Source organism: Rhinatrema bivittatum, chromosome 3 (assembly GCF_901001135.1).
Source record: "Rhinatrema bivittatum chromosome 3, aRhiBiv1.1, whole genome shotgun sequence".
NCBI classification, from domain to species: domain Eukaryota; kingdom Metazoa; phylum Chordata; class Amphibia; order Gymnophiona; family Rhinatrematidae; genus Rhinatrema; species Rhinatrema bivittatum.
In genome coordinates, this window is record NC_042617.1 from 139,120,966 (window position 1) to 140,274,398 (window position 1,153,433).

Genomic DNA, 1,153,433 nt, shown 5'->3' on the forward strand with positions numbered 1-1,153,433 from the left:
GTGTAAACGTCGTGCAGACTGCCCTGACCCAGCCGTAGCACCTAGAAACGAAATAATTTTCGCCTCACCCCCCTCCGGGGATCTTGTCCTTCCTTCTCTTCATTTGTTTCGTTTGTAAGGCAGCTTTTTAAAAAGCCCCCTTGTACGTCGATTTCTGAGTGCAGTTTCGGGAGCACTAATCTGTAGTCGTTTCACATAGTTACCTATTAACAAGGGCCTGGAAGAAATCAATCTACACCCAAAGACAAACATCCTAGAAACAAGTGTAGCTAGCAGAAAGGAAGACACAACCAACGAAAGGCTTCGGTCTCTCTCTGGATAGGTAGGCAGCCTTTGCAATATTGCGGGTGTAATATGGATATATTATATATATATATATATATATACACACACCCACGATTACTCTAAAGGGAAAGGAATGGTTTGCAGCTGTTAACAGGTAATTTTGTAACCACGAATACTGGTTTTTATCATGTCTGCTAAAGGATTTTCCGTGCATCGTGCTTCAAACGATGTGACAGGTTAGATATCGAAGCAGAATATTTCTTTTTGACGTGTACAAGAATTGATAAGGTAGGGAAACGGCAAACTCTTACAAAAAAAACCCCCCGCAAAAACAAACAAACAAACAACCTGTACCTGGAATAGGTACAGCGCTAAAAATGAATAGAGGAAATTAACCTCTTGTTGAAAATTTAGCTCTAGCCGACTAGCGGGAGAAAACCCTTACACGCCATCTCTTAATTTATATTTTATTTCTTCTCCGTCTAGCAAATAAAAAAAAAAAATACGGCAACCAGCCAAACGGAAATATATGAAGAGAAATGACTTTTTCCCGCAACAAAGTGTTGTGCCAGTTAATAACGTTATAGAAAACGGAGGCTGCCTTTCAAAAACAAAACGGAAATCAGAGGAAATAGTGCTAAATGGGTTTTATGCTTCTTTGATTTTTCGGGGGGGGGGGAGGGGGAGGTCAACCTTTCCCCACCTTTTATTTATTTTTTTTTTCTTTTCTTTTTCTGTTTAGAAACTATTTAGGGCCAGCACATAACCTGCTCGGGCGCTAAAAACCCCCTTTAAGCCCTGGAAATAACCGACTTTCATTACCTATTGACTGTTGGGCTTAGTGGAGAGACCATGGTGTGGACTTTTCGGGCCGTTTTCAAGAGTCTGGGCATTGTGAAGCTAATCCAATATTTACAAAGCATAAGAACAATTCTCGGTCGTACTTTATTAAGGGCCAATCGCCGAGTGATTACTTCACTGGAAGGGAAAACAAAACGCCGTTTCGAGTTACGGGAGATGCAGGTTGGGTCACCGTTCGTCTCTTAACCCAAGTCTCAGACACACACACAGAGCCTGATGCGGAAGATATAAAGCCTTGCAGTCAGTCTTTAAGTGGTGCTGCGGATTAGATATTGTATTGTGCAATATTCCAGGAAATATGCACTTGTGGCTTCACGAGAGCAGAGGCACAATGCCAGTCTCATCATGTCCGTATATCATTTCTTTATCCCTCCCCTCCTCCCGAATCTGCAGCTAAACGGTGATCTCATTCTCTAAACTGCGCGCAATATAGCCCTGGCTATCTTTCAGAGGAAGCAATCTCCTTTATTGCTTCCTCCCCCCCACTTCTTTGAAGCCGTCGATTTCGGAGATCGTTATTAATAAAGCAGCAAGACATAATCGGTGTGATCTGGGGTGTTTAAAAAAAAAAAAAAATCTCTCTCGCCTACGTTCAGCATAAGCTTTAATGGCGCTATTTGACCACAAGGAGTCACCAGAGTTCTTCAGCTCACCCTTTTTTGTAAATGTTTTTCCTCCATGCTGAACTGTCCTCAAGATAAATGGTTTCATTTTCCACTGAACATAATCTTCAGTTTCGAGTTTAAAAAAAAAAAAATAAAATCACCTTTTTATCCACGGTGCCAACAACACAGCACAGGAAGTTTAAAAGGGCCCATACTGATTATCTACAGCCACCTTCTCCTTAAATTGCGCTAATCGCAGCGTGGCTGGCCATAAATCCTTCTGTTCAAGGCAGCGAGTTTTCCTAGCCAAGGAGAGCATCCGTTTTATTGCCCTTATTCCATGTGCGGTATTGCCTTCTGAGGCTCTGATTGTTTATGAGGAAATCTGACAAATCATGAGAATGGAGAGTTTTAATCAAATAATGTGTTACAGAGTGAGCAGTGCGCGCCTGGTCTTGTATGGTGGTTTTTTTGTTTTGTTTTTTAAATCAGCCTGATAACGAGAGAGATTTGGTCTGTCGTGCTCGCTTTACAATTTAACTTTAAAGACTTGGAACTGACCTTGACCTGATGAAGGGAAGAGAACGAAACTCCCGAAAGCTGGTCAATAAATAATATATATCTAGTTAGTGCAATAAAAAAAAAAAAAGATCTCATTTTATTTTTGTTGCTGTTTATTGACTTTTACCTCCGAACTTTAGCTTGGGGGAGGGGTCCCCCGGATGTCTTGTTTATAATCATGTTTGCAATCTTCAGTTTGGAATGAGAGTAGGCGCATAACGTTTAGAAATATCGGCTGGTAGAAACACGCCCACTTTTGAAGCGCATACGAGTTTATACAAGTTTTATGCCAACCAAGTAATTTAGAAACATCTATAGTGAGAATATCGAAAAGGCAGTCAAACAGTATGAGGAAAGCACTTCGACCATGTCCAGACTTTCGGTAGAAACATATTAAAACTATAAGACTGATCCTGCTTTTTCAGTGTCGTTAGAACCCAAATAGGAATATTTTCCCCTGATATTAGGCTTACTTCTTCATTACATAAAACTGAAGCTTGAATAAGTCGCTCTTCCCCAGAGTCGAGGCCTTTCTTTCATTTTCATGCACATGTGCTTTCTCTTCAAAGACCTTGATCTCTTTTTGTGAATTATTCGGGTGATCTCAATATTGTTTTCCTTCCTCTGAGGAAACTTAGGACCCTATTCATCAAAGTCTTTTTCTCATAGACACAGAATCGGAAGAAAGTGGCTCTGCATCTTCGCTTGAAAGTGATGCTGCAAATCACCGACTTGAGACAAAACGATAACAGCCACTGTTTAAATTCGGATCGTTTGAGAGACAAGGTATATCGTTTGATATGTAACCTGTATTTGGTAAACGTGATGGGTGCTTTCTATCACTCAGGCAGCCTTATGAAAAAAAAAAGAAAATTAAGTCGTTATGGGAAAATGTCTGCTACATCTAAACGAAAAGCAGAAGCTCACATATCTGATTTATTCACATGGTGCACTAAATCGTTTAAACAAAAGGTATCCCGTTCAGAATGTAATCGCATACACAGCGTACACCGCAAGCTCTATGGAAATTAGGCCGTCTGCAAACCAAGTAACATAACTCCCTTCTCTCATCCAAAAGAATAATATAATATGAAAATAGGGACCTTTCCTTGACTGGCGATTGCTCCGTTTAAAGAGCCCGAACTCGACTTCTTGCGACAGCGACGTAGTGTGCTGATGCGAATGGCCTCCGGGGGTCGCACTTGGCTAAGAAAACAGTTTGGGAAGACGACAAAAACCGTGCAAAACCTTGTGTGCATGGTTCTGAATCAGGTCGCCCGACCTGATTAAGCACAGGAGAGTATACAAAACATGAGAAATAGCTCCGCTGTTCAAGCCAGGCAAAAGCACACGTTTCAAGCTAACTCTTCGGGGGGGGGGGGGGTTTGCTGGTCCGGATGCGGGTCTCCCATCAGTAGGTGGTGATGTGAAACAAAGGAAGACCTTTTTGCCCTGATGGTTGGTAGGTGAACAGGATATTAAAACCGTAGTCTGCTTTAGAGCTGAAATCCCCCAATTAGTTTTCCAACACCAACAGTCACTGTGGACTATAAACGGGTTAGAGTAAAGTTACCCGAAGGTGTGTCTGGTGTTTCAAGTCAGGGAGGGAAGCTCAAGCATTACAACTTTATGAAATTGGAAAGTATCTCGTTAATCAGCATTAGTGGTTATTTGTTTTACCAATAAAATTTGATTGTTGTAATCAGTATCGTAAAAATATGTATTTTCTTAAATTTCTAACTTCCAAAGAGAGAGAGAGAGAGAGAAAGGCATCCATTTAGAGGCTATTTCAGTACAGATATTTTGCAATCATTATTCTAAGATTCCATCCACAACATTCAGGGGATATTTTTATTTATTTGGTTTGCTGTTAAAAGGATACATCATTATTGCCATTCTTTAGCATCCTGCTACTCCAGTCCAGAGGCATGTATTAATACCTTCTACTAGCCGATGGAGAGAAAGGACTCAACATTTTTCTGTGACGATATCATCGGTTACTTAAGGCAATTGCCAGTATTCTCTGTCTCCAGCAGATGGTAGGACAGTACTGGTCTGGAATAGCAGGATATTGGATTCTCAGGGTCATTTTTGGTCTACGTTTGAGCTGGTATCAATGTCACACCCATCATTCTCAGGGCTAAATCTCCAGCTTCTAGGATGCCAGGTTCCCATCTGTTTCTCTAGTTAAGTAGTCTAGGCTTCTGCTCCCAGGGTTTATATTTTCCCTGGTTGAGCATTCTCTTGGCAGATTCCCTGGTGCCTTTGGGACCTGGTTGAGCTCTGAGGTCGCACAAGGGTGCAGGAGAAATCCTCTGGATAGCTTTTTTTCTCTCTCTCTCTGTCTTCTTTCCCCCTTCTCTCCCCTCCTCTGACTTTCCCCTCCTTCTTCTTCTAGGTGCTACTTCTGGCCCTACTTTGAGCTTCCTTGCTTGCCTGGACCAACTGTGAGAAAAGCTTTTTTTTGTGTGTTTTGTTTTGTTTTTAAGAGAGCAGTAGGTTTGCCTTCTGGGCTCCAGCAGCATTTGGTTCTGTGCTGCAGGAGTGGTGAGAAGTAGGGCTGCTGGTCATTTTTCTAGCAGGTTAGGAGGCTGTAATGCCTATTTCTGGCAGGAAACAACCATGCCTCTTGGAGTCATAAGAGGAGATGGGTTAGAAACGCTCATGTCGTGCCATTAGTGTTTGTAGGAGGGAGGGAAGAGTGCCCTGGTTGAGAAATCTTCCACCACCCCTGAAGAGGAGAGAGGCTGCTGCATTTCTGCCATTCAGAGATCAGGTAGAGGAGGGTTCTCATCAGTGCACCCTGGTCGCATGCTTTCATACAGAGTGACTCCTGCATATCTACAGAAACTGACCAGGATCCTTCTGGATTTGGATCAGGAGTTTTCTTACCAGATTTCTCCCTTGAGTTCACTAAATGATCCAAGAGAGAAGAGGTGAATTTGGATAGCTCCTTGGCTTGCAAGGAAAAAGGGAAGTTGTTTATTTATATTCCGCATTTTAACACTTCAAAGTGGATTACATTCAGGTACTGTAGATATTTCCTTATCCCCAGAGGGCTTACAGTCTAAACAGTGAATTTTAAAAGCCCTCACGAGTGCCAAATCTGGGAGAGAGATGCAGAAGCTGAGCCAGTGCACACAGTGCAGGTTTTAAGGCTCCAACATACATGCGTATCTTCTTGTATGTGCACAAATAAGTTGATAAAAGGGGAGGGGCATGGTCTGGGTGGGGCAAGGGCGGGAAAAGGGCATTCGGGGACTTTAACATGAAATCTGCCTGTAAGTACACAGGGGATCCCTGTGCTGGGATCCCCTGCCGCATAATTTTACTACTGCTATGGATGGCATGTAAGAACTAAAATAACAAAATGGGCTAGTAAGTGGGGTTTTAAGGGCTGGTGCTAACAGGGTAAAAGGGAGGCTATTTAACTAGGGAAATTAGGAAATCCTATTCAGTACCTGGGCAAATTGGGTAAATTGGTAATTGGGTTGACACTCATCCCTTATAAAATTTCCCCGCTTATGCGGTAGAGGTGGTGTTTGTGCACCTGTGCTTGCGTCCATATAAAATTGTGTGCACATGTACGCGCATTCAGCCTATTTTATACTATGCGTGTATATATTATAAAATGGCTGTGCCCTTTGGTGCAAGCTGGCATATGTGCGTACATGTGTACCTGTGATGCTGTTTAAAAGTTATCATACCTGAGGCACTAGAGCAGGGGTGGGCAATTCTGGTCCTCGAGGGCTGCAAACCAGTCGGGTTTTCAGGATATCCTTAATGAATATGCATGAGAGAGACCTGCATACACACTGCCTCAGTTGTATGCAAATCTATTTCATGCATATTCATTAGGGGTATCCTGAAAACCCGACTGGTTTGCAGCCCTCGAGGACCGGACTTGCCCACCCCTGCACTAGAGAGTAAAGTGACTTGCCCAAGATCACAAGGATGGGCAGTGGAATATGAGCCCTGGTTTCCCTTGTTTGTAGCAGCCTGCTCTAACCACCAAGCTACTCCTCCACTCCTTCTTGCATTACCTTCAGATGGAGAGGATTTCGCCATGACCACATTGTTCAGAAAGGAGGAACTCGCTTCCCTCAGGACTCCCTTGGTGTCCTCCTTCTGCATGTCAGATACTAAGTTGGATCCCAAGGGGGACCCTTTTCTTGAAGGGGTCAGGGTTCAATCTAAGGCTTTCCTTCTTCAAGAGCTTAAGTGCATGGTGTTGGGGGAGTGAGTAATTCCTGAAGGGTGTTATAAAGGGAGCAAAGGACTGAATAAGTTGTATCCTCTACCTAGGGAAGAGAGGAGGGGGTTTGTTTTTTGAATTCCAAGAATGGATACCTTGGGCTCTGCTGTGACCTGTAAGACAATTTCTGTACAGGGCAGCAGTGCCTTGTAAGGTATGCATGTCAGAAAGCTGGAGTTACTTATGAATCAGTTCTTTTCTTCAGTTTTGGGAATCCAAGCCTCCCTTTGAGGAAGTAATGTGGCTTGAGCTATGGCGCACTGGTTACAGCAATTTCCAGACAGGCCAGAATTATCGCAGTTGGAATTTGGGGCTTCATTTGTAGCAGACGCCTAGTATGATCTCGTTAGGATTGCCTCTCAGTCGATGGTTTCAATCATTGCATTTTGAAGTGTGCTGTGTACTGTGCAAACAGCCTCCAAAGTGAAGCTGCTGCTGCTTGGAGAAGACCTGGAAAAGCTGATGAAAGATCTGGGGAGTCCAAGCCCCTTAGATTTTTGAGGAGAAATCCTGAGCTATTAGAGGCCAGGGCCATTTTAGAAAAAGACCAGGAGGTATCATCCATGGAAACAGTTTTTGGCCCAACTAACGGGCTGATACAGTACAGTGCGCTCCGTCGGAGCACACTGTTAGCCGGCATTTGGACGGGCGTTTTCGACACGCTAGCTTTACCCCTTATTCAGTAAGAGGTAATAGTGTGTCCAAAACGCGTGTCAAACCCCCCTGAACCTAATAGCGCCCGCAACATGCAAATGCATGTTGATGGCCCTATTAGGTATTCCCAAAGGTAGACGCTAATTTCAATGGGCACCAGGAAAGTGCACAGAAAAGCAGTAAAAACTGCTTTTCTGTGCACCCTCCGACTTAATTTCATGGCGATTATTAAGTCGGAGGTCCCAAAGGTTTAAAAAAAGTAAAAAAAAAAAAAAAAATTTGAATTCGGCCCGCGGCTCGTGGGTTGAAAACCGGACGCTCAATTTTGCCGGTGTCCGGTTTCCGAACCCGTGGCTGACAGCGGGCTTGAGAACCGACACTGGCAAAATTGAGCGTTGGCTGTCAATCCTGCTGACAGCCGCTGCTCCTGTCCGAGAAGAGGTGCTAGGGACGCGCTAGTGTCCCTAGCACCTCTTTTTACCGCCGGGTCTAATTTAAATAAATTTATTTACTGAATCGCGTGTACAGGAGAGTGGCCTGTGCATGCACCGGGAGAGCGGGCGCTCGCCCACTCTCCCGCGTTTTTTACTGTATTGGCCCGTAAATAGGTTTCAAGGGCATAATCAGCCCTTTTCAGGGGTGAGAAGCAACCCAATGAGATTCATCAGGCCCCTCCTGAGTTGATCCCACTGGGCAGCCACCTGCTCCAGTTCGCTCAAGAGTCATCCCCCATCAGCTCAGATATTTGGGTTTCTGAGATTCATCAGAAAGGATATCTCTCTGATGTATGTGTGGTGTCTTCCTGTACGTCAGAGTCAAAGAGGGTAGCAGTAAAAGCTACTTTGGATAAGCTTCAGTGGCTGGAAGCAGACATCCTAATTCTATCCGAGATCCAAAGTCTGGGATGGTCTGTCATTTATTTCATGGCACCAAAGAAGGATGGGTCTCTCTGGCCAATACTGGACCTCCAAGGGGTCAACAGGGTTCCTCATTTTCACTTTGCTCTGTTATGTTAAACAAGGAAAGTTTCTTGCTTCTCAGGATCTCTCGGAGGTATATTTTCAAATTCTTGTTAGGGAAGAGCACTAGAAGTTCTTTTGTTTCTACCTGCTGAACAAGCATTTTCAGTTCAGTGTCTTGCTGTTCAGGTTTGCCACAGTTTAGAGGATTTTTTCCAAGGTGATCGTAGTTGTGGCAGTCTTCTTGTGCAGAGAAGGTGTCTTGGTTCATTCTTACCTAGAGGACTGGCTCATTAGTGTGGAGGTGTAGTTTAATGCTTAGAGCTGCAGGATGAGAACGAGGAGAACGAGGAGAGCCAGGATTCAAATCCCACTGCTGTTCTAGTGACCTTGGGCAAGTAAATTCATCCTCTATTGCCTCACTAAGCTGCAATAAGGAAATATTGTACAATAAACCGATGTCATGCAATATTTTCCCCAAAAATCCACTCCTATCGTAATGAGCTGCTCTACATGCATAAAACTTTCAAATGCATGCAAAATAGTTCATTACTAAAACATTTCATGCAAATCCAGTAATGCAGCTTGCAAAAAAATAATGCAAGATACTTAAGAACAAAAGAACATAAGAAATTGCCATGCTGGGTCAGACCAAGGGTCCATCAAGCCCAGCATCCTGTTTCCAACAGAGGCCAAAACCAGGCCACAAGAACCTGGCAATTACCCAAACACTAAGAAGATCCCATGCTACTGATGCAATTAATAGCAGTGGCTATTCCCTAAGTAAACTTGATTAATAGCCATTAATGGACTTCTCCTCCAAGAATTTATCCAAACCTTTTTTGAACCCAGCTACACTAACTGCACTAACCACATCCTCTGGCAACAAATTCCAGAGCTTTATTGTGCGTTGAGTAAAAAAGAACTTTCTCCGATTAGTCTTAAATGTGCTACTTGCTAACTTCATGGAATGCCCCCTAGTCCTTCTATTATTCAAAAGTGTAAATAACCGAGTCACATCTACTCATTCAAGACCTCTCATGATCTTAAATACCTCTACCATATCCTCCCTCAGCAGTCTCTTCTCCAAGCTGAACAGCCCTAACCTCTTCAGTCTTGCCTCATAGGGGAGCTGTTCCATTCCCCTTATCATTTTGGTTGCCCTTCTCTGTACCCTCTCCATCGCAATTATATCTTTTTTGAAATGCGGCGACCAGAATTGTACACAGTATTCAAGGTGCGGTCTCACCATGGAGCAAATAATATAAGATACAACTCAGGAGTTGGAGATACATTTTTAGCAGGAGCATGGGCTGTTAAATTTCATTCAGGAGTATCAGTGCGTGTATTAAGACCACAATAGCCCAAAATATCTCCTCTAACTGCATAAAATACCCCCCCCAAGGGTATTATATTTGAAGGGCAGGGGTATGGGTAGGGGGCAGAGCATTGCCACATGGCTTTCAAAACCATTGTTTAAATTTATTTATTTATTTAGTTTTACATTTGGGTCTCCTCCCCAGGTGCCAAAAGGAGGGGTGCAGGTCTACACTGACCCCAGGGGTAGACCTGCACCCCTCCTTTTGGCACCTGGGGAGGAGACCCAAATTACTCAAAGACAGACTGCTGTCCTCTATTGCCTCACTACCCCAGGGGTATTTTAAATAATGGGGAGTGTTTTTGGCTGCTGGTGCCCCCGTAAGGCTATGGTGGCCCTGCATGAAGGGGGCAGCCCTTGTACATTTTTCCCTTTCCCCCCATCTTTTCTTGCAGAGGTTTTACGTGAGAAAAAATATCGCAGGGAGATGCCGCAATATTTCTTTGGGAGAGGGAAAAAATACCAGGGGAATGTCCACACCTGCAGCATTTGTCCTCTCCTCTTTAGGTTGTAAACCATCTGGGGACCAGGAAATTCCAATGATACCTGAATGTAACTTGCCTTGATCTACCAGTGCAAAGATGTGAGCTAAATCTAAAATCATCTTTTAAGGAGGGTCAAATGGTCTTGGCCAGGTTCTGTAAAGTCTGTGATGATGAGTAGTGAATTACTCAAAGACCAGTCTGTGCCCTTCCCAGTACCTAGAGTACCTGGGAGCTCAGTTCAATAGCAAGGGGTCTGAGTCTTCATGACTCAGAATAGCATAGCCAACTTGTTGTTCCAGGTGCAGGTTCACAGATCTCCAAGAGTGTGGGACTATTTTCAGATCTTGAGCTTAATGGCAGCTTCATTGGAACTGGTGACATAAGGCAACATCCACCTGCATCCCCTCCCGTCATCAAGGTGGTCTCCACAGTCTCAGGATTACGATATCCATCTGTTGCTTCCACCTGTCATCAGCGAGAGCTTGAGGTGGTAGGCCTCTCCTAGGAATTTGTTGATGGGAATGAATCTGAAGCCTCCCAGTTGGATTCTGGTCATGATAGATATGAGCATCTGGGGCGTGGGGGGGGGGGGGGGGGCGAGGAGGGTATTGTTGAGATTAAATGGCCAAGGATCTGTGGCCCAAGGAGGAGGCTTCATTATCCAACAACATGATGAAGAGCAGGGCCATCAGGTTAGTTGTTTTGCAGTTTCTGCCTTAGGTGAAGGGAGTAGTCACTCAGGTGCTCTCAGACAATACCTCGGTAGTGTTGTATGTCGACAATCAGGGTGGTAGATGGAATGCAAAGGTAGCTCAGGAGGTGAGCCTTCTGTTTTTTGTGGGAGGAACAGAATCTTATTTTATTCTTTATAATTATTTTTCAAAAATTTACTTTCAAGATAACTTGAAAACACATTACAGCAATTGCTAAGAAAAAAGAAAAGAAGGACTTTTTTCCCAAAATATGCAACATTGCAATACACGCTGTATATCTTTGACCACATTAGGGGAGAGATTACAAAGCAAGAAACTTTAGCCAAGTACCATACAAATAAGGCTCAAACTAACATCAGATTTATTTTGCAAAACAACCATTCCAGTTGAGTAGGATCATAAAAAATATATATTTAGACCCTTGAAACCTGATAACGTACATGCAAGGAAACCTTAACTGAAAGATTAAGACACCTAGGGTCAAAACCCTCTGTTTTGTTTGTTTGTTTTGTTTTGTGTTGCTTGCTTATTTTGTTTTGTTTGCTTGCTTGTTTTTTTGACAAAAGTTTCCTCTGAACTTGGGTCTCCCTAACTACATTAGAAAAGATGGAAATCTTTTGGCCAAGAAAAGAAAATTCTCATACACGAAAAGAAAGCACAAAGGCCACTGAATATCTTTTTCCCAAGCATATACAATCATTAGGGTAGCTCTTTCTTGAATAGATGCACAAGAATGCTCTAGGAAATCTTAATAATTTTTCTCATCTAATACACTCACTGGAATGGATTTATCTTTAACAGGAAAAAGATAAAATATCTTAAAAACATCAGGTATCACCTCTTGGAGACCGTAAGAAAATCCAAATAGATCAGTATTTCCATAGATGGAGACAGACCCAAGGATTTCCACCCCAGCAGAAAAGGGTTACACAGAGAGCAAAAATGGATATTTCATTTTACAAATTGTTGAACCGAAAAGTTTGAATGTTCGGTGTATCAGGAGCAGGATTCAGCTTGCCAAGGACACTACAAGGTACACATTCACAGTCCACAAAAAATAAGACCAGTCTACATTAGCAGATTGTTTTCCAAACCAAGAAAAGGTTTATTGGAGAATGCAAAATTCAGCAGATGCAAAACTGAAAACAGTTCAGATCTCAAATTAAAAAAATAGAAAGCAGCTCCTTTAAACTTCTCAACCATCACATAATCAGGCTCCTTCCTTTGGCTGCTTACGATCACTTGAACACTGGCATTTCTAATCTTTTCCCCAAGCCTTTTACTTTTCAGCCCCAAAGTATAGAATCCTTCTTCTACTTCACCGATTTACTCACAGTTAGCTTGCTGTCCCAAGACACATCTTCCCCCAGTTTCTGGTGATCTGAAGTTCTTGAGTTAGTCCTTTGTCACTTGTAGAAGAGAAGCGTTTTCTTCCACGGATCCTATGGAAACCTGAAGCAGAGCAGCATAGTCTGGATGTTGCCTCTCCCTATTTCTCCCTTCAAGATATTTTTATACTTCCAGATCTCTCTAGTCTCCTCCTCAGTGCCTCGTGGAAGATTCATATATATACCACCAACGGCCCATCCCATTTGGGGGAACGACGTCTCCTATCACTCATCATAGCACAGCGCCATTTAGAGAAGGCTGGAAGGAAGGCTATTCAGAAGGCTTTTCAACATTATTCCGAGATCAAACACAGCCTCTAGAGCCCATAGTGCAGTAAATAGGCCATTAAGGAGCATTTATAATGAGATAGTTGGGGACATATATGCATGAGGCTCATTGTGCCTTTTGTGACATGCAAAATCACTCAGTGACTTTGGTCCCCTTTAGAAAAAGGTAGAAGATGTGAATAGAGCATATGTCGACCATGGCATCAATGCCCTACAAGAGCAAGAAGTTAAAAATGCATGCCCACACTTCAACTATTTATTAATTTAAAAGCATTTGCTATTCTGCCTTTTCCTAATGGTAGGCCTAAGTCAGATTACATAAAGTAACAAGGTATTGAGTACATGTTAGATAAACATGATATACAGATAGGAGGTAGATTGCATGCACATAGATAGGAAGCAGGGTAAATTTGGTTTAAATTACATATATATAGTTATAATAAGTTAACACCAATAGTGTGAGAAATATAAATATCTAGTTAGATGGACGAAGCTCAGAAGTGGGCAAACCTTAGGGAATTTACAGTTAGGCTGAGGTGCCAAGTCACTGAGGTGGAGCATGGTTTTTCTCTTTTCATGTTTGATATTTATTTGAAGTTGAGCTTTTAGGTTTGTCTGATTTGTTTCTTCTGTCACACAGGGGTAGATTTTATAACATGCGCGAGCACATGGACGTGCCGATTTTATAACATTCATGCGCTGGCGCACACATTTAAAAAAAAAATCCATGGGCCACGCACACGGGTGGGGTGGGGGGGGCGAATTTTGTAAGAGTACGTGCAGCGACGCAATCGTGCCTCCCAGAGTTCCTTCCCAGTCTGCTCCAATATAGAAGCGGACTGGGAGGGAACTTTCCTACCTAACTTTCCTTTGCTTTCCCCTCTCCACCCCCAACCCCTAATTCCTAACTAGCTACCCCTAATTTATTATTTTTTTACTTACTGCTCCTTGGAAGCAAAAGCAACGCATGCGCGCAGGCCGGCTGCCGGCGCACGCTTCCCCAGGACAGTGTACAATGGCGTTGTCCCGGCCCGCCCCTTCGAAGAGGCCCAGCCCTTGTGCGCGTACCGGGGTTTACACACGTGGCCAGGCCTCTTTGAAAATTTGCGCGGCGGAGCGCAAGGCCCGGCCATGCGGGTAAACCCAGGAATTTACACGCGCAGACCTTTTAAAATCCAGCCAATTGTGTCTCTCTCATTCAATACCAGTCCTCTGGGGACAGGGGTAATACAATGGTATTTGTCTGCAAAGATACAAGCAGTCTGGTCAGCTTCCATCATGGTTATATTTGCTCTCTAAGCACATCCCAGATATTACTGTGTCTTGTTTTTCCTTTTAAAGTTTATTTAATTAATGCTAGGTCTGTACATAATAAGACTGCTATATTTTGACCTGTTAAGAGACATCTTTTGTGTGTGACAGAAACCCAGCTTCTTGTTTCTAACTCTGTGATTTTGAATTATGTCCAACCTCTCATATGATTGTGTCTAAACTTTGTGCATGTAAATGTGGCAGTGCATTCCTGATTGCAGTTTTAAAAAACACACTCTACCACACAAATTGATATTGTGATTGATCATAAATATGAGATGCTGCTATAACTACACTGACTTAAATATAACTACGTCTTAAATATGCCCCCCCCCTTCCAATTGTTATGAGCAAGTTATTTACCTATTAATCAGGTTTTAATTAAATATCAAGTTGACTTGAATGTCATCTTACTAGGGGATTTTAATCTACACATTGATGTAATACCTTGACCTGTTTTTTGTGATGATTTTCTTACATCTATTTGCATTGGGCCAGGAGCAAATTATTCATGAGCCTACTGTCTCTGGAGGGTACACTCTTGATGTTGGGGTGTTTTGTTTTTAATTTTATTTTTAGCAATACTTGGGTTGGCCAGGATACTATAAATTTGTTTGTTTGCAGGTATCCTAGTTAAACCATTTTTTGATCAAGATAAGTCTTTCTACGTCTGCATGTAAATCACCTCTTTCTTTAAATGGCATCCCCTCGACGTAGCTGTGGGCATACTGATGTTGAATATCTTCTCTCACAGTGAATATCAAAGTTGGATTCCTCCTTGTGCCCTGATGGCAGGATTCTTGAAGAGATGCATTAGATGAAGTTGCTCTGGCTAAATCTTTTATCCCACATAGCTCCCATGTGGTGCTATGATTTACTTCTGAGGCAAAAGCTGCAAAGAACCAGTTGCAATGAGCTGAGTATTTATGGTGCAAGTCCCATTCTTCTGCTGATGTGTTTTACACTGCTTGTTTAGAAAAATATAAACTATTGATTGTAAGAGTTAAGAAAGCATACTACTCTTCCCAAATTCATACAACAGTCAAGGATACTAGTTAACTATTTTGTATTGTTAAGCATATACCAGCTCCCATTTATGTTGGATGTGCTGATGATTCTCTGCTGAATTGCAAAAAGTTCACTAATTTTTTCATAATAAAGTTGCCGATATTTGTGCCTGGTTTCCCAGTGAATCTTGTTTAGTTGTTCCTTCAGTGGAGTGTAAGCCCCCCTTGGTGGGATGCCCGGAAAGAAAGAAGTCACACAGTTTCCAGGTCCCTTCATCTATATCCCAAACCTCTTTCCTTCTCCAACAAGATGCACAAAAGCCACTAGGAATACCAGGGTTCATCTGGATGGAGGGAGGATTTACCTCCTGGGCCCCTGGTGCTTCATGGATTCTGTCTTGCTGGTCACAATCACACCAATCTCTTTCACTGGTTAGTCGGTTGTACTCACAGCCAAATGATCTGCTAAAAGACACACCTGGTACTGAAACACAGAGTCCCAAAAGATGGTGTTCAAATAAACATTTGCTCAAAGTTTGAAAAGTAAGAACCAACTCAATATGACAGAAAATAAAAATGACATTAAAAAAACCTTCTTGCTTTCTTGAGTCTGATTTTTTTTTTTTTTAAATATATGGTACATCCCCAAGTTGTTGTTCTCCCAACCGAACCAATGTCCATCTCAAAATATCCACCCTTCCCCCCCCCCCCCCCCCCCGAAGAGAAGGGTAATCCTCTGTAGATGCCAGCATAAGTCAAGGGCTGAGATAAAACAATCCTTTGCTTCAAGAAACTCTCAAAAACAGGCAACTGCAACAGCTTCTCACAAAAATCACTGCCGATCTCACTCTTAGCTGCAAGCTGGGAGCCAAAGTGAAAAAAAAAGATCAAGACCCCAGCACTTTGAGATACCCTAGGTTTGCCCTTCTCTCAGAAAAAGTGGTCCAAAAATATCCAAATCTCAACTATTTCCCAAGACATCCAAACAATCTTCCCAAAAGTTGCTCTCTCCAATCCTCCACTCTCCTTAGGCACAATCCACCAGGGAAGCAGAAAGAACCTTCTGATCATCTTCTTGTGAAGGAAGCAAGACCTTATGCACATGCTCGAGGGGATTTATATCCCTGAGCCACAGCCCACAAAAAGGTAAGAAAGATCCCAACAATGCAAAACCCCCTAAGATGCTGGAAAACAGGGCAATTTAAAGTAGCAGGTGCTACAAGAGGACCCAGCCAATGGATAAGGAGTCTCTGCCCGCAAGACCTTTCCTATAAAGGTTCTATAAGAGTAGAATGGTTACTTCACTACTATGGTGGGGAATATATCATTAACAGAGGGTTCGTTATCTACTTCACTGAAAAGGGCTTCACTATGTCTTTTTTTTTTAAATTCATAATTGGCTCTTTCTGATCCCAGTAATTACTGTCCAATTTTCTCTTTTCCGTTCTTAGACAAGGCAGTAGAATTGGTGGTTCTGAAACATCTTAAAGAGTATTTAGATGAGCAGGAAGTTCTTGATAACAGAAATTCTCCTATTATCCTGTCTTGATATTTTGCAATAGGGATTTGACTTAGGAACGAATATTATTCTTGTGTTGATCAACATATCATCAGCCCTTGACACTTTAAACCATGGTAGTCATGTACAGATTGAAAAAATTCATTTTGATTTGTTCATTCATTTCATAGGTCACTGTCATTAATTTGGTTAATTTCAAGTGGAAAAAAAAGTTTGTTTTATTTGTTCATTTCTTTACCATTATAGTCAAAAGAAGAAGCAATACAGCCTATTTTGAGCTCCCAAATTGGTGTTTCTAATTATTTCTTTTTTATATATATATTTAATCTTTATTCAATTTTTTATAATTCATGACATATGACTGTCATTTACACAATACGAATGTCTAAGTAGTAAATTCTACAATCAAATTTAAGAAATGTGGACAATTCAAAAAAATCCCAAAACATTTACACATTCACTTAGACATCCTAAGTACTATGAAATAGGAGGAATCAACTTATTAATTTGAGCATATATCAAGGCAATAATTATTACATACATAAACTGGAACATTAGACCCCATTTTTCAGAACTATGCGAATACCTTTATTCAGAAACCATTTCCCCCAACAAATTCTTAGCCTCCAAAAATTGTTTTAGTTCAGAAGGTTCATAATAGATGTAATTTATATTATTTAATTTTACCATACACTTACTTACTAGGGTAGCGGATTGTCATCTGGGCACTCACTTATCTGCCAATTGTTTTAAGGCTAGAAATTCCTTTCTCCTACTCTGAGTAGTTCTAGTTACATCTGGAAAAATCCAGATTTGCTGATTATAATATTTAACAGACCTGTTCCTCAAAAACAATTTAAGCACCATAACCCTATCTGAGGGAAAGATGAACTTAACAAGAACAGTACCTCTCTTTTGAACTATTTCTTCGTTTGATGTTTCTAACAATTCTGTAACATTTAATAGTCCTTGTTGTTGATCTTGCTAATCCTCTTGTTCTTTCCCTCTTCTTTCAGGTAGGAAGTAGATTTTTGCTAGTTGCAGTAAAGTTTCTTTTGGTATTTTTAATACCATACCCAGAGATATTGTTTAAATTGCTCCTGGACTGAAATTCCCACAACCTGTGGGAAATTGATCACCCTCAGGTTTAAGTATCTCAGTTCATTTTCACTTTTCTCCATTTTTTTTCTGCTGTATGAACTCCCCTTGAATTAAACCTGTTTGCATTTTCTCTATTTGTAAAATCTTCTGACCTATATTTTGCATTTGTGTCTTCTGTGACTCATTCTGTTGTTCAATATTTAACATTATTTTATTCACGTCTGTGACTACATTCGTAAGAGTGGTAATAGATTTTTCTAAAGTCATTATTGCAGTCCAGACGTTATCCAATGTTATTTTTAGAGGTTTTTCAAATTTTTGAGGGATACTGGATTCTGAAGTGCTCCGACACTAATTACTCCATTGTGTGTGTCGGAGCCTTTACCTTCATCTTGAATACAAGTCTCCACACTTCCTCCTTCTTGTATTGCTTTATCCCCTGAATTAGATGATTTTAATTCAAGAAGTTTTAATAAAGATGATCCACCAAGGGGAGATGAAGGCGTATTCGGTGCTGCCGGACTTAAGGATAGAAGTGAGGCAGGTGATACCTCTTTGTGCTCAACCATAGGCATCACAGCACCTCCTACAATGGGAGTTACTTCTGGGGCCGAGTTAAAAAACTTTTCAATTTTTGGTTGAGAGGGGGTTACTGGAGAGGATGTGGTTGTCACCTCCCTCAGTTTCCCCTTCCTTTTTGTATGTGGCATCTCTCGATACCAATGAAAGAGTCAAGGAAATAGAAAGTATTCAACTCTGTCCAGTAACTCTGAAATTGATTCCTACCTGTGGAGGATTTGGAGAATCAAATAAAAGAAGAAATTCAACACTTACTATGAGGAGAAATCAAACCAGTCACTTCACAAGTTACCAAACTTTCAGGCAAAGCCGCACGCCCCTTTGGCACGCGCGGCTTGGGCAGCGTCCAAGCATCGACTGCGCGCCGCAGGGGGGTCAGATTTTATAGCCCTTCTCACTGGCTCCGCCCTGAAGTCATCATACCCAGAAGTCCTCGAATCGTCTGTCGGGCAAGACGTTCCTTACCCCGGTCCAGGTAGCAAATTTCAGGTAGTTCTTTTTCTCCTCCTCCTCCTCTAATTATTTCTAATGAAACTGGTGAGTAGACATCATCAAAAGGGTGAAGGTATGACAACGCATCAAACCCATGTCAACGTGACACCAAATGTGGCATAAAGAGCCACATAAAGGATTTGCAATGGGGCAAAATGGTACCAGCAGTCTCAGGACATCATCAGAGGAGCAAAGCAGCAGCAAGAGTGGCCAGAATATACCTTGAAACTGCCTGAACAGGTTTTTTTTAAAGTGGACTGTTCCTTCATGAAAGAAGTTTAAGACATAGCTGTCAAGAAAAATTCTATTTCAAAGTGGCACAAATTGTGCAAACAATGCCTTTAACTTTGTCATTTAAACCCACTTTATAACTATTTGAATAGAGAACTGGATGTTGAAATTGCACCAGGAAGCTTTAGGGCCTTTTCAACCTCCTTTACCTTAATCTCAAATAGTCCAGTCTATGAAATAGGCAGTCTAAACTGCTTCATCATGCATATATTGAGGATGTTAAGCATAGCACTAGCACATAAAATTGACTTCATCCCCAGTGTGTACAAAATGTAAAACCACAAATGGCACGCTATTGCATTGGGTATTGGCTTGCTCAAAGATTGCCTCATTTTAGGATGAAGTGTTATCATATCAGTGGTTGATGCATGCACAGGGATTAGAATTCCTCAAAAAGGTGAAGCTATAATTTTAGGAGGCATATCTGGGCTACCAAAACATCTCCAGGCCTTCAGAAACATTCTGCAATTGGCACTAGTACTCGCACAAAAGTACATTCTTGCTACTTAGGTAGGAGAAGAGGTACCTATTATACATTTATAGAACTCAAAAATGTTCATGGTCATGCAAATGGAATGGTTGAATATAAAAGTAGCTCCTTGTAAAATTGCCAAGCAATATGTGCAGGCTTGGAAGATTTTTTTTTTTTAACAATTACATCCAGAAGTATGAAATAAAGGTGAATGAAGCAAGAGAATGAAGCAGAGAATGAAGCAAGGTTGGGACTGGCAACAGAAGGTAGAATCCAAGAGACAGACCAGGGTCAGGGCAGGTGGCAGGCAAGCCGAAGTCAGGTCCAAAGCCAAGGTCAGGTCCAAGAAGTCAATCTGAAGAAGCCGGGCAAGCAGGAAAGGAAACAGAGGCAGGGTACACAAGAGGACAAGAAATAGAGGGAGGAGCTGACACAGAGCGCCAAGGGACTGGAAGCAGGAACAGGGGCAGGAAGCAAGAAGCACAGGACAGAAACAAGAAAAAGCAACATGCACTGAGAAGCAGGCTACTCAGGAGACCTGTTGCCAAGGCACTGGCTGGTTGCAGGAGACTTCCTTATATACCCCTAAACTAGAGGATGTGACATTATCAGCCAGCTCCACAGGAAGTCCTGGCTAGGGGTCCTATAGAGGCAGTCCAAATTTACAGGAAGTTCTGTCTTAGGTCCTTGGAACAGCATACTACATAAGAACATAAGAAATTGCCATGCTGGGTCAGACCAAGGGTCCATCAAGCCCAGCATCCTGTTTCCAACAGTTGCCAAAACCAGGCAACAAGAACCTGGCAATTACCCAAACACTAAGAAGATCCCATGCTACTGATACAATTAATAGCAGTGGCTATTCCCTAAGTAAACTTGATTAATAGCCGTTAATGGACTTCTCATCCAAGAATTTATCCAAACCTTTTTTGAACCCAGCTACACTAACTGCACTAACCACATCCCCTGGCAACACATTCCAGAGCTTTATTGTGCGTTGAGTGAAAAATAATTTTCTCCGATTAGTCTTAAATGTGCTACTTGCTAACTTCATGGAATGCCCCCTAGTCCTCCCAGCTCTTAACCTAAACCTTTCTGTTAATTATTCGTGCTTCATGTCATATGGGATCTGCAAAATTTGAATTGAATGTGGGGAATGTTTGAAGTTTTGTACAAGGGAGTTATAGGGAAGGAGGGAATTGTTTCAGCTTAGTGGGAATGAATGAGAGTATTAGTGGCATGAAAGATTTTAAAGGTTGAAAGATGAAGATGAAAGGAGTATGAATGGGATGAATGGAATTTAACACCCAAAAGGGGTGGAGGAAAAATGTAGTTAGCATACCTTGCTAATGTAAGACTTGGGGCATTGTCCTTCTATGATATCTGTCTCTTACATTCTGTCTGCTTTGCTCTTACACACACATATATATATATATATATATATATATATATATATATATATATATATATATATATATATATATAAATTTGTGTATTGAAATAATAAAGTTGACTTAAGGATACCATTTGTATTTGTTTCTATTCTGCTGATTAATAAAAAGTATTTTGCAAAAAATAAAAAAAAAGTTTACATTTTTGCCACATAATCTACTCCTAAACTGACACAGGAAACTATGTGCTATGCCTTCGAGCTACTCACTGTTGGCTGATCTTAGCAAGAGGGTAGAGGGCACAACAGCACCATCAGTGCCTAGGGGCAGCAAAATCCTAAATCTGTAACTGCATGTAGATGCTTTTACACATGCTCTTTTATACACATAGATGCTCTCATACATGCTTTCTGTCACACACCCATGCTCATACACACTTGCTCTTTCACACAAACACACACACACTTGCTTTTTCACATGCACACATACACCATATGCATTCTCATACATAGACATGTTCTCATCTACGCCTGTACATGCTCTCACACACACACTGGTGCTCTAACACATGCTATCACATACACAGATACTGTCTCCCACACACACATAGATGCTCTTGCACATGCTTTTTCACACATACACCCATGCTCATATGCACCTATATATATGCTCTCTCATGCATACCCATACTCCCTCTACCTCACATATGTGCTGTCAGGCTCAGTCTCCCCTTTCTGTTTTGACTGTTGGTGGACAAGCTCAGCAGGCAGCTGGGTCTCTTCTCTTCTTTGGCTGCCAGCAGAACTTCTATTTTTTCTTTGGCCACCGGCAGCTTGGGCTCTGCTGGTTGCCTGGGGGGGGGGGGGGGGGGGGGGGGGCTATGCTATTCTTCAGGCTCCATCAGTAGCCTGCAGGCCCTGTGTTATTCTTTGGCCTCAGGCGGGGCCTTTCCTATTCTTTGGCCACCAGTGAGTTGGGCTCTGCCAGCAGTCTACAGGCCTTTGTTTGGCTGCTGGCAGGTTGAGCTCCACCAGCAGCTTGGCAGACCTGTGCTATTTTTCTGCCACTGGTGGTCACTGGGTCTTTCATCTTCCATGGGTGGGTTGGACCTCTACTCTCTTTTAGCCCCAGCAGGCACGCCAATCTTTTGTGCTGCCACAGGACTTCTCTTCTGGCTCATGGGGGTGGGAGCCCCGCAGGCACATCATCTCTTTGCACCATTGTGGTGCTCTTATTCTGGCCCACAGGGTAGCAGAACCCCACAGGCATATCTTTAACTATGTGCATGGCAGCTAGGCGAGGCAGCTGTCTGAGGAGACTTTTGGGGAGGGGTACTTTTTGCCGTCCCAAAATTTTGCCACTTGAAGCAGCAGTTTCACCCTGCTTAATGATAGAACTGCTCTTGGTCTTATCCCTCTCTCCAGGGGAAACGTCCTCCAACTGTGATTCTCTTGTGGGCTGTCTTAAGGTGGACCAGGCTAAATGCTTGGTGCTGGACTTTAAAAAAAAATAAAATATATATATATATATATCTTTGTTGAACTTTCAATATTAAACATCAAGAACAATTTGTCAAGAAAAAAAACAACAGAAATAAATTATCAAGAAAATATATTAAACATATAGGGGCGGATTTTAAAAGGCGCGCGAATAGCCTACTTTTGTTTGCGCTCCAGGCGCAAACAAAAGTACGCTGGATTTTAGTAGATACGCGCGGAGCCGCGCGTATCTGCTAAAAACCTGGATCGGCGCGCGCAAGGCTATGGATTTTGTATAGCCGGCGCGCGCCGAGCCGCGCAGCCTACCCCCGTTCCCTCCAAGGAACGGGGGTAGGCCTCGGAGGGAACTTTCCTTTGCCCTCCCCTCACCTTCCCCTCCCTTCCCCTACCTAACCCACCCACCCGGCCCTGTCTAAAACCCCTCCTTACCTTTGTCGGGGGATTTACGCCTCCCTCCGGGAGGCGTAAATCCCCGCGCGCGAGCCGGCCTCCTGCGCCTCCTGCGCGCCTCCTGCGGCCTCCTGCGCGCCGGGCCGCAACCTGGGGGCGGGTACGGAGGGCGCGGCCACGCCCCCGGACCGCCCCGGGCCGTAGCCACGCCCCGTACCCGCCCCCAAAACGCTGCCGACACGCCCCCGAAACGCCGCGACGACCGGGCCCGCCCCCCCCGACACGCCCCCGACACGCCCCCCTCGGAGAACCCCGGGACTTACGCGAGTCCCGGGGCTCTGCGCGCGCCGGGAGGCCTATGTAAAATAGGCTTCCCGGCGCGCAGGGCCTGCTCGCGTAAATCCGCCCGGTTTTGGGCGGATTTACGCGAGCAGGGCTCTGAAAATCCGCCCCATAGTCTCAAGAAAACCAGAAAACAATACATTACACCTCTGCTGGGAGAGGAAGAATGAGACTAACATACATTCAGTTTAGCTCATCCAGTCCCTGAGATTCCCTGGACAATTGAACAGAAATTGAGGGAACAGCTCTCGATTGAAGAAATATTTCAAGCTGTTTAGGATCATAAAACATAAATCTGTCATTCCTCGACTTGAAAAACATTTACAAAGAAATCTTAACATAAAATTTGAACTGAAAGCAATCAATTTCTCTCTAAAAGTTTCCATTTCTGTTGTGTTACTCTCGAAATGTCGGGAAAAACAGCAACTCTATGGCCCAAAAAAATCGTATGCTGTATGCAGAAACTCTACCTCTTCCATTTGTGTACAGACATTCCAAAGTATATTTTTTTGTTGTTTGAATTAACAACCTGCTCATCAGTTGACAGGGGTTATTTGGCCCACTTTGGTATTAATTGCGACCTCTCTACTGGGATGCCTTATTTTTCTTGTTCTCTTATGCATCAAAGATACATCATTCTGAACCATGCACTTCTGAGCGACTGTCAGCTTTCCACCATCATCTAGTTTAAGAGCTGTGCTATTTCCTTCTTAAAGGTTAGTGCCAGCAGCCTGGAACCACTCTGGTTAAGATAGAGCCCAAACTTTTGGAAAAGCCTCCCCCACCCCCCTTTCCACAAACTGAAACCCAGTTCCTAACAAACCTAAAATTCTTTTCCTTGCACCCAGGGCCAGTTTTGGCATTTCTGCTACCCTGTGTGAAAAATTGCTGCTCTCCCCCCCCCCCCCCCCCACTCTTTTTTTTAACACAAAATTTTTATTGTTTTCCCCAATAACCAACGCACAATGCATCGATGAAGTGAATTATCCTCAAAAGCTCATGCTTTAATAAATTGATTAGTCTATAAGATGCCATCTGATTCCTGTCATTTCAGCACACAATAAAAACTGTCAGTCTTATGCTCTGTCCCAGACCCCCTTCCGCTGCCAAAAAAAAGCCCTGCTCCTGTTACGGCTGTTACGGCTGCGACCTCTCATGCTCACCTCTTTTTTCTCCGCTCCATCCAGTCTAGGAAGAATGGCAGTGTCTGCCAGTTCACGCCGACCTCTCCGGCGTTCCCGGGACAGCGTGGGCGCTGCTGGCCGCCATCTTGGACCTGGAGTTACCTAGGCGCGCACGCAGGGGCCTTATTTGAATACATCATGGCGGGAACCTCGGGGGCGTCCCCACCCGATGACGTCAACCCATTAAGCGTATTTAATGGAGCCATACCTTGCCTTCCTCGAGTTAGCAAGGAGTTCTGCCTTGCTGTACTCTGCTCATTCAAGGACTTCCTGTTCCTGTTACAGCTTTGGCAATTGGACGCTCTGAGTACCCGCTCCTTGGGAGCTCCCCTGCGTTCGCGGCTATCCGCTCCTCGGAGGGCCTTCCTGCCTATCTACTACTGATCTGCTTCTCTGATCTACTTGCTCCAGGAACCACCTACTGTGAGTACCCCTACAAGACATCTTCATTTCTGGACAACACTGAGGAGCCTATGCGGTGTACCCTGATCCTCGGGCCACTACTGCCCTTCTTCAGAGAAAGTCTTTCTTCATTCCTACTCTGCAGTATTCCTGCTCATCATCTGCAATGGACTGCGTTCGAGTTTGGCATCGCTACCAACATCTACTCTACAGACTTCCTCGGCATATCCCACTCCGCGGGCCACTACCGGATCTGTATCCTGAGGTGCCTACTCTCGCCAGAGGGAATCTCCGGCATACCCTGCTCCACAGGCCACTACCGGATCCTCTCCACTGTGTCTCTTGCTGGGTAACTCCCATTGCCCAGGACTGTGCTTCCTTATTGCTAATACTGTGGACATTACCTTCCTTCCTATTTTAATAAAGTCTCTGCTTCTAGCTGTGTGCCACACCACTGAGACTGTGCCTGCTGACGGTGAGGCTCACAGGGTTTCTCCCTGTGGGCGAAGACATCGCTCATCTCAGCCCAGGGGTTCATATCCTTCCCTAAACATAACAGATTGCTAACTCCATGGACCTGGCTCAGCTGTCAGCCCTTCAGGCCATTCCTGGCCTGGCCCAGTGACTGAATGAACAGCAAAGAACTTTGGATACACTGGCTAATGCCTTCAACCAGCTCAGCTCAGGACGGAACACTACATCTTCGCCTGACAAGGCTATCGCCTCTCCACCTATGGGATCTGTAAGACTTTCAGTGCCTTTGCCTGCGCCCACACATTTTACAGGGGATCCCTTATTATGCAGAGGTTTCCTGAACCAGTGCTGTATGCACTTCTCCTTACAGCCCACCTACTTCCCAGGTGTAGTGTCCAAAACTATGTACATCCTGTCTCTCTTAGACAGAAAAGCCCTGGCCTGGGCTTCACCTCTCTGGGAGTGTAATGATCCTATCCTCAGCGATTTGATGGGGTTCTTCACCCTATTTCGTTCAGTGTTTGATGACCCTGTCCATCAGACCATCGCTGGATCTGCACTCCTACACCTTCAGCAAGGTACCAAACCTTTGACTGATTATGTTATTGAGTTTAAAACTTTATCATCTTAGTTGCTTTCGGACCTGGGTTGTCTACGGACTATTTTTTCTACAAGTTCTTAATTACCGCATTAAGGATGAACCAACCGCCCGTGAGCTCCCTGATACCTTGGACTCCCTCATTTATCTTGCAGGGTGAATTGATTGTTGCCTGCATGAGCATTCGCAAGAAATAAAGGGTCCCAAGAAGATGACCTCAGGAGTTCCATATCCTCGTCCTGTACCAACTGCACAGACCACTTCCACGCCCAGTATCGAGGAGGAAGAACCCATGCAACTAGACTATAGTCATCTGACAGCCAAGGAGAGGCGTTATCATAAAAGATTTAGCCTCTGTATATACTGAGGACAGCCTGGCCATGCAGTACCCTCCTGCCCTATCTGTCCGGGAAACTCGCAGACCTAGGATTCGCCAGAGGACTCTTCCTAGGTCTCACATCTCGATCTCCTCCACTGACTCTTCCAGTATCCATCATTTCAAGTACCCTCGAATTCCATACTGTTGCTTTAGTGGACTCTGGTGCTGGGGGAAACTTCATACTTAAGCAACTTGTAGAGCACCTACGAATTCCCACCGTCTGGACGCCTACACCACTGCTACTATCTTCCATACACGGCGAGCTACTTCCTGGAAAGGTCACATATTCTACTCAACCCATTTGTCACCGCACGGGGTCACTCCACTCGGAGACCAGCTTGTTCCTGGTCTTGGATAAAGCTATTCACCTGATTGTACTTGGTATACCATGGTTACAGACGCATTCACCCCAGTTTGACTGGAACAGTTTGGAACTGTCCCAATGGGGAAAAGACTGTCATGGGAGATGCCTTCAAGAAGTCACCCCCATGCCGTGCCTAACCACAATCACTTCACTTCCGGGCCTACCTCAGCAATATTCATCCTCCCAGGACATCTTTTCAATGAAAGCAGCAGATACTCTGCCGCCTCACCGGTCCTTCAACTGCGCTATTAATTTAATACCCAATTCAGAACCTCCCAGAGGAAGGGTATACCCACTTTATCTCTCTGAAACTCAGGTGATGTCGGCCTACATTCAAGAGAACTTGGCTAAAGGCGTCATTAGACCTTCTAAATCTCCAGCTGGGGCAGGTTTCTTTTTCATGGGTAAGATGGATGGATCCCTTTGCCCATGTATAGACTACCGCGGACTAAATGAGATCACCATGAAGGACCACTATCCACTGCCACTGACCTGAACTTTTTGATCGGCTCCAAGGGGCCAAAATATTCACAAAGCTGGACCTCAGAGGGGCATACAATTTGGTCCACATATGCCAGGGAGATGAGTGGAAAACTGCTTTTAATACCCACGATGGCCATTTTGAATATTTAGTCATGCCCTTCGGCCTTTGCAACGCCCCAGCTGTATTTCAAAACATGATGAATGACATTTTCAGGGACATGTTGTACAGTTGTGAGGTCGTATATCTCGACGACATACTGGTCTTCTCCCAAAACCTGCAGAACCATCAAGTAGATGTTGCCAATGTTCTTCAAAGGCTCCGAGATAATCACCTATATGCCAAATTAGAGAAGTGCTCCTTCCATCAAGAATCCGATCCTTTTCTTGGCTATGTGGTATCTAGCCGAGGGTTCCAAATGGACCCGCAAAAGACCAAAAGTATCCGGGACTGGCCCCAACCTATTGGTCTCAAGGCTTTGTGGAGATTTCTCGGTTTTAGAAACTATTACAGGTCCTTTATACATCATTACTCCACCTTGACCGTGTCTCTCACAGCCATGATGCAGAAGGGAGCCAATCCCTCTCACTGGTCTGCTGAAGCCGTTGACACCTTCAAGAAACATAAAGAAGCGCAAGCCATGGCTACAGCTACCACAAGCTAAGACATCCGCGAGCTAAGACTCCAGCTACCGATAAAACTTACCTGCGCCTCCCCAGAGGCTGTATTTTATTGTTATTGATTTTATCCTTCTGAATCCTAGGCTCCCGGCACCCAGACATCCCGCGGTGCTCCGCCCCCTCTCTGCCGATGACACTGACGTAAGAGCGTCGCCGGCACTCAGAGAGGTAGAAAAGCACACGCGGAGGGCTGGGGCAGACTCCAAAGACTCCAGCTACCGGTAAAACTTACCTGCGCCTCCCCGGAGGCTGTATTTTATTGTTATTGATTTTGTCCTTCTGAATCCTAGGCTCCCGGCACCCGGGCATCCCGCGGTGCTCTGCCCCCTCTCTGCCAACGACACTGATGTAAGAGTGTTGCCGGCACTCAGAGAGGTAGAAAAGAACATGCGGAGAGCTGGGGAAGACTCCAAAGACTCCAGCTACCGGTAAAACTTACCTGTGCCTCCCCGGAGGCTGTATTTTATTGTTATTGATTTTATCCTTCTGAATCCTAGGCTCCCGGCACCCGGACATCCCGCGGTGCTCTGACCCTCTCTGCCGACGACACTGACGCAAGAGCGTCACCGGCACTCAGAGAGGTAGAAAAGCACACGCAGAGGGCCGTAGGCGCTGCACGCCTGTGTCGCGCGCCTAAGGAGCGCAACCAAGGGCCATGCCCGTTGGTTTTGCCCTTAGTTTTTCCCCTTAACCTGATAAAGGCCTATTTTAATTTCTAATTACTAACATGGAACCCAAATATATTCCTACTATCATCTCCCTCACCAGAAAAGGACGAGCTACATGTAAACTGAAGCATCCAAATTCTGAAAGACATTTAATTCCAATTTCTGTAATTCCTAAGAATAAAATGCTTGGCCTCTCTCTAATATTGCTACTTTTAATTAATGCACAATCATTAGTCAAGAAAATGCCAGTCCTGTCAGATCTTCTTTTAGAACACAACCCAGATATATGTGGAATCACGGAGACATGGTTTAAAAAAGCTGATTATGTTCTATTGAATCAGTTGCCAAAAAATAAATATGATATTGTTTTTATTCCTAGGCTGAATAAGAGGCGGTGTATAATGATACTATCAAAGAAAGATTTACATCTAGAAATACAACAAATTAATTCACCACCCAAATTTGAAATTGCCTTGATAAAATCTCAATTTTTGCAAATATGTTTAATCTATGCACCTCAAAGCTTAATAGAACTTAATGTCTCGCCATTAATTGAATTTCTTGTCAGTAACCTAACGTTGTATACTTCTACCATCATATTTGGCGACTTCAACTTACATGTTGATAAAGACCCTTTATCCCATAACTGTGAGGTTTTCTTAAATTCTATGTCAGCATTAGGCTTTCAACAAATAATGAATCAAGCAACTCACTATGCAGAGCACACATTAAATTTGATATTTCTCAATTCATATATTTATAGTCCTCTCAGTCCAACTATTAAAGCAATCCCTTGGTCCGATCATAAACTAATAACTGGTGAGATTAATGTCCAATACCCAACTCGATTAACCTCAACCACAAAGACTAAAATTGAATATAGGAGACCCTGTCAGTTAGATACCCTAACAACATTTTACCAAAGCACGGAATGATTTAGATCTAACAAATAGTAGTAATGCAATCAATCCTGGGTCTCACTAACAAAAAAAGTAGCTGATAATTGCTATCTACTCACCAAAAAAGAAATTTCTATTAGTAAAAAACAGCATTCCCCATGGTACACAGCTGAGTTGAGAACTCTAAAAAGAACCCTGAGAAAGGCGGAGAGACAATGGAGAGCTTCTCCTAATTCCGACTCATTAATAAACTATAGAACTATCCTACATCAATACAATGACTCCACCAACAAAGCAAAAAAAGAATTTTATTCTAACAAAATAAATAATTTTCAATATAACCCAAGAGCTCTGTTTACCTATGTAAAAGATCTGGCCAGTCCCATTGAAATTCCCACATCAGATGATTCTATTAATAGTAATGAAATTGCCCAATACTTCAAAGATAAGACTTTAAATATTCTAAAAAAACTTCTCTCGGGATTCAAATCAAATTGTACTGCCAAGCAATCCTAAAGATTATATAACTTCATTTGAAACAATTTAATCTGTCGAAGTAGAAGGTATAATCAAAAATATGAATCCAGCTACTCACACTATTGACCACATTTCAATAAAACTATTAAAAACAATTACCAATATAGTTTCCAGACCTATTGCGGATATAATTAATTTATCTATTACTGAAGCCACTGTTCCAGATATATTGAAGACAGCTATAGTTAAACCAATCATTAAAAAACCCCACAATCTAATCCCCATGATTTGTCAAATTTAAGACCTATATCTAATTTACCAAGTATTTCTAAGATTTTGGAGAAGGTAGTTAACAAACAACTAACAGAATACCTTGAAACACATAGTACTCTATTCCCTGTGCAACATGGATTCAGAAAATATTTTAATACTGAGACTCTGTTAGCATCTTTACAAGATATTATCCTTCGAGGAACCGATAACAGCCACACTTATTTTCTGATTATGCTAGATATATCATCAGTTTTTGATACAGTTAATCATAAAATTCTCTTAGATAGATTAAATGAAATAGGCATAAGGGACTTCGCGTTGAAATGATTCGAATCATATTTAAAGAATAGATCTTTTAAAGTGAAATTTCAGGATAAAGAATCTCTATCAACAACTGATCTTCAACATGGAGTACCCCAGGGATCTTCTCTGTCTGCAACACTTTTTAACGTTTATATGCTTCCTCTAAGTAGAATCTTATCTGGTCTTAATCTTACGCAGTTTATATATGCAGATGATGTTCAAATTTTAATTCCAATCGAAAAATCAATTGACCTAATACTTAAGCTTTGGGACATATATCAATCTGCCATTGAGAAAGTATTAACCCAAATGAATCTTTCTCTGAATACAAAAAAGACCGAAATTTTATATATATGTCCTAAATTGACCCAAGCAAAGGAACTTGAAATTCAGGAAGCTGCTAAAAATTATCCAATTTCCCTGGAGGTCCGAGATCTAGGGATTTTTCTAGATTGTGAATTCTCACTGAAAGCATACGTGAAAAAAAAATCATTAAGGATGGGTATTTTAAACTGAATGTTCTAAAAAGATTAAAGCCACTTCTATTTCCAAAAGATTTCAGAACAGTTTTGCAAGCTCTTGTTTTGTCAAAATTGGATTACTGTTGGCCCGATATTTTTGGGCCTACCAGCGAATGTTACCAGACCATTAAAATTGTTGCAGAACTCAGCGGCCAGACTTTTAACAGGAACTAGAAATCAGATCATATTACGCCAATATTGAAAGACCTACACTGGTTGCCTATTAAATATAGGGCTCAATATAAAGTTCTATCTTTAATTCATAAAACTCTCTATAACGAAAAGATTGAATGGTTAACCTGAGCATTACATTTTCATATCCCACCAAGAATTACAAGATCAGCAGGTACAGAGATGTTGCCCATACTATCCCCTAAAATTGCTCATTTGAATAATGTAAGAGAAAGGGCTATTTCTATTGCCAGGCCCCAACTGTGGAACTCTACCACAGGAATTAAGGATGGAATCAGACATTAAAATATTTAAAAAGGGTATTAAAACATGGCTATTCGAACAAGCCTTCCAAGAGTGTTAATGATTATGTTTCCCCTTTATTTCATATACTTAGTTACGTATATTATCTCTGCTTTTACTGTTCTGTATCTTTAACTGTTTAAATTTTTAGTACTTATTTCTATTTTATTTGTTTATATTAGTTTATTATGAAACTTTGTATTTAATTCTTTTCATTTTAATTTTGGAAATGCAAATATTTTTAAATGAATATTTGTTAACTAATGTAAACCAATGTGATATGTTCTCATGAAACATCAGTATATAAGAATTAATAAATAAATAAATAAAATAAATTCCAATCCCCGACAACCATTTGTTGTTGAGGTAGATGCTTCAGATGTTGGAGTTGGTGCTGTCCTTAGTCAACAAGGTGACACCCACACATTACATCCCTGCTCCTTCTTTTCTCAGCAGTTCTCCCCTGCCGAATGGAATTATGGGATAGGAGACAAGGAGCTACTCACCATCAAATTAGCATCGAAGAATGGCGCCCATGGCTCGAAGGTGCACAACACCAGATAATGGTCTACACAGACCATAATAATCTTGAATACCTCCATCATGCACAACACTTGATGGAGGTATTGGTCCTTGTTTTTTAATCGATTTGATTTCTTACTGAAGTAGTGACCTGCGGACAAGAATACCAGGGCAGATGCACTCTCCCATTCCTTCATCCCAGCTTACTCCTACCCACATTATCCCCTTCCCCCATTCTCGCTGCAATTAGAATAGACAGTTTTTGAGAAAAAGAGAAAAAAGACTAGAGCAAGGAGAAATACATTGTTTATCACTCAGAGGTGAACCCTGTCCTCTTTTTATTTTGTAAAATGTTTGAAACTAAAAAAAGAGACCTAGCCAAGATTATAGTTTTCGAGCAGTTGTATAATTCTAAAAATGAGTAGAAGCCAGGATTTTTTTTCTTTTGTAATAAGCAGGCCAGCAAAGAGGCTGTTTTATCTGCAAGTCATAAATTAGCTGCTGTTTTCTTTAGGCATTTCAGAAGTTTATTTAACACACCCAAATCACCATCTACTTCCAACCCCTCCTTCTTCCACTGAGCTCCATTGCATTTTATATATCAAACAGAAGCCAGAACTGATATTAGCATACTGTGTACAACCACACAGAGGAAAGGTATTGTTTTTAAAAGTAGTGCTGCTTTTTTAAAAGTAAAAGAAATGTTTTATTAGCTATGAAAAAAGAAAAAAAGAGAATATGCACTCGGACCTACATTGGCAGCTATTATGAAATGTGTAAGGAGTCTTGGGAAAAAAGTGCATCCTGGGTATTTACCTTGGAAACCACCACATGGCACCCACTGCTTTTCACCATCCAGAGGGCAGAAGCAATATTACACCCCCACCCATTTCTCTGCTTTAGGCAGACCACATGACCATCCAGAAGCCAGAAGCAGTTCTGCACCCCACAACCACACCCCACAACCACACACTCAACCCCTCCTCCCTCCTTCATCTATTTATTTATTTGTTTGTTTATTTTGGGGTTTTAAACATGGACATAAACAAACTTGTGAAAGTAAAGGAGGGGTATGTGATGTCACATGAACTCCAAAATATGCCTAGACATGCCTTTTATGAGGTGTAGAAAGCATTAGGAAAGAAATGCAGTTTTTGTTAGAAGAATAAAAATTCTTAACAGGATATTTTTAGGGAAAAAACCTATGTTCTAACCAAAATAAGATGTGTTTTGTTTGTCCACTATTTAAAAACATTAGCATTTATGCCTTATCTCATAAAGAATAATATAAATACATGTATATTAAAAAATGTAATGTGTTTCAAATAAAAAAAAAGTGTGTTCTGTGATGAATTTGGCATTTAACCCATTAGGTCAGTGGCAATGCTATAGTGTCCAGTGTACATGAGTCACAGCTAAAAGATGGGCTCATCATCACGTTCTTCTTCTGATAAAGAGGTGAGTTTTAAACTTTTTAAAAAAATTGCATTTTGGCAATTGCCAGCAGCAGCCTCTATTTTAATACTGACCAGAGATTGTTTGTTTTTTGTAAAAATCAGTATCAGAATGTAGGGGAAATAGAGACAAAGGGTGATGATCACACCTCTTATGAAAATACCTCAGAAAGAAAGGCAGTCCAAAAATTAATCCAACAATGATAGGCACTCTTAGTTATATTATTATGCTGTATTACAAAAATAAACAGTCCATGGCTAGTGGCTTTTCATTCCATTATATTTTTTTATTCTATTACAGTGAAAGAAAAGAAATGTGTTCAGATTCTAAGAGAACATGCCTATTCCAGGAAGAAGAGATTAAAAAGACAAATAGAAAGCATAAATGAGTGAGAAACATGTGGTATAAAGATCATACATATGCTCATAAACATTTATGCAAGAAGGTGGAAATGCTCAGACTAAGAGTAAGTGGCTTTCATTTTAGGACATTAGTTGGAGCTTTTTTTTTCAGCCAAAATATTAGTATGTTTTATTTTTAAGGCATCACCATTTGTTTTTATGTTAAGAGGCCTTTTCCTGCTTTATACCTTAGCTAAAGAGCAGGGGGCAGCCCAGAACTCTGAGCCAGTACAACACATGGCTCAAAAACAGGGTACAGCTGAAAAATCTAAGATGGTACAAAGGAAAAAAAATGGATGTCCTAATAAGAGACCACCTGCAAGCTATAAGTAAAAAAAACAAACTTGTGTTGTGCAAAATATAGCAACCTAAGGTCTTAAAACTTGTACATTGTAACTTGAATAAACGATGACAAAATAATGTTGGAGGTCTTTTCGGCCAAAAAAAAATGTTAGCATATCTACTTTTTAATATATCTTTTTCTGTCTTCAACATACAGCACAAAAACCAAGCACATCCAAAAATCCTTATACGAAGCCAAAAGATAAAAGCAAGCACCGCAAAAGAAAACATAATGAGTCTACAGACATACGTACACACCAAAAGACAGTGCATTAAAGCGGTTTGAAACTTTTTTTTATGTGCATTCCTATACATATGCTTTCATTATTGCAATACACTTAAGGGGGATTTTAAAACAAGCGCGCAGGCGTCCTTGTGTGAGCAGTTCCTAGAGCGCACGTGGATGCGGTGATTTTATAATATGCCCGTGTCGCCATGAGCATGTTATAAAATACGGTTCCCGTGCACACATGTGTGCCAGATTTTAATATCTGCACGTGCATGTGCGGGCAGGTTGGGACTCGCACGTGCGGGGGGGGGGGGGGATTTAAAAACCAAAGCGCGGCAACGTGAGTAGGCCTTCCCCAGTTCCCTCCCAGTCCACTCCAATTAAGGAGTGGACTGGGAGGGAACTTTCCTATCCCCCTAACTACCCTTCCTACCTTTTCCCCTCTCCTCCCTGACCCCTAACCCCTACCTAGCTAGTCTTTTTTGTTTTAATACTTACTGCTCCTTTGGAGCAGATGTAACTTCTGTGCACCAGCCGACTGCCTGTGCGCACTTCCCCGGACAGGGCCTAATGGCCGCTTTCCCGGTCAGCCCCTGCCCCTCCTCCCCAGCCCTCCCCTTTTCACTGGCCCTGCACCTCTGCGCATTCCTGGAGTTATGCGCGTGGCCGAGGTGTTTCTAAAATGCCCTCAGCGCGCGCACTGCCCATTCACGCGCATCATCCCCTGGATTTTAAGCATGCAGGCCATTGAAAATTCGGTCTTTAATGTTTGTTTGCTTTTATTAATATAATAGTCTTAATCTTCGAGATTTTTTCTGTTTACCTTATAGCCGATGAAGAAAGTGTGCCCAAAGTGACTGAGCATCAGCAGGCCCCATATAGAAAGCCTAAGGATAAAAGCAAGCATCATGAAAGAACTCCCAGATGCCATGCTCCTAAGCAAAGGCAGAGAAAAGGAATTGAGTCGACAGATACTGGCTCATCGGACAAAGACTGTTTTGAGACTCTAATTGATTCAGATTTAGAGTTGATGTCAGACATTTCTGATATTCCCTCTGTAGACCCCAAGCTGGTAAGATATGTTGAGTTTGTAAAAAGATGGCACAGCCAACAGTATGCATCAACGGCATGAACTATTCAGATAATTTCATTTTAATAATATGTAAAATATCACCTCATTCAGGGAAATGTAGGAGACCATATGTCTGGGGATACAGCAAGCTTTAGATGAGATAAACTGTAGAGCAGTTCCCAGTGCTTACCTACAAATATGCTTTGATCCGGGCAGCAATCACCACTCCCTGTATTCTAGAACAGTGGTCCCCAACCCTGTCCTGGGGGGCCCACCAGCCAGTCGGGTTTTCAGGATATCCACAATGAATATGCATGAGAGAAAATGTGCATGCACTGCATCCATAACATGCAAATTTTCTCTCATGCATGTTCATTATGGATATCCTGAAAACCCGACTAGCTGGTGGGCCTCCAGGACAGGGTTGGGGACCACTGTTCTAGAAGGCAGCATCTATGAACTGAATGGAGATACTTTCTTAGAATGAGTCAGCAAGTTTCTTCAGAGCTGCAGAGAGATACACATGAACGCCACCATGTGTGTAATCATGATGGTAATAAAAATCAAGGTGGAGGAGCACATAGAGTTTTAAGAACTATTCTTCACAGCAGCAGCATCAATAAAAAAAGACAACACTTGGACGATTTCAATAACAGGGGTAACAACTTGTGTTTTGCAGGGAACCTCATGGCCCTCTTGTCTACAGAAAAGCTCACAGATAAAGAACTGTTAGAGAGGACGTCAGAGTATGTCATTAGTTAAAGATCCACTTCAGATACATTTATTGATATCCTTATCAACTCTCTCAAATTTTCTGCATCGAATGCTTTCTGAAGTATATTTTGCAGACTTTGATCACTTCATTATTTCATCATATACTGAGTGGAGAATCATATGATCTCCCTGCTGAAGAGCGCAGGACAGTGCCTGATGGGCAGAATGCCAATGACATATTTTCTCTCACTAGGAGACCAAGCAATTCCTTGATTTTTTTTTTCCCCCAAGTGAGTTGTACTCAAGCTATTAAGATCATAATTGATCTTGACTCTTCAATCAGTTTGAAGTTATCCTAAATGATCACTCATCAGACCAACAGCTTCTAGCAATGCTCCACATTCCTACATTCATCTCCTCAAGAGGACAATGGCAAGGATGTCTTAGCAGTACTTTTTACTTAGTTTGAATGTATAAATGAAAATCTTTTATTGAACATTTCTCCTAATTTAAAAGTATATGTTGGATTTATTTTGGTGAATTTCATTTTCAGAAATAAAGAAAAGACATGGAAACTGTGTCATTTTACTCTCTGAGACATTCTCCATAATGAGTTCAAGGCCTAGATTTAAAAAGCATGCAAGGAATATAAAATTAAAAGCAGCAATGCAGTTTAACGTGATTGTAGCCTGGTTTCTCTAGGCTGGTTCAAGGTCCCACCAGGTTGGCATAAAGTTTTAGCCCTTTGGTGGTGAAACCTTTCACTACAACTTTTCTCCTCAGAAAAGTTCCTGTTCTTTCTAAATAGGTGTTATTATTCCCAAGGACTTTATTTTAAAGTAGAAAATGAAGCAAGTCGTTCCAGCAGTTAGAAGTCTATATACAGTCATTTAAAGCCAGATGTATGGTTCTTTTTCTCCTTTGGTCCTGCCACTCTGCTTTAGAGTATACACGGTCACCTCTCTTCAAGTTTAAGTTAGATAGCAGGCATTAGTTAAACAAAAAAGTTGCCCTCCCTCTCCAAAACTGCTCCAGTGCTAGCCAGTCAGTCAACTGGGCATCCTCCTAACACAACTGGATCATCCTTTCCATCCCATAGCAGCATTAAAAGAGTTTCACCACTGATATACTTCCCCGCTGTGAGTTTACTTACAGGATCTGTGTTAGGATGATGTGGAAGTTCCATCCACAAGCAAGGCATAGGATGCCCTCCAGACATGTTTTTTTCCCCCCTGACTATTTGGGAAAAACTCTAAGCTTTAAATCATTTGCTCTTCTAAAGGAGTCCTTCTAACATCCACAGAAGGTGTCACCTTTTAGATCTTCTCACTTTTCTTTAGTCTAGGCATTGGTGGAACTGGGGAGGAGGGAGGGGAATAAGATGGCTGCTACGAGGGGATGTCAGCAGGGCTTCTTTTACTTATAGGCATAGCAGGGGATCCATTGTATGGGCACACAAGTCTTTGCCCCAAAGACTCTATTGACTAGTACCCTGAATCTCAGGCAGCAGAGAACAGCCCTCTGCTTCCTGGTCCAGAATCTGCCCTCCTCTCCCAGGCAGGTCCGGTGCTTCTATAAGGCAAACTAGTCAGTCACCTAGAGAGCCAAACTTTTTTTGGGGGGGGGGCAGCAAAATCCGACCAGCACAACACACAGGGCCGGATTTTGGGGTGGGTGAGCTGGGCCATCGCCTGGGGCACTGTGAGCTGGGGGCTGTGCTGGGTGCTGCCCGCATCACCCATCCTATGGCAGTGTGATCGCTGTGGCTGGAGAGGCCTGATGGCCATAGCAGACGCCGCCCCACTGCAGCCAAAGAGACCCGTGGGGAGGCACTTTTCACCCAGGGCACCATGTGCCCAAAATCCAGCCCTGATGACAGCCAGAGGGGGAAAGCCAATATTGCCAAAGAAGGACGTGCTATGCTGGAGCTAATGTCAATAGGTAAGTTGGGAGGAGGGGGTTGCCTAACCAAAGTTTTGCCTAGGGTGCCAAATACTCTTGCACCAGCCCTGCTTCCAGGCAGCATATAAGCAGGGCCGGTGGAAGCACTAGGCAAACTAGGCCTGGGCCTAGGGCGCCGAGCATTAGGGGGCGCGAGCAGTGGTATACCAAGGGGAGGTCAGGGGGACCCAATGCTCCCAGGCGCAGGGTCATAGGGGGACTCTGATGGCCAACATGGAGGCCCATGCTGCCGCCGGTGGACCTCATCTCACCGGCGGGTGAGCAGGGAACTACTGCTGTGCTGTGTGCCAGATGCACACAGCAGGAAGATTGGCAGGGCCATAGTGGAGCTTATCTCACCACAGCCCGAAGAAAAAGGTCACGTTCAAACCTGCAGGCACTCCTTTTCCTTCCTGCCTGCGTGGCCCCGGAAGAAAAACATTGCCGGAGCCACGTGGGCAGGAAGGAGGAGGAACATCAGCCATGTTCAGAAGAAGAGCGGTGTTAATGGGCTGCTACATATCCCACGTCGCAGCGGCTCGAGAAGAGGAGGAGGCCTGGTAGCAGGGCCACTGCAGATCCCATGTCGCGGGCGGCCAGAGAAGATCAGGGCCGCCGCAGAGCCCATCTTGCAGCAACCCACACAGAGGAGGCCCAGAGGTGAGAGAGAACCTGAGGGCCTGTAGAGTGTGTATATGTGTGTGTGTGTGTGTGTGTGTATGTGTATGAGATGAGTTGAGAGATTGTGTGTGTGTGTGTGTGTGTGTGTGTGTGAGAGTGAGTTGATAGACTGTGTGTGGGAGTGAGGGCCTGAATGTTTGGAGAGACAGCATGTGAGAGCCTCTGTGAGAGGGACAGCATATGAAAGTGAGAGCCTGTGCTTGAGCAAGACAGCATGTGGGAGTGAGAGAGCCTGTGTGTGTGTGTGTGTGAGAGAGTGAGACATCATGTGCACGAGAGAGACAGTGTGTATGTATGTATGAGAGAGAGCATGTGAGAGTGAGAGCTGTGGATGCATGAGACTGCATGTGAGTGTGAGAGCCTGTATGTGCATATGTGTGAGAGAGACTGCATGTGAGTGTGAGAGCCTGTGAGTGTGTGTATATGTGTGAGATGGTGTGTTTGAGGGAAGAAGACAGATGGAGAGAAAAGAAATAGAAAAAAAAGACCCTGTAAAAGGAAATGGCAAAAAAACAAGAAAGGGAAGGTGGAAAAAAAAGCTTGTGACCAACCGATTAGAAAACTAAGATCAGAAAGATCAATCACTTTTAAGTGATTGGCATATGTTATCTTTGGGAATGTGCAAGAGTAGCACTTTCTCTATGCCAATCTCGCAATGTATGAGATCGGCATGGAGGAAGTGGAAGCCTGCAAATATTTAATACCGTGGGGCCTGCACAGAGGAGGCAGCAGAACGAGCTTCAGTGCCAGTAGCAGCAATCAGCACCTCCCCAAATATCCACATGGCAGCAGTGACAGCAGTAGCAGAGGAATGAGAGAGGCTGTGAGGTTGCTGGCAAAAGAAAGAGAGGGGGGTCTGCCTTCAGTGTGTGCAAGTGTATGAATAGGAGTCTGCCTGGGAGTGTATATGTGTGAACGTATGGGTGCCTGCCTGAGGCTGTATCTGTGTATGAGAATGAATGGGTGTCTTCCTGGGGTCTGTCTGTGTGAGAATAGGTGCCTGCTTATGTGTGGTGTATGTGTGTGTGAGAATGAATTGGTGCCTGCCTGGGGGTCACTCTGTGTGTGTGTGTGTGTGTGTGTGTGTGTGTGTGTGTGTGTGTGTGTGAATGACTGGGAGCTTGCCTGGGTTTGTGTGTTTGTGAGGGAGCCAGGGAGAGTGAGAGCATGTGTGTGTATGAGAGAATCCAGGGGAGTGAGAGCTTGTGTGTGGGTGGTGTGAGGGGGAGAGAGGGTTTTCGAGCCTGAAAGTGTGTCAATGTCTGTGAGAGAGAGGGAGGTTATGGTGGGTATGAGCATGTATGTGTGTGTATGTGTCAGTATATGTGTGAGAAAGAATGAACATGTGAGTATGTGTGAGAGAGAGGATAAAGTTTGTGCGCTCCCCTAACCTAATCCTCGACAATTTCAAAGTGACTGGAAATCAAGAGTTCCCAGGTATGGTCAGCAGGGGCTTTTTAAAATCCTTATTAGTTTTAATTACTGGGTGTTATTTGTTATGTATGCTGTTTTGAAATATATTATTGGTGCTTGGGAAATTTTTAAAAAATGCATTTGATTTTAATTAATAGAAATTATTCTATTTATCAGTAGTTTTAAAATATTCTTTTATTAGAATGGTTTTACTATTATAATTGATGCCTTATGTTTCTTGATTTTATTTGTTTTATGAGAAATGGTGGTTCTGATTTTCCATTGTTACACACAGAGTCTGGCTTCTTGTGGTTTCCATTTCAGTTTTTGTTTAATTTGTGCTCCTTTATTTTGTATTCTGTATTTGGTGAGGGTCTGTCTCTGCTCTGTGCGTGTGACCATGATGAGAGATTCTGCCAGCGTATCTGTGTAGGGATCTATAGCAATCGGGGATGTTTTGTTTCCTCGGTAGGTGGTGCATTGGTTTTCTGGGATCCAGTGTAATATTTACAGTGCTGCTTTTTCACAGGTAGGGTTATTGTTGTTTGAGTCCGTGGTGATATTACTGTTATGTTACAATAGGCTTGCTGTATAGATTTTGAGTGTCTTTTTTGCGGGGTTTTGTGTTAGTTCACAATGAGTCTGGCAGTGGAAGGTGTTTGTGTTGCTATTACTCAGGCCGATACAGAAAAACCCGCGAGAGAGCCGGCAAACACCCGGTCTCCCGACGCATACCCAGGCCATTCTCCTGGGCGTGCAATTCAGTAAAAATAAATATGTAAATGAGGGCCCGCAGTAAAAGGAGGCTGTCAGCGGGTTTGACAGCCAACGCTCAATTTTTCCGGCGTCGGTTCTCGAGCCCGCTGACAGCTACAGGTTCTGAAAAAGGACACCGGCATAATTGAGCGTCCATCTTCCAACCCGCGGGCCGCGGGCAGATTTAAAAAAATTTTTTTTTTTATTGTTTTTTACTTTTGGGGTCTCCGACTTAATATCGCTATGATATTAAGTCAGAGGGTGTACAGAAAAGCAGTTTTTTCTGCTTTTCTGTACACTTCCCCAGTGCCGGCCGAAATTAACACCTGCCTTTGGGCAGGCATTAATTTCTGAAAGTAAAATGTGCGGCTTCGCTGCACATTTTACTTTCTGGATCACGCAGGAATGACTAATAGGCCCATCAACATACATTTGCATGTTGCGGGTGCTATTAGTTTCGGGGGGGGTTGGCCGCACGTTTTCAACACGCTATTACCCCTTACTGTATAAGGGGTAAAAAATAGCACGTCAAAAACGCGCGGCCAAACACAGGCTAACAGTGCGCTCTGCCGGAGCGCACTTTATTGTATCGGCCCGACTGTGAGGTGATACCAGAATATGAAAATATTTTCTTGTTTGATGAGCTATAAGGGAAAAACCCAAGCTCCATTGTTGGGTGAATTTCAATGGATGCACAGTATGTTACAGAAATGGAGATGCAGGATTTATATTGACATTCTTTTCCTTCCTGTATACTTTCCAGACTTCACTCTCATAGCCATATAGAATTATTTGAATAAAGCTATCAAGTAATTTTAATAGTAGTTTTACTAGAGGTGTGAACCTGGCCAGCTTTTTAAATTTACGCAGAAGACCCTTTGGTCTTTCTTATTAAGACTCTTTTATAGCCAATTTTAAAGCAGGGGGCCATGCGATGGAGGTGGGTGTGATGAGGAAATGTCATTTTGCCTCCCCCCCAAATTCTTCTGTCTAGAGACGCCTCTGATTTTCTTTAGCCTTAAGCAATAGTACAAGAAGGATTGGGGGGTGCTGGAGAGGCACACATATGCATTATGTGTTATTGAAGCAGAGAGCAATGTTGGAGTTGCATCACAAGTGTAGTATCAGGCTTTTTGGTTAAGGGTGGTAACCACCGCATCAAGCAAGTTACCCCCATGCTCTTGTTGGCTAAAGGTTATTCACCGCATTTATTTTTGCCTGAGGGAGAGGTAATTTGCCTTTAGTAATCCATGAGTGGGAATTGAAGCCTGGCTTCCCTAGTTCAGGGTCCATTGCTCTGACCACTAGGCTACTACTCCACTGCTGGAGAAAGATTAAATGAAGGGAGAGAGAGAGAAAGTGGGAGAGAAAGAGGTGCTACTGCTGGGCAGGGGTAAAAGGGGAAGCCAGAGAAGGGACTGCAGCTGGGCAGGAGTTTGGGGGCTAAAGAGAGAGGTGGCTGCTGCTGCTAGGTATGGGGTTATGGAGGAAAGAAGACTTCTGTTGCTGGGCAGGTAGTTGGGAGAGAGAGGTATTTTGGGCAGGGGCTACAGGACTACTCCTGGGCAGAGGATGATTTAGAAAGAGGGCTAATTGCTAGGCAAGGGATGGGTGATAGACGACGGGTGCTGAAGGCAAGGAGTAGGTGGGAGAGAGGAGGGACGCTGCTGGACAAGGGGTGGAGGGGTAGAAAGAGAAGGATGAAGGACAAGTAGAGGGTGGGGAGGAAAAGAGGAATACAGAGCAAGGAGTGATGGAAGTGGAGAAAAAAGTGGGATGCAGAGAGATGGACTCAGTGAAGAAGAGAAAGAGGTGGATGCAGGGGAAGGAGTTGAAGGCAAGATAGTGATACCTGACAAGAGTAGGAAAATAGAAATAGGGAGATGCTGGGTAGGAGGGGAGAGAGAGGGAGGGAGAGGGAGGGAGAGGGAGGGAGAGGGAGAGGGAGAGAGAGGGAGAGAGAGGGAGTGCTTTGCTGGAGTCGCCACCACCAGAGGGACAGCTGTGCCTTTGCCATCAAAAGGAGAGAGGGCTGTTCCGGAGCAACAACGGGTAAGTCGGGGGGGGGGGGGTCCTTATTCTGAATATATATCCTGGATACAGAAAAAAATGGTCCCGGTACTGAGGCTCAGAAAGATCTAGCAACTTTTCCACAGAGGCCTCTGCATATTCTCTGTATCTCAGATATCCTGGGAAAGATCTCTTTATTTCTGTAGTCTGAGAAAGATGTAGCAATTTTTATACTGGTGAAGATTTTAAAGGCTTGCACAATCCATGCACATGATTGCAGTGGGTTGAAATTCTATGACTTTTCATCATTTATGATGACTTTTGATTCCTAAAAATTTTAACCCCACCCCCTTCAGTTTTTACTCCACATTTTGTGCACCCTAGAACAGCCGGCAGCATGTTTTCATGCCGGTGAATTTTCTCAATTTCTGCTCATCATGATCCATCTTGTGATGAAGTATGACCAATAAAGGTCAGCATTTTTGATGAATCTGCATTCTGACACTTGTGTCTAACAGAGCATCAGTTCATTCACCATTAAATTTGTTTTCTTTCACTGACAGAGCTTTAAATAAGACGGCATAAAAATGTGCCAGTGGCCTTTCTAGAGTGTTAACGAGTTGGCTGCTTTAGTGTTGAGCAAAATAAGCATGTGCATAGCCCACCAAGGGAAGGGGGCATCATAAAGTGTTGAAAATTTGCATATTTTCCGTTGTTCCCTGGTTATAAGTAAATAATTTGCTTATTATGCTTTCTACTATTTAGTCTTAAATAAATAAAATGTTTTAAAAAGTTTATATTTAATAGAGTTGAGGGATCTGGCCTGGAAGAAAACTGAATTTTTAATCTCTTATTTAACCTTCAGCACTTATTGAGTCTTATTGTAATGGAAGGGCCAAGGGGGCACATTGTTGGGCTGTGCTTAGGGCATCAGTTTGCCCTTAATCTGGCCCTGGGCAGGAGCTGGAAGTGATGCAGTTTGGTGCAAGGAGCATGCGGCAAATATATCCTCTGCTCTACCCGAAGGGGGGGGGCCTACCTTCCTAACCCCTTCCCTTTCCCACGGCCCCAAAATGATATTCACCTGTGGTCTGGCTGCTTGCTCCGCACTGCCACTTCCAGTGCTGCTTCTCTTAGAGCAGGTATCAGGGAGGATGGGAAGGGTCAGGGGAAGGGAGGATGCCACACCGTGGGTGGGAGGGAAGAGAGGGGGCAAACTGATATTTCAATTAATAAAACACCGGGACAAGGGTCCTCTATGCCAATTAAAGGTTTTGAGGGGTGGGAAGAGCACAGTCCAGCAGGGCCTTTATAAGATATTTAGGGAGGGGATTGGCCTACTGGCCCCTTTATTTGTTTGCTTTTGATTCTTTATGACAACGCTACTTAGATTGATATTTTTAAAGATATCCGGTTAAAGTAGCACATTATTCAGCCATACAAGGCCAGATAAATTAAAAACCTACCCACCTATTTTCAAATATAGTTGGTTAGGTTTTGTGTTATCTGGCTACATGTAGCTGGATAACTTTAACTTAGTATATTCAGAGGATGTTTATCCCACTGAATATATGGGACAAGTTATCTGGCTAACTTTAGGGGAATAACTTGTCTGTGAATAATAATTAATACTAGACTGCTAATAATAATTAATACTAGACTGCTAATAATAATTAATACTAGACTAAATTAATTAAGGAGATTACTGATTCCCAACTAAATAAATCAAGGGCTAGATTTTTATTATAATTAAACACACAGGTATGCACCAGACAATTTCATTCAATGCATCATACCACTTTATGGCTTTTCCTATTAAAAACAAGGACTGCAAACAATACAATGCACTTCAAGGTCTGGGAGTTTAAAAATCACCATCCTGAACAAGGAGCTGTACCTGATGGGAGGTGAGAAACTGATGTGAACCAACCAGGACTGAGTCCTCAAGGTGATCGCTCCAATGATCACAAGGCAGTAAAATAGTTTGATAGAGCCAGAGGATGCAAGGGTGCTGATAATGGGAAGATGATAATACATCTGGGTCATTGGGGAAACTTAACCTAGAATATCATGTCCAGTTCCAGAGACCATTCCTCTGAAAGGATATAGATAGGCTGGAGGCAGTCAAGAGACAGGAAAGGCTAGCAAAATATGTGGGGTCTCCAAGCAATCTCAACTGTTTAGTTTCCTCCCTCCCTACCACTCTACCTACTCACCCCTGAGTTTACTTTTCTTATATAGGCATCCCTGGAATCCTAGATAATTAGCTTCAATTACTTCATCTCTCATTACATAGTAGTTCCTAACAGCTCAGATAATACTAACTGAAACTGTTATATTGCTTGTAAAAATTGGTTTTCATAGTCTACCTATTAATCTTTACTGCCTAACACTAATGCTTTTATTTTGGGGGACACTGAAATCCAGATCAGGTAAGAATAATGCACAAGAAGCAAGTATTTCTTACTAGAAAGGAAATTCTAGAATAAGGGGGTCATGGTATGTGGCTGAATGTGGGTAGACTCAGGAGTAACATAAGGAAATATTCTTCATGGAATATGGTGGTGAACACATGGATCAACCTCCCAGTAAAGGTGATGGAAGCAAAGATATTATTAGAATTCTAAGAAACATAAGATAGTGTAAGGATGACCATCTCAGGGTACAGGAAAATATGCTTTGTAACACTTTTATTCAGGCATATCTTCAGACTACAGTCTTTTCACACACCAATTCTTTAGAAGCAGTCCCAGTTTCAGTTCTTTATGCCTTGCAAGACTCTCCTGCAAAGTCCATATACAGGGCCATCCTTGGGGTGGGGGTGGTGCAAATAGAGGGAACCCCATGATGATGTGATTGCCCCAACCCCTGCACTGCTCCCTCAGAAGTGCCAATGTCATTTGTTGCCCTGATAGCTAGAGTGGAGAGCATGTGCTAAAATGAGGCAGGTCAAGAGTTTAGGGATCCGCTTGGTAAAGACATTCTTCCTCTTCCCCCCACCCCCAACAAGTCTTGACTTGAGAGAACGCCCTGCTCCCTGGTGTGTGTGTGTGTGTGTGTGTGTGTGTGTGTGTGTGTGTGTGTGTGCAGAGTGGGTTAATTGTTCTGCCATAGATTTTATGAGAAACAGTCTGGTAAGAGGAGTTTCTCAGGGGTGTAGTGAGAATAGGAGTGACTGGAGGGTTAAAGAGATTAAAGCTATAAGAGGGGGGCTCCATAGGTCCTGAGGGACCCTGAGGGAGGTAGCTAAGAGCTGCACTCTGTCTTGATGCTGTATGGTAGAGCAATAAAGGAATGTTTCTCTATTGTTTTAAGTAATGGGCTAACCTGAGAAGATCCAAAGCTTAGACATCAAAGGGACAATTGAACAATAAAAGCACTTAAAATGATGAAATGGTATTTCTCTAATGTTTAAGGGTCATCCCTTGCAAATTTGTATAGTGGATCAATATATCATCATGCAGATAGTGAAATGGACCTCGGTGGTGAGAGTGGGATTTGATGGTTGACTCCATTTTCATCTTTCATTGACTGGAAGGGAAGGCTTCACTTCAATGCCCCTTCATGAACTCTGAGATCCTGCTTCAATCCAGTGCTGGCTGGAAAACATGTGACAGATACCAAGTTCAAAAATTCAATATTATTAACTTTATTCTCTGGAGTAACCAGCCAGCAAACTAAATACACGGATGTGATGCATAATTACATTTGTGCACTCAATAAATCAGAAATTCATGGGTTTCCAACAGTCATCATTACACCAGATATACCACATTTTTTAGGAACATAATGATGCATTCCTCCTCAGCTCTACCTTCCTTGCACTTGAATCAACCTGGATGACAGTATATATCTCGACAGTTTTCTTATTTAGTATCATACCTCCCAAGCCTGTTAGGGATAGGTGTTCCCTATTAGCATAGCCCTATCAACATTCACATCCAATGGGGACCAAATGCAAATCACAAATACATAGGTTACTCACACTTCTATGGTTATTGTCCTCCTCTACAATTTCCAATTCTCCTTCCTCCTGGTACAGTTTCCCCAGACCACTGCACACCAAGGGCTATGCTGGGGCATTCCTCGCCTATGGATTCACCCTACTCCTAAGCTCTTGGCCAAACCATTTCATCACTCTAGCAAGCTCCTTGGGAGGAAGAGGAAACTATTTTAGCCAAAATATCTTCATTCGAAAATTGGAAGAAGGATCCAACAGAAGAAAATAGGATAAAGCATAAACATTGGCAAGTTAAATGTAAGACATTGATAAGACAGGCTAAGAGAGAATTTGAAAAGAAGTTGGCTGTAGAGGCAAAAACTCACAGTAAAAACTTTTTTAAATATATCCGAAGCAGAAAGCCTGTGAGGGAGTCAGTTGGACCGTTAGATGATCGAGGGGTTAAAGGGGCACTTAGAGAAGATAAGGCCATCGCGGAAAGATTAAATGATTTCTTTGCTTCTGTGTTTACTGAAGAGGATGTTGGGGAGGTACCCATAATGGAGAAGGTTTTCATGGGTAATGATTCAGATGGACTGAATCAAATCATGGTGAACCTAGAAGATGTGGTAGGCCTGATTGACAAACTGAAGAGTAGTAAATCACCTGGACCGGATGGTATACACCCCAGAGTTCTGAAGGAACTAAAAAATGAAATTTCAGACCTATTAGTAAAAATTTGTAACCTATCATTAAAATCATCCATTGTACCTGAAGACTGGAGGATAGCAAATGTAACCCCAATATTTAAAAAGGGCTCCAGGGGTGATCCGGGAAACTACAGACCGGTTAGCCTGACTTCAGTGCCAGGAAAAATAGTGGAAAGTGTTCTAAACATCAAAATCACAGAACATATAGAAAGACATGGTTGAATGGAACAAAGTCAGCATGGCTTTACCCAGGGCAAGTCTTGCCTCACAAATCTGCTTCACCTTTTTGAAGGAGTTAATAAACATGTGGATAAAGGTGAACCGGTAGATATAGTATACTTGGATTTTCAGAAGGCGTTTGACAAAGTTCCTCATGATAGGCTTCTAGGAAAAGTAAAAAGTCATGGGATAGGTGGTGATTCCTTTCGTGGATTGCAAACTGGCTAAAAGACAGGAAACAGAGAGTAGGATTAAATGGACAATTTTCTCAGTGGAAGGGAGTGGGCAGTGGAGTGCCTCAGGGATCTGTATTAGGACCCTTACTTTTCAATATATTTATAAATGATCTGGAAAGAAATTCGACGAATGAGATAATCAAATTTGTAGATGACACAAAACTGTTAGTTAAATCACAAGCAGATTGTGATAAATTGCAGGAAGACCTTGTGAGACTGGAAAATTGGGCATCCAAATGGCAGATGAAATTTAATGTGGATAAGTGCAAGGTGATGCATATAGGGAAAAATAACCCATGCTATAATTACACAATGTTGGGTTCCATATTAGGTGCTACAACCCAAGAAAGAGATCTAGGTGTCATAGTGGATAACACATTGAAATCGTCGGTTCAGTGTGCTGCGGCAGTCAAAAAAGCAAACAGAATGTTGGGAATTATTAGAAAGGGCATGGTGAATAAAACGGAAAATGTCATAATGCCTCTGTATCGCTCCATGGTGAGACTGCACCTTGAATACTGTGTACAATTCTGGTCGCCGCATCTCAAAAAAGATATAATTGCGATGGAGAAGGTACAGAGAAGGGCTACCAAAATGATAAGGGGAATGGAACAGCTCCCCTATGAGGAAAGACTAAAGAGGTTAGGACTTTTCAGCTTGGAGAAGAGACGACTGAGGGGGGATATGATAGAGATGTTTAAAATCATGAGAGGTCTAGAATGGGTAGATGTGAATCGGTTATTTACTCTTTCGGATAGTAGAAAGACTAGGGGGCACTCCATGAAGTTAGCATGGGGCACATTTAAAACTAATTGGAGAAAGTTCTTTTTTACTCAATGCACAATTAAACTCTGGAATTTGTTGCCTGAGGATGTGGTTAGTGCAGTTAGTATAGCTGTGTTTAAAAAAGGATTGGATGAGTTCTTGGAGGAGAAGTCCATTACCTGCTATTAAGTTCACTTAGAGAATAGTCACTGCCATTAGCAATGGTAACATGGAATAGACTTAGTTTTTGGGTACTGCCAGGTTCTTATGGCCTAGATTGGCCACTGTTGGAAACAGGATGCTGGGCTTGATGGACCCTTGGTCTAACCCAGTATGGCATTTTCTTATGTTCTTATGTTCTTATGTTTTCCTTCTTCATGGCCTTGGGCCTCTTCCCTTGAGGAGAGAAATCCCCTGCAGGGTCCCACTCCCAAACTGGGAGGGTCCCTGGGTCCACCAGCCTGCTGGCTGGCTACCCCAGGAGATCACAATCCTGAAAGTCTCATTACCCAACCCACTTCTGGAATGGGCAGGGCAGAAAGGACACATCCCCACCAAAAACTCCAATCTTTTATAGATACTGCTAAACCTGGATCATTCAAATGCAACAGCCCAAGTCCTTAAGATAATATACACACTCTGTTGCCAACATTGCCTTACATTAATACAATGCTTACACATAATAAACACCATCCAGTGGTCTTTGAGTAGTATTACATCGACAGAACTATACAATTTTTTTTTCTTTTAAACAAGGAAACCATAAACATCCCCCAGGTCTCCCCCACCAAAAACCTCTTGTATCGCCACCTGACTCCAACGGAGTGCACCGTATTATTGGGGTTCTCCCTACACTATCATCTGCAAGTAACTTTGGGGATAAGAGAAGAATTCTGATATTCCATATAGATTTATAGAAACAGAAGACTTTTGGGGTATGCCAAGGAATCAAGTGTATTTGAACTTTACTTATGCAGCATAAGGAACTGTTACTGCATTGCTATTGCTTGTGGAATTTACAAACTGTTTATTCTATTTTTGGTTTTGTACTACTTTTTGTATTTTTGAATCAGTAAATTTCTTTTTGTTTGGAACAAAACTCTGGGAGTGAGAATTCTATTTTTGGAGCACAATCCTTTTTAGGGTCCTACAGGATAGGCCTGTCCCCATCACAGAACCCATGTTCCCAACACTGCACTGAGTGGGTCAGTGGTCAACAGTGTTTGAAAGGTGACTCCCTTGAAAGGGGAGGGGGTTTACATATATAACAATAATTAGTTACTTAATTGTATACCAGTTGTTAAGGGTTCCAGAAACTTTGTACTCACAACCCACTGAGCTTCCCCTTCAGAAGTTCCTGGTTTTTTAGAAAGTAAGTAAGCAAAGCTTCTCTCTGGCAAGCTAGAGGCTGACTTTTTTAGTCTTTTAATTGCAGGCTCGTTTCACTTTGCTAAGGCTGAAGCTTTAGAACTACCCTCCTCCAATAATTCCATAAGGGACCCATCCTGATATACAGGCTGTCTACTACCACTTCCTTAGGACTGTCCTCTTAAAAATATTCTTAATACCCTGTGCTGGCCTGCAGGGTTTGTTCATCCTATAAGGAGTCAAGGACAAAAAGAACTCTTAGTTCCAGGGAAGTGAAGGTCAAAAAGGGTCTGCAGCTATAAAATAACTTGCAGTCTTTGTCTGCTTTCCTATTCCATATTATATTTTCCCTATATGTTCCTTGGTGTAGTGGTTTCTGTCTTCTGTGTGCATTCTTGGAGTGCTGATATTGTCTCCATGGCTGCAGACTCTTTGAGCTGCCATGCTGAACAAGGTGACTGTAGAGAGAGTAGAAAGCTGATTCTTTTATATCTTTTTGTTCATGGCAAGGGAAAGACAGATGTATGTTTAACTGAAAGATGATTTCTGAGATAAATGTGGGGTGAAAGAAAGAGAAGTATTTTGAAGGGAGATTTGTGACAATATACAAGGAAAGACTAGGGCAGCGGTATGCACTTCCAGCCCTTGAGGGCAGCAAATGGGTCAGATTTTCAGGATTACCCTTATGAATATGAATGATTTGCCTACAGCTGAGATATCTATCTCATGCATATTCATTAGGGATATTCCAAAAATCTGACCTATCTGTGGCCCTCAAGGAAAAGGATGTCCCAAAGTTTCCTGACCAAAGTTATTTTTTACGCCTTTCCTTTCTGTTCAAATATTTAAAAAGTTGAAATTCTCCACTTTGGTGCCTTGCGTCAAGTATGTGGGGGCTCCAATAAATATGTTTCCTGTAAAGAACTACTGCCAAGTGTGTTCAGGCAGAATACTGAAAACAAAATTCCACTATTTAAAGTATGGGCAACCATTTTTGACATCATGCCCTCAGTGTGAAGTGACAACAGTTTATGCAGTCTCTGTCTCTTGCACAGATATACATGATGTCATTAGGGTCATTCAAACAAAAATGTACAATGAGGGCAGGAAAAAAAAGTGAAATAAGCCAGATATATTCCTGGGCTTTGAAACCAGGTCACCTTCAGTCACATGAAAGGTCTCAGCCTTATGTTTCAACATGGAATGCATTTTCTCCCTCCTCCACATCTCCAAATGTGTCAGTTTTGAATCCTTAAAGGTGAATTTTCAAAGGGGTACCTGGGTTAAAATAGCATAAGTAAGAAGTAGCATGTACGCACGTATATACTATTTTACAAACTTTGCAAGTACACATGTATTTTTGGTTGTACGCATACATTTTACTGGGGAAAAAAGGGGCTATCTAGTTCTGGGGCAGGGTTCATAAGTGTGCGTGGTTGTTGCTAGTAGTTTGTAAAGGATATGGGCCAGATTTTCAAAGGGGTATGCGCATAAGATACGCGTGTACCCCCCCAAAAACCTGGCCCAAACTCCCTGCGCGCGCCAAGCCTATGTTGAATAGGTTCAGCGGCACGCGCAAGCCCCAGGACGCGCGTAAGTCCCGGGACTTTCCTGGGGGGGGGCGTGTCGTGGGTGTGTCGGGGGCGTGTCGTGACTATCGTGTCATCAGGGGCATTCCGGGGGGCGTGTCGGGGGCATGTTGCGGCCGGCGCGTCATTGGGGGCGTTCCAGGGGCGTGGCCGCGGCCTCCGGACCAGCCCCCGGACCGGACCATGGCGCACCGGCGGCCGGCCCGGCACGAGCAAGTTACGCCTGCCTCGAGCAGGCATAACTTGTGCAACAAAGGTAGGGGGGGTTTAGATAGGGCTGGGGGGGTGGGTTAGGTAGGGGAAGAGAGGGAAAAGTGTGCAGGGTGGAAGAATAGTTCCCTCCGAGGCCACTCTGATTTCGGAGCGGCCTCGGAGGGAACGGAGGCAGGCTGCACGGCTCGGCGCGCGCAGGCTGTCGATTTTGCTCAGCCTTGCGCGCGCCGACCCTGGATTTTAATGGATACCAGCGGCTTCGCGCGTATCTATTAAAATCCCGCGTACTCTTGTTTGCGCCTGGTGTGCGAACAAAAGTACACACGGGCGCAAATTTATAAAATCTACCCCTATGTGCGTATACATTATCAAACTTATTTGTACACTTTTACAAATGCTAACCAGACTTCTCTGTTGTCCAACGTTTTTAGGTGGGAGGTGTGCGTGAACTGGTAGGGGGTTCAGGGTGAAGTGCTAGGGGGTCCAAGTGAACTGGAGAAGGACTGGGTGAACTGGTGGAAGTATTGGTGAGCTGGTGACTCCAGCCACGTGCACAAGAATTTTCAAACCAGCATATATGCATAATTTATATAATATCTGCCTCCGCAGTTAATTCTGAGTGTTTATTCATGTGGTGTCATAATTATTTTGCATGTAAAATATACGAGCATATGTTTATAACACGGGTAAAGTATGAATTTTCTTCCATTAGAAATATTTGTGTGTACTGAAACATACTGCATACTTTCTGGGTAGAAATACTCAGCATTTTTATAAAATATTAACATTAATCTCCATGTATCCACTTATTTGTGCAAATGCAATACTGTGGCTAGGTTTAAAAGTTGAGCTCACAATCTGAAGAAACTTAAATGTTAGTGAGTCATTAGATAAATAATCCAAGCTTTAAAAAAAAGTTCTCCATACACTAAACACATGTATGCAAAACAGCGTATCAACTATCATCCTTCTCCTGGAATGCAGACCAAAAATGAGCAGTAAACATGTAATTAGCATCATTAATTCTTCTTGTTTGTGACCCTCAGAAGATGAGATTTCTAGAGCACAAGGATTTCTTTGAAGAGGCATGGAGACTTGGTAATTGCATAATCAAGTCTAACTGAATTCAGAATTGCTAAGTACTGGGAGGCATATTGTAATCAAGTGTTGAAACTTACTTTAGTTGCCAAGAGGTGTGTCTGATTATTGTTAGCACTGCAGGTATACATCAAGAATTCATAATTTTTTTCTGTCTCTCACAGGCTAACAGCAGTATACTGACAGAGCATAAGATAGATATATTTCCTGGGGGGAGAAGAGTTGAGGAAGAAGTAATTCTATTGTAAGGCATGAAATAAAAATGAATGGATCCAGCTGTGTTCCTCATACTCTATACCATCTCTGCATCTCAGATATGCATATTGCATGAGCAAGACTGGATTCAGGCTACAAGGTAGGGCAGAACATCTTCATACTGAATGTCCCTTTCAAGAAATGTACGTGTCATATGCGAACCAAACTTTGCAAAAACAAAAAGCAAACCCAAGTTAACGCCAATTCTATTATTAACAAAGGAACTGTTACTTTTTGCACACCCATATTTTAAATCACTCATTATTCTACATTATTTTCAAAAGATCTTGCAAGATTTCACCTTAGATCGGGAGTACCCAAACTATTTAAGTGAAGGACTGCATGTGACATTTCAAATTGCCAAGAAGGCTGGGTGTGCTTGGGAGGGGATTCTCCCAGGGAGAATAACTATAAAACAATTGCAAATGAGCCCATATTAACATTGCATATGGGCTTGCATGCACAATATAAAATTTGCGTAACTTTAACATTAAAGTTGCACATGTATGTTTGCGTACATTTGTCCGTAGTTGTGCATTTGCACACAAAACATACACATGTATGCTTCCACGCTGCACAACTTCCAGTTCTTCCAGAGCAGGTTCATACAGCCATGCCACCACCTGCCAGGCTGCCAAAGTTCACATGCAAGGACGTCGCCTGCCTGGTGTCTCTAGTAGTGGAGTACAAGAGGGAGCTGTTCCTCATGCATGGGGTGCGGCAGAACCTGTACCAGAAAAAGGAGGCCTGGCACCTCCTTCACTATTTATTCAACTGTGGTACTTCTAATCTATGTGGGGGTAAGTGGAATGTGGGTAATGCGGGTAGGGGTAGGTTAGAATGTGCTGCTGAGACCCGCCCCTCGAGCGACGCAATTCTACGCGACGGTGAAAGGGATTTAATTACTGGGTCTCACCTCAGGTGCCGCGCACCTAAGGAGCACAACCAAGGAGCCTGCCCCTTGGCGCGCCCCTTAGCGCTGACCCTGAACGCCTTCACCATCTCATCTTACCCCCTCCTCAGCCTCCCCCTTGCCCTCTCTACACACACACCGCTATATAAGGATCTAATCCCCTCCTTGCTCTATCGATCCTCCCACCCTACCTGCCCTCACCGCCTTACCTTCTCCTGCCTTATCTGCCATTGTCTTTCCATCTATCCCCCCTCCTCCTACAGCGAAGGCTCCTTCCACACTTCCTAATACACCATAGACACACACCCCCCTCAGCTGCTCAACATGCTGACACACCCCACTCCCATCCTCAAATACCACTCTCACAACCTCAGGAAGCCTTTATTAAACATTCCCACCCCACGCCTCAGATCCCTGCTACCTATCATGCTGTCCCCCCTCACTCAGCTTCTAGGTCTCACTGCCTTTACCCTCTTACTCTGTAACTCACAATCTATCACCAAAAAGACTCCCATTCTCAATGATATTCTGCTAGACTCCAACCCTGACATCTGCGCTTTAACAGAAACCTGGCTCAGGGACACGGACTCAATCCTCCTGAACCAACTGCCCTCACACAGTTACGATATCTTTTCACTACCTCGACCAAAAAGAAGAGGAGGAGGTCTCCTACTAGCAGCTAAGAAAGAGTTCAGATTCTCAGCCCATCCTGCTAATACAGTACTCAAGCTCAAAATTGGCCTATTCAAGTCAACACACCTACAAATCTGCTTAGTCTACACCCCCCCCAGGCCTCCTTGAAAACAACCCCTCCCCACTCATTGAACTCATAACAGAAAACTTAGAATTGGATAGTCCTGCTATTATTCTCAGGGACTTCAACCTCCACGTTGATTCCATCCCTCTTACTCCCACATGCAACACCTTCCTAGCTTCTCTTAAAGCCATGGGTTTCAATCAAATTATAACCGACCCCACTCACAAAGCTGGCCATACCCTTGACTTAATATTCATAAACTCACATGCCCTCTCCACCGATGCCCCCTCCTGCACCCCTGTCCCCTGGTCCAACCACGCACTTGTAGCAACCACCCTATCTATAATAAATAAACCCCCCTCCTCATCACACTAACAAAAACAACATACAATTCAGAAAACCATGCAACAGAGACGAACTAATCACCTCCCTCTCCAACGCCCTGGAAAAACTTGATTTCACTGACACTGAAGCGTGATCTCCCTCTCCAACGCCCTGGATCTCCCTCTCCAACGCCCTGGAAAAACTTGATTTCACTGACACTGAAGGTGATCTCATTCCAGGATGAGATCACCATTAACATTCCAGGAATGAGATCACCATTAACATTGCTGACATCCTCTGTCCACATTGCTGACATCCTTTGCCCACAAACCATGAAAGAACTAAACACCTCCATCAACACAAAAAAACCATGGTACACACCAGAACTAAAAAAACAAACATGCCTTGAGATGCCAGGAAAAGAAATGGCGCAAAGACCCCTCCCCATTCCAACTGGCAAATTACAAATCCTCCTTACACAAATACCGCACAACCATCCTTAAAACAAAAAAAGACTTCTACGCCATTAGAATCCATGACTTACAATACAATGCTAAAGCCCTTTTCGCATACGTCGCTGAGCTCACCAAAATTGCCACCCACCTATGCCCGATGAAGACACCCAAACATAATGTGATAACCTCCCACTCTTCTTCTGTGACAAAATCTCCAAACTCATTCAACGCTTTCCTTCCACCTCCCAGCCCAGTACACCCCTCACAATAACCCCTCACACCACACTAAACGCCTTTGAACCTACCTCCTCCTGAGACACAGAAGCTATACTAAAGAAAATGAAACCAGCACTGCACCCATCTGATACCATCCCCACCAAATCTCTCTTGGTCCATCCCCAGTATAATAGCCAAACCCATCACTGATATCATTAACTGCTCCCTCACCCTCGGAAACGTGCCGTCACCCTTAAAACAAGCCACTGTCAAACCTTTACTCAAAAAAAAACTAATCTTGACCCTACCGATCCCTCTAACTTCTGACCCTTCTCAAACCTACCCTTCTTGGCAAAAGTACTTGAAAAAGTAGTAAACCTCCAGCTTTCAGACCACCTTGAAAAACATAATATCCTTTTCCCATCATAATTCGGCTTCCGTAGATTCTTCTGTACCGAGACCCTCCTAATTTCCCTCACTGACACCATTCTAAAAGGTTTTGACAAAGGCCAATCATACTTTCTTGTCCTACTTGACATATCCTCCGCCTTTGACACTGTAAAGCACAACATCCTATTAAACCGTCTCAAAGAAATTGGCATATCTGGAACCCCCCTCCACTGGTTTGAATCGCATCTAGACAACAGACTCTACAAGGTTAGAATAGACGACAGGGAATCTAAACCAATCCACCTATCCAGGGGCATTCCTGAAGACTCCGCCCTCTCCTCTACCCTCTTATATCTACTTGCTGTCACTCTGCTAACTTCTCTCTGATTTAGGCTTCACTCACTTTATTTACACGGACGACTTCCAAATCCTTATCCCCATCATGGACTCCTTAACCAATACCCTTAAAACCTGGGAAAACGCCCTATCATCAATCAACAGCCTGCTCACCAGCCTGAACCTTGCCCTCAATACCTCCAAAACGGAACTTATTATCATCTCGCCACCCCATAACCCCATAAGCGTCCTGCCCCAAGCAATTGCATTCTCGCAGCATGTACGAGACCTTGGTGTCACCATAGAAAACCACCTCAACCTAAAAAGATTCATCGGCTCGACTATGAAAGAATGCTATTTTAAACTAAACACCCTAAAGAAACTTAGACCATTCCTCCACCTCAACGATTTCCGCACTGTACTGTAAGCCACAATATTTTCCAAAATAGATTACTGCAACACCCTACTCCTCGGTCTCCCCAAAGCCTCTATTAAACCCCTACAAATGCTGCAAAACTCCGCTGCTAGAATACTCACGAATACCCGCAAAAAAGATCATATCACCCCCATCCTCAAAGATGTTCACTGGCTCCCTATCTCCTACCGTATCATCTACAAAACTCTCACTATCAAACATAAAACCCTACACAACCAGAACATGTGCTGGCTAAATGACTCCATGCAATTCCACACCCCCAACAGACCAACCAGATCCTCCTATAAAGGCACTCTATGCATTCCTTCACCTAAGCTTTCCCACCTTACCGCCACAAAAATCCGTGCACTATCCATTGCAGGTCCATCATCCTGGAATTCCATGCCACCCGATCTCTGGCAGGAACAGTGCACTCAGAAATTCAAGAAAAAACTCAAAACCTGACTCTTCAAACAAGCTTATCCTTAACCAATCATACTGCATGCTCAATATCTTGTTTGATGCCTAATCCATTGTTTTCTAACATCACAGTTGTTTCTCCTCTCTCATTGTTCTCAGATTGTTCTCATATTGTTATTATACTTTCTCTTGAAATTCCTTAATTCTTTATTTGTTAACAATGCTCCAGTTTCATCTAACTCTCTTTTCCTGTTAATACAGTTCCATGTAAACCGACATGATGTACCTAAATAAATAAAGGGGCCTCTAGGGGTGTGGGAGTGGAAGAGAGGGTGTGCACAGGAGATTACTAGGGATTTTCTAGGGTTTGGAGGTGGGATAGATTAGGATGTGCATGGGAGAGGTGACTAAGGGGATCCCCAATGTGGTAAACAGGTAGGGCAAGTGTGACTAGGCTTGTTTGGATACAGTAACATTAAAAGCATGATCTTTACACATGTTGCCAATGTTATATAACGCAAGAGTGAAATAGTTGGCAAGGATGACAAGGAAAGACCATCCATTTTGAACAAGCTTATTGTTAGACTGTTGGCCAGTTTATATACCTCCTCTTATTTGCTTTTGTACAGTTAAATGTTAAGTTATTTTAATGTTTTTATTGTGTATGTTGTTTGCAGGCTGCCTAGGACTATTGCATAGGCAGCATATAAATAAAGTGACCATAACCAAGGGATGACTTTAACCAATAGGCACAAGTATAGTAAAGGTGCAATTATGAGCAAGACGTCATAGATTTAATGGTGGCCCCAAATGCAGAGGAAACCTATGGCCTCCTAATAGGAGGGAGAGATTTTGCCTTGTTGCATGATTCCTGTTACTCCACAAAGCTATTCGCTCAATGAAAAGGGATAGTCCCATAGCCTACACTGCTCCCTCATAGAAACATAGAAATGATGGCAGAAAAGGACTGATAGGCCATCCAATATGCCCAGCTGACTGGATGGACCATCATAAAAAGGGGTACGATGGGAGCTCATGGAGTGTCCATGTTATGGGGTACTTTTGGGCCTAGTGGCAGCACATCACTTCTAGTTGCAGTAAGGAAGTTCAAAGATCCATGCTACTCATTCCAGATATCCCTAGTACACGTTTATACCTACCAGTATAGAGATCACCTTAAAAGCTACACTGCACACTCAACTTTGTAATCCTATTTCCTTTTATAGATTGAGGACTTGAAAAAGGAGGCCCAGGAGCTGTGCCTGAAGTGATGAAGTTGCTGAACCAAATAAGAGCCAGATGGGATAAGGCTGGAGATAAGCTCCTGATTTGGCCATCAGGGTGATTTTCACAAGGTCTGTCTGTCTATGTCCTGTTTCCATTACCAGCCACACTATAGGTCAACTGCTCAGCAGGACCCTGTCACTGCCTTGAGCTTAAATAAACCCTCAGGCAAACATACTTACACTTTGGAAATTAGCTGGTCACAGGCAGCACTGTCATGATGCATTTCTTGGAAGACACTCTCAGACCTAGTTGGAAGCCCTTCAAGGTGTTTGCACCCAATCCTAAATTTATCCCACTGAAAGTATATTCCCCCTATCCTATACAATTATGTACTGCCTCATGGCCCTAGATGCCTGCTATGTAGACCACAACCCAATGCTTTAAATCCTGACACTTAGTCTAACTCTGAACCCATATCACAAGTGAGGCACCATCTAGTAAAATGTTGCTGAAAGCAAGATTCTGTATGTTAAGGCATCATTCTATGGCCTTGCTACCACCTATATGACGTGGGTTTCCCATAGCTAGGAGCACATGCTTTTACCTTCACCTCTCCTAGCAAAGGAATGCCCTCTACCTGCCTATATGATCATTGACATCACACCCCTGTGCCTTTTATTTTAAATAGGTAGTCAAAAAGTCAGGCAACAAACAGAACTTTGTGTGTTTGTTTTTCCCATCCCTCCCACCCACACCTAGCTCATCCTTTAATTTATAGGCAGGTGTCACTTTCACACTTAAAATAAAAATAAAATAAAGTAATAAAAAAAATTTACCTTTTAACTTAAACTCAGAAATTCCACATACCTTATCCAAAGTTTGATCATTCCCTTGTAGGTTACTACCAGATATATATTAAATACACTAATACACTTAAAGGACACTAATTGTACGCAATCCTACATCCATAGCAACCTAAAACTTAACTAGGAACTGATCCAATTTAAGATGAAGGCAGCAGTCCAGCAGCAAGAGGGGGGACTCCCTGTCTTTTGCATCGAGTGTCACATCTATGATTTTTTACCCACCAGTGAGAAGTTGTATGTGTGCATGCAAGGCAAAGAGTCCCTGTCTCTCAGAGAACGAGTCCGATCTCTAGAGGCTAGAGTGGCAGACCTGGAGGAACTGAGTCAGACAGAGAGGTATATAGCTGAGACCTTCATGGACATAGTAGCCAAGTCCCAACTCCAGTCTGTCATCCCTGGTGCTGCCTTGGAGAAGGAATGTCTCATGCTCAGAGAGCATCAACCTGGTGCAGCAGGAAATGATCCTTTAGCAAGGACCTGCTCTCCAGGTGGTGCATTGTCAAGGATGTGCCAGGGCTTCTGCCAAGGAGGGAAGGGTCAGGTCAGCCGTCATAGTTGGTGATTCGATTATTAGGAATGTAGATAGCTGGTGTCTGGTGGGCATGAGGAGCACCTGGTAACATGCCTACCTGGTGCGAAGGTGGCAGAACTCACGTGTCACCTAGATAGGATTTTAGATAGTCTGGGGGAAAGCTGGCTGTTGTGGTACATGTGAGCACCGACGACATAGGAAAATGTGGGAGGGAGGTTCTGGAAGCCAAATTTAGACACTTAGGTAGAAAGCTGAAATCCAGAACCTCCAGGATACCATTCTCTGAAATGCTCCCTGATCCATGCGCAGGTCCCCAGAGGCAGGCAGAGCTCCAGGGTCTCAATGTGTGGATTAGACAATGGTTCAAGGAAGAGGGATTCAGTTTTGTAAGGAACTGGGGAACCTTTTGGGGAAGGGGGAATCTTTTCTGAAGGGATGGGCTCCACCTTAACCAGGGTGGAACCAGGCTGCTGGCGCTAACCTATAAAAAGGAGATAGAGCAGCTTTTAAACTAGAACAAAGAGGAAAGCTGACAGTCGCTCAGCAGCACATGGTTTGAAGGGAGGTATCGTCAAAGGATATTAATGATGCATTAGAGTTAGGGCATCCCAACAGAGAGATTCCACTAATAACAAAAGTAGTCTAAATGCCTATAATTAAAAACTCACCTGAGTTAAAAGAGTCCAATTTATCCCTGAGAACTGAAAAGCAGAATGTTACTACAAACAAAAAACACACTTTGAAATGTTTGTATGTTAATGCCAGAAGTCTAAGATGTAAGATGGGAGAATTAGAGTGTATAGCAGTGAATGATGACATAGACTTAATTGGCATATCAGAGACATGGTAGAAAGAGGATAACCAATGGGATAATGCTATACTGGGGTACAAATTATATCTCAATGACAGAGAGGAGCATCTTGGTGGTGGGCTTGGAACAGTCGGAGGTTACACAATGTTAGGTTCTGTCTTAGGAGTTAACACCCAGGAAAGAGATCTAGGCTCATACAATACTGACCAGACTCCTAAGTCTATAGCACCTGGCCTCCCTAGTTCCCTGGACCTTTTTGTTTCTATAAATAGTTTGCAACATAGCTTGCCCCACCCCTGTCCCATTTTATTTTCATATATTGTACATAGTTTTATAAAATGATTATGTTATTTACATGTTTTATAAAAGTTTTATAACTGCCTCAAAAAACTTTGGAGGTATGTCTCCATTATTTACTACCTCTGTATCGCTCCATGGTGAGACCGCACCTTGAATACTGTGTACAATTCTGGTCACTTAATCCTAAAAAAGTTATAGTTGCGATGGAGAAGGTACAGAGAAGGGCAACCAAAATGATAAAAGGAATGGAACAACTCCCCTATGAGGAAAGGCTGAAGAGGTTAGGGCTGTTCAGCTTGGAGAAGAGATGACTGAGGGGGGATATGATAGAGGTCTTCAAGATCATGAGAGGTCTTGAACAAGTAGATGTGAATCGGTTATTTACACTTTCAGATAATAGAAGGACTAGGGGGCACTCCATGAAGTTAGCAAGTAGCACATTTAAGACTAATGGGAGAAAATTCTTTTTCACTCAATGCACAATTAAGCTCTGGCATTTGTTGCCAGAGGATGTGGTTAGTACAGTTAGTGTAGCTGGGTTTAGAAAAGGTTTGGGTAAGTTATTGGAGGAGAAGTCCATTAATGGCTATTAATCAAGTTGACTTAGGTGTAGATTTTACAAATTTGCACACATGCGCACTTTTGTTCGCGCACCAGGCACAAGCAAGAGTACGTGCGATTTTAATAGATACGCGTGTAGCCGTGCGTATCTGTTAAAATCCGGGATCGGTGCACGCAAGGCTGTGCAAAATCGACAGCCTGCGTGCGCCGAGCCGAGGAGCCTGCCTCCGTTCCCTCTGAGGAGCAGCCTCGGAGGGGACTTTCCTTCCACCCCCCGCACCTTTCCCTCCCTTCCCCTATCTAACCCATCCCCCTAGCCCTACCTAACCCCCCCCCCCACCACCACCACCACCTTTGTTGCACAAGTTAAACTTGCGCGCGGCGGGCCGGCCGCTGGCATGCGATTCTCTGGCCCGGGAACCATTTCGGAGGCCTCGGCCACGCCCCCGAAATGCCCCTGGGCCGGAACCAAGCCCGCAGTCCCGCCCCCAAATGACGCGCCGCCGCGACACGCCCCCCAGGAAAGCCCCGGGACTTAACGTGTCCCGGGGCTTGCGCGCACCGCCGAGCCTACTCAACATTGGCTCGGCGCACGCAGGGGGAACTTTGGGCAGGTTTTCGGGGGTACTCGCGTATCTTACGTGCGTACCCCTCTGAAAATCTGGCCCTTAGGGAATGGTCTCTGCTATTACTGGCATCAGTAGCATGGGATCTGCTTAGTGTTTGGGTACTTGCCAGGTTCTTGTGGCCTGGTTTGGCCTCTGTTGGAAACAAGATGCTGGGCTTGATGGACCCATGGGCTGACCCAGCATGGCGAGTTCTCATGTTTTTATGTTCTTCCCTACTATGGTTTATTTTCTACTACAGCAAGTATATCCTATAGCTATGACTTTCTGAACCACACATAGTCCTGTGTGTCATTTGCCATGCTGTTTTGTCCAATAATTGTTAAAGTCCATAAGAACATAAGAACATGCCATACTGGGTCAGATCAAGGGTCCATCAAGCCCAGCATCCTGTTTCCAACAGTGGCCAATCCAGGCCATAAGAACTTGGCAAGTACCCAAAAACTAAGTCTATCCCATGTTACCGTTGCTAGTAATAGCAGTGGCAATTTCCTCAGTCAACTTAATTAATAACAGGTATGGACTTCTCCTCCAAGAACTTATCCAATCCTTTTTTAAACATAGCTACACTACCTGCACTAACCACATCCTTTGGCAACAAATTCCAGAGTTTAATTGTGCATTGAGAGAAAAAGAATTTTCTCCAATTAGTTTTAAATGTGCCACATGCTAATTTCATGGAGTGCCCCCTAGTCTTTATATTACCCGAAAGAGTAAATAACTGATTCACATTAACCGGTTCTAGACCTCTCATGATTTAAACATCTCTATCAAATCCCCCCTCAGCCGTCTCTTCTCCAAGCTGAAATGTCCTAACCGCTTTAGTCTTTCTTCATAGGGGAGCTGTTCCATTTCCTTTATCATTTTGGTCACCCTTCTCTGTATCTTCTCCATTGCAACTATATCTTTTTGAGATGCGGCGACCAGAACTGTACACAGTATTCAAGGTGCGGTCTCACCATGGAGCGATACAGAGGCATTATGACATTTTCCATTTTATTCACCATTCCCTTTCTAATAATTCCCAACATTCTGTTTGCTTTTTTGACTGCCACAGCATACTGAACCAATGATTTCAATGTGTTTCTTGGGTGGTAGCTCCTAATATGGAACCTGAAAAATAGCATGGGTTATTTTACCCTATATGCATCACCTTGCACTTATCCACATTAAATTTCATCTGCCATTTGGATGCCCAATTTTCCAGTCTCACAAGGTCTTCTTGCAATTTATCACAATCTGCTTGTGATTTAACTACTCTGAACAATTTTGTATCATCTGCAAATTTGATTACCTCACTTGTCGTATTTCTTTCCAGATCATTTATAAATATATTGAAAAGTAAGGGTCCCAAAACAGATCCCTGAGGCACTCCACTGCCCACACCCTTTCACTGAGAAAACTGTCCATTTAATCCTACTGTTTCCTGTCTTTTAGCCAGTTTGTAATCCACGAAAGGACATCGCCACCTATCCAATGACTTTTTACTTTTTCAAGAAACCTCTCATGAGGAACTTTGTCAAACGCCTTCTGAAAATCCAGATATACTACATCTACCGGTTCACCTTTATCTACATGTTTATTAACTCCTTCAAAAAAGTGAAGCAGATTTGTGAGGCAAGACTTGCCTTGGGTAAAGCCATGCTGACTTTGTTCCATTAAACTATGTTTTTCTATATGTTCTGTGATTTTGATATTTAGAACATTTTCCACTATTTTTCTTGGCACTGAAGTCAGGCTAACTGGTCTGTAGTTTCCCGGATTTCCCCTGGAGCCCTTTTTAAATATTGGGATTACATTAGCCACTAGGGATGTGAATCGTTTTTTGATGATTTAAAATATCGTCCGATATATTTTAAATCGTCAAAAATCGTTAGGGCCACGATACAATACCAATTCCCCCGATTTATCGTTAAAAAATCATAAATCGGGGGAAGGGGGAGGGCAGGAACTTACTTACTTGCCCTAAACCAATGGCAGGAAAACCGGCACACTAAAACCCCCTAAAACCCACCCCGACCCTTTAAATTAAATCCCCCACCCTCCCGAACCCCCCCCCCCCCAAATGCCTTAAATTACCTGGGGGTCCAGCGGCGGTCTGGAACGGGCTCCTGCAATTGAATTGTGTTGTCTTCAGCCGGCGCCATTTTGCAAAATGGCGGCGGCCATAGACCAACACGATTCGAACCCCCGGTGAACGACCTCCTGCAGTCGATCTCCTGCCGGCGCCATTTTCCGTACGGAAAACGATTCGCGGCAGGAGATCGCTCCCGGACCCCCGCTGGACCCCCATGGACTTTTGGCCAGCTTGGGGGGGCCTCCTGACCCCCACAAGACTTGCCAAAAGTCCAGCGGGGGTCCGGAACGACCTCCTGCAGTTGAATCGTGTTGGTCTATGGCCGCCGCCATTTTGCGGCCGCCATTTTGCAAAATGGCGCCGGCTGAAGACAACACAATTCAATTGCAGGAGCCCGTTCCGGACCGCCGCTGGACCCCCAGATAATTTAAGGCATTTGGGGGGGTTCGGGAGGGTGGGGGATTTAATTTAAAGGGTCGGGGTGGGTTTTAGGGGGTTTTAGTGTGCCGGTTTTCCTGCCATTGGTTTAGGGCAAGTAAGTACTTCCCTCCCAAAGTTGATGAAGTATTAAGGCATTTGGGGTGGGGGATTTAATTTAAAGGGTCGGGGGTGGGTTTTAGGGGGTTTTAGTGTGCCGGCTCACAATTTTAACGATTTTCACGATATTTTAAACACCCAAACGGCAACAATACGATTCCCTCCCCCTCCCAGCCGAAATTGATCGTTAAGACGATCGAGGACACGATTCACATCTCTATTAGCCACCCTCCAGTCTTCAGGTACAATGGATGATTTTAATGATAGGTTACAAATGTTTACTAATAGGTCTGAAATTTCATTTTTTAGTTTCTTCAGAATCCTGGGGTGTATACCATCCAATCCAGGTGATTTACTACTCTTCAGTTTGTCAATCAGACCTACCACATCTTCTAGGTTCACCGTGATTTGGTTCAGTCCATCCGAATCATTACCCATGAAAACTTTCTCTGATACGGGTATCTCTCCAACATCCTCTTCAGTAAACACTGAAGCAAAAAAATCATTTAATCTTTCCACGAAGACCTTATCTTCTCTAATTGCCCCTTTAACCCCTCGATCATCTAACGGTCCAACTGACTCCCTCACAGGCTTTCTGCTTCAGATATATTTAAAAAAGTATTTACTGTGAGTTTTTGCCTCTACGCCAACTTCTTTTCAAATTCTTTCTTAGCCTGTCTTATCAATGTCTTACATTTAACTTGCCAACGCTTATGCATTATCCTATTTCCTTCTGTTGGATCCTTCTTCCAATTTTTGAATGAAGATCTTTTGGCTAAAATAGCTTCTTTCTCCTCCCCTTTTAACCATGCTGGTGAACGTTTTGCCTTCTTTCCACCTTTCTTAATGTGCGAATACATGTGGACTGTGCTTCTAGGATGGTACTTTTTAACAATGACCACGCCTCTTGCACACTTTTTACCTTTGTAGCTGCTCCTTTCAATTTTTTTTAACTGTTTTTCTCATTTTATCAAAGTTTCCCTTTTGAAAGTTTAGCACGAGAGCCATGGATTTGCTTACTGTCCCCCTTCCAGTCATTAATTCAAATTTGATCATATTATGATCACTATTGCCAAGCGGCCCCACCACCATTACCTCTCTCACCAAATCCTGTGATCCACTGAGATCTAAAATTGATCCCTCTCTTGTCGGTTCCTGAAACAATTGCTCTATAAAGCTGTCACTTATCTACCCTTACATCAGCATATGTAGTTGTCTCCAAAGGGCACCAGACGTGAATGTAGCTAAGCCACATGCAGGAGTTTGGTGTATACCTTTTCTAGTATGTTAGGCATACCTGTAAATGAAATCATAGCATAGGAAAATAAGCACATATGAAGTGTTGAAACACCCAACTGTGTTCTGGCAAACAGTGAGTGTCAAACAACCATGGACCTTGACAAGTACATATAATACACCTCTTCTCTGTTGTAAAGTATAGTAATTCAGAAAGGGTCACCTCATATGTGCCATTCCTTTCCTAATAATTCCTAACATTTTGTTTGCTTTTTTGACTGCTACAGCACACTGAGCCAACGATTTCTATGTATTATCCACTATGATGCCTAGATCTCTTTCCTGGATGGTAACTCCTAAGATGGAACCTAGCATCGTGAAACTATAGCAAGGGTTATTTTTCCCTATATGCATCACCTTGCACTTGTCCGCATTAAATTTCATCTGCCATTTGTAAGCCCAATCTTCCAGTCTCACAAGGTCCTCCTGCAATTTATCACAATCCGCTTGAGATTTAACTACTCTGCATAATTTTGTGTCATCCGCAAATTAGATCACCTCACTTGTTGTACCCCTTTCCAGATCATTTATAAATATATTAAAAAGCACCATTCCAAGTACAGATCCCTGAGGCACTCCACTGTTTACCTTTTTCCACTGTGAAAACTGACCATTTAATCCTACTCTCTGTTTCCTGTCTTTTAACCAACTTTAATCCACAAAAGGACATCGCCTCCTATCCCATGACTTTTTAGTTTTCTTAGAAGCCTCTCCTGCGGGGCTTTGTCAAATGCCTTCTGGAAATCCAAATATACCACATCTACCAGTTTACCTTTGTCCACATATTTATCCACCCCTTCAAAAAAAATGTAGGAGATTTGTGAGCAAGACTTACTTTGGGTAAATCCATGTTGGCTGTGTCCCATCAAACCATGTCTATCTAAATGTTTTGTTATTTAATTCTTTATAACAGTTTCTATGATTTTTCCCAGCACTGAAGTCATTCTCACTGGGCTATAGTTTCCTGGATCACTCCAAATCCCTTTTTTAAAAATAGGGGTTACATTAGTCATCTTCCAATCTTCAGGTACATTGGATGATTTTAATGATAGTTTACAAATTTGTACTAATTGTTCTGAAATTTCATTTTTTATTTTTTTCAGAATCCTGGGGTATATACCATCCAGTCCAAATGATTTACTACTCTTCAGTTTGTCAATCATGTCTACCACATCTTCCAGGTTGAACGTGATTTGGTTCAGTTAATCAGAATCATTGCCCATGAAATCATTCTATGGAACGGGTATATCGCCAACATCCTCTTCAGTAAACACTGAAGCAAAGAAATCATTTAATCTTTCCTCGATGGCTTTATCTTCTCTAAGTGCCCCTTTAACCCCTTGATCATCCAACAGTCCAACTGACTCCCTTGCAGGTTTTCTGCTTCAGATATATTTTAAAAAGTTTTTATTGTGAATTTTTGCCTGTATAGCCAACCTATTCTCGAATTTTCTCTTAGCTTGTCTTATCAATGTCTTACATATTGAGGCAGATTTTAAAAAAGTACGCCGGATTTTAAAAGATACGCGCGTAGCCGCACGTATCTTTTAAAATCTGGGGTCAGCGCGACAAGGCTGTTCAAAATTGTTAGCCTGTGCGCGCTGAGCCGCACAGCCTGCCTCTGTTCCCTCCGAGGCCGTTCCGAAATCGGAGCGGCCGCGGAGGGAACTTTCTTTCCGGCACCCCCACCTTCCCTTTCCTTCCCCTAACTAACCCGCCCCCTGGCCCTAACTAATTCCCCCCCCCCCCCCACCTTTATTTCAAAAGTTACGCCTGCCTGAGGCAGGCGTAACTTGCACGCGCCGAGCCGGCTGCCGGCGCGCCATGTTCCAGTCTGGGGGCTGGTCCGGAGGCCGCAGCCACGCCCCGGAACACCCCTGGTCCAGAACCACGCCCTTAGTTGACTGAAACAGGTTTCTCCTTAGTACAGGTCACTCCTCTTTGACCTGGGAATTTGGAGCCTTCAAAATTTGGCATTCTAGGCAATTGCTTATGTTGCCTCTGCCTGAATCTGGGCCTTCCTTGACCAAATCTAGAGCTCCTCTGCAGTGGTGTCCTATCACTGCGGACACTGCCCTTGGAGGGCGCAGGACCTGGAAGCAGTATCATATCTTCCCTGGCAGGGGAGATATGATACAGATTTTAATGATGCAACAAACTTCAAACATTTTCCTTTGGAAAGAAATCAGTAGAAATAGGGGTTATGAAATGAAACTCCAGGAGGGATGACTCAGAACCATCGTCAGGAAATATTTTTTCACAGAGAGAGGGCAGATGCCTGGAATTCCCTTCCGGAGGAGGTGGTGAAGATAAAAACAAAGAATTCAAAGGGGCTTAGGATAAACACTGTGGATCCCTGAAGGCTAGAGGATGGAAATGAAAAAATGGGTGCATGGGGGTAACTTGCTAGTGTGGTGGTTGCTACCTTAGCAGAAAGCATGGGTATTACTACCCTTAACCGATAAGCCTTGATGCTTTTGATGCAACTGCAACATTGCTCTCTGCTTTGATGGCAGGGGGAAAAGGGGAATAGGATTCAGACAGCAACCAATCAGGGCCCTGACTTTTATGGTCTGGAGAGGATAAGCATGGGGGCAACCTGCATGGAGCAGCAATTGCTACCCTTAACAGAAGGCATGGGATTATTACCCTTAACCAATAAGCCTTGATCTTTTGATGAAATTGCAACATCATTCTCTGCTATGACGGTGGTGGTGGGGGGGGATTGGAAGAGGAATTGGATTCATATGACAGCCAATATATGGCCTGAGATACTGAGACACAGAAATAAGGGGAAAGGCTTATACAGTCAAATACATAAGCAAAGCATGTCAAGTAGCACTGTCTGAATTTTCAAGAAGGCATATCACCGAGTAAAAATATTGCTAGCAATAATGTTTTTATGGATTGTCATAATGCTTGGGGGATAACTACATGGACTGACGGTTGCTACCCTTAAGAGAAACATGAGGGCAACTTGCACAGCATGGCAGATACTACAGTAAGAAGTTTGGTGGGCAGACTGGATGGACCATTTGGTCCTTATCTGCCTTCATTACTATATTATTATGTTACTATGTATATAAGTAACACAGCATGATAGCTGCTGGAAGGTTCTGCAGGGCTTCAAGTGATGGCAGCACCTCTCTTTGGTCATGGTGGTGGTGTTACTGCAGTCTACATACATGGTAATGGTGGCAGCATTACAAGAGATGATAGCATGATGGACAGTGATGCAGGAATAGGTGAAGCTGGCAATTACACAGGTGGAACTTTGGCCTGGAGAGGTGTCATCCAAGCACTTGTTGCTGGAAAGGGTGGTGGTGGCAGCATCTAGGGACCCATGAAAAATATGGAGCCAGTAAGGGCTACAGCTGGCAGGGGGCTTCCTTTGCAGCATCTCCCTCCACTCTGCATTCTTGCATCTAATGCCTCATGAATGCCTCACATCTTCTCATGCACAACATCCCTGAGGCCATGAATTACCTCCGTCACAGCATCCTGGAGGCCATATATCTCCATGTGGAGTCCTGCTGTTCAGGATTTGCCTCTCTTCAGGACTGACCTGCATTTCCTCTTCTGGAGGCTGGATGACCACCTCCTCTGCTGAGTGGTCTTCCTACTACTCAGCTGCAAGCTACCCATGATTAGGTGACTGTGAAAGAGGATCGGCCTCCTCCTTGGCCTGTCACTGCTCTGCTGCTGCATCTTCTTTTGTCTCCATGTCCTCCTCAGAGGTAGCAGACAGCACCTGTGGGTGCTGCCTTGCTTTTCCGTGGACACTTGGTCCTGGTTCATTTGATTCCTTGCCAGGCCAACATTGAAAATTGTACTTACTTTAAATATACATGCAATGTGGGTATTTCTCATCACATTCAGTTGACTTTCTTTTCTGCCTAAGAGAACTGCTCCATGAATCCACATATATCACCCCCTGCTATACCATTAACTGTGTAGAAAGCATTGCTGTGGTATAGATATATACCCTGGAAACACTTGTCAAGCACCAGCATGCTATGCCAGAGAAAGAAGGCACAGTGAATAGTGTGGCTCTTGAAATGTGTTGCCTACTGGTGCTAGGTGTAGAGAACTGGAGAATAAGATAGCAGCCTACTTTATTCTACTGGGGCTTGGGGGCCCAGGATGGAAGTGGTACCTATTTCAAAGATTTGTCCAGTACCATAGGTGTACAGAGTGTGTTATTGGAGAATTTGACAAAGAAGTTGGAAACATTCTTACTACTTACAAGTGCATTAGGGCTAATACAATACTCAGCTTTTCACCCTGTCCAGAAACTCCATGCGGTCAGGAGGTTTAGGGTGCTAGTTGGCCCTCCTAGTGTACCCAAGTGTCCAGAACCTTCACTGAATGAGGACCACATATATCAATTTATAGTGTAATACATTTAAGAAATCATTCTATACACACTTTATATGACTTTCCTACATACAATGCTTACCTTGCTGGTGTTGTGGTTGGGAAGTGTCCAATTGGCTAACCCCTCTCGCAGCTGCATCCAAAATGGAGCTCAGCACCAACTGTTCTGCTGCGGTGAAGCTTCCCTGACTGTGACACCCCTCAGCTATCATCCTGGCCTGCTTCCTCTTTACCAACATTTGGAGGTCTTTCGCACTGTGGTTGTTGCAATAGACCCCATTGAGCTGGTGACAGATCTTCTCCCACAGCTGCTCCTTCCAGTAGGATCCCATTTTCCTGGACTGGGATCTCACGGTCAAGAAGATAGGAAGTTAGACTTCCAGACAAGTTCTCCACTCCTTTGGAACATAGTGCAATTAGGAAGACATATAATGTGAACCGACCCCTTTATACATGTATATATGGGTAACTTACACATATTTATGCATGTATAGAGGGGCAGTTTATGCATGTAAATATTACATGTGTATATAATAAAAATTGAAACTGTATGCATATTCATTGTTACTCATGTATACATCTGTAACATTCATTCGTAAGTTCTCTATTGATGTGGTATGTATGTATTATTTCTACTAATTAGAATAGAGATGGTTTATACTAAGGAATCTCAATCCAGTCCTTGGGACACATTTAAGTTATCGAGCTTTTTTTATGGGATAGGAGGTAATGTCCTTTTGTGGATTGCAAACCGGTTAAAAGTGGTTGACTGAAACAGGTTTCTCCTTACGCGCGTAACCCTTTGAAAATCTGCCCCTTAACTTGTCAATGCTTATGCTTTATCCTATTTTCTTCTGAAGGATCCTTCTTCCAATTTTTGAATGAAGATATTTTTGCTAGAATAGCCTCTTTCACCTTACCTTTTAACCAAGCTAGTAAACGTTTTGCCTTCCTTCCACCTTTCTTAATGCATGGAATACATCTGGTCTGTGCTTCTAGGATGGTCTTTTTTAACAATGTCCACGCCTGTTGCACACCTTTTACCTTTGTAGCTGCACCTTTCAATGTTTTTCTAACTATTTTTCTCATTTTCTCAAAGTTTCCCTTTTGAAAGTTTAGCGCTAGAGCCGTAGATTTACATACTGTCCCCCTTCCAGTCATTATTTCAAATTTGATCATATTATGATCATTATTGCCAAGCAGCCCCCACCACCATTACCTCTGTCACCAAATCCTGTGCTCCACTGAGAATTAGTTCTAAAATTGCTCCCTCTCTCACCAGTTTCTGATCCAATTGCTCCATAAAACTCTTTTATTCCATCCAGGAACTTTATCTTTCTAGGAGGCCCTGATATTTCATTTACCCAGTCAATACTAGGATAATTGAAATCTCCCATTCTTACTGCACTACCAGTTTGGTTAGCTTCCCTAATTTCTCTTAGTATTTCACTGTCTGTCTCACCATTTTGGCCAGGTGGCCGGTAGTATACTCCTTTCACTATTCTTTTCCCCAACACACAAGGGGTTTCTACCCATAAAGATTCAATTGTACATTTAGTCTCATGCAGGATCTTTATCCTGTTGTTTATTGGAGACTTGGAATCTTAAAAACGCCCGACTCAGGCCGAGTTTCGCCCTCTGTCAAGGGGCTGCATCAGGAGCTATGACACATAAAAACACATACAAAATAATAAATAAAATAAATAAAAAATAAAAAACACATGACTTATGACATATAAAATGGTAACATGAAAAGTGGAAACATGAAATATACAAAAACATACCTCTTTTGTATCAGATAGCATTCATGTAAGAGCAGATGGAGTGTAAGGAATGCATCAATGGTCTGGAAGATGTAAAAATAATTTTTTGCAATAAATAAAATAAAAGACAGGTCTAAGTAAAAAAATATATTCAAAGCATTGATTCATAAAAAGCAAGATCTTAATGCATTTACCTCCTTTTAGATATTGCTTAAAGCATGTACCCATTAGGATGTATTCATCATTGAACAAAATTCGCTCAATTAAATTGATCTTTTGAAACACTGTCAATTTAATTGAGCGAATTTTGTTCAAATAGTTCAGTTTTGTCATATAGGTCTAGCTGTGCTAGTGTGTTCACTGTTTTCATTAATGACTTTGTTGCGTCTATTCTAGCAGTGTGCTTCTTCCGACCACTGCATACACTTTTGAGTAGATTCCATATTTAAGCCTTTTTTGTTATCAAAACATTTAGCCCCATTACTTTTTTCATATTTTATTTTTATTTTTATTTCAATTCTTATACTTTATTTTACTTAGTTTAGTTTGTTACAGATAATCTTTGGTATACATGTTTTAATTGAAGATTTCTTTCTAACACATTTTTTCTAACGTGTTTGAATAGCAGCCCGTGTGAAATCAAGTGAAAATGATGAATACATCCTAATGGGTACATGCTTTAAGCAATATCTAAAAGGAGGTAAATCCATTAAGATCTTGCTTTTTATGAATCAATGCTTTGAATATATTTTTTTACTTAGACCTGTCTTTTATTTTATTTATTGCAAAAATTTTTTTTTACATCTTCCAGACCATTGATGCATTCTTTACACTCCATCTGCTCTTACATGAATGCTATCTGATACAAAAGAGGTATGTTTTTGTATATTTCATGTTTCCACTTTTCATGTTACCATTTTATATGTCATAAGTCATGTGTTTTTTATTTATTATTTATTTTATTTATTATTTTGTATGTGTTTTTATGTGTCATAGCCCCTGATGCAGCCCCTTGACAGAGGGCGAAACTCGGCCTGAGTCGGGCGTTTTTAAGATTCCAAGTCTCCAATAAAGGATTAAAATTTGACATCTTGGCTTCTAATCTTCATTCTGTTGCCTCCACGGCTTTTTTAGATAGCCTTCCTTGTTGCTTTCTCAACCCATCTTTATCCTGTTGGACTTTATGCCATCCCGGACATAAAGCGCCATCCCACCAGTCATTTCTATAGCAGGTGTTGTGAGCCCTTGGGCCACGGCACGACTCAGGGAGAAGCCCCAAGACACACCATGGGAGGTGAGCTGGTGCGAGCATGGGTAGCGAGGAACAAGACATGGTGGAAGCGGAGCCAAGGAAGCTGAAGGTCTGCCCTCTACCGGACCTGCATGCCTCAGGATGACCAACAACACAATGTTGATCAGTGAACAGTCCTCCGACCGTTCCAAGCCCTTTCAGACCTGCCACTGGTTACGGCAATAGGCGGCAGGCTGGACAGAGGACGAGGGCAGATGAAGGCTCTGGAACATAGAGACTCTAGACGAAGACTTCAGGAGCAAGGTACTTGGGTGCACAGACGAAGACTCAGGAACGAGGTGCTTTGGGTACACAGATGAAGACTCATGCAGGGACTTGGACAAAGGTTCAGAAGCTAGGTACTGCAGGCAAAGGATATTCAGAAGCAAGGTCAAGAGCTGGGTTGAGACTGCGAAGCAGCGCACCCTACACAGCCACTATCAGTAAGCTGGTTGCGGACCACACCGAACACGAGGCAGGCTCCAGACGAGATGTGGAGTAGAAGAACTGGAACATGGCGAAGTTACTGTAGAAGCCTGTACCCAGGCGCGCCCTACACAGCCTCTCCTAGGCTGTGACCTCCTAGGTCACGGACCATGCTGAAAGGCAAAGGTTCAGTCAGAGTCTTGGGTATGGACGGATGCAATACAAGGGACTCTGAAGACTAGGACGGAAGCAAGCAAGAACTGAAGCACAAGTCTTCCGGAGGCTTGTACTGCGCAGTTGTAGATGGCCAAGTACCATGAGCACCTCACATAGCCACTACCCATGGGCTGGTCATGGACCACAACATGGCACGCCAGAAGCAGAAGGTGGACATCAAGGATCCAAAGGCAGGGGCGAAAGCGAAGACATCAGGGTGGAACATCAGGACTGGATCACGACACCAACACGAGACATGGAGCTCCAACGAAGAACATGAAGATGAGGCCGTCAAAGCAGAAGCAGACCACGGCAGACCTGGACCAGTCAAAAGACACAGACGACTGTGGAACCTGATCCAAAGGCAAACAGGAACTGAAGTGAGATCCTTTTATAATGCTGTAAGCAGGCAACCCCCTGGGAGGAGTGTAGATGGACCACACCGGGCTGGCCCTATAACTAAAGCAAAGAGCTGCGGGCTGCCCCTAGGAAGAAGGGCAGGGCCCAAACCAGGAAGTCCAAACTGAGACTGGAGCAGGCCTCAGGCAGGCCCCAAGGGCGTCGAAGGCCTCCAGGCCATGGAGCAAAACTGGGATAGACTGTCCTGGCAAGACCCCGGCTTCGGTGCGGCCTCCAGAGGAAAGGTGAGAGGCCTCCTGTGGCACAGCTACAGGAGGAATCGTAACAAGAGGGACTTCATCCAGTATGTGATTTCCAGGATCTTCTTACCCCCTCTCCCCCCACTTATTCTCCAATTCTGCCTATGGGATCACCCAAATCCTAAATCTGTCCATGGAGCAAGCAAAGACAGCAGAGCTTCTCCTATCTTGAAAAAGAGGGCAGCCAAGGAAGCTCTAACTTTATGTTATATATTGGTCATCACATTACATCGCTGGACCAACCCTATAGAATCCAATGCCCCCCATACCTGCGCCAAGAACATTGTACCCAAACCTTTAAAAAAACCTTAAACATGGCTTTTCTCACAAGCCTTTACTTTAACCTCACCACTCCTACGTCACAGGTAACCCCCCCCCCCCCCCATTCCACTTAGTTGTTTTTCCCTGCACCCCTCAAACTAAAGTTGCCTCACTTCAATTAAGTGCCCCACTGCCTCCCCCCCCCATACCTGCTAAACCGCTACCCCCGAAGCCTTTATTCTATATCCTCCTTCCAATTTCTCCTTAAACACTCTACACTTATTATCTCATTCATGCAATTGCCCTACATAGTGTATATATTGTATACATTGTAAACAATTGTTAACATCCTATCCTGTTCCATCCCTCTCTGGTACCTAACTCTGCTACTCTAGCCCTTTACCCCCTGTTCTAGCTTACTTTCATTACATGTAATTTCTAATTTCCTAAAGTTAATGGTTACCCCTGTTCAATGTAAACCGATGTGATGTTCCCATGAATGTCGGTATAGAAAAGTGGTGTCTTTGTATCAGAGTGTTCCTCTGTAGCCTGCCTTTGACTCATACGATGCATCTTCTGCAATTCCTTCTGACTCAGCCACCTCCTCCTCTTCATCCAGATTCCCTTCCAGTCCCTTTGGAGAAGGCATGCATCTGGTTTTGGCAAGTTTATATAGCATACAACAGGTTAGGAAGAACTCACAGATTTTAGGTGGGTTATAGCAAAGGCATCCCCCTGATCTGTCTGGACTGTAGAAGCTTATTTTGAGAAATTCTTTCAATGTCTGCCCTGATCTGCCTGTGGGCCCTGTTGTAGCGAGCCTCTGCAGCAGTCTGTGGGTTAGCCATCAGGATCATGAGCCAATATTTGAGTGGATATCTTCTATCACCTGTAGGGAAGAAGGCAGAGAAGAGCAGAATTAGATAGGGCTGGGCAGCAGGAAGTTCATAAGACAAGGTTAGAGCAATCTTTCTGACCCAAGCTGTCAATCTACTTAGATATAAAGGAGACAATAAGAAGAGGTTAGTTGGTGTCGGGTGGTAGTGATAGGTGCATTCCTACCTAGAAGCCAACCCCTGGAGATGTGGCCTTCCTAGAAGTGGACATAAATTCCTGACTGAGCGAGTATATGAGCCTCATGAATACATCCCGGAAACCTGGGCATGACGTCCAGGATGATGCCTTTGGCATCACAGACTACCTGCATATTGAGGGAATGGAAGCCTTGTGGCTGTGATAGGTGGCCTCGTCTGCCCCTGGAGCCCTTATAGAGATATGAATGCAGATCGATAGCCCCATGACAAAGAGAAAACATGCTATTTGAGAGAAATCAGTCATTATTTGATGTTTTTGTTGTCTTCTCCAATGGAAAGATATAAAGTGTTAATTTTTCCTGAGCAACACAGCCAGGACCTGATCTATACACATAGAGGTGGCAGACTGGCTGATTTCAGATGCGACCCCCTAGAGGTGTCTGGAAGGTGCTACTGGCAAAAACTCCTAGGGCTGTGGTGTCTTTGAAGTGTACTGGCAAGGTGTGGCCTCTTCGGGTGGTAGGTTGTAACTCCTGCTTTAACTGTTGGCAGGGGTACATTATGTTTTCTTATTGAACCTGAACTTGAAAACTGTGTCCTAGTCTTGATTACTCTCTGTAAAAGGCACCTCCTCCTCCTCCTTCTCATCTGTTCTCTTTCCCTCCTCAGCCATTGTGACCTGACTATCCATAGTGTATTAGAGTCATATTGAAAAGGGACTCTCCACCACGGACTCACACCCTACCTTTATAGCCCTATATGTCTCAGTTCCCTCCAATCTGTACCAGTAACCCCTGGTATAAGCCTGTATGCCCCAGTTATCACTCCTTAGGTCCCAGTCTGTCCCAAATAAACTTCCTCCCACCACCTAGTCTGCTCCTGGTCCACTCATTCAAGGGCAGTTCAATAATGAGGCAGGGTGAGGCAGCCGCTTCAGGTGACAAAATTTTGGGAGCAGCAACACATGTCTCCCCACCTCCAAAAAAACCCCTGCAGTAGCAACCACCTCACTTTTTAATTCTCACCCCACTGCTGAAGACTCCACAGCGCCACAGGATGATGTTTTGACGAGGTTCCCACTCCCCGTCAGCACCAGGAAAGCCCCGTGGCAGCATGGAACAATGACTTGCTGGTGGGATTCCCACTCCCCACCAGCAATAGGGAAGACCCCTGCAGTGATGTGAGATGACAGCTTGGGAGGGTTACCACTCCCACCAGCACTTGGAAGGTCTCGCAGCAGAATGGAACAATGACATGATGGCAGGATTCCCACTCCCCACCAGCAATAGAAATACCACCACGGTAGATGAAGAGGCCTTATGGGATCGCCAGCATTTCACCTGCAGCTGGTGGCTGAAGAAGAGGCCCTGAAGGGCCCCAGGCATTTCCCTTGTAGCTGCTGGCCGAAGAAGAGTGAAAGGTCCAGAGTGTGTGTGCGTGTATATGTATGTGTGTGAAGGAATACCTTTATGTGTTTGTGTGAGATACTATGTGAGAGTGCCTCTGTGTGTGAGAGAGAGTGACTGCCTGTGTGTATGAGAAAGAGAGACCTCCTGTATGTATAAGAGACAGCCTGTGTGTGTGTGGGTATATGTGCATGTTAGTGTGAGTGACTGAGTGAGAGAGATTAAAGTTTGTGTGCCCTCCTCCAATCTAAGACAATTTCAGTATGACTGGAAATCTAAAGTTCCCAGATATGGAGAGCGGGGGATTTTTTTTTTATCCTTATTAGTTTTAATTATTGGATGTGATGTGTATGCTGTTTTGAAACATTTTATTGGTGTTTGGTAATTTCTTAAACACTTTTGTATGTGGTTTTTAATTACTAGATAATGTTTTATTCATCAGCTGATTTGACATTCTTTTTATTGATATGGTTGATGGTTTATATGTCTTGATTGCATTTGATGTTTGCACTGCATAAAGTCTGGATTTTTGCGAATTCCAGTTCAGTTTTTGCCTTCATGTTTCTATTTACACTGTATGATCTGTTTATTCTGTATTTGGTCAGGGTCTGTGGGTTCTGCATGTGTGACTGAGGTCAGGTATTCTGCTGTAGTTTCTTGTTCTGTTTTACCAATAGGAGGTGTATTGGTGATTAGGGCCTAGTGTAATGTTTGCAGTGTTGCTTTTTCATAGGTAAGGTTGTTGCTGTTTGAGTGCTGGTAGTTTTATGGTATGGACGGTTTACTATATTGTAATTGTAGTTCAGTTTATGCATTGCTTTCTGTCAGCCAGATCCACAACCCAGTGCATTTTATGATGGGCCTAATACCATAAGGGATCCAAGTGTCTTTTTTTTGCAGTGCACGGAAATATAATAGATATTCTGTTAGTGATATTTTTACCTCAGAAGACTGTACTTTGAATGTCCCTTTTCCATATATACTCTCTTTTTTAAGGTTGGGGAACTGGTTAATAAGAAATTTTAAAATAAAAAAAAATGCATCATTTTTAATATTGTGGGGAAAAATAGGGAAAGGGGGATGGAAGGCTGTAAGGTTAGCCTAGGGCATCTAAAACCCTTGCAAAGCCCCAAGAGTGCCAATCACAGTCTCCCACCATTCCCCAGTTTCCCACATCCCCAGAGGGTCACATGCTGGGGAAGAGTGGGAGGCAGATGGGAGGCTTCTCAGGAGTTTTGCAGGGTTAATAGCTTCATGGAAATCTTCTCACTGGCACTTTATCTGCCACTCCTCTGGGCAACCCTGACCCCTTCCTCCCACCCTTCCTCAATATTACAAATCTCTAAAAGGAACGAACTCCAAGGGGGAACTCCCCCCTCCCCCCCCCAGCCCTCTTGGTAAGTTCACCTTCACCGAACCTTGAGGGAGGAATTGGGTCAAGGGGCTTCACGTCATCCTTTGCCTCAGCTAGCAGATTGCCTTGAGCCGCCCCAGCACTCACCTGGAAAAGCCAACCTGCCAAACGCCAAGTCCAAAATCAAAATGAAAGTTTGCACTTGTATGTGTAAATAAGCAGCAGTGCATGAACACGCTTAAGTTAGCTGATGTTCACGCATACGTCGCTTTTGTAATACCACAATTCACGCGAACGTGATAGCCAAACCCCCACACACCCCTTTTTTGTGCATGTATGCTTACTCACACATGCATGTACAGGATTATGTGGCCCCTTTTTAAAATACATATTGTGCGCGCGTGGGCCACATACGCGTGTATATGGCCATTTTTGGCACAAGTAAGCCTTTGAAAATTAACCTTTTGGTTACTTGAAATGCTGGGGAATGGAGGGGGCAGAGGCAAGGTTCTCACTCAATCATGGGAGTCAGTAAAAATATTTCTAAGAAGTTGGCAACTCTGCCAACCACCTGGGAACCCTACTCCCTGCCTCCCCCTTCAGCATCTGCACCTTCCCCCTGGGGGAATGGAGGGTGGTTGAATAGCAGGGCAGTGTGTTTGTCACACTCTCTCTCCCACTCATGCGCCCCATACACTCTTGCTCTCTCTCTAATTCCCTCCCCTTTTCACCCCTTTCCCTTTTCCCCTCACTCCTCTCGCCCTCTCTACCTTTCTCTCATTCACTCACCCCCTCTCCTTGTTTTCTCTCTTATATTCCTTTCCTCTCCTCTCACCCCTCCCTTTTTCTCTTCTCACTCACACTCCATTCCTGTCCCTGCACACTTCATTCTCCTCCATTTTCCTTCTATCACCCCCATCCCTCTCACTCGTATCCCCTCACCTCAAGGAGGATTTTCTTTTCTGCAGGCAGAAGTCGGGGACCCCGCCAGCATTGAAGCCTTCACTATTGTCATGCATGGGCAAAACAAACATTAAACCTTGCTCCGTGAGCTTATTCCATTGTGGCCAGGGATAGTTTTGTGAGCCGGAGAAAATTGCTCACGGGCTGTATTTTGGGAACCTCTGATTTACATTTTGCATGAAAGCTACAAGATTTTGCCACTTTTCACTGTACCATGGGAAAAATATATCACATTTAATCGTATGGTGAAAGTTTTCAAAAAAGAAAAAAACATTAAATAGTAGTAAATTCTAGCAAACTTATTTGTGATAGGAAAAATTCACTTTTCGCACATCCTTACTGCCATTGACCAGATTTTGTCATTGATTTTTCACTGCACTGATTATTCATTTTGCCATTAGAGTTATGTTGCCAAAACAAAAGATGAATTAGTTCCAGTTACTACAAATACTCTCTTGAGGCATGTTAAGCCAATATTATGGGCTCAGGAATTCAAAAATATTGAAAATACGAGAGTCTTTTGAGATGAGAGAGAGACTTATCAGTTTACCTTAGAAAACAGACAAGAAGAGCCAGATGGTGGCTTAATGGCAAGCCATGGAGAGAACATGGATTTGAATCCCAACTCAACACTTCTGATCTCCAGGCTGGCTGCAGAGGCAGAATTCACAGCCTTTGAGAGGAAGGAAGTCCCAGTAATTGCACAACAGCAAAGCCTAGTGGTTGCATTTAAGGCCCAGAATTTCTAGACTCTAGTCTAGAAGGTGCATTACCCCATTATAAAGCTCTGTTGCTGAAATGACTGGGCTAAGGGAGTTGCAAGGAGATTTAAAACAGAGGAACAATCCCCAAGCATTGCAAAGAAAGGCTTTATGGCACCAGATCTCAGCCCTATGTCTGATATAGAAGAGAGTAAAACAGCAGAAGAAAACTGCTGGGGGACCCCCCTGTCCCCGACCCCAACACCACCACCACCAAAAAATAATGAAACCCAAACAATCAAATATCTTTCCCTTTTTTTCTGTATTTCCTTCAACTCTTGTGCTTTGCATCTCTTCTGCATCCATCAGAATCCCCCTACTGGGTCTTGCACTCTTTCATAAACCCAAGTCATGTAGCCAAAGCAATACATTTTCATGGTGGAGGTCTTACAAGTGACTTATAAAGAGACAAAATATTCTCCTTTTCTCCTGTTAATACTTCCTCTGTTTATGGAGCCAATCATACTGTTAGCTTTCCTAACTACACTGCTGGGCTACCTTGAGGTCATCTGAGATGATTATTCCTAGATTTCTTAAGTGATGTGCATGGGAAAAAATTGTTTTGATTGGTATTTTTTTGTTTCAGTTGGTATTTTTATTTGTTTTTCATTTTGTTTGATGTTTATTTTGTTTCTTTTCATTTACTGAATTGAAAACAAAATTGTTTAAAAAACAGAAAAAAAAACCCCAAACCATGGGGCTAGGATCCCCTTCCCCACTAGCTGCAAAACCCATTCAGTGCCATCACAATAAAAAGATTAACCCCACCCCTCTTACCCCATCTGTGGTGTTGAATATTTTGAAATGAGGCTAGAGCAATCCCCAGTATATCAGAGAGTTAGCAGAAATGCAAGTAAGACAAGCAGAATCTGTATAGCACATGGAATACTTTTAATGGTGTGCACAAAAAGGATGGAGACAGAACAACCTCCTGCTTCTTGTAAGAGTGCAAAGGAAATAGCCTCCTTTCAATGCTAGTACACAGCTGAGAACAGTTGTCGGAATAACAGACTGGATTCAAAATACAGATCTAATATCCCTACTCAACAACTGCTTTTCAGATAAGCTCCAGCTTAGTGTTCCATTTCTGTATATGGCACAAAGAAAAATGTATGTGAGCGATCATGTAAAACCTGTGAGCAATGCTCTAAAATGTATGAGCAATCGCTCACACGCTCAATGGGAATGCACTGGAGTGGTGGAAGGGTGGTGGAGAAGTGGAGGCAAGCTACAGGCACAGGAAGGGAGAGAGTGAGCCAGGAGAAAGTACCTGTGCAGTGTTGGGGAGGCTTCTGTCTGAGGTGACTGGACTGAGCTGTGAGAGGAGCAGTTATCTATGGAACCAGCAAGTCTCAGAGTGGGATTGGAAAAGGAGGAGGCTGCTGCAAAATGATGAAGGGCTGGCAGCAAGCCAGAACTTTAAACTATGATGCGGTAATGCTGGGGTGGGGGCAGGCACTGTATGAGCACATAAGCAGCAGCACAACAGTAGTGTGTTAGAGAAAATGTGTGCCTGTGTCACACAGAGAGCGACACATACCTATACATACACTTTGGGGCGGATTTTAAGAGCCCTGCTCACCTAAATCCGCCCAGTGCGCCTATGTTCAATAGGCACGCCGGCGCGCACAGACCCCGGGACTCGCGTAAGTCCCGGGGTTTGGCAAGGGGGGCGTGTCGGGGGCGTGTCGGGGGCAGGCCCGAGCCGCGCGGCGTTTAGGGGGCGTGTCGGCAGCGTTTTGGGGGCGGGCCCGGGGGCGTGGTTACGGCCCGGGGCGGTCCGGGGCGTGGCCGCGCCCTCCGGACCCGCCCCCAGGTCGCGTCCCGGCGCGCTGGCGGCCCGCTGGCGCGCGGGGATTTACGCCTCCCTCCAGGAGGCGTAAATCCCCCGACAAAGGTAAGGAGGGGGTTTAGACAGGGCCGGGCAGGTGGGTTAGGTAGAGGAAGGGAGGGGAAGGTGAGGGGAGGGCGTTAGAGGATTGCCTCGGAGGGAACGGGGGTAGGCTGCGCGGCTCGGCGCGCGCCGGCTATACAGAATCAATAGCCTTGCGCGCGCCGATCCAGGATTTTAGCGGATACGCGCGGCTACGCGCGTATCTACTAAAATCCCGCGTACTTTTGCTTGCGCCTGATGCGCCAGCAAAAGTACGCCTATTCGCGCGGTCTGAAAATCTACCCCTTTGTGTCAGAGGGAGAGTGCGTGTGTGGGTGTCTCTCTCTGACACATATACACACACACACACTCATTCTCAGTGTATGGGTTTATCTGTCTGTCTGCGAGAAAGTGTCTGAGAAAGTGTGTCAGTGTATATAAAGTATCTGCAATCTATAAATCTGTTTATGTGACTGAGCATGTGTGTGCGTCTGATACTGGCTGCCAGTGTAGTTATCTCATTACTTTCACTAGTTCAAGAGCTGCTTGGTTGGCCAGACCATGACATTCTCTCTCACATGTTCTCTCTCTCTCTCTCTCTCTCTCACACACACACACACACAAACACGCTTTCTCTCACACAGGATCCCACTCTTCCATACTCTTTCACATACACACAGGCTCCCACAGCCACACATAAGCTCTCACTCTTTCATGATCTCTTTCACACACAGGCTCCCACAAACACACACACAGGCTCTCATTTTCACATGCTCTTACACATATGCTACCATTCCCACAAACACAACACACAGACTCTCACTCTCACATGCTATTTCTTGTTACGCCCATCGGTCACAGATGGCTGCGACCCCTAATGCTCACCTTTTTCTTTGCTGCCTTGACATCATTGGGGAAAGTGGCGGCCTCCGCCAGCTACTGCCAACCTTCCTGGTGTTCCCGGGACAGCATGGGCACTGCCGACCGCCATCTTGCCTTTGGGATCACTTAGGCATGCGCGTGCACAGGCCAGTCTTAAGCACATCATGGTGGGAACTTTGGGGTGCCCCCTCCAGATGACATCTTCACTCTGCTATACTTAAGCTGGCTGGCCCTGCCTATTGACGAGTTAGCAAGGAGTTACCTCGTTGCTGAATCTGCTTTACTCTTACGAACTTCCTGTTCCAGTTTCTGCACTTCGGCGAGAGATGCTCTGGGTACCCGCTCCTCGGGGGCTCATCTTCATCTCTGGCTATCCGCTCTTTGGAGGGCCTTCTGCCTTGGACTGCTGTCTGTTCCCGATCCCCGGGACCTCTCCTGGAACTACCACTCTGTGAGTACCTTGACTCCACGGACCACTACTATACCAGCCTTATTGTGGGATCCTCTCCAGTGTATCCCATGCCTCGGGCCACTACGGTGTCATCTCCAAGTGAGGAATCACTCCAGTGTACCCTGCGCTGCAGGCCATTACCACATCACCACTACAGGACCCTCACCAGTGTTCCCGTACCGCAGGCCACTACCATACCATCTCTGAGTGAGGAATCCCTCGGTGTACCCTGCACTGCAGGCCACTACCACATCACCACTATAGAGAGACTTCTGCGGACCACTACCGGATCTCCAGTCTGAGGTATTCCCTCTAGGTATACCCCTCTGCTCAGACCTTGTTACTTTTCCTGCACCCCCTGCTCCACGGGCTGTGCTTTTCTACCTCTCTAATAAAGACTCTGTTCCACAGCTGTGTCTGACGTCCGCTGAGACTGCACCTCCCGACGGTGAGGCTCACAGGGCTCCTCCCTGTGGGTGGTACCATCTCTCACCTCAGCCCAGGGCCCACACACCTACAAATCATAACACTTTCATTTGCAGGCTCCCACTCTTACACAAACACACAGGCTCCCATTCTCTCATGCAGGCTCCTACTCCCACACACTCTCTCTCACACAAACACACCCCCAGGTAGGCTCCCATTCACATCCTCCACCCAAGGCAGGCTTCCATTCACACCACCCAGCTCCTCAGGCAGGTTCCCATTCACACACACACACACACACACACACACACACACCCCAGGCAGGCTCCAATTCACCCCCCCCCCCCCCCAAGGCAGGCTTTCATTCACATACACACACACAGGCAAAAGGGGGCAACTGTTTGCTGCTGCTTCTCCTAATGTGCCTGCCCGCAGCATTCAAAACTCGCAGGGCTAGCACATCCTCTATGCTGACCTCATGATAATTGAGATAAGCATAAAGCACTTACTGGCAGCACATGTTTTGAATGCTGCAGGGCCAGTATACATGGAGGAGCAGGAGAATGGATGGCTTCCGGTGAGGGTTTTTTTTTTTTCTTTGACTGCCAGCTTCCCGGTCCTACTCCTCTTCTCAGCCACCAGTGGAATGGATCCACTGGTAGCCTCATGGGCCTCCTCCTATTTTCTGCCGTCAGTGGGATGGGTCCACAAGTGGCCTCCCGGGCCAGCTCCACTTCTTGGCTGCCAGGCCTCCTCCTATTCTCAGCCGCTTGTGCGATGGGTCCACCAGCGGCCTCATGAGCCTGCTGCACTTCTCAGCCATTAGGCTGCCTCCTCTTCTCAGCCACCGGTGGGATGGGTCCAGTGGTGGCCTTGCGGGCCTGCTCTACTTCTCAGCCACTGAGCCTCCTCTTCTCAGCTGCCAGTGAGATAGGGTCCACTGGTGGTCTCGTGCGCCTGCTTCATTTCTCAGCCGCTGATGGACCTGTATCAGGGCTTCTTCTTGGGCCACCAGGCAATGCTGATTGGATAGGTCTGAGCCCAAAGTGGGTGGGCCACGGCTTATTCAGGCCTACCTGTGGCTACACCACTGCTTAACTAGATAAGTCTTATCCAACTCAGTTACACCTGTTCTATGGCAGATCTAACTTATCTGGTTAACTTAACCGAATAAGTTATAATATCATCACTTATCTAGCTAAGTTACCAGCTAAATAGTGCCACCTGGTCATGCCCATTTCCCACTTCTGACTTATCTGGCTATCTACTTAGCTGGATAAGCCAATTATCCAGCTAAGTGGTGACTGCTGAGCATAGCTGAGCCACCACTCAACTGGATAAGTCACTACTTATCTGGCTAAGAAGTTTTGAATACACTTTGCAGTAGGGATGTGCAGAGGGACGCCATACATTGCATTCGTGATTCGGATTCGTCGGGGAGCAGTTCCGTTGCATTTGGCCGTATGGCGCCCCGATGCGTTAATACGGCAATTTCTATTCATGTGCCAGCTAAAATTCAAATTAACTATAACCCCCCACCCTCCTGACCCCCCCAAGACGTACCAAAACTCCCTGGTGGTCCAGCGGGGAGTCCGGGAACCATCCCCTGCACTCACACCCTCGGTGCCGGTTTCATCATGGCGCCGATAGCCTTTGCACAGGGGCTACCGGTGCCATTGGTCAGCACCTGTCACATGGCCATCGGCGCCATCTTGTGCTCCTACCATGTGACAGGAGCTGACCAATGGCACCGGTAGCCCCTGTGACATAGTATGAGCAAAGGCTATCGGCGCCATCTTGAGTAGTGGCATCGGACGGCCGGAGTGCAGGAGGTCGCTCCGAGACCCCCAGGGACTTTTGGCCAGCTTGGGGGGGGCCTCCTGACCCCCACAAGACTTGCCAAAAGTCCAGCGGGGGTCCGGGAGCGACCTCCTGCACGCCGGCCGTCCGATGCCAGTACTCAAAATGGCGCCGATCGCCTTTGCCCTCACTATGTCACAGGGGCTGACCGTCGGTACCTGTGACATAGTGAGGGCAAAGGCGATCGGCGCCATTTTGAGTACTGGCATCGGACAGCCGGCATGCAGGAGGTTGCTCCCGGACCCCCGCTGGACTTTTGGCAAGTCTTGTGGGGGTCAGGAGGCCCCCCCAAGCTGGCCAAAAGTCCCTGGGGGTCCAATGGGGGTCCCGGAGCAACCTCCTGCACTCCGGCCGTCCGATGCCACTACTCAAAATGGCACCGATAGCCTTTGCCCATTCCTGCATACCACAGGAGGCTGTGGTATGCAGATCTGTGGAGGCTTCTGGTAGAATATCCTCTCCGATTACCAGTCCACAGGGATCTGCTATGGCAGGGGCCTATTCTTCTTGAAGATCAAATTTGATTTTTATCTTATGGTGTGGCCCTTGAGAGGTCTTGGTTGCTGAAGCATGGGTAGTCCACTACTGTGATTTCCACCTTGCTTCAAGCATGATATTTATTCACTTCCTTAGCCTATGTTCACATTTGGCAAATGTTTGAGGCTTGGTGTGAGGAATGAGGGGTTCATCCTCATTTGGTTTAAATCCCACTCAGTTTGGATTTTGCAGGATTTGGCCCTTAATTCCTTGAAGGTACAGGTGAAGGCTCTTGCCTGTTTCTGAGGTCACGAGAATGGTGAACCTTTGTTTTCCTATCCGGTTGTGGCCTGGTTCTTGAAAGGGGTGAAGCATCTTTGTCCTCCCTTGTGGTTGCCGGTGCCCTTGTGAAGTCTTAATCTGATTCTGGATTTCTGGAGGGTCCCACCTTTTGACCATTGTGTAGCCTCTCCTTGTGGTTACTTACTAGAGGATGGTATTCTGCGCAAAGAGTTTACGAATTACAGGCTCTGTCTTGCCACGAACCTTCCTGTGAGTATCTCCAGGAGCAGTCCAGCTCTGAACTGTTCTGTCTTTTTTGTCGATGGTGGTCTCAGATTTTCACTTGAATCAATCAATTCTCTGCCAGCTCTGGATAGGGAGAGAGATATGGATGAATATCATGGCATATCATGAGGTATTGGAGATTTCTAAACCTCTCAGGAAGACGGACCAGCTGTTTATAATTCATGGTGGGAGTAAACAGGGTGAGCCGGCATCACGAGCTATAATAGTTCACTGGATTAAGGAGGTTATCACAGCCGTATATGTAGATGCTGAGCAGCCGTTGCCTAATCAGGTTTGGACTCATTTCACTAGGGTTCAGGCAGTGTCATGGGCAGAGATTAGATGATTATCTCTCATCAAGATTTGCTGAGCTGCGACATGGTCTTTCTTACACAACTTCCAGGCATTATCGCCTGGATGTGCCAGCCCAGGAGGATGCAGCCTTCAAGGTTGTGGTATTGATCGGACCTGGTGTGGATTAACCTGTCTGAATGCTAAGAAAAGAGAAATTACTTTTTACCTGATAATTTCCTTTTCTTCAATGAAGACAGGTTAATCCACCTTCCCGCCCTTGGCTTGATGGTGCTATTGTCCTCCTGAGAGGCTGCATTTCCGGGGGTTACAGGTAAGTGTCAGATCCAGTCCCTAGATTAGTAATATTACACTCCTTGTCTGACCTCAGAGGGGCTGATGCAATACGGTGCGCTCAGCCGAGCGTACTGTTAACCTGCAGTCGGACGCAGGTAGAATAGGCGCTAATCAATCTGCATGTGAATGAGGCTATTAGGCATTCACTCCCGATGCAAAAAAAAAAAAAAAATGTGCGCCTCGGATGCACGTTTAACTGTCATCTATTAACGCCTGCGTTAATAGCTATGCGCATCAAAAAAAAGTACAGAAAAGCAGAAAAACTGCTTTTCTGTACTGCCTCCTACTTAATATCATTGTGATATTAAGTAGGATGAAAAATAAAAGAAACAAAAGTAAAAAAAAAAATTGACAACGCTGAGTTTATTGGCATCGGTTTTCCTTACCGGCGAACGATAGTCACGAAAACCGACACCGCGTTTATTGGCGTTAATTTTCGTGGCTGTCCGCCGGTAAGGAAAACCGACGCTGATAAACTCGGTGTCAGTTTTCGTGACCAGCATACAGCAGTCACGAAAACTGATTGGGTTTGCATTAGCAAGAATGTGCTAGGGTCGCGCAAGTGACCCTAGCGCCTCCTTGCTAATGCGACCCCCTAATTTAAATATTGCATGGCGCCCACTTTCTATGCAAATTTATTGCATCGGCCCCAATGTTTTTCTGTTAACTGACTGTTTGAATGGTTGTCTTTGATAGTTATGATCATGTATTGTTTAGTTGTCCATAGTTGGCTTTTGCAGAGAATACTGGCAGGCTGATGTTAGTTCAGGGGTATATATCTACACCATGACGTCAACTTTGCTCCATCTCCTTCTACTGGTAGAGGTGCATAACCCACTGGTACGAATTAACCTGTCTTCATTAAAGAAAAGGAAATTATCAGATAAGTAGTACTTTCTCCTTGAGAACATGCATTGCATCAGTAAGAAGAAGATTAGCAGCAGAGAGATGGGACTTTCAAAATGTACAGCACAAATGATGAAAATACCTGCGGATAAGGAAAAACACATCATCAGTAGTGGCCCAATTTCTTGCCGCAGATTTTTCAAGATTCTGTAGCAAGAGTTAGCAAATTCTGTGATAGATTTTTCAAACGTCTGCAGCAATTATGTGGCAAATTTGCATAATTTTACATATATTTACATATTGAAAATGAAATAATGTCCTTACTTTATAGAAATAAAGTGGTTTTCTGACATTTGTGTGTCCATATATTTGTTCATTTTTAGAGGAAAAGGGATCTTAGTGATTGGTGCCGAGAAGGAAGAAGGGGAAAGGATCTGGGGATGGGAAGAGAAGGGATTTCAGCAGAAAAGGTAGAGACATGAGGGATGGAGGAGGATAGAGGCACAGAGGGAGGAGAAGGAAAAGGGAGGAATAAAGGGGGATCTGGGATCTGAGAGGAAAGGATAATCCATTCACACCACTCCCTCATCCCAAAATCAGTCTTCCCTATCACTCACACTCCCTTCAATCCCCTTACTCACATTCCACATACACTCTGATCCTCTCACTCACTGTTTCTCCACACACACCTCTCAGATGTTATCCACACTGCACAGTCCTCTGATCACCTCACTCACACCCAGAGTTTCTTGATACCCTCTCTCTCCCCTTTCTCCCAGGGCCCTCACTCACACTCCATAACTCATCCCATCACTTCGCTCACTCTGTCCGGCATACCTCCAATCCTTTCACTCATTCCCTCCCTCCTGCACCTCTCTCTCTCACTGTAGGGGATGGGAATCTTAAAAGGATATGGAAGAGAGATCTCAGGGGCAGGGGCAGAGGGATAGGAGCTGGAGGGGGAACCAAGAGCAGGTGGATGAGAGGAGGAAAGGAAAAGGGGCTTATGGAGGGGGCAGGATCCTGGATCAGGAGAGAGAAGAAGGACAAATCCACTCTCTCATCCTTCCTCCAGAAGATTAATTTTCTTACTCTTTCTCATATACTTCTCACTCACTCTCACACATAAAATCCATGCACCCTCTAATACCCTCCCTTATGCCACCAAATCCCCATCATCCCCTCCCTCCCACAACCCCTCATTAACTCTCACATATACAGTCTACACCATCTCTAATCCCCTTAATCCACATGCACACATTTCCCTCCCAGCCACAACACCTCCCTTTTACCCCCCCTCCCCCCCCACCTCTCCTCTGATTCCCTCACTAGCACCCACACCGAGTAAAATCCTCTCTTCCTCCTGAGTCAATCACAGCTTCCTCAAGGCAGCCTACAGCAGCAAGAACGTAGTGTCTCAGATTGCCTACTCTACCTATACAACCCAGGGCTGGAGGATCAAGTTTTGAACTGTGAGGGCTGCCGCAGTGCTGTGCATTCAGAGCACGATACTTCAATCCCATGCTGCACAGAAAGAAGCAGCAGAAGAAGATACCATGTTCTGGCTGCTGTATCTCCTTTGAAGGCACTGAGATCTCCACAGATGGATGAGAAGGGAGAGGGAATAGGTAGGAAAACTACTTGTAGAGTTAGCTCCCTGGTCTCCTGCGGCAAATCCTCAGAGGAGGAGGCTTTCCACAGGAAGGGCTTGATTTTGCGGTCTTTCCCACAGCCGTGGAATCACAGAAGAATAGAGGCCCTGATCACCAAAAACCTACCAATAGCTTTCACTAATTACCAGCTGCTCCTCCTTCTTGACATTATCCCTACTGCCCCTTACCTGCTGACAATATTGTCCATGTATCTGCAAGATGCTCTCTCATATGACACCACTACCATTTAGTGAACAGCTTCTGTGTAGCTGGTATGTGTTGTGGAGCTTGGGCCCAGGGCTTTGGAACTAGTTACCCAACAAAAGACACAGAGAAAGCAGCAGAGGTGAGGGCTTGGCCAGCACAGGGCTTATATTGGTAGGTTAAGGCCGCAACTCAAAGATCCAAAGAAAGGCCACAACATTGCAACCCCCTAGGACCCAATCTGCTCACAGCTCCAAGACAATGCTCATGACAAGACAAGCTAAATAGGTTGACAACTCGTATGCTGTAAAATCAGAAGGCTGTGATATCTTTTCTTTGTCCTGCTCTGATAAAAAAAAAGCAATAAAGAGAGTAGCCCTGTTCTCAATTATATCCAGAGAATCCTCCAAAAAGGTAGAAATACCTAAACTTGGAGAATTTTCCTGATCCTGATTTTGAACATTCCTCTCTTTTTTCTTACTAAAATAATATATTTTAGATAGATTAGGAAACTCTTCATCTTTATACAATAATATCTCTCTAAGAAACTTCTTAAACATTTCTAAAGGAGAGAGCAAGCGAGTTATTGGGAAATTTACTATTCTCAAATTTTTTTGATTTCATTATATTTTCCATTCGTTCTAATTCTCTGTGTATATTTAAACTATCCCGCATAAATATATTTTCTGATGATTGAACTAATTGCATCTTATTCTTCAAATCGGATAATTCTTTTTCACAGTACATTTCAGAAAAGGTGTCATCATATATGTTAGGGTACTACAATCAAAGGGGCTGATACATTAAGACACGCATTAAACAGGCAGACGTATTGAGCGCTCATTTTCCTAATCCCCTCACTGCCCCATCCCCTGAGTTCCCAATGCAGTATTAAAATGAGGTGCTGTGTCAAAAAGGGCACGCTAGGGAAAAATTGTGCTTCCCTAGTACTCAAATGCATTGGGTGCCTGTCCATTTTATCCCGCTTCAGGTCGATTTCGCCCTTTGCTATTTTTGTGTGTGTGTGCATATTTTGCATATAAAGTGTGCATGTAAAAGTGTGCGTTCAGAATTTTTTTTTTTTACATTAAGCCATTACATTATACTTTCATTTTTAAATATCAAGCAGTAGGAGATTTAAGGGTCGCAACTATACAGAAGTTGGAGGAACCACCGAGGACAATAATTTTTAATTTCTTATGAGGCCTTGATTAGCATATTGACTTAGCGCCAGCTCTGGGCTTGGAGTTAAATCTGCCACATTAAAACGTGTGCATTGGGTGTCCAGCGATTTTCTGCATGGGGGGGTATTAATAGGGAATAGCCTCATCTATATTGAATTTATACGTGATGAGCGCTATCGGCTAGGCATTTGTTTGGGCACATGTTTTGGACACGGAAAATCTCCTTATTGCATCAGGTGCTAGCCTAGTGCGTCCAAAACATGTGTCCAACCGTGCGCAAACCTGTGAGCTAGGCTGGGTGCACTTTCTTTCATCGGCCCCAAAGTGTTAAAGGTCTGCATTTATAGTTGCCTCTCATACACAAGAATATAGTAGGCACACAGTGACATAGGGAAAGCAATGAAGTGGATTTTGAAGTTCAAACCACACTCTTTATGTAGGCATGATAATTCAATCCACAGAGGCACATTGTGTCACACCCAAAGATAGGCCTAAACAGTAAAAACATAATCAAGGTAAAAACATTATTTTATGATAGTCAAATCTTTTCTTGCTGTAACCAACATTATACATGAACCATGTAATGTTTGATATGTCAAATACACACATCTTTATGGCCTAGATGTTCCTCTGACTACCGCAAGCCACCCATTCATTCACTTCCAGCCACTAACCAAGCACTGCAATTTACAAATGTTTCATATCTACAGCGCTAGCACCCCTCCACCAGATTGTTCTAGTCATTAATGATAACTCCCCTACTGAGTAAAGATCAAAGCTGCCAGTAGACATCAGGAATCATAAAAGATGTGCCCAGATGAGCACAAACCCCTTTGACCAGCCAACAGGTGGCACACACATGCAATGTAAAAGGGCACAGCTGATGCTCTATAGCCACAACAGATTCACACTGGCCTCTCTATCTGAAGTTTCCCATATAGTTAACATGCAGTTCTAAGTAAGAAGGATTTTGATAACTAATGGCACCATAATGGTCAAACATGCTAGTATGAGAGCACCAGCCTACATACAGGCCGATACAGTTTGGACGCGCGTTTTCAATGCGCTAGCTTTACCCCCTATGCAGTAAGGGGTAATAGCACGTCGAAAACGTGTGCCCAACCCCCCCGAAACTAATAGTGCCCGCAACATGCAAATCCATGTTGATGGCCCTATTAGTTATTCCCGCACGATTCAGTAAGTAAAATGTGCAGCCAAGCAGCACATTTTACTTTCAGAAATTAGCACCTACCCAAAAGTAGGCGTTAATTTCTGCCGGCATTGGGAAAGTGTACAGAAAAGTGTACAGTAAAAACTGCTTTTCTGTACACCCTCCGACTTAATATCATGGTGATATTAAGTCGGAGGTCCCAAAAGTAAAAAAAAAATTTTTTTTTAATTTTAAATCAGTCAGCGGCTCGTGGGTTGAAAACCTTTCGCTCAATTTTGCCGGCCTCCGGTTTCCGAACCTGTGGCTGTCAGCGGGTTTGGGAACCAACGCCAGCAAAGTTGAGCATCGGTTGTCAAACTTGCTGACAGCCGCTGCTCCTGTCAAAAAGACACTAGCACGACCCTAGCGCCTCTTTTTACTGCAGGCCCTCGTCTGAATACTGAATCAGGCGCACAGGAGAGTGGCCTGTGTGCTCGCCCGCTCCCCCCCCCCCCCCCCCCGACTTTTTCTGTATCGGCCTGATAGGTTGCTGTCATCTGCTACTTGTAAGTAATCTCCAACAGCAAGCACTATGAAGTGTCTTACCAACAAACAGGCCAATACAGTACAGTGCGCTCCAGCGAAGCGCACTGTTTACCCGCGTTTGGACGCGCGTTTTCAATGCGCTAGCTTTACCCCTTATTCAGTAAGGGGTAATAGCGCGTCGAAAACGTGCGTCCAACCCCCCCGAAACTGATAGCGCCCGCAACATGCAAATGCATGTTGAGGGCCCTATTAGTTATTCCCGTGCGATTCAGTAAGTAAAATGTGCAGTCAAGCCGCACATTTTACTTTCAGAAATTAGCGCCTACCCAAAGGTAGGCATTAATTTCTGCCAACACCAGGAAAGTGTACAGAAAAGCAGTGAAAACTGCTTTTCTGTACACCCTCCGACTTAATATCATGGCGATAAAATTTAAATAAAATAAAATTTAAAATCAGCCCGCGGGTTGCGGGTTGAAAAACGGATGCTCAATTTTGCCGGCGTCCGGTTTCTGAAACCGTGGCTGTCAGCGGTTTGAGAACCGACATCGGCAAAATTGAGCATCGACCTTCAAACTCGCTGACAGCCGCCGCTCCTGTCAAAAAAGAGGCGCTAGGTACGCGCTAGTGTCCCTAGCGCCTCTTTTTACCGCGGGCCCTCATTTGAATACTGAATCGCGCGCACAGGAGAGTGGGCGCTTGCCCGATCTCCCACGACTTTTTCTGTATCTGCCTGATAGAAAGGTCAAAATGGATTAAAGCAGTGACAGACAGCCCAGACTTCAGGGCTCTGTCCATTCACAACCTACACTGAACCTAGCTTAAACATTAAAATACAAAGCTGCACTTGTAGTCATCAGTTTCATATGTGTAGGTGCTAGACAAATGTACCCCTGTCTACAAGGACCAGATATCAGCTGCATAGTTTGGAGAGAGAAGCAAGCAGGGACAGGATATCACCTTACTTTATGGCTCTTATTGCATTTGTAGTTCAACAGAACCTATTTGACCTACAGTGTGGCTGGGGAGAATATTACACAGACATGCTGTAAAACCTCTGCATTGCTTTTCAGCTGCATATAGCCTAACAATGAGTTACCAGTTCTGTTTTGATGTCCATGCTATGCTATGCCCCTAACATCTGATGCCTTCCTTGCCTAACCTTTAGATTTATGTGCTAGTTCATGCTAATCAGGTGTAATCTGTGGGCACATCTGATCTGGGAATTTGCATTCAGCACTTCAAAACAGAAGCCTTTCACCTTCATCTTGGCTATTAGGAATGTACACTCGGGTTTTTTTTGTGTTGTTTTAATAACGGGGCTCAGTGCACGCTAACTACATGTTAATGTGGATGTTAGCATGCATTAAGTCCCGTTAGTGTGCACTAACTCTGAAATTAGGAAAACTAGTTTGTGTGCACTAACTTGAGTTAGTGCATGCTAACATCCAGTGTCAATTGGGGAGCAGTTTGTTAGCTAGAGGTATGGTTCTGTATTCCCATTGGCTGTCATCTTAGTTACTTGTTTGTATTACCAAGGTTGCAAGGTGGTGTTTGTGGGGGGATGGCCAGAGCCTGGCAACAGATGTAAACAACAAGTGATGTAATAATAGCATCAAGTTCTAGTCAGCAAAAGCATGTAATGCAAATGCATATTTACAATTTGCCAATCCCTTTGTATTATAGGAAAGGGGCCTTGGCAATTTAGGATATGTATACTTTTAATTCCCCTGGTGTCTGTCTGTGTATGTTTGGGTGAGGGGATAGTAATTGGTGAGAGGGAAAGTGAGTGGGGTGAATGATTTGGGTGACAGGTGGAAAAGAGACTGTTTGGGGTTTTGACTGGTGAGAGAGAGGCAGCCTGGTGTTTGTGGGTGGGGGGGGTGACTAGTGAGAGGGGAGTGACTGGTGTGACTGTCGGGCCGATACAGTAAAGTCCGCGGGAGAGTGCGCGAAATTCTGTATTTAAATGAGGCCCAGCGGTAAAAACAGGCAAAAGGAGGTGCTAGGGACACTTCTTTTGGACCGGAGCAGCAGCTGTCAGCGGGTTTGACAGCCGACGCTCAATTTTGCCAGCGTCGGTTCTCGAGCCCGCTGACAGCCACGGGCTCAGAAACTGGACACCGGCAAAATTGAGCGTCCGGTTTTCGACCCAACAGCCGCGAGCCAACTTCAAATTTATTTATTTATTTATTTATTACTTTTTTTACCCTTCAGGACCTCCGACTTAATATTGCCATGATATTAAGTCGGAGGGTGCACAGAAAAGCAGTTTTTACTGCTTTTCCGTGCACTGTCCTGGTGCCCGAAGAAATTAGCGCCTACCTTTGGGTAGGCGCTAATTTCTGAAAGCAAAATGTGCGGCTTGGCTGCACATTTTGTTTTCTGAATCGCGCGGGAATACCTAATAGGGCCATCAACATGCATTTGCATGTTTCGGGCGCTATTAGGTTCAGGGGATTGGACGCGTGTTTTCGGCCCCTTACTGAATAAGGGGTAATGCTAGCGCGTCGAAAACGCATGTCCAATGGTGGGTTAACAGTGCGCTCCGTCGGAGCGCACTGTACTGTATCGGCCCGAAAGTGGGGTGACAGGTGGGAGAGAGATTGGTTGGTGAGTGGTGAGAGAAAGGCATCCTGGTGTGTGGGAGTGACTGGTGATGGGGGAGTGACTGGGGTGACTATATTGCTCTATGCTTCAACAGCAAGAGGAAATGTGGAAAAGAGGATTTGCATTCAGGCAACAACCAACAAGGTAGCACAGTCTGGGTAAACAAATAAGCATGGGAGTAGCTCGCTTGTTGCGGCAGTTACTACCCCAAACCAATTAAGCCTGATACTTCACTTTCAATGCATATCCAGCACTGATCTCTGCTTCAACAGCAGGGGGGAAGGAAAATAAGAGGATTTACTTATAGACAACAACCAACAAGGACTGAATTGCTCAGTCTGGGTAAACAAATAAGTGTGGGAGTAGCTTGCTTGTTGCAGCGATTACTACCCCAAACCAATTAAGCCTGTTACTTCACTTGGAAAGCATATCCAGCACAGCTCACTGCTTCAATGGCAGGGGGGGGGATGAAGAAATAGGATTTACATCCAGACAACATCTAACAAGGCATTGATCTGAGCAGTATGAGTATACAAACATCGGGGTAACTTGCTCGATATGACGGTTACTACCCTCAAACATTAAGCCTTATACTTCACTTAGATGCAGCTCCAACACTGCTCTCTGCATCAATGGCAGGGATGGAAGGAAATTAGAATCAAAAAGTTACCAGTAAGGGCCCTGAACTCAGCGGTCAGAGTAACAGATAAGTATGAGAAAATAAGTATGAAAGCTTGCTGGGCAGACTGGATGGGCCTATTGGTCTTCTTCTGCCATTATTTCTATGTTTCTATGAGACTGCATGGAATGGTGGCCGGTGAGAGAGAGGTAGCTGTTTTGTGTGGGGTGAGACTGCTGAGAGGGGAAGTGACTGGGGTGAGTGTATGGAGTGACATGTGGGAGAGAGAGGCGGCCTGGTGTGTGTGAGTGGGGGGGATGACTAGGTTAACCATATGGGGTGACAAGACACACCACACACACACCAGGTTCAATATCTCTGTCTAGTCACCTCCCCAACTAGTCTCTCTCCCACCTGGCATCTCATACATTCATCCAAGTCACTTCCCCTCTCACCAGCCACTTCCCCCACCCAAACACACAGACTTACACCAAGGGAATTCAAAGTATGCATATCCCAAAATGCCATGTCCCCTTTCCTAAAATACAAAGGGATTGGCAAATTGAAAATATGCATTTACATTACATGCTTTTGCTGACTAGAACTTGATGCTATTATTACATCACTTGTTGTTTACACTTGTTACCAGGCACTGGACATCCCCCCCACGAACACCACCTTGCAACCTTGGCAACACAAAAAGTAACTAAGGAGACAGCCAATGGGAATGCAGAACCATACCTCTAGCTAACTAACTGTTAGGAATCTGCTCCTGTGGAAGGAGGAGTTAGCAATCTGTTAGCAATCTGCTCCTGTGGAAGGAGGAGTTAGCAATCTGATAGAAATCTGCTCCTGTGGAAGGAGGAGTTAGCAATCTGTTATGATATAGACTGCTGAGTTGGCAATCTGTACCAGCGGAGTACTAGAGAGGGTGCTCAGCTGGACAGAAATGTAAATAGGTGAATCCTTGGACCGATGGCAGATGACAGCGCCCCCAGGAGGGGATCCTGAGAGGAACCACCGGCTAGGCTTGAGTATGGAGACAGACCCAGATAGTTCTTTTATTAGACAGGTAATAGAACCACCAGAGGTGGCAGTAGTGAGCTGATATGCCCGGCAGGGCTGAAGTCCCTCAGATACTGGAACTGCGATCCCAGGGTTGCTGAGCTGTAAAGAGACTGTAGATAGTGAATAGACAGGGTATGCTGATATACATAGACAGTACTTAGATGATAACTCACATAAGGTCTTGAGAAAGCTCTGTAGCTGGAAAGGGTTAGGCCCTTGAGGAGCGAGTACCTGGTTCCAGGGAAAGCTCTGAGAGCGGTGGAAACTCACAAAAGTCTGTATCTGTAATAGCTTCTAGATAGTAGAGAATCTTCAGAGTGTTTAGGAACATGAGCCCTCGAGGAGCAAGTACTGGTTCCTATATGCCATCTGAAAATAGTAACTCACAAATGTCTGTACCTGCAATAGCTTCTAGGCAGTGGAAAATCTTCAGAGTGTTCAGGAACATGGGCCCTCAAGGAGTGAGTACCAGTTCCTATCTGTAATCTGAAATAGTAACTCACAATGTCCGTATCTGCGATCGCTTCTAGGCAATAGAGAATCTTCAGAGGGTTTAGGAACATGGGCCCTCAAGGAGCGAGTACCGGTTCCTATCTGTAATCTGAAATAGAGAAAAAAGAACGAGGCCCCCGAAGAGCGAGTACCCCTGGTAAGTCTGAGGAGGCAGAGTTGCGTAGAGAGAAGCGGGTCCAGTTGAATCCCCGCAATCAATCCTTTGGTTGCAGAGTAGCTTGGACAGCCAAAGCGAGTCCTTGCTAACTCAATCTGCTAGCAAAAGTAAAGACCTTTTATGTTGGAAGCGGATGATGTCAATACAGGGGGATGCCCCTGAGGTTCGCACCCTTGCTGGTACATATTTCGGAGAATGCGCGCGCCCTACGTCATCAGGAACATGGCGGATCCGCAGCATCGAGCCGGCCCGGGGACGCCGGGGAGAAGCGGCATGGAGACGCCGCGGCAGCAAGCCGTCCATCAGACCCGGAGGGAGTCGCCACACAAGTAGAGAGGGTGGAGCGAGGGCGAAAGCAGGCACAAACGCAACACAAACTGCTCCTCAATTGATACTTTTTAACTTACTGGTAACATTTTTAGTTAGTGCTCACTAACTTGAGTTAGTGCACACTAACATCCAGTTAGTGTGCCCTAAGTCCTATTAGTATGCACTAATTCCAAAATTAGGAAAACTAGGTAGTATGCACTAACGGGACTTAATGCGCACTAACACCTAGTTAGTGCACACCAAGTCCTGTTAGTGCACACTAAGTCCGTAAATAGGTAAACTATAGCTAGTGCACACTAACAGGACTTAGTGCGGGCTAACTACATGTTAGTGCGCACTAAGTCCCATTGGTGCACACTAATACGAAATACTAATTTTCACAAAATTTCGTCATTTTCTTTCGGTTCATTTCGTGATGCTCCCAAAACATGACAAAATAGACAATTTTCTTGCCATCTGATGTCACTCAAGCACCACCACCGAAAAAAGCAAGATTATATCCCAAGTATATCATACATACAAACCCAGATTCTCAAATTCATTAATCTACTTGATTACAGGTGTTGGAGATCCATAGGAAGGAACACTAGGGAGCGCTCCCGATCCCCAGGAGAAGTGTGCCCTTGGACCCTGGCAAACCAGGAGAGGAGCTCCAAGGAAGTGCCGAGGCAGATGGCAAAGTCCTGTCAGGGCTAGGGCCGGAAATCCAGGCCCCCGCTGACCTGCGCAGCCTTGGTGAGGCCAACCACACAAGGTTGGACTCTGAGTAATCCTCTGACCACTCCAAGCCCTTTCGGACCTGCCGCTGGGAACGGCAAAGGTGGCAGGCCAGACAGGAGACAAGGGCAGATGAAGACTCTGGGATTGAAGACTCAGACGTGGAACTTGGAACGAAGACTCAGGTGTGGAATTTGGAACGTAGACGAAGAGACATGGAGACTTGGAACGTAGATGTGGAGACATGGAGACAAGCAAAGTGCCTCAGGTGCCCTACCCAGCCCATGGGCTGGTCATGGACCACACTGAAGACTCAGATGAGGAAAACGGACACAGAGGGGGGCGAGCAAGACCCTCAGGTGCCCTACACAGCCCGAAGGCTGGTCGCAGACCACACTGTCCCCTACGCACCCTACACAGCTGGACGGCTAGTCGCAGACCACAAGGGGAGCGGGACATGCTCAGGATGTCTCACAGCACAGGAGCGAAGTAACCCCTCGGATCCTCCGGAGTCGGAACAGGATATAGACGAGGATAAAACTTGGAACTTGGAAACAGGAACTCGAATATAAAAGCAAGGAACCTCCGGAGGCATGGGTTGTTCACAACCTGGAGCATCAGGACTAGAAAACAGCAGGGCTGGGACAAGAAGACAAGGACGATGAGGAACGGAATGCCTTGCAGAAGCAAGGAAGGACATCATTGAAGACTCCTGGACTGGAAGCTGGAACGGAGGATCCAGGAGCAGTCCAACTCAGGAACTGACTCCTTGAGAAGGCAAAGCTTAAATGTCGCAGAGCCTTTTGTAGGGCAGGACAGGAAACTCCCAGGTGATGTCATCAAAGTGGAGCCAGAGGGACCACTCCCAGCTGGCCTTTTAAAGCCAGAAGAGAGGCACGGCCTCACGCCTAAGGAACAGGAAGAGAAGGGAGCAGGCCCTGGACAACAGCCCTGCTGACGCTGAGAGCAGGAGGAGGTGAACGAGCCACAGGCAGGCCCCGACGTGGGAGGCGGCTTCCTGCCGCACGACGGAGGCAGGGGCGGAGCGATGGTGGCGTCCTGCCACAGAGGAGCAGGCCTCCCAGCCTGCAGGGAGACGATGGTGCCAGCGGCCCGGGCCACAAATGGAAGCTGAAGTCCGCGGCTCCCTGCCGCGGTGAAGAGGAGGGCAGACGGTGGCTCCCTGCCGTGAAAGACATTGGCAGCGGCTCCAGATGCCCAGGAAGGTCCGGGGATGAAAGCGGCCTCCGACCACGGAGGTAAGAGGCTTCCCCTGGTTCCGGCCGCAGGAGGGGTCGCAACAGCACCCCCCCTCTCAAAGTGGTCCCCTTCCATCCTATGGGAGGTCAGAAAGAGGCAGGACATCTTAGGGCTGGAACATCTGGAGAGAATTCAAAGCTGAAAACAAAAACAAAGATGGTCAACATTCAGACAAGACATCTATATACTGAAGGAGCAGATGGACTTGAACAAGGTACAGGACAGCAAGAGTGCATCTCAGGTTCTAGAGATCAAGGTGGCAGAGATCAAGACAAGGAGTCTAGGATGAACAGAAGGTAATGAGGAGTATCTTAGAGTGAGGACCAGTTCTTGGTTCATGGTGGTAGCACGGAAAAAACTGATCAGACTTCAAGCTGGATTCTATAAATGTGAAGATGGAACTCCAGGAGAGTAAATAGACAAACTTGCAAGTTCCCGCTGCTTTTGGGTAGGCAGTGGTATTGGAAGGACATGGATGGATGTCCAAGGAACATTGTTTAGCTGATGGAGAGTTGATCCTGAAGGCAACTTTCACCTTAAGAAGATGGTTGTTTCAAGGCTGAAAAGGGCAGTATGAGGAAGCTCAGGATTGCTGCTTCCAGGCTTGCAAGACCAGACGAGAGAAGTCTCTATAGTTTGGTGAAGAGAGAGTTGCTAAAGGTTCCCACAAAGTGGCGAAGTTGTTCGTAGAGGAACTTGAAGGTCACTAGGTATCGCTGTGGCATTAGAGCAAGGAACTGATCTGTAGAAGGGGATACCCAGATGACTATGAAGATGAAGTTCCCTTAGGAGTAAGTCATGAGCTGCTTAAGGAAGATGGAGCTTCAAGTGGCCAGGCTCGAAGACAGTAGAGGGTTTGAATGGGTACACAGTGAACCCCCACAGATGGAAGGTCAAATGCAGGTGATGGTAACCATCCCTGCAGAAGTAAGTCACTGGTGGAAGACATGGGAGTTGGCGAATACTCAGTGACCTCATAGAGCCAGACGGAAGGCTTTCTGGATTGATGGACTGAAGATAACCACTCAGAGTCTCATGGATTCGAGGATGATAAAGTTGAATCGCCATGGTTCTCTCAGAAGACAGGGTCCCATCAGGGAAATGAACAGCACTGCAGTGCAGACATACTGGACCATTGGAAGGTGGTAGTGCAGTCCTTAGTTTAGCAGTGAGGCTGTACAGCAGAGCAGATGGCAGAGGATCAGGATCTTCCAATCCTGATTCCAATCCTGATTCCAATTCTGATTCCAATCCTGAAGCTCTCTGCTTCAACGGCAGGGGAGAAGAAAAACTGATACTTCACGCATATCCAGCACAGCTCTCTGCTTCAACGGCAGGGGAGAAGAAAAACTGACACTTCACGCATATCCAGCACAGCTTTCTGCTTCAGCGGCAGGGGAGAAGAAAAACTGATACTTCACGCATATCCAGCACAGCTCTCTGCTTCAACGGCAGGGGAGAAGAAAAACTGATACTTCATGCATATCCAGCACAGCTCTCTGCTTCAACGGCAGGGGAGAAGAAAAACAACCAATAAGGGCTGAATAACATAGTCTGGGTAAAACAAATAAGCATGGGTGTAGCTTGCTTATTGCGGCGGTTACTACCCCTAACTAATCAAGCTTGATATTTCACTTGGATGCAGCTCCATCACTGCTCTCTACATCAATGGTGGGGGTGGAAGGGAAATAGAACCAAAGAGCTAAGAGAAACAGATAAGTATGAGAAAAAAAATGTGTGAAGCTTGCTGGGCAGACTGGATGGGCCGTTTGGTCTTCTTCTGCCGTCATTTCTATATTTCTATGTTTCTATGATTCTGGGTGCTTGGAACGCTGCGTGGCGAGTTCTGGATGCAGGATAGCTCGTGATGGTGATCCTGGGTAGAATCCACTTGCACGAAGCAAGGGTTGGATATAGCTGTGGATTCAGGGTGATTTGCTGAATAGAGATCATAAGGTGAAACACAGGAAAGTAATGTCTGCGAAGAACTGACATGTAACCTATAGCTGGGGTCTCTACTTGCGGAAGCAGAGAGATGTGTTAACTGAAGATGGCCCTAGGATAATGCAAGCAGGGACTGGGTTGGAAGAGATGAGCTGTAGACAGGTCTTGGGTGCAGGCACCTCCTGCAGGTCGTACGAACCCAAAACCCGGAGTGTTGATGCGGAGTACACTTTAAGTGAAGCGTACTCCCTGATGCTTGAGGACTCTTGACATCAAGAATACTAGATGCTGGATGTGGAACCTGGGCACAGACGCCTCCTGCAGGTCATACGGAACCCAGGGAGCTGGACCACATCGTAGTGGGAAGAACAGAGATGATTCCTGGAATGGTAGCAGGCGCCCCCTGCAGGTTGAGAGAGTTCCAGGACTGGACTTGGAGAGGGTCTGGACGCAGGCGCCTCCTGCAGGTCGTGGAATCCAGACCGCTGCGGAAAGATAACTAAGGAATGAGAAGAAAAACATTTTTTTTTATTAGTAGTAGAATATTGAATGTCCAGGAAATTGGGAACAGACAGGCTGGAACCAAACACACACAAAAAAAAAATTGTTCTCAGAAAAACTGGCGCCTCCAGCAGGTCGAAGGGATACTCAGAAGGATAAGGACACAAAAGTTCAGGAACGAAAGTTCTTGGATTGAAGATTCTGGAACAAGCATGAGCCCAAAATTGGAACAAGTTCACCAGACACATGGCATTCGCAATCTGTTGGGGATTCGTAGGAAGGAACACTAGGGAGCGCTCCTGATCCCCGGGAGAAGTGTGCCCTTGGACCCCGGCGAACCAGGAGAGGAGCTCCAAGGAAGCGCTGAGGCAGGTGACAAAGTACCTTCTGAGCTAGGACCGGAAACCCAGGCCCCTGCCGACCTGCACAGCCTTGGTGAGGCCAACCACGCAAGGTTGGTCTCTGAGTGGTCCTCCGACCATTCCAAGCCCTTTTGGACCTGCCGCTGGGAATGGCAAAGGCGGCAGGCCGGACAGGAGACAAGGGCAGACAGAGACTCTGGGATTGAAGACTCAGACGTAGAACTTGGAACGTAGACGAAGAGACTTGGAGACTTGGAACGTAGGCAAGGAGACATGGAGACTTGGAACGTAGACAAGGAGACGTGGAGACAAGCAAAGTCCCTCAGGCACCCTACACAGCCCGCAGGCTGGTTGCGGACCACACTGTCCCCTACATGCCCTACACAGCTGGATGGCTGGTCGCAGACCACAAGGGGAGCGGGACATGCTCAGGGCATCTCACAGCACAGGAGTGAAGTAACCCCTCGGATCCTCTGGAGTCAGAACAGGATATAGACGAGAATAAAACTTGGAACTTGGAAACAGGAACTTGGATATAAAAGCAAGGGACCTCTGGAGGTACGGGTTGTTCAGGACCTGGAGCATCAGGACTAGAAAACATCAAGAATGGGACAAGAAGACAAGGACGATGAGGAATGGAATGCCTTGCAGAAGCGAGGAAGGACATCATTGAAGACTCGTGGACCAGAAGCTGGAACGGGGGATCCAGGAGCAGTTCAACTCAGGAACTGACTCCTTGAGAAGGCAAAGCTTAAATGACCGCAGAGCCCTTTTGTAGGGCAGGACCAGAAACTCCCAGGTGATGTCATCCAGGTGGGGCCAGAGGGACCACTCCCAGCTGGCCCTTTAAAGCCGGAAGAGAGGCGTGGCCTCACGCATAAGGAACAGGAAGAGAAGGCAGCAGGGCCCTGGACAGTGGCCCTGCTGACACTAATAGCAGGAGGAGGAGAACGGATTTGTTCCTGAACGCCGCATGCTTTGCCTACTCACTTTCTTAGTTTCTCTACAATAAATTTGCATGCACTGCCTCTACTGTATGCATTGTGAATACCCTGAAAACCAGACCTTTTTATGGCTCATGAGGACCAGAGTTGGATACCCATGTCTCCATTCTCTATAGTAGTGCTATAGTATAGATAGGTAGTGCAGCAGAGAAAACCCCTGAAGTTTTCCCAGGTAGTGCAACCTGGGAAAACTGCAGGCCCAAAATGTACACAATGTAAGTGCCTAGGTGATGGGCACCAAACTGAGAAGGACTGAAGGTGAGAAGCATATTGCCCTGCATATTCATGGAGTGGAATGTTTCCCTGTTCAAATAGTTCCTTTCATACTGAGATGGTGAGCTGAATGCAATCAATAGCTCCCAGAACAGAGGGAAAGACAGGCTATGTCATAAATCCCTCATAGTTTATTCTTTCTTTATCTTGAGAGAGTAAATTAAATATAGTCCTTCATTCTGCACAGAAGAGCATGGAGAAATAAGTCAGTGCAGTACGATATGGCTGACCATGTTAATTCCTGTTATGCCTCCTATTGACTTTTATGTGTGCAGGCAAAGTATGGCTTTTGTGTGTCATACTCTTCAGATTTTCTTTTAATATAAATCCATGACGTTTTATTTGTTGATCCTTTACCTACTGCAGACTTGTTCTTCTGAGAGGTCAAAATAATAATTTCTGGCTCTATAGACCCTTTTTACCTGGTACCTCCTTCTCCTCTGTGTCTGCCCTCGTCTTCTTTGCTGCCAGCAAGGCACAAAAAACCCCCCCAAAAAATTGTATTCTTCTTCTTTCATGGATAACAACCAGTCAAATGCTATCAGGATAAAGTTATCTTTCAATTTAGAAAGGTTTGCTCCTTCATCCCACTGAATAGCAGGTCTAAGTATAGCTGGATAGACATCAGCAGTTGAACAACCAAGCATTGCTGGAAATTTGACTTACCCTGCTAAGTACTAGCCATGCTCCTGACATGCCCCCAAATGTTTTGTTTTTTTTATTTGGCTAAATGCGGCCATACAGTACCAACATTCAGATAACCCGCTGCTGCTGAAAATTTAGTGTAGCCAGATATATCTAATTTATCTGGCTAAATACCTTTTTTAGCTGGATGAATGCCGCCTAACATTCTGAATATTGACCTTTGAACTGCTATATAATCACTTACATCTAGATAACGATCAGACAAGAAATCACAGAAATAAATAATGGGGGGGGGGAAAAAAAAACAGATGAACAGCATCTGTAATCCAGCCATAAAGATATAACTATTCAGGATTCTCTGTAAATACTGAACTAATATCATTTAGTGAATGCAGATCAGGAGGATGTAAAATATTAAGAGTTCAGAATGCTGACCAGGTGCCCACAAAATATATTCAGCATTCTTATAGGAAATGTAACATTTGACTGGGTATCTAAGGGGAAAAGAGGCCCCCAATTTAGAAACATCAGAACATACAGTTAGAAGGTTCTTCCTTTTCTCTTGAGTCATAGGGGAAACATCTGGATAAATAGTAAGCCTAGATCCCATATAAATTTTACAAAGATTTTTAAAGAATAAACTCATAACTAACTCTTTATCTAGCTCCAGTGGAAAAGTAGCTAACTAATTCCCTTTACAAGAAATACCGTAGTCTCAGACGAGCTCTCCAGTTCATGAGTAAGTGAAACCATTTGTTCTTGGGGGAGGAGCATTGTCCATCAAGATATATAAAAAGAAGATTATCTCTAGATATCTGCAGCCATTTACCATCAGGTAAGTTTTTAAAGAGTTCCAAAACCAAAAAATCGTATTTATTTGTCAAAAATCAGCCATCAAATATTTTATTTATGAATAAAATTCTGGATAAATTCCAATCTTCTGGCAGTAATCAAATTTTCTTTAGCAACTGCTACGATTTGTAAGTTAGCCTGCTCATAGTCCATCCTGTCCTCCTGTACCTCAGCCTTGCTGCTCTGGCCTTTAGACTCTAGAATCCAGTTTTGGCTTGGCTTAGGTCAAATATTGCTTGCCACATTTACAGGGACCACGCAAACCCAAGGTTCCATTGTTCCTTCTGCTGCAGCATTGTAATGCCCACCAGAAGAGGTGCCACATCCTCCCCTGCACTGAACAGATTCCGAGCCCTCCCCCAGGAATTATCCACGAACATTGGAAGGCCGTAACAGAACAGGTTCCCTCTGACTCTGTCAGGCCAATGCAGACTTTTTTAGTGTTCAGATTAAATATTCTTTTAACTCCCGATGCAGTAAGCTACTAATGTTACGCAAATGCATCATAAGTTAAAAATCAGCAAAAAAGCGAGCATAAACTGTAAAATGTACATTCGGCATCGGCCGAACACACCTTTTAACTCAGGAAAGTGGAGGGCGGCATCCCAATATTCCTACTTCTTTCCCTTCTTCTCCGGGTGCCTGACCTTTCATGAGCCCACAGCTCTTGCTGTCCTGCATGGCTCCTTAATCTTCAGATCTTTAGGATTTTATTCAGGTAAACAGAGGTAGCTGCTACCACTTACCTGGATAAGTACTGAACTATCCAGCTGTCTAGCACAGTTCGCCACTAGTTAGCTGGATAAATACTAAATAGCGATGACCTGAGCCAGAAACCCAGATAAGTACCGACTTAAGTATGTACCTGCTATCTGGCTTGCCGCTGCCAGATCAGCACTTACATAAGAACAAAAGAAACTCCCATGCTGGGTCAGACCAAGGGTCCATCAAGCCCAGCATCCTGTTTCCAACAGAGGCCAAACCAGGCCACAAGAACCTGGCAAGTACCCAAACACTAAGAAGATCCCATGCTACTGATGCAATTAATAGCAGTGGCTATTCCCCAAGTAAACTTGATTAATAGCAGTTAATGGACTTCTCCTCCAAGAACTTATCCAAACCTTTTTTGAACCCAGCTACACTATCCACTATAAGCTATCCACTATAAGCTACACTTATCCAGGTAAGTGGAAGCAGCTGCCACTGTTAACCTGGATAAAACCCTAAAGATCTGAAGATTAAGGAGCTGCGCATGTCAGCAAGAACCTGGAGCTCTTTAAAGGTCAGGATCCCAGAGAAGAAGGGAAAGTAGCAGGAAGTGAGTCCATTGTCCCATTCAATCTGGCAGTACATCTTTTACTGTAAAATACAGGTGGGAATTCTTCCATTCCTACAATCTGTTTGGCTGAAAGTTTCTCGTGTTTTCTTTCTGTATCATTTGAAGTTCTGTATATTTGAATTGGGCTTGGAAACATTTGACTCTTATATACTGGCCCTTTTAAGTGAAAAACATCTTCCTAATGAAAACCAGGCTCCTAAATATATGGCCACAATCTTTACTGGCTGGGATACTTCCCCCCCCCCCCCCCCCCCCCCTAGTATTCTAGATTTTGTTTTCACTTTTTCTTCAAATGGTCTTAAGTGTCAGTGTCATAGCACTATTTATTTATTTATTTATTTTTAATTTTTATATACCGGAATTCCTGTATGCAATACAAATCAATCCGGTTTACAAGTAACGAAAAGGTTGCCCTGGTCTGGGAGGTTAGACTGGGGTTTTTTACATAGAACATTGAACAATAACAATCAACCATTGAACATTATTACAAGGAACAGTGAAAGTAACAATAGTATTTAACAAACAAATATTATTATTATAACATTATTCGTGTTTTGAGCTGAGTGTGTGTGTTCACATTTTACAAGGAACTTTAGTAGCGTATATAGTCTGCAAGTAATCGGTTAAATAATATAATATGAAAAGGATGACTGTTAAATAGCTATTGCGAATAACCAAGTCCGTGTATGAAATTAAGTGTCAATGTGTTAGTGACACCTTGCAATGGTTGGATCTGAAAGACAGGAGGAGGTGCCTAGTTACACTCTGGGAATTGGAACGCTTGCCTGAAGAGCCAGGTTTTTAACCTTTTTTTGAACTCTGGTAGATTGGGTTCGAGTCTTATGTCTGGTGGGAGCGCATTCCATTGATGTGGTCCCGCAGTGGATAGTGCTCTTTTTCTTAGCGTTGATTTGGCGGGAGCTGCGACTAATGTGCCTTTGTAGGCGCTTCTGATGGGTCTGGCCGATGAGTGTAGGCAAAGTTGAGTTTGTAGAGATATAGGTGTGACGTTATGAATTGCTTTATGGATAATGGTTAAGGTTTTATATATGATTCTCTGTTTGATGGGTAGCCAGTGGAGGTTGCTCAAGATGGGGGTAATATGGTCTCTTCTATTAGTGTTAGTTAGGATTCTGGCTGCGGCGTTTTGTACCATCTGTAGGGGTTTGATGCTGTTGGAGGGGAGGCCCAGTAAGATTGAGTTGCAGTAATCAAGTTTCGAAAAAATAATGGATTGAAGAACGAGGCGAAAGTCATTGAAGTGAAGGAGTGGCTTTAGTTTCTTTAGGACCTGTAGTTTAAAGAAGCAATCCCTGGTGGTTGTGTTTTAGAAATTTAACTCCATTTCTGACCCTGGAGTAAAGTTTCCAGCACTAAGAAAATGACAGCAAACATACACACTGCTTAATACCCTCATTTACATGGAATTTCCATGTGTTGGCATGAAATATTTCTCCCATTTTAGAAAGCTCATTTTGGGCCAGATTCTTTTTCTCCCATTTTGTGTTTATGGGAAAACCTCTTAGGTGAATCAGGTACTTTGGGAGTTATTGGGAGTAAAGTTTACGATCACAAAATGAACTTTGAATTGCAGGCAATGCTGTGCATTGGCTGGATTGCACCTTTCTGCATCGGCCTGGGTGTAAGGAATTGGCAACTCCAGTTGTCACGGTAACTCCTGCTAGGGTGCCAGATGAAGGCATCTCATCGGCCTTATTCCTACTTGAGCAATAGCAACCTAGTTGGGCGATCTCATAGGGATGCAATAAAAGTGCGTGGGAAAATGCATGCACATGCACAGCCGCTGGGCACCCGACGCAGTAGGTAAAATAGTGGCCACACTAAAAAGGATGTGCTAGGGACAAATTATGCATGGCTGTGCACGGGTTAGGAAAACAGACGCTCAATACGAGTGTCCGTTTTATCCCACCACAGATAACTTACACGCACAATATATACTCACACCTGCAGCATGTATATTGTGTGCCCACAATTTTTTTCTTTTGTTATTGAGCCCTTCATTTTTTTGTAAATTTCAATCCCTGAATCTTAATATCACAATACTAAGTAGGAGGAACCATGAACAGCAAGATGTTTTGGTTTTTCTTGAACCCTTGGCTCACAGTATGACAACGCCAGCTCCTAGGATGGTGTTAAGTTTGCCGCGTTAACAAGCATGCTTAGGCGCCGGGGGATTTTCTGCATTGGGGTAATAGCTAATAGCCTCTTCTACATGGCATTTATATGTGATGAGTGCTATTAGCTATGCACGTTTGGATGTGTATTTTGGATGCGCTAAGCCCATTATTGCATCAGGAGTTATTCTAGCGCAGCCAAAACACGTATCCAACTGCACATTAAGATGCGCTCTAGACTGAGCACACTATATTGCATCGGCCTGCAAGTGAAGAAAACTGTGCATCTGACCTGTTATGCTGGTGTCTCCGAATGGGAAAATGTTCGTGCCAATTAGGTTTTGGCACACTGCCTTGCTTCCACCAAAGAAAGGGACCTCTGTGGATAAGACCCGCATCTACATGCCTGTGGCCACCTTGCCCCGCAGTCATGTGCTGGACTTCTTACAACCAGGTTGGCATAAGATATTCTTATAGTAGAGAAGAAAATATAGCTCTATTAATATGGAAATACAACATTTAAAAAGTGCTTGCCTTCATGTTACTCAAAGAAATCTTCTCCAAAGATAATTGTGTGCTACATAGAATCTAAATTATCAAGAGCCAATGTTCTAGATAAGAAGGAACACTTAATAAATAAAGTCTGTCAAGCATAGGCATAGTTATTCCACCACCAAAAAGTCTTATTTTCCAAATATTTTGTCCATAGACAATAAGTAGGGGAGGGGGGGGAATTTGAAAAATTATTCTTATTTGTGAAAAATTTGAGACTTCCTTCTGAGTATGCAGCAATTTCTTTTTGCCATATTACTCTAAAACTATTAAGCAAGACAAAATATTATCGTCCAAATATTGGACAGTAACAACTTATATGGTGCGCATAGAATAGAAAATATTGTTTTTTTAATCATTCCTGTTTCATTTAATTCATTCACCGTTCAATTAAATCTTATATTTTAATGAATTTCCCCCATTCTAAAACATGTATACAGTGCGTAGCTTTTAGGCTTATTAGCCATGGACAAGCAGTAACCTTTTCCTAAACTATAAAATCACAGACCAGGAATAGGAAACATTATAGCAGGAGATTATCAGTGCAGGGGAAATGAAAACAGGCAAGTCATCATTATCCTTTAATGTTAGACGTTCCTTCACCTCTGGTGCTACTGCATAGGTAAATCTCTTCACCAAAACAATTATGTTGATCCCTGCCTTTTTCATATTAAACATCCAGTTTGCATAACAAGTCAAAAATCAAATCATAGGAACTGTTTCTGGCAATTTACAAGTATACGGGCCGATTCAGTAAAGTCCGCGGGAGAGCCCGTCCCTAGCACCTCCTTTTGGCCCGGAGCGGCAGCTGTCAGCAGGTTTGACAGCCGACGCTCAATTTTGCCAGCGTCAGTTCTCGAGCCCGCTGACAGCCACGAGCTCGGAAACCGGACGCCGGCAAAATTTAGCATCCGGTTTTCGAACCGACAGCCGCCGGCCGACTTCAAATTTTTTTTTTTTTTACTTTTTTTACCCTTTGGGACCTCCAAATTAATATCGCCATGATATTAAGTTGGAGGGTGCACAGAAAAGCAGTTTTTACTGCTTTTCTGTGCACTTTCCCAGTGCCCGAAGAAATTAGCGCCTACCTTTGGGTAGGTGCTAATTTCTGAAAGTAAAATGGGCGTCTTGGCTGCACATTTTACTTTCTGAATTGCGCAGGAATACCTAATAGGGCCATCAACATACATTTGCATGTTGATGGCGCTATTAGGTTCGGCGGGTTGGACGCGTGTTTTCCGCCCCTTACTGAATAAGGGGTAAGGGAAAACGCGCGTCCAATGGCAGGTTAACAGTGCGCTCTGTCGGAGTGCACTGTACTGTATCGGCCCGATAGGTTGGAGGTGGGGTGGGAGTGGGGGCAAGGGGAACCACCAGTCCTGAATTCACAAGATAGGATCTAAAGATAGGATCATTTCTTTTCAGCAGCAACATTAAGAATCTAAATGCTGTTAGCAGATTTCAGTTGCAGTTCTGTTTTTTTGCTGTAAGAATGTCTACTAATTGAGGAATAGGGTAAAGGTGGGGGACAAGATGGCCGCAAGTTGATAAAAGCTGCATAACTGAGCGTTTCTTTTTCTTCAGTTCTCTCATTTTGTGTTCATTCATGCTGCTGAAGAGGAAGGGGAAAGTAAGGGTCTTTCCCATCGACCCCCCCCCCCCCTTTACCTCTAGGTCAGCAGAGTATCTCCAGTTTTGCATCTGTCGTGGACCACTGGAGTACTCTCCGCGGTGAGCTCCCCGCTGTAGCACTCAACAAGGGAACGTCAGTGCTTCCAGGGGAGCGCTTCCAGTACGCCAACTGATCTTTCTTGGTCTGAGCCAGTGCGGATGGAACCAGATGAAGTTGTCGCATCTATTATTCCAACTCAGATGGCTTCTGAAGATTCTTCAGAAGCCATCTGAAGGTCCTGTTTCTTCTTTGTCCAAACTTGACCATATTGGTTTGGCCAGATTTTTTCTTCATCTGGTGCTAGTCCTCCAGTGGTTCCATTGCTGCAGGACTCTCTTCAGTTGCCACTTAAGCCAGTGGTTATAACTTTGGATTCACTTTGGGAACTGCTGGAGAATTTTGCCAAGACTTTGTCCTCCTCCATTTCTAAGGTGGATTTGATCATTTCCAAATTGGATCCTTGTGCAGCATGAAAGTTCCATTCAAAGCCATACTTGGCAACTTGCGGCTGTTCAACAAGATATTGAGAAGATCCATGTGGTCCAATCTACTTCCATTCGGCATATTGGAGTTTTATCCTGCAGGCTTGAACTGATGGAAAATTCTTCTCATCAGTTGAATCTCAGAATTTTGAACTTTCCTAAGATATTGGGCGAACTCCCGATGATTACTTAAAAAAGATATTTCCACCAAGTTCTGGGTATTCCACTTGAAGAATCTCCATCTATTAATAAGTTAACCTTTTTTCCTTCACTAGCTTCTGCGAATCCTTCAACACAGAATCAATTTCCTCCTTTAAATTTTACAGAATTTCTTGAATCATCTGATCAGGAAATAGTAGATAGGGCCATACTGCTTGTATCTTTTGTATCTGAAGCAGATCTTTCTAGAGTTATGTCCTTATAGTTTAAGAATTTAAATTATTTTCTTGGGGAAAACTTACACATTTTTCCTGATATTTCTAGATCTACCCAGCTAAGGAGGAAAGGTTTTTATGCTCTCAGGAAAGATACCCTTGATCTAGGAGCTTCTTTTGTATTTCATTACCCATGTAAATGTTTTGTTAAGTTTTGGTCAGATACTTTGGGGGGGGTTTGCTCCTGAACAGCTACAATCTTTCCTTAATGCTAGGAAAATGATTACTTCTTCTCCAGTTCCACTCAGTCCTTAGTTATTAGAGTCTTTATCTCATTGATGGTGGGAGTCTCTACTTGCTATGTGTGCTACTTTCTTATATTTTCTTTAATTACGTCCTAGATTTACATCCCCGTTTTCTTATGTTTCTTATTAGTAGGGGAAGATAATATTGATATCGTATCTTTTGTTTTCCTTACTATTTTACTTGATTTAAAGGTAATTGTATTGCCGTTATATATGTTTCTTTTCATATGTAACAGTTTATTACCCCATATTGTTTGTACAAATATTTTTGAAGCTTTGTATATTTAAAACTGCATAAATAAAAAGTTTAAAAAAAAAAAAAGAATTTCCACTAATTTACTTTCAGCTCTTGAACTGCTACAAGTTTTATGAAGCAAACGTCTGGCATCCTATGACAAACTTAAAGTGGAGGAACGTTGATCCCTGCTTATTTCATATTAAGCCTCCAATCTGTATCACAAATCAAAAATCTAATCATAGGAACTGTTTCTGGAAATTTACAAATATAGATTGGGGGTGGGGTGGGGGTCTCTTTTCTTATAAGAGCGACATTTTTCTAATTCAGGTGTTGTGATCCACGCTGTATCAGAGACGTACGTCTCTCTCTCTCTCTCCCTCTCTCTCTCTCTCTCTCTCTCTCTCTCTCTCTCTCTCTCTCTCTCTCTCTCAAACGATGATCAAGTGGTCGAAAACAAACTCCTAAAAGCCCCTCTTTCTCTTTCTAATTTACATTTCATTCCTAAAACAGTAGTTTTTCACACTTTTCCCTAGTTCTTCTAATTTAACAACTCCCACCATAATGAAAAAGACTTAGATAAGGTTCTTCTGTGCTATCACTTCTTGGAGCCTGTTGCAAGCATTTTACTCATATATGTAAAGCATGACAATAGACCATGCAGCAACCTGAACTCAAGGAATGTTAATTTTTTAGGGAAAAAAAAAACTTTCATGAGCTTAATAAATGACGCACACTTGTATTAGAAAAGTGTATGAAATGAGAAATAAATCAAATTAGGACAAAGACTACGGAGCGTCTTAAAGAAAAAAATCTAAGATGATATTTTGAGGAATTAACTAATCTTGATGCATTAAGATGAACATTAGGATTATTTTTAATATATTAAATCATGCTCAGACAGTTTTGTATCCTCGGTGGGGTCCATTGGCAGGGAGCTAACTCCCCTATTACATAGCATCTCAATCTCAACTCAAAACAAAAACAACGTAGGAATCTTTCTCAGCTCATGACTAAGGTTTATTAAAAAAAAAAAAAAAAAATCCGAGAAGGAACTCAAAAACTCAAACGGCTTCAAGCCAACAGTGGGAAACTATTGGAGTCAATCATAAAGTTAGTTTGCTTGCGGTTAACATTATCTGGAACTGAAGATACTGCCTTCATTTTATGTATTATCATTAGCTCATATTCCGCTTTCTGTAAAGTATCCTTTTTCTTTAAAACATAATTCAGTTTCTTCCTCATTCAGCTATGCGGAAGTAGAATGTAAAATCATTTCCCAAGAAAAATGTTTGCATTCACTTGTCAGTGTTTCCTCACCAATAAAGGGGCCGGGGAACTAGGAAGCAATCGGCAAATGTAATAATTGGACAATACAAAATAAATACCGATACCGAAACAGAAAGGCACCAAGAGGGAGAACCGTTCCCCTGAAAGATCGTCACCAAAGGCAAAAATGTGCATCATTCACACACACAGAGATTTGTACCTAAAAAGAGTTGTATACACCGGGGTCTGTAGGCACACATGAATCATGCACCTCCAACCTGCATCCGTTTTACACCTTCAAACGCAGCACCATACAAACAGGGACACAAGACTTGCGTCTGAAGATTTTAGTAAATACATCATAGACTACAGTAGTATGCCACGGTCGAAAAATCCTGCCTGGGATTACTCATGTTCAGAGTTTCTTATGTAAAAGGAGATATTTGTCCAAAAAGATGAATTCAGTAATCCTAGGATGAAGGCGCTCAACAGTACAAGGGAGTCTAGTTTTAAACGCACACATTAGGTTATTCTTAGTCAATAAACGTATGAAATGTATAAGTATATTATGAAGACTGGAAAAATAATTACGTAGATTCCGTTTTTCAAGATTTCGTACATTGACAGCGAAAGGGAGGAAAGCTTTGGAAAATCTGCCCATTCAGTGAATACGGTTAAACTGTAATGATTTGGATTAAAGGTCTGGGAGCAGAGTCGTGATTATAAAAGTATAGCATTTAAACTGCCTATATAAAAATATTTCCCTCAGAAATATGAATCTATGCAGCCTGCAGAATTCTGCGGGCTGCATAGATTCTGGAACCTAAGCAAAGATAAAACTATTACATAAATCTCAGGCCTTGCCAAAATTACTCTCAGAAACGAGATGGGGGGGAAGAGGGGAGGGAGAACAGAATCTGAGTTCTAATATGGGGACTGTTTGTAAACAAAGTTCATGCTCATTTTAGACATTCACGCCGTGTACGTAACACTTAGAGATCTGTTTCTATACTGCGAGCATCTTTACGTCGGTTACCTTTCACCTCTTTGGGTATTTCTGAAATCGTTTTAGTAAACACCCTGAAATATACTGATCGTCTTCTCTGTTACACGGCACAGTAATTTCAGTCATTACGAAAATCATATTTAATTTTATTTTGCTGTTCAGCTTGGGAAGAGCACTTCCTAAAAGCCACCCCGAAGCTCTCCCAAAAGGAGTGACAGCTCACCGCTTCATCAGATATAAGCAGGTAACTCCGGAGACTTTTATGATAAATATCACCAGGGACTGTACGAGTTTGATTTTAATGGAAACCCATTTCCCTGCGGCTTTTAACACTATGAGCTACAGAAAATGTGGCTCTTGAAGTTGCTGCGATGGTCCTTCTTTTTACGAAAGATTGTGTGCCCATTCTGTGTTTATAGACCGCTTGGCCACTAACTGAAAAGTATAGAAAGAATGTTATATTCCGATTGCAACTTTGTCCCGAAATAAAAGAATATAAAACGGTGACTTTAGCTTTGATGCGTAAATTCACAAAAACACGTACGTCATGCGCTAAAGGTTGGGTTAGAATACCGCATCATGGGGTATAGAAAATGCAGATAGCTTACCTGCGACTTCCAGGCCCAGATAAGTACAGCATTTGCTATAGAAGACAACTGAAATTATCTTTGGGGGATCTTAAAATTAGAATATGCCAGGGCCTATATACTAAATCTTTTCTCGCATGTTGTGTCTATGGGAAATTACTTTAGTACATAGGGATACATTTGGGAGCGAGGAGGATTTATCTTCACTTGCAGCCTTCGAGTTCTAAACAGTGATGAGAGAAAAAAATGGGATGGTTTCCGACAACCGATTACTGGCCTGCCCTCCGTATGCCAGGGTGCAAGGAAAGCCCTCACCCACTTACCAGATAAAGCACTCAAGTGCTGAAACTGATCTGGCAGGTAAAGAGGCGTTGTGAATGAACTGAAAGGAACACATTTCATGAAAATATGTACAAGTGGTACACAATAGAAAAGAAGCAGTACAGAAAAAAAAAAAAACCACACCAAGAATTTAAACAACTCACGTTTATAACCACTGGCAACTTTAGGGGCTCATCCTCACAAGCCTATTAATGTTCTGTGTTCTCAGGAATAAAACGGGACTCTGCTTCCTACCTACAGGTTCATTTAACTCACGCCGGTGATTTCGAGTGAAATGCCACAGAGTGTTTTTCTTGATGTCACTGGAAGGTGTTGGAATTTTAATGGCTCCAGGAAAAATGTGATCCTCCTCTCCGCCCGCGATCCTTCGTAATGGAGGTATGGTAACCTGACGACCCAGTCCTCCGCTGTCCTTGCTTTCAGGTAAATAGCGGACGCATTAGCCAGACGTTCTCCAGATTTGAACAAGTGGCTATGGAATTTGGAGGTTGATAATATTACATCTGAAAAAACGAGCCGCAATTTGTACAGTGAATGTCTCTTGCCATGACGGCCCTGTCTATCTGTCCCCCGTCTGTGTTTGGCCTTTTCTCTACCTAGTATCCATTGAAAAGTACTTCATATTTATTCACGGGAAAAAACAACAACAACAACAACACTTTGGCACTCTTGTATCTTTATTTATAGTGAAGCAGGCAATGAATGCGCACAGACCGATTCTTAATCAGGTGTTTAGTATGAAAAGCTGACTGCCTTGATATTTTTTATTACTTTAAATACAATTTTAATTAAAGAATTTTAAGGAAATCCTGGTGCTTCTCCCTCTCAAAAATACTTAACTATTCTTCTGTCCAAATTTGTGACGTTTTTCATGCAGTTTTACGTTTCAACACGTGCTTTATTTGTTGCTTTAAGCCTATGCCTTGAAGTGATTTCTGTAATATATCTCTATACTGATTACAAAGTAGCGACATTATTAATTAAAAAAAAAATCCTTTTAAAATCAGTTCGTGCAAATAAACTGAAAATAAAGATACAAGGGGAAAAAAAGTAGTGTTATACTTACAACTTAGTGTTTCTGAGGGTTTTTTTCTCGCTCTTCTGCGGATTTTTGATACTTTGAGTTAATTTGGAAGTGTCCTTCTCCTGCCACAAAATGATGCTTAAGACGCATAAATTAGGTGGCTCTACAATAGGCAAGATCGGTCATTGTATTTCTTTTTCATGGTTTCTGGTGCTTTGGCTAAGACCGAAGAGCTCTTTCATTTTAAATGGAATGTAGTATTCAGGTTGAAAACCACGGAGAAATGCATCTAACCCTCCTGATATAGCTCAACAACTATATTAATAAAAACAAAAACAAAACAAAACAAAACCAAAACTCTAATCTAGCAGTATCCAAGGCTGTCTTATGGTTGACATTTTGAACATTGACTGTACACAACAAACCAACGATAAACGATGTCTTTAGTGTGGGGTTGGGGAAGGGGGCTGGGGGCATCAGGACCATCTAAATATGAAACTAACTGCATTTTTACTCAATTACCTTAGAAAGATGTCAATGACTATTGTTTGCTCGTTTCACGTTGCTCCTCCCCCCCCACCCCCCCCACCCCCATCCCCTCCCCTTTAATGTCTGTTGTAAAGCTGGCGCCGGGGCTAAAATAAACCCGAGATAAGAGCGCTTAGGGCTCGCCTACTTCTCCAAGGCGATCAATCGGATCTCGGGCGTCCGCCCAAGCACTCTCTTACGTAGCCATCCACCAGGAGAAAGAACTGACACAACGACACACGGTTGAGCAGTTCGTCGGTTTTTTTTTTTTTACCCCTGCCTGGTCGCCGAACCATGTCGTTGAGCCCAAAGCACACGACGCCCTTTTCAGTGAGCGACATCCTGAGCCCCATCGAAGAGACCTACAAGAAGTTCGCCGGCATGGAGGGCGCCGGCAACCTGGGCGCCTACCGCCAGAACCAGCTCGCGCAGGCGGGGATGCAGCAGCACGCCATGGGCCACGGCGCCACGGTGGCCACCGCCTACCACATGCCCCACGGCGTCTCCCAGTTCTCGCACGGCGCCATGGGAGGCTACTGCAACGGGAGCATCGGCAACGTGGGCGACATCCCGTCCTACCAGGACAGCATGAGGAACGGGGCCGCCGCCGCCACCGGCTGGTACGGAGCCAACCCCGACCCCCGATACTCCACAAGTAAGCCAAAAGCACCAAGGGGGGGCGAACACTTCTCCTACGGAGCTAGGGAAACATTTCAGAGTGTGGGTGTTTGGAGGCGAAGGCAGATAGAAAGCACCTCTTCCTTCGTTCAACCGAGTTAAACTCTTAATTATGAAAGTACAAAGTTAAAAAGGTTGTTAGTCTTCTTCGGAGTGATAATAATAATAATAATAATAATAATAATAATTTGTTTGCTGGATCGGAATAATTTAGTCGGTAGCCAAGCAGGATACTATTTACATACAATATTTTAAAATGCTGCCTCGGTGAACTCATTTGTTAAATTATGCAGACATGTGTAGTCTTCCTGTTTTAGAAAGAAATCAAAGGATCGGTGCACCAGATTTGTTATATACAGAACTATACTAGAATCATACTTAATGCAAAGCAGCCAATTAATGTCCTCATTACAGTGTTTTAGCAAACTGGAAACAATCCCTACATGCTGTTAAAGACGGCTTACAGCAGCAGTCAAGCGATTTGTGTTTATAGAGTATTTATTTAACATCCTTGACATACATAGCGCTCTTTTCTTTCCAGATGTGTTAACCGTGCGCTACGTTCTGTTTAGTTTCTAGATTCATGGGACCCGCCACGGGCATGAACATGGCTGGCATGGGCACGCTGACAGGCATCGCCGAGGCTGCCAAGTCCATGGCCCCCCTCCACGCAGCCCCGCGGAGGAAAAGAAGAGTCCTCTTCTCTCAAGCCCAGGTTTACGAGCTGGAGAGGCGATTCAAACAGCAAAAGTATCTTTCTGCCCCGGAGCGGGAGCACCTGGCCAGCATGATCCACCTTACCCCGACGCAAGTCAAGATCTGGTTTCAAAACCACCGGTACAAAATGAAAAGACAGGCGAAGGACAAAGTCACCCAGCAGCTCCAGCAAGAGAACAACCTGTGCCAGCAGCAGTCGCCGCGGAGGGTGGCCGTGCCAGTCCTGGTGAAAGATGGCAAGCCCTGCCAGAACAGCTCCAGCCTGGCGGCGCCCACTCAACAACAAGTGGCACAGCAACAAACTGGCGCCGGCGGGGTTCATCCCTCCAGCACGGCTGTCCATCAGCATCAGGGCCAACAGGTGAATTCCTTAACCCAGGCTCCGGACCTAGAAGAGATGTCACCCAGTCCTCCGTCGCTTCACAGTCAAGTCGCCAGCATGGCTCAGATGGACACACCTAGTGTAGATTACAACGGAGGTATGGTCAACCCGAACCTGCTCTATGGCAGGACGTGGTAAAAACAAACAAACAAACAAACAAACAAAACAAAAACAAATATTGGCTCTGCCTGGCTTTGGATTCATACACAAGGCAACCGCCCAAATGCACTTATCGGTTGATCCTTACGCTGTCTGCTCGCCTCTCCAGCGGAATGCTTAGTAAAGAGAATTATTTGTAAGCTTTCCTGCTTTCCTGGAGACTGAAGTGCAACAAACTGTAGTAAACGGTTGAAAAAGCTGAAGATAAATTGTGTTGTCTTTCTTGACTTCCTTAGACAATTCTAGTTTAAGCTATTACGAAGGCCTACCAGACCTGCCCATTTTAAACCCTGTTGCTTAGGAAACTATAAAGCAACAGAACTAAATCTCTGCGATATATATATATATATATAAAGGCGCTCTTTGAATTAATTTCTTTGTGCCTTTAGATAACGCACGACGGCAAAAATTAACCGAAAGAAAAATTACTGCATTGACAGAGCAGTAATGAGCATGATACTGAACTAACAAAACATCAGAATTTTAGGTTCCTTTAAAAAGTAGCCTACCGTTTTGTACATAGATACCTTTAAAACCAATTGAACACGAACAATAAATCTTTTGAAGATCATCTTATCTCGGAAGAATTAATTTTATAAGGAGGGGGCCCTTAAGTGCAGTTTCATTTTTGTCTGATTGAAAGAAAATTGAATTGTACCTCAAGGTCGATGAGGAATAGAGCACCATTATCCATGAGATATTTTCATTGGGGTAATAAAAGAAACGTGACAATAGCATCATGAAGAAGTATACTGATGGATATTTTTCCCAGCAACTATTTTGAAATCTGATGCTTAGGCTTAAGTGTTTTTTTTTTCTTAATGTTATTTCGAAAGTACTCATCGTTTATTGTAGAGGAAAACGTTAAAACATACATGCTCCCCCCAAACAAAAGGAAATTAACAGTAGTCTAAATAAAACAACTAGTCGTCGAAGTGTTTGTAAATCTAGGAAGTCAGGAAAACTCGACAGCTTTATTTTATTCCAAATATTTTGGCCATAGTAGCAGAAAGGTTTGGGTGGGGGGGGGGGGGGGGGGGGGGGATAGAAAGCCGGTTACTAACCGCGCTGTCATTTTTGAAAGATGCCATGTAATTTGGGAAAGGACGTCCTCCCTCATTAAGAAGATCCAACTCTATAACAGTAGGCTGAGACTTTACAGACTGCAGGCATAAACTGCACTCCAGAATTGTTTTTATCCTATACCAAAAACTCACGTTAATTTGGGTGCACGGGGATGAATCGAAATAAAGCTTTGCAATAACTACATTTCCAAATCATGTTTTAACGAAATAAACCAAGAGATATTTTAAATATCCAGAATAAATAGCCCTTGGTTAAACAAGTTTTCATTTATCTTTTAAGATTCTAATCTGCTATTTTTTCCCCAGAAATGTTTTTTCCCCGGATAGGTTACTTTCTATATGTCACATATTATTTCTGTTATATAATGTAGATATATTTTGTTTTATACATTATCTATGACTGTGAATCTGACGTTTCAAGTTGCTTTAAACAAACCACCTTTGCTTTAAACAGAGGCAGAGAAAAACAAAGGAAACATTCTCTAAAAATAAAAAAAATGCATAATAAAAAGCAATTTTTTAATGCACTGGAAAAAAATCAAATGCATGCTAAAACAACAGAATGGCTACAAACCTTTTAACATTTGAGACTCTTCAGTCCTTTATTTTAAAACATTTAAATTTTAATACAATGTATTCCTATACTTAGAAAACAGAGGCTTATGTTGCTACATAGCTATAAAGCTGATCAACCTCTCTCCAATTCTTTAAATTGTGCTGTTACAAACATAAGCAACTCTCTAGGAAAAATCTTAGTGAGGAGTAAATAGGTCAAGATAAAACAACAAAACGAGCTAAAATACCATACAAGCAATACAAAGTAATAGAACTAGTTTTAATTTAAAAAAATGTGAACGTGTCTATATATATTTTCGCCCTACTGTCCCTAATACATCTTCAAATTTTTGAGAAAAACAAGGGAACTTTTTCTCCACATAAAATTTATTTTCAGTAGGATCAAAGTTATTTTCAATCCTAGGCATGTAGGTAGGAAGTTGTTTTTGCGAATATTTAACGGTAATAGTACTTCTGAAAAATACAATGTATCATAAGTTTTTCTGCGTAACAGCAGGTTTTGCCCTTGGATAAAGATGAACTTACTTTAAGAATGAAGGTATGTTTAAAATAGTATAGCCATATTTCAAAGATGAATGCAAAAAAGAAAATATCCCGTTTTGACTCTTGTTTTCAGAAATCAGTCTGACTACTTCTGCTATTATCATCCATCTTTAATCATCTTATTAAATGTGAATATTCATTTTATTTCGTAGCGTATAAAATATGTACAAAAAACATTAAAATGGATAGCACTTTTGTTTTCAATAGCCTTCCTAATCCAACAGGAACGATATTAAGATAACGTTTTAATATATGCCTACATTTAATGTTAAAAACGCTCCAGGAAGTGTATAATGTGATTTTAACATATTTACAACACAAGGATTTAACTATTGGCTATTTGTGCTTGTGCAGAGCAAGAAACGGTTTGTAATTAGTGCTGTCTAGATCTTTAATAAGCATACAAACATACAGACTAGGTGAAACTCATTAACTGAAGAGGACTATAAGTGTCTTCAGATGGAACAAGCGGCAGAGTCTATGGGGCCATATGAAACAAAGCCACCTCAAAAGTTCAGCAGCAACAACTCAAGGCTCCTAACTAATACCCTCCCCCCTCACCCTCCCCCCCAAAAAAGGCCGAAGACTTTCAAATGTTTTCCAGAGCTCGAAAAAGGTTCCCTGGGATATACTTAACTGTGATGTGGAACCCCTTATAGTAAAGCCAGTGTTAGAGAAGAACCTGAAATGGCAGGTACCCTTTAGTAATTTGGACAAAAATGAAAGCGATGCTTTGTTTCTTTTTCAGTGATTGGGGTAAAACCTTACGGCGCCGGAATGTTTTGCAGTACCTGGCTGTTTGCTTTGCTCCCTCTGTCTAGCAGAATAAACGGGGACTTGAAAAGTTCAAGGACACGATACGTTTTCAAACACTATAAGCATCGACTATATATATATATATATATATATATATATATAGCTGAGGTAACAACATTCAGGTTTATTAAACGGAGACTAGATTATGTGGATGTTAAGGAAATCCAAATCAACTCGCTTAAGCATTTGAAGGGTTTTTTTTTCTTTAATTTTTCATTTGCACCCGATACGATTAGACACGTGTATACTGTAATCCATGAATTAAAGCGAGGGTGTGTGCATGCCTTCTACTGCATGAGTAGGTGATGTCTGCTGTTTTGTTCTTTGTAAATGCAAATTGCCTGATGCCAATTCACCACAATATAATTTTTTCATAAAAAACAGAATTTTATCTATCCATTCATACAGGGTGACGAGAATATAGGAAATTAGTTACGGGACTAATACGCGTCTCTTCTAACAAAGATGTATAATCCTCAGATTTTTAAAGAATGCTTAAGTATTTTGTATGGGAGGCAAACAGGACCCAAACGCCTGCTTTGGTCCAGGTCACTGTGTTCTAGAGAGAAGCAGGCATACTTACGTTTAACGCTACTGTTATATTGGCTTTTCTTTTTCCCTATGGGGTAGCCCTATAATGGCTTTAAAGCTTCCAGAGTGAAGGAACCTTTCTCAGAACTGATCAGTTTAGCGACCTTCAGCTCTTATAACATAGTTCTTATAATTACATTAGATCTACCTATTAGATAAAAACACACGCTATGGAATAATTTTTTTTTTCCCTAATAGTAACTACATTTTCAGGGTAGCTAAAAGAAAAAAAAATATGCTGGATTCATGTAAGATTACTAGCAGCTTTCCCAATGGACAGATTTCAATTGATATTGTGCATGATTACTAAATATTTGCACTACCCTGTGCTAATTCGCACTTCACAGTGTTCCATTTACCTGATTAAGGTTTTTTTTGAATGGGCTAAAATTCTACTACTTTCGTGGTAAAAACACAACAGTATCTGCAGATTTTTAAACCAACCCCGTTTTTTCCAGCAGGGTTTTTAAAAACTACTTCAGCTTACTGGAAGTCTAAACTGTGGAGAGAAAATCATGGAGATACATTTAAAGTACCAATACTAGAAAAACAAGCAAAAAAAAAAAAAATCTAACAGCTGGAAATGAAAAACGTTTTGTTCCATTCTTGGAAGACACAGGAGTATTTATAATTTGTCAAATATTCTCCTGTCCAGTCAACCCCAATATATTATTGTAAGCCGCTGGAATATTGATCTCCAGCAGAAACCGAACCCTATGCAGGCACAGCATTGACACACGGAATTTAGGAATATGCAACAGCAGCTCATCCAGAAGAGAGCCAGAAAAGAAAATACCAGGACTGCGACCATAATAAAAGGGGCCCACTATTTCCAGAAAGCGTCAAAAGTAAAAGTCATAAAACATATATTAAGAAAAAAAAAAAACCAAACCAGAAAGACGACCTTTTGAGAAGCAACACTGTCTAGAAACAGGTAAATGAATATTTCAAAGAATCGAGTTAGTACTACCTTCAAGATTCCCTGATAAGAAAAGATATAAGAAATCAGAGTTCAGCTGTTATCTTTAACAATAAAATCTTTTTTTTTTTTTAATGAAATTCAATCAAGGGCTCCAACGTGTTTGAAAAAATACTTTTCGTGCTTGTCTCTTATCAACACAAAAATATAATTCCTTAGCTGAAGTAATCCTAAAAAAAAAAAATATTTCAAAAAACATTTAGAATAATTTTCTCGAATATTGAAACAGTTCTGGCCGCTTTGCAGGTTATGGCAGATCTGAGCAAGAAAAGCAACAAGTATGCCGATTGTTAAAAAAAAAAAAAAAAAGCAGCACTTTTCACACTTCGAGCAAATGAAATAAAGTCCCTTCAAATGGTTATCATTTACATGAGGAACTATATGCCAACTGATGTTGGGTTTTTGCACCCAGTACAACAGTGAAATCTTCCAAACCCATCCAGGCTGTGCTCCTTCCAGAAGATTTTGTAGCTTTATAGATCTGCACACTCTCTCTTTCTCTATATCTATAGTGCACAATCCATATTCTCAGTTTTCTACATGGCTATGGTGTGCGTAGTATATCTGTGGGAGCTCGCTCTATTTCTATACCCTCTCTCTCCTTATATACCGCTTATAGACAGACTTTCTTTTTTTTTTTTTAAGACGCAAACTCTTTGTCCGAACGGACACTTATTCCTCTAAACTAACTCCTATTAGGGAAACTTGGTTCTAGCCTGGATTTTGGAAAGCCAATCCTTTTCCTCTCGGATTTGCTACCCTACCTCATCAATACAAATTGCATAATTACAACTGAAAGTTATACAGAGTTGGAGGCTGAAAATCGACCCCCTCAAAGCATCCCTGAGGGAGTTGAGAGGTGGAGGCAGAATACTTTTAATCTAAGTCTCTGGTTCCTTACTGCCTATTCTCCCTTTAAATAATGGAAGGGCAGTGGAGATTATTATCTGTTTCTGTCACTAATCCAGTAAATTGTTTCTCCTTTTCCGGTTAATTTTAAAACAAATAAAAAAAAAAAAAGGCGGCAATACCTAGGTAAAAAAATGCGCGGGAAGAAATCTCCTCACGGGGACAGAGGAAGCTGAAGCACGAGCTGAACGCCTAAAAAAAGCTGTCTTTAGGTTTATAAAGGATTCGGACTGCATACATGAAACGTTTGAGACATAAAAGGAAGGGAAATGCACTGTGTACTCAATACTTCAAGGCGTCTACTGTTTAAAAAAACGGACAGAGCCACAACTTTACTAATTCTGATACTGACCAAAAAAAAAAAAAAAAAAAAAAGAGGGAGTTTCCACAGCAAACTTGCCTCGGCACTTTCTGGCCAACTCAGACTACAAAAGACAGCGAGAAAGCCCTCTAGTGAGGTAAACAAGAGCAGACGAAAATTCAGTTTATTCAATTCCCAGTCGGTTATTACACCTGACGTTTAAGCAGAGACCACAATAATGTAGTTAACAGACACAAGACTGGCTTCCAGACGATATGGAACATCTCCATTGAATCTTCATTTGGAAAGAATGCAGATGTTTTTCTGATGAAGAAAGCAACAGTTAATAAGCCAAACCCTAGTTCATAGAACTGGTAGAGAAGGCCAAAAAGTTATTAGTAGGCAGCAACTCATCTAACCCCACCCCACCACAAATGGCAACCCAAATGCTTAATTTTCTGGTTCTGTGTGTACATATTTTTTTGGAAGAGGACTTAAAGTCTACTAATGTGTTTAAAAAATTTGAAGAAATACACTGAAAAAAAGGTATTAATTTTCTATGCTAATTATTGACAAAATAGGACTTTGGTCAAATAAACTACTGCTAATTATGTTCTTCCTTAAAGCAATAAAACACCCCTGCTTTTAGGACTTGATACATTTTGACTCCATCTTTATCTTAGCAAGGGCTTGATCCTACTTTTCTAAAGGCCTTTCCCTGTTGGTAGAGCTAGGGTCCTTCTTCCCTAATGTAGCAAGTTTCACTGCATAGCAAGGATTTCAAAATGCTTTCCATTTTGTAAGCAAAAACTTTCTTTTAGAATAATGTGGCACTGCCATTTTGCATAACTTGCCTCCAAATACATTTGTTTTGTTTTCCTTCACATTAATCTTTGCCTTTTCCTAATCCTGTACATTCCTATGCAGCTTTCTTTGGCCCTGCATCATCAAATAAACTGAAGGGTTATAGCCTCCAGACCATGATTTGCAACTAACAACTCTACTTACAGGGTCGAGGTGGTCAGAACAATTAGTTTTAGGGATGAGCATTGCTGTTAGGTATTTTAGACAGTCCTGTAAACCAGGTACAACCCCCCCCCCCCAAAGAGCCATAAAGCTTAACCTTACATAGAACATTATATACAAAATAATCTTTAAATGAGAGCACTAAAAAAAGACAAATATATTGCATGTGTTTAGCTAAACTCATATTAGCATAAATAATGTTGTTTTGGTCACATAAAATATTCACCACCACCTATAAAATCATTCTCCCCCATTTTTCCTAATTAAAATCTAGTTTTCAGCATACAACCACCAAGGTTAGAAAATCAGTGAAATTACATTAGGAAAATGAGAAGAGAGAGAAACATAATTATGCATTATGCAGTCCAAAACTAAATAAGCTTGGGAAAAAATGTTTTTTTTTTTTTTTTTTTAATACTATGACCTAAACAAAAAGTTTTTTTTAATTTTTTTGCAAATCTCCTATACTTGTTCTATAAAAAGCCAAAAACGAAAATAAAACTACATTGCGCACTTTTTTAAGCTACATCAGTAAAATATTTTAACCTGAACGGATATAACCTATTTCTGGAGCTGGCTTCCTCTTGAAAAATATTTGTACGTTCCAATTCCCAATGGTGGGAAAGGTAGATAGATAACAAATGACAAACATTTTACAAGTTGTAACACCTTTATAAAACACATCCAGCAAAACAAAAATAAAAAAGTATATGAAAGGTACATTTAAAAAGCTATCACAAAGGCTTTGCAGAACCTGCCATAAACATCATGTTGCCTATCATTGTGTCCCGGACAGAGGATAGTTAATCCAAATTTCAGTGCATTACTGACAAGGTGACGTGTACTCAGGGTTATATAAAGAACAGATAAAATTTCTTTTTGTCATTTGCAGTAATGTCCATTTGGTATTAATTACAACTAAAATAGGGCAACAAACCCATGTTTCTTTTAGCAAAGTAAAATTACACAAATGTATTCTAAAGTACATTTTCAAAGCACACAAAATTTTGAAGGCAAATTATGCAATCAGATCTCATCAATAACATACAGTTAAATCAAGGTTTTAAAACTGCTGCTCAATGTTTTATAAAGATGATTAATTTTCACATGTATCTTAAAAACACGGGTTTTATGACAACAGTGTCAGAAAAGAGCTTCAGGAAGGCTTAATTCCAGTTGTATCTTCCAGAAGGAGGTGGCAAAGGGTAATTCCTGCCAGAATTATATCCCTGGAAATACACAAAAGAAAAAAGCTTATTTACTGGATTAACAACACAGCAAACAAATTAAACAACATGGCTCCGGCTCCATACACAATTTAAACAATGCATCAGTTACATAAAAAGATACCACAGAAAGGCTAAATGTATTTTAATGGTGTTTACCGATGTCCTAATGCTTCCCACGCAGAAAGCACGATTTTGTAAAAGTCATTTATTTCTTTTTGAAATGCATGTAATGACTTGTGCATTATCCTTATAGAGCTTACCATCACAACAACTGACATCCTTAGTTTTATACACACATACACATGCATACATTACTTACATATATATTTTCTATAGCTTTCAGGTATTCTCTTACAAGAAGATAAAATCTACATTGTTTAATATATTTGAAAATATTACAAGCTATTAAAATATTAAGGCAAATATGTGTGTGTGTATATACACACATACACACACTGCTCCCTCCCCAATATGTTTTCATTAACATTTTATTAGCAAGGAACACTTTCAAATATAGTAGATTTTGAGGAATGTATTTTCCTGTAAGAGAAAATCAGAAAACAAATATATAATTAATACAGCCACCTTCTGTAAACAATGCATATTTCTCTCTATGCTGCATATACCAGGATACATCAAAACACCAAAGTATAATATAGGTAAACTGTAGGTAAACATTTTTATAAAAGTCTAAAAATGCAAAATATAGTAAAATTGTTCTAGTATAACATTTTCTTTCCATGAGAACAATCCTAAAACGTGAGCTCAAATTGATTAAAGGCTCAGTTTTGAACAGATTACTTATGTAATCTATAGGTGACAAAACCAACCTAGTACTGCATTGATCCAATGACTATAATTCCATGCTCTGGTGTGATCAAAATGCAATATATAACAGAATAAAAATAATTGACTTTGGAGCATGCAAACTACTTTGGTTAAGATTTTTTTTCCCCAATTGACCACAAATGCTAGTAGATTACAGTGCTGAATCCTATCATCTTCATTACCTGTCTTGCTCTTTCCCCACGATCTTCACGTCTCTGGTAGTAATTACTTGGCCCGCCTGATCCCATGTGTTGATTTTGTTGGAATGCAGAACCCTGTGACTGCAGCATACGGTTCCAAGATAAGAGAGGCTCATTTCCATAATTTCTGTGTGAAGAATTTGTGAAATAGTAATTTATCCTTCTGCATTGCAGCTTCAAACAGACAATTCAAATCAACTCTTGATACAGTATTTTACGCAATGCAAGACAAACAAAACAAATCCTACTTTAAAACAAATGTTCTAATTGGTTTAGTTCCGATTCTCCTTTAGAACTCTGGCATTCAGCTTAGTACCAATCAATACAGGTATTCTTCTTCTAAACCTGGTGCCAAGACAGCTTCTGTTGACTGAACATATTGTTTTACTTAACCAGGTTTATATAGTTCTTTCACTTTACATGCAGGAGTTTCTCCAAGTGCCTGCAATGACTTATAATACAGATTTTAGAACAACAACAAAAACACTAAGTTAAATCTAAATCATCATCCAAAGAGTAAACATGCGCAACACAAGAGAATGAGGCTTTATTTTCTAAAAGTCCAGATTCTTTCCAGTAGCCCATTCTTTCCAGTTAATTGCAGGTTGCAAATGAATTCTTACTGCTGCATATTCTGAATCTAGGGTAGAGGCCTCGGCTGTTTTTTTTCCCATCCATTATTCTGCTCAATATGTCAGAAGGTCTGATCGGGAAGAAACCTTTTCAAGTTCTATTGATGCAGTTTTCAATTGACCATGGTGACCTAGCAACATAAGCGCTAATTGGCATGGACTGACTGACATTTGCTGTACAGTTTTATATGGGAACACAGATTCAATATCAGTTCTAAACTTGTATGACATCCCAGATTACTAATAAGAAAAATTTTAATCACTCTTAAATATATATTCTGCAATTATAAACATGCAGCACAGTACAATACAGCATATCACTGTTTGATCAAAATTATTTATAAAATATGCCATGCAGATATATCCTCTAAAGCAAAGCAGTGGCACAGTAGATCCTGCAGACTGTCTTCAAAGGAATATGTCACAAAAATGCATCGGTCACTGTGATATATCAAACAGAAAATCTAACAAATTAAACCAATGGCTTATGGAAAGCAAGATTATAGAAATAACCAATACAACATTCCTGTTTTGCAACTGGATAATAGAACACATACAAAACATCCTGCATGTGAAATGACAATTTAAATAATTTTGCACATGGAGCAAAATGTGATATATTGAAACATTTTGTTAACATATGTACAGTATAATTAACAGGTTTTACTAGATTCTAACAAAAACCAGATAAATTTTGAATTGCTTTCCCCTATTCTTTTTTTTTTTTTTTTAATTTGGCAATGAACTCACTTTGATAGATGCTCTCACTATCCCCAATAGATAACCCAAGTTTTGAAAATGGTTCTACATACATTCTGCATTCTCTTACCTGCCCTCATTCTTACCTAATATATAATTACAGAAACGCACCTGCAAGTCATGATTCAGCCAGGCGGGGAGAGGATGAGGTAGCTAGATAAACTTATGCAGTTAACTTACAACCAGATATTCAGCAATGTGGGTGCATCACTGAATATACCTGGCTATTGAGAAGTTAGCTGGATACGTTTACTGGCTAACTTTAGGACTGATTTTATGCATTCCTAAAGTTATCCAGCTTACTTAGTTGAATAATAGTGAATATTGGCATAAAACGGTAACATAGCAGGATAACTCATCTCTGCCCAGAGAACTCCTCCAAATTGGTGGCTAATGTTCATCTAACTAATTACTTAGCTGGATAACCCAGTGGTATTCAGCAGGCAGGCAATTTTTAAATCCTGCCATTTGTCTGGCTTAGTCCCAAACTTAGCTGGACACTGGAGCTGAATACTGACCTGATAATGTTTTCTAGAGATGCTACATTCATGACCAAGAATCATTTTTCGCTGGAAATGACAGTACTCAGGTCCAGATTTGAATCTATAGCTGGCTCATTTAAAGGTGAATTTTAAAAGCTGGGCACGCATCTATCACTAGCATGTCAACCTGATTCTATAAGGCGGGAAACATGTGCCGGTGTGTGAATGTCTTGCATCAGTCAAAAAAGGGGCATGGTGTGGGCGTTCCGCGCTGGGGCCAAGAGATGTGTGTGCAAGAACCTAAGTGCCAGAGTGCGTGCCCAGGTCCAGTGCTGCATAGTTTTTACTTCTGCAATGGAGGTATAAATTAAAATAATAATAAAAAAAAGGTTCGGGCATCTGTGAGGAGTTTGAGGGGTCTGGGAAAACTGGTGGATGATCTGATGAAACTGGTTCTCGGCTGGATGTGCGTCAGTTCTAAAATATAGGCAGTTGCATGTCTGTAAGCCAATTTACGCTGCTGGGCGCGCACAAGCTTAAAATTAGGCACACAGATACACAACATAGGCTATTTTATAACATGCGTTCGTATTGGTGCTCATGTTTTAAATTTGCTGCATCTCTGGGCACACATATATATGTGCCTGCACGGCCATTTGAAAGTTCTCTCTCTAAGTAATAAACCAAAAAACAACATATAAATTCAAAATCCCCTCACCATTCCTAGTCCTGGTTTTTTTTTTTTAAATCTTTGTATCTTACTGATTACTATTTCTGTTTTACATAAATTGCATTCTCTACCCTCTTGTCCTGCTTCCACTAGAACAAATTTTTGCCAAATATTCACAATGCCATTTCTTCTCCAGTTCCATAGGAGGCTTGAAATGCATGTCTACAAACCAGTTCTATCTGGAATCTGATCTCAACATTGTTTCCGCCTACATATCATTTATATAGAACTGAAATCACTTTGTAATTGTAAGAGAGCCTCACTTAACTACATAGCAAAACAGCTTTAAAACACAAAGGAAAAATATTTCCACTTTAAAAGTACCCTTCTACTGTTGCCATTCCAAGAATATCATGTGTTCTAATGAACATTGGGTTTGTCTGTAGGACGGCATTCTAGAGTCCCCTTATTTTTACCTCCCTCAAGTTCTCGTCACAAGGTAAGCAGCAAAGTTCACAGATTCATAAATATCTGGTAGGGGCCATGGTATAAATGCTTGTTATAGTACCCAGAAGTGGACAAAGACCACCAACTCATTTCACATAGGCCACCTGTTTGACTCTAGTCACCTAAGCTGGATCTGAACGTACCTTCTACTGAAGAGGCACTACCCTTCCTGCCTCCCTTCCCTTTTCACATTGCTCTGGCATTCTATAATGGAAAGAGTGACTCAACTTTTCTGCCACTTGAGTTCATTCTCGTTTAGCTTCACAGCAGTGTTCAGACTAATTAAATAGAAGAATTCCATGGAATATCCAAGCAAGATGAAAAATGAAGAGCAGTACAGGATAACGGAAATACAGGATTAAAGAATTGTAAAGGGAAAGAAAAATATTAAAAGATAAGACACCCTTGCTTTAATAGATCAAAATCATTTCCACTTTTTTTTGTTTATAAAACTATCTTCACATACAAAATGTAGCTCATGCAACAAAATTTTGTCATTTCAAAAATAAAGGAACTGTCCACTACAAAGTAAATATTTATGAGCAATAAATAAAATACCATTTTTTAAATACAGCTACCACATTATATATAATAAAGCATACATTAATTTTAAGCACTCAATGTGCCCATTAATACCTCTCAACTTCAAGGAATGAAAAGATTGGAATCTATGAATGCTACAATGTTGAGCTCAAGCAAAGTTAAGACTAATACTACATTAGAGAAAATCAGATGTCTTGACCTTGCCTATTTCAACCAATTTTGTGTTCTGAAAATCCATGGCAGACTTTGTTTTAAGCACAAAGCAAGGTATTTCTAGTACTGCTGAAAATCAATCTATAATGGTGATTGTTGAATTCACTCTAGCAAATGATTTCCTCTGACAAAATTTTCTAAAAGGTATATTTCAAATGCAGTTTAAAGTCAAAAGGTTTGTAATAAGCTAAATGGTGTTCCATAAAATTTGATTGCAGTTCAGAACATAACTCTACCTACATACCCATACCAGTTGTGCTCATAAGTTTAAAACCCATGTGTAGCATTTTAAGATAACATGAGTGATCAGACAAAATAAGTCTGTTATTTTTAATGTGTTTCAAATTAAACTGTTTTATGCAACACAAAATAGTACAATCATTAAACAAACCATAGCAATAAAGGAAATAATAAAATGACAAGGTTTATAAACCCTTGAATGTTTGGGCTGATAATATATACTCAAGTTGACACACACAGGTTGAGATGGCAGTGAAGGGTAGGTATCCAAACCTATGCCTTGCTTGATTGTAATCAGTGTCTATGCATAAATAGTCAATGAGTTTCTTAGTTCTTGATAAACCCTTGTGCATTTCATCCAGGGCTGCATTGACTTTAGTGATTACTGAAGCATGGGGAAAGCAAAAGAACTGTCAAAAAATCTGTGAGCAAAAGTAGTTCAACTTTATAAATCAGGAAAAGGATCTAAAAAGATATCCAAATATTTGAACATGCCAATCAATACTGTTCAAACTTTGATCAAGAAGTGGAAAATTATGGGCTTGGTTAATACCAAGCCAGACCAAGAAAGATAACAGACAACTGCCAGGAAAATTTGTTGGGATGCAAAGAAAAACCCATAAGCAACTTCTACTGAAATACAGGCTTCTTTGAAACAAAGTAGTGTGGGTATTTCAGTATGCAAAATAAGGAAATACTTGAACAAAAATGGGCTGCATGGTAGAGTTGCCAGAAAAAGGCCATTGCTGCACCAATGTCACAAAACAGCCCACTTATAATATATCACTTAGAGAAACCTCAAAACTTCTGGAACAAAGTAAATTGGAGTGATGAGACCAAAATTGAATTTTATAGTCATAACCATAAACACTATAGTTGGAGAGGAGTCAACAAGGCCTATGAAGAGAAGAAAACCATCCCTACCGTGACGCATGGAGGTGGATTTCTGCTGTTTTGGGGGTGTGGAAGCTACAGTGGCACAGGGAATTTAGTCAAAACTGATGGCAGGAGGAATGCAGCATCTTATCAGAAAATATTGGAGGAGAATTTGCATTCATTAGCCAGGAAGCTGCACATGGCGCGCATTTGAACTTTCCAACATGATGATCCAAAACATAAGGCCAAGATGACCCCCTTCATTGGCTGCAGCAGAAAGTGAAGGTTCTGGAGTGGCCATCACAGTCTCCTGACCTCAACATCATTGAGCCACTTTTGGGAAAACTCAAACATGCAGTTCATGCTAGATAACCAAATAATTTACATGATCTGGAGGTTTTTTGCCAAGAGGAATGGGAAGCTTTACTACATGAGACAATAAAGAGCCTCATTCACAACTATCACAGAAGACTGCAAGCCGTCATGGAGGCAAAAGGGGGCAATACACGATATTAAAAACTAAGGATATGTAAACTTTTGAACAGGACCATTTTATTATTTCCTTTATTGTTATGGTTATTGATTGTGCTATTCTGTGATGCATAAAATAGTTTAATTTGAAACACATTAAAAATAACAGATGTGTTTTGTCTAATCACTCGTGTTTTCTTATGAGCAAAACTGTATATTATATTCAAACAGGCATAATAACAAGCAGTGGCTCATACTGAAAACATAATTAATGTAATCTGTGGTACTATAAGGAATCAATTCTTTGGCACTTCATAAGTTTACTTTGATCATTCTAAACCTTTATTCTAAAAGAACCACTTATGGTATTTGAGGAATATAGAGAAAAACTAAATTAGGTCTAACCAATTCAGGATTTTTTACATTTGCAATCTGAACTATGCAGCTCACTTTATAGACAAGATCTCTAATCCTATGCTGTGTTGAGCAAAATGTAGTAGAGATGTCCAGTAATACATTTTAAGAATAAACAGGTCTATCCAGTACCGAGCGGTAGGAAGAGCTGCGTTAGTGCCCGGCGCACCCGCAGTTGCCGCACGCACAGTGCAGCTCACCTACCGCTCGATCCTGAACTATAATTTCATGCAAATGTAAACCGCGTCTAAGAAGGGTCCGTGAAGCGTTAGGCCCGCGCAACCCATTTTACTGGATAGAGTGCCTATACAGTATCCTGGGTGCGCAGGCCTAACGCTTCACGCCACACTGGTATCTGTCATTTCAAATGTCATTTGAAATGACAGATACCAGGAAGTCGGGACTGCCAGCCCCCCTCCCCTCCTCCCGAAGCAGGGCGAGAAAAGCAGCCTTGCTCCGGGAGAAGGGACTGGCAGTACGAAGCGGCTTACTTTTTGCAGCCCCCTCCGGACATCGGACGACCTCTCCTGCCTCCAGCTGCTCGCGAAGATGGACGCCTGCAAAAAGTAAGTTGCTTCGCCGCTTCACACTGTCAGTGTCTCTTCTTCCCTCCTCCTGGAGCAAGGCTGCTTTTCGCGCCCCTGTGCGACGCCTGCACAGGGGCCGCTTTCCCCCGTGCAGGCGTCCATCTTCGCCGGGAGGCAGGGGAGCTACGATCCGTTCCTGCTGATGGCCGGAGGGCTGCAAAAAAAGTAAGTCGCGCAGCAGGAGGCAGGAGAAGTCCGATGTCCGGAGGGGGCTGCAAAAAGTAAGTTGCTTCGCCGCTTCACACTGTCAGTGTCTCTTCTTCCCTCCTCCTGAAGCAGGGCGCGAAAAGCAGCCTTGCTCCGGGAGGAGGGAAGAAGGGGCTGGCAGTACGAAGCGGTGAAGCAACTTACTTTTTGCAGCCCCCTCCGGACATCGGACGGGGCTGCAACGTTTTTTTTCGCTTTTTTTTTTTTTTTGCTTCGGGAGGAGGGGAGAGGACTGGGGCTGCCCCGGAGACCGGCACCCATGATCGCGGCCGGGGCAGGTGAGGGGGGCTGGGGGAAAGCTTGCCGCCTACCCTTACCCCTGCCTCTACCGCAGGGTAAGGGTAGGCGGTAAGTTAGCAGGTTAAACGCGCGACAAAACGGCAGGGAAAAATAGCGATAGTCAGGGCGCGGGTTACGGGATGCTAGGGAATAGCTAATTCGCTCGTTTGCATGCAATATACATGCCGCGTGCGGAAGGGGTTGCCCGGGGATTTTAGGACGAGGTAGGAGTAGGTTAAAGGGGATTCGGGATCGCAGGAAGGGCTAACGCGGCCGGAAAGTGAGTAGAATGCGGGTTAGGAGCGGGGTAAATGCGGCCGCACTTTACTGGATAGACCTGAAAGTAAAGAAAAAATTATTCACAAACAAGAGACCATATAGTTCATATCCACAGCTGGAGAAAACAGATATGTTTTTAGTAAGCAGGGAACCCCGACATGGCTGTGTTTTGCACCAAAGCTGCATCAGGGGGACCAGTGGGCATTCATATCGTCTGCAAAAAAAAGTTTTATTATATTCTGAGAATTTCTTCTGTTGCTTCTAACTAAATAAAATTGGGGACTCGTGTATTGAACAGTAATTTATTTTTTTGAGCCACACATTTTTTTTGTCTTCGATATTTAATTATGTGTGTATGCTGTTTACTTTGCATATTTGCTATGTTTTTAGTAAGAACACATTTCATGCTCCAATATCATCTTTTACATAAGTTACTTCTTTTATAACAATACTACTTATATTTTGGACACTATTTTGAAGTTCTTATCCTAGATACAAAAGTTTTAATCAGTAACACTTAATGGAATTCCTTTGTCCACTCTTAGTATTTTCAGTCCTACTACATGAAAAAAAAAAAAAAAAAAGCCTTCATGGAAGGCCCTTCCCACTAAATGCTGCCATATTCCTTCCCATTTGTTGTGCAATATGTCATTGGAGTTCTTCTCTCCTTCTTGGCATCCTACACAATGAGAAAAGCCCACCGATTTTTGTGGTATTCACCAACAAAAGATGCAGGTGAGGACAAATCAGACAGTTATGTTTAATCCAGCTCTCTACAGACTTTGCCTAACCTTACCTTTTATATACACAAAAGGGAAAATAGAATGCTTTTAATGCTCTTTTTTCTATAAGAAAACAAAAAGGTAAGTATAACCATATCACAGAAAATATCCAAGGATAACGCAGTCTACCTGGTTGTCCCTTGCCTATTCTAGCTAATGAATGGTATTCTGTTAGGAGTTTGCTCTTCATCCAAATCACTTCTGATGTCTTCGTTTTTCGGTTCCAAGTAGATCAGAATATAAAATCTTCCATACCTAAACCATTACCCAGGATTCCCCCCTTTTTTTTTTTTTTTTTTTTTTAATTCAACCTAGTTTTCTCCTGCTCCTTTGCAAATAATCTGAACCAGGGTTGGAATCTGGAACCATAAACCTTCATTTGCAAGTACCTGTGGACTTTTCCCCAGTTTCATACTCTCCCCCATCCTCCCACCCCAACATACCTGGTCATTGTAATGATGATCCTGAGCAAGGGGCCATGCACCAGAACTCCTTCTGGGACCCTGCAATCATGGGTCCTGAATCTGGTCATCAGGTGTCACCCTTAGTAATGACCATGACTCCCCTCCACTCTGGGAGCTGCTGAATACTGCCTCTGCAGCATTCCAGCCCCAGCTGTCCCCTGAGCTGGAAAACCTGATTCGGGGACTGAAATGGGGACTTGCCAAATGCCCATGTACTGAACTTGTCACCTGAGCCACTGGGTTGGCTCAGATTTCTCATTTTACCCAACTTTTCCCCACTCCTTTTCTTATCAATGCCCTCTGCATCTCTCCCAAGCAATTGTACATTCTATCACAGTTTTGGTTTCCATCACTTTTGCTAATAGTCTATTTCAGAAAGTACGAAAAGAAGTATTTCTACATATTGCCTCAGAGTCTCCCTATCTACAAATTCATCTCATAACTTGCCTTTGAATTTATTTTTTTTCCTACTGAAAATATCTACCAAATGTTTGAATAGTTATATCATACTGCCCCCCTCCTTTGCCTTCTTTTCTGCACTGAGTACATTTTGAGTTCCTTAAGCAGACCCCGTACCATTTTGGTAGCCCATCTTTGAATTTGCAAGACTACTGCCGGAAAACCCCCAAAGTTGAAATTAATTTATTTATTAAATTAATTTAAATTACTTTTTGGAGTCAACAAAATGTGTCAGGAAATTAGTGGACCCATGTTCTTAATAGTGTGAACAAAAATTAAAATAGAAATAATGGTAGCTCTAGGGCACCAGATAAGAACCAAAAACAATGAAAAAAAGTCTCTGCAGCAATGACATTTTAAACCTCTAACCTAGCAAATGAAGTAAAGTGGATGTGAATAGCTGTTGTGAGGTGGGGAGGTGAGGAAAACTTGCTCTCAAAATATGGTCATGAAGAGAGAACTATATATTCCTTATTTTTCCTGATTCCTTTCAGAATGGAATGATACTTAAAGCTCCACGGTCAGACCTGGTTAATTCAAGCCTACCAGAGAGATGATTAAAAAACATTCAAACCAGTCAGTGTTACGTACATTTTAAGATTAACTACCACTATGGTGCAACAAATACCCAGTCTTTTGGGCAAACTAAAGAAACGAGAGGTCTGTATGTTCACAGAAAAGTGAATTAAAATGTTTTTAGATTTGTATTCCTTAAATTGTTCTTCGGATATCCTAAAACAGTTATCCAAAACTTTTTATTCTCAGGTATTCTGCAGTTCATCCATCTGAACGATACACATTTTATCAATGAAATAACACGTAAAACATCCCTTATTATCAAACCATGTCACATTCTTTCTGTTCCATGCTACTTATTGGACTGCAGATTCTGTAATCCTCTTCTGAGTCCCTTCTGTATTTAATTCAGTTCAGTCTTAAGTAGTTAAAGAAACTGTTTTCAGTGGCAACTAATAACTACTGACCTACACTGACACTGCCCTACAATAGGCTTGTGAGCCCTGAAAAAGTTGTACCAAAGAAGTTGATTAGGACTTCAAGAGGTTTGTAGCAAGAATCAATGGCTGGTCTGTACTAATGCTGTCACTGCAGCACAGAAATGATAAAAGTGGAACACCATTAGTTATGCCTCATTAAGTTCCACAACCCTCCTAAAAAGAAATTTGTTTAGCCTGTCCAAAATCTAATGCCGATTTAAGCTCTCTGTGTTGAATTTCATAGCATTAAAGCTTCATTACAATAACGGCCAATGAAACAGGAAAGAAGTTTGCAAAGCAATAAAAAAAAAAAAGAAAGCTAATTTTGAAGTTTCAGAGTTTTAACACAGCAATCCGCAGTACAGATGTAAAGCCTTAAATAAATACATATACAACACCACTTTAATAAAATGTAGTTAATATTTAAAATAAACTGAGTTGCCAACAATACAAGCAAAATTCCAGTATTTTGTATAGTCAAGTACAAAACCAGATTTCCAAAATAGCAATCCATCATATAACTTAGAGATGAGTAAATAAAAGCTAAGGAAATAGGAAAAAATATTTTATGAAGTTGTACCTGTCATATCTCTGCTGCTGGGATGGAGCAGGTCTGTGTGCAAGACCCTGAAACAAATTCTGTGGTCGAAGATCTGTAAAAGAAAATGAAAACATCTTAAATCTTGAATATCAGCAAAGTCAATTCTGGAGGTGGGAAGAGGGTATGGTATTATCATTTCTATTAACAGAATGAAATAGTCAATAAATTAAAAAAAGTATCTGAGTGTATAGTAGTGCATGGTTCTTGTGCAGAAAATACAATAATCATGTTTAAAACGGTACATGAAAAATCAAAACAATATTAATGGAGTACACTATTATTTAAATGATAGGACATTTAACCAACGGGGCTCTAAAACAAGCAAAAGTGGTTATATTACAACATGACACAAAGTTCTCTCAAAACCTATGAAAAGCCACATTTCTCATAAAGCTGAGCAATTAAATGTTTCCCTTGGGTCTTTCAGAATCATAAAGTGTCCAAGTAGAACCCATATCATACCACAGCAATATAAAATAAGAAACAATACTGCTTCATTTTTTGAAAAGAGAAGTCCTCTGCAACGATGCTTTTAGGTAACTGCTTCAGGCTAATTTATTGAACTGATAATAAACCCTGCACAAGCAATGAATAACCTGAGCATCACCAGAAGGAAATGAAATGAACTTCAAGCTGTACATACTTCCAAATCAAATGAGAGCATGGCTAAGTGAAGCAATACACTTGCTCAATTTATCTGATCTGAAAGCCAAACAAGTGTAGTCATCTCAAAAGGATCAGACGCCAGAAAAGCACTGGGCTGATAAAATCTCACTTGACTACCAGAATCTCACATGAGAACTCCAGCTACTCAGTAAACATATAGGGGGGGGGGCTATTTTGAATAGCCCATGTTGTTTGCAAAGTACATGGATATTTTTAGCTTTGAACATTGTTGCCCATTTTCAAAGGAGAATCACTCATGTAGTTTCCCTTTGAAAATTAGCTGTTGCAAAGCACGCAACTAAAATTATCTGCATACTCTGCTCTGGCTATTTGTGCGGGAAGCTGAGCGGAGGTAAAATAGCATATTTACTTTTGAAAGTGTAATGTGTACACACTATTTTAATCCCCCAACCTAAACAGATACATGGAAACATTTTATAATTCAGCTAAAAGCACACATGCTATGGAAGCCCATGTATACTTTAACCCAGGCTAAGGAAGGCAATTTTTAGAGGCGCTAATTTACCTGGATTAATGGCTTTGAAAATTGTTCTATCCACGTAAAAAGTACATATTCAATTGGGAAACTGCTGAAATGCTTACCATAAGAACACTTAGAAATCTAGCAATAAAGGCTGTTAGGGGAGGACCACTCACTTTCCTAGTGTCTTTTCTTAGTCAAATTCACAATTGGGAACAAAAATCCAGGCGCAGGTACACTATTTTAAACTGGCATGCAATTAGATGGCTGCTGCTGTTTTCAATAAACCGACCAATAAACAGCATGAAACAAACCTCTAATCAATAGAATCTAGTCAGCTCACAGTAATTAAACTGTGTATCAATCAAATCTTTTGTTTCTATCACATCTTTGAAGAATATCAATCTGGCAACTCTTTTAAAGCATATCTGATAAAATTTTAACCATTAGTTTAGTTTTCATGTCCTTATGTTAAAGTAACAATCAAAACACAATTTACAAATATGAACAAATACAATTATACTAAAATGAGTAACACTGAAAGACCAGTTATCAAAAGAAAGCAAAGTTACTTACCTGCAACAGGTGTTTTCTGAGGACAACAGAATAAAGTCCATACATGGGGGTGACATCAACTCTAAGCTTTTAGAATACTCAAACTGAGCATGTGCAGGTTGACTCATATTACTTGTCATCACATAGAGCCCCCTCATTCTTACATATTAACATTAATAGAAAATGTCTTCTACTGGAGGTAGGTGGGAATGTGTGAACTATTATTCTGCTGCTCTCAGAGAGCACCTGTTACAGGTAAATCAACTTTGATTTCTTTGAGGACATTCAGCATAACAGTTCCCTAAAAATAATAGGAAAAAAATACTACCACCAACAGAAAAACAAAATTTCTATTCTGTTGTTGTTGGGAGAAGCTCAATACATGCATTTTATTTTATTTTTGTGGGCAAACCTGAAATAATAAAAATGAGCCCTAGGAGGGATGGAATTGGGTGATTATCCTCAGACCCTGGAGGGCAGACTGTCCAAACCTACTCTCACATCAGGAGTCAAATAATGGGATGAAAATAGATGGACTGAGCTCCACATTGCAGCCTTTCAAATTTCCTCCATGGAGGCTAGTCTTGGATGATCTACTGAGGCTGCCATGACTAACATTATGCATCTTGACATGCCATTCTAGAATTAGGCCTACCCGGAAATAAAAGAAGGATATACAATCTGCTATCCAATTAACAGTTTTTATTTATTACAATCCCAGGCTGATTTGGGTCATGCAAACAAAAAAGGTGAGTGAACTTTCTATTAGCATTAGTTTACTTCACTTAAAAGGCTATGGTTAAGGTGAACACGCCTTGCACAATTTGCAATCCAAATTGTGCAGGGCTTGCTTACCTTTATGGACATCTGGCAAGGGGAAAAAAATTGGAAGAATAACCAATTAAGATGGAAATCTCACACCACCCTGGGCAGGAACTCAGGTGCATATGCAGAACCACTCTATTATGATGAAATTTAATATAAGTTGGATAAATTGCTAAGGCCTGGTGCTTACTATCAGGTCGTGCAATACTGTGCACTGTGCCCAGTATACAGCTCAACACGCGACTGGACGTGTTTTGGATGCATGTCCATAACCCCTGATGCAAAATGGAGATTAGCGCATCCAAAATGCTCATTGCTAATAGCTCTCATCACATCTAAATTCATTTTGATGAGCCTATTGGCTATGACCCCAAATGCAAAAAAAAAAAAAAAAAAGTGCGCTTAACGCACATATTTTTACTCTAAAAAATTAATGCCGGAGCAGGCATTAATTCTTGAGGACTCCAAAAGTTTACAGAAAAGCAGAAAATACTGTTTTTCTGTAGTTCCTCCGACTTAATATCATGGCGATATTAAATAAGAGGAACCGAAAAAGGAGAACCGTAAAAAAATAAAGAGTATGCCAGAGGTCAGGTTAGGAAAACGGACTCTCAATTAACAAGCGCCCATTTTCCTAACCCTCTGACAGCCACCTCTTATGGGCACCTGATGCTGAGGCGGCGTTAGGGTCGCAAAACTTTCCCTAGCACCTTCTTTTTATCATGGCAGCCATGTAAATATTAAATTGAGCGCCTGAGAGAAGTGGATCGGCACGCATTAAGAGAGCAGGTGCTCAATCATGAGCACCTGTTTAACACGTGACAATATTGCATCGGCCTGCTAGTGGGCCACTGCCACCAAAAATATGGCATTCAAGGTCAGGTACTTCAGCACAAAAGAGCTCAAAAGGAACATTAATCCACTGGGTCAAAAACACAATGAGATTCCATGACATTTTTAATTTATTTTGTTACAATCTGTAAACCATTTAGACCAATATGCTTGTATAAACGGTATATAAAAACTTTTAAATTATAAATAAATTACATAATTTATTTATTTATTTAAAGTTTTTTCTATACCGACTTTCCAATAACAGAATTATTGATCAATTCGGTTTACATTTTGAACAATAACAGTGACAAGCAAATGTCTTACAGAGAACAGGAAGAATAACTTGGAAATGAATATATGGGGTTAAACAAAGAAATACAATATACATAGCCTAATATAGGCAGAGGCAGATAACTTCTGTGTGGGGTTGATTATAGCTTTTAAGACTGTCAGGAGGTTGGGAATTGCATTTTGTACTTTTGGGCTGCCAAGGAGTTAAAGTTGAAGAATTCTTTGGGGAATTCTTTGACATAATGGGAGGCTTAATTGGAAACTTCACTTGAAATTCCATGAATTTACAACTAAAGGGTGCAAAGAGATGGGGTTTATCTTTTACATAGTGGCAATAAGACACCCTAACAGAATTTATTTTAAGAACTGATTCTGAAAGATGCAGAAGGTAGTCTAGCAGTTTTTGCATGGGGCAGGAAAAGGATCTAGGGCCTTTCCCTCACACTAGATGGCAAAACCTTTCCATCTGATATCATACAATCTTTTGTTAGAATCATTTTTCAGAAGACAGATGTATCTAAGATATTCCTTCTGAGAATCAAAGGGAACTAATTATTTTTCTCTCCACTTTCAGGTTGTAATGGCCAAGAACTAAATGTTTGGATGAAGAGGCATTTCTTAGTTTAAGTTAGCAAGGTTAGGGTATCCCCAACCAAACTGACTCCCTAATGAATAACTCCCAAAGGAGAGGAACCCAATCTGTTTCGGCCAAAATTAAGCTATAAGGATCATAGTGTCCTAGTCTCTTTTGCATTTTAATACAATTTTTGCAATCAGAGAAATTTGAGGATACATGTGGAGAAGATCATTTCCCCAATAAAGGGAAAATTTATTTGATGATCGTCTGCTCTCTGACCCTCCCCTGGAACTGAGGTTGGGAATCTTCCTGTTCAGAGAGGCTGCAATTAGATCTCTCTCATTATGTAATAGTTATATACTGCCTTTCTTAAAACATAGTCCAGCCCAAAGTGGTTCACAAAAGTGGAAATACAATAAACAGCAAGAGATCAAAAGACCACCATATGAAAAACAATATACATCATAAAATAATACATAAAAAAATACAACATTAACAGTTGGGGCACAGTTCAGACTAACTCACTTTCACTAAGGCAAGACCAAACTGTTGCCCCAACTATTCAAACTACTAATAAAAAATGACCCTTTTACTAAGCACTAACCCATTTTTTATCCCCAAATAATTAACCCTCCGCTCCTCCTGAAGAAGCTCCTAAAGAGATGACTCCTTTTGGAATGCTTCAAGTGTGACCTATACTCTGCAGTAGCCAACAACCTTTACATCAAGCAGGATAACATCAGTTAGAAGGGACAAAATCCACAGCAGCTCAGCATCCAGTCAGCACCGGAGAGACCACAAAACAGGGCAGGGGAGACTTGGCAGCAGGTCTTCCTCCAGGCTACACATTGTGGACATCCCTTCTGGCTTCTTCTGCTTAAACTGTAAATTGTAACATTGATGCCTAGAAATGTTATTGTGTACAGTGGTCCTCTAGGGATGAAGCACAAGCTGAGTCTTTGTGTGTTAATTATGCTGACAAATTTCAACCGTATTGTGTATAAATGTCCTTTTTGTGATGTGGCTCTTCAGACCCAGGGGTTGGACTTTAAATGGTTAACTATCATTGGAACGTCTTGTTTTCAGAATTGTTCTTCTCTGTATTTCCAAAGGGCAAAAATGCAATATACTGTACATGATTAAAGGGGATATAATTCCTGCATCATCCAGCCAACTAGATTCAGTTGCCAACTCAGCAGTGCTAATGTTGTAAGGACAAGGCAGTCACCCTATAAAGAAGTGTGCAACTGAACCCATCTGAGGATGGGCCTGAGCAACACAAGATGGAAGTTGAGTCACTTATTTATTTTATTTATTTAAGGTTTTTTTATACCGGCATTCATGAAAAATTCACATCATGTCGGTTTACATAAAAACAGGGGTGCGATGAATACAACAACGAACATAAATAAACGTGCTGAAGAGATGCAGTTACAATTAACAAGGGCTGTTGAACTGGGGTGAAGGAATTAAAGAGAGAAAGAGGAGGTTAATTATATGCAAATATACAATATGTACAGTGTATAATATATACAGCTACTGTGTCAAATGTTTGCTGGTGAGGCATATTAGATGGGGTTCGGGAAGGGGTTCGGGAAGTCCTCTGCGGTTAGTACCTCCCTGGAGGTACCAGCTGCAGAGGACAATGAGGAAGGGAAATCCCCTCCCCCCTCTGCGGGCTGCGAGGCAGCCGAGAATGTAGACAAAATAGCCGCCATTCCTGCGTTTAGCGCAGCTACTCTGCTGAAGTGAGCCTACCAGGCTCATGGCACTTGGCATGACTCATGGCACTTGATGGCTCCTGCAGTTTTAATGTAAATGCCAGTAAGAACTGTACATATCACGTAATCTGTCTTTGCCTTACAATTTAGCTGGTACCGTCTGACACAAACTTGCTGAGCCTGTGGCCTTGAATCTAGTTATGAGGCCCAGTCTTGTTCACCAGATATATTCCAAACCATGTTATCATCCATGTGAGAATCTGCATATATATATATATATATATATATATATATATATATATATATATATATACACACCAGCTAAGAAGTTGTCAAGCCCAGAGGAGTGCAGGCAATAAAAGGACATTTAAAAAATGAAAGCTACTAAAAATTGTCTGTGTGCTTGCACTTCCTTAGCATGGTTGGCAGAAAAGGTGGAAGGTAGCAATAGAGTATGGTAAGTCATAGTTCAAGGCTCCCTAGAAAAGAAAAACATGCCTTCAGATAATTTTGGTTTTGTGCTCTTGCCCTGTTTTCTCATTTCCATGCCAGAAACGACTACCTGAATGATTTCAGATCAAAGTAAGGTTTGAAGGAAAGCCTTCTTTGAGGCTGAACTCTTAAGAGTTGCTTCTTTGCCAGTGACAATCATGCGGCACCCCACAACACGCCAATGCCATTGTCTCAGCAATGTATCTGCATGCCATAGACTCTGCTAGATAGAAAACTTTAAATTTGGGTGTTAGCTTCTGCATGTAGAACTACATACGTATCATGGTGCCAGCTGAACCACAGTATATTTTAAATTTATTTTCACAATTTATACAGATTTCACACTAAATGCTTTTTTTTTTTTTTTTTTTTTAGAAGGAAAACAACATAGTGGAACTAGAAAAGGTACAGAGAAAGGCAACAAAAATAATAAAAGGGATGGAACGGCTCCCTTATGAAGAAAAACTAAACAAATTAGGGCTTTTCAACTTGGAAAAGAAAGGAGAGGATATGATGGAAGTTTATAAAATCATGAGTGGGGGTGTAATGAGCAAATAGGGATTGTTATTTACTCTTTCAAAACACACAAAAAAAAGAGGGGGGAGGGGGGGAAGACACGCCATAAAATTAAGAACCAGCAGATTTAAAACAAATTGTGGAAAATATTTTTTCACTCACCACAAATTCAAGCTGTGGGATGTGTTGCCCTAGGACATAGTCAAGGTGACTAGCATAGTGGAGTTTAAAAGAGAATTGGACAAATTCTTGGAGAAGTCCATAAACCACTATTAGCCAGGCAGACATAGGAAGGCAACTGCTTATTCACAAGAGTGAGCAACAAGAAAAAGATCTGTTTTTTTGGAATCTGCCAAGTACTTGTCACCTGAATTGTCCACTGTCAGAGATGGACCTTGGTCTGACCCAGCAAACCACCCGCCACCCTGCGGAGTTGGGTTTCCTTATGTTTATTATATATATATTTTTTTTTTAATTCTATGTTACGAGACTGAAGAGGGACTGCCGTGTGGATAGCGGCATACTGGGCATGCTCAATGTGCCAGTCAAAGTTTCTAGAAACTTTGATATTAGTTTTCTATGCCAGCCTATGCCATTAGTTTTCTATGCCAGCCTATGCCATGCTCCATCTAATGTCACCCAAGTGTGAGGACTAACATCCTGCTGTCCTCACAGAGGGATTGGAGCTTAATCAAGAAGATATTTCTTGATTCCAAAGACAACAGGGGGACTTTGTCCGGATATGGGAGTAGAACCCCCACTCCCGCTGACTCAGCGGAACGGGCTCGACGATTCTGGTCATTATGAGGGCGGCTAGCTCCGCCAACAGTATTTCCTGATGCGAGGACTGACCCCCACGAGGGGCACGGGGGAGAGTCTGGAGGGACACCCAAAAGATTCAGCCGGTACCCCCAATGCACGATGACAAAACCCACTGGTCCGATATAACGCTGGGCCAGCGGGCCCAAAAGAACCATAGTCTGCCCCCAACCGGAAGGTCCTGCGTCAAGGGTATGGGTGGTAGGCTTATGCTTCCTCGCAGCCAGTCAAAACCCAGTAGTGGGGCCTGACTGGGGTGGCGGCTGAGGTTTGGGGGTCCACTGCTGCCTAGCACAGCCCCTAGATCCCGTCCGTTGGGCTCAAATGCAAGAAGCGGGAGGATAGTAGTACTTCCTCTGGCAGTAAAAGGACCTCCTTAGGCCCTGACACGAGGACTTCCTGGCCGAGGATGGTGGATCTGACATACTGGCCGAGATGATGATCCTTCAAATGAGCCACAGCATTCCTCACTTTATCACCGAAGATGTTGTCGCCAGTACAGGGTAGATCCTTGAGCATCTCCTGCACTTCTGGGCGGACATCCAAGGCCCTAAGCCAGGCCAACCTGTGTGCACCAATTCCCAAGGCCACTATCCTCACCACTGTCTCAAAAACATCATAGGTGGAACACACCTCTTGACTGCCGCATTCCAGACCTTGCTGGACGACCGTGCAAAGGCATCCTGCTGCTGTTGAGGCAAGCGCTTGGACAGTTCCTGGACTTGCTTCCAGAGATTCTGAGAATAGTGTCATTTACAGCTAATAGGAGGCGATCCGGGCAATCAACATCGCACCCTGAAACACCTTCCTCCCCAATGCATCCAGTGCCCTATGCTCCCAACCTGGAGGGGTGGAGGCATGGGTGCGAGACTGCTTAAGCCCTCTTAAGAGCAGACTCCACCACGACACCAACTGGTGCAGGAGCTGATGCTTCTCAAACCCTGTAGCCTGCCTGACCAGATAGAGCATATCAGCCTTCCTGTTGACTGGAGGCACGGAGATGGTGGGAGCCAAAATTCAAAGGAGCAACTCCTTGAAAATCTTGTGGATGGGAATTGCCACCTCCTCTTTCAGACCAATCACAAACTGGAGAACTTCCAGCATCTAGTGTCTGGTATCCTCCTCTGTTAAAAGCTGGAATGGAATGGCCTCAGACATGACCCGCACAACCCCAACAAAAGTCAAGTCCTCAGGCAGAGACCGGTGCCATTCCTCTGGAAGAGACTGAATCGAGGGACGGTTCTCAGAGGAAGACTCAGAGGTATCATCTCTCCACAGGTTGTAAGAGGCGTCATCATCACTAGGGGCACCTGTGGGGGAGGCCTTCCCAAGCCCAATGGCTTGGGCACTTAGGGCATCGACAGCACCGAGGGCACCTGGAGCCCCAAAGGACCCGGAGTTGGACCAGGGAATGCTAACCACGGGCCTCGACAGCCCCTCCCCTCCTCAGAGGATACCATCGGGAGGAAGAGGCACCGGTAGTTGCTGGGGTGTCAACCAGCACCCTACACTCAAGCTCCTTTTCAAAAGCCACGGAGGACAGGACAGCCTGAGGAGGAGGCATAACCAGATTTCCCTTGGAGCCCCGAGGGGAACCAGGAACCAGTACCCAGCACCGAAATCGGAGGGGGAATGCTTTGGACCCCTGGCTTCTATGGAGGGCGATACCTCCTTGCTGCGGGGTTGCTTCAGGGGCATCACAGCAGACGCTGGTGCCTGGCACCGTGCGAGGGCAGAGACTGATGACGATGCTTCCTGGTCTTCTCATTGTGCTTGGCCCGGTCTTTCCCCGGCCCCAAGGAAGGAGGAGATGAACCTGAAGTCCTCGATGAGAGGAGACTGACGACAGCTGATCCCTGGCACCCCTCTCCACCGGAGGCCCTGGCGGAGGGTTGGACACTGAGGGATCGGTGTCCATTGGCTCTCCAAGTCCTTTCTGCATCAACGTTCCTGACACTGGTGTTGAACGTTCAGACTTTTTGGATCTGAACAGCTTCATCTTATGTAGGTGGGCACGCTGGCCCTGGTTGGTGATCTGGTCCCAAAAACACAGCCCTGGACATTGTGCAATGCCCCCAGGCAAAGGATACACACCTCATGCGGATCTGTGAGGGATATAGTCCTAGGGCATGGGGGGGCACCGACGAAAACCAGATGACGCCATGACGAAAAGGAGGCTAGCGCACGGTTGATAACCAACGGACAATGGAAGATGGCACTGCTGGGAATCGACCGCACAGAAGGTAAAATCAAAACTTACCACACCACCAACTAAGAAAAACATTGGAGGAATCAAGAGGGATCCAGCAAGAAAATACTTTCTGAACAAAGAGCATGAGCTCTACAACTGCAAGATGACTGCTCCGTGGAAAAGAAGAGATTGAAGAGGGACCCCCACATGGACACGTGGATAGTGGCATGCTCAGTTTACCAGTCGAATTCTAGAAACTTTGACATAAGTTTTCCGTGCTGGGCTCCATCTGGTGATGTCACCCATATGTAAGCATTACCATCTTGCTTGTCCTAGAAGACTGGATGAGGGTGGGTTAGTATAAGTTTGGGGATTTATGGAGAATATTTTACTTTTGGATCCTATGTATCCTATCCAACTTTCAAACCTATCCATTGTAAAGTAGTTGCATGTGTAAGTGGATATGCAGAGATTAATGCTAGTATTTTGCCTTTTTAGCAATGTGGTCTAGAGAAACATGTTGGAAAGATTACTGATTGACTAAGGTGGAATTCACACACAATCTTAAGCTGGAACATGGAATGTGTGATAACATCTGGTACAAGATTGATTTAGCACAGCTGATGGAAAAAAAAAAAGTTAAGGTGTTAATGCAGAAATCACAAACCGATGTCTACATTGAATAACTATTTTCTATTTGGCCATCAATTCTATCACCCGAAATGTGGCCTTGCATGGGGGTCACCACTGGCGCAAAGTTTGGCCAATCTGTACATGGGATTTCTTGAAGAAAGGGTGGTACACACATCTCATTGGTGGCCCAAGATTGTGGCCTGGTATAGATTCATAGTTGCCATATTTCTAATCTGCAGGGATCAGTGGATGAATCTGAGGCAATCAGTGGTTGAATAATCAAGAACCGAATTTACAATTTACAGTTTCAAAGTGACACAAAACAGATTATATACTTAGATATGGTGGTACAATTTGAATGTGGATCTGTATGTTATATTTGGCACTGACTTTCTGAAGTTCCTCATCTCTGCTGTATTCAAGAATGCTAGTTTGAATTTAAGGAAACAGAGGACTCTGACTACATGCTGGAATGTAGCCAGCCAACACCCCAGACCCATTAGCTGATTGGTCTAATACATTCTCAAATGAAATGCACTGCACTTATCTAGAATCAACACTCTGCATATGCTCTGATTGGTCAGTATGAAAGATATAAAAGGTTATGCACATTACTGGAACTTTGGGGTGACTTGGAGATTATGCAGTTGTATGGACCTGTGTCCCCCCCCCCCCCCCCGGAACAAACTGTTTCCTTGTGCTTTGTTCCGGTCCCTGTCCCCATCCCCTTTGTCTCTGTCTGACTCTAATTAAAGTTTTATATTACATATTGCTGCAGAGATTTATTTAGAATCAACAGATCTTTGAAAACTTCGGTACACAGGAAGCCCACTGATCACAATTTTTTGCAATATGACAGTCGTCATCCTTATTCACTTAAGGCAGGGTTACCTATGAGCCATTATTTCCGGATCAGAAGAATATGTAGAGACAAGGAGGAATACATACGACAAGCTTTAATTTTAACATGGAGATTTCAAGCAAAAGGATGTCCAATGTCAGTACTCAAAAAGGCATACAAATGACCATAGATTCTCAATCAGAAAACAATCACAATATAGATCTCATATGGAAACACAAAAATATGTATGTGTGTTCATATACAGAGGTAAAGTAATGGACGTTGTGGCATTGATAAAAGCACTGGCATGTGTTGAAGTTACATCCAGTTTTTCAAGAAACAGAGATAAAGTTGTATATGCAATATTGCCAAATATTCATTATGAGACAGACCAATCAAAGTGCACACAAATACACAGCATGTCAAAATGTGATTTTTGCATTAACACCTTAAAAGGCAAAGAATGGATACATCCATTCACACACTTTATAGTTTGAAGGATAACATTGACCAATTGCACGTCAGATTATGTAGTGTATGCGCTGATCCGTCGTTGCCCAAAAGTATATATTGGATGGACCTCCAGACCTATCAAAGTATAGCTTATCAAACACAGGAGCTGTTTTCACTGATTGTCTAGCACTGTGTGCATTTGGACCAATCCTTTCAAGATCTGAAGTGGATAGTTTTGGAGCAAGTACTGCCACAAATGAGAGATGATAGAGATGCTAAATTAAACTAGAGAACCTCACTGAATTTATACACTTAATACGGTTACACCGCATGGACTTAATGAAGAAATTCAATAGCCATCATTCTAAATACAATTCGTGTTAATTTATTCTGGAGATGTTTAATAATATTTAAATGAAATTGCATGTTTGAAGGACCACTGAATGATTATTGGTTCATATGATTCAGATAATGATCTGATTGGTCCGTTTTAGATGTTTCCCACCTTGATAGATATTACCATTTCTGCAAGAGTGCCGACGTGGCAGGCTACATTGAGTTACGGAGCAGTGCGAGAATAAGATGTGCAAATACCCCCCAAGGAAGAAGAAGATACTTCGAAATGTGGCCGTGTAGGGTACTACTGGATATTGCTAGAAGCACCACATTGTCATCCTACTGCAGATAAGCTTTGCGAAAGATAAATTTGTTTGCTTAAAACATGAAACACAAGGGGCAATAATGATGATATAATGGCTTACCAACATAAAAATATCCTGACAAGTAGTTTAACTATGAATGTTCCCCTTTCATACTATATATATTTATGAATTCATTATTCAGAGTGGGTGAAATTAAATTGTTGATAGGTGATAGAGTGGATAAGTTCTTGGAGAAGAAGTACATTAACGGCTATTAATCAAGTTTACTTAGGGAATAGCCACTGCTATTAATTGTATCAGTAGCATGGGATCTTCTTAGTGTTTGGATAATTGCCATGTTCTTGTGGCCTGATTTGGTCTCTGTTGGAAACAGGATGCTGGGCTTGATGGACCCTTGGTCTGACCTAGCAAGGCAATTTATTTTGTTCTTATAAGTGATATTATAAGACTTATTTATAATGCTTATTTATTTATAATTCTGTTTTTTTGGCATTTCAAAGCAGATTACATTCAGGTCCTGTAGATATCTCCCTGTCCCCAGAGGGCTCACAATCTAAGGACCAGATTCATCAAGGTATTTTCCCATAGACACAAAATGTTTGTACCTGAGGCAACAGAGAGTAAAGTGACTTACTCAAGGTCACAGGGAGCAGCAGTGGGATTTGAACCCTGGTTTCCCTAGTTTGTAGTCTACTGCTCTAACCAATAGGCTACTCCTCCATATGTAGCTTGACAGAAAACTAAATACATATCCTGTAGGCTTGAAGCAATGTACAATGCAGTTAAATATGCAATATAAAAGCTTTGATACAATAGAACACATAAAAAGAGCCACCAAGGCCTGAAGTTCATTTACAGCAGACTGGCATGTCTGTACTTGAGTTCACAGAAATCTAGAAGCTGAAAAGAGATTTTTTATCAGCTGGGTGAGAACCATGCTGTCATATGACACTGTAAATGGCTTAACTGGAGATTTCCATTTAAGCAAGCCCCACCTGATATGGACAACTAGAGGCTTTCCAAAGATGTTTTCTTCTACATGATGGTGATATGTGCTAACTGTATTGAGGCTAATGTTAACAGTTGATTTTGAGGACAGATTCTGAAATATCTAGAATATATTCAAGTGTTTTTGGGTGAGGCAGATCTATCTTTCACATTAAAATTGCTAGCTTCCTCATTTTTAAAATTTTAAGAACTCCTGCTGGACTCCTTTCTAAAAGACAGATGATTTTCAGACACTTTATTAGAAGAAGTGAGATTCCATATTATGTCCCCTTCGACATCCAAGCTGTAACAGCTAGAAACCAAATGATGGAGTGCAGCAAAAGTCCCTGGTTCTCCGTGATCCAATTGTGGGAAGTTTCTACAGGTTTCCTCAGAGAAAAATCCGGACAGTGGAAACCAAATATGTTTTGGTTAAAAGTGTGTGATTTCAAATATCACGGTGTGAGAATCATATATCCCTGGTATTCTCTGGGTTTTACCAAATTTATCAAAGATTTGGTCATTGGAGGTATGGAAAGTTATGTGTACAGAAGATCTATATTTATTTATTTAACACTTTTTTATACTGACCTTCATAGTGATAACCATATCGGATCGGTTTACATATAACAACGATAACTGAAGCAATAATAAAGTGATTAACAATAGAGGAGAAAAAGGTAAAGTTACATTCAACAAGGTGTAGAAACTTGGAAGCTAAAAATAGCTGGAAAAAAAAATAAAGGCAGGAAGTATTGTAACATAATAGTATAGGATGTGGGTTAAAGCTTAAGGTGCTTTAACCTGGAAGTCCATCTTTCGAGAGGATAGCAATCCTATGAAGGTTTCATTAGGAAGGTTTCATTAGGAAGGTTTCATTAGGAAAGACTTCATTAGGAAATCCTAATGAAGGAAGAAGAAGTCTGCAGCTGGTCTGATCTCCTTTTTGTTCTGCCAGTTGCAAACAAGTCCATCTTGTGCGCTCCATTTGAAGATTCTATTTTTTACATATTGAGACAGGAAACACTCGTGAGGGTTCAGGTATTGACTGAATCAGTCTGTTAAGATGTCTTTTCCTGCCAGGTATGTGGATCATATGTCATCCTATGAGAGATGGCCCATTTCCAACCCTTGACAGTTTCCAGATAAGAGGATGGAACCTATTCGTCCCAGATTATTCAAGTGAAGCATGATCACCAGGTTTGATTACTTGGACTAAAATTTTGTTGGGCACCTGATCCTTTACAGCAGAACTGCCCATAGCTCCAGAAGACTGATGTGCAACCTGTTTTTCTTAAAGAAGAAAGCATGGGCACTGTTGAAAGCATATGTAGTTAAGACAATTTGATGAGAAGGGTTTAGAAAGAGTAAATCCAAGGTCAAATTGGAAAGAGAAAGTCATCAAGACAGGACACCTCTGAGCTCCTCCTGGGAACAGATGCTCGCCGGGAGTGGTTTCACAGGGACTTTAATGTCCATTGGGCCAGTCTTATATGGAGACATTCCATGAGAGTTAAATAAACTATGGAAGCCATAATGCCCATTATTCTCAACATGGAAAAGCTGATGTCTAATGACTCTGAAATACTCCTTTTCCATGGATGCTATATCATTTGTTTTGTTGGTGAGGGGATACACTATGGCTTGAGTTGAGTCTAGCAGAGCACCTATAAATTCCAACTGAGGTGCTGGGATCAGAGTGGATTTGAGGTAGTTGATGAAGAGTCAATTGTGCAAGTAGGTGAATACATGAAACCCCAGCTTGTGTAGAAATGTTACAATATCTGCAAGACACTTTATAAATACCCAAGTGTTGAAGCTAGGCTAAAAGGTATAATTTGATGCAGAAAATGCTGTTTCCTACTACAAATCTGAGATACCTGCTGTGATTTGGATGAATCTCTATGTGGAGGTATGCCTCCTTTAGATCTAGACAACACAGTAAGTCTCCTTGGTTTAGAAGAGAAATTAGGGAGGCCACACATTTTGAGCTTTTCTCTTTTCAGGAATTTAAGACCCTTAGTTCTAAGAAGGGATGTAATCAACCTGTCTTTTTTAAGGCTAAGGAAGTACCTGGAGTAATATCCACACTCACTCTCAAGTAGTGGGACAGGTTTGCTCTGGCCTGCAAGAGGAAGACTTCTTGAGCAAGTCCTGTTGAGTGAACATTATAGATCTCATGAACAGGTGATTTGGAGGGCGTTCTAATATATTTAATCTGTAGCCTTCCTTAATCTAGAAGACCCAAGACTAAGTTTACAATGGGCCAATGGCTTACAAAAAAGCTTGCCTACGTCTCCCTTAAACTTGTGGTGAGGTAATTGATAAAGATAACGATAGCAGGACTAATATACCTCCATCTTTCAAAATTAGCATTCACCTATGAAAAATATTTGTGTTTCATTTAGATGACCTCATACTGGGCATCATCGGGAATGCTAATAAGCAGAATTCATTTCCTCTGCTGATATTTTAATCATTGGTCATAAAATGCAATTTTTTATGCTTGGTGCAACATACTTTCAAAATGTGTAATTATCAAAAATCAAAATTCTCTAAATTCATCAAGAATAATTATCATTCCATTTCTGGTCGCTTATATTAAGCTACTTAACTGTCGGAGAAACACTTACAGACCCAGCGCGTTCAGAGGCTTATTCCAAAACGGCCCGACACGGTCCGTGTTTCGGCTGAAACCTTCATCATGGGGGCCCTATATATATATGTTAATGTTTCAGCAGCAAACTTATCGGCATTACTGGATGGCCGATGAGTTTGCCGCTGAAACATTAACAGCATGGGGACCAAAACATCATGGGACTACCATATATGGGCAGTGAAAAGTTTTTGCCATTTTCTAGATATCTCCAGAGAAATTTTTCCATATGGCACCAAGTGAGATCGCATGGCCCATGTGTGTGACACTATGAATCACTGATCTTCAGAGAAATAAATATTCAAATATCACTAGGAAATCAAGGCAGATCTCTACCTATTTATAGCAATTTTTTTTCATTTCAAAATCTTAACATTTAAATGTAGAGTTTGGTAAAAATTATGATTTTTTTCAAATTCTTGCACAAACATACCAAATGTCTCCAAAATTAGCAAATGTAGAACAGAACACACTTCTAATGAACAGTTGAAATTATTTTTCAAAGTTCAGAATGTGGATGAAGTACTCATTGAACTTTAATATATTGAACTAGCAACTGTACCTGTTCTATGACCTGGCGGCGAGCCTTTTTATTGGCACATATGCTCTTGTATGGAAGTGTTAGCTGAAAAGGAAAACTAAATTGTTTTCACCCAGGGCAAGGGACGTGGAGGCACATTTTCTAAAGCCAGGGCTGGCAAAGTTTATTTACCAAGCTGTCTCTCGCACTCCTCCACACCCCCCTCTCCTTTCTCACACACACATTCTCTCTCACCGGCATCCCCATCCCCTCATATAGGCTCCCTCTCTCTGAAACACACACTCAAGCATCCCCCCACCCACCCTCTCTTACCTCCCATGCTCTCTCACACCCTCCCCACCCCCCTCTTACCAACCATGCTCTCTGTCACTCCCCTTCTCTCACACACACACACCCCCATGCTCTCTCTCACCCTCCCCGACACACATTCTCTCTCACCGGCATGCTGCGGGACCTGCGTTGTTTGCGGCGAAGATGAAGGCCCGGGTGTGCCGATCGTGGCACACAGGGGCCTTCCCTTTTCGCCAAGAATGGAGCGTGTGCCGCGGGACGCGCTCCGTTCGCGGCATGCCAGGGTCTCCCTCTGCTATTTTCTGCCTGTCCCGCAATGGCCGCTGTCCTTCCGGTTTTGAATAGTCTTCCAGCAAGGGAGGAAATTGGCGAGGTGAGGGAGGAAATCTGCAGGAAGGAGGAATTCTGCGCAAAATCTGCATTCCACAGTAGCGCTGAATTCCCCCAGGAGTACCTCTTGTAGCTGGTGTGACATGGCTGTTGTACGGCGTGTTTGAGCCTCCAAGACTGCCAGGGAGCCGCCTGCGCCATCTATCGGCGGGCTGGGGAACATGCGCGAGCACTGACGGACACACTACCAAGCCCGATATATTATGGATTAGGAAAATGAATGGAGAAATTACTTACCTGATAATTTCGTTTTCCTTAGTGTAGACAGGTGGACTCAGGACCAATGGGTACTGTGCTCTTCTGCTAGCAGATGGGAGACAGAGTCAGATTTCAAAGCTGACGTCACTCTAGATATACCCTTGCAGTAACCTCAGCTCTTCAGTATTCTCTTCGAAAAGCCGTTGTGGATATATCTTTGCTTAACTAACTTGATTAAACTTGAACTGGTTCAACTAATTTCCAAACTGGAGACCGGCAGGGCACTCAACCAATTAACGCCGACACCGGACAAACTGTGGGTGTCTTGAACTAGGGGTAGGCTGCAGCTTATCCATATTTGCTTAGTCTTGAGGTTTGTTATCCGAGGTTCTCCTTTTCCGGGGCAGCCGTGGGCAGGATGCTGAGTCCACCTGTCTACACTAAGGGAAATGAAATTATCAGGTAAATAATTTCTCCATTTCCTAGCATATAGCCAGATGGACTCAGGACCAATGGGATGTACAAAAGCAACTCCCAGACAGGGCGGGAGACTGGCCATGGCCCACTTAATACTGCCCTTGCAAAGGCTGCGTCTTCCCGGGCCTGAAAATCCAGGTGGTAGAACCTGGAGAAGGTGTGTATGGAAGACCATGCCGCCGCCCGACAGAACTCGGCGGGTAACAGCATCTTGGTTTCTACCCAAGAGACTGCCTGGGCCCTTGTAGAATGAGCCTTAACCTGTAGAGGTAAGGGCTTTCCTGCCTCTATGTAGGCTGCCTGGATTATTTCTTTGATCCAGCGGGCTATGGTTGCCTGCGAGGTCGCTTCTCCTTGTTTCTTCCCGCTGTGAAGAACGAACAAGCGATCCGTTTTGCGCACCGGTTCAGATATTTCCAGGTATTGCACCAGGAGTCTGCCGACATTCAGGTGGCGAAGAAGGCGTGAGTCTTCAGAGTTCTTACGTTCATCCGGAGCTGGTAGCGAGATGGTTTGGTTCAAGTGAAACTCGGAAACAACTTTTGGAAGGAAGAAGGGGACAGTGCGCAGTTGTATGGTTCCAGGTGTGAATGCCATCTTCAATGATAAGAGGCGTAGTGAAAGACCATATGTTGGTCTGAAGGAAGCCCCAGCTAGGAAGTCTAATACTAGATTGAGATTCTATAGAGGCACCAGCCATTTTAGGGGTGGTCAGAGTTGTTTAACCCCTTTCAGGAAATGGGACAAGTCCGGATGGGTTGATAGCCGGATACAGTCCACCTCTGCTCTGAAGCAGGCCAGTGTGGCTACTTGGACCTTGAGGGAGTTGAGTAATAACCCCTTCTTCATACTGTCCTGTAGGAACTCCAGAATCATGGGAATCTTGGCAGTCCGTGGGAGAATCCCACGGTTCTCACACCAGGCTTTGAATACTCTCCAGATCCATATGTATGACAGGGATGTGGAGAACTTGCACACTCAGAGCAGGGTGTCAATCACAGCCTTTGAGTAACCGCGCTTCTTCAGATGAGTTCTCTCAAGGGCCAGACCGTAAGAGAGAATCCAGATGGATCTTCGTGGAGAATTGGGCCCTGCCGGAGAAGGTCCCCGTGTGGAGGTAGTCACAGAGGGTTCCCCGCAAGAAGTCTCTGCATGTCTGCGTACCATGGTCGTCTTGGCCAATCTGGGGCCACTAGTAGAAGTCCCCTGTGATGTTCTATCTTGCGGATGACCCTGCCCAGTAGGGGCCATGGGGAGAAGGCATACAGTAAGTCTTCTTCTGGCCAAGTCTGGACGAGAGCGTTGATTCCTTGGGATTGTGGCTCTTGTCTGCGGCTGAAGAACCTGGGGACTTGGGCACTGAGACGGGTGGCCAGTAGGACCATGGCTGGGAGGCCCCAGTGATTTACTATCAGTTGGAAGGCTGTGGTCGACAGCATCCATTCCCCCAGGTCCAGGCTCTCTCTGCTGAGGAAGCCTGCTGAGACGTTGTCTTTTCCTGCGATGTGGGAGGCAAAGATCCCTTGTAGGTTTATCTCTGCCCATGCCATGAGAGGGTCTATCTCCAGAGACACCTGCTGGCTCTTGGTTCCTCCCTGGCGGTTGATGTAAGCAACAGTTGTCGCGTTGTCGACATTTCTCAAATTGCTTTGCCTTGGAGTCTGTGGCTGAAATGCAGGCATGCTAGTCTGACTGCTCGAGCTTTCAGGCGGTTTATGTTCCATTCTGCCTCTTCCTTGTTCCATTGTCCCTGGACCGTCAGTTCTTGACAGTGGGCTCCCCACCCTCGCAGGCTCGCATCTGTGGTGAGCAAGATCCAGTTTGGTGGGGATAGGCTTACTCCTCTGCTTAGGTGGTCTTCCTGTAGCCACCACTGGAGCTGAGAACGTACCTCTGCTGGTAGTTGGAGGCGAACTGAGTAGTCCTGGGACAGTGGGTTCCATCATGACAGTAAGGAGCGCTGGAGTGGTCGCATATGGGCCCTTGCCCAAGGGATGACTTCCAGGGTTGATGCCATGAGGCAGAGGACTTGAAGATAGTCCCATACCTTGGGGCATGCATTTGTCATCAATCGTCGTAATTGTTCCATCAATTTCTTTCTCCTTGGGGGAGGGAGGAAGACTTTGTACTGTTTGGTGTCAAAATGGGCCCCAGGTACTCTAGCGATTGAGAGGGCTGCAGACTGCTCTTGCCTGTGTTCAAGACCCAACCGAGTTTCTGTAGTAGGCTCTTGACTCTGCGGGTCACCTGCCGGCTCTCTTCCGAAGACTTTGCCCTGATTAGCCAATCATCCAGGTACGGGTGTACCAAGATCCGTTCCTTCCTCAGTGTTGCCGCCACGACCACCATGATTTTGATGAAGGTTCTGGGGGCGGTTGCTAGGTCAAAGGGTAGTGCTCTGAACTGGTAATGGTGACCCAGTATCGTAAAGCGCAGGAAGTGCAGGTGATCCTGATGGACTGGGATGTGAAGGTAGGCTTCGGAAAGGTCCAGGGACGTTAGAAACTCTCCCGGTTGTACTGCCATTATTATGGAGCGAAGAGTTTCCATGCAGAAGTGCAGATGACTGTTGATGTTCTTGAGATCCAAGAAGGGCCAGAAAGATCCTTCCTTCTTGGGAATGATAAAATAGATGGAATAGCGCCCCGTATTTTGTTGAGGCGTGGGAACTGGAGTTATTGCCTTCAGACTGAGTAGTCTCGTTAGAGTGGTTTCTACTGCCAGTCTCTTGGAATGGGAGTGGCAGGGTGACAAATTTGTCTCGAGGGATGCTGTGGAACTCCAGAGAGTAACCTTCTTGAATGATGTTTAGAACCCATTTGTCTGACGTTATCTCGACCCATCTTTGGTAGAAGAGGGCAAGTCGACCCCCTATATCTTCTTCCTATGGATGGGTCAGCCCATTCTCATCATGGAGCACGGCTGGAGCCTGCCCCCAGGCCTGATCCCCTCTTGGTCTGTCTGCTCCAAAAGGACTGGGACTTTTTGGAGGGATGAGGTGCCTGGAACTGCAAGTTCCTGTAGGGTCTAAAGCGCTGCGATCCTCTGCACGTGGTTCTTCTGGGGGAGAGAAGCTTTAACTCCTTTTCCAGTAGCCAAGGCACTGGGGATTCGCCCCATTTGCTGGCTAACTTCTCCAATTCACTTCCGAACAAGAGATCCTTTAAAAGGCATTCTTGTGAGATTTGCTTTAGATGTCGCGTCCACAGACGAATTCCGTAGCCATAGTTGTCTTCTTGCTGCCACTACCGAGGCAACGCCCCTGGCTGAGGTGCGCCCCAGGTCTGAGCTTGCGTCCGTGAGGAAGGCTGCTGCAGGTTCCATCGTCTCACGGGTATACATTCCGGAGTTATTTGCCTCTCTCGAGAGGAGCAAGCAGGAACGTGCCACCAGTGCACAGCAGAAAGCAATCTGCAGTGTCATTGCTATTGCGAAGTCCTGCTTAAGGATGGATTCCAATCGTCTATCCTGAGTGTCCTTCAATGCAGCCCCCTCCCTCAACGGGAATCGTTGTTCGCTTTGAGACGGCACAGACCATAGCGTCCACTTTCGGGAAACGCTGGTTCTAGAGGGTATAGGGCTTCCAAGGCCTGACCTCCTTTGAAGCTGGCCTCCGGGGCATCCCATTCCAGGACAATCAGTTCCTGGATGGCTTCCATCAATGGAAAGTAGCATGAGGCCTTACGAAGGGACACCAAGATGGGGTTCTTCTTTGGTTCCGCCATAGAGTCTGTGCCAGGAATACCCAGAATCTTCAGAGTCTGGGAAACAAGGGCTGGTAATTCGTCTTTGTGGAAGAAGCGAAGCATGGTTCAGTATGGTTCCATTCCTGGAGGGATTTCTCCTTCTTCCAGAGTCACTCATCATCTGAAGTGTCTGGGTCCCTGTTAGGGAAGTTCTTGGTTAGGCGAGGCATGTCTCGAGGCATCCGAGCCGGGCGGATCTTGTGCTTCTGGCAGGGGTTGAGCCTGGGGCGCAGCTGGGGCTGATTGTGCCTGAACAAAAGCTTGCAGCCCTTGGAAAAATTCCAACCAGGAGAAGGTCCGTGGGTCCATGTTAGCCCCAGGGGGAGTCCGAGTAGGGGCCCCAGAGGTGCCCTCCTGTGGGGAAGCCAACTCGGAGATGCATAGATCTGGGGAGCTATCGTCAGTAGCTCCGGAGCCATATCCCGACAGTAAAGGGCCAGGCTTTGGTTCCCCCTGGGCTTCTTCGCAGTGTTGACACAGGCAGGACTCCAATTCAGGCTGCGCGGCTCTTATGTGGCAGGCTGTGCAAAGAGTGCCTTCTGGCTTTCTTGGGTGCTAGTGCCATTGTCTCTGTGTGTTTGCGTGCGTGCAGTTGTAAACGCGGCTGTACGTGTAGATATGCGCCCGGGCACACTCAGTTGTGTGTGCGGGGTGCGCTCAGTCGTGCACGCAGCTGTGCACACGTCTGTATTGGATGCACGCTAGTTAGGCACATTGGCCGTCCAGCCTGCCCCATGCGTACCTCCGGTCGAGAAGGGAAGATGGCACCCTCTGAGGGTCTCCACGTGTGTGGACCCTTGCACCCGATCGGGGCCTAGCCCAACCAAGGCTGCTCAACCTGATCGGTGCTCCCTTCTAACCTCGCTGGGGACGGATTCGGAACAGCAATCTGAGCTCTGGAGACCAGAGAGCTGAATTTAAAGATTTTCTCTTACCTGGTCTCGGCGCTTACCGATCATGTGTCGGAAAGTCTCCAGCTACGGGGGGCGAGGGAATTACCTTCACCACCATGCTCGTTTCTGCACCCGCTGCCTTTCAGCCACACTGGGGGGCTAAGTCCACGCCGGGAACCAGCTACCGGACCAAGGCACACCTCTGAGGGATATCTGAGATCAATCTTAGGAATTCTAGACTGGGGGAGGGACCCTTACGTATCACTGCAGGAGAGCGAGACTGGGTTTTCCTTAAGGAAAATTTTGTTTCTTCTTCTGTAATTGTTTACACTATTCTAGTGTGTGGAATAGTGTCCGTATCTGCTAGGAGACTGAGAGATACTGAAGAGCTGAGGTTACTGCAGGGATATATCTAGAGCAGAGCTTTCCAAAGTGTGTGTCGCGACACTTTACTGTGTCGCCTGAGGTGTGCCGGTGTGTCGCGCAAGCCCGGTGCACATGACACACCGGCAAGTGCAGGGACCGGGAACCCATGGCTCCGAGCCAGATATGGCTCTTTTGAGGGCTGCATCTGGCTCGCAGACAAGTATCGCCACACTTTCCCGCTGACCCAGCTGCTCCCCGGTCCTCCTCCGCCCGGGCGGAACGCGGCAGGACAGCTGGAGTCAGCGGCACCGGCGTGCTCTCTTCTTCCCGCCCCCCCCCCCCCCCGGAAGAGGAAGTGGAGAGTATTGGGTGAGTGCGCGGCAAGAAGAGGCCACGCTAGTGCGCTCGGCATCGGCCCGAAGAAAAGAAGACTGCAGCGGCTCATTCACTCTCTCTCTCCCCCACCCCCAACCCCGGGAACTCGCGGCAGCAGCAGCAGCCTCCTCCCAACGCTAACCTCCTTCATTTTCAGCCCTCGCGGAGGCGGAGTCCCATCGGCCGCGGTTGAACATTTTCCTTCGAGCCGCGCTGCAGTCTTCTTTTCTTCTGGCCGATGCCGAGCGCACTAGCATGGCCTCTTCTTGCCGCGCACTCACCCGATACTCTCCACTTCCTCTTCCAGGCCGCGGGGCCCTGTGTGTGTGTATGAGAGAGTGAGAGATTGCATGTATGTGAATGATTGAGAGCCTGTACATGTGAAAGAGAGTATGTCTGTGATTGAGAGCCTGCCTGTGAGAGAGAGAGAGAGCATGTATGTAAGTTTACCATTGGGAACCTGTATGTGTAAGTTTGTGATTGAAAACCTGTTTGTGTGAAAGAGTATGTGTGTATGATTGAGATCCTTTGTGTGTGAGAGAAATCATGTGTATGTATGATTAAGAGCCTGTGTGTATAAGTAAGAGAGAGATCATGTGTGTCTGTGTGTGATTGAGAGCTGGTTTAGGTGATGGAGCATGTGAGTATGTGATTGAGAGCCTGTGTTTAAATGAGAGAGAGAGACCATGTGTGTCTGTGTGTGATTGAGAGCTGATTTAGGTGAGGGAGCATGTGAGTATGTGATTGAGAGCCTGTGTGTAAATGAGAGAAAGAGAGGACATGTTTGTAAGCATGTGAATGAGAGTCTGTGTGTGAGAGAAAAAGACAGCATGTATTGTGTGATTGAAAGCCTGTGTGTGTGTAAGCGTGAAAAGATAGACAGCATGTGTGTAAATGTGTAATTAAGAGCCTATATAAGTGAGAGAGAAAAAACATGTGTATATGTGAGTACTGAGAGCATGTGTGTATAGGTGTGTCATTGAGAGCCAGTGTGAGAGAGAGCGCTGGTATGTGACTGAGAGAGGAGAAAGTTCCAAGCAAACCACCCCTCCTCCTGCTAATTCAGAACAATCTCAGGACACCTGGATATCAAACGTTCCCAGGTATGCAGAGCAAAAAAATGTTTGTATCCTTATTATTTTTCATTACTGGGTCTTTGTGTCTGCTATTTTGAAATATTTTGTTGGTATCTGGAAATGTTTTATATGAGTTTTTAATTATTGGATATTCCACTCATCAGCTGTTTCGAAATATGTTCTTTTTGTTAGTACAGTTTTACTGCTGATGATTTTATATTTCTTGATTTGTTTTATAAGGATGGGTGATGTTTCTTTTTTCCTTTGTTACACTGCATACAACCTCTGGTTTGCTAGTAGACTGAATTACTGTGTCCCGAAATTATGTTTGTCTAAAAAGTGTGTCACCAACATGAAAAGTTTGGAAAGCTCTGATCTAGAGTGACGTCAGCTTTGAAATCTGACTCCATCTCCCATCTGCTAGCAGAAGAGCACAATACTCATTGGTCCTGAGTCCATCTGGCTACACACTAGGAAACTAACATTTCTGTAGAGTAAAAACTGCTAAATTAATTTTCCCTATCAAACAATGAGCAGGCCAGTACATCCAGTTTAAAGAACAATTCTAAATGTGGTAAGCTTGCAACAGTGTACAAGTGGCCAGGGATCGAAACCTCCCTGGAGCCAAGACATTTGGGTGGCTAAAATTGGCACACTATGCCAAAATTCAGAAATCCAAAAAGCAAACCTAATAGGAAAAAATAGACAAAAATATGCAAAACAAAAAAAAAAGGACACGAGCAAAATAAGGAAAAAGGTTATCAAATGAGCAAAACAGCAAAAAAGTGAAGTGACAAAAAAAAGTAAGGAAAAAATGTCCCTGGCTTTCTACCTTTCCTAAATATACTTCCACCGCTGTGGGCAGCATCCAGAATTTATCAACTAACCTTCAATGAAGTACTGTAAATACTTAAACAACTATTTTAAATCATATTCCACTAAGAGTAGTCTAGAGGATGGTACAGCTATATAAGAAGTATGGACAAGCAGAAGCCTGCCTGTCTTATTTATTCTAAAATAGGTTTCAAAACAAATGTATCACCATTTATTTATACAGCTAACATACAAGTTCAATTTAAGAAAATGACCAATCCAGTAAACTATACTTCAGAATGCATACAGGGGAAAAATGCTAGTTTAAATATCTTTGATGTATAAAAACAGATACAAGGCAAAGCTACAAGTCCATAATCTGAATTCTCCAACAGCTTTTCAAGCAATAATTTATCTAATCAGTGTAACAATCAAAGTCAAGATTTCATGTTTACTGATTGCACTAATGAAAATCACATTCCAAATGCAACTAATTGACAAGTTTACAGATTGAAATAGAAGAAAGTCATAAATCATATCCTCTAAATTGCATAAACTAAATATACCATTCACAGAGAGTATTACCAGACTGCACTTGACTCCTACAAGTTATCAGCATATAGACAATTATTCATCAGCTGAAAATTGGTACATCAAAGTCAAATCAGGGAGCACTAGCATGAAACTCCCACCGCAGGCACTTGAAAAAGAGGTGACAGTCTGATTGACTGCATTGCCCTTCTCAAAGAATTTTACATTGTCACATCTATCAACATAGTCTGTCTGAATGCATATAAATTGTCTAAATCTACCTGTGTGCACATACAGTCCCTTATAAGAGTCTTCATGCCCTTATGCATCTTTCACATACTGTCTAAAAAAATACAAATCAAAATGCATTAAAGTCTGAGTTTGTGTCACTGATCTACACAACATACTCTACACTTTCATTGTGAAAGAACAATTATATAAATATTCCAAAAGTAATTAAGAATAAAAACCAAAAAGACTATTGCATATCTTCACTCCCCTTGACTCATCAGCTAGTGGAAAGTCCTTTTAAAGCAATAACAGTCATGAGTCATTTAGGAAAAGTTGTCTACCAAGACTGCATAGAATGGTAAAAGGTTTTCCCATTCTTCTTGGCAGAACAGCTCAAGTTCTTTCAAGCTGAAGATCATCTGTGGACCACAGTCTTTAAGTCTTGCCACAGATTTTCTACTGAATTCGGATTTAGGCTTTGACTAGGTCAAATGACTAACTTTCTTCTTGCTGAGCCACTTGATTGTGGCTTTTGCTTTGTGCTTAGGATCACTGTCCTGCTGAAAAGTGAATCTCCTCCCCAGTTCCATGTCTATGGCAGACTAGTATTATGACAGCCCTTCCGCAGAATGGTCCCGTGGTCGGTTTCTCTTACCCCATTCCCAGCAACAAAATGCAGTCAGCTCCCCACCATGCTGTGGCTTCCTAGGTATGCGCACCTCTCTCCTGCTTTTGATGGTGTTGTGGCAGGAACCTTGCTGTGGTGCCAGGAGATGGCATCACCACTGATGGGGTATTAAAACCCCATCTGGGGCCCCACAAATAACACATGATCCCAGCACCACATGTGACATTGGAACAGGATTGGACTATCACCTCTGTGCGTCCAAGTGCTCCCATGCCATTCTGGGTTAGTAGTCGGCGTGCTGATGTCACCAGAGCTAGTTGATGACATCACAGAGCCCTTACATGCAGTGGCCTAGGGAGATCTCCACCACTTGCCAGGCACTGCAAACTCTCTCTCATGCCATACCAATAGTGGAATTCCTTCCAGATTTATTACAACATATCAGCGGTGGATTTTTGCTGCGGACCAGAAGGACCAGGACCATGGAGTTAGCAAGAAGCTCATTTAAAACAAATCAAAGAAAATTCTTTTTCACTCAGCGCATAGTTAAGCTCTGGAATTCATTGCCAGAGGATGTGGTTATAGTAGTTAGTATAACTGGGTTTAAAAAAAGGTTTGGATAAGTTCCTAGAGGAAAAATCCATAAACTGCTATTAATTAATAAGCAACAGTAGCTCGTGATGTATTTAATATTTGGGTACTTGCCAAGTACTTGTGACTTGGATTGGCCATTGTTGGAAAGATACTGTGCTTGATGAACCCTTGGTCTGACCCAGTATGGCATATCTTATGTTCGTATGAGGCTACATTTTGACACTTTTAGCGGTGCGGGAGCGTGCAAGTGCGCCTTTGTTGGTTCTGGGATATCTCGGCGGCATCCGAGTAGGCAGTCCATGTGGAGGTGACTCAGAGGTGCAGCGGATGAGCCCATGTGGTGGCAGGTAGTGATTTAGCAGTAAGCAGTGGGCAGTGATTGAGCAACTTAGTGGCAGAATCCCGATAGTGATCAGGTTGGCCCATTGATTAGAGGTGTGAATTCTGCCAGGGATTGAGAGGCTCAGCCAAACAAGCCCAAGCGGTGTGTGGGACCAATTGAGATTGGACAGAGGCAGAGTTGAGGAGCAGGCAAGTGAGCAGCACTGGAGCAGCTGAATGCAGCAAATACAAGGTGACTATCAAACACTGAATAAAGTTTATTAAAAAAAAAAAGGGGGGGGGAGAGAAGAGGTGCGAATCCGTTTAATGGTTGAGGGAATTGGCTAACCATGGCATCTGTATTCCTGTATTCAGTGTAAGGCCTCTGAAGTCAAATCTGAGCGATCAATGAGAGACAGTGCACTGGATATCCAGTGTAGAGGTGGGAAAAAACCCTGAGGGAGGCCAGTCTAGTTCCCTTTGTTAGGCTCTCTCTTCAAGGGTCAATTTTATATTGACAAATGCATGTCTATGGGCTGCTCAGTCTCTTGCTCTTACTTCGAGCTTTTCAGTTTCTTCTTGCAATGGGTGGTGGAGCACAGAACAAAAGCCAAGAACGTAATTCATTACCTAGAAGACTTTGTTTGTGGGGCCCGCAGGTGTGAGGGCACTTGTGAACAATTATTGAATGAATTCCGGGCAATAGCTAAGGAATTAAGGATACCTGTCTCTTGAGAAGACTGAGGGCCCTGCAAGAGAGTCACAGGTTTTCTTGGGATTGAACTTGATTCAGGAGAGATGGTGTCCAGGTTGCCAGATAACAAGTTGGCCAAGTTGCAGGACCTCATTCGACGGGCACATCAAGTCAAAAATTTAACATTAGCCGATATGCAATCGATAGGAAGTCTTAACTTTGCCTGCAGGGTTATTCCTATGGGGAGGGTGTATTTGAGGAGACTTGCAGCGGTGATGGCCAGCTGCAGGAGACCTCATCACTTTATTAGGGTGGTAAAGTACTTGAAAGCCGATTCAGCAGTCTGGAACAATTTCCTAGACAATTTCAATGTTATTTCCATATGGCAGGAACCCCCTGTATCAAGTTGCAACCTGGGCATTCAGACAGAAGCCTCTGGGGGCTGGGGATTTGGAGTGTACTGACAGGGTTCATGAAGTGCAGCAACTTGGCCCAAGGAATGGAAAGACAGGAATTTTACCAAAAATATTACATTCTTAGAACTATTCCCTATCCTGGTTGTTTTGGAGGTGTGGGGTGGCAGGTTCAAGAATAAGAGGGTAATTTTTTGCTGCAATAACTAAGCAGTTGTGGAGGTTATCAACAAGCAATCCCCAAAATGTCTGAGGGTCATAGAGCTGTGCAGGGAGATTGTATTATTGTGTTTAAGGCTCAATATGACAGTGAGGGCTCAGCATGTGCCAGAAATGAGTAATGGTATAGCAGATGCTCTGTCATGGGCTAAACAGAATCTATTTCAAAAGCAGGTTCTGAACATTGACAGAGAGTGGGACCCCTGTGCCGGAGCACTTATGGAGGATTGGGACGCCACCACTTGGGACCCGTTAAAGGAATTGGTGGCTCCTACTACATGATCTGCTAATTGCAGAGGATTTGAGAGGATACAAATTTTTCTGGTCAGCTTGGGATGGGGATTAGTGGCCCAGTCTCGACCAGTTTTATCATCAAGTACATAGCCAGAACAAAGGAAAAGGGAGTATCCAGAGAGGCTGTGAATAATTCCTTAGCGGGTTTTGCATTTTTTACCAAAGCGCAAGGCTGGGGTGAACAGACAAAATGTTTCATGGTTAAAAAGATATATACGGGGTGGATTAGGAAGGCAGGTTCGTTTGTGGCACATTTTGCAATCTACTTGTAATTCTCTATTCGACGGGTGAATTGGTGACTGCTTCCAAAACTGATTTGGGTTACAAAGGCTTACTTAGGGAGAATGTGCAGGTTAGGGATAAGGGAGTATCAACTGCTATCCATAAGTCCAAGACCGACCAAGAAGGGTAAAGGGGCCATTTTGCACCTGAGACAAGTTGAATCTTAAGCCACTTGTCCCGTGATGAATGCGAGGGCCTATTTACAATGTAGACTCGAGGGTGGAAGACATTTTCTGCTTTTATCCTGAATGTCAACTTTGTATCTTGGTTCTCCTTTCCATTTTCTTTCTTCTATGCTTGTCTCCTCCTTTTCTGCCTCACCTGGTATCTCAGATATCTTTCTTCTCTAACTACATCTCTCCCTTCACTATCAACAATTTACCTTTCCCCCCATTTTCAACTCATCTCTCTATTTCCCAAGCTTCCACCATCATTGACTCTTCTAAGTCCTCCATCTCATTTGCTAGTTTCCTCTCACCCTCCCTCCACGACTCGTTTCCCTGCCCACACCCATCATCCCCCTTTCTCTAGCACCACTCCCTGCCCCCAACACATTGCCTTTCTCTAGCATTCACCAGCCCAACACATAAAACCACTAGTATTCTCATATGGGTCCTTCCACCTCTTAAACGTCCATTCTTTGTCTGTCTCTGTATCTCCTCAGCTCCCAACTCCCCTCTTAGCTCTTCCCATCACTCCATTTCCCCAATCTTACTTTCTTTCCCATGTCAACTGGGGAGAAATAAAGCAACCGCCTACAAGCACGGGAGAAACGGGACTCAAATGACAGCAGGCATTATGGAAGAATATGAGAATGCTGCACTTCCTGTCCCTGTACTAGGGGCTATTCTTGGAGGGTATGTGCAGGTGTATGTGAACAGAGGTAACTGCCCTGGGACCTGCACCACCATGGTTGTCCCATCCCCAATGCTGTAATTTCAGCATTCCAGGACCCCACTGTGGTTAAGTCACTTTGGGTCCCACACCCTCCCCTAAGGTCAGTCCTACCCATGGCTGCCTCCTCTTCCTTTTACCCCGTGCAGGCTTAATTTTAAATTAGGAAGCCCATTCCATAGGAAGACAGGAGGCAGTGGAAGAGACAGCAGCTGACAGGGACAGGATGTACAGCACTTTCCTACAGCACCTGCTGCCTCTGCTTTATTTTCATGATTGGCTGCCATAAGACTGGGAGATGCCATAGGTGATCTGAGAGTGTGCAGATTGGGGCTGGCAATGTATCATTAAGAGAAACAAGGTTCACTCTTCCTGCGGCAGTTAGACTCCTACAGTTCCTGCAAGTTAGACTCCCTTCACCCATGAGGCAATAATGGTTTGGCTGCATACCCCCGACATGCTTCTAGGTATCCCTGCTTGAGAACAACTGGACTAAGGTAAGAAGCCGCCAGAATGCATAACATCTAAATTCTGCTTTTATAATGAAACACTTCAGGTTTTGCCTCCCAAATGTAACTGCAATAGAGAAATTGCTGTTCCTTTCACTATAACTGACTTGATTTACTATGCTAATGGAATATGGATTTAACCATCTACAGAGACACTTTTTTTTAATTCAGTGACTTGAAAATTGTGAAATTATTCTTTATCAAAATCTAAAATAAAAATTAAGCAAAAATACAAAGAATTATGGGGTTCCATCTTCTCAATGAAAAAGGATGTCATTAGGAATATTATAAAGCAGCATTTTCAAACTATCAATTTGCCTATTTCTTTACTCAATTGCTTTTTCTTTGGGTCTTCTTTCTAAGTAGCCTTTTTTTTTTTTTTAACCTATACTGAATTTAATTTCTTATGCTTTTGCACTTTGTGAGACAAATGCTGTGTTTCAAATGAAAAACAAAAATAAAAATCATTCCCCTAAGTTCAGGGGACACACTTTAAAGGGTGCTGCTTTCAATACATCTTTCCCACAACAAAGAACGAAACAGTCACATCTAATAAGGGCACCACAACCAGTTTGTCCCCTTATCATTATATGGAAATTATCCTTAGTGAACTTGGATTGATATTTACGATTCTCTTCTAAAACATGTTTTATAGATGAAAGAGCAAAAAGTACCCCATGTTGCTGGGGTTGTCTAGTCCATAACAGCTATAAATTTTAAAATCAAACAAATGAAAATGATAAATATTGTTTTATTTTGTTAAGTAATTAACAGAAAGTATACAGACACTTAGGGACCGATATTTAACCATGGAGCAGCTAACTTAATCAGGATATTCAGCGGTACAGCAGCGCCACTGAATATACCCAGCTATCTTATAGTTAGCTGAATAAGGCTGACAACAAGCCTTTTATATATATATATATAGATAGATAGATAGATAGATAAACACTATTCGATATACTTCAAGGACATAGTTTCACGAGGGAAAACATTCATCAATCCCATAATGAGCAATTTTATTTACTCAAGATGTGCATCAATTCTGGAAGACAAACAATCAACTCTCCCAAATATTACTTGATGAAGCAGCAAAAAAGGTCCATAGTTAATGGGCAAGTTTATGCTGTTGAGTATTGATTCACCTTAAGACAACAGATAACTCCAAAAAACAAACTGCAGAGTTCATGTCTGACAATGTGGCCTGAAGCAAGTGTGTTCACATTATTATTATCAGATGCTGTTTTACTTTTTTATGGCAATATTCCATTTTACTTTTCAGCCTAGTAAAGAATGCTATTTTTTACTTAAAAATAAAACCCCCAAACCTAAAAACAAACATTTAGATCATATGTCTTTACAACAAATACTAGATATAAAACTCAACTGTGTATACCACTATAACAGAAACAAGAAAAAACGACAAATATTTTTATGCCATCCCATTTTACTTATTTTTTAATAATTGATAGATAAGCCTTTTTTAAGCATCCCTACCCAACCATTGTTTTCTTACACTGACTCCCCATTTACCTCAATTACACTTAAACAGGACAGCAGAAACACATCATATGGCTTACCTAGGCTGCCCATCCACACTAACTGCTCAGCTCTACTATCCCTACCACTCCCTTCAGAGATCCCCAATGCTTATCCCATGTTTTCTTGAGTTTAGATATTGTCTTTATCTTTGCCACCTCCACTGGAAGTCTGGTCCATGTGTCTGTCACCGTTTCTATAATGAAATATTATCTTAGATTATATCTGAGTTTACCCCCTTTCACTCTCTTCCTATGATCCCTCATTTCACAGTCACCTTTCCATTGAAAAAGACATACCCACCTCCTTTTCATCATTGCCTTAGAGATATTTAAACATCTTTATCATATCTCCCCTATCCTGCTTTTCCTCTAGGGTACACATATTTAGATCTTTACACCTTTCTCTATACATTTTATAATGAAGATCATGAACTATTTTAGTATTCACCCTCTGGACTGACTCCATCCTGTTTATATCTTTGAAGGTACGGTCTCTATTAAGACATAGGATTTTAGGTAATTTAAAGTGCCTTCTAACCCCTACCCTTTTAAAAAATTTAAGGCAGTTGAGGCAGAGTTATCTGGCTGGACTGATCAACAATAAGGAGGAATCCTAATCCAGGGCTTCCCAAACTTTAAGCCAATGTGACCCCATTTTAGCACTGGAAAATTCACATTACCCCCAGAGGACGACCAATACAAATTAGCAGGGGTACAGCCCACCTCCAATAATCAGTCCTTCTCATCCTTCCCACACTTCAGCTGATCCCGTGTCTTGATTCCCTCCAGAAGCCTCCTCTCTCAATGACTTTCTCCCCTGCCCAGCTCCATTTGTATCCCCCCAGCTAATTCTCTCTCACTCCTAAGCCCTTCTTATAAGCCCCAACTGATCCTGTAATCCCCATTCACCACTCAGCCTCACCTCCTCCCTTCCAACATTTCTCTCACATTCCTCCCAGCGGATCTCATCTCACCTCCTCTTATATTCATCAGCTGATATTCTATCATTCCTCCCTCTCTCATTATTCCATGGCTAATCCCTATCCACCATATCCAACTTTCAAACTCCTCCTGTATCTCCAATCCTTCCCTTAAAAAAATCTCTCCTAAATATCTACATAGCCAGGCCCTGGGCCACAGATGGATGACAACTGGTGGGAACAGAGGACTGGCTGATGACACAGGCAACATTTTTCTCTTGGGCAGGTTCAGTGGTGGATTTTTTTTTTTACTTATTTTTAAAATGTATTTATTAAAATTTTATATGCCATCTGTAAATCACATTAACCAAGCAGGGATACAATAAAACATAAAAAGAATAAATTGTGCAATTAAATTAATAGGGGGAAAAAAAAAATTACAGTAAAACATAATACCATTCTAATTAAAACAATCATTCAATAAAAAAACAACAAAACTAGTACAAATAAAATGGCAAGTTACATTGTTATTAGGCGGTGGTTAATGCCTGTGTGAAAAGCAAAGTTTTAATTGCTTTCTTGAACTTTGCAAAATTAACTTCAACATGAAGATCAACATGTTCCACAGCAATGGAACACATTGATCTTCATTTACTCAGCTAAAAGAAGAATCTCTAGTTGCGTCAAGACGAATCACAGATGGCAAGGATAGAGCTAATAAACCTTTCTGGGAAGAATGAAGACAGCATATAGTTACATAAGGAGATAGCAATTTGGCGAGGTATGATAGAGAACCTCTCTGTAGTGCACAGAAAGCGAAACATAAAATTTTGTATTTAATACGATAAATGATTGGCAGCCAGTGTAAGTCTGACAAAATAGGAGTAATGTGATCATATCTCTTGAGTCTATAGATCAATGTAGACGAGGTGTTTTGAAGCAATTGCAATCTTTTAACCTAATTTGGCAGATGAGAAGAGAGGAGCCATGGCAATTTCCACCGACCCATGCACACTCAGTCCTCCCCTCCCAAGCCTGTAAGTGATCTAGTGAATACCTCCCAAGCCTGTAAGTGATCCTAGTGAATACCGCCGCCCAATCAATATGGCCGGATGTCCAATACTTCCTTAGTACTACTTAAGTTAATAGTACCTGTACATTTTCCCACTGTACATAGTCTCCCTCTATTCTATTTTATCTTTGTTTTATATTTCATCTAGATATGCTTTTTCCCCTCCCGCTCCCCAGCCCCCCTTTCCCACTCCCCCCTATCCTCCCTCCCTCCCTACGACCTTCCTCCCCCCTTTTGTTATTGCTCCATTTTGGTTCATTTTGTATTTCTGATTCTTGTTTCTGCTATCAATGTTATATTGTTATTTTGTTATCTTGTTATATTATATTGTTATATTGTTTTATATTGTTTTATTGTATTTCCCGCCTGAGTTCTTTGTAAACCGGCATGATGTGTTTCACGAATGTCGGTAAATAAAAGTTAATAAATAAATAAAATAAATAAATAAATCTACAAGCAGCAGTAGTATTACTAATGAAAATCAGCACGGGGCCTTTGGTTAGTGCAAGCTCACTGGACCTGCAGCGGCCCTGATTCCTCCTTGTGCAAAGTTTATTACCACCATAGAAACTCATGCAAATGCAGTGCCACTGCAGGGCCTGTGAGTGCCTGCTGGCTCACAGGCTCCACACTGATATCCACTTCTAATGCTGCTGCAACTAGCACCTGAAGAGTGCTGCCATTTGAGGCACTCGTGACCCCAGCTGAAGGTTTTGCGACCGTTAGGGAATCGCTGTACTAGATACTACTCTATCCTAAACATAAAGGACAAGTACTCTTCCCCCCCCCCCCACTCCCCAAAAGAGTAGAAAAAGGTCATGGGGATGTTAGTAGACTCCCTGCCTACCCCCCAGGGCTGCCATTTGAGGAGGCCCTGCAATAAAAAGAAAAATGCCGTCATGTGGCAATTCCCCACCCCCTGCCCCAAACCCTCCTCTGTGATGTAAATTGCCCCCTCATTCCAAGACACCCCCACTTCAAATATCTGCCCCTCTCCTCCTCCCCCTTTGTAATAAATTCCCTTGAAAGGGACTCCCCAAAATAGAACTGTCAGCCTACTGACCCTTTCCCTGGCCCCCTGACTTCCAAACCCCCCTAACCCCCCACCTTAAGAGCACTCACTGGTGGCAATGGAGAGCCCGGGGCACCAAAATGGGCAAGTTCAGGACCAGACCTAGGCCACGGGGAGGGGAGTGGTAATTGCATGTAAATTGCACAGGTAAAATGTCCATGTGTATATTTAGATGCAAAAATATGTGAGTATAACAGCTGCATGCTACTTATACGAATAAAAATATGATTTATCGGGCTAAATCTTGAAATTGGCACTTATCCAGCAAGTTCCAACTTATCCAGATAAGTCTTCAAACACTACTTATTTGGCTAAGTCAGATAGCTGGCTAAGTAGCGTTTTTAGATTTATCTGGCTAAGCAAGATAGCCAAATAAGCAGCGTTTGAAGACCTATCTGGCTGAATGACTTAGTCAAGTAGTACTTTTAAAATTTATCTGGCCAAATAGTGGTTTTGCCATGACTTATCTGGATAAATTTTAAAAGTGCTACATAGCTAGATAAGTCTTCAATCACTATTATTATGGCTATCTTACTTATCCGGGTAAGTCTTAAAAAGTGCTACTTAGCCGGCTAAGTAGCATTTTTTAAGACCTATCTAGTTAAGCAATGCCACTTAGCTAGATACGTGAAAATTATCCAGCTATGTTGAAAATACATTCTGTGTATCTTTTAGATATGCGAGCAAATTATTGGGTCGATATGCACTTATTTTATATTGTACATGCAAATTTGCGTGCATGACATAAAATACATGAGCATGCGTGCCCCTATACATGTGTACAGGGGCATGCGCGCATGTTTTAAAATTATCCTCCCTGAGTATTAGGTAGCAAAGGGGATTCTTGAAGGAGAAATCTATGAACTCCTAGTATCCTGGCTCTATCACCAACAAGGGTTTCAGTTAACTCACAGCCATCTCCTAGGGGTCATTTAGGAGAAGAAAAGACTTGGAAAATCCTATTTTACTGGCCTTGTTTGTATAAACAAGCCCAGAACCAAACCTGCAATGGCTCGAGCATGTTCCCACTCTGGTTCCCATGCCTTCAAGAGAATTGCCAGGAACCTGATGGAACTCTTGGAGAGAACCACTTAAGAGGAACATGTATAGCCTAGTCATCCTGGATTAGGCCGCCCTGTATCTGGAGGCCATACCTCTTCGAAAAATAAAGATCTCAATGACAACTGCCCTAATGGAGGTTTTTCCACAAGTTGGACTACCCAAGGAAATGTTAACTGACCAGGGAGCCCAGTTTTTATTCAGATTAATGCAGCATGTTTATGCCTTGCTGGGGGTGAAAACCTTCTGGACCTCAATCTACCACCTGTAAATCAAAGGACTCATAGAACCCTTTAATAAAACCCTAAAACAGATGCTAAGGAAGTTCATCACAGAATATGGCAAGAACTAGTACTTATTGTTGCCTTATACAGGGTGGCTCATGGAAAAGTAGCCCGCCTCCAAGACCAGTGCATTGGAGGCAGACTACTTTTCCATGGGCCACCCTGTATATTGTTTATGGTCCAAAAGTTCCCCAAAGTTCTATCAGCTTCTCCCCCTTTGAACTACTACATTGGAAAAGACCTTGATGAATCTTAGATGTTGCTCTGGAAACCTGGAAAGAGAATGCTAATTCAGGACAGAACCTGGTTAAGTATGTGATCCAGTTACAGGAACAGCTGGAGAAGCTACCTGCTAGTGTTTAGAGAAGGTCCAGGCTACCCAAGCCCATGGTAGTCTGCTGTTCGATGAGTATTCCAGCAAGAAGACTATGTCTTAATGCTGCTATTGTCTTCTGAAAGCAAGTTGTTAACTCACTGGTAAGATCTGTATGAGATCATGTAAGGTCCGTATGAGGTTGGTCCAGTCGACTACAAGGTAGCCCAGGCAGACAGACAGAAGACCAGATATTCCACATAAACCTCCTAAACAAGTAGATTGCACCTACCTGCAGCCAAGTTCAGAGAGAGACTTTGGTCCAGAAATTATGAGTGCCTAAGAAGTGCTGAGTTCCTTTTAGTGACCAGCTCTCCTCCCCACAGAAGAGGAATTTGGATCAGTTGATGAATCAGAATAAATATGTCTTTTGTAGTGTGCTGGACAAACAAACTTAGCCTCAATAATGTTACTACACTCCCAGGAGTTGTCATCCAATAGTGGCCTTACCACATCCCAGAAACCAAGCATCAAACTGTGGAGACAAAAGTGAAGGAGATGCTCCAGCTTGGAGCTATTGGAGAGATCCAGTCGCTACTGGATTCTTCATCATGATGGTAATCTCCACTTTTGTACTGACTTCCGGAAAGTCAATAAAATCTCAAAGCTGAAGGCATATCTGGTGCCCTAAGTGGATGAACATATTGAAGACTGGGGAACACCCAGTTTCTATCTACACAGGACCTGACAAAAGGGTATTGGCAGGTATCTCTTACTTCTGAAGCTAAGGAGAAAACAGCCTTCTCTATCCCGGAAGGCTATTTCAATTCATTGTCCTACTATTTGTGATGCATATAGCATCTGCCACTTTCCAATAACAGGAAATGCCCTCTAACAGAGTTCACTATAAAGAATGCAGATTTTTGTAAAACTGAGCTATTTTGCTGAGGGGGAAACAAAGGTACAATGGGGTAAAAAGATATTTCTTTAATTTTAATAAGGGAGGGGGCCATTTTAAAAAATGAGCTGATCATTCAGGATAGCCAGCTATATTGTGGCTGAAAAACTCATCCAGGTTAATCTAGATGGCTATCTGAAATCAGTGCTGGAGCAGGAAGGTGGTAAGCATATGTCCTTCTGCTCCAAAATGGAGGGTTGTGGGGTGTTGAATTCATACCGTGAGGATCAGTGTGTTAGGGAACTGTTGCATTCAATGACAGAGGCCTCGGGCAAGGAGGGAGGGCCAACTGTGGATCCAGGTAGTTCATTCAAGGATCAGGGCTTTAAGATGGGAAGAGAGGGACCAAATCAGATGATAATCTCACAATAAAAACAAATTCATTTCTATAGTTTTCCATGAACACCACTTGTTCTCAGCATTAACCTTCTCCAAAAAGAAAAACCTGAAGCCAATTTACACTTACTAAGGAGTTGTCATTAATATAACTACTTATTTGTGTATCTAGTTTTATTCAACCTTTTGTATTGTAGATCATAATATATTTTTAGATTTCTATGGTTCAGAATCTGTAGGAAGATCTGAATAAAGTAAATTCTGGTGTAACTTGGTGAGGGACAGTAGAACAAATACATACTTGGTAAGAGAGATGGAATCTGTGCTTGTGATCTTCCAGGTGGTCTGTATGAATTCCCTGGATTATAAGCTCCAGGTGGTGGGGCATTGCTGTACATGCCACTTCCTGAATGCCCTCTGTCCTTTGGCACCACGTGTCTGTGGAAAGATGGTGAAGGCACTCGTTAATTACTAAACCATTTTACTAATACAACTCATCTGCTGAAGCATCATAGGTATAGATGCTAATAGGCTATTCCAGTTGGAATGCAGTAGTTAATATTTATTATTATTTATTTTTTTTATATACTGACATTCGATCTGAGATATCACATCAGTTTACATTCAGGTACTGTAGGTATTTCCCTATCCCCAGAGGGCTTACAATCTAAGTTTTGTACCTGAGGCAATGGAGGGTAAAGTGACTTGCCCGAGGTCACAAGGAGCGACAGCGGGACTCGAACCCTGGTCTCCAGGTTCGTAGCCCACTGCTCTAACCACTAGTTACCAGTAAGTCATGGTTATAGATAAGAATTGGTCATTGTAATTCCACAGAAAATGTCACCATTAAGTTATGAGAAAAAGTCAAACATGCTTCCTCACTCTACTTTGGCTCAGGAGGTACCAAGCCTTGTGGTATTTTCCTTTATTCATCCATAACATTTCTAAGCAAGAAAACTTAGCAGGTTAGGAAATGTTTCAAAAACTTTCAACGCTATTGGTGACATTACAACACAGACTCAGAGAAAAGATCTGGAGGACTCAGATGCCACTAAGACATTTTATAAACATTTTGTAATAGTTTGTGTCATTTTATACAGCTGACTTATTGGAGTTTAGAACTAGCACTAACTTTTTGTACGTATGGATACTGAATTCTTTTAAAGTTGCAAACTACTTTCAGTTTGCAATGGGTTACCCCGAGTCGTCATTAAAATATTTAAATGAAGGTAGAGCAATCAATAGCAATGAAATGAATGCAAAGGTTGCACAAAAACAGCAGCTTAATGATTTCATCGAAGAGAACCAAATTTTAGACCAATTTCAATTTGGATTTAGGAATGCTCTCATGCTTTGACACCATTAGACGGGGCTTCGACAGTGGGAGGAGGTTTTTTTGGTTCTCTTGAATGTATGTGCCCACCTACGATATAATTCATAATCAGATCCTGTTGTATCATCTGCAGGCGTGTAGTATCTATGTGACAATGTTGAGATGGTTCAGCTCTTTCTTATTAGAAAGTACTCAGAGGATTACAACTAATGATGATCACTTCTCTTGGCAACAGTTAAAGACTTGTGTCCCCCAGGGCTTGGCCTTATTGGCAACCCTTAACATCTACAGTTTTCTAGCACCTTTGTGCAAGCTGCTTGCTGGGCTCTGTGAGGGATACCATCTTTATGCAAATGATATTCAATTTTCTGCTCCAGTCCTAAACACCTGTGCTGAAACAACTAAATTGATATCGATCTGTTTATTCGCTGTTCAAAGGTGGTTAACTCATAACAAAGGTCACTTCACCCTCCACTGCCTCAGGTACAACTTAGACTGTGAGCTTTCTGGGAACAGGGAAGTACCTACAGTACACCCAAATAAGAGAATATATATTAATAAATAAAAGACAAGAGGAGATTATTGTCCTTCCTTCCTTCTGTTTTGCAAATGAAGTAATTTGTATTCTGCTTACTGTAAAGAGCTTAGGTGTTTTGTTGGACTTCAAGCTAGGAATGATGGATCAGATTTAAGGCAATACTCAGGGCTGGCTATTACAAGTCACTCTTTTACGACCTTATGAAACCTTTACTGGACTGGATGAACTTTTGGGTAGTAGTACAAGCAATAGTGCTAGCAACATTAGCCTACTGTAATACTTTATTAGTAGGCTTGACTCTGTCATCATTGTGGGTAATCCATGTGCTCCAGAATTCAGCTGCTTGTTTGATAGCAGATATTAGCAGAAGATCACACATCATACTCCAGTCTTAAAAGATCTTTACTGGTTACCAGTGGAATTCAGGATTCAATTCAAAATCACTTTGCTGACCCACCAATTACTGAGTTTATACCGTTAACCTTGTATTTACGCAACGTTACATGACTACAACCTTTTCACATAAATCATGTTCATCCCAGCAAGGACTATTAGATATTCTATTGGTGTGAGTAATTTGGTTCTCTGAGTCCCATGAACAAATATTTTCTGTTGCAGAGCCTTATGTCTGGAATTCTCTGCCTGAGGATTTGAAGACAATGTCATCTACTAAATCTTTTAAGAAAATTTTAAAAACATTTTTATTTCAGTTGGCATTCCCTGAGTAAGAGCTTGCTGGACTCGAGTAGTTTTGCAGTGATGGTTTTGATTTTTGCTTGGATTTTATATTATTTTAAATTGTGTATGTTGCATTGTGAACTGCCTCGAGCTATGTGAGCCCTGAGACCACAGAACACGGTCTTATACCTGGACTACAGGCATTAGCACAGGAGGCCCCATTTCAGCATCCCCGATGGATTACGCAATCTTAAGATGACCACCATTCCTACAGACAGCACAACAGTGGGAACTCCCTTAGAGGTTGGCCCCACTGCAGAGGGATCCCTCTGAGCTACAGGGTCCCGACATTTGGCTTCTTCCCTCTTCTCCCAGCAATGCAGGGACACAATACCACTCCTGGTGTGGAAAACCCTGCATGCACCATAGTAGCCACCATGCTTGATAAGCCCCCACTGTTTGTCCCCTCCCACCTCACCATGAGAGGTACTCACAGTGTGCCTGCCTCCCCTGCAACTCTGTAGCGACCATCACTGCACTGCAACCTCCAAGTGGCTGCTTGACAGTCTCTTTCCCAAAGCCTTGGTCTCTTAGCTTTTTATTTTCCAAAACCTGAATAAGTCTGCTCAGGAGGAGAGGGAAGCAGCCCAAATGATAAGAGAGGAAGAAGGAAGGAAAGTAGGGAGGGGAGATAGAGGAAGGATGTGGGTTGCAGAAGAGAGGGCAGAAGAAATCCCCCAATTAGCCAACTCCTGGTCAGGTGCACCTCAATGCTTCCTGGAAGCATGAAGACTGCTTAGCTCAATCATGGACAATCAAGCCTGTAATCCCAGGAGAGCCATTCTAATTTCTTTTCATGTGACCTAGGCCTGGCTTCAGATCACAGCATGGGATGCTTGCCTACCATCTGGTGAAGACAGAGTCCTGGAAAGCTAAGGTCAGCATGGACTCTATACAGGGGGATATCAGCAAACCTGTTGTTCTCAGTCTCCATCTACTGGTAGGGAAGCATAAACGCATGTGTTTGGACTGGTCTGACTGGCTGAAGAGGAAACATTTTTTTAAATCCTCTTTCTGTAGGCGTTTTTGCTTTTACTGTAGTTCATTGGTTTCAGAAGACTCAACCTGTAGCAAAAGGTCAGAAAAATGACACATTATGCCAAGTATGCTTGGACCTGTATCACAATGGGGTCAAGTGTCCATTTGAAGAGCAGGACTTCTGAAGGGAAATTAACTACACAATTAAAAAAAAATTAGAGAACCAGAGAATAGTTAAGTGAAGTATACGCTTCACAACCTAGAGTAAAAGGAGTTCAGGATATTTTTCCTTGAGGAAAATATGAACCTTGAATTGCAATTCTAATACCACAAGCCTTCGTATGCAAAACAAAACACGCTATGGTCTCATCACTTCACTGTGTGTGACTTAAACATACTGAAGCATAAACACTCAGCATAAAATGAAAAAAAAATTAAGAGAGCAGAATCCTATTACACTATTTTCTGTCGTTGACTGTGTTAATAGGTATCTTGCATACAACAGTCATTTGCTTAGTGTCTATTTATATTCTTTACTATATTTTTTTTATGGTTTGTGGTGGTCGGATTGCTGACACTACCACAAACACCTCAATAGAGATTTTTTTTTAAGGAATAGATCACACATGCATTCAAGAAAAAGCCTACTGAGATGTATGTGGTGCCGCTATTTCAACCAGAAGCCTATGGTAAACATAAGAAAACATTAATTAAAGTTGTATCCAAGATAGCTGTTTCATAAGCTGTAAGAACACAGATAAAAGCTCTACCACAGGCTAATTACCAAAAAGTGGCATTATAGATACATAAACTTCTGCATACAATTAGTGTACAAAAATAAGAAGGAGCATACAAAACCAAAGTAGAGAAATAATAAAAATAAACACTTACCTGGCAAGGCTAAATGGTTCATGATGCAACTTTAAATATTTCCTTAAAGAAGCAACACCTTAAAAGGACTGTGCATTTCCTTGCAGAAAAATAACTACCAAGAAAATGGATCTTTAAAGAAAATTACAAGATATTTGTAAACACATTTCCCAGTTCTGACAACATAGCTCTTTCAGTAGCATTTAACGAATGGGGTTTCATGACTGTAAAAACTCTGTGTGCTACTTACCCCAAAGTTCTGAATGCTGAAGGATCTAAGTGAACCTGCCTTCTCTTTGGATTGAAGCCAACCTGTGGCCTCCAGGATCTGTTATCATTTGATTTTTCCCAGTCACCTGGCTTCAGTGTTGGTGCAGGTTTTCTGAATAATATGGTTAAAAAAAAAAATCAAATCATTATCCTTAGAAAGTAAAGCTGCTTACCTGTACGGGTGTTCTCTGAAGACAGCAGTTTATGAATCACACATGAGTCATGTGACTGCACCTGGCATCGAACAGATGGGTTCTTCCAGAGGCATAAAAACTTTCACTGCTCATGCATGGTAGTTCCTATGCTGCTGCTACAGCTCATATAATAGCTTGGACTATTTGGAGGGAGGGAAGGGGGAAGGAGGGAGTTCTAAAGGGGAGAAGGGAGGATCTGAGTGAGTTATAACTTGCTGTCTTCAGACAGCAAATGTCACAAGTAAGAAACTCTGCCTTTCCTGAAGACAAGCAACTCACAGTGTCACACTAATGGGATTCCTTTGTGGTCGTCTTCAGCAAAAAATAAAAACCACCACCACCAATGGGTGAGAAATATTTAGATGAGACAAACCCTTTTAAATTATTATTCTTTCAAAACATGGATGATAACCTGAAATTATAAAATGGGTTCTACTTTTCAAAGAATGTGTGAAAAACAAACAGTCCAAACCCATCTTACAGGAGGCTGTGTCCAGAAAGAAATATCATCTTGCTGTTCCTCAGAGAACACTTGCTAAAGGTAAGCAAATTTACTTTCTCCAAGGATAAACAGGATGATGAGTCATGTATGGCGGAATCCCTAAGGGTTATCTTCAACAAAAATGCAGAAAAACACAATCAATTAGACCCACAATGGGCAGGGAAAGCAAAATCCTTTTCTATTTTTACTTTATTTATATTTTATTAGAAAGAAGGTAGCAAAATAATAAAGGAGTACTAAGGAAGGATGGAGTTCTCTAGCGTCATTAGAACTGACCCTACAGAACAGACTAATCAAACCTATTATTATATTAGGAGTCCATATTCAAACAGTAATGGGACGTAAATATGTGAATTAACTCTACATCATGGACTTACAAATCTACTCCATGGAGACCGATCTTAGATGTATTATGACATTGCCATGGCTCTATCATTATAAGCAATGACATGCCCTTTTAGAATCAGACAAGCCTAGGTATAACATATACTGATATAATTTGCTATCCAATCAGAAATGGTTTCTGGTTACTGCAATCCCAGACATGTCAGAAGGTCCACACAACTTCTTTTGAACCTATGGACTGTGGTCCATTCCAGTACAAGATGATAGCTCTCTTGCAATCCAGACTATGCATGAACTATTCACCATTATGAACTTGTAGCCTATAAAAAATATTGACTAGACAATTGACTAGTTAATTTAGAATTCCAACATTGCCTGCCCTAGACAGGAACTTGGTATGACGGCTTTGGCCTGCAAGAAGGAAGAGATTTCCAACCTGAGCAGATTCTGTCGTAGAGTGAGCTTCAGTGTACCTTTGATTGGGTAAACATAGAAATGATGGCAGAAAAGGACCAAATGATCCACCCAGTCTGCCCAGCAAGCTTAAGCTTATGCCAATATCTGCTGCACTGTGCAGGCTACACCCTCATGCTTATCAGTTTCCCAGACTGTAAAAGTCAGGGCCTTCGCATGCTATTTGAATCCAATTTCCCTTAACCTTTGCCGTGGAAGCAGAGAGCAATGCTGGAGCTGCATAAAAAGTATCAGGCTTAGTGATTAAGGGTAGCAAGTTATCCCCATGTTTATTTGTTCCCCAAACTGTAAAAGTCAGGGCCCTCATTGGTTGCTGTCTGAATCCTATTCCCCTTTCCCCACTGCCATTGAAGCAGAGAGCAATGATGGAGTTGCATTGATAGTATCAAAGTGATATAGAAGGATTCCTAATAGGTGATATTTGTAAGATTCCTTTACAATAAAGACCACTCTGCTATCCAATATTAAAACAGGCCAATAGTTTACAAAAAAAAAAAAGTCTTCTCTCTATAGGGAGGACTTCCAGAACAGAGATTGGTTTTGATTTGTTGGCTTAGAGCACTTCTGGTCTTGATAGCAAAGCCTTGAACCCTGCTGTCTGGGGTGAGTAGAGCCTGGGAAACATTTTTTTTTTTTTTTTTTTAGAAATCTGCCCACTAGATAAATCATCTCCAAGATATGTAGGGTAGACAGAGTCTGAAATGGATTGAAGAACAGAATGGTGATCTTTTAGAGTTCCTCCATTAGCACAGCTGCACATCCTCAAAGGGCTTGAGGCCTGCAACCATGAGATTCTCTGGGCATCAACATCTATGGCAGAGCTTCTTGATGCTGTTTTAAAAACTTCATAGGTCATGCGAACCAGATGCTTCTCGCACTCCTCACTGGTCCACATTAGGTGATGGAATTCCTCTTGTTTTCTATAAGAATAAAGTGTGAATCCCAGGAGCTTTTCCAGGATGGTGTGCAAGTACTGCACCATGTAGATTTGATAGGATGCAATGAGGGATTAATATTATTTATTTGAGTTTTTTCTATACCAGCATTCGCGATGGGAATCGCATCATGCCGGTTTACAATTAACAAGGTGTGACAACAAGAAAATAATAATAAGAACATTAACAAGTGCTAAAAGAAAAAGAAAAAATTGCAGTTACAATAAAACAGTTACAATAAAATTATGACACTCTGGAGTATTAAAAAACTTTCAGAAAAACCTTGAAAACATTTTCTTTTGTCAGGCCTATAATCAAGAGTTGCCTGGTCACATACAATTCTAATTTAAAAGATCAGTGATGGTAGTTAGCTATATGCCCAGTTTGCAATTTCTGTCATCTACTGAATGATTTGATGTCATTTTTCTGACATCTACTATTATGGTTCTGGCTGATTTATTAAACCCCAAAGGAGTGCAAAGAATTTATAGGTCCGAATTTTTAATTTCATTCAAGGAAGATATTTATTTTCAATACGGCAACTCCATTGCTCACAAGTCTCACAAGTCAGACTGAACAGCGCTAATTTTTTCACCTCATTGGATTTTTAGCACTTTCTAATATATATTTGTCTTTTGAAATCCCTGCTGAGCTGACCTGGGTTTTTACTTGATGCATCTGTTGCCACATGGTCATCCAGTCAAATTTTTTGCTTCTCTTCAGGCTATTTTAGAAGAACATTTCTTTGTTTGATTTTATGTCATCTGTTTTCCTCACCATGTCCAAGTAGCAGACTGCCACTTCAGAATCTTTCCTTAGTGCAAATAGAGGATGTTGATCATTGACTTTCAGGAGGTTTGTTATAAGTGACTGGAGCAAGGCCACAATTACTAAAGCTGTGACATCTGTGAAAGGATGTCACATGAGTGGTTTGAGCCTAAAATGTCAGGTTTTCTTGGAAAACAAAAGTCCAGCTGATTGAATCTAGCATAGAAGGTTCACAGATTTGAACCAAATGCTGGTGGCCAGGCCACACCAAAGGGACCACAAGTGCTTTGGCTCCTTGTTCAGAGGATAGGCCCAGAAGTGGAGAAACATTTCACTCTCCTAACTCAAGCTTACACAAGGGCTCTGAACACTGGAGCACAATCTGCATTAAGCAGAAGCTTCAAAGTATCAATGAATCTTTTTAACACCAGTTTTGAGAACAAAGTGTAGAAGATTCTGCACTGTCCAAAGCGATCGCTTTTCAAAGTGAACTCTGCTTCACAGGTTTAGACAACACTGCACCACTATCTAAAAGTCCGGTATGGCACCTTTAACATTGAGTTCCATGCTGAATCAGAGAGGTCAGAGAAGTACTATTCCAAAGAGGGATACTCTCCTGATTTCCCATCAGAGACCTCTCTACCACTGGATGGGAATAGGTCCATACTTGAAGACTTTTCCCTGACTTTATCCAGAGCATAGCTAAGTCCTTCCCCTTTGAGTTGCAGGTTGAGAGTGAGGACATGGCACTTCATTGGTTTCAGTGCCTGTCCATTCTCTCTTCCAGAATTTATGGAAGTAATATGGGAAACCAAAATTATTGTCCTTCCAGTTGGTAAGAGGGTAAACATGAGGTATTGCATTCAGGCAGCTGAAGGATTCGGTAAACTTCAGTTACCACACCAGAGCATAATGGTTGAATTTTCTTTGAAAAGGGCTATAACATCAAGGACCCATCATCTGGTACACCTGGACATGATTCTTCAGTCTCTAGACCTTTGTAGGAGAATTTGAATTTATTAAAATGTATTAGCCACACATCACAAAAATTCAAAGCGGATTACAAGATTAAAGCATATATAAAGTTAAAATATACACAAAGAAGAAATATGACAATAAATCAGCCAGAGATATCCAAAATCCACAAAAGACAGAGCAGAGATAGCACTTCAAATATGACAATATCAAACCCCAAAGGAGTGCAAAGAATTTATAGGTCCAAATTTTTAATTTCATTCAAGGAAGATATTTATTTTCAATACGGCAACTCCATTGCTCACAAGTCAGACTGAACAAGTTCTCTTTCAGGTTCAAAAGAGAAGAGAGCATTCTCTAAACAGTATCAAGTATATATCCTGTTGTCTCAGCAAACAAAATGGAATAGAACGGATACGTGAACTTTGGGCCACTGGCAGCATGAGAACTATATCGCATGAGTAGTGGAAGGCTTTTAGCCCTTCCTATCAAGCTCTGGAAGAATCCATTTGTTTGGTGCCAAGCAAGGTCATGAGTTCCGTATACGTGACTATTTGAATTTTCTATTAAAAACAAGATTAAGATAAAATAGCTTGGGAGGATCACTTACTTTGCTCCTGATAAAAATACAGCCTTGAAAACAAAATCTTCTTGATATTGCGGATCTCTGAATTTGATACTAAAAGAGAACAGCAACATAGATATGTTCTATAAAAATGGTGGGCATTCAAACTTGAGAGATAAAATAAATGCTAACATAATATCCTCACACATATTAATGTCTTATTCATAAACAAACTCCCAGGATTAAGTACCTCTCAGCAATTGCACCATCATCTACCTCCTCAAACTTCATCCTTCTCTATTCTTGCTTATGGAAATACTGAAGCTGTCCAAAGAATTCCAGTATGTTCATAGCAAGATATGGGAAAGAAAGCTTACAGAAAAGGAAGTAGAAAGGAAGTTTAGAACAAAGGGTAAATTTAGGAATAACATAAGGAAATATGACTTCTATATTCTGCTGTCACTAGATATAGTCCCACTTACAAAATGTGCTGAAATGTACCCTGCACTTTACTTTCTTCCACAAACATTCGTTTATAAGTGAATAGATGTTATTGTGAACGTGGTAAGATGAAATGCAGTTGATATTAAACAATGAATGTCAAACAATATAAATAAGATTATCAATTATGATGTCTCTGTAGGTTGTGCGAGATTGAGCAAGGCATTGTTTGATGAGTGCATATTTCAGTTGACTGTGGACAGTACAGAAACTACAATCAAAGAATATATCATTCCAGTAGAAAAATATATATGCATTACTAAGAAATAGCTGCATGCTCTTCTGGTGGACAGCATCCTGGCTGAAATCACAATGTTTTCAACTTCCTTAGATAGTGACAATGATGAGACTATGGTGTTCAACATCCATCCTGTCAAATTTAGGGAGGGGATATTTAAATGACATTGATGAGTTAGTAGAGCCGGATCGAATTCCAGGAGAATAGGTGGGTGGATTGACAACCTGATTAGGTAAGAGAACCATACTTGCTTGGGACAAGCTGGAGCAATGAGGATAATTTGCGCATGGTTTTGAGTACCTTCTGACCCGTTCTTGCTACCAGTGGAAGCGAACGAAAGTCATACCACAGATCTACATCCCCACTTAAGCAAAACAGCATCCAGAATGGATCAGAACTTGCAAGAATAGAGCAACATTTTTCAACTTTCTAGTTGTCTTCCGACATGAGCAAGTTGATTGATGGGCAACCCCAGACGTTGAACAGCATGTCTGCCACATTTTGGTCCAGGGACCATTTGTGAGGATGTAAAACTCTGCTGAGGCGATCCACCAGTATTATTGGAGATCCCAGGAAGGAAAATTGCTTGGGGAAAGGATCTGCGACTTAGAGCCCACTCCCAAATTTTCAGAGATTCTTGGCAGGGGTTCCAATACCCTGTGTCCCCTTATTTGTTCATGTAATAAATTACTAATTGATTGCTTGTTAAGTTCAGAACTCTCTTTCCTTTCGGGGCGACAAGAGATAACTCAATGCATGTCGGATGACTCATAGTTCCAAGAGGATGATTTGAAACAGATATTCCATCATTGACCAGATATCTTGATTTTGGAAAGAACCTGCATGTGTGTCCCACCTCCTTGTGGACGCATCCATTGCTAGTGTTACCTGATGAGGCAGAATTTAAAGAAGAGAATCTATCTTCAGGATCTTTGGATTTAGCCACTGAAGGAGAGGCATTTTCATTTCCACTGTACCCTTCACAGAGTGACAAGCGCTGAAGAAGTTGATTCCAGTGAGCATGGAGGTCTTCTGGAGAATTTTCATGTTGAGGCAGGTCATGAGGACCATATATAGAGTAGGATGGATGTTTGGCTTCCGTTGATAAGGGCTGAATGACTGCATGTTGCTCCTTAATCTGGGCAACTGTTTATCCCTGAAAAGACTGGTGGTTGGGTGACAGTCTTTTCAGGGATAAGGTTAGGGAAACAGTTGCCCAGATTAAAGAGCAACTTAACAATAACGTTCTCATGCAAGTTGCTGGTTCTGAACCAGGCCATTCAGTGTGCTCTGGCTGCCGCAGAACATCTTGCTGTGTTGTTGAACAATTCATATAATGACCAGCGGAAGTGCCATTAATGATCTTCTCCATCCAGGAGTGCCCACCAATAGCCTGTTTCCTGCTGTGAGACTCTACCAGAGACTTCAGTTGAGGGGGGACACCCGCGTGTGCTCAATAGTAAAACCTTACTGAACTAGACAGATGGGTTCATTTGGTGTTGTCGGATGATGTCACCTATGTGTCATGGCTGGTAAAACTGTGTGCTCTATTGAGCACATCTTATTACATCGACCTTAGAGCAAGATAGCAGCCCTTTGCTACAGATTCCCAAAATAGAGCCTCAATAATATTACTATGACGACAAATTGCCTGCATGGTTATAAGAAGAACCCTATGTATGATTGTGCTTTATCGCTTTGCACATCAAGGGCTGGAATTATGCAACAAAGTTTATCTTCAGCCAGGTGCAGTTCTATTAATAGGCAGGGTGATGCAGGTGCCTCAGGCAGCAAAATTTTTGGGGTGGCAATAAGTGCCTACTAAAATACCCCTGCAGCATTTTCCAGCCAGACAGTAAGAAAAAAGACCCATGCAGCAGTGCAGTTTGATGATGCGCTAATAGGCTTTCCACACCCCACCAGGAAGAAGAAAACCAGTGTAGAAGCACAGTTTGATGATATGCTGGTGGGGTTCCTACATTTCACTGGTGGAAAGATGACCGGCACGACGGCACATTCTAATCATGTCCTAGCAGGGGTTCCCTCACCCCGCCAGAAGGAAGATGACTTGCATGGCAGAGTTCCCACCCTCAGAGGAAGGAGGACAACCTGCGCAATTGTACCTTTTATTAAGTGCAGGCGATGTTCACCTTCCCTGCAGGCATGAGAACAATTTTGAGCCACTGCATGGAAAGCTACTAGCAGGAGGAAGAAGAATGGGTGAGCGGGAAGGGGGTAAGTGAAAGAGGAACGAAGGAAGGAAAGAAAGAAGAAGAGTTGTAAGTGGGAGGAGAGGGGGAGGAAAGGGGAGGAGATGAAAGATCAAGGAAGGAAAGGGGAAGGGGAGAGGGGGTGAGTGTGGGAGGGAGGAAAGGGGAAGTGAGTGGGAGAGGGGAGGGGGTGAGTGTGGGAAAGAGTGAATGAGGGGAGGGAAGAAAAGAGAAAAGGAAAGAGGGTGTTAGTGAAGTGGAAGCGGGGAGAGAAAGTTAGGGGAAGAGGAAGGAAGAAGAGAAGAAGCAAGATTGTATGATGAAGGTATGTAAGTGGTAGAGGGTGCACTACAAACAGACCTTCATCATTATCCTACTTCCCCAGGGGACAGATGCTGGAGAAGAGTGGGATCTACCACTATCCATCCACAAAATGTGGGGGTAACCCATATACCAAATCAACCAAACAACCCACACAAATATAGTCTTATTATCTTTAAGAAATATTTTTAAATATTTTTGAAATTTTTAATCACACCTCAGTGTCCCATAATTTAAAATTTTTTTAAATATTTAACAAGTGTAGGTGATGCTTCATATAATTTCCAGAACACCAAACCTTGGTGTCTAGCTCAATTTTTATGGTATAATCATGAGCACCACCTTCCACCACTTCAATCTTTTCAAATAATTTTTTAGAAAAAACGTTTGTTTGTATTTTAAAATTAGTTTCACCTAACCTATTTTCATATTCTATCTTATTGTTGACCCAGTCAATTTTTATAATTTGTTGAAAATGGTTAGGAAAAACATGTATGAAACACTGTGTATGCAACAAGGAATTCAGGTCGCCAATCGTTTGAAAAACAGAACGTTACTTAGCTTGCATTTGTATTGCACTCAAAGTCCTTGAAACGGATCTTTTCAGTGGCACTTGCCCCAACAAGGCCCAGTTTCGACAAATCTTCTTCAGGAGAAGCCACTCAAATTGTGTCCAAAGTAATTTAATAGTGTAACCTTTTCAAGTCCATGACGAGCTCGCCTAGACGCTGCTCACTCCATTTCCATCTTCAAAAAGATGGCGAACCTGCTCTTCCTTGTCGGCGTCCCTGATTTAAAGGGACAACCATCACGTGATTGTGCACATGGCTAGATGTCAAAAGAACTCCTCCTTCCTGGAACCCGCTCATAGGAGGGATGACCAATCAATCAAATCGTTCAATCCTGTAGGTGCCTCAGTTTTTAATTTAAAAATCCAGTACTGTTCTCTTCGATTCAGAATTGTGCTCAAATCGTCCCATGTAGATTTCATAGTAACCTGTTCGATTATAGTCCATTTTAAATCATCAAAACTGTAACCATGCTCAGCACAATGATTAACCAATGGCGCAGACAAAACTCCATTGTTAATGCGCGATCTATGCTCCATCAACCGGGTTTTAATAACCCTTCTTGTACGTCCCACGTATACCTTTGAACACCTAACACTTGTTAAATATTTAAAAAAAATTTAAATTATGGGACACTGAGGTGTGATTAAAAATCTCAAAAATATTTAAAAATATTTCTTAATTAAAGATAATAAGACTATATTTGTGTGGGTTGTTTGGTTGATTTGGAGAAGAGTGGGAGGCAGGTGGTAGGGTTCCTGAGAGTATGGCAGGGTTTCCAGCTTCCTAGAAATATTATTGCCAAACTCTATTTGCTACTCCTCTGAGAACCCTGATCCATTCTTCCCCCTTCCTAGCGTTTCAAAAAACCAAAAGGGTTACAACTCCTAGGGTCTCCTCAGCAAATTTCCAAGGGTACACTCCCTCCCCGCCCCCCACATCTCATTCCAGCCCTCTCAGTGATTTGATCTGCACTGTATGTTGAAGGGGGAGGGATAGCGCCATCTCATCCCTCACCTCAGGCAGCAGATTACCTTGAGCCACCCCTGTCTGCAGCATCTGCTTATGTGAGATGTTTAAAGCAATCTACAGTGCACTTCAATCAGACTACAGACCATAGTGGGCAACAGTCTGGAAACAATAGTCAAGGATTTTGAAAATGAGTTTCAGGGCTAAAATTGTAAAATCGTACATTAGGGGGCACAGAAATGCACTTATTTAGTAGGACAAAAACTGGAAACCATTTTTTTTAAATTTTATTTAGCACTTTTTCAGTCCAAAAGGACTGCCCAAACTGGCATGCAAGATACACACAGCATGCAAAGGATATAAAAGTATAAAAAAACATAAAAACAGGTAACAGTATCAAAAGATTTTTAGAAAATCTAGATGACCTGGTAAGCCAGTCAAAATAATAAAGAATAAGGAAAGCTAATGGTATCCTTGGTTGCATAAGTACATCAGCAGAAAAAGAAGGTAATAATGACTTTGTATAAGTCATTAGTGAGACCCCTATCTTGAGTACTGTGTTCAGTTCTGGAGGACAAGTAAAAACATCAAGAGTTTAAAAGTGGTTCAGACAAGGATTACGAAAATGATTCACGGATTGCTACAGAGACCCTACAAAAAAAGGTTTGAAACACTCAAAATGTACTTGCTGAAAGAAAGAAGAGAAAGAAAGGATTGGACAGAAACAAAGTTGAAAGGGTTCAGAGAATCACAGGAAGGAAAATGTTTCCATAAAAAAAAAAAAAATTTCAAGGATAAGGGGTTATGATATAAGGCTGGAGGGAGGAAGGTTGAGAGGAAACATGAAAAAATACTACTTTACCAAGAAAGGAAAGATGTTTGGAATAACCTACCAATAGAAGTGGTAGAAACGGCTATTGTGAAAAATTCAAGCCCTCTTTGGGCAGATATATAGGACAGGGTTGTGAGACTGCAGTATTGCCAACCATCCACTCTTCTCTTTCACAAAAGCAGAAGCAGAAGGAGGGGGAGGATCAAAAGGTTTCAAAGGGCTGATAACCCAACAGAAATCAACTGGGTACTGGCAGTGGCTGGGTATTGTACATCAAGGAAAGATAAAACACTATCTAATAACACCATAGGCCATCGAATAGCCACACTAATATTAGTAGGCAACAACTCCCCAAAAATTTGGTATAGAAAGCTTGGTGGTGACCAGATACAGTCCAGTAATGCCACGGGGACTTAGATAACCAGATATTCAGGCAACAGTCTAGATACAAAGTTTGGTAGTAAGGCATGGGATGGGGATGATGGTGGATTATGCACAGGTACGTCTATGTTCATTTACCCAGAATGCTAGAGAACTAAAGAGGAATACAGCAAAATACAAGAATACAGGAATAACTGGGCAAAATGGATAGTACAAATGGCCTTTTTCTCTGCTGTCATCTACTATGTTACTATCAACCAGCAAGCATTTCACAATATAAGCTTACCTGACAACAGAATTTTGAGTCAGATCTCTCAGCACTGGAACAGGCGAATACACAGTCCTAATGGGAACAGTTATATTCAAGCTTAAGTAGAATGGTACATTAGGAAGACATTAGATGGATTATTGTCACTTGATGTACTTAGCTAAAGAAACAGATTCATATCCTTCCAAATGCATAAAAGTAAATTACATCATGGCAAAACATATATAAGAATACAAACTGTAATTTAGTGTGAATAAGAGATAAAACTTGCCAAATGATTTCCTTAGGTTAACTTAAGCAAATGGTTAGGCCTCTATATTATCCTTTTTTCAGACACTGGGATCTTATGGAACTTTTTCTATATTATGGAAAAGTTACAAAGCAAACATAAGATTGTGCCTTAAAGGGGAAGTACTAAAAAAAAATGTTGTCAAGCTATAAATAACTTATTGTTGGCTTATCTGGAATCTGCCTTTAAGAACATAAGAAATGCCATACTGAGTCAAATTAAAGGTCTATCATAGTCTCTCTGACAGTGACCAATTCAGGTCACAAGTACCCAGCATAATCCCAAACAGTAACAGCTCCTGGTATACCCGTGTGGTCTCCAATCCCAATAACTAACCAGGACCAATCCTGCTTAGCTTCCATAATGAGAAAGAGTAGATGCTTTTATTGTTTTTTTATTTATCAAAATCTGGCCAGCAAAACAGTGTTTAGTTTTCCTATTTTTGCTATGAATTGCCATGTTACAATATTTTCAATTTTTATATTGTACCCCACCCTTTTCAACAACACAGTTATCAAAACAGCACAAAATATAGAAAACAATGACAAAGCAATAATTGAGGCAATTAAGAGCAAGAATAGGCAAGTATGAAGTGAGTTTTTAGCTTGGATCAGAAGACCAAGGATAGAGTTTCTTAGATGTTGGAAGACCTTTCTAGAAAAAAAGGTATTAGAAAAAAGCAAGCACAAAAATATAAGGTGGATAGCTTAGTGCAAGAATACTGAGGAGGGTAGGTAATAGATCACGAAGAGAGCAAGCAACAGGTTAATGGTGAATAAGAGCTCAAAGCAGTGTTGCTTACCTGTAATAGGTATTCTCAGAGGACAGCAGGATGTCAATCCTTGCATATGGGTGATGATATCAGATGGAGCTTGGCACAGAAGTTTGACTTCAAAGTTTCTAGAAACTGAGCATGCCCTACTGGGCATGTGTAGTATGATAAACATCCATGTAAGGCCCCTTCAGTCCATAATTTAGCTTAGAATTAACTCCAAAGGGAGATGGGTGACTTTTGGGAGGACTGATATCCTGCTGTTCATGGAGAACATTGCTACAGATATGCAACCTTGTTTCCTCCAAGGACAAGTAGGATGGCAGTCCTTACACATGGGAATCCCTAGCTGCAGACTGCCCCAAATGAAAAAGGCGAAAACCTCAAAACCGTGGCAACAGGCAGAAAATTGTTTTTGGTGGCAAGAGGCTATTTTTGCATTTTTTATTTTAAATATAGGGGTTGCTTGGAACCAAACTAAGAGGCCCTAGGAGGTATAGAGTTAGGTTCTACACTTCAAACAGCCTCCTCAGGATAGACTAGCCAAACCTTCTACCATGTCAGGACTCCCTGTCCAAATAATAGAGTGATATGAACATGTGGAGAGAACTCCCCATCATAGCCTTGCAGATCCCCCATGGAGGATGATCTTAGTTGGCTAATGGGGGAGGGGGGGGGTGTGTGTGTAATACTATTCAACCTGTTCTAGCCCCAGCTTCTATTCTGGAAGAAGCTAATAATAGGAGAAACGAAGGAGCTAATTTTATTTATTCAAGGAAATGCCATATTTGGGGCTCCAATTATTAATCATATGATACCACTGTAGATTTGACCACCTCTAATAATGTCCCAAGGTGGCTTAATTCGGCTCAAATCAGTAAGCTTTGGGCAGCATCTACTATGGCACCAAAGACTAGGTAGAGGGTAGAGATATCTTTACGACTGGTTGAAAATAGTCAAAAAGTGATTGCCACAGGTAGAATGGCTGAAGTAATAAGCGGTGGACTGTAGATCTGATGATAAAGGTTTAAGTCTTTTTACTATTAAGCCTTGTAGAGTATGGCACATGAGATTGCAAATCTTAGAGAGCACGATAATGCCTGCTGGGACTTCTCCTACCTTTTTAGTAGGTGGTGGATGAAGTAGATTGAATCTTGCTGGGTTGAGCATTTAGCCCATCAATCTTGAAGGCCTTAGCTTTAAGTGTCTGAATTTGCATTCAGGTGATGTTGGATAGATTCCTGCAAGCCCTATCAGAACCTAGGAGTTTTTTTCTTTTGCTTAGAGCTTTGAAGGCACTTGGTCTAGGTTACCTTAAGTTTCTATGGTTTGAGAATTGTTGATGCAATTATTAGGGGATGAGAGGAATAGAATTGGTCTAGTTTGTTTTATTCTGTCAAGTGATGTTGAATTTGGGGTATTTGGCGAGTATGTTAGGGATACTGAATATGATAGTTGTATGTAAAAGAAGGCTGAGAAGGTGATTATTGTGACAATGGATGTTATATTTTGCTTAGTCAGTTCCTACAGGTTATTGGGCAGCATCCTTCTAGTAAAAGTATAGTTAATAACAAAAGAACTGTTAGGGTTGGTGTTTTTTTGTTTTTAATCAGGAGAAGATTAGCGAGTTGAATTTTATTGGGTTCATGGTTTTTATCATCATGAAAAGGGTAGAAGTAAGGAACAGGTAGATTAGTAAGTTTACTATGGCTAGGGGTGTGGCATAGATCAGAATCATGTTTATTAATCCTAGGTAGGCGAGGTAGGTTATGATTTTTCAGGCTTGTGTTTGGTTTAACTTGTCTCATCTGCCAATTAGGGTTGAAGCAATAGCTATGGAAACTAGGAGGGTTGTTTAGGGAGTTATTGATTAGGTAGATAAAGGCTATTGGGGCAATATTTTGTCATGTTGATAGGATACTGAAGGACCTCTAGAAGTCAGAAGTGCAGAGGGGCCAGTCTTAGTTTTAATGCTAGTGCGATAGTTAATGTGTTTGATGCTGTGTTGGATATTTCTTTGATTTCCCATTCCACTATCATTCAAGCATTTGTTAGGCTAGAGAATAAGATTAATTCTGAGGAGGTGGCTTGAGTTAGAAAGTATTTTGTAGCTGATTCTGTGGTATAGGGGTACATTTGTTGCATTATTAGTGGAATAACTGATAATGTATTAATTCCTAGTCTTATTATGCTAGTAGCCACTGTGAGCTTGAGAGTGGTGTTGATGTGCCAATAGGTTGGAAATTATGATTAATAAGGTGCATGGACTCATTAGTAAAGGAAGGGTTTTAACCAACGTGTTTGGGGTATGGGCCCGAAAGCTTGCTTAGCTGACTTTACTAGGAAGTGGTGTAGTGGAAGCACAAAGAGTTTTGGTCTCTAATTCACAGATTTGACTCCTATTTTTCTAAAGGATATGAGGGGATTTGAATTCCTATCCTGCACTCTAACAAAGTGGTTATTTTTCAGGCATATGTCCTATATGTTTGTGGGGGAGACATGATATTGAAATTGGGATGGAAATGTATCAAAATGTTATGGCTAGTATTAGGGGAAGGACATTTGTTTTCAGACAAGGTGTATTAGCTGGCCATACCGGAATCACAGGTATGATGCTCGTAGTCATAGGAAAAGTATGGACAGCACTGAAGAGTCATGCATCTGGGTTGTGGTAATCCAAAAGAGCTGTATGAGATGGGGCAAAGGCTGATGTGCATGGACCAAGAGTGGGATCTTGGGGTGATAGTTTCTGGTGATCTGAAGATGGTGATGCAATGTGACAAGGCGATAGCTAAAGCCAGAAGAATGCTAGGCTGCATAAAGAGAGGAATAAACAGTAAGAAAATAGAGGTGGTAATGCCCTTGTACAGGTCCTTGGTGAGGCTTCAAAACTGTTCAGTTCTGGATCCCTTATCTCAAAATGGATAGAGACAGGATGGAGGCGGTCCAGAGAAGGGCTACCAAAATTGTGTGGGATCAGTTATCAGAAAACCTATGAAGAGAGACTGAAGGATATGACTATATATACCCTGGAAGAGAGGAGATTCAGGGGTGATAAGATACAGACCTTCAGATACCTAAAATGTTTTAATGATGGGCAAACGGCAAACCTTTTCCGCTGGAAAGAAATCAGAACTAGGGAGTCACAAAATGAAACTCCAAGGACGATGCCTCAGAACCAACGTCAGAAAATATTTCTTCACGGAGAGGGTAGTGGATGCCTAGAATGCCCTTCCGGAGGAGGTGGTGAAAACCAAAACAGTGAAAGAATTCAAAAGGGCATGGAATAAATACCTTGGATCACTAAAGGCTAAAGGATGGAAATGAAGAAAAGAGTGCATGGAGTAGCTTGATGGTGTGGCGGTTATTATCCTTAACCAATACGCCTTGATACTGTTGATGCAACTCTATCACTGCTCTCTGCTTCAACGGCTGGGGGAAAAGAGGAACTGGATTTGCTTGGGAACCAAGGGCCCTGACTTTTGCAGTCTGGGGAAACAAGTACAGGGGTAACTTGCTGATGCGGTGGTTACTACCCTTAACCAATAAGACGGATACTTTGATGCAAATCAAACATTGTTCTCTGCTTCAACAGCAATTAACAAGGTCTAATGTAGGAAACTGATAAATATGGGGGTAACAGGGAATTGGATTCAAATAGCAATCAACGAAGGCCCTGAATGTTTATGGTCTGGGAAACAGATGAGCATGGGGTAACTATACGATACAGCAGATACTAACATAAGCTTACTAAGTAGACTGGTTGGAATATTTGGTCCTTTTCTGCTGTCATTTCTATGTTTCTCTTATTAAGTTTGTAGTGGCTATATCTGGGTGAGTTATGTATTGTGTTGGGCCCAGGAGTAAGATGGTTGATAAGGTGTGTATTATTGGGATTTTGAATATTCTGCTAAAAAATATAATGCAAACGAACCTCCTGCATATTCTACATTAAACCCCGAAACTATATCTAATTTCTCCTTGGTCAGGTCAAATAGTGCTTGGTTTGTTTCTGTTAGGGTTGAGATATATCATATTGTTTCTATTGGTCAACCTGGAATGATCAATCATGTTTTCTTGTACAGTACTGAAGTTGTACAGGATGAAGCTTCCTGATAATAGGATTATGTATGGTTAAATGAGGTTAATTGTATCTTCATACAAGATTATTTGAGAAACTGCTAGTAGGGTCCTGATTAGGGCACATTTTGAGTCTGAAGATCAGTTTGAGTCTAGAACTGAGTATACTGATTGGCTGGATAGTGATAAGTAAGACTCCTATTTTTATGTCTAAGGGGTAGAGATAGCACTATGGGCTCCAGTGCTCATACCTAAGACTAATAGTAGGGCTAGGACTGTGGTGGTAAGAAGTATGTATTGTAAGGATAATGAGGGCTGTATTGGGTGCTTTAATAAAGCATTTTAGTCCATCAGAAATTGGTTGAAATAATCTGGTAGGATCTATGCTTGGACTTTTTCATAGTGGTATGTACCCTAAGATTTTTCGTTCAACTAATGTTAGAAAGGCTACTGCTAGTAGGATGGGAATGAATAATAATAATGAGTGTAGAACATTTGTAGTTTTGGAGGATTTGCCAGGATCTGCCACTAAAATAAACCCTTTATTTAGGACTGAATGACAATCCTTTCTTTTAGTTGTTTCATGCTTGCAAGGGAAGGTTTACATTTATGCATTTACTTTATTTTTTTCGGTCCTTTCGTACTGGAAAAAATTGTACACAGATAGAAACTGACCTGGATTGCTCCGGTCTGAACTCAGATCACGTAGGATTTCAATTGATGAAGAAATGCTTCTTTAAAGGTGGTTGCACTGTTTGGCTATCCAGCTCCAACACTGAGGTCATAAATCCTTTTGGCTGTATGGACTGTTTGAAAGGATTGCGCTGTTATCCCTAGGGTAAGTTGGATCAATTGTGTCAGAACCTTCAATACTTTGGGTTGTTTCTGCAAGTTCTTAGTATTTGCTTATATCATCTTGGATGGTGTTTCTTTTCCATGGTTGCTCTAACCAAAAACAGATCATGTTTACTTGACTTGTGGTAGGTTAAATGTGATGTAGTTAATAGAGGGGTAGATTTTCAAAGGGATACGCGCGTACTCCCTGAAAACCTACCCCAAACCCCCCCTGCGCGCGCCGAGCCTATTTTGCATAGGCTCGGCGGCGCGCACAATCCCCGGGACGCACGTAAGTCCCGGGGCTTGCATGGAGAGGCGTGCCGGGGGCGTGGTGGTCGTGGCGCGACGTTTCGGGGGCGGCGCCGCGGGCGTGGTTTCGGCCCGGGGGTGTTCCGGGGCCGTGGCCGCGCCCTCCGGAACAGCTCCCGGGTCGGGTGATGGCGCGCCAGCAGCCTGCTGGCGCACGCAGATTTACGTCTGCCTCTGGCAGGCGTAAATCTGGCGATAAAGGTAGGGGGGTTTAGATAGGGCCGGGGGGGTGGGTTAGGTAGGGGAAGGGAGGGGAGGGGAAGGTGAGGGGAGGGCGAAAAAGTTCCCTCCGAGGCTGCTCCGATTTCGGAGGGAACGGAGGCAGGCTGCGCGCGCCGATCCCGGCGTATCTATTGAAATCCCGCGTACTCTTGTTTGCGCTAAATTATAAAATCTACCCCAGCATGTTTTAAGCTCCAAAGGGTCTTCGCATCTTGTGGTTTTATTCTCAAATTTGTACAGGAAGATCAATTTTACTGATTGGAGAATGGAGACAGCTAAGCCCTCATTTTGCCATTCGTACTAGTCTTTATTTAAAAGACAAGTGATTATGCTACCTTTGCACGGTCAGAATACTACAGGCGTTGAATTAATATCACCGATCAGGCAGTAACTCAAACATAGGAAGGATAACTTTCAAAACTGCTCGCATGCACCCATTTACTTGTTTATATGTGTGCACACAAAGTAGCTACTGTATTTTATAGCCTGCGTAGATATGAGATGCACAGGTTATAAAACACGAGTACTTATGCATGCATATATGCTTGCACATATAAAAACCATGAGCCATGCAAGTTTGACTTATCCAGAAAAGTAGCGACACTTAACCGGATAAATTTGAAAAGTGATTCTCAGTAGCACTTTTTGGACTTATCCTGGTATGCAAGATAACTGGATAAGTATAAAAAATTTGTTACTTATCCAGATAAGCTCAAATTTGTCTTAAGTAGCAGAAAAGGTGCTACTTAGCCAGATAAGATGGAATTTAGCCGGATAAGTGTGTGCAAATGATATACCTGTGTATTTAACATGCACAAGTCAGGGGATTTTCTAACATTCACGTGACGATGAAATAACCAGCCTTACCAATTACTCTATCAGTTCACACAGTCCATATGAAGCTCGTGAAGACCCCTCCTGGCTCTTCAGCCTAAAGTCCCCCCCATTTCACCCAGACCTCTCCACTAAGTCATTTTTTTCACTTTTAAGATTTTTACGATCACTTACATCAGATACCGAGCAGGAATAAATATACACAAGTACAAGACTTGCAGCGTCACTTTGGCAGATTGTAAAATAGCACCTTATGCACGTAAATGTTGGCACCCTCCTAGAATGCCCCTGGCCCATCCCTTTTTTACATGCACAAATTTACTCATGGTCCCCAATTTATGCACATATGGTGTGCATAAATTGGGGACCATGAGTCTATGCTCACGTATATACCAAATATACACGTGCTATTTTTTTTTTTACACATGCATCTCTTGAAAAAATTCACTATTAACTGTTTGCTAGAGGCGATGATTTTGGCAAAAAGACAGGGCTTAACAGTGATGTTTTGCTAAGTTCCTTCTTTATCTTTTATGCATGCACTCCTGTGTACGGTTAACAGTAGGTTTGTTAGGGTTTTTCTTGTCTGGTTTATGTTAATGCCATTTAAGATTGCAGGCTGGTAGTTGTTAATGTGAATTTGGTTTGGCTTATACTTCCACGTGGAGACAATCTTATTTTCTTGTTACTGATTCTAGCTTTAGCTTAATTATATGGTTATAAATGGGCTCATTAGGTTTTAATGAGCCCATTTAAACAAATTCTAGGTTTAATTGTCTTTGAGCTATAATGCTTTCTTAATTGGTGGCTGCTTTTAGACCTACTAAAATTTTACCTTTAGGGAATATGAGTGTTAACCAATGTTGTAGGTTGTATCCTTTTTCATAAGAACTCAAATTTTAATTGTTGTGGGTAACTATTTTAATAAGTTTTAAGGTAGGGCTGATACTCGTTTGATAGAGCAACCAGCATTCATTAGACTCATTAGGCTTGTCATCTCTATTTAAAAGTCCTTCCACATTTTGGCTAGTTTTTTTTTAGTTCAAAATGATCTGTTCTGCATAGATATTTTCTCAGTGTAAACGAATGGTTATAGTTATATTGCATTTTGGTTGTTCCAAGAGCACCTTCCGGTGCGCTTACCATGTTACGACTTGCCTCTTCTTAATTGGGATTGTATGTCTTATTTAGTTATGCACTCAGTTTTAATGAAAGTGACAGGCAGTATATGTGTGTGTACCCTAGCACCGACTTAAAAAGAACAAGATTGTTTCTTTTTTTTCTATCAAATCCGCCTTCAAAGTTATTTTCATTAGGCTTATTTGTATATTCATAAGAAAATGTAGCCTGTTTTTTCCACGCTAGGTGCTACAAAAAAAGAGTAGAGAGGTTTATCAGAGGTTGTTAATTATATAATAGACTCCTCTGAGTGGGTTTGAGGCACAAAGTCTTTGGGTTTGAAGCTGTCACTTGTAGTTTTCTGGTGAAGCTTTTGCTAGCTTTATATGGACTAAAGGGGTGGGACATAGTGTCTTCTTGGCTGGAAAAAATGCCTCTTCTGCTCTGTCACTGGATACCAGGTCTTCAGTGCCAGCAAAGAGCTGCTGAAGAATTGCACAGTGCTCTCTGATTTGCATGACTACTTCCTTCACTCAGGCTTCAAAGAGACTCTTCCCTTACATGGCACATCAAGAAATGTTTCCTGTACTTCTGGTCAGAGATTTGAGATCTGCAGCCAGGTGAGTCCATGGGATCCACTTCCTATGACAGAGACTCTCGATGCAGTCTTATAAACATTAAAGGTCAAATAGACCATGTATTTTCCACACTCTATCCCCTTTGTCCACCAGTGACTGGAGGGCATCTTGTTGCTTTTCAGGAAGCTATTCGGTCATCCCCTGCATTTGCTTCATCAAATCCCGCATATACTGGCCTATAAAGAGCTGGTAGAAAACTATGTGGGCATTAATCACAGTCCCCTGAAAACCTTCTCTCTCAAGGGTGTCAAGGGTTCTAGATTCCTTCCCCGGGATACTAAGGTATGAGCTCTAGACTTCTTGGCCTTCTTGAAAGCTGATTTGACTACAAGAGTCGAATTGGCAACTGTCTCTTTTCAAATCTGGGAGCCTTTTGGACAAGATAGATCACGTTCATCTTTTCATTAATGGCAGCCACAGAAAGGATGTTTTCCCACATCCTTGTCTGCACTTTAAGAATGACTTTGTGGACTGGAATTGCCACAATTTCCCTAAGAAGCTCCACGAACTGGAAGATGTCCAGCATTTTATTTCTTGTTTCATCCTCGGCCTGTAAAGTAAGTGGAATTGACTCAACCATTTTCCTCATAATGCCTGTGTCCACAGGAAGGTACTTTCTTCTCTCTGGTGGAGGTGAGGGGTCAGAAGAGAGCATCTGCAGAGTCATAGCTGTATCCCCCCTCCAAAAGTATTCAGAGTCCAACTCTCCTGGTCTACCAGCCAAAGTCTCAAGAATTGCTACACTTGGGTGGGGGGGGGGGGGGGGGGGCGCAGATCCAAGATGGCTGCCAGATAGGTTTGCACGGTGTTGGCTCAGTCGGTCTAGAGTTTCTTTTCTTGAATTTCCTGCTAAATACTTACCTGAAAGGGGAGGAAGCGAAAACAGAGGACACCTTACCCCACGGTCACTTCGGCGATGCCCATAACTGGACGGATGGATGCCCACGTACAGCGCAGCGACACAGGAACGGGACCTCAGCCGCTGGAAAGAGGGGGAGGGGAATCTGAGCTCCCCTCTCTCCCTGGTTCAATATCTCCGTTTAGTCCCGAGGGGGGAACTCCACCGGCGAACCCTGCTGCCATAAGAGGCGCCCTGGAAACGAGGGAAGTACTCTTCGTCTGAAGAGTGGAGGAGTTATTCCCTGCAGGGTTTGACGGGGCAGCAGCAGCAACAAGGAGCCCGAGAGCGTCTAGGCAAGCCGGTGTGGAGGAAGGAATATCGATGGGAGAGACCACGGGGGCTGTTGGTGGAATCCCCACAATTGAAATACCAGCTGTGGTAAGACCTCGGGTTTTCTCACTAGACTGCATGGGAAGCAATTATTGAGATGATACTGTCTATCCTACAACAGTTATCCCCAGTTAAGGAGAAATTTAAATAACTAGATGAGAAAATCAATGTGGTTGCAAATACTGATGAGGAACTGGAACAGCAAATTTCTTCTTTCAGGCTTCAGATAAATGGAATTCAACAAACTCAGTCAGTAATGAAAGAGATAGAAGTACTATATCTTTGAAAATGGAAAATTTAGAAAATTTGGTGAAAAGCAGGAACCTGAGACTCAAATTTTCCTCAAGTGCCTTTAAGATCTCCAAGAGAGGTTTTTAAGAAATATCTCATTGAAATACTTCAGGTGATGGAAACTGCGATACCACCTATTTCGAAATTGTTCTGCTTGCCTAAGTTTAGAAGAGCTGCTGTTGATTCAAGATGATTGAATAAACTCTTTAAGACCAGTATGGGAGCGGTCATTAAACCTTTCAGCTGTTTTGGAAACCTCAGACTCAGAACTAGCGGTCCCTGCGACGTGACTTTGGCACTGGAGCTGGTCAGGGAGTGGCTATTGAAGCTGTGTTTGAGACATAGAAATGATGTTTTCATAGGTTGCAAAGTAAGAGCATTCCCAGATGTCTCGTGTGAAACCCAGAGGAGGAGAAAAGCATTCCTCTTACCGAGACCACAAGTCTTATTAATTGGGGGGAGTTTTTTCCTGAAATTCCCATGCAAGTGCATGGTTAAATATTTAGATAATACTTATATTTTCTTCGATCCACCTCAATTAACACAGTTCTTAGTGGGGAAATCTCCTGTAGCTCCCGCGGAGTCCAGTTTAGATATTTCTAGTCCCTTATAGAATGTATAGAGTCGCTGTTATACTTCTGTGCATTTTCTTTGATAATGAAAAGAATTTCTTTTTAGGTTGAGATTGATCCTCTCCCCAAATTGAGAACTTTAGATAGAGAGATTGAAATAATATGATTGTATGTTTCTTTTCTTGCCTCATTGAGTATGTATTATTCAACTCTCTAAACTTTTCTGTTCAAGATTGTTCTTGAGTTTAATGTAAAATGGCATAAATTAAAAAAAAAAAAAAAAAGAAGAATTGCTACACTTGGCTGTTTTGGCCTGGATCTTGATAAGCTTCGATGGCCCAGGGAAGCTTCCTCCACTGAGCAACCAGAGATCAACAGAGGGGTGGCAGCCATAGACTCTGATCCCCCTCTGGCATTGGCAAGACACCAATTGGATACAGCACCAATGCAAGTGTACCCTGCCACTGATCACAGTAAATAATCTAGCAGAGGCTTGTGGATCACTGATGCCTGCCTCGGTATCCTCTCTGCTATGACAAAGTTTATTTATTTAAAATATTTATCTTCTGCTGATCTATGATTCTCCAACACCTGCTGGATCATTTTATCCAACTCCTCCTCGAAGACAGCCGTTAGCAACACTGACTGGGAGGCAGGAGGGGTGACTATGTTCTCCTCAGAGCTAAGATGTGGATTGATGGTGGACACCTGGACCGGTAGAAGCTGTTTTGAGTCCCTGAACTGCTTAGAGAATGAGCTCTCCTAATCATGGAACTATTTTGGGTGGGTTCTCAGCATGCACCGGACTGTCCCCACTCCCAGCATCAGGCAACAATGGAAATGGATGCTGATGCTTCCTCGGCTTCCCTAAAGGCTCGGCAAAGGATCTCTTCGATACCAAGAAGTGGAACCAGATGTCTCCATCAAACAGGGAGTGTCAGATAAAGGTCTGTCTGCGGGTTTCCTATTGGCCAGTGGCACTGAAGAAACAGACAGCCTCCCCAATGCCAAATAGGCTCCCCTCCATCAATGCAGCGCTAAGGTCCTTCGATGTCGATTCCTCTGATATCGATGTATTGGTCTTCAGGTGCCCAAAATGCTGTTCCATGAGTTCCCTTTGGGACTGGTGTCCTTTCAGGGTCATGGTCGCACATTTTTGACACTCCTAGACATCATGCAATGCCCCAAGCCACAGGATATATTTATCATGGAGTTCCATGATAGACATAGTCCTTGTATATGGAGGGCATTGCTAGAATCTGCTAGACATGAAAAGCCAAAATAAAAGGGAAACAAAATCAAATTCTAGGCCAATGATGACATGAAGGCCAGTGGGCACCAATGGTGCACTAACATTCTCTTTAATAGTTTTCCTGTATACTTGTTTTAATGTATTCTGCCTTGAGGCGACTGTTTTAATGTATTTCCGCCCTGGAGGTGACTGTTCAGTTCCTTGTAAACCGGTGCGATATGTATTCTTTACAGGAACATCGGCATATAAAAAAATTAAAAATAAATAAATAAATAAAAATACCACGGAACAGAGTACATAAACAGAAATTTGGAAAAAAAAAACCGATCAAAATATTTTACTTAGGCTAACTGGAAGGGACAAAACCACAGGACCCCACATTGAATGATCCTGCAAATCTGGCAAAAACAAAAGGGTCCAGAAAACAGGAGCATAAGGCACGAGAACTGTGACTCGTGAGCTCTGAGGAAAAAAAAAAATTAAGGGACTCTGTGTGCATGCGAGACATTATGGCATGAATGAGTATGCTTAGTGAGGCACAGTCAAAGTTCTAGAAACTTTGACAAAAGGCTCCATTGCCATGTGTGAGGTCTGACATCCTGCTTGTCCTCTGAGAATAGCAGTACCTACAGCATAAAGCTGTAACATGGAACAGCAACATCTACTATGAAAAGGTGCACAGCACATAAAACTATGCAGAAAGTACCTTTCCTTTGAGAAAACACTAGAATATTAGAGAAAAAAGTCAGCAAAACATAGAGGTCAATCTTCAGTAGGCCAGGGAGCAGAACCTTTTCCTGGATATTCAGTAGAACATACTTACAGGACGATTCAGTAAAGTCCGCAGGAGAGCGGGCGAATGCCCACTCGCCTGTGCGCGCGTTACAGTATTCAAATGAGGCCCAGCGGTAGAAACGGGCAAAAAGAGCAGCGGCTGTCAGCGGGTTTGACAGCCGATGCTCAATTTTGCTGGCGTCGGTTCTCGAGCCTGCTGACAGCCACAGGCTCAGAAACCAGACGCCGGCAAAATTGAGCATCCAGTTTTCGACCCGACAGCTGCCGGCAGACTTCAAATTTTTCTTTTTCTTTTTTTTTAAACTTTTTATACTCTTTGGGACCTCCGACTTAATATCGCCCTGATATTAAAGTCGGAGGATGCACAGAAAAGCAGTTTTTACTGCTTTTCTGAGCACTTTCCCGGTGCCGGAAGAAATTAGCGCCTACCTTTGGGTAAGCGCTAATTTCTGAAAGTAAAATGTGCGGCTTGGCTGCACATTTTACTTTCTGAATCGCGCGCGAATACTTAATAGGGCCATCAACATGCACTTGCATGTTGAAGGCGCTATTAGGTTCGGCAGGTTGGACGCGTGTTTTCCGCCCCTTACTGAATAAGGGGTAAGGGAAAACACGCGTCCAATGGCAGGTTAACAGTGCGCTCCGTTGGAGTTAAGCCGGTGTGCCTCCTGCATCCCCTTCAGTATATCGAATATCAAAGCAGAATAGGACTAGCAATGAATCAAGCAAGAACAGAACTGTAAACATGAAAACTGTAGCTTTCTTTCTTAGTATGCTGCAATAATACAAATGAAACTTGCATGCGCGGACCGTATAGATCACCCTATTACCCACTGCCAGTCTTTGAGTGGGCGTTTGGACTGATCCGTGGTACTACAGGAACGGAAATTATCAGGTAAGAACTAATTTTCTTTTCCCTGTATGTACCCAGATCAGTCCAAACCAGTACCAGAGCTTCCCTAAACCGGGTTGGACCTCATAAGGCCGCGCGCAATACGCCACTGCCAAAGTCTCCGGGTGCCTGAACGTCCAAGCGGTAGTTGCGAGCAAAAGTATGTAGTGTCTTCCAAGTAGCAGCTTTGTAAATCTCTTGAGGCAATACCAACTGGCATTCGGCCCATGAAGCTGCTTGCAAACGAAACGAATGGCCTTCAGGCCCTCAGGAACCAGCCTCTCTTTACAAATATATGCAGATAATATGGCTTCTCTTAGCCATCGAGCAATCGTTGTTTTAGACACCTTGTGCCCCTTTTTGGGACCGCTCCATAAGACAACCAAATGATCTGAAAGTCTGAAAGAATTAGTGACCTCCAAGTAACTCAGCAAGGCATGCCGAACATCAAGCAGACGAAGATCTCGTGCATGCTGTACATCATTTGACAAATCGGGAAAGGCTGGAAGCTCAACCGATTGACTTAAATGGAAAGATAAGACCACCTTGGGTAAAAAGGACGGTACCATACGCAGAGAACCTCCAGAGTCCAAAATCCTCAAAAAAGAGAGCCTGTAACTCAGAAACTCTGCGAGCTGAACAGATAGCCACCAAAAACACTGTTTACAAGGCAAGGTCTTTCAACCTTATCGTTTTAAGGGGTTCAAACGGTGGATAACACAATACGCGAAGAACCAGATTAAGACTCCAAGAAGGACAAACCGGACAGACCGGGGCCTTCAGATGCCGTACTCCTCTGAGGAAATGCAGCACATGTGGATGCGACGCCACCGAGCTACCAACCAAGGAACCGAGGGCCGCTACCTGTACCCGAAGGGAATTGAAGGACAAACCCTTGGCCAAACCATCTTACAAAAAAAATTTTGCATCTGAGCAATCGTAGTGTGCCTGGGCAGAATCTCTCTCTCCCGGCACCACGTCGCAAAAGCTCTCCATACCTTGATGTAAGATAGGGAAGTAGATGTTTTTCTGGCTTGTAGCAAGGAAGTGATAACCTCCTCTGAATATCCTTTCTTTCTCAATCTCCTCCTTTCAAAAGCCAAGCCACTAGATAGAAGGGAGGTGCCTGGTGGACATATATAGGCCCTTGATGGAGTAGACGCGGAAGATGCCCGAGCCGCAGCGGTCCTTCCACGGCCAGATTGATGAGATCCGCAAACCACGGATGTTGGGGCCACTCGGGAGCCACTAGGATTACTCTTCCTGGGTGACCCTCTATCCTGCGAAGCACCTTGCCCACCAGAGGCCAAGGAGGGAACACGTACAGGAGAAATGAGGTTGGCCAGGGAAGTACTAGTGCATCGACCCCCTCTGTGCCGTGATCTCTTCTGCGACTGAAGAAGCAAGGAGCCTTGGCATTGTCCGTCGCCATCAGGTCCATGTGGGGAGTCCCCCACCTGAGAGAGATGAGATCCATTGCCTCGTCCGAGAGCTCCCACTCTCCTGGATCTATGCGCCTCAGGCTGAAGAAGTCCGCTTGTATGTTGTCCTTCCCGGCAATGTGTGAGGCTGCTAACATCGCAAGATTCTGCTCCGCCCAAGTCATGTGCAGCTCCACCTCATTGGCTACTGCTTGACTTCTGGTGCCTCCCTGACAGTTGATATAGGCCACCGTCGTCGCATTGTCTGAGACAATCCGAACCGCCTGGTGGCAGAAGAGTGGGAGAAATTGTTGCAAAGCCAAGCGAACCACTCTGGTCTCTAGGCGATTAATCGACCATCCGGGCTCCTCCGGGGACCAACTGCCCTGCACAGAATGATATTGGCAGACAGCTCCCCAGCCGGAGAGGCTGGTGTCCGTAGTCACCACTGTCCATCTCGGAATCTCCAGATCCATTCCTCGAGACAGGTCATGCGGGCAAAGCACTGGACTTGGCGTGATTGGTGAGTGGTAGAGGGAACTGAAAATTCTCCAACTGGGGATCCCACCAGGAAAGTAATGCTTGTTGTAACAGTCTCATATGAGCAAAAGCCCAAGGAACCACCAGAGTGGATGCCATTGAACCGAGCATCTGAAGGTAGTCCCACGCCTTGGGTAAGGGAAGAGCCAACAAGCGCTGAACTTGGTCCATCAGTTTGTTTCTCCAGTCCGGCGGAAGAAAAACTTCCAACTGCGTGTCGAACCTGGCTCCCAGAAATTCCAATGACTGAGAGGGAACTAGGTTGCTCTTGGCCTGATTGATGACCCAATCGAGGGATTCCAAAAGAGTGGTCACCTTGTGGATTGCCTCCACATAGCCATCCCTGGACTTCGCCCTGATAAGCCAATCGTCCAGGTATGGGTGAATAAGCAGGCCTTGCCTCCAGAGAAATGCCGCCACCACCACCATGACCTTGGTGAACGTCCGGGGCGCGGTTGCGAGCCCAAAGGGTAGTGCGCAGAATTGGTAATGCATTCCCAGAATCATAAGTTGGCGAAACTTTTGATGATCTTAGCATATGGGAATGTGCAAGTATGCCTCCATCAGATCCAGAGAGGCCAGGAATTCCTGCTTGCATACCGCCACGATGACAAATTGCAGGGACTCCATACGAAAGTGTGGCACCTTGAAAGACTTGTTTACCTTCTTGAGGTCCAAAATCGGCCAGAAGGGCCCCTCTTTCTTTGGAACTACAAAGTAAATGGAGTACCTCCCTTTCCTACAGTGCCCTGGGGAGACCGGCTTCACCGCTCCCAGAGCCAGTAGGCGCTCGAGTATCTGACGAACAATCTGCCATTTGACTTGTGGGCCACAAGGAGATATTAGGTAGAAGTCTCTTAGAGGCCGAGCACATTCCAAAGCATAGCCTCGTTCAATTATGCTTAGCACCCACTGATTGGAAGTAATATTGGCCCACGCCTCAAAAAATCAGGACAGGCGACCCCCTACCCGAGGGATCAAGGGATGGGCCGACCCCATCTCATTGTGCATTCTTGGAGGTGGGAGAGGAGGAGGCACCACCCTCTCGGAAGGCTTTACGCCCCCGAAAGGATGAAGACCAGACTTGGTTCCTGGGTACTGCTTGCTGTGGACTGGCTGCTTGCTGCCTGTTCTGCTGAAATCTTCGCTGTCCCCGAAAGCAAGAGCAGGATGAAGGAAAACCTCTGGAGGGTTTCGTTCTGTCCTCTGGCAATTTGTGAACCTTGTTCTCCCCCAGGGACTTGATCAACTGTTCCAAATCCTCCCCAAACAAAAAGCCCCCTTTAAACGGCATAGTACCAAGCTGGACCTTGGAGGAAACATCAGCTGACCAGTTCCGGAGCCACAAAAGCTTTCTTGCCGATACCACCAATGACAGAGCACGAGAAGAAGTGCGGATCAGGTTATATAGTGCATCCATCCCATATGCCACTGGAGCTTCCAAATGCTGCGCCTGTTCAGACTCCGCTGGAGGGAGATCATCCCGAGACGTGAGCAATTGCTGTACCCAGCGCAGGCTCGCATGCAGCATATAACTGCTACACACCGCCGCCCGGATACCCAGGGCCAACATCTCAAAAATGCGTTTGAACAGCACTTCCAGCTAGCGGTCCTGCAGGTACATGAGAGCTGTCGAGTCTGCTACTGGGATCGTGGTTCTTTTGACAACCGCCGAAACCGAAGCATCCACCTTAGGAGACCACAATAGATCCAAAAAAATCATCCACTAAGGGATAAAGCTTATCCATGGCTCATCCAACCCGCAGGCCAGCATCCGGAGCATCCCACTCCCTGGTCATCAGCTGCTGCTGCAGCATGGCATGGACCGGAAAATCCCGGGTCTGCGTTCAAAATTCTGCTAGGACTGGGTCCACAGAGTCCTGTGGCGGAGCAAGCGGGGGGAGCTCCACCCCGATCTCAGAAAGAACTACAGGAATGAGAGGCTCTAAATCCTCTCTCTGAAACAGGCGGACCACCTTAGGGTCATCGCCATCCAGGGGATCCTCATCCAATTCCCCCCCCCCCCCCCAGCAGGGGGACGACGACGACGGAGAGGCTCCTGCATCAGACCACCAGGGCGGCAGAGCCATCTGAAGCTGTCTGTGCGCTTGGCTACCTTGGGAGCCGGTCCCTGCACAGGTCTCTCAGGCCAAGCAGCAGCTTGTGGAGACCTGGAAGCCAAAAATACTTTGTGCATAAGGAGGACAAAATATAAAGAAAAAGAATCAAGATCAACATCCTGTCCCCCTTGGAATAAATCCTGGTCCTGATCAAACAAATCAGGACTGGCAGGGACCGGTGACAGGGCTGAAGGAAACATCCCCTCCCCCATAGCATCAGCCTGAGCTGCTGCACATGTGGTCCCACACACTGGTCTCCCAGACCCTGGAGGCGGCAGCAGCAGAACAATGGGGACTAGTGTGGGCTCCTAGTTTCCTGCAGTGGATATCTGGGGCCAGGCTAGGGTCCTAATCTCTAACAAAAATGAGAGTTTCTCCTGGGAATGTGGAAGCGCTCCTGTCTCCAACTATGGCATAGACTCTCTTCCTGTTTGGCCACTTTGGTTTGATGAAATGATCATTTTATTTTTCACTCGTGGCTTTATGATATTGTTTAGCATATGTGAGGAGTTCAAAAACAGAGAAGCACATAATTAAAAAATGTGCAAAATTATGCAACTTCCCTTCTAAGGCCTGAAGCAGTAGACATATTTACCAAGTAGAGGGCATTTCTTTTAGAGATATCACTATAACATTTCTTACTCGTCTGGAAGAACTGCTCCTTCATCCGTTTTAAGTTTTCCTTGTATTCCATGGCACAGTTCAGGAGGCAAATTCATTTGCTGTTTAAAAAAAAACCACAAAACAACACACATCAGTTTGTCAAGGAAAACAATCACATCTGAATACACATTAACACTATCATAATCACAAATGCTTTTTACCTCTGAGGTGTTAGATTTGTACAGTTCATGAATGAAGTCATGAAGTGAGTGAGTCTTCCCAACAAATATATGATCACCTCCAAGGCTATTTCTTCTAACTGTGGCAAGAGAGAGAAGATCAGAAAGTGAATTTAGCAGCTGTAATATAATCTTTCAAGTGATTACTAATCCATACCTGCTCAATATGCTTAGTCATGTTTTCATCAATATTTTCATACCATGCTATAATTTTCTTCAACAGCATAACTTCAGTATACAGTCAAATTATTCACAATACTGTTTTAGCCTTTAATCAAGTACTTTTTTTTTTTTTTTAAACAGGGATGAATGGTACCTGTAGGTTTTTCATGGCATTTTGATGCAAATATTTTTGCTAGTTAATCATGTAAGAAGCAATTACAGAACTAATCCATTTCATACAGAAACAAGATTTCAATTGCAAAGTTCTGTTTGAGGCCTGCTTTATTTTATTAAGTGCAAGTGAAGGCTGAAACTTTTGTTTTTTATTTGGTTATATTTTAAATCAAGGATCATTCAATTTAGCCATTAAATTGTCTATGAAGCAAAGGTTGCTGTTTTGTTGTAAGGCAATCAATAGCAGCTATCCATTATTTCTTGTTAATAGGAGGCTTAGTAGTGCATGAAAGATGAATACGCTTATGCTGAAAACCCTAATGATCTCACAGTCATCATGGCAAAATATCATAATTCTTACTTTCATCAGGAGTGAGGTCAGGGTAAACCTCTTCCAGAGCAGCTCTCAGACGACGCTCATCAACAAACGGCAGTAGAGCAACACCTAGGAAAAAAAAACCGCATTCAATTAGAGTAGCAGAACACATTGTTCCAAATCAAGATTTCTTATGAAAATCCATCCAGACCAAATATTCCTCTAGAAAGCATAAAATGGAAGTTTTTTTTGAGAGGAAAATGGACACATAGATAAATGGCTGAATTCACACAGTCATCAACTATCTAGGCTTTTACCTAAGGTATTGTATCATTCACACCTTTTAAAAACTTTCATAATACAAAGATCCTTCAAAAAGCATCCATACATATACACAACTTATTCAACATTGTAAATCTCATCCTTATGACAAAGGATTTGTACAGGAGAGAAATTAGAATATGCAAGCACAGGAATCTTAAACACTACACTATAGAATTTAAATTGCAAGGAAACAGGCTTTGAGAGGGACAACAAACAACCATCAGGAAAAATACAACTGGCAGCACAAGGAGAGTTCTGGACTGGTCTGGTTGGACTAAAAGAAAAGAAATCAGGTAAGATTAAATTTTTCCTTCCTCATCATCCAGTCAGAGCAGTCCAGATGAACGGGATGTACCCAAGCTATTCTTGATTAGGGCAGGATACTGTCAAATCTGCTTTCAGCATCTCCAATACAAAAAGAGGCATCCTCCCTAGCATTCATGTCTAAATGGTAATGCCTCAAAAAAAAAAATGCAAGGACGACCAAGTTGTTGCCCTACAAATCTCTTGTGAAGAAACCAAGCAAAGTTCTTCCCATGAAGCTACCTGAGCCCTTGTGGAATCCACTCAAACTTACCTGGGTGAAGGTTTACCTTACCAGAAGTCAAATGACCAAAGGAACCACCTGATTCAACTGGAAGGCTGACACCACCTTAGGGGGAAAAGCACTGTATGAATCTTCTGCATGAAAGATTCTCTACAGAAAAGCACCTGCAACTCAGAAATCCTCGTGGCCGAACAAATTGTCACTTGAAAACTACTTTTAAGGTAAACAACATGATAGAAATGGACCTAATGGGCTCAAATTGAGAACCTGCCAGGAAGGATAAGACGAAATTCAGATCCTAGGTTAGGATGAGATCCTACACAGGGGAGCCTAATGTGCTTCACCTCCCCCCCCCCCCCCAAACAGAGAAACATCCAGACGGGCTGATAAGAATCCTCCTGACACTCGACCACTATGGCAAGCAACTGAGAGCCCAAACCCTTCTCCAGATCCTCCTGCAAGAAGGCTAAGGTTGAAGATAGAGAAACCAAAGAAGGAAAGAATGTGACGAGCAGAACACCACTTCTCAAAGGCTCTCCAAACTTTCACAAAGGCAATGGAGGTAGAGATTTTCCTTGCCTTCAGTAAAATATTTACCACCTATCATGAATATTCTTGATTAGGACCAGGATGTAAGACAAAAAAGTGATCCAGGTCCTCATGGAGGCAGGGCACTGTATCAAGGGACCTCTCTGCTGAGGAAAACAAAGGGGAATCTCATCCAGCAGCCTGATGAGATCCACATACCAGGGACGCATTGACCAATCTGGCACCACCACAATCACTAGACTCAGGTGCTTTGACACCTTCTACACCACCCTTCTTATTATGACAAGAGAGGAAACACATACAGGGTTATTTCTATGAACCAACATTGAATCAAGGCATCCACTCCTGCTGAATCTTTTTCCCTCTTGAAACCTTCATATTCTTGCTGGTCACATAAGATCCAGCAGGGGCTCGCCCCCCCTGTTCATTATCAGATTGAACACAATTTGAGAGAAAGGAGATCATTCCCCTGGTTTGACCACATTGTGGCTGAGAAAATCTGCCTGAATATTCTCCTTTTCTGCTATATGCACTGCTGAAATCATTCACAGATTTCTCTTCACTCAGTTGAGGAGCAAAGTCATCCCTTTCATCACCTGGTGGGCTCTTGATATCCCCCTGATGATGTACATATGCCACCGCCGTGGCATTGTCAAACATTTTCCTTACCGCCTATCCCCTGACCAGAAACACAAACTTCAGAAGAGTCAGACGAATCACCCTGGTTTCCAAATGATTTATGAACCAGTGTGGCTCTTTCACTGTACACAGAACCACATGACCTTGACAATGCACTCTCCAGCCTTACAGGCTGGCGGCTCAAATTCCACTCCTTTCTTCAAACTGACAGAACTCAGACACCGCCTGAGACCGCTCCTGACTAGCAGAAACCGGAAGCTTTTGGAAGTAATCCTGTGACTAAGGATCCTATCTGGATAATAAAGCTCTCTGAAGGGCCCGCTTGTGCGCTCTCACCCAGGGGACAAGATCCAGCATTGCTGCTATGGACCCAAAAGAGCTGAAAATAATTCCACACCATCAGAATTCAAGATGATACCACCACCTGCACCTGCAAATTCTGAACATGAGTCTCGATTAGATATACACACCTCACTTTGTATTGAACAGAGTTCGCAGATATTCCAGAGTTTGAGAGAATTCCAACTTGCTTTTGGTGAAGTTCACCAGCTAACCCTTGCAACTCCACCAACCTGCTGGTGGCCAGAGTACTTTCCTGTTTTGATTTCACTCTGATAAGCCAACTGCCTAGATGCGGGTGCACTAACATTGCCTCCTTTCACAGAAACGCTGCCACTACAACCATGATCTTGGAAAAAGTTCTTAGAGCCATAATCAGTCCAAACAGCAAGGCTTGAAACTAAAAATGTCCCCTGAAGATCACAAACTGAAGAAACATCTGATTACACTCCCAAACTGGAATGTGCAGATAAGTCTTTGTAAGATCCAAGGAGATTAAAAACTCCCCTTGCTTCACCGCCAGGATTATCAACCTCAACATCTCCATCCTAAATTGTAAGACCCGGAGCAATCTGCTGACATACTTCAGATCCAAAATTGGCCAGAAAGAGTCCTCCTTCTTGGGAACCACGAAGTAAATGGAATAATGCCCCTATTCCCACTAAGACCAAGAAACAGAAACCATCATTCCCAAGGTGATCAGTCAATCGAGCAGGCTCCTACACACTCATGCTTTCTGGCGCAATGACAAGGGGAAACCATAGAAGTGCCAAAAATAGGCCAGGAGAAATTTCAAGGTATACCTATTTCAAATTATCTCCAGGACCCACTAATTCGATGTAATCTGGACAAAACTTTGATAAAAACGAGACAAGAATCCACCTATCTCCGGAACCTGAGGTTGGGTCCCCAAGGCCTCACTGGGAAACTCAAGGGGATCCTATGGACTCTGAAGAACCAACCTTTCCCCCTCTCTTTTCCATATGAAAGGAATAAAATTGTCCAAAGGATCAAGACTATTGATGACTATGAGAAAATCCCTGTTTAAGCTTCCTAGCGCCTTGGAAATAATTCCAGGCTGGAACAGAACAAGCACCATACTTAGGCTGGTCATCAGGACATCACAGGACCTTAGAATCGTCCAAAACTTTGGCCATCTTCTCTACATCCTTGCCAAAAAGCAACCCCCCTTAAAAGGGAGCTTGGCAATTTGGACTTAGAGGTCATTTCCACTGACTAATTCTGCAACAGACACCTCATTGCCACTATGGAGGCCATATTCGTTGGGGCAGTACACACCAATTCAAAGAAGGCATCGATGAGATATGCAGCACCAGACTCCAAATAGGAGGTATCTTCAAGAACCTTCCCGCAGACCCACAACTACTCTTCTTGATCATGCCGAGAGAAATGGAGCTCCAACCTAGTTATAATGCAGCTACAAGCCACTATCTGCAGCGCCATACTAAACGCCTCAAAGGCTTGTTTTAACACTGACTCAATTTTCCTATCCTGAGCATCTTTCAAGGCAGCACCCCCTTCAACTGGGATAGTAGTCTGCTTTGTAACGGAGCAAACCAGAGCGTCCACTCTAGGAAATATAAGCTTCACTTTTTCAGTTAGTCCCAAGAGGTATTGTTTAGACAAAGAGGGGCTGATGCAATAAAGTGCGCCCCGCTTAGCACACAGGTTTACGCACAATTTGGACATGCTAGACTAGCACCCGATGCAATAATAAGATTATCATGTCCAAAACACGCGCCCAAACAAATGTATAGTCGATAGCGCTCATCATGTGTAAATTCCATGTAGACAAAGCTATTAGCTATTACCCCTGATGAAAAAAAATTGCTGGGCCCCAAATGCATACTTTTTAACGCAGCAAATTTAGCTCCAGTCCCAGTGATGGCGTAAAGTTAATCCGCGAGTCAAAGACTCATGAAAAATTAAAAAATATGGTCCTCTGTTGTTCCTCCTAGTTAGTATCATTGAGACACTTACATTTACTACTTGTGGTGTTTAAAAATAAAGGTATATGGGCTTGATTAAAAATAAAAATTCTGGATGCACAATGTACATGCACAACAGCAAGGGGCGCTTAGCTACGGACGTCCAGCAACCTCAGCAAAATCGGTCAGAAGCGGGATAAAAACGGACGCTTGTATTGAGCACCCATTGCAATTGTGGGTGCCTGATGCATTTGAGCACTAGGGACACACAATTCTTCCCTAGCGTGTCCTTTTTTTAAGCAGCCCCTCATTTACATACTGCATTGAGCACCCAGGGGATGTGGCTATGCATGCGTTAGGGAAACGGACACTCACTATGAGTGCCTATTTTAATGCACGTCTTATTGCATCAGTCCAAGAGTGTCTTCCCTTCAAATTTGCCTTTGGGGACACTCATTTCAGATCAATAAAATTCTGCACTGCTTTATGCAGAGGAAAAGACTTCAGGGGCCTCCGTATTCTAACAATAATAGGATTTTCTGAGGAAACAAAGGACTCCTTTGTTTTCTCCTCAACAATATTCAGGGTATTTAATGCCAGAGATATGAGAGAAGAAAGCTCTTCTTTATGAAAAAGACTAACCATGAACAAACCATAAATCCCCTTCTGGAGGGAATTTGCCTTCACTTTCCCTCTGGACCCTGAGCTCTTCCAGGAAATTCTGAGTCAACATCCTCTTCATCCATATCCAAGTCCCAATCCACTCTCTTCCTATCTTCTGAAGTTGGAGAGGGAACAGGAAGACCTGGAGCAGAACAAGGGACCAAACTCTGCCCCATGCAAATGGCATGGTGAAGACAATGGACAAATTCCTTGGGCATCGATGCCCAAGCAGAGGAGCAATCCAGTGGGGAAGGAAAAGAAACTGCCCTTTTCTGAGCTGAGGAATCTACATTTAAAACATTTCCCTCCTGGATCAGCAGGGCTAAGAAATGGAGAACTCAACTTGCTCTGAGCACCTAAAATAGCTGCCGCAAGGGTCCTGCTGGCTCAATCTCCCTCAATGCTCCCAAAACACCAGAAATGCCAGGTTCTAGTTCCCCCCTTTCCCCCAAGCATGGCCTGATTGTTCCTCTGCTCAATTACCTGCAGATCCCAAAGCTGTTGCAGAGTGTGGTCATTTTTCTCACACTCTCCCACAGCAGCCATGTCTCCTCGCTAAGTAAATCACCACCGTAGCCTGTGAGAAACATGGGAGAGGCCTAACTCATTTCTAGACACTGCTCTCCTCGAGTTGCTCAGCTGCCGGTGCCTCCATGCTCTTGCTAGCACTGCTGCTCCTCTCTCACTGTGCAGGCCTGTCTTATTTTTTATTTTTAAAATTATCAGCCGTGACCAGAAAAGAATTCCTTTAATTCTCCTTTCCCTTATTTTCTTTTTTAAATCCCGAGGAGATTCAAGAAGAGGGGAGGAGGAGAAAGGTAAGAGGGGGTGTAGAGCACACCAGCCCCACTAGTCCAGACCTAACAAGGTAATGGAAGCCGCCTGGCCTGGCTCTGCTCTACCAAGAAAGGGAGAATACTTTTACCTTGGAAACGTCTGTCTGATCAAAAGATCTTTTGGCCTGGGGCTCTTCTCAGCTGGGGGAGGGAGCACAAGACTTGAACTGCCCACAAACCTCTCTGTTCACCAGCCTAACCAGGCTTACAGACACTACATGGGATGCTCACCTGCCATCTGCTGGAGATCAAGAATACTGGCAGGCTGATGCAGATGGATGCATATAAGGGGAGACATCAGCGAGCCTGTTGTCCTCTGTCTCCACCTGCTGGTGGATGGGCACAACACATTCATCTGAACTGGACTGAGTGGATGAGGAGGATTTATGTGCACAAAATATGCTTTCTACACAGAAAACACTTTTTGTGCACAAATGGAAAAATTACTTACCTGATAATTTTGTTTTCCTTAGTGTAGACAGATGGACTCAGGACCAATGGATTATATGCTCCCCTGCTAGCAGATGGAGACGAAGTCAGGTTTCAATGCTGACGTCACCCTAGATCCACCCCTGCAGTGACCTCAGTCCTTCAGTATTCTCTTCAAAAGCCATTGTGGGCAGCGTGTTCCTGTTCGGAGGCAGCCCCGGGTGAGCCAATTTCCTTTGTTTGGACCTCTCTGCTCCCTGTCCGTCCGGAGGGAGGAGTCCTGGGAGGACGCCGATAAGACCGGCGCCAGAGAGACTTAACTTTCGCAGCGTGTTCCTGTTCGGAGGCAGCCCCGGGTGAGCCAATTTCCTTTGTTTGGACCTCTCTGCTCCCTGTCCGTCCGGAGGGAGGAGCCCTGGGAGGACGCCGATAAGACCGGCGCCAGAGAGACTTAACTTTCGCAGCGTGTTCCTGTTCGGAGGCAGCCCCGGGTGAGCCAATTTCCTTTGTTTGGACCTCTCTGCTCCCTGTCCGTCCGGAGGGAGGAGCCCTGGGAGGACGCCGATAAGATCGGCGCTCTACGGCGCGCCACCGCCGCCGGTGCGCCACCAAGCCGCGCGCCCCTTAGGGCGCGCGACTCTGTTCGACTCCGTTCGGACTCGAGAGGAGGAGAGCCTAAATAAGTTAAAAGTTTGCTGCCGCAGAGGCTAAAAGACTACACTGTTGTCATATACGAACTGCGTTTGGACTATAAGCGTGAAAATGCCACCGAAACGAAAAGGCAAGGTAAGGGTTTACCCCTCCTTACAAATGCCGCAGTTAACACAACAGGAAATAGTTCGATTTATGGTAAACCCTGCACTATCTCCAGTAGCTAAGGAATCCGCTGACTGCCACAAAGGGAGGTGGCTCAGAGTCTATGGAGAAAGCTTCACTGAGCCCCAATCTAGGATTACCACCTGAGTGGAGAGCCCCTGAGGTATCACTGGATCAATCCCACTCCACCATTGCCAGGCCTCAAACCCCAGTTGGAGTGGAAGGCGCTGAGGGAGGAACAGCTCAAGGAGAAGAAAATCAAGCTGTAGGTGGAATGAGATTGCCAGAGACTTTAGAGCATCCCACGGTGGTAACACTTGAAATATTGTGGGACATGATGGCTGCTATGACCTTGAATTTAAAGGGGTTAGAGAAGAAAATGGATGAAAATATAGGGGAAAACAAACAGGAAGTGAAAGTGATACAAAATAAATTAAAGGATACAGAAGAAAGGGTAAAAAATTTAGAGGAAATGGGGAGGAAAAATATTGAATTTCAAGTAGCTGTCGTTAAAGACAGGGATTTCCTATCCAGGAGAATTGAAATTTTTGAGAATAATGTGAAACGATTAAATCTGAGAAGCTAAACTTTCCACGGTTAGCAGGTGAAGTACCACTGGAAACTTTACGAAGATTCCTTAGAGATGTTATGTCTTTTTCGGATGACTATATGCCTGAGATTAGTTTCTGTTATTTTATCCCCAATAGAAACCCCAACATCAATACGGAAGAGGCTCCCTTTCAAGGGAACCTAACAAATTTTTTGGAGAGTACTAATAACCAGATCATTGATAGGGGTACATTGTTAGTATCATTTATGAATCTTCTCCAATTGAATAAGGTAATGAAAGTATATTTTACTAAGTATCCTATCACTTTTAATGATGGTGTTGTAAAAATCTTTCCAGACTTGTCCACACTCACACAAATAAAAAGGAAAAACTTCCTGACCTTACGTCAGGAAGTATTAGATCTGGGATATACATATATATTACGTTATCCATGTAAGTGTGTGATTAAGAAACGACAAGACACTTATATTTTCTTTTCACCTGAACAGCTTAAAAGTTTTATCGAACAGAGGAAAATTGCAACAATGTCCCCAATAACAAGTGAATGAATAATTAATATGCAGGAATTACAGTGTAGGATGTTTTCTTGAAGATTAATGTAAAAATCTCCCTTTTGAGATAATTAAGCCTTTGCTATTTCTTTCTTTGTCTGTATTTACAGTAGATGATGAATCCAAATTACAGTAGATTATGATAGAAAGTTGTCACATATTCCAGTAATGATGGCTTGTTAAAAATGTAAAGGAGTACCTATTTACCTATGTAATATGTTAAAAAATCAATAAATATATAAATTATACAAAAGCCATTGTGGACATACTATTGAAAAACTTGATTACAACTTGATTAAAAACGGATAACCTTAACTGTACTCAACCAAACAAATGCTGATTCCCAGCAAGACTATATATACCCTGATCTAGGAATTGGGCGACAGCTTACCTGTAACCTTTTGGAATAGATATTCATTTTACTTGTGATTCCTTAGCACCGTTCTTGGGCAGCCGTGGGCGGGATGCCGAGTCCATCTGTCTACATTAAGGAAAACGAAATTATCAGGTAAGTAATTTCTCCATTTCATAGCATCTAGCCAGATGGACCCAGGACCAATGGGATATACAAAGGCTACTCCCAATCAGAGCGGGAGGCTACCCACTGGCCGATTAGCACCTGTCATCAGGCTGCGTCCTCTCAGGCTTGAATGTCCAGGCGATAGAACCTGGAGAAGGTGTAAGAAAGACCACGTCGCCACTTGGCAGATGTCGATGGGAAACAGCAGTCTAGCTTCTGCCCAGGAGACTGCCTGAGCCCTAGTGGAATGACCTTTAACCTGAAAGCGTCCTGGCTTTCCTGCCTCTACATAGGCTCCCGTGACCACCTCCTTGAGCCAGTGAGCTATGATAAACTGGTTCACCCTGTCTCCATCCACAGTGAAGAACAAACAAGCGGTCCGTCTTGCGGACCGGTTCTGAAATTTTCAGATACCACACCAAAAGGCTACTGACATTTAAATGGCGGAGGAGGCGGTCGACTTTGAAAGGACTGAGACCTCTGAAATGTCAAGTTTCTGTAGAGCCAAAAGCGTTGGGAGCCCCTGGATCGACCGTCTCATGGGCAAGGGGTGCTATAATGGTTTTCTCTCATCTTCCAGAAGCCGGGGCACTGGAGATTCACCCCATTAACTGGCCAGCTTTTCCAATTCACTTCCAAAGAAGAGGGATCCCTTAAAGGGCATCTTTGTGCCTTAGAGATTGCATCTGCTGACCAATTTTGCAACCATAGCTGTCTTCTGGCCACTATCACTGAGGCCACTCCTCTGCTGAGGTACAGACTAGGTCAGAGCCCGTGTCAGCTAAAAAGGCAGAGGCGGACTCCAGAGCTTCTCTGGAATATGTCCCTAGACATCCACCTCTCTAGAGAGGAGCAGGCATGAGTGAGCTACCAGGGCATAACAGGAAGTTTTCTGTAAAGTCATTGCTGTCATGTCAAAGGCTTGCTTAAGGATGAATTCCATCCGCCTATCATGCAAATCCTTTAAGGCTGCTCCTCCCTCCACTGGTATAGTTGTTCGCTTTGAAAACAGTTTAGACCAGCGCATCCACTTTAGGGAAATGCAGGCATTCTCTCGCTGCCGGATCCAGTGAGTATAGAACGTCTAATGCTCGTCCACCTTTAAAACTCGCTTCCAGGGCGTCCCAGTCCAGAGCAATTAACTCCTTGATGGCTTCCAGCACCGGAAAATAGCAAGAGGCTTTCTGTAGAGATGCCAGAATGGGATTCTTCTTTGGTTCCATCAGAGTCTGCCCCAAGAACTCTCACTGTCTTCAGGGTCTGGGAAAGCAGGGCCAGTAATTCATCTCTATGGAAAAAATGTAACCTAGTCAGATAAGGCTCCAAACCGGGCGGTATTTCCCCATCTTCCAAGGAATCTGGATCCCCTTCTTCGTCCGTGCTGTCTGGGTCCCTGCCAGGGATACCCTTGGTGAGACTAGGCATGTCTCGAGGCCTGCTAATATAGGGCTGGGAGAGGGAGGCCCTACTGGCTGGGGTTCTGTGCGGACAGGAGCAATTGAAGCAGACTGTGCCTGTATGAAGGCTTGAAAGCCTTGAAATAATTCCACCCAAGAGAAGGCCACCATGTCCATGCCAAGAGGTACTAGGGTAGGCGCCGCTGAATTTCCCTCTCCCATGGAAAACCCAGCCCTGGGATTACTCAGATCTGGGGTAATTCCGGATAAGGTTGTGGCTGACCCATCCTCAGAGTTGGAGGATAAGTAAAGTCTGGGAAGGCCAACTCTCCCTGGGCCTCCTCATAGTGCTGACATAAGAATAAAGGTCAGACTGTGTAGCCCTAATATGACAAGCAGCACAGAGAGAATGGTGCTTATGTTTCTTTGCTGCCGGAGCCATTAGAGACAGTAGCTGTGTGTTCAGCCAGCTCGCGCTTAAAAAAGTGTGCACAGATTTCAGGTGCCTACACGGGCCATGGTGAGGCGCACTCACAGTCTGTGCACCCAGCTTTATCTAAACTCTGTGTCTAGAAAATTGTGTACGTATGTATGCGTGCAATGTTATGTGCACAGCACGTGCACAGAGCTGGCACGCACCCCATGTACCGACACTTTATGGTGGATAATGGAAGATGCACAAAAATGCATGCAAGATGGCACCGCCGCGGCCTACCACGCAGTGTGAGCCTAAAGCAGGGCCTAGCCCACCGGTGGCCACTCAACCTGCTCGGAGCCCACTTCACTTAACCCCAACAAATCAGGAACGATGTTGGTACAGCTCGCCGAGCAGGGAGACTGGAGGAAGTCTTACCGAAACCCCTCCAACGTCTCTGAATTGGAAGGAATCTTTTTTTTAAACTTACCTGGGCTCAATGCTTACCGGCTGAGTACAGAGATAGTCTCCAGCTGTGGGGGGGGGGGACGGCACTGGCAGTCACCGCCGCACTTGGCTTCCTGCACCTGCTTCAGCAGCAAAGTCCACGCCATGAACTAGCTACCGGACCAAGAAACACCTCTGAGGGATCTCGGAAATCACCTCAGGAATTCTCAAATGGGGGAGGGAACTTTAGGTATCACCGCAGGAGAGCGGGGGCTTGATCTTTCTCCATTTTAAAAGTAGAATTTCTTCTTCTAAAAGGGTACAGCAATCCCCATAGGGAAAGCACATCCACATCTGCTAGGAGACAGAGATACTGAAGGGCTGAGGTCACTACAGGGGTGTATCTAGAGTGACATCAGCTTTGAAACCTGACTCCGTCTCCAACTGCTAACAGAGGAGCATTCATATTTTGTGTGTTGAAAACATGATTTGTGCACAATAAAACTAGGCATGTGCATTTGTTGCTCCATTTGTTTCTTTCATTTTGGCAGTACGCAAGCATCTCACGAGGGGATAGTAGGCACACAAAACAAATATTGTAGGCAAATGTAGTTGGTAATAGATGTACTTGCATGCCATCCATTTTGCGCACCTATACCTTTGTGATATACATGCATACCACCGAAACCAATGAAACAAAAGCATCAAATGCAGATCCCTATAATAAAAACCATGCTTTCTGTACATAAATCATTTTATGCATGGAAACATTGTGTGTATAAAGCATGTTTTCTGCGCACTGTTAACCGGCATTTGGATGCACGTTTTCGACGTGCTGGCTTTACCCCTTATTCAGTAAGAGGTAATAGCACATCGAAAATGCGCATCCAATCTCCCCGAGACAAATAGCGCCCGCAACATGCAAATGCATGTTGATAGCCCTATTAGTCATTCCCGCGCGATACAGTAAGTAAAATGTGCAGTCAAGCTGCACATTTTACTTTAAGAAATTAGCGCCTACCCAAAGGTAGGTGTTAATTTCTGCACGGCGCCGGGGAAGTGCACAGAAAAGCAGTAAAAACTGCTTTTCTGTGCACCCTCCGACTTAATATCATGGCGATATTAAGTCAGAGGTCCCAAAAGTTAAAAAAAAGTTAAAAATTAAAAAAAAAAAAATTTTAAATCAGCCCGCGGCTCACGGGTTGAAAACCAGACGCTCAATTTTGCCAGCATCCGGTTTCCAAACCCATGGCTGTCAGCGGGGTCGAGAACAAACGCTGGCAAAATTGAGTGTCAGCTGCCAAACCCGCTGACAGCCGATGCTCCTGTCCAAAAAGAGGCGCTAGGGATGCGCTAGTGTCCCTAGAGCCTCTTTTTACCGTGGGCCCTAATTTAAATATTTTGTCTTACTGTATCGCACGCACAGGACACTGGCCTGTGCGCTCGCCCGCTCTCCCATGAACTTTACTGTATCGGCTTGTTTGTTTTTCAGTCTGTTTAGCTTCTATTTATTAAGTCCTCTACATTTTGGAGAATACCTTCATCTCTTCTTTATTTGGATTCTATTTCCTCAGATCTAATTATGATTTAATTATGCACAAAGCACTAAAATTTCAATTTATTACAGAAATTTGGTTACCTACGGCAGTACTACTTCTCAACTATGCCCATCTGGGTATCAGATGCTTTAGCAATCATGAACTGGTTGTTTGAAAAAAAAACAAAAAAGGATGTAGCAGTAGTTTTTAAATCAGAGTGGGCTATATTACAGGTGTTTTCAGGTTACCTACCAAGTTGTGACTGTTTATTGTTACAGACTTATCTACACCAAGTTATGGGGCTACTAGTGATTTATCACCCCCCCCCTTCCCCCCATGTATCATTTGCTTGAACTAGATGGCCTACTTAAATATAGTGCCAATGTGTCACTTAAGTCCTCCTTCTGGGGATTTTAATCTGCATATGGATAATACAACCTGCCAGGTGGATCTGAGATTTGTTTTTCTCTGGCAGTAAGTGATTTGCATCAATTAGGGAGTGTGCCCACACATTTGGGTGGTCACCCTTTTCATCTTGTGATTGGCTTGAGGCACATGAGGGCTTATTATAGTTTAAGACTGTTGGATTCATGAACTGTGTCATTATCTGATCATACGATCTTGCCTTTTTCTTTTTTAGTTGAAATTAATGGAATTATTAGGAGTGATCGGGATAGTATAGGGATGAAAAGCAGAGGCAGGACAGATCTGGAAATTATTAGTGAAAAGCCAGCAAAACGGGTTGTAGATGGATATTTCTGTGGGATCCCTTGTGGATTGTTGGTATTGAAATAGCCCCCTGGAAAATTGTTCCTAAGTGAGCATCCAAGTGCTGCTCCCTGGTTTTCAGACATACCTTGATTTCTGAAAAGGTTGGCAAGACAATTAGAAAAGAGATTAGTAAAGGCACAGGACTCTCAAAGTAGAAAAAACTGGTGAGCTATGGCACACAGATATGTGGAGAATACAAAGGCCATAAAGAAGTTCTTTGTGAATTCAACAGAGGCAGCAAAACGTAACTCAAAAGAGCTGTTTGTTATTGTAAGCACGTTACTTGGGACATGTATCAATGGTACCTGATTCAGAAACTGAATAAACTGCAAGCTTGCTTAGATTCAAAGGGGTCTTCTAAGACTTTGCCTTCACCTTCCCTTACTATGATGGTGAAACTTGGGGTTTATAATACAGTCTTTTATACCCTTTGGAACACTGTTGTCGTCATATTTGAAAAAATATCTTACTAACATAAAAACTTCACACCATTTGTTGGATCCCTGCTCTTTTAGGCTAGCAAAACTTTTACCAGATTGTATCTTGGAATTAGTGCCGACGATGATGACTGGCTTGCTAGCTGAAGGAGTTAACTCCCCACCTGCACCCAGGTATGTGATGCTCTATAATTACAACTTTATCAAAGAAATCTACTCTGGATATCTCTGCTTGTGCCAATTATATGCAACTAGCTACACTCCTTTTTTGACAAAATTGATTCAAAGAGAAGGAAGATGGTTTTGATCCATTCCAGGCTGTTTTTCTGGTAAGTCAAAGAACAGATGGTGCTGGTTGCAGTTCATGATGATATCTGACCTCTTGGCAGAAAGGACCAGGTATTTTTCATTTTTCTAGACCTCTCTAATGCATTTGATCTTGGCTAGGTGTAAATTGCTGGGGATAGAAGGGTCAGCCTTTCAATGGATTGCATTGTTACTCTCTGGTAGATGAAGGGTGTTCTATCATCACTGAAGAGCCTCAGTTGCAGTGCTCCACATAGCTCATGATTATCTTTTTACTTTTTTACAGTTTCAGGTAGCCATTGGAAAGTTTCATCTGGTCTTTGGAACTATCAGCCTACTTTTCCGTGGATGATATTCAGACTGTAGTGCCAATAGGTAAGGATAAGCTGGCACAAATCAATTGAATGGTGGGTTTGAAAAAATATCAAACTGGCTCTTGAGGAGTAGGTTATTCCTGAATGCATACAAGACATAAATCTTCCCAACGGCGGGCAAAGCAAAGGAGCCTGCCACAGACAGGGGGATCTGTTGCCATGGGAACCCTCGTGACCCCTCGCCGCCAGTCAAAAGCCAGCGGATGGGACCTGCTGGGGGGCTGGTTGGGCCCTCGGGACTCTCTGCTGCCAACCGCTGCCTCTAGGGCTGGACCGAGGCGACCAAGTACGGGCAGCTGGAGGGAAGTACTTTCGTGGCCAGTAGAAGGGCTTGCGAGAGCCCGGCCTGGAGGACTTCCTGGCGGCGGTTGGGCCTTCAGAGGGGTTGGCAGAGAGTTGCTGGAGAGTATCATGCTGATCCTTCAGCTGCGTCATGACCTCCTTCTCCTTGTCCCCAAATAGGTTTTCTCCTGTACAAGTGAGGTCCGCAAGCCTGTCCTGAACCTCCGGTTGGAGAATGGAGGATCAGAGCCAAGCTAGTCACCTGGCGCCAATGCCCCTGGCGGCTAGGTGGGCTGTGATTTCAAAGACATCATAGTTAGACCTGACTTCATGTCTACCTGCCTCAAGACCCAGCGTGGCAATGGCCATGAGGGACTCCACAAACTCTTGGACCTGCTTCCATAAGTTGCGGTCATATTGTGTCATGTATAGTTAGTAGACCGCGATGCGGGCCACCAGTATAGCCCCCTGGAACATCTTTCTCCCAATGCCATCGAGCTCCCTGTGATCGCGTCCCGGAGGGGCAGAAGCATGTGTCCAGGGGCATCTGGCTTTTTTGAGTGCGGACTTCACCACCGCAGACTGGTGGGGTAAGTGCCGCCGTTCAAAGTCGACAGCCTGTTGAACTAGATAAGTCGCATCTGCCTTCCAGTTCACCTGGGCAACCGACACCGGGTGCTCTCACATGTGTAGGAGGAGTTCCCTGAAGATGTCGTGGACCGGTACCATCACGATGTGCTTTGGGACATCAATGAACTGGAGAACCTCCAGCATCTTATGATGGGTATTCGCCTCTGACAGGAGCTGGAAGCAGATGGCTTCAGCCATGGCCCTTACGAAGCTGATGAACGACAGGTCCTCAGGCAGGTTTCCTAAGAGATAGTTAAGAACCTAAGAACTGCCATAATGAGTCAGACCAAGGATTCATCAAGCCCAGTATCCTCTTTCCAACAGTGGCCAATCCAGTTCATAAGAACCTGGATGGATCTCAAATAGAAAACAGATTCCACAATGCTTACACCCAATGGCTTTTCCCAAGTCTACCAGGTTGGTTTATGGACACTTCCTCCAGGAACTTATCCAAACCTTTTTTTTAAACCTAGCTATACTATCTTTACCACTTCCTTTGGTGATAAATTGTAAGGCGAGTGAAAAATATTTTCTGAAATTTGTTTTAAACATGCTACTTAGTAACTTCATAGAGTTTCTCCTAGTCTTTTTAGTTTTTGAAAAAAGTAAACCACTGTTTCATATTAAACCATTCCACTCCACTCATGATTTTATAGACCTCTATCATATATATATCTCCCCTCAGCCCTAATCTCTTTAGTCTTTCCTCATAGGGGAGCACAGTTCCCTCTCTTTTTATCATTTTGTTCACCCTGCTCTGCACCTGTTCTAGTTTCGCTATCCTGAGGAATAGCAAACCAAATCTTCAGTCAAAAAAGAGCTATGAGTATCAGAGCTCCCTGGTCCTGAGTTTTATCAGTTCTTGCATTACTAGTAGTATTGGAGTACATATATAGAGTAGACCTGTTCCCCTAAACATTAAAAAAGGTGCCTGCAAATAGCCTGCCTTCTGGTTTCCTCCTGGAGCATAAATCTGGTTATTCCTTTTTCAGGACGGTCTCAAACAAATCCAGCTCAAATGTGTCACACTAGAGGAAGATTTTGTTTGCCATATCTGAAGCAGATTGTGATAAATTGCAGGAAGACCTTCTGAGACTGGAAAATTGGGCATCCAAATGGCTGATGAAATTTAATGTGGATAAGTGCAATGTGATGCATATAGGGAAAAAAAACCTCATGTAATGGTTACACAATGTTAGGTTGCATATTAAGAGCTACCACCCAAGAAAGAGATCTAGGCGTCATAGTGGATAATACTTTAAAATCGTCGGCTCAGTGTGCTGCAGCAGTCAAAAAAGCAAACAGAATGTTAGGAATTATTAGGAAGGGAATGGTGAATAAAATAGAAAATGTCATAATGCCTCTGTATCGCTCCATGGTGAGACCGTACCTTTAATACTGTGCAAATTCTGGTCGCCACATCTCAAAAAAGATATAGTTGCGATGGAGAAGGTACAGAGTAGGGCGACCAAAACAATAAAGGGAATGGAACAGCTCCCCTATGAGGAAAGACTAAAGAGGTTAGGACTTTTCAGCTTGGAGAAGAGACGGCTGAGGGGGGATATGATAGAGGTGTTTAAAATCATGAGAGACCTAGAACGAGTTAATGTGAATCAGTTATTTACTCTTTCAGATAATAGAAAGACTAGGGGGCACTCGAAGTTGGCATGTGGCGCATTTAAAACTAATCGGAGAAAGTTCTTTTTCACTCAATGCACAATTAAACTCTGGAATTTGTTGCCAGAGGATGTAGTTAGTGTAGCTGTGTTTAAAAAAGGATTGGATAAGTTCTTGGAGGAGAAGTCTGCTATTAAGTTGACTTAGAAAATAGTCACTGCTATTACTAGCAACAGTAGCATGGAATAGACTTAGTTTTTGGGTACTTGCCAGGTTCTTATGGCCTGGATTGGCCACTGTTGGAAACAGGATGCTGGGCTTGATGGACCCTTGGTCTGACCCAGTATGGCATTAGACAGACAAGATCCTGAAAATTGTGTGGCTTAATTCCACTGAGACCTAAACTTCTGTTTGGCTTGACTCATATAGTAGAGTGCCACAAGAGCTACATGCACTGTGGAGATTATTATATCCATAATTCTCAACATGGATCAAGCTGATGTCTGCCGACTCTATTAGCTCTTGCACTGCAATGTCATGAGTTCTGCTTCTGAAGAAAAAGGCCATGGCCCAAGTTGCATCTAAGAGAGTCCCAATAAAGTCTAAATGAAGTGATGGACTCAGATGAAACTTGTGTTAATGCATAAAAGACCCTAGTAACTAACATCCAGATAATGTCTCACATTGAATTGTTTGCCCCTAAATGCACTTGAACAGCATCAGGAATTAAATACTTTTAGCACGTGAATAAAGAAAATGTGCACTCAATTTCAACACATTTTTTTTACTCGTATCTTATTGCATTGGGCTCTATGTTTGAGCAAGTCACGTCACACTTCATCCCTTCAGGGACAAAGTTACACGCAGCATCAATAGAATTTGAACCCTGGCTTCACAGGTTCTCAGCCTACTGCTCTAACCTCCAAGCTATCCTTTACTTTACCTAGCCTTATCACTGTAGTGATACCCCTCTGCTTCGTGCTTTGCACCAGGCTCTTTTCAGGACCCTGAAATGATGGGCCCTAATCCAGCAATTAGGTGTTATCAGCGTGCAATGACTAATTCTCTCCCCACCAGAGACTGAATATTCCCTTGGTAGCATTCCTAGCCCAATCAACAAGGGCAAATGTATTCTTGAACTTGGAATATAATCCAGAGCACTGCCACTGAGATATTGGACTTCAGTTGCTGCTCCAGACCCAGAGCAGTGATTATCCAACTAACTGTATTTATACTTTTCACTATTTTATAAGATCAGTATTTGGCGGGAAAAAGGCTGGCAAGAAAGTTAAGCTACAAGACATACTGCATTTACTAGGATAGTATTTCGGTCATGAAACCCCCCCCCCCCCCCCATACCAATCAAATTAATGCTTTCATGTCATTTCACAACTGTTTTCATCCCTCTCATCCATTTGCTTCTGCATCACTGTGTAATCACAGAGCTATATCTATGTACATAAACCTTTACATTTTCTACAATGGCTACTCAAACTGTGATTCATTTTCTTGAATCCCAGTAAAAGGATTCTACTAGAGCAAAACTTCATTAAAACAATCATCTGATAGCTCATCAAAATGGACATACTGAGAAGGTTAAGTATAATATAAAGATGCACCTCATCTATTTCTACCAGCAAGTAATACTCATAAACAAGTGCTGGTGTATAGATATTGCTTGCTTTGTGACTCAGAATAACCAAGAAATGCAAGAATATCTGTCTTACAGCACCGCCAGGAGTGACTTGCTTCAGGTTATTTCATGTACTAACAAATAAACCTACACATAGACAGACATTTAGTATTCAAACATATATGATTTAGAAAATGAGGTTTATAAGCTCCACTGGCAGGAGTCAGTTACAGTAACTAGCTGTCTGTGTGATAAGATTAGAAATTATATACACACATTTTTACATGAAATTTTCAATGGCTTTATGTCACAAATATATGCAGGTATTGAAAAAAATGTAAATCCCAGCTTTCCCATACCGAAAAAAAATTATGCATGTGAAATAGTTTTCAGAATATTATGGAACAGTTTTAAGAATATTTTGTATGCTAAATGCATACAAAAAGAGCCCGAAACGGAAAAGTAAATTAAGAGACAAAGGAATTTCCAGCACCTCCACTATATTATTATTTGTATACAATACTTTACGGACATGTAATGGATTGTCTTTGCTTCTTGAAGCTTACAATCTGTAACAAAGACAGACATAAAACACAAACATATGGGAGCAGGAGGGGGGGAGTGTCAGAATTAAAAGAACAAAGTTAGCTGTAAGGTGTGGAGACTTCTTGATAGTCTGAGGAAGCAGTCTATGGGTGATTTAAGAAAGCAGAATAGCTTACCTGTAACAGGTGTTCTCCTAGGACAGCAGGATGTTAGTCCTCACACAATTATGACATCATCAGATAGAGCCTGGTATGTCAAAGTTTCTAGAATTTGATTGGCACACTGAGAATGCCACTATCCACGCGTGGTCCCTCTCCAGTCTCATAACATAGAATTATGAAAACATAAAATAAACATAAGAGAAACCCAACTCCGCAGGATGGCGGGTGGGTTTCATGAGGACTAACTGTCCTAGGAAAACATTTATTAAAGGTAAGCAACTCTGCTTTCTCCTAGGACAAGCAGGATGGTAGTCCTCACACATAGGTGAATCCCTAGTTACAGGCCTGTCCCTGAAGCAAAACGACCAACAGCCACCTAACCATGTGCCAACGGGTGCTGTTGGGAACAGAGGGAGACAGCCTGAATCCAAACAATGAAGCTGCTATCGTGTCGGCCATCCCTGTCCAAACAGTAGTGGGTAGCGAAAATGTGGAAAGAACTCCACGTCACAGCCTTGCAGATCTCAGCCATAGGGACTGTTCTCAAGTGGGTCACCAACGCTGCCATGGCTCTGACAGAATGAGTCTTGACATTGTCCTCAAGCTGCAGTCCCACTTGCACACAGCAGAAGGAAATGCAAACTGCCAGCCAGTTAGGGTCTGCGTGGCAACCGCAACTCCTAATCTTTTCTTGTCAAAAGAGGTGAAGAGCTGCGTAGACTGCCTGTGGCCTGCTGTTCGCTCCAGGCAGAAGGCCAAGGCTCTCTTGCAATCCAAGCTGTGCAGAGCCCGTTCATTCTGGTGCGAATGAGGCGTGGGAAAAAAGGTGGGTAGGACGATTGACTAGTTAAGATGGAAATCCATCACTACCTTAGGCAGGAATTTAAGGTGCATATATGCAGAACCACCCTATTGTGAAAGAACTTCGTGTATGGTGGATACATCACCAAAGGTTGAAGCTCACTGACACTGTGCACAGAAATGACCGTGACCAAAAACATGACCTTCCAAGTCAGGTACTTTAGATCACAGGAGCATAGTGGCTCGAACAGATCTTTCATGAGCCAAACCAACAGGTGTGTCCTAGGACACAACAGGAGGCCGTAGGGAAGGCTTCAACTGAAGCAGACCCCATATATGGGCTGCACAGAGATGGGCGAACCATCCACACCCTGGTGGTAGGCACAGATGGCACTCCGGTATACTCTGACGGAGATGGTTTTCAAGCCAACATCCGAAAGGTGCAGTAGATAGTCAAGCAGTTTCAGTGTGGAGCAGGAGAACAGGTTTAAGCTATGATGCTCACACCACCTGGAAAACCTCCATTTCAGGCCATACGATTTCTTGGAAGCCACATTGTCCGACAGGTCAAGGGGCTGCAGAATTAGCCTCTCAACATCCAGGCCGTCAGAGACAACGCCCTGAGGTTGGGATGGTGCAGCCTGCCCTGATCCTGTGAGATGAGGTTGGGGGAAGTCCCCAGATTAATCGGCTCTCAGAAAGAGAGATCCTGCAGGAGCAGGGACCAGATCTGCCTCGACCAATGAGGGGCTATGATGATCATGGTCCCCCTGTCCTGCAGGAGCTTCAGGAGATTCTTCATCACCAGAGGACGCAGAGGATACGCATACAGAAAGCCCTTGCCCCAATGCCTGGTTTGCTGTCCGCCCTGTGCAAGGAGCAAAATTGTTTCACTTTGCTGTTGCAAGGGAAGGCGAAGAGATCCACACCTGGGGTTCCCCAAAGGTGGAAGATCCAATCTGCTACTTCCTGATTCAGGGACCACTCACCCAGTCCGCCACCACATTCTCTGTCCTGGCAAGATACATGGCTCATAGCAGTATGCCCTGGGACTGAGCCTATCACCAAATCTTAACTCCCTCCTGGCACAGGAGGAACAACCTGCTTGTTGATGTACCACATTGCCACCTGGTTGTCGGTCTGGATCAGGACCACTTTTTTTGGTTAGGTGATCCCTGAACGCACAAAGTGCATAATGGATCGCTCAAAGCTCCAAGAAGTTGATCTGGCACTGGGCTTCCTGAGCAGACCATAAACCCTGCATGCGGAGCCCCTTCCACATGGGTGCCCCAACCCAGGGTGGATGCATCCATGGTAAGCATAACTTGGGCAGAGGAAGACTGAAATGGAAACCCTGTTCCAAATTGGGCAGGCTTTCACACCACAACAAGGATGTCAGGAGAGCCAAGTAACAAGGATGCGTACATAGAGGTCCTGGGTGGCCTGCTGCCATTGGGACCGCAATGTCCACAGAGCTCTGTGCATATGTAAGCGAGCCAAGGGAGTAACATGGATGGACGCAGCCATATGACCCAGGAGTCAGAGCATGAGGCGGGGCAAGACCTGCCGGTTCCAGTGAACTACTCCCGCAAGTGCGAGGAAGATAGGCTCTGGCCTGAGCTGTGTCCAGCCGGGCACTGATGAAGCTCAAATGGAGCGACTGAGTAAGATGGGACTTCAGGTAGTTGATGACAAATCCTAGAGACTCCAACAGCCAGACCGAAGCACTCCCTCCTGAGTGGCACTCTTGACCAGCCAATCATCCAAGTAGGGGAACACCTGCACCCCTAGATGGCGGTGGTGTGCACCCACTACTGCCAGACACCTGGTGCCCACGAGGAACCGCAGATCTTCCTGTGACCAGGGAAGATCTTGATGAGGGTGTATGCGTCTTTCAGATTGAGGAAGCAAAACCAATTTCCTCTTTGAAGGAGGGGAATCACGGTGCCCAGAGAGACCATCTTGGACTTTTCTCTTCTTTGAAACTTGTTCAAGGCTCTCAGGTCCAAAATAGGATGGAATCCCCTCGTTCTCTCTGTCAAGAGTATTTCCATGAAGCAAGGACCGACCCCAAGAGGGGCACAGGGAGAGTCCGAGGGGGCACCCAGAAAGTTCAACCAATACTCTTGACGAATGATGGAGAGCACCCACTGGTCCGAGGTGACAATGGGCCAGCGGTCCACGAAGAACCTGTGACCGGAGGGCCTGGCATTGCGCATACAGCCAATTGGCTTATGCTCCCCCGCAGCCAGTCAAAACCCTGTAGCGGGCGGGGCTTAGCTGGGGCACTGGCTGAGATCTGGGGGGGTCCTCTGCTGTCTGGGGCAGCCCCTAGAGCCCACGTGCTGAAAATGGGCACGAGGGGCAGGAGAGTAATACTTCCTCTGAAGATCAGAGGCTCAGAGCCAGGCCATCCTGCGGGCACCAATGCCCGCTGCTGCCATCCTAGCTGTCATTTCAAACACGTCATAGGTGGCGTGCACCACGTGTTTGCTGCATTCAAGGCCCTAGAACATAACAACATAAGAAATTGCCATGCTGGGTCAAACCAAGGGTCCATCAAGCTCAGCATCCTGTTTCCAACAGAGGCCAAACCAGGCCACAAGAACCTGGCAATTATCCAAACACTAAGAAGATCCCATGCTACTGATGCCAGTAATAGCGGAGGCCATTCTCTAAGTCAGATGAAATTTAATGTGGAAAAGTGCAAGGTGATGCATATAGGGAAAAATAACCCATGCTATAATTACACGATGTTGGGTTCCATATTAGGTGCTACAACCCAAGAAAGAGATCTAGGTGTCATAGTGGATAACACATTGAAATCGTCGGTTCAGTGTGCTGCGGCAGTCAAAAAAGCAAACAGAATGTTGGGAATTATTAGAAAAGGAATGATGAATAAAACGGAAAATGTCATAATGCCTCTGTATCGCTCCATGGTGAGACCGCACCTTGAATACTGTGTACAATTCTGGTCGCCGCATCTCAAAAAAGATATAATTGCGATGGAGAAGGTACAGAGAAGGGCTACCAAAATGATAAGGGGAATGGAACAACTCCCCTATGAGGAAAGACTAAAGAGATTAGGACTTTTCAGCTTGGAGAAGAGACGACTGAGGGGGGATATGATAGAGGTGTTTAAAATCATGAGAGGTCTAGAACGGGTAGATGTGAATCGGTTATTTACTCTTTCAGATAGTAGAAGGACTAGGGGACACTCCATGAAGTTAGCATGGGGCACATTTAAAACTAATCGGAGAAAGTTCTTTTTTACTCAACGCACAATTAAACTCTGGAATTTGTTGCCAGAGAATGTGGTTCGTGCAGGTAGTATAGCTGTGTTTAAAAAAGGATTGGATAAGTTCTTGGAGGAGAAGTCCATTACCTGCTATTAGGTTCACTTAGAGAATAGCCACTGCCATTAGCAATGGTTACATGGAATAGACTTAGTTTTTGGGTACTTGCCAGGTTCTTATGGCCTGGATTGGCCACTGTTGGAAACAGGATGCTGGGCTTGATGGACCCTTGGTCTGACCCAGTATGGCATTTTCTTATGTTCTTATGTTCTTAGAAGTTAATGGACTTCTCTAAGAACTTATCCAAACCTTTTTTAAACCTAGCTACACTAACTGCACTAGCCACATCCTCTGGCAACAAATTCCAGAGCTTAACTGTATGTTGAGTGAAAAAGAATTTTCTCCAATTAGTCTTAAATGTGCTACTTGCTATCTTCATGGAGTGCCCCCTGGTCCTTCTATTACCCGAAAGTGTAAATAACCAGCACCCTGCTGGAAGACTGCTAACAAAGCATCCTGCTGCTGTTGGGGCATGCATTTGGAGAATTCCTGGACCTGTTTCAAGAGGTTCCTCAAGTACTGTGCCATGTACAGCTGATAGGAAACAATACAGGCAATCAGCATGGTATCCTGAAACACCTTCTTGCCCAGCGCATTCAGCGCCCTTTGCTCCTGACCCAGAAGGGCAGAGGCATGGGTGCTGGAACGAATGGCCTTTTTGAGGGCAGACTCCACTACGACTGACTGGTGAGGGAGTTGACGCCACTCAAACCCCAAGGCATGCTGTACTAAGTAAACAGCATCAGCCTTTCAATTCACCAGAGGCATGGAGATGGGATGCTCCTAAATCCTAAGGAGTAACTCCTTGAAAATCTCATGGATAGGAACTGCCACCACCTCCTTTGAGGCATCGACAAACTGGAGAACCTCCAGCATCTTATGCTTGGCATCCTCTTCCGTCAGAAACTGAAACGGAATGGTTTCTGCCATGGCCCGGACAAATCCCGCAAAGGTCAGGTCCTTGGGCGGAAACTGTCGATGCTCCTCCAGAGGGGATGGGTCCAAGGGAAGTTCCCCCCAAGTATTCAGATGAAGACTCTGAGATAACATCTCCCCAAGGGTCATATGGGGGTGACATCCTTACTAAGATCACCTGGAGACACCAGTGGAGGGCCACGGCACAAAGGGCCTTGACGGTGCTGCGGGCTGCGATGGGCCTTCCTCCTCGGAGAAACCCACAATGGGGATCGCATGGGATGGAGGAGGTAACTGTGGCTGTTGGAGTATTGAAGGATCCCCAGAAAGGACATCGAGGTGCTCCAGCAGAGGTGCCTACATAGAGCATGTAGACAATGGTGGGGTCAGCGGCTCAATGCCCTGCAGGGCTTGGATCACTGCCAGTTGTACCCTGCATTCTAACTCCTGCTGGAAATCCGCCAAAGACAGGATGGACAAAAGAGGGGAGGTGTCACCTGATCTCCCTCAGAGCCCCAAGGGAGAATGGTGCCTGGCACCGCTATTGGTGGGGAATGCCTGGGACTCCCTGGTTCGATGGAGGGTGGTGCCTCCTCTCTGCGGAGGCATCATAGCAGGCGCCGGTGCCAACCCGAGCCCGGTATCATGCATAGATGGAGACCGGTAGTGATCTTTTCTGGACTTCCCACTGTGCTCGGCCCAGTCTTTCCTCGGCACAGAGGAGGAAAGTGACAATCCGGATGTCCTGGAATGTGAAGACACCGACAACAGCCAATCATCGGCGCCTCTTTCTATCGAAGGTTCAATGTCCATCAGTTCCCCTTGACCTCTTGGCATCGATGCCCCCGACACCAGAGTCGAGGTTTCAGACTTCTTCGAACTGAAGAACTTTTCCATTTTATCCAAATGGGTGTGCTGGCCTTTTGGGGGGGGGGGGGGTCATCTGATCACAAAAATGACACCCCCAAACGTCGTGTGATGCCCCCAGGCAAAGGATACATATGTCATGTGGATCCGTGAGGGATTTGGTCCGAGGGCACTGGGGGTACCGACGAAAACCCAACGCCATAGCCACAAAACCCAGCGAGTGGTCAATGACCAGCTGGTACCAAAGGGAACGCCACTGAGAATCAACTGGACAGAAGGGGAATAACTTACTGTGCTGCCCAACTAGCTAAATCGGAGGAATGGAGAGGGACCCGGTGCAGGAAAATCGACCAGTGAAAAAGCTTTCCAAACCAAAAAAAGAGCACGAGCTCCAAAATCGCAAGAAGTTAGCTACGCGAAAAAGAAGAGACTGAAGAGGGACCCTGCGTGGACATGTGCATAGTAGCATGCTGGTTAGCTCAGTGTGCCAGTCAAAGTTCTAGAAACTTGACATAAGATTTCCATATCTGGCTCCAACTGACGATGTCACCCATTTGTGAGGACTACCATCCTGCTTGTCCTAGGAGAAAGCCATGTATAGGAGTAATTAAGTTAGTATTTTAAAAGTGGCCTCAAAGATGTCTCAAACCTACTCAAAAAGTGAAAAGCTAATAAAATACAAAATAAAAATGAAGTTATTTCCTTAGGCAGTTTGTTTTCCACGATAGCTGCTGAAGTTTCTGCAATGAAGATCTAGTCATTTTGACTAGCAATTGCTTAGAAAATAGCATTATTCTATTACTGGATACAGAGATACAAGAGATGGATATGAATTTAAACAGAATTAGACATTTTCCTGCATCACCATCATGTTATCCGGTTGACCAATCAGGAAGCTACATTTCTCCAAACAATTTAATAATTCAATATAATATTTTTTAGAATACATCTGTCTACACATTATTCAGTTTTAGTTCAGCATGGCAGTAAACCAAGCAAATTACTCAGACAACTGAAAATGCTCTCTCTTTTTCTTTACATTAAGAAAGTTACTAATAATAATTAACCATATTATGAAAATGATTTAATCAGTTTGAAGAGAAAAACACATGTTGTCAAACAGACATTGAGCTAATTGATAGCTTCTTATGTAAGCAATTTGAAATCAAAAGCTAGATGAGCCTCTGTCTCCTGCAGTGCCATTAAAAAGGTACTAATGAAGCACTGATTAAACAGAAATAGAGTCGTTAATTAAATGCAAAGGAGACAAGAGACAATTGTACTAGAAGGTTGAAAAAAAAAAGATTAATTTATTACATCTCAGTACTAGGTTAGAATGGCTGTTACCATTGTTCACTGATAATACTGAATCCAACTTCCGTCACTTAATCAAAATCTGTTTTAATTTTTGCTTAAAAATATTCATGTTTTCTATTTTAATTTAGTAAATCATATAAGCATGATTTATACTAATCAAAAAAGCAGCAATGTCAAAGGTAACACGGTATTTAAAATTAAACAATGTCAAGCTTACCTTGCCATGCAAATTTCTTCCCATTCAAATCAAGAGCAAAATCATCAGGATAGAAGTCAATTATACTTGATTCCTGCATTGAAGCAAGTTTAAAATCTTAATAAACTTTCAATACAAAACTGTATACATATCCATTGTACAAGATCGATCAAATATATTTTTAGGATGATATGGTTCCAAAATATCAACTATTTAACTAAATTGCATATATAGATAGATATAGTAAAAAGTACATAAGGCAAATTGTAGTGACTGAAGGGTTCCTCTATACACTGTACACAAATAGAAACATGGAACTCTTTATGTACCAAATTATACACAAATAATATATTATAAAAAATGTATTCTACATAGTTTTATGCAAACAATATGATAAAACACCAGATACAACAGGAATACTAAAAAAGGTAGCTTGTGCAAAATTGCATATAATTACATTTACATTGTATTAGAAAGAAGACCAAGTATATTGTCCAAATGTGAACAATTCACAATTACAACACTTAACTTCCATAAAGAGGAATAAAATGACAAAAATTCTTACACCCATTTTTTCATTGATTAATTCTTTTGCCAGAGATTCTTTTCAGATGATCAATTTGTTACATGACAAATCTTCCATGAGCTTACTTGTTACAATGGATATACAATTTCATTCTAAATATTCCACAGCATAAGGCAAGAGAACTTGCAGAACAGGTTTTAAGTCAGCTTGGACCCCATGAAAAAATACCCACAGAATTTCTTTGTGAATTTGCTGAATAGCTTTAAAAAAGAATTTTCTGTTTGGAAATGATTATTTTCAATAAATCAAAAGAACAGCAATGGGGGCCACAATGCCCCTGATATAGCCTGCCTATGAGATACTTTTTTTGAGAAGCAATGTTTATATTCCACAAATTTCTTTTCAAAGGTGCTCTTATGGCAGCACTTAAGTTCTGGTAGACACCATGTGATTTAATGGATATGGGCCAATTATACTGAGAAACACAGACGCAGTCCATTGGCAGAAATTGTTTTTCAAATCAATGGCGTCTATTTCGTGTGTTTAGCCTTGCAGAACCAGTGGAGCTTAACACTGAGTCAACGTTGAGAATAAATGAAGTTGATTTCACCTGAAGCAGGAAGTGTTAACCTTTCTGAGACATGAGTTGTTAGGACATTGATACAGTTTAAGATAAGTGTTTGTTAACTCAGATATTTTAATTGCAATGTATATAACAAAATGGACTGATGATTATAATAGGGGATATGTGAAAGATGAGAGAAAGATTCTTTGAAGCAAATGAAAAGACAAAAATAAACCAAAAGTATGACAGGTCCAATACACACATATTGTATATACACAAACATTCTTAAAGAGCAAGTAACATATTTAAGTCAGAAAAGTTTGGATTTTTTGGCACTATATAGGTGACATCTTTAAGGAAAGCGCAGTTGCTTACCTGTAACAGGTGTTCTCCTAGGACAGCAGGATGTTAGTCCTCACATGTGGGTGACATCACCCGATGGAGCCTGGCACGGAAAACTTTTGTCAAAGTTTCTAGAAGCTTTGACCAGCACACTGAGCATGCCCAGCATGCACCTCGCGTCCACACGAGGTCCCCTTTCAGTCTCGTAACATAGATAACACATATGAGCGAAAAAATAAAAACAACAAACTGGAAGGAGAACCCAACTTCGTGGGGAGGCGGGCAGGATTCCTGAGGACTAACATCCTGCTGTCCTAGGAGAACACCTGTTACAGGTAAGCAACTGTGAGAACAATGGGCCTTTTTCAAGGCTGACACCATTACCACCGACTGGTGGGGGAGTTGTCTCCTATCGAACCAGACGGCCTGTTGTACCAGGCAGGTGGCATCGGCCTTTCTGTTGATGGGGGGAGACCGAGATTAGGTGTTCCCACATGCGGTGGAGGAGTTCTTTGAAAATCTCGTGGATTGGTAACGCCACGATTTCCTTAGGAGCATCAAACTGGAGAACCTCCAGCATCTTATGACATGCATTCTCCTCTGTAAGGAGTTGAAACAACATGGTTTCAGCCATGGCTGGGACAAACCCTGCAAAAGGTAAGTCCTCTGGTGATGACCAGTGCCGCTCCTCCGGAGGGGAGGGCTCCGAGAGGGGGTCGTCTGAATAGTCCGAGGACGAGTCTGTGGACTAAAGACCCCAGGGGTCTTAAGGCCCTTCCTTCTTACTGGGACCGGGCAAGGTCCATGAGGGGCACCAGCCCTGGGCTCCGAACACTTCGGAGGCCTGAAATGCACCAGCGGCATTGGTGGTTCCCCCGGGAATTACCAATGGTCAAGGGAACACGGTACCGGTCGTATCTTCCTCCTTGGAGGACCCGAGAATCGGGATCGCTCCAGTGGAGGGCATTGGTGGCTGCTGGGGTATCGAGGGCCCCTCGGGACACTGGCTGCGTCGGTAGAGTGCCCAGGACGTCCAGACTCTCCAGCAGTGGTGCTAACATTGATGGCGGAGGCTCGGGCACTAGCATGGGGGCCGCTGGCACTGGCAGCTCAATGTTTTATAATGCTTTGAGCACCGCCGATTGCACCCTGCAGTCCAACTCCTCCTGAAGTCCTGGATGACCAGAACTGATGGAGAGGGACGAGGTGTCACTGGCTCTTCCTCGGGTTTCTGAGGTGGCACGGTGTCCTGCACCGGTGTCGGTGGGGAAACACCATGGGTTACCAGAGGATGGGGCCTCAGATGGCTAGTGCCGCTTTGTTGGCGGCTCGGCAGCTGCCAATGTCGTTCCAGAACCTGAATCGTCTGCCAACTGTGACCGGTGTCTATGCTTGCGGGGTCGTTTCCGGTGCTCAGCCCGGTCTTCCCCCGGCACAGACGAAGCAGATGACCTCTAGGTCTGGGAGAGTTGGGAAACCATTAAGGATCGATCCCCTTCTCCCCGATCCTTGGAGGTACTAGCTATGGGTACCGTGAGGGGAAGCGAGATACTATACCTAGCGATCTCTGGGTGTTGAAGGGGATGACACAGGCGTGGAGAACTTCGGGGTCCCGAAAACTTTCTCCATTTTGTCGAGGCACACCCGATGCCCCTTTGGGTGTCATCTGGTCGCACAGATGGCACCTCATCGTGCGAGGCTCCCAGGCAGAGGATGCAAACCTTGTGCGGATCCGTGATGGACATACTTCGCAGGTACTGGGGGCACCAGCGAAAAGCAGCTGACACCATGAAAAAACCCGGCACGCACTCAATGTCCGACAGACACTGTGGGGTGGAGAGTCGGGGATCGACTGCAATTAGAAAAAAATGGCCGAAAAAGGGCCTGCCATATCGAGGAGGCACCGACGAGGATCTGGAAACCAACTTGAGAAAATTAAGGAAAAAAAAAAAAACCAAAAAAGTTGGAGCTCCACAGACCGCGAGGCAACTGCACTGCAGAAAAGAAGAGACTGAAGGGAGACCTCGCATGGACGTGCGGATAGTAGCAGGCTGGGCATGCTCAGTCTGCTGGTCAAAGCTTCTAGAAACTTTGACAAAAGTTTTCCGTGCCAGGCTCCATCAGATGATGTCACCCACATATGAGGACTACCATTCTGTTTGTCCTTGGAGAAATATAACTATTCAATGCCAGAGGAATTTCCACCCAAATCAAGCTATCCAAGATCTTGCAACTTCTTAAGAATCAAAGTGCCCAGGTGGCATTCCTGCAGGAAATCAACTTGGTTGCCAAAGAACATAAGCTAGAGAAATCCTGGGTGGCTCAAGTACAAGCAGCATCCTTTTCTTCTAAATGCATCCTCATACACAAAAATCTTCCTTTTCAGACTCTTAGAACACGTTGTGACCCAGAAGGCGGCTATGTTATCTTTGAAGGTAAACTAATCACATTGGGCATTGTAAACAGACCAAATGTGGGACAATTTGATTTTTATCTGAAATTAAATGAGATCTTGGCAGAACATGATACTAAGTCTATGCGTGGGAGGAGATTGGAATCAATGTTTGGATCTCAGTTTAGATAGGTCGGGACAACTGGTTGACATAGGGAGGGGTCTCAAGCATCTGATTCAAATGCTCAGCTTAAAAGATATGTGGAGAGAAAAAAAACCTTAATATGCAAAAACTATAAATATTTATCTCCCAATCATACAGCCGAATATTGTTTTTTTTAATGTAACCAGGCAATGACAGCAGCTGTGAAAGAATCAGACATACTGACATGAATTATCTCAGACCACCAAGTTAACTCATTGGTAATAGATTCCCATGGAGGACAAAGGTCAAATAGGCGCTGGAGATCGAATGGTTCTCTGCTAGGGCGAAAACAATGTAAGGAAAAAATAGCAGGGGTAATGGCAGATTTTGGTGTCCATAATCTTTCCGCGGATTATAACCCAACATTAAAATGGGAGGTTTTAAAGGCTGTGATCCATAGACATATATCTTATGCTAGCATTCAGAACAGGTAGATAAGAGCTAAAAAGGCAGAATTAGAAGCATAAATTAATATTTAAAGAAAAGCATAAATCATACTGTCAGCTAGAACTTTAAAAAAGCTGAATCTGGTGCAGGATGAATTGAAAGAGATACAAATTGAGGGTACTGAAAAACTAATGCTTTTTACGAAGCAAAAATATTATGAGCACGGTGGAAAGGCAGGATCATTATTGGCGAAGGCTATAGAATCCAAGGGAAAAGATTCCATTATTTTGGGAATTAGATTGGAAACTGTGAAATTAAACAGTTTTCATCTGAAATAAATGTTTGTTTTACCTCTCATTTTGCTAATTTCTATAAGGCTCAATCTGAGCTGATGGAATCAGACATTAAATCTTTCTTGAACTCCTTGGGTCTGCCTAGGATAGTAGCCAAAGACTACCTCTTTGTTGTTGATATTACCCAAGATGAGGGAGTCAGAGCCATAAAGGCTCTAGCGGGAGGGAAAAATCACAGGCCCTGATGGGTTTCCATTAGAATTTTCAAAGCCTTTCTGGATATATTGCTATCTTATTTGTGTGAGCTGTTTATTTAAATACTCCTGGGACCAGATTAAATTTCTTAATGACAGCATTAATTGTGCTTATAAATAAAGGGGTTGATTTTAAAAGGTACGCACACATGGACGTGCCGATTTTATAACATGTGCGTGTATGTTATAAAATACATTTCCCAGATTTTCATGTCCGCAGACGTATGTGCAGGTGGGTGGGAGTTATAGAATAATACTTGTGGCAATGCATGTAGGGCTTACCCAGTTCCCTCCCCAGTTCGCTCCAATAAAGGTGCGGACTAGGAGAGGACTTCCTTACCCCTAACCCTATCCTTCCTCCCTCTTCCCTTCTTCGCCCCAACCCCTAAACTAACCCTACCTGTCTCCATTTTTTTTTTTTTTTTTTTTTTTTTAATTTTTGTACTTTCTGTTCCTCCGGAGCAGAAGTAATCTCTGTCTAATGGTGCTGTCCCAGCTTGCCTCCCACCCTGCTCCGGCCCACCCCTTTCAGCAGGCCTGGTACTTGTGCAAGTGACCGGGCCCGTTCTAAAATGCGTGCAAGGCCCAGCCACACACATAACCCCCAATTTTTTACGCAGGCGGGCCTTTTAAAATTTTGACAAAAGCTTCTAAAGATCCACTAGAATGCTCTTCTTATAGGCCTACGTATATCACTAATAAATGGTCAGCCAAAGCAGGGTCGGTAACAGTGGTCAATCCGGGCATAGTGAGGTCAGGCAAAGGTCAAATTCCAGGCGGCGATCAAGAGTAGGTCAGGTCAGGCAGAGGTCAAATTCCGGGCAGAAGACAGATATGGTCAGCGGACAGACGAGTTGTGGAGGAACTAACCCAAGAAGGAAGGGAGAAGTTGTTAAGGCGAGCCGTGAGTATCAGGAGCCGCCTTATGTAGTTTTCCCAAAGGTGACCATCTGGAGGAGCCGGCAGTCCTGGCATGCCGCGGCCCCTTTAAGAAAGGGGGAGGAGCGCACGCAGCTAAGGAAATGCCTCGGGGGGAAATCGGCGGCGCCTCCGCTGCGAAGCAAAGGACTGTAGCAGAAGAGCAGGCCGAAAGCATGTCAACAGTCGTTGGAGCACCTCCCCCGCTCTGCTCCGGAGCGTGGCTAGCTCCGGAACGGCACGGGATGGAAGGTAAGAGGGACCGGCCGTCGCAACAGTAACCTTGATCAGATAGAATGGAAATGTATTTGGAAAAGAATGAGACATTTCAATATGTAGTAAGGGGCAGGACACAATGTATAAATTATTGCATAGAATGTATCGAACGCCTGCTTTTTTTGCACGATTTCTGTAATCCAAGTAAAAATTGCTGGCATGGCTGTTGGCAACTTGGGATGTACATACATACATACATACATACATGGTGGAATTGTGGGGAAGTGAAGATATTTTGGACAGGGTTGACTGATCAGATATCTCAGATCTGTGGTCAACAATTAGCAGAAGATGGGCAACTATGTTTTCTGGGGTAATAGCCCAATAGATGGGAAATGAAAGGACACAGGAAACTAGGACGACATTTGCTACATGCTGCCAGATTGATGATCGCCCTGATGTGGAAAGAAATTCCTAATATAGAAAGTTGGGAGGCAAACGTGACAGATATTGCAACCATGGAGAAATTAACCTATATGCTTTCAGATCAAGCAGACAAATATAAGAATGGGCTCCATATAGTGGGGAAGGAGAGAATAGAATGCCTGACAGATGTCAAGAATGAAAATCATAATATGCATTGAGTGGAGGGTGGATTTTATTATAGCTACAAAGTTCAGATTTTGCTTTGTGTAACATTATTGTATATATATGTACAATGTAAGCATAATATGCAAGTTATGTATAATTGTTTAGGTGTCAAAAAATAAAACAAAAAATAAAATAAAGACAGAAGGAATGCATCTGTATCATGGGATAGCTCAGACTCTCTATCTTGGTAAAACTCCCATGTCAACCTCCCAAATTCCACGTCAAATTCGCCCGATAACAGATGCTTCCAAATCTGAGCTGGGCTTCACACCCCTGGCCTATCCGGAGAGAGATCACATCAATTTATTGGAACTACTGGCTATAATGAATCCTCTAACAACTTTCAGAGATTTGATGGCCAACAAAATAGTCCTAATTTAGACAACCAGGTACCTAAGAACATACCATATTGGGTCAGACCACGGGTCCATCAAGCCCAACATCCTGTTTCCAAAAGTGGCCAATCCAGGCTACAAGTACCTGGCAAGTACCCAAAAACTAAGTCTATCCCATGCTACTGATGCTAGTAATAGCAGTGGCTATTTTCTAAGTCAACTTAATTAATAGAAGGTAATAGACTCCTCCTCCAGAACTTATACAAACCTTTTTTAAACCCAGCTACACTAACCACATACCCTGGCAACAAATTCCAGAATTTAATTGTGTGTTGAGTGAAAATGAACTCTCTCTGATTAGTTTTAAATGTGCTACATGCTAACTTCATGGAGTGCCCCCTATCCTATTATCCGAAACAGGAAATAACCAATTCACATTTACCCATCTAGAACTCTCATGATTTTAAACACCTCTGAGGATATGGAAAATTTGCCTATTGTAACAGTATCTTTTGATGATATCTATGAGCTACTTTTGGCTTTCTCTCATAATTTAAAGATTGCTTTATGTCCTTTTTAAGCAGCTATATTCCATTCTGGTTAAGGTAGAGCCCATCCCCTTTAAAATCCACCAGTTCCTCATGGAACTACTGCCCTCCTCCCTGTATCATCAGCACCTTCACATATTGAAACTCTGGAGCTCATTCTGCCTGTAGGGTCCTAAACATGGAACTGCAGACACTTCTGAAAATACTAGCCAACTGGTTCTAGATTTCAGTATCTTATCTACCTGGCCTCCTGAACCTTCCTCCTGTCATTCCATTTAACACTTATAACCCACTTTGCTTAAAAAAAAAAAAGTTTAGATTTGATTTGCTCTTAGTATTGAAATTGTATTATGTATAATTGATTGAATTGTTCAAATATTATTGTAAGCTGCAGTTTATTTGCTATTGTAAGACTGTAAGCTGCTTTGGGACATTAATAAAGCTTTCCTAAAAACCCCAACCCTATGTTATTGGGTTCATCCCCAGCACAATCTAAAATTCTATCTAGGTGATGCATTACCTTCACACCAGGCAGACAAGTAACCAAGCAATTCTCATGGTCACCAGTCACCCAGCTACTTGCATGTCTAATGATCAAATCTCCAATACCATAGCAGCCCTATCCCTACCTTGTTTGGCACACACCCTTAAAGTATTATATGGAAAGTAGATCTCACTTCTTTTTAGTTGAAGGTGATGCTCTCCTTTCTTGGTGACCTTGTTTTTCCAAAGCAGCGCAAGGCCTGCCAGGGTGGAAGTGGGACCACTTTACTATATATGTAAAGGTCACTTCTAATACGTCTGTCTGCCTCAGCTCCTCAAGGTCTGCCACTCTAGCCTCCAGAGATTGTACTCATTCTTCAAGAGCCAGAAGCTCTATGCACTGGGTGAACACCCATCACCCATCCCCAACAAGTAAAAAAAATCATACATGTGGTACTCCGTGCTCAAAATTTCATTTTTGTTCATTTTTTCATTTTGGGTTTTTTTTTCCTCAGGTTTATTTCATGTTTATTTCTATTCAGTTCCAACTCAAAAGATTAAAAAACAACAAAACAAACCAAAACAGACACTACCCAGGACCCAACTCCTCCTTCTGCGAAGCTCCTATATAGTGAAAGGGGAAAGAGGTATACCCATTTGCCTCCTAACCCATCAGCATCTCCTAAAAATGGCACCCGCCGGCCCAGCAACTGGAACCATAGTGATGTCAAAATGGCACCAATCTCAGGGCTTGCCGGCACCATTTTGTTTTATGGCTGTACAAACATAAGGCTGTAAAATAAAATTGCTGGCCCCAAAACCAGCACCATTTTGATGTCATTATGGTTCCAGTTTCAGGGCCAACCAGTGCCATTTTTAAAGGGTTGCCAGTGGGAGTAGTAGGCAAGTGGGTATCCCTCCTGCCCCTTTCATGACACAAGACAACCATGGAGGGGTAAGTGGGGCCAAGGAGGTCCCCAGCCTCTGTGGCTTTTTTTTTTTTTTTTTTGAGGTGGTGGAGGTTAGAGGGACCCTGGCAGGCCCCAAATGGGCTCAGTTCAAACCAGTCCAGCCAGGGATAGGTCCAGGCAATTAGCAGAGACCTAGGGAAATCCACAACCTGTAACAGAGGAGGAGTTGGTTTTTTTAAACAAACTACATTCAAAAGAAAACAAAAGCCAACATAATTTGTTTTTTTTTCTTTCATTCTATTTTTAAAACAAAATGAAATAGGAAATGTCACATCTATTTCATTTCAAAGAATACACATCCCTACTGAAGAGCCCTCATCCCGGTGCTGGACTGCTGGCTGCATCTTTTCTTCTTATGTAGTTATTAGAGGAAATGAGAACGCTTAATAAACTTTAAGTTCCTTAAAATGCTAAACTCTTTAACCTTACAGAGGAATTTTCAAAAGCCATTTATCCAAGTTAAGTGCGCTTAACACAGGTAAACCCTATTGACAATTCAATGGCATATACTGTAGCAAATTTCAAAAGCTCATTTGCATAGGTAAAGTACATTTACACATGTTAAACTCAGTGTTAAGCATATATATATATATTCGTGCTTTCGGGAAATGGTTAATATCCTGGCTGCTGAGTTTTGTAATATCTGTAAGGGCCGAATCGTTGATTGAGGCAGATCGAGAAGAAGGGAGTTGTAGTAATCAGTGCCTGTAAATAATAAAGCTTGTAAAACAGTTCTAAAGTCGTTTGGATTTAATAATGGTTTTAGTCATCTTAACATTAATAATTTACTATAGCCCTCTTTAGTTTTGATTGCAACATGTTTTTTGAAGTTAAGTTCTGGGCCTATCCATACACCGAGATCACGCACTTTGGTTCCAAGATTAATTAAGCAGTTTTCATATGGAAATTTAAGATTTTGCTCAGGCGAAGATGTTTTCCTTTCAAGCAGGACAATTTCGGTTTTATCAATATTTATATTAAATTTCATTTGCGTTAATAGCTGTTTAATGACATTAAGGTACATGGCTATGATTTTAAATGTTTTTTCCAAATGTGTATGTGACTGGGATGATGATCTGAATGTCGTCAGCATAGATGTAGTAATTTAAACCTAGTCCGGAGAGAAGGTGACAAAGAGGGATCATGTATATGTTAAAGAGTGTTGCTGATAGGAATGAACCTTTTGGGTCTCCAGTTTCAAGCCTAATAGTATCAGATGAAGAATTGTTGATGTTGACCTGGTAAGATCTGTTATTCAAATAGGAGGTGAACCATTATAATGTTTTACAGCTTAACCCAATTTCTACAAGCCTCCGAATGAGACTTCCATGGTTAACTGTGCCGAACGCCACAGAGAGTTCCAGAAGGACAAGAAGGTATTTGTGACCATTATCGAATTCTCTCATAACAGTGTCTTGTAATGAGAGGAGTAAGGTTTCTGTGCCGAAGTACCTTCTGAAACCAAACTGCGTGGGATATAATATGTTGTTTCGTTCGAGGTGCTCAGTGAGTTGCTTTAGAAATGCTTTTTTGATTAATTTTGCAATGAATGGTAGATTGGAGATCGGTCAATAATTATTCAGAACCGTAGTGTCCAGATTCTTCTATTTGATTATGGGTTTGATTATTGCTTGTTTTATTGAGTCAGGTAGAATGTCTTCAAGTAATGACTTATTGATGATAAAGGTTATTGTGGGTGCAATTACCTGGGCAATTTATTTTAATGTCAGGATTGGTATAGAATCCAAGGGATGATGGGTGGGATTTAGGTTTTGAATTAAACCTACCACTTCATTTATGGCAATGTCTTCAAAAATTCACCAGGTCAGGCCTTCTTTTATATTCATTGAGATTTCTTGTACAGGTGTCCGCATATCAATTTTATTTTTAATGAAGAAAAGTGCTAATTCTTGACTGAGATTGTTATTTATTTCTGTATTTAACGTTGCGGGTTCTAAAGTCAATTTGTTTACTATATTAAAAAGTGTTTTCGGATTATGTGAGAATTTTTGAATCTTGTTACTATAAAACTCCTTTTTGGTTTTATTTATCACATTCTTGGAAAATGCAAGGTGAGTACGATAATTAGTTAGAGTTTGAGTACATTTGTAATCTTTGGGATTATTGAATGTGCCATCCTTGAGAAGTGGAAGGTTATCTCAAACTCGATCTAGAGCCTTTTCATTTGACACACCAACGCATTGGAACAGTTTGTCAGTTCAGTTGAAGGGTGCGCAGGATATGAAGGAATTTAGGAGGGAGATAACATGCTTTTTTCTGGAGGCATTATGATATGAGATGTGATAAAGGTTTGATTTTATGTATTTTATGGATAACAACTTATCTTTATGTATGTATTTATGTGATCCACCCTAGGCAAATTTTATATTTGGAAGTTGCGGAATATAAGTATTTTAAATAAAGCAAAGTTGTTTAATTGAAATAGCTGTTCTCCAAGGAATGCAGGATGTCAGTTCTCACACATGGATGACATCATCAGATAAAGCCCAGCATGGAAAACGTCAAAGTTTCTAGAACTTTGACTAAGCCTCATTGAGCACGCTCACGAATGCAATATACCACTCATCCATGCGGGATCCCCTCATTTTATATCAAAGAATTAAGAATAATAAAATGTAATGAAAAATCTTAGTATTATTCAACTACGTCCTGGGCTCAGATGTACCTTTTCATTTCCTAGAGTATTATTGGCACCATGTGTTTGTGCTTGGAGATGGGTGCGATACATCTATCAGGAGAGGTCTCTCTCTTAAATCCCTTTCTTGGTAATACTGGCTTTCTTCCTGGGATTGAGAATAAAGGTGTCTATCTATCATGGGTTAATCGTAGATTAATGTTTTCTTTTCATTTATTTGATCCTGTTTCTCATGTTTTATTGGATTATGATACTTTGGCTCGTACATATCAACTCCCTGCAAAACAATTTTTCGCTTACTTACAGGTTCGTCATTACTTGCAATCTTTCTCATGGAGCTCTGAGGTGTTAGCTGCTGAATCAAACTTTGCTACAAATATATTTGATACAGCGTGTATGACTAATTCAATCACAGGTTGGAAAAAACCAGGAAAACAATTTATTAAAGTTGCCTGTTTGGACTCTTTGGCAACTCGCTGGTCTAATATGATAGGAATACAACTCACACCATCATATTTTAAATCTTGCTTTAAGACACTGTATGTGTCTTTACCTGACTTGGGATTACGGGAAGTTCAATTTAAAATACTTCACTGTTTTTATTATGATGATGTACGCAGACATAAAATGAAGTTGGCATCTACTTCTTTGTGTAGTAAATGTGGAACAACGGATGGGATGTTATACCATCGATTGTTTACCTGTCCAAAATTAACAACCTTTGGGGACTCTGTGTTTCAGATGATTACTAAATGTACAGATGTACCTTTACCTGTTACCGGGCATATATTGTTGGCTAGCTCCCACTTGGTAGACTTACCTGGTAATAATTCAAAACTAAAATTTGAACGTCTTGCTATTATGCTCGCATGTAGGACCATACTGGCGGACTGGACTGACCCAATGGCTATGCCTACTTTAGCAGCATGGACAAATAGAATGGTATTACTACTACAAATGGAATATATGGACTTTCTCAGTGGCACACGTAAACCTGATAAATTGTACTGTGCTTGTTGGCAAGCCTATTATGCGTTACTTCCAAAAAATTTACAAGCTGAGTTGATTGATACTGGTTATAAAAATATCTGGTCTTAATGGAGAAATTACTTACCTGATAATTTCGTTTTCCTTAGTGTAGACAGATGGACTCAGGACCAATGGGTATAGTGTACTCCTGCTAGCAGTTGGAGACGGATCAGATTTCAATCTGACGTCAGCCCCTAGTACATATACCCCTGTAGGAAGTGCAGCTCCTCAGTATTCTTCCTTGAAAAGCATTGTGGATATATGTGTGACTGACTGATTGATTAACTTCATCATATGGTTAACTTAATTAAACTTGTTAATAACATTTAAAACTTAACTTGATTAACTTGAACTGGTTGATTGACCATAGCTGGCGACCGCCAGTGTACTCAACCGGCAGGCGTTGACACCCGGCAGGGTGGATGCTCTATGTAAGTTAAAACATGGCTTACCCGTACTTCATTGAAAACCATGCATAATGGCAGCCAAGGGTGGGATGCTGAGTCCATCTGTCTACACTAAGGAAAACGAAATTATCAGGTAAGTAATTTCTCCATTTCCTAGCGTGTAGCAGATGGACTCAGGACCAATGGGATGTATAAAAGCTACTCCCGAACCGGGTGGGAGGCTGCCCATGGCCCACTTAGGATTACCCTTGCAAATGTCATGTCCTCCTGAGTCTGTACATCCAGATGGTAGAATCTGGAGAAGGCATTGATGGAGGATCATGTTGTCGCCCTGCAGATCTTGGCAGGTGACAGCATTCTAGATTCTGTCCAGGACGCCATCTGGACTCTGGTAGAATGGACCTTGACCTGTAGAGGTGGTGGCTTTCCCGCTTCTACGTAGGTCGCCTTGATGACTTCCTTGATCCAGCAGGCAATGGTTGCCCGCGAGGACGTTTCCCCTTGTCTTTCAGCTGTGGAGGATGAAAAGGTGGTCCCGTCTTTCGTACTGGTTCTGACCTTTCCAGGTATCTGGATAGGGGTCTGCCGATGGCGGGGTAGCGCAGACTACGGGCTTCTTCTGAATTCTTCAAGCCGTCCATCGTTGGAAGTGAGATGGTTTGGTTAAGGTGGAAGTGTGAGACCACTTTGGGGAGGAATAGGGGAACGTGCATAGATGGATGGACCCCGGGGTGAGTCTGAAGAATGGCTCACTGCAGGACAGGGTTTGTAGTTCCGAGGTGCGGCGGGCCGAGCACATGGCCAGCAAGAACACCGTCCTTAAGGTAGTAGACGGAGGAACAGGCCTCGAAGGGGTCTGAAGGCGGGTTCCGCTATGAACTCCAAGACAAGGTTGAGGTTCCACAGAGGTACTGGCCACTTCAGGGGTGGCCGAATGTGTTTGACTCCTTTCAGGAAGGGTGATATCTCTGGGTGCGAGGCTATGCTTTCGCCCTCACCCCTGGAGCCGTAGCATGACAATGCTGCCACCTGTACCTTGATGGAGGTGAGGGACAGGCCCTTCTGTGGTCCATTCTGTAGGAGTTCCAGAATCACGAGAACTTGAGGGGCGTGGCTTGATGTTGTGGTCTTTGCACCAGGCCTCAAAAACTCTCCAGATCGTTATGTACTTTAGAGATGTGGAGAACTTGCCTGCTCGGAGGATAGTATCTATTACTGCCCCCGAGAATCCGTTCTCTCTCAGGCGGGCCCTCTCAATGGTCAGAACGTAAGAGAGAATTGAGCTGGATCCTCGTGAAGAATCGGGCCTTGTTGGAGCAGGCCTCTGTGTGGGGGCAGGGGTAATGAATTCCCTGCCTGTAGTCTTCTCATGTCTGTGTACCAGCGTCTTTGCCAATCCGGGGCCACCAGAAGAACTAGTCCCTTGTGTTGCTGTATCTTGTGAATGATTGCACCCATCAATGGCCCCGGTGGGAAGGCGTATAGCAGGGTCCCCGGTGGCCAGGTCTGTACCAGGGTCCTGATCCCTTGGGACTGCAGATCCTGCCTGCGGCTGAAATATCTGGTATTTGAGCGTTGGACCTGCTTGTTAGAAGGTCTATGGCTGGGGACTCCCACCGATTCACTATCATCTTTAAGGCTGTGGACGACAGCTTCCATTCTCCTGGGTTTAGACTTTCTTTGCTGAGGGAGTCTGCCGTGATGTTTTCTTTCCCAGCGATGTGGACGGCGGGGATCTCCTGGAGATTTGCTTCCACTCAGGCCATCAGATGGTCTATTTCTAGGAACCCTTATTGGCTTCTGGTTCCGCCCTGTCGGTTGATGTAGGCCACCGTCGTGGCGTTGTCAGACATCACTCTGACCGCTTTGTCTCGGAATGTGTGGGCGAACCGCAGGCAGGCTAATCTAACTGCCCGCGCTTCTAGGCGGTTGATGTTCCATCCCGCTTCTTCTGCGTTCTACTGCCCTTGGGCGGTTCACTCTTCGCAGTGTGCTCCCCACCCGTGTAGACTGGCATCTGTGGTGAGCAGGGTCCAGTTTGGGGAGGATAGTCTTGATCCCCAGCTCGTGTGGCAGATCTGCAGCCACCACCGTAGCTGGGTCCGGAATCTGCCCGGAAGTGGTAGACGTACGGTGTAGTTCTGGGATCGTGGACTCCCCTTCCAGGGGTTCGAATTCTTCTTCAGAGGGGCCTGTGTCCCCGCAGGTGGGACTTCTGGACCATGTGAACTTGTGCCTAGGCCTCAAGGGTCCTGGGGCATGAGGGTCCTCTGGTGTCGCATGTGCCTGCTACGCCCCGGGTTCCGGCTGCATTTTAACCAAGGCGTGAATTCCCTTGAGCAACTCCACCCAAGAGCTCGATTCTGGGTCTAGGTTGAGGGATGCCGGTTCTCTGGAGCCCCTGACTGTGGGGTGGAGTCCCTGGGGCCTGCTAGGTCTGGGGTGCCCCCTGAGGAGCTAGCACTGGGCCCTAGGTGGGACTAGCCCTGACTTGGGTCTCTCAGGGCCTCCTCACCATGTGCTCATAGGGCGTTGGCTTCCTCGCTCTGAGCGGCTCTGAGTTGGCAAGCTGGGCAGAGGCCTTGAGCTTTTATTCCTGTTTCTGGAGGTGCCATGTCTATGGACGTGTAAGCTCTTGTGCGCTCCAGTGCGCCAGAGATGTGCGCGCAGATGTGCGCCTGGCTGTAGATATGCTCCTTGTTCTGTGCACGCGACTTATGCACGTAAGGTTATATGTGCGCCTAAGCATAGGCGCACATGTAAATTTTGTGTGCTTGGCTCGGACGGAGGGCAGTGCGGCGAACAGGGCCAAGATGGCGACGGCGAGCATGCAGGCAATATGGCGACCTCCTCGGAGGGTCTCCACGTGGGCAAACCCTGGAAACAGCCGGGGCCTAGCCCTGCTAGGGCGGATCAACCCGATGGCACTGGTTCTGAGCGACGACCTGTGCTCCTCCTCGATCCTCGGAGACCGGTTCAAGTAGAAGATTTACACCTTACCTTGTCTTCGGCACTTCCCGGTTTTGCCCCGGGCAGTCTCCGGCTGCGGGGGGGAGAGGGCAACTACCTTCACCGCCGCGCTCGAGGTGTGCACCCGCTGCCTCTCAGCCGCGCCCAAGATCAGGGGCTAAGTCCTCGCTGCAATTCGGCCGCCGGACCGAGGCTGCCTCTACGCCGCGCCTGAGGATTCAGGGGCTAGGTCCCTGCCGCGAATCGGCCACTGGACCGAGGCTCTCATCTCCGAGGGACCACGGAAATCACCTCAGGAATCTCAACTGGGGGATGGACCCGAGGGTATCACCGCAGGATAGCGGGGCTCTTCTTCCGTAAATTCTTTTCTTCTTGATTCTTGTTCTAACGCTCTGAGAGCGTGCAGATAGTCCCTAACTGCTTTGGAGACGGAAAATACTGAGGAGCTGCACTTCCTGCAGGGGTATATGTACTAGGGGCTGACGTCAGATTGAAATCTGATCCGTCTCCAACTGCTAACAGGAGTACATTATACCCATTGGTCCTGAGTCCATCTGCTACACGCTAGGAAAATGGAGGTTCCTGTAATGGGTGGGAGGAAATGTATGAATGTTGTGTGACTGGGGTATGACTGTTTATAACAGAGATTTATGTTAAGGCAATTGAACACGTAAGCTGAATGACTTTTAGAAGTTTCATTGTATTGGCTCTGTTAGATACTATGGTTTATGTATTGTGTTTTTGATTTCTGTATTTGTAAGCTGTGTTTTTTGCATTAATTTATAATTATAATAAAAATTATTTTGAAAAAACTCACGTTGGAAACCCAAATCTATGGGATGGCAGGTGGGTTTCGTGAGGGCTGACATTCTGTTGTCATTTGAGAGCACTGGTTACAGGTAAGCAACTCTGCTTTCTCCAAGGACAAGCAGGATGGCAGTCCTTACACGTGGGTGAATCCCTAGCTACAGGCTAGGAGACCAAAAAAATACAAAAGTGCCAACAGGTACAACAATAATCCTTTTTGTTGGTAAAAGGGAGGCAGCCTGAACAAAAACAATGGGCCTTAGGTGGGAACAAAGTTGGGTTCCACACCTCAAACAAGTTCCAAAGGACAGACTGGCCAAACCTGCTGTCGTGTCAACCATCCCTATCCAAACAATAATGCAATATGAATGTGTGGAGGAAACTCCATGTCACAGCTCTGCAGATCTCCTCCATGGGAACTGCTTGAACATGGCTTGAACAGAGTGAGCTTTGACATGACCCCCAAGATGCAGTCCTGCCTGGGCATAACAGAAGGAGATGCAGTCTGCTAGCCAGTCAGAAAGTGTCTGCTTGGCAATGGCGATACATAACTTAGTTCTATCAAAAGAAACAAAAAGTTAGATGGACTGTCTATGGGCTTTTGTCCACTCCAGCTAGAAGACTAAGGCTCTTTTTGTAGTCCAAACTATGCAGGGCTTGTTTGCCTTGGTGCGAATGGGGCCTGGGAAAGAATGTTAGGCTGAAACGTATGAAAAAAACTTAGTGTCACGTGGATAAGTTCCTAAGGCCTGGAGTTTGCTAACTGTGCATGCTGAAATGACTGCCACCAAAAATATGACCTTCCAAGCCAGGTACTTCAGATCACATGAGCGCAGCGGCACAAAGGGAGCTTTTATCAGCTGAGCTAACGTCACGTTGAGGTTCCAAGACACAGCGGGTGGCCTTAGGGAAGGCTTCCACTGAAGTTAGCCCCGCATGAAACATACAACTATAGGCTGTTCAGAAATGAGTGTCCCATCTACACCCATGGTGATATGTGCCAATCGCACTTAGTTGAACTCTAAAGGATTTGGTCTTCAAACCAGCTTCCAATAGGTATAGCAGTTTTTGTAGGGAGCAGAAGAAAGGATGTAGGGCCTTCTGCTCACACAACATGGAAAATCTCCTCCACCTCAATCTGTGGAAGGCTTTCTAGAAGCAACCAGGAACCGAGACATACTTTCTGAGAGACTGAATGGTTGAATCAGATAAATGTGAATCGGTTATTTACTCTTTCGGATAATAGAAGGACTAGGGGGCACTCCATGAAGTTAGCATGTAGCACATTTAAAACTAATGGGAGAAAGTTCTTTTTCATTCAACACACAATTAAACTCTGGAATTTGTTGCCAGGGGATGTGGTTAGTGCAGTTAGTGTAACTGGGTTTAAAGAAGGTTTGGATAAGTTCTTGGAAGAGAAGTCAATTACCTGATATTAATCAAGTTGACTTAGAAAACAGCCACTTCTATTGCAGGCATCAGTAGCATGGGATATACTTAGTTTTTGGGTACTTGCCATGTACTTGTAGCCTGGATTAGTCACTGTTGGAAACAGGATGCTGGGCTTGTTGGACCCTTGGTCTGACCCAGTAAGAAATTGCCATATGTTCTTAACATCCAGGCTGTGAGATCTGGGGAAGTCCTCAGCCTGATCGGTTTCCAAATGGAGATCTCCCTGAGGAGTGGAAACCAGACCTGCCTTGGCCAATAAGGGGCTATGAGGATCATAGTCCCTTTGTCCTGACGAAGCTTCAAGAGAGTCTTCTCTACCAGTGGAGCTGGAGGATTTGCATACAGGAGACCCTCGGCCCATGGCAGGGAAAGGCCTCTGAGGCTGGTTAGCTGAATGTCCTGTATAGGGAGTAAAACTGATGAACTTTCCTGCAAAGAGAACCATATCTGGGCTTCCCCAGAGGTGGAAGATTCAATTTGCAACCCCTTGGTCCAGAGACCATTCGCAGGGTTTGAAGGCGTGACTCAGTCTGTCCGCTTTTTCATTCTCAGTTCTGGCCAGGTACATGGCCCTGAGCACTATCCCATGGGAGAGGGCTTACAACCAAATCTAGACCGCTTCCTGACACAGGAGGTAAGATCCCATACCTGCCTGCTTGACATACCACACTGCCACTTGGCGGTCAGTCTGTATCAGAACAATTTTGTTGGACAGCCAATGTCTGAAAACCCACAGCACGTACCTGATTGCTCAGAGCTCCCTGAAATTGATTTCATAGACACATTTCTGGGTGGACCATAGACCCTGGGTGTTGAGTCCATCTACATGAGCTCCCCAGCCCAGGGTAGATGCATCCATGGTTAGGACAATTTGGGTAGGAGTACTTTAGAATAACCCCCCCCCCCCTTTCCAGATTCACAATTTCCACCAACAGCACAAAATATCCCAGAGAGATGGCATGACTCTTGGAGGTCTTGAGTGGCTTGTCACCACCGCGACCTCAAGGTTCATTGGGCCTTTCACATGTGCAAACATGCCAAGGGAGTGACACGTACTGTAGTGGCCATATGGCCCAACAACCTCAACATGTGCCACGTTGATGCCTGCTGGCTCTATTGAATCCCCACCACGATGGTTATCAGGTTGATGGCCCATTGCCGAAGTAGGAAGGCCTTGGCCTGAGCCATATCTAGCAGGGCTCCAATGAAGTTCAATTGAGGTGATGGACTGAGAATGGACTTGGGGTAGATGACAACGAACCCTAGTGCCTACAGCACCCAAGAAGGTCGAGCACATGGACTAATCGTCCCCCGCCTGAGAGGTACTCTTGACCAGCCAATTGTCCAGATATGGAAAAATGTTAACTCCCAATCTGTGAAGGTGCGCCACTACCATGCCTAGGTATTTTGTAAAGACACATGGGGGTGATGCGAGCCCAAATGGCAGAACACAATTCTGGAAGTGCTGCTTTCCCACCACAAATCTTAGATACTTCCAGTGACCTTGGTAGATCTCGATGTACGTGTAAACTCTTTTAGATCCAGGGAGCATAGCCAGTCACCTTTTTGCAAGAAGGGGGATCAGGGTGTCCAAGGAAAACATTTTAAACTTTTCTCTTTTGACGAATTTGTTCAAGGCCCTTAGGTCCAGAATGGGACAGAGTCCCCCTGTTTTCTTTGGTATCAGGAAGTACTGGGAGTAAAATCCCTGCTCTCTTTGCCCTGGTGGAATGGGTTCAATTGCTCTGGCCATTAAGAGAGAAAAAAGCTCTGCTACTAGCATTTCATTATGCACTACCAGGCCCTAGAATGGACTCGGGGGATACCCAATAGATTCAATTTGTATTCCTTACAAATGATGGAAAGAACTCACTGGTCCGAGGTTACACCAGGCCACTGGTTGACAAAGAACCAAAGCCTTCCCCCGACCAGCAGGTCCATTGCTCTGGATACAGGCGACTTGGCTATGTTCCCAGCAATCCAATCAAAATCCTATTCTTGGAGTTGACTGAGGCTCCAGCTGGGGCTTTGAGACTCTCTGTTGCCTGGGACAGCCACAAGGGTCCTGTTGTTGCTGGCGGGATCGAGGTGGCAGAGAAAGGACTTCCTGGGCCCAAACCTTGAAGGCCTCCTGGCTAAGGAGGATGGGTCCTGAGTGCCTGCTGGATCTGGGCCACTGCGTCTTTCGCTTTATCTCCGAAGAGATTCTCTCCTGTAAAAGGCACATCAGCAAGTCCCTCCTGCACCTACGGTCTGAGATCCAAGGCCCACAGCCATGCAAGCTTGTGAGTGCCGATTCCAGCTACAGAGACCCTTGATGCCATTTCGAAAACATCGTAGATCAAATGGACCCATGTTTTCCGCACTCCAGACCCTTATGCACCAGCAACTAGAAGGTGTCCTGCTGCTGCTCAGGCAGTTGCTCGGCAACCTCCTGCACCAGCTTTAGGATGGCACGCATGTACTGGCTCATGTATTGCTGGTAGGCCACTATGTGGGCAATAAGTATAGCGCCCTGAAACATCATCTTCTCAAGAGCATCCATCACACTCTGATCCTTTGCGGGGGGGGGGCACTGAAGAATGGGTACGAGAGTGCTTAGCCTTCTTGAGAGCAGATTTGATGATCACCAATTGATGGAATAACTCCACAAAGATCTTGTACACTGGGACTGACACGATCTCCTTGGGAAGTTCCATGTACTGGATGATATTTAGCATTTTCTGCCTGGTATCCTCTTCAGACATCAACTGAAATGGGATGCCTTCCACCATCACCCAAATAAAGCCTGCGAAAGAGAAGTCCTCCACAGCGGACTTACTTCGATCACCTGGAGGAGATGATTCTGATAGGAGACCATCCAAAACATTGTCAAAAGCCATGGAGGAGTGTCCCCCCCCCCCCCCCCAGGGGTCATAGGTGCTCTCATTTCCGCTGTCATCGACTGGTAACTGTGTCCTAGGCTCTCAGCTCCCAGCCAGCAGTGTAGGCACCGCTTCTACTGGCCATTTTGTCCCTGGCCCCGGTGTCACCTCCAGTATCGGTGGGGGGGGGGGCTTCCTCCTGCAAGGAACTAGAGACAACTGGATCAGCTGGTGGTGGTACTGGTGCCCTGCAGGGCATCGATGCTGCCCCGGGAATAGACACAGGGGACTGGGTCAGTAACACGCCGATAAGCACATGCAGGAATTCAAGCAGTGGCTCGAAGAATGATGGTGCCGACAGTGCTCTGACGCTGAGGCCTCAAATCATCCTCTCCATGGACAGCTGCATGCGCTTCTCCAATTCCTCCTCGAAAATCGGCAATGCCAGGATCAGCTGGGAATCAGGAGGTATAATCAGATCCTTTTCAGAACCGACAGGAGGCTCGGTGGCTTGCATTGGGACCGGTGGAGACTGGAGCATAACCCTGGCATTGATGGAGGACTGGCTCTCCTCATCACAGGGTCGCTTCGGAGGCATAACAGAAGCTGGTGCATCCCCGTGTCAGGCATTGTGCATCAATGAGGACAAATGCTGATGCTTCTTCAGTTTTCCTTAATGCTTGTATCCATCCTGACCAGTGCCGAGGTTGAGGACAATAAACCCAACATCCTCGACCTACCTGGAGGAACCAGACAATGGTCTGTCTCTGGTGTCCCGCTTTGCAAACAACCTCAACAGATCCTGAGGCCCAGCTGAGGTCGATGGCTTGGTGTCCATTGGTGCAGCTCTGAGGTCATTCAATGCCAATGTATCGATCTTCTCCAGCCCGAAGAGGCACTCCAACTTACTGAGCCAGATCTTTCTTCCCTTCGGGGTCATCTTGGCACATTTGCTGCAACTCCGGAGTTGTGCGATGCCCCAAGGCAGAGGACACATCTTTCATGGAGTTCTGTGATAGACATTGACCTCGTACACCCGGGGCATCGCATGAAACTAGACGTGGACATGTCATCGTGAAACAAAAGGGATGCGATATCAAAATCGATGGCAGCGATTGTCGATGGTTGTCAGGTACCAAATGCACTGCCAACCCAGGGGATTGACAACGAAAATACACTTACCCAAAAATATCAAGAAAAATATCTAGGACGCTAACAGGAAACCAGTGGGGACCCTGCGACACCTGCGCGAGGAAAGCAAAAAGGAATCGCTGAGAAAAACCACACACTAAAACTGTGCCAAATTTTTGAAAAATTTTGAGGCTCATTCGACCGCAAGACGCGAGGACCAGCAGAAAAGAAGAGACACAGGAAACCCCTCGTGGTCGCATGGTATATTGCATCTGTGAGTAAACTCAATGAGGCTCAGTCAATGTTCTAGAAACTTTGACATGTTTTCCATCCATCCAATGATGTCACCTATGTGCGAGGACTGCCATCCTGATTGTCCTCAGAGAAATAAACAAATATATATGCTTTTGAAAATAAGGCCCTTGGAATTTAAGATAGGAATTTAATAATAGAAGTTTAATGTAACTTCTCTCTCAACAGTCCAATACTGTTTTGGTTTAATAATCTAGTGCTTAGCCTCCTTCCCTTGTAGCTTAACTCTCATGGCAGCCAAATTTTCAGTGTCACTCCCTCAGTGATTCTCTCTGCTTGAATAGAAGTTTCTTGCACAAATATTTCAATTTACACCACTAGCTAGCTCAGCTCCAACTACAGTTTATTCTTTAATGGGATTAAGTAATTATTTTGAAGTGTCTGACCTAGAGTGAGGTATACTGTCTAACTCGTCAGCCACACAATAAATACCCTTGAGATACATTGCCAGTTTCAACCCTAGCAATACCGACAAGCCGAAGTAATCTCTAACTCTGAATTCAAGTTAGCAATGCTTAACTTTTATTTTAACCATAGCTTTTAAATTAAGAGAACCCAAGTTTTTCTTTTCAAAAATATAGACTGGCAAAATAATTAAATATAGTCAAAGGGAAAACAACTTAAGAAGGTTCACCTCTCCTCATTGTAGCCGAATTCTCAGTAGTTCACTCTGCTCAAGGTTCTCTCCGCACAATTAAACTGCCTTTAACTAAATATTCAAAATTCCTTCAGTACTATTATCATAATCTGAAGGGGGCTTGAAGTTGACATGGGTAATAACCATAAAATGGAATAGTAAACAGCCCATCCTGTTTTTCACTAGCCCAGGTTGAACACATCACTTAAATGACAGCAAGTCCCCTTAAATTATCATACAAATCAAAGTAAAAATATGTTACCGTTATACCAACAGTTCAACAAGGAAAAAAAAAATCAACAAGTTCTTACTGGATCACTCATAAGCCTTCGCCATGTTTCAGGTAAAAAATTACCACTTGCAGCTGGAAATACCCCCATGAGTTGCTCAAGTGGTTTGAACTGCCAGAAAGAAACAAAAAAAAGGAAGAGAGTTATACAATTTCGTAAAACATTATAAAGGGCTGTAACTAGTAAACAAACACACCTTACCGGCTTTGTATTCTTCTCAAAGTCTGAAGGAATACTGGCAATATTGTCAAAGTCAGAAGCAAATGGTGCATAATGGAAAGGGAAAAACCATTTCCAAGATGCGCAGCCCTGTTATTACAAAACAAGAGAACATGAATCAGTGACAAACACTAACCATACTTTAAAAGCTAACAATGGTATTTAACTACAATCAAGAAAACTGAAGCATGGTTTTCCAAAACCTGAAGACACAATAACCATTTTGAAGAACATGTTGCAGCAGTTTTACAATCATTGCTCCTTCTGCCAAGTAATGACTTTCATAACAATGTACGGTACTTATTTATAATAGACATACAAAATATTTTACATATATAAATAAGGTACAAAACAATTTCATTTTATACTTAAATCCAACCTTTTGAGACCTATAAGACTGCCCAAAGTGGAAGAGAGGCACAAAAGGTTGTAAGGGCTTACAAACAGAGGACAACCATGCAGAACAGATGCAACAATTCCTCATGTTTATTCTTGGATAAATGTTGAGTTACCAACTTTAAAAAATAAAAAAAAAAAGGAAAATACACCTTTAAGCTGTACCTTATTGCAAAGTTTTAAAAAATGTATTCCTCTTCAACATAAAATGGTGGCCATTCAGCTGACCAATTTGGTGGCCATGGAAGTAGAAACCTGATTTTCCAGCTTACAATCATCCATTGTTAACTTTAGAATATTCTAAATTTGTAATTCCTTGGAACATGGCAATACAACACAGCAAATGCAAAATCATTCTACTTGAGTAAATAACTTCAGATTAACTTGAGAACACTGATAGTGTTTAGAGTAAGAATGGTATATCTTTGAAAACACATGTGATGTGAATTAAAAGTACTAAACCTGATTTCAAAATTCTACATAACCCAAATGACCATAACAGTGCTTCTACCCCTTCTTTCCATTAATGCATGAATTCCCAAAAAACACTATTCTACACCAGACAATAAAATGAAGTTGAGGGTCACTATAGAAAACAAATATTGCAACACCTTAGTTATACTACTACTATAAATTTGTAAAATAATCAAGGATCAGACTGAGTAATATGACTTCAAATATAATTTCCAGCAGCCTATGTAACAGAGGCTGATTATAAAGCAAATTTATAATAGATACCTAGGTGACAAGATCACTATACAAAATGTGTTAATTGGCATCAGGGAAGGAATATCTTTTATGCAGCACAGATATCAATACATTTTTAATTTATTTTAATGCAGCAATCTGAGGATTTTGGATGGCTTTAGCTCAAGTGGGGCTGAAAACACAGACTACTGGAAAGTGTCATACAAGAGTGGGATTAAGCCTGCTGGAAGCTATGGAATATATTCCTTCGCCATGCATTGGACAAACCATCCCTGTAATCTTCAGAAAGGGAAAGTATGACTCTCTTTCAACTTATTAAAGCCATTCCGGTCTTGTTACTGACCACTGCTTGGTCTCCTTAAGCAAATATTCATTTTAGCCCTCTCAGAGGGTTCACCCATTTGATGTCATATTATTAAATGCTTAGTCAATTTCAAAGAAGAACCCTGTCCTCTTTGACCTCTTGAAGACAAATAGCCAGATTTTTGCTCTATTACTGAGTCCTGGCTAATGAACATAGATACCATGGTAATTAACAATTTGCCCTCTCGACCAGTGGTTCTCAACCAGTGTGTCGCCAAGAACACGCAGGTGTGTCGCCACACTTCCCAGTACCCCGCTGACCCAGCTGCTCCCCGGTCCTCCTCCACCCGGGCTTAAAATGCTGTCAGCCCGGGCGGAACGCGGCAAGACAGCTGGATTCAGCGGCAACGGCATGGTCTCTTCTTCCCGCTCCCCGCGGCCCGGAAGAGGAAGTGGTGAGCATCGGGTGCGTGCGCAGGAAGAAGAGACCATGCTAGTGTGGTCAGAATCGGACCGAAGAACAGAAGAGAGGCGCGGTCTGAAGAATGTGCAGCGCGGCTCGGAGGAAAATGAAGAAGAGCGTCAACCCCTGCGGCTGATGGGACTCCTCCTCCACGAGGGCTGAAAATGAAGGAGGTTAGGGTTGGGAGGAGGCTGCTGCTGCCACTAGCTCTGGGGGGGAGAGAGAGTGAGAGTGAATGAGCAAGCATGTGTGTTTGAGATCCTATGTGTGTATGTGTAATTATCTTCAAGCACCTACTTAATTTTAAATTCACTGAGTGTTTTCGCATTGCCCCATATGAGTTTCTGCTATTATCCTTACAGCTAGTGAATTTATGTCTTTTCTACTGTCCTCAAGACTAATGTCGCACAATCCATATCCCGTTATTGCATTTCTTTTATTAAGAGAGATGAGTGTAGTTCAACGATTGTTCTTTGTGACTTCAATTTGCATATGGACCTTTGTTCCCTGCCTTCTACTGATGAAAACCTTTGGGAGGGATTGTCTGCACTAGGACAGGACTTCCTGGTTAGTAAAGCCACCCATTAGAAAGGGTTATATGGGCGATCTGATTTTTATTAACCTTTTGCTTCTAAGGTGCAAACAGAGAAAATTCCATCATCAAATTGCATGTTAATCTATCAGCTATCCATTGTCGATTCTAGTTGTACTCAGCAGAAGGTGCAGTTAGAGTTTATGGTCCAGTCGGACTGACCCCAACCTCTTTTGAGATCAGGCTCTCTCTAAACTGATGGACTTTAACCCACCCAATATCATAAATGGTGGATTCTTTTCAAGAGATTTTGGCTAGCACCTTTGATGAACTGGTGCCAATGAAACTTGTGAAACCCAGGCATGCCCATTTTGTTTCATGGTTCACTCTGGAATTTAAACCAACATTACGTATATTATAGCACCTTTGGTACAGGTCAGGATCAGAGGAGTCCCTGGATAAGTACCACACATGCTTTGTGAGATACAAAACCTTTACTGATAAAGCTAAGAAATCTTTTTTCTCTTTAAAGATCTCTGCCCCTGGCAACAATCCTCATGACAGTACCATCAATTAATAACTCCTCCTCTGTCTACAGATCCTAAACATTGCAATGACTTTGTTGCGTTCGTGCCTGCTTTCGCCCTCGCTCCACCCTCTCTACCTGTGTGGCGACTCCCTCCGTGCCTGATGGACGGCTTGATGCCGTGGCGTCTCCATCAGCTTCTCCCCGGCGTCCCCGGGCCGGCTCGACGCTGCGGATCCGCCATGTTCCTGATGATGTAGGGCATGTGCTAGCATGCGCGCACTCCGAAGTATGTACCAGCAAGGGCGCGAACCTCAGGGGCGTCCATCTGTATTGACGTCATCTGCTTCCAACATAAAAGGTCTTTTCTTTTGCTAACTCCTCGAGTTAGCAAGGACTCCTATTGGACTAGCTCCGGCTGTCCAAAGACTACCTTGCACCACAGGAGTGTTTGCGGGATTCCCCCGGACCCGCTTCACTCTTGCAGCATTGCCTCTCCAGACCTACCAAGGGTACCCGCTCCTCGGGGCCTCATTCTCTTTCTCTATTTCAGATTACAGAAAGGAACCGGTACTCGCTCCTCAAGGGCCTATGTTCCTGAACACTCTGAATATTCTCCTTGCCCAGAAGCCATCGCAGGTACAGACATTGTGAGTTACTATTTCAGATGGTATATAGGAACCGGCACTTGCTCCTCGAGGGCCTATGTTCCTGAACACTCTGAAGATTCTCTATTGACTAGAAGCTATTCCAGATACAGATTAGTGTGAGTGACCACTGCTCTCTCAGAGCTTCCCTGGAACCAGGTACTCGCTCCTCGAGGGCCTAACCCTTTCCAACTTCTGAGCCATATCAAGACCTTGTGTGAGATATCATCTAGTACTGGCTATATATATCTGCATATCCTGTCTATTCACTATCTAGACTCTTTGCAGCTCAGCAACCTGGGAATTGTAGTTCCAGTATCTGAGGGACTTCAGCCTTGCCGGGCATACCAGCTCACTACGGCCACCTCTGGTGGTTATTCTGCTTATCTAATAAAGAACTATCTGTGTCTGTCTCCATACTCCAGCCTAGCCAGTGGTCCCTCTCGGGACTCCCTCCTGAGGGTGCTGTCATCTGCCATCGGCCCAAGGATTCACCTATTCACTTTCTGTCCAGCTGAGCACCATCTCCAGTACTCCGCTGGTACAGATTGCCAACTCTGCAGTCTACATTAACATTGTCATTCCTTAGCAGACCCATAGGAGGCAGTTCACTACAGATTGCTATTCCTCCCTTAGGGGAGGGAATTCCATCAGACTGCTATTCGCATCTGCTCGCTCATCCCGTCCGCATCGCAGACCCTGTAACAGATTGCTAACCACTAGCAGTATTACAACAGATTGCTGGCTCCTCCCCTTGTGGGAGTATCCAGCAGCAGGATCCTATCCGATTGCTCTCTCTAGCAGCCGATCCCACAACAGATTGCTAATTCCTCCCTTTACAGGAGCATCCAGCAGCAGTTCGCTAACAGATTGCTAACTCGAGCAGCAGATCCCTAACAGACTTTGCTCAGTTCAAGGATAAGGCTGCCAAAATCTGCAGCAAGTTTTGTTCCTCCAGCGCCATTCCATCTTCACCCCTTCCCTATGGGACTCCTTTGATCCAGTATTAAAGGATAATGTTGAACAGATTGTATTCAAATTAAAACCCTCTGATTGTCCATTAAATCTATATTCCCCAGTTCTAGATTTTAATGAAAGGATCTGGATACCAAAATTGAAAAGGTCAATCTATCCTTGTATGATGATGTTTTACCAGAAACTAAAAAAATACTTTAATTTGGCCATTTCTAAACAAGTTTTCTTTAGACCCTTCTGTGCTTAGTAGCTATCTGCCTATATCCACTGCCATTTTTAGCCAAAATCGTTGATAGCATAGTTTTGGAACAACATAACACCTTTTTGGAACAACATGACATCCTGGATCAGTTTTCACAAATTTTTTTTTTAGCACAGAACTGCTATTGTTTAGCTTCAATACTATCTGATGAGGTTTTGATCATGGTACCACCTATGTGATGATTCTGCTTAACATATCTGCAGCCTTTGACACATTGAATCATTTTGACTTATTACATTGCTTAGCAGATATTGGGATCACTGGCATAATATTTCATTGGTTTACACTGTATATTTCAGGGGGTGCACAACAGTTTAGCTTCATATAGATGGTACTGTGTCGTAACATGTACCTTCCGCTATGTCGTTCAACATCTACATGATTCATTTTTGTGAGCTATCAAGCTTAGAAGTATACTATAAATTAGGATGACATTCAGTTTGTCTCCAAGCTTTCTACATGGTATGCAACCAATAATCTGTTAATCTGATTTTCTACAAATCAGATCATGTTTAAATCGTAACAGTCTTGCCCTCAATTTAGAAATGACTAAGTTAATCATTTTCAGCAGATTTCCTACTGACGACGCTCTATCTTACTTCAGATTTGAGGACTACAAAATTCCAGGGTCATCTTCCATCTATAATTTAGGAAATACCCTGGATTCCAATTTATTTTAATTAAAAAGATTTATAGTTCACTCATGTCCAAACGTTCCAGGCGGATTACACTAAAACATACAAACAAGTAACTCATATCAACATAGAACACAGAGACTAAATGATAAGCAATTAACACAAAATACCAAACAAATAACTGAACAATACTAATATCTTATTCCTGAACTGTGCCAAATCATGATTATTATTAATCTATGAAGTTACAGGTGACAGCATTAGTTATGGCTTCTTTTTTCAAACTATCGATGTTAACGTAGATTAAAACTCCTACTTCCAGCTCAGGACTTTCACTCCATCCTGCAAGCTCTGGTTTTCTCTGGTATTAATTACAGTAATTCTCTTTTAATTGGCCTTCCTGTCTTGTAGACTGTGCAGAATTCTGCCACTAGGGTTTTAATAGGCACATCACCACTGTTCTCAAATCCTTGCACTGGCTGCCCATCGAATGGTGCATCAAATATAAGATTGTTACCCTGGTGCATAAGCTGCTGTATAATTTTGTTCCCTGGATTCTCACCATTTTGCGGTTTTATGTTTCAGTCCATTCACTGTGTTCAGCCAACTCCTGTTAGAGATTCCATCTTTTCACACAATGCACATGGATGAAACATGGGATCGGGAATTCTTTCTAGGTGGCCCCACACTGTAGAATTCATTTCCAGAAAATACTAGAACTATGGAATGTGCTGTTACATTTATGAAAACTAAAAACCTTCCTTTTTCTGCAGCTCCTCTAGCAGAGAGTTCCCAAGCCTTTTGACAGGAGCTATATCCAATTTATCATCCTTTTTTTCTTTTATATTTAGCATCGCTTGCTTAGGCTTTGCTTCAGCAATTTGTGTTTTTGTTTCGTCTTTGTTTATATTTTAATTATGCATGTACATGTGGTCACCCACCTTGAACTGTTAGAAACTAGCAGAATTTAATTAATTTTTTTAATTTTCAATGGGATCATTGGTTTGACCCAGCATGGCACCTCCTAGGTTCATATTTTCTCTTTGGATGAAAATTTCTTGTAGTTATGTGCCTCATCAGTTGCGCTGTCATGGTGCTTCTCTGCTCGCTCTCTCTTTAACTCCACCTGCAATCTTCGCTTTAAAACCATGCATGCAAACTGACTCAGGTTACATACAGTTACTAGTCCTTGGACAAATTGCACAAGACACAAGATATTAACTTACTTATGTCTATTGTGTCACCAATATTCACAAATTCAATGACTGTATGGCAGCAGGAGGCCCAACTGCAGTCATCAAGAGCCCAAACAGGCCTGGGTTTTAGGATATCCACAATGAATATGCATAAGATACATCTGCATACAATGGAGAGTGTGCATGCAAATGAATCTCAAGCACATTTATTGTGGATATCCTGAAAACCCAACCTGTCTGTATCTCCTGAGGACCGAAGTTTGCCACCCCTACTATATGGTTATAGCCAGGGCCCCCGGTCTCCTGCAATTGCTCAGCTGCTTTAAGGGCCGCAAAATTTGGCCACTGTGTGGAATTGACCAATCTTGGCCATACTATCATGGGAGACCAGGGACCCTCTCGGAAGAGAAGCATTGGTGGTGAACAGCACATGACTCCTCTATGAAGCCCACTCCCTTCCTGGAAAAGGAGCATTGGTGGCAGTGCGATGGTGCAGTGTTTCCCCTCTGCTCCTACCAACCTTTGCCCCCCCTTCACCCCAGAACCATTCACTCACTGCTCCTCTACTGTGAAACAGGTGGACGATGGGGGAAGCCTTGAAGCTATTCTGGTATGTCTTCCCTCCTCCCCCTGTTGGGGCCTGAATGGATTGTTTTAACCACATGGTTCAAAATGAGATGCTTGGATCCCAGCAAGGGAGAGAGAGGGAGGACTTGCTTGAGGAGCTTTAAGGCCCTGGTCCTCCTCCACTCAATTTACAATAGGAGCGGGTGAGTGAGGAGAATGTTTTGGGGAGGGCAGAATGGAATGAAGGTGAGTGAACTGGGCCTCACTGGAGGGGTAGAGGGAGGGCGTGAACAAACATAGGATCATCTGGATGGGAGAAGAGAGGGAGTGAATGAACTGGGGATCATCAGAGAGGAGGGGAAGGAGTGAATGAACTGGGTGAGAAGGGAGGGAGTCAGTAAGTGAATGAACTAGATCACCATGGAATGGTAGGTGGAAGGGAATGAATTAACAAAGGATTGTGGAGTAGGGGAGAGAGTGAACCATGGGAGTGGGGGGAAAGAAGCAGAATGAGTGAAGGGTGGGTTGAGGGGAAAGGAAGGGAACCAAGGTTTGTGAAAGAGTAGGAGGGGGGAGGAAGTAAATGAGGGAGAGTAAGGGGATAGTGGATAAGGGATGAGAAAGAGGGAAAGAAGATATCAGTGGCTTTGTACGGGTGGATAAGGGAAAGAGGGGATGGAAGTCTGATTTGGGGGCAGGGCTGTGGTTTCCTTCCTTCACCCCATTCCAATCTTCCATCCTTCTCTTCTACCCCATCACCAATACTGCCTTTCTTCCCTCCCACACCACTACTGATCTCTCTTCTCTTCCCCTCTCACTCCCTCCTCTCCTTTCTTTAATCTCCCTGAATCCCCCATCCTCTTCTCCCTCTGTGCCTCTGTCTTCTTCCATCCCTTACTAAGATTCTTTCATTTCCCACTTCTGCAATCTCCTTTCTTCCCATTCCTTCATTCTAAGCCCCAATCACTAAGATTCCTTTTCCTCAAACAAAGAACCAAATACATTAAATGGATATAAAAATGTCAGAAAATTACTTTTTTAAAAAACAATTCACATTTTAAATGCAAATATATGCAAATTAGCCACAATTGCTACCAAATTTGAAAAATCTTCCACAGAATTTACCACCTCTTGCCACAGAATCTTGAAAAATCTGTCATATAAAACCGAAGGCTCTAGTTACAGCCAAAACCCAGAACAAAAAAGAAAATCTAATGATTTTGCATTTTTTTCCATTGTGAATTTAATTTCTTTAAAAAATTATTTTCCTAATAACATTGCTATAATTACAAGTCAAATCACTAATTTGGCTTTTTACAATTGAAGCATACCTTGCTCGACAAGTATGAATAAATAAGATGGGATACAGATAATTCCACAGCACAGCATTTCTGCTACTTGCTGGATAAACTTCATCTATTCCCACGCCACAAAGAATTCAATGTGCTTAGCTCTCAGAGCACGAAACTGGTTATTAACTATCAGTTCTACAATCCCCAATATGCTTAAGTAATCTCTAGCCAATCTGACATCTCAATTATTGAAAGATTTAAATCAGATACAGATTACTTTAATTACTATGCACTTCATGTTACACAGTGACACTGTCAGAAGGAGATTGACAAATGCAGTTCCTTTCAAAGTATTAACATTTTGTAGCATCTGTCGTTTGATCACTCAACCATTTAGTTGCTGCATTTAATTTCACAAGCAACCATATAATCCTATATTTCTAACATAGGAAAAATACACTTTGAAAAAAGTAACATGCTCTCAATAATAAAAAGTAAAATACTTATTAAATTTTAGGTGTTCTTATAACCCAAGAAACTAGTGAATACTCAAATCCCTAAATTTGACAGACAAAATAAAAAAAACCACAAAAAAAACTGCATTAAGCAATTTAATAGTTTCTGCTGACTGCAAAACTAGTATTAACTACAAATGTGTCTGGTTAAAAGCATCAATATTGCAACAAGGCAAATGAGAAATCTGGTAGAAAATTGTAAAAGCACAAGTTGCATAATTTTTAGTGAAATTTGCCCAATAATGTTGTGGGAAGACTGTGACATATCACCAATGCCACAGCCAGTGTATAGAGCACAAATAAAATATAAAAATAAAAATACACTTTTTTGGTTGTTAAACTTTCCTCATCCACCCAATTCTTTCTTTTGAAAGGGGACCCACTAATAGGAAGACAGATATTTACTTTTTAGTTTGTTTTGCATACCTGGTAATAGTATCGGAGAACCCAGCAAAGTCCTTCAACATAAGACTGTACAACTTTGCGGCGAAATTTCTCATCAGTTGCATCCACATCAAATTTGTTCTTGTAATAACGTTGTTTCCAACCTTCTTCCCATAACCTATAGAAGATGCAGCAAGCAAATTATTTTCAGTATTGCTTATTTTATAGGTAGTGGGATGAATACAATATGTAGAAAAATTTGGTCTTACCTGTTAATTCTCTTTCTATGAATCCTACCAGACCAGTCCAGAAACATGGGTTTTGTCCCCTTAACTAGCAGACTGAGATAGAGAACTAAAGCTCTGCACCACCCTATATAGGGTACTGTGCAGCATTAGCTCACTAGTATTGATGTTAACTTTACCTTCTCACCTATGAGCAAGGGGTATCATACAGGTAACTGACTGCAATTTGATCTCTGATCTCTGTGGACTCCATCAGGGAAGAAACATAGCCCCCTCAAGATATAGGCTAAGCTTATCTCCTAAATCCAGCAGACTATGGCTGTCATAGGCACAACCTCTCCTTTCTTCTGGCTAGCAAACAGAGCAACTAATTGATCTGATCTTCTGAAAGGATTTCTGACCTGTAAGCCCTACACACATCCAGTATATGGAAGTCCTCAATGGTCTCCACAGGCTCATATAGTGAGTATCTGATTCATGTGAAACGAAGATATCACCATGGGTAAGAATGACTATACTGCATGAATCGAAAGTGTTTCATCAGAACAAAGTAGGAATAGTTCCCTACAGGGCAGATCCTGCAACTCTGATATTTCCCTCGCAGAACAGTCAGCCAGTAAGAATGCATATGCACCAAAACCTAGATCAATACATTCCTAGAAGGGTTAAAAAGAGAAGAAGATAAGGCCATAAGCTCAAGATTAAGATCTCATGGGGTAACATTAGCTCTCATCTGAAAGCAAAGGTGATCCATTCCTCTTAGAAGTGTGAACATCAGGATGTGACAAAAGGGAGACTCCCTAGCATAGTCCTCTAAAGCACGCTATAGCTGCTACCTGAACTTTGAGAGAATTTAATGCCAAACCCTTCTGAAGGCCATTCTTTGAGAAGGCCCAGATCTACACGACTGTAGCTTGGAAGGGAGATACTGATATCTTCTTACACCACATTTCAAATAGTCTCCGCATCCTGAAATAAGCTAGGCAGGGGGGGGGCTTCTTAAGCACCTGTACAAGAAAGCAGATATGACCTCTTCTGAGAAATACTTTTTCTTCTGTTGAATTTATTCAATAGCCATGCCGTGAGACAAACTGAAAGCAGAATGTCCCGGAAGATCAGGTCATGTAATAACAGACACTTTTCCTGAGGAACATCAGAGACTATACAATCCTGAGCCTCATGAAGGTGGCATACTAAGGGCAACCGGGTCAGTCTAGAGCCACTAAAGCTATCATTCCTTGAACTAAGATCCTCTGAAGCACCTTTCCAATGAATGTCCATGGAGGAAGACATACAGCAGTCTGCAAGAAGGCCATAGTTGAGACAGGATGTCAGTGTCTAAGGAACCCTGATCCTTTCTCACACAGAAAAAAAAAAAAAAACAAAAAACTTTAGGAGCTATATTCAGCTGCTAAGTGGCTCAGCTAGTTAGCCGGATAATCATATCATATCCGGCTAACTAGCAGGGTATATGCAGTGGCACAGATTATGTATAACTGGCTAACTTTAGGATAGACCTATGGCCTGACCAGAAATAGCCACATAAGTTAACTGGCTAATTCCACTCCACACCGGAATGCCTTTTGCCCACCCCCGAAACGCCTCCAACTTATCTTAGTCAGATAAACACTCAATATATTGGGTATGCCATTTAGATGGATAACAATTTCATTATCTGTCTAAATGGCATTTGAATATGGACCTCCTTGGAACTCTGGTATCTCTTTATGCCCTTTTTGCATTAGCTCAGGGAGACGACTGAACATGTTATTCTCCCGAGTCCAGCATGTCCAATCAGACAATCTGCCTGAACATCCTCGATTCTGGCAATGTGGGCACAGAGGGTCCAAAAGAAGCCTTTTGCCCACCTGAGAAATAAGAATATTTCTTGAGACCCCAAATCTCTCTTAGATAGTAGAAGGACCAGGGGGCACTCCATGAAGTTAGCAAGTAGCTCATTTAAAACAAATCGAAGAAAATTCTTTTTCACTCAGCACCTAGTTAAGCTCTGGAATTCATTGCCAGAGGATGTGGTTACAGCAGTTAGTGTAACTGGGTTTAAAAAAGGTTTGGATAAGTTCCTAGAGGATAAATCAATAAACTGCTATTATGGTAATTAATAAGCAATAGTGGCTTATGTTCTATCAAATATTTGGGTACTTGCCAGGTACTTGTGACTTGGTTTGGCCTCTGTTGGAAACAGGATACTGGGCTGATGGACCCTTGGTCTGACCCAGTTTGGCATTTAGCAAAATTGCTTACCTTGTAATAGGTGTTATCCCAGGACAGCAGGATGTAGTCCTCACATATGGGTGACGTCACTCACGGAGCCCTATCGCGGGAAAAACTTCTGTCAAAGTTTCCAGAAACTTTTGACTGGCAGCCTGAGGCTACTGAGCATGCCCGGCATGCCATGATATTCTCTGCCACAGGGGTCTCACTTCAGTCTCGTATGTAGCAATAAGCGTTAGCAAAAAATAAAATAATAAAAGGTATGAGGCCCAACTCCGCAGGGTGGCTGGTGGGTTTCATGAGGACTACATCCTGCTGTCCTGGGATAACACCTATTACAAGGTAAGCAATTTTGCTTTCTCCCAGGACAAGCGGGATGCTAGTCCTCACATATGGGTGATTAGCAAGCTAGAGGCTGAGTCATTTTGTAGTGAAGCAACACTGAAGTACTGTTGGTGAAAATCAGTCAGCCGAAAATCACAGCAGGTTGGATGTAGAAGGAGTTGGGATTAAACTGGAAACAAAGTTCTTTAAGACAGATTTCCATAGGCTGAATCTTGTCGTCCTTCTTTGTCCAAACAGTAATGAGCTGCAAAGAGAGCTCCATGGTGCAGCTTTACACATGTCAAGAATTGGCACTGAACGATAGTGTGCTACTGAGGTTGACATTGCTCTTACTGAATGTGCCTTTACTCGCCCTTGGAGAGGAAGGCCTGCTTTTTCATAGCAAAACTGTATGCAATCTGCTAGCCAATTGGATAGAGTATGTTTACCCACTGCCTTACCCGGTTTGTTTGGATCATAAGATACAAAGAGTTGAGTGGATTTCCTATGTGTTGCAGTGCGGTTTACAGTCCAAGGTATGTAAGGCTGATTCCCCTTGATGGGAGTGAGGTCTTGGAAAGAATGTGGGTAAAACTATGGATTGGTTCAAGTGGAACTCTGTGACTACTTTGGGAAGGAATTTTGGATGTGTACGGAGGACCACTCTGTCATGTAGGAACTTTGTGTAGGGTGCGTACGTGACCAGTGCTTGTAATTCACTAACCCTTCTAGCTGAAGTAATGGCTATGAGGAAGATAGTCTTCCATGTGAGAAATTTAATATCACAGGAGTCTATGGTTCGAAAGGAGAACGCATGAGTCTTGTTAATACCAGATGCAAGTCACATTCTGTGAGTGGAGGTCGAATCGGTGGTTTGAGTTGAGTTAAACCCCTCATAAATCTGCTGACAAGAGGTTGTGTGGAAATTGGTGCATCTCCCATTTTGTTATGGTAAGCTGAGATTGCACTTAAATGGACTCTTACAGATGAAGTCTGAAGACCAGAGTCTGAAAGATGGTATAAGTAGTCTAATAGCGAAGTAGTAGTGCAAGTGAAGGGATCTATGTTGTTTTGCTTGCACCACAAGGTGAATCTCTTCCACTTGGAAGCGTAATTCTTTCGTGTGGAAGGTTTACGTGAAGCTATAAGCACTTGAGAGATATGGCTTGAAAGATTGAGTGGTTGTAAGATCAAGCTTTCAACATCCATGCTGTCAGGGATAGGGATTGAAGGTTGGGATGGCGCAGCCGATCTTGATCCTGAGTTATGAGAGTGGGAGCTATTCCCAGGCGAATGGGATCCCTGATCGAGAGATCTAGAAGTGTGGGGAACCATACTTGTCGAGGCCAATATGGGGCTATGAGTATCATGGACCCTTTGTCCAGTTGCAGTTTCACTAAAGTTTTGGTTATAAGCGGTACTGGAAGATACGCATATAGTAGGCCCGAGTTCCAAGTGTGAGCGAATGCGTCCTTGGTTGGTTGGTTCTTCTGTGTGTGTAGAGAACAGTATTTGTCCACCTTGTGATTCAGGTGTGACGCAAAGAGGTCTATTGTTGGTTGTCCCCAACGTTGAAAGATCCTGGTCGCTACTGAGGGATCCAGGGACCATTCGTGTGGTTGGAATTGGCGACTGAGTCGATCCACCACAACATTTTGTATGTCTGCCAGATAAGTGGCCCGGAGAAACATTGAATGGTTTAGGGCCCAGCTCCAAATTTGAGCAGCTTCTTGACAAAGGAGAAACCAGCCCGTACCTCCCTGTTTGTTGATGTACCACATGGCTACTGTGTTGTCTGTCTGGATAAGAACAGTCTTGTGCGAAAGGCAGTCCTTGAACGCATGCAGCGCATAACGTATAGCTCGAAGCTCTAGGAAATTGATTTGAAACGTTGCTTTGAGTTTTGTCCAAGTACCTTGGGTTTGGAGATTGTTTACATGAGCTCCCCAACCCAAGGTGGATGCATCTGTAGTTAAAGTTATTTGTGGGACTGGTTGTTGGAAGGGTAGACCCTTGCGCAAATTGTCCTTGTTTGTCCACCAAAGTAGAGATGAGCGTAGTTGGTGGGTTATTTGAATTGGAGAATGCAGTGGTTGAATGGCTTGGATCCATTGTGATTTTAGAGTCCATCGAGTTGCTCTCATGGCTAGCCTTGCCATAGGAGTGACATGAACTGTGGAGGCCATGTGGCCTAGTAAGGTTAGAAACAGATGAGCTGTTACTTGTGTCTTTGAGTGAATTGAGTTTGCTAGCAAGGATATTGTTTCTGCTTGATCCTCGGGTAGAAAGGCTTTTGCAAGGTTGGTGTCCAGTTCTGCTCCTATGAATTGGAGTAGATGAGACTGTGTGAGATGGGACTTTTGATAATTGATGAGAAATCCCATGGAGTGAAGTAGAGCAATTGTCTGGTTGAGAAAAGTTATTGCTCCTTGTTGAGATTGACTTCTGATGAGCCAGTCATCTAGTAATGGGAAGACATGGACACCTTGCTTGTGCAAGTGTGCTGCTATTACTGCCAGGCATTTTGTGAATACTCTGGGAGCAGAGGCGAGTCCGAATGGCAGTACTCTGTATTGAAAATGTTGGTGGCCTACTATGAAGCACAGGTACTTGCGATGAGGCGGGAATATTGGAATGTGAGTAAGCGTCTTGTAGATCCAGAGAACAAAGCCAATCTTGTTTTTGGAGAAGTGGAAGCATGGTGCCTAGAGAGACCATCCTGAACTTTTCTTTCTTTAGAAATTTGTCGAGATTTCTGAGGTCTAGGATGGGACGTAAGCCTCCTGTTTTCTTTGGAATGAGGAAATATCGGGAGTAGAATCCTCTGCCCTTCTGAGACCGGGGCACTTGTTATTTATTTATTTATTTTTAATTTTTCTATACCGAAATTCCTGTATGATACACAAATCAATCCGGTTTACAAGTAACGGTAACTCGCCCGGGGCTTGATGGGCCGGGGCTTTTTACATTAAACAGATAAACATGGCTTAATTACGGCTTAAATACTGCTATATTTATATACTATATATATACTTATATATACATATATATGTATACATATACATATATGTATACTATATATACAATATATATATATATAAATACTGTTATATTTATATATATTGTTCTATAGCTCTGGCTGTCAGAAGGGTGGATAATTCTTTTTGAAGCTGAGGAATATGATCCTTGCTGAGAGGAATCTGGGGTGCTTGAAATTCTGTAGGAATTGATAGGAAATTGAGTTTGTAACCTCGAGATATTATGGACAGAACCCATTGATCCGTTGTTACTGTTATCCAATTGTTGTAAAATTTGGATAATCTTCTTCCTACAGGGAGTTCTGGTCGAGGATTTCTTGAAAGGCTTAGTTCCCTGGAAATATCTTAAAAAACCTGCTGCAGGACCCGTTTGAGGGGCAGGCTGAGGCCTGGGTGCTCTTTGTTGGCGAGGCTGTGTCCTGTGCTGGGTCCTTGATTGGTGAGGCCTAGTTGCAGGAGGATAATATCGTTTTGAACGGTAATAAGATCTCAGAGTGTCCCTCCTTTGGGTTCTGCGTGCAGCGTGTGTAGTAGTATCCTGAGGTATAGAGGATAGCTGCCTTAAGGTCTCGTTATGTTCCTTAAGTTGGGAGACCGCCTCTTGAACCTTTGTCCCAAATAAGTTATCCCCTGTGCAGGGAAGGTCCACTAGTTTATCTTGGACCTCTGCCCTGAGATCTGATGCCTTAAGCCAGGCCCATCTCCTGGCACTTATACCGGAAGCTGCTACCCTTGACGCTGTCTCAAAAGAGTCATAGGCAGCTCTTACTTCATGCTTTCCAGCCTCAAAAGCTTTATGAACTAGGTTTTGTGCTGGTTCTCTGTATTCCTGGGGTAGAGATGGGATGAACTCCTCCATCTGCTTCCATAGGTTTCTTTGGTATTGGGTGACATACAACTGATAAGCGGCGACCTGATTAACGGCGCAATTACACCAGGCGTCGCGTGCCGGGCGTGACAAAGGGGTTTTCCCCTTTGTGCTTCCCTTCATGCTAACCTTTGTGCTCCTTCTAATATAATTATATTTATGTTTATGTTAATAATTTAACTTTTATTAATGTTATTTAGCTTTTTGCTTTGTTTAAAATTATTTCATTATTGACGTTTAAATGTATTAGACTAAGGAATTTTACTTCCTGCTCATTCTGTTTCATTGTAAACCAGTTTGATATGCATTTTATGCAGGAAAATCGGTATAAAAAAACTTAAAATAAATAAATAAATAAATAAATAAATAAATATTCTAGAGTTTAGCATTGCACCCTGGAATACCTTACGACCTAAAGCGTCTAGAAACCTATCATCTTTCCCAGGAGGATTAGAAGAATGCACCCTTGTTCTTTTGGTCCTCTTCTGCGCTGATTCCACAACTACTGAGGAATGTGGTAGTTGGGATTTTTGGAAAACTGGTGCAGGTTGGACCAAATATGTTGAATCCATTCTTTTATTAATGGGAGGAATAGAACAAGGATGTTCCCACATTCTTTGTTGAAGTTGGAGAAGAATGTCATGAACAGGTATTGCCATAATTTGCTTGGGAGGATCAACAAATTGCAATACCTCAAGGGTTTGGTGACGTAGATCCTGCTCAGACTAACTTGAAGGGGATAGAGTCAGGCATGTCTTGAACAAAGGCAGCAAAAGTGAGGTCCTCTGGTGGGGATTGTTTCCTTGGGTGTGGAGGAGTAGGGTCAGACATGAAAGATTCTGAAGAGTCAGATTGTGTATCACTCCACGTATCATAACCTGGAGTGTGTGGACGTGGCTTGGCAATTGTAGGTGGAGGAGGTACACCAGAGGGTCCTGGAATAGGCTCTTGAAAGGAAGATTCCTCTTCTATGGGATTCGAGGGCAAGGAATCCAATAGGTCATGATATTTTTTCTGAAGAACCAAAAATAATGCTGCTTCAAATGATGCAGTATCTCCAGAAGGGAGTGGCATCGCAAGTTTTGGTGTTGGAATCGTTGATATCGATTCCCTTTCCATAGATGGAGGTAAGGCAGTGGTGGCAGCGATTCGTGTCGATGTTGGAACCAAAGCTGTGAAAAACATCGATGACATTCCCGATGAAAGTGGAGGCATTGATGTGGGCATCGAGGAAAAAAGGGATGCGCGGTGAGCAGGTGTGTCATTTGGCATCGGGAAGGGTCCTGGAGTCAGGAAAGTTCCCGGGATCCGGACGGTGCTCTGCATCGAAACTGTGCTTGGTGTCAGGGCCATGAGCGGCATCAGAACTGTGCCCAGGATCGGGAAAGGTCCCAGGATAGGTGTCATCGTCTGTGGAACTGCCATCGGCACCGGTCGTGCCGGCATCGGTGACGTCGATGTGGAGGTAGACGTCACCGGCATCGGCGATGTCACCGGTATCTGTGCTGGCACCGGCAAGTGTTCCTTGATGGCTTGTAGAACTGCTTCCTTTATATAGGATGTGAAGTCCAGTGGCATCGAGATGGGAGGTGGCACTGTTGGAGGCGGCAACGATGCTAACAGTGGCGCAAGTGTTGGCATAGTAGGCTTTTCAGGCATCGATGTGACAGTAAACTTAGCCTGCTTTTCTGTTGGTTCCCCGCGGACAGATCCCGATAGTGACGCCGATGCATGCCTATGACGGTGCTTATGCCAAGGCCTTACCTCCGCCGCCGAGCGAATAGACGATGTTGATGGAGTAGGGGAGGATCTATCTCCGGAACAGTCAGGTCGGCGCTTTTTTAGTAAAACTTTTTTCGAAGCTCCTACCGGTGAGGACTTTGAGGAAGTGGCCAGAGAGGGGATCAACTGCAGACTGAAGAGCTGTTGAATTTTCTCCTGACGCAGTTTTCGCCCTTTGGGTGTCATTTCTTGACATTTCTGACAAGAGGAAATGTCATGTTGTTCACGGAGACATCGAACACACTCTAAGTGCGGATCTGTAACCGACATCGTTCGGTTACAAGTCGGGCATTTTTTGAATCCCGACGCCATTCTGTTACCGACGGCCGTTGATGACTGAAAAAATTAGTAGCGTTTTTTTGAAAAGTAACGCTAAAATACTTCACCAGCCGGTGAGTAGAGAAAAGTGAGATCCCGTGAGGGAGAAATGAGAAGAAATAACTATGTTTTTAGGAAGAACTGAGGTAAACTCAGAGGGCTCCGGTGTCCGTGCCGCTATCCAGCGGCGCGGAAAAACGAAGACTGAAGTGAGACCCCTGTGGCAGAGAATATCATGGCATGCCGGGCATGCTCAGTAGCCTCAGGCTGCCAGTCAAAAGTTTCTGGAAACTTTGACAGACGTTTTTCCCGCGATAGGGCTCCGTGAGTGACGTCACCCATATGTAAGGACTAGCATCCTGCTTGTCCTGGGATAACTTATGTTCTAAGACTTTTCCTCTGAATACCAAGATGCCTTTCCTTGCGAAGCACTGCAGTTATGATAACCATTAGGTTAGTCCAAAAGGAAGTGCTCAAAACTGGAAGAGTCCTCCTTGTATTGTGAGCATTAAGAAACCAATGGTCTGCCTTGATATGTATGTGGAGCTATATCTCTAGGAGATTAGGGATGGGAGGAATTCGTCCTGCCTTCCTGTCACCATTACTGATCATAGAGACTTCTTTGCAGAAACAGGATACACATAGAGCTCCGTAAATCTGTTTGAGATCTGAATGAGCCAAAAGATGCCCTCCTTTTTTGACACAAGGTGAGCAGTCCTCTGGTAACTTTTAGTACTTGATTCCTCCCATCCCCACCTCTTAGGCTGAGAAATAAGCTATTCTAGGTGGTTGAGTTATGCCTTAGAACCCCCATCCAGCAACCAGTCTCAGATCCATAATAGCTACAACACAGGAACTGCCATGGTGCTGTCATGAAGAGTATATCCACCTCTCAGCAGATGGCCTCCATAAACTCACAACGCTGACTTCCAAACATTTTTTCAGGACATGCAGTATTCAGTACAAATATGCACTGGACATAGAACACTGCAAACTGTAGGGCCAGTGTGGAACTTCAAAGGCCAGTTTGTGCTTCAGTCTTCCTTCCTATGGCTCCCTGAGTGCTGTGTCACTTTCCATTGTAATTGTTTCCTGAGTCTCCAGTGAAAACCAGCTTGTCCACTTGCTCCTTTTTTGTGGTTAGTAGCTATAACTTGCTATTGGCCCTGACTACCTTTGGGTCTACCTCTGGGGCTTTCCACTCGTCTGAGATTACTGCTCTGGCTGCCCAGAGAAGCAGAAAGGCTTGGCAGGTCTCCGTGACCCTTCAGTTTATGGTGGGCTCGGAAGTCAATACAAAGGAAGCTGGGAAGACAATGGCAGAACTGCAACCTCCCCTCACCCCTGTATTTCAGCTTCACCACTCTTGGCATCAAGCAACACCCCCTTCTTCCAGTTCCTCTTTTCCTGGGTCCTCCCAGGATCCCCAGACCCCCTTCACAGCAGGAGCTCAGAGGCCAAATTTACAGAAACAGAACCCTCATATTTCCTCCCACCTGGGACCTTTTAGATTGTCCTGAGTGCCAGAAATCTCACTGTGGGGGAAGGGAACCTCTGCCTGAGGAGCAGGCTTGCTGGAAGAGGCAGCCAAATTGAGGAGAAAAGTGGCGAGGAACCACATCGCCCAAAATGTGCCCCTCTTCCATCCAGTGGAATTAATCCAAAACCGCATGTATTAGAGAAGGTGGACCAGGGAACAGTTCCTTCTTGAGACATTTTATTTATTTATTTATTTTAATGCTGTTTATTAGAGAATACACATCAAAAAACAAAAATACAGGTAATTTCAACAAACCTTTACAATATAATTCCATCCATTTGTATTCTCCCATTTTATTATACCTCTTATACCTAATATGCCTCATTCAACCTTCAACATTCACACCTCCCCACTAACATCAACCATACCACCTGAGTCACCCAAACTATATTCTAGGAGTCATCTTTCAGGAAAAGGATCTAAGCCTCATTTTTGATAATTCATTGAAATCTTTTGCTCAGTATACAGCAGCAGCTAAGAAAGCAAAAAGAATGCTAGGAATTATTAGGAAAGGAATGGAGAATAAAACAGAGAATATCACAATGCCTCTGTATCGCTCCATGGTGCGACTTCATCTTTAGGATTGCGTGCAGTTCCAGTCACATCGCAAAAAAGATACAGTAGAATTAGAAATGATACAGAAAAGGGCAACCAAAATGATAAAGGGGATGGAATGATTCTCCTATGAGGAAAGGCTAAAGAGGTAAAGACTAGCTTGGAGAAGAGATGGCTGAGGGGAGATATGATAGAGGCTATAAAATGAGTGGAGTGGAATGAGTAAACATTAATCGGTTTACTCTTTTAAAAAGTACAAAAATTAGGGGACATACAATGAAGTTACTAGGTGATATAATTAAAACTAAAAAGAGAAAATATTTTTTACTCAATGCATAATTAAGCTCTGGAATTCATTGCCAGAGGATGTGGTGAAAACTATTAAAGAAAAAAAAAGTTTGGACAAGTTTCTGGAGGAAAAGTCCATAAACCATTAAGGTAGAGGTGCAGAAATCCACTATCCTTGGGATAAGCAGCAGGGAATCTATCCCTTGGGATCCTACCAGGTATTTGTGATCTCGATTGGCCACTGTTGGAAACTGTTGATTGGGCTTGATGGACCCTTGGTATGACCTAGCATGGCAAGTCTTATGTTCTTACGTTTTAAGGAATGATCCCACAAAGACTTGTATTCTGTATTTTTACTTCACAGCTCCAATTAACATGTATTAACTCAAAGGATGCCATCTGCATCATCAAGTTTCTCCAACAGTTGACAGATGGATTCTCTTCAGAAATCCCAAACTTTAAGATCATTTGTTTTCACAAGTAAAATCACAATATTTACAAATATTTGTTTTACTTTGTTAATCTAGCCTCACAGAGAGTCCATGCATCTCCCAATAAGAGTAATGTAGAAGTACAAGAAATACATATCATGAGACATTTTCTGTCATAGCTGCCATCCCTGCTGTGCCTAACCTACTGCAACCCCAGCCGCTCTCAGAATGGCCTGCTTCACTATTTAAGGTCAACACTGAGGAGAATTCACCGAGTTTACCTTCCCTGGAGGAGACACTCCCCATCCTTGCAGGTAACATGGACTTTATTAGTGTACCATCTGATGCAGGAATGGCCTGTGTGGTGACAATCATTACTGGGTTGCCCCAGAAATGAGCAGCTGGATGTCTGGAGAGACAGATCCATGTAGACAACAGTGAGGACAGAGAAACTAGGATTCTTCCACTTATACAAACCACCTTCCCCTCAGGTCACACCCTCAGGTGCTGGTGAGGCATGGGTAACAGGGGTAACCCCCTAATACAGAACGTGGAGCCAGAAGCCAGGAACAAAACAAGAGACCTGAGCACACCAGGAAACCAGAATCATGAAAGGGTTCAAGCAAGAACACTGAAAGCAAGGTCAGGAAGCGACAAAGGTTTCTAAGAGCAGATAACTGGAGGAAAGCTAAGGTAAGAATATAAGAATTTGTCATAGTGGGTCAGACCAAAGGTCTATTAAGCCCAGTATCCTGTTTCTGACACTGGTCAATCCAGGTCACAAGTGCCTGGGAGGATCCCAAAACAACAGATAGATCACATGCTACTAACGCCCAGGATTAGGTAGTGGCTTTCCCCAATCTACCTAGTTAATAACAGTTTATGGACTTCTCCAGGAATTAGTCCAAACCTTTTTAAAACCAGCTACACTGTCTTTACCGCATCCTTCAGCAATCAATTCCAGAACTTAATTGTGCTTTGAGTAAAAAAGAATTTTCTCTGATTTGTTTTAGATGTGCTACTTACTAACTTCATGGAGTATCTTTGTATTTTTACCTGTTCTATTCCACTCATGATTTTATAAACCTCTATCATATTCCCCTCAGCCATCTCTTCTCCAACCTGATCAGCCCCTGTCATGAATCGCGCTGCCCGCGGGTTTCCCCGCAAGCAGGCCACTCACCCCACGCTGCTGTCTTCGCCGACGCGGCAGGACGCCGCTGGCCTGCCCACACGGCCCGGAGGCTGCCCGTGCTTCCAGCCTTCACCGCGGCTGGAGCCGCGGACTTTCCCACCCTCTTCGGGGCTGGGAGTGCCCCCGACGTCATCTGCCTCTTCGCGGCGCTAGGCCGCAAGCCCCAGTGCCATCCGGCGGCTGGAGCCGCCCCCGGGGCTCCCCGCAGCAGCTGGAGCCGCTGCCGACGTCAGGGCCTGCTCCTCAGGCCCTGCCCTACGCGACTACGTCGATGCAGGCCGCTGTCCGTGGTCCTGCACAGTTCCTGCACTCTCCCTAGGCGCGCGGCCGCGTCTTCTTTCTTCATTTAAAGGGCCAGACACAGGAAGTGTCTTGGCCCAACCTTGCTGTTTCCTGTACCAGCCCTATAAAGGACTGCTCCGTCTGTTGTTCCTGGCCTTGCATCGTCGTGGAGTCTTCGCTCTGGAGGCTCCGGCCTGCCAGAGCCCATGTAAGGTCTTCTAGTCTTGTGGAGCTCCTCATCATGATGTCTTCTTGTCCTACCATGTCATGTCTTCGTGCCTGAGGTCCTCGTCCAGGTGTCTTGTTCTTCTACATCCTGGTGTTCTTGCCTTCCGTGATGTTCCTTCCTTCGTCTCGCCTTCAATGCTCTCGAGCCTTCTGGTCCAGTAGGCCGGGGGTCCCTCAGATGCAGTACTCCTGGGTGGACTAGCCTGCTGGTGGACGGTTGTCCTGTGCTCCTGAGCTGTCAAGTCCTGGTTGTATGTTCCTGTGCTGTCCCGCTCCCGTTGTGGTCCGTGACCAGTCTGCAAGGGCTGTGTAGGGCGCGTACTGGGACAGGGTGGTCCGCGACTCAGTCCCGCGGGTGGCCTGAGTAGGACGCCCTGAGAGACATTGCCAATGTCCATGCCTTGTGTTGCCTATGTGGATGATCTTGTCAAGGATGCAGTCGCATCAGCCATTTGTCTTCGTGTCATGGATGCCGTCGCATCAACCCAAGTCTTCGTGCCATGTGATGCCGTCGCATCAAACCAAGTCTTCGTGCCATGTGATGCCGTCGCATCAATCTTCATGTCTACGTCTCAAGGTCCGTCTGCCCTCAACCTCAGGCCAGGCCTGCTGCTCCATGCTGCTCGCAGCAAGTCCGAAAGGGCCCGGAATGGTCAGAGGACCATTCACCTTCCATCATCCTTGGATGTTGGCCATGGGAGCTTGCCGGCCTGGCCGAGGGCACGATTGTTCAGCCACGCGGAGCCACCGTCAACCCTTGGCTCGGTTCCGAAGGTCGGGGTCGGGCTGAGGCCCATGGGCACACTAAACCACCCGAACACAACAGCCCCTAACCTCTTTAGCCTTCTCTCATAGGGGAGCTGTTCCATCCACTTTATCATTTTGGTTGCCCTTTCTGTATCTTTTCAAGTTCAACTATATATTTCTGAGATGCAGCGACCAGAACTGCACATAGTACGCTGGAAACAGTGAGGGGGGAGGGAAGGGTCATAAGATTGGTCTTTGGAACTGGAGGTGGTATATAATTTTTTTTTAAATAAATAACAAGAGACCTAGGGATGGGGATAGAAAGGTTTTCAATGAACTGGGAGAAAAGCAGTAAAGGAGTACAAGAAAACCAGAGGGGGGAAGGTGTGTGTGAAATAAAGCCAGACATGGTGACTGAGAAGGGAGATGAAACAGCGAGAAATGGTGTCAGAGTTGGGATGAAGCAGAAATGGCAAGGAAGGTGTGTGTAAAATGTTAGTGTGGCAGAAGAATGGGGGACAGAGCTGCAGGTAGTGACAAAGAACCAGAGGTGATGAAGGTGACAGAGAACCAAACGTGGTGAAGGAAGAGGAAGAGAAACACACACAATAGGGAGAGGTGGGATTGTGAGCATCAGAAGGGGTGATGTTGGAGTGTATTAGAATCACAGAAGGTACTGGGGGAGAGAGAAAGATAAAAGGTGGCGACAGAACAAGAGAGGGAGGGGGCTTTGGACAGCACGAGGGAAAGGGAGGGGTCTTGGAGATACTGGTGCTGGGCAGAGAGTAGGGATGAAGCATGTGTGAGAGGGCAGAGGGGAGACAGAGGAGGTAGAGGGCAAAATGAAAGAGAGCTTCAGCAGGATACTGGTGCTGAGTGAGGTGAAGGTGTAAAGTAGCAGAAGAGATGGGGTGGAATGTGCTCTGTTGTGGCCACTGAGCATCCATTTTTTGTGATTTATGGGGGGGATTTGCTGTCACTGACAAGAAAGATGGAGGGGAAAAGGTGAGAAGCTTGATAGAGAGACTGTTGGGGACAGAGTGGAAGGACAGAGAGAGTGGTCAAAACAGGGTGAGGGAACACAGCAAGAAAGATACTGGTGGGAGGACTGAGAAAGATTAGTAGAGGCAGGATGGGACTGAGATAATGTGTGTGATGGGGTATCTGGGGTCAGGGTGGGAGGACAGAGAGGGAGATAATTGTGGGAACAGGTTGGAGGAATACAAGGAACTGGAAGGGAAGGGGGAAGGATTGAGAGAGAGAAAGAGAAACTTGGGACAGAGTGGATGATTGAGAGAGACTGGTAAGGGTCAGGGTGGGAGATTTAAGAGAGGGAAAAACTGGTAGGAGGACAGAGAGATTGGGGGATTAAGAGAGAGAATGGTGGGAGGCAGGGTAGGGGACTTGAGAGAAAAAGACTGGTGGGAGGATTGAAAAACACTGGGAACAGGGCGGGTTGAGAGAGGCTGGTGGGGACAGGGTGCAGAATTCAGAAGCTAATGCGAATAAAGAGGAGGGACAATGTGTAATGGGGCAGGATGGGATTGAGAGCGAGTTTGAAGGATGGGAGGACTGAGATGGGTTAGAACAGGGTGAAGGAACTGATAGAGAGAAGAAGACCTCAGTGGGGACTGGATGGGGTTATTGATAGAGAAATACTGGTGGAGATGAGGGGGGGTAAGTTTGTAACCACCTCTCACCCTCCCTCCACAATCTTCCCTCGCCCTCCACCCCCTGCTCTTCAAGTGCTGAAACCACTCCACCCTCAATCTCTTGAAAATGTGAGGCTCTTTGCTACTGTGCAATTTAGTTACTTGGTTCTTGGTTAACAAAAGGTTGACCTCCCCTGCTATATAGGGTTATGGCAGGGCTCTTGTTTTCTATCTTTGTCTGCTGATAAGAGACAAAACTCATAGATCTGAAATAGGGAAGTTAAATACAAGAAACTTGTGCATTAATAAAAGAGCTGTGATATAAAAATATTATGCTGATATATTGTTCTCATACTAAAATATGACAGATTCACATTTTGCTATCCATTGAGTCCAAAGAAGTAACACAATTTCAAAGATGAATGATATAAATGGAAAAGTAACAGTAAAACTACAAAAATGGTTGCATCCATTTGTTAATTAAGCTTTGTAGTTAGTTGAAATTCAAAATTAAGTCTTTCAAAAGTACTGAAGGGCTGTCAAGTGACTGTTTCTGCAAGGATTGTGTGTCAATCTTAGACTTCTAAACTCATGACCCAGTGCACTGTGGCCTTTGTAGTCCTCCTCCTTCCACTTGACATGAGCTCTCCCAGCAGGGGTGGAAAATTGCATTGTGGACATTTTATCCAGCGATAAGTGCAATTTTGTATAGCCCCCATTTATCAACAGGGGAGTGCAATAATCATCGAGACTCTTATATGAGCATTTCATAAGAAGTGACCTATGATTATAAAACCCCAGCGCTCCTACAGGCTTACCCATATAAGCTATCGGCAGCAAAGGTACTGTATGACGGTCACTCTTCATATACAATAAGAGCCTAGGTATATAGCGGAATATTTATTGGTTTTTGTTTTGATACATAGTTTTCCTGCTACTTTTTGGGATAATATTATTTTACACTTAAAATCAAGAGCACATGTGCACGCAGCCAGGCTATTTTATAACATGCTCACAAGTTATAAAATGGTCGTGTATTTGGGCCCCAGCCGACACACACGTGCCAATGTGTGCCTGCACGCTGCTTTGAAAGTTACCATCCTTGGCAGCAGTCAAAAATGTATAGGTACCTGGGATATATTTTCTCCTCTTTTTCACTCCCTGTTAGCTATTTTGAATCACCTGAAGAAAAGAAGGTACATTACTTCTTTCATTTCAGGATCCACTGAAACCTCAAACAGCAAGCCTAGGAGAAGATAGGAGAATGTTGAGGGTCTTGCTAAACAAGGGACCGCAGACAAAGAAAGCTTGGGGGTCTTGCTGGAATGAGGGGGAGAGAACTGGGGCAGGGATGCTTTCTCTGACTGCCCCCTCCTCCAGAAGTGAAGCCTGGGTGGGTGGGAGGGGGCAGACAAAGAGAAAGCTGGGGGTCTCTAAAGGAGGGATGGGGAAGACAGAAAAACTAGGGGGGGTTCTTGCTCAGGTGAGGGGAGAAAACAGGGAAAAGCAGTGAGAGAACACAGGGTGAGGAAGGGGTGAGGGCAGAGAATGAGCGAAAGATTTTCTAGATTGATGGGGGGGAGAGAAGAAGAGGGAGGATAGCAAGCAAACTAGTGGTTTGATCTGAGGGGAAGGCGACATCATGAGAAGGGATCTAGCCATAAGAGAGAGATAGCTAGGGAGCGCTGTTGAGCCTGTAGGAGAGCGAGAGTAATCTGGAAGGCCCAGGCCTTATAAAGGAGAGACTTGATCAAGCATTTGAAGGGTTCTAGCCATAAGGAAGAGAGCTACGTTGTTTTTCTGAGCCTGGAGGAAAGCAAGACCAATTATGGAAGGCCCAAGTCTAATGATGGGAAACTTCACCAAAAAAAAAAATCAAAAAAAAATCTGCATATTAGAGCAGTAACATTTCTGTATTGCATTATAAATTAATTACTACTCAAAGACAGTGAATATATTTTGTTACCTGAACAAAAAGTCTGCAGAATTTTAAAATAAGTGCAGATTTTGTTATTTTTTGCACAGAATTTCCTCAGGAGAAATGTAAATGAAAAAAAGAGCTTTGATCTAGAGAATGTTACCCATTACAGACCTATTTCAAATTTAACTTTTAGGTCCAAAATACTGGAGAGAATGGTGCTCCAGCAATTCCAAAATTTTTCTTAGAGGAAGTCCATGTATTTCATGTTGACCACAGCATATAACCTGTTCTTCATGCTGAGGTCAACGACTTCTAGATTAAGACTGATGTGGGAAAAGATGACTTATTAGTATTATTACATATGAGCGCAGCATCTGATATGGTAAATCCCTCCTTTTAACAAAGCTCCATGATCTAGGTCTGGGTGGTACAATTTTAAATTAGCTCCAATTTTATTCATCTGAACAGACTTTAAGATCACCTGGAATTAAAATGTTTCCAAAACTCATGTACTATCATGTAGAGTACCTCAGAGTTCCAAGTTGGCACCTACACTTTTTAATGTTTTTCTTGCTCCACTAGCAACACTCATCCACATCCTATGGTATTAGTTGTTTTATGATTTTTGATATAGCAAAATTGCTTACCTTGTAATAGGTGTTATCCCAGGACAAGCAGGATGCTTGTCCTCACATATGGGTGACGTCACTGACGGAGCCCTATTGCGGGAAAACTTTCCGTCAAAGTTTCTAGAAACTTTTGACTGGCACTCTGAGCCCACTGAGCATGCCCTGCATGCCATGATATTCTCTGCCACAGGGGTCTCTCTTCAGTCTCGTATGTAGCAATAAGCTTTAGCAAAAATAAAATAATAAAAGGTATCAGACCCAACTCCGCGGGTGGGTTTCGTGAGGACTACATCCTGCTGTCCTGGGATAACACCTATTACAAGGTAAGCAATTTTGCTTTATCCCAGGACAAGCAGGATGCTAGTCCTCACATATGGGTTAATAGCAAGCTAGAGGCAGAGTCATTTTGTAGTGAAGCAACAGTGAAGTATTGTTGGTGAAAATGAGGCAGCCGTAGATCACAGCAGGTTGGATGTAGAAGGAGTTGGGATTAAACTGGAAACAAGTTCTTTAAAACAGATTGTCCATATGCTGAATCTTGTCATCCTTGTATGTCCAAACAGTAATGAGCTGCAAAGGTGTGAAGAGAACTCCATGTTGCTGCTTTACATATGTCAGGAATCGGCACTGAACGATAGTGTGCTACCGAGGTTGACATCGCTCTTACTGAATGCGCCTTTACTCGTCCTTGGAGAGGAAGGCCTGCTTTCTCATAGCAAAACTGTATGCAATCTGCTAACCAATTGGATAGAGTATGTTTACCCACTGCTTTACCCGGTTTGTTTGGATCATAAGATACAAAAAGTTTAGTGGATTTTCTGTGAACTGCTGTGCGGTCTAAGTAAAATGCTAGCGCATGCTTACAGTCCAAGGTATGTAAGGCCCTTTCACCTTGGTGAGAGTGAGGTCTTGGGAAGAATATGGGTAAAACTATAGATTGGTTCAAGTGGAATTCCGAAACAACCTTGGTAAGGAATTTTGGATGTGTACGGAGAACCACTCTGTCATGTAGGAATTTTGTATAGGGTGAGTACGTGACAAGTGCTTGAAACTCACTAATTCTTCTAGCTGATGTAATGCTATGAGGAAGATAGTTTTCAATGTGAGAAATTTTACATCACAAGAATTCATGGGCTCGAAAGGAGAACGCATGAGCCTTGTTAAGACAGATTCAGGTCCCATTCTGTGACTGATGGCCGAATTGGTGGCTTGAGTTGAGTTAAACCTCTCATAAACCTGCTGACGAGAGGTTGTGTGGATATTGGTGCATCTCCAATCTTGTTATGGTAAGCTGAGATAGCACTTAAATGGACTCTGACAGATGATGTCTGAAGACCAGAATCTGAAAGATGCCCTAAGTAATCTAGTAGAGAAGTTGTGGGGCAGGAGAAAGGATCAATACTCTTTTGCCTGCACCACAACATGAATCTTTTCCACTTTGAAGAATAGTTCTTTCGTGTGGAAGGTTTACGTGAAGCTATAAGCACTTGAGATATATTGGTTGAAAGATTGAGTGGTTGTAAGATCAAGCTTTCAACATCCATGCTGTCAGGGATAGGGATTGAAGGTTGGGATTGAACCTGAGTTATGAGATTGGGAGCTACACCCAGGCACATTGGATCCCTGACTGAGAGGTCTAGAAGTGTGGGAAACCATACTTGTCGAGGCCAATACGGGGCTATGAGTATCTTGGACCCTTTGTCCTGTTGTAGCTTCACTAGAGTTTTGGTTATGAGTGGTATTGGAGGATACACATATAGAAGGCCTGAGTTCCAAGGGCGAGCAAAGGCATCCTTGGCTGGTTGGTTCTTCTGTTTGTGTAGAGAACACAATTTGTCCATTTTGTGATTCAGATGTGATGCAAAGAGGTCTATTGTTGGTTGTCCCCAACATTGAAAGATCCTGGTCGCTATTGAGGGATCCAGGGACTATGCGTGTGGTTGGAATTGACGACTGAGTCGATCCGCCAGTACATTGTGAATGCCTGCCAGATAAGTGGCCCGAAGAAACATTGAGCATGTAAGGGCCCAAGCCCAAATCTGTGCAGCTTCTTGACAATGGAGATACGAGCTCGTACCTACCTGCTTGTTGATGTACCACATGGCTACTGTGTTGTCCGTTTGGATCAGAACAGTTTTGTGTGAAAGTCAGTCCTTGAACACATGAAACGCATAACGTATAGCTCGAAGCTCCAGGAAATTGATTTGAAATGTTGCTTCGAGTTTTGTCCAAGTCCCCTGGGTTTGGAGATTGTTTATGTGAGCTCCCCAACCCAAGATGGATGCATCTGTAGTTAAAGTGATCTGTGTGGTTGGTTGCTGGAAGGGTAGGATCTTGCGCAAATTGTCCTTGTTCACCCACCATTGTAGAGATGAACGTAGTTGGTGGGTTACTTGAATTGAAGAGGACAGTGGTTGAATGGCTTGGATCCATTGTGATCGTAATGTCCGTTGGGATACTCTCATGGCGAGCCTTGCCATAGGAGTGACATGAACTGTGGAGGCCATGTGGCCTAGTAAGGTTAGAAACTGATGAGCTGTTGCTTGTTTCTTTGAACGTAGCAAGTTTGCCAAAAGAGAAAGTGTGGTCGCTCGATCCTCTGGTAGAAAAGCTCTGGAGAGTATGGTGTTCAATTCTGCTCCTATGAATTGAAGCAGGTGAGATGGAGTGAGATGGGACTTTTGATAATTGATGAGAAAGCCCATGGAGTGAAGTAGAGTAATTGTTTGATAGAAGTCAGAGCTCCTTGTTGAGATTGACTTCTGATGAGCCAGTCGTCTACATAGGGAAAGACATGGACACTTTCTTTGTGTAAGTGTGCTGCTATTACTGCCAGACATTTGGTGAATACTCTGGGGGCAGAGGCAAGTCCGAATGGTAGTACTCTGTACTGGAAATGTTGATGACCCACCATGAAGCGCAGATACTTGCGATGAGGGAATATTGGTATGTGAGCGAAAGCGTCTTGAAGATCCAGAGAACAAAGCCAATCTCCTGTTTGAAGAAGTGGAAGCATGGTGCCTAGAGAAACCATCCTGAACTTTTCTTTCTTTAGAAATTTGTTGAGATTTCTGAGGTCTAGGATGGGACATAGGCCTCTGGTTTTCTTTGGAATGAGGAAATAATGGGAATAGAATCCTCTGCCCTGTTGAGTCCAGGGCACTGGCTCTACAGCCCTGGCTTTCAAAAGGGTGGATAATTCTACTTGCAAATGGATTATGTTATTTTCGCTGAGAGAAATAGGTCTCGAAGGAGAATCTGTTGGTATTGAGAGGAAATTGAGTTTGTAGCCTCGAGATACTATTGCAAGTACCCATTGGTCTGTTATTGGAATCCAACTGTTGTAAAACCAGGATACTCTACCTCCTACTGGAAGTTCTGGCTGAGGATTGGAGAGGTAGCTGTGTTCTCTGGAGGTAGTTTCAAAAGCCAGCAGCAGGTCCTGTCTGTGGTGTAGGTTGAGGCCTAGTCACCCTAGGTTGTCTGGGTTGAGACCTTTGTTGTGTTCTAGAAGGCCTGGTCCTAGATGTAGGAGGGTAGTACCGCCTTTGTCTATAAAAAGGTCTTCTAGTTTCTTTCCGTTGAGGCCTACGCCCAGAGTGCGTAGGGGGGGATCTTATGGAATGGAGGAAAGCTGTCTCAGGGTTTCAGTATGTTCTTTTAATTGAGTAACCGCATCCTGGACTTTGGATCCAAAAAGGTTATCTTCCAAGCATGGCAGATCTACTAATTTGTCTTGGACCTCAGGCCTGAGGTCAGAAGCTTTAAGCCATGCCCATCTTCTGGCACTGATTCCCGAGGCAGCCACCCTGGAGGCTGACTCAAACCAGTCATAGGCTGCACGTACCTCATGTTTACCCGCTTCCAGTCCTTTCTGGATGATGGCTTGGGCTGCCTCTTGCTATTGAGATGGAAGAGATGGAATAAACTCTTGCATTTGTTTCCACAAATCTCTGATATTGGGTCATGTAAAGTTGGTATGAAGAGATTCTCAAATTCAACTTGGCCCCTTGGTAGACCTTTCGGCCCAGGGAATCAAAAAACCTGTGGTCTTTACCTGGGGGATTTGAAGAATGTGGTCTAATTCATTTGGATTTTTTCTGTGCAGACTTCACTACCGATTGGTGAGGGAGCTGTGATTTTTGATAGCCAGGAGCAGACTGCACTAGATATGTACTGTCCATTCGTTTATTGACAGCTGGCACTGAGCAGGGATGTTCTCAAATATGATGTTGCAGTTCTAGGAGAACATCATGCACTGGTATAGCTACCACTTGCTTTGGAGGGTCTACAAATTGAAATACCTCCAAGGTTTGCTGTCTGGTATCCTGCTCTGTGACTAATTTGAATGGAATGGTGTCAGCCATTTCCTGGACAAAAGTTGTGAAGGAAAAATCTTCTGGAGGAGATTTCTTCCGTGGATCTGGTGGAGATGGATCCGACAAAGTCTTCAGATGAAGTATCTGATTGTGTGTCATTCCAAGTATCATATTCTTGAATTTGTGGAGAAGTTGTTGAAGTTTTAGGAGGTGGAGGAATTCCTGAAGGCCCTGGTAATGCATCTTCCATAAGTGAGTCCTCCATATGCTCTTCCTGTGGATTAGAGGGAAGAGAATCTATGAGGATCCTGATATTTTTTCATTAGGATCTGATATAATGCTGACTCTGTGTGTCCTGGATCCCCAGGAGGGAGTGGCACCGATGGTGGCGGCTTCGGGACCAAAGATGGAGCTGTTGTCTTTGGTGGTTGCTTCGAAGGCACCGTAGTTATTATGGATTTAGTCCCTGGCATCGGTGCCATTGTGAACATAGGCATCGGTGCCGGCATAGAGTCATTGGTATCGGCACAGGTTTGAGACCCGGCATCGGTGCTGTCGCCGGAATAGGTGCTTGTTCCTTCAAGGCCTGTATCACCGCTTGTCTGATAAAAATCGACAATTCTTGCGATACAGCTGGGGTAGATGGAGTAGCTGTATGCGGTGGCGGTGTGGGTGTTGACAATACCTCCACCGATGTCTGTACAGGATAGATCGATGATGTAGGCCTTGACGGTGGTAGCGGAGATTCCTGGTCCTTTTGCCGTTTTGCGGTCAGTTCTCCTGGGGAGGGAGTTAACGCTGACGTCGGTGTGTGTCGATGTCTGTGCCTATGTTTGGGCCTATGTTAGACTACCGATCTTATCGATGTCGAAGTCGATGGCGATACTTGATCTCCGGATCCCTCTAGATGTTTTTTCAGCAAAACTTTTTTGGAAACTCCTGCTGGGAACAATTTCGAAGGAGAAGGAAGAAGCTGGAGGCGCCATTTAGCCAAAGGCCCTTTGCCCTTACTATGTCACAGGGGCTACCGCTGCCATTGGTCGGCCCCAGTGACATAGTAAGGGCAAAGGGCCGTCAGCACCATTTCGATTACTGGCAGCCGATGGCCCAAGCCCAGGAGATCGCTCCCAGACCCCTCCTGGACCCCCCGCTGGACCACCAGGGACTTTTGGCAGGTCTTGGGGGGGGTCAGAGTAAATTAATTTGGCAGGTCTTGGAGAGGGGTCAGGAGGGTGGGGGGTTGTTAATTAATTTAAAGGTTTGGGGTTTGTTTTTTTTGGGGGGGGGGTCCCAGAGAAAGAAATGTTTTCTGATCTGGGGAGTGGACCGAAATGGCCCTCCCCAGACCCGAAAACAAAATGGGGAGGAAAAAAAAAAAAGTTATGCACTCCCCTAATTTGCTCCATAAGACGCACAGACGCCCGGGGACAGAGCCGCTTTAGCACAAATTTTTTTTAATTTTCCCCCTCTGAATCCTAGGTGTGTCTTATGGTCAGGTGTGTCTTATGGAGCGAAAAATACGGTAAGTACCCTTTCTAGCACTGGAAGCATAAACAGAGTACAGGTTACACTTCCAGCACAGCTTTGACGTTGCCAGGAGCAGGTTAAGTTCGGACCCCACTCCCAATAGGGCTTTTACAGGTTCAAGGGGATGGGGGGAGGGTCCAGGAGATGGGGGTGTGGCCAGGTTATCAAGATGGTGGAATTCTTACAAATCTCGGGGGGGGGGGGGGGAGGTCCACAGCAGGAAAGGTAAATTTGATACAGAGGAGTTGAGGTGGGGTGGGGATTGCAAAGATGTATGGCCTCTTTGTAATTTGATGATGGAGGTGGGAGGAAATCAGGCCACAGGGTCCTGTACTTCCTTTTTTTTTTTTTTTTTTTTTATACTGTCCTGACACCACTTACCTGGATATCTTTTGAAGATATTCAGATGAGCAGCAAGTTATCTGGACACACAAGGCCAGATAACTTTAGACATGCTCTGTGAATTTTGACACAATTACTCGTTATGCCTTATGTAATTTTGAGTTTTCTATCTCCCTCGTTTCTTCCTATTCCCCCCTCCCTCTCCATCCCAATTCTCGACCCCTCCCCCCTCCCCCCCTTACCTAGCCCTCTATCATTGTTCATTGTAATTTCCGCCTTTAGGTTACTTGTAAACTGACATGATGTGTCCTACGAATGCCGGTATATAAAAGCTCATAAATAAACAGACCTCCTTGGCTAAATTATAGCCACTAAATTTAGCCACTTATCCAGCTAAACTATAGTCAGCTGTTAAGTAGTCATCCAGCTTTAATTTAGCCGGATAAGTGGCTGAATATGCCACATTTGCCATTTAGATGGATAACTTGTGAATTATCCATCTAAATGTTTTTTTTAATATTGACCTCTGAGTGGCTACTAATTGGGCCATCTTAGTAAATGAATCCACCACCATCAGAATTGTTGTCTTCTTTTGTGAAAGTGGTAGATTGGTAATAAAGTCCATTGATACCATTCCCATGTTCTTGAGGGTACTGGTTATGGCAAGAGTAGTCCATGAGGAAAGTGGTGTGGCACCTTAGGCTGGGCGTATACATCATATACTCTAAGAACATGCCATACTGGGTCAGACCAAGGGTCCATCAAGCCCAGCACCCTCTTTCCAACAGTGGCCAATCCAGGCCATAAGAACCTGGCAAGTACCCAAAAATTAAGTCTGTTCCATGTTACTGTTGCTAGTAATAGCAGTGGCTATTTTCTAAGTCAACTTAAATAATAGTAGGTAATGGACTTCTCTCTCCAAGAACTTATCCAATCCTTTTTTAAACACAGCTACACTAACTGCTCTAACCACATCCTCTGGCAACAAATTCCAGAGTTTAATTGTGCGTTGAGTAAAAAAGAACTTTCTCTGATTGGTTTTAAATGTGCAACATGCTGACTTCATGGAGTGCCCCCTAGTCTTTCTATTATCCGAAAGAGTAAATAACCGATTCACATCTACCCGTTCTAGACCTCTCATGATTTTAAACACCTCTATCATATCCCCCCTCAACCATCTCTTCTCCAAGCTGAAAAGTCCTAACCTCTTTAGTCTTTCCTCACAAGGGAGCTATTCCATTCCGTTTATCATTTTGGTCACCCTTCTCTGTACCTTCTCCATCGCAACTATATATTTTTTGAGATGCGGCGACCAGAACTGAACACAGTATTCAAGGTGCGGTCCCACCATGGAGCAATACAGAAGCATTATGACATTTTCCATTTTATTCACCATTCCCTTTCTAATAATTCCCAACATTCTATTTGCTTTTTTGACTGCCGCAGCACACAACCAACGATGTCACTGTGTTATCCACTATGACGCCTAGATCTCTTTCTTGGGTGGTAGCTCCTAATATGGAACCTAACATTGTGTAACTATAGCATGGATTATTTTTCCCTATGTGCATCACCTTGCACTTATCCATATGGGTCAGACCAAGGGTCCATCAAGCTCAGTATCCTGTTTCCAACAGTGGCCAATCCAGGCCATAAGAACCTGGGCAAGTACCCAAAAACTAAGTCTATTCCTTGTTACTGTTGCTAGTAATAGCTGTGGCTATTTTCTAAGTCAACTTAATTAATAGCAGGTAATGGACTTCGCCAAGAACTTATCCAACCCTTTTTTAAACACAGCTATACTAACTGCACTATTTTCCAGTCTCACAAGTTCTTCCTGCAATTTATCACAATCTGCTTCTGATTTAACTACTCTGAACAATTTTGTATCATCTGCAAATTTGATTACCTCACTTGTTGTATTTCTTTCCAGATCATTTATAAATATATTGAAAAGTATGGGTCCCAATACAGATCCCTGAGGCACCCCACTGCCCACTCCCTTCCACTGAGAAAATTGTCCATTTAATCCTACTCTGTTTCCTGTCTTTTAGTCAGTTTGCAATCCACGAAAGGACATTGCCATCTATCCCATGACTTTTTACTTTTCCTAGAAGCCTCTCATGAGGAACTTTGTCAAACGCCTTCTGAAAATCCAAGTACACTACATCTACCAGTTCACCCTTATCTACATGTTTATTAACTCCTTCAAAAAAGTGAAGCAGATTTGTGAGGCAAGACTTGCCATGGGTAAAGCCATGCTGACTTTGTTCCATTAAACCATGTCTTTCTATATTTTCTGTGATTTTGATATTTAGAACACTTTCCACTATTTTTCCTGGCACTGAAGTCAAGCTAACTGGTCTGTAGTTTCCGGGATCGCTCCCAGAGCCCTTTTTAAATATTGGGGTTACATTAGCCACCCTCCAGTCTTCAGGTACAATGGATGATTTTAATGATAGGTTACAAATTTTTACTAATAGGTCTGAAATTTCATTTTTTAGTTCCTTCAGAACCCTGGGGTGTATACTATCCGGTATAGGTGATTTACTACTCTTCAGTTTGTTAATCAGGCTTCCACCACATCTTCTAGGTTCACCGTGATTTGGTTCACTCCATCTCAATCATTACCTATGAAAACCTTCTCTGTTACGGGTACCTGCCCAACATCCTCTTCAGTAAACACCGAAGCAAAGAAATCATTTAATCTTTCCGCTATTGCCTTATCTTTTCTCTAAGTGTCCTTTTAACCCCTCGATCATCTAACAGTCCAACTGACTCCCTCACATGCTTTCTGCTTCAGATATATTTTTTTAAAGTTTTTACTGTGAGTTTTTGCCTCTACAGCCAACTTCTTTTCAAATTCTCTCTTAGCTTGTCTTATCAATGTCTTACATTTAACTTGCCAATGCTTATGCATTATCCTATTTTCTTCTGTTGTATCCTTCTTCCAATTTTTGAATGAAGATCTTTTGCCTAAAATAGCTTTTCACCGCACCATTTAACCATGCCAGTAATCATTTTGTCTTCATTCCACCTTTCTTAATGTCTCAGCTCTATCCTAACCACAACAGTTCATGGACAACTAGTTCTGTAGTTTTGAGGTAACCAGGATGACCTGCCAATGGCAGCTTCGAAGAACTTCCAAATGTGACATACTTTCTGGTATATAAAACTGATCCTTTCTATAAAGGAAGGCTTCTCGCTGACTCCAAATAGAACCCTTTTCTCCTTTTTCCAATCCCTGCAGCTGGGGGCTTGTGCAAACTCATCATGCTGCACGTTCCTCTATATTACCTCCATCATATCAGATTGTCGAGTTCTGAAGGCGAAGCTCTCCAGTCAAAAGATTGTGGTGGGAGCTTTTGGTTCCAAAGATTCTTCCCCTTCCCTCCGGGGCAAAGCATCTACCTTACTGTTCATGGAAATGGTCGGTAAGTTAATATGAAATCAAACTGGGAAAAGAAGAGAAACCATCAAGCTTGCCTGGAATTCATGTTGCACTTGGTCATTAGGAATTCTAAATTCCTGTGGTCCATGAAAACCTGGATTTGGAGACAGTTCCCTTCGAGAAGGTGACACCATTCCTCAAAGACAGTTTTTATAGGCAGAAGTTCCTTGTCAGACATGATAATTCTTTTTAGCAGCTGTGAGCTTACAAGAATAGAAGGCACATGGATGAAGGTGGTTTTTAAGTCCCCACCTTTAAGATAGTATAGCCCCGATAGCACCCGTGATATATCAGTTTCCACTATAAATAGTTTTGTGGGTCTGGAATGGAGCCGTCAAAGGCCTTCTTCAGTTGATCAAATCCTGGGTGCTGTTGTGGGTCCACTTGAATGAAGTCTCCTTCTTAAGAACCTCCATTGGAGGAGTTAATTTGGAAAAGCCCACGATAAAAAATACTGTTAAAAGTTTGCGAACCCCAGAAGGCATTGGATTTCCTAAGACAGTAACTTTTAAACAGATGTGCAGGTGCACGCGTGCATGTTAGTCAGCCCGCACCCAGAGATGCGACCATTTTATTACAGATGTGCGTATATGCACACGTTATAGATTGACAGTGTGCACAATTTTAAGTGGACGTGCCCCGTCTGTGTGTGTAAATGCCACGTCTACCATGTATGTGGGGGGATTTTTGTTTAATTTATTTATAGAATTTTCAAATTTAACACAAGAATATTTCTTGTTTTGTATTACATAGAAAACTGATACGTGGGGGGGATTTTATCTTTATCTGGATTTATAAATCGCCTAAAACAGTACTCCAGGTAATGTACAAATAGAACAGACAAACAATGTAAATAAACCACAAGAACAGATAAATTCAAATCATGAAGTTCACAGTAGTACCAAAGCAATCAGGAGCATGAATAAAGATAGCAATTATTCAAAGTCCCAAAAAGGCTAGTAATATGCTTGTTTAAATAACCACGTGCACTGACACCATTGCTAGTTTTCCAGTTCATTTCTTGTTCACCCTGGTAAGGGAAGGGACCTCCAAACTCCCCTAACTTAATAGCTTCTCTTCTCCAGTTAGCCTCGACCTTTAAAATCCCACTGATCTACCTAGAGTTTTTTGTTTTGTAAGTTACACATCATTCATAGCAGAAGTAAAGTTATGTGGCGTGCCAGTGCATTTTAGTATTTATGTCGAAATTTCTATTTTAAATTCAGGAATGCCCATGCCCCCCCCCTTTTTTTTTTTTTTTTTATTTCCATAGCTGTAAATACACACGTATATGAGTGGCTTTTAAAATCCACCTGGCATGAGCTGACCCAACTCATGCACATACATATTTCCCAGTTTTGGCATGCGCCAGGCTTTTAAAATTCACCTTTTAACATTTTTCTGGACAGATTATTGGACTACTGTGCTGACCTTACTGTGGTCCATTTGTATGCCTTCGGGAGAAATTATGTGTCCCAGGAATTCCACTGATCACTTACCAAATTCACATTTCTCAAGCTAGGCATGCAATTTGTTTCCTGAGATGATCCAGGACTAATAAACCAGCTGGTCATACTCTATCAATGTCATCCAGGTAGATAACTAGGCTCTGATCTAGCCTGTTAAATATTTCATTCGCCAGGTTTTGGAATGTAGCATAAGCATTTCTTAAACCAAAATTGCATCACCAGGTATTCAAAGAAGTCATAGTGTGTTTGAAATTCCACTTGTCATTCATCTCCCTCTCTAATCTGGACAAGGTTATAGGCTCTCCTCAAATTAAGTTTAGTGAATATTTGTACTGCCTGAAGTCACTCCAATAGTTCATTAATAAGAAGTAGGGGGTAGCGATTGTTAATCGTTATGGCGTTCAAGGCTAGATAGTCAATACAAGGCTGGAGAAAACTGTCCTTCTTGGGCATGAAGATGGGCGCCCCTGCTGGTGAAATTGAATGTCAAATAAAACCTTTTTGCAAATTTTCCTTTAAATATTCCCAGAGGGCCTTCAGTCCGAACTCTGATGAAATAAATCTATGGGGCAGTAATATGGTCTGTGTGTGTGTATGTGTGTGGGGGGGGGGGGGGGGGTGGTGGGGGTGGTGTCAGCTCCCTTTTTGTCAAAAAGATTTTGGTATGCTGCATACTTTTTCGGCAACTGTCTAATCCCATCCTTGAGTGCCAGACCACACAGATAGCCTGGATTCTCTTCTTCGGATCACACTTCCTGGCAACATGCAGACGAGAATATCACCTGCCGGATTTTCAGCTTGATTTGCGGCTCATGCAGCTTCAGCCATAGAAGACTGAGAATGACTGGGGAATGTGGCGCTCTGGTGAGACCAAAAACAAGAGCTTCCTGGTGTTATGTATTGTCATTAAAATATTGTTACAGGCCTTGACCATGAGGGTGAGCCATTGAATATATCTACCATAATGCTTAAACCCTTTAGTCAAATGGGGACCTGAATTTGCTGAGTAAATGTGACAGACAAAAACCAAACAGATGCTTCAGAATCAATCATGGCTAGAGCAGGAATTCTGTTATTTTCCCAGGACAGTTAGACTGGAATAGTGCTATTAAAGTGAGAGGGATAACTACCTCCCCAACCCATTCCCTATGCTGGGCAGGAAGTCCATCTTTCCCTGATGGGGACGACTTTGATTCTTAGGTCTTCTGTGGCAGGAGTTTCAAAAATGCTCTGAAAAGCCACAATAGAGGTACAGATCTTTTCAACAGTGCCTCTTTTTCTTCCTCATTGAGGTGGCATTTTATGTCATCAGTCAGCATGGGCTCTTCAGAGATTAACTGTCTGTTCATAACGGCAACCTGTCCTTTCAGGGTTTGTAACTCTTTCCCTCTCTTGGCTCCATTCTCAATTCTTATGCACAAGGTTAGCAGGGCTTCCAGGTTGGGAGTTCAGGCCAGGCCAGGCCACTGCCCTGGCGAAGCCCCAGGATCTTATTTTCTGCCAATTGAATATGATCTGGATCACTGAAGACCTGGGGGAGAGGACATTCATGAACGAGTCAACTTGGTTCAGGACTGGATCATCTCGCGCCAGAAATGGTGTTACCCATGACCAGGTTTCTTTATAAACAGGCTGATCATAAAACCCATCTTCAGTGATTCTGAGGGATGGAAATGTGGGTGTAAAACAGAACCATAACTTGCACTGATGCAAGAACCCTTGCAATTCACTCTTATTCCCATCACACATCTCTGGAAGTGGTAACAGATTCCAGAGGTGGTATGTCATAAGTGGCAATAGGCCACTAGTGGGATTCCACCTTTATCTGAAAGGCGTGAAACTGGGCCTGCAACCATTCATTGCTTCCATAAGGTCCTTTATGCAAGCATGAAGCTGCTCCAAGCTATCATGGCCCGTTCCGCTGAAGAAAGAGGAAAGGTGCAATGCCTGAGCAAAGGAATGCCTTGAGAGGCCGGGTGGTCTGGCGTTGCTGTCATCCACTTAAGGCAGCCACTATTGTTGGTAGGTTGAGCTCTTGGGTGCAGGTAGCTGCCAGGATTTCCATGTGAAAGCAGGAACCAAAATGGATTGAAGACCAAGACCAAAGGAGGAAGCAGAAACAGCCAAAAGACAAACCAGAACAGGAACCAGGAAAATGGCCAAGCAACAGGATAATACAGAAAGGACTCAGTATTGACCACTGCAAAAGGTGTGGCAGGCTAAAGCTCCTTAAATACAGCTGTCTATCTGAGCCCCAACTAATGCAGGTTCAATAAGGAACCTCCTAAGGCAGGTCTCCCTAACTTTGTTTCACTTGATATTTAATAGAGGATTCCATTGACTTGAACACCTGGGACTGCAGGTTCCATCCCCACTGCTCCTGATATGGTGATGAGGAAGGAAATAGTTGGAGATGTGAAAGAACATGAAGATGAAAGAAAAATATCAAAGAGAAAAATGGAGCTGCAGAAAAAGATGAGAAATTGAAGAAAGAAAAGGAAAACAGCCAAGAGAGAAGAACAGTAAAATAAGGTGAAATAAAGGGCAAAGATTTAAAAAAAATGTTGAATTTAGTTGCTGGATTATGGGTTTATTTAAAGTATTAAATTATTAAATACCGTGTATAATATTTTTAATTATTACATAGTAATTGTGAAACATTTTTTAAATAAATATGAAAGGGAGAATTTATTGAATTCTGTCGGCAAATACAAACTTGGGCTGTCTGTGATGCTGTGGCTGATAAAGTCAGTTCCTTGGCCTCAATAGTAAGGGAAAGAGCAGTTTGAAAGAGGTGTGATGAGGGAACCGAGGTAATGAAAGAGCAATAGCGGTGGAAGAGGACAGAGAAGATGAGAGATAGAAGGGAAATAGAAAAGTACTCATAGCCTGGGAAAGTGGAGTAATGGCAGGTAGAAGAGATTAGGAGAAGATGGAGGGGTCAGAGACAAAGGAGGGGGAGATGAGTTGCGGGGAGACAGAAATGGAGAAGTCAAAGGAAGGAGGATAGGAGAAACAGAAGAAGGGAAAACAGGGGTTGAGGAGAAGGAAAAGATATGCTTTTCTGCCCCTGAAGCAGAGTTTGAGAATGAATCAAACAAAAGATTTTGGAGAAGGGGGACAGACCCTTGGAGGCTAGTCCTGGGAACCCGCTCAAAATGCTGGAGGACACCTAAGCTACATGATTCAGGAAATTAGATATTACTACTGTAACTGTATGGGTTAAACAGCTTAAAAATGATATTGCAAAATAGTAGCATTCTGATCACATAATCAAAGTTAAACACTGAATGTCTAGCCAATCTTGAGCTTGGTCTCAGAGGGAGTAGAGGCTCAGAGAATGAAAGCCAGCATGCATACTAATCTAGATACTTAGATTTAACAGCTATAGTTTACTCATCTCACTGGAATTTACTGAATATTCTAACCCTCCACATTAATTACTGGTGGATAAAAAGATCACAGCAAAGCATCAGAAGGCACTGCTGCTCTAAGCTAAATGGCATTAATTAGGCTGCATCTATTTCAGCAATTTGCTAACAAAGTGCTACAAAAAATGGCTTCACCTGATGTTATCTTCTGGCTCTGGTTCACTGTCGCTGTCTTCTGCTTTCCGTTTAATTCCTCCTGCTGGAGATGGGGTGCCCTCAGAATTGAAACTGGTATTAGGAGATGATGAAGGAGTCTGGGGAGGCAATTATGCTATATCAACAGAGGGAATACCATTTTCATGACTGTAAAAAAGCTGTTTTAAGACCACAGTTTATGTTGCACAAAAATGTTTCAATATGAATAGGTAGGGTAAATATATCCAAGTACTTTCTACTTACTAGTTTTACTCAGCAACAGCTGATGTTACCATCTTCCCATTTAACTTTTTTTTTTTTTTTTTTTAAATTATTATTATTCTTGGACAGAAAGATGCATGGAAGTCTAAAGTTGCCAACCTGAAATTTTAATAAAGACATCAACATAGCTGTCTATCAGTATGCATAAAAGATTTTAAAAAGTGGTAATAAATGTTGGGACAGTGAAATGCTAAATTAGGTATTCCATCCATGATCTTCCATAGTCTATTTAAATAGAGCATGTAAGAAAATCCCCTTGTGACCAATATTCACATCAGAACCCTGGCTGTATAAGAATGGTGCACAAATAGGGTAGAATGCTATTAATTCTGAGCTCTGTATCTAACAAAAAAAGTGTTATTTTCCATTACAGAGGAAATGTACTCTAATTGATTCCACAGAATGACTGAGAACCATTTCAGTTTTCACCAGCACTCAGAAAAATGTATATTTCTGAAATCTAAAGGCAGACACTGGGCAACACAGACCACATCACAACACTGAAAACAAACTCACAGGGCTGTTAAGGTAGTAGTGAACTAGAAAATTTCAAATGTAAAGAAGCAAAGGGACAAGAGGAAAAGTGGCAGTTTATCTTTTAGTTTTAATTACTTTCAATATACTAAGTTCTTCTCTTACAGTTCATGCTACCTTTTGAGCTATTTTGCTCTTTCAATCACAGTTTGATAACAGAGGTTGGTAGTCTATACTGTCCACAGCCAGGGGCTGGAGGCAGCAGGGTCCCATTGGTGCCCTACAGGCCCACCCAGAATAAGCAACAGTGGTCTGTAATTGCTGGATTGATAGTAGAACCTGCATTTCTAGTCCCATAGAAAGAAGGTCGCTATGTGTCTCACATTCTGCTTTGGAACTTCAGCAAATGGCCAGTGCTTGGCCAATTCCTGAAGACTGCCAGTAAGTAGTGAAGTACAGGTGTCTGGTTTCCAATAGGTGACAATAGAAAAGACATTGACAGGCACCATGCATTTCAGGGAATCATAAGGCTTCTATTAGAGTACTTCTGTCATATCAAGGAAGAGAGCAGTGGGCTTGTTGAGATTAACAGTGAGGCAGCTTAGGTGCCAGCCTGGAAATACTAAGCGTCAGTGGCGCCTAGGCAACCATATTTTCAGATTCTCAATTATGCCAAATGAAATGCGTGTTCTCCATTCTAACTACAGAATACAGAGGCTTATCTTATATATCATCACCCACGGTTTGTCATTTTAGAAAACGTTTGGGTGGAGATATCTGGCAGTGGCATGAGCATAGTTGACAAAGTGGTGCATACTATGTGGATCATCTTTTTTAGGGAAAACTCATGGAATGAAATACTGAGTGCAGCTGCAATGATTATGCTTTGAGACAGCAATGAGGATAGCATGGTGTTGGGACCTGATCTACATCAGAAGCAGAATCGATGGTGAGGACTCTCACTTTAAGTCTCACTTTAGCTGGAAGAAGGAGAGAAGGGAGTGAAGAGCATGAGAGAAATCATTACAGGATGGAGGAGGAAGAAAGTGGGGGGACAGGCAAGGGGGGACGACCATAGTTAGCCACAGATGTTAAGTGGCTAACTCTGAATATCAAAGTTAGCTGCTTAACTTGTGCAGCTAACTCCACTTCTCCACGGAATGCCCCCTACTTATTTGACTAAATTCTAGCTGGGTAACTAGCTGCCTGGCTAGAAATTAGCTGGATAAGGGCTAAATAGTAGCTGGATAAGACATTTAGTCTGATAACTATTATTTTATCCATCTAAATTGCTTTTGAATATGGACCTCTATTTTAATAGGTTATTACATGGTATTTATAATTGCTGCTTATTCACTGTTTTTGTATTTTGATCAACAATTTATTTTGAATCTTATTATTCAGGACCTAGTTGAATGGGCCTTGACTTGCAGAGGTGGAGGCATGCCTGCCTCTACGTAGGCCGCCTTGATAACTTCTTTGATCCAGCGGGCTATGGTTGCCCATGAGGCCGCTTCCCCTTGTTTCTTCCCGCTGTGAAGGACGAAGAGGTGGTCCGTCTTTCATATGGATTCCGAGCTTTCCAGATATCGGAGTAGGAGTCTGCCGATGTTAAGATGGCGAAGGCGGCGAGATTGTTCAGAGTCCTTATGCTCGTCTGGCGACGGCAGAGAGATGGTTTGGGTTTAGATGGAAGTGAGAAACCACTTTTGGGAGGAAGGAGGGTACCATACGTAGCTGTATGGATCCCGGTGTGAACCTGAGGAAGGGTTCTCGACAGGACAGTGCTTGAAGCTCGGATATGCGACAGGCCAAGCAGACTGCCACTAGGAATGCAGTCTTCAGTGTTAGTAGTTGAAGGGACAGACTGCGGGTGGGTCTGAAGGAGGCTCCTGCTAGGAAGTCTAGGACTGGATTGAGATTCCACAAAGGTACCGGCCACTTCAGGGGTGATCGGATCTGCTTGACCCCTTTCAGGAAGCGGGAGACGTCTGGACGAGAGGTTAGGCTGCCGCCGCCCACCTTGGATCTGTAAAAGGCCAACGCGGCCACCTGCACCTTGATGGAGTTGAGAGACAACCCCTTCTGTAATCCGTTCTGCAGGAATTCCAGAATCGTGGAAATTTTGACTGTCCGCGGGAGGATGTTGCGGTCTTCATACCAGGCTTCGAATATTCTCCATATTCGTATGTAGGTTAAAGATGTGGAAAACTTGGGTGCTCGGAGTAGAGTGTCAATCACCGCCCCCGAGTATCTGCTCTTCTTCAGGCATGTCCTCTCAATGGCCAGACCGTAAGAGAGAATAGAGTTGGGTCTTCGTGGAGGATCGGGCCCTTGTTGGAGCAGATCCCTTTGAGGAGGTAGAGGAAGAGGGCTCCCTGTCAGTAGTCTTCGCATGTCTATATACCACGGCCTTCTTGGCAAGTCTGGGGCCACTAGAAGTACTGGGCCCCTGTGGTGTTCTATCTTGTGGATGATTCCGCCCAGTAGCGGCCACGGTGGGAAGGCGTATAGCAGGATTTCCTGTAGCCAGGTCTGGACAAAAGCATAGATCCCTTGGGATTGTGGTTCCTGTCTGCAACTGAAGAAGTTGGGAACTTGGGCATTGGACCGGGTTGCCAGAAAGTCCATGGCTGGTGTTCCCCAGCAGTTTACTATCAACTGGAAGGCTGTGTTCGACAGCCTCCATTCGCCTGGGTCTAGACTTTCACTGCTGAGGTAATCTGCAGTGACGCTGTCTTTTCCTGCGATGTGGGCGGCTGAGATCTCTTGTAGGTTTGATTCCGCCCACGCCATTAGGGGGTCTATTTCCAGGGACACCTGTTGGCTCCTGGTTCCTCCCTGGCGGTTGATGTAGGCCACTCTTGTGGCATTGTCCGACATGACTGACCAATTCGCCCCGGAGTCTGTGACTAAATTGAAGGCAGGCTAGTCTGACTGCCTGGGCTTCCAGTCGATTGATGTTCCATCCCAACTCTTCCTGGTCTCATTGCCCCTGGGCGGTCAGTTCCTGGCAGTGGGCTCCCCACCCTCATAGACTCGCATCCGTGGTGAGCAGGATCCATGTTGGCGGGGATAGTCTTACTCCCTTGCTCAGATGGTCTTCTTGTAGCGGCCATTGTAGCTGGGTTCGAACTTCCTCCGGGGCTGGAGGCGAACGGAGTAATTCTGGGGCATCGGATTCCATCGTGACAGTAGGGAATGCTGTAGGGATCGCATGTGAGCTCTTGCCCATGGGACCACTTCCAGTGTGGATGTCATGAGACCGAGGACTTGGAGGTAGTCCCACACCTTGGGGCAAAGACTGCTTAACAGGTTTCGCAATTGGTTCATCAGTTTTGTTCTCCTTGTAGGAGTCAAAATTACCTAGTCTCGTCTGGTGTCAAACCGGACTCTCAGGTATTCCAGAGATTGGGAGGGCTGCAGACAGCTCTTGTTTGTGTTGACCACCCACCCAAGGTTCTCCAGTAGAGTTTTGCATCTGGTGGTCGCCTGATGACTATCCTCTGGGGATTTTGCCCTGATCAGCCAATCGTCCAGATATGGGTGTACGAGGATTCCTTCTTTCCTCAGTGTCGCCGCCACTACAACCATGGTTTTGGTGAACGTTCAGGGTGCTGTGGCTAACCCAAAGGGTAGTGCCCGGAACTGGTAGTGGTGGTCCAGGATCGCGAAGCGTAGAAAACTCTGATGCTCGTGGTGGACCGGGATGTGCAGATAGGCTTCTGATAGATCCAAGGATGTGAGGAATTCTCCCGGCTGTATCGCCCTTATGACAGAGCATAGGGTTTCCATGCAGAAGTGAAGGACCTTCAGGTGATGGTTGACGGACTTGAGGTCCAGGATGGGTCGGAACGTACCCTCTTTTCTTGGGAACGATAAAATAGATGGAATAGTGCCCAGTATTTTGTTGTTGCATGGGCATCGGTGTTATGGCCTTTAAGGCGAGCAATTTGGTCAGTGTGGTTTCCACTGCCATCCTCTTGGAGAGGTCGTGGCAGAGAGATTTCACAAATTTGTCCGGAGGAATGTTGTGGAAGTCCAAATAATATCCCTCTCGAATGATGGTTAGAACCCACTTGTCCGAAGTTCTCTCGACCAATCTTTGGTAGAATAGGGCAAGTCTGCCCCCTATGGCTTCTTCCTGTGGATGGGCCTGCTGATTTTCATTGCGGGGTGCAGCTGGAGCCTGGACCAGAGCCTGCTCCCCTTTTGTTGTGCTTGTTCCGAAAGGACTGGCTCCTGCCTGCGGGGCGAGATGTTTGATATGTACTTTTGTATGGTTTGAAGCACTGTGATCCCCTGCCGTTCGGTGCGAGGGGCGCTGGCTTCTCTTGTTCTTGTCCTCCAGTAGCTGCGGTAGTGGGGATTCGCCCCATTTGTCGGCTAACTTCTCCAGTTTGCTTCCGAACAGGAGGGCTCCCTTAAAAGGCATTCTCATGAGTCTCGCTTTGGACGTCGCGTCGGCCGACCAGCTTCAGAGCCAGAGTTGTCTTTCTGGCTGCCACGACAGACGAAATGCCTCTGGCTGCGGTCCGTACTAGGTCAGAGGTCCCATCTGTGAGGAATGATACTGCTGGTTCTAGTGCTTTGACGGGCGTGGTGGCGCTCCTGGTCTTAGATAAGCAGGCTCGTGTCACCACAGCAGGCAGCGATCTGTAGTGACATAGCTGAAACGTTGAATGACTATTTGAGGATGGATTCCAGATGTCTGTCCTGGGCATCCTTGAGTGCCGCTCCTCCCTCGACTGGAATGGTAGTGCGCTTAGCGACCACGCATACCATGGCATCCACTTTGGGGAATGCCAGGAGATCTTTGGCGGCGGGGTCCAGGGGTACATGGCCGCCAGGGTCCGCCCCCCTTTGAATGTGGCCTCCAGGGACCCCATTTCCATGTCAATCAGTTGTTGGACGGCTTGCAGCAAAGGAAAATGGCGGGAGGCCTGATGGAATCCCTCGAGGAGGGGGTTCGTCTTCGGTTCCCCTGTGGCACTTGTGCCTGGGATAGCGACTCTTTCAAGTTGTGCGCCATGAGGTCTGAAAGCTCGTCTTTGGCGAAGAACCGCCTCATAGTTCGGTAAGGTTCTGTTCCTGGACGGATTTCTCCTTCCTCCAGGGAGTCTTGATCCTCGTCAGAGGTGTCCGTGTCCCCTATGTTGGGGCTTTGAGGCAGGAGCGGCACTTCTCTGGGTTTAGAGGGCCCAGGGGTGTTAGGGTCCTCTAGGGGAGGCTGTGGTTGTGTCATCGGGGGTGCCGAATGCATGTGGACAAAGGTATTTGGCCTTTGAAGAATTCTACCCAGGAGAAAGATGCTGGGTCTAAATTGAGCGTGCTGCGTCCCCGGAGAGCCCCGTTTGAGGGAGGATCCCGCTGGGGGAAGCCAGATCCAGTGTACTGTCGGTGGAACCGGATCTCAGTGCCAGCTGGAGAGGACTTTGGCCTGGTTCACCCAGAGCCTCCTTGCACTGTAGACACAGGGCTGTGGCCTCTTCGTGTTGCGCAGCTCTAATGTGGCATGCTGGGCAGAGGCCTTGAGCGTCTTGTCCGGGGGTGCCATGGTTTGTGTGCACAGAAAAAACTCTGGTTTGTGCATTCAAGCGTACGCCGGGAGGCTGAGTTATGCGCTCCGGGTGCGCCGAAGTTGTGCATGTAGGTCGGATGCGTGCGCCGCTGTGCGCACGGGGTTTACTTATGCGCCCGGTATAGTTGAGCGTGTGGCTGTGTGCACGGCACTTATGTGTGCGCCGGTGTGCGCACAGCTCGCCTCTGTGCGCATAGATCGAATTGGCGGACAGGGCGGCGATCAAATGGAAATGGCGACCTCGTGAGCAATATGGTGACCACCTCGGAGGGTCTCCACATGGGAGGACCTTCGTATCAAACCGGGGTCTAGCCCGGATAGGGCTGATCAACCCAGTAGCACTGATGCCGGCTGGCGATCTGTGCGGCTATTCAAGCCTCAGAGACTTTTAAGAAGTTTTCTACCTTACCTTGTCTTGGCGTTTCCCGGTCTCGTTCCAGGCCGTCTCCAGCTGCGGGGGAGGGGGGGGGGGAAGTACCTTCACCGCCGAGCTCGAATTTGCACCCGCTGCCTCTCAGCCGCACCCGATGCCGGGGGCTAAGTCTACGACAGGAGCCGGCTGCTGGACAGAGGCCTACCTCTGAGGGATCGTGGAAATCACCTCAGGAATCTCGACTGGGGGAGGGACCCGAAGGTATCACCGCAGGACAGCGGGACTCATCTGTAGAGATAAGTTTTCTTCTCTGTTTTGGATTTCTTTGGTTAGAATACTCTAACGCTGTGCAAGCGTGTATAGAGTCCCAAACTGCTATGGAGACGGAAAATACTGAAGATCATGGCGTCCTGCAGGGATGTATGTACTAGGGCTGATGTCAGATTGAAATCTGATCCATCTCCAACTGCTATCAAGAGCACACTATACCCATTGGTCCTGAGTCCATCTGCTACACGCTAGGAAATTAAAAACGCAGAGCAACTTTTAAAAAACGGTTAAGACTGTTAAGTGCTTCTCATTTTTCTGAACTTCACATTGCTCAAAATAAACATCCAAAGGCTGAAAATTCCTTTCATATGAAGTCCTGGTAACTGCACAACCTGCTGAAGGACATGGACCTAGACTTACACCAGCCTGAGCAGGAGTATTCTATTCAGGACTCAGGAATCCTGGAGGCAAAAAGATATGTCTATATTGGATGAATGGTTATTTATAGGCAGAGTGAAGTATGGTCAATGGAGTGCCTATGGCAGCTCCTCCTCATACATATGCCAAATATCTGTTTTTAGGCAATAGCATATTGGTGGTGATGGGGGGGGGGGGGGGGGCGCACAGGTTGGTTGGTTGAACTTTCTCCAATTATCTGCTTGTATAAGAGATGCGAGTTGGGATTTCTGTTTCCCTGCAGATGCCAAAATGATTTGGGGTGAACTGCACCCTTTAATCTAAATACAGAATTGTGTTATCAGAGTTCACATAAAATGATGCACACATTTACTTTTGGTGAGTATATCTTAGATAAATATGTTATAAAATGCATTCGCCATCACACAAAAACAGCTTATGAAAATTGTGCGAATATGCGTTCAGCATTAATAAGATAATAAAGTTCTCTTACTCCAGTCATGTTTTTGTGGAAATTTCAAACACTACTTACCCTGGTCATTAATGATTTATTTTGCATCCTCATTTCATAGGCCGCCTGCCTTGGGTTACTGATTGCCTGGGGATCAGATCTATTTCTCATATCCAAGGCATGAGGAGCAAATTGTCCCTGAGGAATGAAAGCAGGCTGGTCTCTCTAAAAATAAACAAATAAATAAAAAATAAACAAACAAACAAAACTTTCAGTGGGAAAAGACAAGCCCCATAGGAAGGAGAACATAGACTGGAAAATGCAGATACTTTACAATATGTTTTTGCCCTTTAAAAACACTCTTCTATACAAATCTAGTTAGAGCTGCTAACATAGCTATACTGTGAAATATGGCACAATAGTCAAATCGGCCACCACCTCACACTATGTTACATTGATCGAAGACATTAATATCCTCCTGCTCAAACTTGTACTCGAAGCTCCCAATGGCAAGGACCTTATAATTAATCAATTGATTTTACACTGTTCTGTACACAGATGCCAGTGCTTTATAAATACTACTTGGATCAGTCACATTGTAACTAAAATCTTGAAAATGATTAGCATATATATGATATTCACAGGGCAGAGAGTTTTCATAATTTCCATACACTGAAAACGATCATATTTTTATGCAAAGCAATAGAAATGAATACATAATTTCAACTAAACCATTTAATTTCAAACAAAAGCAGAATTTTAAAGACAGTGTTTGGGTAATTCCCAGATTCTTGTGGCCTGGTTTGGCCTCTGTTGGAAACAGGATGCTGGCTTGATGGACCCTTGGTCTGACCCAGCATGGCAAGTTCTTATGTTCACTGAATATTTTAAGACTATCAGCTTCAGACATTCAAGATTTTAATACGAACTTAACCACAACTGTACGGTTAACAAGTCCTTATATATACCACCACCCCAACCCTACCACCCTCAAAACATCCTTAGGTTTAACTAAGCTCAAAATAAAAAGCTGGAATGGCTCAAATTGCTATGCAAAGGGAACCTTAAAATAATCCTTGACTGAATATGCTTGTTTAATCCTCTCAAGAGTACAGTATTTTGTACTGAAATAGATTGCTAATATATGACTAGGTCTACCAATTAATTTGGATTTTTTTTCTATTTGTTTCCAGGGCCTTCGTGCCTATTCTTGAAATTGTATGTTAATAATTGAGCTAATCATTTATATTTCAGTCATGGGCATCTCTTTAGTTAAGAGAATCATAATCATTTCTCTCACTTATGCCATCGTAGCACAGATTGTTAGTAAGACTTAAGGTATCCTATTAAGAAACAGCACACATTGAAACCATGCAAGCTTTTTCAGAACTCATTATAGGTAAATTTTATCCAAATTAAATGACAACAAACTAGCATTTATAAGAAAATGGTATCATCTAAAACAAAGCAAGCTGCAAGACAATTTGCTACATTACTAAACTGAATGCTAATTTATTACCATTTACCTAATTTATTTACCATTTAATATACAATGCTAATTTATCATTTTAAAAAGACATTTTTAGATTACTTCACATCTGCAGTTCTTTCGAGTCCTTGGAGTCAGACATATTAGCAAGAGTCACAATGCATCTCACAGGCACTGGATATAATTGATTCGTAATGGCTATGAGGTCTTAAAGGGCACAGTGCATGAACCAGTAAGATTCCATTTCATGTGAGGTAATTTGTGATATTGTTCAAACATGCCTTCAAGCAGGGCCCTTGGTCTCCCCCAATTCCACAGCCATAGGAAGGGACACAAAAACTGCCCCTTCCTATGGAATTTGGTGGTCCCTGCAGAATCCCCACAGGAGGCCAGGAAGTTGGATCCAACCAAATCAGGTCAGTTTTGGTGTATTGAAGAAGGGTCACTGTCTTCAGCTGCTGGCACATCCAAATGGCAAAGATGATAAGTAAAGCAATAGCACATTGGGTTGTATCCTCTTCCTCAGCTGCCTGGGTTGACTGCTGCTTTCAACTGCAGAATAGTGTACCTGGGTGATAGAGGAGAACATGGCCTGACCTGCTCTGGGTAGGAGGACATAGCCTGACCTGCTGCAGCTCTACTCCTCCACATGATCAGCACCAGCAGGGTGAGGATGAGAGTTTTGCTAAAGTGGCTGAAGACATAAGGAAAATAGATGATGGAAGGTGTGATGGGGAGGGGGTCATATAAAATAGGGGATAGGTTGAAGGGGGGATAAAAGAGAAAAAGGTGATAAGGGTGTGATGGCAGAGTTGTGAAAGGAGAAATTACTACTTGCCTGATAATTTCCTTTCCTCTAAGGAAGGAAGGCCAATCCACACCAGTGGGTTATGCACTCCTACCAGCAGATGGAGACGGAGTAGAGCTGACTCGCTAATGTCACCTGCATATAGCCCAGCCCTGACATCAGCCTGCCAGTATCTCTGGAAGTGGCAAACTGTGGACAAACTGATTATACTTCAACATGACTATTAACAGTTAACCACTCATGCTTCAAATCAACTGGGAAACACTGAGCTCAGAAAAAAAAGTTAACACTTATTTACTTATTTAGACATTTTATATACCTTTGGTCCATGTGAAGATCATAAAGGTTTACAAAGTGACATTCATAATTATAACTCAACCAAACAAACAAACATTGGTTACAGAGGAGGTATTAAGTCAGGCATTGATAGAGAAAAATGTACTAGTTATAGTACATATTAAAATTGAACTAGTGCATGAGGCAACGAGTAAGGATAATTACAAATGAAAAGGCAGTTTTCATGTTAGTGAGTTATTTTGAAAATCTTCCATTCTCTCGTTTGATTGATTTATTCTTCATGATTCTATTATTTTTTCCTTATTTTTGTGGTTCTGTATATTCTGATGTTTTTAAGTTAAATTATACGGTATGGTGTTTTTGAATAGCAATGTTTTTAGTTCATGTTTAAATCTCTTTCTTTCTGGTAAAATATGCAACGCCTTGGGCAGGGAATTCCAAAGCTTTGGACTTGCTATTGAAAACACTCAATCTCTTATTTGTGCCAGATGTGTGCACCGTATTGCGGGAATAGACAATAGTCCTTTATTTTGAGATCTTGGTGTTCGTTGAGGATTGTAAAGTTGTAGTGTTACTCCCAATAAGCCAATGTTACTGGAGTGAATGAGGTTGAATATTATTGTTAATATTTTATAGTAGATTCTGGATTGTACTGGTAACCAATGTAGTGTTATCAGTAAGGGTGTAATGTGATCCTATTTCCTTGATCCTAATAATAGTCTTACTGCAGCATTTTGTAGTAGTGGTTTTAAATGACTTGCTGGAAGACCTAGTAGTAAGGAGTTACAGTAGTCAAGGTTTGAGAAGATTAGAGTTTGTAATACAGTACAGAAGTCTGCAAAGGTTAATAATGGTTTTTGCCAATGTAGTATACATAACTTTGTGCAAGCTGCCTTAATTAATTTACTGTGCATTTTCATTGTGAGGTTCTCATCTAGCTGCACACCTAAATCTTGTACTTGATTTGAGGGATTAATTTGAAAATTACCCAGGTCAAGGGCAGGTGGTTCAACTGTTGATGAGTTTCTACTTAGCCAAATGATTTCAGTCTTTTTAGGGTTTAGGGTTTAATGTCAGTTTAAGTTGCCATAGTTCATGTTGTATTGCTTTCATATAGGTAGAGTATTGAAGCTGTGTTTTCAAATGATCTGGAGAGTGGGATTTAAAACTACGTCATCAGCATACAAGAAGAAAGTTATTCCTAGATTTGTCAGTAATTTGCACAGTGGGAGCATGTAAATATGTTATGGCCTTGCTGCTACTAAAACAGGAAGTGGCCATCCTTTATATGCCCCTTTTATTTTTCTACACATTCTAATAAAGTGCGTTACAGATGGAAGAAGGAAATAAGTCGCTGCTAGGGAAGAATACGAGTGTGCTAGAAATACATTACACAAATGTATTTCTAGGTAGTGCCATAGGGTTACACAGCACTGCAGAGCAGCAGTTACAGTGGGGGAACAGAGACAGTTAAGAAAGCATTGGTAAGTAAGGAGTACTGCAAATTTAACTCTTACTGTTTGGCTCATCTGCCAGTCATAACTTTGTTGCCTTGTTGCTCTTTCAGGAGTAGCACAGGATGCTCGAGGGGCACTGAAATACCTGTCTTCTCTCTTCTCCCGTAAACTCTTTAATGACGCTTTCCCACCCATGGTCTTTAAGCACTAGATTTATAGTCTCATTCAAGATAAGGCTACGATGAATCAATAGCTGGTCCGTGTCCACGCATACACACACAAATAGAGCGCAGGCGGTAGCAGCACATGCATCCCTCACACGCCCTTCTGACTGTGATTTTTGCCACAAAACGAGCTAAAAGACAGGGGAGAGATACACCTTGGGTTTCTGCGGACACCTTCAGTGTGGTTTTCATGGAGGATTACAGGGACCGAGTGCTGGCAGGCAGCGCAGGAAGGAAGTACTCGCTGGCAGTACAGATGTTTCTGGAATCCATGCTGACTTCCTGCCCTGACCTCAGCAAGGAGAAGAAGTTACAAGAGTACTCATTCCGGGACAGGCAGATCACGCAAGGATAATCCCCTCTTGCTGTGTTGGAGCGTTAGGAAAGATTTTCTTCCTGGGGAGTATAATGGAAAATCTACATGCCATTTTGTCTTCCTCCAGACCAACATGGAAATAAAAAAAAATCCTGAGCTTTCTATTCTATTACCACTTTGCAGTAGCCAAGTGTTTTAAAAACAATTTTCTTTTCATAATAGTTTTATTGGGTTGTCATAGTTCTGTAAAGGAACAAACTATTCTGAATTCAGAGATGTGAGTGCCCTCTGTCCTGATGGTGAGCAGGTGTATGGTGGGAATCTAAGTAAATCTGGATTTCTTGTTCTGGCTCTCTGGCAGGGAGGGTGGATGCTCAGACTGACACCACTCCCAGCAATGATTTTGCTGACCTGTATTTTTCATGGTACCTTTCAGGGAACTATTGAATGCCAGAGTCCTGACCGTGAGGGACGCAGGGAGCTGGTGGCTGGCCGTGCCTGGAGCGGGACGCTTCATAAAACATTTTCTGCATGGTGCGTGTACACTGTGGTGCCAATGGCATTGGACATATTAAGAGTTTAAACTGTGATCAGTTGCCTCTAAGGAAGCTGGGAGCTGCTCTTTCTCATCGTGTAATCTTGAAGTGTAGACTGCTATAAAGTGGAATAGATGAGAAGTCCATTAACTGCTATTAATCAAGATAGCTTAGGGAATAGCCACTGCAATTACTGGCATCAGTAGCATGGGATCTTCTTAGTGTTTGGGTACTTGCCAGTTACTTGTAGCCTGGATTGGCCACTGTTGGAAACAGGATGCTTGGCTTGATGAACCCTTGGTCTGACCCAGTATGGCAATTTCTTATGTTCTTATTGTTGCTGAGATGGCTGAGCCTTGAGGGACCCCCTGTATCACATTGGAAAGTGTCAGATATATGGTTGCCTGGTTTGATTTGGAATGTTCTGTTCGATAAAAATGAAGGGAATTATCTGAGAACTATGCTGTCGATCCCTATGTTTCTCATTTGTTGGCATAACATGTTATGGTCCACTGTGTCAAAGGCAGCTGTTAGCTCAGTTAGCACAAGGCAATAAGATTCACCTGCGTCAAGCCCTCGTAAAACAGAGTTCGTTAATGAGAGGAGTAATGTCTCCATTGAGTGATGTTTCCTAAATCCAAATTGATTTGGGTAGAAAATATTTTGATCTTCCAGGTAATTTACAAGTTGGGATAACACTGCTTTCTCAAGAACTTTTGCTAGAAAAGGCAAGTTGGATATTAGGCGACAGTTGTCCCAATCGTTAGTTCTACTAGTCTTATTTTTTTAGGATCGGTTTATCACCGCTTGTTTTAATCCACATGGTATAATTCCTTCTGATAATGAATGATTAGTTAAGGTTGTGACTGTTGGCGTGATAACATGGTGTACTTGTTTCAAGAAACTGGCTGGTACTGAGTCACGTGGGTGAGTAGCAGGTTTAATTTTAGCAATGATTTGACTGATTTCCAGTTTCAATACTCCATCGAATGAGGATCATTTAACTATGTCATTTGAGTCTTCAAGTGTTTTTGTTGGAGAACTGATCATGAATTTTTTTCCAACATTGATTTTGTCTACGAGTGTGGTGGCATATTCAATGCAAGAGGCCTTTGTGAATTTGTAGTTTCTCGATTCTTTAATTAAATGTTTAACAGTCTCAAACAGCAATTTGGAATTAAATATAACCCCATGAATTTGTTTAGCATAGTAATCTTTTTTTGCTTTATTGGTTATTGTACAGTATTTTGTAAGGAAGGATTTATATTTTTCTAGGGATTCCTCAGATGGGCATTTCCTCTATTGTTTCTCTTAAATTTCTAATTTTCAGTTTAGTGTTTCTTATTTCATCATTGTACCACGGATTCTTTTGTTTGGAGTTATTCCTTTCTTTGTTAATAGTTTTTGTCTGGACAGGACTGAAGTTTTCAGCTATGTCACTGACTTACTTATCCCAGGAATCAAATGCCAATGTTGGATTGGTTTGATTTAGTTCACGGATCTTCTTTTCTATTGCTTCAGCAAATACTTTCATCTCTATCTTTATCCTAAAGGTAAAAGTAAGCTTATTGTCAATCCTATTATGGGTTTGGTTGATGAAGGCTATATTCGCTTTTATTCACCGGTGAACAGACCAGGGCAATATCGGGTGTGAGGCACTGATTAGGCATGGATTGCAAACTGGCTAAAAGACAGGAAACAGAGTAGGATTAAATGGACAATTTTCTCAGTGGAAGGGAGTGGACAGTGGAGTGCCTCAGGGATCTGATTTGGGACCCTTACTTTTCAATATATTTATAAATGATCTGGAAAGAAATACGATGAGTGAGATAATCAAATTTGCAGATGACACAAAATTGTTCAGAGTAGTTAAATCACAAGCAGATTGTGATAAATTGCAGGAAGACCTTGTGAGACTGGAAAATTGGACATCCAAATGGATGTCCAATTTTCCAGTCTCACAAATGGATAAGTGCAAGGTGATGCATATAGGGAAAAATAACCCATGCTATAATTACACAATGTTGAGTTCCATATTAGGTGCTACAACCCAAGAAAGATCTAGGTGTCATAGTGGATAACACATTGAAATCGTCAGTTCAGTGTGCTGCGGCAGTCAAAAAAGCAAACAATGTTGGGAATTATTAGAAAGGGAATGGTGAATAAAACGGAAAATGTCATAATGCCTCTGTATCGCTCCATGGTGAGACCGCACCTTGAATACTGTGTACAATTCTGGTCGCCGCATCTCAAAAAAGATATAATTGCGATGGAGAAGGTACAGGTAAGGGCTACCAAAATGATAAGGGGAATGGAACAACTCCCCTATGAGGAAAGACTAAAGAGGTTAGGACTTTTCAGCTTGGAGAAGAGACAACTGAGGGGGGATATGATAGAGGTGTTTAAAATCATGAGAGGTCTAGAACGGGTAGATGTGAATCGGTTATTTACTCTTTCGGATAGTAGAAAGACTAGGGAGCACTCCATGAAGTTAGCATGGGGCACATTTAAAACTAATAAGAGAAAGTTCTTTTTTACTCAACGCACAATTAAACTCTGGAATTTGTTGCCAGAGGATGTGGTTAATGCAGTTAGTATAGCTGTGTTTAAAAAAGGATTGGATAAGTTCTTGGAGGAGAAGTCCATTACCTGCTATTAAGTTCACTTAGAGAATAGCCACTGCCATTAACAATGGTTACATGGAATAGACTTAGTTTTTGGGTACTTGCCAGGTTCTTATGGCCTGGAATGGCCACTGTTGGAAACAGGATGCTGGGCTTGATGGACCCTTGGTCTGACCCAGTATGGCATTTTCTTATGTTCTTATGTTCTTAACAGAATCATCTGACTTATCAGGATCCATATCACCCCTCATTTCCCTGTAATGGCTGACAAGTGGGAGGCTTGAGCACATGATCCCTTCTAAGTAGGTTGCTTCGCCTCTGCTGGGCACCCCTGCAGGAAGGCCTGCAAGCACCAAGGAGAAGAAAGATGGATCCATAACAGGGCCCATAGGCCCAAATCTGGCACTCTCTAACCCCTCTCTTGTGAATACCTCTGCCATTAGGAACAAGGAGGGAGGGGAACTGTCTGCTGTGTCACCTCCTGCCCCACTCCCCTCCAGAGTCACCATAGACTGAGAGGATGTCCCAATGTTGGCAAAATGTGCAGCAGCTAAATCGCCTTAAACATCTAAACAGAGCTGACACCAGATGTAGAGAAAGCAATGTCTGGATTGCACATATGGCAAGCTTCAGAGATAGCACGGCACACAGACTTTTTCATCCCTGGTGTCAGTTTTCCTTAATTCTGCTTTAGGCGGCCTCCTGCGCACATCCCAACAGCATCCAAGTATACCTGCGCAATTATGTGATCAAATTTAGGCCGTAGCCTTACGTGCACAAGTACCGCGCACATGCACACCCACATCAGACACCACCATGCAGTGAAAATGCACGCACACAACCAAGTGCGTGGGAAAAAATGCTGCCGAGGCCTACTATGCGGCTGACTGAACCGAGCCTGAGTAGTGGGACCTAGCCAAAAATTGCTCAACCCACTGAGCCACCTCCACGCTTCACCAACTCCATAGAGAAATGAGAGGGAAAAGGGGGTAAGAGATGCAGAGGAAAACACTGAGGGAAGGAGGCCCAGTAAGGAACAAAAGAGGGGGCCTAAAACTTTCATACTTTTTTTTTTTTTAACCTGAGCTCAGCCCTCCCTGACTGAGAACACAAATTCTCTCTTAGCCTGTTCTTTCAATGTCTTACATTTAACTTGCCAATGCTTTATCCTATTTTCTTCTGTTGGATCCTTCTTCCAATTTTTGAATGAAGATCTTTTGGCTAAAATAGCCTCTTTCACCTCTCCTTTTAACCATGCCGGTAATAGTTTTCCCTTCCCTTTCACCTTTCTACAGCTGAGCTGGGAGCCCCTGAGGAGCTGGGCGGGAGATTGAACCCCACTCCCTCCTCTCAAAATAAAACTGCTGCCTTTTTTTATTTATTTATTTATTTTTTTTTTAAATAAAGACCAAAACATTTGACAAGTAAAAAATATATTCTGTGAAAGGTTGGGAAAACAAAAACAGTTTTGTTCACATAAATAATTCACAGCATTCACAGAGGCAGGGTATGATATCCTCCCTGAAGCTCCACCGAGGCATGGGCATCTCGGGGCACAGCAGCAGATACAAACTTGGGGAGAGGGACTGGTACCACCAGTATCACCCACACTAGGTCACCGGGAAGGGAACCTAGGCTGACAGAAATCAAGGAGCAAAGCCCCCCCTAGGAACCCCAAGAGCGCGGGAGACAGAACTGTCTGCCCTGACACAGTCAGTCAGAGAAAAAAAAATCTTTTTTTTTATTTTTAAAATTAAGAAGTAAATTAAAGAGTACTTGCGTGAGCTTGCCCCAGAGAAAGGAAAGGAAAGAAACACAGAGGGCAAGCTAAACAGGGAACCAAAGGGTGAGCTGTTCCACCTGCTGGAGACAGACAAATTCTAAGGGTTCCAGGGTGGGTTCCGTCCTTATATGGGCTGCCCTTAGATCTTTGGTCTGTCTCCACCTGCCGGAACGGGGGCTTAACCCATGGTCTGGACTGATCCGGGTACATACAGGGAACTTTTGGCTAAAATAGCCTCTTTCACCTCTTCTTTTAACCATGCCGGTAATAGTTTTCCCTTCCCTTTCACCTTTCTTAATGTGTGGAATACATCTGGACTGTGCTTCTAGGATTTTTTTTTTTTTTTTAAACAATGATCATGCCTCTTGCACACTTTTTACCTTTGTAGCTGATACTTAAAGGAGTATAGCTAATACTATTGCTGAAAACAGTTATGCCTTGCGTAAAGAAAAATATAACTGAAAACAGAAGCCTTGAATGGTGTTCTTTAATCACCAAATAAATTATCTAATAAAAGTCTTGCTGATAGTGCCATATCATAAGAAACTCCTTTTTTTTTTTATAGCTATTATGTGAATTATTTCCTAAATTTTGCATTACGTGATGAAAATAAGACAGAAGTTTGAGAGAAAAGTGTTAACCTTCCCATTTCCAACAGAAACAGAATCTTGGAACCAGCCAGTGATAAAATGAAGAACACTTAAGAGAAAGCAAAATTGCTTACCTTGTAATAGGTGTTATCCCTGGACAGCAGGATGTAGTCCTCACATATGGGTGACGTCACTGACTGAGCCCTATCGCGGGAAAACTTTGTGTCAAAGTTTCTAGAAAACTTTGACTGGCACTGTGAGGCCACTGAGCATGCCCAGCATGCCATGATATTCTCTGCCACAGGGGTCTCTCTTCTGTCTTGTATGTAGCAATAAGCTTTAGCAAAAATAAAATAAAAGGTATGAGACCCAACTCCGCGGGGTGGCGGGTGGGTTTCGTAAGGACTACATCCTGCTGTCCTGGGATAACACCTATTACAAGGTAAGCAATTTTGCTTTATCCCAGGACAAGCAGGATGCTAGTCCTCACATATGGGCGATTAGCAAGCTACAGGCTAAGTCATTCTTGCATTGGAGCAACAGCAAACAACTTGTGCAACGGGCACAACAACTGCTGTGCTGTTGGAAAAAATGAGGCAGCCAGAAATCACAGCAGGTTGGATGCGGAAGGAGTTGGGATTATGCTGGAACCAAGTTCTTTAAGACAGATTTCCATAGGCTGAATCTTGTCGTCCTTCTTTGTCCAAACAGTAATGAGCTGCAAAGAGAGCTCCACGTTGCAGCTTTACATATGTCAAGAATTGGCACTGAACGATAGTGTGCTACTGAGGTTGACATTGCTCTTACTGAATGTGCCTTTACTCGCCCTTGGAGAGGAAGGCCTGCTTTTTCATAACAAAACTGTATGCAATCTGCTAGCCAGTTGGATAGAGTATGTTTACCCACTGCTTTACCAGGTTTGTTTGGATCATAAGATACAAAGACCTGAGTGGATTTTCTATGGACTGCAGTGCGGTCTAAGTAAAAAGCCAGCGCACGCTTACAGTCCAAGGTATGTAAAGCTTGTTCCCCCTGGTGTGAATGAGGCCTTGTAAAGAATGTGGGTAAAACTATGGATTGATTGAAGTGGAATGCCGTAACTACCTTGGGAAGGAATTTTGGATGTGTACGGAGAACCACTCTGTCATGTAAGAATTTTGTATAGGGTGAGTATGTGACTGCTTGTAACTCACTAACCCTTCTAGCCGATGGAATGGCTATGAGGAAGATAGTCTTCAATGTGAGAAATTTAAGATCACAGGAATTCATGGGTTCAAAGGGAGAACGCATGAGTTTTGTTAAGACCAGATTCAGGTCCCATTCTGTGACTGGTGGCCGAATTGGAGGTTTAAGGCGAGTTAAACCTCTCATAAACCTAGTGACGAGAGGTTGTGTAGATATAGGTGCATCTCCTAGCTTGTTATGGTAAGCTGAGATTGCACTTAAATGTACCCTTACAGATGAAGTCTGGAGACCAGAGTCTGAAAGATTACATAAATAGTCCAGTAGAGAAGTTGTGGGGCAGGAGAAAGGGTCAATACTGTTTTGTCTGCACCACAAAGTGAACCTTTTCCATTTTGAAGAATAATTCTTTCGTGTTGAGGGTTTACGTGAAGCTAGAAGCACTTGAGATATATTGGTTGAAAGACTGAGTGGTTGTAAAATCAAGCTTTCAACATCCACTCTGTCAGGGACAAGGATGGAAGGTTGGGATGGCACAACAGACCCTGATCCTGCGTCATGAGGTTGGGAGCTATACCCAGGTGAATTGGATCCTTGATTGAGAGGTCTAGAAGTGTGGGAAACCATACTTGTCGAGGCCAATACGGGGCTATGATTATCATGGACCCCTTGTCCTGTTGCAGCTTCACTAGAGTTTTGGTTATTAGCGGTAGAGGAGGATACGCGTATAGAAGGCCTGAGTTCCAAGGGCGGGCAAAGGCGTCCTTCGCTGGCTGGTTTTTCTGTTTGTGTAGAAAACAGAATTTGTCCACTTTGTGATTCAGGTGTGACGCAAAGAGGTCTATTGTTGGTTGACCCCAGCGTTGGAAGCTCCTGGTCGCTACTGAGGGATCCAGGGACCATTCGTGTGGTTGGAATTGACGACTGAGTCGATCCGCTAGTACATTGTGAATGCCTGCCAGATAAGTGGCCCGGAGAAAACATTGATTATGTTAGGGCCCAGTCCCAAATCTGTGCAGCTTCTTGACAAAGGAGATACAAGCCCGTACCTCCCTGTTTGTTGATGTACCACATGGCAACTGTGTTGTCCGTTTGGATCAGAACAGTCTTGTGTGAAAGGCAGTCCTTGAACGCATGCAGCGCATAACGTATAGCTCGAAGTTCCAGAAAATTTATTTGAAAAGTTGCTTCGAGCTTTGTCCAAGTACCCTGGGTCTGGAGTTTGTCTATGTGAGCTCCCCTACCCAAGATGGATGCATCTGTAGTTAAAGTTATCTGTGGGGCTAGTTGCTGGAAGGGTAGGCCCTCGCGCAAGTTGTCTTTGTTCGCCCACCATAGTAGAGATGAACGTAGCTGGTGGGTAACTTGGACTGGAGAATGTAGTGGTTGAATGGCTTGGATCCATTGTGATCTTAGAGTCCATTGAGTTACTCTCATGGCTAATCGTGCCAGAGGAGTGACATGAACCGTGGAGGCCATGTGGCCCAGTAAGGTTAGGAACTGATGAGCTGTCGCTTGTTTCTGTGAGCAAATGGATCTGCCCAGAGGGAAAGTGTGTTTGCCTGATCCTCGGGTGGAAAGGCTTTTGATAGGATAGTGTTCAAGTCTGCACCTATGAATTGAAGTAGGTGAGACGGAGTGAGATGGGATTTTTGGTAGTTGATGAGAAAACCCATAGAGAAATTGTTCGACTGAGAGAAGTGAGAGCTCCTTGTTGAGATTGACTTCTGATGAGCCAGTTGTCTAAATATGGAAATACCTGGACACTTTCCTTGTGCAAGTGACATGCAATTACTGCCAGACATTTTGTGAATACTCTGGGAGCAGAGGCACGAATGGCAGAACTCTGTATTGGAAATGTTGCTGACCGACCATGAAGCGTAGATATTTAAGACTAATCGGAGAAAATTCTTTTTCATTCAACGCACAATAAAGCTCTGGAATTTGTTGCCAGAGGATGTGGTTAGTGCAGTTATTGTAGCTGGGTTCAAAAAAGGTTTGGATAAGTCCATTAATGGCTATTAATCAATTTTACTTAGGGAATAGCCACTGCTATTAATTACATCAGTAGCATGGGATCTTCTTAGTGTTTGGGTAATTGCCAGGTTCTTGTGGCCTGGTTTTGGCCTCTGTTGGAAACAGGATGCTGGGCTTGATGGATCCTTAGTCTGACCCAGCATGGCAATTTCTTATGTTCTTATGTCTCGAAGCTATTGTAAGCCGCTCTTACTTCATGCTTCTCCGCCTCCATGCCTTTGTGTATAATTGCCTGTGCTTCTTCCTGGGATTGCTGTGGCAAGGATGTGATGAAGTTCTCCATCTGCTTCCACAGATTCCTCTGATATTGTGTCATGTAGAGTTGATAAGAGGAAATTCTGGTATTCAGAATAGCCCCTTGAAAGACTTTCCTACCCAGGGAGTCGAGGTATCTCTGATCTTTGCCTGGGGGGGGGGGGGGGGGGTGTTGAAGAGTGTGGGCGAATACGTTTTGATTTCTTTTGAGCAGATTCCACTACCACGGAATGGTGTGGAAGCTGCAATTTCTGATATCCAGGAGCAGTCTGTACCAGATATGTTGTATTTACTCGTTTATTAACAGCAGAGACAGAACAAGGGTGCTCCCAGATACGATGTTGGAGATCCAGCAGTACCTCATGTATTGGAATAGCCAATACCTGTTTTGGAGGGTCGACAAATTGAAGCACCTCCAAAGTTTGTTGTCTTGTATCTTCTTCTGCAACCAGCTTAAAGGGTATGGTATCCGCCATCTCTTGAATGAAGGTAGTAAAAGAGAAATCCTCTGGTGGAGACTTTTTTCTTTGGTCTGAAGGTGAAGGCTCTGACATGAAGTCCTCCGAGGATGTATCAGTATGATCATCGTCCCAGGTGTCATTTGGATCATCCCTGAATGGAGAGAGCGGGGGGGAGATCTTCGTGGTTGATGAAGGCCCGAAGGCCTTGGTTGTGGATCAGAGGGTATTCTTGGTGAAGTGTCCCCTGATGGTTTTGATGGAAGGGTATCGATAACATCTTGATATCTTCTCAAGAGATTTTGAAAGAATGCCAAATCGTGCTTTTCTGGATCCCCAGACGGCGGCTGCATCGATGACATGGAAGTTGGTATCGATGCTGGTATCGATGGAAGTGCCAGTAATGGTGTCAAAGACAGTAATGGTGTTGGTATCGATGTCGGCACCGATGAACCCGTCTGTATCTGTGCATGAATCGATGTCGATGCAGTAATCAGTCTCAGTGTGGGTATCGAGTTCGATCCTGGCACCGGCATTGGTGTTATCACCGGCAAGCTTACCGGCATCGGCGGGGTCGCCGGAGTTGCTTGCTGCTCCTTAAGAGCCTGGATAACCGCTTGCCTGAAAATCAGACAATTCCGGCGTTACAACTGGTGAAGTCAGAGCAGTTGTACGCGGTGACTGAGGCTGTGGTGGCAAATCCTTCAGAGCCCTGTGGAGGTTCAGGTGTTTATGTTTCCTTTTGAACAGGCCCAGGCGTTGAAGGAACCGGCGTTTCCTGGTTCCGTGGCCACTTTACGCTCAATTCTTCAGGGGGAAGAGATTCGGAGGTGGGTGGATGGATGTCGGTGTCGATGACGATGCTTTGTCTTGTGCTGCCCGACTGATTTCATCGATGCCGTCGACGAAGCTGGAGACGGGTGATCTCCTGATCATTCTGGACGATGTTTTTTTGATCAGGACTCGTTTGGTAGCTCCAGCCGGAGACAATTTCAACGATGTTGAGGGAGATGGGAGAAGTTGGAGATGGAACAAATGTTCCATTTTTTCTTGATGAGCCTTCCTTCCTTTTACCGTCATCTCCGCGCATTTTGGGCAAGTGTTGACGTCGTGTTTTTCACAGAGACACATCACATACTCGAGGTGTGGGTCGGTGATAGACATTGTCCGGTTACATATAGGGCATTTTTTGAAGCCCGTAGCCATTTAGGGTCGACAGCCGTCGATGACCAAATGTGGGAATTTGAGAGAGAAAATTTATATTTTACTCAAAGAGTAAAATGAGACAGAGGTACTCACCAGCCGGTGAAAAACCCCGAGAGATCCCGATGGGAGAAAATACTATTGAAAAATGTGTGACTTTTCAGTCAGAAAATTGTTGTGAGAGACTCGCAACGGCTCCTGCTCCGCGATGCCTACAGCAGTGCGGAAAAACGAAGACTGAAGAGAGACCCCTGTGGCAGAGAATATCATGGCATGCTGGGCATGCTTAGTGGCCTCACAGAGCCAGTCAAAGTTTTCTAGAAACTTTGACAAAGTTTTCCCGCGATAGGGCTCCGTAGGTAACGTCACCCATATGTGAGGACTAGCATCCTGCTTGTCCTGGGATAATGGAAAGACATCTCTGTTTACAGTATTCAGTAATAAAAAAGCTGCCATTTTCATATCCCAGGGACTTCACCTGAATTACCTCCACAGAGGAAGAAGGTGAGCCTTTCGTTGCTTGACTCGGGCATGTTATTTGGTAATACATTCAACACAGACACTTACCTTCATCCTTTTCTTTTTTTCCTTCTGTCGTCTTTTAAAATTCTCCTAAAAAATGACAACAGAAATAATCAGCACTAATGGATGCCTGTTTTGGCCTCAGAAAACAGGCACAAGCATGCCTTCCATGTTGCTCAATAATGTAAACTAAAATGTCTGTCTTGTTTTAGACCTTTAAAAGCTAAAAGTGTCCCTTTACAGGCAGGCTGGCTAAGAAATGTGAAGCAAGAATAAAACTTATCGGGCACTTCTCGGAATCTGGGTGCATGAGTCCAGCAGGTCTCAAGTACAACAGTCAAGTATGGGCTTTAATGTTCAGGAACAGCATTAAACTGCCACCATAGTGATCACTCGTTTCCCTTAAATGCCTCACTTGCATAGAGAATGGAGGATGACCATTTAAGGAGGACAAAAAACTGTAATCAGAAAAATAAATCTTGTATTAAGTATTCAATATATAAATATTAAAAAAAAAAAGAATTTTACTAGCTTAGCTCAGCCTGGCCCACAATTAGGACAAATTCCTTACTACTGTACATATATTTACTTTTTCTGTGAAAATATATGTCCGTTCAAACATTTGGTTTCAAAGCGTGCGTGTCTGCAGTATCATTTTATGGTCTCACTTCCTAATTTATTTATTTAAAATAATTATTACTCGCTCTACCTAAAATCCTACGAGTCAAAGCATACAAATATAAAATTAGTTTTTGAACCAAAGTAAAGGCAGTTATTTCTAACATTATTGCATTAAAGGAAAATAAAAATATGCCCACGTTAAAAATACACCTTCAGTTAAGACTCAAGTAGTCATGCCCTCTAACCTGGATATTATATGGCAGCCTTCACGCTTCATAGATCAATCATAATACACAATACAAAAAGATTGTTCTTCAAGCTCTCCACTGCAATCTAACAGATCTCAAGAAGAGCATCTTGTAATCAGTACATTAAAAATCATACCTCATCATCTTTTCTCTTTTTGAAAATACTATCTTCAACGTCCCCCACAGCAAGCATGATCATTTGTACTCGCTCCAGATTGACAAAACCGCTATCTGTAAGGTATCCCTGCAAACAAAATTCCAGAAAGTTGTGAAGTATTTTTATACAGCATATAATACCCAGAGCGCATGACAAGCAGAAATGTTTCACCTTACCCCAGTCTTATGGACCACGTTTTTGTAAATGCCGACTAGACGGTCAATTGCACCTTCCCTATGATGAATGAAAAGAAAATCCTAGCTATAATTCACTTGACTTTAGATACAGTATATTTACAATGTTTTGCAAGAGCACTATTTACTTTACCTAATCTCCAAAGATGGTAAATGAGGCAAGAAATCGTTGCCCACAAAGAAGCACATGAAGACCCAATCATCAACACTCCTTTCAAAGTCAAATGGAAACGGTAAACTGGCCATGGTGAGTTCTCTCTCCAAATACTATAATGCAAAAGCAATAAGCAAGTCAATGGTACTAGAAACACTCCAGCTTCCAATTACATCTTAGAATGATCATGTTTGCATACCTCACGTAGAACATTCAGACGAATAAAAATAAACTCCTGCTCGCAGCCGGGAGGACAATCTGCAAATTCATCATGCTGCAAGTTAAAGGCAAAAAAATGAAATCGATAATGGGCTCAATGCAAAATTATACCTAGTGTTGAAATACTTTGCATTTTTGGGAAATTTAAACAAAAAAAAAAAAAAAGATTTCAGATTAACATTTCTGAATTTTATTAAAACTAACTCAAGGAACAGGTCTGATGGGTTTGATTCCCAGGCCAGGACGCTGCTGCCCAGATTGGCAAAGATAGGAGTGCAACAGAGGTAGGCTTCACAGTCTCTGGAATGGGGTTAAAAACAAATTTTAAAAAAAGGAAAATTGGTTCTTACCTGCTAATTTTCATTCCTATAGTACCACAGATCAGTCCAGACTCCTGGGTTTTGCCTCCCTGCCAGCAGATGAAGAAAGAGAAAGTTTCACTGACACTGTACATAACCCAGTGTGCCACCTGCAGTCCCCTCAGTATTGACCTGTACCCAAGCCAAGATGACAGCAACCACCATAAATTTCTAAGCAAACTCGCTTCCTTCCAACGAGCCAGAAGGAAGAGACTGCCCAAAAAGACAATGGAAAACTCTTTCCCCAAATTTAACATAAGCGATCAGCATTGAAAACTTCCAACTCCACACTATATACAAAGCAACACTACAAACGGCGGACTCTCCCCTCAGTAAATGGGCAGGTCTCTGGTCTGATCTGTGGTACTACAGGAACGAAAATTAGCAGGTGAGAACCAATCTTCCTTTCCCTGTATGTACCTAGATCAGTCCAGATCCTGGAATGTACTTAAGTTCCCCTTAACGTGGGTGGGACTTGAAGAGTTCCGCTCATAGAACACTCTCACTAAAGCAAATGGAAGCTGGATCCCCCACAGCCAAATGATAATGCCTTGCAAAAAAGTGTGCAATGACTTCCCAGTAGCTGCTCAGCAAATTTCATGCAGACACACCTGTTGTGACTCAGCCCAGGAAGTTGTCTAAACCGCCCCCCAGCAGCAGGAGCTCTTTAGAAATGTAAGTCGACTCGATCGCTTCCTTCAGCCACAGCACAATTGTAGCCTTAGACTACTTATTTCCCTTCTTTGGACCATTCCACAGTACAAAGAAGTGATGCAATCTACAAAAAGGTAATGCGATTTACAGAAATCATAAGTGACCTTTAAATAGCTCAATAATGCATGCCTCCTTTCTAAGCGGCAAAGCTCCCCTGCATGAGGCATAGAGGAATCCAAATCCATAAAAGCTGAAAGCTCTATTGTCTAACTAAGATGGAGCACAGAGACTACCTCAGGCAGAAAAGGCGGCACCATGCATAAAGATACCCCCGAATCAGACATCTGTAGGAAGGGATCTCCTGGCTGAACAACTAGCCACCAAGAACACCACTTTAAGAGTCAAGTCCTTAACCATAACTCTTTCTAGTGGTTCAAACTGAGCCTCACACAATCCTCTAAGGACTAGATTCAGAATCCAAGATGGACAAATGTTCCACAAATTAGGACGTTACTTCTTAGCTCCCCAAAGGAACCGTATAACATCCAGATGTGTGGACAAAGGATACCCTTTCACCTTACCCTAGAGACAACCCAATGCTGCTACCTGGACTCTCAGAGAGTTAAAGACCAGTCCCTTGACCAGAACCTTTCTGTAAAAAAGCCAAAATATGTGACAGCATAGCCTGAACAGACTGAGGCTGCACTCCGTCAACAGCAGACCAGGACTCGAAGATCCTCCAAATTCGCACATACTTCAAGTATGTAGGTGGTCACCTAGCCAGCAATAAGGTGGAAATAACCACTTCAGAATATCCCCTCCATCTCAGTCATCTCCTCTCAGAAGCGAAGCCGCAAGACAGACATGAGCTGCCTGACCCAGAAATATTGGGCCCTGGTGGAAAACAAGTCGACCGATGTCCGAACCTCAGAAGCCTGTCTATGGCCATGTTAATCAGGTCTGGGAAGCATGGACGATGTGGCCACTCGAACTACCAGGATCATGGTGCCCAGATGTTTCTCTATCCGCCATAATCCCTGGTCCACCAGAGGCCACAGAAGGGAAGGCAAAGAAGAATCCCTCAAATCCACTGCAGCACGAGAGCTCCAATTCTTTTGTACCTTGTTCTGTTCAGTAGCTGTAAAACTGCAACGCCTTGGTGTTCTCTTTGATCGGGATATCCCCATCTTCTGTGACTGAGACACATCGCTGCCTCAGACAGCTCCCATTCCCCGGGGTCTTTCTCTGACTGATAAAATCCATCTGAATGTTGTTCACTCTGGCAATGTGAGATGCTGCCAGCCACTCTAAGTGCTGCTCTACCCAGAGAATCAACTCCTGGGCCTCTCGAGATTCTATGTTCTGTCCACCATCATCACATTGTCTGATAAGATCCATACTTGATGGCCACGTAATCTTGGCAGACAGCAAGCAATGAGAAATGCACCGCTCTCGCCTCTAACCGAATGATAGGCCATGAAGCCTCCTGTTTTGACCACTGGCTCTGCACAGACTGACCTTGCACACCACCCAGAGAGGCTTGCATTGGTGGTGATTATTATCCAATTCAGAATCTCCAATTCCACACTATGCTCAAGATTGGTGCAAGTAAGCCACCATGAAAGACTGCCACTCGTTTCCCCCTCTAACAGAAGAGGAAGATGAAACTCTTCCAAATAACTGATTCCAGCAGGAGAGAAGAGCCCCCTGCAGAGGCTGCATCTGTGCAAATGCCCAATGCATTCATTCCAATATCGATGCCACAGAAGCCAGGACCTGTAAATAGACCCAGACCCTGGGCACCGAAAGCTCTAGCAGAAGCCGCTACAATTTCAGCACACTCTCTTCATTAGACTCTCTCTCTCACAGTGTGTCAAACTGAGCTCCCAGATGAGCCATTTGATAGAGCTCTTACAAACTCTGGCGTGTTGCTAGGTTCACCACCCATCCTAGAGACTTCAAGCCAAATTGGTACCTTTTGTACTCGTTGTTGACAGAAGTCATCTGATTTCCCACAAATGAGCCAGTCATCCAGATACGGTTACACCAACACACCCTCCCTTTTGCAAGGCGGCTGTCCCCACCACCATCACCTTGGTGAAGGTACATGGAGCCATCACCAGCCAAAAGGAAGGGCTTGAAACTGAAAATGTTCCCTTAGGACCATGAATCTCAGGAATCTCTGGTGCTCTGGCCTGATGGTTATGTGCAGATACGCCTCTGTCAAGGCAAGTGATGCCAAGAACTCTCCCTTGCATACCACTGCTATGAGGGACCTCAGAATTTCCATGTGGAAATGGGAAACTTTGAGAGCCACATTTAACTTCTTTAAATCCATTATCTTTTGAATTGGTTACAGGGGGGGAAAGAAACAGAATACAACTTAAAATTGACCTACGGTCACACTAAGCGTGAACAGGGTCTGAGCCAACAGACTCAGGCCACGCAGCCAACAAACTCAGCAAGATCTCTCTCTGAAAAAGGAAAAAAATCTGAGCAGCGTCCAAAGCGACTCTCAATCATATGCAATTTCTCCCTCTTCTAGAGGTGAGAAAGCCAATTTCCCATTGGAATCCTCCGATGTCTCATAATCCACATCCCCTTGAACATTACCAGGGATGGCATTTGCCCACTGTGACTGACACATGGGAGGCCTGAGCAGGCGATACCTACATAGTAGGTTGCTTCGCCTTCGCTGGACACCCCTGCAGAAGAGTCTGCAGGCCATGGAAGCATTCCACCCAGGAGGAGGAGGAAGTAGTAATACCAGAGCCCATAGGCCCAAACTTGCTCTCTCCAGTCTCTCTCTCTCTCGGAAGCTTCTGTCCTCTAGAACAAGGGAGGAGAACTATTACCTCACCTCCCACTCCCCTCCCGAGACACCATAGACCAAGGAGATGTCCCAACATGTGCAAAAGCTGTAGTAGTCAAATTGCTTTGAGCATCTAAACAGCGCTGACAAACGGAGAGAGAGCATGAGGACTGAATTGCTATCAGATGGCAAGCCTCACAGATAGCAAGGTACTTGGAACTATTCTTCCCTGGCGCCTAGCTCTCCTGAACTTTGACTCTAGGTGGCCTCCTGTGCAAACACCAATGCCACCCAAGCGTACACACGCCCCCCCCCCCCCCCCCCCTCCAGGATGCACGCAAATACACACTCAAGACTAGGTCACAGTCGTATGCACTCAAATCTAGACTGCAGCCTTATGCATACAGGTCCCTGCACATGCAACTGCTATGTAGTGAGAATGCGTGCACATGCCTATACACGCAGGATAATCAATGGGATAGTGCTATACTAGGGTACAAATTATATCACAATACAGAGAGGAGCATCTTTATGGCGGGGTGGCGCTTTATGTCTGGGATGGCATAGAGTCCAACAGGATAAAGATTCTGCATGAGTCTAAATGTACAATCAAATATTTATGGGTAGAAATCCATTGTGAGTTGGAGGAAAGAGAATAGTGATAGGAGTTTACTACCGTTCACCTGGCCAAAATGGTGAGACGGATAGTGAAATGTTAAGAGGAATTAGAGAAGCTAACCAAACTGGTAGTGCAGTAATAATGGGAGATTTCAATTACCCCAATATTGACTGGGTAAATGAAACATCAGGGCATGCTAGAGAAATAAAGTTCCTGGATGGAATAAAAGACAGTTTTATGGAGCAATTGGTTCAGGAACAGACGAGAAGGAGCAATTTTAGATCTAATTCTCAGTGGAGCACAGGATTTGGTGAGAGAGGTAACGGTGTGGGGCCGCTTGGCAATAGTGATCATAATATGATCAAATTTGATTTAATGACTGGAAGGGGGACAGTATTTAAATCCATGGCTCTAGCGCTAAACTTTCAAAAGGGAAACTTTGATAAAATGAGAAAAATAGTTAGAAAAAACTGAAAGGTGCAGCTACAAAGGTAAAAAGTGTGCAACAGGCGTGGACATTGTTAAAAAAATACCATCCTAGAAGCACAGACCAGATGTATTCCATGCATTAAGAAAGGTGGAAGGAAGGCTAAACGATTACCAGCATGGTTAAAAGCTGAGGTGAAAGAGGCTATTTTAGCCAAAAAATCTTTATTAAAAAATTGGAAGAAGGATCCTTCAGAAGAAAATAGGATAAAGCATAAGGATTGGCAAGTCAAATGTAAGACATTGATAAGACAGGCTAAGAGAAAATTTGAAAAGAAATTGGCTATAGAGGCAAAATTCACAATAAAAGCCTACAAGGGAGTCAGTTGGACCTTTGGATGATCAAGGGGATCAAGGGACACTTAGAGAAGATAAGGCCATCGTGGAAAGATTAAACAATTTCTTTGCTTCAGTGTTTACTGAAGACGATGTTGGAGAGATACCTGTTTGAGAGAAGGTTTTCATGGGTGATGATTCAGATCAACTGAACTAAATCACAGTGAACCTGGAAGATGTGGTAGGCCTGATTGACAAACTGAAGAAGAGTAAATCACCAATACCGGATGATATACACCCCAGGGTTCTGAAAGAACTAAAAATGATTTCAGAACTATTAGTAAAACTTGTAACCTATCATTAAAATCATCTGATGTACCTGAATACTGGAAGATGGCCAATGTAACTCCTATATTTAAAAAGGGATCCAGGGGTGATCCAGGAAACTATAAACCAGTGAGCTTGACTTCAGTGCCGGCAAAAATCGTGGAAACTGTTATAAAGAATAAAATCACAATACATTTAGATACACATGGCTTGATGGGACACAGCCAACATGGATTTCCCCAAGGGAAGTCTTGCCTCACAAATCTCCCACATTTTTTTTTGAAGGGGTAAATAAACATGTGGACAAAGGTAAACTAGTAGATATGGTGTATTTGGATTTTCAGAAGGCATCTGACAAAGTCCTGCATGAGAGGCTTCTAAAAAAACTAAAAAAAGTAATGGGATAGGAGGTGATGTCCTTTTATGGATTGGTCTGGCGCATTCATCTCCACCATATGATGCAGATGGACAATATATGAGTTCGAGAACTTCGCCTACTCAACGTTGTCCCATGTCTGCAGGAAGTGACGTCTACCTGCAATCATTGTCCCACCACTCCAGGAGTTTGATATAACGACTGAGTGCCTGGATAAGGGTGACTTAGATAGCGTGTGGTTCTTTCCAACAGCATTCCAGAGACATTTTACATGACCTAGCAGACTGAGGAACCTCCGCGGTGTTGGAACCCATGCTTAAGTGGGTGTGGAGAAGGGGGGGAATTCTTTTGGAGGAGGGTTCTGGGGATGGTACTGAGATAGTGAGAAAGGGAACTGTTGTATTAGCCACTGCAGATACTGTTGCTGTAATGGGGGATGTATAAGGAAAACTGCATCTCCTGTTCTGTTTGTCTCAATCATTCTGGTTCTGTTCAATAAAAACGTTTTGTCATAAAAAGACAGAAAACAGAAACTAGGATTAAATGGTCAGTTTTCACAGTGAAGAAAAGGTAAACAATGGAGTGCCTCAGGGATCTGTACTTGGACTGGTGCTTTTTAATATATTTATAAATGATCTGGAAAGGGGTACGACGAATGAGGTGATCATATTTGTGGATGACACAAAATTATGCAGCGTAGTTTAATCTCAAGTGGATTATGATGCATTGCAGAAGGACCTTGCGAGACTGGAAGACTGGGCTTCCAAATGGCAGATGAAATTTAACGTGGACAAGTGCAAAGTGATGCATATAGGAAAAAACAACCCTTGTTGTAGTTACACAGTGTTAGATTTTATCTTAGGAGTCACCACCTAGGAAAGAGATCTAGGCGTCAGAGCTGATAATACATTGAAATCATCAGTACAGTGTGCTGTTGCGATCAAAAAAGCAAACAGAATGTTAGGAATTATTAGGAAGGGAATGGCAAATAAAACAGAGGATGTTATAATGCCTCCATGGTGAGACTGCACCTTGAATACTATGTGCAATTCTGGTCAACGTATCTCAAATAAAATATAGCTGCACTGGAGAAAGTGCAAAGAAGTGCAACCAAAATGATAAGGGGCATGAAACGGCTGCCATATGACGGAAGTTTACAAAATCATGAAAGGACTTGAACAAGTTAATGTAAATCGGTTATTTACTCTCTCAGATAATAGAAGGATCAGGGGGCACTCCATGAAGTTAGCAAGTAGCTCATTAAAAACAAATTGAAGAAAATTCGCTCTCACTCAGCACATAGTAAAGCTCTGGAATTCATTGCCAGAGGATATGGTTACAGCAGTTAGTGTAACTGGATTTAAAAAAAAAAAAAAAAAAAAAAAAAGGTTTGGATAAGTTCCTCGAGGATACATCTATAAACTGCTATTACGGTAATCAATAAGCAATAGTAGCTTATGATCTAGCTAATGTTTGGTTACTTTCCAGGTGCTTGTGACTTGGATTGGCCACTGTTGGAATGGGATGATGGGCTTGATGGACCCTTGGTCTGACCCAGTATGGCATTTCTTATATTCTTATGTTCTAAAGTCAATCAGATTTGTCTGACAGGACCTTCCTCTGGTGAATCCATGCTGCCTCTGGTCCAGAAATTCTTCTGACTGTAAATAGTTCACTATTCTTTCTTAAGCAGCATATTACTTTACCCACCACAGAGGTGAGGCTAACCGGCCTGTAGTTTCCAGCCTCCTCTCTGCTCCCAACTCTTGTGAAGCGGGACAACAGTTCTTCTCCAATCCCTTGGCACCACTCCCGTTTCCAGGGATCTATTAAACAGGTCATGCAGTGGACCCACCAGCACATCTCTGAGCTCCCCTCAGTATCCTGGGATGAACCTCATGAGGCCCTATGGCTTTATCCACTTTTAGTTTTCTAGCTCTTCCCATACGTTCTCTTCTGTAAACGGAGTTTTATCTACTCCACACCCTCATCCATTTTCTTGTTAACCAGCGACAGTCCTTCTCCAGGTTCTTCTTTAGTGAACACCGAACTGAAATATTTAATATTTTTGCCATTTCTTCGTCATTCTCCATACATTGATCCTTTTCACCTTTCAGTTTCTCTATACTACGTCGACCTTTCTCCTTTCTCTAATGTATCCAAAAAATGTTTTGTCACCTCGCTTTACCTCTTTGGCAATCATTTATTCTGCTCGACCTTTTACTTTCTTGATTTCTTTCTTCATCTTCCTCACTTTCACCAGATATTCTTCCTTGTGTTCCTCCTTTTGGGATCCTTTATATTTCTTGAACACTTTACTTTTTGCTTTTATCAGCCACCTCCTTTGAGAACCAGATAGGTTTCTTATTTCTCTTGCTTTTGTTTACTTTTCTAACATATAGATTAGTTGCCTTTCAGTTTGGCCCACTGTTCCACCTCTCTCATTTTCTCCCAGTCTTCTAATTCTCTCTCTAGGTACTTCCCCATTTCAAAAAAGTCCGTAATTTTAAAATGCAAAACTCTGGTCTTCATGTGACTTCTCCACATAAAAGGGATACGTCCCTGCTCCACTGGGCTTGCAGTGCAGAACGCCACGGTCTCATGGGGGATGAGGGATCTGGAACACCAGATGTCCACCCCTCGGTTCTCCGGATCGAGCTATCAGAAGGGTCAACAACCCCCTGCTTGTCCACCTCAAACCAGGGGGGAATGGCCCCACCAGGACATCACAACCCCCTGAGAGGATCCAGAAATGTTGTCTTTTAATCTTTTTTTTTTTCCTCTCTCTTCAGACTGCAGGTTTTACACCATCTACCATTTACTGGAGACAGAGAAATACTGAGGGACTGCAGATGGCACACTGTGTTATAGTGTCAGTGAAACTTTCTCTGTCTCCATCTGTCAGCAGGGAGGCAAAACCCAGGAGTCTGCACTGCTCTGGGTACATACAGGGAAAGAGGGAATCATAGTCAATGTACAGTCATGACACCTAGTGGCCAAATTCAGAATCTACAATTGCAAGGTTTCAGGAGTCATCATGGTATGCTGTCCCAGGTCAAGGACTGTTGGTACAATAACTGGGCTGACTTGGAAGGGGATAAACAATAGGGGGAAAATGCCCAAGTGATTGCAAATTGTGCAGTTTTGCTTGAGCTGGAAGCCCAAAGGAGAACAACCAAACTGTTGGACCAACAAAAAACTTAATTTGTGGTATAAGAAACCTGAGAACGTCATCTGTCAGGGAACTTTTGGTTGGAGGGAGGAAAGGCAGCTACTACTGCTACAATGATGGACCTTCCATGACACAAAGAGTAGTGCTGAGCAATCTCCTCTGAGAAGACATCCCTCCAGCCTAAAGATAGCCAGGGCTCCAAGTGTTATCCAGACATGGGGGAACTGAGTTATTTCAGTTGCAGTATTTCTTTTGTACACTTTGCTTTCTTTTTAAAGATTCCATGTCCTGAGTGTGAAAAATGAATGAATTATGTGCCCCAGTTATGAAAATGCTGGGCCTCCAGGGTATTATTCTGGACAACTAATTTTGCTTCTGACTGAATTAATTACAGATGCACTCAGCACTATTTTCTAGACCATCTATGAGCAGTATTTGCTCTATGATTTTTTTTTTTGGAAAGAAGGTTCAGTATCCATGCTAAATATGCAAATTTTCCACACAGCATTACAAAATCCCAACCTACCAGCACCCTATTTTATCCTTGTCAATAGGAAACCAGTTATATGTATGAAGACAGATAGGAGAACATACTGAAATACCTCAGAATCCAAAGATGGCTGTATTGCTCACCTCCCCTTGCTTTTCACGGGGCAAACCCTGGCACTCCTTGACCTCGTGCCCAAACTGTCCACAAAGGCCACATGGCTTGGGCTTGTTTGGCTTGAATTCCTCTCTGATTATAGTGAAGTATGGTTCATGAGTGGCCAGTCCCAACATAATGAGATCAGCTGTCAATGAGGAAACAATACAATAAAAATCATTAAAACATTAGTCAAAAGTTGTAAACATGAGTTTGTTCAATATCATTAACCATACAAATGCAAGGTTTCTGAGCTACTAGAAAAACACACACAAATAAATTTTGCATTGAGGAGAGAACGATTTAAAAAAAAAAAAATAAAAAAATACAGATCTTACCATCAGCTCCACATAAGCAGTGATGAGTGTTTGGATCATGATCTGGCTGACCTATTTAAAAAAAAAACCAGAACATCTTCAGATTGAACATCTCTGTAGTTTTATCGCTATAGCCAGGGCCTCTGATCTCTTGTGATTCCGCAGCTGTGGGAAGGGCCGCAAAATCTGCCCCTTCCCACAGAATGTGCAGGTTTCCCTGGAATTGCTATGCGAGACCAGGGATCCAGGTCTTTCTGATCAGAATGCTGGTGCCACCATCATACCTCTTCTTGATCTGATGCCAAAGCTGCCTTCCTGGTGTGACACCAAAGACCAGTTCCTGGTCCAACCCCCATCAGCATTTTTTTTTTTTACTTTTTTTTTTTTTTTTTATTAAGGCACTAGAATAATAAATAAGTTTGTTTTCAAAATAGCACATCCCTTTGGATCACTAATATACAGTACAGGGTTCGCTGTCAGAACACTTGTTCTACACAAAAATAACAGGTAAGTGTGAAGCTCAAGACAAAGTCAAAAAGCTTCCACATAATGTGCTAAAACTGATTTTAAATAACCATGTGTCAAAGAATATTTCATCAAGGAGGAAAAAGACCTCAGAACCACTATGCAAGTTCTATAAAGAACATATGAGCATATTAATAGGTAAATCAATCACTGGTCTTAAAAAACCTCAAAAAAAACTATCAATTAACATCAAAAAACACTTGTTCTAAGACTGACTGATTTTCTTTTTTTAAATTTTTTTTTCTTGAACAAAAAATTTAAAAAAAGAAAATCAGTCAGTCTTAGAACAAGTGTTTTTTGATGTTAATTGATAGGTTTTTTTTAGGTTTTTTTAAGACCAGTGATTGATTTACCTATTAATATGCTCATATGTTCTTTATAGAACTTGCATAGTGGTTCTGAGGTCTTTTTCCTCCTTGATGAAATATTCTTTGACACACGGTTATTAAAATTCAGTTTTAGTGTGTTATGTGGAAGCTTTTTGCCTACACAAATATAAAACATTATTCAATGTTTATCAATATGCTTACAATGCTCATTTTTAAGCTTGTTCAGATATTCAGGGCTACACCTCTCCAAATCCAGTACAGGCCCCACACAGCCCTGTAGTCTTCTGTCTGGTTCAGGAGCATGTAAAACAGTTTTTCCATCATAGTAATATCTACTATCTTACCCTCCCAGCATCATATAGTAGGGCCCGTTTCCACATATGAGCAATTGTTAGTCTTGCAGCATGGAGTAATTGCCCAAACACATTTCTGTTACCTTTCATATCCCATCTATTAGATCACAGTCCCAAAAGATACAATTTCGCTTCTCCCACCAGACACTGACCACATATCTGGGAGATATACTCGACCACTTCCATCCAGGACGACCCCACCACCCTACATTCCCACCACATATGCATATATGTTCCAATCTGCTCACACCCTCTACAACAGTATTTACTTGCATTGCTAAAGTTTGCAAAGCAAACAGGTGTGCGATACATTCTATACAATAATTTATACATTAACACCTGCCCCTTACTGAATATTGTGGCAGGTCATGTCAATTTCCAGATTGATTCCCAATTGTTTATTTATTTTTTTTTATCAAGTTCACAACCCTAATAAGTGTTCCACTGGCTAATTAGAGTAGTCGAAGTATCCCTCTCACATAGTTTAGACTTAAATGTGATATATAACACTGGGATTAAATGACATGCCTTGTTTGTACAGCATAATACCTCCTCAATCCCCCATATGTATTTTGATCATACGGTGTGACAAGGAGGGCGGCAGTATTTCTGGCTGTGTGCTCCTCATTCTCTGCTGTCCGGGCTTGAGTGTCGCTTTCAACCACGAGGATGTACAGTGTCCCGTAGTTGAAAGCAGCAATCAGGCCAGGCCGGCAGAGGAGGAGAAGCACCCAGCCCGATGTGCTGCTACTCTTCTCCTCCTCCTTGCAGTGACCAGCACAGGGGTTAGGGAAGAGAGGACTAAGGGAGAGTTAAAGAGGCTGGTGGTTGAGAGAGGAATAAGAAAAACAGATGAAAGGGTTGGGTGTGATTTTGTAAAACACAGAGGCTGAGGGGCTAAGAGAAACAGAGAATGGGGATGTGTGAAAAGGGAGACATCGGGGGGGGGGGGATGAGGATAAAGGAAAGAGGAGATGGGGTGTGATGGGGGATTGTGATAGGTTGGAGAAGTTATGGGAAAAGGGCTGGGGGAAGCTGTGTGATGAGGGAAGTTTGGGGTTGTGACAAGGGATGGAGTGTGTGTTAAAGGAGTACTGGGGAATCAGGGTTTGTGTGCAAGTGGAACTGGGGAAGGATGGATTAATATGTACATGGGCAATAAAAAAAATAAGAAAAGGGGAAATAAAAGAATTAAGGATGGCGAGAGAGGGCGGGTACTGACCAGGGTTTGGGATGTGAGGGGAGCAGGGCTGGAGCTATCCCCCTCTTCTCTCTGAATTTTCACTCCTGGCCACCTCTCCTTCACCCTCAAAGCACTCAGAACTACCCTCCTTCCTTCTTTACCCCCATATCCAATCTTCCCTTTTTTCTCCGACCTTACCATCCCCAATAGACCCCCCCATCCCACTTTCTTCATTTCATTCATCCTCCATGTTTCCCCTATCCTCTTCTCACACTGGGGTAGATTTTATAATTTTACGCATGTGCGTACTTTTGTTCTTGCACCAGGCGTGAACAAAAGTATGCTGGATTTTATAAGATACGCGCGTAGCCGCGCGTATCTTATAAAATCCGGGGTCGGTGCGCACAAGGGGGTGCACATTTGTGCAACCTGCGCGCGCAGAGCCCGGCGCGCGCTGCCTGTTCCCTCCACCTCCCCTCCCCTATCTAACCCACCCCCGGCCCTATCTAAAAAACCCCCCCCCCCCACCTTTGTTGGCAGATTTACGCCTGCCGAAAGCAGGTGTAAATCTGCGCGCACCAGCGTGCTGCTGGCATGCCATCACCCGACCCGGGGGCTGGTCCGGAGGCCTCGACCACGCCCCCGGGCCCGCCCCGGACATGCCCCCTCCCCGCCCCTTTTACGAAGCCCCGGGACTTATGCGCGTCCCGGGACTGTGCGCGCTCGCTGGCGGCCTATGCAAAATAGGCGCACAGGGCTTTTAAAATCCGGCCCTCTGTGCCTCCATCCCTTATCCATAATCTGCTATGCCGACAATTGAGAAACAGAGGGATCAATGATAATGTATTAAGATGGTTTACCTCATTCCTTACAGATAGATCATTCCAAGTAAAATTCAATAACCATATATCAGACACCTTACAATGCACAACAGGCATGCCATGCCACAAGGATCAGTGCTATCAGCAAAATTATTTAATATCTACATGCTACCCCTGTGCAAATTACTAACTGACCTTGGAATAAACTATCTATATGCGGATGATCTGCAATTCTATATCCCACTGACAAATTCATCTGAAAAAACAGCATCAATGATTTCCGAATATATGATTACAATAAAAGAAAAACCTGCGCAAATGAAACTCTCGAAGAACCTGCAAAACACAAATAGTTTGGTGGAGCCAAAACCCACATAATTCTATACCTCCAGGAATAGATATCAGAAATTGCCAAATAATCCCTGCAACAAGTGAGAGATCTAGGAGTCCAAATCGAAGAAAATTTAACAATGAAAGCCCACATTAATAAACTGATTAAATCAGGCTTCTACAAGCTACGGATCCTGAGTCGACTGAAACCTTTACTAAACAACAGATTTCAGAACAGTATTACAAACTAATATTCTCAGTCCTCAATTACTGTAATGCCTTACTTCTGGGTCTTCCGGCAAGTCACTTAAAACCACTTTATCTACTGCAGAACACCGCAGCCAGACTACTGACTGAAGCAAGGAAATATGACATCACCCCCTACACTTATGGCATTACACTGGCTACCTATTCAATCAAGAATATATTATGAAGTTCTAACAATAATTTACAATAACATTAACAATGATGTGATGGGAATATCATTTCAACCATATACTCCCCCACGAAATCTAAGATCACAAATCAAAGGCCTCCTAGAAATCCCCACACTAAGAAATTCTCATCTAGTGCAAACTAGAGACAGAGTTATATCTATTGCTGGCCGAAAACTATGGAAATCCATGCCAAAGGAACTACGAACAATGTCAGACAAAAAGAAAGGTAAAAGTGACTTGAAAACATGGTTATTCAAAAATGCCTACAGCTTGACAAACTACCAGTTCCCCATGACCAAGTCAACCAAAATGTCCTGAGCAAAACCGTTCCCTCCCAACCCCATATACCCAACTTCTGTTTCATTCTGTATGTCTGCCAATGGAATACCTCCTATAATTATGAATGTTGTCCGGTTTTCATTCTTGTATGTCTACCTTTGTAACACACAGTATAATTATGAATGTTTAACCAGTAAACCGTTGTGATCTAGTGATTCTCACTTGGAACAACAGCACATAAAACATCTAAATAAATAAATCCCCTTCTCCCCAGACCCCTTCCTCCCCCCCAGCAACAATCACTAAGATCCATTTTCTTTAAATAAAAAACAAATAAATTAGCTGGACACCGAAATGTCAGAAAATGACTTTTTATATATTTAAAAAACTGCATTACTTAAATTTCAAATATATGAAAAATTATGCAAATTTGCCACATAACTCCCACAGAATTTGCTAACACTTGCCACAGAAACTTGAAAAATCTGCTGCAGGCAACCAGGGGCTCTGGCTATAGCTCAGTCAATACTTATCTGAGCAGTTTTACCTCTTTGTCGTCTGATGTAGTCCATGATTTTATGCTCCCCTTCACCAGGGGCACTGGCATCAGATAAAATAACCTACACAATATAACACACAATTAATTTTGAAAAATCATGAACATTTTAATTGTTTTTACCAGAATGAAATTATGAATTAAAAGAAAAAAAAGTCTATTAAAAAGGAGGAAACAACACCGGAATCAGATCCCAGCATTGGTCCCAACTGAGTTGGGGAGAGAAGAAAAGAGGAACTATTTAGGGATACTTCACCTTGGTGCAGCTAAAAGTACACACATTGTGGAATACCATGCAAACTGTTACCCAGGCAGTTTTCGGACAATCCTTTTACTTGGGTGAAATGCTTAGAACCCACAGAACTTACTTTGAAAATTGGCCTGTTTATAGGACCAGAAAATTGCTAAAAAGACGAGGAGCAAACACTGTTGTATACCAAGGAAATAGTCATGTATTCTTCTTAAAGTGGTATTATACACCATGCTTGTTAAGAGCATTAAACTTAGCTCATGAGTTTGTCGCACACCATAATAATCATTTTCCACTGGAACAAGCCACATATTTGAAAGCTTCCCCCCCCCATAGGACTAACTTTTTTTTTTTTTTTTAATTTAACACACATCTTAAAAATGGGCATTGCTCAAAGAATTATTTTCTGTCCTGTGGCAGACTGAATTCAGTATCTTGGACAAAATAATTTTATTAGTTTGTTTTTCATGTTCTGTTTTATAGTGAAGTATGAGCTCCTTACTAGCAAGCTATCATCATTGAAAGAGACCCTTTTGTTGAATGCAGATGGCATGTTTTAGTTTTTTTTGTTTGTTTTTTTGTCCTGGGGTTTGCTGAAATCTTGGTGAAATGTTATAAGCTCCAAACTTCTATGAAGTTAAGGTGAAATTTTTTTACCTGGCAATTTCCTTTCCATTAGTCCTGCTACACCAGTCCAGACCATGACAAGTAGGTTAATTCTCCCTAACAGCAGATAGAAGCAGATAACACTATTTTCCTCTGTGACATCACAGTCACAGAGCGCGCATGCCTCTGAGCATATAAGCAGAGTAAATAGTATGCTTCAGCCAGAGAGCCCGAGTGGCCTTCAAAGCTGCTTCTCCCTTATGAGGACCCCCAAAGAGGACAAAACAGCCTGTCCGACTTACTTGGTAATTACTATTGCCTTCCGTAACAGAGAATAATCCTCCGCATGTCCAGATACTGAGGGACCAACACTCAGGCCCATACACCTCCTAGGCAAAGGCCAGTTAAGAAATCGTCTGACTGATATGAAAGTCAGAGTTATCTACAGGAGAAAGGATGGCACTGGTCAAAAAACCACCGCAGACGAAATCACTAAAAAGAGATCTCGACAAGATAAGGCATGGAGCTCCAAAACCTGTCAGGTGGAGCAAATAGCAACTAGAAATACAGTCTTCAATGACACATCCTTTAAAGACATCTGTCTCAAAGGCTCGAAAGGAGCAGTCAGCCCCTGCAAAACCAAATTAAGATCCCTTGGGGGAACAACGGGGCTGAAAAGGAAGGTGTAACCGCTTTACGCCTCTCCTAAACTGGGATCTATCTGGATGAGCCATAAAAATGGTACCATAAAAGTGGTACCCACCCCATTAGCACAAAATAGCTGCCAGCTGCACTTTCAAAGAATTCAACACTAGTCTCTTGTCCAGGCCAGCCTGAAGAAAAGTCAAGATACATGAGAGCCACCCACCAGGGGGATTCTGACCTGGACTCACAAAACTGTTCAAACAGTTGCCAGTCATGAATGTAAACCAGCAAAGAGGCACATTTCCTCAATTTCAACAACATAGAAATGATAGAAGAGAATATTCCTTCTTATGGAGCCACCTCCACTTAAGAACCAGGGCATAAGACAAAATAGAACAGGTTCCTCCATGCCTACTGGCCCCTGATTAAAGAGGCCCTGCACCCCTGGGAGGTGGAAGGGCTGGCCCCACTTGGAGGCATATAGATCCATGTACCAAGATCTGCGTGGCAAGTCCAGAGCCACCAGAATGATCCAGTTGCCCTCCAGTTCTATCTTTCGCAGCAGCTGGCCTAAGAGCCCACGGAGGGAAGCCATACAGGAGCTCTCCTGCCAGCCAAGGCTGCACTAGGGCGTCGATACCCATTGACCCCTGCTCACTTCACCAACTGAAGAAGCGTTCCAGCTACGTGTTCCGATGGGTTGCCATCAAATACACCTGTGGATGACCCCAATGGCGACAAATTCTGAGAAAGGCTTCTAAGATCAACTCCCATTCTCTGGGATCTAAAATTCTGATTGAGAAAGTCAGCCTGCACATTTTCCTGCCCGATGATGTATGCTACCGACAGCGAGTGCAGATGCCTCTCTGTCCAGCAAGAAAGGAGAGACATCTCCGCTATGACTCCCTGGCTCCTAGTTTCCCCCTGATGACATAAGCTACAGCAGTTGCGTTGTCCGAGAAGACTTGTGCAGCCCTCCCCCTCAGCAGTGAGAGGAAGTGGAGAAACGCCAGGTGAATAGTCCTGGTCTCTAACCAGTCGATGGACATGAGGCCTCCTCCGGCATTCAGTTCCCCTAGGCCACTGATCCTGACAATGAGCCCCCCAACCCGAGAGACGTGCATCAGTCATTACCAAGGCCCAAAAGAGAGTGGTAGGCTGACTCTCCTCAATAAATGTGAGGGGAGCAGCCGCCAGCAAAGCAACTTGTGCTCCAACTGATTCAGAGGAAGCTGGACCACGTCGTCCTGAGACTGCGGAGATCACCATGCTAAAAGGGAGACTCTGGAGAGGGCACATATAACCTCTGGCCGCCTGAACCAAATGTAGGGTTGCAGCCATCAGCCCAAGTACTTACAAATAATCCCAAGCGGAGGGAACCGGTAAAATCCAGGAAGCTCTGGACCTGACAGTGTACATAAGAACATGCCATACTGGGTCAGACCAAGGGTCCATCAAGCCCAGCATCCTGTTTCCAACAGTGATCAATCCAGGCCATAAGAACCTGGCAAGTACCCAAAAACTAAGTCTATTCTATGTTACTGTTGCTAGTAATAGCAGTGGCAAGAGTGTATCTTGCGTACTCTCTCTTCTATTAGAAAAACCAGACCAATTTGCATAATGAACTGGGCCCCCTAGTACTGCAGGGACTGCTTGGCCTGAAGGGTGCTTTTGGCAAAATTGACTACTTAGCCCAAGTCTTTCTAAGACCTGAACCACCATCTGGGTCACACGGATCGCCTGCTGATGGGATGGCACGCGGATTAACCAATCATCTAGATACGGATGAATAGTAATCCCCTCTCATGGCACGGTTGCTAGAACAAAAGGTAACACCCAGAATTGGAAGTGTTCCTGCAGGATGCAAAGACGCAGATATCTCTAATCCTGTTCCCGAATAGGAATGTGTAGACAGGCTACCAAAAGATAGCAGAGTTGCTTACCTGTAACAGGTGTTCTCCCAGGACAGCAGGATGTAGTCCTCACATGTGGGTGACATCACTGGATGGAGCCCTATCTTGGAAAACATTTCTGTCAAAGTTTCTAGAACTTTTGACTGGCACACTGAGCATGCCCAGCATGCCATAATCCATGTAGCCACAGGGCTCTCCCTTCAGTCTCATTTGTAGCAAAAGGTGCAAGCAAAAAAATAAAATAATAAAACGTTTCAGATAACTCCGCAGGGTGGTGGGTAGGTTTCATGAGGACTACTTCCTGCTGTCCTGGGAGAACACATGTTACAGGTAAGCAACTCTGCCTTCTCCCAGGATGGTAGTTCTCACATGTGGGTGATTAGCAATCTACAGGGTGACTCATATTTAACTTGGACCAACAGCATACAACAGGCACAATAACTGGTGTACTGTTGGTAAAAATGAGGCAGCCTAAAAATCACAGCAGATTGGATGTGGAAGGAGTTGGGATTATACTGGAAATAAGTTCTTCAAGACAGATTGTCCAAAGGCAGAGTCTTGATGTCCTTCCTTGTCCAGGCAGTAATGTGTTGCAAAAATGTGTGAAGAGAGCTCCATGTTGCAGCTTTACAGATCTCAGCAAATCGGTACTGAACGACAGTGTGCTACTGAGGTTGCCATGGCTCTCACTGAGTGCGCCTTCACTCGTCCCTGGAGACTATGCTTTGACATAGCAGAATTCAATACAGTCTGCTAGCCAATTGGAGAGAGTTTGTTTGCCCACAGCAACTCCTGGTTTGTTTTTATCGAAAGAAACAGAGTTGGGCGGATTTCCTATGGACTGCAGTACGGTCTAGGTAAAATGCAAGTGCATGTTTACTGTCCAAGGTGTGTAAAACTCTCGCCCTGGTGAGAGTGAGGCCTTGGGAAAAATGTGGGCAAGACTATAGACTGATTCAAGTGGAAGTCAGCAACCACCTTGAGAAGGAATTTAGGGTGAGTACGGAGGACCACTCAGTCATGTAGGAACCTGGTATAGGGTGAGTATGTGACAAGTGCTTGTAACTCACTAACTCTTCCAGCAGATATAATGGCTACTAGGAAGAGAACTTTCCATGTAAGAAATTTAACATCACAGGAGTGCAAAGGCTCAAACGGGGAGCAGATGAGTCTTGTAAGTACTACGTTTAGGTCCCATTCAGTAACTGGTGGCCGTAGAGGGGGCTTAAGTTGTAGTAGGCCCCTCATAAACCTACTCACTAGGGGTTGCGCTGTTACCAGGGCATCATCAACTCCTTTGTGGTACGCTGAGATGGCACTCAGGTGTACCCTTACCGAAGAAGTCTGGAGACCAGAGTCTGAAAGGTACCAGAGATAGTCTAACAGAGATGGTGTGGGGCAGGAAAAGGGGTCTATACCTTTTTGTGTGCACTGTATTGTAAATCTATTCTACTTAGAACGATAGGATTTTCGTGTGGAAGGTTTTCGTGAAGCTACAAGCACTTGAGAGACATCAGTTGAAAGGTTGAGTGGCTGCAGGATCAAGCTTTCAACATCCAGGCAGTGAGGGATAGGGTCTGAAGGTTTGGATGGTGTAACATGCCTTGGTTCTGAGTTATGAGAGTGGTACTGCACCCAGGCGAATGGGTTCTCTGATCGACAAGTCGAGAAGCACGGGAAACCATACTTGTCGAGGCCAATACGGGGCTATGAGAATCATTAACCCTTTGTCCTGTTGCAGCTTCACGAGAATTTTGGCTATCAGCGGTATCGGGGGATACACGTATAGGAGGCCTGTGTTCCAGGGGCGAGCGAAGGTGTCCATGGCTAATTTGTTTGGTTGTCTGTGCAAGGAGCAGAATCTGTCCACTTTGTGATTCAGTTCGGATACAAAAGAGGTCTATTGTTGGTTGACCCCAGCGTTGGAAGATTCTGGTCGTTACCAAAGGATCCACAGACCATTCATGGGGATGGAATTGTCTGCTGAAGTGATCTGCTAGTACGTTCTATATGCCTGCCAGTGGCCCGGAGATACATGGAGTGTGAAAGGGCCCAGACCCAGATCTGTGCAGCTTCCTGGCAGAGGAGATAAGAGCCTGTGCCTCCCTGTTTGTTCAAGTACCACATTGCAACTGTGTTGTCTGTATGAGAACAATCTTGTGTGTAAGGCAGTCCTTGAATGCATACAGAGCATAACATATAGCTCGAAGCTCTAGGAAGTTGATCTGAAACGTTGCTTCGAGTTGGGTCCAAGTACCTTGAGTTTGAAGGTTGTTCACATGAGCTCCCCAATCCAAGTTGGATGCATCGGTGGTTAAAGTTACTTGCAGAACTGGTTGCTGAAAGGGTAGATCTGTTAGCAAGTTGGCTTTATTCGTCCACCAGAGAAGCGATAAACGTAACTGTGGGTTACTTGAATCTTGGATAAAAAGTGGTTGACTGGCTTGGAGCCACCTAGATTTCAAAGTCCACTGAATTAGTCTCATGGCCAGCCTGGCCATAGGAGTGACGTGGACCGTGGAAGCCTTGTGTCTAGGCAACGTTAGGAATTGATATGCTGAGGCTGTTACTTTTGTGCGCAGACACGAAGCTAGCTTGGAGAGCGTGACTGCGTGGTCGTTGGGCAGGAAGGCCTTTGCGACTGTGGTGTCCAAATCTGTTCCGATGAAAGTAAGGCGATGAGATGGAGTCAGGTGGGATTTTTGGTAGTTGATGAGAAATCCCAAAGAGTTTAGTAGATTGATAGTGAGCTGGAGAGCATCAAGAGCTCGTTGCTTGGATTGGCTCTTAATGAGCCAGTCGTCCAGGTAAGGAAAGACATGTATGCTTTTCTTGCGTAGATGGGCCGCAGCCACTGCTAGGCACTTTGTAAATACACGGGGTGCGGAGGCAAGTCCCGGTACTGAAAGTGTTGGTGTCCCACTAGGAAACGCAGGTACTTGCGGTGATGTGGGAATATTGGAATGTGAGCGTACGTGTCTTGAAGATCCAGAGAACAGAGCCAATCACCTTTTTGCAGAAGGGGAAGCATGGTGCCCAAGGATACCATCCTGAATTTTTCTTTTCATAGAAATTTGTTGAGATTGTGGAAGTCTAAGATGGGGCGGAGGCCGGCTGAGGCACAGGTTCCACAGCCCTGGTGCCCAGAAGGGTGGACAGTTCTGATCCTAGAAGACTTGTGTGATCTTTCTGCATCCACAGTGGATTGGGTGGCGAGTCCGGGGGTATCATGAAGAAGTTTAGATGGTATCCCTGGGTTATGATGGATATCACCCATTTGTCTGTGGTAATGTTGAGCCAGTTGGTTATGAAATGTTGAATTCAACCTCCTACTGGCAAATCTGGATCTGGATTTATGGAGCGGCTGCTGTGGCTTGGCCTGTTTGCGGTGGTGGCTAAGGCCTGGATGTCTTGGGCTGTCGAGGATGTGCTCTCTGAGACAGCCTAGTTGGCCTCACGCGAGATGCAGGTGGGTAGTATCTTTGTGGGCGATAAAATGGTTTTCTAGGGACCCTTCTAGTGGATCTTCTTGCAGAAGAAGGGGCCTCGGTAGTAACTGTGGATAATTGCCGCAGGGTCTCATTATGGTCTTTTAGTTGAGCCTCTGCATCTTGTATCTTTGTCTCTGAATAGGTTTTCACAGGATCATGGCAAATCAAGTTTGTCTTGGACTTCAGGTCTCAAGTCAGATGCTTTTATAGCCAGGCCCACCACCTGGCACTGATTCCTGTCACTGAAATGCGAGAAGCTGTTTCAAAGGAGTCGTAAGCAGCACGAACCTCGTTTCCCAGTCTTAAGGCCTTTCTGTAGTACGGCATTGAGACTATCTTGTTGTTGTTGGGGAAGAGTCTGCTCTTCCCTGAACCTACTTCCAGAGATTCCTTTGATACTGTGTCATGTAAAGTTGGTATGCAGCTATTCGTGACACTAGCATAGATCCCTGGAATATCTTGCGACCCAAGATAAAGGAATTTTTGGTCTTTGCCAGGAGGTGTTGAAGAGTGTGATCGTAGTCGTCTGGCCTTCCTTTGTGCAGACTCAACTACCACAGACTGATGGGGTAGTTGTGGTTTTTGTAATCCAGGAATATGTTGGACCAGATAAGTTGCATCTGTCCTCTGATTTATTGGCTGGACAGCACAAGGATGCTCCCAGAGACTATGATGCAGATCCAATAGCACTTCGTGTACAGGGATAGCCATGACTTCTTTTGGCGCATTAACAAATTGGAGAGCCTCCAATGTTTTATGGCGTGTGACCTCCTCTGTAATCAGATCAAAGGGGATTGTCTCTGACATCTCCCTAACAAAATTGGCAAAGGAGAGATCTTCTGGGGGAGATTTTCTCCTTTCTTCCGGAGGAGATGGTTCTGATAAAATATCCTCCGTGGATATGTTGGTGTCAATATCTTCCCATGTGTCAGAAAAAGTCTCTGGTCGAGATCCTGAAGGAGGGAAGAAGGTTGGTACCGATGGATCCTTCGATGGCCTCAATGGAAGATGTGGTGGCACTGGTGGGTTTCAGCGACACCGGAGACATCGAGGGAAAACGAGGGCCTCTCGGTCCCGAGAGCCCTGATGGACCAGGCATCGGTTCCAGCATCGGTGAAAGGGGACTGGAGTCCATGCCTTCGTCGTCTGAGGACCCCGGAATGGGAATTGGGACTTTCAGAGGCTTTGCGGGTTGCTTTGGCATCGGTGGCCCTGGTTGTGTTGGAAGGGCACCGATGAGTGTATCCAGTCTGGTCAGTAACTGTGCAAATATCGATGGCTCTGGTGTCGGTGCCAGTATGGGGGCCAGCATCGAATGCTGTAAATCTGAGAGCATCAAGCTCTGCCTCGTGGATGAAACCTGAATGCTGGTGTAGATATCGCAGCTACAGGGGGTGGCAGGCTAGGCGCTACTGGCACCTCCACAGGGACTTGTGGGGGCTCAGTACCCGGCACCGATATCTGTGGGGATCGCCTTGGTTTTTCAGGTGGAGAGGGTGTTAAAGGCTCCTCTACCCATGTCCTCTTTGCAAGCGGCTCAACAGCCATTGAGGCCGATGCGGTGTCGGCACCAGGAGTAGGCTCGCGTCTGTGCCGGTGCTTCCCTCTGTGCTTGGTCAGGTCTTTCTCCAGCACAGAGGTAGATGATACAGATGCCTTAGATGGAGTCAGTGATGGACGGTCACCGCTGCCCTGGTGATTCCAGCGAGGTTTGATGACTAATTTCTTCAATGCTCCTGCCGGTGACGATTGGATGGACGTCGATGGAGTCAGCTTCATTTTAAACAGGGTCTCCATCTTGTCTAGGCAAGCACGCCTACCCTTCAGAGTAATCTGGGCACAACTTGGGCAGTGAGAAATGTCGTGTGATGAGCCAAGGCACAGCACACAGCATCATGTGGGTCAGTAATCGACATGGTACGGGGGCATTCCGGACATTTTCGGAAACCTGTTGCCATGATGGCAAGGTTGAGGCCCAAAAACCAATGGCCTGCGGACAACAAAAAAGGTAGGGGCAGGAACTGACCAAGGACAGTGAATTTTACTCACTGAGCGATGAAAAACAATATCGCGATGGGAGACCCTTATGAGAACTTTTTAATGAAATAATCTTCAAGTTTTTTCCGTGAAGAAAATTGTGTGAGAAAATTCTCACAGAGCTCCTAACTGCGAGGCAAACTGCAGTGTGGAAAAAAAGAGACTGAAGGGAGACCCCTGTGGCTACAAGGGATTATGGCATCCTGGGCATGCTCAGTGTGCCAGTCAAAAGTTCTAGAAACTTTGACAGAAATGTTTTCCGTGATAAGGTTCCGTCCAGTGACATCATCCACATGTGAGGATTACCATTCTGCTTGTCCTGGGAGAACCAGGGATCACAAAAATTCCTGCTGGCAAAATGCTGTGAGAACTGATCGTGGAGTTTCCATGCGAAAATGTGGAACATGGACTATGGTTCACTCTTTTGAGATCCAGGATAAGGCGAAAGGAACAGTCTTTCTTTGACAATATGAAATAGATGGAATCACAAACTTGGTCCTACTCTGACAGAGGCACCAGCACCACTGCTCGTAAGAGCTACAGCTTCCACAAGGTCTCACAAACCGCCCGCTGCTTGGCCGGAGCAAGCAGGGAGATAACCGTAAAGGCATCTTGAATGGGCTGATGCAGATCCAACATGTAACTGAAGCAATCTCCAGGACCCACTGAACGTTTGTTATGTGGGTCCACTCCCTGTAGAACTCCTGCAGGCTGCCCCCCCACAGGAGTCAAGTGTGAATGAACTTACTGAACCTCATGAGAAAACCCTGCCGGCTCCTGAGGAAAGACTGGCATCAGTCCTCTGGTTTCTGATTCCATGAAAAGACTGACCTCAACCTTTGTGATCTGAGGTGGTCACAGAGGTACTACCAAAAAATTGTCTATCTGGTTGGTAACACCTGGAGAGCAGAACTGCCACTAACCTCAGTAGCTCTTATATTCCGGTAGGCACTGGGGCTTAGGGTTTCTGATGTTCTTTACCAACTGGTCCAGATCCTCACCGAACAGCAGCCTGCTCTTAAAAGACAACTTTCCCAAGGGGGATTTGGACCAAGAATCTACCACCCAATTGTGCAGCCACAACAGCTGCAGGAGTTTGACTCCCCACAGGCCCGACTCTGGGGACTACCACTCCGCCATCATCATCTCATCCACCTCCGAGAGGAGTGGAAAAGTGGTAGTGGTATTTTGTTTTCCTTTGACGATTGTATCTCATACCGGAGCGCCCTAGGCTATGACTCCTCCAAATGGAGAAAATAAATCACCTCCTCTACAAGGAAACCTCTCATATCCTTGTGAAACAGGCGAATGACAGTCATCCACTGGCCCTGAGGTGGCCTCCTCTTCCTCCAAGATGCCGAGCTATCAGCATCCTCTGGTTCCTTTGTGTCTCCAGGGTCCTCCCATGAGGGCCCTGGCACTTCAGTGGTTTTTCGTGGCCTTTTGGCAGCAACTGAGGGGAGTGGCCGACAGAAGACCTATTGGCAACAAACAAAAGGCCAGGTGGAGAAAATGAAAAAATTACAGGGAAAGTCCCCGCAGAACCCCAGGATCAAAGAGGATACACCCTCCATTGAAGAGCCTGTTGAAATCAGGACCAAAACTGGAGGCAAACTGCCAGCCGCACAGGCACCTGTTGGCTCACTAACTCTCAGGTCTGCAAATATGGGAGAATCCAAGATGGCTGCCAACTTCAATATAATCACAGCAGACCGGGTGTCAAAGCCATCAGTGTTCAGTGACCCAAATAAGATAGTGGGAGGCAAGGGAAAAGCCAGCCCTGCCATGGAGCAGTAGCCCGGCTTCTCTCCAGAATGAATACAAACCAAATAAATACATTGGCCCCTTTTCTGTGGCAGCCCAAAGTATACTGCAGGCCTCACAGCGCCATATGCGGGCCTGTCCATCCCTTCCCTTTGCGTCTGTGCTGTCAAAACCATGCACTAAGCACATTCGCTTCTTCCAAGGCCGCAGAACACTCACCGCTACTCACCCCCAGACTATCTCCACAGACCAAATAGTGTTCTTCTGCGTGCAAGCATTTCTGTGCATCTCTATTGTTCCTTTTTTTAAACCCACTTTAATCAGAGACTGCAGAAAACAAAAGGAAGGGGGTAACCAGGAAAGCAGTCAAACTTCCTCTCAGTGGGAAAAAAGGGGAAAAACAAAAACTTGTTTCCCTTTTTCTTCTTTTTTTAATCTGCTCCCCTGGCCAGCTCAACAAGCCAACCCTACAAGGGGCTGGGAATAGGGTGATGGGCTCACAATGCAGGCCGAAACCAGTGGCCTGACACCAGGGTCTGATCATGGATCCAACACCGAGCTGCTGCACCAACCCAGTACAACCATCTGTGGGAGGCAGAAAATACTGGCTTCTTGTTGCTGAGCACCACCTTTAAGTAATAGCTGTGATGTCATAGAGAAAAATAGTACTGTCTGTCTCCATCTGCTGGTAGGGGGAATTAACCCACATGTCATAGGCTAGACTGGTGTAGCAGGACTACATGGAATCAGTATTTTGTGCACTCTCTTATGTTCCTTGGAATAGGCAGCCCCAGTATTGATACCCTGCACTACTCATAAGAACTGCAGAAATAGGACTCTAGTTTAAGATTATGCATTCTTTACAAAAAATAAAAAATGTTTTTCAAATGATCCCCAGAAAGCTGAGTTTCTATAATGTGGCCCTCTCTATTCACTGCACATGACCTTAATGCCAAAAGCAAAAAACAGTTTCTTCAGAGATGACTCCTATACCTTTTGTCAACAGAAGGTAGAAGATACAACCCAGACTATATATTTTTTCACCCTAAACTTTCTCAAGTATAAAAGCGTAAAACTTACTGCCAAATTTTTCCATCCAGGATCATTGTTCAACCGATCAGCAATGTAATAGCGAAGACATTTAGCAAGATTGTCCATGAACTCAGTCCCCTACAATGATAAGGATAACATAGATTAGAACAATACTTAAAGCGGGACCAGTGCACTGCAATATGCTATGAAGTGCAACCCTACTTACTGGTGTAATACAGTTACTGTCAAATCTTTCTTTTACTTCCTCTTCAGGAAGATATCCACCTAAAGAGAAAAAAAGGATTAGAAACATTTCTCCCCATAAGGAACAGTTTAGCTGAAGTAAATGCTATATTTTATAAAATACAATTCAAAGACAAATCAGAGACATGAGAACAGTTAATGTGTCATTTTACAGAGGATACAAGAAAGACAGATTGCTACAGTCAACAAAACAGTTAAAATCACTTTCCAAGTTACTGTTTCCCTTTCCTGGTAGGTGCAGGTTAATATAGTTCAAATACTGACTCTGCCTTATATTTTTTAACTAACAGGAAACTTATTTAAACAGGAATCACTAACGTAAGGCCCAAACAAGCATCAGTTCATTTCTGCAACTCATACTGTTCAGGATATCACGTCATATAACAAAGTGATATTGGCCATCAAAAAATACCCCTCAAATTGTTTTGGCCTAAATTTCTAGACTATCATGTTTTATGATACCAAGGCTGTTTATGCAAATTCTTTCAATGTGTCATACATCTCAAAATCTAACACATACACAGGCCGATACAGTACAGTGCACTCCTGTGGAGCGCATTGTTAACCCGCGTTTGGATGCGCGTTTTCGATGCGCTAGCTTTACCCCTTATTCAGTAAGGGGTAAAGCTAGCGCCTGGAAAACGCGCGTCCAACCCCACCGAAACTAATAGCACCCGCAACATGCAAATGCATGTTGATGGCCCTATTAATTATTCCCGCGATTCAGCAAGTAAAATGTGCAGCCAAGCCGCACATTTTACTTTCAGAAATTAGAGCCTACCCAAAGGTAGGCGTTAATTTCTGCCGGCACCGGGAAAGTGAACAGAAAAGCAGTAAAAACTGGTTTTCTGTACACCCTCCGACTTAATATCATGGCGATATTAAGTCGGAGGTTTTAAAAGTTAAAAATTAATTAAAAATAAATAAAAAATTTAAAGTCTGCCCGTGGCTTGAAAACCAGACACTCAATTTTGCTGGCGTCCGGTTTCCAAACCCATGGCTGTCAGCGGGTTTGAGAACCGACGCCGGCAAAATTGAGCGTCAGCTGTCAAACTTGCTGACAGCCGCCGCTCCTGTCAAAAAAAGAGGCGCTAGGGACGTGCTAGTGTCCCTAGCGTCTCTTTTTACCGCGGGCCCTAATTTGAATAATTTGTTTTAGTGAATCACGCGCACAGGAGAGTGGCCTAGGCGCTTGCCCGCTCTCCTGCGAACTTTACTGTATCGGCCTGACACATAGCAGCTAAGAGCTAAAACATGCCAGATAATTTTAAGCATAAAAATCAACCCGGGTAGATATTTTGTAATTTTGAATATAGACTTGATGGTACAAAAAAGGTGGGAAAAACACAAAACACAATTATATAACATGCAAAGCAACCGGATCTGTTTTGGATTCCCAGAACTTGTTTAGTTTTCTGTTTGGCATCCAAATAAGTGATACAACAAAATGGCATTCAACAAACCTTGTTAATAGTCTTCATGTATAACTTACTACCTGACATCAGCAATGTGATTTAAAAGACCATCATAACACCCATAAGCATGGAAAATGATTGGTAACTCGTGCGCTTATAAACAGGTCATGTATAATCAATTAGTCTATAATCACAAATGTTTTTGTAATATTTATTTTTTGCAAGTAAAATTAATATCAGATAAGAATAAATTTCACTTTCCTTTTCTTCCTGCTAGACTAGACTAGACCTTAAAACATGGGCAAAACGTGCCCTTTCAAAATTCTGCCAGCCCCCGACTCGCCCTGTCTCTCCCCCCCCCCCCCCCAAGTGCCACACTCCCGACGCCCCCCGCCCCCCCCAAGTGCCACCCTCCCGACGCAAAATGGTGCCGGTGGCCTTCAGCCCCTACCTTGTGATAGGGGCTACCGGTGCTATTGGCCTAAATTTCTAGACTATTATGGTTATGATACCAAGGCTGTTTATGCATTTCTTCCAATGTGTCATACATCTCAAAATCTAAAACATACACAGGCCGATACAGTACAGTGCGCTCGGGTGGAGCGCACTGTTAACCCGTGTTTGGACGCGCATTTTCAACGTGCTAGCTTTACCCCAGTAAGGGGTATTAGCGCATCGAAAACGTGCTTCCAACCCCACCAATTGCATTTTGGTTAGTGGCAGCAGAGGCCCCGGGAGCGGCAGATCGCTCCCAGGCCCTCCGCTGGACAACCAGGGGGGGCGTGCTGCCTGCCGCGGCACCCCCTAAGTCTCAGCGCCTGGTCTCTGGCTGCGCCGATCTTCCTTTCTTCAGCCACGTGATCAGCTAGACCGGCTGCGCCGATCTTCTTTCTGTATGTGATGTATATGTGAGAAAGGAATGGTGTGTGTGTGTGTGTGATGTATATGTGAGAAAGGAATGGTGTGTGTGTGTGTGTGTGTGTGATGTATATGTGAGAAAGGAATGGTGTGTGTGTGTGTGTGTGATGTATATGTGAGAAAGGAATGGTGTGTGTGTGTGATGTATATGTGAGAAAGGAATGGTGTGTGTGTGTGTGTGATGTATATGTGAGAAAGGAATGGTGTGTGTGTGTGTGTGTGTGTGTGTGTGTGAGAAAGATGAAATTACTGAATTTTAAGCATCCCTCTTCTGGAAAATAAAATTTAACAAAGTGGGTAGAGACAAATACTAAAGCAAAAAAAATTAAAGTATTTAAAATGTTCATCTCAGCAAAATCACAAATTTAAGATACTGATGCCAGGTGGGATTTGTTTGTTTGGGGTTTTTTGACACATAATTTAAGCACGAAGATTAGAATAGTTCCAATCTGAAACGGTTTTGATTTTTTTTTTTTTTTGCCTTTAGAAAATGTATATTTTTAAATGACTAAGACTGGAATCTTCCCATTTAAAAGGGAAGTTGACTAAGGATGTCTTTCTGTTCCATATCTCCCACATGAATAATCATATGACTGATAGTTTGAAGAAAGACACTTGCTTTATTGCCTGAAAGCGTAAAACAAGAGAAGCTGTACAGTGTGGGTGGCTGTCCCTTAGGAGGACAGAACCTGAAGGAAGGGTGTCATTTCGCCTTCTGACAGGAATGTGGTTTTCTTATTTTAAACAGTTGGGAGCAATACTTTCACTTTTAGTAAAAGTGAAAAATGCTGCAAGTCCGCAAGTTGCTTCTGTGAGAGTGTAATGTGTATGTGAGTCAGGGAGGGTGCTTGTGTGTGCGCGAGAGAGATGGAGAATGTGGCTGTGGCTGTGAGAGAGGGCATGTGTGTAAGTAAGAGAGAGCGACTGATCAGGGAGATGACTGGTGTGTGTGGAGAGAGATAGTGGTCCCTAAGGAAGAGGACCGTAAGGACAGCTTCAGCGGCTATTGCTTTCTCTGGTGTGGCCTGCAAGGGAAAGGAGTAGGAGAACTGTTGGAGAGGGTAAGTAAAGGTGGCTTTTTAAGTTTATTTTTCTTGATTAACTACCATTTTAATTATTGGGTAGTATGTGATGTGTCTGCTGTTTGAAATATTTTATTGGTGTTTGGTAAAGCTTTCAAAATTTGCATGAGTCTTTAATTATTGGATATTCTATTCATCAGCTGTTTTGAAATTATTTTATTTGTATGATTTTATGATTAATTTATATATCTTGATTTTATTGATTTGTTTCATGAGGAATGGTGAAATTTTTGTTTTTCCATTGTTTCACTGTATAGAGTCTGGCGTGATGCATTTTACAGTTCAGTTTTTGTCTGCACATTTCTATTTATACTTTATGTGGCTTTATTCTGTATTTGGTGAGAGTCTGTCTCTGCTCTGTGTGTGTGATCATGATGAGAGATTCTGCTAGCATATAGTGTCTGTATAGGGATCTATAGCAATCGGGTTTGTTTTGTTTCCTCGGTAGGTAGTGTATTGGTATTGCCTTGCTTTTTCACAGGTGGAGAAAATGAAAAAATTCCAGGGAAAGTCCCCGCAGAACCCCAGGATCAAAGAGGATACACCCTCCATTGAAGAGCCTGTTGAAATCAGGACCAAAACTGGAGGCAAACTGCCAGCCGCACAGGCACCTGTTGGCTCACTAACTCTCAGGTCTGCAAATATGGGAGAATCCAAGATGGCTGCCAACTTCAATATAATCACAGCAGACCGGGTGTCAAAGCCATCAGTGTTCAGTGACCCAAATAAGATAGTGGGAGGCAAGGGAAAAGCCAGTCCTGCTTGGTGTTGAACCGGACTCCCAGGTATTCTAGCGATTAGGAGGGCTGCAGGCAGCTCTTGGCTGTGTTGATGACCCACCCGAGATTCTGCAACAGATTCTTGACTCTGGTGGTCGCCTGGTGATTCTCCTCTGGAGATTTTGCCCTGATCAGCTAATCGTCCAGGTAAGGATGTACGAGGATTCATTCTTTCCTCAGTGTTGCCGCCACTACCACCATGATTTTTCTGAAGGTCTGAGGGGCGGTAGCTAGTCCGAAGGTTAGCGCCCGGAACTGGTAATGATGGTCCAGTATCACAAAGCATAGGAAGCGCTGATGGTCATGATGGACCGGGATGTGGAGATAGGCTTCGGATAGATCCAGTGAGGTCAGGAGTTCTCCTGTCTGCACTGCCCTTATGACTGAGCGTAGGGTTTCCATGCAGAAGTGTGGTACCCTCAGATAACAATTGACGGTCTTGAGGTCCTTCCTTCTTGGAAACAAAATAGATGGAATAGTGACCAGTATTTTGTTGGTGCGTGGGCACTGGGGTTATCGCTTTTAGGCTGAGTAGTCTTGCCAGTGTGGTTTCCACTGCCGTCCTCTTGGAGTGGGAGTGATATGGTCCCTCCTCACAAATTTGTCTGGAGGGATGTTGTGGAAGTCCAGATAGTATCCCTCTCAAATGATGGCTAGGACCCACTAGTCCGATGTTATCTCGACCCATCTTTGGTAGAAGAGGGTAAGTCTGCCCCCTATGACTTCCTGTGGATAGGTCTGCTGATTCTCATTGTGGGGTGTGGCTTGGGCCTGTACCTGAGCCTGCTCCTCTCTTGTTGTGTCTGTTCCGAAAGGACTGAGCCCTGCCTGCGGGGCGAGATGCTTGGTAGTGTGTGTTCTTGTACGGTCTAAAGCGCTGAACTCCTCTGCCCTTGGTTCTTCAGGGGGAGAAGCGCTGATTTCTTTTGTTCCCGTCCTCCGGTAGCCGGGGTACTGGAGATTCACCCCATTTGTTGGCTAGCTTCTCCAATTCGTTTCCGAACAAGAGAGATCCTTAAACGACATCCTCGTGAGGTTCGCTTTGGATGTCGCGTCAGCTGACCAATTTCAGACCCAAAGATGTCTTCTGGCTGCCACTGTGGAGGCGACGTTCCTAGCTGAGGTGCGCATTAGGTCTGAGGTTGCATCCATGAGGAAGGATACCGCAGGTTCCATAGTTTCACCGGGCGTGGCTACGTCTCTGGAGAGGAGCAAGCAAGAACATGCCACCGGGGCGCAGCAGGAAGCGATCTGAAGAGTCATTGCTGCTACGTCAAAGGACTGTTTAAGGATGGATTCCAGTCGTCTGTCCTGGGCATCCTTTAGTGCCGCTCCTCCCTCGACGGGAATGGTCGTGCGCTTGGAGGTTGTGCAGACCATGGCATCCACCTTTGGGAACCACAGGAGTTCCTTAGCCGCGAATTCCAGTGTGTATATAGGGCTTCTAGGGCCCGTCCTCCTTTGAAGCTGGTCTCTGGGGCATTCCATTCCCGGTCAATCAGTTGCCGTACGGCTTGCAACATTGGAAAATAGCATGAGGCCTGACTGAGGGAAACCAAGATAGGGTTTATCTTTGATTCCGCTGTGGTGTCCGTGCCTGGAATGTCCAGCGTCTTCAGGGTCTAGGACACAAGAGCTGCTAACTCGTCTTTGGAGAAGAATCGCAGCATGGTTCGGTATGGTTCCATCCCTTGGGGGGGGGGGGGGGAAGAATTTCTCCTTCCTCCAGGGAGTCAGTCTTGTCCTCTGAGGTGTCTGTATCCCCGGTAGGGAGGCTCTTGCTTAGGAAGGGCATGTCTCGATGGGCCAGAGAGGTGCTTGCAAGGTCTTGCGCTTCTGGTGGCGACTGGGACTGAGTCGCAGCCGGTACTGAGTGCGCTTGGACAAAGGTTTGCAGCCCTTTGAAGAATTCCACCCAGGAAAAAGTCCCTGGGTCCATGTTGATTCCAGGCAGCATTACAGTGGAGGCCCCCGAGGTGCCTTCCTGTGTAGGTGCAGAGTTGGAGATACAGAGGTCCGGGGTACTATCAGAGGATCCGGATCCCTCTACTGGCTGTGAGGGACCTTGCTTTGGTTCCCCCTGAGCCTCTTCGCACTGTAATATTTGTGTGCTCGGGCTGTTTATGCGGGCCGCTATGCGCCCGGCACCGTTATGTGCGTCACTGTGCGCATGGCTCAGTTGAGCGGACAATACGGCGGTCAAGGGGGGGAAATGGCGCAGACAACCAGGCGGACAAGATGGCAACACCCCCCCCCCCCGCGTCTCCACGCGTGTGGACCCTCGCACCGGATCGAGGTCTAGCCCAGATGGGGCTGCTCAACCCAATTTAACAGACGCCGGATGGGACGATCTGTGCGGCTATTCAAGCCTGAGACCGGAGACTTAAAAGAGGTTTCTAGCTTACCTGGTCTCGGCGTTTCCCAGTCTTGTGCCGGGCGGTCTCCGGCTGCGGGGGAAGAGGGAGTTACCTTCACCGCCGTGCTCAATTCTGCACCCACTGCCTCTCAGCCACCCTGGGGGCCAAGTCCATGCCGGGAGCCGGCTACCAGACCGAGGCTTGCCTCTGAGGGATCTCGGAAATCAACTCAGGAATTCTCGATTGGGGGAGGGACCCTTAGGTATCACCGCAGAAGAGCGGGGCTCGTCTTCTAGAGGTAAGTTTTCTTTCTTCTTTGATTTAAAATTGCTAACACTATTCTAGTGTGTGTAGTGTCCCTATCTGCTTAGGAGATGGAGAAATACTGAAGAGCTGAGCTTCCTGCACGGGTATATGTAGGCTGTAGTCCGCTTTGAAACCTGACTCAGTCTCCCATCTGCTATCAGATTGGTCCCATTGGTCCTGAGTCCATCTGGCTACACGCTAGGAAAGGGTAATTTATAAAGGCATATTTTGGATGCAGAATCCACTGCCTAGTTACACATCCATAGAAGCCATACTGGCTGTCACTCTAGAAGCCAATGCCTGGGAAGAGATCCTATCAATTCATACATGGCATCCGCTAGGAATTTTATGCTGGACTTTAGCTGTGCTGTTTCGGTGCTCTCTGGGAGCTGCTAGATGCAGCATAAGACTACTCGGGCCAAGTAACCTCCACAACTGGATGCTTGTAACATCATGGAGTTTGTAGAAAAGGCCTGTTTTAAAATAGACTCTGTTCTATCTTGAGGATTCTGTAAGGCTGTTCTTCTATCTATGGGGACTGTTTTGCGTTTTACTGCTAAGACCAAAGTGTAGACCCCAGGTATTCTAAGGAGATCATTTCTCTCCTTCAGGTGTAGAGGGTATCTTTTACTTGTAGTCCTGACCCCTTTGAGCCCCCACCCCTTTATAGGTTATCCCATTCTGTCAAAGCCATACACCTTAATGCACTGTGTAAAGGGAATACCTTTGGAGGCCCCCTTATTTCCTGAAGTTTGGCGTCTCCTTTTCCTGTGTCTTTTGGGCTGGAAAATGCTATCCTTATAGCAGATAAAACATTCAAGATAAGAGCTGAAAGTTCCTCTTTCCTACGAGTCGAACTATTGTCAATTCTTCATCTTCTGAGGAGCATTCACCTTCCTCCTGGGAGCCCCCAGAAATATTGTGGTCCATATCATCCCCAGACCAGGAACCTTCCCCAGATTCTTCAGCAGGTATGCAAAAAGAGGGAAGGGGGCTAGGGAACCTCGCTTGAGTACAGGTCCTTTTATGGGGTGGCTATATCCTAGAGCCCAAGACAGAGAAAGTTCCCCTGATTTTTGCAACACAAAATGCCTGGTGCATCAACACTAGAAATTCTGGTGGAAAAAAACTCCCTGCCCGGTCCAGACTGCAATTCCAGAGGGGTTGGCCCTCCAATATTGGAAGTTTTTAAACCTGAGCTCCCCCCTGCCATAGTATCTGAGGTAGGGGCTAAAGAAGCCTGCCCAGCAAAAGTCAAGGAGCTTCCCTCTCCTTATACAGGCTGGGCTGGTTCAATCAATAAATCGTGGATTGATTTTTTTCCCTAGCTGGGGGGGGGGGGGGGGGCAGTTTGCATGGTGTCTTCCTCCTCCTGCAAACCTTGGGTCCAGGCCGCCTCCACAAATAGGACAGAAGGATTCTGCCGCAATGGGGACCTGTTTTGCCTCACAGAAGTCGCAACTCCTGCCTCGGTGTATGGTGTCAGGACTGCTATCTGCCATGGTCCTACTCTATACTCCCCCCAAGGCGGTATTTGCAACTCCTGTGGCGGTGCCTGTCCTGCTGCCTATGTCATGCTATACTAACTCTTTGCGACACTCGTGTCACTGACAGCATCAGGTTCCCAGCACACCCCCCACCCCCCCTTTTTTTTTTTAAATGAGCCACTTTTGCTTCGGTCCCAGCCTGACCACTGGGAGTAAAAATGCTATGGGCTAGCTCAGATTCCTTTTCTCTTTATACTGCTTGACTACTTAACAACCCAGAGCCTGTGTGGTTCATATGCCCTGCAAGTCGCCTGGCCCTTTTTGTTTTTTTTTATTTTTTTTTTTATTTTCTTGTCCACACAAGGTAGCTGGTGGAGGGTGGAGTAGCTAAACAGAGGGAAAAAGAGAAAGCAAGAAGCTTTGAGGAACCTCTTCCAAGTACTCAAAAAAAATAAAAATACGCATTTATGGTTCATCTAAGAGGACCAGGTAACCCCTTCCCTGGGAAGCCACAGACCCCTAAGGATACAGGATCACCCACATGGGAAATCGACCAGGGAATTCCTGGAAGATAGGTTTCCAATGGGAAAATCAATCTAAAGAGACTGCTGATGCAGAAGCAAAAAGGACTATCAGACCGGGGTCCAAGAGTTTGAATAACCAGTCCTCGTGTGTCCGCAGTTGCAAGAAACAATGACTACAGGTAATTACCTAGGGCCACACCTCCTTTATAGTCCAGAATGAGGTCGTGGAAGGTGTGTGCCCTTTGTCTCTTTCAACTGAAAGGAGGAGAAATCCCATGTGTGAGGCCTGGTCTAGCAGGAAGAAAAGTTTAGTTTATTAAAAATATGTACACTGCAGGGGAGAACGAAGATGGCTATCTGAAGGAGGATGTTATTACGAGGGTAAGTCAGTAAGTAAGTCACAAATCTCTCTACTAAGGTAACAAAACATATCTGTAATGTCATATTCCATAGATGGCAGCACCTTAGAAGTGCTTATGTACATAAATAGTTATTTAAACTGTGCATGCGCAGGGGCTGTGTACACAAGGAAAATGGCTGCTGTGTTGACAGATTGCACGGTCGAAGAACAACATGCTGTTGTCCGATTTTTATGGGCTTAGTGGCAAAAAACTTTCATAAAGAAATGTATCCAGTATATGGAGAGAAATGTCTCTCGCGTAAAGCAATTTATAACTGGACCGATAAATTTGCACAAGGATGTGCCAACGTGAACGACGAAACCAGACCTGGTCGTCCTGTAGAAATTGCGACAGAGGCAACGGTGAAGCAGGTTGAAGAGATGGTTCGCGCTAACCGGAGGGTAACAATTGACGAAGTTGCCAAAGAAACTGGGTGTTCTCACAGATTAGCATATTCTTTAGTGCACGATGCATTGAACTTTCGCAAAGTCTGTGCAAGATGGGTTCCCAAACAGTTGCCCGAAGACAAAAAGAACAACCAGATGGGTGTCTGTTTGGAAAATCTCTGCCGTTATGCAAACGAAGGTGAATCAATAATGGCATGTATTGTTACTGGTGATGAGTCGTGGGTGCACCACTATCAACCAGAAGCAAAACGCGATTCCATGCAGTGGAAGCATCCACTATCACAGACACTGAGAAAGTTCAAGCTTGTGCCTTCTGCAGGAAAGGTGATGTTGACTGTGTTTTGGGACAGAGATGGGATACTCTTAACCAGTTTTCAGAAGCATGGTGAACCTGTTAATTCGGCTTCCTACTGTGCTACTCTATTAAAGCTTAAAGGAGCTATTCGTAGAAAATGTCCAGATCTGGAAAAAAGAGGAGTGCTGATTCTTCACGATATTGCCAGACCACATACTTCGAATGAGACTCGTCAGACAATTGCGAATCTGCACTGGGAAGTTCTTGAACATCTACCATACAGTCCGGATTTGGCACCCAGCGATTTTCACTTCTTTGGCAAACTGAAAAGCCATCTCGGTGGTAAACATTTCACCAGCGATGAAGAAATGGAACAAGAGATGAAGCGCTGGTTATGATGCCAGCCAAAAGACTTTTACGCAGAAGGTTTTGATGGACTTTTCAAACGCTGGGACAAATGTATAAATGTTCGCGGCGATTACGTTGAAAAGTAGTTGGTTTTTCCAGAAAAACTGACTATATTCTGTATATTTCACAGTAAATAATTCATCTTTTGCATTTAAAAAATTTCATGAATATTAATCCCATGTATGTTTGTGACTTACTTACTGACTTACCCTCGTAGCAATTGTTTCTGATCTTTTGTTTCCTTTTTGAATTACGCTGTCAAAACACAAGGGAAAAGTGAGGACTTTCCCCATTGAGTATTCTCACCCTGTCGGCTAGCCGCTTATTTCATCCATTGCGTCCCTGGCTCTGTCTTTGATGGGTGGAAATGTCCTCACTGCGAGTTCCAATAGAGGAGTGGTAGTCTTGCCTGGGGTCAAGGTTTCCCTCAGTCCCTGTCATCACGATATGCCACTGGCTTTGAGGCAAGACCGATCCCTGATGTCAATGAGGTGAAGGATGATGGCTCTGTCTCAGCAAATCCATTGGTGGAGACTCAGGAAGGTTGACATCTAATGTGTCTGATGTGCCCCCTCAGATGGTGGAAGTTCTTCACCAGGTATTTACTGTTGCTATAGTCCCTGGGTCAGTGTCGGAGGACCCAGGCTCATGTGTTGAAGCAGAGGGGGTCAGTCATCAGATGAGATCCCATAGTTGTTGGGTAAGCCAGAGGCCATAATGCTCGATTCATTATTGGAACTACTGTCAAAGCTTGGCCAAGTATTGATTGCTTCTTCACTCAAGCTAGGCTATTTCATCTCAACGTTAAAGCCACAAGTTTCCAAGCATGATTCTCATTTATCTAAGTCTTCGTTGATTTAGGGGTGAGCTTTGTCTCACAGAACTGAAATTTTGGAAAATGTTTCAAAATGTCTTAACCTTTGTGTGCTGAATTTTCCAAAAATTATGGGAGAATTACTCTTACCTTCTATAAAATATCTATTGGACTGTCTTACACTTTTCTCATGAGCCTATTCCTCCTATTAATAAGATTTTCTTTTCGTTTTGTTTCTTCTAATGATCAAGACACTTATTTCTTCCTCCATGTTTAATTTAACTCAGATGTTGGAAACCACTGAGCTTGAGATCACTGAGTGCTCTACCTCGACTTTTTTGTTTTTTGTAAACAGATTTAGACTAGAGTAAAATAATACCTGCCTATTTGAGGAAAATCAATGCTATATTTATAGCCAAACTTTGAGAATGTACCCAGATTTATGTAGAGAGAAGAGACCAGAAATGTAAGGATGAGATTGGACGAAAATTAGCTAGAATGTTTGAAACAGCATTTGTTTTTGTTTTGCTTTTTTTTAAATTGGATGAACACTAGCTTGTTTTAAGGAATCACAAAGGGAACCAGTTAAAGTATCATTGAGATCTTCAACTAGTACTTTCACTAAAGAAGTTGATCATGGGTACAAAGGACTAGAGTTCATTCTGGCTACGGCTCGAACAATCTCATCCCTGGAAGCAGGGATAAACTGCTTCCATGAAATGTCAGATTTAACATCAATAGCAGAGGAAGGAGAGACTTCAGAGGAAGTTCTTACAAACATTAGCAATCTTGTCAATGAAAACGTTTGCAAAAGCTTCACAATGAGATTGTAACAAATCAGATGAAATTCTTTGATAGGGCATCTTGGAAGTTAGGGATTTAACAATATGAAACAATGTTACTGAATTGTTTCTGGTAGCTCTAATTTTTGAATGAAAAGTTGGCTTCAATCTTGTTTTTATAGAAAGCTAGGTGCTTATAATAATTCAAATCTGACTCCCTGGAATGGGTTCTACACCAGAGATTTTTGAGATACCCAAGCTCTTGCTTCATTTTCTGCAGGTCCAGCATGAACCATAGAGCAGATTTTAATCATTTACAGAGAATAATTTAACTGGAACAATCTCATCTAATATCACCAATAGTGGTATTCCAGAATGAGACAGCAGCAGTAATGTCTGATCTACCAATTTGGGCTAAAAAAAGGGAACCAATAATTTGCTAAACTGATCTTTATCAATATGAGGGTTATCAGGGGTTCTCGAGGGAAGTTTGGTATTTGAAAGCAAGAGCTGAATATTAATTAAGTAATGGTCGGACCAAGGAATGGCATAACAGTTCAGATTAGCATCAAAGAAGTGGTTTGGATTCATGAATAACAGTCCCAAAGTACGGCTAGATCTTTGTGTAGCAAAATTAATTGATCTCAGCCCATCCCATACATAATATTTAAAAAGGCTTCGGATGTGGATAAGGGAGTCTGATCAACACAGGCATGAAAAAGATGAACTTTTAAAGCAGCCAAAGACGCAATTGGAGGAGATAAACCTGCAGATTGGGAGTTTGGTGGGCAGTAAACTAGGCAAACACTGCCTATAGTGGATTAACCAACATGATTTCAACACGAGGGATGGAATCAAGAGACACTTGAAGAGGGTTGAAAGAATCCTTCATAATTTTTTTTTATATTCCACTTTTCGACACTACAAATCAGATTACATTCAGGTACTGTAGGTATTTCCCTATCACCAGGGGGCTTACAATCTAACTAGGTCATGCATCAAGCTGCGTTAGGGCCTTTTCACGCCCTAAACATGGTCTAGTGCGCAATATACATACGATGCTTATTGCAACACACATTAGTATTTAAGTATGAGTATGCAAATGAGGGACTTCTACTGCATGCTGCAGAAAAATATCACATAACGCTGGATTTAATGTGGGAAATAACACCTTTTTGATTTGTGGTAGAGTGTAAAAAAGTTTTTATCACACAGCAGCTGCAGTTATTGCAGATAGTGGCAAATATCGCACACAACAAAAAGAGGCCTTCTCTCTGACACACCTACACAGCCCTGGTGGGCCAATAAAAACATCTTTTGTTACCTGCTCTGTCTTCCTAAAGCTACAATGTTATGGGAAAGTGTACTAGTAGTGAGATACTGGCTGCTTCAGGCTGCTCAACAATAACTACAATAGGTAAGGGAGGTTCAAACACTTCCTAGGGAAGTACCCGTACTGGAGCCAGAGCTGCAAGCCTCGCCAGTGGAGCGCAATGGCCCACGTCACGGCTTGCCATGCAGGCGATACAGGTCACTCATTTTTCATCCCTGCACCACATTGTTGGGGAAACCGCAGGACCGTGTGTTTATGTGTATCGCCTGAGTTCACAGGCTATCATGGAATTAAATCAAGAACTCAGGAGGGAGCTGGATCTAGTCACAGAAAGGACCCACACTATCCCAGTCCTCACCAAGCTATTGTGCACCTTGCATTTTATGGCATCTGGCTCATTCTAAACAGTCGGGATCATCAGAGGAATGTCCAAAACATTATTTACACTATCTGAACCAGGTCATAATAGCTGTCCATAGCCGAATTAATCATTACATAAGATTCCCCCGTGAAAGTCAGGACTTGCTGTACTTGAAGAGAGGTTTCATGCCATAGCAAACTTTCCAAATGTTCTAGGAGCTATTAACTGCACTCACATACCATCATCCTACCCCATGCAGGGAGGAGATCTAACGCAACAGAAAGCTCTTCCACTCCATCAATATGCAAGTGATCTGTGACGCTCGACTGTGCATCCTTGATGTGATCACCAGGTACCTGGAAGCTGCACATGATTCCTTTATACTTAGGCAATCTGGCCTGTTTGAACAATTTGAAGACAGCCTCTACGGTGACAGCTGACGTATAGGTAAAAACAGTGCTTCTTTCTACCGTCCCTCTCCAGCTATGTGTTTACAGCAAATGGCAGTGAGACAGGGCACTGTAAGGAATGCGACTGCATCAGTTACATGACAAGTGGCTTGCACAGTTAGGTCAACAAGTCATACTGCCAGGGCCCAGGTTTCTCTCTCCATGCTGTAGAGGCCTGATAATGTTATGTATCCATTAAAGCACTTTCCACTAAGATCAATGTGTGACCGAGCACTATAGGCCTTCAACTGGTCAGCTTAAAACAATGGAGAAATTACTTACCTAATAATTTGGTTTCCTTAGTGTATACAGACGGACTCAGGACCAATGGGTATTGTGCTCTCCTGATAGCAGATGGGAGACTGAGTCAGATTTCAAAGCTGTCACCCTACATATAGCCGGTGCAGCAAGCTCAGCTCTTCAGTATTCTCTTCAAAAAGCCAGAGTGGATATATGTTGCTTAATACTTGATTAACCTTGAACTGGTTCAACTGATTATATATAGATATAAAAAAAAAAAATTTTTTTTTATTTATTTATTTTTTAAGCTGGAGACCGCCAGTGCACTCAAACAAACATCGACACCAGACAAACTGAGGGTGTCTTGAACTAGAGGTAGGCCGTGGCTTACCAGTATTTGCTTAGTCTTGAGATTTTTGTTATCCAAGGTTCTCCTTTTCCGGGGCAGCAGTGGGCGGGATGCTGAGTCCATCTGTCTACACTAAGGAAAATGAAATCATCAGGTAAGTAATTTCTCCATTTCCTAGCGTGTAGCCAGATGGACTCAGGACCAATGGGATGTACAAAAGCTACTCCCCTACAGGGTGGGAGGCTGCCCGTGGCCCACTTAGTACTGCCCTTGTGAAAGCTGTATCCTCCCCGGCCTGAACATCCAGGCGGTAGAACCTAAAGGTGTGTAGGGAGGACCAAGTTGCCGCCCAACAGATCTCGGCTGGTGACAGCAGCTTGGTTTCAGCCCAGGAGACTGCCTGGGCCCTTGTGGAATGAGCCTTGACCTGCAGAGGTAATGGTTCAAGGGCAAGGGTATTGGGCACCCTAGGTGAACTTTTGGCTCCAAGTGTCCCCCCTCCCATTACATAAGCTTTTCAGGTTCATAGGCTTCCCCTTTTTTCTTCCCGCTGTGAAGAACGAACAGGTGATCTGTTTTGCCAACATTCAGGTGGCGGTGGAGGCGTGAGTCTTCCGAGTCCTTGTGCTCCTCTGGAGATGGTAAGGATATGGTTTGGTTCATGTGGAACTGGGAAACCACTTTCAGTAGGAAGGATGATACAGTATGCAGCTGTATGGTGCCCAGGGTGAACCTGAGGAATGGTTCCCGACAGGATAGTGCTTGAAGTTCGGAGATGTGCCGAGCTCAGCATACTGCAACCAAAAAGGCCGTCTTTAAGGTCAGGAGATGTAGGGACAGACCGGGTGTTGGTCTGAAGGAGTCCCCTGCTAGGAAGTCTAGTACTAGGTTGAGGTTCCATAGAGGCACTGGCCACTTTAGGGGTGGTCAGAGTTGCTTAACTCCTTTCAGGAAGCGAGACACATCAGGATGAGTTGATAGTCTGGGACTGTCCACTTTGGACCTGAAGCAGGCCAGTGCTGCAACTTGGACCTTGAGGGAATTGAGAGACAACCCCCTACTTCATGCCGTCCTGTAGGAATTCCAGAATCGAGGGAATCTTGGCTGTTCTCGGGAGGGGACCAGGGTCTTCACACCAGGCTTCAAATACTCTCCAGAACGGTATGTAAAAAGAGATGTGGAGAACTTGCACGCCCGGAGCAGGGTGACAATCACGGCTTTTGAGTAGCCGCGCTTCTTCAGGCTAGTCTTCTCAAGGGCCATACCGTAAGAGAATCGAGCCGGATCTTCGTGGGAGATCGGTCCCTGCTGAAGAAGGTCCCTGTGTGGAGGAAGACGCAGAGGGTTCCCCGCAAGTAGTCTTTGCATGTCCGTGTACCATGGCCGTCTTAGCCAGTCCGGGACGACTAGTAGAACTAGTCCCCTGTGGTGCTTTATCGTGTGGATGATCCTGCCCAGTAGTGGCCAGGGTGGAAAGGCGTACAGGAGGTCTTCCTCTAGCCAGTTCTGGACGAGAGCGTCGATTCCCTGAGATTGTGGTTCTCGTCTGCGGCTGAAGAACCTGGGGACCTGGGCATTGAGATGAGTTGCCAGTAGGTCCATGACTGGGAGACCCCATCGATTTACTATCAGCTGGAAGGCTGTATCCGCCAGGAACCATTCCCCCGGGTCTAGGCTCTCCCTGCTGAGGTAGTCCGCTGAGACGTTGCCTTTTCCCACGATGTGGGAGGCCGAAATTCCTTGCAGATTTATTTCTGCCCACGCCATGAGGAGGTCTATCTCTAGAGTCACCTGCTGGCTCTTTGTTCCCCCCTGGCAGTTGATGTAGGCAATGGTTGTCGCGTTGTCCGACATTACTCGGACTGACTCGCCTCGGAGTCTGTAGCAGAATCGTAGGCAGGCTAGTCTGACCACTCAAGCTTCCAGGCAGTTTATGTTCCATTGTCCCTGGGCAGTCAGTTCCTGACAGTGGGCTCCCCACCCTCGCATCCATGGTGAGTATGATCCAGTTCGGTGTGGATAGGTTTACTCCTATCCTTACTCCTGTAACCACCATTGGAGCTGGTTCCGAACCTCTGTTGGTAGCTGGAGGTGAATTGAGTAGTTCTGGGACGCTGGGTTCCATCTTGACAGTAGGGAACATTGTAGCGGTCGGATATGGGCCCTTGCCCACGGAACGACTTCCAGAGTTGATGTCATGAGGCTGAGGACTTGGAGGTAGTGCCATACCTTGGAGAACAGAGGTCAGTAGTTTGCACAATTGACCCATCAGTTTCCTTCTCCTTGGAGGGGGGAGGAAGACTTTGTTCTGTTTGGTATCGAACTGGACTCCCAGGTACTCCAGTGACTGGGAGGGCTATAGGCAGCTCTTGGCTGTGTTCACAACCCACCTGAGTTCATGCAGTAGCTTCTTGACTCTGGTGGTCGCCTGTCGACGCTCCTCTGGAGACTTTGCCCTGATCAGCCAATCGTCCAAGTAAGTATGTACCAGGACTCCTCCTTTCCTCAGTGTTGCCGCCACTACCACCATAATTTTGGTGAAGGTTCTGGGGCGATAGCTAGCCCGAAGGGTAGCGCCCGGAACTGGCAATGATGACCCAGTATCGCGAAACGTAGGAAGCACTGGTGGACCCGATGGACCAGGATGTGAAGGTAGGCTTCAGATAGGTCCAGAGAGGCTAAGAATTCTCCAGGTTGTACTGCCATTATAACTGAGCGTAGGGTTTCCATGCGGAAGTGTGGTACCCTCAGTTAACAGTTGATGGCCTTGAGGTCCAGGATGGGCCGGAATGCCCCTTCTTTCTTGGGGATGTTAAAATAGATGGAGTACTAGCCAGTATTTTGTTGGTTCGTGGGCACCGGGGCAATTGCCTTCAGGCTGAGTAGTCTTGCTAGTGTGGTTTCCACTGCCAGCCTCTTGAAGTGGGAGTGGCAGGATGATCTCATAAATTTGTCTGGAGGGATGCTGTGGAATTCCAGAGAGTACCCTTCTCAAATGATAGTGAGGACCCACTTGTCCTATGTGATCTGGACCCATCTTTGGTAGAAGAGGGCAAGTCTGCCCCCTATGTCTTCTTCCTGTGGATGGGTCTGCATCTTCTCATTGTGGGGTACGGCTGGAGCCTGCCCCTGAGCATGCTACCCTCTTGGTGTGACTGTTGCAAAAGGACTGAGACCTTCCTGAGGGGGAGAGGTGCTTGGGACTGTGTGTTCTTCTAAGGTCTAAAGCGCTGCGATCCTCTGCCCTTGGTTCTTCTGGGGGAGGAACGCCGAATTCTTTTGTTCCTATCTTCTGGTAGCCGGGGTACTGGAGATGCACCCCATTTGTTGGCTAACTTCTCCAATTCACTTCCGAATAAAAGATCCTTTAAAAGGCATTCTCGTGAGGTTCGCTTTGGATGTCGCATCAGCTGACCAATTCGAGTCATAGTTGTCTTCTGGCTGCCACTGCAGAGGCGACATTTCTGGCTGAGGTGCGCACGAGATCTGAGGTAGCAGTGAGGAACGAGACCGCAGGTTCCATCGTTTCTCCGGATGTAGTTGCGTCTCTGGAGAGGAGCAAACAGGAACGTGCCACCAACGTGCAGCAGGAAGCAATCTGCAGTGTCATTGCTGATACGTCAAAGGACTGCTTAAGGATGGATTCCAGTCGTCTGTCCTGGGTATCCTTCAGTGCTGTTCCTCCCTCAACAGGAATCATTGTGCGCTTTGAAATTGCACAGACCATAGCGTCCACTTTTGGGAAACATAGGTGTTCCTTGGCCGTGGGTTCCAAAGGATATAGGGCTTCTAGGGCACGCCCCCCTTTGAAGCTGGCCTCTGGGGCATTCCATTTTAGGTCAATCAGTTCCTGGATGGCCTCCAACTAGGAAAGTAGCAGGAGGCCTTACAGAGGGACACCAAGATGGGGTTCTTCTTTGATTCCACTATAGGGTCAACACCTGGAATGCCCAGCGTCTTCAGAGTCTGGGAAATGAGGGCAGGTAATCCGTCCTTGTGGAAAAATCGAAGCATGGTTCGGTATGGCGCCATCACTGGGGGAATTTCTCCTTCTTCTAGGGAGTCAGTCTTGTCATCTGAGGTGTCTGGATCCCTATTAGGGAGGCTCTTGGTTAGGAGAGGCATGTCTCGAGGAACCCGGGAGGTACCAGGAAGGTCCTGTGCCTCTGGCAGGGGTTGAGTCTGGTGCGCAGCAGGGGCTGGTGTGCCTGGACAAAGGTTTGCAGCCCTTTAAAAAATTCCACCCAGGAGAAGGTCCCTGGGTCCATGTTGATCTCAGGAGGAGTTGCAGTAGAAGCCCCAGAGGTGCCTTCCTGTGGGGGCACAGAGTTGAAAATACATAGGTCTGGGGTACAATCATCAGTGGTTCCGGATCCCTCTCCTGGCTGAAGGGGGCCTTGCTTTGGTTCTCCCTGGGCCTCTTTGCACTGCTGGCATAGGAAGGATTCCAAATCAGGTTGCGCAGCTCTTAAGTGGCAGGCTGGGCAGAGGGAGTGTCCCTTGGCCTTCTTGGATGGCGGTGCCATTGTTTGTGCGCGTGTAGGTATGCGCGCGGATGCGCTTAGATGTGCGCGCCAGGGGCACAGAGGTTGTGCACATGAGCTACGGACTTTGTGCGCCTGACTCCAATGTGTGCGCATGGCTCAGATGTGCATGCAGCTCTGCATGTGCCTCTACGGATGTGCTCAAGTTAGGCCTGCTCGCGCATACCGCCGGTCGGAGGGGGGGGAATGGCACAGACAACCCCGATGGCAAGATGGCGCCCCCCCAGAGGATCTCCACATGTGTGGACCCTTGCACTCAATTGGGGCCTAGCCCAGCCAGAGTTGCTCAAACCGATCAGTGCCCTTTAAACCTTGCCGGGAGGATGATTGGTACGTCTATTCGAGCCTTGAAGACTGGAGACTTAAATGTAAAGGTTTCTACCTTACCTGGTCTCGGTGCTTACCAGTCACGTGCCGGGTGGTCTCCAGCTGCGGGGGGTGAGGGAAATACCTTCACCGCTGCGCTCGAAACTGCACCCGCTGCCTTTCAGCCACCCTGGGGGCTAAGTCCTCGCCAGGAACCAGCTGCCGGACCAAGGCTCACCTCTCAGGGATATCGAAAATCACCTCAGGAACTCTTGACTGTGTGAGGGACCCTCAGGTTTCACCACAGGAGAAGCGGGGCTCTCTTCTTAAAAGGTAAATTTTCTTTCTTCTTTCTTGTTGTAAATGTTACACTATTCTCATGTGGATAGTGTCCACATCTGCTATGGAGACGGAGAAATACTGAAGAGCTAAGCTTACTGCACGGGTATAAGTAGGGTGATGTCAGCTCTTAAATCTGACTCCATCTCCCATCTGTTATCAGGAGAGCACAATACCCATTGGTCCTGAGTCCATCTGGCTACACACTAGGAAAAGGCATAAGCCAGGGCTTCCCTAACCTGCCCTGTGACCCAACAGCCAGTCAAGTTTTCAGGGTATCCACAATGAATATGTATGTAATATTTACATATGCTGGGTCTCTGAAGTATGCAGATTCATCTCTTATATATTCACTGTGGGCATTCTGAAAACCCAACTAGCTGCGTGGTCATCTGGACAGATCTGGGAAGCCCTGCCCCAGATAGAACTGGCTTTTATTTTGTTATCACAAAGTGAGAAGATACAGTGAATTTGTAAATTTTTTAGTTTTAGATGCATTTTAAATGAAAATGTAATCTTTTAAATTAAGATTTTTCCTGCTGCCTTATGACCCACCATCAGTGTGTATTGTTTCTGAAAGCACTATTTTCCAATGCCACCTCTGCAGACCAAAGGGCAGCAAGAACCATATCAGAAAGAGTGACAAACAGGTACACACAGACAGACATCTCAATAAATACTAAAATTTAAAAACAAAAATTTCTACCTCTTCCAAGCACTTCCTTCCTAATCCGATCTTTCTCTTCTACAGCTTCCACACCCTCCTTTGATGCCCTGAATCTTCTAGATCGTTGTTGGTTCATTTTAGCACGAGGTGCCTAAATAATTTGTTATACGCGAAGAAAGAAATGTTTGCATTTTCAAATGTTCATATCAGTATTTTGTTCACATTTATCATATCAACATGCATATTTTATAACATCCATTTTGCCTAACTATAAAATGGATTTTTTCATCCATGTTTGTCAAAAAATGCATAAAATGAAATTAAATATTATCCATGTGTTTCAGGTCTTCTTTGGCATGGAGTTTATGCTCCTGGAACCAGCTAATAGAAGAAAGCCTCTCAGGTTAAATCCAAAAAAATAAACAGCCCACGACAGGGATTTTAGTTAGACTACTTGAAAGCATGAGCTTTACAGACACCAAATACTGCCGAATGTTTTTGTATAATCATGTTCTAGGAAAATTGGTTTCAAACATAGGAAAGGCATTTATAAAGGTAAAGACTTAAGAGTTTGATTTTAAAAAGCATTTACATGCATAGAACTGGGTTTTACATGTGTAAAATGCACCTTACCTGTGTAAGTGGGCTTTTGAAAATTGCTACAAAATATGCCTTTGAATTGTCCATAGGATATTCATGGGCAAGTGCACTCTACATACATAAATGGCTTCTTATAACTGCTATGATAATATGTTCCATTTGCATATGTAACATTTTAAAATTACTCCCAAACATTTTCAGTTTGCATGCAGGAATATTTTTGACAAATTAAGTAGCATGGGAACTATTAGGCTAAACCAGATCTCTTCTGTCAACTCAGCTAACAATGCTGTTGTTTTAGCTCAGTAGTGGAGTTCCTGGTTAGAAGGCAGAAGGCTCAGCATTCAAATCCTGAAATCTTTGGTCAACAGAAGAATAAGCTGCAGAGAGTATAGGCTCATTAAACCAAAAATAGGATCCAGTTCATTTTACCCTAGTTATAGCAGACTAAGAAGAGCTGTACTTATCTCCAGATTTTTAAAGATTAAAAACAAAATAATGATTTGATATAATTTAATGTGGAAAGAAGCAGTTTACATATACATAGAAGTGACGGCAGAAGAAGACCAAACGGCCCATCCAGTCTGCCCAGCAATCTTTCACACCTATTTGTTTTCATACTTATCTATTACTCTGACTGCTGAGGTCAGGGCCCTTATTGGTAACTTTTGGTTCCAATTCCCTTCCACCCCCACCATCGATGCAGACAGCAGTGCTGGAGCTGCATCTAAGTGAAGTATTTAGCTAATTGGTTTGGGGTAGTAACCGCCATAATAAGCAAGCTACTCCCGTTTGTTTACCCTGCCTGTGCAATTCAGTCCTTGTTGGTTGTCTGGATATAAATCCTCTTTACTTCATTCCCCCCTGTCGTTGAAGCAGTGAGCTGCGCTGGATATACTTCACTAAGTGATACTTCACTTAGTGAAGTATCATGCTTAATTGATTCGGGGTAGTAACTGCCGTAAAAAGCAAGCTACACCCATGCTTATTTGTTTACCCAGACTATGTAATTAATTTCTTGTTGGTTGATGCTGAACAAGAATCATCTTTTCTTCATTCTCCCTGCCGTTGAAGCAGAGAGCTATGCTGGATGAGTTTAGTAGTGTAAATAAACTGTATGTCTGTTCTTTCAGCTCCCAGCATACAAAAACCCCCATGTCAGAATTGTGAAGAATCAGGGCAGCCAGAATCCCCTCTCTCCTATGAAATCTATCAGTGAAATGCTAAAAGTGCTGAAAAATGACAGCACACACAAGAGTTTGTAAGAAAAAAAATAGTTTTTTTTTGGTAGAACCTTTTGCAGTGCCTTCCTTGGTTTCCTTCCTCCTAACCATGAGCAGCCTAATCAAAGAGATAGAAGTTATAAGCCTTCTTACATGTGCACTTAATAAACTTCTCTCCATAATGAATGGCACCTTTGGTCAGTATTCATTTGTTTACAAATAAACTGCCACCCAGATGGATAGACATCTTAAATGGAGAGGGAAGACCTTAGTCTAATGGAACTAGCAGAGCAGGGTTCAAATTCTCATTCCACTAGCACTTGTGACCATGGGCAAATCACAAGTACCCACACAGATTGTAAACTCTTTAGAGATTCACTATACCTATATGTAACTTCTTGTACAGTATCCTAAACTAAGAAATAAATAAAATCCAAGACAGCAAGTCACAGAGAGGTATGAATTACAAATATGCTGTTACTTACTACACCATCTATGGCCATGTAAAGCAGTCGTCTTGGCCTTACAATATTGAAGAGTCTGTCAATATATTCAAAAATGGCTACCATCATTTCATCTTCATTTTTGGGAGCTGGCCTGTAATTTAAAAGCCAAATGTTCAAAATCGAGAATATATCCTTGTTGTCATTTAAAAGTACATAAAGAAAGAACAAATAGTTACTTGTCTTCAGGATGTGTGCATGGATGGATGATGCCATTCATGTCCAAATACAAGTTATCAAATTCCACTTCATTTGGATTTGGCTTACTGGTATCAACTGGGATCTTGACGCCATTGCATTCTTTAGACTGTGGAGCACAAAAATAAGGTTTTTGTATTCACAGATTATGTATGTTTTAACACTGTGAACCATTTTAATTAATTTTCAATTGTAAAAGCGGTATACAAACACTTTAAAATAAACAAATAAAGGTAGGTACTTTTCCTTAGAAAAACTGCTGTATTTCTAATACATGTTACTGCTAACAGTGAATGTATCTAGATCTCACTAAAGACAGTAACTAGCATTTTAAGAACTAGCTTTTTCCCTTGTTCACACCATCTTTTTCTCTGCAGCTTCCAACTCTTCTTTTAAATGCCATCTCCTCTTTTCATTCCTTATCTTTTTTCACATCTTTCAGTTCCCTCATTTACCCCTCCATGCTATTTTCCTCTTTTATCCTGCATACCTTTATCTCCCATTCCACCATCTGCTCATCATTCCTCATCCCTATAATGCCTTCTTCCCCATTCCTCCATATTTCTCTTACTCCTTGCCTCCAACATTCCGCCATTTCTCTCCCTTTCTGCCCCCTCCCCTTTTCCCAGAATCCAACTGCCTACTTCTTTACAGTCTTCTCCAGCATTTTTCCCCTTGTCTTGAACTCCACCTTCCCCAGTATCTGCCCCACAGCATCTGCCCCTACTTAGAGTTTTCTAGGCATTCATCTTCCCTGCCCTTTCCCCCTGCATCAGACCCTTCTCCCCCTTTCCTTCTAATGCACAAGATCAGCAGCCAGAAAGCAACAGCCTATGAGTTTTGAAAATGCTTGAGATGCCAGCACAGGCTGTGCAGAGTAGTTGGCAGAGGCAGAACATCCTCCCACTGCTTCTCCAGTAGGGTTTCTAGAGAGTGGTGACCACACAGCAGCCTGGGTTGGGCGGCCACGTTTGCAGCATGTGCAGTCACTGGAAGTATGCTGTGTGGTAGGGCATGTGTAAACTTTAAAATAGAATAGTATGTTCAAATTTATTTTTTTTAATTTATAGCCTCGCAATCCAATGTACACAGAGGGTTTACAACTATCAATCTACATAATAAAAATTCACAGAGAACAAATAAAACAAAGAATAAAAAAATTAATTGAAACCTAAAAATAATTTTACCTAAAATGACAGGTTGCCTGTTCCTGAATATATTGTACTAAAAAATGTTCATTATTAGAAAAACAAAATGTATTAATGTTAGACAGTGCAAAACCAGAATATGCATTCTCACAATGATGTTCTCTCACTGCTATAAGCTAGTTTAAAAAGTAAACTTTTACCTGCTTCCTAAATAAATACCTCTCAGCTTAGCTTATCCAGAAGCTCATTCTAACAGAGGATCAGCGACAAAGAATGTTCTTTCCAGTGTTTCATCTAATCTTGCCCAATAAACGGAAAGAACTTCAAGAAGATTACAACCGCCAACCTCAATGCTCTAAGAAGTTTATAAGTTTTCAAAAGGGAGCTGACACAAATAGAAGTGTCAGAGCTCAAATAAACATCGATAAATCAAGCATACATTCTTAAAGCTGATTTGCCAGAAATAGGTAGCCAATGAAGACAGTGAAATAATATGTAATATGGTCTAACCTCAGATATCCCAAAAGTAACCTTGCTACTGCAAATTGTACTGCTTGAAAATAGTTAAAGGCGGAGAGCGTAAGGAGAAGGAACTGGTTCGAGACATCTTTTTCTGCTGTACCAAGCTGAGGGAATCCGGGGCGAGTGGTTCCTGCCTGACCCGACGGTGAGCCCACAACTGAGGACCCGGTGACGTCAAGGGGAGGGCCCAGAGGCGGAACCAGGAAGCCCTACAAAATCGGGCTGTGTGCGGCGTGCAGCAGACGCCGGCGCGCCACCCAAGCTGCGTGCGCTTAAGGGACACACAGCATGACAGGCTTAGCCTGGCTTTGCCTGGATTCCACCTGGGACATCGTAGGCTTGACGGACTGGTCCAAAAGGTACTGTTTACCTTTTTTCATCTCTTACCCGATCCTACCTATGGACCATCTTTGCCGGATTGTTATTAGTTTTGCATAGTTTAGAGCTGAAGCAACGTAGATTTCAGCTGTATTGGTGATAAATTGCATAATTATGCCTCCTAAACAGAAAGGGAAGGTGAGGGTCTTTCCCTTGCTACCTTTACCTTCACCTATACACCAAGAAATCAGTCACTTCATGATCTCACCTGCATTAAATAAGGCAGGTACCGAGGAGCCTGATGTGCTAGTCAGTCAGGGAGGACTGACTGAGCCGGCCTCCCTAAGTCCTAATGCTGGACTTCCACCTGCGCAGAGATTCGGTGAGAGGAACGCTAGAGAAGCTTCTGTAGATACCATCTCTTCTAGCCCTGGAGCAGGATACCAAACCCGCAGTAATGGACTGAGAGTACAGGTAGCTGAGGGTATTGAAAGTTTGACTCCAGTAGGAGCAGAAGGAGGGATGGAGGTAAAACTTTCCCCTATGGGGTTTGAAAGTCAACTGACCAGCGAAATACTCCCAAGCTCCACTCACCTGCCCTGCGGTGGTAACATTAGACCAGAGCTTTCCAAAGTGTGTGTCGCGACACTTTAGTGTGTCGCCTGAGGTGTGCCGCGCAAGCCCAGTGCACGTGACACACCGGCAAGTGGGAGCCAATGTGGCCGCCGGTGGAGCTCATCCCACTGGCGGCTAAGCAGTGAAGAATCGTTGTGCTGTGTGCCGCAGACACACAGCAGGAAGATCGGTAAGGCCGTGGTGAGTTCACGTCACCACGGCCCGAAGAAAAAGGGCACGTCTAAACGTGCAGGTGCTCCGCCTCCTTCCTGCCCACGCGGCCCCGGAAGAAAAATGTTGCCGGAGCCGCATGGGCAGGAAGGAGATGAAGCAGCCGCGTGCAGAAGAGGAGCCGCGTTGTTGCAGCGGGCGAGAAGAGGCCCGGTAGCAGGGCCCCCACCGCGGATCGGATCGGCCCGAGAAGATCAGAGTCGCCGCGATCGGCCCGAGAAGATCAGGGCCGCTGCAGAGCCGATCCTGCAGCGACCGGTGAAGAGGAGGCCCAGAGGTAAGAGAGAGGCTGAGGGCCCGTAGAGTGCGTGTATTAGCTGAGTTGAGAGATTGGGTGCCTGTATGAGCTGAGCTGAGTTGAGAGATTGGGTGCCTGTATGAGCTGAGCTGAGTTGAGAGATTGGGTGCCTGTATGAGCTGAATTGAGAGATTGTGTACGTGTATGAGGTGAGTTGAGAGATTGGGTGCCTGTGTGAGTTGAGAGATTGGGTGTGGGAGTGAGGACCTCAATGTTTGCAGAGACAGCATGTGAGAGCCTGTGTGTGTGAGAGAGAGACAGCATGTGACAGTTAGAGCCTGTGCATGAGCAAGACAGCATGTGGGAGAGAGAGAGAGCCTGGGTGTGTGAGAGTCAGACAGCATGTGCAAGAGAGAGACTGTGTATGAATGATTGTATGAGAGAGAGAGCATGTGAGAGTGAGAGCAAGCATGTGAGAATGAGAACCTGACTGTATGTTTGAGGGAAGAAGAAAGATGGAGAGAAAAGAAATAGAAAAAAAGACAATATGAAATGAATTGGCAAAAAAATAAGAAAGGGGAGGTGGAACAAAAAAGCCTGGGACCAACCGATTAGAAAACTAAGATCAGACAGCAAAGGTAAAAAAAAAAAAAAAGAAAGAAATTACTTTTTACTGATTGGCACATGTAATCTTTGTTAATGTCAAGAGTAGCACTTTCTCTATGCGGATCGCACAATGTACAAGATCAACATGGAGGAAGTGGAAACCCACGGAGCCTGCATAGAGGAAGCAGCAGAATGGGCTTCAGTGCCAATAGCAGCAATCAGCGCCTCCCCAATAGCCATGCCGCATCAGTGGCAGCAGAGGAATGAGAGAGGCTCCGAGGTTGCTGGCAAAAGAAAGAGAGGGGGTCTGCCTTTAGTGTGTGCATGTGTATGAATGGGTGCCTGCCTGGGGGTGTATGTCTGTGAATGGATGGGTGCCTGCCTGGGGGATGGTGAGGGAGTGGTGTGAAAATGAATGGGAGCCTGCCTGGGGGTCAGTTTTAGCGTGTGAGAATGATTGGGAACTTGCCTGGGTGTGTGTGTTTGTGTGAGAATGATTGGGAACTTGCCTGGCTGTGTGTATGTGAGGGAGCCAGAGAGAGTGTGTATGAGAAAATCCAGGGGAGTAAGAGTTTGTGTGTGGGGTGTGTGTGGAGGGGGAGAGAGTGTCTTAGAGCCTGAGAGTGTGTCAGTGTCTGTGAGAGCGAGAGGTTATGGTGGGTATAAGAACATGAATGTATATGTATGTGACAGTGTATGTGTGAGAGAGAATGGACATATGAGTCTGTGTGAGAGAAGATAACCTCTGGGAAATTGTAAAAAATGTATATGATTTTAATTAATAGAAATTCTATTTATCAGTAGTTTTAAAATATTCTTTTATTAGTATGGTTTTACTATTATAACTGATGCTTTATGTTTCTTGATTTTATTTGTTTTATGAGGAATGGTGGTTCTGTTCTTCCATTGTTAATACACAGAGTCTGGCTTCTTGGAGTTTCCATTTCAGTTTTTGTCTAATTTGTGCTCCTTTATTTTGTATTCTGTATTTGGTGAGGGTCTGTCTCTGCTCTGTGTGTGTGACCATGATGAGAGATTCTGCTAGCATAGAGATCTATAGCAATCGGGTTTGTTTTGTTTCCTCAGTAGGTGGTGTATTGGTATTCTAGGACCCAGTGTAATATTTACCCATGCTTTTTCACAGGTAGGGTTATTGTTGTTTGAGTCCTTGGTGTTATTACTGTTATGTTACAATGGGATTGCAGTATAGATATTGAGTGTCTTTTTTGCGAGGTTTTATTTTAGTTCACAATGTGCCTGGCAGTGGAAGGTGTTTGTGCTGCTGTTACTGTGAGGTGACACCAGCATTTGAAAATATCTTTTAGTATGATGAGCTGTAAGGGAAACATCCAAGCTCCATTGTTTGGGGGAATTTCAGTGGATGCACAGAGTTACAAAACTGGAGGTGCAGGATTTATATTGACATTCTGTCCCTTCCTATAAATTCCAGATTTCACTCTCATAGCCATATAGAATTAGTTGAATGAGGCTATCAAATAATTATATAGTGTGAAACTGGCCAGCTTTTTAAAGTTATGCAGAAGACCCTTTGGACTTTTTTATTAACACCAAATATTCAAAAGCTGTGTTCATCCCATCAAGCTCATATATCTCATTACAGAGGTAAATTGAATAACACAATAACTTTGTTTTATTATTGTTACTCATAAATTATAACAATAACATTAATCTTGGAATATTATATATTTTTAATATAAACGAAAGGTTTTCACAAGATATGTTGTGTCGTGAAACATTTTATTATGTATATATTTAAGGAAACATACATAAATTGTCGAAATACATTTCATTCATTTAACCTTTAACCTCCGGTTTGCTTGTAGACTAATTACTGTGTCCCGAAATTATGTTTGTCTAAAAAGTGTGTCACCAACATGAAAACTTTGGAAAGCTCTGCATTAGACATTCTATGGGAGATGATGGCCGGAATGATGAACAATATTAAAGGCTTGGAGACTAAAGTGGATACAATAAGGTCGGGGAACCAACAGGAATATTATCAAACTCAGAAACAAATTAAAGATACTACTGATAGAATTAAAGTGCTTGAGGTTAATGAAAAAAAGAATCAGGAACTTTATTTTGCAGTGGTTAAGGACAGGGAAAGTATTAATAGGAGAATTGAAACTCTTGAAAACAACGCCAAGCATTTAAATTTAAGATTTCTAAACTTCCCCAGGTTAATTGGAGAAGTACCATTAGTTACCTTGAAAAGGTTTCTTAATGAAAACCTTGGCTTTGTGAGTGAAGAGTCTCCTGTAGTTATAAATTGCTACTTTCTGCCTAAACCTAGAAATGTAATATCAAATGGATCAAATCAGATGTTTCAGGGTGATTTAACAAATTTTCTTGAGGATTCGTCAGCACAGGTGATTGACAGGGGTACTTTATTTGTAACCTTTTCATCAATAAATGATATTAATTTGATAAAGAAAAGGTATTTTGGTTAGTACCTCGTAAATTACCTAGGGAAATTAGTTAAAGTGTTTCCTGACCTAGCAGTATCCACGCAAGGAAGGCGAAAATCCTTTCTGGCTTTTCGTCAAGAAGTTATTACGTTGGGTTTTTCTTTCACTTTGAGATTTCCTTGTAAGTGTTTAATTAAAAAGCAAGATGAACTTTTTATTTTTTTCATGCCTGAGCAATTAAAAAGTTTCCTTGAACAGCGGAAGTTAACAACCTCATCCCCATTGTCTAATATTTAAACAATAAGAAATGCAAGTTCTATGCATATAACCTGTTTATTGAAATAATGTTGTAATAATCTCCCTTGGTTTCTAATTCCTGCAAATTCCTCTCATTGCTGTCTTGATATGATAATGGTTTAGATAAATTACTATAAACATACTAAGGAATATTAGGAAATAATTGTTTTAGTGTTAATTACCATTTATCAAACCATGTATTTCTTTACTTGTAAATCATATGATGTGTGATTTATTAGAAAATATATAAATAAAGCATTAAAAAAAAATAGTTAAAGGCAAGCCTACAAACAGAGAACTGCAGTAGTCAAATATGGACAAAACCAGTGGCTGTAAAATGTAACAAAAAATTAAAAGTCAAATATGGTTTCGGTTTGCACAGTACTCGTAACTTATAAAAGGTACTCTGTGCAGCAGCTTTAACCCGAAGGTGAAAATAAATATCAGGCTCAAGCAAATGAAGGGGAGAGCTGAAAATTACTTATTATGTAGGGGATAATGATTTATTTTCAACCAGATATAAATATGTTGCTAATAATCTGATTAATCAAGACCTGTATTTCAACTTTCATTGGAGCAGAATGTGGTACATAAAAACTCAGTTCAAAATGCCAGAAGTAGTTCATCATAATTTCACATTGACATGAGTCTAGGTTGGCAATCACCTCAAAGTAAATCAATTGCTATCAATGGCATGAAGCATAATGGGCATGTTATGATTTGGAGATCAAAGAATAGCAAACTGGGGAAATGCTAGCAAAAGAGACGACCCAGTTCTAATGCTACTCAAAGTACGTAAAACAGCAGACAAGTTTTTCTACAGACTGCAATGCTTTTAACTGTACCAAAACAAGAATAATGCAGAGATGAGGTTGTTGCTGAAGGGACCTGTACATGTGCTTTTAAGACCACATATCCCTGGAAAGAAGTCTTTACAGGATTTCCCATACCTTAACTGAAACCGACACACACACACACACACACACTTCATTAAATTAAACAGCAGGAAGACAAAAGGATTATAAACATCTCTGAAAACTCCTCTTATGTTTATCACCACCTTCAAACTCTACCTGCAAACACACTTTCTGCAATGGCTCTCTCCACACTGTCTTCAGTTCTACTTCTCAGTACAGCAGTTCCAGCTCGCCAAATCCTAACCATACTAGGACACATGGCGGCGTCCATTTACGTAGTTCCTCATACGTGCCTACATCTGCATCGCCTCCAGTGGTGTCTAAAAGGCCAATGGACCCAATTTCTCCTTCCATTGTCTATTCCTATAACCTTAACCAACTGTATGAGGAAAGACCTGCAATGGTGGCTGCTCCCATTGATGCTACTAACGGGCTCAACCTCTGCGACCCCTTCGGCATCACATAATAATCACCACAGACGCATCCCCCCCCAAGGGATGGCGAGCTCACCTAGACCAGTTACAAACACGGTCTATGGACCACATACGAACGCACACTGCACATAAACCTTCTGGAACTCAAAGAGGTCAGAATCGCCCTTTGAAAACTCCCTATGGGAAAAAGTAGTGATGATTCACACAGACAATCAAGTTACAATGTTCTACATAAATAAAAAAGGAGGGTCCGGTTCTTGGAACCTCTGCAAGGAAGCAGTTCATATAATGGAGTGGGTTCACCACAGATCCATCTCTCTTCAAGCAACTTATCTGCCCGGGATCAACAATTCCAGAGCAGACAAACTAAGAAGAATATTTCATCTCCACGAATGGAAACTAGATCGAAATGTTGCACAACACATTCTCCATTTGGGGCCTTCCTTCCATCGACCTTTTTGCAACCGAAAGCAACAGGAAACTGGAGACCTTCTGCTCAGTGTACCCGAGCCCACTCAGACTCGCTCCAGATGCTTTCCTCATAAGTTTGTCTCACAACCTACTATATGCGTTCCCTCCGATACCACTCATCTCTCGCACGATCCAGAGATGCATTGACGACCAGACGGATCTGATTCTCATCATGCCAGCATGGTCAAGACAGCCATGGTACAGCTACTTACTATACCTGTCCATCCGCAACCCAATTCCCCTGGGCAGCAACCCTCAACTTCTTACCCAGGACAGAGGATCACTACTGCATCCTCTTCACTCCTCCCTACACCTCACGGCATGGAGATTGAAAGGCTCGTGTACCAGAATTTAGACATTTCTCCTTCCCTTCAAGACATATTACTGTCCTCGAAAAAACCTTTGACCAGACTTATCAAAGAAAGTGGTTGCGCTACATTTCCTAGTGCTCAATGGGGATAGACTCTCTAACTTGTCCACCAGAGCACCTTCTCTCCTACCTCCATCTTCTCTACAGTGAAAGCCTCGCCACCTCCTCACTCCAAGTTCACTTAAGCGCTATAGCGGCTTACCACAATTCCCTAAACGGAGAATCTATTTCATGTCATTCACTTGTGTCCAAGTTCATGAAGGGAGTGTTACGCCTACGTCCACCATTAAAGAAACCACCAGTGCCGTGGGATATTAATATAATCCTCGAACTGATGCTACCAGTTGAACCATTAGACACTTGTCACTTTCGATACCTTTCATGGAAGGTGCTTTTCCTGAATGCTTTAACGTCAGCAAGACAGGTTAGTGAACTTCAAGCCTTAGTTCACTACCCTCTTTAACTTCAATTTTACCATGACAAAGTGACCTTACGCACTCACCCTAATTTTCTACCAAAGGTGATTTCCAGTTTCCATATTAACCAGATCATCACCTTGCCCACCTTCCATCCAAACGACAATGAGAGAAAACTCCATACTCTAGATTGTAAGCATGGGCTGGCCTACTATAAATAGTGCACCTATTCACCCAACAGGTCCTCACAACAATTTCTTTCGTTCAACCCGAACGCACAAGGACATCCAGTCACAAAGAGAACTTTATCTACTTGGATATCCAATTGTATACAATTTTGCTATCATAAACGATCGCAAAAGCTATCTGTGACTCCAAAAGCGCATCAAGTGAGTGCGATGGCGGCTTCAATTGCCCACTTCCATGAAGTACCTCTCATAGACATCTGTAAAGCGGCGACGTGGTCATCGCTACATACTTTCACCTCCCATTACTGTTTAGACAAACAACCTGCGGATAATGCACTTATGGGACGGACTATCCTTCAGAAGAACACATGTTCCTCACATAAACAGCCTTCATAGGAACTGTCTGCCAATACCAACTGAATTGAGCAAGATATCCTGAAAACCTGGCCTGTTTGCAGCCCTCGAGGACTGGAGTTTGCCATCTCTGAAATAAATCATTGTCTTTTGTCTAGTTTAATACCACTAGACAAAAAATGTCTCAATTGTATCCATGGATAGTATTGGTCATCAGGGAGATCATATGCTTGTTGTAGGGCATTAAAAGGAGCAAACCCAGTCCTGGTCATCAACTGACCGATAGACCAAATCTCATAGTTTTGCAGGGGACCCAGTTTAAAATATTACTTACTTTAAAAAAAGAATTGAACCAAACAGGCATTTTCTTCAAGCGACACCAGGAGATACTTAACTACACTTATTGTAGCTTGCAAAACAGAATAATCCTTCAATTTATTGGATACACCCATTCCCAGTAGTAAATCCAAAGGAAGTGGGGCCACCAACTCTCTTTCCAAAGCTAGCCAATTTTAAGAGTTGGCAAGCTGCTATGTAGTTTTTAAATGGGGCCCATGTTTTTTTTGTTTTGGGGTTTTTTTTAGTTTTTAAACTTTTTTATATTAAATTTTAGTTTTTAAGTGTTTGTTGTATTATTTAAATTCGGATGTTATTCTAGACGTCAGAAGATCACGAGGGACTTTACAATATTTAATCTCATGGAAAAATTACGGGCCAGAGGAGAACTCATGGGAACCAGCTTGTAATATACAGGCACCTCATTCTACTCCAAGAATTTCATCAGCATTTCCCTCTCAAACCTCACCCTAGGAGGAGGAGGGTGGGGCTTTGCGGTGGAGGTACTGTTACCACTCGACAATAATGTAGCAATGAAAGTTGAGCTGTACAGCCATTTTTAAATAAGCACAAGACAAAAATAAAAAAGATGTTTCACATAAAACACTTTAAAAAAAAATCAAAGGTAGGAAGGTTCATGATTACAATTCATAGCATTCTGTGTACAAGGCCGTGGAGGCATGTTGCAGAAGATGTATGAAACCTGCCTTATCCTACACTATTAATTTTTTATATATATGTGGGGTATAGGGAGGTGTTTTGGTATATATATTTGACCTCACTAATAGCGGGGATTGATTGTAAATTGTCTTATTTTATCATAGCAATTAACTTTCAAAAGAAACTATTGCAGTAGATTTCCTTAAATAACCTCCCTCCGGTTGTCAAGTCAAATTTAATAATGTTATGATCACAATTGCCAAGTGGCCCCAACACTGTTACCTCTCATACCAAGTCAGGTGTTTCACTAAAGATTAGGTCTAAAATAGCTCCCCCTTTTTTTTCAGTTCTTATACCAGCTGCTCCATGAAGCAATCATTTATTTCATCTACAAATTTAACTTCCTTAGCATGCCTTCATGTGACATTTACCCAGTAAATACTAGGATAAATTGAAATCACCCATTATTACTGTGTTGCTAATTTTGTCAGCTTCCCTAATTTGTTAGCATGTCTGTCATTCTTTTTTTAATTTTTTAATTTATCTTTTAACAATATACAAAACAAAACTTTTGCATTGGAAATACAAAGAATTCCATCTTAAGTAACTATCATGAAGTATATAACATACAAGTAATTAACACTCTTAACCCAGAGTGTTTTGATTACATTTTCTACTTAAATTCCTCTATTACCCAGGAAAACGTGGAGAGAATAGAAATATTACAGAGGAGTAGTAATAAGGAAAAAAGAAATACACTTTAGCTCCTGTTTCCATCACCAAACTAATTCTCCCTTTATAGATCACTAGGTTGTCTTCTCCCATCCAAAAAGACCCGCAGTTGGTCCGGTAAAAAAAAAAAAATGTAAGTATTTCTGGCCAGTTTAATGATGCACTTACATGGGTAGTGCAGCATAAAGCTGGCTCCTAGTGCTAGGGTCTCAGATCTCATCTGTAAAAAAGCTTTCCTACGCTGTTGCTTAGGCTCAGCTAGGTCAGGATACACACGTACAAGACCACCACAGTATAATTCATTTATATTTTTTAAATAATTCTTCATAATCTTTGAAACACTCATTTCATCAAAAAAGGAAATAAAGAGTACAGCCCTATCCACAATTTCAATGCTAGAATTTTCTAAGTATTCGGTTAGATTTTGAAAATCCAGCCTTTGAACATTTGAGATAGCCGAGACAGGGTTGGTTCTTTTAGGTAAAAAGAATAGTTTCTTTACAGCTGGGATTTCTTCTTGAGGTATCTTTAAAATCTCCATTGCAATTTCCTAAAAGTTAACAGAGGTATCTCCCCCATTACAATGAGAAAATTTAGTAATCTTATATTTAAAATGCCTCATGAAGTTTTCTATTGATTCCAGTCTCCTCGACATATGTGCCCTTTCAGATATCATAGTGGCATTTATACTATGGAGATTTTTTATTTCCTCATTTGCTTTCATAAATGAATCATCATATTCCACAAATTTCTGCTGGATGTCCCGCTCCTGTGTCACAACTCTAGCTGCAATCTTGTCCAACTTTAGGGCCTGATTGTCTAGTTTATCCGACATCCTCACCATGAAGTCCCAGATTGTATCAAGGGTTACAACCGTTGGTTTAACAAATTGCAGTGGAGGGGATCTCCTTACTCCAATTCCGGCAGACTTGCTGCCTTCTCCCATTGATGTGGGGATTTCAGTTGCTTCCTGCTCCTCTCCTCCTTACGAAGCAGCCGCTTGGGTCCTCGACTCCCCTCCAGGCAAACCGGCAGCTTCTGGGCCACCCAGCCATGCGCTCCGGATGTTGTCATCAACATGAGCCTCGGCTCCTCCGTCGTCGGCGTGCGGCAAAGCTCCCAACGGCGTTCTCGGAGCTGGAGGGCTCAACGAAAGCTCCCCAGGGAAATAAGGCTCTCCTCTCGACTGCTCTCCAGCGGGGGTTGAAGTCCTCAAAACAGGTATGGAAGAGGCGAACTCAGAAATTAAACATTGTCCCGTAGCAATGTCAGGGTTGGGTGGATATACCCGGACTTTGCCTTTTCTTTTGTGGGGCATTTCTTTACTGAGAAAAATTGCCGAAGCTAATTCAGAAATCTCGAACCACGGAGCAAACGGAGTTGCGACCTCTCAGGACGCCATCTTAGTTTCTCTCCATGACAGTCTGTCTGTCATTCTAACTAGGTAGATGGCAGTGCACACCCACTGCTATTCTATTCCCCTTCTCAAATGCAATTTCTATCCATAAACAAAATACACTAGAAACTTATTTGCAGAACTTTTATCCTGTTTGACTCTGTGCCCTCTTTAACATATAGCACCACTCCTCCACCAATTTGATCCATCCTATCCTTGTAATAATTTGTACCCTTGTATCACAGTGTCCCATTGGTTATCCTCCTTCCACCATGTCTGAAAAGCCAATTATTTCTACCTCTTCATTCATATATATACACACACGCACATTCTAACTATACTATCTTATGTTTTAGACTTCTAGTATTTGTACACAGACATTTCAAAGTATGCTTTTTGTTTGAATTAATAACCTGCTTATCAGTTGATAGGGATAATATGGAATCTTTTTGCATTGTCTGCTCTTTACTTAAAAGGCACCTGGGCTACTTTAGCATTTATTGAAATCTCAATATTGGGATGCCGTAACTTCCCTGTTTTGATAGTATCCTTCAAAAATACATTATTCCAAATCATGCACTTCTAAGCAACTGTTGGCTTTTCCCCTTTTTTTTTATGTTTATTGATGACAACACAAGAAAAACAGTTACACAATACACCATATGCATAGGTAAGTAGATAACAATAAATCCTCAGTGTTATACAAGAAGTCTGACAATTTTTCTTGATCACGCAAGGTGTACTATTCATCCCAATCCCCCCTCCCTCCCCCTGAAGTTGCAGGATGTCCTGTAGATTACCTGGTATACAGACATTGAGTAGTAAAGGAGAAACATTATCAAATGCTAACTGAAATGTACTATAGTAATCAGTGGTCGTGCCCTGCCATATCTCAGCTAGTAGCTGTCTGGATCAACTAATCAAATAATGGTTGTAGAGCTTACAACATGTTTTGGTTGTGTGGTTTATTAATAGCGATCGCTTTACGAACAGAACCCAATTTTGCTTTATCTCCTTTTTAAAGGTTAGTGCCAGCAGCCTGGTTCCATTCTGGTTAAGGGGGAGCCCATCCCGTCAGAATAGGCTCCCCTTCCCCCAAAATGTTCTCGTTACTAAAAAACCTAATACATTCTTCCCTGCACCATCCTCTCATCCACGCATTGAGACTCCTAAGCTCGGCCTGCCTGTGGGATCCTGCTCATGGATCAAGAAGCATTTCTGAGAATGCAACATTGGAGGTTCTGGATTTCAGTTTCCTATCTAAGATCCTAAAATTAGCCTCCAGAACCTCCCTCCTGCACCTTCCTATGACATTGTTACCCACATGTACCATGACAGTTGGCTGCTCCCCAGCACGCTCTAAAATCTTATCTAGGTGGTGCGTAAGATCTGCTATCTTAGCACCAGGCAGGCAAATTTATTTTATTTATTTCACAGACTCATATTCCACAATTTGCAAAGCACAAATACAGATCACAACCAACATACATAGAGATAAATAAAAATAAAGTAAAATTATTCATATAATAAAATTATTAATTAAAAACTTTTAAAAACTAATTTTCTATGCTTTTCAAAATTTCATATAATCAAATATCATACGAATTTCAATGGGAATAGAATTTCAAAGTTCAGGTGCGATACAGAAAAGGCCTTAGATTTGGTTCCAATTAACCTTACTGACAAAATAGAAGGAACTATCAACAAATGCTGGGAGGAACCACTCAATGAGCAAAACTGGGAGACTGGGCATGCAAATGACAAATGAAATTTAATGTAGACAAGTGCAAAGTGATGCACTTAGGGAAGAGAAACCCAAATTATAGCTTCAAAATGTAAGGCTCCACACATTAGGAGTCACTACTCACGAAAAGGATCTAGGTGTCATTATTGAAAATATGTTGAAATCTTCTGCTCAGTGTGCAGCAGCAGCCAAGAAAACAAAAAGAATGCTAGGGATTATTAGGATAGGACTGGAGACTAAAACAGAGAATATCATAATGCCTTTGTATCACTCCATGGTGCGATATCTTGAGTGTTATGTTCAGTTCTGGTCACCACATCTCAAGAAAGATATAGCAGAATTAGAAAAGGTACAGAGAAGGGGGACCCAGATGATAAAGTGGATGGAACAATTCTTCTATGAAGAAAGGCTAAAGAGATTAGAACTCATCAGCTGAGAGAAGAGACGGCTGATGGGAGATATGATAGAGGTCTATAAAATAATGAGTGGAACAGAACAAGTAAACATTAATCAGTTGTTTAGTCTTTCAAAAAGTTCAAAGATCAGGGGACACAGTGAATTTACTGGGTAATACAGTTAAAACTAATAAGAGAAAATATTATTTTATTCAACGCATAATTAAGCTCTGGAATTTGTTGCCAGAGGATGTGATGATAGTTATTAGTATAGTTACGTTTAAAAAAGATTGGGACAAATTCCGGGAAGAAAAGTCCATCAACTATTATTAAGGGAGAGTTGCAGAAATCCATTGCTTAATATTGGAAGAAGCAGCTTGAAAACTATCCACCCCTTGGGATCCTGCCAGGTACTTGTGACCTGGCTTGGCCGCTGTTAGAAGCAGAATACTAGACCTTATGTTCTTATGAATAGGCACATAGGAAGTTAACTTGTTCTTCAAACAGATGAATTGCCATCCTAAATTCTAACAGAGGAAGAATATGCTTCAATGGTCTCAACAGCCACAATTTTAAAAAATGCAGCTTTTTCAGGGCGATGCAATATCGGCACGTAGAAAATGGGTGCTCACTGCTGAGTACCTGCTTTCTTAACACACATCCAACCACCTATCCTGGGCGTCAGATCTAATATTTACATGACCTGCCGCACTAAAAAGGATGCTCTAGGGAAAATCGAGCATCCCTAGTGTGTCCTTGGCAAGGGGTGTGGAAGATAAATGGCCGGGCACCCAGCAGCTGACCTGATCTAAGCTCCCTCCCCCCCCCCCCCAAGTCTGGTCTGATAGGCCAAGCAGTCCGGGTCACACCCGGGGGTCTTGTACCTGAAATCGGGAATCCAAGGTCCATATGATAAAATCGTCCTTGCTAGACTGTAAATCTCCTACCTCCCAGCCAGGAACCCCTGCCGGAGACCTCTCCTCCTCCAGCAGGGCTGTCCTGATTGGTCCTTTTCACTGACATTTGTCAGTGAATGGACCAATCGGTAGTTAAGCGAAGGAGTGAATAAATATTAAGACACTTAATATTAATTTTTTTAAGGTAAAAATGGGCACATGGGGGGGGGGGAACAGCCAATAGCCTCATCAACATGAATTTATATGTGATGAGCGCTATTAGCTATGCATTCTACTGGACATGTTTTGGGCGTGCTAACCCCCGTTTTGCATCTGGGGTAATGGCCGCACATCCAAAACATGCATCTAATTGCATGTTGAGCCATGCGCTGCTGCGGCCAGCACACAGTATTGCATCAGCCCCTTTCTGTACTTGTGCTTTAAGAGTCAACCTTGAGACCAGCACTACATCCAAGTTCCTTTCCTTACAACATAAATGGATCTTTTCCCTGTCAGAAGTGAGCAATCCTGAAAAATTCAGCAAAGGCAAGGATCCTAATCATAATGAAGAAATTACTTACCTGATAATTTTGTTTTCCTTAGTGTAGACAGATGGACTCAGGACTAGTGGGTTATGCTCCCCTGCCAGGAGATGGAGACGGAGCAAGCTGACATCACAGTATATATACTCCTGCAGTGACCTAAGCCTGCCAGTATTCTCTTCAAAAGCAACTGTGGACAGACTAGCAAAAAACATGAATAAAAGGAGGCAACCATAACTGTATCCAACCAAGAAACACTGAACTCAAGTAATAACATAAGTACCCCAATCTAGAGACTGGATGAACACGTACCAGTAATCCCTTGGAACCTGAAGCCCTACAGGAGGACTATTGACACAATCATTTGGCAGCCGAGCGTGGTAAGCTGAGTCCATCTGTCTGCAAGAAATTATCAGGTAAGTAATTTCTCCATTTTCTAGCATGTACACAGATGGACTCCGGACCAGTGGAATGTATCAAAGCTAATCTCCAACAGGGTGGGAGGCAGCCCACGGTCCAGTCAACACCGCACGTGCAAAAGCTGTGTCCTCCCAAGCCTGCATATCCAGATGATCAAATCTGGAAAAAGGCATGCAAAGATGACCACATTGCAGCTCAGCAAATATCGACAGGAGTCAACAATCTAACCTCCACCCATGACACTACCTGAGCCCTAGTAGACTGAGCCCTAACCTGTGTAGTCAATGGCTTTCCAGCATCCACATACACAGCCGTGACCACCTCCTTAATCCAACGAGCTAAGGTAGCCCACGAAGCCAGAGTGCCCTGCTTATTCCAGCCATGGAGAACAAACAGGCGATTCGTCTTTCGAATACACTAGAGACCTCCAGATACTGCACAACAAGAAGTCTAACATCCAAGCAGCACAAAAGACGAAACTCCTCTATTATCCAGAGATAGCAAGGAGATGGACTGATTCAAATGAAAGTCTGAGACTATCTTGGGCAAGAAGGATGGAACAGTATGCAGCTGTAATGCCCCCGGAGTCACTCAAAGGAACTGCTCCCAGCAAGACAAGGCCTGCAGGTCAGAAATCTGACGTGCAGAACATAATAGCCACCAGGAACACATTCTTCAAAGTCAACAACCATAAGGAAAGGCTACTCAGTAGCCGGAACATAGGGCCCACCAAAAAGTCCAGCACCAAATAAGACTCCACAATGGAACCGGTAATCTCAAAAGAGGCCTTCAAAAAACGTGCCACATCAGGATGAGACAAGGAAACACCACTCACCAGGTCTCTGAAACACGCAACAGCCGCAACCTGCACCTTCACGGAATTAAGCTACAAGCTTTTATTCAATCCATCCTGCAAAAAATCTAGAATCAGAGGGATCTTAACTGAACGAGAAGAACTCCACAATCCTCACACCAGGCTTCAAAAACTCTCCAAACCCGCACATAAGCCAAGGACGTGGAGAAACTGTGAGCATGGAGTAAAGTGACAACCACCGCAGAGGAATAACCACACTTTAACAGGTAAGCCCTCTCAAGGACCAAACCGTAAGACATAATCAAGTCTGAGCCTCGTGAAGAAGCGACCCCTGCTTAAGCAGATCAATGTGCGGCAGAAGATGAAGGGGGGCCTCCACCAGCAGTCGTCGCAAATCCGTATATCATGGACGCCTTGGCCAGACCGGTGCCACCAGGAGTACTAGCCCTCTGTGGCCTTCGATCTTGCGAATTATCCTGCCCAGCAAGGGCCACAGAGGAAAGGCATAAAGCAATCTGTCTTCTGGCCAGACCTGAATGAGAACGTCTATTCCCAGGGACCATGGAATGGTTAATAAGAACATAAAACATGCCACACTTTGTCAGACCAAGGGTCCATCAAGCCCAGCATCCTGTTTCCAACAGTGGCAATCCAGGCTATAAGAACCTGGCAAGTACCCAGAAACTAAGGGGCGAATTTTCAAAGGGTTACGCTTGTAACCCTTTAAAACCCCTCCTGCGCGCACCGAATAGGCTCGGTGATGCGCACAAGCCCCAGGACACACGTATGTCCCAGGGCTTTGAAAAAGGGGTGGGAAGGGGGCAGGGGCGGGACTGGGGAATTGCATGCCAGCAGCCGGCCGGTGTCATAATGCCTCTGCATCGCTCCATGGTGAGACCACACCTTGAATACTGTGTTCAATTCTGGTCACCGCATCTCAAAAAAGGAATAATTGTGATGGAGAAGGTACAGAGAAGGGCAACCAAAATGATAAAGAGAATGGAACAGTTCCCCTATGAGGAAACGCTGAAGAGGTTATGGCTTTCAGCTTGGAGAAGAGTCAGCGTGGAGAAGAGATGGCTGAGGGGGATATGATGGAGGTCTTTAAAATCATGAGAGGTCTTGAGCGAGTAGATGTGAATCTGTTATTTACACTTTCGGATAATAGAAGGTCTAGGGGGCTATCCATGAAGTTTGCAAGTAGCACATTTAAGACTAATCGGAGAAAATTATTTTTCACTCAACACAATTAAGCACTGGAATTTGTTGCCAGTGGATGTGGTTAGTGCAGTTAGTGAAGCTGGGTTTAAAAAAGGTTTGGATAAGTTCTTGGAGGAGAAGTCCATTACCTGCTGACATAGAAAATAGCCTCTGCTATTACTAGCATCAGTAGCATGGGATATACTTAAGTTTTCGGTACTTGCCAGGTACTTGTAACCTGGGTTGGCCACTGTTGGAAACAGGATACTGGGCTTGATGGACCCTTGGTCTGACCGAGAATGGCAATTTCTTAAGTTCCTGCGACTATAGAAGCGAGGAACCTTCACATTTCGAGAAGTCGCCAGCAGATCTAGGAACTGAAGGCCCCAGCGATACCACCCAGGAAAGAGATCTAGGCATCATAGTGGATAATACTTCAAAATCGTTGGCTCAATGTTCTGTGGCAGTCAAAAAAGCAAACAGAATTTTAGGAATTATTAGGAAGAGAATGGAGAATAAAATGGAGGATATCGTAATGCCTCTATCGTTCCATGGTGCGACCACACATTGAATAGTGTGTGCAATTCTGGTCACTGCATCTCAAGAAAGATATAGTTGCGCTGGAGAAGGTATAGAAGGCCGACCAAAACGATAAAGGGGATGGAACTGCTCCCCTATGAGGAAAGACTTGGAGAAGAGACAGCTGAGAGGGTATATGATAGAGGTGTTTAAAATCATGAGAGGTCTAGACAGTTAAACATGAATTGATTATTTACTCTTTCGGATTAAGAGAAGGACTAGGGGGCACGCCATGAAGTTTGCATTTAGTACATTTAAAACTAATCAGAGAAAATTCTCTCACACAACGCACAATTAAACTCTGGAATTTGTTGCCAGGGGATGTGGTTAGTGCAGTTAATGAAGCTCGGTTTAAAGGAGGTTTGGATAAGTTGACTTAGAAAATAGCCTCTGCTATTACTAGCATCAGTAGCATGGGATATTTCGTTTTCGGTACTTGCCAGGAACTTGTAGCCTGGATTGGTCTCTGTTGGAAACAGGATGCTGGGCTTGATGGACCCTTGTTCTGACCCAGTATGGCAATTTCTTATGTTCTTAGCAATCCACAATCAGCTGAAATGCCTTGGCTGACAACACCCACTCTCCTGGGTCCAGACTGTCCCTGCTGAGAAAGTACGCTCTTACGTTGTCTTTTCCTGCAATGTGAGAGGCTGAGATCATCTGCAGATGACCTTTGCCCATTCCATCACCTGGTCTATTTCCTGCGACACTTGCTGGCTCTTGGTTTCTCCCTAGCAATTGATATAGGTCGTTGCATTGTCAGACATCACGCGAACCACTTGATTCTGCAGCCTGTGACTGAACTGCAAGCATGCCAACCATACCGACCGGGCCTCCAGGTGATTGATATTCCAGCAGGACTCTTCGGTATTCCAACGCCCCTGGGCCATTAACTCCAGACAGTGAGCCCCCACCAACCATGGAGACTCACATCTGTCGTCAGTACCAACCAGGCCGGAGAGGACGAGGGAACTCCCTTTCTCAGATGATCCTTCTGCAACCACCACTAAAGATTTCCATCGGCATGTGGAGCCAAACTGCATAATCCTGAGACTACGGGTTCCAAAGAGATAGAGCGTGCTGAAGAGGACGGCATATGTGCCTTTGCCCACAGCACCATTTACAAAGTAGCTTCCATCAAGCCAAGTACCTGTAGGTAGGACCACACTGTCGGGCATATGGTGTTCATCAACTGACGCACATGAGACTTCAATTTCTGGATCCAAACTTCCGGTAGAAAAACTGTTTTCTTCTTCAGTGTCGAACCAGACCCCCAGATACTCCAACTGGGATGGTTGAAGATTGCACTTGGTCAGGTTAACCACCCAACCAAGCTCCTGCAATAAGGAAATTACCTTTTATGACACCAGGCAGCTCTCTTCCTGAGACCTGGCTCAAATCAGCCAGTCGTCCAAATACAGGTGCAACAGGATTCCTACTTTTTGCAAGGCCGCGGCTACCACCACCATAATCTTGGAAAATGTTCTGGCAGCGGTGGCTAGACCAAAAGGTAGCACCTGAAATTGATAATGGCATCCCAACACCGCAAAGTGTAGAAAGTGTTGGTGTTCCAATCAGATGGGAATATGAAGGTAAGCCTCTGACAGATCCAAGGAGGTCCGAAATTCCCCCAACTGCACCACCATTATTACAGAGCATAAGGTTTCCATTTGAAAATAAGTCACCTTCAAGTGACAGTTGACCCTCTTGAGATCCAAGATGGGACAAAATGTCCCTCCTTCTTGGGAAAAACAAAATAAATAGACTAATGCTCTATACTTTCTTGAGACATAGGTACTGGAACCACATCCCTCAGTCTGAGGAGCCTTTGAAGCGTGAACTCCATTGTCTGCTTCTTCTGCGGGGAGTGACAAGGCGACACCATGAATACGCCCAGAAAAATACTGCAAAATTCCCGTGCATACCCTTCGTGTATCACCTCCAGGACCCACTGGTCCAATGTGATCTCGACCCACCTCCGATAAAAGAGACACATCCCCCCTATTTCCTGTTCCAGAAGGTGGGTTGGCAAACCTTCATTGGGAAGCTCCACCACCTGAGCCCACTCCTCTCACAAGCTGCCAGAGACAAAAGGACTGAGACCTGTCGAAAGGCTGATTCTGCTGAAATGTCGTCCCTCTGTAGGGCCAAAAAACGCCAGGAGCCCCGAAATCAATCCCTCATATAAAAGGGGCATTGTAACTGTTTCTTACCTACCGGCAACCAAGGTACCGGAGACTCGCTCCCCTCCCCCATCTACTGGCCAGTTTCTCCAACTCGCTCCCAAACAAGAGCGAGCCTTTAAAGGGCATCTTGCTAAGATTGGCTTTGGAAGTTGTGTCTGCTGACCAATGTCATAACCAGAGTTGATGCCTGGCCGCTTTCACCGAAGCCACTCCTCTAGCCGAGGTCCAGACCAAATCACAGCCTGCATCTGCTAAAAAAGGCGGCAGCAGGCTCCATAACCATTCTGGAATTCCCTCCAGACTCAACCTCCTGAGAGAGAAGCAGACAAGATCTCGCCACTAGGGCACAACAGGAGACAATGTAAATTCATTGCCACTGCCTCAAAGGCTTGCTTAAAAATAGCCTCAATCCTATTATGTACCTCCTTCAAGGCCGCTCCTCCCTCTATGGGGATAGTTGTCCACTTAGACATGGCACATACCACAGCATCCATTTTGGGAAACCACAAAAACTCTCTCACAGCCGAATCCAGGGGTTACAGGTCTTCCAATGTCCGACCCCCTTTAAAATTTGCCTCTGTGGCATCCCATTCCAGATCAATCAATTCCTGGATGGCAACTTTCTTTTCTGAATTCTCCTTCTTAAAAGTGAAGCAATCCCCAGTGGGCAGATGCATGTCCACCATCTGCTGGAGATGGAGAATACTAGCAGGCTGAGGTCACTGCAAGAGAATATATACTGTGATGTCAGCTTGCTCTGTCTCCATCTGCTGGCAGGGGAGCATAACCCACTGGTCCTGAGTCCATCTGTCTACACCAGGGGTCAGGAACCTTTTTGGCTGAGAGAGCCATAAACGCCACATATTTTAAAATGTAATTCCATGAGAGCCATACAATATGTTTAAAACTAAATACAAGTAAATGTGTGCATTTTATGTAAGATCACACTTTTAAAGTACAATAAGTCTCTGAAAATATTACACCAGGCCTTAAGACACCAATACATCTCCTATTAGGAAAACGGACCAAGTCAGGCTGCTATAGAGTCCTACACAGAAACTACACGCCAGCAGAAAACCTCACCTGAATCACGTGCTGTCCCTCACCTAACATAGAATAAAGAGACCAAAACGCATAACAAGAAGCATGCAGACAAAAACTGAATTGGAAACTGCAACAAGCCAGAGTCTCTGTATGCAGTGTAACAAAGGAAAAAAGAAACATCACACATCCTTATAAAACAAATCAAGAAATATAAAATCATCAGCAGTAAAACTGTACTAACAAAAAGAACATATTTCGAAACAGCTGATGAGTGGAATATCCAATAATTAAAAACTCATATAAAACATTTCCAGATACCAACAAAATATTTCAAAATAGCAGACACAAAGATCCAGTAATGAAAAATAATAAGGATACAAAAATTTTTTTGCTCTGCATACCTGGGAACGTTTGATATCCAGGTGTCCTGAGATTGTTCTGAATTAGCAGGAGGTGGGGTGGTTTGCTTGGAACTTTCTCCTCTCTCAGTCACATACCAGCGCTCTCTCTCACACTGGCTCTCAATGACACACCTATACACACATGCTCTCAGTACTCACATATACACATGTTTTTTCTCTCTCACTTATATAGGCTCTTAATTACACATTTACACACATGCTGTCTATCTTTTCACGCTTACACACACACAGGCTTTCAATCACATAAATACATGCTGTCTTTTTCTCTCACACACAGACTCTCATTCACATGCTTACAAACATGTCCTCTCTTTCTCTCATTTACACACAGGCTCTCAATCACATACTCACATGCTCCCTCACCTAAATCAGCTCTCAATCACACACAGACACACATGGTCTCTCTCTCTCATTTAAACACAGGCTCTCAATCACATACTCACATGCTCCATCACCTAAACCAGCTGTCAATCAGACACAGACACACATGATCTCTCTCTTACTTATACACCCAGGCTCTTACTCATACATACACATGATCTCTCTCACACACAAAGGATCTCAATCATACACACATACTCTTTCAAACAAACAGGTTTTCAATTACAAACTTACACATACAGGGTCCCAATGGTAAACTTACATTCATGCTCTCTCTCTCACAGGCAGGATCTCAATCACAGACATACTCTCTTTCACATATACAGGCTCTCAATCATTCACATACATGCAATCTCTCACTCACACACACAGGATCTCAAACACACATGCTTGCTCGCTCATTCACTCTCTCTCTCCCCCCTCCCCCCCCCCCCGGGAACTCGCGGCAGCAGCAGCCACCTCCCAACGCTAACCTCCTTCATTTTCAGCCCTCGCGGAGGCGAAGGCGGAGTCCCATCGGCCGCGGTTGAAGATTTTCATTTTCCTCCGAGCCGCGCTGCAGTCTTCTTCCCGCGCAGGCACCCGATGCTCTCCACTTCCTCTTCCGGGCCGCGGGAAGAAGAGAGCACCGGCGCAGGCACCCGATGACTCCAGCGCTGGCACCCGGCTGACACCCGATGACTCCCGCGCAGGCACCCGGATGACTCCAGTCGGCGTGCTCTCTTCTCCTCCCCCCCGCGGCCCGGAAGAGGAAGTGGTGAGCATCGGGTGCCTGCGCGGAAGAAGAGACCAAGCTAGTGTGGTCTCTTCTTCCCGCGCAGGCACCCGATGCTCTCCACTTCCTCTTCCGGGCCGCGGGTGGGGGGGGGGAGAAGAGAGCACGCTGGTGCCGCTGACTCCAGCTGTCCTGCCGCGTTCCGCCCGGGCTGACAGCATTTTAAGCCCGGGCGGCGGAGGACCGGGGAGCAGCTGGGTCAGCGGGGAACCGCGAAGTATGGCGACACGTGTCTGCGAGCCAGATGCAGCCCTCAAAAGAGCCATATCTGGCTCGCGAGCCATGGGTTCCCGACCCCTGGTCTACACACTACTCCTGGGGGAATTCTGCGCAAAAAAAATTAAAATTCTGTGTACAAAAACTTAAAATTCCACAAAATTCTGCAAACTTTATATTGGTCAAAATAACACAATTTACATGGCAATCTTTAAGTAAATTACATTTTAAATTAATACAGAAAAAAGTTATTAGAGAAGATGAATTTTAAATATTTTGAGCAGAATTTCCCTAGAAATTCACTGTAAGAGTGTCCCTTCCACTCACTCTCCCTACTCCCCTGGCAACTTTGCCCTCTCAGGCCCCCAACTGCTCCACCTGCCAGGATCTTCCCCCTCCAACTCTAGGCTCAACCCCTTTCACTCTATCACCAGTCCCAGAGTTTGACCCCATTCTCAATAATGCCCCTCACACAGGCTCCCTCTATCCTTCCCTCTCTATAGTACACATACACACCCCCTCATATATATTCCTTCACTCTCTCGCACACACACATTCCCTCATATAGGGTCCCTCTCTCTTGCATACACACCCACACAAGCTCCTTTTCTCTCTCACATATACATCCTCACACAGGCTACCTATGTCTCTCTCTCATGCACCCCTTCACATAGGCTCTGTCTCACACATACACAATCTCTTCACACAGGCTAGCACCCTCACATACACACAAGCTCCCAATCTCTCAAACACATACACACTCCTTCACAATCTCTACATATAGGCTTCCTTCTCTCTGGCACTCACTCAAGTATCTCCCCCCCCACAAACATTCACTCTCACCGGGGCCTTCATCTTCTGCGCAGGGGGGAATTCTGCACAAATTCTGCGCTCCACAGAAGCGCAGAATTTTCCCAGGACTCACACACTAGGAAATACAGTTGTTTTTCAACATTTAGAACCAAATTGCCATCCCTAAAGCAGCATCCTACACGATCCAAACAATAGTTAAAAGCATCCTCGGGAAACTTGACTGACTCACTAGGTAAATAAAATTGCACATCATCTGCATAAATCTTAAATATAATTTGAAAAGCTGATAACTCTACTGATAAATGTTGTAGGAATATATTAAACAAAAATACTGAAAATAAGGCAGATCCCCAAGGAACTCCCCATTCATTTGAATACCACTTAGAATAGTCATCCCTAACACAGACCCATTGAGTTCTTTCTTGCAAAAAAGAATAAAACCACTTCAATACTGTTTCTCTAATCCAATAGCTGACAATCTCCTCAACAACTTTAAATGGGAGATGGTGCTGAATGCAGATTTAATATTCAATTGAACTAAAACGCCATTCTTCTTGTGGTCTAAACTGCATCAAATTTCATCTAACAATGATACTAAAAGTATTTCTGTTCTTCTCCCTTTTCAGAAACCAAATTGGGCAGCATTAAAAATATCATTTAACAAAAATTCATCCATCTGGATTAAAACCATTTTTCTAAAATTTTCACAATAGTACATAAATTAGATATTGGACAATAATTAGAAAAATTATGTAGAGAGATAAAAGGATCATTTAGGATGGGTCTAATAAGAGCTCTTTTTACTGTAACTGGAACATCCCCAGTATGTAAAGAGACTAATAATTTTAACAAATAAATTTTCAAAGGAATCATTTTTCACCAATAAAAAAAGGATAGGGATCCAGCTTAACATTTGATATCTTTAACCTAGTCAATACAAGTTCTAACGAAGCACTAGATACCAGCTCAAATTCAACCATTTAGAGTTATCACAATCAACATTATCCCTAATGATATCCCATGAGTTCCTCACCCAAAACTGTAAACTAGAGACTGAATTTTATCATGCAGAAACTAACTTCTCAATATCAAAATTAAGTTGATTCCAATGGAGGTTTAACCATCGATTTAACAAGACAAAAAAAGCTCTAAAGTCATATAGATTGTGTTACAAACTAACCCAGAAAAATATTTTTTCTTAATCTCATCTGTAGGTTTCAACAGCCTCTATATAATTTCTCAAAATCGTTTTTTAAACTTCCTCCACTTTCTTATCAAACAATCCCTCTCACCCATCAGCCACCCAGCTATCTACATTTATAAATGATCAAATCAGACACTTTAAGGGCCATCCTAACCCTTCCCTCTTGTGTACACAGCCCTGGAGACACATCCTCTGTGCGAGAGGATAAGACATCACCCAGAGAGCAGGTCCTAGCTACAGGATCATTTCCTGCTACACCAAGGTGATAGTCTCTTGCCAGGTAACCTTGCTCCTCCACAGCAGCACAAGGGCTGTTTTTCTGGAGTTGAGACTGCTCTATTCTGTGCTTGAAGGTCTCCTCTATATAATGCCTCAGCTCCTCCAGGTCTGCCACTGTGGCATTCAGAGAGCAGACTTGTTCTCTGAGAGCCAGAAGCTCTTAGTACCGGGTGCACACATACAACACCTTACCCATGGGTAAATACATGTCTAACTCCAGTACAAAAGATTGGACTCGCTTTCTTTGTGATATCATCCTGAGGTTCCTTGAAATGTTTTTCAGCTTCCAATATTTTACAGCATCCAATTCAAAGTCTTGATTTTGGCCTACAAGACCAAAAATAGCTGTGCACTACCCTACCTAAACTTCAGTCTTATCCCATATATGCCCTCCCACGCCCTACACCCCTGGCCAGAAACCCCCTTATCAGTGCCTGCACCTGAGGAACTGCATCTCACAACCACCAGACAGACAGTTTTCTCAGGAATTGCACCAACCCTCTGCCACCTAACATCAGACAAGTCGCAAATCTGCTAGTCTTCAGAAAACTACTAAAAACATGGCTTTGGGGCCATACATTTGTTGATCCACTTCAAGCTACATTCCCTGATTATTAAAATACTGCAGGAACTTCAATCCTTCAAGAGCACGCTGCATGGGACACACATAAGCCAATCATTCTAGCATACTAAAATTGTAACCACGTTTTCTTTAATGGCTCTAACTCACAAATGCCTCATTTCATTTCTCCACTCCGCAGTGTCTTAAATACCTATCTGATGTATTCCCCCTGGTTTATTTTGGAGTTCCTATGACATAACCCTATAATGACCTTTGTATTAATCTGTCATAATGCCTTATGAGTTCTCTAATTGGAAAAACGTGAACTATATTTATTTCTCCTTTCAGACACTTCAAAGCAAATTACACTCAGGTAGTGTAGGTATTAAACAATGACAAATCACTGTGGGAAGGAAATTAGTTTCTGCTGGGTGGGTGAATGAGTTGGACGGGTGTTTGGTAGATGGGAATATTGATGATCTAGAAAAAGCTGTAGCATTGTAATATGCCCTTATACTGGATATTATTCGCGGTCAATTCATGTAACTTAGGGCTGCATGCTCAGGTGTTTTGTTCATTAATTTGTGTTTTTGCTGTTTAATGTTTGATGAAAACAAAAAGACAACAGCTATGCTTTATGAGAGAATTTTATAACAGCTCGCATACGGGGGTGAAGTTTACGAGTAAAGACTCCAGCTCTAGTTTTCTTACCTTGTAACTCCACTTTTGAAAATCAGTGGGTCTGCACATACCTTAGCATGACATAGGTGTGCTAGAGCAGTGTTTCACAACCCTCTTCTGGAGGCACAATTAAGCAGTCAGGTTTTCAGGATATCCATAATGAATAGGCTTGAAACAGATTTGCATATATTGATGAACCAGGCTATGCAAATCTCTCTTATGTATAGTCATTCTAGAAATCCTAAAAACCCAACTAGCTAGATGTGCCTCCAGGAGAGGGTTGGGAAATACTGTGCTAGAGAGGTACAAATGTCTACACAAACATTTAAACACATACTTTAAAAAATCAAAAAGCAGACATGATTCCCCTCCACCCCCCATGGGAACACTTTTTTGCAATGTGCATATAAACCCCAGTCAATTTATGCACATCAGTGCTTTTGAAAATTACCCCCTAGGTCTTATAGTCACATCAGTTCAAAATCCAAACACAGCTGAAAAGAACATAAGAACAAACCAAAGACACACACATTGCAAGTCAGATGTCACAAGATTGCTACAGTAATGTTGTTTCATTGCTAAGTATATGTACAACTTAACACTTTTACTTTAAAATACATGATATACAAGCTGTACTACCAAAATTCCAATAAAAATATTTTTAAAATCCCCAAAATATTACTGACTCAGTTTAATAAAAAAAAACAATGTTCTTTGTGAGTACATTCAATAATCTTATTTATAACTTGTAAGCTTATTTACAACCTTATTTGCTCTAACGCTATTAGGTTATGAATGATCTCCTCCAACTGACTAGACTAAGGCTGCCAGCTCACCCCCAACTCAACTGCACAGATTGATCCAATCCTAATTTTATACCCCACTACATTCATGGATTTTTAGGTCTGATGTTCTGAATCTAAAGAACATCTATAGGAAAATTAGAACTACACATTCATGCATACAATAGGGCAAAACCAGGCTTTAGTCAGCCTGTTCGGTTGACCTGGGGTGAAGTCACAACCCTAGGTAGGGCACGCGCCCTTCGAGTTGGCTGACCAGACCGCTGAAGAGGGGACAGGAAGCCCCCAGCACTGCAACCAGCTTTCGTCTAAACTGGGCCACAGCCTGATCTCGTCTCCTCCTGAAAGCAGAGACGGCGGCTTATGGAACGGTCCGTAAACAGCGGCAGCAGCTCCTCTTACCTTCTCCTCCACCACGTGCACGACGATGGACGGGTACTTGCGGCTAAGCCAGCGGAAAAAGGCCGGGACTCCCATAGCGGCAGCAGCGGCCGAAGCGGAAAACGTGAGACGCAGATACAAGGAACCGGAGAAGAGGGGCGGGCAACGGCATAAACACGCTACTTCCGGTGCACGTCGGAAGCGTGGAGCAAAGACACAGCCTGCGTGGCCTCCCACTAGGCTAGCGACGCAAGTCTGAATTGTAGCCGCGCTAGAAGAGCTGCCCCCTGACCAAAGCAGTTCTCTTTGCTTTAGCTGCCTCTTGGAGGTTGGTTTATCTTGAAAACAAATCTCAGTACCAGGTCAGCTCATGCTAACGCCAAGCTACCACAGACGGGCTGGTGGTGCGGGAATCAACCTTTAGGAAGTCAGCCTTTCTTTGTACTAAAACATGGAATTTATTTTTAAGTAGCTCAGCTGGCAAAACAATTCCTTTTAGCATTCTGAATTTTATTTAACTTCCGAGGAAATGGCAGCAATGATTAAAAATTTAGTAAACTCGTGCGCAAGCCTACATTATGAATGTAAGTGCTTTGAGGTGCTCATGTTATAAAATCATGCGTCCATGTGTGCCCGCTGGGTAGCACGCGCACCGGCAATGTTTTAAAATCTACCCCTATATATCTGGTAGTGGCCTCAATAAGGTGTGGGGAATTCAGGAAGTGAAGTTAAAAAGGCTCTTTTTTTTTTTTTTTTTTTTAGTGTAAAAGTGGTACCTGCCTATAAATTAAAGGATGAGCCAGTGGCGTAGCCAGAATTGATTTTTTGGGTGGGCACAAGGTTAACATAGGTGGGCACAAGGCATGCAGGTCTACTAGTTGTTTTCTTACTGATAAATAATGCCATATACTGCACCCTAGAATGGCTCTAAGTAGTTTGCAACAGCCATTATGTGTCATGTATGAAACTTTAAAATAATTTACTTCAATTATTTCAAGTATAGAAAACAATCAAATCCAATCATATAATAAAACAAAAATTAATGTATTCTTTCATGAACCATCTTTGCAAAAACCCAGAAATCTTCATAAATATAATAAAATATAATTAATCATCAGAACAGGTGCAGCGCAGAGCTAGGGCAATTCACATTACAAGTAACATGAAAAAAAAAATTCAAATTCTGGTGTAATCTCAGCAAAAAATAACCCTCCACTGCTATTTTGTGAAGTAACAAACTCTTGCAAAGAAAGAGGCATCTGGAACCTTGCCAAACAATCACAGCACTGACTCTCAGGATTCAAACAGCAACCTTATGAAAAAGCAGCAATGCAAATACTACACCAGGCCCTAGAACATTAATACATCACCTACGGGAATAACAGAACAGGCTGGACTACTACTACAGAGAAACTATATGCTAGAAATACTCATTTCTGTCACAAACAGGCAAAACTAAGACCGACCCTTACCTAATAAGAGACTATAAATTAGAAACAGAAACATGTAGATAAAGCCAAAATAGAAAGCCTGAGAAACTAAAATGTCTGAACAGTGGAATACTTAAGAAAGAGCAAAATTCAAAAATATAAGAATGCACATTCCCAAAGATGACATATTTAAATTGCTGTTCCCAATCTCCGCTAAAAGTGAGACCTAGCAAATGTATATGTATCTCGAATGTTAATCTCACCCTCCTGTACCCAACAATTTTTTATATATCAATTTTTTTGTTTTAAGTAAAAAATAATAATATGGAATGGAAAAGGTAAGTTTCATACATATGAATGCATGCCTCCTCGGCCTTGCTTCAATTTTGTAGTGTAATCATAAGCTTACCAACCTTCCAATCCTTTTGTTATTTATGTTTCTTCTTTATTTTAATCAATGTGTGAATAAATAATGAAATTATTCTCTATATGACGCCAGTACTGGCTTTTAGCTTATTTGCTTTGTATAAAATATTTATAGTCAAAACGCCATTAATGTGAACCTTTGTAAGGTAAGATTTTATACTAGGAAAATGTCCATGGTAAACGCCATGATAGTAAGGTATAGAAAACGTATCACTTATCTCCCAACACAGCTGTGTTTCGAAAAAGTATCCTTTCTTCCTCAGGGGAGTTTGTATCCTTTTAATGGAACGCGCTCTCAAGTTCCGCCAGTTCTGCAGACTCTTCTCCTGGCCCAAATTTGAATATCTCCTGCCTCAAAATGGCAAACGCTAATTCAATGGCGTGCTGGTGTCCTCGGCATTATCCTTGTGCTAACTAGCACTGATCCATGGCTTTAGTTATTCCTTTCTCTCAGGCTTAATCAGCTCTGAATGGCGGCGTTTTTTTTTTTTACGCTTCTCAGTTTGCTATTTTATAAAAAACTACGGATCACAATCCCGCCAATGGTAGGAGGGACGTCTTAGTTGTTACGTTACTCAGGTGTTTAGAAATCAGCTGTGTATTGCTTGTTACGTAGCTCACAGTGGGAGGGATACCAATGTGTCTAAAGATCAGCTGGGGACAGCGTCTTACGTCATCAGTAAGAAATTTCTATTCAAAACATACTATAATGCATGTATGCCAGCAGGGAATCCGGCTCGATTGGTCTAACTATGTCAAATCAATGTTGTCCACTCTATTTCTTCGTTCAATCCATGTGGAACCACCGTTTTTAACCTGAAAATCCAATGTTGTTCCTTATAATTTAAACTTTTCTTCTGATCGCCTCCTCGTTCATTATCGTCTATTTTGTCCAAAATCGTCCATCTTAGTTGGTGAAACTGATGGTCCTTGCTGACACAATGGTCAACTATTGGAGCCTCCATTGTTTTGGTGTTGAGTTTTGATTTATGCTCTGTCAACCTCGTTCGTATTGGCCTAGATGTTCTGCCCACATAGTTTTTTGGACATGGGCATTGTATAAGGTAAATCACATTTTGGGATGTGCAATCGGTGTTTCTTTTCCTTTTTACGAGGTATCCTGTTACAGAATCTGTCCATTCTCCGCCCTCTATGGTCGTGCTGCACATGTTGCATCTTTGACATGCTCTGTGCTGTCCCCCATAATGTTCATCAATTTTCATTATGTCTGCATGAACAACTTTATCTCTGATATTAGACCCTCTTGTAGTGGCTATAAGAGGGAATTCTTCAAATTCTTCATGAATTGCTAGTATAGGCCAGTGTCTCCGGATGGAGGCTATGACCGATGCCGACGCCGTGCTTTGTGGTATGATACAAGTTAATCTGTTGTGTTCTTTTTTGTTCTGATACTGTAACAATAAATCGCGATCCGAAAATTTGGCTCTTTTGTAAGCCTTATTGATGACTTTCTTAGGGTAACCCCTATCTTTAAACTTATTTTTCAGAAATTCCGCCTGCCTTTCGAATTCTTCCGAAGTGGAACATATTCTCTTGTATCTAAAAAATTGGCTAACCGGTAATCCCTGTTTCAGGGTTAATGCATGATGACTATGATATTTCAACAACGTGTTCCTTTCTGTTTGTTTATGATATACCGTCGTTTCAAGCTTGTGTCCCTTCTTATATATTTCCACGTCCAAGTAAGCTATTACCGTCTGGTTGCTTTCCGCTGTGAACTGTAAATTAACATCAAGTGTGTTAATCCACTTTAAAAATTCTTTCAATTCATTTTGGGACGACGACCAAATCAGAAAGACGTCGTCTATGTACCGGCGCCAATATTTGATATTAATCCACCACTGGGAGGGATATATTTTTCCTCGAATTGTGCGACGTAAATATTAGCCACGGAAGGGGCTAATGAAGATCCCATGGCAATGCCATGGGATTGATGATAATATTTATCACCAAATCTGAAATAATTGTTGGTAAGCACTACTTCTAGAAGGTCATGCAGAAAATGTGCAGGTATCCGGTGTATCCCTCTATCTTTGATTAATCGTTGCATCACTGTTTCTATTGCTTGTTGTTGCGGAATTTGCATATACAGTGATTGTATATCCATCGTGATTAGCCAACTCTCTTCCCCTATCAACCGGATATCTGCTATTTCTCTCAAAAATTGTATGGTGTCTTTTAAATACGATTTGGCACTGACCACTAAGGGCTGTAATATTTTATCTAGAAAGATTGCTGGAGGTTCTAACACTGTGTCTCGAAGTGAGACTATGGGTCTTATGGGAGGGGGCATGATATTTTTATGCACTTTCGGTACTGAGTAAATGAGAGGTACCTTTGGATGTTTATGTTGGAGAAATTTTTTCTCTTTAGTGGTCAAAAAAGGGACTTCCTCTATGAGATCATGTAAATTCCCTACCAATTGTTTGGTGGGATCTTCTTCTAACACTTTATAATATTTGCTATCTTCCAAATGTTGTAACATGGTGATTTGATAGCAAATATTATAAAGTGTTAGAAGCAAATATTATAAAGTGTTAGAAGAAGATCCCACCAAACAATTGGTAGGGAATTTACATGATCTCATAGAGGAAGTCCCTTTTTTGACCACTAAAGAGAAAAAATTTCTCCAACATAAACATCCAAAGGTACCTCTCATTTACTCAGTACCGAAAGTGCATAAAAATATCATGCCCCCTCCCATAAGACCCATAGTCTCACTTCGAGACACAGTGTTAGAACCTCCAGCAATCTTTCTAGATAAAATATTACAGCCCTTAGTGGTCAGTGCCAAATCGTATTTAAAAGACACCATACAATTTTGAGAGAAATAGCAGATATCCGGTTGATAGGGGAAGAGAGTTGGCTAATCACGATGGATATACAATCACTGTATATGCAAATTCCGCAACAACAAGCAATAGAAACAGTGATGCAACGATTAATCAAAGATAGAGGGATACACCGGATACCTGCACATTTTCTGCATGACCTTCTAGAAGTAGTGCTTACCAACAATTATTTCAGATTTGGTGATAAATATTATCATCAATCCCATGGCATTGCCATGGGATCTTCATTAGCCCCTTCCGTGGCTAATATTTACGTCGCACAATTCGAGGAAAAATATATCCCTCCCAGTGGTGGATTAATATCAAATATTGGCGCCGGTACATAGACGACGTCTTTCTGATTTGGTCGTCGTCCCAAAATGAATTGAAAGAATTTTTAAAGTGGATTAACACACTTGATGTTAATTTACAGTTCACAGCGGAAAGCAACCAGACGGTAATAGCTTACTTGGACGTGGAAATATATAAGAAGGGACACAAGCTTGAAACGACGGTATATCATAAACAAACAGAAAGGAACACGTTGTTGAAATATCATAGTCATCATGCATTAACCCTGAAACAGGGATTACCGGTTAGCCAATTTTTTAGATACAAGAGAATATGTTCCACTTCGGAAGAATTCGAAAGGCAGGCGGAATTTCTGAAAAATAAGTTTAAAGATAGGGGTTACCCTAAGAAAGTCATCAATAAGGCTTACAAAAGAGCCAAATTTTCGGATCGCGATTTATTGTTACAGTATCAGAACAAAAAAGAACACAACAGATTAACTTGTATCATACCACAAAGCACGGCGTCGGCATCGGTCATAGCCTCCATCCGGAGACACTGGCCTATACTAGCAATTCATGAAGAATTTGAAGAATTCCCTCTTATAGCCACTACAAGAGGGTCTAATATCAGAGATAAAGTTGTTCATGCAGACATAATGAAAATTGATGAACATTATGGGGGACAGCACAGAGCATGTCAAAGATGCAACATGTGCAGCACGACCATAGAGGGCGGAGAATGGACAGATTCTGTAACAGGATACCTCGTAAAAAGGAAAAGAAACACCGATTGCACATCCCAAAATGTGATTTACCTTATACAATGCCCATGTCCAAAAAACTATGTGGGCAGAACATCTAGGCCAATACGAACGAGGTTGACAGAGCATAAATCAAAACTCAACACCAAAACAATGGAGGCTCCAATAGTTGACCATTGTGTCAGCAAGGACCATCAGTTTCACCAACTAAGATGGACGATTTTGGACAAAATAGACGATAATGAACGAGGAGGCGATCAGAAGAAAAGTTTAAATTATAAGGAACAACATTGGATTTTCAGGTTAAAAACGGTGGTTCCACATGGATTGAACGAAGAAATAGAGTGGACAACATTGATTTGACATAGTTAGACCAATCGAGCCGGATTCCCTGCTGGCATACATGCATTATAGTATGTTTTGAATAGAAATTTCTTACTGATGACGTAAGACGCTGTCCCCAGCTGATCTTTAGACACATTGGTATCCCTCCCACTGTGAGCTACGTAACAAGCAATACACAGCTGATTTCTAAACACCTGAGTAACGTAACAACTAAGACGTCCCTCCTACCATTGGCGGGATTGTGATCCGTAGTTTTTTATAAAATAGCAAACTGAGAAGCGTAAAAAAAAAAAACGCCGCCATTCAGAGCTGATTAAGCCTGAGAGAAAGGAATAACTAAAGCCATGGATCAGTGCTAGTTAGCACAAGGATAATGCCGAGGACACCAGCACGCCATTGAATTAGCGTTTGCCATTTTGAGGCAGGAGATATTCAAATTTGGGCCAGGAGAAGAGTCTGCAGAACTGGCGGAACTTGAGAGCGCGTTCCATTAAAAGGATACAAACTCCCCTGAGGAAGAAAGGATACTTTTTCGAAACACAGCTGTGTTGGGAGATAAGTGATACGTTTTCTATACCTTACTATCATGGCGTTTACCATGGACATTTTCCTAGTATAAAATCTTACCTTACAAAGGTTCACATTAATGGCGTTTTGACTATAAATATTTTATACAAAGCAAATAAGCTAAAAGCCAGTACTGGCGTCATATAGAGAATAATTTCATTATTTATTCACACATTGATTAAAATAAAGAAGAAACATAAATAACAAAAGGATTGGAAGGTTGGTAAGCTTATGATTACACTACAAAATTGAAGCAAGGCCGAGGAGGCATGCATTCATATGTATGAAACTTACCTTTTCCATTCCATATTATTATTTTTTACTTAAAACAAAAAAATTGATATATAAAAAATTGTTGGGTACAGGAGGGTGAGATTAACATTCGAGATACATATATATTTAAATTGCTAACATCTCTCTCTCTCTCTATATATATATTTTATTTTATTTTTTTTTACCTTTGTTGTCTGATCTTTGTATTTTTCTAATCAGTTGGTCCTGGTCTCTCTTTCCCATTTTTTCCCTTGTCGCTCATTTCCTAATTCCTCTTCAGTGTCTTTTCTACTACTGTCTTCTTCCCTTCCACACACACACACATATATACATAAATGCTTTCTCTCACAGACTCCCTCACACACTCAGGCTCTCACTCTCATATGCTCCCCCCCCCCAAGCTCACATTCTCTGCAGACACACATACAAGCTCTCACTTTCTCACCCCTCCCCAGGCTTATATTCTTATGCACACACAGACGCACATCCAGGCACCCATTCTCATCCACACACACACAAACCCATTCTCCCATTCTCACCCACACATACACACATTTAAGGTCCCATTCTCACCCACACATACACACTTTCAAGCACTCATTCTTACCCACATATTCAAGCTTCCATTCTCACCCACACACACAAACCCAGGCTCCCATTCTCACCCATATATATACACATTCAAGCTTCCATCCTCACCCACATATTCAAGCTTCCATTCTCACCCACACACACAAACCCAGGCTCCCATTCTCACCCATATATACACACATTCAAGCTTCCATCCTCACCCACATATTCAAGCTTCCATCCTCACCCACACACATTCAAGACTCCATTCTCACTCCCATAGACACCCAGGGTCCGATTTTCACCCACACACACACAACAAGGCTCCCATTCTCATCCTCACATACAAATTCAAGCCTGTGCACAGTTTCCGCTTCCTCCCCCCAGAGCAGGAAGATCAGCTGGCCTCTCCTGCTGCCACTAGCCTCCTGCTATCTTCGGGCCGTATGGCCGACCGATCTTCCTGTTTGGGGGGGGGGGGGGGGCGGGGAGGAGAGCGGAAGCGCCGCGCACAGTTTCCGCTTCCTCCCCCCAGAGCAGGAAGATCAGCTGGCCTCTCCTGCTGCCACTGGCCTCCTGCTATCTTCAAGCCATATGGCCGACCGATCTTCCTGCTTGGGGGGGGGAGCGGAAGCTGTGCGCGGCGCTTCCGCTCTTCTCCCCCCCCCCCCCAACAGGAAGATCGGTCGGCTGTACGCAGGAGGCCAGTGGCAGCAGGAGAGGCCAGCTGATCTTCCTGCTCTGGGGGAAGGAAGCGGAAACTGTGCGCGGCGCTTCCGCTCTCCTCCCCGCCCCCCCCTCCCCCAAACAGGAAGATCGGTCGGCCATACGGCCCGAAGATAGCAGGAGAGGCCAGCTGATCTTCCTGCTTTGGGGGGAGGAAGTGGAAACTGTGCGCGGCGCTTCCGCTCCCCCCCTCCCCCCGCAAACAGGAAGATCGGTCGGCCATATGGTTGTAGGACCGCTTCCCCACGTGTGCCGTGATGGCGTGCCAAGCATGGGTTCTCCTCTTCACTGTCGCGGGGATGGGATCCCGCGACAGCCTTGCAGTTCTGGTGTCAGTTGGGTGGGCCTGGGTCTAAATTGGGTGGGCAGCTGCCCACCCAGGCCCACCCGTGGCTACGCCACTGGGATGAGCTACGGTTGGGGAAATACAAACAAACTAACTTTTGCTTATTAGCTGCCTTACTGACTATTAAAAGGACAAACACACTAAATAATATACCCCAATAGTTTACTTTTCCTCAATACTTAAAAAAAAAAAAAAATTCCCAAGCAAAACTTACTGATTCCTTTCAGCCACCAGCAAGGTGATCCTCTCAGTGCTCCCACCAAATGATACAGACCGACAGTTCTGGCTTCAATATTCTTAATATCAAACAAGACCATTATTATCACATTTGATTAGGATAACTCAGGTATTTTTTTATTTTAGCTTTATGCAGTCTAGTTCATTCTTTCAGCTTGGCTAGTGAAGTCTGTGTTCCATACCCATAACATTTGTTCCATTACTTTATTATGAGATTTAAGTCTTTGGTCACTGTCAATACACATGTACATGTCATTGAAGAATGTATTCCTTGAGCAATATTTTTTTTGTCACTGTAGTGGCAGTATTAAGTAGGGCTCTAAACACTGTTACCAAACAATATTGTTAGTCTTGGGCTTCTGGCATATGAATAGAGTACATCTGCAATCGCATAAGCCTAGATTTTAAAACGCCCACGTGCACCGGCAGCAGACGCAACAGGTAAGACAAAGGTCGGGGGGGGGGGGGGGTCTAGGTGAGGGCTAGGGGATGAGAGGGGAAGGTAGGTTAGGTTAGGGGGTTGGGAAGTTCCCTCCCAGGCCGCTCTGAAATGTGCATCCCCTTGAGTGTGCCAACCCCCGATTTTATAACATGCAATTACTGGCACGCGCATGTTATAAAATCAGGTGTCCGTGTGCACACGCCGGGTAGCGTGTGCACACGGACGCCCGTGCGTACCTTTTTAAAATTTACCCCATAGTCTGAGGAATTTTGGTACCTGAGGAAATGTTATGCACACATAATACAGTTTTGTATTAATTTTGCTGCCACTAGCCCTGCCACTGGCGATGGCCTTTCATGGATTATAAACTGGCTAAAAGACAGGAAACAGAGAGTAGGATTAAATGGACAATTTTCTCAGTGGAAGGGAGTGGGCAGTGGAGTGCCTCAGGGATCTGTATTGGGACCCTTACTTTTCAATATATTTATAAATGATCTGGATAGAAATATACGACGTGTGAGGTAATCAAATTTGCAGATGATACAAAATTGTTCAGAGTAGTTAAATCAAAAGTAGATTGAGATAAATTGCAGGAAGACCTTGTGAGACTGGAAAATTGGACATCAAAATGGCAGATGAAATTTAATGTGGATAAGTGCAAGGTGATGCATATAGGGAAAAATAACCCATGCCATAGTTACACAATGTTAGGTTCCATATTAGGTGCTACTACCCAAGAAAGAGATCTAGGCATCATAGTGGATAACACATTGAAATCGTCGGTTCAGTGTGCTGCAGCAGTCAAAAAAGCAAACAGAATGTTGGGAATCATTAAAAAGGGAATGGTGAATAAAACGAAAAATGTCATAATGCCTCTGTATCGCTCCATGGTGAGACCGCACCTTGAATACTATGTACAATTCTGGTCGCCGCATCTCAAAAAAGATATAATTGCGATGGAGAAGGTACAGAGAAGGGCTACCAAAATGATAAGGGGAATGGAACAGCTCCCCTATGAGGAAAGACTAAAGAGGTTAGGACTTTTCAGCTTGGAGAAGAGATGGCTGAGGGGGGATATGATAGAGGTGTTTAAAATCATGAGAAGTCTAGAACGGTTAGATGTGAATCGGTTATTTACTCTTTCAGATAATAGAAAGACTAGGGGGCACTCCATGAAGTTAGCATGTGGCACATTTAAAACTAATCAGAGAAAGTTCTTTTTCACTCCACGCACAATTAAACTCTGGAATTTGTTGCCAAAGGATGTGGTTAGTGCAGTTAGTATCGCTGTGTTTAAAAAAGGATTGGATAAGTTCTTGGAGGAGAAGGCCATTACCTGCTATTAATTAAGTTGACTTAGAAATTAGCCACTGCTATTACTAGCAACGGTAACATGGATGGAATAGACTTAGTTTTTGGGTACTTGCCAGGTTCTTATGGCCTGGATTAGCCACTGTTGGAAACAGGATGCTGGGCTTGATGGACCCTTGGTCTGACCCAGTATGGCATGTTCTTATGTTCTTAGCCCAGATCTTATGAAAAGTGTTTTCTCCCTTGAGTCACATGTACCATTTCATTAAAAGGAAAATAAATTAGGAGACAAAGAGTAGCCATATATCATCATAACACAAGTTATAATTATCTCTTGCAGGGTAAGAATATCTTGTATATTAAAAATTATAGTTAATGTATGTGAAAGTGTTTGAGTCAGCATAGTCATTTCTTTTGATACCAGGTCCTGCAAATATGGATGACACTTTTAACAATATCAATAAAAGTAAGTAAAGTCCAGGAGGACTATGAGTGTGAAATAAAATATCGGAATGATCAAATTAAACTAAAAATCTCCAGCACTCTAATAAATGAAAAAGAGAAAAATAGCATTATAATTATGCAAAATGTAATATATTTGTTAACGTCCCAAGATTTTATGCCATATAAAATAAGATTTAAGTCAACTGGAATTTTTTTATGCCACTTCTAAAAATAAAAAAGTGAGTGATATTAACAATTGAATGCCTTCTTATCCATGTATATATTACTAGAACTTTGAATTTAGTTACACACCTACTAGTGATGCTAAAGTTTATCCAACCTTGGTAATAAACAATAACACATCTTTGTCACTAAAAATATATCTTAAAGGTTATGTGGGCACAGAGGTAAATAATATTATTTGATACTTTCAGTTAATAATATGTAAATTGAGGGACAAATAATAGTATTAAATATATGAACAAATTATATAAGATGAAAATTCATATATGTTATCAATAAATCTTTTGATAGTTAATCTTTGTGGAATTGTGTTGGAAGGAAAAAGTTGTGTGTGCTACAAGACAGTAAAATAACATGAAATAAAACAAGGAATTAATTCAAATAATAAATGGAATTAACTTAGTCAAAATTTAGGTGAGGAAAAAACTCAATAACATTATTTTGGATACAGCATACAAATAACTCATTTTTATTCAAAATCAACTCAGCTCTGTTAATATTCAACTTTGGCATAAACCTTTCAAAGCTGCTTGGTGTTTTTTCTGTAACTAATTCTAGTTAACTCAACACTGCTGGTTACTCTAATGTTTGGGCTTAACGTGTCTGGTCTCGGGGGGAGGTTTGGGGAGATGTCGTGAAGTGGATGCAGGATGTCTGGTATGTGTGTGATGAGAGAATGCGACTGTGGGGGGGATAGGAGAGCGACCAGGCTTGGGAACTGTATGACCTTTTATGGGGTGGTAGGGCGGGTGGATATTCAATGTGCAAAAAGGACAGGGGATTGTAGAAGGCTGTGCCTTGCTCACGGTCTATGCTGCTTATTGTGTTTGTTACTTTATACTGCGGCTCTAACTAGTAGTTGACATTTTTCTGTTTCTGTATACCGCTATGAGTAGTGCTCTTCTGCGCGGCTTTGTACACCCCCTTGACAATAAAAATTATTTTGACAAAAAAAAAAAAAAAGAATATGAAGTTGAATATATTTTTGCTTCATCATCATTTTTTTCTTTCTTCTTAAAAAGAAAATTAAAAACAATATAGTTAAACAATAACAGGTGAATTTTAAAAGCAGCACATGTATGTGCACATGTATGTGCATATGGTGGCTTGTGTAAAAGGACACAGCCATTTTATGATATACCCGTGTATATGCATGTGTGTTATAAAATAGGCTGAACAGTTTTATAATGGACGGAGGCATGTGCGCACAAATGCCGTCTCCAGGGTGAAAGTGGGGGAATTTTATAAGGGACGTGAGGTAACGCAGTTGCCCATTTTCCCAGTTCATTCACAGTTTGCCCTGGTAAGGGGTAGGACTTCATAATACACCTAGTTAAATAGCCTCCCTTTTACCGTTAACCCCAACCCTTATAACCCCGCTCGCCTTTTTACTTTTTTTTTTTGTTTTAGGACTTAAATGCCGTCCATTGCAGAAGTAAAGTTACACGTTTGTGCGCGTAAGTATTTATGTGCTGGCTTCATTGAGAAATCCAGGAATGCCCGTGCCCCACCCAGTCCCAACCCCAGCTCCTTTTTTGAGAATAAAAGTTTGCGTACATGGCGAGAGATATGTGTTTACTTGGGCGGCTTTTAAAATCTGCTCGGGGCATGCTAGCCCAAGATATGCGCGTATTTCCCAGTTTTGGCACATGCTTTTAAAATTAACCATTAAGACTTTAAAAATAAATTATAAATTTATAGGAGCATTCATTGCAACTCTATTTTTCTTGTAAATGTTCCTAACATCATTTACATACTGCAGTATAGACAGGGATGGGCACAATTTAGATAAACGTGAAGGATGAATTCCTTAGGAAGGGAAGAGATTTTTAGAGAGGTGCCATCTTAACTAGCTATATTCAACTATATTTCCTGTACAAATATACATCATATACATATATGTATCTTAGGTATTTACTCAACTATAGGAAAAATATTTAGCAATTTAAACCAGAGGGTTTTCAAAAAATTTCATTATTACTTTACCTGAACCCAAAATGCTTTAATATAAATCAATGAAGATGAGAGAAAAGAAAAAAAATTTAAGTCAAATAAAATTAACCTTTATTGTCTATAGGGAATACAGAAAAAAAGGTAGGGTGCTCGTAAGATACTGTAACATAGTGACATAATAATGACGGCAGAAAAAGACCAAATAGTCCATCTAGTGTACCCAGCAAGCTTATGGTAGTAACTGATGCTCTGTGCAGGTTACCCCCAAGCCTTATGTTAAGGGTAGTAATAATAAAAAAAAAAAAACCAACCCAAGCAACTGTCAAATCCATAACAAAATTACTGCTAGCAGCTTTTTTTACAGGGTGAGCAGCCTTCATGATAATTCATATAACGCTGCTGCTTGAACATGCTTTGCTTTTGGACTCAGTCACAGAAGGAGTTTTGTGCTTTTTCCCTAATGTCTGTATATCAGTACCCTGGACCTTAAAGTCAGGGCCCAGCATTGGTTGTCATCTGAATCCAATTCCCCCTTTTGCTCTAGGAGGGTGAATTAGGGTCTTTTAGTAAATCATAAAGTAGTCGGGCCAGGGTAGAAAAATCAGGAATCCATAGCCTATAAAAATTCACAGTGTCAAGAAATGAACATAGCTGTTTTACAGTGGCAGGGTGAGGGCGCTAGAGAATGTCAACTAACTGGTCAGGGAGTGCTGACCTTTAAAAATAGAGTATTCCAAAGAGAGAACTGATTTTAGAAAACAGTTGTAATTTAAGCTTTAAAACCTTTATGACAACTGGTACAGCAAATAAAGAGTTCTCAACAGAGGGAAGAAAAAGACAGAAGATTATTAACATATTGTAACCATGTAGACTCACATGGGAAAGAGAGATCTGGAAAAATTAGGGAAAGCACACTGAATAAATAGCTTGCTGGCGAGTTTTTGAAACAGGACCCAGAAAGAAAGAAAATAGGAACTGGAATCAAGTGGGATTTCAGGAAAATCTCAAAGGTGAATTTTTAGAAGCTGGGTGAGCACTAAAATCGGGAGATGGACATGCATCTGGCACTTGCACGTGGTCCACCTGATTTTATAAAACACCCAGAAGTGCACACAAGGGCTGAAACATGCATATTATTTATTTATTTAGACATTTTTTATACCGTCATTTGAAATGAACGTTACAATGGATTACATTCAGATTATAAATCAACACAACAGGGTTTAATATAAAACTACTGTGATTTTCTAATACATATTAACTAAAGGTCTAGGACAGCAGGTTTGCTGTACAGAGGTTCTGTTGTAAATCTGCTGTTAGTTGGACTGCGGAGTAGCAATCTGTTATTAATGGCTCCTAAAGGAGGAGGAGTCAGCAATCTTGTAGTGTCTCAGATATCGTCTTGCTAAGGAGTAGCAATCTGTAATGAATCTGATATAATTGTGGGGGGATCCCTGGGCCGGTGGCAGATGACCACGCCCCCGGGAGGATATCCCGAGAGGGACCACCGGCTAGACTTGGGGTATGGAGACAGACACATATTAGTTCTTTTATTAAACAGGTTTTTGAAACCACCAGAGGTGGCAGTAGTGAGCTGATATGCCTGGCAGGGCTGTAGTCCCTCAGGTACTGGAACAGCGATCCAGGATGGCTGAGCTGTTGAGAAACTGTAGAAAGTGAGTAGGCAGTGTTCATGAACAGAACTAGATGACAAAACTCAAATAAGGTCTCAAGGAAGCTCAGGAGCTGGAAAGGTTTAGGCCCTCGAGGAGCGAGTATCTGGTTCCAGGGAAAGCTCTGAGAGAGCGATGGTAACTCACAATTGTTTGTAGCAGCGATAGCTTCCAAGCAGTAGAGAATCTTTAGAGTGTCCAGGAACATAGGCCCTCGAGGAGCGAGTACCGGTTCCTATCTGTAATCTGAAAGTAAAGAAAAGAGCGAGGCCCCCGAGGAGCGGGTACCTCTGGTAAGTCCGAAGAGGCAGAGTAGCTTGGGAGTTGTAGCTGAAGCAATCCCCTTGCTAACTCAGTTAGATAGTGAAAAAGAGACCTTTAAATATTGGAAGCGGATGATGTCATCTCAGGGGGACGCCCCTGAGGTTCGTGCTCTTGCTGGTACTTCAAATCAGAGCGCGCGCGCCCTAGGTCTTCAGGCAACATAGCGGAACTGCCACGTCGAGCCGGTCCGGGGACGCCGGAAGGAGATGGCATGGAGACACCGCGGCAGCCAGCCATCCAGCAGACCCGGAGGGAGTCGCCATACAGGTAAAGAGGGTGGAGTGAGGACGTCAAGCAGCGACGGTCACAACAGGTTCTATTTCCACAATTTTCAGTGAGTTGTCCTAAGATACTTAAAATCTCTCGTTACTTATTACTCGTTCTTCAATTACTATCTTTATCCTTGATATTATAGTTTTCTGCATGCTGATATTTTTAAGTTAGGTTATAAGCATTTTTGAATAGCCAGGTTTTCAACTCACGTTTAAATCTCTTTCTTTCTAGTATCAAATGTAATGACTCAGGTAGAGAATTCCTCAGCTTTGGGCCCACCATGGAAAACATACGAACTCTTATTTGCTGTTGTGTCCGTCTGTCTTCGACGGCTTCGCCCTGTTTGCCTCACCTTATTCACGGCTCCTCCCACTTACCTGGGCAAGATGGCTACCACCGCGTCTACAAGCTGACCTCTCTGGCATCCCCGGAACGGCTATGGTGCAGCCTCCCAACATTGCTCCTCCCAGGTACCTACTAGGGTGTGCACGCGCAACCCACAACTTTGTACCACCTTTGGCACGAACCTTGAGGGCGTTCCCTCAAGCTGACGTCACGCCATCCGAGTATATTACCTTCACTCATTTGCGAGCTCCCCGAGTTAGCAAGGACCTGAATCCGTTCTTGTCTACGCTACTCTGCCGCTTCCGTGCTGCTGCAGGAAGCTCTCTCTCTCTGCCCTTCAGGAAATATGCTAACCTGGGTACCCGCTCCTCGGGGGGCCCCTGCTTTATTTCAGGTGCCTTACAGGGAACAGGTACTCACTCCTCGAGGGCCTGCTCTCCTTGCCTCGGTGCCTGTACCTTCTACAACAGACCTAGTGGAATCGCATATCAACAGCAAACACCTATTGAGTATTCCAACTCTCAGTCTATCTCATCCACAGTATCTCCTCGCTGGGAGACCTGCTGCGGAATCTCCTGACGTCATCTAGGAGAGAAGGGCTCCCTCTGCCTAAGTCCCTGAGACTGCGAGACTGCCTCACTACTGCCACCTCTGGTGGAATTCTTCAAGCTGTGTTAATAAAGAACTTTTGTTCTTTATTAACACAGTACAAGTCTAGCCCAGTGCTGTGGCTCCTCACGGGGCTCCTCCCCGTGGGCGTGGTCACCTCCACAGCACCCAAGGATCCACAAACACACAAAATAACAACATTTGCTTCAGACGTGTACACTCTGTATTGTGGGAATAGTCAATAGTCCTTTATTTTGAGATCTTAGTGTTCGCTACAGTGTGTATGGTTGTAGTGTCACGCCTATCAGACCGGGGTTACTGGAGTGAATGATTTAAATATTAGTGTTAATAATAGATTCTGGATTGTATTGGAAGCCAGTGCAGTGGTATCAGCGAGGATGTGATGTGATCAAATTTCCTTGTACCTAATAAAAGTCTTGCTGAGGCATTTTGTAATAACTGTAATGGTTTTAATATACTTGCAGGAAGGCCTAGTAATAGGGAGTAACAGTAGTCTATGTTTGAAAAATTAGTGTTTGTAAAACAGTATGGAAGTCCTTGAAAGTTATAAAAAGTTTCAACCTTTGTAATATGTGCAGCTTGGTGTAGCCTGCATTAATTAATTTATTTATGTGCTTTTTTGTTGTAAGGTTACCATCTAGCTGTATACCCAGGTCCCGTACTTGATCTGTGGGGGTAATTTGAATATTACCCAGGTTTAGAGGCGGCGGTTTAACTATAGAAGAATTTCTGCTTAGCCAAATGATTTCAGTTTTTTTAGTGTTCAATATTAGTTTAAGTTGAGATAATTCTTGCTGTATTGCTTTCATGTAAGTTGAGAGTGTCGATGCCGTTTTTTCAAATGATTTGGTGAATGGGATGTAACACTGAATGTCATTGACTTATAAGAAGAAGGTAATTCCTAAATCTGCCAGTAATTTACACAGAGGAAGCATATAAATATTGGACAGTGTTGCCAATAGTGCTGAACCTTGAGGGACACCTGTATCAAAAGGTATCAGATATGTGGTTGCCCAGTTTGACTTGGAATGTCCTATTAGATAGAAAGCAAGAGAACCATGTGATAACACTTCCTCCAATTCCAATTTTGCTCAGCTGTCATAACCAGGTATGGTCCACAGTGTCAAAGGTGGCTGTTAAATCAATTAGTACAAGAAAATAAGATTCATCATCATTAAACCCACATAGGACAGAGTCCATTAAAGAGATGAGTAAGATCTCAGTTGAGCGATTTTTCCTAAATCCAAATTGGCTTGGGTATAGAATATCATGGTCTTCCAAATGGTTTACCAGTTGAGATAACACTGCTTTTTCAAGAACTTTTGCGAGAAAAGATAAATTGGATATTAGACGATAGTTATCCCAATCATCAATTCTACCAGTTTTATTTTTTAGGATTGGTTTTATCACAGCTTATTTTGCCCCATCTGGAACCAATCCTTCTGACAGCAAATGACTGATTATGGTTGCGATAGTCGGATTGATTACGCTGTGTACTTGTTACAAAGAACTAGCAGAAATTGGGTCACATGGGTGAATAGAAGGATTAATTTTAGTAATGATTTATTGATTTGTCTAATTTCAAGCTTAGGCTTGGATTTATCAAAATGCAGTCAATATCGCATGAATAACGCATGCGATAAAAAAAATGGGTGTTTCTATGCTAATGAACGTATTACCGCTTCGCAAAGGTAAGTATCTCAATTTGCGGTACTTTTGCAATTTGTGAAGTGACTTCGCCATTGATGTGATTTCGCAATTGGCGAAAACATCATCGCGTTTTGTGATGTTTCCAGTATAAAAGCACACTTCCTGCACCTTCCCTTTTGAGGGTGTGTTAGTCAGAGTTGTAGGAAAGGAGCAGAGTGTATTGGAGAGGAAGGAACTAGCTGTTTATCGAATACTGAGTGAGTTGTGCTGTCTCTGTTGTCCTTTGTGTCCCTTAACCTTTTGTCTTGTGTCATATTTGTTGGAGTGCTAGTTTTGTTTGTCTATTTGTGTGGAGGAGTGGTGGGAGTGGAGGAGTGGTGTAAGAGTGAAGCGGAGGAGTGGTGGAAGAGAGGAGTGGTGGGAATGGAGGAGTGGTAAAAGAGAGGAGTGGAGGAATGGTAAAAGAGAGGAGCGGAGGAGTGGTGGAAGGGAGGAGTGGTGGAAGAGAATGGAGCGTGACAGGAATGGAAAGAGAGGTGAGAAGAGGAGTGAGCGGGAGGAGGAGGAGGAAAGGAGTGACAGGGGAATGAGAACTAGGAGTAGAAGTAGGGCCAGGGGTAGCAGCAGGGACAGATAGGAGGGTGGGGGAAGGGGGAAGGGGTTAGTCAGGAAAGAGTGGTGGGAGGAGCACAAGAGGTTAGAGAGACAGGACAGAGGAGAAGGGATTTGCCAGGGCAGGATGAGTTGGGGGGGGGGGGGGGGGGTGAAGGGAAGGGAGATGAGAGCGGGACTGAGAATGAGGGCAGGGAAGACACCCCTCTGGGACTGGAAGTGGCACCCCCGTCAGGCAGCCAGCCAGCACCCAGCCAGAGACTGCGGGCCATTCGATTTAGCTGTGAGGAGAACGAGCTGCTGATAGTTGGTATGCTGGAACAGTATGCATACCTGTTTGGCAACAGAGCAGCCAAGACCAGCAAGGCAGCTAAAGTCCAGCAATGGAAGGGAATAGCTGACAACATCAGCTGGCACAGTGGCATACCATGCACATGGGAGCAGGTATCACACCGATATTGGTATGTCAAGGCCCAGCTGAAATCAAAAGTTGCCACATGCAGGAAGTACCAGCAGCAGACAGGTGGAGGGGCACCTTGTCCAACTGTGATAACCCACATGGAGCAGAGGTTACTGGAGCTTCTGGAGCCGCAGCTGGACACCTCACACGTTACGGCTGGTAAGTTCTCATAAGCCATAAAGGCCCACCCAGCAACTGCTACACATCTACTGTGTCAAACACTATGTGTTTTTGCCATTCACAAGGAATGACCCAAATACAGTAGTGAAACCCACACAGAAATTGGCATTAGATGATCACGTTCTAATCCCAGAAAGTGCTCCTCTGATGCCAAAATGTTTGAAAGCTTGTTAAGCCATATATACTTATGATGTTTTTCTTTTCTGTTTCCACAGCTTGCCTTCAGGAACATCTGGTCCCAGCCAGGAATTGCCAGGTCCCAGCTGGCAAGGGCCATGTATGAGCCAGGCCATCCCGATAAAACAGCGTCCCTTATTGCTCGATGCTGAGACGCAGGTGGAGCAGGAGGAGCTGATTACCCCACAGGATTCCCCACCATTCACAGGGCTTAATGTGTCCCTTGATCTGGACAGTTTCATGCATGACACAGCAGGCTGGAGAGCAAGAACCAGCACCCCTGCGCACTCTGCAAGCAGTGACTGTATGCCAGCATTGAGGCCTTATGGCCTATCAACTTCATCTAGCCAGCCAGCACCTACACATTCATCTCCAGCACCAACCCCTGCAGCACTTCCTGCTGCACCCCCTGCAGCACCACCACCGGATTCACCCATGACATCCTCGCAAGGCCGGCTCTTGCGAGCGGAAATCCGCAGCCTGCGCCGCGTGCTCCAAAGGCAGAACCGCATCCTGCAGCATGGGATTGCTGCTAGGTCCCAGGATGCTAACAGCGTAACTGCCTCCATCAGCACCCTGACAAACATCATGAGCCAGATCTTGGAGCGCATGCCCTACCCCACGTCGGAGTCCTCCTCACTTGCGTCAACCCCCAGCAGCAGTCCAGCATGAGGACGAGGCCGCAGGGGTCAGCCCTCTAAAGTCATGCCGCCTCTGAGAGGCAAGGGACCGCATGGCAAGGGCAAGGGAAGTTCATGGCCAAAAAAGGCCTTCTCTCGAGATTTTCTGTGTGGGCTCTCCACAGAGTTCATGTGCCGTTAGGATGGAATTAAACAGATCTTTGTGGGCCCTCCACAGAGTTCCTGTGCTGTCTAGATGGAAGGAAACGGATCAGAGTGCGCTTACCTCTTCTCATCTGCTCCAATTGCTGGCTGTATGCTGCAGGGTGTCTTCTCATCTGCTCTATGTGCTGGCTGTATGCTGCAGGGTGTCTTCTCATCTGCTCCAAGTGCTGGCTACATGCTGCTTTGTCTCATCCTGGGCCTCCTGCACCCATGCTGCTGTGTCTCATCCTGGCCCTCCTGCTCCCATGCTGATGTCTCATCCTAACCCTCCTGCTCCCACACTGCTATGTCTTGACCTGCTCCATCAGTGCTGCTGCTGGACCTTGTTCTTGTTCTCCTGCTGCCTGCATGCTGGAACTTGGCTGCCATGGTTCTTTGGCTGTCCCCTTTCAGTGCACTCTTTCAACATGGACAGTCTGGAGCCTTTGCTGGAACTTGGCTGCCATGGTTCTTTGGCTGTCCCCTTTCAGTGCACTCTTTCAACATGGACAGTCTGGAGCCTTTGCTGGAACTTAGCTGCCGTGGCTCTTTGGCTGTCCCCTTTCGGTGCACTCTTTCAACATGGACAGTCTGGGGTCCTTTGCTTTTGCTCACAATGTACAGCATCATGTACTTTTCTCTTACCAGCAGTACTTTAGCTTTAAGGATGCCACTTCCAGTTTCTAGATGTTCTTTGTGTAATTATGATTCTGCTATATGGTTAACATGCTATATCTGTATATGTAATTTTGCTGTTTGCATATATATTTGGTACAGGTTGATAATGAAAGTGCTGTTCACTTAACATGGATAATTGTAAGATGTTTCTTCACTTGTCCTGGCAGATTGTGATTACCTAAGACATTGGCATTATTGTCAACAGTGCAATACCACAATGTGTTAATAAACTGCACATAGCTTGAACAAGGGATCTTGATGTGTCTCTGCCCTCATTGTGTTTCTTTATTGAAAAGGGTTGCACATGGGTGAAGTAATGTTTATGTGGCTTTCATTCTCCTGTGTGACACAGCTGTGTACATTAAATGCCAACACTTCATATAGTGTGCATTTACAGGCTGGGTGTTCAAGGCAATGAAGATGGAGTTTCAAGGAGGGTACAGTATACTTCATGTGAAAGGTTGGAAATGTCCAATACATGGGTATGTCACAACATACAAGTAATGTTGTTGTACAACAAAGTGGTGTAGTTAATAGTGATTGCCAGTAAGAAGGCATGGTATGTGTCACACTATATTGTGACCTGTGTACATTGCCAGAGACAGTGTGACAATGAAGGTGCTTATAAAAATGGAAACATTTATAGTGGTAGTACATGGAAGGTTTAATTGTTGAAATATACTTTTTCAAAGCAAGCCATGTTTTCTGTCCATACCTTTTGGCCATGGGAGAGTGCCATCTGACTTTTCCTATGAAAGTTGATTTAACAGCACAATAACTCCCTGTCTAAGATGCATCAGACAAAGAACATAGCGTGCTATGCAGATTTAAATGGGTCTACAATATACCCTTACACTGCATGTACTACCTGTATCTTTTTATTTCCAGTGAGTCCGTAGTATGAGACTGACCTGTGAGAAGGCGAATTGGTGTTCAAGAGGATCTCAGTTCCAACCAAAACAAAGACAATTAAACACAAAATCCACCACACATGCATTACCCAAAATTTAAAGTTATTGTACACATCAGCAAAACAGACAAATCAAGCATGCCATCATCAATAATCAGTCTGAAGCATACACTTGGTTGGAACTGAGATCCTCTTGAGGGATCCCAGAAGGGAACAGCCAGGAGTAAAGGCTGGGGATTTTCCACTAAAATCCCTAGATGCCTAAGAACAAGGGTGAGAGACTGCCTAGAAGCTGCAGGTTACACTTGGACTTACTGGGGTAAAAACCCTGATGGATTAGGTCCCTATAATGAGCCAGAGAGTACTTGCCTTGGGCTTGGGGAATCTTGAAGACATTTATGATGGGTTTTTCCTGCAGATGAACAAAGGTTCCATTGAGTAACCATCTATCTGATAGAGAAGTGGAAGAAAATATTAGCCTGGTTTTGCAACAGGGGACAAATGAGGGAGAAGTAACAGTTACTGGAGAACTTGTTTTGATACACCAAGAAACCATCTTCATAAGGGGAGTTTGTGAAGACAGGATTAAAGCTTTCTTTGAACTGTGATTTCATTTAAGTTGTACTTCTACCTGTATCTACTTAACTGTCACTATGTTTAATGCTGAAGACTCTGAATTAAACTGTCTTTTCTTTGGAGCACAGTTAGAGACTGGAGAGTGTTTCATTTGGTTGGAGTGTTCTCAACCAGGCACTGGCCCTGCAGGAAGCCATGCCCCCAGCTCTCGGCCCTGGAGAACTGTTTCTCCACTTTGAGGTTGTGAATACCAAGCACCCCAAGACTTGGAAAGGTGGCCCCCATGAAAAGGGGGGAGGGGGTTACACCACCTTATGTGTCTTTCTCTCCTCTCTTTCTTTGTATCACGTGCTAGCGAAACCCCTACTTGAAGCGCCTGCGATTCATCGTAGCAAAAGAGTGGTGTGATTAGAGGAGTGTTTATACAAATGTGGATTTTAATTGCTGAATTCTGTGTGCATCCCTAAACACTATTACTGATCTGAGAAATGTTATATTCCACATATCTCAAACAGGATAATCTTCCTAGGGGTTTTAACCCAAGGTTCACACCATTATTACTAATCTGAGATCTCCTTCCCATAAGAACATAAAAAATTGCCATGCTGGGTCAGACCAAGGGTCCATCAAGCCTAGCATCCTGTTTCCAACAGAGGCCAAACCAGGCCACAAAAACCTGGCAAGTACCCAAACACCAAGAAGATCCCATGCTACTGATGCAATTAATAGCAGTGGCTATTCCCTAAGGGGTAGATTTTCAAAGGGATACGTGTGTACCCCCCGAAAACCTACCCCAACCCCCCCCCCTGCACGCACAGAGTCTATTTTTCATAGGCTCGGCGGCGCGCGCAAGCCCCAGGACGCGTGTAAGTCCCGGGGCTTTGCAAAGGGGGCGTGTCAGGGGCGTGTCGGGTGGGCAGTGCAAATTTTGGGGTGGGGCGGGAGGCATGTCGGGGGTATGATGCCGGCCCAGGGGCGTGGTTGAGGCCTCCAGACCAGCTCCCGGGTCGGGTGATGGTGTGATAGCAGCCTGCCGGCAGGCGTAAATCTACCAACAAAGGTAGGGGGGGGGGGGTTTAGATAGGGCCGGGGGTGGGTTAGGTAGGGGAAGGGAGGGGAAGGTGAGGAGAGGCGGAAGTAAAGTTCCCTCCGAGGCCGCTCCGATTTCGGAGCAGCCTTGGAGGGAACAGGCAGCGCGCGCCAGGCTCGGCGTGCGCAGGTTGCACAAATGTGCACCCCCTTGTGCGCGCTGACCCCGGATTTTATAAGATAAGCGCGGCTACGCGCGTATCTTATAAAATCCAGCGTACTTTTGTTCGCGCGCGCGTGAATTTATAAAATCTACCCCTAAGTAAACTTGATTAATAGCAGTTAATGGACTTCTCCTCCAAGAACTTATCCAAACCTTTTTTGAACTCAGCTACACTAACTGCACTAACTACATCCTCTGGCAATAAATTCCAGAGCTTAATTGTGCGTCGAGTGAAAAAGAATTTTCTCCGACTAGTCTTAAATGTGCTACTTGCTAACTTCATGGAATGCCCCCTAGTCCTTCTATTATTCAAAAGTGTAAATAACCGAGTCACATCTACTCGTTCAAGACCTCTCATGATCTTAAAGACCTCTATCATATCCCAGCACCACAGCGGTAAATTGTTTGCTAGGCTGACCACTGCTTAGGGAATCAATTGTTCACCCAATTTTATACTTGCCACAAGCTACCAGGAAAGTCTGCCCAATAACACAGAGGTACACTCTGTGTATATGGGGTAGACCTAAAGTCTAAAAAGTAAAATTTTGTCTTTTTGCTGCTGGCATGCTACAAAAACTCCCAAATAACATACGCTTCCTTAGGTGTGGGAAGAGGAAGAACAGAGATCTTTTTATTAAGAGAAAGGAAAATCCCTTATTTACCAACCAAATTTACTCCACTTCCACAGCCCCTCACTGTAGAGGGCGCTAATAAAAACTGAATACCAACAGCCAGAGAAAAATCCTTAGTCTTTATTATAAGATATCTTATAAGGAGTATAAATATTATATACAAAGAGCCCCTTAACAGACCAGAACTAGGCATTTAGTCTTGTCTAGCTTAACATACCTTTCAGAAGGGAATTTTGTCCTAAGGTGATTCCCTTAGCAGGAGGATAACTAGGCAGGCCCAGGAGTGAACAGAAGGCCCCATAGAGGAATAAGTCGCAGGGACTGTGCCACAACTGCTTATGTTTACGACTACATCTTTATTTCAATCACTGCTGAGGTAAGCAGGTCTTTTGTTTGTGTTTTGTGTTGAACTTAATAAGGTTTTTGTGCAATAACAGTTGGAATTCAGACTCCTCTGTCCTCCGGTGCTTTTCCAAGCCAAGGGTCACTCCCACAGCTGTACATATGGTGTTAACAGTGGAATTTCTGCTCTGAAGTGCCTGTACAAATGGAGATCCATGCCAGCAGAAGAAAAAAAGAGAAAGAAAAATTTTTTTGGGTGGGCTAGCAAAATAGAGCATGCTAAGGGAGCTAGTTCTGCCTGGACAGCTAGGGATTTCTAGTCAGTCAGAGACAGACAAGCAGAATGTTTTTATCTTTTCAAAGCAAAGAGGACAGGTTTCATTTCACTGTTCCTCAACAGGGCAGTGGCCCTCCAGGAGGAGAAGCCTCTGGTACTAGGACACACTAAGCCACAATGGATTGAATGCTATAGACCTTCGCAGAGGGACAACAAGAACTACAAACAGTGGTGCAAGCACAGTATGCTCAGCAACAAACCCTACAAAATAATTTGAACAAGCAACAGACTTCTTTAGGACAGATTACAGAACTCTGCAAGAGCAACTACAAATGATTGTATAGGCCCAGGATGTCCAGCAAGTAATGCAGGAGCAACTGAGCAAAAACCAGGCTTCCTTGACACAGATGGTGGAAGCCATGCAAGCTGTTATAGCCTGGCCCACGCATGTGAATTGTGTGATACTTAAGATGTGTCCTAGAGAAGACCCAGACTTTGTCTTAGTGAACTTTGAACAAACTGCCCAGCTTGTGGAGTGGCCATTTTCTACTTGGATCATCTATTTGGGAAATTTACTGACAGGCAGCAATAAGGCTACCATTCAAGCCACAAATCCAGATGGAAAGGCCATCTACACAAAGGATAAAGCTGCCATACTTGAGAGAGTGGGGGTGTTCTCCAGAAGCATACTGGTAAAGTTCCAGAAGGGAAACCTCTACCCAGGGGAGAGTCCATGGAACCTCTTCTATCAACTAAAAAATATAGAATGGAAGTGGCTTCAGTCTGAAGGGAAGACTGGCAAAGAAGTGGCCAACCTAATCCTCAATCACATAAGTGGGGGAGATTTTAATAGATACGCGTGCCAACACAATTACCTGTTTCCCCAGTTCATTATCAGTTCGCTTCAGTAAAAGAGAGTACTTCCTAAATCCCTTAGCTAACTTGCCTCCTTTTCCCCTAATAGTCCCGACCCTTAAAATCCCACTTACTAGCCTAGTTTTTTTTTGTTTCATGATTTACACAACTCCATAGCAGAAAAAGAGTTAAGCGGATAGGGAACCCAGCGTGCACTAGTGTGCGTAAAAACTTCCGTGCTGGTTTATGCCCATGCCCCTACCATATCACGCCCATGCCACACCCCTTTCAGAAAAAATGTTTTACTCATGTAACAGGAGATATGCGCGTACTTGGGAGCCTCTTAAAATCCGCGCAGCACGCACCGGGCCAATACACACGTGTATCTCCCAGCTTTATTGTGTGTAAGGCTTTTAAAATTCACTTGTTAGTATCTGGATTTATGATTAAATTATAGTCCTCCTATTCCCCCCCCCCCAACACACACACAAGCAAACTACCTTCAGAAAAGCCATTTCCATACCCCAGAGAGAGAATGCAAAACTGCATTGTTTGTAGATGATATATTACTATATGTATGAGAGCTAACAATTATATTGCCAGTTATATTGGGAGCCTATTGGTAGCTTTAGCAGGTTCTCAGGATATATTTTATTTATTTAAAGGTTTTTATATACCAATAACCGTTTGCACATCGTATCGGTTTACATGGAACAGTTTAGTTAAATAATAACGAGTGAAAAAAAGTTACATGGAACGAATTGGTTATATAGCTTTCCCAGAGTCCAGCTAATGTCCTTCAACTTCAAGTTCTATAACACAACCAGCTCATTTAACTGTTCGTTGTAAATATTTAAAATGCTATTAACCTTTTCTTTTTCCTTCCTCTCCCAGTTTAAGCATCCCTGTTTTTTGTAACTGCTTTCTTCTGCACTACAGTTCCAGTTTGTTTTTTCTTTCTGTGTACCACTGTTTTAATGTAAACCAGCATGATGTGATTTTATCATGAATGCCGGTATATAAAAACCTTAAATAAATAAATAAATAAATAAAATAAATAAATATAGCATGATAAGAAAAAGGTACATAACATGATAGGAAGAAGGTGCACTTTGGGCCTGATTTTAAAAGACATTTACACACTGAAAACTGGATATTTCACATTTAAATGCACTTTACCCATGTAAGTGGGCTTTTGAAAATTACTGCAATAAATGCCTTTGAATTGTCCATATGATATTGATGTGTAAGTGCACTTTACACATGTAAATGCCTTTTTTAAAATTGATATGATAGTATGCTATATATTTATGTGTGTTATTCCTTTTAAAATTACCTCCTTAATGTATCTGAAATTTAAATACTGGAGTTAAATATTCAGAACAGGCTAAAGAGACCTTACTTTAGGAATACCCATTTAGGTGGGCAAAAAAAAAAGCAATTAAATATCTATGAATTCAAATCTCAGTAAATTTGGAGAGTTTATATTCTCTTAATTTTGCTCGTCTCCTGAAGAAACTCAAACATGACAATGACAATTTGTGCTACATTAATACTGTTGGAAACACGTGTTTAAAATAAAGAGCCAAATATGTGCTTGATTGCACATGCCCGCTGTATATGTTTTCCAGGATAGCTTGTATATTTGATATTTAACCAAACATATATACAATGCACAATCCAAATAAACTACATTTCTCTACATAATATTGTATATTTTTATCTACAATTTATTATATATATTCATATGAAGCATCACTAACATAAAAATTTATCAGTATAGTAGATGGAAAAACTACATCATATGGAGAGTCCATTAAAATCAAATTTTCTCTTCCTTTCGCCTCCAAAGCAATGCAATTTGTTATTTATAGAAGTCTTCAAAATCATCAGAATCTGAATCTTGGTTGTGCGGACGTAAAGCAGCTTCAATTTCTGAATTGCTGTCATCAGATTCTCCCCAGAAAGCTGAAAAAAAAAATGAACAGCAAAATCACTATTACTGCTTGGCTTCTAATATCATCATTTAGTAATAATTTTGTGCTGTTTTGTGGAATGACATAGGAAAATGACAGCTGACAGTAGGTTTGGGCCCGAGCCCCGAGCCTGAGACCGGCCTACCACCGCGCCGCACGACGCTACCGAACCGCCCACCCGGCTGACCTCACATCCGGCTGTTGGAACCCTATATAACTTTTAAGCTCTCTCCAGGCGTCTCGCGCCGGCGTCTCGCGTCTAAGGAGCGCGACAAAGGGGCCTGCCCCTTGTCGTGCCCCTTTGCGTGGCCCTGCTGCGTTCCCCGCATTCTGTTAATCTCTCCTCGCTCTTCTTACCCCTTCCCTTCCCTCAGGTCTCTCTTCTCTTTGCACCCATACACTATCCTGTCCGAGGAATTTAACACTATCAAAGCATTCATATCTCATTCCAAGATGATTGGCAATCCTATCCACATACTCAAACACAAATACCAACCTTTCACACAGACACACCATAAACTGCAACACCTTAACAGGCACCTGATCCCAATCATGCTCACACCATTCACTCAATTCCTAGGCCTCACGACCCTATCCATTCTACTATTTAACGCACAATCCATCACAAAAAAAACCTCCATACTACATGACTTACTACTGGACGACAAACCAGACATATGTGCCATAACTGAATCGTGGCTGAAAGACACCGATTCTGTCCTACTTAACCAACTGCCCATCAATACATATGACATCTTCTCCATCCCTAGACCCAAAAAAAAGGGAGGCGGACTTCTACTTACTGCCAAAAAAGAACTAAAGTTAATCTCTTATCCTGTGCAAATCAACACGAAATTTGAAATTGGCCTGTTTAAATCACCCAACCTTCAGATCTGTCTTGTTTATATACCTCTAGGCATACTTGAAAAAAAACCCTCTCCCCTCATCGAATGTATTGCTCAAACTATCAAGTTTGACACACCAGCTATTATTCTGGGTGACTTCAACATACACGTTGATGCCCTACCTCTCTCACCTGCCTCTGAAACGTTTATTGCAGCCTTAAAGGCTATGGGATTTACTCAAATCCTGTCAGGCCCTACCCATCAAGCAGGCCATACTCTAGACCTGATATTCACTAACAACTCCATTAATGCCACCTCACCCATCTGCACCCCTATACCTTGGTCAGACCACCACCTTATTCACACCACCCTAACATTCCAACGCAATGTATCTCAAAAAACAACAGAAGGTAAAACTATTCAGGTGCGCAAGCTATGTGCAAAAGATGAGCTTACCAATGCTCTCAACAAGGAACTACACAACCTTGACCTAACTGATGCTAACACTGCACTCGCAACATGGCACTCTCTAACTAACACTGTTGCAACCAAAATTTGCCCTCTACGCACTAAGAAAATCAAACCCCCCAATACAACAAAAAAACCTTGGTACACTCCCGAAGTAAAAATTCTCAAATGCACCCTTAGGAAACTAGAAAGAGATTGGCGTAATGACCCCTCTCTCTCACGACGTAATGCTTACAAAACAATCTTAAACAAATACCGTGAACAAACTCACAATGCAAAAAAGGAATACTATGCCAAAAGAATTCATGATTTGCAATTTAACGCAAATGCGCTATTTACATATGTAGCCCAATTGACAAAACCCAATACTACACCCCACATGGACAAAGATGCTGAAAAGAGAAGTGAAGAACTTGCCAAATTCTTTCATGAGAAAATCGCAAAAATCATGACCCGATTTCCTAACAACAATCTTCCTGCCAAACCCATCCCCAATATACGGCATGCCACTTTCAATTCCTTTGATCTCACCGGCTCCTTAGAAATTGAAAACACCATTAAAAAAATGAAGCCAGCCACACATCCTAGTGACACTATTCCTACAAAGCTCCTCATATCTATCCCTGAAATAATTGCTCCACACATTGCTAATATTATCAATTGCTCCCTTACCCATGGAGAAGTTCCTACACCAATGAAACAAGCCATCATTAAACCCATACTAAAGAAACCCAAAGCTGAGCCCTCTGACCTCTCTAATTACCGGCCCATTTCCAATCTACCTTTCCTAGCAAAAATCCTTGAAAAAATTGTAAACACACAACTCACAGATTACCTGGAAAACCATAATTTTCTCGCTCCCACTCAATTTGGCTTTCGTAAGCATCTTAGCACCGAAACCCTTCTTATCTCACTCACCAACGCATTCCTCACTGGGCTTGACAAAGGGCACTCCTACCTCATAGCCATGCTTGATATATCGGCAGCATTTGACACCATAAACCACAATATCCTCATTTCCCGTCTCAGTGAAATAGGTATAGCTAACACCCCACTGCGCTGGTTTGAATCCTACCTTCAAGATAGACAATACAAAGTCTTCTTCGGGGACAAAGAATCTCAACTATACAACATAAACCATGGAGTACCCCAGGGTTCTGCCCTATCTTCTACCCTTTTTAATATATACATCCTCCCCCTCTGTCACCTCCTTTCTGAACTTGGGCTCTTGTACTTCATCTATGCTGATGATGTACAAATTGTCATCCCAATTACTGACTCCCTGACCAATGCCCTCAAAAAATGGGAAACTGCCCTATCAGATATAAGCGCACTCCTCACCAGCATCAGCTTAGCCATCAATCCTGACAAAACCGAACTCATGATAATCTCCCCCAACAAAGGCAACAACAATGAATCCTCCACACTCTCACCTCTCCCTTTAGCCATCTCTACTGAACATGTCAAAAACCTAGGCGTCACTATTGACAGCCATCTCAATTTTAAAAAACACATCAATAATACTATAAAAGATGGATACTTCAAACTGCATACCCTTAAGAAACTTAAACCCCTCCTATACCAATGTGATTTCCGCACAGTGCTGCAATCCCTACTATTTGCTAAACTCGACTACTGTAACGCCCTCCTGTTAGGCCTCCCCAATTCCACCATCCTACCGCTGCAAATGTTACAAAATGCTGCGGCCCGTATCCTCACCAATACAAGAAGGTCAGATCATATCACTCCCATACTTAAAGAATTGCATTGGCTACCAGTTGCTCAAAGAATCACCTTCAAAGTCCTATCTCTAATACATAAGACCCTATACACTGAGAACATGAACTGGCTCAATAACGCCATACAGTTCCGCAAACACTCCAGAACCCCCAGACCGCAACACGCAGCTACACTCCAATTACCCCCTCACAAACTACCAGACTCGAAACAACCAGAAAACGTGCCTTTGCCTTAGCTGGCCCCTCCTGCTGGAACAGTTTGCCACCTGACCTTCGTCAGGAACTATGCCCAAAAAAATTCAAGCAGAAACTTAAAACATGGTTATTCTTAAAAGCCTTCACATAAAGCAACCACCTTCACTTCCAGCTACTCCCCCCTTGCTTCTCCCTGAGACCAAACTTATGTAAATTTGTAATTATGCATTATCCTTCGAGTTACATAAAGTACTCCTCTCTAATATCTCTATAAAGTTGATGCCTAGTAATCTATTATAACTAATTTATTTAATGTATTTATCATATGTATTAACGTTAATATATTCTTCTTAATTCTTCCTTTTATTTTCCCTCTCCCTCCCCTTCCCTGTTTGCATTCCCTGATTCAATTTTTCCTTGTTATAATCTCCTAATGTCCTTTCTAAGTTGAATATTAATTGTAAAGCACTGCCGCTAATTTCTATCTGTTCCAGCGCTGCTGCTAAAGTTTTGTTGAATGTACACCGACATGATGTTACTAAACGAATGTCGGTATATAAAGAACCTCAAATAAATAAATAAATAAATAAATAATCAGTTAATAGCTAGGATGAAATCAACTGGGCCAACTTTGAGCAAAACCAGAGTAGAGAAGGATCAGAAGAAAGCAGGGAGGCTGAAGAAACCGCCCTGAACATTGGAGGGCATGGGAAAGAATTACTTTTAAATAAAGAAAGAAAGAAATAGACAAGAAAATATTAAGTATTGGCTGGTAGTACTGGTGAAAGAACGTGGTCCCATTAGACTAAAAACTAGAACAATAGTACACCTAGAACAGAAACTTAATGAGTATAGCATTTTGAAATAGTTCCTGAATAAGGAGTAAAAATATGAGTGTGAGAGGGCAGATAGCAGAGTATTTATAGATTATTAATAAGACAACATATTAATAGCATTCATAACAACTGTAATAAAAAAACAGTGTACATAGCAATAGTCCACAATAAAAATATATCTTGCTGAATAAAAGAGAGAGAGCTCTTTCTACAGGTGTAGTACTTATTGGACCCAATTCATTCCCTGTCTAGTTTTACAAAAATTGATAGCCAAAAATTATTTGCCACATTGGATGCATACAAATATTTGTATCGTACAATTGAAAAATGGTGCCAGAAGTCCCTGATTATCACAGGCAGGGCTGAAGACACTGATTGGGGTTAATAAACATGTAGACAAAGGTGAACCAGTAGATGTAGTTTATTTGGATATTCAGAAGACATTTGACAAAGTCCCTCATGAGAGGCTTCTAAGAAAACTAAAAAGTCATGGGATAGGAGGCGATGTCCTTTTGTGGATTACAAACTGGTTAAAAGACAGGAAACAGAGTGTAGGATTACATGGTCAATTTTCTCAGTGGAAAAAGGTAAACAGTAGAGTGCCTCAGGGATCTGTACTTGGACCGGTGCTTTTTAATATATTTATAAATGATCTGGAAAGGATTATGACGAGTGAGGTAAACAAATCTGCAGATGATATAAAATTATTCAGAGTAGTTAAATCATAAGCAGATTGTGATAAATTGCAGGAGGACCTTGCAAGACTGGAAGATTGGGCATTCAAATGGCATATGAAATTTAATGTGGACAAGTGCAAGGTGATGCATGTAGGTAAAAATAACCCATGCTGTAGGTACACGGTATTAGGTTCTATGGGGGTCAATTTTAAAAGAAGTGCCTGTGCATCCATGTGTGCACGGCTCCCGGCTATTTTATAAAATGTTATAAAATACGATTTCTGGGGCAGATCTTTAAACCTGCGCACAGGGGCGTAGATTTGAAACATAGAAACATAGAAATGACGGCAGAAGATGACCAAACGGCCCATCCAGTCTGCCCAGCAAGCCACGCAGTTCATCCATTTATTTCTTTATTTATTTTGTTTCCCACCCTTTTTCTCCCTCCACCCTTTTTCTCCCTCCCACCCATCACTATTGGCTTCCAGCACCCTCCGGCCCCAACTCCCTTCCACCCCTCCACCATGCAGAGAGCAGCGCTGTATCCGCATCCCAGTGAACATCCAGCTCAAACAGGGGTAGCAACCGCCGCAACAAGCAGGCCACACCCCTGCCCCATACTCCTACCCACCCCTGCTTTGTTTGTTTGTTTCTTGTTTTAGTTTTTTTTGGAGATGGCAGCCCTCCGTGAAGGCGGAACACCAACCACTGGCCACTGGCATCCCGCTCCGTGAATGCCTCTGTGGCTACTGCCGCTCCGTGCAGTGTTTTGCTGCCTGAAGGTGGAACCCCAACTACTGGCCACTGGCATCCCGCTCCGTGAATGCCTCTGTGGCTACTGCCGCTCTGTGCAGTGTTTTGCTGCCTGAAGGTGGAGCACCTACTGGCCACTGGCATCCCGCTCCGTGAACGCCTCTGTGGCTACTGCCGCTCCGTGCAGTGTTTTGCTGCCTCCACTTTATTTACGCCCACTAGACTTGATGGATCCACAGTGTTTATCCCACGCCCCTTTGAAGTTCTTCACAGTTTTAGACTTCACCACTTCCTCCAGAAGGGCATTCCAGGCATCCACCACCCTTTCCGTGAAGAAATACTTCCTGACATTGGTTCTTAGTCTTCCTCCCCGGAGCCTCAGTTCGTGACCTCTGGTTCTGCTGATTTTTTTCCTACGGAAAAGGTTTGTCGTTGTCTTTGGATCATTAAAGTTTTTTAAGTATCTGAAAGTCTGAATCATATCACCCCTGCTCCTCCTTTCCTCCAGGGTGTACATATTTAGATTCTTCAATCTCTCCTCGTACGTCATCCGATGAAGATTCTCCACCTTCCTGGTCGCCCTTCTCTATACCGCTTCCATCTTGTCTTTGTCTCTTTGTAGATACGGTCTCCAGAACTGAACACAGTACTCCAGGTGAGGCCTCACCAAGGACCTTCACAAGGGAATAATCACTTCCCTTTTCTTACTCGATATTCCTCTCTCTATGCAGCCCAGCATTCTTCTGGCTTTTGCTATCGCCTTGTCGCATTGTTTCGCAGACTTCATATCATTAGACACTATCACCCCAAGGTCCCTCTCCTGCTCCGTGCACATCAGCCTTTCCCCCCCAATCGAATACAGTTCATTCGGATTTCCACTCCCCATATGCATGACTTTGCACTTCTTGGCATTGAATCTCAGCTGCCATATCTTTGACCACTCCTCCAGTTTCCTTAGATCCCGTCTCATTCTCTCCACTCCTTCCGGCGTGTCCACTCTGTTGCAGATCTTAGTGTCATCTGCAAAAAGACAAACCTTACCTTCTATCCCGTCCGCAATGTCGCTCACAAAAATATTGAACAGGACCGGTCCCAACACCGATCCTTGCGGTACACCACTTAAAACCGCTCTCTCTTCAGAGAAGGTTCCATTTACCATCACACATTGTCTTCTGTCCGTCAACCAATTTGCAATCCAGGTCACCACCTCGGCCGGCACTCCTAAGCTTCTCGTTTTATTCACCAGTCTCCTGTGCGGAACCGTATCAAAAGCTTTGCTGAAATCCAAGTATATGACATTGAGTGCTCTTCCTTGATCCAATTCCTTGGTTACCCAGTCAAAAAAGCCAATCAGATTTGTCTGACAGGATCTTCCCCTGGTGAATCCATGTTGCCTCTGGTCCATCAATTCTCCGGACTGTAGATAGTTCACTATTCTCTCTTTCAGCAGTGACTCCATTACTTTTCCCACCACCGAAGTGAGGCTAACCGGTCTGTAGTTGCCAGCCTCCTCCCTGTTCCCACTCTTGTGAAGCGGGACCACCACCGCTCTTCTCCAATCACTCGGCACCACTCCCGTTTCTAGGGATCTATTGAACAGGTCACACAGCGGACCCGCCAGAACATCTCTGAGCTCCCTCAATATCCTTGGATGAATCCCATCAGGCCCCATGGCTTTGTCCACTTTAAGGTTCTTTAGCTCGTCCCACACATTTTCTACTGTAAAAGGATTTTCATCTATTCCACTTCCCTCCAATTTCTTGTTGTGTAGAGATGGTCCTTCTCCAGGGTCTTCTTTAGTGAACACAGAGCTGAAGTATTCGTTTAATATTTCTGCCATTTCTTCGTCTCTCTCCACACATTGATCATTACCACATTTCAATTTCACTATACCACTTTGGACCTTTCTCTTTTCGCTGATGTATCTGAAAAATGTTTTGTCACCATTTTTTATCTCCCTGGCAATCCTCTCTTCTGCTTGACTTTTTGCCAACTTGATTAATTTTTTCGTCTCCCTCAGTTGAATCAAATATTCTTCTTTGTGCTCCTCCCTTTGGGATCTTTTATATGTCTTGAATGCTGTTCTTTTAGCTTTAATTTTGTCAGCCACCTCCTTTGAGAACCAGATAGGTTTCAATTTTCTTTTGCTTTTCTTTACATTTCTAACATATAGAGCAGTTGCCTTGGTGATTGCTCCTTTTAGATTCGTCCACTGCTGATCCACATCTCTCTCGTTCTCCCATCCTTTAAGTTCTTCCTCCAGGTACTTCCCCATTTCCTCAAAGTCTGTGTTTTTGAACTGTAAAACTCGGGTCTTTGTGGTTCTTTTCCCTTTTCTTTTAGTGATATTAAACCATACCGTTTGATGATCACTGGTGCTGAAGTGGGCACCCACCTGGACATCAGAGACCTTATCTGCATTAGTGAGCACTAAGTCGAGTATTGCTCCTTCTCTCGTGGGTTCCAACACCATTTGTTTGAACAAAGATACTTGCATGGCATCCACTATTGCTCTACTATTTTTAGTTTCTGCAGATGGGATTTTCCAGTCTACATCTGGCATATTAAAGTCACCCACGATCACCACTTCTCCCTTCTTACCTATCTTATGGATGTCTTCAACCAGATCTCTGTCCAGCTCTTCCTTTTGGTTTGGAGGCCTGTAAACCACTCCAATATAAATGGACGCTCCGTCATCTTTATTTAGGTCGACCCATAGAGCTTCTTCCTTACCCCAACTTCCTTGCAGCTCAGATGCTTGGATGTTGTTTCTGACATAAAGAGCCACACCTCCCCCTTTTCTATCCTCTCTGTCCTTCCTTAACAAGTTGTAGCCTGGTATTGTTGTATCCCATTCATGAGATTCTGTGAACCATGTTTCTGTGATAGCAACAATGTCCAATTCTGCCTCAGTCATTAGGGCCTGCAGATCTGGGATTTTATTTCCCAAACTATGAGCATTTGTGGTCATAGCCTTCCAGGTACTCTCTTTAAGGTTATTGCTTTTCCTGGACTCCTTATGAGACTTTAGTTGAGATTTGTTATTCACTTCACTCTTTCATTTTGCAGTTGTGCCACTGTTGACAGAGTTATCCATGTCAATTAGATTTTTCTTTTGGTTATGAATCTTGAAATTCTGCATGCATTGTGTTTTTCCTCTCTTTTCTGGTAACACTTCAATGTTTTTCTCAAGAACTTCTTCAGTTTTTAATATAGAGAAGGCTTTTTGTTCTTTTTGCATTTGGTACATTGTGTGTCTCCTCATCACAGGTCTAATTCTACCAGAGCCCACTGTATTCCTGGATTTTAAAGAATTTCTTAATGACCTGTTTGAGTGGGGGGGTATACCTGTTGGCTGCCCATCTGTCAAGAATGGGTGACTGTGGGTCCTACCTGAGCCTAATGAATCTCCTTTTCTTGACTCCTGGTTTTTCTGTGATATTGGAGAATTATTTTCTGAGTAATGCAATGTGGGTGTAATACTTTTAATTGAAGCTAATTGATCTTTAATCTCAGTCAGCTCCTTTTTCAAGGAAGAGAGTTGTGCACAAATTGGGCAAGCTCTAAGTTTCCAGATGCTTTCCCTCAGAATAAAGGCTCCACAGCAGTTACATTGGATAGTCCTCATCTTGGTAATTTGTGATTTGTATTTCCTTGACTGTTACCAATGTACTAATTTATCTCGCTGCCAATGGTAAGTTAGGCAGTCTTTATTAGAAAACAAGCCCCAGGGGTGGGAGGGAGTCAAACAGTTTAGCCTGGGACAAGCTGGGTAAAGCAGGGCACTTCTGGACGGTTGTCTTTCCTTTTTGGTCAATTGTTTTAAAAAACAGTCTTTATGCCCCAATTTTAAGTTTGAACAGATTATTTGTGCCAGCTAACTCCAAAAGAGAGAGATCTTAACAGATTAAAAGCTGGAGAGCTTTGTTTTGAGGTTTGTTTTTTTTTCCTTAACTTTATGCAGCAAACAGCAAATTAACTTACTAGAATAATATCTTACTATAAAGAAATGAAACACAGACTATAAAGAAAATTAAAACACAGACAGGAATTAATCACAGAAGCTTTCTACACAACTTCAAAGTAATAAGCAAAAATACTTAGCCACAATGCAGATTTGTTCGCGCAACTCGGTGCGAACAAGTCCTTACCCGATTTTATAACATGCGCACGCTGCCAGGGTTGGCGAGTGCAACGGGGTGCACAATTGTGCAACTTGTGCACGCCAAGCCACGCAGCCTTCCTCCGTTCCCCCCCCCCCCCCGCACCTTCCCCTCCTTTCCCCTATCTAACCCGCCCCCAGCCCTATCTAAAACCCCCTCCTGGTCTTTATCGGGAAAGTTATGTCTGCATGGTGGCTGTTACGGAGGCCTCAGTCCCACCCCCGGGCCAGCACCCCGCCCCCGGAACGCCCCTTTTTCGAAGCCCCGGGACATACGTGCGTCCCGGGGCTTGCGCACGCCACCGAGCCTATGCAAGATAGGCTCGGTGTGTGCAGGGGCAGCTTAACCCTTTGAAAATCTGCCCCTCTGTGCGTAGATGCGCGCCGGATTTTAACATTAGGGAGCGGACTGGGAGGGAACTTTCCTATATCCCTACCTACCCTTCCTCCCTTTTCCCTCTCCTCCTCAACCCCTAAACTAACCCTAGCTATCCCGAAATATTTTTTTAATACTTACTGCTCCTTCAGAGCAGAAGTAACTTCCGCGCACCGGCCAGCTGCCAACATGCGTTTCCCTGGGATAGGGTCTAATGGCCGCTGTCCTGGCTGCCCCCTCTCCACCCAGACCCTGCCTCCTGGCCCACCCCTTTTTGATGGCCCAACACTTCTGCGTGTATCAGGAGTTACGAGATTAGCTGGGCCCTTTCTAAAAAGAGCTCGGCGCGTGTATGGCCCGGCCACGCTTGTAATCCCCGTATTTTATGCGTGTGGGCCATTGAAAATTCAGGCATATATTAGAAGGTAACACCCAGGAAAAAGATCTAGGTGTCACAATGGATAATACATTGAAATCATCGGCTCAGTGTGCTGCGGCAGTCAAAAAAGCAAGCAGAATGTTAGTAATTATTAGGAAGGGAATGGTGAATAAAACAGAAAATGTCTTAATGCCTTTGTATCTCTCCATGGTGAGACCGCACCTTGAGTACTGTGTACAATTCTGGTCGCCGCATCTCAAAAAAGATATAATTACACTGGAGAAGGTACAGAGAAAGGCGACCAAAATGATAAATGGGATGGAATGGCCCCACTATGAGGAAAGGCTAAAGAGGTTAGGGCTGTTCAGCTTGGAGAAAAGATGGCTGAGGGAGGATATGATTGAGGTCTATAATATCAGGAGAGGTCTAGAATGGGTAAATGTGAATCGGTTATTTACCCTTTTGGATAACAGAAGGAATAGGGGGCACTCCATGAAGTTAGTAAGCAGCACATTTAAAACTAATAGAGAAAGCAGAATTGCTTACCTGTAACAGGTGTTCTCCCAAGACAGCAGGATACAGTCCTCACATGTGGGTGATGTCACTGGACGGAGCCCTATCATGGAAAACTTTTCAGTCAAAGTTTCTAGAACTTTTGACTGGCACACTGAGCATGCCCAGCATGCCATAATCCCTGTAGTCACAGGGGTCTCCCTTCAGTCTCATTTGTAGCAAAAGGTGCGAGCGAAAAATAAAATAAAACGTTTCAGACCCAACTCCGCGGGGTGGCGGGTGGGTTTTGTGAGGACTACATCCTGCTATCCTGGGAGAACACGTTACTGGTAAGCAACACTGCTTTCTCCCAGGACAAGCAGGATGGTAGTCCTCACATGTGGGTGATTAGCAAGCTACAGGCTGACTCATATTTAAATTGGACCAACAGCTTACAATTTGTGCAACAGGCACAACTGGTGTACTGTTGGGAAAATGAGCCAGCCTGAAATCACAGCAGATGGATGTGGAAGGAGTTTGGATCATTTTGGAAATAGGTTATTCAAGACGGATTGGCCAAAGGCAGAGTCTTGACGTCCTTCCTTGTCCAGGCAGTAATGTGCTGCAAATGTGTGAAGAGAGCTCCATGTTGCAGCTTTACAGATCTCAGCAATCTGTCCTGAACGATAGTGTGCTACTGAGGTTGCCATGGCTCTCACTAAGTGCACCTTCACTCGTCCTTGGAGAGGAAGGCCTGCTTTGTCATAGCAGAGTTCAATACAGTCTGCTAGCCAATTGGAGAGAGTTTGCCCACTGCAACTTCCAGTTTGTTTTTATCAAAAGAAACAAAGAGTTGGGTAGATTTCCTATGGTCTGCAGTGTGGTCTAGGTAAAATGCAAGTACACGCTTACAGTCCAAGGTGTGTAAAACCCTCTCGCCTTGGTGAGAGTGAGGCCTTGGGAAAAATGTGGGCAAGACTATAGATTGATTCAAGTGGAAATCAGTAACCACCTTGGGAAGGAATTTTGGGTGAGTACGTAGGACCACTCGGTCATCTGTATCTATGCTCATCTTGCAGTCATGGTTTAGTTTTTAAGTTTTATCCCGTTACCCCTTCCATTCCAATTACTTATATTTTATGCCTGCTACCAATTATGTTTACATGTTTTCTGTAAAGCCTGTTGCTCTGTTATGTTAGACTGGTTAGCCTGACTTCAGTGCCAGGAAAAATAGTGGAAAGTGTTCTAAACATCAAAATCACAGAACATATAGAAAGACATGGTTTAATGGAACAAAGTCAGCATGGCTTTACCCAGGGCAAGTCTTGCCTCACAAATCTGCTTCACTTTTTTGAAGGAGTTAATAAACATGTGGATAAAGGTGAACCGGTAGATATAATATACTTGGATTTTCAGAAGGCGTTTGACAAAGTTCCTCATGAGAGGCTTCTAGGAAAAGTAAAAAGTCATGGGATAGGTGGCGATGTCCTTTTGTGGATTGCAAACTGGCTAAAAGACAGGAAACAGAGAGTAGGATTAAATGGGCAATTTTCTCAGTGGAAGGGAGTGGACAGTGGAGTGCCTCAGGGATCTGTATTGGGACCCTTACTGTTCAATATATTTATAAATGATCTGGAAAGAAATACGACGAGTGAGATAATCAAATTTGCAGATGACACAAAATTGTTCAGAGTAGTTAAATCACAAGCAGATTGTGATAAATTGCAGGAAGACCTTGTGAGACTGGAAAATTGGGCATCCAAATGGCAGATGAAATTTAATGTGGATAAGTGCAAGGTGATGCATATAGGGAAAAATAACCCATGCTATAATTACACGATGTTGGGTTCCATATTAGGTGCTACAATCCAAGAAAGAGATCTAGGTGTCATAGTGGATAACACATTGAAATCGTCGGTTCAGTGTGCTGCGGCAGTCAAAAAAGCAAACAGAATGTTGGGAATTATTAGAAAAGGAATGATGAATAAAACGGAAAATGTCATAATGCCTCTGTATCGCTCCATGGTGAGACCGCACCTTGAATACTGTGTACAATTCTGGTCGCCGCATCTCAAAAAAGATATAATTGCGATGGAGAAGGTACAGAGAAGGGCTACCAAAATGATAAGGGGAATGGAACAACTCCCCTATGAGGAAAGACTAAAGAGGTTAGGACTTTTCAGCTTGGAGAAGAGACGACTGAGGGGGGATATGATAGAGGTGTTTAAAATCATGAGAGGTCTAGAACGGGTAGATGTGAATCGGTTATTTACTCTTTCGGATAGTAGAAAGACTAGGGGACACTCCATGAAGTTAGCATGGGGCACATTTAAAACTAATCGGAGAAAGTTCTTTTTTACTCAACGCACAATTAAACTCTGGAATTTGTTGCCAGAGAATGTGGTTCGTGCAGTTAGTATAGCTGTGTTTAAAAAAGGATTGGATAAGTTCTTGGAGGAGAAGTCCATTACCTGCTATTAAGTTCACTTAGAGAATAGCCACTGCCATTAGCAATGGTTACATGGAATAGACTTAGTTTTTGGGTACTTGCCAGGTTCTTATGGCCTGGATTGGCCACTGTTGGAAACAGGATGCTGGGCTTGATGGACCCTTGGTCTGACCCAGTATGGCATTTTCTTATGTTCTTATACTGTAAACCGAGGTGATGTTCCAAACGTGCCACGGTATATAAAAACCCATAAATAAATAAAGTGTAGGAACCTGCTTGTAACTCACTAACTCTTCCAGTGGATGTGATGGCTACTAGGAAGAGAACTTTCCATGTAAGAAATTTAACATCGCAGGAGTGCAAAGGCTCAAACGGGGAGCAGATGAGTCTTGTAAGTACTACGTTTAGGTCCCATTCAGTAACTGGTGGCTGTAGAGAGGGCTTAAGCTATAGTAGGCCCCTCATGAACCGACTCACAAGGGGTTGGGCTGTTACAGGGGCATACCCCACTCCCTTATGGTACGCTGAGATGGCAGTCAGGTGTACCCTCTCACTGAGGAAGTCTGGAGACCAGTCTCTGAAAGGTGTCAGAGATAGTCTAATAGAGATGGAGTGGGACAGGAAAAAGGGTCTATATCTTTTTGCGTGCACCATATGGTAAATCTATTCCACTTAGAACAATAGGATTTTCATGTGGAAGGCTTTCATGAAGCTACAAACAGTTGAGAAACATCAAAGTGGAGGAATAGCCTAGTGGTTAGAGCAATGGGTTATGAACCAGGAGACCAGGGTTTGATTCTGCTGTTGCTCCTTATTTATTTATTTTGAATTTTTCTATACCGGCGTTCATGTAGCAAATACATATCACATCGGTTTACATTGAAACAGAGGTTGCGGGCTCCTTGTGACCTTGGGCAAGTCACTTTACCCTCCATTGCCTCAGGTACAAACTTAGGCCTGGATTTATCAAAATGCGGTAAGTATCGCATGTGATATCAAAAGGGGTGTGGTTTATGCAAATATTCATGTTATTGCAATTTGTGCTAATTACCTATGTGAAGAGCTAAGTTACTGCAAATTGTGATAACATGATCAGACTTTGTGATAGGAGCCAGACCTGTTGTATTTCCCACATATAACCACTGGGGGGACCATGTATAATAGTGAGAGAGAGAGACTGGCCATAATGTCATCTCCCTAGATAGGTATTTGTATCCCTATGGTAGGCCCACCTAGTAACTTGAGGTGAGGTTTAGGTATCAGTGTAGGGGGTTAGGGGCCCCTTTGACATTCAATGTTAGATGTACGAACAGAACAGTGGTCACTTGTGAACATTTGATGACCCTCGGAGTGAGGAAACTCACTCCAAGATGAGATTTGTGCAATGTTCTCTCAACCTAGCTTGATGACATTATGGCCAGTCTCTCTCTCTCCTTCAATTCATCTAACTAGGCCTTGCAGGAGACAGCGCGCAAGGCGAAAAAACCTTACGGCAGCTAACACAATTCAAAGAGGTGTTGTTAAAATCGGCGTTACGTCTGTGCAATTAGCTCTTCACAGCCAGGCAAACCCAACCCTCTCCCCGCCCCTAACTCCTCCTATTTTCCATATTTGCATCGCACCATACGATATGTTGCTATCGCATGCGTTAAACACGTTTTCACATGCTGTAAGGGCCTATCGCATGCGAAAAAGCCTTAGCGCATTTTGATAAATAACCCCCTTAGATTGTAAGCCCTCTGGGGATAGGGAAATACCTACAGTACTTGAATGTAATCCATTTTGAAGCGCTTAAAAAAGTGTGAAAAGCGGAATATAAGTCTAAATAAATAAATAAAATCAGTTGAAAGATTGAGCGGTTGCAGGATCAAGCTTTCAACATCCAGGCTGTGAGGGATAGGTTCTGAAGGTTTGGGTGGCGTAACATGCCTTGGTTCTGAGTCATGAGAGTGGGTGCTGTGCCCAGGCGAATGGGTTCTCTGATCAAGAGGTCGAGAAGCATAGGAAACCACACTTGTCGAGGCCAGTACGGGGCTATGAGTATCATTGACCCTTTGTCCTGTTGTAGTTTCACGAGGGTTTTGGCTATGAGCAGTATCGGGGATACGTGTTTAGGAGGCCTGTGTTCCAGGGGCGAACGAAGGCGTCCATGGCTAACGTGTTTTGTTGTCTGTGCAAGGAGCAGAATCTGTCCACTTTGTGATTCAGTTCGGATGCAAAGAGGTTGATTGTTGGTTGACCCCAGCATTGGAAGAGTTTGCTCGCCACGTAGGGATCTAGAGATCACTCGTGGGGATGGAACTGTCAACTGAGGCGATCTGCTAGTACATTCTGTACGCCTGCTAGATAGGAGGCCCAGAGGTGCATGGCCCAGCCCCAGATCTGCATGGCTTCTTGGCAGAGGAGATAAGAGCCCATTCCTCCCTGTTTGTTCAAGTACCACATTGCAACTATGTTGTCTGTTTGTATGAGAACAGTCTTGTGTGAAAGGCAGTCCTTGAATGCATAAAGAGCATAACGTATGGCTCGAAGCTCCAGGAAGTTGATCGTCCTCTGGCATCCACAGCTACAGGACATGAAGTCACTGACTGGCTTCTTCTTGGGCCTCTCTCCGGACATCTTGGCATAAGCAACTAGACCTCCTTTTATATATATTTGTTTTTGCAGCACTTGTGGGACTGCCTCACCAGGGGGAATTAGAAAAGGAACTGCAATGACGCAGAATATAAAAATATAGAAACATTTTAAGGAGAGAGTCACATGTCCATGCAAAAGCTCAGACACAAATCAGACAGAAGAGCTCACGAGGCAGTGTGCACAATAGAACTGCTTTGAATGCTCAGTAAACTTGTATTGAGCTCTGTGAGATGAGTCCATTCAGCACTGTTGGATGACATCACCCCATGTGTCATGGCTAATTCAGCCTTGCTTATCAGTGGAGAAACAATGCTGAAAGCCAGCCAATTGGAATACAGGAATTCTGATTCAATATTCCAAACCACTCCTATAAGGTTTAAAATTATATGGGTGAATTTACAAATAGTTATACAGGGGCTGTATATGTAAAATTATCATGTAATGCATATATATATAATTTATAAAATCATCTCTTAATCCAAATAGGAAATTAATCATTGATACAGATCAGTTTGAGATACTTTTAATCACAACTACTTCTTTAAATATAATAATAGTTTATTGTCCCCCAACAACTCTAGAATTTCACTTATCTAAATTCTTAGAGTTTATTAGCACACTAAACTTGAATTTAGAAATTACTATAATTCTAGGCGATTTTAATCTACATATTAATGCATTGAATAAATTAGTTAACACTATCTCCTTTTTAGAAGCTATGTATGGAATAGGCTGGCAACAGCTCATCACAGAACCCACACATATTAAAGGTAATATTTTATATCTAGTGTTTTATAATCCTGCCTATTTCACTATAACCCTTGGTAAATACAGTAATGAAAAAGTTCCATGGTCAGACCATCACCTGATCTCCTCCTTAAATATTGAAAAGCAAGATAAAGCAAGAAATACAAATAAAATCATAAACAAGAGAAAAAGGATTACACCAGATGATTTTTTAACAACCTTTACTACTAAACTTCCTATAACTATGCAAGAGGATGTAGAAAAAACAGTTGATATCTGGAATAAGGCTATCATTGAGACACTAGACACAATAGCCCCTTTAAAATCTATCACTATACGCAAGCAGAGATCAAATCATCCCTGGTATAATGACAAATTACGCTGTTTGAAAACAGCTTTAAGAAAAAAAGAGCATGTATGGAGAAAGTTAAAAATAACACTTAAAAAAATAATTACTACATAGCTCTAAGAACATATAGACGGGAGATAAATGTAGAAAAAAAGAAATTTTATGCCACCAAAATTAGTCTAGCTAATAAAAATCCATCTGCTTTATTCAACATTGTTAAATCTTTGACTACCTCTTTTCTTCATGAATTACCAGACATTGATAATTCAATGTGCGATCAAATAGCTTCATACTTTCAATCGAAAATAACGAATATAACACAAGAATTCAATAATTTACCTTACCCTAATGATCAAACTCCAGTTTATCATTGGTCTTCGTTTAATAAGATTTCATAGGAAATTGTCCAAAAAATAATTAATTAAAAAAAATATCCAATTTTCCGCTGAACCCCTGTTCTGGTACTCTTTTTAAAAGTTTGGGGGAAAACTGTCCTGATGCTATTTGTTCAATAATAAATCAATCATTAGAAACTGGGATTTGTCCAACACAATTAAAGTAATCCTCTATCACTCCAATCTAAAAGAAAAAGTCAACATCGTTTCTGGATTTCTCTAATCTCAGACCAATTGCTACATTAACTTCATTTTCCAAAACAAAAGAATCTTTTATTCTACATCAGTTAAATGAATATCTTCTAGAACATGATATATTTCATCCAAACCAGCACGGGTTCAGGAAAGGCTATTCAACTGAAATGCTTCTTCTTTCTTCCTTTGATACATATATCAGGGGCTGCGACTTAAATACAGATTTTCTGTTAATATTATTAGACATATCAGCTGCATTTGATATGCTTGATCACAAAATACTAATATCCAGACTTCAAGCTATTGGTTTTCAAAATACAGTATTAGACTGGTTCAGTAATGAAAAAGTTCAAAAGCTATCTCACCGATCACTGTTATCAAATTAATCTTAAAGACAGCTCCTCTCAAATTCACGTTCAATCTACCGGAGTCCCACAAGGGTCTTCTTTGTCATCAGTACTATTTAACATCTATCTGTTAGCATTATGTCGAATATTATCCACCCTAGATATTCAATTTAAGATTTACGCGGATGACATACAGATCTTTGTCCCGTATAAATCATCTTGGGCAGATACTATCTCGTTAAGTAAAATCTATATCAAGACAATCGAACAATGGCTGACGTACAGCAGACAAACTGAACACTAAAAAAACTGAGATTTTATTACTAAACGTGATTGAAAATCCAGTAAACAGTCCACCATTGATTATAATAGGTAACGGATTGATAGCAATCAAAAGAGTAACTCGTAACCTAGGAATTCAATTGGATACCAACTTATCACTAACACAGCATATTTCAAATATAGTAAAAAAACTCATTTTTCAAATTGCACACTTTAAAAAGTTTAAAGCCACTTTTAATTAAATCCGATTTTCAAACAGTGCTTCAAGCCCTTATCTTTTCAGGATTGGACTATTGCAATGGCCTTTATCTAGGCTTACCTGACTCTACAACAAAACCTTTACAGTTGATTCAAAACGCTATAGCCCGGTTACTTACAGGTTCCCCAATGAGAGATCATATTACACCTATTTTATATAAATTACACTGGCTCCCAATTAAGTACATAGTGAAATTTAAAATACTATCTCTAATACACTCACTTATAAATACCCAGGACTCCATCTGGTTATGTACAGCCCTAAGGCTTTATAAACCATCCAGGAATCTGAGATCTGCCAGTAAAAACTTGAAGTTCCCACAGTTCAGCTTGCAAGATTAAACATTACAAGAGAAAGAGCCTTTTCCATAGCCGGTCCCATACTCTGGAATTCTCTTCCGAATATCTTGAAACAAAACTCCAATCATAAAGAATTTAAAATATCACTAAAAACACATCTGTTTAAAGAGGCATTTGCAGGCTTTGAGCAACAGAACAATAATAAAATAATAAACATTTTGATATAACAAACTATGGGGGTCATTTATCAAAATGCGCTAAGCCCCGTTAACGCATGCGATAGGCCCTTACCGCATGCGATAGCACCATATCGTATGGTGCGATGCAAATATGGAAAATAGGAGGAGTTAGGGGCGGGGAGAGGGCTGGGTTTGCCTGGCTGGAAAGAGCTATTGCACAGACTTAACGCCAATTTTAACACCACCTTTTCGAATTGCGTTAGGCTGTGCGATAGCTGCCGTGACCGGGTGGTAAGGTTTTATCGCCTTGCGCGATGTCTCCCGCAAGGCCTAGTTAGATGAATTGAAGCTCCCAGAGCATCCAACTAGTGTCTCTCTCACTCTCTCTCTCTCTCGCTCGCTCTCAGTGGTGGGTGGAGGCTCTCCAGGAGCTTACAACTACTAAACATGGTCCCTCCAGTGATTATATGTGGGAAATACAAGAAGTCTGGCTCCTATCGGATTTTGCACTAACTTAGCTCTTCGCATAGGTAATTAGCGCAAATTGCGATAAAATGAATATTTGCATAAACCTCGCCCCTTTTGCTATCGCATGCGATACTTACCGCATTTTGATAAATCCAGGCTTATTATTGCCATTACCTTAATCAATTGAACTCTATTATTATTTTATTTGCTTTCTTGCCTATTTATTGTCTTTGTAAATTTCAAGCACAGGAGATATATACTGAGACGTATGAGAATAGGGATTAAACCATGAATTGTATTTCTCTCTGTTACTGTTTTTTGTTTGCTTATTTTAATTTTATCTCTTATTTTCTACTTTTTATTTTTATTTCTTTTAATAACTGTTATATTAATTTAATTAATATACCCTATAGTTTTTTTGATGATTTGTGAAACGTTTTGGTGAATACTCATTGTGAAAGACAATATAGAAATGTTTTTAAATAAAATAAAAAAATATATATGATTTTTTAAATACTTTGCGAATACATGTATATTTGCAGTATCGTGCTTAAATTTTAACAGAGAAAAATTGGGGAGGTCTAGATGTGTTCCGGGGTAGGTTTCATAAGTACATGCACAAATTGCTATTTTGTAAGTACATATGCATATATTACTGAACCTGTCTGAAGACTTTTACATCTGTTAACTGACTCGAACAATTTAAATTGTACTTGTCTTTTGTCTGCAGATTTTGGGTTTAAGGTCTGGGTGAACTGATGGAGGTTCAGGGTGAAGTGCTAGAGTCTAGGATGGAGGTAACAGCAAACTGGTGATTCCAAGTATGCACACAAGTACACATATACTTTATAAAATATCTGCTTCTGTGTTTAATTCTGCTGACTACACAGTTTATAAAATACTAGTATAAATCTCTGTGCACCCACTTATGTATACCATGGATAGTTTTGAAAGTTGGGGTAATAATGCATAATTATAAAACCCATCATTGAAAATGAACCACTAGTACAATTAGATAGTAGAGTTGCTTACCTGTAACAGGTGTTCTCCTAGGACAGCTGGATGTTAGTCCTCACACAGGGGTGACATCATCAGATGGAGCCCAGCATGCTAATATCCACACTGGGTCCCTCTTCAGTCTCGTAACATAGAATTACGAAAAAATAAAATAAACACAGGAGAAACCCAACCCCTTGGGGTAGTGGGAGGGTTTCGTGAGGGCGAACATCCTGCTGTCCTAGGCAAACACCTGTTACAGATAAGCAACTCTGCTTTCTCCTAGGACAAGCAGCATGGAAGCCCTCACACATGAGTGAATCCCTAGCTATAGGCTGTTCCCAAATAACAAGCAAGACTAACAGGCACCTAACAATGTGCCAATGGGCACAACAACACAGGTGCTGTTAGTAACAGAGGGAGACAGCCTGAACTCCAACAATGGGCCTTAGGTAGGAAGAGTTGGGTTTTACAGCTTGAAGAGAATTCGGAGGACAGACTGGCTGAAGCTGCTATTGTGATGGCCATCCCTATCCAGACAGTAGTGAGAGGCAAAGATGTAGAGAGAACTCCACATCGCAGCCTTGCAGATCTCGTCCACGGGGACCGTTCTCAAATGGGCCACTGAAGTTGCCATGGTTCTGACAGAATGAGCCTTGACATGGCCCCCAAGCTGCAGTCCCGCCTGAGTATAGCAGAAGGAGATGCAATCTGCCAGCCAGTTGGAAGGTTCTGCTTAGGAACTGCAACTCCTAATCTATTCCTGTCAAAAGAGATGAAGAATTGCATAGACTGCCCATGGCCTGCTGTGCGCTCCAAGCAGGCGGCCAAAGCTCTCTTGCAATCCAGCCTGTGCAGAGCCCTTTTGCCCTGGTGCGAATCAGGTTTGGGAAAAAAGGTGAGCAGGACAATTGACTGGGTCAATTGTCTGGTCAATTGACTGGTTAAGATGAAAATCTGTCACCACCGTAGGCAGAAACTTAGGGTACATGCGCAGAACCACCCTATCATGGAAGAACTTTGTGTAGGGTGGGGTACGTCACGAAGGCCTGAAGCTCACTGACTCTGCGTCCTGACATGACCGTAACCAAAAACATTACCTTCCAGGTCAGGTACTTGAGGTCACAAGAATGCAACAGCTCAAAATGAGCTTTCATGAGCTGAGCCAGAGGTCCTAGGTCATGGTGGGAGGCCGCAGGAAAGGTTCCAGCTGAAGCAGACCCCGCAAAAATCACCCTACAATGGATTGCACAGAGATGGGCAAACCATCCACACCCTGGTGGTAGGCACTGATAGTACTCAGGTGTACCCTAACAGAGTTGGTCTTTAAGCCAACTCTGTTAGGGTACACCTGAATGGTGCAAGAGGTAATCAAGCAACTTTGGTATGGAGCAGGAGAATAGATCCAGGTTGTGGCTCTCACACCACATGGAAAACCTCCTCCACTTCAGGCCATAACACTTCCTAGTGGAAGGCTTCCTGGAACCCACCAGGACTCGAGGCGCATCATCAGGGAGGTCGATGGGCTGCAGAATTACCCTCTCAACATCCAGGCCATCAGAGAGAAGGCCTGGAAGTTGGGATGGTGCAGTCTTCACCAATCATGCGTGATAAGGTCTGGGGAGGCCCACAGACTGATCGGTTCTTAAAGGGAGAGATCCCACAAGAGTGGGAACTACATCTGCCTCGGCCAATGAGGGGCTATGAGGATCATAGTTCCCCTGTCCCGTCAAAGCTTCAGGAGATTCTTCATCACCAGGGGAAATGTAGGATACACGTAGAGAGATCGGTGTCCAACGGTTCTCCCCGGCCCTTTGGTGTCGAGGGTTCGGACTTCCAGAACCTGAACAGCTTCTCCATCTTGTCCAGGTGGGCACGCTGGCCCTTGAGGTCATCTGGTCGCAAAAATGACATCACTGAACATCATGCGATGCCCCCAGGCAAAGGATACACACCTCGTGTGGATCTGTGAAGGGCATAATCCGAGGGCAATGGGGGCACTGACGAAAACCCGGCAACATCATGACGAAAAAACAGCTGGCGAGCGGTCAATAACCGACACCGAAGGATGCCGCTACCGGGAATTGATAACACAGAAGGCAAAAATTTACAGCTAAAGTTCTGCAGTAAATGCTAGAGATGACCTTAGTTTTTCCGTGTCGGGTCGATTTCGGTTCAGGCGCTTCATTGGAAAATTTCATTTTCCCGCAGATCATTTTTCGGCAGCATGGATTGGGAAAAACGAGTCGGAAAATGAATCAAAAAAAAAAATGAATAGGAAAAAAAACCACCCCAACCCTTCAATTTTACTTTAATACAAGCCCCCCACCATCCCGATCCGTCCCCAAGACTTACTAAAAGCCCTGGTGGTCCAGTGGGGTCTCGCGAGTGATGTCTCCCTCTCGGGCCATCGGGCCTATGACGACTCAAAATGGCACGGTGCCCTTTGCCCTTATGATGTGACAGGGGCTACCGGTGCCATTGGTCGGCCCCTGTCACATGGTAGGAGCAATGGACGGCCCGTGCCATTTCATTGAAATTGCCTATTTCATGATAAAAGAATGCACATCTCTAGTAAATGCTGCTAAAAAATCATATTTCTCTAATCGTATCTTTCAAGCTAAGAATAACTCTAAAGTTCTTTTTAATACTGTTAAAATTCTTACTAGGTAAAATAATGCACGCTGCTGTTATTCTGAAGCAAATTCTACTCTTGATCTATGTGATGCCTTTAAAAACCATTTCCAATCTAAAATTCAAAATATTGTGAATACCATCTTCAGCTCCCTTCCATGCCCTCCTGCCACTAGCACTTGGGAAACCTTTGATGATATAGCTAGCACTGAAATAATTCAAATCATATCTAAGATGAAGCCATCTACTTATGCATTATCACCCTGTTCAACTACTTTGCTTAAAGCTATCAAATATGAGACTGATTTACCTATTGCTCATATAGTCAACTCTTCTTTATCTACTCATATCTACCTCATATCAGACTCATTTCAGATCCCAAAGATTTTAAAAAAGCATTAAAATGTCATCTTTTTAAGCTAGCTTTTAAAGACATTGGTGAAACTTAATGTATATCACTTATTTTTCTCTGTCTTCATATGTTTATATTATAGTCTCTTTTATTTGTCTGTTTTATGTTTATTTATGTATGTGCTTTGTGAACCACCTCGAACTTTGGAGGTGCGGTATATATAAGAAATTGTAAATAAATAAATAAATAAATAAATAAATAAATACATAACTAAAGCTGGGAAGAATGGAAAGGGACCCGGCGCAGGAAAAAAACATTTTCCAAAGAAAAAGAGCATGAGCTCCACAACCGCGAGACGATAGCTCCACGGAAAATAAAAGACTGAAGAGGGACCCCGCGTGGATGGTGGCATGCTGGGCATGCTCAATGCATCAGTCAAAGATTCTAGAAACTTTGGGATAAGTTTTCTGTGCCAGGCTCCATCTGATGATGTCACCCAAAGGTGAGGACTACTATCCTGCTTGTCCTAGGAGAACATTAGAAACACTTAGATTTGAATGTTCCCACTTCAGTACAGTCAAGAAAAGAACAACTGTACTTAATTCCAGGTACATGATATGTAGAGAAAGGAATTCTGCTACTTTAATGGTTGCTCTAAAGAGGATTACCCCAATCACAACCATTCTGCAGTACATATGGAATGTTCAATACCCACTCACTAAAAAAAAAGTGTTGTAAATCAATACCCAAACATGAACTTGATAAACTAGTCAATATAGTCTCGGTAAAGCAATATATACTTGAAACACTTCAGATGCCACAGATGCTTTGACTGTAGGAACATGATATCTGTATATATCCAAGAAAGGAAACATGAGATTAAATGCACAGCGTGTGATATGGACTTTGTAATATACATGCTGAAGTGTACCTGTGGTTTGGAATAAGTTGGAAAAAACACTCCAGGGAATAAAGACTATTAAATCTAAGCACAAAAGTGCAGAGCTCTGAGGATGAAAACCATCTCACTAAAAGAACTCTTTAATCAACTGAAACGTGGCTTCTTTGAGACTACAAGGCCTAGAAAGTATACAACAAGATAGCCAAGAAGGAGAAAAAGTTTTACTACAGAGAAATGCATATTGGATATTTGAACAGGACACATTTCCTAAGGACCCAATGCAATATATGGATTTATCTTGTTTCCTGAAAGAAAGAGAAAAGGACAATATAATCTCAGTGAGAAAAGTATAGATAACTTGAATTATGCATGTTTCTTTCTAGACATGAAAAATAAACCAACTGAACTAAACCAAAGATTAGAAAGGATCTTTTACATTACATGGAAAGGCAACAGAATGAAATAAATCTCATTACTAAGCAGCTTGGGAACCATGATCCCTCACCAAAGAATGAGATTACAAGAAGGAACACTACTAGAAGAGACAGATGTGTTGGTTTTTTAAGTAGGCATCAGCATATCAATCTATAAACCAGTATGGCTTTACTAATAGTTAACCAAAACATTATACTGTAATGAAATGATATAATCATAGAAAACTGTGCACAGAAAGGGAAAAAAAACTGTTGGTAGAAATGATAAAAACTATAGTATATAAACCACTTATGTATAATTCCCAATGAAGGATTCATATGTAGGAATGAAATATTTGTGACTATATGTAAGTAAGAAATGTGTTTAAAAATATCTCTAGCCTAAAAAAAGGTTCTTTAGATTTTAATACAAATAAAAATTATTAAAATTATATAATACTAGTACTTTTACGTGTACTAGAAAAAAATATTCTTTATCTTTGTATTCAAAAAAGCATCTGAGGTGAATATAACTAGGATAAATCCTGCAAAGCACATAAAATGCTCAATACAACATGTATTATTGCTAACTGTAATTCAGCATGCCAGCCTAGTAGGATTGACCTTTTGACCCAGACTGCATTTCAATGATGCATTTAAAGCATCTTAGAGACCCTATGTGAACATTTTAATAAAATCCCAGCCTGGGTGAGGAACATCAATCTGTTAGTCTGATAAGGTGAACCTTACAGAATATATTATAACTGAAAATAATGTAACTATCTGTTGCAAGATTTCAGATATGTACCTGGATTTTTTTTTAAATAATGATTACTGGTTTGTATTCCTACAACCATTCATCCATCAGCATTCCTGCAGTAGGCAGTAGCTGTTTAATACCACTTAAATTGTTAAACTGGAGTGTACAGTATTACTTTATACTTTCTTTCTTTGCATGAAACCATGACAGTTATATTCTTTATCTTAATATCATGCAAGAAGCAAAAGCCAGCAGGATTACTAATGAGGTTTACAAACAAAAATGAAAATGGTTTCCATTTCTGTTTCTATATCCTGTGGTTATTTTGTTTGTTTTGATCTTCTGGGAACAAAATAATTAACAGTTTCTGTCACAAAACAAAGTGGATCAAGTCAACCTTTTGCTGGTCGTAATATGATACTTGACATTTAGTTTAATTCTTTTTATTGCCAACATACTTGAATTTTTCAAATCTCAAAACTCAGATAAGCTCAGCTTCCATGACTAATTTAGCAATAATATTCTGTCAAGCTTTCAGCCCAGATGTCTTCTAGGGCACAAATAATATTTTTGCTTAAAATTAAGTCCACCTCTCAAGCAGAAACTGCCAATGTTTCAATCTTATCCCATTCAAAAGTGTCTGAAAATGGACTAGCTTTATGGTGTCATAATAGCAGTAACTTTTTTTTAACTCTTTATTTATATCTTTTCAATAAACATCAAGCAATAAAGCTTTACAGAAATACATATCTGATAAAAGAAGAGATTCGCAGGTAATCTGTATTGTCTACAGCAAAACTACAATTGTGTGCAGGACTCTGGAACATTGTCAATGAAATAAAAATAACATAGAAAGGAAAAGACTGCATATTTCAAGTTAAACCACAATAACAATTAGACAAGATCACCCTGGAGTAGAGGCTGGTACCAAAGCTATTCTGCTATCTAATAATGCCTATAACAGGAGTAACTTAACTGTAGAGAAACACTCAGACTTGATGAAATCACATAAATGTATCAAAACAGTGGCACGGTCATCATGTTTCCAATGCTAACCACAAACCTTATTAATATGACTAATGCTTGTATCCTACGTCTAGAGTTTTTACTTGCAATTAAAAATCAGCAAAAAGGACGGCCTCCACCTTAACCAGAGTGGATCCAGGCTGCTGGCGCTAACATTTAAAAAGAAGATAGAGCAGCTTTTAAACTAGAACAAGGGGGAAAGCAGTCAGTCACTCAGTAGTACATGGTTTGATGGAAGGTATCTTCAACAGATACTAATGAAAGAGGAAGTTAGAGCATCCCAACAGAGAGGATCCGATAAAAGCAAAAGTAGTCCATGTTCCAATAAGTAAAGAATCACGTGAGATAAAGGATTCCAAATTATCCCTATCAACTGAAAAGCAAGTTGTTAATACAAACAGAAAACACACTTTGAAATGTTTGTATGCAATGCCAGAAGTCTAAGATAGGAGAATTAGAATGTACAGCAGTGAATAATGAGAAAGACATAACTGATATCTCAGAGACCTGGTGGAAGGAGGACTCGGGATCGCCGCCCCAGCTCCGCCCCCTGACCGCCCAAACCTCTACTACCAATTCTACTTCTCTTGATTCTGTAACCATTTTTGTATGTGAACCACTCAACTGTTGCATCATTTTTTTTTTTATTGCTATGTATGTTTCTCTTTTAATTTGTAAACCGCACAGATCTACTTTGTGTGTGTATTTGTGGTATATAAAATCTTTTAAATAAATAAATAAATAAATGTACGACTATCCATTTCAATGGCCATACATTAAAATGTCACCATCCACTCGGGAAGAAAGAGCCCAGTGACATCACTGCAGGGCATCCTTCCAGAAGATGGCATCATTTGAAGAGGAGGTCAGATGAAAGAGTATGTGGTGAGGGCTGGTCCTAAGTAATGGGGCCCAGGCCTTGGTGACGGGACGTAGCTTCAGCAACGGGTCTCAGTCTAGGTCCGGGCCTCAGTGACAGGACCCAGCCTGGGGCCTAGGCCCAGGCCTCGATGATGGGGACCAGCCTTATGATGGTCCTGGGCCTCCGTGATGGAACCTGTCCATAAGCCTGAAAACTGGGGGACCTGGCCTTGAGCAACAGGACCCAGCCTCGGCCAGTCCCCAGTGTCAGGCTTAGGGCTAGGCCTCAGTAACTGGACCCAGCCTCGGTTTGGGCCTAGGTCTAGGCCTATGATCGGGCCTTACTGATGAGACCTGGCCTCAGGCTGGGCCAGGGCTTAGGGTTCGATGGGACCTGGCTTTGGGCCTATAGCTAGGCCTTGTAGATAAGATCTGGCCTTGGGCCTAGGTATCAGCTCACAGTGTGTACATCTAGCCTCCATTCCGGGACTCAGCCTCAGGTCTAGGCCAGGCCCCAAACCCGGCCTATTTTTTTGTTTTACAGTAAAGTCAATGGGGCAAAAGGATTGCTTTCCCAACTGACTTCAATGGAAAACAAAAAAGAAATGGAATGAATAAATGAAGTTTTTTCATTATCAACCAAACAAATGTAACTTATGAAATGAATGGACAAACCAAAAAGCAAAATTGCTTACCTTGTAATAGGTGTTATCCCAGGACAGCAGGATGCGGTCCTCACATATGGGTGACATCATTGATGGTGCCCTATTGCGGAAAACTTTCTGTCAAAGTTTCTAGAAACTTTTGACTGGCCCTGTGAGGCCACTGAGCATGCCCAGCATGCCATATTATTCTCTGCCACAGGGGTCTCTCTTCAGTCTTGTATGTAGCAGTAAGCTTTAGCAAAAAATAATACATATCGGACCCAACTCCGCGGGGTGGCGGGTGGGTTTCATGAGGACTACATCCTGCTGTCCTGGGATAACACCTATTACAAGGTAAGCAATTTTGCTTTATCCCAGGACAAGCAGGATGCTAGTCCTCACATATGGGTGATTAGCAAGCTAGAGGCTGAGTCATTTTGTAGTGAAGCAACAGTGAAGTATTGTTGCTGAAAATGAGGCAGCCGAAGATCATAGCAGGTTGGATGTAGAAGGAGTTGGGATTATACTGGAAACAAGTTCTTAAGACAGATTGTCCGTAAGCTGAATCTTGTCATCCTTTGTCCAAACAGTAATGAACTGCAAAGGTGTGAAGAGAACTCCATGTTGCTGCTTTACATATGTCAAGAATTGGCCCTGAACGATAGTGTGCTACTGAGGTTGTCATTGCTCTTACTGAATGTGCCTTTACTCGCCCTTGGAGACGAAAGCCTGCTTTTTCATAGCAGAACTGCATGCAATCTGCTAGCCAATTGGAGAGAGCATGTTTTACCCACTGCTTTATCTGGTTTGTTTGGATCATAAGATACAAAGAGTTGAGTGGATTTCCTGTGGACTGCAGTGCGGTCTAAGTAAAATGCTAGCGCACGCTTACAGTCCAAAGTATATAAGGCCCGTTCCCCTTGGTGAGAATGAGGCCTTGGAAATAATGTGGGTAAAACTATGGATTGTTCCAGTGGAATTCCGTAATGACCTTGGGGAGGAATTTTGGATGTGTACGGAGAACCACTCTGTCATGTAGGAATTTTGTATAGTACGTGACAAGTGCTTGTAACTCACTAACCCTTCTAGCCGATGTCATGGCTATGAGGAAGATAGTCTTCCATGTGAGAAATTTAACATCAAAGGAATTCATGGGTTCGAAAGGAGAACGCATGAGTCTTGTTAAGACCAGATTCAGGTCCCATGCTGTGACTGGTGGCCGAATTGGTGGTTTAAGTTGAGTTAAACCTCTCATAAACCTGCTGACAAGAGGCTGTATGGATATTGGTGCATCTCCCATCTTGTTATCATAAGCTGAGATTGCACTTAAATGTACTCTTACAGATGATGTCTGGAGACCAGAATCTGAAAGATGGCATAAGTAGTCTAGTAGAGAAGTTGTGGGGCAGAAGAAAGGGTCAATACTCTTTTGCATGCACCACAAGGCAAACCTTTTCCATTTTGAAGAATAGTTCTTTCGTGTTGAAGGTTTACGTGAAGCTATAAGCACTTGCGATACATTGGTTGAAAGATTGAGTGGATGTAAAATCAAGCTTTCAACATCCATGCTGATAGGGATTGAAGGTTGGGATGGCGCAACCGACCCTGATCCTGAGTTATGAGAGTGGGAGCTACACCCAGGCGAATCGGTTCTCTGATCAAGAGGTCTAGAAGTGTGGGAAACCATACTTGTCGAGGCCAATACGGGGCTATGAGTATCATGGACCCCTTGTCCTGTTGTAGCTTCACTAGAGTTTTGGTTATGAGCGGTATTGGAGGATACGCGTATAGAAGGCCTGAGTTCCAAGGGCGAGCAAAGGCGTCCTTGGCTAGTTGGCGATTCTGTCTGTGTAGAGCACAGAATTTGTCCACTTTGTGATTCAGGTATGATGCAAAGAGGTCTATTGTTGGTTGCCCCCAACGTTGAAATATCCTGGTCGCTACTAAGGGATCCAGGGACCATTCGTGTGGTTGGAACCGATGACTGAGTCGATCCGCCACTACATTGTGATTGCCTGCCAGATAAGTGGCCCGGAGAAATATTGAGTGTGTCAGGGCCCAGTCCCAAATCTGTGCAGCTTCTTGACAAAGGAGATACGAGCCCGTACCTCCATGTTTGTTGATGTACCACATGGCTACTGTGTTGTCCATTTGGATCAGAACAGTCTTGTGTGAAAGGCACTCCTTGAACGCATGCAGCGCATAACATATAGCTCGAAGTTCTAGGAAATTGATTTGAAATGTAGCTTCGAGTTTTGTCCAAGTACCTTGGGTTTGGAGATTGTTTGTGTGCTCCCCAACCCAAGGTGGATGCATCTGTAGTTAACGTTATCTGTGGGACTGGTTGTTGGAAGGGTAGGCCCTTGCGCAAATTGTCCTTGTTCGCCCACCAAAGTAGAGATGAACGTAGCTGGTGGGATACTTGAATTGGAGAGGACAGGGTTCCATTGTGATCTTAAAGTCCATTGAGTTAACCTCATGGCTAACCTTGCCATAGGAGTGACATGAGAACATAAGAAAATGCCATACTGGGTCAGACCAAGGGTCCATCAAACCCAGCATCCTGTTTCCAACAGTGGCCAATCCAGGCCATAAGAACCTGGCAAGTACCCAAAAACTAAGTCTATTCCATGTTACCATTGCTAATGGCAGTGGCTATTCTCTAAGTGAACTTAATAGCAGGTAATGGACTTCTCCTCCAAGAACTTATCCAATCCATTTTTAAACACAGCTATACTAACTGCACTAACCACATCCTCTGGCAACAAATTCCAGAGTTTAATTGTGCGTTGAGTAAAAAAGAACTTTCTCCAATTAGTTTTAAATGTGCCCCATGCTAACTTCATGGAGTGCCCCCTAGTCTTTCTATTATCCGAAAGAGTAAATAACTGATTCACATCTACCCGTTCTAGACCTCTCATGATTTTAAACATCTCTATCATATCCCCCCTTAGCCATCTCTTCTCCAAGCTGAAAAGTCCTAACCTCTTTAGTCTGTGGATGCCATGTGGCCTAGTAAGGTTAGAAACTGATGAGCTGTTGCTTATTTCTTTGAGTGAATCGAGTTTGCCAGTAGGAAAATGTGTCTGCCCGATCCCCGGGTAGAAAGGCCTTTGCAAGGATGGTGTTCAATTCTGCTTCTATGAATTGAAGCAGGTGAGATGGAGTGAGATGGGACTTCTTGATAATTGATGAGAAAGCCCATGGAGTGAAGTGGAGTAATTGTTCGACTAAGAGAAGCCAGAGCTCCTTGTTGAGATTGACTTCTGATGAGCCAGTCGTCTAAATAGGGAAAGACATGGACACTTTCCTTGTGCAAGTGTGCTGCTATTATTGCCAGACATTTGGTGAATACTCTGGGAGCAGAGGCAAGTCCGAATGGTAGTACTCTCTACTGGAAATGTTGATGACCCACCATGAAGCGCAGATACTTGTGATGAGGAGGGAAGATTGGAATGTGAGCGTAAGCATCTTGAAGATCCAGAGAACAAAGCCAATCTCCTGTTTGAAGAAGTGGAAGCATGGTGCCTAGAGAGACCATCCTGAACTTTTCTTTATTCAGAAATTTGTTGAGATTTCTGAGGTCTAGGATGGGACGTAGGCCTCCGGTTTTCTTTGGAATGAGGAAATAACGGGAAGAGAATCCTCTGCCCTGTTGAGTCCTGGGCACCAGCTCTACAGCCCTGGCTCTCAGAAGGGTGGATAATTCTACTTGCAATTGGATTATGTGATTTTCGGTTAGAGGAAGAGGTCTTGGAGGAGAATCTCTTGGAATTGAGAGGAAATTGAGTTGGTAATCTCGAGATATTATTGCAAGTACACATTGGTCTGTTGTTATTTGAAACCAATGGTTGTAGAAGGAGGATACTCGGCCTCCTACTGGAAGATGTGGTTGAGGATTGAAGAGATGGCCTTGGTCTCTGGGAAAAAACTCAAAAGACTGCAGCTGGTTCCATATGCGGTGGAGGTTGAGGTCTAGCCACCCTAGGTTGTCTGGGCTGAGCTCTTTGCTGCGGCCTAGTAGATCTGCCCCTTGATGCTGGAGAGTAATAACGTCTCTGTCGATAGAAGGGTCATCTAGATTCTTTTCTTGGAGGCTGACGAGATGACTGGGTAGCTGAATCCTGCAGAATTAATGAAAGTTGTTGCAGGGTTTCTGTGTGTTCTTTTAATTGTGCAACTGCATCTTGCACCTTTGAACCAAAAAGGTTGTCACCTAGACATGGTAAGTCAACTAATTTTTCCTGGACTTCAGGCCTGAGGTCCGAGGCTTTAAGCCATGCCCAACATCTTGCACTTATCGCAGAGGCCGCTACTCTGGAGGCTATTTCAAATCCATCATAAGCAGCTCGGTCTTCGTGCTTGCCAGCTTCAAATCCTTTGTGAATAATTGCTTGGGCTGCTTCTTGATATTGCTGTGGTAATGATGTTGTAAAGTCTTGCATCTGTTTCCACAGATTTCATTGATATTGAGTCATGTATAATTGATAAGATGAAATTCTGGTATTTAACATGGCTCCTTGGTAAATCTTTCTTCCCAGAGAATCCAAGAATCTATGATCCTTTCCTGGGGGAGTGGAGGAATGCGGCCTTATCCTTTTTGACTTCTTTTGAGCGGATTCCACAACCACTGATTGGTGTGGAAGCTGTGCCTTTTGGTAGCCAGGAACAGACTGTACCAAATAAGTAGTATCCATTCTTTTATTGACAGCAGGTACTGAGCATGAGTGCTCCCAAAGCCGATGCTGTAAGTCCAGGAGGACTTCCTGAACAGGTATGGCTACTAGTTTTGGAGGATCCACAAATTGGAGAACCTCCAATGTTTGCTGCCTAGAATCTTCCTCCATCACCAAGGGAAAGGGTATGGTGTCCGCCATATCCTGGACAAAATTCGTAAAGGATAAAGCCTCCGGTGGAGATTTTTTCCTTTGGTCTGGAGGTGAAGGATCCGACATAAATTCTTCAGAGGAAGTGTCTGTATATCCATCATCCCAAGTATCATATGGATCGTCTTGATGAGGAGATATCGGAGAGGATCTTGGTGGACGAGGAAGTCCTGAGGGACCTGGTTGCGGATCATCGAGGGGACTCCGTCCAGGAACCTCTTCTTGTGGTATGGATGGTAGAGCACCGACTACTTCATCAAATCTTTTCATGAGAAGTTGGTACAGCGCAAGCTCAGGATGTCCTGGAGCCCCAGGTAACATCGGCATCGGGTCTGGTATCGAAGACGGAATCGGCGTTGACATTGATGGTCGTCTCAGCATCGACTTAGGTTGTGGTGCCGGCATCGGTGCAGGCACCGGCATTGGTGAGGGCACCAGCTTCGGTGGAACCACTGGCATCGGTACTGGTACCGGCATCGGTTCGGGAACCGGCATCAGCGAAGGCACCGGAATAGACATCTGTTCTTTCAAGGCCTGGAGCACCACTTGACGGATGAAATCCGACAATTCCTGCAGAACAGCTGGTGCAGGCAGAGCAGCTGTACGCAGCGGCAGTGGAGGTGTCGATGCTCCTTCCACAGAGCCCTGTGGAGGTTCGACTACTGGTGCGTCTCCATGGGGTGAAGGCCCTGGCGTCGAAGGTACCGGTGTTTCCTGAATTCTTGGCTGTTTCGTGGTCGGTTCCTCCGGGGAAAGAAGCTCCGCAGGTGTCGATGTATGTCGATGACGGTGCTTCGAACGGTGTTCCATCACTGGCTTCGTCGATGCTATCGATGACGTCGGCGATGGATGGTCCCCCGACCCTTCCGGACGACATTTTTTCAAAATTATTCGTTTTGAGACTCCGGCCGGAGACAATTTAGTCGATGTAGAGGGAGATGGCAAAAGTTGTAGACGGAATAGATGCTCCATCTTCTCTTGGCGGGCCTTTCGTCCCTTCTGAGTCATTTCTGCACATTTAGTGCAGGTTGTGACATCATGTTTTTCCCCCAAACAAAGAACACACTCAAGGTGGGGGTCTGTAATGGACATTGTCCGATTACAGATGGGACATTTTTTAAATCCCGTAGCCATTTTAATGTCGACAGCCGTCGATGAAATGAGGAGAAAGTGTGAGAGAAAAATATTTTTACTCGGAGAGTAAAACGAGACAACAATTACTCACCAGCCAGTGGAAACCTGAGAGATCCCATGTGGGAGAATATATATATGAGAAAAAGTGACTTTAGTCAGCAAAATACTGTGAGAAAAAACTCACAAGGCTCCTGCTCCGCGATGCCTACAGCAGGGCGGAAAAACGAAGACTGAAGAGAGACCCCTGTGGCAGAGAATATCATGGCATGCTGGGCATGCTCGTTGGCCTCACAGGGCCAGTCAAAAGTTTCTAGAAACTTTGACGGAAAGTTTTCCGCAATAGGGCTCCATCAATGATGTTACCCATATGTGAGGACTAGCATCCTGCTTGTCTTGGGATAACAAAAATGTTGCCTCTGCACATCTCTAATAATTTTATTCTGTAAAAGGCATAACATAGATACTGTAGACTAGCTCAACATATAAACCCCCCCCCATTGCTCCTTCACAACCATCCTTTCCTTCCACCTCCTTCCTTTTAACTAAACACAGAAAGCAAACAAATGATCACAGCTTTATTAAATGAATGCTAAGAAAGGCAAACAGTGATTATTTTATCCTCACAGTAATTCCCTCAGGTTCAACCTTACACAATTCAAAATACAACATTAGACAGTCTGTATTGCCCTAATTTCTTGTTTTGCAACTGGCTCATCTACCCAGCTGCCGTTTACTTGGCAGATTGACACAGTCAACATGAGGAATGCATAGCTTGCCAGACAGATATGGCTACATGATGCCTGCATTGCTGTTAGGACTTTACAATCATAGCCTGCCAGACCAACTACTTGCTTGACTTGCCACTTTGCCATTTCAGCAGCCCTAACACTTCCAACCGCTCTGGCTTAAGTGAATAGGACCCTTATTTACTTGCTTACTTAGCTTCCACCCTATGGTCATGCTAAACCTGGAGTCAAGCTCTTTATAGAGGAAGGGGCAGCCACTATCTGGCTTTTATCCCGGTTCCTCTGTGTAATTTGAGAAATACCATATTAAACAAACAATAAAACTTCACTAAAATTCTTACATTATAACATCAAGAAAAACTACAGATGCCCTCTCAAAGGAAGGCTTCTGAAAATAAAACTGACTAATTTTTTTGTGAAACTGATTATGTGACATTGCTTGAAGTTTGTATGATAGAGCATTCCAAAGCATAGGACTTACTATGAAAAAGGACATCAAAATGTTTCCATAAGATCAGCATCTTCTGAGTTAGCTGGCTAAGTTCTTTTGAATTTGGACCTCTAGATTCATAGTATACAGTCTTTTTTGTTCCAAAATGTGCCTCATATGTAGGTAGAAAAGAAGAGTTGTTGATAATTGGATACTTGATAGCTGATCCTAGCTAATATGTATTTCCCAAATTACACAGAGGCACCGGCTGAGTCTCTCCCTTCTGCAACATACTGTAAAAGATGGCCCTGGACAGTGCAACCACTAACCTCCAAACCTTTCCTTAATTCGTATAAGTGTTGCGGTCCGAAGGTCGGGCCCTCCACCATCCCACTTCTCTGTTTGGAATATTATTTAGCAATCTGGCTCCTCTCCAGAACCATCGTGCCCACAGCCCCATCTGCCCGGGCTGAAGCCCCCATCCCAACCCTCCAATACTCAAACAAAATCCCTGTCGGCAACAAGGTCAAAACTCACCTGCTCCTGGCTGCTCCAGAGCTGTTTCTGACAGCTGGATACATTTAGCCAAGTATATTCAGTGGGACGTTTATCCCGCTGAATATCTGGGTCAAGTTATCCGGCTACCTTTATCTGGATAACTTGTCCACTAATACATAATTGATAATGCTTTTAAGAGTATTATTGCATTATACAAACAGAGTAAACAACCATTGTAGTACATAGAATTGATTTTATTTTTGATCTAAAGTAGTTTTTCTATTTTTGTTGATAACTTTTATTGACTAAAAATAATCTAAAACTAATAGCCAAAACCTTGCTTAAATAGAGTTAAAAACAAAGAATGTAAATTACTTTAATAATTCATCATTCCAACACCTTATCCAGAATTTTAAGACAAACAAAACTGCAGGGATGCACTGATGAATATGAAAATCCAGAATACTTCAAATACTTACAAATAGTAAAAATAAGCCAGGTGAAACATCATAAAAGACAGTCTACTAAGACAAATAATGCTCAAAACAGTGGGGTCAATATTCAGCCATTATCCGGCTGCACAAGATAATAAGATAAACTTACCTGACTAACTTGTTTGAGATATTCAGAGGCACAATAGCGCTATTCTATTTTATAATTAGCCAGATAAGTTTATCCAGCTAACTTTAGGAAAGCTGAATAGTAGTCATACACTTATCCAGCTTACTAACTGGGTCATTCATGAAGTTGCATTATTTTATTTTATTTATTTAACATTTTTATATACTGAACATTAGTTTTTCACTTCATGTCAGTTTACATTGTGAATAACGACCAGGTTTTAGTCCTAGTCCAGTAAATCGTGCGCAGTATCTTGTATATCGCACAATATACATGATATTTTGCATCTCCCTGCCCAGATACATTCCAATGACCTTCTTTGCAAGTGATTTGCATGCATGGATATCATATGTCTTTATGCTCCTGGAGCCATGATTTAAAGGGGCCAATGGAACTGAATAACCCCACTTCCATCTCTCCCATTGTCACTAACCCTTGAGGCAACCAAAGAAAAAAACTGAACATTTTAAAAATTAAAGGTCCGTGGCAAAGCCCCGCTCCTTCCTCCCAAACTCTTCCCATTTGGCAATAAAACCACTCCTGGATCCTGGCACCCCACCACCCTTTGAGGCAGCATACTGTCCCCCTTCCAGTCATTAATTCAAATTTGATCATATTATGATCACTATTGCCAAGCAGCTCCACCACTGTTACCTCTCTCACCAAATCATAGTGCAGGGAATCACAGCCATCAATGCCCGAGAACATCCTGGATACTGCTACCATAAGAGGCAGAAATGGCAGATAATGGCATGTAAGCATGTAGCAAATGCAGATAATGGCATGTAAGCATGTAGCAAATGGCAGATAATGGCATGTAAGCATGTAGCAAAATGCATATAAACGTGGGCTAATCCAAGCAAGCCAAAAGGATATATTTCAAATAATTTTACTCTATTCATTTCTGACAATATTTTGTCAATAATTGAGAGAGAAATAAATAGAGAAGCAGAACCTAAGTTCAAGGAGTGGAATGCATCATCCTGATAACATAAAAACATGGAAACAGCTGGATCCCACGTTTGCTTACCTGCAAAAGAAATTTAGCAGAAATAATTTAGCAATTACACATGGGTGACTTCATCCAACAATATCAACATGGACCCAGCTCTCAGAGCTCAGAATGAACACACACTGGAGTTCTGCACACATGCTGCCTAGTGAGCTCCTCAGTCTCTTCCAGAGTTTAAGCGTTAGCAAGATAGTCAACTCTCCAGGAAGATGGGCAGTTATAAAGAATGGCTAATTTATCCTGCTGTCTACAGAGAACTTTATTTTACAGGTAAGCTAATTTGCTTTCTTCATTGTCAAGAAGGCATGTATTAGCCATTATACATGGGGAGTGCCATGCCGAGGGTTGAACTGTGGAAGCACTTATTTAACGACAACCTGGCCCCACCTGTTGGACAGTGGACTACTGGGTTAACAAGCTGCACAGAACAGCTGGTCCAAAGTCACTGTCTCTTTGGGACATGCTGTCTAAACAGTAATGGGACATGAAGATGCACATATGACCAAATAGCAGTTTTGCATATTTCATCTCTGAGATAATTCACTGAAGTCGCTTGAAGAGCTTTGATAGAGTCTATAATCTAAGAAGCCAGCCAATGCATACAAGGTCCTACGCAGTCTGCTAGCCAACTGGATAAAGTTATTTAGCAACTGCCATTCACAATCAAAGGGATTAAAGGACACAAATAGTTGAGAAGCCTGACAGGGAAGTTGAGATCTCTTTAGGTACATTCAAAAGGGCTATCTTACAGTCCAAGAAGTGACGAGCCCATTCTCCTTTGTGCACATGTGGTCTTGGAAAGAAAAGAGTCATTTTTCAAATTGCAATGGGCCATTATCACTTCGCAAGTTGAAAATTCAAATTAGGGAAAGGGGAGGAGTTTGAGCAGGGTTTAGGTGGGGTTAAGAAAAGTTAGGGGCTTATAGCGCTGCGGACGATAATGTATCACACATTATCGCTCACATTAGTGCTGGAAATAGCTACAGCTATTTCATTAGCGCTACAGGGGTGATAAAGTGCAGCGTGGCTGCAACCGAGGTGGTGAAAACACACCACCACGATGCGGCCACCTGCTCACTATCACCCCCCACTCCTTTTTTCCCCATGGGCGATCATTTGCTATTATAGCAAAATGATAAATCCTCCAGATAGGTAGCAAAATAGATTTAGGTGAGTAATGAAGAATACCATATCGGGAAAAAACTGAAAGTCTGGTGAATATGAAACCAAACCCTGTAACTCACTCTTTATACCTAAGTGATGGCCACATGAAACAACACTTCCAAGGTAAAAATTTCAAGCTCATCTACTTGAGTGGTATGAAAGGGGTGTCATGAATTGAATTAAGACTATATTAAGGTCTCAAAACACTTGAGGTTTACTGACTGGTCTGGAATGCCACAATCCTTTCATGAATTTTGATACCAAAGGTTAGAAAGATCAGAATCCTTTCCACCTGCTTGTGATACACCATAATGACACTGAGATGAACCTTGACTGAAGAGTTGCTAATGCCTGAGGACTAGAAAAAGAACAGATACTGAAGCAATTCCCTTAGGCCATAGCAGGGATTTAGATGGCTGGTCCCACACCAAGCCAAAAGCTTCTTCCATATGAAACTGTAGGATCATCTGGTTGAGGGCTTTCTAACTGAAATCAGCATATCCTCTACCTCCTTCAGAAGGAGTAAGGAATAGATTACTGCACGCATAACATCTACACTGTGAGAACCAGGAATGGAAGGTGTTATGGTAGTGGATCCTTGGACCGGGACGAGGGATGATACCCACCAATAGCGTCTAGGTGTGCTCATCTCTGGAGGGTGGAATATACTGCAGCACAATCCGGCAAGGAGTCCCCAGGTAGACGGCAAGCAACACAGTCCGAGTTCCAGGCAAGGGTCCAAGACAGGCTGCAAACAACACAGTCCGAGTTCCAGGCAAGGGTCCAAGGCAGGCGGCAAACAACACAGTCCGAGTTCCAGGCAAGGGTCCAAGGCAGGCGGCAAACAACACAGTCCGAGTTCCAATCCGAGTCGGGGCCAGAAGACAGATAATCCAAACCACAGGTCGGGGCAGGCAGCGAAACAACGAAATCCAAATCCAGGCAAAGGTCCAAGGCAGGCGGCGAGCAACAAGGTCCAAATCCAATCCGAATCAAGCCAGAAGACAGGAAAGCTAGAAGAACAGCAGACAACCTCTGGAACCTGTTGCAAAGGCGTCTTCCATTCCTCAGAGGGAGTTTAAATCTCCCTGGCTGATGATGTCATCTTCTGGGGCCGGCCTGCTCTTGGCGTCGCGGCCCTTTTAAGAGGTGGGGCTTGCCGCGTCCCTCCCGACGCTGCTCCCTGATGTCCAGAAGCAGTCGCACCGCGGCCCGTGTGCTGCTGCCCACCAAGATGGGGACCCTGTGCCAGCAACGTGGAGGAGGTAGGGGGGTCTGACCGTGAGTAAGCGCGGCCGGGACCCACAACAGAAGGCTGGAATGTTAAGAGTCTGCCATCTTCCTGTGTGATTAGAATCTGAGATATCTTCAACAGAAGCAAAAACTGAGCTGATAGAACTAGAGATGGACACATTTTCCAGGGCAGACTGGTGCAATGAGGAATATCTTCTCCTTGTCTCGAAGTACTTTCTAGACCAGGGGTGGGCAATTCCAGTCCTCGAGGGCTGCGAACTAGTCGGTTTTTCAGGATATCCCTAATGAATATGCATGAGCGAGATTTGCATACACTCTACCTCAGGTGTATGCAGATCTATTTTATGCATATTCATTAGGGATATCCTGAAAACCCGACTGGTTCTCGGCCCTCGAGGACTGGAATTGCCCACCCCTGTTCTAGACAGTACTGGTGATTAGAGCAATCAGTGGGTACACTTAGATTGTGAGCCCTCTAGGGAGAGGGAAATAACTACAGTTCCTGAATGTAATCTGCTTTCAAGTCATGAAAGATGAAATATAAATTTAAAATAAAATACATAATTTTAAAAAAATAAAACAGAGTAGACCAATGGTCCAGTTTAGCAGAAAAGCATCAGCTGATCTGTAGCTGCTCAGATTCATGGTGCAGTAATTTTTAATTTTATTGTTGACTTCTGAGGCAAACAAACATGTCGATTACCAGCTTTCTCCAGTCACTGAACAAGTCATCCATGACTCTCTAAACTAAAACACACTCATGCTGTAATAACCATCTACTGAAGCAGCCTACAAATGTATTCTGGATTCACAGAAGGTATGTTGCCTGGAGATGGTCATTGTGCTGTCTTGCCCATGACCAGACTCCGATGGCCTTCTGGCAGACAGCATAAGCACTTGTACCTTCCTGTTTATATAGAACATGGTCACTTGGTTGTCCATCTGGATTAAGATTCTCTTTCCAGACAGGAGATGAGAGAAAGCTCTGAAAGCAAAGTGAATGGCTTGCAGCTCTAGGTAGTTGATTTGTAGATGACTTTCCACTGGGGACTACAATCATTGAGGTCACATTGCACCAGTATAACATCTGCTCTGCACATATATTTATGCTCCTAATCTTTATCATTTTTAAGAGGAAATGTTACACATGCATTTTTTCAATTTTTATACATGTAAATTCTCAAATTTTATAACATGAGCCTGAAGGAAATGACCAGTTTTACCAGTCTATTTTTAGGTCATCAGAACCCTCCTGGTATAATGTTGTTTAGATTCGCACAAATTAATTTATTAATATTGCACAGATCCAAACTAAGAACTTTTATGTTTTTCTTCTTCAGATCAATGTTAGAAAACAGTCACAAAAACCAAATGTTTGCACTGCAAAAAACATGCCTTCCTTTTTTCAATATAATTTTTTTTGTCACTGTTACAGATCTAGGACAAAATTGAGCCCTGATTGCCATTTTAGCTTGCCAACCAGTATGCCTTATGAGAGCTATGAAAGCAGTCTTGTTTTAATTTTCTCACCTTTAGATGTTTTATTCATCACGTTCCATTTGTCTTCATTCCTGTAAGACAAAAAAAAAAAGCCCACAGGAATTGATATACTTGTGAAAGCAACACATTATAACTGTTTCATTGATAGCTTAGCCTGCAAATAGTCTTGAAACTGCCACATTGCATCTTTTGTACAAGTACTTAAAACTTTAACCCACTGACTTCTGCTTAAGAGCTGTAAAAATGAAGAAAATCTTGCACGGATGACTGCAAAAGTATTCTTAAAACCTAGCTATTGGGTTCCCATGGCATCACCTATGTAAATGCGTAGACCTTCAGCCTTTCATCTACCTTGATGCATATGCAGTTGCATTTCTGTTTTCTGTTAAATGACTGTGTCTAGTGCATCACAGACTCTTTTGAATCTGTCAAAGAAGCAGAAATCATTTTGATCTTTTGTGAGGAGCATGTGTATTGTGTTGGTGAATTCAAATAGTCATGCCAGGGCAATGATGTAGGAGAATTATCTGTTGAATCGACAAGCCTAAGTGCTAAAATCAAATATGAATATTTTAAAAAATGTTTCACCCATTTTTAGTGAAAAGAAATCTAAGTGGATTTGGAAATAAATTCCGACTGATAAAAAAACAAATCAGAAAAATATGCCATTGTACAGTTTAAAACTCCATTTTAAAGAAAAGAAAATAAAGATAAAAACCACAATTTTACAAAAGTACTTTTTATGAAAAAAATAAGCAAAGAACATGAAAGTGAACTGGAACTCTTGATATAAATGTTGCTTTCAGAAGGCATATTAACTTAAAATTATCAAGGGTAATCATCAGTCACTGGCCAGATTACAAAGTTAGCTGGATAAATTTGTCCAACTAACACTGGAGGGTTATTCAGTGGTGCAGCTGCACTATTGAATGTAGCTGGTTATCTTAAAGATTGCTTGATATGTTTATTCTGCTATCTTTAGAACTACTCTATGACATGACTAGAGTTAGCTGGATAACTTAATCAGCTAAATTCTGCCCTAGAATGCCGCTGAACTCCCCTACATAATAGGGAAATATTGAAAAACCAGCATTTAGCCAGATAACGTGTGACCCCATCATGTTTAATCCTCCCCGAGACGTCACATAATAAAAATTCAATGGTTCATGATAATCACCATGTTTTGTTCTTGCCTCTTCTGAGGTTCTCTCTCAAAGGTTCACAAACTTAAGCCAAGCACAAAGGTGTAGAACCTGTATTTGGTTCATTACCTTTAGAAACAGAGATGATGAAGCAAACACTGAAAGGTATGGAAAACTTGGTGACCACTAAATGTTTTCCAGTGAAATTTACCTTTAAGGAGGATTGCTAATAAGATTCAGAGTTAGTTAGAAAACATGTGGGCAAAAAAGGGTCATATTAGCATTTTATTAAAGGAAACAGCAGAGTTGCTTACATAAGAACATAAGAAAATGCCATACTGGGTCAGACCAAGGGTCCATCAAGCCCAGCATCCTGTTTCCAACAGTGGCCAATCCAGGCCATAAGAACCTGGCAAGTACCCAAAAACTAAGTCTATTCCATGTAACCATTGCTAATGGCAGTGGCTATTCTCTAAGTGAACTTAATAGCAGGTAATGGACTTCTCCTCCAAGAACTTATCCAATCCTTTTTTAAACACAGCTATATTAACTGCACTAACCACATCCTCCGGCAACAAATTCCAGAGTCTAATTGTGCGTTGAGTAAAAAAGAACTTTCTCCGATTAGTTTTAAATGTGCCCCATGCTAACTTCATGGAGTGCCCCCTAGTCTTTCTACTATCCGAAAGAGTAAATAACCGATTCACATCTACCCGTTCTAGACCTCTCATGATTTTAAACGCCTCTATCATATCCCCCCTCAGTCGTCTCTTCTCCAAGCTGAAAAGTCCTAACCTCTTTAGTCTTTCCTCATAGGAGAGTTGTTCCATTCCCCTTCTCTGTACCTTCTCCATCGCAATTATATCTTTTTTGAGATGCGGCGACCAGAATTGTACACAGTATTCAAGGTGCGGTCTCACCATGGAGCGATACAGAGGCATTATGACATTTTCCGTTTTATTCACCATTCCCTTTCTAATAATTCCCAACATTCTGTTTGCTTTTTTGACTGCCGCAGCACACTGTACCGACGATTTCAATGTGTTATCCACTATGACACCTAGATCTCTTTCTTGGGTTATAGCACCTAATATGGAACCCAACATTGTGTAATTATAGCATGGGTTATTTTTCCCTATATGCATCACCTTGCACTTATCCACATTAAATTTCATCTGCCATTTGGATGCCCAATTTTCCAGTCTCACAAGGTCTTCCTGCAATTTATCACAATCTGCTTGTGATTTAACTACTCTGAACAATTTTGTGTCATCTGCAAATTTGATTATCTCACTCGTCGTATTTCTTTCCAGATCATTTATAAATATATTGAAAAGTAAGGGTCCCAATACAGATCCCTGAGGCACTCCACTGTTCACTCCCTTCCACTGAGAAAATTGCCCATTTAATCCTACTCTCTGTTTCCTGTCTTTTAGCCAGTTTGCAATCCACGAAAGGACATCGCCACCCATCCCATGACTTTTTACTTTTCCTAGAAGCCTCTCATGAGGAACTTTGTCAAACGCCTTCTGAAAATCCAAGTATACTATATCTACCGGTTCACCTTTATCCACATGTTTATTAACTCCTTCAAAAAGTGAAGCAGATTTGTGAGGCAAGACTTGCCCTGGGTAAAGCCATGCTGACTTTGTTCCATTAAACCCTGTCTTTCTATATGTTCTGTGATTTTGATGTTTAGAACACTTTCCACTATTTTTCCTGGTACTGAAGTCAGGCTAACTGGTCTGTAGTTTCCCGGATCGCCCCTGGAGCCCTTTTTAAATATTGGGGTTACATTTGCTATCCTCCAGTCTTCAGGTACAATGGATGATTTTAACGATAAGTTACAAATTTTTACTAATAGGTCTGAAATTTCATTTTTTAGTTCCTTCAGAACTCTGGGGTGTATACCATCCGGTCCAGGTGATTTACTACTCTTCAGTTTGTCAATCAGGCCTACCACATCTTCTAGGTTCACCGTGATTTGATTCAGTCCATCTGAATCATTACCCATGAAAACCTTCTCCATTACGGGTACCTCCCCAACATCCTCTTCAGTAAACATTGAAGCAAAGAAATCATTTAATCTTTCCGCGATGGCCTTATCTTCTCTAAGTGCCCCTTTAACCCCTCGATCATCTAACGGTCCAACTGACTCCCTCACAGGCTTTCTGCTTTGGATATATTTTAAAAAGTTTTTACTGTTAGTTTTTGCCTCTGCAGCCAACTTCTTTTCAAATTCTCTCTTAGCCTGTCTTATCAATGTCTTACATTTAACTTGCCAATGTTTATGCTTTACCCTGTAACAGGTGTTCGCACAGGACAGCAGGATGTTAGTCCTCACATATGGGTGACATCATCAGGATGGAGCCCAATCACGGAACACTTTTGTCAAAGTTTCTAGAACTTTGTCTGGCACCTACTGGGCACCTACTGGGCATGCCCAGCAATGCACTGACCCTGCATCCAGCAGGGGTCCCCCTTCAGTCTCGTCTTATACTAAAAAGTACATGCGAAAATAAAATAAGAAAACGTAAATGAACCTAACTCCACGTGGTGGCGGGTGAGTTTCGTGAGGACTAACATCCTGCTGTCCTGTGAGAACAACTGTTACAGGTAAGCAACTCTGCTTTCTCACAGGACAAGCAGGATGGTAGTCCTCACATATGGGCGAGTACCGAGCTGAGGATGCCCGAGCAAAGCATCAAATGCACCCAAAGAAGTGCAATAGGCACAACAACAGGGATGGAAATTTGGTTAGGCGGGCATCCTGAACGGGTCAGTGAAAGGATGTTGGGAAGTTAAACTGAAAACAAGTTGCGTAGAATAGACTGGCCAAAGATGGAATTTTGCCTGCCAGCCTTATCTAAGCAATAATGGACTGCAAAGGTATGGAGAGAACTCCAGGTAGCAGCCTTGCATATGTCAGGAAGTGGCACCGAACGAAGGTGGGCTACTGGTGTCACCATGGCCCTGAGAGAGTGTGCTTTTACATGGTCTTGCAGTGGAATGCCTGCTTGCTGGTAGCAAAAAGAAATGCAGTCCGTTAACCAGGAGGAGAGGGTCTGCTTTCCCACAGGATTACCCAATTTGATAGTATCGAAAGAAACAAACAATTGAGTGGATTTCCTGTGGGCTGACGTGCGGTCTAAATAGAAGGCTAGGGCACGTTTGCAGTCCAAAGAATGCAGAGCCTGTTCTCCTGGGTTCGAATGGGGCCTGGGAAAAAAGGTAGGTAGGTAATAGATTGGTTAATATGAAATTCCGACACTACCTTCAGTAAAAATTTAGGGTGTGTGCAGGGCACTACCCTGTCATGCAGAATTTTAGTATAAGGCGGGTAAGTAACTAATGCCTGCAACTCACTAACTATGCAAGTGGATGTGATAGCGAGAAGGAAAACTACTTTCCACGTAAGATAACGAAGATCACAAGAGTGGAGAAGCTCAAACGGAGGTTTCATTAGCCATCCCAAAACTACGTTAAGGTCCCAGGCAGGGGCCAGAGGGAGCAGTGGAGGTTTTAAGTGGAGCAAGCCTCTCATAAAGCGTGTTACTAAGGGTTGTGTTGAAATGAGCGCGGCTCCCAGTGGCGTCCCTTTTCGACTCCCTCCCGCTCCCAGCACCAACCTCACCCTTCCTGCCTGGGCTCATGCGGTCCATGCAGATCAAGAGCCCGCTTGCCATTCGGTGAGCCATGCAGGGGGTCTGGCGAACCGTACGAAGCAAAACAGAAGAGGAGAGAGGGAGAGAACAGTAGAACCGGCACAGAAAAGCCTCACTCAGCACGCCGTGAGTAAAGCCGCGCCCCTAAAAGGAACTAGGCCAATCAGAGGCCAGACTGAGTCACTTTAAACGAGTGCGGCTCCCAGCGGCGTCGCGCGCCCGAAGGAGCGCGACCTAAGGGGCCTGCCCCTTAGTGCGCCCCTTGGTGAGCCACAGGACCAAGACCTCTCCCATCTGCGGACACTCTCAATCCTAACCTGCGACTAGCGTTCTAACACCAAATTCCATCCAACAGCCATCAGCATTCAACAAGCACGCATTCAACCGCTGACAACATCCTCCAGCATCCCTCCCGATAGCTTCCAGCATTCATCCAACCTCCATCAGCACTCATCCAGCAGCCTCCTGCACTCATCCAGCAGCCTCCAGCACTCATCCAGCAGCCTCCAGCACTCATCCAGCAGCCTCCAGCACTCATCCAGCAGCCTCCAGCACTCATCCAACATACTCCAACAATCAACCAGCATCCTCTAAGATTCACCTTGATATCTTCCACCACCCATCCAGCAGCCTCCAGCACTCATCCAGCAGCCTCCAGCACTCATCCAGCAACCTCCTGTACTCATCTGGTAAACTCATTCTGTTTCCTCCAGCAAACATTTATCCAGCAACCACCAACAGCGCAGACCCATCCAACAGCCACCAACACTCATCCAGCAGACTCATCCTGATTCCTCCAGCACACATTCAGAATCACTCATCCAACAAACCCTCTGCCTCTTCACAATTTAAAACAAACAACAATAACGAGATCAGAAAGAAATCCACCTACCACAAAACCATCACCATCAGACAGCACCAACATGTCTAATCAGAAAAGAAACAGATACTTGATAAATATCCCCATCAACAAGTTTATCAAAAACATGTTTTACCTCACCTTCTTTCTTATAAACGCACAATCCCTAACCAAAAAATTCTTGTTAATCTCCGACATTCTACAAGAAAAAAAACCCGACTTCATAGCAATTACAGAAACCGGGTTTAAAAATACTGATCAAGTATTAACGAACCAACTTAACAACAATGAATACAACATTTTTTCAATCCCACGCAAGTCTCGCAGAGGTGGAGGATTACTCCTAATCATAAAAAAACAGTTTTCAATTAAAATAATCCTGCACCATCTTCCAAAACATTACGAAATCTCCCTTTTTGACTCAGAAAACCTACAAATATGCCTAGTTTACTGCCCGCCCAAACTTCTGGAAAATGAAATCTCCCCTCTCTTAGAATTCCTAATATCAAACATCAGTATAAAAAAGCAGACAGTTATACTTGGTGATTTCAATCTTCACACAGACACCAGCCCCAGATTGCAAAACTGCCAAACCATGCTAGCTAGACATGCTATCAAGTCTAAACCTAAACCAACAAGTGAACAACCCCACACATAAAGCGCGCCACACATTGGACCTAATCTTCACGAACCACTTCTTCTCAGACACATCAATAATATATAAACCAGTCCCTTGGTCCGATCACTACCACCTGCAACGTAAGACTCAAGCAAACTTCAGCAACAATGCAAAAACAAATGAATCATCATATTTCAAATACAGACCACCCTTCCAAACCAACAGTCTCCAACAAGAATTAGGAAAACAATTAGCAAATCTTGATCTCTTCAACATAAACAACGCCATTCATTCATGGTTCCAACTTACTGAAGAAACTGCAAACAATATAAACCCTGAGAAATTAAAACAGATAAAGAACAATAGAGAAAAAAAACAACCCATGGTACAACTCACAACTAAAAATAACGAAATCCAACCTCAGGAAAAAAGAAAAGGAATGGTAAAAAGACAAATGTCCCTTGACGCAGCAAAGATATCGCACACAACTCGCCATTTATAAAAAAATGATTCTAAACACTAAATGGGACTACTATAGTCTTAAGATCAAAAAGTCAACCAATAACTCCAAATCTCTATACAACTTAGTCAACAACCTCATATCTGAAAACAACAACCCCCCCATAAATGCATCCAAAAAGCTAAGCCAAGATCTTGCCATGTTTTTCAAACACAAGATAAGTAAAATCACTGGAGCCATCAGCAATTCCCTGCTCTCAGAACAAATTTCAAACCCAAATATAATACCATGGTCTAATTTCGAACCAATCTCATTCACAGAAATGGAAAAAATGATAAAAAAAATAAACCCAGCACGTCATGATCTAGACATAATCCCAACACGAGAGCTAAAGGAAATAGCACAATATACATAGCCCCAACAATAGCAGCAATCATTAATAAATCTCTCGAAGAAGGTGAGCTAGCAGTCAAATTAAAAACTGCAACAATTAAACCAATATTAAAGAGGAAGAACCTAGACCCAGACGATCTGAACTACCATCCAATCTCCAACCTACCCCTACTGGAAAAACTGACAGAGAAAGCGGCCCTGAAACAGCTCAACGAACACCTCGAAACCAATAACATCCTGCTCAACACGATTTTAGAAAAAACCACTCCACAGAAACCCTGTTACTCATCCTATCAAATAATATACTAAGAGGCTTCGATAATAAACTAAGCCATTTACTAATCCTACTGGACCTCTCGGCTGCGTTCGACACAGTAGACCACAAAAGTCTAATATCAAGACTTGCAAGCATAGGTCTTGCTGGCAAAACTCTAGACTGTTTATTTATTTATTTATTTAACAGTTTTTCTATACCGACATTAAAATACACATCATGTCGGTTTACATTATAACAGCAGGTAGAAAATACATAGAACGGGGAAGTGGGGGTGGATAACCAGCAAAAACAAGAGTTAGAGAGGGCTCTAACAGGGAGCCCGAGGCAATAGTTAACAATGGGGGCGCGGTAAGAGGAGCTATTTACACAGAACTGGGGTGAGGGGAGGTATAAAATTGGGTGGCTATTTACAGGGGGGAAGGAAGGAAGGGGGGGGGCAATTGTTTAAGGGGGGAGCAGGGAGAGGAAAGATTGCTATTCTGGAAAGTCTTGGTGGAAAAGCCAGGATTTTTGCATTTTGTGGACTGGGGTGAGGGGAGGTATGAATGGGTGGCTATTTACAGGGGGGAAGGAAGGGGGGCAATTATTTAAAGGGGGAGCAGGGAGAGGGAAGATTGCTAATCCGGAAAGGCTTGGTGGAAAAGCCAGGTTTTTAGCATTTTGCAGAATTTATTTGGGCATGATTCCTGGCGGAGGTTTGAGGGCAGTGCATTCCATTGGGTTGGGCCTGCAATTGAGAGGGCGCGGTCTCTGGTTGAAGTTAGTCGGGCCCTTTTAAGGGGTGGGACTTGTAGGGTAAATTTGTGGTTTGTTCTGGTGGGGCGGGCGGATTGTGTGAAACGGAGGGGTTCACTGAGCCAAGTGGAGTTATCATTGTATAAAGCTTTATGTATGATAGTGAGTGATTTGAAGAGTATGCGTGATGGGATGGGAAGCCAATGCAGGTCTTTTAGGATAGGGGTTATATGGTCTGTTTTTTTAGCGTTGCTAATTATCCTTGCAGTGGCATTTTGGAGGATCTGTAAGGGTTTAATGGTAGAGTAGGGGAGACCAAGGTACAGCGAGTTACAGTAGTCTAATTTGGATGACATAGTGGCTTGGATGACAGTTTTAAGGTCATGCGTATGGAGCAGCGGCTTGAGCTTTTTTATGATGTTGAGCTTATAAAAGCCACCTTTGAGTACTGAGCTAATGTGCTTTTTTAGGTTAAGTAGTGGGTCAATTAGGACGCCGAGGTTCCGAACTGCGGGTTGTGATGTGAGAGAGAGGGCCATAGGGTCATTTGTGGGAATGGATTTGAGGGTCTGATGGTTGTGGATAAGTATAAGTTCAGTTTTTGACGAGTTGAGGGCAAGTTGCAGGGATGTCAGGAGGGAGTTGATGGATGTGAGGCAGTCCTCCCAGTAGCTTATAGTGGCAGCTAGAGATTCGCGTAGAGGGATGATGATCTGAACATCATCTGCATAGATGTAAAATTTGAGGCAGAGTTCAGTGAGGTGATGACAGAGGGGGAGGAGGTAGATGTTGAAAAGGGTAGAGGAGAGGGAGGAACCTTGGAGGACACCTTGGGAGAGGGTGAAGTGTGAGGATTCGTGATTACCGATTTTTACAGAGAAACGTCTGTTTGTCAGGTATGATTTGAACCAGAGGAGTGCTATGCCGGAGATACCTATGTCTGCAAGACGGGAGATGAGTAGGTTGTGGCTTATCGTGTCAAAAGCCGCAGATATATCAAGAAAGGCAATGAGGTAGTTTTGTCCATGGTCAAGGCCGGTGAGGAGTGAGTCAGTGAGTGATAGTAAGAGGGTTTCGGTGTTCAGGTTTTTTCGGAAGCCAAATTGGGAGGAGTGAAGGATGTTATTTTCTTCGAGATAGTCCATCAGTTGGGAGTTTACTACTTTCTCTAAGATTTTTGCAATGAAGGGGAGATTTGAGATAGGTCGGTAGTTTGATGGGTCTTTGGGGTCCAAGGTGGGTTTCTTGATAAGGGGTTTGACAATGGCGTGTTTTAGGGAATCAGGGACAGAGCCAGACGCTAGGGAACAGTTGATGATATCTGCTAGGGGTTTTGCTATGGTGTTAGGAAAGGATAGTAGGGATTTGGTTGGTATGGATGGGTGGGATGCTGGTTTGATTTTTTTGAGGATGGACTCAATTTCCTTGGAGGAGATGAGGTTGATGGTGAGGAGTGAACTTTTAGAGGATTGAGGGGGTTGATTGTGAGAGGGAGTGTTTGATAGGTGAGTGGTGGTGTGGGGGAACCTAAGGAGAATGTTGGCTATTTTGTTGTGAAAGTACTGGGCTAGTTCTTGACATTTGGAGCTGGCTTCATCATCAGTGATGGAGGGGGTAATGGGTTTGGTGAGGGCTGCAACGTAAGAGAAAAGGACCTTGGGGTTGAATGTGTATTGGTGTATCTTGGTGGCATAGTAGTCGCGTTCAGTTTTTTGAATGGTAAGGCGGTAAGTATGTAGGAATGTTTTGTAGGATGCGGAGAGTTGCAGAGTTGGGTTTTTGCGCCATGCTCTCTCTTTTTGTCTGAGAGTGAGTTTCATTTGGTGTAGTTCTGTAGTGTACCAGGGCTTGCTGTTGGGAGATGGAGTGTGTTTGTGGGTGATGAGTGGGCAAAAGGAGTTAGCTATGTCCAGGGAGAGTTTGCTCCAAGAGTTGAGTGCAGTATCAGGGGATGTGCAGTCGAGTTTGTTTAAGGAGTCAGTGAGGGCTGTGGTGAGCTCTTCGGAAGAGCAGGGTTTGCGGAATGAGAAAGAGTTCTTTTGGGGCTGGTTGTGGGTGGGGGTTGTGTTTATGGAGAGGTGGGTTTCAATAAGGGAGTGGTCAGACCATGGTACGGTGCATGAGGGTGGTGCATGAGGGTGGTGAGGGGATCTGAAAGTTTGAATTGATAAAAATGAGGTTTAAGGTGTGCCCTGCTTTGTGAGTGGATGTGGTTATAATTTGGGAGAAGCCTAGGGCATGTAGGGCAGCTAGTATGGTATCACAGGATGGTGAGAGTGGAGATGAGTCTACGTGGAGATTGAAATCTCCCAGTAGAATGGCTGGTTTTTCATTGTTGATGTTGTTAGATACTATTTCAATGAGGGGGGAGGGATCGTGTTCAAGTAGGCCCTGGGGGGGCATATACAAGGCATATTTGCAGGTTGGTGGATTTGAATAGGCCAACTTCGAGCTTGGGGTGGGGACAGGTCTTGAAGGGCCTGAGATTGAGGTTTTTTTTGGCTACTAGAAGTATTCCTCCACCTCTTTTTTTCAGTCTGGTTCAAATCGTTCCTCAAAAACAGATATTTCAAAGTCAACATCAACAACAACTCATCTGAAGCCATCCCACTTGAAACAGGAGTGCCACAAGGCTCCACACTATCGGCCACACTATTTAATATATACCTACTCCCTCTCTGCCAACTCATCTCAGGTCTAGGTATGACATTCTATATGTACGCCGACGACATACCGATAACTTCCACCATCGAAGATGCAATGAGTCTAGCAGCCTCTCACCTTGAATCAATTAGAAACATGCTAAACCACCTAAAGCTTTGCCTCAACATGAATAAAACGGAATGCATTCTGAGAGAAAGAAAAGAATCAAGATCAAAAACCAACCATGCCATACAAATTAATAACATCTGTATCCAACTAAAAGACAACATAAAAGACCTCGGTATATGGGTTGACAATGAACTCAACTTCAAAAAACACATCGCAACAAAAACCAAAGAAGGCTTTCACAAGCTTCAAATACTTAAACACCTAAAACCGATGCTTCACCACCAAGATTTCAGAACCGTCTTACAATCGCTTATTCTCACTAGCCTCGACTACTGCAATTCGCTATTGATTGGACTCCCAAAAACGACCTTAAAACCACTACAATTACTACAAAATGCTGCAGCTAGAGTCCTAACTGGCAAAAAAAAAAAAAATCAGACCACATCACCCCGGTACTCAACAGTCTACACTGGCTACCAGTTCAAAATCCTGGCAATCTTACACAATGCAATATACAAAGCAGATAACACCGCCCTCAATAACATCATACAGATACACAGATCACAGCGCACGACAAGAACCACAAGTAAAATACAACTAGTCATACCAGCACTTCCCTTAGCTAAACTATCCAACACAAGAAACAGAGCAAGCTAAATTGCAGGACCTAAATTATGGAACTCACTCCCAGCTTACCTGAGCTCACAAAACAACATCAAAACATTTAAAAAAGAGCTCAAAACATGGATATTCAGTCAAACTTTCAAAAAATGGTATCGGTTAAACACACATAAATGTGATAACACATAACCACCTTCGGTTATGACAGAGAGCAAGTGTTGCTTACCTGTAACAGGTGTTCTCACAGGACAGCAGGATGTTAGTCCTCACATATGGGTGACATCACAGGATGGAGCCCAATCACGGAAAACTTCTATCAAAGTTTCCAGAACTTTGACTGGCCCCTACTGGGCATGCCCAGTATGGCACTAACCCTGCAGCCAGCAGGGGTCCCCTTTCAGTCTTATTTGATAGCTACAAGCAGTGCCGAAAAAATAAAACAACAAAACGTTACGAACCCAACACTGCGGGGCGGCGGGTTTCGTGAGGACTAACATCCTGCTCTCCTTTGAGAACACCTGTTACAGGTAAGCAACACTTGCTTTCTCACAGGACAAGCAGGATAGTAGTCCTCACATATGGGTGAGTACCGAGCTGAGGATGTCCAAACATGCACCAAATGTACCCAACAGTGTGTAACAGGCACAAAAACTGGGGTGGAATTTGGTAGAGTGCATCCTGAACCCCACCAGGCAGGCAGAAGGGTGTTGGTACGTCATGTTGGAAATAGGTTACGCAGGACAGATTGGCCGAAGATGGAATCTTGTCTTCCGGCTTTGTCCAAGCAATAGTGGGCTGCGAAGGTATGGAGAGAGCTCCAGGTGGCAGCCCTGCAAATGTCAATAAGCGGCACCGATCTTAGGTGTGCTACTGAAGTCGCCATGGTTCTCACAGAGTGTGCTTTAACACGGTCTTGAAAAGGAATGCCTGCTTGCTGGTAGCAAAAAGATATTCAGTCTGCCAACCAGGAGGAGAGAATCTGCTTACCCACAGGTTGCCCTAATTTGTTGGGATGGAAAGAGACGAATAACTGAGTGCTCTTCCTGTGGGCAAGTGTACGGTCTAGATAGAAAGCTAGAGCTCGTTTACAGTCAAGGGTATGCAGAGCCTGTTCCCCTGGATTGGAATGGGGCCTGGGAAAAAAGGTAGGTAGTATGATGGATTGATTAATGTGAAACTCCGAAACTACCTTGGGTAAAAACGTAGGGTGAGTGCGGAGTACCGCCCGGTCCTGCAGGAGTTTAGTGTAAGGCGGATAGGTAACTAGGGCCTGTAACTCACTAACCCTGCGAGCTGAAGTGATAGCGAAAAGGAAAATCACTTTCCATGTGAGATATTTTAGGTCACAGGAGTGAAGAGGCTCGAATGGTGGTTTCATGAGCCAACCAAGAACCAGGTTAAGGTCCCAAGAAGGGGCCGGAGGACATAAAGGTGGCTTGATATGGAGCAAGCCCTTTAAAAATCGTGTTACGAGGGGCTGTACTGATATAGGGTCATCCCCGACACCTTTATGGAAGGCGGCTACCGCACTGACATGCATTCTGATGGAAGAGGTTTTTAGACCGGAGTCTGACAAATGCCAGAGATAGTCCAAAAACCTTGGGATTGGACAGGAAAAGGGATCAAGGGACTGCGAAGTGCTCCATGATGTGTACCTTTTCCATTTATAGGAAGGAAGCAATCAGGACACGAGAAACCAAATCTGAAAGGTTAAGTGGTTGAAGGATTAACCTTTCAACATTCATGCCGTCAGGGACAAGGCCTGAAGATTGGGATGGCGTAGGCATCAATCGTTTTGAGTGATCAGATGCGGGTCCGTTCCCAAGGGAATGTGCCTGCGGATGGAGAGATCCTGGAGTATAGGAAACCACACTTGGCGTGGCCAGTGAGGTGCTATCAGGATCATGGTTCCTTTGTCCTGACGTAGCTTCACAAGAGTCTTCGAAAGAAGAGGAAGTGGAGGGAATGCATAGAGCAGACCGGTTGCCCATGAGAGGGAGAATGCATCTCTGGGCTGAGAGCGCTCGGTCCGAATGAGGGAGCAGTAATTGTCCACTTTGTGGTTCTGAGGGGACGCAAAGAGGTCTGTCTGTCTGAAAAGCCCTGAGAGCATATCACATTGCTCGAAGTTCTAGGAAGTTTATTTGATGTTTGGCTTCCTGTGGAGACCAAGATCCTTGTGTCTGTAGATTGTCCACGTGGGCTCCCCACCCGAGGTTGGAAGCATCGGTGGTGAGAATGAGTTGAGGATCTGGCACTTGAAAAGGCAGTCCCTGGAGGAGTTTGGTCTGATCTTTCCACCAGGCGAGAGACAGACTGAGTGAGTTGGTGATGTGGACAATGGTCGACAGAGGCTGAACAGCTTGAATCCATTGTGACCTCAGAGTCCAATGCATGAGTCTTATGGCCAGGCAGGCCATTGGAGTAACACGGACGGAGGACGCCACGTGTCCTATCAGGACGAGGAATTGGTGAGCTGTTGCTGTATGTTGAGACTGCAACTGGTGAGCGAGGGCCACGAGTGTTAGCACTCGTTGTCGAGGTAGAAAGGCTTTTGCCTGTAAAGTGTCCAAGTCTGGCCCAATGAATGACAAGTTTTGAGATGGGGTTAAATAGGATTTAGAGTCACTGGTGCAGGCAAAAGGATAAGGTTCCATTCAAATATAAAGTATTTTTATTGTGAAGGTTCACAGATTACTCAATGTGGCAACTCCATTCAAAATAGCAGTAAGGCATTTAAAGTCCCCCGACACGGTCCCGTGTTTCGCGGTGGCTGCATCGGGAGGGACCAGGTAATGTTCCAAATCTGCAATATAACATAAGTAAAAAAGAATGGAACCAAGAAAAAAAGGCTGCTATATACATAATAGAGTGATTCACATACCTTATAGAAGAACATCAGGAGCGCAATCGCCCTCTCATTTTGACAACCATTTAAAGAGCAAAAAAAGGCGCGAAAAAAAAACTCTCGCGGGATGCTGTTACTAGCAGGGCAACACCTGTTATCATGATGACATATTAACAACAAACTCTAGTAGAACAGATACCACTCTATGTCTTTGTTTAATCCGTTGGGAAAAACTGTGTTAAGGGTATAGATCCAACGCTGCTCCCTTCGACCCAGTATACCGGCAAAATCTCCACCCCGCAAGGGGGGCGAGACCACCTCCAATACTGAGAAGGAGAGAGCATCAATGGAGTGCGCAGCCTGAAGCCAGTGAGTTACTAGAGGTTCATCAGTCCGCGAGGATCTAATGTTGGAACAATGTTCTATGATACGCGTTTTAATCATGCGTGAGGTCTTGCCCACATATAATAGTGAACAAGGACATTTAACCACATAGATCACTCCTATGGTACTGCAGTTTGACTGGGAGTATAATTTGAACACACGTCCTGACACAGGGTGTGTAAACACTGTCGAGGACTCCGTGTGGCAGCACATCGTGCAGCGACCGCAGGGATTGTGCTGACCACTAGTGCGTGGGTAATTATGTGAAGACAATACAGATGTATGCACAAGACGGTCTCTTAGATTTGTGCCTCTTTTGAATGTAAATCGTGGGGGACCATGCATTAAATCAGTGAGGGACAAGGCTGCCCAATGGCGTTTAATCATGTTAACTATAGTCCTCCCTACGGTGGAAAAGGGGAGGATACAGTTATGAGTGACGTCATTAGACTGTACAGAAGATGTAAAAAGCCAGTCCCGGTGCGTGTACAATGCCCGTTTGAAAGCCTTTTTTAATAACCCGCAATGGATAACCCCTTTCAACAAAACGGGTAAACATACCCCGGGATTGGAAAAGGAATTCTATCCATGTAGAACAAAGGCGCCAAAGTCTTAAGAATTGCCCCGTAGGTATGTTATCACGAAGTGCCCGGGGATGACAACTGTTATAAGTGAGCAAAGTGTTCCGGTCAGTATTTTTACGGAACAGAGTGGTCTCAAAGTGGTCCTCCACCCAGGTGATAGAAATATCCAAAAAAGCTATACAGGTAGGATGAATACAATGATTGAACTGAATATAAGGATTAAGTGAATTGACCCAATCGAGGAACATGAAGAACTGTATGTCAGAGCCCGTCCAAATGATGAAGATGTCATCAATATAGCGTAGCCATACATGGATGTATTGAAACCAAGTAGATGAATAAATATTTGATGTTTCATAGTCATCCATGTATAGGCACGCTAAACTAGGGGCTATGGTGGCCCCCATAGCGGTCCCCTTAACCTGTTGATATATTGTGTCTTTAAATTGAAAAACGTTCTTAGTTAATGCTATTTCAGCAAGTTGAACAAGAAAAGATGTGGTAACCCTGTGTGGCAGTGGATGTGTGTTCAGAGATTTTTCAATGACAGTAAGAGCCTCGCTTTGAGGAATATTGGAGTAAAGTGACACCACATCCAATGTGATGAGAAACATAGCGGACTGAGGGACCTCTATTTGTGACACTATTGACATAAAGTGAGAAGAGTCCCGCACATAAGACCGAATCTGGGGTACCAATGGTTTAAGGAAATCGTCCACAAATTGGGACAGGGGTTCCAGTAAGGATCCTATGCCGGACACTATGGGACGACCCGGGGGGTGTACCAAAGATTTATGAACCTTTGGCAACATATAAAACAAAGGCATAATCGGGTGGGTGGAGATGAGAAATTTAAACTCTTTACTCGTGATAATATGTGCATCTAAGGCTGATTGAACCAGGGATTTAATGTCCTGAAGCAATGATTCAGTCGGGTCCGAGGATAGCGGTGAGTAAAATGAAGTATCTCCAAGTTGTCTTAAGGCTTCAGCCTCATAGTCTGATCTGTCTAAAATCACTATCCCACCCCCCTTATCAGCCGGCTTAATGACAATAGATGAGTCATTGGATAGGGCCTCAAGGGCAGCAGCCTCATCTTTAGAGACATTGTACCTAATATACTGTTGTTGTGAACAAATCAAAGCAACATCTTTGCACACAAGGCGTTCGAAGGCTCCCAAGGTGACATCACCCACCCCCGGAGGAGTCCATTTAGATTTAGTGTGTACAACAGATACATCAGTGGATGGTGGAAAAACCTCAAAAAACAGCTTCAGTTTGAGTGTCCGAAAAAAGCGGTGTAAGTGAACCTGAAGTTCAAACAAGTCCCCTTTTTGAGTAGGAACAAAGGAAATACTCTGAATACTTGCTTATGTGCAAGGTTTGCTTCTGTTAAATAGGATTTCCCATAATTGACAAGAAATCTTAGAGAAATTAAAGTGTGTAGAGTGAAATCGAGGGACGACAGAGCGGCTTGCTGGGTTGGAGCCCTGATTAACAAGTCGTCCAGATAGGGGTAGATGTGCACACCTTCTTTCCTGAGGAAAGCTGCTACAACTACGAGACATTTGGTGAAGACTCATGGTGCAGACACTAGGCCGAAAGGAAGCACTCGATATTGATAGTGCTTTGGGCCTATTAAAAACCTGAGGTACTTGCGATGAGTTGGAGTGATCGCAATATGTGTGTATGCATCCTTGAGGTCCAGAGAGCAGAGCCAGTCTCCTCTTTGTAGAAGAGGTAGAAGCAAGCCCAAGGTTACCATCTTGAACTTTTCCCGCTGGAGGTCCTTGTTGAGAGCACATAGGTCCACAATTGGACGAAGCCCCCCGGATTTTTTGGGGATCAAAAGTACTGGTAATAGAACCCTAGGCCTTGCTGCGAGAGTGGGACGGGTTCTATTGCTCTTAACTGGAGAAGAAGGGAAACTTCCTGCTCCAGAAGGACAGAGTGGTCGGATACTCTCCACGCCTGCAGAGGTGGTGAGTCCGGTGGAAGAGTAAGAAAGTTTAGGTGGCAACCCTGAGCAATGATTGCTAGCACCCATTGGTCGATTGAGATTGATTGCCACATGTTGTGAAAGTGGCACAATCAACCTCCCACTGGTATGCTTGGCAGAGGAATCAGACTGCTGCTCTCCAAGTGAAAGTCAAAAACCAGAAGCAGGCTCCGGCTGGGGAGCTGCTTGCGGCTTTTGCTTTCGGGCCTGGCGAGGCTGAGGCTTTTGATAAGGTCTCGTAGTTCGGGACCTTGCTGGTGGAGGATAGTACTTCCTTGGATGGAAGAATGACTTCTTAGAGTCCTTCCTGAAGGGTTGTCTTAAGGGGAAGTCGGAAGGTATTGATGAAAGCTGTTTAAGGATCTCATGATGGTCCTTTAATTCAGCCACTATTTGCTGGATCTGCTCACGGAACAGATTGTCTCCTACACATGGTAGGTCAGAAAGTCTGCCTTGTACTTCTGGGCGAAGGTCAGAAGATTTGAGCCAGGCCTATCGTCTTGCCGAAATAGCAGCTGCAATCACTCTAGTAGAGGTGAAGATATCATAAGCTGTTCTTATCTCATGCTTTCCTGCTTCAAACTTCTTGTTGACAAGGATTTGAAGCTGGTCTTGGAATTGTTCAGGCAGGGTTTCAGAAAAGTGCTGTATCTGTTTGAAGATGACCCTATTGTATTGGGTCATATACAGCTGGTAAGCAGCAATTCTAGAGATGAGCATGGCCCCTTGGATCACTTGTCGACCAATATTGTCTAGGAACTTGTGTTCCTTAACAGGAGGGGTAGAAGTGTGAGGCTTCGTCCTTTTTGCTTTCTTTTGAGCCGATTCTACCACAACTGAATGGTGGTCGAGCTGAGATTTTTGAAAGCCGGGGGCTGACTGCATTAAATAGGTAGAGTCAGCTTTTCTATGGACTGGGGCAATGGATCCAGGGTTTTCCCAGTTCTTTTTGAGGAGGTCAAGAACTTGATGAATGGGAATGGAAGTGATCACTTTAGGGGCATCCAGGAACTGGAGCAACTCCATCATCTGGTGCCTATCATCCTGCTCCGTCTGAAGCTGAAAAGGGACCAACTCAGACATTTCCTTCACAAAATTAATGAAATAAAGGTCCTTTGGAGGAGAACGCTTTCTACTTTCAGTAGGAGAGGGAGGTGAAGGTAAGTCATCGGTGTCTGAAGAAGTATCATCACCCCAGGTGTCATAAGGATCAGCAGACTGACCTGTAGGATGAGAAGGGGGTTAGATACCTGAATGCCCCGGCTGAGGCTCCGAGAAAATCGAAGGAATCACCGGGGGCACCATGGACGGCCTGGAGGGCATTGGTGCCGGTATCGAAGGCATCTATGGCGCCGACGTACGTATCGCCCCCGATAAATGAATTGGTGGCGAGGGACGAATTGGCATCGATGTCTGAGGCAAAATTCCCGAAGGAGGGATGTGGAACGGTGTTTCTCCTCCCGATGAGGCTGTCAACGGGGAGCGCACCGGAGCCATCAGAGACCCGGAAATCACCAGTGGAAGGGCAGTTATAAGCGCCTCCATCCGGGATAGCAGCGGAGCCAGTGCTGCTGGAATCGGGTCGATGACCGGTTCCACAATCAGTGCCAGTGTCGGTGCCGAAGGGACCTGGAGTCGTTGCATTGCCTTGTCGATGGCTTCCTGGACCAGCTGGTCCAGTTCTTTTCGGAGACCTGGAGCAAGCAGCCCCGGCTCCAGAACAGAAGACGGAGGCAGAGGCAACTTTGGACAAGGCTTTACAAAGGACTGGAGCCCCTTGAAAAACTCCAGCCAAGAAAGGGACGAAAGGTCCAAGCCTGGCAACAGAGGAACAGACAAAGATATCTCTGACCCAACTCCCTCAGTGACCAGTAAAACTGACAATAGTGGGGGATGGAAGGGCTCTTCTCCCTCCAAAGGGGAACCTGAGATCCTCCTGTGGGAGTAAAATCCCCTGAAGCCTCCTCTTCCTGTGCCTCCATACACCTCTGGCAAGACTAAGGGAATATTCAGTCTACACTGCTCTCATGTGGTAGGCAGCACAAATCGGGACCCGTCTCCTGTGCTGACCGCCCGGCACCATCTTGCATCCTGTCAAATACAGTCCACGAGCTGCTGGCCTAATGGAGGTCATTCAAGTTCTCCCTTGCTTTTCGCCGCATGGTACATGTAGTGCCAATGCTGCATTCCTTTTCTGATGCCTGAGATTCTGCCACTGTTGTTCCTGCAATCCGCTGTCAGCTCCTGCTCAGAAGGCTCGAGCGGTAGCCGCAGGGGAACAAGGCAGACCGCTTTTTTTTTTTCCCCCAAAACATTTTCGTCTGGCCGCAGCACAAAAAACACACCTTCCCCTGCCTGCCACAACAACATGGAGCCCAACTGAGGGAGGAGGAAGAGATAGACAGCTGCCAAGAAAAAAATGCAAGAAGCAACTAAGCCCAAAATTTCCTTATCAACCTGGAAGCAAGCCACTGCCTGCGGAGAGAGAGGGCTACCTACCTTCAACTCACTCCTTCCTCACTAGGACTCTCTGAAGCTGCTCAACTGAGGGAGGGAGTTCTGCTATCTTCTCAGGAGCTGCCAACACCCTGCCCCAATCCTGGCAGGCTTACATTCACAGGTAAGACTGCATGTCCACTATCTGCTGGAGATGGAGAATTCTGAGAGGCTGATGTCTGTGCAGGGCTATATGAGGTGGCATTAGCGAGTCAGTGATTTCTATTTACATCTGCTGGTAGGAGTGCATAACCCACTTGTATGGCCTGGCCTGCCTATATGATGAGGAAATGTGGTTTCAGGCACACAAATGGGTTTTTTAAAAAAATTGTACCGGAGGTTGTGCACATAAAGCAAAATTGCTTACCTTGTAATAGGTGTTATCCCAGGACAGCAGGATGTAGTCCTCACATATGGGGTGACGTCACTGACTGAGCCCTATTGCGGGAAAACTTCTGTCAAAGTTTCTAGAAACTTTTAACTGGCACTGTGAGGCCACTGAGCATGCCCAGCATGCCGTGATATTCTCTGCCACAGGGGTCTCACTCTAGTCTCGTATTTAGCAATAAGCTTTAGCAAAAATAAAATAATAAAAGGTATGATACCCAACTCCGCGGGCTGGCGGGTGGGTTCTGTGAGGACTACATCCTGCTGTCCTGGGATAACACCTATTACAAGGTAAGCAATTTTGCTTTAACCCAGGACAAGCAGGATGTAGGTCCTTACATATGGGTGATTAGCAAGCTAGAGGCTGAGTCATTGTATAGTGAAGCAACAGTGAAGTATTGTTGTTGAAAATGAGTCAGCCGAAGATCACAGCAGGGTGGTTGTAGAAGGAGTTGGGTTTAAACTGGAAACAAGTTCTTTAAGACAGATTGTCCATAGGCTCAATCTTGTCTTTCTTTGTCCAAACAGTAATGAGCTGCAAAGGTGTGAAGAGAACTTCATGTTGCTACTTTACATATGTCAATGATTGGCGCTGAACGATAGTGTGCTATTGAGGTTGAAATTGCTCTTACTGAATGTGCCTTTACTCGCCCTTGGAGAAGAAGGCCTGCTTTTTCATAGCAAAACTGTATGCAATCTGCTAACCAGTTGGATAGAGTATGTTTACCCACTGCTTTACCCGGTTTGTTTGGATCATAAGATACAAAGAGTTGATTGGATTTCCTGTGGACTGCAGTTCGGTTTAAGTAAAACAATAGTGCACGCTTACAGTCTAAGGTATGTAAAGCCCGTTCTCCTTGGTGAGATTGAGCCCTTGGGAAGAATGTGGGTAAAACTATGGATTGGTTCAAGTGGAATTCCGTGACAACCTTGGGAAGGAATTTTGGATGTGTACGGAGAACCACTCTGTCATGTAGGAATTTTGTATAGGGTGAGTACGTGACAAGTGCTTGTAACTCACTAACCCTTCTAGCTGATGTAATGGTTACGAGGAAGATAGTCTTCCATGTAAGAAATTTAAGATCACAGGAATCAATGGGTTCGAAGGGAGAACGCATGAGTCTTGTTAAGACCAGATTCAGGTCCCATTCTGTGACTGGAGGCCGACTTGGTGGTTTGAGTTGTGTTAAACCTCTCATAAACCTGCTGACAAGAGGTTGTGTGTAGACTGGTGCATCTCCCATCTTGTTATGGTAAGCTGAGATTGCACTTAAATGGACTCTGACCGAAGAAGTCTGGAGACCAGAGTCTGAAAGATGGTATAAGTAATCTAGAAGAGAAGTAGTGGGGCAAGTGAAAGGATCAATATTGTTTTGCCTGCACCACAAGGTAAATCGTTTCCATTTGGAAGAATAATTCTTTCGTGTGGAAGGTTTACGTAAATCTATAAGCACTTGAGATACATTGGTTGAAAGATTGAGTGGTTGTAAAATCAAGCTTTCAACATCCATGCTGTCAGGGATAGGGATTGAAGGTTGGAATGGTGCAACCGACCCTGATCCTGAATTATGAGAGTGGGAGCTACTCCCAGGCGAATGGGATCCCTGACTGAGAGGTCTAGAAGGTGGGGAACCATACTTGTCGAGGCCAGTATGGGGCTATGAGTATCATGGACCCCTTGTCCTGTTGTAACTTCACTAGAGTTTTGGTTATGAATGGTATCGGAGGATACGCGTATAGTAGGCCTGTGGTCCAAGGGCGAGCAAAGGCATCCTTGGCTGGCTGGTTCTTCTGTTTGTGTAGAGAACAGAAATTGTCCACTTTGTATTTCAGATGTGATACAAAGAGGTCTATTGTTGGTTGACCCCAACATTGAAAGATCCTGGTCACTACTGAGGGATCCAGCGACCATTCGTGTGGTTGGAATTGATGAGTGAGTCAATCCGCGATTACATTGTGAATGCCTGCCAGGTAAATTGCCTGGAGAAACACTGAGTGGTTGAGGGCCCAGTTCCAAATCTGTGCAGCTTCTTGACAAAGGAGATACAAACCCGTACCTCCTTGTTTGTTGATGTACCACATGGCAACTGTGTTGTCCGTTTGGATGAGGACAGTCTTGTGTGAAAGGCAGTCCTTGAACGCATGCAGAGCATAATGTATAGCTCGAAGTTCCAGGAAATTGATTTGAAATGTTGCTTCGACCCTTGTCCAAGTACCTTGGGTTTGGAGTGTGTCTATGTGAGCTCCCCATCCCAAGGTGGATGCATCTGTAGTTAACATTATCTGTGGAACTGGTAGGCTCTTGCGCAAATTGTCCTTGTTCACCCACCAAAGTAGAGAGGAACGTAGCTGGTGGGTTACCTGAATTGGAGAATGTAGTGGTTGAATGGCTTTGATCCATTGAGATCTTAAAGTCCATTGAGTTACTCATGGCTAGCCTTGCCATAGGAGTGACATGAACTGTGGAGGCCATATGGCCTAGTAAGGTTAGAAACTGAACTGTTGCTTGTTTCTTTGAGTGAATCGTGTGTTTCACTTAAATAAACACTTTCTGCTCGATCTTCAGGTAGAAAGGCCTTTGCAAGGATGGTGTTCAATTCTGCTCCTATGAATTGAAGCAGGTGAGATGGAGTAAGGTGGGACTTTTGATAATTGATGAGAAAGCCCATGGAATGAAGTACGGTAATTGTGCGACTGAGAGAAGCCAGAGCTCCTTGTTGAGATTGACTTCTGATGAGCCAGTCGTCTAAATAGGGAAATACATGCACACTTTCCTTGTGCAAGTGTGCTGCTACTACTGCCAGACATTTGGTGAATACTCTGGGAGCAGAGGCCAGTCCGAACGGCAGAACTCTGTATTGGAAATGTTGTTGACCCACCATGAAGCGCGATGAGGAGGGAATATTGGAATGTGAGCGTAAGCGTCTTGAAGATCCAGAGAACAAAGCCAATCCCCTTTTTGAAGAAGTGGAAGCATGGTGCCTAGAGAAACCATCCTGAACTTTTCCTTCTTCAGAAATTTGTTGAGATTTCTGAGGTCTAGGATGGGACGAAGGCCTCCGGTTTTCTTTGGAATGAGGAAATACCGGGAGTAGAATCCTCTGCTCTGCTGAGACCGGGGCACCGGCTCTACAGCCCTGGCTTTCAGAAGGGTGGATAATTCTACCTGTAACTGAAGCGTGTGATTTTCGTTGAGATGAATTTGAGTAGGTGAAAATTCTGTGGGAATTGAGAGAAAATTGAGTTGGTATCCTCGAGATATTATGGACAGAACCCATTGGTCTGATGTTATTGGTATCCAATTGTTGTAAAATTTGGATAACCTGCCCCCTACTGGGAGTGCTGGTCGAGGATTTGAGAAAAGGCTGAGTTCTCTAGGTAAATTTTCAAAAGCCCGCAGCAGGACCGGTTTGTGTAGGAGGCTGGGGCCTAGCTGGTCTCTGCTGACGTGGTTGTGGTCTTTGCTGGGTTCTGGAAGGCTTGGGCCTAGACGCAGGGGGCTAATATCTTCTTTGACGATAGAAAGGCTGCCTTGTGTCTTTTCTTGGAGGCCTACAAGAAGAATGCGTAGTGGGGTCTTGTGGGAGGGCGGATAATTGTCTTAGTGTTTCTGTGTGCTCCTTTAGTTGAGACACAGCTTCCTGCACCTTGGATCCGAATAAATTGTCTCCTATGCAGGGGAGGTTAATTAATTTATCCTGGACCTCTGGCCTAAGATCTGAGGCCTTAAGCCAAGCCCACCTTCTGGCACTGATACCTGATGCAGCTACTCTTGAAGCCATCTCGAAGCCATCGTATGCAGCTCTGACTTCATGTTTTCGGGCTTCTAAGCCTTTATTAATGATGGTTTGTGCAGCCTCCTTATATTTCTGTGGAAGAGATGGAATAAATTCCTCCATCTGTTTCCATAAACTTGGGAGAAGTAAAGTTGATAGGATGAAATCCTAGAATTGAGCATTGCACCTTGAAAGACCTTGCGGCCCAGGGAATCCAGAAACCTGTTGTCTTTTCCAGGAGGATTGGAAGAGTGAACTCTTGTCCTCTTAGACTTTTTCTGTGCTGATTCAACAACTACTGAATTGTGAGGTAGTTGTGATTTCTGATATCCAGGCGTGGATTGAACCAAGTAAGTGGTGTCCATCCTCTTATTTACTGGAGTAACAGAACAGGGATGTTCCCAAAGGCGATGCTGTAGCTGTGGGACAACATCATGTATGGGAATTGCCACCACTTGTTTTGGAGGGTCCACGAATTGCAGCACCTCCAATGTCTGTTGTCATAAATCCTGCTCGGATTCCAATTTAAAGGGGATAGAGTCAGCCATCTCCTGCACAAAGGTGGAAAAAGTAAGATCTTCTGGAGGAGATTGTTTTCTAGGATGTGGTGGTGATGGATCAGACAAAGGTTTCTGATGAAGTGTCCGATGCAGTATCACTCCATGTGTCATAATCTGGAGTTTTTTGTTGTGTTACTGCAGGTTTCCATGGAGGGATAATACCAGAAGGCCCTGGCAAAGGGTGTTCAGGAAAAGAGTCCTCTTCTTGTGGATTACTTGGCAAAGAGTCCAATAAATCCTGATATCTTTTTTGTAAGAGGGAATATTTGCTGCTTCTGATCCTGTAGCACCAGGAGGAGGTGGCACCATCGATGAAGTCTGTGGCATCGAGGGTAGTGATATCCTCGATGTTTGTTTAGTGGGCATCGCTGATGTTGCACTTCTCTTTTGTGACGGTGCAGAAGTGACAATGGGCACCGATGTTGGAATCGATGACATCGTACGCATCGATGTGAACTCCGAAAAAAGAGGAGGCATCGATATCGGCATCGACGGGGTAGATGTACGTGGCATCGCTATCAGCAGCATCGGGGATTCCCCCGGCATCGGCGTTGTCGCCGGAACTAACGCTGTCATCAGTATCGATGGTACCGGCATCGGTGACTTCACAGACGGAGAAGATGTCACCAGCATCGGCTGAATCGCCGGCATCGGCACAGTCACCGGCATATGTTCTTTTATTGTCTGCAGTACCGCTTCTTTAATGAACGCTGTCAAATCGTGCGGTACTGGGGGAACGCTCGACACCGGTGGAGGCGGAGAGAGTATTACCTGCGGTGGAGTTGGTTCTACCGAGGGAGGCCTAGGTGACGGCGAGGTGTCCTTGCATTTCGGCCGTTTGGCGCTCAGTTCCTCATGGGAGGAAACTGATGGCGATGTCGAGACTTGACGATGCTGATGTTTGTGCTTGGGCCTTACCTCGGTTGCTGATCTTATCGATACAGTTGACGGTGTTGGCGAGGTTTTGTCTCCCGAACTGTCCGGTCGACGTTTTTTTAGGAGAAGTTTCTTGGTAACTCCTGCTGGTGATGATTTTGATGAAGTTGATGATGAAGGAATCAGTTGCAGGTGAAAAAGTTGTTCTATTTTTTTCTGCCGTAGTTTTCTTCCTTTTGGTGTCATTTCCTGACATTGCTGACAGGAAGAAATATCGTGGTTTTCACCAAGACAGACAACACATTCAAGATGCGGGTCTGTGACCGACATGGTCCGATTACAGGCCGGGCATTTCTTGAAACCCGAAGCCATGATATCATCGACGGCTGTCGATGATGAGAAAACATTTTTATCAGCGGTTTGAAATACAAACGCTGAAATTATCTCACCAGCCAGTGAGACAGAGAAAAGTGAGATCCCGTGAGGGAGAGAAATCTGTATAGTAATGACTTTCCAGTCAGAATTGAGAATAAATCTCAGAGGGGCTCCGATGACGGCGATGCTAATAGCAGCGCGGAAAAACGAAGACTAGAGTGAGACCCCTGTGGCAAAGAATATCATGGCATGCTGGGCATGCTCAGTGGCCTCACACTGCCAGTCAAAAGTTTCTAGAAACTTTGACAGAAGTTTTCCCGCAATAGGGCTCCGTCAGTGACGTCACCCCATATGTGAGGTCTAGCATCCTGCTTGTCCTGGGATAAAAGTAGGTGTGGAAGCAATTTCATGTGCATTTTTATGCATACTTGAAAGAGGCATTATGGGGGAGGAGTTGTGGCTGGCAAACATTTATGTGCATGCTTTCAATTTTTGAAAGCATGTACATAAATATATGCATACACATTTACTTCTGCTCCCAAGGAGGCCTATGTGCGCATATGCTGTGCATGCTTCCACATACATCTGCTAATTTTCAAAGCGAACTTACATGTGCAAGTCAGCTTTGAAAATTCAAGTTGAAGTTTGCACCTACTTTCTGCATGCAGATTTCAGCCCTAGGCAGGCTGGTATGAAATTGTCCTTTTTGTATATTGTTTCTTTGCAAACTAGGATTTAGAAAAACTTCAAACCAGCTGATATATCTGAACTGAAGCCTTTAAAGTGAAAAATGAAAAATATGGTCATTTTATTTTAAAGCAGAAGTAACAAAATCATGAAAATGTAACCAGAAAAAAAAACAACATAAAAGCAGCAACTTACTAAAACTATTAGTTTGCAAAAAAAATCAAATTACTTATTCAATGATTTTATTTCATTTTAGTAAAGTGTTAGTGCCCCCTGACGGGGACTATGATAACCTACAAAGCACTTGGTTTGTAAAGCTGTATTAAGTTATTACTAGTCAGTGCTCATTTTCACCTTTTCATGGTTCCTAAATCACAAAGCAGGTTCTTACCACCTTATTCTATAAAAATTTCTCAGTGCACAATATGTAAAATGTTAAATTAATCACAATAATTCTATTATCTAAACTATGTATTAATTCTATTTTAATTCATATTTCCCACAAAACAGGATTATATGATACATAAAACAGATTTCTATTAAGTTAAAATAAATCTTTGAATGGTAGAGGGAGAGCAAATATTTCATGCATATATATTTCTGACATTCTTTAACAGTTAGCAACATTTGAATCTTCAGATTGCGCTTAAAAGTGAAAAAATTAGCATAGCTATTCAGAAAAATCCTACCAGCATCAGGCCTTAGCAGTCGCTAGAATGCGAGTGACCTCCACTGGCCAGATGCATTGCAACAGGGAGACAAATGCCACACACATCGCCTGCCCACTTTTAAAGAGGGATTCAGTCATGACTTATGATACATGTTTTCCCCTCAAAGTAACGATTTTACTTTAAAACAAAGACATCCTTTGGCCCTGGTGAAATACCATACCTTTTGAGCAGACAAGTCAAAGCTATGTCTTTGGCAGTTTCAGCATTATAAATAAATTCAAGAAAAAATACTTTTGATCGCTAAAGCAAAATGTGACAATGTTTGCCAGAGAAGAGGAAGCTGTGGCATGTACCATGAACAAAAGGGAACAAGTGGTCTTTACTCAGAGAGCAGTTTCCTATTAAGACTCACTCCTTCGGACATTATGCCTTTCATCCTCACTCAACCACAAAATGATTTTGCTGTAGGGCATACAATGGTAGAAGAAGATTTACATTGAAGGAATCTTTAATAATAAACTGTTGCCGATCTGCCTACTTCCCCATGATTTATAATGCAACAAACATCAGATTCTATTAAGTCTCATGAACTAGAGGCAGCGCACAGAAAAAATGAATATGAAAGAACCCAATTCTTCCCATCTCCAGTGCCATAATAGTGAAATGAGCATGTATAAATGTGCTACGAGTATCTCTTTGCATCTTTTAGAGCTTGTGTGTATTAATCTGTAAAGCTTATTAAGAAAAAGTCATTGCTATGCAAAGCAGCACCCAATCTTTTTCTCTTGCTTTTCAACAGAGTGCAGTGTTTAGCCAATAGGACTGGCCCCCTGCCCCTCATTCTGCATTCATAACATGCAACATTTGCACAATGTATCTCTCAAAGGCTGCTGAATAGAAAGCCTTAATACTCATGTAAACAACTGCAAACCAATTACTTAATGAATCAGGCCCACACATAATGAGGTGCCCAACAAAGAGCTATAAATGCATTTTTTTTTTTTTTTGCATACAGGCCTCTGCTTTAAAGTAAAATCCCTCAGCTGTAGCTTGGTTTTAACTGGCACATCGTAATTATTGTCTCTAGGACATCAGAGGAAGCCATTTTATTTTTTAATTTAGGTCCAGCAGGATCTTCTTTTGATGTCACTCATCAGCTCACTGACAAAATAGAGCAGAGAAGAATTTTTAAAAAGTAGCAGAGCAGCACTGCACTGTTATGTTTATTCTCAAGTACTGGGATTCGAGACCACTTGTGAAAGCAATAAAGCACAAGAAGTGACTGCTGTTAAGTGGAATCCTTAAATGTAAGCCTGTAAGAAATTTTACTGCGTGCCAATCACAAACAAGCACCACCTGAGCGCTTCATTTTCTGTCCCTGAAAGCTTCATTATGGCTTTCTGATTTCTTAATCTCTTCCATGAACGAATGTGGTATCTGTCCTAAGTACTGCTACTAGATTTCATGTTGAAAGCACATTATGCTTTTATCAAGAACATACTAAAAAAAAAAAAATCAACTAAATCATATCAAACAAAAGTTACCTCAAACAAAAAGCACAAGTTTTAACTTAAAACAAAACTGTGCACATGAAAGATCCCAACAGCCTAAAATGTTAGGGCACATACAATTACCATAATCTAAGCTGTCACATGCTTTCAGCTTGCAAAGTCAAATAACAGTTTTAACGTGCCTTACCTGACAGAAGGGTACATTTTAGCAGGGGGTAGGAGCAGGGAACATAAGTAATTGCCATGCTGGGTCAGACCAAGGGTCCATCAAGCCCAGCATCCTGTTCCAACAGAGGCCAAACCCAGGCCACAAGAACCTGGCAATTACCCAAACACTAAGAAGATCCCATGCTACTGATGCAATTAATAGCAGTGGCTATTCCCTAAGTAAAATTGATTAATAGCCATTAATGGACTTCTCCTCCAAGAACTTATCCAAACCTTTTTTGAACTCAGCGAGTTATGGAGACCTGTAAAGGGCTGTTTGTGGGCCCATCATAGACATGACATGCTGGGGGACCTGGGATGAAGCCTTGCTCTATGTAATCAGCACCTAACAGATGAGGACATTTGAAGAGTAACAGCCCCAGAAAAGGCTTCCATTAACTCCTGGCCAACAAAAGAATGTGCTTTCATCAGTGTAACTGTCATGGAAGGAGAGAAGGGGGAAAAAATGAAGGAAAAATACAGAAAATGATGGTTTAAACAATGCTAACAAAATGTACATTGATTGTACAAAAAATACAAGGATTTTGTTGTATTTTCCTCTGGCTTCTCTCAACTATCTGATACTACTGAGATTTTAAGAACATCTGATAAGCAGTTAATTCTTTTCTGTATCTTTGGCTCTACTATGTAGCAACCACTCTGTACTTGCTTTTCTCAAAGGGATATTAGTGCTACGCATCTCTTCATATCTCTTATGTATATGCTGATTAGAGATCAGCATAACTCACAATTGCAATAAACAAAGTTTGAAAGAAATGTTTATGCAAATCATTAGGTACACTTGAGTAAACTTTTTATACCAATAGAAAAATCACCTATTGACCAGGGGCGCTGGCTGAATATTCCAGTACATGCACTTCTGCACAAAAAATACCTCATACAGTAGAATGGATTGTGTACCAAGAACTGTTTAGTTCCAACTGGCAAGGAGAAGGCTATTTCTTCTAGGTTAAAAATAAAAAGAAGCAAACCTCAGAGATCTTTATCACATATTTAAAATACGTCCACATTTATCTTAAACAGATATGTAAAGATTTTGCTCACCCTTTGCGTCCAGTATACATTTTAAACTTAATTGACTGCTATATTCACTGGTACCCAAACAGCTCAGGAAGCACCACAGCAAAGTTTAGGGCAGTGTTTCCCAATTTTTTCATGCCTACATTAACAAAAATGTTGTGTGCTACACTAGCCTCCATGGAACAGGCAATGCGGACATGGAGAGGATTCATACACTAAAAGAAGAGTTAGGGAAGCTCTGAAAGCCCCTCTAGTCTCTCTTCCAAATAAAAAAAAAAATAAAAATGAGGAGGGGTTGGAATACATACATGAACCCAACAAGATGAACCAGTGCACTCTATATGCAAGTGCAGGAGACAAAAGAAGTCGGTGTGATGTAGGCAGCTACAGACTGCAGCTGCCAGAGTGGATGCGGCTCTCAAAGTGAGTCACATCCGGGGCTCAGTGCACGCTCATCCAGTCTCACTCAGCCTCGGGACAAGACAGAGGCTGAAAGGACTCAAAGGTGGGGGAAGATAAGGAGGGATTGTGCACTGTGTGTGCTGTACAAAGTTGGTCCCAGGGACTATCTGTGCCTTGTATGCTGCCCATTAATTACTACATTCCAGGGATCAAGCTGCAGCTAGGCAGAAGAGGCATGCATGATTACACATGTTCTCAGAAAGGAGTTCCTGCAAGTTTAAGAACCATCGCTGGTGCCTCTTGTTGCTATGAGGTGCTAACGGCAGAGCTCAGGCCTGCCCTAGATCTGAGCATCAGGCAATGATGAATTCTCTGGGGCACCCCTGGCAGGGCCAATGCTAGCATTTTTGCTGCCCTGTGCGAACAGTTACTGTGCTGCCACCCACCCCACCCCTCTCCCCATCCTGCCATTCCATTTTTTTTACATTTTTGTTGTTTTCCAAATAACCAACACATAACAGAGAACATTAGTCTAATGCTCTGTCCCAGACCCCCTTTCCCTACCTAAAAAACCCCTGCTCCCTAAAGTGATCCAAACTTTCAAAATTGACACACTCTGCAGGTCCAAAATTCCTAAATTGTGCAGGAGTGATCCCCAGGTGCTCTTGCCCCACCTATTAGCACATAAAAATGGCAGAGGCTGGGCCCTGTAGCGGCACGCCCAGAAAACCTTGCATTTGGAACCCATATTACAACTGGACCTATTGTAACATTTTAGGTGTGGGTTTGGCCCTTAAGTAAACTGAATGACAACAATATAGTAAACTTCCGATACTTGGGAAGTTTACTATGCTTGAATGCTTGAAGTACTAACTTCAAGCATTCAAACAGGACCAACCCCTATCTATGAAAAGGCAACACTGCAAATATTACACCAGGCCTTAAAATACCTCTTATTAGGAAAGCAAAAGAAACCAGGCTGCTATAAATCCCTAAACTGAAACGACGTGCTAGCAGAATGCCCACCTCAGTCACATATGCAAAACACAGGCATACCCTCACCAAATACAGAACAAAGTAGAAACAGAAACATATAGACAGAAACCAAACTGGAAACAAGCCAAACTCTGTATGCAATGCAGCAATGGAAAAACAGAATCACCAGGCCTCAAAAATCAAACAATAAAATAAAAAAAAATAAATCAGTCATAAGAAACCATATTAATAAAAAGAATATTGCCAAACAACTGATGAACAGAATAACATTCCATAATTAAGAATATATATATGTTTAAAAAATTTTCCAAACTGCAATAAAATATTTAAAAATAGAAGACACAAATGCCCAGTAGTTAAAACTAATAAGGATGGAAAAATCAGGCTGGCAGGGTGTCATTCACCCCCCCCCAAGGCTGCCATTCACACACACACAAATCCAGGCTGCCATCTACACACACTGCACACATACTCAGTCCAGGCTGTCATTCACACATACACACACATACAAAATCCAGGCTTCCATTCACATAAATACCAGCCAAGCCCCTATTCACACTCACACACAAAACGCAGGCTGTTAGGCAGGCTGGCTCACATTCTCTCACACACTGCCTCCACGGTTGACATTATGGAAACCCACAGGCACAGCACTGCTTCCCTTCTTCGTCTTGCCAGGCTCCCTGTGTTGCTCAGAGCCTTCTGTTCTACTCCTGCACTTTTTTCTTTTGGTGGCCTCCTGCAGCTCAAGCACTTCTGGCAATCCCTGGCCTGAGGAAATTATACCTCCCCCTTCTGATGCAGGAACTGGCTGGATATGAAAAAAAAAACCTGCTAGGTCAGGATTCACCATCTCTTAAGTTTCAGCAGGAAGCGATGACTGAAATCCAATCTCAGAAAAAAAAAAAAAAAAAGATACTGGCTTCAGTGACTTGCGCCGCAGGGAAGGAGATGGTAGAGGGAGGAAGCAATGCATGTATGTGAGCTCCCCGAGACTATAACCTCTGCTCTGGCTGGCACTGCACTAGACCACCGGAACTTGAGAGGACAAGAAGACATTGACTGCACCCGCTGCTGCTGCAGTCCCCTAGGGGTGCCACTCCATGCAATTGCATGGTATGCATACCCAGTTGCCTGCAATGGGCCTGCACATCTCATCAAGTGTGAAGCACACTGGTTCAGGGAGCCATATAAACCCTTAGAAAAGGAGAAGCTAGAGTCTGGAATTTGGCAGACACTGACTTTAGGCTCTGAAAAAGACAGGAAATTTGAAACAAAAAGATCTCTCTTCAGCTATTTTTTTACCTCTTAATTTAAAGAGAGAGGTAAATGAATTAGAGGCTTTTACCATACTTGCGCTAACCAGATAATAAAACTCAGAGAAGAATAAATATAGTCAATCACATATTGTTTGGTTTCTGTAAGCTAAAAGAGAACTCAGAAGCTCATTCCCCACAACATCTCCCTCCTGCTGGTATTTTGCGTCATCCCACTATGGAGAAAAATTATTTTTTAAAATCCCTCTTGCTGGTAACTACTTGATTGCTCACTGAAACAGCCAGTCAAAACAGATGCACATGAGCAAATTTTTAAGAGCACAGGTTTGAAAGTTTTAAGGTTTCATGCTCGACAAAGTAGTGTGGTTGCCTTGTCAGTCCACCTGAATGAGATGAAAAAAAAATTTAAACATAAAAAAAAAAAGTGACACCTTTTTACTGGACTAATTTAATGCATTTTGTTCGCTAGTTTTCAGGCATAAGCTCAGAACAGAGCAAGCAGGTCACAACAAGAGATGACATTGCCAGAAAATACAAGTCAATCATAAAATATATTACAATAGTAAGTTTCTTGCTGAATTGGACTCCAAAAGAGCAAATGTTTTAGCATCGAGCATTCATCTGTGTTGTTACAAATTACTGCTGGATACCAAGAAATAATATAGGCTAATTATAGAACAGCTTCATGCAAGAATATGTAACATTAGACATGCTTCAGATGAAAAAAAATGTATTTATATGTTTCAAAATTCATTCTTGTACATGCTAGTAACGGTTAGCTCTCTTCTAATAAGGTTTCCAGTCCCCTGTTTTATTTATCTGAAAAGTGGTAAATACATTTTATTAAACTAAACTAATACATGGTCCTGTAGAAGTTACAAGCCACTAGGAAACACACACCAGAAAGAAATGGTCACAAAAACTATGAGGGGGAAAAGGACATTTAAAAATATGCTTTCCTTTCAAGGTAAATAGTGTTAAAAAAACCCCAAAAAAACAAGTTGAATTTTAGGAATTGATTCTCAAAAGCCATTTACCACACATAAAGCATGGTATTATGCATGTCAATGGCTGCTCCAAAACTGACCTGGGCCCAGTGTGTGTATAAAAGTATGTGTGCAGCCTGATTTTGCACATACGTTTATGGAAACTGGAGAGAGGCATTTTGAGCAGGGTTGGATTTTAGGCATGAGCAACTCAGGCATGTCCCTAGGGTGGCAAGTGCATAAGGCACCTGAAAAACTAGGACTCCCCATGCTGATCTCTATTTAATGGGGCAAATCTCCTCCTCTCCCACTGCCCATCCTCTGCCTATGGGCACCATAATCTTAAATTTGGCCTTGATTTCAAGGAGTGGAGTTGGAATTTACATGCATACTTTTCAGTTTTAAAAAGTTATATATACAAGTTCCCCTATACAAGGTATGCCTTGAAAGAGCAAGTGTAACTTTGTACACATAAAATCGCACTTACACGTGAATTTTAAAAGCAAACTTATGAGGTGAATTTTAAAAGTCTCGCATGCGCCAAAAATTGGGAGATGCGCTTGCATGTAGGGCTTATGCGCACCCGACGCACTTTAAAAGCCACCTACATGCATGTGCATCTCCCGATACATGAATATCTCACTCTGATTGAAAAAGGGGCATGGGGTGGGGCCAAAAGATGTGCGTGCAAATACTTGTGTGCCTGAGCGCACATCCAGGTTCAGTGCCACGTAACTTTACTTCTGCTATGGAGGAGGTGTAATTGAAAAAAAAAAGAAAAAACAGCCATCCCTGAGGAGTTTAAGGAGGCCCTAACTCTAAACTGGGCAAACTGGTGGCCAGCCTGGTGAAACTGGTCATGGCATGGTCATGCACCAGTTATATAATTCCCCCACTTGCACAGCTCAGACCCGGATGTGGGTGGTTGTGCACACCCAGTTGCACCCTTATGTACACCCAGCCTATTTTATAACATAAGCGCATATGTTATAAAATAGCTATGTCCCTGGACGGGCGCCGATCCACACATGTCAACGTGCGCCCCTCTGAAAGTTACTGTCCCTGCGCATGCATTCGCTTTGAAAATCTGGGCAAAGTCTGCGCATAAAAAGGTAGACTTTAAGGTCAGGAAAAAGCTACAATATTGAAACAAAACATTTCTCACAACATTTTAGAATAGAATGGGAAAGCAATGAGTTTGTTTGTTTTTTTTTCACACTTTGGTTTTATGTACAATAAATATTTGTATACTCACAATTCCAAATACAAGCAAAAAAGTCTCCAGAATGTACAATACAAAAAAAAAAAAAAAGAACCTGCAGTCTGCTTTACAGATTACAAATAAACACGTAAAGCAAACAAATTCACATGGCAGTCAAATTTTATTCTCATCTTTTGCTCTCTGATCTTTAATTTCACCATCGCCATCTGATTGGCATTTTATGTTAACCGAAAAGAGGAAAAACCCATGAGAAAATAACTTAACATTGCTCTGAGAACCAAGAGGAAGTGCTGGAAATTAACATATCTGCAAAGATAAATTACAACTATATAGGGGCCATTAATTAAATGTATTCATTCTGAAAGCAAAGAAAGAAAACAGTAACAAATACTCCAGTATTAAATACCATTCTTGAAAAGAATACAAAAATACGCATTGAGCACAAACTAGTCTACATCCCAGCTACATCAACAACAAGAGATACACCACTTTGTTTCTTCAAGACTCTTTATGTATTATGTCTGCCCTTTTAGTGACAACTTCCATTGTCTGGTCTCTAAGTAGCCCTACTGAGAGCAGCTGTACACGCTAATTTGTGGTTCACTGAGATGTCAATTGAGCCTTAAACTGAGAAAACAACAGCTGCAAAACAATACCTGGCTTTGGTTCTAAGGTATAGTACAATTTAAACTGTGAGTGTGCATTCGCACAAATATGTATCATAACTCATAACAAATATACCGAATTTCAATCATTCAGCGGTATTATTCATCCAACACAAATATTTAGGAAGGAAGCGACTTTACCTTGGTATGGGACTTTCTTCACTGGATGAAATACTAGCTTCAGAACCAGTTTTGTTGTTGATCTTTGTGTTGGAATCAGTCAAACCTATTATGAGAATATGATTCTTAATGTACAAATGTTCAGTTTTTATGTTTCACATGCATGCTTTCATTAGAATACATGTTCAATACATAAAATTATAGGCATCACTATTGGCACTATGGTGATATAAGATGATCATGGACCTGACAGATGACTGATTTTTCCCACAGGCATAAAATAAGAGAAAATCTTGAATAAATCAGTTTCTCTGACTTGATTTTAGGACTAGCAAACAAGCATAAATGCCTGCAAACTTTGAGTGAAATGTGAGTTCATGCAAAATCTCCCAGTTTCCATCCTTATTTAACAAATAATCCACAAAAATGCTACAAAATAGCATGGGTTTTGCCGAAAAGGCACAAAATTCGCATAAAGCAAAATTTTTGCACAAAAAAAAAATGTGCATGTTAGCTGATGTGCAAGAAGCACTGCAAGATTTTTGCCCAGTCCTTAATTCTGAGGCCTGTATCTTTTTCTCAATGCTCCACAATTCTTGCACTTAACATATCTGTTATTTCTCAATATTGCAGTTAAGTGCTTCCTGTAACACTTTTTGCTAAAGCATAATGTAAACCTGCCATTAGTTTGAATACTTTTTGTGAAAAGAAACAATGCCATAAAATAGATTGAGAAACGTTTTATCACCAGTGATATTTTACAAAATACAGTAATATCAGCTAATGATCTTAAAAAAAACAAAAAAAAAAACTACTAGGTCAGAGCTAGTCGCAGTCTCCACCTTCCATGTGGTTGCAGTTGAGAAAAAAAGAAATTTTTCACAGTTGAAAAAGGTTCCAGGTCTGTAACCTGGCAGAAAGTCAGCACCAAGTATCAGGAAACTCTGTCCCTTTCATATTTTAACATTCTGGAAACTAATAGAGCAGTGGTTCCCCAACCTGTCCTGGAGGACCCCCCCAAGCCAGTCAGATTTTTAGGATCTCCACAATGAATATGCATGAGATAAATGTGTATGCACTGCCTCCATAGCCTCCATATATTATCTCATTCATTTTCATTGTGGAGATCCTGAAAACCTGACTGGCTGGGGCTCCCCAGGACAGGTTTGGGAATCTCTGTAATAGAGGATAACTTTAAAACAACTCTGCGTGGTGGCATATATGCACGAATATGGTCGCACATAGATCTATGACAGCATATTATAACCCATGTGTATCATATACATGCATATTATTTCAATGCATGCAACGCGTGTACTTTTCCATCCTATTTTAAAAACATACACATGTATATTTTATGAGCAAAAATAAAGTAGGCCTTACTCATATAAATCCTGATTTACATTATAAGTCGGCATATTTTTAAGCATTCATGTGTAATTGAAATTAACCAGTTTACCAATTATTCCATCAATTTGTCCAGTCCTTCTCCAGATCAAGATCCTCCTGGTTCTTCAGTCTGAACTCCCCCCAGTTTACCCAGACCTCCCAACCAGCCAATAATACACAATAAACAAGTGTAATATCAATTAAATCAGATATTTAGCAAGTGTAAAATTCCATAAGCTGCCAAATATTCATGCGAGTCTTTTAAAAGAGCAACTTATATGCTTAACTGTTGGCTATGCCACAGAACATCCCTGTTTTATGCACATCTATGTGCATGTGAAACAAAAGTATGTGGTATTTTCAACTTTATAAAATACAGATTACATGTGTATATGCTAATTTTTACACATGTAAATCTTTGAAAATTATCTCCACAATGCACAGTTATCAATTAATAATCTCAGAACACAATTCAATCATTTTATCATACAATATACTATAATAAAATAATCATTAGTTTCATTTACGTAGTATCTAGCTCCTCCTGGCCTCTCTCTCTAGTAAAATCTGACTTCTCATTTCTGATGTGCATGTGTGAATGATGAGAGTGACCAGCCTTTACAAGTAATATTGTCCCCAGGGCAAGTGGAGGCACTAGGCAGACTAAACGGTCACCTAGAGTGCCACAAGTTTGGGGTCGGTGGAGGTACTACTGTGACCCGACAGGACAGTGATGATTTCTCCTCCTTGTTTTTCCTGCTCGCATAGGCCTGCAAGTCATATCACATAGACGGGAATAAGAAGGCACAATTTCCGTGGCCAGAAGAAGCAGAAGCAGCGGTTGCCCACACAGCTGCAAGGAGCAGGCGCATCAGCCCATGATGCCAGAAGCAGTAGCAGCAGCGTCAGGCCCATGCCGCAGGAAGAAAAAGGAGGAGTCCTTCAGCCGCGTGGGCAGAAAGAGGAGGCTGCTGCAACTTGTGCATTCCGGAGGGGGAAAAATGTGTATGAGAGTGAGAGAGTGTGTGTGAGCGACTATGTGTATGAAATTGAGAGTGTGAGTATGAAAATGTGTTTGTTAGCGTGTGAGTGTATGTAAGAGAGAAAGGAAAAGGTTAGTATGTAGAGCCATACCTCCAACACACAAACTAACCCATAACAATCTCAGAGTGATTGGAAATCAAAATTTCCCAGGTATGGAGGAGAGGTATTTTTTAAAATCCTAATTAGTTTTAAATATTAGGCGTTATTTGATGTCTGCTTTGAAATATTTTATTGGTGTTTGGGAAATTTTTAAAAAATATTTCGACAAGATTTTAATTATTGAATACTATTTATTTTATTTATTTATTTATTTATTTAACATTTTTATAGACTGACATTCATTGGGAACATCATAGCAGTTTACATGGAATATTAATGTAGCATAATATGGCTTTACAAGTAACAGAGATTAACAACATAAAATATTTGTAACAGTTGGATTAGATAAATATGTTTGAGTTTATGGGAATACAACAAGGAGAAAAACTACAAGGTAATAACTATGTATATGTTTAAGGGATACAATGTCAAAAGAATTATACAACATTAATATAAGGTGTTCTGTCCACAGCAGTGGGTACATGTTTGCATCTGGACTGTAGAATATGCTGATGGAAAAAATACCAGAGACCTCAAAATGAACTAAGGCTCTGAAGAAAGAAAAAAAGCTAGTATGAACTATGACCTAGTTTTGCAAGCAACACACACATCAGCAGAATCCAGTCGAAACGTAAACAAGTGAGCCACAGGATGAGCATGAGATAACGAGATAACAGATCTGTGAAGATAACAGATAAGGGTATCTGTGAAGAAAGTTTGTACATATGAAGTAAGATAAGATAAAACAGGAACAAAGAGCAGCTGCATTAGCAGCAAAGATTAACTGAAGTCTTGTGGTTTAGAACAAATATAGAAGTCATCAATAACTTACAGGAAAAAATGTATATAAAGAGAGCCTGTAAAAAGAAAAATTTAAGCAAACGTTCCAGACCTAGATGTGCTATGTACATTATGTGAGTATACTATACCTTTGCTTCCTATACTATACCTTTGCTTCCTGTGTATACCTTTGCTTATACCCAGTATAATAAATATACTATTGTGTGATTTAAGACTTGGTCAGAGTCGTTCATTTGAGAAAAAACAGGACATATTGTAGTTTAACTGTGTTTAGTGCAGTCCTCCCTTCTGAGGATTCTTTATACTGAAACACTTTTTGTAACCCATGATAAAAGTCTGTGAGCCTTTGCCTTTAAGAGGAGCCTTTGCCCTTAAAAGAAGCTTCCTCCTTCCTCCACTTTCTCTCACTTTCGGAAGAGCTTGAATGCCCCTCAATCTAACTTGAGTCTTCCTAGGTGCCTTGTAAGTTCAAGGGACTGCCCTTCATGCTCCCCCTGTGTCACATGGTTCTTAGGCTCACTGCCATTGGACCTTGCCCCCCTGCCCCCAGCTTGTGGAGGTGTTTCCTTTAGCAGCTCTCAAGTCTTGCCCATGCTTGCTTCTGAGCCAGCAGCGCTCTGTAAAACTCCCTGAAACGATCAGGTTTTTTACCTTCTTTCTTACTGCCTTCTTCTGAAGACTAAATCAGCCTCATATCCCTCAAGCTTCCTACCTCTACCATAAACTAACTCCTGCAACACAAGAAACCTCCTTCTCCCTCCTGCTACCCTGTCTCCAGTTACCAAAGATCTTTGCCTTGGGGTTTACGTTTGAGATGCAACAATTGTAAGTAGAATTTACCTGTACAATAAATAATTTCAAACTTAAAGAATCTTTGTCTTGAGGACTGATTGGAAAGAAAGTTTACCTGCCTGGATGGCAAACTCGGATGTCTGCCTGACCCAGAACATAAGATTATTAATTCTACTATATATTTAGAATTACAGTATTCTATTCATCAGCTGTTTTGAAATATTTATTCTTATTATTAATATGGTTTTACAATTATGATTGATGTTTATATTTCTTGATTTTATTTTTTGAAGTTTTATGAGCATGGTGAAGTTTCTTTTTTTTCCATTGTTGCACTGAATACAGAATCTGGTTTGTTGCAGTTTCCATTTCATTTTTTGTCTCCATATTTCTAATTATACTTTTAGGTCACTTTATCCTGTATTTGAAGGTCTGTCTGTATTCTGCATATGTGACCAAGGTGAGGTATTTCTGCTTAAGTATAGTTTCTGTGTTGGGATCTATAGGAGCTATCATGTTTTGTTCTTCTAATAGGAGGTGTATTAGTGTTTTAGGGCTTTGTGTCTTATTTGCAGTGTTGAGCTTTTATAGAGAGGGCTAGTACTGTTTTAAGATAGAGCTGTTTTGGTATGGAAGGTTTAATATACTGTAAATGACAATTCAGTTAAAGAAGAATTTCTGAGGGGGAAAAAACACCCAATGTGCATTATAATAGGTCTAATACCATATGGGCTCCCAGTAACATTTTTGCAGGGGTTTTCTGATTAGTACTGTAATGAACCCTAAGACTACACCACCCAGGCCTGGACCTCCCTACTGGGTATGAAATGGTAAGGAAACAATAAAGAGTCACATAAGCTTTATTGCTAAATAGGACTATAATGCTTTGTACACCCTCTTTACACATTACCCAACTGAGCTCAGCTTCATATTTAACCCTTCCCAGACCTATCACCTGAATTCAGCTTCAAGGAAGATCAGGGCCAATGTATTACCAGCAGAATAAGTCTATGTACTGTCACGGTCCTTCTCTTCCATATTATCTGCTCTCAGCATCTCTTCTCTTATTGCAATCTACTTTCCAAAGTTCTGGTACTCATGGCTTTAAAATCCCAATTCAAGGCAGACCCACCTTGGTATTGTGGAAGGTACTTGGCTCATGATTGCCTGGTGTTGAATTACTGCCGGGCACCTCCTGTTACCATGTCTTATGCGCATCTGATTGGATATAGCTGTTCAGGGGGCTACTCTGCTTTTGACAGGAGTTCATTAGCACAATCCATTATCACCTGTTTCTGAAAGGGGTCAACATCACTCATTCTGCCTTGTGAGTCTTAACCATTGTATAGATGTCTTCTTGTGATGGTCTGAGTTCAGAATCATCTGTAATGACTGTTGTCTCCTGTGAGTTGCCCACAGACCTCTGCAACTCAACTCTGGTTAATCTTGCTAAATTTATCTTTCCACCCCCTCTTGCTCCCCCCCCCCCCCCCAAGGCTTCCAGCTCACCATGAGCTGTTTTGCAGCAAGACATACGTGAAGGGCAAAAAATCAAGAAGTATGTTTGGATAGATAAAGATGTAGCTGGAAGAGGTCAGGAGTATATAAGACACTACTGCACTCCCAGCTGGGGTTTTGGGTGTCAGGGGGAGGGAGGGTGGAATAGAGGTTTCTGGAAGGTGGGTAGAATAGTGAGGGGTAGGGTGTGCTTTTTAACATTTTAAATTTGGTGGGTTGGGGAGTGGTATCAAGGACTATGCCCACACTTAAAATTAAAGTGGTTTCTGGGGTGGAAGTCTGAGGGATTCAGCCTGAAGTCCCCAAAGTTTGGGAGGTATTTTAGTTTTATTTTACTGTCACTTAACTGGCTATATTTTGAGTTAAGTAGCAAGTTATCTGGCTACATGTGGCCCAATAAATTTAGGATTGCTCTAAAGTAGTGCTAGAATTATCTAATTAGCCAGATAGTGCTGAATATCAGCTAAATTAGCTGGATAACTTTGCACATCCCCTGATAAGGCCCATCTCTTTTTTATTTGGCTATGTTTTAGCCAAATAATTAAAACTTGGGGGGATATATTTTAACCTCAGGTTTGCCCAGCTAAGTCTAGAACTTAGCTGGACAAATCCTTTCGAATATTGACCTCTTAGTACATGGTTAATAAGTTACTAGAGCCTAGAGCTAACTGAGTATGTGGGATGAAGTGACATTCCAGATCAGGTACTTGAGTCCACAAGCGGCCAGAGGATCAAATGTGGCTTTCCTCAGTTGTGTTTAAACCATGTTAAGGCACCTTGACACAGTGACTTGATGGGAGATTTGAAATGAAGCCCACATAAATCTTACAACTAAACACTATACAGAACCAAGTCTATCTTCCACATGTTGGTGGTATGTGCCAGTTGCTCTGAGATACAACCTAATTGAGTTGATTTTAAGTCCAGATTTTGAGCTACATAGATAGTATTAATGCAGTTTTGTGTAGGATAAGCAAAATTGTCTAGGACCTTGCCACCACACCAAACCTCCTCCACTTACAATCATATGACCTTCTAGTGCATTCCTTTCTAGAAGCAAGAAGTACTTGAGGTACTGTAGCAAAGAGACAAAAGGAGCATATTACTTCCCTCTCAATATCCAAGCTGTGTGGCTGAGACATTGCAGATTGGTTTGAAGTAATATCCCTCAATTTTGTCAAGTTGGGGGCTCCTGCAGTATTAAGTCCCGTTCCCTAGAAGCATCTCAAAAATGGCTTATTTATACACAAACTGGAATACAAGCAGGACCTGACTAACACATTGCAGGCTATATAGAAATTCAACTCAGATTTTAGTTGCAGAAGAAAATTTGGGGTAAGGCTTTATCCATTGCAGGATCTAGGTATATAGTAATCTTCACTTCTTCATAACAAACACAGCATACACTTGCACAATACTTCAATACATAACATAGGTAGGACTTAGAAACATCAGTGTTACTTGATATCTAGGTTTTACAATATCACAAGATCTGCAATAGCTTTGCCTCCAAGTCACTAAATTGCTGAAAACACTGGGGAGGTCCCAGAATTTTCTCAGAAAGCCCTGAAAACTAATCAGGTTACTAGGATATAACAAGCTCTATGTCAGAGGTAGGCAGGTTATCCTGAAACCCTGACCAGCTTTCTGCACTTGAAGACAGATGTTATGTACCCCTGACCTATGAATTTATCTGAGCCACTCCATGGCTTTACATAAATTCAACAGCCACCAATCAGAGCCTGGTTCAAGGTCAGCCAAAACATATTTTTGCCTCGACAGGTGAACTATCTACAATCCAGTGGGTTGCTTGACCCGAGGCAGCATGGATTCATCAGGGGAAGGTCCTGCCAGACAAATCTGATTGATTATTTTTGATTGGGTGACTAGAGAATTGGATCAGAGAAGCACGCCAGATGTGATTTACTTGGATTTTGGTACAGCTTTTGATACGGTCCCACATACACTAATGAAAAAAATGAGAAGCTTGGGAGTGGATGCCAAGGTAGTAGTGTGGATTGCAAACTGGTTGACTGACTGGAGACAGTGTGTAATGGTAAATGGAACCTACTCTGAAGAAAGAGTGTTAAGTGGTTTTGGGACTGGTTCTGTTCAATAACTTTATGAGAGACCTAGTGGAAGGGATAGAAGTAAAGTTTGTCTATTTGCAGATGATACTAAGATCTGTAACAGACTGGACACACCTGAAGGAGTAGAGAGAATGAAAAGTGATTTAAGAAAGCTTGAAGAGTGGTCGAAGATTTGGCAGCTGGGATTCAATGCCAAGAAGTGCAGTCATGTATCTGCGATGTAGCAATCCAAAAGAGCTGTATGTGATGGGCAGTGAAAAACTAATGCGCATAGACTAGGAGAGGGACCTGGTGATCTGAAGGCGGCGAAGCAATGCAACAAGGCGATTGCTAAAGCCAGAAGAATGCTGGGTTGTACAGAAAAAGGAAAAACCAGTAAGAAAAAAAAGATAATGCCCTTGTACAGGCCCTTGGCAAGGCGTCACCTGGAGTATTGTATTTAGTACTGGTGCCCGTATCTCAAAAAGGATAAGGACAGGATAGAGGCGGTCCAAAGAAAAGCGACCAAATTAGTGAGGAGTCAGCATTGGAAGACTTATGAGGAGAGGCTGAAGGATATGAAATATGTATATCCTGGAAGAGAGGAGGTGCAGGAGATATGATACAGACCTTCAGATACCGGAAAGATTTTAATGATGAACAATCATCAATACTTTTCCGTTGGAAAGAAATCAATAGAACTAGAGATCATGAAATGAAACTCCAGGGAGGACGACTCAGAACCAATGTCAGGAAATATTTCTTCATGGGAAGGGTGGTGAATGTCTGGAATGCCCTTCCGAAGGAGGTGGTGAAGACAAAAACAATGAAGGAATTCAAAGGGGTAGAGGATAAATACCGTGGATCCCTAAAGGATAGAGGATGGAAATAAACAAGAGAGTGCATGGGGGTAACTTGCTTGTATGGCAGTTACTACCCTTAACAAATAACAGTATCAAGGCTTAATGCAACTCCATCATTGCTCTCTGCTTCAAAGTTAGTGGGAAAAGGGGAATTAAACTCAGACAGCAACAAACAAGGGTCCCGACTTTTACGGTTTGGGGAACAAATAAACATGGGGGTAACTTGCTGAGACAGATTTTACTACCTTTAATCATTAAGCCTGATACTTTTGATATGGCTCCATCATTGCTCTCTGCTTCCACGTTAGAGAAAATTGGATTCGGACAGCATCCGAGGGCCCTGACTTTTATGGTATGGGAAAATGATAAGCATGAGGGCAACCTGCACTGTGCAGCAGATACTGGCATAAACTTGTTGGGCAGACTGGGTGGATCATTTGGTGCTTTTCTGCTGTCATTTCTGTTACCACTTAGAAAAATGTTCACCTTGATTGGTTTCCTGATGGATATATCTCAAAGGATTAGAAATTAAATCTGCCTTAGACATAGGGGGGGGGGGGGGGGGGGCTATTAAAATCATAGCTCCCAGGTCTATTCTAAGCTTTACTAAGGTTTTTGCCACCAGAGGTCCTGGAAGATACATGTACATGAGTCCCATTTCCCAGTGAAGGAAGTACACATCCAATGTTACTCTTTATGACACTTTTTTGAGCAGAATGCTTATACAGTCCTGTTCTAAACTGTTGAAAACCAGAAACCCTCTGTGTGGAGCCCATTTAAATGAATTACCCAATCCAGATTGGATGAATCTATGGTTAGGATAACGGAATGAGGTTAAATTTGGAAGGGTATCCCATTATTAAATTGGAATATGAAAGCCATCAAGAAAATGAGCCTCTAAGTTCTTCTGGAATACTAATGTGTTTCTGGAGTCCTTTAGTGGCTTGGTTTCACAGGGATTTTAGGACTGAATTTTCAAAGGTATTCACACCCCAAAAAAAAAAAAGGTTTTTTATGCAACAATGACTGTTACAAAATCAACCGGGATTCTGTTCATGTATGTGCATAACTGGGTTGTGTGTTTAATTTTATGCAAACTGAGCAAAGCGTTCCAAGGGGTGGACCTAGCACTTACATACATACTTTTTGATTTTAAAAAGCATGCATATAAGTGTATGCACACAACAAAAGGTGCAATACTACGCAAGTGAATCTCTGCACCTATAAGGCAATTTACCCATTAATTTTCTATCTAAGAAAACTTATGCACATTAGCTCATTTTGAAAATCCTCTGTAAAATAACTGGGAAAGTTTACAACTGTGGGCTGATAATTCTGTTAGGTCAATCCGTTTACTGTTACAACTGCATACTTACCCATTAACTGTGCTATTAGGCCTGCTAGCTGACTATCAACTGCCGGAGGTGAATGGAGAAAGGTTACAGTGCCTGTATTTTACCCCCTTGGTGATTGTGGGAGACTTTAATATCCAGATGGATGATCATGCTTGCCCTTTGGCCCAAGCTTTATTGTCTAGTACTCTGGATATTATTATTCATTTGGTTAAAATATCTATGTACTTAAAGGTAGATTTTAAAAGTTTTGCTCGTTCAAACACATGGCCTGTATGTATATGTGTACATACGGGCCATGAGCGATATGGCCAGTATGTATATGTGTACATACGGGCCATGAGCGAGCAACGTGAATGTTAAGCCAAGAAATACACGCGTAAAGGGGCAGGGCATAGGCATTCCAAGAGAGAATGCTTCTGTAAGAGACAATATGACATTATCTCCCACTGTAAGAGGGGCACTTTCAACTCAGGGTGGGGGTGGTGTTACATTGGTCTGCCTTGTAAAAGCACCTCCCCCAAAACCCACCCTCATATATAGTGTCGTGTTGTCTCTCTTACAGAGGCACTCTCTCTCTTTTTGTCACTTATACATGCAGCAGGGATACTGAAAATGATATGTGTACTTGCGCGCACAATATAAAATTAAGCATATCTCTGCTCACGTGCCAATGGCCACACGCGCATTTCTTCTAAAATTAGCCAGCTAGTTTGGTATCTGTTAGACCTTATTTTTGTATCTAAAAATGTGGTTGAAGCCCATGGTTTAAAAGTGGATGTTCCTAAGGCAATTCCATGGTCAGATCATTTGGTCCTCTCTCTTTTAATCTTTCTAAAATGTCAGCTTTACAAATGAACTTAGTAAACCTCCCCAATTCATTAGAGGTAAGATCAACCAGGAATGTTTTGACTCGCTTCTGGTCAAGTGGGCTATATCAGATCCTGAGGACTCATTAGAGAAGACACTTTTCCTTTTGTCAAAAAGGGGGTTAAAGAAATTTTAAATGAAATTAACATAGAAATATAGAAATGACGGCAGAAGATGACCAAACGGCCCATCCAATCTGCCCAGCAAGCTTTCACAGTTATTTTTCTCATACTTATCTGTTACTCTGACCACTGAGGTCAGGGCCCTTACTGGTAACTTTTTGGTTCTAATTTCCTTCCACCCCTGCCAATTATGTAGAGAGCAGTGCTGGAGCTGCATAAAAGTGAAGAATCAAGCCTAATTGGTTAGGGGTAGTAACCGCCGCAATAAGCAAGCTACTCCCATGCTTATTTGTTTACCCAGCCTGTGCAATTTAGTCCTTGTTGGTTGTCTTAATATAAATCATCTTTTCTTCATCCCCCCTGCCCTTGAAGCAGTGAGCTGTGCTGTATATGTATTCAAAGTGAAGTATCAGGCTTAATTGGTTCGGGGTAGTAACCGCCACAACAAGCAAGCTACTCCCACACTTATTTGTTTATCCAGACTATGCAATTCAGTCCTTCCTGGTAGTTGTCTGAATCTAAATCCTCTTATCTTCATTCCCCCCCTGCCATTGAAGCAGTGAGCTGCGCTATATATGTATTCAAAGTGAAGTATCAGGCTTAATTGGTTTGGGGTAGTAACCGCCGCAACAAGCAAGCTACTCCCACGCTTATTTGTGAATGCAAATCCTTTGTCCCACATTTCCTCTTGCCCTTGAAGCATAGAGCAATGTTGGAGATGCATTAACCGTGTGTAAGTTTATTGAATAAGGGTATTAATCACCAGGTAGTAGCCGTCATTCCCGCAAGCCACCCCCCATGCATCTTCTCTTCATTCACCTCCTCAAGACTTTATGGATCCACAGTATTTATCCCACGCCCCTTTGAAATCCTTCACAGTTTTAGTCTTTACCACTTCCTCCGGAAGGGCATTCCAGGCATCCACCACCCTCTCCATGAAGAAATACTTCCTGACATTGGTTCTGAGTCTTGCCCCATTTAGAGAACTATCAAAGTGTTCAGTTAACTCCTGCCCATGGTTCACCATTACTTCAGGTGTTAAGAGAAAGTTGCAGCAGTGGAAAGCAGATGGCTTAAATATACTACCCATTCAAATTGGGTTGAATGGAAAATATCATCCAAGAGATAATTTTATGTTGCCATAATTGGTAGGGTTTCTAATGGACCCAAAGGAGTTTTTTTTCAAATCGGAAATAGGCTCACAGGTCCTGTTGAGGGGAAAGACAGAGAGGAAGCTTTGATGCCTGACAACAGTTTTATCAGCTTTTATGACACAAAGGTTAAGGATCTAAGGAAAATTGGTTCTTACCTGCTAATTTTCATTCCTGTAGTACCACAGATCAGTCCAGACTTCTGGGTTTTTACTTCCCTTCCAGCAGATTTATTTATTTATATATTTATTTATTTATTTATTTAACACTTTTTTATACCGACCTTCATAGTAATAACCATATCGGATCGGTTTACATTTAACAAGGGTATAACTGGAGCGTAACTAAAGTAAATTAAACAATAGAGGTGAATAAGGCAAAGTTACATTCAACAAGGAGAAAGAACTTGGAAGCTTATGTAGCTGGAAGGAAGTAAAAGGTGGTAATAATCAAGAAAATACAATAGAGGATACGGTTTAAAGTTTAAGGTGCATTAACCTAGAGGTGCCATAGTCCAGATGGAGACAGAGAAAGTTTTACTGACACTGAAATATAACCATGTGTGCCATCTGCAGTTCCTCAGTATTGACTTATACCCAAGCCTAAAAACCAACCAATAAACCACATTTTTTTAAATTTTTTTTTAACAAGTCTGCCTTTCTCAAACCAGGAAAATAGAATGAGCGGACGACTCTCCCCTTCTACAGATTGGGCGGGTTCTGGACTGATCTATGGTACTACAGGAACAAAAATTGGCAGGTAAGAATCATTTTTCCTTTCCCTGTACGTATCCAGATAAGTCCAAACTCCTGGGATGTACCAAAGCTCTCTACTCTGGGTGGGACCTGAAGTCCTGCTTGCAAAACACTCTCGCCAAAAGATTGGGACCCTGCATCTCCCACATTCAGACGATAGTGTCTTGCAAATGTATGCAGCGACTTCCAAGTTGCTGCCCTGCATATCTCTTGTGGAGAAACTAGCTGAGCCTCTGCCCACAAGGCTGCCTGAGAGCGCGTAGAATGAGCACGCAAACCCTCAGGAACCAGATAACCCATAGATATGTAAGTCGACCTGATGGTCTCTTTAAGCCACAGGGCAATAGTAGTGTTAAGATGCCTGAAAACCTCTTCTTGGACCACTCAACAGAACAAAAAGGTGATCCAACCTTCTAAAGTCATTAGTAATCTTGTGATATCTCAACAATGCCCTACATACACCCAACCACTTTATGCTCTCTCTCATGAAGACCGGAGGCATCCATCTCTGGAAAGGCTGGAAGCTCCACTGTCTGATTCACTTGAAATGTCAAAACCACTTTTGGTAAAAAAGAAATTATGCAAGGAAACCCCAAAGTCAGAAATTTGAAGGAATGGATTATTGCAAGACAAAGCCTGCAACTCTCCTAGCTGAACATATTGCCACCAGGAAAACAACCTTAAGAGTCAAATCCTTAAGAGTTGCTTTTCTGAGTGGTTCAAAGGCAGCCTCACACAAGCCCCTGAGAACAAGATTGAGATTCCAAGATGGACAAACTCTCTGCACCGGTGGATGCAAATTCTTAACCCTCCAGAGAAACCAAACCACATCCAGATGAGATGACAAGGAGGAACCCTCAACCTTACCTCGAAGACAAATGAGAGCTGCCACTTGGACCCTCAGAGAGTTTAAAGCCAAACCCTTGACTAAACCTTCCTGCAGAAAGGATAAAATATCCGACAAGGAAGACTTCAGGGCCTGGACCCCATGTGTGGCACCCCAAAATTCAAAAACCTTCCAGACCCTCATATACGAAAGACAGGTCGATTTCCTTCTAGCCTGGAAAAGCGTAGCAATCACCACCTTGGGATATCTCTTGCAACTCAAACTCTGTCTCTCAAAAGCCATGCTGCTAGACAAAAGTGAGCAGCCTGGTCTGAAAATATGGGCCCTTGATGAAGAAGGCCTGTTAAGATGTCCGAAGTGTATTGGCCCGTCCACGGCCAAGTTGACAAGATCCACAAACCCCATGGCCGGCGCAGCCACTCCGGAGCCACCAACACTACCTTGCTTTGATGTCTCTCTCTATCCATCGCAACACCTTGCCTACGAGCGGCCACGGAGGGAAGACATAAAGCAGGACCTCCCGAGGCCAAGGTACCACCAGAGCATCAATGCCCTCGGCCCTGTTCTCTCTTCTTCGACTGAAAATATGAACCACCTTGGCATGCCAGTGAGTCACCATTAGATCCATGTGAGGGGAGCCCCACCTCTCGCAGATGAGCTGTATTGCTAACAGCTCCCACTCCCCTGGACTCTCAAAATCCGCTTGGTTGTTTTCAATCCCTGTGATGTGCGATGCTGCTATCTGCTCCACCCAACGAATCAACTCTTGAGCCTCCTGGGCTACTGCTCGACTCTTGGTTCCACCCTGTCAATTGATATAGGCTGTCATTGTTACATTGTCCGACAGGACCCTCACTGACCGACCTCTCACCAACGGGAGAAAGGCCCAGCACAACGCTCTGGTCTCTGACTGACTGATCGACCAGAAGCCTCTTTCATGGACTAGCAGCCCTGAGTGGATTGCTGCTGACAAATCGCTCCCCAAACAGATAGACTAGCATTGGTAGTAAGCACCACCCAATCCAGAACCTCGAGGTCTACATCAAGCACTAAATTGGAACTTAGAAACCACCAAGACAGTCTGTCTTGTGCGACTCACTTGAGTGGTAAGGGAAGATGAAACTCCTCCGAGAGCAGGTTCTACCAAGCCAAAAGAGCCCTCTGCAAGGGTATCTTATGAGTGAACACCCACAGTACTAACTCTAGGGTTGACGCCATTGAGCCCAGAACCTGCAAATAATACCAGATCTTGGGTATTGGCAACTCCAACAAGCGCCAAATCTGTCCCTGTAGCTTCTGAACACGTTCCTCTGTGAGAAACACCTTTCCCTTCTGTCTGCGTGTCAAAATGGGCACCTAGATACTCCAGAGACTGCGAAGGAACCAAGTGACTCTTTGCCAAGTTTACTATCCAGCCAAGCGACTTGAATAAACCAGTCACCTTTTGAACTGAGCAATGACAAAGATCTTCTGACTTTGCCCTGATAAGCCAGTCGTCTAGATAAGGATGCACTAGAACTCCTTCCCGATGCAAAGCTGCTGAGGTAATCCAATCCTAAATTGGATTACCTCATTTTTAAGTAAATCATAGAATTGCAGTGTCTGTTAGGGGACAGGCTTCAAAGCCTTTGGCTGTGGATTGCAGAGTTCCACTGAGTCATCATTGCCCTCACTATTATTTAAAATATTTCTGCAACCGTTAAGGAAATAAACTGAGGTCTGAATTTGCAGAGGTTTATCTGTGCTGACAATATTCAAATCATCTGTCTTTTAGCTGCCAATAGCTCTGAGACACTTTTCCACTTCAAAAAAGCTTTTCAAACTATATTAGATTGACTGTTGGAAAATTGGTCCTGAATGAATCAAAAACTGAGAATCTTTTGATGAGGGATGTAGAGGTGTCATCCATTATGCCTACTTTTAACTATAGAATTGGAAAAGTGACTCCTTCTGTTGAGGTGAAATCATTGGGTCTTAGACTTGATTCTATTCTGTCTATGGACTCCCAAGCTCCCAGGTGATTAAAACTGCTTTGGTTAAGCTTCGGTTGATCTGTCATCTTTGCCCTTTGCTTGATAGAGGCTCTTTCAGGGCAGCAGTCCAAGTATTAGTTATTTCCCACTTGGACTATTGCAACAACCTGTTATTAGCCTTCCAATTAAGCTAATGTGAAGGTTGAAAATGGTTCAAAAGGTAGCAGCAAGCATAATTTATGGAGATCTCGAAAACTTGAGGCATGGTCTAGGGTCTGGCAGCTAAGATTTAATGCTAAAAATGAAGAGTAATGCAATTAGGATACAAAATCCCAAGGGAAAGGGTAGGATAGCCAAGTAAACTTCAGTCTGGAGACACATCCACACAAGACTCCAGCCTTTCTTTTTAAAGACTCCTCTTTATTATAACACAAGTATTCACAACATGTAATCTGCTTACCTCTAGCAGTATTACTCACAGCTTCACTTCAAGACAGAGATGTTTCAGGAGCTGCCTTCTCCTGGAGACATGGGGCCTGTATGTTCCCAGCTGAGCTCGCATTCTTATTCCTCCTCCCAGGGGACCTGCCCACAGAGCTCTCTCTCTCTCTCTCTCTCTCTAGGGCTTTTAAGATGGACCAGGCTAGATGCCTGGTCCCACACAGATTAAAGGAGTTGTAGGGCCACTTCTTTACATACTCTCCCCCTCAGCTCAAACCCACTGGGAAGAGCACTCCTACTCACCCTGGATCCCATCCAGGGAAGTAACTTCTCTTCCTCCTTCTGGCCTCTTGCCAGTTAAACTCCGAGAAGGGGCTATAGGGTAATCCTCTCCCCCTCTCACTACAGTTACCCTTATCCAAACTGCAATTACTACAACCACCCACTGTGCCCTTTGCCCAGCGTCCACCCACAATCCTTCATACGAGTCCATTTGCAGCTCTGAGCTCCAATTCTTCTACTGCAGGACTCAACTTCACTTGGGTGTTCCAGTTGCGGCTTCTCTTCCACTTATTCTAACTTACAATTCTTCATTTCTCGCTGTGATAGACTATCTTTTTTCCAAATTTTCTCAAGGCATATTCTGACTCCTCTGCACCATCTCAATCTGCAGAGCCTCCCCCTCTGACCATTCTGTAGTGTCTCTGTCTGGCTGTTCTGCAGCACTTCCATCTGGCCTCTATGCAGCACTTTCATCTGGCTCCTCTATACTGCCTTCTTCAAGCCAGTCTGTGCAGCTCCTCTATGAGCTCTCTTGCACATAAGCCACAGTTTCTGCAGGTTCATTCACCTGACATCCATTCTACTGTGCCTGCTCTTGCCCCTCTGGCTCTATCTCCGGAAGGCTGAGTTGCCTCAGTTCGCTCTCCACTTGGGCCACCTCTAGCTCAATTTCATGTATTTCAGCCACCAGCTGTAGCCATTTACTTCTCTGCTGGGCCTGGATTCCTGTAAGTGAGTTCTCTGGCTCTACCACGATGGCTGGGTTTTCTGTCTGCATTACCTCTTCACTTACTTTAGGCAGCCTCTGGTTCTCCCTCCAGATCTAATATCTAGAGAGGGGAACTGCTACCACATAAAAGTATATGGTTGCTCATGTCTTTCAAGCACTCTGACTTCTCTTCTGCCACCTGTACCAGCAGTATGTTCACTGGTTCCATATCAGGTTTTTCTGTAACATTAGTCACAGGCTCCTCTCTGGCAGCTGCACTTTTCTTCAGGTCCATGCCTTATTCAAACATACTGTACACTGCAACAAACATTTCCTTTTTTTTCTGCCAGGAAAAGAAGAAACCCTGCTTGTTCAGCAAATAACTCACTATTTCCCTGTCTAGGCAGGAAGAGCTTCTCCCCTTGCCCGTAATGATACCTACAAAGCTACTTTTTTCCTTCAGGCCCCAAGACACAGTTCTCTGTATAAAACAAACATTTTTCAGTTCGTTTGGCTTTTGTGCTCTCCATGAGCCACAGTCTTTAACCTTCTCAGTGCTCTGTGCATCAGCTTAGTTGCACAGCTTCTGCCCCTAACTGATTTTTTGGGCAGATTCACTTAAACTTTTCTTTTCTTCTCTACTCTTTTCCCCTCCGTTGGAGACTTGAGTTTCCGCCTGTGCAGTCCGAAGTGCAGAAATCCCCAAACTGACACCATATGAGGGATAGCCAAGTAAACTTCAGGTCAGACACATAAGACTCCAGCCTTTCTAATTATAGATTCCACAACATGTAATCTGCTTACCACCAGCAGTATTACTCACAGCTTCACTTTAGGACAAAGGTGTTTCAGGAGCTATCTTCTCCTGGAGATGCAGGCCTATCTGTTCCTAACTGGGCTCACGTTCTTATTCCTCTTCCCAGGGAACCTGTCCACAGAGCTCTCTCTCGCTCTATGGCTTTTAAAGTGGACCAGGCTACATGCCTAGTCCCAAACAGGTTACTCCTTGACAGAGAGGTACAATATTGGAGGTGAAATTCTTCTAAGAATGAAAGAGCAGCAGGAATTGAGGGTGACTCTATCTGATGATCTTAAGATGGCCAAACAAGTGGATGTAACAGCAAAAGTCAGAAAGATGCATGGATGCATAGGGAGAGGAATGATCAGCAAAAAAAAAAAAAAAAGGTTCTTCCTCCCTCCCTCCTGCCACTCAAACCCAAACTCTCTCACCCCACCCAGCACCCTGTCAAACTTGTTATTGCTGCCAGGGTCTCGGTACTGTCATATCACTTCCAGAGGCTTCAGCATTGATTCCAAGGTAGCCATTGGGGCCATATTATCTCAAAGGAAAAGGCAAAAAAACCTTCTTTTCTGTGGGAATGGATTTTGATGGACATTATCATCGATTTATCATTATTTTAAGGGAAGACTATGATTCTGGTGATGGTGGATTTGTTGACCAAAATGGCTTATTTCACAGCCACTCCCAGTCTACAAGCTTCACAATAAACAGCGGATCTGCTGGTCCAAGTAGTAGTCCAGCTGCATTGGTTGCTGTCCCTCATCACCTCCAACCTGAGTTCCCAGTTTGTTATACATTTTTTACAAGCTTTTGGCAGGAGGCAACCAAACTCTTGGATGTCCTCCATCTGTCTTCCGCATACCATTCATGGTCTGATGGGCAAACAGAATGACTAAATCAGACTCTAGAACAGTATCTGTGATGCTTCTGTAATAATATCTCCAGACTAAAGAGTGCAGTTTCTCCCTATGGCGGAGTTTGCAGATAACAATTCAGAGTATTCATCTACCAAGAACTCACCATTGTTTGCAAGTCATGGCTTCCACCTTTGGTTTCATTTGGAGGAAGTGTGGCAGTCCAAAATTCCCATAGTGGACCTAAGGGTCCAGTCCATAACTGAGGTACACGCTTTATCAACAAGGGCAATGGACAAAATCAACTATCACCAAAAAGTTTAATTATCCTGATAAAATACAAAATTTATATATATATAAAAAAAAATATTTAGTGGAAGAGGATGGTAGTTTCATATTAGGCTCAAAATGGATGCCCTCAGGTTACTGTGGCCCAAAGGTTTGTAATCATCAACAGTCATCCACCTTCCTGATCTCTGAAAGAGTGTACAAACCAAAATAAGTGATAAAAAAAATTCAATACTTATATTCTTTTTATGTTCATAGATTTATGTGGAATATTCTGCCGTCAGGTGTATAAAAATAATCAGCTATCCCCGGCATCTGATGGTTGTTAGAAAATCTCACTGTCATCCTGCCAGCTGAGGATAGCTGATTAGCAATTTTCTTCACAATAACAGCGGATCTGCTAGTCCAAGAAGTAGTACAGCTGCATTGGTTGCTATCCTCTTATTTATCCCTAACTTTTATATTCCCCTCCAAACTCAATCTAACCTAGACTTAACAAAGGTCCTTAGCCTGGGGCCACAAATCTATTCTCTCCAGAACCCAGTTAACATGGCTACTAAATATAACCACTAGGTGTTACTGTTGAGAAATGGCTAAAAATCTCTTGCCCCAAAGGATATGAACACTGCCTCCGCAGTTTCCCCTGCCCTAGCTAGTCCAGGTGGCTGAAGTCTGGCCTGGAAATTGGAGTAGAAGAGTAGCCTAGTGGTTAGAGCAACAGATTGAGAACCAGGGAAGCTGGGGTTCAAATTTATTGATATTCCTTGTGACCTTGGGCAAGTCACTTAACCCTCCCATTGCCTCAGGTACAAACTAAGGGCTTCATTTACTAAGCATTCCCCCCCCCAGACAAAGAATGGGAGAAAAGTCTTATTCCCTGTACGTACCAGGATCAGTCCAGGACACCTGGGTTGTGACTCCGCACCAGTAGATGGAGACAGACTAAAACTTGTGGGCGGAGCATATATGCCCCTGTGCCAGTCACAGCCCCTCAGTCTTACTCTGTCTCCAGTAGATGGTGCAGGTCCGGTCACAGCTCCTTCCTGCCCTGGTTCTGGTACTCCGTCAGGGTCGGTTCTTTTCTTTTTCTTGGTTTTAGGCCAGTTTAGTGTTTTTAATTGGGATTTTTGATTTTTGTTAAATTGTCCCTGAGGTCCCGTCCGCCCTGTCTCCCAGGGGGGTTGTGAGGTCCTGAGGGGACTACCCCCCCCTGGTTGAGGCCGCTGCTAGGGTCGAGGACCCGGCTTTCCCAGTAGCAGCATCAGGGGTGACACCGGGGAGCCCGGTTCACTCACCCCTGCTGGACTAGGGCTCCAAGACCGTGGACAGCGACAAGCGTTGTTTGTAAAAAAAAAAAAAAAAAAAAAAAAAATGTTTTACTTTTGTTTTCGGTTCTCTCTGGCTTCAGCTCTCTGCTGCTTTGCGTCGCCGCTCCGTGGGGTCTCCGGGGGGGGCGCCGCTGGCAGTGGGGAGGCCAGGGGGGCCGGTTTCGCTAAATTTAATTTTTCTCCCGTTGTGCTCTTCGCCGCGGCTCGTCGGCATGCCTCGTGGCTCGGCCTGTAGGGCCTGCGGCTCGGCACGCGCGCGGCTTTCCCGCGGTGGTCTGTGTGCGGCCTGCTTCCCGGGCGGAGAGGGGTCATCCGGGGCGCCTCGGGGGGCTTGATCCCGCAGCACACGATCGCCGCAGCGCAGGGGGGGGGGCTCGGCAGAGCGGCCCCAAGACTTTTTCCCGCTGAGCGCGGGAGTGGCGGCCATTTTGGCCTCGGACCGTGAAATGGCGCGGGAAACGGCAGGAGCCTCGGGCCTGCCTCCCGCGTTTTCTCCTCAGTGGGTTGATACAGGGGGGGTCCCCTCGGGGGACCCTTGGTCCCCGGGGGTTTCAGAGAATGATTCTTCAGCCTCGGGGTCCTTTTCGGAGGATTTGGCGCTGTTGTTGCGCAAAGTCCTAAAGTGTAAGCGCAGTAAGCGCGACCGGGGGGGGGGACCCCGCAAGGCCCCCCCCAGGGAAGACGTCATGCAATCCTAAGGGCACTGCGGAGGGGTCCCAGGGCCCTTCCCGAAGTACGCGGCTTCCTCGTGGCGTCCCACAGGAAGCCGATTCCGCTTCCCCCCCTGGGGTGGACTCTGATTCCCCTGAGAAGCCCCTGAAAGGGGCCGACGGAGATGGGACGGACGAATCCGCTCAGCCAGGCGCCGGAAAGGGATCCCAAGCAGTGGAAGGTGATGATCCCAAGGTGGTCCGGCTCTTCCGCAGGGAGGAACTGCCACCCTTAATTCCGGCCATTCTCCAGAAGCTGGGAATAGAAGCTCCTCCGGTGGTAGTCCGTCCGGAAGCAAACATGGATCCGGTCCTGTTAGGTCTCTCGGGTCCGGCAGTGGCTTTCCCGTTTCATTTCTCCTCGACGAATATTCTGTCCCGGGAATGGGACACCCCGGAGTTAGGCTTGAAGGTCAGTACGGCCATGGACAAGCTTTACCCGCTTCCGGAGGATGCGCTGGACCTTCTCATATTCCCCAAGGTGGACTCAGCGGTCTCCGCGGTAACAAAGAGATCTACCATTCCGGTCACGGACGCGGCAGCTCTCAAGGACCTTCAGGACAGGAAGCTGGAAGTGCAGCTCAAGAAGACTTCGAGGTTTCCGCGCTGGGAGTGCAGGCCGCCATCTGCACGAATTTCGCTATGCGGGCCAGTCTGCGCTGGGCCCAGGTTCTTCAAGCCAATGCGGATTTATCCGCAGACGAGGTAGCGCAGGCAGATCGTTTGGAAGCTGCAATAGCATATGGCGCGGATGCGCTGCACGATTTGCTGCTCACGTCGGCTAGGTCCATGGTAGCGGCTGTCTCGGCACGCCGACTTTTGTGGTTGCGCAACTGGGCGGCGGATGGTTCTTCCAAGGCTCATTTCGGGGCACTACCATTCAAGGGAATTTGCTGTTTGGCAAGGAATTGGACGCGTTAATGATTTCCCTGGGGGAAAACAGGGCCTTCTAGCTTCCCGAGGATAGATCCTGGGCGAGGTCCTCGTTTTCAGCCAGATCTCGTTTTCGGGGTCCCAGGAGGTCGCGTCCTCAAAGGTCGTCCGGGCGCTCGTATAGGTCTTCCTCCTCCCGTACTCCGCAGTGGCAGCAACAGTCCTTTCGAGGTAGGCGCTTCGGTAGACAAGGAGGTGCTCTGGCAATCACGGCGCCCAAGTCTTCGCAATGAAAGGGGGTCGGCCCATCTCTCGCCGCAGCCTCGGCACGCCGTTCCCAACGGCGGGGCACGGTTGATGTCGTTTTACGAGAGATGGCCCGGTGTAACGTCGGACCAGTGGGTCCTCACGGTCATAGGACTCGGCTACGCGTTAGATTTTGCTCACACCCAGCGGACAAGTTCCTTGTCTCGCCTTGCAAAGCTCCCGAGAAGAAGGCGGCGGTGCTCGACACCATCCAACGCTTAGAAGGCTTGGGAGCTATTTCCCCAGTCCCGGTCAGCCAACACGGCAAGGGCCGTTACTCCATCTACTTCATCGTCCCAAAGAAAGACGGCACGTCCAGACCCATTCTGGATCTCAAGGGGTGAACCGATGCCTTCGGATTCCTCACTTCAAAATGGAGGCGATTCGTTCAGTCATCGCTGCGGTAAGGCCCGGCGAGTTCCTAGCCTCCCTGGATCTTACGGAGGCATATCTTCACATAGGCATTCATCCATCGTTCCAACGCTTCCTCAGGTTCTGCGTTCTAGGGCGGCATTACCAGTTCCGAGCGCTCCCGTTCGGGCTCGCGACGGCCCCACGTGCATTCTCGAAGGTGATGGTCGTGGTGGCGGCGCAGCTGCGCCGAGAAGGTCTCCTGGTCCATCCTTACCTGGACGATTGGTTGTTTGGGCAAAGTCCGAGGATCAGTGTCGGATGGCGGTAGCCAGGGCCCTCCACCTTCTGCAGTCCCTAGGATGGGTGGTCAACTACAGCAAGAGTCATCTGACACCCACGCGGACCTTGGAATATCTGGGAGCTCTTTTCGACACGAAGCAGGGCAAGGTGTTCCTGTCACACGAACGGAGGTGCAAACTGCAAGCTCAAGTTCGTCGCTTATTGTCTCTCCGCCAACCGCGGGTCTGCGACTACCTTACGGTCCTAGGGTCTATGGCTTCAATGCTGGCACTGGTTCCCTGGGCATTCGCTCATCTGCGTCCATTACAGTCATCCTTACTATCCCGCTGGAAGCCGGTCTCGGAGGAATTCCATCTACCGCTTCCACTCAAGGGACACGCGAGGTCCAGCCTGCTGGTACATCCCAGGTGTCCTGGTGGCTGGATCCCAAGCATCTGTCATCTGGGGTCTCTCTTCAGGTGCCCAACTGGACAGTGGTGACCACAGATGCCAGCCTCTTCGGTTGGGGAGCGGTCTGCCTGGGGAGCTCGGTCCAAGGCCTATGGTCCGTGTCGCAAGCCCAGTGGTCTATCAATCGCCTAGAGACCAGAGCGGTCCGTCTGGCCCTGCAAGCCTTCCTGCCGTTGCAGCGGGGGAAGGCAGTTCGAGTGTTGTCGGACAATGCGACCACAGTGGCATACATCAACCGCCAGGGCGGGACAAGGAGCCCCCAGGTGGCGGAGGAGGCTCAGCGCTTGATGGCCTGGTCGGAGCTACATCTCAGCAACATAGCAGCGTCTCACATTGCGGGAGTCGACAACGTGCAGGAGGATTTTCTCAGCCTTCATCGTCTGGATCCCGGAGAGTGGGAGTTGGGGGACGAAGCTTTTCTGCTCATTTGCAAAACGTGGGGGGTGCCCCACATGGATCTGATGGCCACGTGGCACAACGCGAAAGCCCGCGATTTTACAGTCAAGGTCGAGAACGGGGGGCAGAAGGCGTCGATGCGTTGGTGCTTCCCTGGCTGACGGATGTGCTGCTCTACGTGTTTCCCCCGTGGCTGATGATCGGCATGATTCTACGGCGCATAGAATTGCACCCGGCCAAGGTAGTCTTGGTGGCACCGGAGTGGCCGCGCCGGCCGTGGTTCGCAGACCTCGCCCAGCTGGCGGTAACGGCGCCCCTTCGGTTTCATGGAATGGCGGGCCTGCTCCTTCAGGGCCCCGTCTGTCATATGTCCGTGTCTGGGTGGTCTTTGAGGACTGGTGCGTGCAGCGTGGGGTGGTCTCCACTTCGGCTTCCGTCTCCGACATTCTGGCGTTCCTCCAGGCTGGTCTGGCCAAAGGCCTGGCGTGCAGTTCCCTTCGGGTTCAAGTGGCAGCGCTCGGTTGTTTGCGGGGTACGGTCCGTGGTACGTCCCTAGCGCTCCACCCGGACATTGCTCGCTTCCTCCGGGGTGCCAAACGCCTTCGTCCTCCCTTGCGTCTTCCTTGTCCGGCTTGGAACCTCAACTGGGTTCTCTCCTCCCTATGCACGGCGCCTATTGAGTTTTTGAAACGCGCGACTCTTAAGGATCTCACTCTTAAGACGGCGTTCTTGGTAGCGATCGCCTCAGCACGGCGTATTTCCAAGTTGCAGGCCCGGTCCTGTAGTGAACCCCTGTTGCGTATTTCCGATTCCGGAGTTTCTTTGCGCACAGTTTCTTCCTTCCAACCGAAAGTGGTGTCGTCTTTTCATATGAATCAATCGGTGGAACTGCCCGCTTTGGCGGGCGGGGAGTTCTCTGATCCGGAAGCGAGAGAATTGCGGAAGCTTGACGTGCGGAGGTCCCTCCTCCGATATCTGGAGGTCAGTAATCCTTTTCGGGTCACAGATCATCTGTTTGTCCTGTTCTCTGGTCCTAAGAAAGGGGCCGCAGCGTCTCGCACAACGATCGCCCGGTGGCTTAAGGAGGCCATTGGTTCGGCGTACTGGGTGCGGGGAAAACCGCTTCCCGTGGGCCTGAGGGCTCACTCGACTCGTGCGCAGGCGGCATCTTGAGCGGAGGCTTCTCCGGTTTCGCCTCAAGAGATTTGCAGGGCGGCTACCTGGAAGTCGTTGCATACCTTTATCAGGCAGTACTGGTTGGATGTCCGGGCTACCGATCCCGGGGGATTTGGGGGATTTGGAGAGAGGGTACTCCGAGCGGGACTCTCTGCTTCCCACCCTCGGTAATTTAGCTCTGGTACATCCCAGGTGTCCTGGACTGATCCTGGTACGTACAGGGAAAGGAAAATTAGTTTCTTACCTGATAATTTTCGTTCCTGTAGTACCAAGGATCAGTCCAGGATCCCGCCCGCAGTGCTACGCTGAAGTAATGGAGAGTCCGCTCTTTGTTCTGAATTATTTTATTCCGCTTGTTTAACTCTCTCGGTGGGAGAGTCTGTTTCCTGGAGGGGTGTTTTCCCCGTTCTATTAGCGGTTTCTAGCTAGTCTAGTTCTCTGGTTGTGTTCTACTTTGACATTACGTATGACTGAGGGGCTGTGACTGGCACAGGGGCATATATGCTCCGCCCACAAGTTTTAGTCTGTCTCCATCTACTGGTGCGGAGTCACAACCCAGGTGTCCTGGACTGATCCTTGGTACTACAGGAACGAAAATTATCAGGTAAGAAACTAATTTTCCTGTAAATCAGGCCCTAAGATTGTAAGCCTTCAGGGGACAGGGAAATACTTACTGTACCTGAATGAAATATGCTTTGAAGTGGCTGACCAGTCACGAAAAGCAGAATGTAAATAAAATTAAAAAAATGAACTCAGGTCTTCCACATGGCAGTGCACAGCACTTACCACTACGTTGCTAGGCTGGCCCAACTTTGTTTTTGCTACAAAACACACAATATACATTAAAATAATGTTCTGCCCATTGGAGTAAAACAGTATGAAAGAAAAATACCGAGGACAGTGATGAGCCAAAAGGGCAGGAATTTGATTGCTGTTTATTTACTAAAGCACCAGAAGCATCAAGTCACTCTTTGAATATTAGACTTAAAGAAAATATTGCATAGCACTTTGAATGGGTAATTTACAAAACTATTTTCCATTTAAATGGGATTTTTTGAAAATTACCCTGAGGTATTTGTAAAAGTGCACATGGAAGCAATTTTGTGTGTACTTCCTGGGGGTGGAGTTGGGGTAGGGAAATCATTTACATGATTTTTGAAAGTATGTACATAAATGCTGAAGTGAAGTGAACATTTACACCTGCTTTCTAGCAAGTATAAATGTGCATATTTATGCTGCACTAAGGTACAGTCAAGGCCTGCTCCACTGATGGCAGAGAGGAGGTATGTGCCTGGGCAGGGGTGTACCTCAGAGAGGCCAAGTGCTCTGGAGCAGGTGTTGATCTGCCTGAAGCAGCCGCTGTTCTCTGTGGGTTGGGGCTTTTAGTGTGGGCAGTTGCCAGGACTTACCAAACAGGAAGAAGCAAGACCCAAGAATGGATCCAAGGACCAGAGCAGGAACCAGGAACAAGCAGGAAATGGGCCAGGCAAACAGCAGAAACATGTTACGAACTGTATGAGGACTGTTGGATCAGCAAAGGTCTATCAAGTTAGGGCTCCTTGTATCCAGCCCTCAATCTGAGATACATCTAATGCTGGCCCAAAAGGGAACCTTCAGAGGCGGGTCTCCCTAATGCTGCTTAGCTTGGTATTTCTTACAGGATTCTTGACAGGCCAGAATCCCTGTGGTGCCACTGGATTCCCTAGGGCCCTGGGATTAATCCTTGCTGCCCCTGTCAGAATACCCTCTCACCAATAGCCCCTCTTGTGGCTTTCATTCTTGGATTTACTGGATACTCTCTGTAAAATTGGGCTACTAATTTTTGGCATGACATTTTGGGCTGGTGGTCTTCCAGGTCATTCCATTTCCAGTCCACCAAATAATGCATTCTCTGATAAATGTGATATCCAGAATCTGTTGGACAATGAATTCTTGATTCCCCTTTACTGTGACTGGTGATGGGGAGGGGTAGGGAGCATCTTCCTGGGAAGGGATTAGGTTTATAAGGCTTCTGGAGGGCCACATGAAACACTAGTTGAACATGCAAACTGGCTGGAACCTGAAGCCTGAATGCCTCTAAATTAGTTTGTTCTTTAATCAGAAACAGCCCCATAACCTTATGCTCCAGCCAACTTGAAGTCTCTTGCTTCTTATGTGCCTTGTGGATATGCATACCTTATCCTCTACCATACATTTTGGGGCGTCCTGGCATCAACTGTCAGCAATTCTTTTCTGCATCTCTTTAGCCCATTCCAATTCACGTTGAGCTTGCATGTGTGTTTCTGTTAAGGCATTTACCCACTGCCTGAGTGGAAAAGAGGATCAATGCCATAGCCTGTGAAGAATAGGGAGGGCTTAATGGCTAAGTCCTCAAAGTTATTACACACAAACTCTTCCATAGGGAGTACATGTGCCCGGTTCTAATGATGAAAATTACAGAAGCAGTGGATACTGCATCAGAATCTGATTTAGCCAGTGTGCCTTCCCATCGGATTGTGGGTAAGATGAAGAAAAATGGAATTGGACATTCAAAAATTTAATGATTGCTTTCTTTAAATTATTTTGTTCTGAGAGAATTGGATCAAGGTGGATCAGTCATCTTAATCCTCCTAGATATTTCATCCGCCTTTGACACCATCAGTCATGTCATTATTACTTGACAGATTGTTCAGCATTGGTATTGAGGGTACGTTTGGCACTAGTTTTCTTCTTTTCTCTCAGGACTTCAGATGGAAATTAAAGCTAGTGATAGTGAGTCTGAATGGTTATGTATAAATATAGGAGGAGTTCCTCAAGGATCAGCATGCTCCGGCATTATTTAACATCTGTCTGTTACCACTTTGCTGGATTATGGAAACACAAATATGATGGCAGAAAAAGACTATATGGCCTATCTAGACTGCCCATCCACCCAACTAATTTAGCTTTATAATTCCTATCACTCCCTCATAGATCCCCTATATTTATCCCATGCTTTCCTGAATTCAAATTCCATTTTTGTCTCCACCATCAGTGGGAAGTCATTATCTCCACTATCGTTTTTACATGTTTGAATTATAATCTGTCCTTTCTCTTCCTCCCCGCCAAGTTTTAATTACCCTGTTATATGTAACTGCATTTTCCGCACCACTGTTTTAGTTTATGTTTCACGATGCACCCTTGTTTTATGTGAACCAGCATGATGTGACTGCGATCTCGAATGCCGGTATATAAAAACCTGAAATAAAAATAAATAAATAAAATTCCATACATCTACTACTTTCTTTATAAAAGAATATTTCTTAAGATTACTCCTGAGCCTACCCCCCTTGACCCCTCATTCTAGAGCCTCTTTTCCATTTTAAGAGGCTTGCCTCCTGTGCATGGAATCCTTTGAGATATTTAAATATCTCTATCATATCTCTTCTATCTCACCGTTTTCTCTAGGGTGTACATGTTTATATCCTTTTGAAGGTGCAGTCTCCAGAACTTTACTCAATATTCCAAATGAGATCTCACCAGGAATCAATAAAGGGGCAATATCACCTTCTTTTTTCTGCTGACCATTCCTCTCCCTATGCAGCCACGTATATCTCTGGATTTTGCCATCGTTTTATCATGTGTTTGGCCATCTTAAGATTTTATTTATTTATTTATTTAGGGGTTTTTATATACTGCAGTACGTAAAAATACATCACCGCGGTTTACAATTAACAATAATTAGCAACAGGCTTTACAGATAACAGGTATATACGATAACAGGCAGTACAGTTAGTAAACCATAAATTAATATAATGTTTTACATACAAAAAAAATGATTTCGGAAGAAACTAAAAATCATTTACGAACTAACACAACAACTTTAGAGCATAATATTCAATAATAGAGCTGGTAGAAGCCACAGATCATCAGGTATAATCACCCCAGATCCCAATTTTCTTTGATGCTTAGAAGAATTTCCCCTCCAATACTATATCTCCCCCTTTGGGGTTTTGTATGCTAAATGCATTACTCTGCATTTTTAGCATTAAATCTTAGCTGCCAGATCCTAGACCATTTTTCGAGCTTTGCTAGATCCATTCTCAAGTTTTGGTATTGGTGGCAAAACGACAATCATTTCCCGACAATCATTCAGCTATGTCGCTCACAAAAATGTTGTACAGAACCAGTCCAAGAACCAATTCCTGAGGCACACCACTAGTAATGCCCCCCTTCTCAGAGTAGACTCCATTTACCCTTTGTTGCTTCTAACTCTGCATGCTTCTAACCCAGTTAGTAACTCTAGATCTAGCAATTCTTTATATTCTTCTTTGAAAAGCCTCAGGTAAGCAGCTGCTCGATGCTCTGTCTGTAAAATATGCACAATGGGGTAGATTTTCAAAGGGTTGGGCACGTAAGATACGTGCGCAACCCCCGAAAACCTACCCCTGCCACCCCCTGTGCACACCGAGCCTATCTTGCATAGGCTCGGCAGCGCGCGCAAGCCCCGGGATGCGCATAGGGGCGGATTTTCAGAGCCCTGCTCGCGTAAATCCGCCCAAAACCGGGCGGATTTACGCGAGCAGGGCCCTGCGCGCCGGGAAGCCTATTTTACATAGGCCTCCCGGCGCGCGCAGAGCCCCGGGACTCGCGTAAGTCCCGGGGTTCTCGGAGGGGGGCGTGTCGGGGGCGTGTCGGGGGGCGGGCCCGGTCGTCGCGGCGTTCCGGGGGCGTGTCGGCAGCGTTTTGGGGGCGGGTACGGGGGGCGTGGCTACGGCCCGGGGGCGTGGCCGCGCCCTCCGTACCCGCCCCCAGGTCGCGGCCCGGCGCGCAGCAGGCCCGCTGGCGCGCGGGGATTTACGTCTCCCTCCGGGAGGCGTAAATCCCCCGACAAAGGTAAAGGGGGGGTGTAGACAGGGCCGGGTGGGTGGGTTAGGTAGGGGAAGGGAGGGTAAGGTGAGGGGAGGGCAAAGGAAAGTTCCCTCCGAGGCCGCTCCGATTTCGGAGCGGCCTTGGAGGGAACGGGGGGAGGCAGCGCGGCTCGGCGCGCACAGGCTATACAAAATCGATAGCCTTGCGCGCGCCGATCCAGGATTTTAGTGGATACGCGCGGCTCCGCGCGTATCTACTAAAATCCAGCGTACTTTTGCTTGAGTCTGATGCGCAAGCAAAAGTAGGCTGATCGCGCTTCTTTTAAAATCTACCCCATAAGTCCCGGGGCTTCGTAAAAGGGGCGGGAAGGGGGCATATCTGGGGGTATGGCGATGGTTCAGGGGCGGGCTGGGGGGTGGTCCCGAATCCTCCGGCACAGCGGCCTGTGCCGGGGATGGCGAGCCAGCTCGGGCAGGCGTAACTTGTACAACAAAGGTAGGGGGGATTTAGGTAGGGCTGGGGGGTGGGTTAGACAGGGGAAGGGAGGGGAAGGTGGGGGGAGGCGGAAGGAAAGTTCCCTCGGAGGCCGCTCCGATTTCAGAGCGGCCTCGGAGGGAACGGGTGCAGGCTGCTTGGCTTGGCGCGCGCAGGTTGCACAATTGTGCATCCCCCTGTGCGCGCCGACCCTGGATTTTATAACATGCGCGCGGCAGCACGCACATGTTATAAAATCGGGTGTGGATTTGTTCGTGCCAGGTTGTGCGAACAAATCTACACCCGCGCATAAATTTAAAAATCTACCCCAATATGAGGTCAATTTTAAAAGCGTTTCTTGCGCAAAAATGGCCACATACGCATGTATGTGGGCTGTGTGTTAGCAACGTGGATTTTAAAAAGCTGCAAATTATGAACGTATGTACCCGTGCGTGTGTGAAAAATAAAGGGGTAGAAAAGGGGTGGGGAATGGGAAGGGCAGGGCCAACACTTACTTGTAACTCTGTATTTTGAAACCAAAAACCGCAGCATGTAACTTAACTGTTGCTCCTGATGAGGAGCAAGTCTGTAGATCTTGCATTATAGGGCTTATAGAAAAGGGTGAGTGGTCCAGATCAACTGGGTGGCGTGCATGATGAAGAACCTGAAAGACCTCGATATTAAATAGACACACTGGTGGATTAATTGGAAAACTGGGAATGTGCTTCACGCAAGCATGTTTTAAAATCTGCTTACAGACGCACTTAAAAGCCAACCAAGTCCTATCAAATAAATGCATGCTAGCATTGCTCAAATAACCTCTTAACATTAGGAGCATACTTACATGTGGTTGGAGTATTTTTAAAAATATGTGCACGATTTAAAATTCCAGAGTATCATTGCTCAAAGGTTATGCACGTGGCCGGGCCTTACACGCGCCGAGCCAATTTTCAAAGGGACCAGCCACGTGTGTAAGTTCCGGAGTTAGCAAAAGGGGCGGTCCGGGGGGGTGGGGCGGGGCTAGAGGCGCCTGGCACAGCGGCCATTTGCTGCTGTGCCGGCGCACGCAATTTGCTTCTGCTCAGAAGCAGGAGCAAAAGGTAGGACAAGGAATTTGGGGGGATTTAGGATAGGGTAAGGGCGGTTAGGCTAGAGGGTTGGGAAGTTCCCTTCCAGTCCGCTCCTTAATTGAAGCGGACTGGGAGGAAACTGGGGAAGGCCCTGATGCGTTGCCGTGCATACTTGCATATGTTACCCCTCGTGCGCGCCGACCCAGCATTTTATAACATGCGTGCTGGCGCATGCATGTTATAAAATCGCACGTCCATGTGTGGGCGCCAGGTAGCGTGCGCACATGGACGTGCGCGCATGTGTAACATTTTAAAATCTACCCCATGTTCGTGTATTAGCACGTGTGCTCATTTTAAAATTACTATCTTTGTCTGCAAGCAACTCGATCTCAAGCTTTTTCTGTTATAGAGCCTGTTATGTGAAATGCTCTTCTTAAGGAGTTTTGCTCTGTAACTGAAGATTTTCATTTTTGAAAATGTTCCTGTTTTTACATGCTTTCTCCTAGCCTAGTTGAGCAGAAGAGTGCTATGATGATATATTTTATTTATACTGTATTTGCTGATATTTTTAATTTAGTGTTACATTTTCTGTTTATTTTGGAATGTTTATGTATGTATGTATGTTATCTGTCTTGCACAGTTATATTGAAGTAGGTGGAATAAAAGTTTTGTGATAATAAAAAATTCATTAAAAATATAGGGGTAGATTTTTAAAAAATGCGCGTTCGCGTACTTTTGTTGGCGCACCAGTCGCAAACAAAAGTACGCTGGATTTTAGTAGATACACGCGTAGCCGCGCGTATCTGCTAAAATCCAGGATCGGCGCGCGCAAGGCTGCCGATTTTGGGCAGCCGGCGCGCGCCGAGCCACGCAGCCTGCCTCCGTTTTCTCCGAGGCCGCTCCGAAATCGGAGCGGCCTCGGAGGGAACTCTCTTTCGCCCTCCCCTCACCTTCCCCTCCCTTCCTCTACCTAACCCACCCCCCCGGCCCTATCTAAACCCCCCCCTACCTTTGTCCATGGATTTACGCCTCCCGGAGGGAGACGAATGACTAAATCAGACTCTAGAACAGTATCTTTGATGCTTCTGTAATAATATCTCCAGACTAAAGAGTGCAGTTTCTCCCTATGGCGGAGTTTGCAGATAACAATTCAGAGTATTCATCTACCAAGAACTCCCATTGTTTGCAAGTCATGGCTTCCACCTTTGGTTTCATTTGGAGGAAGTGTGGCAGTCCAAAATTCCCATAGTGGACCTAAGGAAAAATAACCCTTGCTGTAGTTACACGATGTTAGTTTCCATTTTAGGAGCTACCAACCTGGAAAAAGATCTAGGCATCATAGTGGATAATACTTTAAAATCGTCGGCTCAGTGTGCTGCAGCAGTCAAAAAAGCAAACAGAATGTTAGGAATTATTAGGAAGAGAATGGTTAATAAAACGGAAAATGTCATAATGCCTCTATATTGCTCCATGGTGAGACCACACCTTGAATACTGTGTACAATTTTGGTCGCCGCATCTCAGAAAGGATATAGTTGCGATGGAGAAGGTACAGAGAAGGGCAATCAAAATGATAAAGGGGATGAAACAGCTCCCCTAAAGGAAAGGCTGAAGAGGTTAGGGCTGTTCAGCTTGGAGAAGAGACGGCTGAGGGGGGATATGATAGAGGTCTTTAAGATCATAAGAGGTCTTGAACGAGTAGATGTGACTTGGTTATTTACACTTTCGAATAATAGAAGGACTAGGGGGCATTCCATGAAGTTAGCAAGTAGCACATTAAAGACTAATCGGAGAAAATTCTTTTTCACTCAACGCACAATAAAGCTCTGGAATTTGTTGCCAGAGGATGTGGTTAGTGCAGTTGGGTTCAAAAAAGGTTTGCATAAGTTCTTGGAGGAGAAGTCCATTAACGGCTATTAATCAAGTTTACTTGGGGAATAGCCACTGCTATTAATTGTATCTGTAGCATGGGATCTTCTTAGTGTTTGGGTAATTGCCAGGTTCTTGTGGCCTGGTTTGGCCTCTTTTGGAAACAGGATGCTGGGCTTGATGGACTCTTGGTCTGACCCAGCATGGCAATTTCTTATGTTCTTATAATTAAACCTGATACATCACTTTGAATGCATATACAGCGTTGCTCTCTGCTTCAACGGCATGGGGAAATGTGGAAAACAGGATTTACATTCAGACAACATCCAACAAGGCATTGATCTGTGCAGTCTGGGTAAACAAGCATCGGGGTAACTTGCTTGATGTGGCGGTTGCTATCCTTAACCATTAAGCCTTATGCTCACCTTTGATGCAACGCCAACATTGTTCTCTGCATCAATGACAGGGGATGGCAAGAAATTTGTGTCAAACAGTTACTAACAAGGGCCCTGAACTTGGTGGTTGATGATACAGATAAGTATGGGAAAACAAGTGTGGAAGCTTGCTGGGCAGACTGGATGGGCCAATTGGTCTTTTTCTGCCATCATATCTATGTTTCTATGGTACCTGTTTTCGAAACAAATCCCATTTAGCTCTCGACAAGGCATCAGCAATCCCATTATGTATCCCCGGGACATGCCGCGCCCGTATTATTATGTTTAGTTGCATGCTTATTTAGTACCACCTCCCTTAGTAACTCGGCTACCTTATGGCACTTGGCGGACTGTCTATTAAGTACTTGGACTACTGCCATGTTATCACACCACAATATTATGTGCTTATTTCTTAGTTTTTTGTCCCATATGGCCAGCGCAACCCAAATGGGGAATAATTCCAAGAAGGTGACGTTACATGTCAAACTTTCTTCCACCCATGCTGTCGACCATTGTTCTGCGACCCAGGCGCCCTGCCAAAACACACCAAAACCCGAGCTTCCTGATGCATCTGAATATATGCCTAGGTCGAGATTTGAGATGGGTGGATCTTGCCATATAGATATGCCACTATATGTACTCAAAAAGGCTAGCCATAAAGCCAGTGTTGTGTCCGTCGGTCTCGGATGGCTTCGACCTCTGTGTGTCACCTTTCTTTCTGCTCTCCCCGCTAGCCTTGGGAAGATGGCTACTGCCGCGTCTGCTTGCCACTTTCTCCGGCGTCCCCGGAACGGCTATGGCAAGGCTATCCGCCATGTTTCTCCTGAGGGCCTTCTAGGATGTGCGCATGCATGCCACCCATGTCTTTATCCACATCATGGCGGGAACCTCGGGGGCGTCCCCCTCGACTGACGTCACGCCATCCGGGTATTTAGCCTGCCCTTCGATTGCTAACAATTTGAGTTAGCAAGGATTGGATACGCCTCCGGTCTAAGCTACTCTGCCGCTTCCGTGCTGCCGCTGGAAGCTCTCTCTGCCCTTCGGGGTATTTCATCTAACCTGGGTACCCGCTCCTTGAGGGCCCTTTGCTTTCTTTCAGGTGCCTATCTGGGTTACCAGGTACTCGCTCCTCGAGAGCCTGCTCTCCCTGCCTTGGTGCCTGTAATCCAACTACTTCTGCCTGCTGGTATCTACAACTACCAACTTAGGAAGTAATCTAACCTTTGTCAGTCTGTCTCATCTACAGCTCAGCACTGGGAACCTGCATCCAGAACTCTCTATACTATCGTGTGCTGCTAACATCTACCATTGTGAGACGGGTCCCTGGACTGCTACTACTGGATCACCTCACTACTGCCAACACCTCTGGTGGTATCATCCAGCTGTATAATAAAAGACAAATCTCTGTGTTTGCGTGTCTCGAGTCTAGTCTGGTACTGCGGTTCCTCACAGGGCTCCTCCCCGTGGGAGTGGCCATCACCACAGTACCCAAGAATCCACTCCAACACCTCAAAACCATAACAGCCAGGTCCTCTTTTACTGACTTAGTAATCCCAATACATTGGTTCGGACGGTCAATGCCCTTGGTGCTTGCAGTTAATCTCAAGAAGGCCCTTCCCATGGGAACCGCTCTGCACGCAAAGTTTAGCATACCAATAAGGGATTGTACTTTGGCCAATGTCATCTCCTTGAATAATATTGCCTGCTTCAACTTCTCCCACATCGTCTGCAGTTTATCTTGAGGAAGTCTGGATATCATCCGGGTGGAATAAAGTTCAATGCCTAGAAACTTTATTGTCATCGTGGGCCTTCGGTTTTCTCATGTGCTATCAGTACTCCGAATTGCTCGGCTATGCTGTGGAAAGCACTTAGCAGGAGGGACCAAGTCTGTGTTTGTCTTGGTCCCATGAAGAGAAAATTGTCTAAGTAGTGAATTATATTGTTTAGGCCAGCTTGCTGGGCTGTGACCCAATGAAGGAAGGAACTGAACATTTTGAAGTATGCACACGAGACTGAACACCCCATGGACAAACACTTGTCGAAGTAATATTCTCCTCTGAAATGGAATCCCAGTAGCGGGAAACTGCATGGATGTACTGGGAGAAGGTGAAATGCAGATTCAATGTCTGTCTTGGCTATCAGCACCCCCTTGCCGCAGTTGCGGATAATGTCGATAGCACTGTCGAACGATGCATACTGTACCGAGCATTCAGCCTCTGGTATGTGGTCATTCACGGAGGCTCCGCATGGGTAAGATAAATTTTGAATCAACCGATATCTTCCCGGCTTTTTCTTGGGTATAATGGCCAATGGGGAGATCATCATCTTTCTAAAAGGAGGGGACGCAAATGGCCTTGCCATTTACCCATCGCAAACTCCGCTTCTATTTTTTGCTGAACCAGGTCCGCGTGCCTTGCCACTGTAGGGGTGTTCTTCACATGCGTTCCTTCCATAACGCCTTGGCAAGGAATAATGGATCCGTGTTGAAAACCTTGAATCAATCTATAGGCTTGCTTCCTCCTTGGATTATCTATCTAGGTCTTCATTGCTTCCATATTGATTGTGGATGGTGCTTTTTCGAATCCGCTGAATTTATTAGGAGTTTGGATTACTCACTGTAGTGGTCTTCTTCGAGCACTTTACCCCTGGGTGTGGCGCCATGCATATCAAGCACAGATGCTTGAATTTACAATCCTGAAATGCACAAGAGGATTTGTTATATCTCCAACATGTTCCTGCATTGGTTGTACTATTGTTCATCTGTCCGATGTGCTGGCTTCAGCGGGGTGACGGGCTAGCACTGTTTCCTTCATCTAGGGCTTTGTTCTTCATGTGTCTGAGCCACAAGCTGATGTCCTGCGTGCCCCAAGATATGTAGCGATTCTCTTCCATCTTGTCCCTGAAGCGCTCGTCATAATTAAGCCATGCCCAGCCCTCGTATTCTCTATATGCTTCTAGTATTGTATCTACTTTACACATTAAGAGTATTGTATCGGCATAGCTGAGCTTGTAACCATACTGCAATGGGTCATCATGTCCTATCACACTCGTCATCCCCAGGAAGGCCCTCGTCCAATTTACTGTATTTCTTGTAATAGGTTTATCCACACCTGGTACGTGATCTCACTGTTTGTCGCCCTTCTTATCGTTGGCTCTCTGCCGACCCTCCATGATTCTAAAGATATCAATGTATGTTCGCTTATAGATTTTTCCCTTTAATTGCTTTGATACGCTCTCCCATAACTATGACAAGGTCAACAATGAAGGGGGTCCCCTGTCAGCATCCATCGCCTTATCTTGATTGTCTTCCAATGATGATTCCAAACTGGTAGAATCTGAGGAATTATTAGAGCTGGAATCGGATCTGTCTTTAGCTTTGGCGTTAACTTTTTTCTTCCCTTTGACTAATCTCCCAGTTTTTCCACCCTTCTCTATACCTGAGGTCCAGGCACTTCTTCCTTACCCACATCTCCTGTACTAACTCCCGGTTCTGAGGCTGGTCCTTCTGTGGTCTTCTCACCCTCTTCTCTTATTTCTTGTGGTGTCCTCTCTGGGATTCCCTCAGTCGGCGTTGGCATATGTGACGTGACCTGGGATATCGTCGTTTGCGCCTCTGGTATAATATCTTCTCTCATTGCTGTTTCCGTCGTGTTAGGCACGGCCACTGCCTGAGGTTCTACGTGTGTTTGCATCTGGATGTTCCAACCACCCCAAGGCTGGGTTCTAGGAGCATATCCTACGCTTCCTGCTTGGACGGCATAAAGATCGGGGCACCATGTCGGGTATCCTATATTTCCTCTCGCCCGGTGATAGCTGCTCAGCATGGCCATGAATGGGTTCGTAAGTGCCCAATTCTGAAAGCCAGGAAAGACGAGGTCACCCGCCCCCATTGATGGCCACGTTGAAGCCCAGCTTGGGATCATGCCATTTGAAAATGCTGTGGGATACTGTCCTCCTCCCAAAGATCCGGTGCTGTTAGGGGTTGGTTGCGCAGGAAGTGTATGCTGAGATTGAGGTGTTGGACCCAGGTTAAACTTTCATGGAGGGATGTTGTGCAGCCCCAGTGCCTTAGCATGTCGCGGTGTTTCCATGGCTATCGGTTCATCTATGCCAACCACTTCAGGCAGGTGCCACTTCAGGCAGGTGTTCCCTGTACTCTTGTCTCTGCGGCGCTGCATTTTTCTGTATTCTTCATCGCTTTTGCGGTCTCCCACTTGTCTCTGCACTCCCTGTAGCTAGTGAATTGCCTCTCGCGCTTGTCCACCATGTGGTAGGGCCGGGCTCCACCATTTTGCAGCACCGCTTGTGCTCAGCACAGGCTGCCTCTGCTCGGGAATTATTCCCTTCAGACAGCACCACTCACAGTCCCGCCGCACCTCCCCCGCGCAGGCCGCCGGCACACATATCTGTAAAGTGAGTGCATGTGTCATGTGTGCTCTCCCGTGTCGCTGTGAACGATTCCCCCTTGCTTTAGCCTCCAAGCTGTGGTGTGCCGTGTATGGAGGCTGAAGCGCATATTTGGGGCTATTCTTTGCTTCCTGGGCTGCCGGGAGCCGTTCTTTTTTTTTTTTTTTTTAATGGTACTTGCGATTATCGGGTGGAGTGATGGGGTTTCCTAGTCTATGGTGAAATCAAATTTCTTTTTCCACGTGGCCCTTAGCCAGGCTCTACTCGTTTCAAGGGAGAAAGTTTTGTTTTTTTTGCAGGTGCCAATCACAGGGGTCTCAAGGCTGGATTTGTGAGCTGCAGGCGAGGAAACGCCGATTGTGGCATGGGAGTCTCTGCGCAGTGGTGCCGATCGTGGCACGGAGGTCTCCTCGTTGGAGGCATGGCATAAAAGGCCTGTGTGAGGCTGGTGTGGGGCTTTTAAGTACGAGGCGGTCATTGGACCGCAACCCTGCGTGGCATCACGGTCCAATGATGTCACCACCCGACATCGGGACGTACATGCTGCCATCTGGGAGCGGCAGCGCTTCATGGGGTTGGGCCTGTGTCCTTTCCGGGCCTCCCCGTTATCCAGGGCTTTCGCGCATTGAGCGCAAGCCTGTTATTAAACCACCTAGTGGGCAAACAGAACAAGCTGAACTGCTACAAATCCCTACAGAGAAACTACATGCTAACCAAAATACTACACTTCTGTCACACATGCACAATACAGACAGACCCTCACCCAATGCAGAATAAGGAACTACAATTAGAAACAAACCTGCAGACAAAACTGAAAGGGAAAGCCTGAGAAACTACTCTGAACACTAGAATACTGAATACTGAAGAAATAGTAAAATGCAAATATATAAGAAATGCATTCTCTCTCCTCGTCTTTTTTCCTTCCTCCTTCATACACACAAGCTCTGACACATGCGCTCTCTCACACACAGGGTCCCACTCTTGTATGCTCTCTCTCACATATACACATGCTCCCCACTCCCACACACACACTCTCTCACTCAGACCCCCACTCTCATATGCTCTCTCACATGCAAGCTCTCAAGCAGGTTCTCACTCCCCCATATACACAGGATCTTGCTGTCTTTCACATGCCGGCTCCCATTTCCCCTCTCAGACACTCACAAGCTCTCTCTTACATTCTGCCTCACATACAGGTTCATATTCCCACACAAATTCACAAGCTCTCTCACATGCAGGCTCACACACACACAAGCAGGCTGTCACTCCCACACACAGAAGCTCTCACTCTCATGCTCTCTCTCACACACAGGCTCCCACTTCAAAACACATATGATCCCTCACATACACACAGTGTCTCACTCTCACATGCTCTCTCTTTTCAAAAATATTCATACATATAACATTCAGTGCAAATAAACAGATAGCCCCCATCTTACTGCTGGACTGCTGCCTCTATCATTTTGTTTTCAGTTATAGACGTTAAAGTCCCTTAAATGTATTTAGTTTATTTTTGCTTACTCCATTTGCCAATGACCTATAACTGACCTATGTTTCTTTAAATTGGAGAAAAGGTTAATTTTCACTTAGTTGTGTGAAGCTGCTGATTGACTCCTATTATGTACAATTTTTTTCTAACCTCCTAATTGGGCAGAAGTGAATATATATATGTCAAGATTTGAGTCTAGAGTTAGGTGGGAATAACAAACACAATCTACTTGGGAGTGGGCGCCTAGGTGGTGGAATGGATTACAAACTGGTTGACTGACAGGGAAGGGATAGAAGATAAAGTTTCTCTATTTGGGGATGATACTAAGAAGTACAATTGTGGACCGGCCTAAAGTAGTAGAATGAATGAAAAGTGATTTAAGAAAGCTTGAAAAGTGGTTGAATATTTGGCAGCTGGGATTCAGTGCTAAGAAGTGCAGTCATGCATTTAGGATTCAGTAATTCAAAGGAGTTGTATGTGATAAGGAGTGAAAGACTAATGAGATTGGACTGGGAGAGTGACCTTGAGATAAAAATATTTGACAATCTGAAAACAGCAAAGCAATATAACAAGGCGATACCTAAAACCAGAAGAATGCTGGGATGCACAGAGAGAGGAATAACCAGTATGACAAAGGAGGTGATAATGCCCTTGTACAGGTCCTTGGTAAAGCCTCACCTGGAGTACTGTGTTCAGTTCTGGAGACTGTATCTCAAAAATAATAGAGACTGGATGGAGGCAGTCCAAAGAAGGTTGACCAAACTGGTGTAGGGTCTGTATTGGAAGATTTATGAGGAGAGGCTGAAGGATCTAAATATGTATATCCTGGAAGAGAGCAGGTGCAGGGGAGATAATCATACAGACTTTCAGATACCTGAAAGATTTTAATGGTGCACAAACTTTGAACCTTTTCCATCAGAAAGGACACTGTACAACTAGAGATCATGAAATGAAACTCCAGGGCGACAAGTCAGAACCAACATCAGGAAATATGTCTTCACAGAGAGGTTGGTGGATGCCTGGAATACCCTTCTGGAAAAGGTGGACAGGACAAAACTGTAAATGCATTCAAAAGGGCATGGGATGAACACTGCAGATCTCAAAAGGCTAGAGGATGGAAATGAAGAAAAGGCACATGGGGGAAATCTGTATGCAGTGGCAGTTATTAACTTTAACAGAAGGCATGGGGATTACTACCTTTAACCAATTAGCTTTGATGCTTTTGATGCAACTGCAACATTGCTCTCTGCTTTGACAGCAGTGGGAAAAAGGAAAATTGGAGTCAGATGACAGCAAATGCTGGGCTCTGACTTTTATGGTCCGGGATACTGAAACACAGACGTTAGGGAAAAAAGCATAGGACTGTTTCTACAACCAAGTCCAAAAGTAAAGCACATTCAAGAAGCATTGTCTGAATTATCAAGAAGGCTGCTTACCATGTAAAATATTGTTAGCAGTAATTTTGTTATAGGTTTGATAGTTGCTTGGATTTGATTGTAAATATTACTACCCTTAATATAAGGCTTGCGGGTAACTGGCACAGAGCGGCATTTACTACCCTTAACAGAAACATGGGGATAATCTGCATGGAGTGGCAGTTACTACCATAAGAAACTTGCTGGGCAGACTGGATGGACCATTTGATCTTTTTCTGTTATCACTGCTGTGTTACTATTCAACATCTACATGTGTCCTATCTGCAACCTCATCCAATCCTTTAGAATTGAGTGACACCTATTTGTGGACAACATGCATCAAAATAAGGTCTGATTAAACTTCAATCATTATCAATCTCAATAACTGCCTTACAGCAGTAGCTCAATTGCTTAGTAAACACAAACTTAGACTACCCTATCAAAATCGGAACTTCTCTGGCTCAACCACCAAACTCACCCCACTACAATTCTTTCTCTCACTAGCAGATATCACCTTACATCTTAAGGAGTCAGTTTGTAGCCTAGAGGTCTAACTCAACCAAAACTTCACAATGGAATCTCAGAACTCTAGTGTTAAGATCTTCCTCCATATATCTGCATCAGATTCCACAATTTCCTTAGATGCTACTGAAATCCATGTGCTAATCTCACCAACAGAATTGATTATTGCAATTCCCTGCAATGCAAATCACAATACAGTATAAAGGGCCTACAACACCATCAAAGTACTGCCACAAGAATGTTGGTAAGTACGAAGCAACTGATCCTATCAAGCTTATTCTACATTAACTTCACTGGGTCCCAGTGGAAAGCAGGATAAAATTCCAAATCTGTGTTGCCTCAAGTGGCTGAATAGATAGGCTCCTGAATACCTCTCCCAATTTCTCTCCCCTTGCATGCCCTACTGCTGAAAAAGTGATACTGTCTCTTTAGAAATTGTTGGGGTTTTTTTTTATCATAAGCAAGTAAATCCAATGATTTGTAGACAGTTAATTTTTCCTCTCTTCCTCTTATGGCATATGATAGAATAAAAAAGAACAACTTGTTTTAGATAGGTTTGACAATTTGACCAGGAGAGAAAATAAAACAGAACTGACAACATTCCCTCCGACAGAAGAGAATGCGAGCTGTGCAGATATGGAAAAGGACCTTCAGACATACTGCAGCACAGATAAGAAGAAATATATTCAGGTTGGAGAGTATTGGGAAGCAAACAAAATTGGCATATATGTGTCAGTCCATGAATGAAAAAAGAAGGTATTAATGGTGTGTCCATGGTGGCTCCTCTTCCTATATGCCCTACACACCTTAATTTTGAGCCATGATGAATGTTTTTCAGCAATATCAAATATTTTTTTAACACCTTGAATATTTTCTGAATATTTCCTTTTACAATAGTTCCTACTCAGCAAACCCAAAATTTATGGAGATTTTTGCCCTCCAGAACTCAAAAAGACTGGGAGAACTAGCCCCTTAATGAATGAAGCAGCACGTTAACCACAAAAAATGAATCAACAAAAAAATATATCTTTTCTAAGTCCAACACAATACATATTTTTTATATATTCTCTGAAAAATGTATACATAATATGAAAAATTAATGTATATCTGATATTTTATGCATATATAACCCCAAAATATTCAGATACATGCTTCAGTATCTCCATGTATTGATACATATATTTTTACATAAACATTTAGTCAGCTCATTTGAATTCATAATAAAGTAGTATACCACTTTATAAAATAAGGTAATAGTGAATTTAGATCTATGCTAAATGAAGCTCTGCTCTGAATACTAATGCATGCTGTTGACATCCTGAAACCAAAATTTAATCATATCAGACACATTCCATCTAAACAAGCATAATATTGCCACAATAGGAAGATCTTAATAAGTCTTTATGAAGACTTCTTTGAAAAAGATTTAAATTATCAGCCAGCCTTTGTAGCGAAGGCACAAGCACAGCTTCCTGTCTAGCACAATTTTTTCAGCTCTTATTCTAATGATACACATTCAATTACTACAGAAAATAAAAGAATCAAATCAGAAACATCTGTAGTTTGCCATATAATTACTGGATCTTCCCTGTGGAGACTGACCTTTGTAGCTCTGATACTAGGACCTGAGAGGCTACATGGCAGATGATATTCACATGATTTAAATGTATAACATGATTACAAGGAATTAGACACACTTATTTTCCCTCTTTGTTTAAGGTATATGTTTATGTGTAAGTACTTTATGATCTTATTTGTAATATCTGTTGTTATGCAGTGATTGAATGCAGTCTATATTAGTCTTTAGCCACAAATCACTGAAAATCAATTGTTTCTATTCTACAATAAAACTGAACAGTATGTTTAAAACTATAATGCAGCAATTACTATTTCCTGCTCTATGAATCTCTTCTATCAAGTTTTCTTCCTTGCTCTCATCTTTATACCAATTTATGATCAATGTACATTTAAACACATAATTATATTTATTTCAAAGTCCCAATGACCATATTGGTTTTATTTTCTGAAAAACCTCCTTTCTTTTCATTTTTTTTCCACTGGTGCTGTATCTTGCTTAATGATCTATGCTGTCCATTAAAGTTCTTGAAAAAGGCTCATACTGTGAACTTTTCTCAAACCTTTTCTCTTGGGTTTCTATGTCACTTCTACAGAAAACAGCTAGCTAACTGCATATCTTACATTATTTACACCCTAACAACATGAAACAAAAACCAAAACCCTATAAACACCACCCTTGTGATCAATAGCAACAAATCTATATAAACATGGCAAACTTAATTAGCTTGAATCAAAAGGCACTGTCCCTGCTGTGGACAAAACTAGTTTGAACTTAAGAGACCTAGTTTGCCCACCTTAATCATCTAAAGAGCATTGCATCCTAATTGCCTATCTTTTCAGATTTTGAGGCTAGGGACGTTGAGAAAGATTACTAAATGATCAAACATTACCCTGCCACTGAATTGGTCTATTGCATATTACTTTGATTAGTCAAATGCACAAGGTACTTTGAAAAACTGGTTAACAACTCTAGAAAGGAAAATGTATGATACATCCAATAGCAAGTTTTGCCTGTACAATAGTACCCGTCTCCCAGTTCAGAGATATAAATATCACAACAAAGTTGAATATTGTTTTAAAGGCCAGACTATTCTTTTAAGATAAATGTATAAACTGTCATAAATGGGACTTGAAAATCACAGTGAGCCACAAAACCTGGCAACCAAATTCTTTCTCCACCATTCACTGGATGCCTTTTACTAAGGCACATACATCTCCTGGCTAATTATACTTATCTTGCCAGCTCTTTGGGAAACAACTTTTTAACAATGAGATGCATTTTGCACACCAATGTGGATTTTATTCTATCTAGAATCTGGATATGATATATTGCCAAGGGTATAAACATTACTCACATTAAACTAAGCATCTGTATTGCATATTACCAGCAGCACAATAAATCATATTATTGTAGCTTGATAATATAACATTTTTTGCATCACAGTCATAGTTATATGATATTAAATAAGCTCTGTCCCTGGCTATACCTAGATGCATCAACCCAGAACTGAGAGGAGAGATGGTAGAGTGGCTGTAATTTATTAAAGATTATTTGTTGTTTTCATTTGCTCCCCACTCCCACAAAAGGGGATTTCAAGAACTAGGCTTTGTCTCTGGTTAGCTTTTTGTTTGCTTTATTGACCTCCAGGACCTGTAGCAGTGAAATTATCCACTTTGCTAGATGTTTTTGAGTCTCATTTTCGTCTATTATGTATTTATTGTTTTTGGGCAACTTCAGTATTCACTATGATGAACAGATAGAGGTCCTATGGATGGATTTTTCAGTCTTATCTTTCTTAGACATGAATTAATAGATATCTTTTCCAGCCCCAACTGCCTCCCATATGACTGATCCATTATTTGTGCCCAAAGCCCTATCTGAGCAGGACCGAGTTCAAGAGCTTCATCCCATTTTGACACCATGGACAGATCACATATTAATTAGTTTTAATGTTCTAATTCAATCTAATATGAATAATGCTAATTCTGGTTTTTTTTTCTGCTCCTATACTTAAATCATTAAGAGGGGAATTTGATCAGGAGGAATTTAGGGATGACTGGGAAAACTTCATCTGCAATTTCAGAGTGATTCTAGCAATATTAATACCAAAGTTGATCTGTGTGATTCTATTGCTTGGTTGAATCACATTGCTCAAAAAAAAAAAATAGAACTTATAACTTTAATTAACGTGCCTAAGGATTTAATAAAGAATATTTAGAGTTAAACCAGTGAGTTAGAGACTTGAGCGGAAAAGGTGTAGATCTCACTGTGATACTATTAAAATATAAGTTATAACTGAAGTGTATCGAGCAGCGTTATATTATCCTAAGAAACAACATATTTCTGCAAGATTAACTGGCTTATTAAATCACCCCTTGGAGTTCAAGATTACAAAGCAATTGTTATTCAGGCCTTTACAGAAAATGAATGTGATATTGATCCTAATATACTGTCAGATTTCTTTGTCAATAAAGTTACCTCTCTTTGCAGGGTCTTTAATGATAAATATACAACTGCCTTAGATCTGAATTTGTTGGATATACTGTATATCCTAATATGCCACATTGAAATGATCTATATTTCAATTTTTTATATCTGAGATGATTATTACAATTTTATCCTCTGTGAATCTGGGTATCATTTACAGCTTTGTCCATCTGTCCTTGTTCATTGCTTAAAGATGGCCTCTACAGGACTAACTGAGCATATTATTAAATCTTCCCTTACTGAAGGAGTTATTCCTGATGCCTTAAAAAGAGTTATTGTATGGCCATGTGGGAGACCAAGCAGTGTTTACCTGGCTGGAGACAGAAAGCCACATTAACTCCAGCCCTTTTGGTGCAGATAAAACTTTATTAAAGAAACATGATACTTCACAATGGACTTCCTACCTTAGCAGTAGTCACTTACACACATAGGGGCTGTAAACTGCCTTGCTTCTGGTCAGTATATACTCACTCCCTTCTGGTTTGGATAGAGCACTTTACAGGAGCTGCCTTCCTCCTGGAAGCACAGCAGCCTCTTGAACACAGCTGAGGTTACCCTCTTATCTTCCCCAGTTAGTCCCTCCCACAGGACTCTCCCTGCCCCAGCAGGGTCGCACCCACAGAGCTCTATCCCTCTGTGGGATTTAAGGTGGACCAGGCTCCATGCCTATTCCCGCACAGGTTTAAAGGGGGAAAACAGAGTCACTCTGTCACATACCCCCCTTAGCTTGGACCCGTTGGCCCAAGCATCAGTACTTCCCCCTGGATCCCATCTAGGGAAGCATTCCACATCCCAATTCGTTTCATCTGGCCTCCCACCAGCTGTGCGTGGGGATGGGGATCTAGTGTCATGCTCACCCCAACATATTAGGGTTATCCCAGACAACACTGTAAGTATCACCACTGTGGCCCTCACCCACAGTCCTTTAACTGAATCCATCTGTAGCTCCAGGTTGCACTTCCACCCTAGCAGGACTCCTTGGACTGGCTATAGAACTTGCGGTGAGTACTCTTCATTCACCTCTGCAGTGATTTATACCTCTTTTGCAGTATCACAACCAGTGCTTTCTGGCGACTCCATCACAGCTCTCCGGACTCCTCATCACTGCCACTAATTGGCTTCTCTGAGCTCCCTCTCACTACGGACTCCGTTGACTCCTCTTCAGTGTTTGGGCACCCTACTTCCTCAGGACCTCCTGCAGTGCCGAATTCAGGCCTCCCCACAGCACCCAGCTCAAGCTTTTTCCTGCTGCATTCCTCAGGCCTCGCAATACTGCCTCCTTCTAGGGAGTCTGTATTGCCCTGCCTAGGGCTCTCTGTGAGCCCTCTCTCAGGGCTTTTACAGCCCTCTTCTCTGGGCTGCCCATGGGAGCTAATTCTTGGCTCCTGATAGTGTTTGGGCACCCTGTAGGGTCTTCTTCAGGACTATCTGCAGCATCAACTTCAGGCCTTGCTGCCACACCCTGGTTCCCGGCGGCTCCAACAGCAACAGTGCTCCTTGGTTCCTCAAGAGTGCACTGCAACACTTTATTTAGCTCTTTATCCAGCTCTGCAGACAATGCCTATATTTCAGCTACTGTCTGTTTCCAATCCTGACTTTGGATCTCTATAGTTAGCCATTCCTTTCTCTTAGCATTTATAGCATCTAGGAGTGGCTTCAAGCTTTCCTCAGCGCTGTTTCTTGGGCACGGAGGACTTTCATGATGTTGTACTCTATTACTGTGCACTTCTCAGGCACTCTGGCTCCTCTTCCTTCTTTTGCCTGCACTGCAGTATATCCACTGGATCCAGACCAGGGTTTGGGTAATACTGCACTTTCAGTCTGGGCCACACACTGCTCCAGCCTCAGTGTACTACCTTCCAGGCCCCTCTGACCACTCACTAATTTAAAGGCAGTTTCAGTGTTTTTTCTCTATACTTGCGTGCTTCTCTATAAGCCAACAACCAACAAGCCACTAGCTTCCAGTGCTTTTGTACTTAGTTTAAGAGCCCTGTTCTGCTTCAGAGTGCTCCCTGAGCCATGCCCTTTTGCTTCCAACTTCCAGTGTTCTTGTACCCAGTTTAAGAAAAATATAGCAGATCTGTGAGGCAAGACTTCCCTTGGGTAAATCTATGTTGGCTGTGTCCTATTAAATCATGTCTATCTATATGTTCTGTGATTTTATTCTTTATAATATTTTTCATGATTTTTCCCGGTACTGAATTCATGCTCACCGGTCTATAATTTCTCGGATCACCACCTTCCAGTCTTCAGCTACAACAGATGATTTTAATGATAGGTTACCAATTACTTGTAATAGGTCTAAAATTTCATTTTTGAGTTCTTTCAGAACCCTGGGATGTATTCCATCCAGTCCAAGTGATTTATTACTCGTCAGTTTGTCAGTCTGGCCTACTACATCGTCCAGGTTCACCGTGATTTGGGTCAGTTCCATCTGAATCGAAACCCTTGAAAACACAGTCTTTAGAACAGATATCTCCCCAACATATACCTCAGTAAACACCAAAGCAAAGAATTCATTTAGTCTTTTCGTGATGGCCCTAAGTGCCCCTTTAACCTCTCGATCATCTAACGGTCCAACCAACTCCCTTGCAGGCTTCCTGCTTCAGATATATTTTAAAAAGTTTTTATTATAGTTTATGCCTCTCTGGCCAACGTCTTTTCAAATTCTCTTTTAGCCTGTCTTATCAATGTTTTATATTTAACTTGCCAGTGCTCATGCTTTTTCCTATTTTCTTCAGATGATCCTTCACATTTCTGAAGGAAGAACTTTTGGCTAAAATGGTCTCTTTCCCTTCACCTTTTAACCATACCGGCAATCATTTGGTCTTCCTTCCATCTTTCTTAATAGGTGGAATACATCTGGATTGCATTTCTAAGATGGGTTTTAAAAATAATGTTGATACCTGTTGAAACTTGGGAGCTCTGTCTGCCTCTGAGGACCTGTGCGTGGAACAGGGTGCATTTCAGAGAATGCTACCCTGGAGGCTCTGGATTTCAACTTTCTACCTAAGAGCTTAAATGTGGCTTGTTTTAAAGTTACTGTTATAGCTAATATCTCCGTGGCAGCATGCAATGTTGTGATTATTGGAATAAGTTGGATGTTGTCTGCATATAATTTATGTTGAATATTCTGGACAGATAGCAGTCTCCCTAGTAGGGCTAGATATAAATTAAACAGGGTGGCCAATAAGGCTAATCCCTGTGCAACCCTGAAAGGACTAAACTGCTGATAGTAAATTATTTGATTTCACTTGAAAAGTTTGAGATGACTAAAAGGAGGTAAACCATTTGAGTACTAAACCTCCTATTCCCATATGCACCAATCTATATAACACAATCTGATAGTTCAGTGTATCAAAAGCAGAGGATGCATCTAACATAATTACAAAAGCCACCCTGAGCCTTTTTGAGTTTTCTTCATAAAGAATCCACTACTGAAACTAGCAAGGCTTCATTACTGTGGAATGCCCTTAAATCCACTTTGGTGCAGATCAGGTATGGCCTGCTCATCAATAAAGGAATTTAATATAACACATTTGATTTCCAATACTTTGTTTAAGGAAGATAAGTTAGATATAGGTCTACAGTTACTTATCATTATTACTTATATTTTTATATTATTATATATTTTTTATATTATTATACATTATATTTTTATATTATTATAGTTAGTTATCATTGTTACTTGTGCCATGTAAAGCCCGTTGCTAGTTTTGTTCTCTGTAAACCGACGAGATGTTCCCAACGTACATCGGTATATAAATGCCATTAAATAAATAAATAAATAAATAAATAAATAAATAAATAAATAAATAAAGCCACCAAATTCAGCAGGTATAGCATTTTTCTTTAATACTAGTCTGTGAAAGAATGACCATGTTTTCCCATTTAAACCTGTGCAGGATCAGGCATGGAGCCTTAAATTGCACAGAGGGAGAGAGCTCTATGGGCAGGACCCTGCTGGGGCAGGGAGAGTACTCTGAGAGGAACCAGCTGGGGAGGATAAGAGGGTAAGCTCAGCTGTGTTCAGGAGGCCCCTATGCTTCCAGGAGGAAGGCAGCTCCTGTAAAGCACTCTGTCCAGACCAGAAGGAAGTGAGTGTACACTGACCAGAAGCAAGGCAGTCTAAAGCCCCTATGTGTGTGACTACTCATCAGCATCAGCAGTAAAGATTAAGTCATTGAATGCAGTTATTTTACTTATTTATTTTTATATACCGGTGTTCGATTTTACACATCAGATCAGTTTACATTCAAACAAAAATGCAGGAAGTCAGGCGTTTCTTTTGTCTAATACATTGAACATTTATAATATGGAAATTGTTAACAATTGTTATTTGTATATAAAAGAAGACATCTTTTCCTGAGGTTCTCTATTTTGATAGCTTGAGACACTTTGTTCGTCCAGGGAAAGAATGCTATTTATTGACTGCAGATAATTACTTTTAGACAATTCCTTTATTTCATTTTATGAATTCTTTGTTTTATTTTAAATTTTTAGACAATGGTGTATTTCAAACTGGAACAAAGACTGTAGAATGTAGCCCCTGAAGAAGCATTTCATGAGAAACATCGGCCATATTGGGGCTTGGGCTTGATTATTGCAGTAAATACCATATGTCTCAAAATATACCTTTTTCTATGCATTATTCAAAAATTTCTAAAAAGAAAATTATTCCTTACCTGCTAATTTTCGTTCCTGTAGTACCATGGATCAGTCCAGACGGTGGGTTATGTCCCCCGTCCAGCAGATGGAGTCAGAACAGAGCTCGAGAGTGGTACCTCATAGGCTAGCGCACCCTCTGCTGGAGCTCAGTATCATGAATAACAAAGCTAAAAATAGCAAGGTAAAAACCAAGTTGGATCAAGAAACCTGACGTGAGTGAAACATCAAGAACAATAACAAGTGCGACCAGCAACCCAGGTCGCAACAGGCAACTTGTGAGGAGCTGCAACCTCGAACAAAACAAGGTAGACGAGGAAAAATAGAAAACAAGACAGTTATACAGTCAAAACCCGAGCAGGAGCTTAAAATCCCAGAGTGGTGGGCGTCTGGACTGATCCATGGTACTACAGGAACGAAAATTAGCAGGTAAGGAATAATTTTCTTTTCCCTGTACGTACCAGGATCAGTCCAGACGGTGGGATGTACCAAAGCTTCCCTAAACCGGGTGGGCCCCTGAGAGCCCTGCTCGGAGGACCTGATCGCCAAAGTGGCCAGATCCCGAAGGAGCCAGGTGCAACCAATAGTGCCTGGCGAACGTATGCAGCGACTTCCATGTCGCCGCCCGGCAAATCTCCTGTGGCGAGACGGAGCGAGACTCAGCCCAGGAAGTTGCCTGCGAGCGAGTAGAGTGAGCTCGGACGCCCCTGGGTGGATCCCGACCAGAACCAATGTAGGCTGCCGAGATGGCATCCTTGATCCAGCGGGCAATGGTCGTCTTTGACGCGGCGGCACCCTTCTTAGGTCCCGACCAGAGGACAAACAGATGATCGGAGACCCGGAAGTCATTGGTAACCTCCAAGTAGTGGAGGAGCACTCGCTTCACGTCCAGGTGTCGGAGAGCCCGAGACTCCTCTGTAGAGAATGCCGGGAGTTCAATCGTCTGGTTCAAATGAAACGGAGAAACCACCTTCGGCAGGAAGGCAGGCACTGTACGAAGCGAGATCCCGGCCTCCGAGATACGTAGGTAGGGCTCCCTGCAGGATAGCGCTTGCAGTTCCGAGATACGACGGGCGGAGCATATCGCTAAGAGGAAGACCGTCTTCATGGTGAGATCCTTGAGAGTAGAACCTTGGAGAGGTTCGAAGGGAGCCCCCGCCAGGGCCCGGAGCACTAGATTAAGATTCCACGACGGGCAGGGATCCCTGACCGGAGGCCGGAAATGCTGAACTCCTTTCAGAAATCGGGCGATGTCCGGATGTTGAAGGAGAGAAGCCGTGGTCCGTACCAGGACATTCAAGGCCGCTACTTGCACTCTGAGAGAATTATACGCGAGGCCCTTATCCAAACCATCCTGTAAGAACTGAAGGATTAGAGAAACCGTCGCCTCCGTGGGCCGGGCCTCATGAGTGGCACACCAGGCCTCGAAGACTTTCCACACTCGAACATAGGCAACCGAAGTGGAAGTCTTGCGGGCCTTAAGCATCGTCGAGATCACCGCCTCCGGATATCCCCTGCGGCGGAGGCGGCGCCGCTCAAAAGCCATGCCGCAAGACAAAAGAGTTCTGCCTGGTCGAAAAATACCGGACCCTGGTGCAGGAGCCGGGGAAGGTGACCCAGACGAATCGGTCCGTCCACCGCCAGGAGGAGCAGGTCCGCGAACCAGGGACGTCGCGCCCATTCCGGGGCCACGAGAATCACGAGGCCCGTGTGGTTCTCTATCCTGCGAATGACCTTGCCCACTAGGGGCCAGGGAGGAAAGACATAGAGCAACTGGTCCGCTGGCCACGGCAGCACGAGAGCATCTACTCCCTCCGCGCCGCGCTCCCGTCTGCGACTGAAGAAGCGCGGGGCCTTTGTGTTGGCAGCCGTCGCCATTAAATCCAGTCGCGGCGTCCCCCAGCGGTGAACAAGAAGTTCCATCGCGTTGTCGGAGAGAGACCACTCGCCAGGGTCCAGCCGCTGCCGACTGAGGTAATCCGCTTGGATATTGTCCACCCCGGCAATGTGCGAGGCCGCGAGCCGGGCGAGATGGAGTTCCGCCCATGCCATCAGGAGAGTGGTTTCGGCGGAGACGTGCTCGCTCCTCGTTCCGCCCTGACGATTGATGTAAGCCACGGTGGTCGCGTTGTCGGAAAGAATCCGCACCTCCCTGTTCCGAACCAAGGGGAGAAAACGCTGGAGCGCTAGTCGTACCGCCCTGGTCTCCAAGCGATTGATTGGCCACCGAGACTCCTCCGAGGTCCACAGTCCCTGTGTGGCGCTGCGGTCGCAGACGGCGCCCCAACCCACGAGGCTGGCATCCGTGGTCACCACCACCCAAGTGGGAATTTCGAGCGAAACGCCGCGAGCCAGATGGGACGGCACCAACCACCACTTGAGGCTGTCCCGAGCCGCCTGAGGAAGAGGCAGAATCACTTGATACTCCTGTGAGACCGGTTTCCAACGAGAAAGCAGCGACGCCTGCAGGGGAAGCAGGTGTGCAAATGCCCAGGGCACCATGTCGATCGTGGAAGCCATCACACCCAGGAGCTGCAGATAATTCCAAGCGGTGGGTTCCCCCAAGGACGCGAACTGACGTATGTGCTCCCTTAAGGAGAGGGCCTTGTCTGACCGCAGGAACACCATGCCCTGTTGCGTGTCGAAGGTCGCGCCCAGGAAGTCCAAGCGTTGAGACGGAACGAGGGAACTCTTGTGGAGGTTCACAACCCAACCCAGGGAGCGCAGAACCTCTAAGACCCTGGCCACCGAGGCCTGTCCATGCGAGAAGGACTTTGCCCGCACCAGCCAGTCGTCCAGGTAGGGATGCACTAAGATCCCCTCCTTTCGAAGGGCCGCCGCCACTACCACCATGATCTTGGTGAAGGTCCGAGGAGCCGTCGCAAGTCCGAAGGGTAGGGCCCGAAACTGGAAATGCTGTCCGAGAATCTTGAAGCGAAGGTAACGCCTGTGGTCCGGACGTATGGGAATGTGTAGATACGCCTCCGTCAGATCCAAGGAAGCCATGAACTCTCCCCGGTGCACTGCGGCAATTACCGACCGCAGTGTCTCCATGCGAAAACGGCTGACCCGCAGGGACCGGTTGACCTCCTTCAAATCCAGTATGGGCCGGAACGAACCGTCCTTCTTGGGAACTACGAAGTAGATGGAATAATGCCCCGAGCCCACCTCGGCGAAGGGGACGGGTACAATAGCCTCTATATCCTGGAGTCAGTCTAGAGTCTGCTGGACCGCCATTCTCTTGAGCTCGGAGCCGCATGGGGAGAAGAGAAACTTGTCCCGTGGCGGACGGACAAACTCCAATGCGTAGCCGTGCTGGATGGTGTCCAGGACCCACTGATCTGCGGTAATATGTGCCCACTCCTCGAAGAATTCCGTGAGTCGACCCCCGATGGGCGGACCGGAGGAGTGGGCCGCTCTGGCATCATTGGGTGGATTTGGCGGGGGGTTCCCCTGCCCCGAGCCCTCTCTCGCGGGCCTCCGCCCGCGAAAGGAACGCGACCAAGGCTGTGGCCTGCTGGGGGCTGCGCGAGGGCCCGGCTGCCGGTACGACCGGTAACGTCGCTGTGCCCTAGCTCTGGTTCTGGTGGAGGCAAACGCCCGATAGGGTCGCTGTCTATCTTCGGGTAGACGATGCACTGAGTTTTCTCCCAGCGATTTGATGATTTCATCCAGATCATTGCCAAAGAGAAACTTCCCCCGAAAAGGCAGGGATCCTAAACTCGACTTAGAAGAGGCGTCCGCCGACCAATTTCGAAGCCATAACAGCCTCCGAGCGGCCACCACCGAGACCATGGACCGGGCCAGCACACGGAAGAGGTCATACAGAGCATCCGCCCCGTATGCAATGGCAGATTCTAGGCTGTTGGCCTGAGCGGCCTCATCCGGAGGCAACTGCTGAGACGTCAAGAGCTGCTGAACCCAGAGCAGACTAGCCCTCTGAGTCAACGAAGTACACATGACGGCACGCATGCCTAGGGCCGAGACTTCAAACACTCTCTTGAGGAACGTTTCCAGCTTGCGGTCTTGCGTGTCCCGTAGGGCCGTACCGCCAGTGACCGGGATCGTCGTCCTCTTCGTCACCGCTGATACCGCCGAGTCCACCTTGGGAAACCGGACGAGATCCAAGAAATCCTCCGGCAGCGGATACAATTTTTCCATGGCACGGGAGACCCTCAATGACGCCTCGGGGGCGTCCCATTCCCCCGTAAGTAGCTGCAGGAAGGATTCATGCACCGGGAAAGCCTTCGCCCGAGGTCTGAGGGCGGCTAGAACTGGATCACCTTTCTTGGAACACGTCGCAACCGCCGGAGCCACCGGTGCCGGAGGGTCCGGCGGCGGATCCAAATCCAGTTCTTGCAGAGTCTGTTGGAGCAGATCCTGCAGCTCTTCCCTGTGGAAGATTCGTAGGGCGCGCGGGTCGTCGCCTTCCGCTTGGCCATCCAGTTGCGCCGGATCCGGAGGGTCCGCGGGGTCACATCCCGTCGAGGAAGCCGCTCCCACAGCTCGAGGCGGGGATGGCAGAGCAGAGGTCCCTGGAACCGCCCCAGCCGGAATCCGAGGCCCGGAGGGTGGTAAAGCTAGCTTAGGGATCTTGGGAGGAGAAGGACCTGCTGGAGCACCCCCCGGATCCGCCAGACCCTGTAAATATGCCATATGCATTTTTAAAATAAAATCTGGCAAGAAAAACGGCAGACCGGGAGGCGTGCCCGAAGTAGAGGCCTCCTGAGGTAGACGAACCGGCAGGCCCTCCTCGGAGCTACGAGGGAGGCGAGGTACGCCCCGAGCTGTAGCTTCCTCCTCCTGAGCGCTTGCCGCGCCAAGATCCCCCTCCAAAATGGCCGCCATTCCCGCCCTCGGCGAGGAAATGGCCGGCCCACGCTTCCCGGGCTGCGGGGAGGGGGGCGTCGGGAGCGAACCCGAGCCGTGCGCGGCGTCTTCCTCTTCTGGAAGGCAGCGCGAGCAAACCCCCTCCCTCGAGAGACGAGACCCCTGCTCTCCGCAGGTCTCGCAACGAGAAAAGCGCGGCATCGGAACGCCGCGACGAGAAGGACGCCTCGGGGGGGGCCGAAAAAAAGATCGCACCGCGGGGGGGCCGAAAAGGCCTGCACAACCCGCCCAAACAGTCCTCAGGCACCGGCGGGAAAAATCCCTGCCGGCGCGCCCAGGCCTGAGAGAGATGTGCCGGGCCGCGGGACTGACAGTAAAAGTCGCAGAAGCCGGCTCTGCCGGCTGAAAACGCTGAAAGGCAAAAGCACAAAAATCAAAACTTACCCAAAACGTGAGTAGAGAACAGCAGGAGGAGGCAGAATAGAAATCGGAAGGCACGCCTCCTCAAAAATTAACCTGACAAAATTTGCCTTGAAAACTTTTTTTTTTTTTTTTTCAACTAACTTGATCCAACCTGTTAACAGAAGAAAGAAATGACAGGGAGAAACTCAAAGAAGAGCAAAATAAGTCCAAAAACCTGTCACTCTGGGGAAGCTCTGGTTTCCCCAACTCACATCTGCTGGAGTCAGAAAGATACTGGGCTCCAGCAGAGGGTGCGCTAGCCTATGAGGTGCCACTCTCGAGCTCTGTTCTGACTCCATCTGCTGGACGGGGGACATAACCCACCGTCTGGACTGATCCTGGTACGTACAGGGAAAAATAGTTTGCTTTTTCTCAAGTGAATGATTGAACTGACCAGGTGGCCCATGCATTTAAGGGCATACTGTCAGGCTTGCTGACACCGTGATACAATTTTGTAGGACCAACTTGTTTTTGAGATTTTGGTGGTTTTTTTTTTTTTATTTCCCTCCTTTTTAATTTGAAGTATCATGAACATATCACACTCATTGTTAAAGCTTTTCATTGGATTCTTATGATTATGAGAGCAATCGAAAATTATGCTGGTCTTTAAAGCTATGCAAGAAGAGAGTCCTGAATACTTGAGAAAGGCTATTATAAGATATGTGCATCCACAAGACCTGCGGTCAATCAATGAACATCAGTTGGTGATTCCTGCAGTTAAGGATTTTCATTTGCAGACCATACATGTTTGAGCCTTTTTGTATGCAGACCAGTGTTTCAGTATAGCTTATCATAGCCCAAAGTCAAATACCTGATATTCTTACTTTTAATAAACAACTGAAAGCCTATCTATTTGCAGAAGCATATCCAATGGCATTTTCTAGGGGTGCAGCCTATATTTAAGATTGTCATACAGTATTTTAATTATGTGTTAATACTTATTTATTTTATTTAATTTAATTATTTAGTGCTTTTTTATACCGACATTCATGATACAGATCATATCATATCGGTTTACAAGGAACAAGGGGTTATAACATTAACATAAACATAGAGGAAGGCAAAAAGTTACAATAAAACAAGGGTAATGGAACTAGGGATAAGAGGGTAATGGAACTAGGGATACTTTGTTTTAGTTGTTTCTATTGTTATTTTATTTTGCTTTATATGTGTTTATCTCAATTATTTGGTTTTTGAATTGTAATGTGCCTTGTACAATTTTGTTGCAAAAGGTGGAATAGAAATGTATTAAATAAATAAATAAGCAAACACAGAACCCCTTCCGTAATAAGAGTGTAATTACACAGAATATGGTTCTATTCTGAAATAACTCTAAGGAGGTATGCTTCAGTGATCACTGCAGCAATCCTTGCTGACTGGCTGATTGTTTAGCTACCTGCATCAAGTTTAATAATTTAAAAACTAAAATAAAACTGAAAAGCTAGCCATATTTCTCAATATAGCTTTCCTCGATTTTTGGATTATACTAGTTCTTGATTGAATCTCATTCTTAAGTCACCTTTAATTTTTTTCTTAAGCATTTTTTTTTAATTTTAACCTATTTGGTATTTAAAATAAAAAGGAAACTCTTTACCTAAGTTCACACTTTCTTCTTTTACATAAATCAGTGTTTTTGTCTGTTTAGGTTTAGTACAGAGGCACTCCAATTTATGTTAGATTCACAATGGTGAGAGAGGCCAAAAAGGATGGTTCTGCTCATGAAATAAATACAAATCAGAAAACGGGAAGCATAAATTAATTTTAACTGTCAACTAAATTACCAACTATAGTACTGCTTTAAGTTTTGAAGGGTAGTTCTCTCACTATGTGATCCACTTTCCATTTGCAAAAATATGGAAAGGGAATCCCAGCGAGTGTTTGGAAATCCTCCATCCTTTATTGTTGTTTTAATATTCTTGTAGTTCCTATCAATTCCACCAGTGGGCTTGTGTAAAGTGAATCAGTTTATTTATACCTGGGTTCCTACAATCTTTACTGCAGTGTCTGATAAGTATATCTTCGCAAACAAATGAAAAAAATGACTATGCAACTATTCATATAGGGGCAGAACCTTACATCAATAGTTACCTTGTTCCTTTGTTCTGCTTTTGTCAAGGCATTGTGCCCATTCCGATGGTTTTATTTCATGGCTGTCATTCATGATTGATGGCAAGCTACTCACAGATTCACTTCTATGAATAGAAAAGTCACTCTCACTCTCTTCTGCCAGGGTCTTCTTTAACAATGCTTTAGTCTGCAACATTTAAGAAATGGTAGTAAGGCATTACGGTAATAACAGAACTGCAGCTCTGTTCTTTTCATATATACATTTTGATTGAAAACACAAAAGTCCACAACAGGACTTCCAAAACCTGACCTGGTGGCTCCACAGCTAATCGGGTGTTCAGGATAGCCACAATGAATATGCATGTATACACTAGGTTTCCAATGTATGCACTTGTAAATGACATTAGTGTAACATTATTGCAGACCAGGGTTTCTCAAAGCTATCTTAGTGATCTTACAGCCAGTTTAGTTTTCAGAATATTTACACTGAATAAATAGTGTGGCTATAGGGTCACTAAGAAAGCTTTGAGAAACCCTGGTCTGCAATAATGTTCCGTCCATTTGCATCATTAAATTACTAAAGGTCTTATACAGGAACTGGAAAGGTATTATATTATTTCTAAAATTTATTTAACCATTCTTATTTATTTATAATATTTCTTAACTGCACTATCAACCTTTCTAGGCAGCTCAAAATAAAACATCCATAAATGAGATAATAAAATTAATACAGCATGTATGTAGCAAAAATAATAAAGATTCAAATTTAAAAGTAAATGCAAATAAATTATAAAATATCATATTACAACATAGTTAAAACCAACAAACACAAAATAAAACGCTAAATAAAAAACAAAAAAAAATACATAAAATGCAAAACATAATAAAAATACCTTGTTAAAACTCCAGCTCATACTATCCTCTTTCAATCAATCAATACAAGATAACTCCCAAATCATTACATTCCACAATTTTATTTTGTCCATTGCGGATTACAATTAAGTTATAAAAACTGTTCAAATGAAATTTATAATTCTAAATAAATTAACAAAAATCAGGAAGGACACAGATAGGGATGTCTCTGCAGCCATAAATCAGAATTCTTTTGCTGTTATCACAAACTATACAAGATTCACTGTTGATTTAAATTTAGAGATAAAATACATCAGAATATTCCATATCTTTCTTGTACGTCTTCCCATTTCTACTTATCCACTCTGTTATGGATCTTTCAGTCTTTCTATAAAACTGCCATGATTTTCTCCCAGGCTTGTATTTCCTCTGGATCAGCACCATTTCGTATCTCTAAACCCTTTTCCTACTCATTTCTTCCTATGCTTCTCCTTGTCTCACGTGTTTTCCCCTCAGAGAATTCCAAAATACTCTTCATGCTTTAAAATGGGAAAATAATTTAACCTCTACTTCACATACAGTAATTTGGAAAGAATATCATAGGGCCCATGCCAGCTGCCTGGAGCCTATAACTAGCTTGGTGCTATGTTCGTGGCCTCTGCTCCTCCCCCTTACCAAGTGCAGCAGATGCTGGCTCTCACCCTCCCCCCTCCTGCGCTAACAAGATGGTTGTGATGATGTGGCTGAGTGCGTTGGCACAGGAGGAGAGGAGGCCTAGCAGGTTTTGATGATGCCAGTTTGCTTTTAAATTGCCATGTACCCTCACCACCTTCCTTTTCAGACAGAGCAGCATGCAGAGCATCATCGGCAGTTGGATTGGCGGCAGAGCTGTGGGACGGTTCTCTCTCGGTTGCTCAGTCTGCTTTCGGTGGTTTGCAGCTTATCGGGGCTTGCACGTCAGTAGCGTCCTTTTTTGGGAGGAGTTAGAGTGCAGGCCTTGGTGATCAAGGTCGGCAGCAGTGCAGTGTTCCCCGTCGGGCACGAGCAAGTTTGCCTCATTGGCGTGATAGACTGAGGCATCACGGAGGCGCAAAGAGAGAGAAAGAGGGGTAGTGTCAAGAGGCAACAAACTGACAATGTGCAAAACCATGTGGGAGCAAGGTGCTTTCTTTTAATAAGGTACTTGCCCCGGTGAAGCACCAACATGGCTTCCAGCATCCAATCACATTTTCTGCGATCAGGGGTCACATACACCACTACCTCTCACAGGTAAGACGGGGAAGCACTGTCAATGGTGCAGGGCAAGATAGGGAGGCACCATCAACGGTGCAGGGCAAGACCAAACATGGATGTAAGGGGAAGCAACAATCCCAGGTGGTTAAGGCTAAAGACACAGACGCAGCACAGTCTTTAAGTCAGCCAACCACAAGTGAAAGGGAAGGGGATGGCTTGCAACAGCATGCAGGAGGAGGTAGTGACACATTATACTAACAGCTCTCCCCTGCAGCAGTTGAAGAAGATTTCATGAGCAAACAATCTACAGTGCTGATGATCGAGAGTGCAGTATTATCGTGGCTGCGTGTATCTTATAAAATCCGGGGTCGGCGCACGCAAAGGGGTGCACATTTGTGCAACCTGCGCGCGCCGAGCCCAGCGCGCGCTGCCTGTTCTCTCCGAGGCCGCTCCGAAATCGGAGCGGCCTCGGAGGGAACTTTCCTTCGCCCTCCCCACACCTTCCCCTCCCTTCCCCTACCTAACCCACCCCCCCGGCCCTATCTAAACCCCCCCCCTATGTTTGTCGGCAAAGTTACGCCTGCTGAAAGCAGGCGTAACTTTGCGTGCGCCGGCCGGCAGCCCCGCTCCGTGTTCCGGTCCCTGGGGCTGGTCCGGAGGCCGCGGCCACACCCCCGTAACATCCCCGGGCCGAAACCACGCCCGCGTCGCCGCCCCCAAAACGCCACGTCTCTCCAGCCACGCCCCGACACGCCCCTTTTAGAAAGCCCCGGGACTTACGCGCGTCCCGGGGCTTTACGCGCACCGGCGGCCTATGCAAAGTGGGGCGGATTTTCAGAGCCCTGCTCGCGTAAATCCGCCCGGATTTACGCGAGCAGGGCCCTGCGCGCCGGTAAGCCTATTTTACATAGGCCTACCGGCGCGCGCAGACCCCGGGACTCGCGTACGTCCCGGGGTTTTCGGAGGGGGGCGTGTCGGGGGCGTGTCGGGGGGCGGGCCCGGTCGTCGCGGCGTTTCGGGGGCGTGTCGGCAGCGTTTTGGGGGCGGGTACGGGGGCGTGGCTACGGCCCGGGGCGGTCCGGGGGCGTGGCCGCGCCCTCCGTACCCGCCCCCAGGTCGCGGCCCGGCGCGCAGCAGGCCCGCTGGCGCGCGGGGATTTACATCTCCCTCCGGGAGGCGTAAATCCCCCGACAAAGGTAAGGGGGGGGTGTAGACAGGGCCGGGTGGGTGGGTTAGGTAGGGGAAGGGAGGGTAAGGTGAGGGGAGGGCAAAGGAAAGTTCCCTCCGAGGCCGCTCCGATTTCGGAGCGGCCTTGGAGGGAACGGGGGGAGGCAGCGCGGCTCGGCGCGCGCAGGCTATACAAAATCGATAGCCTTGCGCGCGCCGATCCAGGATTTTAGTGGATACGCGCGGCTCCGCGCATATCTACTAAAATCCAGCGTACTTTTGCTTGAGTCTGATGCGCAAGCAAAAGTAGGCTGATCGCGCTTCTTTTAAAATCTACCCCAATAGGTGCGCCGGCGCGCGCAAGTGCCCTGCACGCGTAAATCCAGAAGGATTTACGCGCGCAGGGCTTTCAAAATCCGCCCATTAGATTTTTAAATTTTCCCAAGATTAGACTTTTGTCAGGAATTGAGTTACTTAAAAAATATCTAACTGAAATATTGCAGTTTTCTCCAGAAAGAGAGTTTCTTCTTTCTAATTGGTATTATGTTCGTGATGTTAATAAAGAAAACTTCTAATGTTAAAAATGTTTCATCTGATTTGTTGCAACCTATTGTAAATTCTAATCTATCATCTTTTTTACAGAGATTCTAGGACATTATACCTACCTGTGCTACTCTTATTGTTTCATTTATGTTAGAATCTAATAAAAACTTTGTTGTCAGTATTTCAAATTCAAACATATTTAATGTTGTGGCTAAAAAATGCAAATATTCCCTGATATTTCCAGGGAGACCCAAGAAAAGAGTAAGCTTTTCCTTAATTTGAAGTAACATGTTCTCGCTACTTGTGTTTCCTTTTTTCTCAAGTTTCCCTCTAAATGTGAGGTAGTTTAACAGACGAATAAGTTTATCTTTTTAGACCAACTCTGGGATGGTGAGTACACTTGGATAATACGTTATAGAATTGTTTATTTTTTTCTTCTTTACATTTCTTCCTTATTACCCACCATAGATGGGGTCATGTGAAATTGTTTCTTATTTTCCTTGTATTTTCCTTTTTATAGTTTTTTTGCCTTATGTTGTTTAATTTCAATGTATTTAAATAAAAAAAATTCAATAAAAATAAAGTAAAAAAACCAAACTTTCCCTGTAATGTATTGTGGTCTATCAGGATAATAATTTATTTTTTCAGACCCTACTCATCTACAAACATTTCTTAATAACAAAGTTGTATAAATGCTTAATGAGATATTGGGGTTAATATTTTTGTTTTAGTACTCTGCTTGGATGGTTGCCAACTTATGTTTTGTTGGGTTTTTTTTTTTTGTTTAATTTCTTTGAGTTTCCCCCCAATTTTAGATGGGGACTTGTGATGTATTATAAACTAAAGTTGTTTTGTAATTGTTTAAATGTTTCCTGTATCATCCATCAGATGTGGATTTATTCATGTTCTTCTATTCATGACTGAATGCTAATAAAAAGATGTAAAAAAAAGGGACACAGAAGGAATAATAGTGCCTCAACTACTTAAGAATAGTAATTAGGTTAGTATGGCAAAAACAGCAAGTCACTAGTTAATTATCCAATTCTTTAATTACTCAAGTTTTTCTTGTTGAATCATGTAATTGTTATATAGTCTCTCTGGTTATTCATCTGGTATGCTAGCGGTGGGGGGGGGGGTTGGGAGAGGGTTGAGAGGAGGGGTTGGGAGTTCTGGGTTATAATGACAAAACCCAATTGTAAGGAACAGAACTGATGCAGTTTTTCTTGTAGGCATGTCGGGGGACACTTTGAAGTTCATTAAGTTATGCATTTCTTTTGATGGTCCTCGTGTACTTCTTGGCATTGTATCAGTTATAAATCACTATTATGTATCACTATTTTGTTACCTTAAAACTAATTAAAAAAAAAAAAAAAAGAATAGTAATTATCCAGTCTCACTCTTTCCTTCTACTCTGTATCTAGTCACAGTATCTGCCATTTGTAACACTTATGAATCACCTTACAGTAGTTAATTTCTCACAGTAATCACAATTGTACTTTCTTCAAGATTACTAATAAACAGATATTGCTTTGTTTCATAAAACAGCTAGGAAAAGCTAACAGTGGTAAATGTACTGCATTTAGATAAAAAATGTAAATGCATATAATGGCAACACACCACTCAAAAGATTTTTAAATATAATAAAAAACTACAAAAACTATTTTATTGGTATCTAACAGTCATTAAATTACCATGCATTCTAACCTTGCTGTTTTCTTGATTGTCATTAGTCATCAACAAGGATCCAAACATCTTTGTTATAACATCCTTGGGTAAAATTTTATACTCTTTCAAGAAGATAACATGCTTGCATAATCGCTCCCACAATATAGAAAAATTAGTCCGTGAGCTGGAGCTGCAAAATAGAAAAACATATAGAAAATTGCATGAAAAATACAATATAGCAAAATTGCTTATCTGTATTATGTAATTTGATGACAGCAGTGCCACAGCCCACAAATATGGGTCAAGTGACTCTGTTTCATGGCAGTGCTGAGGATCTTTCCATAGTTTTCAAGGTACACCCTGATTAATTAAGCACAGAAAAAATCAAAATTACAGAATAAAACAAAATTATACAAAATTAATTGCTTTCAACTTTTAGACATTATAAACATTGTCTAACCTCTGTATAGTGGGGAGCTGGGTTTCCCATTGGTCACTCTTTGCAGCTGCTTGTCTCCCCTTGTGCCTCCATCTGCAGACAACTTTCTTCCTCTTTCCTGCAGCTGCCCCTTCTCCCACCTCAACAGACCTCCATCTATGCCAATTTCTCTCCCTCCTCCATCTGTCCTGCCAGGTTCTACCCCTCTTCTTTATTATTCCATGTTTACCTCTCACTCCCTCCTCTATCACCCACTGCTAATCTCTCATCCCATTCATCATCTCCCACTGCCAGTTCTTTCCTTCCCCATCTCTTCCTGTCAGTTTTTCCCTATTACACTCACCCTCTCTTATCTCTATCGCAACTTCCCATTTCTGCACCTGTTCAACTCATACTTGGTGAGGATAGTGCAAGAAAGGCTTAGGATGCCAGACCAGTATCAGCATTATAACAGATGTGCTGAAAGGTGGAATGCTCAACACATCAAGCAGCATTGAGATATTTGCTGTTTGGATTGTAACACATTTAATGTGTTATGTGAACACTTCAGTGATTCTTCTATCTAATGCCATCTCAAAAAAATCAAAGACAGCACCAGGGTCATAGAAAACTGGATGTCTTTGTATGGCTCTTAGGAGATAGGTTCAGTGGTGTTCATGCCTTGGAGGCTCAGTTCACCTTTAGACACAGTTGCTTTGGATGACAAACCTCCAAGTTATCATAGTCATGTGAAGATCTGTGCTAATGCATTGCAGCCTGTGTTCTAGGTTTGGCGTCAACTCTTTTAGAATCCTTCAAGTGCTCTAAGGGCCGGATTGAAAAACCTATGCGCTACCAGGCGCGCACAAATGTACGCCCAATTTTATAACATTCGCGCGCAGCCACGCACATGTTATAAAATCCGGGGTCGGCGCGCACAAGGGGGGTGCACAATTGTGCGCCAAGCTGTGCTGCCTTCCTCTGTTCCCTACCCCTCCACACCACCTTCCCTTCCCTTAACTCTCCCGCCCCCCCCCCCCCCCAGCCCTAAGCTAAATCCCCCTAAAAAAATTAACTTAAAGTTACGCCTGCCTTGGGCAGGTGCAAGTTGTGCGGGCGATCCCGGGCACAGCAGCAAATGGCCACTGTGCCTGGAGGCTCCAGCCCCACCCCTGCCCCAGACTGCCCATGCTCTGCCCCTTTTTGCAAGCGCTGGGACTTACACGCATCCCTGGGCTTTACACACGTCGCAGGGCCTTTTGAAAATAGGTCTGGCACGCGTAACCCATTTACGCGCATATGGCTTTTAAAATCTGCCCCTAAGCCTTGAATTTGACTAAAGCAGAGGGAGTGAAATTTCTGTCGACTAATGGGCCTAATATCAGTCCAAGAAGCTACATAGATTGAGGGCCTTTTTGGAGCTGCCTGGCCACCAACAGTTTACTCAGTTCCATGGTCCTTGTGTTGGGCCTTGAAGGCCAGCATCAAAGAATTTAATTTAATTTTGCTGGAAGGATGGTTCAAACATAACTATTTGGGCCTAAACTGCTTTGAGCAACATCTTAGTACAGATAGCTGCAGCTACCATTTATTGTTCCCAGACACTTTTAGTAAACCTTGTAATAGTATTATGTATCTGAACATGAAGCAGCTGGTGTGCTTATTGGACACATAACAGATGTAAAATCAAAATGAAGGAGTTTTTCCTTTCTTGAAATTGTTTTCCGTAAACGAGGTTCTCCGTACACAGCAGAACGAATTATCTTCGACACATGGGTGATGTAATCCAATGATTCTGAATGGGCCCATTTCTCTAGCTCTGTAAAGTTTTAAAACTGAGCATGCATGGGAATTCCCATATGTGCATTGTCTCATAAGCTCTTCAGTCCTTCACAGACCTTAGCTTTAGCTAGGTAGTTGACTCACCAGAGAGGTGGACAACTTGGCTTAAGGTGCCACTTCTTCAATGCAAACGAACCTTGGGGAGAGATAAGACTCAAGAGAGTGACACGGAGTAGCCTAGCCTTGGAACTCAGCGCTTCAGCATCTTGCTCAACACTGGTGCTACAGCAGATCTAGAACTTGGTGCCATAAGAAAGAGAGTCCTGCTTGCAGAATCTTTGTTCAGCTTAGCACAGAGAGAGCCAGAAGAGGCCTTACTGCATGGATGATGAACCTCTCTGTCCCGACACAAAACCACTTGCCCTAAGCTACTATCACTTCTAGAGAGTTTGTCTAGACAGTAGCAGGAAAGGTATGAACTGATGACCAAGAAACAGCTTTGCAGATGCCCTTAATGGAGAAAGCTTTTAAGTGAGCAACTGAAATAGACATGGTTCTTACTTGATAGGCATTGATAGAGTCTCTGATCTGAAGGCCAGCTAATGCATAGCAATGTGCGATACAGTCCGCTAGCCAGTTGGACAAAGTATGTTTGGCAACAGGTACACTCAGTCTATTAGGATATGAACAGTTGCAAAGCCTGACTATGTGGCTGAATTCTTCTCAGGTAATAGGCTAAGGCCCGCTTGCAGTTCAGTGAATGGAGGGTCGTCTGTGTTTTGTGTTAAAGTGATCTTGGAAAGAACATGGTCAAAGCAACAGCTTGACTGAAATGAAATGCAGAAACTATTTTAGGTAGAAACTTAGGGTGGATGCTGAGAACTACTCTACTGCAAACAAACTATAGGCATAGAGAATATGAAACTAATGCCTCTAGTTCACTGATTCTTCTAGCTAAAGGGATAGTGGCTAAGAACACCACATTCCACATCAAAAATTTCAAGGAGACCTGTGGCTCACAGGGAGGCTTCATCAGTTGTGCTTTGCAACCGGAGGTATTGTATGCCACAATCTCTTAATTATTTATTAATACATTTCTGTGCTGCATTATCTACACTTCATGAATTTTGATTCCACAGGAAGTAAGGAGATCAATTTCCCCATCCGCTTGAGAGTGGAAAACCACGATGACACTAAGATGCAATTTTACTTATGATGCACTGAGACCCGATGAGGAGAGGGAGAACAATAATGAAGCAGATTCTTAGTATCACAGGTGAACAGGTTCAAAGAATCTGACTGACATCAGGACAAGAAATGCTTCCATTTAAACTGTATGCCTGAGGAATCACGTGACATGATGGAAGAGTAAGACGCCTTCTTGCTGAGTTCTGAGGTCCCTCCCTCCAGAGAAGCTAATTTTTGCGTTTTCCAAGACTGCTTTTGCCTCACAATACGTGCAGTGATATTGAGATATCACTGCACGTATTGTGCAGTGATATCTCAATTGCACGTATTGTGCAGTGACAAATAGCTTGCAGAGAAACACGAACTTTGGTTTCAAGGTCACAAAACTGCAATGCAGAGACTTGTTATAACGGCTCCACACATATGTGCAGTAGGGATATTTTAAATGATAAGGGGTAGATTTTCAGAGCCCTGCTCGCCTAAATCCGCCCAAAACCGGGCGGATTTAGGCGAGCAGGGCCCTGCGCGCCGGGAAGCCTATTTTACATAGGCCTCCCGGCGCGCGCAGAGCCCCGGGACTCGCGTAAGTCCCGGGGTTCTCGGAGGGGGGCGTGTCGGGGGGCGTGTCGGGGGGCGGGCCCGGTCGTCGCGGCGTTCCGGGGGGCGTGTCGGCGGCGTTTTGGGGGCGGGTACGGGGCGTGGCTACGGCCCGGGGGCGTGGCCGCGCCCTCCGTACCCGCCCCCAGGTTGCGGCCCGGCGCGCAGCAGGCCCGCTGGCGCGCGGGGATTTACGTCTCCCTCCGGGAGGCGTAAATCCCCCGACAAAGGTAAGGGGGGGGTCTAGACAGGGCCGGGCGGGTGGGTTAGGTAGGGGAAGGGAGGGGAAGGTGAGGGGAGGGCAAAGGAAAGTTCCCTCCAAGGCCGCTCCGATTTCGGAGCGGCCTTGGAGGGAACGGGGGGAGGCAGCGCGGCTCGGCACGCGCAGGCTATACAAAATAGATAGCCTTGCGCGCGCCGATCCAGGATTTTAGTGGATACGCGCGGCTCCGCGCGTATCTACTAAAATCCAGCGTACTTTTGCTTGAGTCTGATGCGCAAGCAAAAGTAGGCTGATCGCGCTTCTTTTAAAATCTACCCCCTATGTGTGTACTTGCATGCACAATATAAAATTAAGCATATTTTTGCTTGCGTGCCCAGTACATGCGTTTATGGGCGCGTACTGGGCATGCAATACGCATGCTACTTTTAAAATTTACCTGTAAGGCGGCAGATGCTAAAATGGCGGCAGCATCAAGCGCTCCACTGTCCTGAAGCTCAGGATTTAAAGATAAACAAAGTGGTAGTGGCAGTTGTTGCAGTGTTCGATGTGAAGATTGATAAGTTATATGAGAAATTCAAAGAACTAAATCGGTGGATTGCAGACTTGATGAAACAGATAAAGGAGGTGGAAGAGCAAATTTTGGGGATTGAGGATCATGAAAGCAATTTTGAAACGCAGCTGGCAGAATTAAAAGCAGAATCAGACAAACAGGCTAAGAACATTGATCTCGACGGGGAAACATACGTTTTATTGGTTTCCCAGAGAGCATCCGAAAGGTAGATCTGGCTGATGTTTTAGAAAACTTACTGCCGCTTATATTTGATCTTCCCAGCAAACATGGCAACTTTAGAATCGAGAGGGCTCACTGCCTGGGCCAGAGAGCAGCTGAGCGGAACAGACTACATCTGGTCGTTGTTAAATTTCTTAATTTGGCCCACAAAATGGATGTTCAAGCTTACAGGAGAAATTGCACCATTACATATGAGGGTGCCCCCAACTTAATTTTTCAGGATTACTCTATACTGGTGTCGGTACAATGGAAAAAGCAGAGTTGCTTACCTGTAGCAGGTGTTCTCAAAGGACAGCAGGATGTTAGTCCTCACATATATGGGTGACATCATCAGGATGGAGCCCAATCACGGAACCCTTTTGTCAAAGTTTCTAGAACTTTGACTGGCACCTACTGGGCATGCCCAGCAGTGCACTGATCCTGCATCCAGCAGGGGTCCTCCTTCAGTCTCGTCATAGTAAAAAGTATGTGCGAAAAATAAAATAAGAAAACGTAAACGAACCCAACTCCGCGGGGTGGCGGGTGGGTTTTGTGAGGACTAACATCCTGCTGTCCTGTGTGAACACCTGTTACAGGTAAGCAACTCTGCTTTCTCACAGGACAAGCAGGACGGTAGTCCTCACATATGGGTGAGTATCGAGCTGAGGATGCCCGAGCAAAGCACCAAATGCACCCAAAGACTTGCAACAGGCACAACAACAGGGATGGAAATTTGGTTAGGAGGGCATCCTGAACCCTGAATGAGTCGGTGGAAGGATGTTGGGAAGTTAAACTGAAAACAAGTTGCGTAGAATGGACTGGCCAAAGATGGAATCTTGTGTGCCAGCCTCATCTAAGCAATAATGGGCTGTGAAAGTATGGCGAGAACCTCAGATGGCAGTCTTACAAATATCAGCAAGCAACACCGAACGGAGGTGTGCTACTGATGTCGCCATGGCCCTGACCGAGTGTGCTTTTACACAGTCTTATAGCGGAACGCCTGCTTGCTGGTAGCAACATCTCCTCCCATCACTGAGAACGTGGCTATTAACAAATGTAATGAATTGGCACTCTTCTTCCACAACAAAGTGGACAAACTTATGTCTCAATTCCCTCCCTCCTCTTCAATGCCCCACCCCTCCCAAATAAACTCAAACAACCCCTTCAGCTCCTTTGACCCCACTTCCTCTTTTGAGATATCAACACTTAAAGAAAAGGAAACCCTCCTCTCACCCCGATGACGCCATTCCAACAAAATCTCTTCTTGCCATCCCAGACACCATTGCCAAACCATTATCAGAAATCATTAACTGCTCCCTCTCCCTAGGACAAGTTCCCACAGCCTGGAAACTAGCCACCCTCAAACCCATTTTAAAGAAACCTAACCTCGACCCTTCTGACCCTGTTAATTTCCGGCCTATCTCCAACCTCCCTTTCCTTGCCAAACTTACCAAAAGAGTGGTCAACCTTCAACTCACGGATCACCTAGTAAAACATAACACGATATTTACATCACAATACGGCTTTCGCAAATCTTTCAACACGGAAACCCTCCTAATTTCCCTCACAGATACCCTACTCATGGGTCTCGACAAGGGCCAGTCTTACATCCTTGCCATGCTAGACATCTCCGCCGCATTCGATACGGTCAACCACTCCATTCTAATCAATCGCCTCGCCGAAATAGGCATCTCCGGAATGGCCCTCAACTGGTTCAACTCCTTCCTCAGTAACAGGCACTACAAGGTCAAAATTGGCAACCACGAATCTAGCTCCATTAACATAACCCTTGGAGTCCCCCAAGGTTCCTCCCTCTCCCCTACTCTCTTCAATGTCTATCTTCTACCCCTTTGCCAACTCCTTGCGGATCTCGGACTAATGTACTATATCTATGCGGATGACGTCCAAATTCTCATCCCCATCACGGAAACCTTACCTAAAGCTCTCAAAACCTGGGATGACTGCCTTACATCCATCAACCGCCTCCTTACATCCTCCACCTCGCCCTAAACAATACAAAAACAGAGCTGCTTCTCATCTCCCCTAACAACCATAACCTCTTCTCCACCATTCAACCCTCCCCGTTTCCCCAGCACATCAGGGATTTAGGGGTCACTCTCGACGTGTATATAAACATGAAAAAATTTATCAACACCACATAAGAACATGCCATACTGGGTCAGACCAAGAGTCCATCAAGCCCAGCATCCTGTTTCCAACAGTGGCCAACCCAGGCCACAAGAATCTGGCAAGTACCCAAAAACTAAGTCTATTCCATGTTACTGTTGCTAGTAATAGTGGTGGTTATTATCTAAGTCAACTTAATTAATAGCAGGTAATGGACTTCTCCTCCAAGAACTTATCCAATCCTTTTTTAAACACAGCTATACTAACTGCACTAACCACATCTTCTGGCAACAAATCCCAGAATTTAATTGTGCGTTGAGTGAAAAAGAACTTTCTCCAATTAGTTTTAAATGTACCACATGCTAACTTTGTGGAGTGCCCCCTAGTCTTTCTATTATCCGAAAGAGTAAAAAACCAATTCACATCTACCCGTTCTAGACCTCTCATGTTTTTAAACACCTCTATCATATCCCCCCCTCAGCCGTCTCTTCTCCAAGCTGAAAAGTCCTAACCTCTTTAGTCTTTCCATTCCCTTTATCATTTTGGTCGCCCTTCTCTGTACCTTCTCCATTGCAATTATTTATTTATTTATTTATTTATTTATAACTTTTCTCTACCGATCTATTTTGAGATGCAGCGACCAGAATTGTACACAGTATTCAAGGTGCGGTCTTACCATGGAGCGATACAGAGGCATTATGACATTTTCCGTTTTATTCACCATTCCCTTTCTAATTCCCAACATTCTGTTTGCTTTTTTGACTGCCGCAGCACACTGAACCGACGATTTCAATGTGTTATCCACTATGACACCTAGATTTCCTTCTTGGATTGTAGCACCTAATATGGAACCTAACATTGTGTAACTATAGCATGTGTTATTTTTCCCTATATGCATCACCTTGCCACTTGTCCACATTAAATTTCATCTGCCATTTTGATGCCCAATTTTCCAGCCTCACAAGGTCTTCCTGCAATTTATCACAATCTGCTTGTAATTTAACTACTCTGAACAATTTTGTATCATCTGCAAATTTGATTACCTCACTTGTCGTATTTCTTTCCAGATCATTTATAAATATATACACAGCCTTATGTGTACACGTTCCACAAAAAACCTCCGCTCAGCAAACAAAGCACTACTAACAATCCCTTCAGTAAAGTCAGCAAAATTAACCCAAGTGAGAGAAAGGGCTTTATCACTGGCTGGGCTCATACCATGGAACACGATGCCCCCTGATCTCAGATTACAAAATAATCTCATAACATTTAAGAAAAATTTAAAAACATGGCTCTTTAAAAACGTCTTCACTAAAGAGTGTGGAGGGTAGAGAGAATGAAAGTACAGGATAATGCAGATGAGAATGAATTTACTCAATCCTACATTTAAGAAGTAATATCTCAAAGAGATAGTAACTCAATAATATACCTGACTTGACCAACATTACTCAAATAATGATTTTATTTATGAAATTGTAACTGAACTTTATTGGCACCTGTTAGAATGTACGATATCCTACATTTACTTGCCTTAGTCTATGTGCCTATTTGTAAACCGTTGTGATGGTATATAACTTAGCGACGGTATAGAAAAGTTTTTAAATAAATATTGAAAAGTAAGGGTCCCAATACAGAACCCTGAGGCACTGCACTGCCCACACCCTTCCACTGAGAAAATTGTCCATTTAATCCTACTCTCTGTTTCCTGTCTTTTAGCCAGTTTGTAATCCATAAAAGGACATCGCCACCTATCTCATGTCTTTTTATTTTTCCTAGAAGCCTCTCTAGAGGAACTTTGTCAAATGCCTTCTGAAAATCCAAGTACTCTACATCTACAGGTTCACCTTTATCCACATGTTTATTAACTCCTTCAAAAAAGTGAAGCAGATTTGTGAGGCAAGACTTGCCTTGGGTAAAGCCATGCTGACTTTGTTCCATTAAACCATGTCTTTCTATATGTTCTGTGATTTTGATGTTTAGAATACTTTTCACTATTTTTCCTGACACTGACGTCAGGCTAACCGGTCTGTAGTTTCCCGGATCGCCCCGGAGCCCTTTTTAAATATGGGGGTTACATTTGCTATCCTCCAATCTTCAAGTACAATGGATGATTTTAATGACAGGTTACAAATTTTTACTAATAGGTCTGAAATTTCATTTTTTAGTTCCTTCAGAACTCTGAGGTGTATATACCATCCGGTCCAGGTGATTTACTACTCTTAAGTTTGTCAATCTTCTACAAACTGCAGGTCCTTAAGAAACTAAGATCTCTCCTCCATCACAATGACTTCCGTACCGTCCTGAAGCCACCTTATTTAGCAAAATTGACTACTGCTACTCCCTTGTCCTAGGCCTCCCCGCAATTTCCATCAAACCGCTCCAAATGCTGCAAAACGCAGCTGAAAGAATCCTCTCCAACTCCCGGAGATCTGACCACATTACACCTATCCTCAGAGATCTACATTGGCTCCCGATCCCATCCAGAATACTTCACAAGACCCTCACAATCATCCACAAAACTCTACACTATCAGAATATATACTGGCTTGATGACTCCCTCCACTACCATACCATACATCCAATAGACCCACTAAAACTGCCTAAAAAGGATCCCTGTCTACCCCCTCCCACAAATTCACACACCACATCTCCACCAAAGAACGCGCCTTTTCCATTGCGGGACCAACGCTATGGAACTCTATGCTACTCGAACTACGCCAAGAACACGGTCCAAAAACCTTAAAAAAAAACTGAAAACTTGGCTGTTCAGCTTGGCCTATACTTAAATATCACGTCCTTATTTCTCGCTTCCAAAGGGTCCCCCCTCCCTCCTAAAGAAACCGGATAGATAAGCCATCTAGGTTTCCTCCTTTCGGGGTATCCCATCACTGGCAATACAGAACTGTATATATAGTTCCGCTTACATCGATCTCGTATTTAAGCGCACAACCTAAGTCCTCCTGGACCTGACTTTCCTCTACTCTCCCCATCTTGTTCTTTCATCTCCCTGTTATATGTCACTTGAATTTCTCCCTTTCCAAACCATGTTTTAGTTCCCTCTGTTAATCGTAAACTGATGTGATATGAAAATGAATGTTGGTATAAAAAAAGTTTTTAAATAAATAAATAAATAAAAAGAAAGAAATAAAAAGAAATGCATTCTGCCAACCAGGAGGAGAGGGTTTGCTTTCTCACAGGATTTCCCAATTTGATGGTATCAAAAGAAACAAACAATTGAGTGGATTTCCTGTGGGCCATCTTGCGGTCCAGACAGAAAGCTAGAGCATGTTTGCAGTCCAAAGAATGCAGAGCCTGTTCTGCATTCTGGGTTCGAATGGGGCCTGGGAAAAAAGGTAGGTAGGATAATAGATTGGTTAATATGAAATTCCGACACTACCTTTGGCAAACATTTAGGGTGAGTGCGAAGCACTACCTTGTCATGCAGAATTTTAGTGTAAGGCGGGTAGGTAACTAATGCCTGTAATTCACTAACTGTGCGAGCGGACATGATCGCAAGAAGAAAAACTACCTTCTAAGTGAGATAGCGGAGATCACAGGAGTGGAGAGGCTCAAACGGAGGTTTCATGAGCCGTCCCAAAACCACATTAAGGTCCCAACCAGGGGCAGGAAGGCGCAGTGGAGATTTTAAATGAAGCAAGCCTCTCATGAAACGTGATACAAAGGGTTGTGTTGAACTGGAAACTTCTCCTATACCCTTATGGTACACAGACACTGCACTAACATGCACTCTGATAGAGGAAGTTTTTAGGCCTAACTCTGACAGGTGCCAGAGATAGTCTAGGAACCTCGCAGTGGAACAAGTGAAGGGGTCTAAGGACACGGAAGTGCACCAGACCATAAACCTCTTCCATTTAGAGCGTAAGACCTTCATCTCGTTGAAGGCTTTCGTGAAGCCAACAGGACTTGGGATACAGACTCTGAAAGGTTAAGAGGTTGGAGTATATATATATATATATATATATATATATATATAGAAGAGATCAAGATGGCCGCCGAACTGTGAGGGTGTGCAGATCGTAGCTCTCGCCTTGCTATTTTCCTCCCAGCTAACTCTTAAGAAATTCTTCTTTTGATTTTATTTTCTTGGCGTTTCTCTTTGTGAAAATGCCGCACACTAAGAGGAAGGCTCGGGTGCGAGAAATTACCTCTACTCCTGATTCTTTGAGACAGATGAGGATTAAAGCTGCTTTCGCACAAACGCCATCTTTGGACCCGGATGTTTTGGACGCTGGGGCCGTGTTGGAGCAGCAGCATAGCCCCTGTCCCTCGAGACATCTCTAAGCCCGGGATGTCCAACGATCCCAGACCCGCCAAAGAGAACAACTGACTTGGAGAACGCTATCCAGAGAGGAGATGGGGACTTCTCCTCGGTGAGTCCGGAGGAACCGGGCTCCAGGAAGCGTGAGAAAGAGGCCCAACAACAGCAGGGCCCAGGAGAGCTAAAGTCTAGCGGCGAAGGACTTTCGGAGGTAGGAGTTGCAATGAGCAACATTTCTCTCCTCAATACTACTTCTACATTAGCTCCCTCGTTGGAGGAAATAAAAAACATCTTGATTGTGATGCAAAAATCGATAAATGCACCAATGCTAACTGTGAAAGAAGCTATGAATAAAACTATTAAAGTGGAAGAAAAGATGAGTATGGTTGAGAAAAGAGTGGTAACATTGGAAGATAAGGTGGAAGAGATAGAAAAAATACAAGGAAATGTTATAAGATCGGAGAAAATGATTCAAAGCAAATTGGAATTCCAGGAAAATATATCAAAAAGAGCAAATTTACGTCTTCTAAACTTCCCAAAAACGAAATTACAAACACCTTTGGATTTGTTAAGAAGTTATTTTGTCAACATATTAAAGTTACCATCGGAGAATATTCCAGCAATAGTAACTGTATACTATCAAGAGCAGCGAGCTCGTGAGAAGGGAAAATTAAAGCGGGAAGAAAATCGAGAAGTATCAGAGGAAGAAACTTTGGACATTACAAATTTTTTAGAAAAGTCATTAGAGATGGACATTTCCTTACAAGCAACATTAATTGTTCATTTTTCCTCTAGGATAGAAAGAGATAATGTATTAAAATTGTATTTTAGATCTCAGAATGTGAAATTCTTTGGCCAGCCAATACGTATATTCCCAGACATAGCTAGGATAACGCAAATTAAGCGAAAAAAATTCTTAGAAATGAGGAAAGAAGTAGTAGAGAGAGGAGAACGTTTTTTATTGCGTTTCCCCTGTCGTTGTTTGATATCTCGCGGTGATGCAAAGTTTATATTTGCAGACCCGGAACAATTACGGAAACATTTAGATACTCCTATGCAATCTTGAAAATCCTAAAGTAGTTGGAAACAAGAATATTAAGTTGGTGTAACTCACAGTATAAATGGGTGAATTTCTCTGTTAATCTTATTTTCCTTAAATATTTATTTATTTATTTAAGGTTTTTATATACCGGCATTAGTATGCAAACATCATGCCGGTTTACATTGGAACTAAAAAGGAGGAAAGGAAATACAATGAACAGGGGTATTGGGAGGGGGCATAGCATAGGCTGCTGAGGAGATAAAGGCAAGGAAGCGGACAGTAAACTGTGATGAACTATGTACAGTATGGAGTATAACTATAAATACATTATAAATACATTATATACAGGGCTGTGGATCAATTGTGTTAGTCAAGAGGACAGAGGGGGCAGGGTGGAGCGGGAAAGAGAGGTCTATTCGAGGTAGGCTATTCGGAAGAGCCAGGTCTTTAGTTTCTTTCTAAATTTTGCGTAGCATGATTCGAGTCTAAGGGGGGTCAGAAGGGAGTTCCAGTGCCTGGGGCCTGCGATGGAGATTGCTCTATCCCTTGTAGAAGAGAGGTGGGCTTTTTTAAGGGAAGGTATGGTAAGGGTACCTTTATTGACAGTTCTGGTGGGCCGGTCAGAGCGTGTAAGATGAGCGGGTCATCAAGCCAGTCAGAGTTATGGGAGTAAAGGGATTTGTGGATAATGGACAGGGTTTTGAAGAGGGTACGGGATGTGATGGGGAGCCAATGAAGGTCTTTGAGTATGGGGGTGATATGTTCAAATTTCTTGGTGTTAGTGATGACTCTAGCAATGGAATTCTGGAGCATTTGTAGGGGTTTGATGGAGGAGGAGGGGAGTCCAAGGAGGAGGGCATTGCAGTAGTCAAGTTTTGAAGAGAGGGTGGCCTGAATGACAGTCCGGAAGTCTTGGTTGTGGAGGAGGGGTTTCAGCTTTTTTAGAATATTTAGCTTGAAAAATCCCTCTTTGAGGATGGAGTTAATATGTTTTTTTAGGTTTAGTTGCTGGTCCAGGGTAACCCCAAGGTCTCTTACGTGTGTTTGCGATGACGTGACTTTAAAGGCAGGGTCGTTGGAGATTAGGGGTTTGGGGGGTTGGTGTGGGGATATGAGGAGTAGTTCAGTTTTAGAGGTGTTGAGGGCGAGGTGGATATGTGTGAGGAAGTCATTTATGGAGGAGAGGCAAGATTTCCAGTGTGCTAGGGTGTTGGATAGGGAATTCTGAATAGGGATGATGATTTGCACATCATCGGCGTAGAGGTAGAATTTGAGGCCGAGGTCAGTGAGTAGGTGACATAGGGGGGTGAGGTAGATGTTGAATAAGGTGGAGGAGAGGGAGGAACCTTGCGGGACGCCTTGGGACAGGGGGTAGGGTGCTGATTCAGCGCATCCAATTTTGACGGAGAATTTCCTGTTGGATAGGTAGGATTTGAACCATAGGAGGGCGGTGCCTGAGATGCCAATTTCGGACAGTCGGGTGAGAAGTTTGTTGTGATCAATGGTGTCGAAGGCCGCGGAGATGTCTAGTAGGGCAAGGAGGTAGCTTCTACCTTGGTCCATGCCTCTGAGGATGTGATCTGAGAGGGTGAGGAGGAGGGTTTCCGTGTTGAAATGTTTGCGGAAACCAAATTGGGTGGGGTGCAGTATTTTGTGGTTTTCTAGGTGCTCTGTGAGTTGTGCGTTGACAATTTTTTCCATGACTTTGGAGATGAGAGGAAGGTTAGAGATTGGACGGAAGTTAGAAGGATTTTTGGGGTCTAGAGAGGGTTTCTTGAGTAGGGGTTTGACAATTGCTTGTTTGAGTGAGTCGGGGACGCATCCTGATGAGATGGATGAATTAATGATGTCGGCAATTGGTTTGGCGATGGAGTTTGGGATGGAAAGGAGGCTTTTTGTGGGTATGGTATCAGATGGGTGACAGGCTGGGTGGAGCTTTTTTAGAACTGCTTCGACTTCCTTAGGTGAGGTGGGCTCCAGACTTTCAAGTGTGGAGGTGATGAGGTTGGCGTGGGGGGAGGAGATAGGGAGGGTTGTGGTTGTGGGGTATTGGAATCTGAGAAGGATGTTGGAGATTTTATTGAGAAAGAATTGGGGCAATTTCTTCACATTTGGCGAAGGCGTCGCTGTCGAGGGATGCAGCTTGGGGTGACTTTGTAAGGTTGGAGACATAGGTGAACAGCGCCTTTGGGTTATACATGTATTCATGGATTTTGGAGGCATAGAAGTTGCGTTTGGTGTTAAGGGTGGAGGTTCTGTATAGATGAAGGGCGGATTTGTAGGTGGAGGCGTTATGGGGGGATGGGGCCTTGCGCCAGATTCTTTCCAAGTGCCTAAGCTTGTGTTTTAGGGTTTTCAGCTCAGGTGTGTACCAAGGCTGGCGGTTTGTGGTCGATTGTTTCAGTTCGCGTCTGGATATTGGACATAGTTTATCAGCAATATCAAGAGTGATTTTGTTCCAGGATGAGAGGGCGACTTCAGGGTTGGAGCAGTCAAGGTTTGGTAATTCATTAGAGATGGCTTGGGACAGTTCCTCGCTAGAGCAGGGTTTTCTGGAGACAAAGGTTGTGTTATGTGCTGGCTTGGGTGAGGGAGGTATGTTGAGAGTAAGTGATGCTTCGATTAGGAAATGGTCTGACCAGGGGACTGGGGAGCAGGAGGGGGGGTGTGGGGGGAGAAACCTCTGGTTTATGAAGATAAGGTCAAGGGAGTGTCCTGCTCGATGGGTTGGTGAAGAGATGATCTGTTTAAGTCCTATGGCGTGGAGGGAGGTGAGGAAGGTTTCGCAAGCAGTAGTGAGGGGGATGGAGTCTATATGAAGGTTGAAATCCCCTAGAATAATGGATGGAATTTCAGTGTTGATATTAGAGGCAATGAATTCAATTAAGGGGGAGGGATCACGCTCAATGGAGCCGGGGGGAGCGTAGATAAGGCAGATCTGTAGCGTAGAGGATTTGAAAAGGCCAATTTCTAATTTAGGAGGTGAGGTGATGTGCACCGGTTTGAGGTTGAGGTGTTTTTTGAAGGCAAGGAGAATGCCTCCTCCTTTTTTTTTTGGTCGGGGGATAGAGAGAATTTCATAGGACTGGGTAGGTAATTGGTTAAGGAGGACTATGTCGGTTTCTCTAAGCCAGGTTTCAGTCACAGCGCAGATGTCTGGTTGGCAGTCGGAGAGGAGGTCATCCAGGATGGGGGTTTTTTTGGAGAGGGACTGGGCGTTGAAAAGAATGATGGAGAGGGTTGTGAGTCCAAGAAATTGGGTAAGTGGGGTAGTGAGGATGGGAAGGAGGGATTTGTGGGAGGGAGGTATAGGGTGGGGGGATGAGCGTGGATGTCTGTTGAGAGGGAAGTGAATGCGGGGGATGGGATGACGATCCATGGTGGTGGGGTAATGGTGGGGAGAGAGGAGTATGTGGGTAGTTTGCAGGAGATGGGGTGGGGCAGATAAGGAGTAGTGATACTTGGATTCTGGGTGAGAAACGATAGTGTAGATGGATAGGAGGCTAGTTGCATTGATAATACAGGCTAGTTACAGTGGTTATACAGGCAATGTCAGCAGACAGTAGTTATTCAGGCAATGTCAGCAATAAGTGGTTATACAGACAATGTCAGTAGATATAGACAGTACAGACTGGGTCAGTAGTATCAGGCAATTATAGGTACAATTGTAAAGGGCCGTGGAGCATATCGGATGACGAGGCAGTGTGAGTGGCAAGTGGGGGAGAAAAAGGTAAACAGTGGGGGTGAGTAAATAAGTCTTACAGTTGAGGAGGTTCTGCACAGGTCTCTAGGCTTGTAGTTGGTTTTGAGATGCAGGGTTGATGAAAGGGAGCAGGGGCAGCCTCTGCGTGTGGAAGAGACAGGCGAAGTGGGACTGAAGCTTTGTCGTAAATTTGGAGGAGGATGCAGGGGTCCGGTAGGTGCGGCTGCGAAGATGCACACGAAGGGGCGCACAAAGGGGCGGGCCCCTTTGTCGCGCTCCTCTGCTATAATCACCCTTGATCTCCCAGTATTTCTTTATATTATACTAAATCAATGTACATAATCCAGGTAACATTTAAAATTGTTTCTTGTATTTTTTACTTGGTTGTATGAAAATTTCTTTTGTAACCTGGGTGGAATATGTAGAACATTGAAAATTTCTTGTTTATTAAACTGAAAATCAATAAAGATTAAATATATAAAAAAAAAAAAAGAGGTTGGAGTATTAATGTTTCAACATCCAGGCCGTCAGAGATAGAGCCTGGAGGTTGGGGTGACGCAGGTACCCTTCATTCTGAGTTATTAGAAGGGGATCCTTCCCCAGAGGAATGTGCCCATGTACTGATAGGTCCTGGAGGATTGGAAACCACACCTGGCGTGGCCAGTGGGGAGCTATCAGGATCATTAATCCCTTGTCCTGCTGGAGCTTCACGAGAGTCTTTGAAATGAGAGGAAGTGGAGGGTACGCATAAAGGAAACCGCTGGCTCAGGAGAGGGTGAAGGCATCTCTTGGTTGCGAGTGGTGACAGCGAATGAGAGAGCAGAAGTTGTCTACTTTGTGGTTGTGGACCGATGCAAAGAGGTCTATGCGAGGGTAGCCCCAGCGTTGGAATATCGTGTCCGCTATCGTGGGGTTTAGAGACCATTCGTGCGGATGGAAAGTCCGACTCAGCCTGTCCGCAAAAAGATTGTCCACTCCCGGCAAGTAGGTTGCTTTGAGGTACATCGAGTGGGAAAGAACCTATGCCCATATCTGTGCAGCTTCCTGACACAGGAGGTAGGAGCCCGTTCCCCCTTGCTTGTTGATGTACCACATCGCAACCTGTCGGTTTGAATCAGGATGGCTTTTTTTGATAGGCAATCCTGAAAAGCCTTGAGGGCATATCTGATCGCCCGTAGCTCCAGGAAATTTATTTGGTGTTTGGCTTCCTCTGGAGACCAGGTTCCCTGAGTCTGCAGGTCGCCTACATGTGCACCCCACCTGAGGTTGGAAGCGTCTGTTGTTAAGGTAATTTGAGGTTCTGGAGCCTGAAATGGAAGGCCTTGAATGAGATTGGAGTGGTGCATCCACCAGTCTAGTGACAGACGGAGCTGTTTGGTAACCTGGATAATGCTGGACATTGGCTGACAAGCTTGAATCCACTGGTATTTTAAGGTCCACTGCATCACTCTCATGGCTAGGCAAGCCATCGGAGTGACAGGAAACGAGGACGCCATGTGACCCAGCAATATGAGGAAGTGACGAGCAGTTGAAGATACTCGAGTCTGTAGGTGATGCGCCAGAGATGCTATGGTGAAAGCGTGATCCTGGGGGAGGAAGGCTTTCGCCTGTATAGTGTTTAGGTCGGTCCCTATAAAGGATAGGTTTGGGATGGAACTATCTTGGATTTGGGATAGTTGATTAGAAACACTAAGGAGATCAGGGTGTGAATAGTGAGACACAGGGAGGCTAGTGCGCCCTGCTGAGTCAGAGTCCTTATCAACCAATCGTCGAGATAAGGGTAGACATGCACACCCTGATTCCTGAGGAAGGCTGCGACCACCACCAGGCACTTGGTGAAAACTCGTGGAGCAGACGCTAGGCTGAATGGTAGTACACGGTACTGGAAGTGACGAGGGCCGACCAGGAATCACAGGTACTTGCGATGAGTGTTTAAGTGACTTGGAGATCTAGAGAGCATATCCAATCTCCTCTTTGTAGAAGAGGAATTAGAGCGCCCAAGGTTACCATTTTGAATTTTTCTCTCTGCAAAAATTTGTTTAGGGCGCGGAGGGGTCCAGTATCGGGCGTACCCTACCTGACGTTTTTGGTATTAGAAAATACCGGGAATAAAACCCTTGCCCCTGCTGGGAGAGGGGCACTGGTTCTATTGCTCGGGATTTGAGGAGGGATGAGACCTCCTGTTCGAGCAAGGGAGAGTGGTTGGACGTCTCCCATGTCAGCCGAGGTGGAGAGTCCGCTGGAACAGTCAGGAAATTTAGGTGGTAACCCTGAGTAACCACTGCACGTACCCACTGGTCTGTGGTGACTGTATGCCAAACATTGTTGAAGTGGCAGAGCCGACCACTGACTGGTATGGATGGAAGAGGAGGTTGGCTTACACTCTCTAGGAAGGAGGCAAAACCCTGATGCTGGTCCAGGCTGAGACTTTTGAGGCCGCGTCTGCCTGGATTGACCTTTTTGGTAAGGTCTGGAAGGGCGTCCTCTAGAAGCCGGAGGATAAAATTTTCTTGGCTTGTAGGCCGGCCGCTTAGTCACGCCTGAAAGTTCTCTTAGGGGTGGAAAGAAACTTATACGGCACAGAAGAAAGCTGGCGCAGTGTTTCATGGTGGTCCTTCAACTGCGCCATAGTTTCTCGGATCTTTTCCCCAAAGAGATTATCACCCACACAGGGTAGATCTGCTAACCTGTCTTGGACTTCTGGTCTTAAGCCTGAGGATTTGAGCCAGGCCCATCTTCTTGCACTAATCCCCACTGCAGACATTCTAGAGGCAGTGTCAAAGATATCATACGCAGCGCGGACCTCATGCTTTCCGGCATCCAGACCTTTTTGAGCCAGAGTATGAAATTGAGCCTGGAGTTGCTCTGGTAAAAAATCAGAGAAATCCTGGATCCTTTTAAAAAGGTCTCTGTTATACTGGGTCATGTATAACTGGTAAGAGGCAATGCGAGATATGAGCATTAAGCCATAGAAGTCATGCCTGCCAAAAGCATCCAGGGATTTTTGTTTCTTCCCTGGAGGTATGGAGGAATGAGGTTTTGAACGTCATGCCTTCTTCTGGGCTGATTCAACAACAACAGAGTGATGATCCAACTGTGACCTTTGGAACCCAGGAGCTGACTGCACAAGATAGGTGGCATCTATCTTGCGGTTGACAGGTGGAACCGAACATGGGTGTTCCCAGTTTCTCTTCAGGAGATCAAGCAGGATTTCATGAATAGGTATAGACATGATTTCCTTAGGAGCATCTAGAAATTGGAGTACTTCCAGCATCTTGTGCCTAGAGTCCTCTTCTGTCTGAAGTTGAAAAGGAATGGTTTCAGACATTTCCTTGATGAAATTAATAAAAGACAGATCTTCTGGTGGAGAATGTCATCTTTCATCTGGGGGAGAGGGCTCTGATGGTAGATCTATATCTTGGGATGAATCATCAGTCCAAAGATCATAGGGCTGATCTCCAGCACCTAGTGGGTCTCTAGCAGGGAGAAATGGTGCTAATCCTGAAAGACCAGGCCTAGGCATCAGTGGCATCAGAGTTGGCACTGACAGCATCGATGGAGGCACTGACGGGTCCTGTGACATCGATGGACGAGTCGGTGGTAAAATCCCAGACGGTGGAATGGGTATCGGTGTTTCCTCATCATCCGATGATAATGGAATTGGTGTGGAAGGCACCGGACCTACCAGTGTTCTCGGTTCCATCGGTCAAAGGGCACCGATCAACACATCCAGTCTACCCAGTAGCGGTGCGAGTGCTACGGGAATCGGATCGGTGACTGACTTGAGGACCGGTACCGGCATCGATGGAGGTTGGAAGCCCTGAAGTGCTTTACCGATGGCCTCTTGGATCATCCGATCCAATTCCTCGCGGAAGCCTGGGGCATGGAACTCCGGCACCAGAGTAGGAGGCAGCACTGGCTTCGCCGGAGGGACCACCGGTGAAGGTTGAATCGCGGATCCCGGCACCACTAAAAGTGGGGAACGTCTCGGTGACCCGGTCACAGAAGAGGATGGGGCCTTTTCTGGACGGGGCTTCTTTGTCGGTGGCTTTGTCGACGTCGATGCCGAGGGCTTGCCTGGATCGGTGAACTGAGCCTTGCTTTCAAAATGATCTCCTCGGTACTTTTCTTGAGGAGGCAAGGAGGGAATCGACACCTTTGGAATCGTCAACGTTGGTTGTGCAGCAGCGGTGTCCCAGTGCTGGCGAGAGGTCGATGGCACTGGCTCAGACGAAGTCGAAGCTATCGATGGAGTTGGGGTTTTTGACTGAAAGAGAAATTCCATTTTCTCTAAAGGAGCCTTATGGCCCTTCAGTGTCATTTGGGCACATTTGGTGCAAGTTAAGACATCGTGGTCGGAGCCCAAACACATAACACAGACCCTGTGCGGGTCAGTGATGGACAATGTTCGGGTAGTCGGGGCACCGACGAAAACCCGACGCCATGACTCAGACAAAAATTTAGCCGCGGTGCAGTCAATGACAGTAGGCCCTGGAGGGATAACTCAACGGGAATTGACTGCAACAAGGGTACAACCTTACTTTTCGACCGCGGAGTATGGATATTGATAGGGGGACCCCTATGGGGTAGAATCTTTTTGAAATTTTGAAAGAAGTTCCATGAGGAAAATTCCCGTCAGGAATCTCAAGAGCTCCTTAACCCACGTGGCTACTGCTGCGCGGAAAAAAGAAGACTGAAGGGGGACCCCTGCTGGATGCAGGGTCAGTGCATTGCTGGGCATGCCCAGTAGGTGCCAGTCAAAGTTCTAGAAACTTTGACAAAATTGTTCCGTGATTGGGCTCCATCCTGATGATGTCACCCATATGTGTGAGGACTACCATCCTGCTTGTCCTGTGAGAACATTTGCGCCACTTTGTACTAAGCTCATACAGAACAAAATCCCCTTCATTCTGCAATATCCAGCTAAATTAAAAATAACGTGGATTAATGCATATTTGATATATGCGTCAGCTGAGGAGGACCTGAAGTTTTGCAGGATATAAGACCATCAGGGTGAAGGAGAATGGGCAGGATGGCCCAGGTTATAGCTCATATTGCAGGATGAATTTTGTTGTAAAGAATGTTTTCTTCTAACTGTTGGACTTTTCTTATGAGATGAGTTTCTCATCTTAAAACAAGCTGCAAGGTTGATTGGTTTTTGATTTCGCAGGACTGTGGACATTGTTCAAAAGTTGGATGAAACTTTGGGTCATAAGCTCTACTGCCCTTCACGTTACGGAAGGAAGCATCATCAAAGTGGCCAAACCTTTTGTATTAACTTTTAATTGAGAATGTTGGTTGGGACATAAGGATTGGCTTTAATAAAACATTCTTATAGTAGAGCCTTAAAGCAGTAAAGTAGTAAGGCAATTTTGTATGCTGCTCTGTATTAATGAGTGTGGGTTTATTTTTTTTCCCAAATAAGGCAATATCTCTGGAGGCAGGGAATGCTACAAGTTAGATGGACTCACAGTCCCTTACAAGCGAATTTTGATAGTTTTGGAAGTTAAGGGGCTATGGGGGGAGGGGAATTCTTAGGGAGAAAAGCAAGACATAAGTTCAGGAAGATGTATAAGTAACTGGGAGTGGGGGGTGGGCTACAGCGAAGGATTAGGTAATATCAGGGTATGGATTGGGCTATTCCCAAGTGCTAAAAGGGTTGAGCATGGATCTAGGGTGAGGGGTCCAAGCTCTTTAACGCTGCAAATTCTTATTGGGTATTTTCTACAAAATAATGAAGCTATGTGACTCACAGAAACCTTAGGTGCTGGTCATGAATGTATCTGGTATAAGCTCTATCATTAAAAGGTACAAAATACTGCAATCTTTACAGCGACAAAGTTCATATTGCTCTATTGCAGGAAACAAAGCTAGACCAAGCACAACATCAAAAGCTGCATCGAATGTGGGTGGGGCAAGTTTTTTCTTTGCAATCCTCGACTAAAGTAGCTGGTGTAGCTATATTAATTGGAAAGCAAGTGGCATTTCAAGTTGAGTGACACATCTCAGTTATTGAGAAGGTGGGTGGGCAATTGGACATTATTTGCAACGTTTATGCTCCTAATGTTTATCACCACACTTTTTTCACTAAGATAACAAAACTGATAGCTGTGTGATAGATCCAACAAGAGACTAGACATCAGGTTGTCCAGGAAGGGTGACACAGGGAATTAATTACATATGTAATAGACTGGGCTAGTAGATGTTTGGTGAACATCCTATCCTATGGATATTGATTATACTCACATTTCTAGAGCACATGGGACAGGTTCTTGGATAGACTATATATTAATGAGAGTTAGTGATTTTGCCAAAGTGTTGAAAGTGGATATAGGTCCGTTAGAAATAACAGATGATGCACCAGTGACAATAGATTTACATAAGTTTCAACAGGTAGGCTCTAACAGTGCATGGAGATTCCCTAGACACCTATATGGAGATTCAGGATTTCAGTCCTTTTTGCTTAGGAAGTGGAAGGAATATTCAAATAATAATGCAGAGCATAAGGAGAACCCACTTTTATTTTGAGACAGCAAAAAAGTGGTGCTAACAGCAGAAATTATTCTGTTATAACCAAAAATAAGGCATTAGTTGCACAAATTCGGCAGCTTGAAGGGCAGTTGTGGGAAATTAAACAGTTACATGAGAAGAAGCTGATTAAACAAAATAAAGAGAAGCTGGTACATATACAATATACACTAAGGGGTAGATTTTCAAAGGGGTATGCACGTACGATACGCGCGTACCCCCTGAAAACCTACCCCAAACCCCCTCTGCGCGCGCCGAGCCTATTTTGCATAGGCTCGGTGGCGCGCGCAAGCCCCGGGACACACGTAAGTCCCGGGGCTTGCATGGAGGGGCGTGAAGGAGGCGTGTCAGGGGCGTGCTGCGAGTGACGCGGCATTTTGGGGACGTGCCGTGACGCGGCATTTTGGGGGCGGGACCGGGGGCGTGGCGCCGGCCCGGGGGCATGGTCGAGGCCTCCGGACCAGCCCCCGGGTCGGGTGATGGCGCGCCAGCAGCCCGCAGGCCTAAATCTGACAACAAAGGTAGGGGGGGGTTTAGATAGGGCCGGGGGGGTGGGTTAGGTAGGGGAAGGGAGGGGAAAGTGAGGGGAGGCGGAAGGAAAGTTCCCTCCGAGGCCGCTCCGATTTCGGAGCGGCCTCGGCGGGAACAGGCAGCGCGCGCTGGGCTCGGCACGCGCAAGTTGCACAAATGTGCACCCCCCTTGCGCGTGCCAACTCCGGATTTTATAAGATACGCGCGGCTACGCACATATCTTATAAAGTCCAGCGTACTTTTGTTCGCGCCTGGTGCAAGAACAAAAGTACGCCCGCGCGTACATTTATAAAATCTACCCCTAAACACCTTGTTGCACCAGAGAGCTCAGAAAACCTTTTGTTATTACAGAGTGAAATATCATTATGGGAATAAATTTGGGAAAATTATGGCCAATACGACAAAAACAAGGAGGGAGAGGGGAAATATATTTCTGTCATGAGTTCTTCACAAGGAGGCATGGTAAATCCAACAAAAGAAATCAGTGAAGTTTTTCGCAGTTATTATAAGACGTTATATTGGGTTCGACTACTTTGGGGGATCAAATAAAGAAATGCCTTCAGCAATCCTATTTGCCAAAATTGACAGAATTACAACAGGAGATGCTTAATAGACTCATACAGGTGAAAGAAATTATGAATGGAATTTAACAGGAAAAACTGCTAAAGGCTCCTGGGCCTGACAGTTATTCAGCAGACTTTTTAAAAATATTAGCTGAACATTTGTTGTTGCCTCTTGGATCAATGTATGAAGATCTTATAAATCAGGGGAATTTTCCTTATTCCCCAAATTTGGCTTATGTCACCATAATCCCCAAGGCAAATAAAGATCCCACAATCCCAGGTTAATGTTGACCAATTTCACTTCTAAATTTTGAAATAAAGCTCCTAGCAAAAATTATGGCAGATAGGTTAGCTAGATATTTGCCATTTTTGATAGGGGATGGCCAAGTTGGTTTTGTAAAAGGGAGAAGCTCCACTTTAAATATTCATAACATATTGGCTTCTTTGGAGAACTGATATGGTAATCACAAAAAGAGAGAATATAGACCCCTACTCTTTACACAATACACACAATCATAGGGGATCCAATAGTATTAATCTATACATTTTTAATACATCAGTTAGTCAATAAACATCATTTTCCAGAACATATTTATCAATATATTTCAAACATGTATTAATACAATTACATACACATTGAATTCACAGATGTTTCCATAATTACATCATTAATACACAAAAACATGTGCAACCTCATAGACATTATCACCCCACCATAACACCAATAAACTAGCAGCATTACCACCCCACCATAGCAGCACTAACTTAAAAATCCCCTCCAAACACTCATACATTCATATCACACACACTCCCCACCCACTAAAACACCACACATCTAAAACCACCCAACCTATTAGAGTTAAAGCTATCTTTATCTCAGCATGCTCCACCACGTATTAATTTAATATGGGAGCACTCCACCACATCCCTCACACCTCTAAGACCACCAAAGCTTTAATGGTTGAAGCTATCTTCATTAGGGCATGCTCCGCCACATATGGGGGCAATCCACTCTGTCCCAACAAGGATCCCTGTTTCGCCGCAGCTTCTTCAGGGGACGCTTTACTCCCGGTCCAACCAAAGATTAGCAAAACTCTCCAGTTTTCCAATCATTGAAGCATCACACCTACAAGAGACCAGCGGTTACTGTGTCCTTCAAAAAATTAAACAAAAAACCAATTATCTTATAAAAACAAATATTCAAAGCAGCATCTTCCCCCACATTATCACCCACAACCTCAACAAACAAAGAAACTCACTTTCTCCACAATTCAAATTAGAAAAGCGGCTGCACATCACATATATGGACTCACCACCTGAAATACAGACAGATAATAATACTCCAAAAAAGTATTTTATGCAAGTCACCTGACTGCAACTGTATATCAATCTCAAAACCAACCTTTCACAAAAGCTTCAATACGCTGCACGCGTTTCGATATACTGTTTCCATCTTCTCTCACAAATCCAACTTATATGTACCTATTACAAAGCAAGGTACACAATACATAAGTAACACTTTCTCAAAATTCCAAAATGCTCATGTTGACAGAGAACCAGTAATCAAAATCCTCCTTACCTTACAACATATCCAACACTTACAAGAATACAGCCAATTCGAAATCCAAACACAGCACTACCCAATGGATCTTCAGAACATGGCACAGCTAACCGCATGGCGAGAAACTCCGCATATAAACCAACTCAAACTGCCACACCCAACACATCTCCCAAACTACGCAACCCAATCAAACACCAACATAATCCACTACCTCACCACGTCCCTTCACGTCACTCAGCGGGACCAATCACATCCAAGCACACACACGAACCAATCAGCAACCTCATTCACTACCTCACCACGTCCATTCACGTCCCTCAACGGGACCAATCACATCAAAACACGCGGCTAATACTACATTCTCTGAAACAAAATACGTCACATCCACAACCAACCATACAGTATAATCTCCACAACCAACAACAGTCAAAACAATTCATAAAGGATTCAAAAAGGAACACACTCTTGACCAGATTCACCAAACTCACAACAACCCAAACATCCACAACCCAAACACCACAATAAACGACATTCATAAGGAATCACTCACTCAACCCATCACAACACAGCGCAACATGCAACACATCCATCCAAACAAAAGACAAATTCACAACCGGCCATACAGTATAATCTCCACAATCACCACCAATCAGAACAATTCATAAAGAATTCAAAAAGGAACACACTCTCAACCAAATTCACCAAACTCACAACAGCCCAAACATCCACAACCCAAGCACCAGAAAAAACATTCACAAGCAATCACTCACTCAATCAATCACAACACAGCACAACATATATCATATCCATCAAAACAATTCATACTCACACGAACCCAACCTGCCACAAACCAACCACCACAACAATCAACACTATTCACTGACAAAAACAATCACTCAACCAATCACAACCCAACACAACACGCGTCATACCACTCACACCAACCCACATTACTCAACTCAAACACCAAAACAACCAACCAACCACTCACTAACACACCGCATAATTTGCACTAAATATACCTCATACAAACTATTTATAAAATGATTCCCAATCAACACCCATGTTCAAGCCATACGGTTGAACCGATCGCCACCAGAATATGAATTTCTGTTCAAGTTTCCATAAAATACTAATAATATCACCTTGAATATTAGCCCTAACCTGAGTGATAACAAAAAAATTTTTAATTGGTCATTTCCATGTTTCATTTGATTCCAGTGTGCCACCAATGGCACTCCATCCTTTTTAATCCTCAGATTACTTTTATGTTCGATGATACGTGATCTAATTTGACGTTTAGTAAGGCCAATATATAACAATTGGCAAGGGCACAATATAACACACACAACCCTCCTGGTAGTGCATGTATATTCCTCTTTAAATATATATGGCTCTCGATACTTATCATATTGATAACTCTCCAATCGTAACCTATTGAAGCACACTGAACACCCAGAACATGCTTCATCTGTATCCACAGCCACAAGTTGTCTATCCACCGTTTTAGTCATACGGTTGTATAATGATGCTTACAATTTAAGACATATTGGTGAATGGATTATGGATTCTAGCTATTATGCACCAATGACAGTAGAAAAAGCTAAAGTTAACCCATTAGAATTATGATATATCCTACACAAAACAAAATCGGTCTTACCAATATATCTTCAGAGCACTGTGCTAATAGAACACATATTGAAAGTGTAGAGATAGCTCTGTAAAAAACTAGGATTGAAATATCAGGTTTCCCACTATTTGCCCATTTTAGGAAATAAGCATTTTAGCCCTGGAATTGAGTATAGAATTTTTCTGAGCTGGCAGGCCAAGGGTATTCAAACTGTTTCTCAAATGATTGATGAGCAGAACCAAATATAATCATTTCAATCCCTTTAGGACAAATTTGGTCTGAATCCTATGCACTTTTTTTGCTTATCTACAGCTCTGACATTATGTTGCTTCCCTATCATTACCTGATTCCCACAACCCTTCCTGGGAGTTATCATCGGATTTCTTAGACTTAGAAGACCCAAGCAGACACACAGGGGTAGATTTTAAAAAAGTACGCCCGCTCATACTTTTGTTCGCGCACCAGGCGCAAACAAGAGTACGCCGGATTTTAATAGATACGCGTGTAGACGCGCGTATCCTTTAAAATCCAGGGTCGGCGCGGCCTCGGAGGGAACTTTCCTTCCACCGCCCCCATACCTTCCCCTCCCTTTCCCTACCTAACCCACCCCCCAGCCCTATCTAAACCTCCCCTACCTTTATTGCAAAAGTTATGCCTGCCCGAGGCAGGCGTAACTTGCGCATGCCGTGCCGGCTGGCCATGTTCCGGTCCGGGGGCTGGTCCGGAGGCCGTGGGCCCGCCCCTGGAACGCCCCCGGATGATGTGCCGCCGCGACACGCCCCCGACACGCCCCCCAGGAAAGCCCCGGGACTTGTGCGCGCCGCCAAGCCTATTCAACATAGGCTCAGCACGCGCAGGGGAAACTTGGGGCAGGTTTTTGGGGGGTACGCGTGGATCTTCAGTTTCTTTTTGGTATAAGATCCTATGTAAACACAATACCATATCGAGTTCTAGAAATTTGGAAGCGGACTGTGTTGGGAATCCTGCCCGTGGTCCCCTGCAGCCAGCTCCCCTTACCTGCTCCAGCAGGCCCTGACGCCAAGCCCCATCTGCCAGCAGGCTTCCTGCACATGACTCCTTAGGCGCACGCGTGGCATTCACAGCGTCTTAAAGGTGCCATGGCGGGAAATCTCGGCCCGGCCCCTGAAGATGACATCAGACGCCCTGACTACATAAGCCCAGCTCAGGTCAGCATTCCTTGTCTTGGCAACAGGTCCTACTCTCAGTGTGTGTTCCTACATTCCGGCCTGTTCCCGAGTTCCAGCCTGCCCTCCGTCTCTGGTACCTCCGCACTTGGCTCCTTGCTTCTTGGATGGTCTTCTCGGTTCCAACTTTGGCTTGGCTTCCTGGTTTCTCCTTGTCTGCTGTCCCTCCTGACCCTTGGCTTGCTCCTGGCTTCTCAGAGTCTGCTGCCTGCCCTGACCCCTTGGTCTGGTACCGCGTCCTGCCTGCTCTCCGCCTGCCCTGACTTCTGGACAACCCACAACACATCTGCCTTCAGCCTGCCTCGACATGGGCTTGGGGCATCGGTGCCAGTTGTGTTGGTAGAACACCGAACAGCAAATCAAGCCATTCCAATTGAGGTGCAAGCATCAGTGGAGACGGCTCCTGCGGCAGTGGTGGTGGAACCAGAGGCTCGAAGCCCTGCAGGGCCCATCCGACCGCTAACCACATGCGCCTCTCCAACTCCTCCTCAAAGGCAACCAAGGCCAAAACAGCTTGAGGAGGAGGAGGAGGAGGCAGAATTGGGACATCCCCCAGAGCACTGAGGGGCACTGAGCCCTCCTCCTCTAGGTGAAGGCCACCTAGAGGCTTCAGAAAGGTCAGAAGGAATCGCTTTCTCCGCCCAAGGCCGCATCGGAGGAAGCACTGATGATGATGCCTGTCCATGGTCTGGCTTGGGAGATGATGACCGATGTCAATGTTTCTTCGATCTTTCTCAATGATCACCATGGTCTTTGCCAAGAACCGATTGGAACAGCAAAGAATCTGACCAGGAATGGGATGACAAAGACCACAGCTTGATCCCGGCTCCTAACTAGGGAACGGTTGTGGGGGGGCGACCCCGATGGGGGTCGAGACCAGAACCTCCTTTCTGAATAGGGTAGAGGTCTCCGAAGCAGATGACAGATCCGATCTTTTGGACCTGAAAAACTTTTCCATCTTATCAAGACGCACCCGATGGCCCTTAGGGGTTATCTGGGCACAGAGGTCACAACTGCGAATGTTGTGGGCTGCCCCCAGGAAGAGGACTCAGACCTCATAGCGGTCTGTGATGGACATAGCCCAGGGGTTCCAGCGAAAGCCAGTCGACGACATCACAAAAAGTATGCAGTGCATTGGTTGGCGGACACTGGGTGATGAAGCCATCGATGATTGACCACGGAAGCTCGATGGACTTACCAGATCGCAGACAGAGAACCCGAAAAAAATACAAAGGACCCTACGTGACACAGGAAGAGAAATAACTACAAAAACTTCAAAAAGAAGCACGATCTCCACGATAGCAAGACAAAAGCTTCATGGAAAGGAAGAGAATAGAGAATAGCCACTGCCATTAGCAATGGTTACATGGAATAGACTTAGTTTTTGGGTACTTGCCAGGTTCTTATGGCCTGGATTGGCCACTGTTGGAAACAGGATGCTGGGCTTGATGGACCCTTGGTCTGACCCAGTATGGCATTTTCTTATGTTCTTAAGAGACTGAAGAGGGAGCCTGCATGGACGCGTGGTTAAGCGGCATGACATCTGATGTTGTCACCCTTGTGTGAGGACTACCATCCTCCTTGTCCTTGGAGAAATAATGTTTCTAATATATTTATTATGAAGATTGTTTATAGCAATCAAATTTTGCTATACAAATTATGTTTCAAAAATGTAATTTTCGGGAATTAAATTTCAGTTCCAAGATAACTAAGATTTGATATAGAGACACTTCCTGTAAAGAGGGAGAATTTAGAAAAAATTTAATTCTGTCTGGTTTTTCTAAAACATTCAGAAATATTTTGTGATAGAATGAAAATGTTAATATGTCATGGTAAAACTTATGATACCTCTCGTGCTGTTTGGGTCTACTGCTATCACTAAGCATGTCCTCAGGTAAGAGGCACCCATTCAGTGTACTCTGGTGAAGGACGACTGCAGCACATGTCTCAAGGTCGTCTTCTTTCAAGGTCTCAGTCTGATTACAAAGGCTATAAAATGAAACAGGTAATATATAAGATGTCATTAACAAACGTAAAACAATAGTTGGAATAAACTTGAAAACAGAACCTCATTCAGTTTTCTCACAATAGTTTATTAAATATCAACTAAATATTATCAACTTTAAAACACAACACACATATAGTTCTCTTATATTGTAGGCAATATATTTTTATTGGACTAGTTTAATACAATAATGATTGACTTTGAAGAGTTATATTCTTATTATCAGGTCAACACAAATTGAACTAAGGATGATATATGAACATACAAAAACTGTAGGTGGGATTATACATCAGTATTTTTTCAAAGTTGTAATTAAACAGAAAAGTACATATACTTGTACTGGACACATAGCGATATATATAAAAAATTGGCTAAATTAGCACAAATCTGAAACTTGTGCTAACGAAAACATTTTCAGGTGAATTTTCAAAGGAGTTACTTGCGTAAATGTAACATACTATCGTAACAATTTTCAAAAGCCATTTACTTGCATAAAATGCACTTACATTAGTAAATCCTAAGGGCAATTCAATGGCATATATTGTAGCAATTTTCAAAGCCCTATTTACTTGGGGAAAATCAGGCCCTAAGGGCCTGATTTTAAAAAGCATTTACTCGAATAAAACAGGGTTTTACTCGAGTAAATGCACTTTACTTGAGTAAGTGGGCTTTTGAAAATTGCTATAATATATGCCATTGAATTGTCCATAGGATTTACTTGTGTAAGTGCACTTTACTCCAGTAAATGGCTTTTGGAAATTGCTACAATAGTAGTTACATTTACATGCGTAACTCCTTTTGAAAATTACCCCCTTTCTGTGTTTCCAAAGCTGCAAATTGATTTAAGTAAAAGCATGGGGGAGGGGGCAGAGGTAGGCGTTGCATGGGGAGTGTGGATATAGGACCTGAAATACATGTGCTTAGGTACCCTTTCAGGCATTATTACAAGCACAATAATGAACCTCCCCACAGAGCTGGGAGTAGTACCCGCAGGAATGCAAGCTCATTTTCAAAGGGATAGTCGGCTATAAAGCACCCATATACTTTGCACCTACACTGAAGCAGGTAAAAAGTATGCATAAAAATTATGCGAAAGATTTAATTATGCAACCTTCATATATAAAACTTCCCCACTTCCAATCTAATTCGGTCCCTTTCTCTCAGCAGGCAAAAATGTACATGCTGCAAACAGCTCAAGTACTTTAAACTGCAAAGGGGGAGGGATGTTAATCAGAATGAATTTCTGATTATTACCCCTACATTTATTGATATCTATTTGTGTAGACATGTGAAAAAATTAGAGCGGTAAGAAAGATAACAAATGCAAACAGCAGAGTTTGCAGATATAGGAAGAATATGTCTGGGAGTAAGCAATGAAACTGAAGCTTATTGTCCATTAAGAAGGATTCACAGCTAATTTGACTGCAGCTTAGGACCTTGACCTTAAATGAACTAACACATGCCTTATTTCACCTAGAATAAGTTGAAAATAGAATATGAAAAGGGTCTGCGAAACCCAATGTGTAAGCTAACCACTTACACAAAGCGGCGGTCCAGAGGGAGCGGTGGCCCAGTACGCGAAAATCCAAGTGTAAGAAGAGGCCCACCACTGCCGAAGAAGAGTAGACGTCCTGTGGTTGCCAGCAGAGCCTACTCATTGGCAACCGAAAAAGAGACCCCACTGGCTGCCAGCAGAGCCCAACCCACCGGCAGCCAAAGAAGAAGAAAGGCCATGCTGGCCGCTGAAAAAAACAGGCCCCACTGGCCGTCAGCAGAGCCCAACATGCTGGTGGCCAAAGAAGAAGAGAGGCTTCACTGGCTGCCAGTGGCTGAAGAATAGAGGCCAACCCTCCAGCAGCTGAAGAAGAAGAGAGCTGTAGTCACCAGCAGAACCCATTCATTGGTGGCTGAAGAAGAGGCTTCACTGGCCACTGATGGAGCTCATCCCACCAGTAGCCTTAGAAGAGAAGCCGAAAAAGATGAAGCACCTTGTTGATGGAGCCATTTCACCAGCAGATGAAGAAGAAGAAAGATCACACTAGCTGAGTGCAAACTTTACTCCCCCCCCCTCCCCCGGCTGAAGAGGTGTCCCTGCAGGCAACTGGAGAAGCCTTGGGGCAAACATCAGATCCTAACCCACCAGTGGCTGAAGAAAATGAGAGGCCCATCTGCCTGCAGAACTCAAGCCACCCACAGCCAAAAAAAGAGGAGAGGTCAGCCTGAGTGAAAGCAAGTGCATACGTGTGTGAAAGCATGTGCATGCGGGCATGCATGTGTCTAAGAGTGAGTGTGTGAGAGAACATGCGTGTACATGAAAGAGAGGATAAAGTTTGTGTGCCCACCTTCCCCCACTAATTCATGACAATCTCAGGATGACTGAAAATCAAAAATTCTCAGGTATGGAAAGTGGGGATTTTTAAATCTTTCTTACTTTTAATTATTGGGTGGTATCTGATGTATCTGTTGTTTTGCAATATTTTATTAGTGTTTGGAAAAATTTCTAAAATGTACATATGTGTTTATAAGTATTAAGATGTTCGGCACCTGTTTTGAAATATTTATTCATAAGAACATAAGAAATTGCCATGCTGGGTCAGACCAAGGGTCCATCAAGCCCAGCATCCCGTTTCCAACAGAGGCCAAACCAGGCCACAAGAACCTGGCAATTATCCAAACACTAAGAAGATCCCATGCTACTGATGCAATTAATAGCAGTGGCTAATCCCTTCTTTTCAATAGATTGGCTTTACTATTATTAATGATATATATATCTCTTGATTTATTTATTTATTTATAGAGTTTTATATACCATCGTTCGGTATTGCCATCACAACAGTTTACAATTTTGTCATTTGGTTAACACAATGGTTTACAATTTTGTCATTTGGTTAACATGGTTAGTGCTTTTTATAGGCAGAGTGTTCAATTAGTGGGGTGGGTTAGCTCAAGTGATATATTTGGGGTGGTGTTAGATAGGGTGAAGGAGAAGATTAAATAACAAAATTAGTAAGAAAAAAGCAATACAACGTTAAAATTCCAAGGGCGACAAGTTATGAGAGTAGAACAACATGTTATTAGGAAATAGTAGGATAAACAGTATAACATTGAATTTTCAGAGGTTACCAGGGTATAAGTATAGAGCATGACTTCTAATATTGGTATAGTCTTTTAGCATGTTCCATAGTTGGGGGCTTGTGAGGGAAATGGCACGGTCATATACTGATGTCAGTTGTGCGGCTTGTCAGGGGGGGGGGGGGGGGGGGGAGGGGATGTCTACCAAGAGTCCCGAAACGAATTGCGGCGTTTATTGGGCGTTGCAGCGGCGTTTAGGGGGGCAGGCCCCGTGGGCGTGGCGCCGGCCCGGGGGCGTGGTCGAGGCCTCCGGACCAGCCCCCGGGACCGGAGGATGGAGTGGGGCTGCTGGCGACGCGCGCAAAGTTACGCCTGCTAAAAGCAGGCGTAACTTTGCCGACAAAGGTAAGGGGGGTGGGTTAGGTAGGGGAAGGGAGGGGAAGGTGGGGGGAGGGCGAAGAAAAGTTCCCTCCGAGGCCGCTCCGAAATTGGAGCGGCCTCGGAGGGAACAGGCAGGCTGCGCTAGGCTCGGCGTGCGCAGGTTGCACAAATGTGCACCACTTTGCGCGCGCCGACCCCGGATTTTATAAGATACGCTCGGCTATGCGCGTATCTTATAAAATCCAGCGTATGTTTGTTCGCGCCTGGTGCGCAAACAAAAGTACGCACTCACGTATTTTTTAAAAATCTGCCCCTAAGTTCTTTATTTTGTCATTGAAGAATTGTGCAAAATTGTTGCATTTGTTTTTGGTTGAAGTTAGTTTGTGCTCGTCAGGTGTTTTGGTTAGGTTTTGCACGATGGTGAATAACATTCTGGGGTTGCGTTGAAATTTGTTGATTTTCTTTGTGAAGAATTCTTTTTTTGTGCTGTTAATGAGGTTCTTGTAGTATGGTGGTTACGCTAGTCTGTTAGAGATGGGACTGATTTATTTTTCCGCCATGTCTTTTCTTTCTTTCTGAGCTCTCGTTTGGCAGATCTGATGTTGGCATTGTACCATTGGTTCTGATGTGCACCGTTTTTTGAGCTTGGATAAGAAATATTAATCTTTCTGTTTTTCCATTGTGGCACTGCTTATTGAGGTTTCCAGTTCAGTTTTTGCTTGCACATTTCTATTTATATTTTATTGTCTCTACATTCTGTACTTAGTGAGGGTCTGTCTGTCTGAGGTATTTTGCTAGCATGTAGTTTCTGTATAAGGATCTTTAGTTAGCTTGGCTTGTTTTATTTTCCTAATAGGAGGTATATTGGTGTTTAAGGGTTTGCTGTAATTTTTACAATGTTGCCTTTTTATCAGTAGGATTGTTGCTGTTTAGGTGCTGGCAATTAATGCTGTTTAGTATGGGGGATTTACTACATTGTAATTGTAATTCAGTTTACTCAGCTTTCTAAGGGCCAAGTTCACACCCAACAAGCACTACAATACCATATGGGTTTCAAATGTTTTTTTTTTCTTTTTTTGCAGATTTTCTGGCTGGCACCACAGTAGTACATGAAAATATATTACATGTTATAAGTAATATTTTACCCTCAGAAGACTCCGTACTTTTCATATAAAATCTATAAGTGCATAATTTTTTAACTGTATCTGGTGAGAATGGGTGAATGGTTCTAATGGTTATAAGATTTATCTAGAGTACCTAAGCCCCTTTCACAGGCCTTGGTGTAAAATATCCCAAGACCAGGACATGCTCCCCAAACTGAATAAATGGGGGCTTTTTAATAATTTACCTGTTGACAACAGCTGGATTTTTTTGGCTGATATGAATTTTTCTAATGCATAATTTGTTCCCATGTATAAACACAAGAACATAAGAAATTGTCATACTGGGTCAGACCAAGGGTACATCAAGCCCAGCATCCTGTTTCCAACAGTGGCCAATCCAGGCCACAAGTACCTGGCAAGCACCTAAAAACTAAGTATATCTCATGCTACTGATGCTAGTAATAGCAGTGGCTATTTTCTAAGTCAACTTGATTAATAGCAGGTAATGGACTTCTCCTCCAAGAACTTATCCAAACCTTTTTTAAACCCAGCTGCACTAACTGCAATAACCACATCCTCTGGCAACAAATTCCAGAGTTTGTGTGTTGAGTGAAAAAGAATTTTCTCTGATTAGTTTTAAACGTGCTACATGCTAACTTCATGGAGTGCCCCCTAGTCCTTCTATTGTCTGAAATAGTAAATAACAGAGTCACATTTACCCATTCTAGACCTCTCATGATTTTAAAGACCTTTAACATATCCCCCCGTCTCTTCTCCAAGCTGAACAGCCCTAACCTCTTTAGTCTTTCCTCATAGGGGAGCAGTTCCATCCCTGTTATCATTTTGGTCGCCCTTCTCTGTACCTTCTACAACTATATCTTTTTTGAGATGCGGCGACCAGAATTGTACACAGTATTCAAGGTGTGGTCTCTATATGGAGCAAAACAGAGGCATTATTACATTTTCCGTTTTATTCACCATTCCCTTTCTAATAATTCCCAACATTCTTCTCCGGAACAAGTATCTCCCCAACATTGTCCTCAGTAAACTCTAAAGCAAAGAAACTGTTTAATCTTTCCGTGATGGTCTCAACTTCTCTAAGTGCCCCTTTATCCCCTCGATCTTCTAACAGTCCAACTGACTCCCTCACAGGCTTTCTGCTTCGGATATATTTTAAAAAGTTTTTACTGTGAGTTTTTGCCTCTGTGGCCAACTTCTTGTCAAATTCTCTCTTAGCCTGTCTTATCAATGTCTTACATTTAAATTGGCAGTGCTTATGGTTTATCCTATTTTCTTCTATTGGATCCTTCTTCCAATTTTTGAATGAAGATCTTGTGGCTAAAATAGCCTCTTTCACCTCACCTTTTAACCATGCCGGTAATCGTTTTGCCTTCCTTCCACCTTTCTTAATGTGTGGAATACATCTGGACTGTGCTTCTAGGATGGTTTTTGGGTTTTTTTAACAATGTTCACGCCTCTAGCACACTTTTTACCTTTGTAGCTGCTCCTTTTACTTTTTTTCTATTTTTCTCATTTTCTCAAAGTTTCCCTTTTCAAAGTTTAGCACTAGAGCCGTAGATTTACTTACTATCCCCCTTCCTGTCATTAATTCATATTTGATCATATTATGATCACTATTGCAAAGTGGCTCCACCACCGTTACCTCTCACCCCAAATCCTGTGCTCCACTAAGAATTAGATCTAAAATTGCTCCCTCTTGTCGGTTCCAGAACCAATTGCTCCATAAAACTGTCATTTATTCCATCCAAGAACTTTATCTCTCTAGCATGTCCTGATGTTTTATTTACCCAGTCAATGTTGGGGTAATTGAAATCACCCATTATTACTGCACTACCAATTTGGTCAGCTTCCCTAATTTCACTTAGCATTTCACTGTCCGTCTCACTGTCTTGGCCATGTGAACGATGGTATACTCCTATAACTATACTTTTCCACACAAACAAGGGATTTCTACCCATAAAGATTTGATTCTGCATTTAGTCTCATGCAGGATCTTTATCCTGTTGGAATCTATGCCATCCCGAGCATAAAGTGCCACCCTGCCTCCCAGATGCTCCTCTCCGTCATTGTTATATAATTTGTATCCTGGTATACCACTATCCCATTGGTTATCCTCCTTCTACCATGTCTCTGAGATGCCAATTAAGTCTATGTCATCATTCACTGCTATACATCTTAATTCTCCCATCTTACTTCTTAGACAAACATTTCAAAGTGTATTTTTTGTTTGCATTTTCATTCTGCTTTCTAATTGATAGGGATAAATTGGAATCTTTTAGCTCAGGTGAGTTTTTAATTACAGGCACTTGAATTACTTTTCTTATTAATGGAACCTCACTTTTGGGATGCCCTAATTCTAATGCATGATTAGTATCCTTTGAAGATACCTCCCTCTGAACTATGCACTGCTGATCGACTATCGGCATTCCCCTTTGCTCTAGTTTAAAAGCTGCTCTATCTCCTTTTTAAAGGTTAGCACCAGCAGCTTGGTTCCACCCTGTTAAGGAGCAGCCCATCCCTTTGGAAAAGACTCCCTTTTCCCCAAAAGGTTCCCCAGTTCTTTACAAGACTGAATCCATCTTCCTTGCACCATCGTCTCATCCACGCATTGAGATTCCGGAACTCTGCCTGCCTCTGGGAACTTGTGCGTGGAATAGGAAGCATTTCAGAAATGCTACCTGGAGGTTCTGGATTTCAACTTCGACCTAAGAGCCTAAATTTGGCTTCCAGAACCTCCCTCCCACATTTTCCTATGTCGTTGGTGCTCACATGTACCATGACAGCTGATTCCTCCCCAACACTGTCTAAAATCCTATCTAGGTGACACGTGAGTCTGCCACCTTCGCACCAGGTAGGCATATTATCGGGCGATCCTCATGCCCACCAGCCACTCACCTGTATACATTCCTAATACTGAACTTCACCAACTATGATGACCGACTAACCCTTCCCTCCTGGGCAGTAGCCCTGGGAGACACATCCTCAGTGTGAGAGGACAATGCAATCACCCTTGAGAGCAGGTCCTTGCTACAGGATCCTTTCCTGCTGCACCAAGTTGATGCTCTCTGATCATGAGACCTTCTTCCTCCAAGGCAACACCAGGGCTGCCAGTCTGAAGTTGGAACTTGGCTACTATGTCCCTGAAGGTCTCATTTATATGTCTCTCTGCCTGCCTTAGCTCCTCCAGGTCTACCACTCTAGCCTCCAGAGATTGGACTCGTTCTCTGAGAGACAGGAGCTATTTGCGTTGGATGCACACATACAACTTCTCACCGGCCGGTAAAAAAATCATACATGTGACACTCAATGCAAAAGACTGGGAGGCCCCCCTCTTGCTGCTGGACTGCTGCCTTCATCTCAAATTTGTTCAGTTCCTAGATAAGTTTTAGGTTGCTGTGGGAGTAGGAATGTGTCTTTTAAATGTATTAATGTATTCATTATATATATCTGGTAGTGGCCTACAAGGGAAAGCAAATGTTGCTTACCTGTAACAGGTGTTCTCACAGGTCAGCAGGATGTTAGTCCTCACATATGGGTGACATCACAGGATGGAGCCCAATCACGGACCACTTTTGTCAAAGTTTCCAGAACTTTGACTGGCCCCTACTGGGCATGCCCAGCATGGCACTAACCCTGCATCCAGCAGGGGTCCCCCTTCAGTCTTGTTTGAAAGCTACAGGCAGTGCAGAAAAATAAAATAATAAAACGTTACGAACCCAACACCGCGGGGTGGTGGGCAGGTTTCGTTAGGACTAACATCCTGCTGTCCTGTGAGAACACCTGTTACAGGTAAGCAACATTTGCTTTCTCACAGGACAAGCAGGATGGTAGTCCTCACATATGGGTGAGTACCGAGCTGAGGATGTCTGAATATGGCACCAAATGTACCCAAAGGCGTGCAACAGGCACAACAACTGGGGTGGAATTTGGTAGAAGGGCATCCTGAACCCTACCGGGCAGGTGGAAGGGTTGTTGGTACGTCACGTTGTAAACAGGTTACGAAGGACAGACTGGCCCGAAGATGGAATCTTGTCTTCCGACTTTGTCCAAGCAATAGTGGGCTGCAAAGGTATGGAGAGACTCCAGGTGGCAGCCCTGCAAATGTCAGGAAGCGGCACCAATCGCAGGTGTGCTACTGAAGTCACCATGGCCCTCACAGAGTGTGCTTTAACATGGTCTTGCTCTCCTGGATGGAATAGGGCCTGGAAAAAAAGGTAGGTAGTATGATGGATTGATTGAGGTGAAAATCCGAAACTACGTTAGGTAAGAATTTAGGGTGAGTGCGGAGTACTGCCCGGTCCTGCAGAAGTTTAGTGTAAGGTGGATAGGTAACTAGGGCCTGTAATTCACTAACTCTACGAGCTGAAGTGATTGCCAAAAGGAAATCACTTCCATGTGAGATATCGAAGTTCACAAGAGTGAAGAGGCTCGAATGGTGGTTTCATGAGCCGACCCAAAACAGGTTGAGGTCCCAAGAAGGGGCTGGAGGACGTAGTGGAGGCTTGAGGTGAAGCAAGCCCTTCAAAAAACGTGTTACAAGGGGTTGTACTGATACAGGAATATCCCCGATACCTTTATGAAGGCGGCTACCGCACTGACATGCATTCTGATGGAAGAAGTCTTTAGACCTGACTCTGATAAATGCCAGAGATAGTCCAAAAATTTCGTGATTGGACAGGAAAAGGGGTCAAGGGACTGAGAAGATCACTATGACGTGAACCTTTTCCATTTGTAAGAGTAAGCTTTTCTTGTGGAAGGCTTCTGTGAAGCAATCAAGTCACGGGAAACTGGTTCAGAAAAGTTAAGTGGCTGAAGAATTAACCTTTCAACATCTATACCGTCAGGGACAAGGCTTGAATGATTGGGATGGCGGAGGCACCCTTCGTTTTAAGTGATCAGAAGCAGTCCTTTCCTAAGGGAAATGCGCTCTGCGAATGGAGAGATTCCTGCAGGTATTGGAAACCACACATGGCGGGGGCTAGTGAGGTGCTATCAGATCATGGTTCCCTTGTCTTGACGTACTATCATGAGAGTCTTCGAGAGAAGCGGCAGTGGAGGGAATGCATAAAGTATACCATTCCCACGAGAGGGAGAATGTATCTCTGGGCTGAGAGTGTTTGCTGCGAATGATGAGAGCAGAAGTTCTCTACTTTATGGTTTTGAGGAGACGCAAAGAAGGTCTATCTGAGGATATCCCCATTGTTGGAAGATGGAGTTCGCTACTGAGGAGTTGAGAGACCACTCGTGCGGTTGAAAGATGCGACTCAGTTTGTCTGCCAACACATTTTCCACTCCCGGCAACCAGGTGGCCCTGAGGTACATCGAATGGGAGAGAGCTTCCGCCCATATCTGTGCAGCTTCCTGACACAGAAGGAAGGAGCCCGTGCCTCCTGTTTGTTGATGTACCACATGGGCCGCCCAGTTGTCCGTCTGGATCAGGATTAACTTGATTTGAAGAGCGATCCTCAAATGCCCTGAGAGCATATCTTATTGCTCGAAGCGCCAGGAAATTTATTTGGTTGTGTTGGCTTCCTCTGGAGACCAAGAGCCTTGAGTCTGAAGATTGGCCACATGGGCTCCCCAGCCGAGGTTGGAAGCATCGGTGGTGAAAAGTTATTTGAGGGTCTGGAGCCTGAAAGGGCAAGCCTTGGAGGAGATTGATCTGATTTTTCCACCAGGCAAGAGACTGACGGAGGGGCTGAATGCTTTGAGTCCATTGAGACCTTAGAGTCCACTGCATGACTCTCATGGCCAACGGGCCATTGGTTGTGACCTGAACTGAGGACGTCATGTGTCCCAGGAGGATGAGAAAGTAGCGTGCAGTCGCGGAGTGCTGAGACTGCAGCTGGTGTGCAAGAGACACGAGAGTGAGAGCTCGTTGTCGAGGCAGAAAAGCCTTTGCCTGCAAGGTGTCCAAGTCTGCCCCAATGAAGACAAGGTTTGACATCGGACCGTAGTAGGATTTGTTGTAGTTGACGAGAAATCCTAATGAAATTAGAGTGTGTAAGGTTAGATTGAGGGACAACAGAGCAGCTTGCTGAGTGGGAGCCCTGATTAACCAGTGTCTAGATAGGGGTAGACGTGAACACCGTGGGTCCTGAGGAAGGCTGCAACTGCTACGAGGCATGTTGTGAAGGACTCGTGGTGCAGAATGCTAGGCCGAATGGAAGCCACTCGGTATTGATAGTGCTTGGGGCCTACTAGAAACCTCAGGTATTTGCGATGAGATGGAGTTATCGCAATATGAGTGTATGCGTCCTGGAGATCCAGAGAGCAGAGCCAGTCTCCTCTTTTTAGAAGAGGAAGAAGCGAACCTAAGGTTAGCATTTTGAACTTATCTCGCTGGAGGTACTTGTTGAGGGCCCGTAGGTCCAGGATAGGACGAATGCCTCTCGATTTTTTGGGGATTAAAAAGTACCAGGAATAGAACCCTAGGCCATGCTGAGAGTAGGGTATGGGTTCTATTGCCTTGGACTGGAGAAGGAGGGAGACCTCTTGATCCAGAAGGATGGAGTATTCGGATGTTCTCCACATCGGTAGAGGAGGGGAGTCTGGTGGCACGGAGAGAGAGTTCAGATGGTAACCCTGAGCAATTATTGCCAGTACCCATTGGTCTGAGGTGATTGAGTGCCATATGTTGTGGAAGTGGCACAATCGACCTCCCACTGATATGTGAGGCAGTGGAATCTGGCTGCTGTTCTCTAGGCGGAAGTCAAAAACCTGAAACAGGCCCTGGTTGAGGAGCTGCTTGTAGCTTTTGTTTACATGGTTGACGAGACTGTGCTTTTTGAAAAGGTCTCATGGCACGGGATCTGGTTGGTGGTGGGTAGGAATTCTTCGGGTGGAAGAATGACTTTTTAGAGTCCTTTCTGAAGGACCGTTTAGAAGAATAGTCAGCAGGCATCAGAGAAAGCTGTCTTAGGGTCTCATGATGGTCCTTAAGTTCCGCCACCGTTCGCTGAATCTGTTCACCAAACAGATTGTCCCCCACACAGGGCAGGTCGGATAGCCTGTCTTGTGCTTCAGGGCGAAGGTCAGAAGACTTGAGCCAGGCCCATCTTCTTGCCGAAATAGCGACTGCAGATACCCTAGTGGCAGTGTTAAAGATATCATAAGATGATCTGATCTCATGCTTGCCTGCTTCAAAACCCTTGTTTACTAGGGTTTGAAGCTGATCTTGGAATTGTTGAGGCAGGGTATCTGTCAAATCTTGTATCTGCTTAAAAACGACCCTATTATATTGGGTCATATAGAGCTGATAGGCGGCAATCCGGGAGATGAGCATTGAGTCTTGGAATACCCGGCGGCCAATGGCATCTAAAAATTTCTGATCCATGCCCTGGGGAAAAGAGGTATGAGGCTTTGATCTCTTTGCTCTTTTTTGTGCAGATTCAACAACTACAGATTGGGGATCCAATTGAGTTTTCTGAAAGCCTGGAGCTGACTGCACCAAATAGGTAATGTCAGCCTTTTTGTGCACTGGAGCAATAGTGCCAGGATGTTCCCTGTTCTTCTTGAGGAGGTCTAAAAGAACCTGGTGGATAGGGATGGAGGTTATTTCCTTGGGAGCATCCAGGAATTGGAGCAACTTCAATCATCTGATGTCTGTCATCCTGTTCAGTCTGTAATTGGAAGGGAACCAATTCAGACATTTCCTTCACAAAATTTATAAAGGAGAGGTCCTCTAGAGAACACTTCCTACTTTCAGTGGGTGAAGGTGGTGAAAGTAAATCATCGGTGTCTGGCGAGGAATCATCAGTCCAGGTATCATAAGGATCAGCATCTATCCCTCTAGGAACTAGAGGGGGACAGGGTGGTTGCATACCTGAAGGTCCTGGTCTAAGCTCCGAAGGAATCAGAGGAATTATCGGAGGCACCGATGAAGGCATCGAAGGCACCGATGCAGGCATCGAGGGCATCGATGGATGGCTCGGTGGTGCTGACGGACGTATCGTATGGTTGGATCGGGGGCGAGGGACGAATTGGAATCGATGGCTGAGGCAGGACTCCGGATGGAGGATGTGGAATGGTGTTTCTCCTCCCGAATGACAGAGTAAGGGAGAGGGCACCGGAGCCATTGGTGACCCGGGATCCATCGGTGGAAAAGCGGCAATGAGCGCTTCCATCCTGGATAGTAGCGGGTTGCAACGCTGCTGGAATCGGGTCGGTGCTCGGTTCCCCGACGCCATGGCCATGGAAAAATTGAGCCGCGGTACAGTTGACAGTCAGTGGGCTGCGAGGGCCAAACTCAACAGTAATCGACGGAAAACGGGTAAAAACTTACCGAGTACCACGGCTTGAAAAAAGTTAAATGAGGGACCCTGTGGGGCAATAATCTTTTAGTAATTCGTGAAGAAAATTCCTGTCAGGAATCTCTACAGAGCTCTTACTGCGAGGCTACTGCTGCGCAGGAAAAAAGAAGACTAAAGGGGGACCCTGCTGCTGCAGGGTTAGTGCCATGCTGGGCATGCCCAGTAGGGGGCCAGTCAAAGTTCTGGAAACTTTGACAAAAGTGTTCCGTGATTGGGCTCCATCCTGTGATGTCACCCATATGTGAGGACTACCATCCTGCTTGTCCTGTGAGAATTATAAATTCTCAATAAGGTGTGGGGAATTCATGAAGTGAAGTTATAGGGCTGATTTTTTGGTGTGTATGTGAAAGTGGCACCTGCCTATAAATTAAAGGATGAGATGGGGTGGGTGGGAGGGTTGGGAAAAAAAAACACTAACTTGTTTATTAGCTAGCTTTACTATTACAAAAAAACAAAACACTATTTAAAAAACAAACACTAACTTCTGTTTATAAGCACCTTATTGTTTAAAAAATAAACACGCTAATTTATTTACCCCAATAATTTACTTCTCCCCAATACTTTTAAGAAATTCCCAAGCAGAACTTACTGATTCCTTTCAGCCACCAGGAAGGTGATCCTTACCTCTCAGTGCTGCCATTGGATTGAGGGACATACCCACTAGCCCTAAGGCTTTATATTGGGTTTGAATATTTACTAGTTTCAAAATTCAAAGAAAATACTTCTAGGAATATTTTGAAAGTAAGATTACTACATTTTTCCAGGGGCAGTCCACCAGATAACCACCTCCCTTTGCAAATGAACTACTTGCCCATTGTTGCCATAAGGGAAAGTAGTGTCCCAGATATGCTCACCATTCTGGTCACCTTATTCTACCCTCATCGCACTTGTAAATGATGTTCAGACACCAAAGGTTATTCTTAGGAAAATAAGAGAAGTCCATCAATGGTTCCATTAAAACCCACGGGGCTTTGGTGGTGGTGGGGACATGACAGCAGCACAGTAATTATTTGCACAGGGCAACAAAAACAGATAGCACTTTGCACCCAGTGTGAAAATCAAGTTTCTCTTTAGATCTGAAGCTTATATAAAATTACATTAAGACTGTTTTTTGGAAGTGAACTTGTGCATTGATGCTGTCATACTTTGATTACTGCAATGCACTTTAGCTTGGATTACCAGTTAACGTGATTAGGAGGCTGCAAGTTATGCAAAAATACAGCAGCACATTTGATTTTGGGCTGTACACGCCATTATACCACCTGGCCCCTCTACTTTTGAAACTACACTGACTTCCTATTGCTCGGTGGCGTTAATTTAAATGTCTAGTCCTCACATTTAAGGTATCGAAAATAGTTTGTCCGCCCTACCTTAAAGGTTGTATTAAGTGGCATAAGAACAAATTTGCGATTTCAACTCCAATTGCCATCAGCAAAAGCATATGAAAATGTACATCTGCAAAATCGAGCTCTCTCTTCAGCAATCCCTATGGAATGAATTACCTGTCTTGGTGAGAGAAGAGGAGAATTTGATGATATTCCATAAAGGACTGAAGACTTGGCTGTTGAGTACTGCGTGTTAAGGGACTGGGGTATTTAAACAGTGATAAGTGTTCTGGTGGATGATATGCGGGGAAGGCAACAGCAGTATTTTATTTTATTATGTCATTTTAAGTGGTTTGTAGTTAGTACTATCAGTTGTATGTTATAATTGATGTGTGCTGTGTTATTTAGTACTTCTGTACATCACTTTGAATGATTTTAATCTGGACAGAGCGATTCATAAATATTTTTCAATAAATAATTTACACTTGATTGGCCTTTATAAACCAGGAATACTTTATCTGAAAAGGCTTTTTATTTATTTATTTATTTATTAACTTTTATCTACCGACATTCGTGAAGCACATCATGCCGGTTTACAATGAACTCAGGTGGGAGATACAGTATAACAATATGACAATAAAACAGTATGAAAAAACTAACGCAAGAGCAAAAAACAAACCAAAACCAAATACAACAAAATAAACAATAAATGGAACCAAGGAATAGAGATTGGAGGGGGGTAGGGGGGGGAGAAAAGGGAAGGTGTAGGAGGTGGGTGGGAAAGGGGGATAAGGGGGGAAGGGGGGAGAGGTATAGTTAACAGAGGTAAAGGGAGGGAATAAAGCGGAAAAGAGGAATACTATGTACAGATGACTAATGTACAGGAAACATTTGATTAAATAGGAATATGGAACAATTGAAACAGGAGGTATTGCTGGGAAGGGTTTCTTCAAGGGTATGTAGGGGGTGTGGAGGGCAGGGGAAAAAGGGGAAAAAAAAAAAGGGGGGGGTAGGGTGGTGGCTGGGTGTCGAGGATAAAGGGAGGTGGCCAGGGGGAGGAGGGGAGGGGATCAGGCGGGCTGAGAGAGGAGGGTGGAAGGCCAGGCGGGGGGGGACCTGGGGGGGGTTTACATATCTTCAAATAACTTACACTGCATCAAGTTCAGTTAACCAGTTGCAGAAGTGTTGACATTAAAAAAAATGTATACATATATGAGAAAACATAGCAAGCGCAAGGTCCCTTGGCTATAGAATAGAAATAGGAGAGTGGTTGGACACTAGTAAGAAATTAGCATGTTGCAAGTTACGAAAGATAAAAGGAAGAAGAAAAAGGGAAAAAGGACACAAAGGGAGAATAACAGAATGAGGAGGCACAAACTGTAAGAGCATATTATAAGGGGATAAATAACGGGAAAAGGGTATGATTATGAAAGAAAAGAAGAAATGCCAGGAGGTATGTACAAAGCGAGCAGGTAAAGGTGTCAACATTTTTGGAGAGGGACAGGACGTAAGGGTAGTGAGAGGAGTACCCATAACTTTAATGGAGCTGCATGGCTGCAGATTCCTCCTGAGGAGATGTGTTTATTAATTTATTTAATTCTGAAGGCACTTGTTCAGCAGGCAGCAGGCTTCCAGGAGTTTGGGCTGTGGCAGAATTGTAGGCATATTTAGAGAAATCTGTGTTGATCCCACTCAAAGCAGCAGGAGTAAATCTCAAAGTGACAAACTGAATAAGCCTCAAGCTGGTCTTTTTTTTTTTACAGAACGAAAGTGGCACGCAAGTGTTCTAATGTACTGCAAATTCTGGATCAGCGGGAATGCAAGCCAACGTCAGTGAGGAAAGCATCCATGGAGAAGCACTTGCAACTTGACTTGTGTACTAAAGAGAATGCCTCTCCTGGAAAGTGGAGAGAATGGAAACATGATATACTGCAACAGGAAGAGACTGCCACACACAGTGGGCAGAAAGAGAAAAGGTTTGGAAGTTTAATTGGACAGATGACACAATAGAGACAAACATATTTAGGATTAAAGAAAGGGAAAAGTAAAATGTGACTACAAGATAATGGACCCCTGTAAAGGGGACAGAGGGAGAAGAGTAAGAAGCAAAGAAAGAGGTAAGCTTAGTTTTAGGCATATTGTTTGAGTCAACTGAAAGAAATCAGGAAAGCAGGGGTATAAGAATTAACTACATATCAGGTAGATCTAATATTCAATATAAAAAAATAAAATATTAAAATACTTGCACAATGTTAAATTGGTCCTGCATTCCATTTATCTCAGGGGGAAAAAAAAAGTTACCTGCAGAAATCACATTTTAATAAAAGGCGATTATTCCCCCTGAGCTTAGCACTGTAATATTGAGTTTGCACAGTGCTTTTCTAAGAGATGTACTGTATATTTGGTCTTCCAAAGAGAAAAGGACTCTTATTGTACACCTTACATGTTTGCTCAATTGATAGAAGAGATGAATTGAAGTAAGGAAAACGAAAAGTGATTTATTAATACAAATGAAAATGAATACCTTATGGATAAGCCCTTCACGCATCTTTACATTATACTTCCTACTAATCGAAGTAAATATGATTTCAACAAACTGATATAACCCCTAAACAGTTATTTCAGAAATGTTACTATAAGAGAAAATGGTTCAAACAGTGGGGTGATAACAGATGACAAAACAGAAATTCAGGGAAAAATGGTCTGCTCAAAGGGGTATAAACTCAAAATGAAAGACTGGCTAAGAAAAAAGAACAGTTAGCAAATTTTTGGATTTGACCACAAAGTAACATTTACACAATACTATGCTTCATTCTGTGCAAATAAGGGACAATTTTCAACAAGCCTCCTAGGTGCAAACTATGCAGGCGGTTTTAACGTGTACTGTATTCAAATTTGCAAAAGAAAACTACCCATGTTGTTTCGCTTTGAAAGATAACAAATGCGAAGTACACACAGGGATGGTAACTTTCAAACAGGCGCGTGAGCGCACATGTACACGTGAGCAACAGCACGTGCCCAGACACACAGCAATTTTATAAAATCCATTCACATAGGTATATGTGTGCACCCAATTTTACAAGTGGGCACACACAGCCACACAAAGTCAGGTTTGAGCTCTGCAAGTTGGGGAATTTTATAACAGGCACACGACCACACCATGACCATTTTCACCAGTTTGGCCACCAGTTCGCCCAGTCTAGAGCTAAGCCCTTGAAGCCCCTGTGGTTCTTTAACCTGCATTCTCCTCAGACCCCTCAAATCCTTCACAGATGCTTTTTTTTTTTTTTTTTTTAACTCGCACCTCTTCCATAGCAGATATAAACTTACTCTGCACTGGATCTGGGCACGCACCGAGGTGCATAGGTATTTGCACATACATCTCATGGCCCTGCCCTGAAACGTCCACACCACGCCTTTTTTTGTTCCAGTGAGATATTCGTCACTGTAAATAGCTTTTAAAAATGGGTGGACACGCACATGTTCTACATGGGCGCATATCACCAGATATTGGAACGCGCCCAGCTTTTAAAATTCTCCTCAGTGTTCATGTACTTTGAATCTGCTATTTATGGGGATGGTAGGGACCTTCCCCAGCTAAACACGCACACAAGAATACCTCTTTTCCTGCAGCTCAAAGTGCATACATTATAGAACCCAGATGTTCTTTTTAGGAACATCTAAGAAGGCCAAGTTTCATTCAGGCCATTTTACCCAGTAAATGACTTTGGAAATTGCCCTCCCCAAGAGTAGCCACGGATGTGCCGAAAAAACAGAAAATAAGACCGATGCCTTGGAAAGAAGATTTATTCAATTGAACAGAACCCACCCAACTCAGGCCGAGTTTCGTCTTTACAGCTGCATCAGGGGCTCTTAAATTGATGTATAGAGTATGTACTCGGACCAAAACGTGCGGTTTATTGAAAGTACCACTGGTTCAGTAATTTGTAAGTATAGATATAGGAATGATTGTAAGATCCATCTCTTGGTAAGTAGTCCTTATAGAATCCACAATTTAAAGTGCTTGTAGTATACTGCTATCACTCACACACTCTCAAACTGGGCCCTCTCCCTCTCTCCTTCAACCACCATTATTATGGGATCCACCAACAGCCCAGCCAGGCAAAACCTTCACCACTGGCGGCATGGGATCTGCCAGTTGCCTCAATGGGGTCTCTTCTTCGGCATGGGATCCACTGATGGACCAGCTTCACTGCAAATGAACTGTTGGGGCTTTTCTTCAGCTGCTGGCAGCCCAGCCAAGTGTCTTTTTCTTCACTGCCAGTAGATGTGCTGGGCCTTTTCTTCGGCTCCACCAGTGGCCAATGAAACTGACATTCGAGGCGCAAAGGAAGAAACTCAGTGTATGGGCCAGATGTGCCCAGAACTAATGATGCCCTTGTTGGGGGAAGGAAGATTCACATATTTTGAAGGCATGCTCAGAGAATATATTTCATTATCAAAAAAGTGCACATATTGCAGGCATTCTGCTAAAACATTTAACATGCATACCATGTTGATGAAGCTTTCTCTTGTGGACTTTTGTAAGACTTTATCTAAATTCTATTATGGTTCACTGTGTATTAGTTTTCTTAGCTGAAACAGCTATACAAATTATAGATACAATGCCATCAGATGATAACCAGCTCTAAATTTCCTTTACTATGAATGAGGTCCATAAACAGCCGTCGTGTGGCTGTGCCTGTTAGCAGGTATATGCAGTGGGTATATTAAGCTATCTTAAAGTTAGCCAGATAAGTTAAACTGGCTAACTTTAGGACAATCCCATGGCCCAACCAGAGTTGGCCGGATAATTCAGCTGGCTAACTCTGAATATCAAGTCAGCCAGTTAACTTATCCAGCCAACTCAACTCCTCCCTGATCCTCCAATTTGCCAACCTTAAGTTATCTGGCTGAAAACAAAGCTAGATAAGTCATTTATCTGGCTAAGTGGAGCCCACTGTCCATAGCTGGATATTCAGTAGTGCCACTTATTTTATTTAGAGTCTTTTTTTATACCGAAGTATAACATATTGCCTTCACTCCGGTTTACATTATAAACAACTTAGTACATATAACACTTCCGTATGCTAACATATTGACAAGTTTACAAAACTAGATACATTTCAGCCTCAGTTAAAAGATTATGAACAGGTATACGAATATAACGTAAGTCGGTTATCAAGTGTGACTCTGGAAAGTTGATAGAACCTGAGATATAATATAGATGTTACTTTACACCGAAAGAGAGAGTTAATGGACCTTTAAGATTGAAAAGAGTTAGAAGGGTGGACTAGTTAATAAGGGGATGGGGGTGGATTAGTGGGACAAATAGGTCATATCAGGGGAGAGTAAATAAAAGAAAATAAGATGGGATGTAGATCTGGACATGAGATAATTAGTTTATCCAATACCATCTGTGAAAGTTTGTCTAAATAAACCAGGTTTTGAGTTCTTTTTTGAAAGATTTGCAGTCATTGATAGAGCTTAGGTAGTTTGGTAGAGAGTTCCATGCTTTTTGGTCCTGCGATTGAGAAGGCTCTATTTCTGGTGTTGGATAGTTTAGCAGAGGGTAGGAGGGTATGACTAGTTTTGAGTTTATTGGTATTTCTTGTTGAGCGAGGTGTTTATGTGAAGTTGGATCATGTGGTAGAGGGCATTGTTGTCTGCTTTGTGTATTTCGTTGTGTGAAGTAAGGTTAGAGACTTATATATGATCCTTTGTTCGATCGGCAACCAGTGAAGACTCTTCAGAACCGGGGTGGGTGATGTGATCAAATTTCTTTTTTGCCGGTGAGAACTCTGGCTGCCCGCATTTTGTAACAATTGAAGTGGTTTTAATGTTGATTTGGGGAGGCCAATGAGGAGTGAGTTGCAGTAATCAAGACTTGAGAAGATTAGAGATTGCAGGACAGTTCTGAAGTCTTGTGGGAATAAAAGAGGTTTAAGGTGTTTTAGAATATGAAGCTTGTGGAAGCCTTCTTTTGTTTACATTGTTATACAACTTTTTGAAGTTCAGATCGTTATCTATCCAAATACCCAGGTCTTTTACAAAGCTCTTCAGGAGTATTGTAGTGTTATCAATTTGAATATATGGCATTGTGGTTATTTGAATGGAGTGTTGTTTCTTTTGATGAGGATGCATTCAGTTTTGCTCATATTGAGGCATAATTTTAATTGGTTTAGAAGATTTCTGATTGAGATGAGGTGGTTTGTTGTAAGGTTGATAGCATCTTCGATGGTGGAGGTTATAGGGATGAGTAATTGGATGTCATCGCGTATTAAAAAGAATGTAATGCCAAGGCTTGAGATAAACTGACAGAGATAAATACTACTTATCCGGCTAAGTTCCATTTTGAATATTGGCCTCAACATTTATAATGCCATCCTTGATGTCTAACAATGAAAATAGTTGATAGATCACAAATATAACAAATTCATCTCTAAAACATGACTTATAAAAGCTAGTAGAAAGGGAAATATAGATCAGTAGTGAGATCACCTCAAGATAAATGTATTAGTCCCATTTACACTAATTTAGTGTGTGTGTGTGTGTGTGTGTGGGGGGGGGGGTGTTCGTGTAGGGGGTTCATACCATTCTTTGCCTGAAAAGGTCTCAACTGCCACTCTGGGTTCTTTTTACAGTTTTGAAACCAACAGAATTTCAAGAGGATCTTGCCCTATGAAAGTAATCCTAGGTAACCTCTGCTTTTGTCACAACAAGGCTTAATTCCTGCATAGTTCTGCACATAAGTCTTCCATATAGCATTGCTTATAATGTACAGCTACTGCAAATTGCAGTTATGATAATTCTGTTTTGTTCTGGAACCCCAGAACATTCATTCCACATATGAAATTACAGCTGATTAGGCATCAGACAAATTTTGCAGCTTTATTCTATAAAGCATAATGGAAAAGACAAAAATCAGATAAGGCTAAAAAAAAAGCTATTATGGACAGCTATAAGACAAGCTAAAAGCTTAATACAGCACAGGCTACTGTATTAAGCTTTAACATATGAACATAAAAAATGCCATGCTGGGTCAAACCAATGGTCATGGAGTCCAACATCTTGTTTCTGAGAGTGGCCAGTCTGGGTTATTGGCAGTACCCAGCACAATCTCAATATGAAAATGTATATTGATCACTACCAGAAGTAAGATTTATACTCCCTCTCCTCCCCCAAACCCTACTATCCTTCCCTGTAAATCTAATGCCATTAGCCCACTGCTGTAGCTTTTCTGCTCTTTACCAGCTAATGGGAGGGCAGCCATATGCTGACTCCTTCCAGCCCTCATGGCTGATGCAAGGACACCTATACCTTCTTCCAGCCCATACAGGCCAATCCAAGCACACCTCTACTTTCTACTGGCCCACACGGACAGACACAAGCATGTCTCTACCTTCTTCAGGCCTCTGTGGACTGACACAAGCACACTGTACCTTCTTCGGACCCATGCAGAACAATCACTAATAGCAAAGCTGGCACCTTACACTTCCAGTACTGCTATCAGAGCAACGCAGGAAGCACCGGGGTGTTGTTTTAGAGGGGAGGGTACAAGGGGATGGAGGGTGACAACAAGGTTGCAAGTGGGTGGAGGGAGGGGATAGGAGCAGGAGAAAGCCAGATTAACATTTTAAAAAAATTGGAATGGGGCCAACCTGTGGACCCCACAACATTTTTTAATGCACTGTCTCTAGGGGATGATCAGCCTGTCAGGGTCATTTGTGAAATATGGGGGCAGGGTGGAAATTGGCCTGCCAGTCCGCATTTGAACTTTTTTTTTTTTTTTTAACCAAAGAGTGCCACTTAATCAGATATTGGTTAAGACTTAAATTATTCAGCTACACAAGGCCGGATAACTTGGTCAGAAATAGTTGAAAATTGGCTAAGTTAGCTTGGTAACTTTCCCCTGCCCTAGAATGCTCTTACATTATCTGGCTAAAATTTAGCCAGATAAATAGCAGAAATGTTCAAAAGTTGGCATTTAGCCGGATAATTCACAATTATCCAGCTAAATGCTGTTAAACATAGACCCCTCCAAAAGTCTAAACTGGGCAACGGGAGAGGAAGAGGGAAGGCTGTTCTGCCTCCACAAAAGAAGACTTCTCCATCGAAATTCAGCTGGCTCTACACCTCAAGGGCTGCCACTTGACTTTGTGTACCCTTCTTTTGTTGACTGTTTTGCCTTGGGGGGACGTAATTACTTCCCTCTTATTGTCTTTTCACGCTAGCCTTTCTTTGTTGGAGGTCTTGAATGGCTGGTGTCAGGAGAGAGTGTGTTAGCTAGTGATTGTATGTACTGTATATCACTGAAATGATCGCTTATGCAAGCTGTTTCATTTCATAACTTTCAAGGTTGGGGTTTAATTGTTAATGTTACCATTTTTTAATAACATAGGAACATACGAACATGCCATACTGGATCAGACCAAAGGACCATCAAGCCCAGCATCCTGTCTCCAACAGTGGCCAATCCAGGCCATAAGAACCTGGCAAGTTCCCAAAAACTTCTTCTCTTGGGGGCTATCACCCTGATGTCATTCCTTTAGTTGTACAGCAGAAGTGCGGAGTAAACAGCACTTCTTGAACAAGGGGATACCCTTGTTCAAGAAGTGAATTATCTAAAATCTCCTTTGTTGTATAAAATGAGTAGCTTAGGAGTGAGTGCCGAGGTGGTGACCTGGATTGCAAACTGGTTGACGGACAGAAGACAATGTGTGATGGTAAATGGAGCTCTCTCTGAAGAGAGGGAGGTTTTTTAAGTGGTGTACCACAAGGGATCAGTGTTGGGACCGGTCCTGTTCAATATATTTGTGAGCGACATTGCGGACGGGATAGAAGGTAAGGTTTGTCTTTTTGCGGATGACACTAAGATCTGCAACAGAGTGGACACGCCGGAAGGAGTGGAGAGAATGAGACGGGGATTTAAGGAAGCTGGAAGAGTGGTCGAAGATATGGCAGCTGAGATTCAATGCCAAGAAGTGCAGAGTCATGCATATGGGGAGTGGAAATCCGAATGAACTATATTCGCTGGGGGGAGAAGGCTGATGTGCACGGAGCAGGAGAGAGACCTTGGGGTGATAGTGTCTAATGATATGAAGTCTGCGAAACAATGACGACAAGGCGATAGCAAAAGCCAGAAGAATCCTGGGCTGCATAGAGAGAGGAATATCGAGTAAGAAAAGGGAAGTGATATCCCCTTGTACAGGTCCTTGGTGAGGCCTCACCTGGAGTACTGTGTTCAGGTTCTGGAGACCGTATCTACAAAGAGACAAGGACAAGATGGAAGCGGTACAGAGAAGAGCGACCAGGAAGGTGGAGGGTCTTCATCGGATGACATACGAGGAGAGATTGAACAATCTAAATATGTACTCCCTGGAGGAAAGGAGGAGCAGGGGTGATATGATTCAGACTTTCAGATACTTGAAAACTTTAATGATCCAAAGACAACGACAAACCTTTTCCATTGGAAAAAAATCAGCAGAACCAGAGGTCACGAGCTGAGGCTCCAAGGAGGAAGACTAAGAACCAATGTCAGGAAGTATTTCTTCACGGAAAGGGTGGTGGATGCCTGGAATGCCCTTCCGGAGGAAGTGGTGAAGTCTAAAACTGTGAACGACTTCAAAGGGCATGGGATAAACACTGTGGATCCATCAAGTCTAGAGGGCGTGAATAAGGAGGAGGCATTCAAACACTGCACGGAGCGGCAGTAGCCACAGAGCATTCAAACACTGCACGGAGCGGCAGTAGCCACAGAGGCATTCACGGAGCGGGATGCCAGTGGCCAGTAGTTTGGTGTTCCACCTTCAACAGAGCGGAAGGATGGAGGGCTGCTATCTCAAAAAAATAAATAAATAAAAACAGGGGTGGGTAAGAGTATGGGGTAAGGGTGTGGCCTGCTTGTTACAGCGGTTGCTACCCCTAATGAGCTGGACGTTCACTTGAATGCAGATACGGCGCTGCTCTCTAAATTGGTGGTGGGGTGGAGGGGAATTAGGGCTGGAGGGTACTGGAAGCCAATAGTAACAGGTGGGAGAAGAAAAAAAAGGGGGAAAAAATGGATAAAGTGCGTAGCTTGCTGGGCAGACTAGATGGGCCGTTTGGTCTTCTTCTGCCGTCATTTCTATGTTTCTATGTCTATAATTTAAAAAAACGGTTTTCGTGTTTTGAAAAGTGCCTTTATTAATTTTGTTAGCCACACATTCTCCTTTCTTGCATTCCTTTAGTTGTGAAAGATCTACACTGTGGTGGATTTGCAGACCAGTGGAGAGATTGGCGTGGGGAATGGGGTGGGATTTAGGTGGGTATTTGCAATGGGAATGGGTCTGAAGGGTTTTTTGCCTGCATGCGAAGGGGAGATTGGAGGGAAAGAGAGGAGTATTTGGGTGATTTAGAGATGAGAAGATTTTATGCTATTGATGGGTGGAGGGTTTTGTTGTGGGGTAATTAAGGGAATATATGTGGAGGTTATTATAGTAGGGCTCTACGTATAATTTTTGCTCTTATTACTCTTGTAGGATGGCTTTAGTGAGATTTCTTTCTTTTTGAATGTTTAAAGACCAATGAAAGGCATGTGTTTATTTTAAAGAGGCCCAAAGCTTGGGTGCTTCTATTTTTTTGTTACAAGAGACAAATTTAAGAAAGAGAGATGAAAGGTTAATGGTTCTGTGAAGGAGTATCCACAAGAAATCCCAGAATACCTTAAGGGACCAGGATTCAGAGATCTGGCTCGGTCCACCTTAAGCACCAGAAAAACAGGGAATACTGTACCAGGAGGAGGCCTCTGGGAAGGTCTATATCTAGCTACGCCCAGAAGGGAAGAGAGTCCCCAGGGAAATCAGAAGAAACCTTAGGAGAGCTGCAGAACAAGAGACTATAAGTTGTTATATTGCTTTTTTTCTTTGTAAGCTGCAAAGATATGCAGTGTTTTTCTGTTGTGACTTAAAGTTCCTGATATTCAGCCAGAGCCTAGTCTGCATCTATTCTCTGGCCATTCTGACTGTACATGGTACCACAGGTTCATAAAATGTTTTTATCATGGTTATTCGCTTCTTGTACTGTTCAGAATAAATATGCTGGGGTAGATGTGTTCATACCTAATTGTGAATGTCCAGGAAATTAAAAAATATCCTGAGAGAGAAATATATTGGTTAAGTTAAAGATCGATTCTATAATGTATACCATAGTTAATGTGTATGCCCCCAATAGTAATCAAGGAAGCAAACAAAGCAGAAGTAGACCAGTTGCCTTAGATATAGGGATTCCTTTATTTATGATGATGCTGTATAAATACACAAGTGGGAATAAAATATGCCCCACTCAGGCCGAGTTTCGCCTGGGGGTTGGGCTGCGTCAGGGGCTGCAAAACATTAAATTATCAACCAATTACTAAAAATAAGATTAAAGACTAATTTTAAAAACAAAATTATACATGCACAATTGATAATGGTCAAGCTCATAAGAAAAATATAATAATGTTAGAAAGGTCAAAAGAAATATTTAACATTTAGAAATAAAAATATTAGAGAAGAATTTTTTTATGGCAAAACATAACTTGGCACAGATATAAATGGAGAAAAAAAGAAACAATTATTAGAGTGTAGAATTTAATGCATGCATGCATTAGAAATTTATAAATACTTGAAGGATTAATCATATGTTTGAGAAAGTCAAAAGACTGAAAAAAAATATTTAAAATATGTAAAAAATTAAGTAACCACTAATTTACGCTTAAATATTTTCAAAATATTACCTTGTTTCTCTTTGACCTTGAAGGGTTCTCTACCTGGGTAGCATCAAGCCAGGTTGAGGAGAACATTGTACAAATCTCATCTTTGTGTGAATTTCCTCACGCCGAATGACATCAAATCTTCATAAGAGTGTACTGTTCTGTTTGTACGTCTCACTCTGCATGTAAAAATGGCCCCTTACCCCTACACTACTACCTAAACCTCACCTCGACTTACTAGGTGACCTCTTATAGTAGCATAAATAGTAGGGATGTGAATCGTTTTTCTAACAATTGAAAATATCGGACGATATTTTCAAACTCGCCCAAACATCGGGGTCCCTGAAAGTGATAGGAAAACTCTTATCGTTTTGGGGGAGGGGGGGCAGGAAGAAAGGGCACACTGAAAAACAACCCCCAACCCACCCTGAGCCTTTAAATTGAATTATTTCGAATCCCCCACCCTCCTGAAACCCCCCCCCCCCCCCAAAAAAAACTTTTTAAAGTACCTGGTGGTCCAGCGGGGGTCCCTGGAGCGATCTCCTGCTCTCGGGCCGTCACTAATCAAAATGGCGCCGATGGCCCTTTGCTCTTACTATGTGACAGGGGCTATCGGTGCCATTGGCCGGCCCCTGTCACATGGTTGGAGCAATGGATGGCCCGGCGTTCGCTGATGACATCACATGGTCAGATATTTAAACCCCAGCCTTGCAACACTCAGATGCCTCAGCAAAGGGTTGACTACCATCCTGGTACTGTGAGAGTTGCTGCTTTGGTGCCGTACCTTTGTTGTCTTCAGCGTCCTCCAGCCTTTACTTGTCTTCATTGTCTTCAGCCTTGCCTACTGCCTTTGTCTTCAGCCTCGTCCAGCCTTGCCTTGTCTTGACGCCAGCCTTCTCCAGCCTTGCCTACTGCCTCATCCAGCCTTTGTTTCTCACCGGCTTTCCCTTGGATGACCATAGCCTGTGATCTGATCATTGTTGTCTGCTGCCCAACTCAACTTTAGCCTTTGACCTGAGCTACCTTGTCTGCCACCCCACTTCAACCATAGCCTGTGATCACCGTTCAACCTTGATTGATGCCAGCCTCGACCGCCAGCCTGAACTTTGGAAGCTCTCTTCAGCCTACACCAGAGACTATCAACCTAAGATCTGCCGATTCCTGTAATCCAAAGGCTCAACCACGGGGAAAAAGGATGGTATAGTAAAGCTCAGCTCAGTCTCTGCATCATCTTTCCCAGAAGGAAGCATCACCTCACTCCAATACAAGGGTCCACAAACCCTAACAGTTCACTGAGGCCATGGACCCGGCAGCTCAGGTTTCACTCCAGCAATATCAGGCTTGGTACAGCGGCCTATAGGTACAGCAAAAGGTGCTCAATCAGGTTATCATAGCCCTGGAAAATTAGCCATCATAGTAAACCACTCTGAGATGGGAACTCGCACTGAGACAGATTGATTCTGCAACTCAGGTACCACTTGCCTCCATCAGACCTTTACTCATTTACCCACTACCCCCACGCTTTATGAGGGACCTCAAGCAATACCGGGTTTTTCATAAACCAGTTCCGGATGCACTTTCAGCTACAGGGCTGCAATATTCCCTGACGACCAAACCAAGATCACGTATGTTCTTCTCTCTTGAGTGGCACCGCATTGGCCTGGACTTCCCCCCCTTGGGAAAGCAAGGATCCCCTACTTCAAGGACTTGGCAAGCTTCCTCCAAGAATTCCACCTTGTTTTTTATGAGCCCGAAGGGCTAAGAGGGATATTTGGGGAGGATACCAGTTCTGAAGATGGTTTTCAAGGGTGATAAGTCAGACGAACTGAACCAAATCACTGTGAACCTGGAAGATGTAGTAGGCCAGAATTTAACATAAGAACATAAGAATAAGCCAATCTGTGTCAGACCAAGGGTCCATCAAGCCCAGCATCCTGTTTCCAACAGTGGCCAATCCAGGCCACAAGAACCTGGCAAGTACCCAAAAACTAAGTCTATTCCATGTTACTGTTGCTAGTAATAGCAGTGGCTATTTTCTAAGTCAACTTAATTAATAGCAGGTAATGGACTTCTCTTGTTTGTATTTACAGTGTGCTTATACATACCTCTGGCAAAATTTGTAAGATGTATAGCATTTTAAGAAAACATGAGTGATCAGACAAAACAAGTCTGTTATTTTTAGTGTGTTTCAAATTAAACTATTATGCATTACAGAATGGCACAATCAAACAAACCATAGCAATACAGGAAATAATAAAATAGTCCTATTGCATACCCTTGAATGTTTGGGCTGATAATAAAAATTCAAGCTGACACACAGGTTGAGATAACAATGAAGGGTAGGTATCCATACCTGTACCTTGTTTGATTACAATTAGTGTCTGTGTATAAATACTCAATGAGTTTCTTAGCTCTTGAGAAAGCCTTGTGCATTTCATCCAGGGCTGTACTGCCTTTGGTTACTAAAGCATGGGGAAAGCAAAAGAACTGTCAAAGGATGTACAAACAAAAGTAGTTCAACTTTATAAATCAAGAAAAGGATATAAAAAGATAGCCAATCACTACTGTTCAAACTCTGATCAAGAAGAGAAACATTATGGATTCTGTTAATACCAAGCCACAGTCAGGTAGACCACAACAACCAGGAAAATTTGTTGGGATGCAAAGAAAAACCCTCAAACAACTTCTACTGAAATATAGGCTTCGCTGAAACAAAGTGGTGTGGGTGTTTCAGCGTGCACAATAAAGAGATACTTGAACAAAAATGAGCTGCGTGGTAGAGTTGACAGAAAAAAGCCAATGTTGCACAAAAGCCACAAAACAGCCCACTTACAATACAACAAACAGCACGTAGAGAAGCTTCAAAACTTCTTAAACAAAATCATTTGGAATGATGAGATCAAAATTAAACTTTATGGTCACAACCATAAATGCTATGGAGTCAACAAGGCCTATGAAGGGAGGCACACCATCCCTACCATGAAGCATGGAGGTTGATCTCAGTTGTTTTGGAGGTGATGTGAGCTACAGCTGCACAGGGTATTTAATTAAAATTGATAGCAGGATGAATGCAGCATCTTATCAGAAAATATTGGAGGAAAATTTGCATTCATTGGCCAGTAAGCTGCACATGGGGTGCACTTGGACTCTCCAACATGACAATGATCTGAAACATTAGGCCAAGTGACTCTTCAGTGGCTGCAGCACAAGAAAGTGAAAGTTCTGGAGTGGCCATCACAGTCTCCTGACCTCAACAATCATTGAGCCACTCTGGGGAGAATTCAGACGTGCAGTTCATGCTAGACAGTCAAAGAATTTACAGGATCTGGAGGCTTTTTGCAAAAGGAATGAACAGCTTTACCACATGAGAGAATAAGGCATTCATTCCCAACTATCATTATAAGGACTGCAAGTCATTATTGATGCAAAAGGGAGAAATCACAATATTAAGAACTAAGGGTACGCAAACTTTTGAACAGGACCATTTTATTATTTCCTTGATTACTAAGGTTTGTTTAATGATTCTGCTATTCTGTAATGCATAATAGTTTAATCTGAAATGCATTAAAAATAAATGTTTTGTCTGATCACTCATGTTTTCTTAAAATGCTACACATCTTACAAATTCTGCCAGCGGTATGTAAAATTATGAGCACAACCATATAAGCTGTCAAACATAAATATACTTGAAAATTATTAAATGCAATATGAAAACATATTTACCCTTATAATTTGATTCAATTTTGCTGTGCTTATGGTTATGTTTCTGTACAGTCCCAAAAACTTGGGGTCTCTTCCCAGCACCATGTCCTCTATTGACTGAACTAAATGAAAGAATCCTTGAACAGACAAGCAGTCTCTGCAGAAAAAGAACATTTCATATCTGTAATCTAGTGAATTAATTCAGAATAAAAATAATGTACAATATGTAGTTATTCTTTCATTTAAACCCATGAAATATGAGGATCAGATGGGGTAAATTAGCACAAAGGACCTGAATTACAAAATGAGTTCAGGGTTAGACAAAGATCCATTGGAAGCCTATGAAAACAGAAACAAAGAAAGCAATTTTCAAACTGCCCATATTGCTGCAAAGTCTGCAGATACTTGTGACTAGCAGTCTTTGCACCAATTTTCAAAGAAAAAAATACAAAAGCACTTTCACTTTGAATATTTTTATAGAGAATATATCTACCAACATTTGCAAGTGCTTTTTCTGCTGATACTTTTTGTATGGAAAATAATGTGCATAAATTTGAAAATTACTGTCCTCTTCTGACCTAAATACCTGTCCAGGAATACCTACTCCTATGAGGCTAGAAGCGATTGTATCGTGGAACCCTGCACATACTTTTAGTTGGGCCAAGGGTGGGCAGTTTTCTGACAGTCTTTTTGCCCGGGTAAATTAGTATTTACCCAGGTAAGTGGCTTTTGCTATTTCTACAGTCATATTTTATGCTTTTAAGTATTAGCATTTCTTGTATACTATGTAGTAATATGGCATGGTTTCACATACTTTACAATTAAATACCCATGGAATACTGTTAATAATTTAGCAAACATGATCCCTATGAATGAATAATATCATGTAGTAAGTGTATCCATTCATACAAACATAGATCTATACTTGAAATAATACTTTATAATAATTTATACATGTATTGAGGCAGACTGTGTAAAGCCAATTGAATCTTGATGCAACAGCCATTTGTTGATGCAATATCAGTGCTTGCCCATTTCACACTGAGTTTCAGATATTTTTTTTACATCCTTACAAGTGGTCAAAATATGTAGTGACCACCTGCAGATACATGTTTAGGAACATAAGTGTGCACAGAGATCTGGGTGAGGCTACATTTCTTTGATAATGCAAATTAAGATTTAAACATTGTAACAATAGAGCTCTGCTAATCCTTTTACAGAGGTGTAAATAGCTATTCAGTCTTCAATTCCAGACTGCCAGCTTTGTGAAGGGTTTAACAGAAAGACCCCTCAAAGCATAAACAGAGCTGGCCTGCCATATCAGTCCGACCAAGGCTGCAGTCAGTTTAGGCATCTACTTTACCAAAATTTGATCATTTCCATCTACAATAGTTTTGCCATATCTACAACAGTAATACTTATTCTACAAATATTCAACTTCATAGCTATCATTATGAACCATGATAGTTAAAGTTTGTAATTCAATAGCACAATATGAAAACAAAAAGACAAAACAGCTGCTTAAGTACATATAAAAGATATTTCTTGTTTTGGACATTGCTTAATATACAAGAGAGTGCTGAAGAAGAGCAGATAAATGTAGTTAAACAGTACGTTTCTGTTTTTGCTAGCTTTACTTAACATGCATTTCTCTGGATAGCTCATTTCCTATTGTGCAAATCTCTGGGTGGTCTTTCCAGGGTGCCACTCGAAGAGAAAACAATAATAAAGAGAAGGGGAAGGAAGGGACACCAATACAAAAGAAAACAAAATTTATGACAATCTGCAGCAGGCTAAGGTTCAGAGGTCAGCAAAAAGGGGTCCTTCTCTTTTACAGGTTGCTTCCTGGAAACAGTCTGGATTAAGCTGACAGCTTGAATTATATCTGTTACATTTGTAGTACACAATCCATCTGTGCTAAGTCCTCTTCAATGCAGCTTAAACAGCACAGGCAAAAAGCTTTGCCTTCTTTCCCCTCTAGCATGAGCCCTGAAACAGTCATCTTTCTACCACTTTAATTCTCAGCACTCTTACAAAAAGACCTTTAACAAACTAAGGGATCTATATACTTAGGAGGTAATTTTATAACTGCCTGCATAAATTAACAGGTTATGTGCTCAAGTTTCAAACCAAACTGGGAATATTATCCCGGGAATATTATCCCAGGAAAATTATAAGCATACAATTACATCTGCTATTTAGTGCATGTAGTTTGCTGAGAGAATTTACGTTGCATCCTTTATTAAAATCAAAAAAGCATGCACATAAATCCCAACCTCTACTGCCTGGAACACACCTCTCCCCATGCCTGAAGCCTCGTAATTTTAAGCACATTGAAAAATTTTCAAAACGGACATTTCTGTGAGTAAAAGCACTATTTTACCTGCAGAAGTCCTACTAAAATTTACCCTCTAACATGCTTTATGCAGAGATGCCAAGGGTGGACCCTCCCAATAAGCGAGAGGCAAAAAGAGTGAAATTTTTCAGGCGGAGTTGTCTAGGGGCAGTGGTTCTCAACCTTTTTCCCCCATTGTGACACACCTGATGGACAGTATTCACAAATGTGACAAATTACAATCCACAGCTTAACTGAAAAAAATGCCTCTGTATTACTTTTTATTGTTAAAATGACACAAAGGAATGATAAGAGTGCTCCCTCTGTCAGAAGTTATATACTTTTTGTACAAGCTGTATTCTCTGTCCCTCATGGGGCCACCAAGCATTTTTCTTCTGCTGTCACTTTTAGGCCCAGCAGAAGATCTGAACTGGAAAAAGAGAATTGCCATTTCTCGCTAGACTCCGGCATGTCCTACATGGCCTCATGGGGAAAGAACTTTGCCTCTAGGGGCTGATGCAAGACTATCAAGGGACCTAGGTGAACCATACAGCCTTGCGCATCACCACTGCCTCCCCCCCCCCACACACACACAATTAAAATCATATATTAATAGATTTTACATGAAAAATGACATTAAACACACAGTGAGGTTAAAAATATCACTTACAACATATATATTATATCTACATATATTATATTTCCATGCTGTACTGTGTTGCCAACCAGAAAACCCTGCAATAAAGTTAGAAAAAAAAAAACCTTGAAACTCATATGGAATTAGGCCTCTTGTAACGTGTTACACTGGTATGAGAAAGCGAGAGAGTGAGGCCTGCATGGTTATGTCAAAGCCTGCATTTGTATATGAGAGAGCAAGCCTGTGTGTGGTTGTGTGTGTGTGAGAGAGCCCATGTGTGTATGAGAGAGAGAGTCTTCATGAGCATGAGAGTGAGCTTGTATATGTGTGAAATCCTGCATGTGTATGAAAGAGAGAGCGAGAGCTTGAATATATGTGTGTGAAAGCTGCATGTGTATGAGCATGTGTGTGTGATAGCCTGTGAGGGAGTGTATGAAAGAATGAAAGAGAGAGAGAGAGAGAGTGAGTGTGTGTGTGTGTGTGTGTGTGTGTGTGTGTGTGAGTGAGACTTTGAGGGAGTGTATGAAAGAATGAGAGAGTATGTGTGTGTGCGCATTTGTGTGTGTGAGAGAGCCTGTGAGGGAGATTATGAAAGAATGAGAGAGAGAGTGTGTGTGTATTTGTGTGAGAGCCTGTGAGGGAGTGTATGAGAGAATGAGAGAGAGAGTGTGTGTATTTGTGTGAGAGCATGTGAGAGTGTGTATGAAAGAATGAGAGAGAGAGAGAGAGAGAGTGTGTGTGTGTGTGTGTGTGTGTGTGCCTTTGAGGGAGTGTATGAAAGAATGAGAGAGAGAGAGAGAGTGTGGGTATTTGTGTGAGAGTCTGTGAGAGAGTGTATGAGAGAAAGAGAGAGAGAGAGTGTGTGTGAGAGCCTGTGAGGGAGTGTATGAAAGAATGAGAGAGAGAGTGTGAGTGTGTGTGTGTGTGTGTGTGCACGCGAGAACCTGTGAGGAAGTGTATGAAAGAATGAGAGAGAGTGTGCGTGTGTGAGCCTGTGAGGGAGTGTATGAAAGAGAGAGAGTGTGTGAGAGCGTGTGTGTGCGCGTGAGAGAGAGAGAGAGAGTGTAAAGTTTGTGTGGCTTCCCCCAGTCCACAACAATCTCAGGGTGACTGGAAATCAAAAGATTCCAGATATGGAAAGTGGAAGATTTTTTTAATCCTTAATTTTCATTTTTGAATGCTATTTTGCAATATTGTATTGAGTTTGGAAAATATTAGATATTAGAATATCGGCATTTTTAATTATCGGATATTTTAATCAGCTGTTTTGACATTCTTTTTATTAGAATGATTTTAATATTATGAATAATTGTTTATATCTCTTGATTTTATTGCTTAATGTTATGTGAGGAATGATAATGTTTGTTTTTCCATTATTGCACTACACATTATAGTTGGGCTTGTTGCAGTTTTCAGTTCAATTTTTGTCGGCAAGTTTGGAGTATTTGGGAGGAGGGGTGCTGAATTACTAGCCTGTCCTGGGCACCAAAATCTTAGTCCAGCCCTGCCTAAGCTCAACACAAAAATTAGCTTCACCTGCCACTGACTGTTCCTGGTTCCCCTTCCCCCTACCCCACTGGTCCTGCTGCGTGGCCATGTCACTATGACTGTCTCTACTCGCTCTCCTGAGCCCATCCCCCAACTAGAGCATAGGAGCTGGAGACTCCTGCCTCTCCTGGCCCACTGCTGCCTGCAACCCAGCTTGTCTCTCTAACTTGCTTAGTCCTGTCCTTCTCATACTGACCTCCAGCTGCTGCAGCCACGAGTGCTGCTCGATCGTATTGTTGAAGATCAGGAATAGACACTAGTACTGCACTATAAAAGGTAAATAAATACTGTGGGTTTTTTGGTGGGATTCATCCTCCTAACTTTGAGTGTTGAAGTTCTTGACCTTGGTTTGGGGGTATTGGGATGAGAAGTGCCATACTGCTGGACTTTAATAGGTGGTGAGTGGCAGGGGAGCATTGAAGAGCAGTGTGTGCATTGAAATTCTGCTGGGCTTGGCCTAGGGAAGAGGGAGCATTGGGGAGAAGAAATGAGGGGCAAGGACGGGAATAATAGACATGTGTGGAAGCAGAAGGACACCATTGGTGAAAATTTTACTCAGCCCATCCAAGTGTTTGGAATTTTCAGAGTAGAAAGTTGGCAACCCTAGTGTGTGTGTGTGCGCGCATTTGTATGCAAGTATGTATGAGAGGGGGGGTGTGATTTGTATGCGAGTATGTATGAGAGGGTGTGTGTGTATGAGTGTTTATGAGTGGATGTTTGTGTGGGCTCTGTATTTATTTATTTATTTAACACTTTTTTTATACCGACCTTCATAGTAATAACCATATCGGATCGGTTTACATTGAACAAGGGTATAAACTGAAGCGACAACTAAAGTAATTAAACAACAGAGGTGAAAAAAGGCAAAGTTACATTCAACAAGGAGTAAGAACTTGGAAGCTTAAATAGCTGGAAAGAAGGTAAGGCAGGTAGTAATTATAAAATAATACAATAGAGAATACGGGTTAAAGCTTAATGTGCTTTAACCTGGAAGTGCCAGAGTCCATCTTTCAGGAGGAGAAAAACCATCGTCCAGGTAAGAATAAGGGCAACTAGTGATTGTCTGGGGGATCTGAGAAGGCTTGGTGAAAGAGCCACGTCTTGAGTTTTTTTCTGAATGTTAAAAGGCAGGGTTCCAATCTTAGGTCGGAGGGGATGTTATTCCAGATAGATGGGCCTGTTATCGAAAACGCTCGGTCTTTGGTCGAGGAGAGGCGTGTGGCTTTAGTTGGGGGAAATTGCAGAGTTCCTTTGTGAATATCTCTAGTTGGTCTGTAGGAGGAGTGTAGTTTGAAGGGGATTTCAAGGTCGAGTTGAAGTTGATGGTGGATGGATTTGTGTATTAGGGTGATTGATTTGTATAAGATTCTGAAATTCACTGGTAACCAATGTAGATTTCTGAGGATGGGTGAGATGTGTTCTCCATGGCTAGTGTTGGTCAGCAATCTCGCTGCGGCATTTTGTATCATCTGCAGTGGTTTGGTGGTAGATTTGGGGAGGCCTAGGAAGAGGGCACTGCAGTAGTCTATCTTGGCTAATAGCAATGCTTGGAGAGCTTTCCTGAAGTCATAGAAAAAATAGGAGTGGTTTGAGTCATTTTAGAACCTGGAGTCTGTAGAAGCAGTCTTTGTATGTGGTGTTGACCATTTTCTTTAGGTTTAGTCGATTATCTAGAATTACCCCAAGGTCTCTAACATGCTTATGGGTGATGTGGGAGTTGTGTGGGGATGGTGGGGGGATATTATCTTCGTTTGAAGAGATGAGGAGGAGCTCTGTCTTCGAGGCATTGAGGACCAAGTTTAGGTGTTGAGAAGACTGGTGATAGATAGAAGGCAGTTATTCCAGTGGGTGAGAGCTTTTGAGATAGATTCTGTTATAGGGATTAGAATCTGCACATTGTCTGCGTACAGATAATGAATTAGATTAAGATCGGTTAGCAATTGGCAGAGGGGGAGGAGGTAGATGTTAAAGAGGGTGGGAGATAAGGCGGATCCTTGTGGTACGCCAAGAGTGGACTTTGTTAAGGGTGATTCTTTATTATTGATTTTGACTTTGAAGGTTCTATTGCAGAGGAAGGGACTTGAACCAACTGTGGGCTGATCCGGAGATACCGATATCTACTAGGCGATCTAGAAGGATGGAGTGGTTGACGGCGTCAAATGCCGCCGAGATGTCTAGCAGGACTAATAAAAAGGAGTAGCCTTTGTCTAAACCCATTATAATATGGTATGTAAGTGAAATGAGGAGGGTTTCCGTGTTGCGTGATTTACGGAAACCATATTGCGAAGGGTATAGGATATTGTGATCTTCTAGATACTCTGAAAGCTGGGTGTTTACCAGTTCTTCTCCGTTAGTTTGGCTAAGAATGGGAGATTAGAGATGGGTCTGAAATTGGCTGGTTCATGAGGGTCTAAATTGTGTTTCTTAAGGAGGGGTTTGAGTAAAGCGGTTTTTAGTCTGTCTGGGTAAATCCCTTGAGTTAGAAGGCAGTTTATGATGCTTGTCAGAGGTCCTGAGATCGTGTTTGGGATGAGAAGCAAGAGTTTCGATGGGATATTATCTGCTGGGTGGCTAGATGGTTTCTGTCTTTTAGGAGGGATTCGATCTCTTTGGTGGAGATTGATTCGAAGCTGTCAAGCTTGGCTCTCATGAGGGAATGAGGTTTCTCGCCTGAAGTGAAAGGTGTAGTAATTGGAGGTAGGAGGGCGAGCGTATTCGAGATCTTCTGTTGGAAAAATGATGCGAGCTCATTAGCCTTAGATAGTGCTTGTTCGTCTGGAATAGACGGAGGGGCTGATTTAGTGATTTGTGCTACGTATGAGAACAGGGCCTGGGCATCATACTGGAGATGGTGTATTTTGTTGGCATAGTATTCCCTTTTTGTTAGTAGAATAGAGGTCCTGTAGTGATGTAAAAAAAAAAAAAACATGTATGTCTGTGTCTGTGAGTGTGAAAGAGTGCCTGTGACTGTGCAAGTGTGTGTGTGTGCGCGCGTGTACCTTTTTGTGTGTGTGTGTGTGTGAGGGCAAACTCTATACACCCTCCTCCAATCTATGACAATCTCAAGGTGACTGGAAATCTAAAGTTCCTAAGTATAGAGAGTGGGAGATTTTTTTTTAGCCTTGCTAGTTTTAATTATTAGATGTGATGTGTCTGCTATTTTGAAATGTTTTATTTGTGTTTGGTAATTTTTTAAACATTTGTATGTGTTTTTAATTAATGGATGATGCTCTATTCATCAGCTGATCTGACATTCTTTTTATTGTATGTTTAATGTATTATATTTCTTGATTTTATTTGCATTGCATACAAAGTTTGGCTTCTTGTTATTTCCAGTTCAGTTTTTGTCTGCACATTTCAATTTATATTTTAAAGTTTCTTTATTTTGTATTTAGTGAGAGTCTGTCTGTGTTCTGTATATGTGACTGTAGTTTCTGTGTAGGGATTTCCAACAACCTAGCTTTAATCTGTTTACCTAATAGGAGATGTATTAGTGTTTAGGACCTGGTATAATATTTGAGGTATTGTTTTTTCATAGGTAGAGTTGTTATTGTTTGAGTACTGGAAATTATTATATGGAAGGCTTACTATATTGGAAATGCAGTTCAGTTTATTCCTTGCTTTCTGTGGGCCAAGCCAACACCCAGTGCATTTTACCATAGGCCTAATACCATATGGGGATCCAGTAAACTGCCTTGATTACTATGAAAAAGGTAGTTTATTAAACTATTATTGAAAGTGTCGTTTGTCATGCATGTAAATATAATGTACATGTTGTAAATGATATTTTTACTTCAGAAGATTGTACTTTGCCACATACAATCTCCTTTTTTTAGGTTGGGAAAGCAGTTAATAAATTTTAAAATGGAAAAGAATGCATAACTTTAAATTTTATGGGGAAGGGGAATGAAAAGGCTGTAAGATTCATCTAGGGCATCTAATACCCTTGCACTGGCCCTAAGACAGCATGCCACACACAGACTCCCATTCATTCACTGGCCTCCCATGTCCCTAGGGTGCAGATGCTGGGGAAGGGTGGGAGGCAAGCAATAGGGAATGGAGGAGTAGCTGCAAACCAGGAAAGCCAGGGTTCAAAAATCCCACTGCTCCTTCTTGTGACCTTGAGCAAGTCACTTCACCCTACATTGCCTCAGGTACAAACTTAGGCCTAAAGCCACTAAGCCACATGGCTCAGGTCCGATCCCCAGACCTTGCCCCAGTCACATGGCTGGGACCATCTACTAATTTTCAAGGTTTGTGGGGTGTCAGGAGGGTGGGGGGGCCTGCACCCCTCTTTTACATTTTGAACCTTTGAGGAGGAGGGGGCCAGGGGATGGAGAGGCCACCTTGATATTTGTATTACCATTTGGGGAGGGGGGGAAGGGGGCACCGGAGGCACTACTTGTTTGTACTGCCATTTGGTGGGGAGGGGGACCCCGACCATCAATGCATACCTACATTAAAAAAAAAATTTTATACACTTTGGGGGAGTCAGGGACACCTCAAATGGCAGCCCTAGGTTGAGCCAGGACTTAGCCCTAACCCCTGCTCAACCCCCACCCCCCTCCCCCCTCCAGTGATTCTAGTGTTAAACGTGAAGCAGGAGCCTTGGGACCCATGTTAGGGTCCTGGGCTTTCTGCCTCCCATTTACCACATTTGAAATAGATGTTGCTATTTTATCGCGGGTGACCACCTTCTCGGTCAGTCTTGATAAAATATTTGTATCAAATTGTCTATTCATGACCTTCTTTGCATGCACTTGCATTCTTAATGCAAGCAAATCACACTCAAAGATCATTGTGATAAGGGAGGATAGAACAGCGGGGGACATGCAAAATATCGTGTATACTGCATGATATACGCTGTTTAATACGCGTTAGAGCACTACTGCACTTGAAGCACTCCTAGTTAGATTGTGAACTCTCTGAGGACAAAATCATATCTACAGTATCTGAATGGAATCCCTTCAAAATGGCTGAAAGGTGGAACATAAATAAAATAGGGCTCCCAGGAATGTGGCAGGGTTGTCAGCTTCCTAGAACGAGTGTCAGTGATAATATATCTGCCACTCCTTTGGGACTCCTGATTGCCCCAAAAGGGCCAGACTCCAAGGGGGACACCCCACATCATAGGGGAGGGCTGCCATTGCATCCCTCACCTCAGGCAGCAGATTGCCTTGAGTAGAGGTGGGCAAACGTTTTGGTGTGGGGGGCCGCATTACAAGTTATCGAGCATAATGAATGCTGGAGGGTGGGGCTGGGCAGGGGGCGAAAGGGCATGGTACAGTAGGGTGGGCGCAGCAGGTCCTTTGCACAGCAATCAAATCTCTATTGCTTGCTGTCGGCACCTCTACCAAATTCAGAAAAACATTTAACCCAATAGATATAACTAGCAAACCTCACCTCAGTCAGGAGGGTGGGGGGTTGTAGTAAATTAAGTCGGCAGGTCTTGGGGGGGATCAGGAGGGTGGGGGTTGTTAATTTAAAGGGTTGGGATGGTTTGTTTTTTTTGGGGGGGGGGAGGGGTTCCCAGAGAAAGAAACGTTTTCTGATCTGGGGAGTGGACCGAAATGGCCCTCCCCAGACCCGAAAACAAAATGGGGAGAAAAAAAAAAGCAATGCACTCCCCTAATTTGCTCCATAAGACGCCCAGACGCAGAGCCGGTTTAGCACAATTTTTTTTTTTTTTATTTTCCCCCTCTGAATCCTAGGTGCGTCTTATGGAGCGAAAAATACGGTAATAACGATTAAAAAATTGTAAACATTTCCCCAAAATCAAATATTTAAAATCAGCAGACATATTAAACACCCAATAATTAAAACTAATAAGGATTAAAAAACACCCCCCCCCCCCGGCTCCCATATCTAGAAATGTTTCATTTCCAGTCACCCTTAGACTGTAAACTTAGATTAGTAGAGGGAAAGAGAGGAGGGTACACACAAACTTCCTTTCTCTCTCTCTCACACACAAACACCTCTCTACTTCTCACTCCCTCTTCTACTTCCTCCCTTTTCCTTTCCATTTCACTCAACTTCAGTCATTCACCCTCCTCCCCTCAGTCACTCACCTTCCCACTCAATCTGCCTACCTTCCCTCTCTCATTCACCCCCCCCCCCCACATCCACTCACTGTTTTCCCTTACTTCATTACCCTTTCCCCTTAGTCACTCACCCCTCATTCCCACTCACCTCTGTCACGCCTTCCCATTCACTTCCTTCATTTCCTCCTATCACTCACTCTTACTCCCATTCACTCCCTCCCCCAACTCCTTCCCACTCATTCATGTCCCTTCCATTTCAATTACTCACCATTCTCACCAATTTCTCTTCCTTCCCTCTCTGCCCCTTCCCTTACTCACCACTCACAACAGTGCTGGGCCTCTCCTCACTGGGGGGGGGGGGGGGACACCCTGCCAGCACAACAACAATGGGGCCTCTCCTCACTGGCGAGGGATGGGAACTGATGCACCGGGGCTCTCATCTCCTCTGTAAAATTGCTGCGATTGGCTCATACAGCAAATATAAGAGCTAACTGCAACACTTATAGGGGGAAAGGCTGGTAGGCAAGCAAGTGTCTGCACTGCGCAGCATCCTGAATAAAGATGCGATTGGCTTGCGCTCACTCGTGAAGAGAAAAGTTTGGCGGCGTGATTACCTTCTCCCCCCTCTTTGGGTGAAGATGTCATCAGCAAAGGCCAGGACCTGGTGTCGCGTGATTCAGCATGTCATTCAAAGGGGACTGCTGATGAGGTCTACACTCGGTGAACATCACGGGCCGCACCTAATGGTAATTTTTAAAGGTTTAGTGGGCCAGATAGAAGTCAATGAAGGGCCTGATTTAGCCCACGGGCCGTTGTTTGCCCACCCCGGCCTTGAGCCACCCCTGATATACAGGATGGTTTATAAAAGAGAAAATAATATTTTAATATTTTTGTAAAGGTTTTAAGCACTTCCTTCAGGCATCTTTCTTTTCAAGGAAAAGTAATTTCCCCCACTGGAAAAAACTTTCAGTTTTAAAAGGAAATATAAAATACATTTGAGAGCCCATGTGATCAACCTTGTTTAAGTCATGTTTCGAATACTCAGCATCAGGTGGAGAATCTCTAACGATGCTTCAGTGATAGATAAACTGCATACACAAATTAAATGACTTACTGAGGTGTTGCTGAAGTAGCTAAAGATCCTTCCTCTGTGACATGGTAGCTTATGATATTCAGGGGACTACTATTTCCTCTGTTTGGTGTAACATTTTCATTCTCAGAAGGGATGGATTTTAAAATCTCTAGAAGACTCTCCTGATTTTGCAGTGGTTTTGTAGCACTTATCTCTTCGGTGTCACTGAGAGAAATAGTGAGGTCACTGCTGCTGCCACTGTCTAAACTGTCTTTATCCAACTGTTCGGAATTTTGCAGGGCCAAAAAGTCTCCAAATCTTTATTGTTCTCTGCAATGAAAAGGACAAGTGTTATCAAAAAATTAATACTGTGGCCATAAGGAATGGCAAACGTTAATTTGCTTACCTGAAACAGGTGTTCTCCATAGACAAACAGAATAAATCAGTCACACAAGTGGGTGTCATCTGTCAGCACTTTTTTAAACCAAAAATTTTTGAGCACCAGTTTTAGTGTTGCATTTCTTTATATAGCATAAAGAAACATTTATGTGACCAACCATGTAAAAACTGCACGATACTCCAAAATGTATGAGTAATCGCTTACATGCTCAGCTTAGAGGGAACTACGATCTGGATGATCCAAAAGATTTATTAAATAATGTTCTCTGGACAGAGGAGTCAAAAATTTAATTTTTTTTACTCACAATAACAAACATTTTGTTTGGCAAAAAACAAACATTGTCTTCCAAAATAAAAACCTCATCGTGACTGTCACGCATGCTAGTGGCAGTATTATACTGCGGAGCTGCTTTGCTGCATTAGGACTTGAATGGTTTACCATCATTGATGGAACAATTAATTCTGCTTTATATCAGAAAATTCTAAAGGAGAATATCAGGCCATCTGTCTGTAGCTGGAGCTGAAGCCAAAAATGAGTCATGCAGCAAAACGATGGTGCAAAACATTCAAGTACATTTACAGAATGGCTGAAGAAGAACATTGTGTGTTTTGGATTGGTCAAGTCAAAGTCCCAACTTAAACCCTATTGAAATGTTGTGGCAAGACAATGCAAGCTGTTCAAGCAAGGAAGCCCTCAAATGTCAGAGTTAAAACAGTTTCTGTGATGAAGAAGGGCCAAAATTCCTCAAGGGCGATGAAAGACTGATCAACAGTTACAGCAAATGTTTAGTTTAAGTTATTGCTGATTAATGAGGTGCAACCAAGTTAGTTATTGAATGAAGGGTTCATGTACTTTTTCCGATAATGATACTTTTGTTGAATAAATAATTAAAATTAATCTTTTTTTGTACGAGTTATTTTTTCAGTTTTGTTTTCTTTATCGGGGTTTAGATTAGTATCTAATTGTGTCCAGTATAAATTGTGCTAAAATACAGACCATCTTAGGAGGTTTGCAGACTTTCTCATTACTGTAGATCACTGCAACCTATCAATACTGTGTGGTGACATTGGTGTCAGTGCTTATTAACCCCCAGAGCAGGAGCATGGCCGGACCCAAATACAGCAGGCTTGTGCAGGACAGGTCTGGCCTGGCTCCACAATCTTCTGCCTTGACCAGCCACCTCCCCCCTTTGGGCTGAGCCTCTGGTACAGAAGGGACACTCATAAAGGCAGAGCTGGGCTATAGGAACAAGACAAAAGGGTGTCCACAAACACACACAGAACAAGGAGTGCACCACAAAATGCAAAACAAACAGATGCTCAACAAGAACTATAGGAAGGCTACAATACTAGGGTCAAACAAATAAAAAGAAGGCCAGATGCAAGGACTATAGCTAGAAAGCCAAATACAAAGACTGACTGAATGAAGGACCACAACAAGGGACTGAACAAGTACAGTACTCATAGCAAGGCTGGTTTTTTATCCTGTGAGAGTGCAAGGAAACATGGCTGCTAGAAGGACTTCCAAGCCGTGAGGCTTGGAGGACTGAGCAGCAGATATGTTCCACTGAGGGCCCCCTACTGGCAGGAGGTGAGCACTGCACACAGATCCTTACATTTTGTTTGAGAATGGAATATAGAATTGAATGAATGAATGAATGAATTAATTAATTAATTAATTAAGCTTTGAAGAACTGCCTGTCCAAAGCTGCTGTCTTCATGTGAAATAGCCTCTAGGTCGTAATAAGCAGTGACGGTATTTACATAAAACCATGTAGCGGCTTTGCAGATCTCTTCTACAGAAGCAAGCACAAATGCACTGAAGTTCCTGTAGGCCTGAATTGATGGGCTTTTGCTTTGAATATGCAGTTCTGCCAAGTGTAGCAGTAGGTGATGCAATCAGAGATCCAAGTAGAAAGAGTTCTTTTTGTAACTGAAAACCCCCATTTGATTGGACTAAAAGAACTGAATAGTAGGGAGAATTCCTGTGTGACTGGGTCCTTTTCAAATAAAGTAAAGCTTTTCTGCAGTCCAATGTACAAAATGTCCACCTCACCTTTATGGGTGTGCAGTCTTGGAAAAAATATTGGCAAGATAATGGACCAATTTAAATGAAACTGAGAATCATTTTCATGAGGAATTTAGGATTAGTCTTCAAAACTACTCTGTTGTAAAAGAACTGAATATAAAGAGAGCATGAGACTAGATCTTCAATTCATTTATTCTTCAAGTACAAATAAATGTTCTCAAGAATAGAAAAACTTTTCAAGAAAGAACTCTTAGTTTGCTATTAATAATTAGAACAGAGGCTTCATGAGTTAGGACCACATTCAGATCCCAAGGAACAGAAGGATCCTTTCCTGTAGGTTTCAGATGTACGAGACCCTTCATAATTTGGCAACTGTAGCTTGATGAGAATTAGAAACACCTTCCAAATTCTCATGGAACACTTCTATAACACTAAGGTGAACTCTAACTTAGTTTTCAAACCAGAGTTGGAAAGGTTTAGTAGATATTTAAGTAAACGTGTACAGAACAATTAAAGTGGTCTGTTTGAATCTTGAACACCAGAAGATAAATCTGCTCCATTTAAAGTTTTAAGATCTTCTGGTTAAGTATTTCCTTGAAGCAAGGAGTATTTCCCTTATTCCCATAGGCAACTACATCAATCAAATTAGTTGACTGTCAACAACCAGGACTTAAGAGCAGGTTGAGATACAGAAGATTCCCATTACGCTGTGTAATGACGGATGGGAATATCCACCAATCTTATCAGTGGCCGAAAAGTCATCAAAGCCAGGGCAACCACAGTTGACAAGGCCTAAAGGAGGCTCTCAATATCATTTGACCTCTCTCCCTTCTCAATTTGTCAAATGTTCTTGAAACAGGAATTCGGGAAAATACATAGAGAAGCCCCTAAGTTCCACTGAATTCAGAATGGATCTGCTAATTTGCATCTTGCTGGACTTCTGGAGCAGTGTATGGAAACTTTGTTAAGGAGATACATTGTAAAGAGGTCTATCCACAGAGTGCCCCAGATTTGAAAATGTTTCCTGTGCTATGTGGTCGCATAGCGACCATTCAAGCAGTTGTAACTGATGATAATCTGCCTGTTATCGGACTCCGGTTTCCTAGAACATAAACAGCTTAAGAGAAAAATTCTTCAAGAAATTGCCCATTTCCAAATTTTGAAGGTTTCCAGACAAAATTTGCAAGAATTTTGCCACTTGTTTGTTGATATAACATATTTCCACTTGGTTGTCTGTCTGGATCGTTCTTCAACCATGGAATGAACATTTTCAGAGGAATGAAGATTGCTCTGAGCTCTATGTAGGGACTATCCTTTTAATGATCATGCTCCTTAAGAGAAAAAATTTCTCAGATGGGCTCCCCAAAATTCAAAGGAAGCATCTGTGTCAGAATTTTCTTCAAATATGGTTTGTTGAAAGAACTGATGTTTTTAAAATATATTCATGATCTAACTACTACAATGATTCTTATCAATAGAGGAGACCCCGAGATGTTGAGTGGGTTGGAGTAACGGTAGAAAAGTCACTAAATGAATCATTCTTAGAACTGATATAAGAAAAAACATAGCCTTCCACCTGTAGCGACCACCATATTAATTCAGATTGAGCCCTCAATCTGATTGAACCGGGCAGATTTAGGCGAGCCCTCAATCTGATTGAACCGGGCAGATTTAGGCGAGCAGGGCCCTGCGCGCCGGGAAGCCTATTTTACATAGGCCTACCGGCGCGCGCAGAGCCCCGGGACTCGCGTAAGTCCCGGGGTTCTCCGAGGGGGGCGTGTCGGGGGCGGTCCCGGTCCGTCGCGGCGTTTTCGGGGCGTGTCGGCAGCGTTGGGGCGGGTACGGGGGCGTGGCTACGGCCCGGGGCGGTCCGGGGCATGGCCGCCCCTCCGTACCCGCCCCAGGTCGCGGCCCGGCGCGCAGGAGGCCCGCTGGCGCGCGGGGATTTACGCCTCCCTCCGGGAGGCGTAAATCCCCCAACAAAGGTAAGGGGGGGTGTTAGAGGATTCCCTCCAAGGCCGCTCCGATTTCGGAGCAGCCTCGGAGGGAACGGGGGTAGGCTGTGCGGCTCGGCGCGCGCCGGCTATACAAAATCGATAGCCTTGCGCGCGCCGATCCAGGTTTTTTAGTAGATACGCGCGGCTCCGCGCGTATCTACTAAAATCCAGCGTACTTTTGTTTGCGCCTGAGCGCAAACAAAAGTAGGCCTATTCGCGCTCCTTTTAAAATCCGCCCCAATAAATGTAGCCATAAAGATGAATTCAGCTGAACACACTCACAAGTAAGGTCCACTTGAGACAAGACTAAAAGGAGACACCATGAGAAGTTGATATCCAGGGAAGACTAGAAGCATATAGGCACACACTAGCATAATATAGGACCAAGTTTTAGCATGGAAAGCAGGCAAGGCCTAAGTAAGTATACTTAAGATAGGAAGCAAGAGGGACCCTCCAAAAGGAAGGAGAGCCGTAGACCACATAGAAAAAATTTAACCAGCCAAGGAAAACATATTGGCACCTACTGGTGGGAGAATAGAAGTTACCTATATCATGAGGTTCATTTAGAGACTGAGCCTCCCGTAGTCTATTAGTGGAACCTCACAAACACTATGTGAAAGAGTTGATAACCAGCTTAGATACTCCCACCTTGACAGACATTGGTTGGAGATATTGGTTCCACTGAAGTTTTAGCTCCCACTGAGCTTGTCTCTTGTTAAGACTACAAAAGGGGTGACATGGATTGTTTCTGCCATGTGACTTAACATCTTCCCTGGGCGGTGTCCAGATGGGCACCTATGAAGTCAGTTACATAATTTGGCTTCACAATGGAGTTTTGAAGAATGATTAGAAATCCCATGGATTGAAACATGTTCACTATAAGAAGAATGGAGAACCGAGCTTCCTGAAGAGCATGTCCAGATATGAACCAATCAAGCAGGAACGCGAAGACAAGAAGATTTTTTTCCCTTAAATGAGCAGCAATAACTGCAAGGTATTTTGTGAAAACTTTGAATGCTACAGAAAGTCAAAATGGGGGAACACAGAAATGGTAGTACTCCTTTACTATAGTGAAACATAAAAGTGTCCTGCAGATTAAGAATGAATGTAGGCATCTTTGAAGTCTAATGAGCAAAGCCAGCAATTGTTTCCTAAGAAGAGAGAGGATAGTACCCAAAGAATTCATCCTGAACTTGGCTCTTTTTAGTTATTTGTTGAGATTCCTCAGGTCTAAGATAGGCAGTTTTCAACCTGTCTTCTTCAGAATCAGAACATATTTGTAATTAAATCCCAAATTATTTTATTGTAATAGAAGAGATACTACTAAATTAGCTAGTAAGAGGAATAAAAGCTCTTGTTAAAGAAGGATGCGTCTTTCAACACTTTAACACTGCTTCACTGAAGGAGCAGACTTCAGGTTTAGTTGGTATCCTTGATGTATAATTTTCAGAACCACTGGTTTATTTTTATCAAGGGCCACGCTTGTTTGATATGCTGAAGCCTTCCCCCTACCAGGAGTTCAACAAAGGGAGATAGGGAAAATCTGATGAAATTATAGTTAAAAGTTTACATTGGCTCGTGTCTGCATTTGTTGTAGAGGTTTAGATTTCTTCCTCTCTGTAACATTACCTATTTTGCTGCTGCTGCCATTGGAAACAAAGGCAGGGATAAGAATTCTGCTGCTATCTTCTCTTAGGTAATAATACTGCCTTCGATATATTTGAGGTGGAGTCTTTCTAGAGATGGAGGGTCGCTCCATCATAGCTATTGGAAGAGTAAGGAAGATAGCACAGTTATCCTTAACATCCACCATTTCCTTTACTTTTTCTCCAAAAACATTAATTGTTGCGGTTCTGGCCGCGAGCACCGCGGCCGGGCCCTTACCTCCGGGTTCCCGGACCTGTTCCCACTTCCAGAGGCCGGGTTTGCGGCCTGGTTGGCGGCGTCCCCGCTGGGGCTGTGCCGCTGCAAGCCCTCCCATGGATGCCCAGCTCCTAGGCACGCGCGCACCACTTGGGCGTTTTTCTAGGGCTGTTTCCCGCCAGTGATGACTCCGCCCAACTTCCGATGTCAGACGCCGCGGCCTTGATAAGCCGCCGGTGGCCATCCAGTCTTTGCCTTGCAATGGGTTAGCTTCCCGGGTTCCTGTTGTGCTGTGCCCGGAGTGACTCGCTTTGCTTTGTCGCTCCGTTCCTGCTAACAGTACCTGCATGGTTTCCTGCCCTGCTGCTACAGTACCTGCCTGGCTCCTGCCTGCTTGCTACAGTCCCAGCCTGGTTCCAGTACCCGAATCCTGCTACAGTTCCTGCCTGGTTCCAGAAATCCGAACCCAGTTACAGTATTACTACTGTCTTAGTCTGGTTCCGTTACCTGTCCTGATCCACACCCGCCTAAAGTCCCAGTGGCCGGGTCCCTACGGGCTCCTCCCAGGAGGGCTTCGGCTTCCAAGGGTGAAGTCACCTAAGTCCCAGCGGTTGGGCTCCTACGGGCTCCTCCTGAGGGAGCACCAGCTTCCAGGGTGAAGAGCATCTACGTCCTGCCTGAACATCTGCCTCCCAGCCTGCTATTCACTAGAGACATTGACCACCTTTCCCAGTCTCCAGAAGGTCGGCCCAAGGGTCCACTAAACAGAGACTCCCATAACATTCATCACCAATGCACAGAGCATCTGCAAGGCTTTCTTGTATACCTCATAAAGTTCAGATGCATGCAACCAGCAAGCCTTCTGGCTCTAATGGCTACAGCCGAAGTCTTAAAAGAAGAGCAATAAGCATCATATGACAATCTTCTGCTTCTTGAAAGGAGGAATAAAGCAGTTCATCTTATCTATTGGATGTTTTTCTGTTAGAAACTGCAAATTCAATAGATAACATGTATATAATGAGTCCTATAAAGCTAATGAGTTGTTACTCTGGAAGCCTAGCATAGCTTTTTAGAAAATTTTAAGCCATGTCATCCATCATTCTTTCCAGAAGTGGTGTTGGAATGTGCCTTAGAGCGCTTAACTTTTCTTAAGACTGATTCTACTACTAAGGGGAGATATGATAGAGGTCTATAAATCATGATAGAGTGGAACAAGTAAATGCAAATTGGTTGTTTACTCTTTCAAAAAGTATATAGACTACAAGACATTCAATGAAGTTACTAGATGATAACATTTAAAACAAATAGGAGAAAATATTTTTTACTCAATACATAATTAAACTCTGGAATTCACTGCCAGAGAATGTGGTGAAAGCTGTTAGTGTAGCTGGGTTTAAAAAAGGTTTGGATAAGGTCCTGGAAGTAAAGTCCATAAACCATTATTAAGACTGACTTGGGGAAATCCAGTGCATATCCCTGGGATAAGCAGCATGGAATCTATACAACTTTGGGATCCTGCCAGGTACTTGTGACCTGGATTGGCCACTGTTAGAAACAGGATACTGGGCTTGATGAACCTTTGGTCTGACCCAGTATGGAAAATCTTATGTTCTCATGTTCTTATGTAGCCTATGTACTGGAACTACCACTAACAGCATAGGTGTGTGAATGCATTTAAGTAAACCAAATATCTTCTCTTGTCTCCAATTCTTCCTGCAGTCTGAAAAGAATTTCATTGGTCATTTTCTTTACAAAGGTAGGGTAGGACATGTCTTCAGATGGAGGTGTACTCTTAGCCTGCTGAGGGGAGGGATCAGATGCAAGTCTTTTCCATAGTAACATTGTAATGAAGGCAGAAAAGGACCAAATGGTCTAGAGAGAGGCAATGGAAAGAACTGAGCCTTCTTCAGAATTAGATATTTCAAAGAAGGGACTTCAAGGGGCTTCTTATCCTTGAGATGAGTAGAACTGTGTGATCCCAACTGGATTTGGATCATTTCATCCTTGCATTGGTATGGTCGAATTGTTGATTGGGTATCCAAATTTGAAGGCATGGTGTCCAAAATAGGAATCACTTGTAATGGAGGAGGAAGGATCAACTTAGGAATATCAATAAAATAATTCTTTATAAAGTCTTCCTACATTTTCTAAAGAAAAGGATGTTGATCCATTGGAGCAGGAGGAAGAGCTGGCGAGGAACCATCAAATTCTTGTTCCAGAACTGGCATTTTTATTAGTAAAGACTATTCTCCTTTTGGCAGAGATTTCACTAGAGTATTTCCAGTCTTTTTGGCCTATTCAACACAAAAGCAAAAACATTGGCACTGAGATGATTTGTGCACCAAGGCTTCAGTGCCCACACTAATCAATGCTGTCTGAAAAGAAGAGAGATTCAGTGGATGGCATCATCTCCCACATTGATCTTTCCGCGCCACGTGCCAGTGAGGACTTTCCCTAAGAACATAAGAAATGCCATACTGGGTCAGACCAAGGGTCCATCAAGCCCAGCATCCTGTTTCCAACAATGGCTAATCCAAGTCACAAGTACCTGGCAAGTGCCCAAACATTAGATAAATCACAAGCTACTATACTATAGCTTATTAATTACCATCATAGCAATTTATGGATTTTTCCTCTAGGACTTATCCAAACCTTTTTTAAACCCAGTTACACTAACTGCTGTAACCACATCCTCTGGCAATGAACTCCAGAGCTTAACTATGCACTGAGTGAAAAATATTTTTTTTCGAATTCTTTTAAATAAGCTACATGCTAACTTCATGGAGTGCACCCCTGGTCTTGAGAAAGTAAATAACCAATTTACATTAACTTGTTCAAATCCTTTCATGATTTTGTAGACTTCTATCAAAACTCCCCTCAGTCATCTCGTCTCCAAATTGAACAGCCCTAACCTTCTTTAGCCTTTCCTCATAGGGCAGCCGTTTAATGCCCCATATCATTTTGGTCGCCCTTCTCTGGACTTTCAGCAGTGCAGCTATATCCTTTTTGAGATGCGGTGACCAAAATTGCCACAGTATTCTAGGTGTGGTCTCACCATGGAGCAATACAGAGGCATTATGACATCCTCTGTTTTATTTGCCATTCCCTTGCTAATAATTCCTAACATTCTGTTTGTTCTTTTGATCGCCACAGCACACTGGGCCGACGATTTCAATGAATTATCCACTATGGTGCCTAGATCTCTTTCCTGGGTGGTAACTTGTAAGACAGAACCTAACATTGTGTAACTACAGCAGGGATTATTTTTCCCATTATGCATCTCTTTGCACTTGTCCACATTAAATTTTATCTGCCATTTGGAAGCTCAATCTTCCAGTCTCACAAGGTCCTCCTGCAATTCATCACAATTCGCTTGAGATTTAACTACTCTGCATAATTTTGTATCATCCGCAAACCTGGTCACTTCACTCATTGTAGCCTTTCCAGATAATTTATACATATATTTAAAAAACACCGGTCCAAGTACAGACCCCTGAGGCACTCCACTGTGAAAACTGACCATTTATTCCTAATGTTTCCTGTCTTTTAACCAGCTTGCAATCCACAAAAGGACATTGCTCCTATTCATGACTTTTTAGTTTTCTTAGAAGCCTCTCATGAGGGACTTTGTCAAACGCCTTCTAAAAATCCAATACACCACATCTATTGGTTCACCTCTGTCCACATGTTTATTCAACCCTTCAAAAAAAATATTGGAGATTTCAGAGGCAAGACTTCCCTTGGGTCAATCCATGTTGGTTGTTTCCCAAAAAACCATGTCTATATAATGTTTTATGATTTATACTTTATAGCAGTTTCCCACAATTTTTCCTGGCACTGAAATCAGGTTCCCTGGTCTATAGTTTCCCGGATCACCCCTGGATCCCTTTTTAAATATAGGGGTTATATTGGCCATCTTCCAAGCTTCAAGGTACATCGGATGATTTTAATGATAGGTTACAAATTAATTGAAATAGGTCAGAAATGTCATTTTTTTTTCAGATAGATATCTATCTGAAATACTCTCTCCATTTCCTCAATAGAGGAAGATAGTATTTCTAAGACATACTATATACCCAAAACCTCAATTAAGTCTCAGGATGACAGGGAAGATATGGACATAGTTCAAAAAGGAATCCCCAAATCTAACTTCTTTCTTAGAGGCATCGATAGATGACATCCCAGAGAGAGCTACACTTTTGGTCTCGTTCTGCAGAGAAAGAGATAAAACTCTAACAATGCAGAAATATTTTAAAAATAAGGATTTTTTATTCTGCGGCCAAAAGATACAATCTTTCCAGACGTGTCTCGTAATACACAAATAAGAAGGAAACAATCCTTACTACTGAAACCAAGAGTAATAGTCTTTGGAGCAAATTTCTTTTTGAGATTCCCTTGCAAGTGCTTAGTGCTTTATTAAAAAAATAAGTTTATATTTCAAGAACCTGGTCACTTGAGAGCTTTTTTGATGGATAAAGAGCCAGAATGAGTATGAGAACTGCATAGTAAAAAGTAAAACACCTCAGTACTGAATCCCTACTTCTCTCCCTTACTGATACCCTCATCAAAGGAATGGATCCGGCAACTCCTATCTCATTGCCATGCTGGACATCTCCGCTGGCCTTTGACACCGTAAATCATAACATCCTCATCAACACCATCATTAGTATAGGAATCTCAGGTACTGCTCTTTCTTGGATTAGTCCTTCCTCCAAAACCGTACCTACACAGTCCTCACTGACAACTTTACTTCCCCCCCTGTCAATCTCGACTGTGGCGTTCCTCAAGGTTCCTCCCTTTCCTCCACCTTATTTAACATTTACATGCTCCCCCTTACAAACCTCCTCTCCAACCTTGGTATTACACACTTCATCTACGCAGATGATGTGCAAATCCTCATCCCCTTCACAAACTCTGTACTCATCGCAATCCAAAAATGGAACACTATTCTCACCTCCATAAACCAGCTCCTCACTGACATGCACCTAGCCCTCAATCCACAAAAAACCGAAACTCCTCCTCATCTCCTCTAAACATGCATCCATACCCATTCCTTCCACTCTCCATTCCCCCAACTTGCTTTCTAACACAAGAAACCTTGGTATCATACTTGATAACCACTTACCTTCAAACCATACATCAAATCCATCCTTAGCAGTTGCTATGTTCAAACTTCAAACCCTCAAAAAAATCAAACCCCTTCTCTACTTCTCTGACTTCCGTACGGTACTCCAATCCTTAATTTTCTCTAAAATTGACTACTGTAACTCTCTCCTTCTTGGACTCCCTGCCACCCACATCAAACCTCTCCAACTCCTTCAAACGCTACCGCTCGTATACTCACTAATGTAAAAAAAAAAAGACCACATTACCCCCACCCTCATTGATCTCCACTGGCTTCCCATTCACTCACGAATTATTTACAAGACGCTTACCCTCATCCACAAAGTATCACCAACGAACATTACAACTGGCTAAACCCACCTTTCCTTCCTCGTACCTCCACTAGACCTACCCGTTCAATCACTCCAAGGACCCTTATTCCTCCTTCCATAAATCCACAAGACTCATTTCCACCACCAATAGAGCCCTTTCCCTCGCAGGCCCCTCCCTTTGGAATTCAATGCCTCTTCACCTACGCACAGAAAACCTCCACTCCCACTTTCAAAAGAATCTCAAAACCTGGCTCTTCCTCCAAGCATACCCCAATCTTTTTCACCACCTACTAACACTCTCACCCAACCTTCATCTCTCACCAATACCCCCCCTAAAATCCTTTAAGTCCCCTTCAGGAACCAACACCCAACACTTAACCCCCTTTCCCTCTAAGAACTTCAAACACTTCATTCACCCCTTACTTTAAAATAATGTGTCTGTTTTTATCTGCACTTATACAATTCCATATATAACCAGTGTACATACTATCTGATCCTCAAATCCATGTATATATCTTATCCTTATGTATCTGTTCTCACCCTCCCCCCACCCCCCCTTTGTCTCTATCCCTCCCTCCCCAAGTTATTCAGTTATCTGCTTTGTTACTGTGTTACATATTTTTCTTTGTAAAGGCCTCGCCTATATATTCCTTGTTTATAAGTTACTTGTAAACCGGCACGATGTGCAAACGGTTGCCGGTATATAAAATAAAACAAATAAAAATAAATAAAATAAATACTCACAGTTATTTGTTTAAATTACAAATAATACTTTATTTTTTTCTTTAGTAATTCCTCCCAAAGATGAGGACTATATTCTGTTATATGTGTTAAGTTTTGTTGATGTGTTAAGTTTTGTTGAATTGTAAATTAATAGTGCCTCTCTGTATACAGAAGATTTCTTAATTTTTTTGCAAATGTAAAAATTTGTTTAAAAATGATTAAAATATAAATAAAAAAAAAAAAAAAAAAAAGAAATGTCATTTTTTTAGTTCTTTCAGAACCGTGGGGTGTATACCATCCGGTCCAGGTGATTTTGCTGCTCTTCAGTTTGTCAATCAGGCCTACCACATTTTCCTGGTTCACCATGATTTTGTTCAGTTTCATCTGAATCATCACCCATGAAAACCTCCTCCAGAACGGGTCTCTCTCCAAATCATCTTTAGTAAACACCGAAGCAAAGAAATCATTTAATCTTTCCCCCCCGATGGCCTTATCTTCTTTAAGTGCCCTTTTAACCCCTTGATCATCCAACAGTCCCTCACAGGCTTTCTGCTTCGGATATATATTTTAAAGTTTTTTTTGTGAGTTTTTGTCTCTATGGACAACTTCTTTTCAAATTCCCTCTTAGCCTGTCTTATCAATGTCTTACATTTAACTTTACAATGCTTATGCTTTATCCTATTTTATTCTGATGCATCCTTCTTCCAATTTTTGAAAGAAGATCTTTGGGCTAAAATAGCTTCTTTCACCTCACCTTTTAACCATGCCGGTAATCGTTTTGCCTTCCTTACACCTTTCTTAATGCATGGAATCATCTGGTCTGTGCTTCTAGGAAGATTTTTTTTTTTTTTTTATTAACAAAGTCCATGCCTGTTGTACTCTTTTTACCTTTGTAGGCTGCAACTTTCAGTTTTTTTTCTATTTTTCTCATTTTAATCAAATTTTAAGTTTAGCACTAGAGCCATGGATTTACTTACTGTTCCCTTTAAAAGTCATTAATTCAAATGTCATCATATTATTATCACTATTGCCAAGCAGCGCCCCACCAATTACCACCTTACCGCTCTTACTAAATCCTGCGCTTCACTGAGAATTAAATCTAAAATTGCTCCCTCTCTCGTTCATTCCTGAAATAATTGCTCCATAAAATTGTCATTTATTCCAACCAGGAATTTCTCTCTCTAGGATGCCCTGATATTTCACTTACCCAGTCAATATTGGTGTAATTGAAATCTCCCATTATTACTGCACTACCAATTTGGTTCACTTCCCTAATTTTTCTTAGCATTTCACTGGCTGGTTCACCATTTTGGCCAGATGGACGGTAGTATACTCCTATCACTATACTCTTCCCCAACATACAAGGGATTTCTACCCATAAAGATTTAATTGTGCATTTAGGGCCGGATTTTAAATGCCCTGCGCGCGTAAATCCGGCGCAGGGCATTATGGAGAATGGACTAATGGGTGAACAAATTGGCGGAACTGCTATCCTAAAGTTACTGTCTCCTCGAGATATGGTATTCAAATAGTAGTGGGATTGTGACAAAGTGAACAGACAACCAATTAGCAACTTTGTAAATACTTTCAATAGAAATGGCCTGACAATGAGCCACAGAAGTTGCCATGGCTCTCACTTGATGAGTCTGGACAGTCTGTAATCTGTAAGCCAGCCAGCCAGCGCTTAATAGGCTGAGTACTCTTTAGGGTAATATGCCAGGGCTCTCTTACATTCCAAGGAGTGAAGAGCCAGTTCTCCATGGTGTGCATGTGGTTTTGTAAATAATGTAGCTGGAGTGCAGATACCCCTTTTGGATGAAAGACAACCCTTACAGGTAGATTTTAAAAGCATTGATTGTGCAAAAACAGCCCCTTACGCATGTATGTGGGCCGCATGCGAGCAACACAAATTTTAAGAAGCCAAGAAGTATGAGCCTACATACCTGTGTGCGTGTCAAGAATAAGGAGGGAGAAAAAGGGTGGGGAATGGGCATTCCAGGGTGGGGCCAAGACTTGTGCTCATAACCCCCAAATTTTGCAAGGCTGAACATGGCAATGCGCGCCATGTTATCTGCGTAACTTTACTACTGGTCCTGATGAGGCACAACTATGGAGATTTTGGGCCAGAGGGATCCTGACCATCAAGAGAGAGAAAGAGAGAGAAAGAGAGAGACAGACAGACAATCTGACACTCTATATATTTCCTACTGTAAGAGGGGAAATTTGAACTCAGGGTGGACCCTTGTAACACTTCCCCCCTCCCCCCCCCCCCAAAAAAAATAACCCCATCCTGAGTTGAAAGTGTCCCTCTTACATGTAGTGGGAGACATATAGTGTGCCAGATTGTCTCTCTAACAGAGTCTCTCTCTCCATGGTCACTTGAGTACACACATAAAGGCTCCACACATACGATTGGTAGGATATTTTAAATGATATGCGTGTACTTGCACGCATGATATAAATTTAAGCGTATTTTTGTTCGCGTGCCAAATACGCGTTTATGGGCGCACGCACGCACGCTCCTTTTAAAATTAACATGTTAGTGAGCAGCAGATGGCTCACGCTTCCATGTGGCTGATTTGTAAATGACTCTCCATTGGAGACTCCACAATGCTTGGTTCTATACCACATAAATATATGCTCCATACACATAAATATATGCTCCATACCACATAAATATATGCTCCATACACACAAACTAGGTAAAGACACCATTAGACAGAGTCATTTGATGCGGTGGAACATGCAGCGAGAAATTCATATTTAATATTTCCAGATTCATCTATCATTGAAAGGATGCTTTAACCCCAGGGATCACAGATTTGGTGGGGAAAAGGTTGATATACCTGATTTCAGTAGTGTTAGAGGTCCCACTGAAGGCCTCACATATGCAGAGAAGTTAAATTATTTTTATGTACTGCAACACCAATGTGCCAAAAGGTCCAGAATCGATCTTGCTGACATTCGGCGCTAATGGAAAGAAAGACCTTACTAAGCCCATCAGAAAAATGGCTCTTTTGATGGACAAAAACAATTTTTCCTGAAGCAAGTACATCCAGGCTCCTATGAATTGAATTCAGTGAGACGGGTCCAGGCTTGATTTTGCAAAGTTGACCAGGAATCCCAGAGACTAGAGGAGCCAGATGGTCTTCAGAACTTCTGAGAGAGTTAGGCCATTCACCAACCAGTCACCCAGGTATGAGAATATGTAGACTCGTTGTCAACCAAGCTGTGCTACCTCTACCACAAAGCATTTTTGTGAACACTCTCAGGGCTGCCAAGAGGACAAAGGGAGCACCATGTATTGATAATGTGTGTCCTTCACCACAAACCTGAGGAACTTCCAAAAGGAAAGAGGTGAATAAGAATATGTGTCTTTCAGATCCAGAGAACACATCCAATCCCTCAAATGAAGGAAAGAATCATCTGGAGAAAGTTCATCTTGAACTTTTCCCACATCAACTTCTTCTTCAGTCTCCACAAGTCTTAATCCCCCAAGATTTCTTAGGGAACTAGGAAATATCTGGATATGGCCACATTACTGAATAGGGGACAAGTCCAACTGCCTTCTGCTGATGAAGTGACTCTGCTCCAGCTGCAGATGGGTAGATTGAGAAGGGAGAGAGAGAAGCATAAACAGTAGCCATACTCCAAAATTTTCAGGACCCACCAGTGTTGACGACACAGAGCCAAAACCCACCAGAAGAGTCAGGTCTCAAAGTTATCAAACACTGGTCCTGGGGTTAGGCTGTGTCTGCTGCTGAGCCTTTGGCAGACACCTTTCCCTCTGTCAAGCCCAAGTGGGCAGCGGCTGCTTCTGAAGAGTGGGAGGAGCATGATAAACATAGAAACATGATGGCAGAAAAAGACTGTATGACCCATTCAGTCTGCCCATCCGTCCAATTAATTTAGCATTATAATTCTCATCACATCTTTAGAGATTCTTTGTATTTATCCCATGCTTTCATGAATTGAGATTCTGTTTTTGTCTCCTCCACTTCAACTGGGAGACTATGCCACATATCCACAACCCTCTTTGTAAAGAAATATTTCCTAAGATTCCTCCTGAGTCTACCCCCTTTCATCCTCATCTTATGATATCTCATTCTAGAGCCTCCTTTCCATTAAAAAAGGCTCACTTCCTGTGCATAGAAACCTTTGAGATATTTGAATATCTCTATCATCTCTCTTATCTCACCTTTCCTCTATACATGTTTATATCTTTAAGTCTATCCTAATATGCTTTGGAATAAAGACCACTGATCATTTAAGTAACCATCCTCTGGATCAACTCCATCCTATTTATATCCTTTTGAAGGTGCGGTCTCCAGAATTGTATACAATATTCCAAGTGAGGTCTCACAGAGCAATATCACCTCCCTTTTTCTGCTTTTCTTCTCCCTATATAGCCAAGCATCTTTCTAGCTTTTACCATCACTTTAGCCACCTGATTGTATCTGATGATCTTAAGATGTCAATTACCCCCAGATCCCACTCTTCATTTGTGCTAAGAAGAATTTCACCTCCAATACTGTACCCTTCCCTTATGTTTCTGCGTCCTAAATGGATTACTCTGCAATTTTTAACATTAAATCTTAGTTGCCATGCCTTAGAATATTCCTCGAGCTTCACAAGATCCCCCTTCATGTTTTCCACTCCTTCCTGTCTATCCTGTTACAGATTTTGGAATCATCAGGCAAAAAGCTGAAAAGAACAGAAGAGACATTTCTGGAAGGTTACAGGAAAAAACACTGGCACCAGACTCTTGAACTTTGTCACCAAATAAGTTGTACCCTTTTCAGGGGACATCAGCAAGACAATCAGTTGTCACTCGCTCACAAACCATGTGAGCCTTCGGGCCTCTATGGAAGCAGCTGAGTTCATGGACACGGTATCAAAAGTTTCATAAACAGAACAAAGTGCTTTTCACATTCCTCCACTCTTCAACAGAAGTCCAACCTGCTCTGGGTCTGACGATTTCATAAAAGGATTTAGCTTCTGCACACATTTTGTGCAAATACTGCACCTTGCAGAGCTGGTGAGCCTCAATCCAGGCACTCAGCTTTTGGAATCTTTCCAGGAGGCGTGCTGGAGTAATCATGAGTGCACTTAGCATGTTCCCAATGCCAATTCCGCTACCATGGAATTGTGCAGAAGTTGGACTACACCAAACCTTAGGGAGGCCTGGACCCTGTAAATAGTCCAGCTTCTGGGCCACCAGCAGGCATGATATCAGTTTCTGTCACATCCTCTATAGGTCCTGAGGAGTCTGTGAACTGGGATAGTCCTGGTGTCCATTGGAGTTGAAGAAACTAAGGAAGCCAAAGACATCTGTTCTTAGGTGTTAGGATTCACTGCTTGTGGCTTAGGTCCCATAAGCCACAGTACTCACCCCGGTAGGAAGGCCCAGGACACAGCTCCACACAGCACAGGATGCTGCCGACCGCCCACTCCTCCAAATCTCCCATAGGCATTGCACACCAACTGGCATCCATGGTTCCATGGCGGGAACTGGCATCAAGGTACATGGCGGGAACTTGGCTGCGGTGCCCTCTGATGATGATATCCGCCCCTTCTATTGAAGTGTCCTCTGGAGGAGCATTCAAATGTCTCAGCATTGGGTATCCTGCTTGCAGTATGTGTTGCTACTTGTTCCTGTTCCAGTATACCTACTTTCTGTTCCAGAAAATGGAGGTTATGAGCAAATAAATTAAGAAGAATTTAGACTGAGCTTTCATTCACCCCTCTTCCTCCACCTGCAGGGGCTGGATTATTTTCGATGGGAAAAGGATGGGTCATTACGTCCCTGCATTGATTATCGTGGGGCTTAACTCTATTACTAAGAATAATCGATATCCTCTTTGCTTGATCTCCGAGCTCTTTCACTGCCTTCGGGACTCACAAGTATTTACCAAGCTGGACCTGATCAGACTCCAAAAGGGTGACAAGTGGAAAGACTGCCTTTAACACATGTGATGGAAACTATGAGTAGCATAGTGATGCCCTTTTGGTTGTGCAATGCTCCCACAGTCTTCCAATTTATGGTAAATGACATCTTCAGGATCTGCTGTAAGAACATAAGAATTGCCATGCTGGGTCAGACCAAGGGTCCATTCAAGTCTAGCATCCTGTTTCCAACAGAGGCCAAACCAGGCCACAAGAACCTGGCAAGTACCCAAACACCAAGAAGATCCCATGCTACTGATGCAATTAATAGCAGTGGCTATTCCTTAAGTAAACTTGATTAATAGCAGTTAACGGACTTCTCCAAGAATTTATCCAAACCTTTTTTGAACCCAGCTACACTAACTGCACTAACTACATCCTCTGGCAATAAATTCCAGAGCTTAATTGTGCGTTGAGTGAAAAATAATTTTCTCCGATTAGTCTTAAATGTGCTACTTGCTAACTTCATGGAATGCCTCCTAGTCTTTTATTATCCGAAAGTGTAAATAACAGATTCACATCTACTCGTTCAAGACCTCTCATGATCTTAAAGACCTCTATCATATCCCCCCTCAGCTGTCTCTTCTCCAAGCTGAACAGTCCTAACCTCTTCAGCCTTTCCTCATAGGGAAGCTGTTCCATCCTCTTTATCATTTTGGTTGCCCTTCTCTGTACCTTCTCCACCGCAACTATATCTTTTTTGAGATGCGGCGACCAGAATTGTACACAGTATTCAAGGTGCAGTCTCACCATGCAGCAATACAGAGGCATTATGACATTTTCTGTTTTATTAACCATTCCCTTCCTAATAATTTCTAACATTGTTTGCTTTTTTGACTGCTGCAGCACACTGAGTCGACAATTTCAAAGTATTATCCACTATGATGCCTAGATCTTTTTCCTGGGTGGTAGCTCCTAATATGGAACCTAACATTGTGTAACTACAGCAAGGGTTTATTTTTCCCTATATGCAACACTTTGCACTTGCCCACATTAAATTTCATTTGCCATTTGGATGCCCAATCTTCCAGTCTTGCAAGGTCCTCCTGTAATATAATCCAATCCGCTTGTGATTTAACTACTCTGAATAATTTTGTATCATCTGCAAATTTGATAGTCTCACTCGTTGTATTCCTTTCCAGATCATATATATATCTACCTTATAAATGGGCTCTGACCGACGGCCCGAAATGCGCAGTAGAGAGCAGCTTCTACCGCGCATGTGCGGGCGAGTACGTCGGTCAGAGAGGAGCGTCAGCTCTTAAAAAAACATGGCGGCGGCGAGGCGAAAGTATCGGCGGCGAGGAGCGGCGGTGAGGGAGGGAGTAGGAGGGGGAGGTGAGAGAGAGTGGGGGGAGGGAAGGGAGGAGGTGAGAGAGAGTGGGGGGAGGAAAGGGAATGGGGAGAGGGGGAGGAAAGGGAAGGGGGGAGGAAAGGGAATGGGGAGGGAGGTAGGGGAAGGAAAGGGAAGGGGGAGTGGAGGAAGGGGGGAGGAAAGGGAATGGGGAGGGGAGGTGGGGGAAGAGGGGGGAGGAAAGGGAATGGGGAGGGGAGGTGGGGGAAGAGGGGAGGAAGGGGAGGAAAGGGAATGGGGAGGGGAGGAGAGGGAGGGGAGTTGGGGGGGGGGGAGAGGGAAGGGGGAGAAGGAGGGGAGGGGAGAGACAGAGGGATGTGAGTAAGTGGAAAGGGTAAGAAGTTGTGGAGCAGAGAAAAAGAGGGAGTGGAGGAGGGCTGAGGGAGAGGGAAGGGGTTGTGGATGAGCTGAGAGGGGATTGGAGCGGATGAGAGTCAGGGATGGGATTGAAAGAGGGTGGGGAGTGACTGAGAGTGAGGGGAGGGAGGCAGTGGGAGGCAGAGGGTGAGTAAGACTGAGGGGTGGGAAGGGGGTGAGTGACTGAGGGGAAGGGGGAATGAGGGAGAAAAAAGTGTAGGAGGGTGCTGTGTTCGAAAATGGACCGAAAACAAAATGTAATGTAGCCTGTTGTGAAGGGCTTAACGGCTTGTATATATATATAAAAGCACTGGTCCAAGTACAGATTCCCTGAGGCACTCCACTATTTTCCCTTTTCCACTGAGAAAATTGACCATTTAATCCTACTCTCTGTTTCCTGTCTTTTAACCAGTTTGTAATCTATGAAAGGACATCACCTCCTATCCCATGACTTTTTAGTTTTCCTAGAAGCCTCTCATGAGGGACTTTGTCAAACACCTTCTGAAAATCCAAATACACTACATCTACTGGTTCACTTTTATCCACATGTTTATTAATCCTTTCACAAAAATGAAGCAGATTTGTTAGGCAAGACTTCCCTTGGGTAAATCCATGTTGACTGTGTTCCATTAAACCATGTTTTTCTATATGCTCTACGATTTTGATCTTTAGAATAGTTTCCACTATATTTCCCGGCACTGAAGTCAGCTCACTGGTCTATAGTTTCCCGGATTGCCCCTGTACTGCCATGTGCTGGTTTACCTGATGGCATCCTAATTTTCTCAAAGTCATTGCCTGAGCATTGACATGTGAAACAGGTTCTCCAAGACTCAGTGAGCACCATATATATGCTAAGTTAAAGAAGAATTTCCCTTCCTGGGATTACATGGTCTCATGTGAAGGTCTCAGGATGGACCCAGAAAAATAAAGTCTATATCAGATTGGCCCTGGCCAGTAGGCCTCAAGGTGCTACAATGCTTTCCTGGGGTTCACAAATTACTACAGGCAATTTATCCACGATTACTCCTTTAATAACTCCACTTATACTAAAAAGGGCTTGGACACCAAGAATTGGACCTTGGACGCTATCCAAGCCTTCGAGTGGTGAAAGAGCAGTTCACCTTTGATACATGCCTTCACCACCCAAATCCATCTAAGCCATTCATTCTGAAGGTAAAATGGATAGGCGCTGACCTCCTACAGCACAACAATAATGGTATCCTTGTGACCTGCTCCTATTTTTCAAATTCTCTCCAGCAGAGAAGAATTATACCATTGATGACGAGCTACTAGCACTCAAGCTAGCTTTGGAAGAATGGGGACACTTGCTGGAAGGAGCTAAGCACCAGTAACCATTTATACAGATCACAAAAACCTTGAACATCTGGCACAAGCTTAGAGGTTAAATCCTAGACAAGCTCGCTGATCACTGCTTTTAACTGATTTCGAGTTGCAGTACTGGTCCATTGAGAATTCATGCTGAGCTGATGCTCTCTTCCATTCTTTCGATACCAAGGGAATTCTGGAAACATCACAGCATATCATTGATCCAGCTAAAATTGTGATTGTGGCCACATTCACAGTTCCACCCAAAAGATTGAGATTCCCTGGAGCCTACAACAGAAAGTTCTTCAATGGACTCATGACTCCCGCTTGTCTGGTCATCCTGGTATCACTCAGATATTGGAAATTAATCATGCAACACTACTAGTGGCCTCAGATGAAGACCGACATTAAGCATTGTGTAGAGTCCTGCCCTATACGTGCCATGAATAAAACTGTGAGAGCATGACCTTGGGGGTTGTTACCACCGCTGCCAACCCCATGGAACCCTGGACTCATGTGGCCACTGACTTCATTACTGACCTTCCCTTCTCTGGCAGCAACACCACTATACAGGTGATATTGGATAGATTCTCGAAGATGGTGAATCTCATACCCCTTCCGGGCCTCCCATCTGTACTTGAATTGGCTAAACTCTTTGTGTAACACATCTTCCAGCTACACGACCGGCCATTTCACATCCTCTCAGACTAAGGGATTCAGTGTAGAGCCTGCTATTGGAAAAGCCGGTGCAGGAAGTTCGGAATTATGTTGAATTTCACCTTTGCTTATCACCCCCCAGAGCAATGGACACAACTGAACAAGTGAATCAAAGCCTCAAGGCCTTTCTAAAATGCCTACAGGAACCAACAAACAGGATAATTGGGCCTCCCTCCTTCTGTGGGCTGATTTGCCCATAACAATCATGTAAATAATTCCAGAGGATCATCACCCTTTTTACATCACCTTTTGAACACCATCCCCATGTGCCTAGACCAGTTCCTATCTCTGACAATGGTCCAGTGGCTAACCTGATGGGGCAGGAGCTCCAGGAACTGTGGCAAAAAAAACCCATCTTCTTTTGCACCACTCAGCAAGACGTTTTAAAGAACAAGCTGATAGAAAACGTCCAGCACCTCAGCTTCACCAAGGAAGTCTAGTAGGGCTTAGCACTAAGAACTTAAGATTTAAGATGCCTTCCATGAAGTTCGTTCCATGATTTGTAGGGCCTTTCCCATTGAGCGACAACTGGGTCTCGTGGCATATAAAACTCAGATTGCCACCATCTTTGAAGTTTCATGATGTAATTCTTGTTTCCCCTATTAAAACCAACAATTCTGTCTTGGACGGACAGTCTGCCCCCTCCAGACCACTGAAGTGGCCCATGGAAGAAGATATACAGTTCAAGGTACAGAAGATTCTAGATTCTCGAAGGGTTCGAAATAAATTGCAATACCTTATTTCTTGAAAGAACTATGGACTCAAGGAAAACTCATGGGAGCCAGCATCCAACCTTCACACAGCACCGCAGGGACGCCCCACAGCAGCAAGGCCCAGGATGCAGCTGCTCGCGGCATGGGACACTGCTGACCGCTGCTCTCCCAGCCTCCTGTAGGACGCGTGCACATGCAGCAGCCCCTCACTTAAAGGGTTAGTGGCAGGAACTTGACCACAGCACCCTCTGATGACATCATTGGCCCCTGCTATTTAAGGCTCCTTTGGAGGAGCATCAAACGCCACCAGTATCAGGTCTCGTTTGCATACAGTATGTGTTGCTCTTCCTGCATTCCTGGTTCCAGCCTTGCCTCATCAAGCCTTGCTTCCAGCCTTGCCTTATCCATGCTTATCTGCTAGCCTCACTTTGTCTCCTTTACTCATCTCATCCAGTGTCTTCATCCATCCTTGGCTTGCCTCTCCACATCTTAACCTCTTACCTGGACCTGACCCTTTGCCTGGCCCTGACTATTCTTGCTAGCTGCCTGCCCTGATCTTGGCCCATTGATGACTCTGTTAGCCGACTCTGACCCTGGTTGGCCTCTGGACTCTAGTTATAACTACACCCTAGGGACCTGCCTCACTGCTGCCAGCCCTTAGAACTCAAGGGCTCAACCTGTGGGGGAGGCAGCTGGTAAAAGTGAAGTTCCAGACTATTCCGCTACAGGGCACGTTCACCAGCTGCCGGCATAGGCCTCGGGGTCTCGCCCTTGTGGCTGAGTCAATTACACCACAGCACTAAGGGCTCACATTCCCGATACCTTCCCATTAGGTCCATTTCCTTCCTGACATTGATGGACAGCGTTTTTTCCAGCTTATCCAAAAACTTGGAGTAGCAGAGATCCTTCAGAGGAGAGGTACGCCGACGCAAGTCCAGACAGGGAGTTTGAAGGAATACTCGTGGAATCTTCCTCCTCCCACATTCATGTGGGGAACACGATTAATGTGCCAAGGAGGAGATCTCTACTGGTCTGAGGGGTAAACATCCAATAGGACTTCAGAATGAACTGATCCACTTCTTTTCCTTCCAATTGATGAAGGACTCCCCTAGAGGAAGAAAATTCACTGTCTCATGGGGAGGATAACTTCCAACACTGGAAGCTCTAGAGGAGAGCTACACACTGGTGTGGGACTTTGGACAGCCCCCACTATTTGTGAAAATGTCTTCCATTCAATAGTTGATCTCCCAATGGCTGGGGGACCCTCTGCATTGGAGTTGAAGGAGAGACTAAGAACAGACCAAGGGTCCATCAAGCCCAGCATCCTGTTTCCAACAGTGGTCAATCCAGGCCATAAGAACCTGGCAAGTTCCCAAAAACTAAGTCTATTCCATGTTACCATTGCTAATGGCAGTGGCTATTCTCTAAGTGAACTTAATAGCAGGTAATGGACTTCTCCAAGAAACTTATCCAATCCTTTTTTTAAACACAGCTATACTAACTGCACTAACCACATCCTCTGGCAACAAATTCCAGAGTTTAATTGTGCAAAAACCAGGTCGGGCTTATCTTTACTAACAGATCGATACTGTAACGTGCGGTTGAAGATTTCCCGTCCGTAACACGCTGTGGGCGCACAATTCGGACGCGTAAGGCGATCCTGCGATACAGTCTCCAGTTTCACGTGTCCTTAGCGCTTCTTAAAACAGACACATAACCCTTTCGGCACCCAGCATGTATATGATATGTAAATGAACAAATTAGCTGTTTAATGAAGGAATTAGCTATTTCCCTCCCATACTGTGACGGCGCGCTCAGATTATCTCCTTAGTAACACCCGCTATTCTTGCCGCGGCCTTAACGTGTTAGTTTCTACCGCCTAACCCTCTACTAGTGTTAGTGTGGTGTTCGAACAGCTACATAGCGGAATGTACCATGGTTGACCGATCTCTCTCTCTCTCTCTCTTCTCTCTCTCTCTCTCTCTCTCTCTCTCTCTATCTCTCTCTCTCTCTATATATTGCAGCGTAAAATGTAAAAAACAAAAATACGTATAAATACGTCAATTTCCTGATCAACCCCAGGCGTGCGGTCATCCAGGCGGCGGCGGGAGCCCAGCGGGGCGGGTGGGCGGCGCGTTGGGTCAAGGCGGCCGGCGGGCGCCCGTTATCCAGGCGGCGGCGGGAGCCGGGGGGCGGGTGGGCGCACGTTGGTTTCAGGCGGCTGGCGGGCGGGTGGGCGCCCGTTCTTCCGGGCGGCGGCGGGAGCCAGCGGGCGGGGTGGGCGTGCGTTCGAACAAGGCGGCGGAGTGGGCCGGCGGGCGGGTGGGCGCATGTTCGATCCAGGCCGCGGGCGGGTGGGCACGCATTCATCCAGTGGAGGAGCCGGCGGCGAAAGCGGCCTCCGGTAGCCCCCGCCGCAGTGAATGAATGCGCTCCTGTGCGACCCGTGCGATTTCGGCGCTCAAGGCAGTCACATGCCGTGACGTCGGGCGTCGTGACATCACGCCTTGAGCGCCGAAATCGCACGGGTCGCACAGGCGCACATTCAGCCAGGCGGAGGAGCCGGCGGCGAAAGCGGCCTCCGCAGCCCCGCCGGCAGTGAATGAATGCGTGCCTGTGCGACCCGTCGATTTCGGCGCTCAAGGCAGTCACATGCCGTGACGTCGGGCGTCGTGAGTCACGCCTTTAGCGCCGAAATCGCACGGGTCGCACAGGCCGCATTCATTCACTGCCGGCGGGGGCTGCCGGAGGCCGCTTTCGCGCCGGCCGGCTCCCTCCGCTGATGCGCACCCCACCCGCCCGCAGGCCTGGATCGACACCGCCCACCCGCCCGCCGGTTCCCACCACCGCCTTGATCGAAAGCGCGCCCGCCGGCTCCCGCCGCGCCCGATGAACGGGCGCCCTACCCGCCCCCGCCACCCGCCTGGACCCAACGCGCGCCCACCCGCCCGCCGCCGCCATGGATGACCGCACGCCTGGGGAATTCGGAAAGTGACAGGTATTTATACATATTTTTGGTTTTTGTTTTTTTACACTTCCTGGTGCCTGTCATTTCAATTGTCAGTTGAAATGACAGGTACCAGCGCACCCAGGTTACTGTATAGGCGCTGTATTAAGCGCCTATACAGTAAAATGGGTTGCGCGGGCCTAACCCTTCGCCTAACGCTTCACAGACGCGGCATGCATTTGCATGCAATTAGAAGAGAGTATCGAGCGCTAGGTGAAGAGAACTGTGCGTGCGGGGAACGAGGGTGCGCCTGGCAATGCCGCACTCTTTCAAACGCGGCATAACTGTATCAACCTGTCTGTCTACAAAACCAAGGGGTAATTCGTTCCATAGCAATTGCATCAGCTGAAGCAGCAGCTGACTCAGAGGCACTCTACACCTGGCTGCGTCAACAACTCTTGTGAAATAGTGCCTCGATCCATAGTGCTGGCAGCTCCTACTTACACGCCATGGCATCAGCAATGGCAGAAAAACAGAAAAAGCAATGACACAGAAAAGAGAACTAAGACCAAAAACCAAAAAATTCTTAAACAAGAGTCTGGGACACATCTGAAGAAATACCAAGTGTCTCACAAGGCAGCGTGCATGCAGGGGAACTCTGGACATGCTCAGTAAAGACTTTACTGAGTCCGAGAGATGGGTTTGTGTCAGCATCATCAGATGATGTCATCCATGCATTCTAGCTATTTTTGCCTGTTTGTCAATGAAGAAACAAAGAAATCAAGATTTTTTTTATTAAATTAACTTAATACATTTTTTGATTAGTTTTTTTTGGGAGCTAAAACAACATGAGCAAGACAAAGCAAAAGATGACACTAGCTGAACCTGCTTATGTTGTTTTGACCTGATAAAGGGAATAAACTTCCCAAAACTAGTGAGGTCAGTATTGAAAGCCTTTGTGCACATAACCTTTTGAGCTACATACACAAAAGCGAAATTTTAGAAATTTACCCCCACCATCCACATAAATTTTACTGGTGAGGCTAAACTGTAGCCAATTAGCACATATATTGAGTTTTCTCTGGCTAAAGTTATGCCCACAAATGTGGTTGGAAAAATAGCAGTCCTAACTTTATTGGAGTATATTTAACTGGATACTTATGCACCTAAGACCTGCTGAATATCCATGAAAAATTATATCCATAACTTTCACCAGATAAATTTGCCACTTGCTAGTTAACTGAACATTGATCTCTAGTAGGGGAAATGTATTACATAAGTCCAAACAAAAGGCATCATCTTATATATATATTTTTTTGTTTACTGACCTTTATTTCCATACATTCAAGTGGATTAACATGGTAACCACACTACTTTATGAAAAATTTAAAAATATTTTTGCTGTCATTTTTCCAGTTATTTATATGATTTGCAACATTTTGTATTTTTGTGTGTTTTACTACCATAATAGTTTTATAATCAATAGTATGCTGTACTTTGTATAATTTTGTGATTAAGCATGTGGTGTAGATGTATGATTTTTATGTTCAACATATATATTTTGTGTTTTTGTTACCTACCAAGAACAAGCTCTTTCAGACTGGCAAAATAGAAATCTTTGAATGAAGTATTAGTAAAAAAAAAAAAAAAAAATCAAATTCCAAGACTGCTCTAAACAAAACAATACTATGGGGGCTCCATCTGAAGTCCTTAGTAGATTCTACCATTGTAAGTGTATTTTTGATTGCTACAATAAAATGCTGTGCCTTTCACTTGATCCAGCTCCCTAAAGAGTGTGGCTTCTGAACTTTACTAAAATACAGTATTCATAAACTAATAACTCTGGAATGAGTTTATCAAGTTACTGCTGATATTTTGAAATCAAAATAAAGCGCTTAAGGTACACAGTCATACAATTACAACTGTAAGAGTTTAAGGTTTGTAAATTCACATGCTGCTTTAAAATGTCAAAATTACCATAATCATACCTGGCAGACTTCTGACAGATGACATTTATCTAATGAAGGCTCACTTTTGAAGTCATGGGTCACAGGGCTTGATAGTTTATCTGGGTCTTCATTTACCACTGGGTTTTTATGCCCTAGTGCATCTTCCGTTGTGCTGATTGTTCTGTCACTCCTTAAATCTTTGGTTATGTTCTCAGAACTTAATCTTTCTTGTAAATGGGAGTTAAGGTTAGCAGATTGCTCGATTTCAACTAAATAATTTTGAATATTTTTAGTGCTCTCTATCTCAGAGCAGTGAGTTCTTCCATTCTCAGATGACAGAGTGGATGTGACTGGTATTTTTTTCACTAATCTGCCAGAATGTCTTCCCATCTATTTTGTCAATGTTATTTAAGCCCTGCATATCACTATTAGTTTCTACTACAGTTGTCTGTCATTGTGCTGCTCTTTGCCGCCTGTCTGAATGAATATGGGTCAGAAATTGAATAGCTCTTTGTAGACTTGGAAGCTTTTTGCTGTGTGCTGAAATGTTCAATGCTTGAGGTGGCTGACATTTGGCGACCCATAAAGATTGTTGCTGGGATGATACAATCCTCTCGACATGCTTGTACCACTGTTAATTCCTGTCTGTCTTGTAACCCGTAGCACCTGAAAGACAGAGGTTGAGGCGTTTATAAATGAATTGTAAAGTATAAATGGATCTATTATAACACTGCATGTATGTAAAAGAGCAAATGTTAAGAAGGTAGAAAACATCTTTCAACAGAACATTACTTGGTGCTATGGTTATCTACTACTTCATATAGTACATAAAGTAACCGTTAGCCCAGTATTAGCTTATTTTAACATGGTAACATAGTAAATGCTGGCAGATAAGGATCATTTTGGCCCTTCCAGCCTGCTAGTTGCCTTGCCTACACTGATTTAGCTCTGGATATCAACCTTCTTTGCTTTTAGCATCACCCACTGCACTAAGGCTAATAGTTGTATAAGCTTGAACACCTGCAAGAGATTGTTTCCTTATGATTATGTCCTTAGCTGGTAAGTGTAGCCAAGTCAGTGTGCTGGTCATGCTATGCAAACTGCCACCTCTCCCAATTACAGACTGCTATGTATAGAAACAGACATTCATTATTTCACGCATCTAGTTGTCATTTTCAACACTCAAAGGCAAGAAGAAATTGCTCCATACAGAAAGAATCTGATAAAGAATTGGAGGACATTACTCAAAGGTTTCTTGAAAGAAGTTATTCCCCTGAGATTACTCAGCAGACCAAGAAACTTGCTGATGAGCCTGATAAAGAAAGTCTGTTATTGGTAGGTTGTCATTCTTTACATTTGCAATTTTGCACTAACAATTTTTCACTAACTAGATGTATAAAGGCCAAAAAGACTACATTCATGCATCATAAAAACAGTAAGAAATAAAACATTATTAATAGTACCTGTTTGATGATTTCTGAGTAGTAAGAGGATAATTAGGGAAGGAATATGGTTTTGGATCGAGCTGGTTTTAGATGACTGGAGATTATTTTATTGATAATAGCTGTACGGTCCAATTGTGATGATTTTTAATTTTGTTTAGTTTCATGTATTGTAATTTGATGTTTTAATTTTGTACATTGCTTTGAGCAACTTATTGAAATCTATAAAGCAATTAATAAATATTTTTAAATAAGTAAATACTATATTGGACACAACATCTACAATAAACTGGCAGCAACTATTTTATCTTCTATATAAATATAATAGGGAAAGGTGGCAGGTGGTACTGCTAGTAGAAGCAATAATACTTTCAGGGGTAGTAAGGACACTTATAAATGAGGTTTGATCTGTCAGAGGGATGCGGTTCTGTTGCAGTGGACAATGACTCAACTGCCACATTCTGTTTTTAGATTTATGAAACCGTTTCCTGAAGTTTTTCTCCAAAAAGGTTAATTACCAAGGCAAGGCAAGTCAGCCATTTTTCCTTGCACATCTTGCTGCTGGTGTTATGGGAGTCTCAGTTTAGTGGACCCTTGGGCCGACCTGCAGGAGACTGGGAAAAGATGGTCAATGTCTCTAGTATCTGGCAGGCCGGGAGGCAGATGTTCAGGCAGGACGTAGAGGTGCTCTTCACCCTGGAAGCTGGTACTCCCCCGGGAGGAGCCCGTAGGAGCCCAACCGCTGGGACTTAGGTGGCTTCACCCTTGGAAGCCGAAGCCCCCCTCGGGTACTGGAACCAGGAAGACTCGGGTACTGGAGCCAGGCAGGAACTGTAGCAAGACTCGGGTACTGGAGCCAGGCAGGAACTGTAGCAGGTAAACAGGAACCAGGCAGGTACTGTAGCAGGCAAGCAGGAACGGAGCGAATAGCAAGGCAGGTCACTCCGGGGCACAGCGCAACAGGAATCCGGTAAGTAAGCCCGTTGCAAGGCCAAGACTGGGTGGCTGCGGCCAGCTTATCAAGGCCGAGGCATCTGACATCAGGAATTGGGCGGAGTCACCACTGGCGGGAACGGCCAATAAAAGTGCCCAAGTGGCGTGCACGGGCACCTAGAGACAGGGCGTCCATGGAAGGTTTCTCGGCGGTGCGGCCCTCGCAGGGACGCCGCCGAACAGGCCAGGAACTAGGCCAACGAAAGCGGGAACAGGTCCAGGAACACGGAGGTAAGGGTCTGGTCGTGGCGCCTGCAGCCAGAACTGCAACAGTCCCTCCCCTCTTACGCCCCCCTCTTAGCCGGTCCGGGTTTACTCGGGTGGTCCAGATGGAACTGCCGTAATAAGTCTTTGTCAAGGATGTACGGGCCGGTTCCCAAGAATTATCCTCGGGTCCGCAACCCTCCCAGGCAAGCAGGTACTCCCATCGGCGTTAGTGAAACCGGTCATCCAAGACCTCACGTACTTGATACGTGACCTCGTCCGGTACTGAAGGGTCCGATGGTTCAGGAGCCTGGGAATGGTATCTGGATAAAACAAGAGGCTTCAGCAATGACACATGGAACACGTCATGTATGTGCATGAGGAGGGTAGGTGTAGTCGGTACGAGATTGCTCCCACTCGTTCGGCAACTCAGAAAGGCCCACAGAATCTTGGAGTTAGTCTTCGAGACGGAATACGTAGCTGTAGATTTTTGGTACTAAGCCAGACACGGTCTCCTGGGAGGAAGATAGGTGCTGGCTGACGATGGCTATCCACCCATTTCTTGGCGGACTGGGCGGCTTTACGATCTTTCCCTGGATAGACGTCCACAAGGAAAGAAGCTGGCGGGCTGAAAGTTGCACTGCTGGGAGTGCACTAGGTTCAGGTGAAGGCAAGGGTGGTCGAAGTTGCTTCCCATAGACAACCAGGAAAGGCGAACGTCCAGTAGCAGCATGCGTGTGATTATTATACGAGAACTCCGCCCATGGGAGTAGAGCTTGGCCCAATTATCTTGGCGTTCGTTCACGAACGGAGAAAAGTCTTCAAGGTTCGGTTAGTTCGTTCCGTTTGCCCATTACTTTGAGGATGGAACGCAGACGAGAGACTAAGTTGCACATTGAAGCGTTTGCAAAGTGCCTTCCAATAACGAGCAGTAAACTGTGGTCCTCGATCGGAGACTATATCCTGCAGGAGACCGTGAAGTCTAAAGATATGCTGGGTGAAAAGGTTAGCTAGGTCAGGTGCAGAAGGCAACTTTGGCAGGGGGACAAAGTGCGCCATCTTGGAAAATCGGTCTACGGTTACCCAAATGACCGAATTACCTCCTGAGATGGGAAGGTCCACGACAAAGTCAGTGGAGATGTGTGTCCAAGGCTCCACTGGGATGGGCAATGGTTGCAACAGGCCCCTGGGCTTCCCGATGAGCAGCTTCTGAACGGCGCAGGTAGGGCACGAGCCCACAAAAGCTTGGACGTCCTGTCTCACCGTCAGCCACCAGTAGAATCTGTTCAACAAGTCTAAGGTCCCTTTACAGCCAACATGGCCCCCAGTGAGGAAGTCATGGGCCCAAGTGAGAACTGCTCTCTGGAAGCGACATGGAACGACGGTCTTCCCTTGGGAGGACACCAAGGTTGTTGCTAGACTGACTTTCACAGGATCCAGAATAAACTGAGGCATGTCAGGGGTCTCTTCGACTTCAGAAGAGCGCGAGAGCGCATCGGCTCGAACATTCTTAGAGCCGGATCGATAGCGTAAGGTAAGTCGAACCGGTCGACTTTACCTTACGCTATCGATCCGGCTCAAAAAACAGCAACCACCGGGCTTGCCTTGGGTTCAGGCGTTGGGCTTGCTTCAAGAATGCTAGGTTTTTGTAATCGGTGTAAATCGTAACCGGATGGTTGGCTCCTTCCAACAACTGTCTCCATTCCTCCAGGGCAAGTTTCACGGCTAGCAACTCTTTATCTCCAACACAGTAGTTGCTCTCTGCCAGAGAGAATTTCTTCGAGAAATATGAACAGGGTAGCAATTGTCCAGAATCTGAGTACTGGCTCAGCACGGCCCCCACAGCCACAATGGAGGCATCCACTTCCACCACAAAGAGCCAGCTGGGATCCGGATGACGAAGGCAGGTGTCTAACAAGAAGGCTTCCTTAAGGGCCTCAAAAGCTTGGCAGGCAGGGACAGGCCAATCCACCGCGTTGGCCCCCTTTCGGGTGAGGGCAGTCAACGGGGCCACAATACGGAATTAGTTAGGAATAAAGTGATGGTAGGAATTGGAAAAGCTGAGGAAGCGTTGCAACGCTTTAAGACCCTTAGGCCGGGGCCAATTCTTAATTGCCGCCACTTTCTCAGGATCCATTTGAAAGCCTGTTGCAGAGACTATGTAGCCCAGGAATGGCAGGGACGTCTTCTCAAAGCTACATTTTTCCAGTTTCGCGTACTGACCGTGCTCCCTAAGTATTTGGAGCACTTGATGGACATGCTGACGATGTGAAGGCAGGTCCTGGGAGTAGATTAACACATCGTCGACGTAAACGATAACGCAGGTGTTCTGAAGGTCCCGCAACACCTCATTCGTAAGCTGCTGGGACACCGCCGGAGCATTACGTAAGTCCAACTTTGTGAAAATCTTCGCTCCCTGGAGCCTATCAAGGAGCTCCAGGATTGACGGGAGCAGGTAACGGTCTCACTTGGTAAGGAAACTGAGGCCTTGATAGTCCATGCACGGTCTCAGCGAGCCATTCTTCTCGCTGTCAAGAAAGGAGCCTGCCCCTGCAGGTGACTTGGACGGGCGAATGAAGCCCTTGGCCAAATTCTCTGAAATGTACTCGGACATGGCCCAGGTCTCAGGTAATGATGAGGGATAAACCCTTCCTCGGGGAGGCATAGTGCCAGGTAACAAGTTTATAGTGCAGTCATACGGACGATGCTGCGGAAGGATCTCCTCCTTGGTCTTGGAAAATACGTCCCTAAAGTCCTCATAAGGTGCAGGGAGGACCTAAGGCAGAGTGCATCAAGGGACGTACGGGAGTCTGAGGTACTTTCATACAATTAGCTAGACAGAAAGGGCTCCACTTAATCTCTAACGTATCCCACTGAATCGTGGGCGAGTGCTTCTGTAACCACGGCAACCCTAGCACCACAGGGTGGACAGCCTTATCCAACACTAGGAAGGCTACCTCCTCCGAATGGATCGCCCCGGTGCGGACAGTAATGGGTGCCGTGGACATCAGGACAGGTCCTGGAAGGAGCGTCCCCTGGATAGAGGTAATTCGTAACTGGACCTCCCGTCTTTGCGTAGGGATACGCAACTGGGAGACTAGGTCCTGCAGGATGAAATAACCTCCGGCTCCGAATCCAGGAACGCCATAGTCTCAAATGAACCTCCAGGATATTCCAGGGTAACAGGGACAGTACATTGAGGAGCTGTAGCACAGCCTAGGAGGAGCTCCTCCCGACCTTCTAGGTTTTGGCGTTTTCCACATGCTCCTGGCAGTGTGCCAAGAAGTGGCCCTTCTGACCACAATATAAACACAACTTCAACGAACGGCGACGTTACCTTTCGTCAGCAGAAAGTGGGGCCCGTCCCAGCTGCATAGGTTTGCAGGTGGGAGCATCTGGATGAGAAATCTTGGGAGAAGATACAGGTCTAGCTGGCACACAGGCAGGTCTATGGCGAGAGGAGCGCTGCTCCTTGGCCCGTTGTAGGTGGCGGTCAATGCGAACAGCCATCTCTATCAAGGCATTGAGGTCCTCCGGCAGATCTCGAGCAGCAATCTCATCCTTTATGCGTCCAGAAAGACCCTCCAAGAAGATGGCCTTAAGACTACCATCCTGCCAACCTACTTCTTGGGCTAAAGTCCGAAACTCCATAGCATAATCTGCCAAGGAGCGAGCCCCCTGTCGGAGTTGCAGCAGATCAGACGTAGCCGTGGCTACTCGGGCGGGCTCATCAAAGGCCCGACGAAAGTTCGAGATGATCTGTTGTAAGTTCGTTAGCGAAGGATCATTGTTTTCCCAAAGGGGAGAAGCCCATATTAAAGCTTCCCATCAAATAGGGACAGGATGTATGCCACTTTCACCGCATCCAAGGGGAACTGCCGAGGCAACAGAGAGAACCGTGCAAAACATTGATTCAGAAAGCCGCGGCAGGTCCTTAAATCTCCAGCGTACCAGGAGAGTGCCGGCAGCTGAGTCACTGAAGAGTCTTGACCCTCGGGGGCTGGTTCTCGGGCAGACGAGGCCCTGGCATCCAATCGGGCCGATAATGCCCCTACCGAACCAGTAAGGACCTCGAGGTACTGTTTTTGATACTGCAGCTGCTGGGCCAACCCAGGCAGGTCCAAGGGGTCAGGCGCATCCGCCGAGTCCATGGCCTTGTAATCTGTTATGGGAGTGTCAGTTTAGTGGACCCTTGGGCCGACCTGCAGGAGACTGGGAAAAGATGGTCAATGTCTCTAGTATCTGGCAGGCTGGGAGGCAGATGTTCTGGCTGGATATAGAGGTGCTCTTCACCCTGGAAGCTGGTACTGTATATCAAGTACACATGCCATGTTGCACTGTAAATAAGTTCCATATGCTAAATGTATCAAATGCACATGCCATGTAACATTGTATATTAGTTCTTTTGCATATCTAATCCGAATCGAATGCAAATAGTTGTATCGCTGCCTTTTAACTTTACTCTCTTATACTTGTATATTCACCCAGTTACCCCCTACCCTGTTCTTTGTAATTTCCTTCCTTCTCAGTTTTTTGTAAACCGACATGATGTGTCCTACGAATGCCGGTATAAAAAAAGTTTTTAAATAAATAAATAAATAAATAAATAAATACTCCCCCCGGGAGGAGCCCAACCGCTGGGACTTAGGTGGCTTCACCCTTGGAAGCCGAAGCCCCCCCGGGAGGAACCCGTAGGGGCCCGGCTTCTGGGACTTAGGCGGTAGTGGATCAGGACTGGGAACTGGAACCAGTCTAGGACAGTAGGTCAGTACTGTAACGGAGTTTGGGTTCTGGAACCAGGCAGAAATTGTAGCAAGACTCGGGTACTGGAACCAGACAGGAACTGTAGCAAGACTCGGGTACTGAACCAGGCAAACTGTAGCAAGACTCGGGTACTGGAGCCAGGCAGGAACTGTAGCAGGTAAACAGGAACCAGGCAGGTACTGTAGCAGGCAAGCAGGAACGGAGCGAATAGCAAGACAGGTCACTCCAGGGCACAGCGCAACAGGAATCCGGTAGGTAAGCCCGTTGCAAGGCCAAGACTGGGTGGCCGTGGCCGGCTTATCAAGGCCATGGCGTCTGACGTCAGGAATTGGGCGGAGTCACCACTGGCAGGAAACGGCCTAGAAAAGCGCCCAAGTGGCGCGCGTGCGCGCCTAGAGACAGGGCATCCATGGAAGGCTTCCCAGCAGCGTGGCTCTCGCAGGGACGCCGCCGAACAGGCCAGGAACTAGGCCAATGAAAGCGGGAACAGGTTCAGAAACACGGAGGTAAGGGTCTGGTTGCGGCGCTCGCAGCCAGAACCGCAACAGCTGGCTCTTAACCATGCCATATGGCCATCTCCAAGGGAGGCAGCCGAAGTATGTGCTGTAATGTCAAAAGACTAGTAGACAGAGTGGAGAAGGTGGTGAATGGCCTCTTCTAAAACAAAGAGGGGAGCAGGAATGATTTGTTCTTCAGATTCTGATGAACAAAAGTCTTCGGTTTTTGGATGCAATTGTAAGTATGGAATTAGAGCCCTAGAAAATTTCTCTTGCCGGTCTTTTAGTATGCGATTGCCTTTTCCCGATGGAGTCTTTTTAGCCTTAAGATGGACTCCACCATCACGGAGTGTGGAGAAGATGCACCATTCCATAGCCCAGTGACTTCAGTGAAATATTACCAACTTTTGGGCAGTGTTAACTCCTGCATACAGTGCTTCCTACATTGTCATCAACACCACATCCAATACCACATGTGTGGGTAATGTTGATGGTTCAGTTGGGAGGTCCAATATTTTAGGATGACCATGACTTCCACTCTGGGATCTGGATCCTTAAGCACAGCTTACATTAGGCACCACGCCCATCTTCTCCACAGAATTGGAGTAAGATCTTCTGGTGATGAGCTATGGTCCAGTAGGCCTGAAGGCATATCAGAAGGAATACCAGTGGAGCTGCTGAGGACTCCCCTGGAGATAGGACACTGGATCAAGAGGAATGAGGCGAGACCAGAGTGAGCCGAAATGAATGGCGGTAGATAGCTGGAGATGACCATAAGTGTCCCAAGGATGAGGAAGATGGCAGTGGTGGAACACCAGCAATCACTCTGTGATGAGAAAAGCAGGGTGAGAAACCAGCAGTGAAGTCTACAGAGGTGGCTGGAGGGGCTTCTCCGGTTCTAGAACAAAGGAGGAGAAGAAACTTAACAATGTCAGTGATCTGGTCCATTGCCTGTTGCGACCTCTGGGCTGGTGTTAATGAAGGTGCATTTTCCTTGGAGGCCAGATCAGACTCTTGTTCTTCTCCTAGAGGTGGATTTGAAGCTAGAGAAAGTGTGGAACAAATTGGTTCCGAAGGCTGCAGACATAATCCCTAGATCTGCAACAATGAATCAGCAGGGCTCTGGTGATGAGAGGAAAGAGGGAGTTTGGAGTGAATCATCTTGCATAGAGGTGCCATAGGTTAAAACCACTCTCAGTATCTCCTGGTCATGGTTCTCAATTGAGCACACCAGAACAGGAAATAATATTTTTTCAGCGAATTAGGAGCACTGTGAAGCGGCAAAGAGATGAGATTGTGCAGATAGATGTGGCGCCTCATCTGAGCTAACTGGAAGAATTCCCGACTCCTTCTGCATCAAATGAGTCAATGTGGTTGCTGACTACATCAATGGTTGCTCCTTTGAAATCTCATGCTTTGATGCACCAGGAGTCAGTGAGGGACGGTGTGTCAAGCATTCCTTTGCTTTGCGCACTGGTTTCTTTCAGGCTCCAGATTACAACAGCTTTGATGTCCCTTGCACCAATGCAGTTTAAGCTTTAACATGCTTCGACGTAACATGTGTCGGATGCTCCAATGCGTCATGCATAAGGCATTTTGATGCATCGGGCATCGACAGCTTCAATGTATTTGATGCATCTTTGGAGGGCACAAACTTTGCCTGATACTGCATTGCATTCTTTTTTTTTTTTTTTTTTTTTTAGATGGTACTGGTGCAGAATGCATCATGTGCATCAATGAGCCTCAGTCTTTAGTCCTAATAGACAGTTTGATGAACTCAGCCTATTGGGACTCGATGCACCCGGGGCTCTCTAGTCTGGGTTATCATGGTGAGAGGAAGCTGTGGATGAAGACTTACTATGGTGGCTCCGAAAGAACTAGAGGAGTGGTGACTTCTGGAAGCAGATCTGCTCTTGCTTCGAGGCTGGAGGCTTGCAATCTTAACTGCTCAGGACCGCTGAGAGCGGCGGGGACATTCTGCCATAAGCTGTGCAGTTTAGGCTGGTCGTGATCCGGTCCCAGACAGATGTAGCATTGGTCATGGTCATCTATTATGGACATGATTTGGCCACAGGAGCCAGACCTGAAGCCACTAATGATTTTCCTAGCAGCCATGTTCGAGATCATTTTTGAAGAGTTGCCTCAAACCTTTTCTTTATTTTTATTTTTAAGCCAAAAGTCAAAATAGCACTAAAAAGTGCTGTTGTGGGCTGCCAAAGAGCAAATTTTTGATAAATGTTAAGGTGAGAAAGCCCGTCCATGCGAAGCACAGACAAAAACAGACTGAGGAGGCTCTGAGGCAACGCCCACATGAGAACTCCCGCACATGCTCAGTAGAACATTTCTTATTGTCCACTCATGGGATAAATAATGGTGCACGCACATCCAGGACACACACACATACACAATCACATTTTGCATTTTCCTTTCAGTTTTATTGGTTATCCTTACAAATATCAACTATATATCACTAATCTAAGATGAGTAGATGACAAAAAAAAAAAAAAAATCAAATAGCCCAGTTATTCACGCCCACACTGCAAGGAAACAGTTCAGCTGCCAGCTGTAGAAGCTTGAACACTTGTAGGCTATCACTACTTATCCAAGTTTTCATCCTCATTATTTCCTACCATCTTGAATAAAGGAGTATACAAGAGCCCAGACTTAACCAAATATCCCTAGCTCTCCCCACCCATGATGTCTTACTACCAAATTTTATAATAATCTAAAAAAGTTATCAAAATTAGCAGAGACTGCTGCCTGAACATTTGGCCTCCTACATTCCCATGGTCTTACTGGATGGATACTGCAAGCTACTCCATGGCCTGCAGAGTTACTAGGTTAGAGTATCTTCGTCTGCCCCTTGTTTTCGCATTCTAACTTCTCCCCTCTGCTCTTCAGGGCGTGAAGGAAGGACTGTTTATACAAGTGCAGACTCCCAACATGTTATTACCACTGTTCTCTATATCTGCCTCATGCATGAATTCTGTCATAGTACTAGCTTCTACCTTTTTTTTTTTATAGGTATTTCCAGCAGCTTTACCTTAAAATGAAGACAGCTTTGGAATAATCTACAATTCTGGGAACTGGGGGATAATGTGCTGTTTGCCTTGAATTATTGTATCACTGAAAGTCTATCATGGAAGAAGAGGTTTCTGTATTTGCCATTACATTCAGCTAAGTACTTTTAAAAATTCTGTTTGTATTAACTGTACTGATTATTTAGCACAAATTTTGTTTTTGGGACTATTTTATTGTGATTAGATTTAAAAGCAAAAAAGAAAAGCTCAAATTTGAATATGGACTATGGACATATTTGAGATACTCTGTGGTTGAGCTATGATTATATTGGTAGCCACTCCAAAAAAAAGCCACTCCAAAAACAAGTCTTTTTATGCATTTTTTTTGCAAATTTTTTTGCAATTTTTATATGCATTTTTTGCAATTTTTATATATTTTAAATCTAAAGGGAGTTATAAAGGTTTGTGCATCTTTTCGCTGGAAGCATTTACCTTTTAATGTGTTAGGTTATTACAGGCATCTACCTCCCTCTCAGTAAAGGAGCGTTTCATGTTTTCTCTAAATCTTTTCTTTCTCCAACTTTCACATTATGACCCCCTTGTCCTTGAAATTTGTTTTCTATTGACAATTTTCCCTTCTGTAATTTTACTGAAACCTGTCAAATATTTGAATGTGTCTACCTGAGCTCCCCTTTCCTTTCTTTTCTCCACCAAGTTCATTTGAAATGTCTCAAGCTTATTTTTTTAATACAATTTCCTGTTGCAGGCCCTATATCGCTTTGGCATCTTCTCTCTGAACTGTTTTCTATTACTTATAGATATATTTTTTAAAAAATGTGTTGTTATCCTCTTTTTAGTATATCACAAATAAAGCTAAAGGTTTAAAAAAAAAAAACAGAAATGTAAAAATTATCAGGTTGATTTTAAAACCCCCTATGTGCGCCAAAGCCGAGGGATACATGCATGATTCGGCCCAGCACGTGGGTATGTGCATATCAACCCACTATGTGCACAAATCAAAAAAATCTAAAAGGGGCGTGGCAATGCGCGGGCTGAGTCTGCAAAATTAAGTCAGCATATAAGTATTACGCGCATAAGCGCACTCCGGGGTCCCCTAACCTCGTAACTTTAACCCTGCTATGGATGGCATGTAAATCATGTAACAAAAAAAAAAATTAGGCTAGTCAACTGGATTTTAAGAGTAAAAGGGAGGCAAGTTAGCTAGGGGGATTAGGAAGTGCTCTCCTTTACTGGGACGAACTGGGAGCGAACTGGGAAAAAGGGCTATTGCGTCAGGGTGCGTATCTACTAAAATCCTCCCCACTTACACGATCAAGATAGCATTTGTGCGCACATGCAAGCATCAATAAAAAATCATGTGCACATGTATGCACATATAACCAATTTTATAACAAGCACGCAAACACACGCACATGTGCGCCTTGTGTAGGTCTGAAGATTCATCTCTATACTTGGGATCCAGATGCTAAACAAACACTTAATCACAACACTACCAATACTATAATAAATTATGTTAAGCATATTGGTCATTAACTACCTACCATGCAAATAGTAACCGATTTTTTTATTGTTGCCACTGTCCAGTGAATTTCTTCCAAGTTCTGTGCCAAAGAGGAAATGAGACCAGTGCAAATTCTACTACGGGCTTCATCCAATTTACTTAAGAAGCTTAAAATCTTGTCAACAGGGTAGTGGAAAGTCTTTTTGGTTTGGGGGGAGGGGAGTCAAGCAAATCAATTAAGCTCCACCCCCAACTCTGCCACCCAGCTCCTGCTGCCAAAATCTTACCTTCCATTTACAGTTAATGTCATTCTCTCTTACATACATTCTTTGGGGTAGATTTTAAAAATTTGCGCGATCGTGTACTTTTGTTCGCGCACCAGGCGCGAACAAAACTACGCTGGATTTTATAAGATACTCAGCATATCTGTAGCAAACCTGTCATACCATAGCAGCATTAGCTTACAGGATTCAAAACAGTAACAACCCTACCTATGAAAAGACAGTACTGCAAATATTACACTGGGCCCTAGAACACCAATACACCTCCTTATGGAAAAACAGAAAGAAAAAAACTGCGACATATCCCTAGACACTAGCAGAATAGCTTAGCTTGATCTTATTTGACTACAGAGAGAGACTTTCACCAAACAGAGGAACAGTTGACCACAAATCATAAATATATAGTCAAAAATGGAAATGGAGATGCCAAAACGCCAGACTCTGTATGCAAACTGGAAAATTACAAATAGAAATACATTTCTTCCTATGCTCAAGTCCTCATCATCATCCTTGCATGGGGGGGGGGGGGGGGGTTTGGGAGTTATGTTGGAGCTGACAAGCTCCCATCATTGTTCTTGTGGAGAATCAGGCATGTTTTATTACAAAGCACCCAATCCCACCACCCACAAGAAAGGGGCTTGGTGGGCCAAAATATCACCTGCCATCTTGTGGTGCTTTGTTCCTCCCAGCCCAGCACCAGTATCTTTTTCCAGCATCAATACTATGCTCAACACAGGCCCAGGACACGTATCCCTGACTTCCTTTCACTTCCCTGTGCACAGCAGCCAGCCTCCAATCCCAACCCCTTCCTACATTTAGCTAGCCATTCAGCCTCATCCACCCCCAGGAAGCCTTGACTCCCCTCCCACAACCAGCTTCAGACCCACCCAGCCAGCAGTCAGCTTCATGCCTCAGAGCCCACCACCCCAGCAAGTCTGCCTCAAGTCTAAGACCCAGTACTCCAGGTGAGGCAGCTGGAGTACTGGGTTCCATTATGCAGGAGAGAGACAGGATGGAAGCAGTCCAGGGAAAGATAACCAAAATGGAATCTGTACCAAAAAACTTATGAAACGAGACTGGAGGATGCATATTTACACACACATATGCATCTATAAGAAAAACTCGTAAGCAAAACTTTAAGCTGTTGCTCAATGGTGTTGTTTATCCTAATAACATGAAAAAGGATTATTGAGAATTACTGGGCCAGATTTTCAAAGGGATACGTGCGTAGCCCCCGAAAACCTGCCAGAAGTTCCTCCTGCGCACGCCGAGCCTATGTTGAGTAGGCTTGGCAGCGCGCAAGCCCTGGGACACACATAAGTCCCGGGGCTTTCCTGGGGGGGGGGGGGGGGTGTCGGGGGGCGTGTCGCGATGGTGCGTCATTTGGAGGCAGGGCCGTGGGCATGGTTCTGGCCCGGGGCATTTCGGGGGCATGGCCGAGGCCTCCGAAATGGCTCCCGGGCCTGGGAATTGCGCGCCAGCAGCAATTCCCAGGCAATTCCCATGTGCAAGTTATGCCTGCCTCGGGCAGGCGTAACTTGTGCAACAAAGGTGGGGGGGTTGGTTAGCTAGCGGAAGGGAGGAGAAGGTGCAGGGGGGGGGTGGAAGGAAAGTTCCCTCCGAGGCCTCTCCGATTTCGAACAAAAGTACGCATGTGTGCAAATTTGTAAAATCTACCCCATTATGTATAGAAGAGCATTCTGGTTACAATATGATGCGGGGATGTTGATTTTTTTCTTTAAGTGGGATGCAGTATGATTGTTATGACTGAAGTATGAAAGGTTTTTAATAGGGGTGATGGTCTAATAGCATGTGCAATATCGGGCGGATTTTAAAAGCCCTGCTCGCGTAAATCCGGGCGGATTTATGCGAGCCGGGCCTTGCGCGCCGGCGCGCCTATTTTCCATAGGCCACCGGCGCGCGCAGAGCCCCGGGACTCACGTAAGTCCCGGGGTTTTTTCTTAAAACAAATACATCATACATTCCCTATTCCCCTTATATTTCCCCACACAATTAACAAATATATTTTTATATGGTAACCTAACCAGCACTTCAGTGTGTTCTCTTAGTATATTGTGATGTCCCAACAAGGCCCTTGTTTCGCCAAATTGGCTTCTTCAGGGGAAATAAATTGTTGAAGAGAACCTCACTCGTTGAAAGGAGCCACTATAAAAATAATCAATATAAAAAAAATTTCTTTTAAAAAAACATATACTTGATATCTATAAACCCTTTTTTCTTTAATTTAATCACATCTATAACTCAACAATAAATAATTATCCTGACACCTTTGTATTTTGTTAAAAATGACCAAATGTGTACATTCCTTTAAGTCTTTTACCTTCTCCAATTCACAATGACCTTACAACTGTTGAAATGAATAAACACAATTACTCACTTATATATACTCATCATAACTTTACCTTTAAACATTCTGCTTCTGAAAACTATTTCAATCACTCTTATAAATCTATAAAGTACAGGGAATTGCCTACCAGCGTTCCCATACCTATATGTTAACCACACCGCAGACCACAGCCATACCCAAGCATTTTTTATTTAACAAAAATTCCCTTATTATTTTCTTAAAAATACTAACCTATCTCCGTAAGGAAATGATAACTATTGCCCTTAAGCTCCAACTGCTCTGGATATCTCACTGCTCGCCTGTGCACTAATACGACTTTTTCTTGTCGACCTTCAGGCTTTGGGCGCACAGACTCTCAAAGCATTAACTCGACTAAAGAAATAATAATATTTATTCATTTGGCAAAAGTTAAATCCACTACAGATCTATCCATATAGATAAAACCTTAAATAACACTACACTGATCTTACCGCAACAGTTCTGCTCGCTTGTCCCTTAGATTTGTTTCATTTTCAGCATGTTAGCACTCTCTGGTTTCAAAGCGAGGTAAAACCCACCCATCTTGCCTCACCTTAAATACGTCTGTATTGGTTGAAAAACTGTCCAATGGCATTAACAGAACTAACCACATCTCATCTCTCATTGGACAGACCGTTCATTCTAAACTAATGGAGGGAACCACCTAGTTAGACTTAATTGTGCCAGCCCTTTAAACAGAGCTGCACAGGGCTTCACAAAAAAACTACTATAAAAATGCCTCCCATTCGATCATCGAGTGGTACCAATGTCTTCCATTGAAAAATGAATTTCTGTTCGTGCTGTCTTAGCACTTGTGAAATATTACCGCCTTGAGGACATTGAAGCTGTTTCAAAACACAGAATCTCAATTGCTCAATTGTATGTCCGCAGTCAATCCAATGCTTAACCAGGGGTGCCTCCATCTTGCTCGTGCGAATGCAACTCCTATGCTGAATGATTCATGTACGAACAGGCAAAATTGTATGTCCAATAGATAGTTTGGAACAAGGGCACATTATTACATAAATCACATGGCGGAAATTACAGTCAAAATGACTCCTGAATTGATTCTGAAACGGAACCGATTCATGAACAAATGCTTGGCCAGTCAAAACATGCTTACAGACTGAACACTTGCCACAACTATACTGCCCAACATTAATGTTAGAATACCCATCACTCGATATAGATGATACTAATAAATCCCTCAAGTTACACCCCCCTAGTACATGCAAAAATTGGCCTAACCTATAGCGATTTATCAGGCCAATACAGTACAGTGTGCTCTGGTGGAGCACACTGTTAACCCGCATTTGGACGTGCGTTTTCGACCCGCATTTGGACGTGCGTTTTCGACGCAGCCCTATTAGTTATTCCCGCGCGATTCAGTAAGTAAAATGTGCAGCCAAGCCGCACATTTTACTTTCAGAAATTAGCGCCTACCCAAAGATAGTCATTAATTTCTCTCGGCACCGGGAACGTGTACAGAAAAGCAGTAAAAACTGCTTTTCTATACACCCTCCGACTTAATATCATGGCGATATTAAGTCGAAGGTCCAAAAAGTTAAAAATAATTAAAAATTAAAAAAAAATATTAAATCGGCCCACGGGTTGAAAACCAGACGCTCAATTTTGCCGGTGTCCGGTTTCCGAACCCGTGGCTGTCAGCGAGTTTGAGAACAGACGCCGGCAAAATTTAGCGTCGGCTGTCAAACTCGCTGACAGCCGCCACTCCTGTCAAAAAAGAGGCGCTAGGGACGAGATTTTTACTGTATCGGCCTGTATGTAAGGTAAGTACCTGCCAGTGTTTTAAAATGATGCCCTGTATCTGATGGGTTCTAGATGAAAAAGGAAGAACACATACTGACTGCTCTATTGGAGACAGATGACAAGTTTGAAGCAAAAGCTCACAGTTTGCATATAGACCATGCTTATAAGTCTTTTTTACTGTCTTCTTAGGAAATCCTATAGATAGAAATTTATTGCTCATCGTTGTGGCCCGTCTTTTATACTCCATGGTATTATCACATAACCGCCGCAAGCGTAAAAACTGTCCCACTGGAATATTAGCCCGTAGATTGAGTGGATTAAAACTCTGAAAGATAACAGATTATTTCTGTCTGTGGATTTAGAAAAAAAATAGTAGTCCCTAACCTTTGCTGATCCCTAAATACCCATAAGTCTAAAAAGGAGATAGACTATTATAACTGATGGTAAACTGTAAATTGGGATTTAATGAATTCAACCATACTGAAAATGACTGTAAAGCTTGTTCTGATCCCTTCCAAATAAAGAAAATATCATCAATAAATCATGCCCATAACTGGATATTAATCCAGTATTCTGATGTATAAACAAATGTTTCTTCAAACTGATACATAGAGACACACCAAAGATGGGGCCATAGTGGCCCCCATCGCCGTCCCTTTAATTTGCTGAAAAAACTGATCTTTATATTTAAAGAAATGTTTTGTTAACGCTATAGAGGCCAATTCAGTAATGAAAACCGCTTTATTCATGGGAATTGCATTTGTAAGTAGTAATTTCTGTACTAATTGTAAAGATGCTTCTTGGGGTATGTTAGTATATAATGATGTCACATCCGCTGTAACCAAAAGCGCAGACTCACTCACCTCCACAATAGACTGAAGTTTTAGTATAAAGTCTGAAGAATCCCTCATATACCATTTACTTAACTTGACCAATGGGTTTAAAAAGGTGTCCACGTATTTTGACAAAGGTTCCAAAACTGACTGAATACCTGATACTATGGAACGACCAGGGGTGCTGTTAATGATTTGTGGATTTTTAGTACCATATAAAAAGGAGATATGTTCAATCAATGTAATGAGCAATGATCTCAAAACAATTTTTCTAATGAGTATTTTTGAACAACATGGTTTTGTAATAAAAGTATTTTTAATAAACAATGCCTGTTATGATAACTAATATGAAGCAATGATTTTTGTGCTTGTACACCACTCTGCATAGTGTTTTTTTGTTATATATATGTATGTATGTGTGTACGTATATATACATACACACACATATTCACGAGAGGAGAGAAGTAAGATTATGATACATATTTTTAAATAACTGAAAGGAATTAATGATGCACTAGAATCGAACTTTTCTGATAGAAAGGAAGTTGTAGAACTAGTGGTCATGATATAAAACTCCAAAGAGGTACACTTAGGAACAATATCAGGAAATATTTCTTCACATAAAGGGTGGTGGATACATAGGAATTTATTTATTTATTTATTGAGTTTTATATACCGTCATTCGGTAGAGCCATCACAACGGTTTACAAAAGTATACATTTTTCTTAGCAGTTGTGTAACAGAAAAGCAATGTGAACGTTATACATTTTCTTAGCAGTTGTGCAACATTCATGGAAGAGGTGAAGAAGAATGGTAAAGGAATTCAAAGGTAATGGGATAAACAAAGAAAAGGAGTAGCCTAGTGGTTAGAGCAAACCAGGAAACCAGGGTTCAAGTCCCACTGTCGCTACTTGTGACTTTGGGCAAGTCACTTTACCCTCCATTGCCTCAGATACGAACTTAGATTGTAAGCCCTCTGGGGAAAGGGAAATACTACAGTACCTGAATGTAATCCGATTTGAAGTGCTGAAGAAGTGCGAAAAGCGGAATATAAAAATAAATAAATAAAAAATATTACACACATACATAGGTAGATCCAATGCCCCCCAAAACTGACAGGATTTCAAAATTGAAATATCCACACACTCTCTCCCCCCAAGCCTGACCCCAACTCACTCTCTCCTCTTCCCCCAAAACTGAACTCCAAGACTCTCTCTCGGCTCCCATACTACTACTTGTCCTAACAATGTTGTGTATGGCTTTATCCCAGTTCCTACATAAGCCTTGCCACTCCAGTGGTGGTGGCAGTGGCTAGGCTGGGTCAGGCTAGGGTTATGATGGATACCCCAGATTGCTGACGCAAACGGGTTCAGACTGTTTGAGCCACATGTAACATCAATGACAAGAGGGGAGGGCAGAAAATACTGCTATGGTGGTATAATAGGCCAAGGGACTCTAGTAATGAGCTAGTAAAGACATGGCAAAATAAACCAGCAGACCAAGCCAAGCATGTTCAGCTCCCTTCAGTCAATCAGCAACTCCAGAAATAGAATGCAACACTTCTTTCATGAAAGCATGACACACCCAGGATTTTTATATAGATATATATATTCATGTTCTAAACTGAAAGCATTACAGTAGTCCAAGGGGACCCTTTACCATTTTCTGTCGGATAACATGTCAGAATTAATTTAATACTTTATAAAATAATATTAAGTTTTGTCTGATATTATTCCCTTTTATGTAAACTGAATAAGAGATAGTTTCTTAAATAACTTTATGAAAGGTCAAGGTCACTGTCTTTGTACCGATGTTGAAAAAAATACTCTAAAATCAAGGTGTTTAACCTTTATAATCTAAATGGGGATGAGGGGAAGTGGGAAAATTCCAGTTTAAGAAAACCTCTGATTAATGCCTGCTATTGCACTGAAGAAAAAACTAAAACCTTCCCTTCAACTATAAAAACAAAATAGTGTGGCCTCTGTTTCTTTTCTGATAAGAGTCTTAAATACCAGTTAACAGCATAATAACATTCAGTAGCGGCCAAGCAGCTTGCTTAGCCAATGTATAAAGCAGGTACAAGAAGAAAAAGTTAATTTCTTGGCTGAATGATTCCATCGATAGCTACAGGGCAAACTAAAAAGTCTTTTAGTAAAGTAGCAGTTGATTCTTCTATCAATCTGCAGCACACATACTCTTCCAAGGAATGCATTAAATATGAAAATCATATCCCGTTATCATCTGTTTCCAGCTTTCAGCCCAGTAAGCTTTTCTTAATGAATGCTGCAGCCTTAGGGACAAGCATGCTGTTGGCTTTTCTGAATAATGGAGCAATGCTACCGTTTTTGCTTAATACAATATCAACGAGCTGAGGGGGTTTCATACATAGTCACAAGTGACTACTCTTGCCAGCATGCTCCAAGTTATTACAAGATGTTTTTAGACACTGCATCTGAAAGAGCTTTACTGCTTTTAGTGAAGAAAGTGGCTATGGTATTGAACTGTATCATTTATATGGAGATAGTAGGAGGGATTAGAAGCCTGCATTACTGCAGATATATAGCAAAATGTATTTAAGCAGTCATCGTCAATCTTTTGGCTATGTAGGAGATATGCAATCTTTCCCCTTTTGTAAAAAGGTCAATATTTACAGAATACTGAATGCATGTGTCAAAAATTATGTTATATATATATTTAAATATTATACATACAGAAGAGCAAAGGAATGACAGAAAAGGGAGAAAATGTAAGAAACAACCCGAAAAATTGATTTTTCCCTGGACTATACCTCTGGACCAGTCATTGCAGCATGAGACAATTGTGGGTTTCCAGGTCAGGTTTGGGGAACCTTCACATCTGGGCCATTGCACATTGTTGTCTGGTCCACAATTCTGCTCCCGTCAACTGCTTTCACGCGCATCATCGGAGGGAAACCCCCACCTCTCTGGCCTTGTTGTCGGAGGGAGATCCCAGTCAGAAGGAAACTATTTCTCCTCCCCCCCCCCCATGACATCGTGCTGCTCCTATCTAATGCGGTGCCACCCCTGTTGTAGGTTCAGATCCCAAAACAGGTTTAAAAAAATTATCAACACACATTTACAAATATCTGTCTCTCCAGCCAAAATGAGAACAATTCATTACAAAACAAAAGTAATCTGTTCTATTTTGCAGACATTAATAAAAAAAAAAATAAAAAATCATAGGACAAAGGAAAACAAAGCATTCTAAATCATAAGAAAAAGAGATAAGTGACTGAAGACATTACAATTATGAGCAGACACACAGTGTTCTTCAATGTAAGCAGCATAAATGAAAGTGATATACAATGGGTGTAGCAGGATGCAGAAATATTTAAAACTCTAACATCAGTTCAACAGTTAGGACAGTGGCAACATAAATAAATCCTTCAACAAGAAACCTGTGCAGTAATTATTTCTATTTGTCTTGACTGTGTGTCTAAACTAGATAGTAAGCTCCATGGAGCACGGATTGACTTTTATGTGTACTGTACACACCTAGTAGCACTACAGAAATGCTAAGGAGCAGTAGTAGTAGTAAAATGCTGGGTATAGCCTTATACAGTAAACATTTTTCCCTTATGCACAAACTGCAAGACAACCTTTATTATGCCCCATTGAGGCAGATATTCAGAAGCCATTTAGATGGCAATATTTGAACCTGTATTTGGCTAAATTCTAGTCACATAATTTAGCTGCAAAATTGAGGGCGGGCGGGAGATGTTTCGGGGTGGGCCAGACTCCAATATTCAGTTAGCCGTTTAACTCTGTTCGCACTGTAGGGCTGAATTCCTGGTTTAGTTAGCTGAATAGGTATATCTGGCTAACTTAACTAGCCGCTCCATGGCTGAATATGGACCCCATAGTATTATTCAAACAAAAAGGAGATGTGTGAAGATTTCAGGATGCCAAGCTTCCTTGTTTTGGTAAGGAAATTTGCACATGGTTATGACAATATTCATTATGTGATTTTGTGTAATAAACTATATTAATCAAAGATGGTTTTCCCTCTAGGAAACTAAGCAAAAAATGTAGATAAGTGATGACCGTCTGCACCATTAAAAATACTTGATGTCAACTTAATGCAGCGCAGCTTTAAAAATGCTCCGTGTTATCACAATCGGGTAAATTTTAAAAGAGCCGTGCGTGCACCCATAAATGTGCCGAACACAAATATACGCGCTATTTTATAAAGTATACGCGTAGGTTTTAAAAAAAACTCTTCACGCGCTTGTCTGCAGCCTTTACACGCATATTTTACGCGCACAAGAGAGAGAGAAAGAGAGAAACTTTATAGGGCTCAGCCTGACAATCAATATATGCACCATTGTAAGTGGGGGCACTTTGATTAAGACCCAAGGTGGTGTTACAGAAACATTCAGAAGTATTCATTGTAAAAATTGACATTCATTAAAGAATTGTAGTCCTTATAAGTAATGAAAAGGATCTGATTTGTACAATGCAGCTAGCAGAGACTGCAGTGTACAAATCAGCTCCTCTGTTAGAATTTATTGTATATAAAGTCTAAAGTTCTTTAATGAACCAAACGGTCCATCCAGTCTGCCCAGCAAGCTTTCACACTTTTTTTTTTTTTTTCTGTTACTCTTGTCTCTTTAAATAATTTTTTGTTTCTATTTCCCTTCCACCCCCGCAATCGTAGATAGCAGTGCTGGAGCTGCATCTAAGTGAAGCATCCAGCTAATTGGTTTGGGGTAGTAACCGCCGTAATAAGCAAGCTATTCCCACGCTTGTTTACCCAGCCTGTGCAATTCAGTCCTTGTTGGTTATTTGAATATAAATCCTCATTTCTTCATCCCCCCTGCCTTTGAAGCAGTGAGCTGCGCTGGATATGTATTCTAAGTGAAGTATCAGGCTTGATTTGGGGTAGTAACCGCTGTAACAAGCAAGCTACACCCATGCTTATTTGTTTTACCCAGACTATGTAATTCAGTCCTTGTTGGTAGATGTCTGAATATAAAACATCTTTTCTTCATTTCCCCTGCCGTTGAAGCATAGAGCTATGCTGGATATGCATTGAAAGTGAAGTATCAGGCATTTTGGTTTGGGGTAGTAACCACCGTAACAAGCAAGCTATTCCCCTGCTTTTATGTGGAAGCAAATCCTTTTTTCACATTTCCTCTTGCCATTGAAGCATAGAGCAATGTTGGAGTCGCATTAACCATGTGTATGTTATTGAATAAGGATATTCATCTCCAGGTAGTAGCCGTCATTCCCGTAAGCCACGACCATACCTCTTCTCTTCATTCACTTCCTCTAGACTTTATGGATCCACAGTATTTATCCCAAGCCCCTTTGAAATCCTTCAGTTTTGGTCTTCACCACTTCCTCTGGAAGGGCATTCCAGGCATCCACCACCCTCTCCGTGAAGAAATACTTCCTGACATTGGTTCTGAGTCTTCCTCCCTGGAGTTTTAAATCGTGACTCCTGGTTCTGCTGATTTTTTTGCAACGGAAAGGTTGCCGATGTCTTTGGATCATTAAAACCTTTCAAGTATCTGAAAGTCTGTATCATATCACCTCTGCTCCTCCTTTCCTCCAGGGTGTACATCAGAGCTTTCCAAAGTGTGTGTCGCGACACTTTAGTGTGTCGCCTGAGGTGTGCCACCTGGTTATCCGTCCTGATAAGGATGACCCTTGGATAATAGCCTGTCCTGGAAGGCCCACAAGGCATACTGGATCGCCCGCAGCTCCAGGAAGTTTATCTGGCAGCGGGCCTCGGCCGCAGTCCAAAGGCACTGGGTATATAGACTGTCTGTGTGGGCCCCCCACCCCTGAGATGAGGCATCGGTGGTAGTCATCTGGGGCACTGCCGGCTGAAATGGGAGCCCGGTTTCCAGATTGGGCAGGGCTTCCCACCAGGTGAGGGAGAGGTGAAGAGGGTCCATGACCGTCACTGGTGCTTCCAGATTCTGTGATGCCTGTCGCCACTGGGACCGCAAGATCCACTGGGGGTCGCTCACGCGGAGGCGGGGCAAGGGGGGTCACGTGAACAGAGGCCACCATATGGCCCAGGAAGCGGAGCAGCAGGGGGGCTGGCACCTTCTTTCTGCTGCGAACAAGGGTGGCCAGAGAGGAGAGAGCAACTGCTCGATCCTTGGGCAGGAAAGCCTTTGCTTGTGCTGTATCCAACCTGGTGCTGATTAAGTCTAGCCATGGAGATGAGGTGAGATGTGACTTGGGGAAGTTGATAACGAATCCCAATGTCTGTAAGGTCTGAACCGCAAGACCAGAGCATTTAGGGCCCATTAATATCCTTAAAGACAAATAGTAAACTTGATTTGCCAAACTAAAAATAGCCACAGAAAAAGCAAAAAAATCAATTTGCAAAGAAAGTAAAGTAAATAAAAATAGAAGAAAAAAAGAGACCTTGCAAATGTGGAGTAAAGTGGCAATCACCACAGAGGAATAACCACACTTTAACAGGTGAGCCCTCTCAAGGGCCAAACTGCAAGACAGAATCAAGTCGGATCCTCTTGAAGAATCATTTCCTGCTGAAGCAGATCTATGTGCGGTGGAAGACAAAGGGGAGCCTCCACCAGGAGTTGTCGCAAATCCGCATACCACAGACACCTGTGCCAGTCCCGTGCCACTAGGAGTTCTAGCCCTCTGTGGCCTTTGATCTTGTGAATTATCCTGCCCAGCAAGGGCCACGGAGGAAAGGCATAAGGCAATCTGTCTTCCGGCTAGACCTGTACAATAGCGTCTATTCCCAGGAACCATGGATCTCTCCTACGAATGTAGAAGCGAGGAACCTGGCATGTCGACAAGTCGCCAGCAGATTTAGAAATGGGAGGCCCCAGTGATCCGCAATCAACTGAAATGCCTCGGCTGACAACACCCACTCTCCTAGGTCCAGACTCTCCCTGCTGAGAAAGTCCGCACTTCGTTGTCTTTTCCTACAATGTGAGAGGCAAAGATCATCTGCAGATGACTATCTACCCATTCCATCAGCTGGTCTATTTCTTGCGACACTTGCTGACTCTTAGTTCTTCCCTGGCAATTGATATAGACCACCGTTGTTGCATTGTCAGACATCACATGAACTACTTGATGCCGCAGCCTGTGGATGAACTGTAAGTATGTCAGCCATACCGCCCGGGCCTCCAGGCGACTGAAATGCCAAAGAGTCCAGAAGACTCTTCGGCATTTCAGCACCCCTGGCCGTTAACTCCAGACAGTGAGTCCCCCAACCATGGAGACTCACATCTGTCATGAGTACCAACCAGGCTGGAGAGGACAAGGGAACTCCCTTTTTCAGATGATCTTCCTGCAACCACCACTGGAGGTGGGAGCAGATTTCCATTGGCAAGTGGAACCATATCGCATAATCCTGGGACTGCAGGTTCCAACATGATAGCAGAGAACACTGAAGAGTATGCATCTGCACCCTTGCCCATGGCACCACTTCTAAGGGTAGTTGTCATCAAGCTGAGTACCTGTAGGTAGGACCACACATTCGGGTATATGGTGTTCATCAACTGACGCACTTGAGACATCAATCTCTGGACCCAAACTTCCGGTAGGAAAACTCTGTCCTGTTCCATGTCAAACCAGACCCCCAGATACTCCAATGACTGGGATGGTTGAAGATTGCTTTGGTCAGGTTCACCATTCAACCGAGCTCCTGCAATAAGGAGATCACCTTGTGTGTCACCAGGAGGCTCTCTTCCTGAGATTTAGCTCCAATCAGCCAGTCATCCAAATATGGGTGCACCAGGATTCCTTCTTTCTTTTCGCAAGGCTGCTGCTACCACCACCATAATCTTGGAAAATGTTCTGAGAGTGGTGGTTAGACCAAAAGGCTGCACCCAAAACTGATACCGTAAAGGGTAGAAAGTGTTGGTGGTCCGATCGGATGGGAATATGAAGACAAGCCTCTGACATATCCAAGGAGGTCAGAAATTCCCAATTGCACCGCCATTATTACACAGCGTAAGGTTTCCATTCGAAATGAGTCACCTTCAAGTGACTGTTGAACCTCCTGAAATCCAATATAGGACAAAAGGAGCCCTCCTTCTTGGGCACAACAAAATAAATGGAATATTGCCCCATACTTTGAGACGTGGGCACCAGATGGAATATCGCCCCATACTTTGAGACGTGGGCACCAGATCCACAGCCCTCAGTCTGAGGAGCCTTTGAAGCTTGAAATCCACTACCTGCTTCTTCTGTGGGGAGTGGCACGAGGACACCATGAACACGTCCCGAGAAATACTGCGAAATTCCAGTGCATATCCTTCACGTATCACCTCCAGGAACCAATGGTCCGACATGATCTTGACCCACCTCCGATAAAAGAGAGAGAGACGTCGCCTTATTTTCTGTTCCGGAAGGTCGGTCAGCAAACCTTCATTGGGAAGCTCAGGAAGGTCCAACACCCAAGCCCACTCCTCTCTTGGGCTGCTGGTTATGAAAGGACTGAGACCTACCAAAAGGCCGAGTCCGCTGAAAGGTCGTTCCTCTGTAGGGACAAAAAATGCCTGGAACTCCGGAACCGACCCCTCATACTAAAGGGGCACTGAAACTGTTTCTTATCCTCCAGTAACGAAGGCACCGGAGAGTCGCCCCACTTACTAGCCAGTTTCTCCAACTCACTCTCAAACAAGAGCAAGCCTTTAAAGGGCATCTTGGTAAGACTGGCTTTGGAAACTGTGCCAGCTGACCAATTTTGCAACCAGAGTTGACGCCTGGCCACTATCACCGAAGCCACTCCTCTGGATGAGGTACAGAACAAATCACAGCCTGTGTCTCCTAAAAAGAGGGCAGCAGGCTCCATAACAGCTCTAGAATTCCCTCTAGACTCATCAGCCTCCTGAGAGAGAGCAGACAAGATCTCGCACCAGGGTGCAACAGGAGGCAATCTGTAAATTCATTGCCACTGTCTCAAAAGCTTGCTTAATCATAGCTTCAATCCTTCTTCTATCATGTACATCCCTCAAGGCTACTCCTCCCTCTATGGGGATAGTTGTCCGCGTAGACACGGCACATACCACACCATCCACTTTAGGAAAACGTAAACGCTCCCTCACAGCCGGATCCAGGAGCTACAGGCCTTCCAATGTTCAACCCCCCTTTAAAATTTGCCTCTGGGGCATCCCATTTCAGATCAATCAATTCCTGAATGGCATCCATCACCGGGAAAAACCAAGAGGCTTTACCGTAAGGAAACCAAAATGGGATTCTTCCTCTGTTCTGACATAGCATCCAAACCAGGAACACCCAGCTGTTTCAAGGTTTGGGAAATCAGGGCCAATAGTTCATCTCTATGAAAGAACCACAACATGGTTTGATACGGTTCCATCCCATTCCTCGGTTGAGACTTCGCATATATGGCCAATCTACCGGAATTTATCATAGATGCAAACTAAATACTGACCAGGTTGGAAGCTGGATACTTGAAGGTTATGAAAATATTCACATTCATGTTCTAGAACAATTGCAATAAATGAGGTGACGTCATTCGAAATTTTGCTAATGCAAATTTTAATTGCATTGGCTTGAATTGATGATTTTCCCTTGTGCCAGCAACTGTATAACCTTTGCTAAACTTCTCATCCTGTACAGGATTGATTGCTTCAATGTACCCCTTTGGCACAAGAAAAATTTGATACCAGGGAAACAAAGGGGTACATTTTCGAACGTGCATGTGCACATCCATGTGCATGCGCTTCCTGGCGTGCACACGTGGATACGCCAATTTTCTAACATGTGTGCACCAGCGCATGCATGTTAGAAAATCCGTGGGCTGCGTGTAAGGGAGGGGGGCTTTTGTAATTTCCACACGGAGACGCATTCAGGGCCTTCCCCAGTTCCCTTCCCCACCCCCCCTACCTAAATTCCCTCCCTCTTCCCCTCTCTTCCACACCCCCTAAACCCTACCTTTTGGGGTTTTTTTCAGCTCCTGAGCTGAAGTAAGTTATGCATGCTTGCCGGTTTCCGACAAGCAAGTCTTCGGGACAGCGATCAATGCACTATCCCAGCCTGCCCCCTGCCCAGAACACACACCCCCAGCCCGCCCCTTCGAAGAGGCCCAGCACTTAAGCGCATACCAGGGTTTACGCATGTGGCCAGGCCCCTTCGAAAATTCGCTTGGCGCACGCAAGGCCCAGCCGTGTGCATAAACCCCGTGATTTACACATGCGGGCCTTTGAAAATCTACCCGAAAGAACACAATGGTATCACAGACCAAGGCAAGTTCCCAAAATCGCTGCCACAATACACTGCTAACATGCTATTACCAAAGTTGCTCTTTCAAATGACATAAAAAAGAAAAGAATTAAAAAAACTACATAGCAGAGATATTTGCACCTAAAAATTGGCAAAAATTTGCATTAAAAAGTGACATTGTGTATTTATGAAATTATATCTTTGCTTCCGGTTGCCTGTAAAGCCTCTTAATACAAATCTTATATGTATATGCCATGGGCCATGACTACCGGTCCAGTTAGGGTCTGAATCAAATTACAGGTCAAGAGCAATGAGAAGTCAAAGTAGGCCTTATATTTCTTTTGTAACATTTTTCACATACTTTGCTGGCTCACAAAAAGGAAGCCAAGCTCACATTATGTTCCAAACTTTGTATTGGGACTTACCGCTAGGGTTTGCATTAATCCATAAAATTTCAGGCCCCCGAGAGGTATTGTCGGGCTGCAGTACCTGGACAAAATGGCCATTTTAGGTTGCACAGACCATGGTACTCAGAGGTGACCTCCATTCAACTGCCTCTAGCTCTCCAAACAATGGAGATCCAGGTGAAAAATTTAGTACGGTTTTGTTTGAGATCCTGGAGAACATCAGTGCAAAATTTAGTTCAATTTGGAGGAGGTTGAGCGTGGACCCCTGGTCCACTTTATATGGAATTACCCTATTACCAATAAAAATCAGTTTACTCTGGAAATTGGCATATGCATTCACATCCTTTTTTTTTTTTTTTTTTTTTTACTTTCTCAAAATTTGACTCTGAGGGGGTTTTTTGGGTTTTTTTTAAATTTTATTTTTATTTATTTTCAAACATATTACAATACAAGAATACCTTGTACAGAGATATAAGGCTAAACAGAAAATGGATATTCCTATTGTGGGATAATGAGGTGATTATTTCTTTGATTTCCTTATTTGTATTAATATTGTATTTGATACAGTGGATTAACTAGTAAACCAGCTAAAACTTACTAGTAAACCAGAAAGGCTGAAGATTTGCAGTCTCTGCATTTGCTCAGAAATAATGCACATTGAAGACACTATACTGGACATTGGAATGTTGGAAGATTGACATGTCTATCAACCATGTCTATCAACCATGGATGCAGCCATAGATACAGTCATTGATATAATCACTGATTGGTTGGTCAGAAATAACCCAAAGGAACAAATGTTGCTATATGGTACAGAATAGTTATGCTAATAATTGATTCTTATTTGGCTGGGGCTATTCTGGTACAAAACCATATTTGAGAAAAAGAGCTTCAATCTATGACCAATCAGAAAAGAACACTTGGCTTGGATTGCACTTGGGAAACTATAAAACAGGGTGCAACATTATCATCAATTTGGAGGCAGAGAGAGAGAGACACACACCCAGAGACATCATCCTGTATCACAGTGTTACCCTCCCACTGTGAGAATCAATAGCCTGGCCAGCTACAACTTACATTGTTAAGTATTTGATACAATATTAATTAAGTATAGAGATCAGGGAAATGTACTCTGCATTTATTCTTTATTTCTCATAAAAGATCCCGAGAGAGAGATAATAGGATAAGGAATTATATACTTTATTGTATATTCTAAGTGTATTCTTAAAGAAACATTAAAAAGATATAGCAAATCAAATTTTACCAATCTGTTTATTAAAATTGTTATTAAATTGGGTGTCTGTGAATTATTCCTTATCAAACTCAAATAGTAACACTACCACTCTTATGATATTAATAACAAAAGAAAAAAAAAAGATTATTAGCCTCAATATTATTTTTAGGAAAGGAAGTGGTGGGGGGGGGGGGGGAGAGGGGGGCAAATAGGAAAGATAGGGTGAATTTACCAAGCAATAGAAAAAATAGGCATGCTGAGAACGACAATAAAAAATGTTTTAGCCGGTGTATATATAACTAAAGCAGAGGTGAGCCAAGAAACACTTGCAGTTGAGATGGCTCAAAAAAAACAATTACAATTTGAATATCTAATGGAGGATTTACAGGGATTCCGCAATAAAAATTTTCCACCTTTAGCGAGTACTTCCGATTGCATAGACAGAAATTTCTTACGAAGCTGCTGGGTATTCTTTAAAAGGTCAGGAAAAATCCAAACCCTCTGACCATAAAATAAGAGGGATCTATTACGGAAGAAAAAAATGTAATACATTATTGCGGTCCATAGGAAAAGCAAATGTAAACAAGCAAAGTCCCCTGAGAAGATATCACAATAGATTGAGAGTTTCTAAGAAATTTGTTAGATCTTGTATATTATCAGATGATATATTTTCTCCTTGAGCTTCTTCAGATATAGCTTGTGGAAGGAAAATAGCCTTAGTTATTACAGGCATAGCTGATTCAGGAACTTTTAAAGTTGAGGAAACATAATTGCACAAGAGCTCTACAGGTGAATTCTTCTTAACTACAGGGAAATTTGAAATCTTTAGATTTAGAAATTGTAATGAATTTTCCATATTCTCAATTTTTTTTTATGATATCAAATCTGACTGGACTAATTGATATTGAGTCTTCGAGAGATAAAACTCGCATGTCCAAAGATGAAAGTTTAGTGTCTCGAGAAGAAACTAAATTATTATGCATTGACCGATTATTAAGATCCATTACCACTGTTGTTAAAGATGTTATTGAGGATTCCAAAGTCACTAATGCATTCCATAACACATCCATTGTAATTACAGATGGTTTTGAAAGCCCGAGTTTACCAACCTGAGTGTGCTTCAACTCACTATAGCTTTGAGTTACCTTCTTGCCTTCACCACCAGGAAAAGCCGATTTTCATGGCCAAAAACGAAGGCGATATCGCTCCATCTCTCTTACCAGCAAAAAGCTCTGTCCCAACAACTGCCAATTTCACACACGAGGGATGACGCTAAAAGTCGCCCCTCTCTCCATAGATGTCTGGGGCATTATAAGAGCTCCTTGAACCCCACTTGTAGGGGACAAAGATCCTGGTGTAGCTAGTAAACCATGGCAAGGAGGAGTCGGTGTAGCTGGCGCTCCCGGGCTAAGAGAGATTTCCTTGGCCTGCAAAGGTAGATTGCGCCCCTCCCCTAACTCTGATGCGGCCATCACAATGGGAGTAAGAGTTGGTGTTGCGGTAAAGAACTCCTCAATCCGGGGTTGAGCAGAACCCAGGGAGGGAGAACTAGTAATGTTCTCCCTTAGTCTAGCTTTACGCTTCGTATGAGGCATCGATGCTGAGGCAATCCGCAGCAGAGAGGAAAAACGGAGAGAGAGGGCCGTGCTTGCCGCCTCCGTCTCCCGCGTCCTCACCCGTGCAATCAGCACCGACCCATCGGGGTCAGGTGCCCAGCCTGAGAGCAACCCTCCTTCTGGCCCGATCGACGCTGCACCAACGCGGCTGGACAAGGCCTACAGTGAGTCACCCGCCTCTATTGTGACCTCAGCGCAAGGGACCTCCAACCTGCCTGATAAGCAGACGCCGGTCCGACCACTTTCCCATTAAAACTACCTGTTCTATCAGGAACCCCCTTCCCCCCCATGAACTCAAAAACCATTATACACTTTAGAAAAGCATGCAATAGAGACGACCTCATCACATCCCTGTCAAATTCCCTTGATAGTCTAGACATATCAAACGCTGACTCGGCTCTAGCTTCTTTGCATAACATCACTAACGCGGTGGCAGAAAAAATTTGCCCACTACAGTCCAGAGAAATTAACTCATCTCAAAACAATAAAAAAAAAAACCCTGGTAAACGAACAACTTGAAAAACATGAAACAACTCAGAAGCTAGAAAAATGCTGGCGCAAAAATCCTACACCCTCACTCCTTGCAAAGTTTAAAACCTCATTCTATAACTACCGTGAAATGCTAAATAAAGCAAAGAGATTTCCACGCCCGCAAAATCCACCAATTCCAATACAACGCCCATGCCCTCTTTGAATTTGTGGCCTCCCTAACTAACTACCCCTCGCCCACATTCCAGACGAAGAAGCCAGCACCAAATGTGAGGACCTCGCACTCTATTTCCAGGATAAAATTGACAAACTGTTGTCGCGATTCCCCATGACCACTCCACCCAACAAAACTCCCCTTCACAACCCCACCTCTGAACTTAATTCCTTTGAAACTATATCCGCAACGGAAATAGAATCCATCCTCAAGAGAACAAGACCATCCGCTCATCCATCGGACACTATCCCCACAAAATATCTACTCTCTATCCCTAACATAATTGCCCAACCTATAGCAGACATCATAAATATCTCCATCTCCTCAGGCTCAGTGCCCAAGCCCCTTAAACAAGCAATTGTCAAGCCCATAGTGAAAAAAACCCAATCTCGATCCCTCTGATTCAGCAAATTACCGACCAATATCCAACTTACCTTTCCTATCTAAAATCCTCGAGAAAGCAGTTAACCGCCTACTCACACAGACTACCTTGACAACCAGCTATTCTTAACCTCCTCTCAATACGGTTTCCGAAAACACCACAGAACCGAAACCCTTCTACTTTCCATATCAGACCACCTCATCAAAGGCCTCGACAAAGGCAAATCGTACATTTTTGCCCTCTTAGATATATCTTCGGCCTTCAACACTATTAATCACAATTTCTTCATACAGCGACTCAGCGAAATCTGAATAGCTGGACTTGTCCTCAGCTGAATTACATCATATCTTAGCAACAGGCAATACAAAATCAAAATTGGAATCACGAATCCAAAGCCATCCCCCTTAATCAGGTTGTTCCGCAAGGCTCTTCTCTATCATCCACGCTATTCAACATTTACCTACTGCCCCTCTGCCACCTACTATCTGAACTTGATCTCCCATAATATATATATGCTGATGATGTGCAGATACTCATACCAGTTAACGACTCCCTACTCAAGGCCATCAACACCTGGGAATCCACTTTACTTGCAATTAACAAGCTATTATCCAACATACATCTTGCCCTTAATACCGCCAAAACAGAACTTATGCTCATCACACCGCAAGATAACACCAATATCTCCCCCATCCTCACGCCCCCAGTGACAATCATGTTCACCAAGCATGTTAGAGATCTTGGGGGTCACCCTAGACAATCATATGAATTTCAAAAAATACATCAATTCTACACTTAAGTGTGCTTTTTCAAACTACATACCTTGAAAAAACTAAAACCCCTCCTTCATCTTTCCGATTTTTGGACAGTACTGCAGGCAAACTATTTTCTCAAAATAGACTACTGCAACTCCCTCACTCCTAGGTCTCCCTAAAAGCACCATCCACCCCACTCCAAATACTTCAAAACGCTACCGCCCGTATCCTCACTAACCACCGTAGAAATGAACACATATCACCCGTCCTCAAAGATTTACATTGGCTCCCCATTGGTCACTGCATCCAATACAAAACCCTCTCTATCATCCACAAAGCCCTTCATAATCCCGACAGAATTGGTTCAAAGGAACTAACTTTCAACACCTCCTCAAGACCCACCAGAAATCAATACCTGGCATCCTTACGCACACCCTTATCCAAATTCCTACAACTTTGCAGCCACTAAAGCTCGATCACTGTCCCATTGCTGTCCTGCGCTGTGGAACTCTATGCCAGGAACTCTGCCCAAAGAAATTTAAGCAGAAACTAAAGACCGGTTATTTAACAGGCATACACCTTACCAGACAGATCTCCACTCTGACAGATCTCCGCTCTGACTTCTCGCACCTCTCTTGCCCACACACCTCAGTTCCCTCCCATAACCCCCGCTGTCCTCCCCCTCTGCGCCCATAGTCCCAGTCGATAATAGTCCCTTTCTCTAATAACTCGCACTAAGAAAAAGCTCTCTGTAATCATTGTTAAAATGCTGTAAAATAATCCCATGTTTCCCATTTTAAATTAAGAGATCTCTGTAAAATTATTGTAAAAAACTGTAAAGTAAGCTTATGTTTCCCATTTTAAGTTTAGTTATGTATTCTGCATTTACAACCAGTTTCATGGTTATTAGTATATATTAAGGGTTCTCTGTAAAGCATTTTCAAGCTAATTTATTGTTCCAATGTAAACCGATGTGATACTCACAGTGTATGTTGGTATATGAAACCGGCAAATAAATAAATAAACAAACAAACAACGCATCTCAGCAGGCAGCCATCTTGTCTCCCCCCGCCCACCCCCCCCCCCCCAGACTCTGAGGTTTTAAGAAGGTACCAAAGAATGATTTGTTCAACTTTAAAAAAAAAATAATTCACACAGAGTTTGCATGTCTAACTTAAAAAAAAAACCACTTTAAAATTAAAATTCTATATGAAATGAAAAGTTAGCACTGTGGAATTCTTTGAAAAATTGGTTTTAAAATTCACACAGAATTTCATTCCTTCAATCAGGAAGCAAAAGCTTGCCAACACTCTAGTATTTTAAGGTTAGTAGGATGTCGCATTGATCTGGGATTTCAAAGTGATACAGTATCACTATGAAGACAGTTCCTGGCAGCAATAGTTGTATGACACTGGCATGGAGAAAGAACTTGACACTGATTTATGACTTGAGCATTATTTATGACTTTAAGGGTAAATCATTATTGGGCTATTAATGCAATTATGGCATGCATAGTTAAAATAGTATTAGCATTGAGAAAGTAAAAAAAACAAAAAACCTGCCCAAGTTCCACAGCATTACAAAATTTGTAAAGACAATTCCAACAGAATGACACCAGTACTCAGAAACCTAAAAAATGAAAGCTTCTTGTAAACAACTAGTGAATCAAATCTATTGTTATACCTAAAGAGCAAAGCCAGGTACCACTCATGTTACTGTGTCCGAATACTTATGTGGCTTGATTTTAAAAGCATTTACAGGCTTAAAATTGGGCTTACACATGTAAATGCAATTTATCCGTGCAACTGGGCTTTTGAAAATTGACACACTATATTTGCCAATGTATTGACCATAGAATATTCATGTAGAAGTGCACTCTACATGCATAAATGGCTTTTATAATTGCTATGATAGTATGCTACATTTACACGTGTAACTCCTTTTAAAATTACCTGCATTATATTTAGCTTTGTTCCTCATCTCTTCACAGTATTACTATACCAACAAATAGATGGACACAAAGGACTCAATGCAAACAAATTAAACAGAACAATTTCTGAATGTAGTTCTTCAACTTTAGTAAATAAATCATTCATATTCTATATTTAAAACCACAAGGCCCTCCTCCGAGGCCCTGCTTATCTCAAACAAATGCCAGTTCTGTAAGTTTTTAGACTGGTTCCTGTTCAGAATTGTTTAAATGCATTATCTGCTTCATTACAATATTCATGAGCCTCATTATCCCTTTTCCAATATGCAGAGTCACTCTCCTGACATCAACATCTTGAACTGAGTGAAGGAAGATAAATGAGTATGCTCTAAATGCGGTGATAGCTCACACTAAGGCAAGAAGCCAAAAATGTTGGACCACACTTCAATCACCCTATTGCCTCAGTGGAAAAGTTTAAAAAAAAAATGTGCATGCACTGATGCCATAAGAATCAGAGAAAAGTGCATTTGCCACTGCTCTTTCCTCCGACAGCAGAAGTGCTACTGCCTCTGCCACAGCTCTCTGACAGCCCAGTCACAACACATTCAGGATAGTGTTTGTTTTATGTGGCATGTAGCCACAGAGGCAGAAAGAAAAAAAAAGGAGTCCTAAGACGAATGGGGGGAAGGTGAGAAGGGGCTGGCTAAGGGAGGATAAAAGACACTAGAGCAGACGCAAAAAGGAGACACTGGAGAGGCAGGGGAATGGGGGAAGACTGAAGGAGGAAAACGAAAAGAAGTGAGACTTGGAGGGAAGACTGGGAAGAGACAAGGAGAAAAAAGTGGCTGAGTGGGGAGGGGAAGAAAAATCAAAGAAAGAGAGAAAAACAAATGAACAAAGGTTTTTAAAAACTAAAGAATTGAACTGGAAAGAAACAATGCAAAAAATAAAATCATTTATTCAGGTGTACAAAATAAAGTTTGTAAAACTTTTTTTTTTATTTGTAAAAGGAAAATATGCATTGATTGAAGGCTTTTTCGCTAAATGTGTGTAAAACTGCCTGCCAAATAACTGCAGATACACAGAGAAATTAGTTCAGAATCCCAATATTGTGCCATAGAGTTTTCTAATCCTTACCACTGAGCTGCCTCATGAAAACCGTGGACTTTGTTATTAGGGGTGCCTAGGCTTCTCTTTCTTACATTGGTGGGGAGGTTCACTTATTTTTGTTTCATTTTTCCGATTTAGTGCATGTTTAAGTGGTTTTAATGCTTATTAAAACCATTTAACATGCACTAAATAAGGAAATAAAACAAATTTGTTTGGGAGTTTTTTCGTTTCATTTTGAAAACAACAATTTTGTTGTTGTTTTAATGTCCTTTCAAAAGTAAAAGCACATCATTACTGGTTATGGGTTTCACATAAAAGCAAAAAATGATTTTACTATTCACAGCAATGACAGAAAGCCTTCCCAGCCATCAATGAGGATACTAAAGTACCAAAAGAAGGACCAACTTACTGTCTTCATAAGTATCAGCTTTGCTCAGTATCCCAACCTATTAATATAATAATTGCACAAGAACCAGGAACCTCGCACAGGTGAAATAACTCAAAATCATGTTCTGGGAATTGTATTTCAACAACTGATTTCATCTGAGAAAACAAATGCCTCAACTGCATTGTGATAGTACTGATTAGAAGATCAACTTGAAATTACATTTGCTGCTCACATTCTGCCATGAAATGCTTCCTTTACTCAACAATATACAAACAGATATGAAAAGTGATAAAATACTTTCAATTCAACGATGACATCAAATATATCTTTATTTTACAGCAGATATCTTACAACTAACTGCAACCTGTTGAAAAAAAAAAAAAAAGCAGAAAATAGACAAATTTCAAGTCTGCTCTACAGATAACCACATTCTTCTCCCCCTCAACTCTAGCATCCACTTTCCCTCCATCCCTCTTCACTCTCCTCTTGTACTCACCCCCACTCCTGCTGCTTTGTAAAGTGGGTCAGGCCATGCCTTCACCCTGAAAACACAACTTATCAGCACTCAAAATCCCAATGTGGTCTGTGCCTTTCTGCTGTTTTGGCTCAAAGGAGCTTGGTGCCTTCCCCTCACCTCCTCCAATCTGCCCCCTACATGTGCAGCCTGAACTGGACGCAGTAACTTGTTAAGCTCCTTCTTTCGTCCAAACGCAATGCTGCGGCCTATCTTCCCTGCCAGATCTTGCAGCACTGAGGCTGGCTTGTTGGTCTCTTCTGACTGCTATCAAGGTGTTCTGAACCAGGGATACTGGACAGTGTGCATACCGAAGGCCTATTCTCTAATCAAGGGAGAAAGCATCTGAAGCTAGATTGGCCCTGATCCTGTCTTGGAACAGAAACCTGTTTTGTACTTTCATTTGTACAAGTGTGCATTTCTGCTACATATTTACAATTCAAAATAAGAATTAACATGGATAAGATTTTAAAAAGGAAAAGCTAAGTGAGGCGTGTTCATATCACCGTTATACAAAAATTTATTTATTTATTAAAGGCTTTTATATACCGACTTTCTTGATACAAATCAAATCAACTCGGTTTACATCGAACTAGGCAGTAACTATAATCAACTATAACCAACTATAATCAACAAGAGACAATTTGAAGGAGTATAAAGTTACATTATAACAAGGATGCCTTAACTGGGAGTAGGAAATAAGAAAGGGGGAACGAAGATAGAGTACAATATACAAGAGAGTATGTGAGGGAGGCAAGGAGCCGTCCTCATAACTTGTAACATGATTTAGCGTTTATTTATTTACATAATTTCTGGAACGTTATTTATTTACATAATTGCTGGCTGTTGGACTAATAGCGGGGAAGGCTCGGCAGAACAGCCATGTCTTTAGTTTCTTTTTAAACGTTGGTAGACAAGTTTCCTGCCTGAGGTCCAAAGGTATGTCGTTCCAGATGGAGGGACCTGTGATTAACCATGTCCCAGTCTGGGTAAGAAAATGTAATATAATAAATTATTAAACAAAAACAGAACGTTGCAACTTGAGGTACTGCAAAAAAGCAGATGTGTTGTACTTTTACTTTTAATATGTAATTGACAAGACTTACCAGAGAGAGTGGTATCAGAAAGATGTCAGTGTGTTCGCAGTCTCATGAGCTCTTGCCCTTACAGGGCTACAGCTCCTCTCTTGACTTCACCACTTAATAATTACGTCATTTACCTACTCTCTTCAGGTTTGTCTAGTTTGTCAATTAAACTTATAGTCTTATAAAGTGCAAATATGCCTCCCTTAAAATCCCTAAAAACACCCGTATTTGACCATCTAACGTGCCACAACCAATCATTAAAACATTGTGTGTTTCGATTTATGCTTATCTCTCAACAGTATTTCTACTATATTTCTTCGCCGTGTTACTGCACTGCTTCAGATGAATCGCCCGACATTGGCCATGTTTCGGCGCGCTCCTCGCGCCTGCTTCAGGGGCTACCGTTCCTTCACAAACTCTGTTACAAAAAACATAAGTCTATAAATACCTTTAAAACGATGTCTATACGTATCTCACTCTACTAATGCATTGCTACTTACAATTCAGTGTGGCACAGATTCTTCCTACCGCTTTGTCTTTCAAAAAATGGCGCTCAAGCGCTAATCTTCCGTCTCTACCGGATATCAGCTGTTTTATACTCTAACCTCAAATCTGGAACTAACCTATCCACTACAAGAAGACCGCCCAGTCAACTTCCTTATTAAGCCCAGCCGGGGCAATTGTATTCAACTTAAAGATCCAGCGCTGTTCGCGCTGTAATAAACAAAGATTTAAATCCCCTCCCCGCTCATCCTGCTCAATACAGTCCAAAACCGTACTATGTAAAGTCTCAAAAACATGGGATTGTTCAGCGCAATGCTGAACTAATGGAGCTTCCATCCTTCCTCGTTTCAGTGCACTCTTGTGCTCTGTCAAACGCGTTTTAATGCTCTCGTGGTTTTGCCCACATAAATGAGCCCACAAGGGCACCAGATGGCATATATAACATTTCGAGAAACACAGGTAGTTGCTCTGATCGGTTTAAATTTTTTTTAATTTCTCAAGAGGAATATTTATATTGGAATGAGCAAGTGGGCACATTACACACGACCCGCACGGGAAATGACCATTCCCTTCTTCGGATCTAATTGCTGGAACTTTAAAATGTGACCTGACCACCTGATCTTTAATGCTCATTCCTCTTTTAAAAGCTATTAAAGGCTGAGTTACAAACTCATTGTGAACCTGTAATACGTTCCAATGTCGTCTAATACTCTGCACTATCCCATTCACTCCCACAGAATACGGTAACACACATGTCAACCTATTATTTATAATTTTTGCCTCGGTTGCAATAGATATTCTCTATGATCCATCTAGCTCGCTTACAAGCTTTCCGGATTACCCCCAACGGGTAACCCCTATCTATGAATCGCTGACTCATCTCTCTTGCTCTTAATTTGTATTCTTGAACTGATGAGCATAGTTTCCTCAGCCTCAAAAATTGGCCGAAGGAATGCTGTTACGCAAAGTTATGGGGATGACAGCTAGAGTACTCTAATAATGTGTTGCGATCCGTTGGTTTCTGAAATATCGTGAAACAAAATTTTATTGCCATCCAAAGAGATCCTTATATCCAAAAAAGGAATTGAAACATGATCATAATTATATGTAAACTGCAATGCCTGTTCACAGGAATTTAACCAAACCATGAATTCTTGAAAAAGGACCTCAGTCCCATGCCACACTATGAAAATGTCGTCGATGAAACGGCGCCACACTATAATATTGTTTTTGTATGGAGAACTCTCTAACCAGCGTGCCTCAAAATGTCCCACATATAGGTTAGCGACACTGGGGGCCATAGTGGCCCCCATTGCCGTGCCACCAACCTGTTGATAATAGCTTTGCTCGAATAGAAAAAAGTTTTGTTTCAACGCCAAAGTGGCTAAATCTATAATGAAAGCTATGGGAGGACGAATGGATGTTGCCTGTGCTGTTAAACTGTCCCTAAGCACCTCTAATGCCGCATTCTGCGGTATATTTGTGTACAAAGACACAATATCTATTGTAGCTAGAAGCACACCATCTGAAGGAACATTTAAGGTCTCCAAAAATTGAATTAATTGTCCTGAATCCCGGACATAAGAGGGCAGAGATGGTACAAGTGGTCTCAAAAATGTGTCGACATATTGGGAGAGTGGTTCCAGAAGCGAACCTTTAGACGAAATAATAGGACGCCCTGGCGGGTTGTACCAGATCTTTGTGAATTTTTGGAAGATGATAAAGGTTGGTACCCTAGGATGTTCTACCTTTAGGAACCGGAATTCTCTCTTGGTTAACCAGCCTTGCACAAAAGCATCTTCCAACAGTTCGTCAATCGATTCTTTCAACTGTTTAGTGGGATCTTCTTCTAATTTTTTATAGAACTTCTGATCGGCCAGCTGTCTCAAGGCTTCCTCTCTATAAAAGTCCTGATTCATTACCACCACTGCTCCACCTTTGTCGGCACTTTTGACCACCAGAGATGTATCTCTTTTTATTTCTTGCAAAGCCCTCTGCTCTTGTATTGATAGATTCCATTGACCCTTTTTAACATTTCTCTGCGTGTTATCAATATCCTTTTGCACTAGCCTTGCAAAGGTATGTATGATAGGGTCCATATTACCGGGAGGGCACCATGTGGATTTTGGATGTACTACCGACTCATCAACCGCAGTTCCTGGTGGCTGTTGAGCAAAAAATAGTCTTAATCTAAGATTTCTCAGAAATTTTTGAAAAAATTTATTAATTTCAAAATGATCAAATTGCACCGTAGGTACATAGGTTAAACCTTTCTGCAGTACTTGGATCTGTATTTGAGTAAGAGAGCGGGAGGAGAGATTAATCACTGAGGAGTCGCTGACCTCCCTTTCCCTTGAGAACGGGTCCAACGTTTTCTGTGATCTCTGTCCTATCGGTGGATCTTGAGTATGCGGATGAAATCTGACTTTGCGGTCTTGCTTTGCCTCGGTAAAAGGAGCAGTGGGTTGCCCGCTTGTTGTTACCACATTTTGCCCCCGCGGTATCTCTTCCCCAGAAGAATCATCTGAACTTAAGTCAAAAGTTTTTTTCTGACCATACGATCTTTTAACTTGTGGATTCATCCAGTAATAAATGGAGCCTTTCTTATAATCTTGTTCATCTCGAATGAGTTTATTGGCTTTAAATTGTTTCAGTTCTTCTGTGAAATTGTTAATCGTATCTTGAAATTCCTTCCATTTATCATCAAAAGTCTCCACATTTTGACTTTTAATTTTTTCCACCATCTCATCATGTTCTTTCTGCAAGGATTCCGCTAGTGTTTTAGCTCTTTCTATAACTAGCAACATCAAATCTAAAGAACATTTGTTGAGGATTTGATTCCATTTAGTCAAAAAATCCTCATGTTCTACATACAACTTCGGTTCCTTCATTATCCTTAACCCTCTTGGTATTCGTTGCGCTCTACAATACTCAATCAAGGTACCATGATGTAAACTAGTTCGTACTAATCTTTTATTCAAGCGAACAAGATTATCCCAACTGTCCCCCTGGATACCTGGCAAGCTCACTGCTGGTGCTGACAGAACTTCCAGTAGATGTGACTGTGAAAAACTGAACGTATCGTCCCAATGCATCGCCATATTTACTTATGGCCAAGAAAATTATATTCTTCTCGAATATCTAACAAACTGATAGTATATGCTGGCTCAAAAAACCTCAAATATATAACTACTAAACAAAAACAGAACGTTGCAACTTGAGGTACTGCAAAAAAGCAGATGTGTTGTACTTTTACTTTTAATATGTAATTGACAAGACTTACCAGAGAGAGTGGTATCAGAAAGATGTCAGTGTGTTCGCAGTCTCATGAGCTCTTGCCCTTACAGGGCTACAGCTCCTCTCTTGACTTCACCACTTAATAATTACGTCATTTACCTACTCTCTTCAGAAATTATTTCAGAATATGAAATTATTTTACAGCGATTTGGGTTGGGAGGGATCTTTCTTCAATTTTTTAAACCTGCTTTATTTGAATCCTAAGGCAATGGTATTAGTAAATGGGGAACTCTCAGAAGAATTTTGTTGCTTGAAAGGAGCTAGGGCAAAGATGCCCTCTTTTCCCCTTTTTGTTTCTTAGATTGTGAGCCCTCTGGGGACAGGGAAACACCTACAGTACCTGAATGTAATCCACTTTGAAGTGCTGAAAAGTGGAACATAAACAAAATTAATAAATACATACAAATGTATTAATTAATTCTGTTGCTGGAACTTTTGTTGCTCAGGGTTTAAATGGAGATAAGTTAAAGGATATCCAAGAGGGAGGCAAATATTTTAAAATGAGACTGCTGCAGATGATATACTGGTTTTTCTCACCTATTCTGATGAGTAATTTCTGATGAGTAATTTTAGAGATTCTGGGTCTTTCAGGATTTAAGCAGAATTATGAAAAGTGTGAGGCAATGTCCCTTTTCAACAATTTGTATGATCTATGGGGTGAAATTTTCTTGCTGCAATCAACTCCTAAGAGGTTTAAATATTTGGGAATCTTTGTCCCCTATTTATAGTTCTAATGTGCTAGTTTTTCTGAATGTATCTAAAACTAAGCTACAACAGTGGCAGTCTCTCCCCCTTTCACTTGCACAGCAAATTAATCTCTTTAAGAGATGACTCTATGCGACTAGGTGGAATCACTGTAAAACTGGAGGAAGTAATAACTCAGACTGACAGACTAAAGAATAGCAAATCACCATGACTGGATGGTATTCACCCAGAGTTCTGAAGAACTCAAAATAAACTGCAGACTTGCTTTTGATGATTTGCAACTTATTATTAAAACAGTCATGGGACCAGAAGACTGGAGGGTGGTCAATGTGACACCAGTTTTTAAAAAAGGGCTCCAGGGGTGATCCGAGAAACTATAGACCAGACACTAGCACGTCCCTAGCACCTCCTTATTGGCAGAAGTGGCGGCTGTCAGCGGGTCTTGACAGCTGTCGCTTAATTTTACCCGGCGTCTGTTGTCGAACCCTCTGTCAAAGCAACTAACATAGTGGGGTTCAAAAGAGGATTGCACAAGTTCCTGAAAGAAAAGGTCTGTTAGATTCGTGGACCCTTGGGGCCGGTCGAAACCAAAGATGAACCGCTGAGAGAGATTGCAGCAGTGGTCCCGACCGGGAGGCGGCAAGGACGGACTCGTGGATGGCCGGAGGAAGAACCAAGAATGCCCTATGCGACCAAGGGCTTTGGCAAGGAGGAGGGAGACGTGGAACTGGCGCAGTGGTGAGAAGATCTTCGCCCTGGAAGCCGATCCTCCCCCGAGAGGAGCTCGTAGGAGTCCGGCCGCTGGGACTTAGGAGATTCACCCTGGAAGCCGGAATCCCCCCCAGGAGGAGCCCGTAGGGACCCGGCCGCTGGAACTTAGGAGGGCCCGCGGGAGCCGAGTCAGACGGAGTCCAAGGTCGAGTGCCAGAGGGTCGCTGCTTGCCAGTCCAGAGTCGTGTGCCAGAGAATCGTCGTTTGCCAGTCCAGAGTCAGAAGCCGGAGAATCACCGTAAGCCAGGCCAGAGTCAGGAACCAAGAGGAGACCAAGACGATACAGGAACGCAGCAACTGGAGACAGGAACACCTGGGAACCTCGTTGCAAGGCAATGAGTCCAGTAACTGCAGGGCTTAAGTAGCCCTGCAGCGTCTGACGTCAGCCGGGGGAGGAACCAGCGTTTTCCCACGCTGGCCCCTTTAAATCGGGAGCTGGGACGCGTGCGCGCGCGCGCCTAGGGGGCGAAGCCAGCCGTGGAGGAACGCCGGCTGCTCCGCCAAAGCGAGGACACGGCAGCAGAAGAGCCTGCAGGCCCGGGCGAGGTGGGAACGCGTCGGGCCTGCGGCGGAAGCGGTCCCAAGAGGCACGGGGAAGGCGGCCCGGAACCGGGGCGGCCACGGGGTAAGCAGCGATTCCGGGGCCGACCCGGAATCGCAACAAGGTCTATAAAACAGTTATTAGGCAGGTAAACTTGGGAAAGTCAAGCTTATCCCCAGGATTGAAATATAAGAAATAGATCAACTACTAAAGATCTGCCCAGTTCTTGTGACCCACGCTGGCCACAGTCAGAGAGAGAATGCTGGGCAGCCTTGGTGTGACCCAGCATGGCACTTATGATCTTATTCCCTATATGGTTATATCTTTTACAAAACGTTTGATACAACTAATGAGAAACAGACATCAAGATTTTGGAGTCACAGCTCTTAAAATTTTTTTTGAATTCTCCTACCTTGTGTATCCTTCAAGGCCACTCCTCCTTCTACAGGAATAGTTGTCCGCTTGGTAACTGCACTCACCAGTGCATCCACCTTTGGAAAACACAATTGTTCTCTCGCAACTGAATCCAGGGGGTACAGTACTTCCAAGACTTCCCCCCCCCCTTACAATTAGCTTCCGGGGCAATTAATTCTTGAATGGCCTCCACAATAGGGAGGAAACATGAGGCTGTACAAAAGGAAATCAAAATGGGATCTTTCTTTGGCTCAGACATGGATTCAGCCCTAGGCACTCCCAGCATCTTCAATGTCTGGGAAATCAGAGCCAGTAACTCATCTCTATGAAAGAACTGCAACATAGTTCTATACGGCTCTAATCACAGAGGAATTTCTCCATCCTCTAGGGAGTAAGGATCGGTCTTCATCATCTATCCCATCTAGGTCCCTATCGGGAAGACTGGCTCCAGGCGTACGCCAACACTTCCTGCAACAGCAGGAGTTCGGGATTTCACTGCCTGCAACCCTGACTTGTGAAGATTGGCCAGTGTCGAGGACTGCGCCTGAAAGAAGGACTGCAGTCCTTGAAAAAATTCTACCCAAGAAGAGGCAGAAGGATCCATGCCAAAACTAGGGGGCAATTGTCCTGTGCCCACTGAACTACCTTCCCCCGCTGATGAACCAGTTAGGGGAGCTCCAAAATCAGGCGACCTTTCTGGCAGCTCTTTTTCCATTCCCGCACCAGGCTGGGAAAAACCAGGTTTAGTAAAATCAGATGGAGCAATTCTCCCTGAGTCTCCAAACAGTGATGACACAAGTTAGAGGGAACGCCAGGCTGAGATGCCCAAATATGACACGCAGCACACAGGGCAAGGCGCTTGGGCTCTTCGCTATGGGTGCCATCAGCCTGTCAATACGCCCTAACAGGCATCTGACAATAGTGTACCCAAAAAGTTAAGCGCTCACAAATAAGGTGCCCAACAGTGTGCCTATATAATTGCTCAAACTGAGCTCCCCCAGGACACTTAGATAGTGTGGGCAAAAAAGCACATGCGTGTGCGTGCATGCACAAGTGGGTGCCCTGGTAGGTGCTCCTATGCGCCCAACTAGGCACACAATGGGCCGCCCGATGGAAACTGAAGAGGGCAGTCTTCAACACACAAAAACGCTACCAGACGAGTGAACCAGATGAGTCTTACAGCGGGGCCTTAGCCATAAGGCTGCCTCAACCTGCCAGGCTGCTCCTGCCCCCTGAACTCCACTGGAGGCGAAACAACCACTGGATCGTGCACCGAGCATGGAGACCAGGGGGCAGGGGGAGGAATCCCTACTCAACTCCCCTTCTCTTTATTTATTTTTTAAATTACTCTTTACCTGAGCTTAGCCCATCCGGGCTGAGTACAAGGTCAGTCTCCAGCTGCAGGGGAGAGAGCATAAACTTTCACCGCCATGCTTGGCTTCCTGCACCCGCTTGCCTTTCAGCTGTTTGTTTGTTTTTTTTGTTTGTTTTTTTAATATAGCTAAATCCATATCGGTTTGTAAAACCAGCTAACGGACCAAGGCACTCATCTGAAAGACCATGAAAATCACCTCAGGAATTCTCAACTGAGGGAGGGACCATAAGGTATCACCACAGGAGAGTAGGGAAAATAATCATTCTCTTTTTTTTTTTTAAAGCAATCCCCAGTAGGGAGATGCATGTCCACCATCTGCTGGTAGCGAAGAATACTGGCTTTGGATTCACCTGTCTGAACGCTAAGAAAACCTAGGATAGCATTGTATTAGTTGATGGAGCATGTGAAACATGGGGAGTTAGGGCTGCCAGACTTAGAGCTTTACAATAATGTTTATCTGGCAAAAATTCTGAGAGATTGGTTATACCTTTCTTCTTCTTATGTTGATATAAATACTGAAATAACATTCATCTCACCTGTATACCTTTGGTTTATTTTGCATGTTGAGATGAGCAGGAGAAATCTCCTGCTCATCTTTGACATAGCAACTTGGTAAAACTATGCGGTGTACTTGGAAGTACTATGCTTCTAGATCATGCTTCCAACATCTCATCTTTTCTTCCAACCAAAGGGAACCTTGATTTTAAACTGGGAGACCAAGCCAAAACATTTCTATCTTGGGCTCAGAAAGAAGTGACCCAGATTGCACAGGTGCTTACTGAGGAGGGAGCCTTGCTTTCCTTCCAAACTATCCAAGACAAAAAGCAAGTTTGCATACGTAAACAGTATTTTCCGTAGATAGCAGGGTGATTTAGCCATCCTGTCTGGGTGATGTCATCTGGTCATCACAGGGCGGAGCTTTCTCTCTAAACTGAAAGTCTTTTCGTACGTTCCCATGCTATCAAGCATTCTCCTCAGTTGTTTATTAAGCAAATATGCAATGGTAGTGTATGGCTGTCCAGGGAGGAAGGGAGGGGGCACATGGCTAAATCATTCTGCTATCTACGGAAAATACCGTTTACAGTAAGCAAACTATTTTTTTCCGCTGATAAGCAGGCTGATTTAGCCATGCTGTAGGTTGCTTGCTATAGTGTAACATTTGTGGATGTTATAAGATTTGTGGACAGTCATTATTTCCATTGGACGTGAAGCAACACCGCTGATCCCACTGCACTGTCCACTGCTGATCGTTGGTTGAAACAGTAAAGGGAAGTGAAAGTATGTACTGATGACCACGTCACTGCTTTGCAGATTTATTTATTTAATAGGTTTTCTAGACCGTCATTTAGTAAAACTTTCACAACGGTTACATGATTAAGAAAATAAATACATCACATCAATATAAAATAAATTATAAATACATAAGAATAAAGAGGTAAAACTAATTTGAAAACAAACTTGCCAAAATAATTAAATATAAAAGTTAGAATTAAAACAGATGCATAAGAATAGTGATAAAACAATGTAAAAGAATAAGACTGGAAACATGACTCTCTTAAATAGCCAGGTTTTCAGATTTCTTTTAAAAGCTTTAAAATCGGATTGCATTCTTATTTCAGGGCATAACTCATTCCAAAGTTTAGGGCCTACTAATGAGATGGCACTCTCACACACTAGGGTTAATCTCGCCGAGATAATAGATGGCACCATCAGAAGGCCTTTATTTGCTGATCTAAGGTGTGTCAATGAAGTTGCTGCTGCTCTAACCTGATGTGCTTTAATTGGATCCTCGAGCACTAGGGAATGAGACTCATAGCAGAACTGGATGCATTATGTTATCTAGTTTGACAGCATCCTCTTTTTTTACTGCTTTTCCCAGGGCATTCGGGTTGACAGAGACAAAAAGTTGCAAAGTTCGTCTGACTGCTTGAGTTCTCTGTTTGTAATATGCAAGGGCTTTCTTGCAGTCTAATGTGTGTAGCTCTCTTTCCATTTTATTAATGTGAAGTTTAGGGAAAAAGGTTGGTGAATGAAATTGCTGGTTTAAGTAAAACCTGAAACCACTTTTGGCAAAAAATTACGGGTGTGTATGTACTAGCACCTTGTGATGAAACTGATGGTATGGATAATTAATTTCCAGAGCCTGGAGTTCACTTATTCTCCTGGCTGATGTGACTGCTACTAGGAAAAGTACTTTCAAATGATGTGTTTCAAAGACGAGGACTCCATGGGTTCAAAGGGAGACCTCATTAGGCTATCTAGGACAACATTCACATCCCATGGAACTGGAAGGTTCTGTATTGGGAGGGTAAATATGCAGTGATCCTCTCATAAACTTTGAAATTAATGGATGAGAAGAGACTGAGGAACGTTTTTAAAGGTAAATAAGCATTCCCCCCCCCCCCGTTCATCTGTTCCCACTCCAGATTTTATAGACCACCGCCAAATAGAGTTATGCATTTGTCACATCCATTTCGGTGGGTATGCACATACCTCGCCAACTTTCTAATATAGGCAGGAAACAGAATATGCGTGTATTTTTAATAATAGGGTACATGCATACTATCAGTTTTCCTGCATGTACTAGAAAGTTGGTGAGGTATCCCTACTGCCAAATCGCCAAGTTGTTTGACGTGCTGATCTAGCCTCAAACAAATAAAGATCAACACCCAAGCTGTAGGTTATGGCTGACAGCCTCCAGTGATGTTCAAAGCTTGTTACAGCAGACCCCCGCACTGATATTACCAGGTGAAAAGTGTGAAATGATGTATCTTATATAGCAAGCACATGATTACAGACTTAAAAAGAAACTAATTATTTAAAAAATATATTTGCTGATTCAGGTTGTATACTTTTGAAGAAAATGTGAAAAAGTGTTAACAGCTTACAAAGTTTCAGTATTTTTACAATCAAATGCACTTTCTGTTTTTCACCGGTAGCTAATTAAGTGGAACTCTGAGTGCTGAATTTTTAGGCATTCTTTCTGTAATGCGTGATGGGTATAAGATTTCTCAGTACCCGACAACCCTGTACCCCAAGATAAGACTGGGATGTGTAACTAACATGAAACAATACAGCAGATCCAATCATATCCTTGACATAAAATGAGTTAGAGCAGTGGGTTACGAACCAGGAGACCAGGGTTCGAGTCCTGCTGTCGCTCCTTGTGACCTTGGGCAAGCCACTTTGCCCTCCATTGCCTCAGGTACAAACTTAGATTGTAAGCCCTCTAGGGATAGGGAAATACCTACAGTACCTAAATGTAATCCACTTTGAAGCGCTGAAAAAATATAAATCGAAATAAACAAATAAGTGATACGCTACTATAGCGCTCAGGAGAACTCGGATTGAAGTCACTGTTGAAACCGAGGTAGAAAGAGAGAGTGTAGCTTTTTTCAGTAAAGCTTTTGTGGAGCAAGTGAAGGGAACCAAGCTCCGTTGGACACACCAATTAGAGTCTATCTTCCATTTGAAGGAGTGATTTCTTCTTGTGGATGGTTTCCTGACTGCTATTAAAAAATCCGTGATTTGTGGTGGCAGTTGGAGTTCACCTAATATCTCCCACTCAATCTTAATGCTGTGAGTTGAAGAAAGGAGTGCATCGGGTGAATGAGCATCCCTCCTCCTGGGTTAGAATTCTTGCCATGTTTCCTAGAAACAGTGACGGCTGAGTTGAGAGTTGTATTAGATAGGCGAACCACATTTGTCACAGCCACACCAGAGCTATAAGTATCATTTCTGCCTTGTCCAATATGCATTTCTGTATTGTTTGAGATTTGAGCAGAATTGGAGGATAAGCATAGATTTAGATTTTTTTTTAGATTTAGATTTTCATATTCCGCTTTTTGGCACTTCAAAGTGCAAATCAGGAGAACAACAGTGGGATGTGAACCCTGGTTTCCCTAGGTTGTAGCCCACTGCTCTAACCACTAGGTTACTCCTCCACTCCACAGAATAGATCTTCTGTCCATGGGACCAGAAACACATCCTGGGATATTCTGTGATCGCTGAGGAGAATCAAACAGAAATCACCTTCTTGTTGAAATTGGTTGCGAAAAGATCCATACAAGGTGTTCCCCAGTGATCGAATAGATCATCTGCTATCCTCTGTCCAGAGACCATTCATGCAGATGAAAAGTCCTGCTGAGTTTGTCTGCTTCGGTGTTTGCCAATCCCAGTAGGTATGATGCTTAGAGAAATATTCTGTTTTGTTCTGACCATTCACAGATCTGGACCACTTTTTCTTTGCAGACAGTTCCGAAACCTGAACCTCCTTTGTTTATGTAGAACATAGCTACTTGACTGTCCGTGCAGATCAGTACAGACAGACATTCTTCAAATTGTTGACTGGAATGTGTGAAGTGCATGTTTTATGACTCTTAGTTCCAAGAGATTTATCTGTAGGTGGCTTTCCACCAGCGACCATAAGCCTTAGGTTTTCTATTGAAGTAGGTGGGCTCCCCATCCTTTTTTCAATGCATCTATTGTAATGATCAATTGATGGGGAGAATTTCTGAATGGTGCTCCCTTGGATCATACCAAAGTTTTCATCCACCACTTTATATCTTTTTTCATTGAAATTGTGAGCCATATTCTTTTTGACATCATTTGGCATCTGATTCCACTGAAACTATAATCCCCACTGAAGTCGTCTCATGTGGGGTCGAGTATGAGAGATGATATGAATCGCTGCTGCCATGTGCCCCAATAAGACAAGTACTCGGCATACAGTCATTACATTCTGTTTGAAGAGAATTTGACATTGAGAGCGCAGGGTCTAACCTCTGTCCTGAGATAGAAAAGCCCTGCATAGTGGGGTGTGGATTTTTGCCCCTATGAACTGAACAGTTTGAGTCGGGTGAAGCTGGGATTTCTCGTAATTTATTATCCAAATCAAATCTAAGCATTGAATTGTCTCCTTCAGGTGATTCTGTAGTGCATCCGGATTTGGAGACACAATCAGCCAGTCATCGACGTATGGGAATATACGGATCCCTTGTTTCCATAACTGAGCCACAGCTACCGCAAGACATTTTGTGAACACTCTTGGGGCAGATGAGAGTCCAAAGGGAAGCACCTTTTACTGGTAATGATGGTCCCCAATTTGGAAGCAAAGGTACTGCCAATAGGCTCTGTGGATGGGAATGTGAGTGTAGGCATCCTTTAGGTCCAAAGAGCACATCTAGTCGTTGGGTTACAGGAAAAGGAGAACTGACTTCAAAGAAGTCATCTTGAATTTCTGTCAATTGACAAACTTGTTGAAAGAATGTAAGTCTAGGATTGGACAGAGACCTCCCGATTTCTTGGGAATGAGGAAATACTGGGAGTAGTGGCCCTTGTGTATCTTGTAAGGTGGAAGAGGGCTGACCGCTTATTGGTCCAACAGAGTTCTTACTTCCTGATGTAGTAACGGTATGTGACATTGTCTGCTGGTGTGGGCTACTAAGTGTGGTAACGGGGGTATCCGAGTGAACTGTAGCCTGTAACCTTGGGAAATTATCCCCAGAACCTACTGATCAGTTATCATCTTGGACCAAGCATAGAAGGATGAAATTCTGCCTTCGACATGCCGTGAGTGTTATGGCTGGCTTTTCCTTAAAAACTCTGTTGCTTCTGGGACTGTGATTGTTGTGCTTTCTGGGATTTTTGACCCCTTGGGCGGTTCCTCTGTTGTTACTGCTGACCTTGTTGCCTTGGCTGCTGATAGGAGGGAGGTCTGTAGGGATGGCAATAATTTTGGTAACCCCTATATGATCTACATGGGTAGAAGTTTTTCCTGTAGTTTGAAAAATATTTTCTATTAGAAGATGGTGTTTCAGTTGGAGACGTTAAAGATTGTACTGCTACATTCTGCTCTTCGATTTGAAAAACTGTTTCCCTAAGTTTCGCACCAAAAATGTTGTCTCCCTAACACGGTAAGTTTGCTAACTTATCGTGCACATCCTCTCTTATTGCACTAGAATGGAGCCATACTAAACATCTGGCCGCTATAGAAGTTGCTGAGAATGTGGCTGAAGAATCAAACCCCTCATTAGTTGTTCTGAGAAGGTGACATAAGCCCTCGTGTAAGTCTGCAAGCAGCTGAGATATTCCCGTATCACCTTGTTGCTATGAGATAAAGGGTATCAGGTTTTGAACGCATACATACAAATATTGCGTTATATAAAATTGGTGAAGTCGAGCACTGAGCATGGAATTCTGAAAAATACACCTATCAAATTCATCTAGCAACTTGCTGTCTTTTTCAGGAGATGTATTGCAATGCAGTCTCATTTTCTTTGCCTTTTTCATAGCAGATTCTACCACAACCGAGGCATGCGGAATTTGAACCATGCTGTAGTAGATGGATTTTTGCATTTTATATTTCAGATCCAACTTCCTGGATGTTATGTCCAGAGAATTAGGGGATTCCCATGCTCTATCCATGTCTTGAGTCCAGTAACTAATGAGAAGGAAGAGCGGTAGGCTCCAATGGCATCTCTAAAATCTTCAAGATACCCATCGTCTCAGCCCTAGCATAGGGTACTTTCCTAGTTTCAATTTTTAGTAGAATTCCCACCTTTTCTAAAAACTTGGAATAAGTAAGGTCCTCTAGAGGTGATGATGGTTTAGCCAGTTCTTCTGGAGGATCCAAGGGATGCCCATTGATTCCCCAGAGAGGAAGGTGGGGATGGTGAGACAATACTGGCAAGACTGGAAGGCTGTCAGAGTCCTGCAGGCTAATGCACATCTTTTAAGGTGAAGGTGCGTGGTCAGAGAGATAAGAATGACCTGCTTTCAATTGAAGTGGGGAATGAGTGGTTCCCATCTCCTGCTGAGTAGTTAGATTATCAAAAAACGACTTCAAAATGGAAGGTATTTGTGTCAGGGTTTTATCCGTCGCTGATCTGTATTTATGATCATGAGATTGACAGGCGGCTGAGACCTTTCCAACGAGGATGCAGAGCTAGTAGAACGATGAGATGTGGATCTGTGTTGCCAACACAAAGGTATTGCTGCTTTTAAAATGTTTATGCTTGGTGCAGCAGGTCTAGGCGGTGGAGGTTCTGATAGTTGTATTTTTAGCTTGTCCCATAAGGACTCTTGTAAAGAAGGGGAGCGGCAATATTGGGTGAGAGTTCCCCCTCAGACGGACTAGATTCTGACAAAGAGATCAGCTCCACTGGTTATTAGTCTTCCATTTCCTGATCAGACAACTGTAAGAAGGAATTATGAGATGGTGATTTCACCGTATCTCCCGATGGTGACAGATCAAAGTGCTTCAATGTTTAAAGAGACTCTGTTGTCAGATCTTGGACTAGGTGAAATCTCTGCATGTTTGGAAGATTGAATTAGCACCAGTAAGTTAGATTTCTCTGACTGTATTTGCTGAGTCGGCTTTTTGGACCTCTTCGATGTCTTCGGAGTGACGTGCTTCATAGGTGCCTTCCTGTGCACCGGTGTCTTTGGCACTGAGTTGTGCACAGATGTCTGTGGCGCATTCATGTGCACAGATGTTTGCAGCGCATTCATGCGCACCAATATTATCGAGGCACTGCTGTGCACCAATGTCTTCGGCACACCACTGTGCGCTTTCGATTTGGATCTAAACGAGCAAGAGCGTCTCACTTGATATGGATGTGGGGTCTTCGGTCCTGGGAATGACTGTGTTGATCTTTCATCTGCCGAAGACTGAGATAAGATCCAGAATTTTCTTCTCTTATTCGAAGGATCTTTGCCGCTCGGTGATGCTGAGCTCTGGGAGACTTTCTCCCGCATTGATTACAGAGCCCTCGATCATGATTGGGACTAAGGTACAAATAGCAGTATTTGTGCCCAACAGTCACAGACATTTTTCCCACATTCACAGAATTTAAACCCCAATTTAGACATTTTAATTGATGTTCTTCTCTTCTCTTTTTTTTTTTTTTACTGAGGAGAAAGTAGAGAGAATAGCCCACATGTCCATGCAGAGCGTGGAAAAAACGAAACTGAGAACGCTTGATACGTGCGGGAAGTAGCCGCATACGAAAATAGTTTTTGAGACTAGAGAGAAAGCTCCGCCCCATGACGACTGGATGGCGTCATCCAGACAACATGGCTAAATAAGCCTGCTTATCGACGGAAAATATAATGTAGACCAGGGGTCCCCAACTACTGGTCCGTGGTCCAGGACCGGGCCGTTGGAGGTTTTTTGCTGGTCCACGGCGCTGCCGCAGACCAGCACTAAACACCGACAGTGTGCTCTGCTCTGCGGGGGCTCAGAGCACACTTTGTGGGGTGGATGCTGCCCGCTGGCCAAGGCCGGTGGAAGCACTAGGCGAACTAGGCGATCGCCTAGGCGCCAAGCATTAGGGAGCGCCGAGCCGCTGATGGCCACTGGTGGACCTCATCCCACTGGCGGCTGAGCGGTGAACTACTCCTGTGCTGTGTGCCAGATACACTCAACAAGAAGATCAGCAGGGCCGTGGTGGAGCTCACGTCACCACAGCTCGAAGAAAAAGGTCGCATCTAAACGTGCAGGTGCTCCTCCTCCTTCCTGCCCGCGCGGCCCCGGAAGAAAAATGTTGCCGGAGCCATGAGGAGAAAGGAGGAGGAGCATCAGCCGCATGCAGAAGTGGAGCAGCGCGGCCTGAGAAGACCAGAGCCACTGCAGAGCCCATCCTGTGGCGACCCGTAAAGAAGAGGCCCAGAGGTGAGAGAGAGGCTGAGTGTGTATGTGTGCATGTGTGAGAGTGAGTTGAGAGATTGTGTGTGAGATTGAGTTGAGAGACTGTGTGTGGGAGTCAAGACCTGAATGTTTGCAGAGAAAGCATGTGAGAGCCTCTGTGTGTGTGAGAGATAGCATGTGCCAGTGAGAGACTGTGTGTATGAATGATTGTATGAGAGAGAGCATGTGAGAGTGAGAGAGCATGTGAGAGTGAGAGAGCGAGAGCGTGTGTGTGTGTGAGAGAGAGAGAGAGAGAAAGCATGTAAGAATGAGAACCTGACTGTGTGTTTGAGGGTAGAAGACAGATGGAGAGAAAAGAAATAGAAAAAAAGACAATATAAAAGGAATTGGCAAAAAAATAAGAAAGGGAAGGTGGAAAAAAAAAAAGCAGCCTGTGACCAACCGATTAGAAAACTAAGATCAGACAGCAAATGTAAAAAAAAAAAAAAAATTACTTTTTACTGATTGACACATGTAATCTTTGGAAATGTACAAGAGTAGCACTTTCTCTATGCAGCTCTCACAATGTAAGAGTTCAGCATGGAGGAACTGGAAGCCCACGGGGCCTGCACAGAGGAGGCAGCAGAATGGGCTTCAGTGCCAGTAGCAGCAATCAGCACCTCCCCAATAGCCACGCGGCAGCAGTGACAGTGGCAGCAGAGGAATGAGAGAGGCTCTGAGGTTGCTGGCAAAAGAAAGAGAGGGGGTCTCTGCCTTTAGTGTGTGCATGTGTATGAATGGGAGTCTGCCTGGGGGTGTATGTGTGTGAATGCATGGGTGCCTGCCTGAGGGTATGTCTGTGTATGAGAATGAATAGGTGTCTTCCTGGGGTTTGCTCACAGCCAGGGGAGGTCATGAGAGGGAAGGCGTCAGGTGGAGGAGAGAGGTGAGAAGTTTGGAAAACAAGGGAAACAAGCCCGGTGTTCCCACTCATTCTGAACCTATGGTGAGTTGAGACACATTCACATTATAAATGTCATAATTAAATGATAAGTATACACTAAAATCCAACCCCCTCCATAACCCCACCCCCATATGACCAAAACCCCACCCCTGCCCCACCCCCACCTCGCCCTGCCGGGCCATGGAAAAATGGTCTTGCTTGAAGTCGGTCCCTGGTGAAAAAAGGTTGGGGACCACTGATGTAGACAAACGATTTTATTTTTACATACATGCACTTAAGGCATTTTGTGGATAGTTTGCACAGCCAACTAAGCCAGGAGGCTTAAGTGTCCACATGGAGGAGTTCTTTAAGATAGAAAAGATAGAGAGTGCGCCTATATTTGGAATAAAGAGGTCCATCCAGAAAAAGATTCTAACCTCCAAAATTATTTTATGAAACTAGCAGCAAAATGTAGAAGAGGCTCTAGTGTTGACTTAATAGCAGAACAGCTGAAGTGTTAATTTTTTAATCCTAGTAAATTAACAATAAACATGTCGCTCAGAAAGTCTCAATATAAGTTTTTGCGTAAAGCTTATATCTCCAAGGATACTGCCAATAAGGTGACTATCTCTGACTCTAATAGATGCCTCAAATGCAAACTGGAAAGGGATACCTTGGCATCTACCTTTTGGTCTTGCACTTGGGCATAGACTTATTGGCAGAAGATTATGGAGTTTTTGAGTCATGTAATGGGAGAAATAGTTCCAATGTTAATAGAAGTCGTCTTGTTCAATCGCACTTCCTGATTGCTAGAGGAAGGCAAGAATGAAAAGTTTCCTAAGGAAAGCTTTTCTAATTGCTAAAAGGTAATATTAAGTTCTTGAACAGATGTTAATCCTCCCTCTTTTTGGCAATGGAGGAAATGGAATAGATGAAAATCCTTTTACAGTAGAAAATGTGTGAGAAGAGCTAAAGAACCTGAAAGTGGACAAAGCCATGGGGCCTGATGGGATTCATCCAAGGATATTGAGGGAGCTCAGAGATGTTCTGGCGGGTCCGCTGTGTGACCTGTTCAATAGATCCCTTGTAACGGGAGTGGTGCCGAGTGATTGGAGAAAAGCGGTGGTGGTCCCGCTTCACAAGAGTGGGAACAGGGAGGAGGCTGGCAACTACAGACCGGTTAGCCTCACTTCGGTGGTGGGAAAAGTAATGGAGTCACTGCTGAAAGAGAGAATAGTGAACTATCTACAGTCTGGAGAATTGATGGACCAGAGGCAACATGGATTCACCAGGGGAAGATCCTGTCAAACAAATCTGATTGACTTTTTTGACTGGGTAACCAAGGAATTGGATCGAGGAAGAGCACTCGATATCATATACTTAGATTTCAGCAAAGCTTTTGATACGGTTCCGCACAGGAGACTGGTCAATAAAACGAGAAGCTTGGGAGTGAGTGCCGAGGTGGTGACCTGGATTGCAAATTGGTTGACGGACAGAAGACAATGTGTGATGGTAAATGGAACCTTCTCTGAAGAGAGAGCGGTTTTAAGTGGTGTACCGCAAGGATCGGTGTTGGGACCGGTCCTGTTCAATATCTTTGTGAGCGACATTGCGGACGGGATAGAAGGTAAGGTTTGTCTTTTTGCGGATGACACCAAGATCTGCAACAGAGTGGACACGCCGGAAGGAGTGGAGAGAATGAGACGGGATCTAAGGAAACTGGAAGAGTGGTCGAAGATATGGCAGCTGAGATTCAATGCCAGGAAGTGCAAAGTCATGCATATGGGGAGTGGAAATCCGAATGAACTGTATTCGATGGGGGGGGAAAGGCTGATGTGCACGGAGCAGGAGAGGGACCTTGGGGTGATAGTGTCTAATGATATGAAGTCTGCGAAACAATGCGACAAGGCGATAGCAAAAGCCAGAAGAATGCTGGGCTGCATAGAGAGAGGAATATCGAGTAAGAAAAGGGAAGTGATTATTCCCTTGTACAGGTCCTTGGTGAGGCGTCACCTGGAGTACTGTGTTCAGTTCTGGAGACCGTATCTACAAAAAGACAAAGACAAGATGGAAGCGGTACAGAGAAGGGCGACCAGGAAGGTGGAGGATCTTCATCGGATGACGTACGAGGAGAGATTGAAGAATCTAAATATGTACACCCTGGAGGAAAGGAGGAGCAGAGGAGATATGATACAGACTTTCAGATACTTGAAAGGTTTTAATGATCCAAAGGCAACGACAAACCTTTACCATAAGAAAAAAATCAGCAGAACCAGGGGTCACGATTTGAAGCTCCAGGGAGGAAGATTCAGAACCAATGTCAGGAAGTATTTCTTCACGGAGAGGGTGGTGGATGCCTGGAATGCCCTTCCGGAGGAAGTGGTGAAGACCAGAACTGTGAAGGACTTCAAAGGGGCGTGGGATAAACACTGTGGATCCATAAAGTCAAGAGGCCGCCAATGAAGAGTGGGTGACTCGCCAGAATGATGGCTACTGCCTGGACACAATACCCTTATTCAATAAACATACACATGGTTACTGTGACTCCAACATCACTCTAAGCTTCAACAGCAAGAGGAAATGTGGAAAAAAGGATTTGCACTCACAAAGCCGGGAGTAGCTGGCTTGTTACGGCGGTTACTACCCCAAACCAAATGTGCCTGATACTTCACTTTCGATGCACATCCAGCATAGCTCTCTGCTCCAACGGCAGGGGAGAAGAAAAACTGATACTTCACGCATACCCAGCATAGCTTCAACGGCAGGGGAGAAGAAAAAAGGATTCACACTCACAAAGCGGGGAGTAGCTGGCTTGTTACGGCGGTTACTACCCCAAACCAAATGTGCCTGATACTTCACTTTAGATGCATATCCAGCATAGCTCTCTGCTTCAACGGCAGGGGAGAAGAAAAACAACCAATAAGGGCTGTATAACATAGTCTGGGTTAAAACAAATAAGCATGGGGTGTAGCTTGCTTATTGCGGCGGTTACTACCCCTACTACCCCCTAACTAATCAAGCTAGATATTTCACTTGGATGCAGCTCCATCACTGCTCTCTACATTAATGGTGGGGGAGGAAGGGAAATAGAACCAAGAGCTAAAAGAAACAGATAAGTATGAGAGAAAAAATGTGTGAAGCTTGCTGGGCAGACTGGATGGGCCGTTTGGTCTTCTTCTGCCGTCATTTCTATGTTTCTATGTTTCTATGATACCATGCAGTTGGAAAATTAGCCTGTGGGAGTACATTTCTGTGCATCAAATTTTTCTGGACACATAGGAACCCTACATTCAAACTCTTACTGCAAAAGTTAGAAGTGAAATTCTTAATTATATATAAGGATGATGAATATGCAGATATCTCCCCATCATTGCTATCTTTTAAAATTTTAGTAGTGGCTAACTGCCTCATTTCTTTATATTCTAGAGTGATCCTCTCTCCGATGTTTTGGAGTGGGATGCTGTACCTTCAGTCTCTAATGCTCTGAATTAATGCTGGAAAAAGAGTGGGGAAGAAAAGGCAGATAGGGAGTGTTTAAAGTTTCAGCTCATGCCAATTGTCAGACATAAGGAAGAAATTTGAAATTCTTGTAAGCTGTATTTGTACTTTTGACCTTGTACGTACATTAGAAACCAATGTATACACTAGGCCTGTGTTTATGGATTTTTATGCAATACAATAATTTAAACATAATTATGAGACCAGAAATCAGATTGCTTAATTATGCTGCTATTACTATGAATTACATGTAGGATTATAAACCAAATAGGAGTAGCTCTCTTAAGGCAAAATCTCCAATTCACATGAGCACTCACTAAATGTGTCCGTTCCATTAGCATTAATGAACTCCAGTCCTATTGGGAACGTTAACTAAACCAAAAACTACTACTAACTCAAACCAAGTATTTGGCAGCTCCTCTGCATGAAACTGCAAAAGTGAGATTTTCTCCTGCCAACTTTCTTACACCTTTGATAGAATGGTTAACGTTATAATGCTTCTGTTCCCTGTAAACCGATTTGATTTGATCTGTATCATGAAAGTCGGCATAGAAAAGCTTTAAACAAATAAATAAATAAATGCTCAAAATAACAATTGTTTTTAAGTCAGCAAAAGCAAGTGTGAAAATTATTTTTCAAATTTACAACAAAAAGGCACCAAGTGAACAGTGTTCCCTATTGAGGTAATACTGTATACTGGCTGCACTTTGAAAGTGACATTTTACCTTTAGATTCTGCGGTTTATCTCTGCTTGCCGTAAAGGTTATGATGTGGGCTTCAATTTTCTCAAATTCCCTTAAAAATTCTTGATTTCTCATTTGAGCTCTCTTTTCCCATTCACATATTTCTTTCAAGGACTGTTTGAGCTTTACGTATCGTTGGTGTGCTCTAAAAGAAAGTTACACAAGTTTATCAAACAGCAAATATAGCAAGAAACCATAAAAACTTGTAACAAGACTAGTTAAATTCAAATCATTCATCTACAATGTGACAGTTAAACTTCCAAATATCAAAACAGATTAGGATTAAAGACAAACATTTATTATATCATATTGGAACAAGCACACCTTCCTTATAATGTCACAGTTTGACAAACTGTTTCTGTGCTGGTTTGAACATCCTGAAACAATGTAGTCACAAATAAGCTCCTTTCAGGGATAGGGTTTTTTTTAAACAAAAAATCAAAAGGAAGATTTTAAAACTTTACTTGGAATAAGTAACCAATATAGTGTGATAATTCCTTCTAACTAAAGTGACATACAGTAATAAATTATTTATACTTCCACGAGGTCACATGATGTGATGTGAGCGAAGAGATATGTTCTTCTCTGCTCCGGGACCCCACCTCCCTCCATCTAACTGAATTCTACTTTTTTTCACAATTTTTTTCAGCTTAGAAACTGCTGGGAACTCCAAGCACTGGCTGGCTAGTGAAATCTGGCGGCATTTTGGTCCCTCGATGGCAGCTAAACCGGCCCATAAGGAAAAGAGTCGTCTGGTGCCCAAAATGGCGGCCATCACTAGCGACCCCCCTTCATCAGCGGCTGGCGGTAATGATATAGCAGACCTGACCAGCACAATCCTAGCTGCAACTGACGAAAAGCTGAGGAAAATCCACGAGCGTTTCAATACGCTTCAGTCGCTGCTAGCGGACAAGACCACGCGGTTCATCTAAGTAGAGACTCACCTAATCAGCATGGATGAGTGGGCACAGATGCTTGAACATGAACTCATGGTGACAAAGGCAGCAGTGGCCAAGGTTAACAAGAAAATCAAAGACCTGGAAAAATCACTCGAGGCGCAGCAATCTATGCTTCATAGGCTTGCCGGAATCTATTCCGGACAGTGACCTCCACGGCCTGTTAGAATCCTGGCTGCCTGGGGCCTGTCTCTATTAAAATGGTGCATCAGCTGGGCGGGAAGGCCTCTGGTTCTCGCAGGCCATGCCCGGTGTTTGCAAAATTTCTAAATTTTTACCACAAGGCAGAAAATTTGCAGACATATCCGAGCCGGGGGAAGTTGGAATATGAGAATTCACCAGTTTTGTTATTTGCTGATTCCTTGGCAGCTGTTTCTGCACGTCAGAAGGAGTTTGTGCCTATTTGTGCTCAGCTGGTTAACCACCACCTCCGTTTCACTCTCCAGTTCCCCGCGAAGCTCTGGGTGACCTATAACAACATACTGCATACTTCTGAAACTGCATCCAAGGCGCAGGCTTTTTTGCATGATCGCTTGCAGGCATCAGACTTGTGCACCCATGAAGTTGTTGGCTGACAGATTGCGTAGGCCCTCTGGGCTTCCAGATGCTTACTTTAATCCATTTGGGAGAATTCACTAATTACTTGTTATGCGCTTTCTTATTCTGTTGGCACTAATCTGAGTTTATAATTCTCTATCAACTAAGGAGATATTATTTTGAGTATGCCTCATGGTGACCTTACTGGTTGAATGTAAGATCTGGTTGGGGGTGGGGTCCCAACATAAAACTCGCGACTTCTTTAGCTCTATTTGAGCTAGTAATGTGTGTGATTGATGTGTGGGTGTTATATGGGATGGGGGGGGGGGGGGGGGAGGAGTGGCAAGACCTTTTGTGAGAGATTGGGTTTCAGGTTCTGGGATCCACCACATTATGGTGGTTTGGTTGGGACCTAGGCTAGGAGGGGTCACATTTGGGTTCTCTATCAATGGGCGTTTTGCGATGACCAATGTTAATATTCATTGTATTACTTGTAATGTTGAGGGGTTGGGATGAGTTACTAAACGATATAAATGCCTTCAGGCCTTATGGAGATGGGGGGGGGGGGCGGGGGGACACACGTTGCAGTGTTGCAAGAGGAGCATTTTGAGGAAAGCGAGCATCGCAAGTTGATACGGCAATGGGTAGGTACTGGGTATTCTTCTCAATCGGACACATGAAAGGCAGGGGAGTCGTCCTACTTTTTGGGAAGTAAATACCATTTCAGGTGGTGAGGGTGATCCCTGATGAGGGGGGGGAGGTATCTGTTGATGGAAGGTACCCTTTTTAGTAAGCCCATAGTATTGTGTAATATTTATGCACCAAACACTTATGATCATGCCTTTTCTTCTCCTATAGCTGCTTTGTTATTATCCTATGTTGACATTCCACTGGTGCTGGGGGGGGGGGGGGGGGGATTTCAATTATGTCCACCATAGGCATATTGATAGATCTTCGGTCGCGGTGGTCCCACTATAGGAACTGGGAGTGGTATAGATTATCTATGCAAGAACCTAGATCTCACAGATGCCTGGTGGGTGCTACATCCCCTGGATAGGGAATATATACACATCTCATGGGCTCACAATACACATTCACACAGATTACCTCCTGATTAGCAGGGACACTTTTTTGTAGTTACGAGAGGCTCAAATTGGATCACTTATCACTGATCATGTCCCGTGTGGGTGGATATAGAGGGATAAAGGCCGGGTCATGTTGATCGGCTTTAGAGGTTCCTCAAATATCTTTGCCTCCGTCCAGGAATGTACAATTTCCATCTGGTTTACAGAGTCGGGGCCTAAGCTGATAGCCCATTTGTTGGATGAGGTTGGAAATATAAAATCTTTTTCCGATTTACAAACAAAGTTTACTTTAGATTCTAAACATTACATAGGGCAGTGGTTCTCAACCCTGTCCTGGGGACCCCCCAGCCAGTCGGGTTTTCATGATATCCACAATGAATATGCATGAGAGAAAATCTGCATGCACTGCCTCCATAACATGCAAATTTTCTCTCATGCATATTCATTGTGGATATCATGAAAACCCGACTGGCTGGGGGGTCCCCAGGACAGAGTTGAGAACCACTGACATAGGGAGTTCCTATTTGATGTGGAAGACCTGGTCCGTCACAAGATTTCTTTTTTTATATAAAGTTTAGGGGCACAAAATCTCTATAGCAGGGATAGTAGACTCCAGTCCTAGAGGGATGCAAACAGGCCAGGATTTCAGGATATCCACAATGAATACGCATGAGAAAGATTTGCATGCACTGCCTCCACTGGATGCAAATCTTTCTCTTGCATGCTCATTGTAGATATATTCAAAATCTGGCCTGTTTGCGGCCGTCAAGAACTAGAGCTCGCCATCCCTGCTCTATAGCATATGGGACAGTGATTCAGGGTTGTGCTCGGGACCTTAATCTCTTTTACATGGAGAATCAATATGTACAATGCTCTCAGAGATTACATTCTATTACATGTAATGTGAACCTTTGGGAAATACATTACACAAAATGATAAAGGGGATGGAACAGCTCCCCTATGAGGAAAGACTAAAGAGGTTAGGGCTCTTCAGCTTGGAGAAGAGACGGCTGAGGGGGCTTATGATAGAGTGTTTAAAATCATGAGAGGTCTAGAACGGGTAGATGTGAATCAGTTATTTACTCTTTAGGATAATAGAAAGACTAGGGGGCACTCCATGACGTTAGCATGGGGCACATTTAAAACTAATCAGAGAAAGTTCTTTTTCACTCAACGCACAATTAAACTCTGGAATTTGTTGCCAGGGAACATGGTTAGTGCAGTTAGTGCAGCTGGCTTTAAAAAAGGTTTGGATAAGTTCTTGGAGGGGAAGTCCATTACTTGCTATTAATCAAATTGACTTAGAAAATAGCCACTGCTATTACTAGCATCAGTAGCATGGGATAGACTTTGCTTTGGGGTATTTGCCAGGTACTTATAGCCTGGATTGGCCACTGTTGGAAACAGGATGCTGAGCTTGATGGACCCTTGGTCTGACCTAGTATGACATGTTCTTATGTGGTATTACATTCCACAGCATTTAGCATGTAAGATGCATTTCACTGACTCAGAATTGTGTAATAAGTGTAAAGCTCACCCTGGAACATTGGGACATTAATTTTGGCAATGCCACAACATTGTTGCCCGTTGGGGAAATGTCCTTCTCTATGTTTATAAAGTGACGAAGGTCAAGTTGACCCTCTGTCCGAAAGTGTTTGACTACTTGACTGGCATTGTGGTTGGTCAAATTTGTGAAACTGTGATTACGTAAGGTTGTGTTGCTTGGCAAAAAAGTTATTTTACAATGCTGATTGAAAGAAGAACTTATACTATAACTCCATGACGAAACTTGGCACATTTTTTGTGTCTTTCTGAAAAATATGTTGAGCAAGTGGATTGCTTGAAGACGAGTAAGACCTTTCTACAAACTTGAGACCTTTATAATCAATCCTTACCTCATAACGTTTGAAGTGAAATTCTGTACTATTTCTAGGGGGTTCTTTCTTTTTTTATTCTGATCTTTGATAGTTATTGTTTTTCTGGAGGGGGGGGGGTGGAAGTTTTTGCTGGGGGACAGAGGAGACATTCCTATGGCACAGGGGCACTGGTCAGAGTCCACCAGTGTTCCAGAGTTGTACATTTTGGCTTGGTTATGTCTGTTTAATTGCAAAAATATAATAAAAAGATTTAACATAATTCTTTATACTTCCACAGCTCTCAGAGAAAAAGAACTATGTTCCAAAAAGAACAAAATATCTATAGTCTACCTTAATAATGTCATTATAGGGGAAAAAACAGGTGATTCCTGTAGCCTGACAAATCTATTTAAATGAATAAAACAACTAGAAGTATCAATCATTAATCATTTCAAATAAAGATTAAGACAACAAGTGGAATAATAAGATTGAAAGGTGACAAGCAGCAATGCCTGGAGAGTGATAATGACAAAGAAGAAATGCTAACCAGTTGCGTCAAAAGCTTCAAGGCTTATCGGTTAAGGGTAGTAATTCCATGCCTTCTGTTAAGGGTAGTAACTGCTGCTCCATGCAGGTTATCCCCATGCTTATCAGTTCCCCAGGGATCTATTGAAAGGTCTTTCAGTGGACCTGCAGGGACATTTGAGTTCCTCTAGTTAGTATCCTGGGATGTACCTCATCCGGCCCCATGGCCTTGTCCACTTTCAATTTTCCTACCTCTTTCCATACATTCTCTTCTGTAAAATGAGTTGTGTCTACTCCATTCCCTTCTATGACGTTGTCAACCAGCAACAGTCCTTCTCCAGGGTCTTCTTTAGTGAATACTGAACTGAAGTATTTGTTTAATATTTCTGCCATGTCTTTGTCTGTCTCTACACATTGCTCCTTATCACCTTTCAATTTCACTATACCATGTCGGGCTTTCCTTCTTCTCTGATATCTAAAAAATCTTTTGTCACCTCTCTTTATCTCTTTGGCAATCCTTTCTTCCGCTTGACCATTTGCTTTCCTAATGTCTTTCTTAGTCTTTCAGATTCACCAGGTTTTCTTCCCTGTGATCCTTTTTTGGGGATCTTTTATACTTCCTGAATGCTGTTCTTTTCGCTTTTATTTTTTCAGCCACCTCCTTTGAGAACCAAATCATTTTCTTTTTCCTTGTATTTTTGTTTACTTTTCTAACATACAGATTTGTTGACTTTGTAATAGCTCCTTTTAATTTGGCCCACTGATGTTCCACCTCACCCATTTTCTCCCAGTCTTCTACTTCTCATAAGAACATGCCATACTGGGTCAGACCAAGGGTCCATCAAGCCGAGCATTCTGTTTCCAACAGTGGCCAATCCAGGCCATAAGAACCTGGCAAGTACCCAAAAACTAAGTCTATTCCATGTTACCGTTGCTGGTAATAGCAGTGGCTATTTTCTAAGTCAACTTAATTAATAGCAGGTAACGGACTTCTCCTCCAAGAACTTATCCAATCCTTTTTTAAATACAGCTATACAAACTGCACTAACCACATCCTCTGGCAACAAATTCCAGAGTTTAATTGTGCGTTGAGTAAAAAAGAACTTTCTCCGATTAGTTTTAAATGTGCCACATACTAACTTCATGGAGTTCCTCCTAGTCTTTCTATTATCCGAAAGAGTAAATAACCAATTCACATCTACCCGATCTAGACCTCTCATGATTTTAAACACCTCTATCATATCCCCCCCTCAGCCCTCTCTTTTCCAAGCTGAAAAGTCCTAACCTCTTTAGTCTTTCCTCATAGGGGAGCTGTTCCATTCCCCTTATCATTTTGGTAGCCCTTCTCTGTACCTTCTCCATCGCAATTATATCTTTTTTGAGATGCGGAGACCAGAATTGTACACAGTATTCAAGGTGCGGTCTCACCATGGAGCGATACAGAGGCATTATGAAATTTTCCGTTTTATTCACCATTCCCTTTCTAATAATTCCCAACATTCTGTTTGCTTTTTTGACTGCCGCAGCACACTGAACCGACGATTTCAATGTGTTATCCACTATGTCGCCTAGATCTCTTTCTTGGGTTGTAGCACCTAATATGGAACCTAACATTGTGTAACTATAGCATGGGTTATTTTTCCCTATATGCATCACCTTGCACTTATCCACATTAAATTTCATCTGCCATTTTGATGCCCAATTTTCCAGTCTCACAAGGTCTTCCTGCAATTTATCACAATCTGCTTCTGATTTAACTACTCTGAACAATTTTGTATCATCTGCAAATTTGATTATCTCACTCGTAATTCTTTCCAGATCATTTATAAATATATTGAAAAGTAAGGGTCCCAATACAGATCCCTGAGGCACAAGAAGTAGAGAGATAGTGGATGCCCTTCAAGGTACTCTGCTCAAACAATTGGTAGTGGAACCTATGAGGGAGGGTGCGATATTCGACCTAGTGCTCACAAATGGGGATAATGTCTCTAATGTCCAGGTAGGTGCCCACCTGAGCACAAGTGATCAACAGACTGTATGGTTTGATTTTGCAAATAAGATACAGCAAAATCACATGAGGACCCGAGTTTTGAATTTCAAAAATACAGACTTTGATCAAATGGGGATATACTTGGAGGGAGATGGACTGAATCAAATCATGGTGAACCTAGAAGATGTGGTAGACCTGACTGACAAACTGAAGAGTAGTAAATCACCTGGACCAGATGGTATACACCCCAGAGTTCTGAAGGAACTAAAAAATGAAATTTCAGACCTATTAGTAAAAATCTGTAACCTATCATTAAAATCATCCATTGTACCTGAAGACTGGAGGATAGCTAATGTAACCCCAATATTTAAAAAGGGCTACAGGGGCGATCCGGGAAACTACAGACCGGTTAGCCTGCCTTCAGTGCCAGGAAAAATAGGTGAAAATGTTCTAAACATCAAAATCACAGAACATATAGAAAGACATGGTTTAATGGAACAAAGTCAGCATGGCTTTACCCAAGGCAAGTCTTGCTCACAACTCCTTCAAAAAAGTGAAGCAGATTTAATAAACATGTGGATCAAGGTGAACCGGTAGATGTAGTATACTTGGATTTTCAGAAGGCGTTTGATAAAGTTCCTCATGAGAGGCTTCTAGCAAAAGTAAAAAGTCATGGGATAGGTGGCGATGTCCTTTCGTGGATTACAAACTGGCTAAAAGACAGAAAACAGAGAGTAGGATTAAATGGACAATTTTCTCAGTGGAAGGGAGTGGGCAGTGGATTCTGCAGAAGGGATAGTCCAGCCTACATCTAGCAGATTAAAATCTCCAACAAGCAACACGTCTCCCTTCTTTCCCACCTTTTAGATGTCTTCAACCAGCCAGCACTTTTTTTTTATTTTATTTTTATAAATATCAATTATACATTCATAGTTTTTAAATGCATATCAGAAAAGGAGACTTTTAGCATCATTAACATAAATTTAATTCAATCTGACTTTTAAGCAAACATTAACAATCTGCTCCTATTCAAGTCCACATTATAGAGTGGGGGGAGTATATTTAAACCTCATTGAAAACCCCAAAAAGCAATATAAGAAAAAACTGACTAGACTGATGTACAGAAAGGTTTATACATAATATGCGTACTTAACAACAAGCCTTCTATGGAGAGTTTCCAAGTTATATTTAAGTTACCTCGCTAGGCGTTTTATTTGCCAGGAAGTCCAGTACCTGTTCTGGGGTATAAAATATATAGGTATTCCCCTGATATTTCAAAATACACTTGCAAGGAAATTTTATTAACTAGAATGCTCCTATTTGTAGCACTCTTATTTTTTTTTGTGTATATATGTTTATTGATTTTCTACATATTGTAACAGATCAGCATATGCCATCCGGTTAACCGAGATAACTGAAATACAGTGATACAATAATGTCACAGAACAGTTCAAATTTCCAAAAACATGATACATGAACAGCTGTAGATCTCAAACATGTGAAGACAGGCGGTACCATAGGAAGTCAAAGCTGTCCATTTGACTAACAGTCGTGCATTCTCGGGCAGCTTAAGTCTGTGGTCTCCCCTTCCCTCCCCCTCTCCCAACCCCCTCAGCAGCACACAAATTATGATCCCGCCCCAAACAGGGACTAAGAATAGATGCATAAGGTAACCACTGATAACAAGAATCATTCAAACAGTCAGTGACTCCCGGGTTGTGTCTGGTCTGAGCTTGTGTGTGTGTGTTGGCATGGTCTTGCGAGGTTTGAATGGCTGTGACTGGCTGGGGAACCGGGAAAGGACAGCCCTGGTGTAACAGGAAAGGGGACCAGATACTTGATGTCAGTTCTTTTTTCCGGTCCATCTGCGTAGTGGCTGTCATCCATTCAAAAGTGGCTAATTTCATCATTTTATTTACCCAGTGATTAAAGTTTGGGGCCTCCCCAGAGATCCAGTTTTGGAGAATGAGCTGTTTGGCCAAGAGGCCTGCCTTATCCAAGAATATTGCACCTGGGAGGCTTAGACTATTATCTGATAGCATGTATGTCCCAAATAGCCAGACTTGGGGATCTAATGGGATAGGTTGTTTACTAATTTGGGCACAAAAATGTTGTATTTGAGCCCAAAATGTAGCAATCACTGTACAGGTCCAGAAACTGTGGAAGTAATCTCCTTGTTCTGCTTCAGACTTAGTACATAGAGGAGATGTCGAGATCCCTACTCGGAAGGCCACAGTGGGAGGGCAGTATAATTGCCAGATAAACTTATATTGCATTTCTCTTAGGGATGACATTTGCTGTAAGCCTCCGTGTCGTATGCAGGAACTTGGATTTTGTCAATCTTAAGGTTTATATTGGGAATCTGAGCCCATTTCTTTTCAATAACCTTAAGTCCATCATTGGTTAATAGCGGTTGCAATAATTTAGAAAACTGTGAGCATGAATACGTGTGCTCTTCCCCACTCCCAGAATGGTCTGTAGTTGGTCCCTGTGGTTCGCTAGGACCTTATGTAGGCCTTTAGTATATATATAATGCCGAAGCTGTAAGTAGGCATAGAAAGCTGCCTTGGGGAGATGGTACAGTTGTTGAAGTTCTTGAAAGTTATATACAATATTTGTATGTGGTTGAAACATGTGGGATATTAGGCATAGTCCCTGAGATGCCCAGTGTTGGAACACCAAGGAGCTCTGCCCAGGTTCAAACTGGGGATTACCACAGACCAGCAACACTGGGGTTTCCATCTTTTGGAGGCCTATGAGGTGGCATAGATAAAGCCATGCTTTCCGACCGGACTGTATCAACAAAAATTGTTTGCAATGGTGTGGGAGTATGTTAGCTTGTAGCTGAACCAGAGTCATGGGAGAACCTTCTCCCACCCAGCCTTGGATATATGAAGTGGGCGAAAAGTGTTCAGAACTAAGAAGCCAGTCTCATAAGTGACGTAACATACAAACTAAGTTATACCACTGAAAATCCGGGTAAGCCAGTCTTCCTTCTACCGACCCTGTAAGATATTTCATAGCTAGTCTCGCACGTTTCCCTCTCCAAATAAATTTCCTGATTTCCCTATGTATACTAAGTAAGTCTGTTCAATGCTGCTCCCCAAAGGGAGGAGCTAGCAATTTATGATACTCCGTAGGCGGAGTTAGTGATCTGCTGTGGGTTGGCTTCCACAGAGTGACAGTTGATATAATACTGCTCTATTAGTGTAAGGAGTAACACTAATGGAAATGGTGAATCCCTGGGCCGATGGCAGATGACAGCGCCCTCAAAAGGAGATCCTGAGAGGGACCACCGGCTAGGCTGGAGTATTGAGACAAGCACAGATAGTTCTTTATTAGACTGGAAGTAGAACCACCAGAAGTGGTTACTGCCCAGCAGTGGATACTGCCCAGCAGGGCTGAAGTCCTTCTAATACTGGAATTACGATCTCTGAGTTGCTAAGCTGTAAGGAGAGACTATAAGTAGTGAGTAGACAGGGTATGCTGAGCATATAACCAGTGGTAGATGATACTCTCACAATAGTAGATATCTGCAAAGTCTTCCTATGCAACAGAGAGTCTTCAGTATTCAGGAACAGGAGCCGCAGGAGAGTACTGGCTCCTATAGGCAGTCAGAAACAGAACTCACAATAACTGTGTATGGGATGGCTTCTGGAATAGAAGAGAGGCTAGAAGAGATTTAGGAACATAGGCCCTCGTGGAGCGAGTACTGGTTCCTATCTGTTAATCTGTAATGATAACTCACGATCTCCATACCTGCGATAACGTCTTGACTGAAGGGAGTCTTAGAGATTAGGAACATGGGCCCTCGTGGAGTGAGTACCGGTTCCTATCAGAATAGGACTCACAGAGTACACGTCTGCGATCGCCTCCAGACAATAGGAGTCTTCTGAGTCTTCGGGAATGTAGGCCCTCGAGGAGCAAGTACCGGATCCCATCCAACAATCTGAAATCAAAAAGAGAGAGAGCGGAGCCTCCGAGGAGCAGGTACTCCTGATAAATACAAAAGCAGAGTAGCTTGGGCAAATTGTAACTGGAAATGAAAGATTCGAGTCCTTGCTAACTCGATCCGTAATAGCAAGCAAGGATCTTTTATGTTGGAAGCGGATGACATCACTACGGGGGGATGCCCCCGAGGTTCGCGCCCTTGCTGGTACAAAGTCTGCAGTGTGCGTGCAGGCACGCCCTTATGTCATCAGGAACATGGCGGATCCGTAGCATCAGGCCAGTCCGGGGATTCCGAAGAGATGCGCAGGAGAACGCCACTGTAGCAACTGTCTGTCAGACCTGAGGGAATCGCCACAGAAGCAGAGAGGGTGGAGTGAGGGCGAGGAACAGGCACGAATGTAACAAAGTCTTTCCCTGTCAACCAGACTGGGAGCATTTGGAGAAGATAGAGCCACTTTGGAAGCTCCACCATTTTTATAAGGCGAATCCTTCCTATCAAAGAGACCAGGAGAGTCTGCCAGCAGTGGAGCCTATTCCTCATCTTCTGCAACAAGGGATGGACGTTAATGCTATATCTCATCTCCGGGGTGTTAGACACTTGAACTCCCAAATATTTTATGAGGCCGAGAGCCCATTTCAGAGGAAACCCCTCCCCCCAGGTCTGTTGTAAATTCCCAAAGATCTCTAAGGCCTCCGATTTATCAGTATTTATCTTAAGCCCAGAGAAGCTACCATATAATGTTTGAAGATGTAACACATTAGGAAGGGAGAGTTGTGGCTTAGTGAGAAAAAGTAAAATATCGTCGGCGAAGGTCACCGTCTTGAATACCCGACCTTGACACTCAAGCCCAGAAATAGACTTGTCTTGGTTCATCATACGTAATAAGGGATCTATCGCCAATATGTACAGTAGTGGAGACAATGGACATCCTTGCCTGACTCCTCGTTGTGGAATAAAGGCTTTTGAGATATGACCATTGGCTAGGATATGTGATGTGAGACTGTGGTAAAGCAATGAAATATAGTATAATAAGTGACCCTGAAACCCAAAGCGGCCCAAGACTGAGAACAGGTAAGCCCAGGAGACCCTGTCAAAGGCTTTTTTGGAGTCAAAACTCACTGCCATGGATGGGATCTTTTTCGCCTGACAGTACTCTATGGCTGTGATTAATTTAGCAATGTGGGAACTGGAGGAACGCCCCTTGAGAAAGCCCACCTGATTAGGGGATATAAGGTCTGGCAAAACCAGACTGAGTCTAGCTGCTAATATATTGGCCAATAGCTTAAGGTCGCAGTTTAACAAAGAGATTGGGCGGTAGGATGCAGGTAAACTGGGATCCTTACTGGGCTTGGGGAGGACAGTGATACAGACTTTGTTAAAGTCAAGAGGAAATGCCCTCCGTTCTAAGGCTGTTTGATAAAAGGACTGCAGCGGTTCAGTTATCCTGTCCCCTAGGATCTTGTAGTAGTCATAGGCAAATCCATCGGGTCCTGGGGTTTTACCCTCTTTGCTCTTTTTAATAGCCAGACTAATTTCTAGGCTTGTAATGTGTCCATTTAGCCTTTGTAGTTGAGAAACAGTAATTGTGGGTAGAGAAAGAGACTTAAAAAAGGTGTTTTCTTCCTTCGTCCCCCCTGCCCTGTCCTCTGTGTATAGGTGCTCGTAGAATTGCTTAAGTACTTCACAGATATCCTCTCCTTTGTTGGCCCAAGTACCCTTAGATGTCAAAAGTTTTTCAATATATGTTTTACTCAGACGTAAATTGGATTAAGTTTGCTAATGTTCTCCCTGACTTGTTACCAAACCTGAAAAAGGAATGTTCCTTAAACTGGTAAGCTTTAAGGGCTCTCTGATGCAAGATCGCCTGTAAGGCGCTAAGCGTTGCTTGGTAGTCTGTCCTGTTCTCTTGGGTAGGGTGTCCGATCATACGCTCTTTTGCAAGTTGCAACTGAGTATCCAATTCCAGAATTTTCGAGTTAATCAACTTATATCTATGTCTCAGATAAGAGATGATTTCCCCACATAATACTACTTTACTAGTTTGCCAACAGAGCTCCGGGTTATTTGTATGCTGTGCAATGGATTCATGGAACTGGCCCCACTTATTTCTTAGGAAGGTCTGGAATTTCTTGTCCTCTTTCATAAAGGTCAGGAACTTCCACCAATTACTCCGTCCCATCTTATCACCCAGATTAAGAGACACCCAGATTAGCACATGGTCTGAAACCCCAGGTTCGTTTACACCCGACTCATCAACAAAGGGAAATAGAGTGGATGAGCCCAAAATATAATCTATCCGGGACATTAAACCATCCGCCTTGGAGATATGGGTATAGTCCCGCTCGTCCGTGTGTAGTACTCTCCAATAGTCTAATAGATTAAGCTCGTGACATATATGCCTGATGCTGGTGTTCCTGGCATGAGGGGTTGTCGCAGGTTTTGAAGAGGAGCGGTCAACCTTGGAGTCATGCACTGTGTTAAAATCTCCTACTACTAGGAGTTCACCCGCCCCATGGGCCGTAAAGAGATTGATTAGAGACTGGAAGAAAGCCGAGGAGGGAGAGTTAGGTCCATAAATGTTTCCTAACGTGATCTCTTTCCCATTGAGTCTTCCTATAATGATGATATATCTGCCTGCAGGGTCAACTATTTCTTTGGTCAGTTGAAAGGAGATATCCTTGTGGATTACAATTGCTACTCCCGCTTTTTTCCCCACCGCCGGGGAAAAATAGCATTGGCTCACCCATTTGCTCTCGGCCTCAGAAAGGTGTGTTTCTTGGAGACGCGCAATCTGTACCTTGGACCTTTTTAAAGACTGGAGAACCTTGGTTCTCTTGATCGGATATCCCAACCTGTTGACATTGAGGCTCGCTAATTTCAAGTGTTGTCTACCCATACTGAATGTGAGGTTATATGTAATATGTCAAATTTTCCTTTACTAACTTGAGCCCCCCAGCATGAGCCCAAGGCCAGTGCATCCTGTGCAAATATCAGGTACCTTTTGAGAAATATGGTCAATGTGCTGCTACCCTTCCCCATATCTCCCCCTTTCCTATACCCCTATCCCCAAAAGTTTTTCCAATATACCTTGTATCTCCATCTTCAGAGATACTCGAGGGAATACGTCAATGATGTGTCATGGCCCCGCCGTCCTCCATCAACAACAACCACAATAAACAGCCAAAACAACAAAAAACATTACCATCCAACCTGAACATGAAAGCTATCGATTCAGTTCTCGCATCTCATTGACTCATATGTGATTATGAGCATACCCATCAGTGTGCATGGAGTCCCTGCACTGTTTGTTCTTTTTTTTTTTGTCTACGAATTTGTATATTGGAGAGATCTGTCCTTCCGAAGTACCCTGGTTCTACCGCCTTAGTTGAGTGCGGCAAGTCACTCCGGGTGGGTTGCAAGGCAGGGCTATCGATTCGAATTGTGGGCGCAAAGGAGAAGCGGTAACTCGCCTTTGTGTTGCAAGATGCAGGAAGTCAGTGTTCCTTCGGCGCTGCTGTTGATGTACCGTCATCGCAAGATGGCTGCCGGATTCATAGCGCAAGCAAGGAGGATGCTGGTTATCTACTCCGTCCTTTGCCGTTGCCCCTGGGAAATTTTTTTTTTTCTCATTGTTTTGTTGTTTGCTGATCTCCGCCCTGGAACAATGGTGTGGATCTTAGGGACCTAAGGAGTACTAAAGGTCTGATTGGTCGGAATAGTCAGTAAGTTGGTTTCTCCAAATAGGTAGAGACCGGTGGGTAGCCAGAACCTTAGTGGGATGTTTGCTTCAAAGGAAGAGTCCTTGAAGTTAAAGTCTGTGAGCATCTGTGAGCTAGCCGTGCAGTTTACATAGCGGCAATGTAAAGTTTTGCTGCTTCTACATCCGTAAAGGCATGTTCCGAGCCTCCGTGCCGGAAGCGCAAGGTGGCCGGGTAAGCAAGCTGGAATCTTATATTTTTGTTGTAGAGGTCTGTGCACAGTGGGCTAAACTGTTTACGTTTCTGTGCCAGCTGTACCGAAAAGTCTTGAAATATTCAGATCTCAGCCTCCTGGTATTTTACACTATTCTTGGCACAGCAGGCTTGCATAATGCGCTGCTTGTGAGACCAGTTTAACAGCTTTGCGATGATGATTCGAGGTCTATGTTCCCCCCTCTTTTCTGCGGCCTAGTGTGTGAGCTCACTCGATTTTGAAGGTCTGCCTATGCTCTGGCAAGTCAAGTGCCTCCGGAAGCCAAGCTTCCAATAACGTTTCTAGATTAGCGTTACCAACCGTTTCTGGGAAGCCCACCAAGCGTATGTTGTTCCCTCTGGCTCTATTCTCCAGGTTGTCGATTTTGTCGGACTGAGCGTCTACTATTTTCTCGAGCTCTATAACTTTTTGTTGCGTGCTCAGGTGACCATCTTCTAGGGTGGAAACTCTGCCATCCGCCGCTTCCATATGAGGGGTGAGTTCCGTGAGGGAGTCTTAACTCCTTAAACTGTGAGGAGAGCTCAGTGAATCTACTATCTAGAGCCGCTACTACCACGTTGGTAACAGTCGTGGTGAGCTCATGCTGGAGAGCTGATGAGCTCGGTGTAGTCGGGGGTGACAGCCGCCCTGGTGTTTCCGCCATTTTTGCGCCTGCCCCGCCCATCCTTTATCTTTTTTACTTCCCTTTAGGGGCATATTACTCACTCCTTTTAGCATGAAGCGGTCGATGGACATTAAATCACTGTCCTGGAGGAAAAAAGGAAACGGTAGATGGCTGAATGTTGGAGATTGCTGTTGATTTCAGAAGGCGAGGCACGGAGCCAAGGCAGAGAACATCCGCTCGGCTTCACCGCATCACGTGACCCCCAGCACTCTATTTTTTAACTTTAAGAATTATTTTCTCTTTCTTTGTGTATTTCTAGATAAAATCGGGGAATATACCAATCTTAAATCCCTTAAACAAATCTTGACAGTGGCGAAAATAGAGTCTCATAATCCATTTTTATCTGATTGTATCAAGAATGTAACAACCAGTGTAGATGGAACTAACATCTCCACATTTGTAGATTCTAATAAACCAGAAATATCCAACGGTGATGAAGTTGGTGAAATTATTTGCAAGCCCTCTTGATTCAAGAATCCTCTTTTAAATGGTGGTACATAAAATGCCTTTGAGATTATCGGTAAGGCTTGCTCTGAGATTTTTAATATTTGAGTCATATAATTCTTTATAGTATCTTTAGCTGAGATTAGAGGTTCCTTCGAAAAATTCAGTATCCACAGATTTTTTCCCTTTATTACATTTTCTAGATTTTCCACTTTATTCATTAAATTCTTATTTTCTTTAATCAAATTCATTTGTAAGTTTTTACTGTCCAACATTTCTCTCTCATTGTTTTCAATTTTCTCAGCCAAAGTCTTTTCTATTTTTTCTACTCGCTGTTCCAACGATCTTTGTGCATCTAAAACAGGATTTAATTTCATCTGTAAATTCTCATTCAATGTCTGGATTGCCTGCCAGATATTTTCTAGCGTTATATGTTCAGGTCTTACCATAGGGAGCACTTCTACAGTTCTTAGAAGTACTTCTCCATTGCTTGTTGCCACACCCGAGCCAGCTGTTGAGAAATACGAAACCCATCTCTTCCGGGTAAGGCCTCAGATCCATGACTCTCGCAAAGCGCGTGTTCACTTCCTTCCGCACATTCTTCCTCTCAAAGTCGTTCAACTAGCCTTGCTTCGGCTGAATTTTCTGGCGCCGTGCGCACTATTGGGGATAATGATGTCTGTAGTTCTTGTAGGCCCACGGTTTCTTCTTCCTCTTGGGAGTCCTGCCGTGAACCTCCTCCACCCAATTCTTCTCCTCTCTTTATCAGGTGAGCGTCCATCGGCCCCGGTAAAGGCAGCGGCTTGGGGCGCGACTGTTTCACGCTCCTTGGCATGGTGCTTACGCACTGAATGCGGCATTATTTGCCCAGGGAAAAAAACGCCGAGCAACAGCTCTCACCGACAATCTGGCTAGTCGGCCATCTTGGCTCATCCCTCTAGCCAGCACTTCTGTCTGAATTAGTGGCCTATAGACCACGTCAATGTAAATGGAAGCACCATCTTTTTTTTGGAAAGCCCATTATATTTCTTCCTTACCTCACGTTCCTTGCATTTCAGTTGCTTGGATATTGCTTCTGACAAAGTGTTACTTCTCCCCCTTTCCTGTTCTCTCTGTCCTTCCTTAAGATATAGCCCAAGATAGTCATATCCCAATCATGTGATTCAGTGAACCATGTCTCTGTAACAGCAATGATGTTAAGTCCACTTCCACCATTAGAGCATGCAGGTCTGGGATTTTATTGCTTAGACTATGAGCATTTCTGCTCATAGCTTTCCAGCTTCTCTCCTTCAGCTTGCTGCTCTTCTTGGACATTTTTTCTGCCCTATTCAGCTGATTTTTGTTAATTTCTTCACCCACTTTTTGCAGATGTCGGAAGTGACATTTCAATTTCCTTCTGCCACCCCGTCCTCTAGTTAAAATGCCATATGGCATATGATTTGAATGTTTCACTTAGGATCCATTTTCCTGCCACAAACAAATGTAAACAATCTTTGAAATAGAATCTTTTACTGTTCCATACATAGCCCCAGCCCCAATATATCCAAAACGTTCTTCCTCACACCAGATATTGAGCTATGTATTTAAGTTATCTATATGGCTTAGTCTCTCCTTCCCTTTTCCATAAACAGGTAACGCTTCTGAAAACGCAACAGTCTAATCTGCTTCCCCAGAGTCTGTAAATCTCTGTACCACTTGGATGTTCTTTCTAGCAAGGTCTTTCGTTTCCAGATGGTTGATAATGTCAACTTCAGAATCCTTACTTTCTTCATTGATTGTACTGACTATCTGATTAGCATTTCTCCCAGTCGATGATCCTAGATGGCTTTTATCTATAGCATTCCTGTGGAAAACAATTCCCAAATTAGTGCCTCTGATGACAGTCTCCCAGCACAATGAACTTTTTCTTATGGTTTTTGGTTGTGTTATAGAATTTCTGTGCATTGAGTTTTTTCTTTCCTTTCAGATACCACTTCAGTCTTCATTGCTAGAGCTTCTGCATTTTTCAAGGCAGAAGAGGCATTTTGTATTTGTGTCACTTGACAAAGTGGATGTCTCTGCATCACGGGTCTTATCCTGCCACAGCCCACTGTAATCCATTTATTATTGGGTTTCTGGATGCTCTGTGCAACTGGGGGAGGAAATCTGGGCTGCCCAATTGTGAAGAATGGGCGTCTTTGGATCACAGATCTTATCCTACCTGAGCACATTGTAAACCACTTGTTTCTGGGTTTCTGAATCTTCTGTGGTAGGGGACGGATTGCTAAATGCTGTAAAGTGGGTGAGGATTTCTTGATGGTTGCCAATTCCTTTTTTACTGTAGCTAATTCAGTTTTAAGGTGAACCAACCACTTTTTCATTGAAAACAGTTATTACATTGAATAACAGTCATTTTGTTCATTTGATTTGATAGAGAACTCCTTTAATCTGATAGCAAATTATCTTGTTACCAATTACGTACCTCAGCAAGATTATATTAGAAGAGCAAGACCTGGGGAGGGTGGGTAGAATATTATAGGAACTCAGACGTTCTGTGGGCTCCACCTGTTTAATAAATCTTTGGAGATGGAAGTGATTCCATGGGAATGGAGAAGGGGAAATGTAGTTCTTTAAAAAAAAAAAAGTGGTGGCAGAAAGGAGATTGGAAACTACAGGCCAGTTAGTCATAACATGGTACTGGGAATATTAATGCAACTTGTCCCAACTGAAAGGGCAGTGAACTATCAACAATGCAATGGACTGCAGGATTCAAGGCCGATCCTGTCAAATGAATCTGATTGATTTCTTCAATTGGGTGACAAAGGAATTTGATCAAGGATATCCACTAGATGTGCTTTACCTGGATTTCAGCAAAGCTTTTGATACTGTAACACCCCACATAGGAGGTTCATAAATAAACTGAGCAGCCTGGGAGTAGGTCATAAGGTGGACTGAATTAAAAACTGGTTGAGTGACAGAAAGTGGGTGTAGTAAATGTAATTCATTCTGAGGGCTGAGCAGAGATTAGTGGAGTGCCGGGATATGTCCTTTCTCATATTGGCTCTTTTCCAATTTTAAATTCCTTCTGTAAGTTTTAAATATACCAACAAGCAAGGAGAAAAAGTAGTAATTACAAGATATTACTTCCATTTATTATACCCCTGATACAAATAGTCAATCAAAACATAGACTATGTTGGGTTGAACAATGGGATTCTGGTCGGACCCAAAGATTTAGGGAAATTAGCATTTTTGGGTTGCAGACCATCTCCTTAATACTTATAAAATTGTATCCTGATATAAACATTCAATCAGTTCCAAATTGGGTGTTCCACAAGGCTCTGCCCTTTCACCAACCCTCTTCAACATTTATCTACTTCCTCTCTGCCTCCTCCTCACCAAGATGAAAATTATTTATTTATTTTATTTATTTATTTAACAGCTTTTAATATACCGGTGTTCGTGCAAGCACATCACACCGGTTTACAATAAACTTGAGAAAGGAGGAAATTACAAAAAACAGGGAGTGGGGGATGGAGCAGGAGCGAAAAAAGGGGGGGGGGGAGAGAGAGGGAGGAAGGTAAGGAGGAAAGAGAGCAGCTGAGCAGGTAAAAGGAACGTAGCAGTATTTACAAGAGAGGTTGCTTAACGGGGTTATACATTGTTGTTTAATTACAGCGGTTAAGGGGGGGTAAAAGATTATATAGGGGAGAAAAATGGATGCTTACTTACAACAGTTATGGGATATAATGAAAACTTATTTGAACATTTAAAAACACAAAAATGTAAAATATTAGCTTATTTACAACAGTTATGGTTATAGCAGGTACTAAAAGGGAGCTTGATTTAAGGTTTTTGGCGCAGGTTAAATGTTTTAAAATTGATAATACAGCGGAGGACGGTAATGGGTAGCGCAGGAGTGAGAGGTGGGCTGGGGGGGATATAGGAACAGGTGAGGGGAGGGAGGGGGTGAGGGGGGAGGCTGGGGTGGATGAGGGAGGCTGGGGTGGAATAAGGGAGGAGGGACTAGGGAGAGGCTAGAGGGGGGAGACTGGGTGGACTAGGGGGGAAGGCTACGAGGGGCTGGAGTTGGGGTAAGCCTGCTTGAAGAGCCAGGTCTTAATGCCTTTTTTGAAGATGGGTAGGGAGGGTTCAAGACGGAGGTGTGTAGGGAGGGAATTCCAGAGGACGGGGCCCGCGATGGTGAAGGCTCTTTCTCTGGTGGTGGATAATCGGGCTGTTTTGAGGGGGGGGTGTGAAGGGTGCCTGTGGAGGTGGATCTTGTCTGGCAGGTTGAGAGGTGGAAGTGGGGCATTTCTTTAAGCCAAGGGGGGTTGTTTTTGTAGAGGGTGTTATGAAGGATGGTAAGGGTTTTGTATTGGGAGCGGAAATGGATGGGCAGCCAGTGTAGGTCTATTAGGATGGGTGTGATATGCTCTCTTTTACGTGTATTGGTAAGGATTCGAGCCATGGCGTTTTGGAGGGTTTGGAGAGGTTTGATGGTGGAGAAAGGGAGGCCTAGTAGCAGGGCGTTACAGTAGTCCACTTTGGAGAAGATGGTGGACTGTAGGACTAGTCTGAAGTCTTGAGTGTGGAGTAGAGGCTTGAGTTTTTTGAGGATCTGAAGTTTGTAGAAACCTGCTTTAAGGAGGGACTTGATGTGAGGTTTGAAATTGAGGTGTTGGTCAAGGGTGACTCCCAGGTCTCTTACGGCGGGGGGTAGAGTGGGGGAGATGTTAGGGGGCGGTGGTGTGGTGGAGGAATCATGCTCAGATTGCTTGGATATAAAGAGTAGTTCGGTTTTAGTTGCATTGAGAGCAAGGTGAAGGTCGGTTAGTAGAGCGTTGATGGTGACTAGGCAAAATTCCCAAAAAAGGATGGTTTCATTGAGGGTTTTTTGAATGGGTATGAGTATTTGTACGTCATCGGCGTATAGGAAGAAGTTCAGGCCTAGGTTTGAGAGTAGGTTGCAGAGGGGGAGGAGGTATATATTGAAGAGGGTAGAGGAAAGGGAAGATCCTTGGGGAACGCCTTGTCTGAGGGGGACGTGGCCGGATTCAAAGTTTTCGAGTTTTATAAGGTATTCTCTGTTAGTGAGGTAAGAGGTGAGCCAGTCCAGTGCTGTGTCGGTGACTCCTATCTCTGTCAAGCGTGTGATAAGGATTTGATGATTGACAGTGTCGAAGGCTGCCGATATGTCTAGTAGGGCCAGTAGGTAGGATTTTCCTTGGTCAAGTCCGATGAGTATGGCATCAGTGATGGCTAAGAGGAGATTCTCGGTACTTCGGCCTTTCCGAAAACCAAATTGTGAAGGGTGTAGGAGGTTGTGGTCCTCGAGATAGTCGGTGAGCTGGGTATTGACTACTTTCTCGAGGACTTTCGCAAGGAAGGGTAGGTTGGAGATGGGCTGATAGCTTGCAGGGTCAGAGGGGTCAAGGGATGGTTTTTTTAGGAGGGGTTTCACAACGGCGAGTTTGAGGGGATCTGGCACTTTGCCGAAGGTGAGGGAGCAGTTAATAATGTTGGCTAGGGGTTTGGCGATGGTGGTGGGTATGGAGAGGAGGGTTTTGGAGGGGATTGCATCTAGGAAGTGTGTGGCCGGTTTCATTTTTTTAAGGATGGTCTCGATTTCTAGCGTGGAGGTGGGGTCGAAGGCTTTGATGCAGGAGCTATTGTGTATTGGGGAGGGGGGTGTGGTCATGGGGTGGTGGGGGAAACGTAGGAGGATACTGGAGATTTTGTGCTGGAAGTATTTAGCAAGATCGTCGCATTTTTTCTTGGAGCTTTCTTCCGTCGTAGCAGGGTGGGGGGTTTTAGTGAGGTTATTGACGTAGGAGAAGAGGGCATTGGCGTTGAATTGTAGGTCGTGAATTTTTTTGGCATGGAAGTCCCTTTTGGCATTGGTTGTGGCTTGTCGGTAGTTGTGCAGTGATTGCTTATACACTGCTTTATGTTGGGAGGAGGGGTGGCGGCGCCACAGGCGTTCTTTTGATCTGAGGTCCTGTTTCAGTCTTTGGAGTTCGTTGGAGTACCAGGGTTTTTTTTTGTTCTGTATGATGGGTATTTCTTTATGTATCACGGGGCAGAGATCATTGGCTATAGATTTGGTTATCTGATTCCAGGAGTGAAGGGCTGCATCTGGATTTGAGAGGTCAAGGTTACCAACAGTTTTGTCGAGTGCTGTGGTTATGCTTTCAGAGGAGCAGGGTTTATGGAAAGATATAGTTTTCCTTTGGGATGGTGATATCTTGGTGGGGGAGGTGAGGCGGATTTGGGCATTGATGATGAAGTGGTCAGACCAGGGTATGGGGGTTGTTGAGGGGGGGCAGGGTGTGGATAGATGGGAGTTGATAAATAGGAGGTCGAGGGTGTGCCCTGCCTTATGAGTGGCGGAGGTGATGAGCTGTTTGAAACCTAGGGCTTCGAGGGTGGTTAGGAGTGTTTCGCAAGAGGGGGTACGGGGAGTGGAGTCCACATGGAGATTAAAGTCTCCGAGGATCACTGCGGGGGAATCTGTTTTGAGGTTGTCTACAATAAATTCAATGAGGGGGGAGGGGTCGTGTTCGAGAAGGTTGGGTGGGGCGTAAATAAGGCAAATCTGGAGGGTGGGTGATTTAAAGAGACCGATTTCTAGTTTAGGCGGGGGGCAGATGGGTTGGAGCTTGAGGTTCAGGTGCTTTTTTGTGGCCAGGAGTATACCACCACCTCTCTTTTTAGGTCTTGGGATGGAGAATGTGTCGTATAGTTTTCCGGGGAGCTGATTAAGATAGACATGGTCTGATTCTTTGAGCCATGATTCAGTGATAGCAAGAAAGTCAGGGTTATCATCCGTGAGCAGGTCATGGATGATGGGGGCTTTTATGAGGATGGATTGTGCATTAAGGAGGGTTAGGGTGAGAGTGGCTAGCCCAAGGAATTGGGTGAGGGGAGAGGTCAAAATTGGGACTAGCGAGCAACGAGGATTGGCAATGTAGAGATGGGGAGCGCAGGGTTTGCGCAAGTGAGGGAGATATAGGATGGGTACAGATTGTATGCACATGTCTGGTGTGGTGGGGCCGGGAGGGTGTGGTGGCCCTTTTGGGGGAGGAGTCTCTGGGGTGTGGGGAAATTAGGCTGGTCAGAGCTTGGAGAAGAGCACATGGGCATCAAGGCAGTGATACGGCATACAGAGGCAGGCACAAAAAACAATATAGGTTCTTGTAGCATAAAATTCTTGTAACATAAGGTAATGTAGGCAACGCAACAACACAATATAGGTAACACAAAAGCAATGGGGTGCTGCTCGGGGTGAGCGAGGGGCGAACCGAAGGGGCGAAACAAAGGGGCAGGCCCCTTTGTCGTGCTCCTTCGGCGCGCGACGCACGGCGCGCGACGCCGGAGCTGCTGTAAGTTTAAAGGGCCTCTGTGCCCTTTCCTATTGGCTGCCGGTAAGTATGGGTAGGCTGGCCTTCAATCGCGTCTCTTTCCGGTCGGGGCAGCGGCAGGACGGAGCGGCAGGCCGCGTGGTCGGCCTCGGACCCAGCGGGGGGAAGGGAGAATTTGAATGGCCTTACCCCGATGGGTCTGCGGCGCCGATCGCGCAGGCCCTCCCTCGCTCCGGATGCCGTGCAGAAGAGATGGTCTTCGCTGGTGCTGCTTGCTGCGCCGAAAGAGGGAGATCGCCGGAGCTGCTGGAAGTTTAAAGGGCCTCTGTGCCCTTTCCTATTGGCTGCCGGTAAGTATGGGTAGGCTGGCCTTCAATCGCGTCTCTTTCCGGTCGGGGCAGCGGCAGGACGGAGCGGCAGGCCGCGTGGTCGGCCTCGGACCCAGCGGGGGGAAGCATTACATATACGCGGATGATATCCAAATTCTCATCCCCATCAAAGAGTCTTTACAAAAAACCATCATCTTTTGGGACAGTTGCTTCCAGGAAATCAGCTCTCTCCTCTTTAAGATTAACCTAGTCATCAACAAAAACAAGACGGAATTCCTAATCATCTCTCATGATGAAAACCTCTTTACTAGAGAAACAACCTTTCACCCAAATGTTCAACCTCAGGTTGATAACCACTCTCTTCCTACCTTCCCTTCAACAATACCTGATAACTTCAAAAATTCTTCGTACGTAAGAGATTTAGGCACCCTCTTGGACAACCAGTTCAACTTTAAAAGATTTGTCAACAATACGACTAAAGAATGCTTTTTCAAATTACAAGTCCTTAAAAAACTTAAACCCCTTCTACACTTCTATGATTTCCGTTTGGTTCTTCAATCAATCTTACTCACTAAAATTGATTACTGTAACTCTTTGTTGCTCGGACTCCCTGCTGTAACTATAAAGCCACTACAGATGTTACAGAACTCAGCTGCCAGGATTTTGACAAATACAAAAAAGAGGGATCACATCACTCCTATCCTTTACAACCTCCACTGGCTCCCCATCAAATATAGAATCATCTACAAAGTGCTAACCATCATGCACAAAAACCTACACAATCTTGCCCCACTTGATCTCACTTTCCAGGTTCGCCCTAACTATTCCACCAGACCTTTGAGAAGAGCATACCTAGGTACCCTCTTTGTCCCTCAAGCTAAAACATCTCTAAGAAAAAGGGCCTTTCCTACCGCAGGTCCCTCTAACTGGAACACTCTCCCTCCTGACCTCCGACAAGAGACTTGCCCAATCTCCTTTATGAAAAAACTTAAAACTTGGTTATTCAAGCTTGCTTTTCCAGAACCCTCCTGTTAGCTTAAAGCTTTCTCTCCATCTCTCGCTACATTTCTCTGTTTATTTCTCTCACTTATATGGTTTGATCTGTTATTAGTCTCTCTCATTTACTCAGGTTCCCTTTGAAGAGACCCTCAGTCACTCTTTTGACTTTTCTTTTATTTTATTATTTTTATTATTTATTTATTTTTATTTTTTATTTTTATTACATTCCATTTTATTTTTTCTTCCGCTATTCTCCATTCCTTTTTCTACATATCTTCTTAGTTCCTTCTCCCTAACTAAGCTTAGAACAAGCACAACAAATTTTGGATTATTCATTTGTTAGATTTTTATTACTTATGACCTTCATTACTATGTAATCCAATTCTTATTTACCTTGATTACTATGTAATTCAAATTGTATACTTGGTTTTTCTTCTCTTTGACTATGTTACTTAAAGTTGCTTAAATGTTCATTGTTCCATGTAATGCCGTTAGGCAAGTTTTTGTTTCTTTGTAAACCGGTTTGATTTGCATCTAATATAGGAAGATCGGTATAAAAAAACAAAAAATAAATAAATATAAACAACAACTGAGGCAATTTTTGTTCATTTGTTATCCTCCATGTGTTTAATATATTGAAATAAATTGTCGATAAATTGATGCTGTGCTTGGGATGGTAGGCCCCTCTTCCCACTGGCTCCCGATATTTATACTTTATAACTTAAACTATGTATTAAGACTTTGGGTACACCACATTAGAACATTTTTTTGGATTGATTGTGGGCGTAGTTTTGTGCTATAGAGTTTGCTTTTTTGATATATCCAAAACTTACATTCTCTTTTCTCCATCACTGATTGTATACCTCAGCCAACATCTGCAACTGATTCTGAGTCTCTTTCAACACCTCATACTCTATATCACTATCATCATCTGCCTATTCCTCAGGTACCCACAATATATGGAAAATTTCTTCCTTGCTGTTCATAAGTTCCCTTACCTTCTCCTCCATGCTATTTTACTCTCAATCTCAAATTCTTTAACAGCGGGAGGGGAGATCCAAGATGGCTGACTGACCTAGCGGCACTGTCTTTTCTTTTCATGGATTTGCTTGTTTCCCCAAGATCTTATGCTGCATTTGAGCCGAAAACGACGGGCTCGGGAGAGGCTAGTGTTAGAGGCCCCCCCAGCAAGTCAGGCAATCAGCCCGATGGATGCTCATGTCGTGCATAGAGTTGCTAACCCGGGAGAAATGCAGTCGCTGGAGGGGAGAAGAAGGAGATGGGATATCGGACCCACTCCTTGACTCGATAGCATCTTTGTCCCCGGTACAAAGAACACCTCCAGAGAATCCCACGGTAACAAGGACAGCCACACTGGTTACTCATCAGTAAATGTCGCTTACTGATGATGTCAGTGGCATAGGAGGAGCAATGGAAGCAATATTGAGGGAGACTGCAGTGGAAGCCGCTGTGGACGGCACTTCTGGAGGAATCTCAATGGGAGGATTGTTACAGCCTCAAGCCGATTCTACTTTCATGATGCCTGAGTTTACTGACGTTGGAGAGATAATGACACCGATGGAAAGACCCCAGGTCTTTTCTTTAGAGACGATATGGGAAACGCTGGTCATTTTGAATAACAATGTAACATTACAGCTGAAGCCATTAACTAAGCTAATGGTGGATATCGAATTGCAAGTTAAAAAAGTTACAAGATGAGAATATTAAAATGGATCAGGCTGTGGATTCTGTTAGACAAAATAAAGAAAAAATGAATGACCAACATATAACCTTAATAAAGAAAAATCAGTTCCTAACTAGAAGAGTTGAAAATCTGGAAAATCAGATAAGAAGAAAAAATTTTAAGACTGATTAATTTTCCTAAAGTGCCATTAGTACCAGCTAAGGAGATGTGGAATAGGTATGCTTTGGAAATTTTGAAGATTCCTCAGCAAATACTTCCACTACTATCAAAGATCTACTATGCACCTTCACTGAAGATAAATTCAAATGAGGGACAGGACTTTCAATTATTAACACCATTGAATATCTCAGAAATTTTGGAGTCTTCTGATTCAACAGCTGCTCAACATACTACATTAATTGTCTCTTTTGTACTTGATTCAGATAGGGAATGGGTACTAAAATTGTATTTTAGAAACCATAAAGAAAGATTTCTTCAGCTGAATGTTCAAATATTTCCAGAAGTGGCCAGAGATACCCAAAAGAGAAGAAAGCAGTTTCTGATTATGAGACCTAAATTGCTGCAAATGGGAGCCTCATTTATTTGAGGTTCCCATGTAAATGCTTTATTAGGTATCGTGATGTTAAGTACACATTTTTTCATCCATCTCAACTTACTAAATTTATATCTGACAGAATTTCTTCTGATAATGTTGATGATAGGCATAACTACCATCTTAGTAGTTGTCCTGTTCTTTATAAATGGAAATTGCAATTCTATAAGCTTGGGTTAGCCAGACTTCTTCTTACATTATTGCTTACATGATAGTCAGTCTTCTATGAGTATAGGATATCCCCAGTAGAGGACTTTGATTACATTGGCATATTATATCCTTGAATATTTAAATATTGGGGTTCTTTACTTATTATTGTTAGTATAAATGCCATTGTTTAATTTCTATTCTTTCAAGATTGTATACTTGATTGTAAAAAAATTAAATTGCAATAAATAAAAAAATTTAAAAAAAATTCTTTAACAGTATTCTCAATTCCTCTTTTTATCCACTCCAGTTTCTACAAAAACTCAGTGCCCACTTTCTTCAGCAACTGCTTAAGTAGTCAGGTGTCCTCTCTCCCCACTTCTCGTTACTGCCACCTGGGTTTTATGCAGGTGAACCTAAAAGATGTGGTAGGCCTGATTGACAAACTGAAGAGTAGTAAATCACCTGGACCAGATGGTATACACCCCAGGGTTCTGAAGAAACTAAAAAATGAAATTTCAGATCTATTAGTAAAAATTTGAAACCTATCATTAAAATAATCCATTGTACCTGAAGACTGGAGGGTGGCTAATGTAATCCCAATATTTAAAAAGGGCTCCAGGGGCGATCCGGGAAACTACAGAGCAGTTAGCCTGAATTCAGTGCCAGGAAAAAAATAGTGGAAAGCGTTCTAAACATCAAAATCACAAATATATAGAAAGACAAGGTTTAATGGAGCAAAGTCAGCACGGCTTTACCGAAGGCAAGTCTTGCCTCACAAATCTGCTTTACTTTTTTTGAAGGAGATACTAAACAATTAGATAAAGGTAAACCGGTAGATGTAGTGTATTTGGATTTTCAGAAGGCGTTTGACAAAGTTCCTCATGAAAGGCTTCTAGGAAAAGTAAAAAGTCATGGGATAGGTGGCAATGTCCTTTCATGGATTACAAACTGGCTAAAAGACAGGAAACAGAGAATAGGATTAAATGGACAATTTTCTCAGTGGAAGGGAATGGGCAGTGGCGTGCCTCGGGGATCTGTATTGGGACCCGTACTTTTCAATATATTTATAAATGATCTTGAAAGGAATACGATGAGTGAGGTAATCAAATTTGCAGATGATACAATATTATTCAGAGTAGTTAAATCACAAGCGGATTGTGATAAATTGCAGGAAGACCTTGTCAGACTGGAAAATTGGGCATCCAAATTGCAGATGAAATTTAATGTGGAGAAGTGCAAGGTGATGCATATAGGGAAAAATAACCCATGCTATAGTTACACAATGTTAGGTTCCATATTAGGAGCTACCACCCAAGAAAGAGATCAAGGCGTCATGGTGGATAACACATTGAAATCGTCGGTACAGTGTGCTGCGGCAGTCAAAAAAGCAAACAGAATGTTGGGAATTATTAGAAAGGGAATGGTGAATAAAACGGAAAATGTCATAATGCCTCTGTATCGTTCCATGGTGAGACCGCACCTTGAATACTGTGTACAATTCTGGTCAGAGCATCTCAAAAAAGATATAGTTGCAATGGAGAAGATACAAAGAAGGGCAGCCAAAATGATAAAGGGGATGGAACAGCTCCCCTATGAGGAAAGACTAAAGAGGTTAGGACTGTCCAGCTTGGAGAAGAAACGGCTGAGGGGCGGATATGATAGAGGTGTTTAAAATCATGAGAGGTCTAGAACGGGTAAATGTGAATCGGTTACTTACTCTTTCGGATAATAGGAGGACTAGGGGGCACGCCATGAAGTTAGCTTGTGGCACATTTAAAACTAATCGGAGAAAGTTCTTTTTCACTCAACACACAATTAAACTCTGAAATTTGTTGCCAGGGGATATGGTTAGTGCAGGTAGTGTAGCTGGGTTTAAAAAAGGATTGGATAAGTTCTTGGAGGAGAAGTCCATTATCTGCTATTAATTAAGTTGACTTAGAAAATAGCCACTGCTATTACTAGCAACAGTAACATGGGACAGATTTAGGGGCAGATTTTCAAAGCCTACGCGCATAAATCCAGACAAATTTACGCGCGTGGGGGGGGGGTTACGTGCGCCGGGCCTATTTTCAAAAGGCCTGGTGGTACGCGTAAAGCCCCGGGAAGCGCATATGTCCCAGGGCTCGAATAAAGGGGCAGGGCCGGAGCCTCCAGGCATAGCGGCCATTTGCCGCTGTGCCGGGGATCATGGGCCGGTGCGTGCAACCTATGCCTGCCTGAAGGCAGGCGCAACTTATAAAATAAAGGTAGGGGGGGATTTAGGTAAGGCTGGGGGGGGTGGGCCGAAGGAAGGTTCCCTCCAAGGCTGCTCCGATTTTGGAGCGGCCTCGGAGGAAACGGGGAAAGCCATAGGGGCTCTTCTAGGGCTCAGGACGCGCAAGGTGCACTAGTGCACGCATGTTATAAAATCGGGCGTAGCTATTCCGGCCCTTAGTTTTTGGGTACTTGCCAGGTTCTTATGGCCTGGATTGGCCACTGTTGGAAACAGGATGCTGGGCTTGATGGACCCTTGGTCTGACCCAGTATGGCATGTTCTTATGTTCTTAAATTTAAACTTCTAATACTAACCTTTAAAGGCTGGATTTTCAAAGCAATTAATGCACATAAAACCCGATTTAAATGGCTGTAAATGGCTGTTACAAATTATTGCTGACATGGAATGTGTCCCTAGGGTCTCCAACAGGGACCAGAAGCCCCTTACCTCTGGTAAAGCATAGGGCAATGCAAACAAGTACCTCTCACCTGTGCTATAATTTAAATCTTAAAAACACACAAATGTCCCATCAAGATATACAAAGGTTCCTGACAGATAGTCTAACACTTGCACTGTTGTATATTTCCTGAGAGCTTATCTCAACTCAGGGAGAAGGGCTAGCAAACAGCCTAGATTTGGCAGTGGTCCCAGAGTTCAAAAAGCTCAACTCAGATACATTGTCAAGGACTGAAATTTTAGAAAAAAAAAAATTAGGGAAAATGGCTTTTCTTTTAAAACTGAATTAACTTATAGCTTATAAGCCATGCTAATACTACAACAATTAACTAATATAAGCTTTTATTCTAAATAAAATATAAGTTCTATAACTGCAATATAGCCATAAGCTTTTCTTTTCAGTACATTATAATATAACTGTAGTCATATCTGAATAGCAAGGCTGAGCTAGGCATTCAGCCAGCTAACTATGAATAGATTCTGTAAGACATTCAGGGTGTTAGGGATAATGAATTTCTAGCTAAAGAATGTAATGAATTACATTTGTAATGGGGTTATGAATTTCTTGTAAAATAATGTTCCTAATTACTGGGAATTCAGTACCTAAGATTTCTGAGAAATGACTCTTTCAGTTTTAGAGTATTGGATGCCTAAATTTCCACAGTAATAATACTAGAAATTGTGAACAAATGAAAAAGTATAAATACTGTATGAGATCAGAGCTCGGGTACTGCTATTATCAACTCTGGATATCAGTCCGGGACCAGACTGGAAATTAACTTGTATTTGGTAAGAATAACCATTTTAAAATATTTTTTCGGTATCTAAAATAAGATGATCTTAAATATTTTTTTCCTGATATGTAATAAATAAGCATATTATTTTAAAGAATATCTCATCTGATTTCTGGATTGCTCTGTTTTTATAAAATAATTATTGCTCTCACACTAATATATTATCTCTAAGGAGCAATGATGTGTTACTTATATGACATGGGGTTTGAGAGAAAGAGAGAGAGAGAGAGACAGAGAGAGAGACACCTATAGGGGAATTCCTTATTAACGATTCACTCATCTAGAGCTACCTTATAGAGTATGAACCTGAGACAGTATGACGTTCAGTTTACATATATGCATGTAACCCAAATTTGCTGCCCTCCCTGTTTGCTTTTTTTTTTTTTTTTTAGCCACAATGCAAGTGTCAGACCCAGCTCAACATCCAAGAGGGGGAATGCCATGGGAAACCTCAAGTCCCTCTCGCCCCTCCCCAGAGCTTGCCACGTTTTTTATTAACCTGCAAATCCAGCATCCTCCTTCTCTCTTGCTGCTGCTACTTTGTTGCTCATAGAGGGGCAGTCAGAGGAGAGAGAAAGAGAAAGGTTGGGGGCTTTGAGGACCCTTCTGAGCACTCACAACTTGAGCTTTAAAAATTTGGAGTAAAATTTATATGCAAAAGGTATTCACAGATCCCAACACTCAGTTATAAAACTACCCTCATTATGAATATATGGCTTGGTCTCTGTCACATCCAATCTTTCTGCTTTTTTCTACATTGTTCTTACCTCACTCTGCTCATAATTACATATCCACCTTTCTCTCTCCTGCACAAACCAAACCATATCCCATTTCTATGACTTTTCTCTGCTCTCATCTTCACTATGGAATAAACGGTCCCCAATGTCCAAAAAAGCCTGTCTCTCTCTAGTATCCTTCAGGTTCAAGTTCAAAATCCACATTTTCAAACACTTTTTGCTACATGCTAATGCATTATATAAGAAAATAAGTGTCATGCTGAGTCAAACCAAGGTCCATCAAGCTTAGCATCCTATCTCCAACAGTTGCCAGTCCAGGTCACAGGTTCCCAGGTACCAGTAATTGATCTGTTTCTTGCATCTTACTCCCAGCGATAAGCGCTGGATTTCCAAATCTATCTGGCTAATTAATCTTTCAGACAACACTATGACTAGGGGACACGCCATGAGACTGGCAACTGACAGATTTAAAACAAATTGCAGGAAGTATTTTTTCATTCAGCGCACAATCAAGCTAGGGAATCTATTGCCAGAGGAGATGGTCAAGGCAATTACCATAGTGGGGTTCAAAAGAGGATTGGCCAAGTTCCTTTGAGAAAAGTCCATAAACAGTTCATAACCATTCCCTGTTTATCTGTTCCAGCTTCATTTCAATCATATCCCCTCTCAATCATCTCTTTTTCCAAGCTAGAGAGCCCTAATCTATTTAGTCTTTCTCCATAAGGGAGCTTTTCTATCTCTAGCATTTTTGCAATCCTTCTCTGCATCTTTTCTATGTTTTTTTTTAGATGGGGGTGACCAGAATGCCACATAATATTCAAGGTGCAGTCGCACCATAGATCTATGGTGCCACCACATCATGAGTATAGTGCGGAGTTCTGGTTGCACCATATCAAAAAAGACATAGCAGACACAGACAAGCTACAGAGAAGTGCAAAAAAAAAAAAAAATACTAAAGAGAATAGAAAAGCTCCCTTATGGAGCAGATTAGGACTCTGTTTGTCCATACACCTTTAACAAAGTACTGTTTAGTATTCTCCACCCTGACTGTGCTGTCCTTTTTTGGAAGGTACCATAAACAGGTTATCAAGTAAATACTGAAATAAAAAATAATAATGATCTCTATACCACTAGTAAACAACACATTAACTTTTTTTAGATAATTAACATCTACATATGGTTACCTGCACACATCTGACCTGCTGTAGTCAAAAAGTTTTCTTTCCAATTCCAATCTCTTTCGTTCACTGTAATGATAAAGAGTTCAAAACAATCAAACCTGCAAGCTCATGCAAAATACAAACAAGCTTAAACATATTACATAATTTACAAAATATGTGCACAGATACTGCATATATTAAAACACAGTAAGGTCGATATTCAAAAGCCATTTAGATGGATAACTGAAGAGTTATCCGTGTACATGACAAAAACGGCATATTTAGAGACTTATCAGACTAAATTCTATCCACATAACTAGTTATCTGGCTAGAATTCAGTTAGATAAATTGCAGGTGTTCTGGGGCGAGCAAGAGGCATTTTGGGGAGGAGTGAAGTTTCTCAGATAAGTTAACCAGCTAATTCCAGTGTTCGGAGTTAGCTGGTTAACTTATCCAGCTAACTCTAGTCGTGCCACTGACATGTCCTAGCCAGATAAAAGTATCCAGCTAACTTTAAGATAGCCAAATATATTCAATGGCATGACCACACCACTGAATATACCCTGCTAGCTAGCCGGATAAGTTTATCCAACTAACTAATCGAGCCATTCAGTAGCAATCATCCCCAGTATCTTCTAAGCATGGTAAAATTAATTGGGTGGAATATAATAGGGTAGCTTACTGCAGAATGAGCAGCACCACTGAGACAGTTTATGCAGCAGTGTCAGTTCACTGTTAAGCGATATCTTAAAAAGTAAAGAGCCTCTTTTCTACCCCTCTCCTTTTTGTCATTTTCTTAACCACAATTTAGTCTCCATATGACAGTAAAGCCAGCCCGCGCAGCATAGGAAGCACTACTATTTTGCTACACAACTAAAGAGTGTGAATAGGATGGAACCACTGTACTCAAATTAGGCCGCACACTAATAAGGAGGCTGTCAGCAGGTCCAACAACCAACGCTTAATTTTACCGGTGTTGGTTTTCGAACCTGCTGACAACCATGGGTTCGGAAAACCGATGCTAGCAAAACTGAGTTTCCGTTTTTGAACCCGCCGACCAGCAGGCAGATTTTTTTTTATTTTTGGTGCCTCTGACCTAATATTGCTTTGATATTAAGTCAGAGGGTGTACAGAAAAGTGGTTTTTTCTGCTTTTCTGTACACTTTTCCTGGTGCTTTCAAGTTAACACCTGCCCTTGAGGGCTTTAATTTGTGAGAGTAAAATGTTAACTGAGAAGAGAGAAGAAACCCAATGCATACAGAAATTCCAGATCAGTAACCAAAGGAAAAAGCTCATTGCGATGGATGAATCTGTCATCAGAGGCAATAATCCTTTCCTATGCACAATTGCAATGGGAAAAGGTGAAATGAATAACAAAACTCAACTAAAGTCACAAAAGGAGTCAAAGAAAAGCAGTGAACTGAACGAGAAAAGCTGGAAAGCTATGAGCACAAATGCCGTAGTTTGGGCAATAAAATCCCAGATCTGCAAGCCCTAATGGTGGAGGCGGACTTGGACATTGTTGCTGTCACAAAGACGTGGTTCACGGAATCTCATGATTGGGATACGGCCATACCGGACTACAATTTGTTAAAGAAAGATAGAGAGGATAGGAAAGGGGGAGGAGTGTCTCTTTATGTCAGAAACAATATCCAAGCTTCTGAGCTGCAAGGAAGATGGGGCAATGAAGAAGCAATATGGGCCGACCTAAAAAAAGATGATGGGGCATCCATTTATATTGGAGTGGTTTACAGGCCTCCAAATTAAAATGAAGAGCATGACAGACATCTGGTTGAAGACATCCAAAAGATGGGAAAAAAAAAGATAGAAGTGGTGATCGTTGGAGACTTTAATCTGCCAGATGTAGACTGGAGAATCCCTTCTGCTGAATCTAACAATAGTAGAGAAATAGTGGATGCCCTGCAAGGGGCTTTGTTCAAACAAATGATAATGGAACCCACAAGAGAGGGAGCTATACTCGATTTAGTACTCACTAATGGAGATAATGTCTCTGATGTCCAAGTGGGCGCCCAGCTCAGCACAAGTGATCATCAAATGGTATGGTTTCATATCACACGAAGGATACGGAGAAGAATCACGAAGACCTGAGTTTTGCAGTTCAAAAACACAGACTTTGAAGAAATGGGGAAGTACCTGGAGGAAGAATTAAAAGGCTGGGAGAATAAGAGAGATGTGGATCAACAGTGGACCAAACTAAAAGGAGCAATTATCAAGGCAACTAATCTATATGTAAGAAAAGTAAAGAAAAGCAAAAGAAAAATGAAACCTATATGGTTCTCAAAGGAAGTGGCTGACAAAATAAAAGCTAAAAGAACAGCATTTAAGAAATATAAAGGATCCCAAAGGGAGGAGCACAAAGAAGAATATCTGGTACAACTGAGGGAGACTAAGAAAGTAATCAAGACGGCAAAAAGTCAAGCAGAAGAAAGGATTGCCAAAGAGGTAAGGAGAAGTGACAAAACATTTTTCAGATACATCAGAGAAAGGAGAAAAGTTCCAACTGGTATAGTGAAATTGAAAGGTGAAAAGGATGAATGTGTAGAGAGAGACAAAGAAATGGCAGAAATACTAAACAAATACTTCAGTTCGGTGTTCACTAAAGAGGACCCAGGAGAAGGACAGACAATAGTTAACAAGAAACTGGAGGGGAGTGGAGTAGATGTAACTCCGTTTACAGAAGAGAATGTATGGGAAGAGCTGGGAAAACTGAAAGTGGACAAAGCCATGGGGCCTGATGAGGTTCATCCCAGGATACTGAGGGAGCTCAGAGATGTGCTGGCGGGTCCGTTGCGTGTCCTATTCAATAGATCACTAGAAACGGGAGTGGTGCCGAGTGATTGGAGAAGAGCGGTGATGGTCCCGCTTCACAAGAGTGGGAGCAGAGAGGAGGCTGGAAACTACAGGCCGGTTAGCCTCACCTCAGTGGTGGGTAAAGTGACGGTGTCGCTGCTGAAAGAAAGATTAGTGAACTATCTACAGTCTGATGAATTGCTGGACCAGAGGCAGCATGGATTCACCAGGGGAAGATCCTGTCAGACAAATCTGATTGACTTTTTTTGACTGGGTGACTATGGAATTGGATCAAGAAAGAGCGCTCGATGTCATCTACTTGGATTTCAGCAAGGGTTTTGATACGGTCCCGCACAGGAGGCTGGTGAATAAAATGAGAAGCTTAGGAGTGAGTGCCGAGGTGGTGGCCTGGATTGCAAACTGGTTGACGGACAGACGACAATGTGTGATGATAAATGGAACTTACTCTGAAGAGAGAGCAGTGTTAAGCGGAGTGCTGCGAGGATCGGTGTTGGGACCGGTCCTGTTCAATATCTATGTGAGCGACATAGCGGACGAGATAGAAGGCAAGGTTTGTCTGTTTGCGGATGACACTAAGATCTGCAACAGAGTGGACACGCCGGAAGGAGTGGAGAAAATGAGACGGGATTTAAGGAAGCTGGAAGAGTGGTCGAAGATATGGCAGCTGAGATTCAATGCCAAGAAGTTCAAAGTCATGCATATGGGGTGTGGAAATACGAAAGAACTGTATTCGATGGGGGGTGAAGGGCTGATGTGCACGGAGCAGGAGAGAGACCCAGGGGTGATAGTATCTAATGATCTGAAGTTGGCAAAATAATGTGACAAGGCGATAGCTAAAGCCAGAAGAATGCTGGGCTGCATAGAAAGAGGAATATCAAGTAAGAAAAGGGAAGTGATTATCCCCTTGTACAGGTCCTTGGTGAGGTCTCACCTGGAGTACTGTGCTCAGTTCTGGAGACCGTATCTACAAAGGGACAGAGACAGGATGGAGGCGGTACAGAGAAGGGGGACCAAAAAGGTGGAGGGTCTTAATCAAATGTCTTATGAGGAGAGAGTGAAGAATCTAAAAATGTACACCCTGGAGGAAAGGAGGCACAGAGTTGATATGATACAGACTTTCAGATATTTGAAAGTTTTAATGACCCACAGATAACGACAAACCTTTTCCATCGCAAAAAAATCAGCAGAACCAGGGGTCACAATTTAAAGCTCCAGGGAGGAAGATTCAGAACCAATATCAGGAAGTATTTCTTCACGGAGAGGGTGGTGGATGCCTGGAATGCCCTTCCGAAGGAAGAGGTGAAGACCAGAACTGTGAAGGACTTCAAAGGGGCATGGGATAAACATTGTGGATCTATAAAGTCTAGAGGATGTGTATGAAGAGTGGGTGGCTTGCGGAAATGACAGCTACCACCTGGAGATAATACCAATTATGGCTATTACCTGGAGATAATACCCTTATTCAATAAACATACACACAGTTAATGTGACTCCAACATTGCTCTAAGCTTCAACGGCAAGAGGTAATGTGGAAAAAAAAAAAAGGATTTCCATTCACAAAAAATGCAGGGAGTAGCTTGCTGGTTACAGCAGTTACTACTCCTAATCAAATAAGCCTGATACTTCACTTTCAATGCCTATCCAGCATAGCTCTCTGCTTCAACGGCAAGGGAGAAAGTCTGATTCTTCACTTTCAATGCAAGTTAGCTCTCTGCTTCAACGGCAAGGGAGGAAGACTGATACTTCACACATATCCAGCATAGCTTTCTGCTTCAATGGCAGTGGGGATGAAGAAAAGTGGATCTATATACAGACAACAACCAACAAGGACTGAATTACATAGACTGGGTAAACAAGCATGGGTGTAGCTTGCTTATTGCGGTGGCTACTGTCCCTAACTAATTAAGCTAGATATTCACTTAGATGCAGTTCCAACACTGCTCTCTGCATTCTGGCAGGGGTGAAAGGGATACAGAACCAAAAGGTTACCAAGGGCCAAGAGTAACAGATAAGTATGACAGGAGGAAAAAAAAAAAGAGTGCGAAGGCTTGCTGGGCAGACTGGATGGGCCGTTTGGTCTTCTTCTGCCGTCATTTCTATGTTTCTATATTCCGGGTTAATAACTAATAGGCTCATCAACATGCATGTGATGAGCGCTATTAGTTTCGGGGGCGTTGGCCGCACGTTTTTCAAACGCTAATACCCCTCACAGTATAAGGGGTAATAATAGCACGTCTAAAACATGGGGCTAAACGGTGCGCTCAGCCAGGTGCACGGTTCTGTATCAGCCTGATAGGAAGTAACTTGTCACTAAAAGTTGCTTCTAAAGGTGAAGTGTTGCTTTCTTTGTCAGATTGTTGCCGATTCCATGAAAGAAAAGTGCCTATTTCAAAACTTTGATCCAAATTATTACCTGTGTATCGAGGCACAGGGTGAGAAAAAAGGTAATTGGCTCACCTGAGTAATATAATAGATGACTGCAGGAAAAGGCCAACTGGGTCAGACCAAGGGTCTATCAAGCCAAGCATCCTGTTTCCAACAGTGGCCAATCCAGGCCATAAGAATCTGGCAAGTACCCAAAACTAAGTCTATTCCATGTTACCACTGCTAGTAATAGCAGTGTCTATTTTCTAAGTCAACTTAATTAATAGCAGGTAATGGACTTCTCCTTCAAGAACTTATCCAATCCTTTTTTAAACACAGCTATACTACCTGCACTAACCACATCCTCTGGCAACAAATTCTAGAGTTTATTTGTGCGTTGAGTAAAAAAGAACTTTCTCCAATTAGTTTTAAATGTGCCACATACTAACTTCTTGGAGTGCCCCCTAGTTTTTCTATTATCTGAAAGAGTAAATAACTGATTCACATTTACCTATTCTAGAGCTCTCATGATTTTAAACACCTCTATCATATCCCCCCTCAGCCATCTCTTCTCCAAGCTGAAAAGTCCTAAGCTCTTTAGTCTTTCCTCATAGGGGAGCTGTTCCATTCCCCTTATCATTTTGGTAGCCCTTCTCTGTACCTTCTCCATCGCATCGCATCCATCACGTCTGCCCAGTTGTTCCTCTCCCCATTGCTAAGCATATATCTTGGCTGCCAACCATAAAGGATGACTATTTTTAAGATATCTCTCCTCATCCAGGATCACTTTTGCATCTCCTTCCTCTGCATCCCATCATCTTTAGTAAATTAGCATACAAGGACCCCTTTAATTCTTCTCCCGCACCCCACCAATATCAAACCACAAAGCTCTGTAATTACCTAAATGTTCAAACATCCAGCCTCTTAGGTCCTTGTGGCCCTTCTGGACAGTATCCCACCACCAACAACCTGCTGCACTGATTCAACCAGTCTCTGGAAATGTGTGGTGTTATTGATATAAAAGCAAATCAGTTACAATAATTACAGCATGTCATATTATCAAGGGTGGAAAAATATTTAGAAAACTTAGCCACCAGCCAAGCATTTCTTTTTAGGAGAAAGTGAATTTCTTCCTTACATTTTCATCTACATTTTTGGGGGTTTCACTTTTTTTTTTGGGGGGGGGGGGGGGAGTATTTTGTTCTTTAATTTTTAGTTGGAATTTTTTCTTCTTTTTTTCCTTTAATTTTATATTTTGATTTTCTTTGCTCTCACCTCTTACTTCTCTTCAGGGATTATCCCAACCTTTCTTTGCTTCTTTCAATCTCTCATCCTTCCCTTTCCTGACCACCCCAGCAAGCTACTACAGTGCTTAGCAACAGGGGGCAACTGTGAGCCATAGAATCGCAGCCTGAGGCCTATAAGTGATGACAGCAGATTTCTGGCATGGGCCCGACCCTCCATATTGATAGTGGCAATGGCTTCTGGGCCAAGACCATACTAGACCTCCAACATCAGCAAGTGGTGGGGGTGGCCAGAGTCATGATAATCAATCAAGAATGATGCATGGTGGCCAGATTCAGAGCGCATGATTACAGGACTCCAGAAGAAGCCCTGTGCATGGTCCCAGATGGAAGGACTGTCATTACAATGATGAAACTAGGTACACTGAAGGGTGTGGGGAGGGAAGGGGTTTATAAAAAAAAATAAAATAAAAAGGCAAAAATTCCCAGGTAACTGTGAATGAAGGGTCTAAATGCAAGAATCCCAGGACTGATTCTAATTAAGCTGAAAGAGAAAAGAGAAATAAGGGACAATTGGGCTATAAAAGAGAATTTATGATCAAAAGTCTAAAAGTAACAAAAAACACTATTCCTTTTGGAATACTCTGGTTCCTGACATTGCCCCCAGTGCTTCATTTATGCCTGCACTTTCATAAAATACAAGAAGGGCTACCATAGGACGTAATTACTCTATCCCCAATATCAAATATAGAGAAATGCCAGAAAAGTTCTACACAAATAGCTGTATATAACACATAGAGGTTTAAATATGTGAAAAGGTAGATAGGATCCCTCATACAACTCTTAAGGGTATAGTTTGGGAAGTATATGTGAATCTTGCCTCTGGTTTGTTCATATGGGATTTGAAACATTTGATGTATTTCTATAAAATTTCAACATTTATTTGATTTGATATTCTGCCTTTCAAACACTTCAAAGCAGATTTAGCAATGTGCATTACCTTAGCACTTCGCATAGGTATAACTGCAAAGTGTGTTAACTTCATTTCTCCACGAGAGAGACAGAGAGAGACTGACTATCTTCAAGGTCCTTGTAGTAGTTAGCTATTTATGCTACTATAGGAGGCCCACCTAGTAACTAGAGGTGAGGTTTAGGTAGTAGTGTAGGAGTTAGGGGCCACTTTTACATGCAGAGTGAGATATACGAACAGAACATTTATGCCATTTATGCTTGATCAAGCTAGGTTGAGAGAACATTGTACAAATGTCATCGTTGTGTGTTTTCTCAATCCGAAGGACATCAAATCTTCACAAGAGAGTGTACTGTTCTGTTCGTATGACTCACTCTGCATGGAAAACGCCTTAACACGATTTGATAAATGACCCTGTATGTCCTTAACAGCTGAATAAGCATTTCATCTATCTTTACACATATCCAAGCTTTTACAAGTTTTTTTAACCACTAATTTTTCACTCTGTACCCAAGCCATTAAACTCCTCAACACTCCCTTTGAGTAATTTGTTCTATATTGTTCAATTTAGAGTTGTAAGCCATGGTATATTAAGAGTGGAAATGGGGATAATTACACTTCTCAGTTGTGCAAATATCTAAAGTCTTGCTTGTTCAATGATTGTTTCTCCTTGAGATGTAGTGCAAGCCATAAGAAAGTGAGAGGAAGGCAAAGTGTATTATAGGCATGAGAAAGGAATTTTGCCTTTTCTATTTTACATACCATGAGCCTTCTTTAATTTGTGTCCAGTTCTATTTTACTTCCTTTTACTTATGACAGTAATTTTTTCTACCAAAAAAGACATGCTTTTGCATTTTTTTCCTTTTCCCCTATTCATCCCTGTGGAGTTGGGATGCATAAGTGAATATGTGCCTTTAAATAAATGCAGCAAATTAGTGACTGAAGTGTAAGTGGTTTTGGCTTCTTGTCCTTAGCCTGAGCTGATATTACCACATTAGCATGCTCAGTTTCTTCTTACACTCTATTCCAGGTATTGCAGAGGTCAGAAAAGTGATCTCATACATTCAAAAAAGAGTTCACACATATTGTAATGAGGTATAGTATGTGTATGAATTGGAGCAGTGGGTGGAGATCACTTAGCAAGCCAGTTAAAACACATTTAAGCTTTTTTCCAAGATGCTCAGGACTTCTAAGCCTTTTTTCAAACCACAAGATGTAATTGGTTTTCTATCTTTTGACAATTTTTTTTAGTCACAAATTTTGTTGAATCTTTATACTGGGATCTGTAATTAGAAGACATTTTCCACCAGCAGAAAGTTGTACACTCTCCAAGAACACTGCACTTTTGATGCTTCCAGCAGCCGAGAACCTGTTTGAATTTAGGATCGTAGCATCTGTATATATATATCAGGCGCAGCTCCTAAAGCGTGGAGAGGTAGAATTGAGAAGCTAAGAGAAAGACCAGCTCTACCAGCTACGGATAAAGAGGGGGCTGCGAGAGAGAGCCGCGAAAGCCTCACCTGTCCCTCAAGCGCTGTTGCAGGTCCCCGATTCTCTGATAATATTCGCTCCCAGGAAGGAGCTCAGGACCGCTAATACGCTGTAGGCCCCCCTCTTCCGCCATGCCGAAATCCGCTCCAGGATCCCGGCGTTCTCCGTCAAGAACTCCAGAACTAAACTTTTGCCCACAGCGTCCTTTAGGTTACAAGCGACCGCAGCGAACGACTTATTTACTCCGGTTGTCAGGAACGACCCGCCCCACAATGCAATGCGAGTAAACATGACGCCATCAGCCGGCGCTTACAGCGGGAGTTCTGAGGTCGCTTCTACTGATGTATTAGCAGCTCTAGAGAAAACTGGATGGAGGGGGAAGGGTGGACAGGCTGGGGTGACGTGCCTCTCGGCGCGTGCCTCGTGCTTTTAGCGTGTCGTGCGATCATTTAGAGATAGAAGCGATAGAGTGACGCGGGCGTGCAGCGTATTGGAGGTGTTGTACGCGTGGTAAAGTTACTCTTGTCTGAAGCACTTTTGTATCTTTAGCGAAGAAGCTGTATGCTTGAAGCTGATTTATTCCTAGACTGTAATTTTATAAACTGTTTCTGTGTATACTCAAGAGACGCCAAGGGTGTGCTTTTCCAATGAGTGAGATTGTAGGGCCAAGCGTGAGATTTTGATTTGCATCAGTAAAAGCAGTGGTTCTTTCCTTGTCAGCTGGATCACATGCTAGACAACATTAATTGTGAAAAACAGTTTTAGCTTGCTTGTATGATGTTGCTGTTGTCTTCAGTAGTGGCTTGAAGGGAGGACAATTCATTTAACATCTGTAATTATGAAGGCAATATATGATAAAGCTGGGCTCGCTTGGACCCTCTGTAGGCTGCTCCGTATACCATGAGAGGTAGATGACGTTTTCCCTGTAAGAGACTGCTGTGCTCAACAATTTTGGGAATACAACACTGATCTCCTCCCGGCTTTAAGTCTCCTGCTGTCTCAGTCTCCTGTTTCTGCCTGACTAATGGAGAAAAGATTTCACTATTGTTGTAAATAACCACAGTTGTTTTATATACTGACTAATGGAAAATAGATTTCACTTATCTTCTGAGACTTATTTCACAGTGATTTCCAAGTCGTAAAATCATGAAACTTCAGTATGTGAATCCATAGTATGGAACCTAGTAACGATGATCACTATATCGTCAGTATATAAAACGACTGTGGTTATTTACAACAATAAGTCTTCAGATGTGAGATTAAAAAAAACCTTTTTATTGGTTACCACTTAAAGGAATATTGGATTTTTAAATAAAAAATGTTTTGAAAATAAACAAAAAGATTAACAACAAGGAATAAATAATAAAGGCACTTTGGGAGGTTTTTTAAAGACCCATGATTGGCCTGCCTGTAAATGTGGGAAATTCTTTGAGTAGATTTACACTTGGGCTCTGAGGTCTTTTTCCTCCATTAAGGTGGCTATTTTTAATTCACATTTTGGCAGTATAATATTGTATGGTGTAAAGATTTTTCTTTTTGGAGTATCTAGGGGTCCAGTTCGACATGGGACAGGACAGAGTTTTCCTACCAGAAGTTCGGATACAGAGATTGATGTCTCAAATGCATCAGTTGAACACCATATGCCCAACGGTGTGGTCCTACCTACAGGTACTCGGTTTGATGGCAGCTACCCTGGAAGTGGTGCTGTGGGCAAGGGCACATATGCATCCTCTTCAGCGCTTTCTGCTATCTCGTTGGAACCCACAGGATTATGCGGTTCGGCTCCACTTGCCAATGGAAATCTCCCACCTCCAGTGGTGGTTGCAGGAGGATCATCTGAGAAAGGGAGTTCTCTTGTCCTCTCCAGCCTGGTTGGTTCTCACAACAGATGCGAGTCTCCACAATTGGACTCACTGGAGTTAATGGCCCAGGGGCTCTGGAATGCCAAAAGGTCTCGTTGGAACATCAGTTGCCTGGAGGACCAGGCGATATGGCTGGCATGCTTGCAGTTCAGCCACAGGCTGCAGAAACAAGTGGTTTGCATGATGTTAGACAAAGTGATGATGGTGGCCTATATGAATCACCAGGGAGGAACCAAGAGCCTGCAAATGTTGTAGGAAATAGACGAGCTGGTGGAATGGGCAGAAGGTCATCTGCAGATGATCTCGGCCTCTCACATTGCATGAAAATACAACATAAGAGCGGACTTTCTCAGAAGGGAGAATTTGGACCCAGGAGAGTGAGTGTTGTCAGCTGAGACATTTCAGCTGATTGTGGATCGCTTGGGCCTTCTATTCCTAGTCCTGCTGGCAACTTCTTGAAATGTGAAGGTTCCTTGCTTCTACACCACAGGAAAAGCAACTATGCTATATTGACCTCGCAACTACAAGACCCTCATCCCAATTATGATCTCACCTCTTACCCAATTACTAGGCCTAACACTCTTCTCCCTGACTCTATTTAATGCACAATCCCTCACCAAGAAATCACTGATTCTCAATGACTATCTCCTAGACTCTAATCCGGACATTTGCGCCATAACAGAAACCTGGCTCAAACCGACAGATATAGCAATAATAAATCAACTCCCCACTCAGCTCTACGACTTCTTCTCCCTCCCTCGTCACAAAAAAAGGGGAGGGGGCATTCTTCTGGCAGCCAAAAAAGATCTGAGATTTTCCCAACTCCCAGCAAAGTCGGATTCTAAACTAAAAATAGGACTTTTCAAAACAGCCCAACTCCAAGTCCTCCTTGTCTACGCCCCACCGGGCCTTCTTGAATCAGATGCCTCCCCCATCGTAGAAATAATTGCAACACACTTGAATCTGGAATCCCCGGCTATAATTTTAGGAGATTTCAACTTGCATGTCGACAACCCTACTCTCACTACTAACTGCGAGGCTTTTCTCACTGCCCTCTCAGCCATGGGCTTCAAGCAGATCGTCAACAAGCCCACCCACAAAGCTGGCCACACTCTGGACCTCATCTTCATAAACTCTGGGATCAAAATCGCATCCCCCTGCATGAACTCAGGTCCCGTGGTCAGATCACTCATTAATCACCGCCACCTTCACTCTGACAGAAATCAGGAAAACACTCCCATCGCAATCCTCATTTCTCTACAGAAGACCCTGCTCTTCTGATGACCTCAGCATCCAACTCGCTTCAGAACTCCCACTCATAGACCTCTCTGATCCTATCTCAGCCATCCTCTCCTGGAACAACATCACGGAGGCAGTAGCAAATAAACTAGGTCCTCTTTCAACAAAAAAACTAAACCCCAACTCCTCAAAAAGACAACCGTGGTTCACAAATGAACTTTGAAAATTCAAACAGAGCTTAAGGCAGAAAGAAAATGGCGTAAGGCCCCTTGCCCCAGCATTCTATCCGCCTATAAACTAGCTCTCCATCACTACAGGAACTCCATCTTAAGATCTAAAAGGGATTACTATGCCCACAAGATCCATCACCTTGTCTTTGACGCGAAAGCTCTTTTTGCTTACGTATCTAAACTGACACAAACCAATGCACCAGATAAGCACAATCTAAACCTGACGAATTGGCTCTTTCTTCCAAAGCAAAATCTCCAACCTTCTAACGCGATTGCCCCCCAGCACCACCTCTCCTACTAATGCTCTTCATCTACTAAACAAAGGAATCTCCCTTGAATCATTCGAACCGATCACTGCCTCAGAGATCCATTTGTTACTAAAGAAAATGAAACTTTCCTCCCACCCCTTCGACCAAATCCCAACTAAGCTTCTCCTGCTAATACCGGACACCATCTCCAAAACACTGGCTGACATCATCAACTGTTCATTATCTTGGGGATTCTTTCCAGATGACCTTAAATTAACCGCTCTCAAACCGCTCCTAAAGAAACCTAATCTAGACCCAAATGATCCCAACAACTACCCCAGTCTCATAGTCTTCACTTTGCCAGAGTTTGGTTCTAGGTCTATGCCTTGGTGATACTGGTTTTAGACTACTGTAATACCATCTATTAGGGTCTCCCAAATAATTTGGTTTCGAAACGTCAAGAGGTAGAAAACATGACCACCAGAAATATAGACCAATCTAGAAGGGAATCAGCTGCATCTCTTTTTTTAATTTAAAACTTTTTTCTTGAGTGTAACAACGAGTATACAATGAGGCATAAAACAAAGAATATAGACATAGTGAACATGAATCTACATAGACATTACAAATGTGAGCAACCTTGTTACACAGAGCATAAGATTGTACTATGTTGGTACCTGACATAAGCTGTCAAGTCTGGTCCAACATCAATATATACACTCATATTTATACATTTTTTCCCCTGAGTAAAGCTCGTGTGTTGTGTCCATCGGTCTTCGGCTTCGCCCCGCTTGTTGCACCCCTATCTCGGCTCCTCCCGCTTACCTGGCAAGATGGCTACTGCAGCATCATCAAGCCGACCTCTCTGGTGTCCCCGGAACGGCTATGGTGCAGCGTACGCCATTGCTCCTCCCAGGTACCTGCTAGGGTGCGCGCGCAACCCACGTCTAAGTATGCCCAGTGGCGCAAACCTCGAGGGCGTTCCTCATGTGATGTCACGCCAATCCGGGTATATCTACTTCTCAAGATTGCTAGCTCATCGAGTTGGCAAAGGCTCGAATAGACTCATATGGACACAAACTGTTCCTGTCTGCGCTACTCTGCCGCTTCCCTGCTGCCTGCAGGAAGCTCTCCTTCTGCCCTTTGGAGTTTTGCTACTAACTTGGGTACCCGCTCCTCGGGGGTCCACTGTTCTATTTTCAGGTGCCATTCAGGGAACAGGTACTCGCTCCTCGAGGGCCTGCTCTCCCTGCCTCAGTGCCTGTACCTACGACAACTATCTGATGGAATCGCATCCATGACAGCTTACACAGAGTGAGTACTCTAATATCTCATCTGTCTCATCCACAGTAACTCCCTCTGCCGAGATCCCTGAGACTACAACTCACCGCTGGCTATCTTCAAGCTGTATAATAAGAGTTCAATTCCAGTGTTTTGTGTATAGAGTCTAGCCCAGTGCTGTGGCTCCTCACGGGGCTCCTCCCTGTGGGCATGGCCATCTCCACAGCACCCAAGGGTCCATTAAAACACACGTAATAACAACAGATTGCCAACTCTATGGATCCGGCTCAGCTCATGGCATTGTAGGCCATTCCAGGCCTAGCCCAGTGGATCACCGAACAGCAGACTGTGCTGGAAGGACTGACCGCTTCATTTAATTTGTTACACAAACAGATGAACTCCCCTTCCACCTCAGGTGAAGAGGCTAAACCGTCGGAGGTGACAGTCAAGACAACTGTACCTCTAGCAGCTCCTACCCGCTTCTCAGGAGAAGTATGGGGATGCAGAGACTTCATTAACCAGTGCTGCATGCACTTTGCATTACAACCTGGACATTTCCCCACAGCTTATGCGAAGACTACTTATATCCTATCATACCTAGATGGACGAGCCCTGTCCTGGGCATCTTCGCTGTGGGAACACGAGGACCCAATCCTTCACAACATTGAAGGATTCCTTGAACTGTTTAAATCAGTTTTGATGACTGTGGGGGTTAGGAGCTTGGCCTTCAGGCAGTTGGCAGGCCACGTCAGAGGGCTAAAATCTATCACCACGTCTAACTGTCTTTTCCTTGGGCCTACGCTTAGTGCAGAGAAAATGTCATGCTCCGACCGCAGCAGGCTTAGCAAATAAACAGCCTTCCTGTCACCAGCTAACAGGAAATCAGTCTACAGTAAACATATCTAGTGCAAGCTTTTGCAACCCCCAGAACAGCTCATGGCCTACTTCCCTTTCACACCTAGATAGTTCAGTACAACTGCCTCATGACCAGCTAATGACCTCCCCCCTCCCTGCCTGCAGACTGACCGCTTGCACCTACTGCCCACTTGCGCCTACTTAGTAAAAGGTCAGCACAAACATTTATGGTGGAAAACATTGTAGCAGCAAAATATGTGACGTATGTATCCTATGCAATGATATGAAATCATTTACAATAAAAGGAGAGGCTTCCCAGAAGCCAAGAGCACGCTTCACCATGAATACTGTCTGAGGTGTCTTCTTTGCTGTTGCTACAGATGACCCTGCCCGATAGTCTGTTGCAGGATCTTCCTTGGTTCACCTAAAGCAAGGGATCAAGACCCTAGCTGACTTCGCTATTGAATTCAAGACACTGGCGTCTGAATTATCCTGGGACCCAAGATGCCTGAAGATGCTGTTCTTCGAAGGACTGAACACTCGCCTGAAGGATGAACTCTCAGCCAGAGAGATGCCTGAAACCTTGGCTGAACTGATGAAACTGGCAACTAGACTTGATCGCCGGCTTCGAGATAAAGTTCAAGAAACAAAGACTTCCAGGAGACCCTTTCTGAGTGAAGTCCGAGTCAAGACTGCATCCAGGGCTGCTCCTATGGTCCCAGCGTCCGGCGACGAGGAACCGATGCACTTAGGCCGCAGCCACCTGACTTCAAAGAGAAGAACGCGGAAGAAATCAGGGATCTGTATGTACTGTGGACAAGCTGACCATGCTGTCCAAAATTGCCCTATATGTCCAGGAAACAGACAGACCTAAGTCCTGCGGGAATACTCTTCTTAGGTCTCACTACTCCTCCTCCTCCACTCTCTCTTCCTGTATCTCTCATCTGCAGTCCTCTACAGTACCAGACTCTTGCCCTAGTGGACTCAGGGGCAGGAGGTAATTTTATTCAATGACTAGTGGAACATCTACAGTTCCCCACTTCCACTTTGTTGCCTCCTCTACTTCTTTCATCCATCCATGGAGAACCCTTGTCGGGAGAAGTAACACTACATACCGAACCAGTGTGTCTACGTACCGGTGCTCTCCATACGGAGACCATCTCCTTCTTTATTTTAGAGAAGGCTATGCACCCCATAGTACTGGAATTACCGTGGCTACAACAGCATATGCCCCAATTCGATTGGGTCACTCTAGAACTGTCAAGTTGGGGTCCAGACTGCCATAGGCGATGCCTGACTGAGGTTAAGCCATTACCTTGTATGCCTACCACCCCAGTAATGCTGGGCTTGCCGCCTCAATACGCATCTTTTCAAGATGTCTTTTCAAAAGAAGCTGCAGATATACTTCTGCCTCACAGACCCTATGACTGCGCCATTCATCTGAAGCTGAATACGGAGCCACCCAAGGGCAGAGTGTACCCCTTGTCTGTGGCAGAGAACAAAGCCATGTCTGAATACATTCAGGACAATCTCAACAAGGGCTTCATTAGACCGTCTAAGTCTCTTTCGGGCGCAGGCTGCTTCTTTGTGGGCAAAAAGGACGGCACATTGTGTCCTTGCATAGATTACAGAGGCCTTAACGAAATAACTATTATGGACCGTTATCCCCTGCCTCTGATTTCAGAACTTTTTGATAGACTACAAGGAGCCCAGATCTTTTCAAAACTGAATCTGAAAGGAGCATACAACCTGCTTCGCATTAAAGCTGGCGATGAATGGAAGATGGCCTTCAACACTCGAGCCAAGAAAGGATACGATGCTCATCACCGCAAGGCTCCAGATTTCAAGCCTGGTGACAAGGTCTGGCTTTCAACAAAATATTTTAAGACTCAACTACTGCAGCGTCATCAAGCCAACTTCTCTGGCGTCCCCGGAACGGCTATGGTGCAGCCATACACCATTGCTCCTCCCAGGTACCTGCTAGGGTGCGCGTGCACGCAACCCACGTTTAAGTACGCCCAGTGGTGCAAACCTCGAGGGCGTTCCCTCTTCTGACATCATGCCAATCTGGGTATATCTACTTCTCAAGATTGCGAGCTCATCGAATTGGCAAAGGCTCGAATAGTCTCATATGGACATGAACTGTTCCTGTCTGCGCTACTCTGCCGCTTCCCTGCTGCCTGCAGAACACTCTCCTTCTGCCCTTTGGGGTTTTGCTACTAACTTGGGTACCCGCTCCTCGGGGGCCCTCTGTTCTATTTTCAGGTGCCGTTCAGGGAACAGGTACTCGCTCCTCGAGGGCCTGCTCTCTTTGCCTCAGTGCCTGTACCTACGACAACTATTTGGTGGAATTGCATCCATAACAGCTAACTCCAAGCGAGTACTCTAATATCTCATCTGTCTCATCCACAGTAACCCCTTGTTGCGGAACTTCCTGACGTATGTCCTGTATTGTTAAGTTATATTTGATATTTGTGTATTGCAGCCCCATTGTGGGGGCGAACCTCGGCCTGAAGCGGGCTTCACATTGGATGAACGAGTCTCCATAATAAAGATTCTAAATGGACATTTCTTGGCATCTAATCCATTTTGTTGCCCTCATCTACAACATTGCCTTGCTGGGAAACCTACACCGGAATCCCCTTATACCAGCATGGTGAGACGGGTTTCTTTTGCCGAGGGTCTCGAGACTACTACCTCTGGATCACCTCACTACTGCCACCTCTGGTGGTATACATCAAGCTGTACAATAAAAGATCTAAATCTGTGTTTATGTGTCCTGAGTCTAGCCCAGTACTGTGGCTCCCACCCGTGGGCATGGTCATCTGCCACAGTACCCAAGAATCCACCCAAACACCGCTAAACCATAACAGAGAGGTTCTAGAAGCCAAATTTAGGCTCTTAGGTAGAAAGCTTAAATCAAGAACCTCCAGAGTAGCATTCTCTGAAATGCTCCCTGTTCCACACGCAGGTCCCCAGAGGCAGGCAGAGCTCCGGAGTCTCAATGCGTGGATGAGACGATGGTGCAAGGAAGAGAGATTCAGTTTTGTAAGGAATTGGGGAACCTCATGTGGAAGGGGGAGTCTTTTCTGAAGGAATGGGTTCCACCTTAACCAGGGTGGAACCCAGCTGCTGGCGCTATCTTTTAAAAAGGAGATAGAGCAGCTTTTAAACTAAATCAAAGGGGAAAGTCGACAGTTGCTCAGCATTACATGGTTTGAAGGGAGGTATCTTCGAAGAATACTAATGAAGCATTAGCATTAGTGCATCCCAACTGAGAGATTCCAATAATAAGAAATGAGGTCCAAGTGTACATAATTAAAAACTCACCTGAGCTAAAAGATTCCACTTTATCTCTTGTCAACTGAAAAGCAGAATGTTAATACAAACAAAAAACATACTTTGAAATGTTTGTATGCTAATGCCAGAAGTCTAAGAAGTAAGATGGGAGAATTAGAGTGTATAGCAGTGAATGATAACAGAGACTTAATTGGCATGTCAGAGACATGGTGAAAAGAGGATAACCAATAGGATAGTGCTAAACCATGGTACAAATTATATCACAATGACAGGAGCATCTGGGAGGCGGTGTGGTGCTTTATGTCCGAGGTGGCATAGAGTCCAACAGGATAAACATCCTGCATGAAACTAAATGCACAATCAAATCTTTATGGGTAGAAATCGCTTGTGTGTTGGGAAAGAGTATAGTGATAGGAGTATATTACCGTCCACCTGGCCAAGATGATGAGATGGACAGTGAAATGCTAAGAGAAATTAAGAAAGCTAACCAAATTGGTAGTGCAGTAATAATGGGACATGCTAGAGAGATAAAGTTCCTGGATGGAATAATTGGAGCAATTGTTTCAGGAACCCACGACAGAGGGAGCAATTTTAGATCTAATTCTCAGTGGAGCACAGGATTTGGCGAGAGGTAACGGTGGTGGGGTCACTTGGCAATAGTGATCATAATATGATCAAATTTGAATTAATTACTGGAAGGGGGACAGTACGCAAATCAACTGCTCTAGTACTAAACTTTCAAAAGGGAAACTTTGATAAAATTTATTTTTTAATTATTATTTTTATTATTTTTTTATATACCGACATTCGATCTGAGATATCACATCGGTTTACATTCAGGTACTGTAGGTATTTGATAAAATGAGAAAAATAGTTATAAAAAACTGAAAGGAGCAGCTACAAAGGTAAAAAGTGTGCAAGAGGCGTGGACATTGTTAAACAATTCCATCCTAGAAGCACAGTCCAGATGTATTTCACACATTAAAAAAGGTGGAAGGAAGGAAAAACGATTACCGGCATGGTTAAAATGTGAGGTGAACGAGGCTATTTTAGCCAAAAGATCTTCATTCAAAAATTGGAAGAAGGATCCAACAGAAGAAAATAGGATAAAGCATAAGCGCTGGCAAGTTAAATGTAAGACAGGCTAAGGGAGAATTTGAAAAGTTGCTTGTGGAGGCAAAAACTCACAGTAAAAACTATTTTAAATGTATCCAAAGCAGAAAGCCTGCGAGGGACTCAGTTGGACCGTTAAATGATCAAAGGGTTAAAGGGGCACTTAGAGAAGATAAGGCCATCACGGAAAGATTAAAAGATGTCTTTGCTTTGGTGTTTACTGAAGAGGAATGTTCAGGAGATACCCGTTCCAGAGATGGTTTTCAAGGGTGATGATTCAGATGAACTGAACCAAATCACGGTGAACCTGGAAGATGTGGTAGGCCAGATTGACAAACTAAAGAGTAGGAAATCGCCTGGACCAGATGGTATAGACCCCAGGGTTCTGAAAGAACTAAAAAATGAAATTTCAGAATTATTTCAATTAATTTATAATCTATCATTAAAATCATCCATTGTACCTGAAGGCTGGAAGATGGCCAATGTATCCCCAATATTTAAAAAGGGCTCCGGGGGTGATACAGGAAACTATAGACTGGTACGCCTGACTTCACTGTGGGAAAAATCATGGAAAATATAAAGAAAAAAATCAGAAACCATTTAGATAGATATGGGCCACAGCCAGTATGGATTTACTCAAGGGAAGTCTTGCCTCACAAATCTCTTACATTTTTTTGAAGGGGTGAATAAATATTTTGTCAGAGGTGAACCGATAGAATGGGTATATTTGGATTTTCTGAAGGTGTTTGACAAAGTCCTGCATTAGAGACTTCTAAGAAATCTAAAAAGTCAAGGGATGCTGGAAGAGACTCACCTCCCGACATGTCCACATAGGCCCGGCGCTCTCAAAGTGACCTAGCTCAGGCTTGATCCTCCCCATTCTCTGATTGTGTGCCACCCCCCCCCCCCCCCCCCCCCCCCGAGCACCCCAGGAGCTTTCTTGGATGGCAGAATTGCATCGCACAAGAAGAAAGTGGATCTGCAGAAGTTTTCCTTCACAAACGCTGCTGTGTTGCTGGAAGCAGGCTTTCTTTGATGGCAGCTTGCAGGCCAACCTCGTGGCTTCAGAGGTGAGCGGAGCAATCGGGGGTGAGGTGGGAGATGGTGCGCCGACCCGGGCTGACTTTGTAAGCTAGTTTGGGGCTCTGCGTAAGGATATTGCAGGTCTGAAAACTGAGCTGCAGGGCCTATTCACCGAGATGAAAGCTGACATTCTCGAGCTGGGGAGGCGGGTTGAGGATATCGAAGCCCACTTGGAAGATCAAGCCTTGGAGTTGGCAGGCTGCAAGTTATCTCAAGACAAACTCCTGCAAAAAATCAGGATCTAATGAATTGCATTGAGGACCTAAAGAATAGGTCCAGGAGAGTGAACTTAAGATTCTGAGGGCTACTGGAAAGCCCTGAATTCGTTGACTGCAAGAAAGTAGTTATTGCCATCAGTGAGCTAGTTCTGGGAATGCATACAGAGCCAATAGAGATTCCTGCAGTGAAATTGGAGCGAGTGCACAGAGCGCTGGGGGTTATTCGCAACAACCAGCTGCGTGACATCATAGCTTGCTATCAAAGTTTCTCATTGAAAGAGGAAATTGCTGCTGTAGCCCGGCAATCTAGGTCCATAATCTGGAAGGGCCACAAGGTGAAAATCTATACAGATTTAGCGATATCAACCATTCGGATGTGCAGAGAATATAGAGAGGTTGTTTGCACACTTCACGGGAACAATGTTAAATACCAGTGGGTTTTTCCATTTGGTCTGAGCTTTAGCATAGCTGGAGTGACCTCACGTGTTTCTACAGTGGCTGAGGCGGTGGATATCTTGCAAGCCGCAGGTCTGGAAATAACACCTTCAGCCTCCACTACACCTATTCCCGGAAGCGGTCAAATGCGAAACAACACTCCTGTTAGGATCCGTGAGTTAGTGGGCCCTTGGCCCGAGGAGAGAATTGATACCGCCCACAGGGAGGAGCCCCACTGGGCCTCACCGTCGGGAGGCGAGGTCTGTAGCATCAGATGACACAGCCCAGGGAGTACAGAGAGAGAGAGTCTGGGGTATGGATGCAAATGCCAGAGTAGGAACTCCCTGTGGTGGAGTGCAGAGCAGGCCCCGAGGAGCGGGGAATGCAAGGCAAGGTATGGAGGAGTGCTGAGGGAACAACCCCAATGGGCGGAGCCACGGGGTGAGTCAGCACAGGAGAAATGACGTTGGCTTAACCGAGGAGTGGGGAAGCCCAAGGGGTCTCTGGCAATGCATGTAGACTCTACCCCAAGGAGCATGAGCACAGTCTCTGAAGTGAAGCAGGGCACTGCCCTGAGGAACGGGGAAGTGCGGCACAGTCTCTGAAGAACACAGGGCGCTGCCCCGAGGAGCGGGGTAGAGTGGCACAGTCACTGAAAAACACGGCGCTGCCCTGAGGAGTGGGGAAGCGCAGCACAGTCACTGAAGAACATGGCGCTGCCCCGAGGAGCGGGGAAGCGAGGCACAGTCATTGACGTAAAAGGCAATGGCCCGCAGAGCGGGGTACACAAACGCTGAGTCTCCAAGAAGCAGTGTAGTTCCAGAAGTGACCCCCGAGGAGCAGGGAAGCTAGCAGGCAAGGCTTCCGAGGCTCAGGGCTCTCCGAGGAGTGGATAGCCAGAGACAGGAGTGAGCCCCCGAGGAATGGATACCGAAGAGTGTCTCACGTCAGGAAGTGCAGGATATGGGAAATACGGTCCAAGGAGAGATCAGCAGGAATCAGCAATGAAGGAACTCGTTGCCAAGTCAATTAGAGCAAGGCCCCGGTGGTGCTTAAGAGTCCAGGCCTAGTGATGTCATCAGGAGGAGACGCCCCTGAGGTTCCCGCCCTAGCGTCCTTAAAGGAGGGCCAAGTAGCGAGCACGCCTAGGAAAGCCCGGAGGAGACATGGCGGTCGGCGCCATCCCCGCCACCATGTGGAGTCCTGGAACAGGGCAACTTGTGTCGGAAGCGGCTAGGCACAGCCGCAAGTTCACCCAAGGAAGAGAGGGCGGCAGCACATGATGTGAGTAAGAGCGGTCACAGCCGCCTGTGACCGACGGTAATAACACACTCCAATATGTCATCCTTTGGACAAGGGAGGCAGACGTCTTCGAAGACATTCTGGTGGTTCGCTTTCCTCCAGGAAGCTTCCAACTTGAACTGTGTGACATTCTTGAGTTACAGGCTAGTTGATTTTTTCTGGGACTGGGGTGTTCCTGCATTTCTATATTTTACCTGTTGCATTACTGTGGGTTTGTTTAAGTCTTGATGCAATATGTAGGGGAGTTCTCTTAACAATTTATGCCTTTGTACTCATGGGTGTGTCGGGGCTGGGGTGGAGAGGTATGCCAGTGCGATGTCCTTCGATCCACCAGGGTGGGAGGCGGATTTGTGTTAGGAGATTTGGGGGTTGGGAGAGGTGGTTTTGGAAGGATAGAGATTGATGGTTGAATTACTGTTGATTGGATTTGGTGGCTTGATATGTACTTTGGAAGGACGGGCCAAGCTGCTATATGCTGGATATAGCTTGGTGGGGTTTGTTAGTTTTTAGGATACTTACAAAATGACTGGGTTACGTATAATTTCTATCAATACTAAGGGTTTAAATACCACAGTTAAGAGGAAATTATTATTTCAAGAGGCTAGATGTTTACGAGCCAATGTTATCTTTTGCCAGGAAACCTACCAACTTAAATGCACGGAACGGCTGTTGTGGGATAGGTAATTTCCCGAGTAGCATTTGGCCTCAGCCATGATAAAAAAGAAATACTGTGGAGTTGGGTATCTTGCTTATGAAAACCTTAATAGCAGAGGTTAAGGATGTTAGACATGATATAGAGGACAGATATATTGCTCTCAAAGCCATGCTTGATGGCAAATTGTTTACACTCTCTCTATATATAGCCCGAATACAGAACAAGGCCCGTTTTTTAGATGTATTTCTGTTCTCCTGGAGGATTGGGCGGAGGATCATGTCAGCGGGAGAGACTTTAACCTCACTAGATATCTGTACTTAGATAATACTAACCCAGGTACAGGGGGTTCCCGCTGTCATAGACAGGCCCTTAAAAATGTAATCTCTAACCGGGTTTTGGTCGATATATGGCATTTGTGGAACCCTACTACGCGCAATTATACCTATTTTTTTCTCATACTCACCAGTCTTACTCCCGTATAGACTTCTTCCTTATTGATAAATTTCTGGTGGATTTGATCAATGAGGCTGAAGTGGGCACGACTACCTGATTCGATCATTCCCTGATATGGAAAGCACTGAAACTGAAGAGTAGGGGAGCGGGGCAACTCTATTAGCGTTTGAATGGTAGTTTGCTGGATGACAAATCCTTCATAGATTCCCTCATAGATGATATACAAGAATACTGGGACTGGGGATTTCTCCCCTAGCATAATTTGGGACTGCATGAAAGCTGTAGATAGGGGTAAGCTTATTTCCCAGGCAACTTTCCTTAAGAATGAGAGGAGTGCCCAAAGGTTCTGTCTCATGCAGCGTGTTGCTAAATTGGTGCTAAGTCATAAGCGCACTTTGGATCCCCGGAATTTTGAGGAAATGGAGGCCATGAGGAGGGAATTACAAGCATTAGATCTGGCAAAGATGGCGTTCCAACTAGATAAGTTCAAACAAAGGCATTTTGTACTTAGCAATAAAGCGGAGTGGCTGCTTGTCCCAAAATTGAAGGAGCGAACTGCACAGTCTTTTATCACTAAAATTAAGGATAAGTCGGGGTCATTTCTTTATGAATCTGGGGATATAAGTAAGTGATTTTTGGCTTTTTATGAGGAGCTCTATGCTTCAGACATTACAGTGAAAGAACAGGCTCTTGACATATCTACAGGGAGTGGAACTGCCTTTCTTTCCAGATAGGGTTTGTGAACTATTGAATAAGGTTATTACCCATGCTGAAGTCTTTGAAGCGATTCAGGATCTCAAGTTAGGGAAATTACCAGGCCTGGATGGGTTTACAGCCAAGTTTTATAAAATGTTCCACCCTGTGGTAATCCCACCCTTATTGGATATGTTTATTGCTCTTGGGGGGGGGGGGGGGGGGTCGCTCTCACAGGATTCTAACCTGGCTAGGATAACTCTATTAGCAAAAAGTGGGAGGGATACCACACTATTTAGGTCTTATAGACCAATATCCTTGATAAATACTGACTTAAAGATTCTTGATAAGATACTGGCTAGGCGGTTGTGGATGGTAAACCTCTTTCTCATTCATGAAGATCAGTCAGGTTTTGTGCCTGGGAGACTGGCCTCTGATAATGTGCATAGGGTCTTGGAGCTGATTTGGTGGTCACAACATACCCATACTCCATTAGTGGTGTTAGCTATAGATGCTGAGAAAGCCTTTGATAGTGTTCATTGGCCATTTTTATTTAAAGTTTTAGAGAAAATTAACTTAAGCCCTGACTTTATCAGCTGGCTTCATTGCCTATACGCGAACCCTAGGGCTTGTCTGAAAATCAATGGGTTATTCCTCGCCCTTTGAGATCAAAAGAGGCACTAGGCAGGGTTGTCCTCTCTCGCTGTTGTTATTCACACTGTATCTAGAACCATTTGTGGCAGCGGTGAGATGTGATGCTCAGATCCAGGGGATATTAGTGCAGTCTCATAATTATAAGTTTACCATGTTTGCTGATGATCTTTTATTTATGGTGATAGGTCTGGAGTCTTCCCTTCTGGCTTTTCTACAGGCTTTGCGAGCATTTAGCAGAATCTCTGATTTTAAGGTTAATGAAGATAAATTATATCTATTAAATATTTCAGTTTCTAGTGATTGTTTCACTTGAATTACATCTCATCTCCCCTTCCGAGCAGCCAAAGGGTGGGTGAAATACCTAGGGGTTAAAATTGGACCGGATATTTTGGTTCAATTACACCCCTCTCCTATCCAATATTCAAAAAGATTTAGATCTATGGGACAGGATGGCTTTCTCTTGGTAGGGGAGGATAGCTATTATAAAATGAATGTATTGCCACATTTTTGTTATCTTTTTCAAACACTTCCCGTTTCTGTGTCTGATTTTCTGTTGAAGCAATGTAGGCTCCCTGGAGTTTCCAGATCTGTTTTGTTTCTGGATAAGCTGAGAGGGGGTTTGCAAGTTCTGCACCTGGAGTAGTACTTTGCTGCTTCTCAACAGAGCATTTTTACATTGGCATAGGGCTGGTGAGCTGGGGACCTGCCATTACATATTCAAGCCTGGCACAAGGGAGGGTTTAATATTTCTAGTTTATCCCCTTTTTCTAGATTAATTTATAAGGTTTGGGATAAGTGGAAATCTATTTAGTGGGGGTCAAACAGGCTTATCACTTAACCTCCTTTCTCTTCAACAGCTCCTTCCCTCCAGGGAATGAACAGAGGGGTATAGAATGCTGGAGGAGGAAGGGCTTGTATAAATGGGAGCAATTATGGGACAGCCAGAAGCTGTTGCCGTTTTCAACTTTACAGCAATCTTACCCAGTCACGGAGTTGGACCTTTTTGCTTATAATCAGCTCTCTCATTATTTTTCTGCCATAAAGTTGAGTTGGGAGCTTAAGAAGGGCAGGACTTTATTTGAACATTATTGTACTCAAGCTGATAAGATTACCAAACCCATCACTAAGATCTACACTTTAATGAATTGTGACCCCCCCCCAGGGAAAATGGCCTATCAAATTGCTTGGGAACGAGATTTGGGGGGTATATTGGCCGATAAAGACTGGGACCAGTGCTTCTTGGCAGTCAGTTGGGAGTTCTGTGTCATCAATCATTAAGGAGAATGGGTATAAAGTACTTTATCAGTGGTCCTTAACACCTGTTCGACTGAGCAAGATGTATATTGGTACTGATGACAGATGCTGGAAGGGTTGTGGGGGGAGGGGCACCTTTATACATCTGTGGTGGGAATGTCCAAGCATTGGGAAATTATGGGATGCAGTGCTCGATTTCATTTGCTTATTGGGAGATGTCCAGGTCCCTAATGATCTCAAAGTGTGTTTATTATGTTTGCCAACCACCGTGGACACAGAGCTTTCCCAGCAATGGGTTCAGCAGGTGGTCACAGCAGCCAGATGTGAAATTGCATTTTGCTGGCATCACCCTACTTTCACTGTATGATGTGCATGTCCACGTAGCTAGGGTGTTTTATATGAGTAAGTTAACTGCTTATTATTATAAGGTAGCCAAATTTGAGAAATTGTGGCGGCCCTTTATACAATGGAAGTCTAAGGGGCCCATATGACTGTCTATTTATTCGGTGGTGGTGTTAGCTGGGATTTCTACGCCAGACTTATTAGGGAGTTGCGGGGGATATAGTGCTGCTTCCTAGAGAGCTCTTTTTTTTTTTGTTTTTGCTTCTTCTCCTCTTATGGGGTTTATTTGATGTTTCGCCTCAGACCTTCACCATAGTTATCCATATGCTCTGGATCCGTGTTTGACCACCTCAGGGTTTCTACAAAGGGGAGGGGTGGTTAGGGGTAGGGGTATAATAATGAAAAGACAGCAGCAATTGTTCATCAGTTTATTTCATGGTAGCATATCATTAACAATGTTCTGTAGTACCTCTTGTTGTCATGGACCTGTTTGTTATCCAGTGCTGTGATTCTCTTGTGCTATTTAATAAACATTAAATTATAAAAAGAAAAAAAAAGTCATGGGATAGGAGATGATGTCCTTTTGTGGATTGCAAGCTGGTTAAAAGACAGGAAACAGAGAGTAGGATTAAATGGTCTGTTTTCACAGTGGAAAAAGGTAAATAGTGGAGTGTCTCAGGGATCTGGTACTTGGACTGGTGCTTTTTAACATATTTATAAATGATCTGGAAAGGGGTATGATGAGTGAGGTGATCAAATTTGAGGTGACACAAAATTTTGCAGAGTGGTTAAATCTCAAGCGGATTGTGATAAATTGCAGGAGGACCTTGCGAGACTGGAAGTTTGGACTTCCAAATGGCAGATAAAATTTAACGTGGACAAGTGCAAAGTGATGCATATAGGGAAAAATAACTTTTGCTGTAGTTACACAATGTTAGGTTCTATCTTAGGAGTTACTACCCAGGAAAGAGATCTAGGTGTCATAGTGGATAATATATTGAAATCATGGGCTCCGTGTGCTGTGGCGATCAAAAAGCAAACAGAATGTTAGGAATTATTAAGAAGGGAATGGCAAATAAGATGGAGGTTGTCATAATGCCTCTGTATTGCTCCATGGTGAGATGCAATCTTGAATACTGTGTGCAATTCTGGTCGTCACATCTCAAAAAAAGTTATAGTTGCAATGAGGAAAGTGCAGGGAAGAGCGGCCAAAATGGTAAGGGGCATGGAAAGGCTACGGAAGTTAGGGCTGTTCAGTTTGGAGAAGAGACGACTGAAGTCTACAAAGTCATGAAAGGACTTGAACAAAATGTAAATTGGTTATTTATTCTCTCAGATAATAGAAAGACTAAGGGGCACTCCATGAAGTTAGCAAGCAGCTCATTTAAAACAAATCAAAGAAAATTCTTTTTCACTCATCACATAGTTAAGCTCTGGAATTCATTGCCAGAGGATGTGGTTATAGCAGTTAGTGTAACTGGGTTTAAAAAAAGTTTGGATACGTTCTTAGAGGAAAAACTCATAAACTGCTTAATTAATAAGCAATAGTAGCTTGAGATTTATTTAATGTTTGGGTACTTGCCAGGTACTTGTGACTTGGATTGGCCACTGTTGGAAACAGGATACTGGGCTTCATAGACCCTTGGTCTGACCCAGTATGGCATATCTTATTGTTCTTATGAGAACTGAGGACAAAATAGAGTCAGGGTGTGTGAATAAGGGCTTGTGGGTAGGTGGTTTGGGTCAGCCAGGGTAGGTGATTAGGTGTCATTTTGGGGTATATCACAGGGAATTGGGTATGACCTCTGCACTCAGCTATTGCAAACACCAGTGTATACAAATCGCCTTTTGAGATGAAATCGCTGTCCTGCTCTTTCTCTTGCTTCTACAAGTCTGAGTGGTATTCCGGAAGCCTTTGAACCCAGAGTGCCATCAGTTATTAGTGTTGTCACTGGTAAATTTCTGGGGAAGAAGAAGAGATACAGGCTTTACTTTCACATTTGGAGGACCAGTATTTCTATGATACACAATTTGAGAATCTGATGCAGGAAGAACAACTGATAAAGGAGCAACAGTGGTGTGAGGCACCAGACAAAAGAAAAGCCAAGAGAATGCAATATAAATGTGCTAAAAATGGGTGCTCGTATTGAGTGCCCCCATCCACCTCTTCTGGGTGCACAATGCAAAGTGCTAATGAACTGCAACATTAAAAAGGATGCGCTAGGGGAAATTGTGCATTCCTAATGCACCCATGGCATCGGGCACCCAGGAGAAATGGCTGTATGGAGGTTAGGGAAACAGATGCTCAATTCCATCATCTGTTTTATCCCGCAGCAGCTAATTTACCAGAACGATATACATGCACAATATACTCGGCCTGGAGTGTGTATATTATGCACACAGAAATTTTATTTTTCAGGCAAGTATTTATAATTTGGCATGGTGCTGCTTTCTGCGGTTCCTCCTACTTAGTATCGCCATGATATTAAGTAGGAGGAACCACAGAAAGCACGTTTTTTTGTATTTTCGTTCAGCCTGATACACATTGTAAGTTTTGACACCAGCTCCCGGGCTGGCATTAAATTTGCAGTGTTAACAAGGGCGTGTTGGGCATAACGGGGTAGTAGCTAATAGCCTCATCTACATGGAATTTACATGTGATGAGCGCTATTAGCTACGCGCTTGTTTGGACACGCGTTTTGTACTTGCTATTCCCCGTATTGCATCGGGTGTTAGTCGCTTCCAAAACCTGCGTCCAACTGCACGTTAAGTGGTGCACTGGCCTGAACACACAATATTGCATCTGCCTGCAAGTCTGCCAGTAAACCAAAGATTATTTACAGAACACCCTGCAGTTCTGTGACAACAGATTGAATAGTATGATCCAGGGCTGGAAGGTCTACAGGAGCTCCATCTCCATTACAGTGACATCCAAAATCTGGATAAGAATGTCAAAGACTTGCAGTGTGGTTCATTGTACAATGCTTGGAATGTTCACAGGCATCTCTGGATCATGCAAAATATAGCATTCAAAGTGCAAAACGATAAGACCATTACCTTGAAGATGATAACGAACCAGCAGGACAGAGGTAAAACTGCTCTTCTCCTTTTGGCTGGCTGATTCTGGGGATTGGGGGGGGGGGGGGGGGGGGGGGGGGAATATAGCATCTAGATTGGAAAGAGGTTTAATTGGCCTGAAAGGGAGGGGGCTTGCAAGCAGTGGAAGATGGAGAAGATCATGCAGATCTTCTCAAGAACAAGCCTCTTTCCTATTTAGCATGCCAGGGTTCAGCCTGCTGGTAAACCACATATCTGAAAGTGGTGATACATTTTCTCAGGCAATGCAACTGTGGTAAATTTATTGTAGCCTTGTAAAACAGTAATGGCCAATGAATTCATTACCATGGTATTTTTAGCATGGCTGCATTGATAGACATTATCACATAGTGCTATTGTTAGGGCAAAACACCTGCTAAAAACAATAGCGCAGCTTAGTGCATAAACTCTTGTATGCTCCTTAAGTTGCTTCTGAATCGGGAAATCACTGTACAGGTACTTAAAACCAATGAGCTGTATGGTTCAAATGCTACTGTCTTTTGATCCTACCCAAAGCTACTGGACTGTCACTATTGTTTCAAACTGCCACTATGCTGACCTGCTATATGAAATCACATGAAATGACATAAAGTGAATGGAACGAATAATAAAGACCCATTACAGAAACAGAGATAGCACAGGTTGTCCTCGGTCCAAACTATTTAAAATATCTCTCATCAAAATTGGAAATGTTTGGGAAACTCCACATTAAATGCATACAACTGGTTTTCAGATACTAGAGCGCTACTATCCTAACAGTTTAGAATCTCCCTGGCAATAATTTTATCTTTTTCAGTCTTTCTTTGCTCCTTTTCCACTTTTTACTAGTAGGTTTTCTTAGACAGACTCCCTTTCCTGTTTACTCCATTTTACTCTTCCTCGCTTCTCTTTATGCCTCGTCTCTTCTCGTCAATTCCCTTCTCTTCTTTCTCCCCACTTCCTTTTCTTCATCCACCCTATCGATTATTATTTAAGATGTGCTGAAAGATCTTCTAGGACGCCATAGTCCCAGCTTTTACGCCCTCTGCTTTAGAACCTCTTTCGCTGCAAGATGCTGAAATAAATATTTGATCTTAGAAAGATTTATCCGGATCCTTCAAAGTCTTCCTGATTGTGACATAATCCTTATTAAATTAACTTTATATTACAGTTCCCCTTCATTACCAGCAAATTTCCATTTTGCTTACTATTGCCTGAAGAGAATTAAAAACCGGATAGTAAGTTTCAAATGACACAGAATTTGACATGAATTATGACGTTACAATGATGTTATCAACTATAGAAAAAAAAAAGATAATAACTGCCAGTAGTATCATATGCTTCCTTATTGGAAGTTTTGAGGGCACAGAAATCACCAAAGGTTGGCATTGATGAGACCCTATATGGACATTAAGCAAGTGTTAAAAAATTTTTTTTTAACTATCCCACCTCACATTAGTAAGGATTAAACTGTACTGATTGTGAGATGTTAAAATAAGCAGTCGACAGAATAGGGAATTCGGTTGGCAAGGATTATCATTGTTTCACACAATGTGATTTTTGTACGGTTGATACTAATTGTAGTGTGTAACTCAGGTACATTTAAGACCTATTTAGATATATTTCTAATTCTCTACTTTTCCCAGTTTTCAAAACAATTTTCTCAGTCGCACAAGAAATTTGAGTCAAGTCTAAAGGCATTAAGAGAAGCCACGTGAATCTATACTGTATTTTGAATACCAGTACCTAACTGCTTGACATTAAAAAAAAAAAAAAAAAAAAAATCTAAAGTGCCGTTTATCAAGCCAGTGATTACGTAAGAAAGAGGTAAAAACCTGTTATGTACAATGGCTTACAGCCAAATAGCATTACAAAGAAATGAAAACAAAAAAGAGAGATATGAGAAACTGAATGTGGCAAGCAGAATCGAGATATGCTATTGTTATTCTTAAGAAATTAGAACCAAAGTCTGTCTTTTACTCTGATATATAAAGGATTCTTAGCATAGGGATAGAATGAGAGAATTTAAAATCCTTCCTGAACGAGGTTCTTAATACTGTATATTATAAATGATTCTGATAAAGAGACACTAGTAAGTTATGAAACGTGCAGGCAAATGAAAAAAAAAATGGACTTTATTCCTTCAGCTGGGACCAGTTTAAAATCTCGGAGAGCTCAGTCCTCATTGTGTCTTGTATCTGGTAAGGATTTTCCCGGCCCCTGCAGCGCCTGAGAGGAGAGAGACAGAAGAAGCCTTGCCGAGAACCAGGTTTATGTCTAGCGCGGGGTCTGCCTTTGTCGGATAAGCCCCAGTCACCACCGGAGAAGCGGGGACATGATCCCAGACCAGAGAACGAACAAAAAGCTCCTAAAGCTGAAAGAGAAATTGTAGAAAGCAATTCAAATTATTATTTCGGTACTAAAGCGCAAAAAAAAAATAATATATATATATATATCTGAGTATCCCAAAAGAAGACATTTTCCAAAGCATATTAATAAACCCGACCTTTGTCTCCATTTTTTTCTGTTTTGGATATTCCAGTCTACACACTTCACTTATTTTTGTATGTTAAGATTAATCAATTTGTTTTTACTTTTTTCAGCAAGTAATGGTGTATGTATGGAGGGAGGAGGTAGATTAACAGATACTCTTCCTTCCCAACGTGGTAACAAAATGGTTTTTAGTAAAAGCAAGTACCGCTGCATGTGTATTGCGCTGAACACGGTAAGCAGCCTCCCCGCGTGTAGCTTCAGTCTATGCTTCTGAACTGGACTGATCAAAACATTGGCCCATTCCAACAGAAACTGGCCTGGGTTCGGTTGAGCCTTCCCTGTCCTTTGAATGTTTCCTGTTGGAATTCAGTGAGCTAGGAAGAGATGTTTTATTCTATTGCTGTAGAGAAGCCTATGTCATTTCAAATGGATTTATACCGAGAAATAATTATATTATCCTAATACAATTCTGAGAGAAATGAGGCATATGAAAGCTGCAGGAGTAATATTGCTTTAAAAGCAATATGAATATATTTATACGTTCATTTAGTATATCATCTAATAAAATAGTTAACTTTTTCAAGACTGTAATTTTTAAGGGTTTATTTAAAAAAAATAAATTACAAGTTGTGATTTAATTACTCATTTTTTGGGGAGTTTTTTTTTACCTATTAGAAGAGTTGAGAAAACACCCTAATATCTGTATTTTGTTGGCTGAAAACATATATGAGGCAGACGAGTAGAAAACCTGAAATCAGTTTTATTTCTCATTAAAATATGTTAATTTTAACTTAAAGGTACAGCATACTCCGGATTCTCTGTTAAGCATAAAAGGTAAGTCTAACTTGCTTTTATTTTTTCTATTCAAAATACAGTTTTCCGTTTCAATTCTTTTATCCAGAACGTTTTATAATAAAATCATCAGCTTAAAATTACGGGTGAAAACAATGTCCAAGGAAGACAAGAAAAGATACAAATAAGTGCTATTAAAACATTAAAGTACATAAATTAAAATATAATTTGAGAAAATAGTAAGTGAATATTCCAACTAACTATACACAGCCGAAATTTCTGCCTGTGTACTTATAACACCGAAGTGTGTACAAATATGAAGCTCTGCATTGACTGCTTTAGAAGTTAAGAAGTCGAGAACTGATTAGTTTATGACGTCTGCCCCAATGCTTTCTTACTTTTTTACAAAGATAACATCACTTTAATCTGCACATCTGTACACGCATACAAATTAGCATGCTTAAGCGAGACCTTCAAAGAGGAAAATGAACTTATCATCCCCTATATTTTTCAATAAATTCATGCATTTCTTGTGGCATAGTGGATACTGTGTACTATCAGGCAAAATATTATCAGTAAAATCAATGAGGTTTTCTTGTAGCTACGGAAGCTAATTATGTTATATTTTTATTATAAAATTAATTAACAGTTTTATATTCCAAAATACAGACGTTATAGTGAAGTAATAAATTAGGGGTAACAAACCGGTGATTATACTATTCTTGCAATTAAAATATCTAGTACTAAATCGACCTATATCTTGTCAGGGGCACTAAAACCAATGGATTCGGTAACTGACAAGGCGGAAATGGTATGAAATATGAAGGCAACAATGGAGCTCGGTTGCTGAAAGGGTGGACAGCTCCTCCCGTCTTGGCAGAGTCAGCACTGGTTAGATTGGGTTCAGCACGTCGTCAGTGTCCTTGCCTGACAAGCAGATGCGCAAAGTTCGTGTGAGCAACAATTATCAGTAGCCTTCAGATATATTAGATCATATCAGGTTTTTTTTTTTCTTTCTTGCTAAAACTTTTGTTACTATGTAAATAGAATGTTAATGAGATGGATGAAACAAGAATACCTATAATCCCCTTTTCAAAATCCGTGTATCTACCTTTCTTTTTGTGAATATAGTACGTGTGTTTATTTCTATATTTGTATGTGTATGTATTTATAGGGAGTTTAGGTGGCACACACGCACACAAATTGAATGTAATACATGTATTTAACATACCTATCGGTCATACATTACGTTTATAGGTGTGTGTCTAATCTTAAATTATATATATGCGCACACATATACAACAAACAGGTGTATTGTATACATAGAGAAGAAGGCAGTTACATGGCTTTTGATGAGTTTTTTGGGGGGTTTTTTGTGTAAACGAAATTCTGTATAATTGTCCAGCCCTTCCTACTTCCTCAAAACAGAAACATGACACATATTTCAGAGCATTGAAAAGAATGGTTCTCAAGTAATATGCAGAACAGAACAACGTGACAGCAACACAACCTGTAACCTATTGAACAAACAAAAAAAAAGACAGTAAACATAGAAGGCAGGCTGAATCAAGGCTTGGAATCGTTTTCAAAGTGACAGGAATCCGGTGCTCAGGAAACTGTGGAACAACCCTTCTGCACCCTTTTTATGTTGCTTCCCAAGTTCTCCCTTCTGTTACCTGTTCGATTTTAAAGATTCTACTCACTTAACACTGGAAAGAAAACGGCTTCTTCTACAAAGTTAATACAGTTTAATTTGAAAAAAGGCCTGCAAAGATTTGCACCGAACTGGGGTGGGGGAAGAGGGAATATGATTCCCCCCCCCCCCCTCAAAGGGGTAGTTACAATTGCAATAGCTTCCGAAATTCAAGGTCAGACTGCGCATAATTCAGAGACACGAGTTTCCTTGCGAAAATGCTGCATTTTATATTGATTTTGCTCTTTATTTTCAGCACTGCCGCTGAATACCTTTTTATACCAAGATTGGGCATAATAGAAATATCATCAGAAGACAATTACCCTTTCAGGAGTGTTTCCTTCTACTCACAGACACTGTCATTTGAGAAATAGGATCATTTGATTTCATATTGCACTAAATAACACCCAGCCGTTTCAAATTGCCAGTTTCTTAAAAACCACCCATTGGAATAAATTGCTGCGCTTCTCTTGCTTTTCAGGATAACAACATATGAATCGGATGACAACTAAAAGGATAGAAAAAGCCACCACGCACGCACTGCCCTAGGATTGATCAGCCTCGGGGAACATTATGGGCCCTTTGCAAGGAAATCAGTTTTGTTCTACAGCAGCGCTGTCGTATTAAATCAGTAGCACATAATGAGCTATTTTACTGAAGTGTATCCTCCTGCCCTAAACAAACAGACAAAAAAAAAAAAAAAAAGAAATCCCCGAGATTTAAAATAAACGTTTTCTTATCAAACTGTTAAGCAAAAGCGTGTGGAAAAGAAACTCATCTTCACCAACTACAAATCCCCCAACCTTATTGGAGAGGTTGCAACATTGCTCCGCGTTTTTCCTCTGTGCAGTAAAAAGTACAGGAGGGTTTCTATCTTAGGAGTCTCTGCCTTGAAACTCCAAGGATGCAGGGTCTCCTTTTCCCAGTCTGCGGGAGTTCCGGCTTCTCTCTCAGCCTGCCAAGCGCTGCTCCCCGCCGCCGCCGCTGCTGCTGCTGCCGCTGCTGCTTCTCTTTAACCCTTCTGGGCCGGTTTTATTTTTTTGGCGGGTCGGCGGTGGGAAGCAGCCAGCGCTGCCCGGAGCCTGCCAGAAGAAAGCTCGCAGCCGCCTTCTCCTTCCCCTCCTCCTCCTCCAGAGCCAGACAAAGTTTCCTCGGTAAACTGCAGTCAATGACATTTTCGAGCCTGATAAGCAGCGCTCACCAATGCACTGAATTTGTTAATTGGTACTTGAACCGCTAAACCCGATATGTGATTTTGCAGGGATTTTTTTTTTTTTTTTTAACAAGCATTACCTTTTGTTGCATTTGTTCCTAAATACAGACGTAATCTATTATTTAAAAGTATGAATAAATGACCTTGACAATCTGGCCGTTATATTGGATATTATTCTACAGACAGATTTTTTTTTTCACTTTTTAAGTAAAAACAGAATGTGAATGAACAAAGACAGGAGAAAGAGAAAGACGGAACCTATTTGTCCCAGTTTTTTTCCCCAGTTAATTTAGATATATGGCGAATCCTCTTGTGTCCATTTCACCTGGACCCTTGTCCTAGGTGAAATAGCTGATAGGATCAGGCATGCACACTCGTTTTTCATTGTTGCGGATTTCTAGCTGTTAACGCCTTTGGATCTGCTACCAAATATAATAGTGTTTGTGACCAATTACAAACTTAAGCCTAAGCATAAAACTAGGCACACAATCCTTCAGAAAGTTGAAAGCAAATAAGTACCAAAATTAAACCTGGTATTGCTTCACAGGGGGATTATGAGGATCTAACATTTTTTTCCAGACTACAAAATTCAGGGAAGCTGAATTCATTATAATTAAAAACGTTGGATATTTTGAAATTATGGTATGGATTTAGACCTTAAGCCTACCATAGATTCTGAGAAGAGCGTAAGCCTAGATGTAATTATAGGTTTATGCTAACAAATAACGGTGTACATTGTAGTTTTATTTATTTATTTATTTGTTTATTTATTTTTTTTACAGCTTTCCTAAAGAAGAGAACCCTTAGGAACAGTATTAAGTGCTAGTAGTTTAAAGATAATTCAAATGACAGTAAACAAAATTATTAAGATCTTCCTTTCCTTCTGATACCTATTTAATTCCTGGGGGGATAATAGTGTTGAAAGTTGTTGAAAGCTCCTCATAGCCACTCAAAGCAGCATTATGACTCCAGCCTAGGATATATGGAATACTGCAGTACCGACCTCATCAGAACCCCATGAAGGCATCACCCTGACACATCTAAAGCATCAAAACAGTAGAATCCTGTGTTCAAGGAAGGTGAAAATAAAAAGTGTACACTCTTTATTCCAAATTATAAGCAGATACGAAGAAAAATCTATTACAGCATAAGAAAAGACTTGAAGAAATAGCCATCAATTCAAGCAAACCAGCAAGTTGTTATTTTGAGGCATTTAGCTAGCATGTTTCTTCTTGAGCTAAGCATAAAGATACATCGGTTACAATTTTACAAGTTATATTTCATTAAATATTATCATGGTGAATATTAAGATGTGTTTTTCCGGAAGGCTTTGCCAGTTTTGTTGTGCTTTGAAGGCTACTGTGATATTATCCAATAATGCACTTTTTGAAGTGTTTGGTGCAAGATAAATGAGAGTTCTCAGGCTCTTCCTGGGCTCATATCCATTTTGATATCTATCTAGTATAATAAGATAGCTATATGTGGTATCTGCTGGCATACTGGACACACATTTTTCTAAAGAGAAAAAAAACAGTAATGATGTGTAGTAGGACCATCGGAGAACCAAGAACTGTATTGATTTGTCTCATATTAGTTTTTAGGTGTTTGCATGGCTTTGCGGTTTGTTCCAATCGATCAATTATCTTATCAGCGGTGTTTAAGAAATAAAAGTATTATTTTGTGTTTCACTTGGCCTTGTCTTACTTTTCTAATTTTAAAGCCGATTACTTTAAAATATGTATATATGACGCCTATATTTACAGCACCTGTTGTTTTTGACTTTTAGGCTTTGTTTCAGAGGAGGTCCTTGTGCATTTCCTTGGGTTATGCTGCCATTATAGCCACTGTGCCGCTCAGCATTATATACCTTGTTTTGCCAGTATGTTTTGTTTCATAGTCAGGATTCATGGCTGAGGTGCTCTAATTGTGATCTCTTCCAACAGACGCTAATCAAGTAATTTCTCCATCCCAGCCCCATCAAATTGCTCTTTAGCTGTTGAACTGTGGAGTTTTGCTCCTCTTTTCACATGCTAATCACACCCATTCACCAGCTCTCTGTGAGGCTATTTGTAGTGGAATAAATCTCCTTGTTTGCCTACTGCATGATTAATTGATATTGTTGTATAGCTTTTGTTTGGGCTGCCGAGAGCTGAAAGGCAGTGCATATTGGATGTGACGAAAGGAGCTTGAAACATCATTTCACTGCTGAGGTCTTTCAAAGGTCGAGGGATAGACTGATCACATTATTCATCCTATTTATTTACCCTCATTAGAAAATATGATGAAAGAATAAAGATGTGGGTCTTTTTAAACATTCACTAAATAGTAGATATGGGCATCCTGAGCCTAGATCTTTTCTTTTGTACTGCAAGTAGCTTCCTTTTTTTCCCCCCAACATAGCATCTTAATTGTGCTTTCTTTCATCTGTCATTACCAAATATAATTATTAACATTGCATTAAAAAACTCTTGAAAAACAAGTTTACTATTCCTTAACAATACCAAGGATGCAGACAAATGAAACATGAACTAATTGTATTGTATAATACCATTCATCTGTATATCGGCCTGTCATCTAAATACAGCCTAAGAGATCGGAATGAATGACATATAGCAGTATAATCTAGTTAAAGCACTATTAACAGAGAAGCCGTTCCACTAAAAATCCTTGCAAAGACAACATAGTAAGGGGCATGTATTCCTGTACTAGGGCCGTATTTCTTTTGCGTCCATGGTAATAAGATACATCTTTTACATCCTGTCCATGCATGGAAAATCGAAGGGTTTGCAACTGGAAATATGCAACAGTTCAGTTATCTAGCTGTAGCACTGATAATTGCTTTATATGTATTTTGCCTCTTAGGTAGGGGGCACTATAAATACGGCTTTATCCCCAATTACATTTTCAGTGAATAAAAATAAATAAAAACCCAGTAATAGCTCTTTCCTTTAAGTCGGACTGTTCACCTCCGAAAATGATTATGCATTTGAAATGTTCTGCCTTTTGCTTAGGCACAAATGCACAGCTATTTCAGCAGTCTCCTTTACTTTATTTATCTAGCTGCTTTTTATATGTAGCCTTTATCCCCGAAGGACATCATCATTCCGACTTTAGAGATTCAATTAAATAATTCCATTTCTCCACTTTCCTCTATGCCCAGAGCTTATTGCAAATATTTCCTTTTCCAAGTTCTTCAAAAAGAAAGAAAGAAAGAGAAAAGAAACAGTCTTCCTTCTTTTCACCGTGTGCAGGGTAATTGATAGGCTCTATCAGAGGTCAGAATTTGCATAAGAATTAAGAGCAGTAAATTAATTTAATATTCCATGCACATCTCCAATTATTCCTGCGGACTTTTGTCTGAGCTGCTGGCAGATAGAAGGTTCAGCTGCTCTTCAGCCAAACAACATCTGTGCAGTTAATAATTTGATAAACAGCTAATACAAATAGTTTCTGAATTATCTGCCAAACCCAATGACTATTCACTTCTGAAACCGTTGGTGAGGGCTTATATTCAGTCTTTGATTTACGGGCAATGTGCTGATTTGTTTTCCTATCCAGACATTTTTCATTCTTATCTTTTGTGCAATCAGCTTCTGCAAATAGAAACATACCAATAGCAACATGTGAAAATAAGTAACAAGTGATCATTCGTAAACTTTTTAAAAAAATATATATTTAGCAGCAGGTAGTGATAAACACAGGGAAATATATAGCCTGCACTGAAGAGAGTATGTTAATATATCGGATAATGAAACTGTGTTCTACTGGTTTCTGTGGAATCTTCTTTCTATAATTTGCTACCTTTGTGTGTTGGCCATTCTGTCAATCATGCTCTAAAAACCATATTTGTGCTGACTTTTTGGGACATTTACTTATTGATTATGTTTCCTTAGAGTCTATTTTCAGTATCCTACCCAAAATTATCCCTATATCAAGCTTAATTGAACATGAAATACAATGAAAATAATTTTCTCATAAGACACATAAAGACAGCAGCTTTCTACACGAGTGAAAACGTGTTTCTGCAAGTAAAAGGGCCTTCTGAACATTGCTCAGCTTCTGCAGATAAAAGTATCCATGCAAGATAACAACATGCATTCTTTCACCTATTGCAAAAAGTGTGCATTCTGAGAACAAGGGCATTCCCTGGGGCATGGGGAAATCATTAAGTGACTCTACATGTGTTAATGCTTTTTCCCCATCATTTGCGATGGACTCTTCCACTAGTATCAACATAAAGTACATTATCCGCGATATAATAATATTATTTATATTTATTATAAAACTGTTTTAAAAAAATTGTCACCCCTGCATAGGGAGGCAGGCAGACCAGATTCTTTCATTTATCATCCTAGCACTATTCATGCTGGTACTAGTGTTCAGTTGAGCTGTGATGTGCTAACATGAGCAATTTACTGTCACATGAATTTCCGCAAATCCCTGGACCTCAGTGTATGGGTCACATCATTAACCTGGTACCACTGACCCCAGTGGCATCCTCTTCTACCCAACTCCAGGCCTGGATTTGTCAATAGGCACTAAGCCTGTGCCTAGGTTAGTAAAAATCTGGGAGCAGCCGGCTAGCTGGAGATCTGCCTTCCAGCTCTGCTGAGTCTCATTCAGCAGAGGACAGCCTTCTGCTTCCTGATCTAATCCCTTCCCTTCCAGGCACCTGCAGAAAACAGGAAAGGAGAAGGTGAGCCTACAGCATACAAGCAGAGTATAGAAGAACTACTTTGTTTCCTAATCTAGTTTCTCTTCTCCTGTCATTCAGGGACAGAAGGGGAGGTAAGAGCCTGGAACAGGCAAAGCAAAAAGGGATCATTTTGGGGAGGTTAAGAGGGGCTGAATGGGGGATTATTGGGGGATGAAGAGAGAAGCTGGGGCATGAGAGGGGTTTTACTGGGGATCATATGCTTGAGTGTAAGAGGGGACTTGGGGGTGGGACAGCAATGTGTGTGTTTGAGAGAGAAAGGACTGGTGTTGGATGATGAATGTGTGTGTATGTGCCAGATTGGGTAGAGGATTAGGAGATGCAAGGGGGAACAGTACAGGAACACTCTTCCCTTCCCCACCTTCCACCCATCACAATTCAGAGCCTATCTCTCTTGATTTCAGATTCTATCCTCCAGATTATGGAACCTCCCTCCCTACCTCATTCTTCTCCCCAGATCCTGCAACTCAATCCCCAACTTCTCCTACTCCTTCCTCATCTTCCTTAATCCTAGAACCTTCTTTACTCTCCCTCCTCTTCCCCCATTCCAGATTCCTGAACTTCCCCCCCCCCCACCCTGATCTTTCCCATCTCCCATCCTATTCATCACAGGTTCTCTATCCTTCTTCTCCCCCCCCCCCACCACTCATACCCAGTCCTCTTTCCTCTTATCTTCTCCTCACCCTGTTCCTGATCCTTTTCCCTTTATCTGTCCATCTCTGGTCCTCTTAGCCTCTCATTTTCCTCTCCCCATCTTCAAGATCTCTTCCTTGTACTGATATTTGAGATCCCTATTCCTCACCCAATAAAAAGACACACTTTACAGACAAAGTCAGAAAACTATTTTATTTTTATATGTTAAATAAAAGATGGAAATATTTGTTAATATACTTCAGAATTTTTAAACTTTTGCTACAAAATACATTCTTGATTTGTCCCAAGAAACTATGCATGCTGTGCATTAGACCTTCTTGTCATATGATCTTCAACCATATGAAAAAGGGTTGGGGCAACAGCATCAGCATTGCCTAGGGGTGAAAAAATCCTAATTCTGTCACTGCCCTACTCTTTTTAAATATGATCTTTGGTAGGAAATGTTCCCTCCAGAATCACAATGTTGGGGGTGAGCAGCAGATAGGAAGATTAATTGGCAGGAAGGAGACTTCAGGGGTTCAGCCAGGTTGCCCATTTCTTTTTCCTGGCTGTACCCACCTACCCATCTTTGGGATTGGAATGGGCAGTGATGAGAAATGTCTGTAATCATATGCATGGTGCTGTCAATCTTAGGAGGTTGAAAATGGGGATTTGTTGGGGTTCCTGAGCCAGTAGCACTCAGAAGCCCATGTGCCTTTAGAGAAAAAGCAGACAGAGCAGGAGGATTCTAAATTACCTCTGTCAACTGATAAACAGGTTGCTAATGCAAACAAAAATATTCTTTGAAATGTTTGCATACAAATGCTAGAAATCTAAAAAATAAGAGTTAGAATGTATACCACTGAATGAAGAGATAGATATAATTGGCATCTCAGAGACCTGGTGGAAGGAGGATAACCAATGAAACACTGTAATACTAGGGTACAAATAATATGGCAATGATAGGATGCATCAAATTGGTTGAGGATATGTTATGTTAAAGAGGGCATAGAGTCAAACAGGATAAAAGTTGTGGAGGAAACAAAATGCACTATAGAAACTTTATGGATAGAAATTCCATGTGAGAAGGGGCATAGAACAGCAGTGGAAGTGAACAACCATCCACCTGACTAGAATGAACAGAGAGATGAAATGTTAACAGAAAATAGGGAAGATAAAATTAGCACACAAATATAATGGAATATTTCAATTACCCCAATATTAACTAGGTAAATGTCACATTAGAACATGTTAAGGAGGTAAAGTTTTTAGATGAAATAAATTATTGTTTCGTGGAACAACTGGTACAAGAACTAACAAGAGGGAGAGCTATTTTAGACCTATCCTTAGTGGAATGCATTAGTTGGTGCGAGAGATAATAGTATTGGGGCCACGTGGCAATAGTGATCATAACATAATCAAATTTGACTTAATAGCTAGAGGGAGGATGCTAAGGAAATCTACTGTAATAGCACTTAACTTTCAAAAAGGTGACTATTATAAAATGAGAAAAATGGTTAGGAAGAAACTAAAAGGAGCAATTGCAAAGGTATGGACTTTTTTAAAAATAGCATCTTGGAAGCCCAGATCAGATGTATTCCACACATTAAAGAACGTGAAAGGAAGTCCAAATTACTACTGGCATGGTAAAAAGATGAGATGAGAGAGGTTATTCTAGCCAAAATAATATTTTTCAAAAAATGGAAAAGGAATCCAAAAGAAGGAAACCGCATAAGCACTGGCAAGTTAGATGCAAAGTGTTGATAAGGAAGACAAAGGCAGAGCTTTAAAAGAAGCTGGCTGTGGAAGCAAGAACTGTTAATAAAAACATTTTTAGGTATGTTTGAAAGAAAAAGCTTGTGAGGGTGTCATTTAATTTGTCCACTATGGGAGGAGAAGACCATAGTGGACACATTAAATGAATTCTTTACTTCTTTCTTTACTGAGGAAGATGTAAGGCAGATACCCAATCTCAAATCAAGCATCCATGTGCTGACCAACACGCATATGCACCTCATACCAAAAAGGGACAGTGTAACAACAGTATAATGGTGAAACGTAGGAAGTGTAAGTAATGCAAATTTGCAATACTAATGCGGGTGTGAGCAAGCCGGGAAAGTGTAAGACCTCTGTGATTGTTATGTTTTGTAAAGTGTGAACCCATGGGCTGAGGTGAGAGATGTCTTCGCCCACAGGGAGGAGCCCTGTGAGCCTCACCGTCCATAGGCACGGCCTCAGCAACATCAGACACAGCTGTAGATAGAGACTTTATTGAGGAAAGAGAAAGGCACAACCCGCGAAGCAGGGAATGCAGTAAAGTACAGTCTTGAGCAGAGGGGTATACTCACAAGGCAATACCTCAGATGTGAAGATCTGGTAGTGGCTCAAGGAGCGGGGTACGCCGGAGATGTGTCCCAGTGATGGTAATAAGAAGGTTGTCCGAGGTGCAGGAACCCCAAAGAGGTTCCTGTAGCGGTGGAGCGGTAATGACCTGCTGCAAGGTATACCAGAGTAGTTCCTTCTGGGATGAAGCGGTAGTGGCCCAAGGCACGGGGTACACTGCAGAGGATCCCACAATGAGGTTAGGAAGTTGAAGTCCATAGAATAGGTACTCACAGCAGGTAGTTCCAGGAGAGGTCCCGAGGAACGGAAAAGAAAACAGTCCAAGGCAGAAGGTCCTCTGAGGAGCAGATGACCAGAGACGAAGGAGGGCCCCCGAGGAGCGGGTACCCAGAGTGTCTCACGTCAAACGTAGAATCTGGAACCGGAAGTGCAAGGAGCAGAATTCAGCAAGAGGGAAATTGTTGTGTTCCGTGGCCGCAGGTGCCCACGGCCGTGTCCCCCTACCTCACCGTGACGGCAACCCACCGCGGCAGCATCAGGGGAGACACCTGCTGTCAGTCCCCGTTGTCCCTGCGCACCGGCGCGGGCCTCCGAGTTGGCCGCCGGGTCAGGAGCCGTCCCTGCTCCTCCCGCACGGCATCAGGCAGCTCTCCACCGTGGCCCGATCCAAGATGGCCGCCACCATCTTAGGCACGAGGCCACGCCCCCTTCTGAGATTTAAAGGGACCTCGTTCCTTTAATTACCTGCAGCTGATTCCAATGAGCTAGAGCAGAGGAAGTATGTAAGGAGACTTCCTCTGCTCATTCCTCGACATGGCAACATCCCACGTAGTCAGGTCTGCTTGCTTCGGTGAGTTCTTTCTACTTTGGATCCTTGTTCCTGTCTTGTCTTGGTGTTCCTGGTGTGTGACTTCGGATTGGCTAGCGGTGATTCCTGGTGTGTGATTTCGGACTGGCAAGTGGCAATCCCTTGGTGTAAGACCTCGGACTGGTAAGCAACGACCCTCTGGCACTTGACCTTGGACTTCTTCTGGACTATCGTCTCCAAGGGCCCACCTAAGTCCCAGCGGCCCGGGTCCCTACAGGTTCCTCCCGGGGGGGGGGGGGCCGCGGGCTTCCAGGGGTGAAGCTCCAGTTAGCCCTTGCACCGAACTCTCGACTCCTTGACCTCTCAAATGTCCACCTAAGTCCCAGCGGTCCTGGGGGGGACCGCGGACTTCCAGTGGTGAAGACACAGTTCCTCTTCTTGACGTCACGACTCTTCGTCTGCTTCCACAGTCACCTCAGTCTCCAGTGCCGAGGGTCAGCTGGTCGCATCTTCTGTTCTGCCTCGCCACCCGATGGGAGAACCTACGGATCTTCCTCCTAAGGTACACCATCCTCCTGTTGGCCCAAGGGTTCACAAGCTTGAGCATAACAGAAATCCTTGCTAACTCATCTAAGTAAAGGGCCAGCCAGCTTAAGTACAATGGATGGGTGACGTCATCCAGAGGGGACGCCCCCGAGGTTCCCGCCATGACGTGTACAAAGGTGGCCCATGCGTGCGTGCGCCTAAGTAATTCCTGGAGCAAGATGGTGGTCGGCAGTGCCTACGCCATCCCGGGAATGCCAGGCTGGTCGGCGGTAGTTGGCGGAGGCCACCATTTTCCTAATGGATGATAATGTAGCAAAAAATGAGATGAGCATTAGTGGTCGCAGCCATCTGCGACCGATGGGCGTAACGGTACCCCCCTTCTTAGGGCCCCTCCCCAGGGGTTTTGGTTTCCTAGGATGAGAAATGTGGAATTGTCTGATCAAATCCTTGTTGAGGATGTTGCTTGCAGGTTTCCAACTATTCTCCTTGGGACCAAATCCTTCCCATGAGATGAGATACTCCCAGCGTTTTCCGCGTTTTCTTACATCCAAAATATCCTCGACCTGATAAGTGATGTCCTCTTCTGCAGTAAGAGGTTGAGATTCAGGTGTTCTCTTCGAGAATTCCGAGAGAATGAGTGGTTTTAGAAGAGAGATGTGGAAGGCGTTGTGGATTCTAAGAGTAGCAGGCAACTGAAGGCTGTTAGTGACTGGACCCAGGCAGTAAAGTACAGAGAAAGGTCCAATGTATCTGGGCACAAATTGAGCAGAGGGCAGCTTTAAACAGATGAAATGGGTGCTGAGCCACACCTTGTCTCTGGGATGGAACTGCGGAGCTGCACGATGATGAGTCATAAAATTTCTTAGCCTTTTGTCCAGCCTCTTGAAGGAGTTGCTTGGTATGCTCCCAGAGTTGGTGCAGTTCTTGTGCCGAAGCCTGTGCTGTGGGGGATGATACCAACAAAGGCACTGGGAGAGGAGGTAGAGGTTGACGTCCGTAGATGAGTTGGAAAGGTGAAGATCCGGTTGAAGCAGACTGGTGTGAATTTAACACAAATTCGGCCCAGGGAAGCAATTTGGACCAGTCACTCTGTCTGGATTTAACATATGCCCGGAGAAGCTGTTTCAGCATACAGTTCATCCTCTCAGTTTGCCCATTGGCCTGTAGATGGTAAGCTGATGTGAGATCCAGAGAGATGTCAAATTGTTTGCATAGAGATCTCCAGAATTTTGCTGTAAATTGGACCCCTCAATCGGAGATTATGTGTTTTGGCAGGTCATGAAGGCGAAAGATATGGCAGATAAAAAGCTTCGCCAAAGTAACCCAGGTAATGCCATGAAATGAGCCATCTTTGAAAAACGGTCCACAGTGACCCAGATGGTATTGTTGCTGTTGGATATGGGTAAGTCAACAATAAAATCCATGGCTATATGCGTCCACGGTTTGCTAGGTGCGAGAAGTGGCTGCAGAAGTCCCCAAGGATGTCCAACCAGTGGTTTTTGTCGAGCGCATGTAGAGCATGACTCTACATAGGCTGGACATCTTTCTTCATGGTGGGCCACCAGTAGAATCTTTGTAGCATGGCCAGTGTTCTGGCTTGTCCAGGATGACCTGTGAGCAGAGAGTCATGTGCCCATCTGAGGATTTTTTTTCTGGGGGACCACCGTCTTCCCGGCTGGAACAGTGTGGGTAGCAGAGAGGAGTACTCTTGTAGAGTCAATGATGTGATGCAGAGTATCAGGTATGTCTTCTGTGGAAAAGGAACGGGAGAGGGCGTCAGCACGAGTATTCTTGTCCATGGGATGGTATCTGAAGAGGAAGTTGAAACGATTAAAAAATAAGACCAGTGGGCCTGCCTGTGGTTCAGGCATTGCGCATGATGTAAGTATTTGAGGTTTTTGTGGTCAGTGAAAACCATGATTTGATGTTGTGCGCCCTCAAGCCATGGATGCCACTCCTTGAATGCCAATTTAATCGCTAATAACTCTTTGTCTCCAATCCCGTAGTTTCGCTCGGCTGGGGAGAAGCTTCAGAAAAAAACGAGCAGAGAGGCAAGGTGTGATTATCATCATGTTGGCTGAGGACGGTACAAAACCCAACGTCGGAAGCATCCACCTCTACGATGAAGGTTCATCGAGGATCTGGGTGGCATAAGCATGGCTTTTGGAGAAACGCCTATTTAAGTTCTTGAAAGGCGATCATGGCTTCTGGAGACCACTGAGAAGAATTGGCTCCCTTTCGAGTCATGGCTGTAAGAGGCGTGGTCAAAGTAGAATAATGGTGAATGAATGATCTGTAGTAGTTAGTGAATCCTAAGAATTTTCGCAGAGCCTTGAGGCCAGTGGGTTGTGGCCAGTCCCGAATACTCTTGGTTTTTTGCAGATCCATCTGAAACCCTTTGCTGGATACCACATAGCCTAAGAAGGGAACAGACTTCTGGTGGAAGGAGCATTTTTCCAATTTGGCATATAGGCGGTTGTCTTGTAATCTTTGCAGGACATTAATGACTTCTAATTGATGGCTCTGGAGATCCTGAGAAAAGACCAGTATGTCGTCTAGATATACTGCTACACAGCTGTAAAGCATGTCCCTGAAGATTTCATTCATCATGTTTTGAAAAACGTCCGGGGCGTTGCAAAGGCCAAAGGGCATGACTAAATATACAAAATGGCCATCGCGGGTATTAAATGCAGTCTTCCATACATCACCCTGGCGTATCTGGACCAAGTTGTACACCCCTCTGAGGTCCAATTTAGTGAATATTTTGGCCCCTTGTAGCCTATCAAAAAGTTTAGAGATCAATGGCAAGGGATAGTGGTCTTTCATGGTGATCTCATTTAAGCCACGGTAGTCTATGCACGGGCAAAGGGATCCATCCTTCTTTCCCACAAAAAGAACCTGGCTCCAGCAGGAGACTTAGAAAGCCGAATAAAACCCTTTGCCAAGTTTTCTTGAATATAATCGGACATTGCCTTAGTCTCTGTCAGAGAAAGTGGGTACACCCTTCCTCTGGGGGGTTCGGTGTTGGGTAATAACTGTATGGCGCATTCAAAAGATCTGTGAGGTGGCAAAGTGTCCGCTGCTTTCTTAGAGAATATGTCTTGATAGGAGGAGTACTGTGGAGGTAAACCCAGAAGAGATGTGGTGGTGGTCAGGTAAGGCATAGGATTCACAGTCTCTAGGCACTTCCCATGGCAGGATTTACCCCATTGAGACAATTGCAGGGTACTCCAGTCGAATTGGGGTGTGTGCATTTGTAACCATGGCAGTCCGAGTACCACCGGATGTATAGCCTTATCTAAGACCAAGAAGGAAATGGTCTCTGTGTAGAGATCCAGTGCGGAGTCTGATAGATTGCGTGGAATAGGTGACTTCGCCAGGCAATGGCTCACCATGAATTGATGATAACAGCAAAGGTGTAGGTGTCCAAATGGTGGGGATTCGTAGGTGCTCCACGAGTTGTTTGGGAATAAAGTTTCCCCCAGCACCGTAGTCCACCAGGGCTAAAGTATGGAACTCGAGGATGTTAGAGTTAATGGAGACTGGAAGTGTTAGTGGAGGAGTTGGAGAGGTGAGACCTAGGAGGAGTCCTCCGACGGATCCTAGAGTTTCCCAGACAGATAGGACAAGAGGGCACAGCATGTCCTGGCTGGCCACAGTACATGCAGAGGCCTAATGTTTGCCAGTGGCATCTCTCTTTAGCGGATAGGTGACTGCGGCCCAATTGCATGGGTTCTTCCTCCTCGATACTGGATGTGGGAGTAGTCTGGGTGACCAGTGTTGGACGAGGGCGCGGAACCCCTGAGGACAACTTCTTGATTCCCTTAGTCTCCTGGGATCACTCACGCAGGCGACAATCAATGAGACCAGCGAGGTCAATGAGAGAGTCCAGCATCTCGGGGAGTTCAAGTGCAGCTAATTCGTCTTTTATCTGTGCATTGAGATCTTCCAGGAATATAGCACGGAGGCATCCCCGATCCCAATGTTCCAAGGACAAGGTTTTAAACTCAATCACATACTCAGTTAATGGTCTGTTACATTGGTGTAGATGCAGGTGCGCGACCAACAGGCGTAACACTGAATGGAGGTAATCTGGTCATGTTGATCATTCACCCTTAATACATTTTTTTAGTATAATTTTTCCTTTTCGCATTTAAAAAGTCAAGACATTAAGCGCAGTCTTTAACCCTGATAAACATAGAAATCATACTTAAAGCAAACAAAATAACCTAAATATCAGCTGATGTTTTGAAAAGTCTGCACTGGGGGAACTTATCTTAATATCTTGTGTAGTTTCTCACTCTGGCCAGGATCTCCTGATTTCAAAAGTTTGTGATGAGACTTCCAAAGCATCCAAATGCTGTGTTTTGTGCCCAAAATGAAGCGTCAACGTGACATTCAATTGTCAACAGAACAAAGATAACTTTAATCAGGGAATTTCACATAATCTCCAATTTAAAACTTAAATACATGAACAATTATATCATTATGATAGGGAGGATCAACTTGGTGGGGGTGTGGCACTTTATGTCCGGGAGGGTATAGAGTCCAACAGGACTAAGAGACTAAATGCCAGTAGAATACAAGAGACTAAATGCCAGTAGAATCTATATGGATAGAAATCACATGTGTGTTGGATAAGAGTATAATGATAGGAGTATACTACTGTCCACCTGGACAAAATGGTCAGACAGATAATGAAATGCTAAGAGAAATCAGGGAAGCTAACCAATTTGGCAGTGCAATAATACTGGGAGATTTCAATTATCCCAATATTGACTGGGTAAATGAAACATCAGGACTTGCTAGAGACATAAAGTTCCTGAATGTAATAAATGACTGCTTCATGGAGCAATTGGTTCAGGAACCAACAAGAGAGGGAGCTATTTTAGATTTAATTCTTAGTGGAACGCAGGATTTGGTGAGAGAGGTAACGGTGGTGGGGCCACTTGGCAATAGTGATCATAACATGATCAAATTTAAACTAATAACTGGAAGGAGGACAATAAGTAAATCTACAGCTCTAACACTAAACTTTCAAAAGGGAAACTTTGATAAAATGAGGAAAATAGAAACAAATGAAAGGTGCAACTGCAAGGTTAAAAGTGTTTAACAAGCATGGACATTGTTTAAAAATACAATCCTAGAGGTGCAGTCCAGAAGTAGGTGGAAGGAAGGCAAAACGATTACCATCGTGGTTAAAAGGTGAGGTGAAAGAGGCTATTTTAGCCAAAATAAATCCTTCAAAAATTGGAAGAAGGATCCATCTGAAGAAAATAGGCTAAAACATAAGCATTGTCAAGTTAAGTGTAAAACATTGATAAGACAGGCGAAGAGAGAATTTGAAATGAAGTTGGCCATAGAGGCAAAAACTCATAATAAAAACTTTTTAAAATATATCCGAAGGAAGAAACCTGTGAAAGAGTCGGTTGTACCATTAGATGACCGAGGGGTTAAAGGGGCTCTTATGGAAGATAAGGCCATTGCAGAAAGACTAAATTAATTCTTTGCTTCCGTGTTTACTAATGAGGATGTTGGGGAGATACCAGTTCCGGAGATGGATTTCAAAGGTGATGAGTCAGACGAACTAAACCAAATCACTGTGAACTGGGAAGATGTAGTAGGCCAGATTGACAAACTAAAGAGTAGCAAATCACCTGGACCAGATGGTATGCATCCTAGGGTACTAAAGGAACTAAAAAATGAACTTTCTGTTCTATTAGTTAAAATTTGTAACCTATCATTAAAATCATCCATTGTACCTGAAGACTGGAGGGTGGCCAATGTAACCCCAATATTTAAAAAGGGCTCCAGGGGTGATCCGGGTAACTATAGACCAGTGAGCCTGACTTCAATGCCGGGAAAAATAGTGGAAACTATTCTAAAGATCAAAATCGTAGAGCATATAGAAAGACATGGTTTAATGGAACACAGTCAACATGGATTTTCCCAAGGGAAGTTTTGCCTAACAAATCTGCTTAATTTTACTTGAAGGAGTTAATATTTATTTATTTATTTATTTATTTATTTATTTATTTAAAGTCTCTTTTATACCGATAGCCGTTCGCACATCGTATTGGTTTACAAAAAACAGAAACTATTGGGCGGAGCCCTTACATATAACAGAGCATTATAAGGCAGCCTCGGCTGCCCAACATAACAGAGTAAATACAAATTAACAGATCCATTAACAATTAACAGAAAGAAATACAATTCGCAAGGAGGGTGGAAAAAGCTGGAAGGCAGCGTAAAATCAGTGAAACAATAAATAGATACAAGAAACTATATACATAAAGTACAAAAATCAGCAGTCGTAAAGTCGTAAATCAGTCGTAAATCAGTCATAAAGTCGTAAATCAGCAGTCGTAAAGCAATTTTTAATAAACATGTGAATAAAGGTGAACCGGTAGATGTAGTGTATTTGTATTTTCAGAAGGCGTTTTACAAAGTCCCTCATGAGAGGCTTCTAAGAAAACTAAAAAGTCATGGGATAGGAGGCGATGTCCTTTCGTGGATTACAAACTGGTTAAAAGACAGGAAACAGAGAGTAGGATTAAATGGTCATTTCCTAGCATGTAGCAGATGGACTCATTACAAATGGGTATAGTGTGCTCGTGCTAGCAGTTGGAGACGGATCTGACATCAGCACGTGGTATATATACCCCTGCAGGAAGTGCAGACGCTCAGTAATTTCCGTCTCCAAAGCAGTTTGGAGCTACCTAACGCTCGCTGAGCGTTCTTCCAAATTCTAACGACTAAATTCATAGAAGAATCCTACCTGAAGATGAGCCCCACACTCCTGCGGTGATACCCTCGAGTCCCTCCCCCAGTTGAGTTTCCCGAGGTGATTTCCGTGGTCCCTCGGAGGTAAGAGCCTCGGTCCGGTGGCCGAATCGCGGCAGGGACCTAGCCCCCGAGTGAGAAGGGCTCGGGCGCGGCGTACTGGCAGCCTCGGTCCCGATCCGTTCGCGGTGAGGACTTAGCCCCCGGGCGAGACGAGTTCGGGCGCAGCTTAGAGGCAGCGGGTGCACTTCCTCGAGCGCGGCGGTGACGGTACTCACCCTCTCCCCCCGCAGCCGGAGACCGCCCGGGTCGCAGCCAGGAAGCGCCGAAGATCAGGTAAGGCGTACATCTTTCCTTTGGTCTCCGGAGAGCGAGGATTAGCGGGGTCTGCCTACGTGACAGCCCGCCATTTTGCCTGCCTGCTTGCCGTCGCCCTCTGCCCTGTTAGGGTGCACATTGAATTGTTAGGCGCAAGTTGTTAGGCGCACGTTGATAGGCGCACGTTGTTAGGCGCACGTTGTTCGGCGCACATTGATAGCATCAATAAGCGCACGTTATTAGGCGCACATTGTTCGGCGCACGTCGATAGCATTAATAAGCGCACGTTGTTAGGCGCACGTTGATAGGCGCACGCTGATAGGCGCACAGTGATAAGCGCACATTCATTGGTGCACATTCATAGGCGCACATTCATAGGCACCCATTGATAGGCGCACGCTGATAGGCGCACATTGATAGGCGCACAGCTTCGCACATTTTACAAGGCGCATACATTCGGGCATAAAGATAATAGTCGCAATGGAGCGTATGAGAGCCCAGGCGTCGGCACCTCCGGAATCAGGCATAAGAGCTCTAGGCCTCTGCTCAGCATGCCACCTCAGAGCCACACAGAGCGAGGAAGCAGACTCCCTATGTGCCCAATGTGAGGATGCCCTGGGAGTTCCAGGTCAGGGCCGATCCCAGCCCAGATTAATTGCCAGTTCCTCAGGGAACACCCCGGACCTAGCAGGCCGAGGTGAGCAGCCGGGGAACCCTAGAGATCTGGTGCCCCTGAGGCTAGACTCTGCTTCCCTCTCCTGGGTGGAATTATTCAAGGGGATTCATGCCTTTCTCCAAATGCAGTCTGCTCCCCGAACGGACCTATATGTACCAGATGACCCTGCCCCGGGACCCTCTAGGCCTAGGCACGGCCACTCGCCACCCGGAAGCCCCACTTATGTGGACTCAGATTGCTCTGAAGAAGAAGGCGAGCTTCCCGAGCAGGGTGAACTTCCCTCGGGGATAGAGCCGTATCGAACCATGAGACGCTTCTTCCTTAAGGAGGATCTCCCAGACCTGGTCTCTCAATGCCTGTCGGAGCTGGCTATCCCGGGCCAAGGCACCCCAGGGGAACCTACACTGAACCCCCTGCTAGAGGGCCTTCGTCAAACAGCTCATCATTTTCCCCTCCTTCAAGCAGCACAGCAGCTAATCGATCTGGAGTGGAATGCGCAGGAGGCCTCATTCAAAGGGGGTCGGGCCTTGTCTAGCATGTACCCCCTGGACCCGGCAACTAAGGAGCTGCTGGCGTGCCCCAAGGTAGACGCCATAGTCTGCGCAATTGTGAAGTGAACCACCATTCCAGTGGAGGGAGGGGCGGCCCTCAAGGATGCGCATGACTGGCGCCTGGACGCCATTCTGAGACAAGCCTTTGAGGTGGCAGCCATGTCCCTATGAATCGCGACCTGCTGCACCGTGGTGACGCGTTCCTGTTTATCGCAAGCCAGGAAAAACACCCCGTGAGAAGAAATGGAATCAGCTCTCTCGTTCCTCAGTGACGCTGCCTCCGACTTAGTTCGTACGGCAGCCAAGGGAGTGTCATCCTCAGTGGCAGCCAGGAGACAGCTCTGGCTACAAAATTGGTCAGCCGACTCCTCCTCCAAGGCACGCCTTACAAGAATGCCCTTTAAGGGATCCCTCCTCTTAGGCAGCGACCTCGAGAACCTGGCTAACAAATGGGGCGCCTCTCCATTACCCCGTCTACCAGAGGACAGGTTAAGGAGGAACCAGCGCCCTCTTCCTAGGCCATCCAGAGGTAGAGGCTCTCAACGCTTCAACCCCTACAGGACTCGCTACCAAGCACCTCGTTCTCGGACCAGGAACCAGTCCTTTCGGACCAGGCACAACAAGAGGGGAACCGGCTCGGGTTTGGGTCCTGGCTGCACCCCACAATGAGAATCAGCCGACCCATCTGGGGGACGAAGCCATAGGGGGCAGGCTAACCCTATTCTACCGCAGATGGGTCGAGATTACTTCAGACCAGTGGGTCCTCGCCATCATCCGAGAGGGGTATTACCTGGACTTCCTTCATCCCCCTCTGGACCAGTTTGTGGAATCTCCTTCTCCACCCCTCAAGAGGGCGGCACAGGAAGCTATCTTGCGGAGGCTCCTGTCCCTAAAAGCCATAATCCCAGTGCCTGCATGGGAGATAAATTCTGGGCATTATTCCATTTATTTCATCGTACCCAAGAAGGGGGGCACCTTCAGACCTGTCCTGGACCTCAAGTCAGTCAACCGGCACTTAAGGGTCCCAAGATTTCGCATGGAAACTCTGCGGTCCGTCCGAAGTGCAATACAGCCAGGGGAGTATCTCACATCCCTGGATCTGTCAGAGGCCTACCTGCATATCCCAATCCATCGGGATCACCAGCGCTACTTACGCTTCAAAATCCTGAAACAACACTTTCAGTTCCGGGCGTTACCCTTCGGGTTAGCCACCGCGCCACAAACCTTTACCAAGGTAATAGTAGTGGTGGCGGCGTCCCTCAGGAAGGAAGGAATTCTCGTCCATCCCTACCTAGACGATTGGCTGATCAGGGCAAAGTCACCGGAGGAGAGCCACCGGGCAACCAACAGAGTTATATCTCTTCTGGAAAGCCTAGGATGGGTAGTCAACATGAGCAAGAGTTCCCTACAGCCTTCACAGTCGCTGGAATACCTAGGAGTCCGATTCGACACCCAGGGGGACAAAGTCAGCCTGACCTCCAAGAGGAAATCAAAACTCCGGAATCGTTTGCAGGCCCTGCTGAGCACCTCCCGGCCCACAGCTTGGGATTATCTACAGGTCCTCGGCCTAATGGCATCCACTCTGGAAGTAGTACCATGGGCACGGGCTCATATGAGACCGTTACAACGCGCCCTCCTATCTCGGTGGAGCCCACGATTACAGAACTACACCATGCATCTACCTCTGCCGGCCAGAGTACGGACTCAGTTACGGTGGTGGCTGCAGCCCGGCCACACGAGCCGGGGGTTGAAAATGTCCTCCCCAACCTGGACCCTGCTCACTACAGATGCCAGCCTGAGTGGCTGGGGAGCACACTGCGAAGAGCTAACCGCCCAAGGGCGGTGTAGCAAAGAAGAGTCGGGGTGGAACATCAACCGACTAGAGGCATGGGCAGTCAGGTTAGCCTGCCTGAGATTTGCACACAGACTTCGCAACAAGGCAGTCAGAGTGATATCGGACAATGCCACCACGGTGGCATACATCAACCAACAGGGCGGAACCAGAAGCCGACAGGTATCCCTAGAAATAGCCCTCCTGATGGTTTGGGCGGAAGCAAATCTCCAGGACATCTCCGCCGTCCACATCGCCAGGAAGGACAACACCACGGCAGACTTCCTCAGCAGAGAAAGCCTAAACCCGGGGGAATGGCAACTGTCACCCACGGCCTTCCAGATGATTGTGGACCAGTGGGGGACTCCAGGCATGGACCTACTAGCGGACAGGTCCAACGCTCAAGTACCCAGATACTTCAGTCACAGACGAGATCCTCTATCCCACGGGATCGATGCCCTGGTGCAACCATGGCCTCAGGGGATCCTGCTATATGCCTTCCCCCATGGCCCCTGCTGGGCGCCATTATACATAAGATTCAGTGGCACAGAGGCCTAGTTCTTCTGGTGGCCCCGGACTGGCCAAGAAGACCCTGGTACGTAGACATGAAAAGACTACTGGCAGGGGATCCCCTACCCCTGCCCCCTCACAGGGACCTGCTGAGACAAGGTCCCATCCTCCATGAGGAAAAGGGGATACTCGGGGGCGGTAATAGATACACTCCTCCGAGCATGCAGGTTCTCCACATCACTAACTTATATACGAATCTGGAGAGTATTTGAAGCCTGGTGTGAAACTCGCAGCACCAACCCACATGCCGCTAAAATCCCCATCATTTTGGATTTCCTGCAAGATGGACTTCAGAAGGGTCTGTCCCTCAATTCAATCAGGGTTCAGGTGGCAGCGCTATCCTGCTACGGCCCCAGGAGTGATGGCAACATCATTGCCACACACCCAGACGTTTCACGTTTCCTGAAAGGAGTCAAACATATTCGCCCGCCACTAAAATGGCCAGTGCCCCTGTGGAACCTCAACCTAGTTTTGGACTTCCTAGCGGGACCCACCTTCAGACCCTTCCGAGGACTGTCCCTCCGGTTGTTAACCTTGAAGATGGTGTTCTTGCTGGCCGTATGCTCAGCACGCCGCATCTCAGAGCTACAAGCGCTATCCTGCTGCGATCCGTTCCTCAGGGGCTATCCATCTTCGCACGGTTCCTTCCTTCTTACCCAAAGTAGTCTCACACTTCCACCTCAACCAAACCATATCCTTGCCAACCACAGAAGGGCTGAAGAAATCGGAAGCAGGTCGAATACTGCGTCATCTCGACATCGGCAGGCTGCTGTCCAGATACCTGGAAATGTCGGAAACAGTACGAAAGACGGACCACCTGTTCGTCCTTCACAGTGGGAAGAGGCAAGGAGAAGCGGTCTCATGAGCGACTATTGCTCGCTGGATCAAAGAAGTTATCAAAGCGGCCTACGTAGAAGCGGGAAAACCACCACCTCTACGAGTCAAGGCTCACTCTACCAGAGCACAAGCGGCCTCCTGGGCAGAAACTAGGATGCTGTAGCCTGCAGAGATATGTAAAGCGGCAACGTGGTCCTCCATCCATACCTTCTCCAGATTCTACCGTCTGGACGTCCAGGCCAGGGAGGACTCAGCATTTGCAAGGGCAATCCTAAACGTACCTCGAGCAGCCTCCCACCCAGTCTGGGAGTAGCTTTTGTACATCCCATTTGTAATGAGTCCATCTGCTACACGCTAGGAAATGGTGAGATTACTTACCTGATAATCTCGTTTTCCTTAGTATAGGCAGATGGACTCAGCATCCCGCCCGGCTGCCGATATATATGGGGATTCACCGTTTCGAGGTAAGCCATGTTTCCTTACATAGGGCATCCACCCTGCCGGGTGTCGATGCCTTCCGGTTGAGAACACTGGCGGTCTCCAGCTACTATCAATCGGTCAGGTTAATCATGTTCAGTTAATCAATCGGTCAGTCACACATATATCCATACAGCTTTGCAAGGAAGATTACTGAGCTCAGCGAGCGTTAGGTAGCTCCAAACTGCTTTGGAGATGGAAATTACTGAGCGTCTGCACTTCCTGCAGGGGTATATGTACCACGTGCTGACGTCAGATCCGTCTCCAACTGCTAGCACGAGCACACTATACCCATTTGTAATGAGTCCATCTGCCTACACTAAGGAAAACAAGATTATCAGGTAAGTAATCTCACCAATTTTCTCAGTGGAAAAGGGTAAACAGTGGAGTGCCTCAGGGATCTGTAGTTGGACCGGTGCTTTTCAATATATATATAAATGATCTGGAAAGGAATACAATTAAATTATTGCAATTAAATTATTACATATATGCAGACGGTATCCAGATCGTTCTTCCAGTAAATGATTCACTCGATAAGACTTTTAAGCTTGCCAACATGTCTCTAAACATTATCAGGCAGTTATTAAATCAAATGAAACTGAGCCTTAATTGTAAAAAACCAGAAATTATTACACTAGGGAATAAAGTCAGAGACCTAGGCGTCTGGCTTGATCCTGAATTCACAGTTAAAAAACATATTGCAATAAAAATTCAGGAAGGTTATTACAAACTATTTGTTGCGGTCCCGACCGCTCCCCTCATGTTCGGGGTCAGGCCCGCTTACCGTCTCTTCAGTTCTCGCAGGATTCCACGGGGATCCGGGCTCGACAGGGCCTCTGCCCGAGGAGTTCTCCCGAGGAGGGCGCCATTACAGGCCTATGCATGCCTGGCCTCGCGCGCGCGAGGAGGGTTCTCTTAAGCGGACAGCACCCGGAAGCCCGGCTCCGCCTCTTCTGCTGACATCACGCCCCGCTCCCGATTTAACAGGCGTCCAGTCCTCCACTAGACGCCTTGCAACGAGGTTCCCTGCTGACTAGTTGCTTCCTGTTCCTGTCCTTCTTGCTGACTCTTGTCGTGTCCTTGGTTCCTGATCCCGGTTTGCCTAACGGACTTCTCTGCTAGCCTGCTGCCTGCCTTGATCCCGGTTTGCCTAACAGACTTCTCTACTAGACAGCTGCCTGCCTTGATCCCGGTTTGCCTAAAGGACTTCTCTGCTAGCCTGCCGCCTGGCCTAATCCCGGCTTCGCCATAGACTTCTCTGCTAGCCGGTCGCCTGCCTAGACCCCGGTGGCCACGACTCCTCTGCCAGTCTGCCGCCAGTCCTGTTCCCGGGTTGCCTCGCGGCCTTCTCTGCTAACCCGCCGCCTGCTGCTACTCAGGTCTGCTTCGCGGCCCAGCCTCCAGCTCACCGCCGGTGCAGACTCCGCCTACTTCTCTGACCTGCCTGCCAGCCAGCCACCTCCCTTGCTCCCGGTGGCTTTCTCTCTGAACTACCTGGCCTCTCTCCTGACCGCCCACGGACTTGCCCTCTCTGGACTTCCTTGACTACACTAGCCCCAGGGCCTGGGTCCCTCGGGCCCCTCCCGGGGGGATTCCAGGCTCCGGGTATCCTTGCCAGGCACTGATTCCACCCCCCGGTCTGCTCCGTGTTCCACCTGCAGGCCGGCCCAAGGGTCCACTTCTTGTCTTACCTCAGCCCAGTCACAACACTATTACTGCTCAAACGCCTAAAACCTTTATTGAATTATGAGGAATTCCGAACAGTATTACAAGCATTAATATTCACAAACTTAGATTATTGCAATTCTTTGTTGTTGGGTCTTCCAAAAGCATCGATTAGACCACTTCAGATTTTACAGAATTCTGCTGCCAGACTCATTTCTGGCACTAGCAAAAAAGATCACATTACCTCAGTCCTTGCGGAGTTACACTGGTTGCCGATTGAATTTAGAATTCAATATAAAACTTTATGCTTAATACATAAAGTGGTCTACGCCGAACAGGTAGACTGGATGAATGTTGTCATTCGCATCCACACTCCTCAGCGAAATTTACGGTCAGCAGGTAAAGGTCTTCTCATAATCCCCTCGGTTTCTACAGCCAGACTTACATCTGTTAGGGAAAGGGCGGTGTCATTAGCAGGTCCTGGTCTTTGGAATTCCCTATCCGTTGAGTTAAGGCTTCAGGGTAACCTAAAAGAGTTTAAGAAAGCTTTGAAAACTTGGTTATTTGTTCAAGCCTTTCAAGCAGTACCCAGTTAGAAGTATCATTTAGTTTTTACTTCCTTGTTTTAATTTTAGTTTTAGAGTTGACCATTTTTTTATTTTACTCACGTTTTACTATTTTTATGATTGCTTCTCTTATTTGTTTGTTTTACGAAATTTATGTACTTTTATTCCTTTTTATGTATTTTATGTTTTTATTATTTTAAGAAATACTGTTAACCGGTGTAAAGGTATTTACCAACACCGGTATATAAAAACAAATTAAATAAATAAATAAAATAAATACAACGAGCAAGGTTATCAAATTTGCGGACGATACAAAATTATTCAGAGTAGTTAAATCACAAGCGGATTGTGATACACTACAGGAGGACCTTGCAAGACTGGAAGATTGGGCATCCAAATGGCAGATGAAATTTAATGTGGACAAGTACAAGGTGCTGCACATAGGGAAAAATAACCCTTGCTGTAGTTACACGATGTTAGGTTCCATATTAGGAACTACCACCCAGGAAAAAGATCTAGTCATCATAGTGGATAAAACTTTAAAATCATCGGCTCAGTGTGCTGCAGCAGTCATATAAGCAAACAGAATGTTAGGAATTATTAGGAAGGGAATAGATAATAAAACGGAAAATGTCATAATGCTCCATGGTGAGACCGCACCTTGAATACTGTGTACAATTCTGGTCGCCGCATCTCAAAGATATAATTGCAATGGAGAAGGTTCAGAGAAGGGCAACCAAAATGATAAAGGGGATGGAACAGCTCCCCTATGAGGAAAGGCTGAAGAGGTTAGGGCTGTTCAGCTTGGAGAAGAGACGGCTGAGGGGGGATATGATAGAGGTCTTTAAGATCATGAGAGGTCTTGAATGAGTAGATGTGCATCGGTTATTTACACTTTCGGACTAGGGGGCATTCCATTATATTAGCAAGTAGCACATTTAAGACTAATCGGAGAAAATTATTTTTCACTCAACGCACAAGTAAGCTCTGGAATTTGTTGCCAGAGGATGTGGTTAGTGCAGTTAGTATAGCTGGGTTCAAAAAATGTTTGGATAAGTTTTTGGAGGAGAAGTCCATTAACGGCTATTAAACAAGTTTACTTAGGGAATAGCCACTGTTATTAATTGCATCAGTAGCATGGGATCTTATGTTCCTGATGAACCCTGGACACATATTGCAACCATCTTCATGGTCGATCTACCTCCTTCTAATGGGAACAATACGATATGGGTTACCGTGGACCAGTTCTTGAAAATGGCGCACTTTGTTGCTCTACTGGGACTGCCATCTGTTCCAGAGTTAGCCAAGCTATTTGTGCGGCATATTTTTTGCTTACATGGGATACCGAAACACATTGTATTGGACAGAGGAGTCCAGTTCACCGCCAAGTTCTGGAGGGTACTGTGTCAAAAGTTCGCTATTTCTCTGGATTTGACATCTGCATATCACCCCCAATCTAATGGACAAATGGAGTGAATGTCAACTTTAGGCAAAATGATTGGGCAGAGCTACTACCCTGAGCTGAGTTTGCCTTGAATTCTCATCCGGCATCCGCCACAGGATCCACGCCATTTCAGATTGTGTATGGTCGGCAGCTACTTCCACCACTTCCCATACCATTGACTGGCAGGGCCGGCGGAACCACTAGGCGAGCTAGGCCTGTGCCTAGGGCACCGAGACTTAGGGGGCGCCGCGGCAGGCAGCAAAATTTTGAAAGGGCAAAAAGTGCCCTTTCAAAATTCTGCCAGCCTTCGCTCGCCTATATGGAGACCAAGCATTGAGATTTAGGGGGCGCCGCGGCAGGCAGCTAGCTCCCGACTCGCCCTGCTGCCCCGCCGCCCCGCCAGTGTCACCCTCCCGACACCCCCCTAGTGGTCCAGCGGAGGTTCCGGGAGCAATCTGCCACTCCTGGGGTCTCTGCTGCCACTAAGCAAAATGGCGCCGGTGACCTTTAGCCCCTACCATGTGACAGGGGCTGAAGGCCACTGGCGCCATTTTGCTTAGTGGCAGCAGAGGCCCCAGGAGCGGCAGATCGCTCCCGGGCCCTCCGCTGGACCACCAGGGGGGGGGGGGGGTCGGGAGGGTGGCACTGGGGGGGAGACAGGGAGAGTCGGGGGCTGGCTGCCTGCTGCGGCACCCCTTAAGTCTCGGCGGCTGGTCTCCGGCTGCACCGATCTTCCTTTCTTCGGCCACGTGATCAGCTAGACCGGCTGCGCCGATCTTCTTTCTGTGTGTTTGTGTGTGTGTGTATGTGATGAGATGTATATGTAAGAAAGGAATGGAGCTTCTGTGTGTGTGTGTGTGTGTGTGTGTTTCTGTGTGGGTGTATGTGATGTGTATGTGAGAAAGGAATCTGCCAGTTTAAAAAAATGAAGTGTGATAATACATATACCTCAACTTTTGTGCTGATTTTGTTGAAAAGTTGGATGAAAGATGAAATTACTAAATTTTAAGAATCCCTCTGCTGGAAAATAAAATTTAACAAAGTGGGTAGAGACAAATACTAAAGTAAAAAAAAAAATAAAGTATTTAAAATGTTCATCTCAGCAAAATCACAAATTTAAGATACTGATGCCAGGTGGGTTTTGTTTTTTTTAAGCATAATTTAAGCATGAAGACTAGAATAGTTCCAATCTGAAACAGTTTTGCTTTTTTTTGTTTTTTAAGCCTTTAGAAAATGTATATTTTTAAATGACTAAGACTGGAGTCTTCCCATTTAAAAGGGAAGCTGACTAAGGATGTCTTTCTGTTCCATATCTCCCACATGAATAATCATACGACTGATAGTTTGAAGAAACACACTTGCTTTATTGCCTGAAAGCATAAAACAAGAGAAGGTGTAGGTGGCTGTCCCTTAGGAGGACAGAACCTGAAGGAAGGGTGTCATTTCGCCTTCTGATAGGAATGTGGTTTTCTTATTTAATGGTTGGGAGCATCACTTTAACTTTTAGTAAAAGTGAAAAATGCTGTAAGTCTGAAAGCAAGGTGCTTCTGTGAGTGTAATGTGTATGTGAGACAGGGAGAGTGCTTCTGTATGTGTGTGGTGTATATGTGAGTCAGGGAGGGTGCTTGTGTGTGTCAGTGTGTGTGTGCGAGAGAGATGGAGCATGTTTTTGGCTGGCTTGTGGCTGTGAGCCTGTGTGTGATTGAGCTTGTTTGTAAGTGAGATAGAACGTGTGTGATTGAGAGCTTGTGTGTAAGTGAAATAGAGAGAGCATGTGTGTGATTGAAAGCCTGTGTGTTAGTAAGAGAGAGCGAGAGCATTGTGTGATTGAGAGAGACTGGCCAGAGAGGTGACTGGTATGTGTGTGTGTGTGTGTGAGAGAGAGAGAGAGAGAGAGACTGGTTGGGGAGATGAGTGATGTGTGAGAGACAGAAACTGGTCCTGAGGGTGTGACTTGTGTGTGTGTGTGTGTGTGTGTGAGAGAGAGAGAAGAGACTGGTTGTGGTCCCTAAGGAAGAGGACTGTGAGGACAGCTTCAGCAGCTACTGCTGGTATGGCCTGCAAGAGAAAGGAGAAGGAGAACTGCTGGAGAGGGTAAGTAAAGGTGGCTTGTTAAGTTCATTTTTCTTGATTGACTACCATTTTAATTATTGGGTAGTATGTGATGTGTCTGCTGTTTGAAATATTTTATTGGTGTTTGGTAAAGCTTTCAAAATCTGCATTAATCTTTAATTGGATATTTTATTCATCAGCTGTTTTGAAATTATCTTATTTGTATGGTTTTATAATTATGATTAATGATTTATATATCTTTATATTATTGATTTGTTTCACAAGGAATGGTGAAATTTTTGTTTTTCCATTGTTACACTGTATAGAGTCTGGCGTGATGCGTTTTACAGTTCAGTTTTTGTCTGCACATTTCTGTTTATACTTTATGTGGCTTTATTCTGTATTTGATGAGAGGTCTATCTCTGCTCTGTATGTGTGACCATGATGAGAGATTCTGCTTGCATATAGTGTCTGTATAGGGATCATTAGCAATCGGGTTTGTTTTGTTTCCTCAGTAGGTGGTGTATTGGTATTCTAGGACCCAGTGTAATATTTACCCTTGCTTTTTCAAAGGTAGGGTTATTGTTGTTTGAGTCCTTGGTGTTATTACTGTTATGTTACGATGGGATTGCAGTATAGATTTTGAGTGTCTTTTTTGCGGGGTTTTGTGTTAGTTCACAATGTGCCTGGCAGTGGAAGGTGTTTGTGCTGCTGTTACTGTGAGGTGACACCAGAATTTGAAAATATCTTTTAGTATGATGAGTTGTAAGGGAAACATCCAAGCTCCATTGTTTAGGGGAATTTCAGTGGATGCACAGAGTTAGAGAACTGAAGATGCAGGATTTGTATTGACATTCTGTTCCTTCCTATATATTCAATACTTCACTCTCATAGCCCTATAGAATTAGTTGAATGAGGCTATCAAATAATTTTATAGTGTGAAACTGGCCAGCTTTTTAAAATTACCCAGAAGAGCCTTTGGACTTTTTTATTAACATTTTTTTTTAATAACCAATTTGAAAGCATGATCCATGCTATAGAGGTGGGTGTGATGAAGAAATGTCATTTTGGCTCCCCCCCCAAATTCTTCTGTCTAGCGACACCACTGATTTTCTGTGACCTTAAGCTTTAGTACAAGAAGAATTAAGGGGTGGGGGGGATGCTGGAGAGGCTCACACATGCATTGGCCCCTGGGTGCCGGAGACCCTTGGTGCGCCACTGGGTGCGAGTCATATGGGGCCGCAAGCGGTGGCAAAGAGGAGTGGAGATTTGGCAGGCCGCGAGCAGTGCCCAACCTGCTTGTGACCGGAAAACCACACAGTCAACGGGCGTGATCGAGAATGAGGTAGGAATCGGGGCCGAGACCAGGGGGTGGCGGCGCAACGGGGGGGCGCAAGGGAGAAGGCTCGCCTAGGGCGCCAAATCCCCTTGCACCGGCCCTGATGACTGGTATGTCTCCAGCTGCCCAAGCTACTGCTGATGAGATTCACCAACTCTGGAATCAGACCAAGGAGCTTCTACATAAGGCTGGACAACGAGCAAAGAGATTCTATGATGCTCATCATCAAGCGGCTCCCCAGTTTAAGCCAGGATATAAGGTATGGCTCAGTACCAAATATATCCGGCTCAAGCTTCCTTTGGTTCGATTCGTTCCATGATACATTGGATCCTTCACCGTCCTCCGACATTTGGGACCTTTGACTTACAGCTTGAGGTTACCACCCTCAATGAAAATACACACGCTTTCCACATTTCACTCCTGAAACCACTTATCCTCTCAGAGTTTTCTCACAAGACTCCTGATCCACAACTCCTCATAAGAACATAAGAACATAAGAAAATGCCATACTGGGTCAGACCAAGGGTCCATCAAGCCCAGCATCCTGTTTCCAACAATGGCCAATCCAGGCCATAAGAACCTGGCAAGAACCCAAAAACTAAGTCTATTCCATGTTACCATTGCTAATGGCAGTGGCTATTCTCTAAGTGAACTTAATAGCAGGTAATGGACTTCTCCTCCAAGAACTTATCCAATCCTTTTTTAAACACCGCTATTCTAACTGCACTAACCACATCCTCTGGCAACAAATTCCAGAGTTTAATTGTGCGTTGAGTAAAAAAGAACTTTCTCCAAGTAGTTTTAAATGTGCCACATGCTAACTTCATGGAGTGCCCCCTAGTCTTTCTACTATCCGAAAGAGTAAATAACCGATTCAAATCTACCCGTTCTAGACCTCTCATAATTTTAAACATCTCTATCATATCCCCCCTCAGCCGTCTCTTCTCCAAGCTGAAAAGTCCTAACCTCTTTAGTCTTTCCTCATAGGGGAGCTGTTCCATTCCCCTTTTCATTTTGGTAGCCCTTCTCTGTACCTTCTCCATCGCAATTATATCTTTTTTGAGATGCGGTGACCAGAATTGTACACAGTATTCAAGGTGCGGTCTCACCATGGAGCGATACAGAGGCATTATGACATTTTCCGTTTTATTCACCATTCCCTTTCTAATAATTCCCAACATTCTGTTTGCTTTTTTGACTGCCGCAGCACACTGAACCGATGATTTCAATGTGTTATCCACTATGACGCCTAGATCTCTTTCTTGGGTTGTACACCTAATATGGAACCCGACATTGTGTAATTATAGCATGGGTTATTTTTCCCTATATGCATCACCTTGCACTTATCCACATTAAATTTCATCTGCCATTTGGATGCCCAATTTTCCAGTCTCACAAGGTCTTCCTGCAATTTATCACAATCTGCTTGTGATTTAACTACTCTGAACAATTTTGTGTCATCTGCAAATTTGATTACCTCACTCGTCATATTTCTTTCCAGATCATTTATAAATATATTGAAAAGTAAGGGTCCCAATACAGATCCGTGAGGCACTCCACTGTCCACTCCCTTCCACTGAGAAAATTGTCCATTTAATCCTACTCTCTGTTTCCTGTCTTTTAGCCAGTTTGCAATCATCGAAAGGACATCGCCACCTATCCCTTGACTTTTTACTTTTCCTTGAAGCCTCTCATGAGGAACTTTGTCAAACGCCTTCTGAAAATCCAAGTATACTACATCTACCGGTTCACCGCCGCCTGCACCCATTGGTCACAGGCGGCTGCGACCTTTGCTGCTCACCTCCTTTCTCTATGCAGTTCCAAGTCTGGGGAGAATGGCAGCCTCCGCTTCCACATGCCGACCCTCATGGCATGCCCGGGATGGTGTGGGCGTTCCTGACAGCCATCTTACATCCAGGGTTGCCTAAGGCATGCACGCGCGCGCCTGCCCCCTTCTTGAACGCATCATGGCAGGAAACTCTGGGGCAACCCCACCGCATGACATCATCTGCTTACCATACTTAAGCTCAGCTGACTTCTTGCACTACGAGTTAGCAAGGATTCCGGTCCTGCTATTTCCACCACAGTGGGACTCCATCTCGCTATTCTACTGGTTGGCCTAGGTACCCACTCCTCAGGGGCCTTGCCGCACTCAGGGCTATCCGCTCCTCAGAGAGCCATTACTTTCTGCTTCTCTGTTCCAGTGAGTTCCTGCATCGTCCTCGGACGACCCTTGCTTTTCTTGTTCGGACCTCCTTGGTGCCTGATCCTCCGTCTACTTCTACAGTACTGGCGTGAGTACAGAACCTGCTCGTCTACCTTTGTGGCATGGATCCCCGGGTTACCCCGCCTGCGGGCCACTACCAGATCCCTCCAGTCTTGTGCAGCTTTCCATCGCTTCCGGCCTACCCCGCGCCATGGACTACTACCAGAGTGCCAGCACAAGCTATGCCTAGAGAAGGTATTCTTCGGACTACTCCACACTGAGGATTCTACTTGGACCGACCAGCTACAGGTCACCCTCTCGGGTACTGACTCTATTGATCCGCTCCTCAGTTATAAAATAAAGTTATTTCCTCTGTTGTCCATCACTGCTGAGACCTTGCCTGTTGTTGTAAGGGCCCACAGGGCTCCTCCCTGTGGGCAGAGTCTTCACTTGCCATGACCCAAGGGCCCACTTCTAGTTCAAGGCACACAGAACATAATAGATTGGTAACTCCATGGACCCGACACAGCTCTCAGCCTTGCAGGCCACCCCTGGCTTGGCCCAATGAATCACCGAGCAACAGAGGTCTCTTGACATGTTGGCTACCGGCTTTAACCAGCTGAATTCCAGACTGAAGGATTCTTCTATTTCCAGCAAGAATGCATCACCCCTGGTGGTTACCGGGCGAACTACAGTTCCTCTACCAGCCCCCACGTGTTTCACAGGAGACTCCCTGTTGTGTAGGGGCTTCCTCAATCAATGCTGTATGCATTTTGCTCAACAACCAGCTTACTTTCCTACTGCTACTACCAAGATTACTTACATTTTGTCCCTGTTGGATGGGAAAGCCCTGGCCTGGGCTTCAACCCTTTGGGAACGCAATGATCCAATCCTAAATGACTTGCCTGGGTTTCTGGCTTTCTTTAAGTCAGTTTTTGATGACCCCGCTCGCCAGTCTATTGCCGTTTGGCACTCTTGGATCTACAACAGGGAACCAAACCACTCCCGGACTACATGATTGAATTCAAGACCCTGTCTTCCGAACTCCTATGGGATTCAGGTTGCCTAAGAGCTATATTTCTATGAGGACTCAATTCTTGCATAAAAGATGAACATGCCGCCCAGGAGTTACTTGACACTTTAAGCTCACTAATGGACCTTGCTGGGCGAATTGACACCGTATATGCGAACGCTCAACTGAGGTAAAACCTCTGAAGAAACATGTATCCAGTGGTATCCGTTCACGGAATCTACTGCCCAGTCTGGTCCAAGCTGCACCTAGCCCTGAAGAAGAAGATGAACCTATGCAATTATGCCGTAGTCATCTGACAGCCAAAGAGAGGAGCTTTCGTAAAAAGATGGGCCTGTGCATGTATTGCAGGAAGACCGGCCATGCAGTTCAAACCTGCCCTATCTGTCCGGGAAACATGTAGACCTAGGATCCGCTGGAGAACTCTTCCTAGGTCTAACTGCTCCTTCTCCTCCACTGACTCTTCCTGTTTCCATCATTTCTGGGCCTCTCGAATTCGCCACTGAAGCCCTGGTCGACTTGGGTGCAGGTGGGAACTTTATTCTAAAAAGATTGGTTGAACACCTACGACTTCTTACTAAGCCAGTACCCACACCGCTCCTCCTCGTGCATTTACGGCGAACCCTTGCCTGGAGAAGTTAAGATCATGACCCAGCCTGTTTGCCTCCGCACGGGATCTTTGCATACAGAGACCATCACGTTCCTGGTTCTTGAAAAGACCATCCATCCTATAGTGCTAGGCATACCCTGGATACAAGAGCACTTTCCTCAATTTAATTGGTCATCAATGGAACTATTTCAATGGGGTCCTGACTGCCATAACAGATGTCTAAAAAAAAAAAACCTCCACTGCCATGTATGGCTACTACGTCCACTCCTCCTGGTCTACCACCACAGTACGCTTCCTTTCAAGATGTATTCTCAAAGCAAACTTCAGATTTGCTTCCACCGCACAGACCCTTTGTGCAATCAATTTAAAGCCCAATTCCGAGCCACCCATAGGAAGAGTTTATCCACTCTCCCTATCTGAAACTGAGGCCATGCTGGCTTATATCCAAGAAAATCTGCAGATAGGGTTTATTAGACCCTCCAAATCTCCAGCAGGAGCTGGATTCTTTTTCGTCGGCAAGAAGGATGGATCCCTTCGCCCTTGCATTGACTATAGAGGTCTGAACGAGATCACCATTAAAGACTGGTATCCCTTACCGTTAATTTCAGAATTATTTGATCGGCTCCAGGGGGCGAAGATTTTCACAAAATTGGATCTAAAAGGTGCCTACAATCTTGTTCGTATCCGTCATGGGGATGAATGGAAAACAACCTTTAATACTCACGATGGCCACTTCGAATATTTGGTAATGCCTTTTGGCCTCTGTAATGCCCTGGTTGTATTTCAAAATATGATGAACAACATTTTGCATGACCTACTGTATCAATGTGTGGTCATTTACCTAGATGACATCCTCATTTTTTCCCGTGATGTGCAAACCCACCAAACTGATGTCATGACTGTTTTACAGCAGCTTCGGGATAACCGCCTGTACACCAAGCTCGAAAAGTGTGCCTTTGATCAAGAATCTGTTCCATTTCTTGGGTACATCGTGTTATGAACGTGGACCCTTGTCTCGAGGTAGTAACTACCATCGAAGGGCGAGGCCTGTTGGACCGTAGACTTGCTAGAAGACTTCACCCTGGAAGCACGCAACCCCCCAGGAGGAGCCCCTTAGGGGTCCGGCCGCTGGGACTTAGGTGACTCTTCTGAAGACTGTAAGATGTCTGGATGCAGGCGCCTCCTGCAGGTCGTGGGTTCCAGACGGCTGGCACCTCCAGCAGGTCGTGACAGTCTGAGGATGGAATCGAAGAAGAGTACAAAGCCAGTCCAAAGTTCAATATGCCAGCAGGGTCCGAATCCAGTCCAGGTTTGAAGCAGGAGAAGGGTCCGAATCCGTACCAGGGTCGAGACAGGAGAAGGGTCCAAATCCATACCGGGGTCAAGACAGGAGAAGGGTCCAAATCCGTACCGAAGTCAAGCCAGAGAAACGTCCAGAGCCGTACCAGGATGAAGCCAGGAGAAGACACGTCCACGAGTCCAAGTCAGCAGCCAAGAATCAATCCACGGAGCAGGGGAGAAGACGGGACGAAGAAGCAAGAACCAGGAGCCAGGAACACACTCAAAGCAGGAACCTTAATACCAAGGCAAGGACTGACTGCTCAGCCCTTGCCTTAAGCATATGAAGTAGGAGGAGGAACTTCAAGGGGAGCCATGACACTTCCTGTCATGGCCCCTTAAGAGAATCCTCTAGCCGCGCGCGCGCAGTCCTAATAGGCAGAGGGGGAGGAGCCGGATCGCCGCGGAGCCACACTGCCAATTCAGCGATGGCGGCGGCCATGGAAGAGAGAGGAAGCGCTGCCTGCCCCCGCAGACACCCTAAACCAACCCGGCAACCAAGAAGGTAACCTCGCGGCTCTTACTGTGCCTGGACTTGCTTCAGTCGCGGCCGACTGCGGCCGGCGGCCATGACACCCGGCCCCGGTTGCGGCCTGCCGCGGCCGACGCTGCTAACACATCGTGTCCTGTAAGGGATTTCAGATGGATCCCCAGAAGACAAGAAGCATACAAGACTGGCCTCAACCCACCGGTATCAAGGCTCTACGCCACTTTCTTGGCTTTACAAATTATTATCACTCCTTTATCAAGGTAAAAGATGTTAATGTAGCTGGGTTTAAAAAAGGGTTGGACACGTTCCTGGAAGAAAATTCCATATCCTTGGGATAAGCAGCATGGAATCTATCTACCTTTTGGGGTATTGCCAGGTACTTGTGTTCTAGAGTTGTCATTGTTGGAAACAGGATACTGGGTTTGAATCTTTTGATCTGACCTAGAATGACAAATCTTATGTTCTTAAGTTTGATTGGCATGGAGGGACTGGACTGTGAGAATTGTCAAGAATCAGGTGTCACAGAGCATGAAAAGCCCACCCACTGTTGAATGCCCATGAGTGGGATGGAAAAATGTTGGGGGGAGGGTAGCCCCTATAAGGCTGATTGATGGAGTGAGTAAGAGCTTAAATGATGGAGCATTGGGACTATGAGAATGGAGTCTTTTGCTGGGGGACTCAGTAATGAGAAACAGAAGTGTATTTGCTACAGTCTACCTGAGAAAAGGATGGACTAATAATAGATGATGACGATGTCATCTTTTTCTAGCCATTTTCCCTTCAAAAAGACCTTGCTGGTGGCAGGACCACTGGTGGTTGGATAGCCAGCAGCAGGCCTCCAGAGAAGAGCCACAGCAAAGGGCTTCTTCTAGGCATATTTCAATATTTATCCCTTTTCTGGTCTCTTCACTGGGATCTTCAATGGGATCTCCAATGAACCTTCCTCCTGATTTAGTTATTAGACTGTTCTTAATTTTACAAGTGGTGGGTTGTTTTTTCTTAGTTATGGGAGGTTATTCAATTCCGGTTGTTAATGGCATGGTAGATACAATAATATATTTGAAACTTCAGTATATCCTAAACCTTCTCTTTCAAACACAATGAAAACATTAATTTATCCTTCTAGGCATATTTCAATACTGATTTTTCAAAACAATAATAAACACCTATTGTTTGTTGTGTACATAAATTTCCGATTGTTGAGCAACAAAGCAGATATAGTCTCTACCCTCTTGAACGGAGGAGATTTAGACATATGTTTTACGGATACTTGCCTTACCGCAACACTTTTCATCAACAAATAAGAGAGTGTTCTTTCAATTTAGTTGACACTCATTATTTTTTAGGACAAGATTGTAAAAATCTTGGCATAAACCTTTCCAATTTGTTTTTAGCTTTATTTTATTGTCCTCCTGGAGTAATCAGCAAAGACCCTACCTATATATGTGATATTTTTCTTCTCTTTTACTGCAGACTAATAGGATTTTAATTATTGGGGATTTCAATATCCATTCAGATAGTAACCCTGTAGGATGTTTTCAAGTTTATCAAGACTGCCTAGAAGATATTCAGTTAACACCTTTAGTGTCTAGTCCCACCCATTGTGATAGCCATATTCTTGATCAGTTAATTTCTATTAGATATAATTTGGCTGTTGACTATTTGCATATCCAACCAGTTTTATGGGCTGATCATAGTTTTTTGTTTTTTTCATTAAGGTTAAACAGTTCAAATGTAAAACCTCAAGTCTTAACTAGAACCCAAATGTTCGTATAATTATAGATCCTGCTTTTTTTTAATGCTGAATGGAATTTAGCGTCATATATTGCTGATACCATGTAGTCTCATAAAGAGTGACCAGAGAAACCTCATACAAAATGGCGGGCTTAGACTTTGATAGCCCTAACAGCCACTTCTTATAAGTGTGCGGTAACCAATAAATACCAGGCCGTCACGGTACTATAATCATTGGTTTCTCCGGTAATGTTTTTACATTATTTTTTTTTGAGTTTTTCAAACTTTTTAAGGCAGTAAGTTAGTTTTCACTTATCGTAGCGGTGGGTGCAGCGGGGATATCAGGTTGGCTTTGGCCCGACACGGCTCGTGTTTCTGTCAACTTCCTCAGGGGCCGCGAAATGCCAGTTGATTCCCAAGTCTGCCCGAAAAAATACTACTACTCGGCTGCAGATCCTATGAGGCCCACCTGTGACCATCTCCTCCTGTACTCTGCCTCCTGGTGGCAGGCGCCCTCCGGGTCCGACTGGAGGGCGGACCAACCCTGCCCCAGGCCAAGGGTCCATTTCATGCGCAACACCTTGTAATGGTGGGCATCACAAAGTTTTTGAATCTCAGTATACAGGGTGGTTCATTCTTGCTTTTGGTATATTCTTCATCTCTTTGTGAAAAGACATTTGCCTTTCAATTCTGAGTCTTTATATTAGTGCAATCTGGAATTGTGAGAAAAAGTGCCCATCTTGCCTATCTCAGGTTAACATGTCAGGCTATTCTTAGGTATTACAGATACTTATGAGCTGTCATTAAAAGTCCTGGAAAATATGCTCCCTCTAGTAAAATACACTACTCTTCCAATCCTGCCTTGATTGCCAGCAGCCCTTGCCCTATATACTGAAATCTTCACAGAATTTAGCTTTCATGAGAAGAAATCACATGGATGCAGTTTATTGGACATTCTTTGCTATGATAAAACTGCTCCCAAGATACTGTTAGAAACATAGACACATAGAAACATGATGGCAGAAAAAGACCATATGGCTCATTTAGTCTTCCCATCTGTCCAATTTATGCAGCCTTTACAATCAATCCCTCAGAGATCCCCTGTATTTATCTCATGCTTTCTTAAATTCAGATACCATTTTTGTCTCCACCACCTCTACTGGGGGGCCATGCATCCACTACTCTTTCTGTAAAGAAATATTTAATAAGATTACACATGAGTCTACCCTTTTCATCCTCATCCCATTACCTCTTGTCCTAGAGCTTCCTTTTCATTGAAAGAGGCTAGCTTCTTGTGCATGGAAACCTTTGAGATATTTAAATGTCTCTATCATATCTCCTCTATCTCACCTTTCCTCTAGGCTATACATGTTTAGATTTTTAAGTCTGTTACCATATGCTTAGAATGAAGACCACTGATCATTGTAGTAGCCACCATCTGGATCATCTCCAACCGGTTATTATCCTTTTGAAGGTGCGGTCTCCAGAATTATACAAATGAGGTCTCATCAGGGACCTTACAGGGGCAATATCATCTCTCTTTATCTGCTGACCATTACTCTCCCTAATTGGCCAAGTATCTTTCTGGCTTTTGCCATCACTTTATCTACCTGTTTCGATATCTTAAGATCATCAGATACAATCACCCTTAGATTCAGCTCTTCCTTTGTACTTAGAAGAAATTCACCTCCAATCCTGTTCTTCTCCCTTGGGTTTTTGCATCCTAAATGCATTACTCTTCATTTTTTAGCATTAATTCTTAGCTGCCAGTCACTAGACCATTCCATGAGCTGCACTCGATCCCTCCTCATGTTTTCCACACCTTCCTGGCTGTCTACCCTGTTGCAGATTTTGGTATCATTCAGCAAAAAGAGAAAGCTTTCCACACAATCCTTCTGCTATGTTACCCATGAAAATGTTGAAAAGAACTGATCTCAGGACTGATCCCTGAGGAACACCACTAGTAATGCCCTCTCCTCTGAGTAAACTCCACTTACCACTACCCTTTGTTGCCTCCCACTCAGCCAGTTTTTAATTAGTCATTCTAGGTTCCATAACAAGGGTGCTCAATTTATTTATAAGTCTCCTGTGCGGAACTGTGTCAGAGGCCTTACTGAAATCCAAGTACACTATATCTAGCGCTCTCCCTTGATCCACCTCTCTGGTCATCCAATCAGAGACTGATCAGATTCGTCTGACAAGACATACCTCTAGTAAAACCAAGCTGCCTCAGATTTTGCAATCCATTGTATTCCAGAAACTACACTATTCCCTGTTTTAGCAGCGATTCCATTCATTTGCTTACCACAGAACTCATACTAAATGGCTTGCAGTTCTCAACCTCTTCCTTATGTCCACTTTTATGAATAAGAACCACATCTTTCCCCTCCCGTCCTCCAGAACTACTCTCAACTCTAAAGAAGCATTGAAAAGGTCAGCCAGGACATTTCTAAGTCCCCTCAATACCCTTGGATGTATCTCATCTGGCCCCATCACCTTATCTACTTTAGGTATAGTTAGCTCCTCATGAACACACTGTTCTGAAAATTGAATGAGGTTTACTTCACTGCCAAGCTTATTTGTGTTTGTTTGATGTGGTCCTTCTACAGGGCCTGGAGCAATTTCGCTTTTTCCTCATTAGCTTCTACAAGTACATATTCCTCCCCTTCACCTCTGAGTCTCACAATGCCATTTTTGAACTTCCTACTATCACTAACATCTATTAAAAAAAGTCTTGTCCCCCCGTTATACCATATTTGCTATTTTTTCCATTTGAATTTTTCATTCCTGACTATTTTCCCTGCTTCTATTAGTTTTTCCAGATATTGTTGCCTGTCTTCAATTTTCTGAGATCGCTTGTAATTTATGAACGTTAACTTGTAATTTATGAACGTTAACATTTCATTTATTTACTTTTTTAACAAAAGGTTAGTTGCCCTTTATAATATCTCCTTTTAGTTTTGACTATTGCTCTTCTATTTCCCCTAGATTTTCCCAACCAGATAATGATGACTTAACAAAATTAGTTTTCCTGAAGTCTTTACTCCTTGCCTTTGAATTATTATGATTTGTGAGCATGTGGGCCCTTGGCCTAAGGTGCAAGGACCCCCACAGGTCTGCACCATTGGGAGGTGAGGTCAGAGACAGCGGAGAGCTCTGGGTGAGGCAATAGAGAGATCCCGTGGCACCAGGAAGGGACCCCCAAGAGAGTAGACTGGAGGTGATGCCTGGGCAGAGACCCCGAGGGAAGGGATGCCAGACAGACCGCAGAGCGGGGGGCGTGAGGCTTGACCAATCAGGAGGTACTCCGGAGGGCAACCTTGAAGGAGGAGCTGCACAGTGTAGGATGATGATGAAACGCTGTAGGCCAGCCCACAGGACAGGGAAGCCTGAGCTGAGCCACTAGTGTAGCACCGCCCTGAGGAGCAGGGAAGTGGAGGCAATCCCAATGTCATTCTTAGGTGCAACCCTGAGGAGCGGGGAAGCACACAAGTCCCAGGGAAGCTGGAGAGCATTACCCCGAGGAGCGGGGAAGCTCTGGCAATCACTGTAGTATGAAGACGTGGTACCGAGGAGCGGGAGGTGCGGTCAATCTCATTCAAGATGCAGGCACATCCCCGAGGAGAGGTGGAGTCCCCTAGTAGAACTCACAAATAGTAGATGTGTCCCAGAGATAGCCCCGAGGAATGGGGGACCTTGCAGGATAGAGACACGGAGCCAACCCGAGGAGCAGGGTAGGCCAGGAGAGCGAGTCCCCAGTGCGTGCACTGGCCCCGGAGGAACGGGTACCAGACAGGGTTTACAGACAAGGCATGAAGCGTAGTCTCAGGAACAGGAAGCAGTAGTTGAAGACGTACGGAACTTGTTGCCAAGTCGGCTAGCTGAGGGCGAAGGTGGAGTTTAAATACCCCGGTCTGATGATGTAATCAACTGGAGATGCCCCCAAGGTTCCCGCCGAGGAGGCTAGAAAGGAGGGCCTGGTGGCACTCACGCACGCCTAGGAAGGCCTGAAGTCGAGGAAGATGGTGGCAGCGTCTGGGCCACCATCAGGAGTCCCAGGGAATGCGGCGGTGAAAGCTGACCCGAGCCGTGAGCAGCCCTGGGGAGGGCAGGAGAGCAGTGCAGGAAGTAAGCACACGCGGTCGCAGCCGTCTGCGACCGATGGTCATAACATGAATGGCCTTCATCTCTTGTGCTTTAATAATGAGCCACACCATCCAGTGATCACTGGAACCCAAATGATCATCAAATATATCAGAGATACTGTCCCAGTTGGTAAGCACCAAGTCCAGTATCAATCTCTCCTATGTGGGATCCATTACCAATTAAAAGAACAATTCTTCTTGCAGAGAATCCAGGATATCCCTGCTTCTAGAGGACATTGCAGCTGGGATGCCCCAATCAAAATCCAGCAGATTTAAATCCCTTAACAATACTCTTCTCCTTTCATAGCAATTTAGTAAATATCCTCCATTAAATCTTCTCTATCCATCTCCTCTGTCTGCGATGGAGCTCTGCATATTACACCAATATAAATAGATGTTCCATTCCTCTTTCCAAATTAACCCAAAGCTGGGACAGGAGTCCACATAGACCCAGACATGTCTCTGCATTTGGGCCACCATTAGTATTGCTGGAGCAGCACGAGAGTTTGGGCCCATCTAGGGCAACCTCCAACATGGGAATCATGGGACCACTTTAACACTTTTTCTCAGAGTTTGCATGGAATAACTGTCTTCCCTGGTAGAATGGTCATGGTGGAAGCCAGAAGGATCCAAGCCAGATCAATAATGTGACTGGGTGGATCAGTGGTGTCCTATGACAGGAAGGATCGGGAGAGGGCATCTGCTTGGACATTGTTGGTGGCTGGCCAGTACCTCAATTCAAAGTCAAACATGTGAAGAACAGTAACCAATGAGCTTAGCAGGTATTCAGTCATTGAGCATGATGAAAATGTTCTAAGTTTTTGTGATCAGAGCAGACCTAGCCTCGTCACTGGAGTTTTGTCTCAGCTGGATTCCCTTTCTGCGCTTGTCCCACTCTCCACATGGTCTGTGACCAGCCTCTTCAGGTTGTGTAGGGCGTGCAGTGGGACAGGGTGGTCCGCAACCAGCCCATTGTGTCCGCCCGTGTAAGTGGGCTGTGTAGGGTGCAATGTTGAGCGCCTTTGAGCCAATGGCACCATTCCTCAAGATCAAGCTTGATGGCCAACAGTTCTCTGTCCCCAATGCCATAATTGCGCTCCACGGGGGAAACTTTCCATGAGAAGAAGGAGCAGGGACGATGGACCCCCGTATTATAGTGTTGACTCAGTACTGCTCCTGCCCCCAGTGAGAAGGCATTGACTTCAAGGATAAAGGGAAGTGTGGGGTCAGGATGATGGAGGCACAATTATTGTAGAAATTTATTTATTTATTTATTTATAGGCTTTTCTTTGCCACCATTCGTAAGGCACATCATGCCGGCTTACATTGAACTGAAAAGGAAGAAAATACAAAGAACAGAGTAAATGGCATAAAATATATGCATGGTGATGCATTATATTGGATATATAAGAACATAAAGCAAACTGATAGGAAGGGAAGAAAGGTAGAGAGAACATAACTTTGTACAGTCTATACAACTTATACAACATTGTGTACGTATGCCAGGGGTTACAAAAGTGCAAAATTTCCAGGGGGAAAGGGCATGGAGGGCACTGGTGGAAGGGGAGGAAGGGGGGGCTGACAGTGGAAAGTCATAGAAAAAGGTCCATTTAGGCGAGGTCTATGAAATATTTGTGTCAGGGTAAGCCTGCTTAAAGAGCCATGTTTTGACTCCTTTTTTGAATTTGGTGAGAGATGGCTCTATACCGAGGGAGGGGGGAGGGAGTTCCAGAGGTAGGTACTGGCTATGGAGAAAGCCCTTTCTCTGGTGAGGGACAGATGCGCAGACTTAAGGGAAGGAATGTGTAGGGTACCTACATGAGCACTTCTTGTGGGGCAGTTGGCAGTGTGGAAGTGAGGCATTTCTTCCAGCCAGGTATGATTGAATTTGTATAATGAACAATGAAGGATGGTAAGGGTTTTGCATTGTGAGCGGAAGGAGATGGGCAGCCAGTGCAGGTCTTTTAAAATTGGGGTAATGTGTTCTGTTTTGCGAGTGTTTGTTATGATTCTGGCCATGGAATTTTGGAGGGTCTGGAGTGGCTTGATTGTGGTAGCAGGAAGAAATGCGTTGTTCGGGATGTATGTAAATTTATTTTATTTATTTATTTATTTGCTTTTATATACCGATATTTATTGGGGTATATTACATCGGTTTACATGTTAACGCGGAGAATAGTAAGACTAAAGTGTCTTATTATTATTACATTGTAATGGAAGTAACTCAACAACTAATATAATTACATTTTAATTATATATACATTATATATACATTATATATACATTCCCCCCTCCCAAGCCCTTCCCGCTTATATTCCCTTTCTCATGTTAATAGTTCTTAGTTAGACATATCTTTACTTGTTAAAAGTTAATAATTAGACTCCTTTGATTAATTGCTTTATCTAAAAACACGAATTTCTCCTATATTATATCTCTGCCTAGCCTCTTAGATTTATCTCTGTTAGACATTAAACTATTGTAAAGCTTGTTGCTAAGTTATGTTACACTGTGAACCGAGGTGATGTTTCTAACGTGCCCCGGTATATAAAAATCCTTTAAATAAATAAATAAATAAATAAATAAATAAGTAAGTAACAGTAGGCAACTCAAGAAATTGTTACATTGTATTAAATAAGAACATAGGGCATTGTTAAATGACAGGCAAGATGGCCTGTTGGAAGGCAGTAACTGCCCCTGAAGGCCAGGCTTTGGTGTTGGCTCCCTTTCAGGTGAGCGCTTTGAGTGGGACCACAATCTGGGAGTAATTGGGAATGAAATGCCGGTAATAGCAAAGCCTAAGAATCTTTGCAGGGCACGAAGACCGGTGAGTTGTGGCCAGTTTTAGATGCACTTGACCTTATCTGGATCCATATGGAAGCCCTTGCTGGAAATGATGTATCCTAGGAAAGGAAGACTTTCCTTCTCAAAAAGGCATTTCTCCAGCTTTGCATATAGTTTGTTATCTTGAAGCTTCTGGAGGACTAGGTGAACATCCTGATGGTGGGAAACGAGGTTCTTAGAGAAAATGAGAACATCATCAAGGTACATGATGACACAGATGTAAAGGAGGTCTCTAATGATTTCGTTCATCATTTTCTGAAATACAGCGAGGGCATTACATAACCCGAAGGGCATCACGAGATACTCTTAGTGCCCATCCTGCATATTGAATGCTGTCTTCCATTCATCACCACATAAAAATAATAAAAATTTTAGTTTCCATTTGTTTGTTTCCCATTCAAGTCTATGGTACAAATAAAATAGTGGCAGATAGATTGCCCTCCTTCTCTTCAAGATAACTTACAACCAAGTAATAACAGTGAGGTCATAGTCTGACTGGAGCCAAGGAAAAAGAAGGACTTATGGTCAAACGTTTTTTAATCATCCTTTGTTTAAACAATGTGAACCCTTATTGTTATGATGAGGTTCTCGTAGCCTATGGGGTGAATCAAAAGAACATAAGAAATGCCATACTGGGTCAGACCAAGGGTCCATCAAGCCCAGTATCCTGTTTCCAACAGTAGCCAATCCAAATCACAAGTACCTGGCAAGTATCCAAACATTAGATAGATCACAAGCTACTAAGGCTTATTAATTACTGTAATAGCAGTTTATGGATTTAACCTCTAGGAACTTATCCAAATTTTTTTTAAACCCAGTAACACTAACTGCTGAAACCAAATACTCTGACAATGAATTTCAGAGTTTAACTATGCACTGAGCGAAAAAGAATTTTCTTTGATTTGATTTAAATGAGCTTCTTGCTAACTTCATGGAGTGCCCCTTGGTCCTTCTTTTATCTGAGAGAGTAAATAACCAATTTACATTAACTTGTTCAAGTCCTTTCATGATTTTATAGACTTCTATCATATCCCCCCTCAGTCGTCTCTTCTCCAAACTGAACAGCCCTAACTTCTTTAGCCTTTCCTCATAGGGCAGCTGTTCCATGCCCCATATCATTTTGGTTGCCCTTCTCTGCACTTTCCCCCGTGCAGCTATATCCTTTTTGAGATGCGGTGACCAGAATTGCACACAGTATTTGTTACGACTGTTGCTGTCCGACGTCTTCACTCTGCCCACCTTACCTTTTTTGCGACTCCTCCCGCAGTTGATGGACATCTGGCTGCCACGGCGTCTGCCTGCCATCCTCTCCGGCATCCCCAGTCCGGCTTGGGCGCTGCATCCCTCCATGTTGTCCAGGTACCATAGGGCGCATGTGCCGCGCGGCCCTGCTTCTTATTCTCTCTTTGGCGCGAACCTCAGGGGCGTCCCCCTGTGATGACGTCACGCATCCCGGATACAAAAGCCTACACTTTTTGCTAGCTAATCGAGTTAGCAAGGGATCTCCTTACGGATGGGATTCACTCTCCGTACCTAGCTACTCTGCCACTCCAACTTTTGGACTTTATCCTAACGGGGTACCCGCTCCTCTGGGGCCTCTCTCATTTCTTTTAGGTCGCTATCAGGAACTGGTACTTGCTCCTCGAGGGCCCACTTTCCCTGACTCGCTGCCTGAACTTATCTCTTCTGCTTGGAAGAAACCGCTGCCTACATCATCAGTGAGTTACCAACTTTATTTCCTCAGAGCTGTTCCCTGGAACCAGGTACTCGCTCCTCAAGGGCCTGCCTCTATTCCAGCTTCTGTGTCACCTTCTGGGAGAAACTGCTGTGTGAGTAACTTTACCAATGAGGCTCCATACCAGAACTCTGTGTATGCTCCACTGTACTTACGATCTCAGTTTTCTCCACTACAGCCAGCCATAGAGGGAATCGCTGTTCTAGTATCCTGAGGAACCCTAGCCCAGCTGGGCTTCATCTCTACTCACTACTGCCACCTCTGGTGGCTTCTCAAATCTGTCTAATAAAAGATATAACTCTGTGTTGTGTGTCCCAAAGCTGAGCCTGACTTGTGGCCCCTCACAGGACTCCCCCCCGTGGGCGTGGTCAGCTGCCACAGTGTCCAAGGCTCCACCCAAAACCTTACAAACAATAACAGTATTCAAGGTGCAGTCTCACCATGGAGCGATACAGAGGCATTATGACATCCTACATTTTATTTTCCATGCCCTTCCTAATAATTCCTAAGATTCTGTTTGCTTTTTTGATCACCACACTACACTGGGCTGACGATTTCAATGTATCATCCACTATGATACCTAGATTTCTTTCCTGGGTGGTAACTCTTAAGATAGAACATAACATTGTGTAACTACAGCAAGGGTTATTTTTCCCTATATGCATCACTTTGCACTTGTCCACATTAAATTTCATCTGCCATTTGGAAGCCCAATCTTCCAGTCTCAAAAGGTCCTCCTGCAATTCATCACAATCCACTTGAGATTTAACTACTCTGCATAATTTTGTGTCATCCGCAAATTTGATCACCTCTCTCATCATACCCCTTTCCAGATCATTTATATATATATTAAAAAGCACCGGTCCAAGTACAGATGATCCCTGAGGCACTCCACTGTTTACCTTTTTCCACTGTGAAAATTGACCATTTAATCCCTCTCTCTGTTTCCTGTCTTTTAACCTACTTGCAATCCACAAAAGGACATCGCCTCCTATTCCATGACTTTTTAGTTTTCTTAGAAGCCTCTCATGTGGGATTTTATCAAATACCTTCTGGAAATCCAAATACACCACATCTACTGGCTCAACTTTTGTCCACATGTTTATTCACCCCTTCAAAAAAATGTAGATTTGTGAGGCAAGACTTCCCTTGGGTAAATCCATGTTGGCTGTGTCCCATCAAACCATGCTTATCTAATTGTTTTGTGATTTTATTTTTTATAACAGTTTCTGTGATTTTTCCTGGCACTGAAGTCAGGCTCACAGGTCTATAGTTTCCTGGATCACCCCTGGATCCCTTTTTAAATATAGGGGTTCCATTGGCCATCTTCCAATCTTCAGGTACATCAGATGATTTTAATGATAGGTTACAAAGTTTTACTAATAGTTCTGAAATTTCATTTTTTAGTTCTTTCAAAACCCTGGGGTGTATACCATCCAGTCCAGGTGATTTATCACTCTTCAGTTTGTCAATCAGGCCTACCACATCTTCCAGGTTCACCGTGATTTGGTTCAGTTGATCGGGATCATCACCTATGAAAACCTTCTCTGGAACAGGTATCTCTCCAACATCTCTTCGGTAAACACTGAAGCAAAGAAAAGTTTAATCTTTCCACGATGGCGTTATCTTCTCTAAGTGCCCCATTAACCCTTTGAACATCCAACGGTCCAAATCCTGTCAGACCTCACTGATAGCTTGTGGAAGTAGCTGGCAAGAGACTGGTCTAGGGCTTCATCTGTACCAGCCCCTTTCACTGCAGATTGTGCCCTTGAGTTCCGTGGGCAAGCAGAACTTAGGTGAGAGTCTCTTAAAAGTCTATGTAAGCAAATTTCCAGGTCCAGGTAAGGGTCAGAGGCAGGCAGAAAGCAAGGACTGTCAAGATCCAGGCAAGGGGTCAGAGGTAGGCGGCGACAAGAATAGTCAGAGACCAGGCAAGGGGTCAGTGGCAGGTGGCAGTCAAGAATGGTCATTATCCAGCCAAAGGGTCAGATCCAAGAGTTAGTCTGTAGGGAAGCTAAGAGCGGGGTGAGAGGGACTGATACAGGCTGGAAGGCAAATGAAACTGGGCAAACTGGAGAAACGAAGCTGGGCAAGGCTGGAGAGATGAGGCAGGAATGCAAGCAACACACAGTACCACAGTAGAGTGACCTGTTGCCGAGGCAAGGCGCAGAGGTCTGGAGAGCCCTTATATAGGCCAGTCATCTTAGTTGTCAAAATAATTTGTTGTGGAGACAAAACTTACACAGTAGAAAACATTCAGATTTCAAATGGTCTGACTCTGGCTGAGTTTCGCCTGGAAAAAGGCTGCATCAGGGGCTACAAAAATTAAATAAAACAGTTAACATACATGAATTTAAAACACAATCATATAATCCGCTTGAACATTCTACTTAAACAATAAATATTTCCAGATCATATTAAAGACATATAATATAAATTTTAGACAATACAAACAATAGAATATTAGCTAAAAAGTTCTTTTTATACTGATCTGTCTCCACAATAAATTATTTTGACAACTAAGACAACCAGTCTATGTTTGCTTAATCAGCTTCCTGGCTCTAACATTCTGTTTACCATTTTGTTTCTTGGGACCTGCCTTCGCTTGGACCATATCTTTCTCTCCTTGGAAAGACATTCTTAGTTTTGATGATGGACAATTGAATTATTACTCCCTGAACCATTTTTTATAGACAATGACATTTTCGAAGATTTTCTACAGAAGTGGGAGGATATGATTAGTCAAGTAAAAGACTCGTCAGAAGTAATTTACTTGTCTTTAAATTGTTAGACTATTGCCAATACAAACACATACCAAGAGGTCTACAGATTAATAAAAACACCCAGCATGTTTAGGGAGGATACTGAATTCATGAAAGCTTGGGAAGCAATTTTAAATAAATATTCCCTAGATCTTATGATCTTAATTATCAAAACATCAAGAAAGAGGGAAGAAAAAATCAAAGAAGAGTGAGATCGTGACCTGCAATTTTTAAAAGAAAATGATTTATGTTTTGAAGTTGTATATTCTGACTATAAAAGGAATCATGACAAGTTTACCAAAGAATTGAAATCATTGAAATTTTAAAAATTTAAAAGAGATGCAGTTGATTATAAGAATAATAATATATACCCTTGGAATTGGTCTACGAAATCAACAAACAGAAATAATTATAACTTTGTCCCAAACCAGCAAAAAACATATCCCTCAATAGATCAGAAAGTGAAAGAGAAAGAGAAAGAAAAAGAAAAGAGAATGCATGCTAGTCCAACAGATGAAAGAAGTGTGAAACATATGCACAGCACTTCAGATGAGATAATCTACCCCTCAGCAACATTATTTTCAATGGCTCACACACCCCTATGTAATGACAAAAGTGATAGAAATCAATGGGTTTTTCAATTGGAACAAGAACAGAAGCCATGAAACACGAAACACACCAAGACAAATGGGGAAGTCCAAGATTCAGAGGAAAAGGAAGAGGAAGAGGGAGAGGGAGAGGAAGGGGTTATTTGAACCCATATTATTAAATGGTAATACAGAAGATAATAATAGAATTGTAAACATCTCACAACTTAGTTTGAGTGTACATGAAGAGTCGGTACTTAAAAAAGGATTATCATTTGTTCCTACCCCAGTTTATAATGCTTTTCATACTTGAGTAGAATTATTTATCAGGAAAATTGAGATTATGGATTATTTCTCCAATAGTGGTAAAGTAAATACAGATTATTCCATTGTGAAATGTCCTAGTAAATGGAACCCGGTAGGTATCACGAATCTCTTTATACTCACTTATGAATCTTTGGTCCTGAAAGATCTTGCCAGATTAGAACAACAAGAAACCAAAAGCTTTTTTAATATTACTAAAATGGAGAAAGAAGCAATTAAGACATTATGCAAGGATAAGAGCATTAGAATAAAGCCTGCTGTTAAGGGCGGATCTATTGCTTTAATGGACTGCTCTAAATATATAGCTGAAGTTTATAGACAACTTTCTGATGGTTCGTTTTATACCAAATTATCCAAAGATCCTACTAATGAAACTAAACATAATATTGATGCAACTTTGCCAATTGCTAGATCAGCAGGCTTTTTCAATGATTAAAAAAATAGATTTCTTAACTGTACAATATCCCATCATGCCAATAATATATATTCTTCCAAAAATACATAAATCACTGATGTCTCCACTGGGTAGACCAATTAGATCAGCTATAAGCTCACTATTAGAACCCCTGTCCATTTTTATAGATCAATTCCTAAGACCCCTCATTCCTAAGATTCCATCATATGTGAGAGACTCTTCCGATATTATAAATACATTGAATGAATGACATATTACAGATGATAAAAAGGTTTTCTTAGTAAGTTGTGATGTAGAATCTTTATATACAAATATCCCACAGGCTGAGGTCCTGACAATATTTGAAAAAACTTCAATGTAGAAAAATACAGAATCAAGTTCCAACATATTTTCTATTAGAACTAGCAAAACTTGCCCTCCTCACACTTTCTTCTCATCTTTCTCCCGGATAAGCTTGTTTGACACACCTGGCTATGCATGTGAGGGGTATCCTTACAAACTCCAGACCATATCATAACAGAATAGCTCCTTTTTCATTGTTTTGGTGGTTTCCATTCACTTGACAATAAAACAAGAGTTTGGCTTCAATCTTTCACCTGTGAAATATGAAGATGGCATCCTAGTCATATGATCCGAGCAGGGCTGGTGTGTCCCCAATAGGTGAATTAGGTAGTCGCCTAGGGTGCCAGCCATTAGGGGGCGATAAAGAGCAGCCATATGGGGCCATGAGTGGAGCCCATCCCATTCACAACCAAGAGGAGTAGAGACTCGGTGGGCCATGAGTGGACCCTATGCTGCTCACGGCTCAAAGGAGTAGAGACTCAGTGGGCTGCGAACGGCAGAGACTCAGCGGGCCATGAACAGAACCCATCCTGCTCGCAGCCGAGAAATGCAGACACTCAGCGGGCTGCAAGCAGCACCCATCCTGTTTGCTGCTGAGAGAAGCAGAGTCTCAGCAGGCCACGAGAGGAGCCTCTGTGTGTGTGTGTGAGTGAGTGAGAAAGACTGTGTGTTTACGAGAGAGCAATGGTGTTAGTGAGAGAGAGGGAGGGAGCCTGTGTAAAGGTGAGTATGTGAATGAGACAAAGAACCTGTGTGTGTAAGAGAGGGGGGCCTGTCTGAGTGAATGAGGTCAGGGCCGGAGCTGGGGCCTGGATCGGGGGGGAGGACGACGACGGGGGTGCAAGGCAGAAGGTTTGTCTAGGGTGCCTAATACCCTTGCACTATTCCTGGATCCAAGGATGCACAATTTATAGTGAGAAAGATTTAGAGAAAGGAAATCAGATATATGTCTCTAGCTCTAAATCAAAAAGCATTCTGTCTCCCACCCATCAAAAAGCACTATGTTTCCCACCCATTTTTTATTTGCACCCAAATACAGGTCTATGAAGATATGTGTGTCTGGGTGCAAATAAAAAATGGGTAGAAGACAAAGTGCTTTTTGATTCTCTGAACACATCCCTTTGCTGGTTTCTCTACATGTTTATGATCACACAATTCAGATCTAATTTTGATTAACCACCATCCCTCGGAGCTATGCATTCAGTCCAGGAATTTAAAAAGCCTGTTGATTGAAGCAATTGTTTATGAAAATTGCCAAAGCTCTATCATCAAAATTAATGATCAGCCATCATCAAAAGTTTTGGCTGCTCTTGCTTTCTAAAGCATAACTCTTCCGAAAATGCCATACTTTACTTCCCTATTTCTTACCATATTCTTTCTGCCTAAATGATTAAAATACTTCCAAAGCAAAATATTTGATTATAATTTAGTTGTACAGACCCATTAGGGTGGTTTGAATCCAAAACTCAAGATGGATTGGGAATCCATAATTTCAAAATACTGGAAGGCTGTGCAATTTAGAGCAGTGATTGAATGGTGAATATTCTATAATAAGAAAGCTTGGATTAAATTGGAACAGAACTATCTAGGAGAAATGCCACTGAGGTAGCTGAGCTCTCAAGAGAGATAGGATAATCAAGACAGTCCTCAATTCATTCATAAGACTCATTCTACAGCTTTGGGCTAGATGGAAAAAATTGCCTGGAGCTATCAAGAACTAAATCTTCAAACAGTCCAATTAGATTTATCAAAGCTTTCCCACCAGGTCTATAATCTGAAGTTTTTAATAGATGGGAAATCAGTAGGATACAGAGATGGGGCCAACTTATTTCAAATAAGGAAGTCATTAATTTCTCAGAATTGAAGGAAAAATATGGACCTTCCCAATCTGATAATTATCAATATATTCAGGTCTTTCATTATCTTAAACCAAAAGAAGTAAAATAAAAACAATTTTTAACGAAAAGCTGTATTAAGTTTGAGGTTATTTATAATAAATGATTTTTTGCGCTATTGTATGCTGCCTTGAGCCATGGATTATGAGCAGGTTATACATTTTTTAAATAAATAAACCAAAAAAATTACTTTCTTGGTTATATAGGCTTTGTGGGCAACCCCTGAACAATAAGTCCAGATATAATCAATCCTGGGTGTTACACGCCCTGCCCGCGGCCATCCTGCGCATGGGTCTGCTCACCTTCATGGATCCACAGCGGGTCCTGGGATGACCTCCCTCGCGGTAGTTGCCAGTCCTGCCAGGCCCCGGCGTCCTGCGGCGGCAGTCGCTGGGCCTTCCACTGCGTGCCAGGCCTCACACCGAGGCTTGGCGTCCTCGGCCATGTTAGCCACGCCCATACGCGTGTGCAGACTGCCCGGACTCATGTAGGGCCAAGGGCGGGTCGTAGCTCTGCGGCGCGCTCTGATTGATCCCTCAATATAAGGAGTTTCCTGTCTATGCTTCCTTGCCTTGGCAATCGGGTCGGTTTGTTCTAAGATTGCCTCTGCGTTTGTTCCTGTTCTTGCCTGTTCCTAGTCTCGTTCCAGGATTCTTCTGTTCCAGTTCTGTTTCTGACTTGTTCCTGCATCCTAGTTCCTGTGTCCTGCTTGTTCCTGTGTTCGTCTGTCTGTCTACCCAGGTAGTACCCTCAGACTGTCTTACTGGTACTGTCCTCAGCCTGCTCCTGACCTGTCTGCCTGCCTGCCGCCTGCCTCAAGACCTCAGCTTGCTCCTGACCTGCCTGCCTGCTGCCTGCCTCAAGACCTCAGCCTGCCTTTGACCTCGTCTGACCTCTGGTACCTGACCCCTGTTTTGCTGACCATTCCTCGGACTGACCTCTGGATCTTGAACTTTGCCTGCCTGACCTCGTCTTCAGATTCTGGCTCTGCTCCTCGCTTTGTCATCACCAACTCTGTTCTGATTCTCCTTGTTCCAATCAGCCTCCACCTTCAAAGCCCCTGACTCCGTGGGCACGCCGGACTTTCATTCTCTCAGGAGACCCTGCGAGGCCCACCTAAGTCCAAGCGGCCCGGGTCCCTACAGGCTCCTCCAGGGGGGACCTCAGGCTTCCAGTGGTGAAGCTCATTCTAGCCTCTGTCTCCTCCAGTGCTCCGCCCCCTGGGGGCAGTTACCTCCTGTTCCCTTTCAGGAGGCTTTCCATCTCTGCCCCAGGACAAGGGTCCACCCCTGAGCGCAACACTGGTATACAGAACTAGGAGTTCTGTTTGCTGAAGAGCGATGGGAACTATTGGTGAAAGAGTAAATAAAACTTCAATATCTACATTACTGGTGGAAAATAGTTATAAGACCTGTTACTGGTGGTACCTAACCCCACATTAGTTGTGTGTTTGTGTGACTGTGGGAAAGTAATAACCATGTTGCATATATGGAATTGTGATAAACTAGCACCTTGAAAAAAATTCAAGAATTTCTTATGGAAAACTGTTGAAATTAAGCTTACCTGGGATCCTATTGCTTTTTCTTGGACTTCCCAGTACAGGGCACTCCTTATTGTAAGGATAGACTAATTATTTACTCATTGGTTGCAGCTAGGTATGAAATTGCAACAAATTGGAAAAAGCCTAATCTGCCAGGAGTACAGGCATGGTTTAAAAGTAAATGGAACGTCTATCTATCTAATGGACAAACTGACTGCGTTGTGTCATAACCATAGGAAGGCAGCAGAATCCATCTGAAGCCCTTTTGTGAACTGCAACTTTGCAGGCTTCAAATAGAATGATCTCTGAAAGCTTCTGTATAGGAAATGAATGCACACTATAAGCTATGTTTCCTTTTTTTTTATAATACTTTGTATTTAATCTACTTAATGTTGTCAGAGTAGCATCGGTCTAGTCCAATCTTGTGTGAAGCGGAGACCCTCACACTCTCCAGGTTAAACCCTTAGGGGTAGATTTTAAAAGAAGCGCGATCAGCCTACTTTTGCTTGCGCATCAGACTCAAGCAAAAGTACGCTGGATTTTAGTAGATACGCGCGGAGCCGCGCGTATCCACTAAAATCCTGGATCGGCGCGCGCAAGGCTATCGATTTTGTATAGCCTGCGCGCGCCGAGCCGCGCTGCCTCCCCCCGTTCCCTCCAAGGCCGCTCCGAAATCGGAGCGGCCTTGGAGGGAACTTTCCTTTGCCCTCCCCTCACCTTCCCCTCCCTTCCCCTACCTAACCCACCCGCCCGGCCCTGTCTACACCCCCCCCTTACCTTTGTCGGGGGATTTACGCCTCCCGGAGGGAGACGTAAATCCCCGCGCGCCAACGGGCCTGCTGCGCGCCGGGCCGCGACCTGGGGGCGGGTACGGAGGGCGCGGCCACGCCCCCGGGCCGTAGCCACGCCCCGTACCCGCCCCCAAAACGCTGCCGACACGCCCCCGGAACGCCGCGACGACCGGGCCCGCCCCCCGACACGCCCCCGACACGCCCCCCTCCGAGAACCCCGGGACTTACGCGAGTCCCGGGGCTCTGCGCGCGCCGGGAGGCCTATGTAAAATAGGCTTCCCGGCGCGCAGGGCCCTGCTCGCCTAAATCCGCCCGGTTTTGGGCGGATTTAGGCGAGCAGGGCTCTGAAAATCTACCCCTTATTGTAAGGAAGAGATAACTCAGCATTCTTCTATGGTAGCATGAAAGGATACTTTACTGGGAAGACTTGGATAGAAAAATAATAAACATTATACCCGTGATTAAATGGTTCTCTTTATGGGGACTGTGCTGGCGTAGATCAGACACAATAGCTGGGGGGAATGTGCAGCAGATTCAGATTCACTCAGACTAATACAGGTTTCAACTTATCTTATAATTCTTACACTCCCAGCCCCTTCCCAACAGGGTCAGGTGATACAGCCAAAGAATGTCATTAACTCTTTGCTGTATGGTTTAGAGGATCATATTTTGATATTGGTTCTCCAGGACTTAACACTGTTATTATTATTATTATTTGTTTTGATTTGATGGGAGGCAGATGGATAGTTAAAATATAAATTTGTATTTTGGCAAGACCACATGAAAGAAGCAAGTGTGAATTGCTTATTGATTTTTTTTATGCCTATTTTCCAATAAAACATTGAAATTAAAATGATAAAAGAAAGAAGGAAAAGAAATGGGAAGTGGGCTGCTTAGTGTGAGGAATACTGAGGGGGATGCACAACTGAGGGGGATAAGATCAAACCAGACCAGAAGTTTGAACACAGAGTGGAACTTGCCAGCGAGATGTGAGAGCAGTGGGGCCTGTGGTCTAACAGTTTATGTAGCATTGTTCAGGAATAGTTGGAGTGGGTATCATGTGGAGTCAAAGAGGCCGGCAAGAAGGCTGTTACAGTAGTCAAGCTGAGACAGAGAGGCAGTGAGAACAAGGCAGTAAAAGGTCAAAGAAGGACAGATCAGATGAATATTATGATGCTGGTAATGAAGGAAGGAGCAGGAAGAGGAAACGTGGAAGCAAGGAGGTTAGGTAAGCATTGAAACTCTTAGCAGATTCAGAGAAGGAAAGGAGTCTCTGCTTAGTCTTATTCTCCCTCCCAGTTCCAAAAGGGGGGTCGAAGGGCAAGGGGAAGTTGCCCTAGGAATCAGACCCAAGGGGACATTATCTTCAGGACTGCTTTTACAGAGGACCATAGTAGGGGGCCCACTGCATGAGCGCAAAGTGCTCTATTACTACTACTAAATATCATTTTTAAAGCACTATTAGACATTTGCTGCTTTGTACAGCACTGCCTCATCGACTCTGTTGACCAGTAGGGATGTGCATTCATTGGTCCATTCATTTCATTGTTTTGGCGGCGCACACGTATTTCGCAAACGCAAAACTGATGGTATGTGCACATGTAGGAGGCCGCCTACATGTGCGCTTACCATCAGTTTTGTGCGCCTACCTTCCATTCACAAAATACACGTGCACCGCCCAAATGAATGAAACGAATGGACCAATGAATGCACATTCCTATTGACCAGTTCCCCTAATCTCAGGCATTAGAGAACAGCCCTTTGTTTCCTGCTCCAGTCTCTCCTTTGCTTGGCAGCAAACAAGGATTGGGTGGGGGAGGGTAGGAGGGGGTGATCGTGAGCCTGGATCAGTCACAGCACTGGTGCAAAGCAAAGAGCCCTTTGCTCCCTAATCCAGAGTCATTAGGTGTACTCAGTAGAGTACAAGTTTCAACCACATCTATGTACACATTTTTTGTACGCAAAATGTACTCCCAATGCAGCAAGGAGTTTTGTGCACAAAAAATGTGTGTGTAAAACTGTGGGAATTGCTTAGCACCCTCAAAGGGAAATCCCATTCTAATGAAGGCATTAGCTATTCCACCAAATGCAGAGATATGCACTGCCTTAATTTATGTTTTCTTAATACTGGAAATTTTATTCCTAATCAGAGGAGGAGTAAAGATTCCAACACTAGTGTTAGTCTATGGGCAGAAGCAGGAGATCTGGTGCTGGGTTTACAGTAGTCAGGATTCATGCCCAAAAAACCATGCTTTCCATATACAAAGCATGTTTCTGCACAAAAAATATTTTCTGTGCTGAAAACATTTTTATGCACATAAATCACATCTGATGCACACAAGCATGAATCAAGTTATGTGCAAACAAAAGTTTTTTATGTGCACAAAACATGATTTCTGTGTGCATAAATCCTCTCCGAGAGACTTTCTCCACCACCCGAGTTAAAATGTGAAATCATGTGCTGAGCACATATTGGAACTCAGATTTGTATGCACATTTTTGTATTTGCACACTTTTAACTCTACATGCATTAGCATACCATTTACCAACTGCACTGGAGTCAACTTTTTTTTTTTTTTTAGTGCTTACATTAAGAAAATGTGCGATTGAATTTAAACATACAGACCTCTCCCAGGGCTTACCAGATTAGCTCCTCAGTACCTCCTCTATTCTTGTTCCCTCTCTCCTTCTGTCTGCAGGAAACAGAAGGGGAGGCAGGAGTCAAGCTGGATAGCAGAATAAAGAAAAATTCAGTTTTTGTTTGCTATTTCTATTTGTAAATTGTGATCCCTTATTCTGTATTTACTGAGGGTCAGTGTTCTGTATGTGTGACCGAGGTGAGGTATTCTGCTAGTGTGCAAGATCCATGTAGCACTCTGCAGCAGTCCACCTTGTTCTGTTTTCCCAAAGGAGTTGTATTGTTGTTGTAGGCCTAGTAGAATATTTGCAGTGTTACCTTTTCATGAAGGATTATTTCTGTTTGTGTTTTGGAAATTAATACTGTTTTGATATGGCAAGTTTGCTTATATAGATTATGAGTAAATTTTTGGAGGGTTTTGTATTATTTCACAAAGTGCCTTGTAATGGAAGGACTTTGCGTTACTGTTATTGAAGTGACAATGTAATTTGGATATGTTTTCTATGGTGATTAGAAAGGGGAGACATTGCAGTTCAGTCCAGCCAGCCATTTCTGAGATTACCTTCAACTAATGTAACATGATTTTATTTTAATTGATAAATTTAGGTATTTCTTGGGGTTGGGAGGGAGGGGTTTGCAATCTATTCCCAAATATCACAGATGACACATTCATCAGAGATTGTGAGATGATTTTCGAAACATTTTTGTATTATGTATATATTTATTCCAAGCAAAGTTTATTATTGAAAAAGTAGATGTCCAAGTATGTGATTTTACAGGATTGTTTTGGGAAGGGTGGTAGTTGGGACATAAAATGTGTTGAGCTTAATTATCAGAATCTCAGGGGGCCTATGGATCTGAAAATAGTTAATTGGGGAGGGCGTGTAAGGCTGAAAGTTCACCTAGCCAGTGTTTCCTAAACCTGTCTTGGGGGACCTCAGTCAGCCAAGTTTTCAAGATATCTGCAATGAATAAGCTTTTATGGGAGAAGGGTCAGGACTGCCTCAGGGCCTATAAGCATGTGCTGATTCAAAGGCCTATTGCTAATTTTATTTCAGGTTTCTGCAGCTATTGCTACTGCACAAAGATCGACAGCATTGCAGCCCTATGAGCATAGGAGGGAGTCGAGAGGAAAAGGGGACAGGAACTGTCACTGGGCTGAGAGAGAAAGAGGGAGCCAGAGAAGGGATTGCCACTGGGCAGGAGAAAGTTGACTGCTGCTGGACAGGGAGTTGGTGGGGGGAGAGGGGGCCTTCTGTTGCTGAGCAGATAGTTTAGAGAGGGAGGGAGGCTGCTCTGCAAAGCGTGAGCAGAGAGAAGGTAGCTGCTTGGCAGAGAGAGGGGCTGTTGCTAGGCAGGGGGTGAGGAGGAGAGATGGAGAAGCTGCCAGGCAAGGAATGGATAGTAGAGAAGGAGAGCTGCTAGCTAAAGAGTTGGGGGAGAGAGGCATGATGCTACTGCACAAGGAGTGGAGGAGGAGACAAGGAGGATGCAGGACAAGTAGTGGATGGACAAAGAAAGGGGGGTACAGGGCAAGCAGGGATGGATGAGAAGGAGGGAGATCCATGGCAAGCAGTAGGGAGAGAGAAAAAAGGAGATACAAGGCAATGCTCTGGAGACAGAGGAGAATGCAGAGCATGAAATGGAGGGGGAAAAAGAGAGGGATGCAGGGGAAGAAAATGCTGGAACCACTAGCATCAGAGGGATAGTTGTGTTTCCACCGCTAAAGGAGAAAGTGTTCCGGCTCCCGGTCGCGGCAACCCCTGACCGGCCCCTCCTACCTGCTTTCCTGCTTCTCCTCGCCGTGGCTCAGCGCAGCATGCTCCGCTTCATGGCTGGCCTTCCATGGCCCACCGCATGGCCGCCAAAGCCGCCCTCCTTTCTTCAGCAGGGCTCTCCCTAGACGCGCGTGCGAGGGAGGCCCTGCCTCTTAAAGAAACAAGAATGGGAGAATTAGTCCGGCCCCGAAAGATGACATCATCCAGTAGGGGTATTTAAACCCCACAGCTTCTCCTGAACCTTGCCTTCGCAACAGGTCCTCTTTGCTAGTGCTAGTTGCTACTGCCTTCCTCTGTTCCTGCCTTGCTCCAGCTCTGTTCCTGCCTTGTTCCAGTTCCTGCCTCGCCCCTGCTCCTGCCTCCATCCCTCGGCTCGAACTTCAGGATTTTGACCTCGGTCCTTTGTCTCGTCTCTGTCTGTCTGCTGCCCGTCTTGACCCTTGGCCTGTTTCACCATTCCATGTCTTCACTGCCGGCCTCGTTTCTTCTGCCTGAACTTTGATTCTGCTCTTCACTGCCTGCCCCGACCTGGACTGATAAACTGGTTTCTGCCTCATCTTCACCAGCACCACCTCCTGGAGACGAGTTCCATTGGGGCAATCCCTCAGTGGATATCTACCATTCGCTCCAGCCCAAGGGTCCACAACCATAACAGAAAGCACTATACAGAAACAGGGGAGAAGGCGTGATTCTGAATATCTGCCCCAAGTGCAGAAAAAAAGCTGTCTCAGGCACAGCCCCTACCTAAACTGAAGCATGCCTGAATATCCTCCATCTACTTTGACATAGACTTCTGGTTTTTTTTCATATAATTTCTGTATCTATTTCAGAAAGATTTTTCCCAGATAGTGTTTCTACAGTACCCAAACCATGAAGGCCTAAGGTACTCTGGCAAATGCTTTCTCAGGTTTGACAGATAATTGTGTTCTAGAGAATCTTATGGGTTTCTACAAAGATAATTGTCCCATTGTTAGTGGAGGGAACAGAAGTGGTATTTTGGTTGGGTTTAGCTCTTCCATGAGAGAGACTGAAATGGTGAAGTTTCCAAAGTGTAAAACCCAGTGCCACCATTTTGGGATGTGGATTTTGAGTTATCCCTTTCAAGAGGCAGTGTTCTCTATGCCTACTCCTATTTTTTGTTATTTTTGGGGGAAAGGACCCCATGGCTTCTAGGAATGAAGCCTGGGTATGGAATAGAGGAAACGATGCCTTTTTCCCCTTTTGAGAGAAGTCACTTTTGCCATTTTGAGATGGGGGTGAAGGATGTTTTTCCTCCCTTCCTTCCTCCCTTTTGGGTTTTCCTGTTTTTCCAAGATCTTATATTTGCAACCCACCCAAGTCCCTTTGGATCCAGGGACTCAGGGTAGGAACATTCTAAGGAGTTAGGAGTATGAGATATGGGAGTTTAATACATCTAAATTGGGAGGAAGCTTTAAAACTACCCCATTAATTGGAAAGGGTCAGGAACAAGAGAATTAATTGACATCAGTAACAACATGAATTAATTGGAAGCTTAAAGTCACAGATTTATTAAAAGAACTAAAGTTGTAAATGGACTGTAAAAAACAAAAACTTGCAACTGAACGTTTTCATAAATTTTTCTTCTTTAATCAATAAAAGTTGTTGGAAAACATAAATAGCTTTCAGCATGATTATTACTGCTGTATACAAGAGACTTTAAATGTTAAATTAACTAATTAACAATGCTCTGGAGCTAGTCCTCCTGCCCCCTACAAAAGGGAATTTTAGATTTTCAGATAGGCTTAACATCAGCAAAGGACAGTTAACAACTTAAGCTCATGTGATCTTTGAGGTCCTGGGACAGGTCACTAGCACAGAAAACATTTTCTCCTCCCTAGATGCCAAAATAATATTTAAGACTTTTTTGTATATAGTCAGAGACCTGCTGCCTTGGAATAAACCCTGCTTGGTTAGGATTTACTAAATATGGTAGGATGCTCAGCATCTATTAACCTAAACTTTAGCTAATTTAATGTCTGTATTCAGTAGTGAAATTGTCCTATAAGATGTGCACAGTAACTCATCCTTTTGCCCCTTAGGTATTACAGAAATTCTAGCTCTGTATGTAGAGGGTGGAAGACTTATTCCCTTTAAAAGAGAATTCAATAGCAAAGTAAGTGGATCTACTAATATGTCTTTAAATTTATTGTAGAAGCAAGGGACAAAGTCATCTAGCCCTGGAGCCTTCTCCACTTTTAAATATAATCACTCTTAAAATTTTATATTCTAAAATTTCATGATCTAATTCTGTTTTCACTTTTTCTGGAAGTTTTGATAAATTTATGGATTCCAAATAGTCGCAATTTTATTTTAGCTGATGTTGTTATCTCAGGTATAAAGTGATTCATAGAAGTATATAAACTCCTTTCTTATGCCCTCATTAATATATATGCAATTCCTTTTAGAGTCTTTAATTTTTGAAATACCCATTTGATTTGTTTGGGATCACAATTTTAATGCTAATAGTTACTAGCTTTATTTCCATATTCATAGTACTTCTGTTTCACTTTTTACAATTGAAAATTAATCTGCTCCTCATAGAGTGCTTTTAACTTTCTCCTAGTAGATAACACTTTTTCTGAGCCTGTTATTCTGTGTTATATCTCCAACTGTTTAACTGTTTGCTTTAATTAAAATCCCTTCTTTTCTCTTTCTCTTGTTTTTAATAGAAAGTACAATAAAGTTGTCAGGAATCACTGCCTTAAAGCTATCCTATAATATTAATTGATCTACTTCACCATTATCATTTAATATTAGATAATTAATTATATTTTTAATATAGATGCATAGAAACATGACAGCAGAAAAATATCATATGGCCCATCTAGTCTACCCATCTATCCAATTATATAGCCCTTACAGTTCCCATCACTCCCTCAGAGATCCCCTATATTTATCCCATATTTATTTTATTTATTTATTTAACTTTTTTATATACCAACATTCAAGACTGTGGTCCCATCATGCTGGTTCACAAGAAACAGGGGTGTAATTATAAAAAACTTTACCATTTAAACAATAGTGCAGAAAAGCAGTTACATATAACAAGGAAAACAATAACTTGGAATGAGAAGGGAAATGAAGATCAGATAGTTATATATATGTATAAATAACATTGTAAGAGGTGGCTATTAACGCTAATACTAGCGGAGCGTGTTGAATGAAGGGAGTTAGATGGAGTTGGAGTTAGGAAAGGCATGTTTTCTTGAATTCAGATACTGTTTTCATCTCTACCACCTCCACTTCTGAACTATCATTTCATCCCTAAGAAGAGGTTAATTTAGTCTCCAAAATTTCTGATCCCCTTGTAATCCAGACTGGAACATGATCTGTCCATGGGATACTTTGAGTTCTACATGGTATGATTTACTGTAATAAATTTTTATCAATGAATAAAATGTCTGTGTATATACCTAAGACTCATACAGTTTTGAATAAAATAAGCAGTTTCTCTGTTCCATGTGTCACCCTCTATACATACATGATTTAAAAAAATTATTTTTTTGTATAATTCTCTGACTTTTCACAAATTGGTGGCTACCAGATGAGTTAACCAATTGTGGTGAAATTGTCAGATCAAACTTTCCTAGCAACACTATAGATTAGGGATTATTAGAAAGGGAATGGTGAATAAAATGGAAAATATCATAATGTCTCTGTATTGCTCCATGGTGAGACCGCACCTTGAATACTGTGTACAATTCTGGTCGCCACATCTCAAAAAAGATATGGTTGCAATGGAGAAGGTACAGAGAAGGGCAACCAAAATGATAAAGGGGATAGAACAGTTCCCCTATGAGGCAAGACTAAAGAGGTTAGGCTGTTCAGTTTGAAGAAGAGATGGCTGAGGGGGGGATATGATAGAGGTGTTTAAAATCATGAGAAATCTAGAACGGGTAAATGTGAATCGGTTATTTACTTTCTGATAATAGAAGGACTAGGGGGTACTACATGAAGTTAGCATGTAGCACATTTAAAACTAATTGGAGAAAATTATTTTTCACTCAACACACAATTAAACTCTGGCATTTGTTGCCAGGGGATGTGGTTAGTGCAGTTAGTGTAGCTGGGTTTAAAAAAGGTTTGGATACATTCTAGGAGGAGAAGTCCATTACCTGCTATTAATCAAGTTGACTTAGAAAACAGCCACTGCTATTACTAGCATCAGTAGCATGGGATATACTTAGTTTTTGGGTATTTGCCAGGTACTTGTAGCCTGGATTGGCCACTGTTGGAAACAGGATGCTGGGTTTGATGGACCCTTAGACTGACCCAGTGTGGCAATTTCTTATATTCTCAAGTTCTTACTTTTTACCTGCAGACTCTACATCAATTTTCAAAGGGAAATCTTTCCCTTTGAAAATTGGGTTGAAAAAGTATGCACACAGATCTGCATCTGTTTTTTGTGCAGGTATCTTTTCCAGTAAAATTACATGCATACATGTATGTACGTATCTGTGCAAGTATATGCATAAATGCTAACCCCTCCTTGACTCACCCCCAGGAATTCCTTTTCTTTGCACATAGAATTATACATATACTGGCACTATGCAAGTACTTTTACATGCAGAGAGGGTAGGCAATTTTCAAACAGCCCATTTCTGTGCATAAAACATTGTTTTTCCCACAAAAATGCCTTTAAGAGGACAATTTTCATAAATGGAAAAGTCTGTAGGTACTTTTTACCCACATACTTAATTCAAAGTTTCAAAGCAAAAGCATGTGAATAGTTTCGCTTTAAAATTTTCCAAAAGTATGCGCACTTAGGGGCGGATTTTAAAACCCCTGCGCGCCTATTTTGCATAGGCCGCCGGCGCGCGTAAAGTCCCGGAACGCGCGTAAGTCCCGGGGCTTTCGAAACGGGGAGGGAGGGGGCGTGTCCGGGGCGTTCCCGAAACGACGCGGCATTTCGGGGGCGTGCTGTGGCATTTCGGGGGCGGGCCCGGGGGCGTGGCACCGGCCCAGGGGCGTGGTCGAGGCCTCCGGACCACGCCCCCGGGACCGGAGGACGGAGCGGGGCTGCTGGCGACGCGCGCAAAGTTACGCCTGCTTTTAGCAGGCGTAACTTTGCCGACAAAGGTAAGAGGAGGTTTAGATAGGGCCGGGGGGGGTGGGTTAGGGAGGGGAAGGGAGGGGAAGGTGGGGGGAGGGAACAGGCAGGCCGCGCTGGGCTCGGCGCGCGCAGGTTGCACAAATGTGCACCCCCTTGCGCGCGCCGACCCTGGATTTTATAAGATACGCGCGGCTACACGCGTATCTTATAAATCTGGTGTACTTTTGTTCGCGCCGGTGGCGCGAACAAAAGTACCCACGCACGTAGTGTTTGAAAATCCACCCCTTAGCTCCTTGTACAAAGTTATACCTGCTGCTGGCATGGTGTAACTTGCACATCTGGATTTATACACAGAGATGATAACTTTCGAACAAATGCACGTAGTGGGATATGTGCATATATATGGCCGTGAGCAGATCTATGCATGGTCGAATGACACATACAAATAGTACTTTGATTGTTGTATATATTTATTTTGTTTTTATGTACAAGTTTTGTCAAAATTGACTATGTTATTGTAAGCTGCTACAATCTGTGGAGTGTGCGGCTAAGAAATAGTTTTAAGTAAATAAATAAATTATCTGCATGAATGGTATATGTGCATTTTATAAAATATGCGCATCTCTACCGTACAATGTATGCGCATATGTAGGTTTATGTGCGAATACATGCAATACATTGAAACAAAGTATATCAATGCTCATACTTTTCCTACCTAAAAATATATGTGCGTATATTTTATACGTGAAAGTATATGTTATGTTCTCTTTTTTCAAGAGAGATATCACTTTTTTTAGATGTCTTCTCTTTTAGAAGGTGGCGCATGATATATCACGCAAGATTTTTATTTCCTTTTATATGGCCCAGGATTTTGCAGCAGCAGCCAATATTCTCCCTTTTTGTGCAAATTCGTGGATGCAAACAATAACATCTTGGGGTAGAAGATTACCACTCTGAGGCCCTAGTGCTCTATGTGCTTGGTCGATTTTTATTTGTGGAAGATTATCCTTTTTTTTCCTGTGGCACCAAGGATTGCTGCGGCTATTCCTGAACAATTATGGTACAGTCATTGTACTCATTCTTTTCTGGAACACCTCCCAGCCTGATACTGTTTCTGTGAGAGCAATTCTCAAGATCTCCGATTTTATTCATGGGACCTTTGTGTTCTGCCTCACTCTTTTCATCCCTTTTCCCCCAGCCTATCTAAGGTCTCTACTTGCTCATCCAGTCTTTGCTCTTTGTCTTCTGGACAATTTCCAATCTCATTTCTATTTCTCCTTATTTCTGAGATTCTTTCCTTTACCTCATTTTTTAATTTATCCCATATCGGGGCAGATTTTAAAACCTGCGCGCGGGCGCAGATTTGTTCGCGCAACCCGGCACGAACAAATCTACGCCCGATTTTATAACATGCGCGCGCAGCTGTGAGCATGTTATAAAATCCAGGGTTGGTGCGCGCAAGGGGGTGCACAATTGTGCAACTTGCGCTCGCCGAGCCGCACAGCCTGCCTCCGTTCCCTCCGAGGCCGCTCCGAAATCGGAGCGGCCTCGGAGGGAACTTTCCTTCCACCCCCCCCCACACCTTCCCCTCTCTTTCCCTACCTAACCTTCCCCCCAGCCCTACCTAGAATCCCCCCTTACCTTTGTTGAAGAAGTTACGCGCGCCAGCCAACAGCTGGCCTGCAATCCCGGGCACAGCGGCAATATCTTCCCACTTAGTAAAAAAAAAGGGACTTGGCAGAGAAAGAGAGGAGCTCAGAGAATGAGGAGAGCCATGCAGCAGAACAATGCACCTGAGAGTGTCAGAGTCCTCATTCACCGCCCATGCCCCGCCGCTTTTTGCAAGCCCTGGGACATACACGTGTTCTGGGACTTGCGCGCACCGCCGAGCCTATGCAAGATAGGCTCGGTGCGCAGGGGCAGGCAGGGGCAGCTTTTCGGGGGTTACGCGCGTAACCCTTTGAAAATCTGCCCCATTCTGTTTTAGCCCTTTGAACCATCTCAACACCGGTGAATGAGGACTCTGACACTCTCAGGTGCATTGTTCTGCTGCATGGCTCTCCTCATTCTCTGAGCTCCTCTCCTTCTCTGCCAAGTCCCTTTTTTTTTACTACGTGGGAAGATTTTTAGGTCTCCTGATCTTCCAGGCTTCTTCACGTTTGTGTCATGGTATTTACAATTTTTATTTTTGGGTCTCAAATCATTTGCTTATTGCAACCCTTTTTCATCCAAGAAGCAGGGACCTGCTCTTATGCGTTCATGCCTGAGGATGATATTAATTCCTCCTATGCTTTCTGGGCCTGATTTTCAAAAGCATTTACATGCTTAAAAGTGGAGTTTGCGCATGTAAATGCACTTTACTTGTGTAAATGACTTTTGAAAATTGCTACAATTGTAGTTACATTTCCATGTGTAACTCCTTATTACCTCCTCTTGCCTTTTGGCTCCTTCGCTTCACAATTCACCGTTCGAAACTCACCTTTTCAAAATCCCACATCCCCACATCTAATTCCTCAGCTTCATTAATCCATTCCTGTTCTCATGCCTCTCTTACAAATGTACTGCTTTTCCTTTTGCATTTATCATTCTAAGGTGCCTTGGACAGTGACATATTATAAAAAATAAAGAAACCATTTTTCAATCATTAATCCTGCTCCTTTGGGTTTCCTGTGCCAGTGTCATGGTCCCTCTTTTTTTTTACCAAGAGTTTTTCCTCCCTTTTTTTTTTTTTTTTTTAATCACAATCTCCCTTTCGTCTTGCCCAGTCATTGCCATAATGGTCTTCTGGTTGAGAAGCACGGGCCTAAGCCTCTGGAATGGATGGCAGGGGGAGGAAGAGCGTAACCTTTTTTTTGGACTGGGGATCCTCAGTCATCATCACTGCCTTTTTTTGAGAGGAAGCCGACCCTGGCTAAGTTTTGACAGGTAGATCAGAGAGGAAAAGAAAGGGAGGGAGAGAAGGAGACCATAGCCCTCTGGGGCCATTTCAGAACTATTGGAGAAAGGGGTCCTTGGGGGCTTGGGCAGAAAGCAGCAGTAACAGCAGCAGCCACTGCAGCCTGGAGGAAGAGGGGGAAAGATTTATGCGCATAATACCTGATTATGCTTTATGCCCAGTGAATATGCTTGTGCGTAAATCATTTTCGGCACATAAAATGTTCTCAGCACACATAATACATACCTGTGCGCATAACACATGCTTTCTGTGTAGGAAATATAGTTTGTGCATACAATCATGTTTGCTGCACCTAAAACCCTAAGTAGAGGAACCCCAGAATCATTAACTTCAGTTTCAGGCTCATAGACTAACACTAGCCCTGGAAATGTTACTCCACGTCTAACCAGGAGTTAAATTTCCAACATTAAGAAAAAAACGAGTTAAACCTTGGCGCCTCTCTGCATTGGCTAATGCATTCATTATCATGGGTTTTGCATGAAGGATCTCTGTTGTGCACACATACATATTGACAAGTGGTTGTATGCATATTTTTCTGGGCATGCAGCTACTCCTTTTTTACATCAGAAGTAAAGCTTGTGCAAAACAAATGTGTGTACAACCACCAGTTAACAGGTACGTATAGCATAGTCCACTTTATTACATCGGCCTATTAGAAGGAAAATCAACTTTTCTTTCTTTAGTTTTTCATTGTACTCCTTTGCTTCTGCTGGCAGATTTCTACATAGAGCTAACCCTGGTAGAAAGGCTCACTAGCTGGGCCCAGTAAATATTTAAATACTGCTAGGGCATGAACATCAAGATAATAGTGTGTTTGTGTGTGTGTCTGTATATGTGTGTGTGTGTGTGTGTATGTATGTGTGTGGCAGGGGGTCCTGCTAGATGTAAAGCAATACAAAGGAAACAGGATAAGAAAAGAAAAATGTTTTTCTACTTTGCTGAATGTGGCTCAGCATTCAGTGAAGGTGTTTCCTGTTAGGAGCATTGTTGGAGCTATCTAACGCTGCAGAAGCCTTCTTGTCCCATCTGAAGTGGGTTGTGGGCTGAGCATGGCTAGCACCTACTCAAATGGACTTCACATTGCCTGAGACTGATCTAACTTTCCATATTCAGTATTGTTTGCCAATTGGCTTTTGTTCTTTGGAACAGCATGCAATTTATGTAGCAGTTTTCTGACATGCATTTGCATATTTCACCTAATCTGTATGCATTATTTTTATTCTTCATGGATGCTCTTGAATGTACAGCTGACAAACTGGAATATATTTGCAATCCACATCTTTATTGCAAATGCAGGCGAGGTGCCTCATTCCTCATACAGCCTCTGGAAATATATACACAATGTTAATTATTTTATATATCTGTAAATATTTTTTCAACATATTGATAGAGCACAGTTTATTCAAGGAAAAACAAGGAAGCACAATATTATGCTTTAGACAATACAAAAGATATGTAACAATTCCAAGCATACTTTTGACAATGTCCCTTTGGCCCTGAAATTACTGGACTGGGTATTTTTTTTCCAGTAGAATGTGTGCTTGAGTGCTGGGGAGTTTATTCCTTACTGCTGTGGAGGCTAGTTAAGGTTTCTTTTCTTTAAGAAGGACTTCACAGATATGGATAAAAGATGCAGGAACACTCAGACGTATAGTAGTGTGAACACATAACAAGTTTACATCCTTTGAATCTAATATGTAGAAGTTTGAATTGATGTCTGTATTTTGACTATTTTGTGGAGTAGTTTCACTTAAATGCTTTTTGGCCTTTGGAGGGTGGAAAAATAAACAAATAGCAACTGTCATGAAAGTGCATCGTTAAATAACAAGAAAAAAAATGATATTTGGAACACACGGGAGAAGAAACCATTCACTCTCCACTCCTCTCAGAGACATGCCCATTAACATCTATTCACCTCAAATATATATATACACCTTTTATTGATTCCCCCAGGAGCCCTCAGACCTGAGAATATTTAGCCTTTCTTGAGTCAGGACTAGCAGAAAAGGCAGCACAGGATAGCATGTTTCAGGGGAAGGCAAAGACACTCACGCAGGCCTCCATCTCCCTTCATCACTGGCCGTCCAGGGGCCTCCACTACCCTCATGCCTCTCCTCACTTCCTCCAGGCATCTCCATCTTCTAACTCCCCTCCTTTAAAATGTATTTGAGCACCACCCTTTCCTTGATCATGGGGGGTGTGAGCAGGTGCATGTTTGCAGTCCCCACAGGGGAACCCCCACCTCTTCCCAAATGGATTTCCTTTTAAAATGGGGACCTATTCAAGAATAGGGTGGCAGGGATACTGCAGACACTGTGTGCATGCTCTGGCTCACAGTTCCCCCCATACTTAGGGAAGGGGTGCTGCCTCTATCATTGTACATTGCTAGGTGTGGGGCCCCAGGCAGCCCTGCTGTTTTGAAAGAGAAGGTAGTGAATGCTTAGAGGGAATGAGAGGAGGCACATGTGGAAGAGGAGCAACAGTGGTGAATATCCAGGTGGTGATAAGGTACCAAATTTTGCAGTGACCTAAAGTGGCAAAATTCCTTCGAATTGGTCCCAACTTGAGGCTAATGTAAGCTTAGATGGAAATAGTTTTGAGAATATTTAAACATTTTGTGGTAAATTAGATAGCTAACTGCAACAAACCCACCATTAAATAATACCATAACAAAAATATCGCCTACCTTCTTCAATATTAAACAGTGGCCCTTGCTCTTAAAGGGCCAGAACCTCATTCTCTAATAAGAACTTCAGCATTCATCTTTTAAAAACATTTAGCTCTACCCGAATCCCCATATTACCCTATACAATAATCACACCTTCTCTTGTAGATTAATGCATATATAATTTTAATTTCATAAATATGTGTACACCCTTTCTTTCTTATATCCATTTATTTGATTTATTACCCAAAACTTGATTACATGCCTTTCCCATCATTAAAAAATACTCAATTCACATACACAGAAGGATTTAAAATACTTGACTTTATTAGATTTGATAAACCACCTTTCAATAAAATAAATCAAAATGATATGCAACTTAAAATTAATCATAACTAACCAAAACTTAATAAAATTCATATAAAACATACTATACATAAACCGCAAACTTAAGACAAAATCAAAAAACACATCCTAATAAAACCAACTGCAAAAAGGACATCTCCCACATCCCCTCTGCTGAAGAAGGCTCCCAAACCACTCCAAAATATTACAAACTCTGCAATCACCAACCCAGTTCATCTATTAGGACTCCACTAAAAAATAATTACACTGTCAGAAATACACTATCAGAGTCAGGCCTTCACTCTAAATTTTAAGGACTTCAACTTAACCCATAATAAAGCATAAGGGATGGCATTCCATAACTGAGAAACATAGCAAATGAAGGTTTTGCTTCTAGTTGTAACCAATCTAGCAATAACAACAATGGGAACATTAGTAATAACTGTTGTGAAGACTGTAACGCTCTAGTTGGGATATGGTTACACAGAAGAGTAGCCAAATATCCAGAGTCACCCCAGTAAATACATTTAACGACCAGAGAGAGCACTTTGAGTTGTATTCTGGCTTCAACAGGAAGCTAATATAAGTTCCACAAAATGGCATAATTCCCTGGGAATTTCAATGGTTTAACATAAAAGTCAGTGGAAAAATGACTTTGTTATATCAAACAGAGAAAAATCAGTGCAAAAGTAATTTTTCTGGTAATTTTTTTCTTAGAAGATTGACATTCCCAGGGAAAATAAAATCAAAACTCAAAATTATGATCCCTAGCTTTGATATAAGAATTGCACCTTAAAGTGCACTTAATGCAGGTAAAACCTCTTGAAAATTCAATGGCATACAATTGTGCTCATATGTTTACATACCCCTGGCAGAATTTGTAAGATGTGTAGCATTTTAAGAAACACGAGTGATCAGACAAACAACATATCTGATATTTTTAATGTGTCTCAAGTTAAACTATTTTATGCATCACAGAATAGCACAATCATTAAACAAGCCATAACAATAAAGGAAATAATAAAATGGTCTTGTTAAAAAATTTACATACCCTTAGTTCTTAATATAATGTATTGCCTCCTCTTGCATTAGTGACGGCTTGCAGTCTTCTGTGATAGTTGTGAATGAGGCTCTTTATTCTCTCATGTGGTAAAGCTGCCGATTCCTCTTGGCAAAAAGCCTCCAGATCCTGTAAATTCTTTGACTGTCTAGCATGAGCTGCATGTTTGAGTTCTCCCCAAAGTGGCTCACAGATGTTGAGGTCAGGAGACTGTGATGGCCACTCCAGAGCCTTAGCTTTCTTCTGCTGCAGCCGCTGAAGGGTCGACCTGGCCTTATGTTTCAGATCATTGTCATGTTGGAGAGTCCAAGTGTGCCCCATGCAAAGCTTCCTGGCTGATGAATGCAAATTCTCCTCCAGTATTTTCTGATAAGATGTTGCATTCATCCTGTCATTCACTGTAGCTCACCCCTCCCCACCACCACCAACACCAAAACAACAGAGATCCACCTCCATGCTTCACGGTAAGGATGGTGTCTTCTCTTTATAGTATTTATGACTGTGACCATAAAGTTCAGTTTTGGTGTCATCACTCCAAATTATTTTGTTATGTAAGTTTTGAGGGATCTCTAGATGCTGTTTGGTGGGCTGTTTTGTGACATTGGTGCAGCAATGGCTTTTTTTCTCACAACTCTACCATGCAGCCCATTTTTGTTCAAGTATCTCCTTATTGTGCCTGCTGAAACACCACACCACTTTGTTTCAGGGAAGCCTGTATTTTAGTAGAAGCTGCTTGTGGGTTTTTCTTTGCAGCCCAACAAATTTTCCTGGCAGTTGTGTCTGAAATCTTTCTTGGTCTACCTGACCATGGCTTGGTATTAACTGAACCCATAATTTTCCATTTCTTGATCAGAGTTTGAACAGTACTGATTGGCATTTTCAAATCTTTGGACATCTTTTTATATCCTGTTCCTGATTTATAAAGTTGAACTACTTTTGTTCGCAGATCCTTTACAGTTCTTTTGCTTTCCCCATGCTTAGGTAATCACTAAAGTCAATGCAGCCTTGGATGAAATGCACACGGGTTTCTCAAGAGCTAAGAAACTCATTGACTATACACAGATATTAATTACAATCAAACAAGGCACAGGCGTGGATACCTGCCCTTCATTGCCATCTCAATCTGTGTGTGTCAGCTTGAGTGTATATTATCAGCCCAAACATTCAAGGGTATGCAAACTTTTGAACAAGGCCATTTTATTTTTTCCTTTATTGCTATGATTTGTTTAGTGAATGTGGTATTCTGTGATGAATAAAATAGTTTAATTTGAAACACATTAAAAATAACAGATGTTTGTCTGATCACATGTTTTTGTTAAAATGGTGCTAACTATGTGTTAGTTTAGTTTATTCAAATTTGTTTGAGAGCTATTTGATATGTTCTTTTGATTTTTTTGATATGTTTTTGATTTTTTTTGTATAGCTATTTATTTGGGGCTGGTGTGGAATACATTGATTCATTGTTTTTTATTTTATATATTATTGTCAGATTTATTATATTATGAGACTTTTTATGAGTTGGTATTGTTAGAATAAATTATTTTATCATTTAAATGGAAAAATCCCTTTTGAAAATTCTTGAATCGCCCTATGTGGGTTGTTCACTGCATCTATACTGTTTCCTTTGGGAAAAGGGGTGACATCAGGGATGGGATTATAGAGGAGCTGTGGAAATTTTCACAAGGATTTCATTTGGAAATTACTATGCCTGCTTTCCCCCTGGTAATTTATACCTGAAAAATATGCAGCTTAAAAGATTCCCCACAGTTTCAGTCCATTACAAGATTTTAAAAGGAGAACTCTGCAGGATGTTTCCCTTTGAAAGCTGGTTTGCAGGCCCATGAGTACAAAACAACCACGGGCCTGCAAACACTGCTTAGAGCTTGAAAATGAGCCTTTGTGGGTTGATAATCAAAGGGCATGTCCAGCTAAACTCTGGATTTAGCCAGGCAATTCCCAATGTTTCAAATTCCTTCCCCCCCTCCCCCACCCCACTGACTGGCTATACTTTGCCTGGGCAAATTGTTGTATTGTTGTCGGGACAAAAATTTAGCCAGATATAAAGGTGAGGAGCTGGGGAGATTTCTGAAACATGGTTTAACTTTGACCGGTCAGCACTGGTATTCAGCGCTTACCGGCCAAAGTAACTCTGGTTGGCATAAGGTTAGCCAGAAGCTTTGTTTGGTTAACTTTAGTTGGATATTTAGCTCAAACTCTTGAATGGCTAAAATATATTTCATGTAACTATATTGCTTTCATTTGCACTGCACAGGGAAATGGCTATGAGGTCTATGCATGGGATGACAATTTTGAAAGGCATTTATGTGAGCACATTGACTGCGTCAATATTGCCCTCTCTCAATATGGGAAAAGTACTTTTAGTCACATTTTGAGGAGGTGTTCTTGAAGGCGTGTTTTTGGGTGAGATTGAAAAATAACGAGCCTAGCTCGCATTTTCAAGCCCACGTGTGTTATTTCCCATAGAAAATCTTTCTGCACAAAAACAATGTGTGAAAGTTGGCAGGAGCTTCATATCTGTGGCGAGTTTAAAAGTGAAAGGTCTATGTGCACGTTCACCTTGAAACTTGTTGCAACGTCCACAGGCGAAAAGCTACTGCTGACTTTGTCCCAAAGCAGGCAGTCTGAGAATTGCATCCTAAAGCTTTTCTCCCATTTCATGCCCCATGTCCTAAGCATTTTCTCTAGAGGCAGGAAGGGCCTTAGTCACTAACAGGCCCATATTCAAAAGATGCTGAGTGCCTGACCTTGAGGCACCTAATGTTTAGCAAAGTTTCAGTCCAAATTAGGCATCTTAAATTCTAGGCTGATAATTTGTATAATTTAGAGGCCTAAAATTAAGGCTCCTAATCTTAGGCCTGCCCTTCGCTCGCCCAAATGTAGGTGTTAAAATTAGATGCCTAGCACCAGATATCAGTGCAGAGTGCCTTTCCTTCTCCATCTCTAGCCTTGCCTACCTTTTAGGTGGCAAAAGTTTGGTGCTCAGCAATAGTCAGTTTCCCAAAGGGCCAAAATTAGACCCCTATCTCTCAAATTTAGATTCCTAAACCCTTTGAAGATTGATCTCTAAGGACTTTCTCCCATTCTTGCTTCTATGGGAATAAAGTTTAGTGAAGCAGTTCTGAAATGAGAAAAACGCTTTGGTACATCTTTCCATTTGTGTCCTTCAGTACTTCATTTACTCCTCTCAGCTGTGCCCTGCCATTTTATGTAAGGCCACATCACAAAATACCTGACAAACTGCAGGCAAAAAAAAAAAAAAAGAGTGAAATGCATTTCCAGTCAGTTAAACATCCTTCTGATTATCTGTCAGCGTAACAGCAGCTCATCTGAACACTGTGTTATTCTGACAGTGAATAAGAATTTTAGAAACAAGAAATAAGCATTTAAACAACTTTTCTTTCTCTACTAATCCAAGTGCTTTGTAACTGATATGAGAGAATTTACTTTGCACCCTACTTAAGCCCTGGATCGCAGAGACAAATGTAAACAGCAGGGGCAGCACGCTAGTAATAAATTGTCGGCAAGAAGATTGCACAGGCAGCTTAATAAGGCAATTAAAAGTCCCCTTGATAATATTACTGCTAGCAAGTGTCCCTTGCAGTCTCATCAAAATTGTTATCAAGTCATGCCCAGGCTGTCAATGATAATTCTACAATCAAAAGGAATACAAATAAAATCGACAGATTTTACACCATGGTGGATCTATTATGTACACGTGACAAATCCCCTCTGAAGGGCACAGATTCTATTCTCTGATTTCTTTCTGGTGTCTTTTAATGGCATTGCCCATTGTACTCTTGCTTTGATTGAGGAGCAAAGGTGCCTGTGGCTGGAGGGCTAAGATGGGGGAGTTGTGCAGAGACCTGAATACAAGCTCCTCCGCAACGGTTGCAGGCAAAAAAAACCTCTCTCTCTCTTGAGCAAGCCCCATTCTCGCCTCATAATACCACGCATACTGATTACAAATTGTGTGCTACCCTCAGGCCAGAGCAGAAAAGGGGGGAAAAAAATACCTCCATCCCCACCCTCTGAACTGATTATGAACCTCATGCATGGCAAATGATAGAACAATAATGCTCGGATTTCTAGCAGCCGAGGCAAAGGGAAAAAAAAAAAAACAATTTCCACACTGGCAGGCTAATGGATGCTTTCACAAAGAGCGGTTAGCTAGAAGTAGAAAATGGGACCGAGTTGCTGCAGGGGCAGCAGGGCCTGGTCAAGGATCAAGCCACCCAGCAACATATCGGATAACATCTAATTGGCAGGTCACATCCAAATGAGTGTAGTCATGCCCCATCTGGAAGGCTTTGGCTGGCGATAAAGACACTTGTAAACAATTCAGTCACTGAACATGGCAATAATATGTTGATCCAGCATGTAATGAGGTGTTCCTGGAATCAATAAACTAGTCCTGAAGAGCAGGGAGCAAGGTCAGTGGCTGCCTTTTTTGATGACCTTTTCCTTCCCAGTAAGGACATCATATACTCTGAAGAGGACTTTTCTCATATTGCAGCAAGCGCTGAGTGTCACAACTTTCATTCGCAGCCAGCAAATGAACAAGCAGGCTCTGCATGCTAATGAAGTCCAGGCTATTTTCCACCTTTTCATCTGCACATTATGCTCTTGACTTTGGAGAAGGTGGGAATTAGGTTGGACCCTGGTGTCAGACTGCCTGATGGCTTGGCTCCGGAAAACTGGTAATTGAAGCTGATGACTGATGCGGAGGAGGCCTGAATTTGGAAATAAACAGTTTCAAGCACTGCATGTCATTTCTAGAGAGACTGCTGAGTGAATGGAAATGAGCTCTGTTTCTTGAATCTAATGCAGTTTCTCAGCAGGAAAAACACTGTCTTTTAGGCAACAATGCCAGTCATTAAGATTTAAATGTTCCAGTGATAATCTAAGAAATACCTTCTGCTTTCACAAACAGCAATTATGTAAATTTCCCTGCACATTCAGCTCTAAATTTAGTCCACGCCCAAGAAAATAACCACTTCCAAAGGTGTGCAGAATTGCAATTCAAACTCAGAAAATATTATTTATGAGCAGGAAAAGAAAGCTCTTCAATTATTATTTATGCCAGAGCTGTGAAATCTGCGTCTTATATCAAATAGGATGAAACTGCATTAAAGTGGCTTCCAGGATCCATGGTCATGACGTCTTACTGTAGTAGCATTACAGTGCTGGGTCCTATAATAATGTATACAGTGTACACATATAGCGCGCTCAAAGCTGCAGTCCAAGCTATGGTGCACAATCTTTGAAGTGCTTTTAAATTTGAAAATTATTATTTTATCATCAGTTTAATTAACTGCTGTAGACTGGCACATTTTCAGTTGAGTAAGGATTAATGATATTTAGGAATGAAACAGAAAGTACAATTTTATGTTTATTGCATGCTAAGAAAGTACATCATATTTTTAATTCCCCAGTAATACAAAGCTTATCCTATTTGCTTTTCTGCTGCATAGATTGGGACAAATTATTTATTCTGGAATCATTTTTTTTCTTTTCGTAGAGCTAGAGCTATATTCAGATCTTTTCAGCATATGCCAGTGGTATTCACACTCAGCCCTTGAGGGCCATCTATAGGTCAGGTTTTCAAGATATCCCTAATGAATATGCATGAGATAGATTTACAAATGGAGGCAGCTGCATGCAAATCTATCTCATGTATAATCAGTAGGGATATCCTGAAAACCCAACCTAGCAGAGGCCCTTGAGGGCTGGGAGTGAATACCATTGGCATAGGCATTTGGGACATTTCCCCCTACCACTCTATCAGCATCTCAGAATCACACATAATACATGAATTTGCAGGCAACTGTTTAGTAATATAAAAGTCAGTGCCACAACATTTCTACAATGCATACCTTAAAAATCCTCCAGTGGTACCTAGCCAAACCCAAAGTTCATGTGATCAGCTAGGCTACCCCCAATCCTGCTAGCCATGGGATCATGCCTAGGGCCCAGCCCTCGTGGGTAGTTTGCCCATTTTTGTGGCTTTCCCAAGAAATCATCCTGCTGTACTGCCAATGGCCTGCCAGACCAGCTCTTGATGATGTGATGCTCCCACTGCTTCTCCATGCTTATCCCTGGCCACCACCTCCCTGGACATAGCATTCCATGGGCTGAGTCCTGCTTCTTCCCAGTAACACCTTGTGATGTCGAGCACTCAGAACTAGCCAGAGAACAGAATCCAGGCTGGACTCTGGCAATAATCTTGATAAGTATCTTTGTTGTTAGGCAATAATAAAACAGTTAGCCGGTTTGAGCACTTCAACAAAAACAATCGTAACTTACAGTTCGTATTCTTGAGGTTTCTGTCTCTTTCCCTGGGCCTCCTTCATCCCTCTGGCCCTGGTTTCTTATCCCGGCTTGCAGGACTCCACTCTATCCCAGAATTTCTTGCGGGTTTGAGAGTTAAGGAGGATCGGTATAGATAGCTGTACCTAGTCCTTTAAGGTATTCTGAAGGAGTTCCTTACATGCTCCCTCACATACGCTCCCCCTCAGCTTGGCCTTGTCAGGCCAGGGTTCAGCAATGCCTGGGCTAATTCCCGGCTCTTTCTCACCAGTGACCCACCCTTGAGTTGGCTATCCTGATTCCCTGTGAGCTGGGCCCACAGGGTCAAAAACTGGGGATAATCGTGTCCCAGATTAATCGGGTATGAGAGCTCAAGAAAGACTCCCGCTTCCATAATGGCTTGACCTGCCATGGTCATCAGCAGAACCTGACTGTGGGTATTCATGACTGGTTGGGTATTCCTTTCGGAGGAAGTCCTCACGAACTAGAGTCTTGCCCGAGCCTGAATCCACCAACGTGTGGATGAGGACTTCATCCAGTTCCACCTGGATCACAAACTCATTGGGACGCTGATGAGGGATATCCACTAAACTACAATTTTTTAGCTTTGTGAATGAGTTCACCCACTCTTCTTCCCATTTTTCATTCTCATTCTGGGGTTTCTGTTATTGTCTTTTTTGCACTGGTCCTCAAGCTGGTGTTTGCATTCTGTGTCTTCTAACCATGGGCAGTCTTTGACATTATGGTCCAGCACTTTAAAAAAAGAGCATGCCTACTGTGTTGGTTCAATTTTGCCTTTAGTCAGTTTCCTTGAGGGTCTTTATTTTCAGTCTTTCTAAATGGCAGCAGTCCTCCTGATGACCATTCCCTGCACAAAGGGCACAGAAAGAACAATCGTCCACAGTTCCATTCATGGGCTAATTTGAACTCCCTGAGATACTTTTCTTCTTCTTGGATCAGGATTTTTCCTGCTTTGGAGTTTTTCCTTTATCCCCAGAAACTTTATAGTCTAGTGTTGGCTGGGTTACTAAGCTGACATCCAAAATTTCCAGTCCCTTAAAATGACAGTCCCTTGCTAAATGACCTCTCTGACCATAGTTAAAGCACGTGGAAGAGACTGTGGCCTAGGTTCATCGTATAGAAGACCAGTTCTCTGCTTCTGAGGGTCACTGCTGTAAAGCTTCACTCTTTGTGCCTCACCAGGAAGTTTGTGCGTTTGTCTTTCTAGCCTCCTTACCACATCATGCATTATCTGCACCTGGTGGAAGCCGTCCGCCACTTCTAGTGCTCTTTCCAATGTGAGCCCTGTGTGTTGGCAGATGCAATTTCACATAGTCAAGCCCCTCTAAGAATTGTTCCAGAAGCATTTGTCGGGCTACATCGAGGCCAGTCTTTGCCTCTGGCTGTAGCCACTTCCAGCTGGCATCCTTCAGGTGATGAAATGGACTTCAGGGGCTCTCCCCAGGCTGAAGGAATCCTCTCCTGAACTACTGCTGGTACCCAGCTCTCTCCAGGAAAGCTACCTTGACTTCTGCATAGGTAGCCATCCTGTCTGGGTTGGCTGCTTAGAAAGTTGCTAGACTTCTGCCAGTGAGTAAATTGGCCAAATAAGTATTCCATTTGACTTCGGGCCAAGCTGAAAGGAGGGCATTCCTCTCAAGGTTTCTCAGGAGGAACTCTGGGTCCTCACCTGCTTTCATTTTAAACAGGGGGTGAGGTAAGAGATTCACTTGGGTTAAAGTGGCCACAGCGGTCTGCACGGCTTGTGCTAACTGAGTTAATACTGTGTTTTTCTGCATAAGTTTTTCTTGCAGTGCCTGCTGCTGGTCAAGTTGAGTTTGTATGGCAGTTTGCAATTGCTGCTGCCCTGTAGCAAGAATCTGGATCACTTGCTCCATCTTCCCTGCTTTCTGAATCACTTCCACTGGGTATCTCTCCTGTCAGGATAGTGAGAAAAAAAACAAAAAAAAACCTGCTGGCCCATTCAGCCCTAGCTCACTGATTGACCCTTGACTGCGCAGGCAAGGCTATCCCCTCTTGCCTGTTGTAGCTTCAGTTGGGAGAGTGAAACTGTGAGGTCCCAGGAGAAAGAGAGAAAAAAAAACTTTGAAGGAATCCCACTTCTAACACCATATGTGATGCTGAGTGGTCAGGACTAGCCAGAGAACAGACTCCAGGCTGGACTTTGGCAATAATCTTGTAAGTATCCTTCTTGCTAAGCAGTAATAAACAACTGTTTATTGGCTCAAACCAACAAACAGTTGGTTTGAGCACTTCAGCAAAAACAATTGTAACTTATAGTTCGTATTCTTGAGGCTTCTGTCTCTCTCCCTGGGCCTCCTTCATCCCTCTGGCCCTGGTAACTTATCCCCGCTTGCTGGACTCTACCCTATCCCAGAATCCCGTTTGGGCTTGAGAGTTAAGGAGAGAACTGATACAGATAGCTCTGTCCAGTTCTTTAAGGTATTCTGAGGGAGTTCCTTACATACTCCCTGACACACCTATGATACTATTGTTTTGAGCAGTCCACCATAGAGGGAAGTGCCAGCATTTACAAATGAATGTCGGTATATAAAAGCAAACAAACAAATAAATAAATAAATAAATAAATAAATAATCTTCCTTCTTTTACCCCTCCCCCTACTAAGCTGCATCTCTGTGCCCTAATCCAGCCCCAACATACCCTCCATCACTTCCTACAGATCACTGTTCAAGATGTCATTCTCTATATTGCATTGCTGTGAGATATATATATATATATAAACAGTGCCTCAGTTCCCTGTGACCAGAATCTCAGTAGCAAAGATATTGATTGGATTTGAGAAGCATTACACCAATATGTCCCTCAGAGACCACTTAGATCATCTAATAAGGGATTATTAGATGTACCTCCTATATACTCTGCTCATTTAAGCAAAGTTCATAAAAGAGCAGTTTCGGTGTTTGGTCTCAAATTGTGTCTATGCCTGAGCAACTACAGACTTCTAAAGATTTAAAAACTTTTTAAAAAGTACTGAAAAATTGGTTATTTAAATCAGCATTTGATGCCAAATAACACTCATGTCATGAGAATTGTAGACACTTTGTGACTGCCATGATGTACATTATGTTGTTTGATTGTAATACTGTATGTTTCACATACTATGTATGTTTTTAACTTGTAAACCACCCTGAACACACTAGGAGGGAAGGTATTTATCTATTTATTTATTTAAACATTATATATTTCGTCGTTCCGTGTAAAGATCACAACAGTTTACAATGATTACATTTATAGGTAAAAATCAGCAAATAATGATGGGTTACATAGGAAGTACTCATAAGCAGGCGTTCGCATCTATCAACTGAATTGTTCAAATACATATTAATTAAAGATCGAAGACATAAGATGTGAATTACAGAAATAAAATACATTTTACCTGGACAAAATGGTCAGACATGATGAAATGCGAAGAGAAATCAGGGAAGCTAACCAATTTGGCAGTGCAATAATAATAGTCAAGATTTCAATTACCCCAATGTTGACTGGGTAAATGTCACATCAGGATTTGCTAGAGACAAAAAGTTCCTGGATGTAATAAATGACTGCTTCATGGAGCAATTGGTTCAGGAACCAACAAGAGAGAGAGCTATTTTAGATTTAATTCTTAGTGGAATGCAGGATTTGGTGAGAGAGGTAACGGTGGTGGGGCCACTTGACAATAGTTATCATAACATGATCAAATTTAAATAACTGGAAGGGGGACAATAAGTAAATCTACAGCTCTAACACTCAGTTTTCAAAAGGAAAACTTTGATAAAATGAGGAAAATAGAAAAAAGCTGAAAGGTGCAGCTGCAAAGGTTAAAAGTGTTCAACAGGCATTAACATTGTTTAAAAATACAATCCTAGACACGCAGTCCAGATGTATTCCATGCACTAAAAAAGGTGGAAGGCAAAACGATTACCGGCATGATTAAAAGGTGAGATGAAAGAGGCTATTTTAGCCAAAAAAAAAATCCTTCAAAAATTGGAAGAAGGATCCATCTGAAGAAAATAGGATAAAACATAAGCATTGTCAAGTTAAGTGTAAAACATTGATAAGACAGGTAAAAAGTGTCGCGAAAAATAGTGGAAACTATTCTAAAGATCAAAATTGTAGAACATATAGAAAGACATGGTTTAATGGAACACAGTCATCATTGATTTACCCAAGGGAAGTTTTGCCTAACAAATCTGCTTCAATTTTTTTGAAGGGGTTAATAAACAAGTGGATAAATGTGAACCGATAGATGTATTTATTTATTTATTATTTTTATATACCGACATTCGATCTCATTTGAGATAGTGTATTTGGATTTTCAGAAGGCATTTGACAAAGTCCCTCATGAGAAGCTTCCAAGAAAACTAAAAAGTCATGGGACAGGAGGCGATGTCCTTTCCTGGTTAAACGACAGGAAACAGAGAGTAAGATTAAAAGCTCAATTTTCTCAGTGGAAAAGGGTAAACTGTGGAGTGCCTCAGGGATCTGTACTTGGACCAGTGCTTTTCAATATATTTATAAATGATCTGGAAAGGAATACGACAAGTAACGTTATCAAATTTGCGGATGATACAAAATTATTCAGAGTAGTTAAATCACAAGCGGATTGAGATACATTACAGGAGGACCTTGCGAGACTGGAAGATTGGGCAACCAAATGGCAGATGAAATTTAATGTGGACAAGTGCAAGGTGTTGCATATAGGGAAAAATAACCCTTGCTGCAGTTACACAATGTCAGGTTCCATATTAGGAGCCATTACCCAAGAAAAAGATCTAGGCATCATAGTGGATAATATTTTGAAATCATCGGCTCAGTGTGCTGCAGCAGTCAAAAAAGCAAACAGAATGTTAGGAATTATTAGGAAGGGAATGGTTAATAAAACGGAAAATGTCATAATGCGTCTGTATCACTCCATGGTGAGACCACACCTTGAATACTGTGTATAATTCTGGTCGCCGCATCTCTAAAAAGATATAGTTGCGATGGAGAAGGTACAGAGAAGGGCAATCAAAATGATAAAGGGGATGGAACAGCTCCCCTATGAGGAAAGGCTGAAGAGGTTAGGGCTGTTCAGCTTGGAGAAGAGACGGCTGAGCGGGGGATATGGTAGAGGTCTTTAAGATCATGAGAGGTCTTGAATGAGTAGATGTGAATTGGTTATTTACACTTTCGTATAATAGAAGGACTAGGGGGCATTCCATGAAGTTAGCAAGTAGCACATTTAAGACTAATTGGAGAAAATTATTTTCACTCAATGCACAATTAAACTCTGGAATTTGTTGCCAGAGGATGTGGATGGTGCAGTCAGTGTAGCTGGGTTCAAAAATGGTTTGGATAAGTTCTTGGAGAAGTCCATTAACTGCTATTAATCAAATTGACTTAGGGAATAGCCACTGCTATTAATTACATCAGAAGCATGGGATCTTCCTAGTGTTTGGGTATTTGCCAGGTTCTTGTGGCCTGGTTTGGCCTCTGTTGGAAACAGGATGCTGGGCTTGATGGACCTTTGGTCTGACCCAGCATGGCAATTTCTTATGTTCTTATGTTCTGTGTGTTGTATTGAGATTCTTACAATCTCTCGTTAATTTGTATCTCATGCATCAAATAGTACCATAAAATAAATAAATAAATGGACCCATCCTTCCTGAACAGATCTGAGCAATCTAGTGGCACATCCTCATGTCTGATCTGCACTCTGTGTGACATGTGAACCAGAGGCTTATCTTAAAGTTCACTTTCTTTAAATCTCTTGTAACAGGATAGAGAACAGAAGTACCCAATGTTACAGGTTTCTCAAGTACAGACACATACATAATCAAAGAAGCCTGAAAAACCTAGCCTGCAGACTACAAGTCATTCATGAATGATACAGATGCTATTCCTTTCAACCTGGAAACACTGCTAGCTAGTTTGTTTTGCTGTGTCTTTGAGTGCCAATTGTGGGTGCCAATTAAATGCTGTATTTTGTGCTGCTTTATTTTTGCTGACAAGAAACTATATTTTCTTTTATTTCTTTATCTTTATCTTTTGTCTTTATTAAAATATATGAATCTACAAATATGCAAGACCCCTGACTATTGTGCTGCTCAGGATGCTGAGTTTTGTTTTGGGCCTAACCATTTGTTGCCTATATTTATATTGAAGCAGTCTCATCAGTTAGTTGCCAGAACTTGGTCCTACCTTCCGGTCCTCATAGTCTGGTTCCATTCCTTTATACAGAATACTTCTTCGTCTCCAGATTCTACCTTCAATCTGTTTTTCTTTCTGGATTCCTGGTGTTCTCTAGTCTCTTGCTCTGATTCTAAGCTTCATACTTCTTGCCGGTATCAGGGGTTACCCCTGTTTCTCATGCTACGCCAGCCACCTGAAGACTCAACCTGAGGAGAAGGTGGTCAGTTTAGGCAGATGACACCCAGATTTTCTACTTTCACTGTCCTTGATCTAGATTTGCCTCTCCAGATATCAGGGCGCTTGTTCCTGGGGCAATCCACAGATGATAACTGTCACTTACCACATCCTTATTCCAGAGCTTTCCAGAGTACAAGCACTGTTTGGGGATATGTGACCATAGCCACTTTGTGCCTGGGAGCATGGTAACGATGCTGACCTGTATCCTCCTGGATGAAAGAGAAATAGCTCAAATTGCCCAACTATATGACAAGGAAATGTGGTCAAACCAGTATGTCCACCCACTGCTGCACGAGGGAAATCAGTGTCTCCAACCTCTTCCTGCATTTGCCCATTAAAGTAAACCATATTCTTTTTGCTGCCATTCTATGGTGCAACCCATACAATCTCTTGGCTGCCTGCTTTCTTGCACATGTAATGAATGAATGACAAGAAATCCATACTGCTTCATTCATGCTTCCACAGTTGGAGCATCTATAGAAGCAAACAAAGATACATTAATACCTCTCCTTACCCACCTTTCTTACCTTCATCTAGGTTGCATAAACTGGAGAATGGCACCAACCAATCCTCTTAATGGAAGATACTAACTGACCCCACTGTGCTGCTCCATTGGCACACCTATTCTGAAGGAATGCATGCCAAAGATATTGCCATCCTTCCCAGTGACTGCAAGGTGTTGCTTGAAAACAGCTATAAATTGAAACCTGGTTAGTGTGGACAAATCCAGATGGACAAGGCAGTATTTATTCTTCTGTGGTCAAAGAGCAAGATATTATCTTATGTTCCATGATGGGCAGGCAAACAGGCACCTAACAATCTACAGAACCAGTTATGCTCCCCTACCAGGATGCTCCACCTTGGATCTATGTATTTTTACATATTATCTGTGATAATAATATAAGAAATGCCATACTGGCACACACCAAAAATCCATCAAATCCAACATCCTGTCTCTAACAGTGGCCAATCCAGATCACAAGTACCCGGTGGGATCTGAAAGATTAGGTCCAGTCCTTCTTGCTCATGACCAGGATAACCAGTGGCTTTGCCAAATCTACATGGCTAATAGTGTTTCATGGACTTTTCCCCCAACAACTTGTCTAACAACCTTTTAAACCCAGCAACACTAATTGCTTGCACCACATCCTCTGGCAACAAATTCCACAGTATAATTGGATTCTGAATCACATGAAAAATACCTTATCTGATTTGTTTTACACGTGCTGCCTATTAATTTTATGGAGTGACCCCTAGTCCTAGTGTAAGGATGCTTTGAGAAGGTATCTATGAAGCCAGACTAATTTGGTGATGGTGAAGAAATAAAGATAAATATAGTATAATGAGATTTCATTGATCAGACTTTTAGGAATAGCCAAGGCCGTTGAAATGCTAAAAAGTATGTTAAAGGTCAGCACTGAGTTTTACTTCTGCCTTCTGGGTTCAATTTACAAGAAATCATATGACTTACAAGAACCCAGCCTTATTAGTTTATATGAAATAAAATTATAATGTCAACCAATTAGGAAAATGTTATGCAAACAAACTAATTGGTGTGTAAGCTAGAGACAATGATGTATTTAACTGAGTGTAATAACCAAGAAGAGCAGAGCTAAAGGTTTATTCTGCATTATTTGTTAAGCACTGCTCCTATTATAAGATATCTTATAAGAAAAGACTAAAGATTTCTTTCTTACTGGTCTCTCACACACACATACATATGTAACCAGGTTTCTTCTTACTCTCACACACACAAGCAGGTTTCTACTCACTCTCTCTCACACACACACACACACACACAGGTTCCTTCCCACTCTCTCACACACACAAGCAGGTTCCTTCTTATGCTTACACACACACACACACACACAAAAGCAGTTTCCTTCTCACATACACACACAGCCTCATTTTTTATTCGACCACCGCCAGCCTTTCTCAGTTTATTCTTTGGCTGCTGCCAGCCTGGGCTCCGATGATGGCCTGCAGCCCGCAGCCTCTCATTTTCTTCTTTGCGGCTGCTGGCCTGGGCTCCAACGGCAGCCTATAGCCTCTCTTCTCCATTTTGGGCACTGCTGGTCGGGTTCCAGCAGTGCCTTTTCTGGGCCATTCAGCAGACTGCGGGGGCACAATAATGGTCATGCTACTTCCCATTAGCATGTGTCCAATTTGACTGACCCACCGGGACATGCCCGATCCCCCAATAAGCCAATCCGCCTCTGCTCTGAGCTAACACTTTGGAACCTCAATCTCGCTGGGACAGACCCTACCAAGTTTTGCTTTATCAACAACTGTGAAAGTAAAGGGAAAGAAAACCTGGATCTATGCTTCACATGTCACATGTCACACTAGGCCAAGAAACAGATGGATTTGGACCAGGAAGTGAAGCAGATGAATTTGGACCAGGAAGTGAGGTAGATGACAGCATAGACAAGACTGAGAAGTAGAAAAATAATTGAAGTGAGGAGTGACACTGGGAGTGGTTGTTTTCAGCCTATTATCTTATACAATGACATAGAGCCCCACTATAGCAATCCTACTTATTGTTTTCTGATTCATGGATTAAAACAAAAAACTTACCCAACTCCTTCAATTGTTGGGTATACATACAGGGCCAGATTTTAAAACCTCTACACGCGTAAATCCAGTGAATTTACACGTGTAGAGTGCCTTTCACACGCCGGCCCTATTTTATAAAGGCCTGGCGACACGCATAAAGCCCCAGGATATGCTTAAGTCCTGGGGCTTGCAAAAAGGGGCAGTCCGGGGGCGAGGCATGGGCAGGGCGGTCCAGGGGTGGGGCCAGAAGCCTCCGTCACAGCAGCCATTTAAGACCTGCGCGCACATGTATGACCACACGCAGGTCTTAATATCTACCCCACAATGTGGACAAAGAGCTGTTGGCCATTTCATTCCACTCTGTGAGACACTGAACAAAACTACTTTTGCAGTTACCAATATCACTCAGCGCTGATAATTTCTGTTGCAATCTCCTGCTTCTGATGCGAACCTGTGTATACAATGGGTGGGGACACAGCCAGACAAGCCTTCTGTTGGATTTAAATGTATAAAAACTGTTCTAATATATACCAATGGTACCAGATGCCCAGAATATGGAATTGTTCAAACTGTTTCCTTAATGACCCTACAACTACTGCCCATAAATGTACTATAATAATTAAATGGGAAATCTAGCCTCTATCTCTTACTATGCGAGCATGGCTTAAAAATAACAAACAGGGGAAGGTAAGAATCTTCAATGGGTTTGCAAATTACCTTCCCTGAGGTTTATATTCTGGATTGAATATGGCAGCAAATGCATGAACAGGATTAATATAATTGGTAATGTAATGGACTTCATAATACCCCAGTTCCTTCATTTCCTAATTCTCAACTGGTCACTGCTTCCACTTAGACAGCAAAAACCTTCCTGCACACCCATGTTGCAATGCCAATCCTCTGGCTGAAGGACCCATAGGATTTCATAGTTTTGTGAGAGCCCCGTTTCCCCAATTAGGTGTAGCTGAACTAGAGCTGCCATACATAATATCCCAGTTGTAATACAATCCCTGACTAATGAAACTATTAATAAGATAAATAGTTTACAATCAAAAATATGGTCCCTAATCAGAATAGTCTTCCAAAACTCATGCCCTTGTTATGAACTAGTACTGGAAGCCTGTCTACTTCCTACAGTCATTTCCACTAATTTAACTGCACACTTCTTTGAGCTTTATTAATTACATGAAGTGTGGATAAAAGACAATTGGCTATTTCCTGCTTTATTCTTCTTAGGGGGGTTCACTTTAAATTTCAGAACTACAAATGATTCTTATTGTCAATATTTCCTATTATAATTCCCTATTTCAAGTGTTGACATATGTGAGGGAAGGGCCAAGGGGCAGACCCACCTACAGTAAGATGATTGCTTTATATTTTGATGGCCCAAGACTTGGAATAGCTTTGACTGTCTAAGTCCTAATGGCTCTTCTTATATTTGTTATTTGAATCAAAGCCATTATGTTCATTTTCCAAATATGTTCTACTCCTTCAACAAGCTGCAGCTTATCCAATTAAAGTAGGACTAAGACTTCCTAAGTATTATCATCTAAACTGGGTTTAGAGGTTTGGGAAAGAAACTTATGTGCATAATTGTCATAAGTGCAGTTACATTAATTTTCTTTAATGTCTTGTGTCTTGGCTGTCAATCTGTAATAAGTCTTTGCTATAAGTCCACCACCAGTTTTATGGTTTCTACAATGGTATTTTGCTACTGAACTTTCTGATCTCCACTCAAAGAAGAGACTATGAGGCTGTTTTATTCCCCCACCTCCCCCAAAGAAATAGAATTCCAAATGTTATAGGTCAACATGAACTAAGCCAGAGCCTCCACTCCTATGATGGGTAAGAGTTCTAGCCTAACCCATTTCTCCATGTGCTGGGCTTGCAAGAAACCAACCTAAGATATGGAATGGAGGCCAGTAGTATTGGAGCTTGAGAACATATATTATCATACTAAATATGGCAAAGGAGGGAATGTAAGGGTTCTTTGAAAATGTTTTCTATGAAGTCAGACTAGTTTGGTGGTGATAACAAAATAAAGATAAATACAGCACAATGAGATTGCACTGATCAGACTTGTAGGAATAGCCAAGACTGCTGAAATGCTAAAAAAAAATGTTAAAAGCCAAAAGGTATGTTAAAGGTCAGCATCAAGTTTTATTTCTACCTTCTGGGCTAAATTGGCAAGAAATCATATGACTTATAAGAATCCATTCTTATTAGCATCTTTGTGATAAAATTATGCCAACCAATTAGGAAAATGTTATGCAAACAAACTAACTCGTTGGTATGTAAGTTAGAGGTGGTGATATATTTAACTGATTGTAACAGTTCAGAAGAGCTGAGCTATGCATTGCCTGGTAATCACTCTTCCTGTTTTAAGATATCTTTAAATAAAAGACCAAGGATTTTTTTTCTTACTAGCTATTGGTATTCAATGTTTACTAGCGCCTACAACACTAGTACATTCTCTATATACCTATTCCATTCCACTCATGATTTTATATACCTCTTTCATATCTCCTCTCAGGCATCTCTTCTCCAGGCTGAAGAGCCCAAACCTGTTTAGCCTATTCTCAAGGTATGATCGCACCATGGATCGATACAAAGGCATTATGATAACTTCTGTTTATTTTTCATTCCTTTCCTTATAATACCTAACATTCTATTTGCTATTTGGACTGCTACTACACCCTGAGCCAATGATTTCAAAATATTGTCCACAATGACTCCAAGATCCTTTTCCTGGGCAGTGACACCTAATATGGAACCTAGCATTGTGTAACTATAGGTTGTATTATTCTTCTCTATATGCATCACTTTGCACTTGTCCACATTAAATTTTGTCTGCCATTTAGATGCCCCATATATTGCCACATTACTCACAGGCAGACCACTATTCCTATTCCTATATTGGATTTGGCAACCAGCTCATATACTCTCAGCACTCCAAGCAGGTCACAATGAATGCCATGTGGAACAATATCATCTCAAACAGGGACATATTTACCCATCATGGCACATGCCATATTACAAGTAAGATTCCATGTGTAACCAGACGTCTCCACTCAGGCATCAAACCCAGAGGTCTGACAGTTCACTTTCTTTAAACCCCTAGTAATACCCCACAATGAGTTTTCTTAACCAGGAGTGAAGTCTGAGGTATATCATTAACCCAAAACTATACAGACTAGGACAGAATCCTTATAGAAACCCTGCATCTCAAGTTCTGTACAAAATTGCATCCATAGAAACACCCCCAACAATACAGAGCAGAACCAGGGCTTTTCATCTTACTACTCAACATACAAAAAAAAAAAGAAAGAAAAATTAAAATAACACTCCTCTCTTGGCAAAAAAAAGTTTTGTCAAATTATGTTCAAAATACAGGTATTAAACATAGAACTGGCAAGCATGGAGCAGTGCTACATGATTATTACACATTTTGTGCCTGATTTTTTAAAAGCTTTTACATGCTTAATACTGGGTTTTACATGTGTAACTGCACTTTACCCATGTAAGTAGACTTTTGAAAATTGCTACAATATATGCCATTGAATTGTCATAAGGATGCACCCATGTTAAGTGCACTCAATACAAGTAAATGGCTTTTGAAAATTGCTAAGATAGTATGTTACATTTACAAGTGTAACTTCTTTGAAAATTTACCTGACAACCAGTTAAATCCTGACGTTTCTTATCAAAGGTCTCTCATAAGCATTGTTCCACCTGGTGAGGCACTCCTTTTTAATAAAATTATTTACCCTTCTACCACATCTATTTATATAACAAAAATAAATTGTATATAAAGCATACAATAATTTAATACTGAGAATCACATTCCAGTCAGCTGATTCTCAGCAGAGTCTAAAACCTTTTGCTATATTTTTTATTGAAAAAGGTAGACATATAAACACTAGAAAAATACACGTTTGCAAACCATTCACATAGTTTCATGAACAACAGGAATCAGAGAATCCAAGAAAGGAAAAGAAAGACCCTTAACAATTATGGGAAATACATTATTTATGAAGGCATTACTACAAAAATAGTCCTTAACTTCCCACTTCATGTGTCTTAGGATACTCTGTACAAGTAATAAATTGGCTTTCCCAAAAATGTTATATCAATTAACCATATCACAAGGCAATATAACAATTCAAAATTTGTTATCAAACTTTAATCAATTAATTTTATTTCCAAAGCTTTACAATAGTACAAAATACAAATTCTCATAAAAATTACATAAAAAGGAATAAAGCACCTAGTCCTAATATCAATCATACACAACCAATCTTACCATTACTCACAGGAGTATTTTTTACGCGTGTAGGGGGATTACGCGTGCCGGGCCTATTTTCAAAAGGCCTGGAGGTGCGCGTAAAGCCCGGAATGCTTGTTAGTCCCGGGGCTTGAAAAAGGGGCAGGGCAGGGGTGGGGTCAGCGACTCCTGGCACAGCGGCCATTTGCTGCTGTGTCAGAGATCGTGTGCCGGCAATCGGCTGGTGTGCGCAACTTGCGCCTGCCCAGAGGCAGGCGCAAAAGGTAAAATAAAGATCAGGGGGGTTAGAGTAGGGCTAGGGGGGGAAAGGTTAGGGGAAGGGAACAGGGAAAGCAGCGTGGCTCGGTGCACACAAGGTGCATATTTGTGCATCCTCTTGCATGCACTGACCATTGATTTTATAACTTGCTTGCGCAAGTTATAAAATCGGGTGTACATGTGCGCACGCTAGGTAGCACGCACACCTTTTTAAAATCTACCCCAATATGTGCATTCATTTTACGAATTAGACAATGTCAACGATATTGTCTAAATCATCATGGATCAGATGCTCCAAATTATTTGCCGAAATTTCGGTAAAATTCGTATATCATGATAGTGCGCACTAAATGAGTTACTGCGCACTAAATATCTGTTAGTGCGCAGTAATACCAATTAGTGCGCACTGTTTTTCTAGCTAACAAACTCCTCTGAATTGATACTTTTTACTTTTTAAGTTGCATTTTTTAGTGCGCACTAACATTAGTTACAGCGCACTAACACATACTTAGTGTGCTGTTAGTTCTATTAGGGCGCACTAACTAACCTGTTAGTGCGCTCTTTCGAGCCTTAATGTGCATTAACATCTAGCTAGTTCGGTGTACTGTGCACTAATGCTGAGATAGTGTGCACCAACTGGTTGTTAATGCACATTAAGGCTCGTTAGTGTGCACTAACGCACTTCGGTGGAAATTGCCAAAAAAAAATGAACCTTGAGATCTCTTGAATCCTCAACATGCTTCACTCTAAAAAGAAAATCATGACTTCTTATATAGTTATACTGGGCTGCAGTCTTTTCAGGAAGAACAAGGTAGGGATAAAGGGAGAAGGAGTGGCATGATGATTAAAACATAATATTAAAGCAACAGAACTGCAGGATTTCTGAGGTAAGGAAGGAGTTACTCTAGGTTAATCTGGAAAGAAGGAGTGGAAGATCCAGTTGTATTGGTGTGATATACACACTTCCTTCACAGGCAGAAGAAATGGATAGGGATTTAGTGGATGATAGTCATAAAATTGCTATGAACGGAGAGGTGGTATTGCTAGGTAATTTCAGTCTGCCAATATAAGGGGGGAAAAAAAGCCATGTCTGGTCCTGACTCAGGCTGTGCTTCATTGGAGAGATAGAACTCTGCCCCTGAGTTGCAAGGTGGATCTTTTCAATTGTAGTCAAGTAAACTGAGAAGGTCTGCATAGCAGTTTTCATACCAGATCTGCAGCCCTGCCCCTGAGGACTTGAATTGGTTCTCAGGAGTTCATAAAAGATTATTAGGAATATTCCCATGTTCCCAGCACCTTGAAGGCTGTGAACCATGCTGTGCATTTCAGATGAGGAAGATCGATAAGCCTGAGTATCTATCAAGTAACTCTGATGAACTTGTTGGTAGTATTTGTAATAAGGCACAGTAACTTTTAAACAGGCGTATGGGCACATGTGCACAGCTTGCTGGCTCACTGTTGCAACCGTCCCTTCCCGACGGCTTCACTCCGCCTACCTTTATTTCTGTGCATCTCCTCTCGCTATGGATGGACGCCTGGCTGCCGTGGCATCTGCCTGCCATCCTCTCCGGCGTCCCCGGACCGGCTTGGGCGCTGCCTCCCGCCATGCTCCGCTGGTACATTAGGGCGCGCGTGCCACGCGGCCCTCACTTTTATTTCCTGCTTGGCGCGAACCTCAAGGGCGTCCCCCTGTGATGGCGTCATGCTGCTCTGATATTTAAAGCCTACTGTGTTTGCTAGCCTTTGAGTTAGCAAGGGGAATCTTACGGATCGGATTCGCTCTCTGTACCCAGCTACTCTGCCTCTCCAATCTTCCATTGGACTCTTAACGCTAACGGGGTACCTGCTTCTCGGGGGCCTCACTTGCTTTTCAGGTCGCTATCAGGAAACCGGTACTCGCTCCTCGAGGGCCCATGTTCCCTGATTCGCTGCCTGCTCCTACCTTCTCTTCTGCCTGGAAGGATTCACTATCTTCAACACCAGTGAGTATTTCCATCTTCACCTCAGAGCTGTTCCCTGGAACCAGGTACTCGCTCCTCGAGGGCCTGCCTCCATTCCAGCCCTAGTGCCATCTCCTACGTGGAACCGCTGTGTGAGTACGTTACCTTCAAGACTCTCAGCACTCAGGGATCAGGTACTCGCTCCTCGAGGGCCGGCTCTCCCTATCCTAGGGTTCTCCATACTGGGGCTTTGTGCATATTCCACTGTACTCATTATTCTCAGTTCTTTCCACTACAGCCCTGCTACCGGAGGAGTCGCTGTTCCAGTGCCTGAGGGATACTAGCCCAGCCGGGCTACTTCTGCTGCTCATTACTGCCACCTCTGGTGGCTTCATCACATTGTCTAATAAAAGATCAATCTCTGTGTTTGTGTGTCCTACGCTGAGCCTGACCTGTGGCCCCTCACGGGACTTCCCTCCGTGGGCATGGTCAGCTGCCACAGTGTCCAAGGGTCCATCCAAACCTCACTAATTATAACACTCACATCCAGAGATGCATCCATTTTATAACATATGCGTGTATATGTGCACATGTTATAAAATAGCTTGGATGTGCGTACACATGCATGCATATGCGTGCAAATGCCGCTTTGACCGCATAAGTGGGAGAATTTTATCAGGGATGCGTGCTGATGTTGTTTACCATTTTCCCAGTTTGTTTCCAGTTTGCCCAGTTTAGGGATAGGACTTGCAACCCCCCTAATTTAAGAGCCATCCTTCCCACTTGTTAGCCCCAACCCTTAAAACCCTGCTGTCTTGCTTTATTTTTTGTTTTACTACTTACATGCCATCCATAGCAGAAGAAAATGTATACAGCAGGAGATCCCGGCACGCACATGGACATGTAAGTATTTATACGCTTATCCCTTGGCCAGGCCCTGACACGCCACCACTCTGCCCGGACCACCATGCTCCACCCTTTTCAGAACCTTTTTACATGTGTGTGCAGCGTGAGATATGTACATTCTCAGGCGGCTTTTAAAATGCACTCGGCACGCACCGGCCCAGCTTGTGCATGTGTCTCCTGGTTTTGGCATGCACATAACTTTTAAAATTCACCTTTTTAAGTGAATGCTAACTGGAATATTCTGACCTGGACTGGACTGGACTGACTGTGAGTACTGTGAATTTGCTGTTATATAAAATATATTTAGGTTAATGAAGGTGAAGAGAACCAATTACCTTTTTGTTATGAATAAATCCTTTACAGAATAAGATTTCTATGTTTCATATCCTTTGGCTAATAACATGACAGCCAGATGTTGATTGGGACATCCCAGCTGTAATGTCTTCTAGAAGCAAGGAGATCCTGGATTTTCTGCAGGGAGAATTGTTCTGTCAACTGGTAATGGAACCTACACAGTAAGGAGCGATACTGGACCTGATGCTCACCAATGAGGACAGTGTTTTTGATGTTGTAGTGGATGACCATGTGGCATCCACTGATCGCCAGATGATGTGGTTCAGTAGTAGAGCACAGGTAGTGATGGTTCATTCAAATGGCAGATGAAATTTAATGTGGACAAGTGCAAAGTGATGCACATAGAGAAAAATAATCCACATTGTAGTTGCATGCTATTAGGTTTCACATTAGGAATTACCATCCAGGGAAAGGATCTAGGAATCATCATGGACAATATGAAATCCTCGGTTAGATGTGAGGCAGTAGTCAAACAAACATAATGTTAGAAATTATTGGGAAAGGAATGGAAAATAAAAAAGAGAATGTCATAACACCTCTGTATCACTGCATGGTGAGACTGCACCTAGTGTACTGTGTCATCTCTTCTAAAAAGAGATATTTTTGAAGTGGAAAAGGTACAGAGAAGGGTGACCAATATGATAAAGGAGATGTAATGGATCTCCTATGCAGACAGTCTAAAGAGGTTAGGATTGTTGAGCTTGGAGAAAAGATGGATGAGGGAGGAATATGATAGAGGTCTATAAAATCATGAGTGGATTAGAATGAGTAAATGTGAATCTGTTATTTATTCTTTCAAAAAATACAAAAACTAGGGGACACTCCATGAAGTTATCAAGTAGCACTTTTAAAACTAATTGGAGAAAATTATTTTTCACCCAATGCACCATTAACCTCTGGAATTCATTGCCAGAGGATATGGTTAAGGCAGTTAGTATAGCTGGTTTTAAAAAAACATTTTGGACAAGTTCCTGAGGGAAAAGCCAATAAACTGTTATTGACCAGGTGGACTTGGGGAAAGTCATTACATATTGCTGAACATTAGCAATATGGGATCTATTTATTGTTTTGGATCTTGCCAGGTACTTGTGACCTGGATTGGCTACTGTTGGAAACACAATATTGGAATTGATGGACCCTTGGTCTGATTCAGTATGGCAATTCTTATGTTCTTAAGGTGAGGGCCCTTCACACCTGAGTCTCACAATGCCACTTTTGCACTTCCTCCTATCTCTAACATGTCTAAAAGAATGTCTTGTCTGCCCTCCCCATTTTACCATATTTACTTTTTTATTCAGCTAAGGTTTTGTAAACTATTATTGGAGACTTTAATCTCCATGTGGATCACCCTGCCTCCACTCATGCTAAAGATTTCTTGGCAGCCTCAGAGACAGTTAAATGCTTACAGCTTAGCTTGTTCACTCCCCTACATACAGACCGGGCCAGATCCTAGACTTACTGATTTGTCATGAGAAATCAGTTGAATTGATCTTACACCTTTGTATTTTAGATATTTTGTGGTCTGACCATAGATTGATGTTGTATAAGTTAGCTAGTTTATATGAAGATCTTCCTGCTATCCACGCTAAACATCTAGTCCATTCACAGGTGAACATGGAGCATTTTCCCACGCTTTGCAGGCATATGTTGATATAGGAGAAGGGAAGATTCTGCCTGTTCAGGATTATGTGAGATTTGGTATATCAGCTTGTCTGAAAATTATAATCAAGTAGCCCCATCAGAATGAGATCACTTGTAGGGCCCAGCATAAATGTGCACCTTGCTATTCTAAATCTGTATCAACTTAGAAGAAAGACCTGAGGAAAGCTGAACAACTCTGGAGGAAGCAACACGATGAGAAAACCAGGGAACAATATCAATCTTTCTTGAAGGGTTAGAGAAACAGAGAAACTTGATGGCAGAAAAAAACCCCATATGGCCCATCTAGTCAGCCCATCCATCCAGTTTATCTGGCCCTTACAATTCCCATCACTCCCTCAGAGATCCCCTGCATTTATCCTATGCTTTGTTGATTTCAGATATTGTTTTACCTCCACTACTTCCACTGGGAGGCTGTTCCATTCGTCTGCTACCCTCTCTGTAAAGAAATATTTCTTACGCTTATTCCTGAGTAAGTTGTTTGAATGCTAAACATAATTACTAATCTAAAGCTCTAGAGTGGTCACATAATTGTCTCCTAAAGTTATTTGCTTTAATCATAAAGTTAACTGCTAAGCCATTCTTTGAGGCTAGCATGTGTCCTGATTGTGATGTGATAGTCAATTTTTTATTTATTTATTTATTTATTTATTTATTTAAAAGTATTTATATACTTTATTTATTTATTTATTTATTTATTTATTTAAGGTTTTTATATACCGGCAATCATGAGCACATATCTTGCTGGTTTACATGAAACGGGAGTGCATTAAATACAACAACTAGAACTGTGGTGATTGAAGGAGCAGTTACAAATAACAAGGGTAGCAGAACTTGGATAAGAAGGAAGAGATAGGAAAGAATAAACGGTTGAACGGTATACAAATAAATTAAATACTATGTAAAAATGGCATGATTAATGGCTGAATATTTGAAGTCCTTGGTTTGTATCTATGACGTGATATTAGATTGTGTCTGGGAAAGCTTGCTTGAATAACCAAGTCTTAAGTCCTTTCCTGAAAGTTAAGAGGCAAGGTTCCAGTCTGAGATCTGTGGGAATGGAATTCCACAGAGAAGGGCCAGCAGTGGAGGTGGCACGATCTCTTAGAGTGATGTGTTTGGTCATTTTCGCAGGGGGAACTTTGAGGGCGCCTCGGTAGACATTTCTGGTAGGTCTTGTCGAGTTGTATACTTGGAGGGGGATTTGTAGATCGAGGGAGATGCATTGATGAATAGTTTTGAAGATGACACAAATGGCTTTGTACATGATACGGAAGTGGACGGGTAGCCAATGTAACTCTTTCAGAATGGGGGATATGTGGTCTCTCTTTCTTGCGCCTGTTAGTAATCGAGCTGCTGAATTTTGAACCATCTGTAGTGGTTTGGAGTAGGAAGAGGGCAGACCTAGCAATAGGGAATTGCAGTACTCTAATTTTGCAAAAATGACTGCTTGGATGATCGTTCTGAAGTCTTGGGCATGGAAAAGAGGTCTTATCCTCTTTAGAACCTGGAGTTTATAGAAGCAGTCTTTGGTTGTTTTGTTGATATGGGCTTTGAAGTTTAGCCGGTTGTCTATTATCACTCCTAAGTCTCGAACTTGTGTGGTAGGTAGGTTGGTGGGAAGAGTAGTGTTGGAGATGTTGGTTTCCGGAGAAATGAGAAGGATTTCTGTCTTAGAAGAGTTTAAGATGAGGTGTAGGTTGTTTAGAAGTTGTTTGATTTTCAGGTGGCATGATTCCCAGTAGTCAAGAGTTTCAGAATATGTATCTTTGATGGGGATGATGATTTGGATATCGTCTGCATAAAGGAAGTACTTTAGATTGAGGTTGGTGAGAAGTTGGCAGAGAGGAAGAAGATAGATATTAAATAGGGTCGGAGATAATGAAGAACCTTGAGGGACTCCTATGACAGAGTCAAATCTAGAGGATTCCTTGTTTTGGATTTTAACTTTGTAACCTCTGTTATTGAGAAATGTTTTGAACCAGGATAGGACGGTGCCGCTGATTCCTATAGACGAGAGTTGGTTTAGGAGGATGGCGTGGTTGACCGTGTCGAACGCTGCTGAGAGGTCTAACAAGATCAATAGGAATGAGTTTCCTTTGTCAAGGCCCATTAAGATATAATCTGTCAACGAGGAGAGGAGGGATTCTGTGCCTCGATTTTTTCTGAAGCCGTGTTGTGGGGTGAAGAGAAGATTGTTGTCTTCGATGAAATCTGAGAGTTGAGAGTTCACTAGTTTTTCCATGATCTTGGCGATGAATGGGAGGTTAGCTATGGGGCGGAAGTTGTTGGGTTCCTTCGGGTCAAGGTTAGGTTTCTTTAAGAGCGGTGAGATTGAGGCCATTTTGAGGTCATCAGGGCAGATTCCTTGGGCTAGAGAGCAGTTGATGATATTTGTCAAAGATGTGGCTATTGTGTCTGGAATAGATAGAAATAATTTGGAGGGGATGTGGTCTGCAGGATGAGATGAAGGTTTCATTTTTCTCAGGATGGCTTGTATCTCAGTGGAGTGTGGGATAGGAGTTCTGCTTTCCAGGCTCGTTGGAAAACCACGTCATGGAAAGGGGAAACTCCATTGCCATCTCTAAACTGGTTTTTTCCTTAACACCTACTCTTAGTATAAAGAAAATGTTTGCTCCGACCGCAGCATATGAAACAGGAAGTCAGCAGGAAACATCGTGCAAGCTTTTCTGCAGCCCCAGAATAGCTCATGACCTACTTGCTTTTCACACCTAGATAGTTTAGAACAAATGACCAGCTAATGACCTCCCCCCTCCCTGCCTGGACTGACCGCTTGCACCTACTGCCCACTTGCACCCACGTAGTAAAAGGTCAGCATAAACACTGATGGTGGAAAACATTGTAGCAGGAAAATATGTGACGTATGTATCATATGAAATGCTATGTGATCATTTTATAATAAAAGAGCAGCCTTCCCAAAAGCCGGGAGGAGCACGCTTCACCCTGAATCCCGTGTGAGGTGTCTTCATTACCGTTGCTACATGTGGTGACCCCGACGTGATGTAAGTCTTGATCCAAGGAGTGACCCGAGACGTGACAACTCCCTGCTCATCCGGCTGGACAGAAAGCCTAGATGTGCATCGTACAACAGCAAAACTCGCTCCCACAAACGTAAGTATTTTTCTCTCAGCGAGTTTGCTCCCTACAACAGACCCGTCGTAAGTATTTATTCAGCGAGTTTGTTCCCAAACATTCGTGAGTATGGGAGATAGCATTTCAATTCAGCATAGAAGTCATGTGGAAGAATTGAAAATATTAGTGAAGAATCATTATTTAGTCACCAAGGGAGAAAGGGTACATATCAAATTGGGGGACATGGAAAAATTGATGAAAGAAATAGTTTGTCGTTGTCCCTGGTACCCCGAATCAGGAACTCTAAATGTAGAAGATTGGATCCAGATAGGTAATAGTCTGCATACATATCCACGAGCTCCTTTAAAGCAGTTATTGCTCTGGAAAAAATGTACAGAGACTTTAGAACACATCAGGACTAAAAATCTCAAGCCACCACTTTTAGTTCATGCGTCCTTAGACACAGACAGTAAAGAAACAGACAGACTGTCCGTCAACACAGCTAGTACACACACTCATCCCTTACCAGATTTGCAAAAACCCTCAGGAACAGCAACTTCGCTGTATCCTCAGCTTCCCATGCCAGAACCCATGACGCAGTCCATTCAGACTTCCCAGTTTGATTCAGAAAAACAGCTCCTAGGCACAATTGAACCACAACCTGGCCAGTGTGGTCTAATTTGCAAAGAAAATCTTACAGGAGAAGAATTATTAGAAGGACTTCAAGTCTTTCTCAGTAGAGAAAGGACCAATGAACTAGGAAGGACAGAATATGAATCCATAGAACATCTGGGAACACACACTCACAAGGCACCATCCCCAACCACGGCTCCCGTGGTTTCCTCTGCGTTCATCTCAGAGAAAAAACCTCAGGAAGCTAAAGACACTGAAATCAGAGAAGCTAGTCTCTCTCCGCCTTACCCTAAAGCTCTTTCACCTCCTAACCTGTCACCTAACCCTTGCCTCCAATCCATGCCTATTTTCCTTGAGAATAGTGAGGAAGGCACGGAGAGTAATGAGGAAATGGACATAGTCATTGTACCTTCGCCTGTCGCTGGTCCTCCAGCAGCACAAGTTGCCAAATTAGAACGTTCATTTTTTTATGTCACCATTTGGGTTGATTCATTTCATGGATGGACGCTTGCCTTAAGCCCACAAAAAAGAGTCTGTCCTCTGGAAGGATCTCTGACAGCATTTGAATTGAACACCGCCCGGAGTGCCGTACGCAGTAAAAATGCTCCCAGGTCTTCCAAGAAATTAGCCAGGTACTTGGGCCAGGTACTCCTAATATCGCAGCAGCGATATAAGCAAGAACGGTTCCAACGTGAGAGAAATGAGTTAATAAGACAGTACAATGCTCTATTGGAAACCAGAATAAACAAAACATACGTATTTAAAGCACATTTCCCTACAGGAAATGATAGGGGCCCCTCGCACATCAAAAAAGATTCAATGTATGTTACAACTGTGTTGAAATTTGGCCAAGACACTATAAATTTCATGTGAAATGTTTCCCTTTTCACAAAGTTAAATCGGACCAAAATTAAAATGACCTCGTGATTCTGAACCTTATATTTTATAACTATTGATTACATTAATAGTGCACAGAATTAGTTTTGTTTAGGATAAAGTAGATTAGGATAAAATCTGACTATTGATTCATTGAATGGAGTTTTTTCCTCTGTTTCTTTTTCTCTTGAGAAACACTGTTCCTCCCACACACTGTCTTTCTGTTGTTAACTCGTGTGGGGGAGGGAGAACTTTTGAAAATAAAAAAACTGAACTTAGTACTGCAGTTTATCTCTCTAATTTTGTATTTGTATATATCTGATACATTTCTTTAACTGTGCGCTGAAGCTCAGATCTTCTGCTGATCCAAATCTATTTTCCCTCAAGCTTCAAAACTACAACTTTTTAATGCTTTCAAACTGTGTTAATACTGAATTGAGGTTACTGACAATCTGAAAGGACATTTTAACCACAGAGTTAAACTGTCTCTTAGGGAAGCAAAAGTTGCTTTACCGTAAAAGCACTGTTCTAGGAAACTGTTTCTGTCAGTTCAGTGCTGAGCAAAGAAAAAAAAAAGACAAAGAGGAAGTACGTTTTGTGGTGACAGGCACAGCACTGCTTATAGAAGTATTCTTGTCAGTGACTTGTGCGGCGAACGGAAATAAGAAAAAAACGGTTACTTTTGTTTAAATGGAGCATATTCCAGCTCTACTCATTTGATAATTAACTGTTTGATGTTTAAGTTCTAATTATTCTAATTACTTAGTATTGCACATTATACTTCAGCTCAGAATCTTATTGCTTAAATTTATTCTAGGTTAACATCTATAAAGTGATGATAGTGCATCCACTAGGAGGCACTGTGTTATTCTACCAAATGTTACTACCAGATATACCATATTGTTTTTTTGTTATCTTAATAATTCTTTGAATACTAGTTTTATTTCAGGAAACTTCAGTTTTATTTTCTTTTTCTAAATTTTATTCAGAATTCTGAACTTTTATTTTTACTCATAGAGGGTGCTACATCTAAAGCAATCCCTCCCAAGTTTTTTCTTGCAAATCCAAATTGATTTTCTTAAATGGTATAATAGAATTAATTCTCCAAGGTTAAAAATGTAACAATTTCACTTTAATCATTGCCTTAATAATTTTTGCTGAGTGCTAGATTTTAATATTTTCCAGATTGACAGTCTTCCTGTCATGAGACATGTGAAGATGAACGCTTTACTTTGCAGCTTCTTTTAACAATTTTTTCAAACATTTCTTACACATCCTTTTGATTTTTGATCTTTGATCTAATTTATTTCTGTTACATCTTGCTATGACACTTAAGCTGATGCTTCATTGTTTTTACTCATAAAGTGGAAAAACATTATATAAGATTAGTAATAGTAGAATTATAGCCATAATGAAATGTCATTAATTAATCTGAATTTCAGTTTTTTCCCTATATTAGGTAACCGACGCTACAAGAAACACATATCACAATTTAAGCCTTGATGAATGAAAAATTGATACACCTTGCTGTACGATTGCCTATGACATCATTAAATTTTATTAATCTTGCTGCAGCAGTCAGCGCAAAAAGCAGAACTAGCTGCAGTCATTCTACCCTTGCAATTTTTATCACTGCTACTTTAAACATTATTTCTGATAGCCAGTATGTTTGTACTGTTGCTTCTTCTCTTCCTGGAGCATAAACACAAACAAACAGAAAGCGGGAAATGCCATGCCATTGGACTTTGCCATTGGTCTTCCCCCCAAAACACTTTAAATCATCTAAATACATCAAATTCCAATCAGACCACAGTCGCGGATAATCATTATGGGACTAAAGTTAGTCACCCACAACCGTCAGTTTTGTATTGCCTAATACTGTCTGGCATGGTCCCGTTCCCGGGCATGCTACTGTGCTTTCTTTTACAGGTCCAATTTGGGTGCCAATCCATTGTATGAAGCCGTGGAAAGATGGAAAGGTGTCCGGATCCACAAAACCCGATCCCAAACTTCTCCCTGAGCCTCCACAACCCAGAGACGGTCAGAGACCGGACTCCCCGCAAAAAGCAGCCCCTGATGACCTGGAGATAGATCAAAGCCCTATCCCGCCAATCTGCACAACTCTTGGAACAGCAAGGCTTTGAGAAAACTCCAGAGAACTTCTTATTAGCTGCCTTTTCTTGCCTGAATGCCAACTCATTAACAATTATGTTCTGTATACTCATATTTAGCTTCATCTCTCCTGCCATTGCGATGTCTGAACAAGAACTATTGACAATCCAATATGTACATTACCGATGCACAGACTTTATCACAACTATTGAAAAAACAGATTGCTGGGTTTTGCATACACATGCCAACCCATTCCAGAGAAGGACTATTGATGCATGCAGTTTTTAACCTATCAAGATGGACTAATTACCCATGGACTTACACAAGGGTCCTTTATAAATTCACCAGTCAATTACACAGTAATGTATTTGGATAGTAGGGTACAAATGAATGCTGTTTTTGTTGGAATATAATAATTACAGTATCACAGGGCTCAGGGTAAGGGAAATACTCATATTGCAATCAAACCTTCATTCTGCACCACATCATATCTAGAAAATACTCCTTCCCTAATGCAACCATCACTGACCACATGCACAATTTCACAAACATTTCCTGGCTCCAGGTCTCAGAAAGACTATTCTCATTACTGTATATATATATATCAGATTATAAAGCAAATCTTACACATACCATAGAGCAGATAGAGACCATGATTGCAGAAGAGCCACCCTCAGATAGTACACCAGCATCCCCCTGGGACTGGCTATGGTCCTGGTTTCCTAATATCGGTGGTATCACACGACTCATTCCTGTTGTATTCTTGATAATAGGTTTCCTTCTTTGTTTGGCTTGCTGCCTTCAGTGCATACCCCATCTCGTATCCATTCTAAAACCCCAATCTCGGCCTGGATACAGAGACGTTCTGTATGCTGCCTAAAAATAAAAAAGGAAAGACGAGATGTGGGATAGGAGTTCTGCTTTCCAGGCTCGTTGGAAAACCACGTCATGGAAAGGGGAAACTCCATTGCCATCTCTAAACTGGTTTTTCCTTAACACCTACTCTTAGTATAAAGAAAATGTTTGCTCCGACCGCAGCATATGAAACAGGAAGTCAGCAGGAAACATCGTGCAAGCTTTTCTGCAGCCCCAGAATAGCTCATGACCTACTTGCTTTTCACACCTAGATAGTTTAGAACAAATGACCAGCTAATGACCTCCCCCCTCCCTGCCTGGACTGACCGCTTGCACCTACTGCCCACTTGCACCCACGTAGTAAAAGGTCAGCATAAACACTGATGGTGGAAAACATTGTAGCAGGAAAATATGTGACGTATGTATCATATGAAATGCTATGTGATCATTTTATAATAAAAGAGCAGCCTTCCCAAAAGCCGGGAGGAGCACGCTTCACCCTGAATCCCGTGTGAGGTGTCTTCATTACCGTTGCTACAGTGGAGGCTACAGGTTCAAAGGTGTTTAAGCTGGCATTTTTGTGTGCAGGTTGTTGATATGTCTGGAGGGCTGCTGTGTCGGGAGGCAGTTGTGTTAGGAGATTGGAAATTTTATTTTGGAAAAACTGAGCGAAAAACTGTTTTATAAAAACTGAGGAAAAACTGTTTTATAAAAATAAATTTTGTCAAAACGGTTTACAGTGAATAAAATAAGTTTAAAAAAACCAATCAAAATCAAATTAAATTTAAAAATGTACATAAGTTAATTAATAGCTAGAAGAAATCCTAGCATAAAATAAATCATTTACTCAAAGTAAATAAAATGAAAAACATTGTTGCATGTGTTAGGAATGAGGTAAGCGAGAACAAGGTAAAAGTAAAAATAATATGTTTATTGATATACAATCTTAACAATGCTAAGCATTAAAGGTATACAGTTCTAAGCATAAAAATAGTGCTAAGCATATACATGTGTGTGTACACTGTATCTCGGCCAATACTCACAACACCCTTTTAGTCATCAGCCTGGAAAGGAGAGAGCGCATCATAGGCGAAGGGGTCTCATCACTTTGCACGTCTGCAAAGGAAAAGCAGGTTTCTCTCTCTCACTCTGGGCCATAGCTGTTTGTCTTTTATAGCCTAATGTAAACAAGTGTGCGTGCCAAACTAAACTGTGTGTATGTGGGACAGGATTACTCACTATCCTAGAATCAGATCTATGCCAACAGTCCCAGTCTAAACCATGCATTCCAGACTCAAGGATGGTTAATCAGGTCATCTCTTCTCTGTGCTGCATGTCAGTGCTGCAGACATGCTGTGCTTAGCTGATTCTGCAGTTTTCCTTACACCATGGGACATACTATTGCTGGGGGAGGGAAAGGAAAAAGGGGAGGAAGGGAATGAATTGAGAGAACGATGATGTAGATAAGGGGGGGAGGGGGGATGTGATGAAATGAGTAAGATGAATGAATGCTATAGATGAGTTGGAGATGTATGTTAAATGTTAAGATTGTTAACATTCAAAAGCATCTTGGAGAGATCGTGGCTGTCCCTTGCGCTGTCTCTGATGCAACTATTACGTTAAGTAAATGGTCTGATTTTAGGCCAGTTACTTCACAGGAATTATCATCAGTCAAAATCCTTTAATTCTTCTCTAGACCCTTGTCCATTTGTACTAGTGAAGAATTTAAAAACTATTGTATTTGATCTTATTACAGGGATGGCCATCTCTGGTCCTCGAAAGCCACAAACAGGGCAGGTTTTCAGGATATTCACAATGAATATGAATGAGATAGATTTACTTTCAAGCTTCTCCAAGGTGGAGGCTTCTCCAAGATGAGGTCTTTTAAACTACTAACGTTTGCCTCGTATAAAGTAACTCTTTTCCTTTGTACTAGGATCTGGCAATTCCCAAGGCTACACCGCTATTGCATCTTTCATAAATCATCCATGAAACTCCCAGCTCACCAGAGACCATCAACCTGCAAGCAGGAGGCCTGCTTCCCAACCCACACCACCTCAAAGAAGGAGCCTGCAGCAGCAAGCCCTAGAATAGCTACAGCAGCCGCGCAGAACAGTCTGTGCAGTGAGAAATGCTAGGCATGCACAGAAGACATAGAGTGCTGGCACAGCAGATGCTATCTCAACGGGGACAAGTACAGGCCATCAGCTGTGGTCTATGTTGGCTGGTGGTCCACCACCCTTCCTATTCGGGTACCACCCCATAATATGTAAATGGAGAGTGGTACTAGTGTTTTTGTATATAGTTCTGAGTTTTATATTTTGTAAGCAAAATGGATTTTCTTATACGTAATATCAGGTGTTGTTTTTTTTAAATTCACCACAGAAAACTGTTTATTACTGTCTTATGCATACATCAGATTGTTTTTCACAGACTTTTTTTTTTAGATAATCCTGTCACTAATACCTGCCAGTTGCATCTTCCAAACATGTTGGACCCAATATTCAGCACTGGCTGTTTAAGTAAATTAGGGGGTCATTTATCAAAATGCGATAAAGCGTTTTCGCATGCGTTAAGGGCTTATCGCATGCGAAAATGTGTTTAACGCATGCAATAGCACCATATCGTATGGTGCGTTGCAAATTCCAAAAATAGGAGGAGTTATGGGCTTGGTTAGCCTGTCTGCGAAGAGCTATCGCACAGCCATATCGCCGATTTTAACTACACCTCTTTGGATTGTGTTAGGCTGTGCGAAAGCTGCTGTGACCGTGTGGCAAGGTTTCATTGCCCTTTGCGATGTCTCCTGTATGTCCTATTTCAGGTGAATTGACGGGGAGGGGGAGAGGGGGAGGGGAGGGGGAGAGAGAGAGAGAGAGAGAGAGAGAGAGAGAGAGAGAGAGAGAGAGAGAGAGAGAGGAGAGAGAGAGAGAGAGAGAGAGAGAGAGAGAGAGAGAGAGAGAGAGAGAGACCATAATAGGTAGGTATTTGTATCCCTATGGTAGGCCCACCTAGTAACTCGAGGTGGGGTTTAGGTAAGAGTGTAGGGGGTTAGGGGCCACTTTGACATTCTACGTGACACCTATGAACAGAACAGTGGTCTCATGAAGATTTGATGACCTTTGGAGTGAGGAAACTCACTCCAAGATGAGATTTGGGCAAGGTTCTCTCAACCTAGCTTGATGGACTCTCATATTATGTAATACCACATATTACATAACGGTATTTCAGGTGATCCTTTGCAGGAGTAACAGCTTCCCTTGTTTCTTACTCCTCCTCCTAAAATGTAGCTGCTACTGTATGGCATACACATGGAGAGCTATAAAGAAACAGCTTATCAACCAGTAAATAACAATGACTCCATATCACAATCTATAAGATAAGTGATGGTAGTGGAAAAACAGGGGATATAATGATCATGAAAGGAAGAAGTCACTACCAGGAATGTGGAAGGGTTAATTTAGCACCTTTGCAAATGTTTTCCCCTCATATGAGAACTCTGCGTAGACCATGTGTTAGCAACACTATAGTGGAACTTTAAGTCATTCTTCCTCATGTAATAATCCAGAAGGGTGCACAGTCCCCTGAGTTTGTTTTTCAGTGCTGCATTGTGCAAGTCTCTATGGTGGTACAGTCATGCAAATGGAGTCCCTATACCATGAAAGGTCAAACCTACTAAGTGGTATAAAGCTTTACAGGAGAATGCATAACTTACATTACACTATATGTGACACCATAATACACAGCTAACAAAGTATAACCTCTGCTTTACACAATATATTTGTTATCTGTAAACCAGACTCATATGGGTTAGCTTGCATCTTCACTCTACACAAAGCAAGATTACAGAGCATAGTGTATAACTTGAGAGGTGCATAAATAGATAGAAATCCTCAATCCATCATCTCATTAGAGCCCAGAAATCCTGCTGACTAATAGTTTTTATGAGCATGCTTCAGGCACCTCAAATATACCATACATAATGTCTATTGAAGAGACCCAGTTCTTTGCAGTCTAGAAGCAGCTTTGCCTATTACCATTGTGAACAGACTTACAGACACTGTCCAAGCCCTAGAAATGGTCATTTCTAGATAGCACCTCCATTTGCATCTATGCCACAGAAAGGCCACCTTTGAAGCACTGTCATAATGACAAGCCAGCATGTTTCTGAAAGGGTGCTTTAAATTAAGAACCCTTGGCAGGTGCCACTCCTCTGTGCTTCCAACTGGTTTCATTTATATCATATTTTCTATGAGACAGAGCCATGTATATAGCCCTAACAAGTGACCTTTGAATTTGCAGGGACAAGCTTGTATGTATTATGCACTTTCACACACAGTGTGCATATAGCTGACAAGTGACAGTGAAAGGGCCAATCCTGGAAGGGGATTGGTCCTTTCACGATATTAAGTAGGAGGCAGGACAGAAAAGCAGTTTTTTCTGCTTTTCTGTACTGGTTTTAGTAGTGCTCAGCAATTAACGCCTGCCCAGAGTAACATAGGGAGTGAATAGCTAATAGCCTCATTCACATGCATTTGCATGTGATGAGCGCTATTAGTTTCGCTCCGCGTTGGACGTGCATTGTAGAGCGCATTGTAGAGGCGCTAATCCCCTTATTGCATAAGGGGATTAGTTAGCGCCTCTACAACCCACATCCAACTGGATTATACAGTGCGCTGGGCTAAGCGCACTGTATTGCGTCGGCCCCTTCGCCTCATATGGCATTTTTGTCCCTGCAGAACACCGGCATGCATTCTAAAGCCTCTTCATTCAGAAACTGCAGGATGTTGCAGGAAATGGTGTACACTGAGCAGTTCTGATCCTTTTCCTAATGCTATACTCCTAACAACTGATTCATTGATTTTGGTTCAATGTTAAATGTTTGCATATTCAGACTGCACTGGGCTGACTCCTGATATTCATGTGTACAAACATCTCGTCACAGAAAAAGCATTTCTGTGTAACCAAGCCTAGTGCCTCCATCAATTGTCTTTCAAACACCAGCACCTGAAAAAACAGCTAGATCATATACCATGTAAATCACACGCTGCAAAGCTCCGCTTTCACAGAGCTCCATTAACAGGAGGATGATTTTACTTTATAAAGTTACTAGTCACTCATGGATTTAGGAGAAAGAACTATTAATAATTTCTGCACCAGCAGATCTGCTATCCAAAAACAAAAAACACACTCAATATACTTCTCCAGATACATTTTCAATATAACCAGCTAAGTGCTAAAACCGCATAAGAGTTGTATATCTGCATAAAGTATACTCACATTTTTAATTTCTAACCAGATAAAATATATCCAGCTATGTGGCGAAGTTTTATCCAGCTATCATTTCATTAAAAAGAAGATAATCGTCCATTTTACAGATTTAAATGGATATATATCTACTTGCTACCCAGAGGTTGGCAGCATGTGCTGGAAATGAGCCAAGGTAACATTTTTCAAAACTTTCAGCCTGCTGGTGATTAAATTGTGTAGCTGTAATACTCTAAGACCCACAGGTGGAATAGCAGCAGGGGAACCATTGTAATATTATGAGCTCTGTTTCTGTCTGTGTTAGATATGGGGAAACTTGTGCTGCAGTGTGGTTGGCACTGCCGGATGAGGAGGCCTGTATGGCCCACACCAGCAGCTGGCGTACATATCCCCAGTGGGAAAATCAGGAGCTTTGCCTATACCAACCCTCTCCCTCACTTCTTGAGAGCCGGCAGGTCTTAGGAAGGTCACAGGAGGAGCAAGAGTCTGAGTCCAAGCAAAGGTCAGAGCAGGAAGCAGACAACAAAGATCCAGGAGACAGGCTAAAGATTGGAGCAGGCAGCAAACAGTGAAGATTCAGGAGACAGGCCAGAGGTCGAGTCAAGTAGTAGACAGTGAAGATCCAGGAGACTGGCCAGAAGTCAGGACAGGCAGCAGACAGTGTAGGTCAGGTCCAAAATCGAGGGTCAAGATCCAGAGAGCAATCAGAGTAGTCAGAGGACAAGCTGGGTCAAAGGCAAGTAGACAAGCCAAGGGAGAGGGGCAAGTCAGAGGCAAGGCAAGGACAATCACAACACAGAGAGACCAGGCCAGACATGGAACACAGACCAAACCACAGAAGGAGGCAGGAACACAGAATACAGGACCAGGAATCAGGGCAGACTACACAAGGAATAGCAACATGTATTGAAGAGCAGATCATCCATAAGACCTTTTGCCAAGGCAAGGAACATGGGGCTGAGCAGCTTTAAATAGACAAAGGAGGGTGACATCATCCAAGAGAGAGTGAAGTGGTTTCCTGCCTAGGCGTGTACATAATGCGTGTACCTGGGTGCATGTGTGTGCCTAAGGTGCTTGTTGTTGGGTCCAAATTTTGGGCGTGTTTGTGTGCGTGTGATAGTGGCATTCTGCTGGGAGGAGGGAAATAGATACAAGTAAGTCGGGGAAAACAGCGGGGGTTCATGGGGCCTAACAGGACCTCCCCTCCAAAGCCTCCTCCACCAGTTCCTGGGTTTGGGTGTCAAGGGGAATTGTTGGTGAAATTCCTGAATTAGTTGAGGAGCTTGCAGGTTGGAAGCAGGCTACCAAGAATTTTCCTCGGTTCCATATCTCTTCCAGGCTATGAGGTACCGCAGCTTATTTCGGAGCCTCCTTGAGTCCTGAATCTTGGTAGCCTTATACTGTGCATCTGCTTCTACAAGGATGCCAGCAGTTGAAATGGAGGTCTCAAGGGCCAGAATAGGACAGCCATGGATATGAAGCATGGGGCTTATAGGCTAATTCCCCAATTACTGTATTACTGGGAAAGGTCTGACAATTCAACAAACCAATGAACAGTGATGCAAACTTGAGGGACAACATGTGAAGCCTCAAATTGCAGGTGACTACCCAGGCTAAGTCCCCTGGTTGGAGCTAAGGTACCAGCCACCACTTCTTGTCCACCTGTACTTTTGAACGTGCTGCAGCTTGTTTCAGAAGTTGATGCATTGAATACCATAAGTCAAGTAACTCCTTTTACATTGGCAGCTGGGCACCTTACTGAGACAGCTAAGGGCATGAGTATCTGGGGATTCTATCCATAGACCAGGTAAAAAGGGAAGGAACTAGTAGATATTTGATGTGGTTGTTATAACAAGCTTTTGACCATGAAAGCAGGGAGCTCCAGTTATTCTGGCGTTGGTTTACACAGGAGCATAGACATGACTTGAGTGATTGGTTCATCTGCTCGGTCTGTCCATTAGTCTGAGGGTGGTAGGCAGATGAGAAGTCTAATGCAATCCCAATTTCTTGCAAAAGCCTTTCCAATAGCATGCGGTGAACTGGACTCCTCGGTCTGAGAAGAAATGGCGAGGGAGACCGTGTAGTTGGAAGACATGTTGGATGAATAGCTAGGCCAGCTCAGGTGCCAAGGGAAACCCTGGGAGTTGAAGTGTGCTTTCTTGGAGAACCTATCCACTATCACTCAGACAGTGGTGTTGCTAGCTGAGGTAGGAAGATCTGTGATAAAATCTATAGCCAGATGCATCCAGGGTTCTCTGGCAGTGGCTGTAGCAGACCCCAGAGTCACCCTTAAACACTCTTGTTAGCAGCACAAGTCAGACAAGATGCCATGTATCTTTTTATATCTTGTTATAGATGAGATCACCAGTAAGAGCGGGTGAGTAACTCCAGAGTTCTCCTGAACCCCAGGTGTCCTGCCAGGTGGGAGTCGTGGGCCCATCTTAGAATTTGCTCCCAAAGACGCTGTGAAACTACTGCCTTCCCTCATGGCACAATCATGGGAGCAGTTAACATGATTCTTGCCTGGTCTATGATATGACTTGGCAGGTCTGGGCAGCTTTCTGCCTTCAATGAACATGACAGGGCATCAGCACGTTGATTCTTCTCAGAGGGCCGGTACCACAATTCAAAATTGAACCGATTAAAAAATAATGACTATCGGGCTTGCCAGGGATTCAGTCGCTGAGCTCACAACAGGTATTTACATTTTTAATGTCAATGTAGATTGTCACTCAGCAGGTGACGCCATTCCTCGAGGGCTAGTTTAATGGCTAATAACTCCCTGTCCCTGATGATGTAGTTTTCCTCTGCTGAAGAGAACTTCCTCGAGAAGTATGAACAGGTCACCAGAGCCACAAGCGAGTCATGTTGCAAGAGAACAGACCTCACCCCAAGAGTGTAGGAATCTACCTTGATGACGAATGGCTTGGTGGGGTCTGAGTGATGGAGACATGTGTCCTGGGTAAACTCCTGGGTTAGGTGTGAGAAGGCCTGCATGGCTTCTTCATTCCAGATGCAAGGGTCTGCTCCCTTTTTTGTGAGGGCTGTGAGTGGTGCCACCAAGGAGGAGTAGCCATGGACAAATTGGCAATAGTAATTGGCAAAACCATAGAACCACTGCAGTGCCTCGAGTCCCACCAGTCGAGGCCAGTCTAGGATAGCTTTCAATATTTCTGGATCTATACGGAGCCCAGTCTGTGACACATTGTAACACAAGAAGGATAGCTCTCTCTGCTCAAAAGAGCATTTCTCCAGCTTGGCATAGAGTTGATGCTCCTGCAGTCATTTCAGGACCTGTCTCACATGCAATCAATGCTGTTTTGGTGTCTTGGAGAAAACAAGGATGTTATCCAGATAGACAACCAAGTAAGAATGCAGAAGATCTTGAAAGATTTCATTGACCATCGCTTGAAAGACTGCAGGGAAGTTACATAGTCTGAAGGGCATAACCAAATATTCATAGTGGCCATCTTGGGTATTAAATGTGGTTTTCCACTCTTCACCCCCTCAGATACAGATTGGATTGTATGCCCTTCATAAATCTCTTGGCTTGAGTATCCGGATCTTAACTTCTTGTTTGGAGCTGACCACAATTGCCTGCCACCTGGACTTGACCTCTTGCCTGGACCTGACTATTCTTGTTAGCTATCTGCCCCAATCTTTGCCTGTCTTTGACTCTGTTAGTCTGCTGCCTGCCCTGATCTCAGCATGCCATTGGGCTCTTGCTCTAGCCACTGCCCTAGTGACCGGCCACCAGAGCCCAAGGGCTCAACCTGCGGGGGAGGTGGCTGGTATAGGTGAAGCTCCAGTTTGTCCTGCTACAGGGCACATTCACCAGCTGCCGGCATAGGCCTTGTAGGTTTGCCTACGAGACTAAGTTAACTACGCCTCAGCACAAAGGGTACACAACCATGCCACCCTTCACAACTTCTAGTTAGTTTTAGGAAACAGCACTTGTGTGGATAGTACTTTTTGTGGTATAGCAAAAGACAGGCTTTCCAGAGATTTTGAATCATTGAACTTAAAATGTTTGTAAACCTGGTAGTCCCTCAAACCTGCCTAGAGAAAGCAGGCTACACAAGTTTAAATAATAATTTAAACTGACAGTTAATCCTACCAATATAGGATACTTTTTTTAACTGTCAGATTTTTCCTATTCCTTTGGTCTTCCAGAACTGGGGTTGGAATCTGGTACCATTAGCCTTCAAGTACAGCTTTTAGAGATGTTTATTCTATTTTATATCCCCTCCAAACTTAGCTCAATCATTGCAGTGATAGTCCTTAGTTGATGGCTACACATTAAGGCACCTTCCAGAACCCTGTAATCTTAGGCCCTAAGTATGACCACTAAGTGTCATCATTGAGCAATGACTGAGACTACCTAACCCCAACTCTAACCGGTCAGGGGAACAGAGTCTTGGCCTAGAAAATGAACCAGATACCTCTGCATGGCAGGTAGCACAGCCACTAAACCTCTAGGCCAGCCCATAGTCATTTAAATAAGTAAAATCTACCTTATAAATGGGCTCTGACCGACGGCCCGCAAATGCGCAGAAGAGAGCAGCTCTACTGCGCATGCGCGGGCGGGAGAGCACATCAGTCAGAGCGGAGCTAAGATGGCGCTGGGAGGAGCAGCAGCGGCGGATCGGTGGCAACGATATCGGGCGGAGCAGCGGCGGTAAGCGAGTGTCAGGCGGGCCAAGCTACAATAGGTGGGAGGAGCGGCGGCGGCGGCAGCAATATCGGGATGAAATGTGGCAGCGGTGGCATGGAGCAGCTGAGGTGCGCGCTGGGGAGGGATCCCCGGAGACCTCCCATCTCCATGAGCAGGCCACGCTGAAGAGCATAAGAGGGAGAGGGAATGGGCTGGGGATTGAGAGTGAGCGAGGGGATTGAGAGTGGGTGGGGAATGACTGAGGGAGAATGAGGGGGGAGGGGAGGGAGGGAGAATGAGGGGGGAGGGAGAATGGGGGGAGGAAGGGAGAATGAGGGGGGAAGTGAGAGTGAGGGGAGGGAGTGGGGAGGAGAATGAGGGGGAGGTGGGGGAGAGAGAGGAATAAGAGGTGAGGGTGAGAGTGAGGGGGAGGTGAGTGAGAGGGAGGGAGTGGGAGGGAGAATGAGGGGGATGGTGGGAGGGAGAATAAGAGGTGAGGAGGGGAGAGTGAGGGGGAGGTGAGTGAGGGGAGGGAGTGGGAGGGAGAATGAGGGGGGAGGGGCGAGTGAGGGAGGGGAGTGGGAGGGAGAATGAGGGGGAAGGTGAGAGTGAGAATGTGGGGGGAGATGAGAGTGAGAATGAAGTGTAGGTGAGAGTGAAGTGAGGGAGGGGGAGGTGAGAGGGAAGGAGGGGGAGGTGAGAGTGAGGGAAGGGGAGGGAGAATGAGGGGGAGAATGAGAGGGGAGGTGAGAGTGAGGGAAGGGGAGGGAGTGGGAGAGAGAATGATGGGGAAGGTGAGAATGAGGGAAGGGGGGGAGGTGAGAGTGAGGGAAGGGAGTTTGAGTGGGGGCAGGGGAGGGAAGGGGGGGTGAGTGACTGAGGTGAATGAGCGAGGGGAAGGGGAAGTGAGGGAAAAGAAGTGTAGACGGGTGCAGTGTCTGAAAACGGACCGAAAACTTTTTTTAATGTAGCCCGTTTTAACGGGCTTAACGGCTTGTAAGCATATATTTTAATCTTTTCTTTCAGTTTATCTCCTGCCCTCCAATCCAATCTACTTCTGCTCAGGTCCTGGATTTTATCCCTTCCCCCCTCATGGAACCTGAGTTGAGCCAGGGACCTCTTCTACTTCTGACTTAACCAAAATATCCCCTGTTGACTTTTGAAATCATGCTGTATATGATGAACAGTGCTGATTGCTTCTGGTTCAGAGTGTACACCTAATCTAAGGTCAAATGAATGAGCAAAAAGAAATTGCAGGACAAAAGATGGAGGCCAAATTAAAATCTGCACTTTTTGTTAAATTAAAGTGACTAAACTTCACTGCCAGGTTTAATTTCATTTAATATGAGAACAAGTGACATTGATGGCCAGCAAGGAAGATCCCTATAGTGCTGGGTTTTCTGAAAAATCTGAACTGCTCCTTGATTTCAAGACATTTGTAATGGCAGCAAATATTTATAACCAGTCACATGGCAGGGATTCTTCTTACCATTGTATAGTTTATAATAAACCACTGAAAACATTACTATCGGGCTGATGCAGTAAAGTGTGCTCGGCTGAGTGCACTGTTTAACAAGTGGTTGGACACACGTTTTCGACAAGCGTCCACTACCCCTTATACTGTAAGGAGTTTAGCATGTTGAAAACACGTGTCCAACCCCCCCCCCCCCCAAAAAAAAAAACCAACCAACAACTAATAGTGCTTATCACATGGCTATTAGTTATGCACCCGAGATACTGAAAAAAAAATGTGCTGCCAAGCCACACTTTTTACACTCATAAATTAACACCTGCCCAAGGGTAGGCGTTAATTTCTGAGCAGCCTGAAAAAGTGTACAGAAAAGCAGAAAATACTGCTTTTCTGTACATCCTCTGACTTAATATCCTAGAGATATTAAGAGATATTAAGTCGGAGGAACCAAATATCTTAAAAAAAAATAAATTTTTTTTAAATTTTTAAAAAATGTGCCTGCTGGTCAGGTTAGGAAAATGGATGCTCATTTTTACTGGAGTCCATTTTCCTAACCTATGGCTGAAAGCGGGTTCGGAAAACCAACACTCATAAAATTGAGCATCGGTTTCCTGAACCCACTGACAGCCACCTCTCCTGGGTTTCTGCTATTGTCTCTAGCGCCTCCTTTTTAGTGTGACACCTCATTTAAATACAGGAGAGGTGGCTAGGCACACATTGGGAGAGCGGGCACTCAACACGGACTGCCCGTTCTCCTGTGCTTCTTATTGTATCGACCTGTATGTCTCTAGAGTAGGAATAAAACTGATTCAGTCTTAAACCTAACTCATAATATGAATATTTTCTCAATGTTTGAGCTTCCAAGGATTGTAATATAGCAATCTCTGATTACATTCCAATGAATTCCATCCAAACGAAAACTCACAGATTGCCAAGTGAGAATTGGGAGAATAATCAGGCTGTATATGATGAAATGAACTCTTGTTCTTGAAAGCTTATGCTCAATCAATCTTTTAATCTATATGTGTTGGAAAGATGGACCCTTAGGCCGAGGCAGAGTTGGCGGGTGCAGAGGCCCAAGAGGAACTTCACAAATGCTAGACCTCGTTCCCCTTAGGTTGAGCCCTTGGGTGCCGGGACTGGCTACACTTAAGCATGGGCCTGCGTGGAGTTGAAGATCTGCACTGGGTAGATGAAGCCAGCCAGTACAGCAGGAAGAGAAATGGGGCAGGCCATAATCTGGACAGGTGACAAGCAGCAGGGTCAGAGCGAGGCAGAGATCGGAGGCAGGTGGAGATCAGGTAGTGTCGGGATCTGGTCCAAGGTCAAGGCACAAGATCAGTCCAAGAAGACGAACAACAGGGAGGAAAGCGAGGGACACAGGAACAAGAATGGGCACTGATGACAGACGAGAGGGAGACTGCTCACAGATGAAGGGATCCAGAGATGACCAGGATGGAATGAGGAAGGAAACAACAAAATCAGGAACCACAATGAAGACAGGACACAGGATCAGGAAATAGGATTGCAGGCAAAGCACTACTCCTGGAGAAGTTGACCTATTGCCAAGGTACTGGAGGAGCGTCTGGAACAGCCTTATATGTGATCCAGCCTGTGATATCATCACACAATGGTTGTTCCTGCCACTGGACCTTTAAATGTGAGGGAATCGGCTGCATGTACATCTAGAGAGGCAGAGGAGGCGGTTTAATGATGTCCCCATGGCGTTTTGTTCTGCCAGGGAGAAGATGGCTGAAGCAGCATGGCATGGTTTCTTGCCGCGCACTAGAAGGAGGCCGTGCCAGGACTGTCAGAAGCCACCAGAGAAATGCGGTATAGGGAGACCACATGGCCAAGGCCAGCTGGCAGGTACAGGTGGTATGCCATGGAATGAGCCTGTGGTCCGCCAAACTTAACAGTACCCCCTCTTCTAAACCCCCTCCCTGAGGGTTAGGTTTCCTGGGATGTGAAGCATGGAATTCCCTCAGGAGATTCTTATCTAGAATATTGGAAGTGAGCTCACAAGTGTTCTCTTCTGGGCCATAGCCCTTCCTGGAGATAAGGTACTCCCATTTCTTGCCCTGTTGATGGAAATTGAGAATCTCCTTTACCTGATAGGTAGTATCGTCCTCTGAGGAAATTTCTTGTGGTTTGGGCCATGAGAGAACTAGTGGTTTCAGGAGGGAGACATGGAAGACACTGTGAATGCTGAGGGAAGTAGGCAGATGAAGCTGATAGGTCATGGGACCAATTTGCCTGAGGATGGGAAAAGGCCCAAGTATCTGGGAGCGAGGAGCATAGATGGTAACTGGAGTCGAATGTGGTGGGTGCTAAGCCAGACCTTGTCCCTAGGCTTGAATAGCATCATGGGCCTCCAATGGGCATCTTGGAATGATTGGCCACTTTCTGTATCATCTCCATGGTCCTTATCCAGAGTTCCTGTAGTTTTAGAGCTTTCAATTGGGTTATAGGGGATGGAACCATGATGGGAATAGGCAATGGAGGTAGTGGTTGTCTAACATACACGATTTGGAAGGCAAGGACCCCATGGCTGTGCAGACATGGGAGTTGTGGGAGAACTCCACCCAAGTCAGACGGAAGGCCCGATTATCCTGCTGGTCGTTGGTATAGGCTCTGTGGAAGCTCTTGACTTGCAGATGGTACGCCGTTGTGAAATCTAGCATTAAATTACATTTTTTACGCAGAGATCACCAGTACCAGGCTGTAAATTGGGAGCCTCGGTCAGAGACGATATGCTGTGGTAAGCCATGAAGGCGAAAGATGTGCTGGGTGAAGAGCCGGGTGAGTTATGGTGTCGTAGGAAGGCAAGGAAGTGGGATAAAATGGGCCATCTTTGAGAAATAGTCGATCACGACCCAAATGACAGAGTAGCCATTCTAGAGAGGGAGATCCACCACAAAGTCAGTCGACAAGTAGGTCCAGGGTTCCCTGGGTGCCAGCAACAGCTGTAACAGCCCCTAGGATCATCCCAACAAGGGTTTCTACTGTGTGTAAATGGGACAAGAGTCCACATAGGCTCGGACATCACGTTGCATCTGCAGCCACCAATAGTACTGTTGGAGAACGGTGAGCATCCAGGCCCGACCAGGGTGTCCTACTACACGGGAGTCATGGGACCATTTTATTACCTTTTCCCAGCCGTCTGCGTGGGATGACTGTCTTCCTTGGAAGGACAGTCAAGGAGGCAAACAGGAGGACTCTATCAATGATGTGTTGAAGCAGTTCTGGAATATCTTCCATCTAGAAAGAGCGAGAAAGGGCATCTGCCCAAGCATTCTTGAGCACAGCACCTCAGCTCAAAATTGAATTGGACCAAGAAAAGAGACCAGTGGGTTTGTCAAGAGTTCAAACACTGAGTGTGCTGAAGGTGTTTCAGGTTTTTATGATTGGTGTAGATGGTTATCCGGTGTTGAGCACCCTCCAGCCAGTGGTGCCTCTCCTCTAGGGCTAACTTAATTTCAAGGAGTTCCCTATCACTTATTCCATAAGTGAGTTTGGTGGAGATGAATTTCCTTGAGAAGAAGGAACATGGTTACAGGGTGCCCTTGGAGGAGTGCTGACTTAAGACAGCTCCTACCCCCACCGAGGAAGCATCCACTTCTATGATGAATAGTGAGTAGGATCCAGATGATGCAGGCAGGGCTCTCATAGGAAGGCATCCTTTAGATTTCAGAAAGCCATCACAACCTCTGGTGGCCAGACCTTGATGTTAGCGCCTTTTCATGTGAGAGCAGTAAGGGGAGCGGAAATCTTGGAATAGTTAGTAATGAAATGCCTATAATAGTTGACAAAACCCAGGAACCTCTCTAAGGCCTGCAACCCAGTAGACAGGGGCCAATCACAGATACTTTTGAGTTTGTCAAGATCCATGGAAAAGCCCTTACTTGAGACAATGTACCCTAGGAAGGGAAGGCTTTCCTTTTTGAACAGACACTTCTCCAGTTTAGTGAATAGCTGATTGTCATGGAGGTGCTGAAGGACTTGGTTGACATCCCAGCAATGAGAGAGTAGACCTTTGGAAAAAATGAGGATGTCATCAAAGTACACCATGACACAGGTGGAAAGGAGGTCTCTGAAGATCTCATTCATCATGTCCAATACTTCCTTAGTACTACTTAAGTTAATAGTACCTGTACATTTTCCCACTGTACATAGTCTCCCTCTATTCTATTTTATCTTTGTTTATATATTCATCTAGATATGCTCTTTCCCCTCCCGCTCCCCAGCCCCCCTTTCCCACTCCCCCCTATCCTTCCTTCCCTCCCTACGGCCTTCCTCCCCCTTTTGTTATTGCTCCATTTTGGTTCATTTTGTATTTCTGACTCCTGTTTCTGCTATTCAATGTTATTTTTTTATCTTGTTATATTATATTATTATATTGTTTATATTGTTTTATTGTATTTCCCGCCTGAGTTCTTTGTAAACCGGCATGATGTGTTTCACGAATGTCGGTAAATAAAAGTTAATAAATAAATAAATAAATCATCTTTTGGAACGTTGACGGGGCATTACACAAGCTGAATGGCATCATGAGGTACTCATAATGGCTGTCCCTCATGTTAAAGGCCGTCTTTCGTTTGTCATTGGCCCGAATGCAAACCAGATTGTAAGTCCCACGGAGGTCCAATTTGGTAAAGATTCCTGCCCCTTGCAGGCAATTGAACAATTCTGAGATTAAGGGCAGTGGGTATTGGTCTTTTTTGGTGAAAGCACTGAGGCCCCGTTAATCGATGCAGGGACAGAGTGTCACATCCTTTTTGGTGACAAAGAAGAATCCAGCACCTGCTGAAGAGTAGAGTGGTGGATGAAACCCCTGTCCAAGCTCTCCTGGATATACTCCAACATTGCATTCATCTCTAGGAGTGACAGTGGGTATACCCTGCCACGTGGGAGTAAATGCTCTGCCCTTTTCTTAGAGAAGATGACCGAGAAATCCATGTATGGTGGTGGAACACCAGGCACTATAACTGCCAAAGGGAGACAAGGAGGGACCTCTACATTTCCTAGGCAAGAGTTGTGGCAATTGGGACCCCATTTGGAAAGCTGCAGAGAGGTCCAGTCAAACTACGGAAAATGGAGCTGGAGCCAATGTAGCTCCAGGACTATGGAGTGAATCGCTGTGTCAATGACATAGAATGCGATCTGCTCGATGTGTAACATGCCAATGTGTAGGGTCATGGGTACCATAGTACGAGTAATTCTCCTGAGTAGTGGGTCTCCATGAATGGAAAAAAATAAATTACCAGTGAAAACTTCTTCAGGGACAGTCAGAATGTGCATATGGTCCACCAGGGCCTTCATAAGGAAGTTCCCGCTGGCACTAGAGTCCATGAGGGCCAGGACAGGGAAGATCTGGTCCGCCATGGTAATGGTTATGGAAAATGTCAGTTGGGAAGCTAGAGTTATAAAGCCTAGGGTCAGTACCCCTGCTGGACACTAAGCACGGAAGTTTCCCGATTGAGTCAAACACTGCACTATATGGTAACCCGCTCCGCTACAGTAGAGGCATAATCTAACCTGATGATGCTGAAGGCACTCCTCTGGTAATAGATGTCCATGTCCCAGTTGCATTGGTTCCTCTGTGGGCCCCACTAGTGGTGGAACAGAAGTGGGTGACATCAGAGGCAATGGTGAGCGGAACTCCCGGGATCACTTCTAGAGGCGATAATCTATCCTGCTAGCCAGGTCAATGAGGGCCTTCAAGGATTCTGGAAGGTCCCGAGCTTCCAACTTGTCCTTTATTCAGGAGGAGAGCCCCTCAAGGAAAATGGGATGTAGGCAGTCTTCCCTCCAATTGAGCTTCAAGGCTAAGGTTCTGAATTCAATTTCATAATCCGTTAGAGACCAGTTCCTCTGGCGTAGATGGAGAAGATCTGCGCTGGATGCATCTCAAAGGGTCATCAAAGATCTTTTTGAATATACAGACAAATTGCTAGAGATTCTGAAGAATTGGGTTAGAGCCTTCCCAGAGTGGTGATGCCCATGCTAAGGCCTTACCATCCAGATGAGAAAGAATGAAAGTGGTCTTAGGGACTTCCTCTGGGAAAAGAGCTGGCTGGAGCAAGAAGTGCATGTAGCATTGATTAATAAAATCCTGACATTGCTTCAGGTCTCCGGCATAACTGGGAGATGCCGGCAGGGGAATAGGGCGGTGACTGGGAGCTGCTGGAGGGGGTGGGCATCACCATGGCAGTGGCGGCACAATGGGAATTGCTATAGTGTCCAGCTGGGCATTGAGATGCTCCATGGAAGCTTCCAGAGCCTCGAGGAAGCACTGCTGCTCTTGGATCTTGTGTGCTAAACCCAGAATGGCCTAAAGAGCGATGGCTTCTGCTGAGTCCATGGCCTTGGCAATCTACTAGAAAAGTGGACCCTTAGGCCTAGGCAGAGTTGGTGCAACCTACAGGGAGAAGCCCTGCAGGTCCCTACCATCAGCAGGTGGAGCAGAAAGGTGTAGAGGCCCAACAGGAACTTCTCCAATACCAGTTCTGGTTCACCTTAGGTTGAGCCCTTAGGTGCCAGGAGTGACTGGACTTAGGTGCCGGCCTCCATGGAAGTGAAGATCCACACTAGGTAGATGAAGCTGGACAGCACAGCAGGAGGAGAAACGGGGCAGGCCACAATCTGGACAGGTGACAAGCCGCAGGGTCAGAGCGAGGCAGAGGTCGGAGGCAGGCAGAGATCAGGCAGCATCGGGAAACAGTCCAAGGTCAAGGCACAAGATCAGTCCAAGAAGATGAACAACAGGAAGGAAGGCGAAGACCACAGGAAAATGGAGGGGCATTGATGACAGGTGAGAGGGAGACTGCTCACAGATGAAGGGATCCAGAGACAATCAGTATACCAGAACAAGGAAGGAAACCACAAACTCAGGAACCACAGTGAAGACAGGACACAGGAGCGCAGGCAAAGCACTACTCCTGGAGGAGTTGACCTATTGCCAAGACACTGGAGAGGCATCTAGAGCAGCCTTATATGTGATCCAGCCTGTGATTTCATCAGAGGGCACTGACTGGCCATTCCTGCCACTGGCCCATTAAATTTGGGGGACTCAGCTGTGTGTCCACTTAGAGAGGCGGAGGAGACGGCTTCCAGGAGGGTAGCCAGGCCCTGATGTCCCTGCAGCATCCTACCGCACTGGGGATAGGAACAGCACAGCGTGGCTTCTTGCCGTGCACTGAGAAGAAGGCCATTCCAGGGTCATCAAAAACCATTGGGGAGATGTGGCGTTGGGAAGCCACGCGACCATGGTCGGCAGGCAAGGGCGGTGGCCACGGAATGAGCTTGCAGTCCGCCAAACGTAACAATATGATGTTGATCATAAACTGTGAGTTTTTGTCCCATTTCTATTTATTTTGTGCACCCCAGCTGGTTCTTGCCAACTATTCTTCTAATAGTAATTTTTATATTTTCTTTCTATAGTTAGGATTTCCTTTAGTTTGAAATGATCAAATAGTGGTGTGTCATGTGTCTCTCTACTGCTGAACTTAAATTGCAAAAGATACTGTTTGAGGATATATTATCTTATATGAATCTGTGAATCTCAATGTGAACAATAGGCCAGATTTGCTAAAAAAAAATTGTCATCTTCCATCTTTGATTTTTAAAAAGCCTTTACCAGGCCTGTCATAGTGGTTTATGATTGTCATACAAAGGTATGTTCCAGGTTCATTACAAGGTGTTTGGATCTGTACACTTTAGCAGCCTGCACTGTTTTAACCTCTGTCCACTTTCTTTAAAGATGGCCTATTTACTATCTCAAAACATATGAATCCCACAAATGGTATTCTTGAAAGGAGAAGGATACTGCATGCGGCTCTTTGTCTTGAATGGGCCTGTAATCAATTACTCTTCAAAACTAGACCCAGGAGAATGCTGAGCATCGCACTGAACCTATTGCAACTTGTGAAATTCCCTCGAGTCCAAATGCTGACCAAGAAATATGAACTAACATTTATAACTGAAAAGTAAAAATAAAGCATTGCTTTATAGGATAACTTCAAGAAATCCCTAAGAAAGGAACCCGTTTTCCAATTGCTTCCTCTTCTTTCTGGGCCTTTGGACCTAATCTTAGAGAAAGGGAATATGTAGTCTTGAATCACTTGAGTTTTAAAGTTGGGCTTAGCCTTCATTTTTTCATAAGTAGAGAAAAGAACTAGAAGAAATGTTCAGTTAAACATTTACTCTAAGGATGTTTTGTTGTTTTTTTTTTGTCTTTTTTTAAAATTCTCATCACCTCTGACAATAGAACACAGCAAACCTTTGATAGAAGACTTGGGTCCTAATCACCAGAGTTACTCCTTGTCTGCACAAATGTTTCCCAGCCAGCAGGTTTCTGTGTTTTTAGTCTGGGTTCATACTATCTAACATTATTTTTTTTGTTTTCAGGCTAATGCATTTTAGAACAAAAAGAAGAATTTCAGCAAAGTAATGTAGCAGTTATCCGCCAGGCAGGTATTACATTACATGTTGGTGTGGGCTTACAACAGATTGGGTTTTAATGTTCAACAGCTGTACAGAAATCATTTCATCAAACAAAGGACATTGCAATGTGCTGCTGTTGCTCATCATGAGATAGTTTATCACTTCTTTCTTAATCATTTCTTTTCAATAAGATCTTATTGTGCGAGGATACTAATTGTCTACATAAGTTGATTAAGAAGTACATGCCACCCAGAGCATTGCGCTCCATTCATAAATATTTGCTTGACGTCCCCACGATGTAAGAGGCGAGGCTGCAGGATACAAGGAGATGGGCATTCTCTGTTCTTCCTCCTCTTTTATGGAATGCCCTGCCTGAAAATTTAAGGATGGAGCCTCATTTGTTGAATTTTCAGAGACAAATTAAGGCTATGCTGTTTTGGCAAGCCTTTCCATGCTGTTTTATTTGATCTGTACTGTTTAAGAAATAATGTTAATATCATTGTATGCCTTTTATTCTTGTTTATATGCATATAAAATTGTAATCAGCATGGGGCATGATTCATGGAGCATGCAGAATATAAGTATGTTAAATTAATAAATAAATTACAGCTACAAGATAATACATGGTTTATATTAGATATTTTTGTTAATCAATGAATAAAATATCATCAAGGAAAATAAACAGCATCTTTTTGAAGTTTATAATGAAGTCTAACCATCTGCATCTATCAAGGCAAAATCTACACAAGGATGATCCTGTATTTTGCTTTTGTCCATCCCATACATCAAACCACTTCATGGTCCAAACTTCATTAATAATGCCTTTTCTGTATGCTAATACAATCAGGAAATTATGCAGACTGTTTATATTTCTTTACAGCCTGAACAAGCTGATGGCACGAATCAGCCATTAGTGATTCACATTGATGAGTCTCCACTAATTGTGCAGAATGTAATTAGTGATTATGTAATATCTGAGCTCTTGTAACTGTCATTAATGTCCACTATTCAGGAGAGATAGTTCTTACTGAATTAGGGAATGATTACCGCATGGAAAATCTACTTAATCCTAAATATGCTAATTAACACTGTATGCATTTTAGACAGTGGTTAAAAGCACTAGTAACCTGGGAAAAAAGTCCAGAAGACTCTAAAATGCTTGCAATAGATTTTCTTTTGAAAAGTAAATTAAATTAAATAGCATAGTATGCTTGACAACAGAGACTAGTGTAACAGGAGTCAGGTTGTACCGTAATAGATATTGTGATGAATAGCATTGAAATAATGATATTAATTTTTCTGAATAGACAGCTTATTAAGCTGTCTGGGTACATTTGTCATTATCAAGATATGGACATAGATAGCTAGATAGCTAGATATCTGTATGGTGAGTGAATAATAAAGTATCCTGTTAGGTCCAAAGACTGACCCTGGGTTTCCAAAAGATATTCATGTGAAGGGGGAAAAAAAAAGAGTATTTCAATCATACTTCCAAAAGTATAACTGCTAAAGTGGATCAGAAGAGGCAAAGATCATCAGGGTTCAGTTTTTATAATGCATTATCTTTACAAACAGAAAGATTTTATTAAACTTTTCAGTGAAACCAAGAGATTGTTTTTCTTTTCTTTTTTTTTTTTTAGATTTCACTTAAAATGTAAAATTTCTGTATCCACACTGAGTTTTATCTACTTACTTAAAAATCTGAATTTAATTTGCAAAAATTGTATGCATGCTTAAATGTTTCTGAATATACTAACAATGGAAATCCAATGTTTAAGAAGTTCTATATGCTGTAATAGTACATAACAAGATTGATATTCTATGATAGGATCATTGAACTTTTAATAGGATGGTGCTAGTCTCCTGACATTGCAGCTATAATATCCAGCCAGGTCCAGAGAGTTGCAGCCACGCCTACAACTCTCAGAATTTCTTGCCACAGAACTGCTACATTTCTTCTCTTCTATTTTGTTATTATGTACCATCTTTTTCCCCTAACTGGGAACCGAAAGTGGTTTACATCTTATTAATAATAAAATACAGTAATACAGCACAATATAATATATACAGTAATGAATAAAAGATTGCTAATACAAATCTATCAACCCATTACTCTCACCAGGGACGTGGCAAGCCATATCACACACCTAAAAGTAAAAAAAGACTCCATTCAACTTGCATTACACTTTCAATTTTTATGTCACCCTACTCCAACAAAAAACCCAGAACAACTGACATTTCAAAACATATACATCTTACACATCGACTGTAACAGCATATACTTCAAAAACATATAATACAATATATCAAATGCAATAGCATATACAATGACATCAAAAAAAGGCAATAACTATCCCTTCCTTTCCCCTCCTATCAACCAAGGAACAAAAGTAAACTTCTATACCATTCCTACCTAAGCACTACTAAAATCACCCTCCCCTTCCATCCCTCCTGGTTGCTCCCAAAAGGGTAATTCCCTACGGTATCGTGTCTTTATGGTGAGCTCCTCTCATTGGCCCGTATAACATCAGCAGGAGGGGGAATGGCCAGTCATGCCACACGCTAGGAGTGGGAAGCAGTAGCAAAAGTCTGCAGCATCATGGTGGGGTGACTAGAAGGCAAATAGTTTCTTCCCCAGCAGCTAACTCACACTCCATCTTGAGAAGTTACATTATAATATTGCAAATAGAATACAGAATAATACAGCATGATACAACAAATCAAAACATCATAAACCATCAACCCTTCCTACAAAATAACAAGATTAAGTTTCCTTTCCATCTCAAGGAATGAAAATTTTGAAGTATCCAGAAGCTGGGAATAAATGGAGAAAAAGACAGAAAAGCCCAGTTCGGTTCTATATTTAAATAAGACGTTTCACCAAGAATCTACTTGGTGGAATGAATGCATTTAAGGTGCACATCTGTGGTTCACAAACGCACGTGGATCCAAGACATCCACCACTGTCAGAGCCCTCATTTCCTCACTGACATCCCGAAAATTTGGTATGGATAGGACCACAACCACCAAAGTTTTGGGGACCCAGACACACAACTTTCCCTTTGGAAAGCAGGCTAAAAAATAGTCCATGGTTGATTACATGGATGGCAGGGTACGGGGATGGAGATAGTGTTAAAGTATGTTTGAGGACAGTGCATACTTTTTCATCTCTTGTGAGCCTGCAGGCTTCTGAATCTTGAGCAAGTGTATCTGTCAGCTCCTTGACAGGCTTTACATTGTCTCAGCATGCCCCCAGCTGGCAGATGGCTTTAAGGAGATTATTGTACAAAAAAAAAACAAACCACAAACCTTATCTTGCTGAAAGTCCATTAGCCAGCTCTCAGGCAAGACAAACACACATTCCCAAAAATCAAAATAGCAAATCACAGGTCCTGTTCTCCAAAATGTTCTCCTGTCCTGTAACTATGGACGATTCCTTTGTAAAACAGGACGCATTGACTCTCCACTGTGCTTTATGAAATTTATTGTACAATACCTTAAATACAGTATATTTGCTGTGATCCAGGCTGCATTTAAATGACTTTTCTTACTTTTTTTTTTTTGCTTTTGCTTTAGAAAGTGGCAGAGGAATCAGGAACGGAGGACCCAAAGGAACACACATTGGCACGGTTTATCCGTTTAGTGCTTTAGATGCCTAGGCTGCTTGGATCCAAGGCAGGGCCATAATTTGATTTAATTTAGTTTAGTAATTCTATCTGTCCTTTCATGGCTGGTCACTCTCTTCAGTGTGGATTACAGAGTGGCTGGTTAGGTCAAAATTAAGAAAGCGTTATAATAAAGGCAAGTGTGCATGCATTGCTGCGTGCAGGTTCAATAAGGCTGCCTGTGTGGCAACTATGATTTATAAAGAGCAAAGTACTTAAAAAAACTCAGACATCATTTACATCCATTAAACTTCTCAAACTTTTCCAGAAACTAACAGGCCCATGTTTACCTGCCATTGGACGTGCGTTTTCCCTTACCCCTTATTCAGTAAGGGGCAGAAAACGCGCGTCCAACCCGCCGAACCTAATAGCGCCCTCAACATGCAAATGCCCTATTAGGTATTCGCTGCTTGGGCACAAGGAAAGTGCACAGAAAAGCAGTAAAATATTAAGTCGGAGGTCCCGAAGAGTAAAAAAAGTTAAAAAAATAAAAAATAAAAATTGGAAGTTGGTCGGCAACTGTCGGGTCAAAAACCGGATGCTCAATTTTGCCAGCGTCCGGTTTCCGAGCCCATGGCTGTCAGCGGGCTCAAGAACCGATGCCGGCAAAATTGATGCCTGCACCCGCCCGGTACTCAGGGGATCCAAAGTCATGCAGAGGATTCCTCAATCAATGCTATATCCGTTTTGACCTGCTGCCCGCGCAATTTCCTACGGATCGAGTCAAGATGACGTACATCATTTCCCTCCTTGATGGAAAACCTTTGGCCTGGGCTTCGTCCCTCTGGGAACGTCAGGACTCCCGACTGAACAACCTAGTGCAGTTCGTCAAGTCTTTTCGGAGAGTCTTTGATGAACCGTCTCACGCCTCCACAGCCGCCTCTGAACTGCTCCAGCTGAGACAGGGAAACCGGCCTCTGGAAGAATACGCGATGGAGTTCCAGACCCTCGCCTCTGAGCTGGCCTGGGGTGAAGACAGTCTGCATGGAATCTTCCTGGAAGGACTCTCACCACGGCTCCAGGACGAACTTGCGGCCCGGGATCTTCCTGACGATCTTCAAGATCTGATTGAGCTGGCCGGGCGAGTCGATCGACGCATCCAGCGTCGCTTCCGTGACCGAAGACCCACGCCGGGACAGACCACTCGCAGGATCACTCCACCTTGTACCCGATCTTCCCCGCCGGCTGCAGCGACCACCTCGGCAGAGGAGCCTATGCAATTGGGAAGAGGCCCCCTGACTTCTGAAGAGCGGAGTCGCCGTCGCACCCAAGGACTGTGTCTTTACTGCGGGAGCAAGGGACATTTCCTAGCCCGCTGTACCGAGCGTCCGGGAAACGCCCGAACCTAGAGTCTAGCGGGGAGTTGACTCTAGGCAATGTTTCACCCAACTCCCCATGTACCGTACCGGTACGACTTTGTCTGCCTGAGGGAGGATTTGACACCTTAGCCCTGCTAGACTCTGGGTCCGGGGGGAATTTTATCCTCCAAGAACTGGTGCAACAGCTCCAGCTCGAGGTCCTGCCTCAGGAACCACCCGTGCGAGTTTCTTCTATCCAGGGGGTCCCACTCCCGGGTACCATCGCTACTCGCACCACTCCCCTGAAGCTTCAGGTCGGAGCCCTGCATAGGGAAGAGATATCTTTTCTCATTCTTGAAAAATCTATCCACCCAGTTGTCCTGGGCCTACCCTGGCTCAGGGAACACTCGCCAACGATCGATTGGGCCTCGCTTCAGATTACATCCTGGGGTTCAGCGTGTTTCCATCGCTGCCTTCCCGCTCGCCCTTTGCAGACGCTACCTCTCCTAACGACCCCCTTGACGGTTCCACCACAGTATCACGACTTCCGGGACGTCTTTTCCAAGGAACAAGCCGAATTACTCCCGGAGCACCGACCCTTTGATTGCGCTATCAATCTGCTGCCAGGGACCACTCCACCCCGTGGGAGGGTCTACCCACTGTCCCTGCCTGAGACTCAGGCTATGTCGGCCTATATAAAGGAGAACCTGGAACGGGGTTTCATCAGACCATCCAACTCCCCAGCTGGGGCCGGGTTCTTTTTTGTAGGGAAGAAGGACGGGTCCCTTCGCCCCTGTATCGATTACCGGGGTCTGAACCTAATCACCCGTCGGGATCGTTACCCATTGCCTTTGATTCCAGAGCTCTTGGATCGCCTTCAAGGGGCTCGCATTTTCACCAAGCTCGACCTCCGAGGGGCATATAACCTAGTGCGGATCCACCCGGGTGACGAGTGGAAGACCGCCTTTAACACCAGGGACGGTCACTACGAATATCTCGTCATGCCATTCGGTCTCTGCAACGCCCCAGCTGTGTTCCAAAACCTTATGAACGAGGTTCTTCGCGAGCTGCTGCACACCACGGTTATCGTGTACTTGGACGATGTCCTAATCTACTCCCGGGACCTTGCCTCTCATCGTCAACATGTCCGCCAAGTACGCCTGAAACTAAGAGAGAACCGGCTATATGCCAAATTGGAAAAATGCCAATTCGAACAAGAGTCGCTGCCTTTTTTGGGATACATTGTCTCCTCAACTGGCTTTCAGATGGACCCGGATAAGGTCGCAGCCATCGAGAACTGGCCTCAACCACACGGGGTGAAAGCGCTCCAGCGCTTCTTAGGCTTCGCCAACTTCTATCGCCACTTCATTCCGCACTACTCCAGCCTGGTGGCGCCTCTAACGACCCTCACCCGTAAAGGAGCCGATGCCCGTAAGTGGACACCCACCGCAATACAAGCCTTCCAGGAACTCAAGAAGGCCTTTCTATGGGATACCTGCCTCCGACACCCTGATCCTTTGCGCCAATTTATTGTAGAAGTGGACGCCTCCGATGTGGCGGTGGGGGCTGTGTTGGCTCAACCCTCCAAGAATGGGAAAACCTGGCCCTGCTCCTATTTCTCTCGTAAATTCTCTCCTGCCGAGAAAAACTATGGTATCGGCGACAAGGAATTACTCGCCGTCAAGTTAGCCTTTGAGGAGTGGCGCTAGTGGCTGGAGGGAGCCCAGCATCCCATCATAGTCTACACCGATCATAAAAATTTGGAATACTTGTGCCGTGCCCAAAGACTCAACCCCCGGCAGGCACGCTGGTCCCTCTTTTTCAGCCGATTCAACTTTACCCTCCATTACCGACCAGCGGCCAAGAACGTAAGGGCAGATGCCCTCTCTCGTGCTACTGAGACGGATGATACCCCAGAACCGCTTCGCTACATTCTGGATCCAGCTAAAGTGTGTCTGGCCGCCTCTGACGTCAGTTCCGCAGGGAAGACGGTAGTCCCGGTCCGCTCCAGGAGGAGGGTCTTAGCGTGGGCACACGAGTCCCTCACGGCCGGGCACCCAGGGATTGCCCGGACTTTTGAGCTCTTAACAGAGTTCTATTGGTGGCCACGGATGAGGGAGGATGTCCGGCTCTATGTGCAGTCCTGTCCTACGTGCGCCCAACAGAAGCCATTACCAGGTCGACCCTGGGGTCTCCTTCAGCCGCTTCCCATTCCTACGGAACCGTGGACGCACATTTCCACGGATTTCATTGTGGAGTTACCGCCCTCGGAGGGGAAGACCGTGATTTGGGTCACTATTGACCGATTCTCGAAAATGGCCCACTTTGTGCCACTGGCCAAACTGCCTTCAGCTCCTGAACTGGCCGACCTATTTGTCCATCATATCTTTCGGCTACATGGCTTGCCCCTGCATATTACCTCGGACCGAGGCCCTCAATTCACAGCAAAGTACTGGAGGGCCCTTTGCAGGAAGTTCGAGGTGCAGCTGGATCTAACTACAGCCTTTCATCCGCAGAGTAACGGCCAGGTTGAACGGACAAATCGTACCCTCAAGGCCTTTCTCCGAGCCTTTGTGGGGGATCTCCAAGACAACTGGGTCTCGCTTCTTCCCTGGGCCGAGTTTTCTTATAACCGACACAAACACTCGGCCACCTTACAGTCCCCCTTCCAGCTGGTCTACGGGAAAGTACCCAAGCCTCCTTTGCCCTTATCTGTGACAGTCTCCTCCCCGGCAGCACAGCTGACAGCTGAACAAATCCATCAGCTCTGGCTCTCCACTCAGGAGAGACTTCGCAAGACTGCGGCCCGGTTCAAGGAATATGCAGACCGGTCTCGACGCGCCGCACCAGTTTTCTTACCCGGGACAAAGGTTTGGCTGAGCACTAAACACATCCAGTTGCGGACTCCCTCCATGAGACTAGCGCCTCGCTACATTGGACCCTTCCCGGTAGCCGAACGCATAGGAGCGGTGTCCTACAGGTTACGCCTCTCATCCACGCTGAAGATTCATGATGTTTTTCATGTTTCCCTTCTCAAGCCTCTGGTACTCTCTCGCTTCCGGATCAGTCCACCCGAGCCCACAGTTGCCTCCACCCCCCAGGGAGACACGTACACGGTGAAGGAGGTCTTGGATGTACGCTGTCGCCGCCATCGGTGGGAATACCTTCTGTCCTGGGAGGGGTATGGTCCAGAAGAGAACTCCTGGGAACCCTCTTCCCATATCCTGGACAAGGACCTTCTTCGCCAATTCCATTCTGAGCACCAGGACAAGCCGCGACCCTCCGGGAGGGGGCGTAGGAGGGGGGGTACTGTTGTGATTCCGGGTCGGCCCTGGAATCGCCGCTCACCTCAGGGCAGCCCCGGTTCCTGGCCGCCTTCCCCGCGCCTCCGGGGGCCTCTGCCGCCGCAGGCCTGGCGCGTTTCCATCTCGCCTGGGCCTGCAGGCTCCCCTGCCGTCGCGTCTTCGCTTCGGCGGAGCAGCCGGCGTCTCTCCACGGCTGGCTCCGCCCCCTAGACGCGCGCGCGCGCGCGGCTGAACTCCCTTCTTAAAGGGGCCAGCGCGGGAGAAGCTGGGGACGGCCTCCGATGACGTCAGACGCTGCAGGGCTATTTAAGCCCTGCAGTAGCTCCTCTTCTCTGCCTTGCAACGAGGTTCTCAGGTCCTGCCTGCTCCCAGTTGCTCCGTTCCCTGTTTCTTCTCCTCGTTTCCTGGTTCCTGACTCGGATCGGCTTCGGTGACTCCCTGGTTCCTGACTCGGCTTTGGCTTTCGACGATCCTCTGCTTCTGACCCCGGACTGGCTTACGGTGAACCTCTGGCTTCTGACCCCGGACCTGCTTCCGTTGACTCTTCGGCTATCGACCTCGGACTGGCATATGGTGATCCATTGGTTCCTGACTCTGGACTGGCGAGCGACGACCCCTCGGTACTCAACCTTGGACTCCATCAGATTCGACCCCCGCGGGTCCTCCTAAGTCCCAGCGGCCGGGTCCCTACGGGCTCCTCCTGGGGGGACTCCGGCTTCCAGGGTGAAACTCCTAAGTCCCAGCGGCCGAACTCCTACGAGCTCCTCTCGGGGGAGGATCGGCTTCCAGGGCGAAGACCTTCCCGCTACTGGACCAGCTCCGTCGTCTCCACTCTCCTCGCCAAAGCCCTTGGTCGCATAGGGCTTTCCGCAGTTCCTTCCGCCAGCCACCCTCGAGTCCGCTTCTGCCGCCTTCCGATCGGCACCAGTGCTGAGTACCGCTCAGCCGCCTTCCATCCTTCGGTTCCGATCAGTCCTAGGGTCCACGAAGTTAACAGACTCTCTGGATTTGATCTCTGCTACGCTTGACTACTCTTCAGCTTCTCTCCAGCCCCAGACCTCTGCTATGCCTGACCACACCTGCCTTCTCCGTGCCCTGATCACTTCCTTGATTGACTACGCCTGCATTCTCCATGCCTTGACCACTGCCTTGATTGACTACGCCTGCCTTCTCCGTTCCCTGACCCATGCTTTGAACGACTACGCTACAGACTTTCCTGTGTCCAGAGTCCTACGCTGCTTGCCACAACTTCCACTCGTTGCCGGCTCTGATCCTAGCCTGTCAATGACGCCTCTCCTCGCTTATCCTCTGGACGTGGACTTTCAAGGCTTAGGCCTTCCTTTGCCCAAGCGCCTCCAGTTTCTCATTGTTCCTTTGGCACCTGAGTTCCAGTACCGAATCCAGTCCAGGACAGGACTACGCCATCTACCGGCTGCTGTCTCTGGGCTGAATCACCTTCCATCTCTAGCTAACCTCGAGGCCCATCTAAGTCCTTCTGGCCCCGGCACCCAAAGGCTCAACCCGAGGGGAACGAGGGCTGGTGTAGGTGAAGCTCCAATGGCCTCTAGCTTCAGCCCACTCCACCTGCTGAAGGTGGGGACCCGTAGGTCCTCGCCTACGGGTTGCGTCAACCCCACCTCAGCCCAAGGTCCACCTCCAACGCAACAATAAACAGGCATTGGCATCTATCAAATGAGATTTTCCAACACAATTTAACTAAAGATCTAGGTCATAAAATAAAATAATAAAACAAATTTCATATATTAATCAATAAGCTGTCCTTCCACCTCTTCCTTCATTCCCCCATCCTCTCCCCTTCCAACATTTTGAATACTAAACTGAAGAATCATAATTTCCTCTCCTAAAACTCAATATTCATCTTACATGTAACCGTTTTAAACAGAATGGCCTAGAGCAGTGGTTCCCAAACCTGTCCCGGAGGATCCCCAGCCAGTCAGGTTTTCAGGATATCCAGAATGAATATGCATGAGATAAATTTCCATGCACTGCCTCCATAGCATGCAAATTTGATCTTATGCATATTCATTGTGGATATCCTGAAAACCTGATTGGCTGGGGGTCCTCCAGAACAGGTTTGGAAACCTCTGGCCTAGAGGTTAGCACAATGAGCTGAAAATCAGGGAAACCGGGTTTTGAATCCCATGGTCCCCACTGGCACTTTTTGAAACTTTGGACAAGTCACTTTCTGTCCATTGCCTCAGGTACCCACTTAAATTGTAAGGCACTTAAATAAATAGATAGGTATTGTACTTGAATTCTAAAACCAAAAAGAGGCTGTAAACTGCCTTGAGCGTTATTTGGAAAGGCTGGCTAGAAAATTAAAAGGGGGCCATTTTCAGCTGCTGTGTGGTTTGGCTACTTAGCTAGATAACTTCACCCAGCTAACTAGCAGGTTATATTCAGCAGCACGGTCATGCCACTGATTATATCTGGCTATCTTAAAGCTAGCTGGATAAGTTTATCCATTTATTTTTATGACAGGTCTGTAGCCTGACCAGAGTACGGTGGATAAGTTATCTAGCTAACGTTTAATATCGGTTTTAGCCAGTTAACTTATCCTGCTAACAATACTTCTCCATACAATACCTCTTGGCCACCCCCCCCCCCCCCCCCAGAATGCCCTCCACTTATCTGGCAAATTATAGCCAGATAATTAGTTATCTGGCTAGAATTTAGCCAGATAAGTGGCTGAATAAACTGGTTTTTCCATTTAGGTGGATAACGTTTAAGTTACCTGTCTTGATGGCTTTTGAATCTCAACCTCAATATGATTTTAAAAAGATCAGGTTGCTTCACTTACATTTAATGTTATAGGTGGGTGGGCCTGCCTGTTGCAATCTGGATCAAATGATTAAGTGCTGCCCATATCAGGTTGGATCGTCTGTTCCTTTGTCCCTTCTCTTCTTAAATGCTCAGTCTCCACCCCAGCTTCCTCCAGATCACAGTCACCCATCCAGTCTTGCTCATTTGCTATCTCACACCCCTGCCCCTCATGCTCACTCTTACACCCCCCCCCCCCAAACTCCTCTTGCTCTCATCCCTAGCTCCCTTTTGTCACTCTTTTACCCATTAAAACATCCCTAACTTGCTATCTCACCTCTTTTCTCTCAATCCTTGCTATCTCACTCTTACAACATAAGAACATAAGAAATGCCATACTGGGTCAGACCAAGGGTCCATCAAGCCCAGTATCCTGTTTCCAACAGTGGCCAATCCAAGTCATAAGTACCTGGCAAGTACCCAAGCATTAGACAGATCACAAGCTACTATTGCTTATTAATTACTGTTGTAACCACATCCTCTGGCAATGAATTCCAGAGCTTAACTATGCTCTGAATGAAACAGAATTTTCTTTGATTTGTTTTAAATGAGCTACTTGCTAACTTCATGGAGTGCCCCCTGGTCCTTCTGTTATCTGAGAGAGTGAATAACGAATTTACATCCTGCTCCTCTTACTCTCATCCCCCAGCCACTTTGCCCCCTTTCCCCTAGTTCATTATTTGCTCCCTCAGCCTCACTTTACACTTTCCCTCCCATTCACTCCCCCCCCCCCCCCTCTCCTTTGTTCCTGCTGTCCTGTGTGATCCTCCCTGCATCAGACCAGACCACAAAATCCAGCCTTCCACCTGCAGGAGGAAATCAGTGTCAGTGCTTTTTACAAGCTTCCTCCTCTGCCAGTTGTACTATGAGGTTTGACTGCATATACCTGGTCCTGTGAGAATGCAGATTTTCTTTAGTAAAGCTGGTCCAGTGTTTGGAACCCTCTACCACCGCCGTGGACAATGACGTCCGTAACGGTTTTACTTATTCAAGCTGGCATTTGAGTTAGGTTCCTAGAGTTATGCCTCAGCAGATACAGATCAGCTATTTCGGGCAGTATTGTATTTTTTTTTAGTTTTGGAGGCATAAATTGATTTATATACTTTTTTTTTTCTGTTTGTTTGAGATTGTTTTCAATATGACTGTTTACAGTGTGTCCCACCTTAACACGACTGGATATGTGAGGGCTATAATTTTTAAAAAATGAAATAAAAAAATAAATGAATAAAGGCAGCAGAAGAGGAAGCAGGCAGTCAGATAAGAAGCAGGCTTAACTGCTTTTCTCTTGCTGGTAGGAGGGTGACCATGCTGGGAAGGGGGGGCTGATACATCTAGAGCATGGCTTTGGCCATGCTCTAGATGTATCAGTGATAGCACCTCCCTTTCCCCCTGTTGACCACAGCTGGGCTTGTTGATATGGGCTATTCCCTTATTTATTTATTATTTTATTTATTTTATTTAAATTCTTTTAATATACCGATGCTCAAGACGGAGGTCTTATCGTACCGGTTTACAGCGTAACCAGGGGTAACCATAAAATAGAAGATAAAGTTACAATGAACAGGGAAATTACAGTACGGGAGAGTTAAGAGCGAAAGATATTCGTTTAACATAACATAATTCTAACGTAACATAATTCTAACAGGAGAAACGTACGTGACAATTGACATATGAAACTAGCTTAGACAATGGTTTGCTAGGAATATTGAACTGTGGCAGGATCGATCCCTTGTCCTGCAGCCTTGTCATGTTGCTTGCTAGCCACAGATTTTGAAGCACAGACATTTTCTCATTCAGCGCAGGGTTTATTCATAACATAAAAGGTAACAGGCTCTCTTCACTTTTGTTAAGTTGAACATAATCATATAAGAACAGGTTCACAGCACTCACAGTCAGTCCAGTCTGGGTCAGAATATTCCATATGCTTTCACATGCATTATGTATACTACCTACAGATACTCAGGGTTACCAATCTTCCTCGTGCCAGGATCCACAGCACAGCTTACAGCCTTCAGGCTGGATATCCCCACCGATCCATTATGATTCTCCAAGGACCAGTCCAAGTCCTCCAGGGCAGGGTTACAGGTCTGGCTGTAAGAAAGCAAGTATGCAAGCCTTCCCAGCTAATTTGGCCACAAATAACAAACTCACCCTGTGGCTCAGGAACAGAGCAAAGACCTTCCAGCAGAATAGACCCTAGTTCGAGGCAAGGTCTGGCTCTTTTTCTTCAAGTCTAAAGCAGGTAAAATAAAAACAGGAGCAGCTGAGACTCAGGATGCTGTGTTGAGCACTCTGTGTGTCCTGGAGCTAACCATGCCCCTGCTTACCTCACACAAAGCATTCGACACAGCTGGAGCCAGATGAGTGAATGTTGCCTCTCACCCTTTCTGGAGACAGATGAGTAAATGCTGCCCCACATCCTTTCAGCCCTTTTTATAGACTCTTGTTCATTGTGAGAAATGAGCACATGATGTCTTTCAGTTGTGGCAGCTGAACACAAATAGCCATCTTCCCTTAAAATCGCCTTCCTGAGCCTGCCCTCGAAGTGATGGTGCACAATATAAAACCACGAGGATCACTGCCTGGCCATGATCACAGTTGCCGCTACATGAGTGCCACCATTCCTGCAGCTGGTCTACCCTGGCCAGTACTGGGATCCTTCTTTACTGCTATCCCACTATCAATTGAAAGGCCTCAGGCTGCTGTTCTGGGCACTCTTTTCTTCTCTCTGTATACTAATTCCCTTGATGATCTGACTTCCTCTTATCACTTTTAATACCATCTTTATGCTGACGATTCCCAGATTTACCTCTCTACACCAGAAATTTAATCAGGAATCCAGTCCCAGTTCTCAGCCTACTTGTCTGACATTGCTGCCTGGATGACCCACTGCCACCTTAAACTCAATATGGCCATGAAGAGCTCGTTTATCTTTCCCCAAGCCCAACTCCCATCTTTCCCCATTCTCTATTTCTGTGGATAACACTGTAATTCTCCTAGTCTTTGCAGCCCGTAACCTTGGAGTCATTTTTGACTCCTCTTGCTTCTCTACAAATATCCAAAACACTGCTAACATGTGCCAATTCTTTCTCTATAATATAACCAAAATCTATCTCTTCCTTTCTTAACACACTAACCAAATCTTGTATTCAATCTCTCATCACTTCTCACTTAGACTATTGCAAACTGCTCCTCACAGATCCCCCAGTGAGCTATCTCTCTCCATTACAATCTATGCAAAATTCAGCTATGCAACTTATCTTTAGTCAAAGTCACTACATTCATATAAGTCACTACATTGGCTCCCTATCTATTCCCGCATATAGTTCAAGTTCCTCTTACTCACCTACAAGTACTTCCACTGTGCAGCTCTTCACTACCACTCCTCTCTTATCTCTCTCTATACCCCTACTCATGCACTCTGCTTATCAGGCAAGTCATTCTTATCTATGCCCTTCCCCTCTATTGCCAATTCCCGGCTCCATGTTTTCCACCTGGCTGTACCGTATGCTTAGAACAGTCTTCCTGAGTTGGTGCATCATGCTCCCTCTCTTGCCTTATTTAAATCCTATCTAAAAATCCACTTTTTTGAGGCTGCTTTTAAATCTTAATCCCTGATTGTCTCACAGTCTCATTAATTTGTAACCACTGTTTTTGTAGCAAGCTACTATAAACCAGAATCCTGCCCCCACAAGCTTCTCAAGTGTTGGAGCCTTGCAATGTGGACTGAGCTGCGTCTGGATCTGAGTGATGTATTTTGGACCCACCAAAAAGGGTTTTCCAACCCTCCAGAGACTGCAACCTGCCACAGCCACGGTAAAATAATATAAAAATATGTCCAAACCCCTGTGTGCTCTCCTGTGAATGACAAATATTCTGCAAGAACCTGCATCCAGCACTCACAGTGTTAACAAGTTGGGAAAAGGGCTGTACTGTTAGACTTTCCAGAGAACATCACTATATATCCAGCAAAAGAGGAAGCCAAAGGAATGCTGGGAGGCCATTTAAAGAAGAAAATATGCAATTTGGCTGGCTCTGTCTGTGCGTGAGGGGCAGGGACAGACTGGAGTTTGGAGTCAGGAGCCAGGAAGAGAGGAATGTATCTGGCAGCTCTGCAATCAGTTCTTCCCCTGAAGAACTAATTATCAAGAGGCAGAGACAGAGTTCTGCGCTCTGAAGAAAGAGGCAAACAGCTGTTCTTGCTTCATAGTTGAGCTACATGTAAAATCCCAACAAAGGATAGAGAAGCCAGGAGCTGAGAGACTGAGAGACTTCTTTTCAAGAGATATCCAGGCCTAGGAGCACATGCCTGGATCACCCTCCTAAGAGAATGAGTTAAGTAATCTAAACTTTGCACAGAGAGTATCATAGCAGAGGAGGGAGAAGCTTTTATTCCTTGCCTTTTGTCACAAATTTAGTATCTCATCTTAGCTGCTTCAGACTTTCAGCTGACGTCAAGCATAAACCCTTGCATAGAGGTCATTCATAGTCTAGACCAAGGGGGGGGGGGGCACATTTTAAGAAATCATAAGGCCAATATTCAATTGGCAGTTTAGTGGACAAGTTATTTGGCTAGAGTTAGCCGGATAACTTGTCCTGGATATTCAGTGGGGTAACCGTCCCTCTGAATATCTTCAGTTAAAGTTATACAGCTAACAGCTGCTGGAAAACTTCAAAAATGACTGGATATTCTTTTGAATATAGCTGGTTATGTATGAAGTTATCCAGCCTTGTGTGGCTGGATAACCAGCCACTTAACTGGATATCTTCAAAATATATCCAATTAAGTGGCAAACCTAGTGAAAAAAAAAAGAACGCAGGACTACAGGCCCCCAACTAGAATTCTCCCCCTTCCTTCCTCATCTCAAACTCCATGGATCGACCTTGCTGTCTCCTCCTCAAAGAGCCCAAATTGGAATTATTTTTAAAATATATGGGCCTCTCTCCTCTTGCCACTCCTCACTCAAGTTCCAGCTTTACTTTTAAAAATCTTTAAATCTGTGGGCCCCCTCCTTCTCCCCACCCCAACCCTTATCCTCCCTGTATCTTAAATGGTGGTTTCTCTTCAGCCCGGATCATGGCAGCCTCCTACCACGACCTGGGCCCGGTGAATCTGGTGTCGATAAGGAGCTACGTTGGAAGCTGTGCATCTCCTGGGTCTTCCTGCAAGTTCTGACAAGTAGTCCCTGTTTGTCCATATCACTGTGTGTGTAAAGTTTAAGGTTCTTATACATGCACCCCATTACCGTTATTGTAAATGATTTGATATTGTTTAGTTCCGAGTTACCTCTGCCACTGGCTCCTCTTCTTCCCAGTTCAAGTACCCCTGTTTTATTGTAACTTTTTGCTATCTTTATGTTTATGTTAACATTATTTCCCCCTTGTTCCTTGTAAACCGATATGATATGATCTGTATCATGAATGTCGGTATAAAAAAAGCACGAAATAAATAAATAAATAAATAAAATTGTTAATAGGTCCAGTGCAAGGGAGAGAATGAGCAGTTAATACCGATTGCTAAGACTGTTTCACGGCCATAGGAAAGTTCAAATGTCCAGTGACCCCAAAATAATCACTGCCTCTTTTGGGGCTTTTCTTGTTAAAGTTTTTCCCAAATGAAAAAGGGACTGCTTAAGTTGTATTGTCTCTTCAAGGGAGGCTATCCCAAGGAACAGAACACGCATAGCACTGGTATTTTGCCTTAGGAAAAATAAAACTTTAATGACAAGCTCCAGATTCAAATCCAATATTTAATGGACAATTGAGGTTTCTGCTTTCCAAAGAATTTTCTCAGAAACCAGTCCACTACAACTACTACTACTTCTTATCTTTATGCTGCTTGACAACCAGTACATAAGTAAGTAGCAAATTAGCTTGTCTGGCCACAGGAGGCAAACAAAACAATTGAGCTCTTGGCCGCAGGGAACATGAAAACACTTTGACCCTTAGCTACAGGGATATCTGTAACAAATTAGCTTGGCTTCTGGTCACAGGGAGAAAACAAAAAGCTTGGCTCTTGATCACAGGTTAAGTGATTTAAAAAAACAAACCAAAAAACAAAACAAAACTCATCCCCTGTACTTCCAAACTGAGGTGGCTGCCTACCTTTCTAGAGCAGTTCCTGTTGGCATGTGATAGAGTGGTTGGACAGCAGAGGGTTTTTTCATCCGTTCCTCCCTACTACTGGCTTCCCCACTCCTTTCCAGAAACAGCTCTACCCTTCAAGCATCCCTTGGTTTGCCACATCTGGAAGCAGAGGGGTGTGGAATTTAGGTTTGCCCACTTCCCAAAACTTCACCTGATTTGAATACTCCTCCTCCTGGTGCTGGATCATTACAGTTCTTTCAGTGCTATATAATGTGTTTGGGATTAACTCTGTTCTTTTCATGTATTCTCAACACGAGGGATTTAAACCCCTTCACAATGACCCTGACTAGGCCATGATCTACAATGTGTTTTTCCTTTGCATTTTTCAGGCTGACATGGACGTGAACAATATTCTGCTGACCTTGAGGTTAGATTGCAGCAGACTCCTTCTAGGCTTCCAGAAAGGGCATTTCATAGACTTCCAGTTGTCACAATGGTTTCTGAAGGGTACAAAGAGCCAGGAGGCCAACCATGGTACATCCTGTACTCTGGTTCATGTATATTTTGCTCAACATATTTCTTATTTTCTAGCATGGCAGCTTGTGGGCTGCTGATACTGTGCTTTTATATGGGGTGACTGTCTATCAGGTATGCTGGTGTGGTTATTTCTGGGTATCACAGTTCAGGCTTATACCCACTGCATACTCGTTGTTTGCATCCCTGTCCTTTGTGCCTGTGGATTTGCTGTGTCATAGTTTTGGTTCCATGTTGTGGGTATGGTTTATTGTTGCATGCAGAGGAGACACCTGTACTGTTTGTTTTCAGAGTAAATATTATTCCTGATGTGGCTACAGCTTGTCCTGTCCTATGTTACATTGTTATTTTTATCTTTTTTGTGGATTCTACATTTCTCTTTTCAATCTATGGTCATAGGTGTAACTGTTTCCACTTTATATTGTCATTTTTTCTGTGTTAGTTTTTTTTATAGGTGCATACAGTCAAGAATTTTCTACTTAACCACCTTCACAATTATGAATCTTAGTGAATTTGCCATTACTTTTGTTTGTTAGAATGTACTAATACATAGCCTATATTTCTCCCCCTACTGTTTGAAACCAATGGCTGCTCTTCAAAAACATCTTTATGTGGTTTCAGAACTATCCAATGTTTCCAAATCAAAGAACCTAACTGGAACTGTGGAGCTGACCTGTGTTTGGCATCCTCATGTTTCTTGGGCTGGCTGGCAGCTTGGGTAATTAGCTGAATTGTTTGGGCCCAAATGTCCTGGAGTTCTTGTTCAGTTACCCAGTCCACGGGCAGGGTACTGAGGCAGGAAGTGGAAGAGGAATCTGTGGTTACTTGCCATTCACTATTTGAAATAGAGAAGATCCAGTAGCACTACTTACATGATGACTGTGTGAAAATTCTGCTCTTGGCAAGAGAGTGACCCAGTTATTTTGTCTTTTATTGACAAAAGACAAGGTATTGAGAGCCTGATCTATTCTCTCAATTTGTCCATTTCCTTGGAGGTGATGGGAAGTGATGAAATCGAAAGTATTACCAAACTTCTGGCAGAAAGGGTCATGAACTGAATACCGCTATTGGACAGAATGTGCGAGGGTAATCCATGTAATCTGAAGACATGCTGGACAAAAAATGTGGCCAGTTCTAGACCTGAAGGTAGTCCAGGGAGAGGTACGAAATGTGCCATCTTGGAGAATGTATCTACTATGACCCATATTATACTAGCACCATTAGAAAGAGGGAGTTTCACAATAAAGTTTGTGGACAAGTGGGTCCAGGGTTCCCTGGGGGCCAGCAATGGTTGTAACAGCCCTCAGGATTGGGCATGTTCAGGACAAGAGCGCACTTAGTTTTTTCATCCGTTCTAACTTGTGGCTGCCAATAATGTCATTGAATGAGGTCAAGGGTATGGATGACTCCAGGGTGTCCTGTGATGTGGGAATCATGTGCCCACTTCAACACTTTTTCAACACTTTGAGGTACCATGGTCTTCCTGGGAGAGACAGGTGTAGCGACAACAACAATAACTCTCATGGGGTCAATGATATATTAAGGGGCCTCTGGTATATCTTCCGTCACAAAGGAATAAGAGAGGGCATCTGCTCATTGGTTTTTGGCTGCTAGGTGGTAGTGAATCTCAAAGTCAAATCAAGAAAAAAAAGTTCATTGACCCTGTCTGGAGTTGAGTTATTAAGTTTGTTGAGGGCACTCCAAATTTTTATGATCTGTGTAGATCATTAACCAATGCTTGGTCCCTTCTAGCAGATGTCACCATTCCTCAAGAGCCAACTTTACTGCCAGGAGTTCATGGTCCCCAATCATATAATTCCTTTTCACTGAGGAAAACGTTTTGGAGAAAAATGAACATGGAAGAAGTGTCTCTTCGCTGTTATTTTAAATGAAGAAAGCCCCAACCCCATGGAAAGAGGCATCTATCTCCAGCATGAAGGGATGAAATGGGTCCGGATTTTATAAAAGAGACCTTGAGTGAAGGTTTGTTTCAACACCTGAAACACATTAATGCTTCTGGGGACCAATTCCTGGTATCTGCACTCTTGCAGCTCAAGGCAGTGGGAGGTGCAGTGAGGGTGGAGTATCTGAAAACAAATTGGCGGTAATAATTAGCAAAGCCTAGGAATTGTTATAAGGCTCGAAGACCAACAGGCTGTGACCAGTCTAGGATGACTTTCTTTTTTGTCAGATCCATAAGTAGGCCAATTCTGGAGATAACATAGCTCAGGAAAAATAGTTGCTGTTGCTCGAAGAAAGATTTTTCAAGTTTCACATAAAGGTGGTGTTCTCGTATCTGCTGAAGGCCTTGTTTCATGTGCCTCCTATGTGATGCCATAGTTTGGGAGTAGATAAGGATGTCATCCAAATAGACCACCACAAAGAAGTAGAGGAGGTCTTGAAAAATATTATTCATCATTTTTATAAGACCGCTGGAGTGTTGCAGAGTCCAAATGGCATCACAAGGTATTTGAGGTGGCCGTCTCAAGTATTAAAGGCCGTCTTCCACTCATATCCTTGCTTAATGTTGATGGGATTGTAAGTCCCCCTAATGTCAAGCTTTGAAAATACCCTGGCATCTTGGAGATGGTCAAGCAACTTGGATATCAGAGGCAGAAGGTACCGGTCCTTTTTTGTAATGGCATTGAAACCCTGTAATCAATGCAGGGCCTGAGAGCTCCATCCTTCTTGGCCATGAAGAAGAAGCTCACCCCAGCGGGTGAAGAGGAAGGGCAGATGAATCCTCTTGCTAGATTTTCACTCATAGCCTTGGTCTCAGGCAGCAAGAAGAGGTAGACCCTTCTTCATGGAGGTTCCTTGTCCATAAGGGGCTCAATACAACAATCATAAGAATGATATGGAGGTAGCATCTCTGTCTGTAGCTTGGAGAAGACATTTTGTTATTCTGCAGAAATGCTCCACGTCCAGCTGCAACCTGGGCTCCAGCTTGGGGGCTTCTCTGTGGCCAGCAACCGGGCCTCCAGCGGACTGGCCGGGGGCGCAGCAGGCACTGCCCCATGTCGTCGGCCTTCAACAGTGACTACGACGGCCTCTTCTCCAACGCGGCGGGCGGCGGGGTGGCCGCCGCCACCTCCACCTCCTCGTCACAGGACGCCGGCGGCCAGACAGCCTTCATCTCCAAGGTGTACAGCTCGGCGGCTTAGGGCCTGTACACACGCGTGGGCATGGCGCACCCCTACAAGTCCTGGTACAAGTCGGGCTTCCATTCGGGCCTGTCGGGGGAGGTGGCGAACGGTGAATGGTGGGACATGCACGGCCAAGTGGTGGCGGGGCCCTGGCTGGAGGTGCAGAGCCCGGCCGGCGGGCTGCAGCCCTCCTCGCAGCTGGGTGCCTACAGCCTGGACTTCGGCTTGCTCACGCACTCGGCCTGAAACACAGCACCAAAACAGAACACCTTCCCGCTGCCGTGAGCGCCCGCCTGTACATCCAATTTGGGCACTCAAGGCAGCAAAGGTGACCTCGGACGTTGGACGTCCAGCCGGGCGCTCAGGTCGTGGCATGCGTTCATGCAACTTCGCTGCCTTGAGTGCCCAAATTGGGTGTACAGGTGTGCGTTCATGAACTTTCGCCGGTGGGGGCTGCTGGAAGCTGCCTCACATGGGGAGCGCTCGAGCCACCCCAGGCTGCTGAAGCCGCTCTCGCCGTCAGCTGCCCCTGGGAGGCAGGGGAGCTGCGGTGCATGCCTCGGGAGGAGGGGAGAGAGGACTGAGGCTGCTCCGGAGCTGTCAGCGGGAGACCGGCACCCATGGACACCCTTCTGCTGCTGCTGCTGGGGGCTTGCATGGCCGCGGCCAGGGCAGGTGAGCGGGGGCTAGGGGAAAGTTTGCCCGTGAAATTTCATCTCTCTCTTGCCCGTCCAAAGGAGGCGGAAAATCGGAGCTGCGCGCACAGGTGCTTTGTTGTGCTCCCTGCCGCCAATCGCCGGCTGCTGGGGCTTGCTGGCGCTGGGCGCTCAAGGCAGCGGGGTCTGTAGGAGAACCCTCCACTTTCCTGGTGGAATGACATTTCAAATGACATTTGAAATGACAGGTATCAGCGCACCCAGGATACTGTATAGGCGTTGTATAGTGCTCTATACAGTAAAATGGATTGCGCACGCCTACCGCTTCATGGACCCGCTTTGGACATGGCTTGCATTTGCGTCTCATTTGAATACTGTATCGAGCGGTATGTGATCCAAACTGTGCGCGCGGCAAACGAGGGTGCGCCCGGCACTGCCGCACTCTTTCTTACGCATCCTTACTGTATCGGCCTGATACCAAATTAATAACAGATTCTAATATCCATCTATACAAAATTGTAATGATCTGCATGTAAATAAACTTAATCAATTATTATAGAGAATGCACCAATATTTTGGCTGAGGGCTGAGCTGCTTTCCTGACTCCTTACTCCTAATTGGCTAAGTTTGAAAACTCTAATTTAATATAATTTTCTTCTTCATTTTTTCCCAGTATGCAGTATATTGCTTTATTTCTAATTTGATTCTGTTCTTGTGTTTGGTTGGATTATTGTTTTACCAATAGATATTGTTTTATTCTGCTGTTGCTTTTTGTCTGGTATGGGGCTGATTAACTAAGTCCCCCCTCCCCAAAAAAACAGACCTTCTCCATTAGATAGTGCTTTATTTCTGCTGCTGCTTATTTTAACTTGTGTGTTGCTGGATTCTTACATTTTTTTGTCTAGGTGGTATTATCATTGCTAGTTGTTATTTTTATTTTCTGTGTGCTTTTAAGAGAAATACAGGGCTCTACCTAGCAGACTTGATGGTGGGGTGTGTAATCAGTTGCACAACAAGGGGTATTGAACCAAGGAAATAATAAAATCTAGGTAGAGCTACAAATAAAAAGAGAGGCTTAGGTTAAGTGAATAATATAGGACCTAAGTACAATCTCACAACTTATGTATTAATCACCATTAACAAAATGTCCTTTATTCAGTGTAGCAATTGTGGTTTTTATGTTCCAGGGCCTATCATTTGGACAATTAAGGATTGTCCAATTTGCCTTCAGCTGTCTGCCCTGAAAAAGGAACTAATTCACCTGAAAGAGAAATTATCCAGATTTTAAAAATACTCCCCTTCCTTGCAGCATTCAGAATACCTCTCCCAATTCCCACAGAGGAGGCAAAAACTCAGGCATAAATGGTTTACAATGGGCTCTGGTAGAACAAGACCTGTGACTCTGAGACACCCAATTTCCCTATCTTTGAAGCATTCTGTGTATCCGCCCCCACTCTCACAGAGAAGTCAAACATCCAGGATTCAGAAACCCTGGAATAACTGGATAACAGTAGGCTCTGGCAGAATAAGGCTTGTGATGAAGAGACACCCTCTCTTCCCGCTGTTACCCTTACATAACGCATGTTCTGCATTGGAAGATGAAGCAGCCCTAGCAATAGAATATGAAGTGATGTCTGAAAGGGAAGAAATCAACCAACACACCCAGAAACCCTCCAACAGGATCAAATGTCATAAAAGAAAGCTTCTTATGGTGGGAGACTCAGTCATCAGAGCATCCAATTCAGGAACTCACTTTGATGGGAACACAACAGTTAAATGCTTTCCAGGATCCTCAGCCATTAGAATACCAACCAGATAGTCAAAGCAATTATGGAAGAAGGTAGGGACTCTGATATCAATGTTATCATCCATCTTGGGACAAATAACCTTGCTAAAATTGGTATCCATAAAATACAAAATGACTTCCAAAATCTACAGAAGATTAGACACATGGCAAAAACTATTGCCTTTTCAGAAGTATTACCTGTTTATGGAAAAGGAAAGGAAAGCCTATGCCATATAGATAATTTCAATTCCTAGCTCAAAATCTGGTGTAAAGAAAGTGGTTTTGGATGCATTGGAGGCTGGGGCCATGTATGGAGCAGTAAAAGATTACATGGTAGGGATGACCTACCTTTGTCTGTGGCAGGAAAGAGAATGCTGAATGAGAAATTCAAATCATACATTATCAGGTATTTAAACTAAAGAGCGGGGGATGGCAGGAGGTAGCCAGTGAAAATAGCAGGTCACTCCCAAGAAAACAGGAAGTAGGAAGAGAGAGTAACAAAATCAATCAGTTCGAAAAAGCAGAAAAGGTGACTAGGAATAGCAGCTGAAAAGCAATGTCCACAAATGCTCGTAGACTAGGCAACAAAATCCCAGTCTTGAAGGCTTTAATGGTGGAGGCAGACTTGGACATTGTTGCTGTTATGGAGACATGGTTCACTGATTCTCATGATTGGGATATGGCCATCCTGGGCTATAACTTGTTTAGGAAGGTCAGAGAGGAGAGAAAAGGTGGAGGAGTAACTCTTTATGTCAAAAACAATATCCAAGCAACTGAATTGCAAGGAACGTGGGGTAAAGAAGAAGCATTATGGACCATTCTAAAAAAAGAAGATGGTGCTTCTATTTTTACTGGTGTCATCTACAGGACTCCTTCTCAAACAGAAGAACTGGACAAAGATCTGATCAAAGACAAAGTGTTGCTCATTAGAGATTTTAATCTGCAGGATGTGGATTGGCATATCCCTTCTGCGAAATCTACAAGAAGTAGAGAGATAGTGGATGTCCTTCAAGGGGTTCTGCTCAAACAAATGGTAATGGAACCCACAAGAGAGGATGTTATACTTGACTTAGTGCTCACTAATGTGGATAATGTCTCTATGTCCAAGTAGGTGCCCAACTGAGCCCCAGTGATCATCAGAGAGTATGGTTTGATATCGCAAACAGGAAACTGATAAGTCACACAAAGACCCGTGTTTTGAATTTCACAAATTTGGACATTATCAATATGGAAGAAGAACTGGAAGACTGGGAAAAAATGGGTTAGGTGGAACAACAGTGAGCCAAATTAAAAGGAGCTATTAAAAAGGCAACGAATCTATATGTTAGAAAAGTAATCAGAAGTAAGAGGAAAAAGAAACCGATCTGCTTCTCAAAGAAGGTGGCTGACAAAATAAAGGCAAAAAGACAGTACTCGAGAAGTATAAAGGATCCCAAAAAGAGGAACACAGGGAAAAATATCTGGTGAAGCTGAGGGAGATGAAGAAAGAAATCAAGAAGGCAAAAGATCAAGTGGAAGAAAGGATTGGCAAAGAGGTAAAGCGAGATGACAAAACATTTTTCAGATATATCAGAGGAAGAAGGAAGGCCCAAAGTACTACAGTGAAATTGAAAGGTGATGAGGAACAATGTGTTGGTAGAGACGAAGAAACGGTGGAAATATTAAACAAATACTCCAGTTCGGTGTTCACTTAAGAAGACCCTGGAGAAAGACCATTGCTGGTTAATAGATGGAATGGGGTATTTGAAACTCTGTTTACAGAAGAGAATGTATGAGATGTGCTAAGTAAAATGAAAGAGGACAAGGCCATGGGGCTGGATGAGGTATATCCCAGGAAAGTGAAAGACCTGTTCAATCGATCCCCAGAAACGGGAGTATTGCTGCAAGATTGGATAGTGTGGTTGTGGTCCTTTTTCACAAGGGTGGTTACAGAGAGGAAGCTGGAAACTACAGGCTGGTTAGCCTCACTTCGATGGTGGGAAAATTAATGGAGGCTTTGCTGAAGGAAAGGATAGTGAACTAACTACAATCAGGTCGCTTTTTGGATCCGAGGCCACATGGATTCATCAGGGAAAGGTTCTGTCAGACCAATCATTGATTTTTTTGACTGGGTGACTAGAGAATTGGATCAAGGAAGAGCGCTTGATGTGATCTACTTGGATTTCAGTAAAGCATTTAATACAATCCTGCACAGGAGGCTTATGAATAAAATGAGAAACTTGGGAGTGAGCACCAAGGTGGTGGTGTGGATTACAAACTGGTTGACTGGTAGGAGATAGAATGTAATGGTAAATGGAATCTGCTCTGAAAAGAGAACTGTGTTAAATTTTGGGACCAGTTATGTTCAATATTTTTGTGAGTGACATTGCAGAAAGGATAGAAGATAAAGTTTGTCTATTTGCAGATGATACTAAGATCTGCAACAGAGTAGACATGCCTGAAGAGTAGAGAGAATGAAAAGTGATTCAAGAAAGCTTGAAGAGGTTTCAAAGATTTGGCAGTTGGGATTAAATGCCAGGAAGTACAGACTCATGCATGTAGGGTGTGGTAATCTGAAAGAGCTGTATATGATGGGGAGTGAAACACTGATGTGCACGAACCAAGAGAGAGGCCTTGGGGTAATAGTATCCGGCAATCTGAAGATGGCGAAGCAACATGACAAGGTGATAGCTAAAGCAAGAAGAATGCTGGGTTGCATTGTTGCGATCCCCCCTGCTGCTGCTGCGCTGCAGGAGGTCTCTTACCTTCCTCCAGAGGCCGCTCTGAAGCCTGGGCCTCGCCTGCGCATCATCCAGGACTTGCTCCAGGGCCTGAGAGGCCTAGCTGCTCCTGAGGCATGCCGGTGGCTTGCAGCCTCAGTGTTTGGACTTCCTGTTGGGCGACGCCCTTCCCTAGGGGCTGGCCCGCAGCTCTCTACCCTAGTTATAGGACCAGCGGTGGGCGGTCCTGGCAAGCTCCTCCCAGGGAGTTGCCTTCTACCTCCAGTATTTAAGGACCTTCTGTTCACTGTGTCTTTGCCTTGGATCTGAGCATTACAGTCGCCTGTAACCCTGCCGATCCAGGTCCTCCGTGGCTCCGACTCCTGCTTGTCGTCAGCCTGCCTTGACTCCGGTCCGTGACTCCGACTCCTGCTTGTCTTCAGCCTGCCTTGACTCTGGTCCGTGACTCCGACTCCTGCTTGTCTTCAGCCTGCCTTGACTCCGGTCTGTGTCTCCGACTCCTGCTTGTCTTCAGCCTGCCTTGACTCCGGTCTGTGACTCCGACTCCTGCTTGTCTTCGGCCTGCGGATCAGGTCCTACAGTCGTCTGTATCCTTGCTGATCCAGGTCTTCCGTGATCACTTATGCTTTGATGGATCCCTGCCCAGTGTCTCTGCCTGATGTTTGTTCCTCTGCCTGCCAGCCGTAAGGACTTCGGATGTGAGTATCCCAGCATCGGAGTTCCTCTTCGCCTGGGTCTTCCCCGCACCCTCCTTCTCAGCGTGGTCCGCGACCAGCCTTCCTGGGCTGAGTAGGGCGCGTCTGGGACAGGGTGGTCCGCGACTCAGTCCCACGGGCGGGCTGAGTAGGGCGCCCTGATGGACAGTGCAATGTTCCCGTCCAGCCTTGTCTTCAGTGTCTGCTTCAGCCCTTGTCCGGATGTCTACCTGTCTCTGCCTTGACCTGGTTCCTGAGCCTTCTGTCCTGTTAGGCCCTGGAGTGGCTAACAGGAGGGATTCGTCCCACGGGCTCTTGAGCTTCTGCCAGCCGAGGGGGCTTCGGATGTGAGTATCCCAGCATCGGAGTTCCTGCTCGCCTGGATCTTTCCTGTGTCTCGCTTCAGCCCTTGTCCTGATGTCTCCGTCTTGCTTCAGCCTGCTTCTGCCCCGTCTGATGTCTTCTGTTTAAGGACTCTGTCTGCCCTCGCCTCTGTCCAGCCTGCTGCCCATTGCCGTTCCCTGCGGCAGGTCCGAAAGGGCCGGGAACAGTCGGAGGACCGTTCATTAGTCAACTTCCCCGTGTTGGCTACCATGGGCATGCAGGTCCGGCTGAGGGCCGGACTCCCTGCTTCTGTTCCTGCCTGCCTGGCTCACCATGCCTGCTCAGCTCACCTCCCACGGTGTGGCCTTGGGCTCCTCCTGGGGTCCTGCCGTGGCCCAAGGGCTCACCACCTGCCCGAGACGACCGCGCCCGCGCGCGCTCGTAACAGAATCCGAAGGCCATGAGCTCGGTGGGCTGTGCTCGTGATGGACTTGTCTAGTTCCAGGATTTTTTCTTTTGTCTGCTTTCGTCTCACGACCTGCTGGAGGCGCCAGCTTCTGCTTTTGCTTACGACCTGCTGGAGGCGCCAGCTGTTTGGGTTCCCACGACCTGCAGGAGGCGCCTGCGCCCAAACCATCGTTTCCTTGTTCCCAGGATGGAGTTCCACGACCTGCAGGAGGCGCCTGCGCTCCTCCTGATGTTGCTGTAGTTTCTGCCCGCCCTCCCCCCCTCTTGTTCTTGCTCTTGCTTCTGCTTGCTTTTGCCTGTTTCTGCTTGCTTCTGCCGTGGGTGCTTGTTTCTGCTGCGTGCCTGGGTGTGCTTGTTTCTGCTGCGTGCCTGGGTGTGCTTGTTTCTGCTGCGTGCCTGGGTGTGCTTGTTTCTGCGGCGTGCGTGCTCGTCTGTGCTGTGTGCGGCGTGCGTGCTCGTTTGTGCTGTGTGCGGCGTGGGTGCTCGTTTGTGCTGTGTGCGGCGTGGGTGCTTGTCTGTGCTGTTGGCCCTGTGTTGCTTGTCTGTGCTGTTGGCCCTGTGTTGCTCGTTTGTGCTGTTTTCCCGCTTGTTGTCTGTTTGCCTTGTGTTGCTCGTTTGTGCTGTTTTCCCGCTTGTTGTTTCCTGCTTGTGGGTTCCCGTCCTCCTCGTTCCCGCATTGTTTCCCCTGCTTCCTGTCTCTCGCCCTTCGCTCTTTCTCCCTTCGCTCTCTCGCTTTCCGCTCTTTCCCTCTCTGCTCTTTCGCTCCTGGGCTCCTTCGCTCTCCGTTCCCTTGCTCTCCGCTCCTTCGCTCTCCGCTCCCTTGCTCTCCGCTCCCTTGCTCTCCGCTCCCTTGCTCTCCGTTCCCTTGCTCCCTCTTTTGTTTTTGTGTGTGTCGGTCGCGCGGTCTCCGTTCGCTCGGTCGCTGCTCGCGCGGTCTCCGTTCGCTCGGTCGCTGCTCGCGCGGTCTCCATTCGCTCGGTCTCTTGTTCCCTCGGTCCCATGTTCGCGTCGTCTCTTGTTCCCTCGGTCCCGTGTTCGCGTGGTCCCGTGTTTTCTTGGGTTTGGTTGGTCTCTCGTCGTGTTGGTTGCTTGCCTGTGGTGTGTGGTTGTTGGTTGCTTGCTTGTGGTGTGTGGTTGTTGGTTGCTTGCTTGCTTGTGGTGTGTGTGGTTGTTGTTTGCTTCCTTGGCTTTTGTTTTTGGTCCCTCTGTGAGGGGGGGGATTCTTTGAGGGGGGGGGTACTGTTGCGATCCCCCCTGCTGCTGCTGCGCTGCAGGAGGTCTCTTACCTTCCTCCAGAGGCCGCTCTGAAGCCTGGGCCTCGCCTGCGCATCATCCAGGACTTGCTCCAGGGCCTGAGAGGCCTAGCTGCTCCTGAGGCATGCCGGTGGCTTGCAGCCTCAGTGTTTGGACTTCCTGTTGGGCGACGCCCTTCCCTAGGGGCTGGCCCGCAGCTCTCTACCCTAGTTATAGGACCAGCGGTGGGCGGTCCTGGCAAGCTCCTCCCAGGGAGTTGCCTTCTACCTCCAGTATTTAAGGACCTTCTGTTCACTGTGTCTTTGCCTTGGATCTGAGCATTACAGTTGCCTGTAACCCTGCTGATCCAGGTCCTCCGTGGCTCCGACTCCTGCTTGTCTTCAGCCTGCCTTGACTCTGGTCCGTGACTCCGACTCCTGCTTGTCTTCAGCCTGCCTTGACTCCGGTCCGTGACTCTGACTCCTGCTTGTCTTCAGCCTGCCTTGACTCCGGTCCGTGACTCCGACTCCTGCTTGTCTTCAGCCTGCCTTGACTCCGGTCTGTGTCTCCGACTCCTGCTTGTCTTCAGCCTGCCTTGACTCCGGTCCGTGACTCCGACTCCTGCTTGTCTTCGGCCTGCGGATCAGGTCCTACAGTCGTCTGTATCCTTGCTGATCCAGGTCTTCTGTGATCACTTATGCTTTGATGGATCCCTGCCCAGTGTCTCTGCCTGATGTTTGTTCCTCTGCCTGCCAGCCGTAAGGACTTCGGATGTGAGTATCCCAGCATCGGAGTTCCTCTTCACCTGGGTCTTCCCTGCACCCTCCTTCTCAGCGTGGTCCGCGACCAGCCTTCCTGGGCTGAGTAGGGTGCGTCTGGGACAGGGTGGTCCGTGACTCAGTCCCACGGGCGGGCTGAGTAGGGTGCCCTGATGGACAGTGCAATGTTCCCGTCCAGCCTTGTCTTCAGTGTCTGCTTCAGCCCTTGTCCGGATGTCTACCTGTCTCTGCCTTGACCTGGTTCCTGAGCCTTCTGTCCTGTTGGGCCCTGGAGTGGCCAACAGGAGGGATTCGTCCCACGGGCTCTTGAGCTTCTGCCAGCCGAGGGGGCTTCGGATGTGAGTATCCCAGCATCGGAGTTCCTGCTCGCCTGGATCTTTCCTGTGTCTCGCTTCAGCCCTTGTCCTGATGTCTCCGTCTTGCTTCAGCCTGCTTCTGCCCCGTCTGATGTCTTCTGTTTAAGGACTCTGTCTGCCCTCGCCTCTGTCCAGCCTGCTGCCCATTGCCGTTCCCTGCGGCAGGTCCGAAAGGGCCGGGAACAGTCGGAGGACCGTTCATTAGTCAACTTCCCCGTGTTGGCTACCATGGGCATGCAGGTCTGGCTGAGGGCCGGACTCCCTGCTTCTGTTCCTGCCTGGCTCACCATGCCTGCTCAGCTCACCTCCCACGGTGTGGCCTTGGGCTCCTCCTGGGGTCCTGCCGTGGCCCAAGGGCTCACCACCTGCCCGAGACGACCGCGCCCGCGCGCGCTCGTAACATGCATAGAGAGTAGAATAACCAGTAGGGAAAAGGAGGTGATAATGCCCTTGTACTGGTTCTTGGTGAGGCCTCACCTGGAGTACTGTGTTCAGTTCTGGAGACCATATCTCAAAAAGGATAGAGACAGGATGGAGGCAGTCCTGAGAAAGATGACCCAAATTGTGTGGGGTCTATATCAGATGACCTATGAGGAGAAGATGAAAGATCTGAATATACATACCCTAGAAGAGAGGAGGTTCAGGGGAGATATGATGCAGACCTTCAAATACTGAAAGATTTTAATGATGCACAAACTTCGAGCCTTTTCCTTCAGAAAGGAAACAGTAGAACTAGGGATCATGAAATGAAACTCCAGGAGGAATGACTCAGAGCCAAAGTCAGGAAATATTTCTTTATGGAGAGGGTGGTGGATGCTTGGAATGCCCTTCTGGAAGAAGTGGTTAAGAAGAAAACAGTCAATAAATTCAAAAGGGCATGGGATAAACACTGTGGATCCCTAAAGGCTAAAGGATGGAAATGTGTGCATGGGGGTAACCTGCATGGAGCGGCAGTTACTATCCTTAACAGAAGACCTGGGGATTACTACTCTCAATCAATAGCCTTGATGCTTTTGACATAATTGCAACATCGCTCCCTGCTTTGATGGGGGGGGGGGGGGGGGGTTTGGGGAGGGAAACTGGATACAGACAACAATCAACTTGGGCTCTGAGGTACTAACATGCAGACATAAAGGAAAAATCACAAGACAGCTTCTACGGCCAGTCCCAAAGCAAAGAACGTTAAGCAACATGGTCTGAATTATCAAGAAGGTTTCTCATCCAGAGAAAATGTTGCTAGCAGTAATTTATAGGTTTGACAGTTGCTTGGTTTTGATTGTTTGTAAACATTGCTTCCCTTATCATAAGGCTTGGGGGTAACTGCACAGAGTAGCAGTTACTTACCTTGAGAGAAACGTGGGGGTATCCTGCTCGGAGCGGCAGATACTACCATAAGAAGCTTGGTGGGAAGATTGGATGGGCCATCTGGTCCTTTTCTGCCATCATTACTATTTACCATGTTACTATACTTATTAAGCTAAAAGTCTAGATTTTCCACATACACGTGCACTTTAACTAGCAACTATATAATATACTTCATCAAAGAATTGAATGAATAACTGAATGAATATCTGTGTAGAAATATATTTGAATATAGTTTATAAAAAGTCAAGATGGTGCCCGTATGAGAATGGCCCTCCCCTAAAGAATTTGCAATAAAAAAAAAAATAATCAGCTCAGCTCAGAACTTAAGAACATAAGAACATAAATATTTAAGTTATGTCTTGCGGGAGACTCCTGGAATTGGTTACAAGAAAAAAAACACCTCTGACTTATTTGTACACTGAAAGCTCCTCCGCTAAATTAAATTGAGTTAATTCCTTTGTTTTATTTGCTTTATGTGGAGACTCTAAAAAGAAAATGCTCTTATCTGGATTCTTCTATTTTCATTGTGTATGTGATTGGTTAATAGGTTTTGTATAAAAACGAAGGGTTTCACTATTTGGGTTTTTTTTTAAGTTTTCAGATTCCCTGATGTAGTGCTAATCAAAACATTGATGTTGGGATATGCCCGGTAGTCTTTGGACTGAAAGGCATCTTGTTTGTTTGTAGCAAGGCACACAAGGTAGGTTTTTTCAAATTTTTTAAATAAACACTGTTGTATGAGTTGGATGAACTAAAAAATGAGGTGCATGAAATAAAAAATATATAAAACAAATTGTTATTGACAGTTTAAAAATATATGACTGTCTCAAGATGTATTTTTGCACAAAACATTTTTGAGGCATATAATGATGGTCAGGGACTGAGGTTGAAGAAAGTTGCAGTTCTTTTAGCAGCCCGTTTGCCTCTTTTTTATATATATTTTCCATTTGAATTAATGTAAAATTCTGTATGCAGTGCAACAATGGAAAAAAACAGAAAACTTACCATTCCTCATGAAACAATAATATCAAGAAATATAAATAATGCAAATAATAGTAAAACCATACCAATAAAAATTATAATTCAAAACAACTAATGAGTTTTTCAATAATGAAATGTTTTATGTTTTATTATTATGAGTGTGTTTTTGTAAACTGCTTTGATCAATAATGAAAAACTCATAAAAATTTTCTACACACCAATGAAATATTTCAAAATAGACACATCAGATAACACCCAATAATTAAAACTAATAAGGATTTTTAAAAATCCCCTACTCCCCATACCTGGGAACTTTTGATTTCCAGATGCCCTGAGATTGTCATGGATTAGCAAGCAAAGAAGAAGGGGGTTGTTACACACTAACTTTCTCCTCTCTCTCTCACACACGCACACACACATTCCTTCTCTCATTCACTTTCCTCCCCACTTATTTAAATTTATTTAAAAATGTTTATATACCGCTTATACAATGGAGTTAGATCAAAGCAGTTTACAAAAACACATTCATAATAATAAAACATAAAATCGCTCTTGAAGCAGAAGCAACAGCAGCGGCAGTCTCCTTCTTCAGCCTCCATGGCCAATCGAATTACTTCTTGTTTGGGCCATGGTAACCGACCCAGCTCTGGCCTTGTGCTCCTTCCTGCAGAGCAGGCCACACTATTCCTCTTCATCCTATGGCCCTCCCTGCCATGTTGCCGATTCTGGAGGGGCCACACCACTTCTCCTTTTCCTAAGACCCCACTGGCCAGTGGCCACACTACCACTTCCAGTGGGGTTGTGCCCCCACTGATGTATAGCAGAGAATATGACTGAGGCTCTAGCTGAGGCTCTGACTCTGATACAGTGCCTATAGGCAATGACCCACCTTGCTTTCTCTCCTTCATTCAAAATCTGAACTTTTTCTTTCATTCAGAGAAAGAGATTCAGATTCAGAACATTTCTGTTTGAAAAACAACAAAGATACATTTTTCTTTCACTTTCAGATAAAAAAAATGAGGAAGTCATGCCAGTATATTCTGGTTGAAAATGTGCTTTACCTTGATTGGTCCTCTTTCCTTTTCCTTACCCTCCCCAGCTCCATTCTGTCTGGCTTGAAAAGAAAAAAAAATGAACATAAGAAAATAAGAATTGTCAACTGCGTCAGACAGAGCATCCATCAAGCCCAGTATCCTTTTTCCAACAGTGGCCAATCCAGGTCACAAATACTTGGCAAGATCCCAAGCAATAGATAACTCCCATGCTGCAAATGCCCAGGAATAAGTAATAGCTTTCCCCAAGTCTACCTGGTTAATAATAGTTTATTGACTTCACCAGGAACTTATCCAATTTTCTTTAAAACCCAGCTACATTAACTGCCTTTACCACATCCATCAGCAATGAATTCCAGTGCTTAATTGTGCATGGAGTGAAAAAGAATCTTCTCCAATTTGTTTTAAATGTGCTACTTACTAACTTCATGGACTGTCCCTTAGTATTTGTATTTTTTGAAAGAGTAAAGAATTGATTCACATTTACCCATGAATATGAACAAAAACATACATCTGCTGCAATGCTGACTTAGATTATGAATGCTGGCACAGAATGTGATTGTTAACAAATAATATGAATGCTGATTTTGTAAACCATTGTGATCTTATTCTGGAACAACGGTATATAAAATTCCCAAATAAATAAATAAATAAAATTACCTGAGGATTTTCATGTGTGAAGTTATGTATTGTGGGTGCTCTAGGGAGTGGTTCTGATTCCGGGGAGAATTGTGTGCCCTTGGACCAAGGTGCGACTGCAGAGAGGATGGGCGGAACAGGCTAACTACCAGAGCCCTAACCTCTGCCGAACCTCACGCACTGGTAGAGACCCAGCAACGCAATGCTGGTCTCTAGGGTAGCCCTCTGGCCACTCGATAGCCCTTTTGGACCTGCCACTAGGGAGCGGCAGATGTGACAGGACGGACAGGCGATGGTACTGGAACTTGGAACAAGATGTGGCTTCGGGCTTGGACTAGGCTTGAAGACTTGAAAAAGATAAGGATACTTGGAACTCAGACAAGACGAGGACACTTGGAACTCGGATGAGACGAGGACACTTGGAACTCAGATGCAAGATGCTCCGACATAGATGGAAATCAGACATAGACTCAGGAGAGGATTCCAGATACTCAGTCAAGAACTCTTGGAAGTTAGAACTCGAACGAGATGAGGAAGCTTGGAATTTGGAACTTGGAAGAGACTACTTGGAACTTTGATGGGATGAGGAAGCTTGCAACTTGGAACTTAGATGAGACAAGGATAAGAATTCAGGATTCTCAGGACTTAGAAAGGCACTGCCCCTCAGGGCACCCTACACAGCCAACATGGGCTGGTCATGGACCACCGGTCCCACTAAGCACCCTACACAAACTGAAGAGGCTGGTCACGGACCACGCAGAGAATGGGACATGCGCAGGACTGAGGCTTAGGAGGAAGGAGGAATCTGGGCAGTGCTCGAAGACGGATCCAACCGGAAGAGGGCTCCAGCTACCGGAAACGGACACTGGATCGATACAGATTTACTCCCAGGGAAGGTCAGATGGAGACGAGGTCCGGGGCGAGGCAAAGCTGAACCCGGGGCTAGGAACTAGCAATACTTCAGGATAAGAACTGGACAAAGGACAAAAGGATCAAGACTAGGAACCTGGAACTCAGAACATCAGGATCAGGACTTGGAACTCGGAACTTGGAAACATCAGGGCTGGAACATAGGGCATTGGATACAACAGGAAACCAGTACCTCTGGACACTAGGACATCTGGACATCAGGAACATCTGAAGATGAGGGCATCAGGGACATCTAGAGCATGAAGCATGGAACATCAGGTTCTTCTGGACCAGGGACATCAGAACAAGGAACATCCATAGACTGGACATCAGAAGACAGGAATATCGGAACATTTGGAGAAAAGGAGATCTGGACATCTGGAAGCAAGGAGACCTGGATATCTAGAGACAAAGGAGAAGGGATCCAACGAGAGACCAGGACATGGAACGAAAATGAAGATGAAGGATCAGGGACCATGGATGAAGACAAGGAATACAAATGGAGAACAGAGTGCCTTGAAGTGAGGAAGGATCACGGAGGACTCCTGGAACGAAGAGCTGGATGGAGGATCCAGGAGCAGTCCAGCTCCATGACAGGCTCCTTGCGAAGGCGAAGACTTCTGGGAAGACAGCCCAGCCTGGAAGGAAGGCCCTCTGTATAGGGCTGAAGAGGAAATGTCTTGGAATGTCAGCAGGAGGAGCCCAGGAGGACAGCCCACTGCTGGCCTTTTAAATGGAGCAGAGAGGCACAGCTGCGCACCTAGGAAGAGGCAGGAACTTGGAGAGCGGCGTCCTGCCGCATGAAGAGGAAGCAGGCCCCGACGTGAGCAGCTCCCTGCCGCGAACAAGGCTGAAGATGATGGCGGCTTCCTGCTACATGAAGAGGAGCTTCGGAGCAGCCTCCAGGCCGTGGAAGAGGACCCGGTCGAAGGAGGCCTCCGGGCCGCGGAAGAGGAGCTTCGGGGTGGCCTCTGGGCCATGGAAGAGGAAAGCTGATGGTGGCCTTGCCGCAAAGAGACAGTGGTGTTCGGCGGCGGCCTCCAGGCTGCGAAGATGATGGCAGCTCCCAGGCCGCATGGAAGGCAATAGCAATGGTGGCAGCCTCCAGGCCGTGAAGATGGAGCTGCAGGGTCCCTGCCAGCGCAGGGAAGACGTCAGCGGCCTCTGGGCTGCGTGGAAGCATGGTGGCCCAGCCCGCCATGCAGAAGAAGGACATGGCTGGCCTCCTGGCTCTGACTGCCGTAGAAGATGGCCGGTGGCCTCCAGGCCGCAACGGAGGTGGAGAGCGGTCAGCAGCATTCATGGTAGCGATGGCAGCAGCCGCCTCCGGGCCTTGCTGCAGGTAAAAGGCTGCTTATGGGCCTAGCCTGCAAGCAGCATCGCAACATTATGTGCATAAATCAGTAAAGTCTGTGTATACATTGTACATTATGACAGTAACTTACAAACCTGTTTTTACATTCGGCAGACCATGGGCCCATCCCGTGGCCCGCCGCCACTACATGCTGGCCGGACCCAGCCATGTGGCCTCCCAATGCCACATCTCCCCTGCTGCTTCTGGCAAGCTCCGCACTGCACCCTCCTCTGAGCGTGGCAGTAAGCCATGCCGCACCACTCTAACTATCCTCTCCCTGGTGCGGCAGGACACCGCTAAGACTTCAGAGTCTGGGCTGTCTTCCCAGAATCCATCTTTTCTGCTTCTCTAGGCATGCACGTGTGGCTGATTCACCCATATTTAAAGAGCCAGTGGTGGGAACAGCCAGGCGGCACCCTTTGATGGCATCACAGGCTGGGTCCTATATAAGGCTACCCCACACACTTCTCCAGTGCCTTGGCAATAGGTTGCCTCTTCAGAGTAGTGCTTTGTCTCAGCATTTCTTGCTCTTGATGTTTGTTCCTGATTCCTGCTGTGTTCCCAGTCTCCTGCGTCATGGTCCTGAGTTCTCGTCTTCCTAGTCCATCCTCCTCACTTGCTTCCAATGTTCCTCGTGATCCTGTGGTTCCTCATCCCCTTGGTTAGATTCTTGGTTTTTTTATCTTGGCTTGGATTTGACTCTTCTTGACTTCTGCCTGACCTGACCTTCTGCCTGGACATCGATCCTGAGTGAACTCTGCCTGACACTGACTTTAGCCGGAAACTAACTCCGATTGCCTGCCACCTGCTTTGTCTGCTGCATGACCTGACTCCACTTTCTCTTCCTGTGCTGGCCCATATCCTCTTCTATATACGGATCACCATCTCCACAGAGGCCTGCGTCTAAGTGCAGCCAGATCCAGCACCCAAGGGCTCAACCTAAGGGGAACAAGGGCTGGCATTGGTGAAGCTCCAGTTGGGCCTCTGCTCCAGCCAACTCTGCCTGCCAACAGTGTAGACCTGCAGGTGTTCACCCTGCAGGGTGCGCGAAATCCCCCTCAGCCCAAGGCTCCACTTCCACAACACTGGTGCGCGGGCACACATTGGCGTACTCATGTTGACTCATGCGCAAGGATGTGACCATTTTATAACATATACATGCATATTCGTACATGTTATAAAATAGCCTGACTGCAAGCACAAGTGCGCTCAAATGCCCCTTCTACTGCATAAATTGAGGAATTTTAAAAGGGGCACATGCCAAGGCTATTCCCAGTTTTTCCAGTGCATCCCCAATTCACCCTTTAAGAGGTAAGTCTTCCAAAGCCCCTTAGTTTAATAGCCTTCACTCCTCCAGATAGCCCCGACTCTTAAAACCTTGCAGGTCTGCCTACTTTTCTTTATTTTTTGACTTACACATCATCCAGCAGGGGGCCTTGGTGTGCACCAGATCACATAAGTATTTACTCACACAAGCTCAGGTTCAAGCCTTGAAATGCCTATGCCCCACGGACCTTGCCCATGCCCTCCCCCCCCCCCCCCACCTTTTGAACACTTTCTAGATGTGCGCTCTGCTGGACATACGCATGTATCTCACCGGCTTTTAATATATACTCAGTGTGCGCGAGCCCAACTTATTTGTACATCCCCTAATTAATGCGCGCATCAAGCTTTTAAAATTCACCTTTAAGTCGGCTGTTACAAAATTACTCTCTAAAAGACTTTGGTGGAAACTGTAATAAAAAGTATCAAATAATTGCTTTCTATAGAGGTAGTGTCACCAGATGGGTTAGTATTGTGCGTACCATGACAGGAAAGAACCTCATTCGGAAGCCAGGGCAAACTGAATATGATCTCAATATCTCATATGAGATATTGTACTTAGTACTTGTATTGTGCCAAAAAGAGCCTCCTTCTGGAGATCATAGGATGCAATATGTAAAGTCAACATATCAAGGTGAGACCGGAGGTTCTTTTTAATCAGGCCCATGACATCCAATACAACTGGGACTATTTCTGCATCTTTCTGCCACATATTCGTGGCCTCTGATTACATCTTTTGGCATTTGAGGATCTTTTCCTTCTCCATATGTTGTACAGAATAGTCACTTGGTGCTGATGTTTCTGTTAACAATGTCTTTCTTGTGGTTTTCTCCTTTACCACTGTGTCCAGTTTTCTTGCATCAAGCTTTATATCAGATCACACCCAGCGGCATGATGTGTAACCATGTCCAGTTCTGTTTTATAGAATCTGCATTTGTCTAATTTACACATTTTTCTATGCTGGCTGTAAATCATCTTATCTATAGTCCACTGTCCTGTGCTGCAATTATCAATCTCTCATCTTTAGGATAAAATTCACCTCTTCAGTCATTCCTGTCATGAATTTTGATCCATCCTTTTAAATAAACAAATAAACATGTAATTGCTGAAAAAACTCTTTGTAATGATCTGGAAAAAGAAGCAATAAGTGAACAGCTAGGCAAATGACACGAAAATATTCAAAGTAGTTAAAACACAAGCAGGCTGTGAGGAATTACAGAAGGACCTTGGCAGACTCTAGAAATGGGCATCTAAATGGCAGATGAAACTGAATGTGCACTTGAATGTATGCGTGTATCCTTGTTGATTTACCTACTGGTACTTTTTTTGTTTGTTTGTGTTTTGTTTTTTTAAATTTACTTTCCTGTCTGCTGCTGGTCAGCTTATAGAAGAACATAGTATAGGAAAGATAGGTGCTATGGACTCCCGGGCTGCATTCGATACCGTCGACATACAGGCCGCAGAAGGGAAGCGCACTGATAACTAACAGGCCGACACAGTAAAGCGCGGCCGCGGTTACCCTGTTTCTAACTAGCTTTCTACCCACAATTTGGCCGCGTAAGTCTAAACCGCGATTCACTATCCGTTTTTACCAATCCTTCCCGCTTCTTTAAATCAACGCGTATCCCTTTCCGCCCGCGGCATGTATATGATATGTAAACAATCGGATTAGCTATTCCCTCCCATACAGTAACGTGTGGCCCGATTATCGTCTCTTTAACCAACTGTTTTGCCGCATCTTTAACCTGCTAATTTACCGCCTACCCTGACCCTGGCGTTAGAGGGATGTGACAGCAATAGGCAGGCTCCGGTCAAATAAGTGGGTGGGTTGGAGCAAGCGAGTAACATGGTTCTCCTACGCTCGGGCATCGGGGATTGCCAGTCCTCTCTCCCCCCCCCTCCCGAAGCAAGGCGCAGGGCGAAAATCGACTCGACATGTTATTAAAGCAAATCGAAATTGTAACAAAAGTAAACTTACTGCATGCTTCCAGCAGCCCCAGTCCTCTCTCCCCTCCTCCCAAGGCGCCCACCGCGGCTCCCCTGCCCCCCCGGGGGCAGCTGGCGGCGAAAGCGGCTTCCAGCAGCCCCACCAGCGGTGCATGAATGCACGTCCAATTTGGGCGCTCAAGGCAGTGAAGGCGCATGAGCGCACGCCGTGACCTCGGACATCCATCCGGGCGCTCAGGTCACAGCGTGCGCTCATGGGACTGGCAATCCCCGATGCCCGAGCGTAGGAGAACCATCCACTTCCTGGTACCTGTCATTTCAAATGTCGTTTGAAATGACAGGTACCAGCGCACCCAGGATATAGCGCTCTATACAGTAAAATGGATTGTGCTTCATGGACGCTTCATGGACGCGCTTTGGATGCGGCTTGCATTTGCATGCCATTTAAATACCGTATCGAGCGGTATGTGATCCGAACTGTGCGCGCGGCAAAGTAGCGGGCGCCCGGCACTGCCACACTTTTCTTACTCGCCCTTACTGTAATCGGCCTGTGAGAGAGGCGCCCAAGCTGAAAAGGGTCATGCACAGAAAATGGCGTAGACATCAGTCATTCTCCAGCACACATTTAAAGAAAAGAAAAAAGGTCTGGGCCAGAAACTCCTAATGCCAACCATTTAAAGGGGGTGCCTATCCTGAAAGAAAATAGGATGATATTGGCTTTTTATTTTTTTTCGGTGAGATCTCTCTCCCCACTGAACAGTTGGCCTGCCTGAGGTTTGACAGGTGCACTCGGACCTCTCTTCGGTTGCGGGGACTGCAGCAGAGGGCTGGGCAGCCTCGAACGGCTTTGGAAATCACACCTCCCGTGTCACCAGGGCCGGCAAACTGAAGCTGAAAATCCCCAAGTGTCAGTTAGTCAATGAAGCCCAGCCTGAGCGGCCTGACAGCTTAGCTCCCCCCTTATCGCGGGGAATCAGCTCATGCCGCACGCTGAATGGAAGGTCAATATCTGGCGATTCTCCAGAGGTAAGCAGATGTCTGGAGAGCATGGATTTTCTGCTATGTAAGCTCCACTAGCCCTCATTGTTAGCCCACATAGGGCCAATCTGAAGCCCGTCAAAGTGTATTATAGAGGCACGGCCCCCGAACAAAACCCAGCAGAGAAGGGTCCTGGCATTTTCCTTGTTGCTGTTGACACGCTCTCTCCCTCTTCTGCCGCTGACACAGAAGCCCCCGGCTCTGCGGCTTCGCGCAGCTGCAATCTTAAGTGAGCATTCGGCACAGTCTGAAGCCGTCACTTCACGAAACAAATAGGTAGGCCTAGAAGTGGGAAATCATAGGTTGTTGTGCCGCGGTTTTTTTTTTTATATTCCCCTCCCCCAATTATTTCTCTCTCTCTCTCTGAAAATCGGATTAGGTGAAATTACACACGGCTCTGTAAGACGCTCGGTTTCCATTCATTTCCCATTTCTCCTGGTTGTCATTTCACACTGTTCTAATTCGTGGACATTCAAGGGGGTGGGAGGGGAAGGTGTGCGTGCATCTAATGCTGGCAATCTGCAGACAGGCAGGTCCATATGTGATACGATCCTGCCCATTCTCTTTAAGTGAGGACCTGTGCTATGGCTTTAGCAGGCATCAGTAATGTTGTCATTTCTTCCCTCTTCCCCTCCCCCCCTTTCCAAATCAAACCTGCGGGACAGATGTTTTTAATTTCTTGATAATCCATAACATATGTCATTGCTCCTTTTATCAGTTCGTCTGTTGCTCTCTAAAATTCCTTTTTTTTAAAAAATAAATTACAGGTATTTCTCTACTCAGCGTCAGGGCTTTTATTAGCACCGTCTGTCGTTTCTCCACAAGGAGCAGCTCTTGGGTGCAGCTGATAAGAGAAGTTAAAGTTTAATTCCGTCGGCGGACCCACTCTTTGTTTGCTTTTAGAAACTGCCACTTCAGTAAGCACCAGAAAAGGGACCTAAAGCCAAACGTGCTTTTCTTAATGAAGTGGTTTGATTGGTCTTAATCCGCAGACTGAAAATATGCTGCAAATATTTAAATGGATGCGGGTTTGGGACTTTTTTTTTTTAATTCTGTAATTCTTTTTTTTTTTTTTCTTGTGTTGCAACTTTTTCTGCTACAAAACTTACAAAAGTCAAAGCTGCAAATGTTGTATTTTAAAAGAAAAAGAAACAGCAATTTTGTTTTTGTTTGGAACAGTTGGGATTGGATTGGTTAACCTATATCAATAGGTAAACATAAAATATATTATTTTTAATAGGGCACCTGGAAGCAGAAGGCTAGTTATTTAGCCATGTAGTTAAATTTGTTAGGAATTAACTATATGATGCACTCTGATCAATTTTAGTCAGGGGTCCATCAATAAATTGGAGGTGGCGAAGGGGGAAGTGGGCGAAGGGGTTGTTTCTTTCTCGTAATCCTGTACATGGTCTTCTGTGTGATAAATGACAGGAGCTGAGAAAGTCTTATTGACTGGACAGAGGGGCAGGAGAGATAACAACCTGAAAGACTCTAATAGCCTCAGGGCTAATGGTCCGTCCTGTCCATTAGACAGCAGAGCAACTGTTGAGCTTTTGAACAATGGCTATTGATCGATCCGAGTAAACAGTTTCACTTGCAGTGCAAGTGAGAGACCTAAAACAAATAAAAACATGGCATCCTATACATGTGTTCTCTACATCCTGGACATTACTGCATGACTAGTGCTGTTCGGAGATGAGAAAATCTCATAAAACAGAGGTGGCCCATTCTGGACCTCCAACACCACAAACAAGCCAGGTGTTCAGGATATCCACCATAAATATGCATGAGATAGATTTGCCTATATTGCCTCTGTTGCATGCAAATCCATATCATGGGTATTCATGGTGGATATCCTGAAAACCTGGCTTGTTTGGGGCTTGAAACAGAGCTGGCCACTCCTGCTTTAATGCTTTAAAGCTTAAAGCAGTGCTTCCCAAACATGCCCTGGGGATCCCACAGCTAGTCCAATTTTCAGGATATCCACACTGAATGTGTGTGAGATAAATTTGAATATACTGAGTCTCCATGAAATGAAATTTATCTCACGCACATTCATTGTGGATATCCTGAAAACCTGAGTGGCTGTGGGATCCCCAGGAAAGGTTTGAGAAGCCCTGCTTTAAGCTTTAAAGCATTAAAGCAGGGGTGGCCAACTCTGATCCTCAAGAGCCACAAACAGGCCTCATTTTCAGGATACCCATAATGAATATGCATGAGATATATTTGCATACACGGCCCCATTGTATACAAATATATCTCATGCATATTAATTTTAGATATCCTAAAAAACAGACCTAATCGTGGCTCTTGAAGACAGGAGTTGGACATCCCTGATTAAAAAGCAAGACAGGGTCTTAATTCATTTATTGGTGGCCTTAAGGCAGTGGTTCTCAACCCAGTTCTCAAGACTCACCTAGCTCATCAGGTTTTCAGGATGTCCACAGTGAATATGCATGAGACGGACATGTATACATTGGAGGCAGTATATGCAAATCTGCCTCATGCATATTGAGGATATCCTGAAAACCTGACGGGATAGGTGTGACTGGATGTAGTGATGTGTTAGAGCAGCATTTCCCAACCCTCTCCTGGCAGCACAACTAACCCATCTGGTTTTCAGGATATCTGAAATGAATAGGCATGAAATAGACTTAACATACACTGGGTCATCATTGTATGCAAATCTATCTCATGCATGTTCATTGTGGCAATCCTGAAAACCGGACAGGCTAGGTATAGAGGATCATGGGCCAGCATGATTAGCAAATTATTACCCAAGCACTAGCAATGTTGTGTCCTTCCCAGCACACCTAGGGGCCAATGTAATAAAACCCATGCTAAAATTAGAGATAGATTTTAGTACGGATTTTATTTAATGCAGGTGTTAAGAACCTCTGTCCCCACAGGTTGCAGTAAACTAATGACATGCAAATAGACCAGGAGTAAAAAAAAAAAAAAAGTGTGCTAAACTGAAGAAGCATGCTTTTTTAACTCTTGATCTATTTCATACCAATCCACATTACCTAAAAAAAAAAAAAAAAAAAAAGTTCTTCAATATGTCTGGGAGTGCCTAGCAAATCAGCCCTCCCTAGCATGTCAAACTGATCCCAACTCTGTCCCAGCTGGCCAGGCAGTCCGGGCTGGTCGGTCCTCTGTCCTTCCCTCTCTAGTCAGTCCAGCAGGTTTGGTCATCATCCTCCCACCCCATTATCCTCCCTGGCCATGCAGTTCTGAAGCCCGATCCCCCCTCCCCACCCGGGCACCCCTCCTGGCAGGGCTGTTCCTCGCTGAACTCGGATAGGTCCTTTCAGGTGCATGTGTTAGTGAAAGGACCAATTTCCTCTCAGAACTGTCCAAGGACAGCCTTCGGATAGGGGACCGGTCCTTTCACCGACATGTAACAGCGGAGGAGTGAGAGAGAGAGAGAGGGAGGGAGGGAGAAAGAGAGAGAGAGAGAGAGAGAGAACAGATAAGACCCTGAGTACTCTGGCCAGACAGGCCAGAGATGAGAGCAAGGTGATGAGAAGGGAGGATGTGCAGGTCCAACCCCTGGGAAGTTTAAGGCTCACCTCTGAGCAGGTATTCAATTTCCTGCAGCTGCAGGAGACAGCTAGGCAGCCTCCCCACTAGCAAACCTCCTTGCATTGCAGGATAATATCTAATAAAGCTGTTACCCTGCAATTTGCAGGCAGGCACAGTGGCTTTTTAAAGCGATGTTTTTCAGTGCTAAAGCCCTTATTACACACCTGGGCAAAGTTAAGGCAGAACCACCGGCACTGAAACACGAGTGAAAACCCGCCGTATTACTTGGGCTCCCTATTGCGGGTGGGGTCCTTGGCCATAGGCCCTGGGAGACCCCCTCCCCCCCCCCTGCGATCACATTCCCGGGTGCTGCAGTGGCAGGGTGAATGGGAAATCAGGCTCAGGTCCTCGCCGTGGCAGTGCAGGGAGCCACCAGGCCACCCCCGGTCCCCGCTTCTTTTTTATAGGAAGGCCAGTTGGAGACAGTGTTTGGCTACTTTGTTGTGTGGTGAGAGAGGCTTGACCCACCCCAAAGGAAAAAAAAAAAAAAGGCAGCAAGATCCGACTAGCTGAGGGTATGGTCCCTATTTTGTTCGTTTCAATAACCAGCCGGTTTAGTACTAAGATCTAGTAAGATGTGCTTTCAGAAGAGACGTTTCAGGACCCCGATCTGCAGGCTGCCTACCCACGATCCTTTTTCAAGCTCCGCAAACATGACCCCCCCCCCCCATCCCAGCGCATCGTAGCAAAATCAGTTAAAAAAAAAAAAAAATTCAGCGACGTGACTGTGATGGGAGAGGGTCAGCACTAAATATTAATTTTATTGTTCTTTGTTCCCGTTGAAAGTATAGAAGTCTTTCAAATACGTAATTTCGAGTGCAAAAAAAAAAAAAACCAACAAAAAACCCCAGACATTTTCAAATATTCTCCCCCTCCCGCACCGCAAAAAGCAGGAATCTGTCAAAAAGAGGCTATTTAGGTAAAAAAAACAAAAACCAAACAAACCCCCAAAAAACAGAATAAGAAGCAAATCCAGATTAAAATCAAGTCAGATAAAACATTAAGCCTAATCTATGAAGTCAAACGAACAGACCAGCTCCCCCATTCATTTACACATTAAGCTTTGTGGACAGTACCTGCTATTTAAACAAGACGGTAAGTGAAAGAGCACATTGTAGCCATTTTAAAATAGCCTAAGGGAACATATATTGTAATGTAATAATATACCACAATTCAAATTAACGTCAAAGCGGAGTACAATTAAAATGACCACAATTACACGCACAATTGCATATAGGACCTAAAAGTTAAAAGCGTTGACAGAAAGAAGAAAGCCTTCGTAAATCACCATGCCCTGAGACTCCACACTTTATAGTGGATTTCTCTTCCAGTAATTCAGTCACTAAGCTTTATTCACAATGGGTTACACTGCGGGCTACTGATAACCTTAACTATACTGAATACCGGGGAGGATTCCTAGACTGAAAAGCAGAAGGCCAAAATAGTTATCAAAGCTACAATAGTAGGAAAAAAAATGGGGGAATGGATTCGGATAACTCAGTGTGCAACTAGGCAAACAAAGGTGTTGAGATTACCCTCCCTCCCTTTTTGTTCTGCTTTCTATTTAACTCCTAGTCACTCCCACCCCTCGGATTCCCAAATTAATCCAGTCCTGCTGTGCTGGTCCTCCTCAGGAATCACTCTGATGCCCAAGGCATGACCATGGCATGGGCAGAGCAGGGCATCGAAGGGAGCATGGTCATCATCTTTATCTCAAACAAACAGGAAAATATTTAGAGAAGACGTGCAATGAAAAGAGGAAGGAGACCTCGCAATAAGAGAACGCGATTGCGCCATAAAAATACTAGGCACCTTGGTAGTCTGCTTTAATGTATGAACTTCAACACCAAATAATAATATGATTGGTAAAGATGGAAGTGAAAGGCACATGAATGAATTACAGTTTCCGAAAATTATAGAAGGAGACGTCTTTAAAATAAGAGCCTTGCCATGTTCTGACGAAGGAAGGCTCCTGTTTAAGAAGTGACATGCAAGATCTGCAGGACTCTGGGCGTTATACTGGACACAAACCAGGCATAAACAACGCCGGAATTGTTTATTGACACATTAACCATTGCATTCCTAATCAAATCAGGCAGCCTTTTAAGTGGCTTGTAGTATTGTCCCTGTCAGGGATATTTATCTTGTAGAGCACAACTGCCGTTAATGAGAGCTGATTGCCTTTATTATTGAAGATTATCTAAATAATTAGTTGGTGGCTTCAAAATTGCTTGATTTTTACATATTTTTGAAAGGTCCCGTTGCGTTTTCTCCCCTTGCTGGTTAACCGTTCAGCTCCTTCAAAAACTACATGAAAGCCCTTCAGGAGTAGAAAAATATGTTTGCAATCTCCTTGGATTGTGTTCTCGAGTCTCATTAGCTTTTGTATCTGAAATCTGGCAGGCTTCTTGCAGGTTACTGGCTTGATTCGTCCAAACCTTTCCTGCTTACTTAATAGGATGTTTTGCCTTTTAGCATTTTCAGCTTTTTTTTTTTTTCACTTCTAAGGCAGCAGAAATGTTTAGTCTCCTACTCTGCTGTTTTCCAGTTTCTCGGGGGGAGGGGGAGTGCCTCTGAATGGATTAGTTTTGCGCACACCGGGACAGGAGCGAAGCTCACCCCTAAACCAGGGCATGCTGGAGTACGATCTCATTTTCTGTGCGCAGTACCCAGATTACTATGAATTTGCACTACTAAAAAAGAGTGAAACCTTCTTCACTGCTCGCTGGCGTGTCTTTTACTTTTGCCTTGGTCCGTCTGTTTTATAGGTTTCCTCTGGACTCTAGATTGCTCCCGTTCAACAAGAAGCAGACACTTACCTAGTGCACGCACTAGTGCTTGACACGTGTAAGTTTAACCTTCTGGGTACCTTAAGGCTTCTTACTGCATGATCTCCGGACAAATATAATTTGTGGACAACGCTCTGAAGCGCGAGAACACTTTGCCGTGCCTGCGCCAGGTTCTGAACAATAAAGAAACCTTTCCACCCTGACAAATCGCAACCCAAGGAAATAGTGCAGCCCCCCCCCCCCCAAAGCTCCAGAGCAGGCGGCTGGCTCCTCCTGTAAATAAAGCAGAAGGCTGTGGGTGCATTGTAGGTGAATGCAAGGATATTCCAGCCGCTGCTCCTTTGTGCTAAATTCAACTGAAATAAGGGAGAAAGAAATTGCCTTCAAGTGAGCGAGCCTTGTTCTGAGGGCTCCTATTAAAGGGGGCCTGGTTTGCAACGACCTGTCTCCCAGTCTTGTGTTTATGGGGGGGGGGGGGGGGGAGCTTTAATGAATCAGGCCGAAGCTCTTTCGCGCATCCTGTCTCCGAGAAGGAATGCGCTCCCCGGCTTCCTCGTCTTTCAGAATAAACCCAAGCAACAGTAAACACTGTCCGAAGAAACGATTACCCTTTCTGGACGTGAAAACCAAAAACCTTAGATTCCCTTTGCTTTAGGTAAGGGTTTTCAGGATTCTCTTAGTCTTCAGCACTCAAAATAAGGTTTCACGATAAATGTGTTTAACGCAGTGTCGGGACTGCCAACATGCACACGGGTTTTTCAGCCGGCCGCGAAGCGACGGGAGTGTTCACTGTTTTCCTAATCCAGGGCAGAAATGAAGTAATGGAAATGCGATTTCCCCTATATGGGCTTTTGTCTCCTCCCCTCGGTTCTTATCCTGGAACCGGGGCGTTTACGGCTTCAAACCCCTCCTCAGCCAGAGGACTGGAGGTACAGTTTACACGGCCCGCCAACTCGGCTCCTAAAACCAGTGCACACCCTACACAGACCACCTCAACGATTCTTTTCCTGTGCTTCCTTTTTATGCATTAAAACCGTTTGCAACTTGTGCATTGCCTGCATTTCTGTTCTTACCCTTCGTTTTGGAAGCCCTTCGCACCCACCCCCACCCCTCTCGCTACTGTTGTAGTGTACGAATTAAAGCAAAGTTAAATCAATATTCAGCTGAAAAGCAGGATATTACGCCTGCAGGAACTGTAAATGGCCTTAAGTCACGGCTCGCCTGTTTTCCTCGGGGCTTGAGTACTTTTTTTTTTATGTTGCTCTTCATGCACATGAACTGCACGGTTACGAGCAGGACTGCACTCTACGGGGAAGGAGGCTGTAACATTTCATGCCCATGAAACCTTCCCTGGCATTGCACTGAGGTCCCTTGTCCCAGGGAACCAGATAAGCAGGGATCTGCTGACACCTCGACTCCGCACTTTTTTTTTTTTTTTTTTAGCACAGAGACAAAAGCCCGGTATCAGAAAATGCGCTACGAATATGCTTTCCATGACATCTTTCCACTAAACCACACCAAAACCCAGAGAGGATGAGCATGAAGAATCCCCCCCGTTTCCCTAAACGATGGTGCTGCAGCCTGGGTTCTCCTGAACGTTGCAATGCATTTCATGATTAGACTGATTGCAGTAAGCTTCTTTCCCATACAGACACCAAATTGGGAAAAAGAAAAAAAAAAAAAAGCCTTATGAGATTAGACCCTAAATTGATTACAAAGAATAAACAGTCCGCATATAAGTATTTGGTGACAATATTCATGTGGATGTGATATTAATGTTAATTAAATAACAGGAAATTCCCCTTCCAAGAAAGCAAATAAGGATTAAAGTCAGGCTGTATATCACCCTGATTTAAGAAATCGAGGAACTAACCAGTTAAAATCGCACATCGCTGCACAATCCAAAATACACGCAAAGAAATAAGACGTCTTCTGAATGCGGGGACGAGGAAAAAAAAACAGTCAATTATCGAAAAAAATTAATTACTAATAGGCAATACACAGGAATTATCATCTTCAGCGAAAGACATCAATAAACAAAGAATCAGGACCCTGCTTTGCAAAGGTTGCCTTATCCCCCCTTTCCCTTCTGTGTTTCATGGCCAAGATCTTGCTGACCCACATGCGAAAAGCTAATGCTACGAGCAAAGGGAAAAGTAACAGGCAGACCCAACGAGAGAGACGCAATCCAAGGACCAGATGTACTAAGGAGGTTTTCCCACTTTCTAAGTGGGGGTGAAGGAAAAAAAACTCTTTATACATCTGGCCCTAAAAGAAAGAGGTCTGAAAGCAACCAGCGCTAGTAAAATAGTTACCAGAAGACTGCAGCCGGTGATGGACAGATCCTTATTTGTAAGTATTTAATGTTTCTTGGGAAGCACTTCTACTAGAAATTGGTATGTAATGACAGCACTCACTGGAAGACAGGCCGATTAGAAAATGCACTAACTTATCTGGTATTCATTTGAAACGTAAATGGATGCAAGCAAAGGTGAGAGTTCACTACCAATTCAAATATTTTGCTTTAACAGGCTCTAGCACTCCTACTTTAATTCAAGCAGAAACACAAGTATGAATAATCAAACTGGATGATGCTCATCAAAAACCTTTGTGCCTTGCACCATTTCAAATGGTCATTGAAGCTTAATGGCAAAAAAATTTACATTATTCCTTTAATTTGTATTCTGTTCCTTCCTCCTGCGTGATGCGATTGTGATTTGCTGTTGCCTGCTGTATTATTTTGATGCAAATGTTGTTATGTGCGCCTAAAGTCCAATTTCCTGCATTTTTTTTTTTTTGCTTGTAAAGAAACGTCTCCGAAAATAGTTCAAAACCGACCTATTTACATAGTTCACAGCTACCGATCCTAATTAGAGAAAATGAAAAAGAAAAACACACACACAAAAAAAAAGCCCATCTCGAAGCACTTTTCGAATGGGATTATTCATTCTTTTTTTTTTTTTTTTTTTTTAGAAAAGGCAGCATTTTCAGTTTACGCTCCCCGTAAAAATTATGAACATTAGATGTTATCCAAATAATGGCTGGAAAAGCATTAGAAAATTTGAAATTCAGTAAAAACTCCTTTCACTGGACCTTAATCGCTCAGAGATGAATGGTTTATTGAGATACATGGGGTTGCACGCCGAAGACTGCGAATATAAGGCCTCAGGGGGTGTTCGTTGCATGTAATGTATGCACCAGCTAATTTATTATACTATGACTAATTTCCATTTCTTGTGCTTAGAGTTGCCTTGCTAATTACAGGGATGTTTTCTTAACTTTAGCAATTATGGTTCTCTGCTTTATGCAGGCAACGGAGCAAATGAGTGAGGGCGAATTGCGCGGCACTCGGAGGCAGATGCACCCAAGTGAGATGAAATCTATGTCAGCGCGCCTGCCAGGTCCAGCATCCCTAATCACAAGTCTCACAATCTTTGATCAACTCCAACAGGCTGCATTGGGAAGCATTCGGAGGAATATTTGATACAACTCCACATAATTAGATAGACCAGCTTAATTAGGGGGGGGGGAGTGGGGAGAGGAGGAAAGTTTGCTGCTAAACAGAAGCTGTCGCCTCTGTGTTGTTGCTCTGCTGGTTTTTGGCAGCCTGATCCCAGGAGGTCCTCATCACAAAGCCCTCCCTGCTGAGCTAACACGCTTTGGTGTGGGGTGGTTTGTTTTTCTTTTTTTTTTTCTTTTCCACATCCCAATCGGGCCACCGAGGGGCTCTAAATCCAAGAGATGGTACCAAAAAGGTTACCGCTCAGCCAGCAGGAACAGAGCCTGCCAAAAAAAAAAAAAAAAAGCTGGCAGGGAAGAGGCTGAGCGCGCTCTGTCAGCTCGAGAAGGCGGCTGAGCAGAAAGTCTGTTTTTTTTTAGAGCTTCGTTATGGAAACATGCGACTTTTTTTCCTTTTTTTTTTTTTTGTCTTTTATTTTCCTACAAAACGGAAACGCACTTAACTCCTCCATTCCCAGACTCCGGTAACGCCACTGTTTGATTACTTATACAATGCTCCCGGTTTTGAGAGGTGGGATAAAGACACCCCTCCCCCACCCAAAATACATAAATAAATCTATAGAAAGGACAAATATGATAACAACAATCACAAGGATCGTAGAGAAAAGCTCCCTGTGCTTGCAGCGGTGATATTTCCGCTTACAGACTTCTTTCTTCCCGGGTGACAAAATAAAAATAAGGGAGGAACCTTTAACAAAACAAGTGTAAGATAGTTCCCCCTCGATGGCTTTGTCTTTGTGTCCGTGCCATTCATGTCTGACAAGCCATTAATAGATACAGGAAGCATTCACTAATCTTTAATTCAGAAAAGAAACCCTCTGCTTCCTGCCAATTGCTTTAAAAATCAAGCGCAGAGATGTTTTGGAAGAAACTTATTAATTAAGCTATAAAAATCTGATTAAAACTACTGGAGATATTTAGAAACTCACAGAAGCAACTGCATGAAATAGAAGTCTTGCTAATGCAAAGCCCTTGGATGCATTTTACTTTCAGTAAGACTGTAGTTCACCAGACTGAGATACACAAATCATTTATACAAAGTGATTAGCATAGAAACCCTGAAAATCTAAGCTATAAATGTATGCATTTAACATGGACATTATTTTACATTAAAAATATAAAATATACTTATTTCTTTAAAACTATCACAAGTCATATTTTAGTGGTCACAATCGATATTTTCATTAACATTAAAGGTAGAAGGAATTTAGTTTTAGAAGAAAAATCATGTTTTTTTTTTATTTTCTACAATACAAATATTTGTAGGAACAAAATAACATGCATATACTTTAGGGCAAAATATGAGCAATTTCTCTGTATTTATAAAAATATTCCTAACACAGACAATCCATAAAGATTGTAAACAAATGGATTATATGGCCCTCAAAAATCAGAAAATACTAGCTAACCTGATAAGAGTTTCTATTCCACTTCTTGGTGTTATAAAGAATGCAAAGCACATAACCTATTTTATATGGTGATTTGCAATTGCCTTGAACACGTTTATTTTAAAAGGTTATTTTCCCTACTGTTACAGAACAGCAAACATACTTTACGCCATCAAGATGAAGGTTGTTTATTTTATTTTTTATTTATATATATATATATATATATGTAAACCGGTGCGATATGTATTCTTTACAGGAACATCGGTATATAAAAATTAAAAATAAATAAATAAATAAATATATATATATTAAATATATATATATATATATATATTTTTTTTTTTTTAACAAAACTATAAATTTAATGAGATATATATGATAATTTGTTTTAATTTCATCACAGATGAAAGTATCTACCAAATAGAAAATTACAATTGCTGGTAACTTAGTATTGCTAGTAAATTGGATAAGTGCCAGCCGAAAAAGTAAAGTACTTTTGAGGAAAGTAAATGCAAAATATAACTGGTATTTTATCACTCATTTTTAAAGTATTTTACCTAGAACCACAGGAGATCCAAATAACACTGTTTACAAAACCTAGGCTCTAAATTATGCTTTGTTGAAGTGAGAGTGTGAACAATATTCTTTGGACCTTCTGCAGCCCTGACCCAACCCATCCTGGAAGATAGTTTGTCTTCTGAATACATGTGCAGGATCAGTACTACCTTGTCCAGCCGGAAGTGCACCATAGATCTGTGGAATCTGCTGTTCCGAATGAAAATGTGCTCATTTGGACGTAATCTTCCATTAACATGGGCATTCAATATTTCAGCAAATATGTGCCATTAATACATTCTACTCTTGTCATGTTTGGCTATCCATTGGCACCTACAACAGGAGAATATAAATTTAAAGAGATAAGGTTACCACAAATTGATTGTACATGTGGCATGACATCAATAGGAATAAAATAGAGAGGATATCAAAATTATAATTTAAAATATCAATGCATATGTGAGTCACACAATCAATTTCTTTCTGATGTGTGAAAAAAACCCATCTCTTTCTCAAATAAAGATTTATCATCTGTGAAATGTGATGCTTGGGAAATACCATGCTCTGGCTCACTGTCAAGTATCCCTGTCAATTCAAAATGTTTGTCTTTGTATTCAAATTGCTGCATGGCCTAGCTTGCTCCTAACTCTCCTTTTTACCTCCCACTGCAGAAATTCATGCTCTCCCCATTAGTCTAACTGCATGATTCTAACTGCTCCACCAAGCTTCTTTTTGGTTTCAAGCTTTTCACTTCTTGCCCCTTTCCTGTGGCCTAGGCTACCATCAAACATCCAGAATGCTCCTCTGATATCTATCTTCAAACCTAAACTTCTGCGTAGTCCTTCTGCATAATCTTTCATTAAAATTAGATCTATGGTTATTTTTCCACTTTTCAGATTCACGTATAAGCTGCAGCCTATGGCTATTTGCTATTATTGTAAGATGCCCTGGATAAGGACAACTAATAAATGTCAGAATGACTAAAGGCATATTTACTAAATATTTTATCCACAGACATAAAATGGGAGAAAAACCCCAAACCAGGGCCAGATATACTAAGGATTTTCACCCATTTTGGGTCTACAGGAAAGTAGATACGTCCTTTAATAAATATATAAGTAAATAAATATTTACAAACTTTTTTTTTTAACTTGGATTCAACGTCAGTAACTATTATTGGACAGGTATCTTTATTTGAAATGAAACTGGACGTTACAACAACATTTCTAGTTTTGTTTCGTTTCATTTTGAAAAGAACACGAAGGAAAAATGGACAAAATTTCATTTGTTTCCCTTTTGTTTCGTTTTACAAAGGAGCCCTAGACCCTGGTTGCCGCACCTCCCCTCCCCCACCATGAAACAAAAAAAAAAAAACCCCCATAAACATCGGAGCTTTCTGGGATCCATCTTATGCCATCCATAAATCCAAAATGGGGCAGGAACCATCCCCCTGCCAGTCCTACCCTACCCGGTCCTTATTCAGAATGGTGCTGGTTGGCCTTGAGGCTGCTGACATTTTGTAGTACAGAGGTAGCTCTATACAAGCCTCAGGGCCAGCCAGCAGCATTCTGAATAAGGAACTGGAGGAGCAGGAGGGAGAGGGATGGAGGGCATAAGATGGGTCTGGGGAGGGTGCGGGTAAGCCCAGGAGGCAGCATTCATTAAAAAAATTGTTTGCAGTGCAGGAGCAGTTTTATTTTGGCGAGGGTGAGGGGGACGGGGGGGACGGGGACCCTGGTCTCTCTCTTTTTTTTTTCATTTTGTTTTTCTTTTGTATTGTTTTTTTTTTCATTCCTTTGTTTATTTCATTTCAGATAAATGAAATGAAATAAAATAAGCCATAAATGAAATAAAAGAAAACTGAAAATGAAACACCTGTCCAGATGTGCAGGGGGCTCACGGAGTCATGGGACAGGACTGGAGCCAAACTCTTGGGTTCTTCCTGTGCAGGGGAGAAAGAGTCAGTCTTTCAGGGCCCTTAAGAGTTTCTTTTACCTGGAGCTCCTCTGCAAACAGTCCAGTAAAAAGATCACGCACCACACTGCGGCTGTTCCAAAAATAACATTTTTTTTATTGGTAACTTGTTGGCAAAAAGAAATTCCATAGCCCCGGACTACCCTCACCATTGTCCTGCTCCAGTTAAAGCCCTTTAATGGGCTCCCTCAGGTCTTCCTGCCCAATGCTGAATGGCCATGCAACAGGGCATGCCCTTTGTGTGCCTCTTCATAACGTCAGGATCAAATGGTGCAGCTGTTAAACGTACCCTTCCGTATCTCAATCTGCCTTCTAACAGTGAGTAGCTGAAAGAAGAAAAGGGAACAAAAGACGGGGGGAGGGGAGAACCTATCCATAATTTCCCTAAATCTCACAAACAACAAAGTCTAGAGTCAGGTAGAGAAGTCTGGAAATATCCTCACTATATGCCACCAAAATATGCCTCAACAGGGCCTCTCTCCCTATACAGATGATATGGGGCAAGAAAACCCCTCAACCACCCAAACAACTTAGCACATGACGTCACCTTCCTGTCACTTTACAACGCCAGAATTTCACCAAACTTACACAAAACTTTCCCTCCCCACTAAGACTTGTTTTTTTTCAATGTACACACAAACAGTAAATTTTACCACATCCTTGACATTACTGAATCTCTACATCCTCTGCCTTACCTGGATATGAGAGGGTAATAATGTCACCCTCACCCAACTCTACCCACCTGGCTATTGAATTTACCACACACCCTAACCCATGAGCTGTTGGGGAGATGTTATCTTTAATCACTTTCTGTCTCTTGCTCTAGTTGGTACCCAACAAATAGGTACATCTGACTGCTTAGTTTTAAAATTACAAGGCAATGAAGGGCCAGAACTTGTCTTGATATATCGTCTACCTGACAATTATCTGGATGCCTTTCTCAGAATTCCTCTGTGACATAGTCACTATGTCCCACAAACAAATAATTCTAGGAGATATAAATTAACATGCAGAGACTCCTCCCAGTGGCAATGCAACTACCTTCTGATGCAACATGTATGATCTTGGACTCAACCAGTTAATCGAGGTTCCCACTCACAAGCATGGTCATTCTCTTGACTTAATTTTTTATTTCAAAAACATTGATCTTGGTCTCAACACTATAACAGTGGATCCAATCTTATGGCTTGACCATTACCTAGTCCGAGCCACCATTCTTATCCCAAAGCAAACCCATCTTGCTCCTCCTTTCACACCACTCTTCACCTAGCCTCCATCACAAGTGAAAGTATAAAACAACTTGTCAGCATACCAAAAACACTAGCTACCACTGACCCACCAGAAGTCCTTGTACAACAATAGAATGCAAGTTCACTTCAGTAATCAATACCCTTGCCCCTCCTAAAACCAGATCCCCCCTAGATATTTTCCATGGTTCCACGCAGTCTTCTCCTCAAGCAGCAATCCTATCAACCGAATGAGCATGGCAGAAACACAAAACAGACACCAACCTCTGTATCTGCAAGGAACATGTAGAAAAATAGAAAGCAGCTATTCGTCAAGCTAAAGAAAACCTTTATTTCCATTCAACTACAACTCTCTATGAACCATTTGGGCAAACATAGAAACATAGAAATGATGGCAGAAAAAGACCAAACGGCCCATCCAGTTTGCCCAGCAAGCTCCCATACCCATTTTCCCAAACTTATCTGTTTCATCAACCACCAAGTTCAGGGCCCTTGTTGGTAACTGTTTGATTCAAATTTCCTGCCCTCCACTGTCATTGATGCAGAGAGTAATGTTGGAGTTGCATGAAAGGTGAGCATAAGGCTTAATGGTTAAGACTAGAGTAGTAACCACCACATCAAGCAAGTTACCCTGATGCTTATTTACCCCGACTGAACGGATCAATGCCTTGTTGGATGTAGTCTAGATGTAAATCCTGTTTTCCACATTTCCCCCTGCCTTTGAAGTAGAGAGTAATGCCGTATATGCATTCAAAGTGATGTATCAGGATTCATTGGTTTAGGGTAGTAACTGCCGTAATAAGCAAGCTATGCCCACGCTTATTTGTTTACCCAGATTGTGAAGTTCAGTCCTTGTTGGTTGTTGTCTGAAAGCAAATCCTCTTTTCCACATTTCCCCCTGCCATAGAAGCAGAGAGCAACGCTGTTTATGCATTCAAAGTGATGTATCAGGCTTAATTGGTTTAGGGTAGTAACTGCCGTAATAAGCAAGCTACTTCCATGCTTATTTGTTTAACCAGATTGTGAAGTTCAGTCCTTGTTGGTAGTTATCTGAATGCAAATCCTCTTTTCCACATTTCCCCTTGCTGTTGAAGCAGAGAGCAATGTTGGAGTTGCATTAACCGTGCGAAGGCTTATTGAGTAAGGGTAGTAATCACCAGGTACTAGCCTCCACTCCAGAATCCACCCCCCATGGCTCTTCTCTTCATTCCCATCTTCTAGCCTTTATGGATCCACAGTGTTTATCCCATGCCCCCTTGAAATCCTTCACAGTTTTAGTCTTCACCACTTCCTCCAGAAGGGCATTCCAGGCATCCACCACCCTCTCCGTGAAGAAATACTTCCTGACATTGGTTCTGAGTCTTCCTCCCTGGAGCTTCAAATTGTGGCCCCTAGTTCTGCTGTTTTTTTTTCCAGTGTAAAAGGTTTGTTGTTGACTATGGATCATTAAAACCTTTCAAGTAGCTGAAAGTCTGTATCATATCACCCCTGGTCCTCCTCTCCTCTAGGGTGTACATATTTAGGTTCTTCAATCTCTCCTCATAAGTCATTTTATATAGACCATCCACCTTTTTGGTCGCCCTTCTCTGGACCGCCTCCATCCTGTTTCTGTCCCTTTGGAGATGCGGTCTCCAGAACTGAACACAGTACTCTAGGTGAGTACTGTACAAGGTGAGGCCCTGTACAAAGGGATCATCACTTCCTTTCTCTTACTAGATATGCCTCTCTCTATGCAGCCCAGTATTCTTCTGGCTTTAGCTATCGCCTTGTCACATTGTTTCACCGACTTTAGATCATTAGACACTATCACCCCAAGGTCTCTCTCCTGCTCCGTGCACATCAACCCTTCACCCTCTATTGAAAACAGTTCTTTCGGATTTCCACACTCCATATGCATGACTCTGCACTTCTTGGCATTGAAGCTCAGCTGCCATATCTTCGACCACTCTTCCAGCTTCCTTAAATCCCATCTCATTCTCTCCACTCCTTCCAGCATGTCCACTCTGTTGCAGATCTTAGTGTCATCTGCAAAAAGACAAACCTTACCTTCTATCCTGTCCGCAATGTCGCTCACAAAGATATTTAACAGGACCGGTCCCAACACCGATCCTTGCGGTACACCACTTAACACCGCTCTCTCTCTTCAGAGTAAGTTCCATTTACCATCACACTTTGTCTTCTCGCCGTCAACCAGTTTGCAATCCAGGCCACCACCTCGGCACTCACTCTTAAGCTTCTCATTTTATTCACAAGCCTCCTGTGCGGTACCGTATCAAAAGCTTTGCTGAAATCCACGTAGATGACATCGAGCGCTCTTCCTCGATCCAATTCCCTAGTCACCCAGTCAAAAAAGTCAATCAGATTTGTCTGACAGGACCTTCCCCTGGTGAATCCATGCTGCCTCTGGTCCAGCAATTCTTCTGACTGTAGATAGTTCACTATTCTTTCTTTCAGCAGCGTCTCCATCACTTTTCCCACCACCGAGGTGAGGCTAACCGGCCTATAGTTACCAGCCTCCTACTGCTACTACCTGCTTGTTCCAAGGACAGAAAAAAGAGCATATATGTGTGTGAGCATGTGAAAGAGCATTTGGGGAGAAAAAGAGCATGTGTGCAAAAAAGAGAGCATGTGGGGGAGAGAGAGTAATTGCATGTGAGAGAGAGTGTGTATATGTGTGTGTGTGAGAGAGAGCATGTGGGAGAGAGTATGTGCATGTGAGAGAGAGAGAGAGAAAGAGTGTGTGTGTGTGAGAGAAAGATAGCATGTGGGGGGGAGAGATTGTGTGTATGAGCATGTGTGAATGAGTGTGTATGTGTTGGAGAGTGTGTATGTGAGAGAGGAGAAAGTTTGTGCATCACTGCTGCTTCTCCCCAATAATCTAATCTATGATAAGTTCAGACTGGAAATCAAAAGTTCTCAGGTATGGAGAGTGGGGGAATTTATATCCTTATTTTTAATTATATGATGCTATTTGATATGTCTGCTTGTGAAGAAGTGGCCCCAGACCTCCTCAGGACCAGGCTAGATGCCTGATCCATCTTAAATCTCCACAGAAGAAGAGAGCTCTGTGGGCAGTACCTTGCTGGGCAGGGAGTGTCCTGTGGGCAGGACCCAGCTAGGGGGGGTTTAACAGGCTCAGTAGACTTGGCCCAGGTCTCCAGGAGAAGGCAGCTCCTGTAATATTGCTGTTCTAACAGTGAATCCAGAAAGTGGATCCTTATATACCTGTGTTTACTGCTGAAGGTAAGCAGATTTATTTATTTAATGTTTTTTTTATATACGATATCCATTTGCACATCGTACCGGTTTACAAGGAACAAGTGGACGGCCATAGGAATCGGCGCGACCGTTACATGAAATGCTTGGGTTAACATTAGAAAGTAACTTGAGAACGTATAAATTTAACAGTTGATAGTATATGAATTAACGTGACGAATAACATTTGATAAAATATGAGAGGATAAATGTAAATTAAGTCATAAGATACAAACTATAATATGCGTAATTATCTACAAGGATAATATAATCTGAAGATTACAAAAAGAGGAAGATGGAGAGGATATAAATAAGGAAGGTAGGGATGATATACTTGTGAAAGGTGGGAGGAGGTAGTGGGGGGGGGGGTGAAAGAAATATTTGTTGAAAGGAGATTTAAAGAAGTGGAGGTGAGGATAAGGGAAGAGAGCGGGGGATGTCAGTACAGGTTCAGAGTGGGCTGGACTGTTTCCAGCTCGAAAATGTGTCTAAGAGGTAAGCTTCAAAGGTGAATATGACATTAAGATTGTAGGGGGGTGTAGGAGAGAGCTGTTTAGGAATAGGCTTGTTGAAACAGCCACATTTTTAGCTTCTTTTTGAATCTGGGAGTAAATGTTTCAGTGCGGAGGTCATGGGGCAGGGAGTTCCACAAGGATGGCTCAGCTAAAGAGAAAGCTCTTTTCATAGTGGAGGAGAGCTTTGTGAGTTTGAGGGAGGGAAGATGTAGGGTTCCTTGGTGAATAGTACGTGTGGGTCTATTGGAGATGTGTAATTGGAGAGGCTGTTTGAGCCATTGAGTGCATTTGTTTATTGGAATGTAAATACATGTGAAATATAAATAAAACACTGAACACAAGCCTTGACCACTCATTTTCAGTGCCACATTGCTGTTTTGAAATATTGTATAGGTGTTTGGGAATACTTTCAAAATTTGTATGAATATTTAATTATTGGAAATTATTATATTTGTCAGCTGTTTTAAAATATTCTTTTTAAATTGTACTGTTATGATTAATGATTATATATATTGATTTTATTGTTTGATGTTTTATGAGGAATGGTGATGTTTGTGTTTTTCCATTGTTGCACAGTTTGACTTGTTGTGGCTTAAAGTTCAGTTTTGTCTTTACATTTCTATTTATACTTTATGGTCTCTTTATTCTGTATTTGGTGAGGGTCTGTCTGTGTTCTGCATGTGTGACTGAGATGAAGTATTCTGTTAGAATGTGGGTTTTTTTTTTCTTTTTAGGGATCTCTAGTAGCTTGGCTTGTTCTCTTTTCCTAAAAGGAAGTGTATTGGCATTTTAGTCTGAGGTAATATTAGCAGTATGTTGTTTCATAAGTAGGGTTGTTACTGTTTGAGTGCTGGCAGTTAGTGCTGTTTTGGTATGGGAGGGGCAAGCCCACACTCAGCATATTACAATAGGCCTTATAGCAATGGGTAAAGCACTAAAGGTTTTTGGATCTTTGTAAGAGTGGTCAAGTCTGTCAGTAATTAGAAGTATTTTTCAAGCATGTCCAAATCTTTTATTCATAACATACAGGAAAGTTTTGGACCCCCGACACAGACCATGTTTTGCCGTGAGGGTTGCGTCGGGAGGGACAGAAGCCAAAGGAGTTCAACAGTAGTCTTCAAATGAAGGTAACTTCATGCACTATGCAGTGGAAATGCTGAGATAAATTGTTAGTACAGCTTGAAGAGTTAAAGCAGTGCATGTAACTATCACAACAAGATGCATATTAAGGGGTAGATTTTAAGACCTTTGCGCGTGCGTCCATGTGCGTGTGCTACCCGGCGCGCACACATGCACACACAATTTTATAACATGTGCACGCAGGCGCGCACATGTTATAAAATCGGGGGTCGGCACGTGCAAGGGGGTGCATAATTGTGCAGCTTGCGCGTGCCAAGCCCGCGCTGAACCGCGCGGCCTTCCCCCGTTCCTTGCCCCCCCCACCCCACCTTCCCTTCCCCTAACTCCCCCGCCCCCCAGCCCTAAGCTAACCCCCCCAAAAAAGTTTTTCTTACCCTGTTGTGCCTACCTTGGGCAGGTGCAAGTTGTGCGCACCGGCCAACTGCCGGTGCGCGATCCCCAGGCACAGCAGCACATGACTGCTGTGCCGGGAGCCTCTGACCCCGCCCCTTTTTGAAAGCCCCGGGACTTAGACGCGTCCCAGGGCTTTACGCGCATTGCCAGGCCTTTTGAAAATAGCCCAGCATGCATAAGTCCAGTTACGCGCATAAAGTTTAGAAAATCTGGCCCTAAATGTACACCTCAGAATTTCTTTTTAATTTAAAATCTGTTATTATTAATGTATTATTTTAAATTGTGTGTGGGGAAATTGGTGGCAGAAGTGCCAGGCTGTGGCTTGCTTAGTGCATCTAATACCCTTGTACCAGCCCTGGCCTTGAACCGTACTATCTCACTCTATGGAAAAACAAAAAGACATGGCTGTTCAATCAGGCCTTCCCCCAGCCAGCCTGTTAGTAGTAAATTAAGTTCCTATTCCTGGACACTCTGCCCGCATGACTGCTCACAATACTACAACTAACAAAATTGCTAATGTACTTGCTAGTCTATTAAAATTTATTATAATCTGTTTTGAGACCATTCCTGAGAAAAAGTGGAATATCAAATGTTTGGAAATAAATAAAACTTAGTGCAGCAATCTCTTCAGAAAAAGTAAAATCCATTAGCACAAAAACACGGTCTCAGAAATAGCAAATCCTATTCTCCCTGGCAGGTCAGGCCCACCCTCCCTAGACACTTCTTCATGGTACCTGCTCCTCTGGATCAGTGACAGATTTAGGATTTTTGCCACCCCCATTAGACCTGGTTGGTGATGTTACCTCACCCTTTCCTATAAGGTTGGACAACAGAGAGTAGAGGGTCTACGCCACAGCTCCACAATTTCCTGTGACAGCTCAAGGGTAGATTGAGGTAGATTTTAAAAGCCTTGCGTGCGCAAAAACAACCACATATGTGCATAAGTGGGCCACGCAGGAGCTATGTGAATTTTAAATAGCTGCAAAGGGTGCGCGTACACGTGCCCAGTAAAAGTAGGTGAAAAAGGAACAGTGTATGGGCATTGCACAAGCAGGGCCAGCACTGACATGCATAACTCTTAGTTTTCCTCAGCCACTGTGTATGTTATATGGGTCATTTTGCCAGATAGAGAGAGACAGAGAGAGAGAAAGATGCTTTAGAGAGCTCACTCTGATACTCTATATATGGACCATTGTAAGGGGCACTTTGATTTGGGGTGAGTTTTTGGGAGGCGGTTTGGGGTTGGGGGGGGGGGGTGTTACAGACACATTCAGAGGTATTCATTGTAAAATTGACATCAGAAAAGAAATGTAGTCCTTGTAAATGATGAAAATTCTAACAAGAGGAGCCGATTTGAACACTGCAGTCTCTGCTAGCTGCATTGTACAAATCAACTCCTTTTCATCACTTATAAGGTCTAAATTTCTTTACTGATGTCAATTTTACAATGAATACCTCTGAATGTTTCTGTAATAACTCCCCCCCCTCCCTAACCCCAAACCACCTCCCAAAAACTCACCCCGAATCAAAGTGCCTCCTTACAATGGTCCATATATAGAGTAGCAGACTGAGAAGGCATCTCTCTCTCTCTCACAAACACAAAAAGAGGTAGGGGGATTAGGGATAGAAGGAGGTTCAAGGACAGAGTAAGAGTGATTGGGGGTGTGAGTTCCAGGATCTGGGGAGAAAGGAGAGGTAGTAAAAAAGGAATGGAGGTGCCAAGATCTAGAGGATAGAATCTGAGGTTAAAGGAGAGAGAATCTGAATTGCAGTGGAAGGGAAGAAGCAGGTGTCTCTACAGTGCTCCAGTCCTGCTCCCCTACCCAAACAAGAATATAAACATACACACCTGGCACCATTCCTGTCTCTCTCTCACACAAATACCATCCCTTTCATTCTCTCTCTCTCTCTCTCACATTGACAAATGATCCCCTTTACCTCTCTATTGCAGGCTCATAACCTCCCTGGATTAGGACGCAGCATATCTCTTTGCTGTGCTACGTCTGCTCCTGGATCACCTCCTCCATTCCTATTCTTTTCCTGCAGCCTGAGATGAGAGGGGACTGCATCAGGAAGCAGAGGGTGCTTCTCTGTTGAGCAAGATTCAAAACAGCTGGAAGACAGGAAATATTCAGCCAGCTAGCTGCCCCTACATGTTTGCTATCAGAGACACAAGCCTGGTGTCCCTATTAACAAACCCAGCTCTGGTCTGAATGCAACTCTCTTTCTCTCTTTTTATTCCTCTTCAGTATTGTGGTACTTGGAGGTTTAATTTGAGGGGGGGCGGGGGCACATGAGATGTCTGGAGGTCAGTTTAGTCTGATTATGGAATGACAGATTGCAGAAGTAGTTAAAATAGTTTTTTTTAATTACCTGAGACAGTTGAGAAAGATGAGTTGTTTTTTTTCTCTCAGGAGGATTTTGCCAAGATTTTGAATACTGTTATTCTGTCATGTCTTTACTATAAGAACATAAGATATGCCATACTAGGTCAGACCAAGGGTCCATCAAGCCCAGTATCCTGTTTCCAAACATTAAATAGATTCCATGCTACTAATGGCAGCAACAATCAGTAACTATTCCCTATTGATTAATAGCAGTTTATGGATTTCTCCAGGTATTTATCCAAACCTTTTTTAAATCCAGATACACTAATTGCCTTAACCACATCCTCTGGCAATTAATTCTAAAGCTTAATTGTGTTGCGTGAAAAATAATTTTCTCAGATTTGTTTTAAATGTGCTACTTGCTAACTTCATGGAGTGCCCCCTAGTCCTTGTATTATCCAAAAGAGTAAATAACCAATTCACATTTACCCATTCAAATCTTTTAATGATTTTGTAGACCTCTATCATATCCCCCCCCCCCCCCCTGCTGTCTCTTCTCCAAGCTTAAGAGCCTGAACCTTTTTAGCCTTCGTTCATAGGGGAGCCTTTCCATGCCCTTTATCATTTTGGTTGCCTTTCTCTGTACTTTCTCCAGTGCAACTATATCTCTTTTGAGATATGGCAACCATAATTTCCCACAGTATTCAAGATGTGGTCTCACCATGGAGTGAACCATGGAGTGATACAGAAGCATTATGACATCCTCCATTTTATTTGTCATTCCCTTCCTAATAATTCCTAAAATCCTGTTTGCTTTTTTGATTGCCACAGCACAATGAGCCAACTATTTCAATGTAATATCTACCTTGACACCCAGGTCTTTTTCTTGGATGATAACTCCTAAAGTGGAACCTAACATCACAGCTTATGTTTCCCTATATGCATCACCTTGCACGTCTACATTATATTTCATCCGCCATATGGTCGCCCAGTCTTCCAGGCTCTCAAGGTCCTCCTGCAATTTGTCACAATTAACTTGTGATTTAACTACTCTGAATAATTTTGTGTCATCTGCAAATCTGATCACCTCGCTTGTCTTACTCCTTTCCGGATCATTAATAAATTTATTAAAAAGCACAGGTCCAAGTACAGATCCCTGAGGCACTCCACTGTTTATCTTTTTCCACTGTGAAAACTGATCATTTAATCCTACTCTCTCTTTCCTGTCTTTTAACCAGTTTGCAATCCACAGCCTTTTATTCCATGACTTTTTAGTTTTCTTAGAAGCCTCTCGTGAGGGACTTTGTCAAATGCTTTCTGAAAATTCAAATACATCACATCTACCAGTTCACCTTTAGCCACGTGTTTATTCACCCCTTCAAAGAAATGGAGCATATTTGTGAGGCAAGATTTCCCTTGGATAAATTCATGCTAGATTTAAACCATGTCTAGCTATATGTTCTGTCATTTTATTCTTTATAATGGTTTCCATGATTTTTCCCGGCAATGCTGTATACTTGGGGTTGCCTGCTTGTAGTATTGACAGTTTGCAAAGGGTTTCAAAATGCAGAAGCTCTTCTATTGGTCAAGACAAGTTTTAGGAATCATATCTTTCCTAACTTTGGTTAAATTACATAATGACTGCCAGCTAGATGTTGATTTAGTTTAAAGCTCTAGTACTAGCTTTTAAAGTTCAGCATGATATGGGTTCAGTTTATTTAGCAAGGAGGTTGACTAGATCAGTATTTTTCAACCTTTTTGATACCAGGGACTGGTTTGTTGATCTCTTAAAATGACATGAACCAGCTGGCTGATGGAGCTGGGGGAGACACCGGGAAAGCAGGGGAAAAGGAGGTCCCTCCTATAGCTGAAAACCTATTTGGGTCTCCTCTGTAGCTAAAGAGTTGGGGGGAGAAGAAGGGTTCACACATCCCCCACTATTCAGGAGTCACTCCCAGTCTCAATTCAGCCATCCCCTATTTGTTTTTTGTTTGTTTGTTTTACATCTTTATTTATAAGCTTTTATATTCTGTTAACAAGCATATACTTGGCGAGAAATGACATACAGAGATGGAAAACTCTCACATATTAATCCAGTAAATTTAGGGATGTGCATTTGTTTAATTCGTTTCATTCGTTTAATATTGCATGCTTGTATAGGAAATGAATGAAACGAATGAAATTAATGCACATCCCTAGTAAATACTAATCAGAAATAATATCTCTAACATCAGTTCCCTGTATTATCCTATCAGACCACATTGTTGGTGGATTTCCAATTGCAAATATGTGGGGAATATATTAAACTATCAATAGAAAGTAAATAAACCACAAGTAGCTAGTGTTTCTTTTCTTTTTCTATAGTCGGAACACTTTACTCAGAGCTTGTTCTAGCAATTGAAGAATCTGGATTGACTTTGCTATTCAAAAAGGAATTTAACTGTAGGAGGTAAAAAAAAAACCATATTTAACCCCAGCATGCTTAATAATGCACTTGCATGGAAAATACAACCAAAAAGAAGCGCCCAGACCAATAACAGCCGGACACATCATTAGGGAACGCTTTCTTTTAGCTTGTGTTATTTTAGCAACATCTGGAAATATACAGATTTTTGTCTCCCAGAAATAATACATCTCTTTTCCTGAAAAACATTTTAAGAACAAACTCCCTATTAGAGTCCAAAGCTAGTGATATGATCAAAGTTGAAGTTTTCACTTCTTCTTCCATTGAAGTCTCCAGGAATGAAAATAGGTGTGAGGTATCTATTATAGGAGATACTGCCGGCGTTATATTCAGTTCTGAAGATGACTTAATCGGTAAATAATAGGCTTTGGAGATAGATGGTATCATTTCTTCTTTTATTATTGAAATACTCCCCTATTGTTTTAATTATAAGAATTATGACTAAGGAGCTGTGCTTTTTTTGTTTCTTGCCATCAAAGCAGGGAAGGACAAAAATCTGGTCTTCTCATTCCAGAGGATAGCAGCCAGGGGCTAAAAGTACTTACATTGATGACAATGTGGGTAGATGTTCCTTCTTTAAGAGCCCTGTTGCTTTCAGCAGCCTTTGTGGCTATATAGCCAGCAACCCATTAGAATTTTTTTTTTTTTTGTTTACTTACAGAGCTGGCGAGGGGCAGTCCGGAGGTCCAGCTGTTATTTGCCAGAAGTAGTGAAGAGCCAGAGAGTGCCAGCAGTCTGTCCTGCTCCCGGTAGCAGCAACGTGCAGCATTGTGGGGCCTGGACTGAAGCCACTGCAAGGTCATTTTGTCCTGGAGGTTTAGTGCGGTAGAGAACGTCCCACTCGTGGCTATGAACGACCTAGTGCAGCTGCAGCCTGCAAAGACTGTCACTCTGAGGACCAGCAAGAATGCTGCTGGGGACCACTGCTGGTCGAGAAACACTGAACTAGATATCAGGACAGTTACAATCACAAGCGCAAGGGTACTTACAGATTCCCCTATTATGTGTTGTGTAACGTGTTAAGGTATGGGTTGATATGTTTTCCTGTGCTGTGCCTCAGTTTTAGAATAAGTTACTAACTTCCTTAATGACAGCTAGATGATCTGAAGCAGTTCAGGAAAGAAATGAAAATCTTTTTGTTTCCTGTGATTGATGGAGCCAGATTTATTTATTCATTTATTTATTGATTGATTGATTGATTTGTACTTTCTTATATTCCATTTCATTGCCAAAAAATTGTTCGAAGTGGATCACAACGGAGTAAAACAGATGAGCTGTGATACTATTGTGGGAAGTGGGGTGGCAAATGGGCAGTGAAGTCTTGGTTTGTTTGTTTCATGTTTTACTGTGAATGTACTGATATAGCCCTTTCTGGGTGTTTTTCGATGAGACGGGGAAAATTTCCAAATAAATAAATGTTCATAAGCAAATGATTCCTTTTTTTCCATCCCCTTGCTAGGCCATCTTCCCTTTGGTTCCTCAAAGCACAATCCTCTTTCTCCAATCTCTCTGAAGAAACCCCTCTGACATGCATCTTCAAGAAACTTGGAAATCCTCAGCAAAATCACAAGACTCACTCTTTGACCCCAATACATGACCTCCTTAATCCTGAAGGCCCGGGCACCAGACTTTGGACCCCAGCCACCTTCCCAAGGAAGCAGGGCTGGTTGTCGTCTCCCCCAGAGGCCATCCTCCACCAACACCTCTCTCTTGAAAGTGGGACCCATGAAAAGAAGAGCCTTTCCCCTTTGGATGGAGAGACCTGAAGAACCCTGAATCCTGGTGGGCACAGGAGTTTTGTTGATACCTTCTAGTGGGGAGTATCAAACCTCTTCTACGAGTCCTTCTCTGTTCTTATGTCTGCGGAGACACTGATGCTACACTAGTATGAGCCCCCCTGATTTTACAAACGTAAAACAATGAAATGAAAACATTTTAATGCATACCCCAGTAGATTCTCATTTTTAATTTTGCTATTCATAAGAACATATTCATGCATCCATGTATCTGATTCCTCTTTATTCTAATGAAGTCATTTCTATGTTTGGTGATGTCATATGAAGGATAGCACATAATTATGGTTTCAGATTTTAGGTTTTAACTGATAAAACCCAATAAACATATTAGATAAACATTGGACAAACCAGTAAACACCACCTCCTCCAGTACTCTCTTACCTCTCCTTTGCATCTTTTCCATGCTGATGACTCCTCAGCTGCATGGATGTATGTATATGATTTAACCAGAAAAGGTACCCAACAATAGTACCTACACCATGAAAACACTGGTAAACATCAATTTTTGGTACCCACAAAGATCCCCTAATTAGCTAGAAAATAAACACCTAAATTTTCAATTTATAAATATCAAAAATCAGAAGCCTACACATAATGTCATATTATGTGATGTCTTTGCATATGACTTCATTTGTTTTGTGATGTCATATGAATACATGTCATAGCAAATCATGTGATGCCATGTTATATGACATTGGTTGAGGTCATACAATGCCATTTGGTATCATCATGCTATGTGTATTGTCCTGTCATGGAATAAGATGTCATATCATGTGATCTCAAACCTGATAGTAGTTGTAAACCTTTATCACCAAAACTGTACAGAATGTTTCCCTTGATTTAAAAGCAAATATATCATCGATGAGTTTCAGCCTGTGGTAATTGGATCAAAGTCAATTTCCACTCTCCACACATCTGCACAAAATATAACATTATGTGCCTACAGTATGAAAAAGTGGGTAGAATATCTAGAATATAAATATAACCTAACAACTCATCTTACCATATTTTTAGCATATTTTTTCTACCTAATATTTCAGTCAGTCTTAATTTTTATTTGCCAAAATCCTTCAAGCATTTCAGACCACTAAACAGATAATCACTTACTTGAAGTAATTTTAGCACTTATCTGTAATAAAAAAAAAAGATTTCTTTCAAAGCACCCTTAGTTAAATGTACTCAGTGCTACTTTCTGTATCATGCAGGTCAATTTAATTCTGCTCTGTGCTCTCTGTACAGCTACACAATTGCCTTTCAGAAACTGGAGAGCAGAGTGAATGCAGCGGGTAGTATCCATCCAGAGATGGCCTTGAACACTTACGTTAATAAAAGCTTGACATTTGAAATGAATTCCACTTTTTTTCCATATCCCTTATCAAAGAGATTTAAGAAAATTAATGTCAAAGTTATAATTACTAATAAATCTGCAAAGAATGGCATTAACAAAATGTAAGTAATGAGACATTCCAACTTCTCAGGTACAGCATCTGTTTTTGTTCGGTTTCAATGCACATGGATCCAAGTTCACCTTTGGTCTGCTGTTCTTGAGAGCTTAGGAATGCATTTGTTGTAAAGGTGATGTTTACTGTGCCAGCCTTTGATAGACCCCATTGAAAAGTATGTGGACTAAAGCTCATTGGGTGGAACTATGTAATTTTGTGCATCGTCTTTTGCTTCCAGTTCATTACTCCAGTGGAAGTAGTTCCACAAAGAGTGGTCTAGGGTTTCATGACTTGCTCCATATTTGAAATTTTTAATGGTCGTATTAAGAAAATGTGATAGGCCTTAAGAGTTTAATGTACTGTGGGCGCCAGTTCTAGCTTCACTAGTTCATCAAAATACATTTTAAGCATCTTGTAAGGCCAGGGTGGCCAAGGCTGACTGCCCTCAAACCACCACAGAGTGCTTTAATGGATCAGAAGAACCCACCTTACAGTGTCCTAATGCTATAATGGAGAGATTAACATGATAAAACTTCTTTAAAAGGATCAGTTATGAGAGCAATAATAGCATGCTTCTGTTTTTAGTAGATTAAGTGTGAGTGTGATATCAACATGGGACAGCAAAAAAACAAACTAATGAATATTCAAATTTAAATAATCATTGCCCAAAGCCTTATATCTAAGGAATGTGTAAAACGGTATTGTTCCCATACATCTAGCTGCCCTGTCTTAATGAGACTGGCATACACAGATTGGTACACAAGAATGTCACCACATTTTTGAAAACGGTTAAAATACATTTTACATTATGTTAAACTTGATTTAGTTTAAGATTGTTTTAGTTCCTGTGAAGTAGATCTGGTTTGAATGTCATTAGCCTCTGTATGGAAACTACATAGTAGTGTTTATCCAGCTATGCAAATATGCATTAAGGGGCCTCCACTGGGACAAAGAACTATGCATGCGTTTTACCCACAGACTTTGAACCAATTTTCAAAGCAAAATGCTTCGTTCATTTTGAAACTTGCCACAGGTGCAAAGTACCTAAGGACATTTGCACCTGTTTCTTGTGCTAGGATAACTTTGCTGGAGCAGTGTGTGGAAAGAGTTGAAAATGCAATTTCTGCATGTATTTTTCCTCCCCCAGCCTAAACACAGCCTTGGGAATGCCTGCTCTTGATGCAGCTAAAAGTACACACATTGGGAAACAATGTACACCGTTTTAGCCGCATAGGGGGAGAGTAATTCTCAGATGACCAATTTACACGGGCAAAACACTATTTATACATGTCAGTGGCTTTGAAAATTGCTCTTTATGCATTTTAAGCAAACTGGAGTATTATGCCATAAAACTTTGCAGATATGAACCACACAGATTACACAATTTCTTAGAGACCTTTTATAATTCAAATTATAAGGACTATAATTTCTTGCATTCTGATTAATTTACTAAGATCCATACCTATATATTAATAGATTCTGTAATTCAGGCATTCTTTTCTTTTTTTTTTTTTTTTTGTAAAAAAGCTAAAATTTGAACTAACCACTAATCATCTTACCATTTGTACCAGCACTATTTGAATTCTTTCTGTCTTGCTTAATTCTGATCCCATGAGATCTCCAAAGAGTGCTTGATGAGTTCTTGGACAGGAAGCCAACAAGGAACAAAAGTTACTTTGGAAAACAGTGTTACTGATTAGTAAAGTATAGTTCTTCTCATTGATATGGAGCCAAACTTCAATATGGTATTTTTGTCCTGGAGGAGCCATTCTTCAGGTTGAGGGTACTTATGAGCAGCACTGCAAATCATGGAGGACCATTTGCTTCACAGGCAACACATCAGATCTTTGCACAAGGATACTTAATTCTCCACTCTACCCATTCTAAGGTAGATCTTTGCACAATAAGAATGCTTAATTCTCTACCCTTTCAAAGGTAGCATACACTCATCTCAAAAAGCACTACTACTATTCCAACTATTTATCATTTCTATAACGCTACTAGAAATAAAAATAGGAAAGCTAGTTAAAGACAATTCTGTCCTTTAGCTCTGTCACTTAATACTTAAAAAAAAATGGGTAAAGTTGCTAAAAATATTTTTTTAAGTATTAAGTGACAGAGCTAAAGGACAGAATTGTCTTTAACTAGCTAATTTTCCCATGTAAAAGTCACTTCTGAAGGGCCAGCCCTGCTTTCCTGCCAGGAGGCAATACTCACCTTTAAAACAACACTTTAGTATCTCCTAATGGCTAAAATTCATCTATAGCATGCATGCCATCTTTCATCATTATTTATTTATTTATTTACTTACTTATAAAATGTATATACCACCCATCAATTACTGTGTTAGGACATATCCGGCTAACTTATGCGGGATATTTAGTGGAATGACAATGCCACTGAATATGCCCAGATAAGTATTAAAGTTAGTTGGATAAGCATATCTGGCTAACTTTAGACCTGCTATGGGCCATGTCTAACTTATCCGGTTAACTTAATGAGATACAGTTGAATATTGCTACATATCCAGCTTCGCGATAATGGTGTAATGCATGCAATAAATACCACATTGTGAAATGCATTGCAAATTTAAAATTAGTAGTCGAGTGAGAGAAGTAAATAGAATTGAGGGCCGGTTAATGAAATGAACGCTATCGTTGAATTTAACTACTTTTTTATGTGTGTTATGCCTGCAATAGCTGTGCGTTATGGGATTTATTGCAAATTCCAGTTCAGGAGAGAGAGGAGGGGAGGAGCGAGAGAGAGATGCTCATACTGGAGTTGAGTTTGATGCTGGACCATGAGGAAAAAAGGGCAGGGACATTGCTCACATTTTCTACCTGCACTGTCTGCTCTTCCTAGGGGTTGAAGAAGAACTGACTTGCTTTAGCAGTGTTTTGGATATATGTAGAGAAGAGAGAAAGACATCAAAATATGAACTGAAGTTACAGGCCGAGAGAACTGATAAGATGAAAGTGCCATCCACAGAGACACAAGTCACAAGCAGTGTCAATGGGATTGAAGCCTGGTTTTCCTGTTTCTCAGCTTGCTGCTTTAACTACTAGGTTATAGGGATGTGCATTTTTTTTAAACAAATGGATAAAAATGCTATGAATGAGACCATTTTCATTTCATTTGTGGACCTTGGACATGAATAGAGTGTATCCATGAATTTAAACAAAAATCTTTGTTTCATTTGTTTATGTTTCTCATTCAAGTCTTTAGCCCATTCAAGTCAATATCTGTACTGAGGAAACAGCAAGTGCAGGCAGGCACTAACTGGTAACTGTAGCAACCAACTCTTGCCTGTGTGACATAGCAGCCTCATCAGAGCTGAGGCAGGATGAGTTGGCAAGGAGACTGGATAGAGGATAAATCACAGGGAAGCATCTTTTTAATTTGCTTATGAATGCCATATGGATCAAGTGACACTGACATCCTCCCACTGAAAGGTCTGAACTCCAGTTGCTCTGTTGGATTTTATAGAGAAGGATCTCTTTTCAGAAGCTTTCTGAGAGTTAAAGAAAAACTTTAAAAAGTAGATATTAGCATTGGCATAGGGCTTTTCCTGATCTCTGCTGCAGTCAGTGATTTTTCACTCACTGACAGAAAGACAGAAGGAGTGACACTGCTTTCAGTGTTCAATAGGAGCAGGGTAGGAATGGAGTAGAGATTGAAACACTGTCAGTGATTTCTGTGTCTCTGTCTGATATAACATAATGCAGTGCAGACAGATTGAAGTGAAGTAAAGCCAGCCTAGCCAGGCTTCTTGCTTCCCTTTCAAACAGGCCATAATTGAGCACTCACTTTCCTAATGCATGCCCATCCACCTTTCCTGGGTGCACAATGCAGTACGCAAATGAGCTGTTGCATTAAAAATGAGGCACTAGGGGAAATTGTGCGTCCTTAGCGCCTCCTTGGCATCAGGCACCCAGGAGAAGTGGCTGTGCTTGGTTTAGGAAAACAGGTGCTCAATTTTACGAGCATCCATTTTCCTAACCCATGCACAGCCATGGGTTAGGAAAATGGACGCTCATAAATTGAGCATCCGTTTTCCTAACCTGACCACTGTCAAGACATTTTAAAACATTTTTTTTACATTGCTGCTTTCTGTATTTCCTCCATCTTAATATCACCAGTATTTTCTGTGTTTCTAATCAACTTTTGGGGCTCCTCAAAACTTAATGCCAGCTCTGGGGCTGGCATTAATTTTTGAGGATTAAAATGTGTGTGATGGGTGCATGGTTATTTTTTATTTTATGTTAAATGTATAACGCTCTGGCGTTATACATTTAACGTAAATACATTTAACATTTAACATTTATACATTTATTTTATGTTATTTATTTATTTATTTCAGATTTTTATATACCGACATTCTCAATACAAGAGAATGTTAAATGTTATAACGTTCTGGTGTATGTTCCTGTTCTCTGTACACCAACGCGATATCTCTGATGAGCGGCGTTATATAAAAAAACTTTAAATAAATAAATAAATAAATAAAATTATTTTGGGGGTAATGGCATGTACATGTAATGAGTGCTATTACCTACACCTGGGTTTGGATGTGTGTTTTGGATGTGCTGATTCCTGTATTGCATCAGGGGTTATGTACACACATCTAAAACCCTCGTCCAAACACTGGTTAACCTGTGCACTAGCATGAGCACATGGTATTACATTGGTCTGAAAGTTTTTTTGTGTGCAAAAGGAGTCACTCAACAGTGCACATATATACACTGTATATGTGTCTGGGTGTGTGTGTGACAGAGACATTTTTGCATATACTAGAAATACAGAGACTGAGTTTGTACACCATCAAGCTACTAACTCTGTTTGGCAAGATGGTAGTGCTTGGTCTATGAACTTGATTGAGTGTGCATGGCAGACACACTCATTCAATATTAGAGTGCTCTGGTACAGAATCAATAAATTCTATTGTGAAATCAAAACCTCCAGTAGGTACTTCAAATTCCATCATGCCAATGCAAGGAAAGGACAGAGAAGGGAATGGCAAGGGTAGAGAATTGGGTATTGCTGCAGAGCCATCCCAGCCTGTTAGAAATACAAGCACTACTAGTAGCAGAAAGAAAAAAAGAAATCCCACCCCTAAAATTAAAAGAGACTTTTTTTTAACCACAGAAGGCTAGGAGTGGAAACCACTTCAAGCCATAAGAAATTGAAATTGGGATAGTATGGTCCACTGCCACTTGTTCCTCTCCCTCTTGTTTTGAAGCAATGGCAAAAGACAAGAGCCATCAGAGGCTGGTGTTAGCAGGGCAGGGGCAAGGACATGACAGCAGAAGTACAATATCCAAAGCCAGAAGACAATCCTCCATGATTAATGCTTCTGAGGAAATGGGTACAATATTTTCAACAACTGATTCTGAGGAAGAATATTGTCTGGGATTCCCTGAATCAGAAGCTAATGAAGAGCTAGGAGCTGAAGAAAATGTGGAATCTCTAGTCAGTAGCAAAGGGTGATGGAGGAGAGATGTGAAACTGATGTTTTTGAGATCAACCTCTAGGAAGAGCAGACAGTGCAGGTAGAAAATGTGAGCAAGTCCCTGCCCTTTTATCCTCATGGTCCAACATCAAACTCAACTCCAATATCAGCATCAGCTTCCAATGATGCAGAGAAGAGATTGTGCAAGATATCCTAGTGTGGAATCATTTTAAAGTGAGGGAGGACCCAAGTTTTGCTCAGTGTATTCACTACCATAAGGCTATCAGTACAGGGAAAGTAATGGTATGCAGGGACAAATGCTGGTATGCAGCATCACCTGCAGAAGTAGCACACGCTAGCATTGCATTATAGGAGAGTGGCAGTACTAGCCTGGGGATCCATTCTGCTATGCTAAGTAAAATCCATAAGAAAGGTGTTGAAAAGAGAAAGATTTTTCTCCAGTCTGATCCCACAGCTCCTTCCACCAGTCAAGTAGCAGGTCAGCAGTCCCCTACCATGCGTCTACAGTGGCAAGCCACCATAGAGGAAATGGGATGGTGTTCTGTATCACTGTCCCAGAGCAAGGTGCAGGCAGCCTGGAAAGTAGTAAGAAGGCGCATTGGGAAAATGATTGCCCTAGATGACCAGACCCTGCAGGTAATGGAGAACCTGGGCTTTAAGAGTCTGCTGGACTTGTTAGCCCCCTATTACAAAGTGCCATATATGATTACAATTAGCAAGCAAGTTATCGCCACTCTGTAGAAACAGTACCATAGTTGCAAGCAGGCATAACTGGCTAAGACAGAGGGGAGTAGTGTGTATTTCACCAGTGACATCTGGACCAGTGCAAATGCTACACATGCCTGCCTTTCCCTGACAGCACACTGGTGGGAGATGGCTGATGCAGGGGAAGGCATTAACTCTAGTGAGGATTGAGCATCAGGGTGCAAGTGGGCTGTGCTACACACCCATACCTCATACAATATCTTATCAGCCATAAGAAAGATGCTGAAGGGTTGGCAGCTAGATCAGAGAGGCAGGAGTCTTCATGCAGGTTTTTTTGTGACAGACAAGGACAATGGAAGTTGGGGCTTTGAGGGGGGGGGGGGGGGGGGGGGGGGGGAATCCATTGTTTTGCTCACTTGCTGCACCTGGTAGTTAGAGATGCCCTGATGCTGGGGCCCAGGGATTGTGAGATTCCAGTCCTTTAGGATTGGAAAAAGAGATGCAGAAAAATAGCAGGGCATTTTTATCAAAGCAAGAAGGATGGACAGCTTCTCCATGAAAAGCAGGAAGAATTCTGGAGGCCTCATAAGTTTCTGATTCAAAATGTTGGCACCCACTGGAATTCCACCTATCTGATGCTGCAGAGGATAGTGGAGCAGCAGAGATCCCTTCATGAGCTATCTCTGGAAACAGCTGATACAAATCCTGAAGCCTTTCAAAAATGCCACAGTGGATTTGAGATCCAAAAGTGCCATCCTGCCCAGAGTCATCCCTATAGTAAATATTCTGGAGGAAAAGTTAGAGGGCTTCCATGAGCAAGAGGGAATGGAAGCAGGGGTGTTGCAGTTTGTGAATTCCTTACTGTAGCAAGTGTAAATGAGACTGAAACCTCTGCCAGAAAACAATACTTACATGTTTGCCACACTTTGTGATCCATGGGTGAAAGGGAGTCTCACCCTCCAGTCCCAGTGTCTTACATACATAAAGGAGACAGTGGCAGCTAGGGTGCATGAACAGAAGTGCCAGATACACAGTGAGGATGTAGTGCAGGAAAGAGTGGACATCTCAGAGAGTAGTGCAAGCACAAGCAGCACCTTGTCAACTACCACTTCTTCCTCTATCTCAATATGCCAAAACCACGTTGCCCTCACAACGTTATCCTCCTTACACAGGCTATATCTAAAGCAGATGGCAAGAGAGACCCTTACCCCACCATAGTAAAGAGTAGGGATGTGAATCGTTTTTTGACGATTTAAAAAAATTGTCAGATATTTTTTAAATCGTCAAAAATCGTTAGAGTCGCGATACAATAGAAATTCCCCCGATTTATCGTGAAAAATTGGGGGAGGGGGGAGGGCGGGAAAACCGATACACCAAAACAACCCCTAAACCCACCCCAACCCTTTAAAACGAATCCCCCACCCTCCCGAACCCCCCAAAATGTTTTAAATTACCTGTTGATCCAGTGGGGGGGTCCCGGCACGACCTCCCGCTCTCGGGCCATCGGCGCCATTTTGGCTGCCACTAAAAAAATGGCGCCAATGGCCCGATAAAAAAAACAACACACCCGACCCTTTAAATTGACCCCCTTAGCCTCCCCCATCCTCCCGACCCCCCCCCCCCAAAACCTTTTAAAATTATCTGGTGGTCCAGATCTCCCACTCTCGGACCATCGGCTGCCACTAACAAAAATGGCGCCGATGGCCCTTTGCCGGCGATCCAGTGCTCCTACCATGTGACAGGGGCCAGCCAATGGTACGGATTCCCTGTCACATGGTAAGGGCAAAGGGCCATCAGCACCATTTTTATTAACGCAGCCGATGGCCCGAGAGCGGGAGATCGCTCCCTGCGCCTCCACTGGTCCACCAGGTAATTTTAAAACGGTTTTTGGGGGTTCGGGAGGGTGGGGGAGGGTTTTTTTGTTATCGGATCGGGCGCAGCCGATAACAAAAAAAAAATCAAGCCGGACTATAAAAATTTTAAGATTTTGAATCGGAATTGGAACCAATCAAGAAAGCTTGAATAAACTGCTGAAGGTCCTGGAGAAGGGCGTCACCTCGCTCCCATAAGGGGGAGGCCCAGGCCAATGCCTTCCCGCAAAGAAGAGAAAGGATGAATGTGGTTTTAATAGTGTCGATGGAGAATTGCGCTGGCTGTAATGTGAAATGATTCAGGAAACTCCGAAACTGCCTGGGATCCCCCGCTTACCGGGCTGGTACTGGAAAAGAAAGGGTCGATGCAGAGGCACAGTTGCTGGAGTCTCAGGAAGTGTGGACTAGCCGTGGTGGTAGCATCTAGGCGAGCACTAAGGCATTCCATTGTGCCTGCCAACATTTCCAAGAAGTGCTGCTGCTGTTGGATTTTCTGAGCCAAGCTTGGAATGGCTTAGGGCCCTGAAAGATCTGCCGAGTCCATGACCTCAGCAAACTGTTAGTGGGGGTAGGCCTTTAGACCGAGACAAGGTTGATGCTACCTGCAGGGAGGAGCTCTGCAGGTCCTCGTCCTTGGCTGGTGGAGCTGGTTAGCATGAAGAATCAATAGGACCTTCACAAGTACCAGCCCTCATTCCCCACAGGTTGAGCCCTTGGGTACCGGGGCCAGCTGGACTTAAGTGCAAGTCTCCGAGGATAAGTAATCCCATGAAGGACGGTAGGTAGGAGTTGAGCCAAGGCATTCCTAGGGTCAGGGCAGGCAGCCAACAGCGGAGTCCAGGAGGTGCACCAAGGGGTTGAGGTAGGCGGCGATCCAACAAGGTCCAAAGGGCGTACAAGAGTCAGGGCAGGTGGCGATCCAACGAGGTCCAGAAGGCATACCAGGAGTCAGGGCAGGCAGCGATCCAACAAAATCCAGAATGGTCTGAACTCAAGGACAGTGAAGCCATCCAGAAGGGGTCAAGGGCAGGCGTTCGGAGTCAGGAACATGGAGACAGAAATACAGAGTCAGGAAAATGGAGACAGGCAACTAGCTACTCAGAAGGAGCTTGACCTGTTGCTGAGGCAAAGCATTACAGGCAGAAACTGGCTTAAGTAGTCAGGAGGGCCACGGAGCTCCATGGCCAGCAAGTGCAACAGTAGAGAAGATTAGACACATGGCAGACTATTGCCTTTTCAAAAGTATTACCTATTCATGGAAAGGGAAATGAAAGGCTATGCCATATAGATAATTTCAATTCCTGGCTCAAAACCTGGTCTAAAGAAAGTTTTGGATACATTGTAGGCTGGGGTTATGTATGGAGCAATAAAAGATTATATGGTAAGGATGGCCTACAATTGTCTGTGGCAGGAAAGACAATGCTAAATGAGAAAATCAGATTGTATATTATCAGGCATTTAAACTAGAGAAAGAGGTTGGCAAGAGGTGGCCAATGAAATTGGCATGTCACCCCCAAGCAATGCAGGAAGCCAAAGAAAAAAAATAACAAAATCAATCAGTTCAAAAAAGAAGAAAAGGTGACTAGGAAGAGCAGCAAACCAAGGTAGAAAAGTTGGAAAGCTATGATCACAAATGCTCATAGTTTGGGTAATAAAGTCTCAGACCTTGCAGGCCCTAATGGTGGAGGAAAATTTGGACATTGCTGCTGTATAGAGACATGATTCACTGATTCTCATGATTGGGATATGGACATCCCAGTCTATAACTCATTAAGGAAGGACAAAGAAAACAGAAAGAGGGAGGAGTAGCTCCTTATGTCAAAAACAATTTCCAAGCAACTGAATTGCAAGGAGCATGGGGTATGAAGAAGCATTATGGTCTGTCCTAAAAAAAAAGATGATGGTGCTTCCATTTTAACCTGTGTGGTCTACAGACCTCCAACTCCATCAGAAGAACTGGAAAGAGATCTGGTCAAAGACATCCAAAACTTGGGAAAGAAAGGAGAAGTGTTACTCATTGGAGATTTTAATCTCCTGGATGTGGATTGGAGTATCCCTTCTGCAGAATCTACAAGAAGTAGAATGATAGTGGATGCCCTTCAAGGCACTCTGCTCAAACAAATGGTAATGGAACCCATGAGGGAGGATGTGATACTAGACCTAGTGCTCACCAATGGGGACAATGTCTCTAATGTCTGGGTAGGTGCCCACCTAAGCACCAGTGATTATCAGATGGTATGCTATGATATCACAAATAGGAAACAGAGACGTCACACAAAGACCCAAGTCTGGAATTTCAAAAATACAGACTTTGTCAAAATGGGGACATACCTGGAGGAAGAACTAGAAGATTGGGATAAAACGGGGAGGTGGAACAACTGTGAGCCAAATTAAAAGGAGCTATTACATAGGCAACAATTCTATATGTTAGAAAAATAAGAGTAAGACGCAAAATAAACTGATCTGGTACTCAAAGGATGTGGCTGAAAAAATAAAAGCAAAAAGAACAGTGTTCAAGAAGTATAAATGATCCCAAAAAGCAGAACACAGGAAAGAATACCTGAGGAAACTGAGGGAGACAAAGAAAGAAATCAGGAAAGCAAAATGTCAAGTGGAAGAAAGGATTACCAAAGAGATAAAGTGAGGTGACAAAACATTTTTTAGATAAATCAGAGAAAGAAGGAAGGCCTGAACCAAAAGTGGCAGAGTGAATTTGAAAGACGACAAGGAGCAATGTGTAGAGAGCGACAAAGAAAGGCAGAAATATTAAACAAATACTTCAGTTCGGTGTTCACTAAATAAGACCCTGGAGAAGGACCATTATTGGTTGACAGGACCATAGATGGGGATGTGGTAGACAAAATTCAATTTACTGAAGAAAATGTATGGGAAGAGTTAAGAAAACTGAAAGTGGACAAGGCCATAGGGTCAGATGAAGTACATCCCAGGATACTAAGACTCAGAGATGTCCTGGCAGGTCCACTGAAAGACCTGTTCAGTAGAACCCTGGAAATACGAGTGGTGCTGCAAGACTGGAGTAATGCAGGTGTGGTCCTGCTTCACAAGAGTGGTAGCAGAGAGGAAGCAGAAAACTAGAGGCTGGTTAGCCTCCCCTTAGTGGTGGGAAAATTAATGGATACTCTGCTGAAGGAAAGAATATTGAAATCTATAATCCATTGGGTTGCTGGGCACAAAGGCAGCATTGATTCACCAATGAAAGGTGCTGTCAGACAAATCTGATTGATTTTTTTAATTGAGAGACTAGCGAATTGGATGAAGGAAGAGCACTCATTGTGATTTACTTGGATTCAGAAAATCTTTTGATTTAGTCCTGCATAGGAGGCTCCTGAACAAACTGAGAAGAATCAGAGTGGGCGCCAAGGTGGTGGAGTAGATTAAAAACAGGTTGACTGACTGGAGACAGCATGTAATGGTAAATGGAACCTAATCTGAAAAGGGAACGGTGTTAAGTGAAGTGTCCCAAGGATTAATATTGGGAATAATTCTGTTCAATATCTCTGTGAGCGAAATTGCAGAAGTGATTGAAGGTGAAGTTTGTCTATTTGTATCTGATACTAAGATCTGGACATGCCTGAAGGAGTAGAGAGAATGAAAAATGATTTAAGAAAGCTTGAAGAGTGATCAAAGATATGGCAGCTGGGATTCAATGTCAAGAAATGTGGAGTCATGCATTTGGAGCGTGGTAATCCAAAATAGTTGTATGTGATGCGGATTGAAAGACTAATATGCACAGAATGGGAGAGGGAGCTTGGGGTGTTTGGTGATCTGAAGACGGTGAAGCAATGTGACAAGGTGATAGTTAAAGCCAGAAGAATGAAGGGCTGCACTGAGAGAGGAATAACAAATAAGAAAAAGGAGATGATAATGTCTCTGTGCAGGTCCTTAGAGAGGCCTCACCTGGAGTACTGTGTTCACTTCTGGAGTCTGTATCTCAAAAAGGATAGAGACAGGATGGAGGCGGTCTAGAAAAGGGTGACCAAAATGGTATGGGGTCTGCATTGGAAGACTTATGAGGAGAGCCTGAAGGTGGCATAAGAGAACCGGTAAGTATTGCTTTGGGAGATCTTAGAACTTAAAAAGTTTTGGGGAGAGGTAAACTATTGGGGTATATTCTTTAATGTGTGTGTATGTGTTTGTTATAAAAAGCAAGCCAAAAGTAGTAAATAGCTTACAGTTTGTGTGTGTTTGTCTTTCTCTCCCTCATCCTTTGATTTATAGGCAAGAGACACTTTTACATTAAAAATCAATAAGCCTTTTATTTAAAACCCAGGATTGCCCCACCCCTTATCAAGAGTTTAATTATTCCAATGCAGGTAACTACCAGATTAATAGTGAATATATCAATAAATTTAAAGGACTCTAATTGTACGCATTCCTACTCCTGTAGCAACCTAAACATAACCCGGAGCTCAACAAAATTAAGATGAAGGCAGCAGTCCAGTAGCAAAAAGAAGGCCTTCCAATCTTTTGCATCAAGTGTCACATGTATGAATTTTTACCTGCCGGGAGAGGTCTGATCTCTGGAAGCTAGAGTGGCAGACCTGGAGGAGCTAAGGCAGACAGAGAGGTATATAGATGAGACCTTCAGGGACATAGTAGCCAAGTCTCAACTCCAGTCTGGCAGCCCTAGAGCAGCCTTGGAGGAGGAAAGTCTCCTGGTCAGAAAACATCAACCTGGTGAGGCAGGAAGTGATCCTGTAGCAAGGACCTGCTCTTCTGGTGATGCATTGTTCTCTCACACTGAGAATATGTCTCCTAGGGCTACTGCCTAGGAGGAAAGGGTTAGCTCGGCCATCATATTTGGTGATTTGATTATTAGAAATGTAGATAGCTAGGTGGATATGAGGATTGCCTGGTACATGCCTGCCTAATATGAATGTAGTGGAACTCATGCACTACATTCATATGGTGACGCATGGGAACTCATGCGTCACCTAGATAAGTCTTTAGAAAGTGCTTGTGAGGAGCCAGCTGTTGTGGTACATGTGGGCACCAATGACATGAAAATGTGTGAGAGAGGTTCTGGAAGCCATAATTAGGCTCTTAGGTAGAAACCTGAAATCCAGAACTTCCAGGGTAGCATTCACCTAAATGCTTCCTGTTCCATGCACAGGTCCCCAGAGACAGGCAGAGTTCCGAAGTCTCAATGCGTGGATGAGACAATGGTGCAAGGATGAGAAATTCAGTTTTGCAAGGAATTGTGGAACCTTTTGGGGAAGGGGGAGTCTTTTCTGAAGGGATGGACTTCACCTTACCCAAGGTGGAACCAAGTTGCTGGTGATAATCCTTAAAAAAGGAGATAGAGCTGCCTTTAAACCAGAACAAAGGGGAAAGCCGACAGTCATTCAGCAGCACATGGTTTGGTAGAAGATATCTTCAAAGGTTACTAATTAAGCAGAAGAGTGGTGGTGGTGATGGTAGTGGTGGGGGGGTGCTTTATGTCTGGGATGACATAGAGTCCAACAGGATAAGGATCTTGCAAGAGACTAAAAGCACAATAGAATCTTTAAGAATAGAAATCCCATGTGTGTTGGGGAAGAATATAGCAATAGGATCGTACTACTGTCCACCTGGTCAAAATGAGGTGATGGGCGATGAAATGCTAAGAGAAATTAGGGAAGCTAACAAAACTGATAGTGCAGTAATAATGGGAGATTTCAATTACCCAATATTGACTGGGTAAATGTATCATCGGGACATGCTAGAGAGATAACGTTCCTGAATGGAATAAATGACAGTTTTATGGAGCAATTGGTTCAGGAACAGACGAAAGAGGGAGCAGTTTTAGATCTAATACTCAGTGAAGCACAGGATTTGGTGAGAGAGGTAACGGTGGTGGGGCCGCTTGGCAATAGTGATCATAATATGATCAAATTTGAATTAATGACTGAAAGAGGGGCAATAATTAAATCCACGGATCTAGCACTAAACTTTCAAAAGAGAAACTTTGAGAAAATGAGAAAAATAGTTTGAAAAACTGAAAGATGCAATTACAAATGTTAAGAATGTACAACTCTGGAATTTGTTGACAGAGGATGTGGTTAGTGCAGTTAGTATAGCGGTGTTTAAAAAAGGATTGGATAAGTTATTGGAGGAGAAGTCCATTACCTGCTATTAAGTTCACTTAGGGGCGGATTTTCAGAGCCCTGCTCGCCTAAATCCGCCCAAAACCGGGCGGATTTAGGCGAGCAGGGCCCTGCGCACCGGTAAGCCTATTTTACATAGGCCTACCGGCGCGCGCAGAGCCCCGGGACTCGCGTAAGTCCCGGGGTTCTCAGAGGGGGGCGTGTCGGGGGCGTGTCGGGGGCGGTCCCGGTCGTCGCGGCGTTTTCGGGGCGTGTCGGCAGCGTTTTGGGGGCGGGTACGGGGGCGTGGCTACGGCCCGGGGCGGTCCGGGGGCGTGGCCGCACCCTCCGTACCCGCCCCCAGGTCACGGCTCGGCGCGCAAGAGGCCCGCTGGCGCGCGGGGATTTACGCCTCCCTCTGGGAGGCGTAAATCCCCCGACAAAGGTAAGGTGGGGGCTTAGACAGGGCCGGGTGGGTGGGTTAGGTAGGGGAAGAGAGGGGAAGGTGAGGGGAGGGCAAAAGAAAGTTCCCTCCGAGGCCGCTCCAATTTCGGAGCGGCCTCGGAGGGAACGGGGGTAGGCTGCGCGGCTCGGCGCGCGCCGGCTATACAAAATCGATAGCCTTGCGTGCGCCGATCCAGGTTTTTAGCAGATACGCGCGGCTCTGCGCGTATCTACTAAAATCCAGCGTACTTTTGTTTGCGCCTGGAGCGCAAACAAAAGTAGGCCTATTCGCGGAGTATGAAAATCCGCCCCTTAGAGAATAGCCACTGCATTAGCAATGGTAACATGGAATAGACTTAGTTTTTGGGTACTTGACAGGTTCTTATGGCCTGGATTGGCCACTGTTGGAAACAGGATGCTGGGCTTGATGGACCCTTGGTCTGACCCAGTATGGCATTTTCTTATGTTCTTATGTTCTTAACAGGCATGGACAATGTTAAAAAATACTATGGTAGAAGCGCATTCCAGTGTATTCCATGCATGAAGAAATGTGAAAGTAAGGCCAAATGATTGCTGGTATGGTTAAAAGGTGAGGTGAAAGAGGCTATTTTAGCAAAAAGAATTTTCTTCAAAAACTGGAAAAAAGATTCATCTGAAAAAAATAGGAAAAATCATAAGCATTGGCAAGTTAAATCTAAAACATTGATAAGACAGGCTAAAAGAGAATTTGAAAAGAAATTGTCCATAGAGACAAAAACTCATAATAAAACCTTTTTAAATATATCCGAAACAGGAAGCTTGCAAGTGTGTCGGTTAGATGATCGCAGAGTTAAAGGGGCACTTAGGGAAGATAAGACCATCATAGAAAAACTAGATGAATTCTTTGCTTTGATGTTTACCAAGGAGGATGTTGGGGAGATACCTATTCTGGAGACAGTTTTCAAGGGTGACGATTAAAATGAACTGACCCAAATCACGGTAAACCTGGTGATTTCCTACCCTTCAGTTTGACAAATTGAAGAGTAGAAAATCACCTGGAGCAGATGGTATACATCCCTGGCTTCTGAAAGAACTAAAAAATGAAATTTCAGACCTATTACTTATCATTAAAATCATCCCTTTTACCTGAAGACTATAAGGTGGCCATTGTAATCCTGATATATAAAAAGAGATCCAGAGATGATCCAGGAAACTATAGACTAGTGAGCCTGACTTTAGTGCCGGAAAAATTTATGAAAACTATTATAAAGAATAAAATCACAGAACATATAGATAGACATAATTTAATGGGACATAGCCAGCATGGATTTACACAAGGAAAGTTTTGCCTCACATCTGCTACATTTTTTTGAAGGGGTGAATAAGCATGTGGATAAAGACAAACCAGTAGTTGTGGTGTATTTGGATTTTCAGAAGGCAATTGACAAAGTTCCTTTTGCGAGGCTTTTAAGAAAAATAAAAAGTCATGAGATAGGAGGTGATGTCCTTTTGTGGATTGCAAAGTGGTTAAAAGATGTAAACAAAGGGTAGGAATAAATGGTCGGTTTTCACAGTGGAAAAAGATAAACAGTGGAGTGCCTCAGGGATCTGTACTTGGACCGGTGCTTTTTAATATATTTATAAATGATCTGCAAAGGGGTACTAGTAAGGTGATCAAATTTGCAAATGACAAAAATATTCAGAGTAGTTAAGTCACAAGTGGATTGTGATAAATTGCAGGAGGACCTTGCAAAACTGGAAGTTTGGGCATCCATATGGTAGATAAAAATATAATGTGGAGTTGTGGACAACTGCAAGGTGATGCATATTAGGGATGTGAATCGTTTTCCATATCGTCTTAACGATAGAAATCGTGTGGCAGGGCAAGAAAATCGTCTTAGGCACGATTTTTTAGTTAAAAAATCGTTAAAAATCGTTTTTTCCGATTAGTGCGCACTAACTGGGAGTTAGTGCGCACTAACTGAAAATGATACAATTTGACACTTTTCAGGTCAGTTAAGGTCAGTTTAGGAATGAATATGTATTCCTATTGGCTGCCCTCTTATTTATTCATGTTACCAAGTTTCCTACTGACAGTATATGGGGGATGGGAAATGGAAACAGTTGGTAGCTTGACAAAACAAGTAATGTGATCAGTCAATGTGACTAGAACTTGTGCCCTAACCCTGATACCAGGGGTATTGTGATCTTCCTGCACACAGTGCCCTATCCCTATTAATACCAGGAGTGTTGTGATCTTCCTGCACACAGTGCCCTATCCCTAATACCAGGGGTGTTGTGATCTTCCTGCACACAGTGCCCTATTCCTGATACTGGGGGTGTTGTGATCTTCCTGCACACAGTGCCCTATTCCTGATACCGGGGGTGTTGTGATCTTCTTGCACACATCCCGATATCAGGGATAGGGCACTGCATGCAGGAAGATCACAACACTCCTGGTATTAATAGGGATATGGCACTGCATGCAGGAAGATCACAACACTCCTGGTATTAATAGGGATAGGGCACTGCATGCAGGAAGATCACAACACCCCTGGTATCAGGGATAGGGCACTGTGTGCAGGAAGATCACAATACCCCGGAGGAGTGAGGGTCAGGCAGCTCCCCCCTGTCTGTGAAGCCAGCCTCTCACTAGTAATGCAGGGAGGGGGTTGTCTCAGACTTCACCATCCTCCCCCCCCCCCTTACCCACACACCATTCACTAGCTGGGACATGGGGGAAGTCAGGAGTGAGGGTCAGGCAGCTCCCCCCTGTCTGTGAAGCCAGCCTCTCACTAGTAATGCAGGGAGGGGGCTGTCTCAGACTTCACCATCCGCCCCCCCCCCCTCACCCACACACCATTCACTAGCTGGGACATGGGGGAAGTCAGGAGTGAGGGACAGGCAGCTCCCCCCTGTCTGTGAAGCCAGCCTCTCACTAGTAATGCAGGGAGGGAGCTGTCTCAGACTTCACCATCCTCCCCCCCCCCCTCACCCACACACCATTCACTAGCTGGGACATGGGGGAAGTCAGGAGTGAGGGTCAGGCAGCTCCCCCCTGTCTGTGAAGCCAGCCTCTCACTAGTAATGCAGGGAGGGAGCTGTCTCAGACTTCACCATCCTCCCCCCCCCCCCTCACCCACACACCATTCACTAGCTGGGACATGGGGGAAGTCAGGAGTGAGGGTCAGGCAGCTCCCCCCTGTCTGTGAAGCCAGCCTCTCACTAGTAATGCAGGGAGGGAGCTGTCTCAGACTTCACCATCCTCCCCCCCCCCCTCACCCACACACCATTCACTAGCTGGGACATGGGGGAAGTCAGGAGTGAGGGTCAGGCAGCTCCCCCCTGTCTGTGAAGCCAGCCTCTCACTAGTAATGCAGGGAGGGAGCTGTCTCAGACTTCACCATCCTCCCCCCCCCCTCACCCACACACCATTCACTAGCTGGGACATGGGGGAAGTCAGGAGTGAGGGTCAGGCAGCTCCCCCCTGTCTGTGAAGCCAGCCTCTCACTAGTAATGTAATGTTGCCGTTGTAGCAGAGCTCTCTGCTACAACGGCAAAGGAGAAGAAAAAGGGTTCGCACTCAAAACGCGGGGAGTAGCTGGCTTGTTACGGCAGTTACTACCCCAAACCAAATGTGCCTGATACTTCACTTTCCATGCATATCCAGCATGGTTCTCTGCTGCATCGGCATGGGAGAAAGACTGATACATCACGCATTTCCAGCATAGCTCTCTGCTTCAACGGCAGGGGAAAAAAAAAAAAACCAAAAACAAAAAACTGATGCTTCACGCATATCCTGCATAGCTTCAACGACAGGGGTGAAGAAAAAAAAGGATTCGCAATCACAAAGCGAGGAGTAGCTGGCTTGTTACGGCGGTTACTACCCCAACCAAATGCGCCTGATACTTCACTTTCAATGCATATCCAGCATGGCTCTCTGCTTCTACAGCAGGGGAGAAGAAAAAAAACCAACAAGAGCTGTACAACATAGTCTAGGTAAAACAAATAAGCATGGGTGTAGCTTGCTTATCGCGGCGGTTACTGCCCCTACTACCCCTAACTAATCAAGCTAGATATTTCACTTGCATGCAGCTCCATCACTGCTCTCTACATTAATGGTGGGGGTGGAAGGGGAATAGAACAAGGAGCTAAGAGTAACAGATAAGAATGAGAGAAAAAATGTGTGAGGCTTGCTGGGCAGACTGGATGGGCCATTCGGTCTTCTTCTGCCGTCATTTCTATGTTTCTATGTTTCTATAATGCAGGGAGGGAGCTGTCTCAGACTGGTATCAGGGTTAGGGCACTGTGTGCAGGAAGATCACAACACTCCTGGTATTAATAGGGATAGGGCACTGTAAGAGATGACTGTAGTAGATTGAATAAAGATCTGATGTTTCTGCTCTCCTCACACCAAACAAAAACAACACACAAGCAGAGAAGCCCTTCTTACAAAGCTGAGCTAGTGAGTTAAGTAGGAGGAAAAGTAAACATACTGGTGCCAGTGTGGCTACTTAAAAAATACACTTACCAACAATCAATTACATATATTTGAACTGTGTACAGTTCCAGCCAGGACCACCTTTCTAAAATGCACAGTGATTGGCAAATTCAACATGCACTAGCATTTCAGGTGCCTGCTAACAAAAATAATAAACAAACAAGTTCTAGTCACGTGAGTGCTGATCATTACATTACTTTTTTTGTCAAGCTTCCAACTGTTTCCATTTCACATCCCCCCAACCATATTGGTAACATCAATAGATAAGAGCACAGCCAGCCAATAGGAATACATACATACATATTCATTCCTAAGTGACCTTTACTGACCTGGGAAGTGTGAACACTTTGTTTCATTTTCTGTTGGTGTTCGTTAGTTTCCAGTTCCATTTCCCATCCCCCCAACCATCACCTCAGTGGTAACCTTGGTAACATCAATAGATAAGAGGGCAGCCAGCCAATAGGAACACATATTCATTCCTAACTGACCTTCAGTGACCTGGAAAGTGTTTATTTGTATCATTTTCAGTTAGTGCGCACTAAATCGAGTTAGTGCGCACTAACTCGAGTTAGTGCGCACTAACACGATTTAACGATTTTTAACGATAAATCGTTAGAATTTCTATTGTATCGTGTTCTATAACGATTTAAGACGATATAAACATTATCGGACGATAATTTTAATCGTTGAAAAACGATTCACATCCCTAATGCATATAGGGAAAAATAACCCATGCTTTAGTTACATGATGTAATGTTCCATATTAGGAGTTACTACTCAGAAAAAAGATCTGGGCATCATGGTTGATATTACATTGAAATCGTCGGCTCAGTGTGCTTTTGCTGTCAAAAATGCAAATAGAATATTAGGAATTATTAGGAAGGGAATGGCGAATAAAATAGTGGATGTCATAATGCCTCTGTATCACTCCATAGTGAGACTGCACCTTGAATACTGTGTGCAGTTCTGGTCGCCACATCTCAAAAAAGATATAGTTGCACTGGAGAAAGTACAGAGAAGGGCCACCAAAATGATAAAGGGCATGGATTGGCTCCTCTATGAGGAAAGGCTAAAGAGGTTAGGGCTATTCAGCTTGGAGAATAGACAGCTGAGGGTGGAGCAATATGAAAAAGGTCTGAAAAATCATGAAAGGACTTGAATGGGTAAATGTGAATCAGTTATTTACTCTTTCGGATAATACAAGGACTAGGGGGCACTCCATGAAGTTAGCAAGTAGCACATTTAAAACAAATTGGATAAAATTCTTTTTTCACTCAACTGACAGTTAAGCTCTGGAGTTCATTGCTAGAGGATGTGGTTAAGGCATTTAGTATAACTGGGTTTAAAAATAGTTTGGATAGGTTCCTGGAAAAGAAGTTCATAAACTGCTATTAATCAATAGGGAATAGCCACTGCTTGTTGTCGGCATTAGTAGCATGGTATCCTTTTAATGTTTGGGTACTTGCCAGGTACTTGTGACTTGGATTGACCACTGTTGGAGACAGGATACTGGGTTTGATGGACTCTTGGTCTAAGCCAGTATGGTGCATCTTATGCTCTTATCTGAATATGTATGACCTGGAAGAGAGGAGGTGCAGGGAAGGTATGATATAGACCTTCAGATACCTGAAAGGTTTTAATGATGCATGAACTTTGAACTTTTTCCATTGGAAAGGAAACAGTAGAACTAGGGATCATGAAATGAAACTCCAGGGAGGATGACTCAGAATGAACATCAGGAATTATATTTTCATGGAGAGGGTGGTGGATGCCTGGAATGGCCTTCTGGAAGAGGTGGTGAGGACGAAAACATTAAACAAATTCAAAAGGCATGGGATAAACACTATCGATCCCTAAAGGCTAGAGGTTAAAAATGAAGAAAAGGGTGCATGGGGTTAACCTGCACGGAGCAGCAGTTACTACCATTAATCGAATGCATGAGGATTACTACCCTTAACCAATTATCCTTGATGCTTTTGACACAACTGCAATATTACTCTTCTCTTTGAGGATTGTGGGGGTTGGGGTGGGGAGATAGGGAAAGTGGATTCAGGAGACGGCCAAGACTGGGCCCTGACTTTTATGGGCTGTGGCACTGATACTTAGACAATAGTTAAAACACACAGGACTGCTTCTACAGCCAAGTCCAAAAGCAAAGCACATTCAAGCAGCATTGTCTGAATTATCAAGAATGCTGCTCACCCCGTAAAAATGTGGCTAGTAGAAACTTTTGTTATGAGCTTGACAGTTACTTGGTTTTGATTGTAAATATTACTACTTTTACCATAAGGCTTGGAGGTAACCAGCTAGGAGCGGCAGTTACTACCCTTTACAAAAACATGGGAAACATGGGGTTAACCTGCCTGGAGCAGATGGACCATTTGGACTTTTTCTGCCCTCATTACTATGTGTATATTTTATGGGAATATTGGACAGTACTGAAGGCAAGGCATGTGGGAGGAGGAATAGCCTAGTGGTTAGAGCAGTGGGCTACAGACCAGGGTTCAAGTGAGTTCCGCTGTCACTCCTTCTGACCTTGGGCAAGTCACTTTACCCTCCATTGCCTCAGGTAAGCCCTCTGGGGATAGGGAAATACCTACAGTACCTGAATGTAAACCGATGTGATATCTCAGATCAAATGTCGGTATATAAAAAATAATAAATAAACAAATAAATAAAATGATGAAATCAAGCAAAGGAAGAAGAGGAACTGGAGTTGCCAGAATTGCTGCCCTCTAACTCCATACAGATGAAACTCCTTGTGCAGTGGCATCCCCTGCAGTTTTTTTGTAAATACAAGTGCCCTCTTTGTTTCAGAAAAGTTGCAGGAACAACTCTGGTTAGAGGCTGTGATAACCCTAAAGCCAATGTCTTGCTTTCTTTTACTGGCCATCCTGTCTCCCTGAAAGGGGTTATGTCTTTGTCAATGAGGACCCTGGAGAAATAGCTGCAGTTGCCACTTGACGGCCATCTTTTTTTGAGAGGCATTAGTTGCAAGATTTGCAACCTGATTGGCGTACTATCTGTTCTTTGTTCATAGCTGTGATGTATTGCTGGGTAACTTCTAGGAAGTGTTTAGTGCTGAGTATGGAATGTTTCACAAAGGGATGGCACTTGCGAAGGAAAAAGAAGGATATATAACGAAGTTTTTGAAAGCCATTTCCTTATGCTCTTCATCAGGTTGTGGGTAAATAGATTGATCAGACAGTAAAGAGGAGGGTCCTTGTACTTGTGGACTACAGTGATTGATCTTCACCACTTGTTTGTGCACCAAAACTTGTCAGATCCATCTCCATATGTGTGAATTTTAAGCAGACGGTGAACCCACTTCTAGAGGTGGACCAATATCCTCTACTTAGACCATGAGATCTGTTTGTGCAACCGGCAAGAGGAAAGTGTTTTACAAAACTAGACTTCTCTAGTGCATATCTACAAACAGCATTGGCACTTCATCCAGATAAGGTAAGGGTCGTTATGGAGGCCTTAGTGCCTAAAACTGTAACAGTACTCAAAACATTGTTGCTATTATTGGCTTATTACATTAAATTTGTGTAAGATTTAGCAACCTTGGTATGTCCCCTTAACAAATTACTGGGCAAAGGGGTACCTTGAGTCTGTTCAAAGGACTGTTAGATTGCTTTGGACATAGCCAAATCATTTTAATGATTTCACCTGTTTTGGCCCACTTTGACACTAGGTAACCCCTCGTGGCAGAATGTAATGCCTCACCTTGTGGGGGAAGGCACTTTGTTACGACACAGATTTACAAATGTAGATATATGTCCAATTGCTTTCACTTCTCACACACTCTTAAGGGCAGAGAACTACTCACAGCTTGAAAAGGAAGAACTGCCAATTGAATTCACAGTGAGAAAGTTTCAGCTGCTTTGTATGGGCACAAGTTTTCCTTATGCTCAAACCATAAACCTTTCTTGTAATTTTGAATCCAAAGGTGGCACAGACATGCTTGCAAAGTTAGGACCTACTATTGGCAGCTTATCACTATAACTTGCAATATAAGAGGTCTCTGTCTTTGCCACTGTCTGAGCTAGATTGCTCCTCATTTGGGCTGGGACTCTACTTTCTCCAGCAAATACCTTTGGCCCCCAGGGGAGGATACTAAACACACAAAGCAGGGCCCATATCTATGTCAAGTGAGTGCCTATTTCCCAAAAGGATGACCTTCCAGGAATCTTAAAGGCATCAGTACCTGTTTCTGGGACTTCCACTTGGGTCACTTTATCAAAATCTACCTCCCAAGTCAACACCCAAGTCAACAACCCAAGCCAACACCCAAGTCAACTCCCAAGTCATGAACCCACCAAAGCTACCTTTGAAATGTTTACATGTGGATTTTGGGTGAACTTGAGGAAATGAGATTTCTTATATTCTGGGATGTTTTTTCCTGCTGGCCAGAGATAGCCTGGCAGCAGGATGGAACAGCAGTTTCAGTTCTTCAGTGTGTAAAAGGGTGGATTGCATCCTAGCTTACTTCACAAAATTGTGTAACCCCAATTCAGGATATCTGCTGAATCTTGCTGGGGCCATATAAATCCCAGGTCTAAGACCAAATTGTAGAGTCACCAGTCCTTTTGCCCCAGAACAAGTTTCATCTGTATGGGGAGTAGGTTCTTGCTTTAAGAGGGGGAAGATGTCCTTCAAGACCCAGGGCATAGGTGGAATACCTTCCCAGCGAGCCACTTTAGCTCTTTGGGGAAGGCACGTTGAAAGAACAGACTGGACTCTCTGGTGGGGTGTTCAAATAAAACGTTTACTGGTGATTTCGTGAAAAATAATTAAGTTGCATAAACAAAGTGATGTCCAGTTATAAACTATTCTCTTGCGGCCCGATTTTAAAAGGCCCGAGTGTGTAAAAAACCGGGGTTTATGAGTGCCCTGCGCGCACCACATGCATTTTACAAAGGGCCCTGCCACGTGAATAACCCCTGTTATGTGCCAAAGTGCTGGGCCCAAAGAAAGGAGCGGGATGGGGGGCGTGGTCTGGGTGGGGCAGGGGCGGGAAGTACACACTGGTAGCCAACCAGAGAGCGGAGTCTACTGCTGCCCCGAAGGAGCAGAAAGGTACAAAATAAAAAAAATTATAATAGTTAGGTAGGGGGTAGGAGTCAGGGAGGCGAGTGGAAAAGGTAGGAAGGTTAGATAGGGGTATAGGGAAGTTCCCTCCCAGTCCACTCCTTAATTGGAGCGGACTGGGAGGCAACTGGGGAAGCCCTACTCACTTCACCACGCATTGCTTTTTAAAATCCCCCGCCCGTGTGAGTCACAGGCCGCCCACACATGCGCACGCGGATGTTAAAATCCAGTGCGCATGTGCGCGTGGATATATTTTATGGCATGCGTGCGGCAACCCGCACATGTTATAAAATCAACATGTCCATGTGCATGCTGGGAACTGCCCACACATGGACGTGAGCTCGTGGGTCTTAAAATCGACCCCTAAGAGTACAGATTTAAGGTCCTTCTATCTCTGTGGAATTGTCTCCTGATGCTGAAACCTGGGACTGGCTTACCTTCCAGGGAGTAGAATGAGAAGTTTTCCAGGTGGGCTAGGAGTTTCCTAGGTGTAGAGGGATTCCCTTCTCCACAGTACCTGAGATCCAAGTACACGCCAGCTTTTTTAACCCTGTTGGGGTCTGGTTTCCTGGGGTGAAGACTCCTTTGGGGGTCTCCAGATGTCACAAGCTCCTCTTTTCTCTTTCCATCTTCTCTCAAAAAACAGATTGCAGGAGGAAAGGCCTCTTAGTGAGAAGATTGTTCTTAAATCTTCCAAGCTGTAGAGTAAGGAAGGGTAAGTAGGGGATGGTTCTTAATTCTTCCCACCTGTAGGGGAAGAGTGGTATAAAGGGTACACATTTTGTCAAATTTTGTTTTGACAGGTTAGTGATAGGCGACTCAGCCAATCAGTGTTCACTTCTGGGTTAAGCCTTGCCCATTGCCCCTGCTTCCCAACCAATCAGTGTTCACCCCATTCCTGCCCCATCCTGTTCTTTTCCCCGCCTTAGCCCTGCCCCTTTGTTGACATTAAGCCTAGCTCCTCCCTCACCATGCCCTTTCTTGCCCCTGGAAATACTTTTTTCAAGATGGCAGCAGGTGCCCTGAGGGGGGCCATCTTGGATGACATTGTAACCGTCTCTTTTTCTGTCAGTAAGAAGGCCCAGACAACTGATCCGTGAAGATAGACTTTTATTGCCAGCAAGATGCAGCTAAGACAACGGCTTAGTACAACTGCATGCCACGCCCCCTCTGGAGCAAACCTTTATACACTTTACAGTTCTTATCTTTCACACATGCGTTCTGGTTTTGCTGAACAAACATTTTACAAACTGCTGAACAAGCAATAGCTAGCGTGGTCTCTAGTAGGTGTAGCTTATGATCAGACTATTGTTTCGTCATTTAATTGACGGGTTAGATATTCGCGACAGCGTTCGTATTAATACAATACAAAATATGAATCCAAAATGGAGTCACGTTCACTAAACGTTAGTGCGTAAGTACGTCATTACGTGTTATTTGCGTTGCAAATGTTAGTAAATCAAGATGGCTGTGCGTTTCACTGCAGCATGATGAGACGAGAGGCATCACAGCTGTGCAGTCTTCAGGGGTTCATGGAATCGAACTCCTTCATTCCCCCCTTTGATACTTCAACGCCGATGGATAGTGGAAGTATCATTTGCAGCTGTTAAGTAACTGAAAAGAGAAGCAAAAATCAATACTAATAACTGTTAAGGTGGACCCTAAAATGTTACTAGGTCGTTGGTTACTTCACGGGTTTGAGACGGATGGGCCCTACTGGCGTCAACCCCCTTTGTAGCCCGGCTTTCCCTAGTAACAAAAGTGGTCCTGTCGGTGAATTAGGTGGTTTTAGAGTTTAGTATCAAAATAATCATTATCAGAATCAAAAGAGATATCATCAGAGTCAGATGCTTCAGAATCAGGGAAAGTAGAAATCGACACATACTTATTGACCATCATAATATGAGCTGCAGCCCTGCGATCAGCAATGGTTTCAATCATAGATCGTAGATTTCTGAAAATAAGAGGTAAACAAAGAGGGAACAGAATGCAAGTTAGAATAAAAAACAAAAGAGGAATGAAGATGTCCTTCAATCCGGGGATTGAAGTAAGCCAATTTGGTAGTGAGGAAGTCCAATCAAGGATACCGGTCCATGTTTGCACAGGGACATGAGCTAATCGGATCATGCGATCAGTAATCTCCTCGATAACTTTGCTCTTATCATCGATCTGCAAACAACAATTTGAGAGATTAAATTTGCCACAGACACCACCTTCTTGTGCTAGGAGGTAGTCCAAGGCTAAACGATTTTGGTAGACAGCTGTTATTATTCTGGTGTTTTGTTTGGCCAAGATATTGAGTGCCATAGCAGAGTCGTTGGTCAGGAGTTCTAGTACTGCTTGTAAGCGAATGATGCGATTCAACATGTATATTGGAGTTCTATATCCATAGGATCCATCTTCAGCCCATGTGGCAGGGCCGTAGTATTGTACAATTCGCTCAGGGGGCCACTCCTGATCTTTCCAATCACCAATAGAAACTTTAGGGCTTCTGCGACGTTTGTTTGGCTTCATAGGGCTATAGACAGGTACACCCAATGTTTCACCCGCTGTGATTGGTAAGAGAAAGAAACTTGGTCGTATGGTGGCTAGGAAACAGGTGCCATACCAGTTGAGCGGCAGTAATTCATATGCCCGGCGGCCACAAACGAAGTAATAGCCGTCTGGTGCAGCGAAGAGGGTGGTTGGCACTCCAGCATTAGTCCACGTTTTGTTGAGGACTGCTTCAGTCCACATGGTGGTGGGCATTGTCAAATTCTCAGTTTGCCACCAGGTTTGTTTAGTTAGGTTAGCAGTAAGCACCCCCGTACATGGGGAATTACCTACAGAGGTAGTATATACTCGGGAATGTTGTCGAGATATGCAATGTCTGCCAATGACATCTGTTTGGAGAGCCCATTCATATGGGTGAGGTTTCCGTTTGTAAGTTATAGTCGTGTTCAATTGATTGAGATCGGTTTGGAAGACCTCTTTGGCCTCCCATGGCCATTGTTCTCCAGTGTGCGTTCCTCCGCAGACAAAACAATTTTTAACTTCAAGAGAGAGAGCTATATTCTCAGCCAGATTGACAAACATATTCTTTCTTTGCTTGATTGGAGAAAGCATGTTTTTTGAATTCTTCTGATGCGTGGGATATTTCATCAAAGAAGGACTGATAGCCCACTACAGTAGTCTGATGAATGATTGGTCGAGGTTTGTCTCGACGTTGGGTAATTGTTATATAGGTCATGGGGTCTTTCCCTGTTCCATCGATTCCAAAGCCCCAAGTATCTTGCCAGGGATATCCTTCACCCCGTATGGGCCATTGTATGGACATGGTATTACCAGCTACTGCAGTTAACCGGCCAATTCCATGGCAACCATGATATCCTCCTCCTGTATAGTCACATACCAGAGCCCATCCTGATAAAATTAAGTCTCCTTGACAGGGTAGCCATTGAGATGGATTGGCCACCCGATTGTAAGGACAAAGGTACTTATGGTTGTGAGCATAGGCCTGTTTCCAGGCTTTGGATCCGCAGTGGAGGGCGTTCGGGTGCTTTCCAATGGCTTCACAGGCGTCGAAGGTAATGGTGGCAGTAGATTCTCCTCCAATAAGGACTTTGGTCGAGTTGATGTAGTACAGGATGCCTTTTCCTTCCGGAACGATGGTTGAGGTATAGCTCTTTGGTAATCCGGCGGTCAGGGTGATGTTATAGTACTTGGGAGTTGTAGGTGTATGACAAATGACCTTGTCATTTTGTAGGCACCGGTGAAAAGATTGGTATCCTTGAGTAGTATTTAATGAGCACGCAGGCTGAGTTGCACATGAGTCAGGTGGCTGAGATTGGTGTATAATGGTAGAGACAATCTGGAATCCATCTAGAGTAGTGGTACGGATTAACTTGACACATTCAGTGCAGTTTTTGCTTAGAGGTAGAACAAGAGATGTAGCTGTAGAACAGGAAATCAGTAGAATAACTAGTAGTAGTCTGGTTGTCATAGCCGAAAGTTGAGGGTGAACACGTTGGACTTGAATTGTAAGTAGTTCAGTAGATTAATTCTGAAAGGAAGAAAAAATGTATATGTTAGTACTCTTTAGCAAAGTACTATAATCATCTAATCTGGACTATCTTGTTGCCTGTTTTGAGTGAATCTTAATTTGTGGTCTCCAATCCTGGAGACTTGCCAATTGGAGGCAGCAGGTTTTAGGCGAGTCCAGTGAATCCAGGAAGGACATCCAGAGACCTTTACAGCAGTAGGAGTGGTGAGTAGTACTGTGTATGGACCCTTCCAACGTGGTTTGAGGAAATCGGATTCATCCCAGTCCTTCATCCATACAGAATTTCCAACTTGGAATGGATGAATTGGGGTTAACAAAACTAACGGTTCAACGTCACATGTATAGTCCTGAATTGCAATGACTGTGTTATATAGTCCTTTGAGCTGATTACTTAGTGACAACTCCCCTTGTATCTGCAATGATTCGGGAAAAGAAGGGAGAGGTGGAGGTCTTGCATACATCATCTCATACGGTGTTAGCCCTGATCATTTTGGACTGCATCTGAGATGTAGCAAGGCTAAGGGTAGGATGTCTGGCCATTTGGTCTTTGTTTCTTGACATAGTTTAGCTATCTGATTCTTCAGCGTTCTGTTAGCCCGTTCAACAGATCCACTGCTCTGCGGTCGCCATGCGCAGTGCAGATGCCATGTGATACCGAGGATTTTACTTAGTCTTTGGATAACATCGCTGGTGAATGCTGGTCCATTGTCTGAATTGATTTGTCTTGGTAATCCGTAGCGTGGTAAGATTTGGTGAAGGAGCAAGGACGCAACTTCTTTGGAGGTTTCAGTTCGTGTTGGTGTGGCTTCGATCCATCCGGTATAGGTGCAGACAGCCACCAGCATTGCTTTGTAGCCTTTGGACGGAGTCATGTGAGTAAAGTCAATTTGGCAAACTTGGAAAGGTGTAGTTCCTCTTAAAATATGTCCAGGTGATGGACCAGGTCCACTTCTAGGATTATTTTTGGCACATGTGACACATTGGCTGATTGCGTGTTTTGTTAGTTGGATTATTTTATTGATGTAATACGTCTTTCCCAGCAACTTTACCAGTGCATCTCGTCCGAGATGGGTTTTGTTATGTGCTTCCTTGACAATAGTCCAAGCTAATGTTTCTGGAATCCATATTCTGTTATCTTGCAGAATCCACCAGCCATTGTGATGGTGGATCTGTTCAGCCTGTGCCCAGTCATTCTCCTCTGTCAAATAGGTAGGAGTTTCTGTTGGGAATTGTAGAAGTGGATATGTTGTAGTTGGGATTGATAATAAATGTGCACGGGCTGCTTCTTTTGCTGTTTTATCTGCCCATTGGTTTCCTTTTGCAACGGGATCTGACTTTCCGGTATGGGCTTTACAATGCATGACAGCTACCTTTTGTGGTGCCCACACAGCATCTAGTAATTGATGTATTTCAGATGCATTGGCCAATTGCTTTCCTTCGGCTGTTAGGAACCCTCGCTCCTTATATAGGGCTCCATGTACCTGGATTGTGAGGAAAGCATATTTGGAATCTGTATAAATATTCACAGTCTGTCCTTCTGCCAATTGTAAAGCTCGAGTGAGAGCGATTAGTTCAGCTTTTTGGGCTGATGTCCCAGGTGGTAGGGGCTCAGCTTCAATAATGTCGTCTTCAGAAACTACAGCATATCCAGCAACTCGAATTCCATCAATAACTTGGCTGCTTCCATCAGTAAATAATGTCCATGCTCCCTGCCATGGTTGATCTCTCAAGTCTGGTCTGCTGGAATGTATTGTAGTCATGACCTCCTCACAGTCATGTGCGACGGGTTCAGGTGCCGGCATAAGAGTGGCCGGGTTCAAGTTTTTGCTGTCCTGTATTTGGATTTCAGGAGTTTCACATAGCAGAGCTTGATATTTTACAAGACGTGAATTAGTCATCCATTTTGGTCCATGGGTTTCTAGCAGTCCTTGAATGGTGTGGGGGGTTGTTACATTTAAGAGTTGTCCAAAAGTTAATTTGACTGCTTCTGGAATTAGTAAGCATGCAGCAGCAATGCTTCTTAGACAACCTGGCCATCCTTTTGCAACATTGTCCATTCCTTTTGACAGATATGCAACAGGTCTTTCCCATGAGCCTAGAGTTTGAGTCAATACCCCAATGGCCATGCCTTTCTTTTCATCGACGAATAGATGGAATGGTTTCATTACATCTGGCAATCCTAGTGCAGGTGGTTCAATCAAGGCATCTTTCAGTTGTTGTAAGCTTGTCAGTTCATGGGTTTCCCACTGAAAAGGCTGAGATTCTGCCTCCTTTCCCCGCAGCTTGTCGTACAGGGACTGGGCGATAACAGCGTAGTTAGCAATCCACAGCCTACAGTATCCTGCAGCTCCAAGGAACGCTCGGAGCTCTTTCTTGCAAGTGGGTACAGGTTGACCTCGTATTGAACTGGTACGGGATATTCCAAGGCAACGGGTACCTTCCCGGATTTGGAATCCCAGGTATTCTACTTCCAATTCACAAATTTGCACCTTCTTTTTACTTGCACGGTATCCTTTTGAGTACAACGTCTTTAGTAAGTGGAGTGTGGCTATAGCACATTCGTGATACGTTTCACGAAACAACAGAAGGTCATCCACATACTGTATGACTGGCCCATACGTGACTTGGTACATCTTCAAGTCTTTTGCCAGTTGCTCCCCGAACATCGTGGGTGAGTGCTTAAATCCTTGCGGTAAGCGAGTCCATGTGTACTGCTGCTTGATTCCAGTTTGTGCATTTTCCCATGTGAAGGCAAAGATCTTCTGGCATTCTTCTGCTACTGGAACGGAGAAGAAAGCATCTTTGAGGTCAATGACACTGTACCACTTGGAGGTAGGAGAAACTTGAGCCAAGATTGAGTATGGATTTGATACAAGGGCTACTAGATCTGCTACTTGATTATTCACTTTCCGTAAATCTTGTACAGGTCGGTAGTCAGAAGAACCGGGTTTCTTTACGGGCAGTAGAGGGGTGTTCCAAGCAGATCGGATTCGCCTGAGAATTCCCAAATCATACAGTCTCTGCAGGTGTACTTCAATTCCTTCTCTGGCCATGTATGGAATGGGGTATTGAGGTTGATTGATCACCTGTGCATTCTGCTTCATTTCTATCCATATGGGGGTAGCGTCGATAGCTATTCCTCCCGGGTTCTGTTCGGACCATACTTGGGGCACACTATCCATCAGTTGTCTGCGCTGTTCGTTAAGAGGGGTGTCCCCTTCGTATCGATGCAGAGTGATTTGTTCAAGAACGGGGAGATGCAGTCTCCATTCTTCTTGTAGTGGACATATCAGGGAAACTGGGCTATCGGCAAAGGATGCCTTGATTTCACCGGTAGGTTCGAATTGCAAGGTAGCCCTTAATTTACATAGGAGGTCTCTTCCTATGAGAGGTACTGGGCACCCTGGCACGTAGAGGAATTGATGGGACACTAACTGTCCTCCTATTGTAACTTGCCGTTTTTGAAGGAAGGGAGCAGTTAGTGGTTTTCCGGAAGCCCCAACTATAGAGATGTTTCTTGAAGTAGGCGTGGTGATGGCTGTGGTCATCACAGATCGTTGAGCACCCGTATCCAACAGTCCTTTGAACGTTTCAGCCCCCACTTTTATCTCCACAAGGGGGTCTAGAGGAAGAGTTCCCCTTTCTAGTCATGCTTCGCTATCCTCGCCGGAAGTTTCGCCTACAGTCATCTGCCATTCTGCTTCTTTAGATTTGGGCGGTGCGTATTCGCCCGGCTTTGCTTGCCGGCGCACCGGACACTCAGACTTCCAATGCCCTTCTTGTTTACAATATGCGCATTGGTTGGTTCCCAATGGCATTCTTCCACCTCTAACCAATCCTCCTCTATTCGCTCGTCCTCTTGGCAGCCCTCTTGATGGTGGGTTGCCCCTTCCTCGGAATCCGGGATACCCGTTATACTGCCTAGACGGGTTCCCGAAATTAGTTTCTTCCAACGCTGCGGCTAACAGACTAACACGTTCTCTTAACTTTCTAGTTTCTTTCTTTTCCTTGCTGTCTCCATCCGGTTCTCGGTTTACATACACTTTATCAGCCATTACCTTTAATTGGCTGATATTCATGCCCTCGAACCCTTCCTGCTTTTGCAACTTCCGGCGGATGTCTGGGCAGGACTGACTAACGAAGCTCATCAGTATGATAGATTGATATTTGGGATCCTCAGGATCAAATGGGCTGTATTGACGATATGCGTCCATTAATCGCTCCAAAAAGTTTCCGGGGGATTCATCTCTCTGCTGCACCACGTCTTTGATTTTTCCCATATTTACAACCTTCTGCTTCCCTTTCTTTAAAGCCTCAAGAAACGCGGTCTGATAGGCGGTTATGCGCTCCCGCCCTGCCGCAGTCTGGAAATCCCAGTTAGGATCCGCAGTCGGGGCTAAGTCCCTTACTGCGTCTTCGGGACGTCCGTCTGATCCGGCTCCTAATCGAGCTGCCTCTTCCATGTTTAGTTGTAGTTGCCGGCGTTCTTCAGTGGTGAAAAGAATAGAGGCTAGGTGCCGGATGTCAGCCCAGTTAGGGTTGTGGGCAGCGAAAATGCCCCGTAAAAAGTCTACCATCTGTTCTGGCTTTTCAGCGTATGATGGCCCCAGCTGTTTCCAATTAAAAAGATCGCTGGATGTAAAAGGTATGTAAGTAAATAATCTTATTGTTTGCGTAGTACGATGCTCGTTTTCTTCAGTTGGGACTACGGGAACAACAGTTGATGTTTCCCTGATTGGTAATTGCAAACTAGCTGCGGCTTGGGTCTTACTGCGAGTTCCGTCTGATACGGATGCCTCGCCGCCGCCTTCTTCCTTCGCGGTCGCCGTTCCAGGTCGTTCTTCATGAGCTAGTGCCATTCTTGGATCAGCTTGCGCATTGGAGGGGACTGGGGGGCTTGGTGGCATGGGATATGTGGGGGGATAGGAAGGGGCATATGGCGGCGGCAAAATATTTTCAGCGTCGGGCAATGCTGGAGGCGGCAGGGGTTTAATTTTTTTTTCTGGAGTCCGTGGATTCCCTTGTACTACAAATATGGCCGCCTCAGCTGACGCATGCTCTGTAGAGTCCAATATGGCCGCTTTGCCCTTTCTCTTCCGGTTTGGGGATTTCCGGTCTCCCATCTTACATGCTTGAGCCACCATTACGAGGGCGGCTCCCTCCACTAATTTCTTCGCCCAGGATGGAGGATTTTCAATAACTGCGATCCACGCGGTTATGTATGGTATATCCTCAGGGCAACCCGGATTCCCTTCTCGTATAACTATTTCTGGACCCGTGTGGCCGTTTGGAAATTAAAGGTTCCTGTAGGAGGCCAATTTACACAGAAACCAGGCCATTTATGGGTGCATCGTTGAATCATTCCGGGTTTTGTACATTTATGTTCATCGAACACTTCGCTATAGTGTTCCGTCATGACTTTTAACGGAGTCGACCCGCTCCCTCCCATTAGGATAGAGTTCACAGACAAAGGAGGGAAGGGAAGACGGATAGGTAAGGGGTCCGTATCCGTCAGACACAAAGGGTCACAATTGCCCCGACTAGAACGCGGTCGCCCGGTCTAGAACTGCGAGGCCATTCACTCTCTTTCACACAACAAGAAACCTATTCCCACTATCGTATACGTTACTTATTATTTCCATACAGATTATCCGCGTGGTCTTCGGAGCATAATTCCTACTAACACACTGCGTGGGGTGTGATCAAGGCCCCCTCGGTCAGCCAGAAAAGACCGGGCTATTTCCTGAGCTAGCTAGTCTTTACTTATTTCCAGATTCCCATAATACTCGCCTGCAGGGGTCTTCCGATCGTCATGAAAGCCTTCTTCCCGGATCATCAATCCAGAGGTCCCGGCAGAATTTCTGTGGAACGATCCCCTTAGAAACCTGATCGCTGAACTCAGCGGTGGCCACTCACCAGGTGTATCAGGGGGACCGCTCCGCCACCAAACTACCGGACCTTCTGGAGAGCTAAAATAGCGTCTCCGGTACCTCCTGGCTGGCTCGCCAATGTAACCGTCTCTTTTTCTGTCAGTAAGAAGGCCCAGACAACTGATCCGTGAAGATAGACTTTTATTGCCAGCAAGATGCAGCTAAGACAACGGCTTAGTACAACTGCATGCCACGCCCCCTCTGGAGCAAACCTTTATACACTTTACAGTTCTTATCTTTCACACATGCGTTCTGGTTTTGCTGAACAAACATTTTACAAACTGCTGAACAAGCAATAGCTAGCGTGGTCTCTAGTAGGTGTAGCTTATGATCAGACTATTGTTTCGTCATTTAATTGACGGGTTAGATATTCGCGACAGCGTTCGTATTAATACAATACAAAATATGAATCCAAAATGGAGTCACGTTCACTAAACGTTAGTGCGTAAGTACGTCATTACGTGTTATTTGCGTTGCAAATGTTAGTAAATCAAGATGGCTGTGCGTTTCACTGCAGCATGATGAGACGAGAGGCATCACAGCTGTGCAGTCTTCAGGGGTTCATGGAATCGAACTCCTTCAACATCATTGGAAAGGACATCACGAGTAAAAGGCAGCAGCCATCTTGGATGATGTCACCTCCATAGCAGAGTTTTTTTTTAATGTGTAGTTCATGGTAGTAAAAAAGAAAAATCCTTCTGTTTTCCTTTTCTGCATACACCAGGGCATGCCTAGGCATGCCTTTCTGGAGAAGTGGAAAAGCAGGGAAAAAGTCAGCTTCTCAGATGATAATGATAAATATAATTACAGTAATACATTTCTTAACAGGATCTAGCCTGGGTTGTGAATCAACTTCTCCCTGTAATTCATACAGAATATTCTAGTTTCACCAGAGCAGCAGGAATTCTCTAGGGAACAGGTTTTGAGTGTACCTTCCTTCCAGGTTCCTCCATGCCCACGTACAACACCAAAATAAAACCTTAGAATTCATTCCATTTGAGTCCAACTGTCTTATTTTCTTGCACACATATATGGCCACATTTTAAAAGCCCGGTGCATGTAAAAATCGGTACTTACACGTGTAGCCGGGCCCTGCACACGCCATGTGCATTTTCAAAAGGGCCCAACCACGCGCGCAAGTGCCGATTCACACGCACAAGTGCCGGGCCCTAAGAAAGGGGCGGGCCTGGGGGCATGGTCTGGGCAGGGAGGGGCAGGATGGAGGCTGGCCCGGACAGTGGCCATTAGCCACTGTCCCGGGGAAGTGCGCACCGGCAGCCAGCCAACGTGTGTAAATTACTTCTGCTTCCGAGGAGCAGTAGGTAATAACATAAAAAAATTGAGGAAAGGTAGGTTAGGTTTAGGGGGTGGGGAGGAGAGGGGAAGGAAGGTTAGACAGGGGGTTAGGAAAGTTCCCTCCCAGTCCGCTCCTTAATTGGAGCGGACTGGGAGGGAACTGGGGAAGGCCTGATTGCATCGCTGTGCGTACTTTGCAAATATTCACCCCCCCCCCCTTGCACATGTGGATTACAAAATCTGGCGCGCATGTGCACGCTGCCAACGGATTTTATAATGTGCATGCGCCAGCACGTGCATGTTATAAAATCAGCACATCCATGTGCGTGCACCGGGAACCGCATACACATGGACATGCACGCAAATCTTTTAAAATCTACCCCATAGCACAGCAGAGGACCCAGTTCAGAGAGTTGTTAAAATTCAATAAAATCCCCAAACTGTCAGCACATCAATGGATAGTAATGCTGTGTGATGCCATTTGATAATCCACATCAAGCAATGCCGCTCAAATTCCTAAGGCTCACTAACAGTGGAACTAGTATAACCCCATGGTACTCATCCCAGGATGCTCTGCCCCATGCATTAGCAAAAGGAGTCCCAATAAAAGAGGTGCCCTCCCTGGAGCTCATGAATGCTCTACAGGGACCTGGGTCCTCCAGAGCTGCATACTGAAGAAGGAGATACTGCCTGTTCCAGTGCTCTCCAAGGAGTGGCTCGACTAAACCTGGAGCATGTTCAGATAAAACACAACATAAAAGCATTAAAATTCCACAAGGGGTGCTTGAGTAGCATTTTAGCTAGTAACCATGGGTTACACTTTCCCTCTCTCTTTCACTCAAGAGACAATGTCCTTGTCTGAGATCAAGGTTTCTTCCTCATACAAGGGAAGTAGCAAGAGCTTGACCTAATCTCTGTGTACCAACTGAGAATTACCCCCTCTCAAAAGGGTGTTCCTGCGAGAGCCTTACACTACGTTCTGCTCACAAACCCTAGGCAATTTTGTAGCAAGCATTTACTCGTATAAACCACTGTTTTATGCTCATAAATGGCATTTAAAATCTCAATGTTTTGATTATGTATTTTTCCAGATTATCAAGCTGCCAAGATGGAGCCACGCCTCTTTGAGTTATTGTTTCCAGAATAGAGGAAAAAAAATAGTTATTGTGACCAGAATAGAGGGAAAAAAAATCAAAATGGAAAAATGTGGATCACCCCACCAAATCACCAGATTTTTTTCTTTTCCCCATTGCAGGAGAAGAATGTAATTATTTTGATGTAAATTGGTTTGTCTTGCAGCAAGAAAGCGGCTCTCAGCACCAGACCAGCGAGAGTGCTTAGCCATAACAGAACAGTGAGAATGGTGGGCAATAAGGAAATGTGAGCCTTTGCAGTTTTGTGCTAGCTTGTACCCGGTGAATGGACAGTTAGTCATATTCCCTTATTAATGCCATTTATATTATGCATTTAATCCGCTTCGAACAAGCGATGCATGCGGGCAGAATATAAATCTTTTAAAATAAATATCTTCGTGTAACCCACTGGAAGAGATGCATTGTGGAAGAAGTGGTGAAGATGTCACCATGTTGGAAAGGTATCATGTCTGACATTCCAGCAAGACTGAATATTTGTGCAAGGAGTAAAGCCACTTTTCGTAGGCTTGTCACTATAATTCTATATTGGTATCCCCTTCTAGCAGTCAGCTGTTTGAATGCAATAGTCTGTTTACTGGAAAGATTATAAAGGTATTTCTTTTGATAAAAAAAAAAAAGTTAAATAGCTAGAAAAAAAAATATGTTATTTCCAAGGATAGAGTATATGCCTGTATAAGCAAAAGCATATGCCAGACATAGAGCCAGTTTTGGTTAACACACAGCCAATACAAAAATGGGTTTTATTTGGTCTCCTTAAAATATGTATGTATTGGTTATATGGGTATATTGTGTGTTCATCTATAGTACAATATATGTAAATTTGCAACAGTGACGCAGTGATGCCAACACCGCCTAGAGCGGCTGGACACTCTTCCACGAGCCCTAACTTTAAGGCCCCACTGAGAAGCTCACTAAGCAGTATTTCTGTGTAGAATAGTCATTCTATGTAATAAGAGCCAGAAAAATGTACCACTCTTCCACAGCACCTCTTTGGAGGTTGCTATAATGGTCCAGACCTGTTTCTGTATCAGTGAATAATCTCTAGTAGTTTTTTGTGGATTGTTGAGTTGAAGTTTGAAAGAGTAAGAGCATTTATTTCTTTCTCCCCTACAAATTTAAATCTGTAGGCCGCATACCTTGATTTTGTATTTTTTCTGCTAGCCCACAACCAGGGGTTGGTGAGCTAGATCGCTCTTTTGTATTTTGGTTCTGGAAGGGATTGTTTATCTTTCCAATCCTTCCTGAGCAAGAGGAAAGAGGTTGTCCAAGAACTGGGCGAAAGTTTTAGTTTTCTCTAGGTTCTGGTCTCTTGTGGGACAGGGCCTGCTAGTATTCTTGTAAGTAAGAAGTTTATTTATCTATTGATTACTTACTTATATTTATGTTTATTAATCATGAATCCAAATGGCAAGGCACAGGTTATAACAAAAAACAATAAATATGAACTGTAACAAAAGCATACAAACTGTAACAAAAGCATAAGAACATAAGAAATTGCCATGCTGGGTCAGCATCCTGTTTCCAACAGAGACCAAACCAGGTCACAAGACCCTGGCTATTACCCAAACACCAAGAAGATCCCATGCTACTGATGCAATTAATAGCAGTGGCTATTCCCTAAGTAAACTTGATTAATAGCAGTTAATGGACTTAAGAACATAAGAACATGTCATACTGGGTCAGACCAAGGGTCCATCAAGCCCAGCATCCTGTTTCCAACAATGGCCAATCCAGGCCATAAGAAACCTGGCAAGTACCCAAAAACTAAGTCTATTTCATGTTCAGTAATAGCAGTGGCTATTTTCTAAGTCAACTTAATTAATAACAGGTAATGGACTTCTCCTCCAAGAACTTATCCAATCCTTTTTTAAACACAGCTATACTAACTGAACTAACCACGTCCTCTGGCAACAAATTCCAGAGTTTAATTGTGCGTTGAGTGAAGACGAACTTTCTCTGATTAGTTTTAAATGTGCCACATGCTAACTTCATGGAGTGCCCTCTAGTCTTTCTATTATCTGAAAGACTAAATAACCGATTCACATCTACCCGTTCTAGACCTCTCATGATTTTAAACACATCTAGCATATCCCCCCTCAACCGTCTCTTCTCCAAGCTGAAAAGTTCTAACCTTTTTAGTCTTTCCTTATAGGGAAGCTGTCCCATTCCCCTTATCATTTTGGTCGCCCTTCTCTGTACCTTCTCCATCGCAATTATATCTTTTCTGAGATGCTGCGACCAATAGGTCTGGAGAAGTGAGAAATTCTCCCTTCTGCACCACTATAATCACTGATGTTAACATTTCCATCCAAAAATGGGTAACCCAAAGGGCCCGATTGACCCCCTTGAGATCCAGAATAGGTGGAAACGAACCCTCTTTCTTGGGAATCATGAAGTAAATGGAATACCACCCCATGCCCTCCTGGTTCTTTGGAGCTTGTTATGTGTGCTGACCGCGGCAGGCCCGCGGCCAGGCCCTCTTACCCTCTGCTGTGTAATCCAGCATCTGGCTCCATTTCCCTTGTGGCTGTAGGCCGCCAGCTCCGTCCCCGGGCCATCCCTGCCACTCCTGGTTCTACGACGGACTCCTGTGCCCTGCGGCAGGCCTCTCTGCGTGGTCCGTGGAGAGATGCCGCCATCCAGCACCGCACCCCTCCCTAGGCGCACACACATCTCTGCTTCCTTTAAAGGGCCCGCGGCGGGAACTTGGCCGCGGCCCCGGATGATGACGTCGCTGAAGCTCTGGTATATAAGGCCGGGCTCAGCTCCTGTTAGCCGCCTTTGCAACAGGTCTCCACGCTGGTCGTGTACTTCGTTGCCTCCTGGTGATTCCTTCATGTTCCTGGTTCCTGATCCCTCTGAGTTCCTGTTCCTGGTTTCTCTTCCTCTTTCCTGTGTTTGTGCTATCTAAGCTTTCCTTACGGACTGATCTCCTGGACCCAACCACTGCTGTGCCTGACTACTCTATTGATCTTCTCCTGGACCCGACCAGTGCTTTGCCTGAGAACCCTATTGATCTTCTCCTGGACCCGACCACTGCTTTGCCTGAGAACCCTATTGATCTTCTCCTGACCATGCTACTGATCATCTCCTAGTCCAGACCTCTGTTTCACCTGACTACGCTTCTGATCATATCCTAGTCCAGACCTCTGCTTCGCTTGACCACGCTACTGATCATCTCCTAGTCCAAACCTCTGCTTCGCCTGACCACAGCATTGCTTTTCTCTTGGACTTGACTTTAGCCTTGCCTTGCCACCGCACCTTGATTTCTGCCTGCCCTGACTTCAGCTTGTTCTACGACATCTCCATTGTCTTTGTCCTGGACTTGGCCTCTCAGGCTTCGGCTTGATCTTGCTCGGGCGCCCTCTGTCAGATTTTGGTTTTTATTCATGCCCAGGTCTCCGGGACTCTGCCTCGTCCAGTACAAACACTTGTGTTTCGCTGTTGCTGCCTCTAGGCTGACCTCTCCATCTTCTCATCGACTACGACACATGGGGGCCCACCTAACTCCAGCCGGCCCTGATACCCAAAGGCTCAACCCACGGGGAACGAGGGCTGGTATTGACGAAACTCCAACCGGCCTCCATCAGTCAGCCCACTCTGCCTGCCAACGGTGGGGACCCGTAGGATCCCTCCTATGGATAGTGTCAACTCCACCTAGGCCCAAGGGTCCACCTCCTGCGCAACAGAGTTTGAGCAACTGCCTTTAGGGCGAGCAACCACTCTGGAAGTAGCTGCCACCACCTCTGCCTGTAATGCAGGGGCCTCTGAGGTTCCTGCAGGAACAAATTCTCCTGTAGATACATCTCCCTGGGCCTCCACACACTTTTGACACACATTGAGGGACCTCCTGGGACTAAGGACCCTCATTTGGCATGCTGAGCAGAGTCGAAACTACTTACCGCACTGCTCCCCCGAAGCCATGTCACACTCTCTCTCTTCCCCTAAAAGCTGAGTAAGTACGCCCCAACGTGTGCCTCAGCAATTCCTGCCAATCAAAATGGCACCTGCTGCATGTGCCTTTGTCACTGAAACTTTGCTGGTGCTAAAATTAGCCCTGCAGCACTCCTGAATCATGCTACTCGGTGCGGCTGCGATTGCCACTGTTTCTTTTTCCCACTACCCAGCCTGCAAATGATTGGCCTGACACCTGCAACCAACACTGCCCAACGCGCACTTTTTTTTTCCCAATAAACTTTCAACTGGCAAAATCAAGTAAGAATGGCAGAAAGAGAGAGTATGGGAAGAAAGAAGGACCAGACAGAGAAGAGGACTCTGCAGCAGGGCTGAACCCAAAGCATCCTCACCCTACCGGATCTCTTCTCCTGTCTGGAGGAGGGCTAGGGCTATAGCCTTCACCTCACTCCTGTCCTATTCATACTTGTCTCCTGAAATTGTTGCTCAGACACTCAACCGAGGAAGGGAGCTACTGCTTTTCACCACAGGAGGTCAAACTGGCCTGTTCAATCCAGGCAGGCCAAGATCCACAAGTTCGGATGCATGTCATCACCTGCTAGAGTCAGAGAAAAACTGGCTAGCTGGTGCCTGAGCAGAGCTGTATGAGGGTGGCATCAGAGAATCATTGTTCTCAGTCTCCATCTGCTGGATGGAGTGCACAAGCCAGTGGTGTGGACTGGCTTGCTTGGATGAAGAGGAAAGGCAAGTTTGTCTCTTAGAGATTTTAATATAACTTGCAAGAGAGCAAATACTCCAATATTTTAATACTTGCAACTGAAAAGGTTATTTACGAAAACCCGTTTAGAATCTAGGGAGTAAAGGTTTAACAGTTTTGAAAGCCTAACTGCAGATATCTTTTCTAGCAAAGGTCTCATTTCTAAAATATACCAATTGCTAATAGAAGAAATGAGGGACCCTCTGAAAATAGTTAAGTGCTTATGGGCAAACATGTTGGCTATGAGGTTCCTGATAGCGATTGGTCTAAAATATTTCTGAGATTAAGTAAGGGAAATTCCCTTTATAACCATATATAAGCTAAAGACTTGGCTTTTCACCCAAGTGTTCCCGGAGAGTTAAGGCCCGATGAAGTCGATGACATTATAGACCCCGGCCCATCCATCCCACTGTACATATGTTTTTGAGTTGTACTTTATTTCTGCTAATAGTCTCTTTGAATGTAGTCCGTTTTATCTCTCTGCAAGTTCTTTTTTTTTTCAACTTGTTCCAATGTATGATGACCCAGAGGCGACTGTTTCAGTTCCTTGAAAACCGGTGCGATATGTATATTATACAGGAACATCGGTATATAAAAAAAATGGAAAATAACCACCCAAGAAAATGGTTACAAATTGTTATACCACTGGTACTACACACCTGATAGATCATCTAAAATGGGTTGCCTTTCTCATGATAGATGTTGGTGGAATAGTAGAGAAAAAGTTTCATTTGATGGACATGCCCAATTATCCAGATAAATTGTTCTGAAATTATCTCTTGGATCTGTCATATTTCTGAGATCCAGCTACCTTTAGATCCTACTGTTATCCTTCTTGGCCTATCATCTGAGGGAATATTATCCACCACAAGAAGCAGAATTAAACTAGTCATCCATATATTGAAAGTTACAAGACATATCATAGTCTGCCACCGGAGATTATCTACAGCACTCTCAGTGGCTTCCTGGTTGCATTTGTTATGGGGAGTATATACTATGAAGTTCATAACATTCTATTTCAGGGATTTCTATTACAATGTTCCAAAAGAATGGGAACCTTTTAGATTGAAAGTGGCTTTATTATTTACTCTCATGCATGATGGTGATGGTAGTTGATATTGCAGAGTTGAGTTACTGTATTAAAATTCCCAAGTGTCTAGAAATGGCCTATCTGGGCCTTGAAATATATTAGTTTTAACCTGTATTATTCCTAAATCAATCCAGGTTTCAGCCCTAGTGTGGAGTGTGGACCCTTCATCCAAATAAAGAGCCTGAGAAGGCATTTAAAAAAATCATTTCACATTACATTCCAGTTCTATTGTACATAAACGGTTTTGACATCAGTGGTTGGTTTATTCTCCTCACTACAATGTTAGGCCTAAATGTGGGGCTTAGGTGCTTATAGTATTCTAAAGATGACTGGTACTAGTAGTATCACAAAGTGTTGAAATGAGCAATGAAATCCCTAATTCCCTTACCATTATTTAGTCTTTTTTAAGAATGCAGAGAGGCCAGTTATAGATGTAATATCTAGTCTGAAGATGGGAATAGTATTGGAAGAAAACAAATATTATAAAAGGGAAAATCAGGGAAATATGGAATCATAGGCTGGTTGGTCTGAAAGTACTAGCAATGAATATATTAATACTTATCTTTAAGAAAATCATAACAAATCATTTAGAGAGCAATGGAGTTATTGTATAGGTACAACATGAGGACAAACAGATCATATCAAACCGACTTTTCAGTTTTTCCAGATTGATAACAGACAGATGGATTGAAGTATAGATATTATTTACTTGTTTTTTTTTCAAAAGTTTTCGATATTATACCTCACATGAAAATAAGAGTATCACATAACTAGGCATAGGGCAAAAGATATGCAAATAATTTCAAAACTGCTTGGTTATAAGAATGTAGATGGTAGTGAGAAATGGCTCAGGTTCCTACTGATAAAACGTAGCATGGTATAGGAATCACTAATGGGACCCCATTCTCTCCCCCTAATCCCCTCCCCACTGCTCTTCAGCAAACTGATTAATGATTTACACAGAGAAGACTAATGATAATGATAATTTATTATGTTATGCTGAGTTTCAACAAGTCCTCAAACTACAATGTTCAGTGATAATGATGAAATTAGTGCTACAACAAATAACTCAGCAAAAATTGAATGACTGCAAAATGATTTAAATATATTAGGAGAATAAGTAAAAAAAAAAGTGGTCTATGCAATAAAAGTTGCACTACATAAAGTTTGTGAATGGCTAAAATTGAAATGTGGATACTTAGGGGTCCATTTTCAGATGCTGTCTGGCCAGCAAAGTTAGCTGGATAAACTTCTTCAGATAACTTTGTTGAGATATTCAGCAGCATGGCAGTTCTGTGGCATAAATAATTAGATAAATTATCAGCATTGGCGTTAGCCAGTTTTATACAGCTAACTACTTGGTCGAATAACTGGGAGCTAGTCAGCCAGTAAGGAATTTCAAATCCCATTTGCCTAAGTCCAAACTTAATTGGACAAATGGCACTGAATATCAAACTCTAAAATAAAATTTAACAGACTATGCAATGCATTTTAGTATGCATATTAACAATTTAACACAATTTATTTATTTTATTTATTTATTTATGCCATGTCTATACCGTCTTTAACAATACAATACAGGATTAACCAAAACAGTTTACAATAATTTAAAAAATAAAATCAATCAGAAAATAATATTAATATACTATAGAAGAGATAAAGTAAAATACTATGGAATATAAAATAGCATATAAAGTAAAATAAAATATAAGTAAAACCAATAAAATAAAATAAAATAAAAATCAGGAGGAGAGAAATACAATTTGTGTAATTATTCCCTATACTTTTTAGTACTACAATCTATAATCCCTGTACTTAAATTACTAAAAAATCAAGAGACAGCCAGAAAAATCAAAGAAAAATCGAAAAACCTAGGTGAGAAATTTACCAGTGTAAATAATTTCTGATGTTGAACTGTATATTGGGTTAATTGCTCATAGCTGCGAATGCTTCTTTGAATAGATGATTGCATCGAAAAGCTAGTACAGTGGCTGTTAGCCCAAACGTTTGTAACCCGACCATCCTGTCAGGCTACCAGTAATTCATGTTCGGAGAGTCAGTGTAAGTTAGTAATTAAGGAGAGGTATCATTCATTCACAGCTCCTCCCTTTGAGGGGTCTGGAATGGCCATCCCCTTTGAGAGTCTATATAGCAGCTTCCTACAGAGAGATCAGGAGACAGTCCCTTATGGCAAGCTGAGAGTTAGGATGTAGTGAGGAGTTTTAATTGAGTTGTTTTTCAGGCCCAGTCAGGGGAGCCAGGCAAACCCTACCTGGAGAAACAGACCAGGGTCAGGAGGGGTTTCCTTGTCCAGTCCACTCCCTGGCTGATTAGGATTTTCTCTCCGGGTATATTTTTTGGGTTTAAGTGGTAGGAGCTTTGTGAGAGCCAGTACACCACCTGGCTCAGGGCATGGGGAACTCTGTGTCTGTGGATGTGCAGGTTAGGGAAGACCTGATCTCCATACTCTCCACGAGGAAGGAGATGTCAATTACCTGCTGCAAGGAGGAACTCTGATATTAAATTCAATTGAAGGAAATGATTTTGATTTCAAGATCCAGGAGGAGGTTTTGGCTGTCCTTCCTTCCTGCCCAAAGCAAAGAGAGCTGCTTGCTTCAAGGAGATCCCTCCCATCATGGATCCAGAGAGAAAAACTAAAGAGACTGTGTAAGAACCAAGGAAATCAAGAAGACCATCTAGCCATCTAGCTGAGTAAAGGGAACTTTGAGATAATTTAGGATGCCATCAGGAGTTTTCATACCCTGGGGAGAGAGAGAATTTAGCTCTTGTGCAGAGACATTATATTTGTGCCAGTTGGAAGGGTTTCCTGCCCATCTAAGAGATACCCTACTCACCTGGGGACTTCAATTTTCCAAGCCCTGGAGGGTAGAAATGTTGCACTCAGGGGTAGACCCTTGTCTTGGAGCAGTGGAGAACAGCTCCCTAGTAGGGACCAGGAAGCAACTGCCCCAGGGGGCAGAGCACTGGAGGAGACAGAGGCTAGGATGAACTTCACCACTGGAAGCCCAAGGTCCCCCCAGGAGGAGCCCATAGGGACCAGGGCTGCTTGGACAGGTGGGCCTCCTGGAAGGATGGAAGTCCAGCATGCCCACAGACAGAAGGAAGGGGAGAGTGGTCAGGTTCTAGACTGGAGGTCAGATGGAACAAGGGAGGACCAGCATAGGTGATGGCAAGACTAGGAACAGAGCCAGAATCTAGAGACATGGTCAAGCAGGCAGAGGTCAGTCTGAGAGGTAGTCAGCAAAGCAGAGGCATCTAGGAACAAGCTGAGGTCAGAAGACAGGCAAGTCAAGGTCAGTACCAGTGAGAGAGAGACCAGAGGTACTACCTGGGGAGACAGACAGGAACAGAAGGATGCTGGAGTACTAGGATGTAGGAACAAGACTCAGACACAGTGACAATTTAGCAAGCCACTAACCCAATACAGTGCTCAATCTTCATCCTACCAGGCCACATTTCCAGGAACACAGAAGACCAGACCCAATCAGCTGAATAGGACAGAGATGTTCCAATATCACAGAGATGTGCTAGTTCCAAATCAACATGGATGTTCTTGGAATTCTTGAAGTGGAAGCTTAGATCCACAAGCTTGGAAACCAGTGTTCTTGGATTCATGGATGTGTAGGCTGGGACCCACAAATGAGGAATCAATTCTAGGAAGCACCAAGAGTGGGAGCTGAACCCACAACCTTCAGATCAAGGTTTCTTCACCTTAGGCATTGCACCACATGCCAAGGCAGGAAGTACAAGCAGGGATTTCCTTATATCAGGGAATCAATCAGGGTGCGTCGTGGAGCTAGGACCCGCCCTTTGCCCTACAAGAGGCCGGGCGGTCCGCGCATGCACGCGTAGGGGCGTGGCAACACAGCCGAGGACGCCGAGCTCCGGAGTGAGGCCTGGTGCGCATTGGAAGGCCCGTCAACTGCCGCCGCGGGAAGCCAAAGCCTGGAAGCGCTTGCAGCTGCCGCTAGGGAGGCCAACCCGGGACCTGCCGTGGAACCATGAAGGTGAGCAGGCCCATGCTCGGGCCGGGTGCGGATGGGGTGCGTAACAAGAAGTTTCCCTAGTCCTGGTTCTAGAGATTCTTACACAGTTCAAGAAAAGAGATTGTAAAAGTAAAAGACTCCATGGTGCTGTAGATTAAGTTGTTTTGGCATTCTACATACATTTTCAATAGTAAAGATTTTATTTTTGGACACTAACACAGTGGCTCCAGTGGTTTTATTTGGCACACTCAGCACACATTGGGACATGCAGTTTCTCTTCTCCCAGGGACACGAACAAAGACATTCTTAGCATTTGGGGCCTTGAAAGAAATCTTCCCCTGTCCTTGACAAAGAATCCAGGCCTTGGAAGCAAGAGACTGTTTTCAGCCTAGCCTAGTAAGGTTCCAGCCCCAAAGAGTAAAAACAAATTCTTTTATGGCCCCACCTGTGCAGGACCTGTGCAGGACAGGCATGTTGTGTACACTCCTGTAGGTTGATGCAATATGGACACGCTAAAAAAGGGAGTCCAAACTGGGTGTCCGTTTTCCTAACCCACGCCCATCCATCTCTCCTGAGGGTGCAATGTGATATGCAAACGAGCAGCAGCATTAAAAAGGTCGCGCTAGGGGAAATTGTGTGTCCCTAGCGCGTCTGTGGCATCGGGCGCCCAAGAGACGTGGTGAGCGCACAGCCACAGGTTAGGAAAACAGACAATTAATGAGCATCCATCTTCTGAACCCACACCCAGCCATGGATTAGGAAAATGGATGCTGGCAAATTGAGCAGCTGTTTTCCTAACCTGACCGCTGTCAAGACTTTTTTTTTCATGTTGCTGCTTTCTGTGGTTCCTTCTACTTAGTATTGCGATGATATTAAGTTGGAGGAACCCCAGAAATGCAGTATTTTCTGCTTTTCTGTTGAAGGCTTGGGGCAACTCAAGACTTAATGCCAGCTCTGGGGTTGGTGTTAATTTTTGAGGGTTAAAACATGTGCATCAGGCGCACAGTGATTTTTTACATTGTGAGTACTAGCTAGTAGCCTCATCAACATGGCATTTACACGTGATGAGCGCTATTAGCTACACGCAGGTTTGGATGTGTGTTTTGGACACACTAATCCCGTTATTGCATCGGGAGTTATTCTAGCGCATCCAAAACGTGCATCAAGCTGTGTGCTAGGCTGAATGCACTGTATTGCATCGGCGCCTTGCTACCTTGGGAAATCCTCAATGCTAACCAGTCTGAAGTGAAAAGGACAGTTAGTACACAGTCCTGACATGCTGAATAAGAAACCCCTCCTAATGTCATCAATAAGAACCGCCTCCAGAGCTACACCTACCCTTTCTGATGTGCTCCTGATGTCATTAATAAGAAACCCAATGGAGGCTACCATCTCTTGATCTCCTCCCAATGTCATCAATATAAAGAGGCCCAAACAAAAACGAAGGCAATAAGGGAGCAAGTATTGATTGTAGTTTTCTCAATAAATAAGCTGCCAATAGTAGAAAATGGGATAATTGAAAGACCGCAGAGACCAGTCTTGGCAGCCGCAATTAACATAGACCCAAGTGTAAACCTCTCCCCTTTTGTGGAAGGGCCACAATAGGGGAGATAGACACATGTAATGCACCCAACACAGCTAAAGGGTCTCCCAGGGATGGGGCAGAGAGGCTGGAGCAGAGAATAGAACAATAAGTGATAACATAAAACCCACCTTAATTAGCTACAGCAAGAGCTGCATATAAAATCAGTGCATGCACAGTTACATAGTGCATTAGGATTCTTATACTCGACAGCAAACACAGACAAATTGCATTATAGTAAAAAAAGAACACAGTTTTATTAACATGGAAAAGTGAGGAAAATCAGGTTGCAAGATATAAAAGAAAAATCACTAGCCCTACTCTGTATCTCAGTTCAGTTCACTTGCAAAATACTTCAAACTCCCACCTAAATTCTGGCCAGAATAATGACATAAATTCTCAGTTAAGTCTCACGTGAGTTCTGTTTTCCTTTTCTTTAGATAAGCTGCTCCACTGTGTGCTTGATGAAGCCGATGCAGATGCTTGAGATCCTGTGCTCAGTTCTGCTGCAGGGTTCACTTGCTTCAGGAGATTGGAAGTCCTGGGTCTCACAAAAAAAAAAATATAAATTCCCTCTCTACTCTATATAAAATCATGACAAATCTTCCAAATTTCCCTGCAACTAAGTCAGCCTGATACTGAATGTATGCAGATACTATTCTAAATCCTGTCCTTCTAGCTATAAATGAAACAAAAGGTCAGGAAATACTTTAAACTTACACTCCTTTCCCTCACTATAAAATAACACATCGCTGCTTTCTCGGCACTGCTATATAATTACTATTCTATAGACTATGGCTATGAGGAACGCTCCCATCTATCTGCAACTGCTCTTTTCTTTGTGGTAGCAGCCATGTGGCTGGGGTAGGAACCGCACCTCATTGTTATGTCCTTCTGTCTTTTCCTCGTGCTGCCTGTCTGACTGTACACAAAAGACAGCCTTTCTTTTATACTTAATTTAAAAATTTCATTAGCAATCGATCCCCTGCTCCTCATTGGCTGTGGTCCGGGATTACACCCCAAGTTCTGATTCCAAGAACTGCCATATGTCCATTCAATTCAAAATTTTCCTTCTGCGGGAACAGGGGTTCTCCCCTTTGTAATTTAATTCACCTTTGCTAGTCAGAGCAAGAACAATATCTTAAACGTCTGGTTTATACAAGCCTGGCCCAATCAGCACTCATATCACAACCTGAGGGAAGGTTAGAAAGAGGGTATGGAAGGAGAGTTGTGCAAGCTATTGCTGACTGGCTACAGATATGAAGGGGACATGGCTACTGGTGGGTGGGGGTTTATCCTCTTTGCCCAGAAATCAGGATAAAGGCAAGGTGTTCCTGATGCGAGTGCTGTGGCATTTGTTTGAAAGGCGGTTTGTGGGGTTTTTCGAGCTTGATGGCCGACTGTTATGTGCACTAGTGCTCTTTTGGTGAAGGGTGCAGTGGGGGGGTCTTTTGGGGTTTTGTTGGGACCGGTGGTGTGGTTCTGTGTTTTTGGATATGGGGGCAGTTGTTGGGTCATCGGGATTAGTTATTTAGGGGAGAATGTGTGTGGGGTTTTGGTAGCCAAGTGTTGGTGGGGTGGGTGAGTTTTCGCCCATGGTGTAGCCCTTTCTCTGTCTGATGGTCTGTGGGGACATTTTGGTGATGGCTGAACAAGGTAGGATTCCAGTGGGTGGGATGCCTTCCGTGCCTGCAGTTTCGTTGCACTTTGTTGTCTGGATGGGCTGGTCATTAGATAGTGGGGGGTTGCTTGGGGACCTTTGGGCCCACCTCAGGGGGTTTTGTCGGGCACTATTGTGCTGTTTGTATGGGTTGTTTCTGTTTTCTGCATGTGCATTCTTCTGTTATTATTTATTTATTATTATTTATTGATTCATTTTCCATTTTTCTGCATTTCAAAGTGAATTACTTTCAGGCACTGTGGATATTTCCCAGAGGGCTTGCATTCTGGCTTTGTACCTGAAGCAATGGAGGGTAAAAGTGACTTGCCCAAGGTCACAAGGAGTGGCAGTAGGATTTGAACCCTGGTTTGTACCAAAATTTTAGCTATATTCATCCATGGAGAGGGTGTCTTTTGTTTGTATCGGTCAGCTTTACTGTGTGGGGGGGGTCATGAGCTAACTATCGGGCCGATTCAGTAAAGTCCGCGGGAGAGTGGACGAACGCCTGCTCTCCCGGCGCGCACACAGGCCACTCGCCTGTGCGTGCGATTCTATATTTAAATTAGGTGGTGCGGTAGAAACGGGCAAAAGGAGGCGCTAGGGATGCGCTAGTGTCCCTAGCGCCTCCTTTTGACCCGGAGCGGCAGCTGTCAGCGGGTTTGACAGTCGACGCTCAATTTTGCCGGCATCGGTTCTCGAGCCCGCTGACAGCCACGGGCTCGGAAACCGGACGCCGGCAAAATTGAGCGTCCGGTTTTCGGCCCGACAGCCGCCCGCCCATACTGTACTGTATCGGCCTGTTTGATAATCCGTGCCTGTGGCGGGAGACCTGAGCCAGTTTGAGTTTGGAGAGGGAGCTCTGTTTAATTTCAAACAGGCCAATACAGTACAGTGTGCTCTGACGGAGCGCACTGTTAACCTGCCCTTGGACGCGCGTTTCCCTTACCCCTTATTCAGTAAGGGGCGGAAAATGCGCGTCCAACCCGCGGCACCCAATATCGCCCTCAACATGCAAATGCATGTTGTTGGCCCTATTAGGTATGCCCGCGCGATACAGAAAGTAAAATGTGCAGCCAAGCCGCACATTTTACTTTAAGAAATTAGTGCCTACCCAAAGGTAGGTGCTAGTTTCTGCTGACACCAGGAAAGTGCACAGAAAAGCAGTAAAAACTGCTTTTCTGTGAACCCTCCGACTTAATATCATGGCGATATTAAGTCGGAGGTCCCGAAGAGTAAAAAAAGTGAAAAAAAAGAAAAAAATGTAAAATGGGCCGGCGGCTGTCTGGCCGAAAACCAGATGCTCGATTTTGCCGGCGTCCGGTTTCCAGGCCCATGGCTGTCAGCGGCTCGAGAACCGACGCCGGCAAAATTGAGCGTTGGCTGTCAAACCCGCTGACAGCCGCCGCTCCGGGTCAAAAGGAGGCGCTAGGGACGTGCTGATGGTGGTGGTCCCTTGATAGAAGTCTGAGGCCCAAAAGGGTTTTAGGTTGTCCCACTGAGATGCAGCGGTTGACACCCAGACTTTGGAGGAGGGGTGAAACAGGCATTCTGTGTTATGGCTAAGGTCATATATTTATACAATAAAACTGCGGCCTTATTTTACCAAAAATATTGCCAGTGGCCTATGCGCGCGCCTAGAGAGCAGGCGTTCGTCCGCTCTCCCTTGGACTTTACTGAATCGGCCCGAAAATTAATTTTGAAATTTTGGGATTGTAGGATGCCGATAGAGTGCTAGGGGCTGCACGTTTGGATATATAGTTGTGATTGACTTCTGGCATCTCTTTTCCAAGGAGACTCCCATGCTAGGTCATGGCAGGATGGGCTCCAGCTGATGGTGGTGGTCCCCTTATAGGCGTCTGAGGCCCAAAAGGGTTTTAGGTTGTCCCACTGAGATGCAGCGGTTGACACCCAGACTTCAGAGGAGGGGTGAAACATGCATTCTGTGTTATGGCTTAGGTCATATATTTATACAATAAAGCTGCGGCCTTATTTTACCAAAAATATTGCCAGTACTTTTGTTGCAAGCCTGTGAGGGGAGTGTTGAATGCGGATTGTATAAAGTGTCTCGATTGCCCATGTTAAGGAACTCATATTTTTAAGTGCATTAGTCAGTCCCTTTTATTTAATTATAATCATTGGTTCAATTCCAATGATTTTTTTTCTATTTTTCTATTTTGCTCATGTCCAGTGAGTTAAAGAAACTTAACTGGAGTATCCAGTCATTACTTGTAAATAAACTTCTAATAGAAATGTAAAAAAATGTAATAAATAAAATACCACTCTGTAGTTCTCAAGGCAAGATGATGTCAAACTTTCAGAACTATTCAGAGTTGTAAAAATCTCAGTAAGATAAGTTACGACATCTCAGTGCTAAAAAAAGATGCTCTGTTCTCCCATGCAAGTTATTGGGGAGGCACTGAAAGCAACAAACTTCTCAATTGGAAAGGAGCAATCTCATTGGATATTTAAAAACACTAGAGAGCAGAGGGAGGGAGTACAATTAGGATTGCCAGGTGGCTCCAGATTTTCAGGACCCCATTGCATGCAGGGATTTTGTAGTTTTGACCTACATATGCAGGCCTTAAAGAATGGAAAAGTACAATAGCAACACAGACCGGGTTTTGCATGGACTACATCAGGGCAGTAATTTAGAAAAATTGGACAGCAATAATTAAAGCTTGAATGTGGCCTACTTTCTCTTCCTGCATAACAAACACTGCTCAGTTTTATAAGAGCTCAGATAACGTCTCCCAATGCACCCCAAAAAGGAGAGAAATATATATGACCTCTACTCTGAGTGGCCTATACTCCTGTGCCATTGGTCTCAAGGTGACTCGGGTGACAACCAATGGGACAAATGATGAACATTCTGGGAAGAGCAAATAATATCTCACAATAAAACACTACGGAATACAACACAAGGTTGCACAGTTTCTTGAGAGCTATAGTGGGGCATAACCAGTAATAAGGCAATCTTGGGATTCCAAAATTCTACTCAATTATTACATTTTTTGCATTATAGTTCTTCTCTAAAGCTGTCATAGGATAAAGGAATGGAATTATAAGCCAAAGAGATAGCCACTGTTACTTAAAAAAAGGAGAGAAGAATAAAAAAAAAAAGCAAATACTCAAGAATCAGAAAACTATTATTTAGGAAAGAAGATTTTAATAGCATATGTATATACCCAACAGCAAGGTTTGATGAGGGACCATGTAGCTCCATTCCTCCCAGCTCTGCAGCTATAAGGGGATGAATATAACTGACCCAATACCATGTGTCCCTGCAACATTGCTAGCTCTAACACTACAGAAATGGGGGTCCGCTGACTCCAGTCTAGTCACATGACATGAACAGCAATAGACCTGACTCTAAGGATTTCATTTGTGGGCCCAGAGCCGAAGGTCTGCACCAAAGGATGTGCCCCATTGTGCTCATCCTCACTTGGGGCACAAACAGAATGTGGCTCCTAGATAGTAACAGAGTAATGACAGATAAAGACCAAAGGACCTGTCCCATCTGCCCAGCAATTTGCTTATGGTAATAAGCAAACAGTGTCTCTTTGATGCTGAAACTTAAAAAAAAAAAAATTGGCTCCCAATGATTCAAGGTACAGCAGTGATGTCAGCTGATGAAGCTACCCTTATTTGGGAGAACTTGAAATCAGCTCTTAATCAAATTGCCCCCAGTTATCAAACCATGAATAATCGATCACACAAAGCTGCATGGTACAGCTCTGTACTAATATTAGAAAACCAGCAACTCAGGCAAATAAAACGAAGATGGCATAAAACTAAGGCAAACTCTGATCAAATTAAATATCTTACCAAATTAGAAGAGTATAGACTGAAAGATTTAACAAAAAAGAAATATTTCACTACCCAAATCAAATCCTTTTGTAATTGATCAAAAGAATTATTTAATACTGTAAAATTTTTATCTTCTCCCCATGATGTGACTATTACCCAGCATGTTACATTTAGTGTATAGCATTTTAATACCTATTTTACAGATAAAGTAGCAAAACTTAATTCCCTATTTTGTGGTAACTTGTCTGTTGCTGATAACATTTTCAACTGTCCTGAGTTATAGATTCTTTTGATGATGTCTCTACTGAGGAAATCATTGACTTATTAGGGAAAACTCTTGTTAATTTTTGCCCCATGATTGAATATTCTAATGCTTCTCTAAAATGATTAAAGAAGGATATTATTAAAACTTAGTGAATTATTCCTTGAATGAAGGACACATTCTGAAATCACTAAAGATTGCTGCAGTAAAACTTGTCCTAAAAAGGGACAATGTAAACTCTGCTGAGTTGAACAATTATTGACCTACTACTCAAGAAAGTAGTATTTAAACAATTTCACTTCTTTATAGATGATCATGAAATCTTGGATAAACATCAATACGGGTTCCATGCAGGGTACAATACTGAGTTACTATTTTTATCATTGTTTAACACCTTCAGAAGATATTGCGACAAAGGTTCAGAGTTTTTCTTAGTCCTTGACCTAACTGCAGTGTTTGATACCGTTGATCACAATCTAGTCTTACAAAGGCTAGAGAAATTGGAATTACTAATATAGTATTAAGGTGGTTCACTTCTTTCCTCAATGGGTGCCAGAAAAAAAATAGTTATCAACAATGATAAGTCTGCATTATCTGATGTTAAGACCGGTGTCCCTCAGGGATCAGCATTTTCCGTGTCTTTATTTAATGTCTATTTGATGCCAATCTGTAAGGTTTTGCCAATCTTGATGTCAAATACCGTATTTTGAGGCAACATTAAGTTTTTTGTCCCTATTGGGAATTCCATTAACCCAACACTAGAGAATCTAAAATCTGGGAAGCGTGCGCACATGGATATGCGCGCACAAAGTGGAAAATCTTCCCCAATGGTTATTAGAAAATAAGTTAACACTCAATATGAGTAAAACTGAAATTCTATATTTAGCAAGATTCCTTAAAGAGAATATTTTGTCTGATGTTCAAATTACCAGACTATCGATTCCTACCTATAGTTCACCAAGCCTGAAATCCAGGGATCATAATATGGATACTTCATCACTGTGCCCTCACATGAACAAGCTTGCTCGAAATGCATACTATAAACTTCACATGATATGGAGAGTTTGCCCCTATATCAAGGAACATGACCTAAAAACCAAAGTCCATTCTTTAATAATGGTCTATTTTAATGTGCTGTTCATTGGGCTTCCAAAGACTACCCTACAAGCTCTTCAATTTGTTCAAACTTCAGCAGCCATAATAATCTCAGGGACCCCTCTACGCGAGCACTTTTCCCCCTTATCTTCTCTCTCATTCACACGCACAATGACATTTTCATTCTCTCTCACACTCCCTCTCTCTAACATACACAGGCTCCCTCTACCTCCCCTATATGTGACACATGGGCTCTCACAGGCACACAAATATGCACACAGGTGTGGTCAATGGCAGCCAGGGTCAGAATCAGAGGATCAGTCTGAGGTCAGACGAGGTCACAAGGCAGGCAGAGGTCAGGATCCAGGCAGCAAACAGAATGGTCAAGGAGCAGGCCAAGGTCAGTACCAGAGAGACAGTCCGAGGGTACTACCTGGGGAGACAGGAGACAGACGCTGGAACAGATGGATCCTGGAACAGAAGGATGCTGGAACAGAAGGATGCTGGACAAGGCTGAAACAGTAGGACGCTGGAACAGTAGGACGCTGGAACAAGACTGGAACAAGACTGTGAGCGCGGAGGCAAACTAGTACACTTACAGTGCCGACCCGAATGCCAAGACAAGGAAGTGTAGGCAGTAGGGATGTGAATCGGGCTTTGTTGATATTTTCAAAATCGTCAGAAATCGGGGGCTCCCCCAAAATGATAGGAAAACCCCACAATATTGTTCGTGGGGGTTCTCTTATCGTTTTGGGGGAGGGCGGGAAAAACGGCACACAAAAATAACCCCTAAACCTACCCCGACCCTTTAAAACTAATCCCTTAGCTTCCCCCACCCTCCCAACCCCCCAAAAAACCTTTTACAGGTACCTGGTGGTCCAGTGGGGGTCCCGGGAGCGATCTCCCACTCCCAGGCCGATGGCCCTTTGCCCTTACCATGTGACAGGGTATCCGTGCCATTGGCTGGCCCCTATCACATGGTAGGAGCACTGGATGGCCTACGCCATTTTTAGAGATGGCGCCAGTCATCCAGTGCTCCCTCCATGTGACAGGGGCCTGCCAATGGCACGGATACCCTGTCACATGGTAAGGGCAAAGGCCATCGGCGCCATTTTTATTAGTGGCAGCCGACGGCCCGGGAGTGGGAGATCGCTCCCGGGACCCCCACTGGACCACCAGGTACCTGTAAAATGTTTTTGGGGGGTCGGGAGGGTGGGGGAAGCTAAGGGATTAGTTTTAAAGGGTCGGGGTGGGTTTATTGGCTCGGGGGCAGCCGATAAACAAAACCGTGATCGGGCCAGACGAAAAAAAAACCACGATGTGAATCGGAACTGGAATCCAAACTGATTCCGGTTCCGATTCACATCTCTAGTAGGCAGGGACTTCCTTATATCGTACGTTCAATCAGGGCGCACTGCAGAGCTAGGACCCACCCCTGGCCCTACAAGAGGCCGGGCGGTCCGCACACGCGCACGTAGGGGCATGGCCAATGCCATTGAGGATGCCGAACTCTGGCGTGAGGCCTGGTGCGCAGTGGAAGGCCCAGAGACTGCCACCGCGTGACGCCGAGGCCTGGAGGAGCTCACGGCTACCACTGGGGAGTCTAACCTGTGACCTGCAGAGGAGCTAGCGAGGTTAAAAGGCCTGTGTGCAGGCTGGGTGCGGACGGGGCTCACAACAGTACCCGCCTTCTAGGCCTCCCTCTACGCAGCTGTGGCTTTTTAGGATAGGTCCTGTGGAAACTCCTGAGGAGCTCTTTATCAAGAATGTTGTGGGATGGTTCCCATGAGTTCTCCTCGGCCCCATAACCCTCCCAGGCTAAGAGTTATTCACATCTGCCTTGATGCCGATGGACGTCGAGGACCTCTCTTACCTGGAGTGATGAATCTGGTTCGGTAGAGATCCGTGGAGGTGAAGGATTTCTACAAGAGGGCCAGGAGAGCACCAAAGGCTTCAAAAGGGAGATATGGAATGGGTTGAGGATGCCCATGGCACGAGGAAGCTGAAGTTGATAAGACAATGCTCCCACTCTTTGAAGCACTGGAAACGGTCCGATGTACTTGGGAGCCAGGCGATGAGAAGGGAGTCTCAACCTTATGTGTCGGGTGCTTAACCACACCATCTGACCAGGATGGAAGAGTAGAGCTGGAGGTCTATGGGCATCAGAAGTGCACTTGGAGCACTCAGCGGCCTGGGTAAAGCATTCTTTGACTTGATTCTACACCTGGCGAATGGTGTGGGCCATGAATTGCGTGGCTGGAGAAGGAACAGTCAGAGGAACTGGAAGTGGCAACCGAGGCTGTCGTCCGAATACCACGGAGAACGGAGATACATCGTGGCAGCAGAAACGTGGGTAATATGCGACAGCTCAGCCCAGGATAACAGATCAGACCAGTTGTCCTGCTGGTCAATCATGTAGGAATGAAAGAATGTTTTCAAGGTCCGGTTGGTCCTTTCAGCTTGACCATTGGCCTGTGGGTGATAGGCCGACGTGAAATTCAAGGCAATCTTAAAATTTTTGCATAGAGAGTGCCAGTACCTGGCAGCAAACTGTGGTCCTCGGTCGGATATGATTTCCTTTGGGAGTCCATGGATACAGAAAATGCATTTCAGTAACAACTTGCTAATTCTGGGGCTGATGGGAGGCCCGGTAGGGGAATGAAGTGACCCATTTTCGAAAAACAATCGATGATGACCCAGATTACGGTACTGTTCTGGGATGGAGGCAGGTCTGTGATGAAGTCCATTGAGATGCTGGACCATGGCTCGGTAGGTGCTGGAAACGTTTGGAGTAGGCTCCAAGGCCGTCTGGTAGGTGGCTTCTGTTGGGCACAGATGGGACATGAATCTACATAGTTACAAGAGTCTTGCACCATGTTGGGCCATGTTGGGATATGCAGGCAGGATCTATGATGTGTTTGGGAACATCAGGAACATCCTCTGGGTCAAAGGATCTTGATAGTGCATCAGCACAGAGGTTCTTGGAAGCTGGGCGATAACGTAGGACGAAATTGAAGCGTTCAAAGAAGAGTGCCCATCGGGCTTGTCTAGGATTCAAGAGTTGAGCTTCTTTAAGGTGCTCAAGATTCTTATGGTTAGTGAAAATGGTAAATTTATGTTGCGCCCTTTCCAAACAGGGGTGCCACTCTTGGAGCGCCAACATGATGGCTAGAAGTTCTCGGTCACCAATGGTGTAGTGCTGCTCTATAGGAGAGAACTTGTGTGAGTAGAATGAACAAGGTATCAATTTACCCTTTGGAGAAAACTGACTTAAGACGGCTCCTGTTCTAATTGCAGAGGCATCGAATTCAACGACGAATGGGTGCTTGGCTCTGAATACTGAAGTTAAGGACCGGAACAGAATGCTTCTTTTAGCTTCTGAAAGGCGGCTTGTGCTTTGGGGGTCCACACACGAGTATTAGCCCCTTTCTTGGTCATGGTGGTGAGCGGAGCGGCTAGTGTAGAATAATTAGCAATGAAGCTCCTGTAATAATTAGTAAAGCCAAGGAAATGTTGTAAGGCCCATAGGCCTACTGGCTGGGGCCAGTCTCGGATCCCCTGGACTTTATCTGGATCCATGGAGAAACCTCAATCAGATATGATGTACCCTATGAAGGGTAAGCGATTTCACTCGAAGAGGCACTTTTCTAACTTGGCATAAAGGTGATTTTCTCTTAGACATTGGAGGACAATCCAAACATGATCTCGATGGGATTCAAGGTCTTTGGAAAAGATCAGGATGTCGTCAAGATACATGACTACGAATGAGTACAAAAGGGCTAGAAGGATTTCGTTCATAAGGCATTGAAAGACCGCTGGGGCATTGCATAGCCAAAGGGCATCACGGTATATTCATAGTGACCATCCCTCGTGCTGAATGCAGTTTTCCATATATCTTCAGGTTGGATGCATACCAGATTGTACACACCCCTCAGATCCAACTTGGTGAAGATCTGTGCCCCTTGAAGGCATTCAAACAGCTCACTGATAAGGGGCAGGGGGTACCGGTCTTTGCGGGTTATGGCATGAGCCCTCTTTAGTCAATACAAGGGCGTAAACTGCTGTCCTTTTTCTTGACGAAGAAAAAGCCCGCTCCAGCGGGAGAATCAGAGGGACGAATGAACCCTTTTTCTAGGTTCTCTTTGATATACTCAGACATGGCTAGGGTTTCTGGATGAGACAATGGATAAGTTCTGCCCTTGGGAGGCGTCGTACCCGGCAGAAGTTCTATGGAGCAATTCAACTTGCGTAGCGGAGGCAAAATGTCCGCCTTCTGCTTCGAGAAGACGTCTTCGAACTCAGCATACTGGGTAGGCAAACCAGATAGGGTGGTAGACTTCAAGACAGAGACAGCTGGAGATACTTGACATAGACATGTCTTATGGCATTTGGAACCCCACTGCACAAACTGCAGGGAATGCCAATCAAACTGGGGTTCGTGGACCTGGAGCCAGGGCAGCCCCAGGATGACTGGATGTGTGGAACATTTTAACACATAGAAGGACATCTCCTCCTTGTGGAGAGTGCCCATGGTAAGAAGGACAGCCACTGTTCGATGGGTGATGAGCCCTAGATGATATTCTCCTTGAATGGAAGCGATGCGGAGGCTCACATCTAATGGCTGGAGAGGAATGTTCAGAAGCTTGACAATGTCATCCATGATGAAGCTGCCACTTGCTCCTGTATTGACAAGAGCATTGGTGGCGAAGGATTGGGCCTCGATGCCCAGAGAGACTGGAAGCAGGAGTTGGGGGCCGGTGTCAGTAGCGCCTAAGCTCGGGAACCCCGCCAGGCTCAGGCATTGCAGTTTTCCAGACGGACCGGACAGGACTGCCGAAGATGTCCGGAAGCACCACAGTAAAGGCAAAGACCCTCCTTCCTCCGACGGAGACGTTCAGTCAGAGACAGTTGCCCACGGTTCACCTCCATGGGTTCCACCACAGGAGGAGGTGGTGGTGATAGAGTCTTGGCTGGAGGACTCTGGACACGCGTGGGACGCGGTGTAGAAGAGCGGGAAGTCTTTACTTCTAGGCGCCTTAGCCGGAGTCGATGGTCGATCTTCCCGGTGAGGGAAATCAGGTCCTCTAGAGACGTGGGAGTCTCACAGATGGAGAGTTCATCTTTGAGAGCACTGGAGAGTCCTTCTAGGAAGATGGCTTGCAGACAATCTTCTTGCCACCCGAGCTCAGTAGCCAGGGTCCTGAATTCCACCATATACTCAGAGAGGGTCCGTGACCCTTGATGGAGGTGGAGTAGATTATGGCTGGCTACAGCTTGGTGGCCTGGGTCTCTGAAGGTCTGCTTGAAGAGAGCAACAAACTCGGATAGCTTGGAAAGCATGGGATCAGAGCGTTCCCATAATGGAGAGGCCCATGCAAGTGCCTTCCCTTCTAGGCAGGAAAGGATGAAGGTCACTTTAGTGGTTTCCATCAAGAATAAGGAGGGTTGCAGTGAAATTGCATGAAGCACTGATTGAGGAAGCTACGACAGGAACGTGGGTCCCTGTTGTATCGAAGAGGTGCAGGGAGCGCCAACGATGCTTTGGGTAGCATAGAGGCCGATAGGCCCATGGGATTGGCCAGAGCTGTATCTTGCACCTGGGAATGACCTCTTGCACCGAAAAGGCTAGTGATTCCAAAGCCCTGCGATGTTCTTGGACTGTGGCGGCAAAATCCGGTAGGGCCCTGGAGGCGGAAGACTCCGCCGAGTCCATGGTCTTGGCAACCTGTTGCACTTGGAGTTGGACCCTTGTCCTGGAGCAGTGGAGAACGGCTCCCTGGTAGGGACCAGGAAGCACCTGCTCCCAGGGGGTGGAGCACAGGAGGAGAAAGAGGCTAGGATGAGCTTCACCACTGAAAGCCCGCAGTCCCCCCGGGTGGAGCCCGTAGGCACCCGGGCCGCTTGGACTTAGGTGGGCCTCGCAGGGTCTCCCGGAGAGGTAATAGAGAGGCATGCCCACGAGCAGCAAGGGAGCACGGTTGGTCACTAGGCTGTAGATCTAGAGAAGGAAGGAAGGCCAGTACAGCGTAGGCGATGACAAGGCAAGGGACAAAGCCAGAATCAAGAGACGTGGTTAATGGCAGCCGTAGTCAGAATCCAAGGATCAGTCCAAGGAGTAGTTAACGAAGCAGGGGTCAGGCTCAAGAGGTCAGATGAGATCACAAGGCAGGCAGAGGTCAGGATCCAGGCAGCGAACAGAATGGTCAAGGAGCAGGCCGAGATCAGTACCAGAGAGACAGTCCAAGGGTACTACCTGGGGAGACAGGAGACAGACACTGGAACAGACGGACGCTGGAACAGAAGGATGCTGGACAAGGCTGGAACAGTAGGACGCTGGAACAAGGCTGGAACAAGACTGTGAACGCGGAGGCAAACTAGTACACTTACAGTGCCAAACCGATTGCCAAGGCAAGGAAGTGTATGCAGGGACTTCCTTATATCGTACGTTCAATCAGGGCGCACTGCGGAGCTAGGACCCACCCCTGGCCCTACAAGAACGTGTAAGGGCGTGGCCAACGCCACTGAGGACGCTAAACTCCAGCGTGAGGCCTGGTGCGCAGTGGAAGGCCAGACGCCGAGGCCTGGAGGAACTCGCGGCTGCCGCTGGGAGGCTGACCCGTGACCTGCAGAGGAGCTAGTGAGGTGAGCAGGCCCATGTGTGGGCCGGGCTGGGCCCGGACGGGGCATGCTACAGGAGGTTTACTATATTGTAATGGTAATTCTGTTTATTCATGGCTTTCTGAAGGCCAAGCCCACACCCAGCACACATTACAAAAAGTCAAATTCCATAGGAGTTCCAAGTGTCTTTTTGCAGAGTTTTCTGGTAGGCACCACAGGAATGCATGTAAATATAATATGCTTGTTATAAGTGTTATTTTTGCTTCAGCAGACTGTACTTTTGAATGTTCTTTTTCATGTAAAATTTATTATAAATACATAATTTAATTGTGTGTGTCTGTAAAGTAAGTGGAAGGGTGTGGGGTGGCGTTGTGCAAGGCTGTAAGGTTTGCCTAGGGTACCTAATACCCTTCTCTATCCATGGGTTCTGGGGTGTGGGGGAGTGTCAGTTTTAAAAAATATAGATTGCAGAACAGAGCTGCGCTTTATTTGATGGGCCCGTGATAGACACTGAATGAATCGGGGGGTGGGGGCAGCACAGAAATGTTTTGCACAGGGCAGCAAAAAAGCTAGCACTGGCCCTGCACACAATACCTGAATGTAATCCGCTTTGAAGTGTCTGAATGGCAGGCGTAACTCTGCATGCGCCAGCGGGCTGCTGGTGTGCCATCACCAGACCCAGGGGCTGGTCCGGAGGCCTCGACCACGCCCCCGGGCTGGCACCACGCCCCCGACATGCCCCCCTGGAACACCCCGAAATTCACGCCGCCCACCCAACACGCCCTGACTTATGCGCGTCCTGGGGCTTGCGCGTGCCGCCGAGCCTATGCAAAATAGGCTCGGCACGCGCAGGGGCGTTTTAAAAGGGTTAAGCGCGTACCTTATGTGCGTAACCCTTTTAAAATCCGGCCCTATGTGAGCTACTATTGCTTTATATGAGATTTTCATATGTGCTTGCCAAGGGCATTATTTTAGCTAGATTACATTGGCATTCATAGAGGAGTAGCCTAGTGGTTAGAGCAGTGGGCTATAAATGTGGGAAGCCAGGATTCAAATCCCACTGCTGCTCCTTGTGACCTTGGGCAAGTCACTTCACCTAACATTGCCTCAAGTATAAACTTAGAGGTGAATTTTAAAAGCCTACAGCATGCTAAAATCAGGAAAGAGACACACCCAGTGGATCTGCAAGGTTTCTTCACAGATGATGGCATGCTTTCAACTCTATAGCTGAAAAGGTACAGACAACATCACCTACTAATGATTCAGTACCTACAATTTCTGATTTTGTCACTATTCAGCATGCAACTATTCCTCTGGATTTAATAGTTATGCTGACATGTGGCTTATATCATCCTGGGAAGATGCCAACTCATTTACACATATCAAATTCTGGACTAGTTATCAAATTTAAATCTTAAGAAGATAACATTATAAACATAAAGGGTTATGTACTAAATCAGGGGTGGACAGCTCCAGTCCTGAAGGCAGTGTATGCAAATCTATCTCAGGCATATTCATTGTGCATATCCTGAAAACCTGGCCTGTTTGTGGATCTCCAAAGCCGGAGTTAGCCACCCCTGTACTAACCTGTATTAGTGCACAGTATTTTTTTTTTGCAAAAAACAGCTTGTGAAGACATTGTTGTGTGCTGGGTTTGAGCCATGAATATAATTAATGAACTGCTTTACATGCATTTGCATCATAGCAGCTTATCAACTATAAATCTGAATAAAATTTTGCATGCACTGAACTATGTGCAAAATTTACAACTTGCAAATGCAAAAAAACTTCATCAATGGTGCTTTGCATGCTAAAAGCTCAACTAATGCACATTTGGGGATTTTTGCGCACGATACCCTATTTGCAGAGCTTTCCATACTTTAGTATATTGCTCTCAAAATCCTATAAAAATCTTCCTCTTTTGATTACATCGCTGACTAAAGATATGCAAACCTATTTGCAGTGAAAACAGTGAAAAGTAGGCTTTTACTTTTGCAGAAAATATTATGAAAAATATTTGCATCAAACTTTTTGCCGTAAAGTTTATTTGAAAAATATGGAAAAAGCAGGTGAAACATGTTTTAAAAAATCATTTTCTCTGCATTTGCAAATCTCCCTAGCCCCATTCCTATTTTTTTTTTTTTTTACCATTTTCCTCCTTTGCAGAGTAAAATCTATGCTGAATAATTTTGTTAAATATTCACAAAACTAAATTGTAAACTAAAATTGTGCTTTTATAGGATTATAGGAATGTTCTGTGCATTCAGAGAATGGCTTGGCTTTTTCCCTTCCTGAGTGGTCAGGCATCAGAGTAAATAAATCAGTACTCTATAAATCATTACTCCATAAATTGATGACGGAGATTAGAAGAGACTCAGTGGTTTCCAGAAAACTCTCAGATGCCCCAAACGCGCTGAAAAGCAAAAAACAAACAAACAAACAAACAAAACCCTGTGATATGAGTAGGGTGAGGACATCCAAAATTTCTGATCTGGAATCCAGGGATTCGAGATTCCAGATCCCAGTGATTTGGAGCTTACGTTCACTTTTTTTGATTTGGTTCTCTGATTGCAATTGAGATTAAGGATTGTGGATCACAAGTCACACCAGTGAAACAAAACCTTTGCATCTGAGAGCTCACACCCCCCTCCCCATACACTTAGATAACTAAATCAAGCCTGTTATATAAAAAAGAATAGAGGTGTGGAGAAAGAAATGAAAACAAAACTAGATCCTCCGCCCTTTGAAGCAGCCAAATACTATAGTAACGATAGAGGCTATGGCTTGCTTGGGAAACTGGTATAGAATTATTCCAGTGCTGTGGTCTGAAGGAATGTATTTCATTCATCCAGTGACCTGATTTATCAAGGGTTTTCTCCTACTTTATGCCCATATAAAAATTTGACAAGTTAGGGACTGGAAATAGTCACAGAACGAGCCGAAGTGGTTTATAAAGAGGTAGCTGGTAGTGTGAGCACTGAACGTGAAACAGATTCTTCTAAGACAAGAGTACAAATCAGAAGGATACCATTTCCTCGTCGACAAGATTGCCATGAACATCTACAATCCTATCAGTCTCATTGGAGTCGTGCTTCTCAACATACATCATCATTCTTTTAATCCTCCCTCATCACTGTTAGCTGTTGCTGTCCCCATTAAACACAGTACACAAAGTCTCTGTCTGTCAAATATTGATTTTCAGCTCTGGCTGATGCAGAATACAAGTAAAATATGCATCAGTGGTAGTCAGAAGTGTCTTTTGAAAGATCTTCCTCTCATACAAGCAAGGCCAAAAGAAATAGCTTTAATTTCAAATGGTCTCCAAAATTAAAAGGCAGTGCTTGTTTTTCTCCTTGTCTGTTTGCCAGCAGATTGAACATTATGGGGGCAATCTTCAAATGATGCGTTTCGGAAACAAAGTCCACAGATACTTTTTACCCTTGAGTTTATCCCAATTTTTAAAGCAAAAGTGCACACCTACTTTCGTTTTGAAATTTGCCTCATTGTATGTACATTTTTCTGTGGGTACTTTTTTCATGTAAAATAACGTGTGCGGATTTGAAAATGCAATCTCTGTGCGATATTTCCACCCCCGGCCCTCCGCAGATCTAACCACTCCCCCGGGAAATGCCGCCACGTAATCTGGCTGAAGGCTACTGCGTTATTCCACAACGCGTGCACGTTTAGTTGGACCAAGGAAAGGCACTTTTCAGATGACCGACATACATGCGGGAATGGCTTTGAAAGCTGCCCTGCAGAGGGGGGTGAGGTAGATTGTGTTGCAGCATGTACAGGTGCAGACCTCAGCATCAGTCAGTCAACAGCCTCAAGCCTTTGGGCTTATAGAATAGATACAAATGTGAAGAGCAAAGTAAAATAAAGTGAGACCTCACCACGTACCTTTCAAAACAGCCAAAAGTGATGGTAGTGGTGGTGGGGGGTGGGGGGGGGGGTGGATAATGATTCGTTTGAAGAAGGTGGCATTGGTATTTCTCTAGATCACCATTAGTTTATGCCTTTCAAAAATGCTTCTGATTTATGAAGAGTTATTTTTTTGTAAAAGTAATGAAAAATCAGGACCCTTCAAAATATTGCTAAACAGAGAAATAAAAAGGCAAGTCAAATTACTAGTCATTTTGGACTGGGACACAGATAAGAAAGAAGAAAATGCCATACTGGGTCAGACCAAGGGTCCATCAAGCCCAGCATCCTGTTTCCAACAGTGGCCAATCCAGGCCATAAGAACCTGGCAAGTACCCAAAAACTAAGTATATCCCATGCTACTGATGCTAGTAATAGCAGTGGCTATTTTCTAAGTCAACTTGATTAATAGCAGGTAATGGACTTCTCCTCCAAGAACTTATCCAATCCTTTTTTAAACCCAGCTACACTAACTGCACTAACCAGCAAGCTGGTTTCTCGCAACTGCTGCTGAATTTCCTGCTTAATACCAAATTACTAGAAATAGACTGTATGCCCTTCCTTTCACCTCCTTTCTGGTTTACTTTTCTCCTACCCTGACCTCAATTTCTGATGTTTTCTTATCTACCTCCTCCCCTTACAGCCATTGGCCTCCTATTTATTTCCAACCCTGTAACCCCATTTACTGGCCAACTCTTCCCGTCCTCCAAGCTGCTAGCCAGGCCTGGATTTGTCAACAGGTACAAGGGTGGCAAAAATATGGGGGGGGGGAGGGGAGGGGGTAAGCAGGCTGACTGGAGATTTACTGCCTCCCAGCTGTGCTGAATCTCACTCAGCAGAGAATAGGCCTCTGCTTCCTGACCCAGCCCCTCTCTTCCCAGGCAGCCTGCAGGGAGCAAAATGGGAGAAGAGTGAGCCTGGAACACAGAGAGCAAAGGGGAATCATTTTGGAAAGATTAACAGGCCGATACAGTAAAAACCGCGGGAGAGCTGTGTACGCACAGGCCACTCTCCTGTGCGCACGATTCAGTAAATTAATTAATTTAAATTAGGGCCCGCGGTAAAAAGAGGCGCTAGGGTCACTAGCGCGTCCCTAGCGCCTCTTTTTGGACAGGAGTGGCGGCTCTCAGCGAGTTTGACAGCCGACGCTCAATTTTGGCAGCGTTGGTTCTCAAACCCGCTGACAGCCACGGGTTCGGAAACCGGACGCCGGCAAAATTGAGCATCTGGTTTTCAACCCTTGAGCCATGGGACGATTTTAATTTGCATGTTGCAGGCGCTATTAGTTTCGGGGGGGGGGGGGGGGGGGGGGTTGGATGCGCATTTTCGGCGCACTATTATCCCTTATTGAATAAGGGGTAAAGCTAGCATGTCGAAAACGCACGTCGAAATGTGGGTTAACAGTGCGCTCCACTGGAGCGCACTGTACTGTATCGGCCCATATGGGGGGTGGAATGGGGATCATTGGGGGTGTAAGAAGAGAGGCTAAGGGATGAGAGTGCATCAGATGGGAGAAAGGGTAATTGTGTGTGAGAGAGAAGAGATTGATGCTGGTGTGTGTGTGTGCCAGATTGAGAGGATAGAGAGGAGTTGTAAGGGGGGAGCAGGACCAGAGCACAGTAGGGAGACCTCCCTCTTCTCTTTCCCCCTCCCCCACCCACTGTAATTCAGGTTCTCTCTCCCTTGATCTCAGATTCTATCCCCCAGATCCTGAAACCTCCCTTCTTTCCTCTCTCTTCTCTCCAGATCCTGGAACCCCCCCCCCCCCCCCAACTTTTCCTAATCTCTTCCCCCTTTCTCAATCCCAGAACCTCCCTCCCTCTCCCTTGTTTCCTTCCATCTCAGATTCCTGATTTTCCCCCTTTCCTCGATCTTCCCTATCTCTCATCCTCCCCATCCCCAGTCCTTTCTACCTCTCCTCCCCCCCATCCCCAGTCCTCTTTCCTTTTCATACTCCTCCCATCTATCTCCAGTCCTTTCACCTTCTCCTCACCCCATTCCTAGTCCTGCTCTTTTCTTCTACCCATCCCTGGTCCTCTCACCCTCCCCTTCTCTTCTGCCCATCCCTGAGATCTCCTTTCTGTAATAATACTTAGGATCCCTTTTCCTCAACCGATTTAAAAAAATAAAATTATACAGACACAAGCAAGGTTGGAAAATGACTTCATTTTTATAATAATATGAAAGATGGAAATGTTTGCCAATGTGTTTCAGATTTGTCCCGTTTTTGCCACTGAATCTATGCCTGAGCAGCTGCAGCAAACTGGGGGACTGTGCCTTACACCTCCTGCTCACTGCTGTCTGACCTTACCAGGTGGGGAGGGGGAGGGGGGGGGCTGGAGCACAACAGTAGCAAACATTGTCTGGGGGTGCAAACTCCTAAATCCGTCTCCGTTGCCGGCCTCCTTCTTTCAGCAGCTGGTTCCATCTCTACCAGTGGCACTGCCACCACTGCTACACGGACGCATCTGGTTGTCAGGATGCTAAACCACCTTGTTGACTGCGGGTCTTGTAGTGCTGGTTGCTAATTCTCTGTTCTGGCAAGAAGAAAGAAAGAGCGCCATTAAGACATCTCTTACTCAGCCCTCAGCAGCCAGAAGCATCAGAGCATCAATGGTGAGGAAAGACAGGGAGTCAACAGCTGGAGACAGGAAGAAGCGCCAAAGGACAACTGGCTGGAAAGAGAGACAAGGAATTCAGTGACTGAGTCCGGGAGAAGAAAGAGGAAGTGGTGGCCCATTGGATTTGGGTAGTATAGGAGGCTGATTGCTTGGTAAGGGAGAGAAAAAAAGAAGAGGCTGACAGCCGAGGGAGGGAGGAAGGTGGCAGCTGGTTTGTGGAGAGAAGCGAGGAGGCCTGCCTGGATAGGGTAGAGAAGCAGGCCGATGGTTAGGTGAGAGGTGAGAAGTGAAAAGAGAAAGGAAGAAACCAGCAGCTGAGTGAACAGAGGAAGAGAGAAAGAAGCAAGCACCTGCGTGGAAGAGAGAGAGAGAGATAAGACTGGCAGTTACATTAGTGGGGAAAGAGAGAAGGATACCAGTGGCTGAATCAGGGATTGGAAGAAGAGAGCAGAAAGCTAAAAACTAGGTGGACAGAAGGTAGAAAGGAGGCAATAGTGATTTGGGAGACTGGAGGTCAGTAGACTAAACCAGCATGGAAACAAAGGATGACGAAGAAAATAGGGATGAAGAAAAATAACATGGACAGCTCTACTGCAAAATTTAAGTAGACAGTTATCTTCTTTGACTAAAATGAACATTTCATTAATGGATTCTTAGATATGAGCACTGTGATTTATCAAAGTAAGATGTAAACCCCACAGACAAATTGTATTGCACAGTCATGAGTAGAGTTGCTACTTCACCCAGGTCAACTTTAAAGTGCTGACCCATTCCTGGCTCTGGCACTTTGCAATCATAGGGAAACCAGAGCTACTGTATAATTCCATGCATACAGTAGGGCAAAACCAGGACTGGATCAGTGTCCTTAAATTGACCTAGGTGAGGTGGAAGCCTTAATCATAAGGTATGAATAAACTAATCCAGGGGTTCTCAACCCAGTCCTCGGGACACACTTAGCCAGTCAGGTTTTCAGGATATCCACAGTGAATATGCATGAGAGAGATGTGCATACAATAGAAGCAGTGCAGAAGCAGTGCAGAAGCATATTTACTGTGGATATCTTGATAACCTGACCGCCATATTGTGTCCCGAGGACTAGTCAATGTTTCTTTGCATGTTGTATGTTCATAAGAGGTGTACTAACCACATGTTCAAAATACAAATAGAACAATCCACATTTTGCAGTGTGCTTCCACAGTTCTCTCAAACAGTCCTCAAGAACTGCTTATTTACATTTCCATTCTAGTGTAATTTCCAAGCCGTAAATCATAACAAACGCATTAGCTGAACAAATGTCTTCATCATCTTGCCCAAAAGAAATGCTCATCAGACTGTCACAGACAAACAAGTGATTGTGTCATTATTCTACTCTTTTTTAAATTTATTGTTTTACAATAGGGGTAGGCAACTCAGGTCCTCGAGTGCAACAAGCAGGTCTGGTATTTTAGGATATCTATAATGAAAACGCAAACTTGTATGCACTGCCTTCATTGTATGCAAATATACTTCATGCATATTCATTATGGCTATCCTGAAAACCAGACCTGTTTGCAGCCCTCGAGGACTGAAGTTGCCTATCCCCTCTTTGCAACAAAAAGCCATATTTCTGTGTTAATACGCCTGAGTATCCTTTTAGGTATGTGCACTCATTGAGGTACCTATTAAGATACATAAAGCCCCACTTATCCTGCATGAGACTGATAACATCCAGGGAAAAGACTAAAGGAAAATCAGGGGAAATAGGCAAGCTACACTGAAAAGGCTTTAGCAGGGTGTTTCTTAATGCTGCTTGTATGCAGTGGCCTTGTCAGCATTTGCAGAAGAGAATAGATCATTTCCCAAGGCAAATGGTGACAACACTGCACGAAAGCAATGTCAGGTATTTGGCGATAACACTGCAGCAATGGAGGACATGAGGACAATGATAAAATAGTATTTGACGATAACACTGCAGCAATGGAGGACATGAGGACCATGATAAAATAGTCATCATTTTTGGCTGATTATATCAGTGCTTCTCAAAACAGTCCTCGGGGCATACCTAGCCAGACAGGTTTTCAGGATAGCCACAATGAATATGCACGAGATAGATTTGCATACAATGAAAGCAGTTCATGCAAATCTACCTCATGCATATTCATTGAGGCTATCCTGAAAACCTGATTGGCTAGGTGTGCTCCGAGGACTGGGCTGAGGAGCTCTGGATTATATCAGTGGTAGCACTAGCTAAGACTTTTTCACCGGACTTAGCAATGTCAGAAAGTCTTTTCCATAGTCTTGTTTTTAATTAGATATTAATAAATAATACTTTGACTCAAAAGAGCGTGGTGCTTTCAGTACCTTCAATGGCAATTTAGCCTAGAAAAGGTCTCAGCTATGATGATCTGCTGCCAGTTCCCGATATCACTTCCTGCTTCAAAATATCGACTTTGCCTGTTTCTGTTTCTCCTGTTGGTTTCTCCTTGAGACTTACCCAAAAGTTTGTTTTCTTTTCTGGCATAATACATTTTATTTTTTATATGTTTTGGAATAAAAGGTATGCACCTTTTAATATAAAAATGCCCCTTAACTTTGAAACACCTCCCTGTAGTGCTGTTTTCATGCGCTACATACATCACAGTGCTGTCTTCAAGGGAGATTCTTGATGAGAATCAGTACCGCAATACCCTGATTACCTCCTGCTTATAACAGTGGGCATGGGGAGCAGCCTTGAAAAACATTCAGTGCTAATGTTAAATTTTATTATGTCTGTTCACTTATAACTTGCTTAGGTGTTATAAGCAATGAATAAATAAATAAACAAATAATGTTTCAGGACTAAAATAAATAGTAGAATCAAAAAAGGAAGTTGTTCTTGATTTTCTGCGTGTTAATTAATGAAAGATCTTTTACTGATAATTAATGAGCTTTCTAAGTACTGCTACTTGGAATGTTATTTTTCCAAAGTTTGGCAAAATGTCATACTGTGCTGAAAGCTGGCATACAGCATCAAAGATGTATAAAAAAAAAAAAAAAAGGATGTGCCAGTTTTGACAGGAGGACATTCTAAATTTTACCATCTGCCCAGTAGTTCTCTAGAGATTATTTAAAAAGTTGATCCTAAACTCAAAAAGTAACAAATTTCTTAGAGTATTTCTACTTGTTTCTTGTTCGATGGTATTATTTTTGTACTTTAAAATACCCTACACTTGTTTACAATTCATGGGACCAGGGGCTGGGAAGCCTTAATCGCCAAACAATGCTGAAACCTAACGGATGGATTTAGGGTCCAGAATTGTAGGGTTCCTGAAAGATCCCTTGTGCATGGCTCCCATTTCCCTACACCAGTGGTTTCTAAACCTGTACTGAGGGACCCTCAGCCATTCAGGTTTCCAGGATATCCACAATAAATATGCATGAGATAAATTTTCATGCAATGGAGGCAGTACATGCAAATCTATCTCAGGCATATTCAGGAATGGTTTGGGAACCACTGCCCTATACTGATCCTTCTTTTAAATTTTTTTGTATTTTGTACATCTGATTGTATGTTGATCAGCAGCTTTGTTAGCACTGGGCTCATGCTCCGAGTCTCTTCTTCAGTGTCCAGAGTCTCTGCATCTTTGGCTGTTGGCAGAGCAGAAGAGGCCCTGCGGGAAAGCCCGCATTACCCCTGCAGTTGGCAGAAGAAGAGGCCCTATGGGCTACCATTGTTTCTCCTGCTGAAATACAGTCTGAAGAAGAGAGGGAGAGGCTGGGAGTGAGCCTGTGTGAGAGCCTATGTGTTTGTGTGAGAGTAAGAGAGTGCCTATAAATATGTGAGAGTGAGGAGAGAGAGCCTGCTTGTGTGAGAGGAAGAGGGAGTGCCTGTGTATGAGACAGCTTGTTTGTGTGAGAGTGTGAGAAAGAGTTCCCGTGAGTGTGTGAGACAGCCTGTTTGTGCGTGTGAGAGAGAGTGCCTGTGAGTGTATAAGAGAATCTGTTTGTATGAGAGTGACAGTGCCTGTGAGTGTATGAGAGAAAGAGAAAGCAACGGTGCCTGTTAGTGTATAAGAAAGCCTGTTTGCATGAGAGAGAAAAAGAGAATGTCAGTGTGTGAGATGGCCTATTTGTGTGGGAGAGAGAGTAAGAGAGCTTGTTTGTGTGTGAGAGAGAGTAAGAGAGCTTGTTTGTGTGTGAAAGAGTGTGCCTGCGCATGAAAGAGCCTATTTGTGTGAGAGTATGAGAAAGAGTTCAAGAGAGTGTGAGAGAGTCTTTTTGTGTGAGAGAGTGCCTGTGAGTGTGTGATGGTGCCTGCTTTTGAAGGTGTGAAAAAGAATGTGCTTGTTTGTGTGAGTGTGTGAGGAAGAGAAAATGCCTGTGAGTATGAGAGATCCTGTGTGTGAGAGTGAAAAACAGAGTGCCTGTAAGTGTGTGAGGGAAAGACTGCCTATGATTGTGTGAGAGCCTGTTTATGTATGTGAGGAAGAGAGAGAGTGCCTGAGAGTGTGTGAGAGAGCCTGTGTGTGTGAGAGAGTGAAAGTGTCTGTGTGTGTGAGAGAGTATGTGTGGTTGAGAGAGCATGAGAGTGTCTGTGAATGTGTGATAGAACCTGTGCATGTGTGTGTGTTAGAGCAGGGCTTCTCAACCGGTGTGTCGCGACACACTAGTGTGTCGCCAAACACCGGCAGGTGTGTCGCGTCTCCCGGTGTCCCACTGCCCCATTGTACTTTCCTTCTCCCTTTTTCCAGCCCCCGCAGTCCAATTGAAAGCCTCCTTTCTTCCTACCCCCACTGCCCAATGGGAAGCCTCCTTCATTTTGCCTTCCCCCGCGCAGGCCAATCGGAAGCCTCCTCCCTGCCACCTGCCAGTGGGAGTAGGAAGAAGGGAGGAAGCCTTTGATTGGCCGGTGAGGCAGATACGGCATAGCCCGGGAGTGGGGTGGGAGGAATAGCAGTGTAGAACCCCGACGAAGCAAGGCCGCTACGGGAGCCCATCCCCGTAGTGGTGAAGAGGAAAACCCGACCCCGACGGTGCAAGGCCACTACGGGAGCCCATCCCCGTAGTGGTGAAGAGAAAACCCGACCCCGACGAAGCAAGGCCGCTACGGGAGCCCATCCCCGTAGCGGTGAAGAGGAAAACCCGACCCCGACGGTGCAAGGCCGCTACGGGAGCCCAGCCCCGTAGCGGTGAAGAGGAAAACCCGACCCCGACGGTGCAAGGCCGCTACGGGAGCCCAGCCCCGTAGCGGTGAAGAGGAAAACCCGACCCCGACGGTGCAAGGCCGCTACGGGAGCCCAACTCCGTAGCGGTGAAGAGGAAAACCCGACTCCGACGGTGCAAGGCCGCTACGGGAGCCCATCCCCGTAGCGGTGAATAGAAAACCCAACCCCGACGGTGCAAGGCCGCTACGGGAGCCCATCCCCGTAGCGGTGAAGAGGAAAACCCGACCCCGACGGTGCAAGGCCGCTACGGGAGCCCAGCCCCGTAGCGGTGAAGAGGAAAACCCGACCCCGACGGTGCAAGGCCGCTACGGGAGCCCAGCCTCGTAGCGGTGAAGAAGAAAACCCGACCCCGACAGTGCAAGGCTGCTACGGGAGCCCAGCCCCGTAGCGGTGAAGAGGAAAACCCGACCCCGACGGTGCAAGGCCGCTACGGGAGCCCAACTCTGTAGCGGTGAAGAGGAAAACCCGACCCCAATGGTGCAAGGCCGCTACGGGAGCCCAGCCCCGTAGCGGTGAAGAGAAAACCTGACCCCGACGGTGCAAGGCCGCTACGGGAGCCCAGCCCCGTAGCGGTGAAGAGGAAAACCCGACCCCGACGGTGCAAGGCCGCTACGGGAGCCCATCCCCCTAGCGGTGAAGAGGAAAACCCGACTCCGACGGTGCAAGGCCGCTACGGGAGCCCAACTCCGTAGCGGTGAAGAGGAAAACCCGACTCCGACGGTGCAAGGCCGCTACGGGAGCCCAGCCCCGTAGCGGTGAAGAGAAAACCCGACCCCGACGGTGCAAGGCCGCTACGGGAGCCCATCCCCCCTAGCGGTGAAGAGGAAAACCCGACTCCGACGGTGCAAGGCCGCTACGGGAGCCCAACTCCATAGCGGTGAAGAGGAAAACCCGACTCCGACGGTGCAAGGCCGCTACGGGAGCCCAGCCCCGTAGCGGTGAAGAGAAAACCCGACCCCGACGGTGCAAGGCCGCTACGGGAGCCCAGCCCCGTAGCGGTGAAGAGGAAAACCCGACCTCTGACTGAGGCGCCCATCCCTGTTGCGCCGAAAAAAGAAGGCCCGCCGGATTAAAGCAACGGCGGAACCGGAGCCCATCCCTGCAATGAAGGAAGAAGTTATTTTTGGTGAGAGCTGGTGTATCTGAGGGTGTGAATGAATGCCTGGGTGAGAGCTTGTGTCTGAGGGTGTGAATGAATGCCTGGGTGAGAGCTTGTGTCTGTGGGTGTGAATGGATGTCTGGGTTAGAGCTTGTGCCTGAGGGTGTGAACGGGTGCCTGGGTGAGAGCTTGTGTCTGAGGGTGTGAATGGGTGCCTGGGTGAGAGCTTGTGTCTGTGGGTGTGAATGGATATCTGGGTGAGAGCTTGTGTCTGTGGGTGTGAATGGGTGCCTGGGGGAGAGCTTGTGTCGGAGGGTGTGAATGGGTACTTGGGGGAGAGCTTGTGTCGGAGGGTGTGAATGGGTACTTGGGGGAGAGCTTGTGTCGGAGGGTGTGAATGGGTACTTGGGTGAGAGCTTGTGTCGGAGGGTGTGAATGGGTGCTTGGGTGAGAGCTTGTGTGTAGGGGTGTGAATGGAAGCCTGGGTGAGAGCTTGTGTGTAGGGGTGTGAATGGAAGCCTGGGTGAGAGCTGGTGTGAATGGGTGTAAGAGCCTGTGTGTGTGATTGAGAGCTTGTATAATAAGAGAACATGAGTGTGATTGAGAGAGCGAGACTGGTCAGGGAGGTGATGTGTTTCTGTGTGAGAGAGAGAAACTGGTCAGGAAGATGACTGGTGTGAAAGAGACCGAGACTGGTCGTGGGGTCTAATTGGGGGGGTGTGTGTTGTGAGTGACTGGTTGTGGGTGCTAAGGAAGAAGATTGAGGACAGAACTTCAGCAGCCCTTGCTGCTTCTGGTTAGTGCTATTGGCCTGGAAGGGAAAGGAGTAGGAGAGTTGCTGGAGAAGGTAAGTAAAGGTGGCTTTTTAAATTTATTTTTCTTGATTGACTGCCATTTTAATTATTGGGTATTATGCGATGTCTGCTGTTTTGAAATATTTTATTGATATTTGGACATGTTTTAATAATTTTTATGAGTATTTAATTGAATATTATTTTGTTCAGCAGCTGCTTTGTAACATTTTTGGTATAACTTTACAATGATTTCTGTGTGGGGCTCTGTAGCAGCTTGGCTTATTCTGTTTTCCCAATAGGAAATGTTTTAGTGTTTAGGGCCTGGTTTAATAGTTGTATTTCTTAGATAGGGTTGTTACTGTTTGCGTGTGTTCCGTAATACAGGTGTAACTTTGTGCGGGTTAGTTTGTGTGCATTATTGCAAATCCTGAGTCTGTTAGGTGCTATATTTCTCTTTCCATTTCTCCAGGTTCGCACTGTATGCAGAGTGGCTTTTTTGGTTTTCTGTTCCAGTTTCTGTCTCCATATTTATAATTTGTGTTTTTTCTGTACTTGGTGAAGGTCAGTTCTGGGTGTGTGACCAAAGTGAGGTATTTTACTAGCATGTAGGCATTTGTATCAATCTTATTTGATGTGTTTTCTCAATAGGATATGCATTAGTGGTAAATTACTGTCTTTTCATAAGGAAGGCTATTGTGCCTGGTAGTAAAGGGAGTTTGTTTTGCTTTTACTGAGATGTCATCAGAACCAGAATATCTTTTTTTTGTATGGTGAGTTGTACAGGTTATGCCCTAGATCTGCTCTGCACTCATTGCTGAGGGTTGAGGGGATTCCTGTGGATGCAGAGTGCATGTTTACACTTAGCCCCGTGATGGTCACATGTTCAGTGTGTCACGCATATGAGAACCATTTGTCAGGTGTGCCCCGGCCAAAAAAAGGTTGAGAACCACTGTGTTAGAGAGTATATGTATGTGAGAGGGAAGATAAGGTCTCCAAACCACGCCAATTTCAGGGTGACTGGAAATCTAAAGTTCCCAAGTATGAAGAATAGGGGATTTTTAAAATCCTTATTTGTTTTAATTATTAGGTGTTGTTTGATGTATCTGCTGTTTTGAAATATATAATTGGTGTTTGGTACATTTTTTAAACATTTGTATATGTGTTTTTAATTAGAATGTTATTCTACTTGTCAGCTAATTTGAAATATTCTTTTTATTGATATGGTTGATGTTTTATATTTCTTGATTGTATTTAATGTTTAGGAATGGTGATGCTGCTCTTTTTTCCATTGTTGCACTACATGCAGAGTCTGGCTTGTGGTTTCCAGTTCAGTTTTGGCCTGCACATTTCTATTTATATTTTGTGATCTCTTTATTCTGTATTTGTGAGAGACTGTCTGAGTTCTGCATGTGTGACTGAGGTGAGGTATTCTACTAGTGTGCAATTTCTGTGTAGAGATCTATAGCAGCCTGATTTGTTTTGTTTTCCAAATAGGAGGTGCATTGGTGTTTTAGGGCCTTGTGTAATATTTGCAGTGTTGTTGTTTCATGGATAGGGTTGTTCCTGTTTGAGTCTGGCAGTTAATGTGTTTGACAGGTTTGCTATAGGTTCAGAGTACATTTTTGCAGAGTTTTTAATTATTTTACAATGTTACTGAGGTGTGCTAATGTGTTGCTGTTACAGTAAGGTGAAACCAAAATCTGAATATTATTTTTCTCTGGTGAATGGTAGGGATAAGTGTCTTAGTTCTGCTTTGTAAATGCAAGATATTGTAGAATTTAAGGTACAGGGTTTATATTGGGATTCTGTCCTATCCTGTTTAGATAGCAGACTTCACTCCCATACAGAAGAACTTTATTGATTGATGTTATTGAATCATCTTAGTGGTAGTTTTAGTAGATGGTTGAAAACTGGCCAGGAGTTTCTTTTTTCTTGCATAGAAGGTCCTTCTACCTAGAGATACCACTGACATTCATGCCCAAGCAGACAATTTGTTAAGAGGCGGGAGTGGAGAGAGCCATGGGACCCCCTCTAGGATTTAACTAACTGGGTGGTCTCCTTGTCATAGGTCATAGGACGGCTCCCTAATGACAGCTTCATGGGAACATAGAATGGAGATCATTTAAAATGTAATATTTAAAAGTATGCTTTCCAATTATGTGTTTTACAGGATTGTTCTGTGGGGGAGTGGAGCTGTGGATCAAGATCGAGGTGATTAATTATCAAAATCTCGGGGGCTGGGAAGGGGATGGCTTATGGGCCTGTGCCCTGGATCGTTCACATACCCAGCAACGCCTCTCATGACAATCCTTCCTTTCCATATTGCACAATAATTTTCCATAAACACATTACTCATGAACCTGCTTAGGTATGAAATGGGGGTAATGTTGGATATTATACCCCAATGTAATAATAATTTGGATTTACAGTTTACCTTTCATACATCAAAATCAGACTTCATAATTTTTAGTGCTTTAGTAAGAGTCAGGCAGTCACCTATGGGGTGAATGGATTGCCAATTTATTTCTTGTTTCTGCATTGTACTTGACTTTCCAAGGAGAGATGGAAAAGAGACAATGTTCTTTTTGTTATTATCCAACCACACTTGAGTGGACCAAGACACAAGAAGATGAAGTGACTTGCCCAGGATCACAGAAAGCATCTATGGTAGAAGGCAGGTGTGAACTGATGTCCAAGGACTTCTCAATCCACAGCACTAACTACTAGATTACAACCCCCTCCCTCTCTTGAAGCTGTAAGGGTCCCGTTTTCATACTATGTGTTTCCATTTCAAGTTTATAGCAATTTCTGTGTTTCTAGAAAATGAGGTCTTAGCAGTACATTTTCAATTTGCTTCTGGAACGTTCTTCAATAATTACTTCTGGGTTTACAGAGAGTAAGCTGGAGATCCTGAACAGTTTGGCCATTACAGACTCAGCATCTTCCACCAGAGAGAGTGTATAAAATCTTTGAATAGCTGGTTCTCTGCTGGAAAAGGAAGTATGGCACAAGAAGAGATCAGTTTTGCCTATTGGTTTTAAAGGTAGAATGTTGCCCCTCCCCCCCCCCCCAAAAGAAAACAAAAAACAACCCACATCATCATTCCAAAGACAAAAGCAGATATTGAAATGTACTGCTATGGCTATGTAGCGTCCAGAATTATAAAATATCCTCTGTGGAAGCAAAGAATTGAAAATGTTAATATTTCCATATTGTTGCTATGACATGAGTTCTTAGAATAATATAAATCATCTGGATTTATTTGACACCTTTCATCTAGACAGGATTCCAAAACCACGCATGGAGGGTCAAATAGTACAGTATTAGTGTCTGGAACATATGAAAGTTTCCTAAGCAGATAAGAGAGCAGGTGCCATTATATTACTGTCACCAACTGACAGCTGGGTAATAAACAGGGAGCTAGAGCAGCTTGCCCGGGGTCAAACAGAAAAGTCACAGTAGTGATATATTTGTAACCCATTATGAGGCTGATGTAATAAGGTAAGCTAAGCTTAGCACACCTCTTTACTTCTATTTTAATGCACATTTTAGCAAGCAAAACCTTATTCACAATTTAATATGAATTGCAGTGCTCAGAAACATGGGATAAAAGTAATGCATCTCCATCTGCATCCCATTTAAATGACAGGATTAGCTATTCTCATTCAGGGAGGTTCAGTAAAGCCCTGAAGGCTTAACTCATATTTTGTTAATGATGAAAATGTGCCCCTAGGTCAGAAGTGCAGTAAATTAACTCACATTTCTGGGACTAGAGTTAGCCTGCGGTGCTGTGCCAGCAGAGTCCCAGACTTGGAGTTCCTACATATAGGAGTCCTGGCCTTGGATCTCCCAAGTCGGGGGTGGATCATGAACCGGAAATCCCATGTTCGGAGACCATGTTTACACAGCATCATAGACCAAATCTACCCCTACCACCCACCTACTCCCAACCCCTTACTAAAATCCCCACCTGGGATTTTACTCCCCACCCTCTCACTAATCCACTAAACCCACCTACCTACCCGCACCCACCCATTTAAGACCCCCACCTACTCACCAACTCAACCCCACCCATGCACCTAATCCATCCCAACCACTAACCCAAGCATCCACCTACTCACCCACCTCAAAACCCACCCTACAGGACCCCCATATAGCGGTGATGGGGAACTCCAGTCCTGGAGTGCCACAAACAGGTCAGGTTTTCAGGATATGCACAATGAATATACATGAAATTGATTTTGCATACAATGGAGGCAATGCATGCAAATCTTTCTCATGCATATTCATTGTAGATAACCTGAAACCCTGGCCTGTTTGTGGCACTCCAGGACTGGTGTATGCCATCATTGCCATATAGGTTCCCTGCTAGATATATCTATCCAGTCCTTTAAAATGCCAGAGGAGAGAGAGCTGGGGAGGGGGCTTAGGCCTGCATAAGGGAGGAGCAGAGAAATAAAGGTGGGGGTTTTGGCTGGGGGGGGGAATAGAAAAACAAAGCTGGGGGTTTCTTGCTGGGAAGGAAGGTTTGAGTCTGGTGGGGCAGAGAACAAGAGAAAGTTGAGATGGGGGGGTCAAGCCTGGGGGTGCAGGGAGCAGGGAGAGTGAGAAAACCTGGGGAATGGGGTTCGAGCATGGGGAAAAGAATATAGAACAAGAACTGAGGAGCATAAAGCCTGGAAGGGGGGGGGGGCATAGAGAGAACGATGGAGTCTTGCTAGGGTGGGTGTGGAGGAGAGGAAACTGGGGGATTGAGAAGCAATGAATTACTGGGGGTCTTTCTGGGCAGGGGGTTAAGCCTGGTGGGGCAGAGAGAAAGAGGAAGCTGGGGAAGGGGTCAAGACTATGGGAAAGCAGAGAAAAGCTAGGAGTCTTGCTCTGTGGTGGGGAGAGCAGGATACCTGAGAGGGAGGGGGTTAGAGCCTAAGGAAGGAGAGAGAGAGAGAGAGAGAGAGAGAGAGAGGCTTGGGGAGGGGGTCACGCCTAAAGATGGGCAGAGTGAAAAAGCTGAGAATCTTGCATGTGAGTTAGGGAAGCAAGAAATGGAGGGGTGAACCTGGGGGTCAGAGAGAGAGAGAGAGAAAGCTGGGGTAGGGGGAAGAAGGTTTGGGAGAGGACAAAGCTGGAGTCTGACGAGAGGGAGAGAGAGATATCAAGTCTAGTGAAGGGCTCAAGACAAAAAGGGGCAAGAGAACTGGTGAAGGTCAAGCATGGGGGAGGGAAAAGCTGTGGGTCAGGCTTGGGGGAAGGAGAGAGTGATCTAGGGGAGAAGGACCAGGACTTAAGATGGGAAAATTCTGCTCAACAAATTAAAAAATGATGCATCTTTGAGTTCTATTTTTTTCTGCATTGCATTATAAATTATTACCCAAACACACAGGCCGATTCAGTAAAGTCCGCGGGAGAGCAGTCAAACGCCCGCTCTCCCGGTGCGCGAGATGCAGTATTCAAATTAGGTGGAGCGGTAGAAACGGGGAAAAGAAGGTGCTAAGGAAACTAGCGCGTCCCTAGCGCCTCCTTTTTGACAGGAGCAGCGGCTGTCATCGGGTTTGACAGCCAACGCTCAATTTTGCCAGCGTCGGTTCTCGAGCCCGCTGACAGCCACGGGCTGGGAAACGGACGCCGGCAAAATTGAGCGTCTGGTTTTCAGCCCGACAGCCGCGGGCCGAATTCAATTTTTTTTTTTTTTTTTACTTTTTTTACTCTTCGGGACCTCCGACTTAATATCACCATTTAAGACCTTATGAGACTGGAAAATTGGGCATCCAAATGGCAGATGAAATTTAATGTGGATAAGTGCAAGGTGATGCATATAGGGAAAAATAACCCATGCTATAATTACACAATGTTGGGTTCCATATTAGGTGCTACAACCCAAGAAAGAGATCTAGGTGTCATAGTGGATAACACATTGAAATCGTCGGTACAGTGTGCTGCGGCAGTCAAAAAAACAAACAGAATGTTGGGAATTATTAGAAAGGGAATGGTGAATAAAATAGAAAATGTCATAATGCCTCTGTATCGCTCCATGGTGAGACCGCACCTTGAATACTGTGTACAATTCTGGTCGCCGCATCTCAAAAAAGATATAATTGCGATGGAGAAGGTACACCTAATAGCGCCCTCGACATGCAAATGCATGTTGATGGCCCTATGGTATGCGCGCGGGATACAGAAAGTAAAATGTGCAGCCAAGCCGCACATTTTACTTTCAGAAATTAGCGCAGACCCAAAGGTCTGCGCTAATTTCTTCCGGCACCGGGAAAGTGCACAGAAAAGCAGTAAAACTGCTTTTCTGTGCACCCTCCGACTTAATATCATGGCATAAGAACATAAGAAAATGCCATACTGGGTCAGACCAAGGGTCCATCAAGCCCAGCATCCTGTTTCCAACAGTGGCCAATCCAGGCCATAAGAACCTGGCAAGTACCCAAAAACTAAGTCTATTCCATGTAACCATTGCTAATGGCAGTGGCTATTCTCTAAGTGAACTTAATAGCAGGTAATGGACTTCTCCTCCAAGAACTTATCCAATCCTTTTTTAAACACAGCTATACTAACTGCACTAACCACATCCTCTGGCAACAAATTCCAGAGTTTAATTGTGCGTTGAGTAAAAAAGAACTTTCTCCGATTAGTTTTAAATGTGCCCCATGCTAACTTCATGGAGTGCCCCCTAGTCTTTCTACTATCTACTTCCCCTTACTGAATAAGTGGTAAGGGAAAATGCGGGTCCAATAGCAGTACTGTATTGGCCTGAGAGTGATTATATTGTGCTTTTTAAACAAATAAAGAGGGTCATTTACTTCATCGTGATATGTTGTCATGGGGGGAGGGGGACAAATACCAGGAGGGAGTATTCTCCTTATATTTTTCCCTTCCCATGAAAAAAGTATCATATCAGTTCACCGCGACAACTTTTCTTGCAGAAAACCTCCATGAGAAAAAACATCATAGGAAAATGTGAAAAACGTGCGATGTGGGCCCTCTTCACTCAGGGATGCCATTGTCTTTAAGGGCTGGCAGTGGCTCAAAACACCCCTCCCACACACATACCTCTACTATATAAAATTCACCCCACTGCCTGCAAAGGCAGCCCAAAGGCATAAAAATAATAAAAAAAATAGTTTTGCATGTCGCTCGACAGTGCCCTGCCTCCACTTCAGAACCAGGTAAGAGGAAGGTTTGACCATGAAGGGGCTTGAATCCGGGCAGCTGGTGACTTTGATTCAAGGAGACTGAGGTATTGCCATGAGACTTTCAAAACTATTTTTTAAACATTTTTCTATCTTTTGGCCACCTTTACAGTTGGCAGGGGCTGGAAGGGGGAAAGGGGGAAAATTTTACATGGTTGGGGGGGGGGGGGGGGGGAATTGGGCTGCTGCTGGCTCTTTAATTGTCAGCGCCGGATCGCTGGGACATGAGTTAATATCCCGATATTCCGGGAAAAAGTTCACTACAACTCCTGAGTTGTAGTTAACTTTGTGGCAAATAGCATGGCTCTGGCAAGCCACTTTATCTGATTTGCATAGAATTAACTAGTCATGCGCTGATTTGCATGCATGTAAAAAAATGATGTATACAAAGCAGTTAATTTTAATAGGGGGTGGGATTTTAGGGAAAATATCACACAATATCATTAATATCATACGATATTGCCATGATATGAGTATATCATGCAATAAACAGCATTTTTTTATGTGATATCATAGCTTAGTAAATACAGGCCAAAGTCTTCAGAATTTTGCAGAATTTTAAAACACCGTGCAAAGAATTTTTAATTGTTTTGCACAGAATGTTTACATTTTTGTGCGGAATTCCCTCAGTAGTAGAGCCCAACCATTTTTCAAGAAATGCCATGGAGAGAGAAGGAGAAGGCATTCTACAGGATAGGTTTGTATTTGGGCGGCCTATAGAGGGTCCTGTAGGTTGGGTGAGAGGATGCATGGATTAGTAGGTGGGTTAGTGAACGGATGGTGGGTTAATGGGTGGATTGAGGGGTGGGTAGAGAGTTGGGTTGGTGAGTGAATAGAGGGGCGGGTTAGTGGATTGGAGGCTCTTTGATCCTGGGGCAAAGTCGCACTGAATCAGGAGTCCCAAGGCAGAGTCCTTATGGCACAGGGGTCCTAGAACTGAGTTCCTATGGCACAAGTGTCCTTGGCTGGACCAGAGAGCCTCCATTTTTTTAAAGTTATAAATGAAATTATAGTCGGTGCATTTTTCATAACTTTACCACTGCTTTTAGTGCACCTGGCTGATGTACAAAAGTGTGCTCAGCTTGGTGCTCCATTTTACTTGAGTTTTCTTGCAGCGTCGGCGTTAGCTCATTTTTAACTCATCAGTAAATAAAATGTGTGCTAAATTTCCGGAAACATTTTTATTACATTGACGTCTGTACGCTGTTACCAAGGTTTCATTTTTTTCTACATGTACTGATCTTCAGTTTCATGTTCATAAAATGTTTTTTTTTCCACATATTCATTCCCTTGTCAAGTATATATTCAAGTGAACCCTTAATAATAAGAAGAAATATTGCGTATATATTCTATTTGAAAATATTATTTATGAAAATACCTTATGTATTTGTATTATCTTTTTCCTACAAGCTGCTATGACAGATGGAATTATACTAAGCCTAACTTCTCCAGTATTTAAAACAGCAATTCAAAGTTTCTGAAAATTGCTTTCTTTTATTGCCCATGTAACTGTTTTAGTACGCAAGGTACTGCTTATTTGTGGAAAAAGATTGAAACATTTCCCAAATTAAATAACCTTCAATATAAAATATATGTCTTCTAGCAATTTAGCATACTCACTTAATATAGCATGCTTTCAAAATAGTTAGAGGCAGGCACATAGAGAACATTGACCTGGTTTGCTTGCCAAGACAGAGCAAAGAAACCTTCACATAATCATTTCCAAACATTAAAATGGCTCCATTGTCATTATAGCCGAGAGATTGAATTCGCCTCATCAAAGCGGAGTATGACAGGTGACTCAATAGGATGGTGCCAAGCGCAGAGGCAAGAAGATTAGCAGGGCACTGATATCATTATTTCCGCCTATCACAGATTCGGCAGGGAGGCAATTGTAATTTCTGGGCTTATTAGTCTGCATTCGGAGGAAAAAACCTAGTGATAAACCTCACGGTGACAGCTAGGCATTTGTGCAGCAAGTGCTGTCATAGTGACACTTACAAAATGCCAATGTGGATACATCCTCATAATCCTCACTAATAGAGGTTAAAGCATGGTACAAAGGCACTCTTATCAATGATCAGTACACTAATAACATTTGCATTTTTAAGTTAACTATAGTAAGTAAAGAGTATCTTTTTTTTCAAGCTGGTACAATTAACTTCACAATAGAAATAATAGAACAAATTTTTCCAACAACCAATCTTTATTTGCAGCTACCCAGGATTCCCCTAGTCATTATAGCAACTGACTGAAAGGCAAGGACCATGCTTACCTCCTAAATCAGTATAAGTGCACTATTTAGCCAGTTAAACCATAGAAGCAGGCAAAGAACCAGTAACTGAACTTAAATTTGGATACTGGATTCAATTGCTCGCCTTTCCAAACCCTTGCTCAAGGCAAGATACAATTCAGATATGGTAGGCAGTTCCTTGCCCCAGAGGGCTTACAATATACATTGGTACCTGAGACAATAGAGGGGGATGTAACTTGCCCAAGGTGAAAAGGTGCATCAACGGGAGAAGTGAGATTTGAATGTTAGCTTCCCTGGTTCTCAGCCCACTGCTCTAACCACTAGGCTATTCCTCCACAATTGGGCCTTCTGCACAGCAGTGAACAACACTGCTACAGGCCTGATCTTACTTAGAATGTTATAGCATAAAGTAGTACTATATAAGAGACCATATAGCTAATTTTAAAAAGTTGTCAAGATGACTCATTTTAGAACTTTCATATAGCTCCTTATTATGCACCGGTGCATTCATGGAAGAAAACGTGCTTTGTTTGTGGCATGTGTAAACCACCGCATGAAAAGCTTAAAACATCCCAGAATTTTTGTTAGATTTATATTTGTTGAAATTTAATCTATGAAAATGTATTAAGGTGGCCTTTTGGTTCAACCAAGGCAGTGCAAACTGCTACCGGATGCTCAGGTTCAAATCTCCTGTGCAGCCAGGCCAGCAGGGCTTGGCAGGGTCATGGAGGTAATATGCTTGGGCGTTGGGTGAGATGGAAGGTGACAAGTGCTGGTATAGCAGCCCCTGCGGGTAAGAGAAGTGAGGAGGGGTTCATGCTTGGAAAAACTCTTCTCTAGCTCTGGTCAGTAAGGGACCAGAGGGTTTCCCAAACCCGACTGGTGGAATGAAAGGATATATCAAGAAAAAGAATTGAGGAAACCAAAAGGAAGATATTCAGGGATATTGGTAAAAGAATGCAATAGTTTGTCCCATGACCATCTGCTGTTTATTTATAATTAAGATAAATTCACATAGATTTACTGCAGAAAAATTTAGCAGTGCAAACTGATTTGGATAGCAACTGTTTGTCCTGGCCTCTATTTTGCACAATTTATATGTATACAAAAATAAGAGACAGGAATGTTTCTCTATGGTACTGGATTCAAAATCCAAGAGATTAGGGTTTAGGATCATTTTGTTTTGTTGGTAGAGTAAACACACTGAAAGCAGTAGTACAAAGATGAATATTCCCCAAGAGAATCAGAATACCTTTGCAGCATGAGAATACATTTTGCTGGCTGAATATCTCCAGATATTTGACCATGTACATGGCTTGGGAGTTTTGTAGAATTGAGGCCTATGCAAGTCAGAATAAGATATATGTGTGCCTTGTAAAAGATGGGTGTTCAGACAAATCTTTTTTAAAACACAGAAGCTGTTAGTATTGGTGAAAGAGAAGATACCCAGAAGAATTGGGCAGCACCAGTTGTTGTTTCGTCTGCAGTTTTTCTGATGGAGGGAGCTCAAGATTTGCACTGGCAATCTTCTAACCTAAAACCCAGACTTTTACCATTGAAGTGAAGCAGCAGCTCCTGTAGCTGAGTTAGTCTATTATTTGACTCTAAGGGGCAAATATACCAAAGTGTGTTAATGCAATCACAAGTGTTAACATGCATTAAATAAAATACCCGTGTTAATGATCGCAAGTGGTTAACGCACATACAGGCCGATACAGTAAGGACGCGTAAGAAAAACTGCGGCAGTGCCGGGTGCCCTCTCGTTTGCCGCGCGCACATTTTGGTTCACAAGCCGATCGATTCAGTATTCAAATTTGACGCAAATCCAAGCGGCGTCCAAAGCGCGTCAATGAAGTGGTAGGTGTTTGCAATCCGTTTTACTGTATAGAGCAGTATAAAGTGCCTATACAGTATCCAGGGTGCGCTGGTACCTGTCATTTCAAATGTCATTTCAAATGTCATTCCACCAGGTAAGTGGATAGTTCTTTTCTACAGACCCCGCTGCCTTGAGCGCCCAGCCGGACGTCCAAGGTCGATCATGGATGCCCGGATACAGGCGGGAAGGTCCATGAATGGACGCCGCGACCTTGGACGTCCGAGGTCACAGCTTCCGTTCATGGACCTTCCCGCATGTAGGCCCCACTGCCTTAAGCGCTGGCCGGACATGTCCATGAACGGAAGCCGCGACCTTGGACGTCTGGCCGGGCGCTCAAGGCAGCGGGGCCTCAGATCATGGACGCCCAGATACAGGCAGGAAGGTCCATGAATGGAAGCCACAACCTTGGACGTCCGAGGTCGCGGCTTCCGTTCATGGACCTTCCCGACTGTAGGCCCCACTGCCTTGAGCGCCCAGCCGGACATCCAAGGTCGCGGCTTTGATGTCCGGCCGGGCACTCAAGGCAGTGGGGCCTCTGATCATGGATGCCTGGATATAGGCAGGAAGGTCCATGAACGGAAGCCCCCCTACTACAGCCTAATTCTAGACAGGAGGAAGGATCCGTATAGGCGTCCGTAGAGGCTCCGTATAGGCGTCTGTAGAGGTCCCCTTGTCTCCCCGGACCCCCGGAGCCTTAGGATGCCTAGCTGATGCCGGATGAAGGTCAGGTGCAGCGCCCATCTCTCCAGCGTCCATAGAGGTGTCCATGTCCAGAACCTCAGAGATGCCCAGAGATGGATGGTTCGTAGAGGTGTCCATGTCCGGAACCTCAGAGACGCCCAGAGTTGGACAGTACAATCGAACCCTGTCCTGGCACGGCTCCCATCTCTCTGGCGTCTGTAGAGGCATCCATGTCCGTAGCCTCAGAGATGCCCAGAGATGGATGGTTCGTAAAGACATCCACCCAAACAGAACACATACCTCCTCCGGTCTTGCTGCTGGGTTTCCCGGTCTTGCTTCTGGGTTCTCCGGTTGGATGGGTTCTCCTTGCTGCTGGGCTCCCCCGTTGGCCTCTCCAATCTGCCGAGCATTTCGAACGTTTCTCATTCAAGCATTTCTCATTCTGCTTCTCAACCGAATGAAAAATAGCGCCAGAGCAATAATATGCATGTTGTCCATGGCACTGTCCGGTACGAAGCTGACTGAACACCACACTAAAGCCAGGGTCAGGGTAGGCGGTAAATATGCAGGTTAAAGACGTGGTAAATAAGCTGGTTAAAAGGGCGATAATCTGGGCGCACATTACTTTATCAGAGGGAAATAGCTAAATCGATCATTAACATATCATATACATGCGGCGGGCGGAGACGGATACGCGTCCATTTCGGCAAGTGGTGAGGACGCATAAAACCGGATACTGAATCGCGGGTCCGCCTTTCGCGTCCAAAATATGCGTCCAAAGCGGGTTAAAAACAGGGTAATTGCAGCCGCGCTTTAATGTATCGGCCCGATAAAGAGAAGCTGATGTACACTGACCAGGAGACAGACTTGGGATGATAGTGTCTGATGATCTCAAGGTAATGAAACAATGTGACAAGGCTGTGGCTAGAGCCATAGGAATGCTGGGATGCATAGAAAGAAGCATAATCAGTAGGAAAAATGAGGTGATAACCCCACTGTACAGATCAGTGGTGAGGCCTCACCTGGAATTCTGTGTTCAGTTCTGGAGACCTCATCTCAACAAGGATAGAAAGAGGCTAGAGGCAGTCCAGAGAAAGGCCACTAAAAATGGTGTAGGGTCTGCATCAGAAGCCATATGAGATGGTGATCTAAAAATGTATACTCTGGAAGAGAAAAGAGACAGGGGGGATATGATAAAGACTTTTAAATATCTGAAAGGTAGTTACAAATGCACAAGAGGCAAAACTTTTTCAATAGAAAGTAAGTTCTGGAATTAGGGGGCACGAAATGAAGCTCCAAGGGAGTAGACTCAGGACCAGCATCAGAAAATATTTTTTCACAGAAAGGATGGTGGATACCTGGAATGTCCTCCCAGTGAAGATAGTGGAGAAATAAAAAGGTACTGGAATTCAAAAAGGCCAGGAGATAAACACAAAGGATCCCTAGATTGGTAATAAAACACTTGGGTAACATTCCTTGAGCAGAAGTGGCAACCCTAAACAGAAGGGGAGTGCAGCTGTATTCCGAGAGAGAGGAGGGCAGGAGGGGTGTCAAGACTGGAGAATCCCTTCTGTGGAATCTACCAGAAGTAGAGAGATAGTTGATGCCCTTCAAGTTCAAACACATGGTAATGAAACCAATGAGGGAGGGAGTTATACTCCACATAGTGCTCACTAATGGGGATAATGTCTCTAATGTCCAGGTGGGTGCTCACTTGAGCACCAGTGATCATCAAACAGTATAGTTTGATATTGCAAATAGGATACAGAGAGAGGTAGAACTAGAAGACTGGGAGAAAATGAAAGAGGTGGAACAACAGTGGGCCAAACTAAAAGGAGCAATTACAAAGGCAACAAATCTATATCTTAGAAAAGTAAACAAAAGTAAAAGAAATAAGAAATTGATCTGGTTCTCAAAGGATGTGGCTGATAAAATAAAGGAAAAAAAAAAACAGCTTTCAAGAAATATAAAGGATCCCAAAAAGAGAAGAAGGGAAGAATATCTGGTGAAACTGAGGGAGACAAAGAAAGAAAGCAAGAAAGCAAAAAGTCAGATGGATTGCCAAAGAGGTAAAGTGAGGTGACAAAACATTTTTCAGATATATGCGGATGATGATGATGAGGAGATGCGGAGAACACATCTCACCCGTCCTCTGGAACCTACACTGGCTGCCAGTAAACTACAGAATCCTACACAAATCCCTCACCATAATACACAAAACGGTCCACAATCATCTACAGCTCGACCTTGAAATCCCTTTCAGACTCCACACCTCTACCAGACCAATTAGAGAAGCATACAAAGGAACTCTGCAAGCCCCCCCTACTAAAGCCGTACGTTTCACTATCATGAAAGACCGGGCATTCTCGATAGCAGGCCCTACAATCTGGAACAACATCCCCACAGATCTTAAATTGGAACCATGCCATCTAACATTCAGAAAAAATCTTAAGACATGGCTTTTCCGCCAAGCCTTCCCGCAACCTTCTGAAACACACTAACGGCCCTTAGTCACAATTCACGAACTCTGGAACTAGGAACCTCTACGCAGCCAATATGTACAAACTACTAATTTGTAAGCTTATTTTGTTCTTGGTTATCTGCCGCCTCCTACTCTTTTTTCCCAGCTACCTTTGCTTCCAAGTTTATCCACCTTGTTGATTGTAACTTTGCTCCTTCTGTTAAATGATTGTTTATTGTTAAAGTTCTTACCCCGTTCTATGTAAACCGATCTGATATGGTTATTACCATGAAGGTCGGTATAGAAAAGTGTTAAATAAATAAATAAATAAATAAATAAATATATCAGAGAAATGAGAAAGGTCTGAAGTGATATAGTGAAAATGAAAGGTGACAAAAATCAATGTGTGGAGAAAGACGAAGAAATGGTCGGAATATTAAACAAATACTTCAGCTTGGTGTTCACTAAAGAAGACCCTGGATAAGGACCGTCACTAGTTGACAAGACTGTGTATGGGGGTGGAGTAGACGAAACTCTGTTTACAGAAGAGAATGTATGGGAAGAACTAGGAAAACTGAAAGTGGACAAGGCCATGGGGCCAGATGAGGTACATCCCAGGATACTGATTTTACTATCCTGCTCGCGGACCCCATCCCACGAGCAGGTCTTCACTTACCTCTACCATCCAGGCCTCTGACACCGCCATTGCCATCCTGGCTCGCCGCTGCCGCTTCCGAGCGGTCCAATGCTGCCCTGTGTGGCAAGAGGGACCACTGCCGTTCTTCGTCGCGGCAGGAGCAGCTGCCGGGATCTCCTCTTAGTGGCCTGCAGGCAGTTGCCAGTTTCTTCTTCTGTGCGGCTCTGTAGCCGCCACTGCTGACTTCACCATCCTGCAGTGCAGAGCCGCCGCTGGCAAGGACCTCCAAAGTGGCAGGTAGCCACCACCGCTGCTGCGGATGCAGAAGGGCCTTGCTTCCCCCTCTGCGGCCTGAAGCCACCACTGCCGTCGCCCGCCGCCACTCTTTGTGGCAAGGAGAGCCACCAGGGATCCTCTTCGAAGCCTGGAGGCCACCACTGTCCTAGGTCCTGCTCCACTTCCTGGGCCCTCCTCTAGGCTCCAGCACGCACCTCTTCACTTCATTTAAAGGGCCAGTGGCGGGAAAAGCCTGTGACCCCTCTGGAAGTCCTCATCTGCTTCACTTCCTGCTTCAGCCCTATAAAAGGGCTCAGTTTCTGTTCCTCAAGGCCTTCAGATCGAATCCCATGGTCATCCATGTTCTTCTTCGCTGGTCAAGGTCCTCCGTGGTCTTCATTTGTTTAAGATGGCTCTTCGTTCCATGCCTTTGATGTTCTTGGTCTTGTTCCTCGTCGGAGTTCCTTCGTTGTCTTGTCCTAGTTCCAGATGTCCTGATGTTCCTGATGTTCTGAAGTCCTGATGATCTTGAACTCTGAGTCTTCCAGTTTGTCTATTTGTGGATGATACAAACATCTGAAACAGAGTGGACATGCCTGAAGGAATAGAGAGAATGAAACGTGATTTAAGAAAGTTTGAAGAGTGGTCGAAGATTTGGCAGCTGGGATTTCAATGCCAAGAAGTGCAGAGTTATGCATCTGGGGTGCAGCAATACAAAAGAGCTGTATATGATGGGCAGTGAAAGACTAATGCACACGGCCTGGGAGAGGGACCTAGGTGTGATAGTGTCTGATGATCTGAAGGCAGCAAAGCAATGTGACAAGGCGATAGCTAAAACCAGAAGAATGCTGGGCTGCATAGAGAGAGGAATAACCTGTAAGAAAAAAGAGGTGATAATGCCCTTGCACAGGTCCTTGGTGAGGCCTCACCTGGAGTACTACATTCAGTACTGGTGCCCGTATCTCAAAAAAGTTAAAGACAGGATAAAGGAGGTCTAAAGAAGAGTGACCAAAAATGGTGAGGGGTCAGCATTGGAAGACTTATCAGGAGAGGCTGAAGGATCTGAATATGTACATCCTGGAAGAGAGATTAGGAGCAGGGGAGATATTATACAGACCTTCAGATACCTAAACATTTTTAATGATGCACAATCATCAAACCTTTTCCATTGGAAAGAAATCAATAGAACTAGAGGTCATGAATTGAAACTCCAAGGAGGATGGCTCAGAAGCAATGTCAGGAAATATTTCTTCACGGAGAAGGTGGATAATGCCTGGAATGCCCTTCTGGAGGAGGTGGTGAAGATGAAAACAGTGAAGGAATTCAAAGGGGCATGGAAAAATACTGTGGATCCCTAAAGGATAGAGGATGGAAAAAAAGAAAAGAGTGCATGGGGTAACTGGTAGGGGTATGCATTCGTTTCCTACGTATTTGTAGGAATACGTATAGGGCCATATTTGTTGTATTCGTGGGAAAGCGAAACGTATCGCGATTCCCCACGAATACAACAAATCTTCGCCAAATTATTCGTCCGTCTAAAGAGGCGAATTTAAACAAAACCCCCACCCTCCTGACCCCCCCAAGACTTACCAAAACTCCCTGGTGGTCCAGCGGGGAGTCCGGGAGCCATCTCCTGCACTCATACTCTCGGCTGCCGGTATTCAAAATGGCGCCGATAGCCTTTGACCTTCTATGTCACAGGGGCTACCGGTGCCATTGGTCAGCCTCTGACACATGGTAGGAGCAATGGATGGCCGGCACCATCTTGTGCTCTTACCATGTGACAGGGGCTGACCAATGGCACCGGTAGCCCCTGTGACATAGTGAGGGCAAAGGCTATCGGCACCATTTTGATTACTAGCAGCCGATGGCCCGAGTGCAGGAGATCGCTCCCGGACCCCCGCTGGACCACCAGGGACTTTTGGCAAGTCTTGTAAGGGGTCAGAAGGGTGGTGGGTTGTACTTAATTCAATTTTAGCCAGGAAACGAATAAGAATTTACGCATGTACGTATCGGAGGCCCCCCTTGCTGAATGCAACGTATCTGCCCCCCAATGAATACGAATCTCGAATGCAACGTATGGCGTCCCTCTGCACATCCCTAGTAACTGGAAGTAACTTGCTGGTGTGGCAGTTCCTACCCTTAACAAATAAGTGTTGATACTGTTAATGCAATTCCATCATTGCTCTCTGCTTCAATGGGAAGGGTTAATGGAAATTGGATTCAAACAGCATCCGAGCACCCTGACTTTTCAGGTCTGGGAAACTGATAAGCACGAGGGAAACCTGCACAGTGCAGAAGATACTGGCATAAGCTTGCTAGGCAGATGGGGTAGATCATTTGGTCCTTTTCTGCCATCATTTCTATGTTTCTATGTCACTGGCCACCAGGCACCAGGGGCTTTTTCTTTGTATTTTTTCTCAGCCATAGGTATTAGGCAAGAAGCATAACTGGGAACTCTCTGGATCTGACCTGGAGACTCTGGAATTCTAAAAGAATTAGATGCCAAGTCTTTCCCAATCTTTATTGTAGCGGAGACTTTTTTTTTTTTTTTTTTTTAAATAATTGCCCGACTCAGGCCGAGTTTCGCCGTTCATGCAACGGCTGCCTCAGGGGCTAAGAAGGCGTAACTAGGTAAGATAACTTTTTAAAGGGGGTTTAGCTTAGGGCTGGGGGGCAGGAGAGTTAGGGGAAGGGAAGGGAAGGTGGGGTGGGAGGGAACGGAGGAAGGCAGTGGGGCTCGGTGCACACAAGTTGCACAATTGTGCACCCCCTTGCTCGCGCCGACCCCTGATTTTATAACATGTGCGTGCAGCCGCACGCACATGTTATAAAATCGGGCGTACATTTGTACGCGCCGGGTTGCGCGTACAAATGTACGCCCGCACAAATGTTTTAAAATCTGCCCCAATGTTTTTCATTTTGGAGAAGAGATTGCTGAGGGAAGCTATGATTGAAATTTATAAACTCGTAAGTGGAGTGGAATGGCTAAATGTGAATCAGTTGTTTACTCTTTCAAAAAATAAAAATATTAGGAAACACTTCATAAAGCTACTAAGTAGCACATTTAAAGCATATCTGACAAAAACCTTTTCATTCAAAACACAATTAGGCTCTGGAATTCATTGCTGGAGGATGTGGTAAAAGCAGAGCTGGGTTTAAAAAAGGTTTGGACAAGTTGCTGGAGGAAAAGTCCATAAACTGTTACTAACCAGGTAGATTTCAGGAAAGGCACTGCTTATCCCTGGGTGTAAGCAGCATGGAGTCTATCTACTATCTGGGATCCTGCCAGGTACTTGAGACCTGGAGTGACTTCTTTAGGAAATAGAATCCTTGGTTTGACCCAGTCTAGCAGTTCTTATGTTCAACAGCTCCCAGGAGAAAAGCTTTTGTGTAGATCAGGTAAAGAAAAAGCATATAGCCAAAGTGCCCTGAGAGCAGATTCCCGTGGGATGAGAGGGCTGGGCTAAGGTGAAAGAAAAGGGAACCAGATGTTGTGCTGACTGAGAAGGGTGTGGACCCCTTGCCCGAGGGGGAGTTGGCACTACATGAGAGGGCGGACCCCCGCAGGTCCCTACCATCGGGAGGCGAAGCTGAGCTGACGCAGGGACCAGCTGGAGCTTCACCAATACCAACCCCGTTCCCTGCAGGTTGAGCCTTTGGGTGAGTAGGGCCGGCTGGTCTTAGGTGGGCCCCTGTGAAGACGGTGGTATCACAGCCAGAAGAATCGCCAATAGACCGTCCAAGGTCGGAAGCCAGAGGGTCGCTGGTAGCCAGTCCGGGGTCAGACGATAGTCAGTCCAGGGTCAGAAGCCAGAGAATCACCGATAGCCAGTCCGAGGCCCAAAGCCAGAAGATCCGTCCGTGGGAGCCAAGGGATGGAGCAGGAGCAGGAACAAGACTCGGAAGGCAGGAACAGGACTCGGACCACCAAAGAAGCACAGGATACCTCACCAAGGCGAAGTAGACTCGTTGCCAAATCAAGGAACAGGAAGAGGAAGCTTCTTCATATAGTCCCCGGTCCTTGAAGTCATCTTGCGGGCTGGAAAGAGTTGTTCGTAGCTGGACCTTAAGGCCAGCAGGAGGCGCGGCCGTGCGCCTAGGAAGGGCCCGGGCCAGAAGGGGCTGCTGTTGGCCTGTGACATTGAGCCGCGAAGATAGGGTCCAGAGTTGACTCTCCAGCCACGGGAGACGGCACAGCCTTGGCGGTGGCGGCTGCGATAGAAGACGGGACTGGTGGCGAGCAGCGGGAGCATCTCCCTGCTGCGCTCCCGACGCCTGCGGAGGTGGTAAGAGTGGCCGACCGTGGCCATCCGCGGCTGGTGCGTCTAACACCAGAGATGTGGGATTGAGACAAAGAGGGGAAGGACACAGTTTTCCCTTCTGGTCAGAAAGTAGAGATTTGAAAAGAAAGAGAGAGAGACTGAAGCTGAGAGTGACGAGAAAAAGTATGTGTGAGAAATGTGAGAGTTAGAATGAGACTTATAATGCCTGCAGCTGGGTTAGAAAACTGCAACCAAAGTTACACCAGTGAGGTGCAAAAGAAAGTTAAAGTGCTTGCAGAGACTGCGTATAAGGCCTGCATAAGTGTTTGTGAAGTAACAGATGGAGCTGCACTGATGAAAAACAGAATTTGGAGTTGTGGCTCTAGCGATTAAACCCATGAATTGCACAGAGGGCGATCCATGTGATCCATGTGAGAACCATTTTGTATTTTATGCCTGAGGAACACAGCCTGAGTGCCACAAGTTGACAGTTGAATTAGCACTACAAGACTCACAGTTATGAACTGGACAAACAAGTTCTTGTGGACTCAGAGGAGCATGCATGACAATTAAACATAGTAAGAGGTAGCAGTATGAGTTGCTTTGTCGCACTCTCTCTCTCTGCATTCAGCTTCCTTCAGAGTAGTTATTCTCAGGCTGCTTCACACACTGAAATCCAGCTCCAGCCTGACACACTCCTTCTAGAGCATGCTTGCCACATTCCTGTAGGGCCCGCGGTAAAAAGAGGCGCTAGGGACACTAGCGCGTTCCTAGCGCCTCTTTTTTGACAGGAGCGGCGGCTGTCAGCGAGTTTGACAGCCAACACTCAATTTTGCTGGCGTCCGGTTTCCGAACACGTGGCTGTCAGTGGGTTTGAGAACCGACGCCGGCAAAATTGAACGTTGGCTGTCAAACTCGCTGACAGCCGCCGCTCCTGTCAAAAAAGAGGCGCTAGAATGCGCTAGTGTCCCTAGCGCCTCTTTTTACAGCAGGCCCTAATTTGAATAATTTGTTTTAGTGAATCGCGCGCACAGGAGAGTGGCCTGTGTGTGCGCCGGGAGAGCGGGTGCTCGCACACTCTCCCGCGAACTTTACTGTATCGGCCTTTGAGAGAGAGAAACCTAGCATAAGTGAGAGCTAGAGCATGTGAGAGCGAGGAAAGCATTTGTGTGTGTGTGAGTATGAGAGAGTGGGAAACAACTGTGTGTGTGTGTCAGAGAGAGAGAGAGAGGAGTTAGCTTCTGTGCCTCTCCTATCCTACTAATCCAAGAAAATCTCAGGGTATCTGGAAATCAAATGTTCCCAAGTATGGTGAGTGGGGGATTTTTTTTTTTATCCTTATTAGTTTTAACTATAGGATGTTATTTGATGTGTCTGCTGTTTTGAAATATTTTATTGGTGTTTGAGAAAATGTTAAACATTTTTATTTTAACTATTGGATGTTCTGTCAATTATTTGGAAATATTCTTTTTATTAGAATTGTTGTACTATTTTGATTGTTTTATTTTATTGATTATGTTATGAGGCATGTTGATGTTTCTGTTTTTCCATTGTTGAACTTCATATAAAGTCTGGCTTCTTGTGGTTTCAGTTCTGTTTTTATTTGCATGTTTCAATTTAAACTTATGGTCACTTTATTCTGAATTTGGTGAAGGTCTGACTGTGTTTTGCATGTGTAGCTGAGGTGAGGTATTCTTCTAGCAGGAAGTTTCTGTATAGGGATCTATAGCAGCCTGGCTTTCTCTGTTTTTCTAATAGGAGGTATATTGGGGTTTTAAGGCTTGCTGTAATATTTGCAGTGTTGCCTTTTCATAGGTAAGATCGCCACTTTTCAAGTGCTGGCAATTAGTGCCATTTTGACATAGGAGGTTTACTATATTGTAATTCAGTTTACTCACAGCTTTCTGAGGACCAAACTCACATCAAACATGCTTTACAATAGGCCTAATACCGTATGGGTTTAGAGTGTCTTTTTTGCAGAATTTTTTAATTAGCATAGTGCATGTAAATATAACATACATGTTGTAAGTAATATTTTTTATCTCAGAAGACTATACTTTGAATGTCCTTGCTTATGTAATATCTGTTATTATAAATTCATCATTTTTAATTGTGTGTCCCAGCTGATATAAGTGTCGCACCAGCAGCCTTGTGCTTCTAACCCACTCCTCCTGCCCCTGAGTCATGCCTTTCTCTTGCATTTTTCAGTCAGCTTTTTGAACCCATGCAATGCGCTTGGAAGGAGAAATGTATTTATCAAAATATTGGGAGGGGGGGGGGGCGGGGGGAGAGGCAAGTGGAAGGACCTATGGGCCCGTGCCTTGGATCTTTTAAGCACTTAGCAATGCCCCTGACTACCATTATGACTCAAATTATAGGGGCTCACTCTTCTCTTGGACATATCATGTGGCACAGGTGCTAAGAAGATAAGAAGCTGCCATGCTGGGTCAGGCTAAGATCCATGGAGCCCAGCATCCTGTCTCCAATAGTGGCCAGTGCCCAGCAGATCCCTAATAATCGATCTATTTCTTGAATCACATTCCCAGCGATAAGCGTTGGCTTTCCCATATGTATCTGGATAATAACTATTTAAGGATTTCTCCATCAGGAACGTGTCCAACTCTTTTCGAACCAAGTTAGTTGCCTTGACCACACCCTCTGGCAACAAAGTCCATAGATGATTGTGCGCTGAGTGAAAAAATATTTCCTATGATTTGTTTTAAATTTGCTGTTTGCTGATTTCATGGATTATCCCCTAGGCCTAGTGTTATTTGAAAGGGTAAATAATTGTTACCTATTTACCCATTCCATCCCACCCATGATTTTATAAATCTCAGTCATTCTCCTTCTCAGTCATCTTTTTTCATAAGAACATAAGAACATAAGAAATTGCCATGCTGGGTCAGACCAAGGGTCCATCAAGCCCAGCATCCTGTTTCCATCAGAGGCCAAAACCAGGCCACAAGAACCTGTCAATTACCCAAACACTAAGAAGATCCGATGCTACTGATACAATTAATAGCAGTGGCTATTCCCTAAGTAAAATTGATTAATAGCCATTAATAGACTTCTCCTCCAAGAACTTATCCAAACCTTTTTTGAACCCAGCTATACTAACTGCACTAACCACATCCTCTGGCAACAAATTCCAGAGCTTTATTGTGCGTTGAGTGAAAAAGAATTTTCTCGGATTAGTCTTAAATGTGCTACTTGCTAACTTCATCGAATGCCCCCTAGTCCTTCTATTATTCAAAAGTGAAAATAACCGAATCACATCTACTCGTTCAAGACCTCTCATGATCTTAAAGACCTCTATCATATCCCCCCTCAGCCGTCTCTTCTCCAAGCTGAACAGCCCTAACCTCTTCAGCCTTTCCTCATAGGGAAGCTGTTCCATCCCCTTTATCTGTGGGATAGGAGTTTTGCTTTCCAGGCTGTTGGAAAACCACGTCATGGGATGGGAAACTCCATTGCCATTTCTAACTGGTTTTTTCCTTAAACCTACTCTTAGTATAAAGAAAATGTTTGCTCCGACCGCAGCATATGAACAGCCCCCAGCTAACAGGAAGTCAGCAGGAAACATCTAGTGCAAGCTTTTCTGCAGCCCCAGAATAGCTCATGACCTACTTGCTTTTCACACCTAGATAGTTTAATACAAATGCCCATGACCAGCTAATGACCTCCCCCCTCCCTGCCTGAAGACTGACCGCTTGCACCTACTGCCCACTTGCACCCACGTAGTAAAAGGTCAGCATAAACATTTATGTGGAAATATTGTAGCAGTAAATATGTGACATATGTAATGATTTTACAATAAAAAAGGGGCTGCCCAAAAAGCTGAGAGCACGCTTCACCCTGAAGACCGTCTGAAGTGTTTTCATTGCGACATTTATCATTTTGGTTGCCCCTCTCTGTACCTTCTCCATCGCAATTATATCTTTTTTGAGATGCGGCGACCAGAATTGTACACAGTATTCAAGGTGTGGTCTCACCATGGAGCGATATAGAGGCATTATGACATTTTCCGTTCTATTAACCATTCCCTTCTTAATAATTCCTAACATTCTATTTGCTTTTTTGACTGCTGCAGCACACTGAGCCGATGATGTTAAAGTATTATCCACTAGGATGCCTAGATCTTTTTCCTGGGTGGTAGCTCCTAATATGGAACCTAACATCGTGTAACTACAGCAATGGTTATTTTTCCCTATATGCAACACCTTGCACTTGTCCACATTAAATTTCATCTGCCATTTGGATGCCCAATCTTCAAGTCTTGCAAGGTCCTCCTGTAATGTATCACAATCTGCTTGTGATTTAACTACTCTGAATAATTTTGTATCATTCGCAAATTTGATAACCTCACTCGTCGTATTCCTTTCCAGATCATTTATATATATATTGAAAAGCACCGGTCCAAGTACAGATCCCTGAGGCACTCCACTGTTTACCCTTTTCCACTGAGAAAATTGACCATTTAATCCTACTCTCTGTTTCCTGTCTTTTAACCAGCTTGTAATCCACGAAAGGACATCGCCTTCTATCCCATGACATTTTAGTTTTCGTAGAAGCCTCTCATGAGGGTCTTTGTCAAACGCCTTCTGAAAATCCAAATACACTACATCTACCGGTTCACCTTTATCCACATGTTTATTAACCCCTTCAAAAAAATGAAGCAGATTTGTTAGGCAAGACTTCCCTTGGGTAAATCCATGTTGACTATGTTCCATTAAATAATGTCTTTCTATATGCTCTACGATTTTGATCTTGAGAATAGTTTCCACTATTTTTCCCGGCACTGAAGTCAGGCTTACTGGTCTAAGTTATCCGGATCACCCCTGGAGCCTTTTTTAAATATTGGGGTTACATTGGCCACCCTCCAGTCTTCAGGTACAATGGATGATTTTAATGATAGTTTACAAATTTTAACTAATATATCAGAAATTTCATTTTTTAGTTCCTTCAGAACCCTAGGATGCATACCATCCGGTCCAGGTGATTTGCTACTCTTTAGTTTGTCAATCTGGCCTACTACATCTTCCAGGTTCACAGTGATTTCATTCAGTTCGTCTGACTCATCACCCCTGAAAACCTTCTCCGGAACTGGTATCTCCCCAAAATCCTCATAAGTAAACACGGAGGCAAAGAATTCATTTAGTCTTTCTGCAATGGTCTTATCTTCCCTAAGAGCCCCTTTAACCCCTCTGTCATCTAATAGTCCAACCGACTCCCTCACAGGTTTCTTGCTTTGGATATATTGTTAAAAGTTTTTATGATGATTTCTAAGCTAAAGAGCCCTAATCTGTTTAGCCTTTCTCCATAAGGGAGATTTTTCATCCACTTTATCATTTTTGTTGCCCTTCTCTTTACCTTTTCTATGTTTACTATGTCTTTCTTGAGATGGGATGACCAGAACTGTACACAGTACTCAAGGTGTGAGCATATCCTGGATCCATACAAAGGCATTATAATATTCTCAGTTTTATTTTGTATTCCTTTCAGAATAATTCCTAAAATTCTATTTGCCTTTTGACTACCGCCACACTGAGCCAAAGATTTCAAGGTACTGTCCACAAGGACTGCAAGTTTCTTTTCCTGGGTGATAATGCCTAACACGGAACCCAACATCATCTGCATGTTGTCAGTGTTACTTTTTCCTTTGTGCATTACTTTGCATTTGTCCACATTAAATTTCCATCTGCCATTTAGATGCTCAGTCTCATAATCCCACAAGGTCCTTCTGCAGTGCCTAATAATCTGCTGCTCTTTTAATGACTCAGAACAATTTTGTGTCATCTGCAAATTTGGTCATCTTACTCATTTCTCCCTTCTCCAGATCCTTTATGAATATGCTAAATAGCACAGGTCCCAGTACATATCCCTGGGGTGTGCCACTAATAACTTTCTCCATTTGGAAAACTAGTACCCTATTTCCTATTTTTTGTCCATTTACACATCCAAAATAGGACACTGCCTGAGAAATCTTTCAGGAGGGACTTTGTTAAATGCCATTTGAAAATCCAAATATACTATGGGCTAGATTTTTAAAAAGGTTACGCGCGTAAATCCGGATTCCGCACACGCTTCTTTTAAAATCTACCTCTATATTAACTGGCTCACCTTTATCTGCATGTTTATTTACCCCTTTAAAAAATCTAGTAAATAGTAAGGCAAGATTTCCCCTTGCAAAAACCATGTTGAATCTCCCTATTAAGCTATGTCAATCTATGTGGTAAGTAATTTTGTTTTTCTGTCATTTTGCCTGGCACCAATGCCAGGCTCACCGGTCTATAGTTTCCTGGATCACCCCTAGAACCCTTTCTAAAAATTGGTCTTGTATTGGTACCCTCCAGTCTTCGAGTACTGTGGCTGTTTTAACTGATAGGTTGCAAATCACCAGATATAGGTCTGCAATTTCATGTTGGAGTTCCTTCAGAATTCTAAAGTGAATACCATCCGGTTCTAGTGATTTGTGATTCTTTAGTCTGTCAAACTGATTTATTGCATCCTCTAGTTTCACAGTGATTTTATTTAGTCGCTCAGTCTTCATCATCAAAAAATGTTTCCGCTGTGGGTATGACCTTGACATCCTCCTCAATAAAACAATGGCAAACAATTCATATACTTATTCTGCTATTCCCTTGTCCTCCCTAAGCATCCCTTTTTCCCTCGGTCATCTTGCAGCCAACTGACTATCTCAAAGGGCTTTTTACTTCCTATGCACTTGAAACAGTTTTTATTACTTGTTTTTACCTTAATGGAAGCTTCTTTTCAAATTCTCTCTTAGCCTGCTTAATTTTTTTTTTTTTTTTACTTCTAACTTGCCAGTTCTTATGCTCTTTCCTATTTTCCTCATTTGGGTCTGCATTCCTTTTTTAAATGATGCCCTTTAGGCTTTACTTGCCTCTTTCACTTCACTATTAAACTATGCCAGCGGTCATTTGGCTTTCTTTTGACTTTTTTTTTTAATGCATGGAATACATTTTGTCTTGGCCTCAGGGATGGTAATTTTAATCAATGTCCATGCCTCCTCCAAATTTTTAACCTTGTGAATTGCTCCTTTTCATTTTTTTTCTAACAGATTTCCTCATTTTATCATAGTCTTCCTTTTTATAGTTGAATGTTACTGCAGTGACATTTAATTATAAACATTGGCCGTTAACATGTTACACATACATTAACGACCAATGTTAATGCACTTTAGCACATCAGCCTCATAAATGCTTAATTTGTTCCCTTATCTAACCTGATAACAAAATATCCTTTTGAAAAACAATAACAATTGGGGGGATGTATTGCATAGGAAATGAAATAGTCAACTGTTCCCTTATTTCATGAAGTGGTACTGTACACTCAATAAGAAATAAGGTTGTATCGCTTAACCCGTTACACATAATAAGATATAACAGTAAGCAATCTTACTGTTTAAATGTCCCTCTGATGCTTCTTTCAAAGCTTATGGTATAAACATTTTGAACACATAATGGATAACATTTCCGTTTGTTACTGAAAAATTAAGGAAGCCAGGTTCTAGTTAACTTTATAAAAAATTATTGCTCTAATTTTGACGTCCTGGTCGCTGTTGGTGTTTTCCCCTCCAGCCAGTTTCAAGTTTGGAATCAAGGCCTTTTTGAGTTTGTTCACACACAGAGTGTATATAATCTACACTATATTCCAAGAGGGTGGGGGAGAGCTTTTTCTTCTTACCGACGGAAAACTTCAGCTAAAACCCAGTGATTAGGGCGGCTTGTTTTGTAACGTCCGGTGGATCATAAAGGCATCAGGGACGCAGCTTCCAAACCAATTTGAGTAAGAAAAGAGCTGAGCGTTTATTAACATCTAATCCTGTTAAGATTTTCTATACCATATGTCTGAACAACAAAACCTGGGAATTGTGTATTAATTACTCCAGGCTTATGTTATGTGTGGACGTTTTATGTGCCGTCCCTGACCTTTTTGCTAATAACTTCACATTATATTCATTGACCTGAAACAAATTGAATTCGGTGGCACTCACTCAAGAATTGAATTACGTGGTCTTCTTAATTTGTGTCTTATTTAATGTGAAAAAGTAACAGTTGATAACAGTTGACCATCTTTAATATTTCCCTCTGAAATTCCTTCAGATTTTTTTTGCATGGATGTTTAAGTATCATTAAAAATATGACTATAAATCAGAAAGAGTAAGATATTTTCTCATGCTGAGGCAGAATTCACTGAACGCTTTATAATGTAGAGAATATAATTGTACACAATCATTTCCCTTTTCCCCCCCCCCTTTCAAAAAAACACTGTCTGCCTCCCAATCCTATATTTGACGCATCCTTCAAAATTATAGCTTGCAGTTCACCTCTTACATAGTCCTTTTATATTACAGTCTGTTGGAATGCCTACATTTCATAAATAGATACATATTAACTGAATTATATATTCCCTGTGCCCAAGGGCTTTGAGAACCGAGGTCTACAACCTAAATTATTTTATTTATGTACCCTATGTTGAAGGTAAGGGTGCATTATTGAGATCATTGGCAATCCTTGATCACTATTATTGTGTGGGATCACCATTTTGAAACCTAAACAATGAAATATTGTACCTACAGAGTTATTTTGTGCTGACATTTTTTTAACCCAGCAGTTTCTTCTTGCTCCTTTGGATTTCCAGCTCAATCAGACTTAGGGATGAGACCTGGCATCATTCACAGCTACCTAGGGATTCCCCCCCACCCCCCACCCCAACCACCACGACCATTTCATGTCCTCTCCCAGCTTGCTTTAGTCCAGTGTTTGCAGCAACACTCCTCAGTGAGGGACCTTGCACTGAGGCTCCTTCCGGAATCCTGAAATCATGGGCTATAAATCTGGCCACTAGGTGTCACCATTGCACATTGACTATGGGGCTGTGCATGCTCTCTCCATAGCATCCCCAGCCAATCAGGGGAGCAGAAGACCTGAGCTGGAAATCAAACTCTGGTCCTTCCATATGGCAGTGCACTGCACTGCCACTGAACCATGTGACAGTCCCTACCTGACATTTTTTTTAATACTGGTACATAAAATAGTAGCCCACCTTATGGATACACTCTACTTGTGTAGTTTCTTTTTGAAATTTGCTTATAACTTAAGCAGATACTCTGAACCTACTATTGGTGCAGGTGGAGTAACAGGGCAAAAATACACATCTACATTTGAAAATAAAATTTTAGACGTGTAGTTTATTACCCAACCTAAACACATTCCCATGAAGGCCTCTGTTTAATGCAGCTGCGGAGGCCCTTTGGGACATCTACTAGTTGGCCTTAGCTTGAGATATAGGTTAGGAGACAGGAGAGGAGCATACTATTCCTACCAGCACCTCCCATGAGTATGCTGGAATTAGTAGCTCCTGCCTGCATAACTGCAGGTGAGGGTAGAGTGTGGATAGAATCTTTGGTTAGCTTCTGAAGCAGTAGGATCTGTTTATTTTTCTTTCCGTGTCTCAGTATTTACACCCCCCAGCCAGAGACATAGTGAAGGAGAGAGGCATGTACTTTTTTCTATACCTCATCTATCTGGGAGGATTAGTCTCAGGATTTTTTTTGTAAATGATTTATTCTTTTCCAGATTCCTTTTTAGATTTTGGTTGCTTGTGAATCACTGGCTCAGGAGGGAAAGTCTCTGCCTGGGAGGGGCAGAAGTAAGGAAGACCTTGATTTTCCCACTGCTCCATCTGTGGAGGGACAGTGGGAACTCGCCACAAGAAATGGTGAGTTCTTAATACCTTAGGGGTAGATTTTCAAAGGGTTATGTGCGTAAGATACGCGCATAACCTCCGAAACCTACCCCTGTGCGCGCTGAGCCTATTTTGCATAGGCTCGGCGGCGCGCGCAAGCCCCGGAATGCGCGTATGTCCCGGGGCTTAAAAAAATGGGCGGCCCGGGGGCATGAATGAGGGGCATGACGGTGGTTCGAGGGTGGGGCAGGGGGTGTGGCGGCAGTTCGGGGGCGTGGCGGGGCCGGGGGTATTGCGGCGGTTCGGGGGCAGTCCGGGGGGGGGGCAGAATCCTCCTGCACAGCGGCCTGTGCCGGGAGATAGTGAGCCGGCGCGCAAGTTATGCCCGAAATAAGGTAAGGGGAGGAGATTTAGGTAGGGCTAGGGGGTGGGTTAGATAGGGGAAGGGATGGAAAGGTGGGGGGACCAAAAAATAAGTTCCCTCCAAGGCCGCTCCGATTTCAGAGCGGCCTTGGAGGGAATGGGGAAAGCCATCGGGCCTCCCCTAGGGCTTGGCGCGCGCAAGGTGCACATGTGTGCACCCCCTTTTGCGCGCACAAATGTACCCCACACGCGTAATATTAAAAATCTGCCCCTTCATGTCTTAATGCTTCTGTATCGCTCCATGGTGAGACCGCACCTTGAATACTGTGTACAATTCTGGTCGCCACATCTCAAAAAAGATATAGTTGCACTGGAGAAGGTTCAGAGAAGGACGACCAAAATAATAAAGAGGATGGAACGGCTCCCCTACGAGGAAAGGCTAAAGAGGTTAGGGCTGTTCAGCTTGGAGAAGAGACGGCTGAGGGGGATATGATAGAGGTCTTTAAAATAATGAGAGGTCTAGAATGGGTAAATGTGAATTGGTTATTTACTCTTTTGGATAATAGAAGGACTAGTAGGCAATCCATGAAGTTAGCAAGTAGCAAATTTAAGACTAATCGGAGAAAATTATTTTTCACACAACGCACAATAAAGCTCTGGAATTTGTTGCCAGAGGAGGTGGTTAGTGCAGTTAGTGTAGCTGGGTTTAAAAAAGGTTTGGATAAGTTCTTGGAGGAGAAGTCCATTAACTACTATTAATCAAGATGACTAAGGGAATAGCCACTGCTATTACTGGCATTAGAAGCATGGGAGCTACTTAATGTTTGGGTACTTCCCAGGTACTTGTGACTTGGATTGGTCACTGTTGGAAACAGGATGCTGGGCTTGTTGGACCCTTAGTCTGACCCAGTATGGCACAGCAAAGTTCTTATGTTCTCTACATTCCTACTTCATAATTATAATGTGAAAGTACAGAGTGATGAACTTAGGGAAAAATAATCCTAATTATGCACATACAATACTGGATTCCATAGTAGGAGTTACCTCTCAGAAAAGTGATCTTAGAGTCTTTGTGAACAATACCTTGAAATCCTTAGCTCAGTATGTAACAGCAAATAGAATTTTAGGAATTATTTGTAAAGGAATATAAAATAAAATGGGAAATATAAGTCTGCCCCGTATCGATCCATAATGTGACTACACTTTAAGTATTGTGTGCAGTTCTGGTCACCACATCTTAAAAAATGATATAGCAAAACTAGAAAAAGTGCAAGGATGGGCAACAAAATGATTAAGGGGATAGAATAGCTCCCTTTTGAAGAAAGGGTTAACAGGTTAGGAGGGAAAAAAAGGAGGTTATAACACTTATCTTCTTATGTAATTTGCTTTAATGAAATACAGAATTAGAACATCTTAACTTATCAAAGCTGACTACATGACTGTGCTGTAAAAATTGTCCTATGACACAGTTCATTTCTTGCTTTGACAGACTCATTTATAATGTTCCTTGTAAGTATGCATCCAGTCGTCTTGTTGGTCTAAGCACTGGGAAACATGCATGAGCCTAGGAGAAAAATAAAAAACTAGTTCCTTATATAATTCTTGGAATAATTTTGTGTGACAAACGAGCCCTATTGTCCTGTAGGAAGTGGTGACAAATAAGAAAGTCAGATAGCACAATGGATGGTGCTTTTTAGACATTCTTATATGAAGTGTAGCCTTGCTGCCCCCAGATTTTTGCCGCTGTAGGCCTGGGCCTAGTGTGCCTATTAAATCCAGCCCTGTCCACATAATTTGTTTTCCTTGAACCAAGATTTTTCCCCTTCAGCTGGTACTCCAGGACCAGTACAGTGGCATGACGATTCTTGGCTCTCCCCCTTTACGCACATATCTGCATAACCCAACATTTTATCTTAGATTATAGTTGTTGTTGGGGGCCACATGTATAGTTGATGTGTCCTAGCAGTCCATGCATCTATTGATAAAGATAGTACATTACGTGTATTTCTATTGGTTAATCAGCATTTTTTAACATTTGTTTTTCAGACCAATGCCAAAATGGCGTAGACCCTGTTTTGCACTGGCAAGTAATATGCAACCAGATAATAGATATACTTATTTCTGCTGCATCAGATACTCGCATGATTTTTATGTATGTGCCTGGCAGCAACTGTGGATTTATGTACCTGTATTGCATCCTTGTGTTACAATATAGCTGATCATTCTGTTTTATAAATGTGAAATTGGCTGGATTGTTAATGATAACATTGATTGTCTATTTATGTGCCATCTGTGGCTCATGCGTGTAGTTATAGGTTTCAGTCACCAGCAATATATTTTCTGTATGCTACTGCAGGAAGGCGACTAGAGGGGTTGTCATTCAGCACTTCAATTTTGTATTTGCTCTCTTTTTTTCAAAGTGTTAATAGCTTTACTTTCCCTCTTTACAGTACTGTGGGGTGTTCCGATTTCTACTATCATTCTGCCTTCTTTTTTTTTCACTGTTATTGCTTCCTGTCTGGGTCACTCCTATTGCCTGTCTGCTCTCTGTCCTTCTCTGTGGATAGGTATTTAAGATATCCTTTGTGCTTGTTCAGGGACCTACAAATTGAAGCCCTGATAATGTCATCATGAAGCCATTATCAGAAGAAGATCTGACAAGATTAAATTGTGCAGGAACACAGAAGGACATCTCTTCTATCTTCTCCCTGGATCCTGTATCTGGGACCATTTCCTACAGTACCAGCCTGATCTAGGGCTGCCAACTGGCTCCAGATTTTCAGGGCAGGTTGATCCAGTCCTGGTTTTACCCCATTGCATGCAGGGACTTCTTCTCATTTCCCTCCTGTAGTCCATAAGGAAAAGCAAGACTACAAGTCTTTGCATGCAGGGGAGGAAAACCAGGACTGGATCAACATATCCTGAAAATCTGGATCCAGTTGGCAACCCTAGCCTGATCATGTGATTTGAGGGCCCACCCCCTCCACTGATATCATTGGGCCATCAGAGTAAGAAAATGCCCAGCAGGAGTAGCGGGTTTCCAGTGGCAGATCACCACTAAAGGGGGTGAACCAAAGGGGTTTTCCCCTTTGAGAGTCCCTTGAAGAGCCACAAGACTAGAAAAAGGCTTAAAATTGAGCCACTGGCCTTATGAGCAGAAATATGTGAGCGATCATGGACTTGGTGCTATCATTTGGAAGGCTATTTCTAAAATTTCCCTCCCTGTTAAGATAGTTTCCGTTGGCTTCAGACTAGCAGTGTTTTATTATGATGTTTCATAAGGTCCCCAATGGTATTTATTCATGATTCTTGGACCCTATTGATGGATTTGACAATACCTGTAACTCTTTGTGACTTTCCAGAATTAAAAATTATTTCACGGGTATGATTGTTTCAATCCCACTTTAGGATGTGTAGATCAGATTTCTAGGACACTATTGTCGATAACCTGTTTGTAATGAAAGTGATAATAGGCTTTGAGAGGTATACCAAAAAGATGTTTTGTTCCCATCTGAAGATCGCTTTTTGAAAGTGATACCCCCCGATCCTCCTAAATCGCAGAACATTAAAGGGATGATTTTCAAAAGGATTTATGTGCATGAAACCTGATCTAGGCATGTAAATTGCCTTTTAAAAATTAGCCGGGGCCAGGGCACGTGATCGTATGTATGTAACTTGATTGCGCACATACTTTTTAGATACTCTCTTAAGAGGTGTTCTGGGGGCAGAGTTGGAGCAGGAAAAGGATTTACACACTTAATTTCAATTTTCAAAAGGATGTGTGTAAATCTACATGCATAAAGTTACACCTGCTAGGGAGCAGGTGTAACTTCGTGCCCATATATTGTGTGTGTGTGTGTGGGGGGGGGGGGGGGGGGGGGGGGGGCACCTACACATTTTCAAAGTGTATTTATGCACAGAAGTCTGCCTTGAAAAGTTGGGCTTAAGTACATTTACCCACAGACTTTAGCTCTCTGCAGGCTGTTTGAAAATTGCTCTCAAAGGGCAGACTTTATACCCATCTGGTTGTGAGAGTAATTAATGCTCAGTCAGTGAAAGCGGAATTCCAACCGATTTATGACGTGTGCAAGAAAACCCCTATTAACATTTGATGATTTACTGAGACCTGGTTAGAGAAATCAGGCTTGCTTATTCTCTCTCAAATGTCCACTTCTGCTTTCACTATTCACAATAAACCAAAATAGAAGGCAGAGGGAGAGGTGTTGCTATAATAGCTTGCAATATTATGGCCATTGTGAAAAGATAAGCCCCCTCAAACTTGAGGAATGGAGTGTTTGCTGTTGAGTGTGGGCGATAAATATAAACAAAATATTCTGTTAATATGCTGAGCCCCAAGACATCCAAGTATATCATTTGTAGAGCTATCACAGCTGATTATAGTTATGGTTGTAGGTTTTGCCAGACTATTAGTATTTGGAGATTTCCATATACATGTTGAATCAACACTTTCAGGTTCAGCTTATAAATTCATGTCTGCCATGAATTATCCCAAATGATTAAGGGGCCAACCCCTGGAAGAGATCTTTGCATCTTCAGATTATCCAGAGTGCCTGACTGTAATAACTACAAATAATTCCTGTTTGATTGTTGGATCATTCTAAGTTCTCTTTCTCTTTAAATTATGAGGAACTTTGTGATCTTAGGAAGTAGATCATCAGGGATTTCAACTCTAAAAATATATAGATTTTTTTATTTCTATTGATTTTCAGATGGTGACGGATTTAGGATTTTGCTGCCCCTAGGCACAACTGGTACTATTGCTCCCCCTTACCTCCCCCTCATATGTTTAGACAATAGTAGATGTCTGAATCACAGCCTGCATAGCTTCCTGTGACAGCTTAAGGGTAGATTATGTGGCAAAAATTTGAAAATTCTAAAGCACGTTGGCAAACATTTCCATTTTTTATGTTACTTTAAAAAAAATAATGTTGTTTTCTAACCTTGATTGTGTATGTAAATGTTTTTTATAGGGTGAGGAAAAGAGAGCTCAAGTATCACTATAGGGAGAAGATCTCAGGAATGGGGAGAGGAGAAAGAGGGAGAGGACAAGTGATAGGGAGAGGATTAGAAACAGTGTGAAGAGAAGATAAGAAGACTGGAGATGGGGAAGGAGAAAAAGAAGAGTATGGGCATGGGGTGAGAATAGAAAGAGAGGACTGGGGATGGGAAGCATAGGATATGGGGAAGATCAAGGGAGGGGAAGGGTAGATCAGGAATATGGTATGTGGGAAGAGGAGGAAGAGGACAGGAGTTTCTGGGATTGAGGAATGGGAGGCGGGACTAGAAGAGGTTAGGGGATGGATTCCAGGATCTGGGGAGAAGGGAGAAGTAGAAAGGAAGGGAGGTACCAGAATCTTGGGGATGGAATCCAAAATCAAGGGAGAGAAAACCTGAATTGTGGTGGGGGAAGGAGGAAGCAGGTGTTCCTCATACTGTGGTCGGCTCCCCTTTGCATCTCATCTCTAAAGTTCCACCCAATCTGGCATACACACACACACCCACCCAGCACCAATCACTTCTCACACACAAAAACACTGACCTTCTCTCCCCATTCCCTTGTTTCTCCCTCTAGCCCCCTCTCTCAAACATGCCTCCTAGCTAATTTTCTCTCTTTCCTCACCACCCAATGATCCCCCATTAAGCCCCTCCTAACCTCCTCAAAATGATCTCCCTTTACTCTGTCTGCTCCAGGCTCATCCCCTCCCCTCCTGTCCCTGAACAATGGGTGGGAAGGGGGGGGGGGGCTGAATTTGGGAGCAGAGTAACTCTTCTTTGCTCCAGAATCATCTCCTTCCCGCCTGTTCCTTGCATACTGCCTGGGCGGGTAGAGGCCGGGTCAGGAAATAGATCAGTTCTCTGCTGAATGAGATTCAGCATACAACTGGAAGGCAGCAAATCTTTAGCCGGCCTGTGGCCTCCAGATGTTTTCCACACAGGTCTAAAAATCCAGGCCTGCTCCCAGGTGGAGATATGGAACCAGGAACAAAATACTGTAATGGGTAAATTAGTTCTGGATGAGCAAGATGATAACAAAATGAAATCAGCCCAGTGGTTCAATGATGAGCTACGGTAGGTAGGGCAACAAAACTTGAAAGGAAATGGCAGAAATCACAAACTGAGGCTGATAAATCTGAATATACAGTACAATTCATTATAAAACTTAGGGGTAAAACAATTTTTTTCACACAGGTATGGCCTTTTACAAAGTTGCCTGCCTGATATGCAGGTGAGCATATATCATATTCACATGTAGCTTTACCTGGACTGAGCGATGGGAGATGGGGAGGTCTGGACATATTTCTCATAGGGGTGAATTTTTAAAAAGTCACTTGTATATGGGCCGGGCACAAACAACTCTTATTTTAAAACCGTCAAATTACATGTGCATATGCACATGAGCAAGCAACAGAACACGTGAAAAAAGGGATGGATTTGGGACGGTTCAGGTTCATTCTGGGGCGGGGCCAACATTTACACGTGTAAACCCCAATTTTAAAACCGGAGAATTCAGCGCGCATCGGACTGTTACCTGTGCATATTTATTTATGCTCTTTTTCAGGCGTAACTCAGAATAAAACTAGTTATAGCCAAAAACTGACTGGACGAGGGGTCTGGCTAAACTGGAGGAGGGAGTGCAGGCGGAAGGATCAGACTGGGTAAACTGATGGGCTCATTGGTTAAACTAGTTATTTGCTTCACAAGCGCATGTTTTAAAATGTACTCACTTGAGCATGTAAAAGCCAAGTCCTAAGGAAAAACGCACAAATAACGTTTCCTCGTGTAACCACTTAAAATTAGGGGCACACATATGCATGGAAGGCGTATTGTATATTATAGGCACACACTTGCATGCACAGTTTAGAATTCCAGCATATTGCTATTTCTTCTGTTTCAGTCAGCTCAAGCAAAGGCAGCTGCTTTCCCTCACCTTCCTCTGCTTGTTGCAAATCAAAACATCAACAATTTATCCCAACTGTATGCCTGGTGAGTTTAGAGCTCCCATTTTCCCTACTGTTGGGGATCTCCACCCTCAAAGCCCCCATAGTTGCAGATTCACACTGGGAAACCTGGGAAATGTAGTCCAATGTGTTTCTTTCTTTTCTCTGGAGTAACTGGGCTTTTCATGTGGCCTGTTTGGCATTTCTGGGAATGACTATAAGGTACAGTGGTTGCAGCAGGATCCCTTGTCTCACCATAATGGGTTACCTAGATAGTAAGTAACCTGTATTAGTCAGTCTGAGACTGCTGCTTTTCCTTCCTGCTGTTGTGTCTGGTCACACCAGCACAATCCCTAGGAATAGAACCATGTAGCCATGAATATAATGTTTATTATTTTCCATCCAGGTTCCCAAGTAAAGTGTTCCTTGCAATCAGTCACTGAAGAGAGCTGAGTCACTTACTAATTCACAGTGTTTTCCCGCAGGCATGGGGGGTCCCTGTTTTGACCCTGAACAACTAAAGTATAGCAGACATGTGCTATTCTGAGAAGTTATGGGCCAAGATAAGGCTGCAGATCCAAAGAAGGAGTTCTGAAACCAACCTGCACTAATACATGGAGAAACTGAATGCTATAAAACCAGAGATCTGATACAAGTCTGGAGCAAACTACAGAGCAGTGCTGGTGTTCAAAAGAGATAAAGAACCAGAAGCAGGCACCCTGTTGGCTTGACCACAAAGAAACTGAGTAGATCAAAAGAAAGTTAGCTAACTCAGAGAGCATGGATTCCAGCATATAACTCAAAGCAGCAGTAACTAAACTAAATGCAAAAAAATGATCAAATATGGCAGTTTAAAATGGAGAGGCTGCAGAATAAGAATAAACTGTTGGATGTAGTGCACAAGGACAAACTTACTGGAAATGCAGAGAACTGGAATGAAACAAAATATACAGGTAAAGGTAATACTTTCTCTCCTTGATGAGGACAGTGAATTTGTACACATTCAAGGGCAAGGCATCACAAAGGGGATGTGGGAATCACTGAAGAAATTACTTGAAAAATGTAATTTGCAAAACAGATATACTTCTGCTTTGCAAATTATATAGTCTAAAGCTGAAAGAGCCCCAAGGAAAACTGAACTGTATCACTGACAGACTGAGATGCATGGCAGAAGATTTGAAAGATAATCATGTGTCAGAAATACCACTGTGCAGTTTGCCCAGTCCATATAACCTCCTAATAAATGTATTACAAATGAGACCAGAGTCTGAATTTGCACTGGACTATGTAAGGGAGAGGCTCACAGACGAGTTTAGGCAAAGAGTTAAAGCAAAGATACAGGCAGCTCAGCCTGGGGAAGGAAGCAAAAGAGACAAAAGGCTTCAAATGTATTTATTATTTATTTAAAACCATTTCTATTCCGCCTACAAAGGATGCCCTTGTTAGGTGTACTACAACAAACTGTCCTCACTGCATGGGCAAAGGCTAATGGGTGAACACAGCCCAGAAGGGCAAAACATTCCTCACATGGCTTTGGAGCTGCAGTTTTAAACCCACTCAGAGAAAAAGCTGGGCAGACTGGGATACTGATTCAGGAGCAACAAGCTACATACAGCCATTGATTACAGTGTGAAAAAGAAGTAGCCCTAGCAGATGGGAAATACATTTCTATGACGGGAAAAGAAGAAGGATGACTAACATGTACCACCATTGCTAGACACATGCACAACATTTTCATGAAAGATGTACTGTGTATGCCCTAGCTGACGGGAAGGTCTAATTTCAATGAAACGCCTGACCAGCAAAGGTTTCACTGTGCATTTCTGCGGGAATGTATACATGATTAAGAGGGAGTCTGATTTAGTAGCACAAGGGACTGCAAATGACTATCTATACAGAATCATTTACACAGATGAAGAAACTCAAGCAGCTACCCACCAGAAATGCATGTATACATAGCAAAGTATTTTCGGGCACAGACGCTCAGACACAATAAAAGACTTCCCGAACAAAGAGATGATCACAGGTTTACAAATATCTCCATACAGAGAGCCACTAACGTGTACGTGCTGCCTAAAAACAAAGCAACACATGCACCACTGCCAAAAGCAAGCCACCAAAAAAAAGAAAGTGAGCCACTGGAGCTCACCCACAGTGTTCTGCGTGGACCCGATGAAGACAGCAACTCCTTCTGGAACAGACACTGCCTCACCTTCATTGATGATTACGCCAGGTACACAAAAACTTACTTCTTGAAATACACAACTGAAATACCAGAAAAGCTCAAGGCATATGTGGTAGTGACAAGCAAAAGGTGCCAGCAGAAACCTGGAACCATCTGCACAGACAATGGACTAGAGAGAGTATGTGCACAGAGTAACTCAAGCGTACCTGAAACAACAAGGGAATAAGCAACAAACTACAGTGCCCTCTATTCCCAAACAGAATGGGGTAGCCAATAGGAAGAACTGCACACTAGTGGAAATGGCAAGATGCTAATCCTCCTGACAAGTTCTGAGGAGAAGCACCGATGGCTGCAAATAATCTGCAGAACCTGCTGCCAACAGGGCAGATGAGGCGACACAGCACACAAAAACAGAAAACCTTGTGTGAGTCACCTGAGGATATTAAGCTGCAAGGCCTACACACATGTCCCAAAAAAGAAAGTGCTTCAGGATAGCAGACACAGCCACAGAGCCACAGGAGATGTACTGTTGGGATACAGTGAACAAGACTTGTGATACAGAGTCCTGCTCCACGGGCAGACAAGGTAACTTGAACGTCATAACTCCAACGAGCCCTAAATAGGCAGTTCCCATGAACATCACAACCAACAATGAACACGGTGAAGCCATGGAGCAAATAGGTATCATTGCCGGTGCAAACCAAGGTAGAGCTAAAGAGCATCTGAGTACCACTGACGATGTGAATGCAGACTGGGAAGCAACAGCCAAGGTGAAGAAGGAGATATTGAAATCCAGTCTATGCCAAGGGAGCAGAGCCTGAAGAGGAACTTATACCATGATGGTCACCGCAGACAATAAGTGCATACCAATTCTTACAGAGCACAAGCTCAAGAGCCTTCAGAGTGGAAGGACATTGAAAGACCACCTAGACGTGAGACTGGAGAACGGAGGAGAACAGCACAATAAAGGAAAGAATCTTTCCATGAGGACATAGCAGGGGAAGATTGACCATTCACACAATACAGCAGTCCCAAGAGCCCATGGCACTCTTCCCTAACCTCAGGTGGGTGGTTAGGGGCTAAGAACCCTTATTACCCAGGGGTCAGATCACTGCCAGTCAGCCTTGGGACACAGAAAGAACAGTTGTGGGGATTCTACCAAGAATTGCATAGTGACATCCTATTCAGTCATGAGAAGGGATGTTGGAGCACTGATTGCAAAAAGTTATCCTCTAAACCAGACAGCAAGGCGTTAACATCCCCTGGCTTTGTCACCTGACTATGCTTGGAAAGGGGAAGTGCTATAAGAGTTACCTAGATAACCAGTAGCCTGTACTGATCACCCTGAGTCTGCTGGCCTTCCTTCAAGCCTTTGTGTCTGGATGCCACCAGCATAATCCCTATGAATAAAACCATAGAAACAAGCATATAGGAGGTGATCTTCAAAAGGATATATGCGTGTATATGGGCTTTTGAAAACTGCTACTTTTATGCACGTAACTCCTTTGAAAATTCACTGCATAAAGTTTATTTTCCTTCCCAAATTCCCAAGAAAAGAATTCCTTGCATGCAACCATTGAAGAATGCTGAGTCATTTTCTACTTCATAGTAAGTGTTTCTGCTACAGACATGTGAGCCCCACTGTACACACCTAGTTCAGACCGTGAGCAACAGGAGTGGGCCAGACAGGTGCTACTCTGCCAACACTTCTTAGACAAGGTCACATGTATTCATAATGATCTGGATATTTTGAATTATAGAGAGTAGAAGAAAGGGTATGATTGTCCAAATCATGTAGTCCCAGAGTCATTTGAAAATAATGAATACACATACGGTTAATATCTTGCAGAAATTTAAAACAGCCACTTATCCACTGGACCCATGTCATTCATGGCCAATAAAATTAGCTAAGGCAAGCTTTTTAGAGCCTTTAGAGGCATCTGGTAAATACCTCACTAAAAGGTTACATGCTCCCCCCCCCCCCCCAAAGAAAACCTATGCTAGATCCTTAAATATCAGATAACTATAGACAATTAGACATGTCTCTAATATCCCTTTCTTGAGTAAAGTCACAAACATCAAGATTCATCAAAATATTTATAGTATACAAGGGATGTGAATCGGGCTTCGGACGATTGAAAATATCATCGATAATTTTAAAATCGTCAGAAATCGGGGGCTCCCCCAAAACGATAGGAAAACCCCACGATATTGTTTGTGGGGGTTCTCTTATCGTTTTGGGGGAGGGCGGGAAAAACGGCACACAAAAATAACCCCTAAGCCCACCCCGACCCTTTAAAACTAATCCCTTAGTTTCCCCCACCCTCCCGACCCCCCCAAAAACTTTTTACAGGTACCTGGTGGTCCAGTGGGGGTCCCGGGAGCGATCTCCCGCTCCCGGGCCGTCGGCTGCCACTAATCAAAATGGTGCCGATGGCTCTTTGCCCTTACCAAGTGACAGCAGCACCATTTTGATTAGTGGCAGCCGACGGCGCTCCCGGGACCCCCACTAGTCCACCAGGTACCTGTAAAATGTTTTCGGGGGGTCGGGAGGGTGGGGGAAGCTAAGGGATTAGTTTTAAAGGGTCGGGGTGGGTTTTTTGTTTATCGGCTCGGGCGCTGCCGATAAACAAAACCGCAATCGGGCCGGACGAAAAAAAAAAAACACGATGTGAATCGGAACCAGAATCCGAACCGATTCCGGTTCCGATTCACATCTCTATAGTATTCTATAAATATAGCAGAAATAGTGCCCCTGATTTTAAAAAATGGGCATGGTTACTGCATTGCAGGTTGTAACACATAACCATGGGTGGGAGGGGGAGAGAGAGAGAGAGAGAGAGACTATAGAGTCAATGTCACATGCTATATATATATATATATATATATAGCACTTTAAGAGGATACACTCAACTTGGGGTGGGTTTAGGGGGTGCTTTTCCATCACAGACAGAGGAATTAACTGCAAATTAGATATGACTGATGAATTTCTGTCATTTGAATCAATGAAAGGTACCAACAAGAGGAGTTGATTTGTACAACTCCAACCCCACCCCCCAAACCTGCCCTTAATTGAAAGTGTACTGTCTTACAGTGGTGTATATATATATATAGCATGTCACATTGACCCTATACAGATGTGCTCTCTCTCGCTCTCTCTTAGATTCCAATCAATCAGCTGCTCGATCTAGTATTGAAGGCACAGCTTTTAAGTGGTTTATCTTTCTGAGTAGATGATCTCAAAAACTTATGCTAAGACAACATTCCTCATTCTCCTGGAAGCTTAAATATGGAGTTCCCCAGGATTTTATTTTATAACCCATTCTTTTTAATATTTATATGCAAACCTTGGGGAACGTAATCAAACAGTCAGATTTCAGGGTCCATATTTATGCAAATGGCATACAGTTGTATACCCCACTGGATAAAGATCGTGTAGAGGCTTTAGATAGATTAAATGGCTATATATCTATAGTATCAGATTGGATGACAGTAAACAATTTAAGAGTGAACACCGCTAGGATGCCAGACTTATTGTGTAAATAAATCAGCATTACATGAGCTAGGCCTTCACCATTGTTACGTGATATGTCTCTCCCTTTAAGCTCACAAGTACGCATTTTAGGGATTATTGTGAATGCCAGTGTAATTATGATCCCTCAAATCTCTGCAGTTTCACGTATCTCATTTATGCAACTCCATGTAGTTAGTCAATTATGTCCCTTTTGGTCTCCACGGGATCTAGCAATTATTATTCACACTTTATTAACCTCTTGGATGGACTATTGTAATTCTCTCTATTAGGTCTTTCTTTAAAATATACTTAGAATCCACAGCAGATTCAAAATGCCTCCACTTGCCTATTGGTGAGTCTAAACCTATAGGAGCATGTTGTGCCCACCTTGAAAGATCTTCATTGACTGCCCATATATAAAATGTAAGGTTTTACTGTTTGCTTTTAAAACTTTGCAAGCTCAAGGTCCTTCGTACTTCATTTTACTCCTCCAGCCTTTCTCAGGGCTCCTTGCTTAAAGATGCAAAATTTCAGGGAACTCGAATGCAGGCATTTTCCTGTGCCGCTCCCCTTTTTCTCCCTGAGGAAGCCCATGTACTGTAACTGGAGACTACTTAAAGTTCAGAAAAAATAGTAAAGATACAGGGGTGCATTTGCAAAGACTTATGTGGGGATTGTGCATGTAAAATCAGCACATACATGTGTAATTAACTTCTGTGCATGATAAGCACATTTTTAGAAGTGCAGGAGTCTGAGTGTATTGCCAATATGTGTGTACAAAGAGGGTGTTTCAAGGGTATTGTAAGGGCTTTCAGGGCTGGGGTCAGAAAGCACATGCACACTCAAGTGTGCACGCATATCAAAAGTGCGTGCATGCTTTTACAGTTGCTAATCAAGTAACAAATATTACATCTGACTTCTTTTCTGTCTGCAGGTTTTGGGTGAGGAGCCTGGGGCAAGTGCTGGAGGGTTTGGGCGAACTGGTGGAGGGCTGCGTCAATTGGTGGCTTTCTCAGTGATCTAGTTGTTAGAAATACTCTCAAAAGTATTTCCAGAAGCAAGATATGCACATATATCAGTCAAATTTATAAAGTTCCTGCCTCCGCGCATAAACTGAAGGTTATTACGTGCACATGTTACAATTATTTAATGCATAAAATGTATCTATGTACGTTAATAAAGTAGGTGCATCAGCTATGTGGATCCCTGAAATGTGCATATACTGAAACATACACACATACTTTTGGGGCAGTGATATGCAGTATTTTACCAATTATGCAGCTTCTGCTGCACATTTCATAAAATACAAGTGGATCTTTAGGTGCACCTACTTATCCAGAGCCATCCAAATCCAAGAGACTATAGGTAGTGAGTAGACAGAGTATGCTGGACATAACCAGTAGTAGATGATACACTCACAATTGTAGATATCTGTAATGGCTTCTATGCAACAGAGAGTCTTCAGTATATTCAGGAACAGGAGCCGTAGGCGAGTGCTGGTTCCTATATGCAGTCTGGAATGAGAACTCACAATATCTGTGTATGAGATGGCTTATGGAATAGAAGAGAGTCTGGAGGGTTTTAGAAACATAGGCCCTCGTGGAGTGAGTACCAGTTCCTATCTGCAATCTGCAGTAATGACTCACAATCTCCATACCTGCGATAACATCTTAGACAGAAGGGAGTCTTCGGAGATTAGGAACATAGGCCCTCGTGGAGCAAGTACCGGTCCCTATCTGCAGAATTCACTGTGTTCACTTCTGCGATCGCTTCCAGGTAGTAAGGAATCTTCTGAGCATTCAGGGACGTAGGCCCTCATGGAGCGAGTACTGGATCCCGTCTTAGCAATCTGAAATCAAGAGAGAGTGGGCCCCCGAGGAGCGGGTACCCCTAGGTAAAGTGCTGGAGGCAGAGCAGCGGAGAAAGAATTCCCCTTGCTAACTCGATTCGTAGTAGCAAGCAATAGAGATGTGAATCGTGTGATCGATCGTCTTAACGATTGATTTCGGCTGGGGGGGGAGGAATCGGATCGTCGCAGTTTTGTTTTTTTAAATATTGTGTAAATCGTAAATCGGGGGAGGGCGGGAAAACCGGCACACTAAAACAACCCTAAAACCCACCCCAACCCTTTAAAATAAATCCCCCACCATCCCGAACCCCCCCAAAATGTCTTAAATTACCTGGGGTCTAGTGGGGGGGTCCCGGTGTGATCTTCCACTCTCGGGCACACTAAAATAACCCTAAAACCCACCCCGATAGAAATGGCGCCGGCAGGGCAAAGGTAGTGCCGGCGCCATTTCTATCAACGCACCCGTGGCCCGAGAGTGGAACATCACACCGGGACCCCCCCACTGGACCCCAGGTAATTTAAGACATTTTGGGGGGGTTCGGGAGGGTGGGGGATTTATTTTAAAGGGTTGGGGTGGGTTTTAGGGTTATTTTAGTGTGCCGGTTTTCCCGCCCTCCCCCTTCCCCTCCCCCTTCCCCCGATTTACGATTTTTTATTTATTTATTTATTTAACAGTTTTTTATACCGACCTTCATAGTAAATAACCATATCGGATCGGTTTACATTTAACATAGGGTATAACTGAAGGAACAATTCAGGTAAACAATAAATAACCATAGATAGGAATAAGTCACAGTTACAATCAACGGGAGTCAAGAACTTGGAAGCTTAAAACAAGCTGGAAGGAAGATAAAGGCAAGTATTAATTATGAAAGATAAGATAGAGAGAACGGGTTAAAGCCTGAAAGTGCTTTAACCTGGAGGTACCAGAGTCCATAGTTCATGAAAATAAATGCCAAGGCCGGATGAGAGTGGAAGCCATTAGTGATTGTCTGGAGGATCGGAGAAGGCTTGGTGGAAGAGCCACGTCTTGAGTCTTTTTCTGAAAGTTAAGAGGCAGGGTTCCAATCTGAGGTTTGCAGGGATGTTATTCCAAATAGATGGGCCTGCTATCGAAAAAGCTCTGTCTTTGGTCGTGGAGAGACGTGTGGCCTTAGTCGGAGGAAATTGTAGAGTGCCTTTGAGAACCTCTCTAGTTGGTCTGTTAGAGGAGTGGAGTTTGAATGGGATTTCCAAGTCGAGTTGAAGTTGATGATGGATGGTTTTGTGAATTAGGGTGATTGATTTGTATAGGATTCTAAAATTTACTGGTAACCAATGTAGGTTACTGAGGATGGGTGAGATGTGTTCACCGCGGCTGGTGCTGGTCAGCAGTCTCACTGCCGCATTTTGTAACATCTGCAGTGGTTTGGTGGTAGATTTGGGGAGGCCTAGGAAGAGTGCACTGCAGTAGTCTATTTTGGCGAATAGTAGCGCTTGTAGGACTGTCCTGAAGTCCTGGAAAAATAGTAATGGTTTAAGACGTTTTAGAACCTGTAGTCTGTAGAAGCAATCCTTGGAGGTTGTGTTAACCATTTTCTTTAAGTTTAGTCGATTGTCTAGTATTGCCCCAAGGTCTCTAACATGCTTACAGGTAATGTGAGAATTGTGAGGTGATGGTGGCGGAAAATTGTTTTCATTTGAGGAGATGAGGAGTAGCTCTGTCTTTGAGGCATTGAGGACCAGGTTTAAGCTGTTAAGTAGATTGGTGATGGAAAGAAGGCAGTTATTCCAATGGGTAAGAGCTTTTGAGATAGATTCTGTTATAGGGATTAGAATCTGCACGTCGTCTGCATACAGATAATGAATTAAGTTGAGATCCGATAACAGTTGGCAGAGATTTTTGACGATAAATCGGGGGAATTCCTATTATATATCGCCTTTAACGATTTTTGACAATTTAAAATATATCGGACGATATTTTAAATCGTCAAAAAACGATTCACATCCCTAGCAAGCAAAGACCCTTTAAGGTGGAAGCGGATGATGTCACTATGGGGGAACACCCCCGAGGTTCGTGCCCTTGCCGGTACAAACTCTGGAGCGCGCACGCGCCCTTATGTCATCAAGAACATGGCGGATCCGCAGTGTCAGGCCAGCCCGGGGATTCCAGGGAGAATGGCGAGGAGAAGCCGTGGCAGCATCTGTCTGTCAGACCCAAAGGGAGTCGCCACTAAGGTAGAGAGGGTGGAGCGAGGGCGAGAACAGGCACGAACGCAACACTCCATTGACTGATCTTTTCAATGCTTCTTTAGAGTCACAAATAACTTCAAAGAACTGGAAAGAAGCGGATGTGGTTCCTTTTCATAAAAGTGGAAGGCCAGTTAGTCTGACCTCTGTGGTGAGCAAATTAATGGAATCGCTGCTAAAACAGAGGATAGTGCAGATTCTGGAATCCAATGGATTGCAAGATCTGAGGCAGCATGGTTTTACTAGAGGTAAACCTTGTCAGACGAATCTGATCAATTTCTTTGTTTGGGTTACCAGAGAGTTAGATCAAGGGAGAGTGCTAGACATAGTGCACTTATATTTTGGAAAGGCCTTTGACACAGTTCTGCACAGAAGACTTATGTCACTCAGCTTTGGCTGTCACTAAGTTTTCTTCTAGATTTTTCTAGCCTAGGCAGTGGGAGGATGTTTATCATTTTTAGAATCCTCCCCTTGTCTTATCCCCATTATTTTGTGGTAGGCTTTAGGGGACTATAAAAATCCACCAGAGCATGTGATTTGGGTTATTGCCTCTCCCCAAGAGATGTGATCAATAGGTGGTCTTTACCTTTCTCAGGTGGACTGACGAGGAGGAGAGATATTTTTTTTCTCCTTTGCAGTAAGAGGTGACTTGAGGTAGATTTTATAAAGTTGCATGCGCGCGTCCATGTGCGTGCATTACCTGTTGCACACACATGGATGCGCGCATGTTAAAAAATCAGGGGTTGGCGCGCACAAGGGGTGCACAATTGTGCAATTTGCGCACGCCAACATCCGCGGCCTTCCCCCATTTCCTACCTCCTAGCCTGACCTTCCTACCCCTTCCCCTAGCCTTCCCACCCCTAACCCTAACCTAACCACCCCCAAATTTTTATGTTACTTGTTGCGCCTGCCTGGAGTCAGGCGCAAGAAACACGCACCGGCACCCTGCCAGAATGCAATCCCCCGGCACAAATGGCTGCTGTGCCAAGAGTCTCTAGCCCTGCCCTACCCCACCCCCAGACCACCCTGCCCACTCCCTGCCCCCTGCCCGCCCACTTCCCGATGCCCCGGGACATACGCGTGACAGGGCCTTTTAAAATAGGACCAGCGCGCGTAAGGCCATTTATGCGCGTAACCTTTTTAAAATCTACTCCTTAGGGAGCAGATCCTGGAATTTTGAGGACTTTGTTATGACTGCAGAAATCCGGGAGTGGATCCTTGGGCCGACCGGCGTGAGTCAGTCGGGAGGCAGAATACCCGCTGGACGAGCTGGAGTTTCACCTGGAAACCCGTGACCCCTCCAGAGGAGCTGTGGGAGCCCGGGTCGCTAGGACTTAGGAGTCTTCGCCCTGGAAGCCCGAGGTCCCCCCAGGAGAAGCCCGTAGGGACCCGGACCACTGGGACTTAGGCGAAAGGAGTGACGAGGCCAGACAGCGAAAGCACGGACTGGAATCCCGGCAGGCGGCAGGCGGACTGGAGTGAAGAAACGAACCGGAGTCTGGGCAGGCAGCAGGCAAGCAGAAACGAAGTCACGAACCAGGGTCAGGGCAGGCAGCAGGCAAGCAGAAACGAAGTCACGAACCAGGGTCAGGGCAGGCAGCAGGCAAGCAGAAACGAAGTCACGAACCAGGATCAGGGCAGGCAGCAGGCAGGCAGAACCAAGACAGGAACCGGAATCAAGGCAACCAGAGATCAGGAAGCAAGCAGGACGAGTCCAGAAGTCAGGCAGGCAGGCAAGGTCCAGGAACGAGCAGCAAGGATCAGGAACCAGACTAGCAGGAACAGCAACTAAGGCTCTGAAGAGTGACCGCGTTGCAAGGCGATTTGGAGAACTCCGGCGCTCGTTTAAATGCCCCGCCGGTGTGTGACGTCACTCAGGGGCGTCCCAGCACATCCGGGTGCTGGACGCTTAAAACGGCGTTCCTCACGCGCGCGCGTTCCCCTGCTGAGGGGCGGAGTCTTCGGCGACGTCTCCCTTGTGGAGACGCCGCTGCCACGCGGCTTTGGAGGCCCGGAACCCGGCACCATGCGGCGCCCGCACCGAAGGTAAGAGCCCGGTCACTGCGCTAGTGACCGGGATCGTAACAGTACCCCCCCCCCTTACGCCCCCTCCTCAGGGGACCGGGCTTCCCGGGGTTGTCCTGATGATACTGAGACAGTAGAGACTTATCCAATATGTTCCGTGCAGGCTCCCATGAATCCTCTTCAGGACCACATCCCTCCCAGGCCAGTAAATACTCCCAGAGGCGGTTACGAAACCGCACATCTCTTATCTCCCGTACCTGGTACACAGGATCTTCTGAAGATGCGGCTGAGAGCGCGTCAGGAGCAAGCCGATGGAAACGAGAGAACACCACTGGTTTCAGCAACGACACATGGAACATGTTGTGAATGCGTAAAGATGAGGGGAGACGGAGTCTATAGGACACCAAGCCTATATGTTCTGCCACGGCAAAAGGTCTACAGAACCGGGGAGCCAATTTACGGGAACGACCCGGAAAGTGAAGATTCTTAGTGCTCAACCATACCTTAGTACCAGGCAACAAGTTTGGCGCAGCGCTTCGATGACGATCTGCTTTCCTTCGTGCCTTCTCTGCGGCCCCAGAGAGTCAATGTTGCAGGATCTTCCATAATCGTTGGAGTTGCTGGGCTACAGACTGGACCGAAGGAGAGGGAACCTCTACCGGAACTGGAACCGGTGGTTTGAGATGAGAACCGAAGACAGTCTGGAACGGTGACTGTCCTGTCACGGAGTGAGTGTGATTATTGTAGGCGAATTCTGCCCAGGGCAGAAGAGAAACCCAATTGTCTCTCCTTTCAGAAATGAAGCTGCGCAGGTAAGTCTTGAGAGAACGATTCATCCGTTCCGTCTGCCCATTACTCTGGGGATGAAACGCGGTGGAAAGATTTAATTGTACTCCAAATTTTTTACAAAGAGCGCGCCAGTAGCGGGCTGTAAACTGGGGTCCTCGATCGGAGACAATACTTTGTGGAAGTCCATGAGCGAGAAAGATATGCTGTATAAAGAGCAGTGCCAGCTCAGGTGCAGATGGGAGTTTTGGCAGGGGTACCAGATGAACCATCTTGGAGAACCGATCCACAGTGACCCAGATCACAGTGTTCCCTTCAGACGGTGGCAGGTCTACCATGAAGTCCGTGGCAATGTGAGTCCATGGCTGGGTGGGTATCGGTAAGGTTTGCAAAAGTCCCCATGGCTTCCCTATGCGCGGTTTCTGCCTGACACATACTGGACAGGACGTAACGTATTCCTGCACATCTTGTCGTACTCAAGACCACCAGTAGTATCGATTTATTAAAGTTAATGTCCTATCCAGACCGGCGTGTCCCCCCGTGAGGGAGTCATGAGCCCAGACTAGTACTTTTCTCCGGTCTCATCGGGGAACTACCACTTTACCCTGGGAGGACACCGTGGTACTTGCTAGGCAAACTCTTGCTGGATCAATGATATACTGAGGAGCGTCCTCTCTCTCCTCGAAGATGGTGTTTCGAGATAGAGCGTCGGCTCGTACATTCTTAGAAGCAGGGCGGTATTTAAGAATAAAGTCAAATCGACTAAAGAACAATGACCACCGAGCTTGCCTGGGGTTAAGGTGTTGTGCCTGTGAAAGAAACTCCAGATTCTTATGGTCGGTATACACAGTGACCTGATGTTGAGCCCCCTCAAGCCACTGCCTCCATTCTTCGAAAGCCAGCTTGATGGCCAAGAGTTCCTTATCGCCGATTCCGTAATTGTTTTCTGCAGGAGTAAATTTCTTGGAAAAATAGGAACACGGAAGCAGTCTCCCGGTGTTAGAGTACTGAGAAAGTACAGCTCCTACGGCCACACTAGAAGCATCCACTTCTACAATGAAGGGCCGAGACGGGTCCGGGTGATGCAAACAGGTCTTCAACAGAAAAGCCTCTTTCAGATCCAGAAATGCTTTACAGGCCTCGGAAGGCCAGTGTTGAGTATCCGCTCCCTTTCTTGTTAATGCCGTCAGTGGCGCCACCAGTTGCGAGTAACCAGGTATGAAGTGCCTGTAAAGGTTTGCGAACCCCAGGAAGCGTTGCAAAGCCTTTAGCCCGACCGGCTGAGGCCACTTTTTGATAGCGGACACCTTCTCGGGGTCCATGTTGAATCCGGTGGCTGAAATAATGTAACCCAAAAAGGGCAAAGAGTCCTGCTCGAATAAACATTTTTCGAGTTTCGCGTACAAATGTTGATCCCGAAGAATCTGAAGTACCTGGCGAACCTGGAGACGATGCGTATCCAAATCTCGAGAGAAGATAAGAACATCGTCCAGATACACTATGACACAAGAATTTAGTAGTTCGCGGAGAATCTCATTCATGAGATGCTGGAACACAGCAGGGGCGTTACACAAGCCGAACGGCATAACCAGGTATTCATAGTGACCGTCCCGGGTGTTGAACGCGGTTTTCCATTCATCCCCGGGACGGATCCGAACCAGATTATAGGCCCCACGTAAGTCCAATTTAGTGAATACACGAGCCCCTTGAAGTCTATCCAGTAGCTCCGGAATCAAGGGCAACGGGTAGCGGTTTTTTCTGGTAACTGTGTTCAGGCCTCTATAATCAATGCAGGGCCTCAGCGACCCATCCTTCTTCGCTACAAAAAAGAACCCGGCCCCAGCAGGTGACTTGGACAGACGTATGAATCCTTTGGCGAGGTTTTCCTTGATGTACTCGGACATGGCCTTAGTTTCGGGCTGAGATAACGGATACACTCTGCCTCAAGGTAGCACCTTACCAGGAAGGAGTTCGATGGCGCAATCGAAAGGGCGGTGTTGAGATAGTAGTTCCGCTCTTTCCTTGGAAAAGACATCGGCGTAATCCCTGTAATGGCTTGGAAGAACGGGCCCAACGTGTGCCAATGAAATAGGTTGAACCACTTCTGTCTTGATACAAGAGTGGAAACAACGCGAACTCCATTGTGTAATTTGTAACTCATCCCATCGAATTACTGGAGAGTGTAATTGCAGCCAAGGCAGGCCGAGAACTACTGGATATACTGACTTCTCCAAGACCAGGAAGGAAATAGTCTCGTGATGCAGCAACCCGGTCTGAAGGGTGAGAGGAATCGTGGAAACAGAAATACTCCCAGGCAAAGGTGTTCCTTGAATGGACGTAACCCGTAATGGTGGTTCACGTGGTTGCGTGGCTAAGTGAAGTTTCTGGACAAGTTCAAGAGTGATAAAGTTCCCTCCGGCCCTGGAGTCAATGAGAGCCCGCATCTCAAAGGTCCCTCCAGGGAATTTCAGAGTTATCGGTACTGTACTTTGAGGAGCAGCATTAAAACAGCCCAGGAGACACTCCTCAAATACCCCTAGGCGTGCGCGTTTCCCGGCCGCTCTTTACATTGTGAAAGGAAGTGTCCCTTCCCACTGCAGTACAGGCAGAGACCTTGGGTGCGGCGGCGGCGTTTCTCTTCCTCAGACAGGGACGTTCTTCCCAATTGCATTGGTTCCTCAGTGGACGCTTCGGAGGATGCCCCGGTAGATCGGGAACTTGGTGCCAATGGCTTCGAGAAAACCGGAGCTAGAGATGCTAGACGCCGCTGAGGACGCACCTCCTTTGCCCTCTGTTGAAGGCGTCGGTCAATGCGCCCTGCGAGTTCTATGACCGTGTTAAGATCCTCTGGAAGATCCCTTGCGGCCAATTCGTCTTTGATTCGGCCTGCGAGACCCTCCAGGAAAATGCCACGCAGTGCGTCATCCCGCCATCCTACCTCCAATGCCAGCGTGCGAAATTCCAATGCGTATTCAGACAAGGTACGTGTTCCTTGTCGAAGTTGTAGCAACTCGGAAGTTGTCGAGGTCTGGCGGGCGGGCTCGTCGAAGGCTGCTTTGAAATTGGCTACGAAGTTATCAAGACTAGTAAGTGTGGCGTCATTCTTCTCCCACATTGGTGATGCCCAATTGAGTGCCTTCCCATCCAAAAGGGAAAAGATGTATGCCACTTTGACGGAGTCAGTAGGGAATTGATTAGGTAACAAGGCAAAACGCATGAAGCACTGATTTAGAAATCCGCGACACGCCTTGGAATCCCCCGCGTATCTGGAGGGAGCTGGAAGTTGAGTAGGCGTCTGAAGCGTAACGACCGGAGCAGCCGCCGGTACCGGTGCTGGCGCGGGAGGTTCAGCATCCATACAGGTAGCCATACGCTCCACCGTGGCTACCAACGAATCAAGAACCTGCTGCTGTTGTACCAATCGCTGAGCGAGGCCCGGAATGGCCTGGAGACCAGCGAGGTCTGCCGGATCCATGGCCTTGCAAACTGTTACGACTGCAGAAATCCGGGAGTGGATCCTTGGGCCGACCGGCGTGAGTCAGTCGGGAGGCAGAATACCCGCTGGACGAGCTGGAGTTTCACCTGGAAACCCGTGACCCCTCCAGAGGAGCTGTGGGAGCCCGGGTCGCTAGGACTTAGGAGTCTTCGCCCTGGAAGCCCGAGGTCCCCCCAGGAGAAGCCCGTAGGGACCCGGACCGCTGGGACTTAGGCGAAAGGAGTGACGAGGCCAGACAGCGAAAGCACGGACTGGAATCCCGGCAGGCGGCAGGCGGACTGGAGAGAAGAAACGAACCGGAGTCTGGACAGGCAGCAGGCAAGCAGAAACGAAGTCACGAACCAGGGTCAGGGCAGGCAGCAGGCAAGCAGAAACGAAGTCACGAACCAGGGTCAGGGCAGGCAGCAGGCAAGCAGAAACGAAGTCACGAACCAGGATCAGGGCAGGCCGCAGGCAGGCAGAACCAAGACAGGAACCAGAGTCAAGGCAACCAGAGATCAGGAAGCAAGCAGGACGAGTCCAGAAGTCAGGCAGGCAGGCAAGGTCCAGGAACGAGCAGCAAGGATCAGGAACCAGACGAGCAGGAACAGCAACTAAGGCTCCGAAGAGTGACCGCGTTGCAAGGCGATTTGGAGAACTCCGGCGCTCGTTTAAATGCCCCGCCGGTGTGTGACGTCACTCAGGGGCGTCCCAGCACATCCGCGTGCTGGGACGCCCCTGAGTGACGTCTTAAAACGGCGTTCCTCACGCGCGCGCGTTCCCCTGCTGAGGGGCGGAGTCTTCGGCGACGTCTCCCTCGTGGAGACGCCGCTGCCACGCGGCTTTGGAGGCCCGGAACCCGGCACCATGCGGCGCCCGCGCCGAAGGTAAGAGCCCGGTCACTGCGCTAGTGACCGGGATCGTAACAGACTTTTGCTGCTTTTCAATTTTTGAGTGGAAGCAGTTCCTGATAGAAGGGATTCCTCCTGGCATCTGGAAGGGCTGGCTTTGATTGATTTTACTTTTGCTAAGAGACTGAAGGAAGGGGTGAAAGGAGTTTTGAGATTTTTGGACATTCCAGTAGGGGTTGCGGATCTGTTTTGATTGTAAGGACTATTTTTTGGAATAAGGGGATTTCCAATTTTCCCCAGCAGTTTGTGTATTGAAATTGCAATGGAGATATTCTACCTTTCAAGGGGAAGGATTTTTTGACATGGACACTGGTGCATAGAATTTCAAGGAGGAGAGGCATAGGTAAGGAGACCATGATTTTTCTTATACTGATTTTTCTCATGTTGTTCCTTATGTTTACAATTCTTACATGGATTTTGATTTATAAATTAAAGTAAATATTTTGTTGAACACCAATTTGTACTCCGAGACTCTTTCTTTTCCTTTGGATCATTAATAGTGAGTGGAGAATGTGCTGGCATTTTGCTTTTATTTTTCCCTTCTGTCTCTCTTGGCCCTCCTGAAGAATCCCTTGCACAGCAAAGAAGAGAAATGGTTAGTGACTGGATTGAAGCATCCATGGACATTTCCATGCCAAGAGCCAAGGAAGTTAAGCTTACGTCCCCTCCCCCCTCCGCCCCCCCCCATCCGCGCTGGATGAACCCCGGCTTTGTAGCTCCCTGGATGCAGTCTACCCACCAAACAGGGGTCCCACTACACTTATAAATACATTGAGCACACATGGTATGGATCCTAGAGTGACTGACTGGGTGAGAAACCAGCTGAGTGAAAGCCAACAAAGGGTATTGGTAAATGGAGTTTACTCTGAGGAGGGAGGGCATTACTACTGATGTGCCGTAGGGAGCAGCCCTGGTATCAGTTCCTTTCAACATTTTTGTGAGCAATATAGTAGAAGGATTTCTGGGAAAGGTTTGTCTTTTTGTTGATGATACCAAAATCTGCAACAGAGTGGACAGCCAGGAAGGTGTGGAAAACATGAAGAGGGATCTAGCGAAGCTCGAGGAATGGTCTAGAGACTGGCAGCTAAGATTTAATGCTAAAGAATACAAAATAATACATTTAGGAAGCAAAAACCCAAGAGAGATGTACAATATTCAAGATGAAATTCTTCTAAGCACAAAAGAAGAGCGGGATCTGGGGTTCATAAGGTGGCCAAACAGATGGATAAAGCAAAGACAAAATCCAGAAAGAAGTTTGGTGTTCTGAGCACAGATGGACGCTCAAGAGCGTGAGTCCCTGTGCTGCAGCGCAATCTGCACAACCCAGGGCTGGCCACAGTCCATACTGCTGGTGGGCAAATGTATCCGGGCACGGGCTGGCTGAAGCAGGAATACTCTTGGCTTGGAACTGGAAGACTCTTGGCTTGGCATAGGAACACCCAGATTTGGAACCAAGAAGTTCAACACCACCAGGAACTGAGACCCAGCAACGCAATGCTGGTCTCTGGGGTAACCTTCTGGCCACTCAAAAGTCCTTTCAGACACAAAACGAAGGCTCTGAAGAGGTTCGGCACCACTGCCCACCCTATACAAATTGTGGGCTGGTCGCGGATCACAATAGTGGTGCAGGCACTGGACTCTGGAACAAGGCAGAATCTGGAACAACACTCTGAAGACCAGGGACAGGACTCAGGATCTTGAATTCAGTCTCAGGCTCAGACTTTCAAAACAAGGAAGGACTTCCAAAGGCTTGAACTAGCAATGAAGACTCCAGACAGGACACAGATCAGGATCAGGACTCAGGAGACTCAAGAACCAGGAACACGATGAGACCAGGAATGAAGACATGGCTTCCAGAACAAGGCAAAGACTTGGATTCAGGAACAAAGGTGAAGACATGGATTCATTCCAATATGACGAGACCAACAGAGCCCGGAGACCAGGGACATGGAACAAGGAACATGGAGGACCTTGAAGGTGCTAGCAAACCCTTGTGAAGGCAATGAAGAACTGACTGAGGAGCCCATTTATAGGGCTACCAGGAGATGACATCATCTGAAGGCACCATGGGCTTTTCCTGCCACGGGCCCTATAAATCTTGAAGAGACACATGCACACTTAGGCATACCGGCAGGAGCAGGAGCCGTAGTGGTTTTGTTACAGGCCACAAGAAGAGGCAAGGCGGCGACAGTGGCACAAGACCATGTCAGGAGACAGAAGTGGCGTGTTAAGAAGTGAGCCGGATCTTGCCTGTGCCCGTCGATCCTGTGGCGTGGCAATGGCTGCTATTGGAGGTGGCTTCCTCAGAGAGGAGCATGACAGGATGCGTGCTCCATTGTGGCTCCTCCCCCATCATGTCCATCCTTGCCAGAAGTTCCCGCGCTGAAAGCGAGAACTTTGGAGATTTAAACACCGCCTCTGTGGCATTTCCCTGCCTCAGTAACAGGCTTGCTTCAGCTGGTGATTCGCTGTTTGAGTCTCTTCATGTTTGCCTCAACTCCTGCCTGGACTTGGATTTGGTTGTCTGCTGACTGCCTTGACCTCTGCCTGGACTTTGGATTTGATTTGTCTGCCGCCTGCCTTGACCCCTGCCTGGACTTGAATTTGGTTGTCTGCTGCCTGTCTCAACCTCTGCCTGGACTTGGATTTGGTTTGTCTGCTGCCTGCCTTGACCCCTGCCTGGACTAGGTTGGTTGGTCTCTCATCTATCTTGAACCCTTGCAGGATCGTTGATTGGCCAGGTGTTGAACCCCAATGCTGGAGACCACACTTCAAAAGGATATAAAACAAATGGAATCAGCCCAGAAGGTGACTACTAAAATGGTCAGTTGTCCTTGTTCTAAAGTGTATTGGGATAGACTTAAAGATCTAAACATGTATACCCTAGAGGAAAAGTGAGTTAGGGGAGATATGATAGAGACATTTAAATATTTCAAAGGTTTCCATGCACAAGAGGCTAATCTCTTTCAACTGAAAGGAGGTTCTAGAACAAGGGGTAATGGGATGATAGTGAAATGGGATAGACTCAGGAGTAATCTTAGGAAATATTTATTTACAGAGAAGGTAATGGATGCTTGGAATGTTCTTCTAGTGGAGTTGGTGGAGGCAAAAACAGTGTCTGAATTTAAGAAGCATGGGATAAATATAGGGGGATCGCTGAGGGAATGATGGAAATTGTAATTGTAAGGGCTAGATAAATTGGATGAATGGGCAGACTAGATGGATCATATGGTGTTTTTCTGTCATCACTTTTCTATGTTTCTATGGAAAAATGATGGCTTAAAGGGGTCATGATAGAAGTTTATAAAATCATGAGATTCTCATTCCTTTTTATCAGGTTCGTCTCCAAAATCAGATTCTTGAGTTCTTACCCAATAATTATGGGAGGAGATTTCAATTATGTATTGATTCCAAAATACAAAATACAAAATCCTATGGTGCCTGATAAGGCATTACATTTTTTTATAACTAATTAGAAGTGTTGACTATGTGAAGAGTACTTAACCTTATAAATAAAGATTCCATGCACATCTCTAGATCGCATGGTATGCAATCTCACTTTAATTTTATGCTCATTTCAGAAAGTTTGTTTCCCAGTGTTCAGTCAACTAATATAGAACTTTGGTGATATTTTATCATGCTACAGTGACCTGTGATATTAGGTCAGGATTTAGGAGGGAGGGGACAGCCCTTTGGAAAATGCCTAAGTGGCTGGGGCAACTTGAAGATTTTAAAATTTGCATTAAAGAGAAGTGGGAATTATTTGAGACAGGTAATTTATAGCATAAAGAAACTCCCATATTTTTGGGGGGAAACTGCTAGATTATCAGCTATGTTTTGGCCAAACATAAGTAGGTTAATATTCTTGAGTTAGAAAAGAAGCTGCTCTTGTACAAAAACTCAAATACCATAGCATTCAATTGAAAGTTTACAGAAACACAACATTTATTAAATAATCTTTCACAGCAGAGAATGTACACTTACATACACCATCTTAAGCATAGTTTTTTTTCTTTATTGCAACAAGTCTGGGAAGATGTTGGCTAGTCCAGTTAGGACACAATCTGGTACCAAATGTATTTCTGTAATTAAATAGTCTGGTAGTGTTCCTCTCCTTTCATCTAAATCAATTTTTGAATGGTTTCATCAATTCTACAAGTCCCATTATTCGGCAGACCCAATTAATGAGGAATCTATGCTTCATGTTATGGCAAATTTAGCTTTACCAAAGTAATTTAGCAACAGGTACAGAAACTTAATAGACCCATCATTCTAGAGGAAATTAGAGGGGCAATTCCAGCCTTACCAAGTTTTAAGTCTCCTGGGCCAGATGGGTTTAATACAGATTTTTACAAACTATTAAATTCTTATATGAGGTTGCCCTTAAAATCTTTATTTGATGAAATGGTGGCCAATCAACTGATGTTGGAATAACTGCAGAGTACTATAATTATAGTCTTACCAAAGCTGGGATGTGATATAAGTCTAAGCTCTTATACACCTATTTCTATACTCAATTAATTTTTGTTAAGATTATAGCCAATAGTTTGAAATACATACATTACTTCCCTCTCTTATTTCATCTGCTCACTTATTTATTTTTTTTTTTTGTTCATGGTAGGACAGTGAATATAAATGTGAGAAAATTAATAGCAGCTCTTTAGATGAGTATATGAGGTAGTACAAAGGACTCTTTGGTTATAGGACAATGCCGAGAAGGCCTTTGATAGGATCTTATGGCTTCTTTTTTTTAGATACATTATGCAACAGATGGGTTTCCAGAAGCTTTTTGTAGATTTTGTTAATGTGCTGTACTCAAACCTGTTGAAGCAAGTTAGTGTGAATGAGTGTTTGGAGAGAGGCACTAGGCAGGACTGTCCATTGTCACCTATGTGGTTTATTCTTTCCATAGAACTGCTAGTGCGGAAGTTGCAAGAAGAGCAGTTTTAGGAATAGCGATAGGTATTGAAGCCTTGCTCAAATCACTACTGTTTGCAGATGATAATCTTCTATTACTCTCTGATGCCAAAAGTTCTGTCCCCCTGATTTTAGATATTTTAAAGCTGTATGGCCAGTTTTCGGGTTTAAACTCAATGTGGATAAATCAGAACTATGGTCATTTTGGAGAACTTGAGTACTAACTGAGATAATTTTCCTTTGAAATGGGCTGGGGATTCAATTACATCATTGGGTGTGATAATTATAAAATCTCCTACCTTGCTTTATATGGGAAATATTCCCCTTATGATTAAAAACTGGGAAAGTAAACTAGAAAATTTGATGCTATTTCTGTCAAGATGATTTTAACACCAAAAATGCTTTATATTTTATAAACATTATCATTCATGCTATTAAGTAAAATTATTAGACCTTTGAACAATCTTTGCTCTAGGTTTGTGCTGAGAGCTTAAAAACCATGGTTGACATTGCAAAGACGGATGGCTCCAAATGAGGAGTGTGGTTTAGGATTCCCTAATTTTAAATATGATACTTTGGCTTGCCTGCTTCAGCCATTAGGTGACTACTGAATACGAATTTTTATAGCGATCTAAGCCTCGAACACCAGATGGCAACTCCCCTTAATTTTAAATATATTCTGCACGCTGACAAGGATAAGCACCCTCCTCGGATGATTTTTAATGTATTAATGGCTTCTCTTCAGAAGGAATGGAGATATTTGCAGACTAATTTGGCATGATCCCATAATACTTCACTGTACTTACTTTTAGATGGGAATCAGTCCTTTCAACTGAGATGAGGTATCAGACATATGAGAGGTTAGATAAGTCTGGAGTAACAGTGCCTAAATGTAATCCGCTTTGAAGTGTCTGAAAGGTGAAATATAAATCAAATAAATAAATAAATAAATAAATAAAAGTGCTTAGGAATGAAGAGTACTATACAAATGGAAATCTTTGAGTTTTGTAAGAAAGAGCGAGTTCTTTTGAGCAGACTTTTTTTGCCTACCTACAGATCAGACACTACTTTGTTTCTAACTTTTCCCAAGATGCATCCAGTTATATTTCTAATAAATGTGATGCCTTTACAAATCTATATGATGACGAAGCTCGTTCTGTGTCTAGTAGTTACAATTTTTTTGTTGTTTTAATTTGAAACAATATGGTATTCTGAAAGTGCTGACAGGTGTGTGGCAGAGGGACTTTGTTAGGACAACTGAGGGGAGTTCTGTAACGAGGTACAATGCATTTATACATCAAATCACAGTGAATGGGGGTCGTTCAGAAATTGCAGTTTTGTAATTTGCATAGTCTTTTGCATTTTTGCTTCTTTATGAGCCTGTGGAGCAGGATTGGTTCAAGCTGACAACTGTTGGAAACGTGTGGCTATGGGCACATTTTTTCATTGTTTGTGGGAGTGTGAGAAATTGCAGTTGTTTTGCTGTAAGGTGACACAAGAACCAGGTATTATCACCAGAAAGTCTGTCCCTTTTCCAGCGAGGTTTTGTTTATTTCACTGTTTAGTGTTTACCAGACCATTTCCTCATTGGGAGGGTCCATAAATTATTAATAGCTAAAGCCTTCCTAATAGCCAAAAAGTGTATTTTAGCTCCCTATTTAAAAGCCTCTTCCCTGGACTTACTGTTTTGGAGGAACTCTGTGATGGATCTTTTATATCGGGAGCATCATACAGCTATTACTAAATTGTCTAACGCTTTAGCAATCTTTTGCCACATTTAGCAACCATTTATTGTGACTATGTCTGTAAACTTCCAAGTTCTATTGCCCAAATATTGTCTGGTTGATTTAGGAAGGATATTTGAGGGTCTGAGCAGTCACTTCTGGATGTTACTAGTTGTACTTTAATGATGTCACAGTACTCTCCTTGAGGATGTTTTTGTTTTCTGGCGGAAATAGAGGTATAATGTCATTAACACAATGTGTTCTATTTTGATGCAATCAATTGTGTTATTCATTTTGTTGATGAATAAAAAATATTGGAACTAAAAGCATGAGTGGAGTAGCATGAGTAAATAATGGATGGTTATTTACCTTTTCAAAAAATACCAGAACAAGGGGACACTTCATGAAATTAACAACTAGCAGATTTAAAACAAATTGTAGAAAGGATTTTTTTCACACAGCTCTCGATCAAGCTGTGGAATCTGTTGCCAGAGGATGTGGTCAAGGCAACTAGCACAGCAGGGTTTAAAAAAGGTTTGGACAAGTTCCTGGAAGAAAAGTCGATAACACATTACTAGTCAGGTAGATTAAAGAAAACTATTTCTAGCTCTAGGAGTGAGTAACAGGACTTAGATCTATTTTATGGGACCTGCTGGGTGCTTGCATTTTTTATATCCTTATGATATGGTTTTTCATGACAAATTAAAAAATGTCCTTCTCACCTGCTGTGATATGTTCTTACTATTTTAATGACAATATACACTACAGACATACCCCCCCCCCAAACCCCTGCAGAATTTAACATTGTGTTGTAGAATTCCATATGCCTTGTTGTAGAAATCCAAAATTGTTATGTATAGGAGATTATAGACTAAAGCATTGATATATAGTAAATATAGTAAATATTCACTCTTATTCTTCTGCTTTGGACTTATCAATGATTCTGTAGTGATAGAGCAAGATGTGGATCATTTTGTGGCAGGCCCAGATAGACATCCACTCCCTCTGAAACACAAGGTAAACTTTAGCGAGGAGGATGACATTTTTCATGCAGCAAAAGAGCCCTGAAATGTATTGGATAGCTCCTCAGTTATGTCTTTCCAAAGAGTTCTCTAAACATTGGCTGATGAGTTATGCACTTCCTTGGAATGCAGTCTTTGAATTCAGTGTATTTGGTCTTGAATAGGTCCTGTGCAAAAGGGCACTCCCAGAACAGGTGAGGAACTGTCTCATCTGCTGTGCAACCCCTCAGATAGTGCCTATTCTTGCTAATATCCCTTGCATACATGAATTTGACTAGCAGTGTGGCTTTAATGTATCCAGTTCCTACATCCACCACAGCCCTCTGTTGTGAGTTTTTGCCCATTTATAAAAAAAAAAGGGTGAAAGAAAAAAAAGAAATATAGTATACAATATACTAAGAAATAATTTAATAAAAAATAATCCTTTGTAAGTGTGCTGCCAAATATGCCTGCCCTTTACATGACAGAAAATTTCTGTCTCATGATTAATTACAGATGTAAATCCAGCAGTGACGTTAACTATAGTCGCACCAGGAAGTATATGCTTAAAAGGACATATGTGATAAACTGGACAAAATAGGATAATGTGGTTTAAAAGCATTCAAAAATACATATCTGTGTAAAAATGGATAAAGGCATAATCTGAGGATGAGGCATTTGCAGTATGTACCAGTGTGTATTTCATCACTGTACATGTTTCACACCATATACAATTAACATTTTAAAAATATACAAAGTCTAGATAAATGATTTTGCTAATCCACTGCTATATCACATGTGCATACTGCTTGTAATAGCTTTCTGTATTTTCTGCATTGTGCATTAAATGCTACAGTTTGCTCTGCAACTGCAAATCTCTTTTCCACTAAAATGCCTCTATTATGCTTCCACTCACATTGCCCTTCTTAAACATCATTATGCGATGAGTTGTAGCCACTATACCCACACAATAGGAAGAATCAAGAGCGCATAGATAAACCAGACGCTGTAAACTTTGTACGCTCAACAAGTCCTCCTTACAGACAATTAAGGCCAAAAGATAAATATTGACACATTAGACTATTTTCGCAATTTGTTTTTGTTGATTGTCCTAGCAATCAGATGGGACAAAATTCCACTTTTCTGATAACTCTGATCCCTGGCTAATGGAAACTAATAAATTAAAGGCTTCTGTCCACAATGGGCTAGGAACCTCCATTGTTGGCAAGTACTAATCGGATTAAATGTGGGCGCCTAACTCATTCCATAATGTTTTACATCTCAAGGGGATGTGTCATTGTTGCACTTTCCCCCATTGAATCACATTGGCTAGAAAAAAAGTGAGTCAAGGCTTGAGGTTGCAGCATTGCCTCCCTACAATGTGATCAAAGACCAGGGATGAGCACAAATGAACAAATGTAACGTTTTCAGTTCAACACTTAGCAGGGGAGCACAACACGCTCAGTCTGGAACATCTCCATCTCAGTTTACACGATCAGAATTTTTATGGATAGCACAACTCTAGGGAACCAAGTTAAAAAAAAACAAAACAACACGCATTATCTTTCACTGATTAAAATGTAAACAACATCAAAGTGGCTTTATAGAAAATGAAAAAGTCTTCCGGCATTGGAATATTTTGAGCATCACATAGGATGCTTTCTTCTGATTACCCGCTGTGTGTGTCTGTAAAGTGGGTTTTAGTGTTCCTTCTTCGAAGAGAAAAGAAAAAGGTTATATTTTCTGCTAGATCTGTAGAGCTATTTCATCTGCAACGCCTGCTTAGTGACACATTTGAAAGGTTGTTGTCTATCTACCAACACAGCTCTTCCCAGAATATGCTAAAAATGAGAAGCCAGTGAAAATGTTAGCTAGCCCATAGAAAAAGCCTTCCACCTGGCTTAAATAATATCACTCTAGTTTGCATTTGCATCGAAGCCACGTGAGCCATGAGGAACATTTTTTTTTTTTTGCCTACAGTCTGATAATTTTCAGAGCTATTGGCAACCTGGGAATTTTGCTTCCTTATCACTGGGGCTCAGCTAACTTCACTAACACTAATCAGAGCTGGGAATCATTCATTCAAGGATTGCATGAGCATGTTTTTCTTTAGCAGTGACAGCTGCCTCAGCCACATTAGCAATGCAGATGAATCAGCCTAATAGGTTAATGCAGAACACGCGAAAATTAGGTTTAATCCCCAGTGAAATAATCTAACATTTTCACATTTCATGATGTTGGGATAGAGACATTGCTGGTGACTCAATTAGGTATAAAGTAGATCAGAGCAAATTTGCCTTCTGGCAGTATCTTCCCCACAGTTTAGATAAAAGAATATGACCATTCCTTACTAATTGGTGACTGCATGTAGGAAAGAATTTAATAAAAGCATGCCGAAAGCAAGAATTATTTTGTCTTCAAATCACAGAGGTAAATAATTGCTATTTACCAAAACATACAGAAGGAATTGCCAAATAATTTGGCAATCCCTTCTGCAATTAAAAAAAACCCCACACACACAATTTCTGTTTGTACACTATAGTGGCAAACGTGCATTTTCCATTAGCAATAAATGGAAGGATGGGTAGAAAAGCCTCTTAGCTTGTATGTAATGTTTTCTAGTGAAGCATCATGATTGCATCTTGTAAACAAAAATTTTAAACCCACTATAATGCAAAATAATAACAGGGGGGGGGGGGAAGACAATGTTTAGTTAATGTTTTCATACTTCACAAATAGCATATCCATCACGGATCCCTCTCAGTCAAAAAGGGGAAGAGGAAAAAATTAAATTCCCTCGCTTGCCAAATTATTTTTTCGCCTTGACATCTTAATTCCTAATCCTTGTGTGTGGCCAAATCAGCCTGCTATAGACAACCAATCAAGTAATTATTCCTAAATTATATTTGCCCAGCTCACATTGATTGGTTATTCTTTTCGTATTGGGTAAGCTCATTAATTCAGAGCGGCTTGCTTATTATGCCTTCCACATCATTTTCTTGCCGAGCCTATCTCCTCGCACCAGCCTGCTGATGTTTCAAGATGCTATGCCAGGAATAAAAAAAAAAAGGCCCAGTGATCTATTGCATTGTCTCTTCCAGCAATTACAATTCACATTGCTGATTAACTTTGATGTGGAAACTAATGAGATAAGGCAAGTTATCAAGGCAGACCTGATCGTCATCTCATTTATACAGCATTTGCCATCAGCGGCTGACAAAAACTAATGAAGATGTATCTGACAAGCAGGACCAGCAGAAGCAGAATTTGGTTCCTCATCAGCAAGCGCTTTCCTTGAGCTCATCAGTCTACTCTATCTGAAACATGTTGAAATTAGCTTAATAATGAAAACACTTCATCTAAATGGGCAAATGTTTACATTCAAATAACGCCAGGATAAATAGAACTTAAAGATTTTATGCCTTATTGAGTTTAAACAATAGGTTCAGAATTGCCATTCTGGATTATTCATCTAGGAAAATTCTGTTCGATTTTAGTACTTATGGATGGATGTTCACCTGGTCCTGATTTTTACAAATGTTTGTAAATTGTTTTCTTTCCAGCAAATGGAAAGACAACAGCAGATAGAAAACTGCTTAATGGTGAAAGGCACTGCTCCTTCCCATATTATAAACCAACGACTGAGGGTGACTGAGTTTTCACAGATCTCTGGGGGATTAAAAGGTTTCGACATACTCTAAATGCTCCAGCTGTGAATAAAATTTCAAACAAAATTTAACCCCAAATATTTCCTTTTTCGTCTAAAAGCTGGAGCATATTTTCACAAACAGAAATATTGGGATAGGTCATAAAAAAGGACAGGAGATTTGGAAACTGATGAAGTAAGGATACAGGCATCCAGACAAGGCACTAATCTAAATGTTAAAGCCTCAAACTCAGCATCCAAGAATCATTGCAAATGATATTTAAAAATGTCTGTCCTGAAACACATATATACTAGAATAATTCACAGCAAGGAGCAGAGACGCCATTGGTTTCTGTTCAGGTTGTAATGTTTTTCAGCTATTACCAATGTTTCATGTAAAGCAGGATATATAGTTCTGAAGTGATCAAATCATGCTTCCAAATATATTTTGTAGAAAGGGAAAATATCCATTAATACTGAACGGTCCATTGTAATTGTATTGTAACAATAAAACATCACCTTCAAATATTTAAATATTCTATTTAATATATATTGATGGAAACATTAGTTATATATAGGTTACCAAATTTTTTTAGTGATCAAAGTAAATACTTTTAATAGCTAGTAGTACATTTGAGCCCAGTGTACAGTAACAATATGAAGCTGAACTTATTATATACAATGGACAAGCACTCCAAAATAATTAACTGGAGTTGCCATGTTCACAAAAAGTACAATGCCCTCTAATGTTAGTTGTATACAGACGTCCAAGATTCAGGCATGAATAGCTCAACATTGCATACAAGAACATTATCAGTTTGAACAGTCAAGGTGGACAGTTATTGATAATGTGCCCAGTAAATAGACTGTATGTGGGGGTGATTGGGCACACCAGCTTAACATCAGAGAGCAATATTGGATTTTTATCCTTAATACAATTGTGCCTGAAGGATTAAATTATTCAATTGGTTTGAAATAGTATGAAAATTACCCTGTTGGCTATGTGATATGGCATGATTGAAGATTGAATAGTAAGTATGCATATTTTAGGATTTGGTTGTTTCCATTTTTCAGAGACATGAGACTCAATGACACAAGCAACAATTTCCCTTGACAAGCAATAAGTTCCCCTGACACAGAGATATCCTCAAAATGCTAGTCAGCATTGGGAATTTATATTGAGACAAGTGGGACCTATGAATATATCTTAAATGCAAATACAAAATAAAATATGTAGTAGTTATTTGAGACCAATGAATAGAAAGTTGATTTTCAGCAAGAATTAAAGATCATTATACACATGAAGGTTTCATTTCATAATTGATTATATTTGAGTAGTCCCTATAGCACTAGATTTGCAATATTATCAATTAATATTCTACTAGCAGTGAGTTATATTGTTTGGTTCAAAAAGTGAAAAACACGAGTCCTAAAAAGACATCCACAAAGTTATTTTTTTACTAGTCCCAAAATCCAAATATGAAGCACATGCTGAAGAAATTTCCCAGTGGCCCAATGATATGAATGTTTTATGGCTTGCTTAATTAAGGCATCATTCGCATCACAGCAAGCAGAAGGGAAGAGCACAGCAGTAGTGTAACACTGTTGAAGGAAGTGGAGCCTTGTAGCTGCCGTGTAGTTGGCACCACCTAGTGAGCGAGCTTGCTAGGCCCACACTGGCAGCTGGAGGAGAAGACCGTAGACAGGTCTGGCTGGAGCTTTGCCTATACCAGCTGCCTCCCCCACCGGTTAAGCCCTTGGGTTCTGGCAGCCGGCAGGACTTCAGTGGGTCCCTAAAGCTATCCTGAGCAAGTGTCCTATCTGAACAAGAGTCATGATAGGCAATAGAACAGGTAACAGGGCAGAGGTTGGGGTAGGCAGCAGGTAACAGGCCAGAGGTCTGAGCAAGCAGCAGATAACAGAAGGTCAGGGGCCAGTCCAGGGTCAGGATCTAGGTAGTCAGTCTGAGACAAACAGGACAGACAGCCAACAGGACAAGCAAGGAAGGGAGCAAGCAGGGCCAGGATCAAAGACGGACAGGCAAGAAACCGAACAAGAAGAGAGTATGGAGGAGGCTAGGACAAAACAAGGAGCACAGAACAAGGCACAGGGTATGAACAAGACAAGGCTAGCACTACACACTGGAACACAAGTGCACCAGGAAACCTGTTGCTGAGGTTCTGGCTGGTTGCAAAGGAGTTCCTTATATACTCATGGAGGATGTGATGTCATCAGCCAGCACCACAGGAAGTCCTCGCTAGGAGACCTATAAAGGAAGTCCAAATTTGCAGGAAGTTCTATCCTGGGTCCTTGGAACAGCTGGAGGCTATACTGGAGTCGCTTCAGATCAGAGTGCTGGCCAGTTTCCATCCACCTGTGCTAGCCAGTTTCCACTCACCGTCCTCTACTACAGTGCTATTTTGCTTTAAATAGTTATATTTATAAAGCATTTGGAGATCCTGTTTGGATATTAGATGACACCTATGCACAATGTATTTATTATATGCTAAATGACTAAATTTTTAACACTGTTTTTCTGTGAAAGCAATCTTCTGATTCAAGGACATTATATTCCCTCTTGGATCATGATTGATTTTGTTACCACAACTCCTCAATAACATAACATTACCTTGATATTCAGAATTTAGTTTATAGTTCTATATGGGCTTAATTCATTAAGGATGTATACTATAGGCATGGAATATTACAAGACCCATAACAAAATAGGCCCAATACCAACAATAACAATTTTATAATTTTCCCTTGGTATTAACATTGAAGAAGACTTCAATATAACAAGAAAACCATAAACCAAAATATAACAGATTGCTAACTTACTCTTATAGTCTTGCTTATGAACCATTGGGCTGTTTGCACTAAGCATTTTTCCAATAGACCCAAATAGGAGCCGGGGGAACTGTTCGCATCCCATTTAAAGTGGTTTAACATGCTTTCTATGAGAGGTTGCTGTGGCCAGCAGTGTAACTAAGAACTCAGAGCCAATGTGTGCATAAGTTGATATTGGTTTTGGACTAAAAGTAGTCAATTAGTTTGAAAGTTAAAACTTCAACATCATAATCATATTGGAATTTCTCTGGTGAGGATGAGCCTTGGAATTCTTAATTTATTCCTGTGGTCTTGTTAACGACATATTAAGTCAAGCATTTTTCAAAGAGGCACAAAGTGGGAGAAGCCCCTTCCTGCAGCAGATCTATCAAATTATTTTGACTGATTTTCACCTTCTGCAAATGTTAATCTGACACATTATGTTCTGTTACACAGCTTATGTTTGGTCGAACAGTCTTGAGGATTGTTTCTGTATCTGATTGCTTCCGATTTCCTTTCTTGTACAATACATGACACACTGGCAGCTCTCATTACCACTATCTCGAGCATGTCAGAGGTCTGGCATTAAGGCACGAGCATGTAACATTGGAATTGACACTTCTTTTTAGACTTGAGTCACACAATGCTGTAAGCAGAGCAAAGCTATTGCATCCTACAGGATGTAACATGAAAGCCCTGTCTCAAGGCTAAAAAAGCAAATTAGTAATGCAACTCTGGATTAAGTCAAAAAGGCTTCTCAATACCGAAGAGAAATCATTAGAAGAAACCATAGAAGTAGGGGCTGGACACACACACATGCAAGTATAAAGTCAACACTGGAGAGTGGTTTATTTGTGGTATGTAAGTTTATTAAATCAATATGATCTCATATGAACTGTTCCAATATTGACATCATCCACATAATGCAGAAAGTAATTCTTCCCAACATAGAAAATAATAATAGTGCATGATCTTATTTCTATTTTATTTTTATGTACCTGTTGTGCCAGACTTCAACAGAGAAAAGAACTCTAAAGAATGCACTCTTTATGTTACAGTTAGCATTAACATGTGATAAACTATTAGGTAGCATTATGTACCCAATCATTAAATTAATATTATTTTAACTCAACCTTTACAGGAAAATGTACCAAAAGCCTGATTCACAAGGCTTTTCTTCCATTCTGTGACTATGGAAAAAAGACCTTGATGAATCAGGCCCTAAATATTTGTTATGCTAACTTATGTATATCTTCATAATTACTGTCTTCTAAAGGAAAGAATATCTATAGTACCTGAATGTAATCTGCTTTGAAGTGCCAAAAACCAGAATATAAATCCAATAAATAAATATACCTATATCTCTTATTTTATGTAGCCCCACAGCTGTTGCGTCAGAGGTGGACCCTTGGGCCAAGGTGGGGTTGATGCAACCCATAGGTAAGGACCTACGGATCCCCACCGTCGGCAGGTGGAGTGGACTGATAGGCAGAGGCCGCTGGAGCTTCACCTATACCAATCCTCGTTCCCCGTAGGTTGAGCCTTTGGGTGCCGGGGCTGGCAGGACTTAGGTGGGCCTCTGTATGAAGTTGCAGTAGGAGTTGGTTCAGCCCAGAGACAGCAGGTGAGAGATGGTTCAGTCTTACCCTGGACTGGGTAATGTCCTGCAAACTCAGGCGCTAATGGAACGAAGGCAGACAGAGGGCGCTCAAGCAAAAGCAGGCCGAAGCCTGAAGAAACCACATCCATGGAGTAAGCTGAGGAGGCGTCCAAAGATAGGCTTGAGTCAGGATTGGCGGCAATCTGAAGGCAGTGGCAAGCAAAGCTGAGGTGTGATCATGGAGATAGTCAAGAGTGTAGTCAAGCAAGGCAGAGGTCTGATCACAGAGATGGTCAAAAGCATAGTCAGACGAAGCAGAGGTCTGGGTCTGGAGATAGGCAATAGGGATGTGAATCGTTTTACGACGATTAAAATTATCGTCCGATAATTTTAATATCGTCTTAAACCGTTATGAAACACAATACAATAGAGATTCTAACGATTTATCATTATAAATCGTTAGAATCGTGAGCCGGCACACTAAAACCCGCTAAAACCCACCCCCGACCCTTTAAATTAAATCCCCCACCCTCCCGAACCCCCCCCCCCCAAATAACTTAAATTACCTGGTGGTCCAGCGGCGGTCCGGAACGGCAGCGGTCCGGAACGGGCTCCTGCTATTGAATCTTGTTGTCTTCAGCCGGCGCCATTTTCCAAAATGGCGCCGAAAAATGGCGGCGGCCATAGACCAACAGGATTCAACGGCAGGAGGTCCTTCCGGACCCCCGCTGGACTTTTGGCAAGTCTTGTGGGGGTCAGGAGGCCCCCCCCCAAGCTGGCCAAAAGTTCCTGGAGGTCCAGCGGGGGTCAGGGAGCGATTTCCCGCCGCAAATCGTTTTCCGTACGGAAAATGGCGCCGGCAGGAGATCGACTGCAGGAGGTCGTTCAGCGAGGCGCCGGAACCCTCGCTGAATGACCTCCTGCAGTCGATCTCCTGCCGGCGCCATTTTCCGTACGGAAAACGATTCGCGGCGGGAAATCGCTCCCTGACCCCCGCTGGACCTCCAGGAACTTTTGGCCAGATTGGGGGGGGCCTCCTGACCCCCACAAGACTTGCCAAAAGTCCAGCGGGGGTCCGGAAGGACCTCCTGCCGTTGAATCCTGTTGGTCTATGGCCGCCGCCATTTTTCGGCGCCATTTTGGAAAATGGCGCCGGCTGAAGACAACAAGATTCAATAGCAGGAGCCCGTTCCGGACCGCTGCCGTTCCGGACCGCCGCTGGACCACCAGGTAATTTAAGTTATTTGGGGGGGTTCGGGAGGGTGGGGGATTTAATTTAAAGGGTCGGGGGTGGGTTTTAGCGGGTTTTAACGATTTTAGCGGGTTTTAACGATTTTAACGATTTATCACGATATTTTACCCCCCCCCAAACGGCAACAATACGATTCCCTCCCCCTCCCAGCCGAAATCGATCGTTAAGACGATCGAGGACACGATTCACATCTCTAATAGGCAATGCGTACTCAGACGAAACAGAGGTCTGGGTCTGGAGATAGGCAGTAGTGTAGTCAGGCGAAGCAGAGGTCTGGAGATAGGCAGTAGCATAGTCAGGCGAAGCAGAAGTCCAAGTCTGGAGATGGGCAGTAGTGTAGTCAGACAAAGCAGAGGTCCGGGTCTGGAGATAGGCAGTAGCATAGTCAGGCGAAGCAGAGGTCTGGGTCTGGAGATAGGCAGTAGTGTAGTCAGACAAAGCAGAGGTCCGGGTCTGGAGATAGGCAGTAGCGTAGTCAGGTGAAGCAGAGGTCTTCATCTGGAGATGATCAATGGCAAAGTCAGGCAAAGCAAAGTCACAGTCTTTGTAGTCAGTCCAATGCATAAGCAGGGTAGGAACGAAGAGACAGAAACCAGGAACACAAGGAACAGGAACGCAGGGATGAGACAAATCTGTAGGAAGCAACAAGTACTCGACCAGCGAGGAGACCTGTTGCAAAGGCAACGCTAGGGAGCGGAGCCTGAGCTTAAATACTGTAGTTAGGTTGACGTCATCATCCGGGGCCGCGGCTAGGTTCCTGCCACAGTCCCTACTTAAGAATCAATGGTGCACGCACGCGCACCTAGGGAGGGGCACAGCGCGAGCAGCAGCATCTCTCTGAAGGCCACGCGGAGAGGGCCAACGAGAAGTGGAAGCAGGCCCGGGAATACCGGGGACTGTGGCAGAGCCAGAGGCACCGGGGGAGGCCCAAGGACGGAGCTGTCGGCCCACTGCTGCCAGCGAGGAGGAACCAGAGGCTGGAGTCACTGTAGAGAGGTGAAGGGGCCAAGTCCCACCGACAGTATGCATAACAGCAGCAAAAACCATCAAGCCATCTATTCTTTCAATTTAATACTTCAGTCTTCCATATAGGTTCAGAATGGTCAGCTGCCCTCAGGTTTCACCAAGGGGTTTGCAATATGTTTTGATCATTATTTAGCTCAAACTTATCCAAACCACAACTTAAAACCAAACAGTGAACAACTAATATAATTCAAAGATATTTTTTGATCAGTGAGGGAATCTTAATTAGATAAGGATTCACCAGCACATCAAAGAGGTAGATTTCTGCTGTCTTTGGACTTATTTACTTCATATGGTAGGACTTTCTAAACTATTGCACTATAGAGTGTGGGTTGGTTACTGACCCATGCTGAACCCACAGTACCTTGTTGTTTATTATGCATATCACTATCTGATATCTATTCTCTTGTCGTTATTGCACATCAAGATGTTATAGCATATAGATCAATATCTCAAACCAAATATCATTTTAATTTAGTGACTCAACAAGGATTCTCCTGTATAGCTCAGCACAGTCTATTTCCCACATGTTTCCCCAATTAGTTAGCAATAGGTTCTGATCATAATTCTCCCAAAGTAGATTAATGTGTCAAAGTCTGAATTGTTTGGAGATAGGTTGTCAGGTTCCTGCTCAGTTGGTCAAGAGACCCTACTGCATAATGTAATCTTATCCATTAAAGTTTGAAAGCTCAACTAGTTGCTCACTGATGTTGATTATGGTTGCCTTCCAAGCTTATGGCTTGAAAGGCAACCAGAAACTTCAGGAAGCCTGCTCTTACAGCTCAGAGCATCAACTCCATAATACTCCAGACCACGTTAAATGAAGGTAGGGTTATATCCTTAAGATGGCACGCAAAGCTACCACTGGATCTCTGGATGACTGGCCTCATATCAACTCTATTCCACCATATTTTCCCAAAGTCATAAAACTGCTGAAAAAAAACAAACAACCCATGGGCAACATAATATCTGTGAGGATGCCTTACTGACTTCATCTCTGCTCTGCAGGCGATGCTGTGAGCAGCTTGGACTGTCTATCCAGTCCTCCCAATTCTCTGCCCTTTACTCCCCCCCCCCCCCGGAGTCATCTTGTTTCCTGCCTAGACATATATTTATTCTCAGATTTTTTGACAGTCACATGCCAGAGCTTGCTCCTACTTACTGGTCCTTGTACTCAGTCGCTGTCCTTGATGCTTGAATCCAGAAGACTTCTTCATTTCCGGTTTCGACCTTCAGAATTTCTGTTTGATCTTTTTTCATGTTCCTGGTTTCCTGATGTGCTCCAACTTCCTGCTCTGTTCCAGGCTTTTCACTCCTTGTTTGTATCAAGGGCAACTCCCTGTTTCTTATGCCTCACCAACCACCAGCACCTGAGGGTTCAAACCAAGGGGAAGGCGGTTGGCATTTGTGGAAGAATTTTTTTTTACCATCAGCTACTTGAATTGCCTTTCCAGATGTTAGGCCATGCCTTCTGGACCCACCCACAGAGAATGACATCACAATCTCTTGCTGATAATGATGAATGGTTTTACCACCCATTACAAAGTAGGACTATAGAATTGATTTCCAGTAACTAGCTTCTTTGGGCCTGTGGCTGGAAAAATGTTGTTACATCCCTAGGCACAGTTGCAGCTTCTGCTAGTAAGCAGGAGTTAACAGGAGCTCTGAATAGAATGCCTTATACAAACCCTTGTAATCTAAAGATGTTGTTAGTAGCTCAAGATTGTGGGGTAAATGAAAAAGATCCTTCATCTAGATCCTATATTAACCCTTGTATTCATGCAATCCAGTTATGAAATCCTCTGTTCCTCGTTGTATGTCTTGCTTGGATGCTTGGAGTGTAAGCAGAGATATCTAAAGAGATGTGGTCTTGGTTTGATGTTAGTGAATCCCAAATGGAGGAAATATATTTAAAAAAAAAATAATCCCCTTCAAACTCACGTAGTCCTGTCACTGCAACCAGTGCCAACAGCTCCATATAAGTAATGTGGACCCTGACTCTGGCCAGTAGGTGGCACCAATGAGTAATAGCTGGGACTTCCCTCAGATGGAGCTTGTAAACCCTGCCTCTAAAACATCAACAGCCTCTAACTAGCCAGAGAAGCAAAATCCTGGCCCAGGAGCGGAACCCATGTCTACCACACTCTGATACAAAGCACTACCACTGAACCACTGGTCCACCAAGTCAGCCCCTTTTTTTTTATGTTAATTATTACAAATATCACTATTAGGGCCTTTCTTCAGATATTCCAGAGCTTAGTCTGAGACATCCTGGTAACAAAGGTGATTTAAAATCATTTCGTTAAAAAAAAAAAAAAAAAAAAAGACTGATGATTGTGGAAAGCAAAAATTGTTTGCATCAAGAAACACTGCAGAATTACATTTCTAGTCCCAAAAATATTGGCTGACAGTTACTAAAAAACGAATATAAAGTACAACCCCAGTCTTTCCCCAAAATAAATTGAAATGAATTAAAGAAAAATGTATTTTTTATGAAAATATTTTTCAAATATTTCGTGCCAACAAGTAAAGCCCCAGGTTCCAGAACAGGTCTGTTTATTTTTCTGAAAACTGAAGTGCAGGCTCCCATCAGTCTGCTGCCTTTCAGAAAAAAAGGAATTGTTAGTTTCTGAGCTAGGTGAACATGTAAAACCTTGCTCTTCTCCCCATTTATGCTTTTTTGCACTAATGACTCAGCCACATTAAAATCAACTGAGATACCTTGACACAGATTTCGCACCCCTTGAAGCATTAGTCCTACATATGCACAGTAGAAAAAAAAACCAGGTAAAAAAGGGCTGGAAAAAAGATTTTAAAAGTACATAAAAATCCATAACCTTTTGAATATTGCTTCATCAATGCAACATCACGTCACTATGTCACAGAGGTGGTATAGATATAAATGCATACAGTGTTCATAAGTGAATATTGATTTTTATTAGAAGGCAACTGGATATAAAAAAAAATATGGCTATATCAAATCTGTATCAATATCTACATTCATGGAGACACAGTACTGCACTCGAGATTGCCACTGATTCTTAGTGACCATATTCATAGGGGTATGGTATTGGCTTTGCTATGTAAGAACAAGGTGTTAGATTACCCAGCCTGGAAAAATTGAAGGTCTGATGCTTCAAGTCTTCCATCCTGAGCAATCAACTTTAATGCCCCCCTGGTATGAAGGATCACCATATCTGCAGATATCCATAGCTCTACAGGATCAGCATGGAAACAGACCTACAGCACTAATTTTCTCTTGCCATCCAAACTTTTTCTAATCATGTCCTTGCCACAAATCAGTGACTGCCAAGTAAATTTTAAAAGCCCATCGCGCATAAAACACAGGGGTTATGCACATGGCCGGGCTTTGCGCGTAACCCCTGTTACACGCCGAAGTGCTGGGCCCTGAAAAAGGGGCAAGCTGGGAAGTGTGAGAGGGGTGGGGCGGCATGAAGGCCGGCCAGTACAGTGGCCATAAGCTGCTGTCCCAGGGAATTGTGCGCTGACAGCAGGCCGGCGCGTGGAAAATACTTCTGCTCCGGAGGAGCAGTAAGTAATAAAATAAAAACATTTGGAGTAGCTAGGCAGGGGTTAGAGGTCGGGGTGGAGAGGGGCATGGGAAGGAAGGTTAGGCAGGGGGATAGGGAAGTTCCCTCCCAGTCTGCTCCTTAATTGGAGCAGACTGGGAGGAAACTGGGGAAGGCCCGATTGCTTTGCCGTACGTAATATTTGAAAATTCACCCCCCCTGCACAAGCCGCCCACACATGTGCACGCAGATTATAAAATCCGGCGTACATGTGCATGCGGCCAATGGATTTTATAACGTGCGCGCTGGTGCGCACGTTATAAAATCAACATGTCCATGTGCATGTGCCAGGAGCTGCGCGCACATGGACAAGCATGCATGCTTCTTTTAAAATCTACCCCTAAGCTTTTTTGTCATAGACACAGAATTATCGGCCTGTTAATTCTGCCTGTTCTGCCTGTTAATTCTGCCTGTTAATATTAAGTCGGAGGTCCCAAAACTTTCCAAAAGTAAAAAAAAAAATAAAAAAAAAATTTGAAGTTGGCCGGCAGCTGTCGGGTCGAAAACCGGACGCTCAATTTTGCCGGCATCCGGTTTCCGAGCCCGTGGCTGTCAGCGGGCTCGAGAACCGATGCCAGCAAAATTGAGCGTTGGCTGTCAAACCTGCTGACAGCTGCTGCTCCGATCCAAAAGGAGGCGCTAGGGATGCGCTAGTGTCCCTAGCGCCTCCTTTGGCCGTTTTTACCGCCGGGCCTCATTTAAATACAGAATCGCCCTAAATGAGATAAACAGCTGTGAGAAAACCCATCGCCAGTCACATCTGCGCACCAGGTTCTCCATGGTTAGCAGGAAGATCACATAAATAGGAAATGAGTTTGATAAAGCAAAATAAAATGTAAACCTAACCTAGGAGATATATTTATAAACATTGCAATAGAGTAGTATTATGATTTTCACATAAATAAACATTATTCAGGAAATTCAGAATTATGATTGTAAGACTAAGCTTGGATTCCTAATATGGTTGCAATCATTTCATTTCTTTTATTGCTTCTATACCACAGAACCAGCTCATAAAACCTGCACAACATGGTTACAACATAATTCAATACAGCACAATAAACAATAAAAAGGTAAAAAATATAAAATAAAATGATGACCATCAAGACACTCAAACCCACCACCCAGCTATGAAATCATCCAGTATGTCATAAGATAGAATAGGCCCAAGAGAACTATAAAACCTGAAACATACCCCTGTCTTCACAGAGCCTTCCATACCAGGAGTAATCATCGAGTTGAGAATGGAAACAAACACTTTTCTAATTTTTTCCTAAAGGTGATATAATTCAATTCCAGTCTCCCAACCAGGAGTGCGACCTTGAGGTGATAGTGTCTGATGATCAGAAGGTAGCGAAACAGGATGACAAGGAGGTAAGTAGGACCAAAGGGATGATAGGCTGAATAAAGAGAGACATATTGTTGCGCGCCCCTTCCGTGCCCTGTCTGCACACGGGCCTGCTCACCTCGCTAGCTCCTCTGCAGGTCACGGGTTGGCCTTCCCAGCGGCAGCTGTGAGCTCCTCCAGGCCTCAGCGTCCCGCGATGTGCGGACTGCCCGGCCTCTTGTAGAGCCAGGGCCTAGCTCTGTGGCGCGCCCTGATTGAACATGTTATAAGGAAGTTCCTGCCAGCACTTCCTTGCCTTGGCAATCGGGTCGGCACTGTAAGTGTACTAGTTTGCCTCCGTGTTCACAATCTAGTTCCAGTCTTGTTCCAGCTTCCTACTGTTCCAGCATCTGTCTGTCCTGACTCCCCAGGTAGTACCCTCGGACTGTCTCTCTGGTATTGACCTCTGCCAGTTCCTTGACCATTCTGCTCGCTGTCTGGATCTTGACCTCTGCCTGCCTTGTGACCTCATCTGACTTCTGGAACCTGGCCCCTGCTTTGCTGACTTCTCCTCGGACTGATCCTCGGATTCTGACCCCGGCTGCCTTGACCACATCTCCTGATTCTGGCTTTGTCCCCTGCCTTGTCATCGACTACGCTGTACTGGCCTTCCTTGCTCCTCATGACCTACAGCCTAGAGTCCGACCATGCTCCCTTGCTGCTCGTGGGCACGCCTCTCTACTACCTGTCTGGGAGGCCCACCTAAGTCCAAGCGGCCCGGGTCCCTACGGGCTCCACCCGGGGGGACCGCAGGCTTCCAGTGGTGAAGCTCATCCTAGCCTCTGTCTCCTACTGTGCTCCACCCCCTGGGGGCAGGTGCTTCCTGGTCCCTACCAGGGAGCCGTTCTCCACTGCTCCAGGACAAGGGTCCACTTCCAAGCGCAACACATACCACCTAGAGGCAACAGCTCATCAGTGGTGCTCTTCCCACACATGACCTTATAAAAGAGTAACCGATAATTTTTAGCCAGAATTGTATCCGGAGTAATAAGAGTATTTTCTATTTGTCGTCAGATTCCAGCTGAGAACACAATTGCAGCTTCATAAGTCATTTTCTCTGAGCAAATCATGAGGGAGCAAACAAGTAAGTCGAGCTAATATGTGAGAACATTTTGGGACAGCCACACTAAGAAACCTCTAAGATTTCGTATTTATATAGTAACTAAGAACATAATGGGGCAGATTTTAAAAGGGTTATGCACGTAATATATGCACGTAACCCTTTTAAAACCCTCCGGCGCGCCGAGCCTATTTTGCATAGACTCGGCAATGCACGCAAGCTCCGGGACGCGCGTATGTCCCGGGGCTTGAAAAAGGGGGCGGGGTGGTCTGGGGGCGGGGAGGGGGCAGGGCCGGAGCCTCCAGGCACAGCAGCCATTTGCCCGGGATTGCGGGCCGGCCGTTGCCGGCGCGCGCAGCCTACGCCTGCCCGGAGGCAGGCGCAACTTAAAAGTGAACAGTAAGGGGGGGGTTAGGTAGGGCTGGGGGGTGGATTAGGTAGGTGAAGGGAGGGCAAGGTGGGGGAGGCGGAGGGAATGGAGGAAGGCTGCGCAGCTTGGCGCACGCAAGTTGCACAATTGTGCACCCCCTTGTGCGCCGACCCTGGATTTTATAACATGCGCGTGGCTGCGCGCGCATGTTATAAAATCGGGCGTAGATTTGTGCTCACTGGGTTCCACGCACAAATCTATGCCCGCGCCTAGTTTTTTAAATCTGGCCCAATTTATATAGTAACTAACTAAGAACACAGGGCTGTCAGATCTGTCAACCCAATTAGACAATATAGGACTTAGAGGACATGCTTTGTAGCATTGTCTCACTTGGGCTTTAAGTGCTTATTGTACTGGAGATGGTATTAATGAAAAGGCAGTGGGTACGTACACCACCTGTCTCCTAGATTCTTTTTTTTTTTAAAATAAATGGCATTCTGCTTCATATGAAGTATCTCGTCTCCTTCTTAATGAGATGTTATTGCAGTGTGCATTAACTTAAAAAAATGAAAAGGAAATTGCCCATTATAAGAAAAAATTAAAAAGTTATTCAGAGAATGAATGTCCAGTTATAATTATGGCTTCTATTTTTGGGTGTTATACATTGCAAATTTACAGGGTCATTCATCAAAATGCATTAGAGCCCTAATGCCTGCAATAATGCCATAATGCATGTGTTATTTTTTGCATCCTGCAATGTGAATGCAAATTTTGAAAATGTATTCAAGGAGGAGGAGTTTGAATAACAACACCTTTTTTCCTGGTGTTAAGCCTGTGGTGGGTTTTGGGGAGAGGGAGAGAACCTCTAGGGTGGCACACCTGTGAGTCAACTATTTATACCACTATTTAGGAAGGTCAACTAATAACTCAAAGTGAGGTTTTGGTGGTGGTCTAGGGTTTGGGGGCCAGTTTTACATGCATAGGCAGACTTACAAACAGGACAGTACACATCAGTGAAGATTTGATGTGATTTGGAATGAGAAAAAAAGATGAGAGTTCTACCATGTACTCTTGCCCTAGCTTAATGCGCTCTCTACCTGGGTGCTATCTTCCCCTCCCCTTCCCCTATCTAACCCATCCCCCCCCCCCCTCCACCTTTATTTCTTTACTTACACCTGCCTCTGGGCAGGCGTAGGTTGCGCGCGCCGGCCGAGTGCCGGCGTGCGAGCCCCCAGCACGACCGCTGTGCCGGAGGCCTTGCTCCCGGCCCGCCCACTCCCCGCCCATTTTTTCAAGCCCCGGGATATTCGCGTGTCCCAGGGCTTGCGTGTGTCACCGAGCCTATGCAAAATAAGCTCGGCGCGCGCAGGAGCGGGTTTTCGGGGTTATGCGCGTAATACACGCGTGTAACCCTTTGAAAATCCGTCCCATTCTTTCTATCACAAGGGAAAAATGTTGAAGCCTAAAATTTTAAAAAAAGTGTAAATCTATAAAACACATAAATATACACTAATTTTAAAGAAACAAGTCCCCAAAGCTACAACCTCATTACACATACTTATAATTGTTTTTCTCCACTCTTGGGTTGCTCTACAAAAATCAGGAAATATCCAAACTTTAAAACCCATTGCGAGGGAATATACTGGAAACTCCCTCAAACTACCTTAAAGGGTCGCCACAGAGAGCTAACCAGGAATTCCTTAAGGATCAGCCCTGCAAGGGATTCTGGGCCCAGGGAGGATCCCTTCAGCCTTGTCCCGGGGCTTGAAAAAGTTGGCAAGGCCCTGAAGGGTTAGAGAGGCCCTTGGGAGCAGATTGAGAGATATCACATGCTAAGACTTTTTATGTCTAAGTACTATGTATTACCTGAAGCCAAGGTGTACCATGTTGTTTGTTTGTGTTGACTTTTCAGAATTGTGTTACCTGAAGCTAAGCTGAGCTGAATTATTTGTTTTGAGTTGCCTTTTTTCACTATAAATAAAGAGCACCTAAGGAAAGGCCAGAGTCTGCCTCCCTTTCTCTAGCTGTGTCCAAAATGCTACCGCTCGAGTTACCACACCCATAAATAAAATTTGAGAACAATGAAAAAACAAAGAACAAAATCTCGATCTTATACAGAGGTAAACGTCACTGATAATGTGGCCTTATGTGCCTCATCGACCACCATTGATTCCAAAATTGCAGAAATATCCAGAACAGCCACCTCTTGTCTAGCCATTTCTTGACCAGCATCTTGAGCATCTGTCCCTCTTCCACTGGGAAGATAAAAGGCTTTGGGCCTGAATTTAAAAAGCATTTACACGCATAAAACTCGGGGGTTTTTTTTTTCGAGTAAATGGCTTTTAGAAATTGCTATGATAGTATATTACATTACATGTTAAAATTAGCCCCTTTATGAATAGAAGGCATTACCCCCTGTAATATACCAAGTACATCCCCCATATAGGATTTAAATAATTCAGATGGGGATGTCATAGAAACTGCAGAAAATTAAACATTCTTACAGAGTTTTCCAAATCCAGTCTACAATGAACCACATTCTTGTCCTGTAGAAGAGATCCTTGCACTGAAGATAATTTATCTGTCATTTGTTTCCAGATTGCAATCTGTTCAGACTGAGCCACCAAAGAAACTTCTTGAGATTGGATCCAGTTGTAAATAATAATATTAGTGGTAACAGTTAAAGAAGAGAAAGCCACTTGAATTAGTGTCTTTCAAAGCTACTCCCTCAGCTATAGCCATCTGCTCAGCACCTCCATCCAGGCCACCACCTACAGAATCCAAGGCACCAATTGGCAATGCCGACATGGAAAATGTTGGTGAAGGAGGAACCCTGGAGTCAGGAATCAGTGACACTTCCATGGCTGCCCCAAGTTGTTGCGGTGCTCCTCAGCTTGGAACAGCTCCAAAATCGCTGACTGCCACACTGGGGTTGTCTGGGGCTTAGTAGGGAAACTCCCTGCAGTCTCCTTTTCCACTTCACCACATATGTAATGGAAAAAAGGAAAGAAGTAAATCAAGCAGACTTAGAGCCCCTCTCAGCATGTCCTCTCATGCCGCCATCTTGGACTGTCCCCTGCAGTATACCTTTTGATTTAGGGTTTAAAATAAATAATGTTGGCACATCTAAAACATACTCAAGACCAATGAGGAACCTCTAGATGCTTTTTTATGAAACACTGAAGAGCTCTCTACAAACTTAAAAGCACAGCTTCAATTAAGCTCATCTTCATCTGCAAAGAAAAATTAGCAACTGAAAGCAAAGTATATTAGATTATGCATATGGTAAAAAAACCATTCTCCCAGCAAAATGTAACAAAACAATCAGTAATTCTTGATAACCAATGTAAAACTAGCCTGAGAGTTACTGGATGCTAATTGTATGTTTAAAACTGTTTAACTGGAGCTAGATATCTATATACAACAAAGCATAATTAATGGCAACCTTTTTCTACTGCTTGGAAGGCATCATAAGAACCTGAAAAGTACAAAAGGAGTTTTTCTTATATAGCAACTAATTTAAGGACAAAGGATTGACCTTTCACTTTTCATTAAATAAACCGTGGGAATAAAAGCAGGCTGGCAGAATTCATTCTTATTCAATTCAAGCAGCTAATTTTGAAATGTAAATCATAATCTGCAGATGCTGATGCCTGAAATTAAAAAATAAATTATATAATACATTTATATAATTTATTCATCTTAAAAACATCAGATGTTTGAATTATAAATACATATAAAAAATATTATAGGAATCCTTTTCAGGTGAAGGTTAAAGGTCTAATTCACCAAAGGTGTTTTCCTATTCCTTGCCTATGGGAACGACCTTGATGAATCATGACCAAAATGTATTCACAATATAATGAAATGTTATGGGTTTAGCTATGGGGGGTTTGTTGTTGTTGTTTTGTTTTGTTTTGTTTTATGGGTGGAAGGGGTGTAAACAAACAATTAAAAATATCCCTGGAAATCATTCACTTTATATATTAATTCCCAAATGGCTTTCTTTTTACCGGTGGAGTCCCATTAAGATGCATAGTTAGCCTGATTACCATAACAAATAAATATAGCTGCATTTCTAGCCTAGTTTTGCAATTGCTAAACATTGCTGCTTAATCCAGAAAAATCCTTCTCAAACATACTATGAGCTTTGGCACTGAGTTCATTTGTTAAATATACATTATTTCACCATCAAAGTCTGCTTCTATTAAAAGGAAAGCCTTCGCTATTAAAAAAAACAAAACATAATTCAATTGGCAATCAGCAGTTAAAAATCATTAAGATCTCAATTTTTTTTTTTGAATGGCTCAGTGCAGTGCTGCCCACTCTCATGCAGCAGGTTCCTGCTTTGATCCCCAAATTGGGTCTTCTGCATTCCAAGTCAGCTAAGGCTGGAGATACTGCAGAGGTGATGCTCACTGCCTTTGGAGGAAGGGCGTCATGGTCATGGTCATGGTTAAAGGTGACACCTGGCAACCGGATTTAGCCCTTACCTCAGGACTATTGCTTAGTTTCTGACAGGCACACAACAGCAGTCTTTTCTATCTCAGCCATTGTATACAGTGTCTCACCTAGGGAAGCAGCATACAGCCAGAGGCAGGACTAAGGGGGTGTCAAGCCCAAAGGAGGGTCATCAGCAAGGCATGAGCACCAATGGCTTTCTTTACTGGCCAGTGCCTACAATCTCAGGCAGCAAAGATCAGCCCTCTGCTTCCTGCTCCAGCTCCTCCCCTCCTAGGCAGCATGCAAAGAACTGGGTGGGAGTGGATGTGAGCCCAGAGTTTCCAGAACACAGTGCAAAGCAAAGAACCCTTCCCAATCCAGCTCCTTCTCCTCTTTTGTTCCTCCCTCCTCCTCCTCCTCCTCCTCCTATATGCAGAGAACAGAAAAGGGGGGGGGGAGGATTGGAAAGGACAGCAGAACATAACAATTCAGTTTTTATCTGCATATTTCTATTTCTAATTTGTGATCCCTTATTTTGTATTTGGTGAGGGTCTGGGTTC

At 43.7% G+C, this 1,153,433-nt stretch overlaps 3 protein-coding genes and 1 long non-coding RNA gene across 5 annotated transcripts; 1 reads left to right on the forward strand and 3 right to left on the reverse strand.

The window, feature by feature from the left end:
- The first annotated feature begins 118,261 nt into the window (after positions 1-118,261).
- On the forward strand, positions 118,262-119,930 carry NKX2-4 (NK2 homeobox 4). Of its 2 annotated transcripts, XM_029596950.1 has the most exons (3): positions 118,265-118,625; positions 119,221-119,654; positions 119,718-119,930. In XM_029596950.1, exons 1-3 carry the CDS (start codon positions 118,265-118,267, stop codon positions 119,883-119,885), a joined length of 963 nt encoding a protein of 320 aa, XP_029452810.1. In that variant the 3' UTR covers positions 119,886-119,930. The 2 variants fall into 2 exon arrangements, with proteins under 2 accessions (XP_029452811.1, XP_029452810.1); XM_029596951.1 differs by having other exon boundaries at positions 118,262-118,625; positions 119,221-119,930.
- A 7,453-nt stretch (positions 119,931-127,383) lies between these two features.
- On the reverse strand, positions 127,384-410,833 carry XRN2 (5'-3' exoribonuclease 2). The gene is made up of 30 exons (XM_029593758.1): positions 410,613-410,833; positions 381,558-381,685; positions 381,361-381,472; positions 379,092-379,203; positions 358,452-358,510; positions 358,274-358,363; positions 346,479-346,551; positions 341,696-341,746; positions 341,348-341,505; positions 331,614-331,688; positions 331,394-331,527; positions 331,243-331,300; positions 331,046-331,153; positions 330,086-330,130; positions 314,341-314,484; positions 306,412-306,530; positions 273,505-273,640; positions 264,044-264,151; positions 263,864-263,953; positions 240,223-240,295; positions 213,508-213,591; positions 212,793-212,890; positions 212,611-212,690; positions 193,773-193,829; positions 187,511-187,579; positions 182,688-182,819; positions 178,282-178,418; positions 139,429-139,501; positions 128,972-129,116; positions 127,384-127,961 (listed from the first exon to the last, which is right to left on the reverse strand). Exons 1-30 carry the CDS (start codon positions 410,685-410,687, stop codon positions 127,899-127,901), a joined length of 2,886 nt encoding a protein of 961 aa, XP_029449618.1. The 5' UTR covers positions 410,688-410,833; the 3' UTR covers positions 127,384-127,898.
- Positions 410,834-438,336: 27,503 nt separating this feature from the next.
- On the reverse strand, positions 438,337-778,831 carry KIZ (kizuna centrosomal protein). The gene is given in 17 exon segments (XM_029596786.1): positions 438,337-438,448; positions 479,847-479,887; positions 515,451-515,535; positions 572,964-573,129; positions 578,442-578,592; positions 608,397-608,537; positions 638,223-638,357; positions 649,876-650,114; positions 677,625-677,948; positions 677,950-678,028; positions 678,030-678,187; positions 678,189-678,254; positions 717,279-718,945; positions 721,860-721,938; positions 737,032-737,194; positions 769,573-769,635; positions 778,479-778,831. Coding segments are annotated over 17 exon segments (3,765 nt in total). The 5' UTR covers positions 778,583-778,831; the 3' UTR covers positions 438,337-438,344.
- LOC115087066 lies at positions 601,773-603,636 on the reverse strand. The gene is made up of 3 exons (XR_003855416.1): positions 603,555-603,636; positions 603,412-603,468; positions 601,773-603,278 (listed from the first exon to the last, which is right to left on the reverse strand). It is a non-coding gene; the product is annotated as an uncharacterized LOC115087066 (long non-coding RNA).
- Positions 778,832-1,153,433: the final 374,602 nt, after the last annotated feature.

Bases quoted from the DNA above. Each gene is read 5' to 3' on its own strand.
- NKX2-4 (XM_029596951.1), top strand. From the start codon at position 118,265: ATGTCGTTGAGCCCAAAGCACACGACGCCCTTTTCAGTGAGCGACATC. The intron at 118,626-119,220 runs GTAAGCCAAAAG...CGTTCTGTTTAG, and splicing joins CGACCCCCGATACTCCACAA to TTTCTAGATTCATGGGACCC.
- XRN2 (XM_029593758.1), bottom strand. From the start codon at position 410,687: ATGGGAGTCCCGGCCTTTTTCCGCTGGCTTAGCCGCAAGTACCCGTCC. The intron at 273,641-306,411 runs GTGAAGCCATTT...CATCTTCTATAG, and splicing joins GAGCCAGAAGATAACATCAG to GTTATGGGAAGAAGGTTGGA. The intron at 139,502-178,281 runs GTATGTATTTGT...TTTCTTTTACAG, and splicing joins GATTCCATCTCTCTTACCAA to ATCTTCGACCACAGAATTTG.